The 1153433-nt window shown below is 37.6% G+C and overlaps 3 protein-coding genes and 1 pseudogene across 31 annotated transcripts in view; 2 read left to right on the top strand and 2 right to left on the bottom strand.

Annotated features, from left to right (window-relative positions):
• The window catches only part of GTDC1 (glycosyltransferase like domain containing 1), a 513355-nt gene extending 420754 nt beyond the window's left edge, over positions 1 to 92601 (top strand). For 13 of the 29 annotated variants that reach the window (XM_049887146.1, XM_049887139.1, XM_049887140.1 and 10 more), the window contains 3 exons: positions 1760 to 1830; positions 2522 to 2613; positions 6397 to 7541. In XM_049887146.1, coding sequence (XP_049743103.1) covers positions 1760 to 1830; positions 2522 to 2613; positions 6397 to 6543 — 310 coding nt within the window. In that variant the 3' untranslated portion in view covers positions 6544 to 7541. The other 16 variants (XR_007517814.1, XR_007517811.1, XR_007517819.1 and 13 more) reach the window with 16 other exon arrangements.
• Positions 92602 to 178780: 86179 nt separating this feature from the next.
• Positions 178781 to 889269, bottom strand: ARHGAP15 (Rho GTPase activating protein 15). The gene is made up of 14 exons (XM_049887125.1): positions 889137 to 889269; positions 859252 to 859430; positions 814630 to 814698; positions 790250 to 790311; positions 775595 to 775682; positions 744342 to 744431; positions 539126 to 539224; positions 537796 to 537925; positions 475275 to 475397; positions 437234 to 437332; positions 400267 to 400344; positions 323742 to 323876; positions 245796 to 245901; positions 178781 to 179974 (listed from the first exon to the last, which is right to left on the bottom strand). Exons 2-14 carry the CDS (start codon positions 859414 to 859416, stop codon positions 179791 to 179793), a joined length of 1428 nt encoding a protein of 475 aa, XP_049743082.1. The 5' UTR covers positions 859417 to 859430; positions 889137 to 889269; the 3' UTR covers positions 178781 to 179790.
• Positions 889270 to 963391: 74122 nt separating this feature from the next.
• KYNU (kynureninase) lies at positions 963392 to 1121636 on the bottom strand. The gene is made up of 14 exons (XM_049887124.1): positions 1121538 to 1121636; positions 1117543 to 1117724; positions 1071926 to 1072046; positions 1058788 to 1058870; positions 1043075 to 1043136; positions 1041372 to 1041443; positions 1039963 to 1040037; positions 1032639 to 1032785; positions 1010489 to 1010587; positions 1008978 to 1009051; positions 976375 to 976427; positions 973495 to 973580; positions 967301 to 967531; positions 963392 to 965550 (listed from the first exon to the last, which is right to left on the bottom strand). Exons 2-14 carry the CDS (start codon positions 1117709 to 1117711, stop codon positions 965425 to 965427), a joined length of 1398 nt encoding a protein of 465 aa, XP_049743081.1. The 5' UTR covers positions 1117712 to 1117724; positions 1121538 to 1121636; the 3' UTR covers positions 963392 to 965424.
• LOC126077882 (RNA-binding protein EWS-like) lies at positions 1082825 to 1084692 on the top strand (annotated as a pseudogene).
• Positions 1121637 to 1153433: the final 31797 nt, after the last annotated feature.

Here is a 1153433-nt window from a genome sequence, read left to right as displayed (position 1 = left end):
GATAATTTACAAATAAAAGTTGAAATGTGGAATTTGTCTTTTTTTTTTTCCAAAAATCCAATCATGCTATTCCTATCTTACTGAATTTTAATTAGCAGAGGCATTTTTGGAAATGGCGTGGTATGTGTTCATATGATGACTCAAAATGTAACTTAGCCTGCAGTTTTCTCTCAGGGAACAGAATACTCTTAATTCAAATCCGTTATTAAAAAGCAGATAACATGTGCACTTTCTGAAATGCCTGTGACTTCACTTTTTTGATTTTACGTAATTACAAGAGAATGTTCATATGTATTTGCTTTTCGATTGGCACGGCGTTTTAAAGCTGAGTGTCTTCAGATGAAGTTCTTATTTTCTTTGGTTCATGAAGAATATTACTGGTTTATGTGCTTAAAACTTCTGTTGATGTTTTATAAATGTAGTCACAGTGTATTTTATAGCTGTGCTTACCGTAAGAATTTCTGTGTACCCTATACATGTAAAGAAAAAAATATGAAATATAAGTGTGATTTCTGAAATGAGTAACTGGTAACTAGATTCTGTGCTTTTCCACTGTGTTACCTTGAAACTTCTATCAGTTTTAAAGCAAAACTTTGAACTCAGTATTTTTTCAAACTTTGCAGCCTCAAAGTAAAGACTTTCCATTTAAACAAGTTAACATAATAAAATAGGGAAAGCATCACCCACTTACAAACAGCTTAAATTGCATGTACTTTGTCACTGTAAATAAACAAGGTAAACATTGACATGACTTCAAATTATTCTTGGGTTGAAAAAAATCTGCAGTTCAAAATAAAATTCTGCCTTTGGTCAACAGTTTGGATGCAATTCAAAGTTTCTCATAAAATAAACATATTTTAAAGAGTGTTTTGAATTTCACTGCATAATTTCTAGCCAAGAGAAATTACAGTGGTATCTTTAAAGTTTATTATATGTCAAATCAATAGCCATTATGCAGGGGTAAAACAACCACTGAGATGCAGTACCTTTCCCCCACTTAACCCTTCCTACCCTTACAGGAAGAAAACTTCCTATAGGTGATCTTTGGGGGAAAACCCTCTCACAAACTGAAACTTTCTTTTTGTGTTTGTTTAATCAATAAAGGTATTCTTTTATGATGAAATGGAAAATGATCTAAGTTTGGAGGCAAGAAAGCAAAATGTTCGTTAAAGCAATGTTCATGAGAGTTTTTCCATCAAGGAAAGGGGGATAGTTTTATCTTCTGCATAATAACAAATTGTTTTGAAGCATGAGCTTAAATGAAAATGCCCCATCACAACAGACTGTAAATTTTTTTCTGGTGCTTTAAAGAGTGCCTCGATCATTTCCACGGCTACAGTGTTAAAGTTAAGTATTTGCTATTTTATTTAAACATTTTTGAAAAATGAACATTCTGGGCTTTGCAGCATTATTAAGAAAAGCTGTCCGTACTTTACCACGTTGTTCCATGTGTTTATCTGCTGATTATAAAATGTGTTAAACAGTATTTTAAAAATAAAAAAAAAAATGCAGAGCTGCGCTTTGATTAATTCAGTGAACAAAACATATGCTGTTGGTTCTGTTCTATGAAATTCATATATGATCAATAAAATCTTTTAAAAGAGCAACTTTGGCTTCTAGGATTGTACTGCCGACCATGGTTTTTGTTCCAGTGAACTCTGGACTCGTACTGTTAACTTAGGCAAACAAAACCACTTTCTGGCTGTGATAGTAATGTCTTTTTAATATATTCTTGCCCCCCTTTCTAAAATTTCTTTAGGTTGGAAGCTGTGTATTGTGGTTGTTACCCACTTTGTCCCAAGGATTTGGTTTATCCGGAAATATTCCCAGGTAGCTGCCTTAATATACTTTCGTCTTTGCTGAGGTTTAATACATGATTCGTGCTAAATTAGAAAGTTTGAAAATAAACTTAGGCAGGAGCAATTGTTTATTTGGCAAGTCAACATGTTAGTGTTAAGGAAAATTTTATGTGTTTTAATACATTAGAGTAAGCTTATATTTACCATCTGTTCTTTTAAGATAACAAAAAAGCAAGTTTTCAAATAGCATTCTTCATTGTTAGCATACACATCCCATAATGATGGATTTTTATAAGCAGGTCAGCATTGCTGCAGATTTTTTTTAAATAATATACACAGAAAAATTGAGAACTGAAAGTCGCACCAAATTATTTAAACAATCAACTAGTTAATAATATGCAACTGTTGTGCAGGGTCCATACGGCTATAATGCCAGTTCTTTGAAAAAATTCTCATCACTAAATATATCACATATGCATTGTGTTACATTAGAATAATGTATTTTAATCACCCAAAGGAGATGTCTAAACAGCACAACTACACAGTCTTATTTAGCATTAAACATCCTTGTGAGCTGAGGTAACCTTATAAAATCATGCTTAAATAATGTAAAACACGAGGCGGCACAGAGCAATATGCATTTTTAATTAGTAAAGTGACTAATATCGAGTGTGTGCTTTGAGGTTTTTGTTTCATTAAAAATGTATCTGTTTTTCCTGCAGCCGAATATCTGTATTCTACACCTGAACAGCTTTCAAAAAGGCTCCAGAATTTCTGCAAGAGACCAGATACTGTAAGAAAACATCTCTATAAGGTAGTTATTGAGAAGAGGTCTTATGTGGTATAAATGCCATACTGAAGTACAAAGAAAAATCTTTAAAAAAAAAAAAACATTTAATTAACATACTAATGTTTAAAGGAAACATGCTAGGGATGGATATTAGTTGTTACACTAACAAGGATTAATTAAACTGGATGCCAGTTGTATTAACCTAGGTCTTATGAAATACGTGCACTTAATCACCGTACATGCTTTTTTTTTAATTTATTGTTTTCTGAGATGACTGTCCTTTACATTTAGCCCCAAGAGGCTTATAAAAATGAACCTGGATTAATGTAACTCATTAGTTTAAAAGGAAGTAAAGGAAAGATTCCACAATTATACTAATGAGGATAAGCCATTCTTCCCATCATAATGAAATCTTCCGTCCTCAAAAATCCAGGTGAATGACAAGACTGAAGTTCGGTGTTCGTTTTGGAACAACTTTAAAGATGATTTTCAAGAATCGCATATTTGCATTTCGGGTTCAATAAAATGATGTAAAAATCCTCGGTTTGTTTAGAATTAGACTGCCAGTCTCGCCTCTGAATAGCAAAGGCGATAGGGGAATAGTATAAATAGCCTCATCGTTCGGTCCCTTCGTTCATTATCTTTTCTCCCATTGTTTCAATCAAGATTTTTACATTGTCAAAGTAACACAAAGAGGCCCTACTAGAAGTCTAAGTAATCAAACTAGGATAAATCTGCTTCACGAGTGTCCGAAGGTGGCTCTAGGCCATAAGTAAGACACCTTTTTACATTCTTTGAATGTAGCATCTTCATTTTACATAAATTCAGGATAGTATACAATCTCTCAGTTTTATAATCTGGCATGTTTTAATTTTCCTATGTTAACTATAACCTTGACACATGAAATACGGTCGTCTGCCTCTTTTCTTTCCTTCCCATTTCATGGCCTAAAATACATATTTACAGAGTGATACATCAAAACATGAATTTGTTTCTGCAGGAAACAGTTAAACTTCAGGAAAAAGGGAGAGAACCAAAAATGCAATTTAACACCCAATTTCAAGCTCATTATCTTTCATTGTCTATTAACTTGGCAATGGTTCAGAAGGTAGCTCATAATAGTTTAAAATGCTGAGTGAACAGTTCCAGGCTTCAGTATTACTCCTTGAGTCAATACTATTGTGTCGTATACAGGGGAAGCTTCACAGGCAAAACAGCCCTCCAAGGTTGACCTCAGTATTTCTTAATTTTTAAAGTTCCATAGCAGTTTTGTTTTGTTTGTGTCAAATATTAATGAAATCATTTCCCACATGGTAAACTACCAAAATATGCAGAATATGAAAACTAAAGAAATAGACCAATAACTATTAATGCAGATAGATTCCTATATATGATGCGAAGCTATTTTCAAAGAGTTGACAATCAAGTTTTTTTTTTTATTATTCTTTCAGGTGAATTTTTGGTAAAGTATTTACAAATGTATTCCCATCATTAAAATATATCAGCTTTTAGTTTTGCTTCAGGTTAGGCTTTATTAACCCTGTTATTTTGCATCTGCACCTTTTTAACCATTTAGAAGTTACTGCAACAAGTTGCCTTTAGTTAGAAAACAGATCTCTAATTGAAGTATTTTAATGCAGCTACTGCCATAATTATAAAATGAATGTCAGCTGTTAAAAAAATGAACTTGTTACTCATGCAGTTTAAAAGAGAAGCTATGCCTTAAATGTTATTTCATTGAATTGTTGCATCTTACTGTTTCCATGTATTAAAGTCTGTTATATCATAAAATGTTCCATCTCAAAATTTTATAGTCATTCATGTCTAAGCGTTTATAAGAATGTATATGTGTAATTTACTCATAAATATTTTTTACCTGCGATTTTTATCCTTATAAATCTATAGTATGTTTTCACATATGTACTCGTTTATAATTCTCAGTGATATTGTATCAAAGTAGTGTTCTCAAAAAGAAATATATCAGTCCAAGAATGATAAGTAACCAAAGGCTCTATGGCACAATTTTCAGGAACAACTGGTACGTTGCAAGGCATCAAGTTAAATCCACAGGAACCACCGGAGTTTTTAGTTTGGTTATCGTAATAGGATTTTGAGTCAAAACAGAAAAAGAATGTCGTCTAAAACTTCACGATTAAGATGTAGTAAATTATGTTGTTTTTTACCTGATGTTCTATAAATATACACATTTTCAGATAATGTTTGCTTTTACTACATACCAGAGTATTAACCCCAAAGCAGCTTTTCATCTCCTTTTTTTATGCAGTGGAAGAGGATCCTTTGTGTACAGTGAAGAGCATTTTTTTTTCTTTTTTAGATTTATTCCATTGGACAGTGCCGTTTTGCTTTTATAAAACATATGCTTCTAAGATCTAAAAGGATAGAATGTCACTGAAATCTTTAATTTGCTCCTTTTACATTTTTACACCTTATTTTTGTGTGTGTGTTAGAAGTTTACATTTTAAAATCATCTCAACTGCTTATCATCTAGAGTTCACTTTAGGATAGGATTTTTCATATGGATTCACACTTAGAAATTTAATGACTAGAATAAGACTACTAACACTTGGCTTTCTTCCCACGTGAGACGTTATACTTTCATTATGAGTGAGAATTTGGGGGCTATAACTTGAAGCCGGATTTGAAATGGAATGCTAGTAACTGAAAAGCAGAAACAGAATTTGGTACTTTCTTTCTTAAAGTGACTCTTTCGACTACAGAATACTGTGTCCTTGACTTCCTATCTGAAATGGTTTCAGGCCTGATATGTGTAAATTGGTCGTGTGCGTGCATGTGTGCGCGCTGTCTCCTCCCCTCCCACACACACACACATTTTTCTTAGATCTTTAGAGAAATTCAGTGCATGCGAATATCAAATGCTAGCTGAGCCACTTCTTAATAAGTTGACATCTACAGTTTAGTCATTGACTATAACTTTCTTGTATGTTCAGTACATATCCTTTTCTACCTAGAGGAAGTACACTGAGCACAGTACATGTCAAAGATAAAGTAGGTTTCACTTCATTCGCAACAGGAAGCTTGTATATGAGTCCCCAAGGAGCCCTAGTAGTGCAGTGGTTAAAGCGCTCAGCTGCCAACCAAAAGGTCAGCAGTTCGAACCCACTAGCCACTCCATGGGAGAAAGATGTGGCAGCTTGCTTCCTTAAAGATTACAGCCTTGAAAACCCTGTGGGGCAGTTCTACTCTGTCCTGTAGCGTCACTGTGAGTCAGAATCGACTCGATGGCAACAGGTTTTCTTTTTGTTTTTTATATGACTCCCAAGCCTAATTTGAACACAGGTTTCTACATATAATCATAAAATAACCAGCCAAGGATTGACTTCCTGTGTTAATAGTTCTCCTTTCCAACCTGAACAAGTCTAACACTGTCAAGTTGTATTTTCTTTGCCTCATTTTTACTCTGTGATTTTCCTTACTAAAAATTCCCAACGATTATTTGAAGTCAGTACTTCATATTTTTAGAGAACCTTTGATCATCATATTTTCAAATGCTTTAGGAAAAAAAACTTACAGGGATATCCACTTGTTATCAGTCTTGAAAATAGCCCAAGAGTACAAATGGAGCAGCCGGGAAAGGTAGACACAGCCAGACTGATGGAAGGGCTTCACAGTGCTGTCCTGTTGCTCATTCACTTCATTAACAAACTGAGTGATATTCTGCGGGGGGGGCGGGGGGGGAGGATGTCATTATTTCTTTTACTTTTTCAAGAATGACCTATAGTTGCTCAGATGATGGCTGCTGATTTTTATTTTGTTCTCCCCTTCAAGTTCTTCAACATTCAAGAAACCTCTATAACCTGCTGTTATTTGGAGAAGAGGAGAATTTTCAGATTTCTGCCCATAACTGATTCCAAACAACGATTAAGCTTGCAGTTCAGACTCAGTGCTCAGAAAAACCATTTGTGGTTGCCTTAATTATGTCAGGCCACATCTACCCAAGCCACAGCCAAGAAGCCACTTTAAGTTTCCTTAAAGAGACTGGTCACTTTAGAAGAAATTTTTTCACTTTGAGTCCCCTTTTAATTTGAGCTTGTACTCTAGATGTGAATAAGGTGTTGCTCACTCATATTAACTCCTCCAAAGTCATTACTTTTTTCTTACAAATGAAAACTTAAAAGCTTGTGACATTTCAAGAACTACTAAAAATTGAACCAGCACAACATAAGGCGAAGTCTCAGTCTTAGTCTCTCTCTCTTCTCCCCACCCTTCCCTCCTTCGATTTGATTTGATTTGATTTTCCTGTGATTTTTCTAAGCAAAATAAAAGCAAAAAACCTTCAGCTCCGGAGATACACTCTGGGTGATTAAGATCAGCTAGAGGTTTTGGCTTCATGTCCTTCTCTGCTATTCATTTACAGTCTGGCTTTAGGTGATTTTCTTGGCCTCTAAATGATGCATCTGTAAAACTGGATGGATTTTTTTTAAAGACCTTCATAACATTTTCCCCTTGAGTACTGCCATAATGAAATAATGGATATAAGCCCATTTGTAAACTTGAAGCACTTTATAAATTTCACCTTATAGTAATGGTATTTATCTTATGCCTTTGCCACTTAAAAAGTAAGATTCTCATTACCAGAATCATGTATGAGGACGTTGTGTATCTTGTGTTCGTAGAAGTTAAGGCTGGATGATAAACGTCTAATAGCCGTCATCCGTAACGTAAACCAGGACATTTGTGTGCAGCAGCATGTACCCATTTCCAAAAAACAGTGGCTTTTCCCCTATGGCTGGAAGTATAGTTGCGCTTTAAACCAGATACTGGAATTTCCTGAGATGATGAAACTTGAGAACCATTTACTTGGTGGCTTTTTGAAATATAATTGACCTACGTTATTCAAATTTGCAATATGAATTTTCAGCATACTTTTGTCGCTCAGTCGTTAATGCGTCTTCATTTCCTTCTCTCCCTCTCCCTTACAGGGTAAAATGGCTCCGTTTTCTTGGGCAGCCCTACATGGTAAATTCAGGTCTCTGCTTACAACAGAACCTAAAGAAGATTTGTGACAGATGGGGCTAAGTCACAAACTTGCAGCCTAAGGCAGAATCTGTAGAACTTTCCAGAGTGTGCCCATATTTACCTGATCAGAGAGAAAAGAAAATCTGCAGAGGAAGCTGAGCCTGGCTGCTTGTCATAGCTGACACAGAGCCATCTGCCACAAACCTGTGGCGGCTTCAGATCTCCAATCCCTGCCACCACCCCAACTCAAATTAAATACAGATTCCTAGAGACGTTATGATGGTTACACATGTCCTCGGCATCACATGTAGGAGACTGTTCAAAAAAAATATGTGGCCTGTTGTATAACCGCACTCATGTATCCCATATGTGGTGCCACATTGAATTTCCGGTTGAATCTGTTTTTATCCTTTGTACTGGATGACATGGTGCCTGAATTCTTTCTCTTCGCCGACACGATGGCAGCCAAACCAAAGCTTCAAACGCTTGCACTTGGCTGGGTTTCTACCTAGGTTGCCAGGTTATCATCGGAGCCTTCTTGTGTCCTCAGAGGGCCACAGGGTCTGAAAAGAGGATCAGAATGCTATCGGGCTAATTGGGCAGCCATCTCAGAATTGTCTGTGGGCAAAGGTCTGCTTTAGCACTTTTCTTTTAGCAAATTAATGACTCTCCGGCACAGGGGTTTTTAAGTGAAGGTATTAATAAGGGGTCTGGCAGGTATTCCCATGATTCACAGCGTTACATTTGCATTTAATTAATCTTAAAGAAAGTTGCAGGATAAACAGCTGTAATTCGGACAGACATGGGAAGTACACTAAGTGGAGCCATCTCTCCCATAAAATGAACACTGAGATACTTGTTTTAATTTTCTTTCCCAGAGCTAAAGCTGGAGAAATCAAAATACTTCTAACAAAACTAGTTATTTGGATATAAATACTCCTCAAAAATATTTGCATCCAGCTACAAATACGATCTTTTCACGATACATCACTTAGGATTCCAATAGGCAAGCTGCTGTATTTGTTGATGTAAAGATGTTTTGAACGGTTAGATTGTAAAATAAATTTTTAATAAAGTACCCACTGCAATTTTTAATTAGCATATCTCATCTACGTGTAAGTGTATGTCTATCCGTTTCTCACCGAACACTTCCTTGTGTCAGAGACAACGAATACAATTGTTTCTTCTCTGGATGTTTTGCAAATGTTTGTAAGATATTATGACATTTCCAAGATTTTCTTTGCATTCTGGAAAGCAGGAGGTAAACATTTGTAGTCATTAAGGTAAAGTCTGTTGATAAACCATCTTCTGTTTACTGACAGGTAAATTGTAACTTCACTTGCTTTTCAAATGAATAACTTCTTCACATTGCAGAGTGAGGAACAGCCAGGGAGAGATGGGTAGAAAAAGGCCAGACCTGGCTCTCTGGATTTGAGGCAGATTAAACGGTCTAGCAGTCATCTGAGACTGAGTGGGCAGTGGTTCAGAAATCCAGTAGGGCCCCTTTGACAGGTAGCAAAATTGTAAGCAAGAAATAGATCAAGGTCAGGAAGCCAGGTACAGCCCTTGGGATAGAGGCAGTCTTGCAGATCAAAGAAAGCAGTTCAGAATTCATGAGGCCTGGGAATTGTAAAGCAGGAAGAGTAAGAAGTAGAAACAGTGAGCTCTATTTTTGGACGGCAACTTTTCGCCCTAACCAGTATGAGATTCATAACGGGACATCACAGCACTGACTTCTACCACACCCGCCACCCCTTGAAGTATTTCCGTAAGCGCACTATGCTAATTTTGCCCACAGCAACACATGGAAGAGGATTGGCATGTTGATGCTTCTGACCGTGCCTGGGGGAGGGGGCAGGGAGGTGGCCGGCAAACAAACACAGAAGGCACGTGTTATTTGCGTAAAAATAATGCAAATAGGATTGGTAGTCCTAGCTCCTAGGGAAGTCACTGAACAAATTACCTCCTCACTCATAAAACAAAGAGTTCAGGGGTTATTTCTGAAATTCCACCAGATCTAAAAAAGTAAAAAGTAAAGATATGAATAAGAAGCTCTTACACACGTCTCCTCAGCAGGGTTTATCATCTAATGAGACCAGTCAATTTGCTTTACTCAGATAGGTGCCATGTCATAAAAAAAAAAAAAATTTGATGTTGATGTTTTATCAAGATAATATGATAATCTCACCACCAAGAAGCAGTATTTAGACTACTGTGTTGTTCTGTCCTGAATAATGGGCTCAGATTTTATAGTGAATGAGATGTTATATGTACAACTGTCAGTATGTGTTTTCTCACTAACTGATGGGGAGAAACATTAAATATATTTCAGATAGGACATCTAAAACATTTAAATATTTTCCTGATTGGATGAATATAATATTGAAAATTACCTGTATAATTTTTTTTCCGACACCCATAAAACTCAAATCAAACTGGCTTTAGCTGTGCTCAGCATTCCTTCTGGGATAAAAACTTACATTAAACTTACCACTTCTTAAAACCATGTTTTTAGATCTTGGTATCAATGCACATAAGCAATAAAAAGTTTTGTAATTGTGTAATTCTTAACATATGAAGAGATATGACTATATGAATGTGTGTGGGTACACACACACACACATGCTTCTTGACACCCATAACATGGTAAAATGGAGTGTTATTAAGTGAGTTAACCCATATTTTGTTGAAGTTGGAATAAATTGGGAACCCACATTTTCACTAAAGAAATCAAATGCCCCCATTACTTCTTATGTTGAGTATATTCTTTGAAAAGTTTGGTATGTTTTTAACATTCAATTCTGTTACTTTTATTCTTCTAAAATAAATCATTAAACCATTTTTAATTTTAAATATCTTTAAAGTCTGCCCATTGTCAAGACCTCTGATACCATGTCTAGGATGCCTGCCCTGAACTCACTTTATGGTAAGCCATTAATTGTGTTTACTAGCTAGGTGTTTCTATAATAAATAACAGAACATCTAAGTTCTTAACCTGCTCAGTTATGCCATGTTGATCAGGAAGATGCATTCAAAAGGTCTTTCTCGGAATGCTCCTCCTTTTAATAACCACCCTTCAAACACGGTTAGGCTTAAATGCCCAGCTCTCATTCTTAATTCTTCAGATCTGCCACATGAAGATGGTAGCAGAATCGGTAAGTCAGTAGGAACCTTAGTCATAGAGGGCTGCAGAGGTAGAGGGCTGCAGAGATTAATTTCAACACCTTGAAATGCATCTGGAAGCAAAGATTTCATTTTATGTTGAAGGTGTTAATTCTATTTGATATTTTTAAAAGTAAAATCTGTGTTTTTGAGAAAGCATCTGCTACCAAGAAATATTATGAGCCACAAAAGAATTTTCATTTAAGCCTTAAGATACTTTCTGTAAGTGATAGATTTGGCTTTCAAAATGGAAGTCCATGCTGTCTTTTAATATCTGCATATTCTATTAGTCTTTGTCCTCAGTTGACTAGTGACAGGTACCAGCCTCACTGCCTTTTGCTTCAGTGAGAAATTGGGTAGTATTTAATGCCAGATTTTATATGTAACAATGAAGAGAGTATGTTATAAGCCACTGACTTGAACGTGTTTCACGTCAATATTTGAACTGAGATACAGCACAACTTAGAAAAGTTGATAGTATCAATTGCTTCTTCTACATTACCCACTCTCTTCAAAGCTATTTATTAAAATGTAATTGAGAAAGTTTAAGAACATGAAAACAATTCTACATGTTGCTCAAAGATATATCATATGCAATAAAAGTATAATGAGAAATTGGAAAATTAACACCAAATTTACAATAATGATGATGTCGGGGGAATGATGATGGGAACTTGAATGGAACATATAACTGGGCAGGGGCGCATACACTACATGCTTTACGGTTTATTAAGCTCAGGTATTGGTACACAAAGGCTTGTTACTATTATTTATGACGCTTGTCTTAAATGTTCTTGAATATACCTTTTGATAGGAGCTATAAATACTTTGGGAAGCATGTGGCTAGTTTTGCTACCATGTCATCCTTAACATTTCTTGACTCCCTAAACCATTAATACAAACAGAAGACCATTTTCCCTTAGAAGGTGGCAGAGTCTACTCTTAACTTCTGGCTTTGTATGAAAAGACTTGCCTCTGCTTACTGAGAGCCAAGGACTTAACCCCAACCCTGAAACAAATCATATGGTGAACAGTGAAGAAAGTCTGAGTTGACTGTCCATGGGTTCCTTTCTCTTGGAACTACTGATCACCATGTCTGTCATCTGTGTCATTATTAAATATAAGATGGAAAACTATACTTCTATAAACTCTCTTTTGAAGGGTAATGAGAGGAAGATGAAGGCAGATGTTAAAGGAGTCCAGTCCTTTTATCTTGAAAAATTCAGAGCTGTGTGGTGGAGCACAAGAGCTCTCTGAGTTCCTAACCACATTGGCCACTTCCTGTCATGTTATCATCCTCTTTCCTCCTCAAGATACATGAGTGACTTGTGGGCTCTGTCCTTTCGTTGTAGCCTATCCTATGACAAGGGGAGCCTCCCTATTTAGGATGTCCTCGCTATATGTAGAGGCACACATGACTTCAGGGACCAGGATCCCCACCCACCCTTCAGTCCATTTCCATAAATTGGAATTTGGGATCAGTGTCTTCAGGGTCCTCCCATTAGTTATCATTACAAGAGTGATCCTTATTCTCTCACTTGGCTCTGTCATAATGAATTTCAATCCTAGAAGAAGTTCATAATTTTTTTCATAAACTTATATAAGGAATTTATTATTCTTGGGAGATAATAAAAATTGCTCTCCTGTTAGTGACTGCATTTAAATAGCAGATCTAAGGTGGGATGCTAGAAGATGTGGCTTCTACTAACATTGTTTGTTTAACACATTTCACTAGGAATTTGAAATCCTTTATAGTTGAAAATCTAATGTTTCACTATCATTTCACAAAAAAGAAAATTAAGATATCATGAAGTGACATATTTTGGAGTTGGACTGTTTGAAATAGAAAGACCATAAGCCTTTCCCTGCATGGGATAGCGTCATTGTTACCAATGTGCCTTTCAGGAAGCACCAAGTTCAAGGTGCATGACTCAACCTGGAGTTCTTTTCTATTTCTCCCCTCACCAGGCAAGAGAAGGCAAAGGGTGGGGGTGGGGGTGGGGGGTTGCTTTGATGCCCACACTGTCGGTGTTAAAAGGAACACGAGAGACCATGTTGTGTGGAAATTGCAAACTAGGAGACTGTGGACAGAGTATTACCTGTGATCTGGTGGTACTTGGCTAATGTTTTAAGCGATTGTTATTATATCTCTAGGGAGGCATTCTCTCTCTCTGTCACAGGCCACACCACTCCCTGTGGTCTTACTTTCTGCTGGATGTCTACATTTATTTATGTTACTTTCCTTGCCTTCCTGGTAAGCATTTATTTTTGGAACCTCCCCATTTTAGATGTGGAGACTGGAGGGCCTAAGGAGAAACTGACTTGCCTTGGGTCCCGTGGTGATAGCGGCAGGTCTAGAACTCTGGTTCCCAGGGCTCTTTCAGTAGACTGTGGTCAACTCAGTTGGTCAAGATCACCCACCCCTGAAAGAAAGCCAAGGAGGAAAAGATCTGTCCCTGCATTCTTTCCTCTTCTCCCACTTCTCTTACTTTTAGAAGAAACATGCATTAATAAGGTGCTAACACCTTACTGTAGATTTATTTCATGTGACTCCTGGCTGCATTTATATTCTAAATGACCATAAGGAAAGAATGCAAAAGAATTATTCCTGGCACTAAAATTTCAGACTCTGTGTTACCTGTGATATTTCTGAGCAGCTGAGTCTTTTCTACTGCCTCTCGAACCAATCAACAATGAAGTTGCTTATCCACATAGATACAAGGCTGACTCTGTATCCAAAACCCTGTGTCCACGAGCCCACCTGGTGCAAAGGGCCAAAGAGCGGGAGGAACAGGTTGTTTCAGTAGCACCTTTAAGTGTGCAGCACTGGGCCGGCTTCCTCTCATCCGGAACAGATAACCCAGAAATTACATCCTGAAACTTATTTCCTTGGAAAGAAAAGGAAAGGGAGGGATAACTTTAAAAGAAGATACTTCTAATATGGTATTAAACTGTAATTCATAGGGAAATTTATGCCTGAGATATGAATTTCTGAAAATAGGGTTTTTTTTTTTAAGGCAAACAGTGACACATCTTTAATTACAGAGTAATCAATACCAGTGGTGTATTATCTCCTGATATTTCCTTACACAGATATCAAAGCATGCAGCTGTTTTTGAAAACGGATAATCAAGTACAATATAAGTATATTACATCTTGCACTTAAAACACACCCTTCAACTAAGCAGCATCATGGAGCACTTAACAGTGAGAAACAGAGCTGCTTATAGTAGAATCCTAACTGAACAAATTAGCTTTGAATGGTAACTTAAGAATCGTAGTCAAACCTAAATGCCTGTTCTTGCCAGCAAAGACATTCCAAAGGCATAGAACATGCCAAGTAAAAAGTCTTTACTTCAGGATTATGGCGGCAGTTCTCAAAAGCCAGCATAACTTAATGATCAATCAGAGAATATAGAGCAATAACTCCACAACTGAAGGATGCATTAAAAACTGTACAAGGCATTAATAGTGGAATGGGGAGGCAGAGTGGGACCGTGACCGGAAGTATGAAGCCCTTGGAAAGCTCTATTTATTGCTTTCAATCCAGGCAGCAAAAAAGAAAGAGAGATAAACATGGCCAAAGAAAAGTATGTGGACAAATGTGGGGGGTAAGAAAGGAAACAAAGGTTAAACAAGGCCAATATGATTCAGAATAAAAAGGGGGGAGTGGAGTATAAGGAGCCGGCTGCCATTACTAAATGTTACTGAAGAAGAACTGAAATTGAGATGGGGAGGTCTGGGTATTTTACTAAGTGGATTACTGTCCTCTCCCTTGGGTGTCTGAAGTTGCAGATTTTAACTTATTTGATGTGGGGTCTTATTGTGAAATTCTTCGTAGGGGGAAGGGTAAGTAGAGACATTTATGAACACTTCAAAAAAAAAAAACTCGTTGCCATCAGGTCGATTCTGACCTATATGACCACTTAGAAAGTAGAAAAGGGAAACATAGACATGTTATAAATTTAACTATGATAAACCCAGTGTTTGAAGCTATGGACAAAGATAAATGGTCAAAAAAAATTAGCTCATGATAATAATAGAATTTAAAGGGAACCTAGAGGTTCATCCAAAAGACAGACAAAACCCATAGATGTCTGAAACCAAGGATTTTGAGTGACTTTTAAAAAAAAAAATTTTTTTTTTAACTTAGGGGTGATTTTTATTGCCACTCTCCTTTCTCCACCCTTTTGAAAACATAAATCGTAACTGGCATTTAGAAACCTGGTTGCAAACATCACTTACTAATATAAACTTAATTCTGAGCTGTTCTTTGGTGGGTGGTAAAAAATACGACTGAACAACAACTGGCCTGAAACAACAGGAACGGGGTGATCCACTCAAACTCAGAAGAAGAAAAAAATCCAAATTTGCTCTTTAGCCTTATTTATTTCACTGAAAGAGCCAAAAAGTGGTGAGGGTGTGGCTAAATCCCAGAAGAACTAGATACTTAGAGGGAGATTTTTCAAGTTTTGGTAAATGTGTATCAGGAAGTGCTATTTTTTAGGGGGAAGGGTTGGAACTCTAAGGTAACCTGCATTGATGTGTGTGTCTGCTAATCTGGGGCTCCTTCTCAGGGCAGGTGGGAAAATAAGGCTCTGCCTTCTACAACTGAAGACAGTGGGGTGGAAGACTTAACTGTGTTCTTACTCCCCTAGTGTAATGCTGCTGTTATCTGGCCGGCAACCAGTCCACAGACATATTGGTTCAGGCATTTGTCTGGCCAATATTGTTAGGAATCATTTAAATTGAAAATATGGATCAGATGGTATTTAAGAATTACTGATAGGCGGCTATTAATCTTGAATGCAAATAATATTTGGTGTGTGGGAAAATCACTTAACTGGAAGCACGTGGAAAAACACTTTGAAATAAAAAAGAAAAAAAAAAAAACTTCCTGTGGGGAAATGTCATTGATGGAGGAAAATACAAATGAAGAATGGAAAACATCTACAAAGAAGAAGACTGGTAAAATGACTAAGCAAAGCATCCTCGTCACCTTCAACCTGGTGCGTCAATTGGATGAGCCCATAGGAGAGTTGCAGCCCTGGTGGTATAGTGAGTGGTTAAGAGCTTGGCTGCTCACCAAAAGGTTGGCAGTTCAAATCGACCAGCCACTCCTTGGAAACCCTATGGGGCAGTTCTACTGTGTCCTACAGGGTTACTATGAGTCACAGTGGGTTTGATTTTTGGGTTATTATTATTTTTTTTTTTACAGTAGAGTTAGGAGACCTAGTGGCGCAGTGGTTGAAGTGCTTAGCTACTGGCAGGTCGTTGGTTAGAAAACCCACCAGCCACTCTGAGGGAGAAAGATGTGGCAGTCTGCTTCCCTAAAGATTAAAAAAAAAAAAAAAAAAGCCTTGGAAACCCTGTGAGGCATTTCTCCTCTCTCCTGTAGGGTCCCTATGAGTCAGAATGGACTCCAGGGCAGTGGGCTGCGTTTTTTTGTTTGTTTGTTTTTTGTTTTTTTGGTATAGTAAACACATTGCTAACAAAGAGACAAACCTCCCTATTTGTACAGCTGACCCAACGACAAGAGAGAAAAAATACAGACGCATGTAACGCCTAGTGGCTCCTGTGAAACTGAAAGGTATCTGCTGTCTAATCACAGTGTAGAAACGGGGACACGAATGGAAATTTGTAATGGTCAGTGAGCGGGCTTTGGATTCTAAACACTCCTCTCCCTTCTGTGGAGGATTGAGGACACCATGGAGTGGAACCGGTTTCTTAGAGCCCAGGGGCAGGGTGGAGATTGTTTGGTGATGATGATTAATTAAAAGGAGAGGAATCCAAGCAGTCATCTCCAGGCACTCTCCTGAGCTGCAGAGCCATGGAGGGGAACTTGTGTGCTCTCTGGTGCTTGCAGCTATGTTCCCTGGCTTTGAATCGGCTTGGCTTTTTTCCCCTGGATTTCCAATGCTGTGATACCAGGCCAGCAAAATGGAATCTACAAAATTGCAAAACAAAACGGGGAGGGGGGGAAGGGGGGAGGATTTTACTGAAGATAATGAATTGCAACGGTTTAACCACCAAATTTTAAAACTTAAAAATGTTGTATGAGTAATGAAGTTTTAAAGAAGCAAAATGTGTTCGAGCAGTTTATTTATAGTCCCTTTTTTGTAAGAGGTTCCCCAGACCTCTGGGTACATCAGCAAACTGTCCTCCCACACGACGGAGCGTGCAGCTGCGATTTGGCCCCGGGCACCACCTACCCGGAGTCTCTACCTAATGCATTTTACATTTCCACAGATAATAAAAGAGGGAGAGAGAAGAAGAAAAGGGCGGGGGGAGAGAAGAAGAAAAGGGCGGGGGGAGACAAGAAGGGGCCTTTTTCCCCTTCGGCGTTCTGTTTCCCTTTGTCGCGGCCGTCAGCTGACACATGGAAAATGTGGTGTACTGTTTTGTTTGCCTTTAATCTGTAATTAAGGATTCCTTGTCTGAGGCTTGCTACCTCTTTTCTCCTTCCCTCCCTGCCTCTGAGTTCTTGCGCCCTCGGTCTGGTCTGGCCCCTCACGCTGCAGGCTAGGGGCTCGGGGTCGCCTGGCTGAGCCGCCGGCTGTTGGGCAGGCGGCGGAGCGCAGGGGGCTCGGGTGGCACGCGTCCGGGCACCTCCGGCTCCTCCTGAGCCTGTGCCTCGCGACGGAGCAGCTGCACCCAAGTTGCGGGGAACTGGAAGGGCCGCCACGCGGGGCTCCTCGTGGCCTCTCACGGCGGGTCGGCGCGCGCCCTGGGACCAGGCAGGAACCGGGACCCGGCAGGAACCGGGACCCGCCGCCGCCTTCGCTGCGCGTCCGCTCCTCCCACGCCGCGACGAAGGAGCCAGAGCCCTGGTCCGCCGCGAACCCCGCGGCGAGGCGACGGTCCTCGACACTTCGCTCGGTCCCATCCAAAGTGGGAGGGGGGCGAGTTCTGCAACTCTTCCGGCACACACAAAAAAATGGGGGCGGGGGCGGGGGGGAGACGGTGTCGGCGTTGCTGTCATAAAGTCCTCGCCGCGTCTTGGGCAGAGCCGAAGGAGCCCCGGACGATGGAGAGGCGCTCACACCCGCGAACGCGCACACTCCCACGGGCGCGCACACCCCGATACGCTCGCCCACTGTCACACACACACCCTGGAACGCACCCCAATGCGCGCGCTTCGACTCGACACCCACACACTGACACACACACATACAGGGCGGGTGTCCCAATTCTGCCCTTGCTCATTTGTTCAATAGTTGAATACTCCCTATCGGGCACCCCGGGGAAGGACATGCAGCCAAAGCGGGCAGAACTCTTTTTCTCTATGCGTCTAAGAATTTTGTTGAACTTCGTTCCCTAAGTCTGCCTGTCACAGTCCTCAGTGAGTGAATACGATAAAGATGCACTAAGCAAAAACAGAAAAACTGATTTCCTTTTTGTGTGTGTGTGTCATAAGTAGAAACCGGAGAGTGGATGGGGTGGGCATGGAGGCTCTCCAGAAAGGGAATCTGGCTACACATTTAAAAATACTCCTCTCCGACTCCCTGGAAGATTCAGGCATGTGATTTAAATCCCAACCCCACCCCCAGGACGCTTTCTTTTTCACTTGGTACCTTTAGTTTTAGGTTACAAACTATTTCTCCTCATAACCACCAATTGGGGTTTTAGGAGGAAGAGTGAAAAGGAGTTAAGCATTTATTTGGGCAGGAGACTATTTGGGAGCATCACAATGATTTGGCACTCGTAATTTCATTAAGTGTTGTAAAAACTTGGAGAAAGTGTTTGCTATCATTCTGAAGTCTACATTTTTTAAAAAGCTCCCCATTAGTATTATCATTTATCATTGGGTATTTATTTGAGTGTACACATTTAGAATTGTATGTGTAGGAGAAAAATTGACCCTAGTCCTTGGTTTGGACAATACTGTTTTAGTTTCTTTCCTAGGGCGTAGCATCATTTCTCTCTCTCTCTCTCTCTCACTGACAGAGGTTGTATGCAAAAGAAGTTCATGAACCAAATACAAGAAACATTAGCCAGGCATGTTCTGACCATCACTAGCGTCCACCACTCAGGATTTTCTCCCTTGAGTTTGAAATATTCCTGAAACTGTGGGTTCAAATGTATCAGTTGGTTGGTTGAAAAGTAGGAAGAGCAGTCCCGGAGTCAACTGAGGTTGGGAGAGTGCACTACTTAAGCCTACCCTTGAAAGGGTGAACAAGAACACAGGGGAGGTGCATTTAGGAGAGACTGTAAATAATGATACTCTGTGCCTTCAAAACTCAGAAAATGATTAAAATATCTAATTCATTATTCATCACAACACAGCTTTGCAAATCTGAGAATAGTGTTTAAAAACCCAGTGCCTTCTACTTTGTACCTCAAACCAGCAGATGACACCCATGTTCATTGCAGCATGATTCACAATGGCAAAAGGGGGGAAACAACCTAAGTGTCCACCAACAGATGAATGGATAAACAATTACGGTTCCTAAAGATAATGAAATACGAGGCAATAATAAAGAACAAAGGTGATTCCACAAAACATCTCACAACATGGATGATTCTGGAGGGCATTATGTTGAGTGAAGTAAGTCAATCACAAAAGGACAAATATTGTATGAGACCGCTATTATAAAAATTCAAGAAAAGATTTACACACAAAAAAAAACAGTCTTTGATGGTTACGAGGGAAGGGAGGCGTGGGGAAGGGAAATCACTAGATAGTAGACAAGTGTTAATTTTGGTGAAGGGAAAGACAACACACAATATAGGGGGAAGTCGGCATAGCTTGACCAAGGCAAAGTCACGGAAGCTTCCTAGACGTATCAAAACACCTTGATGGACTGAGTTACTGGGGCTGAGGGCTGAGGACCATGGTCTTGGGGGACATCTAGCTCAATTGGCATAGCATAGTTTACTTTAGACAGCACTGGGTTTTCTGGGGTTTAGTTTACTTTAAAAAAGTGTTCTATATCCTTCTCTGGTGAGTAGCATCTGGGGTCTCAAAAGCTTTTGAGCAGCCACCTAAGCTACATTGCTTGGTTCCAACCTGTCCAGAGCAAAGGAAGATGAAGACAACAAAAAACACAAAGAAAATATTAGTCCAAATGACTAACAAACCATAGCCTCCACCAGCCTGAGCCCAGAAGAGCTAGATAATACCTGGCTACCACCACCAACCACTCTGACAGAGGTCACAATAGAGGGTCCTGGAAAGAGCAGGAGAAAAATGTAGAACAAAATTCAAATTCACAAAAAGACCAGACTAACTGGTCTGACAGAGACTGGAGGAACCCCTGAGACTATGGCTTCCGAACACCCTGCTAACTCAGAACTGAAGCCACTTCCAAAGTCCACCTTTTAACCAAAGATTAGACAAGCCTATAAAACAAACAATAACACTCATGAGGAATATGGTTCTTAGTTCAGTCAAGTATACGAGACCAAAAGGGCAACACCTGCCCAAAAGCAAAGACAAGAAGGCAGGAAAGGACAGGAAATCTGGACAAATGGATATGGGGAACGTGCGGTGGAAAGGGGGAGAGTGCTGACACGTTGCAGGGATTGCAACCAGTGTCACAAGACAATTTGTTTATAATTTTGAATGAGAAACTAATTTGCTTTGTGAACTTTCATGTAAAGCACAATTAAAAAAAAAAATCAGTAGATGAGTCTCCCAAAATGTAGTGAAAGTGTTAAAGCTATAATTTTAGAAAAAAAAAATCTCAGGAAATGACATTATGCTTTAAGATGTGATCATTTCTTTCTGGCAATAATATCCTCAAAGAGAAAAATATGTGTATTTATTGAGATCATGACAATGTTTCTCATTCTGAGTGCAAGTGACAGACCGGTTCCCTTTTGTACAAGTGTTTTTAAAACTGTGAGGACACTTTCACTACCATGAAAGCTGACGGGCCAATGAAGGGGAACTTCTTTTAACTCCCTAATAGCAGGTTACATAGTAAATGAACGCTGATGGTCAAATAGCCAATTATGGTATAAATATCCGTTGTTTACAGAGAGGTGTTAAATGAGCCTTTGGAGTGCAAAGGATTAGGCCCATCTAAACTACAATTTGTTCTTCAACCCATTATGTCTTCCCTTAAAAAGGCCAGTGCCATTGTAGGTAATACGCACACAGAACATACTTCTCTATGTTGATTTTAGTTTGCTTTATTTCAATGCACACTGTTGTTTACTTTTTAAAATTTAAATAAATGTCAGCATTGTATAATTTCTATGTTAACAAAGCAGTGAGCAAAATCCCTTGTATGTTTATAAAATATTATTGTTTAATTCACATAGTTTAGAAATTCCAAATGTTGAGAATAGGAAGGAGGCCAAATACCATCTGTTTATAACTATGATGCATCGTAATATGTGTACTTTTAAAAGGAGTTTGGTCAATCATGCCACTATTTTATCTGCTCGGAATATGTTGAAGATTTAAAATGTAATTTACAGGATTACTTTTAGTGCATTGCATCCAACTGTGAGTTGTAAAGAAATCGGTCGTTTCTGTTTTTCTCAAATTAATCATGTAACAGCCCCAATTAATGGGGGCTGTTAAATGTGTTGCTTTTTGCTTAGCTCCAGAATTCTTTTAACTTTGGCTCAGTCCACCTTCCTGATGCTGATAAAAACTCCAAGGACAAATGAAACAAAACACTCCTAGCTGTGTCTTTCTGCCAGGAGATAGTCACTGAGAATGGGAGGCAGGGTAGGGTAGCTAATAATTAACTAACATCAGCCCTGAGAAATTACCTGCGAAACACTCCTTGGTACTGGGTTGAAAAACAACATTTGACACTTTCAGTTTTAAAATAGTATGTGCTTGTCCCTGAGATTCCTGATTTAACTTACCTTTTATTTCAAATGCATCTAATTGCATACCGTGTAACAGAGGGTGTGCACTTACTTGCAGTAGATGAGCAGGGTTTTTTTTTAAGTTACAAACTAAAGTGATTTCATTAGGAACTCTCCTTTGCTTTGCAAACTAGAGCGAATGGGCCTTCGATCCAGGGCACCCATACTTTATGTTAGCTTTGAAATGCAGAGGTGGTGAGGGTCTCTCACCAGGGGGCCTCTTTTTCAGGAAGGAGGAACTAAACATGAACTCTGATGTCCAAAAAAAAAAAAAAAGATTGAAAAATGTGATTTAAAAAAACATTTATTAGTAAATGATGGTGGCTTGATTGAGCTTTTAGCAAGGCAAACTGGTTGCTGACAAGTCAGCTCCGACTCCTGGTGACCCTAAAAGCTACACCTTAAAATGCTTTATAGACAAACACATGTAGAAATATAAAAAGCAACTCCCAATAAACTAGACACGTTCAGGATGTTTTACTACTCAGTTGAGTGTTGAATGAAGAAATGGTTCTATATAAAGTAGTTTCTCTCTTCTATTTAACAATATCTGTTTTCTCCAACATTTTGGATTTAGCAGCTTCAACTAAAATTGCATTAACCTAAATTATTTAGTTACCATAATTAAGAATACCATATCCAAGTAAACAAACTGGCCTGTAATTTTTTTTTTTTTTTTTTCCTAACTATGATCATTAAATTTTGAAAGACAACTTCTTGTCTTTCTGGTCAGATTTTGTTTCCAAAAAATGAATCAGTTGAATCTTTACGTTACAGAGATATGTTTAAGCTTATTTTTCTTTCAGTTACAATAAGAAAATGCCAAGCTTGTTTTCCTAAATAATAGCTCAAGTACACAGAGTAAGAGAGAGAGTACAGAAAAAGAAAGAAATGCAAGAGATAAAGAAAAAGAAACAAGACAAAGTGAAGGAGGAAAGGAATTGAGAGAAGCAGACAATAGGACTGGGTTAAAAGGCTTATCACACAAAGCTTTCAAAATTGCCTTGAGTTTTATAAGACATAATTATTAAAACCATCATCGTTTTCAACCCAGACGTGGATTGTTGTGTTCATATATTTAACGGTTAAGAGAAACTCTTAAGTGTAGCTTGACTGATACTTGGGGGTGAATTTCTCCATTCAAGTCCAACATCCTTACTTTAAGTGTACACCGTTGTATGCTCTCAAGTTGATTCGGACTCATAGCAACCCTATACTAGATGTCCATATTTGCATTGTGGAAGACACAGAAGAGAAGTAGAGACAGGTCCTGCTTTTAAGGCATATACAATCTAGAAATAAGCCATAAATACATAAAATATACAAGGTTCTGAATAATGCATTGTTATATATTATCTACTGTAAGTACAAAAATAAAAATTCTAAATGGAAAAATTCTTCAGACATACTTTTCTTATGAGTACTTTGGCTAGTTAATTGTTAAGCAAGTTAATCAAGTCTCAAAATGTATAAACCCTTTGGAACTTCCCAAGCCTAACGGATTGTGGTAGATATATAATCAAGATTGAAACTGGGATGCAGATGTGCGTATTCTCTTTCCTTTAGAGCTGACTTAGAACCATAGCAATGACCCACCATGTGCGCATAAACCATTGCTTCAGGTCGCTATGAGTCGAAATCAACTGGACAGCACTGAGTTTGGTTTGGTGTGGTTTTGACAACCACAATCACTTCATAAAATATGCTTCAATAAGTTACAATAGACCCCTGAAGTAAAGCTATTTACCATTACAAAGTGGGCATTTGTAGGTACCATAGTTAAATTGGCAGTGCCCTGGGTGGTACAAATGGCTATGCACTCAACTACTAGCTGAAAGGTTGCCCATTCAAACTCACCCACAGGCCTCTGGAAGACAGGGCTGACCATCTGCTTCCAAAAGGTCACAGCCGCGAAAACCTTAGGGAGCGGTTCTACTCCCCACGTAGGGTCGCCATGAGTCGGAAGTGACTTGATATAGCAACCAACAGCAATATCTAAATTGAATAAAAGGTAAAAGAAAGGAATTAAGAATGAGAAATGTGTATGGGAGGAAATTTGCATCCTCCAATTAGTCTAAAGCACACCAGAGGATTTTAGTTTTTATGAAGAATTACTGGCCTAAAGTCAGCTGAGAACTACAACTAAACAAACAACAACAATTTACATTTTTAGGAGAGAAATACTGAAAGTAGTAAACACCCCCACTTTAAAAATTAAGAAGAAAAGGCATAAAATTTGATACACACAATAAATAATAAATATTCTTCATTTTCATATGATGGCTAATTAAGGAAAAAGGCCATGTGGAAAATTTGGAAAGAAAGATGAGTATAACAAGCTAATTAACTTTTTATTCCTTCAGCCTTAAAGGAGAGGAATTGGATAAGCTTTCTTTTTAAGTTTGGACCTGCAGCATACTCGAATTTCAAATCTGCCTTTGAAAAGAAATAAAAGGAATCTTAGTAGCTCTCAAACTCAAACTCAAGTCTTGTTATTGGCCTTACTCTAATGTTGGTGCCCCAAAGTCTCAGTGTCTGGGTTCATTGCTCTGTAGTTGAATTCCTGCCTCTTATCACAGCTAACCAGCATCTGGATTCTTGTTTTACACTCTTGAAACTTCTACAGACTGAATCCACTATCTGGTATTCATTTTATTACATTTGGTAGCTCTTTATAGTTTAAAACGTACTTTTTCATCGATCATCTAATTTAATCTTTATAATACCCTTGTGATATAGGTAAACCATGGCTTTACTCCCAAACTTTAGAAGAAGCAACTCAAAATCATACTGCTAGTAAGCTGTAGAGCTGGGACTGGAAGTCGTATCGTGATATCCAGTTTTCCCCTTTCCCTTAAACTGGATTTTGTACTTTGTTCTTCATTTGAAATGTGCACAAGAATAAATCATAATTATAGTCTTTGTATTGAGGGGAAGAAGAAGGAGGAAGAGGGGGAGAAAAAGATGAAGGAGGAAAGAAAAAGAAAGAAAGAAAAAATCCTTGCAGGTTCTTCTGTGAAGCGGGAAAGGATAAATCTGTAAACTGCTCCTCCTCTGCTTACAGACGTTGGTAAAGAAAGAAGCACTTCCTAAAACGTGTAGCATGTAAAGGAAAAAGTGATTCCAAAGCTGTCGCAGTGCTTTGTGCTTTTAAAGGATTGAAACCTGAAGGAGATATTCCATTGGCCGAGCACCTTAATAAGTTCTTGGATATGCATGGCTAGGGCTGGGCCACTAGCTTGAGTGAGTAGAAGATGGAGAGTTATCCTGCTTAAGAAATTAGTAGGAATTGAGGAGATTGAAGAAAACATGGTAGAGAGAAGAATACATCCTTGGATGGAGCAACATAGCTAGTACTTAAAAATAACATATCCAGCAAGGAATTCCCCATGCTGGGATATAGTTGATTACTTTTTTTTAACATATGTTGGAGGGGTACATTGCATTCAATTTCAAGCTTGTGCTGCAATGTAATCACTTTCTGTAACCCAAGCCTCCATTAAAAGTCTGCTGCACAAAACTGACTTGGTTTAGTTCCCACATTGGGAAATGTAGGCATCAGTAAGGTGTAGAAAGGCAGACAAGGGTGGCATTGCAGAAGGCATGATTGACTATAAAGACTTAGAATCCAGTGGAAGCAGGAAATAGGAACAAGAAATAAGAAGAAATGGAAGTCCTTTGAGAGTGAACACTGAGAAACAAGGAAAGCCACGATCCAGGAGGTCTTGGCAAAAATCAGACAGCTGACTCTTGATGTGGTAGATACTTGATAGTTTTGGTAGTTCAACACCTACCTGCCCTTTTATCAGAACCTGAAGTTCTGTGTGAGGAATTATTGCTTTCATATTGAATATAATCAGGCCTGGAATTTGAATCTTGCCCTAAATAGAGGAATAGAAGGACAACATCGAGTTCTAGTCCCTCTGACCTGGCACATACCAACCAAACTATTCCCACCAAAAGACAACTGTTGGCCTCTGCTCCCTAACCTCCACAACTCCTGGGGCCCCTACCAATCCCAATTTCGATGTCCAGCCTCTGTTTGATATGGTTCTCTATCCATTAGGAGGCTGTTAGATACAAGAAACAGAAACCCCTGGATTAACTAATTTACCCAGTAAGGAAAATTTAGCATTTCAGATAACAAGAAGTATGGATGAATGGCTGGTTACATCTTCCACTCTGCCGTCCTCAGCGTGTTAGCCTCCCTTTGGCTAGCCCCCACTGCGGTCACCAGACGGCTTCAGCGATCCAGCCATCATGTCCTCATAACATCATCTTTTCCAGAGGCGGGAGAAGGAATTTTTTCTTGCTTCTGTCTCTTTTTGCAATCCAGGAAAGGCCCTCCCAAAAGCCCATCGGGAGCATTTTCCACAAGCCCGTGCATAAACTGGCAGTGGGAACGGAATGACTTCTATCAATTTGGATCTAACACTGAGCTGTGTAGGAGAGGGATATACAGATACATGAACAAAAGAAGAGTCAGTTTATAAAGATGAGAGAGGGAGAGATGATTCTTGTGGTAGGCAACCCATGTTGGTACTTTTCCAATAAACGTGTTTATGACTAATTGAGTCAGATTTGGTCTCTATTACTTGCAAGCAAAGGATCCTAATTAATATACTTGTGTTACAGCTGTTTTGGGGGCTACTTAGATTTTGAATAGCTTTCTTGAGATATTTGTATATATAATTTGCGTTTACCTTCAAAGTTTAATGTGGCTCTTTTTTTAAACTTTTTATTCTGAATGTTTTTATGTATATGAAGGAATGACTTGAATTTTAGAACTATGTTTTTCAATCTTCTACGTGTCAACCATTTATTGACCATGATCTTAAATTTCCCAATAATGTTCAACTAACTGCAGACAGTTAAGCGCTCAACCACTAGCCAAAAAGTTGGTAGTTCAAACTCACCCCAGGTGTGCCTCGGAAGACAGGTCTGGCAATCGGCTTCCAAAAGGTCATAGCCTTGAAAGCAGCTCTGCTCTGCACACATTAAGTCACCGTGAGTCAGAATCCTCTCTACAGCCATGAACAACATCTTATTTTTACATTTATTCATGCATTCCTTTTTGGTTCATTCACTAATTCAGTTAATCATTAATTTATTAATTACCTAATACTTAAACATTAAGTACTTACTGGTACTTAATTTGTTAAGTACCTAATAACTATTTTTTTAGTAAATAGTTATTAGGTTCTTAATATGTGTGTAGAAGTTGTTGGGGTAGCAAGAAAACAAATGTTAAACAACATTTGTGTAGCCTAATACTAAGGCATATCTTTTTTCACTTTATAGTGTTTTCAAAAGTGGAGCAATGAAACAAAAATGAGGAACACATGAATCTCCCAGCCTTTTCTTGTTAACAAGGTTCCTGGCTTTGCCTGCCTGGTATTCTCCTTTCCTGTGTTGCGAGGTGAGTCCTGCTTTGACAGACAAGTTCTTTGGGGCTTTAAGGATGATAATAGGGAGGAAAGGGAGAAAGGGAACAAAAGTTCAAAAGGCTAAATTTGGGGGAGGAGGTTATCTTGGATGAGGGTGGAATTTGAAGACAGATATAAAGGAGTAGAAGCAGCTGCTGCCTGAGAAGCCCTGGATGGGGGAGGCAAAGGGAGACTTAGCTGTGGACTCTGTGCTCTTCATAGTGTTCAAGAAATACAAATGAGACACTTGAGTTGATTTGAAATTATTTTTGCTTGCTACACTGTATTTTTTTAAAAACCATGAGGCTGTTTACATGGGTTATTACTTTGCAGTATTCAGAACTCTATTTCATTTAAAGTGGCAGAAATCAATTCACACTAATCAGGCATAAAATTTGACTTCTCTGTCAAAAAATCCAGGACATGATCTTGGACATCATAAGAGCGAAAAGTACTCAAAGGCCTCCTCTAGGACCTGGCTCTCCCTCCCTTTAGACTCTCCTATGGATTGGCTATCTTGATGTGGGAAAGGGACTCTTGTGCATTTCTCATGTTCCACTTGAAAACATTTCCTAGAAGAGAGAACCTCTCACATCCACCGTCCAAATAAAAAAACCCTGGAAAAAGACTCTTAGTCACCCTGCCATGGTCACTTTCCAGCCCTTGAGGCAGAGGAGCTAGGGGAAGGGCAGCTTCATAATGGAAGGGAACCAAGGAAAACAAAATTTCAGATGAGAGTCCACTGTTATATTGGGATGGATCTTTCATTCCATGTTAAAAGAAACTTTCCAGCAATTAGGCAGAGGAATAAATCGTGATATATAGTACGTCCCCTAGTTAGGAACATCTGACTTACAGACAACTTGTACTTGCCCCTTAATGTTATATAAATTTGCCCTCACTTTGAAGTGATGGAAGCAAACCTTACTCACAACAGATTCTTCATCACTCACCTTCTCTTGCTGCACGTGCAGCTTTTAAATCACTGAAAAACTTCGAGGCTTTTCTTTCACTAGAAACCAAAAAAAACAAACACATTGCCATCAAGTCAGTTCTGACTCATCGATCCTATAGATTTTCCAAGGCAGTAAATCTTTACAAAAGCAGACTGCCACATCTTTCTCGAGCAGAGCTGCCGGTGGTTTTGAACCACTGACCGGTTCAGTTAGCAGGCAAGCGCTTTAACCACTGTACCACCAGGGATCACTTGTTCTGGAGTAAGGCTAAGTAAGAACCCTATGCACCTGTTCCAATTTACCTACAAATTTGGCTTAAAGACAATTAGGAATGGATCTCATCCTAACCCAGGGACTGCCTATAGTTTACATGGTATCTATTGTTAAACAAATGTTCTCCTAGTTGAATTATTTACATTTCTATGAGTCGGAATTGACTTGAAGGCAAAGGGTTTGGTTTTTTTGGTTTTTATCACAATATGGGGTTGAATGTTAACTTAAACATAGAGCTCTAATTGTCTCTTCAAATGTCTTCCAAAGAATTCTACTACCAGGTAGCTTTGAAATAAAAGTTACTGGGTAGGCAGAAAAACATGAAAATAGAGACATAAGACAGAGTTAGGATAAGCAAAGGAAATACTCATCAGTGGAGAAATGATTTGTACTCGAATGTTACCTAGAAACATGTGAGTCCTTTGCAGACCCCCTAAGAAAGGAAAATACCCATAAATCGATAAGCCTGTTTCCTTTTGTCCTTGAGACATACTGAAAAGGATTGCCTGTCACATAATAGACAGCATAAAGTCATTAAACCAAAACCAAACCACTTACCACTGAGTTGATTCCGACTCAGGGAGCTGCCATGTTTGTCAGAGTAAAACTGTGCTCCATAAGGTTTTCAAGGTTGTAACCATTAGGAAGCAGATTTCCAGGTCTTTCTCCCTGGTGGGGTGCCTCTGGATGGGCTCAAACCACTCATCTTTTGTTAGTGGTTGGTTAGTAGTTGAATGTTTATACACTTGCACCACCCAGGACTCCTAATTAAAGACAGTGGAAATTGCCAAATTTCCTGAAATAAATTGTATAACTTCCAAGCTAGAGGGGTTGATATGAGCGCTTCATGTATTATAAAGAGCTATCGTTCAGATGGAGCCCTGGTGGCTCAGTGGTTAAGAGCTCAGCTGTTTACCAAAATTCGGCAGTTCAAATCCACCAGCTGCTCCTTGGAAACCCTATGAAGCTGTTCTATAGGGTTGCTATGAGTCAGAATTGACTCAATGGCAACGGGTTTGGTTTTTCATTCGGATGTCAAAACCAAGTACCTGTCAAAAGCTATTTGTTGACTTTTATGAAATATTTTATGAAAAGAAAGTTAGTTATGAGGAAAAATATCTGAGTTTACAAATTGGGAGTGCAAATGGATGCAGGCCTTCTTTTGCATGCCTAAAAATTTTACATTCAGTCCTGGAGGCATTAAAGAGATTGAAGTCCTGGGCCCTGGTTATATAAAGGATTGATCACTTTAACGATATATACAACTTTTGGTGGCCAAAAGTGACTCAGAAAATACTTTAAACCCTAAATATTAGTATGTGCTCAAAATATGGAAGAAAGTGGTGTATTGTTGTATAAACATATTTGTATAGTCTATAGTAAATAAAATAAAAATTTGTGTGCATATTTTTTCTGTAGTTATGGTTGGTTGAATTATTGTTCCCAATTTTTCACCTCTCCCTGTTATAGAATTATACCTTATATATTTATGTCCTTGTACATCTGACTTTGCAGTGCCTCCTACTAGAGGAGTCAGGGTGCTTTCCCCAACCCATTGATGTTGGGCTTGGTCATATGAATTGCTTTGACCAATGCAACTGGATGGAAGTGCCGGTGTCTGTTCCACGCTGAGACCTTAATGGGCATTCCATGTCCTCTCCTCTTCTATCATCCACCATGAGAAGATCTTGGCCCTAAGTGAAGATCCCATAGCCTGAGGAAGGGGAAGAAAAGGAGGAAGTGGTCAAAAGGGAAGCACAGAGCTTAAATGTTAGGGAGCTCTCTAAGAAGAGTCTTTGCGCCCTGACTCTCCTATACTTGAGCTTAGAGAAATGCCTGTAGATTAGGAGGATCTGGAATCATAGAGGTATCTGACCTTGCTTCCTGGAGAGCTCCAATGAGGCTCCCAGCCTCACAGATCCCCCCGTGCCCACCATTGCACAGGAACAGTAGAATAGACACAGCAGTGTGGAATGTTCTGGTAACCAGCCTGAGAGCCTATATGTTCCCTACATCCCAATGAGTCTCAGAAAATGTGTTAGAGTTTCTTAAGGCCAAAAAAGCTGAGAGAGAGTTTAGTCCAAGAGGCCTCATATTGGAAACAGTACTGACTCTGTTGGACTAATGAATAGTGTTCAGGTAGGACTAGTGACATCTCAGAGACTTGCATGGATTGACACCTGAGGACCAAAATAGGCAATGTACCGCTCAGTAAATGTCAGTGTAAATAGATGATGGCTCCCATCCCTAAGATCGTGTCCCTTCATAAGCTGCCATGAACACAGTCCCACAAGTACCTCAACTGTTCTTCTGTAAGTTATTGGATGGATGGGTAGGTGGATGGGTGGATAGGTGGATGAATCATTAAATGGATGGGTGAATAATGAAAGAGAAATCTCGAAATTACATGAATTCAAAAGCCATTGTGGTATAGGATTTTACCTGGGACAGCTATTAAGAGATACCCAAACTACTCTCATTCACTCATGCCCATCTTCACAGTGCTTTCCAATATCAAAAGCAACTAAGAGTGGAAGAAGAATAGGTTCCTATATCATTTCCATCTGCAGCTGAAACAGGCCCAAGATTAGAAGGTAAGCAAGTGGCTTTGCAAAACGGCACATAAGAAAAAAATATCAATGGAAATTTCAGAAATTGAATAGTGTTTTTCTAAAAAAAATTTCTCCCAAGTTTGCTTATTTACTGAAAATAAATAAATAGAGCATTTGAATTATTTCTTGCCCTGTCTGGAACCTTCTCTTTTTATTTGGTCTTTCCAGGTTTTTATTAATATACTTAGGGAGATCTTAGTGGAAACAATTTGTAATTCTAAAGCAGTCTACACATGTACACTTACATAGCATACCCAAACCACAATTTCGTGCAGATCTTTTCCCCTATCTTAGATTCTGCAGTTTTTAAAGGAAGATGTGGATGCAGTGGTGTGTCACAGCTGTTCTTACAGAAGTCCAGGGGAAAAGAGTACAAAATGATGACCAACCTTGGCAGTCCCCACATACAGCGTGATTATATTGTAATAGTGTTTGATGCAATCGTATGTTTGATCAGTTTCAAGAGATGACTATCACCTCACTTCAAACAATATGATACAGTCTCATTGTATGGAATTATGGCTGCTGTCAATCAGCATATGGCATAACCCTTAAAGTGCCATTTTGGGGGAATGTCATAAAAATAATTGCAACACTTGCATTCATTAGTAAGTTTTTGCTCTCAAACCATGCAGAACCAGTTAAGACAATTTGCTATACCCCTGTTAATTTTTGTAGTCATGAAAACACACATGTATATGTGTGTATATATGTATGTATGTGTGTATATACATGTGTCTTATATACATACACACACAGATGCATACATTCAGCTGATTAGCTCAACTTGTTATAACAACCAGGCTAATAAACATGACGTCATGATTTTTACAGCTTCCCCTGGTATGGATCAATAAGCTATATTTTCTATATACTATATATTGTTTCCTGGTCTCAACTATAACCTATCTCAAAACAATAATCTTATAAAAATGGGGGGGAGGGAGTAAGGACAAACATTAAATTATCACTAGGTCTCTGGTCTTGACAAAACAAACTCAAAATGTAAGCTTGACAAATGATGGCTAAATGGCATGTGGTCATGTTTAGATGTGATAAATACAGAATCAGAGTCTTTTGGATGTTATTCATTTCACTTCATTAATGCTAATAGATACAGCCTTTTGAGGGAATAAGAATTATGATCTTGTTCTACATTAGCTATGGAATATGTTCACTCTTGGCTGAGATTGTGTTTCTTTGTTATTGACTATGGACTTCGTGTTAGGTTTGCCATCATCACTTGGTAATACCTATTATTTCCATTTTTCCCAATGGATATATAACTTGAGAGGTTACTGCTTTGACCTGGTACATTACTAATTTGACCTGAGACTTAACACGCTTTCCCAAAGTGGCTTCAACTCTTTCCTGACGGTGTAGATATCACTGGGGTATTGTGAGCTTTTTCCCAGAGAATGCCCCTCCTACCATATCTCTTGGCATTCTCTCTCCCACGTTTTCCCAGTGTCCTTCACTCACTTTATCAACAGAGGAATCACCTGCTGTGGTGGGCAGATGTCTCAGACGGTCTCGAACAATCTTGCCTCCTAGTATTCATGACATTGTGTAACCCTCCCTCCTTGAGTGTGGGCTAGACCTAGTGACTTGCTTCTAGTGAATAGAATATGGCAAAAGTTATTGGATGTCAATTCCATGGTTAGGTTATAAAATACTATGTCTCTCTCTTGCTGGCTTTGATGAAGCAAGCTTCCATGTAGGGAGAAGTCCACGTGGCAAGGAACTGAGGGCAGTTTCTGGCCAACAGCCAGCAAGGAACTGAGACCCTCCTTACAGTAGCTGTGGGGAACTGAATTCTGCCAGCTACTAATGAGTGAGCTTAGAAGAACATCCTGCCTCAGTTGAACTTTGATGTTATTGTGGCACCAGCTGGCATCAGGATTGCTGCCTAATGGGAGACTCTGAAGCAGAAGACCTAGTCAGCTGGGCCAGATTCCCAACCTACAGGAACTGAGATAATGAATGTGTGCTGTTTAGTGGCTAAACTTTGAGTTAATTTGTTACATAGCAATAGACAACTAATACAACTGCTACTTCTTACTGAAAATACTCAGTAGATCACTTGTTGTTAGCCGCTATTGAGTACACCCGACTAATGGCAGTCCCATGCACAATGGAACAAAACTCCTGTGACATCCCCATGATCAATCACAAATTGGACAAGCTCCTTTTTAGTGACTAGTAAAATAGGGTAGTGGAGCTAGAGAGCTTCACACTTTTGCTTTCCAAATATAGGATTTCATATTCATTGGTGGACTTCGTGGAAGTGCTGGCCAAGCCCACAAACAAATATGTGAAATCTCTTCCCCACAAAGATCTTACCATTCTTTGTGGGCAAGAGATATTGACCAGTGTTTACTTTTTTGGAAAGGATCGTAAAGCTTTGAAGTATAGATATGCTTTCTTTTTCCAGTGCAGGGTTTGTCACACTGACATACTGGGGGCTATTGCAATATAAAATGGTTTTAATTCATGTAGCCAATGCTATATTCTTAGACACATATGTTTGGTTTCAGAGAGTTTCTCATATCGCCATGTCATGTCAGCAGCTTGTTGAGTCCTAGGCTTTGTGGTAAAATAGTTGACAACCCCACTGGAGCTTTAAAAAAAACTTAAGAGGTAAGTTGTCTCATTACTGGAAACCCTGGTGGCATAGTGGTTAAGAGCTATGGCTGTTTAACCAAAAGGTTGGAGGTTCGAATCCACCAGGCAGTCCTTGGAAACTCTGTGGGGCAGTTCTATTTTGTCCTGTAGGGTCACTATGAGTCAGAATCGACTCGATGGCAATGGGTGTGGTTTTTGGATTGGTCTCATCACTGGTAGCTGAGATGATTTGAAGAATGGTCCTATAACAGGGTCTTACAAATTTTTTTTTCCTAATTTTATTTAGTTTGTTGTTATTAAGAATCTACACAGCAAAACATCTACCAGTTCTATCGTTTCTCCAAGTACAATTCAACAACATTGATTACATTCTTCAAGTTGTGCAACCATTCTCACCCTCCTTTTCTGAGTTGTTCTTCCCTCATTAACTTAAACTCACTGCCCCCTAAGGTTCCTGTCTAATCTTTCAAGTTGCTGTTGTCAGTTTGATCCCGTATAGATAGTTCTTAAAAGAGCATAGTGCTCAAGGCAGATCCAGTGTCTTACAATCTGTGAACTATTGTATTATTTACTCAATTATTCACATTTATAGAAGGAAACGGTGATGAAAAGTATTCATAGCAGTGAATAATCAAATGCTTTTTATTTTGAGATTTAAGGCATGTATTTGATTTCCCTTAAGTGTATTTAATTTAATATTAAAATGTTCTAGTTTCCTCGATTCATATCTACTGCTGGTGCAAAAAGACAAATCAATTTGGTGCTGAACATATTCCATGGATAAGCCATGTGTGATTTATCAAGAATTGATTTATTTACAAAGTCCCTAAGTAATCTAGGATTTAAAACAACAAGGAGACTTTTTTCCCCTGTTAGATTAACAAAGATCTTTAAAATGAATTATATCCACACTAGCTTATAAGAAAATGACTTATACACAGTTGGTGGGAGTATAAATTGATACCTTTTTGGAGCTCAATTTAACAAAATGCTTCAAGGTTTTAAGTCCATTTCATGTCTAGGAATTTATGCCAAGAAAATAAATCTGAACGTGTGAAGATGTTAAAAGATGTTTATTGAAGCACTGTTTATAAGAATAAAATATTTAATATAACCCAAATAGCTATCAATATAGTTAAATACATTATGCGATATACAAAACATAGGCTGCCGTAGCCAATCAAAGGGTAACATTTGTACCATGGAGAGGTATCACAAATAGATCATTAAATTTTAAAGTTAGTCATTGAACAGAATATATATACTATGGCTCCAGTTTTGTTTAAAGAAGTGTCAGCCCTGTATGTGTATGAATACATGACCAAAAGCATATACATACTTCAAGTCATTAAAAAACATGGGTATTTCTAATAGAGAATTTATTGTGAGATATTATTTGAATATTTTGCAGTGAGCATGTATCATTTATTAGTCAGAGAAGACAGCTTCCTTCATTTTGGAAAATACCTAGATATTAATTTTTGCCTATCCTCTTTTCCTACAGAAAAAAGAATATCACCTGTTTCATTTTGCCCTCCAATTGTTCCATCTAATTTTTACTCATTAGTTCAGTTAACATTTATTAAGCACTTATTGTGTGTCCAGCACAGTGGTAGTCACTGAAGAAAAACAATGATAAAAAAGATAGTCTCTGACGCTAAAGAAAAAATATCTGTACATTACATGTAAAATAAAAGGTGTAGATTTTCTGCTAGAGTAGATATAAGGTGGGACCACAGCAGAGAGAGTGATCAATTTAAAAGTATGAAACAATACATGAATTTGTGTGTCATCTTCGCACGTATTTCATCCCAACAAAATTTTAAGTGCCTTGAGACTGGTTTAAAATATTTTCTCTATAGGACCTAGAATCCTGCTGATGGTATATCAAGTGTTCCCTAAATACCTTTACATTCAAGGTATTCTTTGCTAGAGTAGTGGTTTTCATACAGTTTGGAGAAATGTGGTACTGGTGAGCCATTGTTCAGTTGAAAAAATCACTAAGCTCAAAACCAGGAGTTGTGTGTTCTAGTCTGAGCTCTTTCTGGGTGGCTGTGCAGTCCCAAAGCATGTTACGTGTCCTGCCACATGTACTTCAGGGCAGTGGGAGTTCAGTGGTAGAATTCTCGCTTTCCATGCAGGAGACCCAGGTTCTATTCACGTCCAATACACCTCAAGCACAGCCAACACCTGTCTGTCAGTGGAGGCTCATGTGTTGGTATGATGGACTAGAAAGACCTGGAGATCTACTTCTAAAAATCAGCCAGTGAAAGCCATACAGATCACAAGAGTTCAATTGCATCTGATCACGGGGATGGCAGAGGATGGGTAGTGGTTCGTTCCGTTGTTCTAGAGGTCAGCATGAGTTGGGGGCGAACTGATAGCAGCTAACAACATGCTTAAGGCAGCTTAAGCATCCCTTTTTTTTTTTTTTTTTTTAAAGAAAATGATACCTAGCTTACCCATCTCACATGCCTAATGTGAAAATGTAAGGGGTATTGAGTACATGAAAGTGTCTTTAAAGATTCAAAACAATGAGCAGAATCCAGGCACTGGAACCAAATAAAGGGTTTTTCGGGTGGTTGTTGACTGAGCAAAATATTTCTACTAAACTAAGAGTGGATGAGTTCACTTAATAAAATTGTGTGGCTTGACCAAGAAATAGATTGGTATTAATTATAAAAATTACATTATAATTAATGTACTCATTAATGACTACCAATCAATACCAGTTGAAGGTTTATTATTTTAAGGACGATGGGCAATTAGCAGTTTGACACCATGAAAAAGAGATAACCAACTGACTGATGGGTCCCCATCAAGTTTCATTTTAATTTGTTTTAAAAGTATCTTCTTTAGCAGTGAGTTTAAATGCACATCACTCTTTCTCTTTTTAGAAAATTAATATATATGTTGTTTAAAAAGCATATCTGAATGACAACGAACGAAGCCTGGCATAGATAACAAGAAATGAGTGTATCTCCTAAATGGACTGGATGGTATCGTGTAAGTTCTATTCTCTTGCACAGTAATATAACTGGATTGGTCTTTAAATTAAGTGAATTTGTGTGTCCGCTTTCTCTTAATGGAATCAGTTATGATATACTCTTTGTTCATGCTGTTACTGGCTTCAGTCTAAGGGTTCTTTGTAATAACTTTTTAAAGTTACATTACAAAAAGGCTTTAAGATTTTCCAACAGGCTTTTATTTAACCAACGCTTTTGATCTCAAACCTGCTGGGCCCTAGTGAAATCCTTACCATTTCTCCAGTAACTCTTCACTATTGGAATTTGAAAAGACCCACCTGAAGGATTTAACTCCCTGTATGGTTTCTTTTTTTTATGGTTTCAGCATCCTTTAGATTTTTTTATTCATGTAGGCAGAGAGGGGGTCAAGCACACCATTTGTGACCTGCCAAGCAGCCTAAGGTGTCCTTTGCATAAGTTGTACTCCTGAGGAAATAAAAATCAGGAGGACACAGACCCGTATACCTTGTTTCCTGCTATCTTTGGTTAAAGGGGGATTACTGGGGGTCTGCTTAACATCCTCTGCTACCTAAATACCTTTTGGACATGGAAGTGCAATAAAAGAACTTTCATTGCATCCATTACCCTACTGCGGTGCCTAACAAATTAAATTTAAAAGGCTACTTTTCTCCCTTACAGCTATTTCCATCATTTTCTTTAAAATTTCAATTTAGTGTCTAGAGACAGAATATTCTATAAAGCACTTTAGAACTCTGTAATGCCAATTATACTAACTCAACATTATTTCCAAAGAATTAGTTTATGTTATCGAGCCAATTGCAGTTTAAAAGATCAGGTAGAGAAAAAAGTAGAGAATTGATTATGTTTAAAAATGTTAAATATGAAACTACATGAAACAAATACTGTTTGGGGGTAACTTTTTAAATGATGCATGTTAACATTCATTCTTATTTGGCCTCAGATACCCATTTTTAATAAAATTTTGCATTTGAAATTGAAAAATATTAATGCCACATATTAACCTATTTGGAGAAAAGGTAAAAAAGAATTCTGATAAAATTCTCAATTATATTATTTAAATATTTTTATTTCATTTCAAAACTCCATCGTCCACAGATATTGAAGCATATAAACAACTTCAAACACAGAAAGCAAATAAAAACAAAGGTCAATAAAAACCAAACACAAAACAACAGGAAACAATAGGAACAAAGGAATAGGTAATTTGTAGCAGAAGAAACTTTGACCAAAAAAAAAAAAGACAGGCAGGTGACAACAAATACAACGAACATATTTAACTGCAGAAGAGTTCACCTATATTTGACTCCTGATAGTAAAAGGCTGCAGTATTTGCTGCTATTTGTGAAAAATATGTGTATTTATCTATGGACCATGTCTCATGTTTAAATATTTGTCTTTACTTTCCTATTATCATGATGGAAAACCTCAGCACTTCCCGTTGTGCTATATTTAAATCTTCCTCTTTATTACATGTTAAAAAATTTTGGACTCTATGCTGATATAGACTTACTCCTATGTTCCTGTCATTGCATTGTTATTATCCTTGTCAAAACCTCACATCACCTTTATACTAGAGAAGTAGAAAGAAATATTTAAGTACTTCCAGAAGCTGTAAGCCATTTGCCATTGGTTGCTCAGTGTCTTAGTCATCTAATGCTGCTATAACAAAAATACCACAAGTGGATGGCTTTAACAAAGAGAAGTTTATTTCTTCACAGTAAAGTAGGCTAAAAGTCCAAATTCAGGGTGTCAGCTCCAGGGGAAGTTTTTCTCTCTCTGTCTGCCTTCTTATCAATCTTCCCCTGGACTAGGAGCTTCTCCGTGCAGGGACCCCAAAACCAAAGGATGCACTCTGCTCCTGGTACTGCTTTTTTTTTGGTATGAGGTCCCCCTCTCTGCTCATTTCCCTTTCCTTTTCATCTCTTGAGAGATAATAGATGATACAGGCCATACAGCAGGGGAACTCCCTTTACATTGGATCAGGGATGTGACCTGGGTAAGGGTGTTACAATTCCACCCTAATCCTCTTTAACATAAAATTACAATCACAAAATGGAGGACAACCACACAATACTGGGAATCATGGTCTAACCAAGTTGACACATGTTTTTTGGGGGGCACAATTCAATCCGTGACACTCACTGGGCATAGCCTCTCACACCACACATGGACTATCTATTGCTAGACATTAGAGGTGCTTCGGATCAGATGGTTTCATTCTTTGGGCTCTGGTGTAATTCTAGAAAAGTAATGTTGAACAATTTCAATTCCGAATATTTTGTAGAGTTGTCAGAAAAAGTTTTCAGTTTGGGATTCAGGAATAAGGTTGCCATGCCTTTTGTTGTAAGTTGTCCTTGTGTTGGCTCTGGCTCGTGGTGACCTATGTATAACAGCAGAACGTTCACCTGGCCTGTAGCATGTTCATAATCATTGGTATGTTTGAGTCCATTGTTGTGGCTGTCATGTTGATCCCTCTCATCGAGGGTTTCCCTCATTTTTTGAGACCATCTACTTTACCAAACATGATGCCCTTTTCTAGCAATTGGTCTTTCTTGATGACGTTTCCAAGGTAAGAGAGCTGAAGGCTTGCTGTGCTCACTTCTAAGGAGCATTCCAGTTGCAATTCTTCTAAAACTGATTTGTTCATTCTCTGGCAGCTCATGGTATATTTGATATTCTTCACCAATACCATACCTGTACGACATGAAATAAGGGCTCCCTATCTTGATTTTTTTCATTTTCATAAACATTCCTTACACATTAGATTTATAGGTATTTACAAGTAGCTGTCTAATGGAATATTATTTTGTGTATTTAAAAATAAATAATTAAATGAAGAGTGCAGATGTTACGAATTATTTCTCTGGAGAAGTATAGTATGTTTTTATATTGGTAAAAATTATGCATATATATGTTAGAATATGTAGACAGAAAATTCGGAAGGAATATTCACTAGGCTGTTTATGTCAAAGGTTCTGAGAATGAGATTTCACTTTCTATTGCACATATTTTCGTAATATTTAGATATTTTACAAATATGTATAATAAAAAAATAAGAGTAGTTCTTTAAATTATCAACATCAATAAAAGTAGTGAATTATTTTATATATGTATGTATATATATATATAGCACTATTTTCAGCATCTGAAGTGCTGGCAGACCATTTGGCTTTTTTTAAAACAAAGTAGCAAATTATATCAAGTAGAATTTCTAAGCTGTAGACATTAATTTTTGGAAACCCTGGTGGCGTACTGGTTAAGTGCTATAGCTACTAACCAAAGGGTCGGCAGTTTGAATCCGCCAGGCGCTCCTTGGAAACTCTATGGGGCAGTTCTACTCTGTCCTATAGGGTCGCTATGAGTCGGAATCAACTCGACGGCACTGGGTTTGTTTTGTTTTGTTTTTTTGGTAGACATTAATTATCACAGTCTGATTTTGGGGATGATGGTAATCTCTGATAAAGAAAGCTTCAACACAGTGTTCTTTCTTTATGTAAGTGAATTTTGCAAGTACCTTGTCTTTTAACTATTGAATAAAAGCCTATTTATCAGTAGAGTAATGGTTATTTTTATTTTACATTCCCTATACCAAAAAAAAAAAAATGATGTTTTTTTCTTTTTTTTTATATACCAAAACACTTATTCTAGTTTTTTTAGGGGAGGGTGATTTTCACAACCTTCCCAATATGTAAAAATACCATTTTTACGCTTATAAACTGCAGACCTGGGCAGAGAATGTACCCTGGGTTCCTAAAATCTAGAGAGGGAAAATTCTGTGAGTTTTATTCTGAAGCTACAAAAGATATTTGATTCACTGCTGAGCTAAACACTGGGTTTGGCCTGGCTCTAGCCCTATTTCTTACATTTTGGCATTGAAAAAAAATTTAGTAATGGGCAATACTTTAAAAAATGTTAATCCATGGCTTTGCTTATGGATATCATATTGTTTTAAAATGTAATAGAGAACATTCTGTGTAATCAAGGGTGAGTCAAGGAAAATGGCATCTAAGAGAGCAAGTCAGCCAAACAGAAAACTTGACCCAACACCAAGCTCGTTGTCAGGATCACAGCTGCCACATCAACCAATGAGACCAGGAAGGGAGGCAGCCAGGAAGTCAGGTGCCGCTGCTGGCAAGATGGTATTCCAGATCTGTTGGCAGTTGGCCCTTCAGCTGCTGTACAACCTCAGTGTGGGCCCAGGGGTGTTGGATCTGGTTTTGGACCACAGGAGGGGAGTGAAGTGAAGTACAACCAATATTGTCAACAGCAAGGTTGTTAGTACTGGTAATACATTCGTGGGAAGATGTCTTCTTTTGTTAGTAGGGTTTTGTGGTAAAGGAGGGCACAGAAGAAAGCATGTAGCAACTGAAAGCATGGAAACTGGTTATGGGGTTCTGGTTTCCTTTAACCTTTTGACTCCTGCAGGAGTACGATCTCCCAAAACATGGAGAGAGAGGTGAATAGCAGGTTTAAAGGGTGAGTGTGGTTAGAAGGGAGCCCTGGTGGTGTAGTGATTAAGAGCTCAGCTGCTAACCAAAACGTCAGCAGTTCAAATCCACCAGCCACTCCTTGGGAACCCTATGGGACAATTCTACTCTGTTCTGTAGGGTTGCTATGAGTTGGAATTGACTTGATGGCAATGGGTTTGGTTTGGTTTTGGTGGTTAGAAGAGATGCAATACTTTGATTTAAAAAAGAAAATGGACTTTCGAATTTGGTATTGCTAACAGAGAGCTGTCATGTTTCTTTCCTTCCAAAGAGAAAGTAAGTGACCCAAAATAGAAAATAAATGAGCCTTTCTGTGTTCGTTTAGTGCCAAGAATGTTGCTAGCATCCACCATAATAATCATAGATCACCTCTCTGAACAAAAATATGGAATACATCTTTATGGGGAATTATCTTATGACAAGTTGCAGCTAAGGAATCTGGGCCTAGTAGAGTATCTTGCTTACATGGAGCAGGCATTCCATAAATGTCTTATATTCATGTGAGTCTGAGATAGGCTTGGAGATGAACCAGCACAATTCAGTACAGCCATGCCCATGGGGAGGAGCTCTGTTTTCAGGCCACCTTGGACATCCAGCCCTCATGCAAGTTAGCTGCGTTTGGATTGAGCACAGATCTCAAATCCAGTTGGCATGGCCAGGGTATTGGGCTCATAAAAAGAGTGACCTCTGGTAAGAAACGCCATTGTGTTCAATAAAATGAGAGACTGTGAGAATGGAAACTAACTAGTAGATCTGACAAATGAGTGTGAAGACTAGAATACCTTAAATAAATAAACATGAGATGGCTTTGAATTGGCACATAGAGTATCAGACTGTCAATCATAAGAAAAATTCCATTATATCTGAAGATGGCACTTCTAGTGAGAGGAGGAAAAAAAAATTCAGTTAGTATAAATTCAGTTGGAGATGGGGATGGGAAACTTAGTTTTATTCAGCATTTACTAAATGTCAGGCCCTTGTATGTACCTGATCTCATTGAATTACCACAAAATCCTGCCAAGTAGGAACCTAAGATTTAAGGAGATCAAGTAACTTGCCAGTGGTTACTCAGAAAGAAAGTAATGGGCTCTTTTCTTGACTATGGGTGCCCCATACGAAGTTCCTCCTTCCTTGCTTGAATGGCCTGAACTCCCTTTACTTTACCATCACAGTGCGTGTTATGTATGGCCTCGGCTTGGGCAGCTGCCCCTGATTTGTGTTTCCTCATCTTTTGCATTTCAGCCCGAATATTCTCTCTGGAGTCTCTGGGTGATGAAACGCAACCACTGCCCCAATTCAAACACTGCCTAAAAAGAAGTCCATTCTTTAAATAGCATCTCTGTGTTATTTTGCTATCTATGGCATTTATTCTCTCCAGGCTCAAAACATTGTCGACTTTTCTCTGTCTCTGTTTTAGCCCAGCAAACCAAGTTTTAAAACGTATAGGCAGAATGTTTGCAAGTGATTCTTCTTGACCCAGGGTAAAAGTTTTAAAGTAACTCTTAAAGTATCACCCCAAACATATCTTTTTGTAAGTATGGACTAGTCGAAGAACAATCAGAAACATGCAGGTATTTGAAAATGCCCTTAGCCTGGGTGAGAGTATTAGTTGAACTTGTATATTTAAGGCATTCCAATTAAAATATCAAAAGCCAATGTATGTTTATTGATTGTGAATGTTATGCAAACCTATTACAACTTACAGTATAAGAAACAAAATATTGAATCTATTAATCATCAGATTATGCCTCAGTGACTTTTAGTATTTTAACACCTTAATTCTAGTGGTGCTATTGGCTCTCCAGCAGAAAGCAGTCGAAGTGTGAAAAATCAAAGAGATCACATATCCCACGCTTTCTCTTTGCCCTGCTCATTTCCTAAAGTGATTCTCTGATGTTGAAAGGTGGAAGCACCAGATGTTTTACCACACTGTAACATCTGTTTCAAACTTATCAGGTAACCTTGAAGAGTATTCAGGTATTAAAGATTTAGTCTAGCCACAAAGTTAAAATGTCTTACACTACACAAGATTCAGATGGGATTCAAGATTTGACTTTACTTTTTTAAACCCATATTTCTATTCGTCTAGTCTTCTTACTCATCACGAATGCTAAATAGGAGCCCTGGTGGCATAGTGGTTAAGAGTTTGGCTGCTAACCAAAAGGTCAGCAGTTCAAATCCACCAGCTGCTCATTGGAAACCCTATGGGGCAGTTCTACTCCATCCTATAGGGTCACCATGAGTCAGAACCTACTTGACGGCACCTAACAACAACAACGGCAATGCTAAATATAGTCTCTGCACACACACAATTAAACCTTAGAGATAAATCTTTATCAGCTAGAAATGTGTCTAACTGCAAGTTACAGAAAAGCTGAAAACAATAGCTTAAGCAAGCAGAGATTGTATTACCCTTCATAACTAAGTATCTGGAGGTAGGTAAGCTACTCGCCTCGAGTGAATAGTTCAACAATGCTGGGGCAGATGCTGCTACAGCCTCTTGGTTCTTTCCTCAGTCATGTTGCTTCAGGATTGCAAGAAGGTTGTTATACTTCAAGATATCTAGAGTGCAAAAGCTTTCCCAGAAATCTGTATTAGAGTTCCAAATTTATCTCACTCTGTGTATATCTGTGTCACATGGCCATTCCTAGCATCAAGGGAATCAGGAAAGTATTTAGACTGGCATGTTGCCAAATCCCAATCAAAATTAGTATTCTTTCTGTGAGGAAGAAAGTAAAGAATGCATATTGGAAAGTCAGTTAATGGTGCCTGCTACCGACTCCTTTGAAAACAAAGCTTTTTATGATAAATGGCTGTCTTGGTTACCTAGTGCTGCTGTGACAGAAATACCACAAGTAAGTGGCTTTAAGGAACAGAAATTTATTTTCTCGTAGTTTAAAACCAAATCCGTTGCCATGGGGTCAATTCTGACTCACAGTGGCCCTGTAGGACCAAGTAGAACTGCCCCATAGGATTTCCAAGGCTGTAACTTTACGGAAGCAGACTGACACATCTTTCTCTTGCAGAGTGGCTGGTAGGTTCAAACAGTCGGCCTTTTGGTTAGCAGCTGAGCCTTAGTTCAAATTCAGGGTGTGAATCTAGGGCAAGGTCCTTCATTATTGGTTGCCGGTGAATTCTTTGACATTCTTTGGTGTTCCTTGGTATCTATCTTCCCCCTGTGTGTGTCTCTGTGTCTAAGTTAAGTCATTATTTTTTTTACCTCAACATTTACTTAGATTTTCCCACATATTTACAGATTTCTTTGACCACTATAGCTTGTACCTCTTTTTATAACTCAGAAGTGATTAGGTTTAGGATCCACCCTACTCTGGTATGACCTCGTTAACATACAGAAAAAAGAAACCCCTATTTCCAAACAGGGTCATATTTACAGGTACAGGGGTAAGGATTTCAACACTTATTTTGGAGAGACACGATTAAACCCATAATAATGGCTAAAAGATAATTAGTGAAGTTCAGCTGTGTAAGTGCAGGGGATTTATGAGAAGGAATGGTCCTAGTGTATCTCTTCCCCTTCCTCACTTCTCTGCCACTACCTCAAGGAATCAGTGTGTTTTTGTTGGCAGAAACCTTAGCGATCACTTTACTCTTGAAGAAATAGAGGACTAGAGAGGAAAAATTGATTACCCAAGATCACAGAATTAGTTAGTGGTAGATCTAGAACAAAAATGCAGATTTCCTAATTTGTCCAATGGTCTGTCCTTTGTACCACACTGTCACTTTTTCTTTGCCTCTTGCCACTGCATAATTTGTCTAAAGTGGATATCTGGAATTGTGGCCGTACTGAAGGAACCCGCTCTCTTCATTTTAGTTGTTCTCCGGATTGAACATCCTACCTTCTCTAAGTGGAATCTCCAAAACTATTCTTACAAAGCCTTCCTTACAACTAGTTATAGAAACATGAATGTAGGATTTGAGTCCACCCACAGATGCCTTGCAAGAAAAGTGTGGCGATCTACTTCTAAAAATCAGGCATTAAAAACTCTATGGAACACAGTTTTACTATAATTAATACGCAAAGGGTCACCATGAGTCAGAATCAACTCAATGACAAGTTTTTTTTTTTTTGAAGTATTAGTTATAATTCAGTGTACCTTTGTTGTGATTAATATAATATTTGAACTTATTTCTAACATTTTAAACTGGGTTTATAATTGCTATTTCTCATGTTTTATTTTGTTATTTTTTCCTGTTCCTCTTTAGATTAATTGCTTTTTCTTTGTTTTTATTGAATAAGAATTATGTATTCTACATCTATTCTTCAATGGTTGCTTGTAAGTTTTTTCCTAAATTTTATTTATTTTGTTGTTGAGAATATACACACAGAAAAACGTACACCAATTCAACAGTTTCTACATGTACCATTTAGTGACATCAGTTCGTTCTTTGAGTTGTGTAATCATTCTCACCTTCCGTTTCTGAGTTGTTCCTCCCTCATCAACATAAACTCAATTTCCCCTAATGTTTCTATCTAAACTTTTCAATTGCTGTTGTCAATTTGATCCCATATATCCAGTGCCATCGAGTCGATTCTGACTCATAGCGACCCTATAGGACAGAGTAGAACTGCCCCATAGAGTTTCCAAGGAGTGCCTGGTGGATTTGAACTGCTGACCCTTTGGTTAGCAGCCGTAGCACTTAACCACTACGCCACCAGGGTTTCTGGAAGCACTCAAGGCTCTGTAAAAAGATGGGTGAAATGTGGAGTGAAGAGGAAAGGGCTGTGCACTAATCAGAGAAAATACACGTTTGAGAATAGAATTTTTCTGGGATGTAAAATGATTGCTAAAAACATGTCTAAATGGCTGGTTTCAGAAGAGAATATGGAACCAGGGATATCATTGCTGATGTCAGATGGATCCTGGCTGAAAGCAGAGAATACCAGAAGGATGTTTACCTGTGTTTTATTGACTATGCAAAGGCATTCGACTATGTGGATCATTACAAACTATGGATAACATTGCGAAGAATGGGAATTCTAGAACACTTAATTGTGCTCATGAGGAACCTTTACATAAATCAAGAGGCAGTTGTTCGGACAGAACACAGGGATACTGATTGGTTTCAAGTCAGGAAAGGTGTGCGTCAGGGTTGTATTCTTTCACCATACCTATTCCATCTGTATACTGAGCAAATAATACGAGAAGCTGGACTAAATGAAGAAGAACGGGGCATCAGGATTGGAGGAAGACTCATTAACAACCTGTGTTATGCAGATGACACAACCTTGCTTGCTGAAAGTGAAGAGGACTTGAAGCACTTACTAATGAAGATCAAAGACCACAGCCTTCAGTATGGATTGCATCTCAACATAGAGAAAACAAAAATCCTCACAATTGGACCAATGAGCAATATCATGGTAAATGGAGAAAAGATTGAAGTTGTCAAGGATTTCATTTTCCTTGGATCCACAATCAACAGCCATGGAAGCAGCAGTCAAGAAATCAAAAGACGCGTTGCATTGGGTAAATCTGCTGCAAAGGACCTCTTTAAAGTGTTGAAGAGCAAAGATGTCACCTTGAAGACTAAGGTGTGCCTGACCCAAGCCATGGTATTTTCAATTCCATCATATGCATGTGAAAGCTGGATAATGAATAAGGAAGACTGAAGAAGAATTGACTCCTTTGAATTGCGGTGTTGGTGAAGAATATTGAATATACCATGGACTGCCAAAAGAACAAACAAATCTGTCTTAGAAGTACAACCAGAATGCTCCTTAGAAGCAAGGATGGTGAGACTGCGTCTTACATACTTTGGACATGTTGTCAGGAGGGATCAGTCCCTGGAGAAGGACATCATGCTTGGCAGAGTACAGGGTCAGTCGAAAAGAGGAAGACCCTCAACGAGGTGGATTGGCACAGTGACTGCAACAATGAGCTCAAGCATAACGATTGTAAGGGTGGCTCAAGACCGGGCAGTGTTTCATTCTGTTGTGCATAGGGTCGCTATGAGTCGGAACCAACTGGATGGCACCTAACAACAACAACAACATGGTAGTTCTATTTTTAGTTTTGTAGGAACTGCCGCACTGTTTTCCACAACAGCTGTACCATTTTGCATGCCCACCAGCAATGGAAAACGGTTCCAATTTCCCCACATCCTTGCCAACATTTGTTGTTTTCTTTTTTTTATCTTAGCCATCCTAGTGGGAGTAAAATAGTATCTCATTGTGGTTTTGATTTGCCTCTCTCTGATGGCTAAACAGACTGAGCATTTTTTCACGTGTTTGGTGGCCATTTGGATGTTCTTTTTGATAAAATGTCTATTCAAGTCATTTACTCATTTTATAATTGGGTTATTTGTCTTTCTATTGTTAAGTTGTTGAAATTTTATACATATTTTGGTTATTAGATTCCTGTCAGGTATATGGTTTCTGAAGATATTCTCCCAGTCCATAGCTTACCTTTTCACTTTTTTGATAAAGTCTTTTGATAAGCAAAATTTTTAAAATTTTTATGAGGTCCATTTATTTATTTTGTCTTTTGCTGTTTGTGCTTTTGTTATAATATTAGATGATCTGCTATTGAAAGCTAGACCTGGCAGCATTGTCCCACTTGTTCTAAGAATTTTATGGTTTTAATTTGCACATTTAGGTCCTTAACCATTTTGAATTTGTTTTTGTTTATTGTGTGAGGTATGGATCCTGTTTCATTTTTCTACATGTGGAAATCCAGTTTTCCCAGAACCATTTATTGAAGAGACTCTTCTTTCCTCATCGAATGGACTTAGCACCCTTGTCAAAGATCACTTGACCATAGGTGTGTGGGTTTATTTCTGGACTCTCAATTCTATTCCATTGATCTATGTATCTATTGTCATGCCATTACAGGCTGTTCTGATTATTGCAGCTGTTTAGTACATTTTAAAATCAGGAAATCTGTGCCCTCCTATTTTATTCTCTTTTAACATTGCTTTAGCTATTCCGGGCCTCTTGCCATTCCATATAAAGTTGAGAATTGGTTTTTATATTTCTGTAAAGAAGGCTGTCTTAGTCATCTAGTGATGCTATAACAGAAATACCACAAGTGGATGGCTTTAACAAAGAGAAGTTTATTTTCTCACAGTGTAAAGTAGGCTAAAAGTCCAAATTCAGGTTGTCAGCTCCAGGGGAAGGCTTTCTCTCTCTGTCAGCCTTCTCAACAATCTTCCCCTGGTTTAGGAGGTCCTCAGTGCAGGGACCCCAGGTCTAAAGGACATGCTTTGCTCCTGGTGCTGCTTTCTTGGTGGTATGAGGTCCCCTGTCTCTCTGCTTGCTTCTATCTTTCATATCTCAAGATATTGCCTCAAGACACAATCCCATCCTCTAGGTTGAGTCCTGCCTCACTAAATGCCACCCATCCTCCCTCATTATCATCATAGAGGCAGGATTTACAACATACAGGAAAATCACACAATACCAGGAATCATGGCCCAGCCCAATTGATAGACACATTTTTGGAGGGACATAATTCAATCCATGACAAAGGCTGTTGGAGTTTTGATCAGGATTACATTGAATCTATAGATTCCTTTGGGTAGTATTGACATCTTAACTATTAAGTCTTCCAGTTCATGAACGTGGGACATGTTTCTATTTATTTAAGCCTTCTTTAATCTCTTTCAGCAGTGTTCCATAGTTTTCATTCTATAAGTCCTTCATGTGCCTGGTTAGGTTTATTCCTAGGTATTTTATTCTCTTAGATGCTATTGTAAGTGGAACCGTTTTCCTAATTTCTCTTCCAGATTTCTCATTGCTGGTGTATAACTGATTTTTGTTTATTGACCTTGTACCCTGTAACTTTGCTAAATTCCTCTATTAGCTCTAAAAGTTTTCTTGTGGACTCTGGGATTTTCTATATACAAGGTCATATCATCCACAAATAGAAATACTTTAAATTCTTTTTTCCCCATCTATATACCTTTTATTTCTTTTTCTTGTCTTATTGCTCTGGCTAGGACTTCTAATGTAACATTGAATAGAAATGGTGAGAATGTGCACCCTTGTCTTGTTCCTGATTTCAGGGGGAAAGCTCTCAGTCTTTCTCCATTAAGTATGATGTTGGCTGTTAGATTTTCATATATGCCCTGAATCGTATTGAGGAATTTTCCTTCTAATCCAATCTTCTTTAGAATTTTGGTTTTATTGGATTTTATCAAATGCTTTTTCAGCATCCATACAGATGCTCATATGGCTCTTTTCCTTTGTTTTATTGATGTTGATGTAGTGTATTACGTTGATTGATTTTCTAATGTTGAACCATCCCTGCATTCCCGTAATAAATCCCACTTGGGCATGGTGTATTACTCTTTTAATATGCTGTTGGATTCTATTTGCTAGTATTTTGTTGAGGATTTTTACATCTATGTTCTTAAGAGATATTGGCCTCTAATTTTCTTTTCTTGTGGTGTCTTTATCTGGTTTTAGTATCAGGGTTATGTTTGCTTCATAGAATGAATTAGGGAATATTCCTTCCTTCTTTGTCTTTGGAAGAGTTTAAAAAGTATTGGTGTCAATTCTCTAAACATTTGGTAGAATTCTCCATTGAAACCCTCTGGTCCAGGACTTTTTTTGTTGGGGAGTTTTTGATTACTGATTCAATTTCTTCACTTGTTATGGGTCTGTTGAGACTTTTTCTATTTCCTCTTGAGGCAGGTTGGGTAAGTCGTATGCTTCTAAGAATTTGTCCATTTCATTGAGGTTATCCAGTTTGTTACCATATAGTTTTTCATAATATTTTGTCATAATTCTCTTTATTTCTGTTGGGTCAGTTATAACGTCCCTTCCTTTATTTTTTATTTTGGTTATTTGTATCTTTTCTTTTCTTTGTCAGTCTAGCTAAAGGTTTGTCAATTTTATTGATCTTTTGAAGAACCATCTTCTGGTTTTATTGATTCTCTGTATTGTATTTCTGTTTTTAATTTTATTTATTTCTGCTCTGATCTTTGTTATTTCCTTTCTTTTGGTAGGTTGAGGCTTAGTTCTTTCTTCTCTTTCTAGTTTCTGGAGTTGTTGAGTTACACTGCTAATTTCAGATCTTTCTTCTTTCTTTATGTAGAAGTTTATTGGTATAAGTTTCCCTGTGAATAGTGCCTTTCCTGCGTTCAATAAGTTTTGTTATGTTGTGCTTTCATTTTCATTTGACTCTAAGAAATTTGTGATTTCTCTTTTGATTTGTTTCTTGACCCATTGGTAACTTAATAGTGTGTTGTTTAATTTCCAGATGTTTGTACATTTTCCAGGTTTATTTTTCTGTTATTGATTTCTAACTCCACTCCATCTTGATCAGAGAAAATATTTTGTATAATTTCAGTCTTTTTAAATTTATCAAGTCTTGCTTTGTGATCTAAAACGTGGTCTATCCTGGAGAATGATCCATGTGCACTCTAGTAGAATGCGCAGTGTGATGTTTTTCAGTGGAGTGTTCTATATATGCCTGTTACGTCTAGTTGGTTTACAGTGTCATTCAGTTCCTCTGTTTCCTTATTGATCTTCTTTTTAGATGTTATGTCCAGTATTGAAAGTGGTGTATTGAAGTCTCCAACTATTATTATTATAGTACTATCTATTCCTCCCTTCAATTTTATCAATGTTAGCTTTATATATTTAGGTGCCCTGATATTGGGTACATATGTATTTATGATTGTTAAGTCTTCTTGATTAATTAACCCTTTAATCACTATATAAGGTCCATCTTCATCTCTTCTGACAGATTTTTTCTTAAAGTCTATTTTGTCTGATATTAATATTGCCACCGCAGATCTCTTCTGGTTATTATTTAATGGGATATTTCTTTTCCTTCCTTTCATCTTCAACCTATTTGTGTCCTTGGGGTTTGGGATATGGCTCTGGTAAAAAGCATATATTTGGAGTATTTTTTTTTTTTAATCTGTTCTGCCACTCTTTGCCTTTTAATTGGAGCATTTAGTCCATTTCCATTCACCATAATTACTGAGAAGTGACTTACTACTGCCATTTTGTTATTTATTTTTTGTGCGTCTTAAACATTCTTTGTTTTTGTCCTTTATTTCTGCTTGTATTTGTGTTTTTTTGGTTTATTGTAGTGAGCCTTTTTGGTTCCCTTCTCCTTTCCATTTATGTATGTTTTTTATGTACTTTCTGAATGATTACCTTGAATTTAAGTTGCTATCAATTTAACTTTGGTAACATACAAGAAATTTTGTATATATACCATTCCCCCCCCCTTTTTGTTGTTGTTCTCACTAATTACATCTTTATATTTCATGTGCCCTGTAATATAATTTTATCTTTGCCTTTTATATATTTGTTATTAAAAAACATGAAGGACAAAACATTTAGAATTATCACTCATAAATATCTTATTACTAGCCCTTTTACTTTCCTATGCATTTCTCTTTATTAAGGATCCTTCTTTTTATGCATTGCTTTGAATTACTTTCTAGCGTCTTTTCCCTTCCAACTACAGACCTTCCACATTAGTCTTTTTTGTAGGGTCAGTCTTATAAATATGAACTCTCTCAGCTTCTGTTCTTTTGAAAATGTTTTAGTTCCACTCTCATTCTTGAAGGATAGTTTTGTTGTGTATAGTATTCTTGGCTGACAGTTGTTGTTTTTTTCTAGCACTTTAAATATACAATTTCATTGCCTTCTGGCCTCCAGTGTTTCAGAGGAAAAATTGGCACTTCATCTTCTTGGAGATCCATTGTATGTGACCCGTTTGCTTCTATCTCTCAAAACAAAAACAAAAACAAAAAACAACCAAACAAATTAAAAAAAAACATTGTTATTGAGTTGTTGCTGTTTCATGTTGACCCCATGTGTTACAGAGTGAGCTCCATAGCGTCCTCTTGGCTGTGATCTTTACGGAAGCAGATCATCAGAACTTTCTTCCAAGACATCTCTGGATGTTTTTGGACCACCAACCTTTTAATTAGTAGCCTGAGCGTAAACCGTTTGACCGCCCAGGGACTTCCAGGCTATACAAATGGTCCTATATTTAGACTGTGTTTGCTCTGGTCTGGTACATTTCCTTTGTTTGTACATTAGATTCTTTATTTGACATTTTTGAATAACTCTACACTTTCATTAGGTGCATCTTTGGGGGTTTAAAATGTGTTGAGAATTTTTTCTTCTTTTGTAGTGAGTAGGAACGAATTTCCTTGTTGTTTACCTGAGCCCATATCTTCCACAGTTACTGTTTTGTCGGTTCATGTGTTTATCACTCTGATTACAAATTTCCTTTTTATTTCGGAAGCAGGGAATTTTATTTTTATGTCTTTTAAATTCAACTATGTATTTATTACACTTTTTTTGTTATATTACATCCAATATTTCTATAAGTTTTCACAAAAAGAGCTATTTGTGTTAGTTCAGCTTGTTTTGTTGCTTGAAACAAGAAGCCTATTATTATTATTTTTAATTTTGTTGAAACACTATATATCAAAAGGCTGCTGTCATTTTTTTTACTGTTATTGTCATTTCTATGCCATTTTAAGAATATAATCATATGGCTGCTGGAATCCAATTCTCAACTAATTTGAGTTGTAACTTTTTCATATTGTTTTTATGTGACTGGATTCCATATTTTAGATTATGCTTGTAGCATAGATATAGAAAGGAACAGTTTGTGTAGATTTATATCAATCACATACTATTTTGAATTCCTTTAGGGAAAATATATTAGAGTTTTATCTTTAGAGTCCTTGAATATTAATTTATTTTTCTCCATGCCTCTTAGATCCCCATTTTAATTTTAGCAAACTCTCCCCTTCTTTATTCCTATTACCACCCAAGAAGGTGAAAGGAAGATGGTGGAAGAATTCATGGTAAATAACAGAAAGAAAAAAATATTAAATAATAAATTGACAGAAGGTAAAGAAATTTAAAAAAAGGAGAGTAAGTTTTAGGAGAAGAGAAGGTGGAATGATTGTATACTGAAGGAACATGAATAAAGAAAACTAGAAATAAAAAGAGAAGGGGTGGGGGCTGCTGGGAGAGAAAGTATAAAGCATTTTGCATGAAGAATAGAGGAAAAGAATAAACATTTATGCCTGTATGTGCTAGACATCATACTAGACAGTTTTTGTTGATATCTCATATGTAGACTCAAAAAATCATATGAACTATCATTTATTATTTTATTTGGTAAATCAATTACTCAAAGAAGTTAAATAACTCATCCAAGATTTGAAGAGTTAGTAAAAGCCAGAGCCACAATTCACACCCAAAACTGTGTGAAACCAAAAACTGGGGCAGGATTGCAAAGGTCACTCCACACCCTCTGTGTGGAACATAGGCCAGATGCCCCAGCTTCTTTCTTCTTTTCTTTGCCAGCTAATTACGTCTCTGATTAGTATAGGACAAAGGAAAACACACAGAAGAGAAGCAGCCTGACAGGGTTGAAAAGGAAGTGGCTGGGAGAAAGGGAGATGATTCCTTTATAAACTTTTTGTCCTCTGGAAATGTAAAAGGCTCCTAGGACGAGACGCTGTGGTGTGGAGAGACAACCTGAGCCTTGAAGAAGGTGTCACCCAGAGGTAGAAGAGAACAGAAGAGCTGAAGCCTCTTCAGGCCTCCCTACCTCAGAAAGTTACAAAATCCAAAGCCTTTGTTAAAAGCTCTTCAGAATCCTTCCTCCTCTTCATTCACTTCATCTACCTGCCCTTCACAATCCATCCTCCAGCCAGTGTTTCTTGAACATTCAAAACTGACTCAGACTCATGGTAACCCCATGTGTGTCAGAGTAGAACCTTGTTACACAAGGTTTTCAATGGCTGGGTTTTAGGGAGTAGGTCACCAAACCTTTTCTTCTGTGGTACCTCTGGGTGGATTTGAACCTCCAACCTTTCCATTATCAGCTAAGCGTGTTAACTGTTTGTATCTTCCGAGAACTCCTGTTTAAGACTTCATTGAACGTAAATAGGATTTGCTGCAGTATTCACCAAAAAACAGTGTTATACAGCAATTAAAAAAAAAGAAAAAACTACACAAGTGCTAATTTCCAGACGAAAAAAATACTGAATATCACATCTCCATGTTGTTAACAGTGGATTGAAAGTCATGTGAGATATAGGGTGAGGGCAACTCATCTAGTCATTAAAGCTCAGAAAAATCAGAAGCATTCCCTCTTTTTTTTTTTTTAATTCCTACCAATTCTTTATCACTATTCTTATTGTGCGGGTTTTTTTTTCCCCTAGAGGTGAAATAAAAAAAAAGGTCATTTTTAATCCCTAAATTCTAGTTTCGTGTTATCTCGAATCAATTCCTGAGTCAGATAAACCCATCACTTAAAATTGTCTATTCTAATTAGAGACAAGTTTGGAGCTTTTAATCAAGAACGAGTATTTCAGAGGTTCTCTTTCAGGTGCCTGTAAAAAAAAAAAAAAAAAAGTAGAGCCTGCTAAATCTTTTAGAGCAGGGGTGAAGCTCTCTCCTCAAATCTTCAAACTGTCCACGCTTTTGAACTCCCTTCCCCTTTTCAAGTTCCTAAGGTTAAAAATTCAGCCCCCACAGTGAAGGGCACCTGTATTTGCTCGCGCTATTATGCAGCCATCCTGAATGCTTTACAGCTGTCTAAATTAGCATAATTAAATCCACATCAATTAAAAACCTCAATCACCTCTTTCCCCTTCACATGTAGATGGTGACATTTGTCTAAGGTGGGAAATAACAAAGGAAGTTTTTAACAGTTGAGGACCTGGCTGAAAAGAAGGGTAATAGGATTGGTCTATGGTCCCGGGTTTACCTTAACAGTGAGAGATGTGGTCAATGAGAGCTCTTTGGCCAAAGGAGTATTCAGTTTGCATCTCAATGCTGCTGCCAGGCAGGGCTGGCCAGGAGAAATGTGCATTTTATAACAGGTCTCTCCTTCTATAGCTCCTCATCGTCCAGTAATGAGGGTAAACAAAGCACCACTAGGACTTTGGTGATCGTGCTGGTTTTTAAACTGGGGAAACCTAGTGACCTCAGGATGGTGACAAGACTTTACAGCGTGGTGCTGGCAAAGAGAATTCCTGGAGATGAAAACTGACGTGGGGTCCAGGGGTTAATTTCTGGAACAGAGGAATTTGCATACAAATGAAAAATGATGGGATTTCTGTTCTCCTAAATTTTCAATGTCATCAGCATCAAACAGCAGCCCGTGCTCCCTCGTCGTTAGAAGAATATTCATTACTTTAGAAGGGGCACCTTGTTTGGTGTTAAACTTCAGGCAGGTCAATGACTTGATTTGTAAACCTTCCTCTGGAGTGTGAGTTTTCTGTGCATCTTTGTAGCTCTTCCAATTATGCCTCTAATAATATTTATTTTTATGATTATAAACTTTCCTGAGTAATCATTGAGCAGCATGTAGTTGACTACTTTGAGTCTATCTTTTCTCATCCACATTTGGCTGGCTTTTTCTTTTTACGTTATTGCAGATGATGACAACTGTTGGTCTATGTCAAAAGTTACATGATGTGAGAGGCAAGACATAACAATACTTATTAATTTCCCCAAGGTATGGACTATTTCTTCATTCTTATTCTGACTTTCACTTATTTGCTTCTTTGATTACACAATACTTGCTCGTTTTTGTAATGTTAGAAAAATATAAATATACGATTCTTATTCAACATCAGTTAGTCAAATGTTTGTCTTAGTATATAGTCTATATATATATTTTATGCATATAAAATACTTAAACACTTCCAAATACACTAAAATATTTTAAACATAATAATACAGTACATAATAATAATAATTGTATTTAACTCAAATTTTTAATACAATAGGCTTTACGGGAGCCCATTCTTAAGTAGGAGTTGTCCATAAGTCAGACTGCCTGTGCATCAAAATTCTCCCTTATTTTTTTAAATTCTCCTTTAGTTTTTAAATTCTTTAAAAATTCTTCTTTAAATTCAAATGGAAAATATCAAAATGGATCATGGTTACTTGATTAGATTTGTGTAATGAAAAAAAAGTTTTTTTTAAAAAAATATATATTGAGAAACTGTTTTAATTCTCCTCAAATCCAAATTTCTGGGTCCATGAAGTTGGGGTAACCCACCCAGACCATCAATCCTTAGGTATTCTTTTCAGCCTTTTAGAAGCTGGTTTTCCTGGAGTCATCATCGGGTCAAACAATAGCCTAGTAAGCAGCTTAAAGGAGACCATTTTGCCTTAGGCATTGGGCTCCTTTGGAGACCTATCTATGTGCACTCAGTTTGAAGAAGCAGGAACTCCAGGGTCTGACTGGAAGCTGTGTTTTAGGATATATGACGTATCATTAACGACTTTGTTTTTACAACTGACTGGCCCTAAAACCCTGCAAGTGCTCGGACTTTATCCTGAGAAGCCAACATGAAAGGAATTTACAATGACCTTCAGAAGACTACCCTACCTGGACCCCACCTACATAACCCGCTTTCATTACCCACTGTTTGGAGCGCCTTCCCCATACTTTTAGTTTGACGCTGCCCAATTCGAATCATATCTACTCACAATAAATATATTCTGTTACAGTTTCTGGTGTTTCTCTGTGCATTTAGGTTTTTAACAATATTTTATATAAACCAAAAAAAAAAACAAAGCCACTGCCGTTGAGTCCATTCGGACTCTAAGTGACCCTATAGGACAGAGTAGTACTGCCCTACAGAGTTTCCAAGGAGCGCCTGGCAGATTTGAACTGCCGACCTCTTGGTTAGAAGCTCTAGCACTTAAGCACTATGTCACCAGGGTTTCCAATATTTTATATAATTATATATGTATTTCTCCCTCACTTCTTCAGAACTGCAGAATGTCCTGGTGGGCATGCCTTAACCTACAGACTCTTGATATTTGCCTGCAGCTTCTGTGAGGAATAGTTTGTCCAAGTAAAAGTTTTTATTAGGCCATTAAGCGCTCTTCAAGATCTTTACTTCTCTTTCAGGGGTGGGTTGGTTCATTGGCAGTTTTTCTAAAGTATTAAGAATGAAGAAAGGAATCACGCATAAACTTTAGAAAACTTAAAAAAAGAGGAAGTTTCAACTTTTGGGACATGAAATGATTAAGAAATCCCTTAAATAAATTTAGAATTGAGGCAACCAAATTGCTGATATATAAACTATGAAACCAACAACCAGACCCACTGCTGACTCATAGTGACCCCATAGGGTTTTCGAGACTGTAGATCTCTATGGAAGCAGACTGCCAACTATGAAGGCGATAGAGTAACGTGTCACTCACATACTCCATTGCTTCGAGTGGATGCTGTCTGGTAGCCACCCCACAGGACAGAATAGAACTGCCCCATAGCATTTCCAAGGAGTGGCTGGTAGATTCAAACTGCCGCTCTTTTGGTTAGCAGCCGAGGTCTTAACCACTGTGCCGCCAGGGTCCAGAAAAATGTGTAGGGGAATAAAATATATCTGCTTTAACCTGGAACTTCACATGCAAATACGCAACCTATTTCTGGTATGATAAGTACTTTTAAGGGATGTGTGAAGAGTTTATCAGAAATACCTTCAAGTTTTTCATCAACTAAGTTTTTTTAATTGTGATTATGACTTGCTGAAGGGTAATTCTGAGCCAACAAATGAAATATTTCAAAGACCAGATACCCTGTTTAGACAAGGAGTTTTATATTAATTCTAGTCTGTTTTCACCTAACTTTGTGTCCCAAATACAACAAAGACATAATTAGAAAATTTGGTACAATATTTAGCCCTGGTCGCTGTATGGTTGAATTGTTTGACTGCGGAGTAACAAGCTTGTTTGCACCCCAGTGTGTCGTGAAAGGCAAACTTCAAAGCAAATATTATATCTCCCAACTCCAGCTCCTGAGTGTCTTGGAAGTATAATACAGCAAGGCTTAAAACTCCCTGCTGAGGAAAGGGCAATTTGATACTGAAACCACTGTTAAATCACTATTGAAACACTGGTTTGCAAAAGAGTTATTAGGTAGATACAGTTAAAGCCTCAGAAGGCAGGGGGAACATACACCAAGTCATTGGGAAGGAAAAAAAAAAAAAATGGGGAAGAAAAATCTTTAAAGTTGGACAGTATGTTTTGACAAAATTTGGAGATTTTAAAACATGTATCTACACATTTATTTTATAAATTGTACATAAGACTGGCTCCTTTTCCAGTGCAAAATCAAATATTTAGATTTGCAAAAACCTATGGAAGCCAGATTTTAGACAAAAAGGGATTTTTTTGTCAGACTGTCAGTCTCTGAATTTCATCACAATCTGTTCAGCTGTTTTTGTTGCAGGCAGGCGTAAAACGTACTGGGTAAGTGTGTGTTTGTATTTATTATTAAAATGGGGATGCTAAGTCCCACTTTCTAGCAGTCTTCACATTCTTTAAGTCTGTGGTGGTCACACAGAAGGGGACTCATGGTGTACAAGTACGAAAATCCTACGTAGAGGGGAGGGAGAGAGGGCGCCATGGCAAACACCCAGGACCAGCTCCAATCTGCAGAAGATGTTTTTCAGCTTCCTTTTTTTTTTTTTTTGTAATGACCCTGGCATTTTGTCTCAATTTTGTCTGTACATATATTGATTCTTGCCTTGATGAGAGGTGGGGAAATGATTTCCCGGTGGCAGATCTGAATATGTTTTAATTGCCATGATTCCTCACTTTCATCTTCTGCACTAATCCAAAAACAATAACTTGGGATGACGGTTTCAATGTCATTTAATGTACACATATGATTACACGCAAAGATTACCTGAAAGGATATTAAAGAAAGAACTTGAACCTCTAGTAGATGGACATTACAATAAAACAAACAAGCACCAGATCTTGAATAATTTGTATGCTTAGGGACCTGATTTTTGGGTAAGATGAGACTTTTTGATGCATGGTACTTGAAAATGCAGAGCCATACCTAGCTGAGGTGAAGTTCAAGATGATACCAGTCTTCATTCGCAAAAGGAGAGTACAGTTTTTCCTAATCACACATCAGCTATGGGAGTGTGAACATTTGAGGTCTATTTTCATATTTTACGGAACTACAATAGAAATTATATCTTTAACTGAGATAAATATACAGGTTTACTGGAACTCCAGGTATCTTTGCTTCTGGCTGGTTTTATGTCAACTTAGTGTGAGACTAGTATCCCCTTCTGATCAGAAGTTGAGATTAGCACTTTTATGTGTTTCTGATTAATAACACATGGGAAAAATGAATGCTTATTGTTTTAGAAATGTGGTTTGGAGACAGATTCATTCTAAACATCGGGTCTTTGGAAAAAAATAAAAATGGCTGGGAGTCACTGAGGAGGAGAATACAACCCACAAATCCCTTAAGATTGCTTCCAGGTCTTAGGTTTATGAATTCTTTAAGAATGAGGAATTGTGCAGTATTAAGAGCCCATCAAAATATAGCAAAGAGGTCCTTCCTCCAATTTTTTTGACTAAGAGAATATTGTTGTTAGATTTGCAAAGAATAATGACATTCCAGGATACTGTGTTGTAGACACAATAATGGCCCCCAAAGATGTCCACGTCCTAATCCCTGGAACCTGTGAATATGTTATTTTCTATGGCAAAAAGGCCTTTGCAGACGTGATTAAGCTAAGGACCTTGAGATAGGAGATTATCCTGGGTTCTGTGGGTGGGTCCAATGTCATCACAAGGGTCCTTATAAGAGGGGCACAGAACAGTCAGGGCCAGAAAAAGAATTTGTGATGATCGAAACACAGGTTGGAGTGATGTGCTTTGAAGATGGAGGTAGGGACCACAAGTCAGGGAATGCAGGTGGCCTCTAGAAGCTGTGAAAGCAAGGAAACAGATTCTCCCTGAAGCCTCCAGAAGGAGCACAGCCCTGCCAATATCTTGATTTTAGGCTTCTGACATCCAAACCGTTAAGAGAATACATTCGTGCTGTTTTATGCCACTAAATTTGTGGTAAGTTGTTACACTGGCAATAGGAAATTAATATACTGTGGCAGAGACTGGCTGGTTAGATGCTCACCAATTCCATTTCCTCTTTCTGAACATATAGGAAGACTCCATCTCCCAGCCGCTCTTAGTGTGGGCCACATGATTGGGTGGCCAACTGAAGTGGATGAAAGTGGCATACATCATGTTCTAGTCTGGCCATAAATCCTCCCGTGTGATCTGTATGTTTTCTCTTTCCTTTCGGTGCTAACAACGGAAGCCAGGGCTTAGAATCATATGATACAAAGAGCCTGGATCTTCCAGTCATCATTTGAAAGAGGCTACTAGGAAAACATTTATTGTGTCAATCCACTGACTTTGGGAGTTGTTTGCTACAGTCACTGGTGTTAATTGCCCTTATTAATATAATACCCAAGAAAAGTTTCATGAAGTTTGGACAGCAGCAGTTTTATCTGTTGAAAGACATGTACCATTGAAGAAATACTAGACAAAATACGGAATTGTCATTTGCCGAATCATTTTAAGAAGTCAAAAGGATGTAGCTGCTTTAGGAAAACATGGTTTTAAATCCAAAATTTCAAGGAATTCTACTGACACTGGTGAATACTAGATGTATTAAATGACAGGAAAGTGTGGTAGAAAGTAGAGAACCCAGTCAAGAAGGTCAGTGTGCAGTGGATGGCACAGCTCTTAAGTCTTACCTGCTCAGGATTCATTTCCCCTTCTTCTGGTAGCAGGAGAAATGACGTCTGCTGCTTGCTATTTTCCAGGGATTCAGTGTGCCCTGCCCTATTCTGGATAGTGGGCAGACATGGAACCCAAGTTACATCCATCTTTCTCTCTTCTGGGAATTTGATTTTGACCAAAATTACACAGAGAGTGGTTGGAGCTTCCTGGATGCCCAGGAAGTTGTTTTTTTTTTTTTTTTTTTTTTAGGTTTCCAAGATCTAATTATTCACTTGGGGTCCCTAGATGGTACAACTGGTTAAGCATTTGACTGCTAACTGAAAGGTTAGTGGTCTAAACCCACCCAGAGGCACTTCAGAGGAAACGCCTGGCGATCTGCTTCTGTAAGGTCATAGCCTTGAAGACACTGTGGAGCAGTCAACTGGATGGCAACTGGTACTAGCGGTAGTTATTCATTCATTCAACAAGTATTTATTTATGTGCTAGATACCGTACAAAATAGCAACAACAATAACAAAAAAGTTGCTGTCCTAATGTTCTAGTGAACGAAAACAGCAATAGAAATAAATTAGCACTATATAAAGTATATGAGAATGACAAGTGCTTAGGAAAAAATAAAAATTAAAAAAAAGGAAGGACAGAAGATAGAAAGCTTCAGGGTTGAGGTGGGTTGGACATTTTCCAAAGGGAGACAAGGAAGGTGTCCCTGAGAAGGTGATATGTGAGAAAACACTGGGAAGGAGTGTGAGTAAGCCAGGAGGAAACCTGGGGAAAGGGCTTGAGATGCAAGGGGCCTGTCCTGGGATCTTGCCCCTGGTATTCTGGAGGCATGTGTGAGTGGAACAGAGAAAAGGAGGGAGAGGGTGGCAGGAGGTGAGTTCAGAGAGGTCTGGGGGTCAGGGACAGATCCCTAGGGCCTTGTAGGTCCAAGTAAAGAGTTGACTTGGAAGCTGAGTGAGATGGTAGCCCTTGAAAATTTTTAAGAAGGATAGTGACATTTTTTGACTTATATTTTAAAACGGTCTATTCTCACGGTAGAGCCCTGGTGGTGCAGTGGTTAAAGTGATACATTGCTAACCAAAAAGTTGGCAGTTCGAATCCACTAGCTGCTCCTTGGAAACCCTATGGGGCAGTTCTACTCTGCCCTATGGGGTCGCTATGGGGTTGCTATGGGTCGGAATCGACTTGATGGCAACGGTTTTTTTTTTTATTCTCATGGTAGACGGAACCTTGATGGTGCAATGGTTAAAGCTCTTGACTGCTAATTGAAAGGCCGGCAGTTCAAATCCACCAGCCACTTCTGGGAAGAAAGATATGGCAGCCTGCTTCCATAACGATTTACAGCCTTGGAAACCCTATGGAGAATTCTACTCTGTTCTATAGGGTCCCTATGAGTCGGAATCAACTTGACAGCAACTGATTATTCTCTTTGTTAGGTTGAAAATAGCCTGAGGGGAGGCCAAGGGCAGAAGCTGGGAGACCTGGTAGAAGCCTATTGCACTCACCCAGGTGAAAGACCCTTGTGGCTTGGAACAATGTGGTAGACTTCGAGGTAATGAAAAATTATTGAATTCTGGAAATACTTTGTTGTTCGGCTTTTCCTTTGACTCTGAGAGCTCCTCCATATCCTTCCAAGAAATTACTTTTCTCTCTGAAGTTAGACATTCGTGATTTTTATCCTTGTGACCACAGAACCCTAACAGATTCAGAATGTCCATAAATATAATAATAATAACTTTTTATATTTTATATATATATTTAGATATATTTTATATTATAAAAATAATACCTTTTTACTAGCTGGATGACCTTGGTGAGTCACTTAACCTTTCTGCATCTTGGTGTCTTGCCTGTAAAGTAGAGAAGTAAAAGTATATCGATCCATGTGAAACTGCCATTTTTATAGGTCAAAAATGGTTGACTATCAACACTTTCATATGGTTCATCATAGAACCTACCATATTGGTTGTTGTGAGGATTAAATAAGTTAATACATGTGAAGTGCTTAGAAAGGTGCCTGACACATCGTAAGAGCTGTCTAAGGGTTAGCTATTACTTTGGCTATTATTATCAGTGCTTTCCAGTGTTCTTTTGCATTTGTTTCCTAATTTAGCCCTTGTAACAGCCTGGTAGGATAGACCAGGCAGGCAACATGTTCAAAAGAGACTTTTCATGCACTTTAAAAGGTGTCTGTTCACACATCATGGCTTTTGATTCTCAAAACAACCCCACGTGGTATGTAGCACATGTATTCAAGTCTACTTTGATTATTTAAATTAACTACTGAAATGCAAATAAGCCATTTGTACATGTTTGATTTTTTTTTTTTCAATAATTAATGGGTTAAAATTGTTATGTGTTTACCCTCACATGGGGTAAAGTAAATGATGAGATGCAGGAAAGCAAAGTTTGGAGCTCTTGACTTTTAGGATGGAGTTCAATGATCATGTCCATCTTGAAAACTCCTCATGGTTCTTGTGGGCAGATTTTGCCACTCTTTCCTCCAGGCTCCATAGCACTTTGCTCATATCTGTTAGGAAAAGAGATGTTTTGCAGCAGTACATGTAGTATTGTAATCTTTCTGTTCATGTGCTTATCTCCTGTGGTCTGATTATTTAGTTTTCTCATATTTCTCCACACTCAGCACAATATCAGGCACTAAGTGCCTATCAAGTAAATGGTTAAAAAAATAAGGAAGAAGAAATTAAGGAACTAAGTGAAGCAAGGAATAAATGATGATCCTGTTTTATTCATTAGAAAACCAACACTCCAAGTAGTGAAGTGAATTGTCCGATTTCACACAACTAACAAACGAGTACGCCAGGAGTCAAGCCCAGGCTGCACAAAACCATGCCTAGAATGGCATCAAATGTGGCATAAAACTTCAGCCCCAAATGAAGCAGTAGGTGTATAGTGTGCTCAGCCTTGAATGTGCCTACCAGATGAAAACCCAGCCCAGATGGCATATCCAATTTAATCAACATCACCTGTGAGCCAAACTGAACAGTAAATGTTAAGATAGGATCACTAATAATGGGGACCTGGAATGTAGCCAGAATTAAAACAATGATCTGCTTAACAATCCCTCTGGGCTGGATGCATGTGGAGAACATATAAATGCTGGATATCGAAACAGCTGTTCTATGGCAAACTGAAATGGGGCAATCATAGATAGCAAAGGGAGAAGAAACACTTGAAAGTTGTCTTAAATAAAGTAGTGCTTTAAATAGTGTGTGACCTGGCGGTGGCCTTTTTACAAAACAACCACCACCCACAAACCACCCTGGTATGAATTTCTAGTGAATGAGGTAGCTTTCGGTGAGCAAAACCTATGGAGTTATGAAAGGCGATGTCAACTGGCAACAACCAGTCCCAGTATACATAGATGGTACTAGTCGAAACACTGCCTCGGAGCAGAAAAACCAGTGCTCCAAATTAAAATTCCATATATCACCACCTCCTAAACTTTGCCTTCTATGCTTGGCGATTCTCTTTGAAATTTTGGTTGTTGTTTTTGTTGTTAGGTGCCATCAAGTCAGTTCCAACCCTTAATGACCCTATGTACAACAAAATGAAACGCTGCTGGGTCCTGCACCATCCTCACAATTGTTCCTATGCTTGAGCCCATTGTTGCAGCCACTGTGTCAATCCGTCTCTTTGAGGGTCTTCCTCTTTTTCACTGACCCTCTATTTTACCAAGCATAATGTCCTTATCCCTCCTGATAACATGTCCAAAGTATGTGAGACACAGTCTTGCCATTCTTGCTTCTAAGGAACATTCTGGCTGCACTTCTTTCAAGACAGACTTATTCATTCTTTTGGCAGTCCATGATATATGCAATATTCTTCGCCAACACCACAATTCAAAGTCATCAATTCTTTGGCCTTCCTAATTCATTGTACAGCTTTTGCATACATATAAGGCAATTGAAAACACCATGTCCTCAAGGTGAGATCTTGCTTTTGAACACTTTAAAGAGGTCCTTTGCAGCTGATTTGACCAATGCAATGCTTTTGATTCCTTGACTGCTGCTTCCGTGGGAATTGATTGTGGATCCGAGTAAAATGAAATTCTTGACAACCTCAATCTTTTCTCTGTTTATCATGATGTTGCTTATTGATCCAGTTGTGAGGACTTTTGTTTTCTTTATGTTGAGGTGTAATCCATACTGAAGATTGTGTTCTTTGATCTTCATCAGTAAGTGCTTCGAGTCCTCTTCACTTTCAGTAAGCAAGGTTGTGTCATCTGCATAATGCAGGTTGTTAATGAGTCTTCTCCCAATTCTGACCCCCCATTCTTCTTCATATAGTCCAGCTTCTCGGACTATTTGCTCAGCATACAGATTGAATAGGTTAGATAAAAGGATATAAACCTGACGCACACTTTTCCTGACTTTAAACCACTCAGCATCCCATTGTTCTGTTCGAATGACTGCCTTTTGATCTATGTAAAGTTTCCTCATGAGCACGAGTAAGTGTTTTGGAATTCCCATTTTTTGCAACGTTATCCATAATTTGTTATCATCCACACAGTTGAATGCCTTTGCACAGTCAATAAAACACAGGTAAACATCCTTCTGGTGTTCTCTGCTTTCAGACAGGATCCGTCTGACATCAGCAATGATATCCCTGTTCCACATCCTCTTCCGAAACTGGCCTGAATTTCTGTCAATATACTGCTGCAGCTGTTTTGGAATGATCTTTAAAAGATCTTCAGCAAAATTTTGGTGGCATGTGACATTAATGATATTGTTCTATAGTTTCCCCATTCGGTTGGATCACCTTTCTTGGGAATAGGCATAAATTTTGATAGGTATTATACAAAATACCCTTCTTTTCATATTCTTTTTAAGAGTATTATATATGTGTGTGTATACATACATATATATATACACACTAAATCCATTGCCGTCGAGTGAATTCCAACTCATAGAGACCCTAAAGGACAGAGTAGAACTGCCCCATAGGGTTTCCAAGGAGTGCCTGGTGGATTTGAACTGCCGACATTTTGGTTAGCAGCTGTAGCTCTTAGCCACTACACCAACAGGGTTTCCATATATGCATACATATATATATACTCATATATGAAACAATTATTTTAAGAGTATATTTAAATGGTGTCTTCTCGTCAGGATCATATATTGCTCGGAAGCCAGAGTTGGTGTTCAAAATATTTAACAACCAGCATGGCGAAAACATAGGCCAACCAGAAAGCCGGCTTGTGTGCCATTTTGGCTTGTACCAGCTATTGTTCTGGTCAAGGATCATTCTTTTGGGTTGATGATTTTACGCTGTGTGATAGTATTTTACACGTACAATACACTCAGGAAGGACTTACTGATTGATTCCACAAGTTCATTTTTTATATCTGTCTATCATTTAGGGAAATCTCATATCAGTGTGTAATTTATCATCCATACAACTGTATTAAAATAAGTATGCCAGTTAGGTACCCAGGAGTAGGGACTTAAAAATAGGCAGGAAACCAAATAAAAAAAAATCAGTTTTTTTTTTTTTTTAATTTCATGTATTCAACAGATATTTTTGAGTAAATACTCTATATTACCGCACTGACATCTGGAAATATAGAGATAAAGAGAACTGTGTTGACACTCAAAGAGCATGTATCTTAGTAGAAAGAAAAATTTTACCACTGTTACTACCAACTACAATATGACCAAATGTTTTAAGAATAATTTCAGTATAATCATTTCAACAGCTGTAAGATCACTACAGGATTGGTAAGTATAGTTGAATTTCATGTATATAAACATTGGATCATCTCATCCAAACTTCTCAGTGTGGGAATTCGCAACACAGCTTCCCTCAGAGTAGGTTAGCAGCTTTGTTTGAATACTCACAGTGTAGCAAGAGAAACCATTGCCTTGTAAGGGAAGCTACATAATTTTAAGAGAATGAATTTTCATATTATTAAAAAAAAAGTTTGGAAGATATACAATAATTGTGGATTTTCTCACATGCCCTTTTGCAAATTGTTCACTAAAAATTTAGGTAAATCAGATCTTAAGATCCAAGAGATTTTTAACTAACTATTTTTAAATAAAATACCTTCCAATTTTTACCCTTAGATATAAAAATGAGTTATCAAGTGTAACATTCACTACATCTCAATAGCTCTATGATGAAACATCATGAAAGGGTATTTATGTAGAAGGAAAACTTCAGGGAAGCAAAAGGAACTTTCATTCACTTCCTCTGTCCTTGTTTAGTTGGGTCATTTGATTCCAATTGCTAAGTTGTTCATGAACAATTCACTTAATTTAAACAAAACCTCCCAATATTCCCTAACCATTTTGATGTGGGCAAACATTTAGTGAGTATCTACTAAATTCTAGTACTCTGATAACCAGTTACCAGTTACCATCAAGTCGATTCTGGTTCATGGCAACCCCATATATAGCCCTAGGTATAGGACTACATAGATACTGTCCCAACCCTTAAGGAGCTTACAGTCAAATCAAGAGAGGCAGACATGTGAGCAAACAAGAGCAAACATGTGGTCTAAACACTTGTGATAATGTATGAGCAGGAATGGTCAGTACTATTTTCCATAAAGCAGTAGACTTCATCAAATTAACCAAGTTCCAGTGAGAGAAAGACATACTTAAAAGTATATGTTTTTTTACCTGTGAGACAACTTTCTATGGAATATATACTACCAGTGCTCCTTGTGTATAGACTGTTTAATTAGAATGCTTTCCTATGTTTGCAGCTTTCTGAGGGTGACTGTAGGATTCATAATGATGGCTTGAATATGTTCCTGAAGAACCATATTTAATGGATTTCAGACAATTAATAAGGTACCAGTGAGGAAACTATCCAAAACTACCTAAAGTAGCATCTTAGGTGTATCCTTGATACTATTTCACATATATATATACAAAATATATATATATAAATTTTGTATATACACACATGTATATACATACATATATATATGCTGTTGTTGTTAGCTGTCATAGACTTGACTCCAATTCATGACAATCTTATGTACAACACGACAAAATGGTGCCCTATCCTGTGTCATCCTCCCAGTCACCAGGGTGCTTGACTCCATCATTGCAGCTGCTATGCCAATCCATCTCACTGAAGGTCTCTTTTGCTCTCATTGGCCTTCTACTTTGTCAAACATGATGTCCTCTTCCAGTAATTGATCCCTCCTAATGACTTTTCCAAAGCAAGTGAGTCAGACAGTGTTCTGTTGTGATCCATAAGATGTTCATTGGCTAATTTTTGGAAGTAGATCGTCAGGTCTTTCTTCCTAGTTTGTCTTAGCCTGGAAGCTCTGCTGAAACCTGTCCACCATGGACGATCCTGTTGGTATTTGAAATACTGGTGGTATAGCCTCCAATATCATAGCAACATGCAAACAGTATGACACAATGCCAGACGGGTTGTGGGTATACATATATGTATATATACATACACACACACACATATATATAGAGAGAGAGAAACACATCATAATTTGAAGAAAATATGGGTGATGAGATGCAAATTATCACAAATGTTTCCTACCACTGCATTCCAGGTTATTTGTTTTGAGTCTGACATCTGATACACCTGCTTGGGGACCAAAATAATTCTATTGTCTTTCTGACATTTTTTGGTGTTACTACTAATTAAACTCCAACTGCCAAGCAGCTTTGTAAGATCACTGCAGTGTCACATTACAGAGAACAGATGTCAAAATACAGGTTCACTAACTTGAAGCAACTCATACACATAGACTATTCAGGTATGTTCTGTGACCACCAGAGGAGAAAGAGAAATTGTATTTTGTGCGCATCACTGATACCAAGGACAGACTTTTTCCTTGAGAGGCCAACAGAGAGAATTTTGTTCACAGTCTTCTGTGAACAAAACACTTAAGAGAATGTATGTATACAATAGTTTAAAAAAAAAAGGGTTACTGACACAGATGCCAATTTGGTGGGGCATATGGAACATTTACACTTGCCTTTTCCTTTCTTTCTTGCTACAGCTGGTGCTGATTTAGTATGTGAAATTTTACTAGCAGGAGTGCTAATCAAGACAGAGATTCTGTAAGAATTTAGTCATTTCTGTAAGGGAAACTACGAGTATCATTAAAAAGTAGAAGATCATCTTATGGAAAAACATGGTGATTATCAACCTCATTTTTAAACTAAACAGATACAACGGTACTGTAAGTATCACTTTAGCAGCAGAAAAAGTCAGGACGTTCCCTGATAACGTTCCAAGAGAATTCCACCCAGGGTTTAAAGTTGTGGTAGAGGCATGTTCAAATCTGACAGTGTCAGAGTCATGCAGAAGGGTGAGCCATTTAACGGTTAATTGTTTAACTTTTCTAGGTAGTGGTTTAGCAAAAAAAGGCTTGCTTTCTTTTTTTTTGTTTTTTTGAAGCATCACTTTTTTCAAGGCACCAAGTTTTGTCCTAATGATATGGAAAGTGAATACATTTTCCTGAATCTTTTTGGGACGCTGGGGAAGGGTGAGGAGTAGTCAGAATTTTATTTTCCTCATAAATGAAATTTAAAAGTTTTGCAATATGAGACCTACATTTTGCATAACAATGCCACTCGTTTTACAGGGGTTGCGAGAAAAATGGAATTAAAAATAGAAAATTTTTCCCAAGTAACAACGCAGTCATTGCTGGTACATTAAATATGTTGTACAGGTGGCTTGGTAGAGTTGGAGACCTGAACGGCAGCTACCAGACATCTGCTGCCTGAAGAAACTTGCAATGTGGCGAAGTGGTGTTTGTAGCTCCCTATGGAAGGGTGCCAGCTGCCCAGGGCTCTGCTCCTATGGATGAACGGGTGAACGGAGCGTCTTGTTGGTGCTTCAGATGAAGCAGCACATCGTTCCCACCCTCCTCTCTGTGAGAACTTAAAGGACAAGGATGACTTGCAGTGAAAAGCCAGTTAGATGTTGTGGGACGAGTCGTAGGTCACCTTTCTAATATTTCCAAGGGCTTTGTCCATCGCTAAGAAAATAAGCACATGCTTGCAATCAAACTGCTATTATTCTATTCTCAGGTTTAATTTCTATGAATCATGCAAGTTGTTTATCATTACCAAGATTCATGCCTTAAAAGACCTCAAAAAAAAAGATTTTTGGAGAAAGATTTAAGGTATGCTAAAGCAACGAAATATTGTATCATAAAATAATTAATGGTTATCAATATTTTAGATGGTTTAATGGTTTTAGAATATTTTGTCATAAATATGGCACATAAAAGCAGAATGCACATTATAACTTATAAATAACTATTAGTAACTTACTAATTAAATTTTATTTCTTAAGTACCACTACATGCCAAGTGCTATGTTAGAATCAGGGGATACAAAGATTTTATAACACAGTCCATAGCCCTTGCTCAGAATCTACAACATTTAAAAATTAATTAGTAAATCTCTTAATTATTTTATTTACCCAGGCTTTAATAACAATTTTACTAGAAGCATGACCATCTGGGCTATCTGATTAAAACTGGAAATGTTGATGACCCATCCTGAAATCTAAGAAGAGAAAAAGATGAATAGATTTATGTCAAATCTTAAAGCAACTAATAACTGCTTATTTTGTCCCCCTTCCATCAAAAATCTCTCCCATCTACAATATTCTCTAAGAAATGAAGTTTCAGAAAAGAAAATGGCAGCTGGCTGATGGGATACTGGTTACTGAAACACACTTAACAGGGGAGAATAATGAAATAACTTTTTAAAAATACAAAAATGGGACAGGTAAAAAAGTGTGCTTTTTTTTAGCCATATGTTTACACACACACACACACAGACCAACATACACACAATCTAAACTGCGATGGTTTCTAAGAACTATTAAAATCCCTTTAAAAATTCAGTAAGTCTATGTTGAAAGGAATAACTCTTGTTTCTGAAACTGAACCTAATGAATTTAGAGAATGTCCTCAGTGAGAAAATCATTTCAGTAGAAAACATTTGTTATAGGTTCCTGGGGAATAAAAACCACCCTTTCTTCTTAAACTGTCTTAACTTTGTCCTGAAGCATTTGCCATACTGTTCATGCATATGAGTAATCACGAAAAATAAAATAACCATGTTTGAAAAAACAAACAGGTATTCATTTTCGTTAAAGACACCAAGTTAGTCAGCTGAACAATAAATTAGGATGGTGTACGAATTGTTGACTTGACAGGAAGCATATGGCAAATTTGAACTATCTGCAGGTCAGCTTTTACTGTTTCTTTCCAAATATCTGTCAGTCATTGTTAGGATCGAAATACATGTGTTAATGGGTGCAATTCAATGGTATAAAGTCGTTCAGTAAATTCTTGGAGCAAGTGATTTTTTTTTGTCTTTATCTCTCATATACAATCCTCCTTTATAATAATCTTGCAAAATTTTACCCAGAAAGAATAAGCCCTTTGAAAAGCAGTGCTACCTTTTCTTTGTTGAGTTAAAAAAATTATGTGTATATATGTATATATATACCCTGGTAACATAGTGGTTAAGTGCTATGGCTGCTAACCAAAAGGTCAGCAGTTTGAATCCACCAGGCGCTCCTTGGAAACCCTGTGGGGAAGTTCTACTCTGTCCTGTAGGGTCGCTATGAGTCAGAATTGACTCGACGGCAGTGGGTTTGGTTTTGGAGGATATATATATACACACAAACAATCATATGGTATGTGTAAGTGTGGGTGTATGTGTGTATAAGTTGACTGGTTTCTCAAAGAACCAGTAACATGGTCAGGTGGATATGTTCACCAGGATTTTGACTGTCCCTGTAGCTGTGATTATACCTTTCACTGTAGCAGTGGAAAGCCATCTTTTAATTTCTCACCTTCCATCAGTATACACCTGCCTTCTAAAGCCAGTACTATCTGTGGCACTGGAGGCTAACTGCATTGTGACCATAATGTACTATTTCTAATGTCAGATACAGTAATAAAGAAGCAAGAAAGGACAGCTGGGATGCAAAATTAAGTGGAGTTACAGAAAGGAAGATTATAGAAAAAGGTGGGAGAGAAAGAAGGGAGGAGCAAAAGGAAATATTTGAGACATGAGAGTCTTGAAATAGCCAGACCACCAAACATTCAAAGAGATGAAGGCACTGTACAGCTTTTCCTGAACGCATATGAGAAGCACATACCACAACACCTGGAGCTGCCTTAGTTTTTCTGTGGGAATTTAGGGGTGGAAGTAGGAGTGGCCTTCTTCACCATCACTTCAAATAACCCACTTGTGAATTGTGCTTATATCCCTGCAACTTTTCTTTCCTTCTTCTTTTTTTGTCCTTGCAACTTGTAGGTCTGGAGGTCCTGGTTCTCAGGCAAGGAGGCTTCTACCAGGGATCATTGTGAAGGCCCACTAAATGCAAAGCTACAGCTGCTGTTGAATCACTTTGGACTCTCCTTATGACACTAGGCCAGCAAGCAAGCAAGTTACCTTACTGGCAGGAGGAATTAACCATGATCATCATGAAGAGGCAGTGTTCCTGCTACGTAATGGAGAGTATGTGTACCACTCATGTCCATTGTAACTGTAAAAGAGCAAGCGCAATAACTATAGCCTGAGAAGGCTGTTTAAAATAGGGGCTTGACCCTCGAGGCAAGCCACCTGGACCAGCAAAAGTGCTAGCTGAAGGAGAAGAGAATCTCATATGGGTGGTAAAGGGGAGAAATATCAGTTACAGCCGCAGGGTCAACTGCTGAAGCCGGGACTGTAGCTTGTCCCACTAAACCATCCTATAAGTAGTCCCAGAAATTTTGATCAACCGGAATCCTGGAGAAGCTGTGCCTATGTGGAATACTTAATTATCATAGAAATTATATTGCCTTATATAAAACAGTTTACAAAGCCTAATGTTGTGGCCTATTGTTTCTCATAGATAGACCTCTGACAAATTATTTAGCCTAAACCCGGTGTGAGTACATGTGCACGTGTGTGTGTGTTTTAGACATGATAATATTTGCAACCTTTATAACTGCTCAATGATAACCAAGGTTGCTGGACTAGGTCATGAATCATGCCAGTTGACTTTCCTACAAATTCATGCCTTCCAACCTCAGCTGGGCCCTCATTGCTGCTCAGCAGTCTTTTTTTTTTTTTTTTTCTCCCTATTGTATTTCCTACAGCTGCTATTCTAAACCCTTTCCACGCTCCTAAAGTCCAGAAAACCATTCCTTTGTATTTTATACCAGCATGTGACCTCAAATTATACTTTACAGAGACTGAAGCTATTCAGTCCAAACTCTGACTTCTTAATCCTCTTTTGACTTTTGTGACATTGTTCTTTTGTGGATTCCTTTTTATTTTTCCATTTCTCACTCCTATTCCTACTCTCACCCCTCAAATAGAGGTTTCTCTAAAATTCTCTTTGTTCATCATCACCATCTGTATTAGTTATCTAGGGCTGCTATTACAGTAATACCACAAGCAGATGGCTCTAACAAACAGAAATTTATTCTCTCACAGTTTAGGAGGCTAAAAGTCAGAATTCAGTGCACCAGCTCCAGGGAAGTCTTTCTCTCTCTGTTGAACCTAGGGGAAGGTCCTTGTCATCAATCTTCCCCTGGTCTAGGAGCTTCTCAGCACAGGAACCCCAGGTCCAAAGGTCGTACCCTGCTCCTGACTCTTCTTGCTTGGTGGTAGTGATGTCCCTCTCCTCTCTGCTTGATTATCTCTTTTATATACCTCAAAAGAAATTAACTCAAGATACAACCTAATACTGTATATTGAGTCATTAACATCAGAGAGGCTAAGACTTACAACACATAGGATAATCACATCAGGTCCCAAAATGGTGGACAACCATACAATACTGAGAATCATGGCCTAGCCAAGTTCACACATATTTTGGAGGGACACAATTCAATCCATGATACCATTTGTGATGGTTAGTATTGTGTATCAACTTGGCTGGGTCATGATTCTCAGTGTTTATATGTGATCACTCCCATGATAGAATCTGGTGTGAGTAGCCAATCAGTTGAAAGGGAATTTCCTCGGGGTTGTGGCATGTATACAAATAGAAGCAGACATTCTGGCTTTTTGCTCACTCTGGATCCTGAGGCTGCCTCCCGTTCATCTGACCTCCAGCTCTTGGGACTAGACTATCAGCTTATCTGCAGATCTTAGAATTCATCAGTCTTCACAGCCTGAGAGAGGAAGCCCTGCTTTCTGACCTGCTGATCTTGGGTTCACCAGCCCCCGTGGCTGCGTGAATCAAGAGAAGCCTCTGCTCTGATCCACAGACCTGGGACATTCCAGCCAATTGTGTGATCCATTTCCTTGATATAAATCTCTATATATATTTATACACTTTACTGGTTTTGCTTCTCTAGAGAACCCAGCCTAGGACACCATCCTTCTAATAATCCAGGTGCAAAACATCTCAATGGTTCTTCTCAATCTTTGCAACCATTCTTTCCTCCAAATTCTGTCAACTATATGCTCACAAGATTTCTTTTTTATTATCTGCACTTTCCATTGCCCAGGTTAGAGCCTCGTTTTCTGCATCCTAGATAACAGTACTTTTAGTGTCTACCTGATTTATATCCAGCAGAATAATCTTAATTTTCTTTACTCAATAAAGAAACTATATCATAAGTCTTGAAATCAGGTAGATCGATTCCTCCCACTTTGTTTTTCTTTTTCAAAACTGTTTTATTTCCTTTGTATTTCCATATCATTAAAAAAAACCTTATCCCTATTTACAGAAAATTGCTGGCATTTTGCTAGGAATTGCTTTAAATCTGTACATCAATTTGGGAAGAAATGACATCCTCACTATGTTAAGTGTCCCAATCTATGATATGGTATATCTCTTCATTTATTTATATCTTCTTTGATTTCAATCTTGTATAGTCTGCAAAATACAAGGCTTGTACATATTTCGTTATATTTACATATAAGTATTTCTAAGTATTTAGTTTAATTTTTTTATTATAAATGGTATTGTATTTTTAGTTTCGATGTCCATGCTTTCAATGACAGTATATAGAAATACAATTGAATTTTGTATGTATATCTTGTATCCTGTTTGGAGTTTGTTAAGCTTCTTGAATCTGTAGGTTTGTGTCTCTTGCCAAATTCGAAAAGTTTTCAGCTATTATATCTTTGAGTACTTCTTTAGCCCCACCTTCTATCTCTTGTCTTTCTAGAATTCTGATGACACAGAAGTTAAATCTCTTATAGTTTCACAGGCTATGAGGCTCTTTTGATTTTTTTTTTCAATCTATTTTCTCTGTTGTTCAATATGAGTAATTTCTATTATTCAGTGTTCAAGTTCACTGATTCTCTCCTCTCTCCCCTTCATCACACAGTTGAGTCCATCCACTGAGTTTTTTAATTTGGTTATTGTATTTTTCAGTTCTAAAATTTCCATCTGGTTCTCCTTTATATTTTCTATTCCTTTTCTGAGCCATTCAATATTTTTATTTGTTTCAGGTGTGTTTGTAGTTGCTCATTAAAACATTTATATCAGGTTGCTTTAAAATCTTTGTCAGACAGGGAATACAACAGAGAATCCCTGATGGATCAAGGGAAAAGTGGGATGCAGACCTCAAAAAGACCAGACTTAATGGTCTGACTGAGACTGGAGGGACCCCAGAGGTCATGGTCCCCAGACTCTCTGTTACCCCAAAACTAAAACCATTCCCATTCCCAAAGCCAACTCTTCAGACAAAGATTAGACGACTGTAAGACATAAAATACTGGTGAAGAGTGTGCTCCTTAGCTCAAGTAGACACATGAGACTTATGTGGGCAACTTCTGTCTGGAGGCAAGACGAAAAGGCAGAGGGGGACAGGAGTTGGTTGAATGGACATGGGAAATACAGCATGGAGAGAAGGAGTATGCTGTCACATCGTGGGGAGAGCAGCTAGGGTCATATAACAATGTGTGTATAGGTTTTTGTATGAGAAACTGACTTGAATTGTAAACTTTCACTTAAAGTACAATAAAAAAAAATCTTTGTCAGATAATTCTAGCATTTCCACCATCTTGGTGTTTGCATTTGTTGGTTGTCTTTTTTCATTCAGTTTGGTATCTTCCTGGTTCTTGGTATGACAAGTGATTTCAGTTGAAAACTGGATGCTTTCATACTATGTTATGAGACTCTGGATCTTATTTAAACTTTTTGTGTTAGCTGGCTTTTTGGACACTGTTCTGGCAGAGGTAGTAGAGGGGGAGATAGCCACCTTATTACTCCCACTGCTGGGTGGTGTAGGAGTTCTGGGTGGATTCTCAACTTTCTATTGCATTTTCCTGTCATTTAATATATAGAGTATTCTCCAGAGTCAGTAGAATTCCTTGAAAATTTGGATTTAAAATCATGCTTTCCTAATACAGCTACATGGTCTCCATGACACTGTGGTGGAGATGTCTCATTATCGTTGGACAGTGGTGAAGGTTTTTTCACTATGCCTCTTGAAGTACTACCCCAGTAGGGAGGGGGCGAGATGCTGTATTAGTGATAGACAGGGATGAAAGACCAGGCTCTCAACATGGTCTCCCCTGACATGATGATAGGAAAGCCTCATTACTAGCAGATGAGTTGAAAACCCTCACCTTCTCTGAAGGCCCACTTGACCTTCTCTGATACCAATCTAGCAGGGGTGTTGACCTTATTACAGTCTGACAAATGTGGAAGTCCATGCTCCCAGTTCAGCCTTTGCTTGTGTGGGTGGGGATGGAGATTTTGTGTGTGTGTGTGTGTGTGTTGTTTGGGTGGAGAAGAGTGGTAATTTTCTAAAATTTTTCCATCTTGCTAGGCTTCCTCTTGGTCTTTTGGCTAGAGAGAAAGCTTTTGTTGGGACTTCTTTTGTGTGTGCATTCCCATAGACATTTTTGGTTTGCTGGCTTCTTCAGTTCTAAGTTTAGGATATATGAACAAAACGAAAACCCAGGAAACTCATTATCTCACCTTGTTATCTCCCTGGTCCTGTGGTCTCTAGCTGGTCTACCTTCTTTTATCCATCTGTCAGAGTCTTTTATATTTATTTTATGTATAATGGCAAGGGTATTTTCATTGTACTTGAAGTCATAGTGAAAAGTGTATCTATTCCATTTTACTGGAAGCAGAAGTCCTTCCTGGTTGAGATTTGATGTGAATTGCATTGAATCTAAAGATAAATTTGGGGGAAAATCAACATCTTTATGATAACAAATCCTTTTATCCATGAACATAGTATATCTTTACATTTAAGCCTTTTTATATTTTTTTCAATAAGTTTTTTATGATCTTCTTCTATATATTTTGTTGGATTTATTCATAGCTACTTTATATTTTATATAATATTTTAGTGTCCTAAAAATTATATATCCTTATCTCTTACTGCAATGTATAGAATGTAATTGACCTTATGTTTCACTTTTATGCATTAATTTTATTAAATGTTCTAATAACTTTTCTTTAGGTTTTTAAAAATATACACAATTATATCGTTTGTGAATTATAATAATTTTACTCTTTTCATTTCCTTTCTTATAACTTTTATTTCCATTCCATGTCCTATTGTAAGGCTCTCCAGTGCAATGGTGAATGGAAGTAGTAACAGAAAGCAATTTTGTCACATTCCTGAGTTTAAAGATAATCTTTGTGATGGTAGCTGTAGGTAATTTTGTAGGTACAATTTATAATGTTAAAGAAGGTTTGTTCTAGCCCTAGTTTGCTAAGAGTTCTATCCTGAATGGCTGTTGAATTTTATTGAACACTTTACTGCATCTACTGGGGTGATTTTGATTTCCCTTTTAATCTTTTAGAGTGATGAATTAAATTATTAATTTTCTAATGCTGATGCAACTTTGCATTCCTTGAATAATCACAATCTACCAATAATGTATTTTTTTCTCGTATATCCCCAGATTTAGTTAATACATCTTAGTATTTTTCCCTTTTCGTGTGAGATTGGCTTGTAATTTTTCTGTTTTCAAACTGACTCTGTCTAGTGTTGGTATAAAGGATGTGCTAGTCTCATCAAATACGTTAGGGTGCATTACCTCTTTTTCTCTTCTCCAAAAGAGAGGGATAATCTGTTCTTTTTGCTTTAGCTACTTGACGTTCAAGAGCAAGTTTCAGGGCCTCTTCTGACATCCAGTTAGGCCTTTTCTTTCTTTCTTGTCTTTACCTCTTGCTTTCTTCAGGTTTGATGTCATTCCACAATTAATCTGGTCTTTAGTCATTAGTGTTCAAAGTGTCAAATCTATTCTTGAGATGGTCTCTAAATTCAGGTGTGATATACTCACGGTCGAACTTTGGCTGTTGTGGACTTGTTCCAATTTTGTTCAGTTTCAACTTGAACTTACATATGAGTAATTGATGGTCTGTTCCACAGTTGGCCCCTGGCCTTGTTTTGACTGATGGTATTGAGCTTTTCCTTCGTCTCTTCCCACAGATGTAGTCGATTTGATTCCTGTGTATTCCATCTGGCGAGATCCATGTGTATAGTCATGGTTTATGTTGGTGAGAAAAGGTATTTGCAATGAAGAAGTTGTTGGTCTTGCAAAATTCAATCATGTGATCTCCAGCAGCATTTCTATCACCAAGGCCATATTTTCCAACTACCAATCCTTCTTATTTGTTTCCAACTTTTGCATTCCAATCACCAGCAATTATCAATGCATCCTGATTGCATGTTTGATCAATTTCAGACTGCAGAAGTTGATAAAAATTCTTCAATTTCTTCATCTTTGGCCTTAGTAGTTGGTATGTAAGTTTGAATAATAGTCATATTAAGTGGTCTTCCTTGTAGGTGTATGGATATTATCCTATCACTGACATTGTACTTTAGGATGGATCTTGAAATGTTCTTTTTGATGATGAATGAGACACCTTTCTTCTTCAAGTTGTCATTCCTGGCATATATTTTATATATATATATATATAGTGCATTCTTTCTCTTTTTTTTTCCCCCCTTGATTGTTCTTGTTAGAAATTTGTCCCTTATCATAGTACTAACTTTTGGCTGTATTGATGCTCCATATTGTATCTGTGATTTTCATTTTGTTATTTTCTCTCTTATATTACATGGTTTCCTTCTGTCTATGCGGTTGTCCTTCAGTATCTGCAGGAATGATTCTAGGACCTCTGCAGGTAAATCAGCAGATGCTCAAGTCCCTTATATTAAATGGCATAGTATTTGCATATAACCTATGCACATACTCCCGTATACTTTAAATCATCTCTAGATTATTTATAATACCTAATACAATGTCAATGCTTTGTAAATAGTTGTTTCATCAGGATAGAAGACTTGCTCTGGAAGGTAGCCTTTTCCTTCTCTGAGTTTCTTGAGCTTTTCTGGGAATACTGATGCTGCACAGGCATCAGCTGATGCTGGTTCACCCGTAATCTTGAACTTCTTGAGGCTGCAGTGCTTTCTATAGCTAACCAGGTATCTTTTACTAGCCTGAAACCCCTCTTGCTCTCCTTAAGCCCCTCACACTTAGCCTTGGAGGGATTGCTTTAACCACTTCATCACTTTTCAGGAGTTATTTTTTCACAGAAACAACGGGTGCACACAACACAAGTGGAGAACAAATAAGAGGCAAAGAGAACAATGCTCAATCAAGGAGTGCTGGAAAGAGACTGAGGATCTGTGAAATGATGGGAGGCTACAGCAGGAGATGCCTACACATCACTTCATTCCAGTCGATTCAGTGTAGTGCTCGGCATGGGGTAAATTCAAGTTTTGCTTTTTGGAACTTTTTTTTTTTACCAAATATTTTTGATCTGCTGTTAGTTGAATCCACAAATGCAAAATCCTGGGATTTGGAGGGCCAATTGTATTATTTGTGTTGATGTGCATTTCTTGCTTCGGGATTATGTCCTGTCTCCAAAGCATGACTCATTGAAATTCAGGTTCTAAGCCATCAAGAATTAGCAGATATCCCTAGGGCAAAATCCCACTCTAGATCTCTTTACGCCTTGAATTCCTTGTCATTGTTTCCAAGGGCGTCCTTTATTTTTATAACAGCTCATCCAGACATTACAAAAAGGTGTCTTATATATTTTTTTTCTACTACTTTTAGATGTCTTCCCAGAAGAAGATCCCCGGCAGTGGAAACTATTTGCACTCAGTAGCTAACTGAAGGTGGGTAGTTCAAACCTACCCAGCTGTGCTGCAGAAGAAAGGACTGCTTCCATAAAGATTACAGCCAAGAAAAACTTTTTGAGGCTCAGTTGTACTCTGTAATATGTGGGGCTGCCCTGAGCTGGAATCCACTTGACTAGGGTGGGTTTTCCTAAGTTTCTTAGAAACTACACTTCCTTATTCCCCTCTACTCTTCATGGCTCCTATTGTCTAGAAACAAATTCCAAATTCGTTTGTGTATTTTTCTAAGGGATCTGATCTCAACCTGCCTATCTTGGCTTTATTTCCTCCTAGGTGATCTCTTTTTCCATATGGAAATTTCTTTTTAATTTTTTAGATCCAGCTAACTGTCATGTATTGGTCATTAAGAAACAAACAAACAAACAAACAAACAAACAAACCCATTGCCGTTGAGTTGATTCAACTTACAACAACCCTATAGGACAGAGTAGAACTGCCTCATAGCGTTTCCAAGGAGTGGTTGGTGGATTCAAACTGACGATCTTTTGGTTAGCAGCTGAGCTCTTAACACTGCACCACCAGGGCTCCATGTATTGGTGATAGCATCCCAGTTTCCCAATCCTTTGAGCATATCAGTGTTCTGTCCTATAACATTACTAACAGGCCATATTGTTATTTCTTTCTTTCTAGCACTGCCTTAGTTTCTTAAGGTTGCCATAACAAGGTAACACAAAATGGGTGGCTTTAAAGGACAGAAATTTATTTTTTCATAGTTCTGGAGAGGAGAAGTCCAAATTCAGGCTATTTGGCAGGGCTATGCTCTCTCCTCAACAGCTCTAGGAAAGATACTGGTAGCCCCGAGTTTGCTTGACATTCCTTTGTTTAGAGACAGATTCTCATATGCTGTCTTCCCAATGTGCATGTGACTCTGTTCTCAGGTCTGCCTTTGTCTTTTATAAGACTCAGAAGGGATTAGGATTAGGGCTCACCCTATTCTGGTATGGCTTTGTTAATTTAACTGATGACATCTGCAAAGAAAAACCTCATTTTCTCAAACAAGGTCACATTCTCCAGTGCAGGGACAAGAATTTCGACATATATTTTTTGGGGACACAACTCAATCCATAATAGCACTATTTCAATATTTGTTGAAGGGAAGAATCCATGCCCACCTCTCCTGCTAGATTTTGAGTTTCTTGAGGGAGGGACTGTTTCTGACACAGAGTAACTACTCCATCAAGGCTGTGAAAGGAACGAGTATGATTTTACATCTCTCTTTTTTTTCTTTTCTCCTTACTTAACGGATATTTTCCCCCCAGTCTCATCTTTGATGCTCTGGCTTCTGTACATCCATAAAATAATACAACCCTATATAAAAAAAAAAAAAAAAATTTTTTTTTTTTTTTTTATACAGCCACTAGGATTTTTTTTTTCTTTTCTTTTCTGTAGATTCAAGCACCTGTGGCCCAGGTCTTAAATGGTCTTAACCAAATTACACCACGCATTTTGGTTGTACCTTTGGGTTCCGGACTCTAATTGCTTGTAATGAAACACCGGAGTCATAATTTGATGGTCTGTGAGTTTCTCAGCTGTTTCTCTCTAGGAGGAAAATATATAATGGGATATTTTGCACGTGACTGTCTATATTTTATATGCAACACATCAGTGTTGTGTAAATTTGGTGAACAACTTCTATTATCTTTGAAACCACAGAAGCAACAAACAGTTATAATTATAACCTGAAGAAGCTATAGTGTTTCAAATATGCCTACAGTAGTGGTATTACAATGAAAATGTTCTGTTTGCCTGCAGCTTTCACTGTGCTCAGTGACATCACAATTATACTAAATTTTAACAGAAACTTCTTAAACAGAAACAGCTTGTTTGAAAATCTAAGAGTTTCCTTTCTTCTGAATTCTTTGATTCTTCACTGAATAAAAGTGGTAGAAATGGTAAATATCGTGGCATAACTTCATTCCTTGTTACTTCCCGGCTGGTTTTACTATCATAGAGCAATGGTATTCTACTTTGCTCCACATGGGGAATGAATACACGTTATTTAAAACTTCTTTCTGTGCATCTGCTACTTGTCAACTCATGATCTTCTGATCCTTGAAGATTTGACAACCCTGTGATTTGCTGTAATGGAATTACCGAAAAGTTATCAACAAAGACGTTGCAATGTAAGAATGCAAAGTAAGTCCTTAGATGTTTAGAGGGAAATGAACTTCAAAAGACGAGTAGTGGCCACAAAGAAATACCTGAATCATACAATTTTTGGTGTGGTTCTGCATGTCTTTAATTTTATCAACTGGGGAAGAGGATGTTTACTTTGCCTCCCCCTTTCCTCAGATGTGACTTACTTTTTCTGTAGCTTATTCATCAACACCTCAAATAGTACTGAATCCACCTCAGGCTGGGAAAGTGGGATCAAAGAAGCTGTACTCAGAATTTAAGAGTTGGATTTTAGTACTGCCTTGTCTTGCCACCTTTGCCACTGATTGTGGCAGAAACATTGGGTCAAGCTTTCAAGTTTTCTGAGCCTTTATATTTTTATCTGTAAAATTTAAATAGTAGGTTATGTCAGGGATCCTTAAAATGTGATCTCTGCATCAGCACTGCTGGCATTATCTGGGAACTTGGCACAGTTAAGCACTTGACTATTAGCTGAAAGTTTGGTCATTTGAACCCATCCAGAGGTACCTTAGAAGACAGGCCTGGCGATCTGCTTCCAAAATGTCATAGACTTGACAATCCTATGGAGCACAGACCTACTCTGCACACAAGGGGTCGCCATGAGTCAGAATCAGCTCCATGGCAGCTAACAACAGCAGCAGTCAGAGAAACAAATTTTCGGGCTCCAACCCAGTTCTACTAAATCAGAAACTCTGGGGATGGGCCTAGCCATCCGTGTTGTAAGAGGCCCTCTAGATGATTCCAAAGCATGCTAAACTTTGAAAACCACTGGGTTAGATAAGCTTTAGAAAACTATCAGCCCTAAACGTCCATGTGTCTCTGTGAATTCAAAGGTAATTTAGGCCAAAATTAGACGTGAAGTTCTGCCTGTAATTAAATTTAGAAATTTTGGATTCCAAACACAGACTTAGAAGCATATGTAAGAAAAAAAGAAAAAGAATGCTAAAAGTGTTGTCCAATAAAAAAATGTAATTACTTTAAAAATACTTTTGAGCATAAGCATTTATAGACTTTACCTCCATGTGACACTGCAAAATGAACTTGGTATTTCTGTCATACATGTACTTGATTAGTATTTTCACTGAGTGATCATCACTTTTTAATGACTGTGATTTAAGGAAAATAATTTAAAATTATTCAGATTTATTGTAATTCATTTCTTGTATTTATGGAGGGGAACAGTTAATAATCTGTTCTACATAAGTGCACATATGGCTAAAATTTTTGTTATTGAATATTTGGGCCTTTGGTCTCCTATATAGGGAAATGTCCTTGTGTTTAACCACTTCTGTGCTTTATTAGCATATGCTTTACCTAACAGTCTGTCTGGCTCCATTTTTTATTAGTGTAGAAGATTTTGGGTAGTGATTTTGATTTTATGGGATTGGTATAATTATATCAACCATAGCGCTATGCTTTCCAAGGTCTCTGAAGAAGTGAGCTGGAGAATCTTTTATTCTTAGTCTAAATAAGTTAATAAATACAAACATGTGACAGAGAATGTAGAAGATCAGTTTTTCATAAAAATACTGTTTTAGGGTAAATTTAGAATGTAAAATGAGAACTGAGGAGGAGGGGTGGGAGAGTTTTTTTTTTTTTTTGTATTTGTGAACAAGATAGAATCTGAAGGCCTATTCTCAATACAGTCACTAGATCTCTGCTATTTGTAAGAAAATACAAAATTAACCTGAATTTGCTAAAATAATATTTTTTTTTCCCTTTTGCAACTAGACATTGCCCAATGAAGCAAACTAAAGCCCTTAAGAAATAAGTTTATATTACAAAATCAAGTGACGTGTTGAGAATTATTCATTCAACAAATGTTTATTGAACACCCACTATGTACTAGGCATTGTGCTTGAAACTGAGGGTAGACCAATGAATCAGATGCCTACGGCTTTGCCTAGAGGAGAGTAAAGTCTAGTGAGAGAGACACACATTAAAAAAGTAAATGTGCAAATTATTTTTAAAAATAGAGTGCAATAAGTGCTATGAAAGAAATGTATAGATGCCAATGATAAACATAATGCAGACGTAGGCTGTTATGGGAATTAGGAAAGACTTGATATATCAAGTTTTGATGAAGATCACTCTGTTATTTGGCGAATGGAAAGTAGGAAGTAAGGATAACGTGAAAAACCAGTTAGGAGGTCATTGTAATTATCTATATATTGTTCTAGACTTCTAGTAGATCAGTTATCCAAAACCAGACAGAAATCCCCCCAAATTCCCCAAAAGTTGTGAAACTTATGTTGCAATGCAATTGTCCAAAAAATACCAAAAATTAATAACAAAAATCTGCATAATTTTTGTCCCAGTTTTCTTTCTTTGTATAACAAACCGTCTCAAAATTTAGTGGCTTGAGATATCAATTTATTATAATTCCTCACTATTTTATGAGTTGGTTAGGCTCAGCTGGGTGATTCTAGCTTAGAATCTCTTATGTGGTTGCAGTCAGGTAGTAGCGAGTACTGGAGTCATCTAAATGCTCAGTCAGGCTGGTTGAACAAGATGGCCGTTTTTGCATGCATGCCTGATACCTCAACACATCTCCACATAGCCACTCTCTCCAACACTCCTTATACAGTGGCAGTCCTCTTAAAGCCCAACTTGGAACTGGCATAACATCATTTACACTGTAGTCTACCAGCCAAAATAGTCACAGGTTAGGCCAGATTCAAGTTGGTGAAAGAACAGACTCCACGTCTTGATGGGAGGTGTTGTGCACAAAAGGAAGGGAAGAAATTGATGAAAGTTGTGGGAGCTGACTTCCAAAATGACTCCTAATGATCTTTGAATTCTGCTATCATGTCCTTGTAAAGCCCTCTCCCACATTAGATGACCTATGTACCCAATAAAATGTTGTGGAAATGTGATATATGGCTTCCTAGGTTAGACGGTAAAAGTCTTTGTGGAGTCTACATTGCTCTCTCGGATCGCTTCTTTGGCAGAGAGCTAGCCACCACATGGAGAAGAGGCCCACAAGGAGTAGAACAAAGACCTCTATCAAGGATTGAATTATGTCCACCCAAAAATATGTGTATCAATTTGGCTGGGCCATGATTCCCAGTATTATGTGATTTTCCTATGTATTGTAAATCCCGCCTCTATGATATTAATGAGGGAGGATGGGAGGTAGTTGAGTTAGTGAGACAGGACTCAATCTATAAGATTGGATTGTGTCTTGAGGCAATCTCTTGAGATATAAAAGAGAGAAGCAAGCAGAGAGACGAGGGACCTCATACCACCAAGAAAGAAGTACAGGCAGTGGAGTGCATCCTTTGGACCTGGGTTTCCTGTGCAGAGAAGCTCCTAGCCTGGGGAAGGTTGATGACAAGGACTTTCCTCCAGAGCCAACAGAGAAAGCCTTCCCTTGGAGCAGATGACCTGAATTTGGACTTTGAAGCTACTAGGCTGTGAGAGAATAAATTTCTCTTTGTTGAAGCTATCCACTTGTGGTATTTCTGTTATAGCGGCACTGGATAACTAAGACAGCTTCTTACCAACAGCCAGTACCAACTTGCCAGCTGTGAGAATGTGTCATCTTGGAAGAGAATCATCCAGCCCCAGTCAAGTCTTCAGATGATTGCAGCCCCAGTTACTATCTTGAATGCAACATCATTAGAGACTCCAAGCCTGAATCACCCGTCTAAGTTGCTCCTGAATCCTAATCTATAGAAACTGTGTGAATATTTTTTATTGTTTGATGCAGCCAAATTTTGGGGTAATTTGTTATGCAGCAAGAGATGAAAAATACAGAGATCATCTTTGGAGATAATTTGAGGGCAAGTGTCTCTGCCTGTTTCACTAGTGAATCTCAGGCAGTATAGTTCCTTATTGAGTTAAACAACCTCATGAATGAAAGAAGGTCATGATTTTATAGTCTTCAGATAGCCTTCTCATTGCATGGCTTCTTGTAATGGAGGTAGGACAAACATACTGAATATGGAACCAGGGTAGGAACCATGATATGATGGAATGGGATTCCTGGTGCAAATGAAGTGTGTCTTCATGCAAAGATAGACCACTCAGGAGAATGTAAGTGGCCACATTTTGGCTGGTACAACAAAATTGTCGACAACCATGCCCAATACCGTGGAAGTCAGAAATCAAAAGCTTCTTGAAAACTATAAAGGTTAAATCAAAGACTTCCTGTGTGTACACATGTCGTCTTCTTCTATCATGGAGAGAAGTTAAACTGATCTGCTATGATTTGCTCTTCAGAGAAACTGCTGGTTGATGCTTAGTGACTTGTGTTCTGTTAGGCTGGTTACCCATGGATTCATGGTTTAATTTGTTCTTGGATCTTCTTAATACATTTGTTTTTTCTTTGTTTCAAAGGTAAACCTAAGTATTTTTCCCCTATGTATTTTAAAGAAAACTGTTTAAAAATTAGAAAAGAGCACCCATATAATGAACTGTTGGGGTTTCAGAAATAGTCATCTGACTAAAATCACTATCCAAGTCACTCCTTCCATGAGAGAAACTCAGGTTTGATACTCAGCAAATGCACCTCACGCACACCCACCACCCATCTGTTGGTGGAGGCTTACATGTTGCTACGATGCTGAACGGGTTTCAGCAGAACTTCTAGACTAAGATGGATTAGATAGAAAAGCTTGGCAATCTACTTCCAAAAATCAAATAATGAAAACTCTATGGATCACACAGTCCAATCCACAAGTGATCCTGGAGATGGCACAGGATAGCGTAGTGTTTTATTATTTGTGCATGGATCACCATGAGTTGGGGGTTGACTCAATGGCAGCTAGCAACAATTATTTTATAGTTTGCATTCTCCCGTATCTTTGAAGTCTTAAAGAATACATCTAAGAGGATGAATCTTAACCATATTTTGCTAATATAATTTTGGCATAATGCTTCTATATATTAGTGTTTTTCCAATACGAATTTGTGGAATTGATAATATTAAGAAAAATTACCAAGTTGTAGTCATTTTCAGTTGTTATATTTTGGAAGAGTGCTTTATGACCAAAAGCAGTATCATAGGTTATATGTATGTATTTAGTTCATATGTATTATTTTTCAATGGGCTAAATTTGAAAGAAAGATAGAGACAAGGCTTGAGTAAGAATAAAAAAAAAAAAAATTGAGTAAGAATAGACAGTATAAAAGAGAGTACTCCAGGAGGGAGAAATAACATGTGAGATGTTTAGAAAGTGAAACAGTCAGAATGAGACTGCAAAGGTCAGCAAGTAGATTTCCTTGACTGGAGGAAAAAGCATCTGCTGAGTAATCCCCACTTGCCAAAAAAAGGTTTTTTTGGGGGTCCCATATGCCTTCTCACGCTCCAGCATGTCATGTCAAGTTTTCTCCCTACAATCAGAATACAAAAATTCTTTAGTTATTTCCCCTGGTTTCCTAGAATAAGGCAATAAAAGTCTTCACCTCCCTCAAAATAGGCTGCTACCATTCTGTAAATAAAACCTCTTGTGTTCATTTTGGGAGTCTGAATTGGAAAATGTAGTTGTGAACTGAATGAGGTGACTCCAGAGTGGGCTGAGAAAAATTCTTCAGTGCACGGGGAGGTAAAAACAACAGTGGCTTAACAATGCAGGTGAGGACAGTCAGAGGAAAGATTTGGGGCCAGACTAATGTCCCACAAATAGCACACGTACTCTGCATGGAGGCTGCCAAATCAAAGAATAGCCTTTCAATATCTGAAGAGTGAAAATCATGGTTAGCTACACATTAATCTTGTTAGATGTGTATCTGGTTCAATACTTACCAATAAGGACAACTAAACAAGATAGATAAACATGTATCCTTTTTTAAACTGTAAAAATAATGTATTCTCTTTGAGGGAAACTTGGAATTGCAAAAAAAGTATAGAGGTGTCCCTAGGTGGTACAAACAGCTAACGGGCTTGGCTGCTAACTAAAAGGTTGGAGGTTTGAGTCCACTCAGAGGCTTCTCAGAATGGCCTGGCAATCTACTTCTGAAAATTCAGCCACTGAAAACCCTATGGAGCGCAGCTCTATTCTGCCATACATGAAATTGCCATAAGTCAGAAACAACTTAATGGCAACTGGCATTACATAGAAAAAAACCACTACTCAACAAAACCACACTATTGGTTTGGTGTATTTTCTCCCAGCCACTCCCTCCTTTTTTTCTCTGAATACAGGTAGTACTTGACTTATGACAGGGTTCCATTCTGACAACTCGTTGTAAGTTGATTCTGATGTAAGTTGAATATCCCTCTTTTTTTTTTTAGTTTTCATTATTATTACCTTTTATTAACAGTGTCTATAAATCTGGCAGTGTTTTGAACAGTAAATCATAAAATTGAACATCTGCGAGTGGACATCTGAGAATGATAATAACAAATACATGCTGCAACATATTACTAACAATAAGATGTACAAAAATAAATAAAAAGGATGGTCATAATTCCATTACGTCACAACTCAGGGACTACCCTGTAGTGTTTTACACTTACACACATGCACACATGCACCATGTATTTTGTATTTTTCTTTTTTTACTTAGCATTTTAAATATTTCTCTATTAGATGGTTTTTGTAAACACTATACAAATGGCTACATTATCTTTCATCATGTGTGAAATGGAACCATTGGTTTCTTAACCATCCTTCTCTTTTGGTAAATTTAGAATCTTTTGATATTCACTGCTATAAATAATGGTGCGATAAACTTCTCTTTTCACTAAGTTATTTCTGAATTTAGAATTTATTTAAAGGATAGATTTCTGAAAGTTTGATTACTTGGTCAAAGGATAGGAATAGCAAGTTTGTATTTTACTCTTTATGACTATAGGAGCATTAATTTGATTCTGTGATGAGGTATTTTTCCTCTTAACAATTAATAAATCCTAATCAAGATCCAAAATCATATATAAACCATGGTCCATTAAGAGTTGGACTTCTCTCCAGACTTCTGAACTTGGTGTTACTACCATGATTGTTCTATTGTGTCACTGAACGTCATAGTCAATGCTGTAGTGTTGCAACTATTGTATTATGGGTAAACATAGATAATTCTTTCCTGAATGATTTATCACTAAAGAAGTGAGAGAGGGGAGAATAAAACAACTTTTAAAACAACACCAAGATAATCAAAATACTTTACCAAATACTTGAAAATTTGAGAAGATGCAGTAGCATGGCACAAAACCCCCTTTCTATTCTATTCACAGTTCTTCAGATAAACACTTTTTGGAATATGCTCTTCTTTATAAATCTGCACTGAAGTGACCTCTATACAGGTCGTTTAGATAAAATATGGAAACCTTTATGAACAAAGAAATGTTATGGTAGTGGCATTGTTTACCTGTTTTTTTCCTTTAGAAGCTCACTTTTTATAAATAAAATATAAGTTAATATTAGTATTCATTATACAGTTTCAGACTGTTTGCTTTTCACTACCCTTTTATTACCGTATAAATATTTTTATATGTTGTTATGAGTGCATCCTCCTATTAGTTTCAAATTCTGTAGCGTCATAATCACACAAAAGGCTGAAGTACTGATTATGCCTCAGATAATGTAGTTGTTAATGATCAACTTAATGTTAAAAGCCATTACTGCTCATTGACATAATTCTGAGAACATTATACTGTAGAAGTGCACCTTTTGTGTGGAAACAGAATGACAAAATTGAAATGTTAAAAGTTGAGTGTCTGAATAATAGCCTGTGAAATCATTTAGACAAGACTATTGTTGCCTCTATTGTTGGAGGACTAGAGAGTGACAGGAAGAGACAAAAAAAAAAAACAAAAAAAAAACGGGAGAAACACCACAACGACTCCACTTGCAGGTTTGAAGGGAGATGGAAAGTAAAGAGGATCCCTGTTTGTCTGTTTCCCTCTCTTCCTGGAGGGTCTTCACCTAACAACAGAGCACCCTCCTCTGGCCACTTGCCAAAAGGGGTTGCCTGCTTCATTTTTGACTGGCAAGAGACAAGCTGGGCAGAGGCTTGCCGTAAGTGCCCTGAAAGGGTTTTCTCTGTACACAACTTTGCCTGAGAGTGATCCAGACTGGTTACCCATGGCCTGCTCCACACCGCTGACTCAAGGGCTCTGGGACATGAAATATTTAAGAGCTAGAAAGAGACTTTTGAAAGGCAGCAATGTACAGTCACCCTCCCTAACATCTTGTCAGCTCATGTTGGTGCTTTGCAACTTGGTGTTCATTTTTGTAGCCCCCTTGGACATTTTTGATCTGGAAGATTGAGGCAAGTCAGTGGCATATAGTAAGACAGAAGATGGTTTCTGTGGTATTGGGGGACGATGTGTGAGTGTGTGAGCCCCTTGTTTGTTTGGCAGGGTTAATGGGACTTAAACAAAAAAAAAAAAAAAACAAGAGGTATAAAATTCACTGGTGGATCATTTAGCTTCATCCTTCCATGGTAAAAGACTCAGTTCCTTACCCTGACGGACCATTGAATAATGTCTACGTTTGGTCCCAACAGCAACCGGATGAGTAAATGTAGGTAGATTACAGCTAATCGTTATTACTAGAAAAAGTGAAATCTTATGATCTGCTTATATCAGTGACAGTATCTTCATATAATAATAATATTACTGTAAACTTACCATGTTTTAGGCACGGTTCTAAATGCTTTATATGTATCAACAGGGAAGCCTTTGCTAAAAGTAGACCAAGTAGAAGAAATGCATACCTATGTCAGACTGTTAGAGAGGAAGGAAGAATGGTTGCGTTATCACAAAAGATAAAAATGGATATTCATAATGTACTAGAGATTTTAAGAAAAGATAAACTGTGCTTAAAATGCTTTTTTAAAGAACGTATAAACATTTCTTATATATTTCTTAAAGGTTTCTATAAATTAGGTTATTATTTAAAAAGTATATTGAATTTTTAAAATGAACTCTATTTTCTAGAATAGTTTCAGAAGATACCACAGCACCATATATACCATATCCAGTTTCCCCTATTATTAACGTCTTACACTAACATGATACATTTCTTACAGTTAATGAACCAGTGTTGATATATTATTGTTAAAGTCCATATTTTGTTCAGATTTTCTCAATTTTCCCCTAATCTTCTTTTTCTGTGGATGCTATCCAGGACACCACATTACATTGAGTCATTATGTCCTTAGGATCCTCTCGGCAACGACAGTTTCCCAGACTTTCCTTGTTTTTTTAATGACTTTGGCAGTTTTGAAGAGTACTGGTGAGGTGTTTTGTAGAATGTCCCTCAAGTGGGATTTGTCTCATGCTTTTCTCATAAGACTGAGGCTATGGGGATAATTTTACTAAAACTGAAAAGCCCTTCATTTCTCTGGAATGTTCATTTGTGGGGAACAGCTCATAACAGTATTTAATAAAGAAAATGTTATTTATTTAGGGTTAGGGAATGCAGAAGATTGAACTGATGTATGGATATGTCCCACTGAGTTGACAGGCCTGTCAATGACAAAAATTTCAGAAATCATTGATTAATTTGTTTCTTCATTTCCTCAACAGACATTCACAGAGCACCTTCAGTTTGCCAGTCACCACTCTCCGCACAGGGAGTGAAAATCTGAAGGAGTCACAGAGGATAAGCTTCTCAAGCTAAATGCAGAGGGTGTTTCCCATTCAAGTTTTTGAAAGATTCTTCTACAACTTTTTTCCAAAACCAACCACAGTGTCTATAAAAAAAAAAAAAAAAGTAGATATTCCTGAAGTCTATGTTGTTGCTACCTTTCTTCGCTTTAAGTACCTTTCTTTATTTTTCTTCTAGTGAAGCTGGTGATTGACCATTATGTATTTGTTAATACCATTCTATACCCCAAAGTAATGATACCTGGTGGCACAGTGGTTAAGTGCTTGGCTAATAACCAAAAGGTTGGCGGTTGGAGCTAACTACCGCTCCGCAGGAGAAAGAGTTACAGCCTTGGATATCCTACGGGGTAGTTCTGCTCTGTTATATGAGTTGGAATCAACTTGAAGACAATGGGTTGTATACCACAAAGTTAAGTTTTCTTTAATTACACTTTCAAAAAAAAAAAAAACCAAACCTGTTGCCGTAGAGTTAATTCCAGAGTAGAACTGCCCCATACAGTTTCCAAGGAGACCCTGGTGGATTCGAACTGCCGACCTTTTGGTTAATAGCCCTAGCTCTTAACCACTATGCCACCAGGGTTTCCAGTTACACTTTCAGTAGTTCTAAAATTCTGACATGCATTCACACTTTTTTGTGTGTGCCTTCCCAACCACTGCTTATATGAGATTTCTGCAGTTAAAAAATATATGCAAGAGGACCTACTTTGTCAAATTCACAAAAAAGACCAGGCTTACTGGTCTGACGGAGACTGGAGGAACTCCTGAGACTATGGCCCCTGACTCCCTGCTAACTCAGAACTGCAGCCACTTCCAAAGTCCACCATTCAGCCAAAGATTAAAAAAAAAAAATTAGACGGTCCTATAAAGCAAACAGGAGCTCTGGTGGCACAGTGGTTAAGGGCTGGCTGCTAACAAGAAGGTCAGCAGTTCGAATCCACCAGCTGTTCCTTGGAAACCTATGAGGGGAAAGTTCTGCTCTTTCCTATAGGGTCACTATGAGTGAGAATTGACTTGACGCATTGGGTTTTGGATAAAGCAAACAATAACGTGTGAGGAATGTGCTTCTTAGTTCAATAGAGTATACAAGACCAAAAGGGTAACACGTGCCCAAAAGCAAAGACAAGACTGCAGGAAGGGATGGGAAAACAGGAGGAACGGACTTGCGGAACCAAGAGTGGAAAAGGGGAGAATGCTGACACATTGTGGGGATTGCAACCAATGTCACAAAACAATTTGTGTATAAATTTTTGAATGAGAAACTAATTTACATTGTAAACTTTCACCTAAAGCACAATAAAATAAAACAAAGAAGGCCTGCATTAGACTTTTTTAAAATTAGAAATAATTTTATATTTACAGAATAGTTGTAAAAATAAAAGAGTTAGCATATACACTTCACCTAATGTTATCAACTTACTTAACTATGGTACAGTTATCAAAACTAGGAAGTTAACATTGACATAGTACCTATTTCTAACTTATAGCCCATATTCAAATATCACTGGTTTTCCCATTAATGTTCTTCTATTCCATGAGCTAACTCAGGATCCCACACTCTGTGTAATTATTGTGTCAGTTCCTCAGTTCATCTTGTCTTTTATAACCCTGACACTTTTTAAGTAACATTTTGATGGTTAGTTATTTTGTACAGTGCCTCTCAATTTGGGTGTGTCTGATCCTTTGCAACAAGTAGGTTGAAGTTATGCATTTTTGGCAAAAATGCCACAAAAGTGGTAGTGTATCCTCAGTGCATTGTGTCATTGGGTGTTTAATGTCAGCATGACTTAGTGTGGTTAAGGTGGTATATTTCTGAGTTTCTCCACTGTAAACTTAGTATTTTTCTCTTTGTAAATAAGAAATGTCTTGGGGGAGATACTTTGGGACTATGCAAATGCCTTGTTTTTATTATTCTTTTTGGATGTCCCCTTCCTCATCATTTCAAAGGTCCAGATCAAAATTGTCTAAAAATCAGCTCTATAAAAAGTAATTCCTCAAAAACAGACTGATAAGTAAGATTGTCTCCATCAGATATCCGCTTGTTGTTATTTAGTGGTTTTATAAAAGATATTGAAAAGAAAGCATTGTCTTTAACTAAATTAAACAATGTGAAAAAAATAGGTTGACAATGGGAACGAGATGCTGTCCTAAATTATACTGGGATAAGGAATGGTAGAACAACGCTGAATGCCGGATATTCAGGGGCGCTTCTGCAGTTGGGCCTGCGCCTAACACACGTATCTGTCAGTCCCAGTGAATATATATCACTGGTTTCAGTTTTTAATTTTTTAAAAGGAGACTTTTAGTCCAAAGGAACCCAGGTGGTACAAAGTTCAACCATTTGGCTGGTAACCAAAAAGTTGATGGTTCGAACCCACCAGCTGCTCAGTGGGAGAAAAGACCCAGGGATCTGCTCCAGTAAAAATTACAACCTAGGAAACCCCATGGGGACAGTTCTACTCTGGGACATGCAATCGCTATGAGTCAGAATCCACTGAATGGCACACAACAACAAAAGTCAACTTTCTTCTTTAGAATATCCTGTTCTGCCCCAACAACTCTCTTCTAATGCTGTTGGGAAGAGTTACTTTAAAATCAGGTACATTTACTACTAATGAATTAGGATGCATTAGCGGTAACTGCATTGGATCCTAATTACAAAAGGGCAAACTGCTTTGGGAAAAAGTATGTCTAAATCTTTCTTTTGTTAGGCGATTATTTTAAAGTCAATATTTTTATGATGACCTTCTATTTGAATTCCCTATCTCCTTTTTTTACTAGCCCAGATATCTCCAACTATCTCCTCTGCTACATCATTGCTCTTCTAAAAGAGTTGACTTTTTTTTTTGCTCTATGTCACCCCTTTCCCCCAAAGACTTCTAGCCTTTTAGACTCTTGTATTTTCTTTATTACTTATAATTCACTTTTTTTTTAAAAGTATATTTTTTGGTTGTTCTTTATTTGTATTCTGCTATATTTCCCCAGTTATATAATGCACCCATTTGGTATATTCGTTCACTTGCTTAAATGCCTGTAAACTAGGTTAATAGAAAACAAGTGGGGAATGCAAAGATAAAGAAGAAGTAAGATTCTTGCTTTTCAAAAAACTTATTCCATCAGAGAAGTTTTTCGAGGTAGCATCTTCTGTGATTCTGGGCTGACTTCTGAATGAGATCTCATATTCTTTGGGCATGGAATGTGTCTTATAATACATACAATATACTCTAAGAATCAAAAAAAGGCAGCTCTTTTAGTGGAAAAGGCAATTAGTAGGTTCTATTAAAAAAAATAAATTTTTATTCTTTATTGGTCAACATTTGGCTTGCTACAATCTAAAGGTATGTGTGAATGAGGACACCAGGGAGGGAGGAGACAGAACGAGAGGGAAGAGGGTAACAGCGGGTAGAGGGGAATTTGTAGTGCTGGCTGAAGGAAATCCCAAGCTGTTCAGTAGCAAAGAGAATTGCAGAGGCTAATGAAGAGTTATGTGGAGGGGCACGAAGGAGGAGCAGATGAAATTCACTTGCTCCCTTTGAAGAGGTGCAAAGAAAGAGTGTTAGCTTATTTGCGTGCTTCTGAACCTTGGTTCATCCACCACTAATTCTGAGTCTGTGGGAAACCCAGATGCAGTTGTTTGCTCTCATAGAGCTACATTAGGAACTGATCCAGCCCCTGCTAACGTATCAGGAGGCTGCATTGGCAGCAAACGAATCCACTCCTAATGTAACTTGAGGGGAAAGCTTAATGCCTTCGCTTTGCCATTTGAATTTTTTGTTTGAAAGAGCATATAGATTATTTATAGTCCACCAAATAAACCTGAGGGTCTTTTAATAAACCCATAGATTATGTTGCTCAAAGGAGTTCATTGAAATCATATCTGAATTCGCCTGTGATAATGACATTCCATAAGAGTTTATGGTTCTGTCCCGTGTGGAATAGGATTTCCCACTTTACCTCAGGGTTTTTGCGTATCATTTCAACATTCAGAAGGAAGATGAAAGAGCGACTTTAGGTCACTATACCAGCTTCTCTCGTAATTTTTTTTTTCTCAAAAAAAAAAAAAAAAAAAAGGTCAAAGCAGGTAGACGGTGACTGATAAAAAATTGGGAAGAACCAAACCAACTGCCTTCTAAATTGAATCACATCGATGAACACTTTTTGGGAAAAATGTAAGTTTTATACCTCATAGTCATTTTTGAAAGGCACCACATCTTTTCTGGTCAGAATATTAGGGATTTAGGGAGTTTGGCTTGGTTCTAAGCCAAGAAAGAACAACAAGGAAGTAAGAATCCATGTCATCATAGCCAGAAGCCTTGATTCCAGCTACATTTATTTATTCTCTGATGTGCCTGAAGAGTTCATAGTTGTCTAAAAGTGTGGGATTATTGTTCACACCACTCACACCACGACCATAGTTCAGCCCACACTCCCACAGGGGACTATTTTGCCATCTTGTTCAGAATTATGGCTGTCTCCCTTTTCTTAAAATTAAACTACTCCATTACTGTGTTGCTTGAAGTCCAAAATTTTTATAAGTTTCCAAACTCTTGCCGATGTTACCTTTATATTTTCCCCCATCGGTACCCTGAGCCTGAATTCCCCTCGTCCCTGTCAGGGAGATTTCACTGCTCCAGCTGTCTCTTCAAATCTCACGTCTCACTTGAAAGTTCATTTTAAATCTCTTGCCTCTCCCTGTATTCCTTACTCATCTCTCCCTTGACTGCCATTTATTTAACTTTATAGTGACATTTTCTAACTCCATAAAGCCTTCTGAGGTAACAATTTTTATGAAACACACATGATTCCATTGTTTTTTTTTCCCCCCTCAGAGGAGAACATAACCAGGAAGGAACAATGGAGAATTGTTTTCCTCCAAATAGAACAAACTAAATAACAAAATTATGGAAACCTTAGAGTGAGCAGGAACTCTTAAAAATCGTCTTGTCAAAGCTTCACATTGTATAATGAGGAAACTGAGTTCTGGAGAGTTGGAGTTATTTGTGATATGGCTCCTGTAGCCAAGGCTGAAATTGGTTTCTCTTGACTCATTCCAGTTTTCTTTCCATTCTACCATATTGCCCTTCCTAAATGTTTGCTTTAAGCCAGAAGTGATGAGTGCATAAAACAGTTCATTTGGAGAAATGATTTCTGGAACATTTTCATTTATTCCATAAATATTATTGAGGACCCACTATGAACATAAAGTCCCTAGGTGGTGCAAATGATTAACAGTTGACTGCTAACTGAAAGGATGAAAGTTTGAGTTCACCCAGAGGTATCTCAAAAGAAAGGCCTGATGATTTACTTCTGAAAAACCAGTCACTGAAAGACCTATGGAGCACAGTTCTACTCTCACACACATGGGGTCGTCAGGAGTCAGAATCAACTTGACTACAAAGTGGTTTAGACTATGAGCACTGTTTAGGCATTAGAGTTGCAGAATGAACAGTCCCAAGTGCCTTCCCCATGGAGTTTACAACTAAGTGAAAGAAAGCAGTAATAAATAAATAAGGAAATATGCAACGTCAGAATATGTAATGTGACAGGAGCTATGAAGAAAAATAAACCACGTCAGAGAATAGAGATTGAGCAAAGAGGTGTGTGTGGATTTGGAGTACAGTGGCCAGGACATCTCTCTGAGCAGGTGACTCTGAGCAGAGGTCTGAACGCAGTACAGGAGCGATCCATGAGATCATCCAGGGAAAGAACATTCCAGCAAAGCAAGCAGCAAGAGCAAAAGCCCTGGAGTAAACAAGAAGACCATTGAGAAGTTTATTGCATATACAAATGAATTTCATTTTCAGAATACAGGCACAGCTTTCAGATTAAGTTGTGGTTTTTTTTTTTTTTTTTAATTATGTATCAATTGGTTAAAATTGGGAACACTTGCATACTAACAGGTGAAATTTTTAAGACTGAACCGTACCGGGTTCACTAGTTGTACATCTCATGTATTTTTTGACTCTCTTTAATTGTAAAAACCCAGGAAACAAGGCCTATCCTTTCTGCTACAAAGACACAGAAAGTAAAATAATTTTTGGATGTAGAAATTTCAAAACTAAACAGAACCATCCTAAAAAATCTAGGTTTAACTTTTAGGTAGGTGGCTTCTTCAAAGAAGCAGATTATATACCTGGCAGAACCCATTGTTTCATTGGAGTTGAGTGCTGACTTTACACACTGTAACCCAAAGGGAATGCCACAGGCAAGTTTTTGAAGCCAGCAAACTGTCACATAGGAAGAGAACTAGCACTGGGGCACGGGGGGGAGCTTTGGGCATGAGCTATTGCTGTTTTTGTAAACCTATGCCCTGGGGTCCCTGATGTCCTAACAAGGAAAAGGCTAGCTCACTTTGACCTTTCTGGCCTGTTGCAAAGTCATCGCTGAGCTATAATTTAAGTAGCTTGAGGTAGAATAATGTTCAATTCAGCTTCCTGGAGCTGCATTTGAAATGCAATTAATTGACTGCTGTTAGTTGTCAATTAACATTTATTATCAATTAGTTCATCAAATTGATTAGTTGGCAGGACCTTAAAGTCTAAATGCACTCCTTTCCATTATAAATATGTCTATAAGAGTAAAAGCTACTCACTAATTGCTGTCAAACTGGAATTGCTAATGTCGGACTTGAGTCTTGTCCATATTGCACTTTAAAATCTATATCAAGTGAACTTGGATAATACATGTCAAGTTCACACTTTTAAAATGTGCATGTTGTAGTTGTTTTGGGGGCTAATCAGTAAACATGCCAGGCTGAAACTTTATATTAATGTTAGAAGTAATATTCAATAGGATTTGATATTTTACACTCACATGTCTAGAATAATGTTATTTTGTAAAAACACTCTGTTCCTCCGTGTTGCTGAAATTTTTGTACACATTTAAACATTGTCTATGTCTGTTGTAACATTTTGTGAGTCAACTAATAAAAGTGTGTAAAGTTTCAAGAGCTATCTAGAAATCTAGAAGAAGGCAAAATGTAAGTATGAATAATTTGCAACTCTTCCTATGTGAAAGACAGGTAGGTATTTTTTTAATCACCTTCCTCCCATCAAAAACTTTTCTAGAATATACTCAGCCTTCTAAAATACTCAGCATTCCAACCATTTTCTTAAAACTTTGTTTTTTCTTCAACAAACAAATAAAACGCAAACAGACCACCATTTTAAAAGGCCCATTTCTCATCATTAGAAAAGGAAACTCACAAACAAATATCTAGCATTCAGCCTATGATATTTTGCCTTATGTTTTATACAACTTAGAACAAAGCATGAAATAATACGGTATAATCTATCCCCTATCTATTTAACAAACACAAAATACCTACAAGGGATTATTCATTTTTATTGCCTTTGTGCAAAAAGATAATTCCTGCCTCCTCCCACCCCAAATTGTGACCTAAATATGGCTGAAAGACACAACATGTGACCTGCTTAGCGCTGCCTGCCATGGCCCCGAGCCACAGCGGGAACTCTATTAGAGGGAACAGCACAGATGCTACCAGATGGCCAACATATTGTCCAGAGATGACCCATGCATAATTGCAGAAAGTTCAATACATTCAGGTTTTGAATTTAATTGCATTGACCATCTTACCTACTGCTGCTGCATGCTTTAATTTATTTAAGGTGGAAATGCAGTTTAAGAGAGAGTGAGGGAGCTCCTTTCAGTGTTATTTTTCTGCCTTTTGCCAACCACCGAATTGCCTAAAGGTGTGGTTCCAGATGTCCCCAACTACCTGAACGACCAGTCATTTGTGACATCTTTGCTTGACCTTTATTGTTTGAGAGTTGAATTTTTAATCAATTTAGCAACAGATAATATTGCACACATGCACGTAATATATTTTCATACATTTTTGAGTCTGGGTTTTTTTTTTTTGTTTTTTTTTTTTGAGGGGGTGGTGGGTGGAAAAAGATTGTACCTACACTGCCCCTTTAACGTTCACTGAGTTACTTGTGCCAAAAGTTGGTTGAATTTAGTTACCATGCCTCCTGCCCGCCAGCAACTTGGGCTTTCATTGTGTGAGCCACCAGTGGGACATCCAGTCCCCAGGAATGTATATTTCCAGTAATCTAATACCTTTGTTTGGAGGAGAAAATGAAATTGATTTTTGCTGCATATGCAAGTATATGCTGTCGTCACTTAAAAATAAGAACCTGGGCTTTAGTTACTCTGGATTTTCAACCCCCTCTCTCTGAAGACAAATGGCAATTATATGTTATGTAAAGATAGAGAACTATTGTTTCAGTTTCCTTGTGCCGGCTGTTATTTCTTAAAATGTTTCTGCTAAGCAAATGTAATCACGATAGCATGCGTTATTAATTCAAAATAGCTTCTCAGATGGCTCAAGCTCTGAGATGGCAGCATGTTTGTTGCAATGTCATTTGTCATAATTCTTTGCTCTTCTGTAGTGCCTTTTCTCCAAGTCCCTCACATAGTACATTTGCTTTGTGTCTATATTCAAGACAACAGATAAATCCTCATTTTCTTAGAACTTTCCAATCTATAGCATCTTTTCATATTTACACTGTGGACCATCTACTGATAGATCTGATTGGTTTCCCTGATATGCCCTAGAAAAAAATTCATGCAATAGTCAAGGAAAATTACATTCCTCTGCCACAATCTGATTTGAGAATGAATTTTTTGGTGGAAGCCATTTTATAATACAGTCAATGATGTTTTTCTGACCCTTGCCACCATGAATTATGCTCTACAAAGTCCTACTTTTGTTCAAAATCTGAATCTGAATCATTTGCACTGAAAGAAGTCCACGATAAGGGTTTCAAATTCTTTAATTTTTTTGGAAGAGTATATTCTCATGAAAACAGTTAAATGCAGAATTCTGTGTTAAACAAACAAGAGTAGTTTCAGAATTAAAAAGATATCTGAAGTTATTGTTTTTACAATTTGGACTTGCAGATCAGCGTTTCAGGATATCACAAATCTGAGTGGGTAGTGTCCCTTTAAAAGCAGAGTGGCAGCTGCTGTCAACATGGAGTGCACCCCCAAAACTTGCTGTTTATTCACATCCCAGTTAAAGCTGAAACAAACAACTGAAACTAATCATGCTTGAAGTTGGGTATCGCCTTTGTGAGCTTTATGAGCCTATTTTTCTGAAATTAGAAATTGCCTGAGTGAAATGTTTCTAGCTAAACTGCTTTCTACTGAAGTCATGATTTTTACAGTCAGATAAATGCCCCTTAAGCTCCATTTATATAAGCATCAGTGACATCCAGTGGCTAGCAGACTGATCACAAGTGCATCTCCCCGCAGTGTGAGAGGCCCATGGCACGGAGATGGCACCGGAAACCTCAATGCCTTTTGAGAATGCTGTGTCTGCTCACGGAAGTTGGTTTTCCCAAACATGGCCCTCTGATTAGGATGACTTCCTATTCCACCCTAAACTTTAGAAATAGCATTAATAGAAAGGAAACCTGGAAACTGGAAATCAAAATGCACGTTGAGACTACATGGGAAAATAACACTGCTAAGAAAACGTAATTACCATGCGCACTAAAGCTGAAGCTTGAAACTCTGCAGGTGTTATTTAGAAATGGTTAATTGGGGAGCTTACACACAGCTTTCAGTGATACAAAGAGGACTTGTAAATTCTGGCAAGATTGTTTCATTATGCAGAGTTGGATGATGTTACCACTAACGTTTCAAACACACATGCTTCATAAAGACGGTCCACCTTAATTCGAAAAAGGTACTACTTGCAATTATGTCAGCTACATAAATTTATTTGCAGACAGTCAATTCATATTGATCATAACTTGACCTTACAATGACCTTGAAGAAAGGTAGACTGTGATGGGTATAGATATCGGGATCAATACCAGAGTGCAATCGACTACACCTAGTTACTGATAAATGAAGTAAAAGGTACACTATTTTCAGAAACAAAGATAATAACAGCTCATTTAGTCAACTGTTTGTATAGGTTTAATATTGATACATGTAGTTATAATGACATCCTCGGGCATTTTCAAACGTTGGAAAACAATAGTGTTCAGAGTCACTGAGCACATTAACTAGAAACAATCATTACTTTCCAACTTCAAATAAGAAATTCCACAATATTTATGTCAACATGGCTGAGAACTAGGGCATTCTTTAAGCAGTACAGAGAGAGACCAAGACTCCAACCGCACAGGCTGTTTTGCTTCTGTTTTCCTATTTATGTGCCAGGTCTTTTGAAATGAAGCACCCTATTACAGGAGAACAAAGCCTCCAGGACCACACATTGTACGTTAGTACTACCCTCTCTTGCTCATCTGCGGTGGAATTAGCTTGCCTATCCACAGGTATAACCAACTGTAATCATGAGGAAGAGAGCACTTGGTCTCAGCACATCTGCTCCACGTTGATACGTTCCCCTTTCGTATGGAAAGTTAAAAGAAAGGATGTGAACAAAAATTTCCCCCAATTGTTCCTTTCTCTTTGCTGGGAATTCCACTGAGTGAGCACTTGGCAAGTTATTCAGAACCTAAGTAAATAGAGTCCATTGGCAAAATGGTAACAGGTTGTGCAGCTTAATTGGAGGAGAGAAGTTCAGGAGCCAACCCGGTGTCTGCTGCACCCAGTCAGTAACTTGTGCCTGTGGTGAGAACAGAGTGATTTCGCAGTAAGCTCATTTTGGGTTACTAGTGAGCCTGTTACTGAGAGCCAAGAAATATGAGGATTTGGTTTCAGAGGGTTTTTTTCTTTTTTTTTCATTGTAAAATATATTTCTATATCATGAGCTTTGATTTTCCTTCGCCAGTATAATTTTAAGAAAATGGTGCCAGCACTCTGATATTGTCTTCCTAAGGGAGGGAAATGATAAGAGACATTTGTGGCTATTAAAATCTGCAAGCAGAAGGAAAAGGCTCTATTAGCATAGATTCCACTAGAATGTTTTCCTTGAATGCTTAAGTTTCTCAGTTGATCCCCACATAATCTCCTGTTCACATTTCTCCGGCCACATGCTTTTTCACACGGTCTCCCTGTTTTTCGTGTCATTGTGTCATTTGCTATCTTCTTTCACCTCTTAAACTCTCATAAAGCTATTTATTAATAAACCTGTGTTTTCAATACAGGGCTACATCAATAAACCTCCAAGTGGTTCCGTTAGTCAGCATTCTGGGAACTCCTATGCTATATTGGAGAATTGTAAATCTCCGTTATTGCTTCCGATAGCACAAATAAAGAACACCCTCTTAACTCCGTGACATTCTTGGTTAATTTTTAAGGGTGAATGCATATGCTTGCAAAAGTCCTGCAAGGTGCTGAACTTGTGTTTATCAGCAAGTCAAGCAACCCCGCCACCCTAAAACACCTATAATCAAAGGATGTGTTAATTTAAGTTATTAAGAACCAAATTACTTTGGTTAGCTTCCGTCTTCCTGTTTCCTGAAACCTTTAACCAGTCTGGTGGGACAAGCACACTCTGGACTTCAGAATTTTCTGTTCTGCAGCTGTGTTATCTGATTTCTAGTGTGTTATTAACTGACACAAGGAAAATCTCAGTAATTAGAAAGGTAAGAATAGACTTTAGTGTATGTTTTTGGTATCAGACAGAAAGAAGAGAACAACCCTTGTCTGTTTATAGCAACTAAAGAACTTCTGGTAGTTACAATCTCAGACAAGGGAGGTGATAGCATTTCTACACAACTATGAGAAATGGTTTAGTCGGTGAAAGGTGTGGCCTCGTTCTATTTTCATGCCGTCCTCAGGAGAAAGCAGAATGGAAGTCAGAAGAAAGGAGGGCCTGTGTAGGGAGGGATGACATTTACAGGGGCAGTCTGAAATTGACTTTAATCCTGAGCCTGGGTTGCTCAGAGAGTTCCATGTAAAAGCTACATGGGCTATGTATTTCACAAGAGAAAAACAATCTTTAGTATGACTAAAGGTGCTTGAGTAGCACATAGTTTGTGTTGACTACTAAAGATGAGTAGTTCGAGCCCACCCAGTAATGCCATGGAAGAAAGGCCTGGCAATTTGTTTCCATAAAGATCACAGCCAAGAAAACCCTATAAACAGTTCTACTCTATAACACATGGAGTCTGCATGAGTCAGAATCCACTCCATGGCAGCAGGTAAAGGCACTTTTAGTAAAGCAGATTTAGTAATTCTAAGAAAAGTTTTGAGTAATATCCCAGAAACCCCTGATCACTCTGGGGTGGGCTTCTTATATCTGGCCTCCTCTGCTCACTTTGTAACAGGTTCCTACCTTTTGGGAATGCCACAAGCAGCTCTGCTATGAGTTTCTAACTGTCCTACCTTGTCCTTACCTGCTAGTCTGGTTCTGGGCTCTGACCAGGGGCCCTTTTTTTTTTTTTTACTTATCGTACTTTAGATTAAGGTTTACAGAACAAACTAGTTTCTCATTAAACAGTATGCGTATTGTTTTACGACACTGGTTAACTACCCCACGACATGTCAGCACTTTCCCTTCTCAGCCTTGGGTTCCCTATTACTGGCTTACCTGTCCCCTCCTACCCTCTGGTCTTTGCCCCTGGGCTGGTGTGGCCCTTTAGTCTCGTTTTGTTTTATGGATGTCTCCAATCTTTGGCTAAAGGGTAAACCTCAGGAGTGACTTCATTGCTGAGCTGAAAGTGTGGCCGGGGGCCATACTCTCAGAGTTTCTTCAGTCTCTGTCAGGCCAGCAAGTCTGGTCTTTCTTTTTGAGTTAGAAGTTTGTTCTACATTTTTCTCCAGCTCTGTCTGAGACCCTGTATTGTGATCCCTGTAGCCAGGCGCCATTTAGTTGCACGGGACTCAGTCTGCTGGAGGCCATGGTAGATGTGATCCATCAGGCCTTTGGATGAATCTTTCCCTTGTATCTTTAATTTTCTTCATTATTCCTTGCTCCCAAAGGGGTAAGACCAGTGGAGTATCCTAGATGGCTGCTCACAGGCTTTTAAGACCCAGGGGCCCTGTCTGACTCCATATTTTGTTGTTGTTGTTAAGTGCCATTGAGCCAGCTCTGACTACTGGTGATCTTATGTATAACAGAACAAAACGTTACCCAGTCAAGTGTCATCCTCGTGACTGTTTATCTCCTCCCTTCAGATCAGTTTTTGCTGTTGAACTTCCACTTCGTATTCTACTTTCATTTTCAGTAAGCATCTCCACTGAAAACAGAAAGTCCTTAGCTGTTGGCCAAGACCTTGTGAATTTCCCTAGTGCCAGCTACTCTCTGTTGATTCTACCTGGTCTAACCCAACCTACCTAGTCTCTGGCCTGCTTCTCTGGTTAATCTTGCACTGTCCTTAGTAGTCTAAAATTTGTCTTCAAGATTTCATCTAGGTTTATGTTCTTCTCTCCTCACTTCTGACTAATTGCCATGGTCCCTGAGATTCTAGAGTTTACTACAGCACCTTTCCACATAGTTCTGCTCCTTGGCCGGTCTCATACACTCTAGATTGCTCCTCAGAGCCTAGCTCTCCATGAAAACGTTAATATTTTGTTCTCTCAGAAGTATTCTATGTGTTGGATTGCCTGATGATGCATCTCTGGAGGATAAACGGATTATCCCATTAGATCTAGATGACATTTGCATTTTAATAGGAATGACGAGAACCTATAGGATTTTCTTAATACTGGAGGGTGGAAGGAGGAGATTTTGTTTTAAGACTTTGGTGCATTGAATGACACCCTCGTCCAGATATGTGTAAGGTCATCCATGTACAGTATGGTATCCAGCATGCCTATGCATATCATCGTGATTGTGTTCAGAACAGCAGCAGCAGCAGCAGCAGAAGGCAGAGCAGAGCTTTCAGTGAAGGCCACAGCCAGGGATCCTAAACATGGGCCATTTGATTTAGACCCGGAACCTCACTGGATTCCCACTAATACCTACGTTCAACAATCTCAGCTTGCGGGAAGTGTGTCCCAAATTGCACCTTCTGGTGATTCAGCATCATTATAAGTAAATAGAATTCCTTTGCTGGGGGCCCTTCTTGCTGACAGGGACAAATCATCCTTGGTTAGAGACAGAAGATACTGAAGAGAGCTAAGCTCTCAATTACACTGCTCACTCCAACCGTGCTAAGCACACAGGAACGCCAGCAGAAGTGAGATTTTCACGGGACTCAAGGATTTTGCTTTTATTTTATTTTTTGAAAGCCCTAAATTCTAGGACTGGAATCTCAAATGTTTTAAAACATGAATTAAAAAAAAAAAAGCAGATTCTCTGTTTATCACTAAACGAGATTACTCTCAAGGAAGAATGCTTTAGGTAGATTTTCTGCTACCTTCCTACCTGCTTAAAAAAAAAGACTGCAAAATTGCAAAAGCAATAACACTTTACCGTATTAATTAATTTTGAATTACAGCCCAACTCTTATATAAGTGCATATGACATCCATGGTAATGCCAAATTAATTCTTTATGATCAGTGCTATTGCAATCAATACTAAATGAATTCATAATGATAAGATACTTAAAATAAAGAGTTACCACAAAAACAATAAAAAGACCATCATCATCCAAGCAGCAGTACACTAATAAAGTATTAGCTCAATAAGCTGGTGCTATCTGTGACAATCAATGGCAGATACTTAATTTATTTCTGTTTGCCCATGTCTTGCTTTTCCTGTAAGGGCTGTGTAAAAGCATATTCCTTTGATTCTACTCTAAATTTTACAGAGAGAAGGAAATATATTGTTCTTATTATTAAATAATTCTGCTGTAGCATTTACTTGATATACCACTTCTCTGCCAAAAAACTCAAGGCATATTATACATACCAATTTATTTTCTAAATAGATTTCTTTTGGCTTCTATTTCTTCCTCAGAAGGTCATGTGATCTTTTCTTTCTTTTCATAATCTCTTATTTTTTCTTCCCTCACACCTTCCTGCCCTCTCTTCCTTTCTCCTTCCTTACTTTCATCCTTCTCTTCTCCCTCCATTCCACCTTCTTTTCTTTCTTTTAGCGATAAATGTATTTTCAATATGTATTGGCTGGGAACTTGAAGATGGCTACTATGGTCTCTACACTGTTTCTTTTTAAGGCTGCTGAAAGACATTGTAAGGATAGAAATTAATGACTGTATCACGTCTATCCTTCACTATGCATCCAAGAATCCATCACGACGTTAAGAAGCATAATGATTTTCCTTACTTCCTACCCTCTTTTCTCTCTCCCTCTCTCCTTTCCTTCCTCCCTTTGCCCTTCAGCTCTTTCTCCCATGCCTTCTTTCCTTGTCTTCTTCCTTCTATCATAAGAACTGTTTTGAGCATCTTTCAAGTATATACTAGGCCCTGGAAATACAAACATGAGAAAAACATAATCCCCACCTTCTAGCACAGATTGAGTAATGGAAGGAATACTGGGCTTTTTGTCAGATTTGGGCCAAATCTTAGCTCTTTCACTACTTCTATGTGCTATTTGACTGTGGACACCACGGCAGAGATAAATTCCATTTCAGATTCCTTTTCCTTGGGGATATGCAAAGCTATACTTCCCAGGTCTCATGCAGTTAAGAAAGGCTGTGTGACTAGTTCTGGTCAATGGATTCTGTCCTCTGAATATTAAGACTCTGCTCGCCAACCCTGAGAGCTGGGTTGTTGTTCTTTCTTAGCTTTCCTCTCTCTGAGAACCAAAACTCCATCTAAGTACAAATGGCATTTTAAAGCTTCTTTAATGGAAATATTTATCTGTATTTAAAAGTTAAAACTGAGCCACTGCCCCACCTCCCATCGTATAACAGCAGATACCTTTGACAGTGGTTCCTTGAATTGTTACTGTTGAAATCACCACGTGCCCAAAATCAGTTTAGTTATATGAGCCCATGCAAATACAGATTTAAATCAGTATTATTGTGGAATTAATCTGTTGTTGTTAGCTGCTGTTGAGTCAATTCTGACTCATAGTGACCCCACGTGTGCACAGTAGAACTACTCCATAGGGTTTTCAAGGTTGTGACCTTTCGGAAGCAGATTGCCAGGCTTTTCTTCTGAGACACCTCTGGGTGGGTTTGAACCACCAGCCTTTCAGCTAGTAGTTGGGTGATTAACCATTTGCACCTCCCAGGTACTCCAGAATTAACCTAGGATGGGTAAATTCATTCATTGATGTAATCATTCATTCATTCAATAGATTATTATCAAATATCTACTATGCACCAGGCACTGTTCTAGGCACTGGGGATACAATGGTGAAGAAGACACTCATTCATGTTTCTGATCTCATTAAACTTGCATTCTAGTGGCAGGAAACGGATGGGAAACATTAAACACAGGAGAACTTCAGATTATAAAAAATTCAATGAAGAATATAGTGAGATACGGTAGAGAGTAACTGATTATGGAGAGAGTGGGCTGTTTTAATGGGCAGTTAGTAAAGATATCTTTCGAACAAGTGATGACATTTGATCTGAACCAAAATAGTAAGAGCTGGAGTTGTTCGTCTGTTACGTATGCCTAGGAATTTTTCAAGTGCCCACGAAAATGTTTCAGGCTTGGAAAAATGTTTTTGGCATTAGCTTATGAAAAGAATACTGACAAGCTGAAGTTAACAATTTTTTTTTTTTAATGCATAAGAAATGTCGATTTTAACTACAGGTAGCCCTGACTTATGATGCGATTCCATTCAATGACTCCATTGTAAGTCAGTTCTGAAGTAAGTAGAATACTTTTTTTTTTAGTTTGCATTATTATTGCCTTTTATTACTGGTGTCTTTATAAATCCTATCTTTATTTGTCTTTTGGGGTTGGAAACATTTCATATAAACTTACAGATATACCTAAGCATTGTATGTTGTGCATATTACTAATGATAAGATATAAAAAAGCAAAAGACAGAAGGTCTCAAGTGTGGTTGGTCGTAACTTGAATATGTCCTAAGTCAGGGACTTCTGTAATTAACTGCAACACAACTGTTATCATCTTATATAAAATCTATTTAATGTATAATGCGAGTATATTTTAATATATTTGATCTGACATGCTTGTTGTTGTAAGTTGCCATCAAGGTGGTCCTGACTCATGGTGACCTGAAAACAGAACAAAACATTGCCCAGTCCTGTACCATATTCAGGATCATTGGTATGTTTGAGTTGGTTGTTATGACTACTGTGACAATACAGCTCGTTTCTTTCATTTCACTGATGTGCTTAGAAGCCACCTAAACCTTCTCAGATAAGAAAGAGCTATTCATGTGAGGATTTGGGGAAAGAGTATGATAGGCAGAGAATACGTCAAAACAGAAATAAGTTTGGTGTGACTGAGGAAGAGAAAGAAAGATGTGGATGGGGAAAGAGTGGTAGGAAATGAGGCTGGAATTAGACAGTGTCTAGATTATGTAAATTTTATACAGGGTAAGGAAAATAGAGAAAGACCTTTTTCAATGCACCCTCTTTTTTCTGGTTCAGATGTGTGTGTGTCTGTGTGTATGCATGCTTCTTTCAAATGCATTTGTCTTTAAGTGGTTGTCTTAAGCCCGGGATAAAGAATTCTAGTGATTTTCCTATATACTCTGGCTGTTCTTCTGTGCAGATTACAACCTTGATACCTCCAGTCACATTCTTAGACCAAAACACCATTCACTATTTCTATGAATTTACCATCCATGGATCAAACAAGAGCTTCCTATATACTAACTAGCTTCATGATGGTAGATCCCTGACTTTGAGATTTCAACCCAATTCCATTTGGCTTGTTTTGTTTCAACTCACTTCAACATGGCTGGTTCCCAGTTTTAGGGAAGAATTTCAAAGCCATGGGCAAAAAAATAAGAAATTGGGCAGCCATTGAAGGCAAGAGCCAGCCACCTCTTCTTGCTTTATCATGGGACCAAGGGTTCATTCCAGAGCTTAAGCTCGGTACAGTTACTCCAAGAGCAGTATCATTCACACGTGTTTTGTGATAATGTCCACTTACCACTGAATGTTAGAAAATATTTAAAAAAATTGCTTTATCAAAACTTTTGTTTATATCATTTGGTGGAGGGGCCAGGGGCAGTTTAGTGCTTGGCTTGCCAAGCCATAGAACATCTTTGCTGCTTTATTCTTCCCTTCAATTGTCATTGAAAATAACTAGTCATAATGCCTTTGTAAGCCCTGCCTGGTCTCAGCTCCCAGACAGGCCCCTTGGTTTAGAGGTCCCATTGTGGGAGTGATTTAGGTAGAGGCGGAGTCATGAATAAAGAACACTCACCCTCTTCTTCAGAGGTAGGGGAGGCAGTGGTGGGGACAGCCCTTCCCAAATGTCTCTTTTCAGCGTCGGTATTTGGCTAAGAGCTTTAATTTCATTAGACAAATGGGGGCTGGGTTTTTCCATGCATCTTAGCCTCCTTTTTATGTGTAAATTACATAGGATTTGCCACTCATTACAATAGTGATATGATTATTGGCCTCCAACAGACCACACTGCACAGGCCCGCAGTTATAGGCCCTCTAAGAAGTGGCATGTGTGGGAAAAATTGGAGAGCACATGTTTTCTGATCACTAGCCCTCAAGAGAATTGAATTCACAAACGGGAGGCTTCCACTTGGTTTAAGCACAGTGTTTCATGCAAAATTGGCTTCTGAACCACGGGTGGATGTGATGTGAAGGTAGGTAATGGTGCAATGATGGCGTGAAAGCTGCCCAGGGGCCAGAGGTATCAGGACAGGTGAAAGCTTTTTGGTTTGGCTGTTGGACTGAAGACACATGATTCAACAACTGTGAACCTTAGTTTTTTTATTCACAAGTGGGGATAAAAACATCTCCTCAATACCAGCAGGTTATTAAGGAACATCATTTGTGGAAGCCCTGCTATGTATGACTGTGCTAGGCAATATCATTGACAATTTCATTCGTTACAATAACCCTTAGAGGAAGCCATGGATAAATACACTAAAAACAATTAAATAAGCCAGCGCAACATCTTCCAAAAAATGCTCCATTGGTAAAGAGTTTTGTGGAAAAATATATAGCTTAGAAATTGCTGTCTAGTTGGCTACCCCTCATCCATTCTTAGAAAATCACAGCACACACTAGCACATTAAAAGCTCTGGAGAAGCCTCTTATTAAAACAACTTTTTAATTTGTTTTTTAATCCAGAATTTCCTGTGAAATTATCATCTCTCCTCCCCCACCCCACCAAATACATACATCCACCTGTCTAGGAGCTATGCCTTCTGCAGAGGCAACAACAGAGGGCAGACTACTGATTTGGGGATGAAGAGAAAGAAAATCCACAAGTCCTTGTAAGGAGACACTTTTCAGCTGGGACAGGGCTGTCAGAGAAAGACGTCTTCTAGTGCAAATAGTCCTTAAATCCGTAATAATGACGTTCACCATTCTGAGAGAACTATCACCATCTGGGCATAGTTTGGGAGATATTTACTGTCTCTCAAACTAAAAATTTATTCTCCAGGGATGGAATATATGATCTTGTTTCTACTTTCTTTTATTCATTCATTCGCTGTGTGTATTTTTTAGAAATTCAAATATACCCCGTCTACAATCTGTATTATGCCAGAAATTTAGACCTTTAGTCATACGAAATTATTGTTTCATTAGACCTACACCAGTTTGAACTCTGAAGCATCATTGTTTCATTAATGCCTTCTAATGCCCACCAGCTTACTCGTTTCTGCCAGCCAGAATCAGCTGCAATATTAATAATATTTTACTCTTGGTTGGTACTTTGTGTTACAAAGCAAATGTATTTCTTAGGGGTTTTCAGAGTCTATTTCCTAGTCAGAAAGAAGTTTGTAAATGTTTCTCAAAAAACAAATATCAAAAACAAACAAACAAACAACCCAAAACAAATCTGTTGTCATCAAGTTGATTCCAGCTCACAGTGACCCTACAGGACAGAGTAGAACTGCCCCATAGAAGTTTCCAAGGGGCAGCTGCAGGATTCAAATTGCTGTCATTTGGTTCGCAACCAAGCATTCTGGGCTCATTGTTGTGTTGTTAGCTGTCGTCAAATTGTTTCTGGCTCATGGTGAACCCATGCACAATGGAATGAAATGCTGCCCAGTCCTGCACCATTCCCATGATCAGTTGAGGATTGGACTGCTGTGATCCATAGGGTTTTCACCAGCTGATTTTCAGAAGCAGAAGACTACTTCTAGTATTTTGTCCATACCCTCTCTGAAGAGCAACTCACCTGCTGCTTGATGTTGGAAACTACCTTGTCTAAGAAAATGTGCTGTGTCTAATCCCTTGATCAGAACTTTGGATATTCATGGTGACTGGACTAGCCTTGCGTTTGCTATCTCATTGGACTGAGCATAGAATTCCCCAACCCTACCTAGCCCATCTAAGCTCACCTGTCCATCTTCCCAGTTGGGAGCTCCCACATGGCCAAAGCCTCGTGGGCTTTGATTATCTTAGAATTTTCCGAGAACCATCTCATGTAGTATGTGAAGAAACTGTACCCACTACACAGCAGTGTTAAGTGGCAGGGCATGGCTAGATCTTTGGTCTCTAGCTTTTTGGGGTGATTCTCTCTCCATTCTCCTATTATTGTTGATTTGTTGATTTTCAATTAGTTAATTCCCTACCTGTTTATGGTGGTGGCGGGGGGAAGTAACTCACAAGCAAAAAAGTGTTGGTGTAACTCTTTTGGGCCATTTTTAGTAACTTCCGTTTCGTTAGTGGAGAGAATAAATCTTATAAAAAATATTTACACGGACTTCTGTCTGAAATCATGGTTCCTCCAATAAGATTTGGGCTTATGCCATTCTAGAGTAAGCTCTGAATGCCAGACTTACTTCCAGTAGTAAATATCTTTTGAGAAAAGAGGATTCTAAAGAACTAAACCTTACTGTCTCCAATGCCCTCTAGGTTCAAGCCCATAGAGAGCTTAAGGATGGAGCCACTTACAAGACACATGGTACTGAGGGCTGGGTGTGGCGGATAGGGTTATCTATGGTTCATCTGTAGGCTTATGGATGGAGAGGGGCCTGTTGACCCCAGTTTCTTACAGATCTGTCTCTTACTCATTGGCCTGACCACGTTCCTGCACAAATGTTGGGGCCAAACATAGCTCCTAGGAGCTCTGAAACCTGCCTGGGTGGAAATGGCACCACTCCCCCACTACCAGTGTGAAAGGTCTGAATGTTGGTTTGTCACGTTGAAGCCAGTTCAAGAGCAAGGAAACCAGGGAACAAGCCTGGAGTTGGCCTATGAGCAATAAAATCACTAGAGGTTTCTGAGCTCTATCAGAACATTGGGCACCAGAAAGTGATCTGCTGAATTTTAAACAGCTCAACTTTCACAACTGGAAGAAATGGGGCATGTGGCTAAAAGGATTAAGAGTTTGGGGTTTGGGCAGTTCTTTACATATTCTGGCCAGATTTTCAAATTTTATTTCTGTATCCACACGCTAATCAAAGAATTGGATTTATTTAATATAGAAAAATGATGATGTTCCTAACTGGACGGGGCAAGGGGGATGCCCCTCCCACCTAAAAACATGAAAATTTGGTAATTTATCCATATTCTCTTAAGTCATTTGTAACTGAAGATGCACATTTGAAAGACAGCTCAACTGTGGTTAAAGCAATGGGACAAAAAAAAGAAACTTTTTTTTTTTTTTGTAAGCAATGGGACAAAGTACCTCCAAATAACCTGTCCAGTACGTAAGCCTGTGACCTTGATCTTAACTTGTACAGAATAATGCTCACAGTAAAAACTAACACGTCTTTCCTATCTGAGTTCTGATAATTGCATTGATTACCAACTGCCAAGCAAATGCGTCATCTTTGCCCTAAACTACCGATGCCATTTTATGAGTTCTTCATCAAAAGCTTTGAGGGAAATGATATTATATAATGTGAAATATTTTTATTATCCTTCCTGAAATCAATGAGTTTAAATTTCACTCTTACTACATTCTGAACTGCTGCAGATGGTGTAGGTGGCAAATATTACACATTTGGTAAGAAAACATCATGGATATAAATACTCTTGTCTTTTTTCCTCTGATCAGCGAAGAGCTTAAAGAACAGGATAAATACCCATCTGCCTGGAAAATTGCCTGGAGGCAGGGTGATGGACTAGATGTCTTACTTAGATTCCTTCCAACCCTCTGATTCAGAACTTCTCTACTGTTGCCAACAGTGTTTGTTCTGGTGGGATAGGTCCAGGGCTGCAGACCCCTCTGCCTGTGTACAGAATGCCTGAAGATTTTTCTTTGAGTTTAGTTAAGAAGAAGCTTTCTTTTCCATATGGAAATATGCTGCTTCTGAAACGCTGTCTGCAGGCTTCACTGGACAGTGTGGTGCTCTATTCAGGAATGATGAATGGACGAATGAGAATGAACTTTGTGAAAGGGTCAGCCTTTCAGGGGTTGATCATCTTTATGAATTGTGTGGCTTCTAGGAGTGTGGCATGGAATCCAAAGGTATTACCTAAGCTTGCCTGCCAGGTAATGGCCTACTGAGACCCACATGGACTTGGGCCGACAACTTGACACGATTGATGGTACTTCCACCTGTGCAGATGCATTGTGGAGTGAGAATGGAAGTGGAGCTGTAGTCGTGGCTAAAACGTTCTTACTCACAATCCTAATGAGCAGAGACAGAACACTTTGTTTTTACTAATTTGTGTGTATATATATTTATTTATTTTTGTTTTTGTTTAATTTTCAACACAAGCCATACTCTCTTTGGGAATTTTTAAGAAAACACGAATAGATGAAAACTAAAACAAATATGATCATAAATTCTGCAGCTCAGAAATTATCATTGTTAATAGTATGAATATGGTGGATACTTACTATTTGTGAGGTGGACCTACTGGGCACTTGAAAAATGGACATGTTAACCTATCCCACTATAGCATATAAGTTGACTTTGAAACTCAGCAAATTATAGCAGAAAAAGTAAGTAACCCTTTCAGATCACTGCCAAAATCAAACACGCTGCCATCGAGTCGATTCCAACTCATAGTGACCCTATAGGCCAGAGTAGAACTGCCCCATGGGATTTCCAAGGAGTGGCTGGTGGATTCAAACTGCTGACTTTTTGGTTATCAGCTGGGGTCTGAACCACTGTGCCACCAGCGATCCATGACCATTAGTGATTCTTTAATCTTTCCCTTGATGAGTAATTTTTGCATTCTCTGGAGTACCAGTTGAAACAGTTGCACAAATTACTTTTTGTTACTTCTGGGATAGGAAAATGATGAACCCATTCATCAAGCCCTGACTTCTGTAAGAACTATCCCTCCATCACTATTCTAGGCTTCTTACTTTCTTTCTACTTCCATTATCAGCACTAGCAGCTGGTCTCTATTTCAAACTCATCACCCTTCTTTTTTCTTAAAAAAAATATTTTTTTGGTAAAGAAATGGTGTTTTCTTTTAAATAATTGAAATTGCTTTGCAGAGTGTTACTTGCTTTGTAACATTAAAATCATTTTGAAAAGTAGCTGCTGGTTGACTGCCCGGTTACATTTGTACTCGATGTAAATTGATCCCTCTACCTCAGTGCCATACACTTAATATTTCAAATTCATACATCAGCAGTGCAACTAATTTGTGTGTTTCATGGAATTTGACTTGCTCATGATTAGGGAAATTGCATATGCAAATGATAGACTTTTACTATTTTTCCTTCAGACTTTTTCTCTCTAACTGTATGTTGGATGTGTGTAAGTGTGTGTGCATCTATGGTGCATATATAGTTCTCGCATGCAATATTTTTTACTCAAAATTTCTCATTGGAGCAATTTTCTAGTTTTTTAGTAGCATCAATGATTTTATTTATTGACTGATTTTTTTTATTGTACATTATCACAAATGCAGGAAATTTTTCTTGTTGTTTATTGTTGTATTCCTAGCTTTGAAAATGATTCCTGGCACGTAATAGGTGCTCAGCAAACACCAATTTATTGAATAAATAAATGACTAAGATATTCATTAAATATGCCATTTTAATGACTGCATATTTCATAATAAGATATAACAAAATATAGCTAAATGTCTGTTGTTGACATTAATGTCATACAATATTTTTATTATCACAACGTACTGAGGAACAAAAAATTTTTTTTTTAATTTTTTTGGTGATATACACAACCAAGTATACATCCCTTCACAATTTCTACATGTGTAGTTCAATAACATTGATTACACACTTCACAATGTGTCTCCGTTCTCACCATCTCTACCAATGTTGTTACATCACCATTAATTTTGACTCTCTGCCCCTTAAAGTTCTCACCTGTGCTGTAGATCAACTGTTGTCAGTTTTAACTCATATAGATAATTCTTCATAAGAGAGCAATGCTCAAGGCAAATATCCTTTATTAATTCAGCTAAACTGTTATTTAGTTTAACAATGGTTTCATGGGATAATTTTGGTTGAAGGTTTAAAGATTATTTCTGGAGAACAGATCCAGGGATCCCTCTAGTCTAAATGGATCCAGTAAGTCTGATTTCCATATGAATTTGAGTTCTCTTCCCTGATTTCCCCTCTTTTGATCAGGATCTATCTATTAGGTCCTTGATCAAAATGTTCAATAATGGTATACAGGCACCTGCCATCTTCTGGTCTCATGGTAGAGGAAATGGTAGTTCATGGAGTCAATTAAACCTGCAGTCCATTTCCATCTCTTATTCCTGGGTCTCCTTTTGCTGGAAGAACAAAAGTCTTGACAGTTAGTTTTGATATTTCCTCAAAGATAAACCCTAAAGGTAGAGTTACGAAGTCAAAGTAAGAATTATGTAAAGCTTTTACAGCTTACCATATTTTGCCAAATTTTCCCTCAGAATAATGATAAAATTTACACTTCCACATGCAATGAATGACAGTGTACATCTTAGCACATCTTTGCTTTATGGAATGACTTTTCAATTTTCTCAGCTCTGGAACTGAAAGGAATTCCATTTCTCTCATGGACTTTATATTAGTCAAGGTAAGAACCTCTAACTGCTGCAACAAAAAGTCTCACACCTCAGTGGTTTAACAAAAGGTGATTTTCTTTGTTTTTGTTGGGGTCTAATGTAGCTTGAGTGGCCCTTCTGGGTGACTTTCCTCCAAGCAGGGACTCAGGGATTTGAACTCTTTTCTTTATCAACTCTGAGTCCTTCACTTCCAAATGGATCAATGAGAGAGAGAAAGAGAGGGATAGATACTGAGTATATCGAGTATATATTTCTGCCTACATTCCATTGTCCAGAACTTAGTCATATGGTCCCAAATAGATGCAAAGGGGGCTTGAATATAGAATCTTTCTGAGCACCCCGTAAAAGCAAAGTGATCTGGTGAACAAATGCATTGCATCTTGAAACAGATTCTTAAAAAGGTCTTCATTCACTTTTTAGATATCTGAAAGGTGTAGGTTATGTGACTATTAGTAGATCTGATGTCCCCAATTCTGATCAAATGATCTCCACCCCATTTCTTATGACGGAGACCAGCATTTGGTCAGCAGGATTCACAAAGCAAACACAAATGAAGAGAACAAGTGCCAATCTTGTCAGAGATGTGATTGCTTGTCCTGCAATTGAGGAAAATGCTATTCAATTTACCCACCTTTAGAGTTCACTTTGGTGTCCTGGAACACTTCCAACTCGGATAATTGCATTCTACTGATCTAAAATTCCCCTGTAGTTTCCTTTGAATGAGGTAGCCTTTATTTCCACCTCTACACATTGTAGCGTAATGTTACTGGCACCCATTGATCTCTCCATTCCACACAAGAGCTACTTAAATTTCACCATGAGGAAAGTGATCTCTAGGCAAATACATAGAGTCTTCAGATCTCTGGTTCTTTAAGTGTAGAAAACATACATTTAATGCATTGGCAAAATTAGTGACTTGAAACTCTAGGTAGTAGAAGATTTTAGTAATCTTCTAAACATTGTTATGAATTTAACTCCAAAAAATTTAACAAATAAATGATCTTCCCAAAAACATGTGGTATCTTTAACCCAACAAATAATACAGTATTTTTCTTCTGTTGCTAAATACACAAGATTATAGTATCTTGAATGATATTCATGGAATCTATACTATAGTATTTCTATGACAGTATGTTTTGGCAGAGTGGTTAAGTGCTATGGCTGCTAACCAAGAGGTCGTCAGTTCAAATTCACCAAGCACTCCTTGGAAACTCTATGGGGCAGTTCTACTCTGTCCTATAGGGCCGCTATGAGTCGGAATCGACTCAACGGCAGTGGGTTTGGTTTTTTGGTTTATGTTTGCCTCTATCCAAAATAATAAAACTCTTTCTCTCATAGACTTCAATGAATGGGAATTAACATTTAAGGAACTACTCCTTTTCTCCCAGGAGTATTCCCTTTATTAAATAGTCTAACCCCACCCCCCACATAAATGTTTATGTGTACTAAAATAAAAGGGACAATATTGATTTTCATCCAGAAATGAAATACTGCTTGGTGATGGGTGATTCTCTTAAAAACTGGAGGTCACCCATAAAACAAAATGAAGCTTAAGGGGCACACCAGCCCAGGGGCAAAGACTAGAAGGCAACAAGGGTCAGAAAAGGTGGTAATAGGGAACCCAAGGTCAAGAAGGGAGAGTGTTGACATGTCATGCATGGGTTTGTTAACCAAAGTAATGGACCAATATGTGTACTAACTGTTTAATGAGAAGCTAGTTTTAGTTTGTCCTGTAAACTTTCATCAAAAGCACAAAAAAAAAAAAAAAAAAAATGCAAAACAAAACAAATCATTTTGTAACATCCATCTTATTTCTTTATTGGATTTGAGTGCTTGAGAGTATACAGTGATACTCACCAAAGGATTTTCTTAACTTAGAGGTACACTAAAATTGTATGAAGCAAATCTTATTGGGCAATCATTCACTTATTAGTTGTAAATGGAAAAGCCAAAAAGAGTGGGTTTTTTTCTATATAAGAACTTTTTTTAAGTAATCAAGGTGTTTGATTTTGTTTTGAAGTATTGGTTGTAATACTGCAATATTGTAATATTGCAAGAACAATGCCAAAAACACATGTCCAAAAGTCATTAAGATTCATGTTGGTCTAAATGTCCCTGATTTTGGAATGTATTTAATGCAATGCAGGAAAGGACGTGTGTATCTACCTTGAGGTGAAATTTCATGTTGCCTGTAGATTAGTAGTGTTAATTCTTGTAAAAACAGTTACAGGTTTTCTTGGTTTTTAACTATGTAGTACATGTCAGACAAAGATGGGAATAGCTACTTTTAAGCATTATTTTGGCTTCTGTTTTACAGTTGCATTAATAGCTTGGACTTTTGACATTGAGCTGTCATTAAAACAAGACTGAACTGTTCACCAATGTTCTTTGCAGACCTTTTCACAATAGCCAAAAGGCAGAAGCAACCTAAATGTCCATCAGCAGACAAATGGATAAACAAAACATGCTATATACATACAGTGGAATATTACTCAGCCATAAAGAGAAATCCTGATTCATGCCACAACAGTGATGGATTTTGAAAACACCGTGCTGAGTGAAATAAATCAGTTACAAAAGGACAAATATTGTATGATCTCAGTTATGTGAAATAAGCAAGTATATAGAAACCAAAGGTTATTAGTGGTTACCAGAGGTGGGAAAGAGAGGCAAAAGAGGAGTTTTTGCTTAGAAGGCATTGAGTTTGTGTTAATAGCGGAATATTATGAAAAGAATAACAAGGATCATTGTACAACTCGAAGGATGCAGAAAAAAACGAAAACAAAACCTGGAGGTCAATTTGCAATTAAGGGATCTTTTAACCAAGTATCAGAATAATGTGCTGCTCGTTGAGGTAATGATGACAGAGACAAATATGAGTGTCGAGCTTGAAAATTGTAGAATTATTGTCTTTTTGTCTAAAAATGAAAAACAAACAAAAAACCATGGGCTCATTCCTAATGTATGAATTTCAAAGCTCCCGCAGCCAAAGGAGGGAGATTTTCTTAACAGTAGGGGGTTATCCTATTAAAATTCATCAAGATTCTTCTTACTGAAAGAAGTAAACAAGAATTGATTTTCTTGAGTAAAGAAGTTGGCTGAGATGCAAGTTGATCCAGGAGAGACTCGATAGATTCATATTAAATGTTTACAAAATAATTCTGAATCAGAATATACAATTTCCAAGGAACTCTTTTTCTTTTGCTTGGGCAGGGGGAGAGGGTGAAAGGAAGCCTGTATTAGGGGAGAAAAAGAAAGCCTCATAGAACACACAAAAGGGTTTTATAGCTTTTCATTCTGCTGAGCCACCAGTACATAGAAGATGCACAGGACTGTAGTTCTCTGGCTCCATAACCACTGCCATCCAGTTGGTTATAAATCATCATGGCCCTATATTGACCCTACAGGACAGAATAGAACTGCCCCATAGGGTTTCCTAGGCTGTAAGTCTTTTTTTTTTTTTTTAATATTTTTATTCCCAAATGAAAATTTATTATAATTTTGTTCCCTGGTTTTAAAGGAAATTAATTCATCTATAATATCTTAGAAGTACAATTTGTAGCTTATTTAAAAAAAAAAAAAAGTTGCCATTCAGTCAATTCTGACTCATAGGGGCCAACTCATAGTGACCCTATCAGACAGAGCAGACCTGCCCCATGGGGTTTCCAAGGAGCAGCTGATGGATTTGAACTGCCAGCCTTTTGGTTAGCAGCCAAACTCTTAACCACGACACCACCAGGGCCCTGCTTACAAACGAGAGTATTACCATGTTTGACATTTTCTCATGGTGCAGTGAGGATCTTAAATAATTTTTTTTCCTAAATTTTGTTCTGTTGTTTTTGCTGAGAATATATACAGCAAAATATAAGCCAATTCAACGGTTTCTACACATACCATTTAGTGACAGTGATTACATTCTTTGAGTTGTGCAACCCTTCTCACCCTCCTTTTCTGAGTTGTTCCTCCCTCAGTAATATAAACTCACTGCCCTCTAAGGTTCCTGTCTAATGTTTCAAGTTGCTGTTGTCAATTTGATCTAATATAGATATTCTCAAAAGAGCATAATACTCAAGGTAGACTTTTTTTTACTAGTTAATCTAAACTATTATTTGGTTTTAAGATGACTTCAGGGATACTTTTGGTTTAAGGCTTAAAGATTATCTCCAGGCAATTATTTCAGGAGTTCATCTACCTTCCATGGCTCCAGAAAGTCTAGCGTCCATGAGATTTTAAGTTCTATTCCACATTTTCCCCCTTTTGATCAGGATTCTTCTCTGAAAGCTTTGATCAAAATATTCGGTAATCACAGCCAGGTTCCATCCAGTTCTTCTGGTCTCTTGGCAAAGGAGGCAGCTGTCCATGGAGGTAATTAGCCACACATTCCATATCCTCCTCCTATTCCTGACTCTCCTTCTTCCTCTGTTGCTCCAGGTGAATAGAGACCAATTGTTGTACTTTGGCTGGCTTCTTGCAGGCTTTTAAGACCCCAGGCACTGTGCAATAAATTAGGGGACAGAACAGAAGCACTAAACATGTTATTAGGTCAATTAACTGGTTTGTCTCATGAAACCATGGCCATAAACCTCCAAACCAAGGAACCAAATCCCATGAGATGTTTGGTTATACGTAAGAAAAAGGCTGTAAACCTTTACAGAAGCTCACTGTCACATCTTTCTCCCACGGAGTGTTTGATATGTTCTAACTGCTGACCTTCTGGTCAGCAGCCAAGTGCTTAACCACTGTACCACCAGGGCTCCAATTTTCTGGCTAGATAGATGTGATCCTATCTATCAAACTAAATAGAATGCTGTCAAATGACAGCCAAGATTGAGTTGTCTTTAAGGGTTAGACAGAAACCTAGAGTGACCTTGCATCTCCCTTTTCACCATGCCTGTTTTCTTAGTCTTTGACAGAGGCCCATTTTGCTAACCATGTGAAAACGTATACAGTAACACTGTCTTTTTGCTCAATGCCAACAGCCTTCCTAGAGACCAAGCTCCGTTTACTTGGGCCCAGGGGATTAAGCATGCCCAAGCCTTCCTTGTATTTGAAGTGTAAGATATTGATATCAGTGCTTTGGGAGAATCCAGCCTCTGCAATGAACAGCTCGTGCCTGGCTCCATAAAGTCTAGGATGCACAGAGATGTATAGGCTGAGTGGAGGGGGGCCAAGTTAAGACTTTTTGCTCTGGGAAAGCAAGTATTAGGTAATGAATTAGAGTTTCTTTCCTGGCATAGACCTTAATATTAGGTACATCTCTGTGCTTTGTAATCGATTTGAACATTGGAGTAGTTTTACACTTGGTGTAGCAACAGATCATTGTCATCCTCTAGGTGCTAGCACTGGTGTTTCTCCACGACGCTGTCTTCTCCAAAACAAGCATACCCTTCCCCTTGCTCATTTATAATCACTGAAATCCATTCTCATGAAGTTGCTTGCTTCAGTCAGAATCATGTCTACACTTTTTTTTTTAACCTTCCGTACTATATTTACTGTGTTTACTGAGAATCCTGGATTCTCCCCATGCTAAGTAGTGAAACCCATGATGGTCGAAATATTCTACTGGTCCTGCTGTATTTATGGAAAGAGACAAAACACACAGAATATGTGTGGTTATTAAGCGAGCTATTTAATCTCCCGATTCTCGAATGCATTTTTGGTACTTTTCTGGTATTTTGCAGTTGCTGAGCTTATAGTTCGTGCTTTGGATGGGAACAAAGCCCCACCGAAGGCAGGTTCGCCTTGTGCCTTTTAGGATAAGAATGCATGACACTCCTGCATATGCTGTGTGTTAAGCTTAACCAGGTTAACGCCCCTTTGCCTGGGCTTTTGGAAAAGAGTCCCAAATTGTCACATGTAAAGGGACATTTCAGTGCTGATTTTTATTTCCATGAGATTAAAAGTGAAACATGTAACCACAAAGCTGGTTTATGTCATCCCTCTGTCGGAGCCAGCAGTCATGCCAAAAATTAGATATTTGATAGGTTTGTGAGAGAAACAGATGCAGAAGGGTGCCATTCCCACAATGTAGACTCCTTCTTATCTTTAAGCTAGAAAGAACATTCCAGATGAAGAAAATCTATTTTATTGGCTTTAAAAAATAGCAAAGAAAATGCAGAAACAAAAAAAAAATTGCTAATTTAAAACTGATGTCATTCTTGAGGACTTATAAACTGCAAATTGGTATTTCTAACTAAAAAAAAAGGCGTTTGAGACATGCTTACTTGATGTTTTCATTTTTGCTGCATTTACCTCAGCCACGGAGTTATAATGGATGGAAAATATCCACAAGATAGATTCACCCATAACAGTATGTGAATAGAGGCAAGAAAAAAAGGAAAGACAAAGCCATAAACCTCCAAAAGGCTAAAACATCCAAAAAGTATTCTCTCAGCCTTTTTTTTTTTTTTTTGGAAGCATTTTGTGTCCCATTCTTTTTATTTAATTCTGCCAGCTGTCTGCTAAACAAATCTAGCCAGGTGGGGCTTACAACCCATGACTAAAAAACCTACCAGTGCAGCTGTCCAGCTTGCCCGGAGGAAGAATTCAGACAAATGGCAGGAACGGAAAGATTGTTTTGTTTTCAAGAAAGTAGCTACTGTACCTTCTTTGGGTTCAGTTTTTGTTCTGTTTGCTTAAGTTAATCCATACCTTCCTAGGTTTTACAGTGAAATTGAAAAAAAAAAAAATCACTCTTTTAAATAAACTTATTTATTTTTTAGTTATAATCCATATTTAATTTGTTACATTTTCCCTTAAATAAATTCTTTTCCTTACATGTGATCTGGCACAGACCTGTCTTTTTTTTTTGAGAATGACTGTTAAATCTTGAATTTTCCCCCCCGTTAGGTGGGTACAAGTTATTAGTGAACCGTGACTGAACTTTATTTCTGTATGTTGCATAATTACATAGGTAGCTCTTTAAAGGTGAAGGTTGGCACGACTTATTCTCCAGCAGAGGAAGAGAACAGGCGTCTTTGCACTGCATCATCAGTCGACCTCAAATGTGAATTTCTAGTCAGCAAACGGGCTCTTCATTTGGTGCACTTGAGCAGAGGAAGGGAAGAGCTGTGCTAAAAACAGCAAGTTGCCATCTGATCTACAGCCCCATTCATGACAGATCAAGGCATAAACCAGTCACTTTCCCTGTTTATTTGACATTTATCAATTCAGCGAATCTCAAACTTTGAGTCAACATGCCTAAAATTTCTATTATTATCTCATGAAAAAAAAAGGCTGCTAGAATTATAGCTGGTCTCGGTCTTTGGTCCCAGCACCTGTTCGAAAGCTATGACGCTCGTGTTCACGATTAGGGTACCATGCTGACGGTTACCAAACTCTTGAAACTCTCTGCAGGGAAGTACCTGGGATGCTAGTGTAATGATGCCCTTCAAACATGCAACTGGGAACCCGGCAATATTTGACATGGAAAGTAAAACATTACTATGTCCATTCCAAAAAACCAAACTCGTTCCTGTCAGTCGATTCCGCCTCATAGCGACCCTATAGGACAGGGTTTCCAAGGAGCAGCTGGTGGATTTGAATTTCCAAACTTTTGGTTAGCAGGGGTAGCTCTTAACTACTGTGCCACCATGACTCCAATACTACGTCCTTTAGCAGGTAGTAATTTGTATGTGGGAGTCTCTGGGTGGTGCAAATGGCTAATGTGTTTGGCTGCTAACGGAAAGATTCACCCAGAGGTACCTTTGAAGAAAGGCCCAGCAATCTACTTCTGAAAAATCAGCCATTAAAAACCCTACTGAACACAGTTCTACTTTGACATACGTGAGGTTGCCATGAGTTGGAATTGACTCCATGGCAACTGGTTTTTAATTTGTATATAGGTTTAGGAGACTATGAGACTTAGAGGGAGGGTAAGAATTTCCTTAGCAAGGACACATTTCATTCTATCAACTGGTGTGAATAATTGATTAAATCTCACAGCAGATTTGGCAAAGAGCTGGAATGAGGAGATCAGTACATTCTGTTAGCTTATTCTGACATTTATAGGGACACAAGGAAACAATACCTGTAGTCTCAGTTGTAGAGACCACAAGGGCATCCAGAAGAAGGAGGCAAAGCCAAATTACCAAAGCCAAGAAACCAAACCCACCGCCGTCGACTGGGTTCTGACTCACAGCTATCCTGTAGGACAGAGTAGAACTGTTCCATCAGGATTTAAGGGTATAATCTTTAGGGAAACGGGCTGCCATATCTTTCTTTCACGGCGGCTAGTGGGTTCAAACCACTGACCTTTTGGTTTGCAGCTGAGTGCTTTAACTGCTGCACCATCAGAGCACCTAATTACCATTCAAGCTTCCTTTGTTTCCTCTGGTTAAATAACAAATCAAGAGTGATATTGGCCTGGGTGCTCACAAACCAAAAAGAAAGAAGCCCATTTTTTTTTATGAGAAAGTTGAAGTGCTGGTGCAGAACTAACCCTCGACAGTTTGCTGTTCCATAAGGAAGGAGGAGTAATGGGGAATTTTTGGCAAAACTGGTATATATGTATAACAATAACATACCACAAAAGCGTAGTGACATTATTTAACCCTTAGAGGATTTACACCTGAGTTTAAATGTTATCAGTAAATAAATCGCTTAAAGATGCATTAATAAACCTGGTTAAAAGAAATAAAGCATCACTTCCCCTTAGCCCTGTTGCCACCCCTAAAGCATGTATCAGGTGCCTTTCATACAACATCCACCTTTGTCCTACTTTTCTGCTTCCTTGGGGCATTTAAACTTACTTAACTACTTTTGAAGAAACCCTGGTGGTGTAGTGGTTAAGTGCTACGGCTGCTAACCAAAGGGTTGGCAGTTCGAATCCGCTAGGCACTCCCTGGAAACTCTATGGGGCAGTTCTACTTTGTCCTATAGGGTCATTATGAGTCAGAATCCACTCGATGGAGCTTGGTTTCATTTGGTTTGGAACTACTTTTGGACAGTGTGAGCAGCCAACATATTGCTGCAATAGTAACTTTGTGATTAGGTAGAAAAAAACTTGTGAAAATTATAAATACAGCATTATTACTCTTAATATACTACACTGATAATAGAACAGAAAAACACGATCTGTTTAAGAAAGAATATGCCAGATGCTACACATGTAAGAAATGGTGTCCTTAGAAAACATTGTCCATAACATTTCTTCCATTATTTATGCATGTGCATATGAATCTGTTTGTATTTAAATTCTCTTTAAACAAATTTTTAGTGGGCAGAGATTGTTCCACAATAGAGTGCAGACAAGCAAATTCACAATATGTTCATTTTCTATACTTTTCTCCATTTAGAAATTGATGAATGGAAGTCCAAAAGAATAAGTAATACATACTTGTAGAAGTAGAAATACATATATGTGTTAGGCAAAGATTTTAGAAATCTTGATTTCTTACTATGTGGTCAGGATAAACTAACATTATGGAGATAGAAAAGCTTTCTCCATTCATTTTCAATTTAAAAAAAAGTTGTAATTTGTAGGACGATTTGCATATCATTTAGATATGGCATGTCCTCCTATAAATAGTAATTTCATAAAACAAATGTCCATATTATATGTATATAGGGTCATTAGGAGTCGCTATGAGTGCCACACGATATAGTCAATCTAAAATATGGTTGTTAAGCTTGTTGTTTTACATCTGCATTGTAAAAGGGGACTAAATATCTTCTAAAGCTTATGTCTTCCTCTTCAGTATCCTAGTCCATCCTTCCAAGACCTGTACCCTAGCCTTTATGCAAACGTTTTCACTTTTTCTGGTTCTGGCTTCTAATTCCAAGGATCATGAACTAGATTTAAATATTTAACCTTTAAGCTATTTCCCTATGAAGAAAAAGAACACTGAATCTTTATCATGCTTTAAATATTTTCTTATAAAAATAGTGGCATACTCTTAAAATTATTGAACCAAAACAAATGATACAGGTACCCCACGAACAGCCTATAAAATATAAATGTACACATTCTATGCTCCAATACTAAAGGAGCACAGAGCAGAAGAGTCCCTCAAGCCTTCCACCCTCATGCACTTATTCTGGCATCTTTGTGATTATAGCCCAGAGTACTAACTGTGTTTCTGTATCATGCAGGTAGAAGTGAGAATTTGAGGCTCATTTAACACTGTGAATTTTCCCAATGTATCACAATTATAGAAACACCTGTGCTTTCCAACTTTTTGCTGATGCACTCTGAAAATTCAGCCTGTTTAAGTAACTGCACTGTCAGCTTCCATGTTTTGTTCTGTCCTCTTTCTGCTCCTTCCTTCTTCCCTTCCTTCCCATCTCCCTCCTGCCCTTCTTTCCTTGTTCAGTTTTTGCTTTCTTTCATTCTTTGTCTTTATCCTCTCTTCTTTTCCTTTATTTCTCTCTTCTTTCTTCTTTCATCCTTCCCTCCTCCTTGTTGAATTTTTAAGAACTATCTTTAAGTCAACGTTTTTAAAAAATACCCGTGGAAGTTCTAAATTCTACAGTATTTATTTATTTGCTAAAATGTGGGAAAACACCACTGGAATGATGCTGCTTTTCAAAGAGCACTCGCGTTATTCTACGCAAATGATATTTAGTGATTTCATTTTATATCCAACCTATTTTCTGTCTGATAATAATAATAAAAATCTCCTACAAGGCAATCCAGTCATGTTAGTTGGGTTGAAGCAAATAACCTAAAGTATACATTTTATTTCCCACAGCAATTGCATGTCAAGTCTGATCGGAGAGGCAGACCTTCCCCGAGCCTTCACATGTTGTACTGTTTACGAGGCAGTCCTGTACTTCTGGTTTACAGTCCTGCTTAGATCCTATTACAGTTATACTTAGATCTTTCTCTTGGTATAATGGAATTTAATGAGAAGAAAAGTGTGCTTTCAGTTTGCATTTTCAGATGGATTTATGGTTACATTTCAGGTATGTAAAACCACATTGACCCCAAAATAAGCAAAGAATTCATTCAGAGAAAGAACAAAATGTACCCACCTGAATCGAAAAAAGGAGAAACACCTTAACAAAAAAATTTTTTGAAGTATTTCAAACATCAAAAAATCTTTTTCTGGACCCATCAAGTTTCCCACCTTTTGTTGAAGTCCCCCTTAAGGTCTGTTACAACTCTCGTGTGCTGATCATTTGCAAATCCTATGCTGCAACCAAGACAGGGTGGGGCTGCATCCTGAGACATCTGTGGACCAGAGGAGCTGGCAGAGACCACAGAGCTTTCCATTGAAGTGACTGCTCACAGCCTGGCTGCAAGAACATTCGACCTGAGGAAACCACTTCCACATATCAGCACCTTGTCAATGGTGGTCTGAAAGATGCCCAGACTGCAGGGAAAGGGATACCTGCTTAAGGGAGAGCTAATCCCCACTTCCCCCTCCTTCTACCACCAAATTTTTAGTATAGAAGAGAGAAAGAAAGCCAAGTAGGAGAAGAATATAGTAATAAAGCAAACTAAGAGTTTAAATTATGGCACTGGTTGGCTTTGGTTATCGGTATTTTAACTACATAATAAATTTCTAAAAATTCAAAGCACATGATTATCTAACTTTATAAGTATTAGTCTATCTGGGTCAGTGGTTCTAACTGCACTGTATGGCACACACATTTGTTGGGATTCATTGGGAGGTAGGTCACAAGTAATTTGTGATTCATAATCATTTTCAACTGATTTACTAAAAAATAAATTAGAGCAGGGGATTCAAGGTTATTCCTATAATAATTTTGTTCTCATTCACTGATGTTCCCATTTGCATTCTTGAGTGAATAAGAAGGGGGTGGAGGTGTAGCTAATGTCCTGGGGATTGCACAAATCCTTAAATGTCCATGGAACCGTGTCCCATGTGTGAGAATCATCTGCCATGTGTTTTGCAGTGGGGAAAAAAAGCCAAATGCTGGGATCTATTGCTTTAGGGGAAATGCTGGTGGCGTAGTGGTTAAGTGCTACAGCTGCCAACCAAAAGGTTGGCAGTTTGAATCCACCAGGTGCTCCTTGGAAACTCTGTGTGGCAGTTCTACTCTGTCCTGTACGGTCACTGAGAGTGAGAATCAACTCGACAGTAGTAGGGTTTTTTGGTATTGCTTTAGGATTTGAGGTTCTAATATGTTCTATTTGTCTGTACTTATTTCCATTGTAATCATTAGTAATAAAGAAAAATTATGATTTTGCTAATCATCTAACAATTGTGATATATGAGGCCTCTAAAAATTTTCAGATGTTTTTCCTACAGGCTGGATCACAGCTAAACATGTCCAGAATAGTCATCAACAATGAACACTATGGTCATTTCAATTTGGATTCACAATATAAAATATTGGAAAGTGCAGTGACGATTGGATTAAATTGAACCTAAAATATGAAAACTACACATGGGCTCCTAAGAAGCAACTGTTGTATTAAAGATGCGTTAAAAAAAAAAAAAAAGAAGAAGAAGAAGAAGGGACTCCTTTTTAAAATAAACTCAGAGTTGGTCTTGAGGTAAGACTCAGTTCACTTGCTGTTGCTGAAGTTTATAAACACTTGTATTTTAGTGGACATATCTACCACTTAGAGAAATTATGAGCTGATGTTATTTTATATACTTATTGATACATTTTATAAACTTACTGATTTTATATATATATGTTTCTTGTCCCTCTTTTTTTTCTAGAATGTTAGCTAGATGGCAAGGATTTCTTGTTTACATTTGTTTCCGTAGCACCTGTAACAGTATCCAGTCATCCTCCCGTATCCGAGGGGATTGGTTCCAGGACCCCCGTGGATACAAAAACCCAAGGGTGCCCAAGTACCTTATATAAAATGGCGTAGTATTTGCATCTGGCCTCTGCTATCCTCCCATATCCTTTAAATCATCTCTAGATTACTTATAATATGTAATGAATGTAAATGTTGTGTAAATAGTTGTTATACTATGTTGTTTAGAGAATAATGACAAGACGTGAGGCAAACAATGCTCAAACAATGAGTGCTGGAGAGAGACTAGGGAGCTGTGAAATGGGGGGAGTCTACAGCAGGCCATGCCTGCACATCACTTCATTCCCGTGGATTCTGCATAGCTGCTTGGTGCTCGGCGAGTTCAAGTTCTGTTTTTTGGAATTTTCTTTTTTTTTCTGAATATTTTCCATCCATGGTTGGTTGAATCTGCAGATATGGAACCCATGGATATGGACGGCCGACTGTAACAGTACCTGACATGTAATGGATGCTTAATAAATATTTGCTGGATAAAAAAAAAAAAGCAGTCCCTGGTGTTGCAAACAGTTTATGCTCAACTACTAACCCAAAGATTGGCAGTTGGAACCAACCCAGCTGTGTCGTGGAAGAAAGTCCTGACGATCCAGGTCTGTAAGGACTACAGCCAAGAGAACCCTATGGAGCACTTCTATGTTGGAACACATAGGGTCACCATGACTTGGAATTGACTCAACAGCAACGAGTTTTTGTTTGTTTTTTGAATAAAGAAAAAAAATTAGGCCCTTGCTTTTTCCTAGGAATAGTCAGCTTCCTATTCCCATCCCCTCATTCTCTGTCCCAATCATTGTTTTTAACCAGTTGCGACGGAGTTGATTCTGACTTACAGCGACCCCATGCGTATCAGATTAGAACTGTTCTCCATAGGGTTTTCAGTGGCTGATTTTTCGAAGTAGATCTCCAAGTCTTTCTTCTGAGGTACATCGGGGTGGACTTGAACTTCCAACCTTTTGATTAGCAGTCAAGTGTGTTATCCATTTGCACCATCCAAGGACCCCATAGTTATTTTTAAGCCTTAACTTTTTCGGAGCCATTTGTGAGATATAAGGCATTGGTTTTTATTTCCTTTAGAAAAGAAGAAAAACTGGATACCATGGTCACTAGCTAATATGATATTTCTGGTTTCTTATTTGGCAAAGGGAAAGCACAGGTTGAACTGTTTAGAAAAGATAGAGGATCCTTTTTCAAATTTTGAAGACTGGGGCTTTTTACACATGGTTTTAAAGTTGAATGAGCACGTAAATCCAACGAAGACAGATTCTGCAAAAGCAAAGAAACCCTATCTGATGAGTGCCCCAAGTGTGAACACACCACACCACAACCATGTGGAAATAATAGCCTGTATCGGCAACAAAGGCTTCTATTTAATGAGAGCAGTGCCATTGTTCTTGAATGTCTAATTTGGTAAACATCTTAAAGCACTGACTCATCAGTACTGAAAATCCGATAATAAATCACCACTGTGACTTAGCGCTAATGCTGGAATTCCAATCGCCAAGTGTATTCTAGCATCAGCTGAAACTCAAACAGGTTGCTGAAAGGTGCATTTCATCAGCAAGCAATTTAATTCATATCAAAGGAATTTCTACCCCAAGTGAGTGGCAACTGGCTACTTTTGAAAGCGGTTAACAATGGGGGGAAATGAGTCTTGTTAGTCCACCATAAAAAGGTAATAATCCATAATCCTGCACATTTTTAAAGCCATTTCCTCAAATTCCACAGCAAACAATATAAAATAACAACCCACTATCTTTGTATCTTAATACGTTCAGTAACGAAACCCTTTAGATAATTGGCAGTGCTTCTGTGGTAAGCCAAACTTTCTTTCAAGTTACAAATACCCACAAAAGGTTTACATTATAAGAGGCTGCTTTGGAGATGTGCAGATTTAGTTTGTAAGTACAAAGTGAACATGCAAATTGCCTTATCTTGGGGGATTCACAAACAACCGTCATTCAGATTGATTTAATACGTAGCTTTTTATCTTTAAAAGTGTTAATTAGAAAATAGGGACAGTTCTCTGAACACTTAAGAGCAATAAATAGATCAAAAACAGCATCCATGATTCTGTGATGGAGCTTCTAAAGGCTTTGTAAAGGGATTAATACAATTGTCAAAAAAAACCACAGTATACATATTTAACAGTGCTACCAAGCTACAATTACATTTTTAGGACTTTATTGCTAAGTTTTCCAATACTCACTATCCTCAAAAAACAGAGATTTTGTACAACTTTTCTTCAACACTTTGAAGTTACCATCTTACTTTAATTTTTCCACTTTGGACCCTCCTCCCCACCCCCAAACACTCTGTCTTCCAGAGAAGATTCTAACACTACAAGTGAGTAACAGAAGTTATTCAGAGAAGAATGGGCTATAGAATGGCACAAGGTGAAAATATTGGGAAAAAATAATTATGATTCATGCATTTTCTTTTGAATGAAAAAACATAAAACACTTCTATAATCTGCCTCGACTTTGAAATTTTTTAATATGAAGGTTAAACACATGGAAACTATGAGTCAAATATTCTAGATTTCATCCTGGCTGGGGCACTTTTAGCTCTGTGACCTCAAGCTACTGACGTTGCTTCTCTGTCCCTTGGTTCATCTACAAAATGTGCAAAATCACAGTCCCTTTCTAAAGGGTCATAAACAAACAAAACAAAACAAAAAAAGAAACCGTTGTTACAGAACTGAGTGAATTCTGACTCATAGCAACCCTATAGGTCAGAGTAGAACTGCCCCATATACTTTCCAAGGTTGGGCCCTGGTGGCACAGTTGTTAAGCTCAGCTCCTTATCAAAAGATCAGCAGTTTGAATTCACCAGCCGCTCCTTCAAAACCCTATGGAGCAGTTCTACTCTGTCCTATAGTGTTGCTATGAGTTGGAATCGACGACAACAGGCTTGGTTTTTTGGTTTAATCTTTACAGAAGCAGGCTGCCACATCTTTCTCCCATGGAACAGATACTGTGTTTGAACCACAGACTTTTCAGTTAGCAGCTGAGTGTTTAACCACTGCACCATCAGAGTTCCTGTAAAGGGACCCTACAGGACAGGTGAAGATTAAATAAATAGCGTTGAATGGTGCCTGGTAAGGGGTCCGTAAATTACGATAATTGAAGCAATTGCCCTTGAATCTAGACAATGGTTTTCCCTTGGCTTTGTCAGATGGTTATCCTATCACCAGAAATAAAAATACTTGTGAAATGCCTCTTCACATTTATCGGGAAGGCAAACAGGCCCAATGCAAAATTAGGGCCCTTGACCTGAGTCTCCAGGAGGGTTGACCTCCCCTCCTCTTCAGCCCCACATGAGCAGGAGTATAAACAAAAACCAAACCAGTTGCTGTCAGCTTGATTCCCACTCATGAGGATCCCATGTGTTTCCAAGTAGAACTGTACTCCACAAGGTTTTCAGGGTTGTGACCTATCAGAAGCAGGTCACCAGGTTTTTCTTCCAAGCCACCTCTGGGTGGGTCCAAACCACCAACATTTTGGTTAGTAGTCCAGCACTTAACCGTTTGTATCACCCAGGAACTCCCTAGCGGGAATATTCATGGGGCTAACTCATTCTCTGAACCACTTCCTTTCTAATGTCTCTGCTGATGTTTTATTACTACGTTATCTTTATTCAATATTTTTTATTTAAATACTAATATATAAAAAAAAAGAAAAAAATCTTTATACATATGGCAAAATATTCAAACAGTATAAAACATTATCCAACAAAATTAAGCCTCTTCCCCCCATTGCCCAGTTTCTGCCTTCCTATTTTATTTCTCACATTAGAGGCTGCTTAAACTCACACTTCTAGCATTTGGACCCTGCTGGGTTACTACCATTGTCCACCCCAGGGCATAGAATCCCACCTTTACATGCAAAGCTCGTGACTAAAATTTTCCTAATCTCTGACAGACATGTAACCTGGCACATGCTTCCAATATCTCTACCTGCTTAAATATCTCAGTGTCACTTGTTCTTGGACTCTTCAGCAGGACACTTAATTCTGAACAGTGCTAATTGCCTCTCTGAACCATATCAGTGTTTTGTTGTCCCAGTGAACTTCTTCCCAGTACCAACAAATAGATCTGTCCTCCTAGTGCCAGGAAGAGGCCCAATTCCAGATTTCAGCTTCTTCCAGAGGACTATGCCAGTATGGTTTGCTGGATCAAGCCTGGGTCTATCACATAACCTGTATCATTCTCAGACTCTTTGTAGCACTGAATCTTCTTGCTTGCTCACACATTCTGCCCCTATCTTCTCTCCTTCATTGTCTTCAATGACAACTCAATTTGAGTTCTCTTCCTATCTTGCTTATGGCACTCTTATTTCTTTGCTGGTTCTCCTTAATACCCTCCCCTTCTCTTTTTACCACCTGTGTATTGGCATTCTCATTTATTTCTATAACTTCACATAGATATTTCATATCTTCATTATCTCTAGTGTTGATATGACTTCCAAGTTCCACTCATGTATTTACAACTTTTTGCTCTGAAGATATTTTATTTCAATTTCCCAGAGACACATTCATTTGGAGGTTAATACCTCCAAAAACTACCCATCAATTTTCAATACCACACATACACGCAAAAAAAAAAAAAAAAAAAAATCCCAGATTATCTTGCTTGTTCTGTTATTAACAGAACTATAATTCTGCTACTTATTAAGATTAAAAATTATGTGGTTGTTGATTTCTTCTACTTTGTTGCTTCCCACATTCAATCAGTTACAAAATTCAGCCATGTCTTCATTGTCTATAGCATCTTGACTTTTCTTTATTCTAGTCACCACCATTCTGGGAAAAGACTTCATAATCCTTTAGTTCAAAACCAAATTAGCTCCCAGGGCCATATCCTGGCTCTAGGTTCTTCCTATAACTACTCTGACTTCATCTTTCATGCCACCATTGGCCATTCTTTCTAGAGCAGAGTTCTGATGAAATGAGAAAATATCTACAAGAATATTTTGTATCTGGTTGCTTATCATAACAGTGATTTGCTCAAATATCTTTAAATTCTCTCCAAAGCCTACTGAATAAAGACAAAATACCATTTCCCACTAATTCTGTGGGTTATATTCTGCCCAGCTGAATACCTTGTCATTTGTTGTTTGTACGCATCCAATTTCTTCTTCCATTTGAATTTTCGTTCATGCCACCCTAACCTTCTCCTTATCCTGGACTACAATTGCCTCAGTAAGAGGAAAGCAAACCAAACAAAGTATCTAGCATTCTTTGATAAAAGACAATTAGCATTAATTAAATTTTTGAGTTCAGCATGGACTCATCTATTGATTTTGCATTGTTCTTTTGGATCATACCTGAACACTGTCATAACCCTCATTCGTCCACATCTTTATCTTCAAAAGGTGAAAATTAGTAGCTGTTGATCATGTAGAAAAGGAAAAAGAGTTGGGGGTTTTAGTGGATGGCATCCTGCATATTAGCCAAGAGTATAATGTAGACGTTAAAAGGTTAGCACGGTCTTAGGCTGCATAAATAGAAAATATCTATTTTGTGAGAAATTATAATCTCTTGGATTATACCTGTATATTGTATCTGGATTTCACATTGAAGAGGTGCATCAGCTGAACAGAATGTGTGCAGAAAAGGAGAACTAGGATGGCAAAAATTATAGAAATTACCTTGTAAGTTAAGTGAAAGAAGAAAACTAGAATAACTGAACCTATAGAAGAGAAGATTAATCAAAGAAATAATTGTCATCTTCACATATATGGAAGACCATCATGAATAAAAGGCACTATGTATTTTTCCAACAAATAGAAGTAGGAAACATAGAACTATTTGTGAATCAATATTATAAGAGAAATTTGTAGCAAGACCGTGCCGCAGTGGACACTAAGGTTGAGTCTAGAATGCTTTCCTACAGGAGAGGGAGGTTAGAATAGATGCCCACAAACAACCCTTTAAATTTTAAGATTCTAAAAGGGAAAAAGGTCTTGGAAAGTCACTGGAACATTATGTCAAAAAAATAGATACTGTGGATGGGACTATGGCAGTCTGAGGCTAGAGAATATCAAGGTATAGACTAAGATAGAAGTCCTAGCTATGGGCTCCATATTGTGCATTAGGAGATAAATACCAACAGAATTCATATTTCAGTGATCTGTCAAATATGATCCTTTGATTAGAAGGTTGACAGTGGCATGGTCATGGAAAAAAGTATCTGGCCATAAAGAAATGGGATTACTGGGTTAGAAGATAGTCTTGTAGCAAAATGCAATTCACCTGGGAAGGTAGTGAAAGGACATTCATTGACATGTGAAATATGTGGCAATGGGAGAATGTTATTTTCATGCTGAGAATGGTGGGAATCTCTTTGAATTCCCAGAAAACCAGGTCTTCAGCACCTCCAGCAGACATAACCTCATGCCACTGTAATGCCTTGGAGCTCACCTGAAGAACTTGGTGTTTATAGCTTCGTCTTTAACCATGTCTCAGCTGCCTTTCTCCTCATCTTCATTTTATTTTCCTTGCACAATGCTCTGGCTAAACTTGTGGGTGCCAAGCTTTCTCAACAGACTGTCTCTCTCTTCTCTCTCTCTCTCCTCAGCCCTCCATTTGTCTTCAGGTTGTCAATTTCCATGTTGATCACAGCTGATCTTTATTCTGCACAGCAGTACTACCAGTGGCATGAACTGGTCTTCAGTGATGCTCTACACCCCCCTACTCTTATTTTTCTAACATCTCAGCTACTACATTCTCTAACCACCTGTTTTGGCTGCAGTTCATACTCAAAGTTGTTTTATTCCAAGCTGACATGTTTGGCTTTGATGAAACTTTACTAGTATCAATGGAAAAGAAAAGATTACCAATAATCTTCTCATAAGCCATTAAAAAAAGTACAAAAAGCACAAGCAATGTAATTTATCACCCTGAGCAAGCGGGCATGCAATTACCTGCAAGGCTACTTGTGGTTTACAGTACAGTTTTCTATTTCTTTCCTTAAACATTTTCTCTGCCTGGGAGTTTTGAAGATTTTGGCACATCTGCAAATGCCTGGTGCTATTGCTACTTTTAGAAAGTCACATGCACATTATTTCAATGGCATTGCAACTATCTCCAATTTAGCCAGAGGGGTCCACTGGAACTTCTATCCTAGATCCTCTCAGCTAGCATCTTGGCACTGAACTTTGAGTTGCCCAATGAGCTCTCATCACTCTTACATTTTCTGAGGATGAAGTGTTTGCATAAACTGAAAACTCGAATGATTTCTACAAAATTAGATGTCAGTTCTCTTTGGTGTAATCAGCTGTCTCTGGAGTACATGCACTGTGTTCATAACATTGCTTTCATTCATGTATTTATTTAAAGGGAAATTTACATCAATCTAATTTTTTAGATTTTTATACTTAATTAGCTCCCGAACTTCAAAATTAATTTTTATCTTTCCACATATATAACTTTGTATCATTTCATTAGCCTGAAAGATATTTTTTATTAAAATTTTTTTATTGTGTTTTAGATGAAAGTTTACAGCACAAATTAGTTTTTCATCCAAAAATTTCATATACAAATTGTTTTGTGGCATTAGTTGCAATCCCCACAATATGTCAGTACTCTCTCTCTTTCCACCCTGGGTTCCCCATGTCCATTCGTCCAGTTTTTCTGTCCCTTCCTACCTTCTCATCTTTGCTTTTGGGCAAGTGTCGTATACTTGATTGATCTAAGAAGCGCATTCCTCACATGTGTTATTATTTGCTTTACAGGCCTTTCTGAAAGGTGGACTTCAGGAGTAGCTTCAGTTTTGAGTTAGCAGGGTGCCTGGGGGCCATAGTCTAGGGAGTTCCTCCAGTCTCTGTCAGACCAGTAAGTTTGACCTTTTTTTTGGAATTTGAATTTTGTTGTACGTTTTCTCCTGCTCTGTTTAGGACACTGTATTGTGATTCCTGTCAGAGCAGTGGGTGGTTGTAGCCAGGCATCATCTGATGCTTCTGGGCTCAGGCTGATGGAAGCTGTGGTTCATGTGGTCCTAGTCCTTTGGACTAATATTTTCCTTGTGACTTTGGTTTCTTTATTCCCCTTTGCTCCAAATATGATGGGATCAATAGATTAATCTAAGATGGGTACTTGCAAGCTTTTACGATCCCAGACAGTACTCACCAAAATAGGATGTAGACTATTTTCTATATGAACTGCGTTATGCCAATTGACCTAGTTATTCCACAAGACCATGGCCCTCAGCCCTCACCCCAGCAACTCGGTTCCTTAAGGTGTTTGTATGTGTCTAGAAAACTTCTATGACTTTGTCTTGGTCAAGTTGTGCTGACTTCCCTTATGTTGTGTATTGTCTTTCCCCTTACCAAAGTTAACACTTGTCTATTATCTAGTTAGTGATTTCCCCTTACCACTCCTCCCATCCCTTGTAACCATTGAAGATTGTTTTCTTCTGTGTGGAAACCTTTTCTTGGATTTTTATAACAGTGATCTCATACAAAATTTGTCCTTTTATGATTGACTTATTTCACTCAGCATAGTGTCCTCCAGATTCATCCATGTTGTGAGATGTTTCATGGATTCCTCATTGCTGTTTATCATTGCCTAGTATTTCATTGTGTATATGTACCATAATTTGTTTATCCATTCATCTGTTGATGGGCACTTAGATTTTTTCCATTTTTTTTGCTATTGTGAATAATGCTGCAATGAACGTGGGTGTGCATATGTCTATTTGTGTGATGCCTCATTTCTCTAGGATATATTCCTACAAGTGGAATTGCTGGGTCCTATGATATTTCTATTTCTAGCTTTTTGAGGAGGCACCATATTGTTTTCCATAGTGGTTGTACCATTTTACATTCCCATCAGCAATGCATAAGGGTTCCAATCTCCCCACAACCTCTGCAACAATTGTTATTTTCTGTTTTTTTGATTAGTGCCAGTAACATCAGAGTGAGATGGTATCTCATTATAGCTTTGATTTGCATTTCTCTAACGGCTAATGATCGTGAGCATTTCCTCATGTGTCTGTTAGCCATCTGAATGTCTTCTTTCGTGAAGTGTCTGGTCATATCCTTTGCCCATTTAATTGGGTTATTTGTTGTTTTGTTGTTGAGGTGTTTGAGGTGTTGAAGTATTTTATGGATTTTAGAGATTTAGACTTTTGCCAGATAAGTCATAGCCCAATTTTTTTTCCCAGTCTGTAGGTTCTCTTTTTACTCTTTTGGTGAAGTCTTTTGATGAGCATAAGTGTTTAATTTTTAGGAGCTTCTAGTTGTCTGGTTTATCTTCTGGTGTTTGTACATAGTTAGTTATGGTTTGTATTCTCTTTATGCCATGTAGTAGGGTCCCTAGTATTGTCCTCTTTTTTTTTTTTCCCATGGTCTTTGTTGTTTTAGGTTTTATATTTAGGTCTTTGCCCCATTTTGAGTCAGGTTTCACACATGGTGTGAGGTATGGGTCCTGTTTCATTTTTTTTACAGATGGACATTCAGTTTTGCCGACACCATTTAGAGGTTTTTATTTATTAAAAAGACTGTCTTTTCCCCATTTTATGGGCTTTGATCCTTTGTCAAATATCAGCTGAGCAAAAGTGGATGGATTTACATCTGAGTTCTTGATTCAGTTCCATTGGTCTCTGTGTCTCTTGTTGTACCAGTACCAGGCTGTTTTGACTACCATGGCTATATGGCAGGTTCTGAGGTCAGGCAGTGTGAGGCCTCCTATTTTGTTCTTTTTCTTTGGCACTGGGCTGGGTTTTAATGCTTTGCTTATCCGGGGCCCTGAAAGATCTTTTTTTTTTTTTTTAAGTTTGTGTATTTCTAGGGTTGAATATTGTGAAGTACGGAGCATGTTTCTCATGAAGGCTTTTAAATTTCAGTGAAAACATCCACTTAAAACAGGCAGATCTTTCATGAAAAGATTTCTCAGGTTAGCCATTCTGGGCATGACCCAACGTGGTTACTGGTCCTGAATCTACTCCTGATCTATCAGTACTAGCAACCACCACCATCTGAACGCATCTCTTAGAAAAAATTTAGGAGAAAGAATTTTATTGGTCTCTGGTTGGCTAATGGTCATCACTGGTGGTTGAATCAGTGGACGCCCTCTGCACAAACAGCCTAGCACTAATTTCTACTCAGGGAACTGTGGGTAGGACAATTTCAGCTAGAATTGGGCACAGCAAACAAATTAGCTGACATATTTTGCATAGTGACCAATTTTTAGTTATCTGAATTAATGGGTCTTAACATTGTCCCATTTCCTCCTTTTAGATTCAGAGAGTAACCTTATATGAAATAGTTATAATCAAACCACTCCAACAGAAATGAATTCAAGAGGTCTGAAGAGCTGAGTTTCGCTGGCCCATCCTTGCTCAACTTGTCTCTTTTTTCCAACTTATATTGAGGATGTGGAAACCCTGGTGGTGTAGTGGTTAAGTGCTATGGCTGCTAACCAAAAGGTCAGCAGTTTGAATCCACCAGGTGCTCCTTGGAAACTCTGTGGCGAAGTTCTACTCTTCCCTATAGGGTTGCTATGAGTCTGAATCAACTCTATGGCAACGGGTTTGGTTTTTCTGGTTTTTCATATTGAGGATGGATCGAATGAACCATTAACTAGTTTTAGCATCCTAGCCCAAATAGATCTGCCTTCTCTTTCTAAGCATGCTATATGACTCATTCCATTTCTAGCCTCTGGGAACTAATTAAGCATTTCATTGTAAAAGTATTCCTTTCCCCTCCAGCTCCTGCTGGGCTCTTGGCTGCATTTGGCATGAAAGTGAATGAAGATGGTGATAATGTCAACCAAGTTGTTAAACATATGATATTATTACATAAACAAATTTTATCAAGCACCTACAACATGTAGACGTTTTAGACCGATTGGTAACATGCAGTTCTACATTATGAAGTCTGCTGTCACCAGTGACTTAGGGTACGGTGGCTCTAATGGAGCACAGGAATTATCCTTCCGGGTAGTTAGTTAGCTTGAGAGTCCCCCTGGGATAATACACTGCAATGAAGGCCTGGATCACTTAGTAAGACTTAGTAAGACTGATGTTATCCCCTTCAAACGACACAGTGTCCTTCTCCAGGCTGCTTTGCATCAAACCTATGGGGTGGCTGTGGGCTTCTGGACCTCTGGTAAACCACTGGCATCTTCCTTCTGTGTTATGTGCTGTATTACTTAATACATCCCTCTTAGGCAAATGCTCTGTAATTGAAAACAGTAAAAATGACTTTAAATCACATTATTCAAAATAGTCACATCCCCAGTAATGTTCAAGTTGCTGTTTAGTTTGGAGGTCATCTATTCTCAGCATTGTTTGAACTTCTAGTGGAGAATTACATCCAGGCTTGTCCTTCATACCCGTTGTCCTCCAAACTGTTGTCGATTCTGACTCATAGTGACCCTATAGGACAGAGTAGAACTGCCCCATAGGGTTTCCAAGGAACGACTGGTGGATTTGAACTACCTACCTTCTAGTTAGCAGCCATAGCTCTTAACCACTGTACCACCAGGGCTCTATCTTTTCTACTACAGTACAGAAAAAGAAGAACTATGGCATGAAATATTTGTTTGAATATAGGAAATTATTTTCTTCTAATAAGGTTTAGATATTACAATATATAGGAACTGAGGAGCCATCTATATGATTTCATAATCAAGATCTTAATTGGTAGTATACGTGGAGGTTCATGGAAACATTGGTGGCTTTAGTGGTTAAAAGCTACGGCTGGTAACCAAAAGGTCAGCAGTTCAAATCCACCAGGCTCTCCTTGGGAACTTTATGGGGCAGTTCTACTCTGACCTATAGGGTCACTATAAGTTGGAATTGACTTGATGGCAAGAGGGTTGTGGAGATTCATTATAGTGGTGAAGGGGGATGATTCTAGGAGTACCATTGCTTGATTTGAATCCCATTGTGGTCTTTTGCTAGGAGCCCTAGTGGCACAGTGATTACGCGCTGGGCTGTTAACTGAAAGGTTGGTCGTTTAAACCCACCAGCTCCTCCTTGGGAAAAAGATGAAGCATACTGCTTCCACAAATATTTATAGCCTTGGAAAACCTATGGGGGCAGTTCTATTTTGTCTTATCAGGTCACTGTGAGTCAGTATTGACTCGATGGCAACACATGGTCTTCAGCAAAGGGAAACTTGCACACTTGCTCAACTGAGAAAACACTTCCATTTTCTCAACTGTTCCATAGGAATAAAAATATCACCTACTTTAAAGTGTTGTTGTGAAAATTAAATGAGAAAATATATGGTTTGGTACATACTAAGTGCTCAATAAATGTTATCTAAAATTATCTATTATAGTGTTTCTCAAACTTCCACTACCATTTTTAATTATTTTTAGCAATTATTATACCTCTTATGCTATTATTTACTTAATTATTTTAGTTGACTCCCCTTTTTAATGTATACAGTCTCATCCTAAGCTATAACATCTGTGAAATTTCGAGCCTGATGTGCTAGTTACATCTTCTAATACACATTAAAGCTAATTCATAATTATTTAAATCCAAGTGTCTTCAGTTGTGTTCAATAAGGTGATTTTATATACACCTAGTTGTAGGCATATTACACATAGGAAATCCTGACCTTCACCTTGGAAATTTTAAATATGTATGAGTCATGTTCTCTGTCCTGTAGTGAGCTTATTATTTAGTTGAGATAATTTATTCATAATAAATGATTAGAGAAAAATTCAAATTAGTATCATCCAGTAATACATTTTATGGTGCTGCCTTTCTTGTGTGAATTCATCACAGAGGGGATCTGGAAGGGCTGGAAACTAAACCAGCATAAATGGAAACCAAATCTGAATAACACGTGCTCAGTTAATATCATTTGCCATGATGATGACAACCATAATGACAATAATGACAAGGTGTGGACATTAGTGTTCTTTGCTAAGAGATAGAGATAATCTTACATGTACCCCCCTCAAGAGAGATTTTAAGATTCAGACACTTATACATTGTTTGAATTTTATTTTCTGAATTTCTTTATTCTAAGTCCTGAACGATATTGCCTTTGTTACATAATCATACAATTGTAGCCTTTTCTTGAAAGTAAGCTAAATTCCTCTCCATCATAGGAAAGGAGAAATATAGCGATCTGGATTCTCTCTTTGCCTCTTATTATAGGATACAGGAGCCTAGTAAAATGCTAATAATATTTTAGCAGGAGAACATGGCACCTTTTATTTTTTAACTGCATTTAGGTGACATCATGGCTCCATATGACAACACAAGTTAAGATGAAATACACTCATTAAAAAGCAAATTCCATCATGTCACGGCTAACTTGTAATCTTTAGCTTTGGAGTGTTAAGCCTTGTAGATCATGCCAGGGCCTATGTGAGGTCTGTTATTAATAATCATAATCAATTCCACCCCCACTCCTTAGGTCGTTCATTCACATCACCAGTCAACAACTCAACACAATCTGTAGTCACAGAAAGAGAGATGCCCAGTACATTCTAATGATTTGAATAATTGCTTGGAAACTTGATAATGTGCTAGTATTACGTTTGCTGAAAATATGCCAATAATGGTTAAGAGACTTCTTCTTAAAGTGGATATGTGTCTCTTTGTATGTATCTGTGGCTGGTTAGTTCCTGGGTGAGAGCACTGTGCTAAGGAAGTTCAGATCAGAGACTTTTCCCCATGTAGCCCTATCAATTTCTCTCTTTCATGGGCCACAGGTTTCACCCCCAACCCCAGTCTGCTGTTGCACACGTGTTTACTACTGGTCAGTAAGGAGACACAACTAGACATCATGTACTAATTAGACCAAATCCATCACCATCATTGAAGAAAACAACTTACAGCACACAATCCATGGTGAGTGGTCCCAAAGCATCACCTCAAGGACCGTATCTATGGGTTTGTGCATATGAAGATGCTCAGACATAAATACCCATACACCAGAGATAGTTACTGATCATGTCACTGATGGACACTCATTTGGGGAAAAGCCACAATGAAACTGTGAGCCATTTGCATCAAAGATTAAAGACAGCTGTAGATTTATTATTTTAAAATCTCTGGAATGAGAGGATTGGCTTTTATAAACTTTAAAGTCCTTCCAGCTCTAAGTCCTTCCAGCTCCCTACAGTCTCCAAGCGCATTGATTAACATACATAATGTAAAACAATGTAGTTTTGTAAAGCAAAATTGGCAGGGAAAGAATATTCTTTCAAGAAAAACTACTTTCTTGAGTCTTCCCTTCAAGCTACCAAAAAAAAAAAAGGTGATCAAGTAGAGTTCAAAAATAATTTCTGGGCTTAAAATTCTTTTATCTGGAACAGATTATTACATTCTACAATTAGAAATAAGATCCAAAATGCAAATATTACTGAGAGAGATAGCACATTGCATTATATTCACACTATGGTGTTAACAACTGCTATAAGAGCCACTTTACAGAATCAATTTTGGGAGGGGGGATGCATACCTTATTCAAATATATGAAGATGATTTTACAAATCGTATCCTATTTTATTCTAGTCCCAATTCTGCCAACCCTTCTGGGTATGTAACAGTTTTAAAGACAGTGCTTCAAAATTTGAAGAAGGGGAAAAAAGTGGAAAGAGCTTAAATGAGAATATAACTCTCAGGCTTTCACCAAATACATTTTCATAGGTTTCCAGTTTATTACATTTTCTTGAGAATGGTTGAAAATTCTTGGTACTAAATGTACAATAAAATACAAAAAAGGATACTACTTCTTTAATGCTTTAAATCTTTATTTTTCCTGAGCTATCTTTATCTTAATATAGATTAAGTCCCTCTCATCTGAATTTGGTGACACATGCTATTTACTGTCCTATTGACCAGAAGGACATCAGCTCAATATTTGGAGACCTAATTCATTTGGAGTTCTAGTCACAGCTATGTGAGGATGTTATTTTAATGGAATAAAAGAAAATTAAGTAGGAGAAAAATACATTTGTAAATGAGCTGAATTTTGGCACTCCAGAATTACTGTTGCCCACTGTCCCTATAAACAGAAGAAAACCTGGGCTCGAAATGGTTAAAGGGATGCAGATTAGATCTGTAAGTTCTGTGTTCTTCATGGGAGGGTTTAAGAAAAGGTTACAAAGAGACACAATTTTGTCCCAGAGTTGCTCTTCTAGTGGCTTGACATCTCCATCCTTGTGGGACAGTGCAAATGCAGGCCTGACCTGGAGCAGTGACTGGACATATCGACTTCCTGAAACCATTTGAGCAGGAATCACAATCAGACAATAAGTGATTTCAATGTCTAGGTGCTTTGCTTTCCCCTATGGCCCAGCTGAAAAGAATCAGTTACCTGTCTATGCTGCCCAAGAGAAGTCAGGGCACTTGAGTGGTAATAAGATCAAAAGTCCACCCACCTGGCTCTTCCCCTCCTCCCATTGCGGTTTTATTGGGTCAGTTGAGTCCTTTTCATCTGTGAAGCCCAGACTGGCAAAAACTAGTAGTCTATATACAGGTTTCCTCCCCTCCTGCCTTTGGTGCCAGTGTTTCTGGTCCTACAACATATTCCTTGACCTTGAGACTAGATGCCCACCAGATCCCTTCCCTGGTGACAGCAGCTGTTACTCTTGTCCCATTTAAAGGCCTTTTAGGTTCTAGAAACTCCTCAGTGAGATCATTTGTTTAGCTTTTGAATGTTAGGTGACCAGACCTTTGAAAAATTGGTATTTTTTGCCCTTTATTAGTATAAGCTGGAAACTTCACTCATGTGGGTATGGTGTATTGGAAGACCAGGCTTTCATTCTTCTTAACTTCCCATATAATCAAAAGAACCTAATGAATTCAAGTTGCCTGTAACATTTTGTGTGTTTCTGAGTTGAAACCGAATTCCCAAACGACCATGGGAGCAATAATGAAATTCAGGCAAAGAGGCTCTATTTTCCTGTTGTTAGAAGAGAAACTCTTACGGTAAACTCCGGGGTTCTCCTTGTGATTTAAGACAACATAACGTTTTGTACTTATTGACTGCATTTTAGCATACAAATTATTTCAAAGACCCTGAAGAAATGTAGTGGCTAAACTGAGTTTGATAGGGAATATAATTTATAGAATTATATGACACTTCCATTCTACCATATTAAAAACTACACAGCACACTCTATAGATTATAGTTTAATTGTGAAGATGATACAATAAAAGAGTGCCTCATTCTTACACAGAAAATTTTAGGTACAGTAAGCAGAACATAATTATTTCAGTTGGAATTTGGCCAGAAGCTGGGGATTAAAAACCCTTAGCGTTATGAAAAGTTCCATGGGATGTTTAATGACTAGAAATAGCCAGAAGCTTAGATTTATGACACCCAAAAATAGTACCCCTAGCAGGATTAGTCCACCTGGGTCATGCTGGGGCACAGTTTGGGCAATAGTCAAAAAACGCATTTATTGAATCATAAACATAATTTCTGGCAGCTCTGGGTTGGAGATTTGTATTCAAGCACTACTTACCAACTTTTAGGAGCTTCTTTAGATGCAGTATCCCACTGGCACTCAATAAATGCACAACAGTAAGGAAAATGTTAGGAAGGATAGAATGATAATGTTGACAATTCGTACAGGAGGAGAAGACCAACATTGGCTTTACGAATAGGTGGCAGAAGTGGCTCCCTACACGATGCGATTTCAAAGGTTATGGAATGATACACTATACACCTTGGCTTGACTTGTTGGTGTCTGAAATTTCACAAAAGCAACATTCATTTTTTGATTAATGCTAAGCCACTATTTCAGAGTAAATAGACTTGAAAAAATTTATATATAGTGCTTAGTTGTCATTTAAACCATAGTATAACGTGAGTTTTCACCTCTTTTTCTAACAAGTTTTAGTAGAACTGAAAAGTACAGAATTTTTAAGAATGAGGATATCGGGTAAGTGAACCACCAGGGAGGAGAAGTTTGCACAAAGGAAAGTAAGGGTCAGCAAAAAGACATTTCTCCAACCTCACATTTTTTTCAGAGAAAGGGCATCGAGACTACTCTAGTAGTTGAATTCCTTAGTCTATTTGAGGCTGAGGCTTCTTTCTATCTAAGATGAGTTTTAATCTGTCTTGGATCTTTCTAGCCTAGGGAAGAATCCTGTGGCTCAGGTCAGTCATCTCATGTTGATTTTGTAAGGCATGGTTTAAAATTCAGAATGTTATTTGGACACATAATATGCTGGAGTGAAGAGAGGTGATGATCCAAAATTTAGCTGGGAAACACTAATCGTGATGCTTACCAGGCTTATTAGCAAGATGGAGTCAGATGATTTAGCTTGCTGGAAGCCATGGTTGATTGGCCAACCCTCCATATTAAAAAAAGAGGTGTCTATATCTTAACTACTTAAAAACCATGGGCAATTAACCACAGCGACCCTCTGATGGGTACTTCTAATATATTAAATGAATTTTGGTAAGAGGATTTCAAAATAGGCTTTTGGGGCTGTGATAACTTTGGCCTCAGCAAACAATGAAGGGCCTCCTATATTAATATTATTTAACATAAATGTAAAGTAACTACAGTAACAGCAAGCCAGGGTATTCATGTTTAAAACCAGTATCAATTTTTAATAATAAAACTGCAGCTTTATTATTATTTTTTTTTAACACAACTGTTGATTTGATGTTGAGTTTTGAGGGCAAGGGTAATTTATACTTGCCAAATCACTGAGAGAAAATTCCAACTATGTGGAAATGTAAATATTCAGTATTAGAAAGGATAATTAGATAGGCTAAATATTTACTTAGTTCTCTTCTTTTAAATCACAAATAAGTCTTCTTTGATTTGTTCAAGTTGTTATAATAGGAAATAGGCTGGAAAAAAAAATGGGGGAGGAGGTAATGCCTTTCTTTTCCTAATCAGGATATATAATTTTTACAACTCATATAGTCATGAAATTTAGCCCCTTTTTACTGTTGACCTTGAAATTTATTCCAGAATTATTTTGTTCTACCAAGATATTGCTAATTATATTTAACATATATTGGATCAAATCAAATATATAACATTGAATATGAACATTAAAAACAATTTTAGCAGCAAATTAAAAAGCAGTTAAATAAAATGTAAACAACTTATTTAGAGAAAATTTACAGAAGGTTAGAATGTTCAAGGGTTAGAATGTTCAAGGACTCCTAACTGTCACCATTTTAAAAGAACCCTGCAACAGGCTCACAAATAAACAGTTGTATTGTGGGAGAACTATCATAAAAGCTTTCATGCAAATTTTTTTTTAGTAGTTCTTTTCTTTTTTCCCTTGATAATTTTCTCATGAAGGTATTTTCAGAGGGAATGCTATTCCTGAGAAAGAAATTTCTGAATAAGAACCACGTGTCAGTCAGAGCCCAGGCAGTAAAACAGAAACCACTCTAGGTATTTCAAACAAGAAATTTAATACAGGGAGTTGGTTACATAGATGATAGAAGCATTGAAAAGGTGATGGTGAGGCAACCCATAGATTAGAAAAATTAGAAAGCCACTATCACACCTAGGGTTGTAGGCACACAGGGAAGAGGTATTGTTTTCACACCCGAGAAATGAGGACCACACCCACTAAGAACTAGAAGCATGGTGGGAACTCTCTTGTTGGAGCTATGACCACTGAGAGAGGGGGCTATCCAGTGAGAGCCAGAATCACAGAAAAATAGAGTCATTGCCGAGGATGCAGACCACTGCAGAAAAAGTGTGGAAAATTCTCTGATTTTTCCCTTTTTCCCCCTCCCATGATTCTGCCAGTGCCTCCCATTGGCCAAACCTACCAAAATCCAGTTGGCAGAAGAGCCTGGGAAATGTAGTTCCCACAGATACAGAGTTTATCAGGGAAAGGGTAGATAATGGATCAAGAGTTATCTGGCAAATGACTTGAACACACAAAATGAAACGGTTTTTGTTAGTTTGTTTTCCTCTTTATTTAGATTAATCTGGTTCCCTCAGGCCATGGTACACTGAAAATCACTTTGTGACCTATGGTAGTTACAGGTTGTGTGTGTATGTGTGTCTTTGTTATAAGTCATTTAATGATATAACTAAACTCCCTTTGGGCCTCTGAAATAAAATTCACCAAACAGTAATGTGGTAGCTGAGATGTGGGAGGCAAAAACCTAAGGAATTCAAAATTGTACCTGTTGTTCACATTTGAGTTTCAGATCAGAATCTGAATATTCCAGGATATCAGCTCCCAACTTGTTACACGGCATTTCAACTTCAGCAATTTTATACTAATGAACTCCTTTATTTCTGCCTGTCTCATTAGGACACTCCATGCTTCCCAGAAACGGAAGTGAAGTTTAATAGAGATAAAACCATTCCACTGGCACTGCTATGATCAAGAAGCTACAATCAATCTTGTTTTCTTCAAGCATGTCATAAAAAGACCCTTTTCCTTCTGATTAGCATTCTTGAACACAGTACAAGCTGATGACTTGCTTGAAGTCATTCACTGTAGGGATACAGCACCTACTACACGTGATAAAACGACATAAGGCAGATGAACTGCTCATTACAATCTAATTAGTTTGGGCTTTTCATTTCATTTTATGTCCTGAATTGAACCTGATTCAATATGACTCTGAGCTGGAGTTCATCATGTCTTCTCCCTGGCATGCAAGTTCATGATGTTTGCTTGCTAGATTCCGCGGTGATAAAATGGTTCCTCTCTTTATTTCAGGGACCAGTTAGATAAAAGGCCATTAATGTACAAGAAATAATGCCTTTGATATTATATTTGACTCTGTGAAAGATTTTTATTTGACCTAACTCATCATGGTTGTTGAAGTATTTCAAGAAGGTTTGTAATAAATTGACTTACCTGATTCACAAGTTCACTTCCTTGTAATGTCATGAGAGCCAACAGTCCTAACCCTGTCAGTGCATTCCAAATAAGCAAATGAGAAAAACCTGGGTTAGCATTGCTAACAAGCTCAATTATATTGGAGGCTTCTTGAGAGCAAGATGTGTACAATTTTTTGGGAGTTAACTATAGCACCTCTCTGTCTTAAATTAGTAGGTAGACTATGTAGGTAGACTAAGAAGGCATTGATTTGATCTGATTTCAGTATTTTAGGAGTTGTAGGAAAAGGAGGACTGGGATTCTTTTGGAAAACATACAAACTCTGGTTTCTGAGTCCTTATTTTTGGCACAATGAGAATCTAGAAATCTGCCCTTTTTACTTCCTAATAAGAAAGTTATGGGTATTGACAGATTCCTGCTTTTCAAAACTAGAAACCATTTAATATGGGTAACGTAAATATAAAACACTCATAGGCATATTTTGCTTACTACTTACTTGAGCTTTAAAAATTTATCATATCATTTAGAAATCGAAGATTATATTTTACACTCACCTTATAAAATACTTTTGGGCTTGTCATCACATTGCACCTTGGTTCCATGCCATGGATTGCTTTGTAGATGAGACCATCTCATAATGGGGGCTTCTGGAACTTCATTAACAAAATCATTTAGATAAAGTAGATTTCGCCACATTTCTAAGTTCACCCTAACCCGTTACTGTCAAGTCGATTCTGACTCATAGCAACTGCACAGGACAGAGTAGAATTGCCCCATATGGTTTCCAAGGAGCAGCTGGTAGATTCAAACTGCCAACCTTTTGGTTAGCAGCTGTAGCTTTTAACCACTGTGCCACCAGGGCTCCATAATTTCATCCTACAAATCATAATGTTGTTAGTTGCTGTCGAATCAATTCCGACTCATGGCAACAAATTATAATAGAAAGAAACAATCATATATACTCCATAGCTTTGTTCAGATTGGAATATGTTTAGATGACATATGTAAAATGCCTAGGGTAGAATCTTTTACAAAATAAACGCATGCCTTGTTGGTTCTCTCCCCACTTCCCTGACTTAGAGCAATCTACATCAGTCAGATTTCTATCGTAAATAATATCATGAAACATCGTGTGGTTCTGTTGATCCAGTTCCTAGTGCTTTGACCAAAAATATTTCTTCCATGGTAAAGGGGCTGGGCTTTAAACCGGTTTGTTCTGGGTCGCAACCCTGCTGAGAATTTGCATTTCTAACAAAGCACCAGGAGATGCTAATGATGCTGGTTAGAGAGTAGGGACCAGTTCTGAGAACCACTAGTACAGCAGCGGGTCTCAGAATTTATTATACTTAAGAATCACCTGGGTATCTTGTTAAAATGTAGTTTCTGATTCGGTCTGATCCCCAGGTGATTTTTATGTATAATAATTTTTGAAAATGGCTGCTCTAGTAGGTGTTCTCAGAATTGGCCTCTACTCTCTAACCAGAAGTATTAGCATCACCTAGTAGCTTGTTAGAAATGCAAAATACCTGCAGGGGTTTGAACCTGAAGGAACCAGTTTGCCTAATTTAATTTTTGCTTAATAACTGATGATAGTCAAGTATATTACTGATAAATTAGCTTTATTGTTGATTAGACATTTTGAGTGTACTACACAAATAATTTTTTCCTGCAAAACCCATAGAATGGTAACATTTTAATAATATTCATTGAGTCACTTGGTAAAGAAATGAAACTGTCTGCTTTCTTATTTAGGATTTATATCCTAACTGATAGTTCTTTGTTTCTGCAATAATTTGTTGAAAGCTTGTGGTTAGGTGGTATGTAACCTTTAATTCAGCTATTGTTAGCACTCGTGTATGCCAGAGAGAGGTTCTGAAATTTTCAGTAGGCCATGGGCTCTTAATAGAGATTCTTAATTGTTCACTGAGTACTCTCATGCCATCATGACATCTGCGTTCTATGCATTTCTTATGTGTAACCTTCAGCTCATCATTGAAGTAAAGCATTTGTCCCACACTTCATACAAGAAGAGGAAGTAGGATAGTTTTTTTTTCTTTTTTTTTTTTACTTACATTGTTAAGGATTCTTAAGGGATTGGTCTTGGTTAATTAGCAATTAGTAAAATGAGTATCAAGCTCCTGATAAAATATTGTTAGGGAAATTGGGAAACAGAAGGTTACCCAAGCCACTAACCCAATCTTTGGGGAAGAGGAGGAGGTAGGAAGAGAGGGAATCGAGGAGCCAGGGGTGCCCAGAGTGGTGTATGCTACTGTAGCCGCCTGTGTCCTCTAGCAAATCATCTCAGCCATTCCCTTTCTGCCCGAAGCACAGTTCTGAGACCCACGAGACTGGAGTGAACTCAAAAATTATGACTTGATTAAAGACTACTGAGACGTTCATATTGGAAATAGAAAATGATATTGTGGAAATTGATGTGCTTTTCTTTGTTTATAAAGACAGCATGATTAACTCACCATCATTTGCATTTGAGCTGATAGCAGGTTTGGTCTAAACTGTCTATGTTTACACTCTGGTGGAAAGGCTTGAGCTTGCCTGGAAGTTCTATCTAAGGAGTGCTGACTGTACAGTGACTAGAGCTGAGTCACCAGGCTAACATGGGGTCAGAGCTGGAGACCCTGGCACCACTGGTGAGATGAACATGACCAACAACAACAACAAAAAAATGACCAACATCATGTATTAATTAATATGGGTCTTCATGTAAGTGTTAAGACATATCCACTCAATGTTTTTAAAACTTAGATCCATAAGGTTGGAAAACAAAACAAAGTGAAATAAAAAACCTGGAGGGAATTGGCCAGGTCCAGGTAAAAACTGTGGTTTCAGGACACGGGAAAGAAGTTATCTCTGACTATATAATGTATCTATTGATTGACTCTGTTGAGGTAGAAGATCCATTCTTCAATTCTGTTACACTTTCTTCTACGAGACTGAATTTGGGGAGACGTTAGAAATGAGGGGAATTAGCAAGCACCTCACTGTTAACAGCTAATAAATGGAATATATGTTTTCTTCAATTATTTCTCTTAGACATTTGTATGTTCCACTCTTACTAAATTTATTGTATATAATCAGGTGTATATAATTGGAATGGTGTACCAAATTATACAGATTTCAAATGGTGATGATTTCTCATATTAACTTTTCCCCGATCTTAATTCTCGAGTGGCAAATGGATATAGGAGAAAGAACATAGGTTTTTCAAGGAAAACATTGTTTTGCATCCTGACTCTACCACTTACTAATTGTGTGATATTGATTACTTAACCTCCATGGGCCTCAACTATTTTTCTCTACAAAATGGGAATAATGTTACTAATAAATAAAGGCTTTTGTGTAGACTTAATAAATTAACACACACAAAACACATAGCAAATAATAACTGCTCAGTATTATCTTCTTCTTTTCCATGCCTAATTTTGTACACAACCGTGCTTATAGCTTTCCATGGACAAATCTCATCTTTATCTTCACTATAGGGATTGTTTTAAAGGGGTAGAAGTGACAGATATCTAAAAATTCCTTTTTGAACTCTTCTATCTACCCATGCTTTTCTTACTCAGAAGTCTCCAACTTTCAATTTTGCAAAGATCCCAAGTTCCCTGAGATTTGTTGAAATTATGTTTCTACCTTGATAGCTAAAGCTGCTCCACAATGATTGTTATATGATACGAATGTCAAACTAAAATGGATTTAGGAAATCTATTTTATAGAGTGTTTATGTATATGCAGATGAAATGAATTTGGCTCTTTCTTAGCTCTCAACAGAGAGATGAGCCAGAGAAAGGCGCTCAGCATGAGCTTTCATTGGCTGAAAACTTCTTGGTGCCCATTGGACTTAAAGGACTTGACTTAAAGGAAAGCTTGTCATGTTTATATGTTGAGTTCTTTACTCTCTATAATTAATGAGTCGTTGTTCATAAAAACTTTACATATGTAGTTAAACTCTGTACAAATTGCCTGGCACTTTTAAGAACAGAATTATTAAATGGAGATAACCATAAAGCCAAAAGTCAATAGTAGATTCTCTAAGGACATTTACTTATTGTTTGTTTGCCATGTGGTATCTACGGCATCTGGTTAAAAACATTTTCAACATTATTAGAGGAAAATGGGTGTACCTTTATTATTCCCCAGGGAACATTTTAAGCCATCTCAAGAGATGTCTTCTAGGCCACTGTTGACAACTCAGCTATAATATAAGCAATGTTGGATAGAGTCAAACTGCCAAGTGTTAAGCTTGGAATGCCCAATTAGGCATTCTGCAGCTGGAGAAGGTGGGTAATTTCCCCTCCAGAATTGTGCATCGGTTCTGCAGCTGGAGTGCTTAAGTGGTCCATTGAGCCAACAGCTGTGAGAGTTCCATGCAGCTGGGTCAGGTCCGTAGGTAGTATTAGTGATAAGAGAATAGTCATACAGTCTGCAACAGCTTACACTAATTATTTTTCATCTGAGGCATTTATTAAATGCTTTCTATTTCATTTATTTATTTTTTGGACCTGGTGGTTATTTTTAATATTATATTAACAAGTACAATGACTTCCCAAGGTAGCACTGAGTGTTTAAAAGAAAAAGCATTGTGTTGTGTATTATTTCATGAAATGAAACTAAGGGAGAAGGTGGATTTCAGTGCTCATCAACTTCTCTTTCTGTGTGTGTGTCAGTGTGTTCAGTTTCACTAACAATTCGTCTTAAGTTGTTGGAGAAAAAAACATTCTTTGCACTTCTTGTTAGAACAGAAACATGTAAGCAAATCAATAGGATCATCTTTTGTTGGTGAATGTGATGATCAAAAACTGTTGAGTGAGGCTAAATTTACTTGGAATTTTTAATTTAACCAGTATCTAATTTAACATGCTTACATAACACTAAATAATGGGGGTTCAGATTTGCTTCTTTAAATGTGTATCAAAGATAGTTTATAAAATCCACAGTAATGGCAAAACCAAGGTTTTCCCTAAACTCTGCAAACTGCAGTCTTTTTGGAGTAACAGGATCCCACCGACCTTGATGAAATCTTTTCCACTGTTTGGAAGAATATGGTTACTTCGTATTTTTCCCTTTGCAACAAACAGGGAAATAAAATACACATTTACGTCACCTTACATCTCAGTGGCCAGGAATTAAAAACAAACTCTAATTTAGTTCACATTTTTTCCCCCCAGAAGCGCTCAGATGCTAAGGAGAAGGCATATGCTGTGAAGAGTCAGCACACCAGGAAGCGCGCTCTGTGTTTTGAGCTCAGTGCTACCCTAACTTGCCAGGAAGAGAGAAAATAGCAGAGCCAGAGAATCACAGTACCCACCCCCCAGGATCACCCACACCCCGGGAGACACAAGGAAGAGAAAATGCACAAAGTGATATACTGTGTGTTACAAGGTAACCATGGTGGCAAAGAAGTCATGCCAGGATCTTCTGGCTGATCTGGCTCTTTCTTAGCTCTCAACAGAGAGCTGAGCCAAAGAAAGGCACTCAGCATGAGCTTTCATTGGCTGAAAACTTCTTGGTGCCCATTGGTCTTAAATAATTTCACCATGGGATTCCTGAATACATAAAGGCTTAACTATATAAATATTATCGTATGGAAAGTGCGGATGAGGCATTTATTCTTTAGTAAAATAAAAAAGAAAGAATTGAGGGAGGAGAGTGCAGTGTTTTATTTAGTACCTCTGGAAGCAAGGAAACAGTGGTTTCTAAAACGTATCCACAGGCAGGTATGCGGTTGAATAAATCTGTCCCTTTCTTACACTTCAGATCCAAAGAAGATAGAATCATCTGCACAAGAATACGGTATTTTCAAAGGATTCCTATTTTTAAGTTGGCTGTATCTTTTTTTTTTTTTTAAGTGGTTTGAAAGTTTTGCTGGTTTAATAAAAAGTAATATTCGAAGAACTAAAGTTTCCAATGATAATGATGTAATTTTGAGTCCTTTTAATCTTCAAGTATATAAAAATGGAGGCTTTCAAACCGAGGTGAGCCTGGCTGTATGAAAATCCAATGCAAATAAGCCTTCACCCCTGTGGTACTTGAACTGTTTTCTCTTTGATAACCCAATTATTGTCTCAAGAGCTGTGTCAATTGCTCTAGCGATCTCTTCTTGAACAAATCACTCCCGTAACCTCAAGCACTTTCGATTTGATTCTGCCATTTTTTGACAGTTCAGAGCAATCAGAGGCAGCCTCACAAGGATTGGGATTGATTTTGTGTTCTTGCTTATCATGCTAATTCCCTGAAAATCAGTCTTTTCATCCTTCTGCCTGATTATTGCTGTTAGAAAGACTGAGAACTGCAAAAGATCAAACAGGGCAGTTATTGGTACTTTCTATTGTCCGGTGCCAATACCACACGGTGGTGACGACAAAGTCCCAACTCTACAAAAGTCATGGAATTAGGATCAATCAAATACGGAAAGGCTTAAAATAATGTTGATATTAAAAGAGTATAACTGCAACTTTCTAGAGAGAGGAAAGTTCATGCAAAATGTTTGCAAATGGGATTTTCTAGTTTTAGATATGTTTTAGACCATGCCTGCCCTCAAATGTAACCTCTAAGTATAATAGGAGAAGGTAGGGAAGGAAGGGATGTTTGAACTTGGCTTTGTTTTATTTTATTCCCTGAGGTTTTTCTCTGTCCTTAGTGGTCCTGTGACCTAATACAAATCAAGAAGCTTTCTGGGATCAGTTTTCTCACCTATAAAATGGAGGGAATGGATCTGTGATGCTCCTTCCAAATTTCTCATCTTTTAAGATGGTGATTATAGGATTCTCAATATTCTTAAGGTTTGTAGACGTCACAGAACACCAATTATTTTACTATTAGTATCACTTCCGTATACTCATTGATTATTAATTGATCCTAAGAAATTAGGAGAGACATTTAGGTCAATAGTTCTCAAACTTAAGGGTACATCAGAATCACAAGGACGACTTTTTAAAATATGGATTATTGGGCACCTTCCCCCCATCCCCCTGCCCCCCGCCCCCGCCCTGAGTTTCTGATTCAGCTATGGGCTTTGGTCTGAGAATTAGCATTTCTAGCTAGTTCTCACTTGATGCTGATGCTGCTGGTTTGGGGACCAAACTGGGAGAGCCACTGGCTTAAATTACAAATGTTGGTCCTTGATCTGTTGTCTAAAATTCTAAATGAAAGAACTTAAGCAATGCATGAGCCACAGAAGAAACAAAGATCTTCTGATTTTCTTTCTTTTTTTTTAATTGAGGTGACACAAATGGTTAAGTGCTTGGTTACTAACGAAAAAGTTGGTAGTTCTAATCCCCCCAGAGGTGCCTTGGAAGAAAGGGCTGGAGATCTACTTCTAAAAGGTCAAAGAAAACCCTATGGAACATAGTTCTACTCTGATACACATGGGGTCACCATGAATTGGAATTGACTCCACAGCCATTGATTATTGATTATTGCTATTGTAGCTTTCTGGATCCAAGAGACTCGACTTTACTTACATGGTTTCCAAAACTCCTCAGAATTTGTCCTGAATAACATCATGTTGATTTATTCTGATCTCTTTTTGATGATGTGCACGCACAGAGAAAACTCTGGGGTTAGGCATACAAATGCTTTCTTGACAAACAAGCATTCCAGCAAAGGCATTTGTTTATTTTCCTGAAAAATCTCTCCATTGTAAACTTTGTGTTTCGTTCAGTGTTTCCTAAACTTTTCTTTGCGAAACAGAAGCATGTCTTCTATTTCTCTGTATGCATCCAGGCAATTTTATTTTAAGCTGTGAAAAGGGGCACTGTGGTTTGTGGGAATGGAGACGCAAGTGGGATGAGATGGTAGTTCTCTTCTGATTGCTTCCTTTTTTTTTTTATGGCTCTTTTTTTTCTCCCTTCTTTCTTCTCTCAGTGTTTGAGTGCTCCTGAGCCCAGTTCTAGATCATTTTCTCTTCTACCTTCCCTTCCTAGATGACCTCATCTGCCTTCTTGCATCAAATAATACCTATATGCTTATATTTATATCGCAGGCTCTGATGTCTACCATGAGGTCTAAGTGCTGCCTACTTAATTGCCTTACTTACTGGCTAATCATTATGTTCCCTTGGATATATAGTAGGCATCCAGGCATCTCAAATATAACATGTTCAACACAGAGTCTTGATTTTCCCCTTGGCTAAACCATTTTCTTTCCCGATCTTCCCTATTTCATAAATGGCAACAACATCTGATATCTTAGACCAAAATCCTGAGAGTACTTCTTGATTCATCTTCTAAAATCAATCCATCAACATGTCGTTTTGGTAATAGCTCCAAAAGAGGCCTCAAATGTCTTTATTTCCATTTCCACGGCCACCACCCTTGTCCACACCATCTTTCTCCTTTGCTTGGTCTAATGTGCTAGTGTCCTCATTGGTCTCCCGACTTCCATTTTTACACTGCTAAAATCCATTCTCTACCCAGAAGCTAAAGCGATCAGTTAAACCTTTAAATTAAATCATGTAGTGCCCTTGATTACAGTCATCCAAGGCTGCCAGTATCATTCAGAATAAAACCGGAACTCTTTATCATTCCCCACAGGGCTCCATCCTTCCTCTTCAGTGTCATCATATACCATTGGCTCTCCAGCTCACTATGTCTGCATCGTACTGCTCACTTTTCTTTGTTATATACAGGGTGTGCAAACTCGTTCATGCGCTTTTTTGTTGCTTTTGCCTGGAATGCTAATTCCTGGTCTCTGCTCATATTGCCTTCAAATTAAACTACCCTTCAGAAAAGCCTTCGCTGACCACCCTACCTAAAGTAGATGCCCCACCACCACCCCTTTTGCCCTCATAATATGATTTTCATTTACTGAGGGAATTTATCACAGTCTGAGATTATATTACCTATTCGTGGTTGTCAATCTCCTCCGGTAGAATAGAAGTTATTTGAGAGCAGGGACCTTGTGTGCCTTAATCTCTCCTGTATGTCCACAACCTAAAACAGTGTCTGTTCCACTGTGCAAGGCTTTCAATATATTTTGGATGAATGAGTGAATGAATGAATGAATTATAATTAGTGATGACTCTGAGAAGCTCACAGGTGAAAGGAAACGTACTTATAACAGGGCAGGGACCATAAATAATTCTGGAATCATAATGTATGTCCCCAAAAGTCCAGTGAAAAATATTGGGTTAAATTTATCTTTCTTTGAGTAGAATTCCCTTGGTTAAAAAGATTTAATTACTCTATTGCATTTATAATGAGCAAACTAGATCTATATATACCACATGGCCAAATCCTAAAAACAAAACAAAAGTGAAAATGTAGGTTTCAGAATGATACAGTGTTCATGTATAAAAATGCAAAACTACGTAATACATATATTTTTATGTACTCACCTTACGTGGTAAAAGTACAAAACATTGACTTTCTAGAAGAATCCTAGGCTATATTCTTACAGTGGTTACTTCTAAGGTGGGAAGGAAATAGGATTCAGGCAGGGAACAAAGAAAACTTCAATATTATCTGCAAAGTTTCATTTCTGTTATTTAAAATGTCTGAAGTAAATTTGACAAATGTTAACATTCTGCAGTTGTGTGGGTTGATGCATGTTTATTATATTTTTCTTTATAATTACTGCACTTTAAATATTTTTTTTTTAATTTAGTTAAGTGCTATATATACCTATAGTCTTCTGGGAACTTAAGGAATTGATTCATAAAGTTCGATGTCCTTATATTTAAATCAGGGGTTAACTAACTTAATTTGGCATCTATCTTTCTGATTCTTGGGTGGGCTCCCTTCAGGCTGGCGCCTGTGTTTCTGGGTCAGACTGAAGTGGTGTGGAATGTGGAAATAGGAGGGAAAACATCTGTGTACTAACTCAAATATCTCTCCACTCTTCCTCCAGAGGGCCCTCCCTCCCCCGCCTGACATAACAGTGGCAAAAACAAATGTCATTTATTCAGAATGTACTACACTTTAGAACTCTCTGTTCATTATCTAATTCAATCTTCACAACAAATCTTTGAGGCTGGTATTACCGTCCCATTTTACAAGTGAGAAAACTGAGACTTTGAGGTGACTTGTGCCAGGCCACACAAACCAGTAGATGATAGGACAGGAGTTGAAGCTAAATTTATTTGTCCCTGATGCTCATGGTTTTTCTATTATACAACTTTGTCTACTTCTTTTTGACCAGGAAGTGCCTCTTGAACGTTCAGATTTTGCATTGAAAGCTCCGTTTTGGAGTTAGAAGTTGCCTGCCCTTCACATACACGTTTGGTGAATGATCTATATATTTAATGAATGTCACATTTAAACAGAGTGGAATTTCAACTCTAAGAGACTGATAGTCATATTTTTTAGTATTCAGCATTTCTGCTATAAACTAGAATTTGAATGGTGAAAAATAGGGTAAAAACAATCAAATTTTTATTTTATATGTCTATATATACTACATAACAAATAGCTATACTCTATGTGTTTTTTTTGTTTGTTTGTTTTATATATGTACATATCTGAAAAGAATATGGTAAAAAGTCTTGAAGTGAAAGTGAGGGAAAATGCAAAGAAACTGATGAGTAATACTAAAGAACTGTAATCGTAAGATTCTGGATTTGAGCTACCAAAATCTTGAGCTCTGTGATGCAGACAAGATTTATTTTTCCTGGGATCTATTTTATTTTTTATGTTCCCCAAAGCAACTAGAGCACTATCTCTGCCATGAACTTGTCAAGTGACATAGATTTGAACGTCCTCCCCCATTTGGGCCCTCTCCCTCACCTTATTCATCTACCCCAGCACCGAGTTTTCTCCTGTTGAACTGGAGGCCAGAGCACACCCTCAGGTACCTATTCCAGGTACCACCCCTAGCAGCTCCCACTGCACCAACAGCTTTGTTACCTGCAGATTCCAGGGTGGAGCAAATGGTTAATGTGCTTGGCAGTTAACTGAAAGCTTAGAGGTTCGAGTCCACCGAGAGGCACCTGGGAAGACAGGCCTGGAAATCTACTTTGGAAAGATCAGCCATTGCAAACCCTAAGGAGCGCAGTTCTACTCAGACACACATGGGGTTGCCGTGACTCGCAGGGGCAGATTTCGTGAGTAAGCACAGAATATACCAGTTTCCCTGAGCAAGGTATGCACAGGCTTTATCGTATTTACTTGCTAATCTGCGGTGAACAATTTCACATGGGTTTCACCACACCTTTGCTGTGGTGAGGGACAGGTGAAATTGTACACTGCAGATTGATGGGAAGGCAAAATCGGGCCTGAGCGTAACTAGTTTATTGGGCAATCTGGCCCTGGGTCAGAATCGACTCAGCAGCTACTGGTTTTTATTGCCTGCTGGGCAAAAAGGCAAATCTAAGATAGTGAGTTAATGAACACAAAGTGGCTGATATACTACTTTTTACAAGTAATATATTTTCATTTTAAAATGCCTTTCTCACTTACCCCCAAATGATGACTCTGTGAATTTAGGAATCATGGCATAAAGATAGGGAAGATATTTGGGGGGAAATGACCTTTCTATGAGTGTCAAAGTCGATATGTTGCTGACTTTTCTCTCTCTCTCTGTTGTAATTATGGTATTCATACCATCAGGTGAATATTATCAGGGTACTGAGGAGCATGTGGAATAGCTTTTCCTGGGAGTATGGAGATAGTATTTTGTCTTACACTGCTGATTGGGGAATAGAGGTTTCTGTAATGAAGGCAGATAAGGGACATAATTTAGAGGTAAATAGGAGCAGACAACAAAGGATTTTTTTTTTTTTAAGTGTAGCCATGATATGGAAGGTATAAAAGAGAAAAAATTAAAAAGAAAATAATTGAGACATGGAAATCATGAGCTCGAGTCAATGGAAAAGTAAAATTTAAACATTAACATGTCTGGCTGGATGCATGTTTTCTCTTGTTTATTGCTAAGATATTGTTTTGTTGAATTCCTCAAAATGTCAGCCTGCTGGCTTTGAAACATACATGTATTGGCCAGGATAATAGCAGTAACAACAACTGTGATGCCATGGGCTTCTTCACAGCCTTCCTTGGGATTCTGAAGAATTTAAAAGCTAACAAAAAATCAATTTCCTGGATATAGAGGGCAGTTACATAAGTCACTTTGCACTCACCTGGGAGAGTGGATTTACTTGTATAAGTTTTAAATAACTCATCTAAAGGAAGAGAGAGATTAGATCATATGAAGGAAAAATTCTGAGATTAAATAGGGCTCCTTTGTGGCCTCTCTTTTTTCATTTCTTCATAGATGTGCTCAAGGGTAACCACGTGGTGGGGAGGGTAGAAATATTCTCAGGCTCCTAGATTTACTTAAGAAGGTAAATAAAGGTCCTCTTGATTGCTAAGTAAGTTAGAATGTGCTGCATCCAGCCTGTTAACTTCAGCCCCATTAGAATAAGTATGGTGGTCACTTTTGCTTCTTTCCATACTGTGCGTTTTGAGAGCAGTGGTCATTATAGTTTCCTCCCCTCATCTTGCTCATAAAAACTGATGTGTCTTTTATACCTCTTCAAGATCCTGCAAGTTGATTGGATGGGTAGTTCAGCTGATTCATGAAAAATCACTTCTGTCAGGATATTATTTTTATTTACAGGGAAATTCAGGGTAATTTCTGGTGCTGTAATTATGTAATAACCCAAAACCCATCCCTGTTGAGTCAGTTCCAACTCATAGTGACCTTATAGGACAGAGTAACTGTGTAACAGGGGAGTTTTCTCCAGAACTTTTTTTCTTATAATTTTGCTTGTGCTTTAAGTGAAAGTTTACAAATCAAGTCAGTCTTTCACATAAAAACTTATATACACCTTGCTAGCACTCCCAATTACTCTCCCCCTAATGAGACAGCCCGCTCTCTCCCTCCGGTCTCTCTTTTAATGTCCATTTTGCCACTTCCAACTCCCTCTACCCTCTCATCTACCCTCCAGGCAGGAGATGCCAACATAGTCTCAAGTGTCCACCTGATCCAAGAAGCTCACACCTCACCAGCATCCCTCTCCAACCCACTGTCCAGTCCAATCCATGTCTGAAGAGTTGGCTTTGGGAATGGTTTCTGTCCTGGGCCAACAGAAGGTCTGGGGGCCATGACCACTGGGGTCCTTCCGGTCTCAGTCAGACGATTAAGTCTGGTCTTTTTATGAGAATTTGGCGTCTGCATCCCACTGCTCCCCTGCTCCCTCAGGGATTCTCTATTGTGTTCCCTGTCAGGGCAGTCATTGGTTACAGCTGGGCACCATCTGGTTCTTCTGGTCTCAGGATGATGTAGTCTCTGGTTCATGTGGCCCTTTCTGTCTCTGGGGCTCGTAATCACCTTGTGTCCTTGGTGTTCTTCATTCTCCTTTGATCCAGGTGGGTTGAGACCAATTGCTGAGTCTTAGATGGCTGCTTGTTAGCATTTAAGACCCCAGACGCCACTCTTCAAAGTGGGATGCAGAATGTTTTCTTAATAGATTTTATTATGCCAATTGACTTAGATGTCCCCTGAAATCATGGTCCCCAAACCCCTGCCACACTGGTCTTCGAAGCATTCAGTATATTCAGGAAACTTCTTTGCTTTTGGTTTAGTTCAGTTGCGCTGACCTCCGCTGTATTTTGTGTTGTCTTTCCCTTCACCTAAAGTAGTTCTTATCTACCATCTAATTAGTTTTTTTTTTTGAAAAGATATTTATGACAGAAATGAGATGATGTCTGAGACTTCCTTTAAAATGAGCACACGCAAAAAAAGTGGGTAAATAGATGAAATAAGATTAGAAAAACCTGGGTAATTTTTGGAGCTGGTTGATAAGTACTTGGACTTAGAGCTTTATCATTTTATTCTATCTACTTTTGAGTATGTTTAAAGTTTCCTTCTGCATTCATTAGCTAGAATTCTATAAAAAATCTTTCCCCATCAACTGCCTAATTATGCTGATATTCTATTCATATCATTTCTGTCGCTCTTAGTTACTGTCTATTCAGGCCCCAAGCCCAGGCACAACAAAATGTGGACTGTTGTTATCTATAGAGTTTTCATTGGCCTAGTTTTGGAAGTAAATCTCCAGGCCCTTCTTCCTAGTCTATCTTAGCCTGGAAGCTCTGTTGAAACTTGTTCAGCATCATGGCAACATGCACGTCTCCACTGACAGGTGGGAGGTGGCTGTGCATGAGGGCACTGGCTGGTAATTGAATCCAAATCTCCTGCTGAAAGTGGGAATTCTACCACTGAACCAGATAGAATAAATGCCTGATGTTTTTCCTTTATGTATCATTTTTTCAGAGTGTTGTGATATTGCCTTCACACCCTTTTTTGGTGAATTTTTGTTTTCTTTTTAGAATTGCCTGAAAATTTTTTTATGTATTTGATATTTTTGAATCCATTGTAATCATTATACTTTTGGTGCTCTAATTATCTCATCTTGGGCTACTCTTGGGCTAGAGTGTCTTCAAGTTTGCTATCGTGTCCTTTTGACATGATTGTGTTAGATTTTGGTAGCTTCCTTGGTTTTTGGCACAGTAAGCTAATCATCTTATTATTTTCTTGTTCAAGACCTGTTGTTATTTTTCCAAGAACTCAGGACATTTTAATCCAAGCCACAGAGGTGTCTGCAGGTTCTTATTACATATAGTGAGCACTGTTAAGTAAGGTTATATTGAGGCAACATTGGTTAGCACAAATTCAGTTGGAAGGTTTCTTTGGAAGAGCTTTTGCCAGACATCATTGTTCATTATAGTGGTTGAAGATATGGCACAATCCTCAGACAGGTACCACTTATTATTGAAGCAAATCCATGCCAGCTAACTACCCCTTTTTAACTTGCTCAAATCTTATTTTGGTTTTCAAATACTTGTCCTACTCGGTTCTGTATGTATTACGTTGAGTGGATTCAGTCTTTGCCTTTTGAATCTTTCTAGGGCCCAACGTTGCCCATAGAATAATTGGCTTCAAAATTACATTTGGTTCCCACTCTCCCATTCATTGTCTAAGTTAGAGAGTCAACATCAAGCATCAACATCTTCACCAAAAAACTTGTCTCAATAGCTTTTTTGAGTATGATAATGATTGCTAGAACAATTAGTGAACACATAGTTTAAGAATTGAATTGTGTCTCTGAAAAATATGTTGAAATCCTAACCTCTCGTAGTGGTTAAGTGCTACGGCAGCTAACCAAGAGGTCAGCAATTCAAGTCCGCCAGGTGCTCCTTGGAAACTCTACGGGGCAGTTCTACTCTGTCCTAGAGGGTCGCTATGAGCCGGAATCGACTCGACGGCAGTGGGTATACCTATCGATGCAATCCTGTTTAGAATAGGGTTTTCTTTGTTATGTTAATGAGGCAATATCAGTGCAGGTTGTATCCTAAACCTAATCACTTCTGAGCTATAAAAAGGGGGGATTAGACACAGGAGCAAGCACAAAACAGGGTAAAATAGATGCCACGTGAAGATCACCAAGGAACTGAGGGACACTGGGCTACAGGAGCTGAAAGAGAAAAGGATATTCCTCCAGAGCTGACAGAAAGGGAGACTTCCCCTAGAGCCGGTGCCCTGAATTTGGACTCCCAGTCCCCTGAACTGTTGAGAAAATAAATTTCAACCCTTTAAAGTCATCCACTTCTGATATTCTTGTCAACGGCACTGTGTTTTGTTTTGTTTTTTTTTTGGGAAACTTAAGCACTAGGAAATTAAGACACATAGATGGACTTGACGGTCATCTCATGGTGGAAGTGGCAGAGTTGTGCTATGGCTGCTAATCACAAAGCTGGTGGTTCAAATCTAGCAGGTGCTCCTTGGTAAACCTTCTGGGGCAGTTCTATTCTGTCCTATAGGGTTGCTATGAGTCAGAATCTACTTGTCGGCAACAGGTTTTGGTTTCCCCATGATCCTAAGAAGCAGGAATTACGGTGCCTATTTTACAAGCGAGCACACTGAGGCCTAGAGAGGTCAAGTTATTCCTTTAAGGAGCTGGGAGCCCCACAGAGGGTTCTCTGAATCCAAAGCTGGCACTTTCAACAACTGTTGAATGCTTCCTCTATTGCTCAGAAATGCCAGAGATAAAAAGAAATATAAGGCACGCCTTTTCTTCTCAAGGAGTTTATAATCCTAACTGAGGAAGATAAGATCTTTACAGGAAAAAAAAAGTCACTATAAAGAAGCATATGAAAAGAGACATGCAATTCCATTCCACCCTCCCCAGTGCTGCCAGATTAATTTTCCTAAAAGGTTTTTGTTCTCATTGCCCCCCTGCTTAAAACTTCAGAGATTCCCTACTGCCTACAGGATAAGGTCCAACTCTCTTGCTTGGCATTTCGGGGCTTCTAATATTTGGCCCTTACCTATCTTCTCATGTGTGAAATTCCACTGTGAAATTGGCTTGCGAATCGGGTGTCTAAGCCAAAGGACACGTCTGGTGCTCTATGTTTTTGTGTCCTAGAAATTCTGTCACATAAGGACATCCTCGTTTTTCTTAGTTCCATCTTTTAAAAGATGATCCATAAAAGATATAAAGTCAATCGTCTCTCTGACCTGCCTTTCCTTTAAGGCCTCATGGCTATTTTAGCTCCTCTGCTGATTTCTCCAGGTCCTGTTTAATATGGTCTCATTTGAAATTTTGCAGAACTTATTCCCTCTCTTAATTACTAATTAATATATAGTCTTATATTAAACAATCATTGTCATCTAGTCAGTTCTGACTCATGGCCACTCCATGCGTGTCAGAGCAGAACTGTGCTTCACAGGATTTCCAATGGCCGATATTTTGGAAGTAGATCTCTAGGCCTTTCTTCTGAGGCATGTCTGGGCGGACTCGAACTTCCAACCTTTCGGTTATCGGGTGAGCATGCCAACCATATGCATCACCCAGGGACTCCAATCTTATATTTCAACTTACACATTTTTAAAATTACATTTGGGCTTTTTACTAATTATGAGAGTAACAAACGCTCAAAGTAAAAATTTGGGGGCTATACCAGGCACAATGAGAGAAAATTAATTACCCATAATCTCACAACCCAAGGATAGCCACTGCTGATATTTTGTTGTGAGTGTACATATATTACATATATGGACATATATTAGAGTAGATAACAAAAGTGGCATCATGCTGTACCTATGATTTTTTTTCTTAGCAAAAATTTCATTTGTCAAGAGTATTTATATACAACAGACTTTAAATGTCTTCATAGTATTTTGTCATATAAATGTTCCCATTTTAATTATTTTGTTTCATTTTTATTATAAATAAACATTATATTATAAATTATATATATTTATATTATAAATATTATATTTACAAATATTATAAATAATGTTGCAGTAGATATACTTTTGTCAGTTCTCTAACACTTCTCATCTTTTAAATATGGAGGAGTTAAGAATGTGAATCTAGAGGCAGACATACCTGGTTCGAAACCACTTTCTAGCTCTAGTCTCTTGGGTGCTGATGTAACCTCTCTCAGCTTACATTTCCTCATCTTTGAAATAGTCATCACACCACTGCCTACATCATATCGTTGCAAAATACCACGTACATTTTAAGCCATTAATAAATGTGGGTTATTACGATTTTTAGTTTTTGTCTTATATCTCTCTACCTATGACTAGATCCTAAAGCCCTTAAGGGAAGAAACTTTGTCTCCTGGGGTCTGTGTTTGTTGTCCTCATATCTGCCCCAATAGATTATACATAATTGATGGTTAACAACTATTTCTTGATAATGATGACAGTGATGGCACAGCATTCACTCAATACTCTCTGTGTAAGAGAATACTCTTAGTAATAATCCCACCCAAATCCAAAGTTTTCCTTGAGACCTGAAGATTTGAGACTTCTCTTTCCTCACCCACATGCTCATTTTTGTTGCTACTCTTGGTCTTCTAACCTTCTAATCTTCCCCTATATTCTTTAAATTACAGTGATTACTAGCTTCGCTGATTGCCCCCCACCCCCCTCCACTTATAGGCTGTGTTTAAATAGAAGGTGCTGGGGAGATCTATGCTACCCTCATGCGATGGTATTTCTAGAGCACTAATGAATGGCACTGGGAAACACAGCTTTTGGCTGAGCAAGCCAGTTCAAAAGCCAGCTTCACAGCAGAATTTCACACATGCAAATGAACCATTGTGATCCTAGTCATGAAAATTCATGGAATAGTGGCTAGTTCAGTGTGGATGACCTGTCAATTTGGCAGCCAGTCGTTTAGTTAAACATCCAAATTACTGGCCGGTTACTCTGTTTAAAGCTAGTCTTCCTGCTTGTTACTGGGTTCTGTGTAATCCTATTAAAAGCAATGACATCCCCTTTGATTTGTGGCAGCTAATGGCGTAGAAGCATCATGCAGGCACAGGACATGTGTCTGGCACAGTTTAAAAGTGGGCATTGTGCAAATGGATCATTTGTATTATTGTTGGATTTATTCTTAAAATACTAAGTATCCTCTGAATAACAGGCAAAGTGTCTTAATTTCATGGGTGCTCCTTTTTACCATTTTCATCAATTTTCAGTGGGAGTTTCGCTAAGGATTGAATCTTCCTTTTTGGATGTGTACTAGTTGATTTTGTTGAATCTGTATTTGACTCCTCGGACAAGCCTGTACTGTCAGGCAGTCAGACACAAAGCCATAGAGGATCCCACAGGGCTGGGCAGAACTTGGAACTTAGATGAAAGTGACCCATCTGAGCTTTTAATTCAGACATGAAGTTGTAGTTATTGTTGCTTTGTGCCATCAAGTCTATTTCAATTCACAGCGACCCTAGAGGACAGAGTTGAACTGCCGTGTAAGGTTTTCTAGGCTATAATCTTTATAGAAGCAGATCACCAGGTCTTTTTCCTGTGGAGTGCTGAGTGAATTGGTATCACCAACCTTTTCGTAGCAGTGAGCATTTAACTGTTCCACCATCAGGGCTCCTTAGACATAATGTGGGAATATTAATAAGCTGGGAAATGAATCAAGAGCCATAATTCCTAATCTCAGATTTCTTTGAGAATGTGATAAAAACTCTAGATCTTGGCCCCAGAAAAATGCACAAACAATCTAGCATGCAATTTCTGAGTGGTCTAGGGAACCATGGATCCTAGGTAAAGATTCCTGCTCTGGGTACCAGAGGGACCAGGAGTAAAGAGACAGAAAGACTAAGAGGGACAGAAAGACAGACAGGAGAGAAACAGAGATAGAAGATAAAGGCAGAGAGAGGTCAAGAGACAGAAAGCAGATGTGACTGCAGCTCTTTTAGCACAACGTAGTCTCCCAATACTCTGTACGATTAGGTTCTGATAAGTACTTTCTGATGCTGGAATAAGGTGCATAATTTTGGGTTCTTCTGGCTCATACAATCTCTCAGATGAGAGACATGATAGATTCCACACCTGAGGATTTTTTGACAGTGTTAAGAACGTATACAGAGACAAACATTTCATTCTGAGAACAAGAGTGTAGGTTTTCTGAAGTCACCACATTATAAGTTAAAGGACCATTTGGCTTGTAAGTGAAAAAACCTTGTGTACGTAATAAAGATCATTGGTGAAATAGTTGTAATAAAAATAATAGTGATTAGGAAGCATTCTCTCATACTTTTCAGAGACTTTTTATAAAAAAATTATATGTGGTATCATATTTTGTTCTTATAAAACTCCTTTATATTAAAGGAGGGCAGAAATGATCATATGTGTTTTAAACTTGAAATTGAGATAGGTATGTATAATGACTTTCCTGGAATCACAGATACTTAATGAAAAAATGAACCCTAGAAATCATCTCCCAGTATATCCCTGCTTAATTGTAACATCCATATCACCAGTGTATATCACAATGGAGTATCCTTTTGTTTCCTAAAAATGAAATGTATGAATTGAAAATAGTGTTCTTGAAATGCAAAAAAGTAATAGATTCATATAAATGTAGACAGAAAGAGATCCTATAGATGGATGATCCAACCCACTCATGTTAAGGACGAGGACCTGTCCTGAGGGCTTAGGAGATTGAGGCAAGACCCTCCAGGTGGCCAGTGGGAATGTCAGCTGGGACACTTAGAGTATGATAAAACGAGAACTTGTCCCCCATTCCTTACTTTTGTTTTTAACAAGGGAGCAGCAGTATTTACAAGCATCTGCTCTATGTCTTATATAATTTAGATGGAATGATTCAGTAACAATTTTGAAAAATTAGGCGTGAGTCAAATCCATTTCTCTTCTCAGACTATGCTTAGAAAGTTTAAAATTCCAAACTGTGTTTCTCGAAATAGTTTGTATAGGATAAAGTATATTTCTGTACATTCTGTTGGGTTGGGAAATTTTATATGGCTTTATTAAGAAATATGACAGATTAATTGCTCTGCTTCTTAGGCCAGAATCGAGATTCCTGGGTTAGAATAGGTAATATAGGTATTAAAGATGAACACTCATATATACACATAAAAAAATTTTTTTACACATATACACATACACACATTAAAATTGCAGGCTTTTATAAAAGTATTAGGCCTTAGGGTTATTTAAACATTTCGAATTTATAACTTGCTTTTTGGAATTATTTAGCTATGCAAGATATCACCATATTCAGTATTTTTTTTTTTAATAATAAACATGTCTAGTCAAAGAAGGCATTAATGAAGCAATTCCCCAAATAAAACAGCCCATGATATCTGAGTGGCTGCAGAGAGAGAGTGTGGTCTTTGTAGTTTAATCAAGATCACAAGACTTGTTTTGAGCGTCTGTCATCTTTAATTTTACGGCACTTCATTTCAGAGTAGGACTGCCAGGGTCACATGCAATTAAAACACAGGCAAGATTTGTCTTGTGAAATCTTAACATAAAAAGTAATGTGTTACTCCATTTTAACTTTTCTACTGAACTCTGTGAACTCACTAATTACTTTTCCCCCCTCTTGTCACCTTTTTGATATGACATGTATTTTATAGAGGAGATAGAAGTTTGGATTTTTTTTTTATATCATGCCTATGATTGAGGATAACAAAATTAAACCAGAGAAAAAAGGAATGCGTTTTCAGAATTACATTTTTTAAGAAATATCTGCGCACTCCAGCTTCAATTACAAAGAATCTCCAATAGATCAAATTCTAGGAAATAACTGTTAATCTGCTTAACTAGGGCAGGTAGGAGTATAATAACAGACCAGAGATTTCATGGAGGCCAGGATGGTGAACTGGAGTTTATTCTCCCGGGTGCGGGCAAAGGACCTTTTATGTGATTGGTTGTGCAAAGTATTAAAGCCAGCGGCAACGTGGAGATTTGGAGCTCAAGGAGGGTTGTTGCATCATAGTGATCAGTAAATTGCATAGACCCTTATTAACCTTATTGATAAGGAGCTTAGGGAAGTCCCATTCAGGCTGCAATATATTCTTCTTTTTGTTCCCCTGTCTCTCTCGGTTTGCAATCCCCATCGCTTTGTATGGACAGCCTTTACACTACACCTCAAAATTCGGAGCGGGTAGCTGCACCTTTAAGTTACAGCCAAGGGAACGAGTAAGGAGCCAGCCCCGTGCACAGGGGGCTCAAGACCTATTTAACTGGTGCTGCGCACACCTGGAGAATGTTTGAAAATTTTGTACTTAAAGAATCTTTTATATTGCTGCTCTTTCAATGCAGCTGGGGTCTGCAGGGATCAGGGGATTATTTTTGATACCTGTCGAAAAGAGTTATGCCTGCACTGATTTGCCGTAGCTCACTACTAATTAACCTTATTGTATACAGGAAACAGTCTATTTAATACCTGCATTCTTTCTGTAATGCCAAGTAAAATGAAATCCAGTGTGAAATCTAGTTAGCATTTGCCTTTTTGAAGTCATTTTTAGGTTTCTAGTTCTAGTGACTGTGACCTCAGAACTGATAGCTAGAAAAATAGTGAGCCCGAACCGGTTTGGGTTTCAGTTGTATTCTTCACCCCCTCCAACTTACAAGCTGTCTTTTACCTGGACTTGTGAGGAGACTTAAGGAAAGGGATACCCTGAGCCGGACATCATTTCCTGGAAATATTCTACATCAATCTCTCATTCGGAAGGGGTACTAAGGCTTCCCTTCATACCAACCCATAGTCTGACTGCTACTCTACTAACTCTGTTTCTCTCCTCAGCAGCTAAACATCTCCTAACGGGTCTCCTTCCTTTCAGTCAGGGAGGCTTGACTATGACACGTGGCAACAGTGTGCAGTAGCAATAAAAAACAGACATAAGGGAAAGGAAGGAATCAGAGCCTGGGATAAAATGCTGAAGGAAATCCCGTTGATGGCTTGTTCGGGAGGGAAAAAAGGTACGGTCTAGCAATAAACAGCAGAAATTAAACTGTGTAAAATGCCACCAAAAGATGTGGAAAAATTCACACCTTCAAATATGCTGCACAATATAGAGACTTAGAACACATTTGGCTGGTGATGTGAGGATGGCTAATGTAAGTCCTGCTCTTAAAATGTGTGTGTGTGTGTGTGTGTGAAGTAAACTTGTGCAGTTAAACGGTGCCAGAGGAAAGTGAGTATTTTCAGGCCAATGCTTTGTATCTTCCAGACTTCTTGGCTTTTGAGATTTCCATACATTGGTCAGAAAGCCTGTGCTCCACAGCGTTTAACTAACATGCATATCACACATCTGAAAGTGCAGGCAAGGTGCATTGTAGGATGCTGCTGGGTGTCATGGATGTCTGGACCCTGCCCCATCTGAACCAGGAAGTCAGCATTTGCTGTTGGACTTGCATGGGTTGGGCTGGTGGATCTCACGATCTCTCTGCTGCTGAGCTTAAAGAAAGAAGTGTTTCTTGGGGACTTACACTTCAAGAGAGATAGTTGAAGGGCGATATATTTGATGATACTTTTTTATGTGTGACTAGGAGTCCTACAAATAACAGCGATTTGGCTGCATCGTAAACATTACATTTAACTTGCTGCAACTAGTTGGTTGGAAACCCAATGGCAGCTTATATTTGTATTTAATTTTCCCTGTGTTCTGGGTGTTTGTCTTGGCTCACCTACCCAGCAAGTGGTTATTGAGCACCAGCTATGGACGTAGTGTTGCCATTCTTCCTTGATGTTTCTCTTAGCACTCTCCTAATTGAATGAGGAGTGTTTTCTGTAGAATTCAGTTGATTGCTTAAGAATTTCATGGACCCTGCATGCTTCATTCCAAGCATAAGACAGCAAAAATCCACTGGATAAATCTATAAGGGGTGTGTGCGTGTGTGTGTGCGTGTGTGTGTGCGTATCATTCTGCCAGGTCTCTTACCAAGACAGCTAGATATTTTCATTTTGACAAAACCACTAAAGAAAATTGTCATCTTTTTGTAAAAGATGTTCACTGTATTCTCATGATTTGAATGATTCAGGACCACTCTCTGGCAGCGTGAGACTCAGCGTGCCTTGATGCCTGCCTCTTTTTCAATTATATTTAAGAGAAAGACTGCTGGAGACCCATGTTTTCATCTTGTAGAGGACCAGATTTAATTTCAATACAATATCAGGCAGTGTGATATGATGGATGATAACAGGACACTGACAAATATGATCCAATGCAGGATAATACAATGTAACATTGGGGAGAAGCCATCCAAACAGGTATTTTTTGAAGATGTGGGCAAAGAGACTTCCAATCTGTCTTCTCCATAAGGCACTAAAATGGTCAGTACAATGTCTGTAAAGCATGTGGGCAAACAAATGCTACAGGAATATTGAACTTATAATACCAATAACATGAATGAGTTTAGCCATCTACTCACAACAATAAAGGTATTCTATATTTCTTTGGGGGAAATCACATACTATCCCTTTTTTTCTTTCATGAAATTAGTATCAAAGTGAAAACTTTCATCACATGTTAACAGACGAGTGACCAGGTACCCACATATGGAGTATAAATATTTGTAATGTTTAAGTGCTTGTATTTATTTACTTTTCCTGAGTCACCATATGGTATAGTGGTTAAGGCAAGGCTGTCTTGAGTCTTATTATTTAGATTCAAATATTTGGTTGACACTAACTGCATGATCTTGGGTAACTTCCTGATTTCTCCCCTCAATTTTCCTCAAGTGTAATTAGAGATAAAATAGTATCTCTCTCCATAGATTTGTAACGATTTAGTAAAACAACACATACATAGTATAGTTCCTGGAACATAATGAACATTCAGTACGTGTTAGTTAATGAAAATTTCTATGACTCATTTCAGGACTAAATTTTTTTAAAGGTTCTCTGGGTGGTCAGAGAAGCAATATTGCCCCAGGAGAAAACCAGTTGCTGTTGGGTCATGTGTGTCAGAGTAGAGCTGTGCTCCATAGGGTTTTCAATGGTTGATTTTTTTTTAAAGTCAACTACCAGGTGTGGTGCAGTGAATTACTTAATATGGCCCTTCTATTTGTGACTTCTGCACAATGATTGGATTGGAGTATGCAAATAAGGTGCATGGCACCCTTGTGGGGTGGGACCATGTAAATAAGGTGTATGGAACCCTAATGAAGGGATTGGTCAGTTTTGTCATCCTGCTATGCTTAAAACGAGCCACCTCAGAGGCAGACAGGGGGACCTCACTACCACCAAGAAGAGGAGCCGAGAGTGGGGTGTGTCTTTTGCACTCAGGGTCCCTAAGCTGAGAAACTCCAAGACCCAGAAGACAGAGAGAGAGCTTTAACTCCGGAGATGGCGTGAGGCAGTGAGAAGCAGCGGCAGAGAAACGGCAGCAGCAGAACAATGAGACCAGTGTGAGATGGGCACGAAGCAAGGTGGTCTACAAAGCAAGGTGGTTACAGTAGGCTTGCCAACTCATGAAATGAGACAGCCGAGTGCCTTTGGCAAGGGGCTTCCTGGCAGAGTGGGGTGCCTCTGGTAACACTTTTAACACTTGTAATCATCTAAGATCTGGCTTGAGCATGACTTGGTCATGATTTCTTAAGAAGGTTATTGTTGAATGCCAAATTATTACCAGAATGCCAAATCATTACCAGAATACCAGAATCAACCCAAACCCCAACCCACAGTTCAGCCAGAAATGGGCCAGCAGTCCAACAGTGCTCTGTGCTTAGCAGTCATAATTAAGAGCAGCAAGTGAAGGTCACAAGAAGTCCAGTAGGATGATGCTCCGTAATATTGATTTCCATTTCTGCTGTCATTGTCTGAATTCAGACCTGAATCAAACCTATTACGGCAATAAACTTCTGGCTGGCAGTAGTGGCTATAATTTTTCCTTGCTTCTAACTCTACTTCATAATGTTATCGGGAGAATCTTTACAGTTTTGATAAAACCACTTCCCTGCTAAAAATCTTCGGGACCTCAAAGTGGACTATGGACTTAAAAAGAAACGTCTTGGTATGTCATTCGAAGCTTTTTAGAGTCAGATCCCATCCTACTTCTCATCTTATTCAGAAAATCATAAAGTTATTGTCAGCTAATAAACTGGAGACCCATGATCTACATCCTTGAGAAATAACTTACAGTTTTATGATGTATTACCTATTACAGCTTCCTTCTGCTGATTCCATGATCCGATTAGATTTTACAATCCAAGAGGCAAGATGAAGCAAGTACAGTTGTCCCTTAGTATCCCTAAAGGCTTAGTTCTAGGACCCCGAGACAGATACCAAAATCCACGGATACTCAAGTCCCTTATATAAAATGGTGCAGTATTTGCATATAACCTACCATATCCTCCTGTATATTTTAAATCATCTCTAGATTACTTATAATATGATGTAAATTTTAAGTAAATAGCCTTGGAGGTATTGCTTTGACCACTTCATTCCTTTTTAGGAGGCGTTTTTTCCCACAGAAGCAAAGGTTGCACACAAACAGCAAACGAACTCGAGGCAAACAATGCTCAAAAAATGAGCACTAGAGAGAGACTGAGGATCTGTGAAACTGTGGGAGGCTACAGCAGGGGATGCCGACACATCACTTCATTCGTGTGGATTCAGCATAGTTCTTAGTCCACGGCAAATTCAAGTTTGCTTTTTGGAACTTTTTTCACCCCAATATTTTCCATCGGCAGTTGGTTGAATCCTAGGATGCGGAACCCACAGATATGGAGGGCTGACTGCATTATTCTGTTTATGAAAACTGAGACCCAGATACATTAAACCATTTGCCCAGAATCTAAACAGTAAGCCCCTGTAAGTGCTTGGTCTGCTCAGTTTTCTCACCTTTCATATTGCTCTTGCTCATTCATGTATCTCCACGGTTTGCTTTATGCAGTCTGATTATCTGGGAAGCAGGCTTTGAAACAAAGAAAGTTTAACATGAAGGTCACAAAAATGAAGGCTTTGGCTGAGTTTTAACTCAGATGTGTTTTATTTAATGCCTTTAAAAATCAGGAGGTTTCATATAAGATTCTGAATTGCTAGCGTTTCCTGAAAGATCTGAAGATCTGACAATATTGTGCCCACATTTCCATACAAGCAAATGGGCTTGAGCTGAGTCGAAGCTGACCTTTTTGGATGGGCATTGAATTGGAGTTTCCCCAGCTGCCTCTACTTCACAATGCCTTACACCTGGCCCGCTGTATTCATTTATGTTACCTGCCAGGCCACAGTAAGCATTTGAGTTTGCAATCCTTTGTTTGATGAAACAAAACAAAACAAAACAAAAAAACCCATCTATTTTCTGAAGATAAACTGAAACATTTTAATTAAAGAAATATAATGTATTTATTACAGTTGAAGAAAGTCTTTGCTTTTTATATTAAGGTTTGAGTTTCCCAGGAGACAGTTGATATTGTTTTGGTTTTATTTCTCATTTTTTTGACAACAGAGCAATTTGACCCAGAACTCTTGGTAGCAGTCCTTTTGGATGAAAATCTTTGCACGGCCTTTTAATTAGGAATTGACAGGGTGATTAACTTATAATTCACAAAAATAAATGTGGAAAAGAGAAGTATAGGTCAATTTCTAGCTGTGTTAAACTGTAAAGATGGCACCGTTGGCAAGTGATTGTTTCCTTTTAACAGCTTTTCTAATTTTTCTTAATTGGATCCTTTGTTTTCTAATTGGATAGAGAGACTCATCATATGGCTTTCAGTTACTAGCTATGGCATGATGATCCTGTCATATGGCCACACGGAGTATTGACAGGCCCTCAATGTATAGGATGGAATAAATACCATCTCTAAGAAGCCTTTTCTGTGAATAAGACAGGAGGGCAACCTCCCAGGTCCTGGGGGAGTAAATACATGCTGAAATAGAATATACCAACTCGCTTGTTTTTCCAGGGAGACTGTTTTGGACACGTGTTTCCATTCTATAGTCTATGTTACAATTTGTTAAAACGTTTGCTCATGACAATATTAGAAAATGCTTTAAGAGTACAAGATTGTAATTGTATTCCTAGAAAATGTTGGTAATAACACACACACACACACACACACACACACACACAGAGGAGGAAACAATATTCTCCTCAACGTAGTTTGTTTCTCCATCCCACTAGTGAATTTAGAGATTCTCTTTTAAATCAAACTTATCACTTCCTTATTTAAAAAGCTCCATTGGAAAGGGCCACATAAACCAGAGACTACATCAGCCTGAGACCAGAAGAACTAGATGGTGCCTGGCTACCACTAATGACTGCCCTGACAGGGAACACAACAGAGAATCCCTGAGGGAGCAGGAGAACGGTGGGATATAAATCTTCAAATTCTTGTAAAAAGACCAGACTTAATGGTCTGACTGAGACTAGAAGGACCCTGGAGGTCATGGTCCCCAGACCTTCTGTTAGCCCAAGACTGGAACCATTCCTAAAGCCAACACTTCAGACAGGGATTGGACTGGACTATACGATAGAAAATGATACTGGTGAGGAGTGAGCTTCTTGGCTCAAGTAGACACATGAGACTATGCGGAAGCTCCTGTCTAGAGGCAAGATGAGAAGGCAGAGAGGGATAGGAACTGGCTGAATGGACATGGGGAATACAGAGTGGAGAGGAGGAGTGTGCTGACTCATTAGGAGGACAGCAGCTAGGAGTACATAGCAATGTGTCTAAGCTTTTGTATGAGATACTGACTTGATTTGAAAACTTTCACTTAAAGCACAATTAAAAAAAAATGAAAAAACAAAAACCTTCATTGGATCTCTTTGGACTACAAGATAAAATCCAAACATTTTATCATGGCTGACACTTGCCACCAACATCTTTTTTCTAGCTCCAACTTCCAAAATTGCATGGGATGCATTTTATTCTCTATTCACAAAGATCCTCACTTTTCCTTGGAGATGTTGAGCCTTTCACAATTCTGTTCTTGCCATTTCTGCTTCCTAGTAAGTCTTCTGCATTTCCTTTGCCTGGTAAATCTTACTCATTGGTCAAGGTTAAATTTAAAAAGTCATCTCCCTAGTGAAGCCTCAGCTGACTTCCCAAGGCACAATTCCTTATTTGATTCTATGTTAACATCTCTGTAATAGCTCCTGCTCATTCATTCATTAAAAAAACAAAACAAAACAAAAACCTCCTGAGCATCTGTGTGTATAGGTGCTGGACCCTGGGACTACATGGTGACCAAGATGGATGAGGTTCCTGATCTTGTGTAGAACTGTAACTGATCCTTAGGCAATTATCTGGACAGTGAAACTTATCTGGAACCATGAAAACAGTGAAACTACAGACCCTTTGCCGTCATCCAGTCGATTCTGACCCATATCACCCTCAGAGGACACAGTAGAACTGCCCTATTGGGTTTACACGGAGTGGCTGGTAGATTTGAACTGCCGAACTCATGGGTAGCAGCCATATCATTTAATCACTGTGCCACCAGGGCTACAGGAGGTAGGGATATTTGCCACGCTTTATATTTGTATCACTAGTGTCTAGAATTGTGCCTGGTTCAAACTAGGTAATTAAAAATGCTCATTGGTTTTTCATATCTTCTTGATGGAGAATATTGATGAGTTTCATAAAACTCTAACCTTTTATTGAGTAGACCTAGTATGCTTAACAGCGTGACTTCTAAACTTTAACAGTTGCTCTGACCATCGTTGAGGTCTTTGAGATGTTATGGGATCTAATGACCTTTTGGCTTAACCCTTTTTATGCCTTCAGTGTGTACGAGTCAGATCCTGTGATGGGCACTTTGGCTCAGGACCTTGGAAGGGTCTTTCCCCAGAGAAGGAACACATTCTCTGATTAAACACCCTTAGCAGGCAGGGACAGGACACAGCTGGGGTTTGAATCAGGCCAAATCCCATCAGATTGAAAATCAAGAAACTGGTGCTTTTGAAGTTTACAAATCTGGAAAGCTGCAGAGATAAGGGGCTGTGAGTGCCTGCTCAGAGCAGGTAAGGCCACTTTTCTTTGGCTTTTAATGTTGTTTTTCTCTGGCTGAGGCTCCCGTAATGACATTCAAGATGGATACGTGTGAAAAGATGAGATTTTAATCCTAGAACTGCTATATCTATTCCTCCCCCCTTCAAAAAGCGAAGTAATTAAAGGCTTGGGGAAGACATACTGGAGAATATGGAATGTCATGGGTATGAGGAGGACCTGAAATAGAATGTGGGAAATTCGTCTTTCAAGTCTCCATGTTTTCATCAAAGGCATCAGTACAACTTTATTTATATGAAGAGCTTCAAGCTAGCAAGTGTGTTAGCTCACTATTATCGATGAGTTTAGATCATGGGGTTTTGCCTCATGTGACTTTTCTTGGCTTTGTGGTATGCGTATATGTCCCACTTGATTTAATCACACTTCAGCCCTTTTTGTGGTTGCTTCTCTGCTCTTGGCCGCAAGCCCATTTATTGGTACCACTGCCAAAATGAAGACATTCAAGGCGGGCAAAGAAACCCTCTGCTTCCTTAGGCATCTCTGTGAATGCTGGAGTTGCAAGCACACTCTGGCTATCTCTTAAGCAGACACTCCCTCTCCCCCGTATATCCAATTTATCCAGACAGCCTATGCCTCTGAGCTCATTACTGCTCTCAATGTTTGCTCTTGGATCCGTGTTTCACGCGTTTTATTTACATGCTTTATTTTTCATTTTATGAACAAATCGATAACTGTACTTACTCTTTATCACACTGGATTAGTTTTATTTATTCCATTTCAATTTGATTAAAAAAGCTTTGAAACATAAGTCTACATTTTTATCAGCAGAACACTTTCACAAAACCCAGTATGAGATGTGTTCAGCTAGAACATACTTTTCAAAATAAAACAATGTTCGATATATTCTAGACAGTTACCTTTTGTTTATCCCTGACAACGGAAACCAACCATCAAATGGATAAACCAATTCAAGCCTAGTCAAGTAATCTTTAGGGCATATGAAAAAAAGCTTTAAAAAAAAAGTTCTTCCTAAATGGATTTAATGTAATTCTCCAATAAAGCATCCTCAGAAGCATAATAAAAATTCTACATAAAATGACATAGCCAGGGAATAGGAAGATGTACAGTCTGATGAAGATTCAAAATGGATGTTAACATTAAAAATGAGCAGTCACACAATTCAACTCCCGTATAACATGAAGACCAAAACAGCCGGCCACTAATTTTGCTTCTAATTTGTAAGATAGTATGTTTACAGGACTGCAAATATATTTATTAAAAATCATACTCAATGGCGAATATTTTGAACTGTTGCTTTTCTTGGGAAAAATTGCCATTCAACATGTTGTTTTTATCGCTTCCACTATATAGCACCGAGAATAGCTAGACTATATTTACACACACAAAAAATGTTCTTAAACGATGAAATATGTCTGTTTTGGTTGAGAATCTGATCTCCTTTATTCTATTTTAAAATTATTAGCTTCTGCCTTCCAACTTCTTTTGGTTCTACCCATGCACAAACAGGAGTGGGGACATGGGGAGACAGCGTGGGTAATAAGAAGGCACACGAGTGTGTTCACGTACCCACATTCTCAGCGGCTCTGATACCCACTCACACATCTACAGACACATACACAAGCACACACACAGTACCAGGGAGCAGCATTAAAGTGATCTTTTGGACATTTGCTGTACTCTGCACATTACTGAACAGCATGGGGCATGTATGCTCTGTGTCCAGAAGTGCTAGAAGTAACAGTGCTGAAGGGGTTAATGTAGAACGCATATAGGTAAATATTGTCAATTATTTTATTCAAATGTTTGGAACTTAAACACACAATCATCACTGAGTTTTCACAAAATGAGGCATCTGTCGCTTGAAAGGAAAAAAATATTTCAGAAATATGTTTACAGAAATGTAAAAATATTAGGCATCAAGACAGATGTGAATATATTCAGTAACTTGTCTTGTTGTCAGTCTTCCTCCAAGCCGAAGATCTTATTGTACTCGCTCAGCATGAGCTCAACTATCTGGTTTTGGTATACCATGTGTACTGCCATGTTCCCCATCTCATTTTCTGCTCGAAGAAGGGTAGGTCCAAATACAATTCCTAAGCCTTGTGTGGACATGAGGTTCTTGGAGGCTTTGGCCACTATCCTGTGGGGAGAGAAAAAAGAAATTCCATTGGAACTGGAAGTGAAATTATGGCTACTTTCGAATGATCAAGTTCTGTGTTCTTGAATTCTTATTCTTTTTTAAATTTTAATTTAAAGAAGAAAACGAATGGCAATGATTGGCTTTGGCACAACAGAGAAGGCAATACAAAAACAAAATAGTTCTAGAATGAGAAAAACAACAATTACCACAACGCTATTTAGTTTTCTATCTGTCACATTTTACTATACAGAAATGGAACCTATGCTTTTCAGGGAAGGATATATTTGCCTTGTCCAACTTTCTATCCACACAGTGTACAGTCACTGTAGGTGCTCAATAAATATTTGCAGAGTGAATGAATCAATACATTAGGCAGCAACAATTACTGTGGAGAGTTAACAAGATTTGAAGTGCTTATAGTCAATGGTGGAGATAGGTGATACATAAAATACAAAAGAATGCAAACATATAAACAGGACAACATATGCAGAATTAATGACAGAATGTAGCCATGAGGACTGAGAAAAAAAAAAAAATTAGTGATGAATGGGAAAAAGCATTTCCTGCAAATGTTAACTGCAATATATTTGCAGAGTAGGTATGTTCTGAGGCATTTAGGTGTATGGCAAAATTCTAAGTGTCTCCATTCATTTCGGAGAGCTGGCTTAGTTTACATGTCTGTAAAAGACAGAATCCTGTAGCATTTGCACAGGAAAAGAGTCTCGGAATCAAAGAAATCCTTTTGCTTGTGTGAGGACTGTATAGAGAGCTTGAATACCAACAAAACATTAAGATGTGGTTTTATTAATGGTAGCAACATGCCTGCCTCAACACAGAACTCCTAAAAAAGAAAATAAAGCCCCATCCTATAAATTAGAGACTCTAAAAAAAGAAAAAGAAAAACAAAAAAACCCTTGTTCTTACCACGAAGCCTCCTTGGATTGGTATACTGCTATTAAATCTAGCACTAGTAAGTTTAGTGGTGTTAAAGATACAGGAATGGCATAGGGATGGACAGGGTGCTAAGAAACACTAAACCCTGCACTCCTCCTGACATCTGACCTGTGAGAAATGTGAGTGTAGAGAATAAAGCAAGGCAAATGAATATTAGAAGGCTATGGGGTCTCGGGGCTCAGACCTTAGTTTGGAACCTTGGTGTGCTGACTGGACCGAAAGAAGACTCTTTTTGTCCTGTATGGGCCTATGTGGTGTTGAACAAGAGGCAGGAAGACACCATTGCTTATTTCCATCCCTTCACAAGCCTGAATCTCGTAAGTACCACTTCAGAGATCAAGAGGCCATGCCTTCTGTTTCCTGAAAAAGACCTAGAATGGCCAAAGCCACATGTGCACTGACTTGTGACTCCCCCCAGCACAAGTTCACTGCATGCATCATGGCCAGCAAAATGTACTTACCCGGCCTATATTAATAATAATCAACTATTGTACTAAGCACATGGGGTCGCCATGGGAAAGAATCGACTCAACGGCAACTGGTTTGGTTTTTGGTATATTGTTCCAAGCACTTTGTTTCCTTTAATCCTTCTATTATTAACCCCATTTTACAAATGAGAATAATGAGGCACAGAGTGGTTCAGTACCCTAAGTCACATAGGGCTGAGGTTCAAGCCCAGGCAGCCTGCTTCCAGAGCCAGTTGAAGCATTATTGTCATGGTGTCTGTTATGACTCCTGGGCTTCACAACTGGGCTGATTTTTACTCCACCATCCTCCATAGGGTTATAAAATCCTTCCGTAAGAGGGTCTGAATTTTTATTCTTCACTTTAGGATTGTGACTGACAGTTTGGCTACAGATTTATTGTGGGCAAAATGACTAGAATTTGGGTTAGATATTCAGGATATTCTGCCTCCCATTTTCACTTTTCTTCTGCTTTAAAAGGAGACTATTTGTACCTGTGAGCACTGTTGGCATGGCCACATTTCTGGAAAGGATTCTCATATTTTTAGAGTATCAGGGAGTTATCTGAGACTTCAAATTTAAAGTTTCCTTTGGAATATAAGAAGCTATGCCACTTTGCTATTGCATTTACCAGGAGTCTGTTGAATGATTTAAGCATCTTCCTGCCTGAAGTCAGGGCAAATGAAGTAGGCCTCTGCTTCCTTTTAACATGTTTATTTAACTTGGTTTAAGATTTCTCTTGAACCTCTTACAAATCTTATTATAAAAGCCATTCATGATTCACTGTGAAAGGAAAACAAGTTTTTCTTTTTTGGTTTTAAATTAAATATCTTTTTGTGATGCTAGCTCCTTCATTGACTTCAGCACAATAAAAAAAGAATTGTTAAAGGAAAATATGGAGAGAGACAAACATAACTAAACAATTTTCTGAGTACCTATTAGGTGAAAGTTGATTTAACAACTTTACCCATTGGCAGCAAAGGTCTAAGACGTTAAAATTTATCTAGCAGAGAATGGAACTCAAAGGGCACAGAGCATGGAGGAAGAGAGTATTGCAAGTATGAAAATAAGTGGACGATTCAGGGAATCTTGGCCAACAGAAGAGTAGAAGGATAGTAGGGCGTGGGGTCACAAAAGAATTACAGGAAAAAAGGATGATGTAAAGACAGATGGAGGATTGGTGATGTGTTTTCCTATTTAATAAAGGCTATAATTTCAGTAGAGCCCTTCTGGTACAGTGGTTAAGAGCTACAGTGTGCTAAGGCTGCTAACCAAAAGGCTGGCAGTTTGAACACACCAGCTCCTCCTTAGACACCCTATGGGGCAGTTCTACACCATCCTATAGGGTCGCTATGAGTCAGGTTCGACTCAACGGCAACAGATTTGGTTTTTTGGTTTATGATTTCCACGGAGCCCTGGTGGTGCAATGGTTAAGCAATCGGCTACTAACGAAAAGGTTGGTGGTTTGAACCCACTGACTGCTCCATGGACGAAAGATGTGGCAGTCTGCTTCCGTAAAGATTTATAGCCTTGGAAACCCTGTGGGACAGTTCTACCCTGTCCTATAAGGTTGCTACGAGAATTGATGTGACAGCACAAAACGACAACATAATTTCAGCTGGTGGCAGGAAGAATGAGATTTGGGATAGCTGAAAGCCACAACTGAGGCATATTCATAAAAATGATGCTAGAAATCAAGGAGGTCCATGAGCTGACAGGATGAGGACAGCCCTGGCTGTCAGGAGGATACGGTGGTAGAAGGTGGAAGCAGTCTGTAGCCTCTGGAGGAATTCAGGTGAGTGGGTGGTAGCCCAGCTCTTCAGTGGCTACCAGAAAAATGCAGCAAATGGGCTCAGGACAGATGGGGAGAACAAGAAGCTGAATGAGGCTAGTCTATTTTTCCATTTGCCAAGAGCTCTTTATATTTTTCCTGCTCAGCAAGGTCTTAGAATCCAGGGCAAGGCCAAATCTAGAGGAGGAATCAATTTCTGAGTTAAAAGGGGATTAACAGCAGGACCATCACCTGCCTGTCAGTTTGACATACTGTAGTGGCATGAGTGTTACTATGATGTTGGAAGCTATGCTGCTGGTATGTTAAATACCAGGACAGTCATCTATGGTGGATAGGTTTCAGTGGTACTTCCAGACTAAGACAGACTAGGAAGAAAGGCCTAGTGATCTACTTCTGAAAATTAAACCAAACCAGACTTGTTGAGTTGATTTCAATTCATAGTGACCCTATCGGACAGAGTAGAACTGCACTGTATGGTTTATAGGGTGGCCAAGGAGTGGCTGGTGGATTCAAACTGTGGATCTTTTGGTTAGCAGCCGAGTTCTTAACCACTGTGCCACCAGGGCTCCTTTTGAGGTCCACGAGTCACAATAGAATATTGTCTGATACAGTACTGGAAGATGAGCTCCCTAGGTTAGAAAGCACTCAAAATCCACCGTGGCCACGATAACGAAGTCCAGCATAGCAATGATCATGAAGATGGTGCAGGACTAGGCAGTGGGATTAGATGGTAATTAACAACAACTGAAGGAAGCTAGGAAACCCTGGTGGCGTAGTGGTTAAGTGCTACAGCTGCTAACCAAAGGGTCGGCAGTTCAAATCTGCCAGGTGCTCCTTGGAAACTCTATGGGGCAGTTCTACTCTGTCCTATAGGGTCGCTATGAGTCGGAATCGACTCGATGGCACTGGGTTTGGTTTTGGTTTTGGGTAGGAAGCTAGAGCTGTATGTCAGGGGCAAGATTTCTCAATGTTAGCTGGTGTGTCATAGAAGGGGACTCCTGTAATCGGTTTCTGTTTCCTAAGTTTCCTGTGGACAAATGTTCATTTTGTGCTTTTTTCCATGTGTAAATATAAAATATTGATGTCGTTTGTGTCATTTCTGTGTACACTTTCCATTTGATTTTAATAAAACCAGCTTTTACTTATGAGTGCTTTAAAATAATCTTGTTAAAAGTAAATTTTACTAAATAATACATAGGTTGTATTCTCATTATACTTAAAATATGCAGCTAAACAGTTTGGAATTTTTTCCCTAAATTGGGAGAGTCAAGTTACCTGTAATAGCTTTTAGAAAACTCAAGTATAGTTAAGTGAAGAAAATGTGGACATGCATTATCCGGGGCCCATGCTATTTTGTTTATACACTATTACAAAATGTGCGTGTGTGTTTGTTGTTGTTCTTAGCTGCTGTGGAGTCGATTCTGGCTCGTGTTGACCCCATGTGTTACGGAGTAGAACTGCTCCATAAGGTTTTCTTGGCTGGAGTCTTTATGGAAGCAAATTGCCAAGCCTTTCTTCTGCAGCACTGCTGGGTGGATTCGAACCACCAACCTTTAGTGAAGTGCAAACCATTTGCATCATCCAGGGACCTTGTATGTATAGAAACACACACACACTCACACACATATGCATGTTTTTATTTTTTAATGTTGGTAATTTATTTTCTGAATATTTACTAAACAGTAGTTGGTGTCAGAATTGACGGTGATGGCTTTTTTTTTTTTAAATTTTTTTAGTTGGTGTGTTGAGAAACCAATAAATCATTAGCTTAGAATAGATTCTAAGGATGGAGGACAGTTTGGGATGGGGTCACTAACCACAACCAACTATGTGGTTCATCTAGACAGATAAATATATTCTCATAACCAAACCAAAACCAAACCCAGTGCCGTTGAGTCGATTCTGACCCATAGTGACCCTATCAAGGTCCAAACTGGATTAGATACTTTTCCAATAGACAGTGGGGATAGACTTTTCTAGCAAAGAAAGCCCTGAAACTGGGGATGTCTGGGAGAACTTATTAATGACACTTTAAACTACACTATTCAAATGCGAACTTACTTACTCCCTACCTCGTTAGACTGCTAAATAGTTAAGTGGCTGGTTCAGGACCACACCAGAAGTCAAGTGCATTTTCAAAAATAAGGCTTGAATACTATCCTGAAAAATTATTTAAATCTCAGTTTTTACCGCAAATCAGTGGATATCATAATTTCTTCTCTCACTAAGGGGACCAGCTGAACATAGCAAGTGCCGTTATTACCGAAGGCTTCAACTGTTAAAACATATGTAGAAGAGAAGCACAGCTATTGAAAGGAATAAAAGCCCTGTATGGAAAAAAGAGAATTCAATCTAGTATCTAAGATGGAAAAATCTCCAGAACAATAATAGCTGTACTTTCAGTAGCTTAAGCTGCAGTTGAATTGTATTGTCAGAAGGGAACATCTGATTCAGAAACCAAATAAATTTTTACCATGGGTTTGGCAGTCCCTCCAAGACAGCTTTCACTAAAGTGAGTTCTGCAAAGCAGTACTTCTATGAAATGCTTTACACACACACATATGTACACAATATTCCAAAGTGAAATAAGTTTTGGGGAAAACTGTGTATTATTTTCCCTTCTTGGAAGTTCACAATCCACAATAGTGTAATTAATAAAGGCTCTGAAAAGTCCTGCAGAAAAAACCCCTGCTAATCTTTGTCATCTCTTCCCTAATTTACTTGAACACTGAGCGCCTTTCCTGAGCAACATATTTCTGGCAAGAGCTGAAAAAAGTGATATACAGTTTACAACATGAAAGGGAGAAGAAATGTCAGAGCTACTTTTTGTCAGGCCCAAATGGAAGAAGCAATGATCAGTCAATTTAAGATTATTTTAGAAACAATCTATTATCCAGTGCTACAGATGTTGGACCCCAGACAAAAAAAAATCCTCATAGTCTTATGCTGGGTAAGTTTTTCCAAAAGTGAGCTGAATCGCTAACTCAAAGAAATTTCTTAGTTGAGCAAAATCGCAGCCAAGTGACTCAAAATGAAAGAAAGCTTTACTATAAAACTAATGCTGAATTAAGAAGACCAAAGCATCTAATAATAGTCCAGCTCCAAACAGATACATGAATGCAAACTTCCCTTTAAGTTTGTGCTTTTCTGTTACCATAGTGACTTGCCAAGGAAGTTGAAAGCCACATAATTGCCTGTAGGACAAGGCTCATGGAGGTGTATTAGAAGCCTACCCCTGCCTATCTGTGGAATGCTGTGATTTTCCAACACACATCACTTGAGACCGGTTTTGACTTGAATGGGGAAAGTGCGGTGGCAAATATGTTCCTGCCATCAGGTCACACCTGGCTTACAAAATGTAGCTCATCCATTGCATGTAAGATGTTAATTTTGACTTTGGCCACTTAACTGAAGAGAGGCTGTTAAAAATAGTATAACGAATTTTCAATATGCTCAACTTATGTTTCTTATGTGCTCTAACTATTTTGGGGGGAATCCATGCTAACCATATGCTTACCTACCCTCAATTTGCACAAACTACATTGCTGTTTATACTGGCCCTTTTATACGATCGGGACTTAGACGATGTTCTGCCTTATCCCTTGAAGTCGTGTTCGCGTGTTGGAAAAAAAACTTCAAATATTGCAGAAGAGCATTCACATACATTTTTCCATTTAGTACGAATGTGTTTCAAGGTGGTCATTTACAGATAATTCTGCCATTTTTATACGTTAATGTATAAATCAATTGGTATAAACTAATTAAGTCTTCAGTTTTATATCTAAAATATTATTTCATTATTTTCCAAAATAAGTTAATGATCATCCTAAATGGAAATTATTGCTATATCATGATATTTCTGCTTTTCAATAATATTTAAAGCCATGCATATATAATCCTCTCAAAGCATGTTATAAAAAAGGGGCTTTATGTAGCAATTGTATCTTTGTAGCCAACATGGCGTGATTCTTAGCATTTACTGAACACTCTCTTTGCATTGATTTCAATGCAGAACATTGAATCATTTTCAATTATTCACTTGCTTCATATTTTTATTGATTGGCCAGTATAGAGATATTCTAAAAAATCTTTGAGGTAATATTCAGAATATTTAATTAGTTATGAGAACTGGTAAAGTGAAAAAATGAATAACCCATAGGTTTAAAAACTTAATGGCTTATTATATGTATTCTGTAAGGTGACAACCACAGAAAAATGTGATATCATAGGCAATCCCCTTGAACAGTAAATAATAGCAAAAAGGTACAATAACAATAATTACTATTTTTGAGTACCAAAAAAAAAAAAAACCTGTTGCCACTGAGTCGATTCTGACTCACGGCAACCCCACGTGCTTCAGAGTAGCACTGTGCTCCGTACAGTTTTCAGTGGCTATAATCTTATGGAAGAAGATTGCCAGGACTTTCTTCCGTAGCACTGCTGGGTGGATTCAAACTGTCAACGTTTTGGTTAGTAGCCAAATGCAAACCATTTGCATCACTCAAGGGCCCGCTGGATACCTAGCATGTGGTAATCGCTGTGTTTCAAATATATCACAATTTTCAAAGGCAGATTCAAAAATTAACTTCCATTTCTTTTTTTCTAATTGTAAATAATACGCTGTATTAGTCAAAATTTGAAAAGTTTAGAGAAGTAAAGAAAGTTAATGACAACAACAAAAAGCCACTGATAATCATAACTCAGTGTAGCCACTTATTCATTCATAAAAATCTACTGAGCAACTAGTGTGTGTTGGATGCTGTTCTGGGTGCTGGGGATAGTGCAGCGAGCAAAACACACAAAGTCCCTTCTCAGATGAAGCTTATGTTCTTGTGCAGGAAGCAGATCACGAACAATATGCTGAACATTATATAACCTGAAGTCAGGCGCTGAAGTACTTCAACAAAAACTAGAGAAGAGACAGCAGTGGTCTTTCCACTAACCCTGGGAAGCTTTTGAAAAATACTGATGGCCTGGATTCCAACCCCCAGAGATTCTTATTTATGCAGTATGGGCGGAGCCTGGCTACTGGTATTTTAAATAGTTTCCCCTTCTCCCCATAATTCTAATTAGCAGGAGGTGTGAGAAATGCTACACTGGAGCAGACAGGGTACTCGGGGAAGGCCTCTCTGAGGAAGAGACGTTTGAGCAGAGACCAGCATAGGTTCACGTATCAGGAGAAAGGGAATTCCAGGAAGAGAATAGTAGGCACACAGCCCCAGTGGCAAGCGAATGCTTGGTGGTGCTACGGATAGAGGGACTAAGGAATGAAGGGAAAGAGATAGGAGACGCTGAGGGGGCCTGTGGGTCATGGTAAGTATTTGGGATTTAATTCTAAGGGTGACTGGAACTCATTTTTGAGTTTTGAGCAGGAGGGTGACACCACCAGCATTTAGGTGATATAAATGTGTATGTATATTTTATTTATGTATACATATCTGAGAAAACATTCTTTATGTTATTCTGTATCCAGCATTTTTCACTTCTATTATGAGTAATTCTCATGTCTTAAGTATGTGTCTTAGTTATCTAGTGCTGCTATAACAGAAATGCCCTAACTGGGTGGCTTTAACAAACAGAAATTTATTTCCTCACAGTTTAGGAGGCTAGAAGTCCAAATTCAGAGTGCCAGCTTTAGGGGAAGGCTTTCTCTCTGTTGGCTCTGGAGGAAGGTCCTTGTCTCTTCTGCAGGGCATCACCGGGAGGGTTCTGTCATGTAGACTGCACCCTCTGACACTGTCAGAGGGGGTGACACCAAAATGATCATAGGGTCGGTGACAGCAGCAGTGGTGGTGGGCTGACCAGTGCCACTGGGAGAGGGGCTGCCAAGATAGTGGCATTCCCCACCCTCCTCCCCCGCAACCCCATCACCCCACCAATCACTAGGGTTGGTGTCACCCAGTGTGGTAACTTGTCACTGCCCCCCCCACTCCCCCAGTTGCCGTCACGGTCAGAGTGTGGGCAGCAGGGTCGAGAGAAGGGTCTACGCCTTGGCCAATGGGAGAGAGGGGGAGCCAAAGGGGAGCAGTGGAGGGGGGGTGGGGGGCAATGCCAGGAGGGGTGGGGCTGCATGGCACAGCACTAGTCCCTGCACAGTGATAGGGCATGACAGGGTGTTCTGCCTACCATGGGGGAGTATACTGCTCGCTGGCCGGCCTGCTCACCCCAGTAGCTGGGGAGGGTGACAACATGAGTTACTGCACTGGGTAATACCAACCCTAGTGATGCCACTACTCTTCTGAGCTTCTGCTCCTGGGCAATCTTCATGTGGCTTGGCATCTCTCTTCCCCCATCTCTGCTTGTTAGCTTGTGTTTAATCTCTTTTATATCTCAAAAAAGATTGACTCAAGATACACCCTGCACTAACCCTGTCTCATTAACATAACAAAGACAACCCATTCCCAAATGGGATTATAACCACAGGCATAAAATGAACCAAACCAAACCGACTGCCATCAAGTCGATTCCAACTCATAATGACCCTACAGGACAGGGGAGAACTGCCCCATAGTGTTTCCAAGGCTATAAATTTGTTTTGGAAGGAGATGGTCAAATCTTTCTCTCAAACCACAGGCATAGAGGTTAGGAATCTCAACACACATATTTGGGGGACACAATTCAATCCATCACAGTATGTAGTATACCTTATTTAGCCGTTGCCTTATTATGGGACAGACCCTATGATTTTTTATAAAGGAGGCTGATATAAAACTTTTTCCATATACACTTTCTCCATATTTTGGAGTATTTGCTTAGGCAGTGGTTCTCAGCTAGGGGCTATTTTGCCCCCAGGGAGTATGAGGCAATGTCTGGGGACATTTTTGACTGTCATGACCAGGGGGTGCTATTAGCATCTAGGAAGTAGAAGGCAGCAATGCTGATAAACCTCCTACAATGCACAGGACAGTTCCCACCACAAGGAATTATTCAGTTCTAAATGTGAATAGTGTTGATGTTGAGAAACCCTGCCTTAAGATAAAACCATAGAGATATAAGAAGTAGATCAGTGGTTTTCATGCTTTAGTGTTTATGAGAATCACTTGGAGGACTTATTAAAACACAGATTCTGGGCCCCACCACCAGATTCCTGATTCAGTTAGTCTGGAGAGGGACTTCAGAATTTGCATTTCTCACATCTTCCCTGGTGATGCTGATACTGCTTGTCCAGGGACCACACTTTGAGAGCCACCACGCTAGATCTTTAAGTTATGCTTTTTTTTTTTTCCTTTAAAAACACGGTGACTTGTGGGAGGGCCTACTTCTTGTTAGATTTATTATTATTGGGTATTGTTATTTAAAAAATAATTGCCAATTTGGTAGGTAAAAATGATTTGTCATTCTTTGAACTTAGAATTCTTTGATTTTAGGAGACAGAGAAGAGACTAAAAAAACAACCATGTGTATCTTCTGTGAATTTCTGTTCATATCTCTTGTCCCTTTTCTAATGAAGGAATATAATTTTGATTGTTTGTTTAATCCTATTTATTTATTTTTTATAACCAAACTAATGCATAGTCTTTGGAAAAAGAAAGCACTAACGGGGGTATCTAGAGTAAAAAGTGAAAACCTCCCTCTCTTCCAAGTTGAACTCCTTCGTGCTAATTACATTTAACCGAAGGGTGTTCCCTCTGTGTGTTTTTCTACCTATTTATCTATCTATCCACCTGTTTTTCTGGTCTATAATACATACTGTGTATATATAATGCACATACATACAAATTTTTAAGAAGGCTTAAATAATAAAATATACAATATACTACAATTTGCCTTTTTCCCTTAACTATATATCATGGGCATCTTTCCAAGTCAGCACATTTAAAAATACCTCATTCATTTAAAAAAGTTGTTACATTTCATAGCATGGAAATACCGTAATTTATTTGACCATTCCCTTACTGGTGGACTTTCAGGTTCTTTCTAATTCTTTGCTATTAGAGACAATGCTACATTGAACATCTATCTTTCTATTTGTCTGTCTATCTGGCCTATATTTGTAAGCTTTTTATTTATTAAGAAGAATAACTTTTCATTTTTGTTGCACATATATTTCCCAACTCTTTTGCTCCTTAATTTTATTTATTTTCATTTGTATGTAGTCCTGTATGGTATTATTTCATTTGTAATTTCAGTCACTGTTTTCATTATTATCAAATTCGTCCATTTAAACAAATGAGATAAATATCACCAATGTTTTCCCCTAGCTTTTAAAAATGGTTTAATTTTTAAAAATACCTCCTAATTCATTTTAAGTGTACAGCATGTGAAATGTAATGATAATCTTAATTTTTTTTTTTCTCAGTGCTAACTAGATTTCTCAGTAATATTTATGGAGTAAACCTCCATGTTCCAGTGATTTGTGATGCTATTTTTTCATGCAATTTCAGACACTCACACAGATGCATGTACCCGGTATATCCTGCTCTGATGCTGGCCCCTTTGTGTATTTTGAACCGGTACTTTACTGTTTAAATAATTATAATTTTATTATATATTAGGGCTATTTCTCTTACCCTTTTTAGTTTTCTTCAGAAATTACAGAAAATTTTCAGATAAACTTTCTGATGAACAAAATGAGTACAAGAAAAATCGAGTAATTTGATCAAGGCCATGTAGTACATGGCAGAGCACAGCGAAAGATGTAGATCTTTCTTACTCTGGGAGATGAATATTCTTTCCACAAATACCAAGAATTTTGACTTTGAAATCAAGGGGCTTCCTAATGGTGAGGCCAAAGGCCTGAGAAGATTTGAGACAGGTGGGTCAGAGAGTTAGCAAGAAGTCTTGGTGACATATTTTGATTTTTTTTTTTTAATCACCTGGTTCTCATCCAGGAGCCCTGGTGGCACAGTGGTTAAGTACTCAGCTGCTAACCAAAAAGTCAGGGGTTTGAATCCACCAGCCACTCCACAGGAGAAAGACACCGCAATTTTTTTCCATAAAGGTTATAGCTTTGGAAACCCTATGGGGCTGTTCTACGCTGTCCTATAGGGTCTCTGTGTGTTGGAATCAACTCAATGACAACGGGAATTCACTCCAAGGACATATCTACATCGATGAGAAGGGTGTTCAGATGGGGGGGGGAATCAAATTATTACATATTACCTTTTTCTCTAAATTCATGCAGTTTTTTCAATTTCTGAAAGCATTTATTTCTCATTGTGAGTGGAACTGCAATATTGGTAAAATGACTGAATTTCAGCGATGGTTTCCCTTAGGTGTTTTCCCTTAGGCTTTAAAACATTTTTCACCATCTACACGTGAACATCTCAGCAGTAAAAGAAGTTTTAATTTTTGTTTTCTGAGCTCTGCTGATATACCAATAACCACTGATAATTTCAACATCCTGGGAAGACACTGTCTTGGAATTAGGGGAGAAAGGCTAGGAAATACATTGCATGTTGGGAGTATTTTTAGAAAGAAGACAATTTTTAAGATTGTCATTATTCTCTACCTGAACTCATTGAATAAGGCAGTTAAAAACCCAGTATGTGCTAGGCATATTTTATACACAATGTTGAGTATGGCACATGGATCAGCATTAATTAAGCCCAGCAGAATTATGAACCAGATTACACGATATTAGTGGAAAATATAGAACTTAAATATTTGCATTGTAATGTTAGATAAAACTAAAAGGGATACTATCAATATATAAAGTGTTCATTTTATTTTCCTTTTCATATAGGTAAGGAGAACTGCCATTTCACTTCCCATTAAGGGCATCTATATATATATATTTTTTTAATATAATATCTTTAGCAGTTTCCTTGAAAATTGGGTCTTTGCTTAAAAAGTCCCAGAATCGCTGAAAGAGAATCAGGTGCAATTTGGGTATCATCATTCAGTCCTCCACACTTAATTTTACTTTCTGAGGAAAAATAAAATTTAGAGGCTTTCTATGGTTACTTGTCTTTGAGGGAGACAGCGGAAATGGGAGAGCATCGAGGGGAAGGTGCCAAGCACAGAGACACTCTCAGAAAAGGAGGTGTGCCGGGGTGATATTCAGTCTGGAGAAAAGGGTAGTTAGGAAGACAGGTTGACTGAATACAAATATTTAAAAAGCCAGAAATGGAAGAAAAGTAAAATTTCTTCTTATAAATCCAGTTACTGGAACTTTCCCAGAAATCGATTTCACCTCCTTCTGAAGAATTAAACCCAAAAAACCGAAAACCAAACCACTTGTGGGGGTGCTGATTCAGACTCATAGTGACCCTATAAGACAGAGTAGAACTGCCCATAGAGTTTCCGAGGAGCTGCTGGTGGATTCAAACTGCAGACCTTTTGGTTAGCAACTGAGCTCTTTAACCACTGTGCCACGAGGGCTCCTCTGAAGAATTAGTGCTGTGAAAATAGAAGTGGCTGCTTCAAAAGAGTAATGAATTCATACTTATTACAGAAAATTTAAGAAACGTAGGCAAGTCAAAATAAGAAAAAAAAAACATGGTCTTAGGGAACATCTGGCTTAACTGGTATAACATCGTTTATAAAGGAAATGTTCTACATCCTACTTTGGTGAGTTAGGGTCTTAAAAATCTGGGAGCAGCCATCTGAGATACTCCACTGGTCTCAACCCTTTGGGAGAAAGGAAGAATGAAGAAAACAAAACATAGAAGGGAAAGATTTGTCCAAAGGACTGACAGACCACATCTACCACAGTCTCCACCAGACTGAGTCCAGTACAGCTAGATGGTGTCTGGCTACCACAACTGACTGCTCCGGTAGGGATCACAAACAGAGCTAGAGAAAAATGTATAACAAAATTCTTACTCAAAAACAAAGACCAGACTTGCTGGCCTGACGGAGATTGGAGAAACCCTAAGAGTATGGCCACCAGACATCCTTTCAGCTCAGTAATGAAGTCACTCCTAAGGTTCACCCTTCAGCCAAAGATTGGACAAGCCCATAAAACAAAATGAGACTAAAGGGGCACAGCAGCTCAGAGGCAAGGACTAGAAGTCAGGAGGGAACAGGAAAGCTGGTAATAGGGAACCCAAGGTTGAGAAGGGAGAGTGTTGACATGTTATGGAGTTGTTAACCAGTGTCCCCCCGCCCCCCAAAAAAGTTCACTAACTGTTTGATGAGAAACTAGTTTGTTCTGTAAACCTTCATTTAAAGTACAATTAAAAAATAAGAAAAAAAATCCCTCATAATTTCCATTTAGATATTACCATTATTGATGCTTGATATTACATATATATACATACAAACACACACGGAGTCATCATGAATTGAAATCTATATGGCAACTGGTGAGTGGTGGTGATATACATACTAGAAAAGTACTGGGTACAGCTATCAAGGCTATTAAATAGTCTACATATAAAAAGGCCAGGAGTTCCCATCATGAGAAGCGTTCAGGCAGGAGCTTCCCATACTGGATGGCAGGCTGAATGATATTGGAAGTGTGGTTTGGGTTCCCAGATTAATGATGAAAGAACGAACGTTCTTGGATAGTAAAAGAATGATTTGAGAAGAGGTGGGGTTTTTTTTGGGGGGGGTAATATGTAGTAACTGTTTCTTCCCTATATTTCCCTAGACTTCCCTTTCCCCAAGGTTTAGTCAGCAGCATTTACGGCCTCGGTGGAGAAGTGATATAGCAGCAAAGCAGAAAAAGTTCTTTTGATTCTTATAAGCCAGAACATTTGGATTGCAAAGGACTGTGCCTTTGAGTTTCAAAAGCCTAAGCGTCAAAGGACTCAGAGCTGCAGCATCAGTAGGTTGTAAGGAGGAAGAGCCAGGGCTGCTGCCAGACTAGAGACAAATTGTTTAGACTCATGGCAGGAGCGTCAGAGAGAAGAAAGCTGAGACTTATATGTGGCCTAGTCTGGAGCCCTTCCTGTCCCTCCTTCCCTGGGCAGACTTCTGCATAGGCTGTTTGAAGGTTTGAGGAATCTGAGATCAGATGGACCCATATTCTTCTCCTTGGGTAAAGCTTAGGGAGATGACAAGATTCCAGAGTTCCCCATGTCCAGTACATCAGGAATAGTTGAGGAGAAACTGCTGCATGATGTGTGTACTTAAAACGGGCATCATGGAGCTTCACCAAGTTTTGCATGAATGGCGATTGAGACCCAGACCTGGGATTGGAAGTTGGGCATGATGATTGAAAACCAGAAGGTAATGAGGACCAGCCTGAAGAGGTGACAAAAGCCAGACACTTTCTAGCCTGCTTATCTGCCTACCATAGAATATAAAAGTCTTAAGCACAAGGACTTTATCTGTTTTTGTTTAATGCTGTATCGTTAGACCAAGATTAGAGCTAGGCTCACAATACTAGGTGCTCAATAAATATTTATTGAAATACTATATAAATGTATGTTCTTCTTCTCTCCCTTTTCCCAAACGCTTAGGCCATACATAGTCCTCCAGAACTAGAAACAACCCAGGAAAAACTCTGGAAGAGAGTCTGGATTGACTAAATTTAAGGCATTTGGAAGAACGGGGCTTTGAAAGAGAAATTTGTTTCAATTACAGCACAGTATTTACGTTTTTCTCACCTTGAGTTTCATACCTAATCCTAGACTCCTAGAAGATGAAGGCGGCAAGGAAGAGAGTTAGTATCTCTTGAGGGCCTGTTAAGGGCCTACAATTGTGCTGGGTGCCTTTCCTTCTCATACACTATTTGATAATATTTCTAACATGTACTCAGTTTGAACAAAACTGGCAAGAGGATCTCAGAGTACAGTGTAATGCTTATCTGGGTTAGATTATGGATGGTTTGAAGTTAAAGACAATGATACCATTTTCCACAGCCATCTAAAATCTGACCATCAAATTCTAATTTAGGTAAAATGCCAGTGTATCTACAGAATGCTAAATGTATCTACAGAAATGCAAACCCTTTCAAAATGTATGCAATGATTTGCTCTAAGATAGACAACTATTTATTTTGATTTTACACATATAAATTTATAATCTGTACTGCGCCAGTTTCTGCATATGTCCTTGTAAATATGGATGCCAGGCTAACTCATGATTCTATTGTCCAGCACATACATCTGTGATCGCCTGCCACAGTATTTTTTACAACCAGAATGAAATGTCTTTTGCTAGGGACCACTATTAAGCACTATATTAGCCTTTACACAAGAGTTTCCTAGTCTCCGGTTTCCTAAGGGGCCATTCCTACATTAATCAATTTGATAATGATGGTGACTGCTTTGGACCCAGAGATGGGCCACCCAGATCCCCTATCAGGGCAGAACTGCCTGCCTAGCTTCAGGAATGTGGTAATATATGGCCTCCAGTTGTTTTCTTCTTCAGGGTATACCTCAGCTGCAGAGAACAACCTTGCCTGAGGTAAATGTCCTTCCTGGAGAAACCCACATCCAATGACTGATCCAGCTTCTCTGAGGGACAGCTTTGACAGGCCACATATGCTCCAGAACTCTTTGTGGGGTTGGCTGAACCTTTGTTGGGTTTACATAATTCATGGTAGTTCATTTCTTCATCTTTCTACAAAAGGGCCCATAGCCATTTACTTAGGTAACTGGACATTGGAGAAAGGGGGATGCCTAAGCAGTTCAAGGACTATTTGACACAGGGTCTGAGGTGACACTGCTACCCAGAGATCTGAAGTGTCATCATGTTTCCTTTGCACCTCCCCTTGGTTAGAGCGATGGCATAGAGGACCAAGTGAAATGGAGTCTTGACCAACATCTGGATTATAAATGGGTCCAGTGGATCCATGGAATACCCAGTGGTCATTTCCCTAGTCCTCAAATGTACGATTGGAATTGGCATACTTGGTAATTGGTGCAACCCTCACAATGGGTCCTTGATGTGTGAGGTAAAGGCTATCATGTTGGGAAGGCCAAGTGGAAGCCAAGTACACCTTCATTTCCCAGGACAGTTGGAGGAAAGCAGTGCCACCCTTAAGGATTTAAAGCAGTGGTTCTCCACTGGAGCCATTTTTCCATAGCAGGTTAAACTCAGCCTTCTACAGTAGCCATGAGCACTGGGGCACTAGAGAAGTTCCAATAGAAAGAGAACTATTTTGTGAAAGAGGAACCCTGAAATCTAGTCCTGAATCTAGACCTTACCAGCTCTGTATTCATGAACCAATCCCTTCCACTTTGAATTTAGCATCAGCAAAACGGGGATAAAACCAGCTGGGATATCTGTAGAGTGCTTTATGTATTCCAAAGCTTGTTCTGACCATTCTGGGGCAGAGATACTCAATCTTGGCTGCATGTTAAAATTACCTGTGGAATCTTTAAAATCATATCAATGTCTGTGACACACCCAGAGAGAATCTGTTTCAGTTGAACTGTGGTGAAGCCGGGGTAAGTTTTAAGCTCTCTGAATGTGATTCTATTGTGCTGCCTTGTAGAGGCCCACTGCTCTAGATTAAAGCTGCAATCTGGAATCTCAGAATCTTGAGGTCTCATTCTCCATGTAGTGGCCATTAGGTCTTAGACAGGCCTCACCAGTCCTCTGAGCCTCAGATTCCTCATCTAGAAAGTGAGGTTAATGATAAAAGTGATGTCAGGTTTGTTTTGAAGATTAAATTAAAAAAAAAAAAATGTGAACATACTTTGCAAACTACAGAAACGTTAGCTTTTATTATACATTATTATATTGGCTTCTGTCAATTGTTATTTTATAAATGAGAAAAGGGAAGGTCAGAGAGATTAGGATTCACTGATTTTCTACCCTGGCTGCAGCCCTGGTGGCACTGTGGTTAAGAGCTCAACTGCTAACCAAAAGGTTGGCAGTTCGAATCCACCAGCCACTCCTTAGAAACCCTATGGGGCAGTTCTACTCTGTCCTATAGGGTCACCATGAGTTGGAATTGACTTGATGGCAACGGGTTTGGTTTTTTTTTTTTTTGTCTAGACCTTTTTAAAAAGGAAAGAGATCACACAGATTCTGATTTGGTAGCCCAGGGTTAAAGCCCAGGATTCTTAATGTCTAAAATGTTTCACAGGTGAGCCTGGTGTGTGGCCAAGGTTGAGGAATTCTTTGTTAACTGATCCATCCAAGGTCACAGTCTGACTTTCTGATGTAGTGTCAGAGAGCTGACACTCCAGTCTGGAACATTCCATGCCTCTCTAGAGTTTATCCACACGGTCCATGCAGCATTTTCATTCTTGTACATACTTCTTGTAGTCATATATGTTAATCATAAAATATAATAATAGAGATAAAAGGGATTTTGATTGAAAATCATTATATAAACATGATGTGCTGTGATTATTAAATATTTAAGTCATGGCCTCTGTCCCTTAGAAGTACGCCAGATGAATTCTGTGCTTTTAGTGAGTAAAAATTTTTTTTTTTTTAGTGAGTAAGGGGGTAAAATTCCGTAGGTAGTGTAAGATATATTTAAGATTATGTGAACCAAGCATAAATTAAATGATGTGACCCCAAGGCTGAAAGAATGTAAGCAAGCACAAAATGAAACATTTAAGTGAAATCTAAATAGAGCAATGTACTCTTACCGCATCTCAAACACCCCGACTTAATTTGGCGTCAGGAAGGAAGAGGACAGGATAGACAGAGAGAAGGATAGCTAGAGAAACGAAGATCATTTTAGTGTGATCGTGACCAGGCCGTTCATATTTCTTATATAGCCTGGAAACAATTCCATACTTATTGGAAGACGTGACCTTTAAATGTTCCTCACTTGCAAAAAGACAAATATTCTAGATGCTGGCTGTTAGCTTGTGGAGTCATCTGTCCTGCCTGCTCTTCAATTGGAAGCTACTGCAGGCGGAAGGCAAACTGCTTGAGGAAATGTGTTACTTATTCTTTACATTTGCAGACTTTAGGGTAAGCTGTCGTTGACAGCTCCCTGATTTCCTTAATATAGCAAATCTTTAATCAGTCTAGCTACGTTCAAATGTGATTTTTACAGTGAGTTGACCTGAGTTGAGTACTTGAGTTGAAATGTGTATTTTTCTTCCCCCCTCGAAAGCTGACTTGTAGGGGGGAAAAAAAATCAGATATTCTATGATAAACTTTGCCTTAGTGACAAGATGTTTTGGAGGAAATCATCCAAGCTTGAAATAAAATCTTTATTGAAAGTAATTCTACATTCATGCCAGTCAGATACATTGTCCGATTAGACCAGATATCCCAGGGGAAAACTATGGTATATGCACTAGGCACAGTTGATTATTTGGGCCTCCTGTCAGTTCTTAACTTCCTGACAATGGCTGAAGCATTCACGGCCACTCCAACTCTGTTTTCATCTTTATTTTGAGAGAAAGTTAATACACTTTACCTTAACTATGCCAAATGTACTGGAAAATAAACCGGTAATAAGATAGATCCCCGCCTACCAAGTGATATCTGTGTGTAGAGAACATTTAACTGTGCATATTAAGGAAACAAATACAAGCAGCAAATGACTGAAAGATATTGTGATTATTTTTCTGCTTGAACTTCTCAATTTTCTTGGCACAGCCTCCTTTGTGCTGCCTTAAAACCAACATGTATACATAATCATGGGGCCGACTAAATGGCTTTCATTGCAAATTTCCTTCAAATGCAAGGGCTGCCTCTTTTGCTTATTGGAGTAATTCAGTTATCAGTGTTATTTGGTGTCAACAAGAAAGACAGAGGTGTGCCAGGTGACATTTGGTGCCACTTCAAGAATCCACAATGGCTTAGGGTGTCACTTTTGAAAAAGTAATAGAATTGCTTTTTGGACATAATTAACCCTGTAACCGAAGAAGAGAGGAAAAAGGTCTAATTTCAAATTTGGAATTATATTCTGATTCATTGTAAAGACAGCGCAGTGTTGTGGTTTTGGAGGAAAGGGAAAGATACCACCCCCAAAAGATGCTTGACAATAACCATGTGCATTTAAAAATTCAGAACTGAATTTTACAGTTCTCATCTTTTGATTGCACATTCTAGAATTCACTGCTCTCGTGTCACCAAAGAAAGGAAGCAAGAGGGTGAGGTAGTCCTCAACTCAAGTTTAAGGTCAGAAATGATAGTTAAGCATCATGTTGCAGAAAATCACAACACATTCCCCTAGATAAAGAAACACCAAGGTGGAAAAAAATACCTGTTCTAAGAAGCAGATTTCCTACCCTAGAAATATGTTGGTTAAAAAAGATAAGGACTGTCTTTCAATAGGTGAATAGATGAACAGTGGTATATCCATACAATGGAATATTATTCAGCAATAAAAAGAAATGAGCTATTAAGCCGTGAAAATAAATGAATGAAATGTAAATACATATTGCTAAATGAAAGAAAGGAAACCCTGGTGGCATGGTGGTTAAGTGCTACGGCTGCTAACCAAAGTGTCAGCAGTTCAAATCCGCCAGGTGCTCCTTGGAAACTCTACGGGGCAGTTCTACTCTGTCCTATAGGGTCGCTATGAGTCAGAATCGACTCCATGGCACTGGGGTTGGTTTGGTTAAATGAAAGAAGCCAATCTTAGAAGGCTGTATACTGTATGATCCCAACTATATGACATTCTGGAAAAGGCTAAATTATAGAGACAGTGAAAAGATCAGTGGTTGTTGGGGGTCAGGGCAGAGGGGAGGAATGAACAGGTGACAAAACGAGATTTTCAGGTTGGTGAAACTTCTGTATGATACTGAAATGATACATATATGACATTATGTATTAGCCAAAAACCCAGAGAACTGTACAACACACAGAGTGAACACTAATGTAGATTATGAACTTTAGTTAATAATCCAGTCAATCAGTTGCCATTGAGTCAAGTCCAACTCATGGCATCCCCATTTGTGTTAGAGTAGAACTGTGCTCCTGTCTTAGTAATCTAGTGCCGCGATAACAGAAACAGCACCAGTGGATGGCTTTAACTAATAGAAATTTACTCTCTCACAGTTTAGGAGACTAGGAGCCTGAATTGAGGGTGCCAGCTCCAGGGTATGGCTTTCTCTCTCTGTCAGCTTTAGGGGATGGTGCTTGTCATCAATCTTCCCCTGGTCTAGGAGCTTCTCAGTGCAGGGACCCTGGGTCCAAAGGATGTGCTCCATTCCTGGCTCTTCTTGCTTTGTAGTAATGATGTCCCCCTGTCTCTGTGCTTGCTTCTTTCCTTTATATCTTCAGATTGACTCAAGATACAACCTAATCCTGTAGATTGTGTCCTCCCTCATTAAAATAACTACCTCTAATCCTGCCTCATTAACATCATAGAGGTTAGGATTTATAACACGTAGGATAATTACATCAGATCACAAAATGGAGGGCAACCACACAATACTGGGAATCATGGCCTAGCCAAGTTGACGCATGTTTTGGGGGGACACAATTCAATCTATAACGGCTCCACAGGGTTTTCAATTGCTGAGTTTTCAGAAGTAGATCACCAGGCCTTTCTTCTGAGGTGCCTCTGGATGGGCTCAAACCTTGAACCTTTGGTTAGCAGCCAAGACCCAGGGGCTCCTTAATTGATATTGATATAAGGTATTAATACTGTTTCAACAATTTTAACAAATGTACCATACTATTGCAAGATGTTAATAATAGGGAAAATTGAGTGTGTGTAAGGGGGGAAGAGGTATATGAGAATTATCTGTGCTTTCTACTCAGTTTTTCTGTAAACCTAAAATCACTCTAAAAAATAGTCTATTTTAATTGAAAAATATGTTTAAAAAATAGTGAAAACAGACTGCATCTATTCAAGTCTCTTTCCCTGCTTACCTATCCTTATGGCTACCCCCATTTGAATTGCTTTGCACTTATATTACTATCATTCTTATTTTCACATCTATGTCAATTACCATATGCAAAGCCATATTTAAGCTAATCTTTACTAGAAAGCCTTTAAGAATCTTATTCTGATCACTTCGTTATTTGCTTTCTTGGCATTTAAACATTCAGATTGTATTACATTGTTGTTGACATGTTTTATTTTTATCTCTAAGTTATTTCATGCACATATGTTTTATCTCCTTCAATTAAATTGCAAAATCTTTGCATTTAGGTGGTATGTTACCTTCCGCTTTCCTCTGATTTTCATTTGCAGTGGAAAGTTTAGACATTCCATGCCTTCTTGTTATTACAAATAGTTTTTGCTTTATGGGTGGCTGGTAGGTTAAGTTTTTCTTTGTCTGGCCACCTTTTGGCTCCAGGAGAAAGATAGCTGGATTGAACAGAAATTAGGTACTCCCAAATATTTTTTCTATCTACAGTAAACACAAAACTGTCCACAGACATTCTTCTTAGTTGTTTTTTAAGTCCAGAAGGGGCAGCAAAAGTGTTGAGTCCTTTTCTATGTCATTCCTCCCTCCCTTTTCCTTTCTCTTTTCTTCTTGTTTTAATCTTTGAAAAAAAAATTATAGAGGATGACTGGGGAATATAATTTGGTAATATAACAATATAATGTAACATTTGGGAGGTGTTTTCTTTCATTCCTTTTTTGGGGGGAAGAGAGAATTCAGTAAGTGCAAAATATCATCCTTGGATGCTCTACTTTCAAAGGGTTTATGAGTTAGTGTGAAATTACTTTAGGTTAAAACAATGCAGGAGTTACGGAGTTTATGTTGCAAAGTCTTGGTTCTTTACAGGTAATGCCCACAGCATCCAAATGAGAAATAATTTTCTTCACTGACCTATAGGATTGAGTGGAGATCTATGAGGCCAACAGACCCAGATATTCCTTAGGAACGTGGAGAAACAGGTGATTCAATAAGGATGGGCTAGATTCATTAGTGTACACCAGTTTTCATTATTGGACAGAAAGATGCAATTGTTCAAGGAAATCAAAAGCTCGGTTTTCTCTCCTGGCTCTGCTATTTACTACCTGTAGAACTTTGGGCGGAGTCCCTGGATCCTACAAACAGTTGACGTGCTCAGCCGCTAATCCAAACGTTAGAGGTTTGGGTCCAGCAGAGGCATCTTGGAAGAAAGGCCTGGCAACCTACTTATGGAGCACAGTTCTACCCTGACATACATGGGATTGCCATGAATTGAAGTGGACTTGACAGCAACTGGTTTGGACTTTGGGCATTGACTTAGCCGTCTTCAGCTTCACTTTCCTCACCTGTAAAATCAGACAGTTGGGCTGGAGGATTTCTTGTTTCCTTGTGTCCTAAATCCTACTGTTTAACAATTTTAAACACCTTTTTCTTTCTTACTTAATAAGTAAATTCTGAAACATAAGGGATTTGTATTAATTTCTAGCATACATATGTAAGCCTAAATATATATTTATATATACTTTATATATTATCTATAGGAGAAAGGGTCCCTAGGTAGTACAAATGATTAATGTGCTCGGCTGCTAACCAAAAGGTTGGAGGTTTGGGGGTCCACCAGAGATGCCTTGGAAGAAAGGCCTGGTGATCTCCTTCTGAAAAAATCAGTCAATGAAAACCGTATGGAGCACAGTTCTACTCTGACATACATGGGGTTGCCGCAAGTTGGAACTGACTTAATGGCAACTAGTTTTTTATACACACACACACACTTTCATTATAAGATATACATTTATTTATTAAAATAAAAAATGAAGCAGAAAGTCAGCAACTGGAGATTTCTGAGGAAATAGGCAGGTGCCTTGTAGTCTCTTGGAAGCATCAGGGTACGTCTGTATTTTGTGTCTTAGTTTTCATACATGTATGAAAGGATGGTGGTGACATACCAGGAGATGTGCTCTAGCAGAGACAACACACAGGCTTGCTTGGCCTGGCTGATGGTTGTTCCTTATTTGTGGAGAAGGACCCTGAAGTTGAAGCCTCAGCCGGAAAGAGCGACATGATTACTCAATAATGTCTTCATGGGCTTGGGAATGGAGAACGGGGGCACTTGTGCCAGGAACGTGCCATTCAATGGAAAGGTAAATTCCAAAGGCAACCAGATACATCTACAGAAGTAACAAGGTATTCCCGCATGAGAAGGAAGTTGGAAAATTGAGACTGGGGGAGGGAGGTGATTGAAGCAAGTTGCCCTTTAGTAAGCGAAGAGAGAAAGGAAAACACTTTGTGTATAGCTGGACTAAGGTGCCAAAGTACATAAATAGTGGATTTAGGAACAGATTAGAATTAATTTAGAGATATAACTACTTGAGGCAGGTTTAAAAATATATGCCAAAAGGATTTGTCTTAGTGATTCTTTTATATCAGCACATAGAGACCTACAATATTCCATAATACATATATTTTAAAAACTAGCTCCCAGTGGATGTAATTCTCCCTCCATGTTTTGTTGACTTTACAATCATCAAAGATCATGTCTTTCTGTGGTTGTATATACATATCAAAGAGAGAGTCGTAGAAAGGAGAACTATAGTCTCCCAATGGTTAAAAGATCTACTAATATCAGTGGTTAAAGTGATAATTTTATTACAATAGTGACAACAGAGAGTGGGAATACATAACAGCAAAGCAGCTGAATAGAAGAGGGTCAATGGATTCTATTTATTTTGTATTTATACATTTGTGATTGTGCATGGCGCCTCATGGAAATGCCTTATCTACAAAGATTACTAATATGACAACATTCCTGATTTATACAACCCCAGTTAGGTTAAACAGTTTGATTCATTTAAAGTGGGTCAGAAAACCTCTTGTTGATTCTGTATTCTTGCTTTGCAGTGAACACAAACTCATGCTCGATATTACTTATGGCGCTTTTCTTTATGGATGAAGTGCTTAGCAGCCAAGTAGCGGTAGTCACCAGCTGATGACCATAAGGAAAGCAAACACTGTCAGTAGAATAACATCCTTAGCGAAGTGTTTATGTTGGCTACATATACAATACATAACTGTTCCTAACTAATGATACAAAGCTGGCCTCCCCAACTTTCTCTCTTTGTATTATTTTTTGCCACCCATGTGTTGAGCTAGATTTTCTCAGGACCTAAAACCCACCCTAAAAGTTAAGTTCTGCTTCTTTGCAAACTGGATTTATTCTTTCTAGCTTCCAAGTGAATATCATACATCAAATAACTGTGAGTTAGCTATAAATACAATTGTGGTGATATGACTGTTAATGCAGTTTCCAGAGGTGCCGAATTTATGAGTATCTTAAATAATGAAATTGATTTGGATAATTTGGCATTTTTTTATACTGTCCTTTTTAATCATCTTAAAAAATATATATTCTATCTAAATCCATCAGTTCATTATATTCACAATAAAAATTTACACCCCCACAGGCAGGAAAAACATCGAAACCTCTCCACTAAGAACCTTATTTTCCTTCTTCTTCTTGTTCCAACTTTCCTTGTTTTAAATTTTTTCTAACCTACCATCTGGAATTTTCTCCTCAGCTGGCTGAAATAATGTTTGACTGGCATCCTTCTGACCAGATATGCCCTTGATATGCTCAACACCAAGCTGAAGGATCTGGCAAACTTTTTTTTTTTTTTTTAATGTATTTTTCATTGTACTTTAGATGAAGGTTTACAGGGCAAACTAGTTTCTCATTAAACAATTAATACATATATTGTTTTGTGACATTGGTTGCCAACCCCACGACATGTAAACACTCTCCCTTCTCTACCTTGGGTTCCCCATTACCAGCTTTCCTGTCTGCTCCTGCCTTCTAGTCTTCGCCGTTGGGCTGGTGTGCCCCTTTAGTCTCGCTTGTTTTATGGGCCTGTCTAATCTTTGGCTGAAGGGTGGACCTCAGGAGTGACTTCATTACTGAGTTAAAAAATGAGTCCAGGGGCCATACTCTCAGGGTTTCTCCACTCTCTGTCAGAGCGGTAAGTCCAGCCTTTTTTTTTAGAATCTGGTAAACTTCTGGGCCAAAGAAAGCAAGGTATTGTTACATTAGGAGTGAGGTGGAGGCCTGAGAGATCAGACAGAAGTTAGTACAGCCCAAAACATAAATCTAGGGGCATGGGGAGGCTCCAAGAAATAGTCAAGACTGAGCAATGCACAAGTCGGTAAGCAACGATAGTTGGTAAGACATAAAAATGTCCATGGCCAGGTGATGAGCAGTATTTGCAAGAACAACATGGTGACTATGAGCCAATATCTCACTGTCAGCAGGAACTTCTCTATTCATACTGAGAAGGCAGACCTCCCCACCAAAAGGTCTCTGTCTCTACTTTTCTATACCTCGCAGGTTCTCTGGGGGCCGCCTCCTACCTGATAAAGGAGCTAATATTTATTCAGTCCCTGCCTTCTGCCACTCAAGTACATTATCACATTTTTATTGACAACATTATATAGCGACTATTACTGACAACAATGATACGTACTATTATTATTCCCATTTGAAAGATGGGAAACTTGAGGCTTCTTGAGGTTGCCCAGTGTCACACAATAAATAGTGGTGACAAAATTTAAACCATGTCATCTGGGTCCAGAATCTGAGCTTTTCTTATCATCTGTCCTTCACAAACCCCGTTTGGTTTCTCTCTTTGCTATTTTTTTCCCTCAGTCGTGGGTCTCTTTAGTTCCCAATCTGATATCTCTTGTCTCTATACCCAGAGCTGTGAGCCAGCCTGTCCCCTCCTTCCTCCAATCCCAACTCACTTAACCCCAGCCTGGGTCACAGCCCCAGGCCCCTTGCTTTCCTGGCAGGAGAATAAAGACAGCTGGCAGTGAGAAAAGTCTGTGAAGGAGAATATGAGCACAGTCGTGGTTATGGCTTTGCCGTCTGAGAACTCCCTCTGTCAGGGAACTGTGTTGCCTTCCCACACTTGCTACATGGACAGATGTTTTCAATTATTATCACTGACAAGCCTCTGGGCCAGGTTCCTTTCTGATTGGCTGTCACTGGACTCAGAGGGGAATAAAGGAAACTGAGGCTAGGACACAAAACACCTCAGTCATCACTTTATTCATGTTTCTCCAAAGCAACTGGTTGAGTTGGACAGTTCACCCAGAATTGGAATCCTTTTGTAAACACAGACTCAATTTCCTTTTAAATCTTTCTTTCATTATGGTTTCAATTTTTTCTGCCCATAGTTCTTCTGACATTATACGAGAGTAAGACATTTGTCATTTCTTTACCAGTTCTTTCCTTTTGTTGTTCTTCCAAAGTTTTGGGTACGTGGCACAATACAGTGGGAGTTGTGATTTAGAGAAATTTAACTTGATATTGCTAGACTTGGCATTGCACTCCTCTGCAGAAATGACCTGGGTCTTATATGAAAATACTGACATTATCCAACGTTTCCATCTATGGTAACCTGGGAAATATGTAGTCCTAAGGTAGAAGCTATTTCTTGTCTAAGTATTGTGTCCATCCACAGGGTTTGGTGGGAGCCATTTGCTACAACTCTCTTGCATTATTAGGATGTTGTCTACCTTCCTAGCTAATTGTTGTGTCTGCCATAATTGCCCTGATTCCCTTTCTTTACTATCTCTAGCGTGTTGAAGGAGATCCAATGGCCAACGGATCCTGAGGAAAATCTGAGGGAAGCACTGGCATGGTAGATAACAGAAAACAACATAGACATGACTTTCAGAAGCCACCCTGATAAGCCTCTCTATCTGTAAGTACCCTCTCCTTCACTGGGGTCAATTATATTCAGTACCACTCAGCCTCCAACTTCCCATTGTTTATTTTTCCCTTTCTGTGTCTATAAATTAGAAGGCAAAATCAGATCATCAGGTGGATTAAAGCTTTCTAAGTTCATTTTCATTCCCCATTCTTCATGTCATTTATCTGGTTAGGAAAAAACAAAAACAAAACTCAAGATGTTCCAGCGTTTCTTCATGTTAGTTTTAAGTTCTTTTGATGTCCTTTTGTTTTATTAGTTTTTATTTGTTTTATTAGTTTTACATTCTTTTGATGTCTTTGGTTTTTGTGTGGTCCATTTTGCCCAAGTTTCCAAGCTGCCTTGTTTCTGCTGCCATTTTAGAACAATAGCAGCAGACATATAAGTCGCCAAACGTATTTGGTAAAACAGACAAAATTCATAGACTTGGGACATCCCAGTTAATTGGCCTAATAACATGTTTAGTGCTTCTCTTCTACCTTCTAATTCACTGCATAGTGCCTGGGGTCTTAAAAGCTTGCAAGCAGCCATTCAGTGCACAACAGTTGGTCTCTATTCACTCAAAGCAACACAGGAAGGACAGTCAGAACAGTAGGAAGATGTAGAATGTATGGCTAATTGCCTCCAAGAACAACCGCCTCCTTTGCCATGAGACCAGTACTGAATGGTGCCAGTTTACCATTACTGAACATTTTGATTAAAGGTTCCATGGAAGAATCTTGATCAAAAGGGGGGGAAATACAGAACACACTTTCAAATTCTCATGGATTCTAGACTTTTTGGAGCCATGGAAGGTGGATGAACCCCTAAAACTACTGCCCTGAAATAATCTTTAAACATTAAACAAAAAATATCCCATGAAGTCATCTTAAAACCAAGCGATAGTTTAGCTTAACTAGTACAAAAGGTCTGCCTTGAGGGTTATGATCTTTTAAGAACTATCTATGTGGTATCAAACTGACAAGAGCAACTAGAAAGATGAGACAGGAACCTTCAGGAGCAGTGAGTTTATGTTAATGAGGGAGGAACAACTCAGAAAAGGAGGGTGAGAATGGTTGCACAATTCAAAGACTATAATCGGTGTCACTAAGTGGTACACGTAAAAACTATTTAATTGGTGAATTTTTTTTGTGTGTGTGTATATTCTCAATAGCAACAACAAAATAAATAACATTTAGAAAAAAAAAAATCCATACACTTAATTCTTGAAGGTCTGAGTCTCCATTGTAATTTCTGAAAAATGTCTCCTTGACTTTCAAACTAAACTCTATTTTAAGCCCAAAGGTAAAATATTATAGGATGTTAATCCATCCTTTTCTATAAAGGCACATGAGGGTTAAAACATATGCTTCTTCCTTCGCTCTGAAAAAAATTCATTGCAACCTTTTTGGGGGATCACATATAGCTCTAAAACAGCTGAAGCTAAAAACATCAAAGTTGGCATGACTTCAGTTATCACTGAATCAGGGAGATCAAGCCAAGTTTTTGAAGAAAACGGTTGAGCATTTTAAAAATAAAAGAGGTTCAAATGCTCTGAGCATGCTCAGTGGGAGGTTTTAAAAACATTTTCTTTAGGTCAGCTTTATTAGGCTCATTACTTTGGAAACATATCAACCAAAGCTATCTAATTGGTTCTGATTAATATTGTTCACTAATGTCCTAACCAAAGGCCCAAGTGCCTGTCACCCTCTAAGGTGATGTTTTCATCACGTATATCAAGGCAACGCAACTAATCAATGCTGGAGAGCTAACTTGGTCCTTCTACATGTCTGTCATTGTTTGGCATAGTGATATTTGGGTGGGAAAATATGGGGAAGATGGGTGACAGGGTTTTGGAGTAGTTTCACAACAATACAGTGCGTTCAGTGTAGTTGCTAGATCTCTTTCTTTCCCTTCTCTTATCTAAAATTTTAGTATTTCTAAAAAATGCATTTCTGGATAGGATGGTTTTAGTATTTGAAAAAGAACAGGCAGATTAAATCAACTTGCAGGCACTTAAATATAGCCCTGAAGTTGGAAAGTGAGTTGACCCTGGGCTTATCATTTCCTGAGAGAAATTCATTCTCTTTTAAGGCACTCAAAGAGCATAGTGCTGTGCTATTGACAGTTTGGGTACTCATATATATTTTTTCTTTTTCTTTTTTTGCAATAGGACAGTAAATTGCCCCTGCTTTACCTAGGGCTTCAAATGACAGACATGGAGGATCACTACCACCTGGAATGATTTCAAGATGTAAATGTCTCAAATGGTATCAACAGCCTGCTGAGAATATTGCTTCTTATTGCAGAGATTCAGGGATTTCTTTACTGGTGCTCTGAGGGAAATCCTCCCAAAGTATTTTCCAATGGAGGAAATATTTTGTATGTATAATGGCCCAAGGGAATTGCCTTGCTGGTGAGATGGCATCCCCACCTGTCATGGAAAGTCAAGAGGGAGATTTGATATGACTGTCATTCCTAATATGTAGTCAGACAGTTGTAGCCAGAAGGGTTAGCACAATATAGGACTAGCCCAGTAGATGATCTGAAGATCAGTTTGGTTATGTATCCTTGCCTAAATTAATGAGATTAATTACATTCAACTCATAGATTCAAACACACTAGGGACAAAACAAGCAAACAAAAAACAAGGCGATTTTAATAGGTGGCGGTGGAATTCCTCTTAGGGGAGAAAATGACTCCCCCCGTTAACAAAAATATTTTGGGGACTATTTTAGTTGTAGAAAGCTCATCCTTAGAACATAGCCAGAAAAAGGGTTAACCAAATTCTCTGTATAAGAAATGAAATGGACTTGTGTGAGCTGTGTGTTACAAGAGAGAATATGAATGAAGAGCGCTGGTACTGAATGGCCCAGTGGGAAGTTGTACCCCAATGGAAAAGACAATCCATAAAAACTACCAAGTGGAGGGTAAAGGGAGAATGACCAAGAGGAATTTTAACAACCGTGATGCCTATTATTTAAGTTTAAATTTTAAATTATCTTTGGTGTTGGTTGTGATGTGATCTCCTTCTTATTCCCCCTATATCTTTGGTAAAAGTCTGCCGAATGCTATGGCCTGAAGTGAGCTTTTGGAAAGCCAGGCAAAGGAGTTGCCAAGATAAGGAGGCTTTGGCAAGTAGTAAGACATGAGTGAATTGGGGGTTCAGATAAAGCAGGAAATTACACCAAAAATGACTAAATAAAACATAACCCTTTCTGAAAACCTGAGAGATACTGAGTTTTTAATTTTATAAGGGTTGAAGATTTGAACAAATTTTATTTGAATTTTAAGAGGAATGGTGATGCACACTCACAAAGGATATTTCCCTAAGGATTCTTGCTGCCCTTTCTTGCCCTGCCCTCCTTAGCTGTACCCAAGCTTCTCATAAGGACCACCTGTCATCTCATTGATTTTAGCTTGTAGCAGGACTGAGTTGTATGTGGACGGTTTTCCAAAATGGCTTTTGTGCTTGTGATTCTGATTCTTGGTTCTGCTTCTCCCTTCTCCTTGGGGACCAGAACCATCTCCAAATCTCTGCTGGATTGCTGGGAAACTTTACTCTCTCACCTAATTTTTGGCAGCTCCTTCTCCCAAGACCATTGTTGTTTTCTGCTCTTCCAACTATACTTGAGTTGCTAGCACTGCCTGTCTCCAACTACAGGTCACAGAGCCTTCCAAGATAGCGTCTTCATGAAACTGGGCTCCTTTAGCCTCATTATGTGGATCAACCTTCTCTAGCCATCAGTGGCTTTTTGCTTCTGTAAGGTAAACTGTCAGCTCTTTAATAATTAGGGTAGGCTAGTATGAGTCGGAATCGACTCGATGGCAGTGTGAGCTGTGTGTTACAAGAGAGAATATGTTTTTTGGTTGGTAGTCCTTTTATGGAGCCCTGGTGGCACAGTGGTTAAGAGCTCAGCTACTAACCAAAAGGTCAGCAGTTTGAATTGACCAGCCACTCCTTGGAAACCCTATGGGCCGATTCTACTCTGTCCTGTAGGGTTGCTATGAGTCAGAATTAACTCAAAGGCAACGGGTCGTCCTTTTATAACCTGATCCCAGCCTCTCTTTCCAGTACTCTCCATCCAAAGTCTACCATGATCACGCACCTAAATACTCCTTTTTCTTCCAATGAATAGACCTAACCATTTTTGAGGTTGTGGCTGTTTGGACAAGGGGTGGAGACCTGAACCAAGGAATGAGGTCAACTAGAGTGCCTTTCTTGGCACTTGAACTTGGTGTTAAGAGAACTTTCTAGTTTCTGTGATCCCTATTAAATAAAAGTTTTTTACAAAGCAGATCATGCAATTTGGGTTATGTAACTAATTCAATCCATTGATTAAGAAAAACAAACATCATGTAAAAAGACCAGACTTAATGGTCTGACTAAGACTGGAGGAACCCCAGAAGACATGGTCCCCTGGACACTCTGTTAACCCAGAACTAAAACCATTCCCGAAGCCAACTCTTCAGACAAAGATTAGAGTGGACTATAAGATATAAAATAATACTCGTGAAGAATGTGTTTCTTAGTCCAAGCAGGTATATGAGACTAAATGAGTGTCTCCAGTCTGGAGGCAGAATGAGAAGGCAGGAAGGGACAGGAGCTGGTTAGATGGACATGGGAAACTCGGGGTGGAAAGGGGGAGTATGCTGTCACATTATAGGGATTGCAACTAGGGTCACGTATCAATATGTGTATAAATTTTTGTAGGAGAAATTAACTTGTGCTGTAGTCTTTCACCTAAAACCCAGTGCCCTAAAGCACAATTAAAAAAAAAAAAAGAAAAACAACAAAAAAAGATGGCTTTCTTCACAAAATCCCTTTTACTCACCAAAAATAATTATTAACTTTAAATGGCAACTCATGCTAAAATGTTTGAAATTATAATGACTACAAAAAACATACATTACAGGTATAGGGAAACCAGCCAATTGCCACGATACTCAAAGAGAGATTGTCCAAATCCAGGAAATTGATCTGGCTTTAGTCACCATTAACCAATGAACCATCTTATACAAGGCTGTTATCTGCTGTGGGTGGCCACTGATTACTTGGGAAAAAGCCAAATCTTTTAACGTATAGCTAAGGATTAGAATATGCCTTTATTATTTACCTCAACCACCACCCATCTGTCTGTCAGTTTGTTGCACTGTGGTGGCCTGCATGTTGCTATGATGCTGGAAACTATGCCACCAGTATTTCAAATAAAAGCAGGTCATCTATGATGGTCAGGTTTCAGTGGGGCTTCTAGACTAAGACAGACTAGGAAGAAAGGCCTGGTGACCTACTTTCCAAAGTTAGCCAATGAAAACCGTATGGATCACAACAGGCTATTGTCTAGTATAGTGCTGGAAGATGAGCTCTCTAGCTTGCAAAGCAATCAAAATATACAGTGGTTGCAACAATGGACTCAAGCATACCAATGACTGTGAAGATGGTGAGGGACCGTTCAACATTTTGTTCTGTGATACGCGGGGTCGCCAAATGTCGGAACTGACTCAATGACAACTAACAACAACAAATTGCCTTGCAGACCACCAGTGAAAGGCATGTTTCTTTCTGGATTTAACCAATTCTAATTTTATACTCTGACTATAGAAACTTAACTTTCTGAGAAACAGATTGAACTATTTTGCATACTCTTCTCAGCAGAAGTCCCTGGTTACAAATAAGGAATTCAATGAATTTTAGCCGCTAATGATTATTACCTAAAACTTAGAGTCACTGCTGTCCAAAAATCCAAGTTTTTAAAAAACATATATGCCCCCAATTCTTCCCATTTTTTGTGACGCTCTGATTTTGAGATTTGCAATGCAGTAAACAAATAGGTGGAGCTCTGATGGCGAAGTTGTTAAGAGCTCAGGCTGCTAACCAAAAGGTCAGCAGTTCAAATCCACCAGTCACTCTCTGGAAACCCTACAGGGCAGTTCTACTCTGTCCTATTGGGTCGCTATGAGTGGAATCGACTCAATGGCACACGACAACAACAACAAACAAATAGGTTTCAAAAATCTTCATGAGATTACAATGAAGAGTAGAAAGAATTATCCCTTAACCTCACTTTGAAAAAAAAGGGTAACTACTTTCAGTATTTGGCTAGTCATAAAAGCAGGTGTCATTAAATAAGCATATTCTAATCTTTTTTTTTAGGTTCTACTCAACTGACGGTGTCACTTGAATGCTTGAGACAAGTTTCCAGCATTTCCTTCTTAGAAATAAATATATAACCTACGATTTAAGACCGAAGGACGAAAGACAGATTTAGGGAGGTGCCAAGTATTCATCGTTTATGTTCAACTATTTTGCTATTCACATTTCTGTCTGATACATAGTTGTGAATACAACAACAAAACTGATTCCAGGAGGCATGTTGAAAATTCTGGTTATAAAGTTTTGAGCATACCAGCTATAGAAAGATAACAAAAAAAAATTACAGGAAATTATGGCAAATATGAGGCAGTGTTTCAAGAACTAGGGGCATTCAGGACGATGAAGAGAATGCAGGAGACTGGTGCAATACGCTGACTTCCACTTAGCTAGCTCTCTATTTCCTCTCTAAAATACACTGACCAATGCCCACAGCACATTAACTGTTCGTGGCTAGTTAATGACTCTCAACTGTGCACATCTGTTCCCACTAGAGGGAAGTCCCAGGAGAGAGTCCCAAACAAGTTTATGCCAGTTGTACTTATTATTGTAATTATGTAATTTAATTAAATATTATGTAAACTGATGAAATATGAGAGCAAAATGGAAAAGAGTTGCTTGTGAGACCACTTCCTTTGAAGAGAAGATAAATTCTGTTATATCTAAAATTATTAAAGAGTTTTCTCTGAAGGTGGAGGAAGGTCTGGGTGAACTCACTAGGTTTTTCCAAATAATAGATAGTGCTTTTTTTTTTTTTTTTAATTTTTCTTTCCTTTAGATCTAGGCTTACCTTCTTCTTCATAAAATAATAGCTGCCAGTTACCATTTCCTGAGCACTTACTATGTGCTAGGCATTGTGTAAAGTGCCTTACTTCCATTATCTCATTTGATATTCACAGTAATAACTATTAATTACCGAACACTTCTACTATGTGCTTGGCCCTGTGCTGAGTATTAAAACAAACTTATTTTTAGATATGGGAACAAAAGCTCAGAAGGAATGAGAGGCTTACCTATACACATGATTAAGAAGTAAAAGAGTAGGGATTCGAACCCAACACTACTGAACTCCAAAGCCTTATCTCTTATTGCTATACTATACTATACTTCGTCCACGTATGAGCTCTTTAAGGACTTAATTTATCTTTGTTGCCCCCGTGCCTAGTTCAGAGACTCTATCACCATAGGGGCTCATTAGTGTCATATGGATAAAGGAGTGCACAGATAGATGGATGGACTGATATTACTCGAATTTTGCTTGATAGGCTTTAATGTCAATTTGCTAGAATATGGGAATGAGAAGCAACCCTTTCTAATATAGTCACCAGTGCAACTAAACATGACTTAAATGACATTTCATTTACTACTTCTATTTATTACAATCTTATTATCACAGAGATGCCATAGTTACGTTGAGAAAAAAAAGACTGTAGTTAGAACTTGTAGTTCTAGACAAGTGGATTTTTTTTTTTTCTTCTAGTCATCATTCCTTCTTCCTTTTCCTAAGACCATCTTTGGAAGAAACTGCCTCTCCCCTACTCCCAGTCTCTGTGGTTTCAGTGGAGGTGACCCAACCCCTGGCTCCAGGGGTGGGCATGTGTTCCAAGCCTGACTAATAAAAGTCATGCATTCCCCTGCCATAGTGAATGGATCAGAACAAACAAGGAATAAACAAGGGACCCAAGCCAGGAAAAGAAGAATGATTCCTGGGAATCTTCTATTCCTACAGCTAAAAAAAAAAATCTTCCTTGTTGCCGATGATACTAAGCTGATACAATACAACCCTGGAGCTGCCATTTTGCTCCCAAGAGGAAAGATCTTAAATGAAACTGAAGCTAACGCAGAGACAAGCAGAGTCTAGAGACCGAAGGAGGTAAATTCCTGGCAATATCTTTTGACAACTGAAGCTAGTCATGCCCAAAGTCATGTCCAACCATGGAATTTTCAGTTACTTAAATGAATAAATTCTTTATTATTATTATTTTTTGCCTAAACAACTTGAGTTTGGTTTTTGTCACTTGCACCCAATTTAGCATTTCTTAAGTACCTATACAAGTTTGGGAACTGTTTTCATATAATCCACAATCAGGATCAAATGGATCAATCCAGAAACCATGGTTTGCAAATATTTAGGGGAGAAAAAGAAATTACAGCTAAAACAAAACAAAGAAAAATAAAATTGTACATGCGATGTAATCGAATATCTGGGCCTAATATCTTAGTCCTGGCTGGTGTTTGACTTCAGTGCTTAGGAATACTATTTTGCTCTTTTCTTTAAAGGAAGTCTCATTAACCTGTTAAATAAAATGGCTTGATTAAAAGAGAGGATATATAACATAGCAGGATCTGTATTTCCTAGAAGTCTTCAGATAAAGTCAGAATATTCAGGAGGAATACCCACCATGATGTTTTAAAATGAATTCTTTAATTCAAGACTTCTTCAAGCAGGATTTCTTCCAATTCACTTGCAAAACACACATTCTTGTATATACATCCATGCAGAAACAGAAATCCATTCAGGTACAATCTAACTTGCAATCAAGAACTGCTAAAATAGGACTTTTATCATCAGCACAGCACATCCTAAAATGTCTTTGTAAAATAAATCAAATTATATGAGTTAATTGATTCCAGGCAACATCAGCAACTGCAGGTGGAGACTGAATAACAGGATGTTTATTAATGAAGAACTATTAATCAAAATTGACAATACCAATTCCTGTTTGTTGTATTTGAAAGCTACCTGCAGTGGTTAGAGATATATTTGTTGAATTTTTGGACACAGTTTTGAAAAGAAAAGAAAACAAAAGAGGCTATAGCAACACATGGTATTTTAGCCGTGGATTTTGGCTACTGATACTTAACCAGTGAAAAGATATTCCTAGGTGCAATTTGACAAGCAATGCCAAAGATGCCAGTGGTAATTAATTAGCACTTAATTGAGACCACAGAACAACAGGATATAGGAATTGGTACTCAGTGCTATTTCCCCCTTAGGCTCCATCTCATGAGGGTCAGGAGTGTGGCTGTATGCTGAAGGTCATTAAGTAAATTGGGAGAACACATTGACACTGGACATTTCATGATGGATCTCTTTCAGCCTTTGCTGCCGCCCCCGGCTATGTCTGGTGAGAAAAGCACTGTGACTGTGTGATGGGGAAGTCAGGGTTCTTGCATGTCTAAACCAAGGTGAGTGCCGCCTTCACATCTTACACAGTTAGACTGGACCCTTCAGAAAAAGAGAAAGCTCAAGAGTCCAATGCTAACTTGGATGAGGGGAGGCCAACAGAGAGGCAAATTAAACTTAGAAGAAAGATCCATTTGAATTTTTCTCTTTTGTTATAATTATTTAAAAAAATTTAGGACCAGAACACTTCTTTTTAGAGAAACATATAATACAGGATATAATTACACTTCGGACTTCTCTGGTGCCTTTTAAAGATTTCAAAGACTGCCTTAAACTTATATACTCCCTCTAAGTCCTCCCCAAACATATACCTTGTATCTTAATAGGTAGGGGTCAATACCCTTTACCAGAGAGGAAAAAAATTCTTACTTCATAATCCCATAGATTGAGCAAATGAAGAAAGGGAAAGGAATTCTTCTAATCTCTGAATAAATCTAACTTTCTGTCTGAGAATTTATGGTAGCTTGTCTCATAACACCTGAGTTGGGCAGAAGGGCTGTCAAACTTGCCACCATATTTTCTAAAAAAGCAAAGCTGGTGCAGTAAAGAGCTTGACTCTGATTTTTCAGAGGTCCTTGAGAACTTTTCATTGACAATGAGACTCACTGATGGAGCAGAGGGCAATGACTATTTGATAAGAAATACTCTCCCTTTTCCTAATTGGCTTCCTGTCTATAGCTCATTCACTGAACTAAGTTTGTTCCCATGAACCGAGAGTTGCCTTAACATCAATCCTCCTTACCACAACTGGGGAAATCTGGACAAGGGCTTTCTTTATTAAGTTGAGATATTCATGTGATGTGACTGGAACAGATCCGTGGTTCCCATCCTCCCTTTCCATTAGAAAACACAACTGAGCATTGCTGAGGGCTACACAGAAAATTGTCATCTGCTGTGCTCAGATTCAGCAAAAATGGGCTTCTCTGTGTTGTCTTGATATTAAATTACTGAGAAACGTCAAGGAAATCACAGCTTTCAGTCTTAGTCAGTCCTCACCTCTGTGTTTTAAAATATCAGCTTGCAAATTGTATGGTATTGAGGAGAAAACCTTTTTTTTTTTTTTAACTAATACATTGCCATATCTCTTCCACTAGTCTTTAAACTTTTCTGTTTTTAATACTAACAACCTGTATCATTTAAATACCTCCTGGAACTCCACACATTTCAGATCTTCCTTAAAACACAACTTCATAATCAAAGTCCTACGTTTGGCTAAAATTAAATGTGTAGCTGCTGTGAGCAGCCCACTTCTACTCTCTCAGTAAACATTTCTGAACATATTCTGTAAGCCTGAGCACCAATTTTATTTTATTTTATATTAATGAATGTATACTTCCACTTTTTAAATAAAAGCATTTACTCTATTCAAAAATGCTTTATAAAAAATTCAATATACAAAAGTTAAAATACATTTGAGATCAGTAAGAAAGCAGAGGTGAAAGGTAAATAAGGGGTGAGGTTAGTATAGCATTCAAAATGCATGCTATGAAGACCAAATGCTTGCTAGATGTGGGCCAAAGCTTACTCAAGACGTGCTACACTCTATGTGAGTTGTATTACTTTCAGGTAGGCTCCCAGTGATTGACTCTACTGTTAACTTCTGAGAACATTCCTGCATTCCTTGTTCTCTCTATCTGACCGCATCTGTCCAGAGACATCAAGACCCAGAATTTCTTATTACTTTCCCTTTTGCAAGTCAGATTACTACAGGGTCAGGTTCCATATAATTCATTCATTCATTTATCCGTCCATCAAATATACATTTAGTTCTTTTATGTTCAAGTTATACTGAGAGGAGAGTCAATTTTGCATAAAAGATAAGCATAAAGGCTTTGAATTCAGACAGACCTGCATTCAAATACTGGCCCCACCACTTATTATATTGGTGACATGGGAGTATAATGTACTCGCTCAAGACCCTCTACATTGGCTACATAAACTGAGGATAATAGCTACCTTACATGGTTGCTGAATTGAAATGTTGTATTTAAAAATATTTAACAAAGTATAAGACACCTGGTTAGCCCTCAATATATTGTGTCTATTCGTGCTAGTTATCCTGGAAGACTCTAAAGAGAGTAAGTATAGCCCTTGCCCAACATGTACTATGCTGTATGTAAGCATCAAATTCATCTATAAGGCTATTCACAAGAAAGGCTATGAGCCAGAGTGGGGAAAGATCTCAGCAGACAGGACAACATCTCTGATCAAGCAAATTTTAAAAGAGCTGGACACTAAGCCAGATTCTTTGAAGAAGTGCTAGGGTCTAGACAGATAGAAAGCATAGATAGGAACCTGGACAGGAGGTGAAGAGTATGGACATAGTCTTACAGGTGGGAATGCTTGAGGCATATTTGGAGTTGATAAGAAAATTTACTCATTTGGGGAGCCAACCATTTATGTATAGAAGTAATGGTTAGAGTACCAGGTAGAGCTAAGCCAATGGGGAAGTACTGACAATATTATAGGAAGAGGACTTATATAATGAAATCACCCCATCAGGAATCAAAACTCTAATGACGGTAACTCTATTTAGTCAGTTGGAGCTCAGATGTCTTCAAAGTAACTTATTTTTGTTTTCTTCTCACAACTAAAAGTAACCCTTGGGCTTCTAGGGCCTGAAAACTAGCTAGATGACCTTAGGAAAGTCCCCAGGTTTACTCATCTTTGAAATGAGAAGATTGGACAGCTTCTCTTATAGCTCTGACACCTCTAAAACCTAGAAACCATTTTCCCTCTTGAAAATGAGAATAAAGATCAGACTCTCAGCATTGCTGCTTTACCTGTAGCTGCCTTTTGGATGTCTCTGGTTAAACTCCCAGATGTCTGCAAGAAATCCTCTCCACAGTGAATCATTAAAATAAAAAAAAAAAGCCTTTTTTTTTTTTTTTTTAATAAGTGGTCTAGGTGTTGATTGGACTGAAATTCCACAGGACTAAAAACAAAACCAACCCCTTCACTCCACCCCCAAACCAAAAATCTTCCATATGCATCTCTGTGAAGTCATTTTACTACTTCCTGATTTTAAACTCAACAGTTCCATTTTTAAAGAGACACTACATTCGGTAATATAAATGTGTAAAATCTAAGTATAAAATATAATCCAGCAGCTTGAACCAAGTCATGCAATTTGAATTTTTTTGTTTTTTGTCTTAATTTAGGGCAGTAAGGTATCTTTGACTTTTGCACTCTGGTTCTAGCTGGGGGGCTGATGTTTCGTGAGTTTCGAAATGAGGCCAGTGCAACTTCTCGATGGCTTGGTTCACTCATTTCCAGAAGGCATCCCTTGTTCTCCCCTGCTTTGCAGCATCCTTCCGTCCTTTCTCTGAGGGGATCAGGGTAATTTAGCCACAAACTAACCCAATAAAGACGGGCAAATACTCTTTATGAGTTACTAATTTGAGATGGTAAAAGACAAAGAAATATTGCATACTTTTCTCTAAGAATAGGAAACACTCTTTGGCAATTCACTTTCCATGTGCATAGACAGCAATGTATGATACAGTGTGTGACTGTGGCCCCTTCTTAGCTCTGGGGAGAATGCATAATGCAGAATGGTTGGCAGTGTTGGGTGGCACCAAGCACAGGCTATTGAAGAAAAGACCTTCTCACTTTAGCTGCGTCCCGACAGTTTTCTTACTTTCCGAAATCTTTCTATGGTATATTCCAATCCATAAGGTCCTTTTATACCTTTAGAGTATAAAGTATATAGAGTCACCTGCTGGTCTTTACTGTCTTTGAAATCCTTTCATTAGAACAAAGTATTCCAACTTTCCTCCACCTCCTTGTCCTGCCTCCTCTGTTCTTCTAAAGTCAAATTACTGACCTCCATGTCTACCTTCAGTGTTCCTCTGTAGTTCTACCCCATGTTCCAGAACACTTACCAGTTTATGATCTCTCCCTTCCATTAAAACAAACATTTCTGAACTCATACTTCTTCCAGACAACCTTCCCCAGATAAATTCAAGATCAGTCCTAATAACTCTTAATACATACCTTCTAAAAACGCATTTGGTCCCTTTGATTTAAAACAATCTAAATCCTTATTTCATTAGGTTTTTAATCTGCTTCTGGAATATCTCTGCTGTGTTGTGATTTGTCTTAGCTTTTGACTTTGTTGAGGAAGCAGGATGTGTCTAATTTACTTTTAGACTGCCTGGCAGAGTGCTGTGAAAATTTGTTACTAAAAATGCTATTTTACATGACTCATTCACCCTACAAACATTCAGTGAACACCAACTATGTGCTAGGCACTGACCCAAGTGGTGGCATTACAGGTTAGGACAACATGTGTTCCATACCTTGGAAGTCATTTAAAGCAGTAGAGTTGTTTCAACAGAGAAAGGCATAAGTATAAAATGATGATAAAAACGTGGAAAACCAAAGTGAGGTGGAGTGGGTAACAGCCCTGTTGGAAAATGTGGGTGGCCAGTGAAAGTTTCTCTAGGGCCTTTCAACTTGATGAAAGACTCTTAAATTGAATGTCAAGCAAATTTGACCCAGAAAATAATGACCAGTGAACAATAAGCAAAGCATGATTGATTCCTACTTCCTTGATTGCTTAATAACCCTTTTAAGAGAGAGATTGTAGATGCCCTTGATTAGGGCAATTCATTTCCATTTTCTGAATTTTAGGTCTACAACTATGCATTTGCTTTCTTGCTTTTTCCTTTGTTTAGTTCTTAGTTTATCTGAGCAACACTTTTGAAGGGCTTTTTAAAAGATTTCCTCACGTGTAGACAAGCAGTTCTAAAGTTCCTTTACCCATTTCTCTGGGCCCGCATTCAGAAATGTCTGCCCTGAGATTTTTTACTGGCACGTCAAGGGGGAAACTCAAGGATCGGTTTAAGTAAGTGAGACCAGGGCTCTGTGGCTCTGACTGCACTCCCCACTGCTGAGTAGACTGCTGGGATTCCACAAATAAATAATAAAAATAATAATGATTTTTCAAGCATTTGGAAATGCTGAGTTGAAAGGTGTGGTATAAGTGCAATGTTTTATTGTGAAAGTGATATCTCTCGCATTATCTCCTCCTAATGGAGGGCTGCAGTAATGGAGAGCAGGCACTTAGGCCTCTAGACGGAGGGGTCCCTGAAGGCAGGGTGGGGCTCACGTGGGCACTGTGGTAACACTTACTGTACACCATAAGTGCTTCCTTCCAGTCTAGCAAGAAGGTAAGAGTCACGCCGCTGCTTGTTCCCCTAAACCTTCCAATGTCATCATTGTTTCTTATTGATGGAGGAAGCAGCTGAAAATTATAGTGGGAAAACACTACCGACTTAAAAGTATTAATTTCAGTTTTAGTTCGGGGCTCATATAAATACACATTTGGCCCGGGGCACTTCAGCAGCTTGTAGAATCTGCAGCAGATGACACACCCTTGGTCTGAGATTATCCAGACTTACGACTCACATTGAACTGTAGAGTACAGGATAGAAAGAGATAAATATTTTCCATTCAGTATAGTCTGAGTGCTTTTCCAATGAAGTCCATAACTTCTAATTATAAAATGAACATAACCTGTATCAAATTATGAATATGTTAACATACTGAAGGGGGACAAGAAAAATAAGCACCAGATTTATGCTACATAGGCACTTGAAGGTAGAGTAAAAAAATCTGGTTTCCTTGACCACATTGTCATAATATGCATATATAACCGTTTATTGAATCCAGGCTGTGTAGACAACCAGAAGAACCCTGGCTCCATACCATCACAATGCATGCCCACAACAAAGACTGGGAGAGAACGGCCCCTTTCATTCGATCTCTCTGAGTATTACCAACACAAGAGCTGAAAACCTTACTTCTGTCTGAAGTCTATCTATGTATCCATGCATAAGTTATTAGCTGGGCTCCCTGGGCTCTGCTGCTGAAAATATTAATATATTCAAATCTCATTCTAGCTACTGCAAAAAACACTACATCAGATAAATGCATTAATATCTTTCTTAGACAAAAGAATGTGGTGTTATTTCAAAACTTTCTTTCTTGTGACTTGGACTCCTGCTGAAACACAGGTGATATATGGTCTAATAAGGTAAAGAGGCCCTCAGGTGAAAAAGTACAGGTTTCATTGTATCTATAAAACACTGTTTATTGTCCCTGAAATACAACGCTCTTTCATGAGAATTATGCACCAAATACTGCTCATAGGGTCTGATGGCAAAAAAAAAAAAAAAAAAAATGTCTGTTTGCTTTCTCAGAAACTTTACTTGGTGGAAATGAGATGGAACGTATCTGAATGCCCTCTAGTTGCAGATAATTTGACCTTTAAGCCTATCAATGTCCCTGCCCTTATGGGCTGTCTCTTGTGGACGCAAGTACAGCCTCAGGGGAGTTGGGAGGTAAATTTTGCTGAGAACCAGCACGTCAAGTGGAAAAGCTGTAAAAGCTAAGGCCGTGGTGAGAGGGGTGATCTGTGAGATGTGTCCCTATAGACTGCACTCTGAGTTTTTGGATCCCAAGTTAAAAGATAGGGATTAATGGCCAGGCTCCGCACTAACCAGCCTTGCCTTTTTACGATTGGTGCATTTAAGGCCTTTTATCAATGACAACAAAGTAGGTGGTCTTCTACCTCTTTCTGAGCTGTAGGGGGAAAAAGAAGTAACATAATTTTTCACAGCCTGAAATAATTGTGGAAATACAGATACTGGTTAGGCTCACTACGAATTATTAGTGGAAAAGTGGGTCTCAGAAGTACGTTACATGTGAAATATTTTTCGTCACTTGAACATGTGCCGTCCAGAGCTGGCCCTGTTCTAGCCGTCACAGGGAACAAACATTTCACATTCACAGATGCTCCCAATTTGGTGCGGTTTGGAGTGTAATTTAGATCAAACGTCTCCATGTAAATGAGTCAGGGTTTCTTAATTAGGTGCCTCTAAAGCAAACCTTGGACCACATCAGTAGGTGTGGGTGTGGTGGCCACAATGCTGGAATCTTCCCTACAGACCAGGCTCTTAGTATCATTCAAATAGAGATTTTTTTTCTTCTTCTTCTTTTTTTTTTGATTTTTTTTTTTTTCAGGCAGAGTAATAAATCTGCAGATGGCATAGACAGAAAGACGCTACTTCAGAAGAGCTGTCTAAAAACACTGCCTCTTTGGCAAATGCCTTAAAGTAGGTCATTCTGTTGTGATTTAGCTTTTTCTTTAGATTTGATTGCCAGCTTTTTGTTCCCATTACAAGGAGGGTGCATTCCAGTCCACAGACTTGTTCTTAATTTTTCCAACTGGTATTTGTTTACTAGGATTTGCAGATCCTTCATACGAAAATGGCCAATAACCTGTCACAGCACTAATCACGCACTTGACCACAAAGCAACATGGATCCCGGTGATAATGTGACGATGCTGAAATATTAAATGCCTCAAACACCCAGTCTTCCCACAGCAAAACTGCATTGATTTATATGGGCAGGTTTGTTGACATAATTGTCCCATCTATTATACATGTGAAAAGAAGAGGTGACAGGATGTAAATGGAAAACTTTTACAAGCCATAGAGCAGCCGTTTGTATAGATATTCAGGTTATCTGCTTTTATACTTGTCATTGTTTGTGTTTTTTATAGGGGGAAAAAAAACACTGGGTCCCATTTTCTTATCGAGGCTTCGGGATTTACATGCGGAACCCCCTCCAGCATTAATGAGTTACCTGCATAAATTCCCGGGCAATCGATGAGCGTATAGACTTGTTTTGTTATATTAATTATTCCTCACAGAACCTTGACACTGACATTAAATGAGGCCTTAAAAAATCCTGATGAAGGTCTTAAGGTATCTTTTACTGTTCAAATATTAGCATTGCAAAAAATATGTCTAAGGCATTATTCACTCTGTGGTACCACCAGGAAGGAGGGGCTGAAATAAGGAGACAAGAGCGAAGGGCACAGGAAGTAAACTATCTGGTGTTAACTCTTCAACGCCTACAGGCCAGTTCCTAGGAACAGTGTATAATCCTCAAGTTGTGATAATTATTAAAATAAATGTTAAGATCATAATGAATAAAAGAACTGAGTACGTTGTTTTCTCCAGACTGGTATTGAATATGGTGTCTTCTTCCCAGGCCAAGTTTTGTCTTGGCAAATTGTTGGTGTTTTCAGGTGAATTCCAAAATGTCAGTTAAAAAGATACAAAAAAAAATGTGGGTTTTGGAGAGGAGAAGGAAATTATTGGCAAGGTGTGTTGCAAGACTGCCTGGTAAGTGTGTATTTAAGCAGCAGAATGGTAAAATCATTTTATGTGCAATTTTCTTTTATTCCCAGAAAAACTTCTCTTACTTAAAAGGCCAGATTAAACAAATGTACTTGTTAAAAACATTTACTACCTTATATCATCATATGTGAATTAGCAGCAAACAACAAAATTAATATTAACATTATGACAGACACATTGTCATCCTTTGATAATTCACAAGGAACTTTTGAATCTTGAAACCGTCATTAAGAACTCGAGTTGTCACTGTGCTAACTTGTTGAAACCAGTTGCCTTTGAATGGAGATCCCACATGTGTCAGAGGAGAACACTGCTCCATTGGGTTTTCAGCGGCTGATTTTTTTGGAAGTAGATTGCCAGACCTTTCTTCCGAGGTGTCTCCGAGTGGACTTGAGCTGCCAGCACTTCAGTTGGCAGCAGAGCCTGTTAACCGTATGGACCACCCAGGGACTCCTTAAGCACTGTGCTAGAGTATTGTTATTAGATAAACAGGCGCTTATTAGAGATTTATGTCTGGTGAAATGGGAGCTAATTGCAATTTGTTTGGATCCTTTTGGAGAGGAGGTATCAATCGAATAATACTATTTGATGACTCACTTCAGTTTTTTGTAATGCTGATGATTCTGAATTAATCTCTTTACTTTCTAATTTTTCCCCTTTGCTGGTTAGTGATTCTAACTATGCTTATCCTCAAGGTTGTGTTTAACAATATTTTTTCTCCTGAATCTCTTACAGAACTCCATCATGTTCATAGTTTGAAATACTGACTCTGAAAAGCTGATTCCCAAATCTACATTGCCTCCTTTTCTATCATACCTTCACTTACCACTTGCTTAAATGATTTATTAAATAACTCCTGTTGCTATACTCTCTGCTAGGTATACACGGCAGTACAAAGTCCAGGAAGAAATGATTCCTGCCCTCAAGAAATTAAAGTTAACTGCATATACCAATAAGGAAGGATCGATTACGCTACATACCAGACTGAGCAGAGCTGCTGACTATGGCTGTAGTAGGAGCCTGGGGGGAAAAACTTCATCTCTTTATAAAGAGCTTTCATTTACGTGTTAACTCTGAATCTTCTAAAGTCCTATCAGGTGTAGTTATCATAATTTCCTCTAAAATAGAAGAGAAAACTGATGCTCAGAGAAACTGTGTTATCCAAGGTCACACGGTTAAGGTGTACGAAACCCAGAACTTGCAAACTCAGCTTTCCTGGCTCTCTGGACTCTATCTCCTGGGTTCAGAGTAAGCTCAAGTGCCTGGGCTGGACCCTCTGTTTGGATTTCCTGTGTCAAACAACTACATACTTTTGGCTTTCACTTTCTTTATCTCATTGGATTTGATGGTCACACACACACACACAGAGACTGCCTACCAGTCAAGCCAGTTGATTCTATTCATGGCAAACCCCTGTGCTGCAGAGTAGAACTGCTCCATAGGGTTCTCATGGTTGTGACCTTTTTGAAGCAGATCACCAGGCCTTTGTTCTGAGGCACCTCTGTTGTGGTTGTATGCCACTGAGTTGATTCTGACTCATAGTGACCTTATAGGACAGAGTAGAACTAACCCATAGGGTTTCCCCGGATATGATCTTTACAGGAGCAGTTCAGCAGGTCTTTTCTCCCTCAGAGCTGCAGGTGGGTTGGAACTGCCAACCTTTCAGTTAGTAGCTGAGTGCTCTACCCATTGTGCCACCAGGGCTCCTTGCAGTACCTCTGGGTAGGTTTATAAACCACCAATCTTTTGGTCAGTAGCCCAGTGCTTAACTGTTTGTGCTACTCTGGGACTCCACAAAAGAATGGAAGGTAGGTAAAGTTAAGCATTACTCCTACGCATACCACCACACTCCTATCCTAGAGGTGATAAAACAGTGTCTGAAAAGTGAAGTGACATGCCTGAAGTCATACAGGAAGTTTATCTCCAAGCTGGGGCTGGAACCCAGTTCTTTAGACTCTCCCAAACTAATCAGATGCAAATGGTTAAGCACTGCTCACCCACAGATCCATTGCTAACTAGATTGGTAACTAGATAATTACAATAGTTTCCCTTGTTCTCTTATAGTGTATTCTTAACACAGTGATAAACTTAAAACATAAGTCAGTTTGCGTAATTCCACTGCACAAAACCCTGCAACTGGCACCCTTTGTATTTTACTTAGAGAAAAAGACTAAGTCCTCACCGTGGCCTGTAAGGCCCTACATGATCCAGCCTTGCCAATGGTCTGGTTTCCTCCTCTTCTCCCCCACCCTCCCCCTGCTCCAGCCACACTAGCCTCCTTGCTTTGCTGAACCTCCAACACATCAAGACCTCTCTTGCCTTAGGTCCTTGCCTCTAGATATTCCCTCTGCCTAAAATGCTTGGACTCCACGTGTCCACTTCTCTAATTCCCTCTCCACCCTCAAGTCTTTTCTCAAATCTCACCTTCTAATGAGGTAGCTCAAGGACCCTATTTAATACTGTAAGCACTCCCACAGCGCTCTTGATTCTCCTTACTGAATTTTTCTAGTTCCCTAGCGGTCATTAGAAACCTTGGTGGCACAGTGGTTAAGCGCTATGGCTGCTAACAAAGGTTGGCAGTTCAAATCCACCAGGCGCTCCTTGGAAGCCCTGTGGGGCAGTTCTACTCTGTCCTATAGGGTTGCTATGAGTTGAAGCGGACTCGACAGCAATGGGTTTTGTTTTTGTTTTCGCTTTATCAGTCTTCACCTTCTAATACACTATAGCATATTTTTGTTCATTATGTTCACATCGTGTGTGTTATATTTATTATGTAACCTCCATGAGGACAGAATGATTTGTATTTAGTTTACTGCTTTATCATGAGCTCCTAGAACAGCGCTGGCACACAGTGGTGCTCAATAATGAGTACAGAGATGACCCAGTGTCTATCAATGGCATGCCCACACCCTTCAGTCTACATGCTGGACATCCGGCACGGTCTAGAACTCTTTCCGGTCATTCATCCATCATATCAAACCTATCAACAAATACTCATTTCTTTTTTTGTGTGTGCTTTAAGTGAAAGTTCACAAATCAAGTTAGTCTCTCATACAAAAAGTTATATACACCTCGCTATGTACTCCTAGTTGCTCTCCCCCCAATGAGACAGCACACTCCTTCTCTCCACCCTGTATTCCTGTGTCTATTGAGCCAGCTTCTGACCCCCTCTGCCTTCTCATCTCCCCTCCAGACAGGAGCTGCCCACATAGTCTCATGCGTCTACTTGAGCCAAGAAGCGCACTCCTCACCAGTATCATTTTCTATCCCATAGTCCAGTCCAATCCCTGTCTGAAGTGTTGGCTTTGGGAATGGTTCCAGTCTTGGGCTAACAGAAGCTCTGGGGACCATGACCTCTGGAGTCCTTCTAGCCTCAGTCAGACCATTAAGTGTGGTCTTTTTATAATCAACAAATACTCTTGACTTAACTTGAAAATCACTCTAGGTATTCCTCTCTTCCCACTGGGCTCTACAGTCAACTCAAGAAAATTTTCTCTTCATTCATGTCAATAACTGGTAGGTATCCAGCCTTGCCGCTGCTTCCTTCTTCAGCCCCTCCATCCCTAAAACCCATTTTAAATATGACTGGTGGGTAAATCTTTTGGAGATATTTGAAACAAAACAGAATTTATATTCTTCAACTGTTCAATAACCTGCCCTAGTTTCCTATGGAGTCACTGTATACTCTGGTCCCTCTCTATGCTCTGGTCTCTCCTCCTTCCCTGTCCCTGTTACAGTCAGCACAAGCCACGTCCCAGCTTCCACTTGGATTGCCTCAAGCTCTCTGCCCTACGGAACATCCCTGTGCTTCTCAAATCCCACCCACTCTTCAAAACCTTATTTTAGCTAAACCTTTCATTGAAGACTTAACTACTGTAGCCCCTTTCTCTCCTTTTCATTCAACAGCTGCACATACTGTTTAATAACTAATTATTCTCCACTTTTTTTTCCCTTAAGTGCTTTGTCTCCTGTTATATCCTACCACTACCACTACTAGTTGCCATCGACTCACAGTGACCCCATGTGCGTCAGAGGAGAACTGTATGTACTTCACAGGGTTTTCAATTCCTGATTTTTCAAAAATAGATTCCCAGGCCTTTCTTCCGAGGCACCTCTGGGTCCCAATTTTTGGTTAGCAGCTGAGCACATTAACCTTTTGCATCACCCAGGAACTCCCTTGTTAGATTAAGAGTTCTATAAAGGCAGAACCTTATACTTGTTTTCTTATACTTCTTTTACCTTTCCAACTCTACCCAGTATAGCCTGGAGCTTGGAGTAGCTACCCCATAAATACTGTTGATTCACTGACTGATGATTATATTCTTCTTGTACGTGTACTATGCCAGTTTTAGATAGCTGAACAATTCAAATGATATATTTTGAATTGCAATAGCAATTTTGCAATTATTGATGAGCTACACATTAGGATGAATGTACATTTAAAGTTCAGCCTTAGCTAGTTCACCACATGTTTACAGCATGTCTAAATATAGGAAACCATACTGCTGCCACCAGGGATTAACTGGGTCTTGCTTTTTAAGCATTGCATGTATACATGTGTGTTTCTTGCCCTACATCTAAAGTGGACTCCATCATTAAGAAGTCACAAAATATGTAGCTATGAGGACAAAAAGCACTTAGAAAATAACTAGATAAAGAATGTAATCATTAATCCAAGCAACAATTAAGAGCCTTTAATGGTATATTTAGGCTTTATCATGAAAGTTTCTGTAGCACACAGCAATAAACCATGTTTGCATAATATAAGCTTAAAAACGGCCCATTCTCTGATTTTTGTCAGCAACTCTGATTTTATTTTTCAAAGCTTTGAAGAAAAACTATCGCTTCTTTCATTGTCCATGGTTAAACTTTGAATATCTGCATTCTGACATCTTGCCTTGACTCACCTTGAAAGACAGACCATTTTGGTCCTTGGCGGGCTGGGGGAGGGGGGTGGTCATAGTCAACCCCTACTGGTATCCCTTTGCTACCGCTCTAACCAGTCAGTGGAAAACACTAACACTGCTCAAAGTAGGTGTCCTGTTCCTAAAACAGGTGCAGAATCCAAATTCTTAATGTGCTCCCCCGCCCAACCCCAACAGCACAAACCACTCTAGGGGTGTGTTTTGGATTGGATTTTTCATTATTTTATACTCTTCGTGTCTGTTCTGTCTTCAGCTTCAGGGACAGTTAAAAATGAACCTGATGATTCTGGATGTCACATTTCACTTTAAATTCCTCTTCTTCTTTGCCCAGCTGCTGCTCTCTAGGTTCATGGAGCCCCTCTTCCCTCCTTGTGGAACGTGGCTTCTCAATGTGTGGCCTCTTAGACCAGCAGCAACAGGATCACTGGGAGCTCGTTACAATGCAGGATCTCAACCCACCCCCACCCCCGGGCCTACTGAATCAGAATCAGCATTTTTAGCAAGATCCTCAGGTGATTCCATTCACAAGCCCATTAAAGTTTGAGAAGCACCAAGCTAGGAGTGCTTACGTGATGTGGGAACCTGGTTAGTGAAAATGGCTAACATTCTTGACTGCTAACCTAAAGGTTGGAGGTTTGGGTCCACCCAGAGATGCCTCGGAAGAAAGGCCTGGTGATATATTTCTGAAAGATCACAGCGTTGAAAACCCTATGGAGCACAGTTCTGCTCTGACACACATGGGGTCAACATAAGTTGGAACTGACACAAGGGCAACTAGTTAACAGCTTATGTGACAGCAGTGTTGGCCATGGAACTGGCAGGCAGACCAAAGCTCACAGTTCTCATTGTCCATCACTTGGCCCCTTAATGTCCTCAGTCACTGGAATCCCCCTCCACTCTAGTACGCTAAAGCGTGTTTCTTGAGCCTGGAGTATTATACAGTCACGCCTCACAGGTGCATTGGCATCGATAGAGGGCGCACTTTTTTTCTAGCCAATTAGTCGACACCATTAAGCCCTTCTGATACAGCCTGGGTTGTAAGAGGTGAAGCCTTTTGGATGGGTGCAAGATGGCCACCCTTACCACTTGTGGTCATTAACGTTCCCATGGTGCTTTTTGTGAGAGAAGGGGTTGTTAACCTCGGTGTCCTGGCTGACTTCCAATCTGTGTAATTACATGCAGCCTACCTACGTCGGCTCTGTAGTTTCAATTAGGTAAAGTATTGTTCACTTCTTGTACTAAACTGCTGTGTTGTGTGGCTACAGACTGCTAATTAGCTGGTGTTTTTCAGGTGGCTGCGTTTGTGATGAACAAAATCTCTCTCTCTGGCCATCTCCTTCCCCGCCCCCACCACCCCCATCACACACAATCCCGTACACAGCCACATGCATATGTCTTTACCATTTCTTGGATAACACTGCTTCGAGATCCTAAATTCCTAGCATGTGACAACGAGCATTTCTTTAGTTTCTCTCTGTAGTTTCAAGGTTTACCTAGCCTGTTATAGGGTGCGGGGGGCAAACTTGTGCAGAGAGTAGCAAGAATGTAATAAGGGATGGATAAAATTGGCCTTCCTCTGCCAAGATGAAGGGTAAATTCCTGTGATTTCTAGGGATGTATGAATTGCTTTAAGAGCTTGACACTCTAGGAACTGGTTATTTTCAGTGTGATACGGAGAGAGGGTGAGGTCAGAGAGGAACAGGGCATACATTTTATTTCTCCTTTCCCACTAATTAGAAAAATATAGTGGGACACATAAACCTCTAGTCAAATGCCTCGATGTCTCTGTATGGGATAAAACCAAAAAAACCAAATCCGTTGCCCTCGAGTGGATTCTGACTCATAGCTACCCTATAGGACACAGTAGAACTGCCCCATAGAGTTTCCAAGAAGCGCCTGGTGGATTCGAACTGCCGACCTTTACGGTTAGCAGCCGTAGCTCTTAACCACCACGCCACCAGGGTTTCCCCGTATGGGATAAAAACCAAAACCAAACCCAGTGCCGTCGAGTCGATTCCGACTCATAGCAACCCTATAGGACAGAGTAGAACTGCCCCATAGTTTCCAAGGAGCACCTGACAGATTTGAACTGCCGACCCTTTGGTTAGCAGCTGTAGCACTTAACTACTACACCATCGGGGTTTCCCTGTATCTGACCCTAAATAGGAAGATGAGGCACCAGGAAAATGAATGGAATCCCTTTTTGATAATTCAAAGGTGAACACTCGGGAAGTACTCAAGGCTCCCTAAAAACATGGGTGAACGGGGAGTGAAGAGGGAAGAGCTGTGCTCTAATCAGAGAAGGTAAGCGTTTGAGAATAGAATTTTTCTGGGATGTAAAATGATTGCTAAAAACATGTCCAAATGGAAAGAAAGAATCAGATTTAAGCAGAGTATCACTTTGCAAGTCTTTTCACTATGTGAACAAATTTATTCTGTTTTGATGCCCAGCACAGAGCCACAAATTAATTAGATAAATGGTCTTTTAGGGGAGGGGTAATTCCCTTTACCTTTTCATATCCCAAACATTAAGGGATATAGATGAATTAATGGATGAATAAATAAATGAACTAATGAATAAAGTTGATAAAAGGAAGACTATTTATTAAGAGGCATATCCCAGTGTCCATCTATTCATGGAGAGCAAGAAAAACAAAAAAAGATGTTTTTAATGTCAGAGTACCAGCACCTAGGTCTTGCCTAGTCCTTGTTACGGCTCCGCCCCAAAATGTTTTACTTGTCTCTTAGAAAATAAGAAAGCACAGGAGAGCAGGTGTTTACTCAGTCAGATGGATGGACTGATTGAAAGCCCGTAAGAGACAGGCTACAAAACCCTCTTAGAAGAGGGATGTGGAACCAGAAAGATGGAAATGAGAAAGAGATTGAGGGAACTGAATATTTCCATATTTGGGCAGGGAGGTAGATAACATGTTTGAATAAGGTTTCTGAATCCTAGGGATTTATTGTTTTTCTGATAAAATGCCTTCATTCCCAGCTAACGGCCTATCACATCATAGGTACTTGATACATATTTGTTTCATGAATGAATGGGTGGATGGATGGATGGATGAGGTAGGCAACAATGCTTTAAAAGTGAAGAGGGTGCTGAAAGTTGTGGACAAAAGAAAGACTTTGAGGATGATCATGATGCTATTGGGAGGGAAAAGAAAGGGGGGAATGTAAGACAAAACAGCTTCGCTGAAAAGAACGCGGGTGTGACCTCAAAGAGAAGACATTATTAGAAATGAGATATATGAGTCTCTATACAAAGGGCAATAATTAGTATAAAGCTTATAAATTCTGCATGTATTTTCACCTTCCTTTTTACACATTAACAAATTAACTTAGGGAAAAATTATAAGCTGAAAAATGTCATTGGGGCAGAGATTAAATAGATTCAAAAATTCTAATCTTAAATTTGAGCTCTACTATTATTTGATGATTTCAAAGGAGATTTTCCCAATGCCCTGACCCCAACAGCCTCTAAAACTCATTTCCTTGTCCTGTAAAGGCTCGTTTGAGTTAAGCCCACAGTTATTGTTATTTACCTCCTCAAAGTTAAATGGGGGTTAAGCCTGGCCATAGATCAATTATTATTTACGGCTAAGATTTCCTCCCATCCACTGCTAGCGTCCAGGCTTTTCTCAGCCCAGCTTGAATGGCTAGACAACAGTCTTGAGATCTAAAATCTCATATATAATCTGCAGTTTTTCTTGCACTGAGAAGAAACACCAGCAACATGGAAATTTGCAGATACGCCGTGTTAACTACTCCCGGACGTCACCCGGCAGCTCTAATTTCTGCTTTCTCCTCTGCATTCTGGGTACTGCTGCTGGACTTGTCAGCACCTTGTCACTGCCTCCCATGGCGTGGGCTACCATTGGACTCTGTGTTCTTAACAATTATCCACTGAAAACCCCCACAGAATCCTTCACAATTAAAAATATATGTATTAACAGATTAAAAAAAAAAAAAGCTACTTTTAAAAATTTAGTTTCCCGAAGCAGGTGCTATTTGTAAATGTGGCAGAGCCAAAGCTAATGGCCTTGTTGCCTCATCTCCTCCAGTCTCAGGATGCTCTTTTGTTCATGGTGTGACCAGGATGTGGGGAGCCAATATGATTTAACTAAACAATACAAAAATGTCAAAAATACTTTCATGTCTTGTGTACAGACCAGAATAAATTGCTCGTACGGAATGTTTTGTTTTTCTTTTCAAGGAACAGCTTACAAAGAGGTATGCTGACAAGAAATGGCTGAGAAATATTAAAAAATAACCTATTTCAATGTCAGGCTAAATTGCTGAGAAGTTCACAGACAGGCAGACAGCAATGAGGGATTAGGCTTGTCCTGGCCTTCTTATGGGCAGTGGGGGGAGAAAAATAAGTTCACTAAGAAATAAAAATGAGGGAACGAGTGTCTCAGAATTAAACGTGAATCAAAAGGAATTGGCAGGTGCCTGGACATGCCAGCCAGAGAGGCCACGGTATCTGATACACGTGCCAAACCAAGAGACAATTGCAAAGCTCCCCAAACAACTCGCCTGGAGGGCTTGCCAAGGAGCCAGATGCTGCTTCTGGAAGAAGACCTTCCGTGGTTGGGCATCTGGCTTCAGTGCTTTCCATTTAAAGAGGAGAAAGAACGTGGTAAAAGGCAGCGCCATGCCTTTTTTAAAACGTGCTCTTTCTAAGTATGCATATATGCACACATAATTACATTGAAGGAAAGCATCAATGCATGTGGACATGAAACTTGAAACTTGTTTTTACAAAGGACCCCTAAAAATAAAACTTTCCCATTGCTTTTTAGGCTGATAAAGCAATGTTTTAGAGGGAGAGAGAGAGCAATAAAACTTTGGTTATGAACATGATGGTTTACTAATTAATTAGGTAATTGTATTTAAAGGGGTGGGATGATAACTGGTGTTCAATTAAAAATCAAGAGAATCTGAGTGATGGGCCTGTGCCTGTATCATGTTTGTCTTGTCTTTCTCACTCTTTGTTTTGCCACTCCTTCTTCCCTGGAAACACAACTGAGTATTGGTATTGGCAAGAAGGCAGAGTGTGGTCTAGTGGACTGGAAATCAGGTGACTTGAGGGCTGGTTGATTTTTCCCCCCTTCTACTTTGAAGTTTGCTGTGTCTATGCTCCATAAAAGAGAGAAACCAATTTTTTTTTTTTTTTTTATACACTTAGCTGAATTGGGCAAGATTTTTGTAAAGGAAACCAAAGTCAAAGTGTTTTCTTTCTTTTTTTTTTTTTTAATTTCTCCCAATGCTAAATACTTCAAGGGAATATGAAGTCAGTATTGGATTTGAAACAAGTGGCAGGCAGGGAGGTTGGGGTTGATGTAACAGGAGTCATGAGTGATAGGGATTCTCTAGTTTAGAAGTAACAGTTATGATCAGAGATATTAAATGTAAGCTCCATTTTCCAAGGTCCTCTACAAACTCCAGAAAATTGAGAAATCAGAAGAACTGGCAGTTCACATGTATAGCAGTAACTGGTCTAGCACGTGCCAAGTCACTGAGGGGTGGCCACAGCTTCTGCAGTAAGGTCAGCCTCTTGTAGCACCCATCTATCATTCTGTTTGGGTAGTCTTAACATGCATGTCTGTCTTAACAATGTTTGTTTGACAATCAGCATCGTTCTTCTCTTCATCATCGTAAAATGATAAATATCCCCTAGTCCAAGATGGGCCTGGCAATCTGCTCCCCAAAGGTCACAGCCTTGCAAACCCTATGGAGCAATTCTGCTCTACACACATAGGGTCACCATGAGTCAGAATCAACTCAATGGCAGCTAATAACAAGAGTCTGAAGTACAGCATGGTTACAAGGTCCCAAAAAAAAAGTTGGTCTTCATGAGGATCACTCACTAGCTATTAGATTATCATCTTCTAGTTTACTGAACTCAAGTGATTCCATTTACTCACAAAAATTATTGAATGTCCACAATGTGCAGGGCAATGTACTAAACTCTGGAGATAAGGCAGGGAACAAAAGGACACAAATTCCTGCCCTTCTGGAGCCTATACGCTAATGGACGATGGGACCGTGTTGGTTCTTTTTAATTTCTATTCTCAGAACCTGATGATGCTATACAAAGATTTAGCCTTTTTATTATTATTATTATACCTGATAGATTATTACTGCTTTTGGAGAGCTAAAGGATGAATGTAAGAACTGGCTATCACTAGAAAGACTGTGATCTTTATAAATGCAAACAAATCTGATCACCTTATCTCCCTGCTTCAGATCCTTCAGTGAGTTCTCTAATGTCTACAGAATGAATTTCAAACTCCTTAGTACGGCATTTGATGCTCTTCATATTTAGCTCTAGGTTACATTCTTCTAGGCTCAGATTCTACCACTTTTCTTTACATTCTCCAGTTCTTCAATCATTCCGGGAGCACTTGCCATTCCTTTATCACAGCATATCTCTCCTGGCTCCTTGCCTTTGTCCACACTATTCTTTCTGCTTATAACAGCCCTGTTGTCTGCCAAACTGACATCCTTAAAGATAGCCTGTGCCACATCCTGTTGAAGGTATCTTTGATTTCTCTTGGGTAAATTTTAGCTTCTGCTCCATGCTCTCATAGTGGCTTGTAATATCACACCATATTTATTATAATTGTGGTGCAATGAATTACTTAATATGGCCCTTCTAGCCATGGTCTTTGGGACTCACACTCAGTGATTCGGTGGGACTATGCAAATAAGGCATATGGAACCTGTAATGGTTGGGGTTATGTGTCAACTTGGCTAGGCCCTTTCGTTTACTAATTTATGTACCCCCAAAGACTATAAGGTACATCAGGGTAGGATTCTTCTTATGTTTGTAGCACTTAATCAAGTGGTCATCAAACTTTTCTGTGAACGGTCTGATAATAAAGATTTTTGGCCCTGCTCAGCTTGTCCCATTGACTCAATTCTTGTCATTGTGGTGTGAGAGCAGGCATAGGCAACACTAGACAAACAAGTATGTCTGTGTTCTAATAAAACTTTATTGATTAAAACAGGCAGCAGGCTGGATTTGGCCAGTGGACCACAGTTTACCAACACCTGATCTAGTTTAGTGATTGATATATAGTAGGTACTCAGTTAAGACTTTTCGAAGAAATGAGTGGAGAGAATGTTACAGTTAGTAGTTTCACAAATGTGAATTTATTTGACCTGTTTCACACATGAGCAAAAGGGAGGTCTGGAGGCATTAAAAGATTTTCTCAACGTTGTATGGTTTCTAAAGGTGAGATTGGGACTGGAGCCTATTGGAATTTGGATTCCAAACCCCCAGGTCTTTCCATTATATAAATGACCAAGATTCACACTGGGGCAGAGAGAGCAACTTAAAAACTTTACCTCTGACTAGGGAAATACTCCATGACATGGGTCAGCACTAACAATAGGGAAGGCAGTGATAGATGGGACAGTAGTCATTTTAAGTTTTATTTTATTTGCTATTATTCAGTGGTAAATGTTACCATTGAAATGTTATATCTAGAGATCTAAAGTAATAACTTCACTCCCGTCTTAAAACCTTCTCTATCAAAGCCTTCCTCTAGAACAAGGATACACCATTGGAAGGATCATTGAACCTTCGTCCCCAGCTCACAATCCTTATAAATCCTGTGCCAAGATGTCTCCTAAGTAGATGACATTTTAATGATTACTACGGGGAGCTGGGAACTATTGCTTCACCCTCACGATCAGAGTAATTAATTTTCTTAACTACCAGGCCAAATTCTGCCACGGGAGTCCAGTTGAGGAATTTCAGGCTCATAGGAAGCACATTAACTCTTCAAAGCGATTAGGGTGCCATTTCAAATACACAAGCAAAGGAGCTCTTAGGCTTCTGGCTTATTTCAAACAAGTTGCAACCCCTGCCCCTCAGGGGGAAAAAAAAATAAAGGAAATGAAAAAAGAGAGAAGAAAATAAAATAAAAAACAATTTGCACAGGTTCCTCATTTTCCAATGAAAATACCCATGGCTTGCAAGTCTTTGGATATCAGGTATTGTGGTTGGGTGAAAGACCAAAGAGTACAGAAAAAGCACGGCATGCCAGAAGACAGCACAGAAAAAACACACCCTGCTCCAAAGCACACCAAAGCTGAGCTTTTAGAAGCCTGGACGGGATGCTGAGAGCCTCACCAGCCATTGCTCTTGACAACCAGAAAGAAGGGTGAGGGCTTGTGGGTTCTGAAGTCTATTTTTTAACCATCTTTATTTCTTTCTCCCCCAAGATATCAGAAATGCCCACAGTACCCTTTTAAAGATACGGTGGATGAAATATTTCCTTACCATTTTTTCCTCATACAACCCATGTATTTCTAGGTCACCGTCATTTAAGTTGCCTCTGACAGGCTTTTGCAGAATATTTTATTTAATATCCATGAAGACCACAGAGAAGCTTTACATATCGGCTTACTCTCACAAAATAGCCACAGCTCAACAGTTTCCCCTTTCAACGAAGCATTCAACTGGCATGCTTCTACGAGATTTGTCTATTCAGCCATATCATTTTTTCACCTTGGAATTCTATGAGCAGCTGGACGATTTTCTTAGAGTCAATGCAAAAGGGAAGATTTTCACTTTCCTTTCAACCTATTTTACGAAGCTCAAGTCTCCTACAAGAATGCTTATTTGCACCTAAAATCTGTGGCAAATATATTCTTCCAAGACTAGTTTTGAAAATCAGTGAATGGCATTATTTCATAAGTCATCTTTAAAAGACATTTCTAAGACACTTTGACTTTCTCTGAATAAGATGTACATGTATGGGAATTGAACGCTGTTTTGTGTCCTCCCCTTCTCTTAAAATTTTGAGATTGTTTTGGCTTTCAAAATGCATGACACAAAGTAAATTTGGCTAACTAGTGCAATTTAGCTCTGTGGAAATACTTAAGTATTTATTTTCTAATTTTTCTGTAATTATCATGTATTATTTTTATCCTGGGAGTAAAAATGTGGAAAAAGACTTCAGCAATGGTTAGAATACCTTATTAATAAAAACGGCAACAATAATTCCTGTACTTCACAAGTCAGAGGCAGTCCTAGGTGGATAGGTAGCTGACAGGATTTAAGGAGTGTTTTGTACCAGCTGCTTTCAAGTCAGCTCTCACTCATGGCGACCCCATGTGTGTCAGCATAGAACTGTGCTCCATAGGGTTTTCAATGGCTGCTTTTTCAGAGCCCTGGAGGTGTGGTGGTGAAGAACTTGGCTCCAGCCAAAAGGTCAGTGGTTCAAATCCACCAGCCTCTCTGTGGAAACCTTATGGGTCAGTTCTACTCTGTCTTCTAGGGTTGCTATGAGTTGCAATCGACTTGACAGCAAGGGGTTTGGCTTTTGTGCTTTTTTGAAAGTAGATTGCCAGGTCTTTCTCCCATGATGCTTCTGGGTGGACTCCATCGCCAGCCTTTAGGTTAGCAGCCAAGCAGGTTAACCGTTTGCACCACCTAGGGACTCTGAGGAGTGTTTACACTGGCTGCTTTAAGGTACAGAGCAAGGTCTCACCAGCTTTGAAATATCTCACTTACCAAGTTTCAACAATGCTAGGGTTTTGTTCAGCTTAGCTGGTAATTCTCACTACGAGAATCATCCTGACAAGTTGTTGTTGTTGTTAGGTGGCATCGAGTCGATTTGGACTCATAGCTATCTATGCACAACAGAATGAAACACTGCCCGATCCTATGCCATCCTCAATTGTTGTTAGGCTTGAGCCCACTGTTGCAGCCACTGTTTCAATCTGTCTATTTGAGGGTCTTCCTCTTTTTCGCTGACTGTCTCCTTTACCAAGCATGATGTCCTTCTCCAGGGACTGATTCCTCCTGATATCATGTCCAAATTATGTGAGATGTAGTCTCGCCATCCTTGCTTCTAAGGAGCGTTCCAGTCCTACTTCTTCAAAGAAAGATTTGTTTATTCTTTTGGGGTCCTGACAAGTTAGACAAGGCAAGAGGATTGTCCCTAGAAAACTGCTAAAATAGGGAAGTTCTTGACAAGAAGCACAGGAAGGCCTGTCCTGTCTTTAATCTCTTTACACCGGCCTAAAAGTAAGGTAGACTAGATTTATCATATCGGCAAGCTATCACCTGAAGGTAGTTAGGTCTGAGAACATGGGACAAGGTGTCAGTCAAGTCGCTATGGAGTTGGTGACAAAATAGAGTTGGGCTGTGGAGGATCACAGAGGGTGCCAAATGGGTTATAAATACGTATAGTGTCAGGACTCTAGGAAACTGAGTCAGGCAACCCAAGTTTTGGAAAAAATTCTGAGGTGGTATGAGGAATTTCTGGACGCTGGGAAATTTAGCAGTAATTTCACCCCACACAGCCTCTACAATTCTTCCCATATTTCTTTAAAAAATGATTTTATATTTTCCTCATTATGAAAACAATACATGATTATGAATAATGTTTTAGTGCCTAATATGTGCTAGGTACTGTTCAAGACCCTTTATAAACACTATTCATTTAGTGTTTTCCACAGGTATAGGCTCTACTATGATCTCCATTTTACAGATGAGAAAACAGAAGCTTAGACTTAAGTGACCTGTCCAATTTTTAACTCCAAAGCCTGATCTCTTCATCCGTTCTGTTAACCTCAATAGCTCCTTCTATACCGTTGTTAGGCGGAAATGAAACACACCTGGAAAAAATACTTCTACTAATTCAACAACTCAAAGAATGAAATATTAACGTTCTAGCGAATATTCTACAATCTTTTCCATGTGCATACATTTTCCCGTGTATTTTGTAATTATACTTTCTTTGACTGTAAAACTATTATATTCCTGATTTCTTTACTTAATATGAGCACTTGCCCAAATAATAATAATAATAAATTTTGCTGTGAACTACATTCCACTAAGCTGATGTGATGTACTGTGTTCCATAAAATCCTCCCCTATCACTGAATGCTTAGGTTTTTCCCGAGTTTCCACCAGTACAAATAATACTGTCATAAACAGTTATCTTGGCATAAACTAGCCCTCCCCCCATATTACTTAAGATGGAATCCCAGAAATTCAGATGACTGGCTCAAAAGGTACAAACATTTGAAAGGTTTTCATTCTTAACATACATTACATATATGGCTTTCCCTATATGTTGTGCCCTTATACATGTCAACCAGCAGCATATAGAGGGCCTGATTCAACACATACCTCTCAAAATGGGGTTCACCCTATTTCTTTAGTTTTCTATAACTTCATCATCATCTTTCTCCTGTCTGTGTTTGCAAACTAGAGGAAAGAGCAACTTTCTAAAGAGTATTTCCTTTTGCTTGTTATTATTTTTTTATTGCTCTCAGGGGGATGTCTTTCCCAATTACCAGGGATTAAAACCTAAGAAATATCTCTATGACTGACTAGATGCAAGAGATAAAGAAATGATAGAAATAAAAGTATGTGGATTTTTCCTTTGAAAAATCCTAAGATTTGGACTGTTTCTTTCATTTGATGTCCAGCACAATAATCCAACTACAACTTCCATGTGGCTTCTTGGGTTCTGTTATCATCTTCCTATTGCTTCTCCCCTCTCCTGGCCCCTCTCCTTCAACTTCTTTCACCTTACACTCTGTTGTCAGATGGCTCTTTCATGAACACTGAGAACATCATGCCATTCCCTGGTATATATAGCTTTAATGGCTCCCTATTCCCTATTTCTTACTGAACTCCTTCGCCTGGCTTTCAACGTCAAACTACTACCCATCAGCAAATAGACTATCGTTCAAGTCCTCCTTCCCATTAACTTCATCTTCACTCTGCCTCCCTGCTTTTCCAAAGAAGGAGGCTGCAGGTAAGTGCGTTTGACATATATTTTATAGAGATAGAACTTGCCTTTTATTTGACGATTCAGAAGGTAGCACAGGACCTTCCCGTGCTTATCATTGTAATGCCAATTTGTGAAAGTGGCCATTATAAAGATTTCTAGTGGATGGCATTTTGATATGACAGCTTATTTTGAATTCCTGGTCTCAAGCTATCATAGCAGAAGCATAGAACTTGACCTTGAGTTTGATCAAGAATGAAGACTCTGAGACTATTCAGCCTATGCAGCCATTGTGCAATCTTGTCTTTAATATCATCATAACCCTTTACAAATTCTGTCTTTTGTGACCAGGACTTAAACTCACTTTTTAGTTTGATTATGCAAGCTTCCTCCATTGGTAGCTGCTCTGTTTTGAGGAAAAGAGTTTAACTCAGAGCTCCGCAAAGATGGAGTTCTATTCTGTTGGCTGTAGAGTACGTAGGTCAAGTGGAATTTGTGGCACTTCATTATGTTCCCTGACCCTCACTAAACAAACTTCAAAAAATATATATATTTACAACAATTTTGAATAAACACTACATACAAGTGTTGACGGTAGATTTTCTGAAGAACTACCAAATACATCAAGACTAAGGAAAACATTCTAATGATTCTTTCAAACATGAATGTATTTAAATTCTCGTTAAACAATCTTCTTATTTAGTCTTCTCAGGCTTTGATGACATGCCACGATTGGCTGTTTATCAAAAACTTAGCAAGAAATGCTTAACAAGATATAATCATATGCACACACTTGTGCATAATTAAACCCAGTTTATAAATTGGTGAAGGGTGGAATATGGTCACACCACCCAGGAAAGGTTGGTGGCTGGCAAATAACACTTTTTCTACCCATCTATAACAAGCAGCCTTGTAAAATGAATGCTATGAAGGTGATATAATAATCTGACTTTAAGTCTTATTTTTAAACATCTGTTTCATTGGCTAAACAGAATGAAACCAATGTTCTGACAAAATTAGGGAATTAACTTAGATATAAGAAACATAATCAAGTATTAATGTTTAATGCTGGGATTGTATAATATGGGAGATTCCCATCCTTCGTAGGTTTTTAACTGGATGGATTCTCATCTGGGTGTTTTATTTATTTATTCATTTTTTGGTGGAGAATTTAGCTGAGTTCTTAGTTTCTTCATTTTATAGCAGTTCTTTCAGTTGAAAAAAAAAAAAAGCAATAATTGAGATTAAGTAATGGATATGTCTCAAGACAAGAACACCAAGACCAGGTATTGCATAGCATTAAAAAGTATACTTTTCCATTTGTTTTATGACTTGGTTCAGTTAAAGTTACTGAGATAAGCACTCCAGTATTTACTTGTAACTTGAAACCCATTTCATGGTGTGTCTAGGTACTAAGGCAAAAGAATTAACATTTGAGAAATGCTTACCCTGTGCAGGCATTGTATATGTATTATTTAATTTAATAATCATAACCACAGGATATGGTCGGCATTATTTAATCCGATTTTGTTTGCCTAAAATCATAATGGCAGTAAAATATGAGACAAGTATTTGGCTCTAGATTTCTCACTCTTTTACTCTAAAGCCCAAGATCCTTTCACTGAACCATATTTGGCTTCCTATGGTAGCCAGTATGTAGCAGTGACAAGAAGAGACATTCTAACAATAAAGGATGTTCTGAACTTCGAGACAAGTGTGTCCTCTGAGAATAAAATTAGAGAAAAACTAAGATGATGAATTAGATTAAAACATGTTCCCTGATGCGATGACTAGTTGGGCAAATTATGGACTATTTATACCACGGCCATCTACCTATTTATACTATGGCATATGTGATGGCTTGAACTGTGGTCTCCCAAAATATGTGTTGAAATTCTAATCCCTGCACCTGTAAATATGACCCCATTTGGAAACAGGGGTTTTCTTCTGTTATGCTAATGAGGTTATACCAGTATGGGGGTGAATCTTAAGCCTAATCACTTCTGAGTTATAAAAAGATCAGAATATACATAGAGATCATACACAGGAAGACAGATACCCATGTGAGGATTGTCTAAAAATCAAGAAATGCCAAAGAACAAAGGAATGTCTGGGGCTATCAACAAGAGAGGAATAGACATGGCCAAGACCCTGATTTGCACTTTTAGCCTCCAGAACTGTGAGAAAATAAATTTCTATTCCTTAAAGCCACCCACGTGTGCCATTTGTTTTAGCAGCCCTGGGTAACTAAGACATCGTCATTAGAGAGAATCAGGGAAATCTGTTTAATGAAACAAAAGACTGTTCATGAGTTACAAAATAGGTGCAGAACGACAGATGCAGTATGAAGTGCTTCGAACAGTAAGCAAACATACACACAAATGTTTGCATGTGCTCAGGAACAGGTCTAGAAGGACATATATCAAAATGTTATTTACTTCTGCTCAGCGGGCTGAGTGGCTGGTAGGCAAATTTAACCTTTTAATGTTGATGTATGTATACCACTGCTGTTTAAATTTTATTTTTGCATTAGCATGTATTACTTTTACAATTAAAAATCATGTAATGGATTAGCTAAACAATCTGTAAGAATGACTCATCCCAAAGAATAGGTGATCATGGTCATTAAGAGAATTTAACCTAAGAAAGCAAAACTTCCCAAACTATTTGAAACTCTATCGGGTTTCAACACACATATATGGTGAAAGCTAAAATCTCATCACTTGTATTGCACTCTGCCTTATCTTGACAAGGTGTTAACAGAAGGCAAATGATTATCAGTCATTTCGAAATTAACATGTCCAAAACGGAGGTTTCAAACCTGCCCCTACCACAGTCTCACCGATTGGCAATACCAATTCTCCACTTGCCCAAGTCAAACTCTAAGAAGCACACCTGATTTCTCCTTTCCTTTACCCACCACATCCTAACCATCAGCAAATCCAACCTGATCCACCTTCAGACTGTCTCCATTCACTTCTGAGAGCTTCACTTAAGCCACATTATCTCTTGCTTGAACTACAACCAAACCCGTTGCTGTCGAGTTGATTCCAGCTCATAGTGACTCCATAGGACAGGGCAGAACTGCCCTGTAGGGTTTCCAAGGAGCAGCTGGTGGATTGAAACTGCTGATCTTTTGGTTAGCAGCTGAGTTCTTAACCACTGTGCTGCCAGGTCTCTTGAACTATTATAGTTGCCTGTTAATAAGTAGGTCTCCCTGCTTTCACTTTTGCAATCCATTCTGCACACGGCAGCCAGAATGACCTTTTACACTCATCTAATTTAACACTCTTCAGTGGTTCTTCATTATATTTGGAATAGAATTCAAATCTTTCACCATGGCCCACAACAACCTTTGTGATGTGACACTGATATAACTTTTGGGACCTCAGTTTCTACCATCCCCCTTGCTCACTATGCTGAAGCCATGCTGGCTGAACTTCTGCTTTTCAAATAAATAAGCTCTTCCAAGCTTCTGGGTTTTTACATTTGCTTTTTTTTTTCTCCTTTCTGCCTGGAGTACTTAGCAGTTTCCATGGATGGCATGTTATCAATCTGATTCAACATTTTACAGATGAGGATATTGGGTTTCAGAGAGTTTAATTAACTTATTTGTGATCACAGCACTTGGTATTTGGTACGGCTGGGTTTTTAACTTATATTTGAATCATGTTCTTTCCATTAAACTAGATATCAAGGTAAAGATGGTACATCCTAGGCAGGGCTCTGGCAAGGGTTAGGACAGTCACTTAACAAACATTTACTTGTTGTAAAGGCCAGAAAAAATAAATTCTTTCAGAAGGTCCTTCTGTAGGTTCTCCTTCCTAACTCTAGTACATTCCCCATCATCTTCAGGGAAGTTTTAGATCAGCTAGAGGGGGAAATCTGAGATAGATGCATTTAGAAACTCTTGTCATAAAGATCTGGAGTTAAATACTGTTCATTTAGAAAATGATAATAAGATGACACATTCAGAAACCTTTACAACTTACTTAGTTAGATGTCTGAAGAGAACTTTCATGGTGTCACGATTTGGTGGAGGGAGTTTTTGTACCAGAGACTTTACAGTTTCAATTCTTGCATTGTTGTCTTGCTTTTCTGAAAGAAATTGAAAAAGAAAGTTAGGAAAGAGTAGGATTTCATAGACACATGAGAAAATTTTCTTAGGAGAACTGCGGATAGGATTTATCAACTAAAAGTCCTAATCAACAACCAAAGCAATAGGCGTGCTCAACATAGTTCTCGTCGGGTTTATTTTGACTCTGAATTAGATCATGGTAGTAGGAAAGCAGCGATGGTGTGACCTTAACGTGATCTTTCTGTTAAGTTGAGGTATTGGGTTGGTTCTTTAAAATGTTTTCTGATGTTACACGGTGTGGTAGAGTGAATAATGGCCCACGTCCTAATCCTACGAATCTGTGAATATGTGACCTTATGCAGCAAAAGGGACTTTGCAGATGTGAGTAAGAATTTTGAGATAGAAAGATTATCCTGGGTTATCCAAGTGGGCCCAAAATAATCACAAGGGTCCTTGTAAGAGGAAAGTAGGAAGGTCAGAATCAGAGAAATGGTGGTGTGAAGATGGACACTGTGGGAGAAAAGGCTATGTGATGTGGAGCCACTGGCCAAGGAGTGAGGATGGCTTCCAAAAGCTGGAAAAGGCAAGGAAACAGAGCCTCTAGACGGAACACAGGGCCGCTGATGTCTTTTTTTTACCCAGGGAAATTGATTTCTGATTTCTGACTTCCAGAACTGTAAGGTAATAAATTTGCATATTCTTAGGTAATTAAGTTTACAGTGATTTCTTACAGCAAGCATAGGAAACTTATACATGAGGACCCAGTGTGATTAAGTATAAGTACTGTATTCTGTTGCTGATGATTCTGTGGGAGATCAAAGGATCTACCTTTTAATTATTTTTATTTATTTCTATTTCTTTCCTTTCTCTCTAACACATTTTATTTTTGCTATAAAATAAGGGAGTGAAAAAAAAAACCTAAATTTTAAATAGCATAATAGCTGGTCACATACATTTAAAACATAGGAGGTTCTAGAAAACTGCATATTACATACATTGCTTTCCCTCATTTTATTTTTTTTTCCTTTAAAACCACGGATGACATAGTAAAAACCAAGATACTTAGTACACTAGGGAATTCAACTTAACACAGCTTGAACAGGTCCTAACCATCTAGAGAGGCGCTCTGGTGGTGCAGTGGTTAAAGTGCTCGGCTGTTAACAGAAAGGTCGGCAGTTCGAACCCACCCACCACTCCATGGGAGAAAGATGTGGCAGTTTGCCCCCATAAAAATTACAGCCTTGGAAACCCTATAGGGCAGTTCTACTCTGTCCCATAGGGTCTCCATAAGTGAGAAATGACATGACAGCAACAGGTTTGGTTTTTGGTTTAGAAGTTTAATTGTTTATCTAATGTAAAGATATTAGATACACTGACTTAGGTGTATGCTTTATGTCTTTCCTATGCTTTATGTCTAACTTCTGACACAGAGCTCCTGATGAACCTAAAGAGGCCACTGTTGGAAAAGACAACCTATAAGAGAATGATATGTAAGGCAGACACCAACACAATATCCATTCTCTTTATCCTTCTCAAGACAATCTCACTGTTAAGGAGGTGACAATATACCCAGCTGAAAACGTAAATTTCCTCGTCTCCCTGGCAGCTGGTATGGCCATGTGACCAAATCTGGGCAATGAGACTTAAGTCAAAGAGTTACGTGGGGTTTTTCTGGTGAGGCTGCGTAAAGGGGGCTGATTTAGCTCTTGGACTTGCCTTTCTGTTTTTGTCCTTTCTGCTTCCTACAATGGACATGCAATGGCTATACCATGATATGACCTTGAGAAATGAGGCTATGCACAGTGGAACAAGCAGCTGGAATGAGCCTCCCTGATGCTGTAGCATAGTCAGACCAGCCTTGGATACTGCCTGCCTCTGGGTTTCTTTCATGAAAGAAAATAAGACCTTGTGTTTCGAAGCCTTTGAGGGTGGATCTCTTATACTAAGGCCAAACACAGTTTTTAATATGATGTACTTCAGAAAGTCCAATTCATAACTTCATACTTCTATGAACCCTGTAAACTTCACAGAGTAGGATGAGAAAGAGTTCAGAATCAGAAAGTATTTTCAATACATTGTTGCAAAAAAACCTCTTTATTAGGAATTATAGGAAAATATCCTCTGAAGATGGTATTTGGCTGAAGTGAGATGGGGGCAGTATTCCTAGTAGAACTCTGCTTGGAAGCTTCTTTTTCCACCTAAAACCACAAAGACCTATAAATAATGCTTCCCACAGTCAAAGCATTCAAAATTGCAGTTATTCTTAGAAAAGTTTCAAAATAATATGGATTGGACAGCTGCAAGTGAAAGAGACAAAGGGGAGAGTTAGAGAAAACAGAAAAAGCAGTTTGGTTGCAACATCATTGCCAGCAGCAGATCTAATCTTCTCTGCAAAAGGGGTAGAAAACTCCTTTGTGGATTAATGATGGTAGGAAAATATGGTGCTTTATAGGACCAATTGGAACCTATGGACAGCAGAAACTCATAAAAAGATGTAAGACAAGTCAATAAAGAGAAGAGTGAAATTGGAACAAGATGCCTAGGTCAGGGGTGCAATGGATAGCTTGCATCTAAGCATCTGAAGTTAATGCCACACACCAATGATTATACACATATTCATATACATGTACATATTCCTGTATACGCACATACAACACACAGACATATGGACACATATGTACGCATACGTACGTATGGATACATTTTACATAGTTTGGCATGGTAAGAGTGTAATTTACCTAAGGATCTTGTGAATCACTTGGTTCCAGCAGCAAAGAGGATGTTAGGATTGAGGACGCCTGAATTGTTTCAACAAAACTAGGGGGCAAATAACAACAACAACAAAAAAAACCCTCCACCAAACCCATTACTGTCGAGTAGATTTTGACTCATTGTCAGAGCAGAACTGCCCCATAGGGTTTCCAAGGCTGAAGCAGACTGCCACATCTTTCTCCAGTGGAGCGGCTGGTAGGTTCGAACCACTGATCTTTCAGTTAGCAGCCAAGAGCTTAACCACTGTGCCACCAAAGCTCCTGCCTTGGAATTCTCCAAGAGTGTTTTCGGTCAGATAGAAAGCTCACCCTGAAATAGAAGATAGTTGCTGCAAAATATTTGTTAAGTGTTATTGTGGAGGAATGCATCCGATAACTGTTGAAGATTTGAAGGAACTGCAACTTAGTCCTTGAAACATATTCTAAGTACCTCAGGAGAGGTGCCTATAAGTGATACAGACTAACAGAGTGCGGGGGAAAGGGGAAAGGAGAAGAGAAGAGGAGAGGGGAGGGAAGGCGAGGGGAGGGGAAGAAAAACCTTTTCTAATTTCACTGAAATCCCTGATCATAGTAATGACCACATCACTGTCAGTCTCCAAAAAGGGATCTGTTGACATTGAGGTCTACAGAAGCAGCAGCCACAAATTAAGTCTGACAGACAATAAGTAGAGAGTCGACCTAATGGCAGCAGGCAGCAAAGTCCAGTTTTTGGAAACATATGATCCAGTTGGGGTGAGTCTAAGAAAGGCTGGGCGTTGCTTAATTGGAAATATTTAAATTTACAAGGCCACTGCCATGGTGCTTGGGTAGCAAATCAAACACGAGTCTGTTAAGCTACCAGGTAAAAGATTTATGAACTTCCCTAGATAAACTCAACGGTCCCTCTTCTGCTTCACTCCATTTAGAACATTCTACTTACACAACACTTTACACAGTATTTCCACTGTCTAAACATCTGTCAAATGTCTTCATCAATCTGGGGATTTTCCTGTAAAGCTAGGCAATACTTATAGTGGAATACAGTGGGTTGAATGAATGAAGAATGAATGAACGAGTGAAAGACATGAACATGTAAATGAAACAGACTTTCGTTTGAATTCTGTACCAGCTCTTTATTAGCTGTGTAGTCTTGAGCAAGTTGCTTACTCTCTTTGAATAACATCTAAAAGGATAGTTTTATGAATTAAATAAAATGAGGCGTAGTGCACCTAGCACAATGACTAGTGAAAAGTCAACACTCCATAAATGTTCACTCTTTTTCCCCCTCACCTTTTTTGAAGCCCAAACTGGGTGTGGCTCATCTTTTACTTCAAACAATTAGACTATTGTCTGGCTGCACTGAGCGGTCAAAGTGTAGCGGCTGATAGTTGAACTGAGTTGGTATTGCTGAGGTAGCCTGGCATTACACAACACACTAAATACTTTGTGATAGGCTGAGTGATTGATGCTTAGATTGGTGAACAGTTATTTATAAGAATCATTATAAAAGTATGTGGTAGTTCCCACGTCTACCTATAAGAAACGTCTGACGTGAAGAATATTTTATGGAAATATTTTCCTCACACTTGAGGAATTAGACAATTGGATAGTGGTACATGAATATTTGTGGCTCTGTTATACTTAAGTTTTGGAGAGGGAAGTGGATGGCCTGGAGAGGGCTGAACTATGATTAAGGAGGAACAATTTTTTTTTTTCTTGCAATATAATCAAGACAAAATCTTTGCAAACAGTTATAAGAAAGCAGTGGTCTTTCATTCAGATCAATACCGCACCCACTCTTCCATAGCTTGTAAAATCAGGAAATAACACCAACACTTCTAAGTGGTGGAACATCTAAAAATAAAATCGGATACATTAAAATCGAAATGACACCTTTTCAGATCTGGTTTATTGATGTGTCATATTAGGGATTGGATTCAGCATACATAATACAGGAGTGGTTAATGAGCTAAGATTCATACACAGCTTACTAAAGATGTGTCAACTGTCTTCAATTGATTCAGTGAGCATCTGAAAGACAGCATTTTCTATTAATATTTCTCCTTCAGCATATGGCTTCTCATTATTGTGAAGTATTAAAAGTTTTGAGAAGACTTTGAGAGATCTCTGACTTTTTTACGTTATGACTATTTGACTTTTCCTGCTTGGAAGGGAACCTTCTACATAAAGTAGTATACTAGGAGACTTGCACAAAGTTTTTCCAGTAATAACAATTCTTTCCCCTCTCACTCACCTTTGCTCCTACCCTCATTCCTTTATGATTTATTTTTGTATTTACTCAGTGTTTGTTACTACCTCTTTTTGAGTTCCCCACCTGAATCTAAAGACTGCCCCCAGTCTTTAAGCTGTGAACCCACCACTGCATACGAGACATTTCTCTTGTACTTCATTTTTGACAAACCTATGTTTTAATGCCCACTCCTCATGCAACGGCACCATCTTCTCAAACTATGAGAAACTCATTGTTAATGAGCTTCTGCAAAAACAACTCTGCTTACTTAGAGAAGCAACACCTACTATATCCTGAGAAATAGCTTTTAATGATATGATAAAGATGAAGCTTTATAGTTTTTCCCTGATTCATGGTTTTGAGGACCCATTTTTAGAAATACGGTTTATGATAGTTGCATTTGCATTTATCTGCATGAAATGTTGCTACTAAAACAGAGACATTTACAACCGAATACCTTTTTGAAAGGAGATAAGATAAAGTTCCATGATGATGAAAAAAGTCTTGCACAATGCAGAACCCTGGACCTGATGATCCAGGACCCTTTTCTGGCCTTATCAGCCATGCATTTATTATCCTTAACTTATTTATAGCTACATATTAAATCATGTTTCAAAATAAATTCTGCTTTGTTATATATGTCCACCCAGAAGAAGACCAGATTCTCCCAGGAACCAAGACATAGGGAATGCTATTCATTCTATTTATCAACAATTCTTAAAGGACAACTGTACCCTCTGTTTTAAGGAGGTCAGCAGTATCACAGCTGTTCTGCTTCTTAAAGTTATTCTGGAATGTATACTGTATCCTGTATGAAAATCATGGTCATCATTTATATGTCACGGCTATATTTGGAAGAAAGCAGTTTTAGTTTTTTGGTTTATACTTCTTTGTATCATGGCCATTTTGGAATTAGTTAAAGATGGTCCCTTGCTTACAGGAAGAATGAGTATATTCTAAGAATATTTTATTTGTTTCAGCATGCCCTACACAATTGTTAGAATCTTTGGGCATACGCTTTTCAATTATAATAAAAATTGAGTTGGGTGTTACGAAATCTTCCGAGATATGGCAATAAATTGCTTGATAAATGATCTTTAAATAGCTTACATTTACTTTAGGTAGAGGTATTCTGGGGGCAAATTTAAGCCTCACAAATGGATATAAATACACACATACTTCAAACTTTTATTATAAATAAGAGAAACAGCATGTCATGGAGAAGTTTGAAAAACTGGGTAAAAATTCCTGCACTGCTGTCTGATTTGGGTCAAGTTGCTTAAATTCTTGATGCTTCAAGCTTCTCCTTTGAAAATAACAAAAGTTACACCTATTTCATAGGTTTTAATGCATATAAATGCAGAGCATATACTGGGGGTGCCAGTTCTTTTCCCGTTAAAATCCTAAAAAAAAAAAATTTTTTTTAATCATCCTCTCTGTCACCCATGACATAAGATTGCTCATAGTTTCAGGTTGTTTCCAAAATCAACTAAAGCCGTATATTTTACTCTTTTGTGCTATTTATTCTCTTAAAAAAAAAGCAGCATCCTACAGTATGTGATAATTTCGTAAATATACAGAATGCCATTAGTTATCAAAGAGTGTTTGGTTAAAATTCATAAGTAGCTATATTATAAATAGAAGTGTCATTGCATCATATACAGGGAAAAGCTATGGCCTTCAGACTAATTCATAAGTTAGAAATTTGCAATTTTCCAAGATTTTTTCCTACAAAACAGAAAGGCCATGTTTTATATTTAATTTTAAGGAAGGCACCTCCTCAGTGTCTGTCAAAATCTGGCAAATTTTATTTTAGATGGTATTAAGCTATGTAAAGGAGTCCTGGTGGCGCAGTGCTTAACATGATGGACTGCTAATTGAAAGGTGGGCGGTTCGAAACCATCAGTGGCTCTTTAGGATAAAGATGTGGCACTCTGCTTCCGTAGAGATTTACAGCCTTGGGAACCGAATAGCAGTAGGTTTTTGGTTTGGGTAAGCTATGTCGAAAACAGTTCAATTTGAGAATAGAGGAACGTTACCTACAGGGCAGAAAAGGCTCATCAGGGACTGAATCTACTTGACTCTGTTAAGACTCTTTTCTTTCTCTAAAGGGGAATTAGACTTGATCACCTCATTTGTATGCAGAATGTCTCTTCTACGCATAGTTTCTCCTTCCAGGGTATGTTTATGTTTTGTCTGTTTTTTGAATAAGCAAGGCCTCTTGGGAAGAAATTTTTTTAAATGGAAATAATCCACAAGTGTTAGTAAATGTCAGAATTAAAAATACTCTGGCCAATTTACTGCCACCAGTCCATGAGTTCCTTAACCTGCGAGGAAAGCTGCACTTCACTGGCCACTTTAGCAATATTTTTTGGAAGCCATATCTGATGCTTGTCCAGGAGGAGCCAGGCCATCCACAGTATGCTGTTGGGGACAAACCTAATAATGTTAAGAGCAACCTCTACTTCTTTCCACCTATATTCCTACTCCCTAGAAATAAGCAGTTAGGAAAATATTATTTAAAAAAACCCAATATTTCTTAAGTAATATAGAGTATTAAACATACATACATATGGTTGAAGAAAACAAATATTTATCAAGACCTATGCTCAACTTGTAGCAGATACAAAGTTGGTTGTCTTCAGTCATTTCGGGTCCAGAGGGACAGATAAAATACCAAATATGACAAAACAGATACTTAAATATATGTCACATTATAGTTATAAATAAAGTTTATAGCTTTCTCCTGAATGAAAGGGATCATCTAAGACGATTGTTAAAGTAAAAAAGCTTCTAAGATGTTAGAGCTTATTCTACCAAAAAATTCAAAATAATTGGGAAATGTAATTGACACAAATCAGTGAACAAAAATGTTCATTTAATCAACTTTTGAAGGTCTTCTAGTTACTATTCTTGATGTCTTTATATAACTCCAAATCAATTCAGTAAAGCAACAAAATCATCTTTTCCTTATTATGTAACTGTATTTAGATTATTCTAAGGACTTCCAGTGCATTGGCCTCATATTGGTGGTGGGGGGGGGGCAAGTTTAGAAACAGTATTCAATTTTTAGGCCCCAAATAACTTTTAATAAAGACTATTGCTTTCATGCAATCAGTTTTAGGATAGTAAGGTTCCCTAGGGACCTCGGTAGTTCGGTGGTAGAATTCTCACCTTCCCTAAGGGAGCCTGGGGCTCACCTTGCGGCCAGTGCAAGCCAATGCGCCTCACACACAGGCACCACCCATCTGTCAGTGGAGGCTTGCACGTTGCTATGATGCTGAATAGGTTTCCGCAGAGCTTCCAGACTAAGAGAGAATAGGAACAAAGGCCTGGTGATCTACTTCCAAAAATCAGCCATTGAAAACCCTATGGATCGCAAGGGTGTGATCTTCAACTGATCATGGGGATGGTGCAAGACCAGGAAGGAGTTGACTTGATGACGGGTAACGACAGCTAGAAGATTGTCTGAAATTTACCCATTTGAAGCTGTCTCTTAAACCAAACTTCCATTCCTCAGTTTTGCAGTGATACGCCTGTCTTTGTCTGAATTAAAGAGGTACGACAACAGCTCACACCCCCACCCTAGCAGCAATCTTATTGCATGGTCTTATTGTCCTCCCTAGAATTTCTTGTTCTTTAAAGTAATTTTGGAGTTGTCATGGTGGCCGAGTACATTTCTGTAACTTACAAATGACACTCATTCATCCTCAGGCAAGAGTCTGTGCTGAGAAAATAAAGCTCACTAGTTCATTTCTTTGAATTCAGCTTTCCTGTATTTCCCTTAAACTATAGGTATTTTTGGTTTTACAAGCTTTCTTTTTAAAAACAAGTGTTATCATTTCGAGTCATTTGATATACTCCTAATCATAGATGAATAATTTATTTCAAATATTCAAAGTAGCTATTTATACGAAGCATTATCTTTGAAAATTTTTCATGAGGGTGGAAACTACAAATAATTTTCTAAATTTGAAGTTTTGAATATAAGGGTCAAGTGTTCTGACTCTTTCCATTAGTAAACAAATTACAGAGGGTTAAAAAAATCCTCACTTTAACACAACTAGGATCTATCATATCATTTGGAAATATGTGGACAAAGTAATACATTTTCCATCTTTTGGGTTAAAAAGTAATTTTTTGGAAAAATTTGAAGGTGGTTAATGGTGATGGTTGCACACATGATCAACACAACGTCACCGAATTATACATGTGATGGATGTTGAGACAGCAAATGTTATGTTATGCTACATGTATTTACAATTTTTAAAAAAGTAAAAAAAAATTTTTCTTAAAGTAAGCATATTGAACTTTATCCATAACCATTTGTTTCAAACCAAAGATGTTTACAGAGGAGATAACGGTTAGTATGGTGGACTGTTTGTCCATTTGAAACGGCCACACAGTGTCACTGAAAACACAGCAGAGTTAAACAAATGCGTAATTACCAAAATCCTCTTAGAGGTGGGAATAAAATAATTTTATGAATCAGCTTTTTTTTTTTTTTTTAATTGTAAGACTATTGTAAAAGAAGAAAAGCAGGCAACATGTGGTAACTTTAGTCAGCATTTCTGAACTGGGAATGATAAACACCTCTGCCTGGCTCTGGCATTTATCAGGACTGAGATATTATTACCACATAGAGTCACAGCATGGTTACTGTTATCATCGGAAAAAAGAGCCAGCTAATCTTAATGGTTTGTAAAGCCGTTACCTGCACTGGTCTGACATTTATCATGATCATTTTACCACATGGGTCCTACATAGCAAAGGTCTTTTATCTGGAAGGGACATCACTATGAATTATTATTTGCAGCTAGGTAGAAAATTGTATGTTGTAGATACCTTTTCTCATTATAAATCACATAGTCACATTTCACCATTTCCCACAGAAAGCTGCTGAGCCGAGGTTTTTTTTTGCCACAGCTTGCTTTCCTCTCCTTCTCTCTCTCTTTTTTAACAGTTTCTTGAAAGTATTAGCCATTTTTTATTAACATCCTTAATATAATTTTTGAAGAACCACGGGTATGGTAGGCATACCTACGGACACACTCTCACTACAGTTAGGGAACTTATCTACGCAAACATTCTGTAAAGTGACTGCCTGTTACTTTATAAATTGAAGTTGATAAACTGTCTACTTTTTTTTTTTTTTTTTAATACTTATTCTTGCTTCTGTCTTGGTGGCCTGACTTTTCTTTGTTCTTGACCTTGTCAATAGAACATTTGCCAGTAGATCAGACAAAATTTCTTAGGCTTGATTTGAAATACTCGAAACACTTAAGCCATTTCTTGCCTGAAATTCTTAGCTTAGAAATGTGTTCTCATAACTGTGAACAGTGAACCATAGTTTCTGTGGTTATTTTGTTTCTACCTCACCCTCCCAGACTCTGTTTTAATAAGTTACAATGGAGTAGAAATTCCCTCCAACAAATTTGTTTGAAAAAAGTGCTTAGGTTCTATCTCTAACAATGCCTAAATGACACATTAATACAGAGTATGGAAGAAATAAGAATATTAGAAGGTGTGATGTTTTAGAACCACGGGGTCAAGTCAGCCAAGTGAAATGCATTAACTGGACAATGGAAAATTACCATGGGAAGCCCAAGTTGTTTACCATGGGGAAGAAATGAACAAATCCCCTCAAAAAGATTGAGGCAAGTAATCTTCTGAAAGAGATATTTATATATTTTCTTCTTTCTCAAGTGTTCCATTAGGAATAAACAAGCCAGAAATTCTGCACTTTTACAACGAAGAGGGAGGAGAATTCTTTGCCATTTTTGCATTTAGGAAGAAATGTGCAAGAAGAATGTAACAATTTAAGCAAATCAAGATTGTTTCAAATGGATCACAAACGGGACCATGTGGGGTATTTTGCACTAGGCATGTGAAGCAAACAGTAAATTCAAAAGGAGGATTTTCTCAATGGTCTAGTTGTGATGTGTTTTCCCATTTCTTTGTGTGTTTAAAAGAGGGTTGAATATGGTGTTTAATATTGCTTCGACTCTTGCAAATGAGTTCTGGAGAAATGTTCGCACATGAAGGAAAGCTGATGTGTTGTAAGGCTGACAGCAGCTGGGGGAATATGAAGGAAGAAACCAGCATCTCCAGTCTGGGTTTAGCAAAAATAAACACCTATCATTCCATTAAAAAAAAAAAAATCTATCATTTCAAATGTTTATGGGCATCAACAGCAAACCACTTTCCCTTTGAAGAAAACCAATATTTTTCTCAAATAACTCCAGTTCTTCAAGGGAAAAAAACAAAACAAAACTTTAACCTGATGCACAGTACTTTGTTCCATATTGTGTATTATTACAAATTTCCTCCAAAGGAAACAGGATCTGTTTTGGAGACTTGCAAGACATATTTACATAAATTTAGGGGTTACAGGGAGTAGGTGATTTTACTGTTCACAAGGAGTTGTACACAACTTGATTCAGTTATCTAAAATTTCATTTTAAAAAGGCGGCCTAATATTTCAACACACTGCCTTGCCAAATTAATGAAAGGCTATCCTGATTTAAAACAAACAAACCCTTTTATTCTATTTTATTTCAGAGTGACTCTTTTGTTCTAATTTAACACCATCATGCCATTATTGCCCCCCAAAATACTGTAACCTGGGAGCATTTACTATAATTAGTGAGGGACTTTGCAGCTTGGATCTTTCCCTTTTTCTGGGGAACTGGGTGAGTTGTTGAGTGCTAATGAAAGCCGGAGACTTCTAGCAGTGGCTGGAGCCAGGCACAGTTCGGGCAGACGCTTTAAGCTTCCCACTGTGATGCAGTGCAAGCTTCCCTGCTGTTCTGTTTACCATAGTTTTAATGTCTGTGAAAAAATTCCGGATGCAACCGAATTATGTTATGCCCTCTTGTTTATCTAACCTCCCCCTATGCCCCTGCAATTTAGCAGATCCCTGTTGCCCCTACCCATGGCAGAAAGCTCCTCCTCAATTCTGAAACCACCGCACCACTTACATTCCTGCCATGAGAGCTCAGCTGCTTTGCAGTCTTGTCTGCAAGGATCACGTGTGGCCGGCCTAACCAGAAGTTTCAGGGAGGATTACACTCACACCCTGCTCTATTTATGTCCATCTAATCACAGATATTCTCCTGGCCACTGCATTTTAATTTCATTGGAGGTAATATTGAAGCAGTACATTTAATCATCCAGCGTTGACAATACTAGCTTAAAATGCAAATACATTTGCAGAAATACACTGTGTCTTTAAGGAAATCTACCGAAGACCTCAAACTACCACCGCAAACGAAAAAAAGTGCTCTAAGATGAAAACAACCAATTTGTGATTTGAGTTGATGTATTCTTTGTCCTTTGCTTAAAAATGGTTATCTCAAAGAAAATGACCATTCCGTTATATTGCGAATTGATGAATTCACCAAGTGTGATGTACGGGGGCGAAGTTTTTAATGAATATTCATACAACTCGTTCAATCCATTAACAAGACTTAAGACAATGACAATGCAACTCATTGCCAGTTGGATAGTGGGGGGACAAAGTGGAATTAACAGCAAAAGCAGCACTTAGAAAAGTTCAACTTTAATGTATCAAACTCCAGGTGCCAGACTTTGAGGAAAATAACCAATAATAGCCATTTTTTACATATTTGATGGGGCTGATTATGCAATGTGCAACTCTAAATGGCTTATAGCACATTGTAGCATGGTTCCATCCCATTGGCTACAGTAGGGTGCAGGCAGATGGATGACAGTGACAGGGAGAGAAGTGCTTTTGCTTAGCCGTGCGTTAAGATGCCATCCAGAAGCTCTGTGCACTGCAGACACTTCATTAGGATGCCAGGATAATGGTAAACTACCACTCAGAGTGACACCCCATTTCCTGCTTACTGAGCGCTCCAACCTCGGCAGATGTCAACAATCTCACAGTGCTACAGAGCAGACCTAACTTTCCAGCCACTTTGACTCCAATTTTTTCCTCTTAACAGTACCATACATTATGTGCAATATGTAATGGCAAACACCTCACCAAAAACAAAATCTGCCCAGTGTGTTGTGACCAGAGTGCTTAAAAAAAAAAATTTCTTTTTTTTCTTTTAAAAGGTGAGGGACAGATAGTTGGATTAGAGAATATGTTCGTTCACGAACATGACCTAAAAATTTCTTGCTATAATTTCCATTTGTTCATCGGTTCCAAGTGTTAATTGTGTGGTGAACTCTGATTGATAGTAGTTCAACTCTGATCACAGGGGATATGATGGCTTCTTTTAATTAACGTCCGTTGCAAAGGTAAGAGCTTGTGGAATTCTTTTGTTGAAGATTTTAGACTCAGTTTTGGTATGGTTCTTAGCTGTCTGCCAAGAAAAGGCTGACTTCAGCGTCTGGATGATATTTCCTCTGCAAATGTATAACTTCAGGCCATTCACACACCTCTTTACCGGCAATTCAAGCCAATAGTGTAAAGTCTAAAATTCTTTTTATAAAGAACCAAGGTGTGGTTTAGATAATGAAAAAAAAAAAAAATCCCTAAAATGGAAAAGAATACTTTGACATCTATAATTATGACAAAATAATTGATTTATATTTTGTGATTTTAAGTATCTTCTTAGAAGCTCAAAGGGCCTTAAAAATGACAGGCCTAAAAATAAAGTATCTTCCTGTCAGGCCCCCTGCCATTTCCAGGTAAAGATATGTATGTGAACAGGCCAGTAGGCAGAGGTTACACCCTAAGAAAGAATTTGAATGTAAACTATCAGTGTGATGCCCTCTAAAACAGAACTGATGCAAATCTTGACTTTTGGTTTAAAATGGCATCTGGTGGCAACACGTAACCCCCCTCTTGGAAGTTTTCACTAAACACCCTTGATGATTTAAAAAAAAAAAAAAAAAAGACTAGAAATCTTTAAAATGAGCTTACACAGGTACTGACCAAAAACCAAAACCAAACCTGGCGCTGTCGAGTTGATTCTGACTCATAGTGACCCTACAGGACAGAGTAGAACTGCCCCATAGTGTTTCCAAGGAGCAGCTTGGTGGATTTGAGCTGCCTACCTTTTGGTTAGCAGCTAAGCTCTTAACCACTGTGTCAGTAGGGCCCCCAGGTACCAAGAGTTAACCTAAAAACAAAAATTACCTCCAAGGAACATTTGAATTTAATTGGAAAATGCCAGTGATGGGACCACCTTTGCTGCTGAGCCAGTCAACCTACCTTTCAGAGAGCAGATAGAAACATACTTCTCTTTCTTCAGCTGTTTGATTTCAGAATCAAAGACTCAAGGCCTACGCCAATCAGAAAACTGGGCCATGGTGTTCTTTCCTATACAACTGTCTGGGATACAAAACATGTCGGGGATAGTGTGAATGAATTCTTTCCTTCTTTCCCTTCTCACCAGTTATATGAGTCCCTTTATAACAACAGACAGGACTTCTTTTCCTGAAACAATTGAGAAATAGCACTTTCCATACAGTAACTGAGGAGACTGTGTGTAGAAGGCAGAACAGAGCCCTGATAAAGGCATGTCACCATAGGAATTGTAGTTTCATCACGTGTAAAACACAGTGGGAGGGAGTAGAGACTGGAAAAGTCTTGTTAGGAACACGTTCTTGGAGTTCTAATGCTTTAATGCTTTATGTACTTTATCTTTCTAGAGTCCCTAGAGACTCAAGGAATAGAATCCCAGAAAATTCTATGCCAGGACATAGAGTAGGGGCATTAAAAAAAAAAAAAGGGGGGGGGGCATAGGAGGGGAAAAAAAAAAAACTAGATAAAAATCATGTAAGAGCTGTGATTATCAATTTGGCATCTGGGTAGAGTTCTGGAAGGAAGATTATACTAGAAGTAAAGGATAAAAGGCAATATGCACAGAATGTTGGCTATATTTCCTTTCTTAAGATAAGTAAACATAAAATTCCCAGCAACATGGGACCTATGAAAAAACTTATTTCAGGTATGAGGACAACACTCAGAAGAAGTGTGGAATTCTCACAATGATCATGAGACTATCTGGAAACTCTGTAGTATCTTCAATAGAATTCAAGATATTAAGGTGTCTAATTTTTTTTTTTTTTTAATAAAGGATTAGCAAAAAAAAAATAGCCATAGGGAGAGTAAAAGGTACAATGAAAGCATGCTAGGATAAGAGGAGAAGGAGACAGATGATTTGAGGAAGGGCAGCATGAAAATTGAATATGTAAAACAAAACTAAATTTTGCACTAAGGTCTAAATTGTCACTGCAGAAAGATTAGTGATATATAGTTGACAAACTTGAGAAGATCCCCAGAATGTGGAGGAGAAGGCAAAGACATAAAAAATGAGTAGGAAGTAGACATGTTGGAAGTCAGAGAATTGAGAGATTATCTAAGATTTATAAGTCTGCCTGAGGAAAATTCAGAACATTTGAAAAATACGCAATATTCAAGGACAAAATTAAAGAAAACTTTTATGAGTTAAAAAAAAGATCTCACTATTGAATACGGCAGCTTGGTTGTAAGAAAATATTATTGAGTAAATATATTATCTTGATATATTCTGGCAAAAATTTTGAATGACGAAGATAAAGTATTACCCTACAAATATTCAGACAAAAACAAGACTAAATAAATAAATATCCAGGCTTTGCTAACACTTTTCTCACTAAATTCTAAAAGAAAACAAAGCAGTATCTGCTGAGTTCATAAGGGAAAAAAAATTGGCCCCAAAATTGTGTGCAAAATCAAATTGTCTTTTGCATGTAAGGCAACAGAAAGATATTCTCATCTATGCAAAGATTTTTAATAGTATAGCTTTCTTGAAAAGTTTACTTGAAGGCTAATATAAGTGATGAATTAAAATTCATAACTCAAGAATACAGCCATTTAAACAAACCTAAAGCATCTTTCTTTACTTAGTTTGGAGCTAAAATCAAGAAGACCCCACGGGATTATTTCTCTTTAGTTACCATTCCCTTCTTGATAAGAGGTAAAGTCTTTTTTGTGGTCTACCTTCACTTCACAGATCAGGTGAAATTTCTGGGGGCAAGTAATGACCATTTAAAACAATGACTTGGTGCTGTTCAGTTCTGTTGTTTGCTAGCAGACACCATTTGTTTGACATTGTGCTGTAGAGTTACTAAACAAGTTTTCTCTTCATCTCTTGAGAGTCCAGAAACCCTGGTGGCATAGTGGTTAAGAGCTACGGCTGCTAACCAAAAGGTCGGCAGTTCGAGTCTACTAGGTGCTCCTTGGAAACTCTACAGGGCAGTTCAACTCTGTCCTATAGAGTCGCTATGAGCTGGAATTGACTCGACGACAATGGATTTCTGGGCTCTTAAAAATCAGAGCTGCAGAGAGCAGCAGAATGTTTATAAGAATCTTGGTAAAGATGCTTTGTATCTGTAGTAATTATATTGAGAAAACTGAGTTGAAGCGATAAAGGCTGAAAATCAAGTTGTCTATGATATTCCTATGTTAATTATGTTCCCCGAGTGGTACAAAAGGTTAAATGTTCTGGGAAGGGTTGGGAGTTCGAGTCCACCCAGAGGTGCCTTAGAAGAAAGTCCTGTCGATCTGCTTCTGAAACATCAACTATTGAAAACCCTAAGGAACATGGTTCTACTCTGACGCACATGGGATCTCCCTTAGTTGGAATCTACTCAAAAGCATTTTTTTTTTTTTTAAAGGAAATGTCCCCAAAGCCTGGTGATCAAATTCAGGATTTTTTTTTTTTTTAACTTCAATAAATATTTATTATTTTTGTAATCTGTAAAAAGGGACAAATTAAAGTAAGTTTGTACAACTGCTTATATACCATATAATTATAGTTTGGCTAAGCAGTTATTTGAAAAGACTGGGAGGAGACATACCAAAGTATTAACTGTGATGTTATCTTTGTGTAGTAGGACTATGGATAATTTTCTTCCATTTTAAAATGTATTTTCCAAAATTTCTGTAATGAGTATGTGTTATTTTGATTACAAAAATAATTCTGTGTGTTTGGTAAAGATGATAGCCTTTAGCTAGGTCTATGCCAGAAAAAAATTATTTTCACAGATAATACCATTTCTAGGGAAACCATGTACACTTAGGTATTACAATTGAGGTTAATCTTTTATTTAGTGAACGTGTTCCAGAATCTAGAAAGCAGAGTCTGAATTTGCCACTTTACTCCCATGGGAATAGAATGGGTGAAAATATTGAGTATAAGGGGCATTTGAGAGAGACTAGGGAATATATGAAATGCCATACCAAACACCAAACCCGCTGACGTCAAGTCATTGCCATCGAGTTAATTCTGATTCACAGCGGAGTAGAACTATGGGTCAGAGTAGAACTGCCCCACATGGTTTCCAAGGAGTGGCTGGTGGATTCCAACTGCTGACCTTTTAGTTAGCTGCCTGAGTTCTTAACCACCGAGCCACAGGGCTCCTAAAATGTCATGTTGTCGTTGTTAGGTGCCATCGAGTAGGTTCCAACTCATAGCGGCCCTGGAGGACAGAGTAGAACCGCCCCATATGGTTTCCGAGGAGCAGCTGGTGGATTTAAACTGTCAGCCTTTTGGTTAGGAGCCGAGCTCTTTACCACTACGCCACCAGAGCTCCAAAATGTCATAGGACTGTATATTTGCAAGCTGAAGAAGGACTGGGTGTCCTGCAGTGGTGTGAATGTAAATATATTCCAGTCCCATATTCTAATTTCTGGTTCTTTCTCAATCAAGTTATTTCTTTGGGAAATTTTATTCCCTATTGGGGTGAGCCTCTGAAAGGTAGAATATAAAACCTATAAACACAACAGTAGTTTATGGATGAGACTTCACAGTAATATTCTTAAGCCCCAAACAGAGGCTGCTGTTCACCTTATATTTGAGTACACGTTTTATTTCATACCTGTGCTTTTAAGTCATATCAATTTCTCTTTCCTTTTGGAAACTAAGGCTTTCTCTTCTTGAAGAGAAAAGCAAAGAAATGAGATAGTTATCCAGCTTACACCCCCAAACTTTACTTTTGTCTCAATTATTCTGCACATATTGTATGCCCAATTAATATTTGTTAATTAAATTATCCAGAAAATCAACTCAGTTCTTTACCTTACACGCACAGGTGGCTGAGAAATTCAGAGTTAATATTACTAGTTTTCAGTCCTACTAAGCAGGAACACAAGGAAACAAAAATTTAAATGTCCTGAATATAGAAGCTGTTGGACAAACAAGAATTAACTTCTTTGGTTTCATTTTTCATCAAAATTGGTATTAGATTTGTGAAAAAGATTTGTACAGACCATGAATTTGGAAGGTAGGAAGCAGATGTATCTGAAATATTTAAGAGCACCCCCTTTGGGTTAAATTTAGAAGTGTCTTCTGATTTCTTTCCTCCAGACTACCAGGTATATCTAAGCAGATGTGAGTGGCCATGTGATTACAAGTGATTGGAGATGGTGGCAAAGTTGGCCCCACCATCTGATTAATATTATTTTCAAAATAAAATATTTTCAAAAAGAGTCATTTAAATTTTTGTTTTAGGGGGTATAAAAAAAAGCAATAATAATCTCCAACAAAAAGCTAGAAGTATAAGCAATATGGAGAATGTTTTAAACAGAATTAGACCAAAAAAGTAAGACTGTGCTTATTACAATGGGGTTCCTTAAAGAAGTTGGAAGTGATTTCCACATGAAGGGGCTGGTGCTTTGCAAGGGCTCTTCTGTTCCTCCTAAAACCAATTCCTGGCTGAATTTAGGGGGAGAATAAAGTTATTTTCTCATACGACCAAGCAATGGCCCTTTTCACTGGTAGACATATAGTAATAAAGGACGCAAATGTTATTCTTTTCCAGCTAACATAATTTTTTTTTCTTTTTTTTTTAAGTAAACAACAGCTCCTCAAGGGAGATTTCAATTTGAAGACTGTTTATTATATCATTTGAATAGGACTAGACCTGGCCTTTTGACTTTGAACCACTACCAAATTTCAGGCTGTGAGGAAATTGTTCTACATTTCCTGACAAATTGAGTTAAGCAGACATTAAGTGGGCTTTAAGAAAACAAATGGCCATCTTTATCACAGGTGGACACTGATGGCTTAATGGGGCCTGGGCTGATTGTATCACTTCTAATGGCTTGACGGGAAGCATTAGAGTTTTTGCATAAAGAACTGGCATTGCGAACCCTGCTAACACAGACCTGTCAAGCGCTCTGTATCCCTTTGTGCACGGAAGCAGATGTTTGTATGTATACTATGAACTGGCATTAGAGCAAGCGACAGATGCCTGTATGAATGCCAGGTTTGTGAATTTTTACAGCAGGAGCATGTTCTGAGGAAGTGCAGCCCTGCCCTCTATCATAGGTAATTCCCAGTGGAACTTGCTAAATCCCAGCTATGTTTTCATTATTTGGCTTTCCTAGCAACTGGATGAGTGTGTCTATCCTGAAAATGCAAGATGAGAGCTCTACTGAATTCTTACAGATTTGCAAATAGCTCGGCTCTGTTTTGGACTTGGGCTTTCCAGGCAGCCAGTTTGCATTGGAATCACAACCAACTTACGCAGAGGAGCGGGTGGTATTATTGCTCTCTAATTAAAACTTACCTCAGTGTTTATCTGTCAGGCCTCCTCCATGGTCTCCCTACATCCCCGCCCCCACTCCCAAGGAAGTACGGATTCGGTGTGGAGGTTTTTCTTCCCTCCAACATTCAGAACTTACACTCTAGTCTTCTGTCAACAATAGAAACAGGTAGCTTGCACTCCATTAAACAAACACAGTGCCCCCCTCACTTTTATTTGACATTTTATTTGGCTGTGACAAATGAGCAGCAGTTGGATTATAACATAATTTGTCTTGTCTTTATTACCAGCACAAAGGACACCATTCATTAATTATTCTGCCGTTGCAGCTTAACACTGACTGGAAAGGTCCCTCTTCGGACAGATGGCGGGGACGATGTTATTTATATCAATCAGCCAAAATCCTCAACAAGGATTACTGTTCCTGAGACTACAATGATTTATTTCTTTTTACCTCACCCTCCCTCAACCCCTTCTGCTTTCAGAGATTTCTCTATAAAAACCAAATTTGATGGGAATCTTAAAGCAAAGCCATATTTAACCTGTTAGCTTGCAAAACAACATGCATGCTACATCAGTTTAACTGCGTGACATAAGACGCGTAGTTTTTAAACTGCTCAGGGTGTTTTTTGATCTTCCCTTCTAGAGCAAAAGATTAACCAGAGGTCTCCGCGCAGCAAGTTCAGCAAAAGTTTGCCTCTTCTGGAACATTGTATTGTGGTGGCCCACGGGGCACCCCCCCTTCCCCCCGCCATAAGGATATCGTGCTAACGGTCAAGAATTTTTTGTCTCTGCAGAGATGAGATGATTCATCCTATTTGGGAGTCCAGTAGGTTTTTCGCAAGAGCAGTTGGGATATTTGGCCAAAAGAGAAAAAATATCTAAGACCGAGAAAGCCGAAACACCCTCAGTTTGAGTCTAAACTGTGCTCAAATCAAAGGATGCCCTCGATTTCTCCTGGATCTGCATCTCTATTCAGCATTCCGAGGTGGCTGTTGGGGTGGTGGGGGGTGACCTACCTGACTTGTGTTTTTAACACCCCTGTCCGAAACATGCTGCCCTAGCACTAATAAGACTGGACTGAACCCAGATGTGACATTCTTCTACCTGTTTTTCAATAGTGCTTCTGAGATATGGCTATTTCTTCCATTAAAATCTTTAAGAGGAGCATGTAAAAAAAAGCATAAAGCTTATTGAGGCTGAAGCATTGAAAGGTTTTTTGTTTTTAAGTTTTCTGCTTGAATATCATAAAGGAAATAATGCAGAAAGTTTTTTGTCTTCAGAAATTATTGGTATAACCTTGCTATCCTGATTAGTTTGCAAATATTAAAAGTCCCATCAAGACAAATATCAGCAACATGCAAATACCCTTGCAGGTTGTGATTAAGATTTTAAATGTATCCTTTTGCTTTTAGTTAATGAAAAACAAAGTCTTGGAGGATCTAAGTTGTAATTTATTAAACATGAAAGGCTCCTTGATGAAATATAGAAATGAGATATATTTTGCATTTCAAAGATTTAAGCTGACAACTTACTTGCATGCAAATAAGAGCAAGATTTGTAAAAATATTTGAAAAGAAATTATTCCTGAATGTACTTATTACAATAATGTGGCATGTAGATAAGAGAAACACACAGCATTAAAAGACATTCATTTCTCCAAAGTCTTAAAATTAGCTTCTTTCTGCCATTGTGTATTAATGTTCTTCTTCAGGAATGCAGCATATTAAAGAACGGAACAGAATTAGTAATAAATTTGTTAATTACAAATTTAAGCAACACAACTGTGTTGTTTTCCCAATATGTTTTTTTTTTTCAAAGGCAGAATTGCTAATGCATTTTAATCATTTATGTATAAACATTTGAGGGTAAAATATTCTGAAGTTTATCAATTTCAAGTGCTGTTTATTTGCTAGCAAAATAGGCCATGTTATACAACATATATCTTATCATTTTTGCTCATCAAATCCCCATTTGCTGAATGCAAATTTCCCTGGTCTAAGTGCTCTTGCACCTCAATTTAAATGAATAATAGGATCGACTCTATTAAAATCAGTTTAAGGTTGCCATGGGTGACATATCAGTAGGGTTAAAATGAGAAAAAAAAAAGGTCACAGAATCATCCTTACAACCTGTTTTTTATCAAAATGAAGCGTATTTAAGACTCGACAAGGGTTTAAATAACAATATGTCACTTAGGCAATACTTTAGTTTGTGGATCTTCTTAAAAAATCTTTTTAACCACAATGTATTCCAAACAAAATAAATGTAAAATTATAGTGCCATCAATAACTCTGGGAATGTATTCAGTTGCATTGAAAATTAGAGAGTAAACTCTTGTGCTATTACACAAGACTGACAGATTGTGGATCTGTAAAAATAACAGAGAACTCCTCAAAAAAAGGAGGGGTTGGTACTTTTGCTGCAGTAAATTCCTTGTTACAAGGATTCAGCTAGGGGTTATCAAACTAACAAAGCATACAGAACCTATACCCAAACATCTATTTGAGGAAAATCTTGTGTCCTCTCTGAACCAGATTTAAAAGATTATTCAAATAGTTATTTGGTTAATATTGAAACACCAGCACCAGGCATGGAAGGTACTCTGGAGCAAATCTTTTGGTCATAGATTTAGGCCCTTGAAAGCTGAACTAGCAAGACTCTGGGCCTGCTTCTACATACAGAAAAAACACACAGATATAGATAGGATCATGTTTCTCAACCTCCCTATTTTTAAAGTCGATTCTATTTATTAAAGCCACACTTTAAACGCTGATTTTTATACTATAAAGGATCACTTTTTTTCTGTTACAAGTGTTACATTTCCTATCTTTTTATAAGCTGCAATAAAAAGAAAGATCTCCTTATTTGCTAAGGTTACAGTGTTAGTTTAATTTTCATAGAAGCGGTGGAATATTTTGAAGTGAGTAACATTTACCAAGTCATTAGTTTTATGCAAACTAGGGAGGAAGATGAAAGAAAAAAAATTATCAATTATTTATAGATTGTTAAAATGTATCTTAGTGCACTGCTACTGTATAGAAATGACAATTAGCCAAACTTACCTTCTTTAATTAATAATGCATACATTATGCTCCTTGGGCAACTAATCACCAGCTCTACAAATTTGTTTGACACTGTTGAAGATACCTATCACATGGGTTAAAAGAAAGAGAACAATGCTCGGCCAGCTGCAGCCAACTTCCAGCCTTCTAGCAAAGCTTGAAAGGCAGTAGCAGTGCCAGGGAACAAAATGGTGGTCTTTCCGCTGCTTGACACTAGGAATACGGTATCAAGCTGCACAGTGCTGCCCGCCCTGCATTCACAACCAAGGACTGTGTCTCCAGCTCTATCACTCGTGTTAGTCTCCATAACCTTACAGTGAACATTTTGTCCTGTTGTCTTAAAGCCGCATTTACCATATTTTCAGAACTAAAAGAGGAACATGGGGTTGGATGAAAGGAGAGACTATTTTTAAACTAAACTTGCAGAGAATCCGGGATGAATGGTCAACCTACTTATTGCAGAAAATTCTAATCGAACATTTGATGCAGCATTTGGCTGCTATCACTCTCCTCAAATTTATTTTTAATAAAACATAAGCATTTATCTGTAATATTTTTAGGACTGAAGGAAGAGTCATGAAAAAAAAAAAGAAAAAGAAAAAGGGAAAATCAGCCTACCTCTGCATCCCTCCATACCTTTAGGGCTGCAAACTCCTCAGTTTTACACATAAATGCGTAGGCAATGGTGGCCACTGGAAAGTTTGCCAAAGTTTCACATATGCTACTGAATTAACAGAAAGGTTTAGCGTAGGTACTGTATTCTATTTCTCAGAGGTCACTAAACCAGAGCATCATAGTCAACAGTCTACTCAAGTGGTCAACAGGTCAACTGATGCTGGGACCAGGTAGACACTTGCCTGTAACAGATTTTGCCCCAGAGTCGTATACACCACAGTGAGGTAGCAGCTTGTAGTGTCTGGAAGGAGAAGTGAGACTGGTGCAGCTCCCTCACATATGGTGTTTAACAGACTCCACTTTCCATTTGCTCCTCAGAAAGGTGTGCTTTTTCAAGGGATGATGCCAAGTGTTCTTTGTGCTATGGTGTCTTTGCATTGAAAGGTGACGTGTCTGACACATTTTGGCGGGCTACTGTGAAAAGCTTTAGAATTTTCCATAGACTTCACTACAACAAGAGAATAAGATTATACCACATCAAAGGTAATAATCTGACTTTTGGGAGGATAGGGGCACAGTTTCATCAATAATACTCCTCACTACTTTACCCTGTACATTTTCTGTTTTCTTGCTTTTTATTTAAACACATACTTTTTGACTAGTAGATCTGCTTCCAAAGCAGGTTTATCATTTTAAGTAGATTTTGAATTAGAGCTTTGAAATGTGGGTACAGTAAAACTGGAATGTGTCTTTCTCTTGAAATCCTTTCCTCTTTTTCAGCTGTTTTAAATGAAATGTTGAATAAGAGTCAGAGTAAATACAAGGAACATAGAAGCCTGAGAGAAGAACCAATTCTATATGTAAACTGAAGGAAATCTTCCTTTCTATCGTGAACATTGGGTATTTCCCCACCCACCATTTAGAAGGATTTCTGTTAGTCTTTTGTGAAAGATTGCTCTCATTTATTTAACTCATGCCACATGGCTTAGCTTCATAACCAGTGTAGGGTTTCTAGAGATTAAAAAAAAAATCCATTTTGTATCTATGGAAATATGAAGCTGGAATTTCATCTATAATTGCTGCAAGTTTTCCACATTATAGTATAAAATTACTGGATTTATTAATGCTGGGCATTCTTCAACTACTCTACATTTTGCCCTTGTCAATGGTTACCTGTCAAAATGTAGAACAATTTTTAAAGAGTATTCTGTGCCACAGAGAAAAAACATGTGTGGATTTTTTTCCATGTTTTTGTTTGTTATAATCAGAGTATTTGCAATAATTTATGGGAAGTCTTGGAATTATAAATACTAAGGCACTGCCAAATGATTTAACTATCCCTCCATGGTAAATTGTCTTTAAACATTGCCATTCCCCCCCCCCCTTTTTTTTTTTTTATCATTTACTTGTGGACCAGAAACACTTGCAGGCTCTTGCCCCTGGCCTTCTGTGAGAATGTTAGTTAGTAATGCTCATAAAAACTCAATTCATCAATGTGAACATAATTTGCTATGAACAGAAAGCTCACAAAAGGGTGAATTTGTCAGATAGACAGGTGGCCTGAGATCTCTCCCTGATACTGAATGATATGAATAATAGATTCTGGTAAATGTATGCCAAGACTTGAGCTGTAAACACAGCTGCCTCCATTCCCTTCCAGAAAAACAGCTTCGAGGACGAAAGCACAGGAACTACAGTTCCACCTGAGGACCTAAGCTCGTACACACACACACACACACACACACGAACATACGAACACGCATACATGTATGTACCACGCACGCATGCACGCATGCCTACCCTCATTCAAGAAATAAACAACCTTCATAAAAAAGGACGGAGTTAGAGGAATCTTCGTGTTTCTCTCTCTCTATAAGAAAGACATTTTCAAAGCTATCTTGGGCAAAGGAGACTAGATAGAGAAGGGAAAGAAGAGAAAACAAGTAGATTATTCAAGTCGTTCTGGTTCCATATTATTTGAGCGTCTTATTTTATACAATACACAAATCAACAGAGCTAATAAACTTTGCAATATTATAACTTCTGTTTTATAATGAGCAAGAATAAGAAAGCAGGTTGGCGGAATACAGAAGCTCTGCTCTTGAAATCATTCTAGTAATTCATGGCTATTTGTCTTATGGGTTATTAAGTATTTATTAAGGTTCAATTGTAATGTAGCCTTTTCTCCAATTTATTCTGAACTTTAAAAATCTATTTGGCAAATTGTTTTCCAGGTAATGCATGTACACACTTATGAGCTGCATTCTAGGATTTTAGAAGATTCTGGTTGAGTGAAACATATATATATTTTTTGTCTTTGTAGATATTGCTGCATATAGGTTGACCTATTCTGATAACATTTATGAGTGACCTCTCTAATCAACTGGCAAAGATATGTCTTTCTTCCTTAATATAGTAAAGCAGTATTTCTTAAAGTAGAATATATACATTACTGATGGCACAAGAGACTATTTTAAAGGTTATGTATTTATTTTAATAAGTATTAAAAAAGCATTAGTAATACTTCAAATATATGCTTTTATGGATATTATTGCTTAGGATAAAGTTAAATATATTTAAGTATAAAAGTCACTTGATTTTAGATGAAGTAGTTAATACTGATACTATGGGAAAAACAATCAGTGAAGTTAGCATGTACATCAGTGAAGTTTGAGAAACCCCGTAACATCTGTTCCAAACACCAAAATACCATAAAATAACTTATCAAGGGTGATCAGAACCAGAGAATATAGAATCGTGACATTTTTATAGTTAGATTAGACCTTGGAAATCTTTCTGTTCAATTGCCTAATATCATAGATGTAAAAGCTATGATGCAGAGGGATCAAATTAATTGACTAAATTACCTATCTAGTTTTGGGCAAAGATGAAATTAGTAACCAAGACTCCTGACTCACACCCTAGTGCTTTCTGTAGGTAGGAGGAAATGAAGTCACCTCCCATTCACTTACACTTGATTTCTAGAAGGACTACTGACTATCCTTAGGAGTCTTTCTTCTTGTTCCTTTATTGACAAGACATAATTCCTAAAACAACTTACTAGTATTTATTTTGGCTTTGTTACATGCATACACTGCACAGGAGTTAAATTTGGTCTAATGGAAAGCAAGGCTGCCTAATGAGAGAGTGAAAATAGAAGCAAACACATTCTTCCTCTTTTAGATTTTCACAAGAATGTATCTCTTCCTCTATTTTCTCCATGACTTTCTGCTTTGTATATATTGTATATCAGTAGTAAAATCTGTTGCCTTTGAGTTGATTCTGACTCATAGGAACCCTACAGGACAGAGCAGAACTGCCCCGTAGGACTTCCAAGGCTGTAAATCTTTAGGGAAGCAGGCTGCCACATCTTTCTCCTGAAGAGCGGCTAGCGGGTTTGAACCACTGAACTTTTGATAAGCTAATTCACATGATCTTTTCCCTGCTATGACTTTGCATGCAGCGACTGTTTTATTTACCTTTGATCTTTTTTATTTCCTAGCTTAGTGTCTTAAACTGTCTAATAACTGTTTATGAAGGCACAAATGAGTTCTGTTTCTGAAATTCCAATTAATATTGCCTGACTTGTGGCTCAGTTATCTACAAAGGTTAGTCTACCCATTTAATCCAATCCAGTCCAATCCATCAAACACTTAAAAACTGTACCACGCATCTGATTTAAATTAGAAAATGTTCTAGGTGCTGTGAGTGACAGAGATGGCTTAGCAGATTTCAGCCTTAAGAGCACACCAACTAGAAGGGATTATATGACATGGACACAATTAAAACACAAGGCTCAGAAAAGAAGCCCAAAGTTTTATGGGGAATTGAAGAAGGGAGCTAGTATATTCATCTGGGAGAATTAAGAAAGGTTGCATGGAAGTGGGGATGGGGTTATGACACCCCTGGAGCTTTGCTCCCTTCCTACTCAAGCATTTGAGATAAATTATGCTGTTAAAAAAAAAAAATTTAGGCGCTGTCAAATAGGTTCCAACTCACAGCGAACCTATCGATGTACAATAGAATGAAACACTACCTGGTCCTGCACCATCCTCACAATCATTGCTATGTTTGAGCCTATTCTTGCAGCCATTGTGTCAATGCACCTCATTTAGGGTCTTCCTCTTTTTTGCCGACTCTCTACTTTACCAAGCATGATGTCCTTCTCCAGGGACTGGTCCCTCCTGATAACATGTCCAAAGTACATGAGACGAAGTCTTGCCATCCTTGCTTCTAAGCAGCATTCCGGCTGTACCTCTTCCAAGACAGATTTGTTCATTCTTCTGGCAGTCCATGTTGTATTCGGTATTCTTCTATGACACCATAATGAAAATGCATCAATTCTTCTTCTGTCATCCTTATTTATTCTCCAGCTTTTGTATATACATACGAGGTGACTGAAAATACCATGGCTTGGGTCAGGCACACCTCAGTCATCGAGTTGACATCTTTGCTTTTGAACACTTTAAAGAGGTCTTTTGCAGCAGATTTGTCCAATGTAACGTGTCATTTGACTTCTTGACTGCTGCTTCCATAGGCATTCATTGTGGATCCAAGTAAAATGAAATCTTTAGCCCTGGTGGTGCAGTGGTTAAGAGCTCACCTGCTAACCAAAAGGTCGGCAGTTTGAATTCACCAGCTGCTCCTTGGAAACCCTAGGAGGCATTTCTACTCTGTCCTATAGGGTCGCTATGAGTCAGAATCAACTCGATGGCAACAGATTGACAACTTCAGTGTCTTCTCCATTTATCATGATGTTGCTTATCGGTCCATTTGTGAGGATTGCTGTTTTCTTTATGTTGAAACGTAATCCATATTGAAGGCTGTAGTCTTTGATCTTCATCAGTAGGTGCTTCACGTTCTCTTCACTTTCAGCAAGCAAGATTGTGTCATCTGCATAACACAGGTTGTTAATGAGTCTTCCTCCAGTCTTGATGCTGCCTTTTTCTTCATATAGTGCAGCTTCTTGCATTATTTGCTTAGCATACAAATTGAATAAATAGGGTAAAAGGATACAACCCTGGCACACATCTTTCCTGATTTTAAACCACGCATCCATATGAGACAATTGAAAACCCATGAGTTGGGTCATGCACGGCTTAGAATCCTTCAATATTTGTAACTCGAGGCTTGAATTTTTATTTTGGTTCGTTCAGCTTAAGAAATGCCAGGCATGTTCTTCCCTTTTGGTTTTCTAACCCCAGGTCTTTACACCTTTCATTATCATACTTCATTTTGTCTTCCTGAATCAACCTTTGAAATCTTTATTCAGCTCTTTACTTCATTATTTCTTCTTGCTTTAGCTACTCTACATTCAAAAGCAAGTTTCATAGTCTTTTTTGACATCCATTTCAGTCTTTTCTTTCTTTCTTGTCTTTTTAATGACCTTTTGATTTCCTCATTTATGATGTCCTTGATGTCATCCTACAACTAACTTGTCTGGTCTTCAGTCATTAGCATTCAGTGCGTCATCTATACTTGAGATGGTCTCTGAATTCAGGTAGGATATACCTAAGGCCATACTTTGGCTCTTGTGGACTTGTTTTAATTTTCTTCAGCTTCAACTTGAGCTTTCATATGAGAAATCGATGGTCTGTTCTGCAGTTGGCCCCTGGCCTTGTTTTGACTGATAATATTGAACTTTTCCATCATCTATTTCCACAGATGTAGTCTGCCTTAGTCTGCAAGCTTTGCTGAAACCTGTCCACCATGAGTGACCCTGCTGGTATATGAAATACAGGTGGCATAGCTTCCAGCATCACAGCAACACAAAAGCTGCCACTGTACAACAAACTGATAGATGAGTGGTGGTTTATCTTTGTCTTACATTAAGATAAATAAGTGCACTATAAATTCCCTCATTTACTCCCTGATTCTGGTATCCAAACTCCTGATTGAGAATTCAGGTACACTAACCGTGTATCTTGAAACTTGGTGTTAACACAGAAAACCCAAGCAGGTTCGTAGGTCTAAATGGAATAATGTAGGTATGTACTCTTTTGTGTCTAGGTTTTTTATGCTCAAGAAAATGTCTTTAAGATTCATCCATGTTGGTGCACATATCCACAGTTCATTCTTTTTTATTGTTTAGTAGTATTCCATTGTGTGATTTGTTTACCAATTCTCCTTTTGATGGATGTAAGAGTTATTTTTAAGTATTTGGCTATGTTAAATCAAGCTTGTAGATTCTTGTGAAAGTCTTTTTGTTGACAATTTTTTTTTTTTTTTAACACTTGGGTATATACTTAAGAGGAGATTTTGGGGTCATAGATAGGAATGTGTCAAATTTTAAAAAACAGCTAAACACATTTCCCAAAACTATTGTACCATTTTATACTCTCACCAGAAACGTACAAGAGTTCCAGTTGCTCAGTATTCTCACCAATATTTGATGTTATTAGTCTTTTTAATTTTAGCCATTCTGATGGGAATAAACTGGTACCTCATCGTGGTTTTAATTTGCATTCCCTGATGACTGCTTATGTTAAGCAACTTTCGCCTTTTCATGTATCTGTTGATCATTAGTGTGTATTCTTTTATGAAGGCCTGTTTAAATTTTTTCGCTCATTTTTAAAATTGGGTTGTTTGTCTGCTATTGATTGATTTGTAGGAGTTCTTTATTATATGCAGATTACAAAGCCATTGTGAGATATATATGTTATGAATACTTTTTCCAAATCCATGGCTTGCCTTTTCATTTCCTTAACAGAGATGTTTGTTAAAACCTAGTTTTTCCCTTTAAGGTTATTTCTTTTCATGTCCTATCTAAAAAATATTTGGCTGCTTCCCAGTTCTTAAAAATATTCTATAATTCCTTTTTCTAGAAGCTAAATTGACTTTGCTGTTACCTTTAATTCTGTGGCCCATCTCAAATTAATTTTGTGTATGGGTGAGGTGGAAGTCAAATTTTATTTTTCAATTAGCTTATTCAATTGTCTCAGCATCTTTTGTTGAAAAGACTTTTGTTTCCCCACCGATTCTTTTTCAAGATTGTTTGGTTGTTGTAGGTTGTTTGCATTTCCATATTATTTTGGAATCAATTTGTCAATGTCTACAAAAATACTTGTTGAAAATTTGATTGTGTTGACTCTATAGATCAACTTGGGGAGATCTGACATCTTACCAATATTGCGTCTTTTAACCCATGACATGGTGTATTTTTCCATTTATTTAGGTCTTTTAAAATTTCTCCCAGTAGTGTTCTGTAGTCTTTGATGTGTAATTCTTAAATGAGCTTTGATAAATCTATTCCTAATTATTCCATACCTTTTTTGATGCTATTATAAATTCTAAATAAAAAATTTCCAAATATTTGATGCTTGAAACCCTGGTGTCATAGTGGTTAAGAGCTACAGTTACTAACCAAAAGGCTGGCAGTTTGAATCCACCAGGTGCTCTTTGGAACACTATGGGGGCAGTTCTACTCTATCCTGCAGGGTCACTATGAGTCAGAATCGACTCGACAGCAATGGGTTTGGTTTTTGGGTTTTTTTTTTTTTTATTATACAGATACGCAACTACTTTATTGACCCTGATCCTATTTACAAACTTCATAAATTTGCTTATTATTTCCAGTAGTGTTTTTGTAGATTCTTAAGATTTTCTGTAAATAATTGTGTCTGAAAAAAATTTTCCAGTCCTTTTTTTCATATTTTTTCTTTTCTTTCTTTTACCTTCCCTCCTTTTTCTCCCTCCTTTTCTTGTACTCTCTAGGAACTTCTGTACAATTTTTAATAGAAATGGCAAGACACTGAGTTGATAGTTTTTTCTTTCAGAACTTTAAAGATATTTCTTCTTTGTTTTTGATTAGAAGTCAATCTTAATTCACATAATTTCCATTTATGCAATTTATCTTTTTTGTAAACTTTTAAATTTTTTCTTTTTCACCTTTGGTTTTCAATTTAAATATGGTGTTCCTAGATGCCCTCTTCCCCTCACCTCTTGGATACGTATTCTGCATGGTGGTTGCTGAGCTTCCTTCTGTAAGTTAATTTTTCTTCATGAAATTTGGGAAATTTTGGTCTTTTAAGTATTATTATTTTTTTTTTCCTAGCCCATTCTTTTTCTCTGCTTATTTTTGGGAGTCCAGTTATATGCATGTTAGACTGTTTAGTTTTTGTCCCACAAGTTGCTGATATTCTTTTTTTTTTTTTAACCTTTTTTCTCTCTGTTCTTCTGATTGGATAATATCTATTATTATGTCTTCAAGCTCACTAACCTTTTATTCTACAGACACCTATACATTCCTGAGACATTCAGTATTTTTCTTTTTTTAATTTCTGGTATTATACTTTTCAGCTCTAGAATTTTTTTTTATTATTTTATTTCTGTGCTGAGAGTACCTATGTGTCCAGTCAAAATGACCATCTTTTCCTTTAAGTCTTTGAGTGTATTTTTAACTGTTCTGAAATCCTTGTTTGCTAACTTCATTATCTTGGTCTTCATAAGGTCTATTTCTACTGTCTGCTTTTTCCTTGATTACGGGCTGTGTTTTGCTTCTTCACATGTCTAGAAATTTTATTGTATCACTGTGAAAGATATGTTGTAAGAATCAGGATTATGTTTCATTTCTTTAAAGTGTAGAGTTTTTTCACAACAGGCAATTAAATTTACTGACAGCTTTATTTTTTGGTGTTATCAGGTTTGGTTTTTATTCTTTGTTAGGGAGGATTTGTTTTACCTTTTAACTCAATTCTAGGGCATAGCCTTTATCCATTTCTTAGTTATTACTATTAAGGTGCAACCTTTCTTATCTCACTTGGATGCCCAGATTACTCATAGAGGTCTTTCTTCTCTGGATGGACTGGAATTCCAGTGACTCTCAACACTATAAGACCTCTGGTATCTCACTTCAACTCTCAGCCTTATACAAGGATATCTCTGCTAGGTCTTATAGAGGCCTTTTGCATGTGCAAACATATGCAATAAATCCACCTGCAGACTTCTGGAACCTCCTTCTGCAAAACTCACTCTTCTTTCATACTCTGCCACACAAATTCCAGCCCATTTAACAGCCTTGAAATTTTACCTCTGCTTTTCCAACTCAGTAAGACCACGATCTCTCTTGGTCCCACTTCTCTGTGCTGCAGCATCAAAGTGTAACCACACAAAAAGCTACAGCAATTATAGAACTCATCTTATGCGATTCCCTTGTGTTAATTATTCAATGACTTAAATTGTATAGTTGTTTGGGGTTGAAAAAAAATGTCCATTCAAGTTACTCTATTATGGAGAAGCAGCAAACACTTTCCTTATAACACATTTAAAAATTTTTTTTCACTAACTGTTGAAAGGACAAGGATGCTGGATTGTTGTGTCTCAATAACTTTTTGATGTGCTCATTTATTCAAATCAGAATTTCAACCAACTTTAAATTATGTGTTTTATATTGCCCTTGTATATCTCTCCTTTAGACAAAGCATAGAATATAGACTTAACTCATTCTCAAACTGACCCATTAAAGAGTACTCATGGCAAGTGGAGGAAGGCTCAATTTCAAAAATGTATTTCTCTGCATTCTCAGTCCAGCATTTCCTTTTCTTACATGAGTCAGTGGGGGTGAGTTGAGCCTCTTTCACATGATGTCACCAATTAAAGAGATAAGAGAATGGTAACAAAGTTTTTATTTAATTTTCAATCAGATTCATTTAGTTTTTATTAACATAACAGAATAAAACTATTAAAAAAATTATCTTCCTCTGCCTTCCATGCTGGCACATTGAAAAGCATGAATAATAATATTTTTTGTTCTTTAAGTTGGTTTTCTTTTAAAGAATGTGTAACTTAGCCACATTTGAACAAATTTAAAACAAGTACATATTTTTGCTAAGTTTTGAAATCAACCAATATCAAATCTATTGCATATCTATAGTGAGGTCTTTTAATCAAAATAAAGAGCCCTGGTGATGCAGTGGTTAAAGTGCTTGGTTAACTGAAATGTCAGTGGTTCAAACACACCAGCAGCTCCATGGAAGAAAGATGTGCAGTCTGCTTCTGTAAAGATTACAGCCTTGGAAACCCTCTGGGGCTGCTCTACTCTGTCCTACAGGGTTGCTATGAATTGTAATCGACTCGATGGTAGTGGGTTTGGTTTGGTTTTTGGTTAATAATATAGATAGACAGGTATTTGTCTCAACTCAGGCTCCTTATATCCACAATTCTGATTGAACCCAAGGGTGTCTTCTCATATTTGAACAGTGAACCACTCTGTTCATTTTATTCATCATATATCTAGTTTTTCTGCTCTGAGAATATCAATTTACCCTGAGTCAACCTCAGGTCAGTCTGTCTGATACTGTTCCTGAACTTTTTAGTTCTTGCAGACCCAAAGTGACTCTCTCTATCAATTACCTACACCTCACTTGCAATGAAAATCTGCCAATCTGTTCCAAATAACCACATTCATCTTCCTTTATTTAGGTAACATATTCTTTTTGTTACAGCAGGTATGGCATGATCTAAGTTATAATTAATGTTATATTAATTAAAAATTATTAATAATGGGATTTTCACAGCACCACAGTACACACTATTTGTCTACAGTATACATAACACCTTATATAAAGTTTCTATCATGGAAACTTGCACAGAGCAGGGGAGCAATAATGATCTTTATATTTAAGGAAAAATATAAAGAAAATAAAAAGTGTTCCAAATAAAGTGTTAGAAGGCAGCTGAGGAGTATGCCGCATAAGTAATTCCTTAAAGATTACATAGCAATTCGGATATATGACAGACATCCTGATTTCATGGAAATACTCCCCGCCCCTGCCAGACAAACTGAAGCCACAGCTATATGCCCTTTTTCATGTTCAATAATAATGACCCAACTATAAATCATTACTGAAGTAACTGGGTGACTATTTTCCCCCCAACATTGCTTTAATTGGACACCTATAAATGTGTCACTTGGTACCTATAAATGTGTCACTTGGTTAGTCACCTCAAAATTTCCCCAGGAATCCCTCTAACTTTATCTCATTTAAAATTACATAAAGGTGAAGTTCTTTAGTCAAATCAATAATCCTTCTCTATTGTCATTAAAGGACTGATACATTGTAGCTGACTGCTCTGATGTGTCAAAAAGAGCCCTTGCTAATGACAGACACCAAAGAGCTACTCTTTCAGTTGGCCACTCAAGTGGAAATGCTCCGAGTACCAGACATGGAAACCTAGAAGCGAATCTCCCACTGATACAAAGAAACTGGTTAATAAAATCTAATTCTTGAACCACTGAACCAAAATAATAGTTTAACAAAAGCACCCTTCAAAACAAACCTAAAGCTGCTTCTTCATGACATTATATTGCATGAAGATTGTTCATAGCAATGGTTAATTATTATTCAACCAATAACACAGGCTATGTTATTTAGCTTTCTGACACATCATTTTCTCAGTAGGTATGCCATTAGCACATTGTTCTCAGAGAAAATATAGTTGTAGAAAGGAGGCAGTGTAGCAAAAGCCAGAAGAACAAATGAATGTTCCTCAGATTTCTTTTTCAGTTGTTTCTACCAATAGTTTCCTTTGGCCTGGGCTGGATGTTATATCTCAATTAACTCACTCAGTGTACTGCCTCAGTTTGCTTGCTGGTTAAACAGGGATAGTGTGTTTGTGTTTGGAGTTTCCTGGTATGCAAAACAATTATTTTTCTCAAAATATATCCGTATTGTCAAAACGAAACAGTTTTGTATATACAATTCAGTCTCCCTATAGATTTCTTCAATAGGTTAGGGCCAGTCCTGCTGCCTGAGTTTGGCAGATGTAACTGTGGCACAAAAAGAAATTCTATATATGCTGGTAGGGTGGACTTGAATGGTGATGTGGTCACCACCACTAGCTGAACAGTACAAAGAATGGGACTTTCACAGTGGTCCCTGGGCTCTAGTGACCTGTTAGATTACTTATTCTGTGCAGGCTGCTGAAATCCCAGAACTTCGGCTGTGCTTCTATGAGAGAACTGGGGTTTGGACAGAAGCACACTCATGTGGATCCTTATCTTGTGTGTCCTTTGCGCTGGCTGTTTGCAGGTCCCATGGGCAGCAAGACAAAGTGAGGGGGCAAATGTAAGCAGAGTCTGAACCATCAGTCGCCACAGTCTTCAAACGCAGATTTTGTCATCTGGCCTACCTTGCCTTCCAATAAAACGAATAATAGGTGTGACACAGAAGATATGTTGACACCAAGAAGAAACACAATGGCACTAGAAATACAGAGAAAAGGTGAGGTATTTGCATTATGAGAGAAAAAAATAAATAAAGGAATCTGGAATGTGGTTAGGGCAGAGGTGGACGTTGCTCGAGGACCTTTCAGAAGTATCACGGAAGCCTATTCCCAAGTTTTCAAGTCTCTTCTGTCTGCTGGATGGGACTCTTAACTGCTACACGTGGGATCGATAACTCTAGTGTCCAAGGTCTGCCCTGACCTTGAGCAGTGGTGGGAGCTTAACAAACTTTGGTCTACATGCCCTACATATGCAGCCTGAACAGCAAGTCAACTTTGCTGCTTGTCTCATCCTAAACTTAACTCCAGTTTGATGCACTGGACTTCCACTTGGTTCTCTTCTGCATAAGCCCTTGTGTTGGTGATCACATTAACCAATTTATGAAGCAGCTCCGAGTCAGAACCGACTCGATGGCAACAGGTCTTTTTTTTATTGGTGACTCTTTCCCTCTCTTTCAGGTCTGGAAACCATCTCATATTCCCAGACTTACAAACTTACCTGAGACAACTGTTATCCTGGATTGTAAAACATAACCTAACTTTGGATTTACCATTGTTGCTCCATCTGAAACGTGTCTCCCAATAGGGACTGAAGTCATGCTGGACTAAAGCCTGTTAGTGTGCGACAGGTTAAGTTGATGACTAGTAGTATGTCCTTGGGCAAGTCACTTAACACCTCCAAGTCTTATTTGTAAAATGGGGAGAGTGATACTTGCCTCATCACGCTGTTTAAGTTACACTGACTACAGAAAGCATTTAGCCTAGTTGTGGGCACAGAGCTAGTAATCAACAAACTGTGGCTGTTGCTATCACTACGTTTTTAGATTTCCATATGGTACCTATGCTTTCATTTGTCCTTCCAAAGTCTGACTCACGACAAAGAAGTTTCCTTCCTTCTTTCTTCCCTCCTGCCCTTCCTTTCTTTCTTCCTTCTCTCCTCCCTTTCTCCATCTCTACCTGCCTTTCCTTCTTCCTTCGTCCCTTTCTCCCTTCCTCCCTTTCTCCCATTCTTCATTCCTTCCTTCACCTACTATGTTCCAGGCACTGTTCTAGGCATTAGACTTTCATTCATTCAACCTATAACGTTCCAGGAACTAGTTCTGAGTTTTCTCACTGGGCTCCATCCTAGTGTAGGTAATTGATTCATGTCTGGCTGTGTTCCAAGATGGGAGACATGGGAGAGGCCATTTACAGCATAGTGGCTACGCATGCTGGCTTTGGCACCGCACTACACGTGCACTGAATGCTGCACAGGTATGTGTGCATGCTATACACATGCTATACACAATAGCATTCTGGTTTCTCCACTTTGAATGCTGGTTTGAATGCTTATTCTTCTACTAGCCAACTGAGTAAACTAAGACAGACCACAGAGTTCAGTATGGATTACATTCCAACAAAAAGAAAACAAAAATCCTCACAACTGGACCAATAAGCAATATCATGATAAATGGAGAAGAGACTGAAGTTGTCAAGGATTTCATTTTACTTGGATCCACAATCAACACCCATGGAAACAGCAGTCAAGAAATCAAAAGACCCATTACATTGGGCAAATCAGCTGCAAAAGACCTCTTTAAAGTGTTGAAAAGCAAAGATGTCACATTGAAGACTAAAGCGTGCCTGACCTAAGCCACAGTATTTTGAATCGCATCATATTCACTCGAAAGCTGGACAATGAATAAGGAAGACTGAAGAAGAACTGACACCTTTGACTTGTGCTGGCGAAGAACATTGACTATACCATGGACTGCCAAAAGACAAACAAATTTGCTTTGGAGGAGGTACAACCAGAAGGCTCCTTAGAAGCAAGGATGGCAAGACTATGTCTTACATACTTTGGACATGCTATCAGGAGGGATCAGTACCTGGAGAGGACGTCATGCTTGGTAAAGTACAGAGTCAGCAAAAAACGGGAAGACCCTCAACGTGATGGATTGACACAGTGGCTGCAACAATGGGCTCAAGATTAACAATTGTGAGGATGACGCTGGACCAGGCAGTGTTTCATTTTGTAGTACACAGGGTCGCTATGAGTCTGAACCAACTTGATGGAACCTAACAACAATAACAACAGCAGGACAACTTTATTATATCTCAATTTTTATTCTCTGTATTCTCTGTATCTTAGTCCCTACCTCCTAAGGTTGATGTGAGGTTTAAACGGACACTTCTAGTGTGCTTAGATTGGTACCTGGCACATGATAAGTGCTCAATAAATGTTCATTATAAACAAAATTTTAAGGTCTAAACTCATGGAGCTGAAGCCTGTCTGAAATTTGAACCTGCAACTTGGTCACCAACTCCAATTTCTGACAAGTAAAATTTTCATTCTTTCATAAGGGAAGAAGAGAGGAGAGACAACTACTGTTTTGAAATTATATTTTATTCCTATATGACTTTAATTATTCTTTCATCCTTCCTCTCTGGGAAGTGCTACTGGGAACCAGGTTTTCTCCTGTGAACTCAAATGATTCTGTGTAGTGCTCTGTGACCTGTATATCCTTGATTTTATGGGGAGTTCTTGAAGAGTTTCACTGGGATCATGTATGTTCAGCTTCAAATAGAAAGTTGAGATTACCCATCAAAGGACTGCAATAAGAATGTCTTGAACCACAAGCACATCAGAACTGTGGGCTTCTCTAAGACAAAAATAACGGACAGATGAACCACAGAAAAAAGGAATGGGGTGACTTATTCAGAATAAGATGGGCATGTAGCCTGCTCAGAAAAGAAGAGTCAGAGTACAGGCTTGTCAAACAGCAGACTGCATCTGCAAACAAAGGACACAGTTCAAGGGCATGGGGTTTTAGAAAGGAATGCTGGTCTCTTGTTTGTCTTTTCAGCTGGATCTGCGCACATGGATAATATCACCACAATCAACAGTGTCATCTTTGAATAGGGAGGAATAGAGGCTCACACAGAGCTTGCACCAGGGAGACCCTACACACAAATGAACAATTCATTAGTCATTCAGAACTGAAAGCTGTCGCCAAATTTTGCCCTGTATGCTAAAAACAATGCAATGATCGAAAAGAAAAAGAAAATAGAATCAACACAGTGAGTGAACCCTTTAGGAGGTGATGGGAGTGTTGCATCAACATATATTATCAAGATCCAGATCAACCTGAATATCTACATAGCATTTTTTATCCTATTATGGAGTTTGAAACCTAGACTCCATGCAGTTTTACCAGCAGTGTCAACTATTCTCCATTTCCTAACAATACTAATTCTACAAAACATACCTTAAACTCTTTCTCCTTGCTTCAATATATTTTTATTTTCTAAACTTTGATCATGATTTATTGAAAATTAGGGTACATTTCATTTTCCTAAAGATTAAAGCAATAAACTTATGTTGAGACTTATTTTCAAGGTAGTTGTCATTTACAATTTATTTTCTTAATAAGAATATACAAGCTTAAAGGAAAAGTACTCCCATCTCCCCCATCATATTCCTTTTCATCTCTTCAAGTCATCTTTCTATTCGTGGTTGATATCCACTAAACACTTGTTGTTCATTACTTTGTGCAAAGGATGCGCAGGATTTCAAGTATTTATCACTTAAGCAATGTTATATCCTACTTAACAATTGTCTAGTAGGGAAACAGTATAATGGTTTCCCAAAATGTCCATGACATAATCTCCAGAACCTATGAATATGTTATCTTCATGGCAAAAGAGACTTTTGAAAATGATTAAGTTAAGGACACTTATCACATCAATCCTTAAACAGAGAGAATTTTTCCTACCTGTGGTCAGAGAGTGATGTGAGTATGGGAAAACGGCTAGAGATATGCGCCATTGTTGGCTTAGTAGATTAAGGAAGGGGCCATGAGCCATGGTATATGGATAGTCTCTAAAAGTTGGAAAAGGCAAGGAAATGGATTCTATTCTAGAGCCTCCAGAAAGCAATGCAGCCCTGTCCACACCTTGATTTTAGACCAGTGAGACTCAGAACTGTAAAATAATAAATTAGTTTTCCTTTTTTAAGCCATTAAGTGTACTGGGTCAAACAGCGTCCCTCCAAAATTCATGTCCATCTGGAAGCTCAGAATGTGAACTTACTTGGAAATAGGATCTTTGCAGATGTAATCAAGTTAAGAGGAGGTCATACTGGATTTAGGGTGAGACCTAACCCAATGACTGGTGTCCTTATAAGCGAAGGGAAATTTGGACATACAGAGACACAGAGGAGAAGGCCATGTGAAGACAAAGGCAGTGACTGGAGTGATGCCTCTACAAGCCAAGGAATCAAGGATTGCCAGCAACTACCAGAAGCCAGAGGAGGCAAAGGAGGGTCTTTTCCTAGAGCCTTTAGAGAGAGCACAGCCCTGCCGACACCTTGATTCAGACTTCTGGCCTCCAAAACTGTGAAAGAATAAACTTCTGTTGTTATACTGTTTATTGAGATTTACATACCTTTATCTCCAAATAAGTAATTTCCTAATGTTTCCCCCTATAATTAATAAGCTGTATTTCTTTATACTTTAGGGCTGATCCCAGTTTGCATGATTTTCTTATAAAGCTCTCCTTGCTTTTTCTCCTTCAGTCCTTGGCCATGTTAAACCACTAATCCTGTTTTAATCTCTCAAGGCACAGATCTCTCCTCTGGTTTCCAAAGTGCTGTCCAGGAATATGCAACTTTGAAATCTGGTTGAAAGTAATATCAGCAAAGTCAACATTCTCATAAATTCAACTGGTGTCCCCACTGGCTTTCCTAGAATTCCTGGGATCACAGAGTGGAAAAGACAAGAGTTGAAAAATGATACTAAATATGGAACCAGAGGGAAAATATACTAAGATACGATTTTTAAAAACAGAAGTGAGTGTACTTTAAGTCACAGATTTTACAAAGAGGAAAGTTTGAGAGTAGGATCAAGGGTGCAGAGCAGTGATGACACGTAATATTCAGGTTGTGAAGTTTGCAATTATTCTTGTCAGATAGCAGCAAAACATTTGATTAAACTCAGATCTGTTGTATTTTGGAAAGTGGATTATGTGCCTATCCAAATTATTGCACTAGGAAAATTGATAAGAAAAACTCAAAATTCAGGATGTTGGTCTGTGTTGGCTATTTCTTGTATCATTTCATAAGAAGAGTACCCATCTATTCCTTTAATTTCTCTTGAGCAAATTCCAAGACAAAGATTGTTGTTGTTGTTAGGTGCGATCAAGTTGATTTCGACTCATAGTGACCCCATGTGTCAGAGTAGAACTGCCTCATAGGGTTTTCTAAGCTATCATCTTTACTGGAGCAGATTGCCAGGTCTTTCTTCCTGGAGTCACTGCGTGGGTTCAAGCCACCAGCATTTTTTTTAGCAGCTGAGTGCTTAACCATTGCACCACCAGGGCTGCTAAGATGAAGATAACCAAAAAAACCCACTGCCGTCGAGTAGCGACTCCATAGGACTCCATTACTGCCTATGTTTGTGCTCTCTCAACTTCTGTCTTCATGTCAGTGCAATGAAGATAATGATCCCACCTTATAAGATAGTTGCACAGAGTAAAAATAATGTATACAAAATTCTTGTCACAAAGTAGATGCTCAATAAATTGCAACCATCGCTTTAACAGTCAAGGAAAAACTGTTTAAGATTCCCTGGTGAGAAGTTGGCTCGAGAGGGATAGAAAATTCTAAACAATGAAATTCTGCAAATGCAACTGGAAATAATTCTGATGAGAAAGAAAAGGAATAGTTAAATAAATAGACTGATGTGGCTGCAAATTTTTTTTTTTTTTTTAGGAATTTAGGTATTTTAAAAAATGTATACTTAAAGAAAAAAAAGAGAAGTCTTACAAGCAGAAATGAATTTAAAACTGAAGCACCAAACACTAAGAATAGGGTCAGGAGGGGTGAGGCACTAAAAGAATATAAACTTAAAAAAAGACCCATAATTATGTCGAAAGCCACAATACTAAGAACAATTCAGTAAGACAGGTTTAGACAGGCTATAATGTAAATAGGTGACAGAGAGAAAATAAGACTTTAAAAACTGAAGTGAGCTGTAAGCAATATAAAATGCATAACACAGGATGAGTAAAATGGTCTACCAGTTTTCAAGGTAAACATCACTGTATGAAATTTAAGATTATACTTTGAAACACTGCAGTCCAAGTCGACTTGATTGTTACTTAGTTATGAAAAACATAATAAAATAAAATATCAGATAAATTAGATTCATATCAACCTGAATTACTGCTAAATTCCAGGGAGAAGTCTTGACAGTATAAAGGAAGAAGTGCTTTTTGTCCTGAGGTATGTATAAGCAACATATGATTTTTCTCTATGAGCATGGTATTCAGTTTGCTGCAGTGCACAGAAATAGTTTTTAAAAACCTTTGATTAACTTTACATTCTAAAAACATTTATTGGTTATTATGTTAACAGGTAATATCCTCCCACCTCTACCACACACACTGTGAGAGATGCCATTTTGGATATGTTCCTTTATGAAAACATGCTAACACACACAGAGTACAGAAAATACGTCCTCAATTCTCCTTGCCTGTCAGAAATAAAAGTCCGAAGGGAGGTCTTCATTATCAAGTTTAAATTCAGGTCTGACCTAGTTAAATCTCCTAGAGAGGAGAAGCACTCTCTCTTTGACTTGCTAGGCCAGGAGAGAACGCAGCTTCCTCACCAAGGAGGGCTTTAGAAATAATTCACCTCCAGGTGAACTGCTTTTAGAAAGCACTTTTCAGTTACCTGCCCCCAGAGTGAAGTTCAAAAGAAAAGGGAGTAGAATGTTCTCAATCAAGATCTCTGGGCTGTGGTGCTTTCTACCACTGGAGAGTTGCTTGATTCTGAACATTATCACCTTCAGGAATAGGAAGCAGTCATTCCTTTACCCAGACAGTCTTTTAATCTTGGAACAAGGGGCCTAGAAAGCTATTCTTACAGAAGGCTTTTCTTGCTTTTAAAAACACAATCAAATTGGTTCCAGTGGAATGGTATATAAGGAAGTACACCCCTCCTACTTCTACACAAGTAATTGGACCAGCCTAATTAGATTGCCCAAGTGTTTAGATACCATGGTGATGGGTACTTTATAAATACTGTATGCAGCTAAACTGGGAGCGTCCCTTGTGACAATAATAGCCATACAGTTAGCTGTGATAGGTTAGAAAGATACAAGCCAAATGCTTTGCTACATTCCATAATATTTATTGATAGTTATTTATGTTGACACTTTCAGCCATTTGTGGTGTCTTTGTACTCTAGGCATGTGGGTAGTGTGGTCGAGGATGACTTTTGCAGACAAAGACATCATCTTGTGTGCACGGTAAGCATCACTGTGGATTCTGCACAATAACTAAGAAAACTATTATAACTTATAAACAACTGGCATCCAGAAATCAAGCTGCACTTAATCAGTTCAGAATTAGAACATGCTTAAAAGACGAGGTCTGTAGTGAGTGAAAAACCACATACTGCACAGAGACTAATGGTCTTTTGATCCTAGAAGAAAACCAAATGACGTTCTCTAGTTGCTGAAATAAACCCAGAAAACAGCCATACTAAATACTGAGTGCTTTTGGTTGCCTTGATTCCCTTCTTGAACTTTCTTTCTGCTTCACCTGTCCAGCTGGGGCAACCTCTATGAGAATGACTATATGGAAAAATAATCAAATTCGTGATTTATATATGCAGAAAGAAATTTATTCATGTTTTCAGTCTATGTACTTAGTTCTTTCAGACTGGGTAGTAACTTGATGATTTTTTAAAGGTTTATAAAGTCTTGTATACCACCAGGTTATTACTTAGTGTGATGGTATGTCAAAAAACAAAACAAAACAAAACAAAAAAACCCATTGAGTCAGTTGTGACGCATGTCGACCTTATAGGCAGAGCAGAACTGCCCCCAAGGGTTTCCAAGGCTGTCATCTTTATGGGAGCAGACTGCCTCATCTTTCTCCAGAGCAGCTGGTGGGTTCAAACTGCTGACCTTTTGGTTAGCAGCTGAGTGCTTTAACCACTGCACCACCAGGGCACCACTAAAAAACCCATTGCCAACGGATCAATTCCAACTCATATTTAAAAGCTAAACTTCTGCTCCTAAAATCAACTCTGACTATTGGGAAGAAGAGAAATTAACATTTCACAGTGCCGGCCTCATGCTGGAGCTTATATATCTAATCTTACTAACGCTTATAATAATCCTGTAAGCCAGTTAACATACCCGTTTTAAAGATGAGAACATTGAGGGGTGGAGAGTTTTCAGTTGCCAAATAGTACCTTACAGTATGCGGTAGGGCCCAAATCCAAACACAAGTTTGCCTGACTCCAAGGCCCATCTTCATTCCATAATACCACGTTTTATTTCTTCATTTCGAATGCTATCCTAGGGAAATAGATCACTATTTAAATTATGAGGTTTACAGAGTTCACTATACTCTAATTTTTGATTATTCTTTTGTTCTTATATTTAATTAATTCTCATGAATTCACTGGGTGATATCACAGTATTGTGGTTAGTTGCCTCTGAGTCTGCCCCCAACTCATGGCAGCCCTAGACCTAACAGGGTCAGACCACTGTGATCAGGGGGTTCTCGCTGGCCGATTTTTTGGAAGTAGAAGGACAGGCCTTTTTTCCTAGCCTGTCTTAGTCTGGATATTTTGCTGAAACATGTTCAGCATCACAGCAACACAAAAACTACCAGTGTTAGGTGGATGGTGGTGATGATTAAGCATTGGCCAGCAATCAAATCTGGGTCTTCGGCATGGAAGGTAGAATTCCACCACTGAGCTACCACTGCCCTCAATATCACCATACACATGGAGGTAAATACGGTAAGGTGGGAAGTGATGCTGACAGTTTTAAATTATGACATTAGAAATGTCATTTGAACTGAGGCTCAATTTACTCATCAGAAAAATGCAGGTGCTTGTAATATATATATTTTTTTTTTGTAATACCTATTCCCAGGGTAGCTGGCAAAAAATGAAAATTAAAAAAATGTGTTAGGGAAGTATGTGATATATTTTAGAATGATTTCTAGCAAAAAGGCTTAAAATCAAAAGCCTTCATACTTAATGAAATGTTTCATTTTTGAGGAAATTCACCTGTGTGTATCCATTGTACCAATTAGGTTGAATCAGTGTATTATATTGTAAGTGTATTACGCTTTTTTCAACTCTTTTTTAAGTATGCTATGGCTATCTCAATGAGGATAATCTCAGAGATAAAGACTAAAACTAATTTATGTAGGTAACAAACTGGGCACCTGTCTTTTTGAAATATAAGGGTTCGTCCTACTCCATTGTTTTTTAATTTAGTTAATGGTACCATAATCCTACAAATTGCCCAAGCTATAATTCTGAAGGTCTGTTCTGTTTCTTTTTTTTTTCCTCTCATTCCCTATATCTAATTTTCCTTTGTTGTCTACTGTAAGTGATCAACACATTCTACAATCTCTACTTCTAAATACTCCTTTAATACCCAATGGCTTCTTAACAGGGTCCTGGTCCTCAGTATTCCTTTGTCAACCACTTTCCATTTCCCACACACACATGTCATACTGCAAATCTAATTATGTCATGTACTTATGTAGAATCCTCAGTGGATTTTGCTTTTCCTCAGGATAAAAGCTAAACTCCATAGTAATTCATAAGAAAACTTTCAGAATCTAATAAATGATGGCTATAATTTATTTTTAGTGCTTTTGAAGAATAACTTTTGAGTGCCTATTATATTCCAGGCACTAAGCCAGGTTCTGGTGCTTCGGAAGTAAACAAACAGACTTTAAATAAGTAGTAACACAAAAACTATACAAATAAAAATTGAGAAAAGAACTATGAATGACGTAAAGTATTGGGTGTAGGAATGCTAAATCAGTCTGTGGGACAAGTAGTACTCTTGGGAAAGTCTTATTTCTCATTTTTAAGTGTCTTAGGTTTTAATCCATTTCCAAAATATATGTATTCTCCTTTTTTTTGAGGTAGCCTTCCTTTGTCATTTAGAATAACAGTAAAAACAAAACAAAACAAAACAAAAAAACCCAGAGAAGGCACAATTTCTAATGTCAGGAATGAGAAAGGTGACATCACTACAGATTCCAAAGACAATAAACAGACCATAAGGAAAAATTATGGGCAAATGTATGCCAATAAATGCAACAAATTAGATGAAATGGAGAAATTCATTGAAAGACAAAAAAATCTATGAAAGCTCACTCAAGAAGAAATAGGTAACCTGAACAGCCACATATCTATTAGAGAATTGAATTTTTAGCTAAAATTTTTCACAAATGGAAGAGCAGGGAACACTTCCCAAATCTTTTTATTAGGGCCAACATTGCCCCGATTCTTAATACTAAAACCATGGAAAGACACAAACTGGGAGAAAATATTTGCAAAGTATGTATCTGAGAAAGGGTTTGTATTGAGAATATATAAATAACCCTTAAAACGCAATAATCCAGAAACAAATAACCCAATAAAAAATGAGCAAAATATTAGATCAGGCACTTCAAAGAAGACACAAGGATGTCAAACAACTACATGAAAAGCTGTTCAACATTATTAGGCATTCCCAGAACCCAGTGCTGTCGAGTCGTTTCCGACTCATAGCGACCCTATAGGACAGAGTAGAACTGCCCCATAGAGTTTCCAAGGAGCACCTGGTAATGCAAATAGAAACCACAATGAGATAACTCTACAAAATTATTAGAATGGCCAAAAGTAAAAAGCCTGACCAATCCAAGTGTTGCTAAGGATGTGAAGAAATTGGAGTTCCCACATATTGCCAGTGAAAATGAAAAATGCTATAATTACTCTGCAATACAGTTTAGCAGATTCTTACAAAGTTAAATATACAACTACCATATGACCCAGCCATTCCTCTCTTAGGTATTTATATAAGAGCATGGAGAGACAATGTCCATACAAAGGCTTATATACAAATATTCATGGCACTTTTATTTGTAATAGCTAAAACCTGGAAACAAGCCAAATTTCCATCAACAAACACATTGATAAGCCAATGTGGTATAGCCATACAGTGGAATAATACTCAGCAATAAAAAAGAATGAATGAAAAGGGATGAACCCTTAATATACACAATGACATGGGTGAATTTTAACATAAGTATGTTACATGAAATAAACCAGACCAAAAAGTGTACATACTGTATAATTCCATTTGTATAATACTCTAGAAAATGCAAACTAATTTATGATGCCAGAAAGCAGATCATTAGTTACAGGGAGGGAGAAATGAGGTGGTGGGAGGGGGAGAATTATAAAAAAGCAAGAGAAAATTTTGGGGGATGATGGATATATTCATTATTTTGATTGTGGTGATTTCATGGTGTATACACATGTCAAATTGTGTAGAACTGATCAAATTATACAGTAAATATGTGTACTCAATAATACGTTAATAAAGCTGTTAAAAATTCATCTGAGTCACTCCAATACTGAGCATATTTACTTTTTACTATTACAGATCTTATTCAAAACAAAACAAAACACAACATAAACACTCTGAAATGCACACTAGTCATCCTCTGGATAAGAACAAGAAATCTATACTGCATTTAATCAGTTGCAGTTGACTTTTTCTGTTGATGGAAAACCATAAATAATTGATGGTTTGATACATTAAAAATATACTCAGTGTATTGAGACATGCAATCTTCTTCAATGAATCCTCCAGCAAAATGGACAACATATGGGAATGTGTGATTTGTGGTGAAAATCAGCCAATTGGCCCTCTGATGAATGCTACATAGTCATACTCACGAGTTAATTTTGAAGACAATATTTTAACGGTTTAGATAATAAAATAATCACTAACTACATTTCAAAATTTACCTAATAGAGAGGCACATTGATTCACCATATAGTTATAAAAATTAATACAAGAATTTAATTTTCTTGCCAGTACCATAGAAACTCTCACCAAATGAACTGGTATTGGCAATCAGCATTTGTTGTGTATAAGGATCTTTTTTGCTAGGAAAGAAAAAAAAGACCAAAATGGATGTCAGAAGAAACTCTGAAACTTGCTCTTCAGTGTCAAGTAGCTAAAGTAAACAGAAGAGATAAAGAAGTAAAAGAGGTGAAGAGAATATTTCAAAAGGTGTCTTGAGAAGACTATGTAAACTGCTACAATGACTTGTGCAAAGACCTGGAGTTAGAAAACCAAAAGGAAAGAACATGCTCAGCATTTCTCAAGCCGAAAGAACTGAAGAAAAAAAACAATCCCTGAGTCGAAATATTGAAGGATTCTACAGGGGAAAATATTAAACAACCCAGGAGGCATCCAAAGATGATGGACGGAATACACAGAGTCACTGCACCAAAAGGAACTGGTCGATGTTCATCCGTTTCAGGAGGTAGTATATGATCAGGAAGTGATAGTACTGAAGGAAGAGGTCCAAGCTACACTGAAGGCATTGATGAAAAACAAGGATCCAAGAATTGATGGAATAGCAATTGAGATGTCCCAACAAATGGATGCAGTGCTAGTAATGTTCACTCGCCTATGCCAAGAAATTGGAAGACAGCTACCTGGCCAACTGACTGGAAGAAATCCATATTTATGCCTATTCCAAAGAAAGGTGATCCAACCAAATGCAGAAATTATCAAACAATAGCATTAATATCACACACAAGCAAAATTTACTGAAGATCATTCAAAAGCGACTGCAGCAGTACATCGACAGGGAACTGCCAGAAATTCAAGTTGGATTCAGTAGAGGATGTGGAATGAGAGCTATCATTGCTGATGTCAGATGGATCCTGGCTGAAAGCAGAGAATACCAGAAAGATGTTTACCTGTGTTTTGTTGAATATGCAATGGCATTTGACTGTGTGGATCATAACAAATTATGGATAACATTTTGGAGAATGGGAATTTCAGGACACTGAATTGTGCTCATGAGGAACCTGTACCTAGACCAAGAGGCAGTCATTTGAACAGAACAAGGGGATACTCTGTGGTTCAAAGTCAGGAAAGGTTTGCTTCAAGGTTGTATCCTTTCACTGTACTTATTCAATCTGTATACTGAGCATATAATCCAAGAAGCTGGACTATATGAAGAAGAACGTGGCATCAGGATTGGAGGAAGACTTGATAACAACCTGCGTTATGCTGATGACACAACCTTGCTTGCTGAAAGTGAAGAGGACTTGAAACACATACTGTTGAAGATCAAAGACTACAGCCTTCATTATGAATTATACCTCAACATAAAGAAAACAAAAATCCTCACAACTGAACCAATAAGCAACATCACGATAAACAGAGAAAAGATTGAAGTTCTCAAGGATTTCATTTTGCCTGGGTCCACAACCAACATGGAAGCAGCAGTCAAGAAATGAAATGATGCATCGCATTGGGCAAATCTGCTGCAAAATTTTACAGTGTTAAAAAGCAAAGATGTCACTTTGAGGACTAAGGTGTGCCTGACTCAAGCCATGGTGTTTTCAGTTGCCTCATATGCATACGAAAGCTGGACAATGAATAAGGAAGACCTAAGAACTGACACCTTCGAATTACGGCACTGGCAAAGAATATCGAATATAGCATGGACTGCCAAAAGAATGAACAAATCTGTCTTGGGGGAAGTACAGTTAGAATGCTCCTTATAAGCAAGGATGGTGAGACTTTGTCCCACATACTTTGAACATGCTGTCAGGAGGGATCAGTCTCATCATGCTTGGTAAAATACAGAAAAAATCCAGGGTCAGCGAAAAAGAGGAAGATCCTCAACGAGATGAACTGACTAAGTGGCTACAACAATGGGCTCAAGCATAACAACAATTGTGAGAATGGTGCAGGACTGGGCAGTGTTTCATTTTGTTGTACATACGATTGCTATGAGTCGGAACCAACTTGATGGCACTCGACAACAACAACAACAATGATCTATTGTATAGGCAGTCCTCGGGTTAAGAACGTCCCACTTACAGACAACTTGTACTTAAGAACGGACTGTCATAAAGCCCATTGTATTAAAAATTTGAGTTGAGTACAATGGTTTGTAATAACAAACCAGTCACTACTTTGTGATGCTGATGAAGTGTTTTTAAAGTGTTTTATGTGACAGAAAGGTAAAATATTTACTATACACTATGACAAACATTTGACCGACACTAAATAAGAAACGCACGTACCTGTTCTGACTTACCTACAAATTTGACTTAAAGACAGACTTAAGAAGGGATCTCATTCATAACCTGGGGACTACCTGTACCTTCTTTAAAACAAAACCAAGGCACTTTCTTGTGCCTTTCATTTGGCTTTGCTCCTGACTTTGAGAACAAATATTGAGTGGCACTTTTATGAATATGGGGAAAATCATACAAAAAGCTTGCCTTGATTTATCATAAAACCATAAGATGTTAGAGCAGGAAGAGCTGGCTACAGATTATTTAGGTTAATAGCCTCATTTCAAAGAGGCAAAATACGATATCTGAGATGCCAAGTGATTTGTTTGATGTTGCAGAGCTAACTAGGACCTATATTGGGAGAACTTAAAATTACTCATAAACACAGGGTTCTCTTGGTAAACTATTTTCGCTCTTTGTTGCCCATGGTGCCATTCAATGTAGGTAATAAAAAAGGAGCACTGAAATTTTATCATACTATTTTGCAAAAAAAAAGTCTGTATGGACCTAGTTTTAATCTCCCAGCCCATCAGGACTTACAGCTAAGGGATATTTTTCATAGCTGTTCCACATATAAATTAGTTTCTGATCAGTTTCTCTCTCTCCTTTTTCTTTTTTGCAACATGTTAATTGTCAATGATCTCATTCTACTTGAATCAACAATCAATGTCCACAGAAGCAGCAGTTAAAAAGTCAAATGATGTATTGCATTGGACAAGTGTGCTGCAAAAGACCTCTTTAAAGTTTTAAAAAGTAAAGATGTCACTTTGATAACTAAGGTGAGCCTGACTCAAGCTATGTCTTTTCAATTGTATTTTATGCACGTGAAAGCTGGACAATGGAAAAGGAAGACAGAAGAAGACCTGATGCATTCAACTTGTGGTGTTGGTGAATATTAAGTTTTTTTTTGTGGACTGCCAGAGGAATAAGCAAATCAGTCTGAAAAGAAATACAACTAGAATGTTTTTTAGAAGTGAGGATGGTGAGACTTTGGCTCTCTTACCTTGGACACACAATCAGGAAAGACCAATTGCAACAAAAGGACTTCATGGTTGGTAATGTGGAGGGTTGGCAAAAGCGAGGGAGGCCCTAGGTGAGATGGATTGTCACAGTGGCAGAAATAATGGACTTGAACCATAGCAATGATCATGAAGATGGCACAAGATCGGGCAGTGTTTTGTTCTGTTCTATGTAAGGTTGCTATGTGCCCGAGCCAACTCTATGGCCACTGACAACAAGAAGAACTGATTATTTAGGTAACGGAAAAAATTTCTAAAAAGAGGAAAGAAAATCCAACAACGTGAAACTGAAAATTAAGTTTTAACTCAAAATTTTTTGGAAAATATTAATTGTTCTTAGAAAAAAAAAAGTTTTCACCAAGATGACTATTCTTCACTTACTCTTTTAATCCTGAAGCATAATGTACTTTATAGGTGGGGCATTTTACTCCTGTGATTCTCTACAATCCCCCAGTTCCTTCCATCTGTGAAATGGGTTTAACACATTGAATTCTAACCACCCAACATGACCAGTTCTTAGACTGCCCAATTCTGCACTTCAATAGCGTTGCCACACATGCAGGATTTTTTCATTTTCATTTCCTTGTATTAAAGGGCACCACATTTATTTGGTACCTTCCTTATTCAATGATTGTGGAAAACAGACTACATCTGCTGGAGAGCAAACACTGTTTCTTCTCTCCAGATGTCTGCTTTTCCTCCCAGAAGTTGGAGAGCATCGGACAAGCAATAACAGATGATGAACACATGCATAAGTACAAAATGGGCAAGCTGATTGTTTTCAAAATTGGTATAAACATTTGCTCTTGGGTTGAGATTTAGCCCATAGCAAATCTTTACATTTGTGTTACATACGTCCGACCCCCTTCCCCCCCTTCCCAAAATGTTTATAATGGAAGTGCTGACAATGTGAAAATTCAGTTATGGTCAGGAAAGCAGTTTTGTTTAAAAATTCCATTTTGCACTTCCATATTTACTTCCTAACCAGTGACTGAGATGTCAATTTCTTAAAAGGTTTTTTTTTTTTTTTCCACTCTGAAGGAGAATCTGACAACTGTTTTGAAATGAGCAAGAGATCTGAATTTCATCCTTTTATTCTTCGACAAACACCAATTAGAGTACAGAACCACATGCTGGTTACTCAACTGGCTACTTAGATGATGGTGATAGTGATGATGATGATGGTGATGGTGATGATGATGAATGAGACAGAAGAGAATGAAGTTTGTTGCTCAAGAGAGGTTTTGCTTTTATACAGGGATTTGAAAAGCAAAAGAAAATGGCAGCAATTATTAGGAAATACCTTGCACTTTATGACCCTGACAAGCCCAAGGCACAGTGAGTACACTGACGAGGGGGTATAAAATAAGGTCAGAAAATCGCTTTGGCTTGCTAATAAGTCACTTGGTGTGGAACTAAAAGTGTATTTTTCACTTTGAGGTTGGTATTACAGTGACCCCAGTGAGCCGGGTCAGTTGTCCCCCATATGTCTCGTTAGGTTCATACAGCTATCCACTCTTCTACTTAGCTGGTTGAAGAGTGCCTTACTATTCACTCCAAGAATGGCAGAAAGAATGGCTAAAAAGAGAAAGTAGAAATGAAGTTGCAGAAATGTGCTAACAATGTATCTTTAAGTCCAAGGAGTTTTCTTTTGGAAGGCTGTGATTGGGTGGAAATAAAATTGTGAGAAATTTTATATTTGATTACGGTCCATGGTGGGAACCTCTGCTATAACACTGAACACTGGACAATTATTTTCTCCATTTGGAAATTGAAAGCTATCATTTCTGATAATCTAGATTATTATCTAAATTCTTATTTATTTGTAGGGAAATTGAAATGTTTTTATAATAGGGGCTGGGGGAGGAGAGGAAAAAATATCCCAAGGACTCAGGTGAGACAAGTGCTGCCCCTTCCCAGCTAAACAGATGTGTCTGTACAGAATCCAGTCCTATTCTTTTAGGTTCAGACATGAGAGGGAAAACAAATGGCTTTTATCCCTGAGATAGAAACACCCAGAAAATTTCCCTTGAAAATGTTAGTGTTTTTAGAAGACAGAAAAAAAAAAAAGATGCTTAAAGTCTGAACTACCCTGTAGGCTACTAATACTGGGACTTGGTCCGAAATACAATTGAACAGTTTGGGCATGTACACAAAATTTTAACATTTGCATTTTCCTGCATTAAAGCACACAAATTTATAGCATACTTTTTTTTTTATTCAATGGTTGCTGCTCAATAACTTTTAAATTAATGAATGAAAGAAGGCCTAAAGCTGAAATATAGAACTTGAGAAACAAGAAGCCATTCTCGCACCAGGGACGAATGTAGATTTTGCCTTTGTACTTTTGTTTTCAAGCCTGAAATCATGAAAATACTCAATACTGCCCAAGGCAAAGAAGGCTTCCACTGAACTTATTGTTAGTATATGTGGGGACGATCTGGATGGTGGAGTACCAATCCTCTGAGTGGATTGACATTCCAAAGATTAATACTCTGTCTTCTTGGGCTGCCAGGTATCTGGAACTATTTTGACAAGAATCGTAACACACCATCAGAATATAATGAAGAAGGCATGTATGTGAAAATATGGAATCCATTCTCATATTCCAAATTAATGAGGAAAGTTAATGAATTTGTGACAGAGATACTTTCAAATGAAAGGTATATCCTGAATAAAATGGTAACAAAATACATATTGGATAGCTATTTAATATTGCTAGTTATTTCGGATTTTTATTGCAATTTCACATTACATAAAAATTATGTATATTTGTAAATTGAGATAAAAGAGCTCTGATGGACAGAATAAGAGCAGAAGACATATATAATATTTTATACATATATATACATATTCCCCAACCCCATGAGAACTTTTGGCTGTACTCTTACAATTACCGCTTGGAGGACTGGAATGTGTCCTTTGTTGACAACTCAATGATTCACGTAAAGGCAGCCCTGTAGCACCACATAAAATAATAATTTGTTGAAATTGAAGAAAAATGTTTTTACAGAAAGCATCTAACAACCATGGTTTGTTGCATTCTTTCAGTAATCCTTTGATCAGGACTGTAATGTGATCTGATTTCAAATATACTTTCTAATAAGTGCCTTGCTTTTCTCTCTCTCTCTCTTTTTTTTTTTTTTTAACTACTTGGTGATATCCTAATTAACCATGCTCAATTGATTGCTTTCAAAATAAGAACTAAGAGCTCTCATCTAGTCAAGTGGAAGCTAATTCAACTCTTTTACACTATGGCAATGATACGTCTCACACGCACACTCATGCCCACACACACCACATGGGTTACACTGGCAATATCAGACACTAGGTCTTCTGGTTTGAGTCAGTGTAGCTTGGTAGTCACATTTCTATGGATTTTCCTGCATTATTTTTCTCTCAGTATTTACGAAGGTGATTACAAATGTTCATTTTTAATTCACAGATTGAAATCCTTATGAAAAAAAATTTTTTGAGATAAATTTTGACAAGCCTTGCATTTCTTACCCAGGAAATACGCTGTTTCACTTGGAAAAAAAGCAAAAAGAATAAATAGGAGGAAATGAACTCAAATCAGGGAGAAGGAAACTCTGACCATTTCATATCCTACGCGAATTGCTTCTTTCTTGTGAAAAGAAAAATTAAACACATCCAATTTGGATTGGCAAAAACTTTAATCATTCGATTATTAGATTATAGGATGCAGCCAGATCATCGAGATGTATGGCTTTACTCTGCAGTGAAATGCAGAATATTTAGGTCCCCCTTGCTGGTGTCACGTGAGCATCTCCTCTTCTCCAGTCACATGGATTACTGAAGGGAGACTAGAGTGCGTAGCTGAATGCATATACAGACCTGAAAGACTGTTTCCAGCATACATAAACCTCAGCCAGGCATTACACAACAGGAGTTTAAAGTGTTCCATGTAAATCATTTAGACATAAGCTTCCTAGGAAACACAAACCATTCTCTAAGGACATATGAGACCAGAACTTCAGAAGATGCTGTCTCACTGTGGGATGGCAGAGAACAGCGGCTCATGGACCACCCTGGTGTGCAGTAATCAACAATGCTGTGGCCCACTTCATAAAGGCGTCAGACAGTCTGTAAGCAAAAAGGCAGAGCCTCCAACTGAGACAGGCCCTGCTAATAAGTGGCTTCTAGTAAAATGTAAGAAAAAAAAGCCAGCTTTAACCAGGGCTTCAAACCTGTTCACGTTGGAACCCCTGCTGAGAATTTGCATTTCCACCCTAGATATACTAAATCAGAATCTACAGTTTAACAAGATTGCCAGGTGGTTCTTCTGTATATTAAATTTTGAGGACCACTGCTCTCCTATTGGTTCTCAGAATTAATCCCCAACCAGCAGTATGAGCATCACCCGAGAACTTGTTAGACATGCAAACTGTCAACAGGGGTTTGAACTGCAAAGAACTGGTTTGAAGCCCTGGTTTTAACATATGCAACAACTCTCCTATCACAATCTTTTTTTTTTTTTTTTTACATTCAACCTCCTTTCATATAGAACAACTCCATCGGGACAGTCATCTTGAAAACACCATGATTCGTAGAACAGAAGAATACACTGACATTCTTAACTTCATGCTTTCATGGCCTTTCATATCTTTATTACGGCACTGCATTTGTAAATATTTGGTCACGTGCCTGTTATCCCGGCTATACTGTGGATTTCTTGAAAGCAGCATCATGTCCTGCTCATCTTATTGTCTTTAACTTTCAACATAGCGCATGCTCAAGAGGCCATTCGATACATGTTTATTGAAAGCACTGCTGCATTCCAGTGCTGCCCTTAGCCATATGGGAGACTCTGGGCAAGTCACCCTTCACGTGTTTTAGCTTCAGTTGCCTCATCTGACAACTGGAGATAATCCAGCTTTAGACATTTCCAAAAAAAACAAAAACAAATAGCCTAAAAATATTTTTTTAAAAGCACGTTTTCAAGTTGCAGATTTGAGTATTTCTTGTAATATAAGCTGATTTCTGAATAAGATAATTTTTTTATATAATAGTGTAGTTGAATTTGACTTCACTCTGACAGACAAAGTTTCTTTGATTTTAGGTCGAAAATCATACAGAAGAATCTTATTCATTTGCTTGATTTATGTAACACATATAATGATGAAAAATAACAAAGCAATTACTTCAGGAAGTATTGAAAACATTGCAGTCTCCTTATAATTCTGACTTTATATCAGCAAAAGTATATCAGTAAGTGCTCATACCTGCTGTGATAAGTAGAGAGACGAAACCACATTTTGTCAATAGGGGCAACTTGTACAAACTGGGTACACAAATAGAAAATAATAATGTTGAAGAAAGTGTAATTAATTAATTCAAGCTTCAAGATAAGATCACTGGATCCCGCTGACCCTACATGTTAATCAACAGATTGATTAATTGCTACAATCATAATAATTACATGGTGCAAATCTAAGTATACTTAATGATAGTGTAGACTTACAGTTAAAAGTTCTTTTCAATCTGCATATCTTTTCTCTTTCTTGAATCAAAGGAGTTGGTTTCATTTACTTTGAAGATATCTTTTGGCTTGGAAAGCTAGAAAGCTCATGTTGAAATTAGCCAAGATTCAATTTGCTTATCAAGTAAACTTTTTGGTCATTTCTCAATGCTCTGTTTAAAAATTTAAAACAATCTCACCTATGAAATGGGAATTTGGTAATATACATATTCATCAAATCTAGACTGTGAGAAAATAAATTTCTCTTTGTTAAAGCCATCCACTTGTGGTGTTTCTGTTATAGCAGCACTAGATGACCAAGACAGTGATTCCTTGCAGCACAAAGGTACATTGAACTCTCTGGATGTTATGTCTGCAGGAAGAATGTCAGTAAGAAAAATCAGCTGACTGATGATTTGTGCTTGGTCTTGTTTTCTACTGTATGCAAATAACTTAGCATCATAGATTCCCAATTTTTGTCAAGTACATTTTTATCATGTTGGTCATCTAGGTTTAAAACCTGATACTTTTTTTATTCTTCATGATTATCCAGGCTGTTATTAAACCTTTTCAACATTTCTTTTTGTAACCTTTCTTATACTTTGCTCTTTTCCTTTTCTTCTTCCTTTCCTTCCTTTCTTTTGCAAAGTAGTCAAAAAATTTTAAGTTAGTGGGCAGCTTAGAGCTTATCTAGCTACCAAATGCTTCTTAAACATTAGTGTATATGAGAATAACCTAAAGAGGGTATAAACACACAGATTCCTGGGCTACATCCCCCAAGATTCTCATTCAGAAGATCTGGAGTGGGGCCTAAGAATTCACATTTCTAACAAGATCCCAGGTGATGCTGACGCTACTAGTCTGCAAACTACACTTTGAGGAACGCTTATCCTATTACCTTTTTTGGGTCACTGATCTGAGAATCTTCCTCCAGAAAATACACAAGTGCACACAGACACAAACTGAGAAAACAGTTTTGGGAGTGGCTTATGAACCTCTTGTGGCATATGCATGGGTCCCAGTTTAAGAATTTTGGTCTAATATAATTTTATAATTTTACAGTAGAAAAAAACTGAGTCCGAGAGAAGTTAGGTCAGTTGCCCAAGGTCATATGTGGATGGTAACAGCATACAGTGCCAGGTATACAACACAACAGGGTTTTCTGTCTACTATTTCTCCTCTTAAATATGTCCTACCAATTACCACCAAATTAATTTCTCTAAAACATGATTTTCAGTTTTTCACTACTTTTCTCAAAAATGTTTGGTGAGGCTTTCAATGCCTATAGGATAAAGCTTAAACTCTTCTGAAGCATTGAATTCTCTGCAGTTAATTCATGAATTTATTGAGAAAATATTTACTGAGTACCATTTCTATGGATACGAGATTAAATACGACCATCATCACAGGCTGTACTCTCATGGAACTTATAAAGCTGGGTTAACTGTGTCTGTTTTCTTTTATCTCCTATTGCTATCTCCAAAATCTTTGCTGCATTCACCTCAAATCCTCACTGTTCCCCAAACAAAACCCTGATCTCAGAGCTGGGGCCCTAGTTCACGTTCTTTCCCTGGCTGGCCCTTCGAACTCCACACCCACTAAATGAGTCCTTCGTGAAGTTCCAGCCACCACACTTTTCTCTCTACCCTCTGTAGAGCATTTTTTTTTTTGTCCCCATCACTTATTGCGCCCCCAGATGGTAAGTTCTCTCACATTATTCTCTGGTTCAGGGAATTTACCTCTTAATTCTTCAGTATTCCCTTCAAAGAATGTACAGATAGAGGCTCTGTAACTAGCTGCTGAACTATCATTTATCAAAAGGACTTTCAGACAGCATTATACTTTACATAAAAGTGCATTTTCTGAGCTTGTTTCACTGACAAAAATAGAAAAGCTTGTTAAATTTAAACACATATCCTTTTACCGTGGGTATAATCAAAGAAACCCTGGTGGCATAATGGTTAAGAGCAACAGCTGCTAACCAAAAGGGCAACAGTTCGAATCCATCAGACGCTCCTTGGAAACTCTATGGGGCAGTTCTACTCTGTCCTATAGGTCACTATGAGTTGGAATCGACTTGATGACAGTTTTTTTTTTTTTTTAATAATCAAAGAAAAAGACCTGAAACAAAAATTAGCCATTGGAACAGAAGCTAAATTAAGTCATAATCAGAAACCAAGTACGAGTGAGTGATGGGAAGGGGAGCACTAATCAAGATGGGGGTGGGGGGCATGGGAGCAATTGGTAATAATGGTGTTATCATAGATAACTGAGGCTCACAGTGAGCTAAGGCCCTTGGATGGGGCAAGATGCTGCAATGCTCAGATATGACAATGAGAAGGTAGAGCTTGCCCTCCTCCTGTTTGGCTTTATTAAGGATAAAGAACCAAAATTAGTGGTTCCCAATTGTGACTGCACATCAGAATCACTTGAAGGTTTTCTCGTTTGCTTTTAGTAAAAAAATTTTGAAGCTTACCCCAGGCATATTGAATTAAAATCTATCAGGGTGGAATCCAGGAATCTGTTTTTACAAAGGGGATTTGGATCAAAATCAAGTTTAAAAGCTCCTAGAGTAACTGATTCTGAGATCCCTTCCAATGTTGTCTATTTGCCCTTTTACATTTTTTTCCTTTATTATAAATGTACTTAGTGTAGAAAGTGGCAGACCACAGAAAAGCAAAAAAGAGCATTAAAAACAACAAAAAAGGCCTATATAATCACTCAGAGACAACCCCTGTTAATATTTTGAAGGGAAAACCTTTAGTCTTTTCTCTACACGTAAATACTTACATACATACTTAAATATAGATTCCCACTGTACATACCATATTAAGCTTATGTTCTCTTTTAAAATTTATTGGCATTTTACATTGTGAAGCAGTGTTTTCTACAATGCAATTTAACAACTGTGTAATATTTCATTATATAAATGTGCCATAATTTAACCTTCTTTAAATTTGGACATACATGTTACGTCTACATTTTCCACTATTAATAGTGACACTTTAAGGGACGTTTTGTTCCTATCATTGTGCATATCTCTGAGTCTTCCCTAAGTTAATTTTCTGGAGATGTATTTGCCAGTAAAAAGACATGAACATTTTTAAGGCTTTTGATATCTACAGCCCAAATGCTCTCTAGGACACTGTAAGAGTCCTCTAAGTAGCTAATAGTTCTTGCCTCTTCATGAACTTTAGCTGGCATCTGATCTATAGCCAAGTGTTTATATCATAAACAGTTCTTCACAGGTACCATCAACTTACACTCTTGTAGCATACTTCACTTATATGGAAATTGCATCTTTGTTAAGGTTATTAAATTCTTTAAAAAATTGGCTATCTTTCTTGCAGGTTGCCACCAGTGGTAGAGAAAAAGAAGACCCTAAAATAATTCATTCCTGAAGTAACCTATGAGGTAACATGAAAGCTTCTGAAGAAATTTTTATGACCAAGAACGATGAAGAGCTTAAAACTTGAGGCAGGAGACTGATATTTTCTTGTGTGACACCTCATTCTGGCCATCTGTTTAACAAATATCTGGTTCCAAATAATGTCAATTAAAACTGATGGCAAATCTTAATAACTTTAATTTGTGAATGTCGGCAAGACCAGTATTGTGCTATTAGAGTAGTAAGCCTATGGCAGTTGAGGTACCTCCAGGCTTTCAGTGGATACACAGAGAGGTTTCTTTCACTCTTTCTTTCTTTTTGGTCTTTAACCTCTCAGCACTGGTGATCCCAAACACCCACTGCTAAGCAAGTATGCAAAATGCAGTGCTTCTTAGCATTGGGAAATCCCAAATGTGGTGCCAAGAGGTTCGTAAATACAGTAATGAACTCTCTGGTGTCAAAAGTGAGCACTGTTTAACAGAGTAAGTAGGAACAGCCTTCAGGATGCTTTGCAGCTGGAGCTGGAGTTTTCCAACTGTGAGAAAATGGAACTTTCATGATACTACTTATAAAACCAGGTCCTGAAAATGCAATCGACTTCAGTTTGAGAAGTGACCTAAAGGGCAGGGTACTCACACACGGTCCTGATGCCACTGACATAAGAAACCGGGCAACAGGAGTACTGAGGTGGGAATTTAGTGGCAGATGGTAAGGTCTGCAGGAAGTGTCCACCCAGCTTTGTTTGGCCCATATTTTGAAACAACTAGAATAAACACTTAGTGTCATAATTTATAAGCATATCAGTACCAATAAATCAGAATCATGCAAACATTCATGTTTATTATATTCTTGTTGCTTAATATTCATGACAGTAATTTATTTTTATAGTACAGTTTCACTGTTCTCTCCACCATTGCTCTGCATTAAGTCTGGCAAGTTGTGTTAGCAGGAGTTCAGGTAACCCTTTGAAGACTGCAAATGTTCACTGGCATGGACACAATACTTTACTTGCTAGTATAATTTTCTGTTTCTTCTTCCTCAAACATTTAAATCACCAAGATGAAGACTCCATGAATTATGTACTAATATTACTTTAACATGTAGAACATATTAAGACTAGAGTCTGCCTGTTTCTCTGATGGTAGCTGTATAACAGAACTTATAGGACATGTAAGAACATTTTGAGAGATGTAAGCAGTTAATTTTTAAATTCACTATAACCCCAGTAGTACCGTGGTTAAGAGCTCCGCGGCTAACCAAAAGATTGGCAGTTTGAATCCACCGGCCACTCCCTGGAAACCCTATGAGGCAGCTCTACTCTGTCCTACAGGGTTGCTATGAGTCAGAATCGATTTGACACCAACGGGTTTGGTTTTTCGGTATTAGCAAAATGGATTAAATTAAGCACGGTTTCCACCTTTCTTATTTACCTACTACCACCAATCCTTCCCACTCCTCTGTTTTAGCAGTTCAGGATCATTGCTGCTAATTACCATGGACTGTGAAAATGAAACAACAGCCACAAACCACCTTTTTCTTTTTTTTTTAATATGCACCTAGTATTGGAGTTCCACCACCTGTTGTCAGCTTATCCTACTGTGATCGCTTGCCTGTTGCTACAATGCTGGAAGCAGTGCCACTCCACTGGTATTTCAAACACCAGAGGGTTACCCAAGGTGGACCGATTGCAGTGGAGCTTCCAGACTAAGAAAGACTAGGAAGGCCTGGTGATCTAGTTTCAAAAATTAGCCAATGAAAACCTTATGGATCACCACAGAACATTGTACGATATAGTGCTGGAAGATGAGCCTCCTAGGTTGGAATGCACTATACTACAGCCACAATAGACTCAAGCATAACCGCTATCATAAAGATGGTACAGCACTGGGCAAAGTTTCGTTCTATTACATACAAGATTGCTATGAGTTGGAGCCAACTCAAAAGGAACTAACAGCAACAACAAGAAGTACTGGAGCTACAAAGATGAGTAAGACATGGCTCCTATCCCAGAAAAGCTTAAGTCAGATCAAGAGTCGGAAAAGCAATACTGTACTGCTCTGTACCTAAACATGAGACAACTTATGTATAGTCAGTTCACACTTAAAAGCTGAACAGATATAAGTTACAATTAACTGTCAGCAAAAGGAGTCACAAACAAGCAAGCCCGGACAATCAATTTTACAAGAACACTTCTCAAATAGCAATGTTCTTATCATCTGAGCACTTTTCTGTGTGTTTGCTGTACTTTAACAAAAATGTTCAACATTTTTTTAAAAAAGAAATGTTTCATAAAGAGTGAGTAGACACAGTTTCAGTATTTTAACTATAGTTGGACTTTTTTTATGATAGGTATGGAGGGTTGAAAAAATGAATTATTTTACAGACCCTATGGAAACACTTTTCTAGAACATAATATGAGGGATATGCAAATCCTCCATTACAGTCCTACCTTTCAATCAAATAACACAGGTGATGAAAGTTATTTCTTAATTCAGTTGTTTGAAAATATAATAACTATGTAGTCCTTGTTTCTACCTATGCTTTAAAGATATAGAAGAAAAGGAGCTTACTGCAATTTTTTTTTTCTACAGTGATGCACTGCACACAAAGTAAGTGCTCTTAGGTAATATTTTAAAAAGATAAGTGTTCTTTACAAATAAGCTTGAATACCCTCTAATCTTCTCCATCTGTTAGGTGTGTGTGATTTTATCAGTGTTTTATTTTTATTTGTAAGTTTTTCCAGTGACCTAGCACAAGAATAAGTACCTGTAATGTTGTCTTGGGTACAGGAAGCAAAGAAGAAATTTGTTGAGTTCATTTTAAATTCAATATTCAAGACAGAAAGCCTTTCTTAATGTAAGGCTTTGAGAACATATGTATAAGCAGATAAATTCATTCATGCTCTATAATTTTCTCTTGCTGTATGCAGTTCTTAACAACATAGAATCTTTATCTGAACCACATCTAAATCTGCTAATTATCACATCTCCAAGTAGACACTTGTTATGAGTTTGTCTAAATTGGGCAAATACTACAGTTTTGTGGTTAAGAGCAAACACTTTGGGAGTCTTCCAGTTCTTGGTTCAAATTTCAGCTCTGCAACTGCCTAGCTAGTGTTCTTAGATATATTATATAACTTCTATCAGCCTCAGTTTCCTAAATTGGAATAATGGGAATAATAATATCTGTCACAAAGAAGCATTATAGAAATTAGCCTAAATGACAAAATGTGCATATATGACTAATACAAGTGATAAGTATAGTAATTATACCTTAAATTGGAGTTGTAATTACAGGGGCAGTTCTAGGGTTTATTTATATATCAACACTAGGCCCTTAGTTTACAGGATTTATGATTCAAATTAATCCTAACAAGTGGCCAAAAGTCTAAAGAATTTCACTTTGTAAATCTGCAATTTTTCTTTCTACAATTCTTTTTATTGGCTTCCCAAAATGTTATAAATTGTTATCTCTAGTTACTTCCTAGTTCCAAATTATCTTAAAGTCTGTGCTCTGTGGTCTCAGGAGCCCTACTGGCACAGTGGTTAAGTGCTATGGCTGCTAACCAGAAGGTCGGCAGTTCAAATTCATCAGCTGCTCCTTGGGAGCCCGATGGGGCAGCTCTACTCTGTCCTATAGTTGTCTCTATGAGTTGGAATTGACTTGACAGCAATGAGTTTGATTTTTCTGTTTATGTGGTCTTGAAATGTAGTCAAAGATCTGGATATGGATATGGAAGACAAACTGCTCAGATTTCTAAATGTTACAACGGTGAGGGAAAGGCTAAATGATAGGAATGAAAGACTTATAGTTAAAACTTGGGTTTTGGTCCCAGTACCAGCAATTATTATCAGTGTCACCTTGTGTAATCCACTGAAAATTTATTAGCTAGAGCTTCCTCATTTGTGAAAACAAAATAAGAAGTATAACCATATATATGTCTATCATGGTTTGTTATGAGACACAGGCGAGATAAGTTTTGTGAATATGTGAACTTTAACACAACCTTCCCCCCTGCCCAGTTGGTATTATTACCTTGATTGGCTGGGACCATGGGAAGAAGAGATGGAAAAAAAAAAAAAATGGTACAGGGTTGATTACAAATTTCTGCATGTGGGTTTAAAAACGCACAAATTTAGGATAAGGGAGAAATGGTTAAAAGTGATACCTGGAACTGAATTCAATTTCAGGCCTTAGCAATATAATTAAATAATGTTAATAAAGAGCAAATTAAGTTTTGGGGTATAGTAATAAATATTGCTAGAATAAAGAAGGAAACTACCCTGTACTGATAAAGTTGAAAACCTAAAGCACTCCACTGAAGTGTGATTTCCAAAATCGAGAAGGGCACGCTTAGAAGAATGTGATCTTAGTGATGAGGGTCTGAAAAACACTGATTTATGAGAAATGACTGAAAGAACAGAGAAAGAAGGAATACTGAACAGGGGGTGGTGCTAACATTTTAGGTATTTTCGAACTTTAAGGGGATGTTATGAGAAAGATATTGCTTTAGTTCTGACTTGGACCAATATGGTTTTGCTAGTTTTGCTCTAGTTGGTCTGCTCCCTTTGGGAGGGCTCTAGGTCATCTGTTTTGCCAACACTGCTCCACATTCATTCAGGGATCCAGCCCTCAGAAGCCCTGAGCATCACAGATCTGCTCATCACAAACAGGACCTTCTGAAGGATTTTAGGTCTGATATTTGCTCAGACTTTTCCTAAAACATTTGTAAAACAGCACAAAAGAATAGAAATTTCTGTAGAATATTTCAATGATGAAATGATTCCTTCATAAGTATTAGACATTCAGAGGATAATATACAAAAGATGTCACAAAACAATGTTCTTTTGTGTTTAGAGTTAGGGGTCTAGAGAAGGTGCTTGCAAGATCATTGATTTCATCTGTTAGTGAGACAGTATCAACCCGTAACTAGCAGGACAGATGGCACTAATTAGGTCTGCCCATCCAATACTTGCAGAAGAATGGACTTTGGGATCTGAAAGGGTCATCTTTTTGCCTGTTGGACACTCAAGGTGAGAAGAAAAAAAGAAAGGGACCCAGAGTTGATTGTCTGGTTGAGTGCAATCATGGTCTTGAGACCTTAGGCATTTGACCTCTTAAAATTCCAATTTTCTGAAAAATAAAGGTGTTCTATGAAATGAGACGTGGGTGAGGACCACACATTTAAATGGAAAGCTATGTATATATAAACCAGGGAAAGGAAGAAACTCTCATAATTACCTAATATCTTAATCTCACTTTTTTATAGTTCATACATTTTTTAAAATACATGTTTGTGTTTATTCTTTTGACCATAATACTTTTACTCTGAAAAACCAACACTGCTACTTGCATTTCTATAGCACTGTGTCCATTTTCCATGTATTTGTTTCCCAAATTGTAGGAAAATGTATGAGTAAATCCTGAGGGAAAAATTCCATTCTCCAAACCACACAGCAATTCTCAGTGCAGATATTCTGTTGTTCCAACATAAGCAGAATTCCCTCAGGAAATTTATAGTACTCCAGCAGCCATCACATCTAAAGTTTAACTCGGCAGAAAAATAAGGAGTGAGCCAAATGAAAAAAACGACATGTTCCAAGGAGTCTGTGATTGTCCTAGAAGCTACTCGAAGAAAATTCTGCTACCAGCAGAGAGGTGGGGAGCTAGAGTAAGGATAAGAACTTTAGAGATGAGAGAGAATGTGACTGAGTGTGAACAAGCAAGACAGAACAGGGTAAGAGATCAGTTCTCATTCCATGTCAAGTTTTGAAAATAGCAAATGGAAGGTTAATATAAAGCATCTCTTGTTTTTTTTTTTTTTTTTTAAAAAGTCTACCTTTTTAGAGCTAGAATATCATAAGTTGTGACAATGAACAAGAAAAAGCGAAACATTCCAGGTATTAGAGAATGAGTGTGCATGTGTGTGTCCCTGTGTCTCTGTGTTTGTGTGAGGAGCCATGCCTTCTCATTGAATATGGTTTAGTTGATAACTCTTGAATATTTTTATCTGTGAGAAAGATCTACAATGTGACAAATATTTACACAGGCTGCTGTACAACCTCCCCTCACCCCAAACTTCTCACCTACCAATGCTTGTATGACCTTCACGAATTGAAACACAGGATTCACTATTAGTAAGGCAGCTAATTTCCAACTGGGAGAAGGTGTTTCTTTGGAGATTCTCTTTTCTAGTGTCACTGTGAATGTTACAGGCTTACTAATATTTAATAGCAGCAAGCTGGTGGCCGGCTGGAGAGACGGTTAGATTCCAGACTATGATGAGGATTTATGTTCTATAATAAAGTGGTAGGGTTGGACCATCAAGTGGTATTTGGGCTGGGAACGGATGGCAGAACCAAGGAGAAATATCATGAGATAAGGAAAAGAGTGGGAGTCCCTGGATTTTGAAGCAAGAAAAACTTAAGCATGTTTGGTGCTCTTTGGATTTCTAGGAAACAAAATGTTAGAACAGAAAAAAGTTGGCCATATGCGTCGCTTGAGACGGCTTCACTATAGTAGAAATACTAGTGGGAAAAGACAGAAAGGTCATCTGAAAGTGTGGTCCAGAGTCTAGTCCCATTGTATTCTGACTTAATAATTAACATTTACCAAATATTGTGTGCCAGCAACTCTGTAAATAAGTGCTTTTTATGATTACCACTTCATTACATTATTTTAAGAAGTCTCCATGGAGATATAGCATATATTTTTATTTTTGGTGAAAATATATACAACAAAACACACACCTATTTAACAAGATAGACACTATTTTTATCTCCATTTTATAGATGTGGATATTGAGGCCCGGAAAGGTTAAGAATTTGCTGAAGGTTTTTCTTACAGGTAGAAAATGGCCGAGTCAGGATTTGAATGGGAAGGTGGTATATGGTGCAGATTAAAATTTTGGCTTAGGTGATGCACACGGACCTCACTGAGAAGTTGAGATGTGAGTAGCTATCTGGGGAAGTGTGTTTCACTAGAGGGATCAGGCAGTGCAAAGACCCTCAATGTGCCTGGGTTAATCAAAGAGTCTGGAAACCAATGGTCTGGAATAAGATGGACAAGGCAGAAGAGTAAAAGATAAAGTCTGAGAACTTTTGGGTGACCAGAGTTTGTAGGGCCTTGAAGGCCTGGCAAGGTATTTGGTTTTTCCTCCAAATGAAATGGCAAGCTAGCTGCATCAATTTGCATGTTTTTATTACTGGGACTACACTGGACTGAGTAAAAAAATTATAGAAGAAGATGGTCATAGAACTAGGTCATAAAATAATTGGTAAGGGAGGAGTTTAGAGTGAGGGGGTGGCTCTACAGCAGTATATGTAAACATTTGGATATACGGCCAGAGTCAGAGTTGGGGATGAGGAGAGATTGGACAATTTTTTGAAGGCACCTCAGTGGTGATCCCAATGGGATGTCAACCCAAGAATGTAAAATGAGCCAGAAGGCCTCAGTGCAGAACCTAAGGCTTCAAACTTTAAATTTCATTAAAGTCTATTGATGCAATGACTCTAATAACAGGCTTTCAAAACAGATCACTGTTTTCCACTGAAGTACTGAAGAAAAATTCTACATTTTGTTTTATATATATTTAAAAGCCTGTCTGTTCTGTGGAATAGGGATGTTTAGGAAGCTGACTCATGAAGGCTCGCTGCCTAATTGCTCAGCTTGAGAAGTTTATTGCTTTGAAAAAGTGACGCCTTAAGGACATGAAAGAAAGGAGTGCAAGTAAAAGAAAAGTTTTAAGGACAAGCAAAAAGATAAGCACCACATTTTCTAATGGAGCTGATATCTTACCACTCAATTTCAGTGTCAAAGCCCAATTTTAAATCTGAATCACCTTCTCATTTTACTTATAAAGGACTTTTCATTAAGCCAAATTAAGTAGATGGAGGTCCAGTTGTTTATTATCTAGCACTAAACTATTCCTACAATAAGACACCTGTGCAAGCCATTTGGGTCTAGTCAACTTTTTTTTTTTTTTAACATTTAATTATGAATATAATTAGAATGAGTTAAGAGGCAGGCTAGGCATCAGCCATAAAATTTCTAGTTTGCAAAAAAAAAAAAAGAGAGAGCTCACACATGCATACATACACAATGATTAAAAAAATCCACCCCAACAAAAAACCCTGCCAAGTCTGTGAGAGTGTTAGTCTGCAGCGGAAACTTTGGTAGAAGGGGAGTCTTTGCGAAATCTACCTTTAATTTGAATTTCAAATTTCCTTGAAATGGTGCAGTAGAAGATATTTTTATAGTACATTATTTTTACATCTCTGGTTTCTTTGTGGTGACCCCTTAAACCCAGCTTTTTATCTTCTCTGTTTTTAAAGCAATTTGTCACTATCATGTTTTTATGTTTAGCAACTTTCTTTAGTCTAGTGATTGGAAAGCTCTGTTTCTTTTCTCCCACAAACTAGCATCATGGAGTTGATGATGCATCAGAAATAGTTTGACCAAAGGGCAAGATAAAATTAAAGGAAAGTATTTGCAAAAATACTTTATTTTTCCAGTTACCTATTGAAAGTATAAAGGTAAAATGGCTTGATGGCCATAGAGAAAACCATTAGAGCATGTAATATATACTTTCTGCCAAAGTGCAATGTCTTCCATTTAAATCATTTTTAAATGAGGATGATGTGACCAATTGACAGATATACAGGAGTATTAGATGTGATTAAAAACTAGGGATGCGGTATGCTGTACCTTTGCTGACTAATAGTCTGCATTTTAAGAGTGTTCAGTCAATCTTATATGTGCCATTTCTCGCAATTTGTTTTACTGCCGAATTAATCAGTGTTTACAAACTGGGCATTAAAAAAATATATTGTCTTCAAATGCATGTATGACTACGGCCTTTAGATTGAAGGGTTGTATGTATAACATCACTACTACCTCAATTTATTACTGGCTTGCCCAATCCTTAAGTGCTAATTACTGTATATATATATCATATATCAAAGAACACAGCTTTCAGTATGGATTACACCTGAACATAAAGACAACAAAAGCTCTTAAACTGAACCAATAAGCAACATCATGATAAATGGAGAAATGACTGAAGTGTCAAGGATTTCATTTTACTTGGATCCACAATCAACACCCTTCGAAGCAGCAATCAAGAAATCAAAAGATGCACTGCATTGGGCAAATCTGGTGCAAAAGACCTTTAACGTGTTAAAAAGCAAAGATGTCATCTTGAAGACTAACGTGTGCCCAACTCAAGCCATGGTATTTTCAATCACCTTATATGCATCCAAAAGCTGAACAATGGATAAGGAAGACTGAAGAAGAACTGACACCTTTGAATTATGGTATTGGTGAAGAATACTGAATATACCATGGATTGCCAAAAGAATAAACAAATCTGTCTTGGAAGAAGTACAAGCAGAAGGCTCCTTAGAAGCAAGAATGGTGAGACTATGTCTCACATACTTTGGACATGTTATCAGGAGGGATCAGTCCCTGGAGAAAGACATCATGCTTGGTAAAGTAGAGGTCAGTGAAAAAGATGAAGACCCTCAATGAGATGGACTGACACAGTGGCTGCAACAATGGGCTCAAGCATAGGAACGACTGTGAGCATGGCACAATACCAGGCAGGGTTTCGTTCTGTATTAGGGTCGCTATGAGTCTGAGCTGACTCGCTGGCACCTAACAACAACAATACACATATACACCTATGTGTGTGTGTGTGTGTGTGTGTGTGTGTAGTATGTATATATATATATGAATAACATATATAAGCATGATAGGTATATCAGAGTTGGGGTAATGTTCACTATTCTCCTTGATAGCGTATATCTTAAAAGCTGTGATGTAAAGTTAACTATTATTAACATATTTTATGTTATATATGATAAAGGGATAAGAGACAGAAGGAAACAAAGACATTTGCTACACACACACACACACACACACACAGTCCTAACAAAATAAGGAAGACATAATCATAATAATTATATTCTATATCTGGTCATGTGGTCATAGCTGTTATTTAAAAGTATCTTCTTCCACTACCTATTCCTTAGTTTCTTTGCCATCAGCAACAATCTCAGCTCGTCATGGCCCTTTGCCTGGTGTGGTGACCCAAACCATCATTCCTGAAGGATCTGGGCCATTAATAATAGCCCTGTCTGAATTGGGTGGTTATAGTTTTTCATTGACTTTATTCGCAGAGCATGGTGGTACTAAGAGATGCTCTAAGGGATCTCCTGTATGCCAGATATACTCTTCCTTACTTCCACTGTGTAGTAGCAGCTCAATACCTTCATGGTAATCAGGAGTAATCACTCCACACAGTACAGGTGAACCATAAGGTCATTTGATAAAGGAGTTAGCACTGATTTTGTGCCCATGATGAGAATCTAAGGAACATTGCTAGGAGATGGGAAGAAGTCATTTTTGCACACCAAAGGCAACTTTGGATCCTTACAATAAATCAAGACATGTAAACTTCACAAGCTTTAATGTGAGCACCAAAGAGTTGAGGTGAAGAAGGTGACCAAAATGAAATGGTCAGAGAATCCTTGAATAAATGAGCTTTATTGCAGGTTTGAGTCCAACCACTAAGCCTATCTTGCACAAATAATAGGTAACACATCCTGTAAGTAAATGCATGAGGTTATTCGTCTTTAGTTTCCTCTTCATCTATAAATCAATAGATAGTTTGACCACCATCTCAATTCTGATGATTGTTTGGATTTGAGAGAAGGCAGATGAAAATAGATATCTTAAGAGTATTTGTGATGTGGAAGCGGACTGGGTGTCCCCTATAAACTAAGAGAGGAAAATGTGTTGCAGTAGGCATAAAAATGGCTCCTCGAAGATGTCCAGGCCCTCATCTCTAGAGCCTGTGAATATTACCCTATACTGCAAAAGAGACTTTGCAGCTGTGATTAAATTAAGCATGGGGAGATTACTCTGGATTTTCTAGGTGGACCCAACATATCACAAGGGTTCTCAAAAGTGGAAGAGGGAGACAGAAGAGAGTCAGAGGAAGATGAAAGTACAGAAGTGGTTGGAGTCATGTGATATGAGAAGGGCTCTACCAGCCATTGATGCCTTTGAAGTTGGAAGAAACGGATCATGAACCAAGGAATGGGGCAGCCTCTAGAAGGTGCAAAAGGCAAGGAAACACATTCCCCCCTGAGGTCTCCAGAAAGATAAAGTCCTGCCAATGCATCGATTTTAGCCCAGTGTCAGACTTCTGGCCTACAGAACGGTAAGATAATAAATTAGTGGTGCTTTAAGCAACTGAGTTTGAGGTAATTTGTTGTGGCAGCAATAGGAAACTAATATATACATCATCTGGGAAACAAAGACTCTCACTCAGAAAGCAGACTTGAATCCTTAGCTGAGAGCCATGAAACAATCCAGTTGCTGTTAGTTGCTGTCGAGTGATTCTGACTCATAGTGACCCTGTGTGTGCAGAGTAGAGCTACTCCATGGTGTTTTCAAGGCTGTGACCTTTCAGAAGCAGATGGCCATTGCCAGGCCTGTATCCCGAGGCACTGTTGGGTGACTTCACCAACCTTTCAGCTGGTAGTGAAGCCCTTAACCATTTGTACCACCCAGAGAGCCAGACAGCAGTGGGTTTGTTTGTTTGTTTGTTTGTTTTTAGAGAGCCAGAAGCTGTCCTAGATGCAAGAATTCCACTATGAAATAGAAGGACACAAATTTCTAGAAAGAAGAACTCTTGGAAAAAGGGGGCTCTGTGGAATAGAGTTTCAGAAAAGAGTAAGGATATTAAAAAGAAAAAGGAAGACAATGAAAAGAAAAGCAATTAAAACTTGAAGGAAATAAAAAAAAACCTACACAGGAAAATCAGGATCCAACTACAAAGCAAATCAAACGTGGCGAGAGTTTAAGCAAGCTTGGGATTGTAGGTAAATAGATTGTATTTGGCCTTGCGAGGAATATTCTTTGAGGAGATAGGGATTGTGACAATTGACTCCAGGAAAAAAAAAAAAATCTTTGCAAAATCATTTGTACAGGCAGTGATGGTAATGCAAATATTAATGGTATTTACTGATTTTCTAATTGAATAAATTACTGAAGACTTACAAGGACCATTAAAATATAAAAAAGGGCCACTTAAATTGTTGGTGGTGGAAAAGGGTGGAGAGGTAAAGAGAAGGGTGGAGGGGAGACTTTGTTCTCTTTGCAAAGAGAAGCCACCACTTGTCTGTCAGTTTGTAGTAGCAGAGTGGCTTCAGTGTTGCTGTGATGCTGAAAGCTATGCCACTGGTATTTCAAATACCAGCAGGGTTGCCCACGGTTGCACAGGTTCCAGCTAAGCTTCCAGAATAAGATGGGCTAGGAAGAAAGGCCTGGCAGTTTACTTCTGAAAATTAGCCAATGAAAACTTATGGCTCACCACAGAATACTGTCCACTATAGTGTTGGAAGATGAATCTCCTAGGTCAGAGGGCACCACACAATAGCCGCAACAATGGACTCAAACATACCAACAATCACGAAGATGGTGCAAGATCAAGCAGTGTTTCATTCCGTTATATATAAGGTCGCCACGAGTCACAGCCAACTTGATGGCAATTGACAACAACAACACAAAGGAAAGAGTTAGGAGATCCTGCTGAATGTCTATGGAACAAGAAACAGAGGCTTAAGCATACTAACATTACAAAGGCAATAAACAGAAGAGCTAAATATAGTAATGCGACTACCAAATATTGGAAGGAATGCAGCAGTGTGAATTCATATCAAGATATTTTACAAGGTTGGTAAATCACAAAGTTAAAGATATTATCTAGAGTTATGAAAAAGATATTTAGAGTTATGAAAATAACCACTGGAAGAGCTAAACACCGAAATACTTAAATAAAGTTGCCTCTTAGGAGTAGCCCTGGGGATGTGAGGGGACACAGCCTTTATCTATTGCTTTCCATCATAAACTGTTCTGTAAGATTTGGTTTGTTACCTAGGCATGTAGTACTTTGATACAAGTAAAAAAATTGTTAAAAAAGGATACAAACAAAACTTCAATCCTGAAATAGTTACTCACATGAAATAGGAAAATAGCATTGTGTGTATCTGAGTGAATTTCAGAAGAGGATGAGAGAGGAGTTATTTGAGGAAATAATAAAGTGGAGGGTTAGAGGGTAATGTTTAAAGCACTGATGGTTTTAATATCCAGTTAGTAAATACTGAAACATTACTCACTCTTGGGAAGTTCTACCTTATTTCTAACCTAGAACTCCTGATCATTTGACATAATGCTAAAATTTCTGATTATTTAATATAATTCTAAACTTGAATTAAAAAAAAAACTGGTTTATATAGGACAGTCTTATATAGGATAATGTAACAGACAGATATTTGGCAACAGCTAGTTAGTTATTCCTTAAGCAAGATTTCTTTTAGTTAAATAGTCCCAGAAAAGCAATGTAGGATAATGTAAAAGTGTTTACGTTTTAGAGTCTGGAGTTGAATACTAAGTCTAATCTTTTGAGCTTTGTAAACTTGGGAAATACTTCTGAATCTTGCTTTCACCTCTAAAAAATTGATTTCTTTTCAAATAATTTATTGAGCACCTAATATAATGTAAGGAAAACTTCATCTTCCTTAATTCTCACAGTAGTTATGTGAATTAGAAATTATTTTCCACATGATCCTTCTGGTTCTCCAACATCTCCTTTGTTATTTTGAGGAATTACATGAGATCACTGTCAGAAATGCCAATGGGTTCTTCTCTGCCTTTCCTTTTTCCCAGGGACTTCGGGGAAAATGCAGATATTAAAACAGAAGAGGCACTGCCTTTTGTCTCTTTTCTTTGGACCTGTAGAGTTACCAGAATGAGAAGGATGGAAATAGAGGTAAACTTAGTACACTTCCAAGGATTCAGATGTACTGGAAATGCCCCGATCCCCTGCAGGTCTCTAACCACGAGATTGCATCACCTATCATAAAACTCTACAGTTCTGTTTTTCCACTGAGTTCACATTCACAGTGCTAATAATGGCTTCAGCACAAGTCATTTCCAGGGAATTAAGTCCTTACAGTCAGTGGGTTAAATCTACAGGCAATAACCTGCAGGTGACCCAACTGCATTGACCCCAAGTATGGAATTTCAGATCAATAGCTGCAGTACTTGGGTTCTGAAATATAAAACAATCCTCAGTGCTTTTGTTACCCCAATGGGTGTTATCAAACAGGGAATCACTATGGCAATGGCAGCAAGTTCTTATTAACGTTTGTTTTTGGTCCAAAAAGTTACTATTTCAAAAAGTAAATGCCTTCTGTTCATTCTTCTTGGAACATCTAATGATGACTTGCAAATATATATTGAGAACTAACAGTAATTCAAACAACACAAGTTTTTTTTTTTTTTTTTTTGTACATTAATTGCTTGTACATGAAATAATATTTCTTCCTGAGAGGCAGGGCATTCTACTTGGGCATAATAATCCTTTTGGTCTGTTCACCTTTTTAACTGTCATGAAAAGGTAACAGATCTCTCAAATTTGGAGCCAGATGAAAATGTTCACCCTTCACACACCGAGCTTGGGGGTACTGAAAGAGAAAAAGGAAATAACTTTGACACTACATGAACCGTGACATTGACTTATATGGTGTTTTGATCGCTTCTAACCAAAAAACTGAAACCACTTCAAGTATTTACACCAACGGAAGGAATTAATTTGATGCAGGGAACCGGTTACCCAAGTGATGAAGAAGCTGAAGAGTGAGGTAACCAAGAAATTAGCCATAGCAGGAAGCCAGTACCTCCTCAAGCCTGGAGCAGCAAAAGGAAGAGGACCCCTGTAACCAGATGGAACCACAATGGGCCTGCCAGCTGACTGAATCCATGGAGGAGACTGGTCCTCAGGCAGAGAAGCTGCTGGAGGCAGATGGGTGGACAGGGGCAGGGGATAAACTAATAAACTGTCTCGCTTTTCCTCCCACCCCTCCAGACACCCCCTTCCATCTCCTGCCAATGGTTTCCACTAGCTGCAGCGGCAGGAAGCCAGCCCTTAAGGCCACCTGCAAAACACGGCTGGCTAGGGTCAATCCTACTATGCTTCTACAGCATAGAAGTGAAGGGTGACGATCTGAGGGCAAAGATGCCCAGGTCCAGCATATGCGGCCATCTCTCTGGTGAATTTACTTTACCTGGTTGGTAACTTTTCGTACAAAACCAAGAACTCATAAATGGTCTGTTGAGCTTCTCATTGTACGTATATATTTTACAAGAAGCAATGTAAACAAAACAAAACAAACAGTTGCCATCGAGCTTATTCTGACTCATGGCGACCCCATGTGTGTCAGATTAGAACTGCACTCCACAGAGTTTTCAGTGGTTGTGATTTTTTGGAAGTAGGCTGCCAGGCCTTTCCTCAGAGGCGTCTCTGGGATGAGAGCTATGATGAATCCCAGCACACCTTTGGAACTGGATATAAATGTTCTTATAATTTTGAAAAAATTCATCATGCACAAATGAGCCAAAGAACTTCTATTTTCTTGTTCACTGTCAAGGAATAGATGACCATTTTACCAACGCTTAAGGACATATAAATATGAACTATAACCTGGAACTGAGTTTACCCTGAATTTAGAACATAAGAACTAGCTTCAAGGCTATACCCAAAAGCCAAGGGTGAGTAAACATGTATCTCTGCCCAACATCATAATATATTTCTCAGCCACATTACCCTGTTGGTTAATCCCCCCCATATGAAAAGTAATGAGACTGTGTGCAAGGCGAAGGGGATAGATGTTAGATGGGAACTCCCGTACTTTATGTGCAGTTTTCTAGAAGCCTACAAGTGCTCTAAAAAATAGCGTATTATTTAAAAAAAAAAAAAAAAAGACAGCTAAGTTGCTAAATTTGATTTTCTTTGCCTTGAACAGGGAAGAAATACCTGTCCTGTATCTTCTCTTCTAGATTACTTTATCACACAAAGCTTACCTGGAAAAACACTGCCAGCATTGGTAAGGTATCTTACATTTAAACTTTTTTTTTTTATTTATTGTGCTTTAAGTGAAAGTTTACAAATCAAGTCAGTCTCTCATACAAAAACTTATACATACTTTGCTATGTACTCCTAGGTGCTTTCCCCCTAATAAGACAGCACACTCCTCCTCTCCACCCTGTATTCCCCGGCATCTTACATTTTTAAAAGACTTTCATAGGCAGCATGCCATTCATTCTCATCATAACCCATTTTATCAGTGTTGGCAATAACTCTAGCTAATAGCCATCAGTCACAGCACCATGCTGCTGCCTCGATTCTGCCCTCTTTAGTCCTGGCCATGCCTGTGTTTCTCAGATTCTGTCTAGTTTGTGTCTGAGTCAAGGATGGCCAGGAGATGGTCTTACTTTTCAGGAAAATTCAAAGGACACACCTCAAGTGGGTTATGAGGGCCTGCTTCCTATATCTCTCAAGCTAATGGCCTGCCTAATATCTTTAGAATCATGAAAACTAAGGGAAACTTAAATGATGTGGTTTCCATATGATAGCCCCCAAATCAGCACATGGATACAAGTACATTCCGAGATGAGATTGATAATTGTCACTTAAAAGTGTGCAGCCCACGATGTGAAAATTGTCTGAGTTCTTTAAGTTTATACAATAAGGGATAGGGACCGAAATGCAAGTCTCCCCAGTCTCCTACCAGGACACTGTCCTAGCAGCGTGAGTGGTCCTCCACGCTTGCATTTTCTAAGACAATATCAGAATAGCTGCTGTGGAAATGCATTCTTGTTTATTTTTTTCTTCATTCCTCCTTTTAAAGGAAATTAAGAGAGCCTAAGAACTATAAAATGTTGTTCTTGAGAAGCTCAGGGCTCCTGAAATAAGAAGTCATTACAAGGAATAAGAGCTTCAGCTCCACTACAGAACCCATGATTCAAGCAGTTACTACAGTAAACAACAATAACAACATCTGAAATCATGAGGAGGCCACAAGAGAAAGGCCTGGGAAAATCAACTCTGCTTTATTCCCCTTCGAGCTACGGCTGCTTACCAAAAGGTCGGCTGTCTGAATTCACCAGGTGCTCCTTGGAAACCCTACCAGGCGGTTTTACCTTATACTAGTTTTTTTTTTTTTTTTTTTTATAGGGTTGTTCTCAGAAACTCTGGTGGCTTAGTGGTTAAGTGCTAGGGCTGCTAACCAAGAGATCAGCAGTTTGAATCCGCGAGGCGCTCCTTGGAAACTCTATGGGGCAGTTCTACTCTGTCCTATAGGGTCACTCTCAGTTGGAATCAACTGGACGGCAGCAGATTTGTTTTTTTTGGTTTACAGGGTCGCCGAGTCAGAATCAACTCGACGGCATCGGGTTTGGTTTATTCCCCTTGACATCTTTTTTTTTGCCAGGGCTTTAGGACAGTATGATAACTTTTGTGGAATGAAAAACAGGATAAAAGTTTACTTTCAGGGACTATTCTTCAGCATGGGTTCCCTATATCCCACTAATGATAGCGCAGCACACATAGTCACCCAAGTTCAGACTTCCTATGTAGAGTATTTTTTTCTGGGAAATTTTTCTCGATTGGACTTTAATTAAGCTCCTGCCAGCCTTGCCGTCTTTTTCACTTTATCTTTCTTTCGTCTTTTTTTTTTTTTCTCCCTTAAATCAGCTTGCTTGCCAGGAAACTTCTTCCGACCTGTCCCAATCATGGTAAGTGCACCCTCAGATATTACATTTAGAGATGTGACAGGAATTGTTTCTTCATGGATCAATAGAAGAAGTTTCCTTGCATTTCAGAAAGATTTATTTTTCACTTAATTATTTATTTGTTGATTTTTACTTAAGTGTGTGTGTGTGTGCCCGTGTTTTCTGAATAAGAAAATAAGAGGAAAGGAAGCCTCATGGAGTATGACTATTGGTTAGGAACGGATATAATACAACGTTCTGTAAAGTCACTAGTCTGGCAGGAGAAACTTATCCTTACTTAATTTAAAATTCACATTTCTCACAAGCAAATAGTGGCTGAGTATGTTTCTAGCATTGGTGAGTGAAGGGTGAGTGAGCCCAGAGATAGTAATGCCTCAGCTGATGATTTAGCATGTCATTAATGCAATGTAATCTTTAATTCACTTAGGTGGTTTTTCAAGACCCCTTTGTACTCATTCCAATTCTTACAGTATAAAGGCAGCCAGTGGGGTTGCCAAAGGTGACCTCTTAAAGGAGATTCCACGGAAGGCTATTTTCAATGGAGGAGGTTGATTTAGAAATAGGCCACCCTACGTAGAATGCCTTCTTCTTTGTTTTCCTTTTTTTTTTTTTTAACTCAGATAATATTGCACGGCTAGTAAAGTAAGCTATCAAAAAAACAGACACTAAAACCAAAGATACGGAGCATTGGGGATACTGTCTGTTTTCTATGATTATGGGTATCATCACTGTTACTATTTACTTAATAATTCCACAGTGCCAGGTTATTTTACCAACTGCTCCTGTATGTGAGGTACTTACTGATCGCCTCCACAAACCGCTCAAAGAAGCTGTAAGGGAAGAGCGGCTCAGGCAGCTCCCGGAAAAACATCTTCAGTGCTCCTGTGACAACGTGGATGTCCTCCCACTGGCTGTCGTCCAAATTCAGCTTCTCTTCTGGGAAAACACGAGGAGAAATGGAACAACTGGTTTTAATGAAACAATTACAAGACACTAATTATTATGTTAATGTTTGCCTACTATCATCAGCAACCGTTAACAGCCTTCTGCACCTAGAGGTTTGGTGCTGTGTGCGTTTTTTTTTTTTTTTTCCTCCTCCTTTTTCAGTAGGAAGGGGAGCATTTTCAATGGAATACCATCTGTAGGAATGCAGCTAACAAAAAAACAAGAGACACAAAGAGACAGTGCCATTGACACAGTATGTCAGATACATTTATTCCCATAATGCATCAGTATGAAAATTAGCACCACAGCTCAACATGATTCAAAGCTATTTGGTTTTGAGGCCGAGGGGCTAAGAGTTGCCAATGATGGCCGGCTCAAGGGACCGGCCTAAAGACCTCGCTGAGCCAACAGGAGACATATGCTAAACATGGTAATAGAAAATGAGTTATTGCTTTACACGTGTTAGCCTTGCTATGTACAAGGGAATAATGGGTAACACTTTTTTCCTTTTTTTGCCTGAATATAAAGTCAGCAAGGAATAGAACATGGAGTGAGAAAGGAGATTAATTCCTTCTTACTGCTTCAAAAATATCTTTTTTTTTAGTTTTCATCTCAGTGAGGAAAATTTGCCCAGCAACAATATTAGACAGACCCCTGTTGGCCTACATTGGCTATGCAAAGCTGTCAAAAAATGATAAGACACTAAAGACAAACCACGAGTGCTTACCAACTCCTTTCAGAAACAACAAAAATGATTGCTTGGGAAGCCTGAGTGAGTTAAGACATTTAAATATTAAAGTCAAAGCCAAAATGAAGTTTTCAGTAGAAACAAAATGATGCCGGGCAATTGTTTTCTTCTTTTCACCCTCAATATCAAAGTCTGCAATCATTCTCACTCAAGAAGTGGACGTATCAGGGCCTGAAAGTTACATCCCTCACATACAATTAAAAGGAAGCAAGGCACAAAGGCATTGCTATTGACCCACAGGACTTCTATTTCTAAACATGCACCGTAGAAGAGATTTTTTGTTCTGTGCTTAATGAAAACATAAGCTAATCATTTTAGACAATCTGGGAGTTAACTGAAAAGCCGAGTATCCTGGTGAGAATTTAACAGGTATTTGGTAAACTGGAGTTCTGGTCCTTTACCACCGTCTTGGGCTCCCATTCACATGCCCCCTGGGTGTCAGTGTTATGAATGCGGAGATGCACTTTGTACCAAAAACATAAGAAAACCCGGGAACGGTCACTGAAGGGGCTCTCTGCATGGACTGTTTCACCAGTATTATTCACGTCCTTTAAAAAATATTAGCTACAATCTTTATCAGATCCTTTTTTCTAAATGGGCTATTATTGCCAGGGCTAGTCAGTGGCCGTTCTTGCTCAATAGAATGTTCGCAAGGGAAGGAACGAAGGTGGGTCTGTTTATTTCAGACGTTCCCCCATTCAGTCTTCATTCCTACCTCAATCATAACACAATAATATGATCTACAACAAAATCAGCAGAGGAGACCTTCTTTCTGCCCTGCAATCATTTTTGATTGATTGTATTTCAACAATTAGTCTTTTATTTGGCTACACGCTATTGAAATAGGCCGACAGCATCTTAGCAGGCCAGCTTTAAACAGTCAACTGTTAACAATAGCATCAAAAAGGGAGACCTGATGGGGTTTACTGTCACTTTAAAGAACGGGGTTTTCACATTGTTGAAATCTGTCAGATATTTTGAAATGTCCCTCTCACTATGGTGCCACACCCCCTGCGTGCCCTTATAATAAAATTGGTTTTACTCCTGATTAAATCATTTTCTCCCTACCCACTACCATACTTCTCATAATGGACCTGTGCGCGCTACAGCTGGTGTTCTTCCCATGGTACCAATTCTTACTTTATCTTTTAAGCACTTTGCTGCTAAGATCTCATGCAGAGTGCTTATGTTTTGTTAAGAGCTTCATTCTTAGAGAAATAGCTTAACACATGTTCTAAAAATGTTGTACAACTTATTGCTTAAAACACATTTAGAAAATGTATAAGTAGTGTTGCTTTGGCACTGAACTTTAAGTGGAAACCTAAACACACGTACACACACACACACACACAAACAACTACCTCTACCAAAAATTTATCAGAAAAGTCCATTGTAAAATGCCTTACATCAGATTTCTCTGCCTATTTGGTGTGTAGGTTTGAGACTGTCAAAGGAAAGTGTTAGGCAGGTAAAAAAAAGGGAATAATCTTTACTTTGATCAAGGAAACAACAACAGCAATAAATAATTGCTTAGTCAAAGGGAAATGCCACTGACATTAGTCACCTTCACATAAAAGTAAGTTAATTAAAGTAACTCTGAAAATGGGGTGTGTATATATATATATATATATATATATATATATGCGCAATACAAGTTGATAATGATATATCTGGCATTATTATTAACTTGTATTGCATAAACCAACATTTCTACCATAGATACTTATATGGTCTTCATTTAAAGGAAAATAAAATAATTTGTAGCCCTCCAACAAGTAGCTTAAATATACAATATGGCAGGTAGTTGGGAAGAGTATTTTTTATATCAAGTTTTTCATAATCAATGAAAATCAACATCCCCTGTAAATCACAGAGGGCTTCAAAACATATTAAGGACATCATGTCTTATATAAACATGCTGTTACGCCCATATTTGTAGACCTTCTCGTGAATTCAACCAGTTTTCAAGATGAACTGATTATAAACCTATCCTCGTGTTAACAGGTATTATTATTTGATAGGTATTTCTAACTAGACTGCTAGCAGTTATGATGTCTTATACTTTTCCCTTTTTCTATAGAGCAGGTTTCTCAACAGTGGCACTACTGACATTTGATATTAGTGACTTCTGATGACTTTTTTTCGCTGTGGGGGCTGTCCTTTACATTGCAGGATGTTTAGCAGCATCCCTGGTCTCAACTCACTAGATGCCAGTAGCACTCCCTAGTGGCGATGATGAAAGATGTCTCCTGATATTGCCAAATGTGGCCTGGGCAGGGGGGAGGGAGGGTGCAAAATGGCCCCTGGTTGAGGACCACTGCAATGGAGCCTCTATAATTCTACAGAAGTTGCTCAATAAATACTGACTTATGAAGTGTACCTTAAGAGGGCAGATAATTAGAAAGCTAGATACTCACACATTAAAACTTCCTTAATATGAGTTTAAGAGATGGTAATATTATTGTCAAATCAAAAGCTTTTAAAGAACAAAATTTACATGACCACATTGTAGAGCACTTTACAGCAAAAACAACAACCCAGTAATTATTTAGTGCTTAAACTGCATTAAGGACAGTGTTATGCACTTTACATTCATTATTTCATTTAATCCTCTCAATAAGGCAATGAGGTAGATATTATTATCATCTCTACTATTATTTTACAGATAGGGAAAGTGAAGCATAGGAAGAGTAAGTAACTTTCCCATGACTGTAAAGTGTTGAAACCAGGATAAAAACCCAGGAAGCCCCCACTCAAAACTACCATGCTTAAATTTCATCTTTGCTGGCAGAAGCTGAAAGAGAAAAGGCAAATAAACAGTAATTGCAAATGGCAGCAGACTGTTACTTCAAAGACAAGGATTTTTGTGTTTTATTCCTAAAAGTCTCACTTTAGGCTATGTTTTTACCTGTAAACTGACTCCAGTCTTTCATAATCACTCATTTATAAAAATCAGAGATTCTTTTATAAACAGATATAAAACAAATTGGCAATAAGAAGAAACGACATTACCAAAGGGTCAGGAGATGGAGTAAATTCGTAGGTGGCAGTGGAAAGAGATTATACAAAACATCTATTCCAGGCTTGTCTTCACCATTAACTCATCATATATCTGTTTGTTTATTTGTAAAATGAAGACAGCTGGAAAGACTGTGTTGGTATCTAATGGAAAATATCAGATACGAAAATGCATCTGAAACCATTTGGAAAGAATAAGGGACCAAACAAATCTAAGGTACCCCAATGATATGGAAAGTGAGTAAAGGACAAGTGGCAAAGTATAGAATGAACTAAGGTAATGGAAACACCAAGAAAACATCGTAAGCCATTCTGGTTATTTTAGAGGAATCACGTCAGCGTGACGCAGTTTGTTATATGCGATCAACAAAAACTTTAGTCGCTGGGGTTGACGACAGGGAAGAAGGCTGGCTGAATCAAGATACCTCACTATCCTTACTCTCATAATCTATACTGGTTTCCCCTGGGTCTCTAGTTAGGCTATGTTAAATTCATTTTAGTCATAACTTTTGGCTTAAAGCATTTAAACTGAATTGAAGATAGATTAAGCTCCAGAATCCAAATACTATGTGACTTTATGAGATCACAAAAACTGTATCTAAAAGTCATATTCAAACAAGCCTATCTAGAAACGCCCTTTCTCAAAGGATCTTCTGTGTGTTTCATGTATTTAGTAAAAGCTTACCTATATCAAGTGAAAAGCAACTATAATTGAAAAAAATTGACAATAACGATTAGCAACAAACTTTCTTAAAAAGGAGAACTGAAGAATGGACATTCCATAGCCAAGAAGCTCAATGACAGTTTCCAAGGAAAAAGAGCATGCAGATATCACCAACAGTTAAATGACCACTTTTCTTCCTCTTATAATGCATAGTCCTTTGTAGACTGGTGCAACCAGAAGCTGCCATATCAGGGTAGTTTTAACCAAAATCAAACTGTTTTAATCTAGTGAAATTTGTGTCATTTGAAAGGCGCCTGCAGATGACTGGAACTATTTGGAATAGAATGGTAACACAAGAGTAAAAAGGTAACTCCTCTGTGTGTACTGAAAAACAAGTGCATTTTTCCCTGGGAAGTTTTTCTATAGACCTTTTAAAACCTCTTTCCAACTTTTATTTTATTGTCATAATAAAAGAAGAGAAAAGATACCCTGTGTTTCCCAGCATACGGAGGGAATAACTCTGATTTCATTAATATAGTGACAAGAACCTATTACATCGTGAATCTCTCGTAAAGGATGTGGAATCTGCTTCCAGTGCAGATGACCATTTGGAAACCTTATCTGAAAGACTTGCTGGGTACATGAAAGTCACACCAGGAACGAAAGAGATGCCAGAGGAACTATCGATCCAAAAAATAATAGTATGTTTAGCCATAAAATCAAACTGGAAGTTAGATATTAAAGTGAATAAAATGTCACTGTTTATCTAGATGGATGGAGCTGATTTTTAGTTTAAAGGAACAGACCAAAAGAAAGTTGGTTGGATCATCCGAATTGCTCACCGTTTCTTGTTGTTCTGGCATCCTGAAGTGACAGTTCAATCTGATTCCTGGTGGATTAGAGAGGGTCCAAATTCTCAAACGTGGTGATGTAAACCGTGTGCCAGAAGCTGCATCTCCCTGTGCTGCGCTATCTAAAGCCCCTTCCTTCAGCACCGTGGCTACAACGTGAGACTTCGCTGAAGATATTGTCTTAGAAAACTAGGACAGTTGGCCAGTTAATTCGTTTGTTCACTTAATTTTTATTAAACACACATTGACAACAGAAACTATGTACCAGGCACTGTGCTCTGTGCTTTTCAAAGCAACAGCTGCTGAGGCTATTTTATAAGAAGAGAGCTTTACCAGGTGTGCATAAATATTTACTAATGTGAATATAAAGTTCTAGACAGTAAAGGACATCTTATATTGTGTTTCTGTCCTCTAGAATCACATTCTGCTGACCTTGAGGATGAGCAGGGACAAACTCAAAGAACAAGTTTATCACTCCTAAAATGTATGTGATGCCCAGGGATGGATTACCCAATAAGCAAGGCTGAGTGGGCTTACTTGGGTTGACTTACTAATCTGTGGTGCACAATCTCACCTGTTTTTCACCACATCAAAAGTGGGGGAAACCTTGAAATTGTTCACTACAGGTTAGTGAGTAAACACAAGTAAGCCTGTGGGTACCTTGCTTAAGGTAAGCCCCTGTGTACCTTGCTTACCGGTTAATCTATCCCTGGTTATGCCCAAAAGTTTTGGGCTGAGAAAGATGCCACGTTCCTGGATTGTATCTAAACATTTCATTAACACAAGGGCTATGACACACTTGAAAAATATGGCAGACAACAGAGATAGTTGTTTAGGAAGTTCTGGTTGAATAAAAATAATTGTCTGGATTCAGAAAAAGGGTTTGAAGCTGGAATTATTCAGATAATTGCTGCTTAGTCAGGCTCAGGAGCCCTGGTGGCACAGGTTAAGGCTGCTAACCAAAAGGCTGATGTTCGAATCCACCAGCCATTCCTTGGAAACCCTATCGGGCAGTTCTACTCTGTCCTATAGGGTTGTTATGAGTCAGAATCTATTTGATGGCAACAGGTATTCAGGCTCAACTATCTCAAATGATTTGCTTAAGAACTAGAAGAATACCCTATAGTGTGACCTCCAGACATAGACTAACACCATGATTGCCATTTTCTTAACCCAGTACCCAGTAACCTAGTGCCGTCGAGTCGATTCCGACTCAAAGGGACCCTATAGGACAGAGTAGAACTGCCCCATCTGAGTCATTCTTTTTTTCCAGCTACAACTTCTAGAGTAGAAATATTTCATTGTTGAATACAACAGCCTGAGACTCAAAATAGGAGAGGATACTTAAGATTTCTTCAGAAAAACTTCACCTAAGCTCAATCGTCTATGGCCAAAGTATCAAAGAAGGAGGAAAGTGATTTTAAATAGGAAACTTTGTACTTCAAAATCAAAGAGACTTAATCTTTACCATTTGTCACAGTAACTCCTAGGAAGTTGTTAGGAGGCTTACTGTACCTTATAAGAAGAGATGATTGGACCTGTGCACAAAATGGGCTGTTGTGCCACACCTGGCCCAGAAAAACTGCAATTTTGTGTGGCCTCCTTGAAGTAGGAAAGTGGCAGGAAGCAAGAAAATAACCAGTAACGTTCTTAGATGATGAAGGTAAAAAAAAAGCTGTTATTTCTTAATAGCCGATGGAATAATCTGGCATGCCTGTTATTTGTTTTCTATATGCTATTTTTTATATACTATGTGCGCATCATTAGAGATCATTTGAGAAGTCCAAGGCAAGTGAATAATGTCACAGGTAATATGAAATATCTTTAGCTGCTCTCTTTGAAAGAGGTAGAACATTTTACTACATTCAGTTCAGGAACTGAGTCAGGAATGAGAATGTCTTACTTTTATTTCTCCTCAGATTTTATTTGAATGTAAATAACAACATAATAAATAGGTACAACTGAAACTTGTAAAGCAAGCACCACAGATGGAAAGTATAACAAATGTGTCATTGCTTTGTGTATTTTTAATTTATAATCACATCACATAAAACATCTTCCCATCATCATAACTACATGCATAATGCCACCTTATAAAACGATGTTACTGACATCACGCTTCTCTCCAGACTTCTCATATTTTGTCTAGGCATCCCAGAAGAGATAGCCTTGCTCTGACTCTAACAACAACAATAACGAACTAGCTTTTCTTTAAGTTAGGTTCATAAATAAAAAAATGATGTATTTATGTATTTCATGGTACCAATATATGTTGCTTTAATTCCTTTCTTACTCAAAGCTGCCAACACTGCTCTTATTTCTATTCAGTCAAAGACTTTTTGTACTCTACAGACACTATACACAATGGTTCGTTTTATTTGACCGTCTTCTCCAAACGGATTCTGAATTTACTTGAATTCCATGGATGATTTCATACATTACATTCAAAGGGTAGAGAATCTGGAGGATTAAATTTCAACAAATTCATTTTTAAAAGCTTCCTTGGTATTGGCTCTAAATTTCAACACTGCTACTTGTTCTCTCCAAGTTACATTTATAAATATCAAACAGAAGGTTGGGTCCAACCATATCTCATTATGATATCTAGGAAATAAACATAACTAAGTCTTATAATTGCCCATATAGAAATAATATGTATAATGTAGGTATGTGTACATACACAGATCTTTCTTGACATTCTGATTTCCCCGCTCATCATACAAGAACTGCTCTCTCTCCCTCCTAAGTTTGTGTGAAAATGAAATGATATACGCAAAGGCTTATTGCTACTGTTATTAAAAAAAAAAAAAAAGGACATTATCTTCTTTGCCAGCCTGACTTTGGCAAATGTTTCCAGAATCTAAGATAATTTTCAGCTTTAATTGTCCCTCTTACCAAACTGTTGGTACGTGTAAGGTTAGAAATGACAAGATTTAGCAAGATATGGACTTGGATTTTTTTGCTAATCAAGAAGTCTTCTGTCTGAAAATATCCCTTCAAGAAAGTGGAAATAAAAGGTAAACAAAACTGGTAGATTAAGACATTGGTATTCTAATTTGTTGAAATCATTTTATTCCTTGATAAGACATCTGTTAGTTGTCACTTAAAGATAACCAAAACAAAGAGAAGATTTCTAGCAATGATGCAGAATGATTTTTTTAACATAAATTGGCTTGATTAGTTTAACTCGTCCAAGTGGTTGAGTAAATTTTCCACTTCATTGCACAAGACTAGCCAGAGTTCTACCAGGGTACCTGAAATAAGAGATGGTGTTTTATAAATTTTACAACTATCTGTATAATGTTGGGCAAGATAGCCAGGTCTCTTTGCATCCATTTCTTTTTGAAACCATGGGATAAGATCACCCTCTTAATTTCACAACCACAGAATTTTCCAAGTCCAGAGTAATGATACAGAATCCATAATGAATGTAGTTATTATCAATAACGGCTGTTTTTCTTTTTTCATGAATGAGAAAGTTTTAGAAATTCTTTTCAATAGGAGTCGGCCCACTTGAGTCCAGGGGTCTGTTGACAATTTCAACTTTCAAAGATATGGAGCATATCATTACTGTGGTGCATCTTTCTACTGCAATTTTTAGAAAATCATAATTCACGTAAGTTAATGCAGAATTTTTTTTTTTTTTAGTTACAAAGGAGCTATAAACAATAAAAAAAAGCTGATTAAAATGTCAAAACATTTGAAAATGATACTTGAGAACATTTAATTGTTAAACAGGAAGTACACAGTGGTTTTTGTTTTTATTTCTAAAACTGTATTTATTTAAACTTGAAATATGTAATACATTTACACAATTTAAAGCTGAATGTATAAAAAAAGAGTCTTTTTGCAAAAAGTCTCTTTTTTGGACTGTCCCCAACTACCCAGTTCCCATTCCCAGGGAAAGCCAATGTTACCAATTTCTTATGCATTTCAAAGATATTTCATATACAAACAAGAAACATGACCTTTCAATATCATTTAAAAAGAACAAACAATAACACAATACATGCACTCTTCTGCATCTTTATTTTTTTCACTTGAACATATATCACAAATTATTCCCTATCAGGTCACAAAGAGTGTTCTTACTTTTTTTTTTACAACTACATATTACTTTTATGGATGTGCCATAATTTACTTAATGAATCATCAACTGTTGAATACTCTGCGTTGTGATAAAAGTAAATAGTCTTGTACACAAATCATGTTATACCTGTGTGAGTGTACGTCTGTGTGAACAGAACAAATTAATTGATAGACCTGGAATGCTGGGTCAAAGGTTGTGTGTATTCATAATTTTGAAAGATAATGACAAATTGCTCTTATAGGTATTGTACCAATTTATGGTGCCATCAGAGTGTTTGAGAGACTACGTCACATTAAAGATACGTACTCATTACTGCCTACAGCTCTTCTCAGGTGCCCATAAATAAATTGCGCCTTTGAATATATAGTTGGAGAAATATATAACAAAGAGTAAAATGAGGAGAAGTAGGGAGGCTTGAGTTAAAAATATACATAAAATCTTTGTTAAACACAAGAAGAGACTCTTATGAGAGATTTAACTTCTGACGAAGTGAAAAGTTTGCATATTTAAGTTGCAACAGGTAGTGAACAATGGATGTTGAATAAATGTTTAATAATAATAAAATGAGCCCCAATAACAATAATTGTTTACAGTCTGATGAAATAAGAATCTAAACAGAAACAAAGTCAAATAAAATAAAGATGAGCATACCAAAAATTAAATGAATGCATGGAATTGTACTGCTATATGTCCACTTCATCATTATAGCTAGCAGTATGAAGTAAAACAAATAAAATACCAATCAGATTAACTAAGATATTCGTTCATTAAACAATTGATGCAACACTTACTATGTGTCAGATATTGTGCTAAGTGCAGGGAGATACAACCAAAAACCAAACCCGTTGCCGTCAAGTCGATTTTGACTCAGTGGCACAGAGCAGAACTGACCCACACGTTTCTAAGAAGCAGCTGGTGGGTTTGAACTGCTGGCCTTTTGGTTAGCAGCCAAACTCTTAACCACCACACCACCAGGGCTCCAGAGGAGGTAGACCAAACCAAACCATACCCACTGCCATTGAGTCGATTCCAACTCACAGTGACCCTATAGGACAGAGCAGAACTGCCCCATGGGGTTTCCAAGGAGCGCCTGGTGGATTCAAACTGCCGGCCTTTTGGTTAGCAGCCATAGCATTTAACCGCTATGCCACCAGGATTTCCAAGAATGTCATATACAATGTCAAGATGATAAAAAATCTCCTAAAGTCAATGACAATTCTCGAGCTTTCTTTAACGTCACTGCTGGGATCGTGCTGTCTCTAAAGAAGAAGCCACCCCTCTTAATTTTATATTTGTTTCATTAACTCGGCGGCACGCCCAATGAGTTGCTTAACAAATACCTTTTTAATATAGACGATGATGACGATAATTAAGTGAACTCCCAAGTTGGAGGGTTGTCTACAGTTTCTCATGTAGAAAGGCAGGGAGACATCATACACCATGGCCTCAGGTCACCTATTAGCACTAACACACACTTCCAGAGCCCAAGTAGTTTTGCCCATTATGAACCTCTCCTCTGACAGCTCTCACAACTCCTGACAAACACCAAAATCCCAAAGCAAACCCACTGCCATAGAGTTGACTCCGACTCATGGCAACCCCATGTGTTACAGTGTAGAATTAAGCTTTACGGAGTTTTCTTGGCTGTAATCTTATACGGAAGAAGATCGTGAAGGCTGTCTTCTGCGGTGCCACAGGGTGGGTCTGAACCGCCTACCTTTTGGTTAGTGGTCGAGTGCAAACCATTTGGAGCAAAACAGAGTAGATGTGTGCTTGGGCTAAGCTTACCTACACATGTTCTTATGTTAGAGTACATGGGAAAGTCAGCAGAGGAAGCTGGAGGGACACACGTGGGAAGATACACGCTTCTCTAACCAGCACTGTTACCCGCCTAATATAAAACACATTTGTGGCACTAACTCCTGGGTCTTTCCCTATGGTGATCGCCATAGAGATCTATGCTGCTGATGTTGATTCTTGCCTACAGTTCTGCTTCATTTCAGATCCCGCTTACTATGTTTCTGGAGTCCTGGTGGCACAGTGGTTAAGAGCTCAGCTACGAACCAAAAGGTCAGCAGTTGGAATCCACCAGGCACTCCTTGGAAAACCCTATAGGGCAGTTCTACTCTGTCCTATAGGGTCACTATGAATCAGCATCGACTAGAAGGCAACAGGTTTACTGTTTCTAATCTTAGCCCGGTAGTTCCATAACTCTTGATGTACCTTCTAATTAATTTAACTGTAGTGATACAACCAGAGGGCTCCTCCTGTGTCAGAAGGAAGAATGAGCAAGAAGCTCAGTGGAGAGGCACTGTTGTATTAAAATACTGCATATTCATTGTGGAAAAAATTCTTGTAGAGGAAGTCAGGAAATAGAGTGAGACACTCAGGTGTATTCATGGAACCATTACACAACCTGAGAAAAAATCTAGAAAACTGACAGTTAGGCATGTACAAAGGATTAAAGTTCAGAGACCAATTACTGTGTGTCACATTTATCAAAAGTTCAGGGAAGTCAAAATATTCTATTTTCCTGAAGTTTATAAAGACATGCTGCCAATTTAAAAATGAGAATCCATCTGGATTATCTGACCAGAGATAAGACTTCAGTGGTGTTTCAGTATCATGCACTACTCTACCGAGTCTACAAAAGGGAATTACAATTAATTGGATTATGTTGATCTCTACATGCTGATTGTAGGGAAAGAAAGTATAAAAATGTAACTATTGCTAACAGGTCATATCTATCATCAACCATGGGATTTGCTTTTTTTTACTTACCATTAAGATTCATTTCTTCTTTACAGTCTTCCAATTTGAAGTCATTTAATTATAGCATTTAGAAAATTCAAAGGAAAAAGCAAACCTACTTTCAATATATTATATAATTGACCTCATTTTATTCCCTTTTATGATGAGGGAAAAAGAAACGGATGGCTTGTTTATTGTTTAGAAGCTTTTTTACTCTCTTAATATTCTTTTACAATCTTTCCTCAATTTCAGTTTAACTTTTTTTTTTTTTAACTGGGTTTCTATAAAGGAAAAGCTCTGGGCTATGCTTCCAGGGAGTCAAAGATGTGGTCTGTACTTTCAAGGAACTTTAACACCTAGAAGAGCAGCTAGGCTTGCAAAACCCAGATATCACTACATGGCTAATTGGAGTATTCCATTAAAGGTATAAACTACTAGGACAGATAATAGTAATAGCTGACACATATTGAGCACTTCTCAGGCACTGTTCTAAGTGCTTCGCGTGTGTTAGTTCATTTTATCTTTATGTCAACATATGCTGCAGGTACTATTATTAGTTCAATTATTATTATTAGTTCAATCGGAGCAAAACATTGCTCAGTCCTGCTCCATCTTCATGATTTTTGGTATGTTTGAATCTATTGTTTCAGCTATTGTGTAATGCCTTCCAACAAAAAAAAGGAGGGCTCATATTCCAGCACTCTATCGGACAACAATCTTTGTGATCCATGGGGTTTTCTTTGGCTAATTTTCAGAAGCAGATTACCAGGCCTTTTGTCCTAGTCTAAAAAAAAAAAAAAATTATTTTTTTTAAAGTCTGGATGCTCTGCTGAAACATGTCTACCTTGGGTGACCTTGCTGGTATTTGAAATACTGCTGGCATAGCTTCCAGCATTAAGTCACCATAGTATGACAAGTTGACAGATGGGTGGTAGAGTTTAATTTTACTGGTGGGTAAATGGTGGTCCAGCGATAAGGCAACTTGTCCAAGTTTACTTGGCTACTTAGTGGCAAAGTTCAGTTAGTCTAGCTCCAATCCAAAAATCTTAATCACTCCACTAGCACCAAGTATGAAATGATTTGTTCTGACTGGTGAAATTCTCTGATGCAATGGCAGTAAGGGATGCATAGGATCTTGATGGGCTGAGATGGGTAAAGAAGGGTATTCTGGGCCCAGGAACATGGGGCAGTTCTACCCTGTCATATAGAGTCACTATGAGTTAGAATCTACTCGGCACAGAACAACAAGTTGTTCCCAACGCCAGCATCTGTTGGGAACTTGTTAGAAATGCAGATTATTGAGCCCTACCTCAGATCTCCAAGCCAAATCCAGTGCTGTTGAGTCAGTTCTGATTCATAGCAACCCTATAGTGGTTAAGAGCTCGGCTGCTAACCAAACTGTTGGCAGTTCAAATCCACCAGATGCTCCTTGGAAATCCTATGGGGTAGTTCTACTCTGCCCTATAGGGCTGCTATGAGTTGGAACTGATTTCAACATCACCTGACAACGACAACAACCTCAGACCTCAAGAAGCCCTAGTGGTGAAATGGTTAAGTGCTGGGCTACCAACTGAAAGGTCAGAGTTCCCTGCCTCAGACCTCAAGGAGCCCTGGTGCTTCAATGGTTATGTGCTGGGCTACTAACTCTGAAAGGCTGGAGTTGGAATCTGTAGGAGAAAAGACCTGCTCCTCTAAAGATTGCTGTTGTGTGCCATCGAGTCGATTCAGACTCATAGTGACCCAACAGAACAGAGGAGAGCTTCAAACAGAGGGTTTCAACATCAACGAGTTTTTTTTTTTTAAATCAATGTGGAAGCAGATTGCCACATCTTTCTTCTGCAAAGTGGCTGATGGGTTTGAACCGCCGACCTTTTGGTTAGCAGCCAAGCACTTAACCACTGTGCAACCAAGGCTCCTTTAGTAAAGGAAACCCTATGGGTCAGTTCTACTCTGTCATATAGAGTCACTATGAGTTAGAATCTACTCGGCACAGAACAACAAAAACCTTATACTTAACGAATCATAAACTCTGGGAGCAAGGTCCTCCAATCTGTGTTAACAAGCCCTCCAGGTGGTTCTGATGCATGCTAAAGTTGGAGAACCACTGCTCTAGAAAAGAGAGAGATAAGAAAGTAGATGTTTGATTACTGGCAAGCAGCCTTTTTATGGTTAGTGGAAAAGTGGGTTATGAAATGTATTGAGAACTCAGCTTGGAAGTCATTGGGAAGGTTTAGCTGCCATGTTCTTCTTCAGATAAAAGAGAACCATCAAAAATTTGAGTGTGGGTATAATATGATCCAAGGAGCTGTGGTGGTGCAATGGTTAAGCATTCAGCTGCTAACTTAAAGGTTGGTGGTTTGAATCCACCAGCAGTTCCATAGGAGAAAAACCTGGTGATATGTCCCAATAAAGATTACAACCTAGGAAACCCTAATGGGGCAGTTCTACTCTGTCATATGGAGTTGCTATGATTTGGAATTGACAGCACCCAACAACAACGTAATATGATCCAGACTGTAGTTTATGGAGGTGAGGATGCATTTGAGAGGTGAGAAAGCAGAAGTATATAAGTTAGTTAGGGGGCTACTGCAATAGTCCAGGCAAGACACCATGAACATCAGAGCTAAACAGTGTTTGTAGAAATGCAAAGAGGAGGATGGGTATGTGAGGCCTTGACATTTACTGAATATGGGGAAGAGGGGCGAAAGAGAAAACAAGGAACCAAGTAAAACTCTATGGTTTCTAGCTAAGAGAATGTTGATGTGCCAATGCAGTTATCTTAAATAGGACACCTGAGAAAGAAGAGCTAGGCATTTTTATTCATTCAATTAGTTTTTGGCAAGAAGATGCCAGGGATAATGAGTTCATTTTGGAGAAGGCTCTTGACACATTCATGTACAGATATCCAGCAGACATTTGGAAATTTGAGTTTGTATCTTAGTAAGGGGATAAAGAATGAATAGATCCATTTGAGAATTATTAACACAGAAGTGAAAGTTGAATAACAGCAATAACAATAATAACTACAGCAATGACAACAAGAAAAACTATTAACTTTGAGCTTTTTAAATGCCAGTCCTTGTGCTTGGTACTCTACGCATAAGAACTTATTTAACCTCTATCACAACCAAGAATGAGTTATTGCTCATACTTTGTGAGTGAGGATCTAAGGATCAGAGAAGTTAAACAGACCCACTTCTCACTTATTGATGTGGTTAAATTCCAAAGACCAGGTCACTATGTGAAAATTCGCACTATGCAAAAATGGAGGATGACCACATCAAATCACACAATGGAGGATGACTCCATCATTACATAACTGCCAAATTACATTTTTATATAACTGCAAACTACATCATTACATAACTGCCGAACCACTGAGACTCATGACTCAGCCAAGTTGACAAAAAACCTTAACCATCACAGCCAGTGTTACTCACCCCTAGTACCTTGGCATTCGTTACTGACAGATGTACATTGTTAACGCACAAAATAGTTGCATAGTAGATAATTTTACTATTGTTGTAAATATGAAATGTCAGATAACAAGATAGTTGATAAGTGAGGAGTAGGTGTAACTTGCTTAAGGTCACACAGGAAGTTAGGGTCACTGTCAAGTTTCTAAAACTGATCTGTCTCATTCACAAACCAGGTTGCAAAACTAAACCAGTAAGAGCTGAAAATGGTCAAGTAACATATAGAATAAGGAGAATATCATTTGAATTTATGTCCTGGAAGTAAAATACAATCTACTTTTATGTGAGGTATATCAGCAAATGTACGATTTCAGACTATGATACAAGAGAAATATATAACCAACAATATGGATTCCTGCATTAATAATTTATCTCCAATGATGAGCATCTAAAGAAATAAGCTTGTTTGACGATGCAAATCCAACAGCAGCCATGTCCATAGAGGGGCAGCATTAATCTTAATTAAACAGAACAAGTAACACTTTGTCCTTGAAAAACACCAGCCACTGCTAACCCAATGCTCTTTGATGCATTGCTGATTAATTACAATGACTATTGTCATGGATTGAATTATGTCCCCCCAAAAATCTGTTTATCAACTTTTTTAGGCCGTGATTCTCGGTACTGTGTGGTTGTCCTCCATTTTGTGATTGTAATTTTATGTTGAGAGGATTAGGGTGGGATTGTAACATCACCCTTACTCAGGTCACCTCCCTGATCCAAGGTAAAGGGAGTTGCCCTGGGTTGTGGCCTGTACCACCTTTTATCTCTCAAGAGATAAAAGGAAAAGGAAGCAAGCAGAGAGTTGCGGACCAAGAAAGCAGCATCAAGAGCGGAGCATGTCCTTTGAACATGGGATCGCTGTGCCTGAGAAGCTCCTTGACTAGGGGAAAATTGAGGACAAGGACCTTCCTCCAGAGCCCACAGAAAGCGAAAGCCTTCCCCTGGAGCTGACTCCCTGAGTTTGGACTTGTAACCTACCAGGCTGTGAGAAAATAAATTTCTCTTTGTTCAAGCCACCCACTTGTGGTAATTCTGTTATGGCAGCACTAGATGACTAAGACAACTATGGTGTAAATTTTATGGGATAAAAGACATCTAAAGTTGAGAAGAATGAAACACATGGATTGATAGGTCCTTCCCAGGTTTAACGGTTGTGTCTATACAAACAACAAGCTGATGGCTTGCAATCAAATCTGAAACATGGTTGGACAAGTACAGACAACCGGTGAGATCTATAACTCTTCACCTTAGTCCAACGGGTTTGGGAAGGCAGGACTATGGATCTTGATTAAAGGCATAAAGTGATTTTAGGAACATTATATTTTAATTTTCTGAAAATCTAGGTTACATTTCCTTTAATGAACAGAGCTATTTTCAAGTGGTAGAACAGCCATACATTAATTTGAATGTGTGATAAGGGACCTGAATAACCCCCCACAGTACATATCATTTACAGCTTATATTTATAAACTGAACATACCTTTGTCAGGTATTTTAAAGACTACGTTTCTTATTCTATTATTCGAGGCCTCTGTATGGCCAGGGGTCCTTGGGTGGTGCAAATGGTTAATGTGTTTGGGTGGGAATTGAAAGGTTGCAGGTTTGAGTCTACTCAGAGGCACCTGGAAAAAAAGGCCTGGCAACCTCCTTCCAAAAAATTTGCCATCGAAAACCCTATGGAGCATAGTTCCACTCTGACACTCATGGGGTCACCATGAGACAGAATTGACTTGATGGCAACTTTTTTTTTTTTTACTCTATGGCCACAATCTGCCATTTAATCCTAGATTATTAAATTAATGACCTTGATCATCTGCTCCAATGAAACTGGCACACTTGCTATTCCAAAGTAAGAGCTGTGGTTTGTAACCACCGTACTCTGAGTCTTGCCCATTGTTGACCTGAATTGTCATAGTCACCTACCCCCTGCTACCCCAACCTAGCAATCCTTTAAAACCCAATGGAAGCCTACGCTTCTCCAGGAATCCTGCCTAGAGCAAGCTACTTTTCCTTGATCTCCCTTTCCTTTGAACGCTGAACATTTATTGCCTGTGGCACTAATTTGGGGGTTAAGCATTAACAATTGCATTGCCTCATCTCTTCCCACCCTTTGCTCTAGGGCAGATACCTCCTATTGGCCCAACCTAGGTGGAAGCTTATTGACAAGGCGGCCTGGATGTTGTACTGCATACAGGTCAGAGCCTGGGTACTGAAGAGGGGCAGGGAGGCAAAGAGAAAATTGCAAGAGAATCAGTCCAGTATTCTGTCAATTGAAACCGAGAAATCCAATTGCCCAGAGAAATATTTCTGAATCTCAAATCAGTATAACTAGGTTTTGTAGAAACTTTCTGGGTGGGGATGGGAGGGACAAAAATCTTTTGTGTAAGGCCATTCCTAACATCCTTAATCCCATAAAGAAACACATGTACATGCATTTATTTCAATGTGTAATTATTGACATAAACACAGCTGCTCTCTATGTTAAAGGGACATTAAGCTCACAAAAGCATGGAAATTCCTACTTAGAGTGCCTACTCCATCCTTAACATGCCTTGTTGTACCCAGATGCTGCATGTATTTCTATACTACTTAAAAGATTGATGTACAAAAGCAAAAAGGTGGTAGAAAAATTAACTGGAGAGAGGATCGGGCCACATAGTGTTGTCTTACTCTTAAATTTCATTATGCTCTAATCTCCATAATGCCTAGGCACAACATGACAAATTAAGAATTAAAGAAGTAATTTGACTGTGGATTTTTGAATTTGGGGGCAGGAAAGCTACAAATGTAAAGATGCACAAGACACAAACAGTCAAAATAGAAGAATACTGAAACTGTGCAGTTTATGTTAAACTTAAAATAAATAGAGATTTACACTTCCTTTTAGACGCCGAAACACATGAAAAGTTGCAAGGCAGCCCACAACAAAGCAATTGACGAGAAAGATAGCATCTGCTTTTCTGCCTATTCAAGCTGAAGTTTTTCATTCTAAATGCAAGCAATGCTTCCAAAGTTAACATAATTAACTCATGACAATCCTGAAACATCATAATATAAGATACAGATGGAAATTCAAAGCTTTAAAAATGTCAGCTCACAACATCAGGATTATCACTTTTTTTTTTTTTAAAGTGAACAAAACATAATGCTAATTAAAACAGGTGTTTTTATATCAAACCCTTTTGCATGTTATGAAATTACAACCAGGGTTATTTATTTATTAGTCTGCTGTGAAACATACATCTTAGAAAAAAGGGGATCTGTGAAAACAACAAAGTAAAAAGATAAAAAGAATGGCACCCGGCACTGCTTTCTGCCACAATAGAGGACCAGTCGTTCAATTAGTTAGTAATTTCCGTGTGACTACTTGACAGAGTCTACTAATTGTTAATCTTCCACTAACTATTGCTTTACATAATTAATTATATTCAAATAAAAACAACAAAGACATGTGGGCCAGTTGCCCTTTTGAGAATTTTTTTTTTTTTTTTTCGCAAACGGGTTCTGCTTACTGACAATATTCCCAGTATGAGAAGATAAAAATCTCACAGGAGAAAACACATTAAAATGTTAGCATGCTCTGTCTTTTACCTTGCTTACGGAGTACAACCCCAGGCCCCCCCACCACCAAAGCTACTAACTGCTTTGCACAAATCCATCCTTGAAGTATTTATAACAGCCCAAGTCCTTTGAGTGAGGCTCTTTCATATTAATTTAGCATTGCATCAAATTCAGGGTAACCCATCCAGAGGTCAAGCATCATTCATCATTAGCTGAAGTGACATTTTCAACTCTTCATATTGCAGCTGCTAAGGGCGGGAGGGGGGGAAAGGTATTCTTTGGGAGGAAAAAAAACAGGGCACAGAACACAATCCTTGCTCTGTCCACAGAAGGGAAAACAAGGTGCCTCTATGTCAGCATGATAATATGCTTAAATTTGGTGATGTCATTCTTCCCTAACCCCAGAGTCACTAAGAACATGACAGCTGCATTCCTCCACTTAGGAGTTCTGGTAGGGATCAGTATTAGCCATTTTAGATGTAAATGAAGTCCTTTTTGGGGTGGAGAACATAGCTTTGTGAGCTGAAATGATGATTTATATCAGAATTCTATCTTGTTTTTGAGAGATTGCAACTTGTTAACAAGGCTGCCCTTGTTCTCGTGGCATCCTTCAGGCATAAAACATTCTGGGAAGCTGAGTATGATCACTTTCGAAACTGCAAAACAGCATTCCAAGGGTTTGCTGCAAAGGCACTGGCCAAGTTACGGCCGCTGAAGCTTTGCAGTTCACAAATGAAAGATCTCTCTCTTCCTCTGTTTTCTGGAATGCTTTCTTTTCTATGAGACATTAAGGTCAGAACAGGAAATGGGGGCAATTAAAATGGAAAAGTAATCAGAAAAAAATAGATAACTGGTATTTAAATGACTAATAATTCATAGAGTTTTTGATAATTCATGGATGTTTTGCAAAGTCATAAGACATCTCTGGGTTCTAAATTATCAGACTATTAGCTCTAGGAGGCAAATTTCTCTGGCAAATGCAATAAGTACAAAGACTTTATCAAAAAAAAAAAAAGCAATGGAAGAAGTGATATCTGGAGTTTTTGGCTAAGTAAGACTCTAATCTTTCTTCAAGTTGCCTTCTCAGACTCTGCTCCAATGAAATGTAGTGAAATTCTGGTGCTAATTCTGCTCCCAAGATAATGTGATTGAAAGGTGTCTGTAGTAATTTTTTATGCTGTATAAGAAAACCATTTTCCAAATTTTGCAAAAATTAAAACTAAAAACAACTGACATTTCACTGGGGAGAAAAGCAAGCAACTTCTTGGAAAGTTCCCCACTGATGGTTTATGTGGTTTTGAATTATGTATGTTGTTATAATTGTGTTGCATTCTGTCAAAACTAACATAATTTAATATTTTCATCTATAATGACTTCCCAGATATTATTTAATCCTCTCAACTATTATGTCTGGCCAGGATCATACCCTTTCAAAGGACAAGAATGTGGAGTATATAATGGCATATGGTTGAGGCAGGTGAGATCTCAAATCCTTTGGATTCTTACACATGTGGTCAGAGCCTACAATGGCCCAATTTTTAGACTTAGCCCTTAGGGAAGTGTACATCTTTTACTTACATCAAAACCACATGGGGTTTCTGGCATTGAAAGTATCTTTACAAAGCTGGCTATAAGTTTGGAAGTGGATGTCTCACATGCAAACTGACAAAAAATAGATGTTGTCCATATCCAGGGGTTGAAATAAGGACTGTTGCAAGTTGTTAATGCCTTTCCTTCTCATTTTTAATTACTCCAATATGGGCTAAGTGCATACAGAGAGCAAACAGGGGTGTTAAAGAGGTAATTATCTGGATAATTTAAGAAATCATTTTTACTAAGCTACTAAACAATAGTGTGTCACTCTCACAAACAGTATCTCATTTAAGAATTACAGCGATCTGACTGAAAATTATTCATTGGTATCCTCCCCATTTAACAGGACAACAAATGGAGGTTCCGTGAAGTAAAAGGAGCAACAATACAATCACTCTTAGTAGGAGAGCCAGGATTCAAACCTAGATCCTTAAGTCAAATATTCTTTCTTTTGCACCTTTATAGTACCAGTGTGTCCAATTAAATCAGCTTTCCATTTTAATTGGTAAACCACATCTATGTTAAACTATGAAGAAAGCAAGCAGGGATGAAAATAGTAAAACCACTTCAAAATAAAAGCTCAGGTACTTTGAAAGAGACAAACGAATGGCTTTCAGTAGATCTCTGTTAGCAACCTGTGACCACCAGCTCCATCTCTTTATGCTGGTAGTTAAATGTGTCTTTACTTTAGTACCAATTACACTGAGTTGATTCCAACTCATGGCAACCCCATGTGTGTCAGAGTAAAATTGCGCTCCACAGGGTTTTCAATGGCTGTTTTTTTTTAAAGCAGATCACCAGGTTTTTCTTCCGAGCACCTGAGTGGACTTGAACCTCCATCCTTACTGTTAGCAGCTGAGAGTATTTACCATATGCCCCACTCAGGAACTCCTTGGCATAGCTGTTAGCTTGGGGGCATTCACAGTTTTTTTTTCCTGGGTACCTGTCTTATTTCCCACCCTGGGTCCCATGCACTTTGCCATGAGGTGCTACATCTTAAACTTCTTAAAATGTCTTATTTCTGTGCAGTTAAGTGAGTTTTAAATTCTTTCCTCAGGGCTATTTCTTCACTTGGATATATAGTTTAAAATGCTAATTTTGTGGCACTCTCCGTGGAAGAGAACATCAAATGAAAACTGCTTTTCACTGCCTCAGCTATGAAGCAATGGTGGACAGAGCTAGAAAGAGCTTAGAATCAGAACGCCTTGCTTCAAGTCTTGGCTCTGTCACTTAATCTCTCTGCCTCAGTGGCAGGGCTGTTGTGGGGCTCTACTGAAGAAAGTATATGTGGCAACAACTGATAAAAATGCAAAATATTATGCTATACAGGGATTATCACTACTCCAATCTAGTCTCCACCAAAATAGAGGTCCCCAAGAGAGTAGCATATATAGGGAAAAGCACAGAGCATAGTTTTCAGGATACTTGCCACATATTTGAGCATGAAAGTTGCGAGAATGTCACTAATAATAGCAAATTCTGTGTCATTTAATTTCAGTAGGAGTATATAACCCCCATGTAACAAATGAATTAAATCATGTCGTTATGAGTAAAGTACAGAAGCCTCATCTAGAAGAAGAATTTATTAGGGAACATCTCAATAGCTACCTAGACATAATGCTTTCTCTGAAAAAAATCCATTGCCATCGAGTTGATTCTGACTCACAGTGACGCTACAGGACAGAGGAAAACTGCCCCATAGGATTTCCAAGGGGTGGCTGGTAGATTCGAACTGCTGACCTTTTGGTTAGCAGCAGAGCTCTTACCCACTGAGCCAAAAGGAGTTTTCTATATATAAACTCATATTGGTAAAATGCTGATGATGAAAATATTGTAAGTTTATAGTATTTTACGGATACAATGCAGGAAAGCCGAGGCCAGGAGAACCTTCTAAATGGTAACAGTGCTGACTCTTCTGCTTCAGATGCATGCAGAACAGGGTACATGCAAATTACATGACAGGGTTGTACATACGATTTGATTTCAATTATCCAAAACGGGATCCAAGATGGAGGACCTTGGAAAACTCCAATACTAAATTCTAATCTGAATCTTCCATTAAAGAAACAATAAACAACAACAGGAACAACAACTAGACTCAGAGTTGGTCCTTTCAACTGCTGGAATAAGACTATGCATTTGAGCCTAATATCTGTGGCTGTCCACAGTCTAGCCTTAAATGCTAAATCTTATAAGCAATGCAGCCACTACTTTGAGAGATTATTTTGTAGTCTAATGGATCTCATTGTCAGGAAATGGTTTCTGACATTCAGCCAAAGTCAAGCTTTCCAGAAACAAGTTTTATTTGTGCATTTCCCTCCTGTAATACTTAAGGCTAATGTAGATATTTCATTTGCGGGTTTCTTTTTTAAAGCTTCTAACTGTTAGATGAGAAAGGGAAAAAGAAGAGTTTGTTCTTTTTCTTTTAGAGTTTCTTTTTCTTTATTTGCAGTAAAGCGAACTGCTGATATGGACGACTACTTTTCCGCAGAGAACATGATAAATCTTTATAAAGAGAAGCAGCTCAGATAGGTGGGAATATTTGAAGAGAACCTTGTAAGAGTTGCCGCTGGAAGTTCACCAAACAAACTAAATCTGTAAGAAGACTACTTCAACTTCAACAGCTTTAAGATTCTTTGTATTGCCATCATTCATTGGTAACTGGGGAGTTTTTACAGCCTTTCAAATCTTAGAGTCCTTTCAATCACTAGATGCCTTAAAGGGACAGAAGGCCTTAAAATGTGCTCCCGATATCCCTAGTTGAAAAAGATACATAGACAGAAGGGGAAAAGTCAAACAACAATACAAAAAGCATTAATGCAAGGAACAGTGGGGTCTCTCCCTAATTTGACTTTCTCTACAGGTGGCCTGCAGCTGCGTCCAAACAGGTTACTCCATCGCCTTCCCATGAGCAGAACAACAAAGTGCTATCTGTATTCACAAGAATACATTTAGTGGCATAGACTGATTCAGGTCTAAAAATAAGAAGAAAGCATTTTTCCTGCATTGCCTGAGGTAACTCTGTGCACCAGCAGAAGACAGTAGCATTCTTGTCTCCCTGGCTGTGCCTGAACATAAAGGAGTCGGAAACCTACTTCACATGACTCAAGGAGGCCCAGGGCCAGCAAGGAGTTGATTCATTCTATTTGCATCCGCATGAGTCCCATTGACTACAGACAGCAACCAAGCAGGCAAAATCAATAAGGAATATTCTGTTTTCAATTGACTTCAAGGGAAACCATACAAATAGATCTCTGAGACTGATATACCTGTTTAAATGAGCATTGTATCATGCTGGTGAACATTACACTGAAATAGGCAAAATTTGGGCATGCCTACTATTTGGTTAGACTTAAAGTAACTGAACAGGCTACTTTACCAATCTTATTTAAGAAGAGACATACACCCTGCCTGCATGGTTGCTTGGTGGTAATACAAGGAGAAGAAAAGCCAGAAAAATACTTATACCGGATGGGTCATCCTAAAATCGATTATAATTTAAGTACAAATACCTCCATTCTTTTTGAAATGCTCTTCCAACAATAACGCTTCTCGTATGTGACACATAGGAGGAGCCAGCAAGTCTCTGAGAGTCTTTTTTTTTCCCCCCATTTCTCCTCTTCCCTCTAAAGAATTTATTCATTTTTTTTTTCTTTCCCCATGAAATCTCTACTCTTCTCCAATTCATTAGGCTGGTTTAGGAGTGAGCCAGTAAGAGGGTTTTCTCCTCACTCACTCTATCAAAAATAAATCTTTTCCTGGCTGTCCAAGTAAGTTTTCAAGAAAGCCATCTTCTGTGGACACAGAGGTATTTCCATTCCCAGGGCCAAGCACCTCGTTTCTTAGATACGTTTAATCCGTACTAACTCAAGGGGTGTGAATCTTGACTCTCCTAAGCACAGGTCTTCAGAATAATTTTATTTGCTCAATTGCTACAATTCCAGAACTATCTTCTTTTTAAATTCTTGATAGCTCTGCTTTTTCCATCCAGTTTGAAGGCCATACAATGTTATTTTTGTAATGTGTACATGACAACCATTAGCAAAAACTTTTCTCTATTTTGGACACACAGATGGTTCCAATTTCTTTCCTTATTTCTCTTTAAACCTCCACCTATATTGTTTTATGAAGATATATTATTTTAGAATACCTCATAACAACATACTTTTGCTGATGCACGCCAAAAAAAGATGAGCTGATTTGCCTTTTGAATTCAATAAGGAGGAAAAGAAGAATGGATTTAATAAAGATTAATGAGTGCCTTAATGTTTTATGTTAAAAAAAATAGAAACATGTATCTTGTAAAGAGATAAGTGTCCAGCAGTCAATGTTCATTGTTAAGTGAAGGCATATAATGAGGCTGAGTGAGATTAACAAGTTTTTCCTAAAGAATAAGAAAGTCACAAACCATTGAGCGGCTACAGAAAGAAAATAGATCTAAGTTAAGCTATATAATAATTTTAATAGTTTTATTTTAAGTGAGACACAATAGAATGCAGTATGAAATAAGGCTTTTAAGAGTCAGGATGAAGAACTTTAAATCCTGCATCATACAAAATTTTCAACCTCAGATAAAATAAATTTGCCTAATGATGTTCTTATTGGGATATGAAGGATGGATATTTACTAAGGGAAAATCAGGACTCTCCATCTCACGTAACCAGAACAATCAGACAGCCCAGGTTTTACATTGTCAAGTTCTGTGGTTACGCAGAGTCCTCCCTCTTGTGTTTAAAACTATGTGGCATTTGCTCGATTCTATTGGCTAATGCTAATTTGTAAGGTCTATATGAATACTAGCTATAACAGAGACAGAGCATTTAACTTTAAAATTTTATTTTATCATCTTTTAGTTCTTATAGTGTCCACCCCCACCTTCCCTGAGCAAGAAACCTCCCAGGATTATGAAAAATGACGATTTTGATTAGACACAAGTATAGGCTATCCAGAACACATTATAAGTCCATAAAATTGAAACAAATACAGAAACCATCACGGCGTAAAATACACTTTAAAGCTATAAAGACAAATTGAAACGTGTTTGGAAAGTGAGTCAGAGAAGTTGTTGAAGTGCCTTCCAACTCAGCAGTTCTAGCATTCCAAGCCATGCAGACCAGTCTAAGAACTTCTATAGCCATTAATATTCTTCCACCAAACTTTCAAACTACTGCTTTAGTAGGGGTTGGCAAACCACGACCTATCGTCGAGTCAGGCATATCACATATATAGGCAACATATTTTTAATACTTTTACAGGACATCACGTTTGGTAAAGTAGAGGGTCAGCGAAAATGAGGAAAACCCTCAATAAGGTGGATTGACACAGTAGCTACGACAATGGACTCAAACCTACCACTGATCATGAAGACGGTGCGGTTTGGGGCGGGCAACATTCTATTATTATACACAAGATATCCATGAGGCAGAGCTGACTCAAAGGCAACTAGCAACATGTCAATACAGTTACAATATCTTAAATAGTTCAGATCTTAAAATATGTCACTCATGTAGGTAACATATTTTTAAACACTCATTTTTAATATAGTTCCTTAATTTATTATAAAGGAATAAAAAGGAATACAAAGAGATATAAATAGACAAATGAATCTTTTGCTCAAGATCAGTTGTCCATCCACCGAAACCACCTAAAGTACTACCTTAGCTGGTACTATTGAAATCACTTACGGCCGAGGACTTTAAAGCCCAGTGTTTCTGGCAGTTGATCTAGCCTGTTTTATAGGACTCTAAGCTCCTTCAGAGCAGTGGGCAGTTTCGCACAGTCGTTAAATGAGATGAGGTTTGTAAAAGCAATTCAAAGCAGTAAAGAACTATGTAAAGTGGTAGTCAGAGTTGTGACAGTAGTAGTAGAAGTAGGTGTTTAATAAATATTTATTGTATGAATTAAATGTTGGCTCCATTCTGAACCATGATTTTAAGAGTTTTAATCACTAAGGAGAGTATCACGCAGATGAAATATCTGATTCGGATATGAAGGCCTACTGAGTTACATATAATGTGAACACTCCCGTGGTTATGCAATGCTTGGAATTTCAAGTGGGAGTTTTACTCATGAAGAAATACAGTATGCGGCCCTGTGACTAAAAGATAATGGAAACTATTGAAGATGGAGATTTTTCCACTTGGGCCTGGGCACAGAATCAAGTTCTAAGTTTAACTTGGTGATATTTAAAAATGCATAACATGCAAAAGTCTGTAATCGTTCTGTTTCTCAGCTAGTGAAAATAGAAGTCTACAGCATAGTATGTGTCAATTTTGAAAATATAGCCAAATCAGGCCGACAAGAAAAATTGTAAGTAAATAACTTCACCCATGTGTTTAGTGCCATCTATGACTCCATGCCAAATTCATTTCAAGTTCCCTTCTTCAGCAACTTCTTTTATAACATGTGTCTGCGGCTATTAACTATCTGAAGTGTTGATGAGGATAGGAAAGAAATTACTTTTATGGTTATGTTCTAAGGGGACATTTGGAATTCAACAATATGTGAAAGGACCAGCTTTAGCTTGAAATAATTGGTTAAGAAAAATACCTGAACTCAAAGAAAATTGTTTAGCCATTTAAAACTCATTGAGACAGATGTACAAGAAATAGTGTTAGAAATGGTAACACTTGAAAAAAAAAAAGAGAGAAAAAGGATCCATGTCCACTGATAGCAATGGAGAAAGACTAGAATAGGTTAGACTGAAAATGTATAATGAATTCTAACTGCATGAAAACGTCGGGCATTTGATTTGGATGGATAATGTCTTCTGTTCACTAAAGCATATGGTTCTTGTTTTGGTGGGGATGCCTTCATTTCTTTATCATTGATTATTTATTTCTGATTGACAATATTTTCATTGTATTTCCATTATCACAAAAGTCATTTCCTAGCCCTAACTATGAAATATTCAGATGTCTCGTGCTCAGGTTTATTTTTGAGAGAAATGTTGATGAACAGGAACTTATAAGTATACACATCTTCTCAAAGGACATTGTTCTCTGCTGGCAGAAAAATTATTTAGGCTATGATCTTGTGGACAGCAACAGATAGACAGATGGATAGCTGGGGTGAAAGTGACTCTGACTCACAGTGACCTTATTATGTACAACAGAACAAAATGTTGGTGGGTCTTGCTTCATCCTCAAGATCACCAGCACGTTGGAGGCCATCTTGCGGCTCTTATGTCAATCCATCTCACTGAAGGTCTTTACCACCCTCACTGGATCTCAACTTCAGCAAACATGATATCCTCCTCCAGCAATTGTTCTCTATCTATAATGTGTCCAAAGTAAGTGTGTCAGACAATGTTCTGTTGCGACACATGAGGTTTTCATTGGCTAATCTTCAGAAGTCGATCAAAAAGGCTTGCTTCCTAATGAGTCTGGAAATGCCACTGAAACCTGTCCACCATGGATGGCCCTCCTGTGTTTAAAACTATGTAACATTTGCTTGATTCTACTGCCTAATGCTGTTTTTTAAAAAATATCAGTGGCATAACTTCCAGTACCACAGCAACTTGAAAGCCACCACAGTATAGCAATAACACTATTCAAATGTTCATGTTTATTAAAATGTTTTTTGCTGCTCTTCTTGTGCAAGCAGCTAAATGTTTGACATTTTGTTAGTAGACACATGAAAGATTTACTCTATAGTTAAATATTTCTTCCAGAATACTTTTTTGTGCTTCTGTTTCCTGTTGCTGTTTGTTTGTAAGGAAGTACATGGAACTCGTTCTCTTTAAGACTCTCAAGTTTACTTTTCAACCCTGAGAAATGAACTCCTTCTCTCCTTTTCCTTCCACTGCCCAATATATTTCTTGGAATTTCTATCTCCCTCAGGTTGGCTGCACACTTTCTATCCTTACAAAAAGCAAAATAAAACTTATTTGTAAAGGACAGAGTGCTCACTGCTGTGGTGGATCACACAGGGTGTGATAAAAGAGACAAATGTAATCTGGCCAACGTTATTGGCTGGCTAACCCAGCCCAGATCTTAACCTCTTTCTCCTTAGCCAATTCCAGCTAATGGTGGCCATGTAACATAACACATGATCTAGAGATGTTAATATGTGTATTTCACTTAATAAAATCTAAAGACCTCCCACCCCTCCAGAAATAATGAGAATATTAGAAAGTTTTAACTCTGATCCTTCCCTACTTTATGTACTGTTTTGACCAAGATTTTATAGAGAGATTTTTTTACACCCCATAAATTAGACTTTCTTGTTGTTTTACATAGTTTCTTTAGATTTACCCACAAGTTTGGACGTTCTTTGCTAATCTTCTTGCATTTCAGATATCCCTTCCGGAATAATTAAAATCCTTCCTGAAATATGTCCTTCTACCTTTTCAAGACAGTCTGTTGATAATTACACTCTAAGATTTGTTTGTTTGAAAAACATCGATGTACATACAATATTAGTTTGAATGTTATTTTCTCATGTAGCAAAATGCTATTTCTTTATCAAATCCATACTTCTCAACCTTTCTGAGCCAGTTCAAGTTAAACATTTCTCTTTTGAGATTAAGGTTTCTCTCTCTTAAATTAGATTTTAGAATGGAATTAAAACAACAACAACAACAAAAAAAAACATTACCGTAGAGTTGATTCTGACTCATGGTGACCCTATAGGACAGAGTAGAACTGTCCCAAAGGGTTCCCAAGGAGTGGCTGGAGTATTCTAACTGCCGACCTTTTGGTTAGCAGCCTGTAACATTTAACCACTATGCCACCAGGGCTCCAAGGGAATAACAGAAGGGACTTATTAGGCTAATTAAAAGCTTGTGCATATCAAGCTGGTGACTAACATCTTGAAATATCACTAGTCTGGGTAGTTCTCATTAATGATTTGCCTCCTGCTATTCTCTAGAAAGGGGGGAGTGGTAGCTCAGTGGTAGAATTCTCACCTTCCATGTGGGAGAACTGGGTTTGATTTCTGGACAATGTACTTCAAATGCAGCCACCTTTGGTCTGTCATTGGAAGCCTGCATATTGCTATGATGGTGAACAGATTTCAGCAGAGCTTCAGGATTAAGAAAGGCTTGGTGATCTACTTCTGAAAAATCAGATAATGAAAACCTATGGATCTTTTTAGTGGGTATGGATCACAATGGTCTGATCCTGTTGTGCACGGGTTCACCCATGAGCGGGGGCCGACATGATGGCAGCTAACAACATCCTCTAGAAAGGCCACATTAAGGCATGTCCTCGGAAACGGGATTAAAGGTAGATTTTCTACCTACATCTGCATCTGTATTAAGATCTGTAGGCTTATATATATTACATATAAAATGTACCATAAATTATAACTTTGGCATAGGTCTTTCAAAAGAATATCAATTCTATAATTTTGTCTCTTTATTATTTATTTTGTATTTAAGCAAATCAGCTAACAGTGAGAACAACTGAAGAGAAGTCCTAGATTCGGCCACATTCTCTGAATTACAAATTAATTTTTAAAAATTCTGTTTCATATTGCTTACGTTTTTAATATACTTAGTAGACATATATTACTGTGAGGAAGAGGTGGTGCTTGGAGGGAGGGATAGGAAGAGGGCAGAAAAAAGAGAGCCCTGTTTAAATTAGTGAGAATTAAAAGTATCGCTGACTTAGAGATCACGAAAAATACCACTCTTAGGTATTACTGAGGATAATAGATGACTCTTAGTGGAATTCCTAAGAAGATCTAAGTTACTGATTAGTTATAAAGGTTTTATAGTTACAGTATCACTTTTGTGGAGGCTGATACTTGTAAAAATACTTAAGAATGTTTAAAAGAAAAAATGACTTAAAGAATACTTAAAAGAGTTTAGAAATTTTGGAAGAATTTTCTCTGAATATTTTTTGCATAATAAACAGGCAAACATCAACCAATTCTGTCTCAGGTATATATGAATCATTAATTTATTGCAATCTAAATTATTCGGGAAGATTATACAGAATATCCTCAAAGACTTGCTTAAAGATTCTAAATAAAAATAAGGATAACAATTTTGGGTAAGTGCTAGTTTATATATCAGCAGCTCATTTTCAGAAGTCATCATCTGATTTTAGATGAATTGAGTATATTTTGAAATGCTAGATTTCATTCAAATAATTGTTGTGAATTTAAAGTGATCATCTTGTACAGAGACTTCAGCTCCACCTCCCCCACATCCCATCCCCAGTAATATTTTAAATGCAGACTCATGCAATACACTAATGCATATTCAGTTTTAAATTTAAGGAGCCTCTCATCCAAATGGCTGATTCTGTCAGCCTCGTTTCTCTGGGGTTCTTATGACATGAATTGAAAGTTTTAGCAGTAAAAAAAGAAAAGCTCTTACTTCTAATTTCAGTAGGAAGTTCTGCTTTACACAGGAAATGAAATATGGGTTGAATAGGCTCTGCTAGATGGTTCTCTTCATATTGCCTCACCCTAAAAGGATTTGATTTTAATGCGAATTAAAACCATAGAATTCTTCCTTAGAGAGCCCACATTTTCATTCTAGGGACAGGTTCTAATTCCTGGTAAAATCCTGGGGCCACACAATCTGGGAGAGTCAACACCGCCTCCTCCCTTGGCACAAAGCAGGTGCTTTGTACAAAAAATTGAGTGATTCAGTCTCTACTAAAGGAAACTAAAAGGCACCTTCCCCTTAAAAATCCTCTTTTACCTAAAAGGTAATGCTTAAAATTCTCAAATTAAGATTTGATCTCAATTCATAGGATGGATTTTGGTTAGGCTATTTTTTTTTTTTTTTATAAATTACCTGGAAGCCAAATACTTTCAAAGGGTTCTTTATACTTTTTATCTTAATATTAGTGAGTTTCAGATATTTTCCTGAAAGTGGGTTTTAAAAGAAGAGAAAAAGAGAGAAGAATATACGGGAAATAAGCATCTCAGAGGATTTCAGAGAAGGTTCCTGAGTGGCATAAATGGTTAAGTGCTAGGCAACTAATGGAAAAGTTGGCAGTTCAAATCTACCCAGTGATGCCTTGGAAGAAAGGCCGGGCAATCTACTTCCAAAAGATCACAGCCACTGAAAACCCTAAGGGCAGCAATTCTACTCTGGAACACATGGGGTTGTATGAGTCAGAATCAACTGGGTGGCAACTGGTTTATTTTTTATCCTCAAGAAAAGACTAGGAGGCACAAGGTGTTAAAGCAAATTTCTCCTTCATCACAGTCTTATCAAGGTATGCCCAGATATTTTCATTCATTCATTCTTTTGACTCACTTTAATTTGGTACCTACTATATTCCAGGCAGTGCTAAGTACTGGAGGTGCAAAAATGAACACACTATTATTTTCTCTTTTTAGGAATTTTATTCTAGTGGAGGAGATAGAAATCAACAATTAAAACACATAGTGACAAATGCGTAGAGGAGACTGCACACAGGATTCCATAGCAGCATAAAGTAGAATAGAAGGACTACATTTATCTGCAGACTATTTCTGGAGTTAGAGTCTTTATTTATAGGAACATGAGAATGATATTTAGTATAATGCACACTGAATCCAGTCAACCATTGCTGGCCTGATATTACCGGCTACAGGAATGCCCCACCACATTTCTTCTCTGCAGCTCTGGTGCTAACAACGTCTAAAATGTTTTAATATCTGGTCAAGTCAGCTGCTCTGACAGCAATTGATTTGCTGAATGTCAGATCTCTTCACTCTGGAATTTAATGGGTTTTAATAAGGTTGCGGATGGGATAAATCGAAATAATACTTGAGTAATTATTTACCAATTTAGCTTTTTATATTTTGGTTGAATGGAAGGCATTTATATCTCTAAACAGAGATTTACATCATGGGCATGAAGGCAGCCTCACTATTCATTTTATGGATTATAATATGTCTTGACACAATCCGGGGGATTTGAAGGTAAAGTCGACACTCCATCATTTGCTTGCACAGTTGTGTCTTTTCGTAAACTGAACAACTTAAGCGGGAGCTGATTACAGATGTTAACTTGGACGCTGCTGACATTCGTCACCTTATGTCATAACCTGAGCATTATTTAAGCATGTCTGTGGAAAGGTTTCCTGACTGTTCAAAGCACAGCCTAGAATTCTGAAATGTATAGGCTCCTGTAACATTTGCTCCATCAGCAATCAACACATCAGATTTTCTTTGAGAGGTAAATATTATGTGTCATATTCCATAGGGGTAAACATTAAGAACAACTATGACATGGTCTTTGATAATTTTTTCCCTATTATTCCTTTGTTTTAGAGGTTACTCACATCAGAAGCAAAATAGGCTGTGAATTTCTCTTTGTCCTTCATCAGTCAAAGCTGATCAATTATAAGACCGGCAGAACTGGATCACAACTCCAAGCTACATGGTCATGTTATACTCATATTATTACTAAAAGCCACATCTATATTCCAAACTAGGATACTATAACCCCTTTGTCATTTTCCAATAAAAAGACCATACCAAATAGGCCGAGCACACCATAATTAGCAGCTGGCAGAGAAAGCTGTAAATCTGTATGAGTTCTGAACGATTTGCTTACATTGTTGCTTTGTTGACAAATGACGCTGTACATGTTAATGTTCCTGAAATGTCCCCATTGCACCTGACGTGCCAATAAATGCCAGCCAGCTGTATGAATTATGGAAATAAGATTTTTGTTTATGAAGGTATCCCAGACATTTATTTTACAGCATTCCTCTCGACAGATTTAATGTCTGGAGTTACATTGAGAAGATATTTGCTACCTGACAGAATGGATAATGGAAACTTTAAAGGCTCTTTTTTTCCTCCTTTTAATGATGAGATTAATACATCCACACACGCACACACATGCATGCACATATATATATTAACATTTACCTTCAGACTTCAAAATTTGCTCTTAGTTTTTAAACATCACACGTTTCCTTTTAAGGGTTAAATCATGTATCAGTTTCCAAATAAGGCGTTCAGGGAGTGACTATTTAGACATATATACTGGCAACTTTAACTGCCATTCCAATCATTCTTCTAGTGTGGATGCGAACAGACAGCATATACAGATTTTGTATGGGTTGTATAATTTTGCGTTTGTTAATCTATTAATTATTGGTCTAAAAGAGCTTTACTTGTGAGTATTTCTTTTGTGTATCCGGGGGGTATTTAAGATAAGGCTCTGTAAACAGTTGGTATGCAATGTCTAATTTTCTTTAAATACACTTTACATATTCTGTGGCTGGGGATTCCTTACAGAGGCTCAAATATCTCCTGGACCTTGTCTCACTGCCCACTGCACCATTTAAACCCTTTGTTCAGATGAGAGACTTAATTAATACAGTATTATTAAAGAACTCTCACTTGAGATAAAAATTATCTGATCTTATAATCATAAAATAACCACTGGTTTTAAATCCTATAAACATAATTCAATTATACTAATGTAAAAGCCCTTTCTTCTGACATTAGAATGAAATTTGTAATTCTTAGATGTGAATGTCAATCTTCTCAAGTTTTAATCTTGAAACTCTTGTGTGATAAAACCCATCAAGTAGATTCCCATTCACAGAGACCCTATAGCAACCCTACTGACAGAGCAGAACTGGCCCATAGGGTTTCTAAGGCTGTATACTTTACGGAAGCAGATGGCCACATCTTTCTCTGGTGGAGCAGCTAGTGGGTTCCAACCGCTGGCCCTTGGGCTAGCAGCCGAGTGCTTAACCACTGCACCACCAGGGCTTCTCTTGTGTGATAGGGGCTCACAATTATCCTTGAATTATTCTGCATGGCCATAGGTCAATGTTGTTAGATGCTATCAGGTTGGCCCTGCAATCATGGCAACCTCATGTACAACTAAACAAAATGTGCCCAGTCCTTTCCCATCTCCATGATCTGTTGAGGATGGGACTGCTGTAATCCACAGAGTTTTTATCGGCTGATTTTCAGAAGTGGATCACCAAGCCTTTCTTCCTAGTCCATCTTAGTCTGAAAGCTTCCCTGAAAACTGTTCAGTATCATAGCAACACACAAGTGCTCAATGATGAATGGATGGTGGCTGTGCATGACGTATGTTGGCCGGGAATCAAACCCAGCTCTTCCACATAAGAAGGTGGGAGAATTCTACTACCGAATCACCATGCCTCATGTCACAAATCAAAAGAGCTTTGAAACTATGATTTCTGGGCCCCAGTCATATTTTTGTTTTCAGGTTCTATGCTGAAGAATAGATTGAATCAGTACCTGAAACAGCTGATACTCTGTGTCCAATAAGCATTTGAGTTTGAATACTGACCTGCAAATGATCCGCTGTAGCACGTGATTTATGTTTTACGAAAGAGGCCGATAAGTGGAGGCTAGCTAGCCCTCTCTGAGTGGCTGGTTGCCTGATTCTTACCTGTTTGCCTAAATAAAATTTTTTGTTTGATTGATTTATATATATGTATACTATATATATGTATGTATATACACATATGTATATATGTACACACACACACATACACATACACATACACACACACACACATATATATATAGGCCAATGTGCTTTGTCCACAGAAATGTTTGACATACTTCTGCATACCCTCTTCAAAATTTCCATGCTACCTGTTATGGATTGAATTGTGTCCCCCCAAAATATGTGTCAACTTGGCTAGGCCATGATTCCCAGTATTGTGTGATTGTCCATTATTTTGTCATCTGATGTGATTTTCCTACATGTTGTAAATTCTACCTCTATGATATTGATGAGGTGGGATTAGAGACAGTTATGTTAAAGAGGCCGGACTCAATCTACAAGATTAGGGCATGTCTTTTGTCAATCTCTTTTGAGATATAAAAGAAAGAAACGAGCAGAGGGACAGGGGGACCTCATACCACCAAGAAACAAGAGCCAGGAGAAAAGCATGTCCTTTGGACCCGGGGTCCCTGTGTTGAGAAGCTCCTTGACTTCAGAGGATTGATGAGAAGGACCTTCCCCCAGAGCCAACCAACAGAGACTGAAAGCCTTCCCCTGGAGCTGGCACCCTGAATTCAGACTTCTAGCCTCCTGACTGTGAGAAAATAAATTTATCTTTGTTAAACCCATCAACCTGTGGTATTTCTGTTATAGCAGCACTAGATGACTAAGACACTACCTAATATCTTAAGTAGCATTATGGAACTCTGAACAATGGTGCCTGTAGGATAATTAATATAAATAGGGAGGAAAGTCAAGTCACTTCTATGACCAAAGGCAGTTCCACTCAAATGATTGTTTCCCCACAAAAGAATTCAGATAGCAAAAATGATGCTTACATAAATGCTGGCTACAGCTCAATTCTTCTGGTTCACATTGGCTACAACAGAAATGACACTCACATTTATATATTAACCGTTTCACAGATTTTATGCAAAGAGTAAGTTAAGAGTCCATAGGCCTATCGTCTTCAAAGAGTTAAGTCTCCAGTTCTTGGCATAGCTGTTTCGGTCTGTATTTGCTCAAAGGAGGACTAAGGGTAATGTGCAGCAGAGGAACAATGTAAGGAGACCTGGACTGTATCTCTGTCCTCGCTATACCTGCACAACGTGAAACACAGGGCGCCAGACTCCACTCTCCATTCTTTTTCACGTGCATGGAATTCATTGAAACTAATGGGAAGGAAATTATAGTCGTCTCACAGGTCTCCTAACTACGGGTTTCTGTGTGGGTAAATTTAACTTGTCAAGGTTTCTTACAGAATGACACAACGAAAGTCAAATAGTCAACTAAGAATAGCTGGAAAATCTAAAAGTATTCAATTCCCTCGTTTCAGTTAAATAAAACCAGATACATCATTTTTTTTTTTTTACAGATCAGAGTTTGACTGGAGATTTTCCAAAATGATACTGTAATTTCTTAACTGAGTTTTGAAGTTAAACACACACCAAGTAATAAATATCTGGAAAAATAAAGATATTTCACTTGATTATATCAGAGTACTATCTTTAAAAATAAATAGTTTATAAATAAATCTTTTCACCTACTACCTTAGGTTCTTAAATTGAAATTTATCTTTGCTAAAGATTGACATTAGAAAAGAACTAGAGAAATTACTGAATAGTTTATTTTACTATCATTCAGAAATGGCACATCCTACATAATTATCAAATCTAATAGTATTTGAAACAAAGAAATGGACTACGCTGCTTTATTTGGGCAAGTGGTAAAACACAGTTTCTGCAAACACAAATCTTTATCAAGGGGTATAAAAAATTTTATTCCAAAAAAAAAAAAAAATTCCAGAACCATATACATAATAATGATACTACTACTACTACGACTGCTATTAACTACTATACAACTAATTTGACTTTTACATCTAAACCTCCTGAAGTAGGAAGTATTATGAGCTCTATTTTATAGATGAGGAAGTAGAGTCTAGAGGTGTTAAGTAACCTACTCAAGGCCATGCTGCTTTTACACAGTACAGTCGGAATTTATCCCAAACCCTGGGATTCCAGAGCCCCCATTTTTAAAGCACATGTTGTTTTGTGCCTAGAAATGAAAGGTGCTTATGGCCACAGTCTAATTTTGCTTGTATATTTTATGCACGCTTGAAGCTTTGTTGAGAAATGGAAAACTAAATCAAATAGATTGGGGAAGTGGGTCCTCTGGATAGAACAGGAGTGGGTAGGCAATGTTTAGTGGCAGAAATAATTCATAAGGTATCTGTGAACATAGTGAGCTGCATGCAGTGCACCAAATGTGTACTTTTGTAAATTTACCAAAAGGTTTTTTTTTTTTTTTTCCAGCTCCTGTGTGTAACCATGACATCCCAAATTCACACAGTCATCATTAGGAAAGCAAAACCCTGGATTGGATTACTAATTTTTGTGAGCAAATAGCTCAAGGGTGTAACACAACTTACGAAATTAAAATGTATATCTAAAAAATAGGATTACTACCTGCAATAGGTATTGAATCAAGAGGGAGCAAAGGTACATTGTTGCTTTTTCAAAGAGTTCACTGTTACTAGTATATATATAAATACATACATATATATACTATATATATAGGAGCCCTGGTGGCATAGTGGTTAAGAACTCAAAAAACCAAAAGGTCAGCAGTTCAAATCTACCATCTGCTCCCTGGAAACCTTATCAAGCAGTTCTACTCTATCCTATAGGATTGCTATGAGTCGGAATTGACTGGACTGCAGCAGGTTTATATATATACATAAAACTAGTAAGAGTGAACTACTTGAAATAGCAACAATAATACAAGCTTATAAAAAGTGCAGCAACCCCTATATTTTTTTGTCAATTAACAAGATATATTCAGCTATAAATATTCATTCAACAAACACTTAGTGAGGGCCCATGTAATGTACCAGATGACACTAATGACAAAATAAAAGGTATGCTCTGCTTTCAAGTATAAGGAGCTCTGATGGTGCAATGGTTAAGTGCTTGGCCGCTAACCAAAAGGTTGGTGGTTCAAACTCACCAGCCACCCTCTTCGAGAAAGATGTGGCAGTCTGCTTCCATAAAGATTACAGCCTTGAAAACCCTATGGGGCAATTCTACTTTGTCCTGTAGGGTTGCTATGAGTTGGAATTGACTTGATGGCAAAAGGTTTTTCTTTTTTTTTTTCCTTTCTCTTTCTAATAGATAAAATGAAGATGTGGAACCAGCAAAAGAGACCTTTGGGCCCTTTTAAAGTCTTGACTCAGTGTTTTGAGTCAGGAAGTAGATTAAAAAAGGCCGCAGAAGACAACAGATGCTTAGGTAGAATAAACATGCGTGTAAATTTATTAAAGAGTGTAGAGACACTGCCTAAAACAGAAAGCAGAGGGATTGAACTGGGCAGAAAAGAATAGGGTCCAGAATCATTTATTGCTCTACACAGTACAGGTGATGTTTCCTTGTGGGAGACTTTTGGACGGGCATGCGCTGGGTACGCACAATCCTATCTAACTAGCTGGAACTCCATACCTTTCTCTTCCTCTCAGGAAAACAAACTCGGATGCAGTAGAGTGTGCCATTTTAATTGGGAAAATCTTGATTTTCTTCCAATTTATTTAGAAATTAGCTTGAAAACTTAAGTACTTAGAGCCGTTGAGATGGCTGCTCCAGAATGTGATGAAGAGCAAACGCCAAAAGGAGGGGCTGGCTAGCAGATGCCTGGTGCTCCAGAGCACCAGTCCAAAAGGGGCACTGTCATATCACTTAAAATATAATGAGAGGGGAAAATTTATATTACTAGAACTTCTCTTAGGAGGAGCACTACGTATGGTGTTTTGAAAAGCTTTTTAGAACGTGGAGGGAGTTTGAAACCCTCCGTGGTTATGCTTGAGTAAAGGCAAAACACTGTTAAATTGTATTCTTAAGAGGGTGAGTTCAGCTAAGAGCAAGGCTTTTGATTTGTTCAATAGGGTCTAAAAGTTGGGGTGCTGACAACAAAAGACTTCTTTTCTGCTTTTCCATTGCCCAACCATTGGTCTTGTCTCTAAAATATGTTTAATAAATATTTAAAATATATCAGTTTGATGAAGTGACAAGGTATTAGCTTGCTCTGAGGTCAAATGATAAGTTTCTCTGTAGTCTCCAGTCAGTCCTGATGAAGGGGCTGGCATCCCAGAAACTGCTATGAGAGAGGGACAATAAAGAAAGGAAAGGTCTTGTGTTTGGAAAGGATAAAGTCAACTAAAGCAAGGAGGATTTGAAAAAGAGTAGACTATTCAATTTATTTAAATTAATTCATTAGAGAAGAAAACAATTCTCCTCCCCCGCCCCGCCCAGAAGTGTTTTCAGCAAGATCAAAACGCAACGACATACCAGTGGCCAACAGTAACCCTAAAGCATGGATGAGAATATAGGGGGGTAGTGAGACTAAGTTAACGGAAGTAGAACAACTAGAACAGAAATAATAAGAATGCTGACACTGTGAAGAATGTAACCAATGTCACTGGACAGTATGCATAGAAAAAGTTGAATGGGAACCAGTTTTGCTGTGTACACCTTCATTAACAATATATATAAAAAAAAGAACACAAAATTTACTACTCCAGAGGAACCTGGGTTTTAGATTATTCCCTGTGAAAGGCATCTCAGTTCCTTGAAAATGTACGCAAACCAATAAAGACTGAAAAATAGGGAACCACAACAACACTAACAACAAAAACCCTCAATCTTCAATGAAACAAAAAACAGCTTCAAACCATAACCTGTCATATGTACTGGAAAATACTGTGAAGTCTTCACCAAAGTAAGGAGATAATCTGACAGCTAACACAAACTTCACAAATAGAAAAGGAAAGAGATTTCCCTAAAAGGGTTATAATCCTGAGAATGATAGCTGATGATCTGATTAGAATGCCAGACCATAGGAATGGGTAGGTCCTATGAGTAAAGAAATACCCAGAAATTTTATGGCACAGAAAGTTAGGGAAGGTGGCACTGCAAGTGAAACCATTCTATTGTCTATTCCCCAGTCTCCTAGCGTGGAAAAAGTGCTAAAGGGGAAACTATATGAAGACAGAATTTGTTAGCTTCCAACACAGACAGCTATATTGCTGAGGCAAAAAAAGAGAGAGAGAAGGAGAGAGAGAACAAGCACTTTGAATCACCTTATTCAAGGATTAGTAGTAATCACAGAAAAATAAGTAGTGGTTACAAAAAGCAGCATGGGACCTTTGCTTAGACCCTAATAAGACTGGTAGAAGGGTATATATCAAAGAGGAATTTTCTAAGAAACCAGGGGACAAGTTCTGTCAAATAGTTATCTGTAGTTTTAAATAAATTATTTATTATATGGTGTCTTAGTCACTTTCTTTCTTTTTTTTTTTTTTAGTTACCTAGTACTACTGTAACAGAAATAACACAAGTGGATGACTTTAACAAACAGAAATTTATTCTCTCGCAGTCTAGGAGGCTAGGAGTCTGAATTCAGGATGCCAACTCCAGGAGAAGGCTTTCTCTGTCAGCTCTTAGAAAAGGTCCTTGTCATCAATCTTCCATGGTCAAGAAGCTTTTCAGTGCAGGGACCCTCGGTCCAAAGGACGAGCTATTCTCTTGGCTCTTGTTTCTTGGTGGTATGAGATCTCCCTGTCTCTCTGCTTGTTTCTCTCTTTTATATCTCAAAAGAGACTGACTCAAGACACAACCTAATCTTGTAGATTGAGTCTGGTGTCATTAACATAACTGCTGCTAATCTCACCTCATCAACATCATAGAGATAGGATTTACAACACACAGAAAAATCACATCAGATGACAAGAAATGGTGGATGATTACACAATACTGGGAATCATGGCCTAACCAAGATGATAGGCATTTTCAGAGAACACAATTCAATGGATGACATATGGTATATATAAAAAAAAAGTTTAAAGAAGATCGATATATACACTGTATTTTTATGCAAATAATGCACACCTTCTATGTTTGTTTGTCAATCGTTCTCTCTCCCCACAAAGTATTTTCCTAAGTGTGCTATACTAATTTTTTTTTACAGCTACATGTTGGCAAACAAACCTAGAAGGCACTTGTTATTTGCATAAAATACAGTATTTGAAAAGATAAATAGAAAATTGATAGCCCTCAGGAAATAAATGGAATAGAAAAAGAATCCCTACAAATGTCAAAGTAGAAGCAACACAGAATACACATCATTGAAAACACAGAATGGAATATAACTAGAAGAAATTATACAAAATAAAAAGGACAAGACTAAAGATGTAGAAATATACCTATGTTTTTTTTATATGTATAAAGGCAACGACAGTATAGAAGAGAAATACAATTAGTGTTCTTGTAAAAGAGAATAGAGCAAATGGAACAGAAAAAAAATTAAAGATATAATAGAAGAAAAGCTGTTTTAAATAGAGAAGGACTTGAATCTGCTTACTGAAAGGCACACCAAGTTTCAGGAAATATTGATACAGAACAATTAATATGACCTATGCTGGTGGAAATGCTGGTGGCGTAATGGTTAAGTGCCATGGCTGCTAACCAAAAGGTCGGCAGTTTGAATCCACCAGGAGGTCCTTGGAAACTCTATGGTGCAGTTCTACTCTGTCCTATAGGGTCGCTATGAGTCAGAATCGACTCGATGGCAATGGGTTTAGTTTTTTTGGTTTATGCTGGTGGAGCTAACTAAACTTTAAAGATAAAGGAAAAGCTATATGGTTTTCCAGGCAGCACAGGTAAATTATGTAAAAAAGGAAAAAAAAAAAAAAAGGCCTCGGAATACTCTACAGCATGACTCAGTGCCAAATGAAATGGTGCAAAAAATTCAGAGAAATATATCGGTCTATAAGGAGCTTGGCTGCTAGCCAAAGGCAGGTGGTTTGAACCCACTAGCAGCTCCATGAGAAAAATGCTGGTGATCTGCTCCTGTAAAAATTACAGTCTAGGAAACCGTAGGGGCAGTTCTACTCTGTCCTATAAGGTCACTATGAGTTAGAATTAACTTGATGGCACACAGCAATAACAACATGTCTATCTATTTATAAACCAGTTACCATAGTGTAGAGTACAACTCACCTAGATATAGATCATATCTATATCTTGATTTCATGTCATGACATGCTGGTCTTCAAATACAAAGACCAGATACAGACATTGTTAAACATTTGAAAACTTGGCAATAGCCTTCCAATGATCCTCCTTGGAAAAAGAATTGGATGAAGCCTAATAAATACACAGAAAGTTAAAACAAAGCACTTGAGAATGAAGAAACCTGGTAAAATGACTAGGGTGAACATGGATTGCTTTGCAACATAGAACTATGACTAACCAACACAAATGTAAATGTTAACTTCATCAACAGTAAAATTCTAAGTAAATTCAAAGACTGTCTGTAAGGAAGCATGCCTGTGCTAAAGTCCTTATAACCAAGTACCACCACAGAAACCCTAGTGGTGTAGTGGTTAAGTGCTATGGCTGTTAACCTAAAGGTCAGTAGTTCAAATCCACTAGGCGCTCCTTGGAAACTCTAGTGGGCAGTTCTATTCTGTCCTGTAGGATTGCTATGAGTCAGAATTGACTCGACAGCAATGGGTTTGGTTTAGTTTTTTTTTTAAGTACCACCATGCGTCTGTCAGTTTGTCATACTGCAGTGGCTTGAGTGTTGCTATGATTTCAAAAGCTTTGCCACAGGTATTTCAAATACCAGCATGGTCGCGCATGATGGACAGGTTTCAGAGGAGATTCCAAATTAAGACAGGCTAGGAAGGAGGACCTGGCAGTCTACTTCTGAAAAAATTGGCCAGTGAAAACTTTACGAATAGCAGTGAAACACTGCATGATACAGTGCTGGAAGATGAACCTCTCAAGTTGGAAGGCATTCAAAATTTGACTGGGGAAGAGCTGCCTCCACAAAGTAGAGTCGACCTTAATGATGTAGATGAAGTCAAGCTTTTGGGATCTTATTTGCTGATGTGGCACGACTCAAAACAATAAGAAACAGCTATAAACATCCATTAATAACTGGAACATGGAATGTACGAAGTATGAATCTAGGAAAATTGGAAGTCATCAAAAATGAAATGAAATGCATAATGATTGATATCCTAGGCATTAGTGAGCTGAAATGGACGGGTATTGGCTATTTTGAATCAGACAATCATATGTTCTACCATCCTGGGAATGACAAATTGAAGAACAGCATCACGTTCACTGTTAAAAAAAAAAAACAACATTTCAAGATCTATCCTAAAGTACAACGCTGTCAATGATAGGATAACATTCATAAGACTACAAGGAAAACCAGTTGATATAACTCTTTTTCAAATTTATGCACCAACCACTAAGGCCAAAGATAAAGAAATTGAAGATTTTTACCAACTTCTGCAGTCTGAAATTGATCAAACACGCAATCAAGATGCACTGATAATTACAGGCTATTGAAATGTGAAAGTTGGAAACGAAGAAGAAAGATTGGTAGTTGGAAAATATGGCTTTGGTGGTAGAAACGACACTGAAGACTGCATGATAGAATTTTACAAGATCAATGACTTCTATATTGCAAATATCTTTTTTTTTCAACAACATATACACCTGGACCTCAACAGACGAAAAACACAGGAATTAAATCAACTACATATATGGAAAGAGACAATGGAAAACTCAATATCATCAGTCAGAACAAGGCCAGGGCTGACTGCGGACAGACTATCCATTGCTCATATGCAAGTTCAAGGTGAAGGTGAAGAAAATTAACACAAGTCCACAAGAGCCAAAATACAACCTTGAATATATCACATCTGAATTTGGAGACCATTTCAAGATTTGACTGAACACTAATGACTAAAGACCAGACGAGTTGTGGGAAGACATCAAGGACATCATACATGAAGAAAGCAAAACGCCATTAAAAAGACAGGAAGAAAGAAAAGATCAAAATGGATGTCAGAAGAGACTCTGAAACACGCTCTTGAACATCGAGTAACTAAAGCAAATGGAATAAATGATGAAGTCAAAGAGCTTAACAGAAGATTTCAATGGGGCAGTTCAAGAAGACAAAGTAAAATATCATAATGAAATGTGCAAAGGCCTGGAGATAGTAAACCAAAAGGGAAGAACACACTGGGCATTTCTCAAGCTGAAACAACAGAAGAAAAAATTCAAGTCTCCAGTTGCAACATTGAAGGATTCTACAGGCAAAATATTGAATGAAGCAGGAATCATCAAAAATAGAGGGGAGGAATACACAGAGTCAATGTACCCAAAAGAACTGGTCCACATTGAACCATTTCAGGAGGTAGTATATGATCAAGAAACCATGGTACTGAAGGAAGAAGTCCAAGCTGCACTGAAGGAGCTGGCTAAAAACAATGCTCCAAGAATTTGACGAAATACCAATTGAGATGTTTCAACAAACGGATGAAGCACTGGAGGTGCTCTCTCATCTTTGCCAAGAAATCTGGAAGACAGCTACCTGACCAACCCTCGGAAAGAGATCCATATTTGTACCCACTGCAAAGAAAGGTGATCCAACAGAATGCAGAAATCATCAAACAATATCATTAATAGGACATGCAATAAAAATTTTGTTGAAGATCATTCAAAAGTGGTTGCAGCAGTACCATTAACAGGGAACCGCCAGAAATTCAAGTCAGAATCAGAAGAGGACGTGGAATGAGGGATATCATTGTTGATGTCAGATGGATCTTGGCTGAAAGCGGGGACTACCAGAAAGATGTTTACCTGTGTTTTATTGACAATGCAAAGGCACTTGACTGTCAATCATAACAAATTATGGATAACATTGTGAAGAATGGGAATTCTAGAATACTTAATTGTGCTTGTATGGAACCTGTACATAGACCAAGAGGCAGGCCTTCGAACAGAGCAAGGGGAAACTGCGTGTTTTAAAATCAAGAAAAGTGTGCATTAGGGTTGTATCCTTTCGTCGTATTTATTCTATCTGTATGCTGAGGAAATAATCTGAGAAGCTGAACTATGTGAAGAAGATTGTGGCATCAGGATTGGTGGAAGACTCATTAACAACCTGGGATATGCAGATAAAACAACCTTGCTTGCTGAAAGTGAAGAAGACTTGAAGTACTTACTGATGAAGATCAAAGACCACAACCTTCATTATAGATTACACCTCAACATAAAGAAAACCAAAATCGTCAAAACTGGATCAATAAGCAACATAATGATAAATGGAAAAAAGACTGATGTTGTCAAGGATTTCATTTTACTTGGATCCACAATCAAAGCCCATGGAAGCAGCAGGCAGGAAATCAAAGGACCTATTACATTGGGCAAATCTGCTGCAAAAGATCTCTTTAATGTGTTAAAAAGCAAACATGTCATTTTGAGGACGAAGGTGCGTCTGACCCAGGCCAGGATATTTTCAATCACCTCATATGCATGTGAAGGCTTGACAATGAATAAGGAAGACAAGAAACACTGACACCTTTGAATTATGCTGTTGGTGAAGAATACGGAATATACTATGGACTGCCAAAAGAATGAACAAATCTTTGAAGAAGGATAGCCAGAGTAGTTTCTCGGAAGCAAGGATAGTGAGGTTTCATCTCACGTACTTTGGATGTTATCAGGAGGGACCAGTCCCTAGAGGAGAACAGCATGCCTGGTAAATAGGAGGTCAGTAAAAAAGAGGAAGATCCTCGACCAGGTGGATTAACACAGTGGTTGCAAAAAGTGGGCTCAAACCTAATAACAGTTGTGGGACGGTGCAAGACTAGGCAGTGTTTTGTCCCATTATACACAGGGTCACTGTGAGTCAGAAGCAACTCTACGGCACCTAACAAAAACAAGAGTACCAAAACAGTTCGTAAAAATCTGATCTAAAATGGAAACTTTTTTTTAAGGACTTGTAATTCTTAATATTTTAAGTGTGTCTTTTAGGGGTGATGTTTCTTGGGTCAAATGAATATTCATTTGACATTCAGCCATGTTTTCAAGCTCATTTCAATTTATTTTTTCCTCTTATAATTCAAGTAAAACTAAATATAAAACATTTTACTAAGTAGTAATATGTGTGGCACATCATATTTTTATGTCTGTCTATCCATCTCTATCCATCTGTCTCTACCAATGTGTCAAGAGCCATCTAGACTGTTGTTCACTTAATATATTTATGTGTTTATGTATCTATGAAGTAACAAGGTGACACCACTTTTTTCTTTTTATATTTTCGTACTGCTCAAATTTTTGTAACAATTATTTAACATTTTAATTGAAAATTTGAATATTCATTTTAGAAACAGCAAAACAGTTGCATAAGATCAGGGCCAAGGTGTTTTTTTATCAGTCTCCATTCAGTGACTACAATAATTATAAAGAAAATGCATGGAGCTAAGCAAACTCTGCAGTCTTTTAGTTTTAGCTGTCTGTGGTACTGTGAACTTCTTGTGGGATCTATCTTCCATTTGTTTAAATTTAGAAAGGACATTTTAAATCTCAGGATGAATTCTTAACACCTAGTATATTTCTGAACCATCTCTGTGTGTCTTTATCAGTACGCTTTAGGGAATGTAAAATTGTGTTAATGGCAAAAAGTAAAATACAAATACAAAGATAGCCGCTAGCTATTCCAAACTCAATTACAAATTCTTCGTGACTATTTAAAGATTTTACCTGACTATATTTTATTTTCAGAAATATTCAGGTATGTAGGTTTAAATCTTGCAACTAAGATTAAGAGATGGATAGCCTAAGTTATTCACATTCCTAAAATTGCTATGCTGAATTATAGTGTGACTTTGATTGGTTTCTGTAGATATGTGCAATGTGTCTACATATACTGTCAGATTTTTAAACACTCTAATTATTGAGATAACAGTCATAATGTTATTCTCTTCCAGAGTTTAAATTTACCAGGATACTTCAAATGAACAGATGGTGAATATTCAGATACCTTGATGTCAAAGAAGGCTTGGTCTATACTCCTAATTTTCCAGTCTTCCTTGCATCTACCCTGTTAGCACAGCCTTCTTCAGTGTTTGAACACTTCAAACAGGTCAAACAATAAGAACTGTAACTCTTGGGTGCCATTTTTCTCATATTGTATGCATTCTGTGAATGGCGAAGACAAATTAAAATGTTTTCTTTTTTAAATTCTAAAATCTCAAGTTTACTTAGCAATGGCTCACTGAACATTCTAAGTAAAAAAATACAGTTTAATTAAAATTGTGAGAAATGGCAGAAGAAATGGTTTTCTCAACCAGTAAGTTTTGACTCCAACTAACAGCGACCCTATAGGACAGAGTAGAACTACCCCACAGTGTTTCCAAGGAGCAGCTGGGTAGTTAGCTTTTAGTTAGCAGCTGAACTGTTAACCACTATGCCACCATGGCTCCTAAAAATGAGTAGTAGACATTTAATTATAAATAAATAATCTTGTGGTCATCATTTCTAACAAAAAAACAATTGGAAAACTCCCTTTTATTAAGAATTATTTCTAAATGTAAGAATTGCTAGCTTACCTTTGTTCAAACAAAACTTTCCAGTAAGGAACCCTGGTGGTGCAGTGGTTAACTGCTTGGCTGCTAACCGAAAGGTCAGTGGTTTGAACCCATCAGCTGCTCCTTGGGAGACAGATGTGGCAATCTGCTCCCATAAAGATTATAGCCTTGGAAATCCCATGGGGCAGTTGTATTTTGTCCTATAGGGTCCCTATGAGCTGTAATCGACTCAACGGCAGTGGGTTATGGGTTAAAGCTTTCCGGTGTGAGCTCCAAACCTGATCTCCATATCAAGTAAATAAATTAAGACAAATGTTAGAAATGTCCCTAAGAGAACCTAACTCGCAATGTTCATTTTAGAGTTTTCTAAGAATTCAGAAGCATTTGAGTAAATAGATTCTGTTAAGTAAATTCATGCCATCTACCTTTCTGACGTCCCCTCCTTTTTTTTCATGAGTGCAAGCAACATTTATCTTGAGCAACTTGACTTTCTATAAAAGTAATAGTTCATAAAAATCTGTGAAACTACTACTGGGAACAAACAAGTTAAACAAATAACAATTTGTAATATAATAAAGCTGCTGCTGTCCTTCTCTGGTAGAAGGATTGCTTCTTCTGTGGGACTAATATGTCTTGCTGAAACAATTTTAAATAATATGTAACATATGGATTCAGCTTTTATTATTCTTCTAAAAGAAGACAATTATATTTATGTGATAAACTGTTCAGTGTTAGTAGCATGATGTTTATATTACTGGCCACTTAAATAATCTTTGACATGCTTCTATGTGGATCAGCAGCCGGTTTCCCCTGAAACCCCTTCTCTTAACAAAGGCGCTCCTGTGCCCCTTCAGCAAGATCATGAGGGCAGCGGAGCTTTATAGGAGACCAGAGGAGAAAAAATGATTCTCCTGCAGTAGATGTGGCCAACTCATACTCTTCTCCTTTCTTTTTCCACACTTCTTCCATCTGAGTTTTCCCCCATTCCTGCAGAGAAAGTTGTGACACGAGCTCAGCCAGCGCTTGATGGAATGAAAGAAAAGAACTCTTGAGATGTAACTTTTGCTAAACAAAAAAACCAAACCTGTTGCCGTCTGGGCGATTTTGACTCATAGCAACCCTACAGGACAGAGCAGAACTGCCCCATAGGGTTTCCAAGGAGCTACTGGTAAATTTGAGCTGCCATTCTTTTGGTTCGCAGCCAAACTCTTAATCACTGCGCCATCAGGGCTCCGACTTTTGCTAAAGGAGCCATCAAATCAATATAAAATTTGAAATATTTTTGAAGTATTGTCTCCTCCCCATCCATAGGCAAGCTGGTATGGGGTGTATTTTATTTTACTTAAATAATGAAGTCTTTGCGGGAAGAGAGAAGCATGCAGACATTCGGTGAGTTGCATTCTGCATTTCCTCTAAAAATGTGTAATAAAGGTAGAGAAACTGTGTCTCCACGTCTTTCAGTCTGACAGCCCCTAACCCACATAGACATTTCTGAAGGAGAGAAATGCATTTCCAAATTGTCACTTTGGCTCACTCATGGGTTGCTGCTGTGTGTTTAGATAAATGCTTGTTAAAAAATGATGGAGTTTGCTCTGTTGCCTTGTGTTTCTGTAATGAATCTCTTACAGAATTTTGGTTTGGGTAGTATTTACCAATGCCCCTCCTCATTGCCCCACTGAGTGAGTTGAATAATTCTAATAATCAAAGGCACAGAGTCTGTATCTAGTTTGGAAATGAAACCACGGGTAATTTTCAAATGTGGTACCCTCAATTTTTGATGAGCTGTCACAGAAACAGGAATTACCACAATTCAAAAATCACATCCACTAAGGGACAGGGATCAGCATCTGCGGATGATTTCTTCTAACCCACTACCCTCAAATTTCTTCCCTGCCCCCTAATAAAAACACACCCCTTTGCCTCATGCTTCCCATTTAGTGCAATCACGCCTCTTACTGGCCATTGCCTTGCAGGACACCAGCTGTCAAACTCACAGATGCAAGGTATGGGCTTTGAAACATAAAGCCTTATAACGAAAAAGACATGCATGTCTTACATCACGCCCAATATTAGACTCAAATGAGACTGCAGAGCACAGAGAAGCAAAAACTCTTCTGTATCAAAAACACTTGAAATAAAGGAATGCTAAACAGCAGGTATTACTTTCCAGAGTCTTCAGATAGAACGTCTTGCAGAGAAAGATACTGCCCTGTTCCCATTCCTTCAAATGCCTTCCCACCAATGAAGTAATCGTGAGAGAGAAGCTCTGATTCCTGGGATGGTTTATGGAACTCCCTTTGATGATGAGGTTTTTTCACTCCTCACGTTTTGAGACTATGAAGTTGGGGGAGATGCCTGAGGGATCTAGAATGTTCTGTATCTGGATTTGGGGCAGCTAATTTCAATCATAACCTGCATTTTCGTTTTTTGCAATAACTCAATTAAGACTCATTTCTTCACATCTCTTCTGCATTAGTCCCTCTGCCAGGAAGTAGAGGCAAAAGGGAGATAGAGTATTTGCTTTTTAAGAAATTCAGTCAATCTAAGTGGGAGGGTGGAGACTAGCAAGTGAATCAGTAAATGACTATATAATACTACATGCTACAACAAACGCATGGATAACCACCCATTGCCATCAAGTCAATTCTACTCATGGTCACCCTGAAGGACAGAGTGGGATGGCCCATAGGGTTTCCAAGGTTGTAATCTTTTACAGAAGCGGATTGCTACATCTTTCAACCATGGGGCAGCTGGGGGGTTGGAACAAACGACCTTTTGGCTAGCAGCTGAGCGCTTAACTGCTGCGCCATCAGAGCTCTTTAAAGCCTGGATAAAATGGACAAAATGGAGGTAGGCCAGCATAGGATGGGAGGGGTCATATTTGCCTGAAGGATTTAAGGACAGTTTGAGAGACGTGGTGGCATTTTAACTGGATTTTGAAGGAAGACCAAGAGATTTTCAGGTGTTTGGGGAGTTGTGGAGTAGAAGTGTATTCCAGGACAGGATTAGAGTGTGTGCAACAGCACACAGTTATGCATCAGCAGGCATGGCAAGTTGCTGGGGTGACGCAGGTGAGCACAACACTTTGTAACATGAAGCTATGGAAAGTAGCACGTCCTCTAACCTTTGTGGTATTTTGGGATAGATTGATACCTTTTGGCTCCTGAATCTTTGGCTTATTGCAAAGCTAATTAATCAACTATGCTTGAAACCAGGGACTCTGTTCAAACTCACCTGTGTCTGAATCTGTTTACTAACCCGTGCCTCAGTTTCTTCACCTGAAGAAGGGAATGATGATAGTATCAGCTAACTAGGACTGTCGTGATGATCAGTGAGATAATGCTGGTCAAACACTTAGCACTGATGGTAGCCAGCACATAGTAGGTACTCAATAAAAATTAGTTTTCATTATCATCATCATTACTAAGCATTCATTATGTCACAGCACTTTGCCAGGAAATTGAGGGTAAAAAATGTAGAATAAGGTACGATTCTATCCATGAGAATCTAGATGGTCTGGTTAGGGACACAAAGCATATATGCATGAATTAGTGTAAAGGGAACTTACGCATATTAATTAGCATTATATACTAATCTATACGTAATGATATAGGAAATCAGAATAACTCATTTTCAGGCATTCATAATTATAAAATACATAGTAAAATAAAAAAAAAATACATATAATAGGAAGAAGCGCAAGGAAATGAGCTGAATTTACCAAAGGAATTTGAAACTTGAGTTTTGAAAAATGGGCTAAGCAAGGGAAGCTCAGGAAGGAAGAGGCCAAGGACTAAGTGGAATCTGGTGGTACCTGCAAGTCAGAGATGTGGAAATAGACATAGCATTTTCTCCCTGTAACAATTACATTCCCCTACAAGAGCACGAGGCTCATGTTGGGTGTTCGTTCATATTGGATGTGGTCAGCTTCTGGAGAACTTGATGAACTCTGGACAAATTACATAAACTCTGGACAAATAACAGATACAGGAAACCAAATTTATCTGGTTTTGGTAATAACAGATACAGGAAACCTTTAGTTAAGACACTCTACATACATATATTTTTTATTTCCTGTTTAATTGCAATGACATATATCTCCAAAAGATTCACATAGTGACTACTCCGAATTGGGGCAACTCCTTTTCACCTCTATTTGGCCCTGTGATTTAGTCACCACTAAATAAACACAAAGTAGAAGAAAAAAAATTGCACGAGAACTCTCCTTTAATTTTAGAAGATGCCATAAGCCCAGTCTCCTGGCCCTGTATTCAGATCGCTGAAAATTTAGGCATGATTAGAAATAAAACGCTCCTCCCTAACTTCAGTGTTCTGTCTAAATAAAAACAAATGTTTTTCCAGCACTGCAATTGGGAGGGCTGGGAAAAGCTCAGAACCTTAATTCTTGCTCCCTTAAAAGCGTATACTGCCAGAACATTTACTAACAAGAAACCAAGCTTCACCCTCTATTTAAAAAGTTGCTTCACCAGCACTGTCCTTACTATACTCAAAGATCTGGCTGATTTGCTCTATGTGGGGCACATCCTTCATCCTTTCAGCAGTCTTTCTGGAAATGGGGATGGATCTATGTTGCTGTATTTATTCTTTCTAGCTCAGTTTCCCTCATGATCATAGACAAAAATTTTTATCAACATTATTATATTTTAGATGAAGGTTACAGAACAAACTAGTTTCTGATCAAACATTTATTACATACATTGTTCTATGACCCAACATGTCAACACTCTCCCTTCTCAACCCTGGGTTCCTTATTACCAGCTTTCCTGTTCCCTCTGGCCTTCTAGTCCCTGCCCCAGGGCTGGTGCGCCCATTTAGTCTTATTTTGTTCCATGGGCCTATCAATTTTTGGCTGAAGGGTGGACGTCAGGAGTGGCCTCATTACTGAGCTGAAAGGGTGGCCGGGGGCCATACTCTCAGGGTTTCTTCAGTCTGTATCAGGCCAACAAGTCTGGTCTTTCTTTTTGAGTTAGAATTTCGTTCTATGTTTTTCTCCAGTTCTGTCTGGGACCCTCTATTGTGATCCCTGTCAGAACAGTCAGTAGTAGCAGTTGTACTGGACTCAGTCTGGTGGAGGCCGTGGCAGATGTGGTGGGCACAAATTTTTGAGAAGGCTGGTCTACATTAGGGCACAATCAGTATTTATGGAATATAGAAAATCAAACTGACCCACATTTAGACCAGCTACACTGTATTCTAACTCAGCTAACTTAATACTGATAGTGTTTTCTCAATGAGGCCAAATTCAAACAGATTCAGATATGCCAAGACAGAATTAGCGTCTACGTTTTTGACTCAGCTACAAGTCTTCTTCTAACAACCTTGGGGTTGAATTAGTTTACCATTCAATAACAAATATTAATTGCAACTTCACACTCCCTGATGTAGCCATCCCTGAGAAGTCGATGTACTTAGATGGCTCCTATCACATTTTAAATGCTCTCTTAAATATTCAAATTATATAATTATGCCTAATTATGCAATACATTGTTTTTGAATAAAAAATCATAATACTTTTTGGCATCATTGTCATCTTACCGTATTTGCCTTATTATGCTGTGGCATTTTGAGTATTTCTGATCAAACAGTATAAATGGAACAGGTTTTAACATACTGAGGATCCTGAGACCCACTTTAAAGAGATTTACTATCAATGCACATTTTCTGCTAGGCTGGAAAAAAATAAGAACTTTGTAGTGTGTATTAAGAAATGTTAAATATTAATATTATTTAAAGTTAATGGTATGCCAAAGAAAATGGCTAATAATACATTACACAATTAAATGCCTATCATATTAGTTCATCTATGAACAAAATAAAATCAATTCAAACAGAAGAGTTCCAATTGGTAGTTTTTTTAAGCAAGAGTCGCCCATGTGTAAAAGCTAAATTATTTATTCAATTTCTAAACTACTGGATATATCAGTTTGCAATTATTTGCATTATATTTCAATACTTCATTGTATGTCCCTGATACAACAAAAACAGTTTTTTCTTCTTGTATGAAGGCGTCGTCTTCTGTACAGATGCAACTAACAACTAAAAACATCAACCCCAAAAAGGGCTTTTCCTTTGTCTAGTGAGTCACTGAGGATTTCTAAACCTTGAATCACAAAAGATCACAAGACTACTCTGTCAGACCCTTTGCTGGACTTTATTTTCTATCACGCCTTAACCTGGTTTCCTGTACATAGTTCTACATCGTTATTCTAACTCTCTTAATAGCTACCTTTGCTTGTCCAAGGTTAAGTTTGTCCTGTTTTATACTCTATGTTGTAATTATGTATCTTGGTACAACAATGCTTAAATGTCATTGTGTGCTTGCCTTTAAGAATAGTTTTCTTTCCTTTCCATTCCCTTTTTTTCTTTCAATGTTGGTAGTCTAAAAGACCTTGAAAAAAATGTGTTTTTTGCTTCTAAAAATGATAAAGATTATATATGAATGGACTTCCCAGGACACAATAGAGCCCCTCCTTGTGCCTGAGCAAGCTAACCAACTTAACCTGGACATAATTACCCTTTCCTGCACCAATGATGTACCCTTTTGTACATCATCTCCCGAAGCAATTTCCTCATGTTTAGAAAAAAAAAAACAACATATCTTGTGAAATCAGTTTACCTAGAGAGGTTTAAGCGTATTTAAGGACTGCCTGAAAGTTAAGAGAACTGCTTGAGTGATGATTGACATTTCTTCAACATACCAATCAATATCCATGGACTGCCATTGAGACTCTTTACTGTAACTTACTCATTGCAAAGAGCATCTTACTTCTGGGCATAGTGATCCAACTTTCCTCTGGGGAGCATCCTCCTCCCCAACCCCAGTTCATGTGCCCTGGTAGGGACTCTACCTTTTCTTCCAAATACGTAGCGTGCTCCCTTGGACTAAGTCAATTAGCCCTTTTTATTCTTTTAGCCACAGTGGTTGATTTAGGAATTGGCTCATGTCCCAATTTTGGTCAATAATAGGCAGACTTGTTAAGAAAAGAGATTCTTGATGAACCTGAAGCAAGGAGTATGGGGACTCACAGCTGCTAGCAGTCATTTTACCACTATGTGCAGCTTGAGAATGAAGCTAACATGGAAGAAAGCAATGCTAAGAGATAAAAAGCGAGTAGGTCCTGATGATTTTGGTTAAGCCCCAGAGCTGAGTAATACTTGAAGCTGGATTATTTCCTGAATTTTCCAGTTAAATAAACAGACAAAAAAAAAAAAAAAAAACCCTTTCAAGTGAATTTGGATGGTTTTCTGTCCTTTGAAATCAAAAGTCCCAATTCAATAGTACATTCTTTTTATTGTTTTGTTTCACTAATGGTGCTGAGTTTTTCAGCTGCTGTGTTCTCATGTATTTGACGTCTAAATTTGTCAATAAATGAAAACATTTCATTATAGGCCCCAATGATAGGTACAATATTTTAGTTGTTATAAGGAGTGGACCAATAGCTCATTCAGAGTCAATAAACCAAACCAAACCAAACCAAACCAAAACCAAACCAAACATGTTGCCGTAGAGTCGATTCCGAATCATAGTGACCCTATAGGACAGAGTAGAACTGCCCCACAGAGTTTCCAAGGAGTACCCGGTGGATTCGAACTGCCAACCTTTTGGTTAGCAGCTGTAGCTCCTAACCACTACGCCACCAGGTTTTCCTCATAGTTATTAGTTTACTTAAATTGAATATTGAGACCTGTTCCAGATTGTGGGTTTTATCTACTTTTCCAGGACTGGCTTAAAACTTGTCTTAATAAAAAATAAACATTATCACCTGGAGTCTAACCTAAGTGAAGGTAAAGTGGGAAGATTGTGGCTAGACATATCATTTTAGTTTTTCTCTATTTCAGGTGACTTACATTTATCTTCAAAATTGGAGAGTTGATTCTTTCCATAGTTAGATGCTAGATTTATAGACAGAAAGATGGTATGGATGTTCATCAGCTGTAGTCATTCAGTGGGTTGGGACAGCTCTTCTAGGGGAGATTGGTTTGGGCTTCCTGGCATTCCAATGGCAATCGACCCAATAAACAGTTTGTATAATGAACAAGTCAATCAAAATAATCTGGGTGTGCCTTATGCCAAGGGAGGAATTTAGTTAATGAGTAAAATCAGGGTTAACCCTGGTAAACAGCTAATTCAGTAAAATGTGGCTTTTTTCATCTAGCTCACTGTTAATAGGCCAGGCTTTTTTGCCCTTAAGCTTCCAAGAACTTCTCCTGAGTTCCCCATTCTTTATCAGATATTCCTCCCCTCTTCTGACTCTCCCCAAATTATTTGTCCTTTGCTGTATTTCCTTGGAGATATGCTGGGTTATATGCTATCATGCCCCATAAACAGACGGGTTCATGGTGGTGTCTTAATGTGTAAGCTTCATGTGGTATTTGCATTCTAAGAGTCAAACTTTATTGATCCAATGCCTTAAGCCAGAAACAGAAAGTATGTGGCATGCACACTGAAGCTCTTCTTTTATATATCCATTCCATCCATCACTAAGGGATCACAGAACTCTTTCTCACTTGTTTAGGACAATGTTTCAGTATTTTTCTTAACACAACCATCTAATCAACTACTAACAATCAACTGCATTTAGTATAAAAAGTGAAACTCTTTGGCTTTCCTGCCTTAGCTAGATGAATTGATCTTCTATTTGTGGCATTTCAAACACAGTGACATGATGGTGGGAAATTATTTTGTAAAGAATTCCCTTCAGTGGCACATAAGCACCCACCTACACTGCTGTCACATCAGGTTAGTCCACGAGTATTTTAAATGTAGTTAAGTAAGAGCGATAGATTTGGGTGTTACTGAACAGTGCTTTTTATAATGTCATTGAATATGGATATATTCAGTGACCTAAGTGAGTTTATATTCTACCTCCTCCAGTTTAGATTATTTATAAAATAATTTAGGACACTTCTTTGTCAGAATAACACATTCCATCTAGAGAAGGCTAAATCTAGTGCTTCAGTCCCTGTTTCCTTTTCTTTCTCCCTTGCCCCCGGAATAAGACTATTCACATGGAAAGCAAAATACAGGCACTATTAGAACGGTATCATCTCTTATTTACTTCACAACACAGAACACAATATGGGTTGCTGTGAAATACAAATGAACTGTAATCCTCATCAGGTTTGGACATAATGGATTCAGGCTAACATTTCCAGAAGAAATATGAAGGCAGTATTCTAAATTTCCTATTCTTTCCCAAATGAGTTTGCACAAAATGTGTTGCTAAGAAGAGTAATGTGCCCATCACGTAGTGAAATTTCCCACTTGCAAAATGAAAATGAAAAGTCTGCATTTTAGGATGGCGTGTTTAAACACATGCACCATGCGGTTTCTACAGTAGGGAAAATAAAGCTCCCCCTACTGGAGCATAAAAGGCCTCATCTCTTCCTTGCACCCCATGGCTCCATCATATGCAGGAAGGCACAGAAACATATAGTCTTCCCATTATCCCTCTCGCAATCCTGGTTCTCTCATCAAAACATTACATTTTCCTCATTTGAGTTAATTAAAGGACAGCTGGACATTTCATTATTGCACCAGCATCAGCTTTCTTTACTTGAAATGTGGCATTTAAAGGTCTTGGTCCCCCAGAAATTTTCACCCTTTGCCTCAGTTTTAAAATTTCTGCCTCTGATGGAGGATTTTGAAAAAGAAATAAAAATAATTTTCAAAGTATATACATAGGTGTGTATGTGCATGGCTTTCACAGCACACAACTACATACACATATAGGCAGCGCGAAAGCTTCATCAGGTATGCATCTTTATTAGAGAAATACATACATATATATTTAAAAAAAAAAGTTGCCACAGAACTGACTCTGACTCATGGTGATCCCATGTGTTTCAGAGTATGACTGCTCTGCAGGACTCTCAACGTCTGTGATTTTTTGGAAATAGATCATGAGGGCTTTCTTTCGAGGCATCTTTAGGTGTATTCCAACTACCAACCTTTCAGTTAGTAGTAGAGAGCTAAACTGATTAAGTCACCCAGGGACTCCAGATACATAGAGGAAAACAAAAAAATAAATAAAAAATAAGAAGAAGAAAGGTCAAATGGTGATTGGTAATTAATGGTTGGATAGTAGCAATTACCGGCAAATCCTTAGACACGTGAAACTCAGTACATATCTATCTTACTCTGTAAGCATAAAAAAACTAATGTAAATGCAAGAGGTTTTGAATTTTCAAAGCATAGCCAAACTGAAGAAAAAATTAATTTTCCAAAGACAATATATGAGGCAACATGTTTTATCAAGAAGGCAAAGGGATTCATATTGAATAAGCTTCTACTGAAATTTTCCTCAAAAGAATTTCTAAACTTTCACAGCGGAAGTGCTTGCTGTCTATAGAAAAAAAAAAAAAAAATCATCTACAGTTAACCAAATTTAAAGACATTTCTACCAATTCTAGCAGGCTGGGGGGATGGCTGAGAGGGACATTGGCATGTTCTCCGTATCTTTTTTATGGTTTTAGAGTTACAGACATTTGACGCTTTGGAGATACTTTCCTCTCATCAGCTACCACGAGTGGGGGAAGCCTTTATCTATAAAGACAAAAAAAAAAAAAAAAAAAAAATCCAAACCCGTTGCCGTCAATTCGATTCTGACTCATAGAGAAGCAACAGAAAATCTGAGCAACTCTTGCCTTTGAAAGGTGTTGGATTTTCAAGACGAGGATCATATTTTTCTCTTTTGAAACAAAACCTGGGGAATGTGGCTCCTTCAGAATCCACAAATAAATAATAATATATTCTATCACTCTCTGCCCATTGGACTAAGCAAGCAGTCTGCTTCCAAAGCAGTTTCAGACTCTTTCCACAATAAATAAGGTCTCTGGACTCTAGACATTGGAAACTAAGGTTTTCACTTCTTAGAAGTGAGGCATCAGGCTCACAGTGTTTTGAAAACAATATTGATTAGGTTTTTGGCTAGATGATTCCAAACTCTAAGAGGTGTGTGAGTGAGTGTGTCTATGTGTGGCTGTAGAAGATGTTCTTTGTCTCTTTTCTTGTCTCCTTTAATAGGCTCAGGTGCAACTATATGTAGGTATTTTGGTAAGGCCATGTAGTCTAGAAACCAACCTTGGTTAGAACCTCTACTACATATGTGCATTTTCAAGAAAACAATATAAATAGTCACAGGCTGAAAATACAACAAGGCTATTTTTATTTTTTTCTCCCCTCAATCCTGATTTTATTAGACATAAAATAGAAGAGAGGCAACTTTTTCCTAGAAATGGACAAAATATGATTATGATCTGTAGTGGATGGGTGAAAATACATAAATCAAAGATTATATCACTGGTTTCCAACAACCAGACCTAGGTTACCTCTTAGGAAGGAAGTGGGCACCTCTGAACCCACTACACTAGGTATGTTGGAACCCATAAAATTTCCAATTACTGCTTCAGAATTTATTGTGCACATATGGAAAATAATACTTGTAAAACAGAAAGGGGTTTGTGCCTCGTGCTGTCAATACTGTGAAGGATGGGGTGATTATAAAGCAAATTAACAATACTTTTAAATGTGCATTCACTTATCTTTCCAATTAAATCCTTGTTAAACAACTGCACAGACAGTAATGGCGCTTCTGCAAAGCACTGATCGAGACAGTTTTATTGTAATTTTTACTCGGTAACAATTAATCAAGTAGGCATTTTCTTTATTATTAAATTATTTAGTTAATAAATACTCTCAATTGGCTAACATATTTGTAGTTTACATGTTATTTTTTGATTTTCCTACAGTGAGGCATATTTGGGAGTTACTTCCATTTTCAAGCAGAGGGATCATTAAGGGATGTAATTTTATACATTTTTTTTCTCCAGAAGAATAACTGTGAACAAGGGAAGTCCTTGAAACTTCCAACTATTTAAAAACCTTTATTGTAACCATTTTATTTTTGCCAGGGATGCAAACACAATGTTTTTAGTAGATAAGAAATGTGAGGTTTGGCTTGAAGGTATCTTTCAATTGGGTAGCCAGTAAAATTAGTATTTTAAAAGTCCATTAATACCAGTTACAGACTTTTGAGTCATGACGCTGTACTGGACAGTTAGCATTTCTTTTTGTTAGCCCAATGAAGTGAAAAGTACCTGAATATTGTTTCTTCTGTAAACACCCGAGGTGGTATTAGTCAAGAAATAGACACAAAGGTATCTACAAGTATATGTATTTTCCCATTTATGAATTTCCTTGTTTGCCTTGGAGATTTAGATTTATCTAGCTAGTGTCCTTCACCAATTTTAAAGTGCTTTAATAGGTCTCTAACAGCCTTTTGTGTTTTGGTTGTGTTTTATCTTTTTTAATTTGGAGGGATCCTGAGGTAACTAGATTAGTAGTAAGGGTGATGATGGGTGACCTTAGAAATTATACCTGGATTGAGGATTCAGGAGGGCTCTATTAATTCAGTAAAAAAGAATGAACATTTAAGAGATACAACATTTTCTTGAGTCAGGAAAAGAAAATTCAGGTAAGACTGACTTTGTAGTTGCCCAAGTGGTGCAATTTGAGGTGAGTCAGCATTGCCCGCCGAAAACACGACATGTAGAAACTGGAAGCCCCTACTGTTAGCCTGATTATCTGTGCTTCCCAGCAATAGCAGAGGACGAGCTAGTATATTCAGATGAACAGTCTGTCACCCTGGAAAGCATGAGCAGACTCTTGAGGAATAGGGATCATAAAGCTGGGCAGAGGGTAAGGAAAAGGGAACAGGCCGAGAAGGAACGGAGAAGAAGGTTTGGTACATTGGATATGAGAATGGAGGAAGTGGGTTCAGGAGTCGGGGGAGGGGTTAGGGTGACCTGAAGCCTCTGGAGGCACATTTGGCCACCCTAGCTTTGACGGATGATCAATCCTGGGTTCAAGCCAAGTAGATTTGGGGAGAAAGTGTAATGCTAATCCTAAGGCATACACTTCTCCTGGGTGAGTATGTGGCATGCGGAAATAAGAGGATCTGGCAGGCATAAGGAGTTCTGGCGGCGCAGTGGTTAAGAGCTATGGCTGGTAACCAAAAGGTTGGCAGTTTGAATCCACTAGCTGCTCCTTGGAAGCCCTAGGGGGGCAGTTCTGGTCTGTTCTATAGGGTAATTATGAGTCAGAATCTACTCGATGGCAATGGGTTTTTTTTGTTTGTTTTTGGCAGGCACAACTTCATTGAGGATCCACAATGTGCATGGAATCTGATGGACATAATGAATCCAGAGGTAACTGCAAAGTGTACCTCTTTCCAGTATCTCACAATCTGGTGAGTGAGAAAGACGTGATGTAAAATGGACAAAGACCACTACTGAACCACAGGTACACAAAGTTAAGGGAACACAGTGGACGGGGACTTTAATTATGGTTGAAAATTTTTCCAGGAATAATGAAATTTGTCTCAAGGAGACAGGTTTATCAGTCAGCAAAACTAACGATGGTGTGTTTCATGCTCTGAAAGGCCAATCTACTCTTCCACTAGGACCTATCAAAATAATACCACACTTACGTACTGTCAGCCCCTTGGGCTGACAGGTATGTTGATTTTCCATATGCTGAGCAGAGAAAGTAAACCCTGGTGGTGTAGTGGTTAAGTGCTATGGCTGTTAACCAAAAGGTCGACAGTTCGAATCTGCCAGGCGCTCCTTGGACACTCTACGGGGCAGTTCTACTCTGTCCTATAGGGTCGCTATGAGTCAGAATCGACTTGATGGCAGTGGGTTTTTTTTTGGTTGGGAGCAGAGAAAGGTGAGTGAGCTCCTTACTGGTTGTCAGAACACGAAGGAATGAATTAGCGAGGAAGGACATGTACTTACTCAGGAAAAATGCAGCAGGGAGAGAAGAGACCACATAAAGACAAACAACCTGGAGAAATTTGAAAGATGAAGAGAGGGTGAAACAACAAGAAAGATAGATGCCAGCAATCCCTGCTATTTAACCAAAATTATTCCAGTGGGCTCTTTATGACTGTCCTGAACGTTATAGTGGGTAAACCAACGGACACACTGATTACCCTGAGCTCCTCCTACGTGTCGTCCAGGCATTCGAAAATATAAGTTTTAAATACAACTTGTTTCTAGGTCACGATGTGATATATAATCCTGTCTCGAAATACCAGCTGAAAGAGTGAATGCAACTTTTAACAACTTACTTAAATTCACTGAGGCATTTATTCATCTATAAAGTGGATAGCATAGTTATGGAAACCTAGTAAGACAACATTTAAAAATGTTTTGCAGAACTCCAGTGCTAACATCCTCTTGGCATGTTCTGAGGAGCAAACATCATTCTTTTAAAGGGACTTTACCTACTTCTTTTAAAGCAAAATATATCTTTTCTTTCTTATTTTAAAATAAATGTGTTAATTATAGGAAATTTAGGAAACAGTTTCGTAAAAAGAGGAAAATAAAAATCACCTAGCACCTAGTGTCAATATTTTATGTATTTCTTACCACTGTTTCTGGAGTAGAGTTAAACAATATGCAGTGAAATAGTTTATTTAGAGAATAATCTCCAAGGTGTGTAAAATACCTCATCTTTTCTTCTTTTTTAATGGTCAACTCTGGATCTAATCGATAATTAAAATGTATAGAGATGCTATCAACTGCAGCATACTCTTCCAGGTAATGGAGGACAGACAGACTTAAAAGACATGTACTCTGCCCTTAAGAAGAAGCAATGTATTGAGGAGATAAGGTATGTACGTGTAATTGATGCTAATAATATACATACTATGCGATTCTTGTGAAGAGTAGTCGAAACTGTCTAAGAATATAGATAGTGGGTTGGAGTGATCCCTGGAAAATCTGAGTGGCATTCAAATAATCCAAGGACATGAGACAAGCCTTTCTTTATCAAATATTCTTTCCTTTTTAAAAACACATACATCATTACACCCAGTCCTCACTTATTGACTATCTTGTTATCTGACATTTCGCATTTACAACAGTAGTAAAAAATTTACTATCCAACTGTTTTGTGCATTAATGACGTATGTCTGCAAGTAATGAATGCAGATGTATGAGGCAAGAGTAACGCTGGCTGTGAATAAGGTTACGTACCAACTTGGCTGTGCCATGATCCTCAGTGGTTTGGTAGTTATGTATTGATGTATTTTGACAGTTATGTAATGATGTAATTTGGCAGTTATGTAATAATGTAGTCATCCTTCGTTTTTGTATAACACCAGTTTTTGCATAAGGACATGGTCTTTGGAACCTAACCATGTTGATAAGCGAGGAGTGGGTGTATACCATAAAACCTGTGGAAGTAGGAACCTGTGTAAGATGGAAACCTGTCAGACAAGGAAATTCAAATATTTTCCACTAAATAGAGAGGACACAGAAAAGTGGTGACTATATACTGCCAAAGGTGGAAAACTTGAGAGACCTGGAGTAGCAAGTCAGTCTCACTGCGTTCCAGCTCTCACAGGTTTCACTGTGATGTCTCCATTAGAATGGTTTTGAGGGGGACAAATTTAGATACAAATTCCATTTCTATTTAAAAAAAAAAACCATTGCTGTCGAGTCAATTCCGACTCATAGCAGCCTGATAGGTCTGAGTAGAACCGCCCCCCATAGAGTTTCCAAGGAGCACCTGGTGGATTTGAACTGCCGACCTTTTGGTTAGCAATCACAGCTCTTAACCACTGTGCTACCACGGTTTCCTCCATTTCTATATAGTGTGGCATTTTCCAGAGTAATATGTCCATTATCTCATGTGACTGACTTATCTCAAGAGAAGAGATATTCCTGCTGTAAAGATAAGAAAATTGCCCTGGGGAGGTTGTATGACTTGGCATACCTAGTAAGAAACTGGAAACCGACTCCTGATTTTCTAACTCCTGGGCTAGTGTTCTTATAGCATATTTCGTAAAGGAAATAGTTTAGATGCTTCATCAAAAACGAGACAAATTTGAATACGGAGTTTAAAAAACAGTTGCTGTCTAGGTGATTCTGATTCATGGTGATCCCATGTGTGTCAGAGTTGAACTGTGTCGCATAGGGTTTTCGGTGGCTGATTTTTCAGAAGTATATAGCCAAGCCTTTCTTCCAAGGTACCTCTGGGTGGACTCAAACCACCTATCTTTTAGTTAGCAGTAGAGCACCTTTACCATTTACACCACCCAGAGACTCCAATATAGAGTTTATCTTATATATATCAGCTACCATTATGTCTTGCCTGAACTACTGTAAAAGTCTCCTAACTAGTTCCCTGTTTTTACTCTTGCCCCAATTGTTCTTCTCACAGCAGCCAGAATGATTTTAATAAATAAATAAGATCAGATCACTTCCTGCTTAACTTCCTACTCCCTCACCACTCCAAATGACTGTTCACTGAACTTAGAGTAGAAGGCAAACTTCTTATCCTGACCGGCAAAGACCCACCTGGGCTTCGCCCACCTCTTTGGCCTCTGTGACCATACAAATTGGACGCCCCGGAACAATTTTCCTTCTACGGGCTCAGCTCTCCCATCTCATCTTTGCATGGCTCCCTCCTTACCACTAGGTTGGGTCACTATTCATATATCTCCTTAAAGAGATCATCCTGGACCATGCAGTCTAAGGAAGGTCCCTGCCTCCATCCCCATCAATTATTCTCTTTCATGTTACTATGTTGATTGTAACTCTTGACATGATCTTTAATCATCTGTGTATTAGCTTATTATCTATTTTCTTATACCAAAATGAACACCGCACAGAGTCTGATTCACCTAGGTTCTCCCCAGGACCTAGAACAGAGCCTGGCTCATAAAAGTTGTTCAACAAATATTGCAGAATGCCTAAATCCTCATTTGAACTCTTTCTTGCACATTAAAGTTTCAGCATTATTTTAAACCTATTAACTAATTTTCCTCCTTTCCTGATTCTTTTCATATGCTTTGCACTGTATATTACCTTATTTGACTTAAGGCAAGACCAAGACCCATAAATCTGTTGCCATCGAGTCGATACCAACACATAGTGACCGTATAGGATGGAGTAGAATTGCCCCATAGGATTTCCAAGGCTGAAATCTTTCAGAAGCAGACTGCCACATCTTTTTCCTGTGGAATGGCTGGTGAATTTGAACTGCCAATCTTTTTGTTAGGAGCTGAGCGCTTAACCACTGTGAGACCAGGGCTTCTTAAGACCAGGAGTGTTACTTGCAATTTGAATCATAGATGTCCTTTGGCAGACTGAAGAGGCAGTGTGGTGGGGCTAGCAGGGCCTTGGCAACAAGCAAAGTCACTGAGAGAGATTATACTATAAAATTCACCTAAGCCTGGGACAGCCTTGAATATGGTCTTAGCACCACCTAGAATTGGGAGTCTACATTTCTTAAACAATTTTTTTTGGTCTAAGGGACCAAGGTGATTCTGATCCTCCAGCTTGACAGTTACCTGCTCATTTTACCAAGTCTCTCCTATGAAGTCCACTTTGAATAGGCAGATTGTGAGCTCAGGTGGCGTTTAGAAGTAGGGGTTACAAACAAGTAATGTTTCTCTGAACTGGCTGGATATGAATTCTTATAAATTCTTAGGATATTCTTTTGGGGTGTTTTATTTTTTTCTGGGTTCTAGGTTTTGGTCCTAAAAACTAAAGGTTGCCTTTTGGTCAGGGCCTTAACCATCTACTAACTTTATTCATTAGTTCAACAAATATTTGTTGTTGACCCAACAAATATTTATTTGAAGGTTTTTATATGCCAGGAAATACTGGTGGCGTAGTGGTTAAGCGCTATGGCTGCTAACCAAAAGGTCGGCAGTTTGAATCCACCAGGCGCTCCTTGGAAACTCTATGGGCAGTTCTACTTTGTCTTATAAGGTCACTATGAGTGAGAATTGACTCAACAGCAACAAGTTTGGTTTTTTTATGCCAGGCAACATCTTGCTCACATAGATACTACAATGTAGAGTAACAAAGAAAAAAATTAATTTCAGGTAATATGTGCTCTGAAGAAAACACGATGTTGAGATGGAGTGTGGCTAAGTGGGTAGGATAGAGGCATATTTCAAATGTGTTTATCAAGGAACATTTCTTGGCTGAGGACTTGACTCAAATGTTGGGAAGGAGCGAGTTTTGTGAGGGTCTGCAGAAAGTTCATTTCAGGTGAACAGGAGCAAAGGCAAATGAGCTTAATGTGTCTGAGGAAAGATGGAGGCTAGGATGGTTGGAGAATCAAGTTTGGAAGAGAAGTAGATGGTGAGGCCAGAGAGGGGGTAAGAGAGTAGAACCTGCGGGACCTGCAGGTCCTGGTGTTTTCTCACTAATTAACATTAACAGTGTTCTTAGTAGGTTGAAATGCCCATGCAAACATAGGTTCTGTATGAATGGGAATGCCACATCCTATTTCCATAAGAATCAAAAGTTTGATTCACTGTTGTATTTCCAGCATCATCTGCATGTTACATGGTATATACATAGGAAGAGCTCTTGAAGAGTCTATCAAACCAATGATATAGACGTCAAAACCTCATTTTATGGAGCTCACCTCTCAGTTCCATATCAGTCTTGAGGGTCTGGGACTGTCAGAGGAAGAAAGTTGACAGGGATACCTGCCACCCTCTTCTCCAGTGGTCTCATGAGAGTGAGGGCATAAAAAAGAATGGCTTCTGGAGTCTTTGGGACTCTAAGACATTCAGAGCTTAGTTTGAACCTTGCTTCAGCCCCTGCATTTGTAAACTTTGGACACTTATCTGCAAGGTGTGCACTGGGAACTGAAAAAAATTCCTCCTTGTTCCTGAACTTGTTACTTTTCATTTTCAGAAACAGCTTGGAGGTGATGAGAATATTTTTTTGCTTGCTATAGCACACTTTTGTTAGGAAATGTTTCTAAAGCACATGGGGTGCCTTGGAAAAAAGGTGCTATATAAATACATGTGACTCACTGAAGCTGTAATTACCAACAACTGGGATTTCCTGCGTGAAAACAAAAACAAAAGGCATACTATCAAAATTTGGGGCTTAGGGGTTAACAAGAGCAATCTAGTTTCATTGCTATTTATCCAATTCTCATTTCCTCTCTAAACCAGTCGGTCTCAACTTTTTGAAGAGCCAAGGTGGCAAGCCAAGTTATGTTACAGCTCCCAACATCATGTCTACCTTGTTCAATTACTAATATCATACTTTGTTATACTTGAAGCACAATGACTTATCTCTCCTCAAGCTTTATCCTCTCCAAGCAGAGGATTAGGGTATAGGATTCTTCACTCTTAACGTCTATCCTGTGGTTCTTTTATCCAATCTAAAATTAAGGGTGAATTTATAGGAGTTTGGGGGGAAAGGATAACATAATATGTAGCTTGAGTCTTCTTTGCTGAGACACCCAAACAATGGAACCTAATTTACCAAAGAGATCATTTGAAATAGTGTCGGTCTGTATTAGAAGTCATCATTCTCTCATTTATTTATTGTTAATGTTTTTAGTAACAAATATTTATTTAATACATACAAAGTATCATGGACTTCCTTATGTTAGAGATTCCTGCAGTTGAAGAACTTACAGGCTGTTAGAGGGGTTATTGTTTAAAAAGATCTTTCAAAATGGGGCTTTCTCTTATAAAAGGGTCCAATAGGCTGGAACCAAGGACAATATAGTATTTTAAGAGGACTAGACCCTGGTGACGTAGTGGTTAAGTGCTACAGCTGCTAACCAAAGGGTCAGCAGTTTGAATCCACCAGGCGCTCCTCGGAAACTCTATGGGGCAGTTCTATTCTGTCCTATAGGGTTGCTATGAGTTGGAATTGACTGCACTGGGTTTGGTTTGGTTATGGAGTTTTAGATTGTTCGATGTTAAAAAGATGTCTCTGTCTTCTTTCCCATGGTTCAGACTGAATCCGGCAATTAGGCTATATATTCTTTGGAGTCTATTTATAACGGCTTCTTAAGTTATAAATTTTGTGGCCTTAGAAAAGTTATATAACCTTCCCGAACCATGGTTTCTTTTGTGAAAAATGTGGAGAATAATGTTTCTCTATCTTGCATTTTGTTCTGAGAATTAGAAATAACTATAGCTCTGCATATAGGGTTGCTATGAGTCAGAATTGACTCGACAGCAATGAGTTTTTTTTTTTTTAAATAGCTCTGCATGCCAGTAGATTCTCAATTAATTGCTAGCTATCATTATCAGCAACATCATTCTCTTACATTTTCAATATTATCAACTAGTGAAAATTTAAAATTCCTTTTTTTTTTTAGCAAGCCCTCATGTAAAACATCTTTCCTTATTATTTATTCCAGAATCTACAATATTGGGAAGGGGTCACAGTTGGGAAAATCATGTCAGTAATTTCAACTACACGAATACCATACATAATATATGCACGGCTTTTTTTTTTTTTTAGTTATACCCCATATCATGACTCACAGTTCATAAAGATTAATGACCATTATTAAGTCAATCAAAAGTCCAAGAGAATAGAAAATTAACAACAACGGAAAAATGGTTTCATGGTCTATTTTTGCTTCCCCCAAACTTAAACCTCAGATATAAGGGGATGATGACTTATGCCTTGGTAAGTCATGCCTCCACCAGATAACTGGATATTGGACAGAAGCTTCCAAACCTGGCTATATGCTCTACTCACCTGGGGAATTTTTATTTTAAAATACATACTTGTAGTCCCAATCCCAGATTTTGTGCATTCAAGTTTCTATGAATGAACCTCAAAATCTTAATTTTTAAAAAGATCCACTACTTGATTTTTGTGGCAGACAGGTTCTAAGATGATCCCCAATATCCTCACCTCCTTGTACTCATGCCTTGTGTAATTCTTTCCCCTAGAAAATACAGCAAAGTTGATGGGATATCACCTCCACGATTATGTTATTTAGGATTGTGTGTCCTGCTAGTAGTTTCTCTCCCTTGCTTCTTTAAAAACAAGCTGACATGTTGTGAGCTGATCTATGCAAAGACTCATGTGGCGATTGACTAAGGGTGGCCTTTGGCCAACGATTACTAACAGAATTAGACTTTCAGTCCAACAACCTCCAAAGTACTGAATCCTGCCTCTACCCACGTGAGCTTGGAAACCAACTTAGCCCCAGTCAAACCTCCAGATGAGAACCTAGTCCTGGATAACACATTGATTAAAGCCTTGTGGAAGATTCAGCTAAATCTTGTGCAGGCTCTTCACCCCAAAAAAACTATGAGATAATAAATGTGTGTGGTTTTAAGTATCTAATTTTGTGTTAATATTGTTACACAGCAATAGATAACCATGCAACTCTGATATGCAGCCAGGGCTGCAAAGCAGTGCTGTACAGCATAGCTAGGGCAGAAGTAAGCTTGGTGTGTTCTCCCACTAAACTTCAAATAACTACTCATTAATTTTGATGGTGATGATGATGATTTGTGATCATGATGATGATGATGAGTTTTTATACATGTCCTAGGGGGTTTCTTTGGGAACTGGCAGTTACATTACTCTAATTTAATTTCTGGACCCATTGACCAAAGTTAAATGGAAAAGCCATAATTGATTTAGGATCCAAAATTCCAGTAGACTTCACTCCTCTCCAATGAACTTTTGCAATCTGGAACCTGTCCAAAGCCTTTGGTTGACATGAGAAATCCAGAAGCCCCTAGGAATTTGGCTAGTAATGAGATGAACTATTGGAAAGCAAGAAGTCTCCAAAGTTTTCCTAAATTTGGTTTGTCTCCCTGGAAAGAGTCTTTTAGCATCAAAGAAAATTCAAGCCCATGGAAGGCAGAAGTCATATTTGATTATTAATATTTATTAACATCTTATTACTAGGAGAACTAAGTAATATTGATCTGATTTCATCTACTTCTCACTGTAATTAAAGTTAGCACTAATAATCACTTGGTGGATTCAGAGTTTTTGAAGTCTTTACATTTTTGCTATTATTTCCATTTTATACATAAAGTGTTTGAGACTCAAAGAGGTTAAAAACGGTATCTATTAGACTCAAAATAGCTCAGACTCAAGATTAGGAGACAAATCTTCTGATTCTTATCTGGTGCTCATTCCCTAATGGATAGTCTCTGCCTTTAATTTTTTTAACCAAAGCGTTAGGTCAGCTCCTTACTGCTTGGCAAGTAATGAACTATAAAATATAATGCACAATAATTGTACGATATAATTTTGCTTTAAAATAAGCAGCCAGAATTTGTGCAGTTTAGAGACTAGAAGGGCCATAAGCTTGCTATTCTAATATTAAGTAAAAATGAGTAACTATATAAATTATGTGAATGTGAAGAATTTATTGTTTTGATCTCTGTGTTCAGCACTATTTATTAATGATAATACATTTTCTTAAGCAGCTAGAAAGCAATACAAGTTTTGCCATCAATAGTCTTTGAGCTCCCTGACTCAGTGTAGCTGAAAAATGAGGTCTAAGAAAGTTTCCAAAGCCCTGAACGATGTTAGAGTCTGGCCCTTTCATGATCAAGTGATCTTTTCAGCTTTAATGGGAAAAATAAATCATTGTTAAAAGATAATCTTGTCACACAGAAGCCAAAAAGGTGCAATATCAATGATCCGACTTACCAAAAAATCACCCTGTGGAATGGGATAAAGCAAATAACACAGTTTGTTTTGTGGCTGCTGCGGTTGGTGGTGAGAATGAAGTAAGCTTAAGGAAATACCTCATTTTAAAAATAGTAAGAGGGCAATATAAACTCACTTAATGGAAAAATGAATGGACTTAATACAAGGGCTGTTTTATAAGAACAGAACTAGAAGTTTTGAAACCCTTTCCCAGATCTTTTTCTTGTTTCATCCAATTGCTTATTTCATGATGAAACTGCCAGTGGTTCCCATTCTTTCTCACTTTCCTCTTCTTTTATTCAATTTGTGATGCTGCAAATAATATGAACAGCACATGGATGGCTACTAAAGTTAATGCTTTGCTTTGCTTTAAGGTACAAGTCTATATGGTAAGTAGTTTACGATGAATAGCTGGTAACACAAAACTGTTTCTCTAATAGTTTCTTTTCAGTGGCGCTTATTCTTAGTATGTTCAAAATAAACAAACCCATCTCTTCAAACTAATATCTAGTTTGGATTACTATGCCAATAAGATCTAGGTGAATAAAGATATGCAAAATGCAGCACCGTAAATTAATGAAAAAAAAATCCTCCTCAGTTTAAAACAACACGCACAAATGAGCATGCGTGTGCACACATACACGCATACACACACCCACACACTCAATTAAGATTCTTGGCCATGCAGATTTATGGCATTTATATATTTTGTTCCTCTTAGTGTGAAAAAGTGAAGGAGGGTGTCCCTAGGAGTCTTCTTTTAAATTTTATTGCTATATATAGAAAATATGTCTAAAATCCTAGTAAAAAGTAGTTTCCTCCAGTCCAGGAAAACAGTGAGAAGGAGTATTTGTTACTGTGTGCTAAGAAACATCAGTCTGGAAAATTCCCAGTCAGTTCTTCATGTAGGGCTTCATAGCTCTCATATTGGCCCATGGGCTTGGGAGGCTTCATAGCTGATATTTTCCAAAAAGGATGCCAGTCTTTCCTGTCCCTTTTCTAAAGGGTGAAAGAGGGTGTTTATGCAATACCAAAGAGAGTCTGAACTGAATTTGGTGTTTGGGAAATAAGTCTAGCCAGGCAACTCAAACCAGTGTCTATGTGGGAAGGAGGGAGAATTTGTCTTGATAGGATCTCGAAGACCTACTGTTAATATTTTCCAGGACATTCACCAACATTCTCCATGCTGAAGTCTGTCCTTTGCAAAAGAATCCCCAGACAAGGAAACCATCAAAAGGTCACGGATCATTCTGAAGAATCAGCGTAGTGCCACAGGCTGATGACAGGTTGATGGCGGAGGTCATGGACCAGTGTTCTTTGGGGGAAGACCTCATAGAGTGGAAGAGTTGCATTAGCAAAATGTCACTGAAAGCTGTCACCAGAATCAACAAACAGGGCAGAGCACGGCTAACTAATGCACCAATAGACCAGTAAATCAAGAAGCCTCAATGCTTTTGCTGAAGACTACAACAGAATATTGTGTTAAGGTAGTTCTTGGTCCAAACATAATACATAAAGCCCTACAGAGAATGGGAATGCAGGCTTTTTCATAACTGTTGGGTGTGCTCCCAGGCATCTCTCTTCTTGAACAGGTTTAGTCAAAATCTTATGGCAGTACTTATTGCTTACCACTACGGAGAAGGAGACTGTAGACAGAATGTCAAGAACAAGTGTGTGCAGCATGAAAAGAAAGATCTCCATTTTTATAGGAGTTAACCAATGATCAGTGAATGGGAAATTCAGAATCATGGCAGCGGTTTTCAGCTAGGCTCTGAGGCAGAGAGACCTGGGGTTTAGTTCCAGCTACCCTACTTATGTCCATGGAAGCAGCAGTCAAGAAATCAAATGATGTACTCTACCAGGCAAATATGCAGCAAAAGACCTTTTTTGAAGTTTTAAAAAACAAAGATGTCATCTTGATGATTTAGGTGTACCCAACCTAAGCAAGCCATGGTCTTTTCAATTGCTTTATATACATGTGAAAGCTGGACAATCAAAAACGAAGACAGAAGAAGAATCGATGCATTCAAACTATGGCGTTGGTGAAGAATACTGCCTACACCATGGACTGCCAGAAGAATGAACAAATCAGTTTTAAAAGAAATACAACCAGAATGCTCCTTAGAAGACAGGATAGAGAGACTTCAGCTCACTTACTTTGGATATGTCATCAGGAAAGACTTTTTGATAGAAAAGGACATCATGTTTGATAAAGTAGAGGGTCAGTGAAACTGAGTGGAACCCTTAATGAGATGGATTGACAAGATAACTACAACAATGGACTCAAACACAGTGACAATCATGAAGATGGTGCAGGGCCAGGCAATATTTCATTATATTATACATAAGATCACATGAATTGGAGTTGATGAAAACTAAAAACAATACCCCGCTGATATGCTGCATGACTTTGGGGACATTATTTAAACTGTCTAAGCCTCAGTTTCCTCATCTTTAAAATAAGAATAATAATAGTACCTATTCTATGGGATGGTTAAAACAAACAAACAAACCCATTGCTGCCCAGTCTATTCCGACTCACAGCAACTCTATAGGACAGGATAGAACTGCTCCATAGGGTTTCCAAGGAGCGGATGGTGGATTTGAACTCCTGACTTTTTTGGTTAGCAGCCGTAGTATGCCATAGCTCTTAACCAGTGCGAGATGGCAGAAAATATTAAATTAAATAATATAAGTCAGTCAGTACAGTGCCTTGAAAGTAATAAATTATGAAAATTTTAGTTACTATTACAGTAATTGTATAATAATTATAAAAGTAGCTAAATTTTTATTCTTATTAAATTAATTATTGAATTATGATTGCTACTAGTTACAATTAGGACATACTTTTAAAAAGGATCACTATGAATTTAACTTCCGTGTCATCTGATCCGGAAGTATATAATAAGGGTATCCGATTCCTACTGATTTAGCAGATCAAATAGAAAAGCAAAACAAATCGAATCATTCAACTGATGTACCTAGAATTGCTCATGATTATAGCAGTCAAGAAAGTTAGTGAAACATGTAAATTGCAATTGAATTGTTCTTGAAAGTTCCAAAACTCAGTTTTCATTTGTCTAGCTTAATAGTAGTTAGAGTTTACTCATTTAACAAATGTATTTTTTGTTCTGATACTTAGAGCCTTCTGAAAAAGAAACATTGGGCAAGGTGAACGTGGAGAGAGAAGAGGTGTTGATACAGAGAAGATGTGCCAAAGTCATTTATATTCCATTTTAGAATGCAATAAAGTATGCATTGCACTTTCCTGTTGTTTTATACTTTCGAAGAAATTATTACTTTTGCTGTCATTTCATTACACACATACACAAACACACACAAACACACATGCACACAGGCAAGGCCACAAATGGTCATATTCATCCTCTCTGTATGTAGCATTGATTCTTTCCTAGGTTGGCTGTACTGTTAGGGACTGGGGCATAAATGGAAGGGAAGGTATAGTGTAAGCAACGAGTTTATGGGTCCAGTCCAGAAAATTCATTCAAAGGATAATCCGATTAGCAAAATTTGAGAGGGGCTGGTATATGCATTTCTTTTATCATCTAATTAAAAAAAAAACAAAAACAAAAACTACACAACACAACTTGGGCAAAATCGCCAATATCAAAGGTCCTAATGTAGCATAATTTGTGTTGAATGTGTTCCGTTCTGACAGTGCAATAAACCAGGGAGACAGTTTACTGACAATTCTGTGCTACCAGATACCAACTCCGGCCTCTGTCCAGCTTTACATTGTCAACTCCCATGGAAACATGAGCAGTTACGTAGCCTCAGAGGATGCTCAAGTTTGGATTGGAAAAGACGAGATGGACAGATTTCATATTTTCATTGCAGGTTTTTTTTTTTTTTTTTTGCCTTTTTAAATTGCTGAGCATAATTTCTTTACAGGCAGGAAATGCAACCAGTGTTTGTTTCTAGCATGGCTTCTGTTTTCAGATTTCTTTTCTGTAGAAGAAATGTGTTGCCCAGCTGTCTAGAATCCCAATCAGGATATGGTTTCAGCACAAAATATATTACAAGAATGATTTTAGCTGGTTATAAACAGGAATGAAAATGAGGCTCTTCTATCCAATTTTACCCACAGAGAGGGGACTCTGTTTCAATCAAATGGGACCGATATGAATAAATGAGGTAAAGTTTAGTTTTGTGTTTTGCCCAGAAGGAAAAGTAACTGTTGAAAGACAAAGGCTCACATTCGTGAACAAGCAGAGCTATGGAGACTGTCAGTTATAGAGATTCTCAGAAATAGTGTCATGTGGTCACCGGGCAAATGTAATGGAGACATAACTTAAAAGTTCAAACCAAGTTGAACTTCTGGAGAGTTTGATGCTTCCCAAAATTAACACCTGAAAAACATACACACACACATATTACACAGCAAATATTAATTGAGAGGCCCCAGGGCTAGTACTGGGTATTGGAGAAGGATATGAGGAAGATTCAAGTCCTAGCTTTTGAGGTGTATATAGAATCATGGCAGACACAGATGTCTCTACCAGTATCCTATTTTTTGATTCTAAGACATTCAAATTTTAATGTTTCTGAAATACAATTACTAAGTACATTTAATTATTTTCTCTCCAAAAGATGCATTAAGTCTACAAGTCTTACAGTAGATGAAATTTTAGAAGTTCACATACTACTGTAAATTTAACTACCCAGTTTAATAGGAACACAGGAAAGGAATCTCTTTGCCTGAAGAAATGTAGTGGGCTTCCTGAAGGAAATTGCTTATAATTTGGGCCTTGAAGAAAGAGCAGGAATCTACCAGGCTGAGAAGCTTGTGTATGTGGGTTGGGAAGAAAAAGACAGGAGGCTATTCAAAGAAGAGGGAACAAATATCAAAGGCAGTAAGAAATATAACAGTATGAAAACATCAGAGAACAGTTTATGAAGGTATTGTGAAGGAAATTCAGAGGATCTGAAGCTATCTAGAAGCTAGGTGGGAGGCCAGATCATGAGAAGTTTGTATAGACTCTCCTGAAGGCAATGAGACACCTCTGATTGTTTTTAAGTAGAAGGAAAATTAACATGTATGGAATAAATACCGTAAGTCCGGCATGGTACTAGAGAAATGCCGTATGTATCTAATTTAATTCTCACAAATGTTATCAATGCATTTTCTTCCTGTTTTTAGTGATAAAGAAAGGAGGCACAGAAAGGTTAAATAAGATTCTAAGGACACAAGGAGATCCAGTTTAGTTCTACCCATTTGTCGATTCTAAAACCTAAAAACTATCTATAATACCACCTTAAGATGTTGAGGGAACACTGAAGGCTCGGTTACAGAATTCTTGCCTTCCATTCGAGAGACCTGAGCTTGATTCCTGGCCAGTACATCTCAAATGCATCCACCACCCATCTGGCAGTGTTAGACTGCATGTTGCTATGAGCCCTGGTGGTGCAGTGGTTAAGGGCTTGGCTGCTAACTGAAAGGTCAGTAGTTTGAACCCACCAGATGCCCCATGGGAGAAAGATGTGGCAGTCTGTTTCTGTAAAGATTTACAGCTTTGGAAACCTAAGGGGGGCAGTTCTACTATGTCCTATAGGGTCACGGTGAGTTGGAACTGACTCGACGGCAGCGGGTTTCGTTTAGTTTTTTATGATGTTGTAACAGGTTTCAGACTAAGATGGACTAGGAAGAAGGACTTGGTGATCTACTCCTGAAGTATCAGCCAAAGAAAACCCTATGGGTCACAATGGTCTGACCTGCCACTGATCATGGGATGGCGCAGGCCAGGCAGCCTTTTGTTCTGTTGTGCATGGGGTTGTCATGAGTTGGGAGTTGACTTTACAGCAGCTAACAGCGAAAGATGTTTAAATCTTCTTGTCTTCCAGATTTCCTCATTTTTAATTCTTTTCTTTACCTATTATATATTTTTTTGACGTCTGCGACTTTGACTCCTGCATTTTCCATCATTCATTCATCAACAAATATTAAATGCCTATTATATCCCAGTAACAATTTTTTGAAGCTGGGTTACTTGCTCTTTCTTCTCAACCCCACTTTTAGTTTGCCATATTCCACTCATTGATTCTACATAAACTATTAGCTGGTCCCTCTCTCTATCTCATTCATCTCCAGGTAAACCTGTTATTTTTCATTTCTCTGGTGATAATATTTGAATTTCTTCAACCTTCTCTTGCCCTCCTTTAAAGCTTTTATAGTTATATATTCACAGCACGTACAGCCCACAGTCTGAAATATTGTTAGAGATGGAACAACTGGAAAAATGACTGAAGTGAAAAAATCACTTACCTTGGTTGATGATAAATCTCAACTTCTGTATTGTTGCCAGATTGCCACTAACTCGATATATTCCATCAACATCTAGACCTGAAACAAAAGGGCATATTTTATATTAACTTATATCAGAACTGGGATGGTAAAAGAAAATATATCTTAATGAACATGTGAGGATGAGAGTAGTAATTACAACCAAATATTTCTTTCTCACAGAGAAAACAGACACGTTTCTCTATCCTAAACTCAGGAATTTAAAAAATTGTAACCCCAATAAAACTATCAGGGAGAGTTAGTCATCATCAAATTTGAGTCTAGCAGAACCATAGAACAGCAACAATAGGTAGTGTGATGGTTAATTTTATGGGTCAATTTTACTAGGCTATCGTGCTATTTGTTTGGTCAAACACTAGTCTAGATCTTGCTATGAAGGCTTTTTCATGTGAATCAGTTGATATTAAATAAAACAGATTACTCTCTGTGGTGAAGTAAGTTCCTTTATGTAGACTTTTGCCTTGGTTCTTTGGAAAAACAGCTTGAGAGATTTTTCCCTAAGCTCTGAGGAGTTACCTTTGCTCTAGTTTTCTAGTTTTGCCCAGAGGGTTTGTTACTTTTGTCCAGGGTGATTGACATTTCCTGGGTAAACTGTAAATGAGAATGGTTTAATAATTTTTGCCTGGCCCTGGGCTGCAGCCTGCCCTGTGATTGGTATGCACCTTATAGGGATTGGTCAATAGACTATGCAAATGAAGTATCTATAGCCTACTATGTAAATAAAGTGTCTGTGGCCTACCAAGAGAGGATTAGCCAGCTACTTGCCCTGGTGGGAGGGTCATGCCTTGAAATTGATAAGGAGTTTGTAGATATAAGCAGTCAACCCCACAGATGTTTCAGAAACAGAAAGAAGCAGGAAGACAGGAAGCAGGAAAAAGCAGAAAGGAGAAAAGGGAACAGAGAAGAGACAGGAAGCAGAGAGGGAAAGAAGGCAAGGAATCATCTTAAAGAGATGTAACACGAGTTAAGGGCTGTGACACTGAAGACAGCGAGAGGCCTAGAAAAAGCCCAGCAGCAGAACCAACAGTGACAGGTGTGGATGGGGCCTGAGGCAGAGCCAGAGGGGCCAGACCTGAAAGGGGGTCTACAGCAGAGTCGGTGGTGACTGATGGCAGGGCCGAGAGGAGGCCTGTCCTGAGGTGGTGGACAGGAGGCCTGTCCTGAGGGGGCTAAGAGGAGGCCTGCATGGCTGAGAGAGCTGTCCTGCACTGAAGAAGGGAGACCTTGCCTACTTGCTTCCTGACCTGATCCTGAGTTGTAGCCTATTGATCCTGATCGCAAGTTGTACCCTGTTACTTCCTTAATAAGCCACTTAACGGTGAGTATGGTCTGTGATTTCTGTTTGGCCACTGCAATGGATTATAGAACCCAGAAGAGAAGCAGAGAGTGCCATAGGAGGGAAGGCTGGTGTCAAAAAAGTTGGAGGGTAGAGATATGTCTGACCTCCACCTCATGGGAATCAGCTTTGGGTTGACCCTGGACATTATCCCCCATGAAGTGAGACAGTCTCTGATGCTACTACTACCCTTACAAACCCTCCATGATGTGAGAAGACCTCATCCAATCAGTTAAGAGCCTTAAGAGCAAAAATTAAGGTTTCCAGAGGGAGAAGAATTCTGCCTCAAGACTACTGAACAGACATCCTGCCAGAATTTCCAGCCTACCACCTGGCCAGATTTTGGCCAAGAGACTGCTAGAATCTCCAGCTTGTTGCTTAACCTTCAGATTTTAGACTTCTCAGTCCCCACAGTCACATGAGTGACTCTCTTTTTATATGTATCTTATTTGTTCTGGTTCTCTGGATACTTCTGACTAAGACAGGTAGCATGGGCTTATACAATATATTTAAAATTGGTTCCCAAAGAAATGCTACAACTAAACTGGGGAAATAAAAGGACTCCTAAAAATATGTGTATTATTGCCCATTTTTTGAAAGCTAAAATAATCCAAGGGGTTTGTAGAATCTTTTCTTCCTTTCTTTCTTTCTCCCTTTCTATCTTGTCTCTCCTTCTCTCTCTCTTCCCTCTAATCTACTCTTACTCTATATTCTGTTTTTTTTTCCCCTGTTCCTGTGCCCACTATTAGCATAACATAAATTAGTCTGATTATTTGACACTACAGGATGAAAATCTTATTCCAGATGTGTAACTAGTTTGAAAAATCTCTAGTATATTACAGGTAATGGGGTGCTCCATTATGGAGGGAAAAAGGATACGAAACCCTTGACAAAATAGTAAAATTAGTTTCATATCATTTTAAAACTGGTCAACTGTAATTCAAACTAGCTTATACTACTCCTGATAGTAGACTTGGATAATCAGCCACACATTTATTTATATATATAAAAAAAAAACTGTTGCTATAGAGTCGATTTCGACTCACAGTCACTCTATAGGACAGAGTAGAACTCTCCCATACAGGTTCCAAGGAGCGGCTAGTGGATTTGAACTACTGACCTCTTGGTTAGCAGCCAAATGCTTAACCACTGTGCCACCAGGGCTCCCATCTATTTATAGCATCCGGGTATTTCCGTGACCAAGACATAGAGAAAATGAATAAACAAGAAAATGAAAAGAGAACTACTTATTCAAACACTACTATTGCCCCCTAAGAAATGCTAACAACACAATTTTAATGTCATGAGTATATATTCTTTGATGTGCATAGGCCCTCAGAGAGGCCTGAGTGAAGTTACCAGCCAAAGCAGAGGCCACTATATCTCAGTAGCTTCTCTAGGGAGATGGTACAGCACCATGGTTAACCACTGCATCAATTCACAATGGTAGTAAATGAATTGGTAGACATTATTGTTACAGTATAATGGAATAGAGGCTTTGCAAAGTTCTTTCCTGATATGAAATGAGCTCCTTTGTTTTTTTTCATAGCTCCATGTTTTTATATACTTTTTATTAGGAACATTTCCACCATAGTCTAAATTATTTCATCAATAGATTAGTTTAGGGCCAGATAACAGCTTGTTAACACCAGTATTAATGACATGATTCAGAACAATCATTCACTATGGGTTTTACTTTTCCATGTAATAAACTATAGAATACCATGAGGTGATATAAACATAGAATGGCTAGTATCAAATGTTTTAATTTGTGTGAGTTTTGTGGTTCTAGAATAATCTAATAATAAGTCACTGAGAGTTTGCTACTTGGTAAGAACTATGAATTTTTATTGGATGAGGCTGGACTCCTATTAGCAACAGGTGAAAGTGTCTGAAAGCAAAGGCACAAAATAGCTTCTTCCTGACGCACAAAAAAGCTCTGTTAATCTAAGGGTACTCCAGTTTGTTTTTTAAGTACAATGTGCATTTGATAGCACAAATGTGACAATCATTCTAATTAAGAATTTTCTAATACATGATTCCTGGTTTTAGTACTGGTCCAATTGGTCTTCAGTTTATACACATATTTCCATAACTTTAAAAAGATTAATTTATGAATAATATTCTCATAATTTTCTCTATTGATTAGTCATTAGACAGTGTTTGGTAACTGCGAAATTTTTAAATAATTGTGATAGCTTTAAAAAATGTTAAAATGTATACATTTACATGGGTGTGGTCCATTTCAAAGTTTTCCCTCTTGGGAGTATTTAATTTTATGAACACCCAACCATTAAGGAAAATATCAGAATTCTGTTCTTAAAATCACTTTCAGTGTCCTGGTACCATGCACAAAAAAAAAAAAAAAATGCACATGATGACAAATTTGGGGTATTTGAGGATAGTTTGGGATTTTGGAAGTTGTCAAAGGTAATTCAGAATCATGAGAGGGGAATAATATCTACTTGGTTGCCACCACAAATAAGCAAACAATGATCAAATGAAAATAGGCCAGATTTCCTCTATGGGTTATTGGTTTCTCTGATGGAATTTAGGGGAAAAAGAACATTTAGGGAAATAGAAATGTCAATGGAATATGTGGGTCTATGCTCCTATTATTACTCAATATGTTTGTTAAAGAATTAGTCCAAAAAATGATTAAAGATGAAATGTTAACATCTATTAGGTTGGGTATGAAAAAATTAGAAAATTTATCCTGTTTCTTTTTTTAAACTAATTTTTCTTTTGTTAGAAAGTTAGACCCTTATCATTGGTCAATAATAAATGAAAGTATTTGAATTCCAACAAATTTTTATTGAAAATAAGATACCTTACATAAGCCTCACTTTAATATGCATATCCCTGTAGAAAAGGTATAACATCAAATTTTTTTCTATTTTGAAACTGGGACTCCTCATTTTCTGATATTACTTTATATGCTATTGAAATGTAGATGTTGTTTAGACTTATAAACTGAATTTCAACTACTAAAATTCCCCAGTATCCAAAACATTTCTTTTTTTCCTATAGAAAGTTAAAGCTACCAAGTAAGAAGTACTTTCTTTGTCTTTCATAAATTTTAGTAGAAATATATGTTAAAACAAACCAAAAAAAAAAAAGCTCAGTAATCAGATAACATTTCAAAGTGAAGTATGGGTTGCATATATTGCACGAACAACCGGAAAGTACTACACTGTTTAAACCAAGAGGCTTCATCCAAAATTAATAACCTAACTTTCTTTTGGAGTGAAAAGAGTGAAAATGACTGTTAGCACTGAGTCACAGCAGAGGACTGCTTTGTGGCTTAAGATAGAAACCAGAAAGTAAGAGAGGAAAGCAAAACATATTAGATGCAATTTGAATCCAACTTGACATAACTTCCAAGCCCTTTAGATTCAGACATATCAACACCATCTATCTTGGGAGTGATAACAACCTCTGACATTAGTGACTCCTGCTTTGAATGGTTCATACTCCCCTGCTATCATACTTTTTAAATTACATAGAGTGAAATAACAAAGTACGTATTTAAAAAGGAGGATATCATATCTTGCGAAATAATCGGGTATATACCAGTGAATTTTGGCAGTTATAAATTATATAGGTACAGTTTTGAGGTTGATTAGCTTTCCCCTGTATGGCTCAGAGAATGGCAAACCAAAAATACTGGGAATATTACCTAAATTACAATTATTCACGTGCCATCCTCTTTTTGCTTCAAGAACTTTGACAGTTATGCCAAACCAAACCAATGTAAATTGGTGGATTTGGATATCCTTTTCACCACCACATTATCCTTGCTGGATTGGAAACTACTTATTTTGGAAATATAATTAAACCTTTTACGATTTTTAAATGAACAATGTCTTCAAGGCGCCCACGTTGTGCTTTGGTGAAGTATGGAGAAAAATCATTTTGAGAGGTACCTCTTTCAAGAAAATAATATGACTGTGAATGCTGACAGGAGTTTTGCCTGATAGGCTAAAAATACTTTGGGAACACGATGAAACGAAGTCATTTTATGTTTTTTTAATCAGACTGGCATTTACAACAGTAACAAAAAATTCTCTGAAGAAATCCACAGTCACGGAAATGTCATTTATTTGTTCATTATCAGCTAACCTCCTTATGTTTCAAAAGTGTTTATCATTGACAGAAATCACTGGGTATTCCTGTAGAGGATTTTTAAAAAGTCTTTCCTCCTCCCTCTTCTTCTGAAGAAGCTTAGAATAGGATAGACACGAATTAGGCGTTATTAGACCAAATGGTGGTCTAACCCCAGTGGAAAGAATGTAGCTGTCATGAGTAATTCCCACCATAAATCTTAGGCACTTTCCAAAAAGAAATCTAGGAGACCAGCACTGTGTCCAGAGTTGACTGGTTTATCTGCCAAAGTTTGGGAAGCTTTTAACAATGCAGATGAGCCTGTTAAAAATAGTTCCAAACTGTTAGGTTTGTATCCTCAGGAGCCCAAATACTGGACTAACCACCAAGGATACGAAGTGCGAGCCTGGTTGAGAGGTGTGCCCCAAGAGCCTGCTTGTTTTTCTGACACGTAACATAATACATCTAAACCTCTGGAGTCTGCAAATGTGGGCTGGGAAATCTGCAAAAACAGTTCCTCTCCTGAGATTTATGATGCTTCCTAATTCCTAGGAGGCCAAAGCTACCGCAACAAGAGTCATTCTCCTGATACTTTGGACTTCTGGCTTCTCCCTCTGGCAAGACCACTGAGCACAGGAACACCCAGAATGCCCCAAAGAGTCTGTTGCACATTTCTAAGTCCTTCAGAAGGTCCTGTTTGGGTTCAGAGCTAAATATGAGGGGAGGTTTTTGTGTCATTGAGACTGATTCATCTTCTTCTAAACTGAAGTGAATGTTTCCAAGCTTCTATTGCCAATTTATCCATCCACACACTTTAAATTTAATGTCTGAGAGTAGAGAATATAATTTAAAGCTGTTTCTAAATTTAATCTCTACTCTGTCTCAATGGTTTGTATTTATGCTGTAACAATGTGCCCAAAAGACTTAATTACTGCTAATTTCTTATGAGATGTCCATCCTTCAAAAATAATCATTTTAGGAATTAACTGACGCAATTGTTCCATAAACAAAAATGAGTTTACTCTATATGTTATTCTATGTATTTACATGCATATCTATATGTTATATTCTGTAACTCTATACGCAATAAATTATATATATCTATAAACCTGTTGCTGTCGAGTCGATTTCGACTCATGGCAACCCTATAGGGCAGAGTAGAACTGCCCCACAGGGTTTCTGAGGAGTGGCTGGTGGATTCGAACTGCCAACCTTTTGGTTAGCAGCCAAGCTCTTAACCACTGTGTTCTAGGGTTGCTACCAACTCCACGGAAACAGGTTTGGTTTTTGGTTTTTGGATATAGAATATGTAATGTATACATTCTATATTTATTCTATAGTCTAAACATATGACTTTATAATAATCATCTAAAACATTTTTTTTACTATATATAAAAAACCATATAGAGAGGTTATTTATTTACTCGCTATCAGGAAAAAGCAGGAGTTTCTGCATTCACAGTCCTGACCACATATCTATATATCCTATTTCTCTTTGTTGTTAATTACATTTCTATGTCTATTTCAGTTTCTTAATATATCAAACTATCTCTGTGTTAAAAAAAAAAAAACAAAACAAGGAAATTAATGCATTTACTCTTCCTTCCCACTCTCCTCTCACTCACCACTTCCCAAATTTTATTCTGTTTTTATTATTTGTATTATTAAAGTTCATAATATTTTACTTTGTTCTTTATAATTATTTTGTGACTTATTTATGTATTGATATTAAAACCAAAATACCTGTTGCTACGGAGTCATTATTAAATAAAAAAAGAGTGTAACTGGGTTCATCATTAAAATTTGTTTCATATGAAAGAGCCTCAAAAGCCAAGGTCTCATAGATCCTTCTTCCCTCCCTTCCTTCCTTCTTCTTTTTTCTGCCTTTCTCTTTGTTCCTCATTTTCTCTAAATCAGTGCTGCTCAGTAGAAATTTTCACTGTGATGCAAATGCTCTACATTTTTGCTGTTCAAAAGAGAAGCTACTGGCCACATATGGCTGGATATTGAGCACTTGAAATGTGGCTAGTACAAATGAAAAACCGAATTTTTTAACTTAATTAATTTTTAACAGTTTATATAACCACATGTGGCTAGTGACTGCCATACTGGACAGTGCAGCCTTAAGACAGAGTCAACTGTAACTCTTCTCTTGTATTCCATTTGTTTTTCTTTCTTAGATTACAGTTTTTTCATTTGAAGTAAATATTTCAGAATACTTCTTTTATAACATATAGGATCAGTAAATTTTCTTATTTCTTCCATCGTAATGGTTATTTTCTTTTGCTATATAATTGATTGATAATTTGAATATTTAATTTTATTTTCAAAATAATTTATGCTTCTAACTTTGAAAATATTGTTCCATTATGTTCTAGCATCCCTACCACTAAGTCTGATGTCAAGTAGATTCTTGATGCATTGTAAATAAATTGCTTTTTCTTTCAGGAATTTAAAAGATTTTCTACTTAAATTTGCAGCAGTAAAATTTCACTAGGATGTGAGTACATCTGAGCACTTTCAGTTAGAAAACATTTTCTTTTATTATTTGCTTGAAGCACTTACTAATGAAGATCACAGACCGCAGCCTTCAGTATGGATTACACCTCAACATAAAGAAAACAAAAATCCTCACAACTGGACCAGTGAGCAACATCATGATGAATGGAGAAAAGATTGAAGTTGTCAAGGATTTCATTTTACTTGGATCCACAATCAACAGCCATGGAAGCAGCAGCCCAGGAATCAAAAGACACATTGCATTGGGCAAATCTGCAGCAAAGGACCTCTTCAAAGTGTTGAAGAGCAAAGATGTCACCCTGAACACAAAGGTGCGCCTGACCCAAGCCATGGTATTTTCAATCACATCATATGCATGTGAAAGCTGGACAATGAATAAGGAAGAATGAAGAAGAGTTGACACCTTTGAATTGTGGTGTTGGTGAAGAATATTGAATATTCCATGGACTGCCAAAATAACGAAGAGATCCCCCTTGGAAGAATTACAACCAGAATACTCCTTAGAAGCAAGGATGGCGAGACTGCGTCTTACATACTTTGGACATGTTGTCAGGAGGGATCAGTCCCTGGAGAAGGACATCATGCTTGGCAGAGTACAGGGTCAGCAGAAAAGAGGAAGACCGTCAACAAGGTGGATCAACACAGTGGCTGCAACAATGAGCTCAAGCATAACAATGATTGTAAGGATGGCGCAGGACCTGGCAGTGTTTCGTTCTGTTGTGCACAGGGTGGCTATGAGTCGGAACCGACTTGACGGCACCTAACAACAACAACAACAACATTTTCCTCTACGGTTTCCCTTTTCTCCTTTATATCGTTTTTAGATGCCCTTGAGTCAGTTTCAGCTCACAGAAACCCTACGAACGACAGAAGTAACACTGCCTGGTCCTGCACCGTCCTCACAATCGTAGTTATGCTTCTTGAGCCCATTGTTGCAGCCACTCTCTCCCTGTAGACCTTCTTTAAAATGGATGCTGTCCAAATACCAGATTACCCTACTTTTGAAAGATCAAGTTAATTAGAATAAATAGCGGTCATGTGTACCTCCGTGTTTGCACACAGTTTTTTTTCCAACTGGCTTCAATCTTAAATGGGAGGTCGGAGTCAGGGTTTCCTCTAAGGTGAACGGGTGGTGAGTAGACAGCAGACTGGGGTTTCTCTGAGTTCCCAAAGTAAAACCAGAAACGAAGCCAGTTGCCATCGAGTTGATTCTGACTCATGGTAACTCCCTGTGTTTTACAGTGGAACTGTTCTTCACAGGATTTTCAATGGCCAATTTTTTGGAAGTAGATCAACAGGCCTTTCTTCCAAGGCCCCTCTGGGTGGACTTGAACCTCCAATCTTTTGGTTAGCAGCCGAGGGCATTAACCATTTGCACCAATCAGGGACTCCTTAGCCAAAGTAAGAACTTTATTTTGGCTTGGAGCACTTTCACTTCTCTATTCCCAGGCAGCTTCCTTTATGTCTGTTGCAGAGGACCCTCAGAATATCTCATTTTCTATCGGTATCCTTCTCAGAGGTCAGCATCTTTTCTGCTCTTACAGAACTTGGCTTCATGCGCAAGCAGCTTCTGCAGGTACTGAGTTTCTGCAGAATGAAGGAGATGGTCTCAGATCTCCAATTCATTACCAATCCATAGCTGTTGTTAGGTGCCGTTGAGTCAGTTCCAACTGTAGTGGCCGTATATACAACAAAACAAAACACTGCCCAGTCCAGTGCCATCCTAACAATTGTTGTTATGTTTGAGCCTATTATTGCAGCCATTGTGTCAATCTATCGCATTGAGGGTCTTCCTCTTTTTCGCTGAATCCACTCAACAGCAACGAATTTGGTTTTTTTATTTGGTTCCTACTTTACCAAGCATGATGTCCTTCTCCAGGGACTGGGAAAATATGTGAGATGAAGTCTCGCTGTCCTCACTTCCAAGGAGGATTCTGGCTGTACTTCTTCCAAGACAGATTTTCTCGTTCTTCTGGTAGTCCATGGTATATTCAATAGTCTTCACCAACACCATAATTCAAAGGTGTCAATTCTTCTTCAGTCTTCCTTATTCATTATCCAGCTTTCGCATGCATAAGAGGTGATTGAAAATACCATGGCTTGGGGTCAGGTGCACCTAAGTCCTCATAGTCAACCCATTTAGGTCCATTTATTTGTGAATTACTTTATGTACTGCCCCTTGCCAAATTCTGCTCTTTTTATTTGTTGACTTCAAATTTGGATATTCTCTAGTACATCCCTGGAAAAAATTGTGCTTAATTATGATGTCTTGGGAATGGTGTTTCTTCGGCTGTAAGTTCTACTCTTGTTTGATCCCGTCTGCTTTGTGTCTTCTTGAAATTTCTACTTTTGGTCTACTGATGGGACCTTTTTTGTTTTCAAGTGCCACTACGGGCTTTTTTTTTTTTTTTTTCCTTAAAACATTTCTATTATTTCATTGAGATCTTGAGGAAGGAGAGTCAGACATGTTTTCTCAGTCTGCTGACATCAGTGGGAGGTCTGCATTGTTCTTCATAAAGATAGAATTTTTAAATGTTGAAAACAAAAGTTTCATTAGATTTTGAAGAGGTTGCCATATTATGATTTTATTCATCAGCACACAAGATAGAGTTTAAATTATGACTATTTAAAATAGTCATTAAGTGGTTCCAATTCTAACGTTAGAAGAATATGTTTACATGGAATCTAGTTTCAGTATACCCCTTATTTTTTTATTCCTGTCCTATTCTGTGTTTACAGAAGTTCCTACCGTCATTTATGCTTTTTCCAATGTTGCCTTTATTACTGAGATAGTTTTATTTTTCTCTTCTATTTCTTTCCTGAATACTTTCTGTTCAATTTTTATCTCATTTTGAGATATTGTCCTTCCTTCCTTGAATTTCTGTTATGAATTCTTGTTTCATAGAGACAATTGTTGCAACAATCTACAATTTTTCTTCACTCCTTTTTTTGGCGTCTTTGCATGTGTAGTTTGTTTTTGGTTATGTCCTTACATAGTTTTAATTGGTTCATTTTTGATTACTCCTCTCTGAATGAGGTGAGTTTTTCATCAACCAGCTATTTGCGGGAGTTTCATGTAAAGAAGAAGGATTTTGTCCTCTTAAAATACAGAAGAGACAATTATCTGTTAAATATTTGAAACTTAATAATTTTAAAAGGAGTTAGACTGAAAAGAGGTCAGTAGGGAAGGGTGGTATTTTTTTTTCTGGGGGAAAAAAACTGGTTTAGAACCTGTGATGCTAAGAAATAAGTCATTATTTTATATTTTTATATAGCCATTGTTCTAGGGAAAGGGAAAGTTCACATTTAAATTAAATACCCCAAAACTGAGAGAGTACATGGTACAGGAAACAATGTATGGGGCTCAGGAAAAAGCAGTGTCAAACACAGAGAGTCTTGAATGAGAAAGAATGCTTGGGTCTCTTCAAGGACTTTTCATTGAACACTTGGGTGATTATCGTTATCAAACGCTTTTGCTCTTTGTGGGTTCAAGCTGCTATAATGGGAAATAAAATTGTTAAGAGTCTTAGCCAAACACATTCATTCATTCACATTTTGGTCATATTTACTGTTCTGCTCAGTCCTGACCTCTTAACCAGAATTGCCCTGTTTGGGGCAGCTGGGAAGACAGCTACTGCATTGCTTTAAGCTTAGAATTGGGAGACAAAAAGGATGAAATATCCTGAATGTCAAGTTGGTTACTGGTTTCATATTTTTAATCGTTCTTTATTATACCACTTATACCTTGAAAAAAATCTGCTACAGTATTTGGGGATTTTGTGTACGTGTGTGTGTCGGGGGGGAGTTATTATCTTGCTTATTATTATTATTAAATATTCTCATATGGAGTTACAGGGTTGGAAAAAATCTTGGAAACTCATTTGTTACATTACTCCCCTAGTTACTCATCTCTCCAGTTCTTTTTAAGTAAGACAGCAGGCATTTCTGTTAAGTAGAAGAGAATCACACTGAATTCTTTAAATGTTGCCAGGAAGACAAAAGCCATCCCTTCTTAATGTGCCTTCATTGGTAAACCATCATCACTTCTCGATATTAAAATTTTTCCTTATATTTGTAATTAGTTCTTGCCACAAGCTTCCACTAATTTTCTTTACAACTGGCGATGTTTGTCTGTATCACTGGAATCCCTGGGTGCTGCAAATGGTTATGACCTCAATTATTAGCTGAAAGGGTGGCCGTTTGAACCCCCACAGCAGCACCTTGGAAAACAGGCCTGACCATCTGCTTCCAAAAAGTCACAACCTTGAAAACCCTATGGAGAAGTTCTACTCTGCATACATGAGGCTGCCATGAGTCGGAACTGACTCGCAGGCAAATTCAGAAATGTAAATAGTAGAACATAAAAAGTCCTATAGAAACTCACACCAGTACTGAGGGCTAGCTCCTGGTTTTCATTTGCTATGATTCTTTTTATGTAACAGGTTTGCTTTTGCATATAATCTCCATACCTTAGTTGAACTAATACTTATAGTAACATTGACAAATGGGACAGCAGCCTTTAAAATCACGCCTTTTAACTTACTTACTAAATGGCAGATGAATTAAGGAAAAGACAAGGGAAAAAAGTTCTAAATGTACCTAATGCGATATAGGTTGCAGCCCTTTGTACACCCTCTTTAATACCTAGGTACAGTGGAGTGATAGTCAAAAGGGTGGCGTCCTATGTGTGGCTCCTCATTTCTTACTCATTGATTCTGATATACTTCTGCCTGAATTCAGATAAGACTATGAGTCCTGTCTGTGTGAAGCCTACAGGATGTTAGACATAAATATGATTTACAGAATTACATTAGTTTTAGGATCACTCTGGAAATACTTCAAGGTGACAAGAACCAGAGAGAGGTCCTGAGTTTGCCTGTGAAATTGCACTATGAAAGAACCTAGTTTCCTAGGTTTTATAAAGGCAAAGATGACCACCCGAAATAAGTGTGAGAAACGTGGTAACTATAAATAGCCAAACCAAAAACCAAACCTGTTGCTTTGTTGTTAGGTTGTTGCTGTTAGATGCCGTCAAGTTGGGTCCGACTCATACCGACCCTATGCACAACAGAATGAAACACTGCCCGGTCCTGAGCCATCCTTAAAATCATTGTTATGCTTGAGCTCATTGTTGCAGCCACTGTGTCAATCTACCTCATTGAGGGTCTTCCTCTTTTCCGCTGACCCTCTACTCTGACAAGCATGATGTCCCTCTCCAGGGACTGATCCCTCCTGACAACATGTCCAAAGTTTGTAAGGCGTCAACTCTTCTTCGTTCTTCTTTATTCATTGGCCAGCTTTCACATGCATATGATGTGATTGAAAATATCATGGCTTGGGTCAGGCGCACCTTTGTGTTCAGGGTGACATCTTTGCTCTTCAACACTTTGAAGAGGTCCTTTGCTGCAGATTTGCCCAATGCAATGCGTCTTTTGATTCCTGGGCTGCTGCTTCCATGGCTGTTGATTGTGGATCCAAGTAAAATGAAATCCTTGACAACTTCAACCTTTCTCCATTTATCATGATGTTGCTCACTGGTCCAGTTGTGAGGATTTTTGTCTTCTTCACGTTGAGGTGCAAGCCATACCGAAGGCTGTGGTCTTTGATTTTCATTAGTAAGTGCTTCAAGTCCTCTTCACTTTCAGCAGGCAAGGTTGTGTCATCTGCATAACGCAGGTTACTAACGAGTCTTCCTCCAATCCTGATGCCCCGTTCTTCTTCATATAGTCCAGCTTTTTGTATTTTTTTGTATTACTTGCTCAGCATACAGATTGAATTGGTATAGTGAAAGAATACAACCCTGACGCACACCTTTCCTGACTTTAAACCAATCAGTATCCCCTTGTTCTGGCCAAACAACTTCTTCTTGATCTATGTAAAGGTTCCTCATGAGCACAGTTAAGTGTTCTGGAATTCCCATTCTTCTCAATGTTATCCATAATTTGTTATGATCCACACAGTCAAATGCCTTTGCATAGTCAATAAAACACAGGTAAACATCCTTCTGGTATTCTCTGCTTTCAGCCAGGATCCATCTGACATCAGCAATGATATCCCTGGTTCCATGTCCTCTTCTGAAACTGGTCTGAATTTCTGGCAGTTCCCTGTCAATATACTGCTGCAGCTGTTTTTGAATGATCTTCAGCAAAATTTTGCTTGCGTGTGATATTAATGATATTGGTCTATAATTTCCACGTTTGGTTGGATCACCTTTCTTGGGAATAGGCATAAATATGGATCTCTTCCATTCAGTTGGCCAAGAAGCTGTCTTCCATATTTCTTGCCATAGACAAGTGAGCACCTCCAGGTCTGTATCTGTTTGTTGAAACATCTCAATTGGTATTCCATCAATTCCTGGAGCCTTGTTTTTCGCCAGTGCCTTCAGGGCAGCTTGAACTTCTTCCTTCAGTACCATCGGTTCCTGATCATATGCCACCTCTTGAAATGGTTGGACATCGACTACGTCTTTTTGGTACAATGACTCTGTCTATTCCTTCCATCTTCTTTTGATGCTTCCTGCGTTGTTTAGTATTTTCCCCATAGAATCCTTCACTATTGCAACTTGAGGCTTGAATTTTTTCTTCAGTACTTTCAGCTTGAGAAACATCGAGTGTGTTCTTCCCTTTTGGTTTTCCATCTCCAGCTCTTTGCACATGCATTGTAACATTTTACTTTGTCTTCTTGAGATGCCCTTTGAAATCTCCTGTTCAGTTCTTCTACTTTATAAATTCTTCCTTTTGCTTTAGCTGCTTGACATTCGAAAGCAAGATTCAGAGTCTCCTCTGACATCCATCTTGGCCTTTTCTTTCTTTCCTGTCTTTTCAATGACCTCTTGCTTTCTTCATGGATGATGTCCTTGATGTCATTCCACAACTCGTCTGGTCTTTGGTCACTAGTGTTCAATGCCTCAAATCTATTCTTGAGATGGTCTCTAAATTCAGGTGGGATATACTCAAGGTCATATTTTGGCTCTCGTGGACTTGCTCTGATTTTCTTCAGTTTCAGCTTGAACTTGCATATGAGCAATTGATGGTCTGTTCCACAGTCGGCCCCTGGCCTTGTTCTGACTGATGATATTGAGCTTTTCTACCGTCTTTTTCCACAGATGTAGTCAATTTGATTTCTGTGTGTTTCACCTGGTGAGGTCCATGTGTATAGTCGCCATTTATGTTGGTGAAAGAATGTATTTGCAGTGAAGAAGTCGTTGGTCTTGCAAATTCTATCATTCGATCTCCGGCATTGTTTCTATCACCAAGGCCATATTTTCCAACTACTGATCCTTCTTCTTTGTTTCCAACTTTCACATTCCAATCGCCAGTAATGCATCTTCCTTCAGTGCACGTTCGATCAATTTCAGACTGCAGCAGCTGATAAAAATCTTCTATTTCTTCATCTTTGGCCCTAGTGGTTGGTGCATAAATTTGAATAATAGTTGTATCAACTGGTCTTCCTATTGAAATACTCTCAGGCCCAACTCTGCCCTGAAGGTAAAAGTGATTAATTGAAAGATTTTTGGCAGATCGCTGCTCACCACCAGGGCACCTGTTGTGTCAAGTTAACTCCAGCTCATAACGACCCTATAGGATAGAGTAGAACTGCCCCTTAGAGTTTCCAAGGAGTGCCTGATGGATCTGAACTGCCGACCTTTTGGCTAGCAACCATAACACTTAACCACTAGGGTTTCCAATAAATAGCCATTGATAAATTCTCTCACGTGTTTTTTAAAAATCTTCAAGACCAATATTGGCAAATGACTCTGGTTATCATTAAGTGAGCTCTGTTGTCTTGAAGGAAAAGTTGATGTATCTGGAAGATATTGAAGTTGGAGGCTGTACTTGGTTCATCTCGTATCATTCCCTGAACTTCTTTCATGTTTCAGCTCCATTGTTATGTTATGCTGTGATCATGCTAATGTAAATAAATCATTCCTTTGGTATTGTGACTTGCTTAGTGTGTTTCTTGAAAATAAATAGGAGTAAAAAGAATAAACAGTCTGATTTGGTCCACCGTTATCATCTGGTAGGATGCAAGCAAAGACGCCAGCAAAACCTGAGGTCCAGACAGCCCTGGGATGGGCACATCAGGTTTGATAAAAGACAACCAGCTTCCTAGAGATTCCATTCCCAAGGAAAGCTTGGAAGTCTGGGGAAGAGTAATCTCTAGACTATGTCTCTATATACTTTTTTAAAATTTTAGCCAACCCCCTGCAACTATTTCATAAGTTAAAGATATGTGAAAAAACACCAACACAAAAAAGAAGAAAATGCTGAAGAATGGCTCCTTTTTTGATGAAGTCATAATGGTTATATAAAGTTTAGCCTTTGACCCCATCACACTTGAAATAGATATTGATTTAAAATTCATATATTTGCTGTCATTCTTCTCAATCCCTCCACCCCTATTTTTTTAAACATCTAAACAAAGTGATCTCATTGTTTTCCATTGGACTTTTTTTTTTATACATTGGCTGGGATGATTGAGATTCAGGAATGTGGGAAAATGGATTCCCAAACCACGTCCCTCCCCTTTCATTCTGAACTGTAATTTTTGGCTTGGCTTGAATCACAGTCATCACATTTCAGCCCGAATCTCTCTGTAAAGTGATCTTTCTTAAACATTTCTCTCACTCATCAAGGGATCAGAAACAAAGCCGTTCTAGCCTTTCAGCAAAACACTTACAAGCAGCTTTTACAGAGAAGTTGCAAGAGCTAAATTTCCTCTAAAATTGTTCGAAAAGCGAACATTTTCAGTGCCTCACTGTCCTTTTTGTGAATCTTGTCATCTGTATGCCATGAGCTCCAGCAGCTATTTTAATCTGTTTTTGTTTGCAATCCATTTGGTGTCCACCCAAGGAAATGCAGGTGATTCTAATTAACTTACTGCTGAAGATGCTGGAAAAAAAAAATCTCAATTGTGTTGTAGAGAATTATACACTTAAAACCTTTCTTCTATTATTTATAACCTATTATTAATGAAAACTATTATATGAATATATTTACCACCTAATTCATTGCTGTTCACTTCTTAAATCAACAAGGCTTACGGCACAGGAAAAAGCCACACACATACACAAATATACAGACACAATACAGACCCCGAGAATGCTTGCCAACTTTTATTTAACAAGAGTAGCAACTTAAAAATAACATTATTTTTACTTTGTGCAACATAGTTTAATATCTGAAATAACCCTGTTCCAATAAAAACCTATTGAAATACTCTCAGGCCCAACTCTGCCCTGAAGGTAAAAGTGATTAATTGAAAGATTTTGGCAGATCTCTGCTCACCACCAGGGCAGTTTAATTTAGAACACATTCAACCATTTCTCAGTGTCTCTGTGTTGGTGGAGCATAACTTTTGATCTTCTTTGGGGAGGTGCTTCTAATTCAGACCCTTTTGGCTTGGCACTTCCTGGAGAGTTTTGATAGCTTGCCTCTGCTAAGCATTCAGGTGAGAGATTGCCCTTTCCTGGCTGCTGCCTCCAAAGGCAAGCAGAATTCCAGACGCAAAGGCAAAATGTTCTATAAACCTGTTTGAACATATCTACCATCAGCAAAGTCCTATTTAGATTACAGACAAGATGGTTCTTTTCGACTTTTCTGTGCTCTCCCAGATTCTGAGAAATCCTGGTGTCATCAGGATCCTTCCTAGTCTAATAAGAAGAAGCTCCTGAACCTGACAGCGGGAGAAGCTGCAAAGTTTCAGCATAAATAAGATTACTGTTTCCTTTTTGAAACTACAGGAAACATTACCACATAGGTAATGTTAATACTTCTGCTAAACGGAAAGATGTGACTAGTGCATAACCCTACCTGTTTGGAAGATGAACCTGTGTTGAACATCGAGGCTAAATGGAACGACAAAATAAATTCCAATCTATTTTGGATGGGAAGCTCTTTAGTTGGTGAACTCCAACTCTCCATTCAATTTAATACATATTTATTAAGCACTTACTAGGAAACCCTGGTGGTGTAGTGGTTAAGGGCTACAGCTGCTAACCAAAAGGTCGGCAGTTCGTATCCACCAGCTACTTCTTGGAAACTTTATGGGGCCATTCTACTCTACCTATAAGGTCGCTATGAGTCAGAATTGACTCGATGGCAATGGGTATGTAGTGAGGAGCCCTGGTGGCATAATGGTTAAGAGCTTCGCTGCTAACCAAAGGTCTGCAGTTCAAACCCACTGGCCACTCCTTGGGGCAGTTTGCTCCTATGGGGCAGTTCTACTCTGACCTGCAGGGTTGCTATGAGTTGGAATCGGCTCAACAGCAATTCACAACAACAGGTAGCAAATTTATGCTAAGTGTTGGAGGTACAGTAATGAACAAAGTATACTCAAGTCTAGATGTTATGGAGCCATGGTCAAACGGAGGATGGTTTGAAAATTATACCACACTAGCTGGCATTCTAAAAATATCCTTTATAGAAAATTCTTTATTTTTGAAATTGTTATTGTACAAGGATAAATTGTGTCTAGCATTGTTCTGAAATATTAACAGTGAATCCTACACACAGATTCATGCATTAGCAGCAATGGCAGCTGCAATCTAATATTTTCCAATATGCATCACATCTGAGCACTACACTCAGGCTGCTATATGTGCTCAGTAACAGGCTTTAGATGAAAATATCATTATGATATACTCAGTTTCACATTATATCCTGAAATAGTCAAGCAATATATGATACACATGCATGCATATAGATAAGAATACCAAACCTGCTGCCATCAAGTCGATTCCAACTCATAGACACCCTACAGCATGAGTAGAACTGCCCCATAGAGTTTCCAAGGAGTAGCTGGTGGATTTGAACTGCTGACTTTTGGGTTAGCAGCCTAACTGTTAACACCACTGTGTCCCCAGGTCTCCATACATATATATATATACACACACACACATATATAAGAATATAGGATATTATATATAATATACACTGAAATATTAACAATGGTTATCTTTGTGAGGCAACATTATAAAAATGACTTATTTTATGTACTTTCCAACTTTTAAAAATTCATGGATGTATGTATCTAGGTATATGTGCGGGTGTGTATACACATGTATATTACTCTTTTGAACAAACAATAATAATATTTACTACCAAAGTTTTATGCCATTGATTACACTACTTTGTTACCATATATACTTATGTGTTTATAGACCCACTTCAGAAATATTTGAAGTGTGTCATAAATCTACTCTGTGTCCTTGAATGCCCTATTTGGTATCTAAATTTAGCTGAAAGATGCTTTAAAACCCATGACAAGAGATAAAAAATCTTCCCGGACACACAGTAGAAATCTCAAAATTTAAGTATTTTACGAACTATCACATTACTGGGCAAATCACACCCAGATTTGGAGATATAAGTATCAACTCTCTGGCACAGGATGAAAAGACATGATAGTTTTTCCTCATTAGAAGCTCTAACCTTCCTTGGGCAATTTATACCTTTGATATTCTCAAACTTGGGAATCATACAAAAATAAAAGTATAGATAAAGGCCAAGGACTAACATCGAGGTTGGCTTTTTTAATTCCGGTCATCACACAATAGGTAGAAATACTGGGCAAAGCTTTCTTTTAGGAGGTAAGCAGAGATTTGGTCAGATACGTGATAGGCTACATGCTACCCCACACAACAGGGTAAGTCAGTCACCCTAAAGAGGTTAAGCTAAGAAACACACCTTCTCAGTTTCATTCTTGGCTACTTGAGGCCTGTTAACCATCTAGCGAAGCATCTACCACTTCCTTCTGACCTGTTATCTTGGCAAGAAAGTATGTAAGGCTAAGATGCATTACCTATGTCGATGATGATTTATACAATATTTATTGAGTGTCTATCCCATGTATATGATTTTCTAAGCGATGAAAACCAGGTTACAATACATTTTACATTTCCCTTTGTACAAAATTTAAATAAAGAATATCTTAACTTCCTAGATTTCCTCCAAGGGCTGGCAGAATTTGAGTTTTGAGAATAATACTAGAAAATCCATAATCACTACAGCTGATTCTTGAAGTGCTATAGAAGATATAAATGAGGAACTATTAATTTGAAGGCCTGGGTTTTATGATACTGGTCCTCAAGATAAATCTTACATTAATTATAGAAGACTATTTTTTATATTTATAGGGACTATTATCTGATATAGTGCTGGAAGATGGACCCTCTAGTTTGGAAGGCACTGAAAATACACAGCGGCTGCAACAATGAACTCAAAAATACCAACAATCGCGAAGATGGCACAGGGCCAAGCAGCATTATGTTCTTCGTATATTCGGTCACCATGAGTCAGAGCCAACTCGACAGCAACTAACAACAACAACAACAACGTATTTATGGTATATTTTCAGAAGTTTTGGGAAGATAATTCTTTCTGAAAATATTTCTTTCACACAGGCTTGCTTACATATAAAATTCTGCAATTAGAATTGTATTCCTTTGTTTTGAAATTCCAGGAAGTGATTTCACATCAAACCTCACTAATTATGTACACTTTTGTGTAGATTAATTTATTAGACCCTAACTTGAGAGCAGACTTTACTTAAAAGGAGGGCAAATACAATCAGAGTTCACTTGGGTAGGAAGAGATGGAGGAGAAGGGGTCAGATATAATACAGAATGGGAGAGGAATGGAAATAGGCTGTGGGTCCACTACATTGGTTTCAAACCAATCCGAAAGGGTGGCTTCATTAACCGAATGCTCACCCCATCTATATTACCTGCTATTTTCAGATACAACAAGATATAAGGAAATGTAGTGTTCTTCCTGCATTGAAAGATTTAGAGGAGGCGGGTACCTTTTATCAGTTTGATCACACACAATGTATTCATAAACATGATATATTCTTATTATAATATTCTACTGTATGTGTAAAAACAGTGTAAAAATGATTTTTCTTCAAGTACAACTTAAGCAATAACTCTTCTTTTACTTGAATATAATGCTCTAAACTGAGGTTCAAAAGCTGAGCTTTTATAAATCCATATAAAACTTCCCTCTGCAGACTGAAACATCATGGAGCGACACATTGCTCTCCCTTGGAATCATGAGATCTCTGAAAACCAGACCTACCTCCTCTCTGTCTGGGTAAGAAATGCAGAGGCCATTCTGGTGACATCTCCCACCAGGTCACTGTCCTGTACCTGCACTACGTGTGGAGTATGTGTGGAGCTGCCTGATATGGATCACTCACTCCACTGCACACCTTTCATCTCTCTAGTGGCCTTAAGCTTCCCCGGGTCACTCAGCCTAAGGCTCATCAGCCTCAGCTGGAGACATACTACCCTGAGATACAGAAGACTCACAGGGTTCTAGATTCTCAACTTGTTTAAAACAAACCTTAGTAGAGGCTATTATACCCAGAAACAAATGCACATCTCCTATCAATCTGGTGGTTCAAATATAAAAGAAAAGAATGACTTCATTCAGCTCACGTTTAGCACAGAATGTGTTACAAGCCAAACATCTAGAGAGGAGGAGGGTGCTAAGCTTGGGGGCAGAGCATGCTGTCAGATGTGACAGGATAGCTCCATTTTCCCTTATCAAAACAAAACAGGACAAAAGTCTCTTCCTTGGTGCTTGAAAATACTATAATAGGAGCCAGAGCCATTTATTGTTAAATTATTGATACCTTTTGCTACAACTCTACTCAAGGTAATGCTCAAAGGAGTTACAAGTGTGTCTGAACATCAAGCTAAGGTAGAAATGATAGTCCTGAGGAAGGTTTGCCAAAGGAGGGTATTAGAGATCAGACGGAGGACTCGACAGAACATGATGGAGTAACAGAAGATACAGAAAAAGAAGGAAGTAGCCAAATCGGTACTTGAAATACGTCATGATCTACCCTGGAATTGTCCTTGTTCAGACTGGATGTTTAGGTGCTTTGAGAAATATCATCAACAGGTGCACAATTATCTTCTCATGGATTCAGGGTTTCATGCCGCTTCTAACTTTAACCCTCTCACTTGCCAACATTAGTTATACTGCCTTGTTATAAAAGGGAGCTAACAATTTACACGTTGACTATGTTAAACGAATGAAAAACATCCTCTCGCCCCACCGCCTGAGTCTCTGGGTGGTGTAAATGTTTAATGTGCTCAGCTGCTAACCAAAAGTCTGGAGGTTCAAGTCTACCCAGAGGTGCCTTGGAAGAAAGTGATTTAATTTTGAAAAATTAGCCACTGAAAACCCTATGGAGCACAATTCTACTCTGACACACATGGGGCTGCCATGAGTTGGAATCAACCTGACAGGAACTGATACTGGTAAAGTGCCTCCTATCCAACAGGGCAAAGACAGTTGATTCAGGACTGAATATTTGAGTATAAAAGTCTGTTTCCATGTTTGTATACCATGCCACATGTGTTAGTAGACAAGAGGAGACTTCAAACACCTTCAAAAGGTCATGAATCTTTTTCTGCATAATCTCCAATAGTTTCAGTTAAACAAAAGCACTGTAAACTTTCTTTTTTTGGTGGGGGGGGGGGTGTAATAGGGATTTGTGAGAGCTAATTAAAAAATATGGAATTTTAAGAATTCTTTTAGCTCTTCTCTTCTACACAAAACATTACCCAGCTGATTTATCCACGGGATTTAAACACAATATCCTTTTACATATTAAATGGCTCTATATTTTAATATAAACTTGGTGGAAAATTTGTCTAAATTGTATTCTTTTTTGACCTGCAATCTTTGTTCCAGAATCCCTGGCTATTGCTTTTTGCACACAATGCTCTATCTACTTGTTGGCTCTTGAGAAAACTACAGCCTATCTCTAAACCGGTTTCAGTCAAAAAGCGTTAATTTCTAGCAGTAATTCAGTTTTTACTCTAGCCACTTTCACCTTTTGTATCTTTCCCACTAGTTTACTAAGTCAGAAAAGGTGTTTTATGTGCTCTTATCCACAAAAAGCCAGTAAAAAGAAGCCTTTCTGGTGGGAAAAGAATGTGAATGGAAAACATGGACATACATATATCAGACCAAGGATTAAAAGATGAACATTATATGTGAGGACACATTATAAGAAGGTTTCGCAATATTCGTTTTTCCAAGTCAGTGCTCCAAGCCAGTCTTGGATTATGTGCGAAAAGAAAGAACTCTATACTCTAACAGGTGCTGGCAGGAAACTCCCATTAAAGCTGATGAAAGTTATGCCCGTAAATTCTTGGCATATGAGAAAATTCTCTTATAAGAATGCATTAATGCATCCGGTTTTTCTCACTAGAAAAACTATGTGAGGCCGTGACTACTTAACAATATTCGCAGTCACTATTTGTTAACACCACCCCTTAGTGATGACATCTTTGGTGACCTTGTGCTATATGTAAAATACGTATCAGTCTTCATATCACAACTGTGAACATGCATTGTCTTTTGTACATAACAGTAGAGATAATTTAACCATCTGTCTGTCCTGGTCAAACTATAAACTTGAACTTTTTTTTTTTTTCCAGTGGGGTCAATAAGTTTATACCAATCCATCTACATTCTGATGAATTCATTGAAACCTGGGCAAATATTTATAAGATTTTGCTGAAGTTAGGAATGCCGTCTATGGGATATCAGGTAGTAATTAACGTAGGCTTTGAATGTATTCTTTTTTTTTTGAATGTATAGTACTGACATATACTGAAAAGCACTAGCATTATATCTGGCATACAGTGGGTACTCAGTAAATGTTATCTTTGTTATACAAATCACCCTCATATCTGTATGGACACACCTTCAAAGATCAATGCTGTAATCCATTGAACATAAACCCTCCTACCTTAAAAGAGAACAAGTAAGGCCTCTTTCTCTGATCAAGCTCAAGTTTTTAGCTTATCAATTCTAGAGGTTAAAATATTCTTTTATTAAAATTTGATAAAACTGGAAAAAAATAACAACAAAAAAATTGCCTTACCTTATTCTATAAATCTACTATTTATGAGGAACTTGATTTTAACATTTGTCAAGTTAAGGGCTGAGATAAAAATTTAGACTGTAGTAAATATTAAAAAAAGTCCACTGAAAATGATTTACAGTCTACATGTATGGAGACATATGCATTCATATCTGCGTTTGTAGCTACACTATGGATTAAATATTAATAGCTTACATTTATATTTGTATTTATTGTTTTAAATATGCTTTCTAAATATTAATAAATATATCTTTAGTAAAAATTCCTCAGTTAGAGTAATATAGCTACCTGCCAGGACAGAGAACACACACACACACTCACACACACACGCACATGCACACATCAGCAGCAACCCAGGCAAGCTGCCAAAGTGTGGTTGCTGTGAAAAAGGTTTAGCTTTAGGGCAATAGCAAACTAGCTCACCACCCCTCTGCAATTGTCCACTCCTCACCACATGGTTCTTCTCTGTATCCTTAACTTCCCCTCCTACAGTGAGGCAACATTTCTTCGGACTGTTTTATTGCCAATACATTTTTACTTTGTATGATGAAATGAAACAAGGGACTAGTTTCATTAGAAGGAGAGGTAAACAGAGCATTAATTAAATTTGCTGATGATACTAAATTGGGAGGAACTGTGGACATCTGTGAAGACAAAAGAATCATACAAATGGACTTAAGGAGTTTAGAAATACGAGCAGGAAATAATAAAATGAGATTCAGCCTTAAATAAGGCAAGCTAATACATTTGGGAAAAGATAATCAGAAACATAGCTATTCAGTGGATGGTAGATGTTTGAAAAGTGGTGATGGTGAAAGAGACCTGGGGGTGATAATGGGAAAAATTATACACAACCTCATAGGGAAGTAGGCACAATGCCTGGAGGTTTATATAAAAGAACATAATTTTTTGAACCAGAAAGATAGTCATTCTATTCTTATGACACTGGTAAGTCTCAAAAGCATCAAAGTTTGGCTTTAGTTAGTTGAATCTCTCAGGTTTATGACAAAAATTTAACACTATTTGTTAAGATAAGATAATGGTTTCTCCCTGTTAAGGATAAGGACATGGATTTTGCCTTAAACCTGTATTGAATATAAGAGTCATTGCTATAATTATGTCCTATCCTACTAGAGACTATTAGAATATGTAAACTATAGATAGATATCATGCCACACACTTCAAAATATTTTACTTTCCCTTTTAAGGTCGATTCCCCACCTTCTGTATAATATGACTTCATATTATGTCTAAAGAGACATTTAAGCACTCTCTGTGCAGCAGACCAATGCATCTTCAGTGTACAGAATTTGATTCTCTAAAGAGGGATCCATGGATGAATAGATGAACAGAAATATTGGATAATTTCATATTTATCCATTAGTCATCCATCATGAATTAAGCTCTTAGTATATGCCAGGTCTGGTGTACTAAGCACTGAGAAGATAGTGATGAACCAGACACAGTCTCTAGGCCCCAGGACCACACATTCTACCTGGAGAAACAGATAAAGAAACCAACAATTATAATATCATGCAACAAGGGTTGTATTAGGAAAAGCTGCCATTGGAAGAATGTAGAAAGAGGGTGTGATAGTTTTCAAGAAAACGATAAGGTGTGATTGTGGATATGAGTCAAAGATTTCTTGGAGAAAGTGGCTCTTGTGCTATGCACAAAAGGGTAAGCGTGATTTTCGCAGGTGGACGAGTGGAGAGAGGATCTTCTAGGGTGAGGAAACAGCATACTGAAGGAATATTGGTCTTTGTAAAACTTCATGTAGTTGGTATTCCTGGAACATAGGAAGTATTTATGAGGAGATGAAGCTGGACAATAGACAGGGGTCATATATTTAATTACCTTTTTACAGGGGTAATTAGCATTAGTTTTATTTTCTTTTGGTGGCAAAGAGGAATCATTGGAGGGTTCTAAGAGGGGAAGGAGACGATTCTATGTATGTATAAGAGGTATAATTTACAGGATTGAGGAGGATTGACTGGGCAGAAAGGAGAACAAAGGCAGGAATATCAATTAGGGAGTTTATTTTAAAAGAAATTATTGGATCCAATCAATGCCATACCCCCCCCAAAAAAAAACCAAACCCGCTGCTGTCGAGTCTATTCTGACTCATAGCGACCCTATAGGACAGCGCAGAACTGCCCCATATGGTTTCCAAGGAGTGCCTGGGGGATTCCAACTGTCGACCTTTTGGTTAGCAGCTGTAGCTCTTAACCACTATGCCACCAGGATTTCCAATCAAGGCCATATGAGATTAAAAGGAAGGACCAAATTAAAGTGATATTAAGAAAGCAGAGATCATGAGACTTGGTGAAGGAGGTTGTGTATAACGAGAGAGAAGAACCTTAAGATGTCCAGTGATTTTCCTTTTTAGGACACTGGGGAAAATAATTTGCAATGCTATTGACTGAGTTAAGGAATAAATGAGGAGGAGCAGGTTTTATTGGGTAAGGTGACAAGTTCAGTATGAAAATGTTAAGTTTGAGATCCTAGAATGAACTTCAGGAAGGGTTGTTCCTAGATCACAGGTCTGAGCAGAAGAAACAGTATAAGGAGTCTTTGGCGTATGGGAGCTTTGAAGTCATTGAAGAAATCATTAAAACTTTAGGTGTAATTGAGATCATACTCGGAGAATAAGTAACATGAAATGTTAGAGTCAATAATTAAATCCAGAGGAAATGCATGTTTCTTATATCAAACACATTTACTCTAACACAGTATTGTGCAATTTCAAATACATGGCCAAAATATCTACCTTCAAGACAAAAGGGAAAGAAAGCTTCCTGCAGTGATTACAATACCATCTGTTAGGTATTCCACTGCTCTGCATGGAGACTAAAGAGTTAAGTTCGCCAAAAATACAAATGATAACAAGAAGAGCATTGTTTTTAAACAAGAATGATAATAGTCCTATTTTAATGACACTGATATATTCAGAGTTGTTACAGAGCTTTTGATAGCATCAGCAGAGTTTGAATTTTTTCCACTAGGAAGTAAATTTGGAGAAAATGAAATCAATATCCAATAGCAAAATCATGTCAGAATTTAGGGTATTGGTATCCTGTCTTCATTAGCTTCAACTTGATAGGTCTGTGTAATTGGTCATATTTTTTTCTTTTTTCAAATACTTTGACAGACCCTTTCAACTAAAAAAAAAAAACTACCCTCAAAATAGAAATTTCCTGAGATTTTCATGGAAAATGAACACTGAATCAAGGAGGTGAGATGTTTGCGGGGAAGCAGGCTAACAGAACAGCACCAGCATAGTTTTCCAACTCTGAATTAAAGGAAAAGATGGGATGCTCAACTTTCTGTGTGCTTATGGGAACTGAGCCTATGCCTGACCATTCTCAGGCACGTCACTTATAAGTCATAGTTACCATTCAATTACTTGATTAAAAACAGCAGGCTACTGGTGTTGAAACGATGCCTAATGGGATATGAGTTTCTATGATGAAAATGAGTACAGAATGGATATTTTAGTAGCTTCTGGATGGTGAACTTAAATGGAGTATCCAAATATTGATGAGATTAAAATCTTTAAGAAAACATAATTTCAATTATTTAGCATAGCTGAGTACTGACAGAAGAAGAATGGTACCTTATAGACTAATATATTACCATCAGAAATGGAGCTGGATTCATCCCCTACGTATATAAAAAAAGCAGATTTTCAGACTACGTTACTCTCTACACGTCATGCCTTCAACCAACTGGTGGTCACTGATCTTTTCAGTTTCACCCATATGGAGGTGCAGCTGTAGTTTGCTGCATTCGATAAAGATTTAAGCAATGTCGAACATAACTTACTCGTTATCCATCGTTTATTGAGAATTCATTATGTTCCAGGCACTGTGTGAGGAGCTAAATCAGTCCATGGTCTCTACATGAAGAAGCACACAATGTATTGAAGGTAATGTTTTCAATATTTTTCTTCCATAAGCTGTGCTTTCATCCTAAATCTTAGGGCATTCTTATTTCCTTAAAAAGAACATGTTGTTACATATTGGGTCTATGGTCCACTTTAACCTCAACAACTCTCAGCAATATCATTTCAGAGATATTTTGGTTCTGCTCATTTAATTTTTCTTCTCAAAGTGTCCTGCCCTTGGTTTTTCTTTTTTTTTTTTCCTGGACTGAACATAGAAATGACTTGAAAAGTACAAAATTAGGCAAAACGGGATAAAACTAGCAAGGAAAAGATTATTTTGAACCCAAGGAAAACATTTCTAACTCCACAGTGCGTTAGACTATAAGATAACCTTCCAAAGAATTTAGTGGAAGCTCCAAGATACGAATCTTTCAAGGAGATGGGTAAGTTACTCCAAAATATCCTATTTAGGAAAATACGTCGTGTTCAGTTATATAAAACAATGTAACTGTTTCCCTGGAATCTGAATATCTCTTCTACTACATATATGTTTATTAATGATTATTGTTGAAGTTGGACACACTTTACTTGAAAGTGTGAAAATTCCTTGGAAGAGGCATTTTTCTCTAGACATTTTAAAAAGGAACATTATTCATCAGGAAACCCATATTTTGGTCTCGTTTATAATTTCTTGAATTAATTTAAGACTTCTGAGTTATCATAAATGTTTAAACTCTAAGGAAATACCTATACAAATATAATGTATAGATTTTGTTCCACCAATAAACAGTGGATTATTTCACACAACAGAGTGACACTGTTATGAAAGTCCTGATGGCTTTTATTTAATTGATTGGTTCGTATTATGCAACAAGAATCGAGTAACTTCTATTTAAAAATGACAAATCCATTTTGAATCCTAATGCAAAAAAAAAAAATACGAAAACCACTGATTGCCTTTTTTCATTTGCCCTTGTTTTTTTAAATCTGAAAGCTTTCCAAATGCATGTGATTTTCTTTTCTTTTTTTTTTTTCAAATTTTGTAAACATTTGCTTCCAGCCTAAAACATCCTGCCAACTTTCAGCCAAGATTATTTTTATGGTTGAACCATTAAGTTCTGAATATAGGGATTTATAATGGAAAAACTCCCAGATGCCAAACTCTCATCATATAAATGACACCACTATAGGATATTTTGAAGTCTTGCATCTTGATACGTTGAGGTGTTGTACTGTTTAATCCTCCGTCCACAAAAAGAAGCTAATTTCCTAGGGTATTCATTTTGGCTCTGTTTCCTTCCAACTGACTCCAAGGGAAAAGTATGTTAAGAACCTAAACTTCAGAGCTGGGGTGGGGGTGGAGGTTGGAAATTACACTCAGGCTTTATCTGGGAAGAGACATTATTTATTCTTAGGCATTCTGGACTCCAAAGTGTGGGAATATCCTCTGACTGATTTGAACGGAGCCACATTGCTGTATTTGTTAGATAGCCTTTCTGGTTATTGAACTATACATTCCCAAATTCACTGCTGTTATGTTAAAGCTATCTTTTTGATAATAAGACTGTAGTGCCTTGCTAGATGTAGATAAACACCATTAAATCTCACTAATAAGTACAGTGAATGGATTAATAACCAGGTCCATACGCATAATTTGCGAACATTCAATGTATGTATGCTGTTCATGGCACAATTTAAATTACAAAAATTTCGAGGGCAAGAGTAATTCTCTGAAGCAGGGAAGCAGGTTATCAGGTAACTACAGCAGAGATGGCAACTGGTGCAATAGTCTGTCTTCTCTTCATTACAGACCTCACAAGCGTGCCCTTTTAGCCACATTTTGTTTTCGTAACTGCAAAACGCAGCTTTTTTTTCTCCCCTCTCTCCACCTTGTCATCTCTGATTTCTTTGACTTGTCTTTTCCCAGTTTCTCTTTTATACTCTTGCTGGCTATTTCCTGTTTACTCTTTTTTGATTTTGTCTTTCCCTCTAGCTCTGAATGTGGCTTTCTCGCAGACACAGAGGCCCCAGCATGAATACCCCAAAGAGCCAATTCCAGTTTGGAACTTGTACAACACGACTGCTGTCAGGAAGGTGGCTGTCGTTGGAGTGGCATTAAAACAAAACAAAATGAAACAAAACACAAAACATCAAAACACTGAACCAGTTCTGATTTAAACTCAGAAATAAAAACGAAGGACTATTCGCTGCAAACTTTCATGGAGCTTCTTTGAGGAGAAGCATCTCCGTTGTAAATGCACGGGGTTGCGGGGGAGGGGGGGTGCCTAATTTTAGGCTTGAAAAGCAAGCCCTTAAAAAAAAAAAAAAACCCGCATAGGTCAATACCCTCAGAAACATTTTTGTTCGGTTCACAAATATTCTCTGGGGAAAAGAAAAAGTGCTTATCTTGAACTCTTGATTTTTTTGAGCATGTAATTTTTATCAGCTTGTTTTGTTTTTGTTAATTTTTTTTTTTTTTTCACTCACTGCTTATAAAACTAGCAAGCAGAAGTCTCTCTGGAACAAGATAGAATCGTAAAAGTTTTCAAGAATCTCGTCACAAGCTAAACAGTACAAATTGCACATTCTTCATGGAAGTATCAGACTTTAGTGCGTGCCTGGATCCAGCTACAATAGATTACCCCAAAGTGGGAAAGAATGAACAGTACAAAATTAGCAGAACTGGGAGCAGAGCTTGTCTACTGGAGGCAACATGATCTGTACTTTAGGGGCCTGGACTCTGAGGCAGTGGGAAATGACTATGTAAAGTTTTATTATTGTAAAGGAGCACCTGGTAGGATAGGAAGAAAAGGACTGGTACATTGGATCCAGTATTAGAACAATTATATTAACAAGTTTAATGCTTGGTATGTCTGAGCATAACGGCCGCAATAGAATCATGCCTGTTATTTATATAATAAACACAGAGCTTATCTAATACGCAAATGAAACATGCATATGGTAAACACACATACATTTAGGTATATTACACGTTCTGAGGTCTTATGAGTTAGATAAGTACATTCCTGAGGAGCTGTCTAATCATATCACCTTGCGATATTAACATCTTAACAAATATACCCAAAGAAATTTCACACAATTAGATAGATTGTTTACAATATCAGCGGCTTGTTAATGTGACATTCTCTCAAACCCCATCAAACAGCAGAGGAATTACCAAAAAAGAAACGGTTAAGGTATAATAATAATTTTAGCCCCTCTTTTCCCAAGTTGCTATAATCTACCCAAAGATAACTAATTGTTCAAAGTAAACATTCCACTTAGACCACAAAAGGAATCTATTACACAAACATATAATTCACAGTCATTTTTAGTGGGTTGTAAACAGTTTGGAATGAGCATAAAATGGGACAAAAATCAAAGTGAGCATTTTGAAATGAAAAAGTGTTTGCTACAAAAGGTCAGTCCCTTTGCTTGGCAAACTATGTAGAAAAGCCTGGGAAAATGCTGATCACACAAGCAGTGAGGGAATTTTAAAGCCAACAGCCTCCTTGTTTCTTTAAACAGACATCGGAACCTATAACTGGATCCTGTCAAACAAACGACAGCAAAAAAAATATAACAGCTGCTAAGAAGTCAAGTTGAGAGATAAAGTTTTCAAGGCTAAGGACCTTCTCAGAAGCAGACTAAAGGTCTTTCTTAAATCTTTAAGCAAGGTTATAGACCCCAGGGTAGCTTTTAGGCACTAAGTCAAATATGTAACTTTGTGTATCACTCTTGTCACAGAATTTTGCATTCCAGAAGAAAAAAAAAAAAAAAGAAAAGAGAGAGAACAAACTTCTTGTTGATTAGCATCTGCTGAACCATTCTGCAAAGTAGCTTACACCTGGAATCATCAAACTGGGAAGACGTGGTATCATTTTAATGTTGCTAAATAGTTTTGGGGCCTATTAACCAGATCTGGGAATCACGAAGGAAGAATGAGTTGTCAAACCATATTCCAAAGGGTGAATGCCAATCCAGACAAAGTTAAATGGTTTTTTTTGAAAACCAGTTCTATTTTCTTATAAACAAAAATATACTGAATGCATAAAAATATGTTTAGGATGGAAATATGCTCAGCCATTTAGTTTACTTCATTATTACATAAAGGACGTCTCCAGCAATGCATGTTTGGTATTGTTGGATAGAAAAAAGGACTGGTTTATGATTTAAAGTATGTCTTTTTGGGTATCTCACACAAAACTTCTTATGCTTCACTGGCACGATATGTGAAGAAAATAACCTGGGACATAAGGCAGAATTAAGCTTTTCCTGGTCTTATCAAGGGGCTAAAACCAGACAAGTACGTGCTATTATTCAGGGTTTATTTATGCTATTTTTAGGTAGCAAACTTCCCCGTACATTTTTATTTTTGTAGCAGTTATTCTCTCTCATAGTGTCTGTTCTTTCCCTTCATCGTGCTTATCAGAGTTTGCACTAACATGCTCATGTGTGTGTCTGTTTGTTTAATGTAAATCTCCTCTATGTTCTCAGTTGATAGCATAGTGATTGGCACATAGTAGATACTTGATAACTACTTGTTGCTTGAATCCAACAGACACTCAGGCTCTGTCCCTTCATTCAACAAATATTTATTGAGCGCTTACCCTGTGTCACACTGTGAAAGGCTTCTTTCCAAAGGATGGACCTTCACACATGGTAGTCAGTCAGTTACATGCTTTGCATAAAAAGAACTACGGAAGGAAGTCCTAATAATTATTGTGTCAGTTTAGACAATATATTTTGTTTAATTCACTTCTCCTAGTCCCTTGTCTCTAAGAGGTACAAGTGGTCCTATTTTTAAGTAGGCAATTTCTTTTTTTTTCATTGTACTTTGGTTGAAGGTTACAGAACAAACTAGTTCCTCGTTGAACAGTTAGTACACATATCACTTTGTGACATAGGTTAACAACTCCATGACATGTCAACACTCTCCCTTCTCAACCTTAGCTTTCCTATTACCAGCTTTCCTGTTCCCGCCTGCCTTCTAGTCCTTGCCCCTGGGCTGGTATACCCCTTTAGCTTCATTTTATTTTATGGGCCTGTCCAGTCTTTGGCTGAAGGGTGAACCTCAGGAGTGACTTCATTACTGAGCTGAAGGGGTGTCCAGGGGCCATACTCTCAGGGTTTCCCCAGTCTCTATCAGGCCAGCAAATCTGGTCTTTCTTTTTGAGTTAGAATTTTGTTCTACATTGTTCTCCAGTTCTGTCCAGGGCTCTCTGTTGTGATCCCTGTCAGAGTAGTCAGTGGTGGTAGCTGGGCACCATCTAGTTGTACTAGACTCAGTCTGATGAAGGCTGTGGTAGATGGTCTATTAGTCCTTTGGACTAATCTTTGCCTTGTATCTTTAGTTTTCTTCATTCTTCCTTGGTCCCAAAGGGGTGAGACCAGTGGAATATCCTAGATGGCTGCTCACAGGCTTTTAAGACCCCAGAAGTAAGTAAGCAATTACTATATGCACTTTAGATCATCATGAACTACACAAGGTTTCTATAAAGCAGTGAAAAATTGGCTTCTCACTGCTTTTATCTATATCCACTAGCATGTCACCATGCCTTGGTTTGCATAGTCATTCCCCATCCTCAAAATAAAAGGTCATATGATCTCATGTTTTTGCTCATCTTACTTAAAAAAAAAAAAAAAAAGAATACAGAGGAATTGATGCGTTCAAATTGTGGCTTCTGGCAAAGAATATTGGATATACTGTAGGGACACCCAGAAGAACAAACAAATCAGTCCTAGAAGAAATACAACCAGAATGCTCCTTAGAAGCTAGGATGGCAAGACTTTGGCTTACTTACTTTGGACATGTCATCAGGAAAGGCCAACACTAACAAAGGATATCAAGTTTGCTTAAGCAGAGGGTCAAAGAAAACAAGAGAAGCCCTCAATGAGACGGACTGACCAATAGCCACAAAAACGCACTCAAATATGCCAGTGATCATGAAGATGGTATAGGACTGAGCAGTGTTTCATTCTGTTATACATAATGTTGCCATGAGTTGGCGTCAACTGAGTGGCACCTAACAACAACCACTACCAAAGATATGTATTGAGCATTAGCTGAAAAATGACTCAATATTTTTGCAGAAATCACTTTGGAGAAGAAACATAAATTCAATTTTTAAATTCCCAATTAAAACGTTTCAAATGCCTGGTCTGCAACTGTAAAGGCAAGGCAACAGAGAATGAACCACTTGGAAGAGCTCTGAAGAATAACATGCTCCGTTATAGTTTACCTTCCAAGTTTTCCACATATTTTCTAGGCTAAGCAGACAATGTTAGAAACCACGGAAAAGACTTTAATCTAGTTATAATAGTTCGTGAGGAAGAGAATAAAAGGAACCAAATCAGATAAGGAAACATATTAAACAAGTTATTTGCTAAATTGGTTTACATTCGGCTCACCGATAGATTTTCTTCTAGCCATGTCCAGAGGATGCAAAATTTAAAATGTAAGTAATACCATCTCACCAGGGATGAATAAAGACAGTTTATCTTGTACCATGTACTGGGTAGGATTTCCCTGGGGACACTACAGAAGCAAGACCAATTTGTTGTGTCAAGGGCAAGCAGGTAAGATTAACTAACCCACCAACCAACCAATCAACCAATTAACTAACCAACCAATTCACTAACTAAATGGTGCGATCTGCTTCCTAATAATATTATATTTTAAATCAAGAATGTAAGAAACATTTAAAAAAATATATAGCTATAGTGTGCGGATGATTGTTTTTTAAGGTGGAGAAAAATAATGTCAAAGAAACAATCTTTTTGGTAATAATGTGCCACTGTAGTTAAGTACTGAGTCCATCTCCCTAAGATGGTAGGAATAAACACACAGTTTTCATTAAATGTGCTTTTCCCAAAACAGGTCCATAAAGTATTTCCCGTGACTCTGTAGTTGAGTGTCTTGGCTGGAAGAGGATCTGGCCATTAGAAGGAGGGCTTCAGATATGCTGAGTCCTAGCCGTGCTGAGAGACTTGGCACCTTTATATGCTACTTCCTAATACCAACCCCAGCATAAAATGTCATCGGAAGCCTGCATAAACATTGGACTTAGACTCACATAAATTATTTCTGTCCTGAGGTGCTTTATGCCAGAATTTAGTAAAAACAACACTTTGAGTAAACAGAATTGGCATATAAATGTAAGAATATTAATCTAAGAAAATGATCATAGAAAAATAGAATCAGAAGTATACACTTGTAAATCTTGCAATGATGTGCGAGGTTTATCTTGCACCTCTGAGTTTTTATTGAAAATTTCCATAGAGCTCCTTTAAGCTGACATTGCCGAAGTGCTTTTGAATTATCAGTCCCTTTGTAGAATTGTAAAGTCTTCCATTTTCATTAAATGCTTAGGAATTATTTTAATAAACATATGTGTGCATAGTGCCTGTTTAGTGCTGGATCTACACATTCATTTTAAGAGTAAACACTGGGACAATGAAATATAATGCCAGATATGATTGCGCCTGTCAGCAAAAACATTGTCGTATTTTATTAAAACTTACAAGCCAAGTGCCATGAACAAAAGATACAGTTGCTATTTATAGACAATTTCTATTCTATGATATTATAGTATCTGCACACTGCATTGCTGTGTCTAGCAGAGTTTTCCAGTTTGCCTAGAGTGTGTACCATAATATAGAGGTATAGAGCACTTCTTCATACATGCACACATCTTATTAAGTACGGCGTCCCCAAAAGTCCTATCTGGATTTTCGGTCTAATATAAGTGTTTTCCCACCATCAGTCCTGGGTATTTATGAGTGAAGGGAGATTTCCTGGGAATGAGGATAATTTAGCTATCAGCAATAGTAACATTATAACATTCTCAGTGATCCATTTTGGCTTAAAGTGCTTATTAAATAATATTTATTCCTAAAATATGTACTTATAAAATTAAGTGAGATTGCAACATGCAATAAAAACACATTTTTCTCTAAACTCCAACTGACTTCCTTCCTCACAGACACTTCTCCTCGTGTTCATTCTGCATTTACTGTTTCTGATGTGTTGATATTCTTTCTCCCAAAGCCACTCTCTTTATCCACTTGCTCTACCCACTCTTCCTCTTCTTGTTATTCTCTCATTCGCTACTGATAGGGGAATAATAGGATCCCAAGGCTGTCCTTACAATATAATTAAAGTATGAATTTCCAGGAGTTGGAAATTGCAGGCCATTTTTATTATGCTTCTATAATAAAGCCAGGTAACACTCTGAGAATTAAAATGGCTTTTTCCCAGCAGATAACTTGGTAAAGGTTTTTTTTTTTCCCCTTAGTTCTATTGTTTTAAGAGACTGGGGGTTGGAAATAGGAATCGGCTCACCAATTCTTTTTCTGAAAATACCTCTATCTTTTACATGATATATATCCCCCTAGATCCTGGGAATATGTTGTAAAGTTGTAACAGATGGTGATGAAGCTTCACATTTTTATATATATTTTTTAAGATTCTGCATCTAGTGTATGTATCTTCTAGAGAAAATGACCTTGAATGAATGAAGTCATAGTTTGAAGGAAAAACGCCCCACAGATAGACTGGTGTAGAAATGATGAGTCAATTGGGTTTTGTTTTGTTCTCTTCAGTAAGCTGAAATGATTTCAGATGAAAAACAGAACGTTGAAACAGAGGGATCAAAGGTCATCTTAACACTGGAGGTGTGCGTGTTAATTTTTCCAGGAAAACCAGTTAGCTGTGCTCTGTCCTGAACACAAACATGTGTAAGATGGAATATCACTGTTTGCACATAGGAACACGATTTGCTTCACGTGGGTAATGTTGGGGGCTTACCAAAAAATGTCCTGGCACATCTACCAGCATGAATGTTCAGAGGATTCTAATAGGATGAGTGCTGATATTTTATGAATGTTTTATCACTGGCTTGAAAACAAGAAGTTTGCAACAGAATCAACAGCGTGTCAAAGAGACAAACGATTAAAAAAAAAAAAAAAAGAACACCAGTGAGAATTTTTAATGTCCCTATTGTAAAAACAAAACTGAAGTTAATACGAAACTTGATCCTCTTAACCGATTAACAAAAGTCAAGTTTTAATTGCACGGCTTCCCAGACAAATCAAGTGGCACTGTTACCTTGCGCACTGGTTGTTGGGAGAGTGCGGTAATGGAGGAAACTGCTACATATTCAGCTACTCACCTCTTTTTTCTACAGCTTCAATGCATTGCTTTACAAACCACGGGACTGTGGAATTTTCACGTTCACACACTGTGTGCAGATGGGAGCCAAAAATTTGATCTGCAAAAGAAACAAGGATGAGCTTCATTAAAATCTAAGCCTGCGCTGTTCTTTAACGTGATTGTTTCTGTGTCCACTGCATGCTGAAATCTTCATCTTGCATAGGAATTGATTTTTTGCTTTAATTCCAAAGTGTCTATTGCAGACATACAAAGACCATAACTCCATCCTTTATGGAACAGGACCCTGGCCCCAGAGCAGGAAAACGAACACTCTGCCATCGATTAGGTGGGGATGACTGAGTAAGTTATAGTCTCTCTGGGCCTTTACTTAGTTATCTAGATAATAATGCCAAGGAATTGAGAAAATTCCCACAAAATAATTCGTCTTCATGTCTGGTACCTTGGGGGTTTCAGAAGAAGTCTACCAATGCTCATCAAAATTATAGTTTTATCAGGATATTTGGCACATTCATTCTAGGCTCAGTGTTATCTGAAGAGGCAAGTTCCAAGAGACTTATTTTGAAGTCAGTTACTTAACATTTCTCCTGCCTTGAATGCCCTTCATCTTCACTAATGTAAGTATCATCTTTCTTTTAAGGCTCAGTTCAGATCACCTTTTCTCCACAAAAAATCTTTCCTTCCTCTCTCAGCTTTGTGTCTCTTGTAACAGAGGTTCTTTGGAATCCCAGTTCCTCAGGATGTTAATAGACGATGCAGGGAAAAGGATCCTGCGATCAAAAAGATTTGGTAACACTAGGCTAAACCAAGTTAAACAGGTTTTTTTTATGTGTATTTATTTTTAGAGTCTGTAATATGCCAATAAGTATTGTGAATCTCTGTGAGGGGATGGACGATGCCCTATGTCTTAAACTTATTTGAGCAAGATCCTTTTATTTCAAAGAACATCTCTCTAGGCTAATGCTTCCCAGAACACATTCTTTGAAATCCTAGCCTAGCCCTCTCATTTAGAACTTGATTTATGCTACCTTGCATTGCATATTTACATTTATAATACATGAAATATATTCTTTCAAAGCAGATTCTGAGGTCCTGAATCATCTATATTTCCTTATAGTCACCAATCCTTAGCTCAGACTCTAGCCTGTATTATTTACCCATAAATATTTGTTACTGACCAAGAAACAAATATTTAGTGGATCCACAGTCTTCCCATCTTGCTCAGAATGAAATCAAAGTCCCTATTATGACTTTTCTTCTCTCTCATTATGACTTACCAGGCAGTCCATGATCCACCAGTTAATGCATTTTATTTCCTTCCTCTGTCCCCCTCACTATCTCGATGGCAGCCTCACTGTCCACTTACTTTGCCATTTCTCATTCATGCCAAACACAGTCCTGCCTCAGGGACTTTGCACCTATTGTTTCCTCTGTGTAGAACTCTATTACTGTAGATCTCTGATCAAATGTTGCCTTCTTATTGTAGTCTTTACTACCCGTCTTTTGAAAAATGGCAACACTGCCAAGAGGCATTCTCCATTCCACTCCCTTTGCTTTTCTTTTTTTATAGTACTTATTTCCACCTCACACATTAGACTGTTGTGCTTGCTGGTTAGTTGTTTCCCTTGCTTAGAATGCAAACCCTAGAAGAGTAAGGGCTATGCCTTTTTTTTTTTTTTTTTAATTACTGGATCCTCAGTACCTCAACATGCTTAGCACACACTACATGTTCAATAAATATTTGTTGAATGATTGATTTGCAAGATATTGTCTTCACCATCGGTGGTGCCACTTAAATTTCAAACTAATAGAATTGGAGAGAAAAATACATAATCCAGTATAACAGAGTACTAAATGATACACTATTATAAAAAACCAAACCCATTGCCGTTGAGTTTATTCTAACTCATAGTGACCTTATAGGATACAGTAGAACTGCCCCATAGGTATCTAAGGAAAGCCTGGTGGATTTGAACTGCCAATTATTACAAAGGGGTTATCAAAATGGAGTGCAATGAGACTTCAAGGAAGTCATGATTTTCATCCATTTCTTGGGAAAAGGTAATAGTTTGAATTCATGACAACCCAACAGGAAGATGAAGCACTTATAGATACACTGCAACATGGAAATGTGCATTTTTATGCAAGAAACAGAAAGAAGATAAGCTGAACTGAAACCACCCAGACATAGTGTAGAGAAGTGAGAAATAGTCATGGGTATTTGCTTTGAATACTTGCTAGAGTAACAAAAATTTGTTCAAAAACACAGTGACTAACCACTATAAGAAAGAGTGACATAAAATATTTTTTAAGAAAAAATAACTCAGAAGTTTGAATTGAATGATTTAAACTGACTAGAGATTATAGTCATGAAGAATTGCTACCAAGTACAAAGCCCCTTAATGGAAATCATAATTCAAATAAATTTCACAAATATGCATTGAGTATCTTTGCAGCACTGAGGTAGGAATATTAGGGGATAAATGAGATAAAAAGAAATTTATAATCTTGAAGACTCTATTAGAAGTATTCAAATAACAAGCACACAAAATGCAATGACTGCTATAAAAGGTATAAAGGGAGTTTCAGAAAAAAGATGAGATGAAGGTCATTCAAGAAAAATAAGTGAATGAATGAATGAAGTGGATATTGAAGATTGGAGAGAACTTCTTTTGATAGATGAAAATAGAGGAAAGGGCATTATAGGATATCCATTCTTTCACTTACTCAGTTATTCGCAGAAGAAAATTTTGAGTGCCTACTCCATGGCAGAAATGAAAAACAGCATTGTTAATGTGGTAATCAAGAGTCATTACCTATGCTCTGAGTTTTTTGCCTAGTGGAAGCAGCGTATATGTAAACAGGTAAGAACATTTCATCATGAAAAACACTATAACTGGGGGAAATACAGATGCAATGGGAGCACATGGTGAGGCATTATAATATCCCTGAGTGTCCATGGAAGGCACTTCCACATTTTAGGTATCTGTTAGAGCAGCATCCCACTCATGGTACCAAATTTCTGTGTTAGTTATGTAGTGCTCTATAACAGAAATACCACAAGTGGATGGCTTCAACAATCACAAATTTATTCTCTCACAGTTTAGGAGGCTAGAAGTTCAAATTCAGGGTGCCAGCTCAGGGGGAAGGCTTTCTCTATCAGCTCTAGGGAAAGGCCTTTGTCTCCTTTCAATGTCTGTGGACCCAATGTCCCTTGGAGATCTACAAGTGTCTTGGAATCAATCTTCCACTGAATTGAGGAGATAGTCAGCTCAGTGACCCTGGGTCCAAAGGATACATTCTACTCCTGGCTCTTCTTTCTTGGTGGTACTCAGGTCCCTCTCTCTCTGCTCTCTTCTGTCTCATTTTATCTCTTATGAGATAAAGGTGATACAGGTCACACCTCAGGGACATTCCCCATACATTGGATCAGGACTGTGACCTGAATAAGGGCACTGCATCTCACCTTAACCCTCATTAAGATGACCTAATCCTGCCTCATTAAAATAACAGCTATTTCTCAAATGGGACCATAACCACAGGCATTGAGGCTAGGATTTACAACACATCACAAAATGGAGGCTAATCAGATAATAAAATGGAGGCCAACCACACAATCCTGAGAATCACGGCCTAACCAATTTGACACATATATTTTGGGGGGGACACAATTCAATCCATGACACCAGGGTTGAGGTGAAATATTCCCTAAACTATGCTGTGAGAACGAAAACAAAGAGAGGTAGGACATGGAACCTGAAACTGAGGAGCACAACTGATTCCAAATTTGCTAAGAATGTGGAATTTTGCATCAGTTTACATTCTTCCCTGAAAGGAGTCTCAAAGGAAATTTTTTCCACTTAAAATTTAAACTCATTATGCATATGCAAATGCCTATGACCTTACCAAATATTATGGCACTTCTTATTCTGTATTCACTTTAGAGCAATCCAGTTCATTTCAGTGACCATTTAGTGAGCAATTACCCCTTGCTATGCATTTTTTTTTATGCATGGTAAAGAATGCTAAGATTGATTCATTCATTCAATAAATATTTATCAGATGCTCACTATAAGCCAGGAGCTATGATCCAGGTTAAAAATGCAATGATACAGGATCTCCTACAGTTTAGGGAAAAAGAATAACTCTCATAAACAACTGCAATATAATGTGGTTAGTGTCATTGCACAGGTATGAAATAATAGTGAAAATTTATTACATACTTACATTAAACCAGGCAGGGGTCTAAGTACTTTATATATTCTAACTTATTTAATCTTCCCACCCATCCTCAACCCTTCTGTGGTAGATATATTATCATCCTCATTTAATGGAGGAGTAAACACAGAGATGTGGAAAATATGCCTAGGGTCACAAAGCATTAGGCCCGGCGGGGGGGTGGGGAGGTGGGGAATGATAAGGACCTGAACCAAGACAATGAGCCTAAAATGGAGAGGAGAAAACAATTCAGTAGGAGTGGTAACTGTCTGCAAGTAGGAGGTGGGTCAACCCAGCAGGCTAAGAGGACTACCAAGTTTTTTACTTGGTTGGAGGAGACTGAGAAGCAGCAATCTGAGGGTCTTGGTGAATAGAGGGTTTGGTATTTAGAAGTTAGGATGAGCATTTCAGATGTAGAAGAATGGCGATAGGAGAAAAAAATTGAAAGTGGTGTAAGAACTCATCCCCCTAGGAAATACCTGACTGAATCAAACGTTGTCATGTGGTTCAAACTGGGTCAATAGGATTCTCCCTCCAAAATATTTAAGATGGAGATACTGAGAGGGTGAGGTAGTTAGCTCTAGGGATTTGAAGCCTAAGGATAGCTAGACTTAGACTCTGGGACTGAGGCAGTCATTCTGAAAGATGGTCAGTTGCAATGTGTGAGTGGGCAGAGGAACCAGAGAGAGGAGAATGAAGCAGATATACCTCAGCTACTGACTGTCCAATGCCTAACTTCAGGCACATTATATCCTTGCCACGAAGTTCCATGAGATTCCCTGTGTTCAGACAATAACTCCCACACCTTTTAATTGAGCTCTGCTGAGTGAATTTGTTTCTTTTAACCAAATATACTTGACATGGGTGTAGCATTGGCTAGGAAGTTTCAGGAGAGGGCTTGCAATTGCAATAGAAAGGACAGCTCAGTGAGATTCATCATCACAGATGACACTGGCTAGGAAAAGTATAGTGGGCATCTGTTGGTTTTGTGGCCCAGCATCTATTCCTCTATCCTATGATACAGGCATCCTGATTTTCCTTTGGGAATGATACCTTCTCCCAATTTTCCTGCCATTTGTTTTGGTTATATTTATCCTGCAACTCTAGGGATAAACATACATTTCATCTCCTGGCTGCAATAATTGGTTCAGGCAGGAACACATGGCCCAAGTGAGTCCAGTAAAATAAACTCTGAGACTTTTTCTGTTGCTACTGGGAAAGAGAAATCCTCTTTCTAGAGGAAGAAATGGGTTGACTATGAGGATTTAAGTCTCAGCTTCCAGAAGCTATTTTGTCACCTTCTGAAAAGACATGCTGGAAAATTAAGCCAAAGAGAGGAAAATAAAGCTGAGTGATGAGGTAGATCAAGATCTGATGCCCTTTTGTGCTTCTAGATCCATGCCTGAAGCTAACCTTATCCCTTGGATTTTTCATTAAAAAAAAAAAAAAAAAATTCCATTATTAATTCTGCATTTTAGGCAAGTTTCTATCTATTACAACTGAAAGAACCTTGAGTACAATATTAACTTTCAACATAGGAGAAATCGTATCACATAGAGGAGATGATGTGACACACGAAACAACTTTGCAAACTGAAAAGTGCTAGCCAAAGAAAGAAAATCTTAGACATTTAGCTAAATTTTCATTGCTAGATTTAAGGTGTGTTGTGGGATTGCCACCTATCTGTAAATATGATACAGTCCAGAGTTTGATACTCCTTGCAGGACCGTTAAACTATGAGAGTCACAGAACCTTCTATCTTAAAATAGTGTAGGGAAGGAAGAGGGAGGGAGAAGATTTCTGTTTTCTTGGCAAGCATTAATGAACTAGCTTTTGCCCTCTCAACTTTCATGCCCGTTGTCCTGGCACAATGTTAAGGATTCTTTCTGCTTCCCCCTTCCTTATGGTATCCCAGAAAAGGGAGCAGTCCCAAAACCCTGAGCTCCGGCTCCCCACCTATATTCCCATCTGTGAGCTCACTGGCAATCCTTTCTTCCTCTCTTAACAACTTCCATTATTTAGAAAACACCTCTTTATAGGGGTGCCAATATTTTTGGAATCCTCTGCAAATGCCCATGGCCTTGGCTAGTGTGATCATTATATCTTCTTTCTCCTGTTTCAGCACTTACACCCGGGGTGGCAGGCAACACACTGGTTGGAGAAAATCCATTTTCTGCGATTTTTCTCTGAAAGCATCTTTCGGTGAGAAAAACAAATAGGCCTTCCACATGACTGCACTTATAAATCACATTGTTTACATAATGAATTAGAGTTTAACTAGGGAACGGTGGTTTTTAATCTCTAAACTCTCAAACTTTTGACCGATTTAGTTAGTCCATCAGCATAACCAGGTTAAGTCTCCCAGAGTACAAATTAGCTTCATTCTCCCTCATCTCTGCTATATATTTTTTGACAAATTATAGTAAGAACATCCAGTAATGGGATCTTTGTCAGTTAGATTCCAAATGAATCAAAACTATGAGGAAAACTACTCAATAAAAAAAATAGAGGCAGTTAAATGTTCAAATAATGTGACGGTGTTATCATCATTTACCCAGGAAGACAGGCTCCACGTGCTTTCCAAAATGATGATATTTGGCTTTCAGGACAGAGGGCCATTGCAGTTACTCTAGGCATTTTTAAAAATGAAAAAAAAAAAAGAAACAAACCACCTATGACTATACATACATAAGGAATATAAAGGGGAACAGAAAACAGCAACAAAAAACCAAACTGCTCACACGCACACACACACACAGAAATCAGACAATTGTCTTGGTCATGAAGGGTACTGGTTAAAGTTTTTGGCAGCAAGCAGTAGGAAAAAAAAAAAAAAAACACGGTGGCTATATTAAGCAAAGGAAAATTTATCTGAAGGATATTGTAGGGTGAGGGTGGGAGGGCACTCAAAGAATTTACTGGAGGCCGAGGGAACAGTCTTAGGAATGTTTAGAAACCAAGATGATTGGAAAAATCCAAGAAATAGGAAGGAGGAAATAGAGTGACTATCTGTAACTTGGATACCTAGGTCACAAGGCTATTTCCATCGCCACCGCCCCCCGCCCCCCCGGCCCCCAGCACTGTCATAAGGACTTCTGTTTTGGATTGAAAAGTGTCCCCCAAAAGTACGTGGTGGAAATCCTGACCTTTATAGTTGTGGATGGAATTCCATTTGGGAATAGGGTTTTCTTTGTTACAACAATTAATGAGGTCATATCAGCAGAGGATATGTCTTAAATCTATCGCTTTTGAAATACAAAACAATCAGACGAGGCACAGGGAAGCAAGCAGAGATGGCAGAAGGAAGAGGCCACACCACCTGAAGATCACCAAAGAACCAAAGATTAAAAGCTGAAAAGAGACAAGGACCTTCTCCCAGAGCTGACAAAGAGAGAAGGCCTTCCCCTAGAGCCAGCACCCTCAATTCAGACTTCTATCCTCCTAAACTGTGAGAAAATAAAGTTTTATTTGTTAATGCCACCACTTGTGGTATTTCTGTTATAGCCAAAAACAAAAAAACAAAAAACCAAACTGGTTGAATAGATTTCAACTCAGTCTGACCAGTTCGGTTTTGGCTTTTTTTTTTTGGGGCTATAAAAGAAATATCACAATTTATTTCAACTCAGACTTATAGTGACCCTATAGAACAGGGTAGAACTGCCCCATGAAGTTTCCAAGGAGCAGGCTGGTGGATTTGAAGTGCTGACCTTTTGGTTAGCAACCACAGCTTGCTGTAGCTCCTAACCGCTGCACCACCAGGGCTCCTCTGTTATGACAGCACTAGATAGATAAAACAGTTTAAATCCACCAGCGGCTCTGTGGGAGAAAAGACCTGGCAATCTGCTCCTATAGCCTAGAAAACTCTATAGGGCAGTTCTACTCTGTCCTATAGGGTAGCTACGAGTCGACTCGATGGCAAACAACAACTGTCAACTGGTCAAGATTTGAAGTTCCAAGAGAGAGTGCCCAGTTGATTGAGATTATGTCATAAAAACCTGGGGTAGGGAGACAAAAACATAGCCCTTGTGATTACTACACATGTAGTATGTGGGTACACTACACAGTAGGCAGTATCCACTTGAATTTTCCTCCCAACAAAACGTCACACACGTGGGCATGGCATTTCCCAATAGGTTGCTATAATGGATAGGTAATGGATACTAAAAGGCAAAAATAATATTCTCAACATGACTAATTTTAACAATATAACTGAATTCATTCCTTGATTTTAACCTGTGAACATTTCGTTTTCCTTGGAAGGTTCGGGTTTCCACTCTTATCTTTTATATTTTCTCCAGCTCTCTGTTCCCCATCCCTTTTTTTCTCCTTTAAAATACTCACCATATAGGCACCCATCATATGACTTTCCCAAAATTTTACTGAGAATGTTTTGGGAAATGGGTGATTTAAGTAAATACTATGCTTAACTGGATAGCCAGTATCTTTGAATTAAGATACAGCAAAATATACTTAATACTAAAACACTATGAATTTAATCTCTCTTCAATATCTCAGAAGGTACTGCATTATCTTACCATGTCTCAGGGCTTTGATTAAAACGCTGGCTGCTACTTTTTGGTACTTAGATATTTGAAAATTGCGCTGATTACTGAATCTCTTACTCACTGAAAGTAAATCTCTCTCAATGTCTTGTTTACTCGTGATTTTTTTTCTTCTTGTAAGGAACCAGTCCAGGAAAAAGCTTAATTATTTTAACTTTTAAGTAGTTTGGAATCTAAATAAATAGGAGTTCCCAAATACATACACTTCGATGTGTAGTTTCCCCCCACATGTTTATTCATATTGCTGCACCTCATCAAGCAGATTTTAAAGTCCCTGATGGGTAAGCCCACTATACCCACTATGGAAAGATTTGCCTGGAGAAGATTTTCCATGATGCTAGAAAATCTCTGCAAACAAGTGTAGGCTGAGGTCTAAAGTAGGGAGTCAGTGGAAAGGGGGGAAACTCTCAATGAGATGGACTGACACAATAATCACAACAATGGACTCAAACATACCAACAATCATGAGGATGGCAGAGGACCAGGCAATGTTTCCTTTTGTTATACACAAAGTCACCATGAATCAGAGTCAACTCAATGGCAACTAACAACAACAAAAACAGCAACAACAAAGCTTCCAATCAAAGTCATACAGGTGGCTGCAGGGAAAGCATTCTCTGACAACAGCTGCCCAAAGAGGAGCTTCAGGGATACACCAACTGCCACGCAGACAAAATGGCAGACTTCTTCCTCAGTCCATTCCATTTTCTTTTTTTCCCTTTTCAGGCTTCCAACAGTCTTCATCTTTCACAGTTTCACCCTCAAACCCAGACAGTACTTCCATGAAGTACCCTCGATCCTTCTTTTCCTATCCTAAGCTCTAAGCTCTATGAAAATAGATCTCAACTCCATTTTGGTCTAATTAATGCAATGGATTCTTTGGTGAGTCCACCAGCATGGAAGAAAACTGCATCTTAAATGAAGAGATTATCAAACCAAATAGAATAACGAGTATGAAATTTTTCTCTATTTCTCTAGGCAGTAACTTTGCCCAAGTTGCCCTTCCTTTGCTTACCCAAAGTAACACACACATACACACACAGAATCACAACAGTAGAGAAAAGGACCAAGTGACTATTCCACGCATTCTTTTATTAATTCATTCAATTTAACTCTGAGTATTTTGTAATGCTTACTGGGGATGCAAGAGGGAAGAAAACAGTCTCTGTCCTCACACAGCCTATATGCAAGTGGGGAAGCTAACACATAAACATGTTAATATATAATATACTGTTACATGGTGATAAATGCTATGAAAAAATAAGGCAAGGCAGGGAGATAAGAGTTGGGGGCGGGGGTGTTGTGAGAGAAGGCTGCCCCGAGGTAAAGGAATTTGAGCAGAGAATGAATGATGTGAAGGAGTAAACGACAGCATTCCATCACAGCAGCAGCAAGTGCATTAGGCCTAGGGAAGTAGCTGGGTGTGTTAGAGGAGCAGCAAGAAGTCCAGGGTGGCTGCAGTAAAGCGATGAAGGGGAAATGAGATTAACAATGTAGCCTGCAGGTCAAACCAGGTAGGACCCTATGGGTCACAGGAAAGGCACAAGATATTATTCCAAGAGTGTTTTTATTCTAAGTAATTGATTTCTAAGCAAGGGAGCGACACGATGTAATTTATATTTTTAGATGATCCTTCTAGTTGCTGGGTGGAGACTAGATTTAAGGGGGTGGCGTGGAGAAGCAGAGAGGCCAGGGAGGAGGCTAGTGAAATATTCTAGAGAAGGATGATGGTGCTTAGATAAGGGTGCTAATAGTGGAAGTGACTAAAAGGAGCTGAAGTCAGAATATATTTTTCAGATGGGATTTGCTGATGAGAGTAAAAGGGACAGAGAGTAATGGAGGTTGACTCCAGCTGGCAAATGAGTCAGAGACTATGTGCTGGCACGGGAATCACAGGCCTAGGGCTGTTCTATATAAATTTGAGATGTCTACCAAACATTCAAAGAGATGTTAAATGGACATTTCAATAGGAAGGTCTGGAGTTTAACGAATCTCAAGTTTGAGGCTGAAGTTTTAAGTTTGGAGAGCACCAGCATGCAGACAGAATTTTGAGCTGTAGATTGGAATATTTCAGCCCTACAATAGCCTCCAACAGTCAGAAAATGAGCATGAAGAGAAAAGAGAAGTCCTACAACTTAACACACAGGTAACAAGTACCCCAACATTCTGAGGTTGGGGAGAGGGACAGGATCCATGAAAGGAGTGTCCTCTGACACATGTGTTGTAACAAGGAGGAATAAGAAACTGTAAATAATAATTCTAAAACCACTGAAGAATTTCATATCCTGATCTGTTCATTCCTCACCTCTTTCTAGTTAATAACTTCCCTGTAAGTAGAGGTCTCTGGTTTATCAGATACAGCTCACAGTCCAGTTGGAAGATACTGAAGTAATTGAATAATGAAATTATGAACAGTAACAAACCAGTTACTGTCCAGTCAACTCATGGTGACCCCACGTGTGTCAGGTAGAGCTGTGCTTGGTAGGGTTTTAAATGGCTGATTTTTCAAAAAAAATAGATAGCCAGGCCTTTCTGCCAAGGCTCCTCTGGGTGGACTCAAACTTTTGGTTCATAGCTGAATGCTTTAACCATTTGCATCACCCAGGGACTCCAATGATATTATAACTTTGGGATGAAGAGAGGGGATAACAAATTCAGAATGAGGAAGGCAGGATGGCTTCACAGGATTGTAACTGAGCTGTGACAGTCAAAATGAGTAGAAATTTACCAGGTACAGGAAGCTTGGAAAGAATATTCAAGGTGAAGGAAACTATTTACATAGTAGGACAAGATAAATGCAGTTTCTTTTATTTGTACTTGTCTTTATGAATTTATTACATTATATGGCCTTGAATGAATAGTTAAAAATAAATTAAAAATTAAATATATAAAAATAAATAGGTTAAAAATTAAATATATAAATAAAAACAAATAGATAAATAAAGGATAATTTATGAAAGAAGGTGATTTCTACCTAAAGATTATGACATGATAACTTGAATATGAGAAAAATATATTTCAGTTTAGTTTGCTTTAGCACGTTTTGGATACTGAACGTGGTCAAATTTTAATTAAAGACTAATTATTTACAATCTGGGTTACCTATTCTTCTGCTTTTCATTTGCCTATCTTCATCTCATTAGAATTATAGAGAGGACCAACAAAGGAAGCGGAGGAAGGTAAAATTCAAATTTTGCCACCTTATCCCATATGTGTGTATTCATGGATTGAATTGTGTCCCCCCAAAAATATGTATCAACTTGATTAGGCCATGATTGCCAGTATTGTGTGGTTGTCCTCCATTTTGTGATTGTAATTTTATGTTGGGAGGATTAGGGTGGGATTGCAACGCCAGCCTTACCCCCAGTCTGGGAGGACATTGATGAGAAGGTGGACAGAGACACAATGTCTTCCTCTGGAGCTGATGCCTGGAATTTGGACTTTTAGCCTAGTGGACTGTGAAGAAATAAATTTCTCTTTGTTGAAGCCATCCACTTGTGGTGTTTGTGTTACAGCAGCACTAGATGACTAAGACGACCTCTAAAATTGAAAACCATCTATGGAATTTAACTGTTAAATCCCATAATTTACTGTAATTACTCTGAAGTTAATACTTTTATCAATGAGGTTGTCTACTTACTTGACTAAGTAGAAACATCAGTGGAACTTCAGTTAAAACTTCTGTAGTTTTAACCCCCACTGAAGTTCCTACTTAGTCAAGTAAGTAGGCAACCTAATTGATATCAGTGCTTTTATTTCCATTTGAGTAACAAATCTGAGGAGAATATTTGACACATAAAATTCATTTAGATAATTGATTAAGCTAATTATAAATAATTTACTTTTTTAGTCCAACTAATGTGAACTAGGAGCCCTGGTGGTGCAGTGGTTAAGAGATTGGCTGCTAACCAAAAGGTTGGCAGTTCGATTCCACCAGCTGCTCCTTGGAAACCCTGTATGGCAGTTCTACTCTGTCCTATATGGTCTCTGTGAGTCGGAATTGACTTGACGGCAGTGGGTTAATGTGAACTAAAACTGGAAATATCATTATCCAGTGAGTGATCAGAGTTGCAAAATTCTTTGTGGGTGGGGAAAGTGTAGAAATTTTGACTTACTCCAGATTTAAGTAAAATCTATGAGAGTAGATTGTATTTTTCCCAATATCAGTATAGATTTGTTAGAATCCCAGGTGGTAGACTTCAATCTATTTGCATGAATGCATAGTTCAGTAAGAAAAGACTCAAATTTAGTTGGAGTAAAACTGCTTAATGATTTCAAATATTACTTGTAATGTATTAATATAACAGATCTGAATTTCTGTAATGGAGTCTCTTTCATTTGGATCTTATGGGTGTTCTCATAGCCACAAACGCTGAGTGCTAGGTACAGTCTGAAGTACTGGAGAGGAAAGCACTTTAGGTTAAAAGCACTTTCTTTTCTCAGCCTCAGGTTAAAAGCTATTTAAGGATTCTGTTAAAGGCATTCTTTGGTCCTCAGCTTCAGCTTAAAAGTAGCTTTGATAAAAAATGCTTTGAGGCAGGTAAAGGATTTTATAATAAACCATATTAAGGGGCTGGGGAATTACGAAGTTCAGTGGAAGTGTTGGCTAACTCCGTGGAGGTGTGGTAATGTCTGCACAGGACTGGCCACTCCCTGTGGGCTGCTCAGAGCAATGTGGTTGTTAGTTATTCCATGCAAAGAACTTGAAAAACATTTTCAGGAATATAAGGGGAAAAAAAGGGGTTATGGGTCCAAATTAGTAGACATGATGCATTTCCAGAAACATGTTGTCTCTTTTGGGCTTCTAGTCAAATACAGTGTTTCTCATTTTGTAGCTCTTACTGCAGAAAGTGCCTGTGTAGTAACAGTTCCAGAACACCTTCTTCTGCCCTGAAGTTGCCCACATTAGATAAAATTGAAGGAACAGGCACTGCACTGTGAGATGCTGCTTCATATACTTCACATTTTCTAGGTCAATTGCATACCCTTCAGGTATGTTACCTTTCTATATAAAGGGACTTCTTATGGGGAACCTTGGGAAGTGGCTTATCTCAGTTAGACCTGCCTACTGAATTGGCAGAATAACGTGCACCACCCCAGATGTCTAACTGCAAGAGTTGATATTCGTTGGTGGAAAGGCAGTTAGTGGAGGTCAATGGGAGTTCTCAGAGATGAAAAAATGGTCCATGTACCCCACATAAACCCCAGGGAGCAGGTCTGACTTTTGTCAAGGAAAGAGGCTCAGGCAGAATGGAAATAAGTTATTTCTCACTTTGTGATATTCAAAGCGTAGGAGTTGTTACTTCAGCCCTAAAGAACTAAATGCAGCATGCAAGTGGCGTGGGGAGGGGAGGAGTCTTCCTATTTCCCCTGGAGATGAAGTGGACCCAGAAGTATGGCGGGAACCAGGTGGAGGGGAGAACTGTTTGACACTTGGAAGGCTTTGTAGGTCACAAGCTTCTGCAGAGTGCCTAGGCAGGGAAGCAGCCACCTCTTGGAAGGTGCTGGCTTTATAGCAGTGGTGAGGTGCCCTACTTGGGCAGTTTGTGAACAGTGGGAGTATGAAAGAAGAAACAAAGAAAAACATGAAGGGGGCAATCCTCATCATATGCGACACACTCCAGGTACTCCAAAAGTAGCTATGGAGACCTTAGAGACAGAGAAAGTCTAAGTTGCTGTGATTATAGAGGTGGGATCCATGACTTGTGACATTTGTGTCTTAATGTCAGTGTTACTTCATGCATACCTAGAGGTTGCAGGGGCCTTGGCTATATGGGAATATGGCTGTATGGGGTTATATGGGAATTAAGTAAAATTAGGTAACAAACTATTAGTTCTATAACATAGCCTTTTTGTGCATCTTTCCATTGGCCTTTAAAAGTACAGCCAGTTTTTCTGGGTATAGAAGTGGTTTTCTTGATGCAGAATATTTCCTTCTAAGCAGAGCAGGAGTGCCGTTTGAAGGAAGGAATTGCATCTTATTCATCTTTGTGGGCCCAGTTCTTAGCCCATTGCTTGCAACATGGAATGTCCTCAATAAATGTTTGCCAAACAAATAAAATAGTGAATAGGAAAAGTGCCTATAGAGTACAAATGCCTTAGCTTGGGACTATGCAAAATACCTGTTACAGACACTTCTTCTCATGAAACCTCTATGTTTCATCCAAGCAGAATTACCCACTGCTCCTCACACTCTCTTACAACTGTTGAACCTCAAATGTGTCTCTCTCTTTGTAAACACATATAGATAGACAGATATACATATATAGATGTATATCTATATGTAGATATATAGATATAAATATCTTCTATTATTTCTGCTTCTTTGGAGAACTCTGACTGAAAGACGTGGCACGTCCAATTGTTTAGAAACCTTTTGCCGTTAAGTCAATTCCTACTCATCATGGCCTTATATGACAGTGTAGAACTGCCCCATAGGGTTTCCAAGGCTGTCATTGTTGTAGAAGTAGACTGCCACATCATTCTTCTGAACAGCGGCTGGTGGGTTCAAACCACCAACATTTTGGTTAGCAGCCAAGCACTTAACCACTGTGTTACTAGGGCTCCTTTATTGTTCCCTACACGCTCCTTTTGCCAGATCTCTAAAGAGTGTCTATAATCCAGCTCAGCATGTTAACCTGAATCTGAGCACATTTCACTACAGTTTCTCTGACTCTTGACTTAGAGAATCACATCTCGAAGGCCAGGAGGAATCCAAAGACTGAAAATTTTGGTAATGTTTTTCATGGAATGATTTACTGTAGGACAGATGACCATGGGATATAATAGAGAAGTGCTTTCCAATAAGACTTCATGCAAAATTATTCACTACCATGCTCAGAATTCCTCAGACACAATGCCCCGCATCCCCAAACTTTCTCCAGTGAGCTATTTATTCTCTGTTTTCTGGTCCTGGACACAGTAAGTCTGTGGTCCTTCCCTTCCCAATAATCCACCTCCTACCCATTCAGTCTCTTCTGAGACCAGAGATTCCTGGCCAAGGCTTTGGCTTCCTACCCTGACCTTCATGTTATAGCAAGAGGCAGGAAAACATGCTGTCCTTATATACTGTCCTGGTTAGTAGAAAAGTCTAGTCAGCTCCTACACTGCACAGCCATCTTTGCACTAATTTTTTTTTTTTTTATGTCACTGTGGCATCCCGAGTTGACCACAACCTCATATACAGATGTGACTGTCTCTCCTAGTGTGTTTTTAACAGAATATTTCTAAGAATTATTATTTTTCTTCAAGACTATTCATTCTCATACTGTTGTTGTTAGGTGCTGTTGAGTGGGTTCTGACTCACAGCAACCCTATGTACAACAGAATGAAACACTGCACCATTCTCACAAGAGTTGCTATGTCTGAGCCCACTGTTGCAGCCACTGTGTCAATCCATCTTGTTGAGGGTCATCCTCTTTTTCACTGACCCTCTACTTTACCAAGCATGCTGTCCTCCAGGAACTGGTCCCTGCTGATAACATGTCCAAAGTATGTCGGACAAAGTCTTGCCATCCTTGCTTCTAATGAGGATTCTGACTGTACTTCTTCCAGGACAGATTTGTTCATTCTTCTGGTAACCAAAACCAAACCTGTTGACATCAAGTCGATTCCGACTCATAGCAACATATAGGACAGAATAGAACTGCCCCACAGGGTTTCCAAGGAGCACCTGGGAGATTCCAACTGCCAAACTTCTGGTTAGCAGCCATAGCTCTTAACCACTACTGTTGTTGTTGTTAGGCACCGTCAAGTCTGTTCCGACTCATAGCGACCCTATGTAGGACAGAACAAAACATTGCCTGGTCCTGAGCCATACTCACAGTCACTGTTATGCTTGAGCCCATTGTTGCAGCCACTGTGTCAGTTCATTTCATGGTGGGTCTTCCTCTTTTTTGTTGACTCTCTACTTAACCAAGCATGATGTCCTTCTCCAGGGACAGATCCCTCCTGATGACATGTCCAAAGTATGTGGGACGTAGTCTTACCCATCTTTGCTTCTAAGGACCATTCTGGTTGTACTCCTTCCAAGACAGATTTGTTCATTCTTTTGGAAGTCCATGGTATATTCAATATTCTTCACCTAACCATAATTAAAAGGCATCAATTCTTCTTCAGTCTTCCTTATTCATTGTTTAGCTTTCACATGCATATGAGGTGACTGAAAATACCATGGCTTGGGTCAGGCACACCTTAGTCCTCAAAGTGACATCTTCACTTATTAACACTTCAAAGAGGTCTTTTGCAGTAGATTTGCCAATGCGGTGTGTCATTTGATTTCTTGACTGTCGCTTCCATGGGCGTTGATTGTGGATCCAAGTAAAATGAGATCCTTGACTACTTGAATTTTTTTTCCGTTCATCATGATGTTGCTTATTGGTCCACTCGTAGGATTTTTGTTTTCTTTATGTTGAGGTGTAATTCATACCCTTTGATCTTCATCAGTAAGTGCTTCAAGTCCTCTTCACTTTCAGCAACAAGGTTGTGTCATCTGCATATCACAGGTTGTTAAAAAGTCTTCCTCCAAGTCTGATGCCCTCTTCTTCTTTATATAATTCAGCTTCTTGGATTATTTGCTCAGCATACAGATTAAATAAGTATGGTGAAAGGACGCAACCCGGACACACACCTTTCCTGATTTTAAAGCAGGCAGTAACTCCTTGTTTTGTTTGAATGACTGCCTCTTGATCTATGTACAGGTTTGGCACGAGCACAATTAAGTGTTCTGGAATTTCCGTTCTTCAAAATGTTATCCATAATTTGTTATGATCCACATAGTCGAATGCCCTTGCATAGTCACTAAAATACAGGAAAACATCTTTCTGGTATTCTCTGCTTTCAACCAAGATCCATCTGACATCAGTAACGATATCCCTCATTCCATGTCCTCTTCTGAATTCAACTTGAATTTCTGACAGTTCCCTGGAGATGTACTGCTGTAACTGTTTTTGAATTGTCTTCAGCATAATTTTACTTACATGTGATATTAATGATATTGTTCAATAATTTCTGTACTCCATTGGCTCACCTTTCTTTGGAATAGGCACGTACATGGATCTCTTTCAGTCAGATGGCCAGGGAGCTGTCTTCCAAATTTCTTGGTATAGATGAGGAAGCACTTCCAGCATTCTATCCATTTGTCGAAACATCTTGCATTATATTTTTTCAATTCCTGAAGCCTTGTATTTTGTCAATGCCTTCAGTGTGACTTGAACTTCTTTCTTCAGTACCATCGGTTCTTAATCATATGCTACCTTTTGAAGTGGATAAACATCAATCAATTCTTTTTGAATGAATTTGAATTCTTTTTGAATGAATAATGACTTATTTATTGGAAATACCTTTTTTCAACAACATAAATGGTGACTATATACATGGAACTCACCAGATGGAATACACAGGAATCAAATCGATTATATCTTTGGAAAGAGATGATGGAAAAGCTCAGTATCATTAGTCAGAACAAGGCCAGGGGCCTATTGCAGAACAGACTATCCATCGCTCATATGCAAGTTCAAGTTGAAGCTGAGGAAAACTAAAACAAGTCCACAAAGCCAAAGTACAATTTTGAGTGTATCCCACCTGAATTTAGAGACCAGCTCAAGAATAGATTTGACACATTAAACACCAATGACCGAAGATCAGAAGAGTTGTGGGATGACATCAAGGAATTCATACATGAAGAAAGCAGAGTTCATTAAAAAGATAGAAAAAAAAAAAAGACCAAAATGGGTGTCAGAAGAGACTCTGTAACTTGCTCTTGTACAGAGAATAGCTAAATTGAAAGGAAGAAATGATGAAGTAAAACAGCTGAACAGAGGATGTCAAAGGGCAGCTGGAGAAGACAAAGTATTAAAATGAAATGTGTGAAAACCTGGTGTTAGAAAACCAAAAGGGAAGAACATGCTTGGCATTTCTCAAGCTGAAAGAACTGAAGAAAAAATTCAAGCTTTGAGTTGCAATATTGACGAATTCTATGGGCAAAAAATTGAATGACTCAGGAAGCACCAAAGGAAGATGCAAGGAATATATTCGCATACTAGAAACATATGATCTTTCTATTTAAAGGGGTATACATGCAAGTGTGTACATGAATACAAGAAAATTATGCTAGAAGATCTGAGGTAGGTGGAATCACTGGGGATTGTGTTTTTGGTGAAGAGAATGCCTACCCTTGCTTCTATTTCTAAAATGTTGATGACTTCTTCTTCAACTGGTAATTATATAAACAGATTTATAAGCAAAAAGTGCCCTCATTTCCTCTTTTGACACGTTGTTTCTAAAAAACATTAAGTGAGGTCCTATCAAATTCTTTACGTAACATAGAATGCTTTCCTCTGTTAATTAATTTTTTTTAAGAGGGAAAAATTGTAACATACTCAAGGCCCCAGTGCTTTGAAATGTGGAGTCACAAAAGATGTAAACACAGTGTTTTGCTGTTCAGAGATTAGATGCATGAGGTGGTGCAAATGATCAGGGGGTCTAGAGGAGTAATGTCTTTTGTAAAATTTAGATTATCTGATACATCCTCAAAATATTCTTTTCAGACCATTTGCTTTCTTATTTCTCAGCATCTAGTTGTATGATAGATTCATTCATTGTGAGGTTAACTGAGGCCAGTACTTTTCCGGCCCCATCTTTTCTTTTCTTCCTATGAGTTTGAGTTCCAAGTTCAAAGGGACATGTTAGGAGTGATATATTCAAGTTAATGGCCCTCATATGTGTTTAACTTGGATGACATATCCTCTAAAATCTTCCTCCTCTCTAAAGCGGATAGATAAGAAAATCATTAAAAAACTGGAACTTAACAACCGCTGAAAAAGAACGAAAGTTTCTCTTTTGCTCTACATTTCTAGAGGAATTACATCTTATGGGAATGTCAATCCTTGTACATGGCTATCTGCACAAGCTATCTATCCCGTTACAAAATTTGATTCAGTGGCTCTAACTATCTCAGGAAGGCATTTTTACAAGGTTCACAAGTTATGCTTTTGGACAAAATTTGAGCAGTAAATATTTAACATTTTTTCTTGTAAACATTGAACAGAACATTCATGCCTTTTTTTTTTAAATTAAAGCACTGTTAATAATTTGATTATCTTACACATGTGAGCATATGTACCTTTACCATTCTCCACTGATGTTATTATGAAATATTCACTATTATTACATTAATTGTAATTAACACTAGGTTAATATTTTGCTACATGCTTGGGATGTGCTACCTGGGTAGAATATTTCAGCTTTTGTTTTCAAACAAATACACTAAAAGAATACATAATATTTGGCTTTACTGGTTGTCCTTGAGAATCTGAAAGTAGAGCGTTCCTGTGAAATCTTTCATAAGCCGAAATGGCATAAAGGCGCAATTACCATTAATTTCTATGGGAAAAATTTTTGCGTGTTCCCAAATCCAAAAAATAACCTACCAAATAACACATAAAACTCTTACGAGCTCTCTTAGGCTTTTCTGATACCTTAAGATACATCTTGCTAACGGTGCACAAAAATCACGATAAAGCACAGATGCTCACAGACACAGTTCAAAGCTATGTCGGCTTGATGCTAAGAAGCTGAGTGTAGTTCCTGGGAAGGTGCTTGCCAACACCACTCTCGCTGCTAGGGGTACGTGCTGCCTCTTTACGGGCTTGCTGCAAAACAAATGCTGAACACTATTTCCACTTTTCACCTTTTTTTCGTAAAAGTGAAAATCCTATTCGGACGTCTTTCGGTTATCGAAAACAGGTACTAATGTAGGTCTTTCGTAAAAGCGAATTTTCGAAAAGTGGGGGGATACCTGTATATATTCTCAACTAATCCCAACTTAATTTTATTATTATAGATTGATGCTCTCTTTCAGTCATCTATATACCAAGAAAATCTGTTGCCGTTGAGTTGAATTCCTATTTACAGCAAACCCATAGGTCAGAATAGAACTGTCCCATAGGGTTTGGAAAGATATAATCTTTACTGAAACAGACTGTTACATCTTTCTCCCACGGAGCAGCTAGTGGGTTCAAACCATCCACCTTTTGCTTCGCAGCCGAGCACTTTAACCACTGCACCATGAGGGCTTCTTTCATCTGTATGAGGCCCTCACCATATTTTTATTAGAATGCCAAGATAAAATACCAAAGACAATTGAAAATAGAATGAAGTTAGGCTGTAGCATTGTAGAGTCAGGGCACTGAACTACTGGAAAAATAGAAGTTAAAGAAGGCATGCATTAGACAGATATTTCTTTTTTTAAATAAACTTCTTTAAATTTCTCTGAATTCTTTTCTTTAGTGGGCTTTCTTCCTAAGCTACTATTAAATTGTGAAAGTACATTTTCATGAAACTTTTTTTCTTATAAGTATTGCTGATTTGAGGTGAGGGAGAAAAGTTTTCCTTTTTGGTATGTGTCCTTTTTCCCTGTATTAGAAGGATGTATGCAGAGTATCTTTTTAAATAATGAAAACAATAATAACTGTTCCCAGGAGAATAAGAAAGCAAAAAAGAAGCTTTGTTTGACTTAACTGTGATAAGGTACCTCGGAGCTTCGGCTTTTATGAGTTGAAGTAAGAGATGTACACAACACTCCACCCCTTCTATTATGACAGTTTATACTTCCTATACAGCTTATTTAACTCAAATGCCTGGGAAATAGACACAATTACCACCTTATGGAATGCTACTTAACTTTAAATGTTCCCTACAGAACAGAAACCCACTTCATCAAAATTTATTTCAGTTTCTCTGAAATTATTTCTTCTCTAGGCTCCTGAATATTCTTGTGTAATTTTTAAAAATTTAACCCAAGATTGCTTAGCAGTAACTATGATAGAAAAAAAAAAAAGAGAAAAATTCCCACACTAAGGGAGTCTGTTCACAAGAGTTCCTATGAGAGAGCTGTGTCCTATGCCCATGTACACTTTAATCATTCACTCTTTTCAGCTGTTATCAATTTAAAACCAATGAAACTCCCACACTGAGTCCATTTGAGCAGTCAATTTTAATATCTCGAGGCATCTGTAGTTATTCTGAATTGGCTGCAAAAGCAGAACTAACAAGTTAAGCTCTAACCATAAGTCGACATCAGGCTGGTAAACCATACATCAAACACAGACAGTTAGTCAATACTCCAGTATGAAAAACCAACTAGCATTTTTAAGACGAGCAATATATTCATAATATGTTTGGCAGTCTGGTTTGCATTGCTTCCTTGATGGCTGTGCATTTAACTTTCTAGTCAACAGGGTGGTTCTCGTGCTGGCAAAGAAAGAAACACATTTGAGGGAAAAATAGTCAGTCACCCGATTTGTGGGTAATGCTTTTTAATGAGAATAAGAGGGATTGGGGAACATGCCTTTTGTGAATAAGAATCTAGAAAGTGTCTCGGTAGATGCTTTTTATAAGAAAATTCTTTCAACCATATGTTCTGGATCTTTGAGCACAGTCCCAACTTCAAATATTATGTCATTGTCAGGCCATGTGTCTCCATTTTGTGTTTGGAAAATATGGTTGCTAGAAATACTTCTTCCCCTTCCAGGAATGACTCCATGACAGGGTGGTTGCCTCCCAGAGAGAGAAGACAATGCAGAAGGAGGAGTATTCAAAACAAGATCAAGGCAGTCAACACTTCAATCAAATAATTTTCAAATGATGGGGGATGGGGACCCTGGCTGAGGGGGAGTAAAGGGTGTTTATGACATATAGTTGCCTATTCCCTGAACTCTTTTATGTACTTTTTTTAATCTTCAAAAGGAAATAACATATTAAAGGAAAATATCTAAGGAGGAGCAATGCTACATAAACTTTATGTTTTCAGATCTGTTGCCCCAGAAAATGCTTTGATAAGACACCCTTAGAGCAATATAGTCAATTTCAAAGAAAAGCTGGAAGATATACCTCTCCATATTACAGTTTGACTAACCCTGACAGATCACCAATTATGATTATCCAAATTCTGATATGTCCCTTTGTATCCTTCCCACAGAGAAAAATAGAAAATGCAAGAATAGCACTTTTGCAACATGAAGTTATTTTCCTGATGACTAAATTTTATGGAGGCTGGTTAATCTGCAGTGTTACTAGTTAGGTACAGTAACAAGTCAAAAGACAGATAATTAAAAAAAAAAAATTTATTATGCTTTAAGTGAAAGTTTAGAAATCAAGTCAGTCTCTCATACAAAAATTTATACACACCTTGCTATTTGCTCGCCCCCTATTGAAACAGCACACTCCACTATTTTCGTGTCCATTCAGCCAGCTTCTGACCCTCTCTGCCCTTTCATCTCCCCTCTAGACAAGAGCTGCCCACATAGTCTCATGTGTCTACTTGATCCAAGACACTCGTTCTTCACCAGTATCATTTTCTATCCCATAGTCCAGTCCAATCCCTGTCTGAAAAGTTGGCTTTGGGAATGGTTCCTGTCTTGGGCTAACAGAAGGTCTGGGGACCATGACCTCTGGGGTTCTTCTAGTCTCAGATCATTAAGTCTGGTCTTTTACGAGAATTTGGAATCTGCATCCCACTGCTCTCCTGATCCCTCAGGGGTTCTCTGCTGTGTTTCCTGTAAGAGCAGTAATCGGTTGTAGCCAGGCACCATCTAGTTCTTTTGGTTTTAGGCTGATGTACTCTCTGGTTTCTGTGGCCCTTTCTGTCTCTTGGGCTCATAATTACCTTGTCTTTGGTGTTCTTCATTCTCCTTTGCCCCAGGTGTGTTGAGACCAGTTGATGAATCTTAGATAGCCGCTTGCTAGCGCTTAAGACCCCAGATGCCACTCTCCAAAGTGGGATGTAGAATGTTTTCTTGATAGATTTTATTATGCCAATTGACTTAGATGTCCCCTGAGACCATGGTCCCCCAACCACCCACTCCTGCTACGCTGGCCTTCGAAGCGTTCAGTTTATTCAGGAAACTGCTTTTGGTTTAGTCCAGTCATGCTGATCTCTCCTGTGTTGTGTGTTGTCTTTCCCTTCACCTAAAGTAGTTCGTATCTACTATCTAATTAGTGAAAACTCCTCTCCGTCCCTCCCTCCCCACTCTCAAAATCATCAAAGAATATTTTCTTCTCCATTTAAACTATTTTTCGAGTTCTTAAAATAGTGGTCTTATACAACATTTGTCCTTTTGCAACTGACTAATTTCACTCAGCATAATGCCTTCCAGATTCCTCCATGTTATGAAATGTTTCACAGATTCATCACTGATCTTTATCGATGTGTAGTACTCCATTGCGTAAATATACCATAATTTATTTATCCATTCATCCATTGATGGGCACCTTGGTTGCTTCCATCTTTTTGCTATTGTAAACAGTGCTGCAATAAACATGGGTGTGCATATATCTGTCCGTGTAAAGGCTCTTATTTCTCTAGGATATATTCCAAGGAGTGGGATTGCTGGATCTTATGGTAATTCTATTTCTAGTTTTTTAAGGAAGTGACAAATGGATTTCCAAAGTGGTTGTACAATTTTACATTCCCACCAGCAGTGCATAAGTGTTCCAGTCTCTCCACACCCTCTCCAACATTTATTATTTTGTGTTTTTTGGATTAATGCCAGCCTTGGAGTAAGATGGAACCTCATTGTGGTTTTGATTTGCATTTCTCTAATGGCTAATGATTGTGAGCGTTTCCTTATGTAGACAGATAATTTTTATACTGAACAAAATTTGGACCTCCAAAAAAAAGGATACAAGTTCTTTTTTTCTTTATCTTGGAAATATATAGAATATCGTTTGTTTGTAAAAGACATATATATGGGGGAAAAAACTTGTAGGCCAAATTGTCAGTGATGTTAAAGGAAATAAAAAAGAAACTATCTCAATCTTGGAATATGTCAAAATTAATTGTTGAAACTAATATTTCCTTTGCTTCTGGTAATCTAAAATATCCACTAAATGGGGACCCGGACAAGGTGATTCTGGTTGTGAGAGCTCCAATATGTACTATCTTTAGGGACATGCTCAAGATGCACATAATGTAGACTCTAAAAACACACGGCCCACCATGAGGGACACCATGAGGAGTTTCCTTTTTTGAACACAATGGGAAATTCAACTATCTCATTGTATTTGAAACATTTGTTCTTACATTTGTTCAAATTATCCAATTTCCATGTTAGGATGAAGCTGTTTTCTTTTTCTCAGTTATCTGCCTCACCACAAACTGAAATCACCACCTAGCACTTTGTGTGAGCAACAGAATTATCAAAATTACAAAGGAGAAAGCGAGTAGCCAGCACTGGCTTTCTCTGCTGCTCATAGGGTCTGAGGAGGCCCTGAAAAGCTTACAAGAACTAACCTGAAGAATCTTCCAGTGCCTATGAAGCCAGGTTTAGGAGCCATGAGGGAACTATGTGGTGCAAGAACACCTGCTGGAGAACAGCAGGATATCAATAATAAATGCTAACCTTTGAAAAAAGGGGATTCTTTTGAACACTGACAAGGGCTCTGCATCTTTTTCTTCTCTTTAGGTGGTTTCACAGAGGAAAGATTTAGGATGTGATTAGAGGATTGAAGCGGTCATAGACCACCTCTCTAGAGGGCAGCAGCCTTCCGATATAAGAAGGAAATGTGAAGTTAGACTGTTTTTTTTTTTTTTTTTTAGGTCATCTGCAACTAATTGAGGCTATGCTTCAGAGAACACAGAAACTTTGGCTGGTTCATTGTTGGGGGTGGAAGGGGAGGTGTTTTTGTTTTTTCTACATACATACAGAGTTTGAGTAGGAGCACCCGCAAAGCCCCTTGTGGTCGAATGGATTCCAACTCATAGAGACCCTATAGGACAGAGTAGCACTACCCCATAGGGTCTCCAAGGAGTGGCTGGTGGGTTTGAACTGCTAACCTTTTTGTTAGCAGCCGAGCTCTTAACCACTCCACTAGCAGAGCTCCAGTAGGAGCACAGGGTATCCTGAAAACATGGTATATATTCACATTACGAAACAAAGACTGCTACTACCAGTTAGTTTCCTTATTGGTGCCATGTGCTATTTCTTCTTACTTTATGGAAACTTGTTGGCCCTCTAACTGGAAGGCTTAAATACAATATTTATAATTGCCACCAGGATTAGATCAACCCCTTCGAGTATGCCAGGGCTCTGGGCAGTCGTTTAAGGGTAGATAGTCTGTGCAATGAATATAACCAGAATTTACTGCCAGGACAAGTACTAATACGGGTTTCAGAAGCCATTGGCTAAAAACAAAATGCCAACAGGCTGATTTTGAATCAACTGGGCTTTATTCATATTTATATTCACAGCACTTAACATGGCTATTACTAGGCACCCAGTCAGTTTTAAGGCTAAAGCCTAATATCATCTGTAATTTCCTGTTCTAAAATAAGGGTGAAAGATACTCAGAACTTGACTCAAAGTGAAAGAAGTGCCATCTAAAGGAATACTAAGGGGAATTACTATTGTTATTTGCTAATATACAAAATGTAGTAGCTTATACCAAGAACTTACCAATAACTATTTTGTAGATACTAAAAATCAAACATATTTCAGGAATCATCACAAATAATACTGCATTCTAACATCTGTGTAGAAAGGTCTCCCCATAAGAAATTAAGTTCCTGAACCGCAGAGAAAACAACTTATTATTTTGGCTTATTCTTTTCCCCCTTACCTAACTTGTTCCCATATCTAGACCTCATTTTCTCTTATTGCTCCAGTTATTCTGTTTTTAATATCTCATAAGATCAGGATCATTTCCTCCCTGGATAACAGGCTTTTAAAAGACATGGGCTTAACCTGCTACCCAGGTGCACTTTTTTCCCACCATTTCTCCATCCCTCATGGTGACCTGTATTTTATTATTGAACAAAATCTAGCTATGTGGTAGTCTATTATCAACACATTTGCTCCCAAGAGCCTTTAAATAAAAGAAACTGCCTGGGAACTATCAATGCAAAGGAACCAGGAAGCTTGTAGGCCAGGATAAAGAAGCTTAAGGTTGGCTATTAATTTTGGCTAATATTAAATCATGACATAAGCTCACATGTAAGGATCACAGTTCAATTATGAACTATAAAGTCGTTCAAAGAAAAGAAGATTTACAAGATATTTTTTAAGCACATTAATGCATATTGTGGAAGTTGTGAGAGTATTTCAGGCCCAAACCATGATAGAACCATGCCCTAGTATATAAATTTACATGGAATTATTCTCAGACTATCACTGATAAAGAGGCAAATTTGGCATGTCACTGCTCAAAGCTGTATTGCAGTGTTGTTTGTATATATTTTGTTAAATTAATAATGTGACAAATAGGTCACTCTGGCATACATCAATTCTAACAAATTATTTAGAAAATAATTTCCTCTTCACTCAATGATCCTGACATTCATAAACAATTTGAATGGCAAGTCTTTATTTGGTTTTTAATATATTTGGCATGTTTTACAAAAGTATTATTATTTGAAAGACACTATTTTCTCACATGAAGGAAGCCTCAAGCAATTAGTTGTGTCTGTGTGGTTAATTACTTAAATGTTCCACCAATTATATGACACCACGCAAATGGGCCCTCACGTGTCTGTCAGTTTGTTGTACTGTGGGGGCTTGTGTGTTGCTGTGATGCTGGAAGCTATGCCACCGGTATCCAGATACCAGTAGGGTCACCCATGGAGGACAGGTTTCAGCTGAGCTTCCAGACTAAGACAGACTAGGAAGAAGGACCCGGCAGTCTACTTCTGAAAAGCATTAGCCAGTGAAAACCTTATGAATAGCAGCAGAACACTGTCTGATCTAGTGCTGGAAAAGGAGCCCCCCAGGTTGGAAGGCACTCAAAAGATGACTGGGGAAAAGCTGCCTCCTCAGAGTAGAGTCGACCTTAATGACATGGATGGAGTAAAGCTTTTGGGACCTTCACTTGTTGATGTGGCACAACTCGAAATGAGAAGAAACAGCTGCAAACATCCATTAATAATTGGAACCTGGAATGTACGAAGTATGAATCTAGGAAAATTGGAAATCATCAAAAATGAAATGGAATGCATAAACATCAATATCCTAGGCATTAGTGGGCTGAAATGCACTGGTATTGGCCATTTTGAATCAGACAATCATATAGTCTACCATGCTGGGAATGACAACTCGAAGAGGAATGGTGTTGCATTCATCATCAAAAAAGAACGTTTCAAGATCCATCCTGAAGTACAATGCTGTCAGTGATAGTATGATATCCATACGCCTACAAGGAAAAAAAAAAAAAAAAAAAATTTTTTTTTTTTTTTTTACAAGGAAGATCAGTTAATACGATTATTATTCAAATTTATGCACCAACCACCAGGGCCAAAGATGAAGAAATAGAAGATTTTTATCAGCTGCTACAGTCTGAAATTGATCGATCATGCACTCAAGATGCATTGATAATTACTGGCGATTGGAATGCAAAAGTTGGAAATAAAGAAGAAGGATCAGTCGTTGGAAAATATGGCCTTGGTGACAGAAACAATGCCGGAGATCAAATGATAGAATTTTGCAAGACCAATGACTTCTTCATTGCAAATACCTTATTTCACCAACATAAACGACAACTATACACATGGACCTCACCAGACAGAACACACAGAAATCAAATTGACTACATCTGTAGAAAGAGACGATGGAAAAGCTCAATATCATCAGTCAGAACAAGGCCCGGGGCCGACTGTGGAACAGACCATCAATTGCTCATATGCAAGTTCAAGCTAAAAACTGAAAAAAAGCAGAGCAAGTCCATGAGAACCAAAATATGACCTTGAGTATATCCCACCTGAATTTAGAGACCATCTCAAGAATAGATTTGAGGCATTGAACACTAGTGGCCGAAGACCAGACAAGTTGTGGAATGACATCAAGGACATCATCCATGAAGAAAGCAAGAGGTCACTGAAAAGGTAGGAAAGAAAGCAAAGACCAACGTGGATGTCAGCAGAGACTCTGAAACTTGCTCTTCAGCGTCGAGCAGCTAAAGCAAAAGGAAGAACTCATGAAGTAAAAGAACTGAACAGAAGATTTCAAAGGGCCTCTTGAGAAGACAAAATAAAGTATTATAATGACATGCCCAAAGAACTGGAGATGGAAAACCCAAAGGGAAGAACACGCTCGGTGTTTCTCAAGCTGAAAGAACTGAAGAAAATATTCAAGCCTCGAGTTGCAATAGTGAAGAATTCCATGGGGAAAATATTAAATGATGCAGGAAGCATCAAAAGAAGATGGAAGGAATACTCAGAGTCATTATACCAAAAAGAATTAGTCGATATTCAACCATTTCAAGAGGTGGCATATGATCAGGAACTGATGGTACTGAAGGAAGAAGTCCAAGCTGCTCTGAAGCCATTGGCAAAAAACAAGGCTCCAGGAATTGATGGAATATCAATTGAGATGTTTCATCAAACAGATGCAGCACTGGAGGTGCTCACTCATCTATGCCAAGAAATATGGAAGACAGCTTCTTGGCCAACTGATTGGAAGAGATCCATATTTATGCCTATTCCCAAGAAGGGTGATCCAACCAAATGTATAAATTATAGAACAATATCATTAATATTACACACAAGCAAAATTTTGCGGAAGATCATTCAGAAACGGCTGTAGCAGTATATCGACAGGGAACTGCCAGAAATTTCAGCCGGTTTCAGAAGAGGACGTGGAACCAGGGATATCATTGCTGATGTCAGATGGATCCTGGCTGAAAGCAGAGAATACCAGAAGGATGTTTACCTGTGTTTTATTGATTATGCAAAGGCATTTGACTGTGTGGATCATAACAAACTATGGATAACACTGGGAAGAATGGGAATTCCAGAACACTTAACTGTGCTCATGAGGAACCTTTACATAGATCAAGAGGCAGTTGTTCAGACAGAACAAGGGGATACTGATTGGTTTCAAGTCAGGAAAGGTGTGCGTCAGGGTTGTATTCTTTCACCACACCTATTTAATCTGTATGCTGAACAAATAATACAAGAAGCTGGACTATATGAAGAAGAATGGGGCATCAAGATTGGAGGAAGACTCATTAACAACCTGTGTTATGCAGATGACACAACCTTGCCTGCTGAAAGTGAAGAGGGCTTGAAGCACTTACTAATGAAAATCAAAGACCACAGCCTTCATTATGGATTGCACCTCAACATAAAGAAAATAAAAATCCTCACAAGTGGACCAGTGAGCAACATCATGATAAATGGAAAAAGGTTGAAGTTGTCAAGGATTTCATTTTACTTGGATCCACAATCAACAGCCATGGAAGCAGCAGCCCAGAAATCAAAAGACGCATTGCATTGGGCAAATCTGCAGCAAAGGACCTCTTCAAAGTGTTGAAGAGCAAACCTGTCACCCTGGAGACTAAGGTGCGCCTGACCCAAGCCATGGTATTTTCAATCACATCACATGATGTAAAAGCTGGACAATGAATAAGGAAGACTGAAGAAGAGTTGACACCTTTGAATTGTGGTGTTGGGGAAGAATATTGAATATATCATGGACTGCCAAAAGAACGAACAAATCTGTATTGGAAGAAGTACAATCAGAATGCTCCTTAGAAGCAAGGATGTTGAGACTGCGTCTTACATACTTTGGACATGTTGTCAGGAGGGATCAGTCCCTGGAGAAGGACATCATGCTTGGCAGAGTTCAGGGTCAGTGGAAAAGAGGAAGACCCTCAATGAGGTGGATTGACAAAGTGGCTGCTACAATGAGGTCAAGCATAACAACGATTGTAAGGATGGGGCAGGACCTGGCAGTGTTTTGTTCTGTTGTGCGTAGGGTTGCTATGAGTTGGAACCAACTCAATAGCAGCTATCCAAAAACAACAACAACATGCAGATGGGCATAGTTAGGAAAGAAAAGCTCATGTCTATTTATGTATAAAGAGTACCATGATAAAAATTACCAAAAAGAGAAACATAAGCCAACTCCAAATTTCTGATGTACTTTTCTCAAACTAAGCTACTTAGAAATGCCTTTCCTTGATAGTTGCCTAAATTGATTTTTCAAAGTTTCAATAAATATTAGGGAGAATTGGTACCTAGGGCCACCTTAACCATAATTTGCTTCATAAACTTAAGAAAGAAAGGAAAGAGGAATAAAGAAAGAATGAATTTAAGAAAGAATGATAATATAAAGAAGGAAGGAAGAAAGAAAATGGTTGCTTAAGGGCTAAAATAAGCCATGCATTATGAAGATTTTTCCATATGCTGTCTTATTTAATCTGCAAAATAATTTTGTGATATAAGTTTCATAGATGAGGAAACCAATAGCCAGATATTAAGTTAGTTTTCTGGAAAACATCAGAATTCAGGTTTAAGACTGTCTTGGTCAAATTCTAATGGTGCTGTATTTTAAATACATGGAAACATTTTTTACTGAATTTTCTTAACTGTAAAATGGAGTTGAAAATTTTCATATCATTATAAATAATCAATCTATAAATACCAATATAGTTTAACAAAAGTATATAAAACATTCTGCATCTTTTAGAAATATATGATATTTGAGTTAGCTGGGGGAACTCCTGACAGATCATCATCCTAAAGCAAACCATACCATTGACAAAGTCTGCCCATATTTACAGAGCTCTAGACAGTATCTGTGGTGGTGCCTCATTCTTTAAAAAGAATGGACAACAAGGGCCACCAGACATTTCAGCAAAGTCTCTACTGCATGAGAAATAGAATGACATTGTGATGGTTAAGGTTGTGTATCAGTGGTTTGATAGCTGTATGATGGTGTGATCACTTTCGTGATGAGATTTGTTATTATGTGATCACCTCCATGATGAAATCTGCTGTGAGTAGCCAATCAGTTGAAAGGGAGTTTCCTTGGGTGTGTGGGCTGCACTGAATATAAGGGGATATTCTGGCAAGGCTTGGGGGCTTTTGCTCATTCTGGATCCTGCAGCTGGCTCCTGTTCATCTGACCTCCGGTTCTTGGAATTTGAGCTAGCAGCTTACCTGCGGTCTTGCTGCTAATCTCTGGAATTCATTGATCTTTACAGGCTGGGAGCAAGAGCTCTATTCTCCAACCTACCAATTTTGGGTTCATGCGTCAGGAGAAACCTCTATCCTGACCCACAGACTTGGGATGTTCCAGCCTTTACAACCATGTGAGTCATTTCCTTGATATAAACCTCTCTCTCTCTTTCTCTATTTATACTCTTCAGTGGTTTTGCTTCTCTAGAGAACCCAGCTTAAGACAGACGTAAATAAACCAAAGGAAAAGACCCTAGATGAAGCTCACGATTCAAGGAACAGAAGAGAATATTGTAAAATAAAAAGTTAAAGGTAAAAACAAAACCAAAAACAACAAAAACAAAATTCTAATTTACATCCTCAGATAAATTAGAGAAGATGTCTATTTTTTCCCATTTATCTAATCAATAAATATTTATATAGTGGGAATAAATATTTATAGGTATGGGAATACAGGATCAAAAAAGTTTTTGCCCTCAAGGGATGTGAGACAGTGAGGTATGTGATAAAAACAAACAGGTAATTACAAAGAAGTCTAGAAAACTAAAAATATGACTGCTAAAGTTAAAATGAATTAATATAAAAATTGAGGGATAAAATTAAAGTATTTCAGAATATGAGAAAAAATAAGATTGATTGAAAGAGTCAATCCAAATGATCTAATATCCACATAACAGGAATTCCAAAGAAGGAAACAGAGAAAACAGGTGGTAGAAATTTATCACCACAATAACAAAGAGAAAAAAAATTCCAGAGCTGGATAGAATCTTCAAATTGAGTGCCAAGCAGAATAAATTAAAAAAAAAAATACTGTCAATTATACACATTATCTTGATACAGAATCTCAAAATAAAGACAAAAAACCTTAATGATTTAAAGAGAAAAAATTCAAAGTAACAAGAATAAGAATGGTACTTGTAACACTATATTCTAGAGACAATGGAATTTTATGCCCAACTAAACTACCCATCAAGTGTGTGGGCATAATGAAAGTGTTTTTAGGTATTCAAGGTCTTATTAGAAATTTACCTGTATTTTCTAAATGAGTTAATGGAGGTCATTGCATAGTAATAGAAGGAATTAGAGAAAGAAAGAGAAGGCAGGGGACCCAGAAAACAGTGAAACACTCAGAAAGACAGTGAAAAAAAAATCACAGGGTGATAAGAGACAAGCCTGGAAAGCAATCAATCCAAACTGGAGCAAGAGGATAGAAAGACTTTGGAAGAAGGTCTTCAAGGGGAAAAAGAAGGGGCTATCAGGCTAAAATAAATAGATTGTTTAATGGAGAGAATGAACAAACTTGATGGCATAAAGGAATAAAAAAACCAACCACCCAACCCACAAAAAGCAAGAAAAAAATGACACACTGGGGAAAAGTTGAGAAAACCAGAAATCCGCAACCTAAAAATGAATCAAACTAAAAAAGACCGTGACTGTAAGCAAAGGATGGAATATAAGCTTTGAAAACAAAAACTTTACACTTTGTGTGACCCATAAGTCATAGCACTGGACACATGAATATGTTAATCCAATCTTAGCATATTACTTGGCCAAAGATTCCAAATATTTACATGATCAAAATAAAGAAAATGCTGATTATTATTTTTACATTTAGAGTCAAAATATGAAAAATACATAGAGGATTTGCTTGTGGTTTTCAAACAACATAAACTTATTAATACAACATTCATATGGAAAAGAAAAGATAACCTTTCACTTTAATCATGAGGCACTGGGATCATGATATTGTTAGCACAGAGAAGGAGGTCTTATACTTGATGCTGCAATAAACAACCTTGCATAATCATAATAGAACGAATGCTGTTCTTTTGGTTTTTAGCTTTTAGAATCAACCTATAAATAAGTCATGAAACAAGTGAAATAATATAAACTTTGACAATGTAGAAATAAAGGTATAAACTTTGACAATGTAGAAATAAAGGTAAAGCTGAAGTTTACAACAGAAAAAAAGGAAGAGATGAAAGGGGAAGGGGACACCTTGCAAATTCAGGCATTAAGAGATACTGAGACAGAGAAATGGAGATTTAAGTACTTTGAAAGTTGCAGAGAAGGCCAATGGAGACAGTGATATCAGCACACATGTGCTTAAGGAGGAGAAGGGACAGGTACATGAGGCTTGATGTTACTGAGTCAAATCCATGCCTATGGCAGCAGAAATCTAAGTTAATGTCTAAGAAAGATAAATCAAGAAATAGCAATATTGATGATAAGGAAAATATTAACAAAAACAAGCCAGCCTACACACCAAATAATAATAACCTAAGAAATGAAGCCAACTACCAGAAGAACTATAAAGAGAAACAGTTCAAAGCGATGCCCCTTAGGAAGCAAAACTGGGATGAGGTGGGAAGGCACTGTTTTCCATCCTAAATTCTTGAAGTTTACAATTTATTCTTTAAAAAAAAAAAAAAATTACAATATTTTATTGTGTTTTTGGTGAAAGCTTACATGGCAAATTAGGTTTGCATTTAACAATTTCTATAGGTATTGTTGAGTGATATTGGTTACATTTTTCACAACGTGTCAACATTCTCATTATTCCCATTCTGGTGGTTCCGTTTCCATTCATCTAGCTTCCCTGGCCCCCTCCCCTTTACCTTCTCATCTTTGCCCTGGAGTAAATGTTGACCATTTGGTCTCATACAGATGATTTTTTAACAGAGCACAGTCCTCAAGGGTAATATTGTTTATTTTATAGGTCAATCTGTTATTTATCTGAAAGGTGACCTCTGGTTGCAGTTTCAGTACCAAGTTTATTGGGTATCGTAGGGCAATAGTCTCGGGGGTTCCTCTAGTCTCTACTCACCCAGTAAATCTGGCTTTTTTAAAAATTTGAGTTTTGTTCTACGTTTTTCTCCCATTCGATCCTGTACTATTTAATCCTTAACCAGGTTGATTACTTTATCATATACTGATTAAAAAATAATATAGCATTAATTTCAGTTATTATTAATACTATCCAGTATGGTTTTGCACATATTAAGACAAAAGAAACTACTTTCTAAATATACAAGCCTCTCTGACTATCATTTTGATATAAGGAAATACAAGTTGCTCCCCAAAACAAAACAATAACAACGAAACTTATCTTTTCTAAAAACTGTATTGCCAAACATTTTCTGTTCTTGTACGTCAATGCTGTTATTTGAAAGATTACATAAGGTAGCCTGGCCAAAGCCAAAGAGCTATTACTTTAGTTCTAAAAGCAGTACAGAATATGTACAAACACACCTACCCCCCTAAAATGTCCCCTCTTGCCCATAAATTACATATTAAACTGATTCAAGTTTTGTTTCCAATGAGACCCACAATGTAATAAACTCATATATTTCTAAAAGCTCACCATTTCCTTGGCAAATGTGAATGCACTTGAGGAAATTGAAGGTTTTTTGGAAGCCACCACTGCAACAGCACAATGATTGCTACACCCACCTGAGCTATTTAGATTTCCTTCCATTCAGTGACCATTCAGAATTATCTGCTGTCCCTTTTTTTTTTTTAAGTATAATAATAGGCCCTTCTCATTAGTCATATTAAAGAAATCAAGAAAATGCAGCTCATAACTTGACTGTTTCCAGATCTAGGCCCTAGACAACAAAACCACATACTGGACAGGGCTCCGTGAGCACCACCCCCCCAAAAAAAAACCAGATTTTGAAGAAAGGGTTTGTGACTGAGTAGAGCATGTGATAATGCGACAACTCTGTGTTCACATAAAATGCTTTGTGGATGTTGCTCTGCTGGGTATTGCAAAGTCAGTGAGGCATGGCCCACTCTTCCCCTATAGTGGGTGCTCAATAAAGACTGGCTGAATTCAGAGTTTAGCCCCCTCAGCATGTTATGACATTGCATGAAAGAGTAAACACTTTGAAAAATATTATGTGGCCCTACAGACCCCCTCACGGGTCTCAGAAAACACAACTGTTAAGGCCCCAACTACCAAACAACAGCTTTCTTGAACCTTGGTAACGGAAGCCTTGTTGTCCAGATCTGAAAGACACATATTCTTTGGCCAAAATGTACAGCAGAGTGATTTTAAAGACCAAGATTCTTCTCTTTGAATAATTCCAACCATTGTGAGAGTTGAGTCATTTTTTCTTGGAGGAATTAACCATTTAATCATTAATCTATTTTATGCTATCTTTCGTAACTGATTAAATTTACAGATTTTTTTGCCTGCCTTAAATCTAAGAAAATTGACCAAAGTATGAAATTTGACTGCCCTTGCACTTTGGAAAATTGGTTTAATGCCTTTTCCTCAGTTACTGAAAAAAAAAAAAAAAAAAACCTCAGTAAAAGCCTTAGAAAAGTTCACTGTTCAAACAGAAACTAGTCCAAGAAGCGGCTATATTTGCATAACTTGATCTGTATTTGGAAGAAAATTCCACTGAATACAACAATGGAAGCTTATCAAATCAGAATTTCACATAGATTTTCCATAGCCCTACTAATGAATAGTGACTCATTGGTCAGCTATGGTAAAAATTTAATGGAGCTCTAAGACAGGAAATGTAAGCATCAGAATATGCTCAGTGGTTCCATTACATCAGTATGAAAGCTGCATTTAGGCACCCAGTTTCTCTGCTGCTTTCTGAGATCAATTCTAGAACACTGTAGTTCTTAATTCTTTAGAATTTTGATTGGAGCCAGACCCCACCACTAAGTGAAAACTTCTTTCATTCTGTCACGGTCATGAAACATTTGGACTTTATGTAATACTGGGGTTGTTTGGGCTGCTAATCTGGTTTTATATTTTTCAAGATGGCGGGTAATATGCAACTGAATCCTTTCTAAGAAAATGATCATCTACAGGATGAATTCTAAGGCAGAACTGAAAGTGTAAGTATATTATTATATGCCGTTGAATCTGCAGGAGGTCAAATACTGTCTGTAGCACAAAAAAATGACATCTTCATAGAATAAAAATCAGAGGTTACTGATTGAAAGCAGGTACTAGTTCTGCCCTGAATCACTTATGTTCTAAAAACTTTCCACTCTATTAGCCATATGTGTGCCCATGCTTCATAAAATTTCACCTTCAGTGAAAGGTTCAGAATGCCTGCTGATTTCTGTGATGTGTTCATCTACTTCAAAATGAAACTGATAGGTCAAAACAGAGTGTAAACTATTTCATAATTATCATACTAAATATTGCTGAAAATATTAAGATCTGCTTTGCTCTTTTCCTGAGAAGTGAGTGTATATGAAATCACCTTTTGACGTCTACAAAGATCAGTCTTTCAATTCTATTCCTAGAGTTAGAAGTATATCTTATCCCATTTTCAAATCCTTTCTTATATATAATTTTCAGAAGATACTCATCAGTTAGAAACAATTTAAAAATGGTGAAACGTTAGACTCCATGTATTTGTTTTCTTTTTATGTTTTGATTTTATGACCTATAAGGTGATTTCCAGTTGTAGAAATCTGTTCTATCTACCCTTCCATTTACTCATCTAGCTGATATTCTATACTGAAAACAATAATATACTGATGACAATAATAATAAATAATAATAGTACTTAATAGCAAAGGACATTACTGAATACTTACTTATGTTCCAGAAACTCTCTTAAATGCTTTACGTAGCTTATCTCATTTATTTCTCTTGATGATCTCAAAAGAGGGTATATAAATACCCTCATTTAACAGATGAGAAATCTGAGACTCGGAAAGATCATAACTTCTTCAATGTCAACACAACAAGTGAGTGGCAGAACCAAGTCTAAATTCCAATCAGCCTAATGCCCAGAGTCTGTGTTTTTCTATTCTGATGAATAGGATGGTTTGGAATATTTTATTCTCTACTTTAGATGTATTTTAGAAAAGTCTTGCTTTTTTCAGTGTAGATTGAGCTCTCAGCCCTCCAGCTCTCAATCTTTGTAAGTTTTCATGACTTTCCTTTCGAGCACTTACTTTAGGCTATAACTAGGGTAGTCAGATAACTTATTATCCAATTTGGACACTTTTGAGAGTGAAGGGACTGCTGTTATGAAGTGGGCTGGGACAAGAGGCGTTAACTGGATTGACACATGGTCAATCTAATGTGCCAGGAGGACATCCCACCTCCAGAGGGCAAGCCTAGGTATTTCTCTCAATGATTCCATGATGTTTCTTCTATTTTCTCTGGATTAATTTTCTCGGCAACTTTTTTTTTTTTCCTGTTATGAAGCAGAAAATTTAATAAGCAACCTAAAAAGAATCTCCTAATATTCCTTTAGAGCTGATTAGGTATAGACACAGAGGCACATTCATTTATCACTGTTACAGTAAAAGTATAAAATGCCCAGTACCTTTAATAAGCCCTTTTTCCTGCAGAGTTTTCAGGGAAGGTCTCCGGGTAATAAACTTCTTTAATCTGCTTTTAACTCGGTTTTTGTCGCTTGTATCAGAAGCACTATGATGCAGTCTGAACACTGGAGATTAAAAGAAAAAAAAAAAAAGTCACAGGCTTTCAGTAAATTTCTCTTTTATGATTATTACTTTATGTAAATATGAATAGAAAAGGGTACTTATGGAGCAACTACCTGAATTAATAGCTCAGGCTCTTCTGTTTAGACAGGACATACAAGTGAATTTGCCTATATAAATGTACTGGTTTTCCTGCAACATTAGTGTGCAACGAGAATGCGGTCTGCTCCATATATTCAAAATGTGTTTTAATTATTTTCATAAATTATTTTCATTTTCATTCCCTTATGTTAAGCATAATAACCTTTATCTGGATAATTCACACCTATCCATATCTGTACAGAAAATTATGATTGGGTAAAGAAAAAAAAATAAGCTAAATAGAGAGAGAAACCTCTTTAGAATTGTTCATTTCTATTAAATATGATTATATATTTCCTCTAGGTAATCCATCCAATGGCACCTCAGAAGAAAGGCTGGTGATCTACCTCTGTAAGACCACGGCCATTGGAAATCCTAAGGAGCACAGTACTACTCAGACACACATGGGATCTCCGTGAGTGGGAATCCACTCGACAGGAATGGGTTGTAGGTAATTCAGGCATTTTCAAAGTTTCTATATACCCAAATGGAGCCCTGGTGGCGCAGTGGTTAAGAGCTTCGCTGCTAACCAAAAAGTCAACAGTTCGAATCCACATGCCGCTCTTTAGAAACTATATGGGGCAGTTCTACTCTGTCCTACGAGCCAGAATCTACTTGATGGCTATCGGTTTAGTTTGTGTTGGTGCAGTTGTTGTTAGGTGCCGTTGAGTATATACACAAATAATTTTGTCAATCTTTATTTTTTCTGTTAACCCAAATTTATTTCTTTTTCTAAAGCAGGTACTTCTTCCTTTCTTTCTTGGTATGTAATTACTAGTTCTAAGTGAAACTGTGAAACACAAATTTGCATCAAATTTTCATGTCTTCATCAATCTCCTATTCTCAGCTTTATCTGTAAAGTTAAGTATGTCTCAAATTCATTCCCTAACAAATATTTGCTGAATAGTAAGTATCAGGGTTCATGCTAAAAGCTTTGGATTCAACAATGGACATAATATTTTAAGTCTGGGCTCTCAATAATCGTAGAGTCTAAACACACTTAAGATGTTATTTTTAATGACTGTAGGCTCTGCTGACCCTGTAATATGGATCTTGACGGAGGCCTTCACTGTCTTAATCCATTTGTTTGAATGTGAGCATTTGGGCACTTTATTTGGTACATAGAGGCTGTTTTCTGTCAAATCTGCCTGGTCCATAGTGTGAGAAGCCTTTTTATAACTAGTGAAGGAAAGACATGTTTGCCCTCCCTCCCCCAACTTTGACCATAGAGCAATCTCCAACTTGAGTAAGCAAGATGGGAGGCTGAGATGACAATCAAAAATGTCTCTAGACATTGCCAAATATCCCCTGGAGGGCAAAACTGCCCCCTGTTGTGAATCACTGCCTTTATATTAGAAAAGGTACGGGCCTTGCTTAGTTCTCATTCCTTGGTGGTAGAAGGTCTACCCACGCGCTGAACAAATGTAAAGTGCTATTAGATGATAAAAAAGAGGACCGCATGCCAAAACATAAACAAACACAAGCTGACCACCTACTACATACATGACAGTACTGGATTTAACTGTAGTAGATAAAATGCATATGGCCTGTGGCAGTTTGGACACGTAACCAAGTAATCCTAATACAGCCTGGTAAAATGTACGCTAGAGGTAAGTACAAGAATTAAGGGATCCTGGAGAAGGGATTGACCTCAGGTCATGTTTTGGAGAAACAGCAAGAGCTATTAGACTGTTAATCTAAAGACTGGGGGTAAAGTATGGTGAAAGAAAGGCTTATGAAATGCTTCTGTAGGCTACAGCCAAGAAATCCTATGGTTTATACTCTGTAACACATGGGGTTGCCATGAGTTGGAATCAACCTGATTGCAATGGTTTATTGGAATTCAAGGAAGTAAAAACTGCTTTTACAGGACAATTGTTATGAATTGAAATGCATCCCGCCAAAATATGTTTTGAGTTCCTGGCCTTTGTACTTATAGATTTGATTCTGTTTTGAAGTAAAGGTTTTTCTTTTGTTAGATTGATGGGGATCATATCAGTATAGGGTGGATTCTAACCTGATCACTTCTAAGTTATAAAAGGACCAGAATAGACATAGACACACACACACACACACACACATACACACACGCACACACAGGAAGAGAGATACCATGTGACGACTGTCTACAAATCAAGGAACCAAGGAATACCTGGGGCTGCCAACAAGGAATGCTTCTATAGGGCCCAGATCCTGGCAGGAACTTTTAGCCTCCAGAACTGTGAGAAAATAAATTTCTGTTCTTCAAAGCTACCAACTTGTGGTATTTGTGTTACAGAAGCACTAGGTAACTAAGACAACCATGAATATCAGGCACTAACTAATCCAAAATTTTTGGTTGGAAGAGTTATTCTGAGCATCTTAATGCAGTGTGCTTATATGGTATCCTATCAACTTTCATTGTAATGACCACCTCAGCTGTATATTATCTGCTTCAACTGACAGCTAGAGTCGACACCCACAGATCTGGGTTCTAGTTGTCTAAAGTCTGCCTTTGGAATAATATGGAATAATCAGTCTTAGTTTTCAAAGGTTACCAAAGGTAATATTTTCTACTTCTGATCTCACCTCCAAACTTTGATGTTTCTCAAGACAGAATGCCAAGAATTACATGGCCAAGGGAGATATTTTCCCTGACATTTTGAGCTAGTTAAAATGATGTGATTAGAAAGTACTTTGCAAATTAAAATACACACACACTCATTATAAATGCGAAATTATGAAAATAATTATGTAGTGAGTTATATCTTTTTGGAACGCCCTAGGTACTCTGGTGATAGTATTCTTAATTAGAGAGATATGTATGTATATTATATTGTTTTCAATACTACCATCTGGCTCTACATGTGAGAAATGTGTGTAAGGTGCATTGGTTTTTCAAAGAAAATGGTAATATGTTTTTAAGTGCTTTATCTTATTTCCTTCTTATATACTGAGAAACAAGCAGAGTCTTAAATATGATTACACAGTTTTTAACACAACCAAACTCTCCAAAGTTGCCTCTAATGGTGACTTTCTTGGAGACAGGCTAGAGCATCAACTTCCCTTTCCTGATGCCATAAATAATCATCCTCAGATGACAAGTCAAATTATAAGGCCTTTGCCATCACTCATCCTGCTCGTTTTGTTCTAAGAGGAGTCATGCAGAAGTTAAAGCCAATAGATGACTATAATATATGACTTACTTTTTATTGACCAAATAACTTGAAAGAGCTATAAATACAAAATAAAAACATAAAAAGTACACGGTTATAAAGCAAGGTCCATCACAAGGTCCCTTTAAACATCAGTAAACGTCTTTGAATATTGTGTTTACAAATCTGATTTTAACAGCCAAACTTATAAAACAGTTTACGCTGTTCTGTTGTCAAGGGAGAAAAACTTGCCAAATTGTTCATTTTAAGTAAATACAACATAACCAATTAAGGAAAGCAAAATTTAAACACATGCCTATGATAATCTGGACATAGTTTGCTTCTGATTTCACTACTGATTTTAACAGAACAGTGTTCCTTGCATTTTCCCACAGCACCCAAGTGACCCCACACATACTTTTAGAAACTTGTAATCACACAGTGCAAATAAAAGGATACTTTACTGGAAAATACACAGTGTGGTACAATAATCCATCATTTATGAAAAATAGAATTCAGCCTTTTCTTTTTCCTCAGAGATTCAACTAGTTTTTGAGGGTGAAGCTTCCTGCAGTTTAAAGATTTATGTTAAGCCAATGAGCAGTTTTTTTTTTTTCCATTCCCATTTAAACTTTTTATACAAAAATGAAAAGAGCCCAATGAGATATGGGTTTAAATTCCAAAGCATCTAGTCTGATTTATATTGGAGACTAGAGAAATCACTCTTAATTCTCCATATTTTCACCTCCAGGAACAATTAACCTGAACTGCAATTTTTTTTTCAGGTGTTCTTGATTTACTTTTATTTCCTTTATGTTTTCCTCTCTCTCTCTTTTTTTTTTTCCAAGTCGAAGCATAAAATATTTTTCAAAGCCTAAGGATTGTGAATAACAATATACAATTTAAGTCTTCAGTGCACAGACTCCAAAGGCATTAGTTTTAAGCACCATTCTTAACCAGTTGAGAGATTTAACTGGTGCTAAAGCTGCTCACACCAGAGAATAGTTATGACGGTGAGCTTTCTAAGTTGATCTTCAATAAATATCATTATATATGAGAACAGGCATTAGCCCAACACAGTTTTATACCTGACACAGCTATTATGGTGTTAAAACCACCTCTTGAGGTAGAAAAGTTTATTGAAATGGATGCCCTTTACATATTTATTTCCCAAGGGAAACAACATAGTTTGGACGATGAGTATCTACTACCATTCTATTAAGGGTATGGGAACCACAAAAGAAAAACCCCAAATCTTCCAGAATCCAATGGTTTGGACAATATGATCCAGAATTGAGCATCTGCCAGAACTTCTCTTGCTGGGGATGTTATTTTGAAACATCCCTTTCTTCTGCCAAACTGCTGTTCTCGCAGTATTCCCATGTTACAATTACATGTTATTATTATTATTATTTTTTTAAATTTGGAAAAGCTGGGAGAGCTAACATTTCAGAAATGTTGTTGAAAGAAAGCAGAATCATTACCCTTCAGAAATGCTATTACAGTGTTCTAGTCCCATTTCATTTGTTGGGGTTTACTTAGGGATCAACATCAGGTGTAGATGGGCAGTTTTGTTAGCTGCTAAGAGCAGCACTTGAAGTCCAGGAGGAGGTTTAGGGCAAAACCCATGGCAGTTACTTAGTACAATCATCTCACCACACTGAAGTGTCAGGAGCTGGTGATCCAGAAAATAATGACAAACTAAGGTTATGTCAGTGTTAGTCCCCAGAAGGAATCCTGGTAGCTCAGTGGTTAAGTGCTCGGCTGCTAACAGACAGGTTGGCGGTTTGAACCTATCAGCTGCTCTGCAGGAGAAAGATGTGGCAGTCTGCTTCTGTAAAGATTTACAGCCTTGGAAACCCTAGGGGCAGTTCTACTCTCTCCTACAGAGCTGCTAAGAGTCGGAATCCATGGCAAGGGATTTAGTCCCCAAAGATCCTAAAACACTGTTCAAATCATCACACAAATTACATAATAAAGTACTGCATTTTCTTCAGTCATATTTTCCAATATGACCTTCTCCTTGTATTTGGAATTACCTTGTTTTACCACTTTCCAAGTTACTGAAACAAGAGCACTTTAAAGAAAACTGATTGAAAAAAGAAATGAAGTTTATTCAATTTCGTTTCCAGGGCATACATGTGTGCTAACTGATGGGGCTGTAGTAAATACAGCTTTGCCCTCTCCAGCATGCATTTTTAGAGCTTCCAGAACTTCACACATAACTCCCTGCATCTGAGTAGGCAGAAAAGATAAGTTTGGGCTTAATATACCACTGGTCAGTTAATATTTCTTTTTTCAAAAGCTCAACATAAACAGAAGTCATAATTTCAACCCCCAACTTGCAGAGTGAGAAGCTGAGTTATTGAAACTGTAAGGGTACTTGAAACACAAATCAAGATTAAATCTAGAAATAATCGGAAGAAAGAATGTAGGGCATTTTATCAGCAGTGATTTGTTTTAACTACTTAATTCCCACTCAGAAGTTGTAGAAATATAAAATAAATGATTAGACTTGTAACAGAAGGGTATACAGACATTATCTTCTTAATGATTCATATTTATGCTATCTACTTATGTAAAGAAATACGAGAATTCATACAATGAAAATTTTTACTCTTAGACTAAATCGTCTAGTTTAAATAGTGGAACGTAATCAAAAAGAATTGGTCGACTTTCATCTATTTTAGGAAGTAGCATATGGTCAAGAACCAATGGTACTGAAGGAAGAAGTCTAAGCTGCACTGAAGGAACTGGTGAAAAACAAGGCTTCAGGAATTGATGGAAGCCCAATTGTGATGTTTCAACAAATGGATGCAATGCTGGAAACACTCATTCATCTATTCCAAGAAATTTGGAAGAACCTCCCTGGCCAACTGACTGGAAGAGATCCATATACGTGACTCTTCCAAAGAAAGGTGATCCAACAGAGTGTACAAATTATCAAGCAATATGATTAATATTACACAAAAGTAAAATTATGCTGAAGGTAAGTTAAAAATGGTTGCAACAGTACATCGACAGGGAACTGCTAGAAATTCAAGCTGGATTTAGAAGAGGATGTGAAACAAGGGATATCATTGCTGATGTCAGGTAGATCTTGGATGAAAGCAGAGAACACCAGAAAGATATTTACCTGTGTTGTATTGACTATACAAAGGCATTTGACTATGAAACCTTGCTTACTGAAAGTGAAAAGATCTTGAAGTACTTACTGATGAAGATCAAAGACTACAGCCTTCAGTATGGCTTAAACCTCAACACAAAGAAAACAAAAATCCTCACAACTGGACCAATAAACAACATCAACATAAGCAGAGAAAAGACTGAAGTCGTAAAGGATTTCGTTGCACTCAGATCCACAGTCAACCCATGGAAGCAGCAGTGAAGAAATCAAACAGCATATTGCATTGGGCAAATCTACTGCAAAAGAGCTCTTTTAAAGTTTTCAAAAGCAAAGATGTCACTTTGAGGACTAAGGTGCGCCTGACCCAAGCCCTGGTGTTTTTAATCGCATCATATGTATGCGAAAGCTGGACAATGAATAAGGAAGAACTAAGAAGAATTGATGCCTTTGAATTACGGTGTTGGTGAGGAATATTAAATATACCATGGACTCCCAGAAGAATGAACAAATCTGTCCTGGAAGAAATACAGCCAGAATGCTCTCTAGAAGCAAGGATGGTGAGACTTCGTCTCATGTACTTTGGACACATCCGAAGGGACCAGTACCTGGAGAATGACATCAAGCTAGGTAAAGTTGAGAGTCAACAAAAAGAGGAAGACTCTCAACAAGATGGATTGACACAGTGGCTACAACAATGGGCTCAAACGTAGTAGCAACTGTGAGGATGGTAGAGGATCAGACAATGTTTTGTTCTGTTAAACATAGGGCTACTATTAGAATCAACTGGACAGCACCTATCAACAACAACCACATTTTTACATTTTCAGTGTCAAAAAGAGCTGGCAGTTTACTGTCATGTCCCCGTCATTTAAACATATGGGAATTCCATAACTACTTTCCCCAGTATTCTATTTTTCCATGTCTTCTATCTCCAAAGCATTCATTGGTCTGTGATATAAATGCTTTACTATCTTTTCATGTATAGGCTTAATATTTTTATTTGCTGATACATCTTAGATGTATCTATGTCAATAATGTATTTCTATGGTGTAAACTTTTAGAAAACAGTGTTTAAAAGAAAAACTTTAAAAATAGCATTTAGCATAGCTTTGAGCTTGGCTGCTAACCAAAAGGTTGGCAGTTCGAATCCATCCAACGCTTCCTTGGAAACTCTATGGGGGTGGTCCTACTCTGTCCTATAGGGTTGCTATGAATTGGAATCAACTCAATGACAATGGATTCGGTTTTTTTTTGTTTGTTTGTTTGAATTGCTTAATGAATACTTTTGATGATGATGGTGATGATGATGATGACAACAACTACTTCAATGCTGTACTGCCAGTTTCAAGTAATATCACTACAACATGTAATTTTCATTCCATTGTAGATCTATCTGGTTTCTCATGAGTCAGAATTGAAAAAAAATCCTTGCATCAAGTTATGAAAATGCTACATTTTTTTCACAAACAAAAGGAAAGGCTAGAGAGAAAATATACCTAAATAGCAAAACCTGTGATGTGTATAGAGGCACGCAATAATATTTTTTCCTGAAACAGAATCAGATACGATGTAAGATGTAAAGATTCAGACCATTAAGACATTCTTCTATTGACTTGATATTTTATCTCCGGCTTTTTTATGACTTGATATAGTGTCTGTAAAACTTTGTCACTTGAGGGATGTTCACAACTTTGATAAATTTGCTAATAAAGTAAGTGGTTACTGAGCTAAGGCAGTAGCTGATTTTGAAAGCTAAATTACTAAAAAAACAGGGGGAAAATAACGTAGGGCATCAATCCAGACAAAGGGCATTATGAAGCAGAAATATGTTTTCCATGAGGAGAGATGTGTATGAAGTACAGGAATGGGTTCACTCCTAGTGATAGAAAACAGGCCTCAGCCAAACCAAATGAGAAGACCCTTATAGTTAAATGTGAACAACAGTCCATAAAAAAGAGAAAAAAACAAAACAATAGAGTTGTAGGCATGGTAATTCCAGCATAGAAGTGACAGGATTGTAAGCAACTAATTCCTAGATTGGTATATAAAAAAAAAAAGACAATGTTGGAGAATGAAATATTATTCCCATTTAAGAGTACTGGATCACTTTAATGCTGATATTAAGGAGTCTTGGTAGTGCAGTGGTTAATACTTGGCTGCTAACTGAATGGTCAGTGGTTTGAACCCACCAGTTGCTCCATGGGATAAAGATGTGGTAGTCTGCTTTCATAAAAAAAAAAAGATTTACAGCCTTGGAAATCCTGTGGGGCAATTCTACTCTGACCTATATGGTCACTGTAAGTCCACAGCAATGGGTTTTTTACCTACATGTTGACTCATAGATAATAGACCGTGCTACCAAAAAAAAAAAAGCCCACTGCCATCAAGTCGATTCTGAATCATAGTAACCTTATAGGGTAGAGTAGAACGCCCTGTAGGGTTTCCAAGGAGCGGCTGGTGGATTCGAACTCCTCACTTTTTGGTCAGCAGCTGAACTCTTAACCATTGTGCCACCAGGGCTCCGGACCATGCTTAACCAAACCAAAACCAAACCAAACTCACTGCCATAGAGTCGATTCTGACTTATAGCAACCCTATAGGACACAGTAGAATTGTCACGTAGCAGTGGTTGGTGGAGTCAAACTGCCAACCGTTTGGTTAGCAGCAGAGCTTTTACCCACTGTGCCATGAGGGCTCCTTGTCTATTATTATTGTATATACATACATATATTCTGTGAAAACAGTTTCAATTTCCACTTTCCTTAGCCATTATGCTATCTGATCTGATCAGCCTTATATCTTAAGTCATTATTAACAATGGCAAATGTTTTTAGAGTACTGCTATGTGGCAAGCGCGGTACTAAGCCTGTTATATCTCATTTAGTCCTATAATCATCCAGTATAGTTGATTCTATTATTGTAACCCATTTGAAAGATTAGGAATTTCAGTGTCAGAGAGGTTAACCATGTAGCAAATAAACAGCAGAGCCAGAAATCAAATTCAGGGCTGTCTGATTAACACCTGTGGGAATTCCTAACCTGCCCCGGTGTCTCAGAGAGCTCATAATAGCCCCATGCCATATTGATGTACTTCTGATGTAAAGTCTTAAGTCATCTACTTTACATGAAACGCTTAGTGGAATTATCTCTCAGTGGTGTGTGTGTATCATTGTAGACCTGAGAGAGAAAATGAATTGCCTTAGATGAAGTTGGTGAATCACAGGTCACAGAGCTGATAGCTGAATAGGGTTGCTATGAGTCGGAATCGACTTGACGGCAATGAGTTTGGTTTTGGTTTTGGCATTATTAGATTAAGTCACTGAGCTATTACTTAAATTATGTATATGTAATATGTAAATATCTATAAACATAATTTTTTAATTTTTTTATTGTGCTTTAGATGAACATTTACAGAGCAAATTGGTTTCTCGTTAAACAATTAATGTACACATTTTGTTACGTTGGTTGCCAAACCTATGACGTGTCAACACTCTCCCCTTCTGGACCTTGGGTTCCCCATTGCCAGCTTTTCTGTCCCCTCTTGCCTTCATGTCCTTGCCCTTGGGTTGGTGTGCCCACCTAGTCTCGTTTTAAACATACATTTTTTTAATTGACTGTTACTTTGCTCTGAATTAAAAGAAAAAAAAATTATATACAACACAAGGAATTTACCTGTGATTAATTTCTGCCAGGTAGAGTGGATTTCAAGGCTTTTTATATGTGTTGAAACCATTGCGTTTTGAAGAACTATCCATTAACAACTTTCTGAACTGTGACAATGGATATTGACAGTGCTTGTCAGACTAAACCACTATTGATTGGCTCACATCATGTGTATAGCAAAACCAATTTCTTTCAAGTGCTTCTTCCTAACTGAAATACATTATTTGAAGCCTTCCTCTCTGTTTATTATAACACCCGAGCTCATAGCATGTAACACATCCAGCAAAAGGGTTTCACAATGAAGGAAGTAGCAAACTGCGACAGAGGCAGAAGTGAAGGCACTTAGCGATCCAAATACTCTCGTACTGTAAGTTGCCATTCCTTTTGAAAATATTGATTCCTTGCGAAGTCTTTGTTTTTATTTTACAGACCTCTTGAATAAAGCAAGATCACGCACTAACAGAGCTTGGCTATTGTTTAATGACCCTGTGGCTCTCATGGTTTCTACCCTTGAATGAAACTATTTTAGGTATTGCGTGTGTGTTTAAGTTGTGGGAAAGAAAGTGTTTGTTTACATTGGGTCAGTCCTCTCCTGACCACAAACATACACAGCCCCTCACACACACACACATACACACACGCACGCACGCACGGGATGTGTCTTTTCCCAAATCCTAGAATGCTTTCTCCATTGAGTAACTCGGGCCAATTTTGGGCATATGCTACATATTGTACAGTTTCATTATTAATTTGAATTTGCATTATGCCTTTCTTCCCAAGAGGGCACATTTCTTACTGAAACAGGGCTCTTACATGAAAAAGAGCAGTTTTCACAATATCCACGAGTGGGAAAAATCCCAGATTTGCTTTTTTACTTGAAAAATATTATTTTTAAACAAAATCCAAAGACACCTTTCCCTAAGTACTGACTGATCATACTGCATGTTTCCCATAGTGTCCTAGGTGCATACAAGGACCCAAAGAACCTTCAGTACTAGTTGTTTTTTTTATCCTTTAAGAAGCTCACAGCTACTGTTTGCAAGTGCCCGAGGAAAGCATTGCAAAAGCACAGTTCTTAATTTCCAGGGTATTCCTAAAATTGCCACCTCTCTTAAAAAAAATCTTTGTAGTTCACACAAATCACTCTGATGATGAAAATCAGGGATACTTTCGGTTAACTCTACAAATGCTTTAATTTAAACCTAGCTTGGTGCTGTGGGCTTCTCTCTCATTCTAAGCATGCCCGGAAATTCAAAGAGAACTGTTTCCTTGAAGGCTGACAAATGCTACACAAGCAACATGCATCATCCTTCAAAGATCCTTCTTAAGCCTCAGAGTTCCTAGTTACTTGAAAGTTCTAGACTAGGGTTTCTCCCAAGATAAGGATTCCTCTGAGTCTTGCCTCCTGCTCCACACTATGGCCCAGGAGAATGACTACACTCAACACCCTGGGCCGTGTCCTTCCTCTGGCTCCCTTCCCTGTGGCCTTCTCACCTCCCCCCCCCCCCGCCCCCCACATTCCCTAGCTCTGAGACAGGCGCCTGGCCTTAGGCCCCTTCTCTTGGCGCTCTCTGCAGGGGTCACTCTGTCCTGAAGAGCAGTTGGTTGTCCTTGTGGCAGCCTCCTTTGCCTTTTTTGGGACATCAGAGATCAGGAAACATCAGGCCAGAGCCAGTTAGTCTCTCACAGGATAGTTTTGTTGGGACAGAGACATCTATTAGAGGCATCATTTTGACATAAGCTTTGAGCTATTTGCTCTAAAATGTGCGTGCGAACCACTGGTGCCCTCCCCCACAGGAAATGCATTGAAAATGCAAAGAGTACGCTGAGCAGATCTGAGAATACAGTATGTCGTCTACAGCTAAGGAATCAGGGATAGTGGGGTGGTTTGTCCTCACAAATGCTGACAGACAGCTGCAGTTTGCAGCTGGCACTGAGCTTATGCTCACTAAACAAAGATCTAGCTGGAACCCATTGAATACTTGGCTCTAATGCAATAATCATAATTCATAACATACATTTCTGAAAAAGAAGGGGGAAAAAATTAGGAAAAGACCCTTAGATATCATTTGGACACTTGATGTGGCCAGAATACAGTCTTTTATTTGTTGTCCATTTTCAACTCTATCTGGGGCCTTTTACTGAGACGGTGGTTAGTTCTGCAACAAACAAAACTGCTTTCTGCTTTCCAGCAAGACCTACAGATTAACTTTTCTTTCCACTAAAAAGAAAAAAAAAAAAAAAAAGTGATGGGAGACTGCCCTACGCCAAAAAGCAGTTGTTATCACAAATATTTTATTTCTCTTCATAAATGACTTAATTGTAATCAAATTGCCAAGCTTTTTGTTGTTTCTGAATTTCAGATAACGACATTCTTGGGCAGAGCTCATGTTAGAGTCATAGAAATATGACATTAAATCTGGAATGAACCTTAGAGAACGCAGAATAAATGTCCCCGGCTTTTGAGATGAAGAATATGATACCTAAATTGTTTAAGGGACATATCTCCAAGGCTACATAGTTAGTAAGAAGCACAGTAAAGATCAAACTTAAATTTCTTAACCACTGTTTTTGAGTTTTTGTCAGCACACCCCTATGGCTCTCTAAGCCCAGATTTAATTTTACTAGGATAACTGTTCCTAAATCCAAAAGAATTCAGAGGAGCCCGTTGAGTTGCTCTAAGCGCCCACTACAGGCCCGCTCCTTCCAGTGACCAGGAATTTTAGATTGGAGTCTAAAGGTGGTGACTGGCATCACTTAATTCTATTTTCTCTTACATATTTAGAATTAGGGAGTTTTTAATATAATACGAACATATATTTAAATTTACATGCATAAGTATACATAATAATATGAAAAATACATGCCCCCCCCCAAAAAAAAAATTCAAGGGGAGGGGAATTACAGTAGCCATTCTTTTAACGTGTAGCAATGCTAAGTGTTTTGCCATTATCCTTTTCTCTAACTTTTGGTAACCTAAAATCTGTAACAGATTATTATTATTTGGGGTTCTGAGCTTCCCCTTCCCCCGGGGAAAAGGGTTTTGTTGCTGAATGCCAGGACACTCCCCCAGATGCAGATGTCACTGGCTACAGTGCTCGGCTGGATAGCCTTTCCATGTGTTTCAGCCTAAGCTAAGAGCGAACATAGAGAGGACTGAGCTAAGGATGGGAAATTGCATTTTGCCAAGTTCTAACCCCTCTGAAATTCTAACTTTGGGACTATTGAACAGGCTGAGATCTTCGTTTTCTTCAAGCTTGTTTACTCTTGACAAAATGGAACTTCTGGTCTTGGAAAAATGTCTCTGGGTTTTAAAGGTCTCCGAAAGCTTCTTGAGACATTAAGTACCTCGTACATTAAAAAAAAAAAAAAAACACACACACAGTGATGATTTAAGGCCTGAGGAATTGGAAACGCACGGATTAAATGACCTTTAAAATACACATAGGTTTAAAATCGAAGAAAAATGCACTTAGCAAAAAAGCATTTGGGATTTATTTCTAAAATATGGCTGGAAACATTAAGCAAACTCACACACACATCTTCGTTTTGACTTAAAGATCTACTTTAAGTAACACCACAGATGCAGTCATCAGCATCTATTCCAACGGGGGCACTGTGAATGGTGAGAAAGACACGGTAAGACTAGGGTAAAAAGAAGAACTACTCTCATTGTTATCCCTTAATCCTTCAAACTGTCAAAGCAGAACCAAGGGTAAAAGAGAAATATTCTAGTAGGATTTGCCTCTCTCCTTGTTTTTGTCAAGCAGTTCAGTTAGGAAATTTCAACCAGGAAATGTATCCTTAAATTAGTCATCAGAAAGCAAGTTTAGCTGTTTGTACTCTATGGCACAAGAGAAAAAATTAAAAACCTCCTGTGGACTTTAGTCTGAAAACACGCCTGACAACACAAACAGGTGCTGGTTTACGTAATGACTGAAGAAACAGAGGGTGATGGGGGTGGGCGGCAGAGCGGTGAATCACGGGTGGGCCCTCGCAAAGGAAAATTGAACTTAATTGCTCCATTGTGAGGGAATGGCTGACTGAGACTTGCTCTGGGTCAGAGAACAATTTGGCAAGAATATTTCTTTTGCCAGTTTTGTGGCCGCATGAAATGCACGGCTGTTGGAATACATCGTGAAGTTGAGGATGAGGGTGGGGTGAAGCAGATCTTCAGATTATAGTTTGGAGTTTACTGGTGCACCCTCTACTCTCTCAAGCTTGGCACACAATTGGTGGTCAGTAAATAAATGTCTGATAACTGAATAGTGTCTAAACAAGATGTGTGGTGAAAAGTATAGGCTTTTGTGTTAAAAGTTCTGATTTTGAGTCCCACCTCAACCACTTAGTGTGTCATTTAGCCTCCCTGAATCTAAAATGGTTGGATCTGCTTCCATAAAAATTACAGCCAAGAAAACCTGATGGAGCTCAGTTCCATTCTGTAACACATGCGGTTGGCATGAATTGTAATCAACTCAACAGCAACGGGTTTGGTTTTTCTATTTTATAATAGAGACAAAAATATTGTGGTGCACTGTTGTAAGGATTAGATACTATGATGTATAAGATCACAATGTTGTGTACGTATTCAAATAGATTACTAATTTTATCCTCTCCCTCCTCAGTATCATCCTCACCACCATTATTATAATTCACCACTTGTACTAGACTCTGTAACTAATGATGGTCTTCGGACTCTCAAAAAACTTGTTGCCATCGAGATGATTCTGACTCATAGCGACCCTAGAGGATAGAGTAGAACTGGCCCATAGGGTTCCCAAAGAGCAGCTGGTGGATTCGAACTGCCGACCTTTTAGTTAACAGCCAAACGCTTAACCACTGCACCACCAGGGCTCCGGTCTTTGGACATTAGGAGCTAATAATCAAAACTCACAATACTACGTCTCTAAACAGAAAAAGGATGTGAAGAATTTAAGGGATTTGAAATAAGTATATAAAAATTAAAGCTTATATTATCATTAACTGTAATAAAGAGCTATGCCCATATTACACAGGAAGGTCCCTAGGAATTTCTTGCTGAGACAGAGTACGTTCCCTCACACTTTTAATACACTTCATACCAAATTCTCCAACTGCATGAACATTTACTACTTATGGCTTTGCTGACAGTAAATACACTGGCAGTTTTTATCCCCCCAGGCAAATGTGTCGTGTGGGTTACTACTACCACTACTGCTAATAATCATATTTGCTCAAAAAATAACAAACATCAAAATCTTTTATTTCATACCTTAATTTAAGATTTAAATCCTGTGCCTACCCAAATGCAAGTGGCAGGAGGTCTGCTTTGATAAATACAGCAGCAAAGTAACCTTATGCAATGATAATTGTTATCAGAACTGTATCAGAAGTACATTCCATGTCATGCAGCCTTAGGGCACACAAATGCCTACTTTAATAATCACAACTAAAACATCTTTTACTTATTAAAAAAACATTTAATAAGTCCCTTAACTTTTGATTAATTGCAGGTGGAATTTTGGTGCTGGGAGAATCTACAGATCCATAGAGCTGTATCATGAGTGTGTTGAGTAAGGGAACAGGCTAGTAGGCAGAAGACCCTTGGTTTTGTTTCTGCAGGTCATAGAGCCATACTCAGCACTTTCAAGTTAGATTAGCTTTGACCAATAGAGTAAAAGAAGTCTCCTCAGAATAAACGCCTCCCACATAAGCTTCCATACCCCCATATGGAGACAATTAGTCACTAATTCTACCCTAGACACATTGTCCTTCTCGCTTATATTATGCACTATTGTGACCCAGGGCCTTTGCACATGCTACTTTCTCCTCAACATTCTTTCCTTAGATAGCCACATAGCTACTTTCCTTACTTTTTTCAGGTCTTTCCTCCAAATGTTACCTTCTTATAGGCTCTGTTTCTCTCTATTTAAAATTATAATACTTTCCCACTCAGGTGCTCTCTATATTACTTCCTTGTTTGTTCGTTTTTAATATTTTCATACCACTATTGGGTGAATCCATATATTAATTATTTAACTTCTCTTTTTCTTCCCCAGAATGTTAGGTCCATAAAAGCAAGATTTTTGCCTGTATTTTATTTTGATTAATTTATTTTTTAGCAATTCTAGTCTCAACTCTAGTCTGGAACAATGCAGAGTGAATGGTAATTAAGTGCTCAATTAAGGAATGAAAGAATATCCTCAGTTTCTTTTTCAGAAAAAGCAAAACTTCTCAATTACTTATTTTCAATATTTTTAACACTTATTGATAAGCTTCCTGCTATAAGAAGTAAACCTTAAACAAATGTTTTAAGAAGAAGGAAGATGATAATTGGTCATTATCACTGAAGGACAGTCTGAGTTTTTAACCACACCAGATTTCAGAAGAAAAACATATCCTGGCTCTCAGGCCCTGTTCGTCAAATCTTGAACATCTAGACAGAGTTGTAGTATTTTTTCCTTATTTACCTGTTCACGGGTAAGATTACAAAATCATGTTATTCCTCTTGTTATATTGCTTAAAGAAAAAAAGCATTCATATACAAAACAATATTAAATATCTTTTCAAGATACTTACACATCCAAGGATATATTAAAATTATTCTCCCAGCTGTCTATTGAGAGAAAGTGAACAATAGTGGGATGGGAAATGAAGAAAAAAAAAAAAAAACAATTAAAGAAACAAGCCTTGCATGGCAAATAAGGATGAGGATGATAAAGATGATAAGGGTGATTAACTCAATTCTCTGCTTCAATTAAGGAGAGAGAGACTGAAGATTCCTGGTGAGGCTGCTTCTAGCCCAGCATGGAGCTGAGGCCATAGACCCCTGACACCAGCAATGTTCAATAAGAATACAAGTAAATCATGCATGCAATTTTAAATATTCTAGTAGCCATGTTAGAAGAGGTAAAAAAGAAACAGCTGACGTTAATTCAAATAATATATTTTACTTAATCCGATTTATCCAAAATATTATCATTTCTCATGGAATTAATATAAGAATGTATTAACGAGATAGTTTACGTTCTTTGCCTTGTACAATCTTTGAATTCTGTTGTGTATGTCAAAATTACAACACATCTCAATTAGGATCAACCACATTTCAAGGCTCTATTATCACACGTGAGGCCCCTGTTGGCACAAATGGTTAAGCGCTCAACTAATAACCTAAAGGTTGGCGATTCAAACTCATCAAGCAGCACTGCTGAAGCAAGGCCTGGCAGTTTGCTGCCGTAAAGGTTATAGCCAAGAAAACCCTATGGAGCAGTTCTACTCTGTAATACGTGGGGTCACCATGAGTCAGAACCAACTTAACAGCAATGAAAAAGAAAAAAAAAGTCACATATAGTCCCTGGGTGGTGTACACAGTTAACGTGCTTGTCTGTTAATCAAAAAGTTGGAAGTTCAAGTCCATTAAGTAGTCCCTCTGAAGAAAGGCCTGGAGATACTTCCAAAAGATCAGTCACTGAAAACCCTATAGAGCATAGTTTTACTCTGACATACATGGGGTCACTATTGTCAGAATCTACTTAACGGGAACTGGTGGTATAGTTACATGTGGCTAGTGGCACCTAAATTGGACAGTGCAGTTCTAAAGCAAGCCTCTGGAAGTCATGGCTGAACACGTGCACATGTCAGCATGAAGAACTAACCTCTTGGAGCCCATGCACAGGGCGTTGCTGCGGTTGGTACGGTGGCCCGGCCTAGAAATGGGCTCATTGCAGCTGTGGGCAGGGGTGCTTCAGAATGAGAAAAGCTAGTTTTCAACCACAAAACCATGTGTCAGTGACCGAAGTTAGAGCAACCAAAAAGCAGATTGTATTTCTAGTTCTTTCTCCATGTGGCTTTATGTAAATGTCTGAGTAGGGCAATTTATACAGGGAATTAGAGTGATTCATTAAAAAAGAAAAAAATAAGGAAAAAGCAACATGACTTACTTTAGTTGTATCTGAAGTTGGTAGAGCGGGTCATACAAATTACACTGTATTCTTCTACTTGCATAATTAGGCTTCTGACTTCTAGTCTGCCACCATTTTCAAATGCTGGTTGTTTTCCCGTAACTGTATTTATATCCAAACCCTAAATACACCTGGGAGGAGTAGATAGGGTTTCTACAGATTCTCAGGATTGCTGGACGTTTTAAGTCTATAATCTCTGTTCTCTGTGCTTATGACATTTAAAGGAGCAGGGCTTATCCGACTCTCTCTCCTATTAAACAATATTTCATTTTCGAAAACTCATGGCAAATCAGAAATTTAGATTCTCACAAAGGGTCAGTTTCAGATTATCTCATTTAATATAGAAAAGACTGGATAGGTATTCTCTGGTTTACGGTGTATCCCTCAAATCATGATTTGGTCTAGGGAGAGAAGTTGGAAACACTCTCAGATGCCATGTATACTTGATGACAGAAGAAATTGGTTTTGGTCAGTTTAAGGTTTTTTTTTTTTCTTACTGCATAACGTCTACCTGACTTGACTGTACAATGATTTGAACAGACTGCTGATTTTACTTATATGAATTCCCCAGTATGGGATGGGGCTCAGTTCACTTTGCCCAAGCTAAAGATGAGCCCTACTCTCAAGTGTATACATCTCCCAATTTTTATATCACACACACGCACACACTCACAAAGGAACCCATGGCAGCCTATGTCCCTCGCGAACTGTATTGTGCTGTATCCCAAGGATTTAATAATAAAGCAAATAATTCATGATGGCATTGAACTCAAGCAAAGCCAATACTGAAAAAGCAGTTTGATCAGTTGAATACTAATAATCAATAGCAATTTCTAAAAAAGTATATGAAACCCTGTAACCAGTTCCCCAAACCAAAGCCATATTCACCTTATGCTCACAAATGATATTCAGCTGAAGCTTTCAGATTCAGCTTTACTTTATCCCAACAATGATTTTGTTCTTGCTGCAAATAACCATCAGAGATCATTTAAACATGTTCATCTTTAAAAGTCCCTAAAGGGAAAAGCCAAATACAAACAGAATTCCACTTTAAGAACAAGAGCATGTCTTAAATATGATGAATAAGATGGAAACGATGCTGAGGAAAGGAAAAAATAAATAAATAAACTAGCTCTTATTCTCCTTGAAATTTTTTTTTGTGTATAAAAACCCATTGCCATCAATATACAAGTACTTAAAATATAAATTATATAGCAATTGACACAGGGAAGCAATACATAATCAAACAAGATACTGTGAGGCAGATTGTAAACTTCCTCGGATCACGTTTCTCCGGCTTTAAGGCGGCAAAGGTCTAATAAACATGAACTTGTACTACAAGGAACATACTCAAATCATCCTTAAAAAAATAGGTATTTAGGACAAAATAGTACTGTAATGGCAAAGATAGATGAACTAAGCTGAGATCTGAGCAATATAAAAAAGGAAGCAATGATTATATAGTACAAATAATTTTGCTGTAATATGACAGCCTAATGACTTAAGTGCCCAATATCGTCATTATGGCTCTGAACCCCATGTGCATTAGCAATAAAGATTCAATAAAACTACTGTATAATTCATATTTTTGCATGAAAATCTTATTCTTCTTTTAAAATAGTTGCGTCTATAAGATCACCAAGCTTAAATGGGAAAAGTTAATAACGTGAATTATGTATTATGTCTATGTTGTCATCTAAAGATGTTCTCAGGAAAGTTTCTAATCAGTCTTATGGTGGAGTTAAACGATATTTTTTAGCACCTTGTTACACCTTAGGATTTTTTAAGCTAGTAAGAAACGCCCACCTTGGTATATTGACACACTAATCTATTGGCCATGCAATTTCCTGAAGATTATACAACCCGAAGTCAACTACTGTTACTTACCTGATCAATGGATTTTCATTTTCTGGACAGAACAAATAATTCAAGGTCTAACAAGTATTTAAAGCATTCATCTTTACTTAATATTTGCCATGTATAGAGCTATTAGTTTAACATATTTTCTCAGGCAGAGGAAGAAAAAGGTACACTCGTTGTAAAGACTGCATAAAGTGGTAATCAAAGAAAATACTGCAGAAGTTACAATAGTCATGGAATAATTGAATAGCATGGCCAGGCATTATTTCAGGTTTTTAGATGATCTTCCTTTGATATCTGAGTCTGTCTGTTTATGAGAAATCTTCCCTTTGTTATATTATAATAGAGAAGGAAACAGTATATGAGAGTCTAACAAGAGCAGCTATTTTCAGGCCACTGAGCCATGGATCACTAAGCTATTTTTCTAAAAGATGCTGAGAAACATGAGAAAGTAAAGATTTTATTATCTTTAATTTTTCCTTTTAATACTTGTAAGGGAGCAGCTGTGCTCAATTCTTAGAATAAAAGGAAAACCATAACAATTTTACTCATTTTTGTGTTTGGAACAAACATGTGATGAGAAGTACATTGTGCCATTGCTGAATGAGGAGATGTGACAATAACTGGAACTGGAGGTGTTTCCTCTACCTGCTAAGCTGGTCCTTCTTGCTCAAAATATGGTCTTATACGGTGGTATCAACCATCTGGCATCACAGAATGAGAGTTTTACAAAAAAACTTCTTGGATATCTAAAAACGATGTGAGGATAGACAAGTACCTCAAAGGTGTCTGAACAGATGCAAATAACTGACATTTGCAAGTGTGTGCACAAAGGAGAGGCAAGAATTACAAAGAAAATGGCTCCTCTCAACTACCCGCTTTGTGCCTGGACGTGCTTGATTTATGAGTATAGGACTAGGAGTCAGAAACCTGAAGAACTGAACCAGAAGACAAAGCCCATCATGTAAGATACAACACTTTTCCACTAATACTCAAACACAATGTATGAATGCTTGTACAAGAATATGTATGCTGGATTTGTACAATAAACTCTTTTTCCTCACAAGCAAAAATTGAAAAAAAACTCAACCCAAGCTGTCTTTTTCATGAGTCTTGGGAAATTGCACAGGGTTGAAAAAAAAATTGGCTTGATTTTCACAAATTAAAAAAAAAAAATGGATATGGAAAGAATAAGATTGTGCCCATAAAAGCCAATTGTTTCCAAGCCACGTTGTATTGTTTGGCCCAGATAATTTGTCCTTCTATATGGAAGTTGGGAACCATGACAGACTGAAAATACAATAGCCAATCCAAATAAAAATACTAATCTGAAATAACTTCACCATCCTGAGGATATTTGCTAACTCCGCTAAACCCCAGTGTGAAAAAAAGCAAACTACAGAGAAACAAGAATAAAAAACCATTTTGGAATGAAGGGGGAAAAAAAGGAAGAAGTCAATTTCCATCCATATTAAGTCATCACAGTTTACAGAACCAGTTTGTTGACTGGCAAACGTTGAGGTATCTGGTAAATGGGGCCTGAAGGAGACATAATGGAGTATCTAAGCCATGTAAGGGATTTCCTGTCATCTTTCTGGAAGGAAATGGAGGGATGATGTGAATGTGGGTTTGTGAAAAGTGTCATACCCAAGCACAAATGGAGGTAGTGAAGCTAATTAAAAACGCCACAGTTGCTAATATTACAAAAGGTGGCCTTTGGTCAATTTTTATGAGCTGAGATGTCAAAAAGTAGCAATGCAAAGAAAAAATATTTATATTTTTTCCTTACTTGATTAGCACCTAAAAGACAATTATATTTTCAAACATTCTATGCTTTTTTATATGTAACATATCAGCATTTGGATTTTTAAACTAAAAAGCATATAAAGCATTAGCTATCTGCTAAAATAAATGTAAATGGAATTTAAAAATGCTATGTAACTCCTACCTAAAAAATGCAGATATCAGTGCAGTAAAGTCCTCCAGTGACTAGATTATTTATATTTGTAATAGCCTATATCCATAGCATTTAAGGGAAAGATTATAACAACAATCTCTAATTCAAGTACTGCAGAATTCTTAACACCAAGACTCTTTCTTTGTTGTGATTTAATCACCTTACTAAGTGCTGGAGAATTTAGGTTCAACCCTGGAAGTGAGAGCTAGCTGCAGAAAATAATTTAATGCAGGAAGCAATGCCCAGTTGTTCCTCTTTTCCTCCTCTTCTATCTCCTGTATCTTTTGCTCCTGCCTATGTTCATCCTGGGTCCTTTGATTAGCGCTTATTAAAATGTGGAACCCTGGTGGTGCAGTGGTTAAACACTCAGCTGTTAACCCAAAGGTCCATGGTTCAAACCCACTAGCTGCTCCATGGAAGAAAGACGTGGCACTTGGCTTCCATAAAGATTACAGCAGTGGCAACTCTATGGGGCAGTCCTGCTCTGTCCTACAAGGTGGCTATGAGTTGGAATTGATGCCAAGGCACACAACAAGGATGTTAAAATGTATAAATGTTAATGGACAGCCATTAAAAGAAAATGAAACAAAAACATTGCCAAAGAGTCAATTCCAACTCATAGCGACAAAAACAGGAAAGGGAAAGGAAGAGAGAAATAAAGAAGAGGAAGAGACAATAATAATGGGTTAAAAGGAAGGGAAAGTAGAACCATTTTGAGGAAATGATAGGAGAAAAGCTTTAATCTCAAAATTTTAAAGTTAAAATAAGTTCATTAATCTAAGTAATTTTTTTTTTAAATGTACAAAGTAGAGGGGGAATTACAGAAAATATGGCTCCTCTCAATTACCTACTTCGTGCCTGAATATACTCAAAAATAAAAACACGTTTGAAAATAAAATTATTATGATAAATATTAACTTATGAAAATGACACTATTGCTTTACATGAGATGAAAAGAATTTTCTTATAAAGAAAAACTTTCCAATAAAAAGCTTTAAGTTGATAAAGAAATCCAAAGACAAACGTAAGTAAAAACATGATTACCTACAATATAGGGGAAAATTAAGAACTAAGAGTAGCATTTTTGTATATAGAAATGGTTATATATACTTATAGAGTCCCTGGGTGGTACAATGGTTAATGAGTTTAGCTGCTAACCAAGGTTGGAGTTTCTAAGCCACCCAGACAAGCCTCAGAAGAAAGATCACCTCAGAAGAAAGATCGGAAGATGGGGCTTCAAACTGGTTCAGTATGGTTCTACCCCCTGTTGAGAATTTGCATTTCCACACCAGACAGTAAATACTGAGTCAGAATCTACATTTTAATAAGACCTCCAGGTGATTCTTATGTCAGAATCTACATTTTAATAAGATGAAGATTATTTGTTTAATGTCTGTGCACAAGAGGATATTCCAAAGAGGATTTAAATTTACAGATAATTTCAGAAGCGGAGTTTACTAGCACTTTCAGTTTTGCAAATGACTGAATTTTCCTTTATAGACAAGAGTGTGCTAGGTCATGCTTAAGAAAACAGGCTCTGAAAAACAGTTAATATTTTTTTGGACACAGTTTCAATTTTTTCCTGATGGTTACACTGATGTTCTTACATTTATAGACAGATTCCATTATTTTAGTTTACTTTCTTTTGATGATGAAAATAAAAACAATTTTCTCTCACAGTAGCAAAACTACGGTCATCTAGCCCTTATAATTATTCTTAAATGATTATCCCAAATGAAGAAATGATACGTATCTGTGCCCCCTGGGGCTAGCTCTAAGTTCAGGGAAATGAAGAGCCCACATCACAGCTACGCTGCTCCACGGGTGTGTGCCAAAAGTAAAAACATAGTCTTATAGTACAAGCCAAATATGAAGAAAAGGTTCAAGGATTTCCATTTGAAGGTGGGCTTGAGTCTTCTAGATTGAGTGAGCGAAGTCTCTGGAAAGTGAACTATTACTAACCTTTTACTTCAAATTAAAGGATTTTTTTTTTTTTTTTCCTGTCAGAAAGGGCCTCTCTCCCCAGGCTGATAGCAGGTGTGCTATTCTATCTATGTGCCATGTGTCTGTTCCCTTCTGACAGTGGTGGCTGAAGTACTCATGGGAAGCTGCCAGCCTTTCTGCCCCAGCAGTGCAGAGAAACAATTGAGCCCACCCATACTCTGAATGTCACCCCTGAGTTTCCTCTAAAATAGTAATACATTAGCTTTTTCCTCATTCTCCATTTTATTCGTGTCAAAGGAAGTAGAAATCACACATTTATATTAAGTTAAAAAGGATCAAATTTGGGGTAAAATCTTTCTAGCAAATTTTATCGCTTCTTGGATACAATCCAACTGTGAGGGAAAAAAATGATATGAGGAAGAATAATAACCATGATGCAATTACAATATCAAGCAACAAATCAAAATTTATGCTTCATATCTGAGGTCTGCTTGGTATAAAATAGACTCTAGAATTTAACAACATTTGAAACATTTCTATTCCAGCTCTTTGATAACAATTTGTTTTCAGTCTCTGGGTATCTATTTTTACACACGTGTCAGTCATATCTTCAAGTATGCAGAGAATAAAATGAAAGGGATAAAACTTGGAGTAGAATATATGAACTATATTCACATGTCAAGGGCTAGTGATGTTCGGGAAGAAAAGTTGCGTGAGAAGACCTGAGGATTTCTAATCTAAGGGAACAGCTGAACACTCATGAACACAACATAGCAGGCACTTTGTAAAATGCATTTCCTATAATAATGGCCATTTTTTCTAAAATAATGTCATCTTTTTGTAATTTTTCTGATTTTTGAAACTAACACATATTTGTTATGGAAAATTTAGAGGGTAAAGGGTGTAGCACAACAATAAAAGAAAACAATGATAAATTTATTACTTAATGATAACCATGGCTGCTGTTGCTATTTTGGTATATTTTTCTTTTATTAAAAAAAAAAAATTTTTTTTCTTTTATATCACACATTAATTTAGTTATTTAACAGATATTTAATGACTTGGCGGCACTAGGTTGGGTTCATTGGGCCAGAGATCCTGAATAAGCAGACAAGCTTCCTCCTTTCATACTCTTTATCAAATATATCATATATCCTGCTTTTTTTCTCCCTCTCATATTACATTATGCCCTGAACATTTGTTCTTTCTTTGAAAACATACTTTCATTGCTGCATAATATGCCACTATATAGACATAGTATGATTTATTTAGCCAATGCCCACTGTTGACAGGCTATTTCAAAATTTTCTCTATGAACAAAGAGCACTTGAACTCATTCTTTTAGTTTATTCTAATTATTTTCTTTGAATACATTTTTAGAATTTAAATTGAGTTCGAAGACTTCAAAAATGTTTAAGGCTCACAGTGCCTTTCACAGAAAGCCTATACATACAACAGAAATAAAAAAATGCTTCTGTATTTCCATGATCATTGTGCAGTGAAGTAGAGTGGTTAAGCCCATAGGCTTTGAAACTGCATTGCCCAGTTACAAATTCTGGCTATGTGACTTACTAGCTATATGATTTTGTGAAAGTTTTCCAAGCTTCAGTTTCCTTGTACGTATAATGGGGATAACACTGAACTTATAGGGCTATTACGAGTCTGAAATAAGTTTACACATGTTAAAATCTTGGACTAGTATCTGACATATTAACTTTCAAATCACATTAGCCATTGTATCTATTCTAACACTAAGCATATATATTAAGTTTGATCATTAGATTTATGAAAAATGTAACTTGTTAATTATTTTGATTTTAATTTTATTTTTAAATGATGGATCGGAATTCTATGATTCCCTTCATCTCTATGATTAGAGATGTTACGGGGTAGATTAGGGAAACAAAGTAAATAAAACAAATTCTTTTCCTGCCTTTAACCATGTGCAGCATTTCACCATTTTCATTATATGTAGGTACCTCAACTCTTGACCTGGACTGGAAGGTGGCAAAAGCAAATCTTTGCAACACGGGATCTTCCTTTATAGCTACTCAAAACATCCTAATTCCTGTATACACTATGAACTCTGAGACAGTGTTCAGTTTAACTCCATGGCAATGGCTATATGTTAAGGCAAGAAATAGTCTATTAAAAGCTGTATTCCTCAAATGTTCTTCATCTCACTTTGGTAAGTGGTGTCTGGGGACTTAAAAGCATGTGAGTGACCATCTGAGATGTATCAATTGGTCTCAACCCACTTGGAGCAAAGGAGAATGAAAAACACCAAAAACACAAGGAAAATATTAACCCAAGAGACAAAAGGGCCACATAAACTAGAGAATCCATCAGCCCGATACCAGAAGACCCAGGTGGTGCCCGGCTACCACCAATGACCACCCTGCCAGGGAACACAGCAGAGAGTCCCTCATGGAGCAGGAGAAAACTGTGGAGCGGAACTCAAATTCACATAAAAAGATCAGACTAAATGAGACTGGAGGAACCCCTGAAGCCATGGTCCCTGGATGCTCTGTTAACCCAGAACTAAAACCATTCCTGAAGCCCATTCTTCAAAGATAAGACTGGACTATAAAACACAAAATAATACTCGTGAAGAGTGTTCAAGCAGATACACGAGGCCAAATGGGCAGCTCCTGCCTGGAGGCAGGATGAGAAGGCAGGAATGGACAGGAGCTGGTTGGATGGACATGGGAAACCTGGGGTGGAAAGAAGGAGTGTGCTGTCACATTATAGGGATTGCAACTAGTGTCACATAACAATATGCATATAAGTTTTTGTATGAGAAATTAACTTGAGCTGTAAACTTTCACCTAAAGCACAATTAAAAAAAAAAAAAAAGCTGTCTTCCTCTTGGCAAACCCAGGCCACTAGCAATCTAAAAAACCATTGAGTTGCTACATAAAAATATGCAGCTATTCCTCCAAGCATTGAAATCATGGTAGCAGGATCCCCTTTCAGAGAATTAGTTTACTGAAGCTAAATTCCTAGCTGATTGCTTCCATGAAAAAAAAAAAAAAAAGTATGATGTATCTAATAGTCTTAAGAGCCAGATTTAAGAGGTCAGACAACCTCAGTCCTCCTGACTAATTTACTATCATTTACAGTGTTGCTATTAGATGCCGCTGAGTTGGTTCCAACTCATAGTGACCCCATGTTCAATAGAACGAAACACTGCCCAGTCCTGCACTATCCTCATGATCATTGTTATGCTTGACTTCATTGTTGTAGCCACTGTGTCAATGTATCTCATTGAAGGTCTTCCTCTCTTTTGCTGACCCTCTACTTTACCAAGCATGATGTCCTTCTCTAAGGACCCATTCCTCCTGATAACGTGTCCAAAGTATGTGAGACGAAGACTTGCCATCACTCATCTATGCCAAGAAATTTGGAAGACAGCTACCTGGCCAACCAACTGAAAGAGATACATATTTGTGCCCATTCCAAAGAAAGGTGATCCAACAGAGTGCAGAAATTATTGACCAATATCATTAACATCAAAAGCAAGTAAAATATTGCTGGAGATAATTCCAAAATGGTTGCAGCAGTATATTGACAGGAAACTGCCAGAAATTCAAGCCAGATTCAGAAGAGGATGTGGAACAAACGATACCATTGCTGATGTCAGATGCATCTTGGCTGAAAGCAGAGAAGACCAGAAAGATGTTTACCTGTGTTTTGTTGACTATGCAAAGGCACTGAACTGTGCGGCTCATAATAAATTAGGGATAACATTGTGAAGAATGGGAATTCTGGAATACTTAATTGTGTTCATGTGGAACCAGTACGTAGATCAAGAGTTAGTCATTCGTACAGAACAAGGCCATACTGCATAGTTTAAAATCAGGAAAGGTGTGTGTCAGGGTTGTATCCTTTCACTGTATTTATTCAAACTGTATGCTGAGCAAATAAGCCAAGAAGCTGGACTATATGAAGAAGAACGTGTCATCAAGATTGGAGGAAGACTCATTAAAAACCTTCAATATGCAAATGACACAACCTTGTTTGCTGAGAGAGAAGAGCACTTGAAGCACTTACTGATGAAGATCAAAGACCACAGCCTTCAGTATGGATTGCACCTCAACATAAAGAAAACCAAAATCCTCACAACCAGACCAATAAGCAACTTCATAATAAATGGGGAAAAGATTGAAGTTGTCAAGGATTTCATTTTACTTGGATCCACAATCAATGCCCATGGAAGCAGCAGTCAAGAAATCAAAGGACGTATTGTACTGGGCAAATCTGCTGCAAAGGACCTCTTTAAAGCGTTAAGAAGCAAAGATGCCTCCTTGAGGACTAAGGTGTGCCTGACCCAAGCCATGGTATTTTCAGTCCCCTCATATGCATGTGAAAGCTGGACAATGAATAAGGAAGAACGAAGAAGAATTGACGCCTTTGAATTATGATGCTGGCAAAGAATACTGAATATACCACAGACTGCAAAAAGAATGAACAAATCTATCTTGGAAGAACTACAGCCAGAATGTGCCTTAGAAGGGAGGATGGTGAGATTTCATTTCAAGTACTTCGGATACGTGATCAGGAGGGATCAGTCCCTGGAGAAGGACATTATGCTTGGTGAATTACAGGGTCAGCAAAAGAGAGGAAGACCTTCAATGAGTCAGACTGACAAAGTGGCTGTAACCACAGGCTCAAACATAACAAGATTGTGAGGGTGGCACAGGACTGGGCGGTATTTTGTTCTCTTGTACGTGGGGTTGCTATGTGTTAGAACCAACTCAACGGCACCTAACCACCACCACCACAACAAAGGCTCCAACCCACCCAAAGGCTAGAATATCTTTTTTAAAAATAGAACCAGAAAATAGCCAACTTCTGAACAAGTTCAGAAAATAATCTCACTAATTTTAAAAATTAAATTACATTTTAAGATAATTTTTTACTCACCATCTGTTAAATCAATAAATGCTAGGGTTTAAATTTTGTTATTATACTCTAATTTCTACATCAACTTACTTTGACATTTGTGCTTTTTCCATCTGCTTATATGGCCCCTAAAATTTATTTTTATAAACTATACATACACACACACACATATCTGTATAAAGATCTTTGTCTCTCAAAACACATGTACAAAAATCATTTAACAATATAATTATTTATACATAATAACAACTACAAGTTAAAGACAGCTAAGAGAAAATAAAACAAAATTATACAAAGTCTAGCAAATGAAGCATGGGTTTTCAGTTAGACTACTTCGGTTGTAACCTGGACTCCAGCACTAAATAGTTGCATTTCTTCCTCTATAAATGAATATAAAATAATTCTTAATATACAAAGCATTGTGAAGATAAATACATGCCATGTGCTCAGAACACTGGATGGACATACTATGTTTATATTTTTATTATTCATATTGATATTAATATGTGAATACTGACCAAAATTCTTATCCCTGTTGGAGAAAAATGCCTTAACTTTTTTGAAATAAATTTGGGTATATCTCTTTATACCTTTGTTTATTTCATATCATAACCTACTGTATTTAATTTTAATATAAGAAACAGTGGGAAATTCAAAATGGTTGTTTCATTTGTAACGATTCTAAACATTTTGTACACCCTTAAATTAATCTGCCACTCGATTGCTTACATGCTTACAATTGTGGTTTTATATTACATCAGCTGTTAGATTTATTGGGCCTGATACCCATCCACTGCCGTCAAGTCAATTCTGACTCATAGCGACCCTACAGGACAGAGTAGAACTGCCCCATGGAGTTTCCAAGGAGCGCCTCGCAGATTCACACTGCTGACTTCTTGGTTAGCAGCCATGACACTTAACCACTATGCCACCAGGGTCTCCACTGGGCCTGACAGAACTCTCTAATATTAACAGCTAACACCTAATGAACACTTACTATATCCCAGGCAGTATTCTAAGCATTTTAGGGACAAAGCAATTTAGCCACCACAACAATTCTATGAGGAAATGTTATCTAAGTCACATGGACTTTAGCCCAGCCCATCTGGCTCTAGCAACCATGCTCTTCGTCACTGCACTGCACCTGGCGTCAAGGTCAGAGGCTCTAACCTGGACTTAGGCAACTGGTAGCATTTACTCCTTCAAGGCTGCGATCTATGTCATTGAACACTGTTTCTATTACCAAAAAGCAACAAATCTTCATTTCTAGAGTCAGTCAGGAAACAACTCCAGCCTCTAGAGGGTTGGGATGAAAACAAAAACAAAGCAAAAAAAAAAAAAAAAAAAAAAAAACCCACCAGGACTCAAGATAATAGGATTTTGATTTATTAAATTCTCCCCTTCTTGGTGGACCACAGTCCATGGTGCTCCTTAACACTCTGTAGGCGAGAGTTTGTCCTTATTGGTGAACACAAAATTTCTAATAAATTCAATGTGAGATGTAACTATAAATTTGAGCAAATTCCTTTGCCAAAAGCCTATTTAATGAGTTATTATTATATTTTGTTGATAAATTCGAGCAGGTATATTTTAACAGTATTTCATATGTAAGTTTAAATTAAATCATCTTGATATAGAAAATATCTACTTAAAAATGTGACCATAAGCTTTGTTTAGTCAACACAGAGTTGAGAACATGTGGAACCTCTTTAAAACCAGTGCTTGAAACAGTGCCTGGTGCAAAGCCACTTCTCATAAATGACTGGGCAGTGGATGGGACACTGAGTGTTTATGGTTCTAGCTTTTAGGATTTACATCATCTTTTCTTAGTCCCCAAATAGAGATTTTGGCTTTCAAAGCCTATTTCATCTTCCCTTAGGCCCCAGACATAGATAATTTTGATCTGAGTTAATATTATGTACATATTACAACATGGAGGAATTATTAATCCCTTTATACTATGAACCAGAAACCCTAGTGGCCTAGTGGTTAAGTGTTACAGCTGCTAACCAAAGGGTCGGCAGTTCAAATCTGCCAGGTGCTCCTTGGAAACTCTACGGGGCAGTTCTACTCTGTCCTGTAGGGTCACTATGAGTCAGAATTGACTCAATGGCAATGGGTTTCGTTTTTGTTTTTATGCTATGAACGTGACAAAAATGTGAGAATTATTCATCTGTGCAACTTGTTTTTTCACTGGGTTTCAGAGTTGATTGGCTGACCTATCCAGTTAGTCTGGGGTCCCATTCCTTTACCATCGTTCCATTCTAAGTCTTTTCCTTACCTATGTGCTCATGCAAGAAGAGCGGGGCTCAAGAGTAGGTGAGGAGCTTCACTTCACTGTTAGGACCTCCAAATAAACAAGCAAATAGATACTAATTGCTGATCAGGCCATTTTTCTGGTAAAATAAAGCACATCGCTGGTTGTTTTAAATACATGATTCTGGCTGTATCACAAGTATCTTCCTAACACACAGAAAGGGTAAAAGTATGTGCATATGATCTGCCCTTGATTTACAATGAGGTTGGTCTAACAGTAATAGGGAGCCCTAGTGGCGCAGTGGTTAAGCATTGGTCTGCTAACCAGAAAGCCAGCAGTTCAAATCCACCAGTCGCTCCTTGTAAACTCTATGAGGCAGTTCTACTCTGTCCTGTAGGGTCACTAAGAGTTGAAATCAACTCAGTGGCAATAGGTTTTAGGCTAACAGTAAAAGACTAGTGGAGAAGGGTCATACACAATATAGGGGAAGTCATCACATCTTGACCACAGCAAAGTCATAAAAACCTCCTAACACATCCAAACACCTTGAGGGACCAAGTTACTGGGGCTGAGGGCTGGGGACTAGGGTCTCAGGGGACATCTAGGTCAACTGACATAACATAGTTCATAAAGAAAATGTTCTACATTTTGGTGAGTAGGGTCCAGGGTGTTAGAAGCTTGCAAACAGCCATCTAAGATACATCTATTGGTTCTATCCTGTCCAGAGCAAAGGAGAATGAAGAAAACCAAAGACACAAGGAAAATATTAGTCCAAAGGATTAATGTACCACGTGAACCACAGCCTCTACCAGTCTAAGCCCAGAAGAACTAGATGGTGCCTGGCCACCACCACTGACTGCTCTAATGGTGATCACAATCGAGGGTCCTGGACAGAGCAGGAGAAAAATGTAGAACAAGATTCAAATTCACAAATAAAGACCAGACTTACTGGTCAGTTAGAGACCGTTAGAACCCCAGAGATTATGGACCCTGAACACTCTGCTAACTCAGAACTGAAGCCACTCCCAAAGTCCACCTTTCAGCCAAAGATCAGACAGGCCTATAAAACAAACAATAACTCATGTGAAGAACAAGCTTCTTAGTTCAATCAAGCACAGGAGACCAAAGGGGCAACACCTGCCCCAAAGCAAAGACAAGATGGCAGGAAGGGACAGGAAAATAGGACGAATGGACACGGGGAACCTGGGGTGGAAAGGGAAAGAGGGAAAGTGCTGACATATTGCAGGGACTGCAACCAATGTCACAAAACAATTTGTGTGTAAATTTTTGAATGAGAAACTAAAAAAATAAAATAAAAAAGACTAGTGAAAGACTGACTAGAAAAAAAGAATTCCAACTAATTCCTAACTTTCTTGAAAAGTCCTTAAAATAGCAGTTGTCTTTAGTATTTCAGCATGAAGTCTAGGTATCAATTACTAACAAATAAGAGGCCTTAGGGTCTCTCAATGACAGTGATTATAAGGGATGGCTTCTGGAACATTCTTTCCACCCAACTTTGAAAGGATCAATTTGTTTCCTTTTCTGTTTGCTTGTTTATTCCCTGTCAAAAAAGCGGATAAATTCTTTTTAGTTAAATTCCTGCAACTTCATTGATCTTTATAATTCTGTGTTCTATTGCCAAAGCCTAACCCCCTAAATGTGACCATCCGAGTTATTTAATTATACCAGTTAGTTGAGTTTCCTGCTCTCTTCTGAAACAAGGCAAATGCACTGAAGCATGTATTAGATCAGAATTGGCATGAGGAGTCTCTCTCTAGAAACAAAGACATTAACCCCTATCTTCGTCATCTCTCTTATGATTGGGTAAATCTGTTTGCACTAAGTAAGCTAATATGATATATTTACATCAATTATGAATTAAGTCTTTTATAAATGGAAAAGGAATAAGTACAGACTTTAACTGAGTTCAGGAGTTTGTTTATATAGCTTTCTGTAGGGCACTCAATAAACATTTTTTTTTTTCCCCACAAATCTAAAAGGCTTTTTTGAGAATATGTCACTACCTAGGGATTGCAATCATTTATCTTTAAGGTAACATTTTCTTAACCAAATTACTGGAATTTTTGAAAAATAAGGGCAAAAACAAAATATTTGTACTAATATTGTTACTAACATTTATTGGGTGTTTACATTGTACCAAACACTCCAATAAACTTCACATACATAGTTGAATTTATGATTCCAAACAACTCAGTGAGATAGGTACTATTCTTGACATTTTCAAGCCCCACTCCAGAACCCAGTGGCCTTACAGAAGAGTAGTTATGCCTCCAAACTGTGAAGTCAGACTGCCTGGTTTCAAATTCTAACTATACCAAGTCTTAGTTGTATGACCTTGTACATGTTGATTAACCTTTCAGTGCCTCAGTTACTCGATATATACAATGGGGATAATAAAACCACCTTATCTCACAGGATTATCAAGAGGATTGAAACAGAGGGCCAAAGAGAGCAAGGGAGAAACCTGGTGAGATAAATTGGTACAAGAGCTGCAGAAATGGACTTGAACATGTTGGTAATCATGACGATGACGCAGGACTGGCCAATGTTTCCTTTTGTTGTACATAAAGTCATCATGCATGAGAGTCCACTCAAAGGCAGCTATCTCCGTATCTATCCAGACGATTAAGTGAGAGAATACATATAAAGCCCTTAGAACAGTGCCTACAGCTTGGCAGGCACTCCAAAACATTAGTGATTTCTATACCATGCCTCTGTAGTCTGGGGACATGGGATCTTCACTCTTACAACACTGTTCATAAATTTGACATAATAATAGTCATTGGGTGTGAATCAACCTTGGGTGTGATTACTTTCATACCGAGGAGTGGTCAAATATTTTCATAATGGAAAAGCATATGCTTATTTCTAGTTTACCATATTATTCCAAGAGTCTCTTGGAATAAACCAAAACTCACTGCCATCGAGTTGATTCTCACTCATAGTGACCCTATACGACGGAGTAGAACTACCCCATAGGGCTTCCAAGGCAGTAAATCTTTAGAGAGCAGACTGCCATATCTTTCTCTTGTGGAGTGGCTGGCTGGTGGGTTCAAACTTTCAGTTAGCAATCAATGGCTTAACCTCTGTGCCTAATTATTTATTATAATTATCAGATAAATTATGTGAAGAAATGACAAAAGGTTAGAAATATACAGAACCACTGAGAGAGGCCTAATTGCCTATCTTTTTATATTTCCCACTCATCCTTCCCTCCCCTCCATGGTTAAATGAGCCCTCTCATTTTCGATTGCTAAGGCATCAAGGAAAAAAAAAAACAAAGGGGCCACAGTTGGGGACTCTTCCCACAACGGTGCACCTCACCACACCAAATGCGACACATGCATCTTTTGCATACTTATCCTTAAACTGTTTATCTGGTACATCGCCAGGCAGCTGGTGGAACAAATAGGAAATCCTGGGAAGCACATTCATTTTTAAAGTGTTAATGCACCCAATTCGAGAGACAGTAATGTGCTTCCATCCGTTAAGATCCCCTTTCATGTTTCAGATTGGAGGGCCATAATTTAAATGAAATGCATTATCCAACCTGGAAGGTATTCCACATTCTAAATATTTAATTGATTTCTCCATCAGGGAAAGATGAGCCTACACAATAAGCAGATCCTATCTATACCTAAGTGTCCGATTAATAGTGTCTCTAATTTAGGGTAATTTAGGAGTTTACAACTTATAAAATGGCTATTTCTTCCACATTCCTCCCCAAGTACTGAGAGGATTGTGTCTGGATTAATTGCAAACAGCAGACAATCCTCTGTGTATAATGAAAACCTAGAGTCAGCATCATCCAGCCATGCACCTATAATTTGAGATCTCATCTGAATATTTTTCACCAGGGGCTTCACATCCAAAGTAAATTGAAGTGGCAAAGGAGGAAAGTTGTAATCGTTCAATCTCCCTATTAAAAAAGTTTAACAAGTCAAGTTCATTCCTGCTGATTTTTACTGAGTTGGGTCTTAGCTAACTGAGTGAGGAAGATAAATCAAGCTACTTGCAGATTTTCCTAATGGTGCAAAGTTTGGCACCCTGAGGACTGTGGAAATGTCTATTACTACACTTGTAAAGAATAGATGTGGAACAAGACTGTGGGTGGCTGGATCCATATGAGTGATTTATTACCTCTGAATCCACTTAGTCATTTCCGGGTAAGCGCTTAAGTGCCAAAAGTTTATGGTCATTTTCTGTTTAAGAAAAGAACAGGACACATCTGAGCCTACTAAACAGATATATTATTTGGAGAAATCTGTATTTCGTATGGGTTTACCATGTTAATTGTAAAATTTGACCTTATAAATGTAAAAGTAGAATTGAACTTTACCTATATATGTGTATTTCTGATTGTCTGAGGTCCTTTCAATTTCATTTTTTAAGAGAAAAGTATATAGATGTTCTGCTGCTAAACATTATTTTAGGATTTGAGGTCTAAAAATAAATCAAAAAGTAATGACATATCAGGTATATAACTTTGTAATGTTAAAATTACCTTTTCTGCAGCAGTTTTGTTCTGTCTTCTTGAGGAGTTACATTGTATGTAGATAGCTTAATTTTTGTTTAAATACAAATTAGAATCCATTTTCTAGGGAAAAATAATCAGTATAGCTCCTGTTCTCCAAAACAAAGAAAATAAATTTGTAGACATATTCTGGAAATTTAAATCCCTCAATGCTCTTTTGAACAAGTCCAAGGAGATTTGAAGACTGACATTTTGTACTTTGCTATTCCCTAGAGGCACATGTCTGATCATCTTTACTGAGGTTTGTTCCCATCCCTGCTGAATTAATATGCATTTTCATTAACTAATCTTGAAACAACAGGAATAAAGTTTATCCAGGTCTTTTATACCTCAGAGAACAAAACAAATACTACAAATCTTTAGAGAGAAAGGATATACAAAAGGGCTGGAGGTGAATATTTCAAAGCAAATACTCTTTAAATGATGTGCAAATTATTTCAGCTCTTGAGCATGATTTATGAAAGGGGATTAGCCCACTGAAATAAGAACCAAGTTTAAACTGTTGGGTTTCAAAGTCAAAGATGAGAAGTGGTTACAAGAAAAGGAAGGAGAAAGGTGGTAGTAATTTGGAAGAGGGATTTCTGATTTAGTTTTGCCCCTCACCTTCAATTAAATGTCACTGATTGTTGTTCTTAACTGCAATAAAAAGTATTACATACCTTCTCAAATTTTCTATAAAGTTGAGAGTGTAATAAATGTTAAAAGTTAATATATCAATGTTAAGAGTATAAGAGATGATACTGGAATTTATATTGCAGGAACAATATCTGTACTTGCCAGGGGAAAAAACAAAACACAAGCTGTGTTAAACAATTAAAACCATTCAAACTGAAAAGGATAACTTCTAAGAGTTTTGAGTCTGAGAATTTTTTTTTTTTCAATTCACAAGTCACATCTATAATAACACAATACATTCAAATATTCCAACGTGCTCTTCAAGTAATAGTTAAAAGCTTCTTATAAGACTTACGAAAATGATTGCTTTTATGTAATTGTGAAGATTATTAAGTGAGTTCACTTCTTATGATTCCGCAATGACCTGGTGTTCTGGAAAGTAAAGGAAATTTTAATGATTCCCCTCACAAGTGATTAATATCTAATGCTTCTTGACTAAAATTCTGGATTTTGTTCAATGTGTTAAGTGAAAAGTCTACAAGTTCTTAGCCAAACCCTTCTGTGGAAATCAGTTATGCCCAATTTAAAAATAAGGCATGGAATCTCAATGACAAACCCAGGTACTGGCTAGGAAAAAAGAGGTGATTAATTATTCTTATGTAAGCTGCCTGGAGTAATAAAGCGAAATAGTGAAGAGAATCCAGGCACTTCGAAAATTTTGAGGAAACTCTTTCAATTTGACTCGATACTACCTGACACATTTTTAAAAGACTAGATGTTTGGTGGCAAATTTGTGAGCCAGATTATTACTGAGAAAAGGAATATCATTCGTCCATTTCAGTTTTTATTTCCCAGAAAATATAAAGGTGGACCTGAGAAAATGATGCTTGATTTCAAAAACAGTCATTGTCAGTTGTTCCTAGTGAATGAAATCACATGCTACTAGAAAGATTAGCAGACTTTATTTTGAATTGATCCTCTATTTTTTGATATCGTAATTGTGAGGCTACTCTTGTCTTCTTTGCAATATTTCAAAACAGCTTGACTAAAAATCAGCCTGGCAGCCTTGATTGTTTTGGCGGGCACAAAAGATAACCTTACTCTGTGAGGAAAACAGCTAAGTTGTGCTTCATTCAGAATTATGACTACTAACTGGAAATGCCTACGGGAAATGAATTCAAGTACCCAAGAATAACAGGAAAATAAAAACATTTAAGCAATAAAATACTATTATTTTTGCATTTGGAGAAGAGAAGTAACAAAAAGAAGGCTACATGTGAGGTTACATGTTCCCGGAAAAAGAGTCAAGTGGAAGATAAAGGATAAATAGCATTTCAGATAGATTTTACACATGGGTATATCCAGGGAATTCATGAATTATATCCAGGGAATTACTTTGAGTTTTGATTACTGTTTATTTTGGTAACGGTAGTTTATTTCTTAGAATAATTGTTTTGTTATTGTTATTTTATGGCTAGAACTGTTGACTTTTTGACATGGGCAGTTCAGAGTTCATGACTTGGGTGTGGCACAGGAATTTTAAGTCTTGGTTCTGCCCCAAGTTGTCTGTAACCCTGGGTTGAGAGCTATTGAGAGATTAAATAGATATTCAACATCTAAAATTACGCGTTGTTGTGTCATGGCCAATATGATAACCATATGTAGGTATTTTACACAAAGACAGGCTAGACAGCTCTTTTACATTAAAAAAAAAAAAAAACCCATTGCTGTCAAGTCAATTCTGACTCATAGCGACCCGAAAGGACAGAGTAAAACTGCCCTATAGGGTTTCCAAGGAGCATTTGGTGGATTCGAACTGCTGCGTTTTTGGTTAGCAGCCGTAGCTCTTAACCACTATGCCACCATAAGATGTGCCAAAGGGCCAAAGGCAACGCTCTGACTCTGGACTTCCAAAAACCTACTTAGAGAAATTGTTTTTATCCTAATACCTTTGAACTTAACATTACCTATTTTGAGAAATTTCTCTTGGTTAAAATACATAAAGATGGAATTATTAAGTACAAATACCTAACTATATTTATATGACATGTATTGTAAGATATAATATGATATGAAGTTCCAAATCTTCTTCAGGAAATATACTAGCTTTCTCTCCTACTGTCATGTCTAACATCTCATACTCACCTTGCTGTTTTTTTCTTTTAAAAATACTGATTTGATAGTAAAGCAAACATCTAATTTCCATTTTTATTTACTAAGAGACAGTGTATTTTCAAAGTTTGGTACCTGTTTTCCTTTCCTTTCCTTTTTTTTTTTTAGTGAATGATTTATTTATGTCCTTTTCGCTAGTAAAATCTCAATGTTTTGGGATTTGTAAAAGATCTCTATTTGGTAACAGTCTCTTCTGAGTTTATTGCTTTAATTTTGGGAGCACATTTCATAATTAAAGATAACAACAACTCTTCTTCCAAGGTTGATTCAATTTACTAGCCAAGCCAGGCTACCTATAGGCACATAGCTCAGCCAAATTCCACATAAAATAGCAGCCAACACTTCCTGTCACTCACACACACACACACACACACACACACACACACACACAATCATGATGTTTTGTTTTTTCAAACCACAGAAACAGTGGGTATTTGGAAACTACCAAGGATTCTATCAATACTCTCTCTGGAATCTCTCCTCCCATTCCCACTGATTAGTTTAGGCCTACATCAGATGTTACCTGGTTTTCTGTGATAAGTTTCCTAACTGATCTCCTTACCTCCCGGCTCTCACTCTTCTGTGCTATACAACTCTTTGCCATACTTCACATTTGTCCCACAGTTATTACTCTAACAATCAGATTGTTAACATCTTCTGACTGCATAAAAGTCCTTCATTAAATAGCCAGTGCCGTCCAGTCAATTCTAACTCATAGCGACCCTATAGGACAGAGTAGAACTGCCCCATTGAATTTCCAAGGAGCGCCTAGTGGGTTTGAACTGCCAACCCTTTGGTTAGCAGCCATAGCACTTAACCACTATGCCACCAGGGTTTCCACAAGTCCTTCATGAGGCTCCCATTATTTAGAGGATAAAGCCCACCTTTTTTAGCATTCCATGAAAGACCCTTTGCCAATGGTTCACTGTTCATTTCCAGCATCAGCTCCAGTTACTGCAGTTACCCCACTGTACCAAATACTCTTAGACTCTGCAATCAATTGCTGTTCTCCAAACACAATATGCTCTAAGATTCTTTGTTGCCTATTCTAATATACACCTATTGTGTTCTCTGGTATTCCTCCTTTCTTCATCTGAAAAACTCTCAGAGTACTACCGCACGGTTAAACTCCAGTAACTTTTATTTCCTTTTATTGGCTGTTCTCTCTTCCTGGCTCTCTTCCCTGCTCCCCTACCTTGTCTCCTAGGGTCACTGTCATGGACTGAATTGAATTTTGTGTCAACTTGGCTAGGTTGTGATTCCCAGTATTGTGTAACTGTCCACCATTTTGTCATCTGACGCGGTTTTCCTATGTGTTATAAATCCTATCTCTATGACATTAATGAGATGGGATTAGTGGCAGTTATGTTAACGAGACGGGACTCAATCTACAAGATTAGATTGTGTTTTAAACCAATCTATTTTGAGATATAAAAGAGATGAGTGAGCAGGGAGACAGGAGAAATTCACACAACCAAAAAAGCAGTGCCGGGAACAGAGCTCATTCTTTGGACCCGAGGTTCCTGTACAGAGAAGCTCCTAGACCAAGGAAGATTGATGACAAGGACCTTCCTCCAGAGCTGACAGAGACAGAAAGTCTTCCCCTGGAGTTTTTGCCCTGAATTTGGACTGCTAGCCTACTAGACTGTGAGAGGATAAACTTTTGTTTGTTAAAGCCATCTACTCGTGGTATTTCTGTTATAGCAGCACTAGATAACCAGGACAGTCACTTACTAAAAATACTACCCACATCCAAATTTTTATCTCAGGGTCTGTTTCTGAAGGAACCTAAATACTCATCAAAGTGGTCAGTGCCTCACAATTCAACATTTCTCTCCTTCTTTCATGCATACAAACCTTAATTGAGTTCCTCTTCAGGCTCTCATCTTCTTCACTCAGCCATTTATTTACTCACTCACTCAGACATTTAACATTGGTCACCACTAAGTTTCAGACTCTGTTCTAGGTAATGGGAGAGAGGGACTGCAATCATCAAAAGGTCACAGTTTATGTCCTCCAGGCACTCACTGTCAAATGCATGGGATGATCCTGATTTAAGCAAATGAAAGAAGCCTTGGTCAGTTAGCACTGTCTCTCGCCAATACCATAACCCCTTCATTCAGATAGAGTGGATGCAGTGGGTGTCCAGGCATGCTTGCCAGCCAGCTAATAGTACGTTTTGGTGAAGACAGGCTTCTAGCATCTTTCAGGTCATTCCTTATAAGTAGCGGCTCTGTATCCATGTGGTTTGTTATTTTTACTTTAGTCAGCAAAGGTCCTATCTTTATCACCAGATGCTTTACGATATTTGGCTCAGTTCTATTATGTATATATGACTAAACAAAATCGTTCTATCTTTAAAGTGAAGTTATAAAACGCTCTCAGTCAAAACTCTACCATTGTATCACCTTACTATTTTTTATAAGAATAGGAAAGGCAACTGGCACTTCAGAATTTGAATCTTTAGAGACTGCTGTAACATCAGGCTCACGCTCAGGAACAGCACAACTGAGCATTTATTTCTCATGACACTCGGAATCCCTTTAGGAAATGAAAGGTAGACGTACACATGATACCCTGAGCCAATACAATAATAAAGATTTTTTTTTTAAAGTCTTTAGTAAATTACACATTTGTTTATTCTGTATTTTGGCAATGGTTTAAATCAGTAGCCAAAGCGCATTTTTGCTGTATTTCTAAAGAAAGAAACTGATGGATTTAGAGTACACAAGGAAATAAAAGATGTGATTATTTTTCTCAAAGTTCATCCATATGGAAATCATTATGCCCAATGTTTATATCACAATATATCACTACATATAACCTACAAAGCTCTTGGATATATTTTAGATCCATTATATACATTATTCTTAGATCTAATGCATATATTATCTTAGATCACATACATATTTACATTTATGTTATATTTATATAGGAATTCTCATCATTATGTGGAAACTGAGATTCAGAAAACTTGTCCAAATCATAGCTAGCGTATCATGGAGGTAAGACTTGTACTCAAATTTTCTGGCTATTAGCTCTAAATTTCTTACACAATCCCATACAAGCTTTTGCAGATGGCTCTGAAGGCCAACACTTTTGTAACTTCTGTGTTAAACTGGATTTTCATAAATAAGCTGATCTTACAGAAAATTATGCTGACTTTCCTAAAATTATCAACACCACTAATTCTATTTTTGATGTATTACAGGGTTTCTCTTTTTTCTTGTCTCCGATAGATTATTGAGAATTCCAAGTTACAGCCCATAACAGAGACTAAGGAATAAGTAGGAATCAGATAAAACAGGGTGTTCAATGGATGACAGAAATATTTCCCTAGGCCAAAAGATGTCAAGACAATACTAACTTTAAGCAAAGGAGTTAGATTTTCTTTTTCTTCACCCCCAAGATCTTAAGTCATTTTTATCCTTATTGTATTATAAAGCACCTATTTGTATGTGATTTTGCTAGGCACAGTACATACGACCGGCATAAAACTTACTATTGCTTTGAGATTTACTGTTCTAACAGAAAATGGAGAATGACATATAAATAGCAATCTAAAAATATCCAACCAGTATAACTAGTCAGAAAGAAGTAATAATCTAATATTTTACTTTAAGAAATTTCAGGGATTCCATCTTTGTTTTAAGCACAGAATGCAAATAAACTGATACTGGTCATTTGAATATTCTCATTCATTCATTTTTGAATTTATTAACACGGCACATTTCTGAGTTCTCTCAAAGATACTCTCTCATCAAGATACTCTGCTAGTTGCAGGTATAAAGGTGAATTAGACAGAGTCCTTTTCAGAATCTGGCAGTTTGTGGACTGTGGTGCAATGGATTGCTTTAGTGTGGCCTTTCTCACCATGGTCTTATAACTCCCACCCAAGTGATTGGGCAGGACTGTGAAAATATGGGTAATTGCGGCCCATCAAGGGGGATTGGTCAGTTTTGTCCTCCTGCTGGTCTTGAAATGAGCCACTCCAGAATGGGAAAGAGATCTCACCACCAGCAAGGAAGAAGGGCCAAGACCAGAGTCGGTCTTTTGGACCCAGGTCCCTGTGCTGAGAAACTCCTGGAATCAGGAGATCCAGAGAGACACAGCTGTAACACTGAAGATGGCAAGAAGCAGTGGTAGAGAAATGGCAGCAGGAGAGACCAGTAGAAGAGACTGTCAGGAGATGGCATGGCGGGCTTCCCAGCTCATGAGTGCCTTTGGGCAGGAGGCTTGCTGGTGGAGTAGGGTGCCTCTGGGCACTTGGCGGAGCTAGGTCTGCTAACCCACGGACCTAGAGCAGGGTGCCTTCAGGCCAAGACTTACTGGCAGATTGGGGTGCCTCAGGGAACTTATTAGCAGAGCTAAAAGAGCTTTGTAGCACTTGTACAAGCAGGACAGAAGCTAAGGGGCCAAGAGAGTTTCGTAACACTTGCCGGAGCATGGAAAAGGCCGCGTGGCTGGAGAAAGGTGTGCCTGGGAGCATGGCTGAGAAGAGGCTGTCCTGATGGAAGAACTGAATCCTGAGTGTTTCTGAACCTGAATAATAACTTGTTCCTTCCCTACACAAACTCCATAATCACAAGTATTGTCTGTGACTTCTGGGTGGCCATTGTAATGAATTATCAAACCGAAAGAAGTGGAGAGTGCCATGGGCAAAGATAGCAGGAAACAGGTGGCATGTCTGACTTCCACCTCATAAGAATCAGCCTTGGGCTGTAGATCCTGATTCTCCTTCACCTTTGTGAAGTTAGAGGAGGTCAAACACGGCACCCACGCCATTTTTACATGGACGAAGAACTATAAACAGATTATTGTAATATAATTCACCAACTGCAATGACAGACATGGGCTGAGTATTATAGGAAATGAACACTAAGGAGGATCATTTAACCCACCAATGATGTCTGAGAAAGTTTTCTGGAGGAGAAGCAGCCTGAACGGAGTCTTAACAAATTTTAAATTGGCAAAAAGCTTGACTTAAGGTAAAGGTCAACATATGAGATGGTGTTTATCAGGGATTATAAGTATTGTTTTCCTGGAACTTAAATTGTGGACAGGGAGTGGTGGGAAAAAACTAGAGAAGGGAGCACAAGGCATAAAGCACTTCCTATTGAGAAACTTGGACTTGAATCATTCCAATACCAAATTTTACTAGAAATTGTTCCTTTTTTTTTTAAATAATTTTTACTGTGCTTTAAGTGAAAGTTTAGAAATCAAGTCAGTCTCTCACACAAAAACTCATATACACCTTGCTACACACTCCCAATTACTCTCCCCCTAATGAGACAGCCCGCTGTCTCCCTCCACTCTCTCTTTTCATGTCCTTTTTGCCAGCTTCTAACCCCCACCACCCTCTCATCTCCCCTTCAGGCAAGAGATGCAAACATAGTCTCAAGTGTCCACCTGATCCAAGAAGCTCACTCCTCACCAGCATCCCTCTCCAACCCATTGTCCAGTCCAATCCATGTCTGAAGAGTTGGCTTCGGGAATGGTTCCTGTCCTAGGGCAACAGAAGGTCTGGGGACCATGACCACCGGGGTCCTTCCAGTCTCAGTCAGACCATTAAGTCTGGCCTTATGAGAATTTGGGGTCTGCATCCCACTGCTCTCCTGCTCCCTCTGGGGTTCTCTGTTGTGTTCCCTGTCAGGGCAATCATCGGTTGTAGCTGGGCACCATTTAATTCTTCTGGTCTTACGATGATGTAGTTGCTGGTTCATGTCGCCCTTTCTGTCTCTTGGGCTCGTAATCACCTTGTGTCCTTGGTGTTCTTCATTCTCCTTTGATCCAGGTGGGTTGAGACCAATTGATGCATCTTACGTGGCTACTTCCTAGCGTTTAAGACCCCAGACGCCACTCTTCCAAGTGGGATGCAGAATGTTTTCTTAATAGATTTTATTATGCCAATTGACTTGGATGTCCCCTGAAACCATGGTCCCCAGACCCCTGCCCCTGCTACGCTGGCCTTTGAAGCACTCAGTTTATTCAGGAAACTTCTTTGCTTTTGGTTTAGTCCAATTGTGCTGACCTCCCCTGTACTGTGTGGTCTTTCCCTTCACCTAAAGTAGTTCGTATCTACTATCTAATTAGTGAATACCCCTCTCCTACCCTCCCTCCCTCCCCCCCTCTTAACCACAAAAGAATGTTTTCTTCTCAGTTTAAACTATTCCTCAAGTTCTTATAATAGTGGTCTGATACAATATTTGTCCTTTTGCAGCTGACTAATTTCACTCAGCATAATGCTTTCCAGGTTCCTCCATGTTATGAAATGTTTCACAGATTCCTGACTGTTCTTTATCAATGCATAGTATTCTATTGTGTGAATATACCATAATTTATTTATCCATTCATCCATTGATGGGCACCTTGGTTGCTTCCATGTTTTTGCAATTGTAAACAGTGCTGCAATAAACATGGGTGTGCATATATCTGTTCGTGTAAAGGCTCTTATTTCTCTAGGATATATTCCAAGGAGTGGGATTGCTGGATCGTATGGTATTTCTATTTCTAGCTATTTAAGGAAGCGCCGAATCGATTTCCAAAGTGGTTGTACCATTTGACATTCCCACAAGCAGTGTAGAAGTGTTCCAATCTCTCCACAGCCTCTCCAACATTTATTCTTTTGTGTTTTTTGGATTAATGCCAGCCTTGTTGGAGTGAGATGAAATCTTGTTGTAGTTTTGATCCGCATTTCTCTAATGGCTAATGATTGTGAACATTTCCTCATATATCTCTTAGCTACCTGAATGTCTTCTTTAGTGAAGTGTCTTCATATCTTTTGCCCATTTTTTAATTGGGTTATTTGTCTTTTTGCAGTTGAGTTTTTGCAGTACCATGTAGATTTTAGAGATCAGGTGCTGATCAGAAATGTCATAGCTAAAAACTTTTTCCCAGTCTGTAGGTAGTCTTTTTACTCTTTTGGTGAAGTCTTTCGATGAGCATAAGTGTTTGATTTTTAGGAGCTCCCAGTTATCTAGTTTTTCTTCTATGTTCTTTAGAATGTTTTCTGTACTGTTTATGCCATGTATTAGCGCTCCTAACGTCCCTATTTTTTCTTCCATGATCTTTATCATTTTAGATTTTATATTTAGGTCTTTGATCCATTTTGAGTTAGTTTTTGTGCATGGAGTGAGGTATGAGTCTTGTTTCACTTTTTTTGCAGATGGATATCCAGTTATACCAGCACCATTTGTTAAAAAGACTGTCTTTTCTTCATTTAACTGTTTTGGGGCATTTGTCAAATATCAGCTGCTCATACGTGGATGGATTTATGTCTGGATTCTCAATTCTGTTCCATTGGTCCGTGTATCTGTTGTTGTACCAGTACCAGGATGTTTTGACTACCCACCCAAATAACCACTGCCGTCGATTCCGACTCATAGCAACCCTACTGTGGCGGTATAATAGGTTCTAAAATCAGGTAAAGTAAGGCCTCCCACTTTGTTCTTCTTTTTCAGTAAAGCCTTATTTATTTGGGGCCTCTTTCCCTTTCATATAAAATTGGTGATTTGTTTCTCAATCTCATTAAAGAATATCGTTGGGATTTGGATCGGAATTATATTAAATGTATAGATCGCTTTTGGTAGAATAGACATTTTTATAATGTTAAGTCTTCCTATCCATGAGCAAGGTATGTTCTTCCACTTATGTAAGTCTCTTTTGGTTTCTTGCAGAAATGTACTGTAGTTTTCTTTGTATAAGTCTTTTACATCTCTGGTAAGATTTATACCTAAGTATTTTATCTTCTTGGGGGCTACTGTAAATGGCATTGATTTGGTGATTTCCTCTTCAATGTTCTTTTTGCTGGTGTGGAGGAATCCAACTGATTTTTGTGTGTGTATCTTGTATCCCGATACTCTGCTGAACTCTTCTATTAGTTTCAGCAGTTTTCTGGAGGATTCCTTAGGGTTTTCTGTGCATAAGATCATGTCATCTGCAAATAGAGATAATTTTACTTCTTCCTTGCCAATCTGGATGCCCTTTATTTCTTAATCTAGCCTAATTGCTCTGGCTAGGACTTCCAGCACAACGTTGAATAAGAGTGGTGATAAAAGGCATCCTTGTCTGGTTCCCGATCTCAATGGGAATGTTTTCAGGCTCTCTCCATTTAGGGTGATGTTGGCTGTTGGCTTTGTATAAATGCCCTTTATTATGTTGAGGAATTTTCCTTCTATTCCTATTTTGCTGAGAGTTTTTATCATGAATGAGTGTTGAACTTTGTCAAATGCTTTTTCTGCATCAGTTGACAAAATCATGTGATTCTTGTGTTTTCTTTTATTTATGTGGTGGATTACGTTAATTGTTTTTCTAATGTTGAACCATCCCTGCATACCTGGTATGAATCCCACTTGGTCATGGTGAATTATTTTTTTGATATGTTGTTGAATTCTATTGACTAGAATTTTGTTGAGGATTTTTTCATCTACATTCATGAGGGATATAGGTCTATAATTTTCTTTTCTTGTGGTGTCTTTACCTGGTTTTGGTATCGGGGATATGGTGGTTTCATAGAATGAATCTGGTAGTATTTCATCCTTTTCTATGTCCTGAAATACCTTTAGTAGTAGTGGTGTTAACTCTTCTCTGAAAGTGTGGTAGAACTCTGCAGTGAAGCCATCCGGACCAGGGCTTTTTTTTGTTGAGAGTTTTTTGATTACCTTTTCAATCTCTTCTTTTGTTATGGGTCTATTTAGTTGTTCTACCTCTGTTTGTGTTAGTTTAGGTAGGTAGTGTGTTTCTAGGAATTCATCCATTTCTTCTAGGTTTTCAAATTTGTTTTAGTTTTTCATAGTAATCTGATATGATTCTTTTAATTTCAGTTGGGTCTGTTATAATATTGCCCATCTCATTTCTTATTTGGGTTATTTGCTTCCTCTCCTGTTTTTCTTTTGTCAGTTTGGCCAATGGTTTATCAATTTTGTTGAGTTTTTCAAAAAACCAACTTTTGGTCTTGTTAATTCTTTCAATTGTTTTTCTGTTTTCTATTTCATTTAGTTCAGCTCTAATTTTTATTATTTGTTTTCTTCTGGTGCCTGTGGGTTTCTTTTATTGCTCTCTATTTGTTCAAGTTGTAGGGATAGTTCTTTGATTTTGGCCCTTTCTTCTTTTTGGATGTGTGCATTTACTGATATAAATTGGCCTCTGAGCACTGCTTTTGCTGTGTACCAAAGGTTCTGATAGGAAGTGTTTTCATTCTCATTGGATTCTATGAATTTCTTCATTCCATCCTTAATGTCTTCTATAATCCAGTCTTTTTTGAGCAGGGTATTGTTCAGTTTCCAAGTGTTTGATTTCTTTTCCCTGCTTTTCCTGTTATTGATTTCCACTTTTATGGCCTTATGGTCAGAGAAGAAGCTTTGTAATATTTCAATGTTTTGGAGTCCGCTAAGGCTTGCTTTATGACCTAATATGTGGTCTATTCTAGAGAACGTTCCATGTGCACTAGAAAAGAAAGTACACTTGGTTGCTGTTGGGTGGAGTGTTCTGTATATGTCTACGAGGTCAAGTTGGTTGATTGTAGCATTTAGATCTTCCGTGTCTTTATTGAGCTTTTTTCTGGATGTCCTGTCCTTCACTGAAAGTAGCGTGTTGAAGTTTCCTACTATTATTGTGGAGCTGTCTATCTCACTTTTCAAATGCTGATAGAGTTTGTTTTATGTATCTTGCAGCCCTGTCACTGGGTGCATAAATATTTAAAATGGTTATATCTTCTTGGTGTATTGTCCCTTTAATCATTAATATAGTGTCCTTCCTTATCCTTTCTGATGGATTTAACTTTAAAGTCTATTTTGTCAGAAATTAATATTGCCACTCCTGTTCTTTTTGGATTGTTGTTTGCTTGATATATTTTTTTCCATCCTTTGAATTTTAGTTTGTTTGTGTCTCTAAGTCTAAGGTGTGTCTCTTGTAGGCAGCATACAGATGGATCTTGTTTTTTAATCCATTCTGCCACTCTCTGTCTCTTTATTGGTGCTTTTAGTCTATTTACATTCAGGGTAATTTTAGACAGGTATGGTGCTATCATTTTGGTATCTTTTTTTGTGTGTTGACAGCTTCTTTTTCCCAGCTGATTTTATGTGCTGAGTAGATTTTCTTTATATATTGTCCTTTCCTCATATTTGTTGTTGTTGATTTTGTTTCTGCTGAGTCTGTATTTTTCCCTCGTATTTTATTTTGATGAGTAGGATAGTTTTGTCTCCTTTGTGGTTACCTTATTATTTACCCTTATTTTTCTAAGTTTATAACTAACTTTTATTTCTTTGTATTGCCGTATCTTCCTCTCCATATGGAAGGTGTACGATTACATTTCTTAGTCCCTCTTTATTATTTTAATGTTGTCTTCTTTTATATAATAACATTGCCGTTACCCTGTGTTGGGCTTTTTTTTTTTTTAATCTTGCTTTGTTTTTTATTTTTTTTTTTTTTGGATTTCCCTGTCTGAGTTGTTTTCTGGTTGCTCTGCCCAGTGTTCTAGTCTTGAGTCGATACCTGATATTACTGACTTTCTAACTAAAGAACTCCCTTTAGTATTTCTTGTAGTTTTGGTTTGGTTTTTACGAATTTCCTCAACTTGTGTTTATCTGGAAATGTCTTAATTTCACCTTCATATTTAAGAGACAGTTTTGATGGATATATGATTCTTGGCAGACAATTTTTTTTCCTTCAATTCTTTAAATATGTCATCCCATTGCCTTCTTGCCTGCATGGTTTCTGCTGAGTAGTCCGAGCTTATTCTTATTGGCTCTCCCTTGTAGGTGACTTTTCTTTTATCCCTCGCTGCTCTTATAATTAATTGTCTCTTTATCTTTGGTTTTGGCAGGTTTGATTATAATATGTCTTGGTGACTTTCTTTTAAGATCTACCTTATGTGGAGTTCGATGAGCATCTTGGATAGATATCTTCTCATCCTTCACAGTATCAGGGACGTTTTCTGCCAACAAATCCTCAACAATTTTCTCTGTATTTTCTGTTATCCCTCCCTGTTCTGGTACTCCAATCACTCGTAAGTTATTTCTCTTGATAGACTCCCACATGATTCTTAAGGTTTCTTCATTTTTTTTTTAAATTCTTTTATCTGATTTTTCTTCAAATATATTAGTGCCAAGTCATTTATCTTTGAGTTCAGAAATTCTAGCTTCTACTTGCTCAGTTCTGCTCCTCTGACTTTCTATTGAGTTATCTAATTCTGTAATTTTATTGTTAATCTTCTGAATTTCTGATTGCTGCCTGTCTATGGATTTTTCCAGCTTATAAAACTTTTCATTATGTTCCTGAATAATCTTTCTGAGTTCTTCAGTTGCTTTATCTGTGTGTTTCTTGGCTTGTTCTGCATATTGCCTCATTTCCTTCCTGATGTCTTGAAGGGTTCTGTATATTTAACTTCTATATTCTGCATCTTGTAATTCCAGGAATGCACTTTCATCTAAAAGATCCCTGGATTCTTTGTTTTGAGAGCCTTTTGAGGTGATCATGGCCTGTTTCTTTATGTGGCTTGATATTGACTGTTGTCTCTGAGCCATCTATATGTTATTGTATCAGTTTATGCTTGCTCACTGTGTCACAGCTGCTTGCTTTGTTTTGTTTTGGTATACTCCTATGGGTTGCTTGAGTGAATTAGGTTGATTATTTTTGTCTTTGGAGCTCTGGTTTCCTGTCCCCAGCTGGCTAGAGCTGTTATCAGTATATCAGTCTAGGAGTCCATTCAGTTCTATTGTATGAATTCAGCTCAGGTTTCCAGGTAGCTGATATCAAGTGTGTGGTACAGACTCTGTCCTACAGTCTTAGAGGGGCAGGGATGATTGGCGTATATACCCGTATCTGATTGCAGCAGGGGGTCACGCTCTGAACAAGGCAGGGGGCTGAGAACCGACCTCCAAGTGTCTCTGAGGAAAACACGTCTCTGTTCTCTAGAGCGACCATGGGCACCCAAAGATTTTTTGTAAAGACTGGGAGGTACCAGTTATCCCTGGGCCCCTGTCGTGGGTGGCTGGGCGACCTAAGTGGAGCTACCAGTCCTTAGGTCCCTGTTGTGGGTAGGTGAGGACCTTGTTTAATAGGCAAAGCAATGTCAAACGTCAAACACCCACCTCTCCACTGAAATGGTTGGAGTTTGCCAACAAAGGCCTATTCTCCCGAAATAGGCCCACACAGGTCCATGCAGAAGGGAAAGGTGCTCAAGGTCCATGGACGGTTTACGCCTGGACAGGAGCTGCTTCTGCCCTGAGCTCCCCCAGTTAATGGAGCTAGTAAATTATCTTTTCCCCCCAGTTGCAAATTTTTTCCTACCTCAAGGCCGGGAGGACGGCTCCAGGCCCTCACCAGGGTCTATCCCAGGCCTAGGGATTCAGCCGCCGAAGCTGGGTTGGGGGTGGTGGGGCGCAGTAAAACATATGCAAGTACTTAGCTTTTGTCGAGAGCGCCCTTCTCCTCAGGTTCCAGAGGTGTGAGTGGCCTGTGTGGCTGGCTGCTTCTCCCTGACGAAGCTGCGGCCGAATGCTAGGACCAGCCCTCCGCTACCGCCGCTGCCACTCCAGGAATGGTGCCTGAGGGCTCCCTGCGATTTGGGTCTGGCAACTCCTCTCCACTTCTGAACGGTCTCTTCCTTCCCCTGCCCCTCAGCTCATTGTCTAAGCTTGCCTTTGATGCTCAAGGCTCCCAGCTTGTCACAAATATACTCGCTTTACTTGTTTTTTCGGGTCTTTATTGTAAAGAGGGCTCATTTGAAGTGTCTGTCTATTGCACCATCTTTGCTCTGCCTCTGTTCCTAACTTTTGACTTCAATTTTGGAGGACAACACATTTGATGGCAATTCTACATTTTCTACTGCACCTCCTATTTTGCTAGGCCAATTAATTTTATATACATATATGGTATATTCATTTACTTTAGGGAAATCGGGTAGCAGGAATATAGTTGGCTTCAGATACTATTTAAATCAGAGGGAGGTGAACCAGTGGATTGATTTATCTTTCTCAAGTCATCCAGGAGCCAATTTTTGAAGGAAGCTAAAAGTCCTAGTGCTATGTATCACACTTTATCGAATTTGAATCAAAACATCTGGTACTTAGGGATACCTTTTATACTTTTGGGTGAAAGCAATAACTGAGTTTGGTTACATGGGTACAGGTTTTACTAGGAGTAATAAGAAGTAAACAGGTATAGCTCCCCCAGAAAATCTCACAGATTACATATGTTTATGATGAAATTTTTTCCTAAGCATACCATTAGGCTTATTTGGGAAACTAAAATAAATGCATGGAAACACAAATTACTTTCATTTAGGATTTTGCAGAAAAGTAGTCAAGTTCCTACATTCCAGAAAAAAGGAGTACATTAAATAAATCCTGTACATAGAAAGATGATTATTTGCCTTCAAAATAATGTTTTTCTCTGCATAGGGATCTACTATAAGAATGCCTTAAATACAAGGTCATGGAGGCTCCACAGACACATCCAAACTCCCTGAGGGATGGAATGAGGGCTGTGGGGACCATGGTATCGAGGAACATCTAGCTCAATTGACATAACATAGTTTAAAAAAAAAAAGTTCTACATTCTACTTTGGTGAGTAGTGTTTGGGGTCTTAAAAGCCTGTGAGTGACCATCTAGGATACTCCACTTGTCTCACCCCTTCGGGAGCAAGGAAGAATGAAGAAAGTGAAAGATACAAGGGAAAGATTAGTCCAAAGGACTAATGGACCACATCTACCATGGCCTCCACCAGACCGAGTCCAGTACAACTAGATGGTGCCTGGCTACCACCACTGACTGCTCTGACAGGGATCATAATAGAGGGTCCTAGACAGAGAAAATGTAGAAATGGAGAAAAATGTAAAACAAAATTCTAATTCAAAAAGAAAGACCAGACTTGCTGGCCTGACAGAAACTGGAGAAACCCTGAGAATATGCCCCCTGGACACCCTTTTGGCTCAGTAATGAAGTCACTTCTGTGGTTCACCCTTGAGCCAAAGATTGGACTGGCCCATAAAACAAAACAAGACTTAAGGGGCACACCAGCCCAGGGGCAAGGACTAGAAGGCAGGAAGGAACAGGAAAGCTGGTAATAGGGAAATCAAGGTTGAGGAAGTAGAGTGTCGACATGTCATAAGACAATATGTATACTAAGTGTTTAAAGAAAAGCTAGTTTGTTCTGTAAACCTTCACCTAAAGTACAATAAAAAATAAAAATATACATATATATAAGAAGAATGCCTTAAACACCATGCTTATTTAGTGTACTTTAAACTTGATATGACAATCATGTACAAATATTATATGCCTAACTTTACAAGAAAATGTTAATATATCTTTATTCTAGAACCATGGAATAAAAGAGAGGGAAACTTTTCGAACTCAAAGAGCAATTTTTTTCTATTGTTTACAATCACAGTAGTGTATTAATGCTAAGAAAATATTGCTTGTGAGTTAGAACAAAGAGCCCTCTGGCTTTGGCCTATTATTGAAAGAAAGATGCCATTTGACCTAATGAAATCAGAAATTGATTAAATGCAGTTCATCTAAGGGGAAATATGGTCACCATGCTACTGCTGGGGTCAGGAGGAAGATGGGGTGATCTAGTGCTTGAGTGCTTGATAGGGTTAGATAGACCTTCAGAGTAGCTGATGCTACAAGATACATGACAACAGACGCTCACAGGTCAGAGGGCAGGATCAACCCCTTAGATGGGAAAGAAGAGATTAATCAGAACATTTTTTGCTCAGCTCATAAGTAAGTCCTCTTATCAAATGATTCATTGAGAACTGAATGTTTTGAAGAAACAGCAATCTATGAGTTCTAGGAAAGTTGAGATTGCCGGTAACTATCTTGGGAACACATGTCAGTAAGATCACTGACGTCATACAGTGCTTTTGACTAATTTGGATGCCTGATTAACAAGTTTTTCTCTCATGATGCTTAAATCCTTCAGCTTTAATAGCTAACATTTTCACTTAAAATTTTTCCATTTTCTCTTCACCAACTAAAATATTTTTCAATAAAAAATTGCCCTAAAGTGGAAAACAACTGAGAGAAATTGATGTTCAGCTTTTTCTAAGATGTTTGTCTTATGACTATAGTAAAATAGAATGATTTTTATTTTTACATTTTAATTCAGTAGTTTATTTTACTCAGGTGAATACCGAATGAATCTGGTGCCAGGGTGGCAATATTTATTTTGGGGAAAAAAAGAATCAGGTGATTGACTCTCTTACTCAAATTGAAAACATTTGTCCCCCAACAACACAAGGGGGACAAATGTTTTCAATTTGAGTAAGAGAGTCAATACAAAAAAAAAACAAAATACAATAACCCATAAAATTCTACCCAAATATTATATTTTTGTTGTTGCTTTCAGGTAAGATCTTTTCTGTTACATCAGAGCTGTTGTTGTTGTGAGGTGCTGTCGAGTTGGCTCTGATTCATAGAGACCCTATGTACAACAGAACGAAACACTGCCTGGTCCTACACCATCCTCACAATCATTGCTATGGTTGAATTCATTGTTGCAGACACTATGTCAGTCTATCTCACCAAGGAACTTACTCTTTTTCATTGACCCTCTACATTATCAAGCGTGGTGATGTCCTTCTCCAGGGACCAGTCTCTCCTGATAACATGTCCAAAGTACATGAGACGAAGTCTCGCCATCCTTGCTTCTAAGGAGCATTCTGGCTGTACTTCTTTCAAGACACATTTGTTCATTCTTCTGGTTGTTGTTGTTGTCAGGTACTGTTGAGTCAGTTCTGACTTACAGCAACCCTATATGTCTTCTGGTCCATGGTATATTCAATATTCTTTCTCAACACCATAATTCAAAGGTGTCAATTCTTCGGTCTTCCTTATTCATTGTCCAGCTTTCCCATGCATATGAAAAAACTGAGAATACTGTGGCTTGGGTCAGGTGCACCTTTAGTCCTCAGAGTGACATCTATGCTTTTGAAAACTTTAAAGAGGTCTTTTGTGGTAGATTTGCTCAATGTAATACATCTTTTGGGTTCGTGACTGCTACTTCCATGGTCATCGATTGTGGATCCAAGCAAAATGAAATCCTTGACAACTTCAATCTTTCTCCATTTATCATCACGTTGCTTATTGGCCCAATTGTGAGGATTTGGTTTTCTTTATGTTGAAGTATAATCCATATTGAAGGCTGCAGTCTTTGATCTTTATCAGTAAGTGCTTCAGGTCCTCTTCACTTCCAGCAAACAAGGTTGTGTCATCTGCATATTTAAGGTTGTTAATGAGTCTCCCTCCAATCCTGATGGTGCCTTCTTCATATAGTTCAGCTATTTGGATTATTTGCTCAGCATACAGATTGAATAAGTACGGTGGAAGGATGCAACCCTGACACAAATCTTTTCTGATTTTAAACCAGTTATCATCCCCTTGTTCTATTTGAAATGCCTCTTGATCTATGTACAGATTCCACATGAGCACAATTAAGTATTCTGGAATCCCCATTCTTCATAATGTTATCCGTAATTTGTTACGATCCACACAGTCGAATGCCTTTGCATAGTCACTAAAATACAAGCAAACATCTTTTTGATATTCTCTGCTTTCAGCCAAGATCCATCTGACTTCAACAATGATATCCCTTATTCCACATCGTCCTCTGAATCTGGCTTGAATTTCTGGCAGTTCCATGTTGATATACTGCTGCAACCATTTTTAAATTATCTTTAGGGAAATTTTACTTGCGTGTAATATTAATGATATTGTTCGATAATTTTTGCATTCTGTTGGATCACCTTTCTTTGGAATGGGCACAAATATGGATTTCTTCCAGTTGGTTGGCCAGGTAGCTGTCTTCCAAATTTCTTGACATAGATGCGTGCACATCTTCAGTGCTGCATTCATTTATTAAATGGAGCAATGTGTTCAGTGCAGCTTGGACTTCTTCCTTCAATACGATTGGTTCTTGATCACATGCTACCTCCTGAAATGGTTGAATGTTGACCAGTTCTTTTCGTTATACTGACTGTGTATTCCTTCCATTTTCTTTTGATGCTTTCTGTGCCATTCAATATTTTGCCAATTAAAAAAAAAATCCATTGCCATAGTCAATTCCCACTCAAAATGACCGTACAGGGCTGAGTAGAACAGCCCCATAATATTTCCAAGGAATGACCGGTGGATTTGAACTGCCAACCTTTTGCTTAGCAGCCGAGCTCTTAACAACCTCACCACCAAGGCTTGTATCTCAAGGCTTGAATTTTTTTCTTCAATTATTTCAGCTTGAGAAATGCCAAGCATGTTCTTCCCTTTTGGTTTTCTAACTCCAGGTCTTTGCACATTTCATTATAATACTTTACTTTGTCTTCTCGAGCCATTCTTTGAAATCTTCTGTTCAGCTCTTTTACTTCATCATTTCTTCTTTTTGCTGCAGTTATTCTACATTCAAGAGCAACTTTCAGAGTCTCTTCGGACATTAATTTTGGTCTTTTCTTTCTTTGCTCTCTGTTTAATGCCGTCTTGCTTTCTTCATGTATGATGTCCTCAATGTCATCCCACAACTCATCTGCTCTTTGGCCGTTAGTGTTCAATGTGCAAATCTATTCTTGAGATGGTCTCTAAATTCAGGTAGGATATACTCAAGGTCACATTCTGGCTCTCTTGGACTTGTTTTAATTTTCTCCAGCTTCAACTTGGATTTGCATATGAGCAATTGATGGTCTGTTCTGCAGTCGGCCCCTGGCCTTATTCTGACTGATGATATTGAGCTTTTCCATTGTCTCTTTCCACAAATGTATACAATTTGATTCCTGTGTTTTCTATTCGGTGAAGCCCACATGTATAATTGCCGTTTATGTTGTAAAAAAAAAAAAAGGTAATTGCAATGAATAAGTCCTTGGCCTTGCATAATTCTATCATTTGATCTCTGGCACTGTTTCTATCACCAATGCCATGTTTCCCAAATACCAATCGATTCTTCTTCTTTTCATCAGAGCAAGATATAATTTGTTTGTGAAATTTTAATATTGTTTTAATTTTCTTGGCAGATGGCTTGTTCATCTTATTATTTTCATGCATTGCCAAGATTAGGCTGTTTTATACAAAATTCTTAGTGAGAAGGAGCTTAAAAAAAATGTATTTATATGAGTCTCCAGAACAGCCTTCTCAATATGTGTTTTAAACAATTGCTAATTACATATTTATCCAGGACTAGTACGACTTTTTCATTTTGGATAAATAATAAACATCTTACAAATTTTCTTAATTGCACAGTTACCAAAAAGGTCATAATGGTCACAAGAAAAAAATATATATTTTTTTTGGAAAAAAGGGAAAATAATGGGTTATCCATTTATACACGTATTAATGTAACTCATATTCAGAAAATTTTTAAAGAGTTTTCAAGATGTAATTAGAAAATACATATATTGTTTTATTGAATTATGAATAAAGGCAATGCCAACATTGTGGTGTGTGTGTGTGAGTGTGTTTAGACCAGTTTTTGAATTATAAAACTTTTCAAACATCCAGAAAAGATGAAACAATAATGATATAATGATTACCATATACCCACGACCTAGATTCACCAAATGTTAACATTTGGGACAATGCCTGACCTAATCTGTCACTGCACACATTTCTTACAAATATCATCTGCCATTGCTGAGGACAAACTTCCTTCCTGCCCATGCTACAAAATCTTCCTCTCCAGTTCTCTGTTCTCTCCTTTCTCTACTATTTCTTCTGGCTTAGAGGCTCCATATTCTCTCCCTGCCACCACTGGGGATTTGCAGGGTCCAGAAGCCTCGTAGCCAAAGCCATTCTGAGAATTCTGATTGCTTTGGAGGAGTTGGTGCAAGTGTGGGGGAGGAGGAAAAGGGAAACCAGATGGAAAGCAATGCTACTGGAAGTCTGAGTTCCTAGGGCCAGGAGGTGCAGCCATCTCAGAATGAGCTGTTCCCTAGAAACAACATTCTAAAAGGTTGCGTAAGGTTCTAGTGTGCCCTTGTGGCCTGGTACATGGTTTCCGTATGAAAACGTGTTGAGGTCTAACCAACTGGATTTTGTGAACATAGCCTACTAACAGTTGTGGCTGGCTAGTATTATAAGTACTTAGTTGAGTCTAAAAAATAACTGCAACTTCTATCAAACTTGTTTTCTCTTAGCATCATCATGATTATATAAATGTTATACAAAGATAATTCTAAATATCCATAAGCATTTTCATTTTCTGCATTTCATAAATATCTCAATTCAATTTTCCATTCCTCTTTCTCCCCATAGGCTTACATATACACCCTTTATGCACAAATCACTAAGGGATATGGAATTGTGAAATCCATGTCTAAATAACTTCAGGATTTCAGTCAGAACACATTTGTTTTTTGAGACAATTTAATCAAAAGCCATTAAAGGGAAATCATTTCATTTAATTCTCTCAGCTTTTTATTTTATTCTTCTAACTCATGATCATTTGGGGGTGCATATTTGTAAAGCATAAGTGTCAATTTTTTATAATAGTTATCCAAAGTCTCCATGCTCATGGAGTCTAGAGTTCAGCAATTGATTAGTATGGAGATACAGTCCTATAAAAAGCATAGCCCAAAGACAAAAATAATTTTTAAAAATTCAAAGAATAGTCTTGCGGAGTCAAGAATTTTATGTGTGTACCTTGAGTTATATTTGTTAATAAAAGAATGCATGAATGAATAAATGAACTAGAGCTTTGTCTAAAGTAACACTGAAATGCCTGGAAACTGAATCCTTTTCATCAGCTAGACCTTCTCAACGACATGCTCTTCTGGGTATAAAAGAATCAAGAGTATCTCTTGGCTCCCATCTATCATTTCCTCATGTGCTTATCCCAAGAATGCCCTGGCTGCCATTTTCACCCGGGGAGTCGCCAGGGGAAAGGCCAGCTGCTCATATTAAATGTTTGCAGCTATGACTCCCATATCCAATTCTGGCTCCTTTCCCTATTTTCTCTACACCCAGGGAGTAAGATGTCAAGTGTATACAGCCCTGCTCCAGTCTTCCAATCAGACACTACCCTTGGGTCATGCCCTATTTTGGTGCCATCTGCTTGGGGACACAGAGGTTCTATTCACTGAGTGTCTGCTGTGAGCTAAGTATTTACATATCTAATTTGAAATTCTCACACAGTCCTACAAGGACAGTATCAGACCCATTTTTACAGATCTGGAGAGTAAAGTTCAGAAAAGATTAAAAAAAAAAATCCTCTTCAATGTTATCTGATGCACGATTTACTTTTGGGTATTTCCTCTTTACCATCAATGGAAGACACTTCCCTTTTCTTGGAGAAATATGCTAGCATCTTCTTTGATGGACTCTTCACTTTCCCGAACAGCTCTCCCTGGAGAGCTGCTCTCTTACTCTCATCCCATGCTAGTGTCCTGAATTTCCCACAGTGATTTGGCCCTTACCCCATTGAATTTTCTGGCTTCTTGTCTGTTAGATTCAACTGAAATCTTAAAATATCTGATCAGTATTTAATAGAGTTGGCAGGTTAGAATCATAAAAAAAAAAAAAGCATATTTAAACAAAACTTTCCAAGTTCACTTATTTAGAGCACATATTATTTTCCCATGTCATACAGACAAATGGACAATGAAATGACCACCTGTTTACTGCTAATGATGTTCACATGCCTTTAAAAAAAGTAATTCTGGCTTTATCTGCCTACAATCTTGGCGACAAAACTCTTGGGAACATCAAGGCCGCAGGAAGCCAAAGGCAGCAAACTGACAATAAAGTTTGTGCTTAGACTACTAATAAGGAAAGAAATACTGTGAATCTCTAATTCCACATAATTATTTAATCTCAAGAGGGTGAAATAAAGCCAAATGCATGTTTTAAGAAACCTAAGTTTGGGTGTTCAAATATAGGACTGAGATCACAGGGATTTCACATAGTGCATTTCCAACTTGAAAAAAATATTTTAAAACCCTCAAATATAAAATATGCCAACCACTATTTCAAATGCTTAGTCTAACTTGATATAGTGTGAGTGGGTCAATCATTATGCCTTCCAAATGAAAAAAAAAAATACATAAATACTGAAAGAACTTAAAGTAATAGATGGATATTAACTGTAGCCCACAATGCAAAAGATATAATAGTCCTAAAACAAAACAAACAAAAAAAAATTTAAAACTATATACATGGACCAAGATATAGAACAGATGCATTTTCTAAAATGATGGCTTTTATCAAAGATTGCTGTATTTTCATACTTAAATCAAGGACGGAAGAGAATAACTGGTTTTAAGACGTTTACTAATTTTTTCCGGGGGGGAGGGGTCCTTATTTAAGTTTATTGATGTCTATGGATTTTATTTTTAATGTAATGTATCTATCCAATTACCAGGTTGACAAAAAATAAGTTTATCTTTTATTTGTACACTTTAATACAGTTTAATGGTTAAAAGCACAGGTTCTAAAATTAGATTGTTTGGGTTTGAATCACAGCTCTGTAACTTGCCTTGGAACAAACTGACTTAACTTTTTGTGTCGTTTACTCAACTATAACATAATAAGATTAATACCAATACCTATTACCTGGGGTTATAGGCAGAATTAAATAAGTCAATACAAAAAAGCACTTAGAACAATGCCTGGTGTATAGTAAGTGCTCAATATTTGCTAGATCATTCTTTTTTAACTGCAAAGAAAAAGGTGAATACGAGGTTATTGTACAATTAAGTACATTTTGAAATGGATAGAATAAAGCATATGTCTCTTCCCTTGTTTTTAAGTAGGACTGAATATAAGCCCAATGTAGATATTATCGTTTTTCCTAATTAAAAAATAATTCTGAAGAGAAGTAGGTTGTTTTCTATCTGTAGGATGTTTTTCCCAATATTATCCTAAGACATTTCAAGTGACTACTGTTGAATACAGAATTCATTAGCTTCAAAGTTTCTCAAGTGCATTTTTGCAAACCTTTACTTTCTCCATAGATTTAGGTTTTAGAATCATGTTAAGGTCTCCTCTAAACCAGCAATCGTATCTGAGATTCCAGATTTACTGGTCATTGCCTCATATATTCTTTTTATACCTATGAAAAATGTTTAAATAATTAACATTAAAGATATACTCACAATTGAATCCTAATTCTAAAATCTTACATCATATCCGATCACATACAAAGGAGAAAATAACTAGGAATAAAAAGGAAAAGTTGCTTAAGTGAAATAACTCTAAACTGTACCATCACATGGAAAAATGACTACATTTTTAAAGCACTATACATGTTCAGGGCATTAATACTAATAATTTTAAACTCCAAGTTAGAGCAACTGGCTAAGCAAAAATCTCTCTAACACTCGTTGGGAGTCCCTGGGTAGTGGAAACAGTTAATGCGCCTCCCTGCTAACCAAAAGATTGGAGGTTTGAGCCCAAACAGAGGTACCTGGGAAGAAAGACCTAGGGATCTACATCCAAAAAATTAGTCATTGAAAACCTTATGGACCACAGTTCTACTCTGATACGTATGAGATTGCCATGAGTGGGGATCGACTCAACAGAAACTGGTGGTATTGGTTAACATTTGTTGAAAATTACAGTGTAGTTCTTTAAATAATTGTTTACTTTCAAAAAGGCACTTTTACTTTAGGTACTCATGCTAGTTCTAGATTTGTGGGCTACCAATAATTCGGAGTTGGAAGACATGTTATCATATATAATTAGATTCCTTGTGCGTGTGTGTGTGCGCGTGTGTGTGTGTATATTTACACACACACGCGCACACACATATGGAAACTCTGGTGGCATAGAGGTTAAGTGCTATGGCTGCTAACCAAAAGGTTGGCAGTTCGAATCCACCAGGTGTGCCCTGGAAACTCTAGGGGGCAGTTCTACTCTGTTGCTATGAGTCGGAGTTGATTCGATGGTCGTGGGTTTGGTTTTTGTTTGGTTATACACATATATGTATACATGATAGATATACATGAAAACATGATATATATATATATATATAGATAGATAACCAGATATATATATCATGTTATCAGAAGGCACTTCTCCCCGGAGGGTCAGCAAAAAAAGAAGATCCTTAACAAGATGGACTGACACAGTGGCTGCAACAATGGGCTCAAACAGCAATGATTGTGAGGATGCTGCAGGACGGGACAGTGTTTTGTTCTGTTGTACATACGGTCACTATGAGTTGGGATTGCCTTGAAAGCACCTAATAACAACAGATATATATATATATATATATATATACACATACACACATATATTCCGTAATGCACGCATACACACATACACATATATACACACATAGTCCTCCAGCATATATACATATGTACATGCATATATAATCCTTCAGTAGATCTCTTCCACTTGCTGATTTCTCCTTAAATTCAAAATGCCAGGATGTAACTATACTGACCTCCGGTCAGAGGGAAATACCAGAAAAAACTGGTTTGGGGACAGCTAGGAAACTAATATAATTTTTGAGACTTTGGGAAATTGAGTGTCTCTGCCTCCAAAAATACCTACTTGCTCTTTTAGGAGATTGAGACTCAAACCAACTTTGTAAGATATGTGTGATGTGTTTCAATAACCCTCTATTAAGGAGGAAGAAGTAGGCTGAGAAGATTTAAGAGACATACCCAAAATCACTGTGTAAATGATGAAACTGAATCTTTTGACTCCTAATTCAGGTATTTGAGAATGTTAAAAGTAGACATGACCAAGCTCTAGAAAAACCTTTCTAAATTCTTCTGGTGGACTGAAAGCGTGTAAACCTGTGCAGCCTGTTGGCCAAAGTTGGGCTAACCATAATTGTCATTGATGTATCTCTTCGTGTATGGAAATCAAATAGCATTCCAAGGTATGGGGACACTTGACATTTCCCACTCTCAAAATTGATCACCAATCTGAACACCATGGCTATTACTCAGAGATTCAGAGATTTGCTGTAAGCAGAGCCCATGACTTTGGAACAAGCATTTTCTCAAAAGGTTTTACCAACAATGACGCGAGCGAAGTGCTCAGACTGCCCCACACTGCACAAATCCCAGGTCAGGAAATGGCTACAAATCTTCCGTGAGTCGAATGACTTTAGCTCAAATCTCATTTCATTGCATTTATATTTCATAAGCACTGCATTTAGACAAAGTTAAAAGAGCAAGTCAAAGAAAATACTTACTTAAAGATTTTCTGTGCTCTGGTTTCTGTTCTTTTATCTCACTATCATAGTGACTTAGCAATTCAGTACTGGAGGATCTCTGGATTTTGAATAATTCCAGGTTTCTCGACGGACAGCTTGGATCCTTTGGCTGGAAATAACAATTAGGCCAAATAATTTTACTAGGAATAAAGGATTCACCAAATGGTTAATGTTTTGGGGTGTATTTTGATAGATTTAAAGGAAAGCTTGAAATCCAATAATTATTTCGGGATAAAGGCTATATGGTCAGCTCAATACTCAATTACTAATTGTTTTACATATGTGTGTTATCCCAAGCGCTCCACATGCATTAACTCAGTCATCATAACAGACCTATTAGGAAGGTAGTATTAATATTATCCTTATATTCCAGATGAGGAAACTGAGGCCAAAAATTTAAGTCATTTGCCTAAGGCCACCCAGCTAGTAACAACAGAACAAGGAATTAAACTCAGTCATTCTGGCTCCAGAGTCCACTCTTAATGACAACATCTTACTGATGCCTGTGTGTGTCTCTAAAGACAGGGTGTGTCTAAGGGGATTATACTGATGATACGGAAAAGTCAATTTGTATTTTATTTCTTTAAAGTTGGAGTACCAAAATAATATAATGAAAGACTATAAATAAATATCAATAAAATCACACAGGACATGTATTCTCTTATTGTATACCTCATCAAAAGCTCTCAAGAATATTTTTTTTCCTCAATATTTTGTGAATATTAACATCATGAAGTTAAATATTTGTTCTAGAGTTAGTATAAAATAAGTAGTCTTAAGGAATTTGACTCTTTGTAAAAAACATACTCAGTGTGTGATTTAGGGTATTTTTATAAAGTTCTAGATGTGTAATTTTCATGAGAAGAATAATCTAGCTTAGCTAGAAGAAAAATAATACTTAGTTGCAAAGGACTATTATTTACCGGTATTATAACAGTGAGCAGGGGCTTAAATACCCTGATATTTATTTTCAAGAATATGTATTATGGGCTGCATAAACTGAAAATGTAAAAATTCAGTAGTTATTAAGCGCTTGTGTGCACTTTACAGCCTCCAGTAAATGAATGTCTGTGTTATTTCAGAAAAAAAAAAATGAATGCACCACATTTTTGAAAGAGAGAAATCAAATGACATTTAGCCTCACAAATCCCGTCTGCTGAAAAGGTTTTTAGTGGACTCTATTAAAACTCAAAAGAACTTAATATCTCTCAGTGCACAGGATCCATTTAAATGTGTGTGTGCTATATGCAATAAGATTTAAATGACTACAGTTTAATTAATAAAGGTAACAGCCAAAACAAATACATACCAATCTGTCAATTGCATTTTTGATAGCGTGGAACCAATCCAATATGATGAATTCAATATCTGACTGTAGAAGGAACTCATTTCCTGATACTGTTGTGATCTGGAAAAAAAAAAAAAAATCGACAGGTAAGCAAACCATTTGAGATGAATCTCTTACATTAAAAACAAAAAATCCTTTTATAAAAATACACTTTAATACACTGAAATATTTTCTTGTATTCCAGTAATTGTCTTTCTGGGAACTGGGAGACCAGAATCTTTTTGAACTGCTCTCTATAAACTGTTTTTTCATTTCATAACAAACGCATTATTGTTTTAATAATGGAACGATTAACTCAGAGTAGGACTAAAGCTGAATAACTCCAGCTCAAGAAGAAACAAGCCAGGAAGTTCAGACTAATGCAGACAGAACACACTTAAGTCAGAACCCTCAGGAAAATGCATGAGGGTGTGTCAGAATTCATTCTGCACTTTTGGCTCTTTCCTGTTTGTCTTTTTCAAATCTAATAGTATCTCTATATTTGATTTCCTTTTATAGAGGGCTCTAAAACAGATTATTTACCAAAGAGACTAATGCAGACGTTTCCAAAAGGTCATTCAAATGAATAACATTTGGCTACTTCTACTTTCTTATCATAAAAATCAAACAGAAAGTCAAAAAGAACCAATTTCCCCACAAAGGAACTTTATTAGAATAAAAGTTCATTTAAATATTCAACCCCCTCATGAAGATTATTTATCACGTGAACATCCTGGTTCTGAACTTATGATGGTGCTATGTGTTTGGTAATATTTAGCATGTAACATTTTCCATTCCAGTGAACTTTTTTCTCCCCAGAATTGGAAGAGAAGGTTGTGGCCTTATAGAAACAGAGCAACGCTCTTGATTTCACATAAAGGGCTACTTACAGAAGAATTTGATTAGAGTGGGTGTAGAAACGCTTTTTGTATTAGGCCATCAATCTGAACTGTGAAGATTTTCCCTTTGTATTATTGACTTTTTGTTTCAACAGGAAGATGAGCCTCTGCCCAACATTTCCCCGCTAGCGTCACACATCAAGCAAGACTTCGGAGGTTTAGAGGACTGTCATTTCAAGATACTCATTCAAAAGCCAGTCAACTCTTCTCAGCCTTACTTGCTCTAAATAGAGGGTGAAGGTTGAAATGTGGAACAGGTTCTGATAATCACAAATTATGCTTCAGTAAGTTTACATAATTCTACCATTAAAGTGGCAATTATTACTCCAAAGAGCTCACTCTGAAAGTTTCAGTGATTCTTCCAGCAACATTTAGTGATGATGATCCTGAAGTTTTAAAGCAATCTTCAATGACACACGTGGGTGTGTGTGTATATATATATACACATGTCATTTATTTCTAGAACTATCTAGTAAAATGCACTCATTCTTGAATGAGATGAATTTCCATATCTAGACTGTATTTTTGACAACTGCAAGGAGAGGAACTATCCAAGGTATATCCAATTTCACTCCCATAATCCCAACCCAAATAAACTATCTGTCACAATAAATGTTTACTGCTTTAAGTCAAAACTAAAAATAAACAACAAAAAAGCCCCAAAGTATATCCAAGTATAAAAAATTGAAAGATTGAGAAATGATAGTAATTTAATTACCTACACTAGAATTTGACAGAATACTGGGGCCAGTAATTTTCCTTTTTATAAAACAGCATGTGAGATTTGGGATGCTCAGAATAGCTGGGTTTTCTGTTTTGTATAACCCTGTTGCCATCAAGTCGACCCTATATGACACAGTGGAACTGCCCCGAGAACTGCCTGGTGGATTCGAACTGCCAACATTTTGGTTAGCAGCCACAGTGCTTAACCACTACACCACCAGGGTTTCTTCTGTTTTGTACATCCACTAAAAAACAGTAGTTAAGCTGATGTTTGCCTAATGATCTGAACACCATCCACTGCAATGTTCTTTACTTACATAAAGTTCCAAATATTTACTTTATGAAGTGTTGCCACAGAATACTAATCTAAAAATATAAGGTCGCTTCTAACTAACCCAAGAAAATTAGTAACATCCCTGACCTCTACCTTTATCCTAACATAAATTTAAATATTTTGATTATGAATGCACTTACGTAACATCAGCATTTATTAACATACCCAAAGAAAAAATGACTTAGACCAAGCACAATGTACAATCTAATGTAATATTTCTCTGCCAGTATAAATAAACCATTATTAAAATTATAAAAAGGAATAACATTTTCAAAGTACAAGAAATAAACATAATTAGATTTACTGTATTCTGAGGGTTTATGAAAGAGACAACATAGTTCAGTGTTCAGTTTAGTAAATTCAAACAGTGATAAAATGTTTAAGTACTTCAGTGATATGTCTGCATTCTGGGGGCACACTATGCAATGGGGCTCTTTCACTGCTCACACAACCAAAAGCAAAATACATTTTAAAAGTGTCTTTGTCCAAATCTATTACTGTATTAATCATACATAATCAGTGATTTACAAATTTATGTCTGAAAGCTAGATCAGAGAACTATATGAATGCAATTCATTCAAAACATACTTTCAGAGAGATACAGTTCATATCCTCTGTCTTCCCACTAGTCTTTCGAATTACTAGACTGTCTGGAGAAGACTGCTACTGCTCTCTACAGTTTAAATGCATCCACTTCTTAATTACAGTCAGTAATTGACTTTGTTCTGCTCCATTCCAGTCACTCACAGGAAAGCAGTCTTTGGTAAAGCCCATTTAATTCAGGTTTCTCAATCCACTTTTTTACATTACCTCTTTAGGGTTTCTGATAAATGGTTTGCTGAATCATATTTGCACTCTGAACAATCGAATTTTCTACACTCTTGGGAAAAAAGACATCAGTAAAGAATGCTAGCTTTGACTAAACCTTTTGATTGAACAACTCATGACAGCAATCTAAAGTGATGTACAACTAATAACAGACATAAAAGATTTGATACTAAGCCATGCTAATGTACTCTTTCTATGTTTTGCCTAAGTGATACCAGAAACTAGGGTGAAACAGAGGAAGGAGCAATTTACAGAAAATGTGACCAGTTTGGGCAAGAGCTGCTAATCTCTCTTTTGCTTAGAAGCCTAAATGACTGCCATCAAGTCAATTCTGACTCATAGTGACCCTGTAGGACAGAACAGAACTGCCCTACAGGGTTTCCAAGGCTGTAATCTTTACAGACGCAGGCTGCCACATCTTTCTCCCGCAGCTTGGCTGGCAGGTTCAAAACACCAACCTTTCGGTTAGCAGCTGAGTGCTTAACCACTGTGCCACCGGACAAATGTTCCTTAAAATCTATCATCAACACAAAGTTGTACTTTGAAAGGATATATCGGAGCACCCAAGAAGTCCTAATGCAATGTGCTACTGGTGTCAGTAATGGACATCTTTAAGGAGATGTCTGGGGTCATTTGCCTTGAACTTTTTCACACTGAATAAGGGTCCATTTGAATGCCCGAAATTTATATAAGCATGTCCACTAAGCAACATGCAGAGCAGACACATTGCTAACAAGTGTTTGGTATTAATTCAAGGACAGTTTCTCTTCGTCTAGAAACCTGGCTCTGTCTCCTTGTTGTGGTTGCTCTGAAGGTGGAGACAGGTATACCAAAACTCTAACCTTCACTGACGAGAAGAGAAGGAAAAATTTTGCTTTTTTTAAGCTTTAATTAATAAATGGAGTATTGTGCACTAATTTAAAACATATTAAAAGAGTTTTAAGGAGTTCTGTTTACGTTTATTTAAGTACTGCCATTTTCCCATTTGTAGATGCGTATCAGGAAACAGTGGTCATTCGAACAGAACAAGGGTTTAAAACCAGAAAAGGTGTGCGTCAGGATTGTATCCTTTCACCATACTTATTCAATCTGTATGTTGAGCAAATAATCTGAGAAACTAGATTATGTGAAGAAGAATGTGGCATCTGGATTGGAGGAAGCCTCATTCACAGCCTGAATATGCAGATGACACAATTTTGGTTGCTCAAAGTGAGAGGGCTTGAATCACTGATGAAGATCGAAGACTACAGCCTTCACTTTGGATTACACATCAACATAAAGAAAACCCAAAACCTCACAACTGGACCAATAAGCAACATCATGATAAACAGAGAAAAGACTGAAAGTTGTCAAGGATTTCATTTTACTTGGATCCACAATCAACATCCATGTAAGCAGCAGTCAAGAAATCAAATGGTGAATTGCATCAGCCAAATCTGCTGCAAGAAATCTCTCTAAAGTGTTAAAAACAAAAACAAAGACGTCATTTTGAGGACTAAGGTGCGCCTGACCCAAGCCATGGTGTTTTCAATTGCCTCGTATGCATGCGAAAGCTGTACAATGAATAAGGAAGGAAACCGAAGAAGAACCGACGCTTTTGAATTGGTGAAGAACACTGAATATACCACGGACTGCCAGAAAAATGAACAAATCTGTCTTGGAAGAAGTAGAGCTGGAATGCTCCTTAGAAGCAAGGATGGTGAGACTTTGTCCCACAGACTTTGCACATGTTATCAGGAGGAACCAGTCCCTGGAGAACGACATCTTGCTTGGTAAAGTAGAGGGTCAACAAAAAAGAGAAAGACCCTCAGTGAGGTGAACTGACACGGTGGCTGCAACAATGAGTTCAAATATAATAATGATTGTGAGGATGCTGCAGGACCAGGCAGTGTTTTGTTCTTTTGTACATAGGGCTGCTATAAGTCAGAACTGATTCAACAGCATCTAACAATAACAACAACATCAGGGAACATCTTCTTCAACTGGCAAAAAAAAGAAAAAAAAAATTTAAGTTTTATTATGTTAGATTTTAATTTAATATTTAGAATGGCATTTAAACTGTTAAAATTTTCAATAATTTCATTTACCAGAATAGACACAACATCTTTTTATAACATTCCTTTTTTTTTTTTTTTCTGATTATAAAGGTAATACTAATTTATTGTGGAGAGTTTAGAAAAACAAAAAAAGACAACGGAGAAGATATTCATAGCTACATAGAGGTAAACACTGTAGACATTTTAACTTAGTCTTTTATAAATAATAACAATTATGACAATGATCAGTGGATAACTTTATGCCACAGATAGGTATCTCATCAGTAAAACATATTTGATGGCTAAAATAATGTCGGTTACGGCTACTACTTTCCAAACCCTGAACACACATTGGGGGCCTATCAAAGATGAAATAGATGATGAATGACCTTGTGTTCTCTTTCCTTTGATAGTACCACTCTTGCAATTTCAAAATAAATCTCACAAATAATTCTGTGTTTAGGAGACTGAGAGGACAGAACACTCACCTAATCCTCAACAACCACTGATCGAGCATCCATTGAGTGGAAGGCACATTGCTCGGAGCTGGGGAAACACACCCCCCCCACCCTTAAGAGCTCACAATCTGTTAGGATAAATAGGACATATGCATTCCAAGATAAATAACAATAGAAAATTGCTTATACTAAGTCTCAATGTGAGTGGCACAGACAATGCTCATGTCAAGATTTCAGAGGGGGGAGTAATTATTGCCAATATATTTACATCACAGAATTATGCATAAACTGTTGGTCATGATATGTTATTCTTTAAAAGTTGATTGTATCAGGATGTTAGTGTATTAAAGATATGAATACTACCACTTGGTATGCAAAGTGATATCAGCTTTAATGATCTCAAAGCACATAATAAACATTGCTCAAATGCAGCTTCCCTCCACTATCATAAAGTAATTTTGCAAATGAAGAAAATGAAGCAAATGAGGAAAATGAGAATGCCGTTCTATCAAATTGGCATCAGTTTAAATGATAGAATTAAGAGATTACAAAGCTTGTGCACTTGTCGTCAGCAAAGAGTTTTACACAGCCAAGGACTACGTGTGTGTGTGTGTGTGTGTGTGTGTACTCAGAAGAGGCCATGACTGAGCTTCCCATGTGAAATTTGGAATATATACCATAGATAAAAGTTGCTTGATTCCTTAGTTATACGCTGAAGATAATCACGATTTTAAAAGTTCACCCCAAACCCTTATTCAGATATTTTCCCCCCAAAACAACTACTCTCTTGCTACGAAAAAATATAAATAAAACAGAATTGAGGCCTCCAAATAATTCCATCAGGTACTAGAAGGACTAAAAAAAATTGTGTTTGAACTAAGTATCTTTCCCATTTTCCTTAGGATTAGACTTTGATTAAGAACCTAAAGAGTGTTTGCTCCATCTTAACTAAATTGAAATTATATATAGGAAATATGTAATAAAATATGCCAAATATTCAAAGAGTCCTAAAACCACATTAAATGACAGGACTATCGTGGTGGTTCTAGAAGTAAGTGGATTAACCATTTAAGAGTAATAGAATTTAATTATTATTAAATTTAGACATACTTTGGACTTCATGATGAAATCATTTTTGTTTAAATTGTATTTGAATTAAATTAAGTAGAAATAAAAAGTCATGTCAAAATATAATAAATTTATTTGAAATAAAGATGAATTATTTTCTTTGTGATATTAATTTTTGCTCTATTTTTATTGAATACTAACAGCATAAAATATAGATGTATATTTGGGCTTTATTGTAGTGAGCTATCAAGACCTAAAATTAAAGCAATGCTGCTTAAAAAATAAATAAAATACAAAGAGATTCAGTCAGGTTTTATTCATCCTGCATCACACTCCATATTTAATTGCTGATCAAATGAAGGTTGTCATGGTTATAGTAATAGTTAAATTACTTGGTCTCAAAGGTGTTTATGATCACTAAAGAAATTACATTATCAGGCTGCATGTCTGTCTCAAATTACTGGCTGGCTTGAGTAACTCCTAACATTTTTCTTGACATGTTGAGCAAAGTTAACATAAAACTAAGGGTAAAACATCAGTTAGAAGTAAAAGGTCTTCAATACATCTTTCCAAAAATGTTACTTGTTAAAACATTTTGTGAGAAAGTATCTGCCTTGTGTTCCTGATGTTGCTAGATGTTAAGTAAATATATGCTGATTACTCCCCCCCCCCGCAAAAAAAAAGTTGCTTTGGCAACTCTCTTATTAAAATGCATTTGTAACTCCCATCTGTCATGAAAGTTTTGAAAAGTTTGTTTACTTTGGATAGCAGCCTTATCCAGGGTTACCCTAGCAAACAATGATAGCAGTCTTCAGAAGTTGTGTGAGGAACAAGCCACTAGGGATCCATTTTTGTTTTAATTGGCACACACAAACACTTTTCTGGTCTGTCAAGAAGATCAAGCTAATATGCATGGAGGGTGTTATATTCGCAGCTTTGGGGAGCAGTAAAGCTCCCTTTATTTAAGTAATTTAAATGATAGACTGCAAAAACTTTGCAAGTCAGAAAAATGTTTTATATTTTCTTTGGGAATATTTGTTTTAAGCAACGGAAAATGTTCTACATATCTAAAGATGTTGAACCTTATGTTATAATTACTCTGTTTCTTCTGACTCTGTGAAATGTTCCTAAATCCACATGCTACTAAATAAGCTGGGCCACCAATGGATCCTGCATTTCCACAACTCCCCCTGTGTTAACAAATGTGCGTTCATTAGTTTCCAGATGTTTATTGGATATGTTTTCAACGTGTTGGGGTTGATTGATTTGCATGTAAATTTATTGAAACCCTCAGTGGTGTCATCATATCAAAATAACCTGCCCATGTAAGCGATTTCTTATTTAATGGAAAGCAAACAAATGTTAGGCTACATATACGACAAGTCTCAAGTGCATTCCAAAATCTAAGGTTTAAGGTCGACATTTCAAGTAACAGTGTTTTTTAATTGAAATTGAGCTGTACCTTTAACACCCAAATAATTTTGTCCATGCATTCTTACAGCACAGATTTGTTCTGCATAATAAAATCAGCTCTGCAGTGAACAATCACACCACCTATCACCTGCCCACTCTAACTTTCTGTTTATTAACAAAATACCTATGCTGCAAATTCATTTCAAAGGGAGGACCTGGTATCTTTTCCCTTCAGTCCTTCATTTATTCCACAAACAAACGAACACACGAAAACTTGGGCTCATTCTTTTATCTGTACTAAAATATTTCAAGTACTGAGAAAAAGTCTTCTCAATATTCATGAAAGAATACTATCCAAGTAATTAGTAGATAGTTTAGCAGTTTCCACTGTTTTGCAGTCAGCTATACCAAAACTTTTGCCTGTGGTGCTTATATGAAAAAGACTGAGAAAGTGACTAATTGAAGTAGTTGGTGTATAAAGACATCAATTTACGAGTTCCAGCGCTCTTAAAGTTAATTTTTAAACTTGGGAAGAGTGGCTGTCTCTAGATAAACTGATCATGCTAGAACTCCTGTTCTGCCTGCATACAGCAGTCACTCACTGCCGACCAGAGGCCAGCTTTGACCCGGAGCTATCCAAACTGTGCTCCAATTACTCATGAAGTCACATGATGTTTGGGAATCAGCTACCTCTACTATTTTCAAATCAAAATTATTTTTATTATTTCTGTCATTATTCAAGTAATGCCCAGAGTTTTCTTCTTAAACTGATTCAAAAGTGTAAAAATAAAATCTTCCTTTCCCCAAGACTCACTGATTTGTTATTTATCTTTCCACACCTTTTGGACCCATGCATAGGCATTATATGTGTGTTTATATTTTAAAGAACATACCGTGTATACAGTTATGAAATATTTTTATGCATTTAACTACCATCATCTCTCACATGAACTTAATAAAAATATCTTTGGATCTCCCCAAATCCAGTCTTTTTCTTCCAATCCATGTTCCAATTACAGCCAAAGTGATCTCCTTGAAAACTGGGTCTAATCATGCTGTTCCTCTAGTTTACACCAGCCTGAGATTCCCCACAGGTATCACACTGCGGAGCAAATTCCTTAATTTGGTCTCCAAGGTCCTGTGTGCTCTGGCAACTATCCGCTCTGCAGCCTCCTCGTTCTACACTTCCTTCTGCATCTCTATGATCCAGTTATACTGAAATTCTTTTTTGTTATTCAGATGTCCCATAGTCATTCTCATTTCCTCCCTTACAGCAGGTTGTTTCCACTTCCCAGAACTCTCTGACACCCTCTATCATATTCAAATTGGTTTAAGTGTCATCTCTTCCCAAAAGGCTTCTCTGAAATAGATATCCCTCCTGTTTGCTTCCGTTATATCCTAAATCCTCGTTTGTCATCGCTCATGTTGTTCTCCATTGCAATGTTCTGTACAGCCACTAGACTATAACCACTCAGAAGCCAAAGATAATTGTCTATCCAGTGCCTGGATGAACAACCCACACATAAAGGGCACTAAATAAAAAAATAGATAAACCACATCTACCCTATTCATTTCAGCATAATATTTCATTGTTTGATATGCCATAATATATTTAACTCTTCCTCCATTTTAATATTATTTTGAAGGTTGAAGTACACCTGGACTCTTCAGGTAACATAAGTAGTTTATTCTGACATCTACTGACAAAACTTCTATGAGAGCAGGAAATTCTTTTGCAGGCTGGGAACAACAGTCTGAAGACTATGGTTTTCCATTAGTTAACAAGCCCCAAGATTCAGACAACAGGACCAACTTGGAGGGATCAGGAAGCACCAATGCGTATCCCCAGAACAGAATATTCTTCATGATTATATTCTAAAGCCACCCATGGGCTTCTCAGGAGTAATCTATAGTAAAACCAAACCCACTGCCGTAAAGTCGATTCTGAGTACAAAGTAGAACTGCCCCACAGGGTTTCCAAGGAGCAGCTGATGGATTCAAACTGCAAACCTTTTGGTTAGCAGCTGTAGTTCTTAACCACTGTGCTGCCAGGTCTCCAGTCTATACTAGATCATCAAAATATCTCACCCTAAGCATGAATCTTTCTAACTGAAAGTTGACAGTGTGGGAAACTGGAATCAAGTTCAAGATTTAATTCATAGGTAAACAAGTCAAGTCTTTAGAGCTCTTCAATGATGCAAAGGTGCTCACAGCTGGTTCATCAATGTGGTAGCCATTCGTTTCACGAAAGCACACTTAACATTAATAACCAAGCAAACTGTGGGAGGACAGGTGGCAGTAGTTATGTTACCAAAAATGTTATGGAGAAACATTTGTTAATTTGAAGTTACAGTGACTTAAGCAGAAGCAGGTATTGTTGCCACTAGTTTATTACTCACACATGTCTCCTATTAATAAGTGCTGAGATTGCACAACAAGAATAAAAGATGTTGAAGTATGTAGTATCTCTATGCTATTGTAACATATTTGGCCATGATTATGAGTGTTTATAAAACATTCAAGAATTGTTCCATGTCTACTTACATTAATGAGAACACCTGTTAACTTCAGTGCTATACAGACTTATTTGCATTAGATTCAGGTTTTCGCACACTGTACATCACTTTTTGAAACAATTAGATGCTTATAGAGAAATATAGCTGAGCAAAAAACAGCAGCTTGAATGCCTTCCGGCTCAAGACAATTCAGCTCCAGGTTTCAGTGTAAAACAGAAATCTGCTGAATTACAATAGTGCCAGTTAGAAGTGAATGTAGATGTACTTTGTATTTTTTTACATTCAGAGAACAGAAGATACATATAAAAATCTGGGCTTTAGTCTTCAAGTAAAATTACCGCCAACTGGGATGTTTTCCAGACAAGGATGCCAACAAGAAAAGGATGACAATTCCATCACAATGTAGCTCCTCAGTGGTCGTGGGAACCTCCTGCCCAAAGTTGGTCCTCACCAGGCTGCAAGTTGGACAACTCCAGATCTTCTGACTGGATGAGGAAATCTAGCAGACACTTCCCCACCTTGTGTTGTTTTCAGACCTTTGCCATACAGCCCTTTCTATGTTAGGACAGAGCTGAAAGGAGCAAAGGAGCTGAGGACCCCCTCTGCGTCCATCACTTCCAGGGCTGCTGGTCACAACACAGCCAGAACCCATCAATTTAGAAAATACTTCTTAATCCCCTTACAGAAGCCAGCGAGTCTGTCTTACTCATCACTCAGAGAAAACAGTCACAACTTTCATAGGTCCCACTCTATTGACACATCTGTCTGCCACTCCCCGTAAGACGTTAAGACGTTAACGCTTCTGTGGTTTAAATATTTTCAGTTATTGAAAAGGGAGCACTTTGGTAAATCTGTGGATTCACAGCCTCTATTATCATCATTATATTTAAGAGGTGCAATATTTACATCAAAATGACTCAGTTGGTGATATATTCTAAAGATAAATGTGTATTTATGATCTGAAGGAAAAGTGTGATTTATAACTATTTTGTCAAACATAAACAGAGTGCCTCTGTGCTATACTAGTAAACACAGAAAAGGCAGAGCACAGATGAACTATTCCCACAGAGATTTATGCCACTTTGGCCTGGAAAATGAGGGAACTGGGAATTGCCCTTGGAGAGGATATGGATCACAAGAAAGAATGAGATCTCATTCCTGCTCTGCTGTTTAGCTATATGGTCTGGCAGACTAACAAATACTAGCTGTGGATTTGGGGATCAACTAGTCAATTTTTATTGTCTGGAATCAAAATTAGATAACTCAAGAAGTAAAGTTAATACTATAGTAAAACTTTTGAAACTCTGTTTAACTAAGAGCTTGAAGATCTAGACTTTGCTCTCTATAAAACAGTACCATCATTTATTAAGGGTGACAGATTGGTCATATGTGTAATGAGGAAGGTAATGAATAAGTAGAAATTTCTCCCTTTTAATGAATTATAGGACTAAATAAATGGAAAATGTTGGGGAAATTCCTGAAAATGTACAAGAAAAAATGTAATTCTGTCTATTGTGAAAAAAAAAAAAATATTTCTCAAAAAGGTTATCTCTAAAACTATAGTTAATGGTATTTTTTTTTAAATAAACAATCTGTGAACATACAATAGACAATGAAATCTGTCAACTGAGCAACAGATCACACACTTAATAACAAATCTGGAATAACACACCACTCCATGTTGTTGTTGCTACTTGCCATCAATTTGATTTCTGACCCATAGATGTTTGCAAAACCTGCTTAACACATCTGACTCCACACACAAAATGATATTTGTATTGGAAATAGGACCATTAAAAAACAATAAACTTAAAAATATTGGTTGAATTATCAGTAGGGTGGTACATAATTTCTCAAGCTATGATAATTTTTAAGGTAAAAAGGGGCACTATTAATAACCATATTAGGACAATAGGTGTAAATTAAGTCTCTTCTGTGACAGAAGAGAATTAATAACCATATTAGGACAATAGGTGTAAATTAAGTCTCTTCTGTGACTAATGGGACATATTCACACAAAACATTGAATAGTCACTCAGTAACCACTGATGTTTAGGTGCCTAGTGAATCTCTACTATAGATCCAATTCTAGGAACTACGAGATATAAAGAAAAAGTTAGCCACGACCCCAGCCTCTTAAGCAGCCTATAGTCTTGTATGGCATGCAAGACCAACAAAGGAAAACAATTAGAAAACAACAATTATGATTCAGGGTGGGGGCATGGATATTAATTTTTATGTAACAAACCAGAATTTCTCTAAGGGTAGACTGGGGTACTCAGGGAAGAATGGTTAGAGAAGGATCTTACAAGGACTACTGAGATTTAGTGGAAGGAAAGGAGGGGAAGAGGATAACACAGGCAACAGGAGCAGGTTGTAGAACAGCTCAGAGAAAAGGAAGACTACAGAAACTCTAGAGGACGTTAAGAAGTCCTTTCTAAGGTGTTTTTCCATTGTTGTTGCTGTTAGGTGCCATCGAGTCAGTTCTGACTCATGGTGACCCTATGTACAACAGAACAAAACACTGCCCAGTCCTGCGCCATCCTCACAGTCCTTGTTATGCTTAAGCCCACTGGTGCAGCCACTGTGTCAATTCATCTCGTTGAGGGTTGTCTTCTTTTTCAAAGACCCTCTACTTTACCAAGTATGATGTCCTTCTCCAGGGACTGATCCTTCCTGACAACACATCCAAAGTATGTGAGACGTAGTCTCTCCATCCTTGCTTCTAAGGAGCATTCTGGTAGTACTTTTTCCAAGATAGATTTGTTCGTTCTTTTGGTAGTCCATGGTACATTCAATATTCTTTTCCCCAACACCACAATTCAAAGGCGTCATTTCTTCCTCAGTCTTCTTTATTCATTGTCCAGCTTTCACATGCATAGGAGGTGATTGAAAACACCAGGGCTTGGGTCAGGCACACCTTAGTCTTCAAGGTGATATCTTTGCTTTTCAAAACTTTTTCCATTACTCACCCCTTAAATGTAGGTGTTTCTCACCATTCTCCCATAAGCCATGATTCTTCTCGTTTAGAGACACACTCCTGAATGATATTACTCACTCTAAATTCTTAAAATCAGAGTTACAAACTGAGAAATCCCTAACCTATACATCTAGTTCAGATGGCATCTAATTTGGGCCACCATCATTTCTGACCTAATCTGCCTGCTGCTACTTCTGTGCTATTAAAATCCATTCTCTACATCCTTCACTAGTGAATTCCTAATTTGACTGATACCAGAATTGTTCCTGAAGATCTCTATAAGCACAAATTCTCATGCTCCCTGGGACCTAAAGAATCAGTCCCTGGAGTTGGGGTCTAGAATCTGTGTTTAGGGCTTCACAGGTGACTTGAAAGTTACTCAGTGTTAGGGCCTGCTGCTCTAGGCTACAGACAGGTGTTCTGTCCAATCCATCCAAACCTGTATCTGTCAAAAGTCATTTAAAAGTCACTGAATGGATCCTGGTTGTCCTCAGAATAAAACCAAAATTCCTTAATAAGTATTAAGAAGGCCTTCATGATCTGGTTCCCATTTTGCTCTCTTTTTCTCTTCAATTTCTCCATTTATTGACATATAATTTTTAGTAAGTTATTTAAAATTCTTGTGTTTCAAATCATCACCTATAATCTTAGGAAAATAATAGTACAGAACTCACAGAGCCATTGTGCAGATTATATGAGATATAATTTAGGAAAAAAATTAGCATAGTGGCTAGCACATAGAAAGTACTCAAAAATATTGTCACTGTTGTTGTTGTGATGGATTGATTCATTGATTGTCTCCTGGATTTTTTCAAACTCCTCCTCCTCATTCAGGAAATTACTCAGAAATCACTTTTTCAGGACAGGCTTTTCTAATTTCTGGAGGTCAGAAAGGGTGTCCTTCCAGCAGCCTCTCCTTACTCCATGATGGCATGCATCTCACTATTGTATTTATCTACATACTAGTCGAACCCTTGTTATACCCTAAATTCCCTGTCAACAAAGACCATGTTCCCTCAGCACTTAGCCGAGTACCCTGAATACCATAAAGGCTACAGAATGAATAATAGCTCAGCTGCCTTAGGAATTCCAGTCACAGTAGCCTATACAACAAAAGGTTGTGGTATTTAGAAAACATAAGTTTGATTAGGCAAGAGGGAAACAGCGATAGGTCCCTGAGCAGATATGTCAGTAGATCCATACCACACCATAGTGTCAGAGGAGAGGAGAGGCGGCATTCCCTTAAAGCTGGGCCTGTATTGAAATATTCCAGTCAACATGGCACTCTCTTTGTGTCAATGAGTCGTGCCAATGTATGCACTCTGAAAAAAAGATTTACTACTTCCATCTGATGTACAGTATCTCTTCCATGGTGTCCTGAGCTTTGTTAGGCTCTTACTAGTTGCCAGCCTTTCTGCCCTCCTTTCCACACAGCTCAGACAGCTTGCTTCTCTGCCATCGAATTCAGATGGTAGGGTTTTGACAATCTTAACTCACCTCCAGGTGACCTGACACTATCTTGTGTTCAGATAGTTGATAACACACCTGGTCGTCAATACCCTGTCTTTTCTGAAACTCAGTTCTGTAACTATATATTATGTACTATATACTATATACCCTCAGTTCTGTAACTATATACTACATCCCCTATTCTGGTAGCTTGCCCAGTGCACCAGACCCTCTTAGCTGGTGGGAGTCCTTTGACAGTCCTTCGTTCAGAGATTGGGGCTCTGCTATGAATCTCTCTAATTCTTACTCCCTCCCCTGTTTTTTACCTCCACCTTCTATCTGCCTCACCTACCTAAATTACTAAACATGAAAATATCATACAACAATCCATACTTGCATTCAAGGCAATATCTGGAAACGAACTATTTCAGTATAAGAAGTGATTATCCAATTGGTTTATTAAAATACCCTTGTTCTATAAGGTTTGGACTCACTCCTTAATTCTAATAGCATGGGCTATATTATATTCTAATTCTAATAGCATGAGCATACTTTTGGAATTCTGTATTCTGTCCAGCTGACACACTAACTTTCAACATTATCAGCTCAAACTTTTCTTAGCACCTGTTCCCAGTTATAGTTGCTTTCTGGTTTCATCAAGATGGTTATGCTACCATTAACTGGGCTATTCCCAATCTCCAGTAATAATCCCAATTCCTAAATAAATATCTAAAAATCATCAATACTGTGAGTGGCTTCCCCAAAGTCCAAGGCCCACGGTGAGGTATTGGACAGTTTATCATTCTCTAAGATGCTGAGGAGGAGGACATTAAGGAGAACAATTTTCCATCATGAGAAGCAGTGTTGGGTTTATGATCTGCTACCCTTGATGAAAGGCTTATGGCATTGTGATCCAAATCTTACTGAGTTTCCTCCAAAAAGTTTTCTAAAAACACTTGAGATTTAATTAGATTAGATTTATATGGCAGTTTGTGAATTTACCTGAAAGCAGATGGGAGAGGCACTGAGGGAAAATTTTACATCCAAAGCAAGTGCCCTGGAGGTGTAGTCTGATGATGGCTCTCAAACCTTTTTAGTAAGAAATACATTTTACAATGCCAATGAAAACACATCACACACACACACACGCAACTATTTCTATCTATATATCTAATATTCAATACATGTGTCATATAATCGAAGCAAAAGTTTCATGAAATAATACATCTCCTTACTATACATTATATAGTCTGGTATTATCTATTCTGATCTCTTTTTTCTTTAATTGATTTCATTAAAAAGTGCTGGTTCCAGCTCACTAAATTGATTCCATTACCCAATAAAGGGTCTTGAATGCAATTTGAAAAATACTGGCCTAGGGAGTAATGAAAGATACAGTCTTTAAGCTTTGTTCCTTGGCTTTTTCTCCCTCTTTGCTAGGTTATAAGATGTTTCAAGTGTCCCTTCATATAGTTTAAAAGTTAGGTATTTAAATGTATGGAACGCCTCCAGAATATATGTCATGTTTTTGACAATTAGACCTGAGTGATCAATAAGGCTCTGTGGGGGATTCTACACTGTTAAGTCATTTCCTGCCGTTTGAAAATAGAATTAGGATGTGGTTCTTCGGAATTTGGCTTAGTCCCTGGCTTTTCTAAATATACCTTAAAGCAAAAGTTTCTTTATAGAAGACGAAACAAAGACTTGGGATAATGTGCTGTTTGGAATACATTTGAGATACCTCACCATGATCTGAAGAGGGAAAAACCAAAGAAGTTAAAAGCCTGGCAAACTATCAGAGGCAGCGATGGCAGCTATTTGTTTTTAAGTCCCTTGTATCGAAACAATGAGTGCTCTCCACGTTGCATCCTGCAGTGCCATGATACAAGGTCTGGGAGTAGTTATTAGCATGTGTCTGTGTGATGGGAGAAAGAAAGCTAAACATTTTAATAGTATTATGGCCTCTCCTTCTCAAGTTCCCATTAACGCAAACACAGCACATGTGGTTTAAGTCCCAAGAGCCTTGTAGGACACAAATCACAGATGTGGAATAAACATTATCAGAGAATATGACTCCATGGTCTTCTTGCCATCAACAGATGCCCTTATGCTCCCATGATGTCTGGCAGATACCTGATATGATAACTTGAGGAAAATCACAAAAAGTCAGGGTCCTCAGAGGGCCCACAATGGTAAGATTTGAAAGTGGACTCCAAAGACTTCTTGGGAAATTATGCTAGAGGCTCAGGCTATATCAAGGTTTTCAGAGAACCCCTGCCACTATGATAATTAAATCTAGTAGACTTACTCATCCTTCTTGTGCCCAAACTACTAGAAAGATTATGCTCCATGTGGAGTAGAGTGTTTGTGTAATGCAACCCAGATAATCTGATGGCAGAAGGACTACAAAATGCTATATTTCAGATATCAAATAGTTTCCGCCTCACCCATCCTGACCTTCGACATCATCTTCCACAAGACTACAGTTCAGGCTGATCACTATGCTAAGATTGCACTCTCTTCCCTTTCTGCCTTCTTTTCTCCCCCATTTTTCTTCCTCTCCCCCTTGGCATTCTTTCCCCAAATTCTTAGGCTCCAAAAAATGGTTAGTAAACAGAGTCTTTTCTACATAGTAAATTATCATTACGGTACTCCAAAACTGCCACTACAATTTGATAAACGCTACACGCTGCATTTGAATCTCCTTACATATTGACTAGCTCCATTTTTTCCACATTTCCCATAAGTGAGGCTTCAGTATCCATATGCTGACCTGACCTGAAGACTTACATTGGCAGTATTGTCAATTGCCATGTAGTGTGATTCTGAGAGAGAGAGAGTGATTCTAGAAGCAGTAAGAAGCCTTTTCGGACAACAAACTAATTCCCTGGACTTGCTGGCTAAGGTCTAGAATTTTAATTATCATGTTGTTCCTTTAGATAAAGACTTGTAAACTTTTAAATGGAGGGATGATATTTCTCTTTATTTGTTCAAACTTTAGTATAATACCACTTTTTCTGGGAAAATACATTAAAACAAATTATTTTTGTTTCTGATTATAAACATAGCACATGAATACTTTAAAATATACAAAATTGGAAATATATAAAATGAAAATTAAAAATCAATTCTAATCACACGACTCAAAGAAAGCATTGTTAATATTTAATGTATTTCCTTCCAGACCTTTTAATGCATATGTTATATTTATGTGTTTGACTATATATGTGCATTCATATACAGGTCAGATTAAATATACAACATTGTATCTTCCTTTTTATTTTTCTAACATTGTATCATGAGGGTTTTTCCGTGACATTACTCTTTGACAGCATCAGTTTAATGCCTTCATAATATTCTGTCAGAGGAATTTATCATAATAGCTTTAACTGTTCTCCTTTCTCCCCCCATAGTTTAGTTGTTTTCATTTTTTTTTATATTACAAATAAGGCTGCACTGAATGTCAATAAACATGACTTTCTGTTAAAATTTCTGATTTTTTCCCCTTAGAGAATTTCTATGTCAAATAATGCAATTTTGAAATGCTTCACTAATTACTGTCTTGAAAGATTGTTCCAAATTTTATTATATCATGGACCATTTTGGAATAGGCCCATTTCAAGTCATGTTTTCCTTAAGTAATATAATTTTGTATATTTTGCAAATTTTGCATTAAAAAATATTTTTGTTAAGTTTGCATTTCTCTTTTAATTTGCCTTTTGCATTTTTTTCCTCCTTGGAATAGGCTGCTAGTAGTCTTTTATATTTTTCAATTATAGTATCTTTTTTTTTCTTTTATTATACTTTTAGATGAAGGTTTACAGAGCAAATTAGTTTCTCATTAAATAATTAATATGCATATTGTTTTGTGACATTGGCTGTCAACCCCACGACATGTCAACACTATCCCCTTCTCGACCTTGGGTTCCCCATTACCAGCTTTCCCTCCTGCCTTCTAGCCCCTGACCCTGGGCTGGTGTGCCTATTTAGTCTTTTGTTTTATGGGCCTGTCTAATCTTCAGCTGAAGGGTGACTTAGCATAATGCTATCATTTCTCTTTATAGCTGAATAAGTCTCTCACTATCTTAAGGTTTTGATTATTTCTCAGTAGACTTTTACAGGTGTATTCATATTTTTTTTCTGTATACTTAGTCCTAGGTATCTGAAAGAGAATTTTGATAGAGGGAGGGACAGAATACAGGGGCAATGCTATCTTAAAGTGAAAGAGAAAATCTGATTCCTAAGAAACAAAAAATCTCAAAAAAGACGGGGAGCACTTTTTTACTGAACGGTTTAGCCTGCCATCTCTGTCCTGAGGTCTGAGGATCCCTTCTTCTATCACTGTTCTCATTATCTGGCCTGCAGCAAGCATTTTTCACAGCCTAAAAGTGATCAGTGTCCCTATAAGTGATTCTAAACTAACAGGTGCTATTAATCTATTCAAAAGCCAAGCACATGTTCTGGCAAGAAAAAAAAAAAAGAGTTATTAATATACAAAATGTACCATGTCTATCAGTTCCAAAAATCATGGCATAAAACTCCACCCACCAGCAGCAGCAAAAACTTTCCTCTAATTTTGGATCTAAGTTTTTACTTTTCTCCAAAAATCTATTTCCCAAGTTACTGTAAACTCCTCCTGAACAACTTCTTTTGCAGTCATGTAATATTCTGTTATTTAGGTATATCATTTTCCATCCCCCAGGTTCTGGAATACACCTTTAACTTATTTTGTATCTTCATAGTGTCTATCAAAATAAGAGCGTGTCACTTTGGACACATGTAGAACACAAAGGTGGAACATAAAACTGTTTATACTTCAGATCACAACTTAGGTAAAAATATACAAAGAGGGGAAGAGAGACAGACAGACTGACTAAAGAGAAAGAAATAAAATTGCTAACATGCTTCACTTTCTGTTTTGGGGATATGAGTACCATTTTCCTTGTGTCTCCTTGAAGCCATTCTCTATAATCGACGACTGATGCCTTAGCTAAAATTGGAAAGGCGGGTGTGACGGTTATCTACAATGCTGACTCATTCACCAGGACACCTTTACTTAGTTCATTATGTATTCTTAGCATTACTGTTGGTACTAAATGTCTTAATTTTTCCTTAAAAGAGATTTAGCATAAGTACTTAAAATAATTTGCTAAGTATGTGGAGTAGCACTTGACTTGGACTTTAGATGAAAAATTAGATTCAGGTCGCCATAAAACATTCTAGTCTTAAAGGACTGCAAATGGTCATTCCTTACTGATTCATGGGTTAATTTTATTATGAGTTTTATTTCTATTGGCACCTATTAATCAATAGGATTGTAACACCCAAACATTTTCAAGGAAGGCAGAATAAAGGGAACTCGAAGAATTTTTAAATTATTCTGTATAAAGCATAAAATAGGAATCCCTGAATGGTGCAAATGGTTAAGCATTCAACTACTACCTGAATGGTTGGCGGTTCAAACCCACCCAGAGGCACCTGAGAAGACAGGCCTGGGAATCTACTTCCAAAAGGTCACAACCTTCAAAACCCTACAGAGCAGTTCTACTCTGCACACATGGGGTCTGTATGAGTGGGAACTGACTCGATAGCAACCAACAGCAACGAGAAAGTATAAAATGGATTTTTAGACTTCTGCACAGAGGCTTTCTAATGTGACTGATAAAATTAAGAAAATAAGCTGAAATCTTATGTTCTGGCAAAATTTCTTTCTGGAACTTATTTTACACCAGGTTGTTACATCCATCAGCCCAGGATCATTGCTCCTCACAAGTGCCCAGCTCCACAGCCATTCTCTCTCCTGATTTTTATTGGTAGCATCCCTTTATCCCTTCTGGCCTTGATTGGGGGGGAGTGGGGAGTGGCTGGCAGGACAGCAAGAGCAAAGGTTAGTGTTTGTAACTAGGTCTGAGAGCATTTCCTGACATCCCAGCCTATACACAGCTTGGAGAAGGCCCCTTGTGACCCTGTCCCCGAGCCCCACCCCCCGTCCCCCACCCGAGGGCAGACATGGATGTGCTCAGGGTTATGAGAGAGCAGAGGAGGTCTGAGGTCAGGTCAAGGAGGCTGAAGAAAGAAGAAAGCTCAGAGTTAAAGCAAACAGCAAGGGCCAAAAACTTTGAGGGAAGGTTGATGCCAGCCCAAACCAAAACCAAACAAAATAAATAAACAACCAACATCAGGCAGGCTTAACCTAATAAGAGAGGACAGAGAAGAGCAGGGAGCAGATCAGGTTAAGTACAATCAAGAGAAGACCAGTAAAGTCTCATTCTAAAATGTAGGCTCCATGAGGACAGGGATTTTTACCTCTTTTATTCACTGAAGTGTCCCCAGGACCTTGACTAGAGTTTGGTACATAGTAAGTACTCAGTCAGTATGTATTAAATTAATGAATGAATAAAAGACACAGAAACTGGAGTCCTTTGTTTGCCACGAGGGAAGTAAGCATTCCCATGCACCTAAAGATCACCTTGGGAAAGAGACCTGGGAGGGCTCTCTTAACCATCTTGCCATATCAACCATTTTTAAGTGTGAAATTCAGTGACAATTCAATTTGCCGTGTTATACTACTATCGTCATTATCCATTTTCAAAAGATTTTCATCACTCCAAACAGAAACTCAGCACCCCTTAAGCAGTAACTCCCCATTCTTTTTTCTCCCAACTCCTGGTAACCACTAATAAACTTTTGTATCTGTGCATTTGCCTTTTCTAGATATTTCATGTCAGTGGTATCATATTTGTTCTTTTGTGTCTAACTTATTTCACCAGCAATAATGTATTCAAGGTTTATCCATATTATAACATGTACCAGAATTTCATTTTTCTTTATGGCTGAATAATATACCATTTATGGTTATACCACATTTTGTTTATACATTCATCTGTTGATGGACATTTGGTTGTTTTTACCTTTTGGCTATTAGTAATAATGCTGCAATAAACATTGGTATACAAGTGTTTTTATGAAGAAGAACGGGGCAGTCAAGAAATCAAAAGACGCATTGCATTGGGTACATCTGCCTCAAAGGACCTCTTTGAAGTGTTGAACAGCAAAGATGTCACCTTGAAGACTAAGGTGCGCCTGACCCAAGCCATGGTATTTTCAATTGCATCATATGCATGTGAAAGCTGGACAATGAATAAGGAAGACCAAAGAATTGATGCCTTTGAATTGTGGTGTTGGCAAAGAATATTGAATATACCATGGACTGTCAGAAGAATGAACAAGTCTGTCTTGGAAGAAGTACAACCAGAATGCTCCTTAGAAGCAAGGATGGCGAGGCTGCATCTTACATACTTTGGACATGTTGTCAGAAGGGATCAGTCTCTGGAGAAGGACTTCATGCTTAGCAAAGTACAGGGTCGGCAGAAAAGAGGAAGACCCTCAACGAGGTGGACTGACACAGTGGCTGCAACAATGGGCTCAAGCATAACAACGATTGTGAGGATGGGGCAGGACCAGGCAGTGTTTCGTTCTGTTGTGCATGGGGTCGCTATGAGCTGGAGTCAACTCAACGGCACCTAACAACAACAAACGACATACAAGTGTTTATTCGAGTCCCTGCTTTTGAGTCTTTTGAGTATTTAGCTGGAAGTGGGTTGCTGCGTCTATGCTCAACTTTTTGAGGAACCACCAAACTGTTTCCCACAGAAGCTGAGGAAAACCTATCAACGATGCACAAGGGTTCTAACTTCCTGACAGTAGCTGAGTTTTGATCCCACTAAAATTATGTCCACTTTACCTGATTTCTCAGCAGCTTTAAGCATTAAGGCATTAGTTCTTCTTTGGTCTTGCTTATTCATTGTCTAGCTTTCACATGCAAATAGGCAACTAAAATATCATGGTTTGGGTCAGGTGCACTTCAGTCCTCAAAGTGACATCTTTGCTTTTTAACATTTTACATAGATCTTTTACAGCAGATTTGCCCAATGCAATACATTGTTTGATTTCTTGACTGCTGCTTCCATGGATGCTGACTGTAGGAAAAAAAAAAAAAAAAAAAGCTGACTGTAGATCCAAGTAAAATGAAATTCTTGACAACTTCAATCTTTTCTCTGTTTATCATGAAGTTGCTTATTGGCCCAGGTGTGAGGATTTTGTTTTCTTTATGTTCAGGTGCAATCCATACTGAAGGCTATAATCTTTGATCTTTATCAGTAAGTGCTTCAAGTCCTCTTTGCTTTCAGTCAGCAAAGTTGTGTCATCTGCATGTTGCAGATTGTTGATGATTCTTCCTCCAATCCTGATGCCACATTCTTCTTTATACAGTCCAGCGTCCCTGGTAATTTCCTCAGCATAGAGACTGAATAAATACAGTGAAAGTATACAACCCTGACGCTCACCTTTCCTGACTTTAAACCACACATTATCCCCTTGTTCTGTTCTAATGACTGACTCTCAGTCTATGTATAGGTTTCTTGTGAATTCCCATGCTTCACAATGTTATCCATAATTTGCTATAATCCACACAGTCAAATGCCTTTGCATAGTCAATAAAACATAAGTAAATATCTTTCTGGTATTCTCTGTTTTCAGCTAAGATGCATCTGAAATCAGCAGTGATATCCCTCATTCCAGGTCCTCTTCTGAATCCATGTTGAATTTCTTGCAGTTCCCTGTCTATGTGCTGTTGCAAGCACTTTTGAATGATCTTCAGCAATAGTTTACTTGTGTGGATATTAATGATATCGTTTGATAATTCCCACATTCTGTTGGATCACATTTCTTTGCAATGAACACAAATATGGATCTCTTCCAGTCATTTGGTCTTCCAAGCTTCTTGTCATAGAGAAGTGAGTACCTCTAGCACTGCATCCCTTTGTTGAAACATGTCACTTGTGTTCGGTCAATTCCTGGAGCCTTGTTTTTCACCAGTGCCTTCAGTGCGACTTTTACTTCTTCCTTCAGTACCATCAGTTCTTGATCATATGCTACCTCCTGCAGTGGCTGAACATCGATCAATTCTTTTTGGTACAGTGACTCTGTGTATTCTTTACATCTTCTTTTGACACTTTCTGTGCTGGTGAATACTTTTCCTGTAGAATCCTTCAATATTGCAACCCGAGGCTTGAATTTTTTCTTCAGTTCTTTCAGTCTGAGAAATGTCAAATGTGTTCTTCCCTTTTGGTTTTCTAACTACAGGTCTTTGCACATGTCATTAAAATGCTTTACTTTGTCTTCTTGAGCTGCCCTTTCAAATTGCCTGTTCAGCTCATTTACGTCGTCATTTCTTCCATTTGGTTTAGCTACTCGGCCTTCAAGAGCAAGTTTCAAAGTTTCTTCTGACATCCATTTTGATCTTTTCTTTCTTTCCTGTCTTTTTAGTGATCTCTTAATTTCTTCATGTATGATGTCCTTCCACAACTCATCTCGTCTCCAGTCATTAGTGGTCAATGCCTCAAATGTATTCTTGAGATGGTCTCTAAATTCAGGTGGGATATATTCAAGGTCGTACTTTGGACTTGCTCGAATTTTCTTCAGCTTCAATTTGAACTTGTATATGAGCAACTGATGGTCTGTTCTGCAGTCCGCTCCTATCCTTGTTCTGGCTGATTGTTTTGAGCTTTTCCATCATCTCTTTTCACAGATTTAGTTGATTTGATTCGTGTGTTTTCCATTCAGTGAAGTCCATGTGTGTAGTCATCATTTATGCTGGTGAAAAAAGATATTTGCGATGTAGACGTCATTGGTCATGCAAAATTCTATCATGTGATCTCCAGCATCATTTCTATCACCAAGGTCATATTTTCCAACTACTGATCCTTCTTCGTTTCCAACTTTATCATTCCTATCACCAGTAATTATCAGTAGGTCTTGACTGCATGTTTGATCAATTTTAAACTGCAGAAGTTGGTAAAAATTTCAATTTCTTCATCCTTGGCCTTAGCAGTTTGTGTGTAAACTTGAGTAACAGTTGTATTAGCTGTTCGTCCTTGTAGCTGTATGGATATTATCCCATCACTGACAGCATTGTACATCAGGGCAGATCTTGAAATGTTCTTTTTGATGATGAATGCAATACCATTCCTCTTCAATTTGTCATTCCTGGCATAACAGACCATATGACTTTTGATTCAAAATGGCCAACACCAGTCCATTTCAGCCCCCTAATGTCTAGGATATTGATCTTTATGAGTTCTATTTCATTTTTGATGACTTTCAATTTTCTTAGATTCATACTTTGTACATTCCACTTTCCGATTATTAATGGATGTTTGCAGCTGTTTCTTTTCATTTTGAGTCATGCCACAATAGCAAATGAAGGTCCAGAAAGCTTGACTCCATCCACGTCATTAAGGTCAACTCTACTTTGAGGAGGCAGCTCTTCCTCAGGTGTATTTTGAATTCCTTCCCCCTTCAGGGAAACCCTGGTGGAGTAGTGGTTAGGAGCTACGGCTGCTAACCAGAAGGTCAGCAATTCAAATACACCAGGCGCTCCTTGGAAACCGTATGGGGCAGCTCTACTCTGTCCTATAGAATCTCTATGGGTCGAATTCGACTCAAGGGCAATGGGATTTCCCCTGCAGGCCACATATCAGACTGGCACTGTATCAGACAATGTTCTGCTGCTATTCATAAGGTTTTCACTGGCCAATATTTTCAGAATTAGACTGCTAGCTCCTTCTTCCTTGTCTGTCTTAGTCTGGAAGCTCTGCTGAAACCTGTCCACCATGGGCGACCCTCTTGGTATTTGAAATACCAGTGGCACAGCTTCCAGCATCACAGCAACATGCAAGTCACCACAGTAAGACAAACTGACAGACGAGTGGTGGATAATATACACACCTTAATTTATTTACTACTTTCCTATAAATACATCTTAAAATGTGTTCTATATTATAAAAAACAAATGCTACAAACAACACCTTGTACATATGGTTATTTACACTGGCGCAAGTAGGATAGATTCTTAAAAGGATCAAAGGTAATACACACTTAATTTTAATAGATTCTATCAGATTTTCCTATAAAACTGCAATTAAATTAACAAGGAATCAGAATGCTTTTCCCCAATATCTGTTCAATAATGGTCATTATCCATCTTTTTAATACTTACCAGTCTGACGGGTGAAAATGGTGTCACATATAAAGTTGCAATTTCCTGATTATTAATGAAGTAACATTTTTCCAGTAATTAATTATCAATTTTTAATTAATTGCTTTTTAATAATTTTTCTTAGTTCTCTATTTAGGCTTTTTAATATTTGGAAGTACTTTCTACATATTTCATTGATAGGTTTTGCAAAATTTTTTTCCACCTGCCATTTTTCTTTAACTTTGTTTTAGATGCCTTTATCCTCATACAAAAAAAAAAACCAAAAAACCATTGCTGTCGAGTCAATTCTGGTTCATAGTCACCCTATAGGAAAGAACAGAACTGCCCCACGGGGTTTCCAAGGAGTGGCTGGTAGATTCAAACAGCCAACCTTTTGGTAAGCAGCCATAACTCCTAATTTGTATGTTCATATATGTTATATGTTATCCTCTTTTACGCTAAAAAAATTATTTCTATTACTGCCAAACTTATTTTTTTAATCAGGTGTTGAATTTTATTGAACATTTCTTTTTTAAACATCCAATGAAATAATCATATAGTTTTTCTACTTTAATCTGTTATAGTAAAGATGTTCAAAAAGAGATAATCCTGATGTTGGAGATACTTGCACTCCTGGGATAAGTATTTCATTTGGTCAATTAGATTTAATCACTAATGTTATATTTAGAAATCATAGCATTTTATTCATAAAGACTAGTTGGCAGTTAATTTCCTTTGTGTTGCTATCCTTCTTTGATTTTGTGTTCAGGTTACACCAGCTTCATAAAATGAACTAAGTTTTCCACATTTTCTGTGGAAGGGTTTATATATAAACATGAGGATCACCTGTGTTATTAAGGTTTGGTGAAATTTTTTTTTTTCTGGTATATTTCAGGTATAGGTCTTTGGCTCCTTTTTCAAATTCTTTGGCAATTTTTCTTTTTAGTTTTTTTATTACTTGAGTTACTGTTAGAGATTTAAATTTTTCTAAAAAAAATCCTTTTCATCTAGATATTGTTATTAACCATATTTATGAAAATTTCCTTGCAAGTTATTTATTTGTAGTCATTTTTCTTGTTTCTAATACGATTCTACTCTGTCCTATAGGGTCGCTATGAGTCGATTTATGTATATTTTCTCTTCTTTTGGTTATAATTCTCTAATTTTGTCCAATTTATTAGTGTTTCTTTTTAATGGACTAGCTTTCAGTTATACTGATAAAACCTGCTTCTTTTGTTGTTTTCTCCATCATAATTTTCTGCTTTTATCTTTATTCTGTTCTCAATTATACCTTCTTTTAAAGTTATTTTGATTTTTGTAACTTTAGGCTTTTTAATATTTGTTAGATTACTTATTTACATACATAAAATATATGCAGTAAGGTAATAAATATTTCTCTAACCGCTACTTTGTATTTCGCCATTAATTTTGGTTACTAATCAAGAATTTCAGGTGAGGGCTGGCTAGCTTCAGATCAATTTTCTGCCAGAGAAGCAGACACACATGTACACGACACATTAATTTGAAGACACTGAAGAGCTAACGAGGCACAGAAAACTTGTGGAACAGGATCTTAACAAGAAGGAAAGCCCAGAAAAGTGAGATCAGCATTTGGTCTTGCATCATCCCTTGAAGCATTCTGGATTTAAAAGCTACTGGTAATAGATGGAGAAGCTCATCAAAGTTGACAGTGGTCTCACAAGGCTTGAGGAACAAAATTGGACTTTAGGTTCTGCCAAGGTAGATACTCTTTCAGTCAGGACCTTAAAGAATTGCACCCCAGGCAAAAGAGTGAATCACAAATAGACCAGTCTTCACCAACACAGAAATCCAACATATAACGGCTCAATGTCTAACTGAATTAAGGAGAATCGACTCAACAGCACTGGGTTTTTGGTTAATCCCAGACTTGAGTACCTACCTGAACTAAAATAAGTTCTCTCATCCAGACTCTTAAATTATCTCTGCTTTTTTTTTTTATGCACAGTGTCCTGAATATGATTACAAGAAAAATAAGTTTGCAAATAGGTAAGAAATGACTAACAAAAAAAGGCAATATGGTGGAAATAGACCCAAAGAAATCTAGATAATTCAGTTATTAGACATGAGTTAATATAGTCAAAAAATAAATTACAAGATTGCTGGTTTTGGCAGAGAATCGGAAACCATAAATTAAAAAACAAAATATATTTTTAGAGCTAAAATAATGAAATTAAGACAAAATTTATAGCAAATTAGAGAGAAATGAACTGAAATCAGGTCAGAATAAAACATGAAGTTTTGTTTTTCTATACATATTTATCTTTTACAAAAGAATGGGAAATAAGACAATAAGAAAAGGTCTAAGATACATGTAACTACAGTCCTAAAAAGAGACGGACTATAGAACACGAAGACTCGGTATTTAAAGTCAGAGAATTTTCCAAAGGTGCTGAAATACATCAATAAAGCCACCAATTCAAGAATCACTACAAATCCCAAACAGGATATATACAAGAACATCACCCTTGTTATATTATAATTAAACAGCTAAAAACTAAAGACAAAGAAAAAATCTTAGAAGCACTCAAAAAAAGAAAAGAAAAATGAGGTTAATTTAAAAGAAGCAATAATAATTTATAAGCTAATACTACCAGGTAAAATTTATTCCTATAAGAAACATATGACAAAATAGTATAATGCTCTTTAATCATTCCTTGAGGTTGGTTCTGAATAATATTTTGCTAAAAACTGTCAAACATCTCAATAATGAAATTCAAATACGAGCATTTTCTTTATCAATATAGTTACTTGAAAATATATGCTTGAAAAGTCTAACAAGATGGTTTCAAAGAGTTTCCCTTTGTACTATCATATTCAATCCATTTCTATTTCATTTTTAACTATTTCTCTTCTACCACGCTAGACCAATACGGTAACCACCTCTCATCTGCGTGACAAGAGCCTCTTACTGGCCTCCTTGGTTCCATTCTTGATCCTCTGTACTCAATCACTACACAACTGACAGGGCGATCTTTAAAATATATTAATAGAATCATGTCATTTCTCTGCTTAAAGCACTCTGAGGGTTAAAACTGAAATTCTATATCATGGTCTACAAGGTTTATATGACCTGAACACTGTCTGCCTCGTTGACCAACTTTCCTACTGCAGTCACCTCCTCCTCCTGATTCACCCATATTAGGCTACTAGCTGTTGCCACTGAGCCTTTGAACTTTTCATTTCCTCTCCCACCAATGCTCTTTATTCAGACACTTCCCTTCATTCATGGTTCTGCTTAAATATCACCTCCTCAGAGAGGTCTTCCTGGATCATCCTATCACTATTTCTCCTTTCCCTACTTTATTTTTCTCATAATATAGTTTAATTGACATATTACGTACTTTTTGCTTATTTTCTTTATTTTCTACTGGCATGTAAACTCCATGAGTCCAGGAATTTTTTCTGTCTTAGTTGCCAGTGTATCACCAGTTGTTAAAATAGTAGTACCTCAAAAAATATGCTTTGAATTAGTAAAGCAATCAATTTATTCAAGTTATAATAAATGAGTGCTATGTATTACTCTGTTTTGGGGCAAAGGATGAAAAGATAAAAACACCAGGTCATTATATTAAAAAAAATCCACAGAATTATAGGAGAGAAGCACATAACCAATTAATAATCAATGTGATAAATATAATAGATTATATATAAAGTCCACGTACAGTAATGTGAAGTGTGTGTGTGGTCAAAATGAAACTGAGTAATTTATCTATCTTCACACAGCTAATAGATGATTACCCTACATACCTGCATTTAAAAACCCAGTGCCATCGACCTGCATTTAGATAAGCATTTTCTGTTAGGTTTAATAAATACAGATTTAAAGGTGATGGTTTTAAAATATTAATGATGCCATGCTCTTTAAAATATATAATTATCAGAAGTTTTCTAATTAATCTAGCCCTTCATGCTATATTATCACTATGATTGAAACTATCATGAGTGTATAAATAATTGTCATCATCAAACCTAACCTTAACCGTAATTAACTTTATCTGCCTCTTTGGCCATCCTATTTAAATTTCCAATCTTTGGTCCCTGATTTAATTTTTTTTCATAGCCTTAACCAAAAGGTCAGCAGTTTGAATCCACCAGGCGTTCCTTGGAAACTCTGTGGGGCAGTCCTACTCTGTCATATAGTGTTGCTATGAGTTGGAATTGACTTGATGGCAATGGGCTTTTTTTTTTTTTTATCAACACATAATATGCTATATATTTTATTTTATTTTTTGGCTATTGTCAGCTTCACCAAACTAGAATATAAACTCCATGAAGGTTTTTTTTATTTTCTGTTTGTCAATTGCTCTTTCCCCAATATCTATCCCAGTGCTTGGCACAAACACATTCCAATGCTTGGCACAAAGTACATGCTCATTTAACTGTTAAATGAATAATCACATATTTCCACATGCTGGCACAGAAGAGCACATATTGCAATAGACAATCACGCAGGGTGCTGTAGATCAATAAATACATTAAATGAATATTTTCCCATTATCCCCAAATATGAAATTGTGACTACGTTTGTGCATATGTCCACATTGGTAGTCTATAAAACATCACATGAATCTGTAGGTTTACAAAATGAAATAATAAGGTAGAAGATTCACATGTTACAAAGAATATTTCATTTTATATGAGAATTCATTATGGCTTTTATTTTAAATCCAAGTTTTCTTATAATATGTATAAATTAAAATTCTATTAACTTTTAGTTTTTTATACATTTCTTCTTAAAATGATGTGTACCAAACTGGTTTCACAATGATTTTTGGTTGTATTAAAAAATATTTTAATTTCACTTATTTTTTTTAATGCAACTAAACCCAAACCAAACCCGCTGTCATTGAATTGATTCTGTAAGACTGCCCCATAGGGTTTCTAAGGCTGTAAATCTTTACGGAAGCAGACGGCCACATCTTTCTCCCTTGGAGCCACTGGTGGGCTCAAACCACCAACCTTTCTGTTAGGAGCCAAGTGCTTAACCACTAGGCCTCCTTTTATATGCAAAGACTATAAAAATGAAATAAAGTGAGTTTCTTGAGTTAGAAGAAGTGATGAAAAGGTGGTCCCATAATGTCGAAAGCACAGTTCCCTGTGATTGGAGATATATACTTGGATAATTATAATTCTTGTCGTTAAAGCACTTACAGTGTGATATAGGAATTACCTTAAATCAAGTCACCATAACATGAAGCTCAGTATGTTTGATTAAATAAGTGGCTAAGCCCAGTTAAAGGACTATCAGAGATATTCCCTTGTGGAATTAACACTTCTAATATGACTCTGTCTCCACTTCTGTTTCTGACATAAATTAATAAGATTCTCTTTGGTTAAAAAAAAAAAAAAAAAGACTCTCTCATTAGTGTCCCATCAAAAATAGCACCATTTGCCTCATTAAATTTAATGAGGTTGTTGTTGTTGTTGTTGTTTTCCCATTGGTGGGTGTGGGTGTGTGATAGATGTGTCAATGTGTTAGGCTTGTGTCTTCAAAGAACATGCTTAACAGAAGTTGGCTTCTCTCTGAAGCTGAGGTTGCTTTAGAGTAAGTTTTCTATTTTTAGAAAGTGGTGGCATCTTTGCAGGTTAGGTAACCAGGTAGTACATCTTTTACTTTATTCTGAAAAAGTGTCAGAGATCAGTGCCTTTTAAATCAAACACTCATAATTAAATAATGTCACTATCAGAACATTTTATATTATAGGCTATACATGGAAGATGTATACTTCAAACCAAGAGTTAAAGAAAATAAACTCATCTTCCTTTTTTATCCATAATCCCAGCTGAACAAAAATCTCAAAATGATAAAAGAAAATTTATTCCGGTCACCATTATTTCTCTCCAAACAGCATGTAGGTTTTTTTTTTTTTTTCCCCTGAATGGCTAATATATTACTTCATTATTAGAATGACCGAGTCTTTATGTTTCAAACTGATGAAAATTAACATGTGATTGTTTTATACTTATATATAAATTCTAATCAAATGCTGCAAATACTCTCTGTATTTAAAGAGGCCATTTCGTTTCTTTTTAGCAATTACCTACATGATAAAGGCACTTAAACACTTGCACAATATTGACTTATTTAAAAAGGATATGAAATGTCTATGGAGTTTTTAATCTACTTAAAATTATCTTTGGCAAAATGATTTGAGGACTATTAGCATAATTCAGGGCAGAAAAGTTCTAAAAAAGTGGGTGTTGTGCAATCCTTAATTCAATCTCAACTTTTAGATAGAATTAAATAATTCCTAAGAGAGAATAATATATTCTCAAAAATAACCACAGACATAGATACATGAGCCTAACGCTGGAAGGGAATTTAACAGTCCCATCCAGAGTTCTCAATAAGGAGGAAGAGAAGTATCGAAATAGGAAAGCGAACATATTCAGTATGAGGATAAAAATAAGAAAGGTCAGAGGCAGAGAATGAGAAAGAGAAATAATGTCTAAAAGGAAATTTGCAGCTTTCTTTAGATTATACACTTTGGGTTTGAATGGAACTATTTCTATACTAAGATTAATATGCAGAAAGCATCCCATCTGAGACTACTGCACAGACACTGCAACTCTTGCTCTCACTCCCTCAGAAAAAAAGTGAGAAAAAAAGACAGAAAATAACCAAAAGTCAGATTAAAAAATCCACATCAGAAGAAAATTTATTCTAGGAAACAGGAGACGAAATCAGACACATAATATTCTAGACCCTCAGGAGAAAACATATGACCTTGAATCTACTGAAAGAAGGACACAAGAATGAACACAGGCAGTCAAAGAAGAAACAATTTAGCAAAAATATAAGAGTTTGCAAAGCTTGAAAGAGGAGTTTAGCGTTACAATAAATATCTTTGCAAAAATTAAAACTACACTACAGTAGCAAGAAATAGCAAGGTCAACATTATCAACAAGGAGAACAGACTTAAGGAAAAGAAATTCACACCTGCATGAAGAATATCCCCGGGGTTATTTTTTCCCTTTTCCAGCGGGGGGCAGGAAAGCATGCTAAAAGATCTTGACTTATTCAACAGATGATATAAATACTGGATAACTAAGTAAAATACATAATTTAAATAAGTGTTAAAATATGGAGTTAATGACACTTATAAATAGAACTTTAACTTCCGAGCCACTAAATGGACGAAAAAGAGCCCCCTTCCACAAAAGGTCACTCAATTCACTAAGGATAGAAAAAAATATAGATAGAACACAACCCATCGCTAAAAGAAAACTGTAAAATAAAATCACAGAATTTTCAAACATATCATTCATCTTTAAAAACGTGAAAGGGTTACATTTTCTCATTAATAAATAGAGCTTAAGTCATCATATCAAAACAAAAAAAAAATCAATACACTATTCATAAGAAATACAACTAGGGGAACAATGAGGTTGAAAATGACAGATGCAAAGTTATGCCAATCAAAATTATCAAAATACTAGTACTATTTCCAATATCAGGAAAACAAAAAAAGTTAAAGCAATAAGCATTAAATAGTAGATCAGATACTTGTATTTGTTCACCAAAATACTTTCCTCTTCCCCCTAGGAACACAGCTAGTCCACTTTTCTTATTTAAATGTCAGCCTCCCTTGTGGTTATGTGTAGAATATGGACAATAAGCCCTGGCCCTTTAACATTCTCTTTTGCAATTGTCCATCTCCTACCTCAGCTATGAGCTGAATGGAGAAGGTTCCGAGGAACTACAGGGAAGTGGAACCATAAGAAGGAAGCAGTCTGTGTTCCTAAAAGGCCATGCAGTTCATCAATTTACAGGGAACACACTCAGGGATGTATTAAGACACTGAGAATCTGGGATTCATATGTGCAAGTACTATTGTTACTCATGCAAAAGGGATAAAGATGGGTAGTCTATCTTGTTAAAAGGCGTTTTCAAGTGACACAATATAATAATCTGAATACCTAGCTTAAAATACATAAATCAAAAATGGTCAGAAATGCAAGGGTAAATTTGAAGATCAATAAAACACTGACAATAAAATAGAAATTTGAGGATTTGAAGAACACAATGACTATAAATACAACTATCTACATATAACAAAGAAAATAAGAATATTTGAAGCTTTTTATAAAACTGATTATAGATTAAGCCACAAAGAAAATATCTATGTTTTCCAAAGCCAAACCTCTTAACCACAATGTCTAATAATTAGAAATTAAAAGCAAAAAAAAAAAGACAGCTGAAAAGAATCTATTCTCTTGGAAGTAGTAACACATAAACATACAGAAAACAGTCCTCTAAATAATATCTGGGTTAAAAAGGACATTACAACTAAAACTATGAACTCTTAAAAATCAACATTTGAGTATAAAATTTGTGAGCATGTAATGAAAATACTAGTAAGAAAATTAACTGAGATGTCTTCATTTACAGAAAACCTACCATGAAGATAACAGATATGGTGAAACAATCCAGTAGATGTAATATACTCATCACTGGTATACCAAAAAAGAAAAACATAAATTGGTGTACCAAAAAAAAAAAAACCATAAATAAATGAAACAGAAAAATATTGAAAGATATGACAGATAAAAATTTCACTAAAATAGAAACTCAAATTTACAAGTAGATAACATGCAAGTGTCCAAGAAAATTTGCTATAGAATTTAAATGTTAAGACATGTTCTTAAAGAATTACCAGGCTTTATGGATTAAAAAAAAAAAAAAAAATCCTACGGATCTCTAGGCAGAAACATGAAGTCCTTATGAGAGCAAAAAACAGGCTATCATCAGACTTCTCCATATCAACATTTGAACTAAAAAAAAAAATGGTGGAGAAAGCCTACCGAGTCCTTAGAAATGAAAGCATTACCCAACTGTTTTGTATCCAGTAAGGTTTATGTTCGTGTATAAACCAAACCAAAACAAAAAGCCAAACACGTTGCCATTGAGTCAATTCTGACTCATAGCGACCCTACAGGAGAGAGTAGAACTGTACCATAGGGTTTCCAAGGAGCAGCTGGTGGATTTGAACTTTTGTTTGGCAGCTGAGCTCTGAACCAGGGCTCCATACTCACATATAAAGACACTATAAAGACTTTTTCAGGCAATATGGATATCATACTATATTTAGTTCCAACCAATTAAAAGTGACCAATCAAAACAGCTCAATGAAAATATTTTCAAGTGAAGAAGTTGTAGTATAAAATGAGTGACAATCCTTAATTAAGACAGAAATCTCTTCCCATTAGTGTGACAGAAGTATTGTAAACCTGACAACATAAAAATATAATAAATGTATAAGTAGTTTATGAGAAAGTATGTGTGAATACATCTCATTTTTCAGTTAATTTTGCTTAAGTTGATGAGCAAATATTAAATTTATAAAGAAGAACTAATTTCTATAAGGGAGTGAATTAAAAAGTACACAGTAGTAAGTTAGAAAAAAAAGGCATACTTGTTTTCCATTTATTCCTTCTTGAATTTTTATGATGACTGATAATAACTTCAAAATCAGTTTTTTCAAAATATTTAATTAAGTTAAAATTTTAAGATCTATTTTTAAAGAAAAAGGAGCCTTGGTGACACAGTAGTTAAGTGCTCAGCTGCTAACAAAAATGTCAGCAGTTCAGGAGAAAAATACGGCAGTCTACTTCCATGAAGATTTACAGCCTTGGAAACCCTATGGGGCAGCTCTACTTTATCTTATAGAGTCACTATGAGTCGGAATCAACTTAGCAACCGGTTTGGTTTGGCTTTTCCTATTTTTAAAGATTTTAAGATCTATTTTCAAGATCTATTTACTCATAGGTACTCATTTATTTGTTTTGTCATAGCAAGGTCTACCTTGTAATATCAGAGTTACAAAAAAGCAAAAAAAAAAAAAATTTTTTTTTTTTTTTACATCACACATTAAATTGGTGAAAAGGATTTGTTTCCTTGTATTTCAAATTGTTTGGCTACGGTTAGCTCTGTTATTTTTAAATTTACCTTGGTTTCCCAGAAATTATCTTCATACTTGGAATAATTGCAAAGAAAAAAATTGAACCTATACCTTATTTTCAAGTAATCGTACATTCTCGTAACATGTGTCTCACTCAGGTAACATTTGAGAAATTACATACTGTGTATACCAACAGAAAATGTCTCTATCTTAAGGCTTAAGTTATTGTCACTACCTAAATAGTAATAATTTTCTTTTATTTAAGGGCATGACTTGAATAAAATAAAATAAAATAAAACATTGCTGTCGAGTAGATTCCAACTCATAGCAGCCCTATAAAACAGAGTAGAACTGCCCCACAGGGTTTCCAAGGAGCACCTGGTGGATGTGAGCTGCCAACCTTTTGGTTAGCAACTCTTAACCACTATGCCACCAGGGCAGAGTTCTCTTATTTACTTTATCTTATTTCATAAATTCAATTCATTTCACCAATTTTCATTATTATGTTGCCCTCATCTTACTTTAGTTGCTTTGTGCCAGATCTTCTCCAAGTACTCTCCCTAGCTTGGGCCTGGTATATGTTGGGAATCACAAGGGTTTGCTGAGGAATGGATAAACCAGTCATGACTTAATAGTTTACATCTTACTTAAGTTGATCAAAGGTTACTTAAATGAAATATTAATAAACCAATAAAAATTTAACAGAAGCCATATATGTAGCATTAGACCTTTTTTTTTTTTTTAATAATCAGAAGTACACCAGGCTTTAGGTGATAAGCATGTTCCTGAAAATAATATAAAAATTTCTATTATGTTAACTTAAGTGATGGACGCCAAGATTTCTGGTCTATAATTTGATTGCTATCTCTTTCTGTCAATATATTCATTCATATTCTATACATATCTTAGAGCTTCTAACAAATTTTACTTTCCTAATAAAAATTCCTTCCTTAAAATGATCCACCTCCCAGATTTTCATAATTCTTCCAATCTTCCTCTTCATCATTCTTGCTCTACAACTCTCATTCTGTTTTTACCACCTCCTTTGCCCCCAATATATAATCCTTTATAATGATTCCTTTCCCCTTGAATGTTCGCAATCAGTACATTCAAGGCCCTATCTACTCATGCCAACAGTTGCCACCATGCTGCCTCTGAACTTCTTTTTGATATGCCTTTAATATACTGGTAAATCATGATTCTTGTCTACGTTAAATCCTAAAAAAAAAAAAGTAACATTTCAAAGATTCTTAATTAATTCTCAATTGGAGAAATTTAAATAAACTTTGGCCTGAATAAGACTTAAAGTAAAATGGTTTCTTTGCCTGATTTTTTTTTTTGTTGTTGTTGTTGATTAAAGTTTATATTCCATTATCACTTCAATAATCCGTATTGTGCACTACCCAAGGAAGTATTTGTACACTTAGTTGTTCCTGTCTCTCCAGTGAAAAATTTAAGCCCTGTTGGTATCTGCTTTATGAATCAATAGTTACTGAACAAATGAATTAACGGAAACTGAATACATGATTGAGAGATTTTATAGAACAATCTATTTTATAAAACTTGATAAAAATTGCATTTGAAGTTGTTTTCTCTCCCTTTCACTTCCCTTGACATCTGAAACTCAAGCTTTCCTTTTCTGGTATGTTTTGGTATCTCATTCATAAATTTCTATCAATTCTGAGCATCTCTTTCCCATGATTATGTACTGCAGAATTCTTTAAACAATTTAAGCAATTTGTGATATTTTATCTTGGCTTTTATTTTGGTTTCTTGTTTGCTCCCTAATAACAACGTAATTTCATAAAATCAGAAACTATTATGTAATTCTTCACAACCCTTATAATACTTTGTTGATCGCTGAGGCAATGACTAATAAGTAAAAATGGAGTTGACAGCATTTGAAAATTAGAAAAATCATATTGAAATCGTATGAAAGTGAGGTATGTGAATTGGAAGTGGTCACCAGTAAATCATCCTCAGAGTTTTTTTTCTTTTCTCTTTTAATTGTGTTTAAGGTGAAAAATGAGGCTCCAGGAATTGATGGAATATCAATTGAGATGTTTCAACAAACAGATGCAGCACTGGAGGTGCTCACTCGTCTATGCCAAGAAATATGGAAGACAGCTTCCTGGCCAACTGACTGGAAGAGATCCATATTTATGCCTATTCCTAAGAAAGTTGATCCAACCAAATATAAAAATTATAGAACAGTATCATTAATATCACACGCAAGCAAAATTTTGCTGAAGATCATTCAAAAATGCCTGCAGCAATATATTGACAGGGAACTGCCAGAAATTCAGGCCGGTTTCAGAAGAGGACGTGGAACCAGGGATATCATTGCTGATGTCAGATGGATCCTGGCTGAAAGCAGAGAATACCAGAAGGATGTCTATCTGTGTTTTATTGACTATGCAAAGGCATTTGACTGTGTGGATCATAACAAACTATGGATAACACTGGGAAGAATGGGAATTCCAGAACACCTAACTGTACTCATAAGGAACCTTTACATAGATCAAGAGGCAGTTGTTCAGACAGAACAAGGGGATACTGATTGGTTTCAAGTCAGGAAAGGTGTGTGTCAGGGTTATATTCTTTTACCATACCTATTCAATCTGTATGCTGAGCAAATAATACAAGAAGCTGGACTATATGAAGAAGAACAGGGCATCAGGATTGGAGGAAGACTCATTAACAACCTGCATTATGCAGGTGACACAACCTTGCTTGCTGAAAGAAGAGGACTTGAAGCACTTACTAATGAAGATCAGAGACCACAGCCTTCATTATGGATTGCACCTCAACATAAAGAAAACAAAAATCCTCACAACTGGACCAATGAGCAACATCATGATAAACAAAGAAAAGATTGACGTTGTCAAGGATTTATTTTACTTGGATCCACAATCAATAGCCATGGAAGCAGCAGTCAAGAAATCAAAAGACGCATTGCATTGGGTAAATCTGCTGCAAAGGACCTCTTCAAAGTTTTGAAGGGCAAAGATGTCACCGTGAAGACTAAGGTGCGCCTGACCCAAGCCATGGTATTTTCAATCGCATCATATGCATGTGAAAGCTGGACAATGAGTAAGGAAGGCCGAAGAAGAATTGACGCCTTTGAATTGTGGTGTTGGCGAAGAATATTGAATACACCATGGACTGTCAAAAGAATGAACAAATCTGTCTTAGAAGAAGTACAACCAGAATGCTCCTTAGAAGCAAGGATGTTGAGACTGCGTCTTACATACTTTGGACATGTTGTCAGGAGGGATCAGTCCCTGGAGAAGGACATCATGCTTGGCAGAGTAGAGGGTCAGCAGAAAAGAGGAAGACCCTCAATGAGGTGGATTGACACAGTGGCTGCAAAATGAGTTTAAGCATAACAACGATTGTGAGGACGGCTCAGGACTGGGCAGTGACTCATTCTGTTGTGCACAGGGTCGCTATGAGTCGGAACCCACTCGACGGTACCTAACAACAACAACAACAAGGTGAAAGTTTACAGCTCAAGTTAATTACTCATTCAAAAATTTATAAACATATTGTTTTGTGACATTAGTTGCAATCACCACAATGTGACAGCACACTCCCTCTTTCCACCCTGGGCTCCCTGTGTCCATTCAACCAGCTCCTGTCCCTTCCTGCCTTCTCATCCTGCTTTTGGACAGGAGCTGCCCATTTGGTCTCATACATCTGATTGAACTAAGAAGCACATTCCACACGTGTTATTTTTTGTTTTATAGTCCTGTCTAATCTTTGTCTGAAGAGAGGGATCCTCAGAGTTTTAAGGAAGACTGACATTGGCAAATGGAATTCTGAAAGAAAATGGCATGCTCAGATCTGCAAACTGACACAAAACTAGAAATCAGTCTTACTTGTTTCAAGGCTAAAGGATAAAAAATTATCATAATTCTGGTGGAAAAACAGTTTGAAAAAAGATAAAAACATATTTATTTACTTTCTTTAGAACATACTATATTTATTTTAATTAACAAACCTCTTCATTTCAATTAACTCAATTTCAAAGTAATTTATGGCCAGCCACAACTATAGTGTAACATCTCGCTAATTAAATTTATTTAGGTTTTTGTAAGATTTCTTTTATATCTTTGAGACATCAGCTTTAATGTTTTCAATTATGCTAACAAAACTGGATGATTTTAGAATACATTATTTTCCAAGAAAAAAAAAAGGGGGGGGTTGGGACATTGAGGCTGTCCCCCAGAAATCTCTCTCAGCCAGGTAATTTAGACAGCTAAAAGATAGGTGGAAATATTATTTTCAGTGAATTCCCAAAGTGGCCTACAATCGACTGATGTTTCTCTATTTGATGCCAGGAAGTTTTATGCAGTGTTTCTGGAGTTTTTCCTTCAATCAGCCCAACATGAGGCTCTGTCTCAAGCTGTGATTTTATAAACCTTTTTGTTAGTACCCTTTGGGTCTCCCTGCGAACCGTGGTCTCTCCATATCTGCATCCTGGGGAAATGCGCAAAGACCAGAAAAGATCGGGCAATTTCACATCTCAAAATATTCCCACCCCCTTCCTATTTGAGCTGTGAGCTTTTATCCTGGGAAACCACTATTTTGGAAACTTCAGAGTTTTCAAGTTCTCAAGAGGGATAATTCTTTTGTCTCCCCCATCATTAATATGCCATTTCCTTTTGTGAACTCAAAAGAAGCTAAAATCCTCACTAGTACCTTAGCTACTTTCTATTTTTTTTCCAACTTTGGATTGATCTGCAATAAAACAACAAAATATGTGCTTCTCTCTCTCTCTCTCCTTCTTGTTTTTTTAAATCCTACATGGCCCGGCTAATAAGTCAGTCTTTTTGTTATGGCCTATTAAACTTATCCAGTATTTTTTATATGATTGTAATAATATTATATGGCAGGCAAAAATATAATGATAAATGATAATTTGCCAAAAAGATTAAAAAAACACTGAGGTGTTACCTATCAAAAGTTCTCCTTCTGTCTGTGATGCAGCACAGATTGTGATCGTGACAGTAAATCTGGTGCTATTGTTAATGCCATGGCACTTGGGTTTTTGGCTTGCTTTAGTCCAATCTGTGACATGCTTGTGAATATCTTTCTTCTGTTCTGTCTGTATGGCATATGGATTTCTGGGATACAACGTCAGACCTATCCACATAACAAGTGTTCAGAGCACCTTATCATTTTAAAAAGCCAATTACTCAAAAAGACAAATGTGAAATGTTTCACATTTAATGATGAGCAAATCTGCAAAACAAATGCAATTTTGCTCCTTCTAAAAAGTTTGGTTTAACTGTAAATATTGCAGTGGAGTCTTGCATGACACACACCACCGATAGGGAAAAGCTCATTTCATACATATTGTATATCATCACTGTCAATTACATCTGCACGGTATTTAAAACGAGGGTGGTATAAGTAATTAGAAATAAAGCAAATAGAATATTCTAAACTACAAGGCTCTGAAATCACTGTAAAAATGTCACTGCTAACATTGAACACTCTAAAAAAATATTTTGAAAGTCTCACCCAAAAAACTGAAAACTGCATATGTCTACAGAGGTAAAGGTCATTCATGAAACACTCAACAACAAAAAATACCAATTCATTTCTGAGAAATATTTGTCAATATGTAAAGAATGTTTTGTACATAAGTTCTCAGTTACTGTTGAATCAGTAGCTGTATGTAATATTCCCACATGGAATGATGTCCTTTCAAATACTTTAAAACAAAGGTTTAGTGAAAGATTTTATGGGGCCATCTTGAGTGTTGAGATTTTATGCACAAGCAGTAGAACTAACAAAATACAATAACATTGGCTTTGCAACTGATTGATATATTTAAACATTTGTATCTATTTATGAAAGCGACAATCGCTAATTCATAACTGTGCGTCCCTATCCTACCAAAACAAAACAAAGAGAAGACCAAGGGAAAAAAAAAATCAATCCAACTCTTCAGTATCTCCCATGTAGGTTATATAAATACAGTTGTCACATTTAAATATCTTTACTTTTTTTTTTTGTCTAAACATTCTTTAAACCTTCTTTTAAACTGTGAACACTGGTAACAGAATATTATATGACATGAGAAATAGAATGCACCTGGCACTGGTAATTTCAGAAGAAACTAATCTCGATATTTATAACATCATTTAGCAAGCGGAACGGTTTTTACCAGGCTTGGAATGTTGAGATTACAAAAAACTTCACTCAGTTCTTGGACTTTCATTCTACATTAGTATGTCTCCAATCAGCTGTTGCAAAACACACATAGAAATGCCCACTCTACTCCTCTCCTAGCAACTGAGGCTAAAAAACACCCCGCAAATCTATCTATCGTGTTTAGTGTTATTTGTTATCCAGCATAGAACTTAAACAAGAAAAGCTGAACAACCAGACCATATATTAAAGACAGACAGAAAGTATAGTGGATCATAATATTTTTAAAGCTATTTACTGAAAATAAGTACATCACTTGGTTTTTCATTACCCTCATATCTCGTATTACAACTGCAAGAATGCGTATCTTAGCTTGAAGTGAACTGATACAATGATGTGCAGGGCAATTGACTATTTTAATACAATAGCTAATATTCACCAGGTGATCTCAGGGCACTTAATTCAAACAAAACAAACTAATGTTATGGATGCCTCTTATGAAAAGATACAGGGTCTACATAAACAACAACCATTCCTTGTTGCCTCTCTAAAGCAATCAGATTGTACCGTATTTGTAAATCAAATAATTTGAGGCGCAAGCTGCTCCCAGAGAGCCATCATCCTTAATTTTCCATCTTTTACTTTCAATTGAGCTTATTCTTGCCTTATGCTGAGCCTTAAACTCCCTGAAATGTGATGAAAAATGTAATCCACCCAAACGTCCATGTTGCTGTGTGGCATAAGGTAGACTCTGACTCACAGTGACTCTATAGGACAAAGCAGAACTGCCCCATAGGGTTTCCAAAGCTGAAACCTTTGCAGAAGCCAACTGCCACATCTTTCTCCTGTGGAGCAGCTCTTGGTTTCGAACCACCAACTTTTGGGTTATCAACTGAGCGACACCAGGGCTCCTTCCAAATGTCCATCCAAAATAAAACCCACTGCCATCGAGTCTTTTCCGACTCATAGTGACACGATAGGACAGAGTAGAACCTCCCTGTAGGGTTTCCAAGGAGTGGCTGGTGGGTTCGAACTGCCAACCTATTGGTTTAGCAGCCAAGCTCTTAACCATGTGCCACCAGGGCTCCCGAATGTCCATAGCAATTATTTAGTTTCTAACTATTGGACCTTTAAATGTGTAATACTGAAATCCTTACACTCATCCCAAAATTTAAGTTAATGGTGTGTGCAGAAGTGTTCTCACAGATGATAAAATGAAGCTTTGTCAAGAAGAAACCACCAAACAGAACCACCAAGTGATATGAACTAGATCTGAGTGCATGTAGAATGTGACCTTAAGGGTCCGAACAGATCACAATGGCCTGCAGTCAACTTTCAACTGATATTTGTTAACTAATCTTTTGCTAATTTCCATAATTTTAGCACTTTATAATCAAATCTCAAAAGCACATTTTGAAGCTGGAAGGAAACTTAAAGGTCATCTTTCCCCCAATGACCTTATTTGATAAAGGAAAGGATTCAGACCCAGAAGAATTGAGGGGCTTTCCAGGGAGCATATTCCTAGAAGGGTCCGAGGCAGGCTGGAGTCAAATGGTCGGGGTTGGAATCCTAGCTGCTCAACTTACCCTGTGAGTTAATTTAGGCAAGTCTTTTAACCTTTCTAAGAGGCAATTTTCCCATCTGTAAAAATCTGGTGACGCCTATTTCATAGAGGTATTATGAATGAGATAATACATAAGAAAAACCTGTAAACCATAATGTAGACCACAAATACATTACAGGGCTTCTCTCCAAATTATCAGCAACTTGGTTCCCAGCTCTTTGATTTTATTTTATTTTTTGTCTTGCTTATCTCACAGGATATAAACCATTAAACAGCAAAGGCCACATCAGGAGATAAAAATCCAGCTTTTTTATAGATAGAAGCAAAGCTGCCAAGAAGGACATTTTCTTTCACCTCAGTGTACTTTGAGGCTATCTCAAATGACTTATTCACAGCTTGTACCCATCTTCTTCTTTAAAAAAAAAAAATAATAATAACTGTCTAAAAAGAATAAAAAAGTAATAATGGTGTAAAAAGTAAGGAATAAGTATGACAGCTGCAAGCCTCCATAGTCAGCCTCCACATAATATTATTATGTGAAATGCTATCTGGGCAGTACCTGAGTCCATGAAGTGTCAGGTGGCCATTTGGCAAGAGAAAAAAGAAGGAATCAGATCAACATTTTATAAGTGGTTTGCGTTTTTTTTTTTTTTTTTGCACCTGTTATTCTACAATTTCTTTCAGTTGTATTTCAAAACACTACAGTTGGGATCTCCTTGCCAACCTGAGATGGCATAAGCCTGGATAACAGAACAAAATGTGAGAAGGTCCTTCTGTCTTTAACGCCTGTTCACCAGTGAATCAGCCTCCAATTAATCTGTTTCTTCAGTAGGAGTTTAATAAAAGTCAAGTGCACACATGTTCAGGCTTGTTTAGAATTGAAGCTGTGTTAATGTTATCTGTCTAGCCAGGTCAAAAATCCTGTATAATTAAACACCAGAATCCATTTTTAAAAATTTAAGGATTTTTCCATTTACAATAAGCAATCGATTATCTGAGATAGGGAAGTTTAAATTTAAAACAGAAGTGCAATGAAAGGGATGCTTCTCATTAAACGTTGCAGGGGGGAAAAGTTTGTTTCATGGCCAAACAGCACAGAAAAGTCAATATATTAGGTTTGTTATTTTCTATTTGTTTATGAACCAGAAAATTCGTGGTCGTTCGGCAAACTCTTATTTCCATTCCACCGTATGGGTGATGATCAGAGACGGTCGTTTACATTCAATCATATACAGCATTACGCTCGGAGGAAACTCTTAACCCAGTCATCTGTGCCTATGAACTGAGAGTGCCTCAGTGTTTTCTGGAGGAAATCAACAATGCTGCAGATGGAAATACAGGTTGGATGCATTTACAGCAAGCTGAATTAACAACTACAAAAGCTCACATATGAAAACATCCCAAACTCCATCTAGCCTACTTGGTTTAAGCAATGGTAGAGAAAATAAAATCCCTGGAAAGTCCAATTTCCTTAGAGTTTATGGTAAATGGCATTTTACCCATAACCGAGGTGGTACATTAACTTTGAATAAATCGCACAAACAGTATCTCTTTAACTGACATCCCTTGCATCCACATTGGAGTCTATCTAAGTGCTCAGCCTGAGGAGTATGAAATCTGATTCTTGCTATTACATCTGCAATGTGGGAGGATGAATTAAAAATGATTCATATATATGGGACTTTCCATACACTTACTAACGAAGCTTTTTAAAGGCAGATTAGCGAAGTAACCGCCATTCAAGACAGAAAGAAGAAAATTTCAAGGCGGAAAGAAGTTAACGATCATAGTCTTCACTCGGCTTTCAGCTTTCATCCAGTTACTCAGAAGAATAATTCACCGCTTTCCTTTTATTTATTTATTATTTAATTTTTTTGGAGAATTTTTATAACCAATTCATCAAAGATATGAACCTATCTGTACACATTTCAAACGATTACAGGGAAACATTTCAAATATTCCAAACACTGAGAAGGTAGACTTGCTGATAGGGAAATTTCAAGTTAGTGGAGAACTTATGACCATGTCATTATATACCCAGCATCTTGCCAGGCAAAGTACATCCTAGAGCCCAGTTTTTGCTAAGTGCTGAATTTGTGCATTCTTCACTTTGTTTTAACTTTCTAACCATTAAAAAAAAAACATCAAAAATAAAAAGACTGAGTAAAATGTTCTAGGTTCACATTATATTTTTCTTTACTTTTTAGCCCCAAATCAATACAGTTATAAAATACCTATAGTTTTTAACGCTGAAGAAAAGACCTGGCAATCTGCTCCTGTAAAGATTACAGCCTAGGAAACCCTATGTGGCAGTTCCACTCTGTCCTATAGGGTTGCTACAAGTCAGAATTGAGTTGACGGCACACAACAACAACATACCCCATTCATCACAGTGTCTCTAATATACCAACTTTACCTTCTGTTTAGCAATTTTAATAAGCAATTAGAATTTTATATTAAAAATATTCCACTGAAGACAATGACCAGAAACTTAAGTTCTATTCACACATTCATTACATGAAATGTAGGTTGACAAAATATATTTATTTATTATGGAAACCCTGGTGGTGTAGTGGTTAAGAACTATGGCTACTAACCAAAATGTCGGCAGTTCGTATCCACCAGGTGCTCTTTGAAACTCCATGGGGCAGTTCTACTCTGTCCTATAGGGTCGCTATGAGTTGGAATCGACTTGATGGCAACGGGTTTTTTTTTTTTTAATTTATTATTATTGTCGATAATTATCTTTATCATCATTCTTACTTATTATTATCCACACAAATCAGTGATCTTCACATCCACTTCATTCAGTGAAATGGAATACTTGTCCATGCTACGTTTAGGAATTCACGTCATCTGACCCTCAGTCTTTTTCTCTTGCCAAGAGTCTGTATCTATCTCACTTTACGTGGCAAAATGTAGTCTGTCAGCCTTTTACTCTTTGTAGCCCTTGAAAGTTAGAAAAGAACATGGAGGACAAGAACGCTATCTTCAAGGAAACTTCTGGTATTCTACTTCATCTCTAACTTTGGGTAAGTTATGTAGTCTCTTTACATCTCAGGGTTTCTACTACTAAATGTAAGAAACCATGAGATAATTCATATAAATAGCCTTTACAAACTGCAAAGAGCTATAGCCATGAAAGAAACTACTATAATGACAATTGTTAATGCAGGTCACTGTGCTCTTGGGATACTGTGCATTGGAGTCCTTCATCTTGACTGAATATGCTATAGCCACGTGGACCTTCATGCACACATCTAGTAGAGCAACAAATATCTCAAAAGACAGGTTGTGCTCTAAGACATTTTGAATTCCTTAGGAAGAAGCTTCTGAACCTTTAGGAAGCTCGAGATGCCAGCTTTGATTAGTAAGATAATGATTTAAATCCTCTTTTAGAATCCTTACTCGGAGCTTTCTCTAAAAAAAAAAAAAAAAAAATTAGGGTCCTTTTCATTGGATCAGATATTTTACTTGTTCCATCATTGCATCAGTAAGTAAACATGCTGTTCTAGCCACAAGGGGCCCCTTGAGAGGGGACTGACTACATACGCGAACCTGTACCAGTTGACGTATTTCTCATTCAAGCTTGCCATCGGTTTTTACTCCTAGGTACCTTACTGAAAATGCAATCATGGCCTAAAGAAGATCCTGTGATTTGGTTCATGACCTTGTGATATTTCTGACAATGTTTTTAGTATGTTAAAATGGAAGAATTTTCTAGAAGTACAGAAGCAAGATAATGCAAACATTTGTGTTTTTTCTGATGCCCTCAAACTTAGCTGAGTAAAAAAGACTCAACAAAACAGAAACTAATATGCAGCATTATTTCACCTCCTTTTTGATGAGACCATCAGTGAATCATCTTTTATGATTAAATTTTAGGAGAGTCAAATTTGCTCAGCAGTTGGCAGAGTCTATAGTGTAACGATGAATTTTAACAGTTCCACAAAAAAATTAATAAAATATGAATGATATCCTTCATTCCCTGGAACTGGAGCCCTGGTGATGCAGTGGATAAGAGCTTGGCTGCTAAGCAAAAGGTTAGCATTTTGAATCCACCAGCCTCTCCTTGGAAACCCTATGTTCTGTAGGATCACTGTGAGTCAGAATTGACTCCATGGCAGCGGGTCTGGCCTTTTTCTGGTTTGGTTCAGATTTGGCCAGCACCATCCTCATCTGTCAATATGTGCCACTAGGCGCCATGCACTCCATGAGTAACTTGCCTTGTTTCTGTTGGCTAAAACCTTCAGTGATTTTTCATTGCTCTTGGATAAAACTGCAACATGCTTAGCATAGCTGACAGGGTCCTGCATCATCTGTTTTCTGCCTCCCTCACTGGCCTTCTCTCTTTCCACGCTCTAACCTCCTCACTCCACTCTTTCCAGACTTCTTTTGGTTCCTCACACAAGCCATGATCTCTTCTGCCACAGGCCCTTTGAACAAGTTGCTCCTTCTGTCTATAATTCTGTTAGCCTCTCTTTTCACTTGCGTATGCCCACTCATCCTTCTGTTCTTAATTTAAAGATCTTGTCCTTAGGAGCCCTTCCCCTGACTCAACAGACTACATACTGTTAGAGTCTTTAACACTAATTATGTCCCTTGCTTTTCATATATCAAAGAAATCTCCTGAAGGTAACTGATCTGGTGTGCTCACACTGTACTCTTCCTAAATATCACTCTTCAAATGTGTGAATAATTTTTTTTTCCTAACATCTGTCTTTTCACTTACACCTTAAACACCATGAAGGTGGGGACTGTGTTTTGTTCATCACTGAATTCTTAGCCCTAAATACAGTTCTTGCAACATAAATGGGGCTCCAAAAATATCTACTCACTGAAAGAGAACCCATTTTCATTTTAAAGTACAGAGATCTCTTGCTCCTCTCTGCCTGTTGAATACCAACTAAGTTCGCCGAGGTCAAGCTCAAATACCATCTCTTTCCTCTTTTATATTCTTGTATGCTTATATCTGTTCCTCAATAAATTTTAAGCTCTTTCAATGTTAAGAATTACGTATTTTTTTTAACCATTGCATTCTCCACATTATATACTCCAGGTGCTTACAGATATTTTTTTGAACCGAGTTTTCATTAATCACGTGTGGTTTTGTTGTTAAACTATGGTGGTAGGTAACCCAGAAAGACAGTCTCTTACAGGCAAAGACAGCAACCTTTTTCTCTTCCTCTCTCTTTCTCCCTCTATCCTCTGAGTGGAAATTTTGACCACTTTCACACCTTATTTTTTCTGGATAATATGATGCACGATGGAGTGTTAGAATTTTTATCTTCCTCTTGTCACGATGTGTAGCAAGGAAAAACCTCTGCTGACAAATAAGCTGCCTCACTTCTCTCTGTTTGAAAATACATTTTACCACATAACTTTCGACTTTACCAGCCTCCTTAGCTCTAAATATAATAATAACTATTTCAAAATTCACAATTGAAACGTACTGGACAATTTCTTTGTACTTCCTAAGCCCTTAACTAGGATGAAAAAAGATGACAAATCAGGAAACACGGCTGCCATTACCTGGGAATCCCCTTTCAAATTTTCATTTCTGTTATTCTCAGTTGGCAGAAGACAATATTCGTCATTTTAGGTTACCGTTTGGAATACGGGAAATTGAAAGGCTTTCTTTTTATCATTATCACTATTAAAAGTACCTCTGAGGTTGGTGACTCACAGAGTATATTGTTGTTAACTGCCATTGAATCAGCCCCCAACTCATGGCAACCCCACGCTCACAGGAAGAAAATGCCACCCAGTCTTGTGCCATCCTCAGGATCGGATGTCAATTGGACCGTTGTGATCTATAGGGTTTTCACTGGCTAGTTGTTAGAAGTAGATCTCCAGGCCTTTCTTCCTAGTCTGCTTTAGTCTGGAATCTCTGCTGAAACCCATTCGGCATCACAGCAATACACAAGCCTACACTGACGGATGGGCTGGTAGTGGCTGCAAGTGACATACATTGGCTGGGATGTGAACCCAGGTCTCCAGCATGAAAAGCAAGAATTTTATCATCTATAATATAGAGTCAGAGCCCTGGTGGCACAGTGGTTAAGAGCTTGACTACTAACCAAAATGTCTACAGTTTGAATCTACCAGCTGTTCCTTGGAAACCCTATAGGGCAGTTCTACTCTGTCCTATAGGGTCGCTGTGAGTAGGAATCGACTTGATGGCAACAGGTTTGAGTTTTGACATATTTTTTAATAATATAGAGTCAGCGCCTCTCCCTCTCGAGAACCACCTTGCACTGTGAACAGTTACTTTGACCACGGTCTTCATTACTTTTCCCTGTGTCCACGATTGTAGTGTGGGAGTTGTGTTTTGCAGTCGTTTTAATTTTTATAAACTTGCCAACAAGGAGGAGAGTCACTCGTGCTCTAGTCTTCGCTGTCGCTAGGTTTTGAGTCACCTTGGACATCCCCCCTATGCTTCACAGACTAGTATATTTACGGCTGCCTTCATCTCTAAGAGTCTATTAGTTTATGCAGAATGGTAATGAGGTTGTAGCTGAAAGTTGTAGGGAAGTTGTTAAGTGTCACATTGGATGAGCAAAGAAGTCCATTTGAAAAGCTCTAATTAAGTTGTCATTGTGTGTATTGCGTGCTTTTTTAGTGATGACTGTAGATATGTGTCAACAATTAACAGCCTCAGTTTTAAAAAAGGGTGGAGTTTTAGGAAAAAACACTTGTTAATTTTCACTTTTTTTTTTTTTTTAAGCTATAGAAGCAGGTTAGCCATGACCCCGATAGAGTTCAACCACTGGCACATAAGAACGCAACACTGACAGAGGTTTAATGGGAAGTAGGCTTGCTAAATGGACACATTCAGGGGATTGCTTTTTCTCCCGTTAGACTGGCTTTGCGGTAACATCAATTTGAAGTGTACCTTTGTGTTTTATTTACATTCCAACTGGAAGGATGGTCTTGCCAAAGACATCTTTCATAATGGCCTTCCCCCCAATTTCACTTTGCATTTTTTAAGTACCAATTATGTAATAATATAAGATTTCTTGTAAATTACCTGGAGGGATTTTCTTGAAATATAAATTATGGATAGATTGCACTGTGTATAGTAATATAAGTAATGATGCCTGTCCCGTGAATAAATCAATATTGGTGATATAGGTCCTAGATCTCAGTGTATGAACTGCAGTATTGAAAATTAGTTGCTGCATTATAAGATTTAGAAAAATCTAAGCCTTACAATGGACTCAAATATACTAACAATCGTGGAGATGGCACAGGACCAGGCAGTGTTTCGTTTTATTGCATATGGGGTACATGAATGAGAGCCAATTTCAGGGCAACTAACAACAAAATTCCAAAGCGACAACGAGGCTAGCTTTGGCTGTCTAGTAGTTCTTTTGGGTTCAGCCCCCTCCCCCCAAATCTAAAACTGAAACTAGGACCAGAGATCCTTAGAATTAAACATATTAAAAACAATCTCTTTGGAAAAATTAAATTTTGTAATTTATTTTGTAAAAAGGAGGAGCAAAAATTTGTCTGGAGAAAAATCTATCTTTTGCTTATTCATCTTTAATGTATATATTTAACATAAGGTCTATACTTTTAAGCCTTCTGTTTGTAAGAACATGTAGCTATCAAGATTTTTTTCCTGGAACATGTACCTACACTCGATTAGTTTAAGGATACATTTTCTCACTGATTACTGAACAATTATCAAATGTTAGCGACTTTCCTTGAAAACTAAACCAGTCATCCAGAGGTTAAAATCATATCAAGGAGCCACACTTACTGTCCAGAATTTCCCCTTAGCGCCCCAAAACCAAAATAACAACAAAAACTCTCAGCATGTTCATTAGTTTTCTATTTATGTTTCTTCAATACCTCATCCATGTCCACTTCCCTTGCTGATTTCCTAACATACCTCAAGCTGCTGAAACAAACATGCAGTCATCCAGAGCTATCCAAAATAAATCTCATTTGTCTTCTGTGAGTAGAGTATATGTGTGTCACTGTGAGCTAAAGGGTATATATTGTGGGGATATACTCATTATTTTAATGTGCATTTCTACATGCATGTTCACACAAAGTAGATGGCATTTAATACTCAATAGAATGTATAATGCTTTGAATCGATGTATCAACAATGCGTCTGTTGACAAATATACAATAATTCCTCCAGAAAGTATAATTTCAATATATATTTTTGAAAATTAAAAAAATAATTTTGAGACATGGACCAACTGGCAAAGCCTTGGCAGGATGGTAGTATTTCCTTTCTGTGTTATATATTTGAGTTACCTTTTGGATTATTGCAAAATGGTAGTTTCATATAAATACATACCTTTTCAGAGAACAAACGTAGTATTTGGAAAAGTAAAAAATAATTATAGGTACTTTCTCCACATGTTCTCACAAAAATGAATAACTTAATAGATAGGGATTACTTTGGAAACTGACCATTCAGATTCTGCTAAGTTTCTGTGGGTCCCTGTTACCTAATTTATTCCTGTCACACTTTTTCAAAGCCAATGGACCTCTATTTTTCCCTCGGGAAACTCTTGGATAGCCTATGTGTTAGTTTCTAATAATACGTTCTTGTTTGTGACCTGAAGTACCACAAGAATAACCTTTCCCAGGTTCCAATGACAACATGATAAATGTCTTGAATCTATAGTAATTATTTTTGAAATGTGAATTAAGGCAATGTTTACTCATGATTTTCTTTTAAAAAGGAAAAGAAAAGGTACAATTTCACTTTACTGTTGGGCTGGAAAAAGCCTTGGGTTGTCTTCTTTGGCCATTCCAAATCTTCCTTCTCAGGGCAAGGGAAAGGAAATTCTGTAACAGCTTACAGTCATGTGGTCAAGGATGGTTCAGAGCCATGCAATAGTGTTCCCAAGGTGGCAGGAAAAAGGGTGTAGCTGTAGTGTATCATTTTCTTTTGTAACTTTATAATTAGGAGTCAATTGAGTTAAGTGTTGGCTTAATAATTGGTCTCCAGACTAAAGGCAGGCTCCCAAAACCCAGAAAATAAAAACTTCTATTGTGCAACGTAGCATGTTTTAGAACAGGGTAGAAATCAGATCTCGCCTCACATAATGACATAAACGTTTCTCTGTGGTTGCACCTAACAAAAGTATCACATGGGCATGAATCAACGAGAGTAACATATTTCACTACAGTTAATTATCCTGATTTATCCCAAGAAACTAGGTTTTATTCTGTAATCTATGAGGAAATCTGCTGTTCTAGTCCTAAATCCTTCCCTCAGCCAGGTGATTATCAACTACATTTTTGTACAGGAGGGAATTAATGCCACATACCGCCTAAGCAGCTTTGAAGGAAAAAAAAAAAAAAAAAAGCCTGGACCCGTAATAACTTCTGTGCTGGGTATTGATTCAGAGAGCACGAGGGAGCCCACAGTCTCAGGGGTTTCTGGGAGCTTTCTATGCCCTTCTTTACCTTTTACATTCTACCACACTTCTACCTCCACTGTGAACTCACATTAACTCTCTGCGGGAGACCCCAGGTAACTCTGCAGTGGAGTTACCACAGACTGAGTAAAACCACAGGTAAAAAGCTGGCCCTACAATGAAATCTGATTTTCTAGCCAGCAACAATCAATACGGATTTAAAATTTGATAACAAGAAACTTTGGCGGAAAATAATCAGGTTTGCTGTAAAAGGCTGAGGCAAATTTTCTCCCAAGTACAGGGTGCATTCTTTGCTTTAGATTGATACATTAGCAGGTATATTTAGTTGTATTTGTGTGCACACGCGCATGCGTGTATGTGTGTTTTCTAAGGGTTTACTGGCAAACATCTAAGGGTGAATCTGAAAGATTTTATTGGAACCGGTAAGCATACTAAGCTGTGGGTTGGGGGTAAAGAGGGAGAAAGTGAAGGGAGGGGGGAAGAGAGAGTGGGGCCCAGCATCTCCTGCTCCATGAATTTATTCAAAAGCGTTTCAATCTGTGTGCACATCTTCATCACTTCAGCGATAATTAAATCTCAGCATCACAGGTGATGTCCTCACACAGTCTCTTTCCCTGGTTCCCACTGGGCCAATGAAGCAGGCCTCCCTGTGAGGCCTGTTAGCACAGATCAGGTGGTAATGTGGAGGGACAGATGAGCTTTAGCTGACAGATGGCAAGATGACCTGGAAAACCTGCCCCCTTTTCTAGGATCAGGCAGCAGCTGACAGGTATTATTTCATAAAATAACGTCTAAAAGGAATCGCCAGGGTCTTCGCATTAATCTAAGGCTGCAACCAGCCATGTAACGTTTATGTCAGAACAAATCTGTCTCTATGCAGGAGAGGGAAAGTGGTTTTTGATGAAGTTGTTCATAAATTTTAATATAATATGCCTGATGGTGTCAGATATAGTCTCATATCTCTTTTATATTTAAAGGCTCTAGTGAAACATAGAAATATTCAATCTTCAACAAGCTACTTTTAAATAACTAAAAAGTTAACCAAGGATACCTTACTGCCTCCATTTTTTTTTTATTTTCAATAAAGAACTGGTTCATCTGAGCTCCCTGTTTTTAAACGAGAATTATTTCAACGCTATGAAAAGCTTTCTGCCTGGGGTACCAAACAAAAGGGGTGAAGTGGTTGCAAAGTTGCTTTTATGGAAAACTTGATTTCTGGAAAGGAGGAAACTTGCCCAAACCCACAAGTAAACAACAACGGCGGGAAGCCCCTGTCTTCTACATACATGAATAATATTTCACAACTTCTGGTGAAAAAAAAAAAAAATATATCCACCACTGACTGGTTGGCAGAGATAACCCTTTTCATTAAATGAGCTCTCCAGGCACCTGACATTTCAAAGTTTCAGCCCAAATGAATATGCAGGGAATTCAACCACCTGGACTGGGCCTGGTTTTGTCTGCCCCGTGTTTACTTCCCAAAAGAATGAGCAGCAAGGTATCACTAAAGACTCAATTTGCACCTTTCTACTAAATACATTTTTGTACTGAATACCCACCTCACTTCGGTCTTGCTCTACAAGGACTATCTAGTATTTCGGCATTAAATTTCTCAACCTGCCAGGGAAAAATGCCAACATCTTCCTATTTATTTGATTGTCATAAAACAGGGAGAAACATTTACTATGATTGTGTTAAAAGAGGGAAATTTCCCTCTTCTCTAGAACTTCTGTGATATAAAATTGTCTCTTTCTAGTACCTCCAAGGGTTGCAGTAAAGTGCATTCCTGATGGTAACAGACACAGAAGTAACCTGGAGAGGGATGTATTATGGAGATGGAGCCATCTCCACACACCTCATAATCACATTTTCACCTGCCCATCTGGTACAGACCTGCACTTATTAGTAAATGCATCATATACGGAAATATGCCATTTTTGTGTTTCAAAATGATGTGCTGGACACAATTTATAAAAAAGAATAATACTTCAGTAAAGAAAATAGAAAAAAACAAACATTTAAACACTGAAATTATTGAGATATATGGGATAATTGCACAATCTACTTAGGTGCTTTGACAAGATTACCTAGCCTGAAACTCTCAAAACTACTAGTTTAAAAATGTGAATAAAAAGGCAAATTTTCCATTTGGTATACCAAAATGAACCAGAGGTTGGAGGTAATTCATACAGATGTTTTCATTTTATTTTAGCATAAGCATATTGCCTTTCTAAAAATTTTACCAAAATGTCCCTGGCCTTTGGAAAAAGTTTGATAGTCACTACTTTATGAGAAACATACAATAAATCACAAATTGATAGAATAAGCATACAATTTAGATCTAATCATAGTAGAAATACTCTTACTTAAGCAATTAGGACCAATAATTGAGCAATTTAAAGCATTGAGGAATCATTAAAAAATTATATATATATAATACACACCTAAACCTGTTAATGCAATTTAATATACATGAACATATATATTTGTTTGTCAACATTTTTATTTAGGGCCAAATCTTTTCTTTGCATAAGGGTGTAATCTGAGGGGTTCTTGCTCTTTCTTCCATAAATCTATTTGTAAAGTATTATGTAGGATTTCTATTTTTGGTTTCTTTAAAGTAGGGTAAAAACTCAGATATATGTAAACTAAGCACAGAATACTGGATTTTCAAATTTTACAGCTGTCTTACCCATATTGAAATTGAATCAATTTACTTAGCAATCTCTTTATCAAGTCTTCCAAAATATTTACCTTTAGCTTCCACAGAAAGTGGCGGTGCACTGCTTAACTGCTCAGCTGCTAAGCTACAGGTTGGCAGTTCAAACCCATTAGCCACTTTGTGGAAAAAAGGTATGGCAGTTTGCTTTCATGAAAATTGTATTGTGCCGTTAGATGCCATCAAGTCGGTTCTGACTCTCAGTGAGCCCATGTACAACAGAACGAAACACTTCCCATCCTTTGCTATACTCATAATAGTTGCTATGTTTGAGCCCATTGTTGCAGCCACTGTGTCAATCCGTATCATTGAAGGACCTCCTCTTTTTCCTGACCTTCTACTCTACCAAGCATGATGTCCTTCTCTAGGGACTGGTCCTTCCTGATAACATGTCCAAAGTATGTGAGATGCAGTTTCACCATCCTCTCTTCTAAAGAGCATTCTAGCTATACTTGTTCCAAGACAGATTTGCTTGTTCTTCTAGCAGTCCGTGGTGTATGTGACATTATTTGCTAATGCCATAATTCAAATGCATCAATTTTTCTTTGATCTTTCTTATTCATTGTCCAGCTTTTGAATGCATATGAGGGGACTGAAATTACCATGGCTTGACTCAGGCACACCTTACTACTCAAAGTAACATCTTTGCTTTTTAACACTTTACACAGATCTTTTGCAGCAGATTTGCCAATGCAATCAATGCACCTTTTGATTTCTTGACTCTGTTTTCATGGGCATTGATGGTGGATTCAAGTAAAATGAAATCTTTGACAACTTCAATATTTTCTCCGTTTATCATGATGTTGTTTCTCAGTCCAGCTGTGCGGACTGTTGTTTCTTTAGGTTGAGGTGTAATCTATACTGAAGGCTGTAGTCTTTGATCATCATCAGTGAGTGCTTCAAGTCCTCTTCACTTTCAGCAAGCAACGTTGTGTCATCTGCATATCAAAGGCTGTTAATGATCCTGCCTCCGATCTTGATGCCCTGTTCTTCATAAAGTCCAGCTTCTTGGAATGTCTCAATGCAGACTGAATAAGAACGGTGACAGGACATAATTCTGACGCATACCTTTCCTGATTTTAAACCACTTTTAGTATCCCCTTGACTCATAGCGACCCTATGGGACTGAGTAGAACTGCCCCATAGAGTTTCCAAGGAGCGCCTGGCAGATTCAAACTGCTGACCCTTTGGTTAGCAGCCATAGCACTTAGCCACTACGCCACCAGGGTTTCGCTATGAGTCAGAATTGACTCGACGGCAATGGGTTTTTTTTTAGTATCCCCTTGTTCTGTTCGAATGACCGTCTCTTGCTCTATGCACAGGTTCCACATGAGCACAATTAAGTGTTCTGGAATTCTCATTCTTGCAATGTTATCCATAATTTGTTATGATCCTCACAGTCGAATGCCTTTGCATAGTCAATAAAACACAGAAAAACATCTTTCTGGTATTCTCTGCTTTCAGTCAAGATCCATCTGACATTAGCAATGATATCGCTCGTTCCACATCCTCTTCTGAACCTGGCTTGAATTTCTGGCAGTTCCCTGTTTATGTACTGCTGCAACCACTTTTGAATTATCTTCAGCAAAATTTTACTTGCATGTGATATTAATGACATTGTTTGTTAATACCCGCATTCTGTTGGATCATCTCTCTTTGGAATGGGCACAAATACAGCTCTCTTCCAGTCAGTTGGCCAGATAGCTATCTTTCAAATTTCATGGAAGAGATGAGTGAGCACTTTCAGCATTGCATCCATTTGTTGAAACATATAAGTTGGTATTCCATTAATTCCTGGGGCCTTGATTTTCGCCAATGCCTTCAGTGCAGCTTGGACTTCTTCCTTCAGCATCATTTGTTCTTGATCATATGGTACCTCCTGAAATGTTTGGATGTCGACCAGCTCTTATTGGTATAGTGACTCTGTGTATTCCCTCTATCTTCTTTTGATGCTTCCATTTTTTTTGCCCATACAATCTTTCAGTGTTGCAACTTAAGGCTTGGATTTTTTCTTCAGTTATTTCAGCTTGAGAAATGCTAAGTGTGTTCTACCCTTTTGGTTGTCTAACTCCAGGTCTTTGCACATTTCATTTTAATACTTTGTCTTCTCAAGCTGCCCTTTGAGGTCTTCTCTTCAGCTTTTTCACTTCATCATTTCTTCCTTTGGCTTTAGCTACTTGATGTTCAAGGGCAAGTTTCAGAGTTTCTTCTGACATCCATTTTGGTCTTTTCTTTCTTCCCCGTCTTTTCAATGACCTTTCTCTTTCTTCAAGCATTATGTCCTTGATGTCATCCCACCACTTGTCTAGTCTTTGGTCATTAGTGTTCAATGCATCAAATCTATTCTTGAGATGGCCTTTAAATTTAGGTAGAATATATCAAGGTTGTATTTGGCTTTTGGGGACTTGCTCTAAGTTTCTTCAGCTTCACTTGAACTTGCATATGAGCACTTGATGCTCTGTTCCACAGTCGGCCTCTGGCCTTGTTCTGACTGATGATATTGAGCTTTCCCATGGTCTCTTTCCACAGATGTAGTCTATTTGATCCCCCTGTATTCCATCTGGCAAAGTCTACATGTATAGTCACCATTTATGTCATTTAAAAAAGGTATTTCCAATGAATAGGTCATTAGTCTTACAAAATTCTACTATATCATCTCTGGCATCGCTTCTATCACCAAGGCCATATTTTCTAACTACCGTTCCTTCTGCTTTGTTTCCAACTTTCACATCCCAATCACCAGTCATTATCAATGCATCCTGATTGCATGTTTCATCAATTTCAGACTGCAGAAGTTGGTAAAAATCTTCAATTTCTTCATCTTTAGCATTAGTGGTTTGTATGTTAATTTGATCAATAGTCATATTAACTAGTTTTCCTTGTATGCATATAGATATTATCCTATCAGGCAGCATTGCACTTCAGGGTAGATCTTGAAATGTTCTTTTTGACAATGAATGCAATGCTGTTTCTCTTAAATTTGTTATTCCAGGCACAAAACCCCCAAAAAACCAAACCTGTTGCTGCCCAGCTGATTCCGACCTCAGACCATATATAAAACTGTCCAGTTCAAAGTGCCCAGTACCAGACCATATCAGCTTATTAACGCCTAGGATATCTACCTTCAAGTGTTCCATTTCATTTTTGACAACTTTCAATTTTCCTAAATTCATGTTTCGTACATTCCACATTCAGATTATTAATTGATGTTTGCAGCTGTTTCTTCTCATTTGGAATCATGCCACAACAGATGAAGGTCTGGAAAACTTTACTCCATGTCTATCATTAAGGTCAACTCTACTTTGAGGCAGTTCTTCCCCAGTTGCCTTCCAACCCGAGGGGCTCATCTCCCGGCACTATATCAGACAATGTTCCACTGCTGTTCATAATGGTTTCACTGGCTAATTTACTTAAAATCACAATGCCGGGTCCTGTCTTAGTACGGAAGCTCTGCTGAAACCTGTCCATAATGGGTCACCCTACCGGTATTTTAAATATCAGTGTCACAGCTTCCAGGATCACAGCAACATACATGCCACCACAGTATGATAAACTGACAGATGAGTGGTGAAGATTACAGCCTTGGTGGGGAAGACTGCAGCTCTACTCTGCCCTACAGGGTTGCTATGAGTTGGAATAGGCTAGACAGCAGTGGGTTTGGTTTAGCTTTTGGTCTCATGGAAACAACAGCTCCCTTTCTCTGAACATTCATATTTCACTAGTTCATGTAATATTTAATAAATTATGCATTTATATATCTACAAATGACATATATAGATTTGGAAGCAAAAGAAAAAGTATCTTCCCAAGCATACCACTCAACTGTTAGACACAAAATACCACAGGCATACCAGAAAGTGTAATATTAGCTGTGAGCATTTAGCTTACTGATGGTATCAGTCAGAACATTTTAGAAAAAAAGGGAAAATATCAGCTCATCTTTGAGACACTGAAGCGGAAGCTATTTAGGATATCTTCTGAATTTCTGTTAGTCAGTGTGTGTGTGTGTGCCTGTGCCGTGTGCGCACATGCACATGCATGCCCCAGGATATGAGTAGGGTTGAGTGTCAGTTAAGTACTTACTATTTTTTTCCCACATTTTATTATAAGAATCAGTGTTTTTTCTTTCTTTTTTTTTCTATTTTGGAAAAATTCAACGATGTATTCTATTTTTTTTCTTTTTCCCCTTGTAATAAATACATAAATAAAGTATGAGATTGGAGGTTAGCATGGATATCGTTTAAGTTCCCTTTCATCATTACCTTCTTGAGTCTATTTCTTAGTAACTTTTGGAAAATTTACCTATTTTAGTGCACAGAATTGACACTTAGTCTTCTGCGATATATCTGATTCTGGATTTATGAGTTAATAATTTTATTTTGGAAGCTACATTGTCTAGGTATAAATCACGGAACCACCACGTACTAGCTGTATGATCTTAGGCACGTTCTTTGCTGTGTCTCAGTTTCCTCATCTGTAAAATGTGAATGGTAATTATAGTGCCTATCTTATGGGGCAGTTCTACTCTGTCCTACAGGGTCGCTATGAGTCAGAATCGACTCGACGGCACTGGGTTTTGGGTTACTTTATGAATTTAGTATATTAGTAAATGTAAATGGCATAGAATAGGGTGCATAGTGGTTACTCAATATGTGTATCTATGTTGTCAATATTATTGCCATCTGGTCTTAAAACTTTTTAAGGATCCACTCATCAAGGCTTAAGATCTAACAGACAAAGGAGATTCCTGAATTGGGACTCTTACATCCTGTTTAATGGTACAAACTGCTGCCAACTGTCAATGGGCATTTTTAAAAAATTAAGTAAAAATTACTGTCATTCAACATTCATCAACGTCCCTTTATTCCCTTAGTTGGCTCAGTGAACTTCCACTATTACAAAAATGTGCAATTCCTATATTACTACTTTTCCATTTTGTTTTACTTTTCCTATTGATACATCTATGATAAATATTTCTGATGAAAACTTGATTATTATATGGCAAAGTAGTGAGATTGTTATGTATGAACTTTTGCTCTAAAACAGATTTTTTTTAAAAAAAAAGCACTGCCGTCAAGTCAATTCTAACTCATAGCGACCCCCTAGAACATAGTAGAACTGCCCCACAGGGTTTCCAAGGTTGGAATCTTCACAGAAGCAGACTGCCACATCTTTCTCCCACGCAGTGGTTGCTGGGCTCAAACTGCCAACCTTTTGGTTAGCAGTTGGGTGCTTAACCACTGCACCACCAGGGCTCCTTTAAAATAGGTAACATTTACGCAATATGAGAAGCTCAACTGGCCGTTTAGAACAAAGATCAATGCCTGCACAAGCAGAATTTCCAGTGTCTCTTTGTTGTTGTTGCTGAAGGCCTTTGTTGAATACATGCAAAAAAGTAAATATTATAAAGGATGATTCCAGTCTCTTTCTTCCAAACTCTTTTCACCTCTATTTTATCTAATCATCGGCCTTCCTAGCTACATTTTCTCTTCTCTAACATGGGTCTTCTGAAAGCATTGCTTTTCTCCTCCTTTTAATCCAAGACAAGTTGTGCTTTCTCTTTCAATGGGCTTGCAATAATTTCATTCCTTAACTATAAAACAATCTCTAAATTAAAACAACAACTTTTCTTTTTTGGAAATATGGCTTATTTCAGAGTGGATACACATAGCACACTCAACTAAATCTATTAATATTTTTAACAATCCTTTTGCTTGGAAAAACCCAACACCACTTGGTCATTTTTGGCCTACTTAATAATATCCCTCCTGTCAATACACAGATGATCTATGAACTATGTGTTCGTGGCTGAGTGGTTTCAGGCTGCAATACACCTCAAGTGGAATTCATCTGCATTTCCTCTCTTCATCGATAATATGAATTACATCATGTATGTCTTAAGAAAACCATTTATTTTTAATGCTTGGCCATAAAATGTACTATGACAATGATTAGAGGTGAATACGAACATTAAGAAGTCCCAAGAAACAATAGAGAGGAAGTATTTATTTATGTAGTTCAGAGCATTAGCACAATGTTCCACTGCCAAAGATGACTGCTGGGACCTGAAATGGTCTTTTATCTGGTGCTTATAGTTCTATTCTCTCTGGTTATCTTAACATGAATACAGATATGAATGGGAAAACCTATAAAAGCTGGTTCAATATGTATATAAAGACTTCCACATTTTCTAAGCCAAAATAACTTTGGCTTGATTACGTCACATCATCTCTTGAAAACAAGTGGCTTTAGTTTAGGAGAATTATAAGGCACTTCAGAGTCTCTGGGTGGTGCAAACAGCTAAGGCACTCAGCTGCTAACCAAAAGGTTGGAAGTTTGAGTCCACCCAGAGGTGCCTCGGAAGAAAGGTCTGCCAATATACTTATAAAAATCAGCCATTGAAAACCCTATGGAGCACAGATCCACTGTGACAGAAAGGAGATCTCCATCAGTCAGAACTGACGTGACAGCAACTAGTATGAGTTATAGGGCACTTCAAAGTTATTTTATTAAAATCTAGTGTCTGAGAGCTGGGATGTTATCTTCCAGGCTAAGTAATGGTTACTCTGGGTGTCCTGTGATTTGGGAAGGGGAAGTATTACTGTAATTTCACCTTCCTTAGTACAGAAAAAAATATTGAGACACATCTTGAATATATTCAGGTAATTTCAGTAATCAATGTGCAGTTTGGTGAAATGCCTGCTGGTCTGGGTGTCCAGAAAAAAAGCCATTCTAATGTCTATCGACAAACTCTCAAAACATATGTCTTTACTTAAGAGTTTAGCTATTATTTTGATAAAGTGAATTTTCACTTAAACTCTCTTAAGGTCCAGTAGCCTTACCTCGGCCATGTTGAGAGTTACAGCCAGGGGACAGCAAAACACTTTGATTGACTCTTTCAGCTAGAGCTTCCCTATCAACCTATTTATCTTGTCTTTGCGGGTTGTGCATAAAACCTGATGTTCCCAATCACTGTAACTAACTGCACGTGTCACCCCGAAGTGGACCTGGTTCAGGAAGACAGTCCTCTATTCTTTGTGTGGTTAGAAAACACATGCTTGACCTCTGTAAGCTCTATTCCATCACTGTGGTTTATATAAAAACCTAAGATTGGGAGATTTCTGAAGTAGTCATCAATTTTACACGGTGAATTTATGAGAAGCTTCTCTCCAGGTCAAATAAAATGGTAGCCTAGGGCTTCTATCAAATGCTTTACACTATCGGCATTTGTAAAATGAAATAAAAATCTCTTTTTCTATAAAGGCATGTCTTATTCAATTTTCCAGAGAAAAGGTAGTAGTGGGAAAGTTTTCTTCACTGAAGTTTTTTGAAGCTTTTTTTCTTTTTTTTTTTTCATAATGGGAAAAGGTATATCTAGACAGGTTAGGTCCAATTCTGCTTGGAGGCAGAGTGAAGGAGTAAGTGACCTTTCAAGGGGCCTTCATGCCTGTGATTATGAGTTTACTTACAAATACAAAATCCAGATGACAGCTTACAACAGAAGGATGCTTGAAATATGGGTAATTCCTGAATGACGCCAGGAAAAGAGACAGCTATTTTGGAATACCCAAACCCTTTTTCAAATTTTACTTATGCAGGTGGGTTACATTCCCCTACTATGTACTTAGCAACATTTTTTTTTTTTTTTTTAACTCTAAAACACATAGGCCTTTTTGCCTGAGTTAAATTTGTTTCCTTAGCTGGTAAAGCTTTTCCTTTCCATATGGTCAGGATAGCTAATTTAGTTTGTCTCTGAGGTGGCCAACATTATAGTGTGGTATCATAGAATATAAAAATAAAAGAAGGTATGAAAACCTTATTCTAAAAATGAAATAAAAACAGATGGGACATACGTTTCTAACGTATTTAATTTGCATCGTCTTTTTCTCCTTTTAAAGTTCTTGTGGACCAATCTTGCAAAAAGGCAAAACAAACCCTAAACACTCCAGTTCCATGCCAGCAAGCTGACAGGCTGATCTTTTTATCTCCATCAACTCCATGAAAAATCAGCGAAAAGAAAAAAATACAAAACCCATGCGTTTAAATGTCCTGAAAAATTTTAAATAATTTTTTAAAATAAAATTCTTAGTTTTTTTTTTTTTTTTTCTTGCATATAATCAGACTATTGCCAAGTGGAAGGATAGTTACCTACAAGGTTGAATCACCCCTGGAAGCCTAATGATGACTTCTGTCTCTGGGGGACAGCAAGGACTTTCCAAGGTGGCCCAGAAGAACATACAGCTGGCTGTCAATTTCAGTTTCCTCTCTAATACTTTTCTCTTTCTGTAATGCCACAGTAAAGATTTCACCATTCCCTCCAAGACCCCATCTCATAAGCCCTGCCTGTAGAATCCTGATTTCATCAGATTTGCCCAATGTAACTTGTTTAGTAACTCCCTGCATAATATCGTTGTGGTCTAGTACCAGCAACCACATGTGAATACAAGTAGGTCTGTGTGATGTCAAAGCAAATGAATTAGGAGACAAAATAATTTAGGCACATAATTACTGGTTTTGTCTGAACAACTGGCTTAACTATTTTTCTTTTCTCTACAGTTTCCTGAATTGACTTTTTTTTTTTTTTTTTTTTAATCAAATCGAACACACTGGAGAATTGCTTGAGGACTGCGAGGATCTGGCTCAATATAGAATATGTGACACAAATTATTTTTGTATACTTTCCATGTTTGGCATAATTATTTTTTTTAAAAAAAGCACTTCCAAGAGAGATGGTTTGGATCTGCCATGGGGTTATAGCTGCATTAATAGCAACAGATGATTTTCTTTTGAACATTAGAAAAAATTACTTTTATTACTAACTTCAAGAATATTTTATTCATTGATAGCTACACCTAATTTTTAATTGGAAATACATTCAAATAAAAACATTGCCATGCTACTTCAGTTTAAATGAGTCCAGATATCTATCTGAATAAAATGCTTCATTTTCCTCAATTTTCTAGAATAAAAAAATAAATAAATACATAATGGAAGTGACAATAACAACCATAAATTGTCATTAGAAGAAAACTCAGAAGGTTTCTTAGTAAACACTCTAATAATTCTCCTTTGAAATGGTTTTATCTTTCTTTTTTCCCCCCTACCATAATTCAAAAATCTTGAAAATGATTTCATTGGTTACTGCAGCAAGGTATTAAAGTTGTGAACTGGTACCTTGATACAGGCCTAAGTAATAAAATTTGGGAAAAAGAAAATAAAACCATGGCTGGTGTTACTGATACTTGATAATTTTCTTTCTCACAACACTTGATAGCTCAGTGTTTTCCTTTTCTCAAGTCAGGATGTTTACCAAATAAATTTTATATAGTACATTAAAGAGCTGCTTGTAAATGTTGCTGTTCAAATTGGAGGCTTAAGCAAATGCTTTTTGATCAGTGTCTTGAGTCTGATTCTCCCTTTTCTATGGGAACTCTCAAACCAAGAGAGCAAGTGAACAGCTCAGAAAAGTCACAGATGAAGACAGCAGCCGTCAGTGGCACTTTCAGCCTCATGGGATCCTCCCAATTGCTAAAAGCTGTCACCGTTTCCTTTGGAAGCAAGTGTGAAGAGAATTCTGTTCTTATTTGGTGAAGTTAGCGCCACTGAGGCTAGTATCTTAAAAAAAAAAAGAAGGAAGGGACTGAGGAAAGAAATGGGGGAAGAGAGATAGAGGGATACAAGGAAGGAGGGAGGGAAGAAAGAAGGAAGGAAAAGAAAAAAGTCCCAAAGGAAGTGAACTGCCAACATGCAAATTGTGGTGTCTTCGAAAACATGAGGAAAACACACCAAATGAGGCACCATAAAACACAGAGCGCCTGATTTTGAGTTTGAAAGCCACCTCTCATTTATGTCCTCTTCCCTTTATATATTTTTTTATTTAACAGCCCTTCCTAATGCTTCAGAGTGGGGAAAGAATCAATTGCTAGGAAGCACTGAGATGGAGAAACCTGGTAAGGGACTGGGTTGATAGTGACGTCAATCATTTTCAGAGAAAATTCCGAAAGAAAACAAGAGAATGGCTGTAGTCTATAGGAGAGGTTGTCTGTAAATTACTGTGTGAACACCCAGGAACTGCTCCTCCAACATCAAGAACCAGTCAAGCGATACCAGCTGTAAAAACGGAAGTGAGCAGGGAGTGGAGGATTCTTCCAACATCTGTTGGGGCCATTAAAAATGAAAAGTAAATCCAAACTGGTGATATAAGAGATTTATTTTTCTACATTAACCCTGACAGCAACTGCCAATTTTTTTTTTCAATCTTTTGCCACACAAGTACCTTTCAAGGGGCATAAGAATCAGTGCCAACTGCAAAAGTAGCAATAGGTGGAAAAATCAGGATTAAGACAATTTACTATTGATGGCAAGCATCCAATAAGATGAGGGTAAAAGAAGGGAATATGAGAAGTCAAAGCTGGCGGGAATGCATCAACATTCTCCAGTAAAATATAATTATCTGGGGAGAATATAAATCTGAAGTGCACCTTAAAATCACAGCAGAGCCAAATAACTCTTTGTAGGCAAAATTATACTCTGAAAAATAAAGAATATGAATGAAGACCTCACTACCTTATGAAATAGAATTTGTGTTAAATAAATGCAAACTATTTGAGAGACATTCAAATATTTTTAAAATGTAAGGACCAGAATGACACTATTTCATGCTGTTAACACACTAGTCACACAAAAATGTATAGCTCCCTTTTACCTATGGTCAAGGGTTATCTGTCATTCATATTGCTAGGCAAGGCTGGTTCGTTTAAGTATTCAGAACTGCACTCTTACTTTGAAGAAGATCATGTATTAAATCTTCCATTCTCCCCTCTTTTTCCTTCATTGTTTCATAATTCTGTTTGCCAACCCTGATGTAAGGTTTGTATCCCAGTATCATGAGCCCACATAGTTTTCTCTGTGTAGTTAGAGTCTTACAGTCTAAAGATGGAAGAGATCCTGGAGATCAATTACTTTAGTGTCTTCAATTTATTTATTCCTAATTAAGTGGTGGAACCATGTAACTGGTGGGACCATGTTGTTGTTGTGTGCCATTTTAGGTTAGCAGCCAAGCACTTAACCATCAGAGCTCCTTGGAGGGACCATAGAGAGTGGTTATGTGTATGGGCCATCAATAGTCTTAGATTCAATCTGGCTCCACTACTTGCTAAAGTGTACCTACCAAGTTACTTATCACATGGAAGCAATTAAATTGATTATCCAAACTAGGATGCTCTTGAAAGTAAAAAAGGGAATATTAATAATAAGCATGCTGGAATAATAAGGATAGAGGAGAATATCTCTAGCAAACTGGACTACTGTCAGGGTGATACCTACGTCATACAGTTGATGTGAGGACGGGATGCAACAATGGATGCAAAGCACCCAGGCAATCAAATCAAAGGTAGCTATTATTCTTGTTATTAAGGGGTTTACTAAGGGCTGTGATACTAACACAGCCAGGACTGGAAATGACAGAATAATATTCTTCCCACTCTACCTCGCTGTTGCTTTAAACAGACTAGATCAAGTAGGGGACTAATAAGAAGCAGAGTACTAGCATATCACCATTTTATATTAGTACTCCTTATTAATCGACTTAATCTGTTTTGCTTATCCTACCACATGCATATTCAATTCTCCAATTAGATTAGATCTGCACAAGGGCTATAACCACAGTTCTGATGTATTTGTTGTCATTCCTTCCTGCATCATTTTCCTTGCAAAGCGTCTAGCATAAAGTAAGCAAATTTAGCAAAATTTGTTCCCGCTTGATTCACTGCATATACTAAGGATGGTAAATGAGTGTCCTGGCCCTGGTACAGAGTAGTATTCAATAAATACCTGTTTAATGGATCCTGAACAGAACCTCTTTAACATGTACCTACCCCTATTGGCTTCCTTCACTTTCTCTTTGAAAAAAATAACAGCCATTCTTTTCTTCTATTTAGCATTTTGGAGTGCATATATTTGCTCCAATGAGCAAATCCTACTCTTTTAGGTTCCTTGATTTTCAGTCTAACTTTTATCATAATTTTGGGTTGTTCACTTCTTTATAAAAGTGACAATTTGTCTCTGTAGAACACAGAAAAAAAATGGAGATACAAAGTGGGAAATTCCAATTGTTTTTCAGGAAATGAAAAACAGAAATTTTGTAAACTATGCTATGTTGACAGGGTCTAGAAGATGTTCTTGTTAAAGGTCACTGTGGACCACTTCACTATGAATTCAACTGTGGCCGTGATCATCAACAATGGTCAGCATACGTGCTCGGAAGATGATTTGCTCATCAAGGTTGTGCCCAGACTGAATTCACAAGCCTCATACCTTTTTCTGCTTCAGTTACGTGAGTGGGAGACCTGTACACCCATGAGACAATCAATCTTCTCTGTTCTTAATGTTCACATATTTAAAAATTTAAAACTTTAAAAACACGTCAGTGGAGGGCTCTAACTTGAGAACTTTTGAAATCCCCATTCCAAAAAACCAAACCAAAGCACCACATGATTCCAAGGTTCCTTACATGTGCCACCAAATATTGCGTCTGTTTCCTTGAATATTTTAAATACTTCAAACTACAAACTATGACACTTATCTATTGGTTAATGCACTTCTCCTGTACAGTCAACTTTTAATACTTCAGAGATTGATTATCCAGTTTGTAGATATAATTCAGGTCTTGACTTCTCCATTTCCCTCATGCAACCTGACTTTAGGCCATTTCTTCTCTCTCTAGAATCTCTGCTAGAGGGTGAGAGTGGATGGGGAAGAAGATAAAACACATCAATCAATGTTTCTACTTTTAGCAGAACTGGTTGGGGATGGTGTATAAGGAGATGTTGAAAAAGCTAGCTGAAGTGATACTCTTGAGTGATTTGAAGTTTTCATTGATTTTTGTTTTGGGAGTATATCTTTTCCCTAAGGCTCTAAGGGTTACTGTGTTTCTTTTATAAACTACTTCTGTTATCAGAGAGAGAATTCAGAACTTTTATAAACTACTCCCATTATCAGGGAGAGGAAGGGCAATGGGATTGAACCATTGTATACTGTTTTGGATAGACACGTAGAAGCTGACCCTAATATGCAAAGAAGTAACTTGGATACATAGCATTAGCCTTAATACCCGAACAGATTTATAGAAAAGTGTCTTTATTTCTAAAAGTAGTAGAAATGCCTTAATATCTATTTAATAAATTGTTTAAGATCACCAGACTCAGGAATGGTTTTGAACTTCCAATTATTCAGCATGCTATTTCTAAAAGATCTTAAGAATTGTGCTGTATGACCTCATTTTTACATGCACTAATCATACTAGTCACTATTATCATGGTGCTTTGCTGAATTGAACATATCTCCCAATGGCATACATACATCAATCCTATGGTTTGGGGACCCTTCAAAATTTGGATAAACATAAAGTAAAAATAAAGTTTTTTCATTTATTTTTCTTCTCTGTACTCCAAAGTCTATTTCTAAAGCTGGAGTTGTTATTTACTCATTAAGTGTTATGACATATTAAGTATATTAAATTAGTTATTAATCTTTAAAAATTAGTTATTAATCTTTAGATGGGAATAATACATTACTATGTCCTTGTTGCAGTACAAGGTACCAGAGAGAGACTTTAACTAGGTAGCAAAAAGGCTATTTAATATAAACACCAGCCAAAGAATTAGCCTTTGAGAAACACATGAGAAGAATGAAATGTAAATGTATTGAAGTCATGAATGGAAAAGTTCTGATGCGACGGCATATATGTTCCAGAATATTTTACTGCTAACACCTTGCTAATTTATTACTGTAAAATTAATATAAAAGTTTCAACTCAAATCTTTTTAACATTGTGTTTGTCATATTAAATGTATGATAAAACTATGTAGCTATTAAATTCATTTTCAAAATATATATTTAGTGTCTTTGACCCCGCACATGCTAAGTTTAGTGAAAAAATCAGAAAACAAAATTATCTATAGAATCCCAATTTATAAAATAAAAATATGTATATAAATAAAACAAAGAAGGAAATATGTATGTTTATAATGTAATAATAAATGCTACGGGGCAGTTTCACTCTGACCTATAGGGTCTCTGTGAGTCAGAATTGACTTGATGGTATTGTGTTTGGCTTTTTTTTATTTCATAATGTAATAATGGGTAGATTTGGAACCATTATTTGTACTTTTATTTCCTTTCTAATTTTGGAAATATTCCCCTATTATGAAATAATATTTTTGCTAATCATAAAAAGAATAAAATTTAGTGAAAATATGCTTTAAATTATTTTCTGTTTTCTACAAAGAGGTTTTATAAAGTACGTTAATCACAAGAACCTAGAAGAAATCATTGCTAAAGTTTCTTTCAAGAGTAAAAGTCTATTGTTCTGTATATAATTTCATTAAGTAAATACTAGCTATACATTAAATAAAGTATCTTTATATTTAAGACATTGCAATTTATCAAAATGTTTTGAGATACATTTTTATTAAAATTACTCTGTCTTTGAAAACCTTATTAGATGTTGGGTGATGTAATCTATATATGTCATTTGTAAATAAAATCCAAAACTTGCACTTCCTCAACAAAGAAGCAGTCTTATTTTTTTATATAGGAATGGACAAATGTATTAATGCTCCTTAGTTTATTACTTTTAGAGAAATTTTTAAAATAGTGACTACAGGAAAATATTTACCATTACCAAAAATATAAAACATGATTTGAGGATTTGAAAATCTGGCCTTTATACATATAAACCAAAAAAAAACAAAAACAAAAAAACCCCAAAACAAAAAACAAATCCATTGCCGTTGAGTCGATTCTGACTTACAGCAGCCCCGCAGGACAGAGTAGAACTGCCGCATAGGTTTTCCAAGGAGCCACTGGTGTATTCAAACCTTTTGGTTTGCAGCCAAACTCTTAACCACTGCACCATCAGGACTCCTTATGCATATACATATATCTTCTGGTCAGGATCATGATTCTGGAAGGTTTACTCTCCCAACACAGGCTTCTCGCACATGCCAGGCAGAGAGCAGACCTCAAGAACCAGTTCTTTCTATTGATGTTGATTGATAGACTTAAGCACTGCTCAGGAAATATCATCATTGATGGGCTACAAATAATCCAAGTTAAGTAAAATCCAAACTAATAGAACAAAAAATTGTTTGGAATGTTCTGGCAATAAGGAATTCTGGCTAATAGATTTTCCTGGTTTGTTCTTGATGAACAAAAAGCCATTTACTTTCTTGCCTTTGTAATTTAAATTTTATCTTAAAAATCTGTTAGTTCGTTTCTCCACCTTAGCATTTTTAAGTGTCCCATAATGGGATATATCTATAATGTCAAGAATTTTAGAGTACATAGCAGGCATGATTCTAAACATCAGCTCTGATTGTACCCAATGGAAAATGTGACATCTAAGATGTCAGAAATGAGAAGGAAGGAATGCGTACTCACTTTAGACCATACTGAACATGTGTTTATCTCTGAAATAATAAATTAAACATATGAACTTGTTCTATTGTCATTTGCTACCTTTTTCTTTAAAGCAGGGCTTGTGCTCAGCTTCCATCCCCAAGCACCGATCAACAAGAAAAATAAAATCAGGCTATGAATGAATGTTTGGAGTATTTGTGTTCTCAGTCTGTTGGTGTTTCACTATTTCTGGCTTACGGAATGAACTCTTTAGAGCCGTAGTGTCGATGGAAGTTTTCAATAGAAACAGTTAACCATGGCAGTGTTATCACTTGGTTTGCTCTCTTTGCCTTAAACCTATACAATTTCCATCCTTTCCCAAAGAAACAGCATCTTCAACTTTCACAGGGCAGTCTAAGTTTTCATTTCTAAATCACTGGAGCTCTCAGGGAGGTCATGTCTTTATGCATGTCACCACTGGGTACCCTTGCACTGTTGTTCTAACACCTAGCCAGCTGCACAGGTTTCCCCCCAACATTCCACATGTGCAAGTGAGTATATTTGTCTTAGTTCATAAGTGCTTGGCAGAGATCTGATTCCCAGGGTACTTGGGCTATTTTGCTCTGAATTTTCATCACCAATCAGATTACTTACTTTCAGGCCATAAAAGTCACCAAAAAGAATTTGGGAAATCTACATTTAATAGGGCTCTGGGGAGAAGGGCATGACTGGGAGGTGAAGAGAGAGAGAGGCCAACTACATTACCAAAAATCAGTAGGTAGAGAGTTCTGATTCCAGTACGATGCTGGTAATACAACCACTATTAGTAATATACACAATAATGCAACCACACTGAATGTTACCCTAAAATTAAATAAACCATTTGCTTTTTAAAAAAATATAAACTGTCACATATCAGTACCTGTCTTGTTGGAAAGTGACTTAGAATACATTCAAAGGTACACATCCAACCAAATTTTCTTCCTGCTGACCTGTCATTTGTTCCCCACTTTATTCTACAAATTTGGATCCCTCCAATGTACAAGCTTTGATGTCCATCCTCTACCAATTTGTTCTCCCTCCTTAGTTATTAATTCTTTGGGTAAGTATTTATTACCAGTGTTAAATTCAGGGATTATAAAAATGGAAAAGACATTACACTTGCCCTAGAGAAGTCATTAGTCTAGTGAGAGAGAAAAACTCCTTAATAAGTAGCTACTAAGCCACAGGGAAGGAGCCCCGGTGGCTCAGTGGTTAAAGCCCTTGGCTGCTAACTGAAGGTCGGCGGTCACTACCCACCAGCCACCCTGCAGGAGGAAGATGCAGCAGTCTGCTTCCATAAGGGTTAAGGCCTTGGAATCCCTATGGAGCAGCTCTATTCTGTCCTATGGGGTCACTGTGAGTTGGAATTGACTCATCAGCAGTGGGTTTTATGGCTACAAGGTGAATCTTCTCTGTAAAAGTTACAGTTGCAGCCTCAAGAAGAATCACTCTACATAAATCATCGCTCTACAGGATCAGGCAGAGTGGGAAAGTAGTGAGGTGGGAGGTTGTTGGCAAGAGTAGGCATCTAAATGGAGGCAAGTAGTGGCAGCTCTACATGAAAGTGTATATTCCAGCACTAACATCCTATAATCCACCTACAGTGTTCTTATATCCTATATTTTTAATAAGAAATGAGCAGCGTGTTGCCATTTAGGAAATATGCTCATTCTTTCCCTTTGGGTTCTATTTCCTCCATTATGATGGTTTTCATCAACTTACTGTGTAGTGTTAGTTGCCAACGGTTTGAGAAGTAAAAAAACTGTGAGTCCACTTACATATGATTAACCAGGATAATTTTACCTCATAGATACACACCATTTGGGATTGCTATGGATCTGTTTTTAAGAGCGAACCGTAATTCTAATAACAGTTTAATCTGAGTAAAATAGCTCTGCCGCTCTGCTAAGCTTGAAAAACTTTTCATCTCTTTGGGGTTTCTTGATCATGATTAACTCAATTACAATTACATTTTACTCCTTCGTTAGGAGACATAAGAATTTATTTAATATTAAACTAGACATGGTATATTCTATTTTTATTTAATCTGAAGACTCCCAGACTCAAGTACTATGTATTTCTTCTACTCCTTATTCCACGCCTAACTCAAATCCAACATGCTTTTCTGAGACTCCCTAGACAACAACAGAAGTAACAGCTTTTTCATCTTGCCATCCCATGTTCCTCTAAACACACTAAAAAAAAAAAAAAAAACACACTACCTGATTTTAAATCCTGGTTCTGCCACTTAGTAGTTCTATCATTTTGGGCAAGTTTCTTTACCTCTCTGTGCCTCCATTCCTTATCTATAAGATGGGAATAATAGCAGTACCTAACTAATAAGGTTGTGGGGATAAGTTGAGTAAATATATAAAAAGGGATTAGAAGAGGACCTAGCATATAGTAAGTGCTGTGTATGTACGTGATATTTTTAACATTGCAGAGTTATATGATTAAGTGAATGTCTCTATCAAGGGTATGTGTAATTTAATAGCAAGAATACGTCATTTGTTTTTGTTCCCCAAACCTTTCAAACTCTCTTAAACTCACTTAATATACAATAAAAGTTTAATAAATGTTAACTAATATAACGTCGGAATCGAGGATCCCAAGGAGGCTCACGAATGAACTTCAGAAATTGAACAAAATGAAAATGCTTATGTGCAATTTTTTTCTGAGACAAAGACTCATATCATTCATCAAATTCTTAATGAAACCCATGTAACAAAAATGGTAAAGAAGAAATCTTCTAAATTTCCACAATTTGAAAATTTTTAGATCCCTTTGGAATGTGTAATCTGTAGTTTATGTAAGCATTTATCAGAAAAAAAAAAAAATCCACGGTATTGTAATCTGTCTTCATCATTTCTTTTGTTCATCTAATTTGTACTTAAGCAATTTTTGAAATTTTAATTTACAGACATAGGCACACACATGCATTAGTTGTTAACTAAACGCCATAGTGTTGTTTGGTGAAATAAAATACTTGGTCCCTATTCTTGAAAGACTTACGATAATTTTGTGGAAATATTCCTTAACTTTAGGGATAAACCATTATGTCACTTCTAAGTATATTCATGGTAATGCGATACACAAATTGAAAGCTTTTGTTGAAGTCTTCTGCACTGGCAATATACAGAGAAATGATTGCTTAAGACTGTTATTGTTAGCTACCATCAAGCCAACTCTGACTCATGGAGACCCTGCGTGTAACAGAAGGAAACATTGCCTGGTCCTGCACCATCTTCATGATTGTTGGCATGTTTGAGTCTAGTCATGGTACTTAAAAGTTAAAAGCAGACCAGACCATCAGATTTATAACAAAAGAACAACAGAGTACAAGAGTACAATACTGGCTGCAATAACATGTTCCAATCAAGGAGAAATTTTTTAAAACAGGGGCTTGCAACACTACCTTTCATAGACCTACTAGTCAGCATTGCAACATTAGGACAGGACCTGCACTGATCCTGTACTGATTTTGAGCTAGCTTTGGGAAAAACAAACAAACAAACAAAGATGTAAGACTTGGCTCAGTTCCTGAATTGCTAACAAACAAAACAATCTGTATGTATATTCTGAATATATTCATTTCTGTTGTACTATTGTGTGTGTGTGTGTGTATGTGTGTGAGTGTGTGTAGAGAGAGGTTGAAAGTGAGAGCGAAAAAAGACAGAGAGAATATGCCAGCTTGGAGTCTCACAGAAACTTCAGAGATCACTGAACAAAATACAAACTCTCTTCAACATTGGATAAAGAAGTCCTCATCCACTGATCCTTGCTATGATATGCCTTTCAGAAATTTATCTTGTTAGTAATATCTGAATTATATTCTTTATTCAACAACATTCTTTGTCAAAAGCAGACCTAAAGTTAGTTTCTACAGTGCCAAACAACAAAGACAGCAACAACCAACGACAAATAAATGGGGGAAAAAAGAACAAATCTCTTCTCCCAAATTTAGTAGTGGATATTATGCAACTGATAGCAACTTTGTGCCAAGGTATTCAAAGGAAAAAAAAGTAACGATCAAGAAAACAAGGCCTCTCGTCTTGCGTAATCATTTGTAACATGGAAAAACTAAACACTTTTCCTTTTGAGTTTACAAAATGCGACAGAACAGAAAAGAATAAAGGAAAGAGCATGCAGTGTTTCCTTATTACGCACAACATTGCTGGGAAAAGGAAGCGGAAGTTGCTGTGGGCACCTGGGAAGTGTGCTTGTGCACACAGGTAGATAAACTAGATTTAACCCCCTTTTGGTAGATGCTTGCCACAGTTAAGAATTCTAGCTATCGCTAAGTAAGTATAATCAAATCATTTTAGAAATGATATATAAGATGTTATCTTCTAATTATATAATTTTTTCATAAACACACGTATGACACTGAATTTCTTAGCACATATCATAAGAACATTACAGCTAAGCCAAATAATTATAAAAGTTCAGAGTGTATGCGGTATTTTCAGGATGGTTTTGGTATAACAGTACCTTAGAAGTGGACTGGAGAAATGACAAAGCAAGAGGTAAATAAGAATCATAAGTCATTAGAAGCTGGGACATTCAAAAATTTTTTGAGTTTTGGTATTTTAAAAAAATGGACTAAATATATATAATATACCTGGGGGAAATTAGTATCTCTGCCACAAGCATTGTTTGTTGTTCAAGGTTGTATCTATTTTTGGTGTATAAAAATAAAATGTTATTCCTTTGCACCAAGAAAGAACTATTTTGTTGATCTCTTTGTGAACTCTTTGTCTATTACTGTCACCCAAAATGAGAGCAGTGATGCCAAATTATGACAAGAGTGCATGGGCTTTAGAATAATAACTGGTGTGGATTCCTATCAAGACTTTTACATTTACAAGCAGAGAAATATTAAGCAAATTATGTAAGCTCCCTGACGTTTTATTTCTGGGACCAAGGGTGGGAGGAGGAATGAAACCTACCAGTAACAGTAATTAACCAGTAACCAGTTGCTGCCCATTGCACCCTGACTGATGGCAACCCCATGTGTGTCAGAGTAGAACTGTCTTCCACAGGGTTTTCAATGTCTGATTTTTCGGAAGTAGATCACCAAGCCTTTCTTCTGAGGTGCAGAAGACTTGGGGGGACTTGAATTTCCAAACTTTCGGTTAGCAGCTGCGTGTGTTAACTGTTTGCACCATCCAGGAACTATAGTAATAGCAATAATAATAATAAGCTTACACTCTCTGAAAGTTTGTTATGAGTATTATATAAAATAACTTCTGCAGAGTGCCTGGTAGAGTACCGTGTCCCTAATACGGTCTTGATATATCACAGTCATCATTTTATTGATGATAATTAACATAGCTTAAATAAATAGCAAATTATATCTAAGGAACAAATACCTGCACTACTTACTGCAAATTTAACCAGAAATTTAACTAGAAATTTTGGAAGTCTGAAAGAGAAAACTGACCAAAATGAGGTAAAATCATCCACTCTACATTACATGATTATTTTCTTAAAATGAGTCTTTTTTAATTAAAAACCCGTTGCTGCTGAGTTGATTCTGACTCATCACAGCCCTATAAGACAGAGTAGAACTGCCCCATAGGGCTTCCAAGGAGCACCTAGTGGATTTGAATTGCCAACCTTTTGGTTAGCAGCCATAGCTCTTAACCACTGCACCACCAGCGTTTCCTTTTAAAAAAGTGATTTTTAAAAACTGTATATGTGATTTAAAGGAATTAAAACCTACATTTAAGTTCAAAGGTTTGTGTTTTTTTTTTTTATTCTTCTAAGAAAAAGCAGAAAATAAATTTTACACAATTTCTCATATTAAAGAAAAATCGGCATAATATTATGATATTTACAATCTTTCCCTGATGTGGTCTATAGTTCACAGAACCACAATTTAGGATAAAGAAGAGATAAAATATGATCACTGAATACTATTTGAAGAGCATAAGTATCACTGAATTAGATTATGGAAATGAGCTGAACAATATACTAGGAACACAGTTATAAGATGCTTTCTTACATAGTATGCAAATGTGGAAACTGCATTTGATTTAGAACCAAATTCTGCCATTTTTAGAATTTACTACCATCACCGTTCATTTTGCATTGAGTGTCTGCGCAATATTTTTTTTATTGTTTTTTGGGCTCCCTCGCCGCATGTCAGGAAGTCTGGATACGTCACTACTCATTTATGCAATCTAGAAAGTATTAATCGAATATTTACCTTTTTTATTTTCCCCATTGACTATACATTTAATTTATTTAAATGTTAATAGTAATTCACTAACCACTCTTGTAAGGTACTAGTGAACTAAACAGTCAATGCAAACTGGAGAATTTATCTGGATAGCACTGGATTTAACAGACAGCCATTTCAAAGCTTCGTTTTTCTAACTTAAGTCAGTAGTCTTGAACTCTAGGGAAAAAATGTCTCCATTGCTTTCTCCTGCACCCATGCCTAAGTATCCCCAGGTTCTTTTGATTGAACCCTTTAAATGACCCTTATATATCTTTTCCTTATTATTCAGTTTCTACCTTAATTGGGCCCTTTCCCTCTCTTGCCAATATTTTTAAATTATTACCGTAAGCCATCGTGGTGAACTAGAGTTCACATTTAGAAATCAAATCTGATATGCCACTTCTCTACTTAAAATTTCCAATGGCTCCCATTGAGCTCTAGGAAAATTCTAAATTTCTTAGGAAAATATACTTATTTTAAATTTTACGTCCTGCTGCTTATCATGTTGAAGTCTACCTTTCAACTGTAACACTGAATAATGTTCTATTAGTCTCTAAATATTTCCGTTTCCTCATCTCCAGGTGGCTAAATGATTCTTTGATACTCAACTGATATATCATTTTTTTCTAAGAAGTCTTCCATGACCCTCTTCACATCTCTTTGCTCCTATTACACACTAAACATATTTCTATTTAATCTTACAATGTTTATCACGTTGTGCTATAATTTATTTGGTATGTTTCTATTTGCCTTATTACATATGGTGCTTTTCAAGGGTATCCCTAAAGAAGGTATATTTGGTTCTAAACATTAGCTTATTACATGCAAAAAGGCATAAAAAAGCATGAAGATTAATGGTGCTAGAATTTTTACACCACTTTCCTATCAGGAACATACCACAAAAGGTCTAAACATCTTTCTCTTGAAATAAGTTATAAGTTTTCCATTTTGCTTATTGACCTTTTAATAAACTCTTGTCTGACCTCAGATACATAAATCAGAATATCTATAGTACTTTTAATTGCAAAATTAGCTTCTAATTACTTATTTAGTTAAACCCTGTAATACGGCTGTAAAGAAGGAGGTTGGCAAATTGTAGTACAGTGAATCCAAGCCTATTTTTAGAAGGTCGAAATGAATGCTGTTTGTGACAAACATACAGTGGTTTATTTTATAAGCTCTCCTAATAATACACGAAGCATAAATTACAGATATGAAGGCATATTAAAAAGCAACAACAAAAATAATACCCCAACACGTATGAGAAAAGTGAAGTGAAATGGAGGTTGCAAAAAGAAATATATAAAGAAAAGACACAGAGAGCAAATGGAAAGTCCTGAAAGATAAATTAATGTATGCCCAAAGGCAATGAATGCCATTTAGTAATAAATATACTGGAAATAAAAATGGAGCCAATTAGTATGAACAAGAAAGTGCAAAAATAATCAGGAATAACGAAGAGCAATACGCAGGATAAGCTGTATGAGACTCAGAACAGAATGTGTAGGGTTATAAAAAGAAGTTAAGAGAGTGCAACATGATAAGAAAGGCAAGGTGGGAAATAAAGGGAAAAATGACATTTTTCAGCTACAGAAAGGCCAAGAGATCAGAGCCCCAGAGAGATGGAAGGGATAAGTTATTGACAGCAAAGGTAGAGGTGTTGATAAAACAGAATTATTATTTTTGCCTTACTGTCCACAAATAGTGGAGAGGCTAACATGGTAAACAGAGCCATACATTTCCGAGAAGATAAAAATGAAACTTTGAAGGAAATTAAGACTGCTATGGAATGTCTAATCAATTGAGGCAGTTGTTTCCTTCTACATGGTTCATTCTATTTGAAAACAAAAGGTAAAATTAAACATGGTTACTATTGCATCTTCTCTACAGTAAGCATTTTCAGAGCTGACTGCAAGGGCTACGCACCTGCCAATTATGTGAAGAACATAAATGACATCTTAAAAATTACTTTAAGTCCAGCAAAAACTAGGCCAGCAGAGTCAAGTTAAAAGAAGTTGTCAAAGACAGAAAAAATCTAAGTCACAGTCCATGTATTTTATTTTGAATGAGGGGCTTCTCTACTCTAGCAAACTATGCCTTTGTTAGAAGGAGCTTTCTAATGCTTCCCCTTGATCCAGTCAAGCACCCTAAGATTTGAGACAAAAGGTGTGGTGACTTCCACTCTCCATCTATTCTAGCCATCCCCAAATTTATATGTTCTAAATTTCACTCATTCAAACAGGATTCCCTATGTGATTACTATTTCATTCATTTGACAAATATTTATTGGGTTGCTACTATTTGGAATCCAGTTCTAGGTGCTGGAGATACTGCAATGAATAAGATAGCCAAGCTTCCATGCTGTGGTGGAGTTAGTATGTTGGTGAGTACAAAGATGATAGAAAAATATTGATTAAGAAACGTATTACATAGTGATACCAACTAAGCAAACTATTAAAATAGTGCAATCTGATAGCAAAAGACAATGTAGCTACTATTAGAAAAACAGTGAGGGAAAGCCTTGGTGAGAAGGTGAAACATGAATGATAAAAAAACATATAAAGACCATGAGTTTTAGACAGAGGAAACCAAGCAAAGCCTCTAGGGCAAAACTGAGCCTAACATATTCCAGAAAGTGAGAGAAGATCCATGAGGCTGGAACAAAGTGAATTAAGAGAACAGAATGGGATAAGACTAGGGTGTTTGAATCATGCAGGGTGGAGTAAGCCAGGCTTAGATGTTAGAATTTTATTCTAAATAAGATGAAAATTATTGTAAAGCTTTGAAAGGGGAAATTACATTATTTCATTTATATATTAAAAGCTCACTCTGGCTGCAGCTGAAGGATGGATGAGAAGTGGGTTAGAACAGTCATGATGACTAGCTAGAATTACAGTATTCCAGAGAACAATGGTGACCTGGACAAGGATGGTTTAATTGAGACATAAAAAAGTAGACGCATTCAGGTTGCTTTTGATGTAGGACTGACAGGTCATACAGATGGTTTAGATTACGTGGGGTTTAGAAAGGAGTCAAGGATAAATTCTAGACATTTGCATTGAACAATCCAGAGTTTAGAGTGGAAACCCTGGCGGTGTAGCAGTTAAGAGCTACGGCTACTAACCAAAAGGTTGGCAGTTCAAATCAACCAGGCGCTCCTTGGAAACTTTATGGGGCAGTTGTTCTACTCTGTCCTATAGAGTTGCTATGAGTTGGAATAGACTCGACAGCAAACTTTTTTTCAAAGGGTTTACTGTGATGGGAAACACTAAGAGGAACAGGTTTTAAGTGGGGAGGAAGACAGGTATTCTTGTTTAGTCTTGTTAGTTTCATTAAGATGTATGTTAAACTTCCAAATGAGGACATGAAAGGGCAGTTGGATGCATAGGTCTAGAGATCTATGGTCAAGGCTGGATGTAGAGATTTGAGTGAAGGCAGTATGTACATGGTCATTTCAAGTCCTGGTCTTCAGTAACTTCAACTAGACTATTTTAGATAATACAGAGACAAGGGTCAAGAGGTCAAGAGCTGAGCCCTGGGTAACCAAAAGTTAGAGGTGGCAAAGAGGATGCAGATTATCCTCCAAAGAGACAGAAGGAGTGTCCACTGAGAGCATGATGCTAAAGAAACTTAAGAAAGAAAGAATTTCAGGAACAAAGAGGACAACTGTGCCAATTACTGCTTTTTGCCCCACACCAACCTAGGCTTTGGAAGTACAAAGAGTAGTATAACCTGGACCCTAACTTGAAGTTCATATTCTAATGGGGCCAATGGAGATAGGGACAATTTCACTCCACTATATATTTGTGAAAGCTCAGAGTATTATAGGAGCTCATAAGGAGGATATGTCCCCTCAGACTGGGAGGCTGAGGGCAGCAATTAGGAACGGCCTTTTGGAGGAAATGCCATCTAAAGGGAGGTAAGAGTTTGATAGGAGAAAACTCAGGAGATGGGGCTGGGGAAAGAGCACACTAGTAAACAGAATAGTTTGTGAAAAACTAACAAAAGGAGAAAACTCAACGTTTGGCAGCTATAGGTATGCTTCCAGGATGGATGGAGCGTAGATGCGGCATAAGATATAATGCTGGAGAGATCAGCAGAGGCCACTTTCAAAGTTATGGTGAACAGTCTGAACTTTTTCTTAAAGGCTATGGGGAATCATGGAAGAATCATAGAAGAACAACTAGGAACACAATCTTCATTGTAGAATAATCACTCTGGCAGCCCTGGAAAGATGACTTAGGTCGAAAATGCTGATAGGAACACTGTTCAGGAAACTACGGTGGAAATTCAAGCAAGAAGTGATGAGTGCCTGAACTAACAGAGAGGAAGTGGAACTTAAGAAACAATCCTAAGTCCAAAGTCCATTTATCTTACAATAAGACATAAATCATAAAGATGGATACTATTTAAAATTAAGATAGAGGGTAAGTTCGAGATAATAAAATAGAACCCCTTAATTCTGAATTTGGTCAGCAAAACCTGGTAAATAATTCCTGACAGACAGCAACAATGACTCTTTCATGACCATTAACACCAAGATCTCTGCTTTATGCTTCATCTAAGACATGCAACTTCTAATAAAAAAAAAATAATAATAACATAGTCATTTCCAAATCTAAAATAGGTCACTTGCCATAAGAGTTCTATTCCCCTTTAAGGAAATACAAAAGTCTCTCCTAATTAATAATGTTTGTGATAATGTTGATGGTTAAAATAATTACTTGGAGTCTTTAGATACTACATAAGATTTGACATATGCCTCTGCTGTTTAATAGGTGACATACATCAAAGCGTTGAAGAGTCAACCACAGATCTGAAGGCACTTCCAAGAATTCTGATAAATTGCATTTCTAATTCAATCTTTAGGACACGTTTTGCTTGTGTAGCTAACTTCTATTCAATTTCTCCCTAGTGTCTATAGATAAAGCTCCACTCTTAGCAATTCTGGGGCCTTAGCTTCCCCAAGGATGGGGGGTTCCTGCACCATGCGCAGCAATGACTTTTTTCATGGCAATGTCCTGAGAATCAGAAGTTACAAATTTTGCTTAGAGGCATTGTTAACCTCTCAATTTAATTTGGCCCAAATGTGTTTCAAACTATGTGTCAAGCCTTATGCAATGGAGAAACTGAAAATATAAAACTTTAGGGACCTGTATTAATATTCCTCTTTTTCACTGGTTTCAAGTTTATCTGTCCTACTGATTTAATAATTAATCTTGTATTGTCCAGAGACATCACCTGTATTGTTCTAAGTACTGTTATTTAACTCTGTTATTTACTACTTCAGTTTATCTCTCCAGTTTCACATAGTTACAGAATGTTCTGTGGTTGATCTACAGGCAGGAAATCATTAGTCAAATGCTACAGTCATATAGATGAAGAAACTGAGGACCAAAGACATAAACGCTTTTTTATATTTCTGTAGTCTGCAAGTGGCAGAGCTGGAATGCAAACCCAGGTCTCCTGTTTCCAAATCCAGTGCTTTTTTGTTAAAACTCGTAAAGGAAGGAGTTATGTCTTACACTTCTTTGTATTGTCTTTAGCTCTGAGTAAAGTATTTTATATCTTTTGTTAATCTATTGGTTTGAAACTGCTAATGGCAACAACTACCATAGATTCATCTTTGGATAAGAAGAGAAATATCAATGTCCAAGAAACTGGCATTTTTAAAATCAGTCATTAAAGTTTTGTTCCTTTCAACTCTGAGAAATCACATTAAGTCAATCTTTTTTAGGCCTTTTGAGAGCTTATGAAATCCCTCCCTCAAAAAAAAAAAAAAAAATTACAGGAATGTATCATGAGCTATTGCTTCATTTCAGGTTTAGGAGTAAAGTGATAAACTACCTGATGATGCCATTTTACAGTAAAATTTTCCTACTAAAATCATATTTCCTACTAAAATAGTCTAAGAAAAATCTGTTTGTTGTAAATATCATTATGCTCTGAGCTTACTTTTCCCATGTAGGCTAAGAAAAAAGCTAAAAATAATAGGAATATTATTGTATGATAAAACTACACATATCTTTACAAAATTTATAAACATTGAACATTTTTGCTCTTAGGTCTCCTGACCGTGTACACAGCACATATTGAGGCACATTTCTTGAATTGTAGGGTGAGCCTGAGAAAGATGCTTCCACATTTACCTTTGTTTATTTTCTTACATTACCTTTTTAAGAAAACGGTATTACTAACACTTGCTAACACTTTTCCTAAAAGGTGCATTTAGGGATGGAGGGCACTGTCAAGAAATGAACCCTAAAGAAGACTCACAAAGAGGAGAAATTAAGACAAGTTTCCTAAGAATAGGTATTGATAGTAATACTTTTCACAGGAGAGAGAATAGAGAAAGTGGAGTAAAAAAGAATAGTGGAAAGGAGTTGGTGATACTCTCAGAGTGGAGAGATGAAGTTATTAAGCTATGTGTGGAGGGTATTGGCAGCATTTCCCAGCTTAGGAAATGAAGGTGATAGAAGGAACTAATGAAAGCTGTAAGAAATCTACTCAAGCCAATGAACATCAGAGCAAGTATGCCTTAAAGTGATTTGCAAGGAAGGCACCTTGCTTAAGGGAGTGAGGATGGTGAAAATTCATGGAGAACACTAAGGAGTTTTGTTACAGCCGCTAAGGAGACTAAAGCATGTTGTTAAAAAATATTTGTGGTATAGTGCAAACCACAATCAGAAGATTTTACTTCTCCTCTGATCATGTTATTATCTAGACAGTACATGTTTAAGTCAATCCCATCCTAATGGAGTATGTTGACACTTTATACATATTTTGTTTTATATGAATTATTCCATGGTTTTAATTTACTAGAAATGTATGCATTCTATCAGTTTTTTTTCTTTTTTTTACATTAAACAGATGGCACTTACTATCCCTTTTATTATAGATGATTAGAATTTGGCTACCCATTCAATATTTTTATTTTGTCTTTCTGAGCTATAATGTCTGTGTTGATGATGAACCCCGTTTACACAGAGAAAAACATACATATACATGCATAACTATCATATATAGAAAAAATAACTGCAATCATTTAATACCCTCAAAGGATAACTTGAAAAGAATATATGTTAGTGTAGCTATAGATGTTGAATATCCATCAATTTCATCATAGAAGGAAAATATTTCATACATGGAACACATTTACAGGCATGTATGAAATATTTTCCTTCTATAAGGTCTAGATTGTAAAGAAAAAAAAGCCTTTTCTCATTATATAAATGCTTCCTCTTCCTTGTTTTTAACTTTATATATTTTCTTTCAAACACAAAAATGTAATCCATTTTAAAAGTATTTTTTTTTCATAATGGCATATTAAGTGTATCTTTTAATTATTGGTTTTGATGATTTCCGAAGATTTTTGTATTTAGATGGCATACACATTTTCAATCATGTCTTAATTACTTTTAAAAATGCTGCACTGGCTTAGGGACAAGACAGATAACTTGTTAAGCATTTGAAATTTCTGAGCTGTTTTCTCAGTTCTGGCAGTCACTACCCAAGTCCAGATTGTAACCTCCTTTCTGCCTCCAAAGCCTGCCTTGGCTCCGTGTCCAGTGAGGGATTATGGATTTAGCAAGGAAGGTAAGTGTGACTACAAGCATTGGCTCACCATCTGCTCCCCAGCAGAGCATGGGCCAACCTGCATCGCCTGCAGCAAGACCAGGGCACTGTTCTCCAGCCAGCCCTTTCCAACCTGGCTCAAGACACACATCACATTCAGTCAGATGATTAGGTCTAAGTAGTCCATATGTAACAGAATATTTTTCCTAAATACCAAAATGAAAACAAAATGAATGCCATTTTTTCATTCTCCTTACTCGATACATCAAGTTTTACACAAATAAATACTCTCTTAAGGTTTATGCAAATTATAGAAAAATAAAACTATGCATTATTTAGCAGTTCTCCTATTTCAAGATCTAACAGACTTTATTCACAGCATGTTTTTCCCTAGTTTATGCTGGCCTTCTTTTCTGATTCGACTTTTTAATTCATCTTTTTAAATTATTCCTTTTTAAATCATTATCTTATGTGTCTTCGTAGATTTTCATGTATTAATCTATTATTAATTTCTACTATACTCAACTTAATCTTAAATTGTTTAAATCTCTATTAAGAGTAAACACTTGCTTAGGTTTTAAAGATAGCTTGTACTTGAACATTTTGCATATTTGATCTGGTAGCCTCACTCAAACTTCACTGTCAAATAAATTATAATTTTATTACAGGCATTTTATGCATAGGATAATCAAGCATTGAACAGGAAAGTTAACCTTTGGGTTCAAGAATCAGGATTATTTTTCAATTCCAAGAACTAAAAGATTCCTAGCCACCTACCTTAACACATTTTATTTCTTCCTTGACTTTATCAATAATTTGCTATTACATTATTTTTATTTTGGGTCAAGTGCTTTTTTTTTTTTTTTTTTTGAAAGGTTTCCATAAATAGTAAAAAGACATGAAGTTGAAAGTAGCTTTCTGCTTCCTTTAGCCCTGTTGCTGATTTGAGCCTACAGAGTGAACATGGAAATAAGCTGAACAAACATCTCACCCTTTTTACTTAAACTGTTGTCTGCCTTACTGTTGAATGCACACAGAAAACAATCTAAAATTGTATAACCTGTAATACAGTATATTAAATTACAACATTGGTCAGTAATGGAAACTTATTCCCAGATATGAATTATTTACAGCCCATTTAAGTAATCCATATTCAGGTGTGGCAATGAAAAAAAGTGCAACATAAATCTTTAATGCTGACCGGTTGAGAGAGCAGAGCTGAGGATTACAGATATTTTAAAGAAAAAAAAAAAACTAAACGAATTGATATAGCCTGTTCAGTGGCTTACTGCACCAGCGTGCTAATAAATTGACGGATGGCATGTCAGGGGTAGGAGTTGAAATCCTAGCATTTCTAACTAAGGCGGGATCTAATATCAGAGCGCCAAAATAAGGAGTTTCTGAACCTGGTTGTCACAAGAAACCGCCTGCGCATCTTTTTGTACATGCCAATGTTCAAAATACCGTATTTTAACATGAAAATCCATAAAGGGTTTTTTTTTATTAACTCACTAACTGCATTAGTAATTTCATCGAGCTACCTAGGCTGTGTTATAAAACAGAAAATATATTAAAGGTAAGCTTTTCTGGTTTCTTTTTCATGGAGTTGGAGCCAATGCCTTATTTTGGGAAATAAACTTATCAAAGAAATCCCTTAAATCCTGTTTTACATTTCCACAGTATATAGGATAGAATTCCTCAAACAATTTAAAGGGAGAAAAGAAGCAAATGACTTCTGGAATGTTTCACACTGTTTTTTATACAAATTGTGCAAGTTGTTAGCTACTTCAAACTGAAGTATAAAAGATCATGGGGGGGAAGAGGCTTTCACATTGCAATTTCTTTTGTTTCCTGGAGCAGTACCTATATTAATTCATCTTACAAAGATCATTGCTCAAGAACTAAATTTTGCATATATTAGAAAGCAGAATTAGCATTGCACTGTGTACAACATTCCACGCTAACTTCTCTCCAAGCAACCATTAAAGGTCATGTTTTGACGACTGAATGGCATGTCGGCACCTTGGTTCCCTGGAGAGGCATTCCCCAGGTACATGCAAAAGGTTATTAAATTACCTTCTGAGCAACACTATCTCTTCGGATGAAAATAATTACAGGCTTTTAGAGGCATCAGAATGCTTTCTTTCTTTCTTTCTTTTTTTTTTTTTTTCAAATAAGATGAAGATGCAGTACCTAATGACCATTTTTGTGTGTGAGTCATATAGCCTGTCAGCGGTGACAGGACAAATGAGCGTAATGGCATAGCTTAAAGGGGAAAGGTTCATTTTAAATAGTGACAAATAATATTTAAATGGCATTGTTGGAGACCCATCATGCTTGTAAAATGTAGTTTGTATCTCTTCTTCATCCTTTAATTTCATCACTGTCAAATGGCATTAGCTGTTAACATGCAACATCAGGTGCAGATATAATTTTTAACTGTTAAATGTGCCCATAACCAAACATAATGTATCTTGATTTTTCCTGGTTTTTTTTTTTTTTTTTTCTTTCTGGCACTGTGGGTAACTCATTCCATCATTCAAAAAAAAAAAAAAAAATGTACTTAAGGGATTTGATTGTAAAATGCAACTTTACTAGATGGGTAAAATAACTTTAAAATACAATATGTTGGATGTATTTCTTGTTGTCAAGGTTCAAAAATGGAAATGACTTAATTTAGGCTAATGTCATTCACAGGTTGAGAGTCTCATGGGTAAGACCACCATATACAGCAAATTGGTCAAAGTAGTCATGGACAATCCAATAACATATAAACTGCACATACTTGAAATAAGATGATAAGCAGAAAACAGGTTCTTTTTTAAAGCAAATGTATAACTTCAAACATGTCACAAAGGTGAAGCCCACTTCTGCAAAGCAAGAATTCTCTATTCTTTCTCAAATTACGGAACTTGGAAAAAAGTTAACCAAAGTCGATTCCATCTTTTCAATTTTCTTAAGATAACAGAGTGCCATAATAAAAATATATGAAGATAAATAACTACTGACTATCCTGTGCATAGAACTGCAGTTCTAATTTCAAAAACTTTCATATAAAGCCTTGTAATTCTTAAATATTTTTACACAGCTTCATCACATTTATTGCTACTTTATTTTCAGATCACTTAAGCCAAAACTGGAGACAGTTTAGGTACCTTTGAGTTGTTAAAAGTTATAGCCAATTTTCTGAAAAATTATACCAGCTAAAAACACAACATTAAATATTTACCCTGTTGGATGTTAAAAAACGCTTACAATGAAAAATGTTCACATATTGACTATTCAAAATGGCCTTCACTTCGAAATTGTGAAATGGAAGGGATTGCAGATGTACAAGAATAAATATAAAAACAAATGAGTTGACTTGAAGTGTTGCCGGCTTTCATAAACATGCTACTGCAATAACATGTGACATTAATATTTAATTACAAAAGCACTGCTGCAAAATCTTTGAAATTAATGTTTTGCAAAATTAACATTCAGTGCACAGAAGCAAAGTCGTTCCAGGCGCGACTGTGATTAACAATGCCATTCACTTTACATATTATATTAATATATTATTCAAGCTACGAATTAACACCTCCTAATTTAAATAAGGTGCTACATATCATGATGAGCTAAAATGCTTTTCTTAAAATGGCCCGTCTGATTTTCAGCAATCTGTGTTTATCATTTAATATTTTGTTATTGAATACTGTTCTCTGTAAAACTCCTACTTTAATTCCAAGCAGAGAAGACCTCATTAAACTGGTGCCTCCCGTCTGTAGGATCGTTAAGCCATTTGAACTGCATTTTGTTTGCTAGCTAAGCCAGCGGTACTGAAATACTCTGAGTGTGTGAGTGTGCTCTTAGGCAGCCATACTTTTTACGTTTAAGGTTCAGAAGGATCCTGCCAAGCAGTGCACATCTTTGCTTTCAATGAAACACTTGTTTGCACAAATCTCGCCTCTATCATTGTGTCACAGATTTCAACATGCTCACTCAGACCGACGTAAGGAGGGACTACAGTTTCAAAACTCTGCCTCCGATACTGAACCTTGGAGCTTGCTAGTTTCCTATGGAAGTATGAAGATACTTGGAGAAGAGATGATTTCTTGTTCTAATTGGTGAGTATGAGGTAACTGTCAATCTGTTCATCAGGAAGTAGTTCAGAGGGCCATTTATGTTTTACTGGGGCCAATTCAAATAAGGGGTTCTTGCTTTAAGAAAATAATATGTCTGCAGATGAAACCACACTGCAGAGAACATTATTTTAGAGACTTAAATGATACTCTTGCTCCATCATTACAATTTTGGGGTGCTAGACCGCATTTTTTTTTTTTTTTTAGACCGCAATAATGATTTGGTTATTGATACTCTTGAACTGAAAAACAATTACTGACATTCTGAAGAAATATTCAGCGAGCCTATAGGACAGGGTAGAGCTGCCCCATGGAGTTTCCAAGGAGGGGCTGGTGGATTCAAACTGCCAACCTCTAGGTTCACAGCCAAGCTCTTAACCATTGCTCCGCCAAGGCTCCATGAAGAAATATTTAGCAACGAAAATCTCAGAATTACTATGGCATCCTTGAATAAGTTCAGTGTATTCTAAAACACTATCAAAATTATAGTAATATTTCATTAGTTTTCCAGTATTTCAACAAGTATATGGAATTTACGAAATGGGACTACATCCATTTAGATCCCTAGAACGGAGTAAAGCTTTCGTTCACTGATTTCAACTACAAGTTGAAGACCGATAGGCAGTATTTCTGGATATTTTCCTCATGTCACATAATTCACGTAGTTCTTGATTTATATAGCTGAGTAAATAATAGTTTTGAGATGGTCAAAAAACAGAAAGGCCTTTAGAAATGCAAACCACCCTTACTCCATATAAAGCCAAACCAAACCCACTGCTGTCAAGTCAATTCCGACTCATCGCAACCCTCTAGGACACAGTAGAACTGCCCCATGGGGTTTCCAAGGCTGTAAATCATTGCAGAGGCAGACTGTGAGAGAGCAGCTGGCGAGTTAGAACCACCGACCTTTTGGTTAGCAGCTGGGCACTTTGACCACTGCGCCACCAGGGCTCCTCTACACCATATATTCAACCTAAATATTTGTGGAGGGCAGTAGGATGGAAGCTTACCTATTAACTAATAGGGTATCAGTACACTGTTGCACTTTTCCAGTGTGTTCAAAGAGTGGCAAAAACTCCATATCTCAACAAGGTCTTCTTTAAAGGCCAGGTCTCCTTCTTGGCCTTAATCTCAATCATTTTTTGTTCACTCTTCCTCTAATTTTTAATTCATAATCATAGATATCCTAGGTTTTTGAAAGAGAATTTTTTTTATTCATAAGGGCTTACACAGATTCAATGTGAGTCTTTTCAACAAAATGAAAAACTCTAACTTTGAAAATTCAGAGTGTTAAAGTAAAATTTCAACACAATCATTTTGATAATAATAATGTAATAAAATTTTCAAAGACAGTTCACTTTTTAAGATTATTTTTTCCAACTTGGTTAAAGTATTTTAGGTAATTAACAGATTCAGGGAATGTGGAAGAAAGTAGAATTTTTGAAATGACTCAGATATTTATGTGTAAGTAATCTGCCTATCCCTTTAATGCAAAATAATTTTTGGAACAGTGCTTTTCAAAGCAGTTCTACAATATGTATTCCAAAGGCAGGGAGGGGGAGGGAAGGATGACATACAATTTTTTAAAATACTGAGTTCGGTAAAGAATTCTCTTTATGCCCAATTTCTCAGAACCTTTAATGTTAATGCGTATTGTGACTCTTCAAGAGAGTAACAGCTCATTTAAATTTTCTCAAACTTACGCGATCATGGATAATTCTTCCGTAGAGCATAATTGATACCATGAGCCACATTCTGGAAAATACTACTCTAAAAACAAATTCTACTAATCGCAGATGATTGAAATTAAACCCCAAATATTTAGCCATTTGGCAGAAAACCACCTTATAATGATCATTATTGTATTCCAATGACTCGAGAAAGGCAGTCTATGCAATGAATCCTAAATATATACAATTTTCTAATAGTAATTTGTTGAGAATATGTATTTATTTCATTTAGATGGTGGTAGTACATAAAGAAAACTCTTTGAATAAATGTTTCCCAAACTATAAATTTCTTTGGAAAAATACCATAAAAACCTGAAAATCCCTAAATATGTTAGGATAGTCAATGCCAAAGGCAATGGATGGAGGAAAAAAACATTTACTGCAATACAATGTGCATCAAAAACAAAGATAGTAATGGTGGCAGGAGACAGGGACAAACAGGGCTATTCAAGGTGAAGCTTTGTCTTCATCCTTGATAAACGATGTCAGTTTCTAATAACTTAGTGTAAGGCAATGGATTCTAAGAAATCCACACGTTGTGAATAAACGTATGTTATATGTAGTTAACTGGTCCGTTAAACACTACTCTGATGGCTCATATACTGGCTATATCTTAGGCTAAAATAATTATGAGATTCTATGCTACTACCAGGAGTAAATACCTTTGTATATTATCTAAGATAGAAATATCATATTCCTTATTCCTTGACATATTACAGCAACGCTCCAGGGTACAAGAGTAGTTCATTTTCTAAATGCCAAATAGCAATTAGTTCAATCTTATTGATGTAGACACAAGATTGAAAAATGGAGAATCTTCTGACATTAATCCTCCCACCACAAGTCTGCTACTTAATCGCAAGCTAACATACATAATTACAGATGCCCAAATTTGAGCCATTCTCAGAGTCATCACATATCCCCCCACGGTTAAAAAGTGATCCCTTGTAAAAGAAATGGACTCAAGTAACTGGTGACTCAAACTACCTGGGGCAAGTTCTGTTCATCATGGCAAACAAATTTTGTTCACTTAAGCATTTTGCTTAATGAAGGTGGAATTTGATTAATGATGTCATATTCAGAAATTTAATAGTCTTAATTTCTCACTCTCCTTTTTTTTCCCCACTCCCCCTACCCCTCTTTCCAGGTGAAAATCAGCTCAGGAGTACTATGTTATTTGCTGGAGAATTTCCTGATGATAGCACCCCATGAAAGGATGGGCCCTATCAGAAACACATATTGATCCTTTAAAACATTTTTATTATTAAGTTGATGCTTTTGGCTGGTTTAGACTAAGGCACCAAAATGAAACGGTAAGGAATAGGTCAATAGTCTTTACACATGCTAAATAACAACTGGGAAGTCATATTAATACACATGCTTTTACATTTATTATTGACAAAAGTACCTTCTGCATACTTGATCCATTCTTAAACTGTTCATCTTAACAGCTATGGCACATCAGCTGACCTGAAATCTCCAAATTTCCTCTTGACCAAGGCCCATATCATCTTCAAAGCACACTATAAACCATGTATTCCCTGGGTGATGCAAACCTTTAACTGACTTGACTGTTACTGGAAAGGCTGAAGGTTCAAGTCCACTCAGAGGCACCTCAGAAGAAAGGTCTGGAGATCTACTTCTAAAAAATCAGCTATTGAAAACCCCATGGAGCACAGTTCTGTGATACACATGGGGTAGCCGTCAGTAGGAATCGATGCAATAGCACTTTCCAAACTGGCTTTATATACATACTATAATATAATGGATATTTTAATAAGACACATAAAGAGAGCAGAGACAGTTCACAAATGTTTTATATTTCTTATTTGCTCCTTGAGGCCATTTTACCACAAAATACTTAATTCTATCAACTGGAAAAATAAATGACAAAATAAAATAATGAATAAATTAGCAGCCCCTAAGTGATTCTAGCTTGTCTTTGTTATAAAACCAGTTAGGACCCATTTCTGAAGATACTAGACTTATTTTTAAAAAGCAAGCATTTTTCTTATAATTTTTGAAGTGTTGAGTTCTTCATGAAATTTCCTAACTATTACAGATGTTGATACTCAGGCAACTGATAAAAGTCCCTGGTTGTTCCAGCGAGAATACATACAGGAGGTGCAAAGCGGGAATATATATCAGTCAATCAATAAAAGATAACGTTTCTCAAAAACCTGTTGAAAATTAAGCTAATTATAAACATGAACAGACAGACTCAGTTAAAACAGGTTTCAGTTAAGTGGGGCTATTGTGACAATCAACAACTCTCTGTATTTTTGTGTGTTGGTAAAATATATTTTCATTCACCTCCTCTTCATTTTTAGGGCATAAACAAAAAAAATAACAAAAAATCAAAAATAATGGCAATATTATTATTGCTATCATCACAAGAAGATATTCTGTAGCAAGTATTCATTTAATGTATTTGCTCTAAAAGCCCTGTTATATTTTAACTTGACTTACTGCCAGGAGCCCTGGTGACAGAGCGGTTTAAGCATCTGGCAGCTAATGAAAAGGTCGGCAGTTCGAACCCACCAGCCTTTCCATGGAGAAAGATGTGGCAGTTTGCTTCCGTAAAGATTACAGCCTTGGACACCCTATGAAGAAGTTCTAACCTGTCCTATAGCATTGCTATGAGTCAGAATCGACTCGACAGCAATGGGTGACTGCCGCTAAGTTTAAACGGAAATAGTGGACTTGTGTATGACTTCTTCCACAGGTCTTAGCATTTTATCATTCATATGCATATATTTCCAAGAAGCAAGAGAAAGTAAGATGGGATAAATTGAGAAACTGAGGCCTAGATAGGTAATGCTTTTGCTCAACTGGACCTAGCAATGTATAACAACCCCTACACATAGGGTAATCACGTCATCCCATCATACTGATATAAATTATATTTATTATTATCTAAAAACTTGCATGAAAGTCTGGTTTTCTAGGTAAATGGAAACATCGACAACAACAACAACAAAAATGCTAGAATGAACCAATTAGCTTTATAAAAGATATTTTCATATTCAAACTGACCATGACCTAATTTCAACATAAGAAAACAAAACATTTTGGAAAATTACAAATTCAATGGTTATATCATCTACCATCTTTAAGAATGAAGGGAAATTAATACAAGCCAGGGACATGCTTTCCTCTGAAGGAACTGGTCAGAATTACTGCTACTGAAGAGAAGACAGGAAATGAAAAGGCTTCTTGGAGGCAGTGGTGGGCTTCCAGCTTGGTAGCCTCTTAAACAGACTTTGATGAATTGATCTCATTTCAACAATAGTTGACGTTTTCAGCAGTTTCTTTTATCCTGTCACTTGAATCGATCTAAATTTCTGAGGAGTTTAGAATGAGCATTTTTATTGGCGAGCTTTCCTAATTGTTGACTGGTTGAACAAGTAAAAAGGTGATCCTCAAGTCTTCTTCTATACAACTTCCAGCAGTGTGAAGTAAATCAAAGCACAATGTCCTAGAAGTTGAAGCTCGTACTCTGCTTTAGATTCTCCCCTATACAAGCCGTGTTGGAAAATCTAAATAACTCTACAGGTTCTCTCAGACTCCTTCCACATTCTGGATCTGCCAGATGTTAATTAGGATATGTTGAGTGCTCTTACATTCCTTTCAGTACCCAAATTTCTCTTCTAGGAAAAGATCCTTATAGTTTTACTAGCTTAAGTCACATTTGAGGGAAAGCTACCTTCTAAATCCTGGTGGCACAGTGCTTAAAAGCTCTGCTGTTAACCAAAAGGTTGGCAGTTTGATGCACCAGGCATTCTCTGGAAACCCTATGGGGCAGTTCTGCTCTGCCCTATAGGGTCACTATGAGTTGGAATTGATTCAACAGCAACCTTTTTTTTTTAACTGAGCAGTTACAAATTTTTAAAAATCTACCCATATAAATATCCTAGTCACAAATCAATTCATATGGGACAGAATATGTGTCCTCTGACTTAATAAACTTTTCTCATTTCCTTATTTGCAAGATGCTGGTAAATCTCCATATAAAAATGAATCTGGGAGTTTCCAGCATTTTCCTGAAAATCAAAATTGAAGTGATGGGCAATGGAGGCATAGGAAAATATGACATGAGTGAAATTCTATCATGATTATTTAAAATCATAAATAATTCAGATTATCCTTAGGTATAGGACAAATGGAAAGAAATTACACACGTAAACACATACCTCCAGTATACCCTGCACACCTACAGGCTGAAGCAAACATACATGGACATCTTTACCATTTACAGCATAAGCATTAATTGAGATGAGAACGACACTTCAAAAAAAATCACTGTAACCTCTAATTATGGTTATAATGAAAAAAGCATTGGTTTAACACTGTTTTTTTCTTCATTAAAAATTCGCAATAACTGTTTTTCTGATCTTGAAAATAGGCGAGTGCAATTTTTCAGTACTGGATCTTTCCGAAAGAGTTAAAATGTCACATAAAATGAACCCAGATCAATGAAAAAAAGCACTTAAAAAAAAAAAATCCTATTATGGCTATCACAGTGGAAGAGTGTTTCAGGCAAACAGTGTACATTTGACGGCTGTCAGAATTTACAGAACTTAGTCTGCATGGATTAACCATGAGGTATAAAATTCAACTTTGGCTTAAACACACACAGACAGTAACTGTCATGTGACACTTTCGGGCATTGCAACCATGACATCAAGGTAACAAAAACCTAAATCACCAATATAAAAATTAAAGAAAAAAAAACTAAAATGACTGTGACAGATGAGCACAATGTCCCAACACATTATATGGGAAATAAATGAGGTAGTGATAGGGAAAGGGCTACAACAAAAATGGATCCATAGCCAACTGTTTCTTGAGGACTTTCTCCTTGATATGGATACTTGTGAATTTGGCATCTATGATCACCACTCTAACATATTAGGGTTATGGTCTGGGCTTACACAAGAAAACCCATGGATACCAGAATCTCTTGAAAATACTGTTGGGAAAATCAAATTCTAGTACTTAACATCTGTCCGGCGGATTCTTACCATTTATCTTCTGATCAAAATTTTGAATGGTGCCAAAAAAAAAAAAAAAAAAATCATGAAGTCAAAAGGACTTGGTGGGGGTATCTTTGTTTCTCTCCCAAAGCCTCAAAGTTATACTCAACTGCAGCACAAAGAGTAAAGAGGTTGTTATTCATATTAACTACATTTACATTCCTAACGCAACATCCAGAGAGCTAATAGTGGGGTTATTAACATAACAAACGTAAATGTTCTATATAAATAATACTGTTTCAGGCCAGCAACCGCTCATCTGACAGCATTTAGGCACAGGCTCAACATCTGTTTATGAACACTTTGCCTAATGATATCATCAGATATCATTAAGTGCGGCAGAATACAGCATAGAGGCAGGTGCAGCTGCCTTCACAACCCATCACAGAGAAAGAAAAGAGCTGCATTCCCCATCCGAAAACCCATCATTAGGACAATTTTCTTCGACAAACCAGCCCTGTGATTTCAATCTGTATATCACCTGTAATTGTAGTTTTTAGCAAGAAGCTGATTCTATACATTTAGCGACGAATCACGTTGATGGCCTGAATACTGGAAACACATTTGTGGTACCAGCTGCGGCAGCTTTTTTTAGAGCCTGTGTTAACAAAATACTGCTAACAAGGCAATGCTTGGAGTGCAGCTTTGTTTCTCTTTCTTGTTCATAGTGTTTAGATGTGCATAATTATGGAAATTAGCAATTGATTGCTTCTCAATAATAATTGATTACTGGTCACTGAACTCTTCTGTAGCACTTTACTGAAGGTGAGGGCATGAGATAAGTGAATTCTTACCCGTTCCAACCATAGATAAAGAAAGAGACCAAAAAGAACTCTCCATTTGTACATCATTTTCCATGATAAACAGACCAAAGGAATAATAGAATATCCCAGAATCTAGTTTGCCCTGAAGCAAATTGTAGAGATCATAGCAAGCCTGCAGAATTCTCCCTGCGGACCATGTAAGAAACATACATCATTTTTATATATGTCAGTTGGTCTTTGATTTGAAAATATTTCTACCCATTTAATTTATCTCTTTCAGTCAGCCTTTTTTTTTTAAATTGTACAATTTAAGGGTTATATCAAAAAAATGAATACCAATTTTCAACACCTCTCAAATTGAAACAAACTGACAAAATAATGTGAAGTCTCTTTTTGCAAAGAAGTACAAATTCAGAAGCCTATCGTCTCAGACAGATAGCAAGCACTTCAAAATGACTCTCCTCTTTTTGATCTGCTGTGTATCTATCAACATTTTGGTCTGTGCAGACTGACTTGTTTCAGTCTAGCATAATGGAGGAAACGTAACTTGATGCTGCAGCTAACATTTAAAGGAGAAGGCGCTCATTTTTGGCTCAATCACTACTGTCATTGTGGACGTAACATATTCAACTGAAATTTACTGCGATACATGGAAGTCTCACAGACAATAAAAATTTGTGGTGTTTGTTAAATGGGAAACACCGTGACTCATGGTGTTTCAAAGATGGGAAGCCCAGTAGGGAAAAATTTTAACTCTTTATTTTAGAAGACTAATCAGCTTCCAAGTGTTAAATGATGCCCTCTGTGGTGCGTGCGTGTATATGTGTGCGTGTGTGTGTGCGCGCTACTTTTTACAGGACACGGCTGTATTGTGGCAGTCAACTTTACAACCTGATTCATAAAAAAATGCAGCTTGGTTAAAGTTAGAATGCTCAATTTCAATAATGTTTTTATCCCAAAATGGGTACCAGATTGTACAATCATGACTCAAAGAAAAATATGCGCAAGTTACAAGAATTAGGCCACGGTTTGAGAATAAAACTGAATTCCTCCTCTCTGCCCACGGAAGGATTTCTCACATAATGAACAGGTGCAATTTCCAGAGATTTCTGTGCACAGAGATGGCAGAAGCCACTGCTTCGCTTTCCCCCAGCAGCAACACAGGATAATATGGTGACAAAGCTGTGATCAGAAACTAGAAAACCATATTACATATATGTATAGTTCTTTTCTCTTGGTCTACCTATCAAACCCAAATTTACATCCCTATTCTCCTAGCTTTTTCTGAAATTAACGTTTATGTACTGAATCACATAATTATGAATTTTTGCACTACTCTGTACCCAAAACCTGAAAAAGAAAAAAAGAAAAAGAATTTAGGCAATGTGTGTGAGTCCATGTGCTTACGCCATTATGTTAGTGCCAAAAGACGTAAAAAAAAAAAAAAAAAAAAAAATCCAGACAGATTCCCTGCAATATAACTCTGGGTTTATTATCAGCCTGACATTTTAATGTGTATTATTAAAATTATATTTTAGGAGTTGGGGTGGGGTTCAGGTGGAAGAGTACTTTGGAATATTGCAAGAAGTTGCACATAAAAATGATTTTGGTAACCTACTGATGTCCTTGACACACTTTGGCACTACAGAGTGTATCTGCTTAAAGAGACATATGGCTGGAATGGCAGAAGTCAGAATTTGAAGGGTATTAGTAAACCATGTGGGGGAAGCTTGAACTGATACTGGCTTAGGCTAATTGTAGCTCTTCTCTGATTTCACATGCTCCAAACCTGTAAGATAATTTTAACTACTGAGAGCACAATTTCAGTTTTTTTTTTTAAGATTGTTTTGAATCAAACTAATGGAAAATCAGATTGAAACGAAATCCACTGGTAAGTGCTAATAATGTAAGGCAAATTTAAAATGCTAACTGTGTGAGGTAAAAAATTTGGTAGATCCACCAAACCTGAACTGCCGATGTGATCATTGTTGTTGTTGAATTGTGGATTGTTAAGTAAGACAGGCCTAGTGGGAAAACCAGGGATCAGCTGGCCTAGTGGGAAAACCAGGGATCAGCTGTAAGTTTTGTCTTCTCAGCAGGGTTTTCTGATCCCTTAAGATAGTCACCTTGCACAGGAAAACAGAGTGGAGGGAGAGAGGGGGCTGTCTTATTAGGGGGAGAGAAATTGGGAGTGTGTAGCAAGGTGTATACAGGTTTTTGTGTGAAAGACTGACTTGATTTGTAAACTTTCACTTAAAGCACAATAAAAATTATTAAAAAAAAAAAGTCACCTTGCACCTTTCTTCATCAGTTTTATTTTCATCACAGCCATTATGATTACTTGACATTTCTTGTATTTTACTTGTTTATTTATTGTCTTTCTCCCTTTTTTACCTAAGTATAAGCTCTGTCATAAAAGGGGTCTTGTTGATCTTGTTCAGTCCTATCTGCCTGGCCTCTATGAGACACTCAGTAAAAATTTGTAAAATGAATTAAAAAAAAAAAACTCATTGCCATTGAGTCTATTCCAACTCATAGCTACCCGACAGGACAGCGTAGAACCACCCCATAGTGTTTCCAAGGAGCAGCTGGTAGATTTGAACTGTCAACCTTTTGGTTAGCAGCCAAGCTCTTAACCACTGTGCTACCAGTGCTCCCATAAAATGAATAAGTGTGGCATATACAATGCCCTTTGCAAGCCATGATCTGGGTGATGTTCTCAACTTCTCTCTGGAATGGTCAGAATTTACTGGCCAAGTTTAAATTTATAAACATATTATGTCAAAGTTTCCACAAAATGCCATTTTATTAAAACCAAATGAAAACTTTTACGTGGTGTTAATGCTGGGTTATATAAGCCCTCCCAGTAAGGGATCTTATTTAATTAAGTAAAATTAGCACTTCCTTAATATTTACTTTATGACATTGCTACTCAAATCCTTTGTTGAAGAAATGATTTCATAACTGAAGGCTTAGCTCAAGAGATTTTTTTAAATTAAGCCAGTTCATACTAACTAAACAACTTGTTGATGTTTAGATACAAATAGCAACTATGAGACTCGTTGTCGTGTGCCATGGAGTCCACTCCAACTCATAGTGACCCTACATGACAGAGTAGAACTGTCCCATAGGATTTCCAAGGCTGTAATCTTTAAAGGAGATCTCCAGTTCTTTCTCCTGTGGAGCAGCTGATGGGTTCAAGCCACTGACCTTTTAGTTAGCAGCCAAGTACGTAACCGTTGTGCCACTGGGGCTCCTTAACTATGAGACTAAACCAAAAAACTCAAACCTGTTGCCACTGAGCCGATTCCAACTCATAGCGACCCTATAGGACAGAGTAGAACTGCCCCATAAGATTTCCAAGGGGTGGCTGGTGGATTCAAACTACTGACCTGTTGGTTAGCAGCTGAGTTCTTAACCACTGTGTAACCAGGGCTCCAACTGTGAGACCACCTACACCTAATTTCTGTTTCTGATAGAGATAGCAATATTTTAGGCTTAAAGAAAGATTAACAAATAGTACTTTTCTACTCAGAATTAAGGAAGCTAACTGCTTTCAGACAAACATTTGAGAAAATGATTTTTCATTTTTCATTATACCCAATTCCCATAGTACTGGAGTAGGTGAGAGAACGAGAGGTGTGTAGAACAGGAATTCAGAATGAGTAATCGCTCTCAAAGTTGTGTGTTTTAATCGCTCTCAAAGTTGTGTACATCAGAGACTCCTCAAAGTGTATCTGGCAATCTTTTTTTTTTTTTTTTTCCATGTAGGTTTGTTTTTTTCTGTGGTGGGAAGTGTTGATATTTAAATTTGCATTAACTTTCCTTAATGAATAAGAAGTACATAGCTAAACTTGATATGTATCAAATCAGTCTTGGCAGACACTAAAAAGTCAAAAAGTTGTTTTTGTTTTTAAAGTAGAAAGCTTCTTTTTAAGACAGTTAAAGGTTTCAGAGAAAAGAGATTATTAACGGGAGTAACTAAGATCTGTGTAGTGACAGGAATAGTTCCTGAAACAGTGAGAAGTTTAGGGAGAGTTCCCCATTTTTAATGTTCTCAAAAATTGGGTTAAATCCTGTCTTCCTCACTAGAACTGCTCAATCACTCAGAGTTATCTATTTCTCAGTCTGTCAATATTTATAGTAAAGCTTGAAGAATCACCATATTATAAGGTCTAAAGTAATGTTGAGAGAGAATTCATTAACTCAACAAATATCTAGTATCTATCCATCCTCTACATTGCCAACCGAGTGATCTTTCAAGGGCAAATCTGATTTTTCCACTGCCCTGAAGAAAATCCTTCAAAGATTACTCATTACCTTAAGGATGAAATTGAAACTTCTTGGCCATGGCATAAAAGATTCTTAATAATCCAATCCCTACCTGTCTTCTGATCCTCCTTCATCAACTTTCTTCCTTGATCCTTTCTGAGCACCCCCACTCCCCACCAAATTCCTCACAAGACCTGTTGACTTTATTCTCCCTTCAGAACTGATCACTCTGTGCTCTGTCGGTGCTGCTCTCTCTTCTTCAATTAGCCTCTCTCTATGCCTCCTTGTCTGCAAGGTCAACTCTTACTCCTTCCTCAAGATCAAATATGACTTACTCCACAAAACTTTAACCAGTGCTGGCTTCCCATTTGGGCTTCCATATCACTGTACGAAACTACCATACTACTAATCATACTGTCTTCATTCACTCAGGAAATATTTGTTTGTTTTTTTGGACTGGGGATACATCAGAGAACAAAATAGACATAATTTTCTCATCTCATGGAACTTGTCTTCAAGTTGCAAAAATAAATAAGAGGTATTTTTAGATACAAACAGGTATACGTATACAAGACAAAAAGAATACATACATATGTATATAAAATACTATTTTTTGGTTATTTTTCTATGAAGAAAAGTTAAAGCAAGGAAGAAAGATGTGTGGTATGGGAGGGGGTGATTAACATTGTCAATATTGTTGTGGCCAGGGAAGGCTCACCATGGAGAGATTTTGAGTAGAGATATCTAGTAATCATATATTTATTATGGGTCTTATCCACTACTCTTCAAGCTTATTTTTCGGCGATGTTTTCACTTTATCCCCTCATCCAGAATCCGGCACAGTTTCTGGCACATAGAAATGAGTGAGTAGATGGAGTCTAGGACTTACAAAGAAATAATTCTATGCAAACTCAAAGGTCGTCAGAGTGATGGGTGGAATGCAATGATTTATTTCTGCCTCTTGGAACTTTAGTGCTAGACATAGACCCTGTGAGGCTTATAGACTTTAAAATGCAATTACTTATACAATAACACTGAAGAATCATCATGTGTCTGGAAGAATACCCTCTAAGTAGGCAAATTACTCTATCGCTGTACAGGGGAGAACGATCATGGCGTATTCACATTAAAAATCCCTTTATTAAAGCTTTATTAATAGCACGGAAAATAAATCATCTTTTCTGTTCCAGGACCTTCTTTTTCTTATGAAATATTATACTGCTAAATGGATACTATTTCCTCCCAAAGACTACCCTGTCCTGCATTTCTAGATATATAAACTTCCCTTATGAACACATTTTTTTCTAAAAACACCAGCAATAACCATGATTTCCATGAAAAGCCCAGAAAGTGTCTGTTGATACTTGGGATATAGCTTGCAATTTTCACCAGTCTCCAAATCACCACAATTGTCTATGATGCCGTTATGTACAATGGGTAAAATTTTGCTCTTACATGAACATATGGCTTACAGTGAGTCTGTGGGGTTTGGAAACATAACTGCAGAGCTGTCTCCAGCTCTGCCCCACCACATGTGCACTATGGAGGACTTTGGAGAGGCCAAACATGAAATAGGATTTATACTTATTTTTACTGGTTAAAACTATTTTTTAAAGTTTGAAACAACATAAATTTTCATGTCATCCACCTGAAAGTAATTAACCTTCTAAAACATTTAAAAAGTAGAATTGGAGAGAATTAAGAATGCTGAGGATTTTGTTAAATTCTAAATTAAAAAAAAATTTTAATAATGGTTCTTTTTAGTCTGGTCAAGTCAATTGGATCCACTGAATTTATTCAATAAGTAGAAGGGAGAAACAATAAGCAATATGCCTCTAGCTGTAAATCAAGGAGAGGTAAGGTTATTTAGCAATGATATGGAGTAAATGATAAAGTTTTAAAGCTTACACTGATGGGGCAAATAAAATGATTTTGGTTCTGGAGGGGAGACAGGAGGGTAGAGGGGGTTAGAAACTGGCAAAATTGTCACGAAAGGAGAGACTGGAAAGGCTGACTCATCAGGGGGAGAGTAAGTGGGAGTATGGAGTAAGGTGTATATAAGCTTATATATGACAGACTGACTTGATTTGTAAACGTTCACTTAAAGCTCAATAAAAATTATTATTAAAAAAAATGATTTTGGTGAAACAATTTGATGTAGAGGAATTCCTTGTTCTATTTCTTTCAAATGCAGGTGTTACTTCAGACTAAGCACACCCAAAACCAAGAAGGAAAAGAGAAAGACATGAGGGATCTAAGGGTAGAGCCAAATTGAGTGTAAATCATTTTAAAATAATTTCCAGAAAATACATTAGTGTGTTTATGTTGTTATTGTGTCATCGAGTCGATTCTGACTCATAGCGACCTTATATGACAGAGTAGAACTGTCCCATACAGTTTTGTAGGCTGTAATCTTTACAGGATCAGACAGCCCGGTCTTTTCTCCCGTGGAGCGGATGGTGGGTTCAAACCTCTGACCTTCTGGTTAGCAGCGGAGCCCTTAATCATTGTGCCACCAGAGGTCCTAGTATATTTTTAGGAGTTATTTATATCTTACAGAGAACCTCATGTATTGGCTGCCCTGACCAGAGATGTCTGAAGAATCTGTTAGTTTCATCTTCAAAAACTGTCATATAGATAAAATCCTTTCTTATATTTCCAGGACAGTAGTGAATAATGTAAAAAGATTTCAATTCAAATATGACATTCAATGAGTCCTACTCTTAAACGAGATGTTTTTCAAGATAATGAATATCAAAGAAAAATATAAATTAACACCAATCCTCAATGAAATTCCAAAGCAAGGGAAGATAGAGAGGCGAACAAATACAGCAATTAAAGGCCAACATAACAAAATCACAATAGCAGGACCCACAGCCTCCAGTACATTCACAGATAAGAGGGAGCTTCCCTGCATGATTATGGAAAACAAATTGTCAACAGCCAAAACGAAGTCAAATGGAAGCATAAAACCAAACCATTGCCATCAGAGTAGAACTGCCCCATAGACTTCCCCCAAAAAGTACAGTAACAGAAAGCTACCTATCATCCATTAATAAACTGACATAGTTGGAAAATTTCAATATTTGATTTCTTATTGACCAGTTTCTAGTTTTTTATATTTATATTCTTTTAACTTTCATTTTAGCATTGTCAACTCAAATATCAGGAAAACAGAATAAATGCCTTTGTCAATATATTTGCTGCTTTACTGTCCTCCATCCACCTCCCCCCTTTTCACTAGTGCTACAGTCTCATTGTATGAACAGAGCAGCAAGTCTGCCACCAAAGTTGCCTTCCTTGAGAAAAATGGGCATTTTGGGGACTTTGTTATGAGAGTAAACATCCCAGGAATCTCTGCTCTGAATGTGACTCCTGACTTCTTCAATTTAGAGGTTACTAGGTATGGTATGTGGATTACAATCAACTTAAACAAAGCTGCATGCATGCTGCTCCATTCAGTATGTGTTACTGCATCCATAAAAAGTAATTGATTTCTTTTGAAAGAAAAGGGAAAAGGAAAAAAATTCACCACTGAAAGTCTGGGGGACAATATCGTAAACAGCAATATAGATGACAAATGGAAATTACAATACCAAGACAGAGAAAACCTTAACCTCCTTTTCCCAGCCCTACCCCAAAATCTCTCAAAGTAGATCAACATCAACATCACCCCCACTTTCTCCTTAAAAAAGTCTCAAAACTTAGTGCCTGCAAGCCTTTTTCTCTTTGTGACTCTCTCCTCTTTTTTGCCTGGTATACCCTTGTTCGAAAACCCTCGTGACGTAGTGGTTAAGTGCTACGGCTGCTAACCAAAAGGTTGGCAGTTCAAATCCACCAGGCGCTCCTTAGAAACTCTATGGGGCAGGTCTACTCTGTCCTATAGGATCGCTATGAGTCAGAATTGACTCGACGGCAGTGGGTCTGGTTTGGTTTTTTATATCCTTGTGTCCTCTAGGGTCGCTATGAGTCGGAATCGACTCAACAGCACTGGGTTACTGGGGTGGGTTCACTCTTACCCTGAGAAGTTTCCAGTCTTTCTTGGTTCTTTTTCATTCTGCATCATTCCAATGAGCAAAACAAAAGTATTGAAAATCCAGCAAAACGCCTTTCCTTCTTCAGAGGAAGGAAACCGACTACTCATATTTTTTGGTCTCTGTTATGTTTTTTGTGTATATAGGAGCAGTGTGTTTTAAACATAATGATTGCAGTCTCCAAGGAGAAAGAACTTTGAGTAACTTTGGGTTATAGGATTCTGAGATATTGAAACATTGAGAAAAGGAAAATAACTAATTTGACTTAAAGAATATCCCTTATTAATGTATAAGTCATATAAAAGTTGTATGTGAGAGCATCAAATACTCTAGAAAGAGAGTTTCAAGTGAGACACAGGATTAATTTAAATAATCCCAATGCAAATTACAAGGATGATGCTGAATACACTAGCCAGCAACATTTTAAAGTATATTATGGTGTTTTCTGTGAACACATACAAAAGTGTAACTTGAGAATCTGAGCAGATCTTCAGTAGATAAAACCATGGCACCAGAGAGAAGCAAGACAGACACTAAGGTAATTTAAGTAGGAAGAGTATAGGCCTGAGTTTCACGTTTGACGACATAAGAGAAACACTTGGGAAAAGGCTTCCTTTGGTAGCCCTATTGTCTACTGGAATAATTCCAGGTCCCTTTCCAGGCACTCCAAGTTCCCGGAGCATAACTCCATCTATCTTCACAGCCAGACTGCTGATTCTTCACTGACAAGCAGCATCACCCATTCTTTCTGTAACTCATCTTCCTTCCTATCCCTTACATCCTTTGCTTACCTCTTATTATCCAGCAAAACCTTGTGAAATCTACCATAAACTTGTAGAAAATATCTGGACCTGTACGTAATCTAGTTCTTCCCTTTACAGACAAAGAAATGAAGGGACCACGAGTAAAGATCTGAGGTTTTTAAGTAGTGACCCCACACTGCATTTTCAGTCAACAACAGCAGAAATAACAACAGCTCCTTTTCTGTTCTTTAATTAAATATTGTAAGTTGGCATGACATTTAAGGAGCATATCTGCCAGAATCAAGTCTGACATATAATGGGCATTCAATCAATATTTATGAAAAAAATGGATAGTTATCCCCAACAGAGAGCACATTACCTCCTATTCATTGCTTGTTATGGTATTAGTTCTTGTTTTTAATTATGTAGCATGACACAGTGGAAAGAACATGGACTTTCAAGTCCGGTGAACCCAGGGTTTTATCAACAACACTGTGAGGGGGGTACTATTATTCTCATTTTCTAGATTAACAAATTGCAATCTAGAAAGGCTGAATAGGTTATAAAGGGTCACTTAGCTAAAAAAAAAAAAACTAACTGAAGCAGAATTTCAACCAGGCTGTCTGACTCCATGGTGTAAATGTACAAGTTTTGTTTATTTTCTTTCCCTTGATGGAAAAATGGGTCAAAAGTCATGCCCTAATGTGAAGCTTTTAGTTTGGTTTATTTTACCTAAAAGGCGCCAACTGGGTTAGCAAGAAGAAGGTGCGTGAATGAAATAAATTATTATTCCACAGGTCTTTCTGCTCCTACGAATTAAGAATTTGATACAAAGCCTTCTTTTCATCTCCTACTTCCCATCAAGGAACCAAATACAGTGTCTGGATTCTACTGGTTGGGGAGATTGTGGAAGTCTCACTCATAGGTCTTCAATGTCAAACTGGCTTGCGGTAAGATTCTGATCTCTGAGAGAGCTAATGTTGTTGTTCGATGCTGTCAAGCTGGCCCCCGGTGCATGGTGACCCCATGTGTTACAGAGTAGAACTGCTCTATAGGATTTCCTAGGCTGTAAATTTTTTTTTTTTAATTTATACAGAAGTAATTCACTAAGCCTTCCTTCTGTAGAGCCACTGGGTGGCTTCCAACCATCACCCGTTAGTTTAGCAGCCAAGTGCAAACAGCTGGCGCCACCAAAGCTTCTTGAAATGGCCGACAGTCTTCCTTGTAACACAAAGGACCGCTGAATCAGATCCACATTAACCCATGAGCTTATAGTACTAGTCTTTCTCACTCTCCGTTCCACTTGTTAAAAATTTACCGAGTGCCATGAAATGAGCAATTCTTTGTTATCTTATTATTTTCAAGGCAGGACACTGTAGTAATCATACGGGTTCTGTGCTGGGCTTCCTGTGTTCAAAGCTCTACTCAGCTACTTCCTAGCTGATACAGGCTTGGATGAGCAAGTTATGTCTTCTAAAGCTTCAGTTTCCAATCTGTACATCAGAATAATAATGCCCTTACTTCCTGGAAGTAACAGTGAGGGTAAAATAAGATAGAACATGTAAAATACTTAGTGTCCATTCATATATTTAAAAAAAAAAGTACTCAAATTATTATTAGACACCTAAACAAACCCTTCAAAAGTAGAAGTGAAAGGGAGAGGCACTATTTTCCAAAATTTACATTTTTGGATGATTTTAATATGTCTAACAATACTATAGCAAGTAGAAAACCCCTGGGATTTGAAAGTCAGAGAATTACTAAATAATTTCCAGCTGAGCAATTAATTTAAAGCCACACTTTTCTCTTCAAGTTAATTATCATAGGTCAAAGACATTCTACCTTCCAGTGTTTGGGTAGGATTTTGCTGTCATAAATGTAGCACACCTACCACCCTTTCTGTGAATGTCTGATATTTTGCCAGTCATTGCTGAATTTAGTTGACCTGAAGTTATTTTGAGAGTAAGTCTTGTGATCCTGAAAGTATGAAAACTTAGAACTCCAGAAGGGGTTCCTAACATTAGGTTAAAATGATTCCTAAAAATTCCTGAATCTTAGAACAATATCAGTCAGACACCTATGTAGGCAAAATTCCCAAATTATTGATGCAAAATTTGACATTCTCCACATAAAGCCTAGAGAAACAATGTCACCTGTAGTCTCAAAAACAACGTGAGGTTGCATTGCTTTTAATCATTTAATGGCTTCTCATTGCTCTTCAGATAAATACTCAATGTTTACGTCAGCCTACAAAACTCCCTGCTACCTCTCCAGCGTCCTACCCAACCCTACACCCCCCTCTCTTTCCTTTCCAGCTAGACTGGCCTGTTGACAAGGCTCACTGTCTTCACAGCACTTCTGCACACTCTTCTCTCTGCTGGGAATTAGTTTTCAGCTCTATCTTCTCCACCATCTTGGAGGGTAGAATGGAAACTTCCTAGGGAGCCTCCTCTGGCCTCACTGAGCAGATCAACCACTTACATGATTGAGCGTGGAGGACGCCCTGCAATACGTTGCACAGTAGCAACTTCATACTTAAGAGGTTATTTTTTTTGTTTTCACCCATACTTAACTGTAAGCTCCTTGAGAATAGGGATCTTGTCTAAGCTCACCACTCTGTTCCCAATGTCTAGCCCAGGGCCTGAGCAGCCTATGAGTGGTGCAAGTAGTTAATATGCTTGGCTGTTAACCAAAGGGTTAGAGGTTTAGTCTACACAGAGGCACCTCAATAGAAACACCTAGTGATATACTTCCAAAAAATCAGCCATGGAAAACCCTAAAGACCACAATTCTACTCTAACACATATGGGGCCACCGAGTTGGAATCCACCCAATGGCAGCTGGTTTGTTTTTTGGTTTAGCCCAGGGCCTGGCACATAGTATGTTCTCAACGAGCACTATGAAATGACAAAATCAAACCAAAATTTTAAAAAGAAAGCAAAATGCCTTCCTTAAAATACAAAAAAAAAAAAAAATGAATCAGTCTGTTTCGTTCTACAGAGGCTTTTCAATATTTAGAAGACTAATTTTCAAACTCTGCCTCACTGCATTTCAGGGATTTTTCTGAATTCTCTGAGATTCAGGGCAGACCTGGGTCTGGAGAAGAAGGGAAAGAAATGGAAAGCCACAGAGGTGTTCATTCCCACACCCCCACAATTAAAGCAGAGTCATCTCTTCTTGGTATTTTCTTCGCTGTATTTTCCTTTTTGAAGAATCCATGAGCAAAAGATTCAGAGACTAAACAGTAGTTCGAAAATCAATGACATAGGATAAAAATAGGATACAATGACTTAATGATGAATTGTCTTTAAATTTCATAGCAAGGGCAGGTTGCCCTTGGTGAACTTTACCTACCTACTTACCTGCCTACCTACCTACCTACCACCTACCCACCTACCTACCACTGCCACTGAGTTGATTCTGACTCATAGCAACCACAGGGTTCTCAAGGATGTAAATCTCCACGGAAGCAGACTGCCACATCTTTCTCCTAACCATCGACCTTTCAGTTAGCAGTCAAGTGCTTTAACCACTGTGGCGCCAGGACTCCTTTGGTGAGCTTTAGCTAATACATTACTAGCTGACATAAGTTTTCGAATAGCCAGACTCTATTTCTAGTCCACAATCACACTCTTGTATATTCAGTCATGTCAGAAAACAGGTATCGTTGTCTATCTCTGGCTGTCAGTCCATCACCCATCCCTCTCTCTCTCCTCACATATAGGTCCTTCAATGGTTCTCCCATTGCCCAGAGGAAAACACCCAAGTCCATAGCATAACATTTAACGTCTCTGCAGTTATTTTCATTTACCATTCCAGCTTCCTTCCCTTCCTCTTTATCTGTATATATGAATCTGTATATATTCTTCCCATGTCTGTCTGTGCCTATATACTTGTCATGCTCCCCTTCTTGGAACGCACTTTCTCTGACTAATTCCTTCATGAACTCATTCAAATGTTATCATCTGCTTTTCCCAGTCTGGGTAATTTACCCAACCTCCTAGCACATGCATCCATAGGACTCTTGTCTCATTCCACACCATAGGTCAGAAGACGCTGAATGGTTCTTGTCTACTTTCTCGTCTGTCTTCCCTGCCTAGGTAGTTATCTCTTTAAATACAGTTTCTGCATCTGTCAGCTCTGTGTCCTTACCTCCTAGGTTACTACTTGACAAAATAAATGTATACTAAATGAATGAAAGAAAGGTTGAATCAATTGAAACAGTTCCCTGGCATTTGCAGATTTAATACTTATGATTTCAACTCATTGTGAGATAACCCAAAGTGTGTGCCATATAGAAATTTGCTGAATCTCCAACAGAATCATGCACTCAGGGAGACTACTGCCCATAAACTCCCTTTAGCTAGTAAGAGAGTTTAGAGTCAACTGCTCTGGCTCTGCATTAAGACAATTTCATCATTTTTACTTAAAAGAATATTCTATTACTAGAATTTTTAAGAGGATTTTCAATTCTTGTGAAATATATCAGACATTCTATGGACATTTTTTAATTCGTAAAGTTGGAGAATAAGAAAAGTGGTTTTCTCATTGACCAGTAATTCAGGGTTGGCTCCGGTATGAGTCAAGATCAGTCTTTCTCAGTGTGTTCCAAGATACTTGAGATTCTGAACAGAAGTGTCTATGATCAGGTAAGTTTGGTGACACTGCACTCAGTGTCCTGCATGGAGGTTCGTATTGTACACTAGAATATTACAGGCCTTGAGAAAGTCTTCAGTAAAGAAATCTGTTTATCTTTATTTAGTTGAACATTTCCCAAATTCATTTGGTTGTGGAGCTCCTTTAGCATTATAAGAACTTACTGGTAAAATCTGGTCTTGATCACAAATTTTCATCCTAAAGCTTGCCTTTTAATTAAGATGGTATGTGTACATGACAGAGCCCTGGTGGTGTAATGATTAAGAGCTCAGCTGCCAACCAAAGGTCAGCAGTTCAAATCCATCAGCTGCTCCTTGGAAACCCTATGGGCCAGTTCTCTGTCCTATAGGGTCGCTATGAGTCAGAATCCACTTGACGGCAATGGGTTTTTTGGTTCAGGATACATTTCATGATGGAAAAAAATCAGGTTGATTATTTTTAAGAGCATAGTTTCTTCTCTATACTAGTATTAAAGTTTGGTAATATTGCTTTACATCTTATCACTGTTGCCACACCATAGCCTCAGGTTGCAACAGTTATTTCAACAGATGAATCGTAATTTAAATTTAGAACTTAGTACCTAAATCTTCCTAGTGTTAAAGTCTTCAAGTTGATTTCTGATGTTCATTCTTATTTATGCTCATTCTCTCTCTCTCACACACACACACATACACACACACTCACAAACATGAAGAACAAACTAAAAATTCATAAATAGCTTATAAAACAAATGGAAACTGTGGTAGAATGGACAGACATATATACACAAATACATGTTGGTACCAATCACTTGATACCTCTACGAGTTATGTGAAATTAAACCCAGAAAAAGAAGAAAATATAAGACTATCATCTATCCAGCGCAGAAAAAATCTACACTAAGAAAAAATCATTTCCTGAAAGGATTGATGTTCCTTATATATAATGCAAAACAAATTAAAACAAAACAAAAACAGGAAAGTCTTATTTTTACCAGTTTAAGAAAAAATACAGAGATCTGTGGTTATCAATTTACCAATAAATAGAAATGTATTTTCCAGGTGAATTCAACACATATTCCTTCAGTACAGTCTATACTGCAAATGTACACGTGTAAGCTACAACTAGGGTACTGCTTGATAAATAGCATAAGATGAAAGTATCTGAACACTTAGGTTGTCACCTTAAAACAAACTGTCACACATTTTTCTTCACACATTTGAAACCCAACTTATCAACCTTAACAAGTGTTGTTATCAAAAGAATTTTGGTGCCTTTGTTCTTTCCCTTTGCAAGTAAATTACACTTTTAGGATTTATTAAGACAAGAAACAATTTTTGAATAGAAGGTCAAAACTCTCTAAGGAAAAATTCTCATTACTTTCTAGCCTGAAGCAGTATTTACCACTCAATGTATCCATCTTTTTCCTGTTTCTTCTATATCTATATTTCCCGAATCTTGTTTCCGTGCCTAATGCTATAACATTGCAGCAGTTTGTTCACAGCAACACTCTTATTTTTGCTCTTAGCCGGTGCTATACAAACCCTGATCAATTATTGAAGTGTAAGCCCTGAAGTAACACAGCCATTACTGCAGCAGGCGGAAAAAAATGGAACACTTTTAGCCACAGTATATTTACTTTTGAGTTTCAGGAAACAAACCAACAAGTTAAACTACCTTGTCTTTCACTGTGTTTGATGTACTAATATTTCCTGCTTCTTTCGAAGTCTTTTTCTTCATAGAAGTCTCTGAAAATGCCAGTTTCTTTTTGGAATTATGATAACCTTAACATTTATGCAAAAGAGCCCTGCAGCATGGATGAGACGGGCTTAAGTGAGTTAAACTAGACTTTGTCATAGCAAGAGCCGTTTGGTATTTTATAAAGTTCGCCAATGTGTCATCTTCATATGGTAATCACGCTGCACAGAGTCCATGATGATATTTAAAACAACAAACACTATCACTGAGGAAAGTATTCATTAAAGCTTTTCAGAAAAGTCAAATTAGAGGTGGGGAAAATTTCTCATGAAGAGCAACCACTAATCACATTTGGATTTTCTCTCCTCTGCTTACTCCATTATTCACCAAGGATTGCCCAAGATGTTGTAATTTTATTTTTTAAACTGCTCCCTTATTTAATTATACAGAATATATCTGATCAGGTTGCCAGTAAAGACTATAAGTATTCATCTTCTGATGATGCTAACATGCATCTGCAGCTTCAATATAATGGCATACTTTTTTTTTCCCCCTCTTTTTCATTTTAAATGTCTGTTCTGGGTTGTAAGAACTAAATGATAGTGAAGATAACTGGAAATGTTCCAAGGTTTTTGTATGTACCGTGCAGTCGAAACCAAAATTAGTAGTTCTTCTCCAGAACTAATAATATTTGACATTTATTCTGATGTTTGGGTAGAGAGGTCCAGGAAGTTAGTGAAAAGTAGCTAAGGACTGTGTAAGAAACTGTTTCAAAGTGTTATGTATCTGCAACACACGCTTGGCTGTTCTTTTCCAGCCAAGCAAATAAAAGCAATCTGCATAACCTCGAAGCACCAAAGGTGAGCACATTATGAAAAACACTTTCATGAATTCCTAAGTATGTCATCAAAGCCACTTGAAGCAGTTTGATATTTTGAATAGAAAAGCCATGAATAAAAAGGCCATATGCATTTGGAAGCTTTCATCATTTAGGGTAGTTTATCTCAATGTCTTGTTATGAAGTGATTCTCATCTTTTCCCTCATATACTCTTCGTTTGTGAATAAGCCTATTAGATACAATATAATGCATGAAATGCCTCAACTGAAATATATGACAGATAAGAATCTTATCAAACAGTTTTTAAATATGAGGACATCTGTACTTCTAGCATTATGAAAGCCAGTTATATCTCCCCATCAAGACAAACAACAGAAGACTTTTTTACTCCAGGCTGCCTTTAGAGGGTCATCAACAATGTCAAATTATTATTAGTTCTCTTTCCCTTTACTCACTGCAAAGGGAAGAGTAAGAAGTATGTGTATGCCCAGTTTCTTGAACGTTTCTTTCTTTTTTTGAATTGATATTGTGATTCAAGCATGGTAGACATAGATGGGAAGGGGGTACAATTTTTATTTATACATTAGGCTGACTGAAAGTGAGATGGACCATTTATTGACTAAAACATCTGCATTGTTATTTTTAGAGCTTTGTGGCAGACAGCTCATGAAAGGTAGCTTGTGCGAGAAACGTAATGTGAAAAAGTGCAGAAAGGACTCTAGAAACGTATGCTTTGTGAAACTGTTCTTTATTTCACGTGGCTCTGGATGGTGGAAACGGCCGGCTGAATTTATGAGGTGTGAAGCTTATGTCTTATAATGATTAACATTAGAATCACAATTTAAATCTGGGGTCAGATTCAAGAAATGATATTAACCCTTCTTCTACTGCTAAGAGGAGCCCTGGTGGTGCAGTGGTTAAGAGCTCAGCCGCTAACCAAAAGGTCAGCAGTTAAAATTAACCAGCTGCTCCTTGGAAACTCAATGGGGCAGTTCTACTCTGTCCTATAGGGTTCCTATGAGTTGGAATAGACTCGATGGCAATGGGGGCTATTGCTAAGGTATCGTCATCTCATTTACTTCAAATGAAGGTCTTAGTCTTTCTAAAGTGACTATACATTTTTAACTCTTTTTTCATGTACTCCTTATATTTTTTGTTTAACATCAACAATATTCCATTTAGACAGTTAAGCTTGACACTGAGTGGAGACATGTATCTGTATCATCCCTGCTTGGATTCTACCGTTAAGCATTTCATTATTCCCTCATTCAGTCATATATCCCCTTCACCAAAGAAAAAAAGTTAAAAATCACTAAAAAAAAAAAGCATTTAGTGATCACTCTGCATTATGGGCTCTGCTGAATTTTGACAAAAATAATACACGAGACACTCTGAGGAGTTGATAGTCAAGTAGAGGAGGTAGAGAGACAAACAAATATTTGTAATTGAGTGCCAGAATAGAGATAAACGGGTCCATGGCATACTCGTAGTCTAAAGAAGGTACGCTTGGCTGTTATGTACTACAGTAATGTAATACATATCTGATTCTCCTAGTAGGTTCTGGATGCAGGTATGATTTCTCTTCTTTTGAAGGTGAAGCCGTGGTTCAGGAGAATATGCGACCAACTCAAAGATCCATGTCTAATGAAGGGTAGAGTTAGGACATCAACTCACACACAAACCAAAGAAATGATGTCATTAGGGAGAAAGTGACATCAGGTTAACTATAGTGACTTGAACATCTTCATAAGGAAAACTAAAAAGATATGTCTACAATGTAAGATACATATGTTTAATCTGCAAATAAATATCTTCCCTGTGGACATATAAATTGATCTTGAAACACTGACAGTTACCAAACATATTACTTTAGAAATAAAAAATTACAATTCATCCTGTGTGTATTTATTGCCTAGAGGAGTTCCCAATATATCACTGATGGAGAAATGAAACCTTAAGGACAAAATTGGATTAGAAAAAATTGTAATTCCATTTGGCTAATATGTTGAAATTGCACAAACAGTATATAGCAATACTGTGCATATGCTCCTTTGAAACTCTAAAGGCATGATTCACTAGATTTCCCTGTCCTTACACAATGTCCCCAAGAGCCTCAAAAAAAGAGGCTATATTCAACTGTAAAGTGACAAGAATTTAGGAATCTTAACATGGTTACTTATGAAATACTTGTAATTTTAATTGTGTATAAAAATGGATATTTCATGTACTTGTCTTATAGAGTTCCATTTGAAAATAAACATTACTTTATATATTAAAATCTGATGCAAAAATGGTAGCATGCTTGAAAGTTATGTCTATGAAAATTTTTTAGGCAGGGACATTGAAATATTAACATTACACTACATTATTTATACTTTATAGATATTATAGGCCAATTTTTACTTAAACTTCTCTCTTTTGGTTTCAACAAGCACACACTTAAATTTTAAGTTTAATGTCAACTTTTTTTCCCTAAAATTTTTATAATCACCAGGCAATTTCCTTCAAAATACATCCTCTCATAAATATGTAGACTGCGTCTACAAGTTCAGTGCAAATGTTGCAATTGAAACTCTAACACGGAGATGCTGCTGCTAAATTATTGCATGTTTGTAAATAATATATATAAATAACGTATTTTATATATATTATAAAAAAATTATACATATATATATATATGAGAAAAGGACCTTTGAAACCATAAGAGCCATAAATGTAGGTCAATCATACTGGAAGTTCCCTAGCAATGTTTTCTTTTTAAATATTTCTAATTTATTGCCTTACTGGGTTTGATATAAGGAGCCCCAATAGCACAGTGGTTAAAATGCTCAGTTGCTGACTGAAAGGTCAGCAGTTCAAACCCACCAGCTGCTCTGCAGGCAAAAGATGTGGTAGTCTGCTTCCATAAAGATTTACATTCTTAGAAACTGTACAGGGAAGTTCTACTCTGTCCTATAGGGTCACTATATGGTCACTATAGGGTCATTATGAGTTGGAATCAACTTGATGGCGGTGGGTTTGATTTGATATTTGACAAAATAAACATGCAAGCAGTTTTAAGACCATTCTGAAACAAGGAAATTTAGAAGGAAAAAAAAGACAAATAAGTTAACCTGTCAACTGAGACTTTTTAAAAAATTAATTTTTTGGTTCTTTTTTATTGTACTTTAGATGAAGGTGTATAGAACAAACTAGTTTCTTATCAAACAGTTAGTACACACATTGTTCTATGACCTTGGTTAACAACCCAACATGTCAACATTCTCCCTTCTCAACCTTGGGTTCCCTATTATGAGCTTTCCTGTTTCCTCCTGCCTTCCAGTCCCTGCCCCAGGGCTGGTATGCCCTTTTAGTCTTATTTTGTTCCATGGGCCTGTTCGATCTTTGGCTGAAGGGTAACCCTCAGGAGCGACCTCATTACTGAGCTGAAAGGGTGTCTGGGGTCCATACTCTCAGGGTTTCTCCACTCTCTATCAGGCCAGCAAGTCTGGTCTTTCTTTTTGAGTTAGAATTTTGTTCTATATTTTTCTCCAGCTGTCTGGGACTGTCTATTGTGATCCTTGTCAGAGCAGTCAGTGGTGGTAGTCAGGCACTGTATCGTTGTTCTGGACTCAGTCTGGTGGAGGCAGTGGTAGATGTGGTCCAGTAGTCCTCTGGACTAATCTTTTCCTTGTATCTTTAGTTTTCTTCATTCTTCCTTGCTCCCAAAGGGGTGAGACCAGTGGAGTAACCTAGATGGCTGCTCACAGCTTTCTAAGACCTCAGATGCTACTCACCAAAGTTCAACTGAGAATTTTTATAATTTAACACCACAAAAGTAAAAAAAAATTGTGCGAATTTTGGGGAACATGCAGACCTGCTAACCAAACGGTCGGCAGTTTGAATTCACCAGTTGCTCTTTGGAAACCCTATAGGGGCAGTTCTACTCTGTCCTATAGGATGGCTATAAGTCGGAATCGACTTGACAGCAACAGGTTTATGTTGTTGCTGTTAGGTGCAATCAAGTCGCTTCCAACTCATAGCAACCCTGTGTACAACAGAACAAAACCCTGCCCAGTCTCGCACCATTCCTCACAATCATTGCTATGTTTCAGCCCATTGTTGCAGCAATGGAATCAATCCATCTCGTTGAGGGTTTCCTCTTTTTCGCTGACCTTCTACTTTACCAAGTATGATGTCCTTCTCCAGGGACTGGTCCCTCCTGATAACACATGGAAGTGAGGCAGAGTCTCACTATCCTTGCTTCTAAGGAGCATCCTGTCTGTACTTCTTCCAAGACAGATTTGTTCATTCTTCTGGCAATCCATGGTATATTCAACATTCTTCTCCAACATCATAATGCAAATGCATCAATTCTTCGGTCTTCCCTATTCACTGTCTAGCTTTCCCATGCATATGAGGTGATTGAAAATCCCATGGCTTGGATCAGGTACACCTTAGTCTTCAATGTGACATCTTTGCTTTTTAACACCTGAAAGAGGTCTTTTGTACTAGATTTGCCCAATGCAATATGTCATTTGATTTTCTGACTGTTGCTTCCATGGGCATTGATTGTGGATCCAAGTAAAATGAAATCCTCAACAACTTCAATCTTTCCTCCATTTATCATGATGTTGCTCACTGTTCCAGTTGTGAGAATTTTAGTTTTCTTTATGTTGAGATGTAACTATACTGAAGGCTGTAGTCTTTGATCTTTGGTATTAGCAGTTGGTATGTAAGCTTGAATAATAGTTGTATTCACTGCTCTTCCTTGTAATTGTATGGATATTATCCTATCAATGACAGCACTGCACTTCAGGATAGATCTTGAAATGTTCTTTTTCACGAGGAAGGCGATGCCCTTCTTCTTTGTCATTCCCAGCATAGCAGACCATATAATTGGGTGATTCAAAATGGCCAATACCAGTCCATTTCAGCTCACTAATGCCTAGGATATAGATCTTTATGCGTTCCATTTCACTTTTGATGACTTCCAATTTTCCTTGATTCACGCTTCATACATTTCATGTTCCAGTCACTAGTGGATGTTTGGGGCTCCTCATTTTAAGTTGCACCACATCAGCAAATGAAGGTTCTGAAAACTTTATTCCAGCTACGTTATTAAGAGCGACTCCACTTTGAGGAGGCAACTCTTCCCCAGTCATATTCTGAGTGCCTTTCAACCTCTGGGATTCATCTTTCAGCACTATATCAGACAACGTTCCACTGCTTTTCAAAAGGTTTTCAACGGCCGATTTTTTCAGAAGCAGATCTCGAGGTCCTTCTTCCCAGTCTGTCTTAGTCTGGACGCTCCACTAAAATACACCTACCACGGGGGATACGTGGACCCCTGGTGGCCTAGTCATTAAGAGCTCAGCTGCCAACCAAAAATGTCTGCAGTTCAAATCTACCAGTAGCTCACTGGAAACCCTATTCGGCAAGTCTACTCTGACCTATAGGGTCAATATGAGTCGGAATCGACTCGACGGCACTGGGTTTATGGGTGACCCTGCTGGTATGTGAAATACTACTGGTGTAGCTTCCAGCAGCACAGCAGCACGCCAGCCACCACAGTATGACAAACTGACACTATACAAACAAGTACCACATGCAGTAAATTTTCATTGAATAAATGCATTATATATTGAAAGCAATCATTTGAATCACAACCATTTACCCAAAATACAAGCATTAGTCATTACAGATATACCTTCCACTGAATTAGACGCTCAAAATATTTTTTCCTTATTTAAGTATACAATAGCTCAATGTCTTCAAATAAAGGATTTAATATCTCTCATTGATTAACATGGTCTGTAGTCCCACCCCCCAAATTTTAATTCATATTTTATATCTCTGTAAAAGAAGAACCAAAGTAAAAACTAGATTTTGTCCTTGGATTTCAAACATATCTTTCATTTGATAATCATTGTACATAAGGTGACAAGGGAGGACTCTCGGAATATTTATTGAACTGCGAAAGAAGAAATCTGACAAACAATATACTTAATCATTTTCCATTTATCATCATCATCCTGTGACAGGATATAAAAACAATTGTACTAAAATGAGGTGTTTTGTTGAGGATAAGGCTCTAAGGCTCTAGAGTATTAAAAAAAAAAAAAGATTTATATTTGAGTAAATAAAATTCTGCTGGAACCAGAAATTGAAAAATATTTGAAGAAAGAGCTCTGAACTATGGTAAATGATTATTCTTCATTTATAATGTCTGTTTCAAGCTGTCTTGAACATACGGTCCAAGAAATTTTGAGTCAAGACAATATACAGCTAGGGAGATGCACTAAACTTTTAACTTAACTACATATGAAATGAATTTTCAAAGTTGTCTAGGTAAACTGAAACAGATATACGTTCAGCTACTTTCATCTTTGATATTTATATTTCTGAACCATGTGAAAAATGTGACTCAGAAGAAATAATAAAAGCTTGAGATTGACCAGTAAGTGCTCTTCTCCAGCCACGACTTCTGACCTATTCCGCACATGCTGGAGAATGAATCTAATTTTGAATATTCATTATAGTCATGTTTTAAAAAAAAAAAATACATTTTAATGCCATATAGAAACAAGAGCTGTTCATGGGCCACAGCCTAGTCACTTAGGTTTACCACCGAGTGATGAAAATTCATCAAAATGTCAAGAGATCTGTATTTACCAAGTTTGATGAAGAAAATCTGACAAATACTATTTAAGATAAGTGGCTTTTTTTTCCTAATTGTTTTCATATGGATGAATGAAAATCAAGTGCCCTGTTACTTTGATGAAATGCTAAATTGCTTAAAAATTCACGTTTACACAATGGACTAGCATACAAACTGAACATGAGATTATGGCTTCAAAACCAATGCATAGATTTTTCCCAGCTAGGCTTGTAAATTAAAATACAGAAAAGAGAGTACAAGTGAATGTCTGAAGCTGAACTAACCAATTCAGTTTTACTCTCCCTGTATTTCCCCCACTAAAAGGCAACACAAATAAGTATTAGGTTATAAAGTAATAAGGATTTCTGCCATGGAGAGTATGTCAGGTTTTTTATTTTGGTGGCGGTCCATCAAAGATACATATAAATCATTTTACTTGGTAACTGACCTCAGGAATTAAGTATGTAAATACCAAAAGAAATCAACAGGCTATTTCCCTAATCTAACAAAGAATGTACTGTAATTCCAAAGAAGGAGAAACTATGCCAGCAGAACCAAATACGAGCCAGACAAACACTAATTTTAATCAATGTTAAAACTAAGGAAAGAAATGATCACATGCTAATCTGTGTCCTCCCCGTAGTTCTATGTATTATGGCTGTATTTCCATGTATTTCCATGTATATTTGCAGTTTTAAACCAAAGCGCCATAAAACCTGTTTCCTTCAAGTTCACTCAGATTCATGGTGACTTCATGTGTGTCAGAGTAAAACTATGCGTCATAAGGTTTTCAACAGGTGATTTTTCAAAAGTACATCACTGCCAGGCCTTTCTTCTGAGGCACCTCTGGGTGAACTTGGACTTCCAACCTTTTGGTTATCAGACAAGCACATTAATCCTTTGCACCACCGAGGGACTCCATAAACCTGTTTCATCATGTTAATTCCAACTCATGGCAGCCCCATGTGTTGCAGATTAGACTGAGCTCAATAGGGTTTTCTCGGCTGTAATCTTTAAGAAGTGCCCCTTCTGTAATCTCTTAAGTGCCACTGGATGGTCTTGAACTGCCAACCTTGGTGGATTCGAACTGCCAACCTTTTGGTTAGCAATTGTAGCACTTAACCACTATGCCACCAGGGTTTCCTTTCAATTAATAGTTGAATGCAAACCCTTTGCACCATCCAGGGACCTCACCAGTGCCATATAATTAGTTTACAACTGGTAGAGCTGAGATCTGAACCCCAGGCCTGTGAAATGGCATAGTACACGGCCTTGACCTCTCTTCCATGCTTAAATCTTTTGGTATAGTTTTTTCAAAGGTAATTATAAAGCATTTTAAAGAGGTCCTAAGGTTTGGCTCTCACTGATAGATGGCTCACTGCTTCTCTATCTAAAAATATATTTTTTTAATTATGAATGAAACAGTGAATCATTTCTGAAGTATGACAGATTTCCAAACTTCAAATAATTTTCCTTATACTGATGGATATTTAATTACTTCTAAGATGTTTACAGAAAACCCTGGTGTCATGGTGGTTAAGTGTTATGGCTGCTAACCAAAAAGTCGGCAGTTCGAATCCACCAGGTGCTCCTTGGAAACACTATGGGGCAGTTCTACTCTGTCCTATAGGGTTGTATGAGTTGGAATCGACTCAGCGGCAACAGGGGGTGGGGGAGAGGAGGGAAGATGTTTACATTCATTCTCAAAAAGAACATTCCAAGATCTATCCTGAATTACAATGCTGTCAGTGATAGGATAATATCTATATGTCTACAAGGAAGACCAGTTAATACGATTATTATTCAAATTTACGCAACAACCACTAACGCCAAAGATGAAGAAATTGAAAATATTTACCAACTGCCGCAGACCGAAAGTGATCAAACATGCAATCAAGATGTATTGATAATTACTGGTAACTGGAATGTGAAAGTTGGAAACAAAGAAGAATGGGTAGTTGGAAAATATTACCTTGGTGATGGGCACAATGCCAGAGATCGCATGACAGAATTTTGAAGGGCCAATGACTTATTCATTGCAAATATCTTTTTTCAACAACATAAATGGCGACTATACACATGGACCTTGCCAGACAGAATACACAAGAATCAAATCAACTATATCTGTGGAAAGAGACAATGGGGAAGCATAATATCATCAGTCAGAACAAGGCCTGACTGTAAACAGATGATCATTTGTTCATATGCAAGTTCAAGTTGAGGCTGAAAAAAATTAAAACAAGTTCATGAAACCCAAAGTGTGACCTTGAGTCTATCCCCCCAGAATTTAGGGACCACCTCAAGAATAGATTTGATGCACTGAACACTAATGACCGAAGAGGAGACCAGTTGTGGGATGACATCAAGGGCATCATACATGAAGAAAACAAAAGGTCATTAAAAAGACAGGAAAGAAAAAAAAAAAATGGATGTCAAAACAGACTCTGAGACTTGCTCCTGAATGTAGACGAGCTAAAGCAAATGGAAGAAATGATGTCGTAAAAGAGCTGAAGAGAGGATTTCAAAGGGCAGCTTGAGAAGACAAAGTAAAGTATTATAATGAAATGTGCAAAAGCCTGGAGTTTGAAAACCAAAAGGGAAAAACACGCCCGGCATTTCTCAAGCTGAAGGTAATGAAGAAAAACCTAGCCTCAAGTTGCAGTAGTGAAGGATTCTATATGCAAAAAACTGAATGACACAGGAAGCATCAAAAAAGATGGAAGGAATACACAGTCACTGTACCAAAAATAATTGGTATACATTCAATTATTTCAGGAGGTAGCATATGATCAAGAACCAACGGTGCTGAAGGAAGAAGTCCAAGTTGCAGCGTAAGTACCGGCAAAAAACAAGGCTCCTGGAATTGACAGAATACCAGTTGAAATGTTTCAACAAATGGCTGTGATGCTGGAAGCGCCCACTCCTCTGTGCCCAGAAACTTAGAAGACAGCGTAGCTACCTGGCCAAATGACTGGAAGAGATCCATATTCGTGGTCATTCCAAAGAACGGTGATCCAAAGGAATGTGGAATTTATCAAACAATATTATTAATGCCACATGCAAAGAAAATAAAGTGTGGTAACTGCCAGAAATTCAAGCTGCATTCAGAAGAGAACTTGGAACGTGGAATATCACTGCTGATGTCAGGTGGCTATTGACTGAAAGCAGAGAATACACGAACGATGTTTAACTTGAGCTATAAATTTTCACCTAAAGCACACACACACAAAAAAATTCTTTAGCTGTGTTTTATTGACTATGCAAAGGTATTTGACTGTGTGGATCATAACGAATTAGGGATAACATTGCAAAGAATGGGAATTCCAGAACACTTAATCTTGCTCATGTGGGACCCTGTACATAGACCAAGGAGCAGTTGTTCCAACAGAACAAGGGGATACTACATGGTTTAAAATCAGGAAAGGTGTTCATCAGGGTTATATTCTTTCACCATATTTATTCAGTCTACATGCTGAACATATAATCTGAGAAGCTGGACTGTAATAAAGAAAAATGCAGCATCAGGAATGGAGGAAGACTTATTAACAACCTGCCATATGCAGATGACATAACCTTGCTTGCTGAAAGTGAAGATGACTTGAAGCACTTACTGACGAAGATCAAAGACCACAGTCTTCAGTATGGATTACACCTGGACATAAAGAACAAAAATCCTCACAACTGGACCAATAAGCAACATCATGATAAATGGAGAAAATATTGAAGTTTCAAGGATTTCATTTTACTTAGATAGGCAATCAACGCGCATGGAAGCAGCAGTCAAGAAATCAAACAAAACACCTGCCTGAAAGCAAAAAATGCAAAGGCAGGAAGCGGCAGGAAAATTGGACTAGTGGACACGGGGAACCCAGAGGTAAAGGGAAAGGAGAAGAGTGCTGACACATTATGGGGATTGCAGCCAATGTCACAAAACAACTTGTGTACACATTTTTTAATGAGAAACTAATTTGCGTTGTAAACTTTCACTTAAAGTACAATAAAATTAAAAGAAAGAAGTAGAAAAAAAAATCAAACGACGTATTGCATTGGGCAAATCTGCTGCCAAAGACCTCTATAGTGTTAAAAAGCAAACATGGCACCTTGAGGACTAAAGTGGGCCCGACCCAAGCCATGGGATTTTTAATCTCCTCATATGCATGCAAAAGGAGGACAACGAACAAGAAAAACCAAAGAAGAATTAATGCTTTTGAATTATGGTGTTGGCAAAGAATATTAAATATACCATGGACTGCCACAAGAATGAACCAATCTGTCCTGGAAAAAGTACATCTACAATGCTCCTTAGAAGTGAGGATGGAGAGACCCTGTCTTATGTACTTTGGACATGTTATCAGCAGGGACCAGTCCCTGCCAGCAAAAGGGAGAAAGACCCTCCATGAGATGGACTGACACAGTGGCTGCAACAATGGACTGAGACATAACAAGGATTGTGAGGATGGCGCAGGACCAGGCAGTGTTTTATTCTGTAGGTCTGTACGAGTCAGAGCCTACAGATGGCACCTAACATCAACTGCCTTCAGTCAGTCCGACTGAAACAAATTGCATATGAGGTCAACCTCGGAGAGAGTCCCCGGTATAGATCTGGATGCCACAAGGAGCGTAAGCATGGCTCAGAGGGCTTGAGCAGCCTGACTGGAACCAAATGGATAACAGAATAGAAATAAAGATCAGTGGGCACGTGCAGGAGAGAAATCCTGGATGCGGAATGCGACGTAGAGTTGCGCAGCTGGAAGGAGGGGATGAAAATGAATTCCTAAGCGTTAGCAATAAAAGAAGCCAGGCTCTAGACAGTGATTATAGTTAAGCTTCTACCTACTTTTAGAAGACATCGGTAAGGCCCCTGCGACTCTACCAAGACGTGATGGACACCTCTACATTATACGTCCTCGCGGCCACTCCTGAGGGAGGAAATATTCTTTCCTCTCAGTCCACGTGGTCCAAGCTCTGCTCCACAAATCAGCTCACGACCTCAGGCCAGAAAAAAATTTTCAAGTCTCTGCCAACCGTTACTGGGTCTGTGCAGGGCACGTGACCACAGTCAGGCCAATGAGAAACTCTCTCCGGACTATTTGAGGAAAATTTCAGGGAAGAGGCAATTTCCTCTACGCTGATTGCTTAAGTGCGGAGTTGTCAGTATAAACCGACGTGGGAGAAAATTTGTTTAGAAATAAAAACAATGGACAGACGTAGGAGAGGGACAGGAGAGAGACTTAAACCTGCTCTTTTTTTTTTTTTTTTTCCTAAAATCTGTTTGCGTTTTCGTCACTTGCAACAAAAGGCCAGAAAAATCTCCATGAATCAAAGTTGGACTGAGGCGCTTAAATGCAGTTACGGGTTTTGTATAAAGTTGAGCTTCCACTCTTAGGTGCCCCGAGGCCTTTTTCGTATCTAAATCCACAAGATCTTCCTTCGGGGGCTTCACCCTTCTCCAGGGAGAGTGCTCAAGAGACCAGGAAAATAGCTGCGAGTCCCGAGAGCCAGGGCGAAGTGTCCCTGGTGTCCAGAGCCATGGTGGCGGGTTCTCCTCAGAGGCGTGGAGGCAGCTGGGCCCTGGACAGAGGTTTCTGTCTCTAGGTGCGCAGGAGAGTACAACAACCTAGTCTCACCAGGTAAATCTTTGTTACTGGCCACGAGACTTAGTTGTTTTTTTTTTTTTTTTTTTTGGCATTATTTTGACTGTAAAATTCATTTCTAAAAGATTCTTTTTGTCGAAGTCTCAGACCCACACCCCACGCTCCAGGATACTGCAGCTGTCCAATACAAAGTATGCACAGCTTCCCTTTTTCTGCTCAGGGAATTTCACCAGGCTTCACTGCCTACTCTCACCTTCAACTCTTTGCTCTGATCTTTTCTTCCAGAATGGCATCACGGGGATTCATCCCTGGATTCCCCGCTTCTTCTGAGCTCAGTCATTTTCTAGGATCTGCCTTGTTATTGCTCCCTCTGTGGTTACCCTCTAAGCTTGGAGCCAAGTGACTGCCCGCATACCTTTGCCCAAACTTCCCAGCCCCGACCCAGTGGTATTCTCTAGTAAATGTCTGAAATAGTCTCTGTGGAGAAAAAAAAAAAACAAGGCCTGGCTAGTAGCGTTCGCTGATTTCGGTAGTGTGAATACTTCCACCACAGCCGATTTCAAGCAAACTACTGTGATATCAGCTGACTGTGAGTTGGGAAGAGATGTGTACAACCAGCTCTGCAGCTAGCGCCAACCCACCTCTGTCCTGGTTCTTCATTTTCTGGTAGGAGGTGGGATCTAGGGAGACAGAATTGCCCATACTTACAGAATCTTAACCAAGTCATGTCTTTCATATTAGAAACGTTTAACATTTTGGTTATTACCCATGAAGTTTTAATTACCCTTCACTGAATCCATCTGTCTCTCCATCTACCAAGAACAGGGTAGAAATGGGACAGAAAAGAGGTTTCACGTCTGGTGCTATAAAAAGCATACAGTCATGATAACGTTTTATTATAATGCTTTTCTGAGATTTGGTACATAGTAGACTTTTTTTTTTTTTTTTACTAATAAATAGGTTTTATTCTATTAAAAGTAACAACCAAAGACCATTTACATTTCTACCAGTCTCAGTGTAATCTATGCAGAGTGTTTTTGACATTGCCTTTTCCTCATCTTTGAAATTCTTCATTCTCAGTGAGTTATATATTTAGCTATCCACCTGTTATTTATTATTTTTGTTTACAGAAAACCATAAGTGCACAGAACACATAAAAGGCCCTATAAAGACGGTTTTTTTTTAATCTAATTAGGAATACAATACCTTGGGCAGCAGTCAAAATGTGCAAAGAGACGGAAATGCTTTTATGGACCGTTCGTAAAGGGTTTCATAAAAGCAGTAGGAAAGAAATATAAATAGAAGAGTTTAAGTGGTTTGAGGGTACACAGTGTATAGGAACATGAATTTATTGAAAACAAAAACAAAAACCTTACAGCATTACATAAAATGAAGATGGAACCCAATAAGAAGAAACCATTGGGATAAACATAAGTAGGGAGTGAAAGAGACGAAAAAGGAAATGGAGTAATCAATACAAGAACATCAAAATGATATCATAAATAACAAACATATTGAGAGCTAGGAGAGAAGAGATGGAATTATTAGGGAGAATATATTGGGGGAAGGGAATAAATTCATAGGATGAGAAATTTTTGGATTAGGAGAGATTAAGAAAAAATTTCAAGTTTAGAGTGGAGGTTCAATACTGGAAGATATTTATCTGGAGCTCTCTGAAACTGGCCACTTCAGTTTATTGCTCAATGCTTTAAAAATTCAATATTTAGTTAGTACAAATTCAACAACATTTGTTTATTTGACAATCAATTATTGAGCATTAACTTTGTCAAGACACTGTACTAGGTGCTGGGTAGAGAAGGGAAAAAAAAAAAAAAAAACCAAACCCAGTGCCATCGGGTCAATTCCAACTCATAGCGACCCTATAGGACAGAGTAGAACTACCCCATAGAGTTTCCAAGGACCGCCTGGCAGATTCAAACTGCCAACCTTTTGGTTAGCAGCCATAGCACTTAACCACTATGCCACTAGGGTTTCCCCGGGCAGAGAAGAGAGGGCAACAAATAATTTGTTGAGTTCCCACTGGCACAGAGATTGAGAGTTAGCTTTTATGTCATTTAACCTCCATCTCAACCCTGCCTTACGGATTTTAGCATTCTCATTTTTGGTTGAGAAAACTGTTGCTCAGAAAGAGGAAACAATGGTGAATAAAAGATTTGTGCCTATAAGGGGTTTACCATATAGTAAACAAATAAAGGCTCTTTGAAATATAAGAAAAGACTCTTGTCTCTTCTGTTGGCCATGTGAAAAAAGGCTCTTTATCTGGAAGCAAGATTATGGCTTTTTCTGAGATGACAAAGAACTCCTGTTTTTAGATTTCTAATTGCCAGGACTGCTGCACTAAAGTGTAGCCCAACGATTTGAGCTTTAAATCACCAGAAATGATAATATCCACATCTCTGAAAGGATTGAGTTTTATACAGCTTATATTAATAGCCTCATAGTTCTGATTGTGGGAAAATTTTCTGGGTGTTTTTACATGCCATGATAGTAATGAAGAAGAAGATGATGATGACGATGATAGTAGTTATTCACATAGTGTTTTTTTCTTGCTATGTACTCTTCTAACATGTAATACTTTATTAATTTATTTGATACTTTACATTCCCAATGCTATGCCTTAGGCTATGCTGCGCTCCATGTATGATTTCATAGCTCCTGGCAATAGTCTTTCTGGGCAGCCTCTTCCTGACCCAGTTCATCTTGCACACTGCCTTCATTCACATGAATCTTCCTAAAGCACCATGGTGAATACAAAAGTATTTTCTCAAAAAAGTTGCCTACATAAAAAAGTACAGATTCCTCCGTTTAGAAGCTAAAGGCACCGTAAGTTGGTGCTACTTGTCACTCTGTCTCTGTTTCACAGGTGTGCTTACTGATGAATAATGCTCCAAATATTTTGACCCTAATGCTTGTCATTTATCCTTCTGAAAATGACATCACCGTATTATCTACTTATCAAAATGGTCTTCTTTTCTCCATTTCTTGCAATTGAAGTCACCTTTTAATGCTTGAGGAATTTATTTTGTATACCATATGCCTCCCTTTTTTTTTAATTTTTATTCATTTGTTTAATTCTCAACTGCATTGTATGTCTGTAGAGGGCATGTACTATATTTTATTTGCCATTTTTCAGAGTCTGTCTCAGTGATATTTATTAGGTGCTCAGTAAGTATTTCTGATGTTGATATAGCCACACTTGCTGTGAATATTCTACAATACTAACTTCATTCAACATTCACTCAAGAATTATTTATTCTACCCTTGTTATATATCTGACACTGGAAGATAAGAAAGACAAAGTCCCTGCCTTCTGGATCTTATATTTTGTCGTGAGGACAGACAGCAAATCAATGAATAACATGACATAATATACTTACAGAAAGAGAGTACGAGCCATAAAAAAAAAAAAAAAAAAAGAAAGATAAAGTTGGAGAAAGAAGGGGAAGTAGACAGGAAGGAGTCTAGTTTAAATGAAATAGTCAGGAATAGTTGATGTGAGCATTGCCAGCTGAACAGATACCTGACGTACATACACCGTAACTATGTAAGATCAATTTGGGAGGAGAACAATAAGCCTGAAGTCTTTTAAAAAGTCATTAAGTTGCCTACTTATTGGAAAATATAATAGGGAGAATATAGAAGCAGGGAAACCCATTAGGAAGCTAGTTGCTATAATCTAGGCTAGAAATGATGGGGGAATTCTGGCTACACTTCAAAGGTAGATAGATTGGATTATATGATACTTACTGTGAGATTACTTCTTTTGGAAACAGAATTGACCAGAGGCTCTCATGTTATAGACCTGAGTTAGTAACTAAGGTTAGAATTTTGGCTGAAATGCAAACTTGAAATGAAAGTGTCCAAAACCAGATTTTTTTATCTTCATGTTTCGCCCCTGATTACAACTAGTTAAATTCTACTGGATAAAGCTAAATCCTGGTAAGTCTGTATTGCTTCTGTGTATTCAAGCATTTAGTTTGGGATTGGTAGCATAAGTAGGGCTCAAGAAGTTCTTCTAAACTTTATTGTGCTTCAAATCACCCAAGAAACTTGTCAAAATGCAGACTCTGGTTCAGTAGATCTGGGGCAGCCTGGGATTCTACGTTTCCAACAAACTCTCAGGAGATTTCAGAGCTGCCTGTCCAAGGACTACACTTATGAAACAAGGTGCTAGATGATTGTTTGATTGATTGATTGATACAACTAGGAAAAGACTGATGGTTAGAATTCTACACAAAATAACAACCATTTGGATCAATTTTAGTTGAAAATTACTTGATGCTTATGAATAAATATTGAACATATGTTTGTTTCTTAAGAGAGTAAGGTGGTTCAGGGCTAAATAACATGACTCCGGTCATTTTCTGGGTTAAAAATATTGAAGAGAGTAGGTTTTAGTGGTGTTCTTATTGGTATCATTATTACTATAACTGTCATTCATATTATTAGGTAGCTCTCATTTGGGGCTAGTAGACACCATGGAGCAATAGTGGTTTTTTGTTTGTTTATTTTTTCCTATCCTGCACAGAAGCATTTGGGGAACTTTTATAAAATACAGTCTGCTGTGTCCCAGTCCTTGGCAATTCAGTAAATGCTCTGATACCTGTATTTTTCAAAGGGGTACCAGCAATTCTTATGTTTAGCTGTGTTTAGAAGCCACAGATAATAAAGTACATTTAAGTAAGGCACACAAAGACAAATGTTTCATCATGAGCATGTTTTGACAGTGTTAAAGTAGACATCACTCCTCTTTCTTCATCCTCATTGCCAATAGCCCAGAAATGTACACCTACCCATAGTGAATGCTCTTTTCCTTCTACTTCACATAGCATAGTCCCAACTCAAAAGTTTCTTCCTCTCAATCTTCCCTGCCTATATTATCCACATTCTCCACCCAAATAAGTTTTGTCTCATTATGCAGTTTACTGCCTTTATAGCAATGATCAACTAAAGCAAGTATTTTATTATGTTCACTTATAAATTTATTGTATATACTTCCTCCACTGGAAAGTAAACATTATGTGCCTAACTATTATTAATTGTTCATCATCATATCCCCATGTATAACTCATGACTGGCATATTGTAGGCATTCAATAGATTTTTGCTGAATGAAATTATTCAAGTCTTTAACTTTTTTCATTTGGATTATTGGTGTGTAATCCATTCATCCACCCATCCAACAATTTAACATTTAGTCATTAACCTTTCATCATGGACCATGACTGTGATGACGGCTGAAAATCAGTGATAAATAAGACAAATATGGTCTTTGGCTCAGGAAGATTAGAATCTAATCATAGTTTATAATTAAATAGGACATTATAAAAGAGTTGCCAAATATATTTTAGGGTAAAAATTAAAAGAACACCTTTTAAAGCAACAATACATCCAAATAAAGTTTGCCAAGAAAAGAATATTTTTTAAAAAAACACATAAAGAAGCATTTTAAAGTTTAAAAAAAGTTCCAAGTTATGAACTTTGCAATTTACTAGATTGTAAACTCCTTAAAATCAGAACCAAAGTCAATAAATAATTTGTAAACAACATAATAAATTGAGCTTTTAAAATATAAGATACTCAATATCATGACCTTTTGGACACTAAAACTTTAAGGCATACCCAAACATCCCTGTAGATTACTACTAAAACAGAGCAATTTTACATTGGGTCTTTCATGCAGATTAGTTTTAATTTACGTAGATAGTTCGTTTGACTCTATCATAATCTAATTACTTTTTTTTTTTTAATGATGCCTGCTGCTAAACCTGAACTCTGCATATCCAGCTTCTCAAATGTTGATCATCAGTATCATATGAGAAAATAATGGGCTTTGTAAAAAAGACCCCGGTTGTAATTTTATCTTGTCCACTGCTATGAGGCTAGAGAAGTTACTAACCTTTTTGAGTTTCAGTTACCTAATCTGTGAAATGGAATAATAAACCTAGGATTAGCAGTGGTTTATATAGAGCATTTGGTACTCATTAGGTGCTCAATAAATAATAAATTATTGTTATAATAAAATCATGATTCTAGGACAGGTGACATATTAATTGAGTTGGCTTAGGATGAATTAAATTAAAAGTTTAATTTTTAAAATGAAGGTTACTTAATTATTTCTAACATAGAATATGTAAATAAGATACCAAATATAGTACCATGAAGTTATATACATATATATACAAACATATATATATATATAGACAACTATCTTAAAATACAAGGATTTAAATGGTGATTATCAATTAATGGCATCTGCTAGTTACATAAAAAGAAAATCTTTCCACTTTAAATAAGTCTGATGTATCATAAATTTACTTGCTTAGAGAAATGATTAAGCTAAATATAATTAACACGTTAATCTGTTATAATTTGCAGTCCTTTTTGAAGGATTAAATAGGCTCCATAAAATGTATGTATGAGTAAGTATGTGTGTGTACACTTATAGACATGCATAAAAATGGAGATACATACTTTGTATTAGTCCATAGAAAATTGCATAATTTTTCATACATTTTACATAAGGAGTGTATTAAAATAGGACACCCTGGTGATGCTAAGTTTTCTTATTAATTAATTGATTTGTCCACGTATTTTAACTGAGGACAGATGAGTGAAATTGCATTGTGATGTCATTCATCATCTTGAACAGTTTTCCTAAGAATTCATATTGACTATAAATCCCCAACACATTTTTCAAGGTCATTATCCTATAATGTTAAAATTGAGTATTTCGTATTTTAATCTAGATAGTTCTCATTCATTCAAGTCGTTTTGGGGACAGCATATGTACTGTGTCTAAATGTTGTTTCCAGGGAAACTTAAGAGATTTATGAGCTCCCTAAAGTATGATTTTTTTGTCTTTTACAGGCCAGGAAGTTTAGTTTATTCTTAAGGCATCTTATTAACCGAAAATATTCTGTACCAGTAACTGTGTCCAAAACTTTGAGCCCTGAGCAAAACCTTGTAGGATAATGTACTTCTGAACAGCCCCAGGAGCTTGAGTGGTGTTGCTGGTGGTGGAGGCTTTTCACTTCACAGCTGTGTCATAACCATTCGGTTGTACCCTGTGCAGCGAAATAACTGTCTCATTCTGATAAGAGTTAATTGTAAAGGTGAGTTATTTGGAAACTCTTTTCTAGCTTTAAATGTCATCTAGCATTTTTGGATGAGAAATGAAATTTTTTAATTAAAAATAAAATAAAATTCACGTATGTTAAAGTATTATAAAAGATTGGTTTCCTCCTTAGCAGAATGTAGGCTCTGGCAGAAATATGGTTTCAGGTGTGGGTGTAGGAGGGGAACCAAACTTGGATGAAACAGAATTTTATCTTCCTGGGGTGGGGTGCCAGTTAAATTTCTGCAAATAGCAATGTCATAAAGCATGGTTTTAGAGAAAGACCATGTGCTTTCTACAGTGGCAATTGGGAGAAAAACAACACAATTACAAGGAGGCTAAATGTAAAAAAACAAGCTTTTTCCTCATCCACCTCAAGTTTTGCAAAATAAAAATGCATCTTAAAAATATGCTTCATGCAGTAACTTAAAATCAGAGGAAAACAGCATGAATCTTAAAAGTTCCAAAAGTGCCTGCTCGGTGAACGGTACTATCTGAGTGCTAAGATATAAAGGTTAATTAAAGAAACGACAAGTTCTCTGCTTCCCTAACGTGGCTAAGGAAGACACATTAGCAAAGCCACACACAAAGCTGAACAGCAATTAGAGAGAATCAAAAAACAGACACACAAAATGGAACCTTTGGCAAACCTAAAGATAGACTCTACCTCAGCATCTGTCGTTATGTTACAAACATCTAAAAACCTTACGTTTCTGATTTTTGCTTCTTGTTCCACCGTCCTACCCTCCCACACATACAGTCTGCTGCCACACTCTCCTGTAGCATGGTTTTGTGGGAAAATGGAAGTGAAAAGGAGTCACTATGAAAAGAAGTCCTCCCAGGTGAGAGGGAAAAGGACCCTGTTGGGATGATGAAGAAAAATATGAGGGGATAAAGCAAATCAGGATGTAGTGGAAAACAGAAGTAGTTTGTCCATTAAGAGATTGAGATGTAAGAAGAGGAGGGCATTTGACTCCATATCCATAAAGGTCTGGCATCATTTCTTCTACTTCCTTTTAGCAAACAAGTCATTAGTCCTCTGGTGCCCACGTGAGTCAGATACTTCAAACTCTGCAGTTCAGTGAGCTTCGTATTTATTGTTCTATCTTTCATATGATCTTACCCAGGCTGTTTTCCCCCCCACCCCGTCTTGTCAGTGTTTTTTTTTTAAACTCTCCTGAGTCATTTTTAACATACAGTTAGGAATTTTTCCAGCCACTTAAAAATTCTATACTCTTTTCCTGCCATTTAAAATACAGTATTATAGTAAATCACTGCTACTGGGAAGAACATTCTGACTTGATCAGTGCAACCATGGTGTAAAGTGTGATAGACAGAATTCAAACACTAAGAGGACAGTCTCTAGTTTTCATACACCATTCTTTAGTTAAAGATAAAGACATCAGAAATATATTTGTGTATATTTGGTATTACCAATTTCTTAACTATGACAATTTCACACAGAAACCCTTTTGTTGGAAAGTGAATTTCTCATGTAATAATTAACTGTGGAATATTACCCCAAACAGGTGTCTGTAGCCTGTCAAAGTCAGAACAGGTGATTTAGAATTAGCGTATTAAAAGAACTGTGAATTAGCGAAGCAAAAACGTGTTAATTTCTTGTTCCATCTGTTAATATGATTTCACTGCCAAATATTTTACTTTGTAGAACTGTGCTGGGATTGGCAAGAACATACACTATAAAAAAAGTTTAAAGGCCTGAATGTTTAAAAATCATGACATACGTTACTGCAAAAATAACTTCTACATTTTGAGCTTGCTTTTTTTCTTTTTTATCTTTGAAAAAAAAATAACTGCAGAGATTGCCATATAATATAGAAAGTTAACTAAAGAAAACATACTATCAAATGTTAGACCTTTAAAACAAAAATTGGAAGACAATGTTATTCAAAAATGTTTCCTTATAAATGAAGACTAATTCTTCAGTGCTACTTCTGAAATGTATCTGAGAACTACTGTGAATTGTTGGAAGATACATAGAGAAAAATCTGCTGCTGCCATGTAGTTCATATCCAATAATATCCTCTTACACAGAGATTCCATTATAAAAGAGAGATAATTTTTGTTTTCTTTCCAAATACTGTAATGCTTTAAAAGATTATGGTGCAGGTTAGGTCACTAAGCCACAATCTCTGTTTAATGCCGAAATCTAATGTTTATTAGCTTATTTTAGTTTTATTTTTCCCAAAGTTTTACCTGCATGGATAAAATCAAGATACATTCTACTCTTAACTCCGTATGCATGTCTGTAATTGTGTGTGCCTGTGGTAGAAAAAAAAAAAAAGTGGTAGAAGGTGACCAAAAACCAAACCCATTGTCGTCAACTCTGTTTCAGCTCATAGCAACCCTATTGGACAATAGAACTGCCCCCAAAGGGTTTCCAAGGCTGAAATCTTTATGGAAGCAGACTACCACATCCTTCTCCTGTGGAGTGCTGGAGCGAATGGTAGGTTCAAACCACTGACCTTTCAGTTAGCAGCCAAACACTTAACCACCACACTCCTTAATAGAGGGTAGAGAGTAGGAAAAGAGGAGGGCCCATAATAAAACTAAAACGATTCTTTATGTATACCACTATTCCAGTTCATAATGGAACTCGGCCTGTAACTCGACCCATTTTGATTCTGAAAACCTTAAGAGAATCTAAAGCTAATGAACTGTTGAGCCAGTTTGCGATCTTTATATCTCTTTTCTTTGCAGGCAGATCCACGAGAAGAGAAAGAGAATTTGAAGTGAATTGAAATTTGTGAGCTTAGACATATGCTAAGAGTACAGTTAACTTGAGTTACTTTTTCCATGCTGCTGAATTGGGTCCTGAATGAGGCAGTTTTGTGACTTAAACAGATTTCACTAATTTTCCTTCCTTGCACATTTAAAAAACAAACCACACTCTCCCATATTGCTGTTTGGGTTTTAACAGAGCTAAGGCATGCACACCCAATTACTATAAGCACTTTAAGTAAAGCTTAAAGATATGCAGCATGTTCTTAACTGCAAATGATATGATAGGTAGTGTCTTTCCTCTCTAGTTTTATGTCACATCCAAGAGATTAATCCTCTCATGAATCATCCATAATGACTAGAATATAATTTGGGGAACTGAATGAAATTTTTCAAATTATTTATATCATGAACTCACAAGAATATGAATGGTGGGTTATGCAAATACAAACCATGCTTACAAAAGCTAAATACAAAAAAGGGAGGGGGAGAGGGTTACCTTTATCTTTCTAAAACTGGACTCCTTTGTACTGACCTATTGTGGCCTTAATACTTCCCTGTGAGTGATCCCTGTTAGAGCTTAGGAAACACATTAGGGAAACCTTTATTGTTCCCAACATTTGAATGGAAAATGAATGGTCTTTTGTACAGCTTAGAGAAAAGGTACCAAATTCTCTAAGGATGTGAGATGCCCATATTATGTGTGGTTAATAATAATATTTTAAGAAAAAGTAACGTTTAAAAATAACCAGCGATAGTTTTTTTTTCCTTCCCTTCTGGAAACAAACTGAGCATAAATTTTATAATTCTTTCTAAACATGATTGCAGACAAAAGATGATACTCTGTTTAAGAAATATGGTATTATTGTATAGGTATCAGTAGTAAAATATTTCCAAAATTCTATATCACAAGGCTAAAATCTCATACGATACTATACAATACATAAAACATTTTATGGAGTATAAAATTATACAGTACATTAAAGTTTTAGTTGACTTATCTGGAAAGACATTTTTGGTATGTAAATAAAAATGCAAAGAGAAGAACCTGTCAGAAAATAAATAAAGTATGTAAATTAAATAAAAGGTAAGGCAGCTATGCTTTTTATATAAATAACTGTGTTAACAGAGCTTTATGCATATTACAGTATATTCAGATGCATAGCTTTTGCAAAAATAAATTCGTTGCTCCTATCCAAAGAATGGATTAAAACAATTTATTTTATAAAATTTGGATAGATAGGATAAGAAATGTAATAGCCATCCATGGAAAATAAATATAAAAATTATTCAAGCTCCATCTACTTTATGTTAGTAATGAGATGCACTTCATTTAAATTCCTTTCAATTGAAACAGTGCTGAGGAAGCAAAAACATGATTCTGTAGGAAATGATTTCTAATCTTCATGATAACATACCGATATAATACAATTATTTACAATTGACTAAGAGTTAATTTCAATAGTATAACATCTTTCTTGCAAAAATGTCAGCTTTTATTGATGAAACAAACTAAGAATAAAACATTTTTACTTGTAGTATTACAGTGCTGTTTTTCATTCTGTTAACCAAAACAACACAGTAATACTGTAAACAAAAAAATAGCATCAGATTGCTTGTGTTTGCATGATTTTATCAAGAACCATAAGCAATGGAATGAAGTATATTAGTTGTAATTTGGGAAAGCACTCAATTCTTTTTGACTCTACTCATGCTATATTCAAAATAAGAAGTGGCCATGGGGCTAATTGTGTTAATTATCAGTAATGCCATGGAGAACACAAAATTAACAATTGAAAGTGATGGATCTCACATAGTCAAGACACAATAAAAGTAAATAATATGTTACATCCAAAGCTAACTATCTATCTACTTACACATGCATACATACTGCAGTAATTGTCACCTGGGGTCTAGATAGTCTGGAGAGATTTTTGGTTGTCACAACTTGGCGGGGGGGAGAGGGGAGTGGTGGGGGGATGGGTTGCTACTGGCATCTAGTGAGTAGCTGCCGAGAATGCTGCTAAACATCCTACAATGCACTGGACACCCCCCACAGCAAAGAATTATCCCATCTAAAATATCAATAGTGCCAAGGTTAAGAAACCCTGGTGGTGTAGTGGTTAAGAGCTACAGCTGCTAACCAGAAGGTTGACAGTTCAAATCTACTAGGCACTCCTTGGAAACTCTATAGGGCAGTTCTACTCTGTCCTGCAGGGTTGCTATGAGTCAGAACTGACTCAACAGTAACAGGTTTGGTTTTTTGGTTTTTAAGGTTAAGAAACCCTGATATATACATATAGCTTTTGTTATTACCATCTGCCCTTTTAAATTGAGAACTATGAAGTATTTACATTAACTAACCTTTTTAGCCACCAAATTGGTAAAATCAGACTTCCATCATTATAAGTATGGAATAGGATGTATTAGCCCATAATTATGGAGCACATACTCTGTTTCAGGTCTTGTTGTAGGCATTATTCTGAAACAAGCTGGCACTAGTCTAGTCCAATCTCTTCATTTAAAGGTTAGTAAGTAACTGCCCACGCAAGCGAAGTGATTTGCCCAAGCTCACCTTGGCATGGTTGGATTTAAACTGAGTTTTCCTGACTCTTAGACTCCAAACAAATCTTTGCATACTGGAACCTCTGCTCTCAGCAGGCCCAGCAACTGGGACTGGTATCTGTATAATGTGGATTTTTACTCTGTATGCGTTTTTTCACATATTGCCTACAATTCCAGTTTGCTTTCACTGCTTTGAATAAGATCTTTGTTGGTAACTCTTAAGAAATAGAGGTTGAGAGTGAAGGATAAAGGTTGATTCTACGGTAATATTTATTTAGACCTCATTAGCTAAATGTGGACACCCTGGTGGCGTAGTGGTTAAGTGCTACGGCCGCTAACCAAAGGGTCGGCAGTTCTAATCCGCCAGGCACTCCTTGGAAACTCTGTGGGACAGTTCTACTCTGTCTTATAGGGTCGCTATGAGTCGGAATCCACTCGACAGCACTGGGTTTGGTTTGGGGTTAGCTAAGTGAATCTCCTCACTTGAGGGCTATCTTTTAATATCTTCTCATTTTGCTCTTAAGGATCCTTCTGTTAAGGAACCACGATAATGAAAATTCCTTTGGCAATGCTCTAACATATAAGGAACAGTTTGAGGCAATATTTTCAGAATTTCAGTCCAGAAAAAATTTTTCATTTCTTTTAAAAAAAATCAAACCTGTTGCCACCGAGTTGATTCCGACTCGTAGTGACCCTCTAGAACAGAGTAAAACTGCCCCATATGGTTTCCAAGGCCATAATCTTCTTCATGGAAGCTGACTGCCACAACTTTCTCCCACAGAGCAGCTGGTGGGTTCAAACTGATGACCTTTTGGGTAGCAGCCAAGGACTTTAACCACTGTGCTACCAGGGCTCCTTTCACTTAAAAAAAAAAAAAGTTCCTATCCAGCCAATTCCAACTCATAGTGAGATTCCAACTCAGCAACCCCATAGGATAGAGTAGAACTGACCCAGAGGGTTTCCTAGGAGCGGCTGGTGAATTGAAACTGACAACATTTTGGTTAGCAGCCATAGCTCTTAACCATTGGGCAACCAGGGCTCCTCACTTCTTAAAAAAACTTGAGGTATTATTTTCCTTCTTTTGCCCTGGCTTCTAGGAAGATCAGAGCCAAATATGAATTTCAATAGCAGCAAAAATACTAGTCTGTTATGTGTAACATATCTGTTTCTGTATCTTTTTCATGGCCCAGATTTATTGTCTTCTGGTGTTTTTTGTTTATCTTTTCTTTTTAAGATGTGGAGAAGTATAAGTAAAAAAGTAAAAAAAAAAAAAAATATATAATTTAAGTAGATATTGTCTCTATTTCCCTAGGAAGTTTACTTCATAGTGTCATGGAATGACAGTATTCCAAAATGGTTAAAAAACTGAATAATTAACACACATTTTTTCCTACTTCCATGATTTACTCAACAATTTTGCAGCCCTAGTATTCCAAGATAGGTTACCAGAGAGGCTTGCTCTATTATATTCCTACTTAAAACAATCTAAACATCTATAATTATAATAGATACCATAGCTCTTCAATGAGCTGAGACTTGTGCATTTTTTGTGTTTTTCTCTTATCATCAACTCAGTCCTTGCAAACTAGGTGCAATTATCCCTGTTTTGCAGATAAAAACCTAGAACCATGCAGTGGGTCAGAAACTTGCCTGATAATACCCAGTGAGCCAGTGGCAGACCTAGGACCCCAGTGTAGATCTGCCTGACTGTAAAGTCCTTGCTTCTTTTCACTTGTAGTGTTAGTCTACTTAGTGTATGAGAACAGTAGAAAATTTTTAATAGAATATGAAATCAAATTTAAAGGTAGAAGTCTAGGTATGATTTAATTCTGTTTCTGATATGGCTATTTTAATTTAATCTATCGATTTTTTATCGAGTACTAATTAATTTTATTCCCATTCTGTTTCTTAGCTCCCTACCCCTAGCCTACAGTTCTGTCACAGACCTCACAGCATATCATGTCATCTGAGGGATTTTAAATATAAAAAGTTTTGCTCACAGTTCAAAGTTTATATATTGTCTCTTCATAAACGTTGCTTGCGTGTACCTGTTTGATGAAAGGGGTTTTGACTTATACTTTCTTTCATCAAGAAATGTATAAAGCTGTATATTGAGTTTCATAATCCTAAAAGACTTAAACTGATTAAGGTCATTCAACAAATATAAGAATCCATAAACAAAGCAGTGATACCTCATTTAACGAGAACTAATTACACCCTAAGAATTGTATCATGATTGATAACAAGAAAATATTCATAATTATGTGATTGAGATATGTCAGCTTTAATAGATGCCTGATCAAAACCCCACAGTACTCAGCTTCTGTATGCCCCAAAGCACTGGAAGGCAAACTGGATGGGCTCAAAACAAATTTGCAGTAGGTGTTTAAAGCTTAATATCCCTAAACCAAAACCAAAAAAACACAAATTGCCATAGAGTTGATTCTACTCATAGTGACCCTATAAGACAGAGTAGAAATGCCCCATAGGGTTTCTAAGAAGCAGCTGGTGAATTCAAACCACTGACCTTTTGCTTAACAACCATAGCACTTAACCACTGTGTCACCAGGGCTCCTAGGTGTTGCAAATGATTTGCACACAACTACTAGCCAAAAGGTTGGTGATTCAAACACACCTGGGGTGCCACAGAAGAAAGGCCTGGCAATCTGCTTTCATAAAGATTCCCAAAAACCCAACGCCAAGAAAACCCTATGGAGCAATCTACTCTGTAATACAGAATCGACTCAATGACAACAGGTTATTTGAAATTTGTTTTTGTTTGGTTGATGGGTAAAGTTTCTCATTCTTTATCTCTCTCTTTTCCCACTGACAATATCCATCAGCTATCTTTAGGCCGACCTTTTCCCTCTTAATTCAATTCACAATATAAAACAGGAGATACTGATCAGAGTATTTTTGACCGATTATACTTCAGTTGTATCTTGATCATGTTATATTGTTATAGTTATTGAGTCAGCATTTTTTCCAAGTGAAAAGCCCTTTCTTTAGTTTAAATACTTTAGGGGTTTGGCAGACAGAATTCTAAGATGGTCCCCCAAGATTCTCTTCTCCAATGTAAATGCCCAGTATAATATCTTCTCTTTAGTCTGAGCAGGACCTGCGAATGTTATGGGACATCGCTCCTGTCGTTAGGTTTCCTTATATGCAGAGAGAAAAGGATTTTACAGCTATAATTAAGGTCCCAAATCAATTGGCTATGTGTTCATCAAAAGGGAGATTATCCAGGGTAGGCCTGACCTAGTCACGTGCACCCTATAAAAGAAAGGTCAGGCCTTCCCTGAAAGAAGAGACTTGAAGCAGAAGAGTTGCTCTCCTGCAGACCTTGAAGAAGCGAACACCATGTTATGAACAGAGTGTCTCAATTTACAACCCTAAGACACTGAATTCTGCCAAAAACTGGTGAGCTTCGAAGAGGACTCCGAGCCTCAGACGAGAGCACAGCCCTAATTTACAGTTTTGTCTGACCATGAGCAGAGGACCCAATTAGACAGTGCTTGGATTCCTAACCCACAGAAACTGAAATAATGAATACGTGTTGTTGTAAGCCACTAGATCTGTGGTAACTTATTATACAGCATAGAAAACTAATACAAAGAATCAGTAGGTTGACGGGAGACTGGTAAATGTGAGAGAAAAATAACTACCCAAGGGCTACTCTTGCTCAGAAAAATGCATGCTCTCTCTGGAGAAGTGGTTGGATTAAATGGAGGCCTGGGGTCAGAACCTAGAGCCCATTTTACCCAAGCACAGCTCTGGTTGTCTCCAGACCAGGCACACTTGTCCTAAATACCCTCACATATATAATACCAATAATGACTAATATTTTTGATATTTCTTAGGTACCAGGGACCGTACAAGGAAATTTACACATACCTTTTTTTTTTTTCTTTTGAGCTTCACAACAACCCTATCATTAGCCCTATTTATCAGATGATTTGACTGACTTTTTGCGTAGGTTAAATAATGTGCCCACCATCACATAACTAGTAAATGACAGGGCCAAGATTCAAACACAGATTTACTAGTGCCAGACCCTATGATCTGAACACTCCACTGTATTTTCTCACCCTAAACAGCCGGTTGGAAATTCTGGTAGTGTATTTGTTAAGAGCTACGGCTGTTCATCAAAAGGTCGGCAGTTCAAATCCACCAGGTGCTCCTTGGAAACTCTACGGGGAAGTTCTACTCTGTCCTATAGGGTCACTATGAGTTGGAATCTTCTCAGTGGCAGTGGGTTTGGGGTTTTTTTGTGTGTGTGTGTTAAACAGCTAGTAGTTCCTCCTTATCTCTTCTAATCTGAACACTCTTCTCTCCAATCTCTGCCCATAAACCTCAGAAAGATATTCTATATCCTTCTCCCATTTTTAGCCAGTATATTAGGGATTTTTCTTACTATAATGTAGCCTTTTCATTGGAATAAAAGTGGCATGTCCTTATATACTAAAACAAAACAAAACAAAAAACCATGCCTCATAATGTTACTGAGATATTTCCAATAGTTTTTAATGATGAGATGGGGAAACAGGTGTTTGGATTTTTATTTTTCAAAATAAGTAACCTTTGTTAAAAATTCAATCTAGGTGTCTCTTACAAACTGTGTTTTATAACAAAATAATTTGAAAGACGCACGGTACACTTATTTAGAAAATATCTTTAAAAATATAATATCAACCAGTTTTATTTGATTGGCATACTCTTGGCACTAAATGATATTTATATATTTTAAATTACTCTTAATTTGTTTACAACATTTGCTCTAATTCCATTTGTATAGAAGGACCATTTTCCCCTAAAGCACTGATATTCCGGTACTTCACATTACAGATTTATTGTCGCCTAAGAGTCCGTTGACAATTAAAACAATGTTTAAAAAAAAAAAAATAAGATGATTGCTTTGCAAGTTTGATGTTTCTAAACAATTTGGCTATTTAATTTTATAACTATCATACTCATTTTTTGGAAGTGCCGTGTTATGTAAAGGCTTAGAAGGGCTAATATTTGACCATTTTTGACCTAGAAAAATAGTAATTTCATATGATCAAACAAGACTTATGATTCTGAAGTATCCACAAAACTCAATGAGCAGTGTTTTAAGACTGACCATACTTTAGTCCAGTCTGCTAAAAAAAAATTAAATGGACAAGCTAGAAATAAGAAATGATACTAGCACAACCCTGTGAACGTGCATATTTATTTTGTAATTTTATACTTGTTTACAAATGGACAGTGTTATTTATGCTCAAGGATATAGGCCATTATGTGTATTCTCACCAGTTATGAAGTAGGTTTAGATTATAAAACCACAAGAGCTTCGTTGTGGCCAGGCCCATGATTTATAGAGTTGAGTATTTCTTCTCTGGTAAAAGAGTTATTTTTGTGAGGAGGCAGGTATTCTTTCTCAGTTCAAATAGAAAAAGAATAGATATGCAGGTATAATATAGTCATCTCTCTGTTCCCCAGCTGTCTACTGGTTAAGGGCTGACATTTCACTACCTGGGAGATTTTGGAGTCTTCTGTAGACAGGAGAATGCCTGATCTACTTCCTCTTCTAGACATTTTTGTCATAAAATCACAAAATAGAATTACTTCCCACCTTCCAGATTATCTGTGCCACTAAGTTAAATAAGTACTTTCACCGAAATGCAGATTTTCAGCCCAGAATTTCACACCACATTGGACTGAAATTTTCAAAAAGAATATAAAGTGTCAGAATTATTTTTAGTCAAGGCAAGAAGTATTATTTAAACCTAGCTATAGTTTTTTTATGTAAAAGTTTAAAAAATTTGACTTGAGGGAAAAAGTAAAATCTGAGTAACAGTTGCATTAAAGGCTCTTGTTAGCAGTATCTTGCAGGGGTAGCTGTGGTGGGTGATATTTTAAAAATGTAGACTCACACAGAAAAGAGTAAGGGCTGTGAAACACCAAGAATGCACTCTAGAGGGACTTGTTATTCATTATCTCAGGTAATCATTTTATTGTGCCTATGGAGGAGAGGTTATTATACCTATTTAATACATGAAGAAACAGATGCAGTGAGATTAAAAACCTATTCAAGATCTTACTTGTAATAAATATCAGAGTCTGAAAGTAAATGCACCCCTGTCTTAGAAATGCAAGTTCTTAACCTTTCATATATAACCACCTTGACCATATGTTGATTAGATAAACTGAGTGGGATGATATTTACAATTTAAAACCTTTAAGGAGCATTCTTTCTATCACGTAGCTATTTATCTATCTGTCTATATATCCATCTATCTACCTATCTATCAATATTCATGTATATGTATGTGTGTGTATACAGATTCTCTGTAACATTGCAACTCTTTGCAACGCACGAGCAGTGCTGAGTTAGCATTAAACAATTTTCTTATGAAATAATTTTGCCTTTAAAAATGCCCTATGTCATAAAGTCTAAGGATGAAGATATTTTAGAGATACCAGTGGCAATATGTGTATCTCATTCAGCTATCAGTAATCCAAGTCACCTGTGGGGACCATTTTTATCCACATTGCTAAAGTTTATAATATCTTGACTCTTATTTTATCAGTGCTTTCGTTTCTTTAAGAGAGTGATAAGTTTACTAAGATGATAAATGTGCTCTGGGTATTATCTTCAGAACTTATTACTGTGGAGACATTTAACAACTCTTCTTTAATTATCTAAGAACTAATAAATAAATTGTGAAAAGATGAAAATATTAAGTTTCTGGTTACAGATATATATTTTTGAAGTTTGGTTATTAGACATGACACTTCAGGAACACCTCATCAATATTTACCCTTTATTAAATTCACCCATTTGGAATTCAGCCAGGAAGTAGTCACTGGTGAAAAACAAATAGGACACTTAAAAAAATTGTCTTAGATTTCACGTTGAGAGCTTACACATTGACATAAGTGTCGTAAACTTTGAATACACATTTTTAGGGTTTCATCAACTTGGCTACTGTATCAATACAATGATGCTTTTGCTACACGTTTTGGTTTGGTGTTCTCCATACTTCTACTACTACTACCAGTTACCATAAGTTGGTTTTGACTCTTGGTGACTCCATGTGTGTCAGAGTAGAACTATGCTCCACAGGATTTTCAATGGCTGATTTTTCAGAAGAAGATCAACAGACCTTTCTTCTGAGGCACTTCTGGGTGACCCTGAACCTCCATCCTTTTGGTTAGCAGCTGCGTGAGTTAATTCTTTGCACAATCCAGTGACTCCAGTACTCCATTATAAGTCCTGTAATAGAATGCCGTGTTCTCCTTTTCAAACTTGGCACACAACTAGACTCCATTTCCCAGACTCCCTTGCAATTGGGATGAAAATATGTCTGGGTTCTAGTTATTAGGATGTAAAGCGATGAGATTTGTGCTATTTCTGGGACAAGGCTTTAAAGCAGCGGTTTTGCCCTCTCTAAAGCTCTCCCTCCAACTGCTGGATGCAGATAGCAGTAATGAGGCCTCTGGAGCAAGAGTAGCTGCGACATGGAAGGAGCCACTGTCCCTGAATCACTGCATAGAGGAGAGCTCCTGTCTAAGGGCCCCTTCCCCTCATAATGTTTATAATAAATAAATGTCTGTTTTGGCTGACCCCTTATTTGTTATATTAGTTAGGGAGAAACCAATTTATACATTGAGGATCTTATAAGGATAACAGAATGAACACTTAGCGATAACTTAAGGTTATATATAAAATGAAGTAGATGCAGTTTACTACATGTTAATATGTTTGGAAACATCCTATTAAACACTGTGAAATATAATCTATTAATTCCACCTCAGTAAGGCCACACCTGATCCCGGTCTGCATCATGTCCATCTTTTCAGTGTACTAAATCTATTAATGGAACTGAATGCTGTACCTGGTGCCACTCAGCACAAGCAGCTCTGGGCTCTTCCGTGTAGCTATCTGGCTGATAGCATTCCTCTAGGAAGGCTCTAGACTTTCTGCCCCAAAGTACTCAAAGTCTATCCCTTTAAGATCAGGCTTTCGGTTTGTCTACACAGAATTCAACACTTTTACCTTTATAATCTATTTCCCTTAGTTGGTATTATTAAAGTTGCAGAGATAGGAATTACCTTGCCACTTGCAAGGGTTTTGTAGACTTTTATTGTTATAGGAAAGAGAAAAAAGACTTTTAATGTTGATTTCTGCCTGAAAGAAACATCCCTGTACCCCACCCCCACTATTACTCAAATACCCTTTCTCCAATATGGTTGTTTTCAAAATCTCCCATAAATATTTCCCAGGCAAATAAACCACTTGTCTTGTCTTAACTCACTGTAAATCAACCTTATTTTTTCTTGTTGTTAATTTTCGCCACATATTAGTTACACGTTCATGGAAAACACTTGTATTTTGCTTATAGAAGAACTCTTCAGATCCTCATTCAAGGCCTGCTAATGTTTATTTTAGACACGATTCTAAGAAAGTCAGTTTTTCAACCTTACAGCAAAATAGAAAAAGAGGAACTGCCACTGAATGAAACACACACTGTAGAAAGACATGGCAGATAAGATGAGACTAAGGGGTGAAAATCTATAGAAAGTCTGGGACTGTTTAACATAGGGTTCAAGAGTCCAAACACCTCAGTAATCACTGAGGGCAGCACTATAAAAATATATGACAGATAAAATACGTTTATGAGAGGAAAGCATTATATTAGATTATGTACATACAGGGTGTGGAAATGTATGATAGAGTATTTCCATCCAAAATGTTGGATATTTTCTCTACTGGTGTTTAAAAAGGAGAATCTCAGTCATTGGGAAAACAACTACACAAACAAATTTTTCAGAGTGCCGAGGTCTCTGTCTCTCTCTCTTTCTCTCTCTGTATGTGTATATAAAATATATAATACAAACAGACATAACACAGTCATTATTTCTCTGACTTATATTTTACATGCTGATTTCAAATATTGCACTATGCATTTTTTCAAATATTATAATAGATAAATTGAGGAAATAAAATTTAATCATCCCTAGCAGTGGTTTAGGATAGGTTGAACACGGGCTCCCCTCAAAAGATATGTCCACCCAGAAGCTGTGAATGTGATCATATTTGAAAAAAAGTCTTTGTAGATGTAATTAATGATCTCATGATTAGGGTGGACCCTAAATCCAATGACAAGTGTTCTTATAAGAGACAGAGAAGGAGAAGACACACAGAGACACAGATGAGAATGCCATGTGATGACAGAGAGTGGAGTGATGTGTCTACCAAGCTAAGAAATGGCAAGGAAGCCACCAGAAGCTAGGCAAAAGTCATGCAACAGATTCTCCCTCAGAGCTCCCAGAAGGAAACAACTCTGCAGACACCTTGATTTTGGACTTCTGGCCTCCAGAACTGTGAAAGGATAAATTTCTGTGGCAATTTGTTATAGGAGTCACAGAAAAAAAACAATTCCTCAATTATTTTTTCTCAGATCTTGAGCTGGAACTTAATAAGAAAACTCAGTACTTATTTTTCTTCCTCATACTCTCTTTTTCTTTCTCCTGTGATCAAAACAAAATAAAACAGTGGAAGAAAGGACCCGGTGCTGGAATTGTGAATTAACACAGCAGTGTGGCAAAATTAAAAGAACAAGGATTTTAGAATCAATGAGAAGTGTGTCCGAAAAAGGTTCTTGCCACATACCAATTGTGTGACCCTGGTTAAATTACTTAACATTTCAGATACTCAGTTAACAAACCAGTAAAATGGGGACAAAAAATCTGGGGCGATTGTGCTTGCTGACCAAGATTATGAATGTAAAACACCTAGCACAGCGTCTGGTCTACTATTTAAATTATTTTGATAATTTAGTTTACTATATAAGCTATTTTGATAATTACTCCCCAAGCGTTTAGATCCGTATACACTATTGCCATATAAATGATGAGGCATGTGGATTTTACTAACATATTTTCCGATTAAAGCTTTGCCAAAAAGCAGCATAGGCTGACTTATATTCATAAGAACATTCAGTTTATGTGAATTTGCTGTAGTGAGATTCAAATTGGTTTAATGAGTTTAAGTTTGAAAAGTCCCAATATGTCTTGGGAAATAATTATTAGGAATTTTCTTTCTGGCACTAATTTTCCATTCACATGACTGAGGCTTAGTGAAGCTGTCATAATCATCTTGTAATGACACAAGTGGAAATTCTCAGAGATGATGTTATAATGATAAGGTAAAACAAAGTGCTGTCAATACAGTGGTGCGCTGAGAGGATAATACTACAGCTTTAGCATTTTAAGACGCTAACTAGGAATTACGTTCGTTTGAGGTGTAATCCTAGCATTACCTCTTTACTAATTCTTCCACATGGAAAGTCTGTGCCTGAAGTCTCAGAATCTCTAAAGCAGTACACCTGTGGATGAGGTACCTGAGGACTGGACATGATCTAGACCCAGAAGGGCAGTAATAGAGAACAAATCAACCCTAATTACCTATTATTATTATTATTTTTTGAGCAACTGATAACCCAGTATGTGCCAGGGAGTAGGCAGATGAGTAAGGGACCCCCACTGGAGAGAATGATAAACCTATGCAGCCAGCACAATGAAACGTAAGAATTAAAATGGTAAATCTACAAAATGATGTAAGAATGTAGAGGAATGGCCTAAAGAAAAGGTAGAAACAAGAATGTACTATATGAGAGACACCGCAAAGCAAAACCAATCTAAAATGCAGGGCATCCTTGGGAAATGATAGAAATCCCTGTGTCATTATTAGTTGCATGATTTTAAACAATTACTGCTCCGTTTTCTCATGTATCAAGGAAAGGTCGCAACTGAATATAGTTAGTTGCTAGGGTTAAGTGAGATATTGTATGCAAAACTCATGGCCTAGTACTTGGCACCTAATATGTCCTCAGTAATACAGTTTTGTTGTGAACGTTGTTTGTATTTGTTGTTATTAAACCAGTTGCCAGTCAGTCAACTTCAACTCCTACAGACCTCATGCGTGTCAGAGTAAAACTGTACTCCATAGGGTTTTCGAGGGCTGGTTTTTCAGACATAGATTGCCAGGCCCTTCTTCTGAGGCTCCTCTGAACACCATCCTTTTGGTTAGCAGCCGAGCATGTTAACTGATTGCACCACCCAGGGACTCATCGTTATTACTTCACTGGATATAGATGAAATAATCAGGCTCTTTGCTGAATATTTGGACTATCCTGGGGTACATAAGCTTTATTTCAGTTCTTGTAGTTTTTCTTAGTAGACACTGAGCAGAAGATATGTGAATAATTACAGGGAGACGTTTCCCTTTCTGTTTCATATTCGCTTTCTTGTAAGGAAAGCCGATGATGGCTTATCTCCCCATGCAACTTAAATTCACTGTAACAAGCTGCAACAGAAAAGATGTACTGGCAAGAGAGACAGTACAGTCACTAATGTCACCTGAAAATGCTCCCAGTCTGCTAAAGACAAAAATATTCTTTCACGCATAGAGCGGTAAAGGAGAACAGGAAGAAAAGGGGGGAAATCATGGACAGACAGCAGGAGAAAGATCAAAGTAACAGCCACTCAGGAGGGAGTTATCAAGAAGGAGTCCACACTGCGGGTTGCTACAGGAAGGTGGAGATTTAGAGAGTCAACCACATTCAACTGCTGAATACTGTATTGACGGTATGGAAGCTTGTCATCCCTCAGTATGATCAATCATCAATGTTGTAGTCCATAAACTTAGTGTTAAAACTACCCCACTTATCAACAGAACTGACTTTATTTGGGGTTAACTCCTCTCATGTGCAGTTGCTTACCTGCCAGAGTTACCATTATTGTTACATTAGTAATAATAAATTGAATTTAGGCAGATTTATTGGGACACATTTAGGAAAGCTCCCCCACGCCCCCGCCGAAGACATCAGGATATCTCTTGCTTTCTTTTTCAGTTTGGACACTAGCTTTTCTATCTATAACATTATTATCCAAATAGGAGAAACACAAGCAAGCATACAATTTAAGAACAAAGGGGATATGCTATTGAAATCAGAGAGAGTGAGACCCTGTCTCCTTAGACCAAAGAAGTTCGGAGGTTTGCACTGAAGCCTAACTCCCTAGCCAGAGGCTTCTGGGAAAACTACTGGACCAGATCGCTTGTACTTAGGAAAACACTTGAGGTAGAAGTGCACTGAAGCAGTTTAGAGCCTATTGTGCTGTTGCATTGAAAAGCTACTTCTAAATAATCATTCACCTTCTACATCACCCAGCAATATGCTTATGAAAGCTGTTTTCTTTCTTGTAACTACAGGTGTCAGATGCATCAAAAAAGCAGAAGTGCCCTTTCAGCTCTTCTCTGTGCCATTCCTTGTCAATTTCGTGCAGCCTACAGCAACAACATAATGCCGAAAACAGCAATGATGTCACTGGGAGTGCTCTGTGATTGACAAAGAAGAGCAGTCATAGTCAGAGGTGGCTCCTCAGAGAATTCAGAACTCACTCAATGTCCTCCAGGGGCTCATCCCTTGATTTGAAGAGGGATGAAGCGTTCTCTGCATGAGAGAATAGAGCTGAGAAGTGATATAGGTGTTTAAGGGTGGTCAGTTACTACACAGGTAGTTCGAAGCAGGAGGGACTGAACTCTGAGGTGTTGGTTAAGTTCCTGTGACAAGCCCCAGGGGCCCAGAAATGTGGTGGTGGCAATGAAGCACACTTCTTAACACACACACTTGTTGAAGTGAGTAGAAGGTGGCAGCTGTTTGGAAATCTCTCTCCAGCCTTTGTTCCCAGAACTCAGCATTCATTTTCCTGTGCTGACATACGTAGCTCCTTAGATAAACACTACTACTGCAACAAATCATAGAGTGCCAGGCCTTACCAGATGGTTACATAGAATTAAAAATCTATGCAAAAATAAGTTCTAAAATAAAAACGGATAATGGCACAACTCTCACTAATTCCCAAAATTGCCTTCTATTACAGCCATGCTGCTACAAATACTGTCTCTACCCACCTGATGCTTTCTCCCGTTATTCTCCTCCTCTGATATCCTCTGTACTTCCGCTGTACTCAGGAAATCCTGCCCACTTTTTTTAAGGACCAGCTAAAGTCTTGCATGGCTCCTAAGCTCTGTCTAGATAATTCTTCATGTAGTGATCCCACCCTTCCTTGAAATCTTCTTACCTACCTCCTAAAAAAAAAAAAAAACCTCCTAGTTGTCCTTTAATCATGACTGTCCTTTTCTATCATTTTAGAATCTCTTTTCTCCTCAACAGAGTCTAAATTCCTTGGTATTAAAGGTCATTTTTTCAGTACTTCCCTCTTCTGAGCCGCATAACATGGATAAGTAGGAAACAGCCTATAAGGAAATGATCAGGGGCTTTGAATTAAAGAGATACAAACTATGTAACCTAAGCCAAGTCTAATTACAGGAAGTTTCTTTCCAGAAGAAAATGATCCCCAACCCCATATGCCCACCCTGTTTTTCCCCTTTCTTCTCAAAAGGTATTTTTTAATCTCTCATGGGAAATGAAAAAGTCTGATGGAGTCAGGCTGCCTAGATTGGGATACTGATTCCAGTTGATGTTTGCCATATGGATTTGGGGAATCTACACATGTCCCTGTGCCTCAGTTTCCCTGTGTGTGTATGTGTGTGTATCTCCAAATATATATTCTTGGTATTGCAGATATCTCTAATTTTATGTATAATTTTTTTGTGTGTTAAGCAACTTTCACCAATTAATCCCTAAACCTGAATTTGAGTATGAACACCCCATCACATTATCATTTTATCCTTAATATTTGCAACATATAGATTACTTTTAGTCCACTCAGAGCCTTAGAGCCATACTGAGAAACTTTCAGCCCTGCCTTTCCCCAGGTGCTTACTGGAGTACCCATCAGCAACAAAGCCTGACGTCTTCCATGCACTGAGGTGGTTTAAAACTCTAGAATCAGTGCTGAATGTAACTTCTGCCAAAATGAATACAAATGAGACTTTTGTTGGTGCAAAATAGATTTGTGTGTGGGTGGCCTCCATCAGGCCTACCCCTAACATTTATGGGGCTCAAGACAAGAATGTAAATGGAGATGTACATGCCATATGTCTAAATATGTAACAGTTGCAGATGCAGCTAACAGGCGTCACAAAACCATTTTCATAGATTTGTTGTACGGAGTAAATATGTGAATCCAGGTGAAGGATTCAGAGCCATATGTGGCACATACTAAGGACCCAATAAATGTTAGCTGCTATTATTGTTGTTAAGTGCTTCTTCTTGAAAACATTTCTTGATGAATAAATGATTCAGTGAACGACTGTCTGGCCTAGAGGATTCTCTGAACCTTCCCTTCTCTGGATGACCATTTGATGAATAAGACAGTGTCTGAGTGTGGCATCAATGCCATCAGACCCAAAATACACAACAGAGTGACTGTAACAACCAAAAGACAGTAGGCACTAGAGCTTCCATAGGCATTTGTAGTGCAATAAGATTAAGAACACAAGTTCTAAGATAATTGATTTAAAGACGTATATTTATATTTATGTATAATAAGCTAAATAAAATCCAAATGCTAAAGAAAGGGTTTAAAGGGAAAAACTGATTAAAACCAGTAATTCTGCTACTGTTAGATTAATACTTTGGCTTAGTAATATTATCACTTAAAACTGATGGGGTCAATATATATTTCTAGAAACAATCAACAGTAGCTCCTAAATTATAGCTGTGTTTCCTAGCACTGCTGAAATTAATGGTCTTGTAAAATTCCTATTATAAGAATATATTTTCAAGTATTAAAAACTCTACCATAAATTATTTTACATAAATAATTATTTTAAAGAATCAATAAGACTATTTTAAAGTTTTATAACTAAAAAGGATTTTTTTTTTAAAGTTGCTTTGGGGGTAATTTATGAAAAAAAATCACCCTCTTTCTGTTGTAATAATTTTTAAAAGGACTGTCTTTTCTATTAAAAATTTTAATTTAATTTTACAGGATGTTACTGTATAAATAGAACAATCCATTTTAAATGGACAAGGTGAAGTATATAAATGACATTATTAGTGTTGCTACTAACAAGTTTTCAACTATGCATAGTTACACATGAATAAAACCAAACCAAAGAGGATACAAATCTAACAGTGAGCGAATAATAGGGGCGGCATACCTATTATTTCCTTGTCCAAGGTGTAAATGAATCTAATTACTGAGTAATATTTGCATCTTCCTGCATTTCATATTGAAAAATACATTGGTAAACAATGAACTTAACTTTTAAAACAGCAACAATACTCATATGAAAGCAATCAGGTTCATGTTAATTTTCCCCTTATACAATATACTAAACTAATGCTGATTCCAAAAGCCTGAGGAAATTGGTAAATCATCACAAAGCTCTAGCAACTGTATCTCAAAATAAGAATGGGATGTGCTTATAGGATAGAAGAGGCAAACTTTATTTACACTCATTGTGATTAATCCAGGGACTCTTGGCTACACCTGTCAATTAGCACCACTGAGAGATGGACGCTCCTGTAAGAGGTGGTTACAGCTTTCCAGAAGTGTTTTCCAAACTTCCTAGTTTCTGAAATATTTTTATTCTACAGTTTTAAAACATGTCAAGTCTATCTCCTCAACTGAATTTACTAGTTAAATATTGTCCAACAGCCATATACAGCTTTTGAAGATATTGGAGTCTTCTACCAAGAATTTACTTTTTCATGTGGTACTCTCAACTCCAGCCTTGGTCAGCAGAAGGGAGGAAGGCTTTCGTGTCTTAGCCAAGCAGGAAAATGATAAAATGGGTAGATGTAGAGGGGGAAAGGTTCAAACTTAATCAATTTGAACTCAAATCAATTCAGCCTATTTAAAACATTTGACTCAGTGCACATTTGCTAAGTGCTTACCTGAGCCAGATCTCAGCAAAAAAGACAAGAGAAAGAAGAGGAAAAAAAGGAGTTCCTATCTGAATTGCCTGACATCTTCTCGAGTGCTCCCACTGGCTTGCTGCTGGGGATATCTGATGAGAACCCATCAGATAATAATTGTTATGGGGTGAATCCTGTTCCCCAAAAAGAGAGGTTGAATTCCTGACATATTCCTCATAGTAGCTGTTGAATGCGACCTTATTTGGAAATAGGGCCTTTGCAGCTGCAATTAGTTAACCTGAGGCCATACTGGAGTAGACTGGGCCCTAATCCAATATAAGTGGTGTCCTTATAAAAAGAGAAGAGACACAGACAGAGAGGGAAAATGGCTATGTGACGACAGAGACAGAGATTGGATACCTGCTGCCACAAGCCAAGGAACTCCTGGGGCTACCAGAAGCTGGTAAAGATAAGGCAGTCTCTTCCCCTAGACCCTTCAGATAGAGCCAGGCCTTGTTGACAATCTGAGTTTGGACTGCTAGCCTCTAGAACTGTGAGAGAATAAATTTCTGCTGTTTTAAGTCACGCAGTTTATGGTACTTTTTTATGGCAGGCCTAGGAAACTCATGTAATGATGCATTGCAATATTTTAAAATTAGGGAAAAAACTATAACATGATTAAAAAAAATAGTAATTTGTAGTATCTGAAAACAATAGTTTGAGTTACCACAGAAAATTCTTAGGCCTTCTGTCAGAGCACTTAGGGTTAAAAAAAAAAAAAAAAAAAGTATGTGTGCACCCGTGTGTGTTACTTTGGATGTTAAACACCTGAGGACAGAATATCTCACCTATCTTCATTCACTGTTCTCCCCCGAGACATGCCCCCACTATTTAATCCAATACCTCACAAATAGTAAATGTTTAATAAATTATTGTGAATGAATTGAATTTGATTAACCAATTGATTTTATATATTTGTTTATAGAAATCATCAAACTGAGTGAAAATCAGTTAGGATCTCAAGGCCAAATTTATTTGAAGTTTCTTCCCTGCTTTAAGAATTCTGTTTTTTTTTACCTAGACTTTGGGTCTGTTGTGACCAGCACAATACCAGTTCTGGACCATGCATGACAAGTGACTGCACTGATAATCTTATGGACAACTTTATAGCTTCCTATGTGCTTCTTTACCTCTGTCATCCAAAGACTGTCACACAAACCTTCAATATTCCTCGATGATACCAACACTAGCTGATGCTCTTTTTCTCTACCTTGTTACCTGCTAACATCCAGCTACTTTAATTACCTCTCTAATAGCCCCTATGTTTCCCTGACTTCGTAATACCTTTTGTTTCTTCAGCCCTAAATGCTAGCCATCTACTGCTAAAACTGTATGGCTTACAATTACCCACAACAGTTTATCTTCCATGTTCTCAAACTCAAAGACTCTTCTATACTCTGTATCCATGGTTACCTGCTAACTCATTATACCTAAAAGAAGTAAAAAAAAAAAAAAAAGTACATGGGCCAAAATATAACTCTTGTGTGTGTTTTATTTCGTCAACATAATGTGTAAAATTTTTTCAATTATTTAATATTTAAAATGAAGAGGATTCATCATGTTAAAACCAAAATTTCTAGTTTTTCTTGAAAATCCAGAAGATTTGTCAATAAACCAAAAAAAAAAAAAATTGCCAACAAGTCCATTCTGACTCTTCATGACCCTATAGGACAGAGTAGAACTGCCCCCATAGGGTTTCCGAGGCTATAAATCTTTATGGAAGAAGACTACAACATCTTTCTCCCTTGATGTGGCTGGTGGGTGCGAACCACCAACCTTTGGGTTAGCAGCCAAGCACTTAACTACATACAATAAAAAAAAAACTAGTTTTAGTTTTTTTTTTTTTTTACAGTACTGCCCCCCTATTCCTGTGTGCATCCATTGGCTATAGCTGAATGGCAGCTGCAGTGTTTTCAGATGGGACAAACTCCAGTTTGCAATCATCCTTGCCTCTTCCTATTTTCCTCAGCACTTCAACCTTACCACTTTATTGCTTACATTTAGGATTGCAGTTTGTGGCTCCTACTTACGTGTTTTCTGATGGTGTGTCTTATCATTTAGTTCTCATTCCTCAATGCTAAGATCTACTTTATTCAACTTCAACCAACTCACTTTCACTATCCATTTCCCTTGCTCCTTATTTTGGACCATGAATAGTTGATGGGGAAGTCATGGATCTGCATTGACTGAGCCCAAGAGATAGCTTGCTATCTATTTTCAGCAAAAATACATTTTTACTTTTGTTTGACCATTCATCACTTGGTACATATTGCATCGCACTCTGACAATTTCCTTAATTATCCAAATTGATTATCAACTTTTTGAACCAAACCAAACCTACTGCCATCGAGTTGATTCCAACTCATAGTGACTCTATAGTGACCCTATAGCAATTCTATAGAATAGAATAGAACTGCCCCATAGGGTTTCCAAGGCTGTAAATCTTTACATGAGCAGATTGCTACATCTTTCTCCCACAGAGCAGCTGATGGGTTCAAACTGCTGACTTTTTAGTTAGCAGCTGAGAGTTTTAACCATTGTGTCACCAGGACTCCTACTCTTTGAACGTAAGGGGCCCGAATTGTTTCTGCCTCAGTAGCTTACGTATCTAAAGTCATCTGAGTGCCTAACATAGTCCATCCGCTTAGATATTTATTCAAAGTTTATGATGGATGACTTTTGAAGAATCAAACTATTTGGTGTCATGTGGCTTATGCAAACTAGACAAATTTAGTAGCTGCTGAAATAACTCTTCTTTCTCCTCTTCTCCTCACTTTTTTTTTTCTTTTAACCTCATCTTCAGGTGTGTGAGACCCCGATGTAAGAAGTAACAGGATAAGGAATAAGAGCAATGCATCACACCTTTGTGAAGAGACCACCAGCTTTCAAGTTTCTTTCCTTGCATTTTACGGAAACATCTCGGACCAAGTGTGATCCTGCAGATGTTGCATGTTGTAATTCCTGGGCACATCTGGGTGGGATAAGAAGGAAGAGGCTTTGAATCTCTGCAGCCTCTGTCCTTCTTTCCACCCTGGATTTTCAGCCCTGTAAACTGCTGTCGTGTGTACTGCCTTCCACAAAGATTTGAAATTCATCAAACAGACAAAGTGTATATTTAATACTCACATGAGGGAATACAGAATGCCTTTCAATACATCAAACTCCTAAACCTTTTACATCCTTCATTTTTAAGCTACATGGATTTTGATTTGTACAATTTTAAAAATATTCTGAAGCCTAGTCAATCTAACAGTAAAAAGCACTGTTGCACAGTAAGAAATCAAGAAATACAATTCAGCAAACCTGGTATAGTTGGTCCCCAGGGAAGCTTTTTTCCAATTCGGTTTGTCATAGTCCAGATCCATCATGTCATGCTAGCCTAACTTACTACTACTTCTCCCCCCACCCCCCTTTTTTGGCACACTCCAACTATTTTCTGTTAAACTAGTGCTGTCACAAGAAAACATATAAAAATGCTCTTTTGCAAACACACTGTTTGGTTTGCTCCTGAACTCTCCAGAGCTAGGATTTCTCTCACTGTCTTCATCAGGGGTGAATGCTGACAGATCACTGAACCTTACTGTCGGTAGTGACAGGCTTGATGCTGTTTTGTGCAAGGTGGAAAAAAAGAAAACAATGGTAATAAAAAAGGTTTCTGTGCCTTGCATCTAGAAGGTCCCTCATTCAACAACAAAGGCTTATGTTCAAAGATGATTAGCTTAAACACATTTCAGAGAATTCTGACTGTAGCAGCAGTTGGGTGTCTTGCTACTGGGTGATGTATGTATTCCCCTGAGAACAAAGAAGGCCACAATCCTCTTCTGCTGAGATGGCACCTTTAATAATTCCATGTATTTATCAGTATTTGTGTCACAATTTTAGGTATTTTGACCTTCAGGTGAAGCTAAGAAAGAATGAAGTGGACAGGGTCTTAAACAGTCCTCCAAGGTATCTGCAAAGAAAAAAAAAAAAAGTCCCAAGGTATCTAGGGGAGAAGAAAATATTCTTGTGGATGAAAATGTACACAGCACAAAAAAATACCTCCAAGATTTCTAAAGGGAAGGCTGAATAGCCTTTGAGTTATTCATAAAGCCCCAAGATAAGATACTGCTCACAAGTTGCACAGCACTATTTTTTTTCATGTTTGAAGCAAATCTAAAAAATCGTATCTTTTAAAAAGTTAAAACTGAAAAAATGTAAACTTATTTTTTCATATAAAATCAACAAGCTGTATGTGCTGTTGCCATGGATTTTGCCTGCATAACCATTCTGCATATTGTGTGCGTGACTCCAAAGGAAATTTGGTTGGTCTGCAGTTATGAGGTGTAGGCTGCACGCAAGACTTAACTGAGTGTGCATATATATGAATGACGCTATCCACAGGGCCTGTGGCTCAGATTGACACCTGTCACCATCCAAGGCAGGTTTATGTACTATTGAATCACGTAACATGTTTTCCCATGTGGGCTTGTACTGAGCTTGGTTCTTTGTGCTTCTCATCAAACGCAAAGTGGATTCAGACAGCGTGCTCAAAGGTTCTTGAGCTATGGAGGAATGCCAGGAACTTGAGGAGATAATCTTTCCAATAATGACTTTGACACAGTCTCCCAAAGTTTGAAAGATCAGAAAGTCCAGGAAAGGACCAGGGAACTAAGCATCCTCCAGTTGGCACAGAAGAGGCAGCCCCCAAGGAGTGAGCTAAGTCTGGGGTTAAGTTAACCTCCCCTGGAGAGACTCACAAAGCAGAACCCGCAGACAATTCTTCAGACAGGATCAGAAGCCCATGAGAGCCCATCCTACTTTCCCCTTTGTTTCTGAAGTGAACTTTCAATGCCACATCTGTGATATCAATTATTTTCAGGGTGACAGGTTGATGTCATAAAATGTGGTTTCAAGTCTACAGTTGAATCCAGCAGAAGACAAAATGGATTTGGAGAAAGGAAGAAAATATTTGTCATAAATAACTCCAAGGCCAGATAATTAGATTAAGTCTAAACTCTTCCAATGTCTTTGTGGGTATGTTTTCCATCGAAGTCAAGAGTAGACTTCCTTCCTGAGGCTAATATAATTTATATTGTTACTAGGCAAATTTTATATCAACATTAGACAAAAACAGCCCATGCAAACATACATGGCCAGGCAACTATAGTAGTATGGGCTAGATTTATGCCAGTTTAAGAAACAGAATTACACACTTATTCAGTTTAGTATTCCTTTCTCATAAAACCTGGTCAAGCCATTCCACCACTAGAATTTGGATCCATAGGAATTATACATCTACAGTCTAGACTGGGTTCCACACAGCTGACTATCTATATCTATATCTACCTACCTACCTATCTACTTATTTATTCATCTAGCTATATATATATATATCCCTACACGTAAACTTATGTCTTCCTGCCTATCCATTTCCATTTTACTAAAACCTTGACTCTTGCCCAGTTGTTGAGATTCTCATTTTTTCTATTGTCTTCTCAAAATCATATCAGTGTTCTTTTTAAAGAAATTAAAAGGAAGTAATTTACTTCTGTAGAAACTTGTTATATGTATACCTGTGTGTATGTGTACTCACATACACACACACGCACAAAGAATTAAAAAGAGTAATTCCAAAATTTTAAATGGTCACGTTTACGTTGCCCTCACATATTGTATGTGGGTACAATGGGTGGTGGAAAATAGAAATCTGATCAGAAGTTGGCACAGCATATCATGGTCTATTAGAAAGAACACGCTGGACTGAAGCCAGGAAACCTGGGCTTCAGGCTTTAGTTCTGCCATTTTTTCTAGTTGTGTCATGATGAGAATGGGCATTTATCTCCAGGAGACTATCATTAAAGGTGTAGTAAGATCACCTTTCACAAAAGACTCGTGTAGGTTAAATGTTGCATTATATGTGAAAGCACTTTGTATACTCACATACACTTGGCGAATGTAAATGTAAATGAGAAAGATTAAATCACAACACTGAGATTTTGTTCAAAAAAGTTATGGAATATTTGGAGTAGACATTTTTTTCCCTTCATAATTTTGTGCATCATGAATTTTCATTTCAAACCTCAGAATTTTTTAAGTTTTTACTGAAGTCAACATTTAAAAATATTGTATGGAAGTAAAACTATTTTATCTACAGTTAAAGGGTATATAGTGGTTTGATGTTTCAGTTTTCACGTAAAACTGAAGTCTTGCTCAAACACTCTAAAGATAGCTTTATTAGGACTGGCAAGAATGATACCAACATGTATTAATGGACTGATTCCATCTCTACGGAATATGTAAATTTCACTCTAAATATAGTCTTTCAGAGTTTCGAAATGCTTGTGCTTTGGAAATTTGAAGTACAATAAACTGATACTATTTTTTTATATTAACATTGGAAATTTATTACTGCAATTAAAAAAAAAATGAATACTCTCCTCAAAAATATTAAATACTCTCTAAATTAAAAAGTGAATGCAAACAGGTCAATGGCAACTCTGGAAAAGTCAAAAGCCACTCTACCATAGTATTTCATGCTATGTGTTTTCCACTTTCGTCCTTAAAGATATTTCTAATCAAACCAATTACACACCCGATCCAAGTAATTATTGGAAAATAAAAACTACTACTAAAGCACATACAAATAAAATACAAGTTTGGTAGTATTTATTCAGTTACTTGGCTCATAGTTAATTTAGTTGATTTATTCAGTTTTTTTTTTTATATATATATATATATATGGATTTTCCACTGATAGTTTGAGTGTTTACATAACTTAACCAGATTTTTGTATGCTTATATTTTTCATTTTCTTTAAGTTTTAAAAACTCCCTTTGCAATTTTAAAGATGTACATGTAGTGAAAATTATACTGGATGAATTAAGTTTCCACAGTTCTTTCATTTTCTCAATTATATATTGGGTTTACAACTAAAAGCCCCAAGTGTAGAGGTATTGAATCAACTTTAAAAATCTTTTTGTAAGTAACCATTGGATGAATTTATATGTGCTTAATTTCATCTGCACATGTCTTCTGGATGGCTTTAAGAGATCTTGTCACAAGATTGCTTTATGTCATCAGTGTGGTGTATCTCTGAATCAATCTCCAAAAATCTAATTTGAGAAGCCTGTACTATTTTTTTCCAAAAGTTTATTATATGAAACCCAAATGTATATTAGCTCTAAAAAAACAAAAGGATAAAGTAAGAATTAGAGACATATGGACTGTACATTCACTGCAATCAGTCACTCCTAGGTTAGGAATTCGCCTCATTATGCCCAGGGAATCTTGAAGAAAAGAAACAACCTGAGGCTATTCTGGAAGAGTCAGGACCACTTTTTGTAGATCCTTCTTACTTGTCTAATTTTGCTCCACTGATTTAGAATGTATAATTCTTAATTTCAGATTTACAGGTTCTAGCTCAATGTCAATCACCTCACTGATGAAATTCTTTTAGCCCATTTATCTAGAACACTATGTCAAGTTGGTCAAAGTCTTGGAATGACTCCAGTCTGTTGGGTTGGCTCTGTTAGTTCTATTATCATTATCACAACTATGAGTACTTATACATCAGTTTCCTTTCATTTTTCGTATTTTTCCCATTCGTCTTTTAGCTCAGTTTCTGTATATATTAAAAACAAAACAAAACAAACCATTGTGGTCAAGTCAGTTCCAACTGGCAGCCCTTGGGATGGCATGCCCAAATGCCAACTTTCTGCTGCTTCCACAGGGTTAAATTTTGTACAATAAAACCCGTTGCCATGAAGTTGATTCCGACTCATAGAGACCCTATAGGACAGAGTAGTACTGCACCAAAGGGTTTCCAAGGAGAGGCTGGTGGGTTCAAACTGCTGATCTTTTGATTAGCAGCCGAGCTCTTAACCACTTCGCCAGTAGACTTCGCTCTAAAACTGAGATTTACGTTTTTCTTTGGAAAATTCTGACAAAACTGAGTCTTGTTTTCTATGTGATGACCACTGGGTGATGCTTAGTAACAAGAGCAAAAGCTCCCATTTCCTCAAGTGTGCCTGGCCCACTTCACACAGGTATATTAACACCTGCTGTACCTTGTATATATTTGTGTTGCCATTCTTGTGCCCTGGTCCCAGGTTTCAAGCATGGGTGACTGAACACCTGTTTCTATACTTGAAAATAAAAAGATGAAATCAGGAGGAGGTGGTTTGGGGTGGAATGAGGGATTCAGAATAGTTAGTTTCGAGACGCAAGAAATCATCGAAGAAGAAATGTCCAGTAAGTAGCCGGAGATAAATAACTGGTGCTTAGAAGAAAGGAGAAGATTGGTGATAGAGATTTGGGAATCATTCAAGTAAAGGCACAGTTGAAGCTATAAAAATGAATGAGTTCTCTGAAGGAGAAATTGTGTAGCAAGAAGAATGAAAGGACAGTCACCAAACCTGGAAAAATATTCACAATTATGATACAAAGAGAGAAAAAGGACCCAGATAGGAAGACAGAAAGGTTCAAGAGAAAGAATAATAAAATACACCTCATTATTTGCTCAAACTTTTTGGCCTGTTTGAAAACAGAAGAGAGTGCATTAAATCAATATTGGACGTTTGAAATTTAATATTATTACAGGTAGGAACAAAATCTCTTGTTACCTTGGCACATCAGCAGTCAAAACCCATCCAGGCAGATTTGCCTAAATCCTGAATATTGTAACAAAGGCTGGCAGCATTCGGCATCATAGGTGGGGAAAAAAAAAATTTTGTGTGTGTGGGGGGGCGGTATGTGAATATATGCAACAGGGTATTATAAGAGGAGATCCATAAATTTTATCTTTTTTTTCTAAAATTAATTTTTTAAATATCTGATGCGAATTTTCCACTTTTTTTTTTTTCTAATTTCTGATTACAGATTCATCACTCCTATTTTAAACATATCACTTAGATTTTTAAATGACGGGCAGGGTTCATGATTTGTCCTGAAATTTTTTACTTTCTCATCTTTGCAACTTCCAACTAAATAGTGTGTACTGAGCAAAGCGGCGAGAACAGAACAGTGTGAAATTATTGATCTTTTGCGTTGCGAAGTTTCACAAGTCCTCACAAAAATTTACAAGTTTGCTGCAGGGCAAAATTTGATCATTTTAGACAGGAATTGAATATTTTGCCTTGAAAAATGTTAGCAAAGAATTTCCTGGGGAGGAAAAATCACAAATTGTCAAATCATTTGGGCACGGAAAGTCACTAACTTTATGGGGTGAGCGGCAATTTATACTCTATGCTTAGCTTTCATGGAAAGCAATGATAAATTTAGAATCAATACTCCCGAATTATCTGCTCCCAACAAGAACTGATTGTTTTCACAGGATCCTGTTGACTGGCTACAGTGTAATGCCATTGGAAATCAGCAGGAGGCAGCACTTAATGACATGTAAAGTAAAGGAAGAAGGAGAACCAGGAAAGGGCCAAACTTGTAAGTAGATGCCATGGTAGAAAGAACACAAGCTTTGCATACAGACAGATCTGGCTTCAAATTTCAGCTGTGCCATTTATTAGCCGAAGGAGCCATGGGGGCACATTGGTTAAGCACTCAGCTACAGCAATTCAAACCCACCAGCTGTTCCGCAGGAGAAGGGGTTTGACAGTCTGCTTCTGCAAAGAATTTCAGCTGCCCCTTGGAAACTCAAAAGCAATGGGTTTGGTTTATTTATTAGCCATATGAAATCTGGCAAGTAATTTGCTGTTTTTGTGTGCCATCAAGTCAGTTCCGACTCATAGTGAACCTATATGACAGAGTAGAACTGTCTCATACAGTTTCCTGGACTGTAAACTTTTTACTTATTTTTTTGTGATTTTGGAGAAAATTTACATAGCAATTTAGGTTCTCATTTATCAATATCTATACATATTATTCAATGACATTGGTTAACACTTTTCACAATGTGTCAGCATTCTCATTATTCTCATTATTTCCATTCTGGTTGTTCTCTTTCCATTCATCTAGCTTCCTTGCCTCAGCTTACCTTCTCATCTTTGGTCTAGGGTAAATGTTGACCACTAGATCTCACTTAGATGTTTGTTTAGAGGAGCACAGTACTCACAGATGGTATTATTTATTTTGTGAGCCTCTGTCTTTTGGCTGGAAACCCTGGTGGTGTAGTGGTTGAGAGTTATGGCTGCAGTTCGAATCTACCAGGTGCTCCTTGGAAACCCTATGGGGCAGTTCTACTCTGTCCTCAAAGGGTCCCTATGAGTCAGAATTGACTCAACAGCAGTGTGTATGGGTCTTATGGCTGATAGGTTACCTCCAGGAGTGGTTTGAGTCCGGGTTTAAAGAGTATCTGAGAGCAATAGTCTCCGGGGTTCCTCAAACTCTACTGGTCCAGTAAGTCTGACCTTGTACAGGAATTTGAGTTTTGTTCTACATTTTTTCCCATCCTATGTAGGACCATCTTCTGTGTCTCTGGCAGGCTATAATCTTTAAGGGAGCAGATCTCCTGGTCTTTTCTCCCATGGAGTGGCTGATGGGTTCAAACTACCAAACTTTCTGTTTGTTAGCAGCCGAACTCTTGATCATTGTGCCACCAGGTTTCCTTGCAAGTTACTTAACCTCTCTGATTCTCAGTTTTGTCAAGTTTAAAATAGGGGAATTAATATTTATCTAAGGAACACTGGTGGCACAGCAGTCAAAGCACTTGGTTACTAACCAAAAGGTCAGCGTTTCAAACCCACCAGCCCCACCCAGCCGCTCCACAGGAGAAAGATGTGGCAGTCTGCTTGCACAAAGATTATAGCCTTGGAAACCCTGTGAGGCAGTTCTGCTCTCTCTTATAGTGTGCTATGAGTTGGTCTTGACAACAATGCGGTTTTTTTTGGGGGGGGGGAGGTTAATATTTACCCGATAATGACTGTTGTAAAGATTAGTGATATTGCATGAGTGGTAGATGCATGCCTAAGTGGTATTTCTATTACTTTATCATTATTAACATCATCATTATTAAAGCAATTGTTATTGCTCCTTTAGTTGCCGTGGAATCAATTCCAACCCCTGTGTGCAGAGTAGAACTGCTCCATAGGGTTTTCAAGGCTGTGGCCTTTCAGAAGCAGATCACTAGGCCTGTCTTCTGAGGTGCCTCTGGGTAGGTTTGAACTGCCAACCTTTTGGCTAGTAGTTGAGCACTTAACCATTTGCACCACCAGGAATTCCTAGAAAAGCAACAGTGGGTCATTTATAGGAGGACAGACTGAAGGTCTATAGACATTTCTTTGGGAGATCTAGATGTACATATATAATAAATAATATTTTTAGCATACAGTAGTCACAAACTTATTTACAAGGGTAAGAGGACTAGAAAGACAATTTTTGAGAGATAACTGTAAGACAACTAAAAGAAATAATTCTTTTATATACAGGTAGTCCCCAACTTTCGATGTATTGAATTTCGAGGAACCACACTTACGATCATCCTTTTTTTTTTTTTTGTAATTTTCTGATGTTGTCATTCTAGATGTAATGTTTCCAATCCCCAAAGATAAAGATTGGATTTATGGAGAGACTATTAATAAAAGACAATAATAATGAAAATTAAAAAAAAAAAAAAAGGTATTCGACTTGCCTCAGAACCGACTTACATTGGCATTGTTACCAGAATAGAACCTGTACCTAAATTGGGGATTACCTGTAGTAGACGGTAACCTTATTGGATTTCATCTATAACAAGATAATTTAGTTTGAAAGTGAAAAAGGAGTTTTATAAGCTTATGAATACTGGATTCATAGAAGATTTTAAAAAATAATTTTGGCTAGGTAACACTTTGACGTAGTTCAGCAATCAAAAACCATAAAGAAGAATAAGAAGTTTTTATCACAATAGAACTAAGAATTTTAAAAAATGGAAACTGGAATATTTGGAGTTTGTCACTAATTTGGGGTAGTGGTTAAGTGCTTCAGCTGTTAACCAAGAGGTTGGCAGTTTGAATCCACCAGCCCTCCTTGGAAACTCTATGAGGCAGTTCTACTCTGTCCTATAAGGTCGCTAAGAGTTGGAATCGACTCGATGGCAGTAGGTTTATCACTAATTACTTCTGAATGCCCATTTCTCTCTTTTTCCTCTAAAACTAGTGTATTTGCTTCATAGTGTTCTTTCCTTGTGCTGTGGTGATAAATATGAAATGCTTAGGTTTAGAGCAAATGGATAGGGAGTAGTAGAATGGAAGTCCCACCCCAAGGTTTACGCAGAGAGGGTAATTTGCAATTAAACTTTCTTTCTTATTAGGTACTTCACTGAGTGGGCTCCCTCTCATTTTCTACTTCAACTATCTATCATCACCGTGACAAACTGAACATCACTGAATTAAATAGCCAGGTGTCCTTGGTGTTGTGATAGGCTCTGCAGATAGTTATTTAAAAGAATATGAGACTTAGATTCTATGTTTTGGTTGTAGATCAAACTCTTAACATTAAAGAGGATCCGAGAAGTGCATATACTATACAAGCATATTGATCCCCAAATATTTTCTACATTTATAGGCTTTTCATTTTTAGAAAAATAATGCTAGCATTTATTTGTTGTCATCATTGTGTGATGTCCAGTCAATTCCAACTCATAGTGACCCTATACAACAGAGTAGAACTGCCCTATAGGGCTTCTAAGACTATAAATATTTATGGAAACAGACTGCCACATCTTTCTCCTGCAGAGTGGCTGGTGGGTTTAAACTGCCGACCTTTCAGTTAGCAGCCAAGCGCTAACCACTGTACCACCAGGACACGTAAATGTTTATTTACCACTTTGATATACTGGTCTCCATGCATTATCTCGCTGAATGGCTACCAAGAAAAACCCTATTATAAATCAATATTTTAGAAGATTAATGATTATGTGGGGACATTAAAAAATAAGTTGCTGTTGAGTTAATTCTGACCTATGGTCACCCCATGTGTATCAGAGTAGAACTGTACTCCTTAGGGTTTTCAGTGGCTGATTTTTCAGACACAGATCACCAGGCCTTTCTTCCAAGGCACCTCTGAATGGACTCAGACTTGCAACCTTTTGGTTAGCAGCCCAGTGCATTGTTTGCACGACCCAAGGACTCCAGTGTTTAGCAGTAGGTAGGCCAAATATCTTTAATTGCACTGGAGTAGAGCAATTACGAAAAAAAAAAAAAAAATCAAGTGATAGATGAATAACTTTAAAAGTTATGAATATGGGTCAAAGTCTTAGGACTTTAACAGTATAATCTAGTTAGTGCTACATAGCACCATTTTTTTTTTAAATAGTATGTTTTGAGAGCTATTTCTGAATCAGTCATTTATTGTGTCTTTGCCCATTTTAGTGGGCAAATAGGACACTATGCAGTCACAGAACCTCTCAACCCATAAAGGGTCTGAGCACTCAGCTGCCAACCAAAAGGTTGGAGGTTTGACCCATCAGCTGCTCTGCGGGTGAAAAGACCTGGCAATCTGCTTCTGTAAAGATTACAGTCTAGGAAGCTCTGTGGGGCAGTTCCACTCTGTCATATAGGGTCACTGTGAGTCAGAGTTGACTTGATGACACACAACAACAACAAAACTTTCTACAATAAAAATCTAGGCTTGATGGTTAAAATGATAGGTTCGATATGGTCAAGACAACTTCAAAGGATACTGGCTTCTCTTTCTGAAATCTTATACATTGTAAGTTATCGATAGTCATTTAATGATGTATTTACTGATTTATAACATACCACTTTTTTCTTTATTTTTTAAAAATTTGCATATAAAATATCTCATTTGCAAATAAAACTGTAGAAAATAAAAAAAACGGATAGCCATGTACCCACCACTTGGATTTTACAGTTAACACTCTACCATACCTCTCTTTCTTTAATAGTCTGATTCTCTTATTTCTGCAGTGGAAATTTTCAGAAATGCAGTTGTGTGCGTGTGTTTGTGCATGTTGCATATGGAGCCCTTCCTAGACATGGCTTCTGACCCTCTCTGTTCTCAGATTTAAGTTTTCTGAGGAGAGTCTGTAACTATGATTCAGATAAAATTTCAAGGCTATGCTGTTGTTGTGAAGGAAGTCTTCAGTTTGATTTGTGAAGAACTATGGGTTGCATTCATTTCTAGGAAGAGCGGATGATTCAAGTTATCGAAAGCTGATGTGAAGTGTTTCGGAAAAGCCTACCTTGAAGCCCCCAGCAGCACCCACTCCCCAGACTCTCTGGTGAATCCAGTGACTCACTTGCTTCTCAACTGTCTGTGGAAAAATGAGGCCCTTCTCTGTAAGCAGCTTCTACATGACTGGACAGTAATACAGACGTGTTGTCACTAAACAGGAGATGCAGTCATCAAAACACGTGAGGGCTTAATAACTGAATTTGTAAACTAGAAACCAGCAGTGTAAGATTTAAAGGTGTTCAGTGTCCAACCAAATGAATTAAAAAGGTGTTCAACGTCCAACACTGAGTTAAGAGTCAAGCAAAGGTAAACCTCGGTAAAAAGGAATATAGGTGGGGAAGAGTGGATCAATTTTAACTGTATAACTAAAACTGAGAATTCTAAAGAAAATGAGAGATAGAGTCCCTAAATATAAAAACTTATTGCTTAAAAAGGATATTTAAATGTAAAATGTTTAACAAGGTTTGTAAGAGAATGAATAAAGATTGCGCTCTTAATTTGTCATTTTCTACGTTCAAAATGATCCAACTTGGCCCACTTCTGTGCCAAGTGGGTGGGAACAGTTTCACACAAAGCTGAGTAACCTCTGAACAGGTTTTGGTGCATTCAAGATAGGACCCGATTTGAACTAAGATGCTCTGTGTTTGAGAGCCAGTTCTAAATTGAGGAGGGAAGATGGTACAAGCTCCCAGGAAAAGAGCCCAGCAAGAACAGTTGTCATTAGCAAATCCTTCATGGGAAAAATCAGAATTGGGTGCAGCCTTACAAGCTGACCCAGGTCACAGTCTTCAATGCAGTCATGGCTGCTATTTCTTAGAAATGTCGTAACCAAATTCCAGCGTAAATACTAATTTGCAAGGCAATGCTCTCAAATATTCAGCGAAACCCAGGAATCATTTGCAGTTCCCATCATCTGAGGCAACACTTGAAAATCTTTTCTCTAACTGCAACTACTTGAGAACGAGAAGGGTCTCACATGATGAATTAAAATCCACCAAATTGGCACTTCAGCTGAATGAATAAGAGGAAAAAAATCTAGAAGTATGGACTGTCCATAAAAGAGACACTGCCTCATTCTTCCCTAGAAATAATAACATCTTTTACATATGCCACTTCTCTCTGAGGAGCTTTAAATGCTTTATCTAATTAATCCTCCCAGCTTCCCAGAGAAGGAGATAGGGGGCAGGTATTATCATCCGAATTTAGCAGTTGTAGAAATTAAAGTGTCCTGATTAAGTGACTTAGGTAGGAGGCAGCATTAGCACTTAAATACATGGACTCAAAATTCTCTGCTATTTGAGTAAAAACAGCACCTACAATGCATGTTAAATCTGCCTTTTTTTAATCTAGCCTACAGGTAGCCTGGCCAGAAAAATTCTTCGAAATTGCTAGGTATAAAGAACAAAATATCTGTGAGCAAAATCACCTCCAAACGTGTTTGTGAATTTAGCAGTGGCTTCTGGACCAAAAGGCTAGAGATTATTTTTATTCAACTATAAATAAGAGTTCCTATATTTTAAATTTCACCGTAGTAGTCAATTTTAGGGAAACCCTGGTGGCATAGCGGTTAAGAACTACGGCTGCTAACCAAAAGGCTGGCAGTTCGAACCCACCAGGCGCTCCTTGGAAACTCTATGGAATCGACTAGACAGCAAAGGGTTTTGGTGGTTAGTCAATTTTGCATTATTTAAATAGTGCAGAATAGAAATATTTGAATGGCTTTTTTATAGAACTATGCATTAGGGAATGGAAGGGAAATATGCATTTGGACCAGGTAATTAGGTACTAAGAGTAGGAAACTCGAAGGGCAATAGATAATGCCCAAAGTCAGAGTCTAAAATAGGGGCCTAACTTAGCAGGCACTCTCAGTTACCTACTTGAAAGCCAGTTCTTTCTTTGCTTGGCAGGTAGAATCCAAATTTTGGGGGTGTGAGTCTTCCTCCTTTGTCACTCTTATCACCTCTATTCTCCTTGCGCCCAGGAGAGGCTTCTTTGGTCTTCTAGAGATAGAAGAAAATGTTCCCTATTCTGCTTACCTTTGTTATGTCTGCATGGGCTGTCTGGACCAGCAATAGTCAGCCTGTCACCGTGAGTGAGACAAGCTGACACACTGTGGAAGGCAGGGCAGGAAGAAGGAACGACTGTGTTCTCCATGATGTTGTTGATCTACTGTTAACCCTGAAACTGTTTGCCTTGGGGCTTTCTTTTTAAGTGACACAAACTTTCTATATCGTTTAGTATAGAAATGTGGAGTTTTCTGTATAAATGAATTGTAACCAGTACAACCTGTAGGGGATAGTTTTCAAAAGTATTCTTCTGTCATTACTTCTGGTGGCATCCCACACCTGCTACTACCAACCAGTGTAAAGATACTGAGGTAATGATGAGCGTGAGGCTTGTGAGAGCCTAGAGTTGAATAGCCTGTCCCCATAAATTTCTTCACAGAGTATAAACATATTCTGTATAAAAACAAAAAACCAAACCCATTGCCATCGAGTCAATTCCAACTCATAGCGACCCGATAGGACAGAGTAGAACTGTCCCATAGAGTTTCCAAGGAGTGCCTGGTGGATTCAAACTGTCGACCTTTTGGTTAGCAGCTGTAGCTCTTAACCACTACACCAACAGGGTTTCCTTATTCTGTGTAAAAATGTGTACTTCCCCCTAAATGAAATACAGGGAAAAATTGGGCAGGAAACGGTCCCTGATAAGAAAGGATATGGGAGGACTAAGATGAAGAATAAATCATGGTCTATTTTACCCTGGAGTGGTGCTAACTTGAGAATAACTAAAAGATTATCTAGTAATATGTAGGTCCCTGTTGCACCATATAGGTCTACATGACCAGCTTCAAGGGCTACCTGTGAATAGGTTGATTTAGTAAGCAAAGCAGAAATTTTTCTTGCTGTTTGAAAGTTCTCTGAGAAAGGTACCCAAGTATGGCTAACAGTTTAAGATTTAAAAGCTCCACCTACCCAAATACCCAGGCAGACAATCCATCAAAATGGTCAGAGCGTACATAATTCTGAGACACGGGAGGTGCATCCTGGGTGTTGGTGTGAGTACCTGAATCCATCTACTGCATATTCATTTTTCAGAAAGTAAACAAGCCATGTTTGCCAGTTACACTAAACAAATAAGCAACAAATGATACCTAATGGAACTGCTCTTTTTTTTTTCTTACTGAGGAGTGCACAGCAAATGAAAAATAAACTACATCATTTCTTGTTATTTGAAAAGCGAATGGCTGAGAATGAATTCATTTCCACCCTTAAGTTCCCTGGACCCACTAGAGGAGAAGAAACAAAGGAAGTTCGGGAGGGTATAAGACAGCTTTTCAATAAACACCAGCATAAAAACACAAACCACAACAGCAATGAAAACAAAAATACACAGAACACTAAAAAATATGAGGCATCCGAGCAAGTTGAGGAATCGTAAGGAGGTGTGGTTAAGCCTCCAGTGATGGGATTCCTAACCACTCTACAAATTCTTTCTAGTTTCTATCAAGTACCTAATTCCGAGCCAATGTTTTATAAGATAGAAAAGTTTACCAAACAAAAAATGAGCACAATTTTGAGTATCACCATGGAAGACACTATGTCAGGCACTGAAGAATATTAAATATATATATATGAGTCGTGACTCCTGCTTTTCAAAGGTGTAAAATGCAAGTAGATTGATAATACAGAGGCATACGAAAATATGAATAAAATGCTAAGTAGCAAGCACAAAACGTCTAATGGACAGAGCTGGTAAAAATAATAGTGCACAAAAACAGCAAAGCTGTTATCCAGAGGTAATACTAAAAAAGGGTTCACAGTGTGGAGACTAGAGACAGCCTACCTGAGAGTTTAAACCTTATCTTTGCCGTAACAGTTGCACAAAATAGAGCCAGTTAACTGACCCCTCTGTGAATCCTTTTTCTCACATTTGTAGCTAAAGAACAGACCAAATGATAGGTTTGGTGGATTGGTTGTATGAGGAGAAACGATGCTTGGGAAGTATCCAATAGAGCTAAGCCCTCAGTAGACTGCCTGGTGAAAGACATAAAAAGTCACTAACAGTGTCTTTAGTGACAAAGCCAATATGTGAATAATTATAATGAATCTGGGGTAGCATGAGCACAGGACACCAGGTTGAAAATTGGGGAGAAGGCGCATAACCCAGACTGAGAAGGCTTTCTCTAAGCAATAATATTGAGGCTGAGCTTTGAAGAGGAAAGAGTTAGCCAAGCAGAAGGTGAGGATAGGATTGGGGAAGAAGTGAGGGAAGACAAGGAAGATGATGAGAACTCCAGAAAGTAATAAATAAATAGTAAAGCTTATATTCATTCGGAAAAAATATTATAATAAGATTGGTAATGGCATGTTGAATATTTGATCTTCATAAGTATTTAAAAAAAAAAAATCCAAACCCATTCACGTCAAGTCGATTCCAACTCATAGTGTGAAAAACTAGTTAAAGGTTATTGAATGCTTCAGTGTGGGCACCATTTTGCCTAAGTTATTTCATTCAATTTTCACACCACCCTATAAAAGGTCATATGCACTACAGAAGTCTGGAGGTAGAGAAAGTTCATTGTAGCTATAAGAATGAAGGAGAAATTCATGGAAGAATTGTATTGCCAAGTATGGTGGAACTTGAAGAGGAAGAGAGGCAGTGTGATAGCATCCCAGGAAGGGGCAAATAACAGTGGTGTTAAAGGGCTTATCACTACTTTTAAAGGAGTCACGCATTATCACCAAGCTACTATGGGCATTCCCTGGGTGGTGCAACGATAGCAGTTTGAACCCACCCAGTGGCATTGCAGAAGAAAAGGCTGATAACCTGCTGCTGTAAAGATTAAAAAAACAAAAACAAAAACAAAACACTGCCGTTGAGTTGATTCCAACTCAGAGTGACCCTATAGGACACAGTAGAACTCCCCTGTATAGTTTCCAAGGAGCACCTGGTGGATTTGAACTGCTGACCTCTTGGTTAGCAGCCATAGCATTTAACCTACAGCCTAAAAAACCCTATGGAGCTGCTCTACCCTGTCACACATGGGTTGCCATGAGTTGGGATTGACTTGACAGCGTTGGCTTTGTTTTTTTGGTATACGGGTAGAGCCCTGGTGGCATAGTGGTTAAGAGCTCGGCTGCTAACCAAAAGGTCGGCAGTTCAAATCCACCAGCCCCTCCTTGGAAACCCTATGCTGTAGCTCTACTCTGTCCTATAGGGTCGTTATGAGTTGGAACTGACTCAACAGTACCTAACAGCAACAACATGGGCACTAGGTCCCCTGCTGGTGCAGTGGTTAAGAACTTGGTGCTAACCAAGAGGTTGGCCGTTTGACTCTACCAGCTGCTCTTTAGAAACCCTATGGGGCAGTTCTACTCTGTTCTGTAGGGTTGCTATAAGTCAGAATTGACTTGATGAAAATGAGTTTGGTTTTAGTTTTTTTTTATGGGCACTAACCAATTGGTATATCAGAGGACTTCTAGGTCCCAAGGAAGTACGTCACCACAGAAGAGTAGACCTAGAAGGTTCTTTACATAAATTAAGCCAGGAATTGACTTGCTCATCTCTCTAGGGATGTTAACTTGAATACCAAGAAGCTTGCCTTAGGGAAAATTTGGCCACAGGATCTTCGTAAGTAAGTATGTAAGTAAGTAAATAAATAAATGGGGCTGTTTTCATAGACTTAATCAAGCAAATATATGAATTTAGCTTATCTAATAATTATTTTGTTAATATGTTGAATTAAACAGTTTCTGAATTGTTCTTTTCCAATTAATTGTCTCTGTCTCACAATCGCCAGGAGGATTAACTATATGTGATGTAGACATGAACATAACATGTTATCACATTCCCTTGCCAATTGTATCTCAATAGTTCAGTGATGATGTGGTCAGACTCTGGGGTCTCTGGAATCTCGTCCCTCTTGCTAACAGTTGAAATCGGTAGCTACTCTCTGCCCAAAGTTAGATAGTAGCAGCTTGAAGAAGTTTGATCTTTCTCCCAAGTTGTTTTTTTCCCCCCTAGAGGTTCAGCCTTTTAGTATGTGGGTGGTTTCTGCTTTTGTGTCTGGGTGGTGGTTTCATTATGCAGAAGGATTTCCTTTATGTTTTTTTCTTGATTCAGGAATTTTACGAAGAGTGGTGGCCTGCTTAATTTGTGACATTTTTTAGTTATACTTTGTTAGTTCCCAGAGCCTGTTTGGCAAGGTGTCCTGGGGAAATAAAAAAAATTATTACTGTCATTGTGAAATTCTGAAATTAAGACCACCTTGCAAAACAATTGAATTATAAACGTGGTGTGTCGTCTTATTACCCAATCAATTGGCCAGTAACAGGAGACAGTTATGAGGCTGTGCTGTGTGAGCAAAACTTCCTCCTCCTAATATGATGGAATTAATTCATACAACCTGATAACAAGGCTATTACAATGCAAACAATAGTTTAAAAGTGGCTTGCATGGAACGGCCAGGCACCATTGAACATTTCAGATCAAAGGTCTATTGAACAGAAAGAACAAATAGAATCAATTTCTTGAACTGTTTCTGCATTTCCAAACTTGCAAAACATTGTACCACAGAATGTGACTTAATGAAGTGCAGATGAGAAGACCCAGAGAAAAGCTACTTCTAATGCAACAATGAAAATTAATGTAGTACTTTGGATTTTTTTTTTTCCTCTATGGAAACAAACTAGTTATTAAAGACAGCTCTGTACTCCCAAAATACTGGACTTTGAATATAGTCAGGACTTCAATAACTAGCTTGGTCACCGATAACACGCAGTAAAGAGATAAATTTGTCACTTTTCACATAGGTTGCGAAGTTGTATATTATACTATTTATTTTTAAAAAAACAGCAGAATACTTAGTAAAGCAAAGCGTTCGTCTAACTGATACAGGTAACAGAAGAGCACAGGCCGTTTTACACAAAAATCTGAAATTCATGGTTAAGCAGTGACCACAATAAAATTGACGGTGATTGAATGATAAAGCTTTAGTTTCCTGGAACATTCATTTGTATTAAAAGTTGCTTCTCAGTAACAAGGTAATACAGGAGTTGTTGGAATTCTGGGAAAAAGTACAGAAAATACTGATTCATTAAAAAATAATTTGTACTACCTGCCCGATTTTGTCCTAGGCTCTTTAGAGCTGTCTGGGAATAGGTTAGCAACAAATCAAGAGTAAATTGCTAAGTGGAGCCCTAGTGGCACAGTGGTTAAGAGCTATGACTGCTAACCAAAAGGTTGGCAATTCGAATCCACCAGCTGCTCCTTGGAAACTCTATGGGGGCAGTTCTACTCTGTCTTACGGGGTCATGCTATGAGTTGGAATTGTTTCAGTAGCAGTAGTGTTTTTTTTTTTTTAATTGCTAAGTGGATGAAATTTTATAGAAATAAAATATGATATGAAATGTTAGGACACGACTAGAATTTTAAAAAGAAGTTAAAAAGTAATTTTAAAAACTACTCAATATTAGATAAGAAAATTTATAAAATTTAAAAAAATCTAAAAATAATATATTAACCCATATTTTGAAACACTTAATCTTTTTAAAATCTCATACAATATATGTCTTAAGGATAAAAAAAGCCATATGCGTCATAAATTTTTATGTGTAATACATTTCACCTAATTAAAAGTGGCCCTTTTATAACTTCATTATTCAGAATTAGAGTAATGGCAAGCATTGTCTACTGTAAAGTAAAGCAGCTATTAGTAATTCCTACCAAAAATCATCCTCAAATTATCTAGAAATATGTATTAGATTACATTAGAGCTCGCTGCACTACTGCAATCTATTTTGTCATTTACCTACTGAAATTGTTTTAACCTGTTTTCATTTTTTGGATATTAGTAACTTAAAGATATCAATGTAGCCATATTTCAAATGGAAATGTTTTCATATAATGCAGGTTCCACAAAGAAAATGGAGTAACTATGGTGTCAGAACAGTGTCAATAATTTGTTTAACCTAATTTTTTCTATTTTTAATGATGAAAAACTATCAAAAATATATACAAAGACAATGAAATGATAAAAAAAAAACAAACCCGGTGCCGTTGAGTCGACTCCGATTCATAGCGACCCTACAGGACAGAGTAGAACTGCCCTATAGAATTTCCAAGGAGTGCCTGGCGGATTTGAACTGCCGACCTTTTTGTCAGCAGCCAACAGCTAAAAATCTAGGCAAAGTCCTTGGACACATGAAATAAAAATAATTTATGTTGGCATCCTTTTTTTCCATTGCCAAACTTTGTCATCATGATGTCTACAAGAAGAAAAATACCATGGCTGAAATATAAATTTTAAATCACAGTCTATTAAAACGAAGACTCTGGACTAACCTGGTGGTTAAGTACATACTTGATTAACGCTTTTCTCCTGAAACACTCGTGAAAATACAGGAGAAATCAAGTCCTAGTAGCACTGGAAAATGAGGATATCAATCAATGGGCTCGACTTCATTAGTAATAACTGTTCCTTAAATCCTTCACAGATCACCTGGATGAAGATTAGCAGCTAACACACTCCTAAATCTAGAAAAAGGTAGAGTATTAAATCCCCCAGTAACTCTTCCTTTCTAAAAGGCTTTGGTCTGCACTGCTGCTTCCCAATCCTTGTAACCATCAGTCTACTTTACGGGAACTGTTTTCTGGGGCCACCAAGGCCAATCACGTCCCTTTCACACTCGTCTCCTCCTTCTGCCACTATAAACTTCTAAGAAGGCAGTAAGTCCAGCCCAAGAAGATGACAGATTTTGCTTGATGATTAATATTTTAAATATGACTAGAGATTAAAGAGAACAAAAGGAATGATTCATTCTTCTAAAGAAATATAGATTCAGGCCCACATTTGAGTAAAAGAAGAATAACAAACTATTTTGAAATTCTCATGAATAAATACACCTTCTTATAATTAGAAAGGAACCCTGCTGGTACAATGGTTAAAGCACTCAGCTGCTAAATGATTCAAACTCGGATTCAAACTCACCAGCCACTCTACAGGAGAAAAGACCTGTCGATCTGCTCCTTAAAGATTTCAGCCTAGGAAACCCTGTGGGGCAGTTCTACTCTGTCCTATAGGGTTGCTATGCATCAGAGTCAACTCGACAGCACACAACAACAACAATAATTAGAGGAATGTATAAAAGAAAATATTTGACACGTGGATCTTCCAAACCATTTTAGATGACAGTGTGTTTCTCAGCTTGAAATTTGTCAGTTTTGAAGGTTTAAAAAAATCTTAGAAGTATATATAAAAACCAGGGTCCCATAAAAAGAGTCTGCAAACTTTAAGGGTATGAAGAAAGAACATATCTACGGGGGGAAAAAAAAAAGATTTTTACTAGAAATGTAAATTTCTAGTAAATTTTTAGCAGGAATGTACCTGTTTTGCCTTCTCAGTAAAAGAAAACTTCTAATTTATATGGCCCAAAATGGAAGATTCGGGTTTTTTTTTAAAGGACTTATATATAGTTAGATTTAAGTAAGACAGGCAAAGGTAAGAAAATGATGCAGAGAAACTCTATACACAATAGAATTGAAATCTTTATTAGGGAAGGAAAGAGTAGGATTAACACTGCAAAAAAATTATACCAACAATGGAGAGGGAAAATTCTGCAATTTCTAAGAATTCAGAGGAAAAAGACAAAGAGGGAAATTTTGAGATGAAAATGATTTTTTTTTATAGATGTGAAAAATGGGAAAGAACAGTTTTACATAAAATGGGATTTACTGAAGATGAAAAATTGAACTGAAACATCTTCAAAGACATGAACATTCATAATAATAACCTATTTGGGTTTAAAAATGTTTGAGTATGTATTAAACAGATTTTTAATGTAACTGGCAAATTAATAAAAAAACGATTATTAAAAAAAAGTTTTCAAGAAAAAGATATAAACAGGGAGGTAAAGCAGATTATCTGCCAAGATCAAAATCAAGCTGTCCTCAGATGACACTCACTGCCTGAACACAACAGAGCAAATTGAGAAGTTTTGGACAAAGGAAAGCTGGCCAGGAGATTTGGTCTTCCAGTAATTATAATAAATTATATGGTTAAAATAATGAAAACAGTATTGTTGGGTGCAATGTCAAAGAAACGGAATTGATAATTCTGAAAATATATTTTCAAAAGGAAGATAATAGACAATAAACAAAATAATCATCATAAAACCGTAGAGAAGTGGTGATTATTCACCAAGCAGATTGAATGATTGGCTACTTGAGTGACTTTACACCACACGCACAAATGAATTACAAGTAAATTAAACATTGCCAATGGATTACACAACTACATTTTTTAAAAGAAATTCTTTCAAAAACAGGCAAAACAGGTGAAAGTTTACTATCTCTAATGCGTAAGGAATTTACTTTAAAGCAAACATGCAAAAGAAATCATACCGAAAGTAAAACAGAAATGTCTACACAGGTTTGAAATGTACTTCTGATGAAGTTAAAAGCAAATAAAATTTTAAGAAAAATATTTGTTGTTGGTACAGAATATATAACAAAGGTTAATTTTTTTATTAGACAAGAGCTTATAATTTATTAACAAAATATTTGCACCTTATTTTGGAAAATCTCGTTAAAGGTATTAATACACATATATAACAGGCAGACCTCCAGGAGTGCTAGCACACTCCATGTATGCCCTGGCAGCCACTATCTCATTCACTAAGGACAATTTTGTTTCGAGTTATTTTCCTCTTGATTTTCTCAGTGTGATCAATGAAGCAGTAACAATGATAAATATTGTTAAAATACCTTGACTTTTTTTTTTAATCTTTTAACCAAATTTATAATTTATAGAAAGTGACCTGCAACACTTTTTCAACTGGAAGGTATACACTTACCAAGTCAGAATTTTTTAATTCAGGCTTTTATTGTTACTTGTCTTCACGGAAAATGGTGAAAATCTGATTGTGTGAATGGGAATCCATTTTTCACCTTACTGATAAAAGGATGGGCTCATTGAGTAGATATCATGTCAAAGCTCAAGAGCCTCAATCATCAGCTGCCAAGGAAAAGGCTTTAAAATATGGAAAAAATTCACTGTGATAAGTGAAATTTAAAAATTGAATAAATCAAGTTGATTATGAGGATCATGACCTGTGTGACATCCCTTTTACATGTGATGAAAATTATACCTTTAATAGCAAAAATTCAACCTCATGTTTTAAATACCATCTAAATCTTGAAGATTCCTAAATCTATATCTTTAGCTGTGACCCCACCCCAGACTTTCAGCTCCAATCCTGGAGTTCTATATTCTTTCTTTACAGGTGTATTAGTGGAAAAGTTTGAGAAGCATAACTTTAATGAGCTTATAATTTCTATATAAATTAGAGCATGTGAACAAAATGAACCTGTATTTAGGAATGTTGGCATAAAAATATTTGGCATAGGAAACATGTAAATCATAGTACTTTCTCTTGCTTAAAGACTACCAACACATAGCCTTCTAAATGAGGACAAAAAAACCAAACCAGTTGCCTTCAAGTCAGTTCCGACTTATGGGGACCCCACGTGTTTCAGATTATGAGTGTGTTCCATAGGTTTTTCAATGACTGTTATCTTTCGGAAGTAGATTGTCCTTTCTTCTGAGGCACCTCTGGGTAGATTCAAACTGCCAAGCTTTCATTTAGTAGCTGCAGGTTTATTTTTTATCCTTGAGAGTCCAAGATTTTTCTAATTTTTTATGGTTCCTTGAAATATATTTACCTCGGAAGGCAACATACAGCTGAGCAGGGCTTTAACTTTATCTTTCACTGAATAATTTTCTTTCAAAAAATGTCATTAGAGTTGATCTCAATTTAATCTTATAAATGCCAATTTCTTCTATTTACCTTTAACCCAAATATTTGTTCTCTTATTATTTTCTACATTATTTAACAGTAACATATGAGTCAGAATCGACTCGACGGCACTGGAACAGTAACATATCCATATTTTATGTTAACCAATTTGGTTGTCAAATGTATATAACTCACAGATTTAATAACACCTTCAAAAAATATTAATACCAAGTGTTTCTTTCTTTTGTTATTTTAGAGGCCATTTAATTAATTACATTTTCCAGTTGTAGCATGGGTAATTAAAAAAAAAAAAATCAGCACTAAAGATTTTTACCTGACTTGGAATTAGTCTTTTAAAGAAAAAAAAAAAAAAAAGTTTATACAAGGTCCAAAAAATCTTTTAATTTTTCCAAGCTAATTCACAGCTGTGTACAAAGCTATTTGCCATTCTTTTCTAACATTTTCTCATTTTGTTTTTTATGTTCTTGGGAATTCCAATCAGTTTAATTGTTTGACAGAATTTTCCTGCCTCTCCTCAGAAGGTGTAAATTCTTCAAATGCCAGCAACATATACTAGAATATTTCCCAGGAGTGGCAGCTAATTGCAACTTGGTTTACTGGGACTGCTGTTTGAAAGCCTTTTTGTTTGTTTTAAACCAAAATGCTGTACATTAGAAAAATAGAACCTAAAACCGATGTCTTCAAAGTAAAAAAAAAAAAAAAAAAATACTATGCTCTGTAAAATTACTTTGCCATGATAGCTACATTAAAAAAAAAAAAAATTGCAATCATTTTTCACTGACATTAGTTGGTACTTTTGCTAAAATTAAAGTAGTTTTTACTTGTTGCAACAAATCTAGAGCATTAAAAATGAGCTTTATGCTTCATTCTGAAAATATAGATGGCTTTTTTCCCAAGCAAAAGTTCTTTTTGCTATTGAGCAATTTACATTAACGGCCCTCATTCCTTCTTCCATTCTAATATTATCTCTTTAGTGTACACCCCAAAAGGATATAATTCATAAAATTTGATAGGAAAAAAATCTTAATTTCTTATGCCAAAAATTTGTATTCCAGACAATAATTGTTATTTCAGTAACAAAGGCTCCCTACAGTATGTAATTGCAGAGCATTTCCTGACGGTCCAACAAAATCAGGCACAGTATGTGTGCACTTTATATCTTTAAAGGTGGTATGTGTGTATATATATATGTATATATATACATATTAGCTCAACAGCTCCCAACAATATAAACATATATATATTTTTTTACATATATATGGTTGTCTCTTAGTATCTGTGGGGGATTGGTTTTGGGACCTCTGTGGATAACAAAATTCACAGATATACAAGTCTCTTATATAAAATGGTGTAGTATTTGTGTAAAACTTATGTATAACCTCTTGTATACTTTAAATCATCTCTAGGTTACTTATAATACCTAATACAATGTAAATTCTATGTAAATAGTTGTTTTAAGGCATTATTTAGGGAATAATGGCAAGAAAAAAATATTTTTTTCCCTAATATTTTTGATTCAAGGTTGGTTGAATGGATGCAGAACCCACAGATAACGGAGGGCCAACTGTGTATGTATACATAGGTACATGTATGTATACATACATATGTGTATATATACATACACACACATTCATACCATGGATAGAGCACAAACTTATTTGTTGATGTAAGACACATGTATTCGTCTACCACTGGAAAATAGAATCAACCTATTAACATAGCTTGAATGCCAAATGCAAACATTTTTCAACCCTTATCTCATTTTTGCCACCCTCAGAAAGTATTTATTTCACTCCAGTTTCTTTGGCTGCTAGCTCCTATAATTCAAGCATCTGACTTGGACATAAATAGGTACCTGTTGCTGAAAACTTACCATATTCTCAACACTACTGAACTAACTTTAAGTACATATAATTGATATGCAGGATGATATATGCTGTTGAATAACTTGACCTCTAGTTTTACACCTAACAGTGTTCATGAAGGAGCTGAACAATACTTTTAAATAAGTCATTATGAATCCCAACCCTCACCCACTGCCCCACCCCCCTGAGTGGCATAGGACCACTCTGGTGACCCTGCCCACCTGACTTCACCCCTCACCCACCAACGTAGCTCTCTGAGTGGCACAGAACCAAAATAGAAATAGAAGGGAAATTTCTCAACATAATTTAGGGTATATGTACAAAACCAACAACCAACATTATTCTCAATAGTGAGAGACTGAAAGCATTCTTCTTTTGGAAACAGGAAAGGATGCCCTTTATCACCACTTTTATTTAATATTGTACTGAAAGTCTTAGCTAGAGCAATAAGGCAAAAAGGGAAATATAAAGGGCATCCAAATTGGGTTGAATTGTGTCCCCCCCAAAAATGTATGTCAACTTGGTTAGGACATGATTCCCAGTATTGTGTGGTTGTCCTCTATTTTGTGATTGTAATTTTATGCTGAAGAGGATTAGGGTGGGGATTGTAACACCATCCTTATTCAGGTCACCTCCCTGGTCCAATGTAAAGGAAGTTTCCCTGGGGTGGAGCCTGTACCATCTTTTATCTCTCAAGAGATAAAAGGAAAGGGAAGCAAGCAGAAAGTTGGAGACCTCATACCACCAAGAAAGCAGTGCTGGGAGCAGAGCACCCTTTGGACCCAGGGTCCCTGCGTGAAGAACGTCCTTGTCTGGGGGAACATTGATGAGAAGGCCGATGGAGAGAAAAAGCTTTCCCCTGGAGTTGACACCCTGAATTTGGGCTTTTATCCTATTTTTACTGTGAGAAAATAAACTTTCCTTTGTTAAAGCCATCCACTTGTGGTATTTCTTTTATAGCAGCACTAGATAACTAAGACTGTAAGGGAAGAGTAAAACTATTCCTTATTGCAGATGATATGATCCTATACATAGAAAATCCTAAGGATTCCACAAGAAAACTACTGCAACTAATATAAGGATCAGCAAAGTGGCAGGGCTCAAAATCAACATACGGAAAATCAGTTGGATTCCTGTACAACAACAAAGAGAACTTAGAGCAGGAAATCAGGAAAATAATACCATTTATTAAAAAAAAAAAAAGATAAAACCATTGCCGTCAAGTTGATTCCTACTCATAGCGACCCTGTAGGACAGAGTAGAACTGCCCCATAGGGTTTCCAAGGAGTGCCTGGTAGATTTGAACTGCTGACCTTTTGGTTAGCAGCCATATTCTTAACCACTACGCCACCAGGGTTTCCATTTACAATATAAATTACAAAAAAAGATAAAATACCTAGGAATAAATCTAACTAGAAATTTAAAAAGTTTATACAAAGAAAACTATAAAACACTACCGCAAGAAACCAAAAGAGACCTACATAAATGGAAAAACGTACCATGCTCATGGATAGGACTTAACATTGTGAAAACGTCAATTCTACCCAAAGCGATCTAAAGATAAAATGCAGTCTCAATCCAAATTCCAACAACATTCTTTAATGAGGTGGAAAAACTAATCAACAGCTTTATGGAACAGAAAGAGGTCCCGGGTAAGTAAAGTGTTATTGAAGAATAAAAACAAAGTAAGAGGCCTCACAGATCTCAGAACCTAATATACAGGTATAGTAGTCAAAACAGCCTGGTACTAGTACAACTACAGACACATAGATCAATGGAATAGAATTGAGAACCCAGAAATAAATCCATCCACCTATGGACAGCTGATCTTCAACAAAGTGTCAAAGTCCATTAAATGGGGAAGGCACAGTCTTTTTAACAAATGGTGCTGGCAAAGCTGGATATCCATCTGCATAAAAATGAAACAGGATCCATACCTCATAACATACACAAAAACTAATTCAAAATGGATCAAAGACCTAAATATAAAACCTAAAACTCTAAAGATCATGGAGGAAAAAATAGGCACAATGCTAGGGGCCTGAGTATATGGCATAAATAGAATACCAAATGTAACTAAAAATTCACAAATAGTTCAAGATAAACTATGGGAACTCCTAAAAATTAAACACTTACACTCATCAAAAGGATTCTTCAAAAGAGTAAAAAGAGAACCTGCAGGCTGGGAAAAAATTTTGAATTATGACAATCTGACAAGGGTCTAATCTCTAAAATTTATAGAAAGGTTCAACACCTCAACAACAGAAAGACAAAAAATCCATTTAACAAATGGGCAAAGGACATTGTCAGGTACTTCACCAAAGAAGACATTCAGGCAGCTAAGGAACACATGAAAAGATGTTGACAATAATGAGCCATTGGAGAGATGCAAATCAAAACTACAATGAGATAACAGCTTGCCCTGGCAAGAACGGCACTGATTCAAAAATCAGAAGACAAAAAATGTTGAGGGGCTTGTGGGAAGATTGGAACTCTTCTACACTGCTGGTGGGAATGTAAAATGGTGCAACTGTGGTATAGTGTTTCCTTAAAAAGCTAGAAATAGAAATACCACATGATCCAGCAATCCCATTCCTATGTACCCAAGAGAAATAAGAGCTGTCACATGAACAGACATATGAACACCCATGTTCATTGTAGCATTATTCACAATAGCAAAAAGATGGAAAACTAAATGCCCATCAACAGATAAATGGATTGAAAAAACTGGTACATATACACAATGAAATATTATACAATGATAAAGAAAAATGATGAAACTGTGAAATATCTCACAACATGGATTAGTTTGGAGGACATCATGCTGAGTCAATCACAAAAGGACAAATATTGTATGAGACCACTCTTATAAAAAGTTAAAAAAAGGTTTACACACAGAAAGTAATATTTTTTGATGGTTACCAGGGATGGGGGCGGGGGGAAGAGGGAAAACCACCAACTAGGTAGTAGACACATGTTAACTTTGTTGAAAGGAAAGGTAGTACACAGTGCGGGCGAAGTCAGCACAACATGACCAAGGCAAAGAAAGATGCTGAGAGGTACGCAAGAATAAAATTTATGCTAAATACTACAATATATACAATCCTGCAACAATAGCAATAACAAACAGTAATTTATGAGTTGACTCTTGCTAGCAACCATCTAAGATAACAGCTTGGCCTCTTCCTGCCCAGGGTAAAGGAGAGTAAAGAAAACTAAAGTCTCAAGGAAGCAATTAGTTCACAGGACTAATGGCGCACAGGAACCACATCCTCCCCTAGGCTGAGAAATAAGAAGAACTAAATAATGCCCAGCTACCACTACTGACCTCTGACCAGGATCAGAGTAGAGGGTCCTGGACACAGTGGGAGAAAAATGTAGAACAAAATAAAATTCATAAAAAAGAACAGACTTACTGGTCTGATAGAGAGTGGAGCAGCCCCCAAGACTATGGCCCTTAATCACCCTTCTAGCTTGGATCTGAAGCTGCTCCCAGAGATTACCTTTCAGCCAAATAATAGACAGGCCTATAAAATAAACAGTAACACCTGAGAGGAAAGTACTCCTTAAAACGGTAAACTATACACAATACCAAAAGAGCAACATTTTCCCAAAAGCAAAAATCAGAATGCAGGAAGGGGCAGGTACACTGGAGGAATGGAAACAGGGAACTCGGGGTGGAATGGGGAGAGTGTTTACACATTGTAGGCATTGCAACCAATGTCACAGAACACTTTGTGTATAAATTAATGAATGGAAAACTAATATGCTCTCTAAACTTTCACCTAAAGTGCACACACAAACACACACACACACTGAGTCATTATGTTATCATCAATTACAAGTGTGCAATAAATTATGTTAAATATGCTTTTATCTCTGGAATGGTTTAATAAAATTTTATTTCACTTAAAAAAATGGCAACAATCACAACAACAACCCTTTATTTAGATTGATCATGCTGTATCAGATTATTTGAATATGTACTTGTGTTGGGGCTACGGTGGGCTTTATACTGGTATATTGGTGTCTCCCCCTGCAGTGGCCCTACATATGGAAGAATTATAGGACTCTTCTCTTTTGGCTCTGTGACTTCCTTAGTCCAGTGAAATGAAGGCAGATAGGACATAAATCACTTTGGACAGGAGCTTTAAAAGCCAGTCTGGTTTGTCATATCTGTTCAAGATGGAGGCCATTCCATCAACCTAAGACCTGGAATGAAGACAGGGTGGCACTGAACAATAAATATAACTTAGCCTACCTTGGCTGATATAGATATAGGGGCCATAGTTTAAAGCAAAACTTAGCCTACCTTGCCTGATACAGATATAGGGACCATAGTTCGAGCTGTGGTAAATAAAAATCTTGATACTATCTGGTCCCTTGTAATATTCTGTTACTTTTTTCTTCATTAAATTAGTGTATCACTTTCACTTATTTAGAAATGTAAGCATGAGTGAATATTGAGCAATGTCAATGAAAAAAAGTGTTTAATTATAATAATTTGGTCCACACAAAAGAAACTCTAAACAAAATAATTTAAGAAGTGGTCCCTCTAACATCTCTGTACTTTTGAGTCAGATTGGGCTCACCAAAGTAAAAAATTATTACTCCCTCAGAAGTATTTAACTTTTAATAAATAAATTTAACAAATTCATATGCTCAATGAACATAATAAAAAATAAATGAATCAGCAATCATAAGTATATTATATATCATCTCCAAATCATGTTTTTTGTGAAAGAAACCCAACTTCTTACAGTGGCAACTACCGATCACCTCTGGTTTGTCCAGTTTTGGATCCCAGCAAAATTAGTGGTATTCACCCATAACAGTAAGCACTGTACAAAATCCAAGTGTTCAGCCACTTTCTTAGGGCTTGCATCTGAAAAATATCCCGGCTACTTTCTCCCATCACTGAAATTTTCAGCGTCATTTGATTGTTTTATACTGGAAAAATAATTTTGTTTGTATTTAGAAGTTAATCACAAAACGACAAATACTGTATGAGACCGCCATTATAAAAACACATGAAAATGTTTCCACACAGAAAGAAACAATCTTTGATGGTTATGAGGGTGGGGAGGGTAGTGAAGGAAAAACAGTAACTAGATAGTAGGTAAGTGGTAACTTTGGCGAAGGGTAAGACAGTACACAATACTGGGAAGTTAGCACGACTTGACCAGGGCAAAGAAAATAAATAAATAAACTATATTGAACTTATAAAACTTAATTTAATTGAAGAATTCAAATTCATGTTTAATCCAGGACATAACAGATTCAGCATTTTGCAGCTTTAAAGTAAATACATCATGCTTATCTTTGGGTTTAATTATGGAAGGGGGGAACAAAGAATGAATTAAACCTTATTTACATATTTTGGAAGAAGAGATAAACTAAGAAATGGTTTGATGAAGGCAGGTCTGGGAATCTTATGTTCCCCTTACAACACGCACAGAAACAAATACCTTTTGATCTGTAAGAATCCTCAGAAATAATAACAACATTTTTCTGATTTGTACATTTTTCGAAATTAAAAAAAAAAATTGCTAGAATATTTCATTCCAAAACCAAAAGCAATGAAGACTTCATGTGTTTTCTTAACTAATGATTTTTAACTTGAAAGGTCATCTTCAACTAGTAAAAACAAACAGAAAAATACTGTTTGCAATGAAAATATGACAAATACAATATTATAGGTCATTTGTGAACTTTTTCCATCAATGGCACAGGAATCAAATTTCTTCTCTTTTCCCCAGGAAACTATTGAAGTCCCAAAACTTTTCTGCAGTATTTAGATTTCCCAAGTGTTACTCTATCTGCTCTTATTTCTTACAGCTGAACTTTTATGTTAGAACCTATGTGGCTCCTGTCCTAACAGTGATCTGTGATGGCCCTGGATTCCATTGGTCCTCAAACTATTAAAAAAAAAAAAAGCACAGATATACCATTTTCTCTAATTCTCAAGGGCCAATACAGACACTGTCTTTAAGACTCTGAACATACTGTTCCATTTTCAGTCATTTTTCCCTTATAACTTTTCAAGCCAAATCATGTTGCCTCCACCTAATGTTGCAAAAACTTTGGGTGAAAGCCCAAAGTGATTCGAAGACTCTGGTATGTTTCCATGTAACCTGGCACCCGTCCTGGTAGTTAACTTTGTTAAGCAGCTATTTCTATAAACAAAAAGCCACATGACCAGATGAAATGCCACTACCTGCATTTTCTCTATAAGCCGGTAAGAAGCTAGTGCTTGGTCATTAGTTATTAGAAGCTTCCGGGTAATTGATTACCTTGGTGTGGCCTTTCTAGCCAAGGTCTTGTAACTCCCACCCAGGTGATTGCGTAGGACTATAGGATAGGGTAATTGTGGCCACTAAAGGGATTGATCAATTTTGCCTTAAAAGAGAGCCAATTCCAGAGCAGAGAGGAGGATCCTACCACCACCAAGGAAGAACAGCCAGGAGCAGAGAGCTCATCCTTTGGACCTGGGATCCCTGCACTGAAAAGGTCCTGGAAGCAGGAAAGCAAGATAGAGAGAGAGCAAGAGAGAGAGGAGAGAGAGACCAAGCTGTAACCCTGAAGACAGTGAGAAGTGGTGGCAGGAGAGACCTGGCAGCAGGGAACAGAATGGTGGATTTTCCAGCCCGTGGAGAGAGCTTTGGGGAGAGGCCTAGGACGAGGGAGAGGTGTGCCTTTGAGCAGAGCTGCGAAAAGGCTACCCTGAAGGAGGTACCATATCCTCAGTGTTCTTGAGCCTGAATTGTAACTTTTACCTCCCTAATAAACCCCGTAACTGTGAGTATGGTCTGTGAGTTCTGTGTGGCCATTGCAATGAATTATCGAACCCAGTAGAAAGTGCTTTGGGAGGGATGGTGGGTGTCAGAATTGGTAAAGACGGCAGAGAGAAGAGGCTTGTCTGACTTCTGTCTCGCAGGAATTAGCCTTGTGCTGTTGATCTTGGTTCTCTTTTCCCCTTGTGGGGTTGGAGGCGGTCAGATACCTTCCCCAAGCCATTTTTACAGACGCCGACACCATGAACAATGGTTCTACAACCACTTAAAAAGCATTTTTTTTGTGGTTAAACTTTACTTTCTATTATGTAATCATTTCTCATAAAAATCAAACCATTGAATTATATTTGTAGACAATCACTTTTATCAATTAACTATTACTCTATAACAAACTAGCCCCAAGCTTTGTTGCTTAAAACAGCAACCATTTATTTGCTTAAAATTATGGAGTCTCAGTTGCACTTAGATATGCTCATATAGTCAGTCATATGGCCACAATTCCTTCACCTTCATCACCTGGTGAGTCAGTACACTGGGCAGCCGGGGTATTTGTGGATGCCATTCATACACTGGGGCAGCTATCCATAACTTATCAATGTCTGCAGTAGGTCCTGGCTATGGTGCAAACTCCTTGATTCATGGGCCACATGACTTAGCAAATCCATCGAGGAAATGGAATATAAATCTTCCATGGAGTTTCTGGCAGGGTCTAATAAGAGCATCACAGCACAGGTCCCTAGGATTCTGGAGGAAGGCCATGCCTTCACCACCAAAGGAATACCCAGCAATTAAAAATTAGTTCCTGGGTCAAATGAGGTACTGACCACCTGATCATAAGACAAGTGGCATCAACTTCCCATCATGAGATGGCTTTTGTCAAATCTACTGAATCTTAAGATTGAGCAGCAACTCGTGGATGTAAATGCTCTATTCAGAATTTGTCCAAGCAGTTTGAGAGGACCTAAGTGAATTACATGAATAGGTGGCTCTAACTCCCATTTTACCTACCACTGTTACACGACTGCCTTTCCTGGAATGTGTGCCTATAGCCTCACCGGCGTCCTCTAAGGCTAACTGATTAAGGAGGAAAAAAACTCAGGCTTGATCCATGGCTGAGTCAGCTCACTATGTTGGTGGGCACCAAAAATGAAATACACCTTAGGCTTACCTTGCGTTGACTCTGTGACAGTGGTGAAGAGAAATTGTCCCGGGGTACAGAGTTACACAAACTTATTTTGTTCAATTTGTACAGAGTAGAGTCCCTGAGTGGCACAAACATTTAAGTGCTCAGCTACTAGCTGAAAGATTGGTGGTTTGAACCCAACCTGAGGCATCTCAGAAGACAGGCCAGACAATCTGCTTCTGAAAGGTCACAGCCTTGAAAACCATATGAGGCAGTTCTACTCTGCCCACACTTGGACACTATGAGTTGGAATCTAATATATAGCACCCAACAACAGCAACAACATACAGAGCAGAGTAGTCTGAGATAAGGATATAGATTTACTTCCAGACAGTGGAGAATGGCTTTGCTTATTGGTCAGAGACCTGGAAAGCGATAGCCTAGAAGATTGGAGACAAGGAAGTTTGGTGAATGTGGATGGGTTGATGGGGAGTAAGCAGAACGCATGCAGAGCTTTGTGTCTTGCCTTAATGTCTACCAGAGAGTAAGTCATGAACCAGACAACTTAATCTGTTGAAGTCCACTCTGTCTCCCATCACTCAGAACTTGCATAATAGGTCCATTAATGGAGTGGTCACAATCACAGGAATGGAGATAATGTGAGGGCACAACACATGGCTCCCTCTCACTAAGGCTGATGTAACTTCCTCCACTGTTGATTGCCCAAATTCCATCTGCAGGGACAGACACTGAGCCCTTCAGATGATAGCATCACTCAAGGTGATTTGCCAGGCTCTTGAATGCAAATTGACTATGGATTCCTTCCATTCTGGAGGTAACAGTGATTCATCTTCACTGGAACTGATAACAACTCTAGATATATGAGTTTGTCTTCTCTTCCTATGGTGTTTCTGCTGACCTCACCATCCCAAAGCTTTTAGAATGCCTGGTTTAGCAACACAGGATCCTTTATGAAATTACCCCAAACCAAGAAAACCATTCAATGTTGAGGAAAGTACAACACTAGGAACATGTCCTTGGGTTCCACTGGCCATATAAAATGACACATCTCCTGGAAGCTATCAACCTAATAAAATAATGAAATGGCCTTGAAGTCTCAGCTAAAGAGACAGTTTCAGGACAAGATTCTGCGTAGTTGTCGTGCTATAGTCCAAGATGCAGTATGTGCACTGAATTAATAACTTACATATGGCCCAGTGTCCAAAATAGACTATATAGACCTAATAAGCAAGATGTAGAAGTAGCAGTAACCAATTTGCAACATTTCTGCTCTGAGTTTTGCAACTCCGGCTCTGCTGGATTAGAAATTCTGGTTCTTGAGATGGGGCAGGGATATGTACGTCTAGCAAAAATTCATAAGGGTATCCCTGAAATTAAAGCTATGATCATTGCTTGGCAATGATAGGTACTCAAGATGTGGGCCAGCAGGCAAATAAAATAACTACTGTTCTCATGGGGATTATTGGCCCTAATTATTGTGAGATGCTAAGATTATTACTGACCAATGGTGTCAGGAAGGGTGTTTCTGGAACTCAGAGGATTCATTGAGATTTCTCTTTGTGTTTCCACGCCTGGTGAGAACAGTGAACCATCAACTACAGCAAACAAAGCCTGACAATGTCAAAAAAATTAAGAACTCAAACATCTTGGGTATTAAGTTCTGGTTTACCTCATCAGGCAAGCACAATAGACTAGTTAAAGTGCTGGTTGGGGCTGAGAAAAATCTAGAATGAGTGGTGGAGGAGGCAGATGATAAATAACAATTATGGTTTCAGACACTGTTGTAGCAGAGGAGTGTAGTTTGTTCCACAAACCTTATTTATTTGCTCTTTTTAGAGATTGAAGCCAACTATCTTGAAGACTCAGCAATGGATTCATCTTCATGTGAAGTACAAGTAAACTTGAACACTGCAAGGAGTGTGCTGCATCAGATACTTCTTATGCCCTGCTTCACATTCTCTTGGCTTCATCTGTGATTCCAGATGCAACTGTTATAAACAGTTCCGTGTGGGCTTCAACTCCCTTCATACTGAAGATATCTGGCCTCAAGCATGTACCACGTGTCTTACACTTTCTGCCAAGGTTACTCTCTGATTCTATGGAGTAGGATACCTGGGAGAACCTTCTTGCCATACCCACAAAAGTGTAACCTGAAATTCAAGAAAATTTAATGATATTCTCCTGCCCCAGGGGCAACCATAAACCAAAGAGGTCAGAAGCGATGGACAAAAGTTTCTTCCTGTCAATCCTTGGGTGGAGAATTCTGACAAAGCATCTTAGCTACCCTGTGAGCAACTCAACAGTGGCCTTGTATTGGCTTTTCTTCCTTCCCTGCTTCACTGTCGATAGTTCTTAATTCCTGTTGTCTGGGATCAACTCCCAAATAAACTGGTTGCAACACAACAATTCCTAGTCTCAAACTTTGCTTTCAGGAGGAACACGACCTAAGACAGAGGGAATACATGACAGACATATTTGCTTAAAGAGAATTCCAAACTGGCTTCCCATGAAAGAAAAGGATCTTTCCTCCTCTGAGATACAGCTGTCTTTGTCATAAAATTTGGCATAAACAAATACCCCATTAAATGCCCCACTATAAAACATAATACCCAGTAATTATATACTAAGGAATTTAAGGTGACATTATTGACTACAGTATATGAGTGATCCTCCTGACTAAATGGGATTTCAGTGTTAAATAGCTGTGAAAGCTGCCAAAAAGTAAATGTTATTAAAACAAACATTAGTAACTTAGGACTAAAACCTGGGGCATCTTGACCATAGTTACAAGGTTTACTATCTATTACAGACCCATTAGGAACATGCCACAGGTTTCTATCCAAATTGAATCGGAGAATAATTTACTTGAAATTTTATACTTACAGATGAAAGAGACAGGGACATAATAATGATCTATTATTGCTTTCTTTGCAAGCTTTTGTTGTTGTTGTTGCTGACATCCTCTTCTTAAATGCAGATATAACAGTGAGTGGAGGAGGGGCAGGGAACTGAACACTCTTTCAAGAGAAAGATGAGCAATGTTCTTCCATGAGCCAAATTCCATGTTTTTAGGAAGGAAAAGTTTTACGTGGCAAGAGTAGCTTGTAACAAAGGTAATACCAAGTTTGTAGTTACATGATGAAAACATTAACCAACTACAACCATAAAATTCTTAGAAGAAAATGCAAGGGCAATGGTGTTGGGCCTAAATTTTAACAATGGATTATTTAATATAATAACAAAAACATAAACAGCAAAAGACAAAATAAATAAATGGAGCCACATAAAAATTAAACCTTTTTGTTCATCAAGAGACCTCATCAAAAATATGAAAAGACAAACTACTAACTGGGAGAATATCTTCGGAAACCATATATCTGATTAAAATCTACTAACCAAAATTTATATAAAACTTCGACAACTTAACAACAAAAAAACAACCCAATCATAAAATGGACAAAGGGCTTGAACAGATATTTCACCAAAGAGAACATTCAAATGGCCACCAAACACATGAAAAGATGCTCAACTTCCTTAGCCATCAGAAAGAGGCAAATCAAAACCACAATGAGATAACATTTCACTCCCACTATAGGTTTGCTATGAATCAGAATCAACTCAATGGTAACAGGGTTTTGGATGCGAAAGCTGGACAATGAGTAAGGAAGACCAAAGAAGAATTGATGCCTTCGAATTACGGTGTTGGCCAAGAATATTGAACTTACCATGGACTGCTAAAAGAACAAATTTGTCTTGGAAGAAGTACAACCAGCACGTTCCTTAGAAGCAAGGATGGCAAGACTGCGTCTCACAAACTTTGGACATGTTATCAGGAGGGATCAGTCACTGAAGAAGGACATTATACTTGGTAAAGTAGAGGGTCAACAAAAAAGAGGTAGACCCTCAACGAGATGAATTGACACAGTGGGTGCAACAATGGGCACAAGCATAGCAACAATTTTGAGGATGGTGCAGGACTGCGTGGTCTTTCGTCCTGTTGTGCATAGTGTTGCTATGAGTCAGAATCAACTCTTTGGCACCTAACACCAACAACACAACAAGAAGATAAAATAATAATAATAACAGAAAATAACAAATGTCAAATGTCAATGAGGATGTGGTGAAATTGGAACCATTATCCATTGCTGGTGAGAATGCAAAATGGCACAGCCATTGTTGAAAACAGTGTGATGGTTCCTGAGAAAACTAAAAATAGAACTGTATCATATGAGCCAGTAATTCCACTCCTAAGTGTACACCCAAAGGACTCGAAAGCAGAGACTCAGAGACTTGAACAACAATGTTCATTGCAGCAGTATTCAGAATTGCCAAAAGGTGAAAAGAACCTAAATACCCATTAAAAGATGAATGGATAAGCAAAATGTGATACATACATACCATGGAATTATACTCAGCAAGTAGAAGAAGTCTTGATACATGCTACAATATAGATGGAACTCGAAGACAGTATGCTGAGGGAAATAAGTCAGTCACAAAAGGATAAACATTGTATGGCCCCCCTTATATAAAAAGACAAGAAAAGGCAAATGTATAGAGACCAAAGTTTACTAGTAGTTACCAGGGGTGGGAAGGAAGGGAAAGGGGTTAATGGTGATGCAAACATTGCATTGATTAAAGGTATGGTTGCATAGCTGATTACTGTAATGCTATCAATAAGTTGTACGCCTGTAAAAAGTTGTGTAATAGATATATTTACAACAAAAACAAAGAGTAGCTGTTGAGGCTGCTTATGTCCCCTAAAAATCTCATGGGATTTGGTTCCTTGGTTTGGAAGTTTAGGGTCATGGTTTCATGGGACATCCCAGTTAATTGGGCTAATAGGACATCCAGTGCTTCTGTTCTACCTCCTGGTTCGTTGTGTAGTGCCTGGGGTCTTAAAAGCTTGCAAGTGGCCATCCAAGGCATGACAATTGGTCTCTTTTTGACTGGAATAACAGAGGAAGAAAGAAAGTCAGGAACCGGAGGAGGATATAGGATATGGGGTTAATTGCCTCCATGAACAACTGCCTCCTTTGCCATGAGACCAAAAGAACTGGATGGTATCCGGCTACCATTAAAGATTCTATTGAAGAATCCTGATCAAAAAGGGGAAAACGTAGAACAGAATTTAAAACTCTCATGGAGTCCAGATTTTCTGGAGCCACAGAGGCTGGGTGAACTCCTGAAACTATTGCCCTGAGATAATCTTTAAAACATAAACCGAAAATATCCCCTGAAGTCTTCTTAAAATCAAACAATAGTCTAGCTTAACTAGTAAAAAAGGTCTACCTTAAGCATTATGCTCTTTTAAGAACTATCTGTGTGGGATCAAAGTGGCAACAGCAACTTGAAAGATTAGATGGAAACCCTAGGGGGCAATGAATTTATGTTAATGGTGGAGGAACAACTCAGAAAAAGAAAGTGAGAATATTTGCACAGCTCAAAGAATATAATCAATGTCACTGAATTGTACATGTAGAAATGGTTGAATTGGTGTATGTTTTGCTGTGTATTATATACTCTCAACAGCAACAAAAAAAAATTAAAAAAAAAAAAAAAAAGCTTAAAACCTAAACGTATTTCTTTGAAAATAGGCACAAGTTGTCTTGCAAAGCATATCCTTCATTCAATATTATACTTCCTTAAGTGTTTTTTTTTTTTTCTTTAAGTGTAGTGCAAAGGCTCTTTATTATCTGACTTTTACTAAATCATAAGGTGGTTGAATAATACGGGCAAGTAGCCACTGTTGTTGCTGTTAAGGGCTGTAGAGGGGATTTCAATTCACAGGGACCCCATGTGGCAGAGTCGAACTGCCCCACTGGGCTTCCAAGGCTGTAATCTTTACAGAAGCAGGTCACCAGGGCTTTCTCCCCGTGGAGACCCTGAGTGGGTTTGAACTGCCAAACTTTCAGTTGGCAACCAAGCACTTAACTGTTGTACCACCACAGCTGCTGCAGAAACTGAGTGTTAACTATTAAATCCCTGAAAGTTTAGTATGAAAATTCAACTTTCCTCCTAGGACAATTTTAAGACGTTATCTCTTAAAATCTTCAAAGACATGTGATATATGCAAAAACTCACTTAAGGATCAGGATTTTCACTGCATTCAATAAGGTATTCTATAATTATTAGAAACTGATGCTTGAGAATGAGCAAAATTTCTTAAAATGTATCTTAACGATTTTGTTTTTGCTAAAACTGCAATACGAGCTGGATAATATTTGTCATTTAAGAAGTTAATCCATAAAGAAAGACTACTTCATAAGTTTCTGGGTTGTTAACAATCAGATTTCTTTAATAGAACAGTTGAATGATTGGTAAGAAATCCTGAGTTTTATGAAGCCCTGTATATTTTTCTCCACTGACATTGTAAATTGTTATTCTCAAAAGCAAACTCAATGAGCGAGAACTTAAAAAAAATTCATATTTGGATGCAAATTAGGGATTCCAGCATCTCACGTATATTCATATTAAACCAAAACAGCTTAAATTTAGAGCCAATATAAGTTTTTCCAATATTTGACTACATATTTATTTGCCAATAGGAAAGTGTGCGGATAAAAGACATCCATGAACAACAGCCAAGAAGTAACTAACTTTCTCGGAAAAGCTGTTCAAAATATATGTTCATGTTCAGGACAAAAAAAAAAAATCCAAGTGTATCATTGCCTTCCCCGAATCTCCATTCTTCTACAGAACAAAGGGCTGCCATCAGACGAAGGACATCTGGGGCCAGGAAATTTTCACATTTCTATTTTGTCACATAAAGCCCTCCTCTGAATACCTCGCCAGAGCGCCCAGCCAGACAGAATCAGAGAAGTCAATGCCGAAACACCAAGGAACCACCAGATGGCAGCAATGCTTTTATGAATAATAGAGCATTCTGTGCGGGCCATCTAAGACTGTCTATGTTAATAGAATACTCCTTACTTTAGTAAAAGGACATATTTGTAATGAAGCCAGTCATTTTTTTTCACCTCACTGGCTATATTTTGAGAAATCCACTTGCTTTCTAGTATTTGTACCCCTGAACAGATTTACTCCCCTACACATTAAATTGTCAAGTTTGATTTTGACACTGTGGCTAGAAAATGCCTGTGGCTTGAGACAAATATTTTCCTTTGTGAGGGGCAGAGAACATCTGCATTCGTAAATGTTTCAGTGCTACTGTCAAAAGAGAAGAGTGTCACATCATTTTTGCCACCCTTATCGCTGCCTTCTTACACATCCAGAGTGTATTTTCAGCCCTCAGTTTCCCTTCACGTGGCTGGCTCTCAAATCTATCACAGATCTCGAATATCAAAAGCTTGGTGTTTACTTGATCATGGATGTGGGAATTTTGAAAACAAAGCGTTGCTTAAATTCAAGTTAAAAAAAAAAACAACAACTATTGATGTCTTCTTAATGTACTTGGGAAAGAAATCCTTAATATCAGTGTTTCTTTTCCTTTCGTAGTTGTTTGCAGCAATTTGAATTTAGCCACTCAAAACTTTTTGATTTGTATATGATCACCAAGGAAGTCAGATGGCTAGGATTTCTCCCAGTGCTCAAAATGAAATGTTAGGGAAATTGGTGGGACTGAGGCCAAGAGTCTAATAGCTCTCTATTAAAAAGAAATTCCTCTAAACCCTGGTTGTGAATGTTCCTCCTTGGTCAAGTCACCTCGTACTGATCTGTTATCTGAAAATAGTTCAAACAGCTTCCTTCCTGATTTCTCCCCAGCATCAGGCATTTCATTTTATTGTTTCACTTAGGTCATCCTTCAACATCCTGTTTTGTTAAGATAAAACAGCAGCCTTCTCCCCACTTCACATACCACGAATCCTTAACCGCTCTGCATTATTTTATATCTTTGCTTTTGCATATTTATTTTCTACTAAATTTTTGGTGACGTATGCAACTCATATTGAGAGATTCGGTACCTAGATTTCACAAGTGGCCTCTCCAGCTCCTTTGGAAGGTTGGCATTTTCCTTTCTTCTTAAACTTTTTTTTTTTCTTTCCATGTGTTCATTTTAGGCTTTTGTTTATGGATGCTTGCTTTGTTGTTTTCTTATCCTACTTTAAACATCGCTCTGAGGTTTGAGAGTTTTGCTCACCACTGCCCCAGATTTTTCTCCTGCCCAGTGGCTTGTGGCATATAAACACTGAATATATATTTTCTCCTGCCTTCGGATCCAGCCTCATTACCTTATGTTTCTAAAAACTGAGTGGCGTTGGTTATTTATCTGCCAGTGATCCTACGCTTTCCAAAAGCACTCAATTTTCTTTGACCCTGTGTCATCCTTATGGATAAGCTGTAAAATGTGATACCATTTACTGGCCCCAACTATTATGCACCAGCTTTAGGGATTAAATTTTTCCTTTTTCTGGAAGAGGTCTGTTTGGTATTTAAAAAATCATACTTAGCATGAAATAAGCAAGGCTGCTCTTTTTAAACACATAAGAATTTTGAAACAGATACGAAAAAGGGATTCCTTGGTCTGAATGTTGTCTTGCTATCATCAATGTAATATTTTCTGTACCTTAACCCAAACCAAACCCTTTAAAATGGAGTAGATTTCAACTCATGGCAACATCATGTGCTTCAGAAGAGAAGTGCACTCCACAGGGTTTTCCTGGCTATAATCTTATGGAAGCATACCCTCCATGCTTTATTCTGCCTTGTGGGGCCACTAGGCAAATTCCAACCACTAACCTTTTGGTTAACAGTCAAGCTCAAACAGTTTGTGCCACTCGGCGATCCTTCTGTACCTTATACAGGTTGAAAATCACAAATGGAAAAGTCCTAACACTTGAGGATTATACTTAGATCCCACGAAATCTCCCACTGTCAGTGGTTTATTTTGCGCAGCTTGGGGTACATCACCTGAAGTTGCAGGTTTGATGCCCGTGTGGCTCAGAGAGCCTCACTCTGGTCATGCGGACATGGGGCAACTGCCCTGTTAGCTACAGGAACACACGGATGGCACTCACGGTGACCATCATGCTTGCCCTAGCAAAATATCAAGAAACAGAGCACATCACGTGACAGGAGGGTATTCGTATCATGATGTCGGCAAGTGAAGAGCAGCATGTTGAGGGTAACTCGGTATAGAGTAAAACTCAAATTTTATTACAAATGTACAACTCATACTTTGGAGCACATGTAACCAGCTATTCAAGAAGCCAAAGTGAAGTGAGCTAACCAGTGATCTAAGTTCTTTAGGTCACATGCATCCATGCTTCTGCTAAAAAGCTAGTAACATAAGAAGCCAAGTTGACATTTTCTTTTTTAATTTTTATTTCATTTGTTACTTTATTTTAGAAACTTAAAATCTTAGTTCCTTTGGCTAATTTGGGACTAAAATGTACGAATATGGTTATTGTCCATTTTCACTGTCATCTAGTTATGCTCTGCTTTGATGATAGTTCAAAGAGATAGAAATGCTGAAAGGCAGCATCATTGCGTTTGTTAGTTAGTGGAATAAGGAAGCTGGGAAATGAGCGCGTAAGGCTTAGACCACCCAGGTGCATGGAGTCACCCAGTCAACATGAAATTAATATGGTTTTTCCTAATAAGATACTTAATTTATAATGTCTTAATAACTCTAGACTTCGAGATTAAAGTCTTAAAGGAAGAGCTTTATTAATTTCTCAAAAATGAATCTGCACATAGTTTGAGTGAATAGGTATGGTCTTCCCTTGAGGAGCACACTTTCCATCCATTTCCTTGCTTCCATTTCTCCTTTCTCTTCAGTCAAGTTACTATGATCTTTAGGTCTTACCTAGGTTCATAAAATGAATTTAATTTCCTAACCCCCGGCTCTTTCTTCTGCAGTTCATCATATATACCTCTGACATTAATATTCCTAAATCAAAGCCCCAATTATAAAATTACATCACTCCATTCATCAAAAATCTCCTATGAAATCCCACTGACAAAAGAACAGCCAAAATCATAAAAATAATCACATCTCCTTTCTTCCAAGAAGAAAAAATATACTGTCCTGGAATCTCAGTAGGGGAATAAGAAGTGTCATCAATGTCTCTCTTTCATTTTTGGGCATAATTTCTGCACTTGTCTCTAAGTTCCCTTTTATAAATTGCTTGGTAGAGGCTTTCAGGTAAAAATACTTTTCTTAAAGTATTAACTTGGATATGACATTAATTATATAATTACATTAATTACCTTATATTGATTCAATATTACATTAATTCTACTATTTGTAAGAGCTGAATATTAGAAAAGAGGAAGATTTGAGACACATAGTCTAAGTTACACAAAGAACAAATTGCCACATGGTGTATTAAATCTTAGGCTATTGATGAGATTCACAAGGCAGAAGAAAAGAAGTAGAGCAGAAATTCACAATTGTATTTCACAATATTTACTTCCTTCATCCAGATTCTTCTGAAATTTACACTGGAATTTCCCTCAGAATATTGTGAGATGATGTGGTTAGGAGGCGAATAATGATACCCTGCTGTTTTTATGTTGATGCCTCAACTTTGTAGTTGCTTTTCACATACACGATTCCTTCCTTTCAACTTCAACACAAGTGGGAGGAAGGTGTGAGGTAAGGGCTGTTCTCTCTTATTTTCTTGATGTGAAAAACTGTAAGTTGGAGGAAGGATCCTACCCTGGGTTCTACGTAGAATTACGACTGGCTTAGTCAAAACTGGAACACAGTTCCCCAGACTGTAGTGCCTGCTTCCCCACACATCCTGAATGATGGATGAATATCTGATAGGTAGAGAAAATGATTGGGGACAAGCTATAAAGCAACAGCAACTGTATTAGACATGAATGCTTCTCTTACTCTGGTTTATTTTTAATGCCATGCCTTTTAAGATACTGTGAGGAATTCTCTAAAGTGAAACCAGCTTTACTCGAAATCTAATGCATATATGAATGTGAAGAATTATCCTTTTCCATTTATTCTAACAACGAGCATTGAAAAATGAAAGAGAAAATTGGTAGAAGCTCACATTTATTTTAAACCACCACTATTAACACAGGGAAATGGATAAAAGCAAAATAGCAGTAGTTTTCCTTTTGGCTTAAAATGACATTTTCCAAGATATTATTAAATTATCTTTGCATTAATAAACTTAAGTAGTACTTAGACATTTTAAGCTAAGCCATATTCAGATCAGGACGAACAATTAAATTATGTTTAAAGTAATGCATATCCACGGAAAACGTTGCATGAATATGTTTACTATACATTATAACCAGCAGACTCCATTCAAAGTCAGGAAAAATACAAGTAATGATAAATCTATTCATAAGCTTATTTCACTTTAGAACCTATTCCCCTAAGATAGATTTTTACATATTAAAAAATAATCTGAAACCCAGGAATTTGGCCTGGTTTTTACTTAGATTACATATTGGTGATCAAGAAAAGTGGACCGACTTTCACCTTCTGGAGTCATTAATTTTTTTTTTTTTTTTTTGCAGACAAATGATAGAGTCTTATCAGACGTAATTCATTAATTGGCTTAATTATTCCACTTAAAGCGTGTAATCATGGCTGCAATGGGTAAAAACATTTATTTATTTATTTTATTTTAAAGTAAACTTAAAAAAAACTGAGGCCTCACCAATTTCCAGCTCTCAGAAAATGTAAACTTTTGGAGTGGAACCGACTTAATTATTTAAATGAATAATCATCTATGTTTTGTACTTTGTAATGAAAAGGACCAAAGAAATGGATAGTATTTTCTTACTCTTTCCTCCTTATTTACAAAAAAGAATTGAGTTGATACCCTGGAAATCATCTTGGAGTACAGGGCTTATACTAAAAACCCAGTACCCTATACTGTGACCACAAATTCGTAAATCTTTTTTTTTTTTTTTCTTACTGAAGAAAAACAACTCTAGCCTTAGCAGTAACAATTTAATCAGCTAAAAAGTGTCCAATCCTCGGATTTAATATCTATGAAGCAGTTTGGGATATAGTTTCTGTCTTTATATTTTCTTTGGGGAGACAAAACTAATTTACATGACAGAAGTAAAGAATATTTAAGTGCTAAATTAAACAGTACAGAATTAATTACAGAGCTTTGGGGCTCTCATATATTTAATAGGGTATTGCTCCTTGGAGGTTGGGGGTTGTTCTAGAGATGTATCATCCGTCTATTTGACAGCTGTGTCATGAACTTCCTTTCCCCAGGCTTCTGAAAATATTTAACTTAGCCTCACCTTCGAAAGAAGGAAGGTGGAAATATTCCTTCCGCTTTGAAACAAGAAGATATTATAAATTGAAAATATTATTTATTATTTTGGATTGTTTTGCAGCTATTATCTCAGTTGAACTTCCTATTGAAAGGCTTTTTAAATGCCTGATATACCCAGCAAGGAAAGGGAACAGCTTCTGGTACAGATGCTGCCTGACAATACTGCCATCTTTAACATGGTTTTATTTAGTTATTACAACTATCTCACTGTAAATGACATTTAGGATTATTTAAGATTATGTTGTAATCCTTTTAATCCTCAGTGCTTTAAATTTCAGGCTCAACACCAAAGAGCAAACTACCACTTAGCAGGAATGTTTAAAACCTGTGATTTGAGCATAAATCTTTTTATTCACTCTTCCCCTGATGAAGACCTAGTGGTGCTCTTACGTTGACTATGAAATCTCATATCACAGTTCACTACAAATCACTCGGTCGCTAAATGTTTTCCTAAGCTACGTCAAACTTGTTATGGTCCTTGACAATTATGCTAAATGCAGAATTAAACAAAAGTTACCAGCAGTGAACCTTTGCATATTTAACTAGAATTTGTGTGACCTTTTATAAGTACAAAGTGTCTTTCTGTGTTTGTGTGGGTGTATGTGTGCTGAAATTCTCACTTTGCTTTCTAAGGACAAGCTATTGTGTGTAGACACATACACATATTACGTGTGCACAATTCATATCTTTAACATGTACTAGGATTATTTACACATGCTTCACTGTAGAAGTCGTTAACAATTTTTAATAGGTTATTTGTTATTAAATAGTGCCAGTTGGGCCAAAGAAGGTACTGTTATAAAATAGGCAGAATATTCTTGAACTCAGTGAGCATCATTCTGATTTACTAAGAGCAATTGGATACGAAGCCTTGTTATCTCTCTTTTGTTGCCACAAACCAATTCAAACGAGATCGAATCCACATCAAAAGTTTGATAGGACTTTGACTATGAAGGAAATTTGGCTTTGCATACAAAGAGAAAATGAACACACAAATGAAATCAACTGTTGCGTGTGTCACGAATGTGCACTCTGACCGAGTCTTTCAGGCGTATCTCAGGCAAACAATTTTTGTTTGTTTTCCCGTTCATTTTAAGTGTGCCTTCTCTACAGACATTGTAATTATGTGGCATATAGTTGCTAATCCAACCACCTTTTAAAGACAGGTTTCAAATTTTAAATTATTTCTAATTTTGCTCTTCTTTGATTTTTCTTGAACCAAAAATCTCAATAGTCATTTGCTATCTGTAATCTATAATTCATAGACTGAGATTGAACACCAAGCCTAATTCAAACTTGGAATTCTAAAGCTATTTCTGCTGTGGTACATCGGCTGAAGCTATGATGGTCTTTTTCAGTCAGGAAGAAACACTTCATTATTCTGTAGGTAATGAAACCCTTGAACACACACTCAGAACACCCAACAATGCCTTAATACCATGTTTTTGAGATATAATCATGTTTATTCTGATCATTTGAGAGTTAGACCAGCTAATGTATCTAATCAAATATTGATGCAAGTCATCTAGATTCAGCTCTCTGGCAAAGCCTTCCCTATGCTTTTTCTTTAACAGAACTATAAAAGCTATTTATATTGTTTCTCTCAAAAAGCTTACTCTCATAGTCTGATGGATAAAAAAAAAACACGTATTAGTAAATTTTACCTAAGATGTTGTGTTCAGGTGATCCTTTTTTTTTTTTTTTTAACTACCTTGGTGATTAGGTTGTTAAACTCACAATGCATAATAAGGCTAAACCACTCCGCTCATCTAAAATCCAGTTCAGATCTAGTCATCTTGATTATCTAAATTGCCATAGAAGCTAGGATTATAATCTCTGCATTTTGTTATTTATGGCAGAATAACCAAAGGAATAAGAAACTGAAAAACAAGATATACTCGTTGACCTACAGTTTCTTACTTTAAAACAAAATTTATTTCCCTGTCTTGAATCTGTAAAGCCACATTCTAATCACTTTTTCTTTTAGACCTTTAATTTCTGGGTAACTAGTTTTGGTTTTTCTTTCCATCCTACCTTCCTTTTTTCCTTCCCTCCTCTCCTTTTGCCCCCTCTCCCTGCTTTTCTCCCTCTCTTCTTTGTTTCTTTCATTCTTTGTTTGATTTTTTTGTAAAGCACATATGCACACAACTTTATCATATAAAAAATGGGTACTTAAATAGAACAAACTATAGTCAGGTAAATAAATTATTCCAGAAAATGTTAAAAGTGCTGTTTTAATTCTAATAGATCCAAAGTAGTTGGATGCCTGTATTAGCAACCGTGGAATGCAGACCAAACTGAAAACCAGCTGTTTTTTTTTTTTTTTTTTTTTCCAGGAAGAGTGTAGATAGGAAATATCACCTACCTATGCTTCTAAAGGACCCCTGGTTGAGCAGCGGTTTTCAAACTGAAAAATCAGCAGTTTGAATCCACCAGCCACTCCTTGGAAATCCTATGGGGAAGTTCTGCTGTGTCCAAAAGGTCTTCGCGAGCTGGAGTTGATTCAATGGCATCGGGCTAGGGTTTTCTCTCTCTCTCTCTTTTTTTTTATGCTTCTAAAAAAAAGCACTGGTGGTACAGTGGATAAGCATTCAGCTACTAACTGAAACGTTGGAGGTTCGAAGCCACTAGCTGCCCCATGGAAGAAAGATGTGGCAGCCTGTTTGCCTAAAGGTTACAGCCGTGGAAAGCCTATGGGACAGTTTTACTCTGTCTTACAGGGTTGCTGTGAGTTGGAATTGATTTGACAGCAACGGGTTTGGGTTTTTATGCTTCTAAAAGTCCCAATATATTAATTTCATCAATGCCTTTAAGAACAGCTGAATTTATTTTTTTCAAAGACTCAAATGCTTTTAAAAGAGATTTAATTAAAAAAATTAGAATAATCTGGCACCCTTGGCTACTAACTGATATTAATTTAATAATAGCTATAGAAATATTAGTTACTTTGGAAAATTAAAAGTAAACTAAATATCATTTAAAAATAGGAAAAGATTAATTTCCATAATCTAAAATTATAAATTACCGAAAAGATTTTGGCAATATAGGATACAAAATATTACATTTTCGTATTTTCTCTCTTTCAAGGATTTTTATTTGGCTCTTGACATTCAATGAAACTTGACTGAAAATAATCACAGCTATTTTTTTCAAATGATGAAATTTTACAATATGAGAGGGTCCAAATTTTATAGACGTTCATCTCTTTCTACCTGCCTAAGTTACCAAACCAAAAAACCAAACCCAGTGCCATCCAGTCGATTCCAACTCATAGCAACCCTATAGGACAGAGTAGAACTGCCCCGTAGAGTTTCCAAGGAGCATCTGGCGGATTCAAACTGCTGACCCTTTGGTTAGCAGCAGTAGCAGTTAATCACTACGCCACCAGGGTTTCCAAGTTATAGGTAAGTGTAATTTTTACTGGAAGGCAGAAGTGTAAGTGAATGTAAATAATTTATTATAATTAGTATATCTCGATTTATATACGTTGGAAATTCCTATATTAAATCCATTTAGGTCAAGCATTCTAGGTTGAACTCCAAACAAATATCAAACACATTGCAATATTCAACAATTTTTGTGTTTAAAATGAATCAACATATATTTTGTATTTACCGTATTTTATGCAAATAACGCGCACCTTCTATGTTTATTTGCCAACCATGTCCTCCCTCGCAAAAGGTAGTTTTGTAAGCACACTATGCTAATTTTTTACAGCAACATGTAAAAAAAATTATCGTAGCAGTGCTTATATTGTGGAGAGTGGGCATGGTTGGCAAACAAATGTAGAAACCGCACATTATTTGCATGAAAATGTGGTAGATAGCAACTAGCAACTAGTCACCAGGGAAAAGGACAAAGTAAACCAAAAATTCAACAGAAGACAGAAGTCAGTCTTTCATAATGACATGCAGACAACTAACTAGTTCATACATATGAAAACATCGCAACAAGGTAGTCTTATTTTGATTACCCAAGAGAGTTCAGATTTAGAGGGAGTAGGAATAAATTGAAAATACGTAATATTCTTACTTGAAAGACATTCTTTTTGCTTGATTTTTCTTTGGCCCATTCAATTTGTGCTCCACACAAATCCACACTTTCTGGTTTGTGTCCAGTTTTCTGTAAACAAAAATGAAATAAGAATAAAAAGTACATTAGAGTTGCACGTCAGAGAAAGTGGGAGCTTATTGAGTGAGCAACTAAACATATTTATGATTTAAAAACCTGTCATATTTTTCCATAAAATTCAGTTTGTAGGAATTTCCATTTGGGAATTTATATTTTTAGATGTCTGTAATAAGAAGGTGATGTTTAAAATTTCATTAACTGCAGATAATAAGAAAAATTAATATTAAAGTGTTGATGTTTTAAATGATGTTTATTTACTAATCCTAAAGAAGTAAGGAAACCCTGGTGGCATAGTGGTTAAGTGCTATGGCTGCTAACCAAGAAGTTGGCAGTTCAAATCCACCAGGTGCTCCTTGGAAAGTCTATGGGGCGGTTCTACTCTGTCCTATAGGGTCGCTATCAGTCGGAATCGGCTCGACAGCAGTGGGTTTGGTTTTGTTTTTTTTGGTAAGGAAGTAAAGATTTTAAAATCTGCTATTCAATAATATTTAATATTGCTAGTCACTGGTTAATGTAAGATATTCAATGGTTAATGTAGGATAAAGGCATTTTAATTCATGTATTTAAAAGTCTAAAAGTAAAAGAAAAAATTAATAAACCATAATGTAATGGAAAAAATGTTACAGAGTTTTACTTTTGTGACTTAGGAAAGTTATTTAGAATCTGGCTATATTATTCATAAAATTGAGCAGGTGGATTAATTAATCTCAAAGTCCCCTTGCAGGTTTGTGTTTCATATATTAACAAATTCAACAAATATCTATTAAGTGCCAACTGTATGCCTTTTAGCAGTTTAATTTTCAGAGCTTTAAGGCTATATGCGCATGTATACATATAATTTTACTGAATAAATTCAATTTGGGCCAAATAGATTATAGTGTTTTCTTCCTTTTAAGCAATTACAACATTGGTGTTATTTAAAAGTTTTTATTTCAGGTAATTCATAATAATCAATTTACAGGATTCTCATCTACATTTGTCCACATTTTCATTTGTTTCAAGTGAATCACACTTATGTAACTTTGAATTCTCATAACTGCAAATATTAAACAAAAGTTTATCAGTTTGGGAAATTTCTTTGCTATTTTTCAAGACGGTGACACCACCTTTCAATGAATTTTTCCAACTATTTTCATATGGTCTGAGGCACTTTAGGTTTCACTACAGATAAATTCTTTCAGTGTTTTCTTAAACCATTTTCTGTAGAATGCTTTCACACATTTTATCATAGAGACCTTGCAATATTTTTGGATGATGTTTTTAAGAGTATAAACTCCAGGTTAAAACATGAAATTCTTGAAGAATGGTATAAATGTCAAAAGAAATTACCTGTTCACAATTGCTGTCTCATAGCCAATATGCTCAATTCTATCACCTTAGTAGATTAATCTTCACAAAAAGCCAGAAATGTGGAGTTTTTATAGTAAATTGTGAGATTTTTAATTTTTGGCACCTCACTAAATTTTTTTCTTGGAAATACTGTACAAGCCAAATATGTCTTGCCTGCAGAATAAATGAGGCTGGCAGGATAGCAGTTAACTCAAAGGGCATACCCTTCCTTTGTTATTTAGCAGTAACCTCATTCAAAAGTAATCAAGATGAGCCATTGTCCTTAAAGATATTTTGATCGGAGAAAAAGTGTTATTGGTTCCCCTATACTCTGCCACTAAAGTGATCACTATTGGGTAAGATCTCAAAGCTTGATTATGATGTCAAGTGATCTGTGATGTTGAAAATTTAAAACGACCTGTTTCTTCTATACCAAAAAGAACAAAACAAAAACCAACCCACTGTCGTTGAGTTGATTCCTACTCATAGTGACCCCATCGGACAGAGTAGAACTGTCCCATAGAGTTTCCACGGAGCATCTGGCAGATTTGAACTGCCAACCTTCTGGTTAGCAGCTGTAGCACTTAACCACTATGCCACCAGGAATTGCATTTCTTCTATAGTTAAGTAAATTATGGGATCCTCAGAACCTACATAAACAATCTTTAGGTATATGTAACAAAAGGGATTATTTCCTCATTTAAGGCAGAATTGTTTTCTATAAGAAACAGTTTTTACACGCCAAGCACTTTCTATAAGTGCTTTACAACTATTAACTCATTTCTTACAACAACCATATGATGTAAAATTATTAGCACTACGTTACAGGTAAGAAAACAAGCCAGAATAATTAGGTAAGCTTTCCCAAGGTAACACAGGTAGAAAAGGAGGAGCCAGGGTTTAAAGACAAGAACGAGATCCCGAAGTCTTATATTAAACCACTAGGAAGTCTTTGAAAATTGAATATACACTACAATCAAACTCCTTTTAAAATATATGTGAGAATTTGGGAAAAGATATGGCTTTCTCGATCTGGTTTCTGTCCTTCTATGTTAAACTTGATCTTGCCTTTGGGTCTTTACACCACCTGCAACCTGGAATACCTCCCAATCTTTGCATGACTGGCTCCTTCCTGTCAGTCAGGTCCCAGCTAAATGTCACCTTGTCAGAGGTCTTTAACCATCTATATAAAAGAGCTGTGCTCCAGAACTACTAGTTACTCTCCATCTCATTACCTGTTTTAATTTCACCACAGTCCGCCTCCTAGCTGAAATTAATGTCCATGTTTTTACATGCAGACTGTCTGCTTTTCCCTGGATTAAGATTTTCCCTAGAATTAAGCTCCCTAACTGGGGACCTTGTCTGTTGTTTCCACCACCGTGTTTCACAGAATGCCACGTAGCAGAGTTGCTGTTCAATGAATACTGGCTGAATTCATGAATGAAGAAAAAAATAAACAAAATGAAGTTAAACTTTGTGCTTTAGAAGAAATGTTTGCATGTCTTCAAACTCTCTTTAGTGTTATAATATTACTTTTACAACAATTAAGGTTTCTATTTTGCTTGTGATTTGGAAAAGTGATAAACAGTTTGGTGTACTGATTCAAGGGATTGAATATGGGATTTCACTGAACATTCAATAAATATTTATCATGTACCTACTATGTGCTAGCCATTGTGCTAGGCAATGAGACCCCAGAGGTAGTGAAGACACTAATTCTCCCTTTAAGAATTCCATATTAGCCTTAGATAATCTATAAACTCAAATATATATGGAACTAAAGAAGGTCTATAGGTGAAAAGCAATCTAAGCTTTCACAGTATTCTCACCATCTAACTATGTTGATCTCTAACAGCTATTATCTGTGTCTTACCCAACATCCCATGTCTCTTTCACATGTCCAGGAGGACTTTGGCACCTGGCTCAGGTTTATCTTGGTCTGAACTTTGTCATCACTCTCAGTCTCTTCAGGATGCTCACTCCTGTGAGCTCACGCTCAGTGACCCTGGCCCGTCTCATGCACTCCTCATGATCTCACTGCTTCCCTCCTCTCCCCACTCAGTGATCCTCATTCCAGTGCTCATCTCACAAATCTCACTTTTTGGACATAACTTGTGAATTTTCATCGCTCTCACCCTGTTGTTATATTTGTTTTAGAAGTTTTCAAAAAGAGATTATACATTCCTCCAATCTCACTGCCTGTCTCGCTGCTTTTTATGTCCAGACTGGTGTCCTTGATTAGGTCATTTTACCTACTTTCTCTCTTTGTCCTTCAATGATACCTCTCTTATCCGTTGTCCTTCTTCCACAAACTTCCTCACCAGGGAATAATTCTGGAGAAAAAACTTTTTACTATTCGCGGCATCAACATTACCAGTAACGGCTACCTTGTTCAGCTGGGTCTTTAACTCTGCTTAGCGGCCTTTTGTACATTCCTAGTTACTTTCTCATGATGCCTCTCTCCCAAAGCTTTACCCCTTATAAGTCTGCTCCATCAAATGGCTTACTCCTACTTCACAGAGAACATAGAGCCCTTGTGCTAGAACTTTCTCAGTTCTTAAGTTTACTCTAACCAAAAACCCAAACCCAGTGCCGTTGAGTTGATTCCAACTCATAATGATCCTGTAATATTTACTCTAGGTAATTAGAATGAACAGACACTTATACCTTCATTAACAGATTCCTATATGCTTTGTACTCTTATTAAAATTTTATATCTGTGCCTAATTTAATTCTTGAAACAACTTTGTGGAATTATCACTGTTGCCTTCAGTTTACACCTGAAGGAACTCAAGCAGGGAGCTATTAAATGCTTTATATAAGGTCACACACTTAGTAGGTGCCTGCATTGAGATTTGAATTCCCTTTTACCTGACTTCAAGTTGCAAGTTCTTGTCCACAATACATTACACACCCTTTCCTTCATAGCCATCCTTTTCTCCCTATTGCTGTTATTGTTGTTAGTTGCTGTCAGTTCTGCTCCAACTCATGGAGACCTTATGTTTAATAGAATGAAACATTACCTGGTCCTGAACAATCTTCATGATCGTTGGTATGTTTGAGTCCCTTGTTTACTACATATCTGTCAGTTTGCCATATTGTGGTGGCTTGTGTGTTGATATGATGCTGGGAGCTACGCCACTGGTATTTCAAATATAAACAGTGTCACTCTTGGTGGACAGGTTTCAGTGGAACTTCCAGATTAAGACAAATAAGGAAGGAAGGCCTGGTGAGCTACTCCTGGAAATTAGCCTGTGAAAACCCTATGGATTACAACAGAATCTTGACCCCTTTAAAGACCCAGGAATTAGAGTTCATATTTTCTTTTTCCCCCTTGTAAGTGTCACCATTTCCCAGTCTCTCTTCTAGCTTTGAGGATTCTGGGCCTGGGCCTACGACTCTGGTTCTTCTGTCTAGTGAATTCCCATGCCTGGGCATGACAGTGGCCTGTTTGATCATCAAAACTAAATACCTCAGAGGGCGAAGCTGTGTCTTGCTTCTACAGCAACGGCCTAAGAAACTAAGTCAAAGAGATATAAACGTCAATCCTAGAATCCTAAGCATCAAATAAAGAAATAAAGAACTAGATCGAGCACCAAACAGAAGAAGAAACTGAAGGAGAACAAGGAGAGATAGAGTAGAGGTCCCTTGCTAACTAACATGGCACAGTGTTTCCATATTGGAATACAGCCTGCAACAAGCCAGGACAGGGTGTACAGGAAGGCAACTTCACAGAGCTTCCAACAGCAGACAGAGCAGCCGGGTAACCAAAGAAACATGCTTTCCCACCCCTCACCCTTCTGATGAGTTGAAGCAAGAACATCCCCATCTTGGCTGCCCCCACTGCCAGGGTCCAAAATATGAGTCCCCCCTCCCGGCCTGCCCCACCCTCTTCTGCTGCATGTTTTTGTTTTTTTTTTTTTCTCTTTCATCCTTCCCTTTCTCCCTCCCACCTAGCCCCATATGCCATCTCCGGCCCCGTTTTCTGCTGGCAACCCTACACTGCTGCTACTAGAGAGCCACCAGCTGGCACCACCCTGGGCCCACCCTGGCCCCACCTGCTGGCTCCTGCTATGCCATTTTTTTTTTTCATTTTTAAAATTTCTTTTCTTTTTTTTTTCCTCTTCTGTCCTTTTCTTTCTCCCACCCACCTAGCCCCGTATGCCAGCTCGCCACTTTCCCGCCAGCCCCCACCACACTGCCACAGCTAGACAACCACCAGCCCACCCCTGCCTGCTGGCTCCTACTGTGCTGCCATATATTTATTTATTTATTGCTTTTTCTCTTCCTGTTCTTTCTTTTCTTTCTCCCTCCTTCCTAGCCCCATATATCACCTCTCTTCCTGTCATGCGTTGAATTGTGTCCCGCCAAGATATGTGTCAACTTGGCTAGGCCATGATTCCCAGTATTGTGTAATGGCCACCATTTTGTCATCTGATGTGATTTTCCAGTGTGTTGTAAATCCTGTCTCTATGATGATAATGAGATGGGATTAGTTGTAGTTATGTTGGCCAGGCAGGACTCAACCCCCAAGATTACATCGTATATCTCTTTCTTCAGATATAAAAGAGAAAAGTGAGCAGAGAGACATGGGGGACTTCATACCACCCAGAAAGCAGTGCCAGGAGCAAAGCATGTCCTTTGAACCCAGGGTTCCTGCACAGAGAAGCTCCTAGACCAAAGTAAGATTGATTACAAGGACCTTCCCCCAAAGCCAATGGAGAGAGAAAGCCTTCCCCTGGTGCTGATGCTCTGAATTCAGACTTCTAGCTTACTAGACTGTGAAAAAATAAATTTCTCTTTGTTAAAGCCATCCATTTGTGGTATTTCTGTTACAGCAGCATTAGATAACTAAGATACCTCCCTTCACACTGGCCCTTGGGTCTGCTCCATCCTCACTTGCCAGCCCCCACCTCATTGCCAGTTTTTAAATTAAAATTTTTTTTTTCTCTTTCTCCCACCTATCCCCATATACTACCTCCTTCCAGCTGGACCCTGCCACATTGCCATGGCTAGACAGCCACTGGTGCACCTACCCACCATCATCCTGGGTCCACCACACCCCTACCCACTGGCTTCTGCTGTGCTGCCATTTTTTTCTTGCTTTACTTTCACCCTCCCATCTAGCCCCATAAGCCATTTGCCCTCCTTTCCCACTGGTCCCTGGGGCCATCCTGCCCCCATTTGCCAGCCCCGTCACACCACCAACCACCATTTGTTCTCTTTTTTCCTTTCTCACTTTTCTTTCTCCCTCCCACCTAGCCCTGTATACCACTTCCCTCCCTTCCTCCCAGCCCCCAGTTGTGCTCCCATGAATAGAGTGCCACTGGCATATAATCACATCATTGCTCAGATCTGCCCCTCCCCCATTCACTGGCCCCCCACTGCACTATTTGTTTTCTTTTCCTTTATTTCTACTTCCCACCTAGCCCTATATGCCACCTATCCCCCTTTCCAACTGGCCCCTAGGTATGCCCTGCCTCCACCCACCAGCTACATTTTTTTTCTTTCTCTTTTCCTTTCTTTCTCCTCCATATCTAGCTCCATACGCCACCTCCCCCTTCCCACCAGCTTCTGCCGTGCCACCATGACTATAGCATCCCCAGTGCTCAGGCCCACTACCACACTGGCCCTGCACCACCACTCCCCTTCCACTACTTGACCAGCTGCTGAATGGTGGGACATATGTACCACTCCCTTTCTGACATGCCCCACCTATCTGGCCAGGTGCTGTGAATGCTTCCACACTGCTGGACCAATATCAGGAGTCAGATAGCACTCGTCCAGTCTGCCCTCAACCACCAGGAGTCAGAAAGCACCCACTCAGTCTGCCCTCAGCCGCCTCGCCAATCCAGTATACAGCAAAGTAGGCTTTCCCTGCCTACTTCTGCCTTGCTCACTTGGACAAGTTACTGAGAACTACTACCCCCACTGACAAGCAAGCAGCAAAGCATTCCTGGTCTGCCCATGCTGACATATTGAAACAAAACAAAAAAGCAGGAAAAAAACCACTGTGCCACCAGGGTTCCAAATGAACATACAATTAATAAGTAAAGAAAATAATGCCTTAATGTCTTGGAGAAAGCAGACAATACCAAAACATATAAAAAAACATGACAACATGGCTCCAGTTAGTGACCAAAATAAAGAATCGGAGAAGCTTCCACTAGGAGAAAAGGCAGTGGAACTACTTGATAAGGAATTCAAAAGACCAATATTTTGGGCTATCCAAGCAATTTAGAAAGAGATCAAGGAAAACATAGACAATGCAACAGAAGTATCCAGGGAAATAATACAAAAATAAAACATCAAAACAATTAAACAATTAGAAATCATACAAAAACAGCAATAAGAAATCCAAAACAAAAACAACAAAGTATCAGAAACGGACAACTCAATAGAAGGTTTTAGGAGCAGGTTTGAAACAGTGGAAGACAGAATTACCGAGATTGAAGAAAAATCTATGGATGCCACTTTGAGGTAAAACCAAAGAAAAGAATGAAGAAAACCTAAGAATTATGTGGGACAAAATCAAGAGCAAAATTTGTGTGTGATGGGAGTTCCAAAGAAGGGGGCAGGGGAATGGAAAACACAGAGAAGATTGTTGAAGATTTGCTGGCAGAAAACTTCCTAAATATCATGAAAGATAAACAGCTGACCATCCAAGAAGCTCAAGAAATCCCATACAGGATACACCCCATAAGAAGGTCACCAAGACACATCATAATCACACTCCCCAAAACCAAAGAAAAAGTCCTGAGAGCAGCTCTAGAAAAACAGAAAGTCACTTACAAAGGGGAAACAATAAGACTAATTGATTACTCTGCAGAAATTATGCAGAGAAGAAGGCAATGGCATGACATATATAAAACCTTGAAAGAAAAAAAAAACTGCCAACCAAGACTAATATATATCCTGCAAAACTCTGTCTCAAATATGATGGTGAAATTAGAACATTTCCAGAAGAGCAGAAATTAAAGGAATTTGTAGAAACCAAACTAAACTGAAAAGAAATATTAAAGGGACTCCTTTAGTTAGGCAACCAACAACATCAGACAACAACCAGAGTCTAGGACATAGGATGGCATCATTCAGATACTGACCTAGGTAAAGAATTTGCAGTAATAGAACAAGCTAAAAGACTTAAAACAGGGAACCAGAGATGTCAATCTGTAAAAGAAGATGGCATCAAAAAATAAAAGGGGGAATAAATGATGTAGGTATAGAACTTTCAAATGGAGAGGAAACCAAGGCAATATCAAGTAATAAAAGACTGGTTCAAACTTTGGAAGATAAGGGTAAATTTCAAGGTAACCACAAAGACAATTAACAAACCTAACACATCAAAATGAAAAGGAAGAAAAATATAAAGACTCAGTAAGCAGAAAATATATAAAAAACAGAGGTGGAGCCAACATGGTGCTATAGACAGAAGCACCACACCATCCCTCTGCAACAAAGACCCAAAAATCTAAGTAAAACAGATATAAATGTCAATCCTGGAACCCTAAGCCTCAAATGAGGGGTAAAGAACTCAATCAAGCACCGAATGGAAGAAGAAACTGACAGAGAATAGAGAATGAGGACAACTACAGAGTGGAGGTCCCCTGCCAGCTAACAAGGCATGGATTCACCATCTTGGACCACAGCCACAAAGGACCCTGGACAGGGAGTATGAGAAGACAACTTTACCAAGCTCCCAACAGGAGACAGAGCACCACCCGCTCTGCACATTACATCCTCTCCCTTCCCTCCTGCCTATCTGTACCATGCAACAAGTGTCCCAAGTGGCACCAGCACAGATCCCTGGGCCCCACACCATACTGCCCCCTGTTCCCACCCTGCCTGCCCCTGTTTGTACTGCAAATGACCCATATTTGCTCCATCCCCACTGCCTCCCCTGTTGCACCATAGTTGAGTAACCAGACCTGCCCACCTGGAAAATGTGGTGGAAACTGTTTTGCCCATAGACAAGCAAACAATGAAACACCCAGCACACTCACCCAGATGTAACCAAATAAAACAAAAAAGCAGGATGAAACAAACAAACCTAAAAACAATAAAAGAAGAAAATAATCCCTGAATGTCCCAGACACAGCAGACAATATCAAAACATACAAAAGAACAGGGCAGGATTGCTCCAGTAAATGATCGAACTAAAACACTAGATGACGTCCTGGTAGAAGAAAAGGCACTGGAACTACCTGATAGGGAATTCAAAAGTGTAATATTCAGGGCTCACCAAGAGATTAGGAAAGAGATGAAGGAAAACACAGAGGAAACTACAGGAAAAATAGACAAAATCATGGAAAATACAGACAAAATCTGAGAAAGCGCAGACCAAGCAATAGAAGAATTCAGGAAAATAAAACAGGAACAAAATGTCAAAATAAATAAACAATTAGAAATCATGCAAAAACAGCAATTAGAAATCCAAAAGATAAAAAACAAGATTTCAGAAACAGACAATGCAATTGAAGGTTTTAGGAGCAAATTTGAAACAATGGAAGACAGGATCAGCAAAATTGAAAAAAATCCTTGGAAACCATTTTGAGGAAAAATCAGAGAAAAGAATAAAGAAAAATTAAGAAAACCTGAGAACTGTGTGGGATACAATCAAGAGCAAAAATTTACACCTGATAGTTCTAAAAAACAGGAAAATAATGGAAAACTGAGAGGATCATTGAAGATTCGCTGACAGAAAACTTCCCTAACATAATGAAAGATGAAAAGCTGATAGTTCAAGAAGCCCAACGAATCTCACATAGGGTAGACCCCAAAAGAAAGTCACCATGACATATTATAATCACACTCACCAAAACAAAAGACAAAGAAAGAACCCTGAGAGCAGCTTGAGAAAGCTAAAAAAAAAAAAAGGAAAACAATAAGACTAAATTGTGATTACTCAGTAGAAACCATGCAGGCCAGAAAGCAATGGGATGACATAGATAAAAAAAAAAGCCAACTAAGAATAATGTACCTTGCAAAACTCTAGCTCAAATATGATGGTCAAATTAGAACATTTCCAGATAAACAGGAATTAAGGGACTATATAAAAACCAAACCAATCTTACAGGAATTATTAAATGAAGTCTTCAGTTAATGAACAAAAAAAATCAGGCAACAGGGCTCCAAAATACATAAAATAAACTCTAACACCACTGAAAAGAGAAATCAACAGTTCCACATAATAGTAAGAGACTTCAACACACCACTGTCAGTAAAGGACAGAATGTATTGAAAGAAACTCAACAAAGATACAGAAAATCTAAAGGCCACAATCAACCAACCTGACCTCATAGACATTATATAGAAAAAATAATTTTTTTTTTTTTTTTTTTACCCAGCAGTAGCAAAGTATGCTTTCTTTACCAATGCACATGGAACAATCTCCAGTATACATCACATTTTAGGCAACAAAATGACCCTCAAAAAAATCCAAATCATAGAAATAGTACAAAGCATCTTCTCTGATCACAGCATCATTTAAGTAGAAATTAATAACAGAAAGAGCAAAGGAAAAAAAAATACATAGAAACTGAATAACACTTTGCTTAAAAATCACTGGGTGATAGAAGAAATTAAAGACAGAATACAAAAATTCCTAGAATCAAATGGGAATGAAAACACATCACACAAAAACCTTTGGAACACAGCAAAGGCAATACTCAAAGGTCAATGTGTAGCCATAGATGCACATATCAAAAAAGAAGAAAATTACAAAATTAAAATGTTAGCTATACAACTAGAAGAAACAGGGAAAGAGAACAGCAAAAGAAGCCCACAGCCCCCAGAAAAAAGAAAGAATACAGATCAGAGCAGAAACAAATGAAATGGAGAACAGAAAAACAATAGAAAAAATCAACAAAATCAAAAGTTGGTTCTTTCAAAGGATCAACAAAATCAACAAACCATTGGCAAAGCTGACAAAAGAAAAATAGGAGAGGAAGCAAATAACCCAAACAAGAAATGAAAGGGGGACATTAGAACAGACCCAACTGAAATAAAAAGGATCATAACAGAGTACTGTGAAAAACTGTACTCCAATAAATTTGAAAACCCAGAGGAAATGGATAAATTTCTAGAAACACACTATCTACCTAACCTGACACAAACTGAGGTAGAAAATTTGAACAGACCCATAACAAGAGATTAAAAAGGTTAAATACAAAACAAACAAAAAAAACCTAGTCCTAGCCCAGATGGCTTCACTGAAGAATTCTACCAAATATTCAGAGAGAAGTTCACATCAGTACTACTCAAACTATTTGAAAACATAGAAAAGGAAGGGATATTTCTAAATACATTCTATGAAGCCAGCATAACCCTGATACCAAAATCAGGCAAAGACACCATACAAAAAAGAAAATTACAACTCAATATTTCTCATGAATATAGATGCAAAAATTCTCAACAAAATTCTAGCCAATAGAATTCAGCGTTGTATTGAAAAAATAATACACCACAACCAAGAGGGATTCATGCCAGCTATGCAAGGATGGTTCTACATTAGAAAATCAATCAACGTAATCCACTACATAAAGAAAAGAATCACATGATCATCTCAATCGATGCACTTAATAAAGTCTAACACCCATTCCTGATTAAAAAAATCTCAGCGAAATAGGTATAGAACGAAAATTCCTCAACATAATAAAGGGCATCTACAACAAACCAATAACTAACATCATTCTCAATGGAGAGAAGCTGAAAATTTTTCCCAAGACCAGGAACAAGGAAAGGATGCCCTTTGTCACCACTCCTATTTAACATTGTGCTGGAAGTCCTAGCTAGAGCAATAAGATGAGAAACAGAAAAAAAGGGCATCCAAATCAGTAAGGGAGAAGTAAGACTATTCCTATTTGCGGAAGATATGATGCTACACATAGAGAACCCAAAGGACTCCACGAGAAAACTACTGGAACTAATAGATTCAGCAGAATAGCAAGATACAAGATAAACACACAAAAATCGGTTTGATTCCTATACACCAGTAAAGAGAACTACGAAAAGAAAATCAATAAAACAATACCATTCATAATAGTCCCTAAAAAAATAAAATTCTTAGGAAAAAAAATCTAACTAGGGACATAATAGACCTATATGAAAAAAACTACAAAACACTAATGCAAGAAATCAAAAGAAATTTACATAAATGGAAAAACATACCATGCTCATGGATAGGTAGACTCAACATTGTGAAAATGTCAATTTTGCCCAAAGCAATCTACAAATGCAATGCAGTCCTCATCCAAATACCAACTGCATTCTTCAAGGAGATGAAAAAACTAATCGCCAACTTTTTACGGAAAGGAAAGAGGCTCCAGATAAGCAAAGCATTACTGAAGGAAAAACAAAGTAGGAAGCCTCACACTATCTAATCTCAGAACCTATACTACAGCCATGGTATTCAAAACAGCCTGGTACTGGTACAACAGACACATTGACCACTGGAACAGAATCTAGAACCCTGGTATAAATCCACCCACCTATGGTCAGCTGATCTTTGACAAAGGACCAAAGTCCATTAATGGGGAAAAAAAAGTCTTTATAACAAATGGTGCTGGCAAAACAGGATGTCCATCTGTAAAAAAATGAAACAGGACCCATACCTCACATCATACACAAAGACTAATTCAAAATGGATCAAAGACCTAAATATAAAATGTAAAAGGATTAGAAGTCATGGAAGAAAAAATAAGGAAAACACTACCACTACCCACTGCCGTCAAGTCGATTCCAACTCATAGCGACCCTAGAGGACAACACTAGGGACTCTACTATATGGCATAACAAGAGTAGAAGCCATAACTAACAATGCACAAACACCAGGAGATAAACTAGATAACTGGGAACTCCTAAAAATTAAACTTATGCTCATCAAGGAGCCCTGGTGGTCCAGTGGTTAAGAGCTCAGCTACTAACCGAAAGGTCAGAAGTTAGAATCCACCAGCTGCTCCTTGGAAACCCTATGGGGCAGTTTTACTCTGTTCTATAGGGTTGCTATGAGTTGGAATCGCTACAGGTTTGATATTTAGGTTTTTATGCTCATCAAAAGATTTCACCAAAAGAGTAAAAAGAGAACCTACAGACTGGGAAAGAACTTTTGGCTATGACATATCTGACAAGGGTCTATTCTCTAAAATCTGTAGAATACTTTAACAACTTAGTAACAAAAAGATAAATAATCCAATTTAAAAATGGGCAAAGGATTTGACCAGACAATTCACCAAAGAAGACATTCAGGCGGCCAGCAGACACATGAGGAAATGCTCAAGATCATTAGCCATTACCCAGTGCTGTTGAGTCGATTCCGACTCGTAGCAACCCTATAGGACAGAGTAGAACTGCCACATAGAGAAATGCAAATCAAAACTACAATAAGATACCATCCCACTCCGACATTACTGGCACTAATCAAAATTAGAAAATAACAAATGTTGGAGAGGTTGTGGGGAGACTAGAACTCTGACGCACATCTGGTGGGAATGCAAAATGGTACAATCACTATGGAAAATGATTTGGTGCTTCCTTAAAAAATTAGAAATAGAAATACCCTATGATCCAGTAATCCCACTCCTAGGAATATATCCTAGAGAAATAAGAGGAGGCACATGAATAGACATATGTACACCCATGTTCATTGCAGCACTATTCACAACAGCAAAAAATGGAAACAATCTAAGTGTCCATCAACATATGGATGGATAAACAAATTATGGTACATACACACAATGGAATACTACAAGGATAAAGAACAATGATGAATCCAGGAAACATTTCACAACATGGATGAATCTGGAGGGTATTATGCAGAATGCAATAAGTCAATCACAAAAGGACAAATAGGAGACTACTATTATAAAAATCCAAGAAAAAGTTTACATACAGAAAAAAAGGATCTTTGATGGTTATGAGGGAGAGAAGGGGTGGGGAGAAGAAATTACTAACTAAATAGCAGACAAGTGTTAAAACTGGTATAAGGAAAGATAGTACAGAATATAAAAGAAGTCAGCACAATTTAACCAAGGCAGTCATAGAAGCTTCCTAGACACATCCAAACACCTTGAGGGACCAAGTTGGTGGGGTTGAGGCCTGGGGACCATGGTCTTGGGGGACATCTAGGTCAATTGGCATAACATAGTTCATTAAAGAAAATGTTCTTTCTACATCTAACTGTGGTGAGTACCATCTGGGGTCTTAAAAGCTTGCAAGCAGCCATCTAAGATACATCTTTTGGTCCCATCACGTTTGGAGCAAAAAAGAATAAAGAAAGCTAAAGATGCAAGGAAAATATTAGTCCAAAGGACTAATGGACCACACAAACCACAGCCTCTACCAGCCTGAGCCCAGAAGCACTAGATAGTGCCCGGCTACCACCACTGATTGCTCTGACAGGGATCACAATAGAGGGTCTTGGACAGAGCTGAAGAAAAATGTAGAACAAAATTCAAATTCACACGCACACAAAAAAGACCAGACTTATTGGTCTGACAGAGACTGGAGGAATACCTGAGACTATGGCCCTAAAGCACCCTGCTAACTCAGAACTGAAGCTACTCCCAAAGTCCGCCTTTCAGCCAAAGATCTGACAGGCCTACAAAACAAACAATAATACATGTAAGAAGTGTGCTTCTTAGTTCTATCAAGTATATGAGAACAAATGATCATCAACTACCCAAAAGCAAAGACTAGAAGGCAGGGAGGCACCAGAATATTGGATGAATGGATGTGGGGGCCTGGGTTATAAAGGGAAAGGGGGAAAATGCTGACACATCGCGGAATTGAAACTAATGTCACAAAACAATTTGTGCATAAATTTTTGAATGACAAACTAATTTGCACTGTAAACTTTCACCTAAACCACGATAAAATTTTGTAAAAAATTAACTACCTCATCAGCACTGTACAGTGGACAAACAGCTCATAGGCATGTCGTGCTTTGTCTCAGACAAAGAGATGCTCCTTCTCTAGGCCCAAGTCTTTTTCCTCTCCAGTTCCCAGTTCCGTTTAATCTTGTTCTTGTTTCTTGAGTTGTCCCTTCTCTCCTACTTTTTTCAATCCCTCCAACAAATAGATTGTATTCTTCATTCTATAACCATGCTTAAATCACTCTGGCTTAAAAAGAAATAGAAGAAAACAAGCATCAACCTTGCACCTTCACTTTTCCTCATTCTTACGTATTTCCTTTCCATTTTTGTCAGGATTCTTCAAAGAGTTTTCTACAACCACATTTCATGGTTCCTTGTGCTCCACTCTCTTCTCAATCTACTGCAGTCTGATTTTCACGTCTTCTTTGACTAATCTAAAACATTTTAACTATTAAGGTGAACACACTGATGCCTTCTTTTTAGTCAACATCCTACTTAAACTTTCTGTACTATTAGATTCTACTGGCCCTTCTCTTTAAAGATCACTTGTCCCCCAGCTAAGAAGCTATTTTCTCTTCAAATACTTTTACCTTTAGTCCTCTGCCTTCTCTACTTCTATCACTGACTTCTCTTCCTCTTCTCATTTTCTGAATGTTGGTAATCTCACGTTTACTGTTATAAGGTCTTCATTGTATCCCACAATTCACACTCTTCCTGTGGTTTTGCTCTTACCCTTGATCTGATCCATCACCTATAACATATTGACTTTTCATTGGTCTCCTCTGGCTCCCATCTCACTCCTATATGCCAGAACTGTATCTTCTAACTTCCATTAAGATGAACACAGACATTTCAGTGAAATCATTATCTTCTTCCCATAGTTAGAGCCCTGCTGGCACAGTGGTTAAGAGCTCGGCTGCTAACCAAAAGCTTGGCAGTTTGAATCCACCACCTACTCCTTGGAAACGTTGTGGGGCAGTTCTACTCTGCCCTATAGGGTTGCTATGAGTCGAAATTGATTAGAAGGCAACAGGTTTGGTGGTTTTTTTAAATTGCTCTCTTTTATTTATTGCTTGTTTTGGTTAATTGTCTCATTGTCCATTCTATCTGAAAATTTCTTAACTCATCACTTTTCCCTCTACACCCACAAGCAAAGGGTACAAATCCTAATTCTACAACTAGCTCTCTCTTCTCCATCCCATGACAAAAACCTCATTTGGATATTTATCTTTTCTTCTCAATTTTTTTTTTCTAGCCATTTCCTCTAGCCAGTCTAAATCTTCTAAATTCATTCTCCACATTTTAACTTTTTTTCTTCTGAAAAATCTATTATCTATAGAATAATGTCTAAATTCCTTTATATGGAATTACAAACATCCCCGAACCATGCTTTCTGGTTCCTTTCATTCTCCCATTCTCCTACACACCAGCTATACTACATTCATGGCAGTTTCTAAAATGTAACATACTTTCACAAATCTATACATTTAGGATATGAGAATGCAGGCACTCCTTGCATTTGGAATACACTTATCTCTCTTAACCCACCTTCCTTGCCTGCTGTCTGTCCTAACCCTGACACAACTCCAAAAGAACCTCTCGAGGCTTTCCCTTACCTCTGGAGGCACACTTAGTCACTCCTTTGGCCATTTCCTCCATTTTGTGACATGATTTGTTACAGCTTTTTTGTTACCCACACCTTGTGACTTCCTTTTTGGTGTGCTCCTCCCCCTCCCCCAGCTATACAATCACCTCCCACATCAAGCTGGTGTTTGTCTTACGCTTCTTTATTTTTCCAGAATCTAGCAACATGGGATAAAATAAGCATTCAACAGATATTTGTGGATTATTGAATTTTTTGTGAACTGGAAGGAGAATTACAAAGGTAAATATCAAGATTTTCCAATGCATTAAATAATAAAAATAAATAATACATCTCATAATAATAGATTACAAAATGAAAACTATGTAAGGGAGTAAAAGCACAGCATTTCCATTCAGACTGATATTTAGTAAGAACTGATCCTACAGCACAATCAAAGCAAATGATAGTGATTGAGGTGAATTCGGAACAGTGATGGGGTGAATTCACAAATACAATAGAAAGACTAAAGAGATTTGAAGAAGATCGAAACAAATACATTAACTTTCTATATATACATACATATATGTATATTAGATTTAAGGAGAGAAAATTAAAATAAATAGACAAAGGACTATTATAAAAATGGCCCTACCCAATAGTTCATTTTCATTAAGCTAAAGCAAAAAAATCTGGGCTTGAAGAACAACTTCAGGGATTAAAGGTTATTTGAAGAGAAAATTTTCAGTGTTTAAGAGTTGTTAAATATTGGATAAGTTGCTCAGAAAGTTATAGAATTTCTTTGGAAGACAATCAAGATTTTATTCAAGAAGCCTGAAATTAAAGAATCCTTTAATAGAAAATATATTTCTGATTCTATAACTATAAAACACAGGAAAAAGTCTGCTAATGAACTGCATGATGCCAATGGATCGTATTGTACATTATTATAAAAATATACTTTTTAAAAATTGACTAAACATGGATTTAAATCCAAGAATGTACATATCATCTCTCTTCTGGGAGTAAATTTAAAATAGAAATGACTGATTTTTTAAATATTTAAGTAGAATTATTTAAAAGTTACTGCTTCTGGACAACAAAACATGAAAGCCTCTTTGTGGAGCAAAGTGAAGTCATTAAAAATTGATGCTAGGTCTTGTCTACTTCTGATTTTTATTTTTTTTTATTCCATCATTACCATTTCCCAGTAATACTGATGGGGTGTATCTACCTCTCTATGGTATTTTTTTTTTTTTTTCCTCTGACTTAAACCTTTCAGATTAGGTTTCTCATTTTTCTTTATGGGATATTTGGGGTTCTTTGTGTTTTAATGTACATTAAAAAAATAACAAAGGCCAGGTGCTCATTTGCTTGATGGTATTTTCAATGATGAAGACTGGGCGTGTATGCAGGCAACAAATCATCGAAACGCTCGTGCCCATATCCTTCTTACTAGCTTTTTTTTTTTTTTTAAGACAAGGTCAGATTTTATGAAATGGGTTATTAGCTACCATTTTTTATTTTGGATTAATTGCTATTCCAGAATATAGACTCAGGACTGTCCTCATCATTTTGAAACATGAAACACAAAATCTGTTTAGGGGAATTAAGTTTTATCAGCTAACTGGTTTTGATTCTGGAAAATTGTTCATGGAGGAGGATAAAACTCACTTATAAATCCTCATTTGGGCAAAATGATTTAGGAAAGAGTGCTGAATGGATACCTGATCTTATTAATGTCTAAAGTATGGCCCCTGTCAACACAGAAGAGAATGCTTTGATTGTAAGATGTGGGTTTTATGTATATGAATATAAATGATGTTAATAATAACTGAAATTCTTTCTACAGTGAAATTTCTCAGTATGTTACATGATCTCAAATCAAACCAGATTTTCAGAAAAGTAAAACTTTGCTAGTGATTTTGAGCACTATAATGTTGTGTGTCTGTGGGCGTGGGTGTGTGTTTTGTGATTGTCTTTTTGAGAAGAACGTATTCTCACCTTTCCAATAAACAAACACCTGCTACATTTATTTTTTAATCAAAATCTTGCTATAACAAATATAATAGCCTCTATTTAGTGTACTTTTGGTGTGCAGAGATACTGTTTTACATTTATATCATACAAAATCTAATTTAATACTGCAAAGTTTGGTCATATTTTGATGCCTGAGGTGTCACCTTTGAGTTCCTCCTTAGACTGTCCCTCCCTCTCAGCTCTCTGTATGATCCCACCTCCTGGAGATGACCAGTCACATTCTCGGAATGGTAGACCTTCCATCCAGGCTACCAGAGTGCATACAGGCTTTTGAAGCCTCCCACCACATCCAGTTTTGGGCGAAAAGCCACATATCGGGCGTGGGATCTGGCTTTCTGAGTAGCTACTCAAAGTTGTGCCTAAGGTTCACATGATGTGGACAATTTAACTCTGTGAATGGTGAACGTTAACCAACGGGAAGCAGGAGATGGGAGCAAATATGGCAGATACGTTCCCCTTCTGTCCCTCCTATGAACTGCTTCAAGATTCCTCCAGACAGTTGGTGCGCAGCCTCTTTTGGAGCTGAGTGCTTCACCTGCCCAGCGATCTGCTTTGCCTCTTTGGAGTGGTTGCCGCCATGGCAACACATCGCCTTCCCATCATTACCTACATACCTCCTTTCTGCTTTGCTTTCTTTGTCCTGGGTATGTACCTCCCAAATAAAATCATGAAAACTTAATTCAGGCTTTGTTTTCTAGGTAACCAGGTTAAGAATTGGGATTACTATCTTTCGTCTGAGATGGGTAGCTCTCCACCAAAACGGGGGCTCCGTCTTCGAAGAATCTACGAAGCAGCCTACCAGTCAGGGACTCCATTTTGTTGCCCACCCCCTCGGCATCAACATGTGGCCACGTTGCCCATTCTCGCCACTGGAATGTGAGCAGAAATGATGTGAGAAGCTTCCAGGCTTAAGATTTTAAAGAACATGAAGACCTTCCCCATGTTTTCTTTCCCCTTCCCTCTTCTGCTGCTAGAGGATGGCAGAGCCAAAAGATGGAAGAATCACTGTGCAGCAGAAAGCTGACCAGGAATATTTGTTTGGAACTGTGATACGAGTGAGAAAGGATGTTCAACAGAAATTTTGTTTTTATTTGATCAGTAGTGCTCCCCTACCTGATGAACCTCCCTATTATAACTAAGATGATTAAGACAGAGAGATTTTAAGTACACTGACAAAAGTCATATGCCTATTAAGTGATAATTTAGGGATTTCAATCCAATTCAGTCCAGTTCGAAAGTCTGTTCTCTTAACTACTATGGTCTATTGCTTCATGTAATAACAACAATAAGAACAATAAAAAATATAATTAAGACTAATTATATGTTGGCTATGTATTACTCACTTTACGTCAGTTATCTCACGTAACTTTACAAGAACTCTGCGAGCTATATACTCTTATTAACCCCACGTTGCAGTTGAGAAAACCAAGGATTATAGCAGTAAATAAAATGGGAACCTCAGAATCCTAACCCAGGTAGTCTGACTGGAAAGCCCATATTTTTACCTATTCTGGTATATTGCTTCCCATAGCATTTCAATTTAGTAGTATATTTTAAAGAAAGAGTGTATATGTATATATATATAGGTTAAAAAATGAACCATAAGGTAATAGTCATTTTTTCTTAGATAACAATGTAAGCTTTAAATGCAATGCATTATATTGACCAAAATGATAAACCACAGAGTCAAGCTTCATAATTAAAATGGTTTTCTTCTGAGAGAGCCTAAGGTGAGGTTTATTGAGGGACAGTAACCTATTATCCATTTATAAAGCATTGTATCAATTTCATAGATTTTTGTGATTATTAAAAATTATGTAAGATATAGAATTTACTGTGGTTAATGGCCAAATCTTGAGAAAATTATAACCAGAGAACATGGCTTTATTTATATTAATATTGATCCCTTGATTTCATTTTTTTCATTACAAAGTTTATGTTAATAAAATACTAGAATTCAATTTCCCTTTTTTTTTTCTTTTTCTTTCTTTCTATATACACTCTTCATCCTCCAGATTTTGGACTGTTATTTTTTCTAATTATTAAACACATGATGAGGTCATATGATGGTATAATCTATGGCTATGCTGAAAACTGCACCAGTGATAACCATGCTGATTTTGCAAGGGCATTATCATAATGAGAATTAAAATATTAAACAGAAATTTAAAACTCCTTTATTAGGCTAAGGCTGGTAGATCTATGTTTGCCCCTTCACTTTCTACTCTGTTTTTTGAGCAGGGATCGGAATAAGGGCTTAACACTTTACAAAGATAAAGTCATTCCATATTCATTTTGCACGTAATACTCAATAATTCATGAATAGCTTTCTGATTGAAAACTATTTTCATCTTTTTGCTAAATCACATCTTTTTACTCCCATAAATAAGTCCATTTTGTTATTAAAGGCATATTCCAGTGAATGAGCATTGGATGTATTCCATTATTCAATTAATGCTCGAGTTCGTTATTCTTATTGGTAGTAAATAATATTTTAAAAAGTAAACTAATTATTCAAATTATTTTAATGAGGCCTTTTATACTCTTCTTTTTTTGCTTTGAAGGTTATGGCTGGATGAGTACTTTGAAAAAGCTAATAGTGTATTAAATGCCCTGGAAAAGTTTTCTGTCATTGGAAGTGAAATTTTCCACTTGTTGTCTTTGATTAAAGTATTAGTACAACACAAGGTGAAAGATGAACGCTGAACATATACTCCAGAACCACATGAAAACACTTCCAGATTTTCTACTTGTGCTCACTGATGTGCTGATGCACCCATGGTCTTGGGATAACATGTTCTTAGTTCTTAGATGAATTGTCCTGCTTGCTTTCTTGGTAGCACGACTTCCTTAGAAATGACTATACTGTTAAAAGGTCAAACACATGTAAGAAAGTTGAGTATTTTGTGAGTGAGAAGATGTCCTGTGATTTAACAAATGCATCGAGTCATAACAATGGCAAACTTAGCCATTTTGCTATTTTCTCTATCAATGAGACTACAGGCCCTGTTACTTCCATCTATTTGCATAGATTTTTAGAATATGCCTCAAGATAACTTAGCAAGTCCTATATCTCTTTGTTTAAAAATAGAAAAATATATATATATGTCTTATTTCCCCAAACACGTCTCTGAAAACTCTTAGTCTCTCTTAATTTGAGAGCCTTTAATATTGATTACAAAGAACTCCACATTGTATACATAATGAAACCATTTCTTGTCATAATCCTGCCCAATGTTTTCCATGAAATGGTTCCACACTGACCTTCCAGCTAAATCAGACTCCTTGCTCTTCCACAATGCTGTCCCTCACTTTATTTTGAGGCAATCTCTCATTGGTAGTGATCTCGCGTATCTTGTAGAAGAAACGCAAAATACTCTGGACTTGTGCACATTCATCCTAGTTTTCGGGGAACTTCCATTAAGTTTTCAAAGACAATGACTAGCACATAGTACATGGGGTGTGAGAAGACATCAATACTTAACTATAGAATGAAATAAATTAAAAAATTAATGTCTCTTATTTCATCATTGCTTATTCTCTTGTTTCTACATAAAATGTTATTTTTTCCATTTCTGCATCAAAACTCTATTCATCCTTCGGAATCACGCTCAAATGTCACTTCCTCCATGAATATATTTAGAACCCTTTCCACCTGGAAGCAACCTCTCCCTCATCTGTGTTACCATAAAACTAACCCATGCCCCTGTTCATTCCATTTTAGGGCAACTCTAAATGTCCATTTACACTACACTTACTTGATTTATGGGCATACTTTCTATTTGTTTCTAGATCTCTCAAGGTTCTGAGTCTGCCTCTTTTTTTTTTTTTTTTTTAATAGTTCATAACACCTAGCATAGTGGCTTAAACATAGAAGATACTCAATGGTATTTGCAGAATGAACAATTGAGAGATACATAGGTTGAACATTAATTGGAACAACAATTTCTATGCTAATGGTGTACCTAGAGGTAGATCTATGGTTCCCCAGGGTGTTTTCTTTCCTTTCCTTTCCTTTTTTTCTTTCTTTTTAAAATCAGTTTAGTCATGTTTTATTGTAATATATCTGTATGTGATTCTGTCATCTTTACCAGAGTATAAGCACTTTGAGGGCAGGAATCATATATTATTTACCTGGAAATCTCTAGGATATATATATATATATATATATATATATATATATATATATATATATATATATATATATATATGCTTAACACCTGGAATTTAACTAATAATTCTTCATAAAATGAATAGATGAGCAGACACTCTAAAATACAGAGCTTCCTCTTCATGAGGCAACCCATCAATGTGTTTTATTCAACCAAGTATTCAGGTTTGCCATTCTATTGCTATAGTGGGATGTCTACCCCATGCTATCAAGCAGAAGCTCTAAAATCACAAAGCACAGCAGGTACCTAGGAAGCAAGTTACAACTGAACTGTTGGAGCCAATTGAAATCCTTCACCATTACTAAAATGGCAAGGGTACCTGAAAAATGTAAAAGATGTGAATGAAAACCTCAGAGGACAACTCCTGCTACTCTTGTTAGTTGCAATTGAGTTGGCTTCAACTCACGGCAATCTTATGTATAACAGAATGAAACATTATCTGTTCCTATGCCATCTTCTTGATCATTGTTATGTTTGAGTCCATTTTTGTGTCTCTTGTGTAGTTTCTTCCAACCTAGTGGGTTCATCTTCCAGCACTATATTGGACAATATTCTATTGTGACCCATAGAATCCAGAGAAAATTGGCTAATTTTCAAAAGTAGTTCGCAGGCCTTTCTTCTCAGTCTGGAAGCTCCACTAAAACCTGTCCACCATGGGTGACCCTGCTGGTATTTGAAATATTGGTAGCATAGCTTCCAGCATCTTAGCAACATGTAAACCACCACAGTACAACAAACTGACAGATGGGTAGTGGCATGCTTTTTAGGATTTCAGATTCCAGCACCAGATATAAATGCTTTCAAGGCAAAGGTCTTGCTCCTGGACTAAATGAGATGAAGAGATGAAGCCGTAATCCTAGAAGAATCAGTTTCCTCCCTTGCTTTTGCCCTACCGTAGGTTTGGCCCTTTGAAGACACATAACCCCAGGGACATAACGCTGTTCAGCATATGTTTGTTAATAGAATAGCTATAATAGATTATTCTAGGGAAAAGATGCCAAGAGAGTACTAACACACCTTGCTAAAGATTTGCCCTGGTAGCAAATCTCAGCTCATGGCACGCTTCTCAATTCTTTTATTTTATCCTATATTCTAACTAAACTGAAAAACCGCTTTTCTTCTTAGTACTCATACCTTGCCCATTCTCAGTTTCCTGCCATTGTTCATGTTTTTCACTCCACTGGAATGCCCAGCCCACAAATCTCCACATGTTGAAATTATAACCATCCTTCAAGGCCCCATTCAAATCTTTCACAGATGTGCACTTTCCTTCCCCTAAATCTCCAAAAACTCTTCTAGGTTTTTTGTTTCAGCTCACCCTATTTTTTGGCAGAGCTGTATTAAGGCAGAGACTATGTCTTGATTATATCTCTATGCCTTATATGCAGCCCTAATGAGCAAGCTGTTCATTGTAGGATTTCAGTACATATTCTTATGAAGTCTTTTCCCACCAAGGCTTATATAAATAGCACAAACTTGATTAACCAAATGTATATTTAAATTAAAGTGAGGTAAATTGTAATAAGAAGTTATGTTATTTGGCTCAACTCTCCCACTGAAAACAATGAAAAATGCTGAATGGAGCATATCTTTTAAATTGCCTTAAAGAAATTGAAAAGCTGAAAGATAGTGGGGACCTCTAGGGCAATTTTTTGGGGGGGGGGAGGAGAGAACCTGAACCCAGTGGAGTAACCTGAATATCAAAGAAACAAAATTACACCTTTTTTTTTTTTTTTTAGAATATTTGTTTATACTACGCATTTGAGCTTTGATCAATGAATCTAATGGAATGATGAAAAGAGGAACTGCCTGAGGTCTTATAAAAGGATAAAGGAGAACCAGTATCAAGCTTCCCTTTCTCTCATCCCAAGGGACTATAAAGAAGACTGCCTTGGAGTGACAAATAATTTAAGTGAAAAATAAAGGAAAGGGGAAGAACAATCTTGTAACTGAGAAGTTGTAGCACAGCTGTAGCCCTGCTATAGATTTACACCTCATGCAAGTAGAACCTGAGAATTTTAAACTGTTAAATTATTTTGAAGTAATCCCTCACTGGGACTTTTTAGATCCCTTGAGAAAGCTGTGAAACAAAATGAGTATCTTAGAGAACCCCTCGTAACAATATTTCAAAAACAATGATTAACACACAGTCAAAAATAATCAGACACTCAAGGAAACAAAGCAACATGAGTAAGAACCAGCAGAAATGGGCACACATAGATTTCAGATTTTAGAATCACAAGACACAGATTTAAAAACCTGAAGTTTTTGAAGCTTTCTAGGTTTCAAAAAATAAATGAAAGAATTGAAAATATCTGCAGGGAAAAATTATAACAAATGTCATAGTAAATAAATTAAAAAAAAACCTTCTAGAAATAAAAATTATAATAACTAAAATTAAGGAAGCTTAACATTTATCACAATAAAACAAGCAAACAAATAAAATCTGATGTTGTTGAGTTGATTCCAACTGATGGTAACCCCATAGGTTACAGAGTAGAACTGCTCCATAGGGTTTTCTTGGCTGTAATCTTTAAGGAAGCAGATTTCCAGGCCTTTCTTCCACAGTGCCACTAGGTAGGTTCAAGCCATCAACATTTAGGTTAGTAATTGAGGAGATTGAATTAAATATTTGGAAGAGAAATTATTTGGAGTGTAGCTCAGAAAGACAAAAAAAAAAGAAAAGAAAAAATAGAAGAATGTAAAAAATTTGGAGGGTAGGGTAAGAAAATTTAACATAAGTTTTACTGGAGGCTTAGAGGAAGCTATGAGAGAGAATGTAAAGGGGCTATATTTGAAGAAATAATAACATAATCTTTTAAAATATACTAATGACAGTAACCAATAATTTCAAGAAACCCAACAATCCAGGAAGAAAAAATAAAAAGAAATTGACATTAAAAAAAAAAAATATATGGATACATCATGGTAAAACTGTGGAAAACCAAAGGTAATGAGAAAAATATTAAAAGTAGCCAGAGAACAGCAGTTAGACTAATGGGTGACTTTTTGATATACCATAATGGATGACAGACAACAGTAGAGTATCTTTGATGTACTGAAAGAAATAACTGCCAAGTCAAAATTCTATATACAGAGAATACATATTTCTCAGATGATGAAAAATAAAGACATTTTCAAACAAGCAAATAATGAGACAAATTGTCACCACAAGACTCTTACTACTGGAATTTCTCAGAATATGCTTTGAGTAAAAGGAAAAGTGACCTTTGATGAAAGGTCTGAGATGCAGGAAGAAATAAATAGCAAAAAATATGGCAAATATTGGGAAAACGTAAGCCAAATTTGACTCTTTAAAAAAGTATAAATAATTTGTATTGGTATTAAAAAAAGAAAAGAAAGAATTAAAATACCAGCCAGAAATACCAGATACATTGTGAAATGGGATAAATGGATTAAAAATATTCTAAGGTGTCAGGGATTAAATTGTGTCCCCCAAAAATGTGCGTCAACTTGGTTAGGCCATGATGCCCAGTATCGTGTGGTTGCCCTCCATTTTGTGATTTTCCCATGTGTTATAAATTGCAATCTCTGCCTGTGGTTAAAGAGGATTAGGTGGGATGTAATGCCCTTTCTCAGGTCACATCCCTGATCCAATGTAAAGGAAGATTCCCTAGGGTGTGACCTGCACCACCTTTTATCTTACAAGAGATGAAAGGTAAGGGAAGCACTAGAAGGCAGGAGGGATTGGGAAAGCTGGTAATAGGGAACCCAAGGTTGAGAAGGGAGAGTGTTGACATGTCATGCGGTTGTAAACCAATGTCATAAAACAATATGTGTCCTAATTGTTTAATTAGAAACTAGTTTGTTCTGTAAACCTTTATTTAAAGTACAATTTAAAAAAAAAAAAAAAGGGGGAAAGGGAAGGGGACCTTATACCACCAAGAAAGCAGCACTGGGTTCAGAGCACATCCTTTGGACCAGGGGTTCCTGCACGGAGACGCTCCTAATCAGGAGGTTGATGACAAGGAATTTCCTCCAGAGCCGACAGAGAGAAAAAGCCTTCCCTTGGAGCCCATGTCCTGAATTTGAACTTCTAGCCTACTAGACTGTGAGAAAATAAGTTTCTCTTTGTTAAAGCCATCCACTTGTAGTATTTCTGTTATAGCAGCACTAGGTAACTAAGGGTGATAGTGATAGTAGATGGTTGGTTGCTTTTTTTTTTTTTTAAATTGTGGTTTAAGTGAAAGTTTACAGCCCAAGTTAGCTTCTCATACAAAAATTTATGCACACATTGTTACATGACCCTAGTTTCTCTCCCTGTAATGTGACAGCACACTACTCCTTTCCACCCTGGATATCCTGTATCCATTCAACCAGCTCCTGTCCCTTTCTGCCTTCTCATCTCACCTCCAGACAGGAGCTGCCCATTTGGTCTCATGTATCTATTTGAACTAAGAAGCACACTCTTCACAAGTATCATTTTATGTCTTATATTCCAGTATAACTTTTGTCTAAAGAGTTGACTTCAGGAATGGTTTTAGCTCTGGGTTAACAGAGTCTGGGGGCCATGTCTTCCAGAATTCCTCCCGTCTCAGACTATTAAATCTGTTTGTTTTTTTTTTTAACTAGAACTTGAGTTCTGTACCCCACTGTTCTCCTGCTCTGTCAGGGACTCTCTGCTGTGTTCCCTGTCAGGGCAGTCATTGGTGGTAGCTGGGCACCATCTAGTTCTTCTGGTCTCAGGTTGATGTAGTCTGTCGTTAATATTTTCCTTGTGTCTTTGGTGTTCTTCACTCTCCTTTGCTGTAGGTGGGTTGGAACCAATTGATGCATCTTAGATCGCCACTCCCTAGCTTTTAAGACCCCAGACCCCACTTGGCTTGTTACTTTTTAATATCCTTAGTAAAAAAGAAAAACAGGATGTTGGCAATTCTATGAGAGTTCTCCTTTTCCTTCAATAGGTCACTGACATCCCAAAGACCACGAAGCTCTAATCTCTATGAGTAAAGTGATTCTGTGTCTATTTTCAGGGTAAGTTTGCTTTTGATAAAAATATGACTTGGTATGAACTGAAGGAACACCAGCGAGAAAGAAAGGTAGCAAACATGGAATAAATGTTGGTTTAAAAGTGAAAATGGTAAGAATATGAGCCAAGGGAAGAAGATGGGGTCTCCAGGAAAATAGATATGGATATGCAAGAGGCTACATTTACAGCCTCAAATGAATGAACGGCTTCATGTTCAGTATTCAGTGCACAACATTTTATGCTGCCTAAAAAAAAAAAAAATTTTTATAGATAACACATTTCTTTTTTTTAAGAGGTTGTGCATGGCGTGTACCTTGAATTAATATTTTTTCTTTTCTACAAATGTCTGAATAAATTTAAGTGCAAAACTAATACAGTATAACACTATATTATCATTATAATATATTGTGTAGTACGGAATCTATATTCCACATATTTTAACAAAGTCTATTATAACAGAGCATAGTAATTATTTTATGGCTCTTACATATTTTTTGTTTTTATTAACTAATTTAATTTCTTGGAGCCCTAGTGGTGCAGTGGTTAAGAGCTCAGCTGCTAACCAAAAGGTTGGCAGTTCAAATCTACCAGCCACTGCTTGGAAAACTATTGAGCAGTTCTGCTCTGTCCTATATGGTTGCTATAGGATTGCTGTGAGTGGCAATCAACTTGACAGCACCAGGTAATTTCATTTTTTATTAATTCTGTTGGCAGAGATCACCATCCCCATTCTGCAGATGAGGATTCTGGAGCTCAAAAAAGTCAAGCAACTTTGTCGTCTAGTAAATGGCAAAACTGGAATTAAGTCCCCTGTGGTTGGACTTCAAAGCTCTGTTCTTAGCTACTTCGTCTGAAGCATTAACATTAAAAGATCATTTGTGTAAAGAATAAAATGCCATTTAGTCTTTTAAACCACATTCTGCATTAACTCAGGCAGTTCCTACTGATCCCTTGGAGGAAAGGATAGACATTTTTCCCGAAGCACAATGAACAACACCAGGACATGTGTAAGTGGGTGCAAGGGAAATTCAGAAACTTGAGCATAAATCTCTTTCACAATAAAACCACAGCATCTTTAATCAAGGCCTGGCAATCATCGGATCGTTTCTCTGAGACTGGAATTGGTAAATGTGGGCTATCCCACTAGGCCTTTAATACTTGGTTAGAAATGAATCCAAGAAGTTGACTAGCAAGACAATTCATGCAGTACAAACAGGAATCTGTAATTCTCTTCCCCATTACCACAAAACACAGTTACTTCCTGCCTGCCTGAACTCACTTTGAAGACTGAGCGCCTGGGACAAACCATAATACCACGGAAAACAACGCCTGAAGTAATAAATAAATAGGGACTGCCAATAAATGTTAACCAGTTTCTCCTAAAAGTAAAATCTATTGTCAATTTTCAACAATTCCTAAGGTTGAACAGGATGAATGCAATGAGTGAGCGAATGGACTTGCAAAGTTTGCCTACAAGTTAAATGGAGCTTTCTCTCACCTAGATAAAATTAAGGAGCTGATAAGTACATCTCCTAGTACCAGGTGATTAAAACAATAAAATAAAAATAAATCAAATGCTTTAATTTGGAATCCAATCTCTCCCATTCTCCCAGCACATTCTCTCCAGTGGAATTCCTCTCAGCAGGACGAAAATCATCTTCTCAGCAGCAAAACTTAGCAACGCAAGAGACTTTCGTCCATTTCCTGGCTTCTGCTTTAGAACTCGTTCAAAGGAAAGACCAAGGGGCCTGCCAGTGGATGGGAGTTGTTTTGTGCCTTGCCCTTAAGGGTACTTTATTTTTCTTAAAAAGATTATCTCAACCTCACTGTAGCCAAAAAATCAAAACAAAACAAAACCCTAAAACAAATTTTCTGAGGCAGTTTAAAAATACAAATGACAGAGATATAGTTTTTATTTATTCATAATTAGTTTACAGATTGGACCACACCAAGACTCCAAAATCAGCAAGCCACTTTGGGATAAAGGCTATTGCAATTATCAGGAGCAAGCCAAATGTTACCTTTTGTTCTTATTAAAATCTTCTTTAAAAAAACATCTCCTAGCAAATGATTTTCTACTTCCTATTTAAAGAGGATTACATAGCAAATACAACTACTGGCTGGAGAGCAAAGAACTTTCCATTGTTTTATTACCTGCCAAATATAAATTAGTTCACTGTGCTTAACCCCTGCCAGGAACCCCTTTTCTTGCCGCCCCTCAAGCCAAAGCGGTATGGCAGTTCTGTTTCTACCCCGAGCCCTTTTTAAACAGGAGACTGTCTGACATGCTCCCTGTCCACTGTCTCCTACATCATGTGGCGGCTCTGCTGTTTGGACAGCAAGGTTCTGAGCTTGAATTACCCCAGTAACTAACTCCGAATTGCTCCTACTACCACTGTCAAATCTCTAGGCATATGTGAGTCCCTCCTCCAGGTACAATGGAGATATCCTACAAATTTTACTTTGAAATAACTACAGGATACAGAAATTGCATTAGCTCCATTAGATGGAGTCATGAGAAATATTTGAAAAGGTTAGCTGAATACAGTGAATGTCACACTTAGACTAAGATAAAAAATCACTTTATTAACTTAGAGTGTTTCCTCATTGGTAACACCCTATATTAAGGTGCCATTTATAAACAGTTTATTATTATTTATTAATGTGTGAAGCACTTTATAGCATGCTAGATAACAACTTAAATTCATGTATTAAAGATGCACACACATGGTTTAATACGATTTACGTCTTATAATATTCTTTAAAACAGCTTCCCATAGCATCATCCTTTAAGCATTTATTACTAATGCATTTTATAACATATTTTATAACACATTATTTGAGCAAGTCGCCTCACTTAGTGATCATTTCATAAATAAGAATCAAGCATTTATAAATGGGACCTTAATTTAAAGTGTTACCTTCCCATTACTAGACAGCTGCTCACCATTCATCTCATTTTGTGATTATTCTCCAAATGCAGCACTTAATAAAACAGACACTAAGTTCTATTTTTCCTCCATCTGATTAAAAGTTTATTGAGTCATTTCCTCCATCTGCTTTCAGACTTTGGTAGCTGGGAAGTTTCAGTGTGATTTCTGGTGAAACCAAACTTTAATTCCACAATATTTCTGAAAAGACGATAGCAGTAGACGCAAAGAACTACCTACCATATTAGACAGAGCCTGTTGCTTGGATTCTTTGTAAAATTCAATTTTTTGACTAGAAAGAACAATCCAGGTGGTAGCCCAGTTTTTCCTTAGGGAAAAAGAAAAAAGGATATCAGTTGAAGAAAGCATTCATACATATGATATAAGCAACATTTGGAAGGAGTAGATACCATCTTCTTTATTTGTAACTGGCCTTCCAAAAAGTCTTCTCTTTATTAAAATTTATAGATGGTATGGAATCAACTACTAAAAATTCTATTTTTATGTATCCACAACACCAATAAAGAGCCTATGTTTCTATAAGAACCAAACCCATCACCGTTGAGTCATGCCAACTCATAGTGACCCCTATCCAAACCAAAACCCACTGCCTTTGAGTCGATTCCGACTCATAGCAACCCTATAGGACAGAGTAGAACTGCCCTGTAGAGTCTCCAAGGAGCGCCTGGCAGATTTGAACTGCCGACCTCTTGGTTAGCAGCCGTAGCACTTAACCACTACACTACCAGGGTTTCCGACTGACCCTATAGGAAAGAGTAAAATTGACCTACAGGGTTTCCAAGGAGCGATTGGTGAATTTGAACCGTGTTCTTTTTGATTTGCAGTTGAGCCCTTAACCATTTTGCCACCAGGGCTCCTATGTTTCTATAGCAAGTCAAACATAAAACAAAACAAAACAAAACAAAAAACGCAGAGTAAAATATTAATCAGGACCTCTTCCTCCATTGTTACTTCTGTTCATTGGTTTAGTATATTTCAGAGTCTGAATAACTCACCAGCTAATGTGTCATTGCTTAGTTCAAAATATTTTTTAGAGTTGAATTTCACTAGAAATCAAAGAAATGCAAACAAAAACAATGAAATCCTTTTTGTCTCTTTGTCAAATTTTCTAGGATTAAAAGGAATGGTAATAATTAGAGTTAGTGAGAGTGTAGAGGAATAGATTCTCTCATTCACTATTGATGAAAGTGTAAACTGGTACATTTTTGGAGTATAATTTGACAATACATTTTAACAAAAAATTTTGATAATGTGTATATCCTTTGACCAAGAAGTCCATTTCTATGAATTTAAATTTATCCTAAAGAAATAATCTCAAAAATGCACAAGAATGAAGTATACCATTATTTCTAATCCTGCACCAAAGATAGCATAAGATAGGAGGTTGGTTCAGTAAATTGCATACCGTAAGTTCATAAAATGGAACAATGAAACCCTTGCTGTAGAAGAATACTGACAGAAAGATTTCAATGCGGACTATAATACAAGAGTTCGGCTGCTAACCAAAAGGTTGGCAGTTTAAATCCACCAGCTGCTCCTCGGAAACCGTATGGGGCCGTTCTACTCTGTCCTATAGGGTTGCTATGAGTCGGATTGGTCTGATGGCATCGGACTTTTTGGTTTTGTTTGTCACCCATCCCGGCCCCTTCTGGTAATTAATTTCCACTGAACAGGAGGCCAAGTGTCACTTTCTCCAATATGCCTTCCATGACCTCCTACGTAAAAAACGTAATAATTAAAAAAAATATTGTAAGTAGTTCATCTTTATCTCTCGCACTGGAAAATAGTCCCCAAAATTATAAATTTCATCTTCACAGATGTATTCCCAATGCCTAGTGCAGGGCTTTGGACAGAGTAGGCACTAAAGTACATATTTATTGAGTCAATAAGTGACTCTAGGCAAGGGGGAAAATGGCTGGATATAACAATAGGTAAATCAGGTGGTGGAATCATGGCTCTTGTTTTTCCTTTGCATTTCTTGGTGGTTGTAGAATTTCCTGCATTGAGCATGTATTATTTCTGTACGAAGAATATGTGTATATTTATGTCATGATGAATAATCTTTTTTAAAATGATTAAAACATTAAGAATATTAACATGCATCATTTTCTACCCATTATATATCGTATTGCCACAGATTGCGAAGTGTAGAGTCAGAGAAAAAGACGGACACCCTCAATTAGACGGACTAACACCGTGGCTGTAATAATGAACTCAAACATAGCAACCATTGTGAGGATGGCACTGGACTGGGCAACTTTTCATTCTGTTCATAAAGTTGCTATGAGTAGGAGCCAGCTAACAACAACACTCATTTCAAAATAGTTGAATTCAGTTTACAAAAGTGGTAAAAAAAAAAAAAAAAAAAAAAAGTTTACAGAAAGGCTTTATCCTGGTCAATAGAAAACTACACAAATATATGTTAAGAATGTTATTCAAGACCTTTTTGTAATTTATTTTCATTTGCTTCTTAGAATCTAAGGACTTGACTGAAAAAAGGACAGTCTTGATTCAATAAGATTAATATTTACAAAAAGAATTAGGCTGTTCTTACATGCATGAAGTTTTCTTAATGATACACTATTGTGTTAAAAAAGAACCACAGCAAACAGAATGAGTATTTTTCCCACTTATCTTCAAATGAAGAGTCACTTTTTCAATCAAATGATGAAGGAGATGGAAAAAAAAAAAAAAACAGAACAAAAAATCGCATAGGAGTTTTCCACCCTTTGTTCTGGTGCCAATTTCTCCAGCAGAAACAAGGTTAAATGAAGCAGCTGTCTATTCGTGCAGGTTGTAATTTTACCGAAAAAAAAAAAAAAAAACCCATTGCCGTTGAGTCAATCCCAACTCGTTGCAACCCTATAGGACAAAGTAGAACTGCCTCATGGGGTTTCCAAGGAGTGGCTGTTGAATTCAAACTCCCAACCCTTTGGTTAGCAGCTGAATGCTTAAGGTCATAATATTAGATGGCCCCAACTAGAGAAATGAAGGAAACATTGGAAGGACTGCTGGACTGGACTGGGTATCTTTTCTCACCACCTTTATTTTGCTGGCATGTGGTCAGGGAGTATGGAACGACCTCACAGTGATGAAACCCATATTTAACCTGACTGTTATATTTCCCACTATATTTTTAATCTTCTGGCAGGGAGATATAATACTTTATTTGCTTCCTGTCTGTAGTAAGCCTTGGATAAATGGTTCTGATCTGAATCTCTTTCAGATGTTGATCATTTATAGAACTTGTTGGCATTACTCTCCATTTCCTTAAACTTGGCACTGGAACTGGCTAGAATTGGAGTTGCATGAAAGCCAATTACTGCATTTTTTTTTCCTCAAATAACATGTCCACGTAAATAGTGCATCCACGCATACAACGCGCACAATGCGCCTAGGAAAATAATGCATGAGGGGGTTTTGGGGTTGACGAAAAAAATGTATAATGTGTGTTATTATATAAAAATATAGTATCTCGTGGTTCTCTATTAGGACTTTGAACTTCTATGAATTGTTTCCTGTTAGGTGAAATCAGATGAATGAGCTGAAGAGGTAGGCACTTCAGGTCTTGGATACCTTACATACAGTGCTATTTGGCCTTGAATTTATAGACTACGCTGTCTTAATTGTATTAGAATAAAAGTGAAGATTTTTCCAAAGTTTGAATTCTATTGTTTGAAAATAATTTTATTTCAAAATGAAGAATAAAATGCTGCCGACAACCTTCAGATGGCTTTCATTTCGTTTTTTTTTCCATGATCTCTTTTAAAATAACAATTAGCATAAGTTATTTTGAGTATTTAGATTAAGTTTGAGAGATTCCTGGGTGGCACAAAAGGTTTACTTACGCTCAACTGCCAACCTAAAGGTAGGGGATTCAAACCCACACAGCTGTAGTGTAGAAGTTAGGCCTGCCAATCTACTTCTGTTAAGATTACAGCCAGGAAAACCCTATGGAGCAGTTCTGCTCTGTAACGCATGGGGTCGCCGTGAGTTGGAATCAACTCGATGGCGACTAACAACAGAGTAAGTTTGAGTACCCAGTTTTTTACCAAAAAAAAAAAAAAAAAAAAAGATGAAGGTACTAATATCTCCATTTACTAATGTGGAACACAAGAATTTAGGTGACTCACTGAATGGCACGCACTTGGATTTAGAGTCAAACTCAGTTTCTCTGACTCCAAAGCCTGTAATCCCTTCACTACATTACTCTTTAAAGATTAGGCAGCAACACTCACGGTTAAAGAAATTGTCAGTGTCGTATTTTGACACAGTTTTGGTTTCCCTCTAATTCTCAGATTATAAAGGCCAGCGTGCACAGGTTGTGCCAAGACATCAGCCATGCGGGCTTCCTTATTAACTATTTTATCTGCTCCCTTTACTAGAAGGATCAGAGGCCCACGCCCAAACTCTCTTCCTTTAGAAGTCACACTGATTCAACTGTGTAAGAGGATGTGGCATTCAATTCCTCATTAGGAACCACACACAACATGGCCCCACATTTTCCATATGTATTTTTTTCTAGAAGAAGTGGGCATGTGTGCTTTTAACAATGCTGGCCCTTCTGTCTCTTTCCTGCCAGAGATTATTCTGGTCTGTGGTTGGCAAACTCATCTGCATTTAGTAAGGAACAACAACAACACAAAACAGAAGGGAATTGAATGCCTCTAGTCTGGAAGGAGCTGAGACTCAGTTTAACAAATCAACTTTTAGCCTGTGACTTAAGTCTGAACACTCCTTTCTGAATAGACTTCTCTAGAAACTTGACCATTTTTCCTTACAAGCTCTGTCCAGTCCGCTGCCTATTCTGATGTCCTTAGGTCCATTGTGTTGCCCCTAGTTCTTAGGGCTACAAAGGAACAGATTTCTCATCCAGTTACTCTAACACAGTGGAACTCTTGGAAGTCATTGTCGGCTTTGGAGAGAGTTTGAAAAGTGAAGGGTCAATTGGCAAGATTTTGCCCTAACTTGAACCTTTAATGATTTCCATATGCAACTAAATCATTATAAGTGACTGCCCTTCGATAAACTGGGAGACAGCTCAGGAAATGGGTAACTCCTGCAAGCTTAAGGGGCTTAGCCAGGACAGGTGAGCCTGGCAGTTTCTAAGGAATCTTTTAAATAGACCTTTATAGGTGCGTGTAGTTTTTAGAGTGGAAAGAAATCCCTTCTCCTCTCCTAACTCCTCCACATTGATAGATACCATTCCTATCCTCTTAGAGCTTTTCCAGTACTTGGCACAGTGCTCATTAAAGGGTGTTTGATTAAAAGAATATATGGGCTGTCAAATTTCAAGAGAGGTCACCTGATTGTTACAGATAACGATCCGGCGAGAGATTGATGTCTGTGACTCAGCTCAGGAAACAGATTTCTTAAAAAAAAAAAAAACATGTTCCTGCTCTGTGCTTGCTCTTATTAATTTACTAACAGGTGACACATCCACCTCCTGCATTTCTCTTCTGTTCTTACTTCCCTAGTGATCACACATGTCGTTCCTATCCTTTTAGTCTTAAATGTGTAAAACGTCTAGTTTATGATATTTTTTCTAATTAATAATTCTAGTGGCTGATCCTGAGCTCCTTCCAGAGGTCTTCCTGACTTTTCGGACATGTGTCAATGATATGAGCTATCATGCATGCATCGACCCCCACTATGTGCCAGATATTGCACCCAGCATTTTTTTAATGAATCATGTGTTTTCATTGCTTCACTGGTCACAAGTATCTCTTGAATGTCTACCACATGCCAGGCACAATTCTAAGGGGTGAGTATATAAAGGTAAACAAGAGAGACCTCGAGGAATTGACTTCTAATGGTGGAATACAGACAACATGTAAACAAAAAGCCTCCAAGCTACTCTGATTGGTGGGTGATACTCCCTTATTATAGGAGAGAATACTGAAGCCTAGCGAGGTTGCATCCTACCCCAGAGCATACAAGTCATAAAAAGGGAATCCAGGCCAAGCCTCCTGGACGCTGAAGTCCATGTTCATTTCACTGTTTCAGTTGTCTCTAGAGCAGGTGACATTCAACTCTTTCTTTATTAATAAATTTGCAATTACATATTGAACGTGTTTTATGTAGAGACTCAAGAAAGGCTGAAGGGAAGGAGATAGAGACTTTGTTGTCAAAGCTGTGCTAGAATCTCTGTCTCATTGGAGCAAGGCCACTTGTTAGCCTGCCCAGCCTGCTTTGCAATTCTGACCAGCAATCCCTTTTATCTCTGCCATCCATGCCTACCAGGTAAATTCACCCATTTGTGGGAGCCAAAAGCTGCAAAATTCCAGCATCTTAACTTTGAGAGCAGTGTTCTCTGTTTTTCCACACAAATCCGCTGCCGTTGAGTTGATTCCAACTCATAGCCACCCTATAGGAAGTAGTAGAACTGCCCTGTGTGGTTTTAAAGAAGAAGCTGGTGGATTCAAATGGCTGACATTTTGGTTAGCAGCTGAGCTCTTAACCGTTTTGCCACCAGGGTTCCATTTTTTTTCTTTAATCTTTGGACACAAACAAAAATCACATCTAAGAAAAGAAAGGTGTGAAAACCCTTTGGAGAACAGTTCTACCCTGACAAACATGAGGTCTCCTGAGTCAGAGTTGATTCAATGACAACTGGAAAAAAACAAAACAAAAACTACAATTGGGAAGGAAGAAGAAGTAAATTCATACGAAGATAATTAATTTCACTTTATGCGATTGATGGGGATATTTTATCCAAGGGAAACATCTCACAGAACTTCCCTAAAACAAATCCTAAATTGTGAAGGTGGAAAGTGCAAAAAAGATGCAACATGGCCAAACACTGTTTGCATTCTCCAAAATGGACACCTGATGGCAGCACATAATAACAGCAACTTTGACTGTAGCTGCTTGTCTGGAGAATGCTTGATGGAAAATGGTCCTTAAAATACTCATTACCATTATACGAATCTATTAGCTTGAGCTCTAGGTTTAACACATTCATTTGCTCTAACATCAAAGCTTTATAGCCTACACTCACCCCTTCTATACTCACCTATACCTCCTTTAGGCAATGATAGGATGGCAAACCAAAAAGTCAGAGGGAAGTATATATGAGATTACTTTGGAAATTTCAGAGCTTTTCTTTGGGCCACCTGTCTTTGTTATCTGACTTGGTCATGCTGTCTTGGACTCAATTCCACACCAGTGGCAGGACTGAAAGTGTCCTGACTGATTTACTGCTAAATCACTCAGACACTGTTAAAAGTTCTGACTCCTTGTCAAGCTGGGTGGCCTAGGAACTCATTTCTTCTCTTCCATTCTAAGCTTCCTGTAAGTTGCCACTGTTAAAAGGTGGGTCAACGAGACACTGAGGTATACATACACCCATCTGTCTCCATATTGCATAATGTAAAAGCTTTCTAAAGACAAAGCATTTGCAGATGATGGGAATTTTAACAGAGCATATGATGAAAATCATAAAGCTAAAGTAACCCTTCAAAAATCAACTTCTGTACGCTGTACTCTCAAAATTTTCCTCCTAGTCCCCAGGAGTAAATTACAAAAATAAAGACAGGCAGGCTAGGCCTACAAGACTTGATTTTGATCCTAAGCACAAAGTGCTGAAGAAAAAATAAGTTCATATTAGGATGGTTTCTTGGTATCATATTCTAAAAAAAAAGTGCACACTAAGTAAGAATTGTTAAAAAAAAAAACCCTCAACTATCCACACCCACCATATATATATATATATATATATACACACACTTACATATGTACATATATATATTGTCATTAACTGCTATGAAGTCAGCCCTTTGACTTGTGGCAATGCCATGCACAATGAACAAAATATTGCCCAGTCCTGCGCTATACCCATGATCTGTTGGGGATTGGACTGTTGTGATCCACAGGGTATTTATTTGTTAATTCTTGGAAGTAGATTGCCAGGCCTTTCTTTCTAGTCTGTCTTAGCCTGGAAGCTCTCTGAAGTTTATCTGCCACAGAAATACCTGTGGCACAATTTCCAGTATTACAACGACATAGAAGCCACCAGAGTATGATAAACTGACAAACAGGTGGTGGTTATTAATACTACTTATTATTAATGCAGTAAAAAAAAAAAAAATTAAGTTATAAAGGCATTTGATAAGTGGTAAAAAAAAAAAAAAAAGACCATCCACAATTTTTTTTTAAAAAAGTACAAATTATAGGAACTATAGTCTATTATTTAATAGTTATAAAATTATCACTGGGACAAATTATCATTGGCTATTTCAAGGCTATGACTAAACTGATCATTTTTTTGCTAATGACAAAAGCATACAGAGTTTTAGTAAGCAATATAGCAATGACAATAAGTTTTGTTAAACAATGGCATAGAAAAATAGGAGATGACACAAATAACCCATATAAGAAATGAAATGGGGGACATTACAACAGACTCAACTGAAATAAAAAAGTCTTGTAACAGAGCATTATGAAAAACTATACTCCAACAAATTTGAAAACCTAGAAGAAATGGACAAATTTCTAGAAACACACTACCTACCCAAGCTAATACAAAATGATGTTGAAAATATGACCAGACCCATAACAAGAGAAAAGATTTAAAAAGTGATTAAAAAAAAGTCCTAACAACAACAAAAAAAACCCTGGCCCAAATAGCTTCACTAGAGAATTCTACCAAACATTCAGAGAAGAGCTTACACTAGTACTACTCAAACTGTTTTAGAACATAGAAAAGGAAGGAATACTTCTGAATTCATTCTATGAAGCCAGCAAAACCCTGATACCAAAACCAGACAAAAAGACCCCAAAAAGAAAAATTACAGCCCAGTATTTCTCATGAATATAGATGAAAAAAATTTCAACAAAATTCTAGTGAATAGAATTCAGCGTCATATCAAAAAAATTATACACCATGACCAGTAGGATTCACACCAGGTATGCAAGGATGGCTCAACATTAGAAAATCAATCAACGTAATCCACCACAAAAATAAAAAGGAAAGAAAAGAATCACATGATCATCTCAATCGATGCAGAAAAGGTGTTTGACAAAGTCCAACACCCATTCCTGATAAAAACTCTCAATAAAATAGGTACAGATGGGAAATTTCCCAACATAATAAAGGGTATCTATGTAAAACCAACAGCCAACATCATTTTTAATGGAGAGAGGCTGAAAACAGGAACAAGACAAGGAAGCCTTTTATCACCATTCCTGTTTAACACTGGACTGGAAGTCCTACCTAGAGCAATAAGACAAGAAAAAGAAATAAAAAGCATCCAAACTGGTAATAAAGACGTTAAACTGTCTGTATCTGCAGATAAAATGATACTATACAAAGAAAACCCAAAAGACTCCATGAAAAAACTACTGAAAATAATAGAAAGATTCAGCACAGTAGCAGGATATGAGACAAATATACAAAAATCTGTTGGATTCCTATACACCAATGAAGAGAATGATGAAAAGAAAATCAGGAAAACAATACCATTTATAATAGCCCCTAAAAAGATAAAATACTTAGGAATAAATCTAACCCAGGATATGAAAGACTATACAAAGAAAACAAGAAAACAAAAGACATCTACATAAACAAAAAAACATACATGGTTGTGGATAGGTAGACTCAAAATTTTGAAAATGACAATTCTACCCAAAGCAATTTACAAATACAATGCAATCCTGATCCAAATACCAACCACATTCTTTAAAGAGATGGTAAAACTAATCAATAACTTTATATGGAAAGGGAAGAAGCCCTGGATAAGTAAAGTACTATTGAAGAAGAAGAACAAAGTAGGAGGACTCCCATCACCTGACCTCAGAACCTACTATACAGATACAATAGTCAAAACAGGCTGGTACTGGTACAACAGCAGATACATTGAGCAATGGAACAGAACTGAGAACCCTAATATAAATCCATCCACCTATAGTCATCTGATCTTGGACAAGTGCCCAAAGCCAATCAGATGGGGAAAAGACAGACAGTCTTTTTAACAAATGGTGCTGGCAAAGCTGGATGTCCATCTGCAAAAAAAAAGAAAGAAAAGAAACAGGACCCATACCTCACACCACACACAAAAACTAATACAAAATGGGTCAAAGACCTAAATATAAAGCCAAAAGCTATAAAGCTCATAGAAGAAAAAATAGGATCAGCGCTAGAGGCCCTAATACACAGCATGAACAGGATAAAAACCATAACCAACAACACACAAACTCCAGCAGATAAGCTAGGTAACTGGGATCTCCTAAAAATTAAACACTTAATGCTCATCAAAAGACTTCACCAAAAAAGTAAAAAGAGAGCCCACAGACTGGGAAAAAAATTTTGGCTATTACAAATCAGACATTATCAATTCAGGTCTAATTTATAAAATCTACAGGAAAATCAAACACCTCTACAACAAAAAGACAAATAATCCAATTAAAAAATGGGCTAAGGAATGTCTTCACCAAAGACACAGATAAATGAGGAAATGCTCATGGTCACTAGCCTTTAGAGAAATGCAAATAAAACCACAATGAGATACCATTTCACTCTGGCGTTAATGGCACGAACAAAAAAAACAGGAAATAACAAATTTTGGAGAGGTTTCGGGGAGATCGAAACTCTTATGCACTGCTGGTGGGAATGCAAAATGATACAACCATTTTGGAAAATGATATGGCGCTTCCTTAGAAAGCTAGAAATAGAAAAACCATATGATCCAGCAATCCCACTTCTAGGATGATATCCTAGAGAAGAGTCGTCACATGAATAGACATATGTACACTGATGTTAACTGCAAAATTGTTCACAATAGCAAAAAGATGGAAACAACCTAGAAGCCCAGCCACAGATGAATGGATAAACAAACTATGGTACATACAAACAATGGAGTATTACGCAATGATTAAGAACAATGGTGAATCTGTGAAACATCTCCTAACATGGATCAATCTGGGGACCGTTATGTTGAGTGAAATAAGTCAATCACAAAAGGACAAATATTGTATGAGACCACTACCGTAAAATCTCATGAAAAGGTTTGTACACGAAAAGAAAAAATCTTTGATGGTTATGAGGGAGGGGAGGGGTGTGGATGAAAAGCACTAAATAGACAATAAGTGGGAACTTGGGTGAAGGGTAAGAAACAATAATGGGGAAGCTAGTACAGTTTGTCCAAGGCAAGGTCATGGAAGCTCACTAGACACATCCAAACTCCCTGAGGGACCAAATTGCTGGGCTAGAGTTGTGGGGACCCTGGTCTCAGGGAACATCTAGCTCAATTGGCATAATATAGTTTATAAAGAAAATGTTCTAACATTCTGCTTTGGTGAGTAGCATCTGGGGTCTTAAAAGCCTGTGAGTGGCCATCTAAGATACCCCATGGGTCTCACCCCTTCAGGAGCAAGGGAGAATGAAGAAAACTGAAAGACACAAGGAAAAAATTAGTCCAAAGGACTAATGGACAACAACTACCATGGCCTCCAACAGGCTGAGTCCAGTACAACTGGATGGTACCTGGCTACCACCACTGACTGCTCTGACAGGGATCACGATAGAGGGTCCTGGACAGAGCTGGAGAAAAATATAGAACAAAATTCTAACTTACAAAAAAAGATCAGACTTACTGGCTTGACAGAAACTGAAGAAACCCTGAGAGTATGGCCCCCAGCCACCCTTTTAGCTCAGCAATGAAGTCACTCCAGAGGTTCACCCTTCAGCCAAAGATTAAAAAAAACAGGCCCATAAAACAAAAATAAGACTAAAGGGGCACACTAGGCCAGGGACAAGGATTAGAAGGCAGGAGGGGACAGGAAAGCTGGTAATAGGGGACCCAAGGTTGAGAAGGGAGAGTGTTGACATGTCGTAGGGTTTGTTAACCAATGTCATAAAACAATACATGTACTGTTTAATGAGAAACTAGTTTGTTCTGTAAACCTTCATCTAAACAAAAAAATTATTTCTAAAAACAAAAATTCTTCAGCTGAATACTTCATCAATTTACTTTCAACTTTGCCTTTTAATAATGTAATTTTGTATGCATACAAATTATTTACAAGTATGGCTTTCTTTCTATAATTTCTACAAGAAGCACATTTTATAAAATAAAAATAACTATCATAATTATAGAAAAAAATGGCATAGAATTTGATGAAGTAATCCCAGACTTAGCATTTATGTTAAGAAAATATAAAAGAAAAGAAATCGATTAGCAATGGAAACTAATTTTAGTCTAAAACTGAAATCTACTTAAGGAAATAAAAAAAGAAGGATAAAGATGGTTTGGTACTTTTATGTTATTAAACACTGCGGTTATGCATTCTATGTTCAATTAGTAAATTGTTTATAATAAAACAAAAAAAATTCATACACTATAAAGAGTAAAATTGTGGAACAGTGTGGATCAGGTTTAAAGATTACTGTCCTCATAGACTACCATAGGCAAAGTAAATAGGTGATGAGATTTGGAGAAGATATTTCCAATGTCCAAAATTAACAAGATACTACTGGTTAGAATATATCAGGTGTTCCCACAAATCAACAACAAAAAGCAAGAAACTCAACAGAAAACAGTTAACGGTTCAGATGGAGACAATGAATGACTCAATATATGAAGTAATGTTCAACTGCAATACTAATCAGAGAAATACAAACAAAAGCAACACTGAGAACATTCTAGAGCCATCAATTTGGCAAAACTGAGAAGCTGGACAGGACATCGTTGCACCCTTCACACTCCTTCCTTGAGCTGACAAGATCTGGAGTGAGGCTGAGATAAAGGGTAAAGGAGGCACTTAAGCTGGTCTAGTCAAAGCTAGGAGTCACTGGGTGTTCTAAATGGTTAATGTACTCGGCTGCTAATGGAAAGGCTGGAGGTTTGAGTCCACCCAGAGGTACTTCAGAAGAAAGGCCTGGAGATCTACTTCCGAAAAATTGGCCGTTGAAAATCCTGTGGAGCACAGTTCTGCTCTGACACACATGGGGTCACCATGAGTTGGAATTGGCTCTACAGCGACTGGTAAAATCAAAGCCAGTGATCTCCTCCTGACACCCAGGCCAAGGTCAGCTTTTGGTGGGGAGTTGCCCAGGCTCGTAAAGCAGTTTTGAACTTGATCTTGTCTCATTATGAATCTCTCTTGGACGTTTCATGTCCCCTTCTGGGGGACAGTCTAGGACAGGATTCAGAAACACTACACGCTATCCCTGGGTAAGACTAAATATGGTCAGAAAATAGTGCTTGTTATTTAAAATTAAAATAGCTATTTCGAGTAGTGAAATCGTGGATGTTTTGTTTCCTCAACTTTCTTTCTTTTAAATAAATATATACATATTCCATCACAGCTAGCAAACAAAAGCATACTTTATTGTCTAGTGTTGGCCAGGGTGTCATTCCAGTAATGAATTGCATTACACAATTAACAGGTGTCCCATTGTGCAGCTAATTAGCACATTTATCCTATATGGCTTTTCCTGTTAGTAATACATTCATGAATAAATGCATTGTCTCCCAGTTTGAACATTTCCCACATACCTTTGTAGCTTGCATATCACCTATCACAACGCTAAGCACATAATAGGCTGAAAATATGAAAACTAAACTAGCAAAAATTGAGATGATTCTTTATTTCTAAATATCCCATATATACAACACGCCCATCACCTTTCTCTTTCCTCCTGTCAATCTCATTTTACTTTTTCTTCAAGGTTTTTGTTGTTGTTGTTTACAAGTTAATAAGAACTCCCCAGACAGGGAATTCCCCTTGTCCGATTTCTTTCACCTGCCCTGTGTTCACTGGGGACAATGGCGGTTCAGTGGTAAAATTCTTCTCTTCCATACCAGAGGCTCACATTTGATTGCCAGCCCACGTACCTGAAGCACAGCCACCACAGTGGAAGCTTGCGTGTTGCTATGATGCTGAACAGGTTTCACTGGAGCTTCCAACTAAGGCAGACTAGGAAGCAAGGCCTGGCAATCTACGTCCAAAAATCAGCCAGTGAAAACCCTATAAAACCCTATGAATCACAATGGTCCAATCCCCTTGGCCATGGGGTTTCAATAAATCAGGAGCCAACCTGACAGCAGCTAACCTCTACAACCACCCCGTATTCATCTCTCCTCAGAACACAGTAACTTCCAACTTCTTATCTGACAAATAATTTTATTTTTCATAAACATAGCTTAAATCTACCCTTTAAAAAACTATGCTCTCAATGAAACATAGGGACATTTTAATATATTGAAAATGAGTCCATTTAATCCAGTAATCTGTTAATCCCATAAATCAAGATCCATTATCTCATTTATTTATAATTATTTTTAGACTTCAAATCTCAGGAGAAAAAAAAAAAACACCTTGTTTGTATGTTCTGTGCAGTATAGAATGTAGAACTTTCTTTGAAAACTCTAATTCTGATTTAGAAAATGATGATCATAGTGAGAACAAGGGGAAATGTTATAGTCCTGTACGTTAGAGTGGAAACCCAGGTGGCATAGTGGCTAAGAGCTACAGCTGCTATCCAAAAGTTTGGCAGCTCAAATCCGTCAGACACTCCTTGGGAACTCTATGGTAGTTCTACTCTGTCCTATGAGTCGGAATTGACTTGAATACAATGGGTTTGGGGTTTTTTTTTTGGTACCTTAGGGTGGAGCCCTGGTGGCACAGTGGTTAAGAGCTATGGCTGCTAACCAAAAGGTCAGCAGTTTGAATCCACCAGTGATTCCTTGGAAACCCTGTGGGGCAGTTCTACTCTGTCCTATTGTGTCACTATGAGTAGGTATCGACTTGACAGCAATGGGCTTTTAGTTTGGTACCTTAGGACCTTGCTACCTGAACAAGAGCAATGACACAAATTGAGGATGTGAACAACTAGCATAGTTATATAAAATTGAGTTAAAGAATTTTTATTACCTTAGTTTCTTCCCTCCATCTGCAATTTTAGCTTTTTGAAGATAGCCTTCTTTTTCAACCATCTGCAAGAAGAACACATATGTTAAAACTGTGACAAAAAGACTGGAGAAACCCCAAGAATATGGCCCTTGGACATCCTTTTAGCTCAGTAATGAAGTCAGTCCTGAAGTTGATCCTTCATCCGAAGATTAGAAGGCCCATACAACAAAACAAGACTACAGGGGAACACCACCCAGCAGCAAGGACTAGGAGGCAGGAGGGAACCGGAAAGCTGGTGACAGAGAACCCAAGGTCAAGAAGGGAGCGTGTTGACATGTTGTGGAGTTGTTCACCAATGTCATAAAACAATATATGTAACAACTTTTTAATGAGAAGCTAGTTTGTTCTGGGAACCTTCATCTAAATTAAAATAAAAAAAAAAACAACTGACAAACTCCTATGCATTAATAGTCTGGATGAACTTAATGCATTCCAAGAGTCATTGCAGTGATGGAAGCTTCCAGTCATAGAACTTCATTACTAATGCATAGATAGCTTATGGGAAGTGCCTATAAGATCATAGTCATTACAAGCAGGTAAATTTCCAGAAGGCAGACTATGAAGAGGAAAGTGAATGATTTGTTAGATAGCGATACACCTTTACTCATGTTTTAATGATTTTTTGCAGTTATTATCAAGAAAATACAGAGCAAAACATGCACCAATTCAATATTTTCTACATGTACAATTCAATGACATTGATTACATTCTTCGAGTTGTACAACCATTCTCACCCTCCTTTTCAGAGTTGTTACTCCCCGTTAACATAAACTCACTGCCCCCTGAGGTTCCTATCTAATCTTTTCAGTTGCTGCTGTCAATTTGATTTCTTACAGATATATCTGAAAAGAGCATAATGCTCAAGGCAGACATTCTTCACTAGTTAAGCTAAACTATTGTTTGGTTCTAAGAAGACTTCAGGCGATATTTTTGGTTTAAAGTTTAAAGATTATCTCAGGACAATAGTTTTGGGGGTTCATCCAGTCTTCATGGCTCCAGAAAATCTGGATTCTATGGGAATTTGAAATTCTGTTCTTCATTTTCCCCATTTTGAGTTCTGTAATGGTAGCTGGGCACCATTTAGTTCTTCTGGTCTCATGACAAAGGAGGCAGTTGTTCATGGAGGCAGTTAGCCACACACCCATTTCCTCCTCCTATTCCTCACTCTCCTTCTTCCTCTGTTGCTCCAGGCAAATAGAGACCAATTTTTGTGTCTGGGATGTCTGCTCAAAAACTTTTAAGACCCCAGGAACTATGAGCTAGGAGGTAGAACAGAAACACCAGGTATGTTATTAGGCCAATTATCCAGGACGTCCCATGAAACTATGTTGCTAAACCTCCAAAGCAAGAAATCAAATCCCATGAGGCATTTGGTTGTACATAAGCTACCTCAGCTGCATTGACATTGTGGTTATTTGCTTACAAAAATGATTTTAAAAATAGTTTCTTCCTTAATTTTACCTGTCATCTTTGAGAGCTTTTTCCTTTTCACTCCTCAACCCTATTTCCCTATGTACCACTGGAGAGAGAGAGCAGAAGGAATTCAATGGAACCAGGTAAGTGAACCAACTGATACAGTATTTCATGCACTTCATTCAATTATCAAGATACGCTATAGCATCATCTCATTATCTTCTTCCACGATGGGAATTTGATTCCTGTCCTATTTATATTTATTAGCTTTCATTTTTAATACAGCTGGAAGTTTCTTAAATGAGATTCAATAGCAAAGGTTTTTTTGGGGGTTCAAGATATAACAAATAACACAACATGAATGGTGATGTATTGGCTTCCAGAAAGTCTATAATGGGTGGTTTAATTTCTTAGTGCCCTATTTCTACCACCTCATTTGCCTTACTAGGGCCCTGCTGGTGCAGTGGTTAAATGTTTGGCTGCTAACCAAAAGGTCAGCAGTTCGAATCCACCAGTCTCTCCTTTGGAAACCCTCTGGGGCAGTTCTACTCTGTCCCATAGAGTTGCTTTGAGTCAGAATTGACTTGATGGCAATGCTTTGAGTTTATCTGCCCCACACCACTATCCCAAGTCCCTAATCTGTGTCCCGTCTTTTCACTCTTACTGAGTTGCCAACACTTCTCCTGTGCTATCTGCTAAGAGCTTTAAAAAGTCACCTGGTTAATATCAGAGGACCACAATCCCCCAGTGTCATTCCATATGCTTTCTTCCCAGTTGTCATACTCTCCCTCTGCTATGCCATCTCTTCTTTGCACAGACTCCTAAATCTACTTTAAATATCAGTTTATATATCTTTTATCAGGAAGTCCTTCCATGATTCCTCTGAAATCACTTTGAAGTGCTGTCTTGAATCTCCCTTTGCCTTCTGTCATTACTGCTGTTAAACCACTTATCAGATCCGATTGTAATTGCCTGCTTATTTGGTTGCTTCTGCACCTGCACTGCTGTGAGCTCATTAAAGGCAAAGGACTATGTCTTTCACACCTGGATTCCCAGCATTTAGAGTACTTACTGCCATCAGTAGTCACAATAACAAATATTGTTTGAGTGGATGAATGAATGGATGTTTAAATCTTTACAGCAGATTCAATCAAGCAAAAAAAAAAAATCATCTGTAATGTTAAACAAATGAAAGAAAGAGATATTTGGGGGTAAATGAGTTGTGCTAACACAGTATAGTTTCACAGGTCAAACAATTCCCTGTTTACAAGGCCTACTTTGGTACAGGTGAGATCTTTTTTGGTTTGTTAATTGTATATTCCTCATACATAGTACAGTACTAAGTTTTCAAGGTGTACTTGATAAATACATTTCGATTGAATAAATGATGAACATGATAATGAAAATGACTTATGGAAATAATATGAAGTATTTTTCACATGTCTACATTTCCAGAAAAGAACTTCTTTTCCTTCAGCATACGCTCCACAAGTCTGAAAGAGTTTAAGGAAGCATCCTTGGATAATTTTAAGAAGCATGGTGTTCAATGGTCGACTTTTTGCATTTGGATACATCTGATTTGTTTTCTTTTTCCACCTTTTATTCTACATATACTGTCCCTTTTTTACGGTGTCAGGTAATCTTATTTGTCTACCCCATAAATCTTATATAAAATTGTAATATTTAACTTTGGGCATCACTGGTTTCTATAAATATTTGGAACAAAGATGATTTCAGTAGCAATTAGTATTGCAGAGGAGGTCCCTTCCTTTAAGAATGTACATTGACAAAGTGTGTTGTGCAACTACCAATGAAATTGCTTGCTTTATTTAAACTTTCTTCTGATTAAAAAAAAAAGTTATGAAAAATCGGAACTGATCTATCAAAAAGGTACAGAACCTCTCAACCCACCATGAAAAATCGGCGTATGAAATCTCAGCTAAGAATATTACTTTTGTTTGTTTTAAAATAGTCACTAAAAGACTGGTGGATGGGGCCACAATGATGTGTTATAATGATGTATTATTGATGGCTATTTCTCTAAAAACCCATTGCTGTCAAGTCGATTCCAACTCATAGTGACCTTATAGGACAGAGTAGAACTGCCTCATGGGGTTTCTAAGGAGTAGGTGGTTGATTCAAACTGTCGAACTTTTGGGTAGCAGCCAAGTTCTTAACCACTGCACAACCAGGGATGCATTCCTCTAAAAAGAGAAGGGAAATGTGAAAGGACAAAAGTGAAGTCTCTTACCGGGAGAAATCACCACAAGTAGGCTTGAGATGTAGACCACAATATTCCTTCTCCTAGAGTCTATAAGCAATATTCCCCTGGAAACCTCTGGTCCTTTCTCAGGATAGCTGAGATTCAAGTCAGTGGATGGATTTCTCATGTTAGAACATTATAAACATGAGATATTGCCATCAAACAGGCCAAGCCATTCCTACAGTTCTCAGTCAATGCAATAGAGTTACCAGTCTTGACTAACTAAACAGTTGTACCAGGAGTAGGAAGCAAGAAGAGCTGAGGAACACTTTAGTCATCCTCTCTCAACTCACTTTCCAGAGTTCAAGCTGCCTTTCAGGCCATTAGAAGAACCTCATGTACTTCTCTACTATGTACTATTACCTACTACTGCCATGCATTTTTTTTACATATATGCTTTTCTTGTTGTCGTTGTTGTTGTTAGCTGAACCCAGTTGATTCTAGCTCATGGCGACTCCATGTGTGCAGAGTAGAACTGTTCCATAGGGTTTTCAAGGCTGTGACCTTTCAGAAACAGCTCACCAGGCCTGTCTTCTGAAGCATCTCTGGGTGGGTTTGAAATGTCAGCTTTTCATCTAGTAGTCTTGTGCTTAACCCTTTGCATCACCCAAGGGCTCCATATGCATTTCTACATGTAGTCATATACATGTACTAGTCTCATACTTATTTCCACTTTGGGGATCAGGAGTTCATTTCTTTCCATTGTCTCTTGTACATGATGTCCATTCATTCATTCTTTCAATAAATTTTCAATGAGTAACTCCCTACAGTCCCCAAAACGCAAGATATTTTGCTTCCATGGGACTGTAAAGATTAATAGGCCAGCCATGATCTTTATAGATGTTTGCACTCTTGCAAGCTCACATTCAAGGTACTCTTATTCCTCTTTTTAAGTGATAGCATACCCCCTCTAGCCATCTCAGGGACTCAGGCCAGCTTTTGCCCGGATAGAAAGCTCCAGTAAGGCTTCTCCAATTAAATCATTGCATTGTGTTTTATCCCATGCTAGCAAGAAAAGCTTCTATGATATACTATATTATTCCTTGGTATATTCCACGATATACCTTATTATTCCTTCTCATCATATTTTGAAAACCTTACAAAGTTCAAGGCACTAGAAATCAGTTATTCTGTGAAGCTCATAGTGAGCTGAAAAAAGTATTAGAGCAAACAGAAGATTTTTTATGTGGGTTTATACATGGTACTTTACTAATTATTCTAATTAATTATTTATACTTTATGTTAATCCCATGTCTGAAAGGACAATAATCTATAAATTATAGTTGAGTAGGTCGGGACTCAGATGCTTTTTTCTCTAGTAATTTACAAAATTTAAACATAGTTTTATATCTAAATTTAGGATTCTATATGCCAAGATCCAGGGCAGATTGAAGTTTTTTAAAGCAGTTGTACTCCCTAAACTATTCATACCTAAGAACATCAATTTTTAGATGTTAAGTCTGGGTTCTTGAGCTATTTGTCCAATGTCCCCTAGAAACACTATTTAACCTTAAGTGGTATGAAAGATTAGTAATTTGTCTAGATTGGATGCCAGCCAGTCTGTTGGCATTGAGGAAGTGCTCATCAGACACAACCGTGCTGAGATACAGATGAGAAGAATGAATGGCAGTAGGATACCCAGACAGCACCTGTTTATCAACCTAAGTTGGATGCAATGGACAAGCCAGGAGTAGAGAAAACAACCTTTGATTAATGATAAAAATACTCAAAGAAAGATCAGCCTGGGCTATAATCACAAGTATAGACACTGTCATTTTTTATGTGAAGGTTCTGTTTTTCTCAGACACAAGAAGTATAATTCCAAACAACCGATTTCTCTACGCCACTCTACCCAACAGTATAAGTTTTTAAAATGGAAATTCATCGATTTTGACAAAGACTTTCATCAGGTTTTGATGAGAGGGGATTAGCTTTTAACACCAAACCACGTGGTACTTACGCGTTATATTTGCTCTGCTAATGTATTTAAGTTGTTGTTCTCCTTTCTTCTGATTCAGTGTTCATTAACATCTTCTGACTCCTTATTTACCATCTTGGGTACTTCGATTTAGAATGTGGATGACTTAGAATCATATATCCCTCATTGCAAATATATACTTCAGAATTATAGTTTATACGTCGGATTCTTACAAATTTATTTACCATGAAATAGTCAGTCCCAAGGGCTCATCATCTCAGATAACACCAATAATATTGATAAATTTTATTTTCTGGACCCACAGAGGTGAGACAGACCCTAACTCTGAACGATGTGAGCCCTTCCAAGCCCTGCCTGTGATACTTGCTGGATGACTAATTGGTCTTCTATGAGAACTTTGCATCATCTCCATGTAATTAAACCCTAGGCCACTGTGGTTTTCAAGCAGATTCAGCATTCAATTATTTTCCAGTTTAATAATGAGGCACCTAAAATATTTTTTTCTGAACTTTTAATTGATTATAGTACTTTGGGTCAATTCTTGTTTTTTTTTTTTAATTTTTTTTTAATTAACTTTCATTGAGCTCGCTCAAGTGAACATTTACAAATCAAGTCAGACTGTCACATATAAGTTTATATACACCTTACTCCGTTCTCCCACTTGCTCTCCCCCTAATGAGTCAGCCCTTCCAGTCTCTCCTTTCGTGACAATTTTGCCAGCTTCCAACTCTCTCTATCCTCCTATTCCCCCTCCAGACAGGAGATGCCAACACAGTCTCAAGTGTCCATCTGATATCATTAGCTCACTCTTCATCAGCATCTCTCTCCTACCCACTGTCCAGTCCCTTTCATGACTGCTGAGTTGTCTTCGGGAAGGGTTCCTGTCCTGGGCCAACAGAAGGTTTGGGGACCATGACTGCCGGGATTCCTCTAGTCTCAGTCAGACCATTAAGTATGGTCTTTTTGTGAGAATTTGGGGTCTGCGCCCCACTGATCTCCTGCTCCCTCAGGGGTTCTCTGATGCACTCCCTGCCAGGGCAGTCATCAGTCGTAGCCGGCCACCATCTAGTTCTTCTGGTCTCAGGATGATGTAAGTCTCTAGTTCATGTGGCCCTTTCTGTCTCTTGGGCTCATAGTTATCGTGTGACCTTGGTGTTCTTCATTCTCCTTTGATCCAGGTGGGTTGAGACCAATTGATACATCTTAGATGGCCGCTCGTTAGCATTTAAGACCCCAGACGCCACATTTCAAAGTGGGATGCGAAAGTTTTCATAATAGAATTATTTTGCCAATTGACTTAGAAGTCCCCTTAAGCCATAGTCCCCAAACACCCGCCCTTGCTCCGCTGACCTTTGAACTATTCAGTTTATCCTGGAAACTTCTTTGCTTTTGGTCCAGTCCACTCCAGTTGAGCTGACCTTCCATGTATTGAGTATTGTCCTTCCCTTCACCTAAAGCAGTTCTTATCTACTAATTAATCAGTAAAAAACCCTCTCCCACCCTCCCTCCCTCCCCACCTCGTAACCACAAAAGTATGTGTTCTTCTCAGTTTATACTATTTCTCAAGATCTTACAATAGTGGTCTTATACAATATTTGTCCTTTTGCCTCTGACTAATTTCGCTCAGCATAATGCCTTCCAGGTTCTTCCATGTTATGAAATGTTTCATAGATTCGTCACTGTTCTTTATTGATGCATAGTATTCCATTGTGTGAATATACCACAATTTATTTACCCATTCAGCAGTTGATGGACACCTTGGTTGCTTCCAGCTTTTTGCTATTGTAAACGGTGCTGCAATAAACATGGATGTGCATATATCTGTTTGTGTGAAGGCTCTTATTTCTCTAGGGTATATTCCGAGGAGTGGGATTTCTGGGTTGTATGGTAGTTCTATTTCTAACTGTTTAAGATATCGCCAGATAGATTTCCAAAGTGGTTGTACCATTTTACATTCCCACCAGCAGTGTATAAGAGCTCCAATCTCTCTGCAGCCTCTCCAGCATTTATTATTTTGTGTTTTTTGGATTAATGCCAGCCTTGTTGGAGTGACATGGAATCTCATCGTAGTTTTAATTTGCATTTCTCTAATGGCTAATGATTGAGAGCATTTTCTCATGTATCTGTTAGCTGCCTAAATATCTTCTTTAGTGAAGTGTGTGTTCATATCCTTTGCCCACTTCTTGATTGGGTTGTTTGTCTTTTTGTGGTTGAGTTTTGACAAAATCATATAGATTTTAGAGATTAGGCGCTGGTCGGAGATGTCATAGCTGAAAATTCTTTCCCAGTCTGTAGGTGGTCTTTTTACTCTTTTGGTGAAGTCTTTAGATGAGCATAGGTGTTTAATTTTTAGGAGCTCCCAGTTATCTGGTTTCTCTTTGTCATTTTTGGTAATGTTTTGTATTCTGTTTATGCCTTGTATTAGGGCTCCTAACGTTGTCCCTATTTTTTCTTCCATGATCTTTATCGTTTTAGTCTTTATGTTTAGGTCTTTGATCCACTTGGAGTTGGTTTTTGTGCATGGTGTGAGGTATGGGTCCTGTTTCATTTTTTTGCAGATGGATATCCAGTTATGCCAGCACCATTTGTTAAAAAGACTATCTTTTCCCCAATTAACTGAAACAGGGCCTTTGTCAAATATCAGCTGCTCATATGTGGATGGATTTATATCTGGGTTCTCAATTTTGTTCCACCGGTCTGTATGTCTGTTGTTGTACCAGTACCAGGCTGTTTTGACTACTGTGGCTGTATAATAGGTTCTGAAATCAGGTAGAGTGAGGCCTCCCACTTTCTTCTTCTTTTTCAGTAATGCTTTGCTTATCCGAGGCTTCTTTCCCTTCCATATGAAGTCGGTGATTTGTTTCTCTATAACGTTAAAAAATGACATTGGAATTTGGATCGGAAGTGCATTCTATGTATAGATGGCTTTTGGTAGAATAGACATTTTTACTATGTTAAGTCTTCCTATCCATGAGCAAGGTATGTTTTTCCACTTAAGTATGTCCTTTTTAATTTCTTGTAGTAGTGCTTTGTAGTTTTCTTTGTATAGGTCTTTTACATCCTTGGTAAGATTTATTCCTAAGTATTTTATCTTCTTGTGGGCTACTGTGAATGGTATTGATTTGGTGATTTCCTCTTCAATGTTCTTTTTGTTGATGTAGAGGAGTCCAAGTGATTTTTGTATGTTTATCTTTTAACCTGAGACTCTTCCAAACTCTTCTATTAGTTTCAGTAGTTTTCTGGAGGATTTCTTAGGGTTTTCTGTGGATAAGATCATGTCATCTGCAAATAGAGATAATTTTACTTCCTCCTTGCCAATCCCGATGCCCTTTATTTCTTTGTCTAGCCTAATTGCTCTGGCTAGGACTTCTAGCACAATATTGAATAAGAGCGGTGATAAAGGGCATCCTTGTCTGGTTCCCGTTCTCAAGGGAAATGCTTTCAGGCTCTCTCCATTTAGAGTGATGTTGGCTGTTGGCTTTGTATATAAAAAAAAAAAAAAAGTATAGATGCCCTTTATTATGTTGAGGAATTTTCCTTCAATTCATATTTTGCTGAGAGTTTTTATCATAAATGGGTGTTGGACTTTGTCAAATGCCTTTTCTGCATCAATTGATAAGATCATGTGGTTTTTGTCTTTTGTTTTATTTATATGGTGGATTACATTAATGGTTTTTCTAATATTAAACCAGCCTTGCATACCTGGTATAAATCCCACTTGGTCGTGGTGAATTATTTTTTTGATATGTTGTTGAATTCTATTGGCTAGAATTTTGTTGAGGATTTTTGCATCTATGTTCATGAGGGATATAGGTCTGTAATTTTCTTTTTTTGTGATATCTTTACCTGGTTTTGGTATCAGGGAGATGGTGGCTTCATAGAATGAGTTAGGTAGTATTCCGTCATTTTCTATGCTTTGAAATACCTTTAGTAGTAGTGGTGTTAACTCTTCTCTGAAAGTTTGGTAGAACTCTGCAGTATAGCCATCCGGGCCAGGGCTTTTTTTTGTTGGGAGTTTTTTGATTACCGTTTCAATCTCTTTTTTTGTTATGGGACTATTTAGTTGTTCTACTTCTGATTGTGTTAGTTTAGGTAGGTAGTGTTTTTCCAGGAATTCATCCATCTCTTCTAGGTTTGCAAATTTGTTAGAATATAATTTTTCATAATAATCTGTTATGATTCTTTTAATTTCAGTTGGGTCTGTTGTGGTGTGGCCCTTCTCTTTTCTTATTCGGGTTATTTGTTTCTTTTCCTATATTTCTTTAGTCAGTCTGGCCAATGGTTTATCAATTTTGTTAATTTTTTCAAAGAACCAGCTTTTGGCTTTGTTAATTCTTTCAATTGTTTTTATTTTTTTTTAATTCATTTAGTTTTTTTTTTTTTTTAATTCATTTAGTTCAGCTCTAATTTTTATTATTTGTTTTCTTCTGGTGCCTGATGGATTCTTTTGTTGCTCACTTTCTATTTGTTCAAGTTGTAGGGACAGTTCTCTGATTTTGGCTCTTTCTTGTTTTTGTATGTGTGCATTTATCGACATAAATTGGCCTCTGAGCACTGCTTTTGCTGTGTCCCAGAGGTTTTGATAGGAAGTATTTTCATTCTCGTTGCATTCTATGAATTTCCTTATTCCCTCCTTAAGGTCTTCTATAACCCAGTCTTTTTTCAGGAGGGTATTGTTCAGTTTCCAAGTATTTGATTTCTTTTCCCTAATTTTTCTGTTATTGATTTCCACTTTTATGGCCTTGTGGTCTGAGAAGATGCTTTGTAATATTTCGATGTTTTGGATTCTGCAAAGGTTTTTTTTTATGACCTAATATGTGGTCTATTCTAGAGAATGTTCCATGTGCACTAGAAAAAAAAGTATACTTTGCAGCAGTTGGGTGGAGAGTTCTGTATAAGTCAATGAGGTCAAGTTGGTTGATTGTTTTAATTAGGTCTTCCGTGTCTCTATTGAGCTTCTTACTGGATGTCCTGTCCTTCTCCGGAAGTGGTGTGTTGAAGTCTCCTACTATAATTGTGGAGGTGTCTATCTCACTTTTCAGTTCCGTTAAAATTTGATTTATGTATCTTGCAGCCCTGTCATTGGGTGCATAAATATTTAATATGGTTATATCTTCCTGGTCAATTGTCCCTTTTATCATTATGTAGTGTTCTTCTTTATCCTTTGTGGTGGGTTTAAGTTTAAAGTCTATTTTGTCAGAAATTAATATTGGTACTCCTCTTCATTTTGCTTATTGTTTGCTTGATATATTTTTTTCCATCCTTTGAGTTTTAGTTTGTTTGTGTTTCTAAGTCCAAGGTGTGTCTCTTGTAGGCAGCATATAGACGGATCGTGCTTCTTTATCCAGTCTGAAACTCTCTGTCTCTTTATTGGTGCTTTTAGTCCATTTACATTCAGTGTAATTATAGATAAGTAAGTGTTTAGTGTTGTCATTTTGATGCCTTTTTATGTGTGTTGTTGACAATTTCATTTTTCCACTTACTGTTTTGTGCTGAGACGTTTTTCTTTGTAAATTGTGAGATCCTCATTTTCATAGTATTTGACTTTATGTTTGCTAAGTCGTTATGTTTTTCTTGGTTTTTATTTTGAGTTATGGAGTTGTTATACCTCTTTGTGGTTACCTTAATATTTACCCCTATTTTTCTAAGTAAAAACCTGACTTGTATTGTTCTGTATCGCCTTGCATCCCTCTCCATATGGCAGTTCTATGCCACCTGTATTTAGTCCCTCTTTTTGATTATTGTGATCTTTTACATATTGACTTCAATGATTCCGTTTTGAGCATTTATTTTTTTTAATTAATCTTAATTTGTTTTTGCGATTTCCCTATTTGAGTTGATATCAGGATGTTCTGTTCTGTGACCTTATGTTGTGCTGGTATCTGATATTACTGGTTTTCTGACCAATTTCCTTTAGTATTTCTTGTAGCTTTGGTTTGGTTTTTGCAAATTCTCTAAGCTTGTGTTTATCTGTAAATATCTTAATTTCGCCTTCATACTTCAGAGAGAGTTTTGCTGGATATGTGATCCTTGGCTGGACGCCGGCTCCAGGCTCCGAAAACAGTCACTGCTTCCCTGTAGTTGTTCGTTTTCCGTCTCTGTCACTCAGGTCAACTCTTTAAATCTGTGTTTGTTGTTCAGGGTTCGTAGATTGTCGTGTATGTGATCGATTCACTTGTTTTTCCGAGTCTTTGTTGCCAGAGGGATCCGAGGTAGCGTCTACCTAGTCAGCCATCTTTGCCCCCCCAATTCTTGTTTGTTTTGATGGTTTTTTAAAAAATGAGGACACAATCTTATTTGGTTACATCCTTTCACCTCTGCCTGATATGTTACTTTCCATCTTAAATCTCTGCTTCTTTACAAGCAGTAAAATAGCTATTTCTCTCTTTCATCTTTCCTTTGGCTTTCCTTTTCTTCACATTCTTTTCAGAGTGCACCCCTTTCCTCTTAGGGACTCATTGCTTATGTATTTCTTCATAGCCTGCAATTATTTCTATGCTGTCTCTGTCTTTGTTGCTATATTGAATCTTTTGACCATATGTGTGGACTAGTGGTGGACACAAGCTATTAAGAACATCAACAAAAGCAGAAACAAAATCAGATTAAAATCCAACTGATCTGTAGCTAATATAATACTAATAGTTTTTCAGAATTAATTTTAGAAGTACCTTACACTTAGCTCCAGAATGAAATATGACGCTTAAAGAAACATGCAGGATGCTTTGCCTAATAGCATACTCATAAAAAGTGGTCAATCAGAATTCTCAGGTGGAATACAAGGATTGCATGAAAAGGAGAGCTGAATAAAAGCAAAGAAAAATGAGTCTGTTTCACACATGAGGGAAGCCCAGAAAAGCGCAAATATAAATTCCCAAAGAAGGTCTTGAAAACCTGGTCTTGATTTCAAGCCCCAGAATTAGGTATGGTTGGCTCATTATAACCTGTTTATATCCTTATATATGTGTGTGTGTATATATATATACCCATTTGCCATCCAGTTGATTCTTACTCATATTGACACCGTGTGACAGAGTAGAACTGCCCCATAGGGTCTCCAGGGCTGTAATCTTCACAAAAAGAAGACTGCCACATTTTTCTCTCATGGAGCAGCTGGTGAGTTTGAACTGCCTGCTGACCTTTTTGTTAGCAGCCAAGAGCTTAACCACTGCACCACCAGGGCTCCTTCATATATATATATATACACACACGCATATATATGTATATATACATGTTATGCAAAGCTTCATATATATATATGCATATATATATGTTATGCAAAGCTTTTACGGATATTCTCCCTTTTTCTCTTTCTCGGGATGAGAAAACATGTTGAGATTTAGGGATTGGTGATTGGCTAAATGTCTTGAACCATATTTTAAACGTTGGGCTTGGCAAAGCACACACTACGTTTCGCCAAGTGCATTTCCACATCATTTTTAAACCCCTGTGTATTTCACGGAAAATTTTATGCATGTGCCTTTGATTTATTTGCCCCAACTCACCAAAATATCATTTTGTAAAAGTTATTGGATGTTCTTAGAACTCCCACAAGCCTTTTTTCTGTGCCTTTCCTCTTGCAAAGGTGTGTTCCATTTGATTATCACCAAGAAATTCAGGTTCTGTTTGGGAGGTGGCTGATGAGGGAACATCTTTGTATCTCAATAACTTTCTTCTTTCGTCTGGAGGCCTTCTCTGTGTCCCACCTTTCCTTCTCCTCTTCCGTTTCTCTTTTCTTCTCTCCTGAATTCTATTTCTTTGTGTCTTTGATATAAATATATTGCTCTTTCTCTCCCCGACACTGGAGTTCAGTGAGAATGGCCTTCCCGGTTACTGTCCAGGCAACCTATTACTGTAATTCGATAGTTTTGTTATAACCTAATTTGAGACCAGGCAGTAGAGAAGGAAGGATTGCTCAATGTTAAAAGCTTTTTGTTGTTACTGTTGTGTCTGTATTTTTTTTTTTTTTTCTACTCTAGATTTAAGTGAGCTTCAAATGTGAGCCTGGATGGGAGAATGTATTATAACTTGTTTTTATGTTTCAGTGATTTCCAAATTCCATATGATAACTCAAGGCTCCTGGTGATCTGAGCACTGCCTCCTTCTCAGCCATGACTTCTGCCTCATTTTCCACTTTCCCTGTATTCTATCCTCTATGGCCTTCTTGTAGTTTTGGAAATGTAGCAACTTTTTTTCACCTTCAGGCCTTTGCACTTGTTTTTCCTTCTGCTTGGAACATTCCTCTTCCATTTCTTTGCTTGGCTAACTCCTATCCATCCTGCAAATCTCATCTTCAATGCCCCTTTCAAAGAGTGCTTTCATAATTACCTAAAATAAGGTAGATTTTCCCTCTTTCACTGAAACATGTTCTTCTTCATAACACATTTTCTAACTTGCATATACCGAATTATGTGTGCCTTTATTTTTTTTTTATTTGATTAATATCTCCCTGCATCACTAGGACAACAGCTCCTAGAGGAAAAGGACATGTCTATTTAGCATATCATTGCACACCCCAAATCCAGCACAGTGCTAGCACAGTGATGACCTCAACAATTACTTGAATTAATAAACACACTCCTGCTTCAGAAAAGGATGGACACATAAATCAATGAACATTAAGACAGTTTCTATTGGAATTATTTAAATTTATAAGTTCTCATGAACATACAATATATAAAAATATTGAATTAGACTGCCAAAAGAACTAACAAATCTGTCTTGGAAGTAGTACAGTCAGAATGCTCCTTAGAAGCAAAGATGGCGAGACTAGTCTTACATACTGTGGACATGTTATCAAGTGGGATCAGTACCTGGAGAAGGACATCACGCTTGGTAAAGTAGAGGGTCAGCAAAATAGAGGAAGACCCTCAATGACATGGATTGACACAGTGGCTGCAACAATGGGCTCAAGCAGAACAACGATTTTGAGGATGGCTTAGGACCGGTCAGTGTTTCGATCTGTGGTACAAAGGGTTGCTATGAATTGGAACCAACAAAATGGCACCTAACAACAACATTAACATACTATCAGCTTGAAGGTTTGGGAGGATGTTGTTCCAGAAAACCTAATCTGATCATATTAGAGGAGAATTTTGAAAGACTGCAGAGCTTTTGGAAATGTTTGCAATTTGAGGAAAGCACAGCCTGATCGAGAGAACTGTTTTCCCAAGTGGCTGTTCTTTGTTTTCAAATAAGAAAACACTGTCTGCTCACAATGTCTTTCATCCTCAAAGTCCTCCCAAGTATTAATTAATCCACAAAATGATATCTGGCTCTGAAAGGTAGAATCTGTGACTTAAGGTTTATCTGCACAAGCCTGCTTTGCCCCCAAGCCACGGTAACTTCCTGAGCTCTGTCCGAACTCCTTCAGCTCCGGAGGCAGCAGATGACTCTCTAAAACCGGCCACAGGCTTTGGACTCCTGCAGGGTTCTCCACAGACATGCTTATACTCTTTTGGTAAAAATAAAGAAGGTAAAGATTTAACATGTTATAAGCAGGGTTATTTTTCCTGAACATTTTTTTTAAGGGAACAAGGGAGAGTGTCCTGAAGATAGGTCTCCTGAATAGTGATAATATGGAGTATACAAGATCAGGAAACAAAATGCCTATTAGTATATTCGATATTTGATGTATGATAGCTTCAACACATGATAGCACCTTGTTAAGCAGCCACATGGAATCTCAGAAAATAATTTAGGTCTCTATATCTCACTGAAAGCATATGAATTTGTATACTGTGTAGCATAAATAACTTCACCTATCATTGAACTATGTAGTTTTTAGTTTATTTTATTTATTGTACTTTAGATGAAGGTTTACAGAACAGACTAGCTTCTCATTAAATAGTGCACATATTGTTTTGAACTAGGTAGTTTTCACAATGAGATTTTTGACTCTAATAAGGAATGTGTTTTTGCCAATATTTGAGAAAAATGAATGATTCCTCTGTTTAACCATGTTAATAATAATCTACTTTATTAAAGAGAACATTAAGAGGTAAATCATGGCTACTAAATGGCAATAGTATCTACTGGAGCATCTGCAATGGCAGATTTCACTTCTGTAAATTATTTTTCAACAAAGACAGTCAATATAATAGTATATTTTACCAGTTATACCTAAAGTCAAAGCCTCTCATGATTTCTGAGAATTTTCAGGGCAGTCCTGAATATGAAAGATCTAGGAAATTATATATATATTATACATATATAATAAATTATATATGTATAGCATAAAATATTGGAAATAGATAAGTTTGAGAATTCATATGGTGAAAATAATTAGTAATATACCAACTTAAAGGATTTTATTATTTTCTAAAGTGTTTCAGTGCACGTTTTAGTACATATGGTAGCTCATCCTGGTAGGCGCTACCAAGAGTATCTACTACAAGAATCTACAACCCATTGCTATCGAGTCAATATTGACTCATAGTGACCCTATAGTACAAAGCAGAACTGCCCTACAGAGTTTCCAAGGAGCACCCGGTGGATTCAAACTACTGACCTTTTGGTTACTACCCATAGCACTTAACCACTATGCCACCAGGGTTTCCATGAATCTAGGAAAGACTCTGAAAACAATACTGAGGTATGATGGGAATAAGGACTGTAGCATGTCAGAACTGGGGAGAAAATACGTGAGAAAGTCCAGGTAAAAAGAAACTAAGGTTGGATTAGGCAGATGTGAAGAAAAAATTATAGGTTCTGGAAATAATTTCAATAGCTGGTGTAAATGACATTAGAAAATTAAAAATTAACCAGAAGTTGCTTTGGGTAATTGCTTATTTTAGCATTGCACAATTTAATGGTGAAAGTTATAAATAAGAGTTGTACAGGAAAGATAAGCATTTCCATTTTTAATATAATATTAATAAGAAATTCAATTTAAATAAAGACTAATGGATAAAAGTTGATTATAATCTGTGTTCACAAGTCACAGTAATATAAACAAATACTCAAACAAAAGATCCAGGGAAAACTGAGTCAGAAATAGGAAGTAAATTGATTGGTAGTTCCAAAAATTTATAGAGCTAGTAGCCTGCTTGCTGTCTTTCTGTGTGTGTGTATCAAAGAGAGAGAATGTCAAGAGAGAGGCACACATAAGCAGAGAAAAAGACTTAGAGATATTGCAAGCTCATGAGTTTAACAAATTATTGGTTTTGCTTTTATTTAGTGTCATTTCCTAATGTCACTTCCCAAGTTTTCTGACCTCAAATAGAGCATTGAGCACACAGATGTCAACTCAACGGCAACTAACAACAACAGTATACTATCTGTATTATGAGACATTCAAAATGAATTTCATTTATTAAGAATTGAGGCTGCAGAGTCAGGACAGTGGGCTATACCCAAGTAAATCGACAAATCACCTGAGTGAGAGGAAGGTAAATTGAGAAAACTATTTCTGAACATTCTATTTGTTTCTCTGATATTAGCTTATGAAATAAAGCCATAACACATATACATTATTGAAAATGAGATACATAGTTACCGATTAAAGTTAAATAATAACAATAATCTGGATTTTAAAAATTCATTCATATGTTTTATTTTAAAAATTTTGGGACAACTTTAGGCACTGTTCAAATATAATTGCATATATATGTGTGTATACATATATATGTTTATATATATAATATACATATGCTATACACATATATATGTATGTAGCTCTATTCTCAAACTTTAGTTATGTTTCATCAAATACTTTAGAACATTCACATGTGCTGTATTTGTAGAGCACAGCTATTTAGGATTATTTATATGTATTTATGGGTTGCTAACCAAAAAGTTGTCGATTCGAATGCACCCAGTAGCTCCATGGAAAGAAAGGCCTGTCAATCTAATCCAGTAAAGATTACATCCAAGAAAATGTTATGGAGAAGTTCTACTCTGTAACACATGGTGTCTCCAGGAGTCAAGGGTCTACTCCAAATTTATGGAAAAGGAACACAATTACTTTATTATTCATTGGACAGCTATAATGTACCTAATAAAAAAACAGCAAATGAGGCATATTCTTCCCTTCAAATAGCTTATAATTCAGGAAGAGAGATAAAAAGTAAAGAGTCAATCACAGTGTGATTGGACTAGGATAGAGACAAGACCTGGCTGCTATTGGGAGGGACAATCAAAGAAGGGCTACCTAATTCAAATTTGGTGAATCAGAGAAATACCTCCCAGAGAAAATGCTAGAAAATGAGACCTGAGTAATTAATTTTGAAAAATAAGATATTGTTATATCTAATTAAGTTGAAAAAATTGACTTCATTATAAACAACAGGCTTGTATTTATTAATATTTGTAACTACCAGCATTATTTTAATAAACCTTTACATCAGCTGACAAACATGTCTTTTCTGAACAAGCACTGAGTGCCAAAGCAATGCAAGGCAAAGTAGGGCATATAAAAGAAATACGAGTCATGGTGTCTAATTTCAGGCCATTTACAGTATAACAGTATAACTGTGAAATAAGAGTTGAACAACACAAAGTGTTGTATGAGCATGTATTGAAATGAAGGGAATATAATAAATTCTATGGAGAAAAATAAATTAGCATAAGAGAGAAGGAGTGTGGATAAGAAAGGTACTTTTTTTTTTTGGAAAGGAGATCAGAGACCCAAACCAATGAATATCACTATCGAGTCAATTCTGACTCATAGCGACCCTACAGGACAGAGCAGAACTGCTCCACAGGGTTTCCAAGAAGCAGCTGGTGGATTTGAATTGCTGACCTTTTGGTTAGCAGCCAATCTCACCTATCTAAAAAGGTGATATTTGAACAGAGATGTGAACCAAATGAAGGAATGAGATTTAAAAAAATTCTGGGCACAGAAGGTATTATTGCATTCCAGGCAGAGGAAAAAGTAGATGAAATGGCACAGAGGAGAAGCTATAAAGGCCAGTGTGGCTGGAACAGAATGAGCCAGAAGAGTCAAAAAGGTAAGTTCAGAGAGGTAACAGGCTACCTGTAGGACCTTGAATGTTTTTCTGCTTTTGTGGTTGGGATAAGACACTAAATGGTGTCTTATCCCAAGAAGAAAAAAATTAGAGACAGAAAAATTAGACAATCATTTTGGGAAATATTTATTCTAAAGTAAAGCATAGTAATGGGGCCATACCTGGGGGTGGGGGCGGGTGAGTGGCCTAGAACATGCAAAGTAAAGGAAAAGAAAAGAATGGAAACAAGTAAAGGAATATTTTTGGTATAACCCAGTCCCGTCGAGTCGATTCCGACTCATAGCGACCCTATAGGACAGAGTAGAACTGCCCCGTAGAGTTTCCAAGGAGCACCTGGCAGAATTGAACTGCTGACCCTTGGGTTAGCAGCTGTAGCACTTAAGCACTACGCCACCAGGGTTTCCAGTTTTTGGTATTGAGGATGAAAAAACTCAAAGATAACAGGGATGGAATAGCAGAAGAGGTAAAGTCATGATGGTACAATATCCTATAAATTGAAGGCACTGGAAGCATGATGACCAATGTGAAATACAACAAGAAGGACAAGTTGAATGAGGATGGAGCAAAGAGCATCACGTTTATTAAAAAGGAGGTCATTCAAAGAAAGAGGTAATAGAATATATCAGAAAAGTTGGTACTTATATGTTTTTGACAACTCTAATATTTCATTCAATCACGTTATTTACAATATTTATAGTCATAAGGAATTATTCTAGTCATTAAGATACAGCAACAAACAAAAGTTTTAAAAAATCCCTAATCTTAGGAAATTAGAGGAAATGATTATTACTTAACTAACAAAACAACAAAAAGCCTATGTCACGGAAGATCTAAATGCCACAATCAACCAACTTGACCTCACAGACATATACAGAACACTCCATCCAACAGCAACCAAGTATACTTTCTTTTCTAGTGCACATGGAACATTCTCTAGAATAGACCACATATTAGGTCATAAAGCAAGCCTTTGCAGAATCCAAAACATTGAAATATTACAATAAGGCCATAAAAGTAGGAATCAATAACAGAAAAAGCAGGGAAAAGAAATCAAATACTTGGAAACTGAACAATACCCTGCTCAAAAAAGACTGGGTTATAGAAGACATTAAGGATGAAATAAAGAAATTCATAGAATCCAATAAGAATGAAAATACTTCCTATCAGAACCTTTGGGACACAGCTAAAACAATGCTCAGAGGTCAATTTATATCAATAAATGCACATAAACAAAAAGAAGAAAGGACCAAAATCAAAGAATTATCCCTACAACTTGAACAAGTAGCAAGACAGCAACAAAAGAAACCCTCAGGCACTAGAAGAAAGGAAATAATAAAAATTAGAGCAGAACTAAATGAAATAGAAGACAGAAAAATAATTGAAACAATTAACAAGACCAAAAGCTGGTTCTTTGAAAAAATCAACAAAACCGACAAACCATTGGCCAAACTGACAAAAGAAAAACAGGAGAGGAAGCAAATAACCCATATAAGAAATGAAATGGGTGATATTACAATAGACCCAACTGAAATTAAAAGAATCATATCAGATTACTATGAAAAATTGTACTCTAACAAATTTGAAAACCTAGAAGAAATGGATGAATTTCTAGAAACATACTACCTATCTAAACGAACACAAACAGAGATAGAACAACTAAATAGACCCATAACAAAAGAAGAGATTGAAAAAGTAAAAAAAACTCCCAACAAATGAAAGCCCTGGCCCTGATGGCTTCACTGCAGAGTTCTACCAAAATTTCAGAGAAGAATTAATACCATTACTACTAAAGGTATTTCAGAGCACAGAAAAGGACAAAATACTTCCAAACTCATTCTATGAAGCCACCATATTCCTGATACCAAAACCAGGTAAAGACACCACAAAAAATAAAATTACAGACCTATATCCCTTATGAACTTAGCTGCAAAAATCCTCAACAAAATTCTAGCCAATAGAATTCAACAATGTATAAAAAAAAAAAAAAAATTCACAATGGCCAAATGGGATTCATACCAGGTATGCAGGGACGCAGGGATGGTTCAACATTAGAAAAACAATTAATATAATCCATCATATAAATAAAACAAAAGACAAGAACCACGTGATTTTATCAATGTATGCAGAAAAGGCATCTGACAAAGTTCAACACCTATTCATGATAAAAATTCTCAGCAAAATAAGAATACAAGGAAAATTCCTAAACATAATAAAGGGCAATTATAGAAAGCCAATAGCCAACATCATCCTAAATGGGCAGATTTTGAAAGCATTCCTCTTGAGAATGGGAACCAGACAAGGATGCCTTTTACACTATTCTCATTCAACATTGTGCTGGAGGTCTTAGCCAGAGCAATTAGGCTAGATAAAGAAATAAAGAGCATCCAGATTGGTAAGGAAGAAGTAAAAGTATCTCTATTTGCAGGTGACATGATCTTATACACAGAAAACCCTAAAGGATCCTCAAGGAAGCTACTGAAACTAACAGAAGAGTTCAGCAGAGTATCGGGATACAAGATAATACAAAAATCAATTGGATTCCTTTACACCAACAAAAAGAACATCGAGGAGGAAACCACAAAATCGGTACCATTTACAGTAGCCCCCAAGAAGATAAAATACTTAGAAATAAATCTTACCAGAGATGTGAAAGAACTATACAAAGAAAACTATGAAACACTACTGCAAGGAAGCAAAAGAGACCTACATAAGTGGAAAAACATACCTTGCTCATGGATAGGAAGACTTAACATTGTAAAAATGTCTATTCTACCAAAAGCCATCTATAGACACAATGCAATTCCCATCCAAATTCCAACGACATTTCTTAAAGAGATGGAGAAACAAATAACCAACTTCATATGGAAGGGAAAGAGGCCCTGGATAAGTAAAGCATTACTGAAAAAGAAGAACAAAGTGGGAGGGCTCACTCTACCTGATTTTAGAACCTATTACACCACCACAGTAGTCAAAACAGCCTGGTACTGGAACAAAAACAGATATACAGACCAATGCAACAGAATTGAGAATCTAGACATAAATCCATCCACATATGAGCAGCTGATATTTGACAAAGTCCCAAAGTCAGTTAATTGGGAAAAAGACAGCCTTTTTAACAAATAGTGCTGGCATAACTGGATATCCATCAGCAAGAAAATGAAACAAGACCCATAACTCACACCATGCACAAAAACTAACTCAAAATGGATCAAAGACCTAAATATAATGATAAAGATCATGAAAGAAAAAGTAGGGACAATGCTAGAAGCCCTAATACATGGCATAAACAGTATATAAAACATCAGTAACAATGCAGAAGAGGAACCAGATAACTGGTAGCTCCTAAAAATCAAACACCTATGCTCACCCAAAGACTTCACCAAAAGAGTAAAAAGACTACCTACAGACTGGTAAAAAGTTTTTAGTTATGACATTTCCGATCAGCACCTGATCTCTAATATCTACATGATACTGCAAAAACTCAACTACAAAAAGACAAATAAGCCAATTAAAATATGGGCAAAAGATAGCACCAGGCACTTGACTAAAGAAAATATTCAAGTAGCTAACAGATACATGAGGAAATGCTCACAATCATTAGCCATTAGAGAAATGCAAATCAAAACTATGATGAGATTCTATTTCACTCCAACAAGGCTGGCATTAATCCAAAAAACACAAAATAATAAATGTTGGAGAGGTTGTGGAGAGACTGGAACAGCTCTACACTGCTGGTGGGAATGTAAAATGGTACAATCACTTTGGAAAACGATTTGTTGCTTCCTTTAAAAAACTAGAAATAGAACTACCATACTAGTTAGCAACCTTGGAATATATCCTAGAGAAATAAGAACCTTTACACAAACAGATAGATGCACACCCATGTTCACTGAAGCACAGTTTACAACAGCAAAAAGATAGAAGCAACCAAGGTGCCCATCAATGGATGAATGGACAAATAAATTATGGTATATTCACACAATGGAATACTATGCATCGATAAAGCACAATGATGAATCTATGAAACATTTCATAACACGGAGGAATCTGAAAGACATTATGCCAAGTGAAATTAGTCAGTTGCAAAAGGACAAATGTTATGTAGGACCACTGTTATAAGAAATGGAGAAACAGTTTAAACACAGAAGAAAATATTCTTTGATGGTTACGAGATGGGGGAGGGAGGGAGAGGAGTTTTCACTAGTCAGGTAGTAGGTAAGTTTTATTTTAGGTGAAGGGAAAGACAACACACAGTCCAGGAGAGGTCAACTCAACTGGACTAAACCAAAAACAAAGAAGTTTCCTGAATAAACTGAACGCTTCAAAGGCCAGGGTAGCAGGGGCAGGGGTTTGGGGGCACGGTTTCAGGGGACATCTAAGTCAATTGGCATAATAAAATTTATTAAGAAAACATTCTGCATCCCATTTGGAGAGTGATGTCTGGGGTCTTAAGTGCTAGCAAGCGGCTATCTAAGATACATCAACTGGTCTCAACTCACCTGGAGCAAAGGAGAATAAACACCAAAGACACAAGGTGATCACGAGCCCAAGAGACAGAAAGAGCCACAAAAACCAGAGACTACTTCAACCTGAGACCAGAAGAACTAGATGGTGCCTGGCTACAACCGATGACTGCTCTGACAGGGAACACAACAGAGAACTCCTGAGGGATCGGGAGAGCAGTGGGATGCAGACTCCAAATTCTCACACACAAATAAAATTCTCATAAGACCAGACTTAATGGTCTGACTGAGACTAGAAGGACCCTGGAGGTCATGGTCCCTGGACCTTCTGTTAGCCCAAGACAGGAACCATTCCCAAAGCCAGCTCTTCAGACAGGGATTGGACTGGACTATGGGGATGGAAAATGATACTGGTGAAGAACGAGCTTCTTGGATCAAGTAGACACATAAGACTATGTTGGTATCTCCCATCTGGAGGGAAGATGAGAGGGCAGAGGGGGCCAGAAGATGGCTGAATGAACACAAGGAGAGAAAGTGGAGGGAAGGAATGTGCTGTCTCATTAGGGGGAGAACAATTAGGAATGTATAGCAAGGTGTATATAAATTTTTGTATGCAAGACTACTTGGTTTGTAAACTTTCACTTAAAGCAAATAAAAATTAATTAAAAAAAAAACAAAAAACAACCCTGTGTCAGTATTTGTTGTAGGCCCAATGATGGCCCCTTTATGTTATTCATACCCTTGTATAATCTTCTGCCCTTGAGTTTGGGTTGGATTTAGTGCCTGGATTCTGACCAATAAAATGTGGTAAAGTTTTTGGATACCAGTTCTATGATAGATTACAAGAGATTGTGATTTTGGTCTTGTTTAGCAGACTCATTCAATTGCCTTCTCAGCTTGCACACTTTAATGAAGTAAGCTGCCATGTTGAGTAGGTCCCCAAGGCAAGGAACTGAGGGTGGCCTCTGGCCAACATCCAGTGAAGAACTGAGGACAGCCTCTGGCTGACAACCTTCAAGAAACTGAATACTGTGAACAACCACATAAGTGAGCTTGGAAGCAGATCCTTCCTCATTCAAGCCTTCAGATGTGACCTCGGTTCTGGCTGACACTTTGATTGCAGCCTTTAAAGAGACTTGAGACTCTGAGTGAGAGGATCTTGCTAAGCTATGCCCAGATTTCTGATACACAGAAACATGAGATAATAATATGTGTTGTTTTAAGCTACTAAGTTTTGGAGTAATTTGTTGTGTAGCAATAGATAAGTAATGCAACACTGAAGTGAAATAATCACTTACCAATTGTTCCAACGGAGGGATGATATCTTTCAAGACATGCTGTGAAAGATTTCTTCTGTGCCGGGATATCTGTAGAAATATCTATATTTAATATTTTTTTTATCATTTTCCTTTAAAAAATAAGGATTTACATATTTTAAAAGAGCTCAATTCAGCAAGAATGTGTATTAAAATAATCATATTCTGGTTCATTCAAGTAGATAAATAAGGTCAATAAAAAATGAGAAGTAAATGTTTTGGACATTGGCTTACCTGAATAAAATGTGTACCCAAAGATGGCTGTAACAGTATCTCAGGTCACATATGCTTTTCCCTCAATTCTTCTCCCATCAAGGGATGAGTCTATTTTCTTTCCTTTTTACCCAGAGCAGACCTTTATGGTTGCTTCAATCAAAAGGTATGGTGGAAGTGACAGTATATCACTTTCTGAGTTTAATCATAAAAATGCCACACACTTTCCCCTTTTCTTGGAATGCTTACCCTTATAATCCAGTCAACATGCTGTGAGGAAATCCAAATTACCTCACAGAGAGTGACCACAGGGAGAGTCCTCATAAGTTTTCTGGCTGACAAACAAGCTAATGTTTCAGCAGACAGCCAGCACCAACCACCAGACAGGTGAGTGAAAAGACCTCCTGATTATTGCCAACCATTGAGTCACCCCCTTCAAGTCTTCCCAGCAACTGCCCCCAATATTGTGCAGTAGAGACAAGATGTTCCTACTGTGCTTTATCTGAAAAAAATTTTTTTGACCAGATTCTATAAGCATAATAAAAATGGTTATTTTACACCTTTTTTTGGGGGGGGGGCGGTGATTTGTTATAGTAGTAACTGGAAAATACTTAATATTGAAACATTTTGTGTTTATCATGTGAGCTCAGCTTTTCAGAACCAGATTTATGTAAATACACAAAAATCACTCTACCACCACTTTTGAAACAAATAAATGTTGTATTATTCTTCCTCCTAAAGTAGTGCTATAGGCAGGTTCTATAAGAAAACAGAGAATCTATACTTAAATCTCATACAGTTTGAAAACTTAAACAGAAGCTCTTAGTAATAATACTATTATATTAAACAGGAATTTTCTAGTATTTTACCTGAAGGAAAAAGAAAGAAAGAGGAATAGGAGAGAGAAAGAAGAGTGTATGAGGAAACAAAGAAATAAAGCATGTTGAGTGTTATGTCCAGAAAAGAGCTTTGGCTGTGTTTGACTGTGGTTACTGGCACATGTAACTGATTGAAGGATTTAGATCAATTTTGAAGGAATTATATTACCATAGAATCCAGAAAGCTGGCCTCAGAAACCTCTGACTATGAACAACCCTTGAACCTCATATTTGCTCCACACAAAGTGGGATATGAGGCAGTACTATATCCATGGAGGACATCCTCCCCAGTGCCCACTTCAGACGTGGCCTCTGGAGGATAGTGGAGAAGGAACAGCCCCCAGCAAGTGGAGCCAGAAGCCCTGGAGGGCAATGAATACGTGGAATCTTCCCAGAAGGCAGAGACAGGGACTGTCCCCATTGCCAGGCCAGGAGACTCAAATGACCTTCTCACCAGAACTAAATCATTGTTTTGGTCCATTGACATATGTCTGTTTGCCATTCTTTCTGTTATCAGTTAAGAAGTATTAATTAATTAATCAATATTTCTGTTGCCAAATTCTTGCTCCACCACTGTCTATTGGATGCAGTGGGGAAATTGGAACAGAAAGCTTATATTTCAAGGTCTAAAACACTGGACCACGGGCAGGGATCTAGGCCAGATGGAGAGAGCCATTTATTGCTAGAGATTCTGGGATTGAGCTGTATGCTGTAACTGGAAGCGGGTGGATGGATTCTTAGTGTTGGAAGACAGGTGCAAACTGATCTACGATGAACGGGAGGGAGGACTGTGGCAGAGTCCACTGGTTGCTCACCAAAATTCTGTCCTCTCTTCCCTGGGCACGTATCTAGACTACATGTCTCAGCCTGCACTGAAGTTAGGAATGGTCATGTGACTAGTTCGGGCCAATGGAATGAGAGCAGAAACGACACGAACCACTCCCTCGCCAAGGCTGTTACCTAGTGAGAATTTTCCTTCAGTGTTCTCGTCCTTTTGTGCTGGCTGGGAGTAAGCACTGGAGAAGGCTTGAAACATGAAAAGAGCCCACGCCCCTGTATGACTTTGTGGAAAAGACAAACAGGTAAAAAAAAAAAAAAAAAAAAAAAAAACTTTTTTTTTTTTTAGAAAATGTTTTATTTTGGAGTAATTTTATATTTACAAAAAATTTGCAGAAATAGTACAGAGAGTTCCTGTAGAAGACTTCCTTCTGACTGTTATGTAATGTAAGTGAGAAATAATTGCCTATTTCTTGGAGAATTTTAAAGGTGCAAATGGCTTGCTCTCCACTGCTAACCTAAATTGACACTTCGAATCCAACCAGCGGTATTGTGTAACAAAGGGCCTGGGCCTGGGGATACTTCCGTTAAGATTACATCGAAGAAATCCCTATGGAGCAGTTCTACTCTGTAACACATGGGGTCACCATGAGTGGGAATCAACTCCATGGCAACTAACAATAACAAGCATTAACCTAAATAAGATAACCTTGGTTGATGGTGGAAACCCTGATGGAATGGTGGTTAAGGGCTGCTAACCAAAAGGTCAGCAGTTCAAATCCACCAGGTGCTCTTTGGAAACCCTGTGGAGCAGTTCTTCTCTGTCACTATGAGTCGGAGTAGACTAGATGGCAACAGGTTTGGTTTTGGTTTTTGGTAGTTGATGCTTAGTTAACGTGGAAGTGAAAGGTCTTAGGCATTAGGAGACTGAGAAGCAGAATAGTTAGTTGATGGGAGAGTGATCCTAGAAACCAGGACTTCCTACCTTTTATTTATTGAAATTTCAACTTCTTCCCAGTCCTGTAGTCGGAGTATATAGTTTGCGTACGTACATATTGTCAGGGGCACTTAAGATTATTTTAGCTGATAAATATTTTTATTTTGTTATTTACATAATCTTATGATTTAATAGGAAAAAAGTCACATTGAAGGGATATGTGCATGCATATTCAGTGTATAAATATTTGGTATTTAAACCTCTTGAGGAACTAGGAATTTATTTTATATTGTTAGACATTTAGAATTCACTAATCCAGCTGCTCCTTGGAAACCCTATGGGGCAGTGCTATTCTGTCCTACAGGGTCACTATGAGTCAGAACAGACTTGACGGCAATCATTTTTTTGTTTTTAATCCTATAAAGAAGAGGATTGAAGAAGAATCGGTGCATTTGAATTACGATGTTGGCAAAGAGTATTGAATATACAATGGATTGCCAGAAGAATGAACAAATCTGTCTTGGAAGAAATACAGCCAGAATGTTCCTTAGAAACAAGGACAGCCAGACTTCATCTCATGTACTTTGGACATGTTATCAGGAAGGACCAGTTGTTGGAGAAGAACATCATGCTTGGTAAAGTAGAGGGTCAGCAAAAAGAGAAAGACCCTCAATGAGATGGATGAACACAGTGGCTCCAAGTACGGGCTCAAGCACAATGATTGTGATTATGATGCAGGACCGGGCAACGTTTTGCTTTGTCATATAGGGTCACTAAGAGTCAGAACCAACTCAACGGCACCTACAACAAAGTCTTATAATGAGATACTACTACTCATGTGTTTACAATGTCCTCTGATCATTTAATATATATGGTTTATGTTCAACTACAAGGGCAGAAGATTTCTGGAGTAGAGGGGTTTCCTTGTTTTATTTCCTTGAAGCCTTGCTGGATTCCCAGTCTTGGGGTGAAAGGCGTTCTCCCAGCATGTGAAGCATCTGAAGCTTTAAATGTTAGAGAAAGTATTAGCCAGTCAATATCTCCACAACATTGGTGCCTGGGCACCTAGACATTCCCCTGTGTCAGTCTTCTCATTTCTTCCATGGCCAAGTTCATGCCCTCTACTAGATTTTGATGGGCAGAATGGCCCACCATCCTCTACATGATCTCTTCCATACAGCTATAGAAAGATTTCCTTTAAGGCTATATTTCATTTCACAGTAATTTATGTACATATTGTCAGGGGCGCATGAGATTAGTTTATCTGATATGTGTTTTTATTTTGGTATTTACATAATCTTATGGTTAAATAGGAAAAAAGCTCATACTGAAGGGATATGAGCTCATTTTCTTTTAAAATAAAGATTTAAGTGTAAATAATATAATTAAATAAGTAATATGTCCTATATGAAATGGGGGAAAAAAGCACGCAAACATAGTAAGTCCATGACAGGCATTTAGGAAATAAATTTTAATGTAAAGGCAAAGGAGCGGAAAGGACCATTTACTGAGCACATGCCTATTTCCTTCTTGAAGGGAATTACTAAGTACATGGTATAAACAAGAATTCAGATAGAGAAATGATGCAATGATAATACTATCTAACATTCATCGAGTACTTACTATTTGCCAGGTGCTGTTCTAAGTGTTTTGTGTGTATTAACGTAACTAATGCAAAAATGAAAACACAGTTTAATTAAGTAACCTTGAAAATCCACATCTAGGAAAAAACATGGGTGCCATGCTAACCCAGACCTAAATCCTCAGCAACTACACGGGAGTGTTTCTCCAGCAATATAAATGTATATACACAAAGTCACTAAATTTGGGGGGAAGTACAAATTTAAGTTCCCTGTGTACATAGAGGGGATATTTCCAAGGGAGAAAATTGAAGTGCATCCAACTTATAAGTTTGTACACGTTTATACAGGCAGTTAAAATCATGTTTCGAATCTGTTATGAATCATCTTAATATTCCTTTAGGGGAAGTAATATTGCTGGTCATTCCTAAATCAATAAGCTAGCCAATCTATCATGTTCAAACAAGTTATGAAGAAGCTGAAAAGATAGAACCCTTATCACCTGTCTTTTGCTTTAATGCTCTTCTCAGTAAAGCATCAGCCCGAGAAATACATGCCAACATACCAAATCAGGTTATACTGACTGAGACTTATGAATTTAGGAAATTCTAGCTCCCAAATTGCTAAATTATCTCACGTGGGTGTTAAGAAGAGTGAAGGTATTTCAAGTGAGTTTTCTTTGCAGGATATACTTAATTCAAATAATAATTATAAAGACAACTTGAGGTTGACCAAAATCGCATGAGAAAAATTTGAAGGGAAAAAGGTTCTCCTAAGCCACAGCACAAATAACAGAAACCACAGTGCAAGTAACAGAAAAGCTTGTAACACTTACTTAAGTGGTTATCAATGGTTGATTGTTATCATCAGATAATTTTGCAAATTGTTATATTGTAAAAATCACCCTCGAGAAATATTTTTGGCTGAAGACATTAGAACCACTCATTTTTAACTGGAAAACATTTCACATTTTGTACACTCGCATGTCAGTAGTCTCTAAAGGTAGGTGTTCAAAATATACTTGTGTGTTAATATTATAAAATATCTCAGTATTACAAAGAGGGTATTTTGTATTTGACAGTCCTGATTTTTTTCTCAAGAATTTCAGAAATGACATGAAACAAAACAAACTACATTTGCCCCCAGCAAATTGCTTCTAGGCTTAAGCTTCAGAGTACTGGCAACTGTGGAGCCCATTATTTGATCTTAGGTCCTTTTCAGTTTTGCAAGCATCCGTAATTAATTACTGAATTTGAAAAACTCAAGCAGCAGCAATATATTAACAAGAGCTTGGCACAATTTTATTTTAATAAATAATGTTCTCTGAATTATAGAAGGATTTCTTCTAAAGAAGCCTTAAAAATACGATTTTGATATTGTTTGCTTTCCTGTTTCCGAATATTTTTCAAAAGTATATAGATCTTCCTTCTAAACAGAATGAACATGTATGTAGGCCTATTAACTACTAAATATTCATAACGTCATTTTTTTGCTAGTTGTCATATTCTTAAGTTATGAAATTGCAATATCATTTTACGCTTCCCATTTGAAAGTTTTGAGAATTACTGCTTTTCCATTTAGTTCCAATATGTTACCAAAATGAGGCCTGAACAATTTAAAGTTTCTCTGGCCTATTTATTAAAAATGTCACATAACAGTTCCTTTTGGGGTAAAGCAATTGTGTCTTCAAGTGTTTTTCTATCACGGTATTTTGCATCTGAAGCAACCAATCTTTCCTAAAAAACATTTCAGTTGGTGGTAACTCTTCTTTTGGGGAGGGAAAAAAAATGTCAGATCTCATTTTTTTTTTTTTTTTTGCAGTCTTTTTCTCAATGATCCCATCTTTTTGTAGTATCTTCATATCCTGTAAAAAGGAATGATTTGTTGCTTCCATTGAAAAAACCCCAAATATAATTGCCTTCTGGCTTAGATGCCTTTGAATCCAATATCTGACTAATCTATATCCCTGGAACACTTTTAGATCAAATCAATGAGCTCTTCTTTCTTTCTCTCTACCCATCACTCTCCCCTCTTCCACTCTTGCCCATCCTCCTTCTCCAGGTACTTTAGTTTTCTAATGGAGCAAAGCAGAAAGGAAAAATATACAGAACGTGCAATGTAGATTTTCCTTTAAGTTCCCCTTTGTTCTTATTAGAATATGTATCATGATTATGTTTTTTTCAGATGTCTTATCCTCCAAAAAGAGGAATTAAAAAATCAATTTTCAAAACGTCTTCAGTTTTTCTTCCATTCTTTTTTCATTTTTATCTATTTAAAGAATATAAATCTGATGGGTGGGATTAGTACTTGATATATTACACACTATAAAAATAACAGAATTTGGAGATATTATTTTCCTGGTGTAGGAGGGCCTACTATGAAAGTTATACATAAACATGAAACATTCCACATAGCTCTGATTTTAAATAGATTACCATTTTTGATGAAAGTTTATATCTTGTGGCTTAGAGCTGAAATAAAATCACTTGAAGAAAAGCATTAGTTTGTTCCAACATTTTCACAGACGTACATTTTTTGAGGCATACCTCCTATTAGCAACCTCCCTCGATACTTGGATGAAAAAAAAGAAAGAAATCTGTGGTTGAGTTTCTATCTTCACAGTTTCTCAAATTTTTTTTTGGTGTATCCCAATTCTTGTATTCAAATTTTCATTTGTTTTGCCAATTTTTTTTTTCTTAAAGCTATTTTTTTTTTTACAAAAATTAAGGAAACTTGGTGGTTATTTTCCTTTTTTTAATACGGAGACTTGGTCAATATTTAATATGCAAGCAACAATTTCGTTGTTTAAAATAATAAGCAAAATCTGGCAGCTATCTTTTTAACCACGTGTATGTGGTTTTTTTTTTTTTTTTTTATGTGGTAGGTAACTGCTTTTGGAAAAAAAAAAAAAAAAAAAGGAACGTTAAGATTGGGGACTTTACCAAGCAGTTAATCTTGTAATTTTACCTCTATGTGGACAAATATAAAATTTATCCATGTCTCACAATTATTCTACTACTATCTAAATGTATCTTTGTATAGTCCTTTTGTTGTTGTTAGGTGTTCTTGAGTTGGTTCCAATTTATAGTGACCCTAAAAAAAAAAAAAAATTAACAAAATGAAACAATTCCTGGTCCTGCACCATCTTCACAATCATTATTGTGTTTGAGGCCATTGTTGTAACCATTGTGTCAATTCTTCTTGTTGAGGGTCTTCCTCTTTCTCTCTGACCCTCTATTTCACCAAGTATGATGTCTTTCTTCAGGGACTTGGCCCTCCTAATAATATGTCCAAAGTATAGGAGACGAAATCTCGCCATCCTGGCTTCTTAGGAACATTCTGGGTGAACTTCTTCCAAGACAGATTTGTTTGTTCTTCTTGTAGTCCATGGTATATTCAATATTCTTTGCCAACACTATAATTTAAAGGCATCAGCTCTTCTTCAGTCTTCCCTATTCACTGTCCAGCTTTCACATGCTTATGAGGCAATTGAAAATACCATGGCTTGGCCCAGGTGCACCTTAGTCCTCAAAGTGACATTTTTGCTTTTTAACACTTTAAAGAGGTCTTTTGCAGCAGATTTGCACCATGCAATACATCATTTAATTTCTTGACTGCTGCTTCCATGCGTGTTGATCGTGGGTCCAAGTAAAATGAAATCCTTGACAATTTCAAGCTTTTCTCTGTTCATCATGATGTTGCTTATTGGTCCAGTTATCAGGATTTTTATTTTCTTTCTGTTGAGGTGTAATCCATACTGAAGGCTGTGATCTTTGCTCTTCATCAGTAAATGCCTCAAATCCTCTTCGCTTTCAGCAAGCAAGTTTATGTCATCTGCATATAGCAGGTTGCCAATGAGTCTTCCTCCAATCCTGATGCCACATTCTTCATATAGCCCAGCTTCCCGAATGATTTGCTCAGTATACAGATAGAATAGGTATGGGGAAAGAATTGAACCCTGACTCACACCTTTCCTGTTCTTATCCCATGCAGTATCTCCCTGTTTTGTTCTGCTCAAACGACTGCTTCTTGGTCTATGTACAGGTTCCTCATGAGTGTTATTAAGTGTTTTGGAATTCCCACTCTTCGAAATGTTATCTGTAATTTGTTATGATCCACACAGTCCATGTAATGAGTAAGATTCAATAATTACTCATTATTGAATATAAATAACTTGTTACTTATTCAATAAAACACAAGTAAACGTCTTTCTGGTGTTCTCTGCTTTCAGCCAAGATTCGTTTGACATCAGCAATGATATTCTATTCTGTCCTAGAGGGTTGCTATGAGTCAGAATTGACTTTATGGCAATGGTTTAATGGGAGGTGATTACATAAACTAAAAAAAAAAAAAAAGACCAAGTTCTTCTTTTTTGTTCCTTCTTAATGTACATCAAGTAAATTGTTTAGTATTTATGCTTTCCTCTCTTTTTACAGTATCATTTAACTACCATAGTGGGCATCAATAACCAAATAACATTTTTTTTGTTTTATTTTAATTTTCTGAGTCTTTCCTAGGCCTCCTTTGGTTGTATACTGTCAGTCAGAAATCTGACACTCACTAGTATCTTTTATCCCCGGCAAAAACAAAAGGAAATGATTTAAAAACCTTCTTGAGGATGTATATAAAGTTTGTTTATCAGCATTTTTTTCTTTATTTGTTGAATATTCTTCAGTCAGCATCTGTGTCACCTGCAGGGCTCACCAGCCACTCCATCCCAGGGTAAGTCTACTTGAGTTAAATTCAGCTTAATTTTCCTGTCTCTTAGATAGCAAAGGGAAGCACTTGCTGGAGTGACTCTAATGCCTTAAAATTTTTCCTTTGTCTATTCCTAAACACATGTGTTCTTCCAAGAAAAAATAAGGCTGCCTAGTGACATTCCAATTTAAATAAAAATTACTTATATATAGCATCCACGTTTCCTTGTTTACTGCTGAATACTACTTTCTTTAGTTCTCTCATTTCTTTCTCAGATGCTTTCAGTACAATGTTTCTCTCAAATAATTTTCTCAGAGTGAGAGTTGCCCTTCATATGGAAGCTGGACACATCACAATTTCAGCCTTTGCACTTGCTCATAGCATAAGAACTACCAGGACCTAGAAATGCAGAGAGGTCTAGGGGAGAAAATATTTGCCCATTTTTCCATGTGAAATGCATTCGCGTATTGCCTTAATGTTTAGTTTGCCTTGTTTTTTTCTCTGTGGGATCACCTGTGTTTAGCCATAAGTTTTTAAATCGATATAATGAGAAGATAGGAGGGAAAATAGACACATAAATATTCTACTCTACCCATAAGACTACCACTGGTATTAGATGTAGGGTATTACACATTTTGTATATACCGTGGACTTCCAGAAGAATGAACAAATAAGTCTTAGAAGATATGCAACCAGAATATTCCTTAGAAGTGAGGATGGTGAGACTTTGGCTTGCTTACTTTGGACACATCATCAGGAATATCAATAACTAGAAAACTACATCATGGTTGATAAAGGAGAGGGTCAGCAAAAATGAGGGAAACTGTCAAGGAGATGGATTGACATAATAGTTGCAACAAGTGCCTCAAACATACCAATGATCATGAAGATGGCAAAGGATTAGGCAAGGTTTTTTTCTGTTACACATAAGATCACTACGAGTTGGAGCTGACTCGATGGCAGCTAACAACAACAACAATTATATAATCTGGTAGAGCCACAGTTATAGTTCCCACAATTAGCAAGTAAAAAAGCTTGCTGTTACTCATCTTTTTTACTCCCCATAATAAAGATATTTACTCTGTTAATATAAACTAGAGGCAATCTAGAATATTTGGGCCAATCTTCTTCACAACTATTACCTTTAAAGAAAAAGATTCAAAACAACAGAAAATAAAACCAACAAAACTATCTCACAAACATTTCAAAACAAGGCAAAACAGAAAACACACAAATAAAATGAGATTCTGAATTGTTAAGATTATCTTCCTCCCAGAAGTTTGGCATTTCGAACCCACCAGCTGCTCCTCGGGAGAAAGATATAGGAGTCTGCTTCTGTAAAGATTACAGCCTTGTAATCCTATGGGGCAGTTCTACTCTGTTCTATAGTGTCGCTATGAATCGGAATCTACTTGATGGCAGTGGGTTTTACCTAATTTTAGCTGATTGTTGAATCGCCATTATGCTATGTTGGGCAGAAATAACCTATATCTGATTTCATGTTTAACAGTCTGGAAATTCTCAACAAACTAGAATCAGGCTTTATTTTTGGTCTCAAATATAAAGTTTCTTTCATTGCCCAGAAAGGCTTAGTTGAAATACCAAGTTTACTTCTTACTTCTTCAAGTGCATATTTAATCACTAAAGACAAATTCCCTTTTTTTTTGGATAACTGTAATCCACAATATATCAAGTTTAATCCATGATACATAAAGTTTGATGAAGATACCTGCCAACAGTGGCTTCTATCATCTGCTGACACCTTTCCTCACACAGCATTATTTCTTAATGCCAAAGCAGAGATGTACTAACTCACTGAAAATACTCTGCCTGTATTGAAAGCTCACTTTTAAAAGCATTGCTGATGACAAAGTTTTTAGCAATTATAATGCTCTCTCAAGGATTAACAGACGTTTGGTCAAATGTTTAAGATAAGCATATTGAATGCCCTCAGCATCTTTAGTTAAGATCTAATAATTTTATCTTCCCAGTTTGCTTTCTTCGTTTATTCTTTGAGGTTTTCAGAGACCCCAAACTCACCTTATGCTGCAGAAAAAGCAAATTTAGTTCTGAAGGTTAATCCCACTCAGCAGGATTGAAGGATGGCACTTTTCCTTGGTGGTAAGCATGTTGACTCAGGCCAGACAGCTGTTAGGACATTCTCCTCTGGGAATCGTGCCCTCAACACCCACCGTTGATGCACATACATGGTCTACTGGCTGTCGACTTCCATGCCCATCTGCTCAAATGGCATGGTGCCCACTCACAAGTTGGCTGGATCCTTGCCCTTAGTGTGTAGGTGCCAGGCAATGATGGGTTTAGATGGGCAGCCTGCATAATACTACAAGTGACAATCTTTTTCTGTCTCTGTATAATATCTGTCTTCTGTGCCTTCTCTGAAAGAGAAACTTGTGTTTCTCTACCTTTAATTATACCTAAGGGTACCTGTGGCCTTGTACAGGTAGATGTACAAATGTTGGCAACCTGCTATTGGGAGTAAAATGAAAGGAAAGAATTCACTGAGTTCCCAATGACAATTTCTAACACTGAAATGGGGGTGGATTGTGAAAATTCCGACCACCTGGAGTCTGTCAGAAGAAATTTACCATGAGTACACGTATAGCAGACCTTTCACAGATAACAATGGCACCAGGAAACAGCTTAAGTTACAGCACTTTTTGTCTGTCGAAGCTTCCACACAAATCACTTGCCTTGCATTTAAAAGTCATACACAATAGCAAACAAAATAAATCAAGAAAAAGAACAAGCTTAATGGGAACACAATTTATATGCGCAATAGGGGCAAAGGTGCAAGCTATGATATTCAGACCTCAGAAATAACCCTGGCTGGAGGTCCTAATGGAAAGAAATAGAAACAGAAATAGCATTTCTCTTTCCTATCTCCGGCAGACCCATGGATGGGAATAGATTGGCATAGGAGGTTGTGACTTTAATGATCCAAAGCATATGAATGCTTGTTAGCAGACAGCAGACAGACATAAGTAAGAACAACAGTAATGGCTGCATCTGCAGCCTGGCCTATGGCACTCAAACCAATCAGGCAGCAATAGAGAGCAGCGCCTGGAGGTATGAAGCTGTGTTTTCCTTGTGTATTTATTTAAGGGTGATTGAATTCAGGGTGTTGTCAGTCGGCCTTGGAGAATGGTTGTCCAATGTGTAGGCATGATCTTTCTCCCTGAATATGCTCTGTTGAGTCAGTTAGTTACGTGCGACTACTTGATCTGTCCTAGTCTTTATTCAGTGCCAAAATCTTTGAGTCCAAGTTCCAAAGGAACAGGGCCTAAAAACTTTTGGCTCCAGAATCAAATTAGGCTTCTCTGCTTCCCTAGCCAGAAATGCATATATACCCAATGGCCAAAACCAAAGAATTTGACATTGTGGAATGAATGGAGCTGTCATATACCACTAAAGTGTGGAAATATCTACTGTTTGAAGTCAAGATTAGTTCAACATCTTCAGTAATCAGAACAGACTTCTTTGGACACCTTTATGAGTTAGAATGACTTTTGATTGGGAATGTTTCTGGCAAGCTGTTGATTCCAGATATCAGAAATGCAAGAACATACGGTTTATAAGAGAAAATCTGCCATTTCTTTCTTTCTTTCTTTCTTTTTAACTCTCAAAGGCAGCACATTTTCACAAAAGACCAATCCTTCATCCTGTTTTTCTGATTGACCTTGAAGTTAACACTATTTGTTTAGATGTAGTCTTAAATGAACACTACCCAAAGTAGAGGTAAGTTGATATAGTTTGAAAAAATATTATGTGAACCTGAATTTGGAATTATCTGGGGAGTTTCTAGGGAAAATCGACAAAGGAATGGGTGGAATCATCAAAAACTCCTCAATCTGATTACTATGCCTATGGTTAGACTGTCAGAGTTCCCAGAGTAAATAATCTCCCTCATTATTTATCACACACTTCTCTCATCTTTGAGGAGGTAACAGTAAGAGTTACATATAACGAATTTATTGAAAAGACAAAGCGCATTACTGAAAAGAAGAGCAGATATACTGCCAAGGGTTGAACTCTTGAGTGTAGGGGTCACGTTTTACTCATCTAAATCCACAGCACTAAATCCCAGACCTGTGTGAGACAAGAGACTTTAAACTAGGCAGCCTCTATAGTCTAGATTCAGGGATACCAGGCATTGTAGAGGACAGAGCATGGGTCTGCAAACTATGAAATTAAAAGTCTACCTACTAAGTAATAGGGCCACTAGCCCCTATTCTCACCCCTTCCCCCAGTAATGACAGAGGCAAAAATGTACGCCTTCTTCTAGACTCTGGAAGAGTATTCTCTATGAGATCAAATGGCACCAAAGTCCTTCAGATCCTGAAACTTGGAGGTCCTCAGTGAAAGCCTGCTTCATCAAGTCGTCGCTCCACAGAGAAGTCTTCAATCACCAAGCCCAGCACCCACTTTCAAACACATAGAAATTCCAGTCAGCATTTTAGTATCTCGTAATGTTTAAGAGTTCGGCTGCTAACCAAAAAGTTGGCAGTTCGAATCCACAAGGCGCTCCTTGGAAACCATATGGGGAAGTTCTACTCTGTCCTAAAGGGTCACTATGAGTTGGAATCGGCTCAATGGTTTGGTTTTGATTTTGTTTTTTAAAAATATCAATGTGCAGGTATGAGTTTCCAGAAATTAATTAATAAGTTAATTAATTATATTTATTAATCAGCAAATAGGTGACATATACTGTTCTAAGCACTGAAGAATATAGCCTCTGCACTCATGATATTTAAGTTACAGCCTTTGTGGAAAGTTGCAAAATCAAAGGGAAATAGCACAATAAGCAAACATAGAATAGACCCAAAATCAGCATAGATATTACAGAAATCAGATGAAAATTAAAAAAATACATTAGTAATATTATTGAGATATGAAAGTATATTAAAAAATAAAAGCCATTGTTGTCGAGTCAATTCCAACTCATAGCAACTATAGGATTCATAAAAATAGGAACAACAAAAAATAGTCAAGAAAGACATCTGGAAATTAAAAATACAAATAAGCATTTTTTTTTTTAATCAACAGAATTTTTGGAGAATAAGAATGACAACTATCTCAGGAGATATTAGAAAAAACTAAGAGATGAATCACAGAAAACAAAAGATGGAAAATAATCCAGCAAGTTCAACATCTAACTGGAAAACTCAAAAAGGAGAACAAATTTTTTAAGTGGACAGGCAAAAAATTTTAAATAAAATACAAGAGAATATTCCAGAATATCTTCATATGTGTTTCCGATGGAAAGAGTCTACCAAGTCTCCAGTACAAATGAATAAGAACCCAGAGTGTGGAGTTGGTTCTGACTCATAGCAACCCTATACCAACCAAAAACCAAACCCACTGCCGTCGAATTGATTCCGACTCATAGCGATCCTATAGGACAGAGTAGAACTGCCCGATAGAGTTTCCAAGGAGCGCCTGGAGGATTCGAACTGCCGACCTCTTGGTTAGCAGCCACAGCACTTAATCACTATGCACCAACCCTATAGGACAGCATAAAACAGCCCCATAGGGTTTTCAAGGCTGTAAATCTTTATGGCAGCAGACCGCCACACCTTTTTCCTGCCACATCTTTCTGTTGTGGGGCGGCTGGTGAGTTCCTGAAACCAACCTTTCCGTCAGCAGCCTAGCACTTAACTACTGTGCCCTCAGGGCTCCTTAAAAAAGTACATCTGTACACAATTATAGAACACTGGGGATTAAAAAAAAAAAAAAAAAAAGAATTCTAAAATCTTCCAAAGAGGAAGGAAAGAAAGAGAGAAGTAAAATAAAGTTTACATACAAAATAATTTTATACAATCACAATTAAAGCAACTAGTGAATTCAAGCCATGCTAATCTGTGTGACCTGGAACAGATTATTTAACCTCTCTCTGCTACAGTTTCCTCATCTACAAAATAGAGGTAATTATAACTTCCAACCCATAGAGCTGCAAAATGATTGAATGTATTAAAGCACTTAAAGAGGGCTAGTATATAATAAGTGCTCAATAAATGTTAGCTACTATATCATCAAAAGACCTCCTGCGTTCTTAACCCTGACAAAAACCCCTCCTAAAGTAAAAGCCTTAGCCTTTTGAGCTCCCTGGGACTTCAGATTGATGCCTTACTCCCCAGTGTACCCATGAAAGACAGTGAGAAGAGTCAGGCTCAAAGGAGAAGGCCAGAAGAAAATTCCTTCTCCCATTCCTCTGTCCTTGGTTTTCTCTTGTGCTGTGGAAGGCATTTTACACGGACAAAGGAGCCTTCCCAATGAAATCGCCCAGGAATGAAACGCTTGCATTTGTACTTAGCACCGTATCAGGGAAAAAAAAAAAAAAAAATCAAGTTAGTATTTAGCCATAAGTCTATTTTTCTGGACATTAAGTGGAAGAAGCTGAGCAAGACCCTTTTGGTTGTTACTAGTGGGTGAGGTGCCATCAGTTCCCTGACTCTCCGAAGTCCACTGGAAGATGTTCACCTTTCCACTTTTTACAGACATCTACAAAGAGAAAGTCCTTCCACAAGTCACCTACTTAAAGCCTTTTCGTTTTCAAATCAAAGGAAGTTGCCAAAATAGTATTAATTAAAGAAAAAAAAAAAGAAAAGCTCACTGACGCTCCCCTTGGATGAATAAAGAGGGAGCCTAATTCCAGGCCCATTTTTTATCCTTCATTGTGTACACACGGCAAGCACGAGTTAGCTCATTAGTGCTCTCGGCAAGGGCCATCATTTTTAAATGATCAAAGTGTTTGTTTGGGGAGAAATCAGTCACATAGAGTAATGTTTCCCAAATTGTGATCCTGGGCATTTAGGGGAGAATCCTCTGTGGTTCATTTAGGAGATATTTTAAGGGAAATGTGAAGGCAGATAAACTATAGGACCAAGTGGGAATATTTGGAAGATAATGGGACATGGAATGGTCATTATATGGGTTTGGGGACAGGGATTTGAAATCTGTGGCAGTTAAAAAATGAACAAAAAACTTAAACTGTAGCATATAAACAGGTACAAAACGAACCTAGGAACCAATTATTTAAGTCATATTGTAAAAGGAAATTTTTATAGTTTGAAGTCAAAAATTATAATGTAAATTCTTGAAATGAAAGCTGTACAGCTAAACTTTAAAACAGAAAAGGTTAGCTTAAAAACCTTCAAAACAATTTTTTTATAGTGTAAGGCAGGTTTTCACTCTTTGTAAGTAGAAATGATTTAAATATATAAAAAGAGATTCCTAAATTTTAATCATAAACAAAGAAAAAAAATTTTGTTTCTTATTACATATTCTCAAATTTCTCTGGAAATTTGTGGCTTTACCACTGATTTAATTTTCCTCATCCAGCCACAGTGAAAGGCACCCCCAGCTCAACAGCAATAAAAAGGAAAAAGTTAAGAATTGCTTTTTTGGTCACAAGCTCAAGAGTTTAATGGCAAAGTTCTTGAAGAATTCCTGGAGAGGGTTTATTAAATATATTTTGCAGGAGGTTTTTTTTTTTTTTTTTTTTTCTCTCAGGAAACAGGACACGTGTCAGGGAGCAATGGGGGTAGAAGAAATTGTATGGAGGAGTGGAAGATCTTGGTTAAGATCTCTAATGAATTTGGAGTGGAAAATTAAAAAAAAAAAGTCATACCTTCTCTTGTAAACTTAGGATAAAAATACTTTTTTTTCATGCTTTGAAACAGTATTTAAAATTTCTAAGAAGAAATTGCTTTCACATGATTTACGAAGCCCTACTCAGGATACTGACAAAGGATAAATAGATTTCCTACAATAGCAATTAATAATGGGAGTCTACAATGCAAGGTGTAGAAGGCAAAATTCAGTCTCACCATAAAACAAGGACATTTCTAGAGGGGGAATCTCATTTTTTTTTTTTTTTAACCCAAACACACTTAAGGGAAACAAACCTGCAAGTACAGCAACTCACACTGCAGTGATTATTGGTACTGGGCAGCGCCTCTGGAAGATATAGCCGAAACTTACAGGTGACTGCAGTTTGGAAAAAAAAAAAAAAAAAAAAGCCTCCCATGTGATTATGATCTGTTCCCACTGTGATTCCAGATTAAAAATCCATGGGAGGGCCAAAAGTTTGAAACAAGGGACAAAATGGAGAAACATTCAATACATGTGTTAGTCATTAAAAGTGATGGGGCGGAGACAACTTCAATCAGAATAAAGAATTTTAGTTTAAGATCAAGCAATGCCAAAGACCAGCAGTGTACTTGGTATATGGCAGGCATGGAATAAACAGTTAAGATGAATCTTGAGTCTCAATAAAAACACTTCACTTTATTTCTCAGAGTATTTTCATATATACTATCTTCATAAAAGCAACTGACTTTAAGGTATAGAAAAAATCATTACATCCATTAGGAAGGTGAGAAAATTGAGCCACAGGATAAGTGAATATTTCTCGAGAGATTTCCATGGGCAAAATATTAGGTTAATGACTGTGTAGGCAAGGTAGCATTACTATTGCAATAAACAGCATTTCTTTTTTATTTACATCCAAAATATTATTTGATATAAAAATAGGTATTATTGCACTCTAAACTGAGGCTCAAACGTAGTAAGTAAGTAGATACTAGACTGCTAGTTGTCTCATCCCCTTGTGATACACAATGTTGTCTTCAGGCCACGGAGAGTAGGACCTGTGCTTTCTTCACTGCGACATCCAATTTCCAAGTATCCAGTTAACAACCCTTTCAAGCACAGAGGTATGTACAGCTACCATGAACTTTTTCAGCTTCTGGGGTTTATTGAGAAGCTGCGGTACCACTCACAGTGCTCGCTGCTACAAAGCAGCAGCCTTTACAATTGTTTGAAACCAGAGAAATGGGCACGCACCACGAATTACTGTTTTTACAGGGTATTGTATGAGGTGTCAGAATTTTTGGTAGGAAAACAAATTTTGAAAATTTTGATTTGTTACACATATCCCAATAGACCCCGACAGGGACTCGGAGGTACAATTAGTGGCACTTCGTATGTACCGCTAAACATTTAGGGCAGGCTTGTGAGAGGAGGCAGCAACAACAACAAAAAATCCATACTACCTACCAAAAATTCAAACACATTCAATGATTCAGCATGCTTCTGTTAATGAAACACATGGTATCAACAAAAAATTCAAAGCAGAAAATAATTGGGTCACCAAAGGGATAAAGAAAATAGTTCTGCTTCATTTGGGTCAAAGTCATCCAAGAAAATTCTTAGATAAGCTTGTTAGGTAGCAACACAACTAAGGAAGTTTGTCCAGTTTGCTATTTGTCTATTGGCTGTGCAGTGCTGTCCAATTTTTTTGAGGTCGTATTTACACAGAAAGACTTTCAGTTGATGCTAAAGGCTCTTGTCCTTCAGACTTTTGCCTCACCAAGAATCTTGCCCACTCTTCAGTGTATGCAACCCTTCACCCTGTCCAGTGCTATTCTTTGCAATTGAGCTCACATGATATACTTCAAAATATAAGCAAACAGAGCAACAAGCTGCATCAGCGGCTGTGTCATTTCAGGTTATTTGTTTCTGTCCTTTCTTCATGAGGCTTGAGCTGACCTCCCCAGTTGCAGTCAAGTGCCATGGGCTACTCGTCAAAGAGAAAGAAAGAGCTCTGAAGAGCAAGGGCAATCACAGCAGAGAAACTTCTGGTTTGCTTAATCTTACATTGCTGTCTTTCACCCTGCCGGGCCAACTTGATGATTTATAAAGACTTCTTTTTATGTGGTTCCAACTTTAAATTTCAATTTAAGGACAGCACCTTTTTCTTTTGGTCAATTTTTCTTTAAGCAAAAAAAATAAATAAATAAAAATACTGTGATACGACAGCATTACACCTTTAACTTATAGAGAGAGAGAATCCAAAGCAAAGAAATCTGCAATGTTTTAAGTACAGGCAATCCTCGGGTTTAGAACAAGATGTATTCCTAAGTCTGTCTTTTAAGTCAAATTTGTAGGTAAGTTGGAACAGGTACATATGGTTCTTATTTAGCAACTACTATATATGGCATATATTTTACCTTTCTATGCATACAAAACACTTAAGAAACACTTCCAAACCACACAATGTTTTCATGAGCACCACAAAGTATGAACCATTTTATTTAACTCAAAGTTTAATATAATAGGCTTTGTGACAGTCTGTTCTTAAATACGAGTTGTCCAAAAGTCTGCGTTCATAGCCCAGGGACTGCCTCTAATGCCTTATTTTCACACTCAAACTACAAATACAAAACTGTGACCCTTTTGGTTGCTATACACTTCTATTTCCCCTTCGTGTGCTCCCATTTCTTATTCAATCCTTTTGAGATACCTTTATATATTTGATTATTCTTTCAGAGATATATTTACACCAGTATGAAGAAAAATAGCAACCTGTGGTTGTGCCCACTTGTTCCCATTTTCCTCATTGGTCATTGTTTCCTTATCTCAGAAGAAACATGGCTTAAACCCAAAAGAGAACTTGAATCTCTACAATTCTAGCAACATGGACCTCTTTTGGCTAGTACTTACTAATCATATACCATTGGTACTGTTGTTGTAGAGTCAATTCTGGCTCATAGCGGCCCTATAGGACAGAGTAGAATTGCCCCCTAGAGTTTCCAAGGAGTGCCTGGTGGATTCAAACTGCCAACGCTTTGGTTAGCAGCCTTAGCTCTTAACCACTATGCCACCAGGGTTTCCAAGGTTGTCTTGTCAGGAGTGGGATCATAGGTTATGAATAAACAAATAATTGGTATGAATAAGTCACAATGCCTAACAATGCCAAACAACCCCTGATGATTTTTTTCTACCTTTGCTTATCCTAGATTCTGAAGCCCAGCTCTTCTAATGGGCCTAATTTACCTCCAGAACAAGCCTTATTGGAGTGGAAATTATGCCAGCCCTTCTGTTCCACAATCTTAAGAAGATGAGTATGCTACGACAAAGATCTAACCTCTAAAATCTAAATCTACAACAAAAAGACAAATAATCCAATTAAAAAGTGAGCAAAGGAAATGAATAGACACTTCATCAAAGAGGTCATTCAGGTAGATAATAAACATATGAGGAAATGCTTGCTGTCAATAGCCTTTACCCATTGCCGATGAGTTGATTCCGACTCATAGCCATCCTATAGGACAGTGTAGAGCTGCCCCTTAGGTTTCCAAGGATCAGATGGTGGATTCAAATTGCCAATCTCAGCAGCCATCACTTTTAACCCCTGCACCACCAGGGCTCCCACTAGGCATTAGAGAAATGCAAATCAAAACTGCAATGAGATACCATCTTATCCCACCATTACCAGCACAAATTAAAAAAAAAAGAAAATAACAAATGTTGGAGAGGCTGTGGAGAGACTGGAACTCTTATGCACTGCTGGTGGGAATATAAAATTCTACAAACATTTGGGAAAATGATGTGGTGCTTCCTTAAAAAGCTAGAAATAGAAATACCATAGGATCTAGCAATCCTACTCCTAGGAATATATCGCAGAGAAATAAGAAATAAGACCAGTCACACGAATAGACATATGCATACCCACATTCATTGCAGCATTGTTTACAATAGCAAAAGGATGGAAACAACTTAAGTGTCCATCAACAGATGACTGGATAAACAAACTATGGTACATACACATGATATGCAACAATAAGGAATAATGGTGAATCTGTGAAACATCTCACAACATGGATGAATCTGGAGGACATTATGCTGAGTGAAATAAGTCAATCACAAAAGAACAAATACTGTATGAGACCACTATTATAAAAACTCATGAAAATGTTTCCCCAGAGAAATAATCGTTGGTGGTTATGGAGGTTGGGGTGGGTGGGAAAGGAAAAACACTAACTAGACAATAGAGACACGTTAACTTTGATAAAGCATAAGACAGTACACAATACTGGGGAAGTCAGAACAACTTGACCAAGGCAAGGTCATGGAAGCTGCATAGACACATCCAAATTCAAGCAAATTCCAACACTTGTCTGTCAGTTTGTCGGACTGTGGTGACTTGTGTGCAGCTATAATGCTGGAAGCTATGCTATGACATTTCAAATACCATCAGGAGCTCATCAGTGGACAGGTTTCAGTGGCACTTCCAGACTAAAACAAACGGGAAGAAAGGCTTGGTGATCTACTTCTGAAAATTAGCTAAGAAAAACCTTGTGGATCCTAATAGAATATTGTCTAATACAGTGCTGGAAAATGAACCTCCTCGGTTGGAAGGCCCTACACAATAGTCACAACAAGGGACTCAAACATGCCAAAGTTCATGAAGATGGCAAGAAAGGGCACTGTTTCATTCTGTTATACACGGGGTTGCCATGATTTGGAGCCAATTCAATGGCAACTATCAACAATATAGAGAGGGGGCAGTAGGGCAAAGGTAGAGGAGTAGAGCTTTTCTAAATTTTGATTATGTGGTAAATTTTACTTTCCATTGTGGCTACAAGATTTCCCATCCCACTTGCTGTTATTACAATGTAACTTTGACATGCCTTACATAGACTCTGTGTTCCCTCCCCTTGAATCTAGGAGGCCTCACGACAACGAAAGTGATGCCATCCAGCTTTCAAAAGTAGTACATGGAAGATAATCCAACTTCTACCTGGTACTCCTGGGATAGTCACCCTTGGAACCTGCCACAATGGGAAGAAGTGAAAGCAGGACATAGAAAAGGCCATGTGGGAGAAATAATAGAGGTCCCCAGCCCTCAGCCCTAGCTGAGCTCTAGTTGATAACACTTGTTTTCCAGCCACTTGAGTGACCATTTGGAACTAAATCCTCCAGGTCTGAGTTGAGCTGCCCCAGCAGATCCTGTAGAGATGAGCTTCCCTTGAGTCCTGCCTAAATTTCAGACTTGTTCGTTAAACATTTTGGGGTGGCTTATCATACTCGAGGGCACTGGGTTTTTTTGGGTATCATACAGCAACAGATAATTAATACATGTTACAAGAGCCAGTACATTTCTTTATTTTTGTTAAACTAGTTCAAATTGTATTTCTGCATTTGTAACCAAAAGAGAACTGGCTAGTACAAAATTATTTGTGTATATATTTTTCCATTTGTTAGTTGGTTTCAACTATTTAATGTTACGTGGCAGAGAAGACAAAAGAAAGGAAATTTTTTTTCCTGCTATCATGTAATAATTTTAACCAGCTGTTCAAAACCCAATTGTTGTCTATGATATGATGATTAATTTATTAATAGTTTCCTTCTGCATAAGAATGTCAAGTCTACTTTATTTTTGAATAATGGGAAGCAGATAACCTCAATTAATGAAGTAATTAGATTTATTTCCTTACTGAGTTATTTTCCTAATTGTGCTTGAAAATTGCAACTGAAGTTGTGGTAAAAATGTATTAACTGGTATAGGTGAATAATAGAAAAGTTTCTTATATCATTGTCTACTTAGCCTTTTTCATCAGTCTGGAACAATCTTTGTTAATCCTATAATTGTGTGGCAAAAGCGCCCTGAAGTATTTAGTTTAAGGAAATGAGGTCATCTCTCTTTCTTACCAGCAAATTGGTGATAGGAGAAATCTTTCAAGGTACAGGAACTCATTTGTGTTCAAGCTAATATTTGGGTGAGTCCCCAGAAATTTGCCAAACTGGAGGAAAAAAAAAAAAAAGCCTTGTTCTCTCTAGACAGAAATATGTATTTTAATTTTGAATGTATTATAAAACATTGATATATTTCAGGTATAGCATCTATTATCCAATTATATTATTATATCACTCTAATAGAAAACTTTTATTATTTTTCCTGCTTCTATGACTTGAATTTGACTTTTTCTTTTCCATACAAACCACAACTGCAACTAGGTTGAGTTTTCAAGACAGTCAACATGCATAGCCCTAGAGACATTGGTGGTTTACAGTAGCTGAGAAGTCTCCCTGAAAATACTGCACTGCTTTCTAAATTTGAGGAAGAAACCTTAATAGTGAAAGAGTTATAATGGTTTCTGAAGATGACTTGTGGTTGGAAATAAAAGTGATGGGAATAATTTTTCCTCACTTTGTCTACCCCAAAGCCTGTTTCATATCCATGGAGAAGGTATCAGGGCTTCCATTTTTCAGGCATTTGTCTCCTAAGGGAAGATATACCAATGGAAACAGGACAATATTACAGGGATCTCTGCCAACCACAAGGTCTTAAAAAGCTATCAGGTCATTTTCAATCCCAGCCTTCACTCTCTAGTCTTTCCTCCCTGAATATTGGCCAATTACTGCTGCCAATTGTTTCCTGTTTCAAAACTTAGCTTTTGATCTGTGATGGGCCTTAACTTATTATGTGGTTAATACATTTTCAAATTAGCCTTCTGTGAATATTTTAATAGCATTGAGCACTGCTAATCCTTGAGCTCTTCCTCATTCTTCCATTCAGGTCAGACTAGAGACTTACCAAGACTCTCAGTTCATTGGTTTAGAAGCCCTTGAGATGCATTAAAGAGCTAATGACCCATAAAAATGGAGGCTTGATATTTTTTAACCCTCCATAGTTTTCTTTCTATGCGTGGAGTTACTGACTATAGAGTGTCCATTTTCAAATTATGCATCTCCAGGCTCCTAGGGAAAATTAAGAGTCTACAATATGAAGTTGATTTAAAACTTGGATATAGAAAGTCTCTGTAGTGTTGTTACTTTTTTTTGCAGGAAGAGTGAATAACGTTAATATGTCTAATTAATACCTAAAGAGATTTTTTTCCCATTTGATCAATTACAAAAATATCATTAATATTTTTGAGAATACATTGTGCTTGGATAAGGGCTTCATTATAGAGTCATTATTCTACTTTTTCCAGGAGGAAATGTGAATATGAAAGAACCATCGAGTACTTCCACTGTCCCTCCAGACATGGGGGAGACTATGCTGATTAATCTGTACCAATTCTTTTAACAAACAAATCATACAGGCACTCTAAAGTGCTGCACACTTTCTATGCTTTCTACTAGATTTATAACTCAGCTCAGTTCTTCTAGAAAGAAGAGAAAGAAATTATTAAAAATCGAAATATAAAAAATAACCCATGGGCAAATAAAATCTATGTATGACCTGAAAAACAAATATAATGTGTAGGGATAAATTTATTTGGCAGAATACAAACAAAAAGGGAGATAATTTTTGTGTGGAAATAAAGTTTTTTTTTAATTTTTTTAAAGTGTTCTGTATCTCTCTCTCTGTCTCTCTCTCTTTTAATTAAAAGCTAGGTTGGTGTTTGCCAATTATGGATGGTAGAGATGTTGGAATACAATGCTCTCAAAGGTGGTGATCAAAGTCTTTTCATTCAGCTTTCTGTGACTATTAAGTGTTCATTTGGTGGAGGCAATCATTACTGTCTTAATGTGAACCAAAAGCTTCGGGACAAGAACTTCTGGTTGAAGATCAATATGAGAGATATCATTTCAGTTACAGCCTTAATAATTGTAACCGTAGGGAGCCTGGCACAGCTAGCTTTATGAATTAATGTAATATAGAATCCACCAGGTACAAACGGAGAGTACAAATAAAGGAGAATTGCTGGAAGTGACTACACTGGGAATATTTAGGTAAGAGGGAATTGTTTGATAAACGTGGAGTTAACACAAAATGGGCCCTGGAACATTTGCCACAAACACGTCTTCCAATAAGAGAATGCATATCTGAGGGCAAAATTGGGAAGGGAATTCAACCAAGGAAAATAAAACTGGAAAAGACCCCTTGAAAAGCGATTAATTTTACACATTCCATTATCTTATAATGCTCCTTGTGGGATTTTTCTTTAAGTGGGTAAAATCAAACATACAGTTGACATTTTCATGTGATTTGCTGCTGAAGTACAATAGTATTCTTGGACAGAAGTCACAAACAACTTGGTCCAGAAACTGTTATCAACCTACCAAAGAAATAATACACCATTAACCTTTTCTGATTAATAGAGCTTATCTTTTTATCCTGGGGCAAACTGTAAATGAAAAATAAAGTTCAAAAACATCCACTCAATCTACTCAGGAAAAAATTAGAGTAATTTTTTTTTTTTAAGTTTTTGGATTATCTTTATCATCCGTGTGTAGGTTATCCTTTTGTTTACCTCGATATTTATCTTTGATTCTATCTTTGGACTTTTATTTGGCATGTTTAAACCAGTTATCATTTTCCAGACATTTTGAAATTTCTTATTCTTTGTAATCTTGCAATGAGAAATTGCCTCTCTTGAACCAGAATCGGATACTTTTTATGGGAAAGTTAAGAGTGCAAAATAAATTTTGAGGTTTCTTCTACTAGGATAAGAAAAAATAAAATTTAAAATACACTACCAATCTCTATTTCTTGGATTTTATTAAAGCATACATTTGAATGCATATAATCAAAAAAAAAAAAAAAAACAAAAAAACCCATTGTCACCGAGTCAATTCTGAGCCATAGCAACCCTATAGGACAGACTAGAACTGCCCCGTAGAGTTTCCAAGAAGTGCCTGGTAGATTCGCACTGCCGACCTTTTGGCTAGCAGCCATAGCACTTCATCACTACCCCACCAGGGTTTCCATGTAAGTAAACAATACTTCTTATGTCTATGTATATTCACACTATAAATTATATCTAAAATACTTGTACATGAAACAAACAAAATCTGCTTTTATTTTACCTTGAGATCTTATATCCCTAAATTTAGATCTACTAATTTTACCTCGGAAACCCTGGTGGCGTAGTGGTTAAGTGCTACGGCTGCTAACCAAAAGGTCGGCAGTTTGAATCCGCCAGGCGCTCCTTGGAAACTCTACGGGGCAGTTCTACTCTGTCCTATAGGGTCGCTATAAGTTAGAATCGACTCGACAGCAGTGGGTGAGTAGTTTTACTTCATTTCTAATTCTTGAGGACTATTTTGCCTTCCCAGAAATTGAGGTACCTAAGTGAAGTGTATTTGAATATTCTCAGACATCTGTTCTTTAATGAAATTTATGATGTCAACTGACATCTCCTGGTTCATTTTCACCTCTCTAGCTTACTCCACTGACTTCTCTGCAGGTTTGAACTCTCTTTTATGTCTACACTTTTTCCCAATGGGATCTTGGCCATTCCCTTGACATTGAGAGCTATATATTGGTTGTTCATATCAAAAATATATCTCCAGGATATATCTATTCCCTAACCTTCAAATTTACATAATTGATTGTCCCCTTAGCATTTTCCCTCTATGTCACTTTGATGTGGGGAATCTCAAACTTTGCACACTTAAATCTGACCACATGGCATCTCATCCTGCCAGATCTGTGTCTCTCTCCATCTTTCCCATCGCAGTGACTGGCATTACCATTGACCCAGTTCCTCCATCCAGAAACCTGGGAACCTTTGCACTTCTCTTACACCTGTGTTCAATGCATCAGCAACTCTTTCCAGTTCTATGTAAAAATATGTATTGAATTTATTTTCTTCCAAGTGTCTCCACTCAACCAATCTAGCACAAATTATCATGATTCGCTGGGTAGAGAATAGAAGAGACTCTTAATAACCAAGAGCCAAACTAGTTGTCAATTGAGTTGATTCTGACTCATGGCAACCCCATGTGTGCGGGGTAGAACTGCTTCATAGGATTTTCAAGGCTGTGACCTTTTGGAAGCAGATTGACAGGCCTGTCTTCCCATGCATCTCTGGGTGGGTTTGAACCACCAACCTTTCAGTTACTAATCCAGCACTTAACTGTTTGCACTACCCAGTGCCTCCTAGACCCTTACTACCCATTGCCATCGAGTGGATTCCAACTCATAGCCACCCTATAGGTCAGGGTAGAACAGCTCCATAGGGCTTTCAAGGCTGTAATCTTTATGGAAGCAGACTGCCACATCTTTCTCCCATGGAGCAGCTTGTGGGTTTGAACTGCCAACCTTTTTCTAACAGCCGAGCACTTTAACCACTGTGTCACCACAGCTCCTAGACCCTTAACAAAAAAACAAAACAAAACAAACCCAGTGCTGTCGAGTAGATTCTGACTTATAACGACCCTACGGGACAGAGTAGAACTGCCCCATAGAGTTTCCAAGAAGCGCCTGGTGGATTTGAACTGCTGACCCTTTGGTTAGCAGCCGTAAGCACTTAACCACTACGCCTTAATAGTGTCACCTTTTTCTCTGTTCCTCTCCTAACCTATTATTCATCCAGAAGAGAGGTTTATCTGCTTAAAACCCTTCAGTGACAGCCCATTGCACATTGAGTAATAAGATCTAGACTCCTTACAGACGACCTGTATGATCTAAAGAATGCTCCCCCCACCACTACCTCACTTCCAATTCACTGTCATTTAAGTCTGATCTCTATCCAATATTATTTTGTTTGTAGCAGTGAAATATCTTGATTAAAAATTACATTTCCAATTCTTCTTTGAAGGTAAATCTGAATACATGATACAATTTTCAACAATGACATGTAAGTAGGCATCACCGAAGGTGCCTTCCAGGAAAGCTATTTGGAAGAGGGGAGTTTCAGTTTGCATGTGCCTCTTGCCCTTTGCTTGTCATCTTTCCAGCTTGCAATGGAGCTGAAATGATGAAGGTAAAGCAGCCATCTGCTGGTCACGAAACGATAAGCAACAGGAAATAAACCATATTCTAAAGATGATGAGTGGAAAGAGAGAAGCCTGTGTCTCTGGTAATTTGTTTAGTCAAGTACTGCAACTGCTGGGGAATGCCTTCCTCTGGGTTATTGTTAAACAAGAAAAATAGACCCAATTACTTATTTAAGCCACTATGTCCACTCTTCTGTTACACTGGGCCAAGTGCAATATGTAATGGTTACGACAGGCCACGTGACTGTTTCTGGACTGAATTCATTCCAGATGGGTGGTTGGATTATCTTTTTGGAAGTAGGTACAACTTGAAAGCTGTACCCTTTCTCATCAAATTTTTAGTCAACAAGACATTACCTAGCATAGTTTTGTTAGGTACAGGTGGGCTCATCTCCTGCTTTCCCTGCTTTGTTCTCTGATGTAATGAACTAATTAGGTATATATAAAAAATTAAATTCCCATCCTGCCCTCCTACTGGTGCTCACTGTAACTCCAGCTCCATCTTTAGCAATATATTTGTGGGTACAGTAACTCCCAGGATGCCTTATTCCATTGCCAGTTCCCTTCTCTCCCTGCCATGTCGTTTTTGGGGAGTTTCAGTCTCCAAGTGAATGTAAAAAGATGGAAAAAGGATGTAAAGTAACAGTATACAGGCCGTTTCAGAAAACAGCACCTGTGCAGTGGAGGGATGCTTGCCTGATTCTTTGGTTGGCTCACACGTTGTAATCTTTCAATCGCAAAGCAGGCAGTACATGAATTGAGCTGCTCATTTTACCTCAAAAGATGCAGTCATGAGTGACTTCACTGTTCCATGAGGTGAAGCATAAATGGATCATTGATTTCCCCCACATTCTAGCTTCTCTACCCTTATGGTTATGAGATATTCCTAGATTCTAAGCTTTGTTGCTCTTGTGAGTCCTTTTGCCCTTCCTGTATCTTCAAGGTGTTTTGTTCATAAATCAGAGGAGATGTTACTAGGGATTACTAGCCATACAGTATTTTAAACTTTTAAAAGTACTTTAAAAAAAAAAAAAAAGTCTATTTTCAACAAGGTTCTGATGAGGATAGGATGTGAAGTCTGACTTTAAGGAGTTTTCACTTTAATAAAAACAAAACCAAACCCTTGGCCATCGAGTCAATTCTGACTCATATCAACCCTGTAGGATAGAGTATAACTGTCCTATAGGGTTTCCAAAGAGCAGCTAGTGGATTCTAATTGCCAACCTTTTGGTTAGTAGCTGATGTCTTTAGTAGGGAATATATAACATGAGCCCTGGTTGCACAGTGGTTAAGAGCTCAATGGCTAACCAAAAGGCTGGTGGTTCAAATCCACCAGCCGCTCCTTGGAAACCCTATGGGGCAGTTCTACTCTGTCTTACAGGGGTTGCTGTGAGTTGGATTCGCCTTAATGGCAATGAGCTTTTTTTTTTTTTTTTGGTCTATAATATGGACACATATAAAGTTCAACAACAATAATGAAGGTTAACTTGAAACTATGCTGGCATCTCCTGCCTGAAGGGGTGATAAAAGGGTAGAGGGGGCTAGAAGCTGGCGAAATGGACACGAAAAGAGAGAGTGGAGGGAGGGAGCAGGCTGTCTCATTAGGGGCAGAGCAATTGGGGATATGTAGCAAGGTGTTTTTTAGCAAGGTGTACACAAGTTTTTGTGGGAGACTAACTTGATTTGTAAACTTTCACTTAAAGCACAATAAAAATTAAAAAAATAATGAAGGTTAATACATTCTCAAAAGAAAACAGAGGGAAAGACACTAAATCTGTGCATAATTAATAATCACAGAATTGATCAAATGATAGTTGCTATAGAAATTCAGACAAGGAAAAGGCCTGTCAGAAAACTAGGCGGGAGATTTTTAACTGGTCTTTTAAAGCAGAATAGAATTTTAATAGGCATAAAAAAGAATATACATCTGATTCTCACTTCTTTTCCAGGCCAGATTGAATATAGCAGGAATATTATTACAAAGGCCTGCAACAGGGTAGGGTATCAGTGTTTAGGGTCTCTGATACAGAGTATGGCTCAGAAAGGCCAAAAGTTCAGCTTTGGTATCAAATACCCTTGGGTTCACATCTCAGTTCCATCCTTTATTTGGTATGAGGATTTAATAAAATTGTCCATGTTATGGCATTCAGCACAGTGCCAAGCATACAGTCGATGCTCCCTGATGATAAATACTTGTATTATAATACCAAGCCAAAAAAACCGTTGCCATCAGGTCAATTCTGACTCATAGAGACACTATAGGACAGAGTAGAACTGCCCCATAGTTTCCAAGCGGCACCTGGTGGATTTGAACTGCCGACCTTTTGGTTAACAGCTGTGGCTCTTAACCACTACGCCACCAGGGTTTCCATTATTATTATAATAGAAGAAGTAATTGTGAGTTGTAGCTGAGGATGGAGACTAGCGGGCATTATTGTGGGAACAATATCAAACATCAAAGAAGATTTGTCTAAGAATCAGAAGCTGAAATGAAGAATAGGCTGGGAAATAGAGTTCAAGGTAGTTTAGTCAGTATGGTTTAGAACACAGATGGGTGTTGGGAGCCCATTTGTACAAAAGTGATGGTCAGATGTCAGAAGAGTATGCTTGTTAGTTGTTGTTAGTAACCGTCAAGTAGGCTCCAACTCATGATGAACTTATGTATGACAGAACAAAATGTTGCCTGGTCCTGAACCATCCCCACTGATCATCAGCATGTTTGAGTCCATGGTTGTAGCTATTATGTAATGCCTTCCAACCTAGGAGGCTCATATTCCAGCACCATATTGAACAATACTCTTGTGATCCATAATGTTTTCATTTGCTAATTTTGGGAAATGGATTGCAAGGCCTTTCTTCCTGTTCTATCTTAGTCTGGCACATAGGCCAGCCTAAGGGTACAGAGCCAGGCTTGCCAAAGGACTTTATGCAAATGGGTAAGCTATAACTATAATAGGAATTTTCTATAATTTGTTGAATATTTCCTCTATACACAGGTGTCATACTTAGCAGTTTACCTATATTATCTCCTTTTCTCTTCATAACAGCTCTTTAGGTAACTGATAATTTTATATTCATTTTTAAGTGTGGATAGGAAGGTCCAAAGGCACTAAGGAACTTGCCCAAGTAACATAGTGAGTAAGAGGGACAGCTAGGACTTGCTTCCAGGTCTATACAACACTGAGTTCATGCTCATAATAACTAAGCTCCTCTTTGCTCCCATGTAGTAGCAAAGCACTGTGAAGGTAACCATTATGTAGGCTTACTTGAGGGCATAATTTATACCTAGCTTTATACTGTCTGGGTGACCCTGGGTGGCACACATGGTTAAGTGCTTAGATGTTAACCAAAAGCTTGGAGGTTCAAGTCTACCCAGAGATGCCTGAAAAGAAAGGCTTGGCCATCTAATTCCAGAAAATCAGACACTGAAACCCTGTGGAGCATAGCTCTCCCTTGACACACATGAGGTTGGCATGAGTTGGAATCATGGCAACTGATTTTTTTTATACTGCCTAAAAATAATTCTAATCCTTGCTAGAGTAAAATTTTGCTGGTGAAAATAATGAACTTCCACCATAATCATAACTAGCAAACAAGGGCGTTATAACCTCTCTGTGACACTGACCACTGACTATTCTGATTGAACCTGGAGGGGCCACATCAGGTACAGACGCTTGCTGCATCTCTCCATGACTGACTCTTTGATTCGTCGTTGGAGATTTATGTGCCACAGGGGTGCTAATTAGTGTCTCTGGGAATCGACAATGGATAAAGTTCTCTAAAGCATCATTTACGGAAATAACTTCCTAAATATATGAAAGGGCTATTTCTTTCTATATAAAAATCTTATTCCCACCTAGGAGAGAGGGCATGGAAAAATGGAAGACATCATTCTAAAAGGAGACATGAGTTTTGCAGTTCCCTGAATAATTTAGCTTTTTATGATCCTCAGTTGCATGTAAAGAAGATTAGGTTACGCCCCTAAAGCAAGCTTTGCCTACTCAAATGACAGATAAGTAACGCAAACCACTGAAGTGGGCCTGCTTGGGACTGTTGAGAAGTAGGGGGCACTTTCCCATTTGGATAGGGCAACAGCAGCTTTACTTCAGCTGATTACTGCCTGTTCTTTGGAGTAGCCAACCCAGCGTTGCCAGATTTTCTGATTTTTTGAGAGAAGTCACAAGTATAAATTTTTATGTGGAAGATCATGATGTCAGCCCAATTCAAAAGGAAGAAGGAACAAACACTGTCTAGGCCAAATAAAGCACCTCTTTAGGTCATATTTCAACATGCAAGTTGCAAGTCCAGTGATCTCTGAGATTCCTTCAATCTTTGTTTCTAAGTAGGTTTTTCTTCTTCATGTGCATCTGTCTTCTCTCCATAAAGAAATACAGCTTCTGATTTGGTAAAGATGTTCCAGAAAAGAAATTATGAGGAGCTGAGAGGAGGAGGTTTTGTGGTTGTGTGTGTGTGTGTGTGTGTGTGTTTCATTTCTTACGGGACGTTGCATGTCAATGGAAGAGGAAATGTAAATCCCAACAAAGTTTAAAAGTCTTCCAATTGAGTCAAATTAGTTGGAATATCAAGTACACAATAAGTAATTAGATGGCTAGTTAAGTCTAAGCTGATGTAAGTTCTGTGCAATGCTGGGAACTGATAGAAAGCATGGCTTCTCTTTTTCAAGGCCCTTCTGATTCTTCTTCATAAGATTTAGAAGCATACTGCTTTACTTAAACACAAAGTAACTTCTCATCAAGTTTCCGAAATATTTCAAAACCCCACAAAAGTTACATCATGGATACCCCAGAATAAACAGTAATATTTATAACTTTGTGACAGGAGATGCCATTTCCATAGGCAATCACAATTTTTTTTTAGTGTTGTTTAAAAGGCAGCAAACGTTTGTTAATTTATAATAATACAAGAGCCTAAACTTGAAATTAAACCTAAATGAGAAAATCTGAATAAGAAAATTCATATTTAGCTGCATAATAAAATCTGTTTTGACACTATCAGTAAAATGTGGTAGGAACAACATTTCTGAATTTATAACTAACGATTGTCCTCTTCTGACTTGCTGCATTATGACTTCTGAACAGTTAGTCAGTGAAAGAACTTTAAGAGATTACAAACTCAAATGCCTTCATGACCAAGCAGGTAAGATACATTGATGAAGCAATTCTAATGAAAGGCTTTCAGATTCCAAATTTTAAAAATATCATGCCTACGAAATGAAAAACATCAGTGGACCAATTTAGGTCAGTAGCCTAGCCGTTTGTAACTCCTACTGTAGAACCCATTAGCCTAGCCTCACTACAGCATGCAGATAGTGTACCTGGAGTCAATATTGACCTTAATGGGGAAAATCTCTATAAACAGACCCTAGACTATAGATCAGAGGAAGAATATCAGTCCTAGGTACACCTTGGTGGTCTTGGAAAGTATTAATCTTCCAAGACTGATTTTAGTTAACCAGTCAGGCAGGAGATAGGGGATTCAGAGGTAGAAACGGCAGTGTGCCTGGAGGAACGCTCAGAACCCTGGTGTAATAGTGCAAAACTGTTCTTTTTAATGCACCTTGAATCTGATCTGGGTTTCCTTACCCATTCTCATAGGAAGTCTGCTGTCCAGTTATCCACACATGAGAAAAACAGAAATGGTAAGGTCTCAATAGAGCCTATTTTGTGCGTGATCAAGTAATCAAAAAGATGTAAGAAATATCTTGCCTTAGGCAGAGCCAAATCTTTAAAATTGTTAGCTGACTAGTTAATTTCAATACCTGGCTGTTACCGTATTTTGGCCCTAGTAGATCTATGATGGAGTCCTGGTGGCACAGTGGTTAAGAACTCAGCTGCTAACCAAAAGGTCGACAGTTTGAATCCACCAGCACTTCCTTGGAAACCCTGTGGGGCAGTTCTACTCTGTCCTATAGGGTCGCTATGAGTTGGAATCAACTCAATAGCACCCAACAACAGGTTGATGTAATGAGTAAATTACTGTTAATTTTTTTTACCTTTTTCTTTATTTCTTTCTGTCTGTCTTTCTTTTCCCTTGTTTTTAACTGAATGGATGGAGTAATTTCTTCTTCCTTTCTGTCTTTTCTCTTGTTTTTAACTGAATGAAAAGAGTAAGCCTCAAGGCAACTCATACTGACCTGAGCCTATGTCTCTGATCTTTCCTTTATGGTTGGTGTTATCCCCTTTGTTTTAGTGAGGGCATGCATTATACTGTGGGCCAGCAAAGTGTTTTAAGGGCAATGTTGGTCTGTTCCCCTTAAATAGACAAGAACGACACTAATGATAGGGACTGTTTTGGTAGGTTTGTAAATTAGACCATTTTCTACTTTGGAGATACTTGCAGGGACACACACAGAGGTAGGGTTGAGATGGTGACCACTCAGCGAGGAGGGGGATATTAATAAAGGGGACCTCAAGATGCACTGTTAAAGTAACAGTTCCTAGGATCTATAAGATAACAGGCCTAGAAGACACTAGAGTGAAAGAATAATAATGTTCCCTTTAATATCAGGAATTAGATCCCACATAGAGTCATAGATGAGAATTATAACAATGTCACGTTAATAATCTGAAAGCAAACGCTCACTCAGTATTTTCAAGACAAGAAAGAAGCTATTTCTTTTCTTTTTGGTTGCTTGTTTATTGTTTTCCTTCTGCTATGATATTAAAAGCATGGAGATTAAGGATAACCCATCCAGGAATGTAAACTTGTTTCCTGTCTATTTCATCTTGTGCTGTTGGCATTAGCTCTGTCAATAATTCATGGTAAAAGAGGAAGTTGCCGTGAAAGGTTACCCATTGTCAGGCTATGATCAATAGGTAGGACCACAGTGTGTGATATATTATCAAGTATCAGCCAGATTCATTTTCTCATAGATTTTAAAAACAGTGGTAGTTATACTCAGCTTGCCTAACCTGAAGTAAGCTTATTTGTTCATTAACATTTCACTGCTGATTTTTAAATATGCCTTGGATACATTCTCGTGATCTGACAGCAAGCCGCTAAGATGTGCCTCTATGTTTTCACGTTGGAGTTTGTATTAGAGCAAATGAAACTGTCACTTTGTTTTCCTGTCTTCCTCTATTGGGTCACTTTGCGCTACATGATATGATCTAAGACAATTCAATGCAAGGAGACACATGTCCCTTCGCATTGGAAATGTGAGGACTGCAGCTTTCTTTTACCCTGTGGGAAAGAAAGCAGGTCAGGTGCCCAAAAGTAGTCAAGGCAAGTTGAGTGTCGTCACTGTTCCTCTTCCTTCTCAGAAATAATGCAAAAGCGTAAGGAAAGAACAGCACTGGTTTCTTCATGAAGGGATAAAAAAATGGCATTTTAGCCATTTATGTTTACCTTATTGTGGAAGGGCACAGGCAGAAAAAAGCAAGACTACTATTCTTAAACACTTTCAAACACATTCTTAATTTAGTAGCATCCTGACACCCCAGCAAACATTTTCATTAATTGAAATAACCTCCTCAGGGGTGGTAAAAATAAAACATTAGCAGTCAGTTACCTTCTTTGTTTGATTTAGAAAGTAAGAATATCTGATTTATTTTCTTTTCATTTTCAGAGTTCCCTGTCAGACCTCTGAAAAACTTTGATACCTAAACTCTCGAATTTGGTTTTGTTTCATTTTATTTTTATTTATTACCCACATACTGATGTATAAAATAATTTGGACATAAGCTAATGAGATGTCTGTGACAGCAAGTATACTTTTGTAATCAAAGGTACTCGCACATGGAAATATGTACTAGATATAGTGTTGACTAGGGTGGTTTTTTTTTTTTTTTTTTTTTTTTTTAGGGTGGCTACTAGAAACATGCTGGGACTTCTTTTAAAAAAGTGGGGGATGCATTGTAATAAGAAGAAGGAAGGAAGAAGAAGAGGAGGAGGGGAGGAAAAAGAAGAAAGAGAATAAGGTAACTCTGAAACTCTTTTGGAATATTTCAACTTCCCTCAAAGGTTCTGTTTTTATTTTTTCCTTAGTACATTCTTAAACCTGCTTAACACTTAATATCTATATCCTGTGACAACTCAAATCCTGTAACTCTCCCCCAGTAACCTTATTGCCACTGCGATGGAAGTGATTGGGACTTTTAAAATCCATCACCTCAAAGGAGGCCCTTGCAAGGTTATACACAAAGAAGATGGCAGTATTTCTGGGAAAGCCTCATGGCCCTATATTTGCTAATTACTTGCAACACACGTTAATGCGAAAAATAATGCCTTGTCCTTATAAGTTATCGTTTGAAGGTGGAGCTGCTTATCAGTTTTTAATATGCTCTTTGAAATCTGACGCGTACTTCACCCACATCTCTTTAGGAACACAGGGATTCAAAGGCTGGATAAAATACTTTCATGCTTCCCAACACAAACCTGAGAGGGTAATTAAACAGATGGTAACAATAAACTGAATCTGAACACATCAGGGACTGAAGTCCCTTATTAAAACTTACACACTGAAGGAAGGGGAAAATCAAAAAATTAAAACCCAAATACTCCGGGGAAGTGTTTCAGCAGCCGACACCTTTATGTCTGCCTTGACCTGGGGAGCAGAGGCTAATCAGCCATTTAGGAATCGGTTTTCTACCGCCTAGGAAGGGGCAAGCTAGAGGTTTCCTCACACTTCGAGGAGCAGGAATGCAGAGTAGACTGCACAACTGTAAAGGAATGCAGCCGTTCCTCAGGATGGCCCTCGGAGACATCAGGTGTAGACACACAATTTTTGTAATGTTAAATCCAGCACTGCCACCCCCCTCCCCAAACGCGAATACCTCTAAGTCAGTGGCCTCAAGCTTAAAGCACAAGGCCATTTTCTTCTGCCTATGTCCCAAAGCTATCCTGGATTTCTGGGATGACACAGGTGTTCTGAATCTTTTCAGCCTCATTCTTGGCAATAGAATGGTTTCCTGTTTACCTGTTCATTCCATCCTTGAATCATACTAAAATTCTACTCATTTCTCTTATCAACATTGTCCATTTATCCTTAGTTGAACCCACAGAAGTATTGGGGCAATCTTGATAATTCAGGTTGTAAATATTTTTTATATACAGTCCTTTTCCTTGGAATATAAAATTAAGTTCTTTTATATATAGAGAGAGGAGGTGGGGGTGGAGAGAGGGAGAGAGAGAAAGGAAGAGAGACAGAGAGAGAACGAATCCGCCATATGCAAGCAAAAAAGAGCCAGATACTGGGCTGGGCACTGTGGGGGATGCAAAAATGCCATCGCGCCCTCCCGCATGCAAAGATGCTACTGCGCCATCACATAAGGCACTTACAACGTAGGGGATAGAGTCAATGTCGTTGTTCTTCTGTTTCTCAACCTGCTTCAGTTCTCTGCTTCACTTGGCAGGTTCTTTGAGTGTGGACGGAGTGCCAATGATGAGAAACATTCATCATCAGTACAACAGTGAGGTTAGCTTAACTAAGTGCTAGCGAGCAAAGGACAACGTTCAGCCTATTGTGATTAAGAATAATCATGGTTATAAGGATGATGCATTAAAGAACATTTTTGAAAGTCGAGGAAGACATGAAAATGTGAGAGGTATAAAAAAAAAATTGCCATTGAGTTGATTCCGACTCATAGAGACCCTATAGGACAGGGTGGAACTGCCCCATAGAGTTTCCAAGGAGCACCTGGCGGATTCCAACTGCTGACATTTTGGTTAGCAGCCACAGCTGTTAACCACTATGCCACCAGGGTTTCTGTACAAGATATAAAAAAATGATCATAAATCTAGTGGTAAACACCACTTTCCAGTTCTTCTTTTTCCTGCTTGCGACTCCACATCCTCAAATAATGCTCTTCGATTCTACCTTCTTGGGGCTTTTATCCTTAATAAGAATATCCTTTTCTTCTAACACAATTATACCTAAAAGGCCACACACCACTTTGGGATGGGTCCAAAGTTATTTTAAGGCTGAAGAGTATTGTATGAATTGAATAGGAGATGCTGCAAATAATTTAGTGATTAGGAACATCAGGGGACCTGAGATTTTGGTCCATCAGTAATTCTCCTTTATGTCGACACTAAGATGTGAAAATGAGACGTCTGGCTTTAACTGGGTATTTCAGAGTCTGTACATGCTGGAGCAGAATCTATTTTACCTGTAATCTCTAGTACTGCTCTGCCCCCTTGTGCTGCTGCAGTGAACTCAACAGGGGAACACTTTGCCTTAGTCTTTGAACATGAACTACAGAAAAACCCCACTGTCACTTCTCACTTTTCTGGCAAGTTCAAGGTCAGTGTCTAGCTATTTTCAGCTCATCTCTTCTTGATCCATGCAGAGAAATGACAAGGTAACGTGATTCGGGGTCAGCTGTATTACAGGAACCGTTACATAAATGGAGAAAGTGAAAATCAATCCTAGCTGACAGTGACTTCGGGATAATCAGCGCTCACTGGATGCCACTGTCAGCTCGCCTGCATCAAACGCCGTGTGACTTCTGTCAGATCTTTTTAATAAAACTATCTTCTCACTTTCAGCAACCTAAGTAAATATTTCACTTGAGCTGATATCTGTAGACGACTTTAGCTATCTAGGTTTGTAAACTCTCCCAATATTTGCTGGAGGATTTTCATGGTGATAGCCATTATTGCCTGGTTTGTTATTGACCTGAGATGGAAGGTATTGCTCTGAAGCCTGCCATTTTTTGTGTCATCTGTGTGTGGTTTCCTATAGACTGTTGCATCTTCTGCATTAAACTCAACACCACACTCTCAATAAACCTCTCCTCAAATCATCCTGGATCTAACTCTCCTCCTTCTTGGTAAGAGAACACCTTCGTCAGTCATTTCTTGTTGGAGGATTAGGCTTCTTCCCCCTTTTCAGTTGTTGATTGTGGCTTTCCTTTTTATCTCTGTATTTCCTGCTGGAACATTTTCCCCTCGTACAGAATTGGGAGCAGAGCATGTGACAAGATGTTCCACGTTTGCAGCCTTCCCACTGACAACACCTGATATGTCTGTTTAGGGAAGGAGCTGAGGTCTGTTATTCCACCCACCTTGTGCTCCCTTGAAACAGTGAGGCACTAGCAGTACTCGCTTGAAGAACAATTTACTATAATATTAGTTGTCAGTAGATTCAAAGATGGAGCTCCTAAAGCTATAAAATGGATTAGAAGCAATTTAAAAAAGAATTAACAAACTAGAGTAAGAGTATACTGTCAACAAACAAATGCTCCATCATAGGACTGTAATTTGGAATTTTAATTACCCCTCTGCTTTTGTAACAAAACAATGTCTGAACTGGCAGCGATTTGAATCTCTCACAGGTCATTGAGCATTCTAGTTAATTACTCTATGAATAGCCTGTTTTTCTCCCCTCTGGAAACACGTTTCTAATGGCAGTCAAGGTCTGACAAATGTGTCATCTACATAATTAGCTAGGAAGCAACACAAAACATTAAACATGCTTTGTGCCGACAACTATCAAAACATTTCATTTGTTGTCAATTATTCATTACTTTGTAGGTTCTGAAGGGGTTGTTATTATGGAAATAAGTCCAGATGCTAACAAGGTTAGAGTTTTGGATTCAAATTAGTAATCAGAGGACTAACTTTAAAAAAAATGTATCTCATGTACATTCAGCTCCACGCTCAATCAGTAGGAGATTATAAACAAATTTAGCTCTGCTCAAGTTAAAATGGAAACGTACAGCCACAGACGTGAATTTGAGAGCCCTGGCTGGTTCTTTGAAGCAGAGAGACTCGACACTAGCATCATAAACTTTCTGAACCTTTGGCAAGTCCAATTTGTGCTTGGTAAACACAGTTAAAGATTTTCACAGCATGAGATGACACAGGATGGCAAGAACAAGGAAAAGAAATCTCTGGTGGTTTTTTGAATCATCTTTTACCCCGGGGCATATCGGGTGAAAGTCCAAATTCTAGGTAATAAACTTTTTGTCTGCTGTACAGCATGATTGCAAACTATATCAGGCTAGTTACCTTAAGTAACCCTTGGATTTCATATGATGCCTTTTTTTGGGCGGGGGAGGGCGGCAGTGTCTGAAATCTAGTTTCTTTTATTATCATTTTAATATTGTATACAAAGCCACGTCTTGTGTTGAAAGCAGCATTCCTAATGTATAGAGAGGATATAAAAAAGATTTCTCAACAAAATTGACCTCTCAGTGGCGAAGAAAATTGCAGTGGAAGACACATTATTGCATAGTCATATCTGAGGCTTGGATCTACAGAGAGTCTCACGCCACTGTCCTCCAGCTCTGCCTTATAAGCCAAAATGGCTTACAAATGTCATCCACAATAGTCCAATAAAGATTAGGAACAAAACGCTGTCCTTACATTGATGAGATAAGAAAGATTTAACTGCAGAACGCAGTGTGTCAGAAAAGCTCATAAGGCTTGTTCTTGAATCAGAAAAATAGAATTCAAATTATATTTGTGTGTGTCTAGAATTTAATTGAGGTGATCAGTTTATTTTCCGCATAATGTTTGATCAGATGCCTGAACTACAGAACTAGATAAAAAGAAAAGAAAGAAAATAAATCCCATCAGGAGAAATCAAGAAAACCCGTTATCTATGGGGTGTGCAAAATATATCAGGAAATAATTCTACCCTGAGCGTTGAGGGTGCCCAGTTAATAAAAAAAGATCAGCCACTCGCTCAGAGAAAATAATTGCCTGTATGTCTACCTTTCAAAGCAAAAAGGCAACCGCATCTTACCCTAAATAGGACACATTAAAGTAAGCTTTAATAATCTTTATGCAGAAGGAAACTAATCCATTTTCAGATCATACGGTCCACAGCAATAAAAAGAAATCATCAAACTAAAAACAATTTTAGAAATGGCTGCAGACTCTCATTTAATTAACATGCAACAGATCATATATTTATGAGGAAGTCAAAATATTTAGGAAGCCTATAATCCTGTAAGCCTTAATGTGGTATAAAAACAACAAATAAATGCAAAGTGTTACTGTTACACATGCCTGCCTGATCAATGGTTTTCACATATCGATCTATAAATGGAGTTGACAGCCTGTGTTGGCTGCACATTTTCCAAGCAGCGCTATTTTTGTACAAAACCAATACGGGCAATTACCTTTGTTTGAGATGCCAAGTCTTATCAATTCAATGTGATTTAGTGTCATTTTAATTAAATATCAGGATCCACTTCAGGACCATTTATACAAACAAAGCCTCAAACCCAACTATAGGCTTGATTTGAAGTAAACATGGACAAGCTCTACAATCTCACAATATTTCTCGAAAACTCTGCTAAACAGAAGGCTTACATTTTTAGTAGCAATTTTTTATGTCTGCCTTTTTGGCTAGCCACAAGTTTGGCAAGTATCCTATAATCACAGAAGTAAGAAACAAAAGAGAATTGTTTCCCCCTTTTTCCTGATAACGCATTAAAAAGAAAAATGAACCAACACCGTCTGATAATGGAAGCAAAAGAAGTCTTGTATGTTAACGTTCAGGAATGGCTTGATCTAAGTCTTTATCTGAACACCAGTAAAAAGATACGTCCCCGTTCTTGATGGCCATGAATGAAGAAATGCCTTTCTACAGGGTTTATAAGATGGAAACAGTGAATATTCACACATGTTGCTGCTTAAGATAGCATTTAATGCTGCGGCAGCTCCCACTTTCAACCCCTATGTCTGCAGTTTACTGATTTGGGCTATTTAAACTCTTCATTAATGTCTATTCTAAACTGTCTAGTAGGATAGAGCATCCCTCTTATAAATAACATCAAAGCCACATTAAACTTTTGTGTTAGCTATTTGCTGGGTTGCACATTAGTCTTTTTAACCTTTAAAAAAGCACACTTCACTTGCCCCCCCACTCATTCTCACTAAGCCGTCTATTCAGGTAAATACACAGCCCACCTTTAAGAGATCTCACTCTGATGTTCAGGATGAGACAAAAAATCACTGAGACTAAGGAGTGTTTCTTCCCTAGCAAAGGTCTCCAGATTTCTCCTGTGAATGAGCAATTTTCTTGCTAACCACGTCTCCCCAAGTCTAAACTTTCCAGCTCTATGATATTTCCCATGTAGTACCGTAGCCTCTTTGAATTTTGAAAAGGCTTTGGTTTTACTAACCAAATAAAAATGATTATTTGGCGTCTAAAGAAAATGGTGCACACCATCAATAAAATACTATTGGAGTATCAATACTTGCTTTACTGTAAAATCTCCCTTTGGCATTTAGATAAACACAATCTTTAACGAGTAAATTCTCTTGTGCGTCTATAGTTTAGGGACAACTACATGTTTATATTGGAATTTCAAAATACTCCTCTGATGTGATACAGATAGGATAATTTTATATTGTGTTCCGAGTTCACAGTCATGTTAAAATATTTTTAGTTGAGCAAAATAAAAGAATGGAATTTATAAGTTAATGACAAAATTTAGAGTTGATTTGACTCCAGAACATGCTATCGTTTTTGTAATGAATGAATGAATTTTGTAATGAATTAAATCACTGTTAATATAATTATCAGGTTCTTGTGTTACTATATACTCTAGTAAGTCCATATTATAGTCACATAATCGTTATGCCAGTGAACAAATAATACTATACACAATGTATATTAAATAGCATGAGTTATATGCATATATATGGTCTCTAAGTGCTCTTAATTTTTCCCAGACAGATTAAATGTGTCTCTGTTACAACGAACCGTGCTACACGTGAACATGCACACATCTTCTTAATATACGTGTCCTCCCCCTTTTCCTAAGTTCAAAGTCTCCCCCCTTGACCTTGCCCCGTCCCCCTCCAGCTTCTGAAAATTCATATTCTTAGTTTAGCTTCAGCAGAAAACTTTAACAGGCTTGTTTGAATAAATATGCCAAAATACTTTACATTCTGTCAGTATCTAGTCAGAAAATTGTGCATGGAAAAAAGAGATGAAAAGAACTGAGACAGAAAGAAAACTAGTGCCATGGCAAGCTTTCAATACAGGATCTCTGAGCCAAGTTTTCTCGGTGGAATGACATATCCTCACTAAAATACCCCTTTTATATAATTATGCACTGAGCGCACATCACGAAAAGTAAGTTTTATTTTTGTTCCTTATCGAGGAATACATATTGCCCAGGCTAAGAATGGGGAAACAAAAGCGAAGATAATTATAGCTAATTTAACTCTGGAAAACTCTTATTCTCTAACAGTCCAGGATACAACCCCCCAAACTAAAGTTATGTAACAAGGTAATATCAACAATGAGAAACGGCATGATAAAATCCTGCCCAAAAGTGAAAAATGCTAATTTTGTCTCATTTAGCAGCTGGATACAGAAATGCTCATTAGTTTTAAGAGGGTTAATCCTTTTAACTTTTGCATATTGATATGCCAATTATGCCTAATTGTACAAGAGGCATCAGTCAAGGTAATAGTGCATAAACACATGAAAGTTATTAAGTACATCCCAACATGTAATAAAGTAGGTGTTAATTGGTAGCTGAGTTCTGCGGGCTATTGAGGTGGATAATTCATTGAGAGATGGATCACTTGTAATTTCTCTCCATAATTCCTTTTGCAGTCTCATGCTGTGATGTTTTCATGCTTGTCAAAAACAACTGCGGCATAGTGCCTTTTGTTAAACACAGCCAATAAAATATGTTAGGCATCATTAAATATACTTAACTTTTAAACTTTTTCAAAGGTACAGTTCTGACTTGATAATCCATTAGAGAGATCCCAATAATTTACTCGAACCGCTCTCTCAAGTTCATAGTTGAGGAACATTTTAGCTGGTTTAAAAGAAAGCCAGGCTGGCAGTGTTGTGCCTCCCAGCAGACAATACTTTTAAATGAGAAAGTAAGTGAGACAAAATGAATCTCTCATTAGTTATCTAAGGAAGCATTTCTCACTCTCAGTATATAATCACTGGCTTGCTAATGCTAGATTTGTCTACGACACCTGAAGAAAAAAATGATTAAAATAATATATTTCTCCAGCTCCTGAGATGGCTTGCAGGTTAATTTTGCGGTTGAAATTCGAGTAAAAAATCGGGAATAAATATAAGCGGTAACATGCTACTCAGCAAGTTTATCTCATTTAATAACTCAGTTAGGGAACTGAATATTTCATAGGCCCCTATGATATTAACAGAACACTCAATTAATAGCTCACATGTTTTTGCAGAGTGACTGGGGCTCACAGCCTGTCCCCAGCTAACCTATTTCTCGCTCTTGATCTCACTGTGAGAAAGAAAATAGATCTGGGGTCCAAAAGAGTGGCTAGCATTGCATAAATAATTTTGTAACATCCTATGGCCTCAGCTGCAAGTTACCACCATTATGGAGGAAAATTAACCAGAGGAGACTCATTGCAATCAGTGTGTTTCGTGGCTCAGGATGCTTGCAGGGGCCGGGACACAATTGGCAATAGAGTTCATCTCTAACTATTTTATTTCAAATCTTCCTAATGACACATTATCGGGACAAAATGACTTCCTCTCCAAGCCTTAAATAGCCACGCCACTTCCATCGTTGAAGCCTATCCAAATCAAATCTTAATTTCCAGAATCATATATTATTGGGAAATTTTAAAGAAGAGATTTTTCTTTTTCTTTCTTGCTCTCTCTCTTTTTTTTTTTTTTAAGGATGTTGTTTCCCACTTTATTCTTAGCTAATTTTAGCCTCTGGCTTTTCAAAGTGATGTACTGTATTTGGAAGTACAAACACCACATGCTAGCATAACCTCATTATTTTTATGACACTGAAGCATGGTAGTGGAGGCCCTTAAAATGAGTCAAAGGTACTCTTCAGTCTAGCTCCAAATCCATTTTATCACTCTGCATTAAGCCCAACTCTTCTCTGGCAACTGGGGATATTATTATGACTATAAGTAGGCAAGATAAAATGCATTACAAAAAGAGTTTTCTCATGCACATTAGGAAAACAAATAAAACAAGGCTAATTAGCTTTTTTCTTCAAAATTTTGCATGATAGGGAACTTAGGGTATTTGACTTACGGGTTCAGGGAGCTTCCCAGTATCAGTGAGGATCATGGATTTACTTTGGCTCAGTCTGTCGTGGTGGCTGTTGGCATTTTTGACTCTCATTTGCACTGCTCCTGTGCCTTGGCAGGTAGAACTCAGTGGTTCCACAGAGCTATCAGAATTTGTAGATTTCTGCATATTAAAGTGTTATCCTGATAAAATATAAAAGTACTATGTTATTCCAAACATATACTTATGCATGAAAAAAACTCTAAAACTCTTGGTGGAAAACATGTGTTTACTAACCAGTAAGAAATAAAAATTAATAAATAGAAGTCAATGAATAACAAAATAACTATTTTATAGCTGTTTTTATTAATCAGGGCATCTGTATATGGACAGTGCTATACATGCCAGATGACTTCACAAGTTGGTGGGCAGTGGGCAGAACACTCACAGTCTGTGTGGTTCCTAATCCCATCAAGAAACCTAATAGTACCACTGATCTATTGTCTCCCCCCACCCCCACACACACTACCACCAGTGTCCTTTTTTTTTTTGGTAAATAAAAATCTATATGCCTAAAGATCAAATTTAAGCGAGTAGACCAGCATCAAAGCAAAACAGATCTTGTTATCTATCCGGCATGTTGTCTCAGTCTCCTTAGCAGGATGCTCTGTGCTACCCCCTACCTCCACTCAGCATATTCGCAGGGGAGAAAATTAAAATTTTTTTGTCCACTGCCTTCTGACAACAGAAGCAGATTTGATAGCTTGTTTGGGCATAATATTTATGAAGAGTATGAAGAAAGAGAAAATCGACACAGTTGGTTTATTTGTTTGTTTTAATACAAGGAGTTTGATTTAGACAGGGAAATTCAGTGTGGGAAAATCTTAAAGGAGTAGTGGTGAGGAAAAAATAATTGGGAGAAAGAAAACAGAACTAAACTGTAGCGACATTGGTGGGTGAACTGGGAGGGCTCCCCAATCTATAACACTTTTCAAATGCCCCTCCTCACAAGCTCCTCAAATGAACACATTACCCAACTCTTTAAAAATAGTGTATTTGTGATACAAACACAGCTTCAAATCTTCTAGAAGCAGATACCATTTAGACTGAGTCTAGAAGTCTCACCTATGTAGACATTCCATAGCTGGCACTGGACATGTGTACACAAAATTGTATAAGACTGTGATCAGTCAGTTAAAGGAACTATTCTAAGCATAAAGAAAGATTACTTTTTTTTTTTTTTTTTTAAGAAGGATTACATTTTATAGAGCCAACTGTATTGGTACAGCTATGTTATTGGACAGACAATGAGACTAGAGTCATTATAATGATCAAATTAGACACTAAAATGATTAGAAAAGAAAGCATTTAAATAAGTAGAAAAATGTTACTTCATAATTGATACCATAAGGCAATTGAATAACAAATAGAAAGGAAGTTAATAGTTATTGAGTATTTACAATGTGACAGGTAATGTGCCCAGTGGTTTAATTCTTATAAAAACCCTATGAGATAGACATTAAGTCCACTCTTTATAGAGGAGAAAAACAAGGATCTGAGAGACTAATTAATTTGCCTAAGGACACAGGGCAGAAAGAAGTGAAGAGTGGGTATTTTATTCCAGAAGGGGAAACCCAGATGTCTATTAACAAGTAAATAGATAAACTAGTTTATCCACACGATTAAATGCTACTCAATAAAAAAAGGAGAACAGGCTATTGATACATGCAGACAAATTTATTATGATGAATGAAAGAAGCCAGGAAAATAAAATGTACATATTGTATGATTTTACTTACATAAAATTATTGAAAATGCAAACTAACCTATAGTGATAGAAAGCTGATCAACAAACGTCTAGGAATGAGGTGAAGGGAAGAATGAATTGCATTGAGCACAAGACAACTTTTGGAGGTGATGGATATATTCATTATCTTGATCATGGTGATGGTTTCACAGGTGTATACATGGAGCAAAAATAATCGTACATTTTAAATATTTTCATTTTATTGGACTTCAGTTATATCTTACAAAGTTGGTCCCAAGAAAATCATTTTAATAATTCTTTAACCAATTTATTTTACTTAAATTTTCCTTTTTGTGTGCCAACATGAGAGATGCATTATAAAAATTTATGTCTAATTGAGAATACAAGAGCTCTTTTAGTTAAGTAGGAAATGAAAATTTGAACTAATAAAAAGAGAGTCTCAAATCCCCTTTATTCCATAGAAGTATAGTGACAGCCACTCTGATGAGAAGATTTTAAAATGTGTTGAATCTAATCAACACTGTAGGCATAAGGGATTTTATCTTTGTATCTAACTAAAAAAAGTTCTAGATTATTATATAACTTAAAAAAATTAAACATAATTGTATGCAGATAATACAAATGATTATTTCTCCATATACCCCTGTTCCAATATGGGATAATGAATAAGTTTTTGTTGTATTCTATGTATTTGTTACCTATTATTCAGTCCATTAATTGTTCTTAGCCCAAGAGAAATCAACTGTTTCAAAATAACAAAGGCAACCTATGAATCTTTGACATCTATGATGGTTGTTGTTGTTAGCTGTCATTAAGTTGGCTCCTGACTCATGGCAACCATATGCACAACTGAACGAAAGCCTGCCCAGTCTTGCACCATCCCCATGATACGTTGCAGATCTACTGCTAACGGCATGAGTTTCCTCAAGGTATATTTACATGAATGTAACAGAGATGAATGAAGAAATGAAAATCCAGGAATTGTCTTGACATAATGAAGGTCTCAAATTCATGGTTAATAGCCTGGTTTAGTTGAAAGGGTCCAAGGTGGCTTCTAGGGGCAGCATTGTCTCTGATGGTCACTTTGAGATCTTTACAACTCACTTTCATCCTTGGGAAAAATTGATAGTGAGGGGCAGGGGCAGTAAAGAGAACTGCCGTGACCTGTAGGTTACTCTTCAGCTCTGATATGCAGAAAGTCTGGGAGCTCAAAAAGTATTACAGGATACTAAGGCAGATAAGCAACCATGCAAATGCTTTGATCTGAATTGATGCCCAATGGACTTGGGGGAAATCTATGACCTAACACATAAATCTTTTCTAGGAAAATTTGGGTACTCCTGTGAGTGCATTCAAGGCTTTGATCTTCCATACCATTCATTAGATTCAAACTTTTAGGTAGGTGCTGTTTGTAGTACTGATGGGCAGGTAATGCAGACTGAAGTTACTACCTTTTGACCAAGTACATTAAGTCACACTATTTACATAGCCTAGCCATATGGCATTTATAGGGCATCTTGCTTTTTCAGAGTTTGCACAAATTTCAGTGTCAAATCAAAATATGCATTCTTTTATTGATTTCACAATCAACCCATAATTTGCCTACTGATGTGTTACTGTCAAAAGATGAGATTACTTTAAAAGCCTCTTATCCAGCTTCCCCACCCCTGTATTCTCTGGGGCAGGCTGCAGAAAGCATTTTCAGAATCTTCCTTGTTGACAAGAACAGATAAATATAGAGAAACCAATGTTCATTGTGGTGGTTTACCAGGGAGGAGGGGAGGAAGAGAAAGTATGCTTTAGAACTTACAGACTTGTTACTTTTGGTGATGGGAAATGTGGCGCCAATGTGGAAGCTGTGAGCACAGTACAACCTTACTGAAGAGTGTTTGAGCACAAACAGAAAGGTAGAGACACAATTAAAGAGAGTGACAAATTGTGATAAACCCAACTAATGTGAACAATTTTGTGGAAATTTGTATACAATTTTGTCACAACAATAATAACTAAAAAATGTGTGTTTGGTTACATAGACATATATGTATGCATATATCTGTACAGGGGAAACCTGCTGGCATAGTGGTTAAGAGCTATGGCTGCTAACCAAAAAGGTCGGCAGTTCGAATCCACCAGGTGCTCCTTGGAAACCATATGGGGCAGTTCTACTCTGTCCTATAGGGACACTATGTGTCGGAATCGACTCGATGACAATGGGTTTGGTTTGGTTTTATATCTGTACAGAAAGGCATATATGAATATATAGATATGCATGTATAGATATAACTGTAGGCATAAGTATATACATGTTTAGATGTGCTGCATATATTTTCAAATATAAAATAAAGCACATGGGAACACAGTTACAGATACTTCCTAGACACAACCAAACACCTCACAGAATTGGTCTACTATGTTTGAAGGCTTAGGACCATAGTCTTAGGGGGCAACTCGGTCAATTGGCACAATATAGTCCATAAAGACAGTGTTCTACATCCTAGTTCGGTGAGTAGCATCTGGGGTCTTAAAAACTTGTGAGTGGCCATCTAAGATACAACTATTAGTCTTTACTCATCTGGAGCAAAAGAGAAAGAAGGAAACCAAAGACTCAAGAAGATACTAGTCTATAGAACCAATAGCCTACATGAGCAACTATATCACCTACCTTAAGACCGGAAGAACTAGATGGTGCCCGGCCAGCACTACCAACCATTCTGACCAAAGACTCAATAGGTGGTCCTGGTTAGAATGCAAGAAGAGTGTAGAACAAAACTCAAATTCCTAAAACGAGGCCAGACTTACTGGATCAGTAGAGACTAGATGAACCCCCAAGACTATCGCCCTGATATACCCTTTAAACTTGGAACTCAAACCACTCCCAGAGGTCACCTTTCAGCCAAATGAAAGATTGCCCATAAAATAAATAATATCACTGTGTACCTCAAAATAATCATCTAAATGAAACCAAATGGTAAACATTTACCCTAGACCAAAGATGAGAAGGCAAGGGGAACAGGGAAGCTAGATTAATGGAAAGAGAATAACCAGAACAGAACTAGTGAGAATGCTGATATATTGAGAAAAATGTATCCAATGTCAATGAACAGTATGTACAGAAACTGTTAAATAAGAACCTAATTTCCTGTGTAAACTTTTATCAAAAACACAATAAAATATTAAAAAAAAAAAATCTTCCTGCTTCAGATGTTTACGTCAGACTGATCTCTTTTCCTACCACAGTGTTGATGCTATTTCTCTTAATTTCCTCATCCATTCTCTCCTCTAGCCGCCACTTGCATTCCATTCAGACTCCACCCTCACCTTTTGTACTCACTGCACTCTCTTGGTCCATTCAGCTACCCTGGTAGTTTGTTCTACAATGCCATTCACTTGATACTATTCCATAATTGTTCTCATATTTGCAAACATTTGGGGGTCTCTAATTTTTTAGGGCATTGTATTTCTTTGAGGAGTAAGGAGAAAAAGAACAAAACCTCTTCTCAAAGATTTCTACTAGCAGGAAAAAAAAAATCATTTAACAATTACTGAGATTCTCCTAGATGCCAGGGACTATATTAGGATTTAGAGACAGCTTTCTTTCTTTCTTTTTTTTAAACCAAGTGCCTTAGAATTTGGTGAAGGCAATAGACACAAATCAATAATTAAATCAGAATAGAGTTGTGCCCAAGCGGGGAGAAGCTTAATAGCATCAAACTCCAGTGGAGGTAGGTAGAGAGAAGGTGACTCAACAAGAGGTCATGCTGCATCTAAATCAGGGTAGGCTGGGCATTTCGATCAAAGGACTCAGCAAGTTGCAGAGCCAAGTATAAAAATAACTGTCATATTACAAGGTGGATATCAGAATGTGTCATTAAAGGAAAACCAAAGTACCAGTGAAGTAGAAACAATAGATTTCATGAAGGAGGTGGCATTTGACATCTCTATGGGGCGGGTTTGAACATCTTGCTTCCCTGTCTGAATGACTGACTAAGAGTTCTATCTGTTTTACCCCCAACAGGGGCTAGCATTTCAGACACAGAGGAAACGAATGTGGGAAGAAGGCTTTCCTTGGCATAACACATAAATGTCCTCTATGAATGAATGGAGTGCAAGACAAAGAGTAGCAGGATCCCCCTGCAGGACAGAGGGAGGTGTGGGAGGAAGGACAGAGGATGAAAGGGGAAGGAAATCTGACAGGACTGAAATGACAGTTGTACTCATGGCCCTGATACTTGGAACTGCTGTGCTTGTGGGTACAGAGATGATTTATTCTCACTCATTCTGTTAGGAGTCTTTCATACCAAGTGAACAGAGTTGTTTCTGGGCCACATTTTGCAAATTGTATTCAGATCTCACCTACAGTCCATTCTTTACCTTCTTTTGACTTCCCATTTTTCCCTCATGTACCTCCCAGCACTCTTTTTCCTCTACCTACCCCCAAGCACCCTGTGATCTTTTTCATAATTTGGCTGCCAAAGTCTCCCATTGTGGTACCTACTCAGGCCTCAACTCCTTCAGAGCCAAAAGTTCTGAAATTTCCATCATCTATTCTTCTTTCCCTGTCTTTTAAGAATATAAAAAAAAAAAAAATTTTTTTTTGTTTTTGTTTTAAGAATATACATCCTCTAAATTCATCTCTTAGATGTATATGGGGGTGACTGGATGGGTGGTGGTGGTAAAACATAGACTAACACAACATTGTAAATCGTTAATCGGGCTTCTACTTAACTCTCAGAGAAGTATCTACCTGAATATCAAATTGAAAATGCTTCTGGGTATGTAGGAGAAATATCTTGGAGAAGAGCTTTGTTTAGTACACTCTGTGTATTCCCTTAAATAAATTCGGGGGGTGGGGAGGAGCAGCATTTTTGACTAGGGATAGGATATTAGCATTGCACTGTAGTAAATGGTGCCCCTTATAATTGTGCAATGTGAAGGGCTTACCATGGTGGCCTTATTTTTGAGTTTTTAACAAAAGAAGTTTCCAGGGGAACAAATTCCATTGTAAAGCTTGGGCAACTTCAAGTCAAAAGAATCACTCATATTCTAGTGTCTATCATGACTTGGCTGCTGGCATCTCTAGTGGCTGTGATTCCAGGAAAATATGCATTAATTTCAGGGAATTTATTTCAATAAAGGGATGAAGAGGTCCAATTTTATGAGTTTTTTTGTATTATTACTATTCCAGGAATATTCATAGGGATATTAAATCACATTCTGTTGTTCCACCCATGATTTCATTCCTCATTAACCCTCAGTACTCTAGATTTGGTAAAGCAGAATGTAAAATCGATAATATTTGTTTATGCTTCTTTCTATATAACTTAGTAACACCAATCATTTTATTAACTATAAGTCAATTCAACTTTAAGTTTTATTTGATCTTACACTGCATGCCTATTCAGTATTACATTTGTTCTTCCTCTAATACGTCATTCACTCTTTATTGTTTTTATTAGCAAAAACATTAATACCTCATGCATTTATGTGTTTACAGGAAGCAAACAGATCCTTGGCCAGTGACTAATGAAAATATCCAAGACATTGGTTCATTTCATATGTATCTAAAATATCCATTGATTTTATAAAACCCATCCAAATAAATATCCCTGAGTTAGAAATTGAAATGTAAATCACTTAAAATTGGCTTCTCGATTTCTCTAGACTTCCTGATTTTATATGTACCAAGAGAAGAGCAAGAATAGCTTGTGATATTGCACTAGTTCCACTTTCAATACTATTTTAAAAACAGGAAGCTTTGATGAGAACACACTTCGTAAGAGCCACACACACTGTGGCTCTGCTCAGCAGGCTTGATTAAGTGGTATTCTGGTCCCAATTTCCCAGCTCACATTGTAAATACTCAAGCAAGAGTGAATGCAATATTTCATCTAATCACAAATTTCATAGCTGTTCCACCAATTATTTGTTGCACTCTCTTAATTATACTGAGGCTCAGCAGCTTGCCCTTTTGAGTCAGAAAGTGTGTTTTTGACACTTATTTCTCATCAAGAGTGTTAAAAGTATATTAAGATTTTTTTCAAGCCAGGGAAAACTGAATAGATACCATGAAGGAATGTCCATGTTACAGAGAAGAAAAAATTGAGGATCAGGGAGACCAAGTGTCTTTCCCAAGGTGCCACAGATTGTGTAAAGTCATCGCAGCAGAGAACCCAGGGCCTATATCCACAAATCATTGGTATTTTCACTGACCCAAAGTCAAGTAGACACTATTGATGGAAAAATAAAGTAACAAAAATTCTGAAGAGTATCTGTCAGAGATCAGGGACACAAAATGTTAATGAATAAATAAAATACTCAGTTGCCAACTCATGGTGATCCCATGTGTGTCAGAGTAGAACTGTGCTCCATAGGGTTTTCAGTGGCTGACTTCTCAGAAGTAGGGTCACCAGGTCTTTCTCCTGAGGCACCTCCGCATGTACTCAAACCTTCATCCTTTCAGTGAGCAGCCGATAAAAAAAAGTATTGCTGCCCAGTCAATTCCAACTCACAGCGACCCTATAAGACAGAGTAGAACTGCCCCACAGAGTTTCCAAGGAGCGCCTGGTGGATTGTACTGCCAACTTTTTGGTGAGCAGCCGTAGCACTTAACCACTATGCCACCAGGGTTTCTGAGCAGCTGAAAATGCAACTGTATTAGGTACACATCATGTGGATTTTTCTATTTAAATGTTTATGAATGTTCTTTTGCTTCCTGACAGAACAACAGAGGCTAAGTAAAGTTTTGTTGGATAAATAAGTGGAAAACAAACATGAGTCTAGTTAATGCCAGTGTACATAGCCCAGCAAAGCATTACCAATAGGAAGATGTTTTTAACCAATTTAATTTCGTATTTTTAAAAATATGAATAAAAATGTGTATAACTCACTCTGACCAGAGTTTCTAAGAGCCAATGAACTATGGATATTTCATGACAATTTAGAGACAAAAGGAATGCTTTCGAGACCTCCTGAGGCCAACTCTATAATTGCAGATCCACAGCTATACATGAATTTTCAAAAATCTGAATACCCTAGTTCCCTTTCAGAACAACCCCTACTTTTTCTTTTTCATTAAAAAAAAAAAAAAAATCAGTTTATCTTTGTCTTAGAATTTAACAGGATTATTTGTTCTAAGAATAGAGAAAATCTCCTCTAAGTTTTAAATTTCTTTAGGTGGTTGATGTTCTTTATAAAAATGGAAGAACTTTCTTGCCTGACAAGGGTTACTACTGAGGCTTTTGTGAGGAAAATCATCTCTGAGCCAAGCACTGAGTGTACCCCAATGAATTCTCATTCTGTAGGGTGTTAACTTGGGTTTTCACTGTGTAACAAATGGACTGTATGGTTACCCAACCACCAAGGGCCACAGGTTCCTCTGCCTAAAGGTATAGGAGGTAAGCTCAGTGACACTCTGTCCCCTCTTTTCTCAGCATGTGTGGGAAGAGCTGTTTCTCCAGGTCCACTAAGAGTACGTGGCAGCTCCACAGACAAATATTATTTCTCTGAGAAATGCATTTCTATCCCCTGGAAAGACCTTATGTTGCTCTGTGGTAGAACAAGTTCTGTTTGCTCCTCTGTGAAAATGACTTGTGGCCATGGCAGCTCCAGTAATGTGTGGCACAACCTTTGTGTTACACTTCCTTGACAGGTCAGTAATTAACGTGCTTTGCAATTGTTTGTCCTCTCCACCACAGCAGCCATTTACCAAAATAACATTTTAATTTCAATTTCCTTCCAGTTCACTTTCTTTTTCTCCCTGTGGCTTCTACATCTCTATTAAGTCTAATTTCCCCAGACCACTTCCATAAGCTGAGAGAGTACAATAAAACTCAGTTTCAAAAATGTCAAATGTAATGAGAAAAGAAGATCACAGTAAAAGAATTTGACCATAGCCACCCCATTGGGTGCCATTGTCTTAAACTGGGCAGGTATAATATACAGGAATTGTGATAATAAGGCTTTGTATTTACTTAACTTTATAACAGGGAATCTGGGGAGTATGCAGCATTTCCTGACAAAGTCTGGCAAGTCAGCTACATGAGCACATTGTATGTGGGTACCCGAAATGGTGAAAATAAGAAGTAATATATGATTTGTAATTAGAATAGTTCCCATCTAAAATTATGTGGAAGGTAACCTTTATCATTTTAGCTCTTGGTGTCCCCTCACTATCTCTCATCCCCTGGGCACCTTTGCCTCCTAGACTCCCTCCTACTCAGCACAAAACAAGCATTTTACGTTTCAAATATGTGTTGAGCATCCACTCTGAGAAATAGACTTGCTAGGTCCCACTGGTCCTACAAAAACTATTAAGACCTCTATGGTCACCATACTCTAGTGGCTGAGTTAGACTCAAGCATGCTTGCCTAAGATGCATGCACAAAGTCTGATAAGGTGCAATGAGGGGCCATTTCAATGTAATAGAGATATTTGGCCTAGATGTTGTATGATAAATAGAACTCCAAAAGGCAGAGAAGGAATCTCAAGAGCAGTATGGCTGAGAGTACAAGATTTAAGGAAAAGAGGAGTGAAAATCCATAGCAAATGGTAGAGTACACGTGGCTACATCAGAAGGCTAGAGAGATGTTAGTTAGGGATGGACTAGGAGAAACTTGCAGTTCCTGTTAAAGAATTTGGGATTTGTCTTATAAGTCCTGGGGGGACTTCCTTGATGCCTTTGTTGAAGGCACTGTCCTCACTCATTAAACTCCGTGAAAGAGTCCTGCAAGAATGAATCCTCAGCCACTAAGGTTGCAAAATGAATTCTCATGCGTTCTGATGCATTCACATGAGAAGCTTCTTGACACATTGTTGTCAAGTCGATTCGGACTCATAGCGACCCTATAGGACAGAGTAGAACTGCCCCATGAGGTTTCAAAGGAGCAGCTGTGGAATTTGAAATGCCAGCCTTTTGGTTAGCAGCTAAACACTTAACCACTTTGTCAACGGGCCTCTTAATTACATTTAAATCAGAATAAATATCACATCTATCTGAAAAAAGCTAATATGACAAGAGCCTCTAGTCATCTAACAAAAACATAGTCCAGAATTTTAGGAACTTAGCCTTTAACATCCAGGTACGTATTTAATACCACTTCTCATCAATCAGGAACCCCTGGTGGTGTAGTGGTTAGGTGCTAAGGCTGCTAACCAAAGGGTCGGCAGTTGGAATCTGCCAGGCGCCCCTTGAAAACTCTATGGGGCAGCTCTACTCTGTCCTATAGGGTCGCTGTGAGTCGGAATCGACTCGACAAGGGACTGGGTTTGGTTTTGGTTCTCATCAATCACATGAAAAGAAAGGTAAAAAACCTCATAAACCAAAAACAAAACCCAGTGCCGTCGAGTCGATTCCGACTCATAGCGACCCTATAGGACAGAATAGAACTGCCCCATAGAGTTTCCCAGGAGCGCCTGGCGGATTCGAACTGCCGACTCTTTGGTTAGCGGCCGTAGCACTTAACCACTATGCCACCTGATAGGAGTATAAAACAAATATCCAAGGAAAAGAGTAACAAGGGTACCATTACGCTTAATTAAGGAGATAGAAGAAAAATGAAGTTAAGATTAGTGAAACTGCATCTGAGTTTTCCTTGGTGAGCAGGTGGATACTAAGAAATTCCAGATGCAAATAGAAACAAAATGCCTGGGCCATTGTAATTAAATTTAGAAAGCATATGAAATTTGATGACATGGCGATCTCCTTAGATACAGAGGAGAACCATAAGGAGCATAAATAATGCCATCTTCTGTTTCCTCCGTCAGTTTTGACCTAATCTAGCAAAAAATGCTGAGCCATTGTCCGCCTCTTGCATAAAAGAATCAATTAAGGGAAAACAGGGTGACTATCCTTGGGCACTGATGATGAAATGTCATTAAGAGGAAAACATCAGCCGTAGAGCAAGTTGCGCAGCAGCCACAGTATTGACAAACACTGGCCAAACAAGCAGGGTCTCAGGCGCTCTCGGAGACAAGCCTAATTCTCTGATCTTTGTTGGAAGAGAATCAGATGCAAAAAGCACATTTCAACCAGCAACTGCTTCAGTTTCCTGGGGTGTCTTGTCCTTCTATAGTGTTTTTTCGTAAAGGACTTGAGTCAGTCACAGAGCCCTTTTATCAGCAGATCTAATCACCCACTGGCTGCAGTACACCAGGCTCTCTGTAGCTCTATCTTGGGTTAAAATACGGGGAAGACACGCATTGCATAATTAGTGCTTGATTGTAATGAGCAGAAACCAGTAATTGACAGTAGTCAAATATGGCCGACGTTTGTTTTATTTAGCAAATTTGTTATTGTATCAGATTAGCCTTTTTCTAATGTTCTTGTCTCGACGCTCTGAATTGATTGGATTGGATTTCAATGCCAAAAGGTTTTGACATTTGAGGACAGGACAGTGATTTTGTAGTCCATTGTTGTGAAGGACAATGACTACACTGTTAGAAAAAATATTTCAGAGTATCAGTTTTTCTCCTTGACAGATGAAGCCTCAATTATTTATGAATGAAATACATTTTCAATAACCCATGTGTGCATATTTGTGTGAGTGCATTTGTGTATAAAGTTCAATGAACCATAAAAAAACTGAACATGCTGGTGTAGCCACACCCAAACAGGAAACACACCACTATCAGCACTCCAGAAGCCCCTGTCACTACCCACCCTAAACCCCATCAAGGGTAACCAGTATGGTTGCCTTAGTTTTGTCTATTTTTAGGACCTTATATAAATGGAAACCTATATACATAGGGTCGCTATGAGTCAGAATCAACTCAACAGCAGTGGGCTTGGGTTTTTTTGGTTTTATAGTACGTACTCTTTTGTGCTGGGAGCGGGGCGGGGGGAAGGCAGGCTTATTTCACCCAGATTTTTGTTTGTGTAATTGTAGGATCATTCACTCTCATTGCTGTGTGATTCTTTTATGATGTGCCTATTCAAGGCTTTTGCTCATATTTCAGTTAGGTTGTCTATGTTTCCTTATTGATCTGTAGGAGTTGTTTATATATTCTAGATACAAGTCTTCTTTTTTTTTTTTTTTAATACATCTTCCAATAATTATCTTTTCCCACTTAGGGGTTACTTTTTTTATAATCTTAATAGTATCTTTTCATTAGTAGAAGTTATTAATGTTAACATTGTCCTATTTACCTTTTTTTTTTTTTTAACAATGAGTGCCTTTTTGTCCTTTTACAAAATCTTGCCTACTCTAGGACACAAAGCTGCTCTTACGTTTTTTCCATAAAAGAATGATTTTGTTTGGTTTTATGAATTCATGTGGTAATAATTTTTGCATTTGGTATGATGTGGGGATAATTTCCTTTCTATACAGATATTTCATATTTTTTAATTGGAAGGTCCCATCATCTCCCATCATTTATCCAAGTGAGAAAAAACAAGAACCTGGCATTAGGCTGTCTATATGAAGTGAACAGATACTGGAGAACTCCCTCCTTGCCACAAGAGTTGAGAAGAACTACAGTTTGAAAGATAATAGTAGTGTACAGTAATTACATAGATCTCTGGTCACCACTGTATAAACAATGGCAAAAAGGGTCCCAAGTTGAAGTAGGAAGATTTATCCAACAAGAGGGCAGAAAACAACCAGGTCACATGACTTAAGTCGGAAGTTTTTGACTGAGAGTTTCAAGCCTGGTCTTTGAAGATCCTTCAGTGTACTACATTCACTTTATATTTCAAAACATATCTTTTTCTTTCTAGAGTGAATATAACCGAAGGCTCTTTTGAAGGCTTAGACTCTTGAAGAGCTTCACCTGCATCAAAAGAAACCTCAATTCAAGAGTTTTGGGGGGCTTGTTGTTATTAGGTGCTACCAAGTAGGCTCCAACTCACAGCAACATTAAGTGTAACAGAACGGGATGTTGCCCTCTCAACTGTGCCACCCTCACAACCATGGCTGTGCTTGAGCCCATCATTGCAGCCACTGTGTCAATCCATTTTGGGGGCTAGATTTTCATTTAAACAGTTTTTTTTTTTTGGCTTCTCTGTCCTAAAAGTAGAATTCCCGGAACTCTCTTTTCAGGAGGTGGTGGGGAGAGGAGAAGTTTAGATGAGATAACTGCCTAACTAGGTTTCAGTTAACTGAATGTTAATATAATTTGAATTAGTTATGTAGCAAATTATTATTTTCATTTAGGATCCTCACAATAAGCAAAATATATGATTCGGGCTTGGGCAAATTGAAGTCAAAAGAAAAAGTATAAATATTTAGAGCCTTAATATGGTTATAAGGATTATCTATTTAAGTAAAAAGTTATTAAACATTCTTGTTCTTTCTCTCTATCTTATCTTTAGGAAGCCCTGGTGGCACAATTGTTCAGTTCTCGGTAAGGCTGCTAACAGGAAAGTCTGAGGTTCAAACCCACCACCCAGTCAGGGGTCAGGGAAGACCTGGTGATCTGCTCCCATAAAGATTATAGCTTAGGAAATCTATTCTTTCATATAGAGTCATTATGAGTCAAAATCAACTCAATGGCACAAAATCAACAACAAAATCTTATCTTTATTTACTTATATTCTTCATCACCGACTACTTCTGAGACTATAATAGATAATAATATGTGTGATGAAATAGGTTATGCAACCACACCCAAGCTGCATTTCCCCTTCTTGCTTACCGGTAGACTTTGTGTGTGAACTTAGTCTCTACTGCTATCACTACCCCAAGTATAAAATGCTTTCTTTTCTTTTATTTCCCCTACAACATTACATCCATAAAAGTGTGGATATTCTAGTGCATAACCTAAATCACGTGACTTGTAAAATAACAGGCAAAGGAAGGATATTATATTCATTGTTACTTCCAAGGGTGAAACTTTTGGAGACATCTTTTAATGGATAAAGAAAATGCTATGGGGAGAGTGTTCAGCAGAAGAAAGCTTGTTCTTTCAAGTTAGGACAATGAACCCACTCACAAAAGCTTGACAAACTAAAAAAGAAAAAAAAAAGTTTTTTTTTTTTTTACAAGGACCTAATTTTTTAAAGCTATACATAAATGGATTTTTTTTTCATAGAATAACAAATGCTCTAGTCTGTTTTTAAATATTTATTAGAATTTATTATGTATACAGGAGCCCTGGTGGTGCAGTGGTTAAGAGCTATGGCTGCTAACCAAAAGGGTGGGTAATTCGAATCCACCAGCTGCATCTTGGAAACCCTATGGGCAATTGTGCTCTTTCCTATAGGGTCGCTATGAGTCAGAATTGACTCGACAGCGATGGGTTTGCTTTGGTTTTTGGAATTATGTATACAGCAGTAATTTGGAGGACTCCAGTCCTGCCTAGTCATTGTGATTTCCTCCTGCTTTCTTGAGAGCCGCGATAACTTCAAGAACAGGTGAAAACCCATAGACTGCCAAACCAATTCACCCACAGACATATGTTGCTGGGCCTGAATAATGTTTTGGAGTGTTCTGAATCAGTTCCTAATTGAAAAATGAGGGGTTTTAATTTAAAAGAAGGTGTATATCTGTGACTTCTCTTGAAAAATCCTAAAATGTGGAAAACTAGACCAGGGTTTGCATGGTAGCATTCAGCTAGAGATGGGTAGCTTCTACATCCTTTAGGTGTGGCAATTCTTGATGGTCTCCTCCTGCCTATGTTACTCACATAGATGCCTGCACTGGTCTGGAGACATTTGTGACTATGAACCCTGGCATCAATTCACCTCTAGGAGCATTGCTTCTCTGATGTATGGGTTGATCAAAATTTCTGCTACATACTAAATCAATAGCACTTTCAGTTTTTTGTTATTTTTACATCCAAGCTGGTTGGATTAGAAATGGAAAGGAGAACTAAGAGACTGATTTAGAAAGAGTTTCATCATACAGGATTTTATTTTTGCCTACAATTTTTTCAATATGATGTCAAATTATAAAGAGTAGGATATTGTGCTATGCTCTTTGCTTATTGCTAAGTAAGTTCCTCTTCTCAACCCCCCGCTCTGCTGTGACCTCCTATGGTCTTCCTATTACATTTTGGCAGATAATCATACCCTGACTTGTGTTGTTCTCTGTTTTCGAGTTGAGTTATCTTTTCTGCCTAAATTGACAGTGGGCTCCTTAAAGTCAGACACTATATTTGTCAGTGTTGCTCTGTTCTGTACCTAGAACATTGCCAGCACTTGGTGTCTGTCTGTAATCTACTGCCTCTAATTCCCTCAGCACCAGCAAAACAAACAGACAAACCCATGAGTATTTTCAACAAGTTCAGGTTTGCTGCCATACTTAGAATGTCTGTAATTCCCAATCCCAAGTGTTGTTGGGTCCCAGTGTTTCCTCTCTACCTGTCCACAATTAGTGCTACCAAATGGTCCAGGGATACAATGCATTATGGTCAAAGGGAATCAGACAAGCCACTGTTGTCACATCCCTCCCACTCCCTGCCCCAAGTGATACTTTATCCATCTGCCATGCTGTCTAGTCTCCAATATTCCTTTCAAGCTGGTTTGCCGTGCTGAACCTAAGGCTCACTTGCTAGTCCCCTTTCTTGAAGCCAAGCTTTTGACCTAAAGCCCACTGACAGGTGGCCTGTAGGATAAATATAGCTCTCCAAGGGCAGCACTGCAGTTACTGATCTCCCTAGCATTTTGTCAGTGACTTGGATCCCCCACCACCCCATCTTGCTCTCATTAATTGAATGCCCTAATACCACCTTCTTTCAGAGTTTGAACTGAGACCTGTGCATTCATTCAAACTTCACATGTGGAATACTGAGCTGATGTCCCTAGGGGAAATTTTTAAAAAAACAAAATAAGACTTCTTCAGTTAGTCAGCAACCTAGACACAGGACCTCCCAATTTCATTTCCTATCTCCCTCCCTGGACTCATTTTGATAGGACCCAATCATATCTATATCATGGCCTAGCCATGTTACCATTTTATGATCCTTGGCACAGTAGGTATAAAATAAACGTGGATGAAAAGAATTCTACTTTTTTCCTCTCTCCTTGTCTCTATAGTTTACCTTTTTTTTTTTTTTTTTTTAATCTCAGGTCCAATAGTCAATGGCTGCCTACCAGTTTTTGAATTGCAAGGTATGTTGAATATTAATTCTTCAGAATTAAAGGTTATTTGTGCTGAGGACACATCTTGAGCTCCTTGGAGGAAAGTTTCCATAACAACCAAAACTAGATAAACAAAGAAAACAGTTAGCTCTTCTTCCCTCTCCCACACATGGATTTAATGTAGGGCTGTAGTTAGGAAATGAAACTAACAGCAATAAACTGTTCTTGACAAATGTCATAAATATATCTTAATACTTAGAATTAAATTAAATCAGAATTATCCTGGAAGAATTTTTATATCCAGCGAAGGAAAAAGAATGGTCATCTTTTGATTCAAGACAACCTGATGCAAAAATTACTACTGCTACTCCTAGTACTATACTTAACTTTTTAAAATCCATTATTATGTTCCAGGCACCAGGAAAAGTTCTTTACATATATATATATTTTTTTCTTGTGAGGAAACTCCCCATTTTACAGATGAGGAAATTCAGGCTCAGAGAGATTAAATAATTTTCCCAATAATGTATTTAATGCCCAGCAAGTGCTGGAGTCTGGTTTCGAGCTTTGGTTTTGCTGACTCCCAGGCCTGTGTTCTTAATATCTTTACCATTTCTATGTGGAAGAAAAAATTTCTAGACAAGAACTTGGGAGAAGTTGCACCAGATATATGTTTAATCCTTGCATGTCCTTAAACAATTAGTATTCCCATGTTTCGTTGTCATCTTCTATTATATCTATTAAAAATCTTGTTTTTCGCACTGGCTTGCTGGAATGATCAAGCAAAATATTGTATGCAAAATTACTTTCAACACTCTAAGTAGACTATAAATAGATGACAGATATTCTTACTTGGACTAATTAACTTGAACCCAACTATCACCCTAAAGACATGATATAGGAAAAATAAAAGGGCTAAGAGAAATAGCAAGGACAGAAGCAAGTATGACTCTTTGCATTGTTTGCCCCTGGGTGGTAAAAAAAGTTGACACACTTGTCTGCTAACCAAAAGATTGGCAGCTCTAGTCCACTCAGAGGCATCTAGAAAGAAAGGGCCGGTGATCTACTTCCAAAAAAAAAAAAAAAAGCCATTGAAAACCCTACAGAGCACAGTTCTACTTGTACACATGAGGACTGACCCAACAGCAACTGATTAAGTGGTGATGCCATAGCTTCACCTATTGAAAAAAAACAAACCCATTGCCACTGAGTCAATTCTGACTCAAAGCGACACTATAGGACAGAGCAGAATTGCCCTATAGAGTTTCCACAGAGCACCTGGTGGATTTGAACTGCAGAGATTTTGGTTAGCAAAAGTAGCTCTTAACCACTATGCCACCAGGGCTTCCTGCCATAGCTTAGACAAGACTTAGTAGGTAACTAAATTAGTGATTATTACAATAAGTAAAACTGGAAAGAAGAGAATGAATGCATTAAAGCACAGCAATTGACTGGATTTTTTTTTTTTTTTTTATGGAATAAGTGATATGAAGGAGTCTAGGAAGATTCCAAGATCACTTGTTTATATGATTTAAGGAATAGAGGTCATAACAGAAATTAAAAGGAGGAAGAGAAGGATTCTGTGGAGAGCTTATGAGTTCACACAGCCTTTCAGTTTGAACTGCTGATGAGACATCATGGAAGAGGTGGCAATTATGAATGAAGAACAATTTTGGAAAAGAGTCTAAGGCTGAAGAAGGAAATTTAAGGACTATCTGAGGAATTAACTGTAAACCATAATAATGAATAAGAATGTACAGGAGTCTTGTGAAAAGACAGTCTAGAGCTGTGCTATTCAATATAAACAATGTGAGCCACATGAGTAATTTATAGCCATATTAGAGGATTATAATGAAATAGTTGAAATTCGTTTCAAGAATATATCTTATTTAACCCAATATATCAAAACTTATTATTTCAGCATGTAAACAATGTAAAAGATTTTAATGAGATATTTTATATTCTTTTTATTAGTACTAAGTCTTTGATGGAAACCCTGGTGGCATGGAGGTTAAAAACACAGTTGCTAACCAAAAGGTTGGCAGTTCAAATCCTCCAGGCTCTCCTTTGAAACTCTATGGGGCAATTCTACTTTGTCCTATAGAGTCTCTATGAGTCGGAATCGACTTGACAGCAAAAGGTTAGTTTTTTTTTTGGTAAGTCTTTATTATCTGCTGTTTATTTTACAGTCCATTCGGATTAGCCGCATTTCAAGTGCCCAGTAGCCAGTTGTGACTAATGGCTACCGTACTGAACAGCATGGGTCTAAGAAGGAATTCTGGGGGATTTAGGGACTGAGGTGAGACAGAAGATCCAGAGGAGATATAAAGAGATTTAGAAGTGGAAAAGTCACCTGCAGTCTGACAAAAATTAAGGCAGAAGAGTGTTCTCTTCCTCAGATGTTATACAAACCTCTACATGAGGCACTATATGCACAGAACAAGCAGTCTGATTTCCACAGATGGCATTGTTTTAGGAGATCAAAAAAAGCAGGATCCTTTTAGACCCTTTCAGTCTCTAGGGCCTCATGAATGATGTCCAGCATTGCTTGACTGCTGACACTAAACAGGCTTAGAAATTGCAGCATGGCTGGTTGTATTACCCAAATCTGCCAACAAATCATGATCTAGCCTACCTAATAGCTCTGTAAATGCGGACATTTAACCTTTTAACATTAACTTCCTTATCCTCAAAATGGGGACACTAACTTATGTGATCTTTGTGGATACTTAACACTATCATGTATGCAAAACACCTGGCACCTAATTAGCATTAAGTAAATCATAGCTATGATTATGATTATTAACAATCCCACCGTAATAATTTATGCTGATGAATGGCCCATGCTCCTGCAAGCATCTTGAGAATAGGGGAATACTGTATATATTTGGTAACCCCATAGTATCTACCACAGTGTTGAAGATACCACTGAGGTAATCTATACTCATTTTTCCTTCCAACATTCCACTTCCTTTATGAGAATTGTCAAGTTACAAATAGATGATGTTATCTGGAGGCCTCAGATTACTTGATTTTCCCAGTACATTTAGCAGAAAGATGAATATGGGCTCCAATGCTCAGTTTCTGTTTCTACCTTAAAGTTATAATACAAAATTAAACTAAAACAGATAAATTAAAAGCAACAAAAGTTACCCTTGATTCAGTGCCCAATTTCCTGAGCATTCTACCTTTCATCCTCTTTTAAAACAATATCTTGTTTTGACTACAAGCTTCTCATTACATCAGTACAGCCTAGAATAAAAAGTTCTCTAAGTTTTCAGAAAAGTTATCTAGAGTGAAATTAAAATTATTCAATCCTTGTTGTAGTTGTGTGCCATCAAGTTAACTACAATTCATAGCAGCCTCATGGGGCAGAGTAGAACTGCCCACCAGGTTTCCTAGGTTGTAATCTTTATAGGACCAGATCGCCAGATCTTTTCTCCCATGGAGCAGTTGGTGGGCACAAATCGCTGACTTTTGCCATGGTTTTAGTAAAACAGCTTAAAATTTAAATGCTTAGCGGTTGTTGGTGTTTTCCATCAGTATGTTTTCTAGCGGCAGGTTATTTTTCTGAGTTTTAGAACAGTATATACAAATATATAATAAATCCAGAATTCTGCCCAGGTTTTATCATTGCTGGGTTACTCCAAATGTACTAACATAATATCATCTGTTTGAATATGCTTATAGATTTTATACTTCTAAACTGATCATATTTTGTTGACCTTGGAGAAGTCATAGATTTCCAGAAGTCCTTCCCTGATGCTGCAGCCTTTAATAAATTTTATAGTATTTATTCTCTCACTAGACAAATATTTACTGTCTATTATATTCCTATCTAGTTCTAGGTTCTAGATAGCAAAAAGATAGACAAGGTCAATATTCTCATTCAAAGGTGTAGACAGTTACTAAACAAGTGAACAAATAATATAATTCCCCATATCAAAAATGTTAGGAAGGAAATAAAAAGCAAAATAATGAGATAGAGAAGGTCTTGAAGAGCATGAAAGGAGTTTGAATTGAAATTGAAATATAATAGGAAGTCATTTGGAACCCCTTAGTGGGAGAGTTGTTTGAATTTGAAGTTTTAGGAGATCAGTCTGATTGCTCAATGGAGAGTGATTCTTGGGGGTAAATTAGAACAGGGAGACCAGTCAGGAGAACCCTGCCGTAGTAGCAGTGGAGTTGGTGAGAAATATATTTAATTCAGTATACACTGATATATGTCTACACCTTTCCTAATGTCCAATTAATTTCTACCATGCGAAAAGCTATTAAAAAAAATTAAAATATTCCCATTTTAGAGAATGAAGAAAACCAAAGACACAAGGGAAAGATGAGTCCAAAGGACTAATGGGCCACAACTACCATGACCTCCACCAGACTGAGTCTAACACAACTGGTTGGCACCCGGCTACCACCATGACAACTCTGACAGGGATCACAATAGAGGGTTCCAGAAGGAGCTGGAGAAAAATGTAGAACAAAATTCTAACTCACAAAAAAAGATCAGACTTACTGGCCTGACAGAGACTGGAGAAACCCCAAGAGTATGGCCTTCAGACACCCTTTTAGCTCAGTAATGAAGTCAATTCTGAGGTTCACCCTTCAGCCAAAGATTAGACAGGCCCATAAAACAAACAAGACTAAAGGGGCACACCAGCCCAGGGGCAAGGACTAGAAGGCAGGAGGAGACAGGAAAGCTAGTAATAGGAACCCAAGGTCGAGAAGGGAGAGTGTTAACATGTCATGGGGTTTGTAACCAATGTCACAAAACAATATGTGTACTAATTGTCTACTGAGAATCTAGTTTGTTCTGTGAAACTTCATCCAAAGTACAATAACTAAAAAAAATTCCCATTTTAATTTTAATGAAAAATTCATGACGCTTTCTAACCCAAGCGAAGTACCCAATCAAGATTTACAAATATAAAAATACATCAATAGAACAATAAAAATGGACCCCTATAAATAATAACAATAATTTGAAAGAATATAGTTTGTATATAAAATGTTAAAAAATTTCTTTTTTTAATAATTTTACTTTTTTTTTTTTCATCTTTTTCTTCACTGGTATTTTAAACCTTTGTGGAACTTATGGCTTTCTTGTGCTCAAGTTGTATTTAATAATAAATAACAGCATAGAAAAACAGATTCAGGACAAAAACATTTGACTGCAAGGTGCTAGAAGTTGCCATCTCCTCACCCTTCTTGAATTCATTCTAACATAGTGTGCAAATCTGCTTTGTTCCATATGACTGCCTCTAACTAGAAACTAAAAAGTGAAATAGTAAGTGTGGTCTGCTGGAAGTTGTAATGTCATCAAAATATCACTTATTGTAGTGTATTAGCAAGTTTTTGTATAGAATGTCATTATATCAAAACAAACAAAAAAAATTAAAGCCATTAGTCTGAAAACAGCATAATTTTTCAAAAGCATTTATTGAGGAAAATAAGTAAAAAGTGTAATGGAAAAATAAAACAAAACAAAACAAAAAAACCCGTTACCCTCCAGTCGATTCCAACTCATAGCAACACTCTAATGGGCAGTCCATCTATTTTTCAGAGGATTTACTTATTGCTAATAAACTGGTTATGGTTTGGAGTGGGGGGGTGAGGGAAAAAAACAATAGAGTGTAATTCTTAGATTATTGTTCTAAATAGACAATTGAATGCTGGTGTCATTAACTGAGATGGACAAAAATAGGAAAACAAAATGGTTGGGTGGAGGCAGGTGGGGAATAATGAAAAGGTTTGGTTTGAATATATTCATTTTAACATCTCTTTGAGACATGGAAGTGGGGAAGACTAGTAGGTAGTTGCTGAGAAGAAAAGTTGGTTCTTGGGCAGTAATTAGAATATAGGTGGTGTTTAAAGTCATAGAACTACATAAGATCAACTGAGAATAGACTCTGAAGACAAGAGCTGAGACCAGAGGAGAAGAAATAAGAAGATAAAACCAAAGGCCCTCCAACATTTAGAGGGTTGAATGATGAGGAAGGATTGTCAAAGGAGACAGAGGAGCATCCAGTAAATTTGGAGGAGAACGAAATATTTCAGAAGTCAAGTGAAAAGAGAGTTTCAAGAGGGAAGAAGTGTTCTGTTGCATCAAATACAGCTCAAGCAATATGAAGACAAATAAACACTCACTTGACTTGGCAAAATGCAGACCCTGGGGACTTTGACAGCAGCATGTTTTGCAACACTTATATGCCGTTGGATTTATCCATAGCTATATATTTAAGTTTATGTTGTTATTATGCACTTTGTAGCCACTTAAAAAATTTTCATTGGCTAGAGAGCATACTGAATTATTTCTGTCTCCAATAATTCCCAGCACAACACAACATACCTAGTTGGAGCACAAAAGTATTTATTGAATTGAATTGGGTGTATGCCCACCAAGGAAAAAAGATTAGTTCTAAAACCAATGATTACATTGTTTTATGGGCAAGGCCAATTATTAAAATAAGATATTCTGCCTTGTGCCTGGCATCTAGGAAATGTTCACTGCTACCAAATGAGCTGCCCTGCTATTTCAGAGAAGATAGATGTTCTGGAACATATATTCCATCAACTTCCTCTCTCCACTTTATCTTATCTACAACCAATTTATCTACATCTATACTTATTAATTTCCTATCTGTTTAAAGGTTAATTTCTTTTATGTATATAATTTTACTTATTTCATTGTTGTAGAAGCTATACACAGCAAAACATATACCAATTCAACAGTTTCTACATGTACCATTTAGTGACATGGATTACATTCTGAGTGGTGTAACCATTCTCACCCTCCTTTTCTAAGTATTTCCTCCCCTTTTAACATAAATGCATTGCCCCTAAGGCTCTTATCTAAACTTTTGAGTTGCCGTTGTCAATTTAATCACATATAGATAGTTCTTAAACAGCACAATGCTCAAGGCAGACATTTTTTTACTAGTTAAGCTAAACTATGGTTTTAAGAAGACTTCAGGGAATGTTTTTGGTTTAAGGTTTAAAGGTTATTTCAGTGTAAGGTTAATTTATCTACTTGACCTAGTGATTATATCCATCTATATTGGGTTTCTGAATATATTTCTTTGTTTTCTGTATTTTCACTCCTTTTTTCCTATTTTTTATTGAATGTACATATTTCATCACCTTTTTACTACTGGCTCTTTCAAGCTTTTGAAAAGGAGTATTTGACATATGCTATCCCTAATTCCTTACTTCCTTTGATGTCTCAAGCCAAGACTCGAAGTTCACTGATGCTTTTGGTCCTCAATTACACAGTTGAGGAAGAACATGTTCTCTTTTTAGGAAGAAAACTTGATGCTTTAATCTTTTAAAACATGCTCAAACTTACAATAACAGAAATACAAAGTAAAACTACATTGTAATACAATTTTCTACAGATTGTCTAAGCCTGGCAACATAATCTGTTGGAGAAGTTTTAGAGCTTCCACCAGTATTCTCATTATGCACTGGTGGAAACTCAAATAAGTTGCAACCAACACAAAAAGTAGTTTGGCAACATCTATAAAAAATATTTTATGCTTTGTCTTATAAAGAGTATTTCTGGGAATTTATTCTCTGATACATTTTCAAATGTTCATAATTATGGTAAAACATTCATTTGTACTAGCAAGTTGAAAAAAAAACCTTAAGTCTATCAATAGGAGAATGGTTAAATTAAATATGCTTTATCCATTCAGTAATATACTATACAACTGTTCATTGCATCACCAGGGTTTCCAGAGATTAGACAGACCCATAAAACAAAATGAGACTAAATGGACACACCATCCCAGGGGCAAGGACTAGAAGGCAGGAGGGGACAGGAAAGCTGGTAATGGGGAACCTAAGGTTGAGAAGAAAAGAGTGTTGACATGTCGTGGGTTGGCAACCAATGTCACAAAATAATACATATATTAATGTTTAATGAGAAGCTAGTTTGCTCTGTTAACCTTCATCTAAAGTACAATTAAAAAAAGTATATTATATAGCTGTTAAAAAAAGTATTAGACAGTTCTTTATTTTTGCGATGGAAAGATCTCCAAGATATACTGTCAAAAGAAAAAAAAGGCAGAATTCAGAGGTGTGTACTATAAGACCTTTAATAGAAAAAAAGAAGATACACACACACGGCACACACACATAAAGAAACTGTGAAGATTAAAAAAAAAAGCAACAATTATAAAAGTCATTGCCTGTTGGTTAATGTGGAGGTAAATGAAAGAAACAGGACTGTGAGCAATGTTTTTTCTGAGTATTTTATATTTAGATATTTGAACCATATCTCACTATTTTACTTATTCTCAAATTAAAAATAAAAATATAAACAAACATACAAAAATGACTTTTATAAGGTAAAAAAAAACTCATTATAACCACAGCCTATATAAAACCTCAAGGTATCTGAGCAGGTAAGTTAGTGAATGTTCTTACAGGAATACTACCCTTCACTAACTGCAACCACTGTTGCAAACCACCTGAAGGACAGGTGACTCAATAGTGTGATAAATGGAAGAAATGGATAAATCCTAACGCTAGACAACCTCTCAAAATGTTAAAGTGTGCACATGCAAGTATGTGTTTTCCATGCACAAAAATCCTGTTGTTACTTATAATCTTGAGCTATGTGTATAATCTGCCCAGAAGGTCATTTAAAATTTGCTGTAATCCCTGGTGGTGTAGTGGTTAAGTCCTACAGCCGCTGACCAAAAGTTCAGCAGTTCGAGTCCACCAGCTGCTCCTTGGAAACTATGGGGCAGTTCTAGTCTGTCCTATAGGGTTGCTATGAGTCAGAATTGACCCAACGGCAGTGCATTTGGTAATATAATCTCAAACTATCTTTCTGGCCTTACCTCCCACTACCATACTTCTGGCTAACAAAGCTGGACAATTCATTTTTCCTTGAAATTTCTCTGACATTCCACATTTTTGTGCCTTGACATGTTCCCTTCTTGTCCTTTGGAATGTTTCTTTCCCCAGTCCTAGGTTTCTCTGAAAATCATCACAAACATTTCCCCCCAAACTGTGCTGATTTCCCAGACAGGATATGATCAAATAATATAATACCCGAAAAATTCCTTACCCTATTGCCTGGCACCTGAGAGAAGTTTAAGCAATGTTACATCAATTTCTGAACCCTAATAGGACATTCTTTGCATCTTTTCATGGTAGTTGACAAAACAATTACTAAAATTCTAGCCCTACTAAATTTTAAGCTTTATGATGACAAGTATTGCAGAACCTCCAACATGGAGTAACTGTTGAAAAATATGTTTTAATTCATTTAATTGAAACTCTTATTTCATTCAAATCTAACATTAAACTCATACTGTATTTCTGCCTGATTGTAGAGTCTGAGGAAGTTGAGTAAGTAAACCTTTAGATGTGATCATTTTGTGGCTGTGTAGTGGAGTTCTGTCGTTTTGCCTGTAAGAAATGCAATCACCTTCCTTCTGGGCAAGCATTTTAATTTCTACTCAAGGAGCTCCCTTTCTTGAGCTAAGTCCACGTGGCCCACGTTTAGGTGATCTTCCCTCCAAGAGTGGGCTTGCCACCAAGGCCTGGTCAGTCAGGGTTTCTGTCTGTCCTCAGATTCAACCATTAGGTCAGTGGTAGTTACATGACCCAACTCAGCCCAATCAGATTTAAATCTGAGAACTTTGCTGTGGAGACTGGGAAGGAGGCTTTTTTAAATTGCTACTGTTACAAAGTTTGCTGAAAGGGTCAAATATAGACTTGAAGTTTTTTGTCTGCTAAGTGAAAGGTTCTGCCAGAGATGACATACGCACAGTAAAAAGAACTGGTAAGAAATGGAAAAAATGAGAGCTAATCCTAATTATTCTGTGTGAGCTCCTGGATCCACCATGCCTGACTTTACTACCCCTGGACTTTTCAAGTATACCAATCAGAAATATCTGTATTGCCTAGACTATTTTTTTTTAATTTTATTACATTTAATTTTTTAGAGCAGTTTTAGGTTTAAAAACACACTGCAGAAAGTAGAGTTTCCATATATTCCCTCTCTTCTCCTCACAGAGTTTCTCCTACTGTTAACATCTTGCATTATTGTGCTACATTTGTCCCAATTAATGAACCAATAGTGATGCATTGCTGTTAACTAAAGTCCATGGTTTACGTTGGGTTTGTATTGTATAGTTCTATGGCTTTTCACAAACACTTAATGCCATTCACCCACCATTACAGTATCATGCAGTGTAGTTTCACAGGCTAGGTTAATTTTAATTCATTTGCTATCATTTGCAAAAAAAGAAAAAGAAAAAGTTTAACCTACTATGGACTGAAATTTAGAATACTTACAGATGCCTTTTAAAGTCTAATTATGTAACATTCAATTTGAAATGTGAAAAATATGTCTCTGGTATCCAAAGAACTAATTTACAATAATAAATTATTTTAAAAATACACATAACTAGCAATTAATTATATCAAATATTTTCTAAGTAGATGTGAATATCAAAATAATCTGAAAATATAGAGCGATTAAATTTTATGCACTACCAGAGAGGTGCATATTTCTTTAGGAATATCTTAGAGAAATGGTCATGTCTCTATAACACACCTTTAATATGAGACACTCTAAGAAGTGCTGTTTTTAAATGCCACAGCCACAGGCAGGATCAGGCTCATGCAGGAGATAGGCAAACACCAATGGTTAACAAAACAGTCTTTGTGCACAAAAGTATTTCCTTAAATATTTACTACGGTACTGGTCACTTTTCTTCATCATGAAGTCCTCAATAGTAAGCCAATCCTTTGGATCATGTCTGCAGAGACCCTACAGAAATTCCACTGGGAGGAGAAGGAGAGCCCTGGCTAATAAACTAAAGGTAGCAAAATGCTTTAGCTTCCTCCTATGAGTGTGAATTATTTTTTATGAGATTCTATAAGAGCTGGAAAATTGAATGGGTAAGTTTAAATGGCAGTGGAAGTGGGGTGGAAGGAGCATGTAGGTGACTGTCCTTGTAGGTAATCAAGTCTGTGGGACCCTAATTAGGGACAGAGTAGGCTGCTCCAAACAGATTAAAAGGAAGGAAGAGGAAGAAAATCAAGGAGAATGTTTTCCTTTCTGAATTTTGCTGTATGCTGGCCCCAAGTGGAAAAACATGATATTCTCTTAATAACTCAGTTTTGAAATGATTTTTCAAATAAGCTCCTATACATTTTTTACATTGTACTTATTTCACCAAAATGTTTCTTATTTATCCACTTAAAATTTTATAAAGGGATAGTAGCCTAAGAGTCTATTCACATTTTACTCATTTCTAATGGACTCGCCTAAAGTTTAGTCTCATGTTCAAGAACTAATGCATTAATTGTTTTTACAAACAATTTTCAGTGTCTTATTTTACATGTCTATCTTTTCTACTTGCTGCTTTTTCTAAATTCATACCATTATGTTTAATTAAGTCGATACTTCATAAAACATTTATGTTTTAATTTCAACAGTTTTTGCAAGAAACATTTTATTTCACAAAGAACCTAGCTTTCTAAGCTATTGAACGGTTAAAAAAAAAAAAAAAAACTTTAGTGGGCTTTTCTTCAATGTCAGTTGCATATCAGGATAGCCATTCTTGCTAAAGTGTAAGTACTACATATGTTTATTCATGTGGTGTTCTTTTACAATAAGATGAAATAAAGTAAAAACATATCAACCAAAATTATCTGAATTACACAGCTTCTATAGATACAGAGGTTCAGAACCACAATATTGAAGACAGATTTCAATAACGCTTTCCATTGTGTGGAAATGTAACAAATTGAAAAGCTAATCAGAATATCAAAGCAAATACATATTACCAAGGTCTTCTTACACTCTAACAATAAAAAAAATCTATTGAACACCAAGTCCTAATCTCTATTTTTCTTTGATTATTTTAATAGTCAACAAGTAGCTAGCTTCAGTATTGACAAGTGAAGAGGTCTTAAAATGGAGCGTGCCAGCATGCCTAATAATTTCCTACTAAATCGACCATGTCAAAAAACATTTATATGTGTCTCTCAATAGAAGACAATAAAAGAAAAGAGGCCTGTTCCTACTTATCAACCCTGTAACCATTTTTTAATAACATACAAAAAAAATATGTGTTGGGGCCATCACTTCTCTCATTAAAGAACACAGTAAAAATAATATTAGGAAAGAGTGGAGGATATCATATCTTGGGTTTTTATTAAAATTCTTTCAAAAATCTACAGTCAGATTTATTTCAGGTATTTGTCTCTAAGATTAGCAGCATTTTTATGTTTTCTGCACATACGTCACGCATACAAAGACATTCCATAAAAGCAAGATGTCAATATAAAGATAAGCTCTTGTAGGTTTATGATTTCATCTCATATCTAAGGTTTACTATTTTCAAAAAATCTCAAAAAAGGCAAATGATATAATTACGTAAATAACAAAAGTATATCTCTAATTTACGTCTTTTTCTCCAAGTAACTTTCAGCGAAGTCGGCTATCTTTTAAACATAGTTTTGATTATGAAATAAAAACATGCCTTCATTTTACCCTATAACCTAGTTAAAAATTAGGAAAAATATTCAAATGTTATGCTAAAAAGCAGTCTTTTACATTTTAAAACTTTGCTGCTTTTCAATGGTTATATAATAAGCTACACATTTGAGAACCTTTTTAATGGTTTCTAATTTTAATCCTAACTTAAATTCAGTGCTTTAAAGGGATCTCTTTCACACCGTAGTTCAGATGCTATTTCTTATTGGTAGAAAATGTCCTTTTCTCTATTATTATCTAGATCTTGAATAGCGTGTATTCTCGTAAAACCACCGGTTAAAAATGCAAAGTCTTGTTTTTTCTCTAACAGTTTTTTTTAAAAGCCCTTTAAAACGGAAATGATAGTCTGTCTTTAATATTTTAGTAGAAGATCTTAGCAAATGATCCCTGTATAATATCTCAGTAAAGGACTTCAGAACTCGACAGCTGTGAATATGAAAAGAATATTCCTTTTTACACCAAAGGAGGCAAGCTGGTGTTCCATCACAGGCGAAGGCATCACATTTTGTAGAAATGTTTTTATGTTCACACCAAGACAGGATAATCTACCAAGCATTTTCAAGTTTAAGTTTCACGGACAATATAAAGTTAAAACTTACCTTTTCTCAGTGATGACTTGTTATTGAAACTGCCATCAACTTCTAACTGTTAATGACTGTTTCAACAAAAACGGAAAACAGTAAAGTCACATGTCGTAAGAGAAGGCCTATGTCGGATGCCACTTAATTTCTGTACTGGAGGAAAAAAAAAGGCAGCGGGTGGGGGTGAGCATACAAACTTTTAAATAAAACCACTTCCTGGGTAGATCCGGTTAACCACACACATCACAACCACTTGATTTGAAGAAATTGCCTTGTATAGTCAACAGTACTGTTATTTGATAATGTGATTGTTGATTTTCAAACACAATAAGTTTATACAGGTTTCATCAATTTTGATTTAATAGGGAAAAAAATGTGTGATTAGACAATTAGCGGGGGAGGAGCCAGCTGCTATGTACTGAGGAAACTTCCCCTTTTTCTGCCTTCTAGCAAGGGCTTAAAACATAAGATTCTACTATTCTGGGTAAGTTTGAGAGTGTCTACATGCTATTAGGAGGCTCTGTGTACTGACCTGGGAAGTCAAGAAGTCACCTGGAGGTCAAGTACCACACAGTTGGTACTTTGGCCTCAGTCGAGAGTACGCCCAGGAGGAGCTGCTCCAGTTAACATGTTAATGGCATCTTGAACAGGTTGCAATTGAACTTCAGAGAACACTGTCCAGAGCCTTGGTGTCATCTGAGCGTCTCTGAGAGAAAGTAGGGGACTTGTCTAGCACAGGCTCTGACTGTGACTCTGACACGGGTTTGCCCCTCACTGGTGTGTTCTCCCTGCCAGTTTCCTAAGCGGTGCCAAAATCGGCTGAAGAGATTTTGCTCCAGCTGAATGATTCTTCACCTGGACTGAATTAGGGGGAAAATAAAACAAACAAAGGGTGCCGTTCTGGTACACTGCGGTGTGCCCCCCTGGAAAACAACAATCCAGTATTTTGGGGGACTCAGCAATCACTATAGGATGGGCATTTTTATTGAGTTTCATTTTGTAGTACACAGGGTTGCTATGAGTTGGAACTGACTGGACAGCACCTAACAACAGCAACAATAGAGTTCAAGGAATAATCTTTGGATTTCCAGGCTTGTCTGGCTTTGTGAGATTTGTAAGATACGCACAAAAGGAAATGTTTCCCTTACAAATATATGAGAAAGCTGAATCCCTGTCTCTTGGGTGTAAACCAACTAGACTAGGAGCGTGTGTATTAGCTCTCAGTGATGTGCCATGTTTGGCACAAACAAAGGCTACCTTTAAAAATATATCTGGTGCATATGGCTAAAGGGAAGGATGGATATTCCCCCAGTTAATCTATTTTCTCCAGAACCCTACTTTTTAAACTAATATTTCAGATTGTCAATTTTCATTTCATAATGAATCTGTTTAGAGCCCTGAAGATTCATATTCAATGTTCCTCCTTAATGCTGAAGAGAAGGTGGAAAGTGTATAAAAGGTAAATGTATGAAAGTGTATTAAAGGAAACCAGGATTGGCTAAGTTCTATGAGATTCAGTCCGTTTATCCAAGCAATAATTTCTTACAAATAAAAAACATCTATCTTTCAGGGAACGAAATAACTAAATTGACTTCAATATTTTGTGAACCTTGAAGAACTGTAGATGCACTTTACATTTGCGTAAGCTGGGAAATGCTGATGCCTCCTTAGAAGCACCCAAAAAAATTCTGTATGTCCTACACAATTTAAGCTTTTGTAAATCCAAGTCGGAGCCCTGGTGGCACAGTGGTTAAGAGCTACGGCTGCTAACCAAAAGGCTGGCAGTTAAAATCTACCAGCTGCTCCTGGGAAATCCTATGAGGAAGTTCTACTCTACTCTATCCTACAGGGGAGCTATGAGTTGGAATTCGACTCGACAGCCCTGGGTTAAATCCAAAGTCGACTTAGGAATCTAAGACCAGAGAAATAAATTAGACCTTCTCTTTTACATAGGTGCTGACATACGACTTCTGAATAGGAAAATTATAAAACATTGCTATATCCATTGGGGGGATAAATAAATGTCAACACCTACATTAAGAACAATACAACATTTTAGTGGTTAAAAAAAATTTTTTTTTTAACCACTAGTTACTAAATGGAGATAAAAGCACATTTTATTTGTATAGGGTGGGAACTGAGCAACTAAGGCACTGATATATCTGACTTTGGTCTCTAAAGGAGACATACTTCTGATTAAGGCTGTAGTGCTTTGACACTTACAGCTTGGTATGTTCACTCTTTCTAGTAGCTAATATTTACTAAATGATCACCATAAGCCAGAGAGCCCTTGTGGTGCAATGGTTAAGAGCTATAGCTGCTAACTAAAAGGTCAGCAGTTTGAATCTACCAGCCGCTCCTTGGAAACCCTCTGGGGCAGTTTTACTCTGTCCTGTAGGGTCACTCTGAGTTGGATTCAACTTGATGGCAATGAATTTGGTTTGGTTTGGTTTGGGTTTACCATCAACTAAGCATTATACTAATCACTTTACATTCATTTTTTCATTTAATACTCACAATAACCTTGTGAGTTAGCTGATATTATTTTACTCTTTTTATGGCTTGGTGGTTAAGTGCTACAGCTGCTAACCAAAGGGTCAGCAGTTCGAATCCGCCAGGCTCTCCTTGGAAACTCTATGGGGCAGTTCTACTCTGTCCTACAGGGTCGCTATGAGTCGGAATTGACTCGATGGCAATGTTTTTTTTTAATATATGAGGAAACTGAGGTTAAGTTGTTACCCAAGTTAGTAAAGAGTAGAGCCAAGAGTAAAACCCAGGGACTCTGACCTCAGAACCCTTGTTTTAAATTACTGTACTATCTCCTAACCACTTGCAGGACAACTGTAAGTGAAAAATGCTGAGAAAAAGTTCTACTTCTGGTATTCCATTTTGCCTCTTCTACATTATAGCAGGAAACCCTGGTGGTACCAAACTGTTCACTGACTAGAATGATAGACTAGCAGGTAGGAGTCATACCTGGGAATGATACTAAAATCAGATCCCCAAAAACTTTTCCAAATTTTAAATCCATATCAAAGAATTTAAATGGAGGATAAACAGAAACACACTGTGTTCATAGATAAGAGAGCTAACATTGGAAGTCTGTCAATCTGACCCAATTAACCTACAAAACGATTGATAAAAAATTGCAATTATAATTGTAGCTGGATATTTTGAGGAATGAACAAGCCCATGCCAGAATTTCCATAGAAAAACAAATGATCAAAAAATATCAAGTCCATTTTAAAACAGAAGAGAAAAGACTGGGGACTTGCCCTGTCAGATATTGACATAGACCAAAAACACAGTAATAAAAACATTTCAGTGCTAGCCCAGGAACAGCTCAGAAAAAGATTGTATTTGTTTGGGAACTTGATGTATGACAAAGATGGCATCATAAGGTAAACAAAAAGGAACAGATTGTTTAGTAGATGGTGTTGGCAGGATGCACTCACTAAATAGAGGAAAATAGATCTGGGCCCCAACATAAGACCACATGCAAAGATGGACCCCAGATGGATTGAAAACCTACATTTGAAAGGTAGAACAAAGATGCTGACACAATAAAAATTTTGCAATATAGAACTTTCTTAACCAATACCCTAAAATTAAAAAGCAAAAATATATAAATTTAATGACACAATAATTAAGGATTTCTGTTAAACATATAAAACAATAGAAAAAGGTTATAGACAAATGAGAAACTAGTAGGAAATACCTAGAATTCACAAAATATTTATGCAAATCAATAGGAAAACAATAGGCAGTCAATTAGAATATAAGTTGGTTGAGCAATTCTTGAAAGGGAAAACCCAAATATCCAACCAGTATGTGAAGAGACATACAAGCTCACCAGTAATCACAGTAAAACCAAACCCAAACCCACTGCCATCGAGTCAATTCCGACTCACAGCTACCCTGTAGGAGAGAGTAAAACTGCCCCATAGGATTTCCAAGGCCCTAATTTTAATCTTTAAGGAAGCAGACTGCCACGTCTTTCTCCAGCAGTGTGGTTGGTGGGTTTAAACCGCCAACCTTTCAGTTAGCAGCCAAAGGCATAACCACTGCAGCTGAGCGCTTAACCACTGAGCCAACAGGGCTCCTAATAATAGTAAAGAGAAATTAAATCAGCTGCCACTGAAATGGCAAAAATGTAAGGAAAGAGGAACTCTCATACAATGCTGGTGGGACTGTAAACTTAAGCCATTCTGACAAGCAATCTGGCAATATATACTGAAACAAAATATATCATACACTATGTTCCAGCAACTGCACTTTGGTATAAATACGTGGTCCAGATAAACTCCTCATACAAAGTTGTTTTCCTTCCTTTATTACAAAAAGTTAGGTAAGCCTTGGTGATTTGAAGCTTGGCTGTTGTGTCTCAGGTAAAATTTACCTGTGTCATGTATGGATGTTTGTGTATGAGTGACCCATATTTTTTCTAAAACAGTGTGCCCACATAAATGCCAAAATGCATACAACACGCAGAAATGATGAAATTATGTAAAAAAAAAAAGTTCTGGCATAGCACAACCATGCATATACCAAGAATGTCTCCTGACATTTCCAGAACTGAATTTTGGCTTCATTCCCCCTCATTCGATAGTTCAAAAATGTCACTTTTGATGGTATCTGTAAAATAAAGGTATAAGCCAAGGTTAAGAGGTCATGGATTGAGTTTTATGCTGTTGTTATTAGGTGGCACTGAGTCAGTTCTGATTCATAGCACCCCTATGTACAACAAACCAAACACTGCCCGGTCCTATACCATCCACATAATCATTGATATTCTTGAGCCCATTGTTGCAGCCGCTGTCTCAACCCATCTTGTTGAGATCCTTCCTCTTTTTTGCTGACCCTCTACTTTACCAGTCCTTCTCCAGGGACTGGTCCCTCTTGATAACATGTCCAAAGTACTTGAGATGAAGTCAACCCATCCTTGCAATTTAGGAATATTCTGATTATACTTTTTGCAAGAGAGATTTATTCGTTCTTCTGGCTATCCATGGTATATTCAACATTTTTGCCAACACCATAATTCAAAAACATCAGTTTTTCTTCAGTCTTGCTTATTCGTTATCCAGCTTTCATAAGCATATGAGGTGATTGAAAACACATGGCTTGGGTCAGGCACACCTTAGTCCTTAAAGTGACATCTTTGCTTTTCAACACTTTAAAGAGGTCTTTTACAGCAGATTTGCCCAACACAATGCATCCTTTGATTTCTTAACTGCTGCTTCCATGGATGTTGATTATGGAGCCAAGTAAAATGAAATCCTTGACAACTTCAGTCTTTTCTCCATTTATCATAATACTGCTTTTTGGTCCAGTTAAAGTGTAATCCATACTGAAGGCTGTGGCCTTTGATCTTCACCACTAAGTGCTTTGAGACGTCCTCATGTTCAGCAAGTAAGGTTGTGTCATCTGCATAACATAGGTTGTTGACGAGTCTTCCTCCAATCTTGGTGGCACGTTCTTCTTCATATAAAAAAAAAATAGTCTCGGGTTATTTGCTCACCAAGCAAATTGAATAAGTATGGTGAAAGAATACAACCTCGACATATACCTTTCCTGGTTTTAAACCACACAGTATCCTCTTGTTCTGTTCCAATTACTGCCTCTTGGTCTAAGTAGAGGTTCCTCATGAGCACAATTAAGTGTTCTGTAATTCCCATTCTTTGCAATGTTATCCATAATTTTTTATGATCCACATAGCTGAATGCTTTTGCATAGTCAATAAAACACAGGTAGACATCTTCCTGGTATTCTCTGCTGTCAGCAAAGATCTTTCTGACACCAGCAGTGATATCCCTTGTTTCGCACCCACTTCTGAATCCAGCCTGCACTTCTGGTAGTTGCCTGTCGATGTACTGCTGCAGCCTCTTTTGAATGATCTCTAGCAAAATTTTACTTTTGTGTGATATTAATAATATTGTTCGATAATTTTTGCATTCTGTTGGATCATCTTTCTTTGGAATAGGAACAAATATGGATCTATTCCAGTTGGTTGGCCAGGTAGCTGTCTTCCAAATTTCTTGGCGTAGATGAGTGGGCACTTCCAGTGCTGTACCTGTTTGTTGAAACATCTCAGTTGGTATTCTTTAAATTTCTGAGTCATTTAATATTTCCCCCACAGAATCTTTCAGTATTGTAACTCGAAGCTTAAATTTTTTCTTCAGTTCTTTCACCTTGAGAAATGCTGAATGTGTTCTTCCCCTCTGGTTTTCTAACACCAGGTCTTTGCACATTTCATTATAATACTTTACTTTGTCTTCTGGAGCTGCCCTTTGAAATCTTCTGTTCAGCTATTTTACTTCATTATTTCTTCCTTTCACTTTAGCTATTCTACATTCAAGAGCAACTTTCAGAGTCTCTTCTGACAACCATTTTGGTCTTTTCTTTCTTTCCTGTCTTTTTTTTTTTTAGGAGCAGCTAACATTTATTGAGTGCTTATCATTCATCAGGCACTTCACATGGATTGCTAGCTTCTTAAATCCTTATGATGAGGCATTGGTGCTTCAGTGGTAGCTCGGTGGTAGAATTCTCCCCTTCCATGTGGGAGACCAGAGTTCAATTCCTGGCTAAGGCACCTCAAGCACAGCCAAAACCCATCTGTCAGTGGAGGCTTGTGCGTTGCTATGATGCTGAACGTGTTTCAGTGGAGCTTCCCAACTAAAACAGACTAGGAGGAAAACCTGGCAATGTACTTCTGAAAATCAAGCAATGAAAATCCTATGGATAACAAGGGAATATTGTCCCATCCACAACTAGTAATGGTGATGGTGCAGATTTGGACAGTGTCCTCGTTCTGTCATGTATGGGATTGCCTTGTGTTGGGGGACTAATCAAATCCTTACAATATGCTAACATGTTTTATAATTTGACTTTCTTTTCTTTTTTTAATTTTTATTGTGCTTTAAGTGAAAGTTTACTAATCAAGTTGGACTCCCATAGAAAAAATAAACACCTTGCTATACACTCCTAATTGCTTTCCCTGTAATGAGATAGCGCACTCCTTCCCTCTACTCTCTCCTTTCGTGTCCATTCAGTCAGCTTCTGACCCCCTCTACCTTCTCATCTCCCCTTCAGTCAGAAGATGCCAACATAGTCTCATGTGTCTACTTGATCTAAGAAGCTCATTCTCCCCCAGTATCATTTTCTATCCCATAGTCCAGTCCAATCCCTGTCTGAAGAGTTGGCTTTGGGAATGGCTCCTGTCTTGGGCTAACAGAAGGTCTGGGGACCATGATCTCCGGGGTCCTTCTAGTCTCAGTCAGACCATTAAGTCTGGTATTTTTAGGAGAATTTTGGGCCTGCATCCCACTGCTCTCCTGCTCCCTCAGGGGTTTTCTGTTGTGTTCCCTGTCAGGGCAGTCTTCAGTTGTAGCTGGGCACCATCTAGTTCTTCTGGTCTCAAGCTAATGTTGTATCTGCTTTATGTGGCTCTTTCTGCCTCTTGGGCTCATAATTACCTTGTGTCTTTGGTGTTCTTCATTCTCCTTTGCTCCAGGTGGGTTGAGACCAATTGATGGATCTTAGACGGCCACTTGCTAGCTCTTAAGACCCCAGACACCACACTCCAAAGTGGGATGCAGAATGTTTTCTTAATGGATTTTATTATGCCAATTGATTTAGATGTCCCCTGAAACCATGGTACCCAAACCCCAGCCCCTGCCATACTGGCCTTTGAAGCATTCAGTTTATTCAGGAAACTTCTGTGCTTTTGGTTTAGTCCAGTTGTGCTGACCTCTCCTGTATTGTGTGTTGTCTTTCCCTTCACCTAAAATAGTTCTTATCTACTGTCTAATTGGTGAAAACCCTCTCTCTCCCTTCCTCCCTCCCCCCTCTCATAACCATCAAAGAATATTTTCTACTCTGTTTAAACTATTTCTCGAGTTCTTATAATAGTGGTCTTATATAATATTTGTCCTTTTGCAACTGACTAATTTCACTCAGCATAATGCCTTCCAGACTCCTCCATATTATGAAATGTTTCACAGATTCATCATTGTTCTTTATCAATGTGTAATATTCCATTGTGTGAATGTACCATAATTTATTTATCCATTCATCCATTGATGGGCACCTTGGTTGCTTCTATCTTTTTTCCTATTGTAAACACTGCTGCAGTGAACATGGATGTGCATGTATCTGTTCATGTAAAGGCTCTTATTTCTCTAGGATATAGTCCAAGGAGTGGGATTCCTGGATCCTATGGTAGTTCTATTTCTAGCTTTTTAAGGAAGCACCAAATTGATTTCCAAAGCGGTTGTACCATTTTACATTCCCACCAACAGTGTGTAAGTGTTCCAGTCTCTCCACAACCTTTCCAATATTTATTAGTTTGTATTTTTTGGATTAACACCAGCCTTCTCGGAATGAGATGGAATCTCATTGTAGTTTTGATTTGCATTTCTCTAATGGCTAATGATTGCGAGAATTTCCTCATGTATCTGTTAGCTACCGGAATGTCTTCTTTAATGAAGTGCCTGTTCATATCCTTTGCCCTTTTTTTAATTGGGTTGTTTGTCTTTTTGTAGTTGAGTTTTTGCAGTATCATGTCGATTTTAGAGATCAGACGCTGATCGGAAATGTCATAACTAAAAACTTTTCCCCAGTCTGTAGGTAATCTTTTTACCATTTTGGTGAAGTCTTTGGATGAGCATAGGTGTTTGATTTTTAGGAGCTCCCAGTTATCTGGTTTCTCTTATGCATTGTTAGAAATGTTTTGTATACTGTTTATGCCATGTATTAGGGCTCCTAGCATTGTCCCTATTTTTTCTTTCATGATCTTTATCATTTTAGATTTTATATTTAGGCCTTTGTTCCATTTTGAGTTAGTTTTTGTGCATATTATGAGGTATGGGTCTTGTTACATTTTTTTTTTTTTTTTTTGCAGATGGTTATCCATTTATGCCAGCACCATTTGTTAAAAAGACTGGCTTTTCCCCATTTATCTGACCTTGGGCCTTTGTCAAATATCAGCTGCTCATAGGTGGATGAATTTATGTCTGGATTCTCAATTCTGTTCCATTCTTTTCTGTCTTTTAAATGACTTTTTGTTTTCTTCATGTATGATGTCCTTGATGTCATTCCACAACCATCTGGTCTTCAGTTAGTAGTGTTCAATTCATCAAATCTGTTCTTGAGATGATCTTAAATTCAGGTGAGATATATTCAGGGTACTACTTTGGATTTGCGGACTTATTCTAATTTTCTTCAACTTGAACTTGCATAGGAGCAATTGATGGTTTGTTACACAATTGGCCCCTGGTCTTGCTCTGACTTACGATATTAAACTTTTCCACCATGTGTCTGTCAGTTTGTCCTACTGTAGTGGCTTGTATGTTGCTGCGATACTGCAAGCCTTGCCACTGGTATTTCAAATACCAACAGGGTCACACTTGGTGGACAAGTTTCAGTGGAGCTTCCAGAGTAAGACAGATTAGGAGAACGACTTGGCAGTCTACTTCTGAAGTAACTTGGTCAGTGGAAACTTTTATGAATAGCAGCAGAACGTTGTCTGATACAGTGTCAGAAGTTGGGCCCCTCAGGTTGGAAGGCATTCAAAATAAGACTGAAAAAGAGCTACCTCCTCAAAGTAGAGTCAACCTTAATGACATGGATGAAGTCAAGTTTTCAGGATCTTCATTTGCTGATGAGACACGACTCAAAATGATAAGAAACAGCTGCAAACATCCATTAATAATCAGAATGTGTAATATAGGAAATACGAATCTAGCAAAATTGGAATTCATCAAAAATGATATCCTAAACATTAGTGAGCTGAAATGGACTGGTATTGGCCATTCTGAATCAGAAAATCATGGTCTACCATGCCGGGAATGACAAATTGAAGAGGCATGTCATTGTAATCATTGTTGAAAAGAACATTTCAAGATCTGTCCTGAAATATGACACTGCCAGTGATAGAATAATAGTTATACACCTACAAGGAAGGTCAGTTAATACAACTATTATTCAAATTTACACATTAACCTCTAAAGCCAAAAATGAAGAAATTGAAGATTTTTACCAACTTCTGCAGTCTGAAATTAACCAGACATGCAATGAAGATGCATTAATAATCACTGGCAATTGGAATGTAAAAGTTAGAAACAGAGAAGAAAGATTGAAAGTTGAAAAATATGGACTTGGTGATAGAAATGAGATCACATGATAGAATTTTGCAAGACCAACAACTTCTTCAATGCAAGTACCTTTTTTAAACAACATAAACAGAGACTATACACATGAACCTCACCAGGTGGAATTCACAGGAATCAAATTTGTTTGGAAGTACCCCAGTAATTGGAAAATAGACAATTGAAGCTGTTTGTGTGTCTCTATTAATTTGATAGTTGTATTTCCATAGTTTTGAGTCTTCATTTGGAACCTTGAACCTACTGAAGCCTGTCGGTAAATCATGTGCTATCAATTGAAGTGTGTACCTGGTGAAGCCTGCACTGGTATAAATGGCATAGAGTAGCTATCAATAGGAGTCTCTGTTCAATCTGTATTGACTTAATTATCATGGTCATCTTCCAACTCTGGCTTTCAGCTGGGGTAGTAAACAAAGCAGAGCCGATATAAGATTGCTCTTGACTCAGCAGTTGAATAGACAGCCTTATCAGATCATCTTATGTGAAACCGTTAAGTTATGTTAGGTCTGCTTATTTCCTAGTTTAATTATGTCTTATTAGTGCCAGTGTCTTTGACCAATGATTATAACTCACCTTAGTCATTTTTTTTTTTTTAGTCATACGCTTGCAAACGTATAAAAAGACCCTCACTTCTTGTACACCTCACATTTAAGTTTTGCAATCTCTGTACCAGAACTAGAGTTTTCAGTTATATTGTGCACATTTTTTCAGTTTATAAATATAAATCTTAGAACCCTTTAGGATCATGGCAGGAATTAAATGCAAGTCCTATACCACTGACTTCAAACTGAAAGTCGTTGCAAAGATGGAAGAAACAAGCAACAAAGCAGCAGCCAGAGAGTTTGAAGTTGAGGAATTGTTCATTCACGAATGGAGAAAGGAGAAAAAGGAGTTGGAAAAAATGAATCCACAAAAATGCACACATTGTGGGCCCAAAGCAAAATGGTCTGAGCTGGAAAACGACTTGAAAGAGTAGATTATTTCTCAAAGGAAACAAAGTCAAACTGTCTCTACTGTCATAATTCAGATCAAAGCGAAACCTCTGGCAAATGAAAGGAGAATCCCAGATTTCAAGGCAGGCTTCACCTGAATTTCTAAATTCATTAAAAAGAATGGTCTTTCCGTGAGAATGAGAGCAACAGATGTTGATAATAATGAACGAATAAACTAAAATGGCTTATCTTAAGATGAAAACACAATTTCTTCTGGTGACTTTTATTTGACATTGATTATTAAAAATTCTGTGTTAGTTCAAGATTTATAAAAGAAATAAAATTTAAGCAGCATCAAGTTCTTGTAGTTTTAGGATTAGGATTATTAGTTACTAATTTTTAGCTCTTCATGCATTCATACTCTTTGGTTTCAACATGGAATCTAGTATGAATTGAATTGTGTCCCCTAAAAATATGTGTGTCAATTTGGCTAGGCCATGATTCCCAGTATTGTGTGATTGCCCACAATTTTGTCAACTAATATGGTTTTCTTGTGTGTTGTAAATCCTCTCCCTATAATGTTAATAAGATGGAATTAGTGGCAGCTATGTTAATGAGCCAGGCCTTGATCTACAAGATTAGAGTATGTTTTAAGCCAATCTCTTTTGAGATATAAAACAGAGAAGTGAGCAGAGAGACCTGAGAACCTCATACCACCACGAAACAAGAGCCAGGAGAGTAGCACATCCTTTGGACCTGGGTCCCTGCACCGAGAAGCTCCTCGACCAGGGGAAGATCGAGGACAAGGACCTTCCTCCAAAACTGACAGAGAAAGAAAGCACTCCATTGCAACTGACATCCTGAATTTGCATTTGTGAGAGAATAAATTTCTTTTTGTTAAAGCCATTCTCTTGTGGTATTTCTGTTATATAGCAGAGCTAGTTTTTTTTTTTTTTTTTTTTTTTTTTTAGATAACTAAGACAGCAAGACAGCATTCCATTTCTATCAGGAGCCCATTCAGTTCATCATTGGCTGCACTTGGTTTAGGAGAATGCCTATCTTAAATGAAGTTTCCATGAGATCGGTTTTATACCAGTAACATTAAATGCATTGGACAGAAAAAGAAAATGAAATTGAAGTCAGCAACATGTAAAAATCATTGGTATAGTAAACTTATGAAAATAATGTGCAAGGGGTTGCACAGTTTTCAAAAAATGTATAACATGTGTGCTATTTGCATAAAAATATGACATGTTTAGGGGGAAAAAAATCAAAATTTGTAGCCCTTCTAATCAGATGAGAGTTGGGCACTAAAGGACGTTAGAAAATGTAGTAAAGGCTTGCCTTGCACTAAGAAGGAGATTCTCCTCCCCATGACTAGGATGAGGGAGAATGAAGGGTTTCCCTCATCAGTGGAGTCTTGTGCTCCACTCTCGAGCAGCTGCTCAGCATTTGTGAAAACTTCGATTTGGGGGCAACATTTATTCACTTATTGGGCACATATCATGTACCAGTCCATATACTATGCTTTAGATATTCTACATATTATATACTAGCTGGGAAAACAAAGATAAATCATTAAAATAATTAAATACATTTTAGCAATCATTGATAAGGAGAAAAATGAAAACAGTGAAATGGGGTATGAAATGTTGATGAGATATAAGTTGGATGAGTAAGAGAGGTCTCACCAAGGAAACTTAAGTAAAAACACTTAAGGATAGTGAGGGAGCTATCCATGTGGATCTCAGAGGAAGAAGATTCCAGACAGAGGAAACAGCTAGTACAATTCTCAGGAATGAGACTTGTGTCTGACATGTTTGAAAAACTGCAGGGAGACGAGTATGACTGTAGAAGAGTGAAGAAGGGAAACATATAGGGCATTATGTCAGAGAAGAAATAGGAAGGTACATCATTGTGGTCTGCCTACCTTTTATTAATCTGAGTGAGAAGAAAAAATAGATGATTTACAAGGTTGCTCTGTCTGTTATATGAAGAATTGACTGAAGAGGGACAAGCACAGATCCAGGGAGACCAGTTAGCAAGCTATTGTAACCATTCAAGGAGAGATGATTGGAACATAGGCCAAGGTAGTGGCAGCAGGTATAAGGAGAAATGGTCAAATTCTGTATGTATTTTGGAAGTGCATCCAATAGGATTTTCTCTTGAGCAGCTAAGAATAAACCGAGTTTATAGCCTAGACAGTTGGAAAATGGAATATGGGTGAAAAAACCTTATTTTAGTGGATTCAGAAAATGATGAAAGGAGAGAAATTGCATACAGCAGGTACAGATATCTCTTTTAATGAGTTTTACTCTACAGGAAGGGCTAGAAGTAGTAGAAATGGTATGGCTCCTTAAGAGAAGGGTGAAGTCAGATAATTTGTTTAGTTTTGTTTTGATTTGATGGGAGAAGAGTGGTATGTGTGCCGGCCAATGGCCGTAATCCTATAGAGGGAAAAAATGTTGATCCCGGGGAAAGGGAAGAATTGTGGAAGCATGACTTTGAGTAGCGAGGGAGGAGATTCTAGGGCACAGGTGGAGGTCTTCGCCTTGGCTAGAAGAATGAACAGCTTATTCATTGTAACAGGAATGAAAACAGAGTACATGGGCAAGATGCAGGTAAGTTGGTGGAAGATCTGATTGCAACAATGTTGTCAGTAAAGTAGGAAGATACCCAAACCCAGTGCCATTGCCCCATAGAATTTCCAAGGAGCACCTGGTGGATTCAAAATGCCAACCCTTTGGTTAGCAGCCAAAGTAGGAAGATAGGAATAAGAAATATAACAAGGAAAAATGGAGTAGGGGGGTTAGAAGTCCTAGGAGAGAGGAGAAAATGTGAAATAGTCCAACATTGTTAGGACTCTGGAGTGGAGGTTAGACATGTCTCCATACCCTACGTTTTGCCAAGAGTGTCAGAACCTCCTGTTTCAAATTGTACACATGAACTTGGACAACAAATGTTTCATAAACATTCATAATCACTTGGGAAACTTTTCTGAGGAGCATGGAAGGCCCTGGGAATCCTGTATGGTTCTAAGGGATGAAGGTTGTTGTAGAGGTAGGGGAAAAACTGTGATGGTAATTTAATTTCCCACCAAAGAAAGTGATTGAGAACCAGATAAGATTTAGATTACTTACAAAGAGAAGAAAAGAAAGAAATGTGACATTTCTTGTAAGCAATAATTTTGCAAAGAGCATGTATTGAATCTGTGCAATAGTATAAAATAAACATGGAATAGTAAATAGAAAAAATACAATAGTATAGAAAAAAATTGGAGTCAGTTACTCATTCATCCAACAAATATATATGGAACATTTACTTTGTTCTAGACATAGCTCCAAGCTCCAAGGGTACAATTTTATAGATACTACTAATGGCTTTGGTTGGGTGAAACAAACAATAGAGACAAACAGTAAAAACAAAATAAAAAGTTCATTAATAAACAATTTGTCAGGAGGTGGTAAAAAGGTATGAAGAAAAGTAAAGAGATATCAAGAGATAGCAAGTATGCATAACTCAGGAGGTCATGATGTAAAGGGAAGTTAGATATAGGTTAGATATGTAGTGTTTTGAGGGGAAAGAAGTGTCAAAAGAAATTTATTATTTTTTTTTTTAAGATGGGAGAAGAATAGCTTGATCATATGCTTTGGAATGATGCAGAAGAGTGAGAAAATTGTTGATGTAACACAGAAAAGGGAGACTTCTTGGACAATGACTCTAAGTACTTTGGAGAAGAGGTGCTGATCTTGGTATCAAGGCGTATACGAATTCAAAGTAATAAAAAAGAAAAAAAAAAGTGTATCCAGAAAAGATGAAGGTGATGAGTATAGGGTTTTCAGTAGTGACATCACTGATAAGGTGAAATTTGATGGAAGACCTGAAAAAAGTCAGGAAGGGAGCTTATGTATATCTGGAGAACAGTGTTCCAAGCAGAAGAAAGAGGCGTGCTTAGCAATTTCAAGAATAGCAAAGAGATATGAGTGGCTGGAAAGCAGGGAAAGGGGGGAGACTAATCGGGCACTGGATGCCAAGCTAAGAAGCATGATTTTTATGCATGTTGTGCAAGTTGCTGTGCTAGGTTCTGAGAATTTAGAGATAAAAGTCTTCACTTCCCTTCTGCCGCCTTCACCACTGCTGAAGTACTGTCATCACATCTTGGCTTACTCTTTTCTTCTTACACATGTGCATTTTGTAGCAGGCCTAAGGGTTGCCTTCATCTTCTTGACTTAAATTTCCACAAGTAGAAGTCTCAAGAACTTGCTCCTGACTCAGTAATGTATTTTTGGGACCACAGGGCTCTGGGTTTCTGCACTGGGCCCAGGTACCAGGAACTCAGGCCTTGCCAGCCGGCCTCTATCTCCATTTTGGGAACCTCTGAGTATATCACTGTCGAACAAGATAAACAGAAGATGAAACTTGCTATTTACATGATATTGCAATTCATGCCATAGTAGTATCTGTAAGATGTAATGGAAGGACTTTCTGTTCTTCTAACATTACAGAGCTGACATGGATCTGTCTCCCACTGCAAACACAGAGAAATGATAGAAATGCAATAAAAGATGTGAATTAAAAAATATTAAATACATAGCTAAGGCTCCCAAAAAAGAAAGTAAAATCACTGAGAGACAGGATTAAAAGGGAAACAAAACCTAATGAATAAGCTTACAGGTTGCTGCTACGGCAGATTGTGGGGACATGTAGTCCATTGGGTCAGAGAGTTTCATGCTCGCTAAGGAAAAGAAGCGATGGCTTGATACCTGCTTAAAGACAGGCCCTAGGAGAGTTTTGACTGCTATGAATGAGGAGCTGAAATAAATAAATAGCAAGAAAGCTTATCTATGACAGTATATAGGGCACAACCCCGTAGCTGCCCCATCTCTACACATACGTATACACCCTGATAACTCACCAGAACATTTCTTCAGACTCAGCTCAGAAAAATCTCAGTTCACGGAAGTCATATCTGAGCCCATCTTTCATCAGAATCCACCATCTTCCATTCTATGTACTCCCATAACATGGTCAAGTCTTTTTTTTTTTTTTAATCAATTCGAGGAAATCCTTAGGCTTTATTTCTCTAAATTTTTCTCTCCTCTCATTTTTTCCTATTCCCATTCTCTGGCATTCTTTTGAGATGTATTCTGTTCTCTGCAATGATATATGTATCCCACAACATAAATTCTTGCATAAAGATAAAAATAAATAAACAAGAATCCTTTAAAATAACATTTAATACAGGTACAGTAAAAAAATACCTACAACTTTTCTCCCCAAACTATGTCTTTATGAATTTGTGATGGATTTTATGCACCTGTGTGTCTTATAAACAAAACCAGATATGTCTAGCCTTCTTTGCTCAGGAATGGCTCAGGAATTGAATGTAGTAAAAACCACAGCTGACCAGGGTTTTAAAAAGATCATGTGGAAAAGTGATTCTTGCCTATAAGATTTTGGTCAAATGAGCCTATTAAAATATAATTTGACACAATATTGCAAGAATGCTAGTTGGAACTGATGTACCTTCTGCCTACTGTTGGAAGACAATTATCCATGGATCTTACACATTTCTGGACCTCCATGAGCAGGAGGAGTCATTGGTTGGTACAAATGGCTAATGCCCTCGTCTGCTAACTGAAGAGATGGAGGTTGAAATCCACCCGGAGGTGCCTCAGAAGAAAGGTTTGGCCATCTACTTCCAAAAAATCAGCCACTAGAAACTTTACGGAATACGGTTCTACTCTGAAACACACGGGGTCACCATGAGTCAGAATTGACTTGACAGCAACTGGCTAATGAGCAAGAGGCATTGGAAGCTTTGTTTCAGAGTATCTTTTCTAGGATTTTGTGTAATAAGCAGCCTTGGAAGACAGAAACAGTACCTTCCTCTGAAGTACGGAGCAGGTTTGTTAATTGTTCAGGATAATATAGATTCTCTCTCCCTTTGGAGCAGACATTGGTTGGACCAGTTTGTCTTTACATATGATAGAGGTTTCCTAGTGTCAAGATTTTCTCAACTATGACGCAAACCTGTGTGTGAATGGTATCTGCCTGAGCTCATCTCTTCATCATCTGCATGGGACTTGGGGGGCAAGTGAAAGTGAAGTGAACCTAAAATTCATGCTGCCTCCTGTGCTATAAAAATCCTTTGTCTCTGTCTTAGGAGTCTCGTGTCTTTGACCGGCATCTATGAAACAGTGGCCGGCTAAGTTGTTAGCATGTGAGTGTCTCTGACCTAGGAGTCTCATGTCTTTGGCCAGCATCTATGAAATAGTGGCAGGCTAAATTGTTAGTGTGTAAGTAGGGCCAAACCTCAGACCCTTTGCAGATCTTAACACACCCAGTCCTTCCAATTTTGACTTTTCTTCCTTGCACTTTTCGCTATTTCAGTCGCTGGTCATTTCATGCTTTCTTTCCCAACCCTTTTCTACATCATCTTTCTTCTCCCCGTTCTTTATTGACTTGACCTGACCTTACCCTTTATATATGGACACAGCATCTATGCAAAGGTTGGCACATAATATATACATTTGTAGAATAAACCAATGGATTTCAAAAGTTTTATCTCTAAAGAGCATTTCCTCCTCAGTTTATCATTGACAATTTGAATTAGAAGTGCATAATGTTAGTTAATTCAGTTTGGGGTTTGGATTGTTAATTTCTTTTTAAGTTGTAGGCTATAGAATTGATTATAGCAATTTTGTGAACTATATTTTTCAAGGGTTTGCTGCACCATTTCGTTCTTTCTAGGGGATTTTCCCTTTTGATGTGCCGGGCCATTTTAGTCCTCCATGCATTTCTGGAAAAGCTAAAACCCCAAATCTAAGCCTGTTGAACCTCTTGTCACATAAGTATTTGAAAGAAGGATACTTAAGGGAAATAGAAAATGACACTTTTTCCCTCATCTTTTGAAGACGAAATGATCCACCCCCGTTCAATTCTACCAAAAGAGATTCCCAGCTCATTTTTCTTAGCAAGAGCTTTAAAGTGTAAAAAACTCATCAAACATCTTTTCCTTTGAGACAATGTCATCTGAGTTCAAAGGATGTACACAGCTCTGCAAAACGGCTGTCTTGTTTCACTGATAAGGACTTGGCTTTCATTTTATGTTTGATTCCAAGAAAATCAAATCTGTTTTTATGTACAGTATGACTATAACTAAATCAGGAAATTAGGAGAAATAATCTATTTCTGCAGACAGCTGGGTGGGGGGGGGAGTTTACAGCTTAAAAAAAAAATCCTATAATGACTGTTTAGCTAGGTTACGTTTTTACTTTCAAAGATATGCTTGATTATTAAAACTGAAAACATATCTTTATTCTTCCATACAATGAAGAAAATCTGTTCCTTTTAGGAAATAATATCACCTTTTTCTTATGGTTAACCCTTTGGAAGATATTTACTGGTTAACTGAATGATCAAGGGTGATAGCTGTTTGTTTGCTTATTTTTACCAAAAGCTGATCAAATCCCTTGTACTGTAATGACCAGAAATTTTTTTTTTAATAAAGATTTCAACATTCAGTCTATGACCTACTGAATCATAATACCTGGGCCCAGGGCACAGAAAATATTCATATAAAAAATTTCCTAGGAGATGCAATTTTATCTCAGCCTATTCTAAACCATTTCATATGGTAATGCCCATTATAATGCTTTAGCTATAATATATTAAATTTCTTGCACATTCAGAAGCAATGTACACATTTTTGTGTAATAAACTATGTATCAATAACAATCATAAAATAGAGTTATTTTCTCATTCAAATTCAGTTATAATCATCCTGCTAAGGAAGTTTGGTAGATTCTTTCACTTCTTCTAAAGTAAAGATACAAAGTTCCTGGGTGGTGCAAACAGCTAATGCTCTTGGATGTTAACTGAAAAGTTGGAGGCTGCAGTCCACCCAGAGGTGCTTTGGAAAAAAGGCTTGGAGATCTACTTCCAAAAACTCAGTGACCCAGGAACTCCAGCCTGTAATCAGTGCCTAATAAACAATGATTAAATTAATTGCATTTTTAATACTTAAATAAGATTAATGTTTGTGAGCTCAGTTTATGAATAGTAAAAATCTGTGGAAAATACTAGTTTGATTTATTTCAATAAACACTTATCTACTACGTGCTGGGTCTTGTTGTTGTTGTTAGGTGCCGTCAAGTCGGTTCCGATTCATAGCAATCCTATGCACAACAGAACGAAACATTACCTGGTGCTGAGCCATCCTCACAATGATTGTTATGTTTGAGCCCATTGTTGCAGCCATTGTGTCAATCCACCTCGTTGAGGGTCTTTCTCTTTTCCACTGACCCTGTAATCTGCCAAGCATGATGTCCTTCTCCAGGGACTGACCCCTCCTGACGACATGTCCAAAGTATGTAAGACCCAGCCTTGCCATCCTTGCTTCTAAGAAGCATTCTGGTTGTACTTCTTCCAAGACAGATTTGTTCGTTCTTCTGGCAGTCCATGGTATATTCAATATTCTTTGCCAACACCACAATTCAAAATCGTCAATTCTTCTTCGGCCTTCCTTATTCATTGTCTACCTTTCATATGCACATGATGCTATTGAAGATACCACGGCTTGGGTCTTTTTTTGGGGTCAGGTGCACTTTAGTCTTCAAAGTGACATCTTTGCTCTTCAACACTTTAAAGAGGTCCTTTGCAGCAGATTTACCCAATGCAATGCGTCTTTCGATTTCTTGACTGCTGCTTCCATTGCTGTTGATTGTGGATCCAAGTAAAATGAAATCCTTGACAACTTCAATCTTTTCTTCGTTTATCATGATGTTGCTTATTGGTTCAGTTGTAAGGATTTTTGTTTTCTTTATGTTGAGGTGCAGTCCTTACTGAAGGCTGTGGTCTTTGATCTTCATTAGTAAGTGCTTCAAGTCCTCTTCACTTTCAGCAAGCATGGTTGTGTCATCTGCATAACGCAGGTTGTTAATGAGTCTTCCTCCAATCCTGATGCTCTGTTCTTCTGCATATAGTCCGGCTTCTCGTATCATTTGCTCAGCATACAGATTGAATAGGTATGATGAAAGAATACAACCCTGACGCACACCTTTCCTGAGTTTAAACCAATCAGTATCCCCTTGTTCTGTCCAAACAACTGCATCTTGATCTATGTAAAGATTCCTCATGAGAACAATTAAGTGTTCTGGAATTCCCATTCTTCTCAATGTTATCCATAATTTGTTATGATCCACACAGTTGAATGCCTTTGCACCTTTATACTCAAGATAGGCATAAAAAGGTGATTAATATGTATTAATATTTATTCTCTATATCATTTCAGATTAGATTCAATTGCATATAAAACTCAAAATGACTATCACTTAGACACATAAGGGTTTATTTTTATCACATAATGAGAAATGTAGAAGTAGGCATTTGCTGGCACTGATGGTGGCTCAAGGATGGTCATGATATACGTACTTATGACTATTTTAGTGTTTACCTCATTGTCTCAAGATGGCTGCTTAAGCTCCTGCCTTCATCTCTAAGTTTCATGTAGTACAGAAGACAGATTAGAGAAATGTACCACCTAATAATTTGTCTTATATTTTATTGGTGGCTACAGATCAAGAAAAGAAAAAAAAATTATGTAAGCATGGTCTTTAAGCTAGGCACATTTTCAACCAGAAATAAAATCAGGGTTCTGCTACCTAGGACTGAGGGAAAAGTGGTCATTATATAAATCACTGTTTTTGGTATCCAAAATCAGTTTTGCTAGAGAGCTCTTTAAACAATTTTAATCTGACTGATTTTATTTTTTACTTCACAGATCACAAAATCTAGCAGGATGCATCTCTATATCTTCAACTGTAGACATGTAAGTCCTACATGATTCATGGAATAAAAATAGTTCTATATGTATGTATGTATGTGTGTATATATATATACATACACATATACACACACATATATACTGATATAGGTATATATAGTTCTATATGTATATATGCATATTCCCAAGGTCCAGTTTCAGTTCACATTCTCCTAGGTGTTTATCATCTAGCATTAAGGAAGAGCCATCAAAATCTGTCAACCAACCTGTGTTAACAAACATATTCTGGTGAATGGATTGTAACTTCCTTTATTATTCCACTTAATTCAGGGAAAAAATTCTGGACATATTGGCTGATACAGGGCAACATCACACAGCATAAAACAAAAATGCTGCTAATATGGGAGTCCTTCCCTAGTTAGTAGAATTGCATGTAGGAGTCCTTCACAATTGGTCGACACTCTGCTGTCCAAACTTACACTTTCATGTCACTTGCACACCTTGTTATGCAAAACTTTCCTATTTGAATTAATTTCTCTAAAACAAGATTAATGAGATCCAAAAAACAATACCTAAATTATGGAAAACCTAGTGTATTATTGCAAAGCCCCTTCCCTGCATCCATCTTTCCAAGGGTTGGCCTCTTTGCTAAGTATATGCACCCTGAGGCCTCAGGGTTCATTAAGGGGCAGCTGTTGTGGATTGGACATGCATGCCAGTGCAGCCCTAGTGGTGTGGGATGAAGCCCAGTGTAGGAAGAAAGAGTGGTGCTCAAACTATGGATTAGGGACAGGTGATCAGCTCTCTGCACCCTCATTTCAGAGTAGACTCCAAGGAGTACAAGAATTCTAACTTTTAATCTGGTTTTCCAGGTCATTATGACAATATATGTCAAAGTAGGAAAATGGAACTATTTTTCATTTAATAGTTCATTAACAATTTGCTTTAGAACTCTATTAGTACTCCTGCTCTGGGTCCTGGAAATGTTAGAGGTGAATCTAGGAGGGCAATGGGCAGAAGGAACATTATATTGGTGCCAGAACATTGAAGTCGAAGGGGTATTTTTCAGAGGAGGGTTTTGTATATGTAAAGGTCTCCTCAGCACAACTGAAACCCAGGGGAGAAGGTACCCAGAATGCAGGGAGCTGGGTTCAGAAAGTAAGACGTGAGCATGGTACGGGAGTATTTTTCTTTGTGATTCTTTCTTAGACATGTGATGCCAGATACCATCTTGCACACTCAGACACAGAAAGTCAAAATAGCTTTGATACAGATTGATACAGTTCAACATCATTCTTCCTGGACATCTCCATAACCCATCAACTGCTGACAACTTCTACTTCTAAGTTTCTGATATTTTGATCTTCTTTTTAAAAAAAACTTAAGAGAGAAAAGTAGGAAAATTGAGACACTCTGCAATTAATCAATTGACTTGCTAAATCTTGACCAACTTAAACTCGAATATACAAATGTTCCAAAAGAAGCTCTCCTCAACTCAGACATGAATCTAAAACTACTGAAGAGGGATAGAATGGGAAAGGATGAAATGAAAACATAAAAATATTTCCTGAAAAGAACTAGTAGTCAATTGGCAAAATATGTGCATACTGGCTTTGTCACGGTATATTGTAAAATATATTTTTTCTTAAAATATAGACTCGTCTTCAAGATCCAAAAGAACTTCGTAGTCTCTTACATAGCCTGCAGCCTATGGAGAAGTTGGCTGGGCATATAGAGTAAGTATTCCAATGATCTCACTTCTCTTCTGAGGCCTAAATGACATAGGGTATCTGAAGAGTTAAACAGCATTAAGATGTAAGTCAGCAATGTTTTAGGGTTTAAATGGATTCCACAAGCACAGAAAACATCTAAGCAATCAGTTATAGCAATGCCGGGTGCTTTGCCTGACTACAGAGTGTTTGTCTTAATGGGCTATGATCCATTACAGAAGAAATATATAATGGTGTTCTTCTCCGTTGAATTGAAAACTGGTATTTAATGGGTTTCTGTATTCAGGAAATTTGGTATTACCATAAAATACAATTTTTGTAATGCAAATAATCAATTTTGTTCCATATAATATTCTTCACAGAAGTCACTGACCTACTGAGAGTGTCACCTTGCTTTGATAAATAACTAGAGAAAAAGTCCCATGAAAAAGGGGCCTTCCAGTAATTTCAAGTGGGAGTCAATTTTCATGTTCATGCTCTTTATTATAATGCTTTATAACTATCCTTTTCTGATATAATTTTATGGGGTTCAAATTAGGTTAAGCATATTTTTTATATTTTCATTTACACTGTTTACTTTGCATCTCCTGCCAGTGTGTACTGAGGTCTTAAAAAACTTTTGATGTCATCTTGGTAAAAATATAGTGTCTTAGTCAAGAAATGAAAGTGTTGTATGTATAAGTCAGCCACCATAAAAATATATGAGCCATATTTAATAAAATTTTAAATGCAAGATGTGTTTTTTTACTTAAAAAAAAAAAAAAAAGACCAAACCCAGTGCCATCGAGTCGATTCCAACTCATAGCGACCCCATAGGACAGAGTAGAACTGCCTTATAGAGTTTCCAAGGAGCATCTGGAGGATTCGAACTGCCAACCTTTTAGGTTAGCAACCATAGCACTTAACCACTACGCCACCAGGGTTTCATTTTTGCTTTTAGCCTCTGCATATTTTTTGATTCATTACTTAAAACTGAATACAAAGACAAAGGGAACTTTGAAATGCATACCTTGGAGTATTGACAAGTACTCAGCTCTTGATATAAATGTCAGAGAAAAAAAGAAAAAGATCACATGAACTCTCTATTGGTGAAATACTAGATTGTTGCTGAACAGAATTATAAATGCCTCTGAGATGTTTATCACGAAGCAAAATAATCATAATGTCATTTACTTGCTATGTGAAATTTGGCTCAATATTATAAAATATTGTTCTAGAAGTAATTTAGGAAGGCAGGGCCATGGAGTAACTGCCAGTTCACTCTTGTGTTGTAAAGTCTTAGGTTAGAAATCGTCCAGGAAATAGTTTGTTTTAACCGTTGGAGTCTTTTTTCCCCAGGAAATTATGGGACCATAAGTTTTCATCTTCCCCGGTGTCTTTTCTGTGATAATAATGGCTTGAGAATTTAAATCCTGTGCTGTTCTTGTGACTTCAAAGCCTTAAAACTGCAATTGAATGAGGCAGTTCATCTGTCATTATTCAAATATGAAGCAATTATGATGAAATAAAGATAAAATTCCTTTGAGAAATACTCCAATCAATTTTCACTTGTATTTAACTAAAAAAAACCAAACTAGAAACGTAAAAAATGCTTAGAAGAGTAAGTTCAGGTAATAAAATTGGAGAAGAAAAAAGCATGAATTACTGATCTATAGCTGAGCCATTTGTGAAGGACATGTAAATAAAATGTGTCATCAATATTGAGTGAAAGTTTGGTGCATGATAAAAACAAAACACTCCCTCCTCCAAAACAAAACAAAAAACCACCACAACAAAAAACTTTAGTAAAATGGTCAAAACTGTGCCTGATCGGTGTTATCTACCATAAGTCTCTTGTGGATTTTTTTTTTTACATTCCCATTCCAACCAGTCAATGTCAAATTCAATGAATCTCTGTGACTTTGGCATTTTTTAAAAAAATATGTTAAATCAGTGACAGTCACATGCCACAATATCAAACAAAAGAAATTTCTATTCTAGATGAGCATTTTGCATTCCCTCACTCACACCAACAGCACCATTTTATGACTCTTTCTGTCTTATCTTTGACTTCAGTATTGCCCCCTTTTTTAAAATCTAAAGTTTCAATATCCCATTGATTTAAATTAATCAAATTGACCTAAAGGACTGTTGAATAGATTATTCAGCTATATTCTAAAAGGAGTTAGAAATAGAAGAAAAGTAAAATATATAACATGTGTCTTATGAGAATTTTATAAATATTTTTTCGTTAACTACTCATCCATTCATTTAGCATAATTTTATTAAAAATGTCTCTACATTAATATTACTAAGTTCTCATGCTTCTCAGATGCATATAAGCACAACATTCTCCTTTTAGTTAGTTGATTTCTTTTCTTATTTTTTTCTCTCTTTGATTTATGTATAATTCTAGGAGCCCTGGTGGTGCACTGGCTAAAAGCACTGCTGCTAACCAAAAACTCAGCAGTTCTATTCCACCAGGGCTCCTTGGAAACCCCATTGTGCAGTTCTACTCTGTCCTACAGGGTCATTATGAGTAGCAATTGACTCGATGGCAATGGTTTCATTTTATATATATACATAATTCTAATGTGGGGGGACCTATTAAAAATTTGAACCTCAACTATATGAAGTTTTCACCATTAAATGAATAATAAATATAATGTGTGCATTCAATATTTCAAGAAACAAGCTTTCTATAGTGCCTACTACATTCCAGATCTCTGTTTAATATTTAGTATAATGCAATGGATGGGGATAAAACAACAGAAGTATAAAACTGAAATGGAAATACCAAAAAGTAAGTCCTTAATTTTGCGTGAGAATATCTAGCATCCTGCCATGGGAGGCGAGGATGACATCCATCAGCATGAATTTCTTTAGAAGCTGAGGCTTGAAGGATGCATAAAATGTAGTCAGGGGATGAGACATGAGGAATGTCTTCTAGGTGGAGCATGGAAAATGCCACAAAGCAAGAGCAAAACATGTTTTTTTTTTGTTTTTTCTGGCCAGAGAGCAGTTTGGAGGAGCAGGTGAATGGTGAAAGGTGAGGCTGGAAAAGGTATCAGAGCTAAATATGCATTCTGTCCCCCAAATTCCTGGAAATAGTGAGCAGTTTAAATGGGGACACAATCAGAACACACTTGCCGTTTAAAAGAAAATTTGACTGCAGTATACAGAACTTAAAGAAGAAGGATATAGCCTGAGACAGAAAAATGCTTAAGAGGTTAATTTTCATTAAGTCAAGGTGGAAAACAATGGCAAAAGACATTCAACTAGAATCCTGACAATGGGAATGGAGGGGGAACAACAACAACAACAAATCTCTAAGTATGATAGTAAGTAGAATCAACAAAATTTAGCTGATTAGATATGGGTGCTTGGGAAAGAAGACAATAAATACATACCTATCAGGTTTGGGAGAATGAATGGATGGTAAGGTGATCAAATGAGATAGAATGTGAAAGAAGAAGAGTAGGAACAAGGTTTATTTGGAAGAGATGAGACAGACCGAATACAGTTTTAACCATGTTGACAATGAGGTGTCAGTGAAACTTCCACTGTAAACACTTTTCTTTTTTTTGTGGAGCTTTTATTCTAATATTCTTTTTTGTTTGTTTATTGTACTTTAGATGAAGGTTTACAGAGTAAACTAGTTTCTCATTAAACAATTAATGTACATATTGTTTTGTGACATTGGTTGCCAACCCCATAACATGTCAACACCCTCCTCTTCTCAACCTTGCGTTCCCATGACCAGCTTTCCTGTCCCCTCCTGCCTTCTTGTCCTTGCCCCAGGCTGGTGTGCCCATTTAGTCTCATTTTGTTTTATGGGTCTGTTTAATCTTTGGCTGAAGGGTGAACATCAGGAGTGACTTCAGCTATAAGCGTGTCTGGGAGCTATACTCTTGGGGTTTCTCCAGTGTCTGTCGGACCAGTAAGCCTGGTCTTTTTTTTTTTTGAGTTACAGTTTTGTTCTACTTTTCTCTCCAGGACCATCTATTGTGATTGCTCTCAGAGCAGTTGGTGATGATAGCCAGACACCATCTAGTTGTGCTGAACTCAGCCTGGTGGAGGCTGTAGTAGTTGTGATCCATTAGTCCTTTAGACTAATCTTTCCCTTGTGTCTTTGGTTTTCTTCATTATCCCTTGATTCAGATGGGGTGAGACCAGTGGAGTATCTTAGGTGGCCAGTCAACACTGCAGAACTCTTTAGGAAAGCATGGGATTGTATCACAGGAGAGTTCTAAGGACCCACTGGGTGATGAAGAGCTCTTAGGTGTTTGGAGTGTGATGGGTGTATGCCAAAAATGGAGTGGCAAGACATCGAGAACAATTTGGCATATTTTATATTTTCTTGATACCCAGGATGAGGGATATTGCATTTATATCAATTTAGTTGAGGAATGCAAGAAATTTATTTAAAGGACCCTAAAGATCAGTATTTTGGTAGAAAATAATTTCAACAATATCAGTACTCACTTTTTCATCAAAAGAAAGACTCTTCCATTTCAGTAAAATCAGACACACTAGTCTCCAAAGTCTGGTTCTGGCACTTGCTTGATCTTTACTCATTGAGAAGTTCCTTAACCTCTTTAGTGTCTTATCAACAACAATAATAACAGCCTTTCTTGGTGTGATTTTTGAAAGGCTTGAATAAAATAAATATGTGAAAATGCCTAGGGTATTATTGCATTAGCAGAACTAAAAAGAAATGTTTAAATATTTTTCTAAAGGTTCATCCTCTCCTCATAAATTAGCTCTTCTGCTTTAACATAAATCTGTGCTCCTTTTCTAAGTATTTGTCTCATTCATTTAATGACTATTCTCTCAGCACCTACCTCATGTATGGAGTGATGTTACATGTCACTGATGAAACCCTAACAATGTGAAACATACTCCTTGTCTTGGAACAGCTTAAAAGCCCTGCAAAATGAAAGAGTAAATAGCAATAACAAGTCATTTATGAAGGTGAAAGAAAAAGGATGGAAAAGGAAATAGTAGTATGCCTCTGTAATAAGACCTGGGCACTTCAGTTCACATCAATTACTTCTTTCCTGATTGCTGAGAGCACTTGGTGTATAACAATGTTTTTTAAAGTGATTGCTTGTATAGAACAAAGGTTAAAAAGCCATCGTTAGAGTTGGTGGTCAGATCTGATTTTGAATCCTGGTTTGGCTAGCATTAGTCCCATAACCATGGGCACGTTGCTTAGTCTTTCAAATCCCTTGTTCTGAAGTTGAGTTGCCTAAAGTCCATCACATAGCATTTTTAGAGGTTTAAATGGGTAATATAAAACCTCCGTTGTAACAATGTTGAATCCATGAAACATTTCATAACATGGAGAAATCTGTAAGACATTATGCTGAGTGAAATCAGTCAATTGCAAAAGTACAAATATTGTATAAGACCACTATTATAAGAACTGAAGAAACAGTTTAAGCAGAGAAGAAAATATTCTTTGATGGTTATGGGAGTGGGGAGGGAAGGAGGGAGGGAGAGGAGTATTCACTAATTAGATATTAGATAAGTTTCATTTTAGGTGAAGGGAAAGACAATACACAATACAGGAGAGGTCAACACAGATGGACTAAACCAAAAACAAAGAAGTTTCCTTAATAAACTGAACACTTCAAAGGCCAGTGTAGCAGGGACAGGGGTTTGAGGACCATGGTTTCAGGGGACATCTAAGTCAATTGGCATAATAAAACCTATTAAGATAACATTCTGCATCCCACCTTGGAGAGTGGTGTCTGGGGTCTTAAACACTAACAAGCGGCCACCTAAGATGCATCAATTCATCTCAACCCACCTGGAACGAGGAAGAATGAAGAACACCAAAGACACAAAGTAATTGTGAGCCGAAGAGACAGAAAGTACCACATAAACCAGAGACTACTTCAGACTGAGACCAGAAGAGCTAGATGGTGCCCGGCCACAACCAATGACTGCCCTGACAGAGAACTCAACAGAGAACCCCTGAGGTAGCAGGAAAGCAGTGGGATGCAGACCCCAAATTCTCATAAAAAGACCAGACTTAATGGTCAGACTGGAACTGGAGGGACTCTGTAGGCCATGGACCCCAGACCTTCTGTTAGCCCAGGGCAGGAACCATTCCCAAAGCCAACTCTTCAGACAGAGATTGGACTGGAATAAAAAAGAGGATGGAAAATGATATTGGTGAAAAACAAGCTTCTCAGATCAAGTGGACACATGAGACTATGTTGGCATCTCCTATCTGGAGGGGAGATGAGAGGGCAGAGGGAGCCAGAAGCTACCCGAATGGACACGAGGAGAGAGAGTGGAGGGAATTACTGTGCTACCTCATCAGAGGGAGAGCAATTAAGAGTGCATAGCAAGGTGTATGTAAATTTTTGTATGAGAGGCTGACCTGATTTGTAAACTTTCACTTAAAAAAAAAAAAAATCAAAAAAACCTCCTTTGTAGTGTCTGATCAGAGTTTCTGGGTGGCACAAATGGTTATGCACTTGGCTACTAACTGAAAGGTTGGTGATTTGAACACAGCCAAAGGTACCTTTGAAGAAAGGCTGGTGAACTGCTTCCCAAAGGTCACAGCCATGAAAACCCTATGGAGTGCAGTTCTACTCTGTAACACATGGGGTCGCCAGGAGTCATAATTGACTCAATAGCAAATGGTTTAGTGTTTAATATATACTGAAAGCTCAAATAAAGGGTGGTTAGTAGTTGTGGTCAGTAGGGCTTTCATTTGCTGATTTTGGAAGTAGATTGCCAGACTTCTTTAACTTTCTTCCTAGTCCATTTTGGCCTGGAAGCTCCAATAAAACCTGTTCAGCATCATCACAACACACAAGCCTCCAATGACAGAAAAGAGTGGTCTGATCAATCATTGGGATGGTGAAGGTGAAAAGACTGGGCAACATTTTCTCCTATTAAACATGGGCACCATGAATCAAAGGCTGACTCAATAGCAGCTAACAACAATAATAATTGGTTTTAAAAAGACTTCTGGGTATTTTTTTTCCTCTCTTTTTTTTAAAATTGTGCTTTAGATGAAGGTTTACAGAACTAACTAGCTTCTCTGTAAACAATTGGTACACATATTGGCTTGTGACAATGTTTACCAACCCCACATCACGTCAGCACTCTCCCTTCTCTACCTTGGGTTCCCTATTACCAGCTTTCCTATCCCCTCCTGCCTTTTATTCTTTGCTCAGGGGATATTTTTGGTCTAAGGTTTAAAGATTTTCTTGTGGAGATAGTTTTGGGGATTCATCCAGCTTCCATGACTCCAGAAAATCTGGATTCCATGAGAAATTAAAATTCTTCTGTGCATTTTCTCCCTTTTGGTCAAGATTCTTCTATAGAATCTTTAATCAAAACATTCAGTAATGGTAACCAAGCACCATCTAGTTCTTCTGGTCTCATGGCAGAGGCAGTTGTTATAGAGGCAGGTAGCCACACATTCCATTTCTTTCTCCTATTCCTGACTCTCCTCTTAGCTCTGTTGCTCCAGGGAAATAAATACCAATTGTGGTACCTTGCAAGCTTTTAAGGCCCCAGGCACTGTGCAATGAGCTAGATGGTAGAATAGAAGCAATACACGTGTTATTAGGCCAATTAACTGAGATGTCCCATGAAACCACGACTCTAAACCTCCAAACCAAAAATTAAGCTTAACTAGTAAAAAATCTCTGCCTTGAGCATTCTTCTTTTTTAAGAACTGTTTATATGGGATCAAATTGACAACAGCAACTCGGAAGATTTGATAGGAAACTTAGAAGGCAGTGAAGGATGGTGAGAATGGTTGCACAACTTGAAGAATCTAATCAAATGTTACTGAATTTTATTTATTGAAATTTTTGAATTTGTGTATGTTTCGCTGTGTATATTCTTAACAAAAAAAATAAAAAAAGGCCTTTCGCAGAAAAAAAAGCAATGTTAATTTTATTACAAAGGAATTTTATAAACATTACCTAATTTAGTGTTCACAACAATCCTGTGAGTTGGATAATATTATTCCTATTTTGTGGGAAGGAAAATAAGTATTGATGACATTGCTTTCAGAGAAGGGAAGCAAGAAGTTCAAGAGCTTAGAGAAAGGATAGTGTTCATAAAATGACCTTGGAAATTATGGCTGAAAAATCATATGAAGCCAAGAGAGATATACAGAACCAATTGGATATAATTTTCATACTTGCCAAAGTTATGTGATACTAAGATAATGTATGGAGGCCTGGTGGCATAGTGGTTAAAAGCTATGACTGCTAACCAAAAGGTCAGCAGTTTGAATCCAACAGCCACTCCTTGGAAACCCTATGGAGCAGTTCTACTCTCCTGTAGGGTCCCTAGGAGTTGGAATCGTTTCGACAGCAATAGGTAAGAAAATGTGAAAATCTTTGGTGAGTGGCATCTGGGGTCTTAAAAGCTTGTGAGCAGCCATCTAAAAGTTATCAATTGATCCAACCTACCTGGAGCAAATAAGAATGAAGAACACCAAAGATACAAGCAAATATTAATCCAAGAGACAAAAGGGGCATATAAACCAGAGACTCCATCAGCCTGAGGCTAGAAGAACTAGATGGTGCCCAGCTACCATCAATGGCTAGCCTGAGAGGCAACACAATGGAGAATCCCTGACAGGGCAGGAGAAAAGTGTGGTGCAGAACTCAAATTCTAGTAAAAAGACCAGATTTAATGGTCTGAGACTAGAGGAACCCCCAAAGACATGGTCCCCAGACTCTTTGTTAACCCAGAACTAAAACCATTCCTGAAGCCGACTCTTCAGGCAAAGATTAGACTGGACTATAAAACATAAAATAATACTGGTGAAGACAGTTTTTAGTTCAAGTAGGTACACGAGACTGAATGGGTAGTTCCTGTTCAGAGGTGGGATGAGAAGGCAGAAAGGGATAGGAGCTGGTTGAATGGACATGGGAAACCCATGGTGGAAAGGGGGAGTGTGCTGTCACATTGTAGGGATTGCAACTAGGGTCACATAACAATATGTGTATAAATTTTTGTATAAGAAATTAACTTGAGCTGTAAACTTTCACCTAAAGCAGAATAAATTGAAACAACAACAAAAAAAGAAAATCTGAAAATTCTTCAAGTTCATGGCTTGTTAGACCCAGATGGGAGAAATGTTTTCATATCGTAAGAGCCAAGGAAATGCAAATCTAATCAAATGCGGTAATTCCTCTGTACGGATTACAAATTTATTTGACTTGAAAATTTGGTGAGAATATTACTCAAGTCTAAGAACATGGTCCAAAATCCCTGTTGGATCTCAGGAATAGATACAGAAATTTTCATTAAGAATCCCAGATATGGATCCAGTGCTCCCTGCCCAATGTTTCCTGGTCACTCGGAACCTCAGAAAAGTGAAAGACACCTCCCAAAATTACATGGAAAAGTAACCCCAAAACTATGATGGGTAACATAATTGTTTCACTATATGCAGCATTTTTAACCCCAGGAAAATTTAGAACTGTATTAAAATGTTTAAAAGGATCATATCCCATGGTACTATTATTAGTTTGTTATTGCTGAGCAAACTGTGTGTACTTGATATTTTAAGGATCTGACATCTTTTGGAGAATTTTGCATATTAGAATAACACGTTAGTCATACAATCCTAATTTAAAATATACAATTGCATAATTGATTTAACAACTTGGCATGGTCAATAAGTTCATATACAGTGTTTGAACATATATGGATATAAAAGCAAACCCATTGCCATCCAGTCCATTCTGACTCATAATGACCCTAAAATAGGACAGAGTACAAGTGACTCAGGATTTCCAAAGAGTGGCTGGTGGATTCCAACTGCTGACCTTTTGGTTAGTAGCATATATATATTTAAATTTATTTTCCTAGTTTCATAAGAATTAAATAAGTACTTGAGAAGATTTTTCACACAGTTTAAATGTTGAATAAATGAAATCAAACATATTAAATTTACAACTATCATTTAAAATATTTAAAGGTTTGTAAAATGGGATCAAATATTAATGAAAATATTTTCTATCTGTAAAATACATTTTCTTTTCCAGAAAATTCAGTTATGTGTACTGACCAAATATTATTTCAAAATAGTTACAAGGAAATGGATCCCAAATTGGACAAATTGAAGCTTTCTCTCTTATAAAGACATTAAGAAAAATTAAAAAGAAGAAAAAGGAAAGGTTAGATATCTTTTTTAGACATATACTAAAAAGTAAAAAAAATGTGTTGGGTGAAAGATCTTTAAGGTCTTGCCTGTCATTCAGCTGAGTGGGATGACAAGTGGATTCCCAGAAGAGGTCTTAATCCCATTAAAAGTTTATCTGAAAATTGCTTATTAAGCAGTTCATCAGAAATGCTAATTTTTCCCAGAAGGAGGTCGTGAAAATTCAAAGGTCTGTCCCAGACCCAGTTAGGCACAAATTTTTCTTTATGCACATTTTTAATTATTAAATTTATTTAAATTTTTTAGACATACATGAAAAATAAATTTTCTAAGCTGATTCCAATTGTTCAAAAAGACTAGGTTTTTCTTTTGACTTTGTTTCTAACAAATGGAACTTCAGATTAGATTTTTAGATGCCTTAAAACCACCCTCAAAGACACCCTACTGGCCTCCCAAAACCAAACACAATTATCAAACAGGATTAACTGTACAGACTCAATGGCAACTTTTTTTTTTTTTATATGTACGTGTGTGTGTGGCTCACTTATATTTTATAATGTTTCAACACTAAATGTGAACTTGTGAGGGCTTGCCATATAATACACACATATACCCATGTACATGGGCTCCTTAGACCAAGCATAAAAGATCAGAAACCATATATGGAAAAGGGGGAATCATTGTACTGGGTAGCAGGAAGGAGATCATTACCCTGTTGCTTTCCTAATGTTTATACCTCGACCTCTCACATAAAAACCAAAAACCTGTTGCCACCCAGTTATTTCCAACTTTTAGTGATCCTACAGCAAGTAGAGGTGATTGATATAGAAAATAAGAGTCCACTGAAACTCCCTTTGCTCCCAAATCGTTTGATCTTGGTTTTCAGGCCCCAGTCTTTCCTTTGTTCTCTGACTTTAATGCCTGTCCCTTGCCCTTAAAGGCTAAAACATTCATTCCTCAAAACAGTCATTGTAGGGAGTTTTGGGGGCTGACCCATTTGAATGAATTGTTGTAAGTAGCCGGAAGTCACACCCTCTTCTCCCTCTCTACATGTATGAACGACCTGCATCTGGGGAAGGGAGGTTGGGACCCATGCAAAAGGCCTCAATTGGAGAGCAATTCAGAAGAGCCATTTCAGTTCCCTAGCTCCCTGTGGGATTGGTTGACCTTTGTTGCAAGAGTATTACATTTTATCTTTTGCCATCAGTCCAGTACTGCTTCCTTCATCACCTCTCCCTACACATACTGATTGCAAGAGCATTGCCCAATAAATTTCCTGCACACAAATCTCCCGCTGAATCTGCTTCCTGCAACAGTGAACTTCAAAGAGAACACAGAGCGGTAATGTGGAGCTGACCTCCTCCATCAAGTTAGAGAGCGAGAGGCAGGCCAGGTATAAGTAGGCAAAATAGAAGGACTTTGTTTCTTCAGGGAAAAGATGTCTTTGGTTATCAACAGGTAGTAAAGGATGAGGGTAAGAAACTGTTTCAAGGTAGAAAGGATTTGCCCTGGAGTTCAGGACTCCAAAATGTGGCAAACTAGAAGTAAGGGAAGGCTAAGGGGAGTGATCAGAAACCAACTGTGGTAGGAAGGAAAAAAAAAAAAAAAACTTGCTGTCGAGTCAATTCTGACTCATAGCGACCCTGTAGGACAGAGTAGAACTGCCCCATAGTGTTTTCAAGGGGCGCCTGGTGGATTCGAACTGCTGACCTTTTGGTTAGTAGGCATACCACTTAACCACTACTCCACCAGGGTTTCCAGTAGGAAGAATAATGCGTCCCAAATATGCCTACACCCAACAGAACCTACAGAACCAGTAAATATGTTACCTTAAAGGCAAAAGGAATTTTGTAGATGTGATCAAGGATATGGAAACCCTGGTGGCGTAGTGGTTAAGTGCTACAGCTGCTAACCAAAGAGTCTGTAGTTCGAATATGCCAGGCGCTTTCTGGAAACTCTATGGGGCAGTTCCATTCTGTCCTACAGAGTTGCTATGAGCCGGAATTGACTCGACAGCACTGGGTTTGGTTTTTTGGATCAAGATACGGATGTTGAGATGAGAAGATTATTCTGGTACACCCAATATAATCACCTGGATCTTTAAGAGCTTAGAACCTTTCCCAGTTGTGGTGAGAAGGAGATGTGACTGTAGAGGAATGACCAGGGACACGCATGGTTGCTGGCTTTGAAGATCAAGGAAAAGGCCAAAGAATGTGAGCGGCCTCTAGAAACTAGAAAAGGCAAAGAAACCGACTTTCCTTAGCCCCTCCACCCCCTCCCCAGCTTTCAGAAAGGAAAGAAGCTTTGCTAGCACCTTGATATTAGCCCAGCGAGACCCATGTTGGACTTCTAACACACTGCACTGTAAGATAATAAATGTGTGTTGTCTTAAGCCAGTAATTTTTGTAGTAATTTGTTACAGCAGCAATAGAAAATTAATGCACCAGCCTAGGGGAGAACTTGAAAAAAGAAAAGGCTAATTGAGGATGTGGTGAATTACAGTAACAGTAGCAGATGGCAACTTGGAGGAAGGAGCAATAGTTTGGGGAAGGAACAAAGTCAGTTCTGTAAGTGACATCCCAGACATCAGGGATTAGATAACCAAGTTTTGCTCCTTTCTTTGTTGGCTGCTTATTAAAGATCTGTGAAGATCCTTCCACATGCTGGAAAAATATTACAATATTTGACAAATCCCAGACTCTCCAATTAACAGAAAGGGCTATGACTGGACACAATAAGTGAGCATTATTTATCAAAGGTACTGAATAATATGCACAAGCAAAAGGAACACTTGGAACTCAGTGAGGCCAGACTAGTCCTGCCCATCTGGAAGGACTAAATACTAAAAAAAAAAAAAACAAAAAACAAAAAACTGGAGGACCAGAAAACAAACTACCATTAAAAAAAAAAAAAAAAATGATCATTTTCAATTTTGTTAATTATTACTTCTAAAATGTATGTAGCTATTGAGGAAAAAGTAATATTCCATTTAAAGCTGAAAATTTTCCCCTATGAGAATGTCAGGTAAGGGTTGGTAGTGGGAGAAGGCATTCTGTCTTTTTAAAATATTGCATTGGGTGCTCTTGTCACCAAGATGGTGGTGTTAGCATCTCCATGCTCCTGCCCTCCCCCCACAGAAACACACACATGCACATTCACACGCATTAAAAAAAAAAAAAAGCAAGCAGAATTTGACAGAACTAATATTTTTAGAACTCTAGAAATCAGTCAAAGTTTACAGTAACTAAGTGAATGCTGAATCAGAAAAAGTCTACTTCAAAACTGTGGGAAAGCTTTGGTTTTCTACATGCCCGTGCCCCACTGGCTGCTAGGCTTGGTGGTAGCTGTAAATTTGCATTCCCAGAGAGGGACCTTGGCCCCTGGCTCTAGATGGAGCAGAGTTGACTGTATTTGCAAATGATTGTTTATATGTTCTATCTTGTCTGGGAGCTACCTGAAGGATTAACACAGGGCTTAATGATTCTTTGGTTCTTTGTGACATCAGCTGAGACCAGTCGGTTGTATTCAGCTGACAAATTGCCTGGTCTTGAGCTGTCAATATTTCTTTACTCAAATCTCTGGCACTTTAATGTGGTTGGCTAGATGGATGGTTTCAACTAGGACTGCTGACAGGAGTACCTACATGTGCCTTCTTCAGCATGACTCTTTTAGGGATGTAAAAATGGTGGCACAGCGTCAGAGGTCTTTTAAATTCACAAGGGGGAAGAATCATCATCAACATAAGTTCAAGGCTGATTCCCAGGAGGTAGAGGTCACCCATACCTCCACCTTCAAATATTTTTACCAATTCTGACACCAGCCATCTCTCCCATAGCACTCTGTACTTCTTTGCTGGGTTCAATAATTTGTTGTAATGGTCACACGGAACTCACAGAACACACTCACAGTTATGGGGTTCATTAGGGAAATAACAGGTTACAATTCAGGGTCAGGAATGTCTCAGGATATAGTTCTTTGATGAGGACTCCTTCTTTTCAGCAGTGTCAGCTGGCAGTCCTCCCTCTGGCCCTTGGTCTCTTGACCCTTCAGCCTTCAGCCTGGCCCCTGCCTTGCTTGGGCAAGTACTACAATGCTGTTTAGCACCTCGCTCCTCCAGTAAGCCTCAGCCCAAAGACACTCGGCTCCACAGTAGCACACCCACTGTAGCCACCTCACTTTGTGGGCTGGCAAGTCCAGTGCACCAACTCATGCTAGACTCCAGGTTCCACTACCACCTTTCCTCTGCCACCTTTTCTGGACATCTCACATGATCTCTGGTGCCACACTCTCCCTGTGTCTCCTGGGTCTAGGAGCTTCTCAGGGCAAGGACCCCAGTTCCAAAGGACACTCTGTTTCTAGCTTTTCTTTCTTGATGGTGGTGAAGGCCCACCTTTGCTTCTGGAATTGGTTTGCTTTAAGTCTAGCAGTATGCCAAAACTGACCAATCCACAGGTTAGGGTTCTGTACACCTCGCTTGCATTGTTCTGCCCCCACAAGAGTTCTTATTTGCATTGTTAGCAGGCTATCCAAACCTCTTGGTAGGCAACAAGCACCTTATTTGCATACTCCCATCTAATAATTGTGTGGGAGTTATAAGAACATGCATGGCTAAATGGGCCATATTAAGTAACTTACTACACTGCAAGGGTAGTGGGATTTACTAAATGGTAGCAAGCTTCTCCTAGAGAGAGTATTCCAAGAGACTAGAACATAAGCTGCACGGTTTCTTATGACAGCATCAAAGGCCCATATGTTATTGGTCAAGTAACTTACCAAGGCTGGTTCAGATTCAAAGGAAGATAATTCAATTCCTCATCTCAAAGGGAAGAAGAACAAATTCTGGGCCACCTCTAATCTACTACAATCATTTAAAAACAGGGAAAAAAATAGGAACATCTGATGACAATTTTTTAGCTATCATTTTCCCAATCTCATGTTTCCATTTCTACCTTATTATTTACTAGTGTGGTGAACATATTTAATATTTATCGATCATTTACAGTTTTTGTATATGTGCATTGCCAGTTTGTGGTCTTTGTCCTTTACTTTATTGGGTGCTTATTTTTCCCATTAATGACTTATAGTAACTCAATATAGTTTTTATCTTTTTAGGAAACTTTGTTGCTTATACATTGCATATAGATATGAAAGCTGTTGAAATGAACTTAGACTAAACCATTTTTTAGAGATAGAGTTATGGAGTAAATTTTATCTTATTTAATTCCTGATTCTTTGGGGAATTATTTCAAGCTTAGTGATATCAAATGTCTTTGAGATATACACAAGGCACATACACACACAAGGAGTTACATATTTTTCATGATTAAATAATCTAAGATAAGAAAACTTCTATTTCTTGAAGGCCATGTGCATACATATTAATCCATTTATTAAAAAAGAACTTAGAGAGGTGGGGCCAAGATGGAAGAGTAGTCAGACGATGCTGGTAAATGCTGTTACAACAAAGACCTGAAAAAACAAGTGAAACAGTTATGTTTATGACAAGCTAGGAGCCCTGAACATCAAAGGAAAAGTTAGAAAACGGACTGAGCTGCAGGGAGAGGGAGAGACAGTTCAGAAGCGGAGAGGAGTTGTTGGACCTGAATCACCGAGAACCCTCAGGCTGCAGTGGGCTGGTGGTAGCATTTGGCAGCACTGTCTTCAGGGAGAAACAGCAGGCTGCACAGCCTACTCACAGTTCCAGAACCAGAGAAGAATGGCGCTCTCAGCAAAAGCTAAGTACTTGCGTATGTTTTACCATACCACCAGCCACCCAGCTGGCTTCAGTGGCTGTCAATTTCCCTGGGCCTGACATCAGTCCTGCTGCATGCTCTGAGCCATTCTCCTGGCCTTGAGAAGGAATAAATTCACAACTGGGGAAAAGATAATCTGCCAACTCCACTAACCCGAGGAACTCAGGACAGAAGTGGCTCCTGTCCAGGCATAAATGATCCGTGGACTTTGAATAACTTTGCCCCCTCCTTGGACCTGTGTGGGCCTATTTCAGGAGACTAGGCCCTCATTGGCAGACTGCAAATTTTTCAGCTGTGTGGTGGAGAGGTGGGTATTTGATGTTTGACATGGCTTTGCCTATTAAACAGGGTCCTCACCTACCCACATCAGGGGTCTAAGGAATGGTGGCTTCACTCACACCATCCATCCACCCGTGACAGTGGTCCAAGGATAACTGGTACCTCCCAGTCATTACAACCAAAAGCATTGGGTACCCATGGTCCATCTGTAGCACTCACCCACCTGTGTGCTCTGGGCAACAAGGATGCATTTTCCTCAGCAACACTCAGGGGGAGGTTGTTAGCCCCCTGCATTATTCAGAGTGTGACCCCCCTGCTGCAACTAGAAACCTGTACCTACTCCAAGCACCCCTGCCCCTCTAAGACTAGGACAGAGCCTGTACCACACACTTGATGATCAACTACCTGGACACCTGAGCTGAATCCATACAAGAAAAGCAAATGGAGTCTGAGACTCATATACCTGATAACAGCTCTGGCCATCTGGTAACAGGGCGTTAGCACTTCAAAGGTGAAAATAATCAAGATAGCTCACTCAAGCAACCTATCTGGGTATATCAAAAGAAAACAAAGCAAGAAGCTAGGATACAGTGAGCAAACATAAGATAAACTAATACAATAACTTATAGATGGCTTGGAGACAGCAGTCAATATCAAACCACATAAAGAAGCAGACCATGGTTGCTTCAATAAGCTCTCAGAACAAGGAATCAAGGGATCTTCTGGATGAAGGTACCTTCCTGGAATTACTGGATGCAGAATAAAGAATACAGAGCTCTTCAAGACATCAGGAACGAGATTAGGAAGGAGATCAGGCAATACACAGAACAAGCCAAGGAACACACAGATAAAGCAGTTGAAGAAATTAAAAAGGTTATTCAAGAACATAACGAAAAATTTAATAAGCTCTAAGAATCCATAGAGAGACAGCAATGAGACATTCATAAGATTAACAATAAAATTACAGAATTAGACAAATCAATAGGAAGTCAGAGGAGCAGAATTGAGCAAGTGGAAGGCAGAATTGGTGAGACTGAAGATAAAGCCCTTGGCACCAATATATTTGAAGAAAAATCAGATAAAAGAATTTTAAAAAATGAAGAAACTCTAAGAATCATGTGGGACTCTATCGAGAGAAATAACCTACGAGTGACTGGAGTACCAGAACAGAGAGGGATAACAGAAAATACAGAGAGAAGTGTTGAAGGTTAGTTGGCAGAAAACTTCCCTGATATCGTGAAAGATGAGAAGGTATTTATTCAAGATGTTCACCGAACTCCACATAAGGTAGATCGTAAAAGAAAGTCACTAAGACATTATAATCAAACTTGCCAAAACCAAAGATAAGGAGAGAATTTTAAAGGCAGCTAGGGATAAATGACAAGTCACCTACAAAGGAGATAAAAAAGAACAAGCTTGGACCACTTGGCAGAAACCATGCAGGCAAGAAGGCAATGGGATGACTTATATAAAGCATTGAAGGAAAAAAATTGCCAACCAAGAATCATACATCCAGCAAAACTGTCTCTCAAATACGAATGTAAAATTACACATGTCCAGATAAACAGAAGTTTAGGGAATTTGTAAAAACCAAATCAAAACTACAATAAATACTAAAGGGAATTCTCTGGTTAGAATATCAATAATATCAGATACCAACCCAAGACTAGAACACTGGACAGAGCAATCAGATCACAACCCAGATAGGGAAATCAAAAGAATAAATCAAAATTAAAAAAAAAAAAAAAACTCAAAACGCAGAAATAGCAATGTCATTATGTTAAAAAAGACAACATTAAAACAATAAAGAGGGACTAAGAAAAGTAGTCATAGATCTTTCATATGGAGAGGAAGACAAGGCAATATAAAGAAATAAAAGTTAGGTTTAAACTTAGAAAAATAGGGGTAAATATTAAGGTAACCACAAAGGAGACTAACAATCCTACTCATCAAAATAAAATACAAGAAAAAAAATAGACTCAGCAGAAACAAAATCAACAACCACAATCAAGAGGAAAAGACAATATATAAACTACTCAGCACAAAAAAAATTAGGAAGAAACTGTCAACAAACACAAAAAAGACATCAAAATGGTAGCACTAAACTCATACCTATCCATAATTACCCTGAATGTAAATGAACTAAATGCACCAATAAAGAGATAGAGAGTGGCAGAATGGATTAAAAAAAACACAATCCATCTATATGATGCCTACAAAAGACACACCTTAGACTTAGAGATACAAACAAACTAAAACTCAAAGGATGGAAAAAAACATATATCAAGCAGACAATCAAAAAAGAGCAGGAGTAGCAATATTAATTTCTGACAAAATAGACTTTAAAGTTAAATCATCACAAAGGATAAGGAAGGACACTATATAACAATTAAAGGGACAATATACCAGGAGGCTATTCAGAAGGTTTTCACTGGCTAATTCTTTTCAGAAGTAGACTGACGGGTCCTTCTTCCTAGTCTGTCTTAGTCTGGAAGTTCAGCTGAAACCTGTCCTACATACGTGACCCTGCAGGTATCTGAACACTGGTGGCATAGATTCCAGCATCACAGCAACACACAACCGGCCAACTGACTGGAAGACATCCATATTTATGCCTATTCCCAAGAAAGGTCATGCAACTGAATGTGGAAATTACAGAACAATATCATTAATATCACACGCAAGCAAAATTTTGCTGAAGATCATTCAAAAATGGCTGCAGCAGTATATTGACAGGGAACTGCCAGAAATTCAGGCTGGTTTCAGAAGAGGACTTGGAACCAGGGACATCATTGTTGAGGTCAGATGGATCTTGGCTGAAAGCAGAGAATACCAGAAGGATGTTTACCTGTGTTTTATTGACTATGAAAAGGCATTCGACTGTGTGGATCATAACGAATTATGGATAACATTGCGAAGGATGAGAATTCCAGAACACTTAATTGTGCCCATGAGGAACCTTTACATAGATCAAGAGGCAGTTGTTCAGACAGAACAAGAAGATACTGATTGGCTTAAAGTCAGGAAAGGTGTGCTTCAAGGTTGTATTCTTTCACCATACCTATTCAATCTGTATGCTGAGCAAATAATTTGAGAAGCTGGACTATACGAAGAAGAACAGGGCATCAGGATTGGAGGAAGACTCATTAACAACCTGCGTTATGTAGATGACACAACCTTGCTTGGTCAAAGTGAAGAGGACTTGAAGCACTTACTAATGAAGATCAAAGACCACAGCCTTCAGTATGGATTGCACCTCAACATAAAGAAAACAAAAATCCTCACAACTGAACCAATGAGCAACATCATGATAAACAAAGAAAAGATTGAAGTTGCCAAGGATTTCATTTTACTTGGATCCACAATCAACAGCAATGGAAGCAGCAGTCAAGAAATCAAAAGACACGTTGCATTCGGTAAATCTGCTGAAAAGGACTTCTTTAAAGTGTTGAAGAGCAAAGATGTCACTTTGAAGACTGCGTGCGCCTGACCCAAGCCATGGTATTTTCAATCACATCATATGCCTGTGAAACCTGGACAATGAATAAGCAAGACAGAAGAAGAATCGACGTCTTTGAATTGTGGTGTTGGCAAAGAATATTGACTATACCATGGACTGCCAAAAGAATGGACAAATCTGTCTTAGAAGAAGTACAACCAGAATGCTCCTTAGAAGCAAGAATGGCTAGATTGCATCTTACATACTTTGGACATGTAGTCAGCAGGGATCAGTTCCTGGAGGACATCACGCTTGGCAGAATACAAGGTTTCAGCAGAAAAGGGAAAGACCCTTAACAAGGTGGATTGACACAGTGGTTGCAACAATGGGGTCAACCATAACGATTGTAAGGATGGCTCAGGACCAGGCATTGTTTCGTTCTGTTATGCATAGGGTCGCTACGAGCCAGAACTGACTCAACGGCACCTAACAACAACAACAACATACCAGGAGGAAATAACCTTATTAAATGTATATGCATCGAATGACAGGGCTGCAAGATACATAAAACAAAGTCTAACAGCATTGAAAAGTGAGATAGACAGTGTCACAATTATAGTAGGAGACTTCAACACACCACTTTTGGTGAAGGACAGAATATCCAGAAAGAAGCTCAATAAAGACACAGAAGATCTAAATGCCACAGTCAACCAACTTGACCTCATAGACATATACAGAACACTCCACCCAACAGCAGTCAAGTATACTTTCTTTTCTAGTGCACATGGAACATTCTCTAGACTAAACCATATATTACGTCTTAAGGCAAACCTTAGCAGAACCCAAAACATCGAAATATTACAAAGCATCTTCTCTGACCATAATGCCATAAAAGTAGAAGTCAATAACAGAAAAAGCAGGGAAAAGAAATCAAATACTTGGAAACTGAACAATACCCTGCTCAAAAAAGACTGGATTACAGAAGACATTAAGGATGGAAAAAAGAAGTTCATGGAATTCAATGAGAATGAAAACATTTCCTATCAGAACCTTTGGGATACAGCAAAAATAGTGCTCAGAGGTCAATTTATATCAATAAATGCACCCATACAAAATGAAGAAAGGGCCAAAATCAAAGAACTATCCCTACAACTTGAACAAATAGAAAGAGAGCAACAAAAGAAACCCTCAGGCACCAGAAGAAAGCAAATAATACAAATTAGAGCAGAATTAAGTGAAATAGAGAACAGAAAACAATTGAAAGAGTTAACAAAACCAAAAGCTGGTTCTTTGAAAAAATTAACAAATTTGAAAAACCATTGGCCAAACTCACAAAAGAAAAACAGGAGAGGAAGCAAGTAACCCAAATAAGAAATGAGATGGGCAATATTACAACAGACCCAACTGAAATTAAAAGAATCATATCACATTACTATGAAAAATTGTGCTCCAACAAATTTGAAAACCTAGAAGAAATGGATGAATTTCTAGAAACACACTACCTACCTAAACTAACACAAACAAAGGTAGAACAACTGAAAAAAAACCCGTAATAAAAGAAGAGATTGAAAAGGTAATAAAAAACACTCCCAACAAAAAAAAGCCTTGGACCAAAGGGCTTCATAGCAGAGTTCTACCAAACTTTCACAGAAGAGTTAACGCTGTGACTACTAAAGGTATTTCAGAGAATAGAAAAGGATGGAATACTCCCAAACTCATTCTATGAAGCCAGCATAACCCTGATATCAAAACCAGGTAAAGACACCAAAAAAAAGAAAATTACAGACCTGTATCCCTCATGAACTTAGATGCAAAAATCCTCAACAAAATTCTAGCCAATAGAATTCAACAACATATAAAAAAAAAAAAAAAAAATTCACCATGACCAATTGGGATTCATACCAGGATGGTTCAACATTAGAAAAATAATTAATGTAATCCATTATATAAATAAAACAAAAGACAAGAACCACATGATCTTATCAATTGATGCAGAAAAGGCAATTGACAAAGTTCAACACACATTCATGATAAAAACTCAACAAAATAGGAATAGAAGAAAAATTCCTCAACATAATAAAGGGCATTTACACAAAGCCAACAGCCAACATCATCCTAAATGGAGAGAGTCTGAAAACATTCCCCTCGAGACTGGGAACCAGATATGGATGCCCTTTATCACCACTCTCATTGAACATTGTGCTGCAGATCCTAGCCAGAGCAATTAGGCTAGATAAAGAAGTGAAGGGCACCCATACTGGTAAGGAAGAAGTAAAAGTATCTCTATTTGCAGATGACATGATTTTATACACAGAAAACCCTAAAGAATCTTCAAGAAAACTACTGAAACTAATAGAAGAGCTTAGCAGAGTATCAAGATGTAAGATAAACATAAAAATCAGTTGGATTTCTCTACACCAACAAAAAGAACAATGAAGAGGAAGTTACCAAATCAATACCATTTACAGTATCCTCCAAGAAGATAAAATACTTAGGAATAAATCTTACCAGAGATGTAAAAGACCTATACAAAGACTACTACAAGACACTACCGCAAGAAACCAAAAAAGACCTATATACATGGAAAAACATACCTTGCTCATGGATAGGAAAACTTAACATTGTAAAAATCTCTATTTTACTAAAACAATCTATAGATACAATGTAACTCTGATCCAGATTCCAACGACGTGTTTTAATGAGATGGAGAAACCAATCACCAAATTCATATGGAAGGGAAAGAGGCCCTGGATAAGTAAAGCATTACTGAAAAAGAAGAACAAAATGGGAGGCCTCACTCTACCTGATTTTAGAACCTATTATCCTGCCATAGTAGCCAAAGCAGCCTAGTACTGGTATAACAACAGATACATAGAACAATGGAACAGAATTGAGAATCCAGACATAAATCCATCCACATATGAGAAGCTGATATTTGACAAAGGCCCAAAGTCAGTTAAACGGGTAAAAGACTGTTTAACAAATGGTGCTGGCATAACTGGATATCCATTTGCAAAAAAAAATGAAACAAGACCCACACCTCACACCATGCACAAAAATGAACTCAAAATGGACGAAAGACCTAAATATAAAATCTAAAATGATAAAGATCATAGAAGATAAAATAGGGACTATGCTAGGAGCCCTAATACGTGGCATAAACAGTATACAAAACATTAGTAACAATGCAGAAGAGAAACCAGATAACTGGGAACGCCTAAAAATCAAACACCTATGCTGATCCAAAGACTTCACCAAAAGAGTAAAAAGACTACCTAAAAAAAAAAAAAAAAAAAAAATTTTTTTTTTTTTTACAGACTGGGAAAAAGTTTTTAGCTATGATATTTCCGATCAGTGCCTGATCTCTAAAATCTACATGATACTGCAAAAGCTCAACTACAAAAAGACAAATAACCCAATTAAAAAATGGGCAAAAGATATGAACAGACACTTCACTACAGAAGACATTCAGGTAGCTAACAGATACATGAGGAAATGCTCATGATCATTAACCATTAGAGAAATGCAAATCAAAACTCCATTGACATTCCATCTCACTGCAACAAGGCTGGCATTAATCCAAAAAACACAAAATAATAAATGTTGGAAAGGTTGTGGAGAGACTGGAACACTTATACACTGCTGGTGTGCTGGTGGGAATGTAAAATGGTACAAACACTTCGGATATCAATTTGGCGCTTTCTTAAAAAAGTAGAAATAGAACTACCACACAATTCAACAATCCCACTCCTTGGAATATATCCTAGAGAAATAAGAGCCTTTACACGAACAGATATATGCACACCCATGTTCATTGTAGCACTGTTTACGATAGCAAAATGCTGGAAGCAACCAAGGTGCCCATCAACAGATGAATGTATAAATAAATTATGGTATATTCACACAATGGAATACTATGCATTGATAAAGAACAATGATGAATCCATGAAACATTTCATAACATGGAGGAATCTGGAAGGCATTATGCTGAGTGAAATTAGTTGCAAAAGACAAATATTGTATGAGACCACTATTATAAGAACTGGAAAAATAGTTTAAGCAGAGAAGAAAATATTCTTTAATGGTTACAAGAGCAGGGAGGGAAGAAGAGGGATTTTCCCTAATTAGATAGTATTTAGGTGAAGGGAAAGAGAACACACAATACAGGAGAGGTCAGCACAACTGGACTAAACCAAAAGCAAAAATGTTTCCTGAATAAATTGAATCCCTTGAAGGCCAGCGTAGCAGGGGTGAGGACTAGGGGATCACGGTTTCAGGGGACATCTAAGTCAATTGGCATAATAAAACCTATTAAGAAATCATTCTGCATCCCACTTTGGAGAGCAGCATCTGGGGTCTTAAACGCTAGCATATGGCCATCTAAGATGCATCAATTTGTCTCAACCCACCTGGAGCAAAGGAGAATGAAGAACACCAAAGACACAAGGTAGTTATGAGCCCAAGAGACAGAAAGGACCACACAAACCAGAGACTACATCAGCCTGAGATCAGAAGAACCAGATGGTGCATGGCTACAACCCATGACTGCCCTGACAGGGAACACAACAGAGAACCCGTGAGGGAGCAGGAGAGCCGTGGGATGCAGACCTGAAAGTCTAGTGAAAAGGCCAGACTTAATGGTCTGACTGAGACTAGAAGGACCCCAAAGGTCATGGTCTCCAGACTTTCTGTTAGCCCAAGACAGAAACCATTCCGAAAGCCAACTCTTCAGACAGGGATTGGACTGGACTATGGGATAGAAAATGATACTGGTGAAGAGTGAGTTTCTTGGATCAAGTAGACACATGACAGTATGTAGGCATCTACTGTCTGGAGGGGAGATAAGAAGGCAGAGACTATCAGAAGCTGGCCGAATGGATAGACAAATAGACAGTGGAGGGAAGGAGTGTGCTGTCTCATTAGAGGGAGGGCAACTAGGAGTATATAGCAAAATATGTAAGTTTTTGTTTGAGAAACTGACTTGGTTTGCAAACTTTCACTTAAATCACAATAAAAATCCAAAAAAATAAAAAGAATTTTCAAATAAAAGTATCATGGAAGACTGGGAGTGAGGATGCTAATGTTTGTCAGGTACCCATTGGGCTAGCCACTTCAACAAGTAGTTTATTAGAAAGCGTTAGGACATTTACCCACATGCCTCTCAGTTTGTCCTACTGTGGTGGTTTGCGTGTTACTATGATGCTGGAGGTTATGCCACTGGTATTTCAAATACCAGTAGTGTCACCCATGGTGGACAGGCTTCATCTGAGCTTCCAAACTAAGACAGACTTGGAAAAGGATTGGGCAGTGTACTTCTGAAAAAATTGCTCAGTGAAACCCTATTAATAGCAGTGGAAATATTGTCTGATATAGTGATAGAAGATGAGTTCCTCAGGTTGGAAGCACTCAAAATATGACTGCGGTAGAGCTGCTTCCTCAAAATAGAGTCTACATTAATGATGTAGATAGAGTAAAACTTTCAGGACCTCCTTTTGCTGACATAGCATGACTCAAAATGAGAAGAAACAGCTGCAAACATCCACTAATCATAAAAAATAAAAATAGTAGGAACATGGAATGTATGAAGTATTGATCTAGGAAAATTGGAAATCATTAAAAATGAAATGGAACACATGAAGATCTATATCTTAGGCATTAGTGAGTTGAAATGGACTGGTATTGGCCTATTTGAATTGGACAATCACATGATCTACTATGCCAGAATGACAAATTGAAGAGGAATGATGTCACATTCATTCTCAAAAATAATATTTCAAGATCTACCCTGAAGAACAACACTGTCACTGATGGTCACCTCTAAGGAAGACCAGCTAATATGACTATTATTCAAATTTACATATCAACCACTGATGCCAAAGATGAGGAAATTGAAGATTTTTACCAACTTCTGCAGTCTGAAGTTGATCAAACATGCAATCAAGATGCACTGATAATTACTGGTGATTAGAATGCAAAAGTTGGAAATGAAGGATTGGCAGTTGGAAAATATGTCCTTGGTGGTAGAAGCAATGCCAGAGATTGCATGAGAGAATTTTGTAAGACCAATGACTTCTTCATTGCAAATATCTTTTTTCAACAACATAAACAGTGACTACACAAGTGGACCTCACCTAATGAAAAACACAGCAATCCAATTGACTACATCTATGGAAAAAGACAATGGAAAAGCTCAATATCATCAGTTAAAGCAAGGCCGGGGCCAACTGCACAACAGACCATCAGTTGCTCATATGTAAGTTTAAGTTGAAGCTGAAGAAAATTAGAGCACATCCACGAGAGCCAAAATACGACCTTGAGTAGAACTGCCCCATAGAGTTTCCAAGGAGTGCCTGGCGGATTCGAACTGCTGACCTCTTGGTTAGCAGCCATAGCACTTAACCACTACGCCACCAGGGTTTCCAATGACCTTGGTATACCCCACCTGAATTTAGAGACCATCTCAAGAACAGATTTGATGCACTGAACACTAATGATCAAACACCAGATGAGCTGTAGAACAATATCAAGGACATCATACATGAAGAAAGCAAAAAGTCATTTAAAAGGCAGGAAAGAAAGAAAAGAACAAAATAGATGTCAGAAAAGACTAAGAACGTTGCTCTTGAATGGACAGTAACTAAAGCAAACAGAAGAAGTGATGAAGTAAAAGAGCTGAACAGACGATATCAAAGGGCAGCTGGAGAAGATAAAGTATTATAATGAAATGTGCAAAGACCTGGTTTTAGAAAACCAAAAGGGAGGAACACAGTAAGCATTCCTCAACCTGTGAGAACTGAAGAAAAAATCCAAGCCTCGAGTTACAATATCGAAGGATGCTATGGGCACAATATTGAACAACATAGGAAGCATCAAAAGAAGATAGAAGGAATACACAGTCACTGTACCAAAAAGAACTGGTTGACATTCACTTATTTCAGGAGGTAGCATATGATCAAGAAACTGATGGTACTGGAAGATGAAGTCCAAGCTGCACTGAAGGCATTGGCGAAACACCAGTTGGAAAATTGACGGGGTGCCAACTGAGATATTTCAACAAATGGATGCAGCGCTGGAAGCCCTTACTCCTCTATGTCAAGAAATTTGGAAAACAGCTTCCTAGACAATCAACTGGAAGAGATCCATATTTGTGACCATTTCCAAAGAAAGCTAACCCAACAGAATATCAAACAATATCATTAATATCACACACAAGCAACATTTTGCTGAAGATCATTCAGAAGTGGTTGCAGCAGTACATCAACTGGGAACTGCCCAAAGTTCAAGTAAAGTTCTGGAAGCAGACGTGAAATGAGGGATATTACTGCTGATGTCAGATACACCGTGGCTGAAAGCAGGGAATACCAGAAAGACGTTTACCTATGTTTGATTGACTAGCCAAAAGCCTTGGATTGTGTGGATCAAAAAATTATGGATAATATTGTGAATAATGGGAATTCCAGAACACTTAATTGTGCTCATGAGGAACCTGTACATAGGCCAAGAGGCAGTAGTTGAAACAGAACAAGGGGGTACTGCATGGTGTAAAATCAGGAAAGATGTGTAAGGGTTGTATCCTTTCACCATACTTATTCAATCTGTATGCTGAGCAAATAATCTGAGAAGCTGGACTATATGAAGAAGAATGGGGCATCAAGATTGGAGGAAGACTCATTAACAACCTGCGTTATGTAGATGACACAACCTTGCTTGCTGATAGTGAGGAAGACTTGAAGCTCTTACTGATGAAGATCAAAGACCACAGCCTTCAGTATGGATTGCACCTCAACATAAAGAAAACAAAAATCCTCACAACTGGACCAACAAGCAATATTATCATAAATGGAGAAAAGCCTGAAGTTGTCAAGGATTTCATTTTACTTGGGTCCTCAGTCAATGCCCGTGAAAGCAGCAGTCGAGAAATCAAACGACATATTGCATTGGGTAAATCTGCTGCAAAAGACCTCTTTAAAGAGTTAAAAAGCAAACATGTCACTTTAAGGACTAGTGTGTGCACCTGACTCAAGCCATGGTTTTTTCAATCGCTTCATATTTATGTGAAAAACGGCCAATGAATAAGGAAGATCAAAGAAGAATTGACTCCTTTGAATTGTGGTGCTGGCAAAGAATATTGAACATACTATGAACAGTCAGAAGAAGGAACAAATTTGTCTTGGAAGAAATACAGCCAGAAGATTCCTTAGAAGTAAGGATGGAGAGACTTCGTCAAAGTACTTTGGACATGTTATCAGGAGGGACCAGTACATGGAGAAGGACATCATGCTTGGTAGAGGGTCAGTGAAAAAGAGGAAGACTCTCAATGGGATGGATTGGACACACTGACTGTAACAATGGGCTTAAACAGAGCAACAATTATAAGAATGACACAGAACCGGGAAGTGTTTCGTTCTGTTGTACATGGGGTCACTATGAGTGGGAACCCACCTGACAACATCTAACAACAATAACAAGAGGACATTTAATCCTCACAGCAATTCGGTAGAATAAAACTAGATAATTCCTCACACCCCACCACAATATTATAGATTAGAAAATTAAGATATAGACAGGTTAAGGAAATTGACCTAAATAACAAAGCTAGTAAGTCTTAGATTAGGAATCCAATTTAGTACCCTTTCTGCTTTCCCGGAATGCCTCCCCGTTGTTCTCCCAACAAAACTACCCCGCCACTAAATTATCTCTATTTTGAAACTTCCTTCAGATCATTATGGAAAATATATAAAAGACACTTGTTAGTATTTTTTTCTACTCACAGACATATGAAAGAAATGTAGCAAAAGACATTAAAAAATGGTGAAGATTTTAAAATATTTTTTTGTGCTTATAATAAAGAATTTTTAATAATATAAGAATGAAAAAATGGTAGAGTTAAAAGAGTTAGCATAACAAAATTACAATTTTCTGGTGAAAATGCTGTCTGTAATAATCTAATACATTTTTTCATTGATACACTTACTAAATAATATGTAAAATACTGACACCTAATGTTAACTTTTTGTATTATAGCTTCAGAGGATTTTTCAGTATCCCAAAATAAAATTCAGAAAGCTACTGAAGAATTAATGTAAAACTACCTGTCAGTTTTTCAAATATATAAATAGCCAATGAGGTATTTGCTTGTCTGGTATGCTAATGGCATAGTATTCCTGAAAATTAAAGGTAGAAAAAGTAGCCCATATACATTTAAAGCTTACAATCGAATCCATGGACACACAAATCTATCGGATATTAGTGGCATGAGAGTGTTATCAAAAATGCTTCAACATACTAAAGTCATAATTTGGGAATTGGTAGACATTTTCTGTTAAGGGCTAGAGAGCAAATATTTCAGGCTTTATGGACATAAGGTCTCTGTTGCAAATATTCAACCCCGACGTTGTAGTATGAAAGAAATCCTAGACAACATGTTAAAAAATTCATGTGGCTCTGTTTCCCTGAAAAGTTATTTATTAACACTGATGTTTGAATTTCATATAATTCTTATGTGTCGTGGCATATTATTTTTCTTTTGATTCTTGTGAAGCATTTGGAAATGTAAAATGTTAGCTTCTGGTCTGAACAAAATCAGACGGTGACAGGATTTGGCCCAGGGGCCGTAGTTTGCAGATGCTGTTGGAATAATGGCTTCAGTTGAAAGGTCAATTCAGGACAAAATAAAAGAACATTTCTCTCTTAGGGGTAAGAACAGATTAAATACAAGGAAAGTTCAGATATCAAATAATGATTCATAATAATTATGTATCCACCTCAGATCCATGTTTCTTAGTAGGCTGTTTATGTTAACCGGGTTAGCTACAAAAGACTAAAATTAATTTTTAAAATTACACTCACAAATTAATGTTTTCCCTTTATTTCACCAAATTATATAGTTTTCAAACTGGAAAGGATGTCAGAAAACTTATAAAAAGATTTTGAACTTTTAAGAAAGACATTGTATGTATTAAATGTGTCTCTCGAAAGCCTCATTTTACAACTGAGGAAATTGATGTGCAATGGTTAGTATTGTGAAAGGTGGACGAAACTGTGAACAATTAAAAACAAACCAGGTTTTCAGTGTGCTCCAAATCTGTTAAACCTGGTTAAGCAAGTGGGTTCTAGAGCCCAGACAGACAGATTTTAATCCTAACTCTACCACTTGTTAGCTGTCTGATCTAGGATGTTACTTAACCTCTCCTACTTTACCTTATTATAGCATAGACCCAATGATAGTATTTATCTCATAGGGTTATACCAAAAAACCAAACCTATTGCCGGTGAGTTGATTCCGACTCATAGCAACTCTATAAGACAGAGGAGAACTGCCCTATAGGGTTTCCAAAGAGAGGCTGGTGGATGCGAACTGCCCACCTTTTGGTTACCAGCTTTAGCTCTTAACCACTATGCTACCAGGGCTCCTCATAAGGTTATAAAAAACAAGAAGTCAAACCCATTGCCGCCGAGTGGATTCCAACTTATTATAACAGAGATTAAATGCAAAGGTACTTAGACGAATGTCTGGCACACATTAAGCACAGAATTAACTATAGCCATGTCTTAGCTATTATTTATCATAACAAAATAGTGATACCTATTAGAGAAACACTTGAGGGTTTAACTTCTAGGAACTCAATTGAGATAAATTAGAAAGGAACAGAAGTAGCTTCTTCGTTGGATAAGGGTTCATTTTCTCTTATGGGATACTAATTGTTCAAATCCCCCAAGTCTCAGAGTACAATCATCAGCCCTAAAGCGCTTCACTCATTCATCGTGCTAAGCACGGTGCTAAACTTTGGGGATACGAAGATGAGTCAACCATGATTCAATGCTTATTTAGGTGAATGAAAATTACAATAGAGTATAATAAAAGCATGATAAAGGTATCCCCAGGTGCATAAATGCATTGTGGGAGATACTCAATTTTGCCTAGTAGGCTCAGGGAGTATTTCAGGCAAATCAAAGTTTCTAATGACTCTTGAAGGGGCCCTGGTGGAGGAATGGTTAAAGCACTCAGCTGTTAACCATAAGGTGGGTGGTTTGAACCTACCAGCTGCTCTGAGGGAGAAAGATGTGGCCGCCTGGTTCTGTAAATATTTACAGACTTAGAAACCCTATGGGGCAGTTCTACTCTGTCCTATAGGGTCACTATGAGTTAGAATTGACTGGACGGCAATAAGTGGTGGTGAGTTGATTCCTGAAAATTAATTGAAATTAACTAGGGAGACAAAAGTGAAAGAGAATTTCAAGTAGATCCAGCAACATGGAGATGGTCCACTGATGGAAGTGTAGAGTAGATACATGTACGGTCATCTCTTTGTCAAAGCAAGTCACAGGATCAGCCCAGATTCAGTGTGGGATGGGACTACCCAAGGCCCTGACCACCAGGGGTAATGGTTCATTAGGTGGCACATTTGAAGTCCAGCTTCCATGAACATATTGGCAGTGGTGTTGCCTTAATTAGAATGGACTGAGACTGAAAGCTGTGACAATAGGAGTCTATTAGCCTAACCAAGGCAACAAATGTTTACAGCCACTTAGAAGTGGGTGGAGAGAGCACAGGCGCACAAGACATTATGAAGGTCACTAATAGACTGAGAGATTAAGGTAGAGGGATGATCCTAGAGTAATTTATAAGTTTTTACTTGGGTGTTTTTGCTACAGTGGCCTCATTCAACAAATAGGATGTAAAATAACTTAATTTCTATTTATTTATTTATTTATTTAAATAAGCTTTAAGTGAAAGTTTACATAGCACACTAGTTTCTTATGCAACAATTTATACACAAATTGTTCTGTGACATTGGTTGCCATCCTTGAGATGTGTCAACATTCTCCCCTTCCCCACCGTAAATTCCTTGTTTCCATTCGTCCAGTTTTCCTGTCCCTTCCTACTTTCCGTCTTTGCTTTTGGGCGGGTGTGCCCATTTAGTCTGGCATACATGATTGAACTAAGAAACATGTTCCTCACACATGTTGTTTGTTTTATACACCTGTCTAATCTTTGACTGAAGATTGAACTTTAGGAGTGGCTTTAGTTCGACGGCACGGGGTTCGGGGTTTAGTTCCGAATTTAAAGGGTGTCTGTGGGACATAGTCCCGGGGTTTCTCCAATCTCTGTCAGACCAGTAAGTCTGGTCTTGTTTTGTCATTTGAATTTTGTTCTACGTTTTCCTCCCACTCTCTCTGGGACACTCTATTGTGATCCCTGTCACAAAGGTTGGTGATGGTATTCAGGTACCATATACTTGTCCTGGATTCAGTCTGTTGGAGGCTGTGGTAGTTGTGGTCTGTTAGTCCTTTAGACTAATCTTTCCAAGGCTGTAATCTTTATGGAAGCAGACTGTGACATCTTTCTCCCAAGGGGCAGCTGGTGGTTTCCAATTGCTGACCTTTCAGTCAGCAGCTCAGGTCAGCAGCCAAGTGCTTTAACCAGTGTGAATCACACAGAGATTGCCTAATCCACATAAGTGGCCTACAGTTCTGTACCTGCCTCTATCAACTCCTTTCTAGCTACCTATTGAATTTCCAGCATGTGCTTCCACTGCAGAAGTTTAAATTTCAACAGTGAGGTCAGGATTCCTCAGTCTCATTATTCACACTTGTCCGCTTATGGGATCGCATGCTCACTCTAAGTAGCAGTGTGCTGTTAAATGTTTAACAACTAGCAGCTTGAGTATACTTCCAGCATGAATGTTGGTTGATTATTTACACTAACATGGGAGCTAAAAATGAAACAACAAAAATATAACTTTAATCATTCTTCAATGATGTGTGACATTTTGATTGACATTTCAATATAAATAGTTTCTGAATACAGGGAGACTATTTCCTTAATTATTTTTGTTATTCACAATTAGAGGCTACAGACATTACACACTTATTAGTTTTATCTGCATTATTAATATTTTTCAATAATTCTTTTAAGTCTAGGCAATCGATAAAATAATAAATCAACCTCTGATTTGTAGCATTTGCCAATTTCCGTGGTAAAAGTACTTCTACTGTGGCTGATTTCAAGCCACCAATGTAATGGTAATGAAAGCAGAATTAGAAAAAGATATGCGCACCGTTATATAGTATTTCTACCTTACAGATAAAATAGACTTGAATAAACTCGAGTAATAAATAATAATAAAATTAGTAGGAAATGAAGTTTTGTGCATTTATTGCCATCTTATTACCAACTTTTTAAAACCTTAAATTTTGAGATACTTATAGATGCATGACATCTTAGTCATCTAGTGCTTCTCTAACCACAAGTGAATGGCTTTAATAAACAGAAATTTATTTCCTCACAGTAGCGTAAAGTAAAAGTCCATATTCAGGCCGTCAGCTCCAGGGGAGGGCATTCTTTCTCTGTTGGCCTTCTCATCAATGTTCTCCTATACTAGGAGCTTTTCCACGCAGGGACCCTGGGTCCAAAGGATGCGCTGTTGCTCCTAGCACTGCTTCTTTTTTGATGGTATGAGGACCCCCTCTCTCTGCTTGACTCTCTCTTTTGTATCTCAAGAGATTGCCTCAAGTCATAAGATTATCTTATAGATTGAATCCTGCCTCCCTAACACAACTGCTGCCCGTTGTCCTTCATTAACATCATAGAGGCAAGATTTGCAACATATAGGAAAATCACACAATACCAGGAATCATGGCCCAGCCAAATTGATACACGCATTTTTGGGGGAACATAATTCAATCCATGACACGTGGGAAGTTGCCAAGAAATGCACAAAGAGGTTCAGTACACACTTCACGCCATTTTCTGTAATGTTGACAACCTGCATAAGTATAGTATGATATCAAACCAGGAAATTGACATTAGTACAATCCCCAGAGCTTTATCCACATTTCATCAGTTATACATACACTCAACTGTGTGTGTGTAGTTCTTTACAATTTTGTCATATATAGCTTTGTATAACTACCACAACAATCAAGATACGGAACTCTTCCATCACTACAAGGCTCCCTTGTGTTACTCCTTTGTAGCTACTTTACTCCCCCCCCCACCTAGTTCCCCGACCCTAACAATTGGTAATCACTAATCAGTTCTCTATTTCTGTATAGTTTTTTCAAGAATATTATATAAATGGAACCATACAGTATGTAGCATTTTGATATAGGCTTTTTTTTTTTTTTCTCTCAACATAATTCCCCTGAGGTCTTCCCAAGTTTTCACATGTGTCAATAGTTTGTTCCTTTATATTTAGAAGTAGTATTCCAATTGTATGATACTATGGTTCTCAGGATCCTGGTAGCGCAATGGTTGAGAGATCAGGCTGCCAAACAAAGGGTTAGCAGTTTGAATCAACTAGTCACTCCTTGGAAACCCTATGGGGCAGGTCTACTCTGTCCTATAGGATTGCTATGAGTCGGAATGAACTGGACAGTAACGGGTGTCTTTTATTTGCTGTCCCTTTGTCCTCTTTAGTGAAATGTCTCATGTTTTTGACCATTTGCTAATTGGGTTATTTAGATTATTTTTAATGCTGGGTTTTGAGAGTTCTTCATATATTCTAGCTACAAGACCTTTGTGAGATATGTGATTTTCAAACGTTCTTCCATTCTTTAGCTTGTATTTTCATCCTTTTAGCAGGATCTTCCTCAGAGTAAAAGTTTTTAATTTTGATAAAGTCTAATTTATCAGTATTTTTCTCTGATGGATTGTACTATTGGTATCAAATCTAACAACACTTTGCTAGGTCCTAAAAATTTTCTCCTAAGTGTTTTTTTCCCCCTAAAAGTTTTATAGTTTTGTGTTTTATATTTAAGTCTGTGATCCATTTCAAGTTATTTTTGTATAAAATGTATAAAATTTTGTATAAAATGTAAGGTTTAGGTAGAAATGCATTATTTGTCTATTGCTGACCAATTTTTCCAGCACCATTTCTCAAATAGGCTGTCCTTCCTTTATTGAATTGAATTGCTCTTGCATCTCAGTCAAAAATCAATTGGGTATATTGGTGTGAGTCTACATCTTGGCTCTCTATTCTGTTCCATTGATCTATGTATGTGCCCCTTCACCTACCAGTGCCACATTGTCTTAATCACTTGGTTACCTAAGTAAGCCTCAAAATCAGGTAGAGTGAAACCTTCCACTTTATTCTTTGCAATAACTAGAATAGTTTTTACTATTCTGAAATCTTTGCTCTCCTTATAAATTTTAGAATAGACCTTTATATGTCTACAAAAAAACCTTGCTGTGGTTTTGATAGGAAATGGCTTAAACAAAAAGAGTAATTTAGGAAGAATTGTCATCTCTACTGTGATGAACCTTCAAATCTATAATATGGTCACCACCCACCCTTAAGTCTCTACAATTACTTAGGTCTCCTTTGATTTTTTTTTTTTTAATCATCATTTTAAAATTATCAGTATACAGATCCTGTGCATGTTTTGGTAGATTTATAACTAAGGATTTTATGTTCTTCAGAGCACTTGAAAATCGTACTGTGTCTTCGATTTCAGGTTCTACATGTTCATAGCTAGTATACAGAAAATACAACTAATTTTGGGGTGTTGATCTTGTATCTCGTAACCTTGCTAAAATCGCTTATTAATTCTAGTTTTATCGTAGATTCCCTGGAATTTTTATGGCTAGAAAATTGTCATCTGCAAATGTTGTTGTTATTGTTAGGTGCCATTGAGTCAGTTCCTGCTCATAGTGACCCTGTGTACAACAGAAGGAAACACTGCTCTGCCCTGCACCATCCTCACAATTGTTGTTATGCTTGAGCTCAGTGTTGCAGCCACTGTGTCAATCCATCTTGTTGAAGGTCTTCCTCTTTTTCGCTGACCCTCTACTTTACCAAGCATGATGGTCTGCTCCAGGGACTGATCCCTCCTCCTAACATTTCCATAGTATGTATGACGCAGTCTCACCATTCTTGCTCCTAAGAAGCATTCTGGTTGTACTTCTTCCAAGACAGATTTGTTTGTTCCTTTGGAAGTCCATGGTATATTCAATATTCTTCACCACCACCACAATTCGAAGGTGCCAATTCTTCTTCAGTTTTCTTTATTTATCATCCAGCTTTCGCATGCATATGAGGCGATTGACAACACCATAGCTTGGGTCAGGTGCACCTACTCTTCAAGGTGACATCTTTGCTTTCAACACTGTAAAGAGGTCCTTTGCTGCAGATTTGCCCAATGCAATTCTTCTTTTGACCTCTTGACTGCTGCTTCCATGGGCATTGATTATGGATCCAAATAAAATGAAATCCTTGACAACCTCAATCTTTTCTCTGATTATCATGATGTTGCTTATTGGTCCAGTTGCGAGGATTTTTGTTTTCTTTATGTTGAGGTGTAATCCATACTGAAGGCTGTGGTCTTTGATCTTCATCATAAGTGCTTCAAGTCCTCTTCACTTTCAGCAAGCAAGATTGTGTCACCTGCATAATGCAGGTTATTAATGAATCTTCCTCCAATCTTGATGCCCCTTCTTCTTCATATAGTGCAGCTTCTCGGATTATTTGCTCAGCATATAGATTGAATAGGTATGGTGAAATGATATAACCCTGACACACACCTTTCCTGACTTTAAACCATGCAGTATCCCCTTGTTCTGTTCTAACAACTGCCTCTTGATCGATGTACAGGTTCCTCATGATCACAATGAAGTATTCTGGAATTCTCATTCTTCACAATGTTATCCATAATTTGTTACAATCCACACAGTCAAATGCCTTTGCATAGTCAATAAAACACAAGTAAACATTTTTCTGCTATTCTCTGCTTTCAGCCAGGATCTGTCTGACATTAGCTATGATACACCTGTTTCCACGTCATTTTCTGAATACAGCTTGAATTTCTGGTAGTTCCCTGTTGATATACTTCTGCGGTTGCTTTTGAGGTATCTTCAGCAAAATTTTACTTGATATATCATTTGTTATTTTCTCGTTTGATTGGATCACCTTTCTTGAGAAAAGGCAGAACTATGGATCTCTTCCAGTCAGTTGACTAGGTAGCTGTCTTCCAAATTTCTAGGCATAGACGAGTGAGCACTTCCAGCACTGCGTTCATCTGCTGAAACATCTCAGTTGGTATTCCGTCAATTCCCGGAGCCAATGCCTTCGGTGCAGCTTGGACTTCTTCTTTCAGTACCATCAGTCCTTGATCACATGCTACCTCCTGAAATAACTGATTGTTGACCAATTCTTTTTGATATAATGACTCTGTGTATTCCCTCCATCTTCTTTTGATGCTTCCTGCATCTTTTAATATTTTCTCCATGGAATCCTTCAATATTGCAATTCGAAGCTTGAATTTTTCCTTCTGTTTTTAGCTTGAGAAATCCTGAGTGTGTTCTTCCCTTTTGGCTTTGTATCTCCAGGTCTTTGTACATGTCATTATAATACTTTGTATTCTCAATTTACACTTTGAAATCTTCTGTTCAGCTCTTTTACTTCATTATTTTTTCCTTTTGCTTTAGCTACTCGGCATACAAGAGCAGGTTTCAAAGCCTTTTCTGACATCCATTTTGCTCTTTCCTTTCTTTCCTGTCTTTTTAATGACCTCTTGCTTTCTTCATGTATGATGTCCTTGGTGTCATTCCACAGCTGGTCTGGTCCTCCACATTAGTGTTCAATGTGTCAAGTCTATTCTTGAGATGGTTTCTAAATTCAGGTGGGATATACCCAAAGTCATTCATTGACTCTCATGGGCTTGTGCATATGAGCAACTGATGATCTGTTTCCGTCGGCCCCTGGCCTTGTTCTGACTGATGATACTGAGGTTTTCCATCGTCTCCTTCCACAGAAGTAATCAATTTGATTTCTGTGTATTCTGTCTGGCAAGGTACACTTGTACAGTCACTGTTTATGTTGCTAAAAAATGGTGTTTGCAATGAAGAAGTTGCTGGCCTTGCAAAATTCTATCATGTGATCTCCAGCATCATTTCCATCACCAAGGCCATATTTTCCAACTACCAATCCTTCTTTGTTTCTAACTTTCATATTCCAATCACCACTAATCATCAATGCATTCTGATTGCATGTATGATCAATTTCAGAATGCAGAAGTTGGTAAAAATCTTCAATTTCTTCATCTTTGGCCTTAGTGGTTGCCGTGTAAATTTGAATAATAGTTGTATTAACTGGTTTTCCTTGTAGGCGTATGGATATTATCCTATTACTGACTGGTTGTACTTCAGGATAAATCTTGAAGTTTTTTTTTTTTTTTTTGCTGATGAATGCAACACCATTCCTCTTTAAGTTGTCATTCCCAGAGTACTACACTATATGATTGTCCAATTCAAAATGGCCAATACCAGTCCATTTCAGCTCACTAATGCCTAGGATATTGATGTTTATGTGCTCTATTTCATTTTTGATGAGTTCCGATTTTCCTAGATTCATACTTCGTACATTTCACATTCCAATTATTAATGGATGTTTATAGCTGTTTCTTCTCATTTTGAGTCATGTCACATCAGCAAATGAAGGTCCCAAAAGCTTGACTCCAACCATGTACTAAGGTCGACTCTACTTTGAGGAGGCAGCTCTTCCCCAGTAAGTGCCTTCCAACCTGGGGACTCATCTTCCTGCACTATATCAGACAATGTTTAGCTGCTACACATAAGCTTTTCACTGGCCAGTTCTTTTCAGAAGTAGACCTTCTTCCTAGTCTGTCTTAGTTTGGAAGCTCAGCTGAAACCTGTCCGCCATGGGTGACCCTGCTGGTATTTGAATACCCGTGCCATAACTTCCAGTATCACAGCAACACTGAAGCCCCCGCAGTGCAAGAAACTGACAGACATATGAGGGAATCTTCAAATAGGGGCAGTTACATGTCTTCCTTTCTAATATGTATATCTTTTACTTATTTTTCTTGCCTTATTGTACTTGTTAGAACTCCAAGTACTATGTTGAATAAGAGTGGGGAGAACAGATACCCTTGCCTTATTCCTGATTTGAGAGGTGGATTGCTAAGAGTTTTTAACAATCTCAGTCTCTTCAACTCAATGAGACTTATAGGTAGGCTTTTAGAGTTTGTCTTTCCTGTGTTGCATCCCGGTAACAGTCTTCAGCCTGTAAGCCAGTAAAGTCACCAGGGTCACTTTGTTTTCTTTCCTTTTTTTTTTCAGGAAGCACAGTTCTGTGGTGCTTGTAGTCCAAAGTCTGAGAACCATTGTTCAGTATATATTGCCATATTTTCTTTTAAGTCGGTTCAATTCATTACTTCATTTGCCTGGAAGTGGATAATTCATTCCACTTTTAGGAGTTGCCCATTTTATTATGATCAAACTGGTTTATATATATTGTTTTTCTCAATATTATTGTAATACTGTATAATTTGAAGTATACACCTATTTAAATGTTAAAAAAATGTTTATTTTTCCATTCTTAGTACATAAGGTAGTCTTCAGGCTCACTTTATACTTAAGGACTATTACTAGATGAAGTAGAATAAGGTTCTTCAAGTATTTAGTTGAAGTAAGCTCTTGGTTGGGAAAGCAGTCATCTGAGACTCTATGCCCCTCCTTTGGGCTGTCTCATCAGGACCTCAAGCCTGAAACATCTTATTACAGGGAGAGAACAGTTTGAACTGGGTGTTCTGCCTTGTTTGGGAATATCTCCCTGTTACAGGCCTAACACGTACTTCTTTGTTCTGCTTATATGTGGGCATCACATGGCACCTGACCAACCTTACTGTTATATCTGTTCTCAGCGGGAGGAAATGGGGTCCTTTGCCTGCAGCACAAAAGGAGTGGGTACAGTCCTCCACTCGGAATTGGCTGCCAAGCGAGACCTGTAGGCCACAAGGAACCAACACCACTATTGAAGTTGATCTTAATGTGCCTCTATTTTCTGTGAGTAAGTGCTGTTCTACCCAGTACCCATGAGTCATGCCTTCTTTGGAGGCTTCAACACCTACTGGGAATGGAGTGAGTTGACATTCTGGGTCTAATTCTCCTCGCGTCCTCTCCTTACTGGGGTTCCTCTGATGGAGGTAATCGATACCACGCCAACACTGTTTCCTTTGTAATTGTGCAAGCAGCAGAAATATTATATTACACACCTCAGGTACTCGGTGCATACATTGGATTATTTCAGGGAGTATAAAGAGCATGGATAATTTTCTGCAAAAGGGAGTTTAGATTTTGTGATAAAATTGATCTCAATGTAATACCCAATTTTTTAAGTGACCCAGTGTGTCTTTCTGTCTTTTATTTAACTAGTAGATATTTTTCAACTATATGTAAGCTTCTATATTAAAATGTGTTTTTCTTTTAAATTCCTGAAAATTGAAAATAAAATAAGTTAAAAATTTTTCTATGGGAAACACTTCCAAAGGAAAGCAACAATTTACTTTCTCAGTCTTACTAGTTAATTCTTCCTTCTTTCCTTCCTTATTATTTTCTTTCTTGTAAGGAAACTATGAATGTAATTTTGAAATATATTTCTAAACTGTAAATAACATAAATTCCTTTAAAATATGGATTGGGAGTCAGAGAACTATGAAAACAGTTGTTTTCTTTGAATACAGTTTCCTGGCACTCAAAATTTCCTGACTATTAATGTCTTTAAATGTTGTCATATGTCCAGTAGTGATAACTAGATTAGTCTTTGTCTTTTGGGTAAATTATTTTCTTAAACATCACATACACATATATGCACAAATGCTTTAGCTTCATCTTTTTTAATAAAGTGTATTGTAATGAAAATGTCCAGGGTGCACTTAGTCTTGTAAAGATATGTATGTCTCATTGTGATTTTTTTCCTAAGCTTCTGATGCTCAGAATAAAACACACTAGGTCTACATTATCTACACGATGCTGTACATTTTCATCAGATATTTCTCTTCTTCAGATTATGTATGTTAAAGGGAATATGGCATTAGATTATTTACTTCATATCTCAGAGCCTCTATTTCTTTATAAATAAAATGAGGACAGGGATAACCTCATAACACTGGCCTGGAGACTGTATGTGATAATTTATGTAAAGCACCTGGCAGTGTGTCTTGTATATTGTAAATTCTTAACAAATGCTATTTTTAATTATATTTTCATGTCTAACGGAAATTGAATGACAACCCAATCTAATGATGGTAATTATAAAACATTTTATTCTTTACTATTTGGAAACATGAAAGATGGCAATATATTTGGCTATATACGATTCTAAATTCCATCAAATATTCATTAAAAATATAAATTACCATATAAGATTTAAATCAGTCAAATAGAGCTTTTTTTCATTTGTAGCAGAGCCTACTCCATGTTGTAAACTTTCTTTACATATTAGTCTAGGAAAATCCCATCAGCTATGAAGTATAAACCTAGTTCTTGAAATTATGATAGTGTAACTTGACAAAATTAAAATCCAGGGTGTGATTGGTTTTATATTTCTACTCAATTGGATTAGTGATCATTTGGATTGACAATCAAAGGACAACCCAACATGGTAGTTAAAACATTCAAAGTTGGAAGAAATGTGTAGTCATTATTTTATATGTATGGAGAACTGGCCTAAGTTTTAGGCAAACCATATCAATTACCAACTGAACTGAGCATACTAATTATCAATCAAATTGAACATAATAGTGTGTACCCAACAATGCTCTTTACACATTGCTTGTACCATATAGATATACTTGTCCCTCACGTTGTGCATGAGAGTTGAGGCAAAGATTTGTTCAATATACAGATACCAAAAACCAAACCAGTTGTACCGTCGAGACGATCCTGACTCATGGCAGCCCTGTGGCAGAGTAGAACTGTGTTCGAACCTCCAACCTTTCAGTTAGCAGCCAAGAGCTTTAACCATGTGCATCACCCAGGGACTCTATACTTGGAAAAGCAGGTTTCTATTTATATGACAGCGTTCCTTCTGAACTCACTCAAGCCTAGATGACAGTATGCTTATCTAGCTTTCCCAGAAATCTCCCTTTTTCATTTACAATAATAAAAATTCAATTTTTTTGTCCACATGTTCAAAATGTCTTAAGCTGCCATCCCCTAACAGCCTTAGTTTAGTTACACACAAACTGTTTGAATGCCATCAGAACTTCATAAGCTACAGCTTTCTCACTAATTATGAACCATGCATTATTGTCTATATCATCTGTTGAATAAACAGCTTTTGTGCCTGCCAAAAAGAATATCTGGAGGTGTTCTTATTTACATCGTAGTTGAAAATATAAATAAAAACAAATACATGGTTTACTGCATGTTACAATTAATAAAACCACCAAAATCAAAACATTTCCCAAATTCCTTCCCCGCTTCACAACGTCTCTTTAAACACAGTTGATATTTGGGAAACTTCGTGTCCTTAATCTCTATTAAGAAGCAAATGCATTCAGTATCAGTTGTGATGAAATTTTACATTCAATTTATGTGAAATAGTAGATATACATGTTAAAGTATATCAAGAACTTAGATTTTTTAATATTAAGTTTAGAAATAGAGGGCATACCTGCCAACCTATAAGCATCTCTAAAGCAGATGCAGGACTAATGTTCAGCAGGACAGAAATATTATTTTCATTATTAATTAACCTTCTGGCAAATATTAATTATTAGTTTAATTTTACCATCTTCATTCCTTTCAGCAAATGAAGTTCTGATTTTCTAGAAGCCTCTTTTAATTCACATCTTAGGCAAGATGTTCACATACTGATAGTTACAATGGAAGCAAATTACTTTTTCATAGTTAAACATAATTAATGAAATGTTCTTGTTTATAGATTTCAGACATTAAAAAATACACTTTAAACATTTTAAAATGGACTGATTTTATTATGGAATATTCATCAATTTTTAGTTTTTAAATATGATTTTTTCTAGTTTTTGACCACTTTCCATGTAGCACACAATGGGCCAAGCTTCTCTCTTCATTTTGTTTTTTTTTATCAAAGTAATTTATGTAAGCAGTTAAGTTACATAGTACCGCTAATCCTAGTAATCTGTGCCATAAATAATTTAAATGATTTCATGCATTAACTCACTCAATCAGTAAGGCAATCCTATAAAGAAGTACTATTATTCTCCAGTTTTATAAACAGGGAAATAAAGGCCTAAACCAACCAAATCCATGGCCATCCAGTGGATTTTGACTCATAGCGACCCTATAGGACAGAGTAGAATTGCCCCATAGGGTTTCCACGGAGTGGCTGGTGGATTCAACCACCCACCTTTTGATTAGCAGCCAAATGCTTAACCACTGCCCCAGGGCCCAAATAAAGGCATAACAAATAAAAAATAAAACCCTTTTGCTGTTGAGTCGATTTCCACTCATAGCGGCCCTATAGGACAAGGTAAAACTGACCCACAGAGTTTCCACGAAGTTCCTGGTGGATTCAAATTGTCGACCTTTTGGTTAGCAGTCATAGCTCTTAACCACTACACCACCAGGGTCTTCAAGCATTTAAATTATAAGGTTTCCCGACTAGTAAATTGTGGAGCCAGGGCTTGAACACTGGAGTTTTGGTTTCAAAATCTGTGAACTTAATCCCTGCAGTGCACCTCTTTGCATGTAACAAGTCTTATGTCCAAATTAATAGTCCTCTGACCCTCCACACCAACCTCTAATTCCTGCGAACCTAGAGGCAACTGCTTTTAATTATTTTAGCTATTTCTACTTATATTTAGCTCCATATTTTTAAATCATATGAGTTTGTTGTGATTTCCTTATTTTTAAATTTGCAATATTATTTTTCTGACTGTGGATACTGAGGACTTAACTACAGTGTCATATCTCTCCTCTGCCCCATGACCCATAAATACACACCCATACACTTTCTCTCCATTCATCCTCCACAGGTAGAGAAACCACGGCTTTTGATTAAATCAGTATTCATTGTTTGCAAGTTTATAGCTACATAAATATTGTTCACAGCTAGCGCTGAATATATAACAAAAGAGTAGGGAAATTTAGGATTTTTAAATATTAAATTGAGAAATAGTGGGCATACCTTCTATACCACATAGTATAGTCTGATATGATAAGGTGTCTTTTATTATACAAACATATTTTCCCTAAAGTGAATAATTGCCTTCTTTTACATTTGTCCAATTTTTCCTGTTTCTATTAATTTGGATCCTCAAATTAGTTCTAACAGAACTTGGAACTCTTCTCATGATGGTCAAATATATCAGGCATTAGGTATTGTGTTGTGTGTATGTGAGAGAGAGAAAGAGACACAGGGACGGAGAGGGAGAGACATTTCCAAATCCACCAAACATCTGCTCTGCTCTGGTGAGGTTCCTCTCTAAGGCTGAGCGACTCTGTCACCAGACTTTCCTGCATCCTCTTTCTGGAAATATCCCTTATCTCTCTCTTGTTTTGAGTCCCTTGTTCTTGGTTCAAACATATTCCTATTTTTTTGGATTAATTTCTTGTGTGTGTGTGTGTGTGTGTGTGTGTGTGTGTATGTCTTCCAGTAGCTCCCTTCCAGTAAACGGGAAAGAATTCTGAAGCCTTACACAACTGAAAATACTTTATTCTACTTCCACCTTTATTGATATTTTGGCTTGTCATAGGATTATAAATTGAAAATCATTTTCTATCTGAATTTCAAAAGCATTCTTGTATCATCACCTTCCAGATATGTTGTTGAGCATTCCTTTACCATCCTGATTGCTTATGTTTTGAATGGGCTTTTTTTTGTTTTGTTTTTGCTAAAAGATTTTAGAATTTTTTTTTTATTCCAGTGTTTTACATTTTTCCCAAGATGTGATTGAAATAAATAAAAAAAAAAAAATTATTACCCACAGAAAAAATGTTAAGCACCCATTGGGCCTTTTTAATTTGGAAACATAGTCTACAATTTTAGGAAAAATTCTTCTTTCATTTTTTGATAATTTTTAAAAAATTTAATCTGCTCTTATTCTGTAACTGCTAGTAGACTTGTTGACTTCCTTTATAATCTTCTATTTGTTTTATCACTTTTGTTCTAATTTCAAAATAGTCCCATAATGTTATATTCCAGTATGCCCTTTGAATTTTTATTCCTAGTAGTTTTAATTTCCAAGACTTTGTTTGAAAGCATAGTTTCTTTGTTCTGTGTTACTTCTCTTGTCTCTCTGAAGGTATTTATGATAGCTTTTTTCTTTTTCTCCTCTTTCCATGCTGTTTCCACTACGTTGTGTCTTTTGGACTCCGTTCTGCATGTTAAATGTTGTTATCAAATGTCTAGCATTACTCTGTGTTCTTTCATTTTTAGAAGTTGAAACTCTAAAACCCATTCTGTGCACAAACGGGACTTCTTGATTGTTGGGCATCTTTATACCACAATGAGACCCTTGTAAGGATTTGAAACTCTTAATATTTGAACTGAACATTTTTTCCCCAGAGAGAAATCAACAATCATATCCCTGGTGTGATGGTTATGAGCCTGGCGGTGTGCTCTTGGAAGCCATGTGGTGGAAGGAATTCGAAACTTTCACCAATTAGAATGCAAATAGTCATTGAGTCACCCTGTGTTCCATCAAATGCCTCATCCTGCTCCTCAGCTATTTTCATGTTCCATGCCCAGAGCTACACTCGTCCAAGTTCTCTAGAAAGTAAACTCCTGCTGTTGTGGGTGTGGGTAAGATACAGTGTTATGGTTGCACGGGCTGCAGGAAGGGATCTGGGAGGCTGATTGCTAGTTTTACAGATTTTCAACTACCTAAAAAAAATTAAAAAAAAAAAAAGTTTTTTTTTTTTTTTTTTTTTAATTCAGTTCCACCCTTATCCTGGCCTTCACAGTTAGGTGGTACCCCCAATACCTAACATTCCAATGGTTCCTTTTCTTGAATGATATTATCAAACAAGTTGTCATCCAGTTGACTCCAACTCATGGCGACTGGATGTGTGTCAGAGTAGAACAGTGCTCCATAGAATTTTCAATGGCTGATTTTTCAGTAGATCTCCAGGCCTTTCTTCTGAGGTATCACTGGACAAACTCCAACCTCCAACCTTTCAGTTAGCAACAGAATATGTGAACCATTTACAGCACCCAGGGGCTCATGAATCCTATTACTATCCTTTGATACCATTCCCCTGTCACACAGGTAATTATGTTTCGGCTTTCTCCACCAGCTACATTATTTCCCTCCACTTTACAGCATCTCCCATGCTATTGTCCCCATCATTTCTTTGTGGTTTTAATGTGTTTGTTACTTATATTCCTTTATTATAATTTTTTGTGAGGTAGAAGATGAGCATTACCTGAAAACATGGATTATCATATAGTAATTTTATAACTTTTTTTTTGGAAAAGTGATTGTCAGTTACCAAACCTACCAGAGAAAATACTAAAATGTTTATTTTTCTTATTGCTTTATTATATTTCTATTCTCTCTGACACCGCTATACATTTAGATCATGTTGAAAAGTTGAGATTTTCCAAGAGACAGGTAATTGGACAGACACTGGGGTGTTAAACTAGGTAAAAGTGCTGGAATTGATGGCAATGAATGTACCAGCTTTGTCTGGCCTGAAAGTCATTGGAAGGAAGTGTTCCCTAAGCTTTAACATGCCTTTCTTCAATCCTCTGAAATTTTGTTGAGAGAAAGAAATCTAAGACATAAATAGCATCTATAATGTATTTTTTTTATAATGTATAAAAATGTAACCATTTCGTTGTGAACTAATATGGCCACCAATACAACCAAATAACAGTTATAAAATGGCAATATTATTCAGAATTCAGTGAAAAAAGGTGACATTTGGAGCCAGTTACCAGTTTCAAGCAGTCTGGTTCTGTTGCTGCCACCTAAAAAAAGACTGTCTGTGATTCTCTCTTTCTGTTCTTTTTTCCCTTCTAATTGCCATTTTCCCAGACCAGCTGTAGCATCTACATCCTGACTTTGATCCAACTACTTGCTTTAACCCATAGAGAAAATGTCTCCCTCCCATAGTGTCTGCATATATCACCACAATGTCTCCATTCTTGACAAGCTTGCTGTTTTAACACAATAGAATGGAGGGAGAGCTGTGTGAAGTGAAGCTCCCACACACTGGGAAAGAGAAAATTAAGACCTCTGCTTAGTAAATATTGGCACAAAAACGCAGTTCTTTTCACCTAAAGGAATATTGTGAGTATACGAGATTGAAGTTTCAATTGAAGCCAAGAAACCCAAAGTTAGCTTGCTTGTCTTTTGTGAGAGAGTGAAAGGGTCTTGGTGGCAAGAGGTTGACTGCTTTTCTCTCATTTGATTTAGGACAATTAAGTCACTATGAACTTTGGTCCTGGATGGGGCAATGGGAGAGGGTCTTTGGGGTCCTTATAAGGTAACCCCCAAACCAAACCCACTGCCATCGAGTCGATTCTGACTCATAGCAACCCCATAGAGTTTCCAAGGCTGTAAATCTCTGTGGAAGCAGACTGCTGCATCTTTCTTCCACAGAGTGGCTGGTGGGTTTGAACCATCTACCTTTTGGCTAACAGTTGATCACTTTAACCACTGTGGCACCAGGGCTTCTTTATAAGGTAAAGAAGGCTGCAATGTGATAGTAAACTTGACATAATCAGTACATTCGATGCCCTCAATTCTGAAAATTGTAGAACGGTCTCCAACCTGGATAACAGAATACAATTGAATTCCTACCTTGGAAAACTTGTATCTACTTAAGCTAGCTATTTTAAATATCTCAAACATTTCTGGCATATTGTAGTGTGCTCAGGTTTGAATCAGATTCAACCATAAAGGATTTTCTATTAGCTGCCTTTTGGGGCAAAGATGAGATGATTAGTAGAACAGATGTGATTGTCAAGCCTGCCCATTTCCCATTAATTACCTGCTTGCTAAGGGCTGTCTATAGGTTCAGCACAGTGCTAAGTGCTGAGGGGCACACCAAGAGAACCAAAATATCAGCCACGTGGAACAAAGTCATGAAACAATTTGTAGGTAAACCCATATGGTTTTGAATTCAAATAAGTAGGAAGTTCTTCAGCAGAAAGTATCTGTAAAAAATTTAAATCTTTAATTTGAAATGAAGTTATCAACTTAATTTCCAGCCTCTTCTCCAGTTAGTTTTGCATAAATTCAGCAGCATAAAATATGCGTAATGTAGGGTTCCACAAACAACCTTATATTACAATAGCTCCTAAGGGCATCACTATAAAAACAGTGGTATTTATATAGATGTGCATGAGTTTTTTAAGAAAGTCTAATTTATTGATCACATATTCTACTTACGAAAACAGGAAGTTTTCAGTCATTAAACATTTCTTGATAGTTTGTCATGTTGTGGGAGATTAGATTCCATGAATTACTCTCCCAATTACAAATGCTAGACTAAAAAAAAAAAAAAAAAACTTTAAAAGCAAGATGGCATGAAAGTAAAGAATTCTCAGAATACCAAAACGAAATGAAGGCAGGAATCTGGGAAACAAACAAGGATCAAAGCTGGCATTTATCACAAGAGTTTCTTCCAAATCTGAGGGATATTAAGATTCAGTGTCAATAGCTGAATCAGCCACGTAACAGGTCTAATGCAAGGTAAACAAGCTAAAAGGTGAGTCCTCCTTAATGTCGGTCCCCAAAAAGATATGTAAGGGTCATCAAGAAAAATGATTATATTCTGAGATTTGTAATGACAAACTGGCCCTCACATGGACTAATGTATCCAACTTCATCCTATTCATGTGGTCTGAGTAAGCTGGAACCAAAAATTTGAAGTGTTTTTATATCAGGAGTGGCCTTGGGCAACTGTCGGAAGCAGACTTGAATTCTCTTTGGAAAAACTCAACTTTAACCCAGCCTTCCATACAAATTGAAATTTAAATAAACAGTTCTAGGTTAACAATAACAATGCACATAAGGAAACAAGGCATTATGTGAGAAAACCAAAAGAAGCCAAACTATAAAGTCTTCATAGATAACAGAACATAAAATATTTATTATTTTTAAAGGAAATCCTGTCTTAGATTCTGTTCCCTAGAAGAAGAACTTGAGATGGGAATTTTGTCGAGTATGTTTTATCGAGGGCTGCTTCTCAGAGGGAAAACACGCACACAAGCACACACGCACGCACACACGCACGCAAGCGCAAACTAAGTTAAGGAGGTAGTACACGAGGATATGAAAGAAGTAAGAGCTAAACAAGGGTATGGTCTCAGGTTAAATTCTAGTCTCGGCTTAATCAACAGATTAGAATGGTCTCTGAAGCATAAAGTGCATTGTAAAGTACCCCCCCTTCTCTGCTTGATACAAAGGATTTTTTTTTTTCTTCTCTCAATCAGTCATAATTTGTGGGTTTCCTCCAGAAAAAAAAGATGTGCCTGTGGTCTGTTAGCACCAAAACTCTCAGCACCTGGTGAAGGGGATGCTCATGGGGAATCAGAGTGTCTATTAAAAATGACTGAAAACATAAGCAGGTTCAAAAGATCAAGAATGTCCAAGTAAATTACGGAGGAAAAAAAAAATACTTCTAGAAATTGAAAAATATAATGAATTAATAAAAAAATGGATAGTTAAAACAACTGAAGGGTGAATTAATAAACTAGGAAAGTAGATCTGAAGAAATAATCAAGAACAGTATGGAAATTAAATAGAAAAATAGAAAATAAAAGGCTAGAGATAAGGATTGAGAGTGAAAAAGTGTTTGTGCCTCTTACTGAAGTTCCAAAAGTAGACAATGAAGAAGAGGTAATATTTGAAGAAATAATGTCTTAGAATTTTCCAGAAGTAAAAAAAAAAACTTAATCTTCAGAACTTGGGAGCACAGCACATCACAAATATAACAAATATAATAACCACCTAAAAAAAAAAAAACACCTACACACATAATAAAACTACAGATCATTAAAGACAATGAGATCTTAGAAGCAACCTAAGGAAAAAAAAAATTTTTTTTTTTTTAAGAAAGGAATGTCTAAATGCTTAATAGCAATAATGGCAGCCAAAAAGAAATATTTCCTATATCCTTAGAGAAAAGGACTGTCAACATAGAACTTTATACTAAGTGAAATCATTTTTCAGGAATAATAACATGTATTAAAAAATGTATAAGGAAAAATAAATGAAACCAGGAGAACCAAGGAAATCCTTAAAAAAAAAAGTTGAGGCATGTAATCTAGCAGATGCCAGGCCCTATTATATTATTGTAATTAAGGCAATGTGGTATTGATGCAAAAATAGACAGATGGGCCAATGACTAAGTACAGATAGCCCATAAGGAAACTCACATATCTATAGAAACTTGACTTACAACAAAGCAAGCATTACAGAGCATAAAAAAATAAAATTATCCACATGGAAAAAATGAAGTATTTATATATTTATAAATATATATTTATAAGTTTATAAAAATTAAATATGATTTATAACTCTCCTATACAGCAGTCATAAAAATTTATAATAGAAAAGACTATATTTAAGATGTTGTTGTTGTTCAGTGCTGTTGAGTAGGTTCTGACTCATAGCTACCCTATGTATAGCAGAATGAAATACTGCCTGGTCCTGCAACATCCTCATAACTGTTGCTATGTTTGATCCCATTGTTGCAGCCACTGTGTCAATGAGGGCCTTCCTCTTTTTTCGGACCCTCTACTAAGCATGATGTCCTTCTCCAGGGACTGGTCCCTGCTGACAACATGCCCAAAGAACCTGAGACAAAGTCGCACCATCATCACTTCTTTCTGTACTTCTTCCAAAACAGATTTGTTCGTTCTTATGGCAGTTCATGGTATAGGCAATATTCTTCGCCAACGCTATGATTCAAAAGCACCAATTCTTTTTCAGTCTTCCTTATTCATTGTCCAGCTTTCACATGCATATGAGGCGATTGAAAATACCATGGCTTGGGTCAGGCACAGCTTAGTCCTCCAAGTGACATCTTTGATTTTTAACACTTTAAAGAGTTTTTTTGCAGCATATTTGCCTAATGCAATACATCCTTTGATCTCTTGACTGCTGCTTCCATGAGCGTTGATTGTGGATCCAAGTAAAATGAAATCCTTGACAGCTTCAGTATTTTCTCCATTTATCGTGATGTTGCTTATTGGTCCAGTCATGGGGATTTTCATTTTCTTTACATTGAAGTGCAATCCATACTGAAGGCTGTAGTCTTTGATCTTCATCAGTAAGTGCTTCAAGTTCTCTTTGCTTTCAACAAGCAAGGTTGTGTCATCTGCATTTTTCAGGTTGTTGATGTGTCTTCCTCCAACCCTGATGCCATGTTCTTCTTCATATAGTCCAGCTTCTAGGATTATTTGCTCAATATACATATTGAACATATATGGTGAAAGAATACAATCGTGACACATACCTTTTCTGATTTTAAACCATGCAGTATCCCCTTGCTCTGTTCAGATGACTGCTTCTTGGTCTATGTACAGATTCCTTATGAACACAATTAAATGTCTGGAATTTTCAGTTTTCACAAAGTTATCAATAGTTTGTTATGATCCACACAGTTGAATGCCTTTGAATAGTCAATAAAACACAGGTAAACAGCTTTCTGGTATCTTTCCTATTTAGGATAGGTAAACTATTTGAATAAAAACTAAAAAAACACAAACATTGTCATATGTTGATACACTTGATTAGTTTAAAATTATGAACTTCGGGTCATCAAAGGAGGAGGTAGCGGTGGTTCAGTGGTATAATTCTCAGCTAACATGCAAGTGACCCAAGTTCACTTCCCAGCAAAGTCATCTCATGCTCATCAAACACCTGACTGTCAGTGGAAGCTCACGTGTTGCTATGGTCCTGAACAGGCTTCTATGGAGCGTCTAGACTAACACAGAGTAGGAAGAAAGGCCTGGCAATCTATTTCCCCAAAATCAGCCAGTGATAACCCTATGGATAAATAAAGATCTGATTTTGTTGTGCACTGGGTCATCATGAGCTGGGAGCTGAGTCTATGGCAGCCCTTACTAGCTGCTACATTCATCAAAAGCCTATACACACACACACACACACACAAATACACAAAATACAAGTTATAAACTGGGAGAAAATATATGGAATAAATATAAATTTCAACATTATCTTTAAAGCCTTTGAATCAATGAGAAGAAGTCAAAGAACTGAATAGAAAATGGACAAACAGTATCAACAGGCATTTCACAGAATAAGGAACACAAAGGCCCCCAAAATTTATGAATCATCTCTCAACTTTTTTTTATTAATTAAGGAAATAAAAAATATACTTACAATGAAATGCCATTTTATACCTTCCAGCTTTCCACAATTAAAAAAAAAAAAAAGTCAGTAGTTGCTATTGGCAAGGATTTGGACCAGGGGAACTCTTATTTATTGGTTGAGGTGGAAACTGGTACAACCACTTTGGAAACCATTTCGAGATTACATAGTAAACTTGGAAATGTATGTTCCCTATGACACAGCATTTTCACAGCTATATGTCCTACACAAAATTTTAAACGTGTGCCAAGAATATTCATAGCAGCATTGTTGAAATTGTAAAATATTTAGAACAACCCAAACGTTCTACAGTAGAAGAGTAAATTAACTCCAATTATATAACAGAATCCTGTGCAGCAAGGAAAGTGATGAAGAGCTGCATACAACAAATGGATGAATCACAACAAAAAATGATGTTGAGCTAAAGAAGCTGAAGAATAAATACAGTATGAAGGATTCCATTTCTACAAAGTTCATACACAGGAAAAATTAAATAGTTTTATGGATACATACAAACCTGTAAAACTTTAAAGAAAGTGATGAAATGATTAACACAAAATGGTTATCTCTGGATTTGAGGAGGGAAGAGGGTGTTGTCTGGGAATGTCACAGAGATAGTTTCTAAATGCTCTATTTCTTAACCTAACTGGTGAGTACGTGGTGCTGATTATTCCTGGAATGACTAGTACATACAGTTTTAATGGGATTAGTATGAAATATTTTAGAAAATAAACCTATGTATTTTTCTCTTACTTAACCATGTAATTCATACCCCTCAGATCTTTTTTCTCATAGTATCGTCTATTCGTCTTTCACAGAAGTAATAATTTATAATTGTATATTTACTTGGGAATTTACTTGTTTACTATTTGCTCTTCCACTAAGCTACATGTTCTACGAGAACTAAAGACATGTCTGTTTTGTTCACCATTATTTATTTAAAAATGATTCCTTCTATCTGAAATCAAGAATGGTCCTGGTTTAAGGTTCTGAGCATGCTTCCATTTGTGATGAGTGTCATCAAAAGATGGAGTGAGAAGCTTTGCTAAAGCAATTGTATGACCACTTAATTAAACAAGATAACAAAAAAAGTTTAGCATAGTACCTGGTACATGATACCAAAAAACCCAAACCTGTTGCCATTAAGTCAATTCTGATTCATAGTGACCCTATAGGACAGACTAGAACTGGCCCATAGGGTTTCCAAAGAGCAATTGGTATATTCAAACTGCCAACCTTTTGATTAAGAGCTGAGCTCTTAACCACTGCACCACCAGGATACGTGGTAAGTGCTTGATAAGTGTCAGTAGTTGCTGATGTTGGTGCGTGTTGGGGTTGGAGTTCCTTATCTTTTTATTTAACTCTACCATCAATCTGTTTGTCTAAGTCAGTTTGTTTCATTCAAATCTGTTTAATCAGGAGCAATAACTATGTCATATTCACTCTTTCTTCCTTCTCATGTACACAAACATAGAATACTTTGCAAATTCAGTAATACTGGTTGTGGCATCAACAACTGAAAACTAAGGAAGTCCAACAGAGCTGATTTAACTTCAGTTGTCATAGTGGATCAGAGAGGTCCATAAATACAGTCAGAGAGATGAGGTTCTTATTTCCTAATCTTTAAAACTTTAATCACAAGTACCTTGGGGTGATTTTTTTACTGCTTTGGAGACAGAGTAATATTTAAACTCTTGCACTAGAGAAAGCCCCTTAAAAAAAAAAAACAAAGAAAAACAAAATATTGTGACAACATTAAATAAAGAAACATCCTTGAAAAGTGTGGATTAGGACCCAAGTGTGGGTGGGGAAACTGGACAGCCATAAGGATTCCTAAGGGCTATAGACTCAGAAACATTGTGTTAGATATTTCTGTAAAGTATGCAATTCATCCCCAGCTAGGGGCAATCGATTTTGAAGTAGTTCCATTAATTAAAGTTAGATAATAACAATAATAACTACAGCAGCTTTCAGTGTATTTGATTAAGTTGTTCTAGAAAACACTTCTAATTATTGGTTTCTGTGGAGTCAAGTACAGAAATGAGTAGACTGACAAATTTATAAACATCATGGAAAGAGTTGTAGAGAGGAACTGGAGCCACTCGAATGCCATTTGGTTCCCGCTTGTCACACTGTGGGAAGGGGGAATAAAGCCACAATAATGTTAGCATTATTCACACAATGAAAATCTCCATTCAAAATAAAGTTAAAGTATTCATGCTGATTTCCCTAAAACTTAACATATAAAGAAAGGAATTTTCACTTGAAGTAAAGCAGAGTGTTTTGTAAAGTATTTCTCACTAGTAATTAAATTACTAATGGGTTGGTACATGAATATCCAAAGTACTTTGCTGAAGTCCCCTAAGCAATTATCATCTTTAAGCATCTGAAGATCATATATACAATTTGTATGAGGGAGGCCCTAGAGGGACTTGAACCCTTGGACAAACTTAAATGAATGAGGACACTGCGATTGCGAGAGCTTTAGCAAATTATCTTTACATTTAATTCTCTAATTTCTAATCTTGTAGGTGAAAAAAAAAAGAGCTGGTTATATCCCTCGGAAGGCTGAAAGGTCCAGAAGTAAGACTAGAGAATTTGGTCTAGCCTGAAGGTTACCTCTGGATAGCTTTATAAAACACCTACTACAGGCCTAAACAATATAACCCGTTGCTGTTGAGTCGAGTCCGACTCATAGAAACCCCATAGGAAAGAGTAGAACTGCTCCATAGGGTTTCCAAGGAGCAGCTGAATGAGTGGCTGGTGGATTCGAACTGTTGACCTTTTGGTTAGCAGCCAAGCTTTTAACTACTTAGCCACCAGGGCTCCTAACCAATATGGTACATGGTTCATGTGTGCTGTCGCATTTAACTCCCATCACAACTCTCTAAATATATTTATGCCCAAAATGCAAATGAGAAAACTCAAGGTGGTAGATGTTAAGTAACTTTTCCAAGAACACACAACTTGGAAATGACTTGCTTCATCTGAGTCCTGATATTCTGACTTATGCCTCCTGAATCTAGGGTAACCTCTCCTAAAGGTTTGGATGAAACAATTCCTAAATTACTTTAGCACTGGAATGAGGTTTCCTGAAGCTAACATTTATTAGTTCTCTTGATGAGACTAAGAAGGCCACCTGGGCTCAAGGGTTAAAAAAATTTTTCCATGTAATGTTACTACTGCTTAGATGTGTCTACACATCATTTTTGTATAAAGTGACAAGGCTGATGACAACTTAGTTCAATTAAACAAGTAAATAAGATTTTTTTTCCACTTCACTAAACTGATATATTGCTTAATTCCACATAGTCAATAAACATTGTAAAAATAATAAGTCAATAAACTTTTTGTGAACTTATAGTTTAATAATAAACTTATAGTGAAAAGCATGTACTCATTCAGTATAGTGAAATATTTTTCTTCTGCCCAAATTGTTATGAGAAGAGTGAATGCTACCCAAAACTGTTTCCTTAACCAAAATTTATCATTTTCCTTTTATTGAAAATGACAGGTCTTGGTGCCCGTCAGCTACCACAGTGTTGGATGCTTAGTTGGCCCTTAATTCATACTCACTGATTATCAACTGGAAACCCTGGTGGCGTAGTGGTTAAGTGCTATGGCTGCTAACCAAAAGGTCGGCAGTTCAAATCCGCCAGGCGCTCCTTGGAAACCTTATGGAGCAGTTCTGCTCTGCCCTATAAGGTCGCTATGAGTCAGAATCGACTCAACGGCAGTGGGTTTTTTTTTTTTTTTTTTGGTTTTGGATTGCTGACTGATGTGAAATAATATGCAACAGTGAATAAACCAAAGAATTCAAATTTTATCCCCAACACGCAGCCCATACAGAAAGTCTGGTAGCAAAGCAAAAGATGTACTTACAACCACTCCTCTTTTTTCTAGTTCTTGGAAGACATATTTCATTGGAGCAGAAAATGTTAGTGTTAGCTGGCAGCCCCGTTCTTCTATATGGGGTGGAGTAATTATGTTCACAACTGGTTTCTTGCTTTCTGCTTTATCTTTGTTATGGTAATTCTTGATCAGGTACTCCAGATAACCAGTTAGCAAAACAGATTTTCTCCTCAATGCTTGCATAGTTGCTTGCTTAAAGATCTGCAGAATGAAAACAATCAGGTTAACATTGCAAAAATTAGTGGTAAATTATGCATAAAAAGAAAATGACCACTTTTGACCTTTCCAATGAACATCTCATTTCAGATATTTAAAAAAACAAAACAAAACAAAAAAATGCCCTCTTTTTAAATGCTTTGCCATTACAAACTGGAAGCAAAGTGCCCATGACAGAAAAACTGTACAAATGTCATTAAAACAATACTTGCAAAGAAGAAGGAAAAAAAAAGTTACCATGATGTCACTTCAGAGCTATTTTGCTTAATATAATCGCCAAGCAAAACACACCTTAATAAACGCATTCGAAAATCATAAAATTTAAACTCCCCTCCCCAAACTATTCCATAATCCAGAAGGCTTTTTTCCTATTCTGCTGTAATTTTTGTTAAGTCCACCAATAGTGCAATGCAAACTATAAACAACAACAACTCAAAAACCAAACTCATTGCCATCAAGTTGATTCTGACTCACAGTGACCCTATAGGACAGAGCAGAACTGCCCCATAGAGTTTCCAAGGAGCAGCTGGTGAATTCAAGCTGCCGACCTTTTGGTTAGCAGCCAAGCTCTTTAACCACTGTGCCACCAGGGCCCCAACACAGGTGCGTATATGGAAGACAGTGTTACCAATATTATTTGTGATTCTTTTGATCAATTCTTAAATCTTCTTCAGTTTAACAGGAAGAAAACAGCAGTTAAATGGTAAAGCCAAATCATCTTGGACCGAAAAGAAAACAACTCCTTCGTAATACACCCATCATCGTTTGACCTGTGTCGTTAGTTACCACCGAGGCAATTCCGACTCATGGAAACTCCATGTGTGCAGAGCAGAATTTTACTCTACAGAGTTTTCAAGGCTGTGATCCTTTGGAAGCAGATAACCAGGCTTGTCATCTGAGACACCTCTGGGTGGGTTCAAACTGCCAAGCTTCTAGCACTTAACCATTTGCACCATCCAGGGATCCCTACATCTATTATTACTGAAATATTTTTCCTTCTTTTCTCCCTGTCTCCCTCTCTCTCATTTTTCATTGCACTAAACTCTAACTTTGGCATGAAAATGCTGCCACTTGCTGCCGGAGGTGCTTTATAGAAAGATGAGTGGCAAGGGCACATAATAACTAGGGTTGGGACATTAGGGGTCAGAACAGACATGCTTTTCTAGCTTATCTCTTAGGGTCAAGTAGAGTTTAAGAATATATCCTACACATAAAAACTGAATGAACTGTGAACAGGGCGTGATGTATGGTATGCTCCTTAATGTCCGTTTTCTGTATCATATTATCCCACAGAGTAAAGATAGGGTTGTTGGCGATATCTAGACACTCCGAAGTCTCTGAAGGTAGTTATTTCCGTATGCATGTGTGACATGTGTGGGCATGCACTCTAATAAGACTCAAACAGGAGCTCACAATCTGGTTGCATCTCCTGAAGGAGTGAGCTCAGAGCATTCAGGCGTGGCTTTTCTTAAACTCTGTTGTATGGAGCTATGGATTTGGTTGAAGGAGAGTGTGGGAGTTGTACTGAAGGTAATGGTATCTAAGGAAGAGAAGAGAAATGGAGAAGGCAGAATGGTATCTGTCTCTCTCCAACCACGATTCACAGACTGTCAAGTCTGCGAAGAGATCAGTTGCAAGTAGAGACTGCTCCCATTGTTTAAGGAAACATCTAGGATCTGGGGTGCAAACATGATTTTTCAGAAACTGGGTACCCCAGGTTACATGAGGCTTGGTGGAAGATATCTTTTTGTTTACTTGTGTAAATAAAACATAGGTAGATCTGGTACCATGGAGACACAGCTGGGTTTTGGCTTCAAGCAGACCAGGGTAAAGAGTCAATATTCTTGCAAAGAGCAGAGGTAGGGAGGGATAGGCAAGGCATAGCCCACAAGTGTTTGGCTGCCAGAGGGCACCAATAAAGTGATAAGAATGAAAGGAATATGACATGAATCTTCTCAAGATTCTCTTAGGAGATTTTCAGAAGCAATTCTAGGAGATTTTCTGCTTCTTCTATGTTGTTGTGTGCCATTGAGTCTGAATCCAATTCACAGTGACCCTAAAGACAGAGTAGAACTGCCCCATAGGGTTTCCTAGGCTATAGTCTTTATGGGAGCAGATCGCCAGGTCTTTTCTCCCACGGAATGACTGGTGGGTTCTAACTTTTCGTTTAATGTGATTTCATTTGTGTTCATAGGTTTGCATTTATAAAAAGGTGTTTTGCACTTAGAGATTTCTTGTGATAACTAGAAACCAGTATTTTTAATACACATAATTTCAATATATCATGGAATGTTGAACTTCTAATAATAAAGTCACTTTCAAATCTAAAACTGTTTTTCACATAAAAACACAAAGGCAGTTCTATTCTCAGCACTCAAGTTCTTCTCACAGGGTGTAAAATTCTATTCTGAGCCTCATATAAAAATAATATTAAGAAAGGATAACCAGGGTTAAAAGGAAAGTAAAATAAATATCCATTTTTCTTTTTTCTTCTTATTATTTCTATGCCTTCAGTACTGTGGAAGAATGATTTTTTTAAAAATTAGAAAAAAAGAATAATTTGATAAATATTCAGTGTATAACAGAATTCTTGGTAGAGTTTCAAGAACTTGGGTTATTTTCCTTACTGAGTTAAAATGAATACAAAGCTAGAAAATTCTGATAAGTTTAGGAAGGAAAAACTAGTATGATGCTTTCAGTTGTCATTTTTTTCTTTTAAATTCTTTAAACTGGCTCTTTAGTAGTTTTCTGAGGAAACACACAGTGCATTTCTTTGTTTTGAGTCTTCTGACTTGCCATGCATTTTAACTGAATGCTCTGATTTGGTATTTTGAGGATATTTATTATAGATTTATTTACTGAAAGGGTATAAAAAATTATCTACCGATTGCCGCATATAAATGCGAACATTCAAATTACAAGGTATGTATTGTTTAATTTCAATTAGGTAATAGGCAGGTTGAGGGGACTTCAGAAGTACGCTGATCCATTTAAAAAATGAGGCAAATGAATTCAAGAATTGTTGCTTGTGTAAGATCACACTCAGTGTGTCCCAGTGAAGGCTAGAGTACGTGTCTCCTAGTTCTTAGCCCATTGCTCTTTTCCCTTCCCACATATTATTGTATAAATGATTAATATTCAACACTATTAATCAAGGGACAATTTGAAACTGACTCTAGGGTGCCATTTGTAATGGTACCAACTGATGTTTGCACATGTAACTGTAAAGAAAGTCATATTGATATCTTTTTAAAAATCACTGTATTGTCCATCTGAGGTCGTGTTCATAAACAAATAATTCTTAAGTGTAACATCTCTCCTGCAGTTGGTATTTGACTCCAAGTCCATTATGTAGGAATATTTTTCAAAAAGCAAGTAGAGACAACTAAGAGAGGCATTTGTTTCCTGCATTTATTTCTTTCGTTTACTCGAACTTTAACCACATATCTTCTACAAGGCAGCAACTGTTTAAACAGGTAATGTAACTACTTGGTTAATTCACTGATACTCACCCATTTAGAGGCAGGCTTAGAAGTGTCAAGATTTTACAGTCAGAGAATGGGGAACAATTAAATGTATTATTTTCTAGCTTTATATTTTACAACTTATAATGGGGAAGAAGAAGTTTGAAAAACACTTTTTCCAGCATAAGGCTTGATTCACTAAAGATACTCTCAGTTAGAACATCACTTCAGCAGTAAATATTTTAAAATATTTCTTAAGGAATCTCCAAGCCCGTTGCCACTGAGTTGATTAGACTTATGGCGATCCTATAGGACAGGGTAGAAGTGCCCCACAGGATTTCCAAGGAGCCGCTGGTGGATTCGAACTGCCAGCTTTGGGTTAGCAGCTAAGCTCTTAACCACTACACCCACACAGCTTCCACCAGGGCTCCAGGGAAATGTATATTCCTCTTTGTGTGGCTTTCGGGGTTCTTTTGCTAAGTTTACATTTAGATAATCAAGAGAAAAAATAAATCAGTTTTTGTTTCCAGCTGAGAATAAAAACCTGGTTGAGGTGACTATAATACAGGGTGGCAAAAAATTAGTGGTAGAAAAAATAAGAATCTGCCACCTTTCCCACGGCAGAAAGGGTAAATACTGCAAGAAAAGCCAACCCACTGTAGGTAAAATACCATACAGTGTAAGTGTCTAGAATTTCTAGACAAGGCAGAGAAGTCATTTACAGAGATAAGGAAGATCAGAGAAAATAATTTTAAACATTAGTTCTTCTTAAGCTATGTCTTGGTGCCTTTCATATTGTAACTCATTTTCTGGTTGATATAAACTTACACAGCAAGCAGAAATTTTACTTTGTGTTAAAATGTTTAAATAGTGTTGCCCTGGATGTATATTATAAAAAGAAGTCAATACCACTTATATGATTTATTAAGATTATTTTTCACCCCCCAAAAACTTTCAACAGATGTATGACTGGCTGCAAAATCTTATCACTGGGTCTATTTTCAACATAAAAACAAAAAATTGCCAAAAAGAGAAAACAGCACAAGCACCATCTAGTGGTCAAACTGAGTAAGTTGGATGAATGAAATGAGTCTATTACCACTGCCAAGTGGTGAAAAAAATAAAAACAGAGGAGCTTGACACTGCCACCCAGTGGCCAAACATAAGAAACTGCTATAACCCTAAAATTGTAGAACTGTAAAGGAGCCCTGGTGATACAACGGTTAAGCGCTTAGCTGCTAACCTAAAGATTGGCGGTTGAACCCAGCAGCTGCTACGCGGAAGATGTGGCAGTCTGCTTCCTTCAAGATTTACGGCCTTGGAAACCCTATGGGACAGTTCTGCTCTGCCCTGTATGATTGCTATGAGTTGGAATTCACTGGAAAGCAATGGGTTTTAATAGAAATGCATGTATGTTTACTTAAAATATAAACTTTACTTAAATACATGAATATAAAATATGTATCTACTTAATATATGGATTAATATTATTCTTAACTATATATATAATGTCATTATTAATAATATAATAATGACATAATATATAGTTTTTTAACTATATATAATGTCATTATTAATAATATATATTTACTTAAACAGATTTTCTCACCCTGAAAATAATATACAAATAATTATAAATATAGATATGTAAAATAGATAGATATGGATATAATAAGTAGAGATTTGATTAGCAGCTGAGCTCTTAACCACTGTGAAAAGGCTCTATAGATATAGATAGATAGAAAACTAAACTGATTACATGGATATTTTATTCAGTGTGAGACCAAACTTATTTAAGGAAAAATGTGAACAAATTAAAAAAAATTGATAACTCAGTAACAGTAGAGATTATACATGGATATACTGGCATAAAAGTCCCAGTTAAAGAACAAAAACAAACAAAAAACAACCAGTCTACCTCATAAGACAGCTACAAAGACAAATCTTTGGTTTACTACTTATGTTTTTTCTTAATGTAAGTCTTCCTATGGCTTCTTCACATAGAAATTTGTCAGTTCAATACTTTGTCTAATGGTAAAAATAATAAATAATAAAACCTTTCTGGAGTCCTTAGAATCACAACGTCTGACACACAATGCATTCTCAAATACATGTTGAATAACTAAATTAATGAAGAATTAAATATTACATGCTAGTTTTGTACATACAGAGACCAAGTGAAGGTTAAAGAACTTATTACAAGTTCACACAGATTCTAAGTAGAACCCAAAATGTAGTTTTCAACATCAGTTCGGTTTAACATTTCCTGAGCGCCACCAATGTGCCAAGCATTGTGTTTGGAGCCAGAGAGATAAACAGTGATGATCAGTACACAGTCACTCTCCTAAAGAAGAACACTCTCCCCTGGTCTTTACTCAAGAGCAGTGCACATTTATAATCCTGCTAATTAGCAGAGAAAATACTGTCAGAATCAGATAAAGGAAAAGGTAATGATATCGGAAGTTTGATACAACGATCACTTACCTCTAAACTAGCATGTAAGGAACAGACCAACAAAATGGGAGGATTTGAAATTCGGAATCCAGTGGCCCCGGGGATTAACTGAAGTTCTGAAAAGTTAATATCATGTTATTCTTATAAAATATACCCAAAAAAGTATCCACAGAGAGTAAAATAGTGAGTCTTAAAAACTTTTATTCCTAGAATTTCTGAGGTATTTAAGAGAAACTCCATGGAGCTAAAATACTGTCATATTTCCTCTTCACCTGCAATGCCCATCTCCCCCATACCCATCTTCTCAGCAGCACACCAAACGCCTGAGCCCATAAACACGGGATAAAAATGGTCTCCATTGGAAGCTTTTCTGGTTCTCCCATTCCCAAGCCAGCATTGTTTGTTCTGCCCCACGCTTTGCTTTTCTATTATGAAATCACGTCAATGAGAGAGAGCATCAAGATTTAAATGGCTTGGGTGGGAGGTGTTATTTGTAATGTCATCCAATGGCTGAAAGATGAATGAAATGACCCCTGAAGGTGACTCTAAGCTCTAGGATTTATTTGATCAAGTGGCTTCCTTTAGGAAAAAAGACTTGAATCACTCAACGCACATATTCACAACTGAAGTTGAACAAAGCTGGTTCCGTATTCGCTAATTCAGTGTTTCCTGTGATTATATAACTACCATGTATTAGGAGACTCATATGTACTAGTCTAATTAGAATTAAGTAAATAGTAGCAAATTAAACACAATAGAGTTAAGATGGATAGTTAGAGATCAAGTTAAAGTTAAGACTGACTGAAACAATGTTAGAACATTCTGGGTCCTTAGAGATTTATTTACCTAATCCAGGAATAGTCAAACAATGGTCTGCAGACCAAATTCAGTCCATCACCCGTTTTTCTAAAGTTTTATTGGAATACAGCCATGCTCTTTCATTTACATATTATCTACGGCTGCTCTGGCACTACGTTGGCAGGGTTGAGAATTTGCCACAGAGATTGTATCGCCTGAAAAGCTTAAAATATTTCCTAGCTTATCTTTTACAGAAAGTTGGCCCACCCTGATCTAATTCGATTCCTTCATTTACAGATGAGAAAACCCATTTCAAAGTAGTTAAGTAACTTACATAATGGCAAAGCTAATTATTTCAGCAGCCAACGTAAAATATGGTGTTCTGACTTGAGTGAAATAGCCCAACTTGATTCTTTGCATCCTGACCGTTGCAAATCTAAATATATTTAAAATAGTATCTCAGGGTTGGAAGCAATCTGCAGGATCAAGGTTAAGTTGAACTCACAAAAACAATTATGATGCTTTCTTTTTCCCCTGCGATTGAGGAATAGAGTCATCCAGGAAAAAGAAGTAGGGCAACCTGTGAGCCCTACACATGGTTTACTCTAATTTATACCCACTGGGGTTTAACCATTTATAAGGATTGCTACACACTTAGGTATGTGGCAAAAGCTAGTTACAGAGGGAGAAACTTTTGGGCAAGGGAGGGGAAAAATGAATATTTATTAGAGTACCGCTATGTACTACATGGTTTACACTTTTAAAATTGTCTTATCCTTACAACAAACCCTGAGACAGATATTATTGTTCACATTTGAATGATATAACTTGAACACAATCACAAAACTATTAAGAAGCAAACTGGGATTCATACTGAAGTTTCTCTGGGTCTGTCTCCAAGCCAAAAATTCCCTCCTGTCCCTGTGCCTGTTGTTTTGGGTACTCCATATTTATGAGAGCTGAGCAATCCACATGCTTGTTAGATTTCACTCCCTCTTATCTTTCTACAAAGGGATAGACTCAAAGTCATGTAAAAATCTAGAAACACTTAGTCTTACACTCTGGAAATGTCACTTTTTATTTTAAGAGTTCTCAGTGACATTTTCAAAGTGCACTCTCCATGGGGCATGTGGTATTACATATATTACAAAGACAGAAGAGAGTAGAAAGAAAGTTAAAATAAAATGATTTGTGAAAGGGGAGAGGTGGGGGTGGAAAAACACTTAATAGTGAAGTTTAAGACACTACACAATTCTGGAGGAAATCAGCACAACCTGTACAAGGCAAGGTCATGGTAGCTCCATGGATACATCCAAACTCCTTGAGTGGCCGAATTGCTGGGCTGAGGGCTGGGGGGACCATGGTCTCAGGGAACATCTAGCTCAATTGGCATATCATAGTTTATACAGAAAATGTTCTACATTCTACTTTGGAAAGTAGCTTCTGGGGTCTTAAGAGCCTGTGAGTGGCCATCTAGGATACTCCACTGGTCTCACCCCTTCGGGAGCAAGGAACAATGAAGAAAACTAGACACAAGGGAAAGATTAATCCAAAGGACTAATAGACCACGTCTACCGTGGCCTCCACCAGACTGAGTCCACTACAACTAGATGGGACCTGGCTACCACCACTGACTGCTCTGTCAAGGATCACAATAGGGGGTCCCAGACAGAGCTGGGGAAAAATGTGGAACAAAATTCTAACTCAAAAAGACAGACCAGACTTGCTGGCCTGACAGAAACTGGAGAAATTCTGAGAGTGTGGCCCCCAGACACCCTTTCAGCTCAGTAATGGGGTCACACCTGGGATTCATCCTTCACCCAAGGATTGAACAGGCCCATGGAATGAGACAAGATGGGGGTGGGTGTGTGTGGGGGGGGGTGCACCAGCCCTGGGGTAGGGACTGGAAGGCAGGAGAGAACAGGAAAGCTGGTAATAGGGAACCCAGGTTTGAGAAGGGAAAGAGAGCCTTGACATGTAGTGGGATTGTTGACCAATGTGATACAATAATGTGCATATTAACTATTTAATGAAAGACTGGTTTGATTTGTAAACCTTCATCTAAAGTTCAAAAAAGAAAAAAGAGTTGTGAAGTAAATTGAATGTACTTACTGTTATCCATTTTAAATCTGGTGTTGAGTTCATGGCCAAACCATCCCACCAACCTAAAATATAAATACAAACATCAGATATTTTGGTCTACAAGAATAACTTCAATTAATATAAGTACTTGGGGCCTGAATATTAAAATTATTTGTGGTGCAAGTCATCAAATACTTGAAGTAGATAAATGCTACATGACATAATAGGCAATTACTACTTATAATCTTATCAAGAAAAATAAAAATAATTTATTCATATTATTAGCAATATTATTTTTGTGAAGTAAAATTCTCTAAAGAGTTACATTTAAAGTGACTTTTTTCTTATTTAAGTTAAAATAAATCATAAAAAGAGATTAGTTTTTTTTAAATGCTGATAGAACAAAAGGGTAAAAGTGATTCATACAATAATAATATTTTACAGTAATATACCTAAAGAGGAACATTACCAAAAGAAAAAAAATCACTTTTAAAAGCTTTTGAATGAATTTCCCAAAGCACTGGCCACTTTCATGTTGCTAACACGAATGCTAATTGGCTAGACATAAAATACACAGGAAAAAATATGCATGTGGGTATGTACATATTAAAAAAATAAAATAATAATAATAATGTGCATATTAGATGAAGAAAACTATGAAATAGTTTAGAGAAAAATACAACAGCTTGAGAAAGAGTAATACAATGTTCCTGATACTCAACTATCCCTAAATACATTTTTAGTTTTAATGCTTTCAAAATAAAAATTTCAAGGCACTCTTTTGGGACCGGGCACATTTTTTAAAAAGTTTATATGGCATATATTTTTTGAAATAGAAAGGCATAAAGAGGAGCTTGGTTTACAAGATATAGCATATTATAAAGGACATTGAGAGAGTGAGCTAGGAGAGGAAGAACAGCTCACCCCTCCCCTGGCCCTCATTGGTTCCTCTTGCTGAAATGCTGAGATTGGGTAGAAGCTGCATAGAGGGAAGTGAAGAAAAGAATGAGGGCAGAGTTGTGAAAAGCACAAGTGATGAAATATCTAAGAACTGCCAGTAAAATATGCTTTCTGAAGTGAAGACAAGATGCTTAATATGTACATAAAAAGCTACACCCTTGATGCAACCATGGAAAGAGAACAGAGGTGAGCAGAGCTGTTTTCAGAAGGGTTTTTATATCAGGTCTTCCACAGAAAAGGAGAGAGGGCATAGCCATACAAAAGAATCAAGAATCAAGATGAGCCCTAAGAACTGGAAGCAGCCAGTGTGCCTGGCAGCAGGGAAGGAGAAATATGAGTCTGTCCTGACCCTAACCTCGTGCCTACATTGTTGTTGTTAGCTGCCATGGAGTAGCCTGGACTCATGGTGGCCCCATGCACAATGAAATGAAACACTGCCCAATCCGGTCCCACTCCTATGATTGGTTGCAGATCAGACTGTTGTGATCCACAGAGTTTTCACTGGTAGATTTTTGGAAGTAAATTGCCAGGCCTTTCTTCCTAATTTATCTTAGTCTGGAAGCTCCTCTGAAACATGTTCAGCATCATAGCAACATGCAAGCCTCCACTGACAAACATTCAAGGAGCAATAGAAACATTTTGTGTAGAAAGTTTCATTAACTTCTCTCAGTCCAAGACAGATAAATAGGACAAAATTATCCATTATATAGGTAGACTTAACACAATCAAGAAGATAAATCTAACTGATAAATATTTAATGCTGAACCTTGGAAATAAAGATTATAGCTTCTTTAAAAGGCTTCATAAAACATTAATAAAAACTAACTATACAAAAACTCTAATATTTACAAAGTGAGTATATTACAGGCTATATTTTTTATTAATCCTCATAACTGGACCAAGGAGCAACATCATGATAAACAGAGAAAATACTGATGTTGTCAACGATTCCATTTTACTTGTATTCAAAATCAATACCCATGGACGCAACAGTCAAAAAATCAAACGAGCTATTATTGCATTTGGCAAATCTGCTACAAAAGACTTCTTCAAAGTGTTAAAAAGGAATGATACCACTTTGAAGAGTATGGTGTGCCTGACCCAAGCCATGGAATTTTCAGTCTTCTCATATGCGTGCAAAGGCTGGACAACGAATAAGGAAGACCAAAGAAGAATCGATGCCTTTGAATTACGGTGTTGGTGAAGATACTGAATATACCATAGACTCCCAGAAGAAAGAACAAGTGTGTCTTGGAAGAGGTACAACCAGAGTGCTCCTTAAAAGGAAGGATGGAGAGACTTTATCTCATGTACTTTGGACATGTTATCAGGAGGGACCAGTCCATGGAGAAGGACATCATACTTGGTAGAGGGTCAGCAAAAAAGAGAAAGACACTCAGTGAGATGGATTGACACAACAGCTACAACAATGGGCTCAGACACAGCAACGATTATGAGGATGGTGCAGGACCGGGCAGTGTTTTGCTCTGTTCTACATAGGGTCACTATGAGTCGGAAATGACTGGACAGCACCTAACAACAACAACACGTTTTTTAAATTGTGCTTTAGATGCAGGTTTACAGAGCAAATTAGTTTCTCATTAAACAATTAATATGTATATTGTTTTGGGACATTGGTTGCCAACCCCACAACATGTCAATACGCTTCCCTTCTTGAACTTGGGTTCCTCATTATCAGCTTTCCTGTCCCCTCTTGCCTTCTCCTCCTTGCCCCTGGGTGGTGTGCCCATTTAGTCTCATTTTGTTTTATTGGCCTGTCTAATCTTTGGCTCTAGGATGAACCTCAGGGGTGACTTCAGTATTGAGCTGAAAGGGTGTCTGAGGGCCATACTCTTGGCGTTTCTTCAGTCTCTGTCAGACCAGTTAAGCCTGGTCTTCTTTTGTGAGTCTGAATTTTGTTTTACATTTATCTCCACCTCTGTCCAGGACCCGCTATTGTGACCCCTGTCAGAGCAGTTGTCCATCTAGTCGTGCTGGACTTAGTCTGGTAGAGACTGTGGTAGTTGGGGTCCATTAGCCCTTTGGACTAATCTTTCCCTTGTGCCTTAGGTTTTCTTCATTCTCCCTTGCTCCAAATTGGGTGGGAGCAGTAGAATATCTTAGATGGCCACTCACAAGCTTTTAAGGCCCCAGACAGTAAAGTAGGATACATTACATTTTGTTTATAAACTATGATATGCCAGTAGAGCCAGATGTCCCCTGAGACCATAGTCCCAGTCCTCAGCCCAGTAATTCAGTCCCTCAGGGAGTTTAAAACCCTGGTGGCATAGTGGCTAAGTTCTACGGCTGCTAACCGAAGGTTGGCAGTTTGAATCCACAGATGCTCTTTGGAAACTCTATGGGGCAGTTCTACTCTGTCAGATAGAGTTGCTATGAGTTGGAATCAACTTGACAGCAGTGGGTCTGGGTTTTGGTTTTATGAAGCTTTCCTGACCTTATTTTGGTCAAGTAGCAACAACGTATTTTTTTATTACAATCCAAGAAAACTATCAATTAATAAGAAAAAAAAAAAAAAAGATTCAATTACCTGGAAAGTTTATCTCATGTTACTTTTAAGTTAAAGAGGAATGCAAATGGAATTTGTAGAATTGCCTTAAAAGAGTGATAAGGAAAACATGGTATATCAGCATCTTTGGGATGTTGACAGAACAATGCACAGAGGAAAATTCATAGCTTTACATTTTATGTCACAAAAAAAATGAATACAAATAATTCACTTAGGAGACTTAAAGAGTTAAAAAAGAACAAGAAAATAAGCCAAAATAAAGCAGTACCATGCAATCAATAAGTACAAAAGCTGAAATAATGATTAGATAATGGAAAAATAAAGCTGTAACTTTGATACATAAAGCAAAATTAAAAAAATGGTAACATTGATACATGAATCAAAAATCAATTTTATTGCAGTGGAGGGATTAGTTGAGAAACCACAAGATAGTGTAACTATGAAAAAATATTAAGGGGGAGGGATAGTCACAAAATAAGGAAAAGTAAGAACATCATAAGAGACAGATTGCTTAAATTAATTTAAAAACCTAGATGAGAGGAGTAATTTTCTAAGAGATCGTTATTCATTCAAACTAATCGCAGAAGAGAAAAAATGAAACCAACTGGTTTTAATAGAAAAAAAAGAGAAACAGCTAAAACTCATAAAAGCAGATGGTCTCTTAGGAAAATTCTACCAATACTTTTTGGAACAAATGATTCTAAGGTTCCAGTGCTATTTAAACTATTCCAGAGCATAGAGAACAAACAAAAAAATTAAAAAAGGGCTGTGGCAGAGACTTATTATTATTATTATTGTGAAACAAATATTACACTGTTATTAAACCAGGTTAGAATTGTAGGCATGAAAAAGGAAAACACAAGCCAATCTTACTTAAAAATTTTTTACCACAAAATCACAAACACAGCATTAGCAAACAGATTCTGGCAGCGCGTTAAAATAATCATACATTTATAAACAGTGGGGTTCATTTCAGAAATGCAAGAATTGCTCTATATTACCAAATCTATTATTTGGTATAATTCATTACATTAATAAAGCTAGAGAGAAATCATAGGATCAACTCTATAAATGCTCTAAAGACATTTGCAGCAATATGAAATTAATCTTAATTAAAAAACAAAACTAAAACTAAACAAAATAGTAATGGAGAGATAATTAAGGTAATGAAATTTATCTATGTTAGTCTAAAAGTCAAACTCAGACTTAATGGAGAAACACTTGGTGCTTGCATGAATACCAAGATTTTGTGGATATAGAAATAGGAAAAGAGGAAATAAATTCTCACTACTTTCAAATTATATAATTTTGTACCTGGGATAAACACAATTAGCAAGGTATTGAAGCAAAAAAAAAAAGAGAGAATCACTATTTAAAATTTAAAATTGTTACAGATTATCAAGAAATGATAGATTATCAAGAAATAATGCTAGATCTACATAAAGAAAATTTTAAAACACTACTGAACAATGAAAACAAAGATTTGACCAGTATTTAACATGGAAAAGTTAATTCTCCTCAAATTGATTTATAAATTCAACACAATTGTAGTGAAAATACAAATATGTTCTGGTTTGTTTTTATTTTGAACTAGACAATAATGCCACATGGGAAAATAAAGAATAAAAAAATCTCTAAAAAATAAGAGAAATTAAGTGGAATATTCCTACAAGATTTCACTATACTATAAAATTACAGGATGAAAATAATGTGATACTATGTTAGCCAATTACTTAATCTACAATTCATTATATTAATGATGCTAAAAAAGTCATAGAATCATCTCCACATACCAAAGAATCACAGAAGCAAGTCCCAACAAGCAACAATCTATTTTTTTTTAAAAAAAGCATCTGCAACTCATGTTAATAAGAGGTTAATCTTCCTAAAAATGTCTAGGAGTCATTAAGCCAAAAATAACCCAATAAAAATCATTAAAGGATATGAATAGATGATTTATTGGAAAAAAAAATCCTCTTAAAATTTAAAAAGAAAATCTCTCCAACTTACTAAGGATAGAAAAATACAAATTAAAACTATATTGAGATTCCATTGTTTACATCTCAGATGGCAAAAACTCAAAAGTTTGATTATGAACTCTATTGGTGAGACTTTGGGTAAAGAACAACTCTCATGTATTATTATTGTGAGTATAATTTGTTGCAACCCCTGTGGATAATAAATGAAGGATAGCTGTAAAAATGACAAATGGATATTCCTTTGACCTAGCAAATTTACTTCTGGAAATTTACTCTCCAGAAGTACTTGTGCAAGTATGACAAACCAAAAAAACTAAACCCACTGCTGTCGAGTCAATTCCAACTCATAGTGACCCGATATAGGACACAGTAGAACTGCCCCATAGGGTTTCCAAGGAGCACCTGGTGGATTTGAACTGACAACCTTTTAGTTAGCAGCTGTAGCTCTTAACCACTATACCACCAGGGTTTCCACGTGAGTACGCAGTGAATTATATATAAGGATATTCACTGGATCATTTTTAGTAGTAGCCCAAGATTGAAATGAACCTAAATTCCCACCAATAGAGGACTGGTTATGTATTTATAAAATAAACTGCTGTACAATTCTTAAATAAAAATGAATGAAGAGAAATTCTACGTGCTGATAGTGAATTATTACAAGATACGTGAAACAAACAAAAAAAGCATAGAATAGTATAGTACCTTTATTTTAGAGTATTACTTATTTGTGCTTGTTTTTCTCCCCCAACTAGAATGTAAGCTCATGAGATCAAAGACTCGTGTCTTAGCGTTTGTGGAAAGTGTGTATAATGTGGGTGTTGTGAAGTGTGGTAAACGTTGGTATGTGAAACAGGGGTTAGGGCAACTGAGCCAGCCTGGGGTGATCAGAAGAATGAGTGTGTTTTAGCCAAAGAGAAGAAAGAGTGTTCCACATTGTGGAAGCAGCAGGTGCAAAGGCCCACAGGTGAGATGGGCAAGGTGAGGAGGGAAGTTAAGTGACTTTCCCGAAGCAGACTACTCCATGTTATATCATTGACAATTATGCCAATCATTTGAGACGTATTCACTATGTACTGAAGAAGTGTTAGTTGAAACTTATTCAACATTTTTTAAAAATTACTTTTAACTTTTTTTTAATTCTTCAAACTGGAATCAAACTGTAAAAGCATTATTGCCAAAAATTTTAGGAAGTTTTTTTTTTTTTTTAATTAGTGGTTAAATGTAAATCAGAACCTATCCCCAATCTCATATAAATAGGAGCTCATGTCTGACTATATCAACTGGATAAACTGGGTGAGAAAACCTTTTATAGCACAATGTGTATACAAGATACTGAAGGTATTTATTTGAGAAACATTAAGAACTAACTTAAATGGCAGGCATATAAAAGTAACTGAGATTTTTCACATGTACTTAGAAAATTTTCAACTTATGCTGTGTACAACAAAGGATGAATTTGATAATCCTATTGGATATAAGGAATCCCTGGGTGGTAAAAATGGTTAAAATGCTTAACTGCTAACTGAAAGGTTGGCAGTTAGAGTCTACCCAGAGGAGGCTTGGTAGAAAGACCTGGTAATCTACTGAAAAATCAGCCATTGAAAACCCTACGGTGTACAGTTCTACTCTGACATACATGGGGTCCTCATTACTCAGAATTGACTTGCTGACAACTGGCTGTTAGAAACAACCAAATCTTTTCTAAAAGTACATATTAACGTATTGAAGGACGTATCTTTGAAAAAACAGAATCTGAAATAAGGCAGAATAGGAGGTCTTGCCACAGAACCAAAAAAAAAAAGACTTGAAGAACAAATCATCTCATTCCTAGTGAAAAAATCATTCACTCTGTAAAACTTTACGTGATAGTCGTTAACCAGATATTTATCTGTACAGATGTCCACTTTCACTTTTAAAAGCCTCAGGCGAAGCTTTATTTTAACTTTAACTCACTACACTATTTCAAGAGAGTAAACTTCAAGAGCATGCAGTTGGCTATTCCTTAGACTCATAGCTAAATGATGAATGTTGAATGATCTGCAGGGAAAAAGTTAGAAAGGATTTATTTCATGTTGAAGGAAATAGAAAGAGCAATTCTTCAGTTTGGCGAAAACATTTATTTGACATTACTCTAAACTCAAACCAAGCCACTGAGTTGAATTCAAAGAGCCAATCAATGAATTTCTCATTGCTTGAAGTGGACATTCTATCTAAGCCACACTATTTGTTACTAGTGAAATCTGAATTTCCTGTTCTCTTTTTTTTTTTTTTATGACTTATTCCTCTCCATCTCAAAGTATAAAAGTTTAGACTAAAGGAGAAATTGTTTTGGATGGTCTCATTTATATGCTCAAAATCTATGATTATATTTTACTAATCCTACATAATGTCAAATTTCATCTACATAAAAAACAAAACAAAACAAAAAAATGACAAAGTGAAAAGAACAAAGCAAAGGTGGGGAAAAACTACCCAGGAAGTAAGACGGAAATGTCTTTCAAATAAGCAAATAAACAAATGATCAGACTATATCTAGCATATCTTTGTGGTTCCAGGTAACATGAGAAAGTTTAAGGGCATTAAGAAGTTACTTCTTATTCTTTATCCAATTATCAGTCAGTCACAGGAAGCATTTGAAAACTGATGAGATTTTCAGTTTTGGTACACTGGCAATGGGAATAAACATGACATCATTACATACCAGTACATTCTGGGTGGCTCACTGAACATTTTGTGATATCCCTGATCTTCCCACTTCATTCCCAACACATATATAGGACATGTGGGGTGATCTTCCACCTCTTTTCCTACTTTTTTTTTTTTCCTAAATTTTATTCATTTTGTTGTTGCTGAGAATATAAAATACATAGCAAAAATACACCAATTCAACAGTTTCTACATGTACAATTTAGAGACATTGATTACATTCCTCAAGTTGTACAACCATTCTCGCTCCCCTTTTCTGAGTTGTTTCTCCCTCATTAATATAAGCTCACTGCCCCCTAAGCTTCCTATCTAATCTTTCAAGTTGCTGTTGTCAATTTGATTCCATGTAGGTTTTTTTTTGTGTGTGTACTTTAAGTGAAAGTTTACAGCTCAATTTCTCATACAAGAATTTATACACATATTATTTTGTGACACTGGTTGGAATCCCCACAATATGACAGCACACTCCCCCTTTCCACCCTGGGTTCCCTGTGTCCATTTGACCAGTTCCTGTCCCTTCCTGACTTCTCATCCTGCCTCCGGACAGGAGCTGCCGTTTGGTCTCATGTATCTGATTGAACTTAGAAGCACACTCCTCACATGTATTATTTTTTGTTTTATACTCCTGGCTAATCTTTGTCTGAGGAGTGGGCTTCAGGAATGGTTTCAGTTCTGCGTTAACAGCGCTTCTGGGGGCCAGAGTTTTGGGGGTCTTTTTCTAATCTTTAAAAAAAAACTCATCTGAGGTTAACAATAATTAACCTCAGATGAGTTTTGCTGGCTTTCCTATCCATGTTTACTAAATTTCTAGCATCTATTTAATATCTTGATATCTACTTGATAAAGAATGATATTAATTATGGATTTTTATCATCATTTACAAATAGTTTCCCAAAACTTTCCACTCCACAATGAATCAATGAATTTTATTGTTTCAGGGCCATGTTTTATGGAAAGAATACCAAAGAATGTATATAATACCCCAAACTACCAAACTTTTTACTTTAGAGTTGCAAAATAAGTTTGTAAAACTTATAACAGAAATGATAATCTTTAAAAGTCAAGGCTTTTGATTTGTAATAGATATTTTAGAACTCAAGGGATCAAAGCACATATGCGGCACAGCATAAAATTTATATATAAATTTATATATTATAGATTATAAAAAAAGAATAGAAGAAACAATGAACCTAACCCATGAATTAAATAAACTTGCTCATGTTGGGGAAGGGAATTTCAGAGAGGGAAGAGGAATATTGGATTCAGCCTCCTACTACTGAGCCAGGCTTCTGCCTTCCCTCCAACCCCCAACTACCACTTCCAGTTAAATTCAAAGGAGTAAGTATTGGGATGTGGAAGGTTAGTGGAAACTCCAGATATGACTGGGAGGATTCGATGATAGAAATGGCCTGAGCCATGTTCCTTAAGCCCCAGGAGGCAATCCAAAGAGTTTGTAGAGAACTCCTCCATGCCAGCTTGGCATCAGAGTCCTAGTTGAAAATGTTAGTAGAATGGGCCTGAAAATGGAGAGTGCCCTGAAAGTCCCATTCATCCCAGAAAAGAGTGTGGAAGGAACTGGGAGACATCCAGTGGACCCCAACAGAGTTTGACATTTAGGAATAAGAGCAGTGGAGTAACCAGCATAGAGTTATGGCAGTTCCATTGACATCTTGGAGGATGCAACAATAATGGGAGTAGATGACCAAAATGGTGGAAGCATATCTCAGTGGATTTCAGAAGATGGCTGTGAATCCTTGGCTATGTCTGAGTGTTCTGTCCCCCCTCTCCCCTACAAGCTTAGTACCATCCTAAGAAAGGAAGGGATAAGGATGAAACTCTGAACTGACAGGGCTTAAATTCTGAATTTAATGAGAAAAATCACGAAAGTCACTAAAATTACAAGAACTTACCAGACTGAGCTACCTGCACCAAACAGATGTGGGCTGAAGATAGAAATAAAGCTCAGATAAAAATAAGTAAAGTTCCATTATTTCCCCATCTGATGATATTTACATATATAACTTTTAAAAAATGTATCAAATTCTGAAGGCAATTGGAACCATTTTATGTAAAAGTATGATTATCAAAGCTCTGAAAAGAAATTTTAATTATCAGAATCAAAATTGGAGCCTATCATTCAGTTTGAATATATAACTGAACCATATCAATGAAATAAAGTGAAAAATATACCCATCTTACAAAGTAATTGTTTATTTGAGGTGCTGAAGTTCATCATGATCATATTTATTTAATTCTAAGTACACTGAGAATTGGTTTAGGAAAAAGACATAATTCAAAAATACCAGCTTATTTGTTTTGTTTTATTTTCAGCAGAAATTAATGCTGTTGTTCAAAACCCATTCTTTCAGCAAGCATTTTCATACACACAGCACTGGGCTGAGTATTGAGTGGAACTAGTAGGACGCTTTCCACCAGGGATGAAAAGCTCTTTGACTTTTAAGACTGTGCTTACATAAAGAGGAGGAATTAAAGTCGGGGGTCTAGCCTGGATGAATTAGGTCCATTCACTATCATTTAGAACAGAGATTTTGACTATTGTTTTTTTCTATCTTTTAGGAAAGAAGAAAAATACTACAGTTTTTAAGGAGAATCACTTCTGTAGCCACATATCAAAAAGTAACATATGAGCCCTTATGCTCACAACATTTTCTGTGGAAACTGATTCAAAATTTACCTCTTGGCATTTTCTTCTTTAAAAATCAAACACAATGACTGTGAGTCAGGGAAATGAAAAAAAAAAAAAAAGAATATACATATATCTCAACTGTTTCCATTTCTTTTCATAGGATCAAAAGAAAAATCAGGGGCACTATTTCAATACTGCTTTCTTATTTAGCAAACTTTTCCTTCATATTTGCGTATTCACTAAAGAACTAAGCATTTGTCATTTCTGTTTGTGGAATGATATTAAAGATTCAAGAGTGTGGGTTATGATGATTGCCGGATATATCTGACGGAAGCATCAAAGGCCTAGTGTGAGAACATAGCATCACAGGAGGGAATAATCATTTGTGCTTGAAAATACTGACGACATGTTTATAACCTAAATATGAAAGGAACAATGTCCTACATGAGGGGAAAAATGTGTTCATTCTTAGAAAAGAAAAACTGAACTGATTCCACAGCTGAGGCCAAGGCGTCATGTTTATGCTTTATTTACTGAAGGTATAAAAGTACTTTAACTTTGTATCTGAAAGAGTATTGGCACTATATTATGATTGTTTAAAAAGGAAGAATTTCCAAGTGGCCTACCTTGTTATTTGATGATGGTATGGCTCTTTTGTATCTATTCACTAAAGAAATTATAATTTGCTAGTTACCAGAAAAAAAATAAAGACTGTTGAGAGCATGGCCTGCCTCTTCGTCTTCCACCTGGGCTGCCTAAGCAGAGGTCTCGGGCCCAGAACATTCCCTGATAAGGAGGCTGGGTCTTGGGGTCTTGGGTCTCTCTACTAGTCATTTCTTCTTATCAGAGAAGCCATCCTCCTTATTCTGGGCACATAGTAGCTTTCTCTGTCTTTTGCTAATGTGCAGATACCATATGGTACCTGGCCAACCCCACTGTTATATCTGTTCCCAGCAGGGAGGGAACAGGGTCTCCTTCCACTGCAGCACAAGAGGAATGTGGATGGACTCTATCTTCCCTGCAGCAGCTGTGAGCGCCACCTAGTGGCCGTAGGGGACTGTGCCAACAATTGAAGCTGATCTCTGTGAGTAAAGTGTTACCCCATGCACTGTTAGAACATCGGGTTTGTGTCTTCTGTTGGCGACTTCGAACCTTGGTATGACAAGAATGAAGAGGGAAACAAGTTTGGATTTTATTCATCTACTATTTTAAGAAGCTAGCAATTTGGATGAGGTGGAAGGAGTGCTGATAATCAGCAGGAACCCATGGTACAGTCCTGCTAGTTGTTAAAATATTGATATTCTTCTAAACTGTGTTAAATAGTCACCGCCCCAAACTGCCCAAATCACTAAGATCTCCTACCTCCTAATAATCAAGCATCCAACAGATGAATATGCAGGGCATTCAGAGACCACTGGACCCTGGACCAGCACCATCGAATATTCTAATTGTCCACCATCCATCACCTCCAAGCCATCCCCACAACAGGTGGATCTATCAACCTTGGATGGAAGTTATATATTGATCTTGGCTGCTAACCAAAAGGTCGGCAGTTCGAATCCATCATCCACTCCTTGGAAACCTTATGGGGCAATTCTACTCTGTTCTTTCTACAGATTTGCTAAGAGTTGGGATCTACTCGACAGCAACAGGTTTGGTTTTGGTTTTATAAAATATTTAATATTGGTTTAGCTAATCAAGTTGTTGGTTCACATGCCAATAGAAAATTCTGTTCAAAAAGTAGGGTTAAGCAAATCTTCTGCACAGCTAACTTCTGAGGAAAGAAGGGTGGAAAGAAAGATCTGCTTGCTGGGAAATGGGCATGATAGTCTCAAGTCATCTCACTTAATCTTGCAATAATCCTTTGAAGTAGGTGTTATTTCCACCACTTTAGATTTCAGAAAAGTAAGGCTTGAAGAGATTGGGTGACTTTATTCAAAGCAACACAGCTAATTAAGTTGTAGAGCCCAGTGGGAAGCCCGTGTTCTGCTCAGTAAGTAATCTGGGACATCGATCACAATGTCCAGATGGCTGTGGTCCAGGTGGTACCATTAGAAGAAGGCTGAAGAAGGGGGTTGTTGTTTTGATTGAGCAGTGTCCCCCAAAAAGACATGCTGAAGTTTTAATCCAAGTACCTGTGAATGTGAACTTGTTTAGAAATAGGATCTTTGAAGATGTTTTTATTTAAGTTGACACGAGGTCCTACAGGAGTAGGGTGGGTCCTAATTCAATATGAGTGGTACTCTTCTAAAAAAGGAAAAGAGACACAGAGGGAAGACAGCCATGTTAAGACAGAGGCAGGGATGGAGTTATGTTGAATCTGTAAGCCAAGGAATGCCTGGAGCTAGCAGATATAAGGAAGAGTTTTCCCCTAGAGCCTTCAGAGAGGGCACATCCCTACTGAGACCCTGGATTCAGACTACCAGTCTTCAGAACTACGAAAGAATTAAGTTTCCATTCTTCTAAGTCACCCAAAGTTGTGGTTCTTTGTTATGGCAGCCCTAGGAAGCTAGTGCAAGGATGAAAGTGACAGTCTCAACAAGCCAAAAGGCAAGTAGAAGCTGAGGTACCCAACCCTGGAAGGTGAGTAGAAATGCAGGTGCTAAAAGTAGATCTGGGTAAAGTAAGATAGTTTAATAACAGTAAAGTTAGAATTGTGTTGACACTTGTTACTAGAGGCTTTATTTCTATCCTTTACACTTCCAATTAAATCACCCTCCTTTATTGAGGCTTAGTAGAATGTTTCTGCTTTTCACTAATTCTTCAAAAATAGTCAAAGAGAAGCTACCAGAAGATAGAAGTGGTATAGTGGGCCAAAACAGACATGGTGCCTGCCCACACAGTTGAAAGTTTCTCAGGTGTGTGTTTGTGGCCAGGGATGGGGATAATTAAACACTAACTCAAACAAAAATGTGGTAGGCAAGCTCTCCTTGAGTGTGGGCAGCAGTTGGGCCCCACATCAAGAAGGAAGAATATAGGGGACAAAAAAACAAAAAAAAAACAAACTTGTTGCTGCCACATCGATTCCAACTCCTAGTGCCCTTATAGGACAGAGTAGAACTTCCCCATAGGGTTTCCAAAGAGTGGCTCGTGGATTCAAAGTGCCAACCTTTTGGTTACCAGCCATAGCTCTTAACCACTATGCCACCAGGACTCCCATAGGGGACATGGTGAGATGAAAAGAATTAAGAGATATTCAGGAAAATGAACTCAAAGCTAGATGCCTGATATTAAATAATATCTACTAAGTAAGATGGAGTTGCTGACATACTCCATCAGGGGTCAGACATTAATTGGGTGGATTGAAACCCTGAAAGAAATGAAACCAGAGACTCACAGGGAGAAGAGGAAGACAGACAACAGAGACAGACATATCTATCAGCCCAGAAATGCCAAGGATTTCTAGCAGTTACTAGCAGTTGAAAGAGACAAGGAAGGGCCTTACTCCAGAACCTCAAACTGAATTTGGACTTCCAGCCTCCTGAACTGTGAGACAATGCATTTCTGTTCTTTAAAGCCATCCACTTGTCTTTGCATTATGGCAGTTCTAGGTAACAAAAACAAATTCTGTTATATAATTTTCTGCCATGTAAAAAAAAAAAAGAATAATTTCATATATTATGCATTAAAAAGTGCTGGGGCCATTGGTGGTTAACTGTTTCAGACTGTAGTTGATTTTTCATATGGTGTTTTTCTTCCTGTACATCTTTATTCTGATATAAAGTATTAATAATCACCATGTTCTTTTAATCATTGGTAGTATCCATCTTCAATCTTAATGAAATTCTAACAGTTATTTCTTCTTGAAAAACTGCAACTTTCTAAGATTAATTGCTCTATACTTTTACTCGATAAAAAGAAATTTAATCACTTCAATGGGATATTATGACAAGAGGATGGCATTTTTATCTTATTAAAATTTATTCCAATCCATAGCCATTTTTGAAGTAAAGAGGTCTTGGGCCCTCTTCTTTGGTAAATCTGACATTTTCCAGGTAATTCCGGATATTTTCATGAAGAACAACATCATTGATAACATATTTTCAATATAAGAACCAATACTAGTGTAATATTATCACCTTAACTAGATCAAAATTTCAAATAGCATTACTATTTTAAGTAAAACAAAAAAGAAATATATTCTATTTAATAAAAGAAAATAACATTTTAAAGAGGTAAATTCCATCTCTCATATTATCTTCCAGTTGAGAGAATGCAAGCAAAGTAGAATGTTTGATGACCCTTCAAACATTTAACTAAATAAAGCCTTGTAGAAATAGTCAAACAAGTTTAACTTAGAGACATGTGGGTTTTTCCAGATTTACGTTCTTATAGTTGTTCTAATAATTTTGAAAACAACAAAAACAATGTAATTGAGCTTTCATTATGAGGCAGATATTGTTCTAAGCAATTATTTAATTTTCAAAACTCTCATGAGGCAGGTGCTATTATTACCCTTACTATACAGACGAAGAAATTGAGGCTCTAAGAAGCTCGATAAGTACTTTAAGGTTACATAATTATTAAGGAGTCCCTGAGCGGTACAAACATTAAGCATTCAACTACTAGCTGAAAGGTTGGTGGTTCGAATACACCCAGAGGCACCTTGGGAGACAGGCCTGGTGATCTGCTTCTGAAAGGTCACAGTCTTGAAAACCCTGTGGAGCAAATCTACACTGCATATATGGGGTCACCATGAGTTAGAGTCAACTCAATGGTAACAGCACCTAATTATGAATCATTGAAGCCCTAATGGAGATACAGACTATGACGACCAAGGATATGCACACACTAATGCAAACTCACCTGAAGCAGATATTTTGAACAAATTCATCAGTCTATAAAAGCAATATTTAAGACTGTACTTAGGTTTCTGAGCTGGCAGAATGCTTGGCTAGATGATAGTCTAGGAAGGCAGATCTGTCCCATTCTTTTTAGTGTGGGCAATGTTTTTTTTTTTTGTTGTTGTTGCTGTTTTTATTCTTTTGACAATCTCTGTTCTTTTAGAATCTCTGCAGTCAGTCACCTTTGTTCAAAACACATGGATTAGGCATCTGATTTAGTGATCTTGGGTAAACTTATCATTCACGTACTATAGTTCCAAGTCTTCACAAATGGGCATGGGGACTGTTTAAAATCTTTAAAAAGCAAATAAAAATGATTGTTTCAAAAACTAGACACTGAAAATCAAAATATATCACAGAGAACTGAAGAAAATTTAAATTAATTTTAAAAGCCCATCACTTCATTTTTGTAATTTATGGAAAGTAAAATCAAAACAAAATAGAAATGTAATCTAAATGAAACCTTGCCACGAGTTCTAAAAAGCAAGTATTCTCAAGCTAATGAATAAAATTAAAAACCATTAAATTAGTAATTATAAGTAGCTGTTTGTGGGTATTATCATAACAAGCTCATAAATCATTCCTACAAACTGAATATAAGCAATAGCAATTAAGATGCGATCTTATTGTACTTCGACTAGAAATTTTAATCTTTTGTCATCAAAAATTAAAAATCAACCAGGGAGTTAATTTACTCAGAAGGGGAGATATTAACAGAATTTCCAGAAACAGAAGGTGTTGGAAGAGATCCAATCAATTTTAAAAAGTACAGATTTTAATTTGCTTTGTGTTCTTAAAACACCATAAATTTCCTAAAAGGATTTTCAGATAGATGATATGAAATAAAAAGTATGAGTTATTATAAAGGTATCTTTGAGCTATGATATTCAGATACAGTAAGGGAAAATCTCCAGGGATCTGCTGAATATGATTTCCGATGCTAGGAGTTAGGAAATGAAATATCCAAACTCTCCTTGATCTTTTTAATAAGACTTTAGTGACAGAATCTTCTGTATGAATTTCTAAATATTTCATGCGATGAATTAATTTAACTTACCCCCCCCTCACCCCGAACCTCCCCAAAACTAAACAAAAATGATTCCGATTTTCAGGGCCTGTGTTAAATATGCGTTCATCTCTGGAACAAAATCCAACATAAAATGAAATCAGATCACAACCGTTTTTAAGGAAGTACATTTGCATAAAAAACTGCTTTTATGATGCCTTTTAAATGGACAATTAATGACCATATATTTAATAATTTAAGCCTGGAAGTAGGAATGTGAACATGACTGGAAGTAAGTTTCTTTTTCTTTTCTTTCTTGTTTTGTCTCTTTCTCTCTCTACGGTCACAGCTTAGAACTAAATACAATTGCCTGGCCTTCATGGCCTTAAAAAATGTGCTGAATTAAATTGTTACAGGACTGCAAAGACATGAAACATTTAGGGTACAGCATAACTGTTTATTCTTAAACAGGATCTATGATAGCAATTGGGGATAGGCAATCGAATGTTTGGGTTGATTCCCTAGGGTGGAATCCTAGGGTCCTCTATAACCTAACCTCACAAAAAGTATATTACTTATTTTCCTCATCAAATAATCATGCTTCATGGAGCCAAACATTCCACAAATGTTATGTTATTCAGAAAGCAATCAGAAATCAATATATTCCAATTACTTTTGTATATTCTTAATTTTCTTAATAAAAATATTGGCTACTGAACTTTTAAGAAATATGTACTCTTTAATACTTGAAGGGGGGGAAGCTGAGGATGTTTTCGTAAAGTTTGTTACAGATTTAGCTTTGTGCTTTATTGAGGTCACCTGTCACAGAAAAGGAGCACCGAAGTCATCGACACAGCTGATGGCACACAGGTTTCCATCAACTGTGTTTTTGTTTCTCATCTATCACTATAGTAATTCAACTCATTCCGATGCTTTATTTTTATCATTTGAGAATCACAGAGCTTAAAAGCTGAAAGGGAACCTTAGAGAGTCCCCCAGGTCTATTTATTTTAGCTGGAGAGGTAAAAGGACCTGAATTTGTAATCTTGTTCCACATGAACAGTCGTCGGTGGATCCCCTTTGCCTTTCAGATAAAATCAAAATTCCTTATTTGGAACTCAAGGACCTCCATGCTCTGGTCTCTGACTGGCATGCACACAAAACCAGGCTGCCTGGAACACTCCACCCCTGCCAAGGGCCCCATCAAGTCTGTTAGAAGTATTTCTCCAGTCAGCTTCTCAGTAAAGGCTTCCCTAACCTTTCCTTTTCCTGTTCTTGCTCTCACTGAAGTACCTGGACCATAGGGGCTCAATCATTTCTGTATCTCCAATGCTTTGCATACTGGTAGGCCTATACTAGATGCTCAATAAATATTTTTTAGTTGATAAATGAAACAACTGCATGACATTGGACTAATGGCATCCATTTGCCCAAAGATTGAACTGATCTTGGATTCTTCCCTCTTTCTTGCCCCCACTCCTTTATCCAAACGTCTAAGTCCTCTTGATTCAATTTCCCAATAGCTCTCAAATTTGTCTTATTTTCTTCATCCCATTTGCAGCCACCATATTTTAGATAATGGGCACTTTGCTTCCGTATGATGGCAGACATCTAATAACTGAATTCTTGTTTCTCTTCTTGGCCTCCTTCAGAGGACTGCCACCTATCTTTCAGAATAGATCCAGAGTTCTACTACTTCTCACCTACTCCTCTTCTTTGAATTGGAGCAGAGTTTACTTACTTATTTTCTGTAAGTGTTCCTCAGCAGGTCTTCCAATGTCCACTCTAGCACAATTACAGCCTATTCTCAATAGAACAGCCAGGGTGATGATTTTAAAAGTTGTTATGCCATGTCACTCTTCTGCCAAAATGGGAAATGTCTCCCAAGTCCTTCTATCGTCTTATAATAACCTGCATTATCTGGTCCCTTTTATCTCTCTGATTTCATCTGCTGCTAACCTCTAGCTTGCTCAATGGATTTCAGCGAAGCTGGCCTCTTTACTGTTCCTCACATCCAGGATACACTCCTGCCTTAGTGCCTTTGATTAAATATTCCCTCTGCCTGAAAATCTCCTTGTCAAATAACTGCTTGGTTTATTCCCTACCTTCTTTAATTCTTCATCCAAACCTTATTTTCTCAATAGGGCTTCCCTGAATGCCTTTTTAATACCATAAGCTGCCAAGGATCCCACCTCGGGTGCTTCTATACTCTCTTTTCCTGTCCTCCTTTTACAATTGTCCATAGGAGTTATCAACTTTTAACCAATTGCATGATCTCCTCCTTATTATATGTGTAGCCTTTCTTTCTCTGCTGGAACGTAAGCTCCCTGAGGACAGGGATCTTTGCTTTGTTTGTCACCATACCCCAAACACCTTAAAAATTGCCAGTTACCACTCCTAGGAATATATCCGACAGAAATAAGAGTCATCACATGAATAGACATATGCACACCCATGTTCATTGCAACATTGTTTGTGATAGCAAGAAGATGGAAAAAACCTAGATGCCCATCAAAAGATGAATGGATAAACACACTGTGGTACATAGACACAATGGAGTATTACACAATGATAAGAATCATGATGAATCTACGAAGTATCTCATAACATGGAAAACCTGGAGGGCTTTATGCTGAGGGAAATAAGTCAATCACAAAAGGACAAATGTTGTATGAGACCACTACTGTAAAAACTCACGAAAAGTTTTACACACAAAAAGAAACAATCTTTGATGGTTATGAGGGAGGGGAGGGATGGGGATGGAAAAACACTAAATAGACAGTAGATAAGTGGTAACTTTGGTGAAGGGTGAGACGGTGGTACACAATACTGGGGAAGCCAGCACAACTTGTACAAGGCGAGGTCATGGAAGGTCCATAGATACATCCAAACTTCCAAAGGACCAAATTGCTGGCTGAGGGCTATGGGAACCATGGTCTCGGGAAACATCTAGCTCAATTAACATAGCATGGTTTACAAGGAAAATGTTCTACATTCTAATTTGGTGAGCAGTGTCTGGGGTCTTAAAAGCCTGTGAGTGGCCATCTAAGATACTCTACTGGTCTCTCCCCTTCAAGAGCAAAGGGTAGTGAAGAAAGCTAAAGATACAAGGGAAAGATTAGTCCAAAGGACTAATGGACCACGTCTACCACAGCCTCCACCAGACTAAGTCCAGTACAACTAGATGGTGCCCAGCTACCACCACTGACTGCTCTGACAGAGATCACAATATAGGGTCCCAGACAGAGCCGAAGAAGAATGTACAACAAAATTCTAACTTACAAAAAAAGGCCAGACTATGGTCTGACAGAGACTGGAGAAACCCCAAGAGTATGGCCCCTGGACACCCTTTCAGCTCAGTAATGAAGTCACTTCTGAGGTTCACCCTTCAGCCAAAGATTAGACTGCCCCATAAAACTATATCAAACTAAAGGGGCACACCAGGCCAGGGGCATGGATCAGAAGGCAGGAGGGGACAGGAAAACTGGCAGTAGGGAACCCCAAGGTCAAGAAGGGAGAGTATTGACATGTTCTGGGGTTGTTAACCAATGTCATAAAACAATATGGTACTAACTCTTTAATGAGAAACTAGTTTGTTCTTTAAACCTTCATCTAAAGTACAATTAAAAAAGAAAGTTCTAACAATAATAAAAAAAAGTTGCCAGGTATATATTATATGCTCAATAAATATGTCTTTAATAAATGAAAGTATCACATGGAAGTGTCATCCACGTTCTGCCCCACAGAAAATTTTGAGCCCTGATTGTATTGCCATGATACCTGGTTACTAAAACATGCCCCTGCAGTTCATTTGTAAGACTATGTCATGTCCCTTTTATTTTTAAGTAAAAATTCTTCCACTACTTTTAGTGAAAATATTAAATTCTTTTCATGAATAATTAGACTTTTCAGCACTTTGCTCTTGGTTTCCCCAAGCTCCATTCATGCATCAGCCAAAGCATTTCTTCTAGCTTCCACTGCCAGTCTTTTCTAGACAATCAATCCAATTTGGGTGACCAAAAAAAACAAGCATGGAATTGAGCATGTTAACACTCCCCTTCAGGGATCTAACTTCAGTTTGGTAGGATTTGGGGTGGTTGCATGAGTATTTAAGTCCCCCAGTCAAGTTCTAAGGCCAGGTCCTCACAGCAGGGCATTGATATTGATAACCTCCCCTGTGGAGTGAGAAGAAAGGCTTGGGAAACAGAGACACATGTGTCAGAACTGAAGTAGATATTGGAATACAGAAGTGATAATATCAGGCACACTTCTGGAAGATGGAGCTAGAGTTTAGGCATAGATTTAGAAAAAGCAGTTGTGATATAAACTGTATTGAAAAAGACAAACACCAAAGAGACTAAAAATAAGACAGCAATGAAGAGTCTACGCCTAGGTAGTTGGTAACCAGAATATTGGGAGGAAAAATGAAAGCATGGCTAAGCGATGGAGACAGATTCAAAGGTACCAATAACTAAAAAAAAATATTGAAACAGGCACAGTAGGTTGCTTCAGTCCATAAATTATTTAACCCTTGAAGCTAGCAATAGATTCCTGGACATGGCTGTTGAAGCTTGAGATGACCATGACACTAAGCAGGCAGAATATTACCAAATCACATTAAGTTGTCAATGAATATTTTTAGTGAATTTCTATTTTCTATTAAAAAAAATTGTATATTCACAATTTCTATACTTTGTTCTAAGTCTACTGATTTAACTCTAGAAAGTAATTTGAGGAAAGATCATAAAGTTTAATTTCTTTATTCCCCTCATTTCCCATCCATTCCATTTGAAATATTGCAAGATAAGGTGGTTCACTGGGGTTTGTTACTGATTTAGTTACATCTTGAGTCGGAATTGACTCGACGGCACTGGGTTTTCAAAATCTCACCTATAGGGGGCTTGTTCAGATGAGTCCGGTGAGCTAACAGTATGACAACCATAAAAGTAGTTGCTGTTGAGTCGATTCCGACTTGTATCAACCCTACAGGACAGAATAGAACTGCCCCATACGGTTTCCAAGGAGTGGCTGGTGGATTCAAACTGCGGACCTTTCAGTTAGCAGCTGAGTGTTTAGCTACTACACCACCAGGGCTCCCTTACCATAGTCATAAATAAATATTAAAAATTAAAAACACTTCTTGAGATCACGATAATAACATTTGTTTCCTGATATTTCAGGATAATATGTTGTCCTTACAAGAGTTAAGTCAGTATTTTCTTGGTTTGAAAGCATTATTAATAAATGAAACCTTAGAGAAATTTCTACATTCACTTTTTGGAAATCCTTACTTTGAAATATTGGTTTATAATCCTTTGAGAAATAGTGATGTTACAAGCATAAGAACAGAAAAAAGATGTCTGGATCTAGGATTTTAGAAAAAACTACTTGAATTTTATTCATCATTGTTGATTAAAATACTCATGAAATTGTCTGTAGTCAGTTTTCATGGATATATTTGGTTTTCTTAGAAGCATATGGAAATGCATGTTTAATTTGACAGTATTTTGCAAATCATACCCCCTTCAGAATAATTTGCAAAGTAGAAATGTTTCCATATGCTAGAAGGTGGTTTGTCTATTATGCCAAAAAGTAAAGAAAGGGCTGTATATTCAACAACAAAAAATATAAATATTTCATTGTGCATTGTTGTAGTTATCTAGTGTTACTATAACAGAAATGCCACAAATCGGTGGCTTTAACAAACAGAAATTTATTTTCTCACAATTTAGGTGGATAGAAGTCTGAATTCAGGGTGCTGGCTCCAGGGGAAGGCTTTTCACTCTGGGGACTCTAAAGGAAGGTCCTTGTCTCTTTGAGCTTCAGCTTCTGGGTGATCTTCATGTGGTTGGGCAGCTCTCCTCCTCATCTCTGCTAATATCTCAAATGAGGATGGCTCAAGACACACCCTACAGTAATCTTGTCTCATTAACATAACAAAGAAATCCATTCCCAAATGGGATTATAACCACAGGCACGAACCCTGAAAACCCATTGTTGTCTAGTCTATTTCAACTCATATCGACCCTATATGATAGTAGAACTGCTCCATAGGGTTTCCAAGGAGCTGCTGGTGGATTCGGATTGCTAAACTTTTTGGTTGCCAGCCAAGCTCTTAAATACTGTGCCACCAGGGCCTCAAACCACAGGATATGATTTACAACACATATTTTGGGGGAACACAATTCAATTCATAACAGGCATTATGGATCCCTAAAGAAAATGCATATTGATAGGCCAATACCTTTGTACTCAAAAGCTTAAAATCAAGAAGGTTTAATTGTATAATCATGTTTCAAGCAATTCTGTTGGCTACACTAAGATGAAATCTTGCAAGGATTACAGGCCACGTAGAAAAAAAAAAAAAAGCCTCAAGGTCATTTCCTGTCTATATTGCCAGAGTTTATGCCAAGCCTTCGGTTGCCCTGACCAAAGCTGATTGGAGAAGGAATTGACGTGGGAGCCCAAACAAGCTCTCTCTATATGAGTTGGGCGTAAGAGAGACAGACCCCAACTCTAGACAGATAATTCCCACTCAGTAAAATCCCCTCCTCTGGAAAAATTAAAAAAAACAAACAGGTAAATGAAGTAAGGATTGCTTAAGTTCAGGTCTTTGTTCTAAGTAAAGTATTCCAAGTGTTCTTCAGGTCTGAGAAGTCAGCCCACACCAATCTGGAAGCACTGAGACCCACTGGGACTGTGTGCGATGAGGCAGTTGCCCGTGCTACCCCACACTTCCATGTATTATTGCAATAAGTCTCCACCCCAGTTGTAGGCAGTGTTGTTTCAATGGTAGAATTTTTGCCTTCATGCAGGAGACCCGGGTTTGATTCCCACCCGGGGTAGCTCATGCACAGCCACCAGCCCTGTTATTGGAAGGCTTGTGTGTGAACCGGTTTCAGCAGAGCTTCCATACTAAGATGGGCTTGGAAGAAAGGCCTGATAATCTACTTCTGAATCAGCCAGTGCAAACCCTATGAATCACAACAGTCTGAACCACAATCCGTCACTGGGATGGCCCAGGACCAGGCAGTGTTTTGTTCCCTAGTGCATGGGTTCCCCATGAATCAGGGGCAGATTCAACAGCTGCCCTTTCCACCACCAGCTGATCTGGCCATTACAAAGAGTCAGATTGATACACATGTTTTCTAAGCGAGAACAAACAAAAGTTTAGCAGTAGCTCTTCAGAGTTACTATCAAAAGCCCTGCAGATTTCAAAGGTTACTTTATGGACAAAACTTGGAAGTAATTAAAACAAGAGCCGAAGCTCTTTGACAAGTCTTACTTTTTGTGTCTGAAAGGTTCAATGACCCCATTTATCTTCAGAGACACTAGATGGCAATTTTAGAATAGAAAATAAATGTTGAGATTTCAAAGGACTTCAGTTTTTTCCAAATTAATGATAATGTCATCATTATCTGAGAGTAGTGATTTGTGAGCTAAGAATGGCTTTAATATATCTTTTTTTTACTGATAATTACTATCAGCTTTCTTTAAAGAGCCACTATTACTTTGTCTCCCAGCTTGAGAAAAACAGATTGTTTACTAAATTTATTTTTAACTGTGATTGTGCTTTAATGCATAAAAGTTATTTTTATGATCATGGCTTAAATTTGCCACACAGGGAAATTATTTAGAAGATTTTGCATAGTAAAAATTGTCAAGCCAAGAAAATGGGGGGATCCTTTTCAAGTTATTGATCTAAAATAATTTCCAAATAAGGAGAGGCATAGATTACACGTAATTACTCCACAGATGAGTATTGTGCAAGGGATTTGTCCTCTTTCAGATTCCATACAATGATGATTTGAAGATCTGAACTTATAGTGGGTATAATCCACTCCAAGATCACAGCTCCAGAACTAAGTGTGAGCTTGAAGCAATCTTGTTGATCTTACCAGTTTATAATTTCTAAAATATTGTAAAATAGGAAGAAAGAGCAATTTTATGATAATGAGGAAGGCTTTAAAATGTTAAGTCAATAACTCAGATTCCATAAAAATTCTAGTGAAGAGTATAAAAAGGAAAAGATCACTTGATACATCCTTTTAAGAAATACCATTTAAGTAATTCTTTTTCAACTGAAATCTCTCTTGTAGGCAACCATTTCAGCTTTCAAAGTAACAAAAAATAAGTTAATTCACTTGGCTAACATAGCATTCTATTTTATAGAGGATACTTACCTGCAAGTTTCTCTATCTCCTGGCTCAAGCTTTTCCCAACCAGCTTCAAGCTGAAGACATCTCTTCTGCCATTGCTCCCAATGCTTATTAGACTATTTAAATAACACCTCTTCCAATGATTATGATTTTAAAATCATAGGTACTATTTAAGTCCTTGGGTGGCCCAAATAGTTTGTGTTCAATTTCTAACCTAAAGATTGGTGGTTCAAATCCATCCAGCAGCACCACAGAAGAAAGACCTGGCAATCTGCTTCCATGAAAAGATTATAGCCACGAAAACCCTATGAGACAATTCCACTAACACATGGTATCGCCATGAGTTGGAATGAGTTTTCTTGTATCCTATATTTATTTGCATCTATGAAGGTTTTCTGCCCCCAAAATTTTTAGGTTGCATTTGTTCATGTCTCCTTAATAGACTCAAGGCCATTCCCTTTACATGATGAAGCAATGAGCACCTTGGAAAGAACACCTGTTTTGAGTAAGATAAAATTCAAGTTTTACCATATTTATCCCCGCATTAGAGAGACAGACAGGCGTATTGGAAGTTTTCGTTATCTAATGGCAAATGGGATCTATGCGAATGGCAGACTAAAAGAAATCCATTGTGAGCCAGTAACCATAAATTTCTAGTAACTAATGGAGAAGAAAAATGGTTTAATTAAGATGTTATCTTGAAAATTACGTTAAAAATTTGACTTAGAATTTACCAAAACTGAGATTAAAATAACAATATGCTAATTCTCAGAAATAACAAATACTAAATCAAATGTTGGGTTTTTTTGGTGTATTTTTTGACAAAATGTTATGATAGCAAAATATAATTTCTTTCATATTAAGTTTTCAGCATGACCATAAAGATGAAGATTTTTATAAAAAAAATATTTTTGAGGAGTTCATCATTTCTGTTTAATCCTTGATATTTGAGTCATTTGCTTTTGAAGTACCTTGTCAATTTTTACTGTAAACTTCTCTAACTTTGACAGGTTCTCACTGCCCATAATTTTGTGATTCAGCAGTTCTCCAGCATCATGAAATCCTGCATCTCTTGCAAAATTCTGCTTCAGAATCTGTTTCCATTGTATTATCTGATGCTGATAACATTCTATAATCAGCAAGAGACTAAGATTGCTGTAAGTAGTTCATAGAGATAGATGCTAAACTAATTGGGAAAGAGTGTCCAGGTAAGGATTAATTTATATGTGGGTGGTCCATTAGTGAATACGTCCCTGTGATGACAATCATGGCTTTCTTACATTACTGTGTATGCTGGAGGCCTGGGATAATGCTTGGACAACAAGGAACTCTTGTAATTGGCAATAAGATTATAATAATGGCTGAAAAGTAAGCAAGCAGTAAAACCGGAAGGGCAAACTGGTTTCCTTTACAAATGAGGAGAAGTTGAAATCATGAATGTGGATGAGGATCAAGGGCTGGGGCTTAGGGAGAATCATAGAAAAAGTGAGAAAGTATACTTCGTAATAGATACAGAAACGTCATCACATACATTCTAGCAGAACCAACAGAAACGGTGCCGTGAAAACTTAGAGGAGTGGGAGATAACTATTAAAGACAAAGGACAGCCAACTGTACCTAATGTAGCCTTGAGGTCAAGAAACTGTGGCTGGGAAGTTATCTATGTTAATACTGAACATCCTTCTACAACAGGCTAAATAGGTAGGGCAGATGCCCCACAAGGCCTAGGCCACATTTCATCTTGGGGGTTCTGTGAAAACTCCTACCAGATGTGGCCTGTCACATCTGGAACCACCTGAAGTCTCCTGAATTCCCATCCTTGACATTGTCACCTACAACTCTTCATTCTCTCAGTTTTAAACAAGAACACCTTATGTCAGTACTAGGCAAAGACTTATTAAGTAATAAATCGGAAAAGATCATTAAGAAACTGAAAACAAGGTTTCAGTTATCGAGACCTTTTGAGCCATTACATTCTCAACCATTTCTTGGAGAAGTGCATAGAATCTAAATATGTCAGGTCTGTGTTTCCCAGAACAAATGTGCATAAGATGAGCCCCCCATAAGACGAACATTGATTGTACAGTTAAGCCAATCATGACATAAGCTTATAGTTCCTAAGCCTTTTTCACTTCTTTTTATCCTTTCTTGGACTTTCCTGAAACCTGTTCTTTATGTTTTCTTTCTTTCCTTTTTTTCAGTTGCGAAGTAATTATAATAATCACTCACATTTCTGAGGTCTAAAAATTGCCTTAGCCAGGCACCAAAGTCAGCTAGCCTCATCGGCTGTTTTTTTTTTTAACTTGCAAATCACTTGTTACAATAAAGGAGATGACTCAAGCCCTCAATAAAGCTTTACAAAATGTCATCTCTATTTAAAGCCTTCAATCAAACACCTCTAACTGGTTATGGAAATATGTTAGCATGATTTAAGATTCTAGCATTTTCAAGAAAATTATTGCTAGGTCCACTCTTGGCAACTCAGCAAAGCTCAAAAATATACCCCAAGGAAAACAAGCTTTTCAAGGGACCTTGAGGAGAAGGGGAGAGACATCCCTGGGCAGGGCAAGCGATTTGTGCACGACTACTAATCCAGCGTTGCCTTATAAGAAAGGCCTGGTGGTCTGCTTGCATAAACATCACAGCTAAGAAACCCATGGACGCAGTTCTACTCTGTAACACATGGGGTTGCCGTGAGTCAGAATCAACTTGACGGCAACGTGTTTAACACATGGGGGGGGGGGGCGTTTGGAGGTTTGCTAAGCCTGTGTGAAAAGCGAACAGTGTTTTTCCTGTATGAGTGATTTCACCGGACAGGGTAAAAAAATAAATTCTAGAAGGAATCTTACTATCTCCTTTGATCAGCTCCTGTTTTCATACTAGAGCCCCTATTTAAAAAAAAAAAAAAAGATCTTTGAATTTCAGTGTATGGTGTCTTACAGAAGAGTCTTTCCATGGGCTTCAGATATTTTGAGACCCCTAAAATAAAAAGGTTAAGTATTGCTCGAATGTATGCCAGAAAGATCAACATTTGTAAAAAAGAAAAATTCAAGATTATTTAAGCACTTTTTTTTAGGAATACATTTCTGATTGTCAAATACTTATAATTAAAAGTGTCTTCCTTCAAGTCACGAAGCGGTAATTATTAACTTTGTAGACTGAAGTCTGCCCCCAAGGGAAGGGGGGAGGGACTAAGAAGTCATTTCATTACAATCAGCGCTAATTTACTATAATTCTTAACTGTAGACATGGTTTACAATCCGACCCTGGAGTGAGAAAAGGTGATGACCAACTAAGAAAAGGTCAAATTTTGGTTGAGAACAGCAGCTTGAATTACAATGCTTAATGCAGCAGATTAAGTCTGGCACCTAATTTACTCATTTGCTTTATTGAAATCTCAGGCTGGGTTCTCTAGAGGAGCAAAACCAGTGAAGTGTACGTGTATACATACACACACATATAGAGAGAGAAAGATTTAGTTCAAGGAAATGGCTCATGCAGTTGAGAAGGCTGGCAAGTCCCAAATCCATGGGTCAGCATATCTATCTACCACTGACACTTCAAGCCCTATTGGATCAGCCAGATCATAAGACCCAACTGGCAGAGCAGCTTGCATGGCAGCCTAAACCTGTTGTTGTAGAGCCTTCTCTTGGTCTGGGCCCCATTCAAAACTTGCAGCTTTTCGAGTCACTTGATAAATAGGCCAGAACAGCACACTGAAATGAGGGATCGGCTGCCTTCTAAATCCAAAGATGCCTGCCAGGCATTGTGCCTTCTTTTTAACTGTAGGAGGGGCCAGATGCAACAGCTTATCCTTCACTTTAGAAAGAATACCTTGACATGCCCCACACCAAAGCTTCCCTAGAAATTTCGCTGAGGGTCATTAGCACCTTTAAGACTAGCCAGGCTTGAGAACCAATTCCAGAAAGCTCAGCCCTATGATTTGGTTCCTCTAGAATCACTCTCAGTACCAAATGTCTTAGGCTAGGTTTTCTAGAGGAACAAAACCAGTGAAGCATATATATATATATAAAGAGAGAGAGAGATTTTTTTCTAGGAAATGGCATACACAGTTGTGGAGGCAGGCAAGTCCCAAATCCATGGTCTGACATCAGGCTGGAGGTTTCTCCTGACTCACATGGTTGCACGAGCTGATGAGCCCAAAAATTGTCAGGTCAGATGACAGGCTGCTGGTTCACAGGGTGCAGAAGCTGGCAAATCCCAAAATCTGCCTGTGAGGTGTCAAGCTGCTAGCTCCTGTCCCATGAACCAGAAGTCAGATGGTGACCAGTCAGGTGGGAGTGAGCCTTGCCAGAGCATCCATACACATTGGTTGCAGGCCACACACCCCAGGAAACTCCCCTTACATCAGATCCCAGAATGAAGGATACTGACACAATACTGAGAATCATGAGCTAGCCAAGTTGACACATAACATTAGCCATCACAATTGGCAAAAGTCACTTGGAAAAAAATCCTAGGTCATCAACTTGGAACAATGGTCAAAATGCCTCATTAAGGTAAAAAAGGAAAAGAAACTTCTTGGTACAGATGTTAATTTACCAGTTGCTAATGCAAACTTTGTAAAAGACTATGAAAACTATACAAACCAAAAAACCAAACCAGTTGCTGCCAAGTTGATTCTGACTCATGGTGAAACGTGTGTATCAGAGGGGAATTGCCCTCTGTAGGGTTTTGGATGGCTCTGATCTTTTCGAAGTAAATCACCAGGCTTTTCTTCTGAGACACCTCTGGGTGGATTCGAATAGCCAACCCTTCCATTAGTAGCCAAGTGCTTGCTATTTGTGTCATCCAGGGACTCTGGAAACAACACACTAATTATTAAACTCTTAGAACACAGTATTACATATCCTGTGATCCACTCTCCACACTAGGTGGGACATCGCTCCATAATGCCTTCTTACTCCAGCCTTGATGAACCTTTACCACGCCTAAAATGTCCCCTTTGCCCTGTGCTCCTACCTTCATCCTGTTCTACCTCTTTGTTGAAGCCTTTGCTTACATAAATATTACACTACAAATATATAGACACATGATCTAAAATAAAAGAATGGTTTAAGCATATTCACTTTTTTTAAAAATTGCTAAAGGGTGAATGACTGACCAAGAAAAATGTTGTGTGGATATTATTTATTTGAAATAACATATTTGGCCACTAGGTGCCGTCCTTTTTAAGCGTAAAGATTACTTCACAAAGTTTGCAACTTCAATAACAATTTTATTCCATTCTATCTGATGTTCTTAATTTAAATCAGCTACAGTATTAAATAACAAGGAAAAGTTCTCTTTAGTCTCTGTATGGTCCAAAAAGAAGAGAAATGTATAGGTGGCAGAAGGCTTATTAAACAGAAAGAGTTGACCAGCTGATCACAGAACCCTAACAGCTGAAATATAATTATTGTATTTCACAGTGGAATCACTACTCAGGCTGGAGCTTTTGTAGTTTAGGTTGTATTTTACTTCTCTATTGTAAATACTATTCACAAGGGAACACCCCTCCAATCTATTAAGAAAACAATTTATTGAGCATCATTACAATATCTGTGCAATTTGTCTTTTTCAGACAGCTTGGTATGTTAGCCTTGTCTATCTCTTCGTTGCTCTTACTACCACTCTTTCTGCAGATGGTGTTTGATTTGCAGATGTATCAAGGGGTAAATCACAGAACAGAATACAATGTTAAATTCTACCAAAGCATTTATTTTACCACGAGGGACTATGAATAGATGATCTGAAAATTGCCTGCCCTTGGCTTGTAGGAATCTGTTGTATCCCATTCCCAGTTAGGGATCCAGTTCCCTAACATAAATTAAATATAGTACGCGACACTTGCTACAAAGGGGATAGTTACGGTTAGAAGTTGGCAGCACTGGAATGAATCCCTCTGACATCACATCAAAAGAAGCTTTAACAGTTGGAGGAAACAAAATATGAACAAATAAAACCAACCAGAGTTCCTTGTAAAAGAGGCCTCTAATGAATGAAACTTGATTGGAGTCCTGTCAGTCTCCAAAGCCATATAGTTAAAATGCTGTAATAACTAATGATGTATAATTTCCCAAAAAGTTAAAATTGTGACTCTCATACACCTATAAAATGAACACACATAGAAGATCTTATTCCACTGATTCATTAATGAGAGAACCAAAAAGATGGTAAGGTCAGTTGAAGAGAGAATTAGAGGAATGGAGATTTATAAAGTCAGTCTCTCAATGAAATAACCCAGCTGGAATGTCTATGTGGCCTTTCTCCTGGATACATAATTTCACAATGATATACACCGAGTTCATAAGGTTTTGAGATTCCACAAAATGAGACACATAGGAGCACACTCCAACCCCTTCACTCCAGCCATGAAGGTCACATGACGGAGAGACATATCTCAAGTATATTAAGACTTAACTTCTAACTCCTTCATTCTCTAGAATTGATACCCATTACTTAATTTTTTCTGCCTCAACAGCTTGCCCTTTGAGTTAATATAATACATCAGATTCTCTATTACCTTTTAAATAAATGGAGAATGGTAAATGATCAAGGTATTGAGTTTTCACAAAAGCAAGCAATATGTTGTACATGGCCTATAGGAGAAACAAATTATGCTAGATAAAATGTTACCAGTGGAAAACATTGTAAAAAAATGTGTTTTTAAAATATGCGGTGGTATTCTTAACAATATAATATATAGCTTATAATTTTCTCAGAGATATCAGGACATGTGAGGAAATCTAATGCACTGACAATATGCTCCAGGAAGATGTCAGGCTGACAAAATGTCTATCTAAAGAAAATGCTCTATTTAAATTCAAAACTTTGAAACCTTGAAGAAATTTTAGACACGATTAAATGAACTTTAGAAAATTATCTTAAATTCCTAAGATTTACAGGCATAGAGCCTAAAAACATGAGGTGTTCCAAGCCGAATTACCAATTCAGCCTCAAAGCTTGTAAAGACTGTACCACTTAGCCAGTGGCTGAGAAGATTCAGAAAACGAATAAAACATTATTACATTATCTATTAGAAGTCTAGACAGTCTCCTTATGACATGTACTCCAATATAACAACTATGCTAAGTTTTTTTTCTTTCCTGAATGTTATTTCTGTATCTCAATACCAGATCAAGAAAAAATGAACACTTATAAGTTACCCAGTCAAATAAAAATGTGTAAATTTGTTGGTCTGTTACATTTACATTTATTCTTGCTCTAAAATACGAAGAAAGTCCAATAAAATAGAAAAGTACTGCTTGCTATGTAGTCAGTCTGCTGTGCGGTGTTCAGCTTCTTCAGTTTTCATGGATTACAAAGTCTTTTAGGACAGAAGATACTCCCTACAAGACATCATGTACCATTTCTGGCTTTAAAAGCAGATGTAATTTTAATAATAAGATGCCACTTTTAAGGCTCTATTAGGCACAGCTCTGGTTGCCTTTGATTTATGCATCAATGCCAGGAATCTGAAATTTTCTAAAGTCTAGTTTTTGAAAAAAAAATTGAAGTGGTCCCTTTGCATTCAACCATCTGCTCTGTGTGATTGCCGTGACTCATTTTTAGCACGGAAGCTCCTCTTTTTGTGATTGAATTTCTCACTCAATCGACTGAACTTTTTGGAAAGCATTTATTTCTGATAAAGCACATCATTGTTACTAGACTAGTAAAATAATTATCATTAATCTAAATTCCTACTGGATAGCTTCTTAAGGAACTCGTGTAAATGTAACACCTGATTCATGCAATTTAATCTATTCATCATCAAAAAAGAATATGAAATGGGTACTCACGCAGGTTTTATCGTGTGGGCATGCTTTTCGTGGACAAAGGCGCCAGCAAGACCTCCGGCTCCTGAATTTAAATACTGAACCAAAAATAAATTAAATTGCATGGGCTTACCTAAATACATAACAAAAAGTAAACAATATAATCATTTCTTTTTTTTAATGAAACTAAATCTTGGCTATTTGGCAATGTGTAATTATTAGAAATTTTGTTAAAGGGAAAACAAATAAAAAAATGATTAGGTTGAGGATAATCATTCTATTTCTGGTCAAATAAAATAAAAAGAAACCAATACTGTAAAGCAAATACGGGAGGCTTTGAAATTCTTTCTGCTAATTTCATTTCGTAATATGACAAAATACTGGGCCTGATAGGGTGGCAAAACTGATTGATACAATTGATTTGAACTTCAGCAAATCAATTTTGTGCAACATAATATACATTGCTAAACTGAATATTCATTCTAGATATGTAGCAAAATTTGGTGGTTTTGTATTTTTGTGACAGAGCATTAATGTTAAAAGAGTAGATAAATCCTTACCAAAAAAAAAAAAAAAAGTAAATTGTTACAAAATAAGAGATGTCCTTTTAACTAAGAAAACTTCTTTAAGTGGCATTAGCCCAAAGCTCTTGCTCAGTAAGTCCTTAAAGACCATGAGACAAAAGATATGCAATTTCAACATAGAAATCAAGAAACTGGTTTAGAAGGACTATTTTGCCCCAACTAATTTTTTTTTTTTTTAATAAACAGCATTGCCACTGAAGCCTGTCTGATTTCAGTGGTCAATCATTTAAATTTTTTTTGGTCATGAAAACATTTAAATAATAATAAAGGTATCATATTTTAAAAATGCCTAAACTAAAACTGGTTTTATTTTTATCCTCCCTGTCAAATTGTTTTTTTTTTTTTTCAAATGCCAATACCAATTGACTCTAAGAATTATCTTGAAGGAAGTAGATATTTACATCAATGTCAAAACTAAGAACCTAATCAATTTGAATTAAGTTCTAAATGTGTGGGGCTTTTTCTCAAGAACCTCCTGACATTTTTATAGAAGCCTAGGGATTGAAGGAATGGGTTCTTTATTAAAAAAAAAAAAAATCATCGAATGAAACCAGTTGCTGTCAAGTTAATTCCGACTCACAGCGACTGTCTAGGACAGAGTAGAACTGCCTCATAGGGTTTCCAAGGAGCAGCTAGTTGAGTGAAACCGACGACCATTTGGTTAGCAGCCAAGGTCTTAAACACTGTTGGAAGCTCTATGGGGCAGTTCTACTCTGTTCTATATGGTCAATATGAGTTGGAATAGAGACTGGATGAAAATACCAGAAGTAATTATTTTTCATACTATTCTATCATGTAACTCTTACTATAAACTAAAATCAGGAAACACAGAAATGAAAGACATACGAAAAAGTAACTCAGGTCCTTAAAATTGGCCCACCTATCCAGTTTTTCATCTGGGTTAATGTCAAGGTGAAATAAAAGGATGCTAACACATTAACTAATTTGTACCTTGTAGGAACACCAGCAGGCAAAATCAACTCCCCAGTCATGTAAGTGGAGTTCGACATTTCCAGCAGCATGTGCTAGATCAAAGCCAACAAAACAACCCTGGGGAAGAAAACAATCAAACATATTAGATTTGCTTAGTGACTGTAAATAGTTAATACAAATATCTTTAAGAAAACCTTTTAACAATCCGCTATACCATAAATGAGCCAGGTGCTCCTTGGAAACTCTATGGAGCAGTCCTCCTCTGTCCTGTAGGATCGCTATGGGTCGGAATCGACTCAACAGCAGTAGGTTTAATTTTTTTTTTAGTACCGTAAATAAGGTGCATCCTTTAATGCAGTGGTTCACAGAGAGTGAAATGTGGAACTCTGAGGTCCCAAGGCCTTTCAGGAGACTCACCAGGTCAAACAATTTTCGTAATACTAAGACATTCTTTGCCTTTTCTGCTGTGTTGACATTTGTACTGACAGTGCACAAACAGTGGTGGGTAAAACTCTTGCATCTTAATACAAATCATGGCAGTGGCACCAAACTGTACTAACAGTCATTGTATTGTACCCAACCCAGACATTCACTCTCAATGCCCCCACAAAAAACCAAAATGAAAACAAACAAAAAAACATTTCACTTAAGAAGTTCTTTGATAGAGCTGTAAAAATGATTAATTTTTATTTCCTCTTAACACCTTAATTGTCATACTTTTAATATTCTTTGAAGGGAATATTTATAAAACACTTGGCTACATTCTGAAGTAGGATGGCTGTTTCATAGTAATGCACTTGTGCAATTATTTCAGTTGCAAGCTGAACTAGCCCCCTTTTTCATGGAATACCATTTATACATGAAAGAGCAACTGACAAACAAACAATGATAATTTAAACTCAAACATCTGACAGACATTCTTTTGAAAATAGTGATTCTGCCACTTCAAAGAAAACAACTTACTGTATTTGTCGCCAATGGTAAAATTAGAATTTTCAAGAGAAAGGTAGAATTTTAGAAAACGTGTATCCACTTCTATAAGTATGACTACTTCCCAGCACATACCCAGACATTGCAGATGAGTTTGGAAGTGATATTAACAAATATGATTTTTTAACATATGAAATATGTCAATATTTGGAAGATCTGTATAATCCTGTGAACTAATATTTTTCAAATGACCAGTGACTGAGGCTACAGATCATGCATGGATCGAAGATCCATTCAAAGTGCAAGATCGATGAATGGGGTTTAATGTAACAAAATACAGGAAATAGAACAATTTGGTTTCACATTCCATATCACAACTAACCACTAAGAAGTTCTCACTTTCCAAATTCTGTGTAGTATCAGAGAATATCCACAATTAATTGAAAAGACTATTAAACTGCATCAGTCAGAGCAAGGCCAGGAGTCAACTGCAGAATAGCCCATTAATTGCTCATATGAAAGTTCAAGCTGAAGCTGAAGAAAAATAAAACAAATCCACAAGAGCCAAAGTACAACCTGGAGTATATTCCACCTGAATTTAGAGACCATCTCAAGAATAGATTTGACACAGTAAACACTAGTGACCGAAGAGCAGACAAGTTGTGGGATGACATCAAGGACATCATATGTGAAGAAAGCAAAAGGTCATTAAAAAGAAAATAAAAAAGGACCAAAATGGATGTCAGAAGAAACTCTGAACATAGAGTAGCAGCTAAAGTGAAAGGAAGAAATGATGAAGTAAAAGAGCTGAACAGAAGATTCCAAATGGCGGCTCAAGAAGACAAAGTAAAGCATTATAATGAAATGGGCAAAGATCTGGTGTTAGAAAACTGAAAGGGAAGGACATGCTTAATATTTTTCAAGCTGAAAGAACTGAAGAAAGAATTAAAGCCTTGAATTGCAATATTGAAGGATTCTGCGGGGAAAATATTGAATGACGATGCAAGAAGTATCAAAAGAAAATGGTAAGAATACACAGAGTCACTGTACCAAAATTGGTCAATTTCAGCCATTTCAGGAGGCAGCATATGATCAAGAATCAATGGTACTGAACAAAGAAGGCCAAGCTGCATTGAAGGTATGGTGAAAAACAAGGCTCCGGGAATTGACGGAACCCCCAATTGAGTTCTTACAACAAATGTATGCAGTGCTGGAAGCTCTCATCCATCTATGCCAAGAAATTTGGAAGACAGCTACATGGGCAGCCAATTGGAAGAGATCCATATTTGTGGCCATTGCAAAGAAAAGTGATCCAACAGAATGCAGAACTTATTAAACAATATCATTAATATCACACACAAGTAAAATTTAGCTGAAGATAATTCAAAAATGGCTGCAACAGTATATCAACAGAGAACTGCCAGAAATTCAGGCTGGATTCAGAAAAGGATGTGGAATGAGGGATATCATTGCTGATGTCAGATATATCTTGGCGGAAAGCAGAGAATATCAGAAAGATGTTTACCTGTGTTTTATTGACTATGCAAAGGCATTTGACTGTGTGGATCATAACAAATTATAGATAACATTGTGAAGAATGGGAATTCCAGAACACTTAGTTGTGCTCAAGAGGAATCTGTACATAGACTGAAAAGCAGTCATTTAAAAAGAACAAGGGGATACTGCGTGGCTTAAAATCAGGAAAGGTGTGCATGATAGTTGTGTCCTCTTACTAAACTTATTCAATCTGTATGCCAAGCAAATAATTTGAGCACCTGGACTACATGAAGAAAGTGGCACCAAGACTGAGGGAAGACTTATTAACAACCTGTGTAATGCCGATGACACAACCTTGCTTGCTAAAAGTGAGGAGAACTTGAAGCATTTACTGACGAACATCAAAGACTATAGCCTTCAGTATGAATTACATCTCAACATAAAACAAAAATCCTCACAACTTGACCAATAAGCAACATCATGATAAATGGAGAAAATATTGAAATTGTCAAGAATTTTATTTTACTTGGATCCACAATCGATGCCCACGGAAGGCGGCAGTCAAGAGCAAATCTGCTGCAAAAGACTTCTTGAAAGCGTTAAAAAGTGAAGATGTCAGTTTGAGGCCAAGCTGTGCCTGACCCAAGCCATGGTGTTTTCAATTGCCTCGTATGCATGTGAAAGCTGGATAATGAATAAGGAAGACAGAAGAAGAATTGATGCTTTTGAATTATGGTGTTGGTGAAGAATATTGAATATGCCATGGACTGCCAGAAGAATGAACAAATCTGTCTTAGAAGAGGTACAGTCAGAATGCTCCTTAGAAGTAAGGATATCGACATATCATCTCATGCACTTTGGACATCTTATCAAGAGGGACCAGTCCCTGGAGAAGGACATCGTGCTTGGTAAACTAGAGGGTCAGTGAAATAGAGGAAGACCCTCAACGAGATGGACTGACACAATGACTACTACAATGGGCTTAAACATAACAATCGTGAGCATGGCACAAGACCAGGCAGTGTTTTGTTCTGTTGGACATAGGTCACTATGAGTCGGAACTGACTCAATGGCACATAACAGCAACAAAAACAGAAATTTTAAGGAATCAATTTCGGTTTAGTATCAAATTTTATATCATACACACATTTTAATGTTATCAATTCACTTTACAAGCTGTGGTAAATTGCATTTATGGTTCCAATTCCTTCCTCTTCTATTACCCACATCCTTTGCCATATAACTTTTCAGTTCCTCTCACTGAGGGCAGGGTGCAAATCTCTGACACCGAGTTCAGTCATGTGGTTTTTTTTTGACCAACGGAATGTTGGGAGGTGTAAAGCAAGCAGAGTCTCAAGAAGCATGTGAGTGGTTCAGCTGGCTCTTTCTTGTCGTCTGCTATCTCTGCTGGCCCAGATGGAAAATGAGAGAACTATGGATCAGAATCATCCCCATCTGAGCTCAGCCTGGATTAGGTGCTCCCGATCCCCGGCCCCCTAACTTGGCTAAACACATATGAATGACCTGAGCTAAGTTTAGCAGGACCCCTCTAGACAAGTCCTGCCTAGATCAGCGGGTAAAAAAAAAAAAAAAAAAAGATCAGCAGATACCATATAATCCATAAATAAACTATTATTAAAGCACCAAGTTTGGAAATGGTTTCCTACACACCATTTTTATGCCAAGAACTAATTGATACATACACTCAGCCCAAAAAGAAGAAGGCACAATTTATAGAGTCCTGGAAATTACAGCTGCCATTCCATTCAGGGAGTGCATATCCTAGTAGAATCACAAGATGCGAGGTCTAGATCAGTTCTCACTTAAAAACAAACAAACCAACCCATGGTCATTGAGCCAATTCTGACTCATGGCAGCCCCATGTGTTACAGAGTAGAACTGAGCTCCATAGGGTTTTCTTGGCTGTAATCTTTAGGGAAGCAGGTCACCAGGCCTGTCTTTCACAGTACTGCTGGGTGGGTTCAAACTGCCACCCTTAGGTTAGTAGACAAATGCAAACCATCTGTGCCACTCAGGGACCTAGGTATGAATTCAGTCCTTCTTAGTTCCCACGTCGTCAGAAAAAATGGTCTCTCTTCTACGCTCAGCATAATTCTGTGTTTAAAGATGTGAACTTTTGAGACAACATAGCCTGAAGTTTTATAGGGTGCTCAATTAAAAAAGAAAAAAAGTTTTCTGATCCAATGATAGAGCAAAAGAAATCATTTTAGGAGAGATTTTCAAAGTTATTTTTGACTTTACACAGTCTTCTCTGTACTTATTGACTTTAGGCCCTAACAGCCACTCAAGATCTGATTCTCATCTGTCTTCCTGAGTTAGTTACTTGTTACAGGGTTTCAAGTGTTTTGTATTCTGGTTAGTAGAATTCACACTGTTTTAGTGTAGAAACCAAGCCTTTGTCTCTACTAAATTCCCAGAAGAATGACCTGGAACAATGAGTACGTATTATGCAAAGTACACCCAAGTAATCACTTTCAAGTGAAATGACTTATCATCAAAATCATTTCACTTTCTACATGTCAAAACGTTAGAATTTTACTTAGCTATATAGTAATTCATTCCACGTTTAGACAAATGTATACATGAAAATGAATTTTGAAAACCAAAAAACTGATCTTAAATGGAGGTGATAATTAGCTTCACACAATATTTCACCTTTGGATTCTTCTATGGTCAGCTTACTGAATGCATATATATTAATCCCATCCTCCAAACTTTAGATTTTCTGAAACTTTGAAGGTACATATCTATTGTTAGAACTTTTCCTAAAACAAAAGCAGCAGAACCAGTTTCAGGATCATTCTAAGACCCCTTCCGATAACCTTGGTCTGGCGAGATAGATAACTCACTGCAGCTATTGCAGGCACTTTCCCTAGAGCAGAGGGATGCAAAATGTGACTCATTTTTATAAATAAAGTTTTATTGAAGAACAAACGTTCTCATTTGTCTATAGCTGCTTTCACTCTACAGTAGAAGAATTAAGTAGTTGCAACAGAATCTTTATGGTCCCTCAAACCCAAAATATTTACTATCTGGCCTTTTACCAGCCCCAACAAATCCCATTGCCATTGAGTTGATTCTGGCCGTGGCAACCCTGTAGGACAGAGTAGAACTGCCGCATAGAGTTTCCAAGGAGTGCCTGGCAGATTCAAACTGCCAACCCTTTGGTTAGCAGTCATAGCACTTAACCACTATGCCACCAGGGTTTCGTGGCCTGCTACAGAGCAAGGCAATATGTAAAAGAGTCATTTAATTAGATACCTTACACATTACAGTGTGCCTGATCCAGCATCTCACAAAAGGAGGTGTCTTACCAGTAGGATGTAACTGATGTTTTTTCCGTGTGTGGGAGCCTGGATTTGTGCTTTTTTTTTTTTTCAGAAAAAAAATGAACAATAAATGTCATAAGGATAAGACAGATGCTAACATAAATTTTTGGAGTGATGGGAGAGAAATACAATTAGTTCCCACCAAAATTGAGAGGTTATAAAAAAACTGGATTTGCAGAGTAATGTTTGCGTTTAACAGGCACGTCTGTTGGCTTTTTAAGACACACATTTAATATTGAAATTTAAAAAAAAAATTTTTTTAATATTGAAATTTTTATAGGGGGAAAAAGCGAATTATTCTGAGTTTGAAACTCTTTTCTCTCACCAACATTTCTAATTAAAGCAATGACTTTTATCAAGCGATTTTAGCAACTCAACTTTTTGTCGCATTTTTATAACTTAACTTTACTTAGAAAACTCAAGAAATAGAGGAGGCAGTACTTTTACCCTATTATTAATTATTTATAAAGAATGGCTTGTTGAAAAAACCACAAAACTTCAAATACTGTATCCCGTTATTAAAAGCCCTGTAGCCAGATCTATGGCACCACATCAAAAAATCACTTGCGGCTTCTACAGTATGTTTTAGTGCCTGCACAATTCTTTCCCCATGGAGAGAAGAAAACATAAATTATTAAAATGTGACGGTTTTGAGGCAAGACCTCCGGATAGGAACTTGAATGAGATCTGTAAAAAGTGATTTTACAGAAGTACCACTAGATGGCAGCATCTTAAAAATAAAGAAAATGAAAACGTCAAAACCTTCTCTACGGCCATCCAGTTAAATATTTTTCATTACTTTATCTCTAAGATTAAATAACATGATATGAATAGGTGAAAACATAAACTCCAAATCTGAGTGCCTACTTTATGCAATTAAAGAAAAATATTTGCAACGGATTTTTTCTTCAAAATTAACCCACAGGAATTCACATTCATATTGACACAACCACACATCATATCAGCATAGCAGGGTTCGGCTGCCACCTGGTCTTATATATAGTCAAATCCTCAAACTATTGCAGTCGTCTTCCAGCAATTCTGAATTCCTACAGTGAATTCCCGGTACTATAACTAGAGTGAATTTTCTAAATCACACATCTGATTGTAAGACTCACTGATTCCCTTCCCTGAAAAAAATCCATGAGCCCCCATTAACTGCAGAACTTAACTCATACTTCTTGGTTTACTTCTTAAAGACCTTTATAATCTGGTCTCTTCTAGCTCTCCTGTCTCAGGTGACCCATATCTAGGTCTCTGTATTTGCATAAACTCTTTTCTTTCATTGGGCTATTCTTTCTCGCCTCATTTGCCTGGCTAACTCAGATTTTGACCACAAGATGACTCCCACAAGAAGATTCCTTTGCCCAATGATGATGTATTGCAATCTTATGTGTTGCAGAGCAATGGGTTTTTCTTTACATACGGCCTTTCTGGTCACAGTCTTGTAATTCCCACAAAAGGACTGGCTGGAACTATGCCGATAGGGTGCCTGTGGCTCACCAAGAGAATTCGTCAGTTTTGCCATCACACCAGGCTTAAAAAGAGCCAGTCCCACAGGTTGAGTGGGGACCTCACTACCATCAAGGAAAGCCAGGAGTGGCGTGCATCCTTTGGACCGAGGGTCCCTGTGCTGAGAAACCTCTCAGATCCAGGAGACAGAGAACTGTAACACTGTAGAGCTATAACCAGAAGCAACAACGTCATGGGACCAGCAGACGGCTGCATGCAGTGGGTTTGCTGAACCGCAGAGTCAAAGTGCTGTGAACCTTCAGGCGGGAGGCTTCCTGGTAAGCTAAAGAGCTATCACACTTGCCAGAGCAGGGTAGAAGCCAGACCCAAACAGGGCCTGGTGGCAGAGGTCAGCCTGTGGGCATGGCCGAGAAGAAGCTGTCCTGATTCAAGAACTGTATTCTGAGCTGTTCCTGTTACTTCCAGTTTGGTCCTGATGCAAATTGTAACCTGTTCTTTCCCTAATGGAACTTAGGTGCCTCATGGAAGCAGCTATTTACAAAACTTGAGTATACTATTATTTTAACAACCCACACCAGAGTACCAGTGCATACCAGTTTAATATCAGCCCTGTGTACTACCACAAATACGTTATCTTGTATAATCCTGAATTAAAACCTGTTACTTCCCTAAAGAAGTAGTCCTTGTAGTGTAGTTGTTATGTGCTTGGCTGCTAAATGGAAAGTTTGAACCCACCAGCTGATCCACGAGAGAGAGATGTGGCAGTCTGCTTCCATAAAGATTACAGCCAGGGAAGCCCTATAGGGCAGTTCTACTCTGTCCTATAGGGTCACCATAAGTCAGAATCAACTCAACTTCAATGGCAATGGGTACTTCCCTAATAAACCCCATAATCATGAGTATGGTCTGTGAGTTTTGCGTGGCCATTGCAATGACTTATTGAACCCAGCAGAGACGTAGAGAGTGCCATGGGTTGAGTGGCTGGTCTCAGAATTGGTAAAAAGGTTGGAGAGTGGAGGTACATTTGACCTCTACCTCATAGGAATCAGGTTTGGGCTGATCATGATTACCACCCCCCCCCCTTGTGAAGTTAGAGGACTTCTGACACCACCATTTTACATGTGCGAACTTGGCTAGGCTATGGTGCCCAGTTGTTTGGTCTAATGCTAGTCTAGATGTTGTTGTGAAGGTATTTTGTTAATATTACTAACATTCATAATCAATTGACACTAAGTCAAGCAGATTACCCTCAATAATGCAGTGTACCCTTCCAAATCAGTTGAAGGCCTTGAGAGTAGAAAGTGAGGTCTCTGAGATGAGAGGAATTTTGCTTCAAAACTCTAACACAGATATCATGCCAGTTTCCAGCCTGTCATCTGACCTACAGATTTTGGACTTGCCAGCCCTCACAATCGTGTGAGCCAATTTCTTAAAATAAATCTCTCTCTCTCCCTCTAGAAAGAGATAGAGAAATACATCCTATTGGTTCTATTTCTCTGGAGAACACCTATACAACAACCCTCTCCTCTGTCTTCTTCTACATATCCCTCCTATAACAATTATCCAATCTTAGTGTCTTCTATTTTCACACAATATCAACTCCTCAAATAATTGTTGAGTAAATAAGTAAATGAGTGAGCAGATAGTGAAGTCATACAATTGTCATCAATGAATATTTTCTAGCCTGGCTTTAAATTTTAAAAAAGTATTATATAGGTCCTTTGTTTCTGTTAATAATTTATTGCATATGCTATTTATTCCGACTTGGCATCTTTTAAAATGAAGTATTTTGGACAAACAACAGCAGTTTATGTTCAGAATCCCTCTCAATAAAGCAGAGTGTCATGTGTTTTTGTCCTTATTAACATGACAATGAGAATTTTTCTAACCAGTGGAGTAATAAGAAACATATGTCTTTACTGGAATTTCTAAGTAAAGAGTTAATTCACTGTCTCTCAGCAATCATTCACTACTTGTCTATTTATTAAAATGGAGCATGCATTGGTACGGCTTATTTTTTTTTCCTAGTAGCTTTAAAATCCTCATAACTGTACTGATACATTCTATAACATACTAACTTTGGACTGATCATTATCATTTATTCTTTACCAAAATAATCCTATGAATTATGAAGATCATCAATAAAGAGTAGATTTGGTGTGAAAAACGGTAATTAAAAAAATACAAGATAAAATACTTGTGGTAGTAAGTAGAGCTGATATGGAACTGGTATGCATTGGACTCTCTTGTAGGTTGTTAAAATAATAATATACTTAAGGTATGTAAACAGTAGCTTCCATGAGCCACCTGAGTAATCACCCACTGTTCCAGCCCCCACAGTGCCTGGGAAGTGCCTACAGGGCATGTCTGCAAGATAGCTTGTGGCCTTTCATACAGACCAGCCTCTGCTTGTTCCCTGGCCAGTGCTGGCCCAGACTTCTATGGATGAGATGATGCCCTTGGCAGTGGCTCTAGCATCCTGGAGGGTGAATTTCAGGTGCCCATCTGTTCCTCCAAGGCTAATGATGAATACTAGCCTGCATTCCTGTAGAGTGACCTTCTTGTGACTGTTTGTAGGAATTTTTCACATGATACCAATTAAGTCTTTACGTATTCTGAATATCACTCCTGTCTTGATGCAAAGGTAATAGGAGACAATCCAAGAGCCAGAGTGTTATAAATTTTATATGAGTCATCTGGGCAATATTACCTTAAAAAGAAAAAGTGTAATGGGAAATTTGAGGATAGCATGAACCAAAAAAGAAAAATATACAAGGGTGTGTTTGTATTGGTCAACTCTGCATAGGTGGTAGGTGGATTAACAATAACAGGTTGACCAGTTAACTCAGATCTTGAGATTTCCCAAAGAGGCTCATTATTACAGAGTGGCTGAATAGTACTGTGGGAGAACAAAAATGGAAAGTGGGAAGATGAAACCTGATAGGGTTTCTTGCCATGATCTTGGAACTTTTGACTTTCAAAAAGTCTTTCAAGTGCTATGATTCAAAAGCATACATAGATGTGAAGATTAAAAAAAATAAAAGCTCTTCCTTTTATTCAACCTAAATTTACCATGGCTTTAAAAAATCCCTCATTTTTTACCTATATCTCTGTGGTTATGAGCAGGAATTAAGCATTATTTCTTGTATTATGCTTACTTTGTTTTACTATAAATAAGTTATATGCACCACTATTTCCTTCCAAAAGTTATTTGATACATCTATCTTCTAATTTTTCTGATGAAGTGTGTTAAAATTTCATTTATTTATATGAATAATTTGATGAGATTAGTAGCTCTTTGCTACTGAAACATAAAGCAAAATGAAAGTAAGCAAAAAATAAAAGGGACGTGACATAGTCTTACAAATGAACCACAGGGGTATGTTTTAGTAACCAGGTAGCATGGCAACACAATTAAGGCTCAAAATTTTCTGTGGGGTAGAACCTGGATGCCCCTCAAAGCTAATATAGTCTTAAGGCTGTTATAGATAATATATGAGACCAAGAGATAAATGATCAGCATATGTACCGAAGAAAAATAAACACGCACAATATTAAAACTAGTCACCTGATAGTTAATTCCAAATGATCACATGGAAGTTCAAAAGTAAACAGAAAGAGAAACAAGAAAACCTAGGAGATAGACAAGATATCACCCTCAACCATATACTGAATTACCTTGAAATTGAGGTCTAATAATTGCAAGTGCATCTCTTATCAAAATATTATTTTAAAATGCAAGTATTATAAAGAAGGGTAGCAATCACAAACAACTCTTGCCAAACCTGGTAAGTCAATCAAGAAAAACTACCAGTGTGTTAGTGATTGATGGTATTTAAGTGCATACTGAGGAGACAATAGGCTCTGATAATATGAAAATTACTCAGTGCCACTCATGTGGGCAGATGCTAGGGAATTCCAGTTTCCAGAGAACTTAATTTTAAAAGATAAAAAATCCAATAAAAGAGTACTTTGAATCAAGAAAGCAATCTTGCATAAGAAAGGGTGTGCATAGAAATCAAGGGACTGATTGAATTAAAAATGAGTGACTTCAATCTGGAGTAAGAATGAAATCTAAAAGAACGTTTTTATTTGGTGATTTAAAAACTCTGGTTTGGATCCAAGGGTAAGGTAAAAACTGAAAATGATTCTGAAAGTTTCATCTATTTATCAATTTATGCAAATTAAACATACGGAATTCGGATTTTATTACCAATTTATATCAAGTGCTACCACCTGTCTGTCTGCCAGTTTGTCATAATGCGGTGGCTTGCATGTTGCTATGATGCTGGCTGCTATGCCACCAGTATTTCAAATACCATAGGAGCTAAACATGGTGGATCGATTTCAGCAAAGTTTCAAGACTAATGCAAACTAGGAGAAAGGCCTGATAATAAGCTTCTGAAAATTAGCCAGGGAAAACCTTTTGGATCACAGCACAACATTGTCCAACTCAATTGCTTTGGACACGCCACCAGGAGGGATCAGTCACTAGTGGAGAACATCACGTTTGGTGAAGTAGAGGACCAACAAGGGCCTGGGAGACTCTCAGTGAAATGGATTGGCACAACAGCTGCAATGATGGACTCAAACATTTTGGCTATTTTAAGGAAGATGCAGGACCAGGCAACATTTTATTCTGTTGTTCATAAGGTTGTTATGAGTCGAAGACAACCCAAAGGCAGCTAACACCATACCAAGTGGGTATAAAAGTATCAATATATAAATAAATATACCCACCAAAAATATATACCTTAATATTATTATAATTAATGCTATTAATAATAATATTTCTAAAAATTGCAGTAGCTTGTAGCTGTAGTTACCCTAAAGGAAAATATGAAAGAAGTGTCTTGTTGCAAAAGGACAGCAACAGGGGATGGGATTTCAGAGAGAAAAAGAATGGGCACGAGTAAACCAAAGACCTTGTCCTTGAATGAAAACCCAGGATTCTTGAATGGGTGGAGAAATTTTACTTTGGTGTTGAAGATTGTCAAATTATTGCCTTTTTGGAGGCCTTCCAGGGCTCCATTTATGTAACAGAAATAGGAAACTTTCCATTTTTTAAAGTTATTATGTAACCCAAGTTACTCTTTGTTTAAGTTCAAAAGTGTTCCAGCAACAGGATTTTCATAGCTATCCAGATTCTGTACAGGAAAAACTGGTAAAAAGAATCTACAACCAAAATTATGTCTCCTAATTATATGAATAGATGCCAAGGGGAAATGATGGCTCTGAACTTCAGTGCAAATATAACTCCTAAGCTACCTGAATGCTCCCTGGAGCTAATTCACAGTACGTGGTTTTGGCCCAACCTTAAGGTAAAAAGGAGCATGCATAAATGTGCCTTTTTCTGGTGTTATACTGTTTTGTTTTTTTTTAATACACTTTAGCAGATTTGTGCATCTCTGTCAAGCCCTTAATACAGTCGAAACAATTGTCTATTTCTGTGAGAATATGCCTGCCCCATTTCCTTTTTTGTTTGTTGTTTTTTAAATCTCTCTTTTTATATATGTATATATATATATACACAATTTTTTTTTTTTTTTAATCCCAGAACCTAACATAAAGTGAGAGGCCAGTATGCATATGAGGCAATGAAGTTTCTTGAGAGCACTGTGTGACTCAGCTACCCTATTGGAGGGTTCAGTGGACTTCCTAGGAGAATTCTCCTTGGTGGCATGTAGATTAGCAGTTTCCCAGCCATACAAAAGTTTGAAAGATCTTCTAGAGGGAGCGCTCTTGGAAACAACCCAAAAAGCCCTGAAGAGCAGCTGATGGTAGTAACAATGGGGCCATCATTGCTGGGAGCTATTGCCAATCGAATCATTCCCTGAAAGACACATCAGAAGGAGGGATGAAAGGACCAGTGACTTGGAGCCTATCTTACAGTAGATGGAAGGAACTGTTGAAAGGTTCCAAGATGGGCACTGCTGAAAGCTGGAATTGAGCAGAGTCTTATTAGGCAAGAACTTATGATTTCCAGTCTCAACATCTAGGGGCAAAGTAACATTCCCTGTACAGAGATAATTAGTTGGACATGTAAGATATAGGTCGCACATTCCCAAGAAAAGAAATGATCCAGAAAGGAGGATTATATATGTTTTCTATGACTTTTATAAATTTTGAGGCTTCTTTGCAATTAGAAGTCATGTAGACTGATTACATATATAAAAATAAACCGTGTAATAGAGTACAAAGAGTGCTTTGGTTTCAGCCATAGGTGGACTTCAATTCTAGCCTTTTCTACCTGGCTAAGTTGCCGTGAGCAAGTGCCTAACCTCCCTTGAGCTCAGAGTCCTCAACAGAGTCAGGGTGAAAACTTCCTGTTAGGGTTGTTGGGAGCACAGGGCATACCAAGCGTCTGATGCAGAGTAGACCATCAACAGTAGCTATTATTATATACGTTTGTGCAGAGCACTTTCGGGAACCAGAGACATTGTTTTAGCATTGCTTTCTTAAAGCAGACATTGATGAGACTGGCAAATCCAGAGGTGAGAATTGAGAGCATTTTGCTAATGAAATTTAACGTGATGTGTAAGTTGAGAAGGAATGAGACAGAGTTAACAGCTTCATGAGGAAAGAGTAAAGGATTTGGGAGAGCGGAAAAGCAAAACAATCTTGAGACCCTAAAGCCTTGTGTTAAGTTTCTTATTACCTCACAAAAAGTGTGCTTGGAAGAGCAAGTTTCAGCTATTTCTTTTATCCGAAAGAGCAGTGATTGTCTTTCTCTTTTTAATGTCAGAAGTAAGTATAAAACCAGAGGGGAAAAAGAAAACAAATTTGGTAGGACGGTTCTCTTCCGCAGTCTTTCTCTGGCTGGCGGGACTGCACACAAAGTATAGTTTGTTTGGTTTATTTCAGAGACGCAAGATGGGAGAAATTGCTTAAGGTGATTTTTCAAGCTTAATTTAGTTCATTTAATATTTAATGACTTAATGTAACAGCCTACATGTCCTGATTTTGTCAAAGAATAGAAATGAAATTTGAAAAACAGCTTGAAATTTATTTTAAAAATACTGATTTTTAGAATAATGAACCATTATGAGTAATTATTCAGAAGTGTCTGATTCTTTTTACATGAGAATGCAGTAGCGCTTTTGTAATGCGACACTGTCATCCATTAAGTCAATCTGATCCATTAGATCGGTGGTGTATACACACTTACCATTTACTGGCCAAACAGAATTCAGAGAAAACTATTTGCAAAACACTATTGCAGGTCTATAAGGTTTGCAGAGTCAGCCTTCGAGTAATAATTCAACACTCTATTGACATTTTAGGCTATTAAAAAATATAAAAACCAAACCCATTGCTGTCGAGTTGATTCTGACTCATAGCGACCCTACAGGACAGAGTAGAACTGCCCCATCGGGTTTCTAAGGAGGGCCTGGTAGATTTGAACTCCTGACCTTTTGGTTAGCAACCAAACTCTTAACCATTGTGCTACCAGGGTTTCCATTAAGTTATTAAGCTATCCAAATTTTGACACTTAAAATGGAGACCTGGGCTATCCAAATCTGAGACTTAACATAGACATAGAAATAATTACAATACAGTGCAAAAAGTGGCCAATGATACATTTCACAACATGTTATGAAAATGCAAGAGTAAATATTTATTCTGAGACAGAAAAAACACAGAAGAGCAAGAAAATATTGATGATGAAGATCAGGGATTACACATTCATGTTTTTCTAGGGACCAGGCAAGTAATATGAGTTGATCCTGTAAGAAATCCGTCAATTTACCCTTTATCGTAAGAATGCCACAATGGCAACATGAACACATATAGTAGCTGTCACTCTGTGACAGTGTCTAGGACAAGAGGGAAAGGTAGGGGTTGTATTAGGATTTTAAGTCCCATGTAAGGGACAGAGATGCTACTCAGCCCAGTGTTGTCTAACTTCTAATTTTTCAGAAAATATTTGAAAGTGAGCATTTTTACATCAAATTTCTTGATTGTTAATTGTTGGCATTTGATGAAAACTTTAAAGATATACTGTGTGTGCTAATACAAAGCATATCTCTAGGACAGGCTGTAACCTGTGATGCCGGTAAGTGTCTGAGCTGGAATGGAGGACCAGAGAATCTTCACAGATGAGAATTCTAAGGGAGGGAAAAGCTAAGAGCAAAGTTAAACCAAACTTTTTTATATGTTTCTGGACAGGGAACATATAAAGAGTTTGGTTTAACTGAAATATAATAAATATATGCAAAATATGTATATACTTCATATATATGTATGAAAAAGAGAGCAGTGGAAAATACTATATTGATAATTTAGATATGGATAAAATCATGGAAGGCCTAGAATGGTATGAACTCTATTCCACAAAAGATAGAAGACAGAAGAATTAAGGCCATCACATGGGAGAAACATGAGACAGAAGAATTCAAGTAGGAGGCAGATGGGCCCAATCACTACTAAGTTGAAAGTACATGCTTCAGTGTTTGTAACCTTCCCAACAAAGTACAGTTGACCATTTAGATGCATGGTGACATTTAACCTTTACTTATCTATTTATATCTACCTGTCTCATAGGAAAATGGATTTAAAGCTCTATTTAATTCATGTATCACATGGTAATGACAATTGCATATGGAGAGATCCTCACTTAAATGTGAGAAGGAAGAACACTCTCCTATATATATATTTTTGGAGCGAGTACCATGTCAATTTAAATTGGAAATCTATCAACCAAATTTGTTTATTTATTTATTTTTATTCACTTACATGCTGAACTCAATAATAGTTTGGTAGAACTTAATAAGGCAATTTTTTAAGAAATTTGTCTTAAATTTCTTCCTTTGAAACTAGTTGCAATAAATGATATGGTATTTATCTTTTTTGCTCACCACCATACTTAGGATGGATTATTTGTAGGGAAAATGATTAGTTTCTCCTGAACTCAGGAAATAAATATCTCTCATAGTGAAGGTATTTATGCCTCCATTTATTTATTACCAAGTCCTAGTCTACCTAAATAAAGCACCAGAAATTTTCCATTGTTAACTAATTCTTTTCATAATCCAAGTTAAGATATTGTAATTTGTGTGTGTGCATGTGGGAGGGAATCTATTCATTCCTCAAGATGATCCAGGAATATTTTTTTTTTTAATTTCATTATGCTATCTAATCAATTTCCTATGAATTACTTTCAAATGCTTTGTGAAATGAGGTAGGAAAGAAAAAAAGGGAAGAAGCAAAGAGTAAAAGAAAAAAGGGAGAACAAAAAATTGTGGTAGGATGGAAGAATAAAGAGGGAGGGAAACAGGTTATAAATGAGACCCTATAGGAGCCCTGGTGGTGCAGTGGTTAAGAGCTGTTACTAATCAGAAGGTCGGCAATTTGAATCCACCAGCCACTGTTTGGAAACCCTATGGGGCAGCTCTACCCTGTCCTATAGGGTTGCTATAAGTTGAGTGAAGAGCAACAGAAAAAAAAAAATGTATCTTCTAAATGAGATCCTATAGAGGTGTACCACCACGTGTCTGTCAGTTTGTGGCACTGTGGTGGCTTGTGTGTTGCTGCCATACTAGAAGCTTTACCACTCGTATTTCAAATACCAGCAGGGTCATCCTTGGTAGATAGGTTTCAGAAAGCTTCCAGACTAAGGAGACCTGGCAGTCTACTTCTGAAAAAACTGGCTGGTGAAAATCTGATGAATAGCAATGAAACATTGTCTGATAATCTGCCTTGGAAGAAGTACAGCCAGAATGGTCATTAACAGCAAGGATGGCAAGACTTTGTCTCATATACTTTGGACATGTTATCAGGTGGAACCAGTCCCTCGAGAAGGACTTTGTGCTTGGTCAAGTAGATAGTCAGCAAAAAAAGAGGAAGACCCTCAACGAGATGGATTGACACAGTGGCTGCAACAATGAACTCAAGTAAAGCAACGATTGTGAGGATGGCACAGGAGCGGGCAATGTTTCCTTCTGTTATACATAGGGTCACTATGAGTTGGAACCAACACAATGGCACCTAACAACAACAGCAACAAAGAGATGTAACTGAGAAAGGTAAGAAGCATTGTCAGTTGGCTAACCCTATTCCCCTTTTCAAACCTTTTATGTTAATCTCTTTCTACTATAGGGCCATAAATGCTAAACATCGCTAAAAGAAGGCAGTGAGTCATAAGCAGGAATCTGCTGGGTTTTTCTGGGAGAGATTTTGCACTTTGGATAAAAAGAACAGATGAACCTGCACTACTACTTCTTCCTTCTTTAAATAGAAATGTGATATCTTGATTTAGACAATGATGTGAAAAGTCAGAGAAAATTTTAAGAGACCCTGAAGATGCCACTCAGACATCACTGAGATGCTGAACACATCCCAGAAGCTCTAGCCTCAAGACTTCTTGGGTGAAAAAAATAAATCTCTAATTTTAGGCTACTTTTAACAGTGATTCTATTTCTCCAAGTTGAAAACTTTTGTTATTGATTGAGGAATGTTAAAGGAAAGACAGACCCTGAAACAGTGGAATTAACAAATGATTGGTAATTAAAAAAGAACAGGAAAATGTTAGAGTTGAGTCAAAAGAACCAGAAAGATGGTGCCACAAAACAGGAGGAGCATCTTTAATGGAAAGACCAATCTGTTTGGAGTAAACTGACGTCAAGCTGCATATGTAGGACTTCCAAGAATAGTAGGCAGGGGGGCATAAATAAGAAAGCTTGAGTGTAGGAATAGGCTGGAGCTTTCATGTGGCAGTGATAGCTGAGTCATGTTGCTGATGTTATTTTAAGTTACCTCTGAGCTGAGTCATGGTAGTGGTTAAAATCACCAGGGAAAGGAATGCTAAGGACAATGGCGGATCCGCACATTTACCTGGTGTAGAAAAGAAGAAATTCTTCATAGATACAAGTAATAAAACACGAAAAATATAGAAGTATTTTTTTTTTTCTTATGGGTGCAAGCCAGAGTTCCAAAAAGGTGAGGTGGTCAATAATGTAAAATTGAACAGTCACAAAAGGAAAAATATTGTATGATCCCACTTAGTGGTTGCCAAGGGTAGAAGTGAGGAGAAAAGAGGGACTTGTTGCTTAAGGGACCCTGAGCTTCCATTAAGAGTGATGAAAAAATTAGTAACTGATGACGGTAATGGTTGAACAACAAGATGAACGTAATTAATGTCACTGAATTGTACATGTAAAAAATGTTGAAATGGAAAGAGAAAAAGAAAACCTGACGTCTCTTGCCGCAGGCTGGCCTTCTCTTGTAATATGGTTCTTCACCCTGACTTTATATTTAGTTTCTTCCATCTCTCCCACCTGTCGCCATCTCATGCTTTCTCCTCAGTTAAGAAAATCTCAGCATCTTAAATTCATTATGTGAACCAAAGTCATTCTACCAATTATGCTTTTTATTAATGTATTTATTTTCCCTCTTTAATGATCATTCAGAAAACTCTTATTTTCTCCTTAAAATCAACTTCTAGAACTTCTACAAACAATATATATGGGAAGACAGACAACCAAATACAAGTATGCACAAGGCCCTTGAACAAGCATTTCATAAAAGAGATCCAAAAGACCAATAAGGATCTGAAAGCTACTCAACCTCATCAATAATCAGGAAAATGCAAATTATAACTATAATGTAACAACTACAAACTAGTCAGAATGGCTAAAATTACGAAGACTAACAATAACAATTGTTTGTGAAGATTTTTAGCAACAGGAATTTCATACATGCTGGTGGAAGTATAAATTGATAACAACTCTTTAGAAAACTGGTGTTGTAGATTATGGTTGAATATTTACAAACCTTATAATCCAGGAACTCCACTTAACATACTTTACAGAAACATGTACACATGCTTACCCAAAGAAATCTGTAAGAATGGTCAGAACGATATTAACTGCAATTTCCCCCAAATGGTTAGAATGGAGCCCTAAGAGGGACTCTTCTATGCCCTCTTTTTCTAGAATTGCCTATCACTTTCTTGACTGATGCCTTTAATTTTCTCTCTGCCTCTTTTTTCAGCCTTGTCTCCACAGACCGCCCAGGAGAGCTATGTAGGTCTACATTTTAAAGAGAAATTTTTATCAGTCTTAGTTGAGAATGGAAGGGTTTGTCTAGCTAAAGCATAACCATTCATTAAGAATTTTTTGATAATGGATAAATCTAAGTCTGTTATATACCCCATTTTAATCCCATAGCATCTAACATTTTGTGGCAACAATTAAATTGTGATTTCTCATTCCTACCTTCCTTTACTTAACTGAGAGCTCCCTGAGAGCTTTACTTGTTGATCACTTACTATATACATACATATGTATATATATATATATTTTTTTTTAGTGAAAGAAAGTCTCCAAAACATTGAGGAAATGGTTTGTGGGAACCAAAGAAGTCAAGAAAAAGAATTACATATACCCCTGAAGTAGACAAATTTCTTTCTTTTTTAAAACAGGAAATAAAAGAATAAGTATATCTAAGCCACTTCCCATATTTTCAGGTTCTCTGGGGACAGTTGCAGAGTGGGAACTACCACTTAAGGTCTCAATATTTGCCAATCTAAGAAATGTTTTATATTCTTCATACTCACACTGAATGCATGAGGTCATTACTGTTACTACAAGTTAACAGATTCAGTAACAGAGACCCATAAAAGTTAACTTGCTCAAGATCATATTGCAATTAAATGACCTAGGCAAGATTTGAACCTCAGACTAGGTGATTCCAAAACCTATAGTCCTTCTTCTATATTTTCTTGCCTCATTTCTATGAAGATCAATGAGACATGCATGTATACTAAGGGGAACAGGGCTGCTGATTACTTGTGTAACGTTTGAAAATATGATTTTTTATAGGCCTCCCTTTATTTTGGTGCTTAACTTTTAATATCTAAATTAAGAAGACATTATCTTTATATCTTTTGTAATGCACCACTTTCACAGTTATTCATCAAACCAGTTGGAAGTCGTGGTTGGAAATTCCTACAGACTACTGATAACACCGCTAAATTTCTTTTCATTAGTTCCATTCATTAGCTTCAATAACCGAATATATTAACTAGACCTCACACATATATTAATCCCATAACTTATTAAAGTTCAGAATAAAATTTGATTGTCACCTTTTTAAATACATGGCTTGATTGCCAAATCAAATAGAACTGTTATTTAAGGGTTTTAAATACAAATTGTAACTACTGAATATTGTTCCTCTGATTTCTTTCCTTAGGCAAACAACTACTAAAAACACTTTTTATAAGCACTGACTACAAAGAGATACAGTTTTGAAACAATAATTTAAGTGTGATTTAGTAGCGTATAAGGGAAAATTTACATAGGCAGTATAATAATCTCTCAAGATTCTTAGCATAGATCTGGTAGAGCCCGTGAAAACAGCATGGGAACACAGTCTGACCTCCTCTAACTTCACAATTGGGTAGGAGAATCAAGGTCAACGGCCCAAGGCTGATTCCTATGAGGCAGAGGTTCAACACGCCTCCTTTCTCCACCATCTTTACCAATTCTGATACCAAATGTTCCCCCCAGAGCACTCACTACTGGGTTCAATAATTGATTGCAATGGTCAAACAGAACTCATAGACCATATCACAATTATGGGGTTACTAGGGAAGGAGACCTGGTGGCACAGAGGTTAAGCATTTGGCTGCTAACTAAAAGGTCAGCAGTTTAAATCCACCAGCCACTTCTTGGAAACCCTATGGGGCAGTTCTGCTCTGTCCTATATGGTCACTGTCAGTCAGAATCGACTGGATGACAATAGGTTTGTTTGTTTTGGTTTAGGGAAGTAACAGTTACAGTTCAGGCTCAGGAACATTCCTGATACAGTTCTTCCATTAGGATAACCTCTTCCCAGCCGTGCTCATAGGCATGCCTCTCTCTAATCCTCAGTCTTTGTCCAAAGGCACTTAGCTTTCTCTCTTCATGGGCTAGAAAGCCACCACATTGTTTCCTGCTACTGAGTCTCTGCTGCCAGTTCTCTCCTACTGGTCTCTCCTTCCTTGGTGGTGGTGGGCTCTTCTCTTTCCCGCCTCTGTGGTGGCTTATTTCAAGCCCAGCAGGGTGGCAAAACTGACCAATCCCCTTTGGTGAGCCATAATCATCCTATCACACAGTCTTGCCCAGTTACCTGGGTGGGAGTTACAAGACCATGGCTAAAAAGACCACACAAAAGTGATCCATGGCATCGTAGAGCCAGAGAAAAAAATGACTTCCTTAAAATAACAAGTGTAAAACCCTATGTACTGATAAAACTTAATTAGGATCTGTCCTCCATTAGGAACATAGGATTAAGTGAGAAATGAATTCTCTTTAGAATGAGTTATGCTATTACAAAATACCAGAGTTGAGTCGCTCGCAGTTCTAGTGTATAGCTAATATTCCCATTTTCTGCCTGCCTTCTGCTGACTGAGCAGCTGAGTACCAATGATATCACCTGTAATAAGCTCACCTGTCCTGCTGACTAGAGGCAAAATACCAGAGAGCAGCTGCTAGTAAGGAGGTGAGACCACAGAAGTGTCAAAAAGCGATTTAAATAGAAATGCCTAAAGCAAAGAATGCAATTTTTTTTCATGTGTATGTGACGGCTTACTCTTTTTTTTTCTAACTTTAAAATAATTTTGTTGCTGCTATTTCCCGTTTGGTCAGTGCTGACTCATGGTGACCCATGTGTGTAGAGTAGAGCTGCTCAGTAGGGTTTTCAAGGCTGTGGCTTTTCAGAAGTAGATCTCCAGGCCTGTATCTCAAGGTATCTTTGGGTGGGTTCGAACCTCAAACCCTTCAGGTAGCCACCCAGTGCTTCACTTTTTTGCACCACTCAGGGACTCCAAAATAATTTTAGACAAGTACAAAGAAATGTGTTTCACTAGAACAGACACTAGAGCACTCTTCAGTATGAGCTCAGGCAAGGTGGGAAGGAGGGAATGATGTACATACCTTTGCTTGTCCAGCTTTGGTGATGGCAGGTATATTAAACAGCTGGCCAGTGTAAAAATGTACCCCACTGAAAAGGATTACGGCAATCGAGTCTCCTTCCTTCTCAATTACGTCAAGGATATCCTCCATTCTCAAGGTTTCTTCCCCCTAAATAAAGTTAGACACAAGTTACATTATCTCTACAATAATGTATTTGTCATTTCATATTTCCAATCTAGATTTCACCATGAGGTCTTTACCATCAAAAGGAATATCAAAGGCTTTCTTTATTATTATTATTATTTCAGACTAATAATCTTTAAAACTTTGGCAAACGAGAAGCATTTGGGAATGATTTTTGTTTATTATTAAGAAATGAGAATAAGATAGTAAAAATGAGATATCTAAGTGTAAGTTATCATAAAAGCCTACTTGACTGACTTGGCCTCCATGTTTTTAGTTGATCTGCACACCTACAAATTGTTTCCTCCTTATTCCAATCTAATAAACACCAGAAAGTGCAAGGAATTCAAGAAATATTTTTACAAGAAAAATTTATGTTAGAAATTAGCATTTTACTTATAAGTCCAATATCATGTTATTTTTCCAGAAAAAAAAAAAAACTATCATACATCTTTCATCTCCGTATTGCCAATCAATTGAAGGAGTAAAATCTCCCCCAAACCAATCAACAGACCAATGTTCAAACATGAAGAAAAATGGCAACAAATCTCTGTTTATTCCTCCACATATCCCCACCTTGGACAAATAATTGATCAGTTAATGGAACTGTGAATAAATTTAGATTTGATAATGTAAATATCTTGAAATGAAAGGAATCAGCCGAAAAGAAAGTATTTGCTTTTATCCTAACAAATCTGATCTCTTTTTGAAGCCTCCATGGATTTTCTTCAGCTCTAATACCAACAATATTCTGAGGACAAGCATCACTAATTGCATTAATATTTGAAGGAAGTATTATTAAGGTAATTATGATTTTTCCTTCTGTTACTTATAATTTTTTCAAGTCCTGCTACTTGTCAGTTACTCTGCTACATGTTAAGTATATAAATAAACCAATCTAATACACACTTTAGTTTCAACCAGAAGCCTGGCACCTGTTTGCAAAATAGGCTATGGGTTCTCCATCCCTTGGGCATCTATCAAAACAGGATTGCTAAACTACAGACCAATATCTCTTATGAATACAGATGGAAAAACCCTCAACAGAATACTAGTGAAGAGAGTCCAACAGCATAGTAAAGAGTCATACACCATGACCAAGTGGGATTTAGTCCAGGAGGGCAAGGATGGTTCAACATTAGAAAACCAATCGGTGCAATGCACCACATCAACAGAACAAAGGAAAAGAACTACGTGATAATCTCTATGTATGTGGAAAAAGCATTTGATAAAATTCAACACCCTTTCTTGATGAAAACCCTAAAGAAGAGAATTTTCTCAGTACGATTCAGGGCACATATGAAAAGCCAAAAGTCAATATTACACTTAATGCAGAAAGACTAAGAGCTTTCCCCTTGAAAACAGGAACAAGACAATGGTGCCTGCTCTCACCACTTCTATTCAGTATTGTATTAGAAGTCCAAGCCAGAGCACTAAGACAAGAAAGAGACATAAAAAGTATCCAGATTGGAAAAGACAAAGTAAAATTATCTCTGCTCATGGATGATATGATCTATGTATAGAAAATCCCAAAGAGTCCACAAGAAAACTTCTCAAGCTAATATAGGAATTTAACAAAGTTGCAGGGTACAAGATCAACAAACAAAAATCTGTTGGGTTTCTCTACGACAGCAATGAGAAACATGAAAGGGAAATTAAGGAAGCAATTCGATTTACAATAGCATCTAAGACAATAAAATACCCAGGAATAAATCGAACCAGGGACATGAAGGACTTATACAATGCAAACTATAATACAAGACTGAAAGAGATTAAAGAAAACAAACAAATGGAAAGACGTTCCATGTTCATGGATTGGGAGACTTAACGTTATTAATATATAAATACTACCCAAAGCAATCTACAGATTCAATGCAATCCTGATCAAAATTCCAAAAGCCTTCTTTACAGAAACAGGAAAACAAATCCTCAACTTTATATGGAATGACAAGAGGCTCCAAATAGCTAAAACAATGCTGAAAGAGAAGAAAAAAGTAGGAGGAGTCGTACTTCCTGATTTTAAAACATGCTATACTGCTACAGCAATCAAAATTGCCTGTTACAGATATAACAATAGACACATATATCAATGGAATAGAATTGAGAGTCCAGAAATAAACCCACACATCTATGGTGAACTGATTTCTGACAAGAGTGTTACGTTCATTTGATGGAGAAAGAAGAGTCACTTCAATAAATGATGCTCAAAAATTGGATTTCCACATAAAGAAAAATGAAACAGAATTCAAGCCTCACACCATACACAAAAGCATTTTAAAAATGGGTTAAGGACCAAAATGTGCAAACTAACACCATAAAATTCTTAGGAGAACAAGGAGCGCAATGCTGTTAGGCCTAGCTTTCAACAATAAATTATCTAACATAATAATAATAATAAAACACAAACAGAAAAAGACAAAATAAATAAATGGGACCTCATAAATATTAAAAATGTTTGTTCTTCAAAAGACTTCACTAAAAAATTCAAAAAAAAATCTACAACTGAGAGAATATCTTCCAAAACCATATATCCACCAAGATTCTAATAACCCAAATATATATAAAACTTTGACAACTTAACAACAAAAAAGACTAATAACCCAATCATAAAATGGGCAAAGGACGTGAATAAACATTTCACCAAACAGGACATTCAGATGGTTACCAAACTCTTGGAAAGATATTCAGCATCATTAGCCATCAGACGGATGCAAATTAAAACCACATTGAGATACCATTTTATTCCCACTAGGATGGCTGAGATTTAAAAAAAAAAAAAAAAAGATAATAACAAATGTTGGTGAGGATGTGGGGAAATTGGAACCCTTAACCATTGCTGGTGAGAACGCAAAATGGTATAACCACTGTAGAAAAAAGCAATGGCAGTGCCTCATAAAACTAAAATAGAACTACTATATAAAAAAAAAAAAAATAGAACTACCATATGACCCAATAATTCCACTCCTAGGTATATACCTAAAAGCCTTGAAAGCAGAGACTCAAAAAGAGATGTGTAGACCAATGTTCACTGCAGCACTATTCACAGTAGCCAAAAGGAGGAAACAACCTAAATGCCCATAAACAGATGAATGGATAAACAAAATGTGGTACACACATACAATGAAATACAACTCAGCCAGTAGGAGAAATGAAGTCTTGATATATTCTACAGTGTGGGCAGAGCTGGATGTCATCATGCTTAGTGAAATAAGCCAATGACAAAAAGACATACATTGTATGTCCTCACTTATAAAAGGAAAACCTGGTTGCATAGTGGTTAAGAGTTCAGCTGCTAACTAAAAGGTCAGCATTTCAAATCTACCAGATGCTCCTTGGAAATTCTGTGGGGCAGTTCTATTCTGTCCTATACGGTCACTGTGAGTCGGAACTGTCTTGACAACAACAGGTTTGTTTTTGGTTTTGGTCACTTATATAAAAAGACAAGAAAGGCCAAATGTATACAGAACAAGTTTATTAGCGGTTTTCAGGGGCAGGAGGGAGGGGTAGAAGGGGGGTGAACAGTGATGGAAAAACTGCACTGATTAAGGGTAGGGTTGCACAGTCAGTTATTGTAATTGCTGTCAATAAATTGTATACCTGTAAAAAGTTAAATTGGCAAAAGTTCAGTGATAGATGTATTTACAAGGACAAAAAAATAGGCAGGTGTTGAGGCTACTTATGTACAACCAAACACCTCATGGGATTTGGTTTGGCGGTTTAGGGTCGTGGTTTCATGGGGTATCCCAGTTAATTGGCCTAGTAACATGTTTAGCGCTTCTGTTCTACCTCTTAGTTCCTCGTGTAGTGCCTGGGGTCTTAAAAGCTCGCAAGCTACAAACAAAGTCACAACAACTGGTCTCTATTCACCTGGAGCAACAGAGGAAGAAGGAGAGTCAGGAATAGGAGGAGGAAATGGAATGTGTGGCTAATTGCCTCCGTGAACTCCTGCCTCCTTTGCCCTGAGACCAGAAAAACTAGATGGTGTCTGGCTACCATTATTAAACAACTTGATCAAAGATTTTATAGAAGATTCCTAATCAAAAGGGAAAATGTAGAAAAGAATTGTAAATTCTCATGGACTGTAGACTTTCTCAGGGCATGAAGGATGAACAAACCCCTGAAACTATTGCCCTGAGATAATCTTTAAACCTTAAACCAAATGTATCCCCTTAAGTCTTCTTAAAACCAAGCAATCATTTAGCTTAACTAGTAAAAAAAAAGATCTGCTTTGAGCAGTATACTCTCTTAAGAACTATCTATATGAGATCAAATTGATAACAGCAACTTGAAAGATTAGATAGGAACCTTTAGGGAAGTGAGTTTATGTTAATCAGTGAGGAACAACTCAGAGAAAGAGGGTGAGAATGGTTGCACACTCTGAGAATGTAATCAATGTCACTAAATTGTACATGTAGAAACTATTGAATTGGTGTATGTTTTGCTGTGTATATTCTCAACAAAAGCAACAAAGGAAAAGGAAAAGAATAGTCAAAATTTGAGAATTAGAGAATTTAGCTTTCTAAACAAATATTTAAAAATCTGGAATAACCACTATTTCAAAATACAGTGCTTAAACATAGGCATTTTTATATCTGGCCTTCAAAGAAGTAGCCAATGGACATTAAGTATGAAGACAGTATTTTTCAATGGAACCAAAAAAAAAAAAGCATTTTTTTTGGTTTTATCTTCACACTTATATGCAATTACTTAGACTTACAGAGATATTAAATAATTCATGCTTTAAAGACTTCCTTTGTATATATATCTAATACATTTGCTATCACGTTCATCATTGGAAAGGTCACTCTTTAATTTGAATCACCTAAAAGCAAAGAGCATCCTCTTCCCCTTCTGATCTTTGTACATGTCATTATAATACTTTGTCTTCTCAAGCTGCCCTTTGAAATGTTTTGTTCAGCTCTTTTACTTCATCATTTCTTCCTTTCACTTTAGCTATTCGACGTTCAAGAGCAAGCTTCAGAGTCTCTTCTGACATCCATTTTGGTCTTTTTTTCTTTCCTGTCTTTTTAAAGACCTCTTGCTTTCTTCATGTATGATGTCCTTGATGTCATTCTACAACTCATTTGGTCTTCAGTCATTAGTGTTCAATGTGTAATATCTATTCTTGAGATGGTCTCTAAATTCAGGTGGGATATACTCAAAGTTGTACTTTGGCTCTCGTGGACTTGTTCTAATTTTCTTCAGTTTCAATAGTCACTTGTATTAAATATTCAATTAATTAAAGTTGTATGTTTTTAAACTTAAAAAACAGGATTTCTATAGAAATCTCTGAATTATTAAGTAGACGGTACACACAAAGTGAAGGATTAATGAGGTATATATGCATGTGCATGCATGTGTGCTTACGTATATTTTCACATATATATGAAAATAAAAATGTAGCATGACAATCTAAAGCTCTTTATTCTCAGAAGAATCTAATAAGGTTCATCTATCACAGTTTTAAACAAAAAGTAAGAAAATATATGTGCTAATACTTTAAAAATCTCTAAAGCATCAGTATTAAACAAATAAATATACTTTTCAATTGTAGGATTTGATGTTCCTGCATGCTGGCTTGCTCTAAAGTGGTAAGGTTTGGATGAACCCTCAAAAGTATTGTTGCCCTGAGATAATCTTTAAACCTTAAACTAAATGTATTCCCTGAAGTCTCCTTAAAACCAAACAATAGATTAGATTAACCAGTAAAAAATATCTACCTTGAGCATTATGCCCTGTTAAGAACTATCTATATGGGATCAAACTGACAACAGGAACTCGAAAGATTACATAGGAAGCTCGGGGGACAGTGAGTTTGTGTTACTGGGGGAGGAACAACTCAGAGAAGGATGGTAAGAATGGTTGCACAACTTAAAGAATGTAATCAGTGTCACTAAATTGTACATGTAGAAACTGTTAAATTGGTATATGTTTTGCTGTACGTATTTTCAACAACAAAAAATTAAAATATATATATATATAGTGATGCTAAAAATTCATCCCAAGGTGAGTGTAACTCATGAAGCTCTACTAAGCTGCTAAGAATAACATTTATAATATATTAGTGGTTATATTCATTTCTGGGGCCCTTGTGGAGCAGTGGTTAAGCATTTGGCTGGTAACCAAAAGGTCAGCAGATCGAATCCACCAGCCGCTCCTTGGAAACCCTATGGGGCAGTACTACTCTGTCCTGCTGGGTCACTGTGGCAACAGGTTTAGTTTTTTTTTTTTTTTTAATATTCATTTATACGTGAAGTTTGTAATTTTTTATGTATGAAGTATGATACAGATAACCTCTTACAAGTGCGAGAACTTTTTATTCTGTTAATTTATTGAAGTTTGGCAAAGAGAAAAGAATAGGTGTTTAATTTCTTCAACCCAGAGGTTGAAAGAAATATTTGTTCAAACATTGGGTTAACAGCCTGGCAGCATTGTATCTAAAACCTAAAATTGATTCTGTCTGATTCTCTCGGTGCCAAATTATACAAGCTACAGGGTTTATATGTCAAAGTCTGTACAACTTGGCCTTATATCTCTATTAATGTTTCAGATCTTGAACACACGGTCAAGCCTAATTAGATCAATCTTTAGTTACCTGTTTTAACATAAAGGAGCCTCAGAGAGAGAGAGGAAAAAAAAAAAAAAGTCACACGTCCAGTTAAGTGCTGCATCTACTATGGGACTAGGCTAAATCAGCCAGGTTGCAAAGCTCATTCTTTCCACTACACCATATCCCTTTCTACATCTCAGTCTAAGCACTAAAGAAAGCATTTGACACTTAGGAGGAAACGTAAACATAAAGATAGCAACTGGAATGTTCAACACAAGTTGCTGGCCTTCAGCATGATTTTGTTGGTACACACAGGCGATATCATTTGAACTTGAACCTAATTGTCCACCTTTCATCCCAGTGAAGAATATGTCAGACTCCAGTGACATGAATAGAAAAATTGTTTGCCAGATGGCTATCCTTTGGAAACTGAATATAAAAACACTTCTGAGTTAATTTTCTATTTTAAGCAAATTACCTAATATTAACAGCAGATTAGGTCTTTTATGCTGTCTTGAAAGATCCATTAAAATAATGAAAAGAATGAACTTTTGAGGAAAACTGAAGAAAAAATAAAAGAATGAAGACTATTTATTTCTCTTTCTCATATACCTCTCTTGGCTTTATAATCCGCATACTCTTCTCAACATTAAGTCCATGAAGTTGAAGCTGTGACTCAATAGCGTACTAGAAAAGAAGGGTGAGGTATTTAATCAAATCCAGTGCACAGAAATACCCTTAAAACAACAACTCTGAAAAACAAATAATAAGGTAACAAAAAAGTGTGTTATTACATTAAGTCCAAGGTCAAAATAACTAAACAATACTTCAGAGAAGAACCACTTAATATAATTTACATGGAAATCTGAACACTCTTGGAAACACTGACTGTTAGAGATGGATGGAAAGTTAGGGGTCATCTAGACTTCAAGAATTAGAAGAGATTTTTAGAATAAGTTATTAAATCGCCTCATCTAAATCAAAACCAAAGTTTATAAAATAACAAACTGAGTAGTATGGGCTTGTTATGCTTGAACACAGGACCTAGAAAGAGTAGGTTATTAAAAGGAAAAGTCAATAATAGTTGATTTCAGGGGACACTGAGCTTCTGTTAAGGGTGATGGAAAAATTTGGAAGCAGAGGGTGGTGATGGTCGTACAGCACGGTGAACATAACCAATGCCACTGAATTATGTATGTAAAAATGTTGAAATTGAAACTGTTTATTTACACAATAAACAATAGTTTATTTTATTGAGAGTGTAGGGGGAACAATCAGTTACAAGGATCTTGCATGTTTTCAAAATATTGTTTACCTCCTTTTTAGTAAAGTAATGATAATTCAGAAACCCATTTGAGCATAATTAAGTGCTCTAAAATTACACAAAATGTGGGCTACAATAATTAATGATGGTAGTATAAAATGTAGAAATCAAGTTTATCTGATATTAAAACTGAAATGTGCAACATACTTTCATCTGCCTGATAAATCAAATTTTTTATCAACTGAATTGTTGAAATAAAATGACTTCTTTAGTGCATCAGAAGTACGTTTAACCTTTAATAAATAACTTTTTAGTAATTAAAGCACCAATTATTATTGGATTATACTCTGAAACCAAAGGGACAAATAAAATTTTATATTTCTATTGTATGTAGTTAAAGTGTGAAGCACCAGGATTTGTATTGAATTGATTTTATAAAATAAAACAGCAACAAGAATTAATAAAACATTTATAACTGCACTTGATTTAGACCAGCAGTTTGCTCAATGTCTTTAAAAAGACTAATAAATCAGTGTTCCTATTCAGTCTTTTCCTCCCTTAGCACTTGCTTTACTTGAACAAAAGAAATAAAGCTACAGTCTATTTTAAAAAATGCCTAAATCAAAAGCATTTAACAGATCTTTTTATTGTAAGGTTACTTGGAAAAGACTACTGAATAAACATTCAAGTCAGGCAAATGATATGCAACTCTAAGAAGAGTAGAAAGGATATAAATATAATTTGAAGAAATCCTTACATGATCTGAAGGGAAGGCTTTGGCTTCTAGAAGAATTTTATACCGTTTTGGTGTAGGCTTGAAAAACGATAACTGCAATGAAATGGATTTATTGAAAAAGCATTAATTCATACTTTATTCATTTCTTCATTTTATATCACAGTTTCATTTTATAATCTCCAGCATTTTATAGGCATTAATTAATTAAACATCTATGATGTCTGTCAAGGGTACCTTTACCAATTAGCCTTGATTCCAATGAATTATAAAGAAGAGCAAGATATTGGCTCATTATATTTATGTGAAAAGCAAGCCCGGGGGAATGTGAATCAGATGAAAACAAATATTCAAACTTAAAATTTTAATTGCAAAATTATCTTCCCAAAGTGTTTAATGGTAATTTCTCTAACATGAATCTGAAATACCATGTTATGTGGATACCATAATTATATTGATTTGTCTTTCATTAAACAAAAAAAAAAAAAAAATTTTTTTTTTTTATCTTTCATTGCTACTTCAGTTTCCATTACAAAATGTTACCACTTTTTTATTATTTTATGGGATTTTATTTTAGGTTCAACTGAAAATACCTCAGCCTTAACATGAGAAAATTGACATCTCTAGAGGCACCAGGGAAAAGTAGCCTATTTGTTCAGTTGGGCCCTCTAGTTTCTCCAGGTGGTTCCTGAACAATGGCAGTGACAATGCTAACAATAAAAAAAATAGCTACTGCTAATTAGGTGTTGATGATGGGCCAGGGTGCTGAAGCAATTTTCACACATCATCACATTTAATCCTAAGGCCGGTCTATGGGTATTACTGTCCGCATTCTTACAGAGAAGAAAAGACTTAGAGATGTCAAAAACCTTATGCAAAGTCAAATAGACATTCAGTAACTTAGAAGTCAAACTCAAGAGTGTCTGGATTTAAAAACTGTGTTGTTTACCACCAAACTTAAAACATTTCACAGGCATGTTCCTTCAGGCATTTCTCAGTAACCATTTCTCCATTTTACTTAAATAAAATATTAATATCTTCAGTGTACATCTTATTCATGTAGACATGTTTCCAAAACACACTTAGAAAATGAATCCAAATTTTTCAAAGCATCAAGCAATTACTATAGGTACCGTATCCCAAATCAAGAATATATTTGACATTTTAGATATAAATATGTATTGAATATTTAGGATGAAATACATACTTTAAACATAGTAACTTGTTTAAGGTAAAAAAAAAAAAACACTAGATCCTTTTTCCACATTAGTTTCATTTTCCAGTTCCCTTTTAACCCACCTCCAAAATATTAATCCAAAAAAAATACTGATCCATGATCCTATTCTGCTAAAGTCCAGTATTTCGTATTTTGGAAAGGTATCTTTCTAAAAAATTTAATGCTTTCATAGCATTTGTACATCATTGTTTTGTGTATGCTAAAAAATTTTTTTTCTAAGTAGTTTTGCATATTACTCACTATAATTCTTATTCCTTATGTTCTGAGATAAGAACTGTTCATTACTCTAAAGCTCTTTGCAAGAGTCAACACTCCTATGATAATAAAGAAGCCATTATATCATGGTCCAGCATTTTCTGGTAAGAATGACAATAACCTCACAACTTATTTAAAAATAAGTAAACCACCAGATGCTCATGAATTAAAGATAGGAAAATGTCAGATTCTGTAAATGAGTGTATACTAAACATTGGTGGGGAAGGAAACTTACCAGTAAAAGATGTAAATTCACAGTTAAACCATTCATTAGAACTATTTCTTTCTCATTGGCTCCTGTAAGGTAAAATGTATCATAACTTAGATGTTTCCATTAGCTCTAAAGCAGCTCTATTAAAGACACTTGGAAAAGAGAGGTAGGGAGGCCTCAGTCTATCATTCTTAATGTTTTTAGAGATAAGGCCATGTCTGAATTGTCAATACAAAGAAATGGAAGTCTTCCCACTTGACTCCTTTCATCAAATGGTATCTGGACTCACATGAACATAGCTAGCTAAAAAAAACTGTATTTCCTTTTTGATATAGTAAATAACAAGAACCACAGCAAGAAAAATGAAGCATTTGCTTTTTCCTGTAAACTAAAAATGATGTATCCTATTATCAGTTAGTTTGCCAAATTCTCAAGCGGTACATTTTTTGCAGTAAGCATATCTCCAAAAGAGATCTAAAAAGATATTAAGGCCAATCACATTTTTAAAGCCAGTTGTTTGTAACGTCAAATTAAAATGCATCTTTAATAAAAGAAGGCTCCTTTGCCAAACAAAATTCACTATGATTACAAAACCCAGAAAACCCAGTGCCAGTGAGATATATAATAGTTTCGAAGACAAAAGAGCTAGGGAGCAAAATACAAAGATCTAAATAGCACTGGGGTTTATTCTTATACACTGAGATATGATTAATATAGGTGTATGTTGCCTGATAGAGCACACATGCAAAATTAAGATATCCATGACATAATCATAATTAGATGTAATTCCTATTGACGAAGTTTTTTGGCCCTAGAAACAGACTCAGAGTCAGAGAATACATTGGATACTTAAAAACTCAGAGCATGACAGTATTGAAAAGAATCCTTTCCCTGTTCTGAGATCTTATGATGTCTTTCAAAGCAATTAGTAGAGTGTAATAGGAAAAATACTTCTTTACCATTACTCAGAAAAAAAGAAAAATAATAATAAGGGGTGGGGGCTTATGTGCCTTAATGTTTTAAGGCTGTGCTAGGTGTTAAAAAAAAAAAAAGTTATCATACAAGTCCTACGTTTTGTATCCAAAGAGATACTTCTGATAGAGCCACATTTTAAAAGACTAAACAGTAAAAAGAAGAATAAATCTAATTAATAAGTAGTTCCCTGATAAGTTCACTTGAACAGAGCCCATTTGAAATGAGCATCTAATTTAGGACTTTGTATTTCATTAGAACCATTTAAGAAAGGAACTATATCTTTATCCAAAAAAAAAAGCAAAAAACCTGTTGCTGTTGAGTCGATTCCGACTCATAGCGACCCTATAGAACAGAGTAGAACTGCCCCACAGGGTTTCCAAGGAGCGGCTGGTGGATTCAAACTGCAAGCCTTTTGGTTAGCAGCCACTGTGCCACCAGTTTCTTGTATTTGCCAAATGGATTTCTCCATTTTATACGCAAGGTTGGGAAACAAATGGTGGGTGTTCAAGATATATCCCTGGTTGTGGTAAGGTGAACAGTTCCTGAAGTCAGAGGACAAGAACAGTCTTACTCTTAGCACTAAAAAAAGAAGAAAAAAAGAATTTCTACACATACTAGAGAGAGATGAATGCAATAGGCTTGTGTTGCATATGGTGGCATATTTCTTCTTTTACAATACGAAAATCTTTCTGAAATATAGGTGCCCTGGTGGCATTAGTGGAGCCCTGGTGTCACAGCGGTTAAGCACTCAGCTGCTAGCCTAAAGATCATCTATTTGAACCCACCGGCCTCTCTGCGGGAGAAAGTTGTGGCAGTCTGCTGTAAATGCTTACAACCTTGGAAACCCTAAGGGGCAATTATATTCTATCCTACAGGGTTGCTGCAAAATGGAATGGGCTTCATGGCAATGGGTTTGGTTCTGAAGTATGGTAAGCAAAAAAAAAAAAAAAAAAAAAAAAACCACTAGTTTTATTAGATTTGTTTCTCTACATGTCACTTTTGTCTGCTGTGATGGTTGATTTTATGTGTCACCTTGGCTAGGCTATGGTGCCCAGTCGTTTGGCAAACACTGGTTGCTGTCATAGGCTGGTTACACGTGATTAAAGCAGTTGGCCTTAAGTAAAGCAGATGGTCTTTCACAATGTCGATGGGCCTCAGTCAATCAGTTGAAGGCTTTAAGAGCAGAAAGGGAGTTTTCCTAGAATGTGTTCTGCCTCCAGACTATAAACGGATACTTTGGCAGGATTCTCTCTTCACTCTTCCTGTTGCCTGACCTATGGATTTTGGGACCCAAGCCTGCGGGAATTTCAAGACTGTCACTTGACGTATGGACTTTGAACTTGTCAGTACCCCACAATCGTATGAGCCAGTAGGAGTCTTCAGTCTGTTGCCCGATCTACAGTTTTTGGACCTACCAGCTGTCATGGATTGAATTGTGTTCCCAAAAATATGTGCCGAATTGGCTAGGCCATGATTCCAGTATTGTGATCTGATGTGATTTTCCTATATGATATAAATCCTACCTCTATGATGTTAATGGATAACCCTGGTGGCGTAGTGGTTAAAAGCTGCGGCTGCTAACCAAAAGGTCAGCAGTTTGAAATTACCAGGCCCTCCTTGGAAACCCTATGGGAGAGTTCTACTCTGTCCTATAGGGTTGCTATGAGTCCAAATCCACTGGGAGGCAAGGGTTTATGAAGTTAATGAGGCGGGATTAGAAGCAGTTATGCTAATGAGACATGACTCAAACTACAAGATTAGGTTGTGTCCTGAGTCAATCTCTTTTGAGATATAAAAGACAAGTGAGCAGAGAGACTGGGAGATCTCATACCACCAAGAAACAAGAGCCAGGAGAATTGCACGTCCTTTGCACTTGGGGTCCCTGGGCTGAGAATTGATGACAAGGTCCTTCCCACAGAGCTGACAGAGAGAGAAAGCCTTCCCCTGGAGCTGGTACCCTGAATTCAGACTTCTAGCCTCCTAGGCTGTGAGAGAATAAATTTCTCTTTGTTAAGCATCCCTTTGTGTTATTTCTGTTACAATAACACTAGATAATTAAGACACCAGCCCCCTAAAATCGTGTGAGACAGTTCCTTAAAGTAAATTAATCTCTTTCTGTCTCTGTCTCTCTCATTATGTTTCTCTAGGGAACCCTAAGACAACCGCTGTTGAACTCTGAGGACTGAGTCAGCCTCCAGACACCCCTATATCTGGAGGTGGTGCTAATACTAAAGTTTCAAAACATTAATAGAAATGCTTATTACAATTATAACCTAAAGGCACTTAAGAATCTAGGGTTCATAATACAGCAAAGTGCCACAAATCAGGCTGATTTTTAGTGTATCTCAAAGTAAATTTTCCTTAAGTGATCCATCTCCTTTGGTTAAAATTATGTTTCTAAAACCAACATTGTTCTTTTAAGATATTTAGATATCATCAGGTTTCCATAAAATAAAATAATAAAACTTTTTTCAAAAGGAAATTGAAATTCTTTCAAGTTGCTTTCCTGTGTTCCTTCTTCTTAAAAGCTGCCTTTGAGTTAATGTTGAATCATCAAGAAATTCAAGTATTTGGGGGAAACTTTTTTTTTTTTTTAAGTTTCTGGAAAGCTTAACACGATTTGAAAGAATCTTTAAAAGATCATCTAGAACTCACTGAAATAAATGTCAGATTTGAATCAATTCATCTGTGGTGGATTTGAGCCAAGATTCTCATTCGAAAAGTGTGTTCTTGTTTTCTTATTACTTAGTTTATTTATCTATTGATCATCACAATTGTCTTTACCAGAAGATGAAGCTTAATCAAATGGAAGCACTGCCTTCTGTCTCAATGTCTGGCAAGCAAACATTTATTGAGCCCTTACTACATTTCAACACTGTTTTAAGTAAGTGATTTGCATTATTTCACGTAATCTCTCAGCAACCCAATGAGATATGTGCTCGATAAAATGTTTCTCATTTTATCAATGCAGAAACTGAGCCTCAAATCGATGAACTAACTTGCCTAAAATCTCACATATTGGAAATAGAGGACAAAATCATAGCCTGTCTTAGAAAAAAAAAAAGCTTTGTTTAAGATTACCCATGGAGCATTGTTTGCACTGTCTGCTCCTTGTAAGTCAAATATAGGAAACCCTGTTTACCAATCTTCCTTTGCATCTTTCTAATCCTAACATAATTTCAAATCTTTTGCAGAGTGAGGACGACAGGGCTCCAAGCTGCTTAGTGTTTGATAGGAGGGTTAATGATGGGCCTCCTAACTGCCCTTCCATGTTCTGTACATTTTATTAAGCCAGATGCAAATCCAAATGTTGTCATGTTTGTAGTCAGGGTAAGTCCAAAAACTTTACACTTAATTTTTAGTAGCAAATTTCTGCAGCCTTTTTTTAGAGGCAGCTAGTATATATTTTTTTTTTAGTATATGGCTGAGGGCTGGCAAATGGAGAGAGCTTCTGGGGATTATTGCTTTTTTTTAAGGGTCAACCACAGTTTCATAAAGCAAATTTATGTTCACATTACAGCATGTTTATCAGCTCAAATGCATGTATTTAGCCTTTTGTGATTTTTATGTACCCAGGGGGAAGTAGCTTTAATAATAATACTAATATTCTTCAGCAATTCTATTTCTAGCATCTTGATAATATGACATCAATTATAAGGGAAGGTTATTCCATGTTTTGTAGGGTTGTTGACTTTATGTAAAATGCTTTATTAATAGTTTTTCTTCTCATCTCAAATTGAAATTCTTTTCTCTATCAACAAGTAAATATGTCTCTTTTTCTTCTTTATCCATCCTATCAATTTATAAACATAATAATAATTATCTTCCTATTCTTTTTGAAAAAATTTATGGTGGAATACAGGCTGTAATTTTAAGAATATGGAAGATTCAATCATAGTTCAATGTATACAACTTGTGTTTGCTAATGACATATTTAGATAAACTAGAGAGTAGCAAAATAAATTTGACTTTTAGTGATTTTCACTGTAGTTACCATAAAATTATTTTAATTATTTCATGATTTATACCACAACGACTTCCGACAAGGATTTTAGGTTTCTTATATTAGGATGTGAGATAGAATGATAAAAATAACAATGGAATACAATGCAGATGAGAAACAATTTAGAGGCTACTAGATGTCTTTATTACTTGACCAAACTTTTCTCAGCGCTTCCCAGCAACCCATGCAAAAAAAGGAAATCTGCATGGAGTTTGCAGCAACAAAAGAAAAATAAAATAATAAAATACACCTACTTAAAAAAAAATCTGTAAAGAAATCAGTTCCTGATAAACAGTGAACTCATTCATTTTTTACCTTAAGTGTTATTTCTATGACTAATATAAACAATTTCAGAAGTAAAGGAATTTGGGGGCTAATACTTACAGAAATTTTAAAATATGAATCAATATCAACCTTTTAAAATATTGTTCATAATTCACATTTGTCGACACTGTTAATTTCCATTTTTTTGATCACCAACAAAATGGTAAAAATTATGGAGAATAAAGGTGATATTTAACAAAATAACCATTAAAATAAAGATTACCTTCATTATCTGACAATATTGCAAATGAAGTATAACAGTGCATTTATCATATAAGAGTTGACACTTTGGGAAGTTTTATAAATATATATGTTGTTTATTGAGTTTTATGTCTACAAAACTGACTTTGCCCGTTTCAAGAGATAATTGTTATCTTCATAACCCATATTATATTTTAGGACAAACACATCTGTATTAAAACATTGAGGCACATTTCAAAGAGACAAAAAAAACCTAAAGTTAGAGCTGACAAATTTTCTTTTGAAAATATAAGGTTTTTAAATAAGTTCCCCCACGTGTCTGTCAGTTTGTCATACTGTGGGGGCTTGTGTGTTGCTGTGATGCTGGAAGCTATGCCACCGGTATTCAGATACCAGCAGGGTCACCCATGGAGGACAGGTTTCAGCTGAGCTTCCAGACTAAGACAGACTAGGAAGAAGGACCTGGCAGTCTACTGCTGAAAAGCATTAGCCAATGAAAACCTTATAAGTAGCAGTGGAACATTGTCTGATATAGTGCTGGAAGATGAGCCCCCCAGGTTGGAAGGCACTCAAAAGATGACTGGGGAAAAGCTGCCTCCTCAAAGTAGAATTGACCTTAATGACGTGGACGGAGTAAAGCTTTCGGGACCTTCATTTGCTTATGTGGCACGACTCAAAATGAGAAGAAACAGATGCAAACATCCATTAATAATTGGAACCTGGAATGTACGAAGTATGAATCTAGGAAAATTGGAAGTTGTCAAAAATGAAATGGAAAGCATAAACATCAATATCCTAGGCATTAGTGAGCTGAAATTGACTGGTATTGGCCATTTTGAATCAGACAATCATATAGTCTACTATGTTGGGAATGACAACTCGAAGAGGAATGGTGTTGCCTTCATCGTCAAAAAGAACGTTTCAAGATCTATCCTGAAGTACAACACAGTCAGTGATAGGATAACATCCACATGCCTATAAGGAAGACCAATTAATACTACTATTACTCAAATTTACTCACCAACCACTAGGGCCAAAGATGAAGAAACAAATTGACTACATCTGTGGAAGGAGACGATGGAAAAGCTCAATATCATAAGTCAGAATAAGGCCAGGGGCCCACCGCGAAACAGACCATCAATTGCTCATATGCAAGTTCAAGCTGAAACTGCAGAAAATCAGAGCAAATCCACGAGAGCCAAAATATGACATTGAGTATATCCCACCTGAATGTAGAAACTATCTCAAGAATAGATTTGAGGCATTGAACACTAGTGACCGAAGACTAGATGAGTTGTGGAATGATATCAAGGATATCATACATGAGTAAAGCAAGAGGTCACTGAAAAGACAGGAAAGAAATAAAAGACCAAGATGGATGTCAGAGGAGACTCTGAAACTTGCTCTTGAGCGTCGAGCAGCTAAAGCAAAAGGAAGAATTCATGAAGTAAAATAACTGAACAGAAGATTTCAAAGGGCCTCTCGAGAAGGCAAAGTATTATAATGACATGTGCAAAGAGCTGGAGATGGAAAACCAAAAGGGAAGAACACGCTTGGCGTTTCTCAAGCTGAAAGAACTGAAGAAAAAACTCAAGCCTCGAGTTGCAATAGTGAAGGATTCCATAGGGAAAATATTAAACGATGCAGGAAGCATCAAAAGAAGATGGAAGGAATACACAGAGTCATTACACCAAAAAGAATTAGTCGATATTGAACCATTTCAAAAGGTGGCATATGATCAGGAACTGATGATAATGAAGGAAGAAGTCCAAGCTGCTCTAAAGGCACTGGTGAAAAACAAGGCTCCAGGAGTTGATGAAATATCAATTGAGATGTTTCAACAAACAGATGCAGCACTGGAGGTGCTCACTCGTCTATGCCAAGAAATATGGAAGACAGCTTCCTGGCCAACTGACTGGAAGACAGCCATATTTATGCCTTTTCCCAAGAAAGGTGCTCCAACCGAATGTGGAAATTATAGAACAATATCATTAATATCACACGCAAGCAAAATTCTGCTGAAGATCATTCAAAAACGGCTGCAGCAGTATATCGACAGGGAACTGCCAGAAATTCAGGCTGGATTCAGAAGAGGACGTGGAAACAGGTATATCATTGCTGATGTCAGATGGATCCTGGCTGAAAGCAGAGAATACCAGAAGGATGTTTACCTGTGTTTTATTGACTACGCAAAGGCATTTGACTGTGTGGATCATTACAAACTATGGATAACACTGCGAAGAATGGGAATTCCAGAACACTTAATTGTGCTCATGAGGAACCTTTACATAGATCAAGAGGCAGTTGTTTGGACAGAACAAGGGGATACTGATTGGTTTAAAGTCAGAAAAGTTGCGCATCAGGGTCGTATTCTTATACCATACCTACTTAATCTGTATGCTGAACAAATAATCTGAGAAGCTGGACTATATGAAGAAGAACGGGGCATCAGGATTGGAGGAAGACTCGTTAACAACCTGCGTTATGCAGATGACACAACCTTGCTTGCTGAAAGTGAAAAGGACTTGAAGCACTTACTAATGAAGATCAAAGACCACAGTCTTCAGCATGGCTTACACCTTAACACAAAGAAAACAAAAATCCTCACAACTGGACCAATGAACAACATCATGATAAATGGAGAAAAGATTGAAATTGTCAAGGATTTCATTTTTCTTGGAAACACAATCAACAGCCATGGAAGCAGCAGTCAAGAAATCAAAAGACGCATTGCATCAGGTAAATCTGCTGCAAAGGACCTCTTCAAAGTGTTGAAGAGCAAAGATGTCACCTTGAAGACCAAGGTGTGCCTGACCCAGCCATGGTATTTTCAATCACATCATATGCATGTGAAAGCTGGACAATGAATAAGGAAGACCGAAGAAGAGTTGACGGCTTTGAACTGTGGTGTTGGCAAAGAATATTGAATATACCATGGACTGCCAAAAGAATGAACAAATCTGTCTTGGAAGAAGTGCAGCCAGAATGCTCCTTAGAGGCAAAGATGGCAAGACTGCATCTTAAATACTTTGGACATGTTGTCAGGAGGGATCAGTCCCTGGAGAAGGACATCATGCTTCGCAGAGTACAGGGTCAGCGGAAAAGAGGAAGACCCTCAACGAGGTGGATTGACACAGTGGCTGCAACAATGAGCTCAAACATAACAACGATTTTAAGGATGGCTCAGGACTGGGCAGTGTTTCGTTCTGTTGTGCATAGGGTCGCTATGAGTCAGAACTGACTCGACGGCACCTAACAACAACAACAACAAATAAGTTCAGTGATTTTGATTTACAAAACAAGTCTGAATATTTATAGTTCCTCCCCCACCCCCCATTTATCTTAGTAATGATAATGAGAGGTGGCTGGTTTGAAATTTCAGTGATTTTTATGTGACATATATGTATTTACTAGGCAACAAGACACTTGCACATTTAATAAGTTTCAATAGAGCAATAAACTTTTAAATAGTCAAAGGAAATCTTTTTGCTGGGTTTATTGGCTTCATAAATAATATCACCTTACCACTTTTCTGGTCTGTATAAAACATCCTAACGGATGGTAAATATTAAGCACAAAATAACAGTATTAGAATGCAGTTTATGTTCTGAAAGTAAATCTAGGGAGGGGAAAAAAATAAATAAATCCACAGCTCAGGAAAACATATATTCTTAGGTCAGATTAATACAGGGATTTTTTCAGGTTTGTTTATTTATTGGGCATTTGAAAATTGGCTCCTAAAAAATGACTGCACTGATGTTAAATTGGTAAATGTTATATTATCTTTTTATATTATCTATATTTTTACAACAATAAAAGAGAACACAAATGAAGGCATTAACAAGCACAAACGAAGGCATTATTAAGCAAGTATTTAACACATTAAATGTAATCCTGAATTGTTCAAGTGGTAATTTCTTCCATCAGAATATACACTCCTCTTCTCTAACGCCCTTATTATTATTTTTTGACTGTGTTCTTATGCTTATTTTTTTTCTTATTTTTTCTTTTGCTTTAAATGAACGTTTACAATTCAAGTCAGTTTCTCAAACACAAACTTAAAAACACATTGTTATGTGTGTGACCCTAGTTGCTCTCCCTACAATGTGACAGCACACACCTCCTCTCCACACTGTATTTCCCATGTCCATTCAACCTCCTTCTGTCCACCTCTGCCTTCTCATCTCACCTCCAGGCAGGAGATGGCCACATAGTCTCATGTGTCTACTTGAGCTAAGAAGCACACTGATCACCAGAATAATTTTATGTCTATTACTCCAGTCTATGTCTGAAGAGTTGGTTTCGGGAATAGTTTTAGTTCAGGGATAACAGAGTCCAGGACCATGACCTCTGGGGTCCCTCCAATCTCAGTCAGACGATTAAGTCTGGTCTTTTTACTAGAACTTGAGGCCTGCATCGCACTTTTCTCCTACTCCATCGGAGATTCTCTGTTTTATTCCCTGTCAGGGTAGTCATTGAAGGTAGCTGGGCACCATCTAGTCCTTCCGGTCTCAGATTGATGAACTCTCTAGTTTATGTGGCCCTTTCTGTCTCTTCGGCTCATATTTTCCCGTATCTTTGGTGTTCCTCATTCTCCTTTGTTTCAGGTGGGTTAAGACCAATTGATGCCTCTTAGAAGGGCGCTTGCTAGCTTTTAAGACCCCACATGCCACTCACCAAAGTGGGATGCTGAATGTTTTCTTAGTACATTTTGTTATGCCAGTTGACCTAGATGTCCCCTGAAACCATGATTCCCAGACCTCCTACCCTGCTACTCTGTCCCTTGAAGTGTTTGGTTGTATTCAGCAAACTTCTTAGATTTTGGTTTAGTCCAGGTGTGCCGACTTCCCCTACCTATTGTGTTGTCCTTCCCTTCACCTAAAATAATTCTTGTCCACTATCTATTTTTTTATCTAGTTAGTGGGAAACCCTGGTGGCGTAGTGGTTAAGTGCTACGGCTGCTAACCAAAAGGTCAGCAGTTCAAATCCACCCGGCACTCCTTGGAAACTGTATGGGGCAGTTCTACTCTATCCTATAGGGTTGCTATGAGTTGGAATTGACTCGACAGCACTGAATTTCTGGGTTTATCTAATTAGAGAATACCAATCTCCCTCCCTCCCCACCCTTATAACCATCAAAGAATGTTATCTTCTGTATTTAAACCTTTCCCCAGTTCTTATAATAGCAGTCTTGTACAATATTTGTCCTTTTGTGACTGACTAATTTCACTCAGCATAATGCCTTCCAGATTCCTCCATGTTATGAGATGTTTCACGGATTCATCATCGTTCTTTATCATTACATAGTATTCCATTGTGTGAATATACCATAATTTGTTTAGCCATTCATCTGTTGATAGGCACCTTGGTTGTTTCCATCTTTTAGCTATTTTAAACAGTGCTGCAATGAACATGAGTGTGCATATATCTGTTCATGTGATGGCTCTTATTTCTCTAGGATATATTCCAAGGAGTGGGATTGCTGGATCGTATGGTAATTCTATTTCTAGCTTTTTAAGGAAGAGGCAAATCAATTTCCAAAGTGGTTGTAGCATTTTACATTCCCACCAGAAGTGTGTAAGTATTCCAGTCTCTCCACAACCTCTCCATCATTTACTATTTTCTGTTTTTTTGATTAATGCTAGCCTTGTTGGGGTGAAATGGTATCTCACTGTAGTTTTGATTTGCATTTCTCTAATTTTTTTTTAATGGTTAATGATCGTGAGCATTTCCTCATGTATTTGTTAGCCGTCTGAATGTCTTCTTTGGTCAAGTGCCTGTTCGTATCCTTTGCCCATTTTTTTATTGGGTTATTCGTCTTTTTGTTGTTGAGGTTTTTCAGTATCTTGTAGGTTTTAGAGATTAGACGCTGATTGGATTTGTCTTAGCCAAAAAATTTTTCCCAGTCTCTAGATTGTCTTTTTACTCTTTTGGTGAAATCTTTGGATGAGCATAAGTGTTTGATTTTTAGGAGCTCCTAGTTATCTAGTTTCTCTTCTCGTGTTTGCACATTGTTAGAAATGCTTTGTGTACTGTTTATACCATGTATTAGGACTCCTAGTGTTGTCCCTATTTTTTCTTCCATGATCTTTATTGTTTTAGATTTTATATTTAGGTCTTTGATCCATTTTGAATTAGTTTTTATGCATGGTGTGAGCTATGGGTGTTGTTTCATTTTTTTGCAAATGGACATCCAGTTATGCCAGTACCATTTGTTGAAGAGACTGTCTTTTCCCCATTTAACGGACTTTGGGCCTTTGTCAACTATCAGCTGCTCATAAGTGGATGAATTTAAGTCTGGATTCTCAATTCTGTTCCATTAGTCTGTGTATCTGTTGTTGTACCAGTACCAGGCTGTTTTGACTACTATGGTGATATAATAGGTTCCAAAATCAGGTAACGAGAGGCCTCCCACTTTGTTCTTCTTCTTCAGTTATGCTTTACTTAGCCAGGGCCTCTTTCCCTTCCATATGAAGTTGGTGATTTGTTCCTCCATCTCATTAAAAAATACCTTTGGAATTTGGATTGGAATTGCATTGTACCTACAGATTCCTTTGGGTAGAGTAGACAGTTTTACAATGTTGAGTCTTCCTATCCATTAGCAAGGTATGTTTTTTCCACTTATGTAAGTTTCTTTTGGTTTCTTGTAGTAGCATCTTATAGTTTTCTTTGTATAGATCTTTTATGTCTCTGGTTAGATTTATTCCTAAGTATTTTATCTTCTTGGTGGCTATCATAAATGGTATTGATTTGGTGATTTCCTCTTTGAGGTTCTCTTTGTTGGTACAGAGAAATCCAGCTGATTTTTGTATGTTTATCTCATATCATGATATTCTGCTGAACTCTCTATTAGTTACAGTAATTTTCTTGTGGATTCTTCAGGGTTTTGTATGTATAAGATAATACCATCGGCAAACAAAGATACTTTTACCACTCCTTTACCAATTTGGATGCACTTTTTTCTTTTTCTAGCCAAATTGCTCTGGCTTTGACCTTTAGCACAATGTTGAATAAGAGTGGTGATAAAGTCCATCCTTTTCTGGTCCCTTTTCTTAAGGGGAATGCTTTCAGACTCTCATCGTTTAGGATGCTGTTGGTTTTGTATAAATGCCCTTTATCATCTGGAGGAATGTTTCTTCTATTCTTACTTTGCTGAGAGTTTTTATTATGAATGAGGGTTGAACTTTGTCAAATGCCTTTTTCTGCATCAATTGATAAGATCATATGGTTCTTGTCTTTTGTTTTATTTATGTAATGGATTACATTGATTGTTTTGCTAATGTTAATCCATGCCTGCGTACTTGGTATGAATCCCATTTGGTCATGGTAAATTATTTTTTTGATATGTCATTGAATTCTATTGGCTAGAATTTTGTTGAGGGTTTTTGCATCTAAGTTCATAAGGGATACTGGTCTGTAATTTTCTTTTTTTGTAGTGTCTTTACCTGATTTTGGTGTCAGGGTTATGCTAGTTTCATAGAATGAGTTTGGGAGTATTCCATCCTTCTCTATGCTCTGAAATACCTTTAGTAGTAGTGGTGTTAACTCTTCTCTGAAAGTTTCATAGAACTCTGCGGTGAAGCTCGCAGGGCCAGGGCTTTTTTTGTTGTTGTTGGAAGTTTTTAAATTACCTTTTTAATCTCTTCTTTTATTGTAGGTTTATTTAGTTGTTCTACCTCTGTTTGTGTTAGTTCAGGTAGGTAATGTGTTTCTAGAAATTTGTCCATTTTTCCTAAGTTTTCAAATTTGTTTGAGTACAATTATTCATAGCATTCTGTTATAATTCTTTTAATTTTAGTTGGGTCTGTTGTGATTGCACCCATCTTATTTCTTATTTGGGTTATTTGCTTCCTCTCCTGTTTTTCTTTTGTCAGTTTGGCCAGTGGTTTATCGAATTTGTTGCTCTTTTCTGAGAACTAGCTTTTGGACTTGTTAACTCTTTCAATTGTTTTTCTGTTGTCTGTTTCATTTAATTCTGCTCTAATTTTTATTATTTGCTTTCTTCTGGTGCCCGAGGGCTTTCTTTGATGCTCTCTTTCTATTTGTTCTAGTTGTAGGGATAACTCTTATTTTGGGGCTTTCTTCTTTTTGGATGTGTGCTTTTATTGCTATAAATTGACCTCTGAGCACTGCTTTTACTGTGTCTCAAAGGTTCTGGTAGGAAGTATTTTCATTCTCATTTGATTCTATGAATTTCTTTATTCTGTCCTTAATTTCTTCTATAACTGAGCAAAGTGTTGTTCAGTTTCCAAGTGTTTAATTTTTTTTACCTTGCTTTTTCTGTTATTGATTTCTACTTTTATGGCTTTATGATCACGAAAGATGCTTTGTAATATTTCAATGTTTTGGATTCTGTTAAGGCTTGCTTTATGGCCTAATTTGTGGTCTATTCTGGAGAATGTTCCATACTTTCTTAGTATACTTATCTGCTGTTGGTTGGAGTGTTCTGTATATCTATGAGGTCAAGTTGGTTGATTGTGGTATTTAGATCTTCTGTGTCTTTATTGAACTTCTTTCTGTATGTTCTGTCCTTCATGAAAGTTGACACCCTTATTATCAAAGAACTACCTTGCTGTGTTTCCTAGAACCTGACAACTATGGCAGGATTTGCTTGGTTTTGGCCTTTGCTGGACCTGGCAGGCAAGGACTCTGGCCCTATTTTGTGAGTAGCTGAGTTTCATTCAGCTTTAAGCATCCAGTGCTTTGCAGAATCCCCCTGGAGCTAGCTTCTTGTGGAAGAGCCTCGTGGGGGATAACTATGGTGAATATTCTTGTTCATCATTTCATCCTGTGTGCCTACCACAAGTCCTAACATATACTGGAAGTTCAATAATTATTTTTGAATAAATGAAATATTCCTCAGATTTTAATAATTTGCCAATTGCCATAATTGTTTCTGAATGTAAATTCTACTTTCCCCACTCTTAAGTCCATTTCTCCCCCACCCCAAGTTGATTTTGTCTTCTGGTTAAAGGCCAAGGCACAACTAGGGATAAAGTAATAAAGATATTTTTGTGTTTGCCTATGAAGGAGTGAGAAATGATTATACCCCCTCAGCTGCTAATCTAAAGGTTGGAGGTTTCAGTCCACCCAGAGGTGCCTCAGAAGAAAATCCTGGCCATCTACTTCCAAAAAATCAACCATTGAAAGCCTGGCCATCTAATTCCAAAAAACCAACCTATGGAACGCAGCTCTATTCTGAGACACATGGGCTAGATAGCCATGAGTCAGACTCTATTTAAGGGCAGCTAGAACTGGATAAGGCAGTGAGCTTTTAAAAGGATTTTGAAAGTTGAGGTTTCTTAAGAACTACAAATATTTTCAAATAACTTTTGAACAATTGCTGGAATATCTAGTATTGTCCAATATCCTAAATTTCCCATAAGGTTTTAGGCAATGCTCTATATTTGACACAATTCGATAACATTTCTTTTTTTTGATGGTAACACATGTACCATCAAAAACTATATTGAATGGCATAAATATTGCAAATAACTCACTTAAGGGACAACATAGACCAAAAAAGAGGATTGGCTTTATTTTTGTCAATAACCCTGAGCTTATTCTTAAAAGCTCTTTAAGAATCTAACTGAAATGAGCTTAAAACATGCTGAGAAAAAAAAAAAAAGAGGGATTTAAATATTTAACATATGAATTATTTATTTTACCCTATAGTGAAATTGAAAATTCATTTAAGTTTTTTTATGAAATTTATTTAATTAGAAATGAATAAAATGTATGTCCTTTTCATGAGTAAATATTAGTTTTAAAGTATGCAAAAAAAAAAAAAAAAACCCGTATTTTATTTTTGTACCAAATAACTTGGTTATGTTCATTACAAGTATCCCTGGTGGTGCATTGGTTAAGGGCTCGGCTGTTGACCGAAAGGTCGATGGTTAGGAACCACCAGTCATTCCAGAGGAGAAAAATATGTGCCTCCCTAAAAGATTTACAGCCTTGGAAACCCTATGGAGCAATTTTACCCTGTTCTTACAGGGCTGCTATGAGTCAGCAACTCAGCAGGGCCCTGGGTTTGTTTATTTTTGGTATGTTCATTGCAGTAACTTTGAATGAACCAGCCCAAGTTACAAGTACACTAAGACTTTACTGTTACTGGTTAAAATAGAAAATCAGGATGTTCTTCAATAAAATTTTGAATTTATAACCCATGATTAACTAAACAATAATATCTTCACAGTCCTTTTGGAAAAGATTCACTGTGTTTTGTACTTACCTACGATGTCAATCATAAGACCTGTAATACTCTCATCTCCTGTAATCCAAGGACGTTTCCCTACTTCATGACCATAGGCTCCACTGAAATTGAAGAGACATAAATGTTCCTTAACTTTCTTGATGTTAACTCTTCAAATATCAGCATTAGCAGCTAGTACATTTCTGAGTTGGGCTTTGGAGTGTTTTAGTACTTACATGAAAGCATGCTATTTAAAACCAAAAAGTAATACTTGGAGGGTCTTGTTTAACTTATATTTACTATTATAAGAAATTATGGATAACGTTGCGAAGAATGGGAATTCCAGACACTTAACTGTGCTCATGAGGAACCTGTATATAGACCAAGAAACAGTCATTCGAACAGAACAAGGGGATACTATGTGATTTAAAATCAGGAAAGCTGTGAATCAAGGTTGCACCCTTTCACCATACCTATTCAGTCTGTATACTGAGCAAATAATCTGAGAAGCTGGAATATATGAAGAGGAATGGGGCATCAGAATTGGAGACTCATTAACAACTTGTGTTATGCAGATGACGCAACCTTGCCTGCTGAAAGTGAAGAGGACTTGAAGCACTTACTGATGAAGATCAAAGATCACAGCTTTCAGTGTGGATTGTACCTCAACATAAAGAAAACAAAAATCCTCACAACTGGACTAATGAACAACATCATGATAAACAGAGAGAAGATTGATGTAGTCAAGGATTTCATTTTACTTAGATCCACAATCAACATCCGTGGGAGCTGCAGTCAAGAAATCAAAAGATGCATTGCATTGGGCAAATCTGCTGCAAAAGACTTCTTTAAAGTGTTAAAAAGCAAAGATGTCACTTTAAGGACTAAGGTGTGCCTGACCCAAGCCACGGTGTTTTCAATCACTTCATGTGCATATGAAAGCTGGACAATGAATAAGGAAGAGAAGAATTGATGCCTTTGAATTATCATGTTGGTGAAGATTATTGAATATATGATGAATTGCCCAAAGAGTGAACAAATCTGTCTTGGAAGAAGTACAGCAGATGCTCCTTAGAACGAGGAAGTCCAGGCTTCGCTTCACATACTTAGGACATGTTATCAGGAGGAATCAGTCTCTGGAGAAGGACATCATGCTTGGTAAAGTAGAGGGTCAGTGAAAAAGAAGACCCTCAATGACAGCAATTGACACAATGCCTGCAACAACGGGCTGAAGCATAACAAGGATTGTGAGGATGACGAAGGACTGCACAGAGTTTTGTTCTGTTGTACATAGGGTTGCTATGAGTCAAAACCGACTCAATGGCACCTAACAACGTTATTATTATTACTTTGATTTCCTTTTTGTTGGGAGTCGGAGGTATTACCCATATATTATTTCCTTATTTTTCTATATTTTAGAGTCTGAGATGTTATTTTTTTCACTTTTATTTTGAAAAATTCAAGACTATGTGAACATTATACTTGTACATATGTGACATACAGCAGTGATGGTGATGGCCAATGCACTCAGGAGCTGCTTACATGCTCCTCCTGTTCATTAGCAAACAAAACCTTAGGTGATGGTGATGAGTGTGGCTCAGCTGGGAGCTGCTCAGACCAAGGGGAACCTGCCCCCATCCATTGTCCTCAAAGTGCTGAGTGTTGCTCAAGCCAAACCCTTTTTACTAGTCTACATGACAAAGGAAAAATACAATTTTTTCTTATTGCTCCTGTGCACCCTGATAACCAATGTAGTCCATAATATTTGTATATACTTCCTTAGGACAGATGGTATAAAAGGTTCTGCCTCCCTCTATTCAGGAAGCTTGATTTAAGGTATAACCTCCTTGCTCCTTTGCCTGCATGCCTGCAGTAAACACTCTTCCCTTCTCCTCACCTCGGTGTGTCTTTATTGACAAGAAGCCACACTGAGCAGAACCGGCTTTAGATAACAGTGGTACTAAAACATACAAAAGGTTTTTTCAGTCTAGAGACCAAAATTACATTTTAAATTATAGTTACAATCTGTGCGTTGTAGAAGTGCATAAAATATGACTATAATCATGATGCCATTTTAGGTAGATAATGGAGCTTCGCACTAGTCAAGTTCAACACTACACCTTGACAATTTTCTAGCAATTCCATCTATCATATCCCAGCTCAATTATTATTTTTTTTTCCTAGCAAGTGTCACAGTAGATATTATGGAAAAACACAAGATAAACAAAACAGAACTTCAACCCTCAAGAAATTTCCATCAAATAAAGAAGGGAAATAAATGTGAAAAATGTGTAAGACAAAGTTAAAACAAAGGGATCAAGGTGAAGTGCTTTTAAGTGCTGTCAGGTGCTTGTATCTTATATAGCCCTGAATTTGATTGTTATTAACTCTTTAGGAATCCAAAGACTTTGCAAACTTGGAAGCAATGAATAGATTTGTGTTTTGTGTATCCTGCTGGGTTTGAATCCGTGCTCTGAAGTTCAGTAGACTGGCAGTAGTGAGCTAGTAAGCCAGTTCTCAGAAGTATGTGTACATGTGTGGTGAGGGGAAGGGGATAGAGGATTGAAGCCATTTTTTAGCCTTTGCTGATTTCCACGTTGTAAATATTCCCATTGTGGCCAATTTGAAACTGTCAACAAAAATTCTGAATATTAAGCAGTTGGCTTGTGCTACCTGGTATAAGCTACTTCAGGTCATCATAGGTTGCGAAACCCATTTATTAGAAGCTACTGGGCCTAATTTTCCACATCTGTAAAAGTAAATGGTGACAACAATGTGTACCTTAAGGGGTTGCTGTGAGAAATAGATGAGCTAATGCATGTAACAGAAATCGGTACAGAGTAGTGGTTCAAGAAATGTGCTTCTTTCCCCCTTTTCTGAGTTTTTGCTCATAATGTAAATCTAATGTGAAAACTCCCTCCATCCATGTGTGTTGTATAACAAAATTTTAAAACTAATATTTCGATGACCATAGAAACTGAGATGAAAGAAGAGGGCTTTTTTTTTTTTCTTTGAGAATAAATGGTTACTGTATCATCAAGAACTGAAGAGGAAGAGAAGGGCAATTGGTAGTTATTATTATTCATATTATTATTAGATAGCTTGCAGCTTGCCTCTTTCTTGACTTCCAATATAAATGCTAAAGACAAAAATCATTATCATTAAATGGTAGTTAAAGGCAGATACTTGGATCCTTTTTTATTTTAATCACATAGAGCACCATGGCCTTTGCTGATAGCACAATGCATCTTATTACATTTAGGTAGTAAAATTCTATGTTCTGCCTCAGAGAATTTATATCTCAGAATATTATACCACAGTAGACACAGCAGTAATAATCTTTAAGGATACGTTTCTTCCTGCAATGCTTTTGGCATCTCCCTCCCTTTAAAATATCACACAGAGTTCGCTTCCTTATTTTGTCAGCCTACTACCCTGGGGTAGTGAAATGTAGTTAGAGGTGTTACCCAAATAAACTCCAAGTAAATAGCCTGTCATTAGGAAAAGTTGCTGTAGATGCAAGTGCAGCTAGAAACGTATGTATTAGAATTAAGGAAAAGATGACATTGCTTTTATTCAAAACTACCTAAAATAGTTGCAGCATAGCTACCATCTCCTTTTATGAATACTGGAGAGGAAAAGAGAACATAGGAGACAGTTAACTCATTACCATGTGTTAAAGAGAAAAATTACTAACAGACATTTTACTTGGATTTTAGAGTTTTTCTTACCCATGCAACCAAATATTAACTCTAAAATTTTCCTGACCAAATCCTGCCAAGGCTGTTTCACTCAAAGTTGCTAATCTTTTCTTTCCTGTTTGAAGCCAGGCTTACTTAATTTAAATTTCAAAAGATAACCTGGCTGCAGGTGGGTGAAGGGCCAGAGACCACCTTGTGACCAGGTATCAATGGCTTTCTGGAAAAAGGGCAGGCAGGGTTCAATGAATCATGCTAAGATTAGCCAATGGCTGATCTTCTACGCTTTGCCCTCCTCTTCTCACTATAAGCCTCATTGTAACCAGGTTACTTCCAGCCATTTGCTTTTTTTTGGAATCAAAAGGTCTTTCTATATGCTTATAGAATAACGGCTCAGAATAAACCTTTTTCCATTTCTTTGAGTTTTGATTATTTCTAACAAATGGCATAAATCACTGCCGTGAGTGGGATGTTTTCTGAGTTGTCTATGAAGCAGTATTTGCTCACAAAATTAGATTTCAGGATATAAAATCTGATTAAGCAGGTAATAGAAACTTGGATCCCCTCTGAGATAGGACCATACTTTAACTGTCCTACGAAATGAAAAGTGGCCCTGCTTTTAAAAAGCTCCCCCCATCCTGCCAAATAAGCTAATAAATCCAATTTCCTGGCCTTCCCTTGGTTATAATGCAACTTTTTTTTTTTTTTTTTTTTTTATTGACCCCATTGATAGCCAGCACTGACGTCAGGAAAATCCCCATCACACATTATACCATGTCCTTTTTATCCATACACTTTCTTGTTCTATTTTTATTTTGTTAAGAAGGATATACCTAAAATGAATAAGGCTGCAAAGATCTCCAGGAAAGACTTCTCCGATGCTTCATTCCTGCACTTTCCACACACACTCTGTCATATAAAACAAGTCATTGTCTGTGAACCAGGCAGCTTGGTTCTAACATGTAATCCAATGGGTTATTTCCCACTTTACACAATCCCACCTAAAATATCACAGTTCTTAGAGGAAGCGCTATAAAGACACCACTACAGCTGTTCTTATGAAATGGAAAGAACAGCATTTCTCTGGCAAATCTGACAATGTAGATGATCTAAAATATTGTGTGGTTCTATTTTAGGGACATAATACCATTTGTCAACTTACTTTGTTTTCTTTATGACTGACATATCTTTCCCTTCTAGCTGAACTTTACCCACTATGATTATTAATTCATGTTGTTCTCTTTTAAATAATCTAGGCCATTAGTTTTCCATAGTTTGTTATGATCCACACAGTCAAATGCCTTTGCATAAACAATAAAACACAGGTAAACACCCTTCTGGTATTCTCTGCCTTTAGCCAGGATCCATCTGACGATGGCAATGATATCCCTGGTTCCATGCCCTCTTCTGAAACTGGCCTGAATTTCTGGCAGTTTCCTGTCGATATACTGCTGCAGCCGTTTTTGAATGATCTTCAGCAGAATTTTGCTTGTGTGTGATATTAATGATATTGTTCTATAATTTCCATATTTGGTTGGAGCACCTTACTTGGGAATAGGCATAAATATGGATCTCTTCCAATCAGTCGGCCAGGAAGTTGTCTTCCATATTTCTTGGGATAGATAAGAGAGCACCTCCAGCACTACATCTGTTTGTTGAAACATCTCAATCGATATTCCATCAGTTCTTGGAGCCTTGTTTTTCGCCAATGCCTTCAGAGCAGCTTGGATTTTTCCTTCAGTACCATCCGTTCCTGATCATATGCCACCTTTTGAAATGGTTCAATATCGACTAATTCTTTTTGGTATAATGACTCTGTGTATTCCTTCCATTTTCTTTTGATGCTTCCTGCATCGTTTAATATTTTCCCTATGGAATCCTTCACTATTGCAACTCGAGGCTTGAGTTTTTTCTTCAGTTCTTTCAGCTTGAGAAACACCAAGTGTGTTCTTCCCTTTTGGTTTTCCATCTCCAGCTCTTTGCACATGTCCTTATAATACTTTATTTTGTCTTCTCGAAGAATGGTAATTCCAGAACACTTAATTGTGCTCGTGAGGAACCTTTACATAGATCAAGAGGCAGCGGTTCGAACAGAACAAGGGGATACTGATTGGTTTAAAGTCAGGAAAGGTGTGCGGCAGGGTTGTATTCTTTCACCATACCTATTTAATCTGTATGCTGAACAAATAATATGAGAAAAAGCTGGACTATATTAAGAATAATGGGGCATCAGGATTGGAGGAAGACTCGTTAACAACCTGCGTTATGCAGATGACACAACCTTGCTTGCTGAAAGTGAAGAGGATTTGAAGCATTTACTGATGAAATCAAAGACCACAACATTCAGTATGGATTACACCTCAACATAAAGAAAACAAAAATCCTCACAACTGGACCAATGAACAACATCATGATAAATGGAGAAAAGATTGAACTTGTCAAGGATTTCATTTTACTTGGATCCACAATCAACAGCCATGGAAGCAGCAGTCAAGAAATCAAGAGATGCATTGCATTGGGAAAATCTGCTGCAAAGGACCTCTTTAAAGTGTTGAAGAGCAAAGATATCACCCTGAAGACTAAGGTGATTCTGACCCAAGCCATGGTATTTTCAATTGCATCATATGCATGTGAAAGCTGGACAATGAATAAGGAAGACCAAAGAAGAGTTGACGCCTTTGAATTGTGGTGTTGGCAAAGAATATTGAATATACCATGGACTGCCAAAAGAATGAACAAATCTATCTTAGAAGAAGTACAACCAGAATACTCCTCAGAAGCAAGGATGGCGAGACTGCATCTTACATACTTTGGACGTGTTGTCAGGGGGGATCAGTCCCTGGAGAAGGACATCATGCTTGGCAGAGTACAGGGTCAGAGGAAAAGAGGATGACTCTCAACGAGGTGGATTGACTCAGTGGCTGCAACGATGGGCTCTAGCATAACAACGATTGTGAGGATGGCGCAGGACTGGGCAGTGTTTCGCTCTGTTGTGCATAGGGTCACTATGAGTCGGAACCAACTTGATGGCACCTGACAATAACCAGCCATTAGTAAATACTTAATATAAAATAATTTCAAAAAATTCTTTATGCTTTTTGCCTACCCAGTCTAGTGTACCAACAGGGTCCAAGCACATTGTTGCTTCTTATTGTTACAACATGTTTTATCTGACAATTATATCAAATGCATCAAATCACCCTAAAGTTTTCCATTCCAGAATATTGTCACGTATTTTGCAAAACACATGTATTCTTCAAAGTAAAGTGTTATTAACCTGTTTTGGAAATCACAGAATTGAAAATGAAATTGCAGAATAATAATAATAAACGTTAAAAACAACAATAAAAATAAACAAAAGCAAACTTCTAAGGAAACTCTGTTTTTACAGTTTTGCCTTGAATAATTGAAAGTTTTTAAAGAAATCATTTGGATCCTAAAATGTTTCTAAGTATACCTCTACTCTCGACTGTCCTTTAGTATAAGTAATCAAAGACTATAGTCATGTAAATTACAGGGTCAGGCTGCACTACGACTTAAAAAAAAAAGGGTTTATTCTGTAGATGAGCATGATGGGTAGTATGACTGCAATAGGCCATAAAAGTGGGGACAAAATGGCAACAGCCTATAAAGCAGGAAAACGCCATGAACAAAATGGCATTCTTCTGCTTTACGGGCTTGATATGCACACCATGAGCAATATCTCATTTTGTCTAATTTTTATGTTATTTTAAGATTATCATTATTATTTTATTATTATTCCAAATAAACTAATTCCAATGTGTGTTGGAGTACTTAGTGAATGTACAGCTCTTTGTCTCAGATCTTCTTGCAGTCTTCCACTGGTCAAGAAGAGAGGAAGACACTGGCCTGGCTAGGGCATCAGCTGAGAAGTAAAGCAGAGATGGTGTTGGAGAAGGTGAAGAGGATCAGGTAAAACCTCCAACAATTGGTGGTTCTGGGTCTAGAGGTGAACTGAACACATGCAGGAGGGATAAAGTCCAGAAACCCAAATGATTGTCAGAAAGAGAACCATAGCTGAAAAAGGCCAGAGGTGGGATTTGAAGCTCATTATTCAGGTAGCGGAGCCCTTTTGGCACGGTGGTTAAGAGTGTGGCTGCCAACCAAAACTGGCAGTTCGAATCTCCCAGCTGCTCCTTGGAAACCGTATGGGACAGTCTGTTGCCGCAATTTCGTGAGTTAGTGTCGCCTGCCCTAAGAGCCAATTCTTGAGACAGGTGAGGTTGGTAGTAAGAGCTTTATTATATATACACCAGTGTATGGAGACAGAGGGGAATGATCTCCTCCTAAAGCCGTCTGTCTTGAGGAATTGCTGTCCAGCTGGGGTTTTATAGGGAAAGGGGAACATTGGTTTTAGGAACTTGTGGAATGTCCATTCTCGTTCTGTTTGGTTTCGGTGGTCATATTTCAAACATGTTGATTTTTTCCTGCCATTATCCCATCAGTCCAGGGGGTGGCTGGCACCATCTTTTGTCCTGTTTGACAGGCTTAGATAGATATCAGTTCTTTTTCCACAGTCCTAGGGGAAACATTGGTTAACATTTAACTCTTAGAGGAGCTAACAGCAAAATTGTACTTGGAGACAGAGACAGGCTAGGGAAAGGAAAAATGGCACAGGTTCTGTTCAAGATACTGCTGAGCTGCCTGTTTCATGCTACTCTGCCCTATAGGGTCACTATGAGTTGGACTCAACTCGATGGGAACATGTTTTATCTAGGTAGCTGGGTGGCACAAATGGCTTGTGCTCAACTGCTAACTTCAAGTTTGCACATCAGAACCCACCCGGTGAGGCTACAGAAGAAAGGCCTGGCGATCTGCTTCCATAAACTATTACAGCCAAGAACCCCAGTGAAGCAGTTCTACTCTGTAACACATGGGGTTTCCATGAATCTGAAATGACTCAAGAGCAACATTTCTGTTTTTGTTTGTTTGTTGTTTTTGGGGGGGCAGATAATAGGGGAACAAAAATAATGATGAGCAAAATTTTTGAGATCTGAGATGGAGGTGGGGCAGGAGGGAGCAGGAACGTGATTATGCACCTTAAACTCCACCTTAAACTCCACTGACATTTACAAGTAGACAAGTTGTTGAGCTGGTCCGTATAGAGCAAGAAGACTAAACAAAACAAAAAAGCAAAAATGAGATAGATACAAGCTATCTGATATTTTTCTCAGAAGAAGTCTTTTTTAATTCAGTTTATATTGCTTGAAGCATTAAAGTGCACCTCTTCTCTGAATCATATCCAATGAAGAATAGGGAGGAAGGTTTAAGATTATAAAATTTTCTATTGTCACACAGTAAATATAAAAGTGAAAGGTGAAAACAATAGAAGGATAAGTGTTATCATAGAGAAACACTTTCCTTGAATATAATTTTAAAGTTTTGAAAGTAATCAGCCCATCCCTTAATAAAGTAGGATAACCATAAAGATATGAATAGAATAGCAGAAAAGCATCTTTTGTAAGTGCCTAGAGGAAAAAATTGCACAGCCTTGCTGAATGAATATCCTAGAGACAAGGACACTCTCTAAAGTTCAGATTCACTCAGTCTAATTCTCTGCTCTCTCTTATATTAAGGCCAACAATAAATGTTAACCATTTTTATTAGCTATGACACTCATTTTTCAAATACTAAAACCTGCTAGTGCAAAATGCTTCCAAATGTGATGATATTTATTTTGTAATTTATGCATAAAAGTTATGCAGACAAAGATATCATAACAGGCTTGGTAGATTATATAAACCTTTATCATTCTTGCATTAAGTTGTGAATTTACATTCTTAACCACTAAAATTAAGAATTTGATTTTTAGAGCGAGTTATCTAATAGTATGCTAGTAATGATTAGTCCAGGCGGTGCAAGCAGTACTGTTTCCAATAGGAAGGACCAGTAGCATGAATAATAAAAAAAAAAAAAAAAACCCAGTGCCATCGAGTCGATCCCAGCATGAAGAATAAAAGGAAGATGGAAAAGGCATTCTGAGTTTTTCTGAGAGCTAAATGTCTTGCCTCCAAAATTCTTAATTGGTTTGGTTTCATCTTTTTGATGAAACCTTCAGGTTTGGCTTTTCCTTCATACCTATTTATCAGATTAAAAGAATAAGGAAATTAAAAAAAAAATTCTAGCTTTGATTTTATAAGCAATTATTGTGGAAGGATATAAAATACCTTAGATTAGATAGTTTTCTTTAAGGTCTCTATAACATAGCTGAGAATATAAAACTAATGAAAACAAATGAAAAAACTAAACCAATTGCTGTCAAGTCCATTTTGACTCATAGCAAACTTATAGGACAGAGTAGAACTGCCCCATTGGGTTTCCAAAGAGTGGCTGGTGGATTCAAACTGCTGATCTTTTGGTTGGCAGCCAACCTGTTAACCACTGTGCCAAAAGACACCTCTAAACTGCCTGCAGTATTTTTATGCAAATAAGTGTGTGCCATCTACATTTGTTTACCAATGTAGCCATAGCACTGCCATGCCCTTTTTATTTTTTTTACATGTTTCTGTAAAAAAAAAAAAAAAAAATCAGCATATTGCACTTAAGGAAATACCTTTCAGAGGGAGGGTATGGTGGGCAAACAAATGTAGAAGGCGCCTGTTACTTTTGTAAAAATATGTTACTCTACATTACTTTCGGGGAGGGTTAATCAGTGTGGCTGAGATGGTTGAGCTTAAAGAATGAAGGGTTTCGTGGTCAGAAGAATAAAACAGAAGAGAGGGAGAAAAAAAATAGACTCTGATTTAATGAAGATTCCAGTATAGGTGGAGCAAACCTCCTTAATTAGCTAAGAGCAAAATGGAACATCTTTCTCAGTAAATCGTATTTAAGTTTGCAGATAGAAGTACCCTTAATTCACCCAACCTCTTGCCCCTTGTAATGCAGTAGTTTGCTTTTATATGACTTTTCCAGCCATGGTTCTGTAACTACCACAAAATAGTGGCCTGAGGTTATGCAACTAAGGGGCATAAAACTCTTCTGTTGTTGCTGTTACTAGGTGCCGTCAAGTTGGTTCTGACTTAAAGCGACGCTATGCACAACAGAATGAAACACTGCCTGGTCCTGCACCATCCTCAAAATTGTTATGCTTGAGCCCATTATTGCAGCCACTGTGTCAATCCATCTCGGCGAGGGTCTTCCTCTTTTCCCCTGACCCTGTACTTTACCAAACATGATGTCCTTCTCCAGGGACTGATCCCTCCTATAACATGTCCCAAGTATGTGAGATGTAGTCTCACCATCCTTGCTTCTAAGGAGCACTCTGGTTGTATATTCAATATTCTTCACCAACACCATAATTCAAGGCTTCTTCTTCAGGCTTCCTTATTCATTGTCCAGCTTTCGCATGCATATGAAGGGACTGAAAACATCATGGCTTGAGTCAGGTGTACTTTAGTTCTCAAGGTGACATCCTTGCTTTTCAACACTTCAAAGAGGTCTTTTGCAGCAGATTTGCCCAATGTGGTGCATCTTTTGATTTCTTGACTGCTGCCTCTATGGGTGTTAATTATTGATCCAAGTAAAATGAAATCCTTGACAACCTCAATCTCCTCTCCATTTATCATGATGTTGCTTACTGGCCCAGTTGTGAGGATTTTTGTTTTCTTTACATTGAGGCTTATATATGAAAAAAATGAGGTGACTGCGGTCTACCAAGGGGACTGATCAGTTTTGCCATCCTGCTAGGCTTTAAAGAGCCAATCCCACAGAGGTTGAGGGTGGGAGAAGCTCACTGACATCCAGAAGAAGAGTCTGGATTGCAGCTTGTCCTTTGGACCAAGGACCCAGGGTCACTGTGCTGAGAACCTCATAGAACCAGAAGAAAGTGTGAATGCTGAAGATGGGTGAAAAACAGTGATGGTGAGCCTTCTGGACCATGGAGCAAGAGCTAAGAGCAGGAGGCTTGCTGAAGGAGTTATAAGAGCTATAACATTTGCCCACGCAGGGTAGAGGCCTGAGTGTGCCCCGTGCAGATGTTGCATCAGAGGGTCCTGTGTAAGTGTCTTCCTATAGCAGGATGAAGCTGGATGCTTCTGAGCAGGAGGCTTGCCAGCGGAGCTAGGAGATGTAATGCTTGTGAGGGCAAGAGATGCCTGAGTGTGCCCTGTGCAGGGGACAACTAACATAATGGCAAGAGAGCCCCACAGGTCCAGGTAGCGAGGTGGGAGTCAGCAGCAGAGGCTTAGAAAGGCCCAGTTGCAGAGGCTCGGAAGATCCTGTGCAGAGGTCTTCCAGCAGGTAACAAGGCCCAGGTGCAGAGCAGAAGTCTCAGGAGCTGTGCAGGCCCCCCAAGCAGCATGGTGGTAGCCAGATGCAGTGGTAACATGAACACAGCATCTGACCTGTACCACAGCCCCCCGGCCCAGGGACATAAGAAAGACCATGGGTAATTTGGAGAAGGATAAACAGTTCTTACTTGGGAATCTTTTATTAATGTTTGCTTTCTATAAATAATAATAATGGCTTTTACCTTGCCAACACTTTGTAAGTGTCCCATATGTCTGGCTCTATCACAATGAACATAGCACCCATAGAATGTTGGATGCCATGGGGGTATGTGCCTCATTCCTGGCCGTCTAATGGCTACCTGGGAAGTATGAGGCACAGCCTGTCTGCATCCATAATGCAGAGAGACAGACTTGTGTATACACCCCTCCATCAGTTTTTGTTTTATATAGTGTTGGTATAGTTTGTTGTAGTTAGTTATGTCAATTTGACTCCAACTCATGACAATGCCATGTACAACAGAACAAAATGTTACCTGGTGCTGGAACCATCTTTATTATCCTTGGTCTGCTGAAGTCAATCATTGCAGCCACTGTGTATTTTGACCCCCTATGGGGGTCATTTCTAGCCCTACAGAGGACAGGATTCTGTTGTGATACATAGAGCTTTCATTGGCTAAGTTCAGAATTAGATCACCAGGCCTTTCTTCCTAGCCTGCTTCAGCCTGGAAGCTCTGCTGAAGCCTGTCCACTGTGGGTGACCCTGCTGCATTTGAAATGCTGGTGGCATAGCTTCCAACATTATAGCAAGGAGTAAGCTACCACAGTACAACAAACTGACACTCGGATGGTGGTGATAGAGTTTGGCCAAGAACTAATCACGAAAAAACTGAAATAAATCTTAAATATTCATTCCTTTGTTAGTCGTTAAAGAAATAAAATAAAATGATTATGTATGGTTTAAATGTATCAATGCAGGCTAGAGACTTATATTTTTAATAGTTTACAAGTTTTACTCTTGACTCTGCCACTACTTGCCATGTGATTTTATGTTATATTTCTGATCCTCAGCTTCTTCACCAATAAAATGAGACTATTGAACTACACCGTCCCCAAGGTTCCTCTCTACTGTATTTGGGTTCTATTATATACCTTTCCAAATATTAGACAACCTAGCATGACTTTAAATTCTTGTATGAGATGTTGAATAATAGTTTTTAATATAATACTTACATTTTGGCCCACTTATCCAGTTCTTCTTCCAGATATGTTTTAACCATTTTTGGTTGAAGGCCAAGAGAATTTCCCAAGAAATAGATGGCATTTTCATCCTTATTCACTAAAGATAAATCAACTGAAAGAGAAGAAAATATAAAAATTGTTTATTCAATTAATTAACATTCTTCCATTTGGCATTGTTAATTCAGTGCAAACAATTAATATCATTAACCCCAAGAAGGATAATAAATAATTTATACAATTCCTCCCAAGGATAACATCAAGTTCTCTGAAAAAAAATCAACCTTTTACATTTATATTTTAAAATATAATTTAAATCTAGAGAGGCTATTGTTGAGATCTCTCATATTTATTGTACTCCCTGAGGAAATCTAAATTACCAACCACTTTCAGTAGTAAATAGACAAAGGCAATAGAAAAGAGTTAAAAATACAATTTTTTCTGAAAAGCATATAGCCTATGTAAATGTATTAAAAATACAATTGCGGACATACTGACCCTCTGCATTAATCAGTGTTTTTATAGATGTGGCACATTTAAAAAATCTAAAATGTTGTTTACAGACCTGAGGTAGATATGTTAGATTTATACACTTATTAATTTTACATATCTATATACACATATGGAAACCCTGATGGCGTAGTGGTTAACAGCCACGGCTGCTAATCAAAAGGTCAGCAGTTCGAATCCACCAGACACTCCTTGGAAACCCTGTGAGGCAGTTCTACTTTGTCCTGTAGGGTGGCTATGAGTTAGAATTAACTCGACTCAGCAGGTTTTTTTATACACATATATGAGTCAGTATCGATTCGATGGCAAAAGGTTTTGTTTTTTGTTTTATACACATATAAAGGTGCTGCCATGGGTTGAATTGTGTCCCCCCAAAAATGTGTGTATCAATTTGGCTGGGCCGTGGTTCCCAGTATTGTGTGGTTGTCCTCCATTTCATGATTGTAATTTTATGTTACAGAAGGTTAGAGTGGGATTGTAACATGCTTACTAAGGTGACATCTCTGAGCCAATGTAAAGGGAGTTTCCCTAGGGTGTGGCGCACACCACCTTTTATCTTACAAGAGATAAAAGAAACGGGAAGCAAGCAGAGATTAGGGGATCTCATGTCACCAAGAAAGCAGTGCCAAGAGCAGAGTGCGTCCTTTCAACCCAGGGTCCCTGCGAGGAGAAGCTCCTAGTCTGGAGGAGAATTGATGAGAAAGCCAGCAGAGAAAAAAAGCCTTCCCCTGGAGCTGATGCCCTGAATTTGGACTTCTAGCCTACTAGATTAGACTGTGAGAAAATAAATTTATCTTTGTTAAAACCATCCACTTGTGGTAGTTCTGTTACAGCAGCACTAGATGACTAAGACAGGTGCCTAAATAAAACAAACCAAAAAAGAAACCCCTAGAGTTTCTAAGACTGTAAACCTCTGTGGAAGCTGACTGCTACATCTTTCTCCTGTGAAGCTGCTGGTGGTTTTGAACTGCTGACCTTTATGCTAGCAGTTGGTTGCTTTAATACGCATATAAAGGCGCCGACATGATGCAAAATGGTTTGTGCTCAACTGTTAACTTGAAGGTTGGAGATAGGAACCCACCCAGTGATACGACAGAAAAAAAGGTCTGCTGATCTGCTTCTGTTGAGATTACCAAAAAAAAAAAAAAACATTGTCTTCTAGTCGATTCCAGCTCACAGTGGCTCTATAGACAAAAAAAATCCTATGGAAGAGTTCTACTTTGTAACACAAGCGGTCACTATGAGCAGGAATCAACTAGACAGCAACTAACAACAACAACAACAACATAAACATATACGTGTAATATTAATGCACATATAAAAAATCAGCATTTATTTCCCATATCTACTTCTCATTCAAATAAATCAGAAATATATTGATTTGTCTACCTTATAACTCATTCCCCTGACTGCAAACAAACGCAGTTGCATTAACAAACCAATCATGTGCTTAAAATATAGGCCAGAAGTACACAAGTTTATAATTTTGTTCTACCAAATTTCACTTAGTTTATGCAAGGAAAAAAAAGAGAAAGATTAAGCTTCTCGATATTTCACTGGACTCATTTGGTTGTATACTTGTCTTTACTTCAGACTTCTTAATTAAACCTTTAAAGACCTTTTAAAAACATAACATCTATTCCAACCCTGATTACTTTTATAGATACTGTGCCTCTTCTTTCATCGATATCTTCTAAGCCTGACCCAAAAAAAGAGGTGTAAATATCATTCACACATTCCAATTGGATTCATTAACAGTTCTTTGTTGACCTACAGAACAAATAACAGTCTAATGGAAGGCTTTTACTTAGAATTTAGATATTTTAATTGATGTAGTACTATGGCTCAAATTTCAACTAAGCGTTTAAATAAGTACAGATTGAAGCCAAAACATTCTGTGTGTGTGTCAGCCCATCAATGACCTACGATGAGGAAGTAATCATTCAAATAGTGACTCCCATTATCCTGTCTTAGTCTTTCATTGCTGATACTTTTACTGACAAATAGGTAGTGTACAACTCTCATTTAAAAAGTTGTTTTTAAAATGCTGTTCAAAGTGAAAGAAAAGCAGAACTGAAACCCTAAGTATTTTGTCCCATGCTAGCCAAAAGTACCGATCTCCATTTCCTTTTACTATGTTTCTTTTCTTGGTTGAGTTGCTTATTTGTTTAATAAACCTCAAGTCACATCATTTGGCATTATGTGAGTATTCAATCAATATTGGTAGGATAGAATATCAATAAAGTATATTTTGTAAAAGACCTAAAAAAATGAAGAGAGGTGGGGCCAAGATGGCAGAATAGTCAGACGCTTCCTATCATCCTACTTACAACAAAGACCTGAAAAAAACAAATAATTTGATTATGTATGACAATCTAGGAGTCTTGATTACCAAAGGCAAAGCTGAAGAGTCAGACTGAGCAGCAGGAGGAAGGAAGGAAAGACAATTCAAAAGCAATGGGGAAGTGACAGCTGCAAGCTCACTGGTGCCCTGCTGGCTGAGTCGGCCAGTGCACGTGGGCTGAAGTGGGCAGTAGCATTCCAGATATATCTCACCACACTGGGTGAGGCCAGGCAGCAGTGAGTCAGCACAGGACCTACGAAAGTTAAGTGCAAGCATCTAACCTACTGCCCAGGGGCAAGATAGCTCCCCTTCAAAAGTTTCACAGCAGAGAAATGCTTCCTTCTCCTCAGTCACCCACCACCCCACCTCCGATTGCACACCAGTCTGGCGGTATTCAACAACTGCCACACCCCTTTAGCCAGGAACTCAGGGCTATCCACGCCCACACCAGTTTCTGGGTTTAAAAATGCCATGCCTCCTAAGGCAGGAACTCAGGGTGGATTGGGAGGCCCTGGCCCTCTGCCCAGCCACTGGCACAAGGGGTTCACAGACTTGCAGCTCCCTTCACCCCTGCCTAGATGTGTGTCAGCTGATTCAACACTTCATGCCCTCATTAGAACAAAACAGCAGGGCGTACACCTGAAGCCCATTTTCAATGTAAACAAGGGGGAGATACAGATTCGTGATTTTTGACAATGCCCTGCCCCTTAAGCAGGAGCCTCACCCACCCACATCAGGGGCCTGAGGGTTGGAGGTAGGACCCACTCCACCTAACCACACATGACAGAGGTCTGAGATAAGTAGTGCCTCCCTGACCCTCCAGTCAACAGCACTGGATGCACAAGGACTGGCTACAGTGCCCCCGCCCTATGCACTCTAGCAGACAGAGACACACCCTCTACCCAGGCTGCAGGGGGTAGTCATCAGCCCCCTGACTTGCTCCACATATAGTTCCCTACTATAGCCAGATACTTGTGCCTGCTCCGAACATCCCTATGCAGCCCTGCTCATCTAGGACAGTAGGTAAGAGTCTGTATCACACACCCGCTGACCAACAACCTGGATACCTATGTTGCACTCACACAAGAAAAGTGAACAGACTTCTGGGCTCACACACCTAGTAGTTACTCTGACCACCTGATGACAGGACATGAGAGCTCCAGAGTCACCAATAACCAAAGTAACTCACATCCTCAGCCTACTTGGGCATATTAAAACAAAACAAAAAAACTTCAGACACAGTAAACAAACATACAACAAATAAATATAACTTATTGATGTCTCAGAGACAACAGTCAATATCAAACCACATAAAGAAGCAGGTCAAGGCAGCTCCAGCAAGCAACCAAGATAAAGAGTCAGAAAGCCTTCTGGAGGAAGATAAGGTAACAGAAGTACCTGAGATAGAATTCAAAAGACTAATACACAGAGTTGTCCGAGAGTTCAGGAAGGCTATCAGGCAAAACTCAGACCAAACCAAGGAACACACAGATGAAGCAATAAAGGAATTCAGGAAAACAATACAAGAACAAAGTGACAAAATTAACAGGCTGATAGAATCCACACAGAGACAGCAACTACAAATCCAAAAGATTAACAATAAAATTTCAGAATTAGACAATGCAATAGAAAGTCATCGGAGCAGAATTGAGGCAATGGAAGTCAGAATTAGTGAGACTTAAGATAAAGCACTTGACACCAATGTATGTGAGGAAAAATCAGAAAAAAGAATTAAAGAAAAAAGGAAGAAACTCTAAGAATTACATGGGACAATATCAAGAGTAAAAACTTATGAGTGACTGAAGTACCAGAATTGGGGGGGGGGGGATAACAGAAAGCAAAGAGAGAATTGTTGAAGATTTGCTGGCAAAAAACCTCCTGATATCATGAAAGATTAGAAAATATCTATCCAAGAAGCTCAATGAACCCCATACAGGGCAAATCCCAAAAGAAAGTCACCAAGACATATCATAATCAAACTTACCAAAACCAAAGACAAAGATAGAATCTTGAGAGTGGTTAGGTATTAGCAAAAATCACCTACAAAGGAGAACCAATAAGAGTAAGCTCTGACTACTCAGCAGAAACCATTCAGGCAAGAAGGCAACGGGATGACATATATAAAGACTTGAAGGAAAATAATTGCAAGCCCAGAATTATGTATTCAGCAAAAATGTCTCTCAAATACAATGGTGAAATTAGGTCATTTCCACATAAACAGAAATTAAGGGAATTTGTAAAAGCAAACCAAAATAACAAGAAGTATTAAATGGGGTCCTCTAGTTAGAGAACCAACAATATCAGACAACAACCCAAGAGTAGAACACAGAACAGAATAACTAGTTATCAACCCAACAGGGAAGTTAAAAAAAACAAGTCAAAGCTAAAAGATTGAAAACAGGGAACCGGAGATGTCAAATATGTAAATGATAACAATGTCAAAACAAAAAAGTGAGAATAAACAGTGCAGTCAAAGAACTTCAATACGGAGAAGAAGCTAAGGTGATATCAAGAAATAAAAGATTGGTTTAAACTTAGAAAAATGGAGGCAAATTTTAAGGTAACAACAAAGGAAGCTAACAAACTATCCATCAAAATAAAAAACAAGAAAAACATAAAGACTCGGCAAGCACAAAATCAGCAATAATGAAAAAGATGAAAAGAAAATACGTGAAGGAAAATGACTCAGCAAAGAAAATTAAGTGGAACAAAGAAACTGTCAACACCAAAAAAAAAAAAAAAAAAACTCAAAATGACAGCAGTAACCTCATAAAAAAAATTTTTTTTTTTTTATGAGGTTAACCTGTCAATAATTACACTGAAAAGTAAATGGATTAAATGCACCAATAAAGAGACACAGGGTGGCAGAATGGTTAAAAAAAATACAATCTGTCTACATACTGACTACAAGAGACACCTTAGACTTCAAGACACAAACAAACTAAACTCAAAGAATGGAAAAAAATATATCAAGCAAACAGCAGCCAAAAAGGAGCAGGAATGGCAATATTAACCTCTGAGAAAATATACTTTAGGGAAAAATTCACCACAAAGGATAATGAAGGACACTCAACAATGATTGAAGGGTCACTACACAAGGAGAACATGACCATAATAAATATATACGCACCCAAATGACAGGGCTCCAAAATACATAAAAGAAACTCTAACAGCATTGAAAAGAGAAATAGACAGCTCCACAATAATAGCAGGAGACTTCAACACACTGCTTTCAATGAAGGATAGAACATCTAGAAAGAAACTCAAAAAAGATATGGAAGATCTCAATGCCACAATTAATCAACTTGACCTCATACACATACACAAAGCACTTCACCCAACAGCAGCCAAGTATACATTTTTTTTCCAAGAAACATGGAACATTCTCCAGAATATATCACATTTTAGGCCAAAAAGCAAGCCTTCGCAGAATCTAAAACATCAAAATATTACAAAGCATCTTTTCTGACCACAATGATATAAAAGTGAAAATCAACAGAAACAGCAAGGAAAAAACATCACATGCATGGAAACTGAACAACGTCTTGCTGAAAAACTACTTGGTTCTGGAAGAAATCAAGGATGGAATAAAAAAATTCATAGAATCAAATGAGAATGAAAACACATCTTACCAGGACCTTTGGGACACAGCAAAAGCTGTGCTTAGAGGTCAATTTATACCAATAAATGCACACAACCAAAAAGAAGAAAGGGCCAAAATCAAAACATTATCCCTACAACTCAAACAAGTAGAAAGAGAGCAGCAAAAGGAGCCCTTGAGCACAAGAAGAAGGAAATAATAAAGATTAGGGCAGAAATAAAAGAAATAGAGAACAGAAAAACAATTGAAAGAGTCAGCAAGAACAAAACTTGATTCTTCAAAAAGATCAACAAAATCAACAAACCATTGGTCAAACCGACAAAAGAAAAACAGGAGAGCAAGCAAATGACCTGAATAAGAAATGAGATGGGTGATATCACAACAGACCCAAATGAAATAAAAAGGATCATAACAGAATTCTACAAAAACTTGTACTCCAACAAATTTGAAAACCTAGGGGAAATGGACAAATTTCTACAAACATACTACCTACACAAACTGAGGTAGAAAAACTAAATAAATCCATAACAAAAGAAGAGATTGAAGAGGTAATTAAGAAAAAAAAAAAAAAACTCCCTACAAAAAAAAAGCCCTGGTGGGGACAGATTCACTGGAGAATTCTACCGAACTTTCAGAGAAGAGTTAACACCACTAATGCTAATGTATTTCAGAGCATAGAAGAGGAAGGAATACTCCTGAACTCATTCTATGATGCCAGCATAACATTGATACTAAATCCAGGTAAAGAGATCACAAAAAAAAGAAAATTACAGACCAATAATCCTCATGAACATAGACACAAGAATCCTTAACAAAATTCTAGCCAATAGAATTCAACAGCAGATCAAAAAAATAATTCATCATGACCAAGTGGGATTCATACCAAGTATGCAGGAAAGGTTCAACATTAGAAAATCAATCAACGTAATCCATCACATAAATAAAACAAAAGAACCACATGATCTTATCAATTGATACAGAAAAGGCATTTGACAAAGTCCAACACCCATTCCTAATAAAAACTCTCAGCAAAATAGAAACAGAAGGGAAATTTCTCAACATAATAAAGGGCATTTATACAAAGCAACAAGCAACAGCCAACATCATTCTAAACAGAGAGACTGAAAGGATTCCCCTTTAGAAAAGGAACCAGACAAGGATACCCTTTATCACTACTCTTATTCAGTACGGTGCCAGAGGTCCTAGCAAGAGCAATAAGCCAAGAAAAAGAAATAAAGAGCATCCAAACTGGTAAGGAAGAAGTAAAAGCATCCCTATTCGCAGATGATATGATCTTATACACAGAAAACCTCAAAAATCCACAAGAAAACTACTGGAACTAATAGAAGATTTTAGCAAAGTATCAGGATACAAAATAAACATACAAAAATCAGTTGAATTCCTCTACGTCAACAAAGAGAACTTCAAAAAGGAAATCACCAAATCAATACAATTTACAATAGCCCCCAAGAAGATAAAGTACTTAGGAATACATCTAACCAGAGACGTAAAAGATCTATACAAAGGAAACTACAAAACACTACTGCAAAAAAAAAAAAAAAAAACAACAACAACAGAAGAGACCTACACGAGCAGAAAAACATACGATGCTCATGGATAGGAAGACACAACAATGTGAAAATGTCAATTCTACCCAAAGCAATCTATAAAACTAAAAACCAAACCCAGTGCTGTCGAGTCAATTCCAACCCATAGCGACCCTGTAGGACAGTGCAGAACTGCCCGATAGAGTTTCCAAGGAGCACCTGGTGGATTCAAACTGCCAACCCTTTGGTTAGCAGCTGTAGCAGTTAACAACTACGCCACCAGGGTTTCCAAATGCAATTCCGATCCAAATAAATCAACTTCATATGGAAAGTGCAGAGGCCTTGGATAAGTAAGTAAAGCATTACTGAAGAAGAACAAAGTGGGAGGACTCACAGCACCTGATTTTAAAATCTATTGTACTGCCGTGGTAGTCAAAACAGCCTGATACTGGTACAACCACAGATACATAGACAAATGGAACAGGATTGAGAGCCCAGACGTAAATCCATCCACCTATGAACAGCTGATATTTGACAAAGGCCCAAAGTCCATTAAATGGGGAAAAAATACTCTTTAGCAAATGGTTCTGGCATAACTAGTCCATCTGTAAAAAAATGAAACAGGATCCATACTTCACACCATAACGCAAAAACTAACTCAAAGTGAAACAAAGACCTAAATATAAGATCTAAAATGATAAAGATCGTGGGAAAAAAATAGGGACAATCCTAGGAGCCCTAATACATGGGATAAATAGTATACAAACAATAACTAACAATGTACAAACACCAGAAGAGAAAGTAGATAACTGGAGCTCCTAAAAATCAAACACGTTCGTCAAAAGATTTCACCAAAAGAATAGAGAATCTACAGACTGGGAAAAAAATTTTGATTACGACATATCTGATAAGGGTCTAATCTCTAAAATCTACAAGATACTGCAACACCTCAACAACAAAAAGACAAATAATCCAATTAGAAAATGGGCAAAGTACACAAAAAGACACTTCACCAAAGAAGACATTGAGGTGGCTAACAGATACCTGAGGAAATGCTCTCAATAATTAGCCATTAGACAAATACAAATAAAAAGTATAATCAGATACTATCTCACTTCAACAAGGCTGACACTAATTCAAAAAAACACAAAATAACAAATGTGGGACAGACTGGAACTCTTATGCACTGCTGGGGGGAATATGAAATGGTACAACCACTTTGGAAAACAATTTGGCACTTCCTTAAAAAGCTAGAAGTAGAAATACCATAGTCTAGCAATCCCACTCCTAGGAATATTATACCCAAGAGAAATAAGAGCTGTTACATGAATAGACATACGCACACCCATGTTCATTGCAGCACCATTCACAATAGCAAAAAGATGAAAACAACTTAAATGCCTATCAACAGACAAATGGATAAACAAATTATGGTACATACACACAATGGAACATAAAGAACAATAAAGAATCCCCAAAACATCTCACAACATGGATGACTCTGGAGGGCATTATGTTGAGTGAAATTAGTCAGTCACAAAAGGACAAATATTGTATGAGGCCATAATTATAAGAACTCAAGAAAAGGCTTAAACACAGAAAAAAAAAGCATTCTTTGTTGGTTAGGAGGGTGGGGAGGGAAAGGCAGGGGACGCCACTAACCAGATAGTAGACAAGGGTCAACTTCAGTGAAGGGAAGGGCAACTAACACACAACACAGTCAGCACAACTGGACCAAAGCAAAAGCTAAGAAGTTTCCTGGACAGATCCAAACACTTTAAGGGACAGAGCTGCTGGGGCTGGGGCCTGGGGACCATAGCTTAGGGGGACATCTATGTCAATTGGCATAACAAAGTTTATTAAGAAAATGTTCTACATCCCACTTGGGTGAGTGGTGTCTGGGGTCTTAAAAGCTTACTATTGGCTGTCGAAGATACATCAATTGGTCACATCCCAGTTGGAGTAAAGGAGAATGAAGAAAACCAAAGACACAAGGAAAATATTAGCCCAAAAGACTAAAGGACCAAATGAATCAGAGACTCTACCAGCCTGAGACCAGAACTAGATGATCCCTGGCTACCACCAATGACTGACCTGACAAGGAACACAACAGAGTCCTGGACAGAGCTGGAGAAAAAGGTAGAACAGAACTCAAATTCATATAAAAAGACCAGACTTAATGGTTTGACAGAGACTGGAGAAAATTCTGAAACTATGGCCTCTGGACACACTGTTAACCCAGAACTGAAGCCGTTCCTGAAGCCCGTTCTTCAGACAAAGGTAATACAGGACTATAAAACAAAAAATAATACACATGAGGAGTGTGCTTCTTAGTTCAATCAGATATAAGAGATCAAATGGGCAGCTTCTGTCCAAAAGCAGGCCGGAAGGGACAGGAACTGGTGGAATGGACACAGGGAACCCAGCGTGGAAAGGGAGTGTGCTGTCACATTGTAAGGATTGCAACTAATGTCACAAAACAGTATGTGTGTAAGTTTTTGTATGGGAAATTAACTTAAGCTATAAACTTTCACCTAAAGCACACACACACACACAAATAGGAATAAATTGGTGCCAAGAAAGACAAATAAATAAATAAATGTAATGTAGAATCCTGGATGAGATCCTGGATCTGAAAAGACATTAGGCAAATACTGAAGAAATCTGAATTAACTTTAGTTAATAATAATGAATCAATATTGGTTCATTAACTGCAACAAACTTTAAGATGTTAATAATAGGGAAACTAGGTGTGGGGTATATGAGAACTCTCTGTACTAAATCTCAATTTTTTTTTTGTACATCTAAAACTGTCCTAAAATAATGTTTTTTTTTTTTTTTCTTCTTCTTTTTTAAGGAAAAAAAAAGAGAGAGGACGAGAAGGAGAGAAAATGGTGTCCGCAGATTACAGTACCTACAGCCAAGCTGCAGCCCAGGAGGCCAACAGTGCTTCTACCGGCCAGCCCACTCAAGGATATGCACAGACCACGCATGCATATGGGCAACAAAGTTATGGAATCTATGGATAGCCCACTGATGTCAGCCATACCCAGCCTCAGACCACAGCAACCTATGGGCTGATCGCCTATGCAGCTTCTTACGGACAGCCTCCTACTGGTTATACCACTCTGGTTATCCCCCAAGAGTACAGCCAGCCTGTTCAGGGGTATGGCATCTGTGCATATGACAGCACTATTGCTACAGTGACCACCACCCAGGCCTCCTATGCAGCTCAGTCAACATATGGCACTCAGCCTGCCTACCCGGCATATGGGCCGCAGCCACTGCACCTGCAAGACTGCTGCTTGGTAGCAAGTCTGCTGAAACTAGCCAACCTCAGTTTAGCACAGGAGTTTACAACCACCCCAGCATGGGGTATGGACAGAATAACTGCAGTTATCCCCAGGTAGCTGGGACCTACCCCATGTAGCCAGTCACTCTACCTCCATCCTATCCTCCTACCAGCTATTCCTCTTCACAACTGACTAGCCCAGGAGTTACTCTCAGCAGAACACCTATGGGCAGCTGAGCAGCTATGGACAGCAGAGTAGCTATGGGCAACACAGCAGCTATGGGCAGCAGTTGCCCACTAGTTATCCACACCCCCCTGCCCCTTTCCAAACTACATTCTACAGCCAGACTCTAGTCAATATAACCAACAGAGCAGCAGCTAGGGGAGCAGAGTTCATTCCTATAGGACTACCTCAGTAGCATGGATGTCTATGGGCAGGAATTTGGAGGATTTTACAGACCAAAAGGGAACCAAAGCATGAGTGGCCATGATAACCATGGCAGGGGAAGAGGGGGATTTGATCGTGGACACATGAGCAGGGGTGGGTGGTGAGGAAGACGTGATGGAATGGGCAGCGCTAGAGAGCAAGGTGGCTTCCATAAACCTGGTGGACCCATGGACGAAGGACTAGATCTTGATTTATGCCCACCTGTAGATATGGATGAAGACTCTGACAACAGTGCGATTTACGTGCAAGGATTAAATGACAATGTGACTTTAAATGATCTGATGGACTTCTTTAAGCAGTGAGGGGTTAAGACAAAAAAGAGAACTGGGCAACCCATGATCCGTATCTGCCTGGGCGAAGAAACCGAGAAGCACAAAGGCCATGCCACAGTGTCCTATGAAGACCCAGGCTCCCATGGAGTACACTGATGGGGAAGATTTCCAAGGCAACAAGCTTAAAGGCTCTCTTGCTGGAAAAAGCCTCCCATGAATAGCATGTGGGGCAGAATGCCACCCCGTGAGGGCAGAGAGATGCCAATGCCACTCTGTGGAGGTCCAGGGGGCCCAGGAGGCCCTGGGGGACCCATGGGTTGCATGGGAGGCCATGAGGAAGACAGAGGAGGCAACCCCCCAAAAGAGCCAAGGGGTTCCCAAGGGAACCCAACTGGAGGAGGAAATGTCCAGAACTGAGCTGGAGACTGGTAGCACTCCAATCCGGGTTGTGAAAACCAGGAGTTCACCTGGAGAATAGAATGCAACCTGAATCCTGAACGCTTCCTCATGCCACCCTTCCTGCCCCAGGTGGTAACCATGGCATGCTCAGGGAAGGGGGATGGCCTCACGGACCTTGGCGGTCCTGGTGGAATATTCAGAGGTGGCCGTGGTAGAGACAAAGGTAGCTTCTGTGGTGGCCAGGTGGACCAAGGTGGCTTTGGTGGAGGAAAACAAGGCAGACGCCGAGGACCTGGGAAAATGCATAAAGGCGAGCACCGCCAGGAACGCAGAGGCAGCCCCTGCTAGACAAGACCTCACAGAGCTGCACTGACTACCAGATTTATTTTTTAAACCGGAAAATGTTTTAAATTTATAATTCCGTATTTACAATGTTGACCACATTATAACATTATGATTATTACTTGTCTGTACTTAGTACTTTTCACTGTTCTAGGAGAAACATTAAACAAGTTAAATGGTAGTGTGCCAAGTCTTTATCTTTTACTTTGTTTTTCCCTTTTAAAGATAAGATGGTTAAGACTAAACCAACGGGAACCCCTTGTGAGCATGCTCAGTGTCATGGAGAACCAAGAAGGCCTCTAACTCTAACAATGTTAATGGTTGTGATTTCTTTTTTTTTAAGTAAAATTCCAAATGATTATAAAAGAAGAATGAAAAGACAACCCTCCACTCCCCCACCACCCCCAGTCCGATGTAATCTTCACAATATGAAAGACCAGCAAGATTTTAAACCTTGGAGCCTATGCTTTTCATGTACCCGCAAATGACAATTTGTTATTAAATGTACTCTTGCCAGAAGCCCTTGTGGTGTAGTGGTTAGGAGCTCAGGCTGCTAACAAAAAGATTGGCAGTTCCAGCCCACTAGCCTCTCCTTGGAAACCCTATGGGGCAGTCCTACTCTGTCCTACAGTGTTGCTATGAGTCAGAATTGACAGGACACCAATTTTTTTTTTTTAATACTCTTGGCAGCATACAGCTCTAACAAAACACAGGGAAGAGGGTGCTAAGGGCTGAAAGAAAAATATGAGAACCAACCTTATGGATAGGTGGTTTCTATAAGACTTCAATGGAGCCACCTGTCCTCAAATTGCGTATGCGCTAGGGGAAAGAGGAAGCAAGAGAGCTGGTCATGGTGTGACGTGATGAGCCCTCTCGCTTCAAAGAGATCTCTAAAAGCTCTGGCACCCGAAGAAGAGGGAAGGGAAACTCCAAAACAAATGAGCCAAGATTTTTCATCATATCCATTAGGTGTCCAGTTAGATTCCTTTTTTTTTTTTTAAAGAAAGAATGGTAACATTTTTTACACCTTCAGGATGAAACAGCAAACTATATCCATTACTGTAATATAACCATTATGAGAATATTAAGGAGAATGACTTTTTAACTACATCAATAAAAGTTCCTCTTCCCCATTGTGACTGCTCCCTCTTTTTAACTCTTATAAACACCTGGAACTAGTTTATTTTGCACTTGGTCTCTGTAGAATAAGTCATAAACGAACTTTGTCTCACAGAGCTGCCCTTCAGACAACTTACACCCCGTTCACTCATCTGGGTGATGATATCCTTTGCAGACTCCGCAGTTGTGGATATTTCAGATTAATTTTCCTCTTCTCCTTTCTTCCTTCTTCCCCTCCCTCCTTCCCTCCTTTCCTCCCTTCCTTCCTTCCTTTTTTCCTTTCTTCCTCCTTTTCTCCCTCCCTCCCTCCCTCCCTCCCTCTCTTCTCTGTCTTTCTTTCTCTTTTTCCCCCTTTCTCTGTCTCAGCATTGCCAGAAAGGCTTGTTTTCTTGGAGAAAAGAGGGCATGGAGTTAGTAATGTGAGAAAGATCACTGGGACATAAGGTTGGGAACAGCCATCTCCTGTCTTCATATTTGCCCACTGCACCTTCACTCCCTCCAAATGACTATGAGGAAAAGTAGCAATGATATCTTTAGGGGAGGATAGAGAAGATGTATAGAATTCAAGTGACAGCAGTAAGCTTCATGCTGATATTTAAAAAAAAAAAAAAAATTTTTTTTATCAGCGGTAAAGACCTTTTTTTTAAAATAATTTTTATTGTGCTTTAAGTGAATGTTTACAAATCAAGTCAGTCTGTCACATATAAGCTTATATACACCTTATTCCATACTCCCACTTAATCTCCCCCTAATGAGTCAGCCCGCTCCCTCCTTCCAGTCTCTCCTTTCGTGACGATTTTGCCAGTTTCTAACCCTCTCTACCCTCCTATCTCCCCTCCAGACAGGAGATGCCAACACAATCTCAAGTGTCGACCTGATACAAGTAGCTCACTCTTCATTGGCATCTCTCTACAACCCATTGTCCAGTCCCTTCCATGTCTGATGAGCTGTCTTCGGGAATGGTCCCTGTCCTGGGTCAACAGAACCTTTGGGGACCATGACTGCCGGGATTCCTCTAGTCTCAGTCAGACCATTAAGTCTGGTCTTTTTATGAGAATTTGGGGTCTGCATCCCACTGTTCTCCTGCTCCCTCAGGGGTTCTCTGTTGCGCTCCCTGTCAGGGCAGTCATCGGTTGTGGCCGGGCACCATCTAGTTCTCCTGGTCTCAGGATGATGTAAGTCTCTGGTTCATGTGGCCCTTTCTGTCTCTTGGGCTCATAGTTGTCGTGTGACCTTGGTGTTCTTCATTCTCCTTTGACTCATGTGGGTTGAGAACAATTGATGCATCTTAGATGGCCGCTTGTTAGCATTTAAGACCCCAGATGCCACATTTCAAAGTGGGATGCAGAATGTTTTCATAATAGAATTATTTGGCCAAATTGACTTAGAAGTCCCCTTAAGCCATAGTCCCCAAACCCCCGCCCTTGCTCCGCTGACCTTTGAAGCATTCAATTTATCCTGGAAATTTCTTTGCTTTTGGTCCAGTCCAGTTGAGCTGACCTTCCCTGTATTGAGTATTGTCCTTCCCTTCACCTAAAGTAGTTCTTCTCTACTAACTAATCAGTAAATAACCCTCTCCCACCCTCCCTCCCTCCCCCCCTCGTAACCACAAAAGTATGTGTTCTTCTCAGTTTATACTATTTCTCAAGATCTTATAGTAGTGGTCTTATATAATATTTGTCTTTTTCCCTCTGACTAATTTCACTCAACATAATGCCTTCCAGGTTCCTCCATGTTATGCAATGTTTCACAGATTCGTCATTGTTCTCTATCGATGCGTAGTATTCCATTGTGTGAATATACCATAATTTATTTAACCATTCATCCATTGACGGACACCTTGGTTGCTTCCAGCTTTTTGCTATTGTAAACAGAGCTGCAATAAACATCGGTGTGCATATATCTGATTGTGTAAAGGCTCTTATTTCTCTAGGGTTTATTCCGAGGAGCGGAATTTCTGGGTTGTATGGTAGTTCTATTTCTAACTTTTTAAGAAAACGCCAGATAGATTTCCAAAGTTGTTGTACCATTTTACATTCCCACCAGCAGTGTATAAGAGTTCCAATCTCTCCGCAGCCTCTCCAACATTTATTATTTTGCGTTTTTTGGATTAATGCCAGCCTTGTTGGAGTGAGATGGAATCTCATCGTAGTTTTAATTTGCATTTCTCTAATGGCTAATGATCGAGAGCATTTTCTCATGTATCTGTTAGCTGCCTGAATATCTTCTTTAGTGAAGTGCGTGTTCATATCCTTTGCCCACTTCTTGATTGGGTTGCTTGTCTTTTTGTGGTTAAGTTTTAACACAATCATATAGATTTTAGAGATCAGGCACTGGTCGGAGATGTCATAGCTGAAAATTCTTTCCCAGTCTGTAGGTGGTCTTTTTACTCTTTTGGTGAAGTCTTTAGATGAGCATAGGTGTGTGATTTTTAGGAGCTCCCAGTTATCTGGTTTCTCTTGGTCATTTTTGGTAATGTTTTGTATTCTGTTTATGCCTTGTTTTAGGGCTCCTAATGTTGTCCCTATTTTTTCTTCCATGATCTTTATCGTTTTAGGCTTTATGTTTAGGTCTTTGATCCACTTGGAGTTAGTTTTTGTGCATGGTGTGAGGTATGGGTCCTGTTTCATTTTTTTGCAAATGGATATCCAGTTATGCCAGCACCATTTGTTAAAAAGACTATCTTTTCCCCAATTAACTGACACTGGGCCTTTGTTAAATATCAGCTGCTCATATGTGGATGGATTTATATCTGGATTCTCAATTCTGTTCCATTGGTCTGTGTGCCTGTTGTTGTACCAACACCAGGCTGTTTTGACTACTGTGGCTGTATAATATCTTCTAAAACCAGGTAGAGTGAGGCCTCCCACTTTCCTTTTCTTTTTCAGTAATGCTTTGCTTATCCGGGGCTTCTTTCCCTTCCATATGAAGTTGGTGATTTGTTTCTCCATCACATTAAAAAATGTCATTGGAATTTGGATCGGAAGTGCATTGTATGTATAGATGGCTTTTGGTGGAATAGACATTTTTACTATGTTAAGTCTTCCTATCCATGAGCAAGGTATGTTTTTCCACTTATGTAGGTCCTTTTTAGTTTCTTGCACTAGTACTTTGTAGTTTTCTTTGTATAGGACTTTTACATCTTTGGTAAGATTTATTCCTAAGTATTTTATCTTCTGGGGGGCTACTGTGGATGGTATTGATTTGGTGATTTCCTGTTTGATATTCTTTTTGTTGATGTAGAGGAATCCAAGTGATTTTTGTATGTTTATCTTATAACCTGAGATTCTACCAAACTCTTCTATTAGTTTCAGTAGTTTTCTGGGGGATTCCTTAGGGTTTTCTGTGTATAAGATCATGTCATCTGCAAATAGAGATAATTTTACTTCCTCCTTGCCGATCTGGATACCCTTTATTTCTTTGTCTAGCCTAATTGCCCTGGCTAGGACTTCTAGCACAATGTTGAATAAGAGCGGTGATAAAGGGCATCCTTGTCTGGTTCCCATTCTCAAGGGAAATGCTTTCAGGGTCTCTCCATTTAGAATGATGTTGGCTGTTGGCTTTGTATAGATGCCCTTTATTATCTTGAGGAATTTTCCTTCAATTCCTATTTTGGTAAGAGTTTTTATCATAAATGGGTGTTGGACTTTGTCAAATGCCTTTTCTGCATCAATTGATAAGATCATGTGGTTTTTGTCTTTTATTTTGTCTTTTATTTATATAGTGGATTACATTAATGGTTTTTCTAATATTAAACCAGCCTTGCATACCTGGTATTAATCCTACTTGGTTGTGGTGGATTATTTTTTTTTGATATGTTGTTGAATTCTATTGGCTAGAATTTTGTTGAGGATTTTCGCATCTATGTTCATGAGGGATATAGGTCTGTAAGTTTCTTTTTTTGTGGTGTCTTTACCTGGTTTTGGTATCAGGGATATGGTGGCTTCATAGAATGAGTTAGGTAGTATCCCGTCATTTTCTATGCTTGGAAATACCTTTAGTAGTAGTGGTGTTAACTCTTCTCTGAAAGTTTGGTAGAACTCTGCAGTGAAGCCATCCGGGCCGGGGCTTTTTTTTTTGGGAGTTTTTTGATTACCTTTTCAATCTCTTTTTTTGTTATTGGTCTATTTAGTTGTTCTACTTCTGATTGTTAGTTAGGTACATAGTGTTTTCCTAGGAATTCATCCATTTCTTCCAGGCTTGCAAATTTGTTAGAGTACAGTTTTTTATAATAATCTGATTATTATGATAATATCATAATAATATGATTCTTTTAATTTCAGTTGGGTCTGTTGTGATGTGGCCCATCTCGTTTCTTATTCAGGTTATTTGTTTCCTTTCCTGTATTTCTTTAGTCAGTCTGGCCAATGGTTTATCAATTTTGTTAATTTTTTCAAAGAACCAGCTTATGCCTTTGTTAATTCTTTCAATTGTTTTTCTGTTCTCTAATTCATTTAGTTCAGCTCTAATTTTTCTTATTTGTTTTCTTCTGGTGCCTGATGGATTCTTTTGTTGCTCGCTTTCTATTTGTTCAAGTTGTAGGGACAGTTCTCTGATATTGGCTCTTTCTTCTTTATGTATGTGTGCATTTATCGATATAAATTGACCTCTGAGCACTGCTTTTGCTGTGTCCCAGAGGTTTTGATAGGAAGTATTTTCATTCTCGTTGCAGTCTATGAATTTCTTTATTCCCTCCTTAATGTCTTCTATAACCCAGTCTTTTTTGAGCAGGGTATTGTTCAGTGTCCAAGTATTTGATTTCTTTTCCCTAATTTTTCTCTTATTGATTTCCACTTTTATGGCCTTGTAGTCTGAGAAGATGCTTTGTAATATTTCGATGTTTTGGACTCTGCAAAGGTTTGTTTTATGACCTAAAATGTGATCTATTCTAGAGAATGTCCCATGTGCACTAGAAAAAAAAGTATATTTTGTAGCTGTTGGGTGGAGTGTTCTGTATAAGTCTATGAGGTCAAGTTGGTTGATTGTAGTGATTAGGTGTTCCGTGTCTCTATTGAGCTTCTTACTGGAAGTCCTGTCCTTCTCTGAAAGTGGTGTGTTGAAGTCTCCTGCTGTAATTGTGGAGGTGTCTAACTCACGTTTCAGTTCTGTTATAGTTTGTTTTATGTATCTTGCAGCCCTGTCATTGGGTGCATAAGTATTTAATATGTTTGTATCTTCCTGGTCAATTGTCCCTTTAATCATTATGTAGTGTCCTTCTTTATCCTTTGTGGTGGATTTAACTTTAAATCTGTTTTGTCAGAAATTAATATTGCTACTCCTGTTCTTTTTTTGCTTGTTGTTTGCTTGATATATTTTTTTCCATCCTTCGAATCTTAGTTTGCTTGTGTCTCTAAGTTTAAGGTGTGTCTCTTGTAGGCAGCACATAGACGGATTGTGTTTCTTTATCCAGTTTTAGACTCTCTGTCTCTTTATTGGTGCATTTAGCCCATTTACATTCAGTGAAATTATAGATAAGTATATTTTTTTTTTATATGTTTAGTGCTGTCACTTTGATATCTTTTTGTGTATGTTGTTGACAATTTCATTTTTCCACTTACTTTTTTGTGCTGAGACGTTTTTCTTTGTAAATTGTGTGCTCCTCATTTTCATAGTAGTTGAATTTATGTTTGCTAAGTCGTTATGTTTTTCTTGGTTTTTATTTTTAGTTATGGACTTGTTATACCTCTTTGTGGTTACCTTAATATTTACCCCTATTTTTCTAAGTAAAAACCTAACTTGTATTGTCCTATATCGCCTTGTTTCCCTCACCATATGGCAGTTCTATGCCACCTGTATTTAGTCCCTCTTTTTGATTATTGTGATCTGTTACATGTTGACTTCAATGATTCCCTGTTTTGAGCTTTTTTTTCTTTTTAAAATTAATCTTAATTTGTTTTTGTGATTTCCCTATTTGAGTTGATATCAGGATGTTCTGTTTTGTGACCTTGTGTTGTGCTGGTATCTTACATTATAGATTTTCTGACCAAACAATTTTCTTTAGTATTTCTTGTAGCTTTGGTTTGGTTTTTGCAAATTCTCTAAGCTTCTGTTTATCGGTAAATGTTTTAATTTCATCTTCATATTTGAGAGAGAGTTTTGCTGGATATATGATCCTTGGCTGGCAGTTTTGCTCCTTCAGTGCTTTGTATATGTCATCCCATTGCCTTCTTGACTGCATGGTTTCTGCTGAGTAGTCTGAACTTATTCTTATTGATTCTCCTTTGTAGGAGACCTTTCTTTTATTCCTGGCTGCTCTTAAAATTTTCTCTTTATCTTTGGTTTTAGCAAGTTTGGTGATAATATGTCTTGGTGCTTTTCTTTTTGGATCAATCTTATATGGGGTTCGATGAGCATCTTGGATAGATATCCTTTCATTTTTCATCATGTCAGGGAAGTTTTCTGCCAACAGATCTTCAACTATTCTCTCTGTATTTTCTGTTATCCTTCCCTGTTCTGGGACTCCACTCACACGGAAGTTATTCTTCTTGATAGAGTCCCACATGATTCTTAGGGTTTCTTCATTTTTTAAAATTCTTTTATCTGATTTGTTTTCAGCTATATTCGTGTCAATTCCCTTGTCCTCCAGATCCTCCACTCTCTGCATTCCAATTGCTTGAGTCTGCTCCTCTGACTTCCTATTGAGTTGTCTAATGCTGTAATTTTACTGTTAATCTTTTGGATTTCTGAATGCTGTCTCTCTATGTATTCTTGTAACTTATTAATTTTTCCATGATTTTCTTGAATAATCTTTTTGATTTCTTCAACTGCTTTATCAGTGTGTTCCTTGGCTTTTTCTGTAGGTTGCGTTATTTCATTTCTGAGGTCATCCCTGATGTCTTGAAGCATTCTGTAAATTAATTTTTTATATTCTGCATCTGGCAATTCCAGGATTGTATCTTCATTTGGGAAAGATTTGATTCTTTAACTTGGGGAGTTGTAGAAGCAATCATGGTCTGCTTCTTTATGTGGTTTGATATCGACTGCTGTCTCTGAGCCATCTCTAAGATATTGTAGTGATTTATTGTATATTTGCTCACTGAGTCTTATCTTGTTTGGTTTCTTTCAATATAAGTAGATGGGCTACTAGATTGCGCTCTCTTGATTGTTGTAGCCCTTGACTCACTTATTTCCTATTACCAGCTGGTTTGGGCTGTTACCAGATATATAAGCCTAAGAGTCCGTTCACTATTCTTGAGTAGAATCTGATTTTGCGTCATCATGTGTGTGGTGCAGACTGTCACCTATCCACCTAGGGAAGTAGTGGTGATAGTTGTGTGCAGCAGATTCTAGTAGCAGCAGGGGTTCACACTCCAGGGGGTCAGGATGCTGACAGGCTTCCCGCAAGTGCCAGTGAGGTAGGTGTGTCTCTATTCCTAAAGCATGTTGGTGGGTAGACTCTGCAGCTGTACCTTAGGCACCCAATGCAAGTACCTCTACAGATTGGTAGGTGTCACCCTCCTTAGTCCCCTAAGACAGGAGGTTAGGTGGTCTGGGGGGAGCTTCAGCCCTCAGTTCCCTGTTGTGGGTCAAGGAGGGCTCTGCTGTATATGCAGAGATATCAGACCTGGGAAACTTGTCTTTCCAGTAATCCGCTAAAACAATTACAGTCAGATCCCTATCAGAATTGCCTTTGCACTATAATAGCCACCTCGTTCCCTGTGGGGATGAAAGCCCGAGACTGTGGATCACATATGCTTGGCTGGAGCTGGTTCTGTGTTTTTAGTCCAATTAGGGAAGGATTTTTGGTCCCTGGTTTTTTTTTGCAGCTGCTTCTCTCAGGCCAGGAGAATGAGTTAGGGAAAGACCAAAAAAAAAAAGGGAAAAACTGCAGCGCACTTCACTCTCTGGCTCAGGAAATTCCAATGTTAATGAAGCCGCCTGGGAAGGGGAGGGGAGGGATCAGATAAATAGGAGAGAGTAGCACCCTGGAATATAGACAAAGTTTCTTATCTTGTTTGGTGATGACTGTTTTATCTGAGAGTCCCGAGGGTTGTGTAGCCTGTGTGCCTTGGCTGGGTTGAGATTGCCCCCGAGGGTCAAGCCTGTGTCCCATGCTTGTGCTGTCTCAGAAGCCGTGGTCGGTTCCTCTGCTCCCAGTCAAAAGCCCAGTGCCGAGGTTCCCTGGCTGGGACGCCGCACTCCAGGCTACAAAATCAGTCGCTGCCTCCCGGTGACTTCTCGTCTTGTCAGCCGGGTCGCTGCGCTGCCTGCGCACACTGGCTGGGCTTCCCCTGAGGTCACTTCTGGGGGCTAGGGCTGCATCCCATGCTTGCGCAGTCTCAGGATGCCGTGCTCAGTTCCCCTGCGCCCAGTCCAAAGCCCGGCGCCAAGGTTTTCTGACTGGGATGCTGGCTCCAGGCTCCGAAAGCAGTCGTTGCTTCGCCTTGGTTGTTCATTTCAGTCTCTGTCACTCAGGTCGACTCTTTAGATCTGTGTTTGATGGTCAGGGTTTGTAGATTGTCATGTATGTGATCGATTCAATTGTTTTTCCAAGTCTTTGTGGCAAGAGGGATCCGAGGTAGTTTCTCCCTAGTCAGCCGTCTCGGCCCCACCGGTAAAGACCTTTTGAAACTGCCTCAAGAGGCCCTCAGACAGCAGTTGTACAAAGAATGTATCATTCACATAGATATTTACAATTATATGGATCAAGGCCATTCTCCCTTTATCCCATTCTCTCCTTTTTGCTTCTTTATGCTTGCTGCAGGCCCAGCAACTTATTCCACAAGTGAGAGGTAAGGAAGGGAGATTGATCATAGCATTATCAAATGGTGATCAGATTCACATCTATTAGCTTCTGAAACGTCTACAATTACAGGATTTTTTCCATGTTCCCTGAGTGACTGGGGGTTGTTCTGTATTTGTACCAGAGGATTATTTACTGAACCTCAGGTCAATCAGGACTTATTTCTTCCTGTCCTCAAGGTTGTCACATCGTTTATATTGAGACATCAATCATTGCTGATAGCCATATGCTGCTTCCTTATATAGCTAGAGTTCAGGTCTAGAGTCTCCTGAAAGACTTTCATGTAGTTGTTCATGGATTCTAGAGATTCTGCTTTCTGTGTATACTCCTGAGACTGGTTGGGCTTTGGGTGTGTATGTACTTCTCAGTCCTTCAAGGCCAGCTTCATGGCTGTTGTACAACTCAGCATCATATGGCTTTTGTTGGAAGGCTTCTGTTTAATATTTAATGCTCATTGACTGGAGAAAATCTCTTTTCTGAAAACACTTATTGCATTTATTCTTTCAAACACTGGTAAGGATTTATGTACAACAGTTATTCTTGTTCTTCAGGATATTTTCTGTCTGTTGACAAACTTTAGCATATTCAGGGTTTGGTTTTCCTCCAAAATGTTTATTGTAGAAATGACAGCCTCCTTATTACTTTTCTTCTTTGAAATAGCAGTTGCCAATTTGGGCACAGACTTTTGCAATATGTCAATAGTCCTCTTGTTTTTCTTCCTCACTTTAACGGCTTTTTCAAGAAGGTCATGGAACTCACTACAATCTTCCTTTTCAAAGTAAACCTCTGCTTGCTTAGCACATTATGTCTTTTCAATGGGTTCCAAATCTTTAGTAAGTCATAATGCTGCAAGCTGTGACCAACTTCCTATAGATATAATTTTCCAGCTATTTTTCTTTAAATGCCTTTGCTTCTTGTTCTCTGAAAGATCTTCTTCCATTGCCTCTGGCTTGGTGTCATTTTGGGGAAGAAGAGGTGTATGAGCTATCTCAATTTCCTCCTCCTAATCCGTTTTGTCTGATCTATTCTGAGAAGACATTGACAGGTGTCATGATCTGTGGATTTTGTTTTTTTTTTTTTTTCCAAATCAGATCATCTGTTACATTTGCTTTATTAGTTCCCAGTAGGCGAGATCCACTAATGGTAGCAGTGTTCTTGTCCTAGGGTTGGCAAGCTTTTTTCTGCAAAGAGCCAGAGTGTAAATATTTTAGGTTTTGCAGGCCTAAACCTAAGTGGTCTCTTACAATGATTCAATTTTTTCATTGTAGCAGGAAACCAGTCATAGACCATATGTAAATGAATGAGCATGGCTGTATTCTAATAAAATTTTATTACAAAAAAGAGGTTGCTGATCCTTGTGCTAGGGTCACTCTTCAACTTCTGGCGCAGATTGGACATTTTCAAAATGTTTCTGAATTTTCTCTGTTAGCCATGTCTTCATATTCTCTAAACCTTCCTTGAGCTAGAATGCTCCTTCATGTTATTGAGCCTTGCTTAAAGATTCACTTAACTTCAAACTGGTTTAAAAATGCAAAAGTTGCAGCTTTCTGCAATCAAGGCTCGCCGTATTTAGGCCTTAAGTCAAAAATTTCAGAGTCATGCTTCAGGATGTCTTCTTTCTTGACAAAGACCACAGAATAATTCCTTGCTCATGGCTCTGGAATCCTAACCTGATTGCTTCTAAGGAGCATTTGAATGCATCAAAAATGTCACCACCACTCAGGACCTTAATTATCTACTTATATTATTTGTTTACAGGTTCCAAGTTTCACCTGGGAAAAAGTTTCATTTTTGTTTCTTAAATATAAATTAAAATTCCACTTCTGGGTATATACCCCATTTATATATATATATATATATATATATATATATATATATATATATATATATATATATAAATCAAAATTCCACTCCTGGGTATATACCCAAAAGATTCAAAAGTGGAGACTCAAAAAGAGATTTGTACACCAGTGTTCATTGCAGTACTATTCACAACAGTCAAAAGGGTGGAAACAACTTAGATGCCCATGAACAGATGAATAGATAAACAAAATGTGATACATACATACAATGGAATATTACTCAGCCAGTAAGAGAAATAAAGTCTTGATAAATGCTACAATAAAGATAGAGCTTGAAGACAATATGCTGAGTGAAATGAGTCAATCACAAAACGACAAATATTGTATGACCTCACTCACATAAAAGAAAAGAAAAGACAAAGGTATACAGATCCAAGTTTACTAGTGGTTATTGGGGCAGGTTATTGCTTATTGAGTACTGAATTTCCATTTACAGTGATAGAAAATCACATGGATTAAGGGTAGGGTTGCACAGCTAATTACTGTAATTGCTGTCAATAAGTTGGACACGTGTAAAATGTTGAATTGGCAAAAGCTGTATGATAGATATATTTACAAAAATGACAGAAAAAAAAAAGAGTAATTGCTGAGGCTGCTTATGTGATTGTGAACAACTCTCATGAATTGAATTGTGTCCCCTCGAAGTATCTGTTAACTTGGTTAGGCCATGATTCCCAGTATTGTGTAATTGTCTACCACTTTGTCATCTGATGTGGTTTTCCTATATGTTATAAATTCTATCTCTACGATGTTAATGAGATGGGATTAGTGACAGTTATGTTACTGAGGCAGGACTCAGTCTACAAGATTGGATTGTGTCTTAAACCATTCTCTTTTGAGATATAGAAGAAAAAGGTGAGTGGAGAGACACAGGGACCTCATACTACCAAGAAAGAAGCACTGGGAGCATAGTACATCCTTTGGACTTGTGGTCACTGCGCTGACAAATTCCCTGACCCAGGGAAGATTGATGATAAGGAGCTTCCCGCAAAGACGACAGAGAAAGAAAGCCTTTCCCTGGAGCTGGCACCCTGAATTCAGACTTCTAGCCTCCTAGACTGTAAGAGAATAAATCTCTGTTTGTTAAAGTCATCCGCTTGTGGTATTTCTGTTATAGCAGCACTAGATAACTAAGACAACAACTAAATACCTCATGGGATTTAGTTCCTTCATTTGCAGGTTTAGGATCATGGTGTCATGGGACATCCCAATTATTGGTCTAATAACGTGTTCAGTGCTTATATTCTACCTCCTAGCTCATTGTGTAGTGTGCCTAGGGCCTTAATGCATGCAAGCAGCCATCCAAGGCACAGCAAGTGGTGTCTATTTGCAGGGAACAACAGAGGAAGGAGAGTCAGGAATAGGAGAAAATGGAGCAACTGCCTCCTTCAAACAACTGCCTCCTTTGCCATGAGACCAGAAAAACTGTATGGTGCCTAGCTATCATTACTGAACATTTTGATTAAAGATTCTGTAGAAGATTCCAAATCAAAGTGGGCAAATGCAGAACAGAATTTTAATTTACCATGGAATCCAGACCTTCTGGAGTCATGAAGGCTGGATGAACCCCCAAAACTATTACCCTGAGATAATCTTTCAGCCTTAAACCAAAACTAGCCCCTGAATTCTTCTTAAGACCAAACAATAGCTTAGCTTAACTAGTAAACAACGTCTGCTTTGAGCATAATACTCTTAAAATCTATGTATATGGGATCAAATTGACAACAGCAACTCGAAAGATTAGATAGGAACATTAGGGGGCAGTGAGTTTATGTTAATGGGGAAGGAACAATTCAGAAAAAGAGGGTGAGAAAGGTTGCACATCTCAAAGAATGTAATCAGTATCAGTGAACTGTACATTTAGAAACTGTTGAATTGCTGTATGTTTTCCTGTGTATATCCTCAACAAATAAAAAAAAAAATATTTAAAAAAATTACAGCATATCTTCAAATTCAAAGCCTCTCACCACCTCCAGCTCAGGCCTGATCTAAATTTAGGAAATTGCAGTTTGGAACAGAGGAGCTGTCAATTGTAGTTTGTTTTCCTGTTCCCCATGACTGCTGGTTCAAATTCCTCCAAGGGAGTAAGGTAGAAAATGCAAGAAAGCCTTATTTGACTAGCACTGTTGTAATCTGACTTTGGTGACTTTATGTTAGCCCTTTCCTATTTTTTTGTTGGAACTTCCAGTTCCCTAAAGTAGTTAACACACACTTCAGCTGATGTATTATCATTCTCCCGACTACCTCCACTTCCCACCTCTTGCAGTATACTTCTAGACTCTTTCTGCTAAAGTTACCATAACCTAACAAGCAGACTTCTCGAGTAGGGTCTTCCCCAAGTGACGTAGCTCTCCTACTTTTCATTGAGTTCACTTAATCCAAAAGGAACAGCCCCCATTAATATATTCATTGTTGATACACCAATGAAAGGAGCCCTGGTGGTGCAGTGGTTAAATGCTTGGCTGAGAACTGAAAGGTAGGAGTTTCAAACCTACCGGCTGTTCTGCATGTGGCAGTCAGCTTCCATAAAGATTACAGCCTTGGAAAGCCTATGAAGCAGTTCTATTCTGTCCAATACGGTCATTATGAGTTGAAATCCACTCAATGTCAAAGAGTTTCGTTTGGTTTAAGTTATACCCATGAAGCTACCTTTTAGCTTTGAGTCGTAATCATTTTAGTATCTTTGAGTAAAGTTTTATGTCTTCTTCATATACTGATTTCCTTTGATAGGGGCTTGCTTAAAATACATACTCAATAAATGTTTGGAGCATCCAATTAATATCATTAAAGTTGGCCAAACGTGACACTAATGGAAATACTTTAGATACTAGTCCCAGATATGTTGTGTTTCAAAGGGATAAACTACCACTGACATCAAAATCATGTACATAAAGACATGTTACTTTTTCATCTAGTCATGATCATGTATTAATGAAATAGTTTTTTTTTTTTTAATTCTAAAAATAAAAAAGGAGATTTTCATATCTCTCATTTAGATTTACCTACTGGTTCCTCACATTAACAGCTTGACAGGATACCAGTGCCTGTGCCTGATGCAAATTCTAATTTAATTGGTCTGTGTAGTGCTTGGGGATAGGCATTCTTCTAAAATCCCACCAACTAGTTTCACTGTATGACCATACGTCAGATGGTCTGGCCTTTTTTATTAAAAATGAAACAAAAGAAAAACTGAGATTCCTTTAGTTTAACTGCATTACCCAAGGTCATGGAATATAGATTATCCTCAAGTTCAAGTTAATATATTACAATTTAATTAGTCCATTTTAAATAATTTAAGAATCAGTAATAAAACACATGTGAAATCATTCTAGAGCAAAAATTCCCAACCCTTTTCGCATTGTGAAACACATAGTTAAGGATGCTTCAGGACAGAGGAAAAGGACCCACTCCAGTTGCCCCAAGAGCTAACACAGTAAAGACCTCAGCATACCTCTAACTCCCAAACGAGCACATACACTAAACAAAAATAAATAAATAAATAAAAAGCAAGTGTAAGTTTTAAACAGAGAATAGAATGTAACTTTTTTTTTTCTTTTTACAAATTGAAGAGGAAATGTAGAAGAAACCTATGGTTTGCTCCAGAGGCAAAGGTAAGTTCCACAAATTCTTAAGATGGCTTCTCTGTGTAAAACATATTTTCTAAAATAAAATTGTTAATTGTAAAAAGGAACTCAAATTTTAATGATTTTGCTTATCAGGTTTCAGGGATTGCACACACGCATATTTTGTCCTTTCTTCTTTGTGTTTCTTTGATATGTATGCCAGGCCTCAAGGTTGTGGTATACACAGAAACCAGCAGTCAACAGAAGTCTCAGTGTTATAAATGTCTATATATTTCCTTTTGGCATTGCAAAACAATTTTTAATCTTTAAAAATCTAATTAACTTGAATTTTTGGAATATTATCAATTAGCTGTTTGTTCATTAGATCAAAAGATTAGTTTGCTGTCATATTCCACTTTAAAATTGTTTTTTAATTAATGTTCTTTCTTTTTAAGTTCAACAAACCAAAACCAAACCCATTGCTGTCAAGTCAAGTCATATTCACAGCAACCCTATAAGACAGAGTAGAACTGCCCCATAGGGTTTCCAAGGATCAGTAGATTTGAACTGCTGACCTTTCGTTTAGCAGCCAATCTCATAACCACTGTGCCACTAGGGCTCCATTTCCTACTTTTTATACTTGAAGAGATGTCTAAGGCACAACTTCACATGGAGAAGCGGAGCTGAATCTAAGCCATGGCCTATGATTCAGGAAAGAGTTCGAAAGTTCAAAAGCTGCTTTGGTAAATAATGTCCTGAGATTGGTTGTTGTAATTTTGGAGTTTTTTTTGTCAATTTATTGGCTTAAAGGTGTGGAGCAAAAACAAAGGAAAACAAAACAAAACAAAACACTTTGTGGTAGTTAACCCCTATTAGAAAGATTTTGGTTTCAAAAGAACTCCTAATTAAGAGGTATTTTCCTCCAGATGAGGAGGCCTGTTGTGGTTAAGCATTCAACTGCTAACCAGAGAAGTTGGCAGCTCAAACCCACCAGCCACACCATGGGAGAAAGATGTGGCAGTCTGTTTCCTTAAAGATTTACAACCTTGAAAACCCTATGGGGGAGCACTAATCTGTTCTGTAGGGTTGTTATGAATCGGAATCAACTGAATGGCAACAGGTTAGGTTTTCTGGTTCCTCCAGATGCATATAAATGGATGTAACCCTACTGGAAGGCCATGAGAAAAATGTGGGTAATAATATATAATATAAAAAAAAAAATAGAGAAGCATTATTCAAGTACTGTTCTTAGACAAAAATTTCAAAATAATATGGACTTATTTTTTTTTTTAACATAAAAGAAAATATCCTTTCCAAACATACGCAATGTTTTCGAGGATTGGTGAATATGGGATTGTTGCTGAGTGTGTTACAATTAGTAATAAAACACATAGAGATTCCAGCTATGTTTGCTTCATTTGCGTTCTGATTATTTTGAGCCCTGGTAAAATTAAGAAAATTACAAGTATCTACTATGAATTTGTTGGGTAAGAACTGTCTAATTATCTAAATCTTAATATTTGTAGCACAAATATGGTTGTTTTTTATTTTTACATTATTGAATTGGATTTTGGCAATTTGGAAGACTGCGAACTGGAATTTATGTTTATGTTCAGATATGTCTAAGACCACAGTCCTCTGAGCACATACATCAAAGTATTACCGACAGACTAATACTCTCCAAAAGCAAACCAATGGAATAAGGACTCATTTACTTTCCTTGTATAATGTACATAGCACTGCATCTTAAAATCCCTAAGGAGCAGTTTCAGTTTTGGTCAAGATGGCACAAGCTTACTCCACTGTTTATTCCATTAAATGTAACGAAAAGCCCTGAACAGATTGCATGGAACAGGTGTACTGGGGAGAAAACCAGAACTCAAATATCACTGGCATTGAATTTCATATTTCCTTTCCTTTCTCTGTTATCTCCTGTCTTGGATTCAAAGATAGCCAGATATTCCTTTCTATTCCCAGTGGTTGTGGACTGAAAAAAAGCTCCAGGAGAAGCCCAGTATCCTTATTTCTGATCAGAGGAGTGGAGAGAGGCCCCTGAAGGGCTGGGGTGGGGGTGGGGGGTACCCTGTGTATTTTCTTTTTCTCTTCTCTTCCATGCTAGCTAACAGTCAATCCTGTGACAATTGGGACAGTTACAGCATCAGTAATTTCACAAGCACCCTAAACGTTGAGGAAGAGAGCCTTTCTCTCTGACCAGAGGAATGGGGGTTCCTAAATTGTGGAAAAATCTGTTTTTGTTTTCTTTCTATCCTATTGTCTACTGGTGCCAAAGACAGGCACAGTCATAGAAAGGGCATGGCCAAAAGAGCAAATTAAATCTTCAGTTCTCTAGCCATAGGAAAATGAAGACGGCCCCCAGGGAGGTTGAAAAGAAGAGGAAGGTCAAGAAAATGATCCTGTAAAGTTGTATATGGACTCCTGGGTTCACCTGTGCACTATGCCTGCGTGGATCTGACACTAAACAGTATAACAAAGCTTTGAGAACCAAACCTAACTTCCAAATTGGCCACTGTGTGGCATACCTGCAGGACAGACCAAACTAGTACTTCATAGGCTTTGAAAACTGAACTGACATTGGAACTACCACCCATAGAAGGTATGTAGAAACTTGTAGCTTTAATAGGAACAGTGGATAATTAAAGAAAAAAAAGACAGTTTAACTGTGTCTGGTTCAAATGATTGAAATATGGCCATTAGTAAGAAAAATAAAATTATGAAAGAGTATTTAAATTGTGACATTTGGAAATATTAGCCCAGATTCTTGAACCCTTGAATATGAGTGGTTTTAGATCAAAACATGAAGAGTTGGTATTCCAATATGGGCTATAAAAATCACAATGATGGTTACCCTTAAGGAGATCACACCTCAAACAGGGTACAAAGCACTCTTCTCAGTACTGGTAATGGTTTGTTTCTTGATCTAACAGCTTGTTATACAGGTGTGTTCACATTGTAAGATCATAGAGCTGTGTGATTTGTGCATATTACTAAACAATTAATTGAATAGCATGTCCCATGACAACTGACAAATTACCAAAAATAATGTTGATAAAGACCTCACCAGAATTACAGAACAGAATTTGCAAGGCAGAAAATAATTAAACTTAGATAACAATTCCAACAAACAGGCACTCCCACCAAAACACAATGACTTTTAGAATTTGTTCGAAGGGTAGAAGAAACTTAAACCTCACTAATGATGAGATAATACAACTGGGTGCAATCATTGATGATGCTAGACTAAGGGAAGAATTAAGAGCTTTAGGGGAAAACCAAACAGCCATGGAAAAATTATTGTTTGTTAGATGGAAAAAGCCTGGAAAAACAGATGACTTCTCCCAAACTGAATGGCCATAAAGATGAGACAGAGGACAACTGCAGAAGAAGACACAAATATCCTAATAAAGCTAGGCTTACTTACAATGATCTGTGATAGAAGAGTTAACAATCCATCAGAAGCTGAAGCTACAGATCAAATTAAAAATGGACTTCTTAGGTCAACACCCCCATGAGAAAGAACTGTTTTATTTACTGTATTCGCTGGAGAAAACAACCTAATTAATTCAGTTAGAGCAGTTGATGAGTAAAGCCAAGGCAAACATTATGCTTTTAAAGCCAATTTTAAATTCAAATCCTACAATAAGTGTAACTCCAATTTTAAACCCAAAAGACCTCACTTTAATCCAGATTGGAATCAATCTAGACCGACACAGCCAGGTAACAATAGAGAACAACAGAGAAGGTGGTAGGGAAGAATGGAGGATAACATATACAGAAGTGAGTTTAGTTGCACTAACCAGAATTCAGGAGGAGTTCAGAAGGGAAAAGATCACCAATACCCAAACAGAGAAATTCAGAAGGAGAAATAATGATCAAATCCTTTGTAGAGAATTCAGAAGGAGAGAAAAGAGCCAAAGTAGAGAATTTATTAGTAGAAATATAGAATCCATACCAAATATCACCAGAAGTGGAAGACTTGAGCAAGGAGACATAATCACATTATGGGGAATCAGCAGTCTCTGTCTACTGGCCAAAGCTGGGGATAATTGCCCATATATGACTGTGGCCATTCCTAGAGATAAATGTAAATATGAAAATATGCTTGTACCTAAAACCAAAAAAAAAAAAACCAAACCCATTGTGGTCCAGTTAATTTGGACTCATAGCAACCTTATAGGACAGAGTCGAACTACCCCATAAAGTTTCCAGGGAGTGGCCAGTGGATTTGAACTGCTGACCTTTTTGGTTAACGGCCAGGCTCTTAACCACTGCACAAACAGGGCTCCACACGCTTGTGGATACAGGATCCCAAATCACCATGGTTCACGGAGAACTACATAAAGATGAGATAAGTAATAATCGAGGCTATATATAAGGTCTAGGTAGCAAAATATAGGGTCGCTAAGAGTTAGAAGGAAGCCTTGGTGGCTTAGTGGTTAGGTGCTACAGCTGTTAATCAAAAGGTCAGCAGTTCAAATCCACCAGGCGCTCCTGGGAAGCTCTGTGGGGCAGCTCTGCTCTGTCCTATAGGATCACTATGAGTTGGAATTGACTCAATGGCAATGGGTTTGGGTTTTTTTTTTATGAGTCAGAATCGGTGGCAACAGGTTTAGGTAGTAAACAAAGTGAAAGAATTTGGGTTCATAGACATTCTTCAATTGATGATAATACTCCCATAAAAATTAACTGTTTAATGGGACCTGCACTAGAGAATATTTTAGGGATGGGCATTATGTATCCATACTTATCTAGTGAAAGAAAGTATTTCACTAGACATCAAGTACAAAAATAGGCTGATGATAAAGGAATCTTGTGGAACTTCCGTTTACCTTACAATTGCACAGCAGCTTGTAATTTTAAAATATATAGTGGTGTCTTTAAACAGAAATCAAGATTCGTAACCAATATTAGAAACTTAGAGGGTGGTCTAAAAATTTGTGGAAAGCAATTAAATCTCTTCAGCATGGAGAAAGAATTAATACTCCAAGCCTCGTAGATGTGATGATTACTCTCCCTAATGATATTAAGTTATTTAATATTATAAAAGATAAACGGCATAATAAGCATATAATAACTCATTTAGCTGAGAGAAAATTATTGCCTCAGCCTTGAGAAAAACACAGTAGGTAACTACAAGGAAATCTAAGCTATTGCTGATTAAGAATACTTCCTAATTTTAATCATTTTCCCCTATTGTTTGCATTTACTTTTCTCAGCATTTGTTTTGTGGTTGACACCCTAGCTCATGGCAATGAGTTCCAAATGAACAGCATTGGGTTCTCCACTTCCTTTAGATATTACCCATCCACCTAATGCATCATCTGGTACCAAATCACCAACACCCTTTTCCTCAAATGTACTCTCCAATTCTGCGGGGCCATCAACTCCTTCACTGAGCCTGGCTGAATCATTCATGGTTCCATCATTTCACCATTCCAACTACAGCTCTTTCAAAGAGTGGCAAAACACCATTCTCCAGGAAAGCATCTCTTCTGGATCTGACTGTGGATCCTACTATTTCAGCTCCCAGATGTTTGAGTCTGTTGAAAGACTAGATGATTCATCCCCAGGTACTTTGCACCCAGTGTTCCCAGAGGTTTCTTGATTGAAACCCAATCATCTTTAGAGAGTATATAGTGTCTCTGTCTAGACTTTCCACACTATATGCCTAATTTGCTTGCAGGAATGACTTACATGGTTGAAAGAACTACAGATATAGTCAATGGGCTCATGGAATTCCACTGTTCATGGAACCTCCCAGCAAGACAGGCCTTAATCAGTTTAGATGTCTATTTGCTGCCAGGGTTGCATCCTTCTAGACAAAATAAAGATACACCCTTTCGGAGCACCCTACAATTGTAAATTTAAAATATATACTGCAATACTTATACTTTTTCTACTACTACTTCTTGACAAGTAAATGAGCATCTACTTGTCCTGAACATTCTGTCTCGATGTTATGGCCATGAGGGATTCCCTAAGACTAAGAAAACCACTACAGTTTTTTAGGTAGTATCATAGAAGGCCTGATAGAGACCTTACTAATGCAATTCTAGATTAATGATATGGCTATAAAATTAATATTTGAACTCACATGCTATGACAACTTTGTCAAATTTAGGTGCACAAATCATAGATATTTCTCAATTCGTTGTTAACATTAATGAACATAATGCTACAAGAAATCATCTATGGACATTCAAAGAATGACTAACAGACAGGAACAAACTAATAACAAGATGATTAAGTTATAAATTGAGACACAGCATAACCTCTTATGACTACATTAAATGCAAGATGAAATACTTCAAATATTAAATATCTACCATTAATAAGAGCAATGGTGTATATTGGAGTGCTGCTATAACAAACACTCCTACCAAGTCTAAAATTAATATGACATTTGACAACGGGTGTGATGCCACTGGGACATGTGAGGTTAAAATATTAGCTTTAAAAGAAGATACTATGAAATTGAGCCAACACATCATGGCCATACCCCTATTTCAAAAGGGAGAATGAATGCTTAGAGCTAAGCAAACACCTCTATACATAAAAAAACCAACAAACGTTGTTGTTGGCACAAACATTCCACGTGATTTAGTTATTAGAATGGAACTGTGATACTTGAATAACTCCTGACAACACTAAAGTTCCAGATGCCCAAATTCTTATGACTATAGTCTTAATGTCTTAACAACCAATTGTCTATTGTTCGGGAAACTGGACCTTTGTACTGTACTCCAAATTTTGATAAATCTAACTTACTGAACAGATGGCAATAATGCAGAATTTCCCTTTCAAGTTTGCACAAAAATAATTAATACTCCAAATATCTCTATTTAAGGTAAAGCATACTATTTCTGGTTTTTTATGAGCCAAAGGAATAATTTTTTTTTTTTTAATGAGCTAAAGGAATAATAATAATTACTAATGAAATTTTTCTTTTAACCAAACCAAATATTTCTCTGGTTAATATAAAATCAACCCTGGATAAACATGACAGTGTGAGCAATTTATCTGAAGCAGGAAACAAAACATATACAATCTATGATCCAAAAGGTAAATAAAAAACAGAAGGACAAATTCCTCCAACAATGACCACTTTAAATACTGCATTTATGGCAAGTGCACATGCCTTAGACCATGCTAACAATGCTTGTACCACCATAAGTAGAGTAAAAATGATGTTCGCCTGGACAAAGAATTGTCAAGGAAGTTTGTTTGGATAGTTATATAAGATTTTTGGAATTTGGGGTAATGAATTTTTAAGTCATATAAAAGAAGCTGTTATTTTTATTATACTGATTATATTTGGAATATTATTGTTAAAACTTGCTTTAAAAAGATTGTGTGTTAAGGTTTGAAATGAATGTGACTTGAGGTCAATGGTCGATTGTTATGTATGCCTACGTAATGTGTGTATATACATATACAATATGCATATTATATATATATACATATGTATATTATGCTTCTGTGATGCTCTCTAACTGAAACTTATAAACCTTTCTAACTTTCAAACTGTTAGAAACCATAAGTTGTTTGGAAAGTAAAAAAAAATCAAAGTATGTGAATCATGTGAGACATGTCACAAACAACCTCTCTTGACACGTACCTGATACCATAAAAGAAATGTAACATAAGGTTAAATCTCTGTAAGGTGTTCTTGAGACATTAGCAATGTCATAAACAACCTTCCTGAGTTGGCTTGGCAAATACCTGATATAATAAAAGAAATGTAACATAAAGTTAAATCTCTGTAAGGTAGTTCTGAGACATTAGGAATGTGGTAAACAACCCCTTAATCTCTAAAGATGCAACATTAAGCAAATGTATGACCTCAAAGAAAAGATGTAATGCACTAAACTTGACATCACCTGGCCCTTATCACATGAGACCAAAGCCAAAAATTTACACATAAGCAATGGAAGTAAGTTCATTCTTTGACAAGAAGGCAGAGGCAAATAATCTCTCTTCAGTGTCTCATTCTCTCTGAAGACTGAGAGCTTGCAGAGACTCTGCCGGCCACTGTCAACCTCAGACCTTAGCTACAAAAGGCCTCCACTGAGTTCAAGCCATGGTCAAGCTTTTCTCCCTAGAACCTGTCATAAGAGGTAAAAGCCTGAAATCTAAAGAGGAGGACTCTAACCATTGAACTAACATTGTAATTGTAATTCTCCAGTTCTAAAATGAATGTCATGAGGTCTTACTTGTATGCCTTGTCATGACTATCTTGCAGTAAACTAAATGAGTTCATCAGGACAAACTAGTATCTATTGATTTCTAAATTTCTAAAATTAAAAATCCTCTACAGGAAACCCTGGTGGCACAGTGGTTAAGTGCTACAGCTGCTAACCAAGAGGTTGGCAGTTCAAATCCTCCAGACACTCCTTGGAAACTCTATCAGGCAGTTCTACTCTGTGCTATAGGGTGGCTATGAGTCAGAATCGACTCGACGGCAGTGGGTTTGGTTTGGTTTAGGACAATACATATGTTTAAGCACTGATAATACGAACTTGGAAACAGAAATATGTCTACCTTTGTGAGGGTCTCTAACATTAACAATAAGTTTTTAGGCAACTGTAAGTCCTTTGGAAACCTGGTGGTATAGTGGTTAACCTCTATGACGGCTAACCAAAAGATTGGCAGTTCGAATCCACCAGGTGCTCCTTGGAAACTCTGTGGGGCGGTTCTACTCAGTCCTATAGGGTTACTATGAGTCAGAATCAACTAGATGGCAATGGGTTTTTTTTTTTTTTTCTTTTGATAAGTCACTTGAAAGTATTTAGAAAATTTCTGAATTTGGACATAGAAGCATGAAGAATGTGGCAAACAATCTTTATGTTGATTTTGACTTGGTATGCAGTAATAAAAGAATGCATAACAAAGTTATCTTTGTAAACTAGCCTTGAGATAGAAATTTAAATAACTTCCTTAATCTCTAACCTTGAAGAGAAGATGTAACATTCAGCTAGTCTCTAACCACGGAGAGAAGGTATAGCAAACTAGTCTTTGAAATCATGCTGGCCTTATCATGAGAGGCCAAGGTGGAAAATTCACATGTAAACCCTGGATTTCTTCTGCTTACTCACTGAGAGAAGGCAGAGATGGAGCCCCCTTTACAGACTGACTTCTAGAAAGACTGAGACTCTCAGCTGAGATTCTGTCTACCAACACTTATCTCAAACCCTAGCTATAAGGTACCTCCACCAAATTCGGGCCATAGTCAAGCCTTCCTCCCGAGAACCTGTTGTAAAAGGTAAAAGTGTAAACACTGAGACTGTAACCATTGAACTAACATTGTAATTATAATTTTTCATTCTAATTCTCCAGTTCTAAAATGAAAGTTGCAAGGTCTTATTTGCATACCTTTTCATGACTACCTTGTAATAAACTAAACAAGTTTACGCATGACTGTCTTAGTTATCAAGTGCTGCTACAACAGGAATACCACAAGTGCATGGCTTTTACAAACACAAATTTATTCTCTCACAGTTTAGGAAGGTAGAAGTCCAAATTCAGGGTGCCAGCTTCAGGGGAACGCTTTCTCTGTCTGTCTACTCTGGGGGAAGCTCCTTGTTGTCAATCTTCCCCTAGTCTAGGAGCTTCTCAGTGCCGGGACCCTGGGTCCAAAAGGCGTACTCTGCTCCTGACTACTCTTGCTTAGTGGTAATGAGGTTCCTCTGCTCTCCGCTCAATTCTCTCTTTTATATATCAGAAAAGATTGATTCAAGATACAACCTAATTCTATAGATTGAGTCCTGCCTCATTAGCATAACTGCCTCTAATCCTGCCTCATTAACATCATAGAGGTTAGGATTTATAACACATAGGCTAATTACATCAGATCAGAAAATGGTGGACAACCACACAATACTGCGGTTCATGGCCTAGCCAAGTTGACACAAATTTTGGCAGCACACAATTCAATTCATGACAACAACAAAACTATCTCTCTATTATTTCTAAGATTAAAATCCTGCTTCCAACTGTTTGAAATGCAGCAGCTTCCTTCTTGGATTATGAGATCAAGGCCAAAATTCACAAAGCAACAACAGAGAAACAACTGTTTTTTTCTTTTTTCATGAAGAGTTCTCAAACAAACTAATAACATCAGTGAATAGCACCACTATTCACCTCTACCAGAAATTTTTAGCTTATGCTATGCTTGTTGTAATATTATATCAGGTTTATTTAGTGAGTATTTCAAATATTTCTTGAATCACTTCCCCTCTCTCCACCGCCACTGCATTTGCTTGGATTTTCATAAATCCTTCTTGATTTCTACAAAATCATCCTAGATGATGATTTCCTTAACTCTATTCTTCCCCTCCCCGATGTGTCTGCCTAGAGGATGGAGGGCAAGGTTATTGTGTAAATTGTCTCAGGGAACAAAGGATTATCTTCAAAGCTTTGAAGGCTGATGTAACGTGTTCTGCTGATATGCTGAATGCCTATTATGCCTTGTTTCCCTTCAGTGTCTCCCATTTGTAATGGAAATGTCTAGCTTGTGCCTGTTCTGTCCTCGTACCACTGGAAGCAGATAACTTGTATTCTAGATTTCACAGTTGAAGAGGAATTTTTGGATTTTGGTCTTGGAGTTAAGACTTTTGCTATGATCTGATGGGATGAATATGTTTTTGCATGTTGCAAGGATGTGATTTTTGGGGGGCAAAAGGGTAGAATGCCATGGATCAAATTATGTCCCCCCAAAAATATGTGTGTCACCTTGGTTAGGCCATGATTCCCAGTATTCTGTGGTTGTTCTCCATTTTGTGCTTGTAATTTTATGTTGAGAGGATTAGGGTGGGATTGTAACACCACCCTTACTCAGGCCACCTCCCTGATCCAAGGTAAAGGAGTTTCCTTGGGGTGTGGCCTGTACCACCTTTTACCTCTCGAGAGATAAAACGAAAGGGAAGCAAGCAGAGAGTGGGGGACCTCATACCACCAAAAAAGCACTGCCAGAAACAGAGTGTGTCCTTTGGACCTGAGGTTCCTGTGCTGAGATGTTCCCAGACCAAGGAAAGACGGATGACAAGGATCTTCCTCCAGAGCTGGCAGAGAGAGAAAGCCTTTCCCTGTAGCTGACACTCTGAATTTGGACTTTTAGCTTACTTTACTGTGAGGAAATAAATTTCTCTTTTTTAAAGCCATCTACTTGTGGTATTTCTGTTATAGCAGCACTAGATGACTAAGACAAGTGGATAAACAAATTATGGTATATTCACACAATGGAATACTATGTAACTATGAAGAACAACAACGAATCTGTGAAACAGCTCATAACATGGAGGAATCTGTAAGGCATTAGGCTGAGTGAAATTAGTCAGTCGCAAAAGGAAAAATGTCATATGAGACCATTATTACAAGAACTCAAGAAAAGGTTTAAACACGAAGAAAACATTCTTTGATGGTTATGAGGCTGGGGAGGGAGGGAGAGGGGTATTCACTAACTAGATAGTAGACAAGTATCATCTTAGATGAGGGGAAGGACAACATACAATACATGGGAAGTAAGCACAATTGGACTAAACCAAAGCTAAGAAATTTCCTTAATACAACCAAACTCTCTGAAGGACAGAGTAGCAGGGGTGCAGATCTGGGGACCATGGTTTCAGGCAACATCTAGGTCAATTGGCATAACAAAGTTCATTAAGAAAATGCTCTGCTTCCCACTTTGGTGAGTGGTGTCTGAGTTCTTAAAAGCTAGCAAGCTGCCATTTAAGATACATCAATGGGTCCCAACCCACCTGGAGCAAAGGAGAATGAAGAACACCAAAGACACGAGGAAAATATGAGCTGGAAAGACGGAAACGGCCACATAAACCAGAGATACCATCAGCCTGAGACCAGAAGAACTAGACACTGCCCGGCCACCACCAATGACTGCCCTGACAGGAAACACAACAGAGTCCGTGATGGAGCAGGAGAAAAGTGGGGTGCAAAGCTCAAATTCTAGAAAAAAGACCAAACTTAATGGTCTGACTGAAACTGGAGGGACCCCAGAAAACATGGCCCTGGGCTCTCTGTTAGCCCAAAACTAAAACCATTCCCAAAGCCAACTCTGCAGACAAAAATTAGACTTTTTTATAAGACATAAAATGATACTTGTGAAGCTCAAGTAAACACATGAGACTAAATGGGCAGCTCCTGTCTGGAGGTAAGATGAGAAGGCAGAGAGGAACAGGAGCTGGTTGAACGGACAAGGGAAATACAGTGTGGAAAGGAGGAATGTGCTGTGATATTATAGGGGGAGTAACTAGGGTCACATATCAATGTGTGTATAAACTTTCATTTGAGAAAATAACTTGAACTATAAACTTTCACTTAACCTGCTGCCATCAAGTCAATTCCAACTCACAGAGACCCTATAGGACAGAGTAGAACTGCCCCATAGCGTTTCCAAGGAGCACCTGGAAGGTTTGAACTGCTGACCTCTTGGTTAGCAGCTGTAGCACTTAACAGCTACACCACCAGGGTTTTCAACTTTCACTTAAAGCACAGTTAAAAAAAAAATAAGTAAATAAAAGAAAACCCTATGGGAACAAAAAAGAAAGCTCTATGGGGCACAGTTCTATTCTGATACGTATGGAGTCACTGAGTGAAAATCAACTCGACAACTAACAACAACAACATAATGTAATGTAATAAATTGATTCCTTGAAAACAGTTTCCCTAGGATGTGTTCTGGCTCCAAACTATAAATAGTTATTTTGGCAGAACTTTCCACTTTTCACTGTGCTTTCTTTCCACTGCCTGACCTACAGCCTGGGGGACAGAGGACTACAAGAGTCTCCAGCCTGTCACCTGACCTACAGAGTTTGGATTTGCTAAGCCTCCACATCTCTTGCGAATGCTTTCATGCAGCTGGAACTTCATCCTGTAGCACCATGAGTTCTTGATCATGTGGTATCTCCTGAAATGTTTCAACAAACTGATACAACGCTGGAAGTGCTCACTCGTCTATGCCAAGAAATTTGGAAGACAGCTTCCTGACGAAACTACTGGAAGAGGTCCATATTTGTGCTCCTTCCAAAAAAAGGTGATCCAACAGAATGTAGAAATTTTTAAAATAATATCATTAATATCACACTCAAGTAAAATTATGCTAAATATAATTCTAAAACAGTTGCAGCATAACAGACAGGGAAGTGCTAGAAATTCAAGCTGGATTCAGAGAAGGATGTGGAATGAGGGACATCACTGCTGATGTCAGCTGGATCTTGACTGAAAGGAGAGAATATCAGGAAGACGTTACCTGTGTTTTATTGACTATGCAAAAGCATTAGACTGCATGGATCATAATAAGTTACGAATTACATTGGGAAGAATAAGAATTTCAGAACCCTTATTGTGTTCATGCAAAACCTGTACATAGACCAAGGGGGAGTTGTTCGAACAGAACAAGGGGATAGTGCATGGTTTAAAGTTAGGGAAGTTTGCTTGAAAGTGAAGAGGACTTGAAACACTGATGAAGATCAAAGATGACAGCCTTCTGTATGAATTACACCTTAAGACAAAGAAAATAAAAATCCTCACAACCGGACTAATAAGCAAGATCATGTCATGATAAAGGAAGAAAACATTGAAGTTGTCAAGGATTTCATTTTACTTGGATCCACAATCAACACCCATGGAAGCAGCAGCCAAGAAATCAAATGACATATTGCTCTGGGCAAATGTGCAGTCAAAGACTTCTTTAAAGTATTGAAAAGCAAAGATGTCACTTTGAGGATTAGACTCAAAAAAAAAAAAAAGACTCAAGCCATGGTATTTTCAATCACTTCATACGCATGTGAAAGCTGGACGACGAATAAGGAAGACCAAAAATTTGATTCCTTTGAATTATTGTGTTGGCAAAGAATATAGAGTATACCATGGACTGCCAGAAGAACGAACAAATTTGTCTCGGAAGAAGTACAACCAGAATGCTCCTTAGAAGCAAGGATGGCAAGACTTCGTTTTACGTGCTTTGGACATGTTATCAGGAGGAACCAGTCCCTGGAGAAGAATATCATGCTTAATAAAGTAGTGGGTCATCAAAAAAGAGGAAGACCCTCAAAGAGAGAGGCTGACACAGTGGCTGTAAGAATGGGCTCAAATATAGGGATGATTGTGAGAAAGGCACAGGACCAGGCAATGTTTCTTTCTGTTGTACATAGGGTCGCTATGAGTAGGAACCAACTTCAAGGCATCTAACACCAACAGCCCTCCACAATCTCATCAGCCAGTTCCTTGAAGTAAATCAATCTCTCTCTGTCTCTTCTCTCTCTCTCTTTATATATACATCTCAGTGGTTATAGTTTTCTAGAGATCCCTGACTAAAACACTGTTGATACCTAGATTCGATGAGCCACTTCCCTTTATTTCTGGAGAAAACGTAAATTAGCACAACTGTCTTCCTGAATAACAGTTTGGCATTCCAACGTAAAGGCCTTAAAAGATTTGTCTTATGTTTCTGCAAAAAGAGAATGTCTTCTGGGAATATCCAATATGCTGTCAGAGATTCAGGTACAAGGATGTTACAAACGGGAATATTATTATTTCAAAAAAATTTACATATATCCTTTCCAATGTTTATACCTTAAAGTTTGTGTGTGTGTGTGTGTGTGTGCGGTTTTGTTTTTTGGTCTTATTTGTCGTCTAGGACCTTCAGAATCATATTAAACATAAGTGCAACACCAGGTAAGTAAAAATGATTTTGACCCTTTCTCTAAAAACATCTCAGAGTGTAGCTAGGAACAGAAGAAAACTTACTTATTTTGATGAAAATTTTAATTAGAAACCCAACACAAGCATTATATTTAATGGCAAAACATCAGGGAACTTTTCATAATACTGGCTTGTGCCTGTAGCCTTAAAAAAAAAATCCCTTTCTGTCAAGTTCATTTCGACTCGTGGAGACGTGTTGCAGAATAGAACTGCCTCATAGGGCTTTCTTAGCTGTAATCTTTATGAAAGCAGATCACCAGGCCTTTCTTTAGGGGAACCACTGGTGGGCTCAAACAGCCAATCTTTAGGTTAGTAGCTGAAAGCATCACCCAGAGACTAGTTTTTCTTTAGGATTCAAAAAAAAAAAAAAAAATTATATATTGGAAGTTATGATTTAAAACTTGTTTAGGTTCTTTGTTTTTAATTGTTTTAGTTGCTAAAGAACATTTGTTCTCCATGTTATGCTACCTTACTTGTTGCCATTGAGTTGATTCTAAATCATAGAATGACCTATAGGACTGAGTAGAATTGCCCCATAGGGTTTCCAAGGCACAGCTGGTAGATTTGAACTGCCAACCTTTTGGTTAGCAGCCAAATGCTTAACCACTGTGTCACCAGAGCTCCTTTCTCAGCCTAGTCTGGGTTAAATAACACTCCCACATTCAGCCTTCTAGGACTCATAACACAAAGAGCACTATCTGGTAGTGAGCGTATATTACATTACTATTAAGTTTGTTTACTACATCTGCCTTCTCCTACTAGAATGTAAGTTCAGATAGGTGACAACCTTGGACTTTAGTTCATTAACAAACTGTTCTGAGAAAAGGGTCTAGAACACAAATGAAAAAAAAAAAAAGTTGCCATCAAGTTGATTTGAATTCATAGCGATCCTCACTCCAGAATTACTGTATAAGAGCCTCTGAGGGTAAGGCCTAGCAATGTGTTTTAACAAGCCCCCAAGAGATTCTGATACACACTAAAATTTTATAACGACTATTCTAGATCACTTAGGATGATATCATAGAGTTGGATCAATTAATTTCCATTCTCACTCTGTGAGAACATAGTAAGTGCTTAATGCATGTTTGTTGAATGGACGCACCCTCAGAACAAGAACAAGAAGAGTAAGAATGGAAATTCATCCAACTTTGTGATATCATCCTACCAAAAAATCAAACCAAACCTGTTGCCGTTGAGTAGATTCCTATTCATAGCGAATCCTATAGGAAAGAGTAGAACCTCCCCATAGAGTTTCCAAGGAGCACCCGGTGGATTCAAACTGCCGACCTTTTGGTTACCAGCCATAGCATTTAACCACTATGCTATCCTATATAGAATAGTCATTTTCAAACTTTTAATGTGTTATCAGAATCTCCTCAAAGGCTCATTAAAACACAGATTGCTGGGCCTCACCCTCCAGAGTCACTTATTCAGAAATTCTGGAGGGAGATCCAAGAATCTGCATTTCTAATAAGTTCCCTGGAGATGCTAATGCTGTTGGTCAGGGAGCCACACTTTGTTAATCACTGATCTAGAAGAACTCTAAGTTAGTGAAATAAAATCTTATGTTTTTCGCAGCTATATTTTTTAAATGAATAAATTGTTGGAATTCCCTGTTGAATCAATTCATCTTTGCTCTTATTTCTTTTCAGAATCAGCAATGACTTTTCCAAGATTGTGATTTTTTTTCAAATTTCAAGCTCTGATGGATAACTAAGTTAAATCAAAATGTCTAGAAAGATCTAGAATATTTTTCTTCTGTGATCTCAGATTACTTCACTTACAGCCTTACTTTATTTGATCTCATGTAGCTGTCATTTGTATCAATGTCTCCCTCAATTGATATTAAACAACTTTAAATTGAGTGTATGACTTTCTCTTCTTTCCTAGTTCCAGAATTCTACAGGATATTGAGAGCATGAGGAGCTAGATATACGTTTTAGGGTGAATATTGAAGTAGAGACTGTCATCATATGTTACATAACATAGGTGCCAAATAACACAGCTTTGTGACCCCCATCTCATCCACAAATTACATTAGCTGATGCTCTTAGATTCTGAGTACCTAAACCTGTACCTGCTTCATTCAGTATGAAGAAAAAAAATGAAAACCAGACTACGTAAATCACATGAAACGCATTTAGGTGGATTATTCCATTCAACTTGATAGCCTTTTTCATTGGTGTAAAATGGAATAAAGAAATCATAAAAAATTGTTTTCCCTATTTTTTTTCACCAAACTAAAAATAGAGCCAGATTATTGTACTCTTAAAAAAAAAAAAAAATGCAGTATATATTCCTTAGGCATTTATTGCTGCTGCTTCTTTTTTTTTTTTAAAGTTCTACATACTCCATCTTTACTCACAGCATGCAAAGATGGTCATTCAAGTAACACCTCTCCTATTATACCCCAAGTCTCAAAATAATATTCCCTCTAAGATAAATATGCTATCATAAACTGGATGCCACCAAATAGGAGATACTCTAATACTGCATTGAAAAGCAATTGTTTTGAGCTTTAAGGGCTTAGAGAACAAGCAAATGCATCTGTCTATAATTTTCAATCAGTCACCCTATTGTTCAGAGAAGTAGATGACAGCATAAGCACCCCGTAAGCATTTTATTCAGAGGAGGAGAGGAACCATAAAGAATCTGAGGCTTAGGCAGACTGACAGGTTGATTTAATAGCACCAGAGACCTGCTGTTTCTCAGACACAATTGCAATGACTATTACGCAATGGAACAATGATTCAAAGATTTATGATAAATACATGCAATAGCAAATGTCAGTAAATTAATAAAGTGATTAAAAAAAATTTCCCAGTATCCTTACTTGGAGGCAGATCTTGCTTTTTGGGGATGTAAAAATACTCCCTGAAGTGCCTCAGCTTATCTTCCTCATCGAGGCGGAGAGCAACCTGCGCGTCTGTGGGGCTACATCTGAGTTCTGCCGCAATACGTCGTATTGTGTCAGCTGGTAATTCAAGAGGTGAGGGCTCCATTGCAAGTTGTTCTCTAAAAATTAAGAAAAAAAAAATTAGCAACCATCATTTGCCTGTAGAAAATTTTCATACTCAGAAATAATATAACTGCCAAACCCTATGTCTGAGTGTTTATCCATAAAATGAAGAAAATAATAGTAACTTAGGGTTGTTGAAAGGTCTAAATTAGGTAATATGTGTAAACCCATTACAATGGCGTTCAGAAAAAAAAAAAAAAAAAAAACCCGTTGCCATGGACTGATTCCAAATCATGGTGTTCCAAAACTGAACAAACCCGTTGCCATCGAGCCCATTCCAACTTACAGCAACCAGATAGGACAGAGTAGAGCTGCTCCATACAGTTTTCAAGGAACACCTGGTGGATTCGAACTGCCGACCTTTTGGTTAGCAGCTGTAGCTTCATAGTGTTCAGGACAGAGTAAGTATTAAATGCTAGCTCTTCTTATTCATATTATGAGGGAAAAGTGGGCCTGTTAGTGACTTTCAAACATTTAACTGTATCACTTTTTTCTCCAAATATCTCACTAAGAGTCAACATTAAAGATGCTTTTGTAAAAGTGTAGAAAAACAATGTGCCACCCAGCTTCTTCTTTTCCTCATCCCAAATCCACTGTCACATCCCCAGTCGTTTTTGGATCATAGTTTTAAAACCACTGACATATAAAAAACAGGACCTGATGGGTGAGATTATTCATTCAGTTAGAAACAGGAGACTATTTAAAAGAACCACAGAGAGAAGCTAGGGAATGGTAGGGTCTAGCAAGGGTATTTTCACGAGTGACTCGTTTTTTCATAGTAGAACAGAACAAACAATGGGAAATGCAACAAGTGAGTCCAGGGGTAGAAATTACCTCATTACATAATGGCTGGGGATGGACTAGCTATGGTTTCTGAAAAGGTGACAGGACAACCCAGTCTTTACAAGAGTTACTGACTCCTTCTAGACAAGGCTCTGGAAGCCTACCTGCTTGGTTTGTCCTAAACCCTATGTGCTGTTTTTCTGCTTTATTATCAAGTGTATCTTTCTTATAAATTCATTATTTGTGATAGCTTGATTGAGTTCCTGGCCTACTCTACTAAACTACATTCTATCTGAGGCCGGAATCTTGTTTAATTTGCTTTTATAATCATCCATTGTCAAGCAATACCTTGTAGATAGAATGTTTCAAAAGATGGCAGCTGAGTAAGAGAATAAACAAAAGAGCTTTGTGAATTATCTGGCCTGTTATTAAAGAATGTCCTCTCATTCTATCCACAGGGGAAACAGAGGAACATTTCCAGTGAGACTCAGAATCCAAGAAAATTTGCCTAAGATTTTGGACTTCTTTTGAGGAGTCTGCACTTTTGAGGGTTTATTGCTCCCCTTAAATGAGATTAACTAAAAAATAAACCAGTTATTTGCTTCTGTCATATTCCCAGAGAAATTCAACTATCTTTGTTTTTTTTTTTTTTAAAGGATATTCATCAATCTCTTTATATTTGTACCTCATTTAATCCTTCTAACAATCCTGAGGAACCAGAATCATTTTCCTCCATTTAGAAACTAAACCCTGGAATAGGAAGGGCAGAAATAAAAATTAAGCAGAAGGAACCGATCCTGATCTTTGGCTGAGGAGTTGAGTCAGGGCCACGTGGGTGGAATGTACAGAGCAGAATTCATACTTGGAAACTCTCATTTTATTTATTTATTTTTTATCTCGAGTCCTGATTTTGTTTGCTTCTTTACCTCATTCTTTTTTCCTTTGACTTCTTTTTTTTCAGCTCTGAATTCAATCTGCAAAGTACCAAAAGGCTACAAATCTGAATCCAAATTCATTTCCTCTTTTTAAATCAATCCTGCCTAATCCAGTCCCACCCTGACAAAGGCTAAAGTGGCTGGTTCTAAGTCTGAGCCTGTCTCAGCCCCAGTGAAGTCTACTCATAATCTCACCCACAATGATATTAAGATATCGGGTGGCATAGTAGTTTTTCCAGAAAAAGAATGTCTGCCTGATGCTACCACTACTCACAGCCTCCAACTGCACAAATACAATCCTTAGTTCCCATAATAACATAGACAATGCCGTCACTCCAAGGAAGCAATTTATTAACCCATAATAATTGCCGCTTAATTCTGTATCCTTCCCACCCACTAAGAGAATTAGTGTTTCACAAGCCATAATGTTACGCCTTATTTAGTTTTACCATTTACGAGTAAACTGACATCCTCTTATTTTGAAAAAAGGAAATTAAACCCAAGTTAAAGGAAAAAAAAAGCTTCAAATTTTATATTTCATATATATAGTCTAAGTCATGGTGACTTCATTTGTGTCAGAGTAGAACTGTGCTCCGTAAGGTTTCCAGTTAACTGTTTTCTTGTACGTAGATCACCAGGCCTTTCTTTGGAAGAACTTTGGGTAGACTCGAACCTCCAACCTTTTGGTTAGCAGTCAAACACCTAATCATTTGCCACAATCCACCCAGGGACTCCATATTTTACATACAAAAACAAAAAAACCAAACCCACTGCTGTCGAGTCGATTCCGACTCATAAAAAAGCGACCCTGTATTTAGTGTTAATTTTACTGAGGAGGTGGGCACACATACCGTATAGCCTTAGAAAAGTCACCTAACATCTCTGTGCTCCAATGTTCTATAAAGTAAATGTAAACTCTGCTTTATTCAGAGGATTGAGTTCAGGATCAAATGCTATTAATGAAGAGAAGTCCCTTATAAAGAGATAAAAGATATTTTTTATAATATTTGGCTATCTTTTTATATCAATACCTTCTAAAGGAAATTCCCATTTTACCTTCAATTTAACTTATGAAATCTCATAAGTTATGTTTTCACAGTTTTTTTTTTTTTTAAGACAGTTAAAACTTTAAAGGCTGATTATAGAATCATCAAATTCAAGATCTATTCACAGAGGGGCCTCCAGTTAAACAGTTAAATAGATGACTGTGGTGACCCAATGGTTAATCTTTACACAGTTTTGGGTCTCAGGCCTAAAATGAGCAAACTGTGTGAGTTCAAAGTTTAGAACCTGGTAAATTATAATGAAAGAGAGTAGCTTTCCACTGAGGCAGTAAGAAAGTCTTATTTGATATATTTGTACATGTACAGAGTAACCTTCTTTAAAGGTATGATTGTTTAAGAAATGACTGTGATATAGCTACAGTGTATATTTCATACCTAGGATTATATGATTTGACTGTTGAACTTCACATTAATAAGAGCAACACATTTGTTCCAATGTTACTACCCAATAACACTCTACCCTCCTCAAAATAAAAGCAAGCAAGCAAAGGAACAAAATCTTCATTTACTATGTAGAAAGAAGTATGCTAACTTTCCATTCTTAGGCAAATGTTTCATAATATGAAAGAGGAAGAAACTCTGCCCAAGAAGTAGACATTCTCACTTCTCTAAATAAATATTTAATATGACTAACAGCAGCATAAAACACTCTAGAGTTCACAAAAAAGAACAAAGCTTATTTAAAAATATCTTTTCCTCATTTGTTACCTTTGACTTTGATCTAATTTTACAGTGTAAATTTAAGGAATAACAGGATTAACTTTAATTATTCAAATATAACCATCACTTAGTAGATGAATTGCAGTGTACTGTTGACATCCATTCTTTTTCCCTACTTTAGTAAAGTTCTCTTCTTTCAATCCAAATTTTCAAGGCGGAGTCCATGAAAATTGGATTGGGCTATTTTTGTTCTAAAGATGGTATAGAAAATAAAGACGATACTTCTAAAGTATAACAACTATTCTACCAGAGAGAATTTTTCTTTGGAAAATCACTGTGTTTGTATAATCAGCGCCTCGATACTTACCGTCTGGGTTTCCAATGAGGTCCACAGCTTCCAGTCTGAGGAAAAAAAAAAATCTCTTAAGTATTTCTTGTAAGTTTATAGGTCAGCTGTCAGGGTAAGGTATTGAAAGCACTTCTACTCAGACTCCACCCTGTGGGGAATTTCTAAACTAACTTTAGCTCCTCCCACCCTGTCTAATCTAATTGTAAATCTCCAGTCATACACAAAAATCTAAGCAAAATTGTACTCGAGCTCCTGGTTTCAAATGCTGTGCCTTGCCTTGTTGCTCCTTCACTTAAACAGCTTTGCCTTTTGCTGGTACTGTTAGCTACCTTTGAGTTGGTTCAGACTCACAGGGACTTCAGGCTTAGCAGAACAAAACCTAGTCCAGTCCTCTCTGCCCTTTAGACTCCTGTAAACACTTCCTAGCCCTCTAACTTAGCTTATTGGACATGTAATTGTCCTGAAGCTAAATTCAAAATTTTGCATTTCTTCCTCTGCTTTGGACTGAGGAATACGGCATGGACCAGAAACAATTTCTTTCCCAACTCTCAAAAGACATTTCACGTGGCTTTTGAGGCAGTAACTCACTGTCAAATAGATTGCGAGTTCAGAGTCTGACAGCAGAGTTTATGGCTTATTTAACAGGTGAACATTTTGTTCAAAACTTTAAAATACTCTCTCAATTCCAGAATACACATTATTGCCTAATTTGTGGGCTTTAAATACTTTAAATAAATCTAGACAGTTAAAAAGGCAATGAAGGGAAGAAAGTTAGGATCTGAAGAGTCTCAAGAAAATTAGTCTGGGAAATTTCATAAATGCAAATTAAGCCTATGGGCTATTTATTGTTCTACATGCATTATCTCCTCAGGCTTTTTCCTGTGCTTGTCCAATGAAAAAACTCTCTAGGGTGAGTCAACAGAACAGATGAACATTATTTCTGGTATAAAAACCACTAACAAAGACTGTCAGAAATAGAATTAAAGATGGAACTGGGACTAAATAACTGAATTACTTGTTAAGCACCCGCAACATGCAAGGTAAAGTAATATTTGATTTAGTCATCTCTACCATGTGTTCCCCTTATAACCAAGGACAAGTCACTTACCCTTTCTGAGCCTCAGTTTATCTATTAAATGTGGGATAAAAGTCCTGACAAGATAAATGAATAATTAAATAATGTCTGTAGAAAGCGTAGCATACCATGACATATAATAGTAGCTAAAAAAATGGTACCAAAAAAAGAAAAAATCCCCAAACCCATTGCTGTCGATTCAAATCTGACTCATAGTGACCCTATAGGACAGAGTAGAACTGCCCCATAGGGTTTCCAAGGAGTGGCTGGTGGATTCGAGCTGCTTACCTTTTGGTTAGCAACCAAGCTCTTAGACAGTGTGCCACCAAGACCCCGTGCCACCAAGACCCCAATAAGTGGTACACTATTATTACTATTAATAGGTCAGAAATTACTACCCTCCAGGATCCAAGAGAGGTAGTGTCTTTCTAGTTTCTTGGTGCTGCTGCTGTAGAAACATTGCAAGCGTGTGGCTTTAAAGAACAGAAATTTATTTTCTCACAGTTTAAGAATCTAGAAACCGAATTCAGGGAACCAGCACTAGGAGAAGGCTCTTTCTCTCTCTGTTGGTTCTGGGAGAAGATCCTTGTTCCTTTTATCTTCTGTACCCCCAGTGTCCCTCAGTTCCTCAGTGATCTTCAGGTGGCATCTATCTTTCCCTGTTTGTGCTTGCTTGCCTGTCTCTGTGTCTCTGCTGCTCCTTATAACTCAGAAGTGATCAGATTTAGGACACATGCTACACTGCTAAGTGATTAATTGCTAAGGGAAATGTTGGTTCAAACACAGCAGTGGCTCCACAGGACAAAAGACCTGGTGATCTGCTCCTGTAAAGTTTTAAAAAAAAAAAAAGCTTGGAACCCTAGGGGGCAGTTCTGCTCTGTCCTATAGGGTCGATAGGATTCTGACTCTACTCAATGGCATACAACAATAACTACAATGGTAAGGTTCATTAACATAACAAAGGAAACCTATTTCCTGTCAGAATCACATCCACAGGTATAGGATTTGGAGTCCAACACATATTCGAGGAGACACAATTCAACCCATAACAGGGAGATATAAAAAAAAAACCAAACCCACTGCCATTGAGTTGATTCCGACTCATAGCGACCCTATAGGACAGATAGAACTGCCCCATAGAGTTTCCAAGGAGCGCCTGGTAGATTTGAACTGCCAACCCTTTGGTTCGCAGCCATAGCACTTAACCACTACACCACCAGAGTTTCCACAGGGGGATATACTACACGAAATTACCAGTGAACAGAAAATATATTTTATCCTGTCAGTTCTTTCCTCACAACAGTCCTAAAGGCAAGTGATGTATTCTTATTTTATTAAGTTGGAAGAGTCAAAATTTGAATCCAGTCAGAGCCTCATACTTTGTACTTTATTTATTTTATTTTTCCCCTACTGTGCTGTGCCTTGTGCTGTAAGAACTTTGAAAGATTTGCCAGTTCTAATATCTGAAAAGTGAACCCAAACTGGGGGTCTGTGTCATTTTTGGTAGGGGAGTCACAATTCCTTAACTACTGATTATAGAGATTGGTATAGAGATAGAAATATATCTATATACATACACATATATATACACATACATACCAAGGTCTTGTTTTCTTTCACATTTCTTCTTCTAAAATCTTTTAATAATAATATTAAAACCATCTCATCAAAATATTATCTTAAAAACTATAATATAGTCATTCTTAGAGAGTTTGCTTGGGGTCTAAGCTACATTTCTATTTCTTATAGTTTGTAAATGTCTCTCTCTATTTATTTGTTACCTTCATTTATACCTTCATTCATTAAAATAAATAAGCATGTACTCTGCTCCAGGCCCAAAGCTAAATGTCAGTGATACAATGAGAAACAAAAACTTTACAATAAAAATATAACCCCTGAGAATATAAAGGAACTCCATGAGAGCAAGCCCTGGGAGAAGTTGTGGAACTAAGTGTAAAAATGGTGTAGCGGGGCCACCTGACCTCCTCTAACTTCACAAGAGTGAAGGAAAATCATGATCAACAGCCCAAGGCTGATTCCTATGAGGCTGAAATCAGTCATGCCTACTCCCTCTGCCATCTTTGCCAATTCTGACACCAACCGTCCCTCCCATAGCACTCTCTACTTCTCTGCTGGGTCCGATAATTCATTACAATGGGCTCACAGAACTTGAAGACAATACCCATGGTATTGTCTCATTAGGGAAGTAACAGGTTACGGTACAGGATCATAAATGACTGAGAATACATTTCTTGGGTCAGGACAGCTTCTCAGCCATTCCCATAGGCATGCCTCTCTCCGGCACTGGGCCCCTGCCCTCCTCAGGCAAGTGTTACGAAGATCTTTTAGCTCTGAGGATGAGTGCCTGGAGGCACCCCACTCTGCCAGTAAGCCTACTGCCTGTAGGCACTCATCTTTCTCAATGGACCAGGAAGCCCACTGCACCATCTCCTGTCAGACTCCTGGTTCTGCTGCCTCTGTTTCTCTTTCTCTGCCACTGCTTCGTGCTGTCTCTTGTCATCTCTGTTCTTATAGCTCTATCTATCTTTCTCCTGGATCTAGGAGGTTCTCAGAGCATGGATCCTGCATCCAAAGGACATGCTCCATAGCTGGCTCTTATTTCTTAGTGATGGTGAGATCTTCCCTTACTGTTTCTGGGATGGCTCATTTTAAGCCTAGTGGAATGGCAAAACTGATCAACCTCCTTATTAGGGCTCCGTATACCCTTTTTGTATAGTCCCACCCCCGCAAGGCATCCACACATCTTATTTACATTATTTGCAAACTATACAATTCTCTTGGTGGTCCACAAGCACCTCATTTGCATAGTCTTCACCCTGTCATTTGGTGGGAGTCACAAAGGCTATGGCTAAAAGGCATATTAAGTAATTCATTGCAATCTCCTAAGAGGTGACAAAATTGTTTTAATTCTCCAGGAATCCACATTTCTGGCTTTCATGGGAATTGGGGCAAGGCACACAGGCCATTGCCCTTAGGTGTCCTTTTGAACCTTGAGTCCTGAAAAAACTGGTTCCTAAAAGCCATCTTTGGATCAAACAATGGACCAGGTAAACTAATAAGATCATTTTGCCTTGGGCTTTGTGCTCTTTGGAATAATTCAGTCAGTTTTGAGAAAACAGTTCCAAAGTTCAGACCAAAACCCAAACCACACTCATTGCTTTTGAGTCGATTCCAGTCATAGCAGCCCTATAGGAGAGAGTAGAACTGCCTCATAGAGTTTCTGAGGAGTACCTGGTGGATTCAAGCTGCTGACCTTTTTGTTAGCAGATGTAGCTCTTAACCACTATGCCATCAGGGTTTCTAAAAGGTCAAACAAGGAGCTATATTTAAGGTAAATTAGTAGTTACTTTAGCAGTTTTTTTTTTTTTTTTAGTTGTTCTTCCAGACAATGCTGTGAAAATCCTTTCTGACCACAAATTTATTAGTTCTGTTGCCACTCTTTTTTCGATGACAAAGCTGGTAAGATTTGGAATAAGAGTTTTGGAAGTTCTTCTCAATCTAGCAGAAATGTTACCCCAGTTTTCAAACTGTATATTCAACAAACTTCAATCATTTCTATCATTGGCTTAACATGATTTTTATTTTAACAGAGGTAATTCCTGAATCGAGAACTATATCTTTTTTCTTCAGGATTCATTGTCTAGCCCAGTGCCTGGCATGTTTGCTGTATGAATAACCAAAGTAAATTCAGTGTAGCAGCCTGTTTCTGTAAGAATCCAAGGTGAGATGACAGATCCAACTAACTATGACACTATAATGCCAGATGTTTAGCAAGTAGCAAAAGGTGATGAGACTGAAGACTGCGATACTGCTCAGTTGCCAATTCCGGTCAGACTACTTAACAGTGGTCTCTCAAAGGGAAAGAAAACCTCAATCTGGGGTGGGAATGGGGGCAAGTTGGGGAAGCTTCAGTCCCAAAACTGGGTATATAGGAAATAGAAACAAAACAATTACTCTATTTTTTAATTAAATAAAAACCTTTTTAGGAGATTCTCATTTCTTTGGAAGAAAATTTAATGAGCCATTATTGAGAGTCTCCATCCTTTTTCCAAGGAGGTAGTGGGAAGTTCCCAGAGGTTTTACAAAGAGCAAAATAGTCCAGGAGGGGCCTATTAGCTTCCTTCTCTTTTTTTTTGCCTCTCTCCTGACCTCACTCCATTGCCCTGCACACCCAAGCAACTCTTTGCCCTTTCTCTTGGAAATAACCATTATAACATAACATAAGCTTTCTTGGAAGTTTTTTTTTTTAAGCTTTCTTGGAAGCCAGGTCAGAAGATTCTTTTCAAACAATTTCTCCTCTGAGGCCAAGGAATGAGGGATTTTCTCTAAATGAGTAGAGAAAAAAGAACAGAGTACTCACACCAATAATTCTGTCTCCTCTCCTAGGCTCCCATCCCCACCTGTGCTCCCTCTTCCTCTCCTTCCTTCCCTTCCTTCTTCTCCTCTTCTTCCCCCTCTCATTCATTCCCTGATTTCCTCTCCTTCCTGACTCTCCCCTTCCCTTCCCACACTCTTTCCTTCTCATTGTCCCTTGCAGTATCCTCCCTTTTCTTCCCTCCTCCCGTACTCTCCCCTTCTGCTCATTCATTGTCCCTCTCCTTTCCTCTCCTTCCCTCCTCCCTCCCTTCCACGTTACTCCACTCTCCCTCCTCTCTTCTCTTCTCTCCCCTTCCCCACACCCTGATTTCTACAGCAGGGACAGCAAAGCAAATTAATACACCAATGAAACACTAGGTTATTTTTAGACAATCTGCTCATCCCTTCCTGTTAGGTATATATTCTGGTTATTAGAAAATTTCCCAGTAACTAGCAGGGACTTTCCTATCCTTTAAATGCAGTATTTTCAGTTTTTAGAGGAAAATGTAAAGACTCATGACAAGCAAATGACATTCTACCAGACGGTGATCAAAATTCATTTAGAAACTAAAACCCTGACTCCCGTTCACTTTAACCTAGATCAGAACTCCTTCACTACTAAATGCACAGCAGTATTTAAGGATATCTTTTTTTTATACGTTCTGCTTTTGCAGGAGAACTTTAGCTCCCTTACATGTGTTTGCATGTCTATTTGCCCAAATTTTGATTGTTTACAAAAGGGATTGGAATTAATGAAATAATCTACTCCCCCTTTTTTTCTTTACTCAAATAGTAATCTGATAAGAGAATTGGAGCTGAGATGTAGAGTTGTTAATTTTCTTTTTTTAACAGGGACAAGAATTAAAACGGCATCCCAGAGTCAAGAGCCAGACAAATATTAGGCATAAGGCAAGTTTTACCTATCAACATGAATTGGTATGAGTTAACAGTACTAATTAGCATAAGTTAGCAACACTCATTCAATCAAGATAAGCCAGTTTAGCATTCAGTACTTTAAAAACAAAACCAAACCAAAGCTATTGCCCTTGGGTCTATTCTGACTCATAGCAACTGTATAGGAGAGGGCAGTACTGCCCCATAGGATTTCCAAGTTGCAGCTGGTGGATTCGAACTACCAACTTTTGGTTAACAGCCAAGCTCTTAATGCCTGCACCACCAGGGCTCCCCAGTACTCAAAAAAAGCAAGGGGAAAATTAAATGTGCTTGACCAATCAAACCAAAGGACAAGGTACTCATCTAAAGCTTTTTTTAAAAAAGGTATTGTGACTCTGTAAACTTAAGCACCTCAGTTTGGATGTTTTCTTACTGTTAACAAACACTTTTCTCAGTCAATTTTTTTTACTCTAATTAACTAGTTGATCGCATTTTCTTTCCACAGAGTTTCCAAAATAATTTGTAATAAGCAAATTCTTTTAACATTGCTGGCCTGTTTCAGTGAGTCATGACATCACGTCTTCTATAGAAACTTTCATTAATTAGCAAATGACAATTAAGGATTATTAATCTCCCACTGTAGAGCAAGCTGTGCTTTCAAATACACTGATTTTTAGTAGTAGTTGTTGTTACTGCTTATTTGTTTACTAATACAGCTTTTCTCGAAGTTATATTGCTACTGTTATCACGACCCTCTTGAAAACTGGAAGTTCCCTGAATTCTGAGTAAAACAGAACACGAGCAACTTGAGTCATACTGAAGTCATTGAATTCACGACATTTTTATTGACGTTGTGATGACTCAGCAAAATGGAAATTAAACCCGTTGCCACCAAGTCAATTCTGACTCATAGTGACCCTGTAGGATACAGTAGAACTGTCTTATAGGGTTTTCTAGGCTGAAACCTTTATGGAGCTGCATAGTCGAATACCTTTGCATAGTCAATAAAACACAGGTAAACATCTTTCTGGTTTTCTCTGCTTTCAGCCAAGATCCATCTGACATTAGCAATGTTCCATGTCCTTTTCTGAATCTGGCTTGAATTTCTGGCAGTTCCCTGTTGATGTACTGGGGCAATTGTTTTTGAATTATCTTTAGCATAATTTTATTTGTATGTGATACTATGATTTTGTTTAATAATTTCTGCAGTCTATTGAATCACCTTTCTTTGGAATGGATACATATACGGATCTCTTCCCTGTCGGTTGGCCAGGTAGCTATCTTCCAAATTTCTTGGCATAGATGAGTGAGCACTTCCCTCATTGCATCCTTTTGTTGAAACATCTTAATTGGTATTCTGTCACTTCCTGGAGGCTTCTTTTTCACCAATGCCTTCAATGCAGCTTGGGTTTCTTCCTTCAGAATCAATTCTTGATCATATACTACTTCTTAAAGTGGTTGAATGTTGACCAATTCTTTTTGGTATGGTGACTCCGTGAATTCCTTCCGTTTTCTTTTGACTCTTTCTGTGTCATTCAACTTTTTGCCCATCTGAAAAGACCCAACCCCATTGCCATCGAATTGATTCTGAGTCATAGCAACCCTACAGAATGGAGTAAAACTGCCCCATAGGATTGCCAAGGAGCAACTGATGGATTGGAACTGCTGAATCTTGATTAGCAGCCATAGCCCTTAACCATTGCACCACCAAACCCATTGCCGTCAAGTCAATTTCGACGTGGGGTCACCATAAGTTGGAATTGACATGATGGTACCTATTAAAAATAAAACAAAGTTTATATAAAATAAGAGTTTTATTAAAATTCAAAGAGCTTATTCAGGAAGCCCTGGTGGTGTAGTGGTTAAGTGCTACGGCTGCTAACTAAAGGGTCCTCTGCAGGCGCTCTGTGGAAACTTTATGGGGCAGTTCTACTCTGTCCTATAGGGGCGCTATGAGTAGGAATCGACTAGACGGCACAGGGTTTGGTTTTGGTTAGAACTTATTCTTTCTGTTTCTTTCAGTATTCTGGATGGGCCACCTCAAAGTGTTGCAGAGCAAGTTATCTTGATCAAAAGTGTGGTTATGGGTCACTTAGTCTAAAAAGCAGAACCGGGGGCCTAGGACAAAATGGAGATCAATTCTGATATGCACCAGCCATTTTAGTTATGTCAAACTCCTCAGTTTTAGAGTACCCTTTATACAACTAACAGCAGCAACAGCTGAACACAGTGAAGGACAAAGGTAGGTCACATCTTTTGTCCATATTCCCACTGTGCTATTTGTAGCAGAAAATTTTATATTCTAAATAATATTAATTCTATTTGTTAGAAATGTTTTCTTCCTATTTATAATTTTTATAAGAAATTAATCAGTTTCTTCATGATGCCTACAGTGTCCTTATTCTGTGAAGGTCCAATATTCTGTTCCATTTCTACTTCAGAGGCATCTCTTGGACTGTTGGCTTCCTGGATACTGCAGGCTATCTGGTGCTGTTGGGGAAATACAGTTAAAAATAAATCTACTCTCAATCTGGAACACCTCTCCTCAAAAACAGAAGAGAAAGAAAAGTTTTGTTTTGTTTTGTTTTTTAAATAATTTTTATTGTGCTTTAAGTGAAAGTTTGCAAATCAAGTCAGTCTCTCACACAAAAACCCATATACCCCTTGCTGCACACTCCCAATTACTCTCCCCCCAATGAAACAGCCTGCTCTCTCCCTCCACTTTCTCTTTTCCTGTCCTTTTCTCCAGCCTCTAACCCGCTCCACCTTCTCATCTCCCCTCCAGGCAGGAGATGCCAACACAGTCTCGTGTCCACCTGATCCAAGAAGCTCACTCCTCACCAGCATCCCTCTCCAACACATTGTCCAGTCCAATCCATGTCTAAAGAGTTGGCTTCAGGAATGGTTCCTGTCCTGGGCCAACAGAAGGTTTAGGGGCCGTGACCACCAGGGTCCTTCCAGTCTCGGTCAGACCATTAAGTCTGGTCTTATGAGAATTTGGGGTCTGCATCCCACTGCTCTCCTGCTCCCTCAGGGATTCTCTGTTGTGCTCCCTGTCAGGGCAGTCATCGGTTGTAGCCGGGCACCATCTAGTTCTTCTGGTCTCAGGCTGATGTAGTCTCTGGTCATGTGGCCCTTTCTGTCTCTTGGGCTTGTAATCACCTTGTGTCCTTGGTGTTTTTCATTCTGCTTTGCTCCAGGTGAGTTGAGACCAATTGATGCATCTTAGATGGCTGCTTGCTAGCATTTAAGACCCCAGACGCCACACTTCAAAGTGAGATGCAGAATGTTTTTTTAATAGATTTTATTATGCCAATTGACTTAGATGTCCCCTGAAACCATGGTCCCCAGACCCCTGCCCCTGCTATGCTGGCCTTCGATCATTCAGGTTATTCAGGACACTTCTTTGCTTTTGGTTTAGTCCAATTCTGCTGACCTCCCCTGTATTGTGTGCTGTCTTTCCCTTCACCTGAAGTAGCTCTTATCTACTACCTAATTAGTGAATTCCCCCCCACCCTCTCTCCCTCCCTCCCTCCCCCCTCTCGTAACCACAAAAGAATGTTTTCTTCTCAGTTTAAACTATTTCTCAAGAACTTACAATAGTGGTCTTACACAATATTTGTCCTTTTGCCGCTGACTAATTTCACTCAGCATAATGCCTTCCACATTACTCCAATTTATGAAATGTTTCACAGATTCCTCACTGTTCTTTATCGATGTGTAGTATTCCATTGTGTGAATATACCATAATTTATTTAACCATTCATCTATTGATGGACACCTTGGTTGCTTCCAGCTTTTTGCTATCGTAAACAGAGCAGCAATAAACATGGGTGTGCATATATCTGTTCGTGTAAAGGTTCTTATTTCTCTAGGGTATATTCCGAGGAGTGGGATTTCTGGGTTGTATGGTAGTTCTATTTCTAACTTTTTAAGAAAACGCCAGATAGATTTCCAAAGTTGTTGTACCATTTTACATTCCCACCAGCAGTGTATAAGAGTCCCAATCTCTCCGCAGCCCTTCCAACATTTATTATTTTGTGTTTTTTGGATTAGTGCCAGCCTTGTTGGAGTGAGATGGAATCTCATCTTAGTTTTAATTTGCATTTCTCTAATGGCTAATGATCGAGAGCATTTTCTCATGTGTCTGTTAGCCGCCTGAATATCTTCTTTAGTGAAGTGCGTGTTCATATCCTTTGCCCACTTTTTGATTGGGTTGTTTGTCTTTTTGTGGTTGAGTTTTAACAGAATCATATAGATTTTAGAGATCAGGCACTGGTCAGAGATGTCATAGCTGAAAATTTTTTCCCAATCTGTAGGTGGTCTTTTTACTCTTTTGGTGAAGTCTTTAGATGAGCATAGGTATGTGATTTTTAGGAGCTCCCGGTTATCTGGTTTCTCTTGGTCATTTTTAGTAATGTTTTGTATTCTGTTTATGCCTTGTATTAGGGCTCCTAATGTTGTCCCTATTTTTTCTTCCATGATCTTTATCGTTTTAGGCTTTATGTTTAGGTCTTTGATCCACTTGGAGTTAGTTTTTGTGCATGGTGTGAGGTATGGGTCCTGTTTCATTTTTCTGCAAATGGATATCCAGTTATGCCAGCACCATTTGTTAAAAAGACTATCTTTTCCCCAAATAACTGACACTGGGCCTTTGTTAAATATCAGCTGCTCATATGTGAATGGATCTACGTCTGGGTTCTCAATTCTGTTCCATTGGTCTATGTGCCTGTTGTTGTACCAACACCAGGCTGTTTTGACTACTGTGGCTGTATAATATGTTCTAAAATCAGGTAGAGTGAGGCCTCCCACTTTCTTCTTCTTTTTCAGTAATGCTGTACTTATCCAGGGCTTCTTTCCCTTCCATATGAAGTTGGTGATTTGTTTCTCCATCACATTAAAAAATGTCATTGGAATTTGGATCGGAAGTGCATTGTATGTATAGATGGCTTTTGGTAAGATAGACATTTTTACTATGTTAAGTCTTCCTATCCATGAGCAAGGTATGTTTTTCCACTTAAGTAGGTCCTTTTTAGTTTCTTGCACTAGTACTTTGTAGTTTTCTTTGTATAGTTCTTTTACATCTTTGGTAAGATTTATTCCTAAGTATTTTATCTTCTTGGGGGCTACTGTGAATGGTATTGATTTGGTGATTTCCTCTTCGATGTTCTTTTTGTTGATGTAGAGGAATCCAAGTGATTTTTGTATGTTTATCTTATAATCTGAGACTCTGCCTAACTCTTCTATTAGTTTCAGTAGTTTTCTGGAGGATTCCTTAGAGTTTTCTGTGTATAAGATCATGTCATCTGCAAACAGAGAAAATTTTACTTCCTCCTTGCCAGTCTGGATGCCCTTTATTTCTTTGTCTAGCCTAATTGCTCTGGCTAGGACCTCTAGCACAATGTTGAATAAGAGCGGTGATAAAGGGCATCCTTGTCTGGTTCTGTTTTCAAGGGAAATGCTTTCAGGCTCTCTCCATTTAGAGTGATGTTGGCTGTTGGCTTTGTATAAAAAACAGAATAGATGCCCTTTATTATGATGAGGAATTCTCCTTCAATTCCTATTTTGCTGAGAGGTTTTATCATGAATGGGTGTTGGACTTTGTCAAATGCCTTTTCTGCATCAATTGATAAGATCATGTGGTTTTTGTCTTTGGTTTTATTTATATGGTGGATTACATTAATGGTTTTTCTAATATTAAACCAACCTTTCAAACCTGGTATAAATCCCTTTTGGTTTTGGTGGATTATTTTTTTGATATGTTGTTGAATTCTATTGGCTAAAATTTTGTTGAGGATTTTTGCATCTATGTTCATGAGGGATACAGGTCTGTAATTTTCTTTTTTTGTGGTGTCTTTTTTTACCTGGTTTTGGTATCAGGGATATGGTGGCTTCATAGAATGAGTTTGGTAGTATTCCATCATTTTCTATGCTTTGAAATACCTTTAGTAGTAGTGGTGTTAACTCTTCTCTGAAAGTTTGGTAGAACTCTGCAGTGAAGCCGTCCGGACCAGGGCTTTTTTTTCTTGGGAGTTTTTTGATTACCTTATCAATCTCTTTTTTTGTCATGGGTCTATTTAGTTGTTCTACTTCTGATTGTGTTAGTTTAGGTAGGTAGTGTTTTTCTAGGAATTCATCCATTTCTTCTAGGTTTGCAAATTTGTTAGAGTACAGTTTTTCATAATAATCTGATATGATTCTTTTAATTTCAGTTGGGTCTGTTGTGATATGGCCCATCTCATCTCTTATTTGGGTTATTTGTTTCCTTTCCTGTATTTCTTTAGTCAGTCTGGCCAGTGGTTTATCAATTTTGTTGATTTTTTCAAAGAACCAACTTTCGACTTTGTTAATTCTTTCAATTGTTTTTCTATTCTCTATTTCATTTAGGTCAGCTCTAATTTTTATTATTTGTTTTCTTCTGGTGCCTGATGGATTCTTTTGTTGCTCACTTTCTATTTGTTCAAGTTGTCGGGACAGTTCTCTGATTTTGGCTCTTTCTTCTTTATGTATGTGTGCATTTATCGATATAAATTGGCCTCTGAGCACTGCTTTTGCTGTATCCCAGAGGTTTTGATCGGAAGGGTTTTTATTCTCATTGCATTCTTTGAATTTCTTTATTCCCTCTTTGATTTCTTCTATAACCCAGTCTTTTTTTCAGCAGGGTGTTGTTCAGTTTCCAAGTATTTGATTTCTTTTCCCCAATTTTTCTGTTATTGATTTCTACTTTTATGGCCTTGTGGTCTGAGAAGATGCTTTGTAATATTTCAATGTTTTGGATTCTGCAAAGGTTTGTTTTATGACCTAAATTGTGATCTATTCTAGAGAAGGTTCCATGTGCACTAGAAAAAAAAGTATATTTTGTAGCTGTTGGGTGGAGTGTTCTGTATAAGTCTATGAGGTCAAGTTGGTTGATTGTAGCAATTAGGTTTTCCGTGTCTCTATTGAGCTTCTTACTGGAAGTCCTGTCCTTCTCTGAAAGTGGTGTGTTGAAGTCTCCTACTATAATTGTGGAGCTGTCTATCTCACTTTTCAGTTCTGTTGAAGTTTGTTTTATGTATCTTGTGGCCCTGTCATTGGGTGCATAAATATTTAATATGGTTATATCTTCCTGGTCAATTGTCCCTTTAATCATTCGTAGTGTCCTTCTTTATCCTTTGTGGTGGATTTAACTTTGAAGTCTATTTTGTCAGAAATTAATATTGCTACTCCTGTTCTTTTTTGCTTGTTGTTTGCTTTATATATATTTTTTCCATCCTTTGATTTTTAGTTTGTTTGCATCTCTAAGTCTAAGGTGTGTCTCTTGTAGGCAGCATATAGACGGATCGTGTTTCCTTATCCAGTCTGAGACTGTCTGTCTCTTTATTGGTGCATTTAGTCCATTTACATCCAGTGTAATTATAGATAAGAATGTGTTTAGTGCTGTTATTTTGATGCCTTTTTTTGTGTGTTGTTGACAATTTCATTTTTCCACTTTTTTTTTGTGCTGAGATGTTTTTCTTTGTAAATTGTGTGTTCCTCATTTTCATAGTAGTCGAATTTATGTTTGCTGAGTCGTTATGTTTTTCTTGGTTTTTATTTTGAGTTATGGAATTGTTCGACTTCTTTGTGGTTACCTTAATTTTTGCCCCTATTTTTCTAAGTAAAAACCTAACTTGTATCGTCCTATATAGCCTTGTTTTCCTCTCCATATGGCAGTTCTATGCCTACTGTATGTAGTCTCTCTTCAATGATTCCCTGTATTGAGCATTTTTTCCTTTTTAAAATTAATCTTAATTTGTTTTTGTGATTTCCTTATTTGAGTTGATATCAGGATGTTCTGTTCTGTTTCTTTGTGTTGTGTTGTTATCTGATGTTATTGATTTTCTGACCAAACAATGTCCTTTAGTATTTCTTGTAGCTTTGGTTTGGTTTTTGCAAATTCTCTAAGCTTGTGTTTATCTGTAAATGTTTTAATTTCGCCATCATATTTGAGAAAGAGTTTTGCTGGATATATGATCCTTGGCTGGCAGTTTTTCTCCTTCAGTGCTCTATAGATGTCATCCCATTGCCTTCTTGACTGCATGGTTTCTGCTGAGTAGTCTGAACTTATTCTTATTGATTCTCCTTTGTAGGAGACCTTTCTTTTATCCCTGGCTGCTTTTAAAATTTTCTCTTTATCTCTGGTTTTGGCAAGTTTGATGATAACATGTCTTGGTGATTTTCTTTTTGGATCAATCTTATATGGGGTTCGATGAGCATCTTGGATAGATATCCTTTCGTCTTTCATGATGTCAGGGAAGTTTTCTGCCAACAGATCTTCAACTATTCTCTCTGTATTTTCTGTTATCCTTCCTTGTTCTGGAGCTCCAGTCACACGCAAGTTATTCTTCTTGATAGAGTCCCACATGATTTTTAGGGTTTCTTCATTTTTTTTTTAATTCTTTTATCTGATTTTTCTTCAGCTATATTGGTGTCAATTGCCTTATCCTCCAACTCTCCCACTCTGCATTCCAATTGCTCAATTCTGCTCCTCTGACTTCCTGTTGCATTGTCTAATTGTGTAATTTTATTGGTAATCTTTTGGATTTCTGAAAGTTGTCTCTCTAAGGATTCTTGCAGCTTATTAATTTTTCCCCTATGTTCTTGAATAATCTTTTTGATTTCTTCAAGTGCTTTATTTGTGTTTTCCTTGGCTTTTTGTGTAGATTACCTTATTTCATTTTTGAGGTCATCCCTGATGTCTTAAAGCAATCTGTAAATTAGTTTTTTATATTCTGCATCTGGCAGTTCCAGGATTGTATCTTCATTTGGGAAAGATTTTGATTCATTAATTTGGGGAGTTGTAGAAGCAATCATGGTCTACTTCTTCATGTGATTTGATATCGACTATTGTCTCTGAGCCATCTATAAGATATTGTAATGAATGATTTTATATTTGCTCACTGAGTCTTATCTTGTTTTGTTTTCTTTCAATATACTCAGATGGGCTACTAGATTGCACTGTCTTGATTGTTGTAGGCTTTGAATCACTTATGTCCTCTTACCAGCTGGTTTGGGCTGGTACCAGACATATAAGCCTAAGCGTCCATTCACTATTCTTGAGTAGAATCTGATTTTGGGTCGCCAAGTGTGTGGGGGAGACTGCCACCTGTTCAGTTAGACGAGTAGTGGTGATAGTTGTGTGCACCAGATTCTAGTGGCAGCAGGGGGTCACATTCTGGGGGGGGCAGGATACTGACAGGCTTCCCCCAAGTGCCAGCGTTGTAGGTGTGTCTCTATTCCTAAAGCACTTTGGTGGGTGGGTTCTGCAGCTGTATCTTAGGCACCGAATGCATGTACCTCTACAGACTGGTAGATGTCATTATCCTCAGACCCCTATGGCAAGAGGTTAGGTGGATTGGGTGGAGCTTCAGCCCCCATTTCCCCATTGTGGGTCAGTGAGGGCTCTGTTTAATAGGTAGAGATATCAGACCTGGGAAACTTGTCTTTCCAGTAATCCGCTAAAACAATTACAGTCAGCTTTGATCCATTTTGAGTTAGTTTTTGTGCATGAAGTGAGGTATGGGTCTTGTTTCATTTTTTTGCAGATGGATATACAGTTATGCCAGCACCATTTTTTAAAAAGACTGTCTTTTCCCCATTTAACTCTTTTGGGGCCTTTGTCAAATATCAACTGCTTATATGTGGATGGATTTATGTCTGGATTCTCAATTCTGTTCCATTGGTCCATTTATCTTTTGTTGTACCAGTACCAGGCTTTCACTACTGTGGCGGTATAATAGCTTCTAAAATCAGGTAAAGTAAGGCCTCCCACTTTGTTCTTCTTTTTCAGTAATGCCTTATTATCCGGGGCCTCAAGAAAGAAAAGTTTTATTATTGAATAAGCATTAGCCAGAATTTTGCAAGACCAACAACTTCTTCATTGCAAATACATTTTTCACCAACATAAACAATGACTATACACATGGAGGAAACCCTGTAGGTGTAGTGGTTAAATGCTACGGCTGCTAACCAAAAGGTCAGCAGTTCAAATCCACCTGGCTCTCCTTGGAAACTCTATGGGGCACTTCTACTCTGTCTATATGGTCGCTATGAGTCAGAATCAACTTGACAGCAAGGTTTTTTTTTTTTTTTTTTAATAATATGTATGCACTTTGCCAGACATAATATACAGGAATCAAGTTGACTACATCTGTGGAAAGAGACAATGGAAAAGCTCAATGTCATCAGTCAGAACAAGATCAGGTTCTCGCTGTGGAATAATCAATTACTTATATGCAAGTTCAAGTTGAAACTAAAGAAAATTAGAACAAGTCCACAAGAGCCAAAGTACAACCTTGAGTATATCCCACCTGAATTTAGAGACCACAGATTTGATGCATTGAACACTAATGATGGAAGACCAGAGGAGTTGTGTAATGATGTCAAGGACATCATCCATGAACAATCACGAAGTCATTAAAAAGACAGAAAGGAAAGAAAAGACAAAAATGGATGTGAGAAGAGACTCTAAAACTTGCTCTTGAATGTCAAGTAGCTAAAACAAAAGGAAGAAATCATGAAGTAAAAGAACTGAAGATTTCAAAGGGCAGCTTGAGAAGACAAGAAATGTATTATAATGACATGTGCAAAGAGCTGGTGATAGAAAACCAAAAAGGAAGAAGATGCTCGGCATTTCTCAAGGTGAAAGATTTGAAGAAAAGATTCAAGCCTTGAGTTGCAATAGTGAAGAATTCCACAGGGAAAATATTAAACAATGCAGGAAGCATCAAAAGAAGATGAAAGGAATACACAGAACCATTATACCAAAAAGAATTGGTTGACATTCAACCATTTCAAAAGGTAACATATAATCAGGAACCAATGGTACTGAAGGAAGAAGTCCAAGCTGCACTGAATGCACTGGCAAAAAACAAGGCTTCAGGAATTGACAGACTACCAATGAGATGTTTCAACAGACAGATGCAGTGCTGGAAGAGCTCACTCATCTCTGCCAAGAAATATGGAAGACAGTTAAATAGACAGTTACCTGGCCAACTGACTGAAAGAGTTCCATATTTATGCCTTTTGCGAAGAAAGGTGATTCAACGGAATGGGGAAATTATGGAATAATATCATTTATATCATTAATATCACACGAAAGTAAAATTTTGCTGAAGATCATTCAAAAGTGTCTGCAGCAGTATATATACAGGAAACTGCCAGAAATTCAGGCTGGTTTCAGAAGAGGACATACAACGAGGAATATCATTGCTGATGTCAGATGGTTCCTGGCTGAAAGCAGAGAATACCAGAAAGCTGTTTAACTATGTTTTATTGACTATGTGAAGGCATTCAACTGTGTGTATAATAACAAATTATAGATAACATTGAGAAGAATGGGAATTCCAGAATACTTAATTGTGTTCATGAGGAACCAGTACATAGAACAAGAGGAAGTTGCTCAAACAGAGCAAGGGGACACAGCGTAGTTTAAAGTTAGGAAAAGTGTGTGTCAGGGTTGTATTCTTTCACCATGCCTATTCAATCTGTATGCTGAGCAAATAATCAGAAAAGCTCTACTGTGTGAAGAAGAAGGGGCATCAGGATTGAGGAAGACTCATTAACAACCTGTGTTATGAAGATGATATAACCTTGCTTTCTGAAAATGAAGAGGGCTTGAAGCACTTACTGATGAAGATCAAAAACCACAGCCTTCAGTATGGATTATACCTCAACATAAAGAAAACAAAAATCCTCACAACTGGACCAATAAACAACATCAAGATAAAAGGAGGAAAGATTGAAATTGTCAAGGAATTCATTTTACTTGGATACACAGTCAACCCCATGAAAGCAGCAGTCAAGAAATCAAAAGATGTATTGTTAGGCAAATCTGCTGTGAAAGACCTCTTTCAAGTGTTGAAAAGTAAAGATGTCACCTTGAAGACTTAGGTATTCCTGATCCAAGCCATAGTATTTTGAATTGCATCATATGCATGTGAAAGCTGAACAATAAATAAGAAAGGCTGAGGAAGAACTGAAGCCTTAGAATTGTGGTGTTGGCAAGAATATTGAATATACCATGGAGTGCCAAGAGAACGAACATATCTGTCTTGGAAGAAGTACAACCAGAATGCTCCCTTGAAGCAATCGTGCTGAGATTACGTCTCACATTGGACATGTTGTCAGGAGGGATCAATCCATAGAGAAGGACATCATGCTTGGTAAAGAGTCAGAGAAAAATAGGAAGACCTTTAACCAGGTAGATTGAAACAGTGGCTGCAACAATGGGCTCAAGCATAACAATGATTGTGAGGATGGTGCAGGACCAGGCAGTGTTTTGTACTGTAGTACATAGGGTCCCTATGAGTCAGAACTGATTCCATGGCACCTAACAACAACAACAACAGCAACAGCTTAATAAATATCCACATGACTTAATGTATTTACCTACATATGTCTAACCACATCTCAATATCAAAGAACATCTGCTTTTTAAGAGGATATTAACTATCTCACATGTACTCAAATACTGATGTATTTGGATGAGAAATTTAGAGAGATCAGCATCTCCTGGAACCTAGTGTCAAAGCTCTGATGACAAAGTATTGTGTGATTTGGGTGGCCTATAGCAAAGAAGCTGAAATAATAAGCTCTGATGCATATAATGGCCAGGGTGATTAATGGTTGTCACCTTCTGGGTCCTGAGGAGCATGCTAACTGGTGGTTTCTCTGGGTGGGATCTTAAGGCACAGTTTCCCATTATAGATTCTTCTTGGGTATTGGCAGAAGGTTGCTCGGTATCCCATTAGTGGGAACATTTCCCAATATTTTGTGTGTGGCTATTCCCATCAACAGACTGCTTTTGGAGTGAGAGAACAGGGTTGACACGTGGCTAACCTAAAGCCCAAGCATTTTCCCTTTAATCTTTCTCTCTTGCTACAAACTTTATGATACAAGAAGTTGATTACACCCTATCCCCTGTATATGGAATTATTTACTCATTTTTCTAATGTCAGACAAACTAGGCATTTTGACTGAGCCCTACTTTTCATCTTGGATGAGGCAGGAAAATTGTATTTAATGACCCAAAGTAATTGAACATATCTTCAATGGCAATGGCAATGGGTTAGCAGCCATAGTACTTTGCCACTACGCCACCAGGATTTCCAAGAGATTAAAGTTAACTTCTGCCCTCTCAACCCCCAGACCATAGAGAGAAAAAAAAACAAACGAACACCAAACCAAATTTGCTCTTAAGCAGCTCACCCTGCGATGTGAGTGTAACTAACTGGGGTGGAGCTGATAGAGAGCAAAATTTCTCTGCACTTAAAGTAGAAGCAGCATTAAAATTCCTGAAGGTGAAAAATGATGGATGAGAAGGTAAAAGGAGAGACAGCGAGACCAAGAAGCTTGATTAGCATTAACGCTGTAGTCCTGTAATGTAAACTTCCCACCTTAAACCTAAAATTCTAGTGAGAGGGTTGTGTCTGTATTACACTCGGGGGGAGATAAAAGAATCAAGGTGGTTTTCACTGAATATGATTTGGTGGGGGAAAAGAAACAGTCTTTTGTAGAATGAGATAGTCTATAAAATGAAATAAGTTTGTTGAAGTAAAAACTCAGACAATAGTTGATGAGAAGCAAATGCTTCTTCTCCACCGTCCCTGGGGCAAGGGAAGGCATTCTGAGGAAGGGGGGTTCAAGCGCGTGCCATTGGCATTTAAAGGAACTTGGCCAAATCAGTTGGCATCTGGGATACTTCTCAGATACTTTAGATTTTACCTCCAGCTGCACACTTGTACTCTATTGCTTTTAGTTTACATAGGCCCTATTTCTAAATAGGGCAGTTTGTCTACCCTCTAACTCCTAACTTTTCAGTTAATTGCTTTTTTTCATTGTCCTATTTAACTAAGAAATCTCTTGCACCTATTTCGCCTTTACTGTGCTTGTAAAAATGACTCTTCAGACTCACTTCCCTGACACAGGATAGATGCAATAGTAGGTTAATGTTTCACTAACACCAATAAGTATCTAGGTATGACAACTGAGGGTCCCTGGGTGGTGCAAATGGTTTGGCAGTTCTAAATTAAGGTTGGCAGTTCAAACCCATCCAGCAGCACCATGAAAGAAAGTCCTCACAATCTGTTCTGTAAAGATTACCACCAAGAAAGATCCTACGGAACAGTTCTACTCAATAACACATGGGATTGCCATGATTCAGATTCGACTTGATGGCAACGGGTTTGGTTTTTGATTTAAACTAAACCCATTGACACTGAGTTCATTCTGACTCATAGCAGCCCTATAGGACAGAGTACAATTGCCCCATAGGATTTCCAAGGCTGTAATCTTTATGTAAGCAAACTGCCACATCTTTCTGCTGTGAGCAGCTGGTGGGTTTGAACTGCTTACCTTTTGGTTAGCAGCCAAGTGCAAAACCACTGTGTCACCTGGGCTCTTGGCTTTGGTTTAGGAAAAGTTAAAATCTAAATAAATAAAAACACTGTCAACAGGAAGAAATATACAAGAGGAATTGTTTCCTTATTTCTTTTTATCCATGACTGCTCACTAAGATCACAGAATCATCACCCTATTGGTGCTCTACAGAAAGCATGGAGTCCTCACTCTGATAAAGTACTGTATGTTCATTTCTTCCATCCTGTTTCCACAGTCACTGCCTATCCCAGTCTAGCCTGTCATCACCTATGTTTTTCTTTGGACAGTCTCCCAATTTGGTTCCCATGCGTACATTTTCTCCTTCTATAATTTAAGCTTCAAGCCATCCACAGATTCGTCTTTCTTAAACACAAATCTAATCATTTCTTCAAATGTTGATTAAAACTCTTTGTTTATTCTTTTTTCTGATTGTGCCTCAGACAAATTAGTATCAAGAGATACTGATTCTTCCTTCCCTTGGTTCAATTCTACTTCTATGCCCTTGCATTGAGTCACCTATTTCTGCTATTTTATTTGTTAATTGTCTGAATTTCTAGTTGGTTTTGTATGGTTTCTTTTTCTCTATTGAATTTGTCATTTTGTTCTTGTATTGTTGTTCTGAATTCCTCTAGGATTTTGTGTGTGTGTATGTGTTTTCCTTGATTTCTTTGAGGAACCTAAATATTAGTCTTTTAAATTCCTTGTCAGGTAGATTTATTATCTCTTCCTCCTCAGCAAAGACTTCCATCTCTTTATTTTGCTCATTTTTTTGAGCCATCATATCTTGTTTCTGCATGATGATTTGGAATTGACTGCTATCTTTGAGGTTCTTTTATATTTGTTTATGTATTTCTTAATTGATTTTGTGATTATTTGCTCGATTTTTTGGGGGGGAGTATTGTTTTCCTTTTGTTTTGATCCACCTGGAGCTTAGCTTCTTCTCTTTCTTTTTATAATGTTTACCTTCCTTTACATTGTTTTAATTGATGCTGTTTTGTAGTATTGTATGTATATAGTATAAGGACTGTGTATTCCTTCCATCATCTTTTGAAGTTGTCGAGGATTTCATTTTACTTGGATCTACAATTAACAGCCATGGAAGCAGCAGTCAAGAAATCAAAAGACACATTGCATTGGGTAAATCTGCTGCAAAGGACCTCTTCAAAGTGTCAAAGAGCAAAGATGTCACCTTGAAGACTAAGGTGCACCTGACCCAAGCCATGGTATTTTTTCAATCATATCATATGCATGTGAAAGCTGGACAATGAATACGGAAGACCAAAGAAGAATTGACGCCTTTGAATTGTGGTGTTGGCGAAGAATATTGAATATACCATGGACTGCCAAAAGAACAAACAAATCTGTCTTAGAAGAAGTACAGCCAGAATGCTCCTTAGAAGCAAGGATGGCGAAACCGTGTCTTACACACTTTGGACATGTTGTCAGGAGAGATCAGTCCCTGGAGAAGGACATCATCCTTGGCAAAGCACAGGGTCAGCGGAAAAGAGGAAGACCGTCAGTGAGGTGGATTGACACAGTGGCTGCAACAATGGGCTCAAGCATAACAATGATTGTAAGGATGGCACAGGACCAGGCAGTGTTTCATTCTGTTGTGCATAGGGTTGCTCTAAGTTAGAACCAACTCGATAGTACCTAACAGCAATAACAATGTATGTAGTATTGTATGTAGTATATAGTACGACTATGTAGTTGTTGGTTATCTGGACTCTGTATGGGTCTGGGGCTTTTGGTGGGCTAGGTGTGTTTTCTTCTTACTGGTGGGTATGGTGGGTCACACACACTCTGTGCTCCTGTGTGGTCAGGCACATAATGCTTTCTCTTAGAGGATTGCTTTTTGCTGTGAAAAGTTCTTTTCCCTATGTGAGATACCAGGGGTTGGGTGATCAAGGTCCTTTCACAGCACTTGAGGACTAATGTGTTCCCTTTGTGTTGCCAAGAGCAGTTAGTGTGACCCCTGAAGTGCAGGATGGGGCAGAGGGAGGGGCAGGCAGGATAGGGTATGAAGGCTCATGTGGCCAGGGAGGGTCTTCAGGAGAGGGCACAGAGTTCCACTCGACCAGGGGGAGCAGCTGGGGAAAGTATGGAATCTTGCTTAGCTGGGCGTGGGGATGATCGGCACAGAGGGGCAAGGACTCCCGGTCAGCAGGGGGAAGGGGTTGGCAGGACAGGGCGTGGATTCTGGCTTAGCTGGGAGGGATCTGTGAGTGGAAGAGGAAAGGGGCAGTGTGTGCACTTCCAGGTTGGGGTAAGGGGCAAAGAAGAGGCTGCTCAGGTTTGCACAGAGTCTGCTCCTCCAGGAGTTGTGGTGGGCTTGGCTGGGTTTGCAGGGCATTAGCATGGGTTGCCTGCACTTCAGGGAGGGGTGGTGGGCATGGCCAGATTTATGCAAGAGTGCTAACCACTTGCACCCCAGGGAGGGGTATGGTGGGCATGGCCAGGCTTGTGTGCCTATGCTTTATCCACCTGCATCTTAGGGCACATGCTAATGCAGATGACAGGTGGAACGACTGCTTGCACTGGGTTCTGGGGCTGGGAGTGCTCTAGTTGTTCTGTGAGTTGGCTTTTCTCTGAGCGGTTCCCGTATTAATGGCCAGGTGCCTCCAATGAGAAGCAGCCTCTGAGCTAAATCCTAGCTCCCTCCCTTCTTGCACTCACCAGAGGGGCTGGAGCTCTCATCCGCCTCTTTTTTTCCACCCCTTTACTGCCTAAAAATGTGTACTCCCTGTGTACACTTTCTCCTTCTCTATGGCTCCAATGAGTCAGCCTGTTTTGCTTGCTCTAGAGGTCCTTCCTCATGGTTCCCTGGTTTCATAGCTATACCACTCCTGCAATTCCCAACTTCAGGGGTACCCTGTCGCTGGCTGCATCCTGTCCACCTGGTCATTTCTTTCCAGGATCGTTTGCATAGAGTCTCTGCCACCAGCTCTGCTTTCTTAACAGTTGCTTTCCTGGAGTCCTCACTCTGGGTTGTTGCTCAATGCCATCCTGAAACAACCATACTGCTCTACACCTGCAGGCAGAGCACAGATGAGCCACAAATCTCTGTTTTTCCACTGGCCTTGTTCTGCCTCTACTTCCAGTCAATAGCCTGTTTCTCGAACTCTCAATTAGATGTTCTGGGATTCGATGTCATTTTTTTTGTGTCTGTTTTACTTAGTTTCTTGAGTCTCTGTTGTCAGGGAGTAGTTAAGGTGTGTGTATCTAAGGCACTGTATTGGGTGGAACCTGTGCTTTATATTTTGCAGCTAAAAGGGTTTTATGAAAAGCTTATTCTTTGCAACTCTGCCACTTTGCCTAATAGTTGTCCAAAGCCTTTGCTTTTGAATGAGTTATACTCATGATTTGTGAGGCATGACAAATATGTCTATTATTATTGATTTTTATGTTGTACATCTTGATTACTATATAATTACAGTACAAAGCAATAGAAGGGATGCTTCTCTTTATGTTTGTGAGGCTGTGACTGTTGACATATGGATTAGACAACTGCATACTATCTAATAAACCTTTCTTAATAGTTCAAACACCAAATTCAGAATGCAACCGGCATACCTATATCGTTCATTGAATATGTACGTTGGTTAGCTTAGCTTGGAAACCTCTAACAAGCACAATCGGTAAGTCCACATTACCTGGTAACCTACTTGAGTGCAGTTATTAATTAATATAATAAAGATCTACAGCAGGTCTGAAAGGTCCCATGAAAAGCACTTATTTCAAATTTGCACTCGATCTATTGGATCTCCAGAGAACATGATTAGAATTGAGTTATCCAAAGTATTCTGAAAGTATATCCCTATGGAATTGGCAAGATTGTTCTTCCTGGGGGAAGTCAGAGAATAGTCTATAAATGAATCTGCTTGCTTCTCTCTTGCCTGCGGCAGCCACTGGTAATGAAGCTCATACATCATTCTATTTCTCTGTGCCTGGATGTGACCTTTCATTTCTTCTCAACAGTCTACTCCAGGCACTACTTTTAAGGGATGAAATGTTTATACCAGCCTAGGCTGAACATATACAATCTTGTTCAATATTATGTACAAACATGTAAATCTTAGGCAATGTGATTTAGATAAGTGAACATAAAGTGTACCCCAGAACTCCTAGTGAGGAAAGACTCCAGCTAAGAACAGAGATAATGACTAAAAGAGCCAAGAATGGACACTGGATTGGGAATTTACCAAACACGAGTAATTTACTTTATCATTTCCTGATAACTGAAATAGTTTCAATATTTAAAGACTTTATTTTGTAATTGAAAGAAAATTTTCATCTAAAGGAAAATTTCATACACTTATGAAAACATTTTAATTGCACCATTTTCACCCATGTCTATTTGCCAACATCTGAAATATGTTTTAGAAAATGAAATATAAAAAAATGTTTTAGAAAACATGTTTTGCTTCATGAATATATGAATGGTCTATTTCCATCATGACAATAACAGTGCTTTTTTTTTTTTTCTTTTACATTTTGTCTTATTCTTGCAGTTAACAGCCGATCCCTTAACCACTGTGCCACCAGGGCTCCAAAAGAAATCAGATACAATTTAGACTTTGTATTTCATGATAGCCTTTTTCAAAATATGTTGGCTGATTGAGTGATAAATCATGCACTAGGCACAAGAGTAATAGTGATGAAAGTGTTGCAGTTTTGAAGATACCAACATATAGATTTATTGGATACATTTGTGCTCAAATCAAGACAGTGTGTGTTCCTCTGTCGTCAGCAGGTCAGATAATTGCTACAGAAATGCAGGTCAGCTTTGCAGGCAGGGTCTACTTAGCACATGGGCAGCATGAGTGCCAGGCTAATGTGAGTTCAAGAGCAGAGTAATGACTTCTGATTTCCCAGCCGCGTCTTCCTCCAAGAATCGCAGTGTTACATATCCTAAACTTCAGATCTCTAGCCTGAGAGTTTGGACTGTGTTAAATATATTTATTTACAGGACAAAGCAATCAATTAAAATCTATAGATTAGAATTAAATTGAAATCTAAATTTAAATGTGTATCTTGGTCCAACAAAAGTATCAACTCAATTTGAAAGAGGCTTCATTTTTTTTTTTTTTTCATAAATAACTAGTATGCTGAATCCTTGAGATGGGACAGGTGTTATACTAGTGCTTTATGTGTATTATCTCATTTAATCCTTAGAGGAAAGAAAAGGGAGATAGGTACTATTTTTTGTCTCTACAAAGCAAGAGACTGAAGCAGACAATACTATAACCAAAAAAATCCAAACCCAGTGCTGTCGAGTAGATTCCGACTCATAACGACCCTATAGGACAGAGTAGAACTGCCCCATAGAGTTTCCAAGGAGCACCTGGTGGATTCGAACTGCTGACCCTTTGGTTAGCAGCCATAGCACTTAACCACTGCACCACCAGGGTTTCCGACAATACTATAAAAAAAAAAAATTTTTTTTTTAATACTATAGATACAGTTAAAATAAAGGTGGCAAATCAGGAAAAGATTAATATCTAGAATATTTAAGGAGTTCCTCTGGGGAAATGATGAAAATGCAATAGAAAAATGGGCAAGGGATTAGAATAAGCAATTTATGAGGGGAAAACTTGAAAATCAATACAGATTCTGGTTGTGGCACTTATGATTCATAATAAATTTGATCACAAACCCTGTCTTAGTCATCTAGTGGTGCTATAACAGAAATACCACAAGTGGATGGCTTTAACAAAGGGAAATTTATTCTCTCAAAGCCTGATAGGCTACAAGTCCAAATTCAGGGTGTAAGCTCCAGGGGAAGGCTTTCTCTCTCTGTTAACTCTGGTGGAAGGTCCTTGTCATCAATCTTCCCTTGGTCTGGGAGCATCTCAGCACAGAAACCTCGGGTCCAAAGGGCACTCTCTGCTCCTGGCACTGCTTTCTTGGTGGTATGAGGTTCCCATGTCTCTCTGCTCACTCTTTTATATCTCAAAAGAAATTGGCTTAAGACACTATCTAAACTTGTAGATCTCAACATTGTAACTCCCACTAATCCATATCGTTAACATCATCATGATAGGATTTACAACACATAGGGAAATCACATCGGATGACAAAATGGTAGACAATCATACAATACTGGGAATCATGACCTAGCCAAATTGACAGATATTTTTGGGGGGACACAATTCAATCCATGACAAATTCCATCTCCAATTTAAAACAGTGGAGGAAAACCATGATGAAGACAATAAAAATCCTCATAAAATGAGAGCAACATATAGCTCATACACCAACACTGCAGGATAAGGATAACAAAACTGGCTTTTCTTGATGAAAAGGTCTTCCACTACAATGATACTTGGGAAATCTGTTCTAATTGTTGTTGTTTTTTAAAATAACATTTTATTGTATTTTTGGTGAAAGTATACACATCAGAACAGGTTCCCATTCAATAATTTCATATGTTCAGTGACACTGGTAATATTCTTCACATTGTGTCAACATTCTTATTATCTCTGTTCTAGTTTTCCATTCTCATTAACTTAGTCTCACTGCCACCTAACATTCTCATCCACGCTTTAGAGTAACTGTTGTCTATTTCGTATTACATAGATATTTTTTAAAAGAGCACAATACTCAAGGGTGACATTCTTTACTTTTGGAGTTAACCTGCTATTTATTTAAAAAGTCACTTCAGAGGATAGTTTTGGTTCAAAATTCAAAGAGTATCTCAGGACAATAGTCTCAGGGATTCCTCCATTCTCAATGGGTCTAGTAAGTCTGGATTCTTTGAGAATTGGAAATTTCCGAACATTTTTCTGCCTTTCACCATCTAGTTCTTCTCATCTCACGGTAGAGGAGGCTCTGGTTCATGGAGACAATTGCTCCTGTACTGTGGTTCCTTGTCTGATTCTCAGGTTTCCTCTTTCTCTTTTATTCCAGATGCATAGGAATCAATAGTTGTATCTTAGATGGCCATTCACACGCTTTTAAGACCCCAGACACTACTCATCAAACTAGAATGTAGAACATAAACTTTATGAACTATATTATGCCAATGGACCAATAGCCCTAGAAGGTTATGACCCTATGTTTTCAAACCAAGAAAACTAATCCTGTGAGATGATTGGTTGTGTCTAAGAAGTATCAGCATCTGCAGTCCCTATTTGTTTTTAGAAATATAAAAAAAATATAGATGGCTTCCAGACTAAGACAGACTAAGGAGAAGAACCTGGTGATCTGCTTCTAAGAAAATTGGCCAGTGAAATCTTATGGATAGAGAGTAATATTGTTTGATATAGTGTTGGAAGATGATCTCCTTAGATTGGAAGGCACTCAAAATACACTGGGGAAGAGCTTTCTCCTCAAAGTAGAGTTGACCATAATGACACGGATAGAGTAAATCTTTCAGGGCCTTCATTTGCTAATGTGGCACAACTCAAAATGAAAAGAAACAACTGCAAACATCCATCAGTAATTGAAACATGGAATGTATGAAGTAAGAATCAGGGAAAATCGGAAATTGTCAAAATGAAATGGAATGCTTGAAGATGGATATTCTTAGACATTAGTAAGCTGAAATGGAGTGGTGTTGGCTATTATGAATTGGACAATCATGTGGTCTACTGTGCCGGGAATGACAAAATGGAGAGAATTGGTGTCACATGCACCTTCACAAAGAACATTTCAAGATCTGTCCTGAAGTACAATGCTGTCAGTGATGGAATGATATCCACAGGCCTACAAGGAAGACCAGTTAATATGACTATTATTCAAATTTATGTAACAACCACTAATGCCAAAAATGAAGAAACTGAAGATTTTTACCAACTTCTGCAGTCTGAAATTGATCAATCAAGCAATCAAGATGCATTGATAACTACTGGTGATTGAAATGCTGAAGTTGGAAACAAAGAAGAAGGATCTGTAGTTGGAAAACATGGCCATGGAGATAAAGCAACGCCAGAGATTGCATAATAGAATTTTGCAAGACCAATGACTTATTCATTGCAAATACCTTCTTTCAGCCACATAAATAGCTACTACACAAGTGGACATTACCAGAAGGAATATGCAAGAAACAAATCAACTACAAATGTGAAAAGAGAGAATGGAGAAGCTCAATATCATCAGTCAAACAAGGCCAGGAGGTGACTGTGAAATAGACCATGAATTGCCCATATGCAAGTTCAAGTTGAAGCTGAAGAAAATTAAAACAAGTCCAAGAGAGCCAAAGTATGACCTTGAGTATGTCCCACCTGATTTTAGAGACCACCTCAAGAATTAGACTTGACACAATGTACAGAAATGACTGAAGACCAGAAGAGTTAAGGAATGACATCAAAGGCATCATACATGAAGAAAATAGAAGGTCATCAGAAAGACAGGAAAGAAAGACAACACCAAAACGGGTGTCAGACAAGACTGAGAAACTTGCTTTTAAACATAGAGTAGCTAAAGCAAATGGGAACACAATGAAGTAAAAGAGTTGAACAGGAGATTTCGAAAGGTGGCTCAGAAGAAAAAGTATTATAATAATGACATGTGCAAAGACCTGGAGTTAGAAAATCAAAAAGGAAGGACACACTCAATATTTTTCAAGCTGAAAGAACTGAAGAAAAAATTCGAACCTCAAGTTGAGGGAGTATATGGGCAGAATACTGAATGACACAGGAAACATCAAAAGAAGATGGAAGGAATACACAGAGTCATTGTACAAAAAAGAATCGGTGGATGTTTAACCATTTCAGAAAGTAGTATATGATTGAGAACCTATAGTGCTGAAATAAGAAGTCCAAGCTACAGTGAAGGCATTGGTGTAAAACAAGGCTCCAGGAATTGACGGAATGCCAATTGAGCTATTTCAACAAATGAATGCAATGCTAGAAGTGCTCACTCATCTATGTCAAGAAATTTGAAAGATAGCTACCTGACCAACTAAGTGGAAGGGATCATATATGTGCTTTTTCCAAACAAGGGAATATGGAAATTATAGAACACTATAATTAATATCACTCAAGTAAAATTATGCTGAAAACCCAAAACCAAACCTGTTGCTGTTGAGTCGATTCCAACTCATAGTGACCCTATAGGACAGAGTAGAATTGCCCCACAGACTTTCCAAGGAGTGGCTGGTGGATTCGAACTGCCGACCTTTTGGTTAGCAGCCGGGCTCCTAAGCACGATGCCACCAGGGTTTCCAAAATTATGCTGAAGGTAATTCAAATGTGGTTGCAGCGGTTCATCACCATGCAACTGCCTGAAATTCAAGCCAATACAAAAGAGGACTTTGAATGAGGGATGTCATTGCTGATATCAGATGGACCTTGGCTGAAAGCAGAGAATACCAGAAAGATGTTTACCTGTGTTTCATTGCCTATGCAAATATATTCGACTGTGTGGATTATAACAAATTATTATAACATTATGAAGCATGGGAATTCCAGAGTATTAATTATGCTCATGAGAAACATGTACATAGACCAAGAGGCAGTCACGCAGTTAGAACAAGGTAATACTGAGTGGTTTAAAATCAGAAAAAGTTTGTGTCAGCATTGTACCCTTTCATCATACTTACTCAAGCTGTATGCTGAACAAATAATCAGAGAATCTGGACTATATGATGATGAATGTGGCATCAGGATTGAAGGAAGACTTATTAATAACCTTTTTTTTTTTTTTGTTATGCAGATCGCACAACCTTGCTTGCTGAATGTGAAGAGGATTTGAAGCACTTAATGATGAAGCTCAAAGACCACAGCCTTTGTATGGATTACACCTCAGCATAAAAGGAAACAAAAATCCTCACAGCTGGACCAATAAGAAACATAATGATGAATGGAAAAAATATTGAAGTTGTCAACGATTTCATTATACTTTGATTCACAATTAATGCCCATGAAAACAGCAGTCAAGAAATAAACTACGTATTGCTGCAAAATATCTCTCTAAAGTGTTAAATAGCAGAGATGTCCCTTTGAGGACTAAGGTACACCTGACCCAAGCCATGGTATTTTCAGTCTCTTCATATGCATATGAAAGCTGGGAAATGAATAAGGAAGACCAAAAAAGAATTGGTGTCTTCAAATTATAGTATTGGTGAAGAATACTGAATATACCACGGACTACTTTTTTTTTTTTTTTTACCAGAAGAAGAAAGAACAAATCTGTTTTAGAAGAACTTAGGAGAGCTGCCAGAATGCTCCTTAGAAGGATGGTGAGACTTTTTGTCTTATGTACTATGGACATGTTATTAGGAGGGACTAGTCCCCAGAGAAGGACATCGTGCTTGGTAAAGCAGAGGGTCAGGGAAAAAGAGAAAGACCCTCATCGAGATGGATTGACACAGTGGCTGCAACAATGGGCTCAAACATAGCAAAGGATTGTGAGGATGGTATAGGACCAGGTGCAGGACCAGGCAGTGTTTCCTTCTGTTGTACATAGCATTGCTATGAGTTGGAACTGACTCTATGTCACCTAATGTCATGGATTGAATTATGTCCCCCCAAAATGTATCTATCAATTTGTCTAGGCCATGATTCCTGGTACTGTGTGATTTTACTGTATGTTGTAAATCCTGCCTCTATGGTGTTAATGAGGGAGGATGGGTGGCAGTTGTGTTAGTGAGGCAGGACTTATTCTACAAGATTGGATTGTGTCTTGAGGCAATCTCTTGAGATATAAATGAAAGAAGCGAGCAGAGAGACAGGGGGACTTCATACCACCAAAAAGCAGTGCCGAGAGTGGGGTGCTGCTCTAACAGATACCTAAAATGTGGAAGCAGTTTTGAAACTGTGAATGGATAGAGGACCAGCACAGCAGAGAACCTGCAGCAACAGAGAAGCGGCAACAACAGAGAACTGGCAGCAACAGAACCAGGAGACCAGCATGAGACAGTGCTGGAGCCAACCCACGGAGTGAAAGAGCTGAGTGCTTCTGCGCAGGAGGCTTCCTGGGAGAGTGGGGTGCCTCTAGGCACATACCAGTGGAGCTACCGAGCTTTGAAACATTTACCCCAGCAGGGCAGATGCAGGTGTGAGGCCCTGTGGGCGTGAGGTCCAAGAATCAAGAGGTCAAGGAACCAGGAAACAGGAACTAAAGAGACAAGGAACACAAGAAGCCGAGCCACCTCAGTCTCAAAAGGTATGGCCGTGACCTCAGGGATTTCTAAGGGTGGAACCATGGCCTCTGGTGTTTCTAAG

Source organism: Elephas maximus, chromosome 6, assembly GCF_024166365.1.
Source record: "Elephas maximus indicus isolate mEleMax1 chromosome 6, mEleMax1 primary haplotype, whole genome shotgun sequence".
Classification (NCBI taxonomy): Eukaryota; Metazoa; Chordata; class Mammalia; order Proboscidea; family Elephantidae; genus Elephas; species Elephas maximus.
Note: the sequence above shows the minus strand (reverse complement) of the source record. Positions and strands in the feature narration are given on the sequence as shown.

Excerpts from the sequence above, each read along its gene's own strand:
- ARHGAP15 (XM_049887125.1), bottom strand. The coding sequence starts at position 859,416 with ATGCAGAAATCTACAAATTCTGATAGCTCTGTGGAACCACTGAGTTCT. Across the intron at positions 790,312-814,629 it reads TCCCTCCGTTGGAACAATTG|ATGGTTGAAAAAGAAGGCTA; the intron begins GTAAGTGATTAT and ends TTCTTCTTGCAG. Across the intron at positions 323,877-400,266 it reads GAGATTTATCATCAACCAAG|AAGAGAAGCTGAATTTGGAC; the intron begins GTAAGTGATTTT and ends GTGTTTTCCCAG.
- KYNU (XM_049887124.1), bottom strand. The coding sequence starts at position 1,117,711 with ATGGAGCCCTCACCTCTTGAATTACCAGCTGACACAATACGACGTATT. Across the intron at positions 1,040,038-1,041,371 it reads AAGCCTTCCCTTCAGATCAT|TACGCTATTGAGTCACAGCT; the intron begins GTAAGGATTTCT and ends CTTCTTTTCTAG. Across the intron at positions 973,581-976,374 it reads CAGATTTAAAATGGATAACA|AACTTCAGTTAATCCCCGGG; the intron begins GTAAGTACATTC and ends TTAACTTTTCAG.